Below are 1,063,975 nucleotides of genomic sequence, written 5' to 3' on the forward strand. Positions count from 1 at the left end.
CAAGCAGTAGGTATATGTATAGTGGACATTTAAGAGGTACACAAACGTTCCTCTTTAAATTCTTCTTCAAGCAGTAGGTATATGTATAGTGGACATTTAAAAGGAAAACACAGCAGGGACAGCCCAAGGAACAGGACAGCCCAGTCATTCTCCTTGTGGGACCCCCTGGGAAATCTAGGGAGTAATTTTCACTCCTATTTCCTGCTGCCTCCACACCACACCTCATCCTCACTTCCTATCCTTCCCATACCCTTGTCTCTTCTCAGACCCAAGATAGGGCTGACTGGTAGGAGGGACTGAGGCATCAGAGCAGAGACTCCTGAAGGCTTGAGATGGGGTTCCTGCAGACAGCCATTCACACCTGGGGTCCCCTGTCTTCCATCCCTGGGTCCTGGCAGCAGGTGCTCACCCTGACAACACAGGTCTTCCTCCTGCCTACCTGTCTCCTTGTCTCTGAGCCACTCAGGGGACCACATCCAGAGGCCTTTTCACTGAGAGTCACCAGCCTTTGCCTCAACCCTCACCCCACCCCTTGCCAGTGTAATTCACCTGGGAGGGGGATCACCTGAGGCCCCCAAGCAGCTCATCCTACCTGGACCCTCTCAGCACCTGGACACATCTGCAGGAGCGTAGGGGGAGGTAGATTCCTGGTCTGACCCTCTCACTTAGGGTAGCATCGTGTGGGCCAAAGGATAGAATCCTTAATATGGGCCCAGGGTAGAGGGAAGAAACTTGGGATGGGAAATATGTGGGACCTTATCTAACACCTCAGCTTTGAGTGTATCTGCCTGGGTAAGCGTGGGGGGTGGAGGGACATGGGTGTGACATGAACTCACTGTGAACAAAGTATCCAGGAAAGCTGTTCATTCTTGGTGCTGTTTATGCAACTAGGAGACTAATAAAGAGAAAAAGATCTGACGTCAGTTAGCCACGTGGAAGTATCTTCAATACTGCTATCTATGAGTTCCACTTACCATTATGGATGGTACATATGGACCATAACTTTAGGCATTTGATTGCTCTCTGTCAAATAATTTTTGGCAGAATTTTTATTTTCTCACAGTCCTGATTATTCATGCCAGATCAGAGCATCCAAAATTGATAAGAAATACCTGTATTAGGTCATCATACAACCCAGTTTGGGGCCTAATGATTTAGTAGAGTGTCCCTTATTGTTCTTTCTCTATTTAAATTTAAGCTGAGTGGAATCACTCAGCTAGACCAGTCTAATTAGCATCATCTTTTGGTATTAAAAGGAATGTAGCTGAAGGAAGGTAACTCCCCTAGACACAATTTTGTTTTATGCTCTATAACTGATGGCATTTTCAATGTACTGTCCATATAACTTGCTAAGTGGGAACTTCTAAAGTAACTTGGTTCTTTTACATGAATTCAGCTAGATCTTGGCAATATCCATTGTTCCTTGGATGTTTGTTCCTTGGGCCCAAAGTCCTCTGAATATGTGAATTTTTAATAGGAGACAGATGATTAGACCATGAGCTCCTCGAGGCCAAGTCAACCAGCTCCTGGCGCACAGCAGATTCCAGAGCGTCTGCTGAACTGACATGAACTGTTCAGTATTTATCCCTGATTCCAGATGGGCTCTCATATGCTTTATGATGTAATCCTTCACAGGATGTGTATTTTCACTCTAGACTTTGGCTTTCCCATTCAAATTCCTGATCAAAATATTTTCTCTCTGTTGGCTGATTTTTGGAAACTGAAGTAGGTGTAAATGTGATCATGATGTTGTGCCAAGGTTTTATTCCAACTTGACAGGCTGACTGATAACCACATCCAAAAGTTAGCATCCTCAGCTAGAAGATGATTTTAACATTTCAGAAAATGGAAATGTAAAAATAAAATCTGCCTTTACTCTGACTAATCTAAACACTTTGGGAGCAATGCTCAGGGTTATCCTAAGTACAGAGAAGAAACGGGCTTTCCTGACACACATATGATAATCTCATCTGCATTTTCTTCTCTTTGAAACAGAATCTGCCAGTCAAGGGCCCATGTGGTAAAAACTTCATGCATCTACAGGAAACATGGTTTTTTCCTCAGGAGGTTAATATTCCAGATTGATGCCCCAGAAGGAGTGTGTGTGTACTCTGCGACCCGGAATGGGTTTCTCACCTACTGCTCTTTTTCTGGCCTCCCTGCTCCTCAAGGCACCAGAAAGTGGCCCAAAATCAAAGTCTCCAGCTTCTTCCACAGGGACGTTCACCACCTCCTCCTGCTCGCCTGACCCACCCCACATACTCAGGCCACACAGCAACCCCCAGAACCAAGGTCAGTCTTCCTAAAAGTACATTGATGAAGGAATTAGGTTCTTTTGCCTATTTTCCAGGGAAGTGATAGGAGCAGCTGTTTCCCTGGAAATTTAGTTTAATGACCTTCACTGTGGGAATTTTCTATCTGCTCTGTAGAGTTGATCTGAATTTTTTTATGTTATGTTAACTCCAGACTTTTCCAATTATATTTGTTTCCTAATAATCATGGTATGGGCATTTGTGGAGCACATGATCATGTTCACAGCAATTTCATTTATGTGATCTAACCCACAGTTTCTCAAACAACTGAATTTCTGGGAACCTTTCATTCCAACCTTAATTTCCATTTTTTCTTTCCATTTTTTTCCTTCCTTCTTTATGACAAGCTTTAAAGGAGTTTTTAAAAAGCGTATCCTGCATCAACAGGAAGCCTATGCTATTCCAAATACGCCCTCAGTTTGGCCACTGCATGTGACACCAGTCCTGCTGGTGTCATGTGATCACCTGAAATGATGATTTGGCTTGCCATGTGCCCAGCCCTCCATATATATCCACAGTTCTGCATCCCTGGACTCAACCAACTGAGAATGGGAAATATTGGGGAGGAAAACTTCCAGAAAGTTCCAAAGTGCAAAGCCAAAATTTGTCACATGCTGGTAACTTATTTACATAATATTTACATTGTATTAGGTATTATAAGTAATCTGGAGATGATTTAAAGTACATGGGAGGATTGCATATGTTATAGACAAATATCACACTATTTTATACAAGGAACTTGAGCATGCTCAGGCTTTGGTATCCACTGGGAGTCCTGGAACCAGCCCTACGTGAATACAGAGGGATGACTGTATCGGTAAGCATATCCAGCTGCTCTTAGATTATTAGCAGTTGATAAGTCAAAATTCCAGTAATCATCCTGCATCGTCATTGTTCTGAATTCCAACAGTTATACAGACAAAACTAACTTCTGTCTTGCAGTCATAATTTGCAATTGTAAGACATTCTTATAAAAAAGCCTTCAGCTTCTTAAAATATTCAGCAAGGTTTAGTTTGATAAGAAAAGGAAACAAGCCATTGTAGAAAAGTCAAGTACTATGGAAAGCGTGATAGAGATTAACTTCAACATGAGGAGGAGTCATTGGTGCCAAATTAGGTAAATGATACTTTAGTTCACTGAACAAAGGGAGATTTCACAGCAGTTGGAATAGAGATTTCTGGGGAGACATTTGGGTTTTCACAGGGTTTATATTAGTAATTCCACTTAGTGATTTCAAAGAACACACCCCATCCCTCCAGCCAGTGCTCCATCAGTGTTGCAAGTAGAAGTATTGATCTGATTTATGGATCAATTTGCAGCAGTATATGCACAGTATGCAGAAAAATAAACTAACAATGACATAATAAACTTATGGCTATCAAAGCAGAAGTGGGAGAAGGACAAATTAGGAGTTTGGTATTAACATAACTGCAACATAACTATAAAATAGATAACCAACAAGGTCCTAGTCTATATAACAGGGAATGCCACTCAATACTTTGTAATAGTTCAAGAGGGAAAAGAACCTGAGAAATATATATACACATATGTGTATAATTGAGTCGCTTTGCTGTACATCCCAAACTAACACAACATTGTAAATCAACTATACTTCGATTAAAAAATAAAAGAAAGAAAAAGAAAAGTCAATCTATAAAGAAGGATGTTAATTTTGTGGTACTTCTAAATTTTGCTCTCCTACATTTTGCAGTGAACAATTAACTTCATTGGTCCTCCAATAAATTGTTATGATTTTAAAAAATCATTTTTTAAAAATAAATAAGTAACCAACTACATTGATGATGATTCAGATGATGATCCACTGTGCTATCCTGCACCAGGACGCAGGAGAAAGGAGCAGTGACCCCACAAGAGACTGACCCAGACTTGCCTGGGAGTGTCAGGAGCCTCCGGCGGAGGCGTGGGTCAGCGGTGGCCTGCTGCAGGGCCGGGGGCACTGAGTGCAGCACTGCGTGCATGGGACCTTCTGAAGGAGGTCTCCATCATCTTCATCACCTCCACCATAGTTTGGTCTCAGGTCAAACAACAGGGAGGGAACACAGCGCTGCCCATCAACAGAAAATTGGATTAAAGATATAATGAGCATGGCCCCACCCATCAGAACAAGACCCAGTTTGCTCCTCAGTCAGTCTCTCCCATCAGGAAGCTTCCATAAGCCTCTTCTTCTTATCCATCACAGGGCAGACAGACTGAAAACCACAATCACAGAAAACTAACCAAACTGATCACATGAACCACAGCCTTGTCTAACTCAACGAAGCTATGAGCCATTCTGTGTAGGGCCACCCAAGACGGACGGGTCATGGTGGAGAGTTCTGACAAAATGTGGGCCACTGGAGAAGGGAATGGCAAACCACTTCAGTATCCTTGCCTTGAGAACCCCATGAACAGTATGAAAAGGCAAAAAGATAGGACACTGAAAGATGAACTCCCCAGGTTGGTAGGTGCCCAATATGTTACTGGAGGTCAGTGGAGAAATAACTGCAGAAAGAATGAAGAGATGGAGCCAAAGCAAAAACAACACCCAGTTGTGGGTGTAACTGGTGATAGAAGTTAAGTCCAATGCTGTTAGAGCAATATTGCATAGGAACCTGGAATGTTAGGTCCATGAATCAAGTCAAATTGGAAGTGGTCAAACAGGAGATGGCAAGAGTGAATATTGACACTTTAGGAATCAGCGAACTAAAATGGACTTGAATGGGTAAATTTAACTCAGATGACCATTATATCTACTACTGTGGGCAAGAATTCCTTAGAAGAAATGGAGTAGCCATCATAGTCAACAAAAGAGTCCGAAATGTGGCACTTGGATGCAATCTCAAAAATGACAGAATGATCTCTGTTCATTTCCAGGGCAAACCATTCAATATCACAGTAATCTAAGTCTATGCCCCGACCAGTAATGCTGAAGAAGCTGAAGTTGAACAGTTCTGTGAAGAGCTACAACCTTCTAAAACTAACACCCAAAAAAGATGTCCTTTTCATTACAGGGGACTGGAATGCAAAAGTAGGAAGTCAAGAAATACCTGGAGTAACAGGCAAACTTATTGCCTTGGAGTACAGAATGAAGCAGGGCAAAGGCTAATAGAGTTTTGGCAAGAGAATGCACTGGTCATAGCAAACACCCTCTTCCAACAACACAAGAGAAGACTCTACACATGGGCATCACCAGATGGTCGACACTGAAATCAGATTGATTATGTTCTTTGCAGCCAAACATGGAGAAGCTCTATACAGTCAGCAAAAACAAGACTGGGAGCTGACTATGGCTCTGATCATGAACTCCTTATTGCCAAATTCAGACTTAAATTGAAGGAAGTAGGGAAAACCACTAACCATTCAGGTATGACCTAAATCAAATCCCTTATGATTATTCAGTGGAAGTAACAATAGAAAGAGTGCCTGAAGAACTATGGATGGAGATTCATGACATTGTACAGGAGGCAGGGATCAAGAACATCCCCATGAAAAAGAAATGCAAAAAGACAAAATGGTTCTCTGAGGAGGCCTTACAAATAGCTGTCAAAAGAAGAGAACCTAAAGGCAAAGGAAAAAAGGAAACATATACCCATTTGAATGCAGAGTTCCAAAGAATAGCAAGGAGAGATAAGAAAGCCTTCCTCAGTGATCAATGCAAACAAATAGAGGAAAACAATAGGAAAGGCTAGAGATCTCCAAGAAAATTAGAGATACGAAGTGAACATTTCATGCAAAGATGGGCACAATAAAGGACAGAAATTGTATGGGCCTAACACAAGCAGAAGATATTAAGACATGGCAAGAATACACAGAAGAACTATACAAAAAAGATCTTCATGATGCAGAAAACCATGAAGGTGTGATCACTCACCTAGAGCCAGACATCCTGGAGTGTGAAGTCGACTGGGCCTTAGGAAGCATCACTACAAACAAAGCTAGTGGAGGTGATGGAATTCCAGTTGAGCTGTTTCAAATCCTAAAAGATGATGCTGTGAAAGTGCTGCACTCAATATGCCAGCAAATCTGGAAAACTTAACAGTGACCACAGGACTGGAAAAGGTCAGTTTTCATTTCAATCCCAAAAAAAGGCAATGCCAAAGAATGCTCAAACTACCACACAATTGCACTCATCTCACACACTAGTAAAGTAATGCTCAAAATCCTCCAAGCCAGGCTTCAACAGTACATGAACTGTGAACTTCCAGATGTTCAAGCTGGTTTTAGATAAGGCAGAGGAACCAGAGATCAAATTGCCAATATCCATTGGATCATCGAAAAAGCAAGAGAGTTCCAGAAAAACATCTATTTCTGCTTTATTGACTATGCCAAAGCCTTTGTCTGTGTGGATCACAACAAACTGTGGGAAATTCTTCAAAATATGGGAATACCAGACCACCTCACCTGCCTCTTGAGAAACCTGTATGCAGGTCAGAAAGCAACAGTTAAAACTGGACATGGAACAACAGACTGGTTCCAAATCAGGAAAGGAATACATCAAGGCTGTATATTGTCACCCTGCTTGTTTAACTTCTATGCAGAGTAGATCATGAGAAGCGCTGGGCTGGAAGAAAGCACAAGCTGGAATCAAGGTTGCCGAGAGAAATATCAATAACCTCAGATATGCAGATGACACCATCCTTATGGCAGAAATCAAAGAAGAACTAAAGAGCCTCTTGATCAAAGTGAAAGAGAAGAGTGAAAAAGTTGGCTTAAATCTCAACTTTCAGAAAACTAAGATCATGGCATCTGGTCCCATCACTTCGTGGCAAATAGATGGGGAAAGAGTGGAAACAGTGACAGACATTAGTTTTGGGGGCTCCAAAATCACTGCAGATGGTGACTGCAGCCATGAAATTAAAAGACGCTTGCTCCTTGAAAGAAAAGTTATGACCAACCTAGACAGCATATTAGAAAGAAGAGACATTACTTTGTCAACAAAGGTCCGTCTAGCCAAGGCTATGGCTTTTCCAGTGGTCATGTATGGATGTGAGAGTTGGACTATAAAGAAAGTTGAGCGCCGAAGGATTGATGCTTTAACTGTGGTGTTGAAGAAGACTCTTGAGAGCCCCTTGAAGTGCAAGGAGATCCAGCCTCCATCCTAGATGAGATCAGTCCTGGATGTTCATTGGAAGGACTGATGTTGAAGCTGAAACTCCAATACTTTGGCCACCTGATGTGAAGAGCTGACTCATTTGATAAGACCTTGATGCTGGGAAAGATTGAAGACAGGAAGAAAAGGGAACAACAGAGGATGAAATGGCTGGATGGCATCACCAACTCAATGGACATGGGTTTGAGTAGAGTCCAGGAACTGGTGATGGACAGGGAGGCCTGGCATGCCGTGGTTCATGGGGTCACAAAGAGTCGGACACGAATGAGTGACTGAACTGAACTGAACTGAAAAAAGTGACTAAATCTTTCTGTCATTAACATCAACATATGCTCTTTAAATTTAGTAAAACATCATCTAGCAAATCAAATTACTATTATTCATTGGAATTCTAGGTTTGCCAGGTGACACAGTGGTAAAGAATATGCCTGCCAATGCAGGAGACTGGATTCAGTCCCTGGGTTGGGAAGATCCCCTGGAGGAGGAAATAGCAACCTACCCCAGTGTTCTTGCCTGGAAAATCCCACGGACAGAGGAGCCTGGTCAGCTATAGTCCCTGGGGTCGCAAAGAACTAGACACAACTGAGTAGTCTCAGGCAAAATTGGAATTTTATCAGCTTTTCAATTTTGTCTGTGTTTAACATGGAAAGGTATTTAGGTTTTGGGAGATTTGTGAGCTACTCACATGGTTTTTCCTGGTGGCTCAGATGGTAAAGTATCTGCCTGCCAGTGCAGGAGATGCAGGTTTGATCCCTGGGTCGGGAAGATCCCCTGGAGAAGGGAATGGCCACCCACTCCATTATTCTTGCCTAGATAATTCCATGGACAGAGGAGCCTGGTGGGCTATAGACATTAGGGTCGCAAAGAGTCAGACAGGACTGAGTGACTAATACACTTAGCTATTCACATATAAAAAACTATTGTAACAAGAACAAGGACATCAAAATGGTATATACTCAACTCTGAGTATCCTCGAAAATTTTGTTCCTCCTAAGGGCTTCTTTACAGTATCTGAGTTTGAGAGATCTTGTCTAATTATAAATTAGATTACAGGAATACTTTTGATTTATGCTAGTCAGGATAAGTGCTTCTCACAGTGATTTAAAACAGTTTTCAACAAATTTAGAAATGTAAAATTAATTTAAATTTAAAAAATTTTTAATCTAAAAGTCAGTTATTACTTTCTACTCCAGAAATTATTGTATTGGAATTAAGGATAATGGACTTTTATGACTGAGTTATTTCCAGAATGTATTGGCTTAAGGATAGAAGTACTGGGTCTCTGAAGTGTTTCTTCTGTGGGAGATAAACAATGTGATTTAAAAGCACTCTTCATATGGCTCTAGGTTGTTTAGAACATCCATTAACCCTAACGGATTTACAAAATATTAAAGTAGAAAAATGTGTTTTAACAGTCTTTGAGAAATAAACTTAATACCTTGAGTCTTTGAGAAGTAAACACAATACATTCATTGCTAAGAAATTTTCTCTCTTTACCTTTTAGTAATATATGGAAAACCAAGAAACAATTTTCATATGTCTTTTGGACACCCTAATTTTTAATATACTACTTAAAACTCAACAGCTACCTTGAAATCAATGAAATTCTGAGAAAACACTGAAAAAAGCAAAACTTAATAATTCAAGGATGAAAAAAAAAAAAAGAAAAAAAAATAATTCAAGGATGAACTAAGGTGGGATACTTAAAAATTCAAGAGCTAAATAACTTGGAATGAAAAATATATATATCCATATGCACATATATGGATTTCCCTGGTGGTCTAGTTAAGACTTCATGCTCCCAATGCAGGGGACCCAGGTTTGATCCCTAGTCAGAAAACTAGATCCCAAAGGGCTTCCCTGGTGGCTCAGACGGTAAAGAATCTGCCTGCAATGCAGGAGACCCAGGTTCAATCCCTGGGTCAAGAAGATCCCCTGGAGAAGGGAGTGGCTACCTACTCCTGTATTCTTGCCTGGAGAATTCCATGGATGGAGGAACTTGGCGAGCTACAGTCTATGGGGTTGAACAGAGTCAGATATGACTGAGCCACTAACACTTTCACTTTTCACACACACACACAAACACACACACATATGTGTAGAATACATGCATTCTACTTTTATATATATTAAAAAGTAATTCTGCTTAAAAAACTAAACTACAAAGTAACTAAATTATTTAGCAGATATTCATATTTAAAGGGTTTTTGTTGTTGTTGTTGTCGTTGTTGTTGTTTTGCCCTTCAAGATGTTATAAAAGGCCCAGATGAGGCAATGTTGCATATTTGGTATCTCAAATTTGGAAATGAAATCAGTTCAGAGTTGGAAGCAAGCCTCTTGAGACCTCTAAGGGTGGAGGCTGAAGGTTCTTTCTTAGTGATAGAAGGTTCTATCCCAGCCAGTAACTGGGAGTATCTTCTGAAATATCTATCTTGAGTGGCTGCCATGGAGACAGCAAAGGTAAACAGGACCAGAATTGCATCAGGATGCACTCTTTACTCATTCTTGACTTTACAGAGAGATCAGACTCTGACTCACAGGCTTTCGCCACTTCATTCTGAGATCATTTCAAATCATCAGGTATGACACTTCTAGGGCTGTTCTCCCATTCTTAGGGCTACCGTACTAGACAATGATTTGAGCTCAGGGCCAACAGAAGTTTCAGCCCTGGCAGCAGAATTTAAAAGGAGAGGATAATGAAGCCCAGAAGAAAAGGGGTCTTAACAACGGCTATCCTGTGCTTGAGATAGATAGACATAATTTCTATCTCTTGTAAAAAAAAAACCTTTAAGGGGTTAAAAAAAAAAACCCTAAAACATCACAAAGGCCTCCCTGATAGCTCAGTTGGTAAAGAATCCACCTACAGTGCAGGAGACCTGGGTTCAATTCCTGGGTTGGGAAGCTCTGCTGGAGAAGGGATAGGCTACCCACTCCAGTGTTCTTGGGCTTCCCTTGTGGCTCAGCTGGTAAAGAATGCACCTGCAATGTGGGAGACCTGGGTTCGATCCCTGGGTTGGGAAGATCCCTGGAGAAGGGAAAGGTTACCCACTCCACATGTCTGAAACCAACTACTTTCTTTTCCAAATTCAGCTACTCTCACCAACAATGATATAATAGTAGGATGGCAAAGATAACTGATGACCCTCCCTCCCTGTCCCCTTTGATAAGAGGGAAATCCTTTTAATTGAGGTGCTTTAACACAGATCAGTACCTTGTACAAGTTGAGGCAGGAGAGCAGCCATTAAGGGTCCCAGCAGGTGCTGCTGCCTCTGATTTCTCAGCACAGGAGAGAAAGGGCTTCACATTCCTGGGCTGCGCCTCCCTCTTCAGCCTCTTCTTCCTCTTCCCTGTGGTCATCCCCAACTACCCACAGGCAGTTGGAAGACATCCAATTTTGCATCTCTGCTTGCAGATGAGGACTATTGTTTCTAAAGGTAAGACCAGAACTGTGCTAGGAGGGAAGATGACAAGTTTAAACTGAGATTTACTCAGAAAACTAATACCTCTGTTTGAGAAATGTGCTTATTTATTGTCAACTTATCAAGAAACCAACAGCCTCTTTACTTGTATTGGAAGGAGGATTGAAATCAAACCATTAGATACACAGTAACTCACACACAGGGGACAGGGGCCCATCTACTGCCCAGTCCCCAAACCCAGCACACAGGGACCCAGCCCCAGAGAACGGTCACAGTCACAGTGGGACAGGCTGGGACCTGGGCACTTTGCTGCCGTGCTTGCATCTGGACAAACCTGTCTGAACAACAAAATACAAAGAAACTGTAAAGGGTGAAAAATAACTGTGTGCATGTGCAGTTGGGGCAAATTCAGAACAAAAGAGGCAAAAAGACCAGAAAACCCAACTACCACTTTTGAAGAGACCTAAGCAAAAGCTGGGCACGGTGCATGCCCCCTGCACCCAACATCACCAAAGGGGCGGGCAAACCACCTAAGCCCCTCCTCCAGCCCCACCTGGACATACCCCTACCCTCACCCCATGTAAAGAACCAGCTTGCTCCCCCCACCTGAGGCAGCAAACAGGCAAGGGAACCTGTCTGTTCTCACTATCCACTGCTGGAGCAGAGACCCCAGTAAAGACTTGCCTGAATTTCTTGTCCGGCATCTGGTCAATTTCTATTGATTGGGGAAGGCCAAGAATCCTGGTTGGTATCAACAGTATGAGACCAGGACAAGAACCCAGGCCTTCTGATTCCAATCCCAGGAATGGATTCATTCGTGTGAAGCAGAGTGGGCAGCGTCTGATGACAGACAGGAGAACGGGACAGGGAGGCTGGGCAGAGGGCACAGAGTCCAGATGATTCTAATTTGTTTGGTGGTACATTACCATTCCTGCCATTCCTGTATTTTGTGATAAAATGCACTTTCTGAACATAATTTTAATATTTTCTATACATTATCTTTAATTTCCATAGCAATGTATGAGTTCGGACTTGATGGTTATCTTACGCAAATGAGAATAGCTTAATAAAATGACAATGTTTACCGTTTAAAAGAAGAAAATGCTTCTCATAATTTAGAAGGAGAGGAGAATGAAGAGAAATCCACTGCCGTGCAGGAAGGCCCAGTTTTGTCACTGCTAAAACTCTGCTCCCAGGGTAAGAGTCCACGCCTCTCGGGTGTGGTCCGGCCCTGCCCCCGGGGCCACCTCCCCAACAACGGCAGGTGCCAGCTTCCCCACAGCCGCTCCTTTTCCTGCGCAGCTCTTAGGTCTTCTCATTCTGCCGGTACTGAGTGCCAGTCTGCAAACTGATATATATCTTACCTGATATTTACATTTTGAACTTTTCACTTTGAAATAATTCAGGCTTATTAAAAAGTACAAACCAGCACCAAAAACTACCTATCAGCCTTCATCAACTGACCCCAAAGACACGGTCCCGCTGCCATCCGCCTTCTGCATCCAGCATCCCACATTCCGTACAGCTGTCCTGCTTCCTCGGTCTCCTTTACGTTGGGCAGCTCCTGAGCCTTGTCCTTTGTGTCCTTGGAACTTGCGAGGAGGACTGGCCAGTGACACTGTAGCTTGCCCAATTTTCCTTATGATTGAATTCAAGTTGTACAATTTGGGCAGGATTAGATTTTTCCACCAAAAATTTGGGGCCACCGTTCTATTCTTTCTTACAGGTTATTTAATCTGGGTGTTGGAGAGGATGGTTTTGTTTTGGGGTGTGTTGGGGAATCAAAGAATAGATGGCATGTTTGTGGGAAGGAATTGATGCATTTTTAAATGAGTTTTTAAATGAGGAGTCCAAGTGCCTGTGGACCTGTTCACATGAGGATGAGCACCAGGATTCTGGCAAATAAAAATTGCCACCCAGAAGAGATGTAAAGCAAGGAGAGAAACAGTCCTTCTGTTAGTGTCTGGAAAATTTGTATTTTCTTTTATTGCTTCCATGCACTTTCTTTTTATTTCCCTAAAACTGGTCAGTTCATTAAGAACAAAGTTAAGATTAGTAATTCTAACCATAGTATGCCATCAATCAAATATATAACTGGTCTTTCATAATGCTGGTTATTTCCTCTGGCAGAAGAGAGATTTAGGACTCACACTATGATGTTGAATAAAAGTGACAAGAGTGGGCATCCTTGTCTTATTCTGATCTTTGAGGAAATGTTTCCAGCTTTTCACCATTGAGTATAAGGTTGGTTGTAGGTTTGCCATATATGGCCTTTCTTATATTCAGATATGTTCCCGCTATACCCTTTTTTAAGAACTCTTAATCATGAATGGATGTTAAAGCTTTTTTTACATCTATTGAGATGATCATGTGGTTTTTATTATTCAGTTTCTTAGTGTGATATACTATGTTGATTGAATTGCCGATGTTGAACCATCCTTGCATCCCTGTGATTAATCCCAGTTGATTACAGTGTATGATCCTTTTAATGTATTGTTGAATTCATCTGCTAACATTCTGTTGAGGATTTTTGCATCTATATTCATTAGTGATGTTGGCCTGTCATTTTCTTTTTCTGTGATGTCTTAGTCTGCTTTTGGTTCAGGGTAATGTTGTCCTCTTAGAATGAGTTTGGAAGCACTCCTCTTCAATTTTTGGAATAGTTTGAGAAGTATATGTGTCAACTCTTTAAATGTTTGGTAGAACTCATGAAGCGAGCTAGTCCTGGGCTTTTGTTTGTTGGGTGTTTTTTGATTGCTGATTCAATTTCAGCACTGGTAATCTGTCATATTTTCTATTTCTTCTTGATTCAGTCTTAGGAGATGTCCCTTTTCTAGGAATTCATCCATTTCTTCTAGGTTTTCAATTTTATTGGCATTTCATTGTTTGTAGTATTATTTGAGATCCTTTCTTTGTATTTCTGTGGTGTCAGTTGTATTTTCTTCTTTTTCATTTCTGATTTTATTTAGTTGGGCCCTCTCTCTTTCTTTCTTGTTGAGTGTGGTTCAATATTTGTCAATTTGTTTATCTTTTCAAAGAGCAAGTTCACAGCTCATTGTTCTATTCTGCTGGGGTTTAGTCTCTATTTCATTTATTTCTGCTCTGATCTTTATTATTTCTTTCCTTTTACTAACCCTGGGTTTTGTTTGTTCCTTAAGGTATAAAGATTGACTTTTTATTTGAAAATTTTTCTTGTTTCCAGAGGTAGACTTGTATCACTATTTGTTCTTAGTTTACACTAAGAGCAAACTTTGCTCTTAGAACTGCTTTTGCTGTGTTCCATAGTTTTTGGATCATTGCATTTCCATTTTCATTTTTCTCCAGGTATTTTTTTATTTCCACTTTGATTTTTTTTTTTTTTTTTTAGTGACTCATTGGTTGTTTAATAGCATGTTGTCTAGCCTCCACGTCTTTGTCTTTTCTTTTTCCAATTTTCTTCTTTAATTGAGGTCTACTATAATGCTGTTGTGTTCAGAAAAGATGCTTGATACAATTTCAGTCTTCTTAAATTTCTTGAGACTTATTTTGTGACCTAGCATGCAGTCTATCCTAGAGAATGTTCTATGTGTACTTGAAAAGAATGTATATTCTGCTGTTTGGGAAAATAATCATTAAGTTTTTTTCACCAAAATCTAATGCCTCCAGCTTCTCGCTTATTCTGACTCTTGCTTAAAATCCCCTTGTGAGTTTCTTCTTCAAATTCATTGATGTCCTCTTTGAATTTGGTTAAACTATTATTTCATATTTCGTGTCCAGGTAGTCATTCACACCATACAGCCTATCTTGTCTGCTTTCTGTACATCTTCCTCCAGAGTTGGCAGTTTTCATGTTTTTGTTTGGTCTTGTTTCTGCTAACTACTCACTTCATTCTTTCCAACCCTGCTGACCTAGTTTGCCTCCTCTGTTTTCTGAATCCTATATTTTCCTCTCATGTTTCACTTCTTTGTTTTGCTGGAGGGCATTTTAAAGGATCTTCCCAAGAAGGAAGTCTTGAGCCTTATGTGTCTGAGAATATCTTTAATCTCTGCTTGCTCTGAATTGATGAAGGTTATGTAATTTGTCAAACTGTAGGTTATGTAATTTGTCAAACTTTTCTTTTTGGTATTGGTAGGTGACATTTACAAATCTAGGTGTGTCTGATTCTAGGGACTTGTCTAGTGGCATTTAAGGCCAGTGTTTCCTTACTGATTTTCTGTCTGGATGATCTTTAATCTCTGCTTGCTCTGAATTGATGAAGGTTATGTAATTTGTCAAACTGTAGGTTATGTAATTTGTCAAACTTTTCTTTTTGGTATTGGTAGGTGACATTTACAAATCTAGGTGTGTCTGATTCTAGGGACTTGTCTAGTGGCATTTAAGGCCAGTGTTTCCTTACTGATTTTCTGTCTGGATGATCTGTCCATCTATGTAAGCAGGGTGTTAAAATTCTCTACAGTTATTGTCATTGTTTGTTAATATTTTCTTCATGTATTTAGGTCCTTTTGTGAGGTACAAAATAGTTACAACTGCTACAAACTCTTATTGGGTCAATCTCTTTATCATTATGTAATGTCCTTCTATTTCTCTTGTTACAGTCTTTGTTTCAGAGTCTGTTTTCTGTGATATAGGTGTTGCCACCCCTGCTTTCTTTTCATTCCCATTTTCATGGAATATCCTTTTTCCATCTCCTCACTTTTCAGTCTCTGTGTGTTTCTAGGTCTGAAGTGCGTCTCTTGTAGGCAGGAAATGTGTTGGTCTTGGGTTTTTATCCATTCAGCCACTCAATATCTTTCAGTTGAAGGATTGGTCCATTTACATTTAAAGTGAATATTGATAGGTATGTGCTTATTGCTGTTTTTTTAATTGTTTTCAGGTTGTCCTGTGGTTCTTTTTTGTTTCTTTCTTCCTCTTTTGCTGTGTTCCCTTGTGATTTAGTGACGAGTGTTATATTTGGATTCCTTTTTCTTTTTTGCTTGTGTATTTATTTGATAAGCTTTTTGGTTTTTGGTTACCAAGACAAGTTATACATACATGTGATTATTTTAAGTAGTTTATCTCAAATGCATTCTAATCCTACATTTTTACTTCTCACCTCACATTTAATGTCTCTGACATCATTTTTTACATATTTTGTGCATCCTTTAAGCACTTACTGATATAGATGGATATGGATATGATATGGATATAGATGATTTTACTACTTTTGTCTTTTAACCTTTCTACTAGCTTAATATTTTGTTAATCTACTACCTTTATTGGATGTTTTCCATTATCAATGATATTTTTCCTTTCGTAACTTCTTTATTTCTAGTTCTTTTCCATTTTTCTTTTCTTTTCCACTTAGAGAAGTCCCATTAACATGTCTAGTAAAGCTAGTTTAATAGTCCTGAACTCTTTTGACTTTTGCTTTTTTGGGAAACTCTTCATTTCTCCTTAAAATCTAAATGATAGGACTATCAGAGTATAGAGTATCAGATAAGACTATCAGAGTATGCTGGGAAGAGTATTATTGGTTGTACATTTTTTTCCTTTCATTTCTTTGACTATATCATGCCACTCCCTCTGGCTGCAAAGTTTCTGCTGAAAAGTCAGCTTACAGTCTTATGGGAGTTCTCCTGTGTGTAACTGGTCTTTTCTCTTGATGCATTTAAGGTTTTTCTCTTTAATTTTTGCCCTTTTAATTATAATGTGTCTTGGTGTGGATCTCTTTGAGTTTGTCTTACTTGGGAATCTCTATGCTTCCTGGACCTGAATGTTGTTTCCTTTCCCAAGTTAGGGCATTTTCAGCTATTATTTCTTCAAATAAGTGATCTTACCCTTGCTCTCTCTTTCTTTTCCTTCTGAGGAGCCTATAATGTGAATGTTAATATACCTGATGTTGTTGCAAAAGTCTCTTAAACTGTCCTCTTTTTTTTTTTAATTGTTTTTTCTTTTCTATTCTTGCATGATTTCCACTGCTCTATCTTCCAGATCATCAAACCATTCCTCTCTATCATCAAATCTACTGCTGATTCCTTCTGGTTATTTTTTCTTTCAGTTACTGTATTCTTCAGCTCTGTTTGGTTCTTCTTTATAATTTCTAATTCTTTAATACAGTTATTGGTGTGTTCATCTATTATTCTCCCAAGTTCAGTGAGCATCTTTATAATCATTACTTTAAACTCATTATGGGTAACTTGCTTATCTCCACTTCATTTAACTCTTTTACTGAAGTTATGTCTTTTTTCTTTGTTTGAAGCCTATTCATCTGTCTTCTTACTTTGCCTAATTCTCTGTGTTTACTGTATTAGGTGGGTTGGTTACATTTTTCAATTTTGGCCTCATAGGAGACGAGATATAGTGGCATTGTATAGGGGCCCAGCAGCATACTTCCCTCTGATCACCAGAGCTATCCACTCTGTGGGTGCCCCTACTGGGCCCTGTTGTAGCAGGGCCAACTACGTGAGAGAGCTGGTGAGTGGGGCTGGCCTCTGGCCTAGTGAGTTGTGAGACCATGTCTTGTGCTGTCCTGGAGGGTGGGGTGCTGGTACCCTCCAGAGGATGGGACTGGTCTCTATTCAGCTGTCTCCACAGCTCAGCAGGAGCTTGGGGCTGGTGCTGGCCTGCTGGTGGGCAGAGCCAGGTCCCTGGTGCTATTAGGCTGGAGGGAAAATTCCAAAATGGCATTTGACAGTGCCAGTGCTCTTTCAGTAGATCAAGCTCCCAAAATAGCTGCCACCAGCAACTCTGTCCCCAAGAGGAGTCCCAGCTGCCTCCTGCCTCTCCAGAAGGCTCTCCAAGATTAGCAAGTGCGTCTGAGAAGGCTCCTTTCACGCCACTGCCTCTGTGCTGGGACTGAGAGCATGTCAGATTTTGGACATGCCCTTTAAAGAGCAGACCCACTCCAGTATTCTTGCCTGGAGAGTCAGACACAACTGAGCAACTAACACTTTAAGAGCAGAGGCTCTATTTCCTATAGCCCTCTGGTTCTCCAACGTAAGTCTTCTTGGTTTTTAAAGGCAAGTATTCTGTGAGCACATCGCCTCAATTAGGGTCTTTGTGCTGGGGAGCCTAATGGAGGGTTTGGGCCTCTTACTCCTTGGGGAGAACCTCTTACACTTGTCAAATTCCTCCCATTTGTACATCACCTCCCTGGAGGTGTCAGTCTTGATTAGACCAAATCTCCATCCCTCCTACCTATCTCATTGTGATTCCTTCTTTATATCTTTTATTTGTGGAAAATTTTTTCTGTTAGTCTTTAGTCATTCCATAGGTAGTTGCTCTGGAAGTAGCTGCGATTTTGATGTGTCCACAGGAGAAGGCGAGCTCAGGGTCTTACTCCATCATCTTGGCCACCTCTGCCTCCATGTGTTTTTAATGGAAATGTATAAATGTCTAAAGTTTATTTATATATGTACAATGTGTGTTTATATATGTATATTATGTTATGTATATATATATATATAAATATAGTCACACTATATAAACTCTTTTGAGTCTGCTTTTGCTCATTTAGCTACATATTATCACTTCATGGCAAATAGATGGGGCAACAATGGAAACAGTGACAGACTTTTTTTTCTTGGGGCTCCAAAATCACTGCAGATGGTGACTGCAGCCATGAAATTAAAAGATGCTTGCTCCTTGGAAGAAAAGCTAGGACAAACCTAGACAGCATATTAAAAAGCAGAGACATTACTGAAAAAGGTCTGTATACTCTAAGCTATGGTTTTTCCAGTAGTCATGTATGGATGTGAGAGTTGGACTATAAAGAAAACTGAATGTTAATGAACTGATGCTTTTGAAGTGTGGTGTTGGAGAAGACTCTTGAGAGTCCCTTGGACTGCAAGGATATCAAACCAGTCAATTTATCCTTTAATATGTTAAACTTGGCAATATTGCAGCAAAGTGCAGCTGGTTTATCTTATTTGACATCCAAACATTTAAGGGAAATCCATTTATCCATGGGCTTTATAATGTCCATTAGCTGAACTATTCTCCCAAATAGAAGTTTTACTTTTGGCTTCATCTGTCTTTATCTTCAGGCTTTTCTTCTTGCAAAGGATAAATTGCAAAGAGTCAGACATGAGTTAGGAACTGAACAACAAACTTCACTTTAGAGTTGAGACCGGAAAAATGTTATACCACTCTCCCAAAGATTCAAAGGTAATAAAAGACTGAGGCTCAACCAAAACCTCTAACGTGACCCTATGTGAATTGTCAGTGTTTGCCACCTGTATCTGTAGTAGGCTACGAGGAGAAGCACCTCATCTGTTAGAAGCACCAAGGGGTAGTCAAAATTAATTTAATATTCTAAACCAGGGGTACCCAGCCTACCGTAAACTGATACCTCCTGTCAAATCAATGGTGGCTTAGGTTAGAAATAAAGTGCGCAATAAATGTAATGCGCGTAAATCATCCCAAAACCATTTCCACTCCCCTGGTCTGTGGAAAAGTTGTCTTCCATGAAACCGGTCCCTTGTGCCAAAAAGATTGGAGATTCCTGCTCTACACTATAGCTGGTGTAGAAAAAGAACAGAAAGATAGATCAGAACGAGGTTGAGACCAGGCATGTTAAGAGCACCAAAGTCAGAAGTAGAGGTCAAATGAGAAGTGAGCAAGAAGACGTGGGCTTACACGTCCGGAGCCACAGATGATCAGCCTCAGAGAACGGGAGAAAGGGCGCCACTGCAGAGGCAGTGATGTGAGCTAAAGTGTGGTCTGACGGTGATCATTCAGGGCGAGATGCACCCCGGGAACATTTGGGCGCGTGTCAAAAAAGAAAGCCGAGGTGGAGATCTGTGTATGAAGAGGAGCGCATGCAGACTGTTAAGTAAGGCTCAATTCTGAGCTGGACTGGAACAACAGCAGCGCCGGTGCCAGGGAGAACAAACGCACAGCACACATTTAGTGGTGATCAGAGGGGCCGCGAGCTGGAAGAGGGGCCTCAGGCATGTGTGCCTAGAGGGGGTTAGCAGGCGGCGGAAACGCGGAGGTGCCCTGGGAGAGCCAGCTCAGAGCCTGGGTGAAGCAAGTGTACTCTGCTTGGCTGCCCCAGGAGGACCGCAGGCTGGGCGGCTTAATAAAGGTGGTCCCTCACAGCTCTGAGGCAAGAAGGCCAAAATCAAGGTGTCACTTGGGCTGGTTCCCCTGAGGTCTCTCTCAGCAGCTTGCAGAAATCCGTCTCCCCTCTGTACTTGTCTGCATCCTAATCTCCTCCTCTTACTGGGGCACCTAGTCATGAGCCCACCCGGGTGACCCCATTTTACCTCATTCACCTCTTCAAGAACCCAATCTCCAGTCATAGTCTCAGGTACTAGGGGTTAGGACTTCAACTTCTGAGTATGGAGGGGTGCAGCTCAGCCCATCACAGGAAGAGAGGAAGAGAGGGGTTTCCCAGTGTAATTCTTTTAGTAATGTGCAAATTACAAAGTAGATTACTAGACCCAGTTACTGGATCTAAACTATGAATTAGATTATTAATGTAGAACCAGTTAGGAAGCAGCTGGAGATCTCAGAATTTACATACTGAAATGTAGTACTAAAATATATTTGTAGAAGCTGTGAGCCTCCATGACTTCTCCAAGGGACAGGGTGTAAAAATAATAAATTTAAATGAAAAAAAATTATTTATCATGTAATAACTGGGTACTGTTCTGGGCACTGTGTAAAAATGAAGAGGATAAGAAATACACATAGACACAACACACCACACACCATGAAAATGGTCCTAAGAGAGAACAAAAATTTACTAAGAGCGTTTTTCAAAGGAAGAGCTCACATTGGATGGTGAAGGTACAGAGTCCAGGACTGGGCTTGGGGATAGCTGTTTCCATCGTGAGTGATGACTTTTGCCAGAACTTAATGCTTTCCTTGGATGATCAGTGAGGACAGAGTGATTTACTCCAGGACTTTAGAACAGATCATAAATCATTCTGTATTGACTTTGAGCAATGCCAGTAAATGTTGGATCAGACTCTGGGTTTAAACTGGTCAAGATCATGCAGAAACTCTGTTTTATTGCTTTTCTAAACTATAAGGAGAAGCTTGAGCATATTACTAATCAACATCTTAGCGAGTGAGCACTCCCCTGGAAGCCGTGCACAGAGTTGCTTCTGCCAGGCCAGACCGCGGTGCCCCCAGGGCTGCTTCCGCCGGAATCCCGCTTCGCCAGGCCCAGCCAGTGACCGCAGGAGAGCTCTGGCCAGGTGCAGTTGAGTCTCACAGGACTATAGGTCAGTGTTTCAGTTTAGTTATCAGTCACTTTAGAAATCTCAGGGGAAATGTGAGGGAAGGAAGTAAAGACATCTGACAGAGATGAGAGTTAGAAGGTAAAATGCAAATAGGGACAGCTCAGTGAAGGACATACAGGAACTCTTGCACAGCCTTCACTAAATCTAAAGTAATTTCACATTTTAAAAATTAATTAATTAATGTATTTATTTATTAAGGCCACACCCCACAGCTTGAGAGACCTTAGCTGCCCAAACAGGGATCAAACCCAGGTCCGCAGGAGTGAAAGTGCAGAATCCTAACCACTGGACCACCAGGCAATTCCCATTTCACATGTTATTCATAAAAAAGAATAGAAAGCAATAAAATACCCAGGAATTAGTATTAATGAAAAAAGAAAAATGTAGTTTTATATATAAATGATCACAAACATGCAAAAACTTCTACACCATGTATACCAAAATACTAGCAATGGTGATCTCTGTGTGGTGAAATTAGAGCTGATTTGTATTTTCTCTTGACTCCTTTCCCACCTCCACAGTTTCTCCGATGAGAATTTTTAAATTTTGGAAGATAAAATATAAAGTCTACAGAAATAAGCCCCTCCTCAGTCAGGACCCCCGCGTTGCTGTGGAAGTGTCTGGTTCCTCAGCCAGCAGAGCAGGGGCTTCGGGGCTCCAGGGCTGCCCCTCTCTATGAAGCCTCACCTTTCTCCTCCCTGTGGTCATCCCGAGCCACTCAGAGGCCCCAGCCTGCCTCATGTGCAGGCGGGGGGCTATCCACATGGTGAAAGCCCTTTCCCCCACCTCTCTCAGTCTAGGACCCCCACTCAGGACTCAGCTGAGATCTCCCCTGAGACCCACTCAACCCAAGCATCACATGAAATGTCTCACGCATTCATCTCTGAGCTCCTTGAAGATAGGCCTCTGTGTGACTTTACACTTTGGAGCTGAGCACAGAGGATGACGGGCCTCAAATTTTCTGTGAATGACACAAATTTCATTCACAATATTCATGAGTTTCCCTCTAGCCCACCTCACCCCACTTTCTCCTAAGTTTCCCTATATGCAAAGGGAAACTTGCCTCAGTCTAGTCATAGAGTTCTCCAAAATGGGGATGACTGCATCTTCCCTGGAGTAGATAAATTCAGCAGTCATAAATTCCTGGAAATTCTCCCAAGGGCACTGCACTTACTCACCCACAAAAGATTTCTGTGTTCAAAGTGGTGAGAGAAACTTCTCCAATAGTTCCCTCAGCTATTTTTCTGCAGCTTAAAAGCAAATTACCCTCTCTGGGAACTGCAAAGAAGTGAAACAGAGATTAACTTTTCCTCCCAGACCTACAAAATGCAGTTTCCAGACGTTTAAAAAAATAGAGAAAGAGAAACCAGTAAAGGAAACAGTAAGATTTTCCAGCTCTAATGGGTATTTTCCCCCTACCAAAAGCCTTCCTGAACTCAAGTCTTTTTTAAGATGGGACTTGGAAACGGGAGTTTTAAACCATTTTGGAAGCCAAATGTCTAGTACCGTGGCTTCAATGAGTTGGGCTTGGGTTTTCACTAACGACAATCCCTTTGAGCAGCAGAAAAAACACTACAGGTGGTCTCAGCTTATCGTTTCTAACGAATGGTTCAGGTCCTGCCCCTGGGGCCCCCAGCACATAACTGGCAAGTGGAAAGCATAAAAAGTCATCAATAAATACACACATAGAGAGTATTTTCTTATTTACTTCATGCATCAATACAATTGTCACTCAGAGAGGGGAAAATACCCCACAGAGCTCCAGAGCAACGTTGATGAAAAGAGTGGTTCCTTTTCCTTCCCCAACTGCTGACATGCTTGATCCTGTCCGAGCTGAAGACACTCCCTCACCCACACCTCCTAAGAAAGCAAGAGCAAGGACACATCATGTCCACATTTTATAATAAATATATCGTGTCTCTCTGAATGTCACAGATATTGATGTGATTTTGTTGATGAGACCTTTTAGGACATAGCTGTTGGTAGCGCAGTGGTAAAGAATCTGCCTGCCAATGCAGGGGACATAACAGATGTGGGTTCAATTCCTGGGTTGGGAAGATCCCCTGGAGAAGGGAACAGCTACCCACTCCAAGATTCTGCCCTGGAAAATTCCCTGGACTGTATAGTCCATGGGGTCGCAGAGTCGGACAGGACTGAGCGACTTTGACTTTCACTTTCTCGCACCCTGGAGCCACACCTACGGAAACCCTGGCACTACAGAGCCCACGCTCCGCAACAAGAGAGGTCAGTGCCGTGAGAAGCTCACACAGGGGAACCAGAGCAGCCGCTGCTCTCCACAACTGGAGAAAGCCCTTGCAGCAACCAAGACCCAGCACAACAAACATAAATAAAATAAAAATTTTTTTAAAAAAGGAGGTAAAAAGCGTCCGAAAACTGTAAGACACTGATAAAAGAAATGGAAAAGGATACAAATAAATGGAAAGACACTCACGGACTGGGAGAATTGATGTAATCGGGAAGGGTTAAATTTGACTCTGTTGAATTTGTTTCTCACCCTCAGGGAGACGCCCTTGTTATATAAGCATGCATAATGACCTCCCTCAGGGAGCCCTCCCCCTCTCTGCCTGACACTCAACTGTCTTTGTTAAAGTGTCTTTGTTTAGCTCACAGGGAGAAACCTGACCCTGCCCACCTGTGAATGGCTGTGACACCCTTCAGTTTCTTGTGTAAAGAGCAGCGCCACTTGTCCGCCTGGCTCAGAATGTCATGTTTAGAAGGCCAGAATCACAGATGACTGTGACATCCTTGTGGCAGAAGATACTCCATTTCACATGACCTGTGAAATAGCTACAAAAAATGAAACTGACACATCCCCCTGCCTAGGAGATATCTGGGAGAATTAAATGGTCTTTCTACTTTGTTTCCTTATCTCCCCCATCTCTGATCTGTTAAGGAAACTGACTTCCAGGCCCAGACAAGATGGTTATTTTGAGACACTAGTCTGCCAAATTCTCCGGTCAGCCAGTTTTCTGAATAAAGTCATATTCCTTGACTCAACACTTCATCTCTCGGATTTATTGGTCTATTGAGTGGCGAGCAGAGCAAGCGTGGACTTTATAACAATCCTGTTGTACGTTATATATGAAAGTTAAGAGAGTAAATCCTGAGTTCTCATTACAAAGAAAAAATATTTTTTCTATCTCTTTAATGTATCTATATAAGATGATGGATGTTCACTAAAGCTATTGTTGTCATCATCTCATGATGTAAGTAAAATCATTATTTATATACCTTAAACTGATACAGTGCTGTATGTCAATTATATCTCAGTAAAACTGGGGAGAGAGAGAGAAAGAGATGTCTTGAGCCATGGAGTAAAGTTCTGGTCTTAAACCCTGGTGCATGCAGCTAACTTTACATATATGCTCCACAAGCAGAAGCTTTAATTGACCTTACATATATGCTCCACAAACAGAAGCTTTAATCCACTTAATGAGTAACTGACTCAATTGTGGTGAGCCAAGGACAAAAGAGCAGATAACCAAGGAGGGTCTTGAAACGCAGGAATGGAAAACCCAGACCCTTATTGTCCTTCTCCCCCATGTTGTAAACTATTAATGGAACAGTATAACCTTTCTCCCCTCCCTACCACTGGGGAGAAGGTATCTGCCCTACTCTTCCCCACCCAATGTACATGCCTCATCCAATCAGCAAATGACAAGCAAGACCCCTATCCCACTCGTTGTACCCTGGGGATAAGAGTGGACTAAGGACCCCTGTTCAATGTCGGATCTCCCTTGAGCTGGCCTGCTGTTCTAACAGCATCTCCCACTCTCATAAACTTTATTTCCCTCTCATTCTGCCTCATGTCTGGAAATTCTTTTCCAATGCTTGCACAGACCACGACATCAATTCCCACCATTTTTCTGCAAGACCATCAACTCTATTTCCAGGCAGAAGCACCCCCTCCACCTCTGAGTTCCTGGGGTACCTAGTGCATCCATCCAGCACCCTGCTTGCAAAGTGTAAGTGTACACACGGTCCTCTCTAGCCAACTGTGAGCTCCTTGAAGGCAGGGACTCATCTCCCCAGCAGTCACTGATGTGCGAACACGTCATCTCTAAAGTGTTCAGTGCATATTTGCAGGATAAATACATCTCCCTCCCTTCTTGGATGCCAGGTGGAAGTTCACAAGTTGGACACAGAACAAATTCACCTGGGACACCTCGACCCTGTCAGGGTACATGCTTGGCTCTTTTGTCCACTGCTGTGTCCTGAAAAAGGTCAGGGCACGTACAGCTAATAAATCTTCAATACACGTTGAATGTGTGAATCTGCTCAATTTGAAAAGGTGCCTTCCTACCATTTCTATTGTGTCTTACTTCCTAGCAGTCACACACTCTGGCTGTAGACTCCTCCTCTTGGTGGTCCCTCTTTCTGCACTGAGTCTCTGAGATGGTAACTTCTTGCCTAAACCATAAACCCCATGGACCTCATTGGCTTGTGAGCTCCTGGACCTGGTCCTTCCGAGTTGGTCTTCTTCTTTCTTTTCTCTCCTCCCCTCTTAATGTCCTCCTCATCTTCCCTCATCACCTCTCCTCCTCCTTCTTCTCCCCTGTTCTCCTTTTAGTTATTTGAGACACGCAAAAAAGCGTACATTGTGTCTTAATGATCATGTCTCCACCCAACACTCAGCTCACAAATCAAGATTTGTAGTTATAACTGAAGCCCCTGTATGTATTGCCCCCGACATGCTTTTCCATTCCTAAAAGTAGCTGCTATCCACTATTTTTTTACTACACATATGCATGTATATGAGTGTGTTTATATATAGAATTATTTCAGTTATTAAATTCCTATTATATATAAATAATACTTGCTCATTTACATGGGAAACATGCAGTTGTCACTGCTGCAACTTGCACAAATATATCACAGTTCATCAATTTGCTTTGTTACTAACTGATGTGTGGATTGTTTTCAGTACTGTTATTAGGAACACCATGTCTATGGACATTTTAGTTACACTTGGGTGGGGGTGAAGAGGAGTTCCAGGTGGGGCCTGGGGGGCAAGTCCACTGGCTTCTTCATGAGGACTCAGAAGGAGCTGGCACCCTCCAGCCTCGTCAGACCCAGGAACCCAGGGGCTCAGAGGAAGCCGTGCCGGGGCGACAATGACAGTGAGGAAGAACGCATTTAGGTTGCCATCTCTCCAAAATTCCAACCCTCCGTACAAAACTTCGGCTTTTCACGACACCAAAGCAAAGCCCTGCTATGTGATGCTTCTCTAGCAGCTTGGCAGTTCAAGTGCAAGAGTGGAGAATGCAAATATTTGGATTGATCCATGACTGGGTTTGGGAGGGGGAAAAAAAAAATTATTCTAAGATTGTGCCTCAGGCGGTCTGAAACCACCCAGCAGGAACATGGCAGAGAAGAGCGAACCTGAGCCCACGTTGCATCTGTTCCTTTAGCTCTAACCCTGTTGTCTGAACTCAGGGTTGTTAGCTCTGCACCTTCTGTAAAGGAAAGCTGCCTGTAGCCTGGAATATACAGGAGAGCCCATCTTCAGGACTCTGACCCTTAAAGGTATAATGCTTTACCTCGCGCAGAGGTAAAAAGTTTCAGATCAGAGAGCAACACTTGTCTTGTGGAGGTTTACAGGAGCAACCTGACCAGACCTACGCGGACAGATGCAAGAACAAAGGATTACTGCATATCCTCCGGAGCCTGGCCAGCACCGAGAAGTCTGACAATCAAACGTACCCCCTCCCCTTTAGTATAAAAGAAGCCTGCATTCTAACTCGGTAAGATGGTTCTTTAGGATGCTAGACCACCATCTTCTCCACCTGAGGGCTTTCTGAATAAAGTTGCTTTTCTTGCCCCAACTCTTCCTCTCTCGATTTATTGGATTATGAAGGGCGAGCCCTACAAACTTAGACATAGTAACACCTTCTGCTTTTAACTGTAGTCTTGTTTTCTTGGTCCCACAAGTGGAATTTCATTATGCTTGCCTTTTTCTCTTTTTCTTTTTCATTGCATTTGACAGAATTACTGATCCACGACTTATCCACTTTGGAGATGAAATTGAAAGACTATGTACAAACGTGGAAAAACAACTTCTTAGTGGTGTTGGCAGCCAAAAGATATAATAAGTTAAAATCCTCATAAATGCTCAAGAACCTAGTGTATTAAATTTTTCTTAAAGCTTAATAGAAAAAATTATTGAATGAAATTTACTTTGCCACCAACGATGTTAATCTTGACTGTAAGGGAGCATTTTTTTCACCTTTTGCATATAGACATTTTCATGTCGCATGATGTTTTAAAAGCCTTGATCTTTGAAACATTCCCATGAGCTCAAAAGAACGCATCCTCCCTTTGGTCCTAATGTAATATCCTTACGTCCCACTAGAGGGCAGTAAGTGGAGCACCCGGCGGGCTCGGTGGGAAAGCGAGATGAAGCCGCTTCTTGGACCCGGGAGGGAGAGGTCGCGCTCCCAACCAGGAGACGGAGGGAGTCACAGCTTGCCTGATCACAGACTCTTCCGCCCACCCCAACACTTTGATAACTTTCCTTGGGCTCTTCTAATCCCATCCCGCGTAAACTGCAAAGCCAGAAACAGGAAGCGTCTTCTTTTCAAGCCCAAACAGCCGCGAGCACACGCCCAGCTCCTACGGCTCAGCGCCTTCCTCTCACTCCAGTCTCGCTTCCTGGGTCTCTCACATCTTTCCCCGGACACAGTCCAATACAGTCTGCCCTTCTGCACTTTCTGTCTGGATTTCTCTTGTGTTTCCATTTCTAGCCTTTATTAATTTACAAGTTTTCTTACTGGATTATTTGTAATCGCCTCTGGTTCCCTAAACTAATTCAAACAGCATATGTCAGTCTCCTTAAAGAAAGATGCTGGGGCTTCCCTGGTACTTAGACATTAAAGAATCCACCTGCAATGCAGGAGACCTGGGTTCGATCCCTGGGTGGGGAATATCCCCTGAGAAAGGGAATGGCTACCCACTCCAGTATTCTTGCCTGGAGAATCCCATGGACAGAAGAGCCTGGTGGGCTACAGTCCATGGAGTCGCAAAGAGCTGGACATGACTAGGCAACTAACACTTTTAAAGAGAGATGCTAATAATGAATAGTAGAAACAGTTAACAAAACAGGTGTTACCAGTATCAAATCAAAGGTAATTCAAAACAATCCACTAAAATAAGAATTTAAATGCTTAAGAAATAAACAATTCTTAAACGAAGGAATATTGAGTGCTTAGCACAGGACAGTTATTTTACCAATTTACGGAATCATTAATGGCAGAAAACTTGGAAGTCATTTTACTCTTTTATCGTGGTATGAGAATCCCTCCTGATTTCCAGGTATTCAACCATTCTCTGCCTGAACACTTCCTGGGAGAGAGAACAAGTGTGGTCTGGAATGAAGAAAGGAGAACAGGCGCCAACACAAACAGCTCAAGTTCTAATCCATGTGCTTGCTGTTACTAGCTTTGTGACCTTGGGTGAGTATAAACCTCTGACATGTCCTTTTTCTCATCTAATATAGTATAGTTTGATTGGGGGTTGAGGAAAAAAGTAAAGGTCTCAATCCCCAAGACTATTCTAGAATCAAATGAGCCAACACACTGCCCTTCACAAGTGGTCCGTTTCACTCTGAGACAGTTCTGATGGCAACTTGCACTTGCCTCCCTGTGTTTTCCCCCATTGACCCTGTTTTTACCCAAATTACTCTTTCCCAGAAGTTTTCCAAGTAGACAAAGACTTTAAGCCTCCACCCAACCTCACACCTCCTGACCCCCCAACTTAATTCAGGTGTTCCCCAGTCCTGGTTAGGACTCCACATCTCTGTCGGCCATCCTTCATAGCAACGCTTCCCAAACTTCCTCACATGGTACCATGTGTGGAAAGTGATGAGATTTGAACAGTGCAGGGCTAGATGGATAAGGCTGCTCAAAACTCACAGGTTCCAGCACTGTCCTGGCTGGGCCCAGCTGACCTTGGCAGTGACTGCTCACCAAGGTGTCCTGAGTGGCACTCCTCTTCTGCCAGCCTCACGTCCCCCTCCATGATCACATTAGCTGGTTTCACTTCCCAAATAAGCTTTTTGCACCCCAATTCTTATTCCGTCCTAGTAAATAACAAGTACCCAAAGAACTGCCAAATGAGAACAAAAGTAATATCCAAGTAAAGTAAACCTTTGTGGACTTCCCTGATGGTTCAAATGGTAGAGAATCTGCCTGCATTGCAGAAGACCCAGGTTTGATCCCTGGGTCGGGGAGATCACTGGAGAAGGGAATGGCAACCCACTCCAGTATTCTTACTTGGATTCAATGGACAAAGGAGCCTCGTAGGCTACAGTCCACGGGGTCGCAGAGTCAGACACGACTGAGTGACTAAAACCCACAAAGAAACCTTTGTGCATTAAATTCTTCTCCAAAGCATGTATCAACCATTAAGGTAAACAGTATCTTGACTAATTAGTGAGGGTAATTGCCTAAATTCTACTTTGCATGTGGAGGTAATATATTCATTTTAAGAGCATTTCCAGACTCAGACTGAGACATTATCTTTCATGCCTAAAGAACTAGGCTACCAAAGATTTAATGACTTTCAAGGTCCCATCTTTAACAGTAAAAGTACTAATTGTTGTTATCGTTCAGTCCCTAAGTCCTGTCTGACTCCTTGAGACCCCATGGACTGTAGCATACCAGATTCCTCTGTCCTCCACCATCTCCTGAAATTTGCTCAAGTTCATGTCCATTGAATCAGTAACGCTATCTCATCCTCTGCCACTCCCTTCTCCTTTTGCTTTCAATCTTTCCCAGCATCAGGGTCTTTTCCACTGGGTTGGCTATTCACATCAGGTAGCTAGAGTACTGGAGCTTCAGCTTCACTATCAGTCCTTCCAATGAATATTCAGGGTTGATTTCCTTTAGGATTGACTGTTTGGATCTCCTTGAAGTCCAAGGCACTCCTAAGAGTCTTCTCCAGCACCACAATTTGAAAGCATCAATTCTTTAGTGCTCACTCAGCCTTCCTTATGGACCAACTCTCACATCCATACATGACTAATGGAAAAATCATAGCTTTGACTATACGGATCTTTGTAGTAAAGTGATGTTTCTGCTTTTTAATATGCTGTCTAGGTTTGTAATAGCTTTCCTTCCAAGAAGCAAGCATCTTTTAACTTCATGGCTGCAGTCACTGTCCACAGTGATTTTGGAGCCCAGGAAAATAAAATCTGTCACTGCTTCTACTTTTTCCTCTTCTGTTGGCCATGAAGTGATGGGACCGGATGCCATGATCTTAGTTTTTTGAATGTTGAGTTTTAAGCCAGCTGTCTCACTCTCCTCTTTCACCCTTATCTAGAGGCTCTTTAGTTCCTCTTCATTTTCTGCCATTAGAGTGGTATTGTCTGGATATCTGAGGTTGTTGATATTTCCCCCAGCAATCTTAATTCCAGCTTGTGATCCACCCTGCCTGGCGTTTCACATGATGTACTCTGCGAAGAAGTTAAATAAGCAGGGTGACAATATATAGACTTGTCATACTCTTTCAATTTGGAACCAGTATGTTGTTCCATGCACAGTTCTAACTATTGCTTCTTGACCTGCATACAGGTTTCTCAGTGGACAGGCAAGGTGGTCTGATATTCAAATTCCATCACCTCCATTAGCTTTGTTCGTAGTAATGCTTCCTAAGGCCCACTTGACTTCACATTCCCAGATGTCTGGCTCTAGGTGAGTGACCACATCATGGTTATCCCAGTCATTAAGATCTTTTCTGTATAGTTCTTCTGTGTATTCTTGCCACCTCTAGTTAAGATTTATTGAGCATTTACTACTATATGCCAGAAATGTGTTAAATCCTTTGCATCATCCCACTAATCATCACAACAACCTTACATTGTTTTAGAGGTGTTACTATACCTAGTTCAAAGTTTTGAACTGGAAAATAGAAACTTTTCTATAAATAGGCAAGGTAAACTATTTTTACCCTACAAAATATTATTCTAATAAAGGCTACATACACAGGTGAAGTAAACAGGAAGAAGGAGGCAGGTAAACTGATCATTCAACAGCCACAATTTATCCTTCTCCCTGGTAATTTATGAAGAACAGTTTGCAGATGAATTATCCATGTGGTTGAATCAAATCTCCCCTACATATTGTACATTCAACTAACTTTAGACTTCATCTTAAACAAATGCCACTAAGGTCAGCCCAGTAGTCAATAATGGCTGCAAAATGGTCAAGGTGATTATTTGATTTAGTAGAACTGAAAATTTGCGTATTTTTAGGGCTGACATTATCAGAACCTAAGTAAAATGAGTTGTTTATTCTTGACTTAGTAAGACTTCTGGATTTGTTTTCTAGATACAGAGATGGAATTTGCACCAAAATTCTAAATACAGAGAAATAGTCCTGAGCATATGGCCAAGTTTTCATGTCGAGATGCTTAAACACTTGTCTGCCCACATGAAACTGCTGTGATCTTCCATGAAGCCTTGGCTCCTTAGTTTATTTATATTGACTCACATTACAGCTATTTTATATTCAAAGTAAAATGGAAAATTTGCTGCATTCTACTCAAAACCATGCAAATTACAGATCTTGCTTTTGTTTCTGGGTGTCTCATTTGTTCAAGCATCTTAGAATAGTAGTCCCAGGCTTGGAAATTAGTTAGGTTTCTGGCTGTTCTTTTTTTTCCTCATAATTAAAAAATCAAATTATCTGACTTCATGCTATTTCTGTAAGAGTAGGCAAAAAGCCTGTTCCCTACTAATGATGAGTTGACCACATTCTGACAGTATTTTAAAAAGAGTTGGATGACATACTGGCAGGAAAAAGTCAATTGGAAAAAAAAAAATGTACTCGTATTCTGAAAATGAGTCAGTGTCTGGGAACCAATTGCATTCAACACACAAGACTGACTCTGAAGGAGCAAATTGAAAATGCGTCAAGAGAAGCTGCATATTAAATATATCTAGAGTTGTCAGGCAGGAAATTCTTTATAAAGAATTCTGTTGAATTGCAATGACATCAGTTTCTGGAGCATCTCTAGACTAAATTGATAGATTTTTTAAAAACTAAAATACATCACTAAACGCATTCAGAACTTTCCCTAGAATGATCAGAGTCTGCATGCCTAAAATGTGTTCTGGTAAGTCACTTAGTGTCTATCCTAAAACAAAGTACATTAAAAACACACACACAAACACACTTTTTAGAGAAGTAAAATTATAATGGTGCATGCCAACATGCCAAACAAGCAACAGGGGCATCACAGAAACTGTATATTAAACAACTAACTTGAAAAAAGATATCCAAACCATCAAGATTTTTCTTCCTTTTCAATATAATAATAAAAGTGACATTATCCCTTCCCTCCCCAAAATAAAAGAGGAGGAAAGAATAGACAAGGTTAACATACAAAATGATATTGAAATGCTGTGAGATGGCCTGTTTGCTCAGGTGGTTTAGGAAAGAGGCCAAATCAGGTCTTCATGGGATATTTAAGTTGCTTCCCCCTCCCCAGGTCACAGGCAGAACCAAGACTATTGAGATTCCACTTGCTGTGATGCACATGACATTGTGAGCATTTATAGCACTGTGAAGCTTACAAATGCTTTCATAGACATTAATCATATTATCCTTATAACAATCCTATCAAGCAAGCAGGACATGTATCACTATTACTGCTTCCCTTTCACAGAAGAGACCAGAATCCAAGTCTCTAGAGAGCTCAGTTTTCTCTCCAACCATTCCTCAAGCTCAGCTCTTAAACTGTACATCCTTAAAAGAGTTCAAGTGCTTTCACAAGCTTTGCTTGCCCCTCACCACACTGATATCAGAGGGACTGTATCTGTTTATTGATTTATTCAATGTCAAGAGAATGCGGCTGTTTCTGTCATTACACTCTGTGAAATAATGGGTTGATTATTTAAGATGATGAGCACTCCAGAACCAATGCAAAAGAAAATCTATGATAAATCAGGAGACAAAAATAAACATGCATCTTTCCCCTGATGACAACCAGTTAGGAGGCCAGAAAACTAGCAAATGAAGCACCCCCAGCTTGGGCAGTGTCAGAAACCACACTAAAATGTCTCCAGGCACCGCCCCACCCAGCACTGCAGGAAATATCAAAATACTCCCATAGCAACTGTAACTAAGCCCATCATCAGAACACTGAAAACTGAAATGAAGAAAAAAGCATCATGAACTGGGAACAAACGATGTTTCCTGGTAGCATGAAGCCCCCTGTTCACTTCCAGAAAGAATAAATATTTAACCATCTGAGGCAGACTGCAACCAGCTATTTCAGCTGGCCAAAACCATCCTTCTAGTTTATATTCTTTTTTATGGCTACAGTTCTCAGTTTATGGGATCTTAGTTCCCCAACCAGGCACTGAACCTGGACCACAGCAGTGAAAGTGCCAACTCTAACCAGTAGGCCACCAGGGAACTCGTTAACCTATATTCTTTTAAGAAGAGAAATCAACCAAAGGGTTGAAAACACAAGGAAGTCAGAAATACATGTCCCAAGCACGTGGCAGCATTCTCTAGCCTGATGGATGGGTCATGAGTCCGTAGGGAAGCCCAGTGACTTATTAACTATTAACCCTACTATGGCCAGGTAGGTATTGTCAGAGACACGGAAGTGGATCAGAAATAGATTCTGTCTTTGGGGTGTTCCCTGGTGGCTCAGACGGTAAAGAGTCTGCCTGCAATGCTGGAGACTTGGGTTCGATTCCTGGGTCGGGAAGATCCCCTGGAGAAGGAAATGACGACCCCATTCTAATACCATTGCCTGGAAAATCCCATGGACAGAGCAGCCTGGCAGGCTACAGTCCATGTAACAAAGAGTCGGACACGACTGGGCGACTTCAGTTTCTTTGGAGTGTTCAGTGCTGTAGGAAGAAATAAAAGATAAATTACTATAAAATAAGCTAGACTGTTATGGTTGTTAAAAGAGAAATAAGATTATTGCCATTCAATTTTAGATGATCGGAGGGTCTTATGGGTTGATTCATGTCCTGCCCCCCAAAAATATGTTAAAATCCTAACCCCTGGTACCTCAGAAATAAGGTCTTAGCAAATACAATCAAGTTAAAGTGAGGTCACTGATATGGGCCTTAATCTGCTGTGACTGAAGAAGAAGAAAAGAGAAGCCGTGAGTGACGGAGACCCAGGAGGAGGATGGCATGTGGTGCAGAGGCATGAGCAGAGGGATGAAGCCGTCAGCCAGGGAGCACCGGGAGCGGCAGTGACCAGTGGACAACTGGGAGAGGTGACAGGGAGAAAATGGATCCTTTACACAGCGATTTCAGACTTCCAGCCTCCAGACTTGTGGGAATAAATTTCTGTTGTTCTAAGCCACCCAGTTCTTGGTAAGTTGTAACTGCAGCCCTGGGAAGCTAACACAGAGGCAGAGAACACTTCGTGGGAACAGATTCTTGTAAGAAGTTCTTCTAAATGGAACCCTGAAAAACCTCGTTGCTGTTCACTTGCTCAGTTGTGTCTGACTCTGCAACCCCATGGGCTGCAGCACTCCAGGCTTCCCCGTCCTTTACCATCTCCCAAAGTTTGCTCAAACTCATGTCCAGCGAGTCGGTGATGTCATCCACCCACCTCATCCTCTGTTGTCCCCTTCTCCTCCTGCCTTCAATCTTTCCCAGCATCAGGGTCTTTTCTAATGAGTCAGTTCTTCACATCAGGTGGCCAAAGTATTGGAGCTGGCAACATCTAAATGGCAGGAAATGGGATTTCCTATTTCTGTGGTCATAGCGTCTACCATTATAAGGTCACACCGTGTGCCAGTATTGTACCAGGAATCGTTTGTGCATCACTGGTGCGGACTCCGGCTCGTAAACAGAGGGCATCGAGACCTCGCCTCCCTAACTGACCTCCCACACCACCCACAGTGGTTGACACCTATGGCAGCTTGTTTGATAAATGGAAGAGGAAAGGGGGGGAGGGGTGGGGGGGGTTGAGAAAGGCTGAGGAGGGGGGAGAATAGAGAACAGTGGGGCAGATGGCACAGCGTGCCTCTCCACCCAGCCCTGCCATGACAGCCCTGAAGAAGACAGGGTGGAAGCGAGGTCCAGAAGCTCTCTGAGCTGTTTTGTTCTGATGTGAAACCAAGTGCCGGAGGCTCTGCGCCCGGGGCTGAGACGGCTTCCAGCCAGTGGAGCCCGTCCCCTCCCCCAGCTCGAGGCCACACAGAAGCATCCAAGGACCAGGCTCTCGGGGAGCTGACCCTCGTGGGCCGTGTTCTCATGGTGGACGGTGACCCTGGAGATACTTCAGCCTTGACCAAGCTGCAGCCAGTGGCCTTGCCAGCAGACGGTGGGCATGTGGGAGACGGGGCAGGAGCACAGAGCAAGGTGGAGGCCTTCGGCAGCATCGGCACAGGCAGGACGGCAAGAGAGCGTCTTCAGGAACTTCTAGAGATAGCTGGAAATACTTTGAAGGGAGTTCATTGCCTGCAACCAAGTATGACGGGATTCCTGCCATAAAAATTTGCATGGGAAGGGAATGTGTGACCCTGTTTGGTGATAGGCAAAGGAGGTCTGGAACACATTGGTCAGGACAGATTTTTCCCACTTAATTCACCTGAAACCCATCCCTGTCCCCCTTTTTCGACTGGAAAACTGAAGCTCAGGAGGTTACATAAACTTCCCATCCTGTGACCCAGTCACCAAGTGACCGAACCAGAAATAAAACCGCATTTGGCTTCCTTGCTTTTGCTGTTGTTCCACGCTTGCTGATCCAGGCAGGGGGAGCGCATGACACTTGCAAGGAGTTTGGAAAAGACTTCAGGAGGTCAGGACACCAGCCAGAGCTCCCGCAAGAAGCAGAATGCAGCCCGAGTTGTTCCGGCGAGGCGACGAGTAAAGGCACGCGGGCACAGGTGTGCGCAGGATCAGGAGAACCATCGGGGATGGTCGGACACGCAGAGGCCTGCGGCGGACAGAACCACGGCTGTCCCGGGGGTCCTCGTGGGACCTAGAGCCACAGCGCACAGGCCGCCAGCCTCACGGGTGACCCGCCGGGATGCGGCCGCGCAGCAGCGGGAGGGCGGGCAAGGGTAATCCGACCTCTCTTCCCACTGCCCATCGGCCCCTGCCCCCACCAGCTGTGCCCGCTGGGACCCCTGAGCCCGCTGGAAACCCGCTGTCAGGAAGCCTGCAGAGGCGGGAGGCGGGGATCAGAGCCTCCCCGAGACCACAGAGCAGGCGGACGCGTCCTGGAGAGAAGGGCGCTGAGGCGCAGCCGGGCGGCCCCACCCCGCCCGTCTGGTGCCACGCGGGGCGCGGCCCCCAGCCTCCTTCGCCCTCTGTTCTCTGGCGCAGTTCAGGCGGAGGGAGGCCCTGACGGAGGCGCTGGCGCGGAAAGGGGAAGCGGGGCATTGGCCCTCTCCTCGGCTGCCTCGGGCACTGTCTGCAGGCGGCTGCCTCTCCCGCGGGCCCTGCTCTTGCCGCAAGAACCACTGCGGCCCCAGTTTCTTCCTGGCAAACCCGGTCATTTCCCCTCAAGCTCTAGGGAGGGGCAGCAGGGTCTCGCTGCGAATGACCTCGAAGATACCTCTCTGTCCCACTCCAAGCCTCTCTACTCTGAAATCTCCAGTGTAACAATTCCCTGATACGAAATTCTCTGTTTAAAATATCAGAAATATTTGCTGAACCCTGAATGACATAGAAAACTCACATCAGAAACCTCACCTGCCGGGAGCCAACAGACGAGATCCTACCCCTAACAAGGCCATAAGGGAGAAAACCTGACAGGCAAGGCGAATCAGGTTTTCAGGGGTTTCGAAAAGGCCAGCTCACGAGATCCCACCCATGACAAGGTCACGAGGAGAAAGCCTGACAGGCAAGGCAGATCAGGTTTTCAGCGATTTCGAAAAGCTGCACCCGGCGCTCACCTTAAAGATGATATCTGTCTTTCTGATGCCTGCCTCAATGGACTACTCCCTAATTTCTGTGACACAGGCAGAAGGCCTTCCCCGATCTCTTCCCAAATAAGAATCAGTTTAGAACTTTAATCAATAAGTTTCCCAGGTGGTGTTATTTTATGAGATTATTCAGGGTGAAAGGAGTGTTTTAATTTAAACTCCTTTGCTGGTAGTTTGTTAGCCAAATGCATTTATGCGCTTGGTACTAATATGCATGATTGCTTATAATATCCTAATCATAAAATAGCATAAAGAACCTGATTATATAAAAGCCCTAATAGACATAGAGCCTTTTTAAGGGGTAAAGGAGTCCTATTAGAAAACATAAGAAAAATTATTCTATAGGTGGTTATTGGGTTGAGATTTGCTTGCTGTGTTTTGCTTGCTGTGTTTTTGCTTTTAATGTGCTAAGGTTGTGTTATAGAAACCATTGTTAATATAGTTAAAGATCTAGAGAAATAAGGACTTAGCCCTAGTGTGGTAACAATGAGATGGTTGTTAATTGTCAGCCAGGAGTGCTAGGCAGAAGCTGCCTCACCAAAGTCGCAGAGTCAGTATGGGGTAAACTTCTTAGATAAACGCAACTGTCAACTTTTGCAGAAGGATTAATTTTTGTATTAACAAGAATATAATTCTACTCTGTACTATTTCCCTATGAGACTGTTACCTTTCAGTTAAGGTCACCATAAAAACGGAAAATAGGTTTACATTCACCTGACCTGCATAAAATGTTAATAGCCCCAAGGCCAGAAGATCATGTGCTAAGAATTACTATAGAATTAGAAAGCAAAAAACATCCTGCTTTTCCTAAAAAACAAAATGATGTAATACTAATCCTGTGTAATCATGAGTAAGCATCTTGTACCTTGAAAACGTTCTGTGAAAGGGTATAAAACCGGTTGTCAAAAAGTAAAACACAGACTTTGGCCCTATCAAGGCTGGTCTCACATGTCTTTCTCTCTCTCTCTCTCTCTCTCTCTCTCTCTCTCTCTCTCTCTCTCTCTCTCTCTCTCTCGCCGACACCATTCATCCTGAGGGTACCCCCTGGATCCTGCCGAGGCTCCACCCCGGCACTCACCTTCCCAGGAAAGTAGGAAGAAAATGAATGTAAGCATGACTCACAAACCGTGAAAGGACCAAGTAGATCGCTATCATGAACCTGTCTCTTGCTCTCAATGGGGGCCCAGCTCCTCCAAGCACCAGGCTTCCCATCTGCTTTCCCGCCCAGCAAGCCCTTCTGACCCCTGGGGTCGCAAACAGCTATGTAAGGACTATCCTACCAGAATTCTTGGTTTCCTTGATGAGTTGTCCTCCTGCTACATTTGTGTTATCAATACCATCCCTGAATAGAGCAAATTGTCTTCTTTCTCTGTACCTGCTTGTTTACCAGAGAAACACTACTTGGTCAAAAATCTCTTCTCTTGAGATGTTTTTCTGCTCTGTTCTCTGTATACACCAGTCCTGCACCCATATCTTTCTCTAGAGTCCCTTAATCTGCTGAGATTCCTATCTGTTGATGCAAAGGAAATCTACTAAGAATCGAAGCCCCCAAATTGATGACAATGTGCTGTAATTTCACACATGGAATTATGAAAAAGTGAAATGGGTTTATAAAAATGAAGTAAATGCTAATACAGAAAACCCGACATAGAAAAATCGGTGTAATTAAAGTGATAGTCCACAAAACAGTTCCGTGCCTTTTTCACTTTAGAACACCAAACTTCCACCATGCACTTGATATTTAATTCAATTTACAAAGTTTCCATTTGCCCACAATGCTTCAGGACCACCTACCTTTGCAAACTGAGTTCCAGCTCTAGTCAAGGGTCTAAGCACATATTAGGACGTTTCAGACACAGGTTCAGTGTTTCTCTAACACACACTTCTGTTCTAAGCTGGGATGCATTTAGTTGTTGAATGCAGAGGTGTGATTTGCAGGAAATCACATTCTTGCCGTGATTCTTCCCACACTCCATCCTTGCCCTCTGCCACCATCTTTGGAATTTCTCCAAAGGTTAGATGTGTGTGTGTGTGTGGTCATTTCTGAGAAGTACTCTTAGGAGCAGAACTTTTTACAGAGTGAGGAAGCAAGATTGGGCAGAGAGGAAAGGGGGCTCGGTTAGATGCAACTGAGGCTTCAGCCAATCCCACGGGGCGCTCTGGAGCTCAGTGGCCCCTCAGAGATGTTCTGCGTAAGGCAAGGTGCCAGGTCTTCACTTGCTCACGTCTGACCCCGTCAGTGTGGATGGGCCGCCCGAGGGGGGCACCCAAGGGCAAGGCCGTGTCCTTCACCCGAGGGCCATGCCTGGCAGGCAGTGGGCTGGGGGACCAGGGGTGAGGGCAGAGGTGGGAGTTGGGGTGGAGCTGCTCCCAGCTGCCCAGTAAATCAGAGCCTTCGTTCTGAGCAGGGATCAGGACACGAGCACAGAGAGCGAGAGGCGTGTCTTTTCTTCTTGACACGGGTTTGGGCTGGCGACTGGCCTTGCCCAGGGCACGGGGCAGACGTGAGCGTGCAGCGCCAAGCGTCGGCCTTCGGGGAGTCTCCTCCTCATCCCTTCCAGGCGGCCCTGCTGCTCTCGGGCACGTGGGCCGCACCTTCTGCCGCAGCTCCCCACAGCCACCCGGCCCAGCCTGGTGCCCACCCCGGCCCCCAGGCAGGCCCATCGCAGCCCTCGGACAAGTGCCAGCTGTGTGCATTGACAGCAAGTGGCCAGGACCGACTCTGGCTCAGCCGGCCTGGCCCAGCGTCCAGTACTTGTGGCGGTTAAATCTGAGTCACTGTGGCCGCCTGTGGGTGCCCAGAGTCAGCGTGATTCCTGGGTGTGTCTGTTAGGGTGTTTCCTGCTGAGACTCGCACCGCAGTCGGTGGACTAACCTGCCCATCCCCCGCCGCCCCCCATGTGAGTGGACAGCGTCCACCGTCCCAGCCCTAGATAGGGGAAGGCAGAGGAAGGAGGAATTCGTTTTGTTCCCACCTCACTACTTGAGCTCACTACACCTCACGACATCGCGCCCTATCTTCTTCTGCCGGTAGACTGGTGTTTGCACCATTAGATCCCCTGGCTCGCAGATCTTTGGACTTAGACTGAGCCACACCACTGACTCTACTGGGCTCCAGTGTGCAGACAGCAGACACCACCTTCCTAAGGGGCTTCTCAGCCTCCACAAATCCTCACAAGAAATCTCCCCAGGGCAACTCAGAAGCACCCGATCACTGTGAGATACGGTCCATATTCGCTTGCTTTTATTTCTGGTCGCAGGGATCCTGCCCCTGGAAGGCCTGTGGGTGAAAGGGGCACAGAGGCTCATGCCCGCTGCCCTCCAGCCCCCGTGGCCCAGCCCTCTGCCCACCACGTGCAGGTTCTAGCTGTGGATGGGCAGCCAGAGTCGGGCGCAGCCGTGCCCATGGTCAACTGGAGTGTCTGCTCACGGGTTCCTGATCCTTGAGCCAAAGACGGAAGAAGCAGGGAGGGACAGGGGGCAGGGACCCTGTGTCTTGCCCCGGGGCTTCCAGCCTCTGGGCCTTGCTTCATTTCATGTTGCGTTGTGCCCTGAGGCATCAGGAACGCCCGTGGGGCCTCACTGGGCAATCACTTCAAACGCTGCTGCGGCCGGGGAGACTGTGTTCCCTGGAAATTCTACTGCCAGCTTTTGGCAGTGTGCTTTGCTTTTTTCTCTTCCTTTTAAAGCTGACAAGGAGAGACAAAGTGCAGAAATAATGTTGACCAAATAAAGAGACTATGGTTTTTTTTTTTAACCTCATTTGCGTCAGAAAATCCATTCCCAAATGAGCCACAACCAGATGAGACTCCACATCCCCTGAGCCTTACAAGAGAAAGTTCTAAATGCAAATTTCATATTTTTATGTGCAGGAGATTCAAAGGCAGTTGAGACTTTGAAAGTGTTCACATCTCCAGTTCTTAAATCCTAACCAAGGCATGCTATTACTTATTATTAGGTTATTTTATTTTAAACATGAGAGACACTGAGAGCCATCCCCCTTCGCTCCATAAATTCCTAAAACAGCCACTCGTTGTCTGTAATGGTGTTAGGGAAAAAAAGAAAGAAAACAGCGCGTTCCTGAGACATGTGCATTCCTGAGACATTACAAACGACCAACAGAAGACAAGCAGGGCAGTACACTGGAGAAAATCCCGGGAGGGCTTCTCAGACGTCTACACCCGCGGACGAGGAGAGAATGGCCCAGGACATGCGGCGCTGCGCCGGCCACTCTCCTTGCATGCAACGTGTGCTTGTCCTTTATTCTCACGGTGACCTCGCTATTACTCCCGTTTTATAGATGAGACAATTGAGAAGCTGAGACACAGAGGTGAAGCAGCATCCCAAGGCCCCCGCTAGAAAAGGATGGAGCTGGGATTCAAAGTCTCACTCCAAGCTTGTGGCTTCAGCCGTGAGTCGCCGTGAGAGGCCTGTCACCAGTTTAAAAATGCACACGGAGGGCAGGAGACAAGATGTGGAGTAGAAGGACTTGAGCTCATCTCCTCTCGTGAGCGCACCAAAATCACAGCTAACGGCTGAACAGCTATTGATAAAAAGGCTGGAACCTGCCTGAAAAGATCCTACATCCAAAGACAAAGAGGATACCACAGCAAGATGGTAAGAGGGCCACACCCATGGCAATAAAAAACTCATATAATAAAAAAATGAATATTTTATTCTGGTCCATGATATCTACACATGTGCTTTAAGTTAAAAATACTCTCCCAAAGGTTTTTATCTACATTTTCCAAGGTCCTACTTACTTCCCTTTCAACTAAAACTGATGCTCCAAGAAGATACACCACGCGTCTGAGGTGACTGCACAGTTTGAGAAGTACTGGCCCAGGGTAGCCAACTTGCCCCCACAAAATGGAAATACCTTCATTGTAGCAGTCATAATATAACCAGATATATAAGAAAGATTCATTTCTTCCCCAAAGTCAAGGCAACTAATTCCAAAGGGCTGTGGGTACAATGGAATCAAATAAAATAGATTAACAGTAACTTAGCAGAAGAAAGGAGGCTAACACGTGAGTTAGATGCTCACCATGGCTAAATTCAGCATAAACAGAGACTCGACATAAGGCAGAGCACCTTATAAGCAGGATATTTTTAGTTTGGACTGAGATTCAGGCCATGTAAGAAAGAGAAAGAGAGAGGAAGAAAGTGTGCGTGTGTGTGTGTGTATGTGTGACTTTCTTTGTGTGTGTGTGTGTGTGTGTGTGTGTGTGTGTGTGTGTGTAAGAGGGAGAGAGAAATTTTGGAGAAGGAACACAAAGTCTGCTTTTGCTCAAAAAGCCCATGCTATTTAGTGGGGGAAAGGTACAAGACTCAGAGCAAATTCAACCCTGAGTGAGAACAGTGTATGTAATACTCACTAAGAGTGCAACTTACTTTATCAGTCCTACGACATCATCAATGACAAGATTTATTCGGGGGCTTCCCTGGTGGTCCAGTGGCTGAGACTCCACTCTCCCAATTCAGGGGGTTTGGGTTTGATTCCTGGTTGGGAACTAGATCCCACAAGCTACGACCAAGATTCCACGTGCAGCAGCTGAAGGTCCCGCAAGCTGCAGCGGAGATGGAAGATCCCAGGTACCGCAGCTAAGACCCGGCACAACCAAACAAGTAAATAAAACTTCTTTTTTAAAGATTCATTCAAATTTCAAAGATCAAAAGCATCTCTTTAAATTTCGTTTTGCAATTGATGAAATACAATCATTTATCAAAATCCCATTTGCAAAGTGAAGATAATACACAATACAGTCTTGCAGGGTGTTGGTGGGGAATAAATGAGGTAACATATGCCTAACAGATGGTAGGTCCTCAGGAAACATAAGAAGCATTATTATTTCTACCCCTTTTTGCCAAAAGCCAGTGGATTTCCTTTTTCTTCAAATAATATTTTAATTTTTACTACAAAAGCTTAAGTTGCAAAATAAAATTCACCTCATTGCACAAATAAAAACGTCATGCTGATGGATAAAGCAAGGCACTATTTATCTTCCTACCCAAATTTTTCAATCTTTACAGGGTAAATATGTATATATAAGTATCTACACACACATAGACAGTAATACATTGCTTTTTAAAATGTATTCGTTGGAGCACCCTTAGGGTATTTCACACTGTACTGCATAAAAGATAAAGTATCACATTAGAGAAGACACAATTCATTAATTCTCTTTTTAAAAGCGTTAGGTACTATGAGTGAAATGAATATAAATTACAGCATTCTTAAAGAGCTTTAGAGACTAGCAGTGTCTCTCTTGTATTTGTGTCTTGAAGATTTTTCTGATCATCCTAATTAGATAGTCTTTCCCAGCTTTGCAAATTCATGGATTTCTGTATTATGCTTAGATGGTAAAAGAATTCGCCTGCAATGCAGGAGACCCAAGAGACAAGTGTTCGATCCCTGGGTCAGGAAGATCCCCTGGAGAAGGAAACGATAACCCACTCCGGTATTCTTCCTGGAGAAGCCCATGGAGAGAGGAGCCTGGCAGGCTACTGTCCATGGGGTTGCAAAGAGTCAGACATGACTGAGTGACTAAGCACGCATGTTGTACTTTCTACAAATTTGAACAAAACCGAAAGGCACATATCCATCATTAAAACACAGAGTATTTTCACTGCCCTAAAAGCTCCCTGTGTTCTATCTGTTCCTCTCTCCCACTCCCACCCTGGCAACCACTGATCTTTTTATCATCTTCACAGCTTTGCCTTTTCCAGAATTCTTTATAGTTGGAATTATACAATATACAACCTTTTCTAATTGACTTCTTTCACTTAGTAGTGTGCATTGAAGATTCCTTCATGCTTTTTCATGACTGGAGAGCTCACTTCTTTTCAGGGCTGAATAACACTTCCACCGTCTGGATGAATCACAGTTTCTTTATACACTCACCTACTAAAGGAAGGTTGCTTCCAAGTTTGCCAAGTATAGATAAATCTTCCATAAACAACTACGTGCATGTTTTTGTATGGACAAAAGTTTTCGGATCCTTTGGGTAAATATCAAGGGTAAATACCTAGCAACTGGTGGATCATATAGTAAAAATGTGTTTGGTTTTTATAAGAAACTGCCAAATTGTCTTCCAATGTGGCTAGACCAATTTGCATTAACACCATCATGTTCTGCATTTTGACCCTTCTAATAGCGAGTTGTGGTATCTCGCTGTTGTTTTAATTTGTGTTTGCATTTCAGTGGTGATCTACAACGTGAAGCTTTTCATATGCTTATTTGTCATGTGTATATCTTCTTTGGTGAGGTGTCTGTTGATGTCACTGGACCATTTTCTAATTGGGTAGTTTTTTTTCTTATTGTCAATGTTTGAGTCCTGTTATACTTTAGATAACAATCTTTTATCAGATATGTCTTTTACAAATATTTTCTCTCAGTGGGTGGCTGAGTTTCTAACAGTCTTGACAGTCTCTTTCAAGAGCAGACATTTTTTATTGTAATGAAGTCCAATTTCTCATTTTTTTTTTCTTTCATGGGTTATGTCTTTGGGGTTGTATTTAAAAAAGCACCACTTTACCCGAGGTCATTTAGGTTTTCTCTTCTATTTTCTTCTAGGAATCTGTTAGTTTTGCATTTTACATTTATTTCTATGACCCATTTTGAGCTAATTTTTGTGAAGCTTGTAACGCAAGATATGGAATTTTAAATGCTGAAGATTAATGCTAAGCAACTGTCAAACAAGGTTAAAAGCTGTTTGACTGGATAGATTGCGCTATGCAGGAATTGGGAACCACAGAATAATTAGTAAGGAAGGGACTTAACTAAGAACCTCTTCTTAGAGGAGGTAAAGTTTGAAGGAAATTTTTAACTAGAATTTTGAGAAGAATGTTGACAAACTGGTGTAAATAGATTGTTCAGGTTCTAGAAAGCTGACAACATTTAAAATGAAGCTGGTGGGAAAGCAAAGGATTGGATGATTTTTCAACCATGTGAAGAGCTATTATAGGAAGTAAAAGTGGCTGCCCGAACAACACCCACCTCCATGGGATCTGCCCAGCTCCTTTCCCCTTGTGTCAATGGTTCCAATCTGCAAGAATGACCACCACACCTGTGTTTGAAGGACTTAACTACCCCCCTCCTTGGCCTCAGTTCATGGGACCAAAGAAAACATCTAATCCAAGCTAGGCATTCAGATTCTCTCTTCTGGAAATTTGAACTTGGTCCAGCAGGAGAGTCGAAAGCCTGGTGGTGACTTACTCACTAAGCGGAAGTGACCTGAGCCACGAAATGACTGCTGGCACAGAGCACCCCTGCCAACCCACACAACTGTGACCAGCAGGAGGCAATGTGCCTTGCGTTTGGCTCCCAGGACTCGGCGATTTTTGCCGCAGCGTTTGCCCTGCTTGACAAATACAGTGAGCTAGGCCATCTCACCTTTAAGTATTTCAAATCCTTCGAAAGCTTCTATTTGTTAATGAAACTAAGATTTTTGAAAAATCTAATATATAGATGACCTGAAAGATGCATCAGAGGGAAAGGGAATTTGGGAACAGGGAAGAAACAGAAAATAAGATGTGACTGAGAGGAAGATTACAAAAAATAAATCAAAATAACTAACTGCATTAGTCATGTCTGTCTATAGCCTGTGTCTCTGATGCTTTGGCATCTGGGGTCTTCCTGACCCAGGGGAGCCTGGCCCTCCCAGGGCTAACTAGTTCCTAGAGATGGAGAAGCCCAGCCAGTCAGCACTCCTGTGTAAACCGAGGCGTCCAGACCCCACAAGATAACTACCTGCTCTTCACCTGCCCTAATCACTCAAGGGCCAGGGACGGACAACTGGAGCGCTACGCTGCGGTCCCGTCCTCCCCGCCTCGCTCTGCCGCGACCGCCCGGGTGCTTCCCCGCAGGGCCCGCGCGGCCCAGCACGGCGCCCCCGCTCTCGCGACTGCGAAGGGCAACCCCTCTCTTCAGTGGCAGCGCCCCCGACCTGTGCATCCTCACAGTGCCTAAGTAAGAGTGAAATGTATCCCGAAACCCCAATCAGGCATGATGAGTGAGGAGGAAACAGTCAAGTGCTACCTGACCCTCACCCTCGCCACCTGCCCACTGTCGTCAGTGGCCGCTCAGGACCTTTAGACACTGAGCTGTTTCCTGCCTCAGTCCTTCCTTTTGCCTGAAATTTTCGTTTTTAGCATTACTACGAACAAAGCTAGTGAAGGTGATGGAATGCCAGCTGAGGTATTTAAAATCCTAAAAGATGATGCTGTGAAAGTGCTGCACTCAATATGTCAGCAAATTTGGAAACCTCAGCAATGGCTACAGGACTGGAAAAGGTCAGTTTTCATTCTAACCCCAAGGAAGGGCAATGCCAAAGAATGTTCAAACTACTGCATAATTGCACTCACTTCACATGCTAGCAAGTGAAAATGTTAGTCATTCAGTCGTGTCTGACTCTTTGCGCTCCATGGGTTGTAACCCACCAGGCTCCTCTGTCCATGGAATTCTCCAGGCAAGAATACTGGAGTGGGTTGTCATTCTCTTCTCCAGGGGACCCTCCCAACCCAGGGATCAAACTCAGGTCTCCTGCATTGCAGGCAGATTCTCGACCATCTGAGCCACCAGGGAAGCACTACATGACTTGCTAGAAAAGTTGTACTCAAAATCCTTCAAGCTAGGCTTCAGCAGTATGTGAACAGAACTTCCAGATGTAAAAGTGGGATTTTGGAAAAGGCACAGGAACCAGAGTTCAAATTGCCAGCATTTGTTGGATCATGGAAAAAGCAAGAGAGTTCCAGAAAAACGTCTATTGCTGCTTCATTGACTATGCTCACGTCTTTGACTGTGTGGATCACAACAAACTATGGAAAATTCTTAGAGATGGGAGTAACACACCACCCTACCTGTCTCCTGAGAAACCTGTATGCGGGTCAAGAAGTAACATGTTCCAGATATGGAACAATGGACTGGTTCCAAACTGGGAAAGGCTGTATATTGTCACCCTGCTTATTTAACTTCTATGCAGAGTACATCATGTGAAAAGTCAGGCTGGATGAAACACAAGCTGGAATCAAGATTGCTGGGAGAAATATCAACCTGAGATATGCAAATGATACCACTCTAATGGCAGAGAGTGAAGAGGAACTAAAGAGCCTCTTAATGAGGGTGAGAGAGTGAAAAGCTGGCTTGAAACTCAACATTCAAAAAACTATGATCATGGTATCCAGTCCCATCACTTCATGGCAAATAGAAGAGGGAAAATTGGAAACAGTGACAGATTTTTTTTTTTCCTGGAATCCAAAATCACTCTGAATCATGACTCCAACAATGAAATTAAAAGACGCTTGCTCCTTGGATGGAAAGCTATGACAAATCTAGACATTTTAAAAAACAGAGGTATCACTTTGCTGACAAAAGTCCCTACAGTCTAAGCTATGGTTTTTCCAGTCATCATGTACAATGTGAGAGCTGATCCACAAAGAAGGCTGAGCTCCAAAGAACTGATGCTTTCAAACTGTGATGCTGGAGAAGACTCTTGAGAGTAACTTGAGGAGCAAGGAGACCAAACCAGTCCATCCTAAAGGGATCAACCCTGAATATTCATTGGAAGGACTGATGCTCAAGCTGAAGCTCCAATATTTTGGCCATCTGATGTGACGAGCCGACTCATTGGAAAATATTCTGATTCTGGGAAAGATTGAAAGCAAAAGGAGAAGGGGGCAGCAGAGGATGAGATGGGTAGATAGCATCTTCTACTCAATGGACATGAGTTCGAGCACACTCCGGGAAATAGTGGAGGACAAAGAAGGCTAGTGTCCTGCAGTCCATGGGGTCACAAAGAGTCAGACATGACTTAGCAACTGAACCACAACAACAAATAGTTGACTGGCAACGTTGTGTTAGTGACAGGTGTAAAGCAACGTGATTCAGTTACACATGTCTCTGCTGGTTTTCAGGTTGTTTTCCCACTTAGGTTATCACAGAATGTTGAGCAGACCTCCCAGTGTACAGAGGTCCTTGCGGATTGTCTGCTTGGACTTCTGTTATCCTCTCTCTTCACACGGCTAACTCTCTCCTGGCTGTTCTCCAGTGTCCGTTCACGCGTCACTTTCATAAAAGGCTTTCCTTGACTCTTCAAGCCTCATTATTGTTTCTCACAGTGCCCTGAGCTTTCTCTGTCACAGTAGTTACCGTAAATCACGATTTAAGCTGTGATCACAAATATCTGTAGGTATTAGTTTAGTCGCCGTCACTCTGTCCCCCTGGATGGTTAGTGTCGTGAGGACAGACGGTCCTTTATACCGAGTCCCCAGTGTCATTCCTGACACTAGTAAATGCTCCATATATACTTGCTAAGGGGATGAAAGAATTCCCAGACTTCCAACCTGAAACCCCGGCGAAGTGACACTCTCTGTCTGAGCCAGTATTCACGTGATGGAGAAACAACAGTATTTGTAGAACCAAATAATCAAAGGCTTAGGGAATAAAAGTGAGTGAGTCAGGGGAGGTCAATGGTCAGGTGCCATGTCCAGGGCACAAGAGCAGTCACTCCACCAACCTCAGCTCCTTCCTTCGTCTCCCGGGGCTTGTGCCCCAAACCAGCAGGCAGACCATTGCCACAGTGATGCTCCCACTGAGACAAGAAAGAGGGCTTTTAGATACTGCTCTTCCTAAATCCAAGAAGGCTGAAAACTGGTCCAGACAGGATGGAGTGACCTTAGGCACTTCAGGCCTGTAGGTGAGCAACTTTCCCCTTGTCAATGACCAAGACGCCACGTTAAAGCCTCTCCTGGTTCCGGCTGTCAAGCTCGAGGCACCAGCTCGGGAGTCTCCGCAGCCTGTGCGCTCCCAGGCTTTGACCAGCACTGTGACCTGTAAGTCCGTTCTCTCTCACTAGAGATCCTGTGTCCCCTCTTAGGAAGCCTCACCCCACTCTGACCACGGAGACTCATGCTAGTCTTACTCCCAATATCTAATTACAGAAGGACTTCTTTCTGCCACAGCTGGCCTATTTTTCATAATAGAGAAAACCTGCTCAGCAAATATGTGGGCAAAATATGCTCTTTGCAGGAGCAAAGGAGGAAAGAAAAAGCTAGTTTAGATTTTCCTAGAATAGTTCACGTCTTATAAAATATTTGCTGAAACCAGCACATCACATCCCAGATGCAAATGCTTTTGGAGAATGGTTTTAAAAAATTTGTAACATCATAGTCCAGTCTTTCAAACTGACATTTTTTCATAAGTGTCCTCTGCATGCTTGCATGCTTAGTCGCTCAGTCATGCCCGACTCTTAGTGATCCGTGGACTGTGGCCCACCAGGCTCCTCTGTACATGGGATTGTTCAGGAAAGAATACTGGAGTGTGTTGCCATTTTCCTCCTCCAGGGGATCTTTCCAGTCTAGGAATCAAACCCCTGTCTCCTGTGTCTCCTGCATTGCAGGTGTATCCTATATCCGCTGAGCCATTGGGTAAGCCTCAGTTGTCCTCTGATCATTGTTTAAAGGGAACCGAGTCATTTCCCCAGTGTATTAAAGTGGCTTCAATAATGTGGGGAAGGGGATGGCAGAATAGATCTACAGAAATGACCTGCTGAGAACGGTGACACAGCGCCAATCAGCGAATGTCAGGGTTTGAAGTAACAACGACTTAAAGGTATGAAGAGATACCACGAGCCCACTGTCAGGCACCGTCTGAAGTATCGCACTCCCTCTCAGATGGCTGTCAAATGAGACTTAAAGGGCTACAAGGCTGAACCCAAAATTACCTAAGGACAATTAGGTAAGTTAATACCTGTGACTTATCGCTCTCCATGGAGAGCAAAATGAATTTGAAAATCTTTTTGTGACCCAGAGAGTTGGCTCAGGTTCAAACTGCTCCCACCATCTGTTCCCAGTATTCATTTGCCGAGTGACCTGCTGCTGCGTGTTCCCCAGCCAGCTCTGCCGTCACAAGTCAAAGCCATGTGGATCTACATTTGGACACATTTGGTCATACCCCGTGACATACATGTTGTATGATTTGGTTATGCCACTCGACAAGATTCTATATAATCCAAGATTTTATGTACATTCCTTAATTCCTCGCGTGGTCTCATTCTGACTATTGGCATCTGTAATAGATTCAATTCTTTTTTTGGTTAAATTCAAAATTCCCAAGCAAAGGTAGAATGGCATGTTGACTAGTGTTGACTAGTGTTATTGTAGCTAGCATCTTTTCTTTAAACTTACTATTCTCTAAGGATTTCAGAAATAATCTCATGCTCACTCACTAGCTAGGGCTACAAATACATCCAGAGAGAGTGTTTTGTTTTGTTTTGTTTTTTAAGTTTAACTAGAGGCTTCCCTTGCTAGGGGAAATCCTTTGAGTTATACAGAAATCAGTTGCCAGAGACTTCTAGGCCATGTCAAAAGAAAATCCCAAGATTTCAAAAATTACTACTTGAAAATTTTAGGATCCTAAATTATATATATATATATATATAATACATATGTATGATTTTTAATTAAAGCATAGTTGATTTATAATGCTGTGTTAATTTCTGCTCCACAGCAGGGATTCGGTTGTACGTATAGACATTCTTTGTCATATTCCTTTCTATGATGGGTTATCACAGGATATTGAATATGGTTCCTTCCTGTGATGCTGTGGGACTTTGCTGTTGATCGTTCTACATGTAACAGCATCTGCTGAGCGCGCCTCCCACTCTGTCCCTCCCCCACCACACGGCAGCCACCAGTCTGTTCTCCAAGTCTGTGAGTCTGTTTGGTAGATAAGTTCATTTGTGTCATATTTTAGATTCCTCATCTAAACTACATGTTAAGACATAATTTCGGCAGGCCTGTGAAACACTTTCTCACACAGACCACATAGAGAGAATTTCTGTTTTGTCTGCAGCAGCAGCAAATGTGAATTTATGCCATTTCAGTCATTTTTGCTTTTTCTCATTGGTTTCCTTGACATTTATCTGGTGCTCAACATATACCAGAAATAATTTTGCCCTGAATAAGTCTCAATTATAACTTTGTCATTTATTTCACAACACTTTAATCTTCCTTCAAAGCTTACTCACTGATGGATGATTATTAAGCACTTTTCAAATTCCTAGCACTCGGTGTCGTATGAAACAGAGCCCTGAAACGTGACAAGCCCTAAAGCTCCTTACAGCACAATCGGGGCAGAGAGGACGTCCACCCTCAACCAGCATCGCCCTGGATGCAAGGCCAGTTTCCCAGCAGTGGGAGACTGTGGATGCCCTGGCTCCAGGCGATCAAGGAATTATGTCTGGAGACGTCAGCTGGACAGGCAGGAGCACCGTGAGGACGGCAGCTGAAGCTGGCAGGGGAGGGAACTGCTAGAGTGCTCTCGTGGCACGCGTCTGCCCGGTGTAACAGAGCCAGGGGAGGGAGCTGCAGGAGTGCTCCCGAGGCACGCATCTGCCTGCGTCTGCCCAGTGTAACAGAGCCAGGGGAGGGAACTGCAGGAGTGCTCCCGTGGCACGCGTCTGCCCGGTGTAACAGAGCCAGGGGAGGGAGCTGCAGGAGTGCTCCCGAGGCACGTGTCCGCCCGCGTCTGCCCAGTGTAACAGAGCCAGGGGAGGGAACTGCAGGAGTGCTCCCGTGGCACGCGTCTGCCCGGTGTAACAGAGCCAGGGGAGGGAGCTGCAGGAGTGCTCCCGAGGCACGTGTCCGCCCGCGTCTGCCCAGTGTAACAGAGCCAGGGGAGGGAACTGCAGGAGTGCTCCCGTGGCACGCGTCTGCCCGGTGTAACAGAGCCAGGGGAGGGAGCTGCAGGAGTGCTCCCGAGGCACGCATCTGCCTGCGTCTGCCCAGTGTAACAGAGCCAGGGGAGGGAACTGCAGGAGTGCTCCCGAGGCACGCATCTGCCCGCGTCTGCCCGGTGTAACAGAACCAGGGGAGGGAACTGCAGGAGTGCTCCCGAGGCACGCATCTGCCCGCGTCTGCCCAGTGTAACAGAGCCACGGGAGAGAACTGCAGGAGTGCTCCCATGGCACGCGTCTGCCCGGTGTAACAGAGCCAGGGGAGGGAACTGCAGGAGTGCTCGCGAGGCACGCGTCTGCCCGTGTCTGCCCAGTGTAACAGAACCAGGGGAGGGAACTGCAGGAGTGCTCCCGTGGCACGCGTCTGCCCGGTGTAACAGAGCCAGGGGAGGGAACTGCAGGAGTGCTCCCGAGGCACGCATCTGCCCGATGTAACAGAGCCAGGGAAGGGAACTGCAGGAGTGCTCCCGAGGCACGCATCTGCCCGATGTAACAGAGCCAGGGAAGGGAACTGCAAGAGTGCTCCCGAGGCACGCATCTGCCCGTGTCTGCCCAGTGTAACAGAGCCAGGGGAGGGAACTGCAGGAGTGCTCCCGAGGCACGCGTCTGCCCGTGTCTGCCCAGTGTAACAGAGCCAGGGGAGGGAACTGCAGGAGTGCTCCCGAGGCACGCATCTGCCCGCGTCTGCCCAGTGTAACAGAGCCACGGGAGAGAACTGCAGGAGTGCTCCCATGGCATGCGTCTGCCCAGTGTAACAGAGCCAGGTAAGGGAACTGCAGGAGTGCTCCCGAGGCACGCGTCTGCCCGTGTCTGCCCAGTGTAACAGAACCAGGGGAGGGAACTGCAGGAGTGCTCCCGTGGCACGCGTCTGCCCGGTGTAACAGAGCCAGGGGAGGGAACTGCAGGAGTGCTCCCGAGGCACGCATCTGCCCGGTGTAACAGAACCAGGGGAGGGAACTGCAGGAGTGCTCCCGTGGCACGCGTCTGCCCGGTGTAACAGAGCCAGGGGAGGGAACTGCAGGAGTGCTCCCGAGGCACGCATCTGCCCGGTGTAACAGAACCAGGGGAGGGAACTGCAGGAGTGCTCCCGTGGCACGCGTCTGCCCGGTGTAACAGAGCCAGGGGAGGGAACTGCAGGAGTGCTCGCGAGGCACGCGTCTGCCCGTGTCTGCCCAGTGTAACAGAACCAGGGGAGGGACCTGCAGGAGTGCTCCCATGGCACGCGTCTGCCCAGTGTAACAGCCAGGGGAAGGAACTGCAGGAGTGCTCGCGAGGCACGCGTCTGCCCGCGTCTGCCCGGTGTAACAGACCAGCACCCGAGGGGGCTTTCCAGAGCAGAACCCCCCCCCCCCCCACACACCACGCCCTCCACCCACCTCTTGTCTGTAGAAAAACGTTAGCCTCCGATTCCAAAGAATGAATTTAATCAGAAAAGTGAGCAAATGCAGAAAGGAAAACAAACAAGGCAAAATAATAATTGTTAGCCATTAAATAAAATCAGGGACCTTTCATTTCTCCTCAGGGCTTCCCAGGCGGCACAGTGGTGAAGAATCTGCCGGCCAGTGTAGGAGTCGCGAGAGATGCGGGTTCGATCCTTGGATTGGGAAGATCCTCTGGAGAAGGAAATGGCAACCCACTCCAGTATCCTTGCCCCGAAAATCCCGTGGACAGAGGAGCCTGGGGGGGGGGGGGGGGGTTCAGTCCATGGGGTCACAAAGTGTGGGACACAATTGAGCAATAGCACCCATGCCCTGCATTCAACGGCTGTAGATAATATTCTGACCCATATCCTTGAGCTGTTTTGCAGATACTGAAACCCCCACCAAGTGGGAGATGTTAACTGCATGCTGCCCACAAGCAAATAGACCCTCAGGCTGGTTGGAACCAAAAGGTTGATGTTGACTCCTAATTACCACGCCACCAACCAATCAGAAGAATGTCCGCAAGTTGACCACACACCCAAACCCTCCTCCTTACCTCCTCATCTTTAAAAACCTTTCCCTGAAAGCCTCCAGGGAGTTCGGGCCTTTTGAATACTCGCTGCCTGGACTTCTTGCATGGCACCTGCGGTAAACACTGCACTTTCCTTCACCACGACCTGCTGTCGGTGGACTGGCTTCACTGCGTATGAGTGAGCGGACCCCCGCTGGGCGGTGACCCCCCCCCCCCCCCCCAGCACTCCCGCGGTGGTGAGCGCCCCCCACCTCTCCTCCCCGTCCTCCGGGCACAGGCACGACCCACAGAACAGGCTCAGTAAAGGAACACCCCCGCATCAGGCTTCACTGCGCTCCTGGTCTCTGCGCTGCTGCAACCCCACCCTGCCTTCCGCTGCTGGCCTATTGCCGGAAAAAGCATCACTTAGGTGATAACCCATAATGGAAAAGAATATATATATGTATATCTGAGTCACTTTGCTGTACAGCAGAAATTAATAAAACATTTTAAATCAACTATATTTTAACAAAATAATTTTAATGCCATTATATAAATTTTCATTGAAAATTAAATTTCCACTCAGGCTTACACAAAATGTATTGGTATGAAAAATTACATCTTTCTGGAAAAACTGTTCCACAAGAAGCATGAGATTTACATGTGTCACAATTTATATTTCAAAATAATTAATCAGAAACATATTACAACCTTGTCACAGCTTATAAAATACTCTTAAGAGCTTCAGTAACAGCTGCATCAGCAGACCTCAAAAATTTTTAACTATAAAAAACATGTGTGGTCTTGTATTTGCCAAGCGTGACTGATACTACTTTCTGTTATATCAGTTGAAAACAAAATTGCTAAAAGTGTAAATTTGATGACCTAATAAATTAATTTGCAGAAATCCAAGACAGAAGTCTTATGATCATTCAAGATATTATATTATCATGTTATTTATTATAGTAATGAAAATTATGACATCAAAGACATTATTTTTAGTTTGAAAGTTATGTTGTTACTTAGGTGTCACTATTTCCCAGCTCATCTTTAGTGATAAAAACATTAAGAAAAAGCATTATATTTTAGCTCCTTTAGTGGCACTTTTCCCCTACTTTTTGAACAAGGGGCTCCACAGTCTTACTTTGCACTGGTCCCTTCCACCTTCTGGTCAGAATTCTTTCTTGTCAACGTAGTCAAGGTCTGGAGGACTTAGGCCCTAGCCACTGAACTCTGTCATAGACGGTTAGGACTCCTGGTTAGGGAACTAACATCCTGCTTCATACTCTTTGAGACCCTACAGACTGCAGCATGCCAGGTTTCCCTGTCCTTCACTGTCTCCTGGAGTTTGCTCAGATTCATGTCCATTAAGTTGGTGATGCTATTTAGCCATCTCATCATCTGTCCCCTTCTCCTCCTGCTTTCAGTCTTTCCCAGCATCAGGGTCTTTTCTAGTGAGTCAGCTCTTCACATCAGGTGGCCAAAGTATTGGAGCTTCAGCTTCAGCATCAGTCCTTCCAGTGAATATTCAGGACTGATAACCTTTAGTTTGGTTTCTTTTGGTTTGATCTCCTTGCCCCAAGGGACTCTCAAGAGTCTTCTCCAGCCCTACAATTCAAAGGCATCAATTCTTCAGTGCTCAGCCTTCTTTATGGTCCAACTCTCACATCCATACATGACTACTGGAAAAACCATAGCTTTGACTATATGGACCTTTGTCAACAAAATGATGCCTTTGCTTTTTAATATGCTGTCTAGATTTGTCATAGCTTACATTCCAAGGAGCAAGCATCTTTTCATTTCATGGCTGCAGTCACCATCTTCAGTGATTTTAAAGCCCAAGAAAATAGTCTCTCACTGTTTCCACTTTTCCCCATCTATCTGTCATGAAGTGATGGGGCCAGATGCCACGATCTTAGATTTTTTAAAGTTGAGTTTTAAGCCAGCTTTTCACGCTCCTCTGAGTCCTCTTAGACAAATATATCAGTGGTTTTGTGTATTAAAGAAAAAAAGAAAAAAATACTTCATTACCTTTTCACAGGAAACAAGAAGAAAAATCTATTTAAACAGTGTCATTTTCCCTCAGACTCCTGCCATGATGTTCAGAGATCATCCCTCAGTATCACCCTCCCGCCTAGAAAAGTGCAGTCTTAATTGAATGTTTTGTATCATTGGTGAATAGAGTTCAGCCTCGTGTTGCAAGATAAAGGGGATAAGGTTGCACAAAGCAACATTATTCCCCAGGTTACTGGAAAAAGCTCCAGTCGATTCCAGTGTGTCCCCGACACCCTGTGGATGAGGCCGTGGGCTGCCAGCATCTGCAGGTGCCAGTGAGGCAGGACACTGATTCGTGACCTCTGCTGCTCCCTGAGTGACAGTCCTACTGGGGTACTGACCCTAGTCTAGAGAGTAATCAGGGGTCATTTCTCTTTTCACCAACATTTCCTCCTCAAGAAGCCTTCTTCAAGTGACTTCCAGGCTCTTGAGATGTGAGTCCAGGATGGCGGGTTCCTTTACATGTTCTTTCTCTTGTCCCCAAGAACTGACCCCTTTCTCCACTTCTCTATCCAGACACATTCCTGAGCTCACCTTGCCCAGTTCCGTGACTTTAGCCTCCTCACTGATGACTCATGTTTCTCACCCTCCATCTCTCCCCTGAACTCCAGACCTACATACCCAGCTGCCTATTCAGTGACTAATTCAGGGCTTCCCTGGTGGCTCAGCTGGTAAAGAGCCCAATGTAGGAGACCCGGGTTTGATCCCTGAGGTTGGAAAGAACCCCCGGAGGAGGCCATGGCAACACACTCCAGTATTCTTGCCTGGAGACTCCCACGGACAGAGGAGCCTGGCGGGCTACAGTCCATGGGGTCACAAAGAGTCAGACACAACTGAGCAATTAAGCACACAGCGCATTCAGTGACTCAACTTGAATTTCCAATAGAAATCTCCAGCCTAACACATGCACATACGTGTTCTGCCGGTTCTCCACTGTGGGGTGGGAGTTCCTGCCCTTTACAGGGTAGAGCCCATTCCACTATAGAAGCTGAAAGTGCTGGGTTCCGCTTTCCAAGCCTCTTGCTGCTGGAACACGAGCACGTGAACGGGGCTCTGCCAACCACATCCCCCTGCCCCAGTCTCTGAAGCCAGAGCTGAGCACATGGAGAGGCCACGTCCACACGGGGTCCTTTCCAGGGACACGCGGTGGCAGCAGTGACCACAGCTGGTCAGGACACTAACGTAAGCAACAGCAGCAGTGCTGAAGCCACACTTGGTCCTGATGAGATCAGACGCGGGGGCGGCAGTGTCTGCACAGAAGGGAGAGTGTATCTTCACGACACCCATTTCTGAACTTGATTTAGGGATTGGTTTCTGCCTTTGTAGACTTTAGGCCTTGCTTCCTCATCCTCCCAGAGATTCTCAGAACTACTTAATGTTCATTTAATGAATCATTTTTCTTAAAGTCTCTGTTGCTTGCAGCTAAGAGTCCTGACTTCTAAAATATCTAAACTCAAGACAATCCTCAAGGCAACAACTTCTTTTCCTCTAATATTGCTAAGAAATTTAAAACAGTTGCAAGAAACAAGTCCAGTTAACCAGCTGTAACTAAAGCAGCAGACATAGGGCTGCTCGACTCTGTGCGACCCCATAGACGGCAGCCCAGCAGGTTCCCCCGGCCCTGGGATTCTCCAGGCAAGAACACTGGAGTGGGTTGCCATTTCCTTCTCCAATGCATGAAAGTGAAAAGTGAAAGTGAAGTTGCTCGGTTGTGTAAGACTCTTTGCGACCCCAGGGACTGCAGCCCACCAGGCTCCTCCGTCCATGGGATTTTCCAGACAAGAGTACTGGAGTGGTTGCCATTGCCTTCTCCAAGAGATAGGGCTAGTAATCCTAAAATATAAGAAAGTACAGGCTCTGGTTATAAGTCAGTGTTTAGTGTGATTTTAAACAATGGCTTCATTATAGGCTTCTTTTTCTCATATTTTTTAAACTTTATTTTTAATTGGAGGATAATTGCTTTACAATATTGTGTTGGTTTCTGCAGTACAACAGCATAAATCAGCCCTAAGTACACATATATTCTTTCCCTCTTGAATCTCCCTCCCACCCCCTTCCCACCCCTTCCCACCCCACCCCTCTAGGTTGTCACAGAGTACAGAGCTGAGCTCCCTGTGTGCAGGCTTCTGTTGAAGAAAAACCCCTGTGTTGTACTTAAATTACGATATGCTGTGATGACATGTTATATTCAAGCAGTTATTCATGAACACCGTTATAGCCAAGAGCAAGGAACCCTGTACAGCTGCTGAGCCTCAAAGGGTGAGGATGGAATTCTGGCTGGTCCTCAGGGTGAATTTAATTTGCCTTCCAGTAAATTTCTCAACAGAGACGCTCAGGAGTAGGTCGGAGTGGTCCTGGCCAGGTCGAATTTGCGGAAAGCTTATTCCACAATTGCTTTTCTGTTTTCACAAACTTACTTCTCAGTATTTACAAGACCTGAGCTGCATATGATTTTGGATTTTTACAAACTTGTTTCTCACACCTAAGCTGACTCATGGTGTCCTCAGGGTGAGCTCTTTGCAGGGCTCCAGGAGACCTCTGGCTGCAAGATTCCCAGAAGACGTGTGAGGTGTGAGGTCCAGTCCTGGTGTATCATCCCTGCCTGCAGCCTCTCCTGACGGTAAGTGGCGGCTGCAGCCCACTCACCGATGAGCCACCCTCTGGCGGCGGCGGCGGGGGTGGGGTGGGGGCAGGGTACCCGCGAGACGGCGGCAGCCCAGCCCCCTTCAGCATTGTTCACCGCATCTGCGGTAAAACTAGGAGTCCTTTCAACACAAAAGCATAGGCGTGCAGGTTGCATCTGCCCTTCCTTCTCTCCTCCCGAAAAGGCACCCTCCACTTCGCTCTGCTCGTTCAGCCGGCGCAGGGCACGCAGCAGCACCTCGCTCCCTGCAGCCGCCCTGCGCCTTTCCGAACCGCTTTGTTCGCACTCCCACCGCCTGGTTTGGAGGCGGGACGCAGTGTCTCCCCCTCACAGAACAGTTCCCCTCTCACCGTGAAGCGCGCTCCCAGCGGGTGCTCCTCCAGACTGCACAGCCGGGCGGCCCCCTCCTCCTCCCCAGCCTTCTGCTCAGATGGGCTGGAGGGAAGTGAGGCCACGCGTGGTCTTTAAGCCAATGCCTGGGAAGCCCAGAGGGTCCATATACCACAATATATCATAATTGTGATACATTTCATATATGATATTAAACACAATTTCATAATTCATCTATGAAGATTGTGGAAGTTTCTTCAGGGGGTGGGGTCCTTGGCATCTTTCCTGGAGGAACTTGCATCGTCCCATTCATCGCCCCTGTGCAGTGATTTCACTGATGTGCCCCAACCACAAGTTACCCCACTATGCTTGAGGACAAACATGCTTTTTGGCAACAAAATCCAAAGTCATCATGGGACAATTTTAGTGGTAGAATCTATGTGTTTGCTTCCATAGCAGTGACTTCTGTTGAGGTAAAATGACCTTTCTAATTAGAATGTATTCTTTTTTTTTTTTTAATATTTATTTTAGTTTTAGTTGCGGTGCGCAGGATCTTTGATCATTGTTGGGGTGTGCAGATCTTTTAGTTGTGGTATGCAAACTCTTAATTGCAGTATGTGGGATCTTGTTCCCCAGCCAGGGATGGAACCTGGGCCCTCTGCGTTGAGAGTGCAGAGTCTTAGCCACTGGACAACCAGGGATTATGTATGGTGTGTATTCTTACTGATTCATTCAATAACCATTTGTGGAAAATCTACTGCTTACCAGGCACACTGCCAAACACTGGGTTACAATTCTGAGCCAAAAAAAGATGAGGTGCTTCTCTTTAGGAAACTTACAGTCTAGCGGGTGAGAATAATGAAATAAAAGAATCACACAAATATGTTAAATTCAAACCTAATAAACCTGTGGAAGAAAAGGCTATGACTGAGAGGATTGGGGAAGCAGGGAAACTGTTCTCAGGCGATCGAGGCAGCAGTGTTTCCACGTTGTATTACTGGATTCCAATTATATAGAAAGAGAGAGATTGTGAGCCTAACAGCTGAGTCAAGGCCTCATTCTGCCAACATCATTCTGCCTTTTTCACTATTTGCATTTTAAGAGGCTATGTAATATTGATATTCAGGAAATGTGAAAATGTGAAATTATGAATTGTAGATTGCAGATCAGAGTGGGCTGACATTAAGAACCTTCTAAGATTCTCTGTTTTTTTTTCCACAGGTGACCTGCCTTGGTATGTGGTATTGACATTTGATACCAGATTGGTGAGCAAGTAATACTATATTGATTGAGGATGTTAATGAAATTCCCCCAAGCCATTTAAAACAAAATTTCTAGAAAGCTCTTCTTTTCCATGCAAATTCATTCCTAAAACACAAAACTCAAACTAATTATGAGATGACATGTGATTATTCGATATACAAATCCAGGTCAGATCACATCATCACCTAATTATAATGTAAGAAGCCTGGACTTTTCAGGGCTCTAAACAAAGTCTGGGTAGCAACAGTTTAAAAAAAAACAAACAAACAGGCACATGATATGCTGCTAATCTTCCTCTGAGAAAATACACACCCTAAAATGTCATACAGTAAGAACTTTAAAATTTTTTTTTTTTTTGTAAGAACTTTAAAATTGTTAATACCATATTAGGAAAAAAGTTTATGCTATGATTAACGGGCATGATTTCCCTTTTGATTTGGTAACCATCATGTTGGTTTGGGAAAACATGAAACAATTTAAGTCAATTGTAAGCTATTTGATTTTCATTTTATAGCTACAGAACTATAATTTTTCAGTATCAAAATATTGTTTTATATTGTGATAATTCTCTCAAGGAATATTTGTTGGCAGATCCAAAAAATCAAAGCATATCACTATTCTCTTTTCTTTTCAAATTTTTGTATTTGTTATCCCAGTTATTCTATTGACAGGAAATTATTAATGCTTTTAATAGAGGCTTTTAATGTATTTTGATAAGAGGACAGTTTTTATGTACTTTGATTTAGAGGTATAGAAGAAAGGAATCTTTATTTATTGGTCTTATGTGTCAAGCAGCAGACATGATATTGACCAATGCAGCAGACATGGGTTCGATCCCTCCTCCAGGAAGATCTCACATGTCCAGGAAAGGAATCTTTATTTATTGATCTTATGTGTCAAGCAGCAGACATGATATTGACCAATGCAGCAGACATGGGTTCAATCCCTCCTCCAGGAAGATCTCACATGTCCGGGAGCAACACATCCCTGTGTGCCACAACTACTGAGCCTGGACCCTGGAGCCCAACAGCCGCAACTCCTGAAGCCCGCACACCCCACTCACCACGACTTGAGAAAGCCCGCGGAAAAGCGACAAAGACCCACCGCAGCCAAAATAAATTAGTTAGAAAACTGTAATCATGATGGTCTCTGTCACTTTACAGTTTACAAAGAAAATTTAATGGTATTTTCTTTAAGAGTTTACATAATCATAGTTTTACAAATTAAATAGCTGCACAAGTTTAGTGTGAAAAATAATAAAGCAAAAAAAGTTCATGTGCTCTCTTCCCAATTTTTGTTCCCAAAGGACTAATTTTCTACCCTTTTCTGTTTTGTTTAGTATTTATAGCTGTATTTCTATATTTGGTCAATGACTTTTTAACAATTTTTCAGTTTTGTATATCAACTTCCTTTTATGGAAGGTGAGAACGTGGTTCTCCTACACATTTATTGCCCCTACACCAACACATACTCACTTAAATGTCTCCTTCTTCCTCTTAATGTGATGTATTATTGTCTCATCTTTGATTGAATCAGCAGTCAGTATCTACATTGCTATGATTGTGAAATATTTTTTGTTGCTCAGCCATATGTGATTATGTTTCCTTTCTTGTACAACTTTGTTTTTCTGGTATTTGATCTGTCATTTGCTTAGTTTTCTGCATATCTTGCATTAATTTACCCTGAACGCCCTTCTAGAACATGTCTTCTCCCACACCCTTTTCCAGCACGCTGCACCCTCCCTCAGTTCTGCCTCCTTGGAGACAGCCCTTCCTGCCTCTCCCTCTTCCACCAGTCAGGCTGCGCCTGCGCTCAGGGCTCTGACCTGGGCTCTCGCTTCCCGCTCACCTGCCCGGGATCCCCATTTCCCGGATCCTGCAGGTGCCCCTTCCTTTGCTTACTCTTTCATTTTAAGCATCATCTCCATTAGCTTCCTGAGCAAATGTGTATAGATCATTTTTTCAGACCTTGTAACTTATATGCAGAGTACATCATGAGAAACACTGGGCTGGAAGAAGCACAAACTGGAATCAAGATTGCCGGGAGAAATATCAATAACCTCAGATATGCAGATGACACCACCCTTGTGGCAGAAGGTGAAGAAGAACTAAAGAGCTTCTTGATGAAACTGAAAGACGAGAGTGAAAAAGTTGGCTTAAAGCTCAACATTCAGAAAACTAAGATCATGGCATCTGGTCCCATCACCTCATGGGAAATAGATGGAGAAACAGTGGAAACAGTGTCAGACTTTATTTTTTTGGGCTCCAAAATCACTGCAGATGGTGACTACAGTCATGAAATTAAAAGATGCTTACTCCTTGGAAGGAAAGTTATGACCAACCTAGATAGCATATTAAAAAGCAGAGACATTACTTTGCCAACAAAGGTCCATCTGGTCAAAGCTATGGTTTTTCCAGTGGTCATGTATGGATGTGAGAGTTGGACTGTGAAGAAAGCTGATAGCCGAAAAATTGATGCTTTTGAACTGTGGTGTTGGAGAAGACTCTTGAGAGTCCCTTGGACTGCAAGGAGATCCAATCAGTCCATCCTAAAGCAGATCAGTCCTGGGTGTTCATTGGAAGGACTGATGCTGAAGCTGAAACTCCAATACTTTGGCCACCTCATGCGAAGAGTTGACTTGTTGGAAAAGACACTGATGCTGGGAGGGATTGGGGGCAGGAGGAGAAGGGGACAACAGAGGATGAGATGGCTGGATGGCATCACCGACTCGATGGGCATGAGTTTGAATAAACTCCGGGAGTTTGTGATGGACAGGGAGGCCTGGCATGCTGTGATTCATGGGGTCGCGAAGAGTTGGACATGACTGAGTGACTGAACTGAACCGAACTTAATGTCTAAAAATGTTTCAACTTAAAAACAAAGGGGACCTAATCAAACTTACAAGCTTTAGTACAGCACAGGAAACCACGTGCTCAGTCGTGTCTGACTCTTTGTGGCCCCATGGACTGTAGCTCAGCAGGCTGCTCTGTCCAGGAAATTTTCTAGGCAAGAATACTGGAGCAGTATTTCCTACTCCAGAGGATCTTCCTGACCCAGGGATTGAACCCACGTCTCTTGTGTCTCCTGCATTGCAAGCAGATTCTTTACCACTGCACCACTAAGCAAAATGAAAAGAAAATCTATGGACTGGGAGAAAATATTTTCAAATGATGCTACTGACAAGAGCTTAGTCTCCAAATTATATGAACAGCTCATACGACTCCATAACAAAATAACAAACAACCCTCCTTAAAAAATGGGGAGATCGAAATAGACATTTTTCCAAAGAAGATACACTGATAGCCAAAAGGCACAGAAAAAGTGCTCAGTGCCACTAATTATTAAAGAAATGCAAATCAAAATCATAAAGAGGCACCACCTCACACCCATCAGCATGGACATCGTAAAAACTCTACCACTAACAAATGTTGGAGAGGGTGTGGAGAAAAGGGAACCCAACTCCACTGCTGGTGGGAATATAAACTGGGGCAGTCACTGTGGAATGTATGTAGGTTCATCAAAAAAACTAAAAATAGAGACTTCCCTGGTGGCCCAGTGGTTAAGAATCCATCTTGCAATGCAGGGGACACGGGCTCGACCCCCAGTCCAGGAAGACCCCCCATGCTGAGGAGCAGCTGAGCCTGTGCCACAGCTAGAGAGTCTAGCACACCGTAAGAAGGGTCCCGCAGGACGCAGCGAAGGTGCTGTGTGCCTCAACTAAGACCCGACACAGCCAGATAAACAAACATTTTTATTTTATTTTTTTTTTTTTGTCATTGTGCCTAGGTTTATTATAAGTTAAACATCGCTATATTGTCATATCTGTCACAAGCTTGTCAACAAAGAAAGTACCTCTAAAAACAATAACAAGGAAAACTCCTCAAAAATGTAAATGTGATATGAGCTTTTAGATAAACTCAAAAATATGGAACGCTTCACGAATTTGCGTGTCATCCTTGCGCAGGGGTCATGCTAATCTTCTCTGTGTCATTCCAATCCTAGTATATGTGCTGCCGAAGTGAGCACAAACAAACATTTTTAAAAAGCAAACTAAAAACAGAGTTGTCAAGTCAGTTCAAAAAGATGCCTGCACCCTATGTTCATAGCAGCATTATTTACAATAGCCAAGACACAGAAACAATCTAAGTGTCCACCAAGAGTTGAATGGGTAAAGATGTGCTTCAGCTCAGTTCAGTCGGTCGGTCGTGTCCAACTCTTTGCGACCCCATGAATCGCAGCACGCCAGGCCTCCCTGTCCATCACCAACTCCTGGAATTTACTCAAACTCATGTCCATCGAGTCAGTGATGCCATCCAACCATCTCATCCTCTGTCGTCCCCTTCTCCTCCTGCCCCCAATCCCTCCCAGCATCAGGGTCTTTTCCAATGAGTCAACTCTTTGCAAGATGCAGTACATATACATATATATATATATATATATTTATATATATATATACACACAATGGAATATTGCTGCTGCTGCTAAGTTATTTCAGTCGTTTCCAACTCTGTACGACCCCATAGACGGCAGCCCACCAGGCTCCCCCGTCCATAGGATTTTCCAGGCAAGAGTACTGGAGTGGGGTGCCATTGCCTTCTCCCAATGGAATACTACTCAGCCCTAAAAAGAGTGAATAATGCCATTTGCAGCAACATGGACAGACCTAGAGAATTTCTAGGAACTCTTTCTTTGTTCTCATAAATTTCTTTTTTGTACTCATCTGGTCATTTCATGAATGTATTATTTTTTCCTTATATTTCTGTAGATTGAGTTGAGGTTTTTTTATAACTTTCCCTCTCTCTTAGTTTCTATTTTCTCTAAATTTTAGCTTAAATTTTTATTCTGTCTCTGTCACTGGTGTTGCAGACTTTTCTCTGTTTGGAATCCTTGTCTATTCACTCCATCTAAGGGTGAAGAGTTCAAGTCCAAGTTGAAGCTCTTTGTGCATGGGCAGGACATATTGACTGGTGGGCTTCACTACAGAGTGATCTGGCTGGGGGGAATAAGGAAAGACTCCCAATTATCAGGATGTTTAGGACTGTCTTTGGGCTTCTTAGAGTTGCAGAGAAAATGTGTCCAATGTTTTGCTTGGAGGATCTCAGTTTGTTTGCTTCTAATCTTGGAATGGAATGAATCTAGGCTTTCTCTCTTCACTACTACACTTGCACTTGCTACTCTTGTTTTTGGTGTAGTGGCCTCACTCCAGGGCCTAGTGCTCGCTCTGGTTCACTTTTGTTGGAAAGCAAAGTTTCTGCTGAGTGGAGGAGGGGGTTGAGCAGCCACGCGTGGTGGCAACGAAGGGGACGTAGGGACAGCCAAGGACAGCTGGAGTGTCTGACTGCCTCTCATGTAAACTCCCCAAATCCTCCTGCTTTACCTGCTTTTCCAGAGATTCCTGGCATTTTAAAATTTAGGTTTTATACTTATCCATATATTGTGAGGCTAACAGCTTAGGAAACAACTGCCATGGAAAAGATAGCCTGTGACTTGCTTGTCCTAAGAGGAGCAGGCCTTAGAACCACATGGGGAAGCTCCAGGGTGGGTCATGAGACAGGTGGGATGGGGAACTGTGGGCAAGAGCCTCTGTCGCAGTTTTCACGGGAGGAGTGGGACAGGCAGGGAGAGCAGGCTGAGGACCAGGCAGCTTGGTTAATTCCAGCTCTGTGGCATCGCGGCCGTCCCTAGCCACCCAGTGCCCGGCCCTGGGGTATAGAAGAGGTGGGGTGGTGTGGGCTCCGGATTGGTTGGCTTCAGGCGAAAGGCACATCAAAAGGGATCCTCATTATCTCCAGGAACTGGCTGGTTCTGGGAGGTGCCGTCTCCTCTTGATCAGTAAGGCCCCAGATGTCAAAACATGGGAGTAAAAAGGTGTGCATAATGTACTGGGTATCGCCAGTTCCCAAGCCTCTGAGAAGGACTGTGTGCAAGATGGCTCCCTTCTAGGTTCTGTCCACTGCTTGTTCACGGTTCTGCTTTCATGGATAAAAGATGATTATGACAAGTGAGGGTTACTCATCCATCCATCTACTCTCCAGCTTCCAAAATGTTTTTCTATTGTACCTCCATCATTCTGTTTGAATGGGAGACATTTATGTCTTTCTAAAAAATCCTTTATGGTCATTTGAGTGGGATTTGGAGAGGCAGCAAAGGTGAGTTCTTGTGTTCAACCCACCACCTTCAAATACTACCTCTTACACAAATGCTTTTTCCTTCTTACTTTGAAGGAACGGGGATATTTAACCACTCCACTCCACTCCACCCATTTCTGCCCCAAACAGGATATACACAGGACCATATAACTTACTTATTTTAAAATATTTGAAGAGCTAACATACAGAAGAAAGCTTACCCTGAGTACCTCCAGACCATATGTAGGAACAATGAGCAAAAATTTTAGAGAGATTGTCCAGATAAACAAAAGAAAAAAATATATTATGCACTCTGAAAATTTAAGGGACTTCTCTGGCAGTCTAGCGGCTAAGATTCTGTGTTTCCATTGCAGGGGACACAAGTTCCATCCCTGGTCAGGGAACTAAAATTCCTCATGCTGCAACAAAGACCTGATGCAGCCAAATAAATAATTTTTTAAATGCATGTTTCAAATTTTTTAATCAAAAAATAAAATTTAAAAAATAATAATAAAATTTAATCTGCTGCCTCAAGAAATAAAGAGCTTTGCATCATGGAACTCATGGAAATGCAGTAGGCAGAAATGTCTGACCCTAAAGATTCCTAATCCCATGGATCTTCCTGTGACTTCTCTTTTGGAGCACTTATAGTTGCTGTTTTCTCTTTAGGCTATGAGCTGTATATGAGCAAGAACTGTCTTTATTAATCACCCCTTTACACAGTTAGATTTAGCATGGGGCCTGACACATTGTAGGTGCTCTAAAGCAAACCAAAATTTACATAGCAGATTAAGAACTAGGATGATATTAAATGTATCATGACACTAGAAGAGAATTCTAGAAGAAATAGAATTAAGTAAAGATACATAATTCAATGTGGGATGATAAGGGAGGACTTCCTAAGGGTGGTGGTGTTTAAATTAATTCTTAGAGAGCATAAAAGAGTTAGGAAGGGAGGAAAGAGAATTCTAGGAGAAAAAAACATCAGATCAATGTCACAGAGACATGAGATAACATGATGTATTCTGGGAACTTACTCCAAACAGCAGGATAACATGGAGGATAACATGGAGGGATATGGAGAGAGAGGAGACCAGAGCCCAAGACCAGGTCAATGTCATGCTAAGAATTTGACAATTAGTGCCGGAAAGTGTTACTCCAGACTCCGAAGCAGAAAGTCTTACAGTTCAGTTTGGAAAGGTCATCCTGGCAGCGACATGTAAGGTGGATGAGAGGCAGAGGCTAGAGGTACAGGACCAAGTGGGAAGTGGGAACTGGGACGAAACACTAGAACAAGAACATAATTCAGCCAAGTTCTTTGATACCTGATAACAAGAATCGCCCTTTCTCCAGCTTCCAACAACATATTCCCCATTTCTGTCTGGATCTCCCCAGAATGGCCCTCACTGTCACCATTCTCTTAGGTACCTTCTAAGAAGATTATGGCTGTTTCCACAGCCCTCCTGCTTTCTCTCTGGCGCATTCATGTCAATGTACTTTTTCCAGCAGGAATTCCATGTTCCCAGAAATTCCTCTGCTCCTGGAAATTCATTCCTCAGGAAAGGAATCATGAGAAGCCCTACATGTGTCCCTTTGATCTGATCCCACGTATAACTGAGAGAAATTCCTCCACATTGGCAGCATATAGTTGGTATTTTTCTTCATATTTCAGTATTAATCCCAGCTGTTTTAACTATCAAGTGCTGTGTAACACACAGCCCCCAAATTTAGTAACTTAAAACAATAACTATTTATTTGCTTGTGATTTTGCGACCTGGGCCGGCTCCATGGGCAGCTCCTGTCTCCTCTACGTGCCACTGAGGAGGCTGGTGAGACTCATTCTGGGGGTCCACGTCTAAGCCGGCCCCCAGCTGTCACATGGGAGCTCAACAGGGCCGCACCGGCCTTCATTCTCGGCCATGGGAACCCCCACTTGACTCAGACATTTCACTGCAGCATGGCTGCTGAGTCTCAGAGATGAGGAAAGGGAGCCGGGCTCACTCGTTCCTGCGCTCAGAGACCCCGATCGTCACTTCCCTGCGTTCCCCTGGACAAAGCAGCTCCAGGCCCAGGTCAGACTCAAGAGGAGGAGATCTAAGGTCTCCTGCCTGAAGGAAGGACGTGCATGATGTACAGGGACCGGCAGAATTATTTGGAGGCATCTTCAGAGAGTATTTACTACTCAGGTTGTTCCTCAGTGTTATATTTCATTGGTCATAATGAAAAGTGGTGTCTCCCAGAAAAGAAGCACAACATTGCTTTTCTAATATTTTTACTGAAGTATAATTTACATTCAATGAAACAAACAGTCTTAGGTGTACAATTCAGTGAGTTTTGGTGCATGTACACAGTTGTGTAACACATACCCATATCAAGGTACAGACTATATTTCTCACTTTAGAACATTCTCTTGTGTTTTTCCTTGTCAAGACATGTTCCCAGAGACAGCCACTCACTGTTCTGACTTTTTTCATCTTAGATTAGATTTTCCTGCTTTGGAACTTAAATGAAATTATAAATAAAATTATAAATGAAATTATAAAGCACCTATTCTGGTGTGCTAGACTTTTGTTCATCATAAAGTTTTTGAGATTCATTCATGTTGTTTTGTGTATTATTATTTTGTTCCTTTTAATTATGAGTAGTATTTCATTTTATGAATATATTTATAGTTTAATAACTATTCATTTGTTAGTGGCTACTTGAATTGTTTTCCCTTCAAAAGTTAGTTGCTCAGTCATGTCCGACTATTTGTGACGCCATGGACTGTAGCCCCCCAGGCTCCTTACTCTGTGGAATTCTCCAGGCAAGAATCCTGGAGTGGGTTGCCTTTCTTTTCTTCAAGGGATCTTTTCAACCCAGGGATTGAACCTGCTCTCTTGCTTTGCAGGTAGACTCTTTACCACTTGAGCCCCCAAGGAAGCCCTTGATAGTACAAATAAAGTGGTTTTGAACATTCTTGTACAACTCATACACATAATATTTTCTTTCTTTTGGGTTACGACTAGGAATTCACCTGGAAGTAAATTACTAAGTCATAGAGAGGACATCTCCTTAATTGTACAAGAAATTGTCAAACACTTTCCCAAAGTGGTTGAATTAGAGTTCCAGTTGTTCCACATCTATGTAAGTATTTGGTGTTGTCAGCCACTAGTTGTAGCCATTCTGGAAGTGTGAATGAGCTTCCCTGCTTGCTTATACGGTAAAGAATTCATCTGCATGCAGGAGGCTGAGGTTCAATCCCTGGGTTGGGAAGATCCCCTGGAGAAGGAAATGGCAACCCACTCCAGTACTCTTGCCTGGAGAATTCCACGGACAGAGGAGCCTGGTGGGCTACAGGTCATAGGGTTGCAGAGTTGAACAAGACTGAGCAACTCACACACACTTAAAAGTGTGATGGTATCCCACTGTTGTCTTAATCTTCATTTCATTTCCCTGATGACTAATCATGTTGAGCACATTTTCATGCATTTATTGCTCATTCATATACCTTTCCTTGTGAAGTGTCCATTAAAGTATTTTGCCCATGTTAAATACATTTACAATGTTTCAGGTGTGCAACACAGTGATTCCATTTTTAAACTATACTTCAGTGAAAAATAAATTAGAAAGAAGAAACCCTGACCTCATAATGTCAGATTAAAAGAGGCCTAATTAGAACCCAAGCGTTGTGATTCCCCAGAACTACTTACACTACCCCAAGATCCTGCTGCCTTTCAAAGGGAAGTTCTGAGCACACCCCTAGCACAGATGGTGCTGGGTGGCCAGGCCCTGCACCCGGCTGTGGACAAACAAGGAAAACAAGAACAAACAGGGGGACCTCCTCACCCAAGTCTAGGGCTCCTATTACATCCCAGCAATGTTACAAAATATGAGATGAAAGCATTCCTGTAACTATTTATGAATACAAAAATCTACTTGTGCAGTTTGCCTTTTTATAAATGAGTTTTACATGCTTTTGGAGAGAATTGACAAAAAACAACATATGATTCCAATCATATACATAATATATCTCTCTAGTTAAGTCTTCTTTAATTTATCTTAGCAATAAGTATCACATATTTTAATTTAAAATGTTTATATCTGCTCTAATTGTAAATTTTAATCTTCAAGTTTCAAGTTTCAAGAAGAAATTTCAAGAGAGTATGACAAATTTTTCCCTATAATCTAAGAGAAGACAGAGTAGCATCATTACTATTTTAGAAGTAGACAATTTTGAATAAAATTTTTTAATTAGAAGAAATGAAATATGCAGACATTTAATAATAGTACAAAGGTAGAATTTTATGAGTTATGGAAGAGTTACACATGATACAATACAAAAGTCAAGGAGAAAGCAAATTCAGCCTTTGATATTTCTTTTTTTTTCCTTTGATATTTCTTTTTTTTTTTTTTTTTTTATTTTTATTTTTTTTTTTCCAGTGGGTTTTGTCATACATTGATATGAATCAGCCATGGATTTACATGTATTCCCAATCCCGATCCCCCCTCCCACTCCTTTGATATTTCTTAACCAGCTAAAAATAACAAAAACATACTTAAGCAAATCTGTCTTAAATATATGAAAAACTGAATTCTAAAAGATGTAAGAAATTGGGAAAATAAAAAAGCTTCTTATGACAACTACATCCAAGATGGCATTCAACATGGATAATAGTCTATTTTTTAATTTAATGTTTTCATTTATAGAGACTGTTCTTCTTACTTCATTAGATGATTTCAGCATTTAGTCATCAACATAACCAAGCTAAGTCCTTCAGATTTGATCTTTCACTATAATTAAAAGTAGCTGGTCAGTAAGTAGACATTTCTTCAAAGAAGACATACAGAGCCCAACAAACACATGAAAACATGCTCATCATTGATAATTATGAACACGACTGAGCGACTGAACAACAGCAACAAAGTCAAAACTACAACGAGGTACCACCTCACCCTAGTCAGAATGGCCATTGTTAAAAAGTCTACAAGTAATAAAAGTTGGAGGGAGTGTGGAGAAAAGGGAACCCCCTAATACTGTTGGTGGGAATGCAAATTGGTGCAGTCATTATGGAAAACAGTATGGAGTTTCCTCAAAAAGCTAAAAACAGAGTTGCCATATGATCCAGAAATTCCATTCCTGGGCATATACTCAGATAAAACTGTAAAGATAAAAAAGTATTCAAAAAGATACTGCAGGGAGGCAGAGGAGACACAGACATAGAGAAAAGACTGTGGATACAGCGGGGGGAAGGAGAGGGTGGGACAAATTGGGACGGTAGCACTTGAAACATATACATTACCGTATGGAAAATTAGATGGCCATTGGAAATTTATTTTACGACACAGGGAGCTCAAATCTGGTGCTCTGTGACAACCTAGAGGAGTGGGAAGGGGTAGGAAGGGGTGGGAGGTGGGAGGAGTTTCAAGAGGGAGGGGACACATGTTTACCTATGGCTGATTCATGCTGATATATGGCAGAAACCAATAAATATTATAAAGCAATTATCCTCCAACTAAAAATAAATAAATTTAAAAAATAAAAAAATTAAAACCAATAAATAAATAAATAAAATAGGCAGGCAGCATGGCACAAGGCAACATAAGCAAAAATGTATACTCAGGAAAAAAAAAATCCTGACCTCCTCTCTCGCCAAGCAACAATTCCATAGCAAGTTTGTGTTCTAATGGTGTAGGGAGTATTTAAAATTTTCATATCCCAGGTATGTTTTATTTTTTCACAGACTCGTAACCCTTTATTTGCTTCATAAGTGCTTCTTACGTGGATGAAGTGAAGTGAAGTGAAGTCACTCAGTCGTGTCCGACTCTTTGCGACCCCGTGGACTGTAGCCTACCATGCTCCTCCGTCCATGGGATTTTCCAGGCAAGAGTACTGGAGTGGGTTGCCATTTCCTTCAGATAGAGGAGCCTATATATTTCATAAAACATTCTCAGCTCTAGTAACTATTAACATGTTAAGACACATACAATGCGATGAGCCCATAAGCATGTGCTGGGAAATAAAGTCAGCCTTTCCCATCTCCAGTGTTACTCACACTTTCTTTAAGAATAACCTAGACAAAAAAAAAAAAAAAAAAATAACCTAGGAACTGTTAACACAGTTTCCCTGGTCCTGGCCTGAGATTCTGACTTAGTAGGTAAAGGGTGAGCCCTGGAATTTGCATTTTTAATAAACACAGATATGGTCCTGAAAAAAAAGATATATTGACCCCTATGTTCATAGCACTATTTACAACAGCCAAAACAAGGAAATAACCTAAATATTTATCGATAGATGAATGGATAAAGATGTGGTATATATATATATACAGTGGAATATTGTTGTTGTTTAGTCATGCAGTTGTGTCTGACTTTCTGTGACTACATGGGCTGCAGCACACCAGACCTCCCTGTCCCTCGAAATTTGCCAAATTTGCGTGAACGTCCATTGCACCGGTGACCCCATCCAGCCATTTTATCCTCTGATGCCCTCTTCTCTTTCTGCCCTCCATCTTTCCCACATCACGGACTTTTCCAATGAGTCATCTGTTTCATCAGGTGACCAAAATACTGGAGCTTCAGCTTCAGCATCAGTCCTTCCAATGAGTGTTCGGGATTGATTTCCCTTAAGATTAACTGGTTGATCTCCTTGCTGTCCCAGGGACTCTCAGGAGTCTTCTCCAACACCACAGTTCTAAGGCATTGATTCTTTGGAGCTCTGACTTCTTTATGGTCCAGCTCTCATAAATGTACATGACCACTGGCAAGACCATAGCCTTGACTATACAGACCTTTATCGGCAGAGTAATGTCTCTGCTTTTCTGATGTCTAGGTTTATCTTAGCTTTCCTGCTGAGAAGCAATCGCCTTCTGATTTCACGACTGCAGTCACCATACACAGAGATTTTAGAGCCCAAGAAGAGGAAACCTGTCACTACTTCCACCATTTCCCCTTCCATCACATAGATAGGGAGTCCACAGGGTCGCAAAGAGTCAGACCCAACTGAGCACACAGCACACACAAGCACCATGGAGCCAGATGCCATGATCTTCTTTTCTTTAATATTAGCTTTAAGCTGGCTCTTTCACTCTCCTCCTTCACTGTCATCAAGAGGCTCTTTAGTCCCTCTTCGCTTTCTGCCATTAAAGTGGTATCATCCACATATCTGAGGGTGTTGATGTTACTCCCACCTATCTTGGTTCCAGCTTGTAACGCATCTGGCCCAGCGTTTCTCGTGACGTGCTCAGTGTGTAGGCTCAACAAACAGGTTGACAGCAGGCAGCCCTGTTGTCCTCCGTTCTCAACCTTGAACCAATCAGTTGTTCCATACAGGGCTCTAACTGTTGCCTCGTGACCTGCATCCAGGTTTCTCAGGAAACAGGTACGATGGTCTGCTATTCCCATCTCTTTAACAGCTTTCCTCTTATGTTTGTTTGATCCACACAGAAAAAGGCTTTAACATAGTTGGTGAAACAGAGGTAGGTTTTTTTAAATTTACAGTTTGATTTACAGTTTTATTTATAATTAGATTTATCTAACTGTATAAAAAGACAAATGAAATATTACTCAGCCATAAAAATGAAATAATGCCATTTGGAGCACCATGAATGGACCTAGAGATTATTACACTAAGTAAAGTAAGTCAGACAGAGAAAGACAAATACTATATGATACCACTTATATATGAAATCTAAACATGACGCAAATGGACATATCTACAATAACAGAAACAAACTCATAGACACAGAGAACAGGCTGGTGGTTGCCAAGGGAGCGGGGGTGGTGCAGGAGGGAAGGATTGGGAGTTTGAGATTGAGTTTAGTTCAGTTCAGTCACTCAGTCGTGGCTGACTCTTTGGGACCCTATGGACTGCAGCACACCAGGCTTCCCTGTCCATCACCAACTCCCAGAGCTTCCTCAAACTCATGTCCATCAAGTCGGTGATGCCATCCAACCATCTCATCCTCTGTCGTCCCCTACTCCTTCTGCCTTCAGTCTTTCCCAGCATCAGGGTCTTTACAAATGAGTCAGTTCTTTGCACCAGGTGGCCAAAGTATTGGAGCTTCAGCTTCAGTATCAGTCCTTCCAAAGAATATTCAGGAATGATTTCCTTCAGGATTGGCTGGTTTGATCTCCTTGCAGTCCAAGGGACTCTCAAGAGTCTTCTCTGACAGCACAGTTCAAAAGCATCAGTTCTTCAGCGCTCAGCTTTCTTTATGGTCCAACTCTCACATCCATATAAGACTACTGGAAAAACCATAGCTTTGACTAGACAAACCTTTGTCACAAAGTAATGTCTCTGCTTTTTAATATGCTGTCTAGGTTGGTCATAGTTTTTCTTCCAAGGAGCAAGTGTCTTTTAATTTCATGGCTGCAGTCACCATCTGCAGGATTTTGGAGCCCAAGAAAATAAAGTCTGACACTGTTTCCACTGTTTCCCCATCTCTTTGCCATGAAGTGATGGGACCAGATGCCGTGATATTCATTTTTTGAATGGTGAGCTTTAAGCCAACTTTTTCACTCTCCTCTTTCCCTTTCATCAAGAAGCTCTTTAGTTCCTCTTAGATTTCTGCCATAAGGGTGGTGTTGTCTGCATATCTGAGGTTATTGATATTTCTCCTGGCAATCTTGATTCCAGCTTGTGCTTCATCCAGCTGGGCATCTCACATGATGTATTCTGCATATAAGTTACATAAACAGGGTGACGATATACAGCCTTGATGTAGTCCTTTCCCAATTTGGAACCAGTCCATTGTTCAATGTCTGGTTCTAACGGTTGCTTCTTGGCCTGCATACACATTTCTCAGGAGGCAGGTCAGGTGGTTTGGTATTCCCATCTCTTGAAGAATTTTCCACAGTTTGTTGTGATCCACACAGTTAAAGACTCTGGCGTAGTCAATAAGGTAGAAGTAGATGTTTTTCTGGAACTTAAAAAGGTACTTATGACCAAACCTGTTATAAAGGATGTGGATTTATTCAAATAGACTTAATGATCTTAGGCAATGCACACCTCAGTGATTATTACAATTGACTGAGTGTCAGAGGTGTTTCCCCAGGTTTTGCAAACTGTGCAAGCCTCTGACAAGTCTTATGGTACTGTGGAAAGGGGAAGGAGCTCTTAAAAACTCATATTAGATAACTTAGGTTCTCCCCAGGTGGCGCAGTTGTAAAGACTCCTCCGGCCAATACAGGAGACACAAGAGACACAGATACAATCCCTGAGTAGGAAAGATCCCCTGGAGAAGGAAACTGGCAACCGGTCCAGTATTCTTGCCTGGGAAATCCCATGGACAGAGGAGCCTGGCAGGCTACAGTCCCTGGGGTTGCAAGAGCTGGGACAATTTAGTGACTAAACCACCACCCACCACATTGGATATCTTACAGTCCTAACAAGTGAGGGCTCAGATCAGAATTAATGTGATATGAAAAACAGAGGAAGATTTCCTGTTCCTGTAACAAAGCTGATTGAGCTGATCTCAACCCTCCCACTGGGTATACATAGACTTGACAAGCTTAGATGAACAGACACAGCTGGATAAACTATAAACACACACTCAAGAACACATAGCCTAAATCAAGAGAAACAAAAGGAACAATCCAGGACAGTACCATTCCTGAGCCTCAAAAGAGAAGTTTCAATGACTCCGAAGGATTGAAGATATGTCTTGGTCTTGGTGAAAAACAGAGTTGGAAGTGAGACACTTACATAAAGACAAGATGCTAGAAGAGCCATCAAGCTGTGAAAAGAGAACTAGAAAAATTCGATCCAGTGAAATTTCAGAGAAGCAGCATGGAAGCTTGTCATCCTCTGGGGTTCTGAATAGGCAAGACATTTCTGAAGAGTCAAACTCCAAATTTATACCATGGGTGAGTATGGTCTCTTAATTCATACTATCCATGTGATGTGGGAATTACAGCTGTGAATTTAACATAAATGCTAGTCCCAGATCCATGAATATTTTAAAACTCTGGTTTTGGAAAAAGCAAACGTCAAAAGCGGATATTAAATCACCATGCAGGGGCTGAGCCCCAGTCACATAGAAAACACAGCCTCAGTGAAGATGAGTTCACATTCCTAAACTACAAATCACACAAAGACATATAATAAGGCAGAGTCATCAACGGAAACAAAGAAAGAGGATTAGAAATAATGGAACAATCTAAAAGGGACTAATTAATTGTGTTCAAAATAATTACAGCAATGCAAAAAAGATTCAAAGCATAAGGAATAAAATAATTTGACTACAGGAAAAAAATAGAGATTTTAACATAGCAGTGGACATCTAGATTTTTTTTTTTAACATAGTCACTGTAATTACAAACTCAATGGACACATTTAAACTATAATTGGAGAGATTAGTAAACTGAGAGATCATTCGTCACACATGATGAAGCCCTAAACACAAAAGATATGAAAAATATGAGAGGGTTGACTTCATGCCATAGGAGCTCCAGTGGAAGAAAATAAACTAGGTTAGAGGCAATATTTGAAGAGATAAGGGCTGAGAATTTCCTAGAATTGAAGAAAGACATTATTGTAGTAGCTTATCAGATATTGTAGGTAAAATAAAAACAACTCATATTCAGATACTACAGAACAGTAAAAATGAAGAAAAACTCTTAAATGCAACTAGAGGGGGAAAAAAGATGTATCATTGGCAATGCCATTGGCATTTCTGGAGATGTGTTCATTCAGAGGTATTTCTGCACATTCCATTGCCATAGTGGCTTTCAAATATGAATATTACCATCTGGGACACTTCTACACTACACAAAGTATCAGTGTAAAACTGCCATGGGTATCTATCTTAGACTTAATCTTCTGTTCATTCCCAAATGCCCCCCTTTGCCTGCCCAATCCATTTCTTTGTCCCTCTGGTTGATAGTAACTCAATGTTTAAAATAGCTTCAGTCATGAAATCCCAATCTCTGATCAATGTGTAAATGACTATATTTCAGAGGAAAAAAATTCTGTGGTGAGCAAGGATTTGATTGTTACCATAAGTAGCACATTGTATGTGGCTTAATAATTGTAAATCCACGGAATGGACAACTTGATGAGCTTGAATTCATAATTGATCATTAAGACAAACGGATTCCTATACCTAATCTACCTGCAGGGCACATCACCTTTATTTACATCTAAAATTAGGGTGATCATATATTCCCCTACTTATTTGGTGAGAACATTGAGAAGAATTTAGATGAAGGAGTGGGTGACAAAATGCTGAATGTGAATAAGATCTTCCGAATGCATTAACTGCCATATCATTAGTATGATGTCTAAACTAATAGTCCAGTAAATGTACAAGGAAGACCATCACACTCTTATGTACCATCAACGAAGTCCTCAAAAATCAGAGTTGTCTAAACAATCCAGCCCTTTCAGAGATCTCTCTGTACATTAAGACCATTTCAACAAAAACAAATGTGTATATGAGAAAGACCTGGGCAGTGAAGGAGAATAAAGATTTTTATGTTCTAACAATTTCTTTATTAATAAGTGCCTTAAATCCAGAAGTGTATGAATGGTACAGTCTAGCTCATGTGAGACAAGAACAATCTGTGAAAAGCCAAAAAGGAATCTAGAATGAACTGACTACTCCCAGACTCACACTGGTTAGCAGTTGTCATTAGTGTCTGTAGTGACCACTATCAGTGAGGTGTTGTGATATTGTGATTTGTAATATGAAAAATATGTTTGGTCTTTGTCATTCTTAGTTCCTGGAATAGATCTCCTAAGACCTTTGGAATTTCCTATGGGATAAGAGCCTTAAAGGTGCTTTTTGTTATGTTTAGGAGGTGACTTTTGGAAAATCCTGAAGTCACCTGAGGATGGGGGCTGGTTGCCAGGGGAATAAACCCAATGATTACAGGGTAGGAACTCTCGGTTCCAGCCCCTGACCTATGGGGGGGGGGGCGGGGGGAACTGAAGATTAAGTTCAGTCACCTATGGCCAACGGTCATGTAAATTATGCCTATGTAAGAGTCTAGTGGGCTGCCGTCTATGGGGTCACACACAGTCGGACACGACTGAAACAACGTAGCAGCAGCAGCAATGAAGCCTCCATAAATCCCGAAAGGACCAGCCTGGAGATCTGGTGACCATGTGGAGATGCTGGGAGAGTAGGCTCTGACAGGCATGAAAATTCCCTAACCTTTCCCCACAGCTGGCCCTATGCGTCACTTCTATCTGGCTGTTCTTAGTTATATCCTTTTTTAAAACATTTTTACTTGTTTATTTTTGGTCGTGCTAATTCTTTGTTGCTGTACACGCTTTCTCTGGTTGTGGTGAGCAGGGGCTACTCTCTGGTTGCTGTTCACGGGTTTCTCATCGCAATGACTTCTCTTCTTCGAACACAGGCTCTAGGCTGGCAGGCTTCGGTATTTGCTGCGCACAGGCTTAGTTGCCCTGTGGCACGTGGGATCTCCCTGGAGCAGGGATTGAACCTGTGTCTCCTGCACTGGCAGGTGGATTCTTAACCACTGGACCACCAGGGAAGTCCCTATATTCTTTTATAATAAACTGATATCTAGTAAATAAAATGTTTTTCTGAATTCTGTGAGCCGCAATAGCAAATTAATTGCCCTCAAGGAGAGGGTGGTGGTTGATTAGAAACACAGGTGATAACCTGGACTTGTGACTGGCATCTGAAGTGCGGGTGGGAGGTGAAGAGGGCAGTCCTCCAGGACTGAGCCCCTAACCTGCAGAACTTGATGGCATCTCCAGGTAGATAGTATCAGAACTGAATTGAAAGGTAGGACAATCCAGCTGGTGTTTGAAAACTGCTTGCTGGCATGTGGAAAAAAATCAGAATTTCAGGGGATCATTCAAGAAGCCCGTGAGTCACTGTTGATGTTCTCTCTGTTCCTGCTCCATAGCCAAGTCCACAAGATTCTACCTCCAAACTTAAAAACAAATAGAACCACTTTTCTGTATCAACCCTATTACCAGCTCAGCAAAGCCTCCATCATGTCTCCCCTGGACCAGCCTTCCACTGGTCCATTTTTCCTCTACTCTATCCTTTCGTAGCAGCCAAAGTAATCTTCCAAGTGGATCTTCTTACTATCACACTAAACATCCTTCAAAGGCTTCCTAATATTCTTGAGATATAATCCAAATTGCTTATGTGACCTACCAGGTCTCCACAATCTGGTCCCTGCCTCCCTCATGCCTTCATTTCATATCACTCCTACACACTGGCTCCCTTTCAGTTCCTCAAACTCACCAGGTTATTTCCTGCTTCAGGCCATCTTGCTTGGTGATTCCTCTTCTTAAAATCTTTTTCTGCCTATACTTTACCCAGCTGACTCATTTACCTTACAGATAATAGATTGAATGCCACTTTGTCAGAAAGGCTTCTCTGGCTCCAATTTAAAATTTTGTACATTTCCATTACACTGACTAATTTTCTTCATATAATTATGAGATATAGCCATAATATTGGTCTCCCTTCCAAGACTATAAGCTCCAAGAGGGCACAAATCATATCCTTTTTGTCCATCACTGAATACCCAATGCTCAGCACAGAACTTGGCAGAATAAATTTTTTTTTTTTGAGTGAATGACCCTGAAAGGTAGATCATTCCATATTACAGGTGAGGATATTAAGATCCATTGTGAAACAACTTTTAAGACCTGGAATAGCACTCTAGGGTATGAATAGAAAGTATTATGTTTAAAAATTTTCCAGTATCATTTATCTGATTTTGTTGACTATTAGATGCTACCTGTTTAGATCAATATTGTGGCTTCCACTAAGCTTCTCAAGAGGCCCATGATGCATTCACATGTGTTTGCAGACCTGTGGTCTAAGTGGTAAAATTCTCAAGGATTTCTTAAGAATGTGTTCTAATTTTTCTTTGATGGTTTTCATTTCATTCATCTACAATTTGTGATCTCTGAAAAGTATTTAATTCATTAGAGTCAGACACAGGAAAATGACTAGCAAAGATCAATAGACACTTTTCTTCTGGGTCAGGGAAGGTACTAGATTCAAATAGTCATTAAATGACTTAAAAGTAAGACTTTTCAGAATGTTTTCCCTAAAACAATTTTGTGCCCCTCATTTCTAGTCACAGTAGGTAAAATTTCCTTCAGAGCCCTTCAGATTAATTCTATTGCCATTTTTGCTGGAGCACAACTGCATGACTTTTACATAGGCTTTCCTTATCTCACTGAAAGGGCTTCCCAGGGGGAGCTAATGGTGAAGAACCCACCTGCCAATGCAGGAGACATAAGACACGTCAGTTCGATCCCTGGGTTGGGAAGATCCCCCTGGAGGAGGAAATGGCAACCCACTCCAATATTCTTGCCTAGAGAATCCCATTGACACAGAAGACGCGTGTGGGTTACACTCCATAGGGTCACAGAGTCAGACACAACTGGAGAGACGTAACACGCAGGCACGCATCTCACTGAAGGGAGTGTAAGAAGCTCTGCTGTGTCCTTGGGCACAGACTTGACTTAAATAAAAGGTGGACTTTACTGCACTGAGAATGTCCAACAATCCCATGGAAGTGCAAAGCAGGGCGGGAGGTGGAGAAGAAAAATGATGATTTGGGGAGGATCCCCTTGAAGATGTTTTTCTCAAAAGAAGTTTCTCTCAAATTTGAATTTTCAGATTTATTCTCTGAGATTCACTAGGAATTTTTCTTTTCCCCTTTCAAAAAAATGTGGTAAAAAAGTACTTAACATAAAATTTACTATTTTGACCATTTTAAGTGTACAGTTCAGGGGTACTAAAAAGTCACCTGGTTGCACAACTACCATCATTATCCATTCCCAAGACTCTTTTCATCTTGCAGGAGTGAGACTGTACCCACTGAACACCATGGGCTCATTCCCACCTCCCTTCTGCCTCTGGCAACTGTGATTCTACTTTGTGTTTCTATGAATTTGACTAGTTGCTTTATATAAGTGGAATCATATTTGTATTTGTCCTGTTTTGACTCAGCATGTCTTCAAGGTTCATCCATGGTATAGCATTTGTTAAGAAGGTGCATCCTTTTTATTCGTAGTTTTAATTTTTTCTACAAACTGCTGTATTGTTTTCCAGTTGCTGCCCCATTTTACATTCCTACCAGAAAGCAGTGTGTCAGGGTTATGATTTCTCACCATCCTTGCCAACATTTGTTATTTTCTGACTTTTGTCTGTTTTACAATAGTCATCCTAATGGGTGTGAAATGGTAACTCCTTGTGGTTTTGATTTGCATTTCCCTAATAATTAGTGATATTGAGCCTCTTTCCCTGTAATTATTAGCCATTTGTATATCTTCTTTGAAGAAATGTCCATTCAAGTCATTTGTCCATTTCTTCACTGAGGTTTGTTTTCTTTCCTTTTAAAGGGGGTGTCTATATTACTCAAGTTTACGAGACAATACTAACCAAATCCTACAGATAAGGTGGTTATCTGACATTAAATTTCTTGCAAATAATTACTATGTTTACAAGACTATATCAAAATTATAGCTAAAACAATTTGCAAATTTTAAACTAAAAAATTTAAATTACTTCACCACATAATTCATATACATAAGTATGTGCGTAAGTGTACAGTTCAGTAGCTTTTCAGCAAATCATGTGTAACTAGCACCAAGATCAACAGCCAGAGCCCATTAGAAGCCCCTCCCCCATTCACTAGCCCCTCCTCACCTAGGTAATCACTATCATAACTTTTAGCAGATTATTTTTCCTATTTTCGTGCTTTATATAGATGGACTTACCCTTATGTCCTTTCCTGTCTGACATCTTATGCGCAACTTCATGTTTTTTCAGTTTATCTGTTGTCGCCTGTAGTAGGTCATTCTTTTCATTGCTGAGAAGTATCCCATTATATGAACACTGTGAATGCATTACCTTATTCTATCCTTGATGGTCTTTTGGGTTGCTTCCATTTGGGGTTATTAAAACAAATGCACCTGTCAACATTCTGATAACTGTTAATGCCTTGCAAGCACACATTTCTCTTGGCTGTACACATAACTATGGAACTGCTACTTCACAGGGCTGGCTCCTACAGTTCAGTTCAGTTGCTCAGTCATGTCCGACTCTTTGCGACCCCATGGACTGCAGCAGGCCAGGCCTCCCTGTCCATCACCAACTCCCGGAGTTTGCTCAAACTCATGTCCGTTGAGTCGGTGATGCCATCCAAGCATCTCATCCTCTGTCGTCCCCTACTCCTTCTGCCTTCAATCTTTCCCAGCATCAGGGTCTTTTCAAGTGAGTCAGCTGTTCGCATCAGGTGGCCAAAGTATTAGAGTTTCAGCTTCATCATCAGTCCTTCCAATGAACACCCAGGATTGATCTCCTTTAGGATGGACTGGTTGGATCTCCTTGCAGTCCAAGGGACTCTCAAGAGTCTTCTCCAACACCACAGTTCAAAAGCATCAATTCTTTGGCGCTCAGCTTTCTTTATAGTCCAACTCTCACATCCATACATGACTACTGGAAAAACCATAGCTTTGGCTTCTATAGTACAGCGCCAAATTGTTTTCGAAAGTTATTTTTTACTAGTTTACACTCCAGCAGCATGAAGAATTCAGTTACTCCACATCCTCATCAGCACTTGGTATCCGTCCCCGTGAAGCAACGTTTATGTTGCTTTGAGGGCGAACTTTCGGATTTGGGTTTGGTTGCCTGAGTTATTAACCACCGCAGACTTCCACTTGGTCCAGCCACAGCGTGTGAACTCAGCGCGTTTGGACTTGACTCCACAGTTTTGCTCTCCCCGCCCCTTGGAGGTCCTCGGTCAGGCGCGTCAGGTGAGTCCAGGGCGGCAGGTCCTGTGAAGACTCTGAAGCCCGCCCCCCGTGCAGCGGAAGCGCGTGCAGCGCCTCCCGGGCCGCCTCCTCTCGCGGCCAGGTAGCGCCCCGCGCCCCGCGCGGCTGCCGGCTGGGGGGCGGGGCCCGGCGCGCGCTTGCGCACCGCGAGCCCGGCGCATGCTCGGAGCGCGGAGGGGCCGGGCTGAGGGGAGGCCGGGCGCCCGCTCCCGGCCCTTCGCGGCGAGGTACTGCGCGCCGCCCGTTCCGAGCCCTGCTGCCAGTAAAGTTCCCGAAGCATCCCAGTCACTCCTAAAGAGCGAAGAGGGCGCGAGCCGGCCGGACGCCCGGCCGGGGGCAGGCGCGCGCGGACGCGGCGAGGCGGCGGAGGAGCTGGGGCGCCGGGCGGCGGGCGGCGCGGGGAGGGTGAGTAGCGGCTCGCGCCCGGGCCGGCGGTCGCACTCCTCGCTCTCGCCGCGGCCCGGGACGCGCCCGCCGGGGGCTGCGCAGGGGCGCGGCGGGGCCTCCAGGCCGGGCGCTCGCTCCCACCCGGCCGCCGCGCGCACGCCTGGAGCGCGGGCCCGGGCCCGGCGGCGGCCCCACGGCCCCGCTCTCCCCGCCCCTCCCCGCGCCCCGCGGCCCCCAGGCCACCGCGTCTCCCCGCGCCCCGCCCCTCCCCGCTCTCCCTCCTCCCCGCGTCTCCCCACGCCCGGGTCTCCCCTCGCCCCCGTCTCCCTGGACATGGCCCCGAGGCCCTCATGCGGGAGGTGCGGGCAGGCGGGCCGTTCAGTGCGGGTCGGGGCTGGCTGGGAAAGGGCCCGAGCCCACCCGGCTTCCAGACTGGGTCCAGCCAGCGGGCCCCTCCCTGCCCGGCCGCACCCTGCCCGGGGTGTTGCCGGGCGCCCCTGGAATACGAGTGAGCCGGCTGCACGCTCCTCTTGACCCCGGGCCGCAGAGTCGCTTCCCGCGGGGACCCTGAGGGTGTGGTAGGGGGACAGCTTCACTGTCACGGCCCGGGCAAGTGACTTTACAATCTGAGAAGGACTATTTACGTCTCTAGATTTCATACAAGTCAGGATATCTCCCAGGTAACTTCAGTGAACCTGAGAAGGTTTTCCGTGTTTGTATAAGTATATTCATACATGCGTTGAAGTACGGGCAGTGATGGAAAAACCACTGTTTTGATCATTGAGTTAACTCTTCCTTTTCTAATGTATTGGACTGCTGTTGATTGTAAAATTAAACTTGGGAATAGAACACATATACAGTGTTACTGTCAAGCTTTTAAGGTATTATACTCAGAATTCTACTTTTCTAAGAACTTGATTGTGTTGGTATAGTTCTTTTTAGTCTGTAGAGAAGTGAGTGTCTGATAATCACAAGGATCAGACTGCCTGTGTTAAGATCTGATTCCATTTATTTTTCTTTATATTTTATTCTTTTAAACATTATTATGTGATAAAGTGGACTTTGTTGGGGAGTGTGCAGTTCTGTGAATTTTAGATTCATGTAACCACCGTAAAAGTCAGAATATGGAACAGTTCTGTCACCTCCAACCACTCACGCTGTCTGTCCTCTCATAAACTCCCCCTCACTCCAACCCCTGGCAATTACTGATCTTTTCCAGAATGTCATGTAAATGGGATCATACCACATGTAAGCTTCTTTCACTTAGTATAACGCTTTTGAGATTCCTTCAAGTTGCTGGATGTATCAACAACTTATCCTTTTTTATTTCTGAGTAGGATTCTGTTGGATGGATATGCATCCACTGGAGGACGTTTGGATTGTTTCTAGTTTATGGTGACTATAGCTGCTGTAATCATTCCTATGCAGGTTTTTGTGTGAACATAAGGTTTTGTTTCTCTAGGGTACTGCTAAGATTCGGGTTGTGGGATCACATAAAGTATGTTTAACTTTATAAGAAGCTGTCACACAGGTTTCCAGAGTGACTATCATTTTGCATTCTCACCAGCAAAATGTGAGAGTTCCAGTTGCTCCACTTCCTGCCTAACACTTGGTGTGGTCAGATTTTTTAATTTAGCCATTGTAATAGGCATGTAGTGGTAATGGCAACCCACTCCTTTATTCTCGCCTGGGAAATCTCATGGACAGAATGTGAGTGTGGTGGGCTGCAGTCTGTGGGGTCGCAAAGAGTAGGATGCAGCAACGGAGCCCAGTGTGTCTTTAACCAATGGCCAGAGCTGTTCAATATCTTTTCGTGTGCTTACTTGGCATATATAATCTTGGGTGAATATCTGGCCAAGACTTAAATTTTTAAATTTGGTAGTTTCTTATGTTGACTTTTAAAGGTTCTTTATATGTTCTGGATACAAGTTGTTAGGTATGTTTTGCAACTATTTTCTTGCAGTCTATAACTCGTTTAATTGTTTTAATAGTATCTTTCACAGAGTTGATATTTTTAATTTTGATGAAATTTAATTTATCTATATTTCCTTTTGTACATCTTTTGGTAGCATATCTAAGAACTTTGTCTAATCCCAGATCAAGATATTAAAGTTTTACATTTAGATCTATAATCTATTTTGAATTATTTATATCAGGTGTGAGATTTAGGGGAAAGTTTACTTTTTTGCATATGAATTTCCAGTTGTTGCATCACCATTTGTTGAAAAGACTGCCTTGTTGCCATTTAATAGTTTTGCGTTTTTGTCAAAAATCAATTGGCTGTATTTGCGTGGGTCTATTTTGGGGCCCTTTGTTGTATTGGGCCTGTGCTGTGTTGATTTCTATATCTTTCTTTTGGCCAGTTTCACTCTTTCTTGATGAATGTAGCTTTTTAGGGTCTTAAAATTGGGTGGTATGGTTTTCTCCACCTTTCAGTCAGGGCAGTCACTCAGTCGTGTCTGAATTTGATTCATATCAAAGAATTTCATTTTGGGAGGACGCTATTGTGAATATCATTTAAATTTTTTTTGGCTTCAAATTGTACATTGTTAGGATATTAGAAATACAGTTCAGTGTTGTGTGTTACTCTTGTATCCTGTGTCCTTGCTAAATTCACTTATTAGTTTCAGGATTGTTTATTTGATTCCTTGGACAATCCATAGACAATCATGTCATCTGTGAATAGGGATAGTTTTTCCCCTAATCTGTAAGCACTTTGTGTATTTTTGTTGCCTATTGCTCTGGCTATGCCTAATGATAACGGAAGTAGTGAGAGTGAACATCCTTACCTTGTTCTCACTCTATGGCGGAGAGCAGTCTGTCTTTTAGAATTAAGTATGATGTTAGCTGTAGGTTTGTGTGTGTGTGTGTTTTTAATAGATGCCCTTTATCAGGCTGAAAAAGTCCCCTTCTCTTTCTAGTTTGCTGAGAAATTTTCTCGCAAATGGATGTTGAATTATGTTAAATATTTCCTCTGCATTAGTTGATATGGTGATGGGGTTTTCCTTTACTTTGTTAATGTGGTGGATTACATTGATTTTTGAGTGTTGAAACAGCCTTGCATTCCCAAGTAAAGCCCATTTGGTCCTGGTTATTCTTTTTATGCATTGCTGGATGTGATTTACTCATATTTTGTTGAAGATTTTTGCATTATGTTCATGAGGGACTGTCTGTCTAGTTTTCTTTTTTGTACTGTTTTTGTGTGGTGCTGGTATCAAGATAATGCTGGCTTTATATAATAATATGTTTCCTCCTCTTCTATATTCTGGGGGAGAGTGTGTATCATTCTTGAAAAGTTTGGTAGAATTCTCCAGTGAAATCACCTGAGCTTGGAGCTTTCTTTTTGTTTTTAAAGTTACAGATTTTATTTTCCTAATAGTTATATCAATTTCATTGATTTCTTCTCTTTATTATTTCCATCCTTTTGCTTGCTTTGGGTTTATTTTGCACTTCTTTTTCCAGTTTTTTGAGGTGGGAGCTCAGGTTGTTGCTTTGAGACTTTTCTTCTTTTCTAGGGTAAGCATTTAGTGCTGTAAATTTTCTCTCTCAGCACTATGTTAGCTGTGTCCCACAAATTTTTGACACATTGTATTTTCATTTTATTTCAGTTCAGTTATTTTTTAAATTTCTCTTGAGCTTCTGCTTTGGCCCATGGATTATTGAGAAATCTGTTTTTAGTTTCCAAATGCTTGGAGACTTTCCTGTTATCTTTCTGTTACTGACTTCTAGTTTGAGTCCACTGTGGTCTCTTTATTTTAATTTTGTTGAGGGTTGTTTGATGGCCTAGAGTATGTCCTATCTTATACATGTTCAGTGGGTGCTTGAAGAATGTTCTGCTGTTGTGTGGACAGCTCTATAAATGTCAATTACATTCTGATAGCTTTATGGTGTTTTTAGAATTTCATTTTGTTTTATCATGTTTTCTCGTGTTTTTGAGTATTTCTTTGTGTAACTTGTTTAGCTGCATAGATAATTTATCACAGTGTATTGGTGTTAGCATTTTACAAGCTCAAGTGAAGTATAGAAACCTTACCTCCCTTCACATCCTTTTGTCCTCTCCCATGTATAAATAATTGTCTTAAATGTTTTCTCTACGTATATTGAAAACCACATTGAACAGTATTATGATTTTTCTTTCAATTGTCAAATGTAACATAGAACATTCAAGAGGATAAGTCTTTCTGTATTTATCCATATTTTATGTATGAAGTGGAGACCTAGAACTTGTACTTTAACAAGTGCTTTTAGATGCTTAAATCGTGCAAGTTTATCATGCACTAGGGCCAGTTACTGAGACTCCATTAGGGACAAAGAAAGGAATGCTCTGCACATTTCAGACATGTTTTGTGTAGTGGTTGTATAAATGAATTTTTGGTTCAGGTAGCTAGAGTATAATAGTTAATAGGAACTGAATAGCATTAATAATTTTAAGAAATATGAAAAACTTAGCCCTCTGTTCCAAGGGTCTGGACTGTTCATTCAGTCTAAAATGCAAACAGTACACGTACTATTACTTTGACTGTGTGAATAACTATGACTAGTCTGAAAGGAAAGGAGAGAACGTGTGCTGTAAGATGATGTGCAGTGGATTCACTGTAGCCTGGATGCTGACGTGCTGTAGCTTACGAGCTGGAGCTGCCGCTTCGTTGCATAGTATTACACAAAGCCCTTCTTCTGGGTGCGGACCTAGGGATGTTAATATCGCCTGTGAGGATGATGAGCGGTTTCCTTAGACTTGGTATTTGTCTCCCATTTGCTGTTAACTCTCTATGGAGGATTTCTTATGGAATATGAAACTACCATTTTTTGAATGCTTAACTTTCACTGTGCTAAGTGCTTTATTTGTATCGATCAACAATCCTAGGAGGTTAAATATCTTCAGAAAACTGAATCTTGAAAGGGATAAGCAATAACTTCACGAAGAGCACAGAACCAGTAAAAGGCAACTTTAAATCATGGCTCAACTCTAAAGCCAGTAGTCTAATCTTTGTGAAAGGCAGAATCTACTCATTTATCACTACCTGAAAGTCATACATTGTGCTGTTAATAAGGATTCAAAAATGAATATTATTGTCTCTCAGAGAATTTAAGTTAAATGAACGGTGTGGGGAGGGGGGCCCTTCATCATGGAAACAAATTCTTGGAATTCAGTTTGATTATTTCTTGATAAAATAATTATAGCTTATTTTTATGACATGAAAAAAATAATTTCATTTTAAACCACAGGTTTGAGAGAGAAGATCTGATCACCTGGAATTAAAGTTGGCACAGAAACCTTTTCAACTCCAAAAATGTTGGAGGAAGATATGGAAGTGGCCATCAAGATGGTGGTTGTAGGGAATGGTGCAGTTGGAAAGTCAAGTATGATTCAGCGGTATTGCAAAGGCATTTTTACAAAAGACTACAAGAAGACCATTGGAGTTGATTTTTTGGAGCGACAAATCCAGTATGTACTTGGCCACTTTATCCTCTTGGTTTTGGTGTGTGAGCGTGTCTGATGAAGGTGTCAGAACGGTGGTGACTGGTTACAGCACAAAGCTGGGAGTCCGGTGGCGGCATGTTCGGTCACTCGCTCCTTGGTGCGTCTTCGCCGTCTTTTTCCCCCCCTGCTCCTTCTCTCCCTTTCCTCTCTCATTTTCCTTCTTTTTTGCTACTCTTCTCCCTTCTCTCTTTGTTTCTGTCTTAGATATCTGTTTTATGTTTATCGGTGGCACCTTGGGCACTTTTTAAACAATTTGATTCATTATTTGGCTGTGCTGGGTCTCAGTTGTGGCACATGGGACCTTTTGTTGCGGTGCACAGACTCTGGTTGCAGCACACGGGCTCAGTTGCTCCGTGACTTGTGGACCTTAGTTCCCTGACCAGGGGTTGAGCCCGTGTCCCTTGCGCTGCACGTCGGATTGTTAACCACCAGGCCACAGGGAAGTCCCATCGTGGGCACTTCTTAAACAGAAAGTAGTGCTTGATTCTACTGAGATTTCTGTCCATGATTTTATTTGGAAGGAAATTTACCTTTCACAGTAATTTTCATCTCATATATTAAGGGATCTGTTTGTATAGAATGTCTCTTTTTTTAAAACTGGACAGGACTATGTAGAAGTTGGAGAATTAGTAATTTATTTTTACTTTAAAGAAATAAGGGAAAGATTTGAGGGGATTAAATACACCTGTGAAAAGGAAATCCGGTTCTAAAACACGTCAAAGTAATGATTTTTGTCCTTAGTCCTGAGAACTTTTGAGGTTATTTTAAATTGTAGGAGACAAACTAAAATTTAATCACAGAGAAATAAGTAACATTAAACAAATCTGATTTAACTGTCCTAGACATTAGCATCAGAAATAATTGTGTTCATTGTTTTAAAAATTGTTGAATTTATAATCTATTTACCTTCTTTCTAAAAATACTTCTGTTTTTGTTTCCTTTCTTAGATGTCTTAAGAGGATTCATTTTAAATCTTGATGATGTTTATTTTTGTACTTGTTATCTGAACCAAATTAATGTTTTAAGTGTGTAGTTGACCCTCATTATTTATAGATTCCATATTAATATTTTAAGTATGCAGTCACTTCTCATTATTTGTGGACTTTGTATGTTCAGATTCACTACCTGCTAAAATGTATTTGCAACCCCAGACTCGGGACCCCATTCATGGACATGCACAGAGCCTCAAAACATTTGCGTCACCTGCGCACACAGCTCTGGCTGAGGCTGAACGAGACGACCTCCACCTTTTTGTTTCACCTCTCATAAGTACATAAGTGGCCTTTTCATGTTCTGTTTTTGTGTGTTTTGTTGGTTTTGCTGTTTAAAACGGCCCCCAGCCTAGAACTGAAGTGCTGTCTGGTGAGCTGTGATGTGCCTCATGGAGAAGACACGTGTTAGATGAGCTTCTTTCAAGTACCAGTAATAGTGCTGTTGGCCATGAGTTCAAAGTTGATGAATCAGCAGTATATATTAAATAAGGTGTCTTCAAACAGAAGAATGCAGAAAAAGAAGTTATATATTGATTGGTTGATGCAGTTGTAACCAGGAGCTTAAAGGCCCCTTGCCGGGTGTTTTCGCTCAGAGCGGTGACTTGCTGTTGGCAGTGGCTCTGTAGAAGGACTGCGGCCCGTGAGTAAGACCGCAGGTGCGACAGAGCAGTCAGCGTCTGCGTTAGGGAGACCGCACGGTGAGCTGCTTCGTCCTGTCTCTCCGGTCTCTCCGCGTTAGAGGGGGGCGGCCGGAGCGGGCAGCTTTCTCAGGACAGGCCAGGATCCTGTGGACACCAGCCTCCATAGACGCTGTTCTGTGTACAAGATGGCATAGTGTTTGCATTTAACCTACACACTGCTCCCATAGACTTTCAGTTACCTCCAGATCACTTACAGCATCATATACAAGATGAATGCTGTGTGAGTAGTTGCTGGGCACATGGCATGTTCAAGTTTTGCTTTTTGGAACTTTCTAGAGTTTTCCCCACATATCTGTAAACAGTAATTTTATTTATTTCTGGCTGTGTTGGCTCTTCATTGTTGAGTGGGCTTTTTCTCTAGTTGCGGTGTGTAGGCTTCTCATCGCGGAGGCCTCTCTTGTGCGGCACAGGCTCTCGGGCGTGACTGCAGGGGCTGTGGCTCGGGGTCGGAAGTTCCCATTCCTGGTTCCGGAGCACAGGCTCCATAGTGCGGCTCTCAGGGGCAGTGGCTCTGCTGCCCGTGGGATCTCCTGGGATCAGGGATCAGACCCATGCCTTCTTTACCACTGAGCCACCCAAGAAGCCCTCCAAATATATTCTGCCTGCGGTTGGTTGAATCTGCCAGTGTGGACCCCTTTGATGCTAGTCCTAGAGCGACCACTGTCTGTGACTGTTGTTGAAGGAAAAAACAGGCAGGCGACCGCAAATTGTGTAAAGTGACAGCGTTGGGGGTGTCTGTCATTCTGCTCTCACTGTGGTTAATGCTTTCAGCACTTAAGAGCACTTAGACTTTTTCAGATTGAAGCCCACAGTGTAGTTTTAATACCTCCAGATTTTAAAAACAAAGACATTTCCTTTGCATATAAAATATATTCATCTCTTGTTTCAGAGTTAATGACGAAGACGTCAGGCTCATGTTATGGGATACAGCAGGTCAGGAGGAGTTTGATGCGATAACCAAGGCCTACTATCGAGGTAAATTGTAGGTGTCTTTAGTCTGTTTGGATGTGTTCATTTGGCTGAACAAAGAATTTTGCCTTTTTTGTTCCCCATAGAAGGATTTCTCTTTAAGAATATTTAAATTAATTCCAAAGTATTTTTTAAAACCCCAGGCCATTATTCTTATAAAGATCTTGTTGGGTGGTAAATAATACTTTATACTATAGACTGTTTGTCTCTGCCTTAGAATTACATGACTCATATAGGCATTCCCAGACCTAGTAAGTCAGAAACTATGAAATGTCTTCTCTGACTCCAGGGAAATGACTATATAGTCAGAGAATGGAAACTAATATAAGAAAAGGAAAACTCTGGCAAACAAAATGGCATTTTGTTATGACATTAATGTGTGGGTAAAGCCTTTTCAGGGCTGCACAAGTTCAGAGAAGTATGAGGTACAAGTGAAAGCAAAGAGCTACCATGATAGGATCTAAGACTAAATTGTGGGCAGAATTCCTCTTTTTACCTAGCTTTTTTCTCTAAATTCTCAGTATATAATGTATTCTTTTTGTGATAAAGAAATAGGTTGGGTTATTTCTTTTTAAGCTTTTAAAACTGTGATTTGAAAAAAAAAAAAAAACAACTGTGATTTGTCAGTATTACTTTTTCATTAGTGTGGTTATTTTTTGAGAAAGTAATTACTGTTATGTATTTTTAATAAGACAAAATTATGTGAGTCTACAGTTATCTCAAAATAAAGTTAAAGAACTGGTCAAATGTCAAAAATGATTTGATTTGTATATGAATAAAAAGGAGAGAATGTTGGAATTGTACAGTTAAGGAGATCATTTGGGTCCCTATTTAAAGAAGAAGACCAGGTAGCTAAAAATATTTTAATTTCCATTGCAGTTGAGGTTATAACCCTTTTTCCAGTTTTTGCCATAAGACTGTGTTCATTATTATCTGTTAATTTTTTTAACTTGGCTCATCCAGTTTGTCACAGACTTCTTGTTTTAACTTGTTCAGTTTAGTTCAGTCTCTCAGTTGTGTCCAGCTGTTTGCAAGCCCATAGATTGCAGCATGCCAGGCCTCCCTGTCCATCACCAACTCCCGGAGCTTGCTCAAACTCTTGTCCATTGAGTTGGTGATGCCATCCAACCATCTCATCCTTTGTCGCCCCCTTCTCCTCCTGCCTTTAATCTTTCCCAACATCGGGGTCTTTTCAAATGAGTCAGCTCTTTGCATCAGGTGGCCAAAGTATTGGAGTTTCAGCTTTACCATTAGTCCTTCCAATGAACATTCAGGACTGATCTCCTTTAGGATGGACTGGTTGGATCTCCTTGCAGTCTAAGGGACTCTCAAGAGTCTTCTTCAACACCACAGTTCAAAAGCATCAGTTCTTTGGTGCTCAGCTTTCTTCATGTTCCGACTCTCACATCCATACATGACTACTAGAAAATCATAGCTTTGATTAGATGGACCTTTGTTGGCAAAGTAATGTCTCTGCTTTTTAATATGCTATATAGGTTTGTAATAGCTTTTCTTCCAAGGAGCAAATGTCTTTTAATTTCATGGCTGCAGTCACCATCTGCAGTGATTTTGGAGCCCAAGAAAATAAAATCTGTCACTGTTTCCCTTGTTTCCCCATCTATCTGCCATGAAGTGATGGAACTGGATGCCATGATCTTAGTTTTTTGAATGTTGAGTTTTAAGCCATTTTTTTCACTCTCCTCTATGACTTTCATCAGGAGGCTCTTTAGTTCCTCTTCCTGCCCTAAGGATGGTGTCATCTGCATATCTGAGGTTATTGATATTTCTCTTGGCAATCTTGATTCCAGCTTGTGCTTCATCCAGCCCGGGATTTCGCATGATGTACTCTGCATATATCATCCATTTCTCTTTCATATGTTTACAAAAGACATTCTTTGCCAGAAACTAAAAAGAGAGCCCATAATTATTAGTATTTACATCTTAATAGATATTCAAATTTCTTTTCCCTTTGTTTCATTTGGACTAGAAGGCTTTAAACAGATTTGATCTCCCTGTATTTAACATTTTAATTTAAAGCCATCATAAGTGTATAAATAGACCTGTTAAAAGTGTTTCTTAAAATGTAACTTTTTTTAGCCAACTCTGTTAAAATGGCAGAGGGTGGATACTGAGCCAGGTCTTAAGCCTTAGCTTTTCCCCCCTCACATCCCTATTTGAATTAAGGAACAAATAGTGGCAACATTATGTAAACTTGATGTATTGAACATTCTTTTATGCTTTTTTTTGAGGCTCCGTAAGAATGCTTTTGGCTACTGACAGCAGAAAATTGATTTCAGACTGACTTATTTTACCTGTTGACTTGTTAGTGGGAGTAGCTTTCAGTTGCAGTTTGTTGGGACAGTAGCCTTGCTAATCTCCCAGCTGGCCCTCTCCCCGTGTGGGGTTCCTCCTCATGTTGATTTTCCTCTTGGCTGCAAGGTTATACAGTGCTTTGTTCACATCCTTGGGGACCCAGGATTACTTTCCGCAACTGTGCATGAAAAGTCCAGAGCTTTTATCTGATCAGACCACCTTTGACCAGATTACAGTGAGAAGTCAGAAGAAGGTGATTAACCTAATCGGCTTGGTGCACATGTGGCCCCCCCAGGGCAGACGATAGGGTTGGCTGCCTAAACTGTAGGCTGCTGTTCAGAGAGGGAGAGGTGTTCTCAGAGGCAGGGGTGCTGGGTGACAGCTTGGCACCAGGTAACATCTGCTTCTGGTGTAGATTCCAGTGATGATTTAATTAAGCAGAAATAAAGAATAGGGAGAAAAACGGTAAGGTGGGCAGAATGACTTCAGATGGAGATTCAGTGATTGAAACACTATGCCTTAAAAAATTATGACCTACTAATTTTTATTCTAAAAATGTGTTATTCAAGATACATAAAAATTATATCTTAAAAAAATTATTATAATTCATTTAAAAGACCTATTAAAGCAAGATTGTTGCTCCAAGGCATCGTTATGTTCTTAGAATACTGGCTGAATTGCACAGTGAGGCATGTGGAAACATGATCTCCTTGTCAGTAGCTTAGAACAGAGCGCAGATCACATTAGGAAGCCTTTAGCATCGCAGAGCACTCCTCTTAAACACTTAAAGTCCACCCTTGGCAGTAGAAACCATACTTAGAAAGCTGCATGCAACATAAAAGAGATTTTCATTGCAGTTTTTTACTGTGACTTGGTTCTCAGAAAAAAAAAAAATGCTTCTGACTAAATATATGGAAATGAGGTTTTAGACTTAAGACCTGTTATTTGAGATTATGCACATAAGTAGCTAAACACTAAGAACTGATGCTTTTGAACTGTGGTGTTGGAGAAGATTCTTGAGAGTCCCTTGGAATGGAAGGAGATCCAACCAGTCCATCCTGAAGGAAATCAGTCCTGAATTTTCATTGGCAGGACTGATGCTGAAGCTGAAACTCCAATACTTTGGCCACCTGATGCGAAGAGCCAACTCATTTGAAAAGACCCTGATGCTGGGAAAGATTTAAGGCAGGAGCAGAAGGGGATGACAGAGGATGAGGTGGTTGGATGGCTTCCCTGACTCAATGGACATGAGTGTGAGCAAGCTCTGGGAGTTGGTAATGGACTGGGAACCTTGGTGTGCTGCTGTGCATGTGGTTGCAAAGAGTTGGACATGACTGAGCAACTAAACTGAACTCACATGAGTAGAAGAAAACACTTATTTTCTTAAAAAAAAAAACAAAAAACTATTTCACAAATATAAATGAATATAAATTGTTGGAAAATGAATAGCTCTGGACAAGAAACTGGTTGTAAGTTATAAACACAAGAAAGAACAAGGGCCAGCATTTTAAATCCTTAGTAATGTCTATAGTAGTGTTTTTAAAGCCTTGTGATTCCAACTGGCCTTTTCCAGTGTTCTCTGGAGCAGTGTTTCTTCCACTTGATTGTGCACAGGAATCCCCTGGGGAGCTCATTAAAACACAGCCTGACTTGCGAGGATCTGTGGGTGGCTCCAAGAGTCTGCATTTCCGAGGCCTCCCAAGTGACACTGAGGCTGCTCAGCAGCCACTCTGGACCAGCCTGTAGACTGTCTTGTAGTATCTGTCAGTGGTTTGAGGACAGAATTAACTCTGCATATTATGTATCTTGGAGAGTATTTTCTGAATTGTATTAAAACATGGTGATTTTTTTTGGAATGATCTTGCTAATGAGGAATAAATACTTGGCTATTGGTGATCTTATCATTGACACCAAAAATTTATTCAGGGCTCCGTATTCTGATCTGTGCATAAGTGGGATAGTTCATTAACTGTTAGAAGTGATCCATTTATGGGTGGCTTGCTGTTATCTATGATGCTGAAGAAACTTCCAGTGCTCCAGTTTTTAGGGTAGGCAGTATTGAAGGTATTTGAATAGTAGGAACATAAAGGTCTTTGTAAAATATATGGCTAGAAGACACTAGCTGCCTGTGAGTGTCAACAACAGAGAAATTAAAACACTAACTTTCCCAAAGATGTCTAGCACTAGCAGAGTTAGAGCTTGCAGAAAGAAAAAGAATGGAGTGCAGTGTGGGGTCCTTTTACTTTATTTTATTTTTTTAATGGTCATTTAAAAATGAAGTATAGTTATAATTGATATGAGGCAGAAAACAACACAGTATTAGAAAGCAGTCCTCCTCCAATGAAAAATAAACACATTAAAAAAAATAGTTACAGTTGGTATGCTGGCGAGGCATCGCTCCTGAAGGTGGTGAAACGCGGCTGTATGTCTCACCCCCTCTTTACGTTTGCATGGACGGAGGAGCCTGGTGGGCTGCCGTCTGTGGGGTCGCACAGAGTCGGACACGACTGAAGCGACTTAGCAGCAGCAGCAGCAGCAGCAGCTGGTAGGAGGAGAAGGCCTTTCCTTGACAATACCCTCAGCTCATGTCTCTTCTGTCCACTCTTTCTTCAGCTTTATTTTGGAGTGTAGCTGATTAACAGTGTTGTGATAGTTTCAGATGAATAGCAAAGGGATTTAGCCATTCGTGTACATGTACCCATTCTCCCCCAAACTCACCTGCCATCCAGGCCAACTCCTAATTTTTCTCAGCTGCCTCAGTGATTTCTAGTCATAAACGTATCTCAGTTTGGTAGTAGGAATAGCCAGATAATAGAAGCTAAATCTCCTTTCCTCTGGGACCAGCCTTGTGGTCTCGGAGGGGAATACCGATGCCTTCACTGCCAGCTCCTCCCGAGCAGGCCAGGCCCCGAGGCCCCTGGAGCGGGCACGGAGCAGCGTGGCAGGGTGGTGTGGGGCCAGGGCCTCTGCATGTGGATGGTGGCAGGTGCTTTTCTCTCTGGACTTCGTCCTGGCTTCCTCGGTGCTTCCTGGTCTTGGGGGACAAATGTGTCCTTGATTCTGTCAGCTGACTTCCTTTTTGTGGGAGTCAGCGCTCCACCCCATCTTTCCTGGTGCCAGCTCCGAGTGCCCCGAAGTGGCCCTGTGCTGGCTTATGTCTTGGACGTGGCTCACCTCTGCCCGTGTGAGATCCACGTGTGCTGTTGGTCCTGCTGTTGGTGGAGGCACAGTTTTTCTGCAGGTGCAGCTCTTGCTGCTGGTCCCACCGTCCCATGCTTTCTCAGCTTGGGTGCGGGCAGTGCTTCTTTAAGGAGATCCTTCAAGAATCTCCTGCCTTTCCACTTCTTCTCAATTCTTAAAAAATCTTTGAAGAACTTGAGGGAGTTCCAGACTTGTGTAATAGATTTGTAGCCATTTTCTTTATAAGTTTGGCAAATACTGATCTCACACACATTTTAGAATCTGGTATTTGTCATCTGTTTGGTCAGTACCTCAGTCAAAATTCTGTAAGAAGAGTCTTCTTTTAGTTTATTTTTTGTTTTTTTTTAGTATCTTTTAGAACAGGCTTTGTTTGTTTGTTTAGCTTTTTGGGTTTTCCTAAACTTTAATATCCATAATGCATCACAGTTTCACCTGTATGAATGGATAAAATACTCAGTTCAGTTCAGTCGTTCAGTTGTGTCCAACTCTTGGCGACCCCATGGATTGCAGCACACCAGGCCTCCCTGTCCATCACCAACTCCTGGAGTCCACTCTAACTCATGTCCATCTAGTTGGTGATGCCATCCAACCATCTCATCCTCTGTCGTCCCCTTCTCCTCCTGCCCCCAATCCCTCCCAGCATCAGGGTCTTTTCCAATGAGTCAACTCTTCGCATGAGGTGGCCAAAGTATTGGAGTTTCAGCTTCATCATCAGTCCTTCCAATGAACGCCCAGGATTGATCTCCTTTAGGATGGACTGGTTGGATCTCCTTGCAGTCCAAGGGACTCTCAAGAGTCTTCTCCAACACCACAGTTCAAAAGCATCAATTTTCCTGTGCTCAGCTTTCTTCGCTGTTCAACTCTCACATCCATACATGACCATTGGAAAAACCATAGCCTTGACTAGACGGATCTTTGTTGGCAAAGTACTGTCTGTGCTTTTTAATATGCTGTCTAGGTTGGTCATAACTTTCCTTCCAAGGAGTCTTTTAATTTCATGGCTGCAATCACCATCTGCAGTGATTTTGGAGCCAAAAAAAATAAAGCCTGACACTGTTTTCACTGTTTCCCATCTGTTTCCCATGAAGTGATGGAACCAGATGCCATGATCTTAGTTTTCTGAATGTTGAGCTTAAGCCAACTTTTTCACTCTCCTCTTTCACTTTCATCAAGAGGCTTTTTAGTTCCTCTTCACTTTCTGCCATAAGGGTGGTGTCATCTGCATATCTGAGGTTATTGATATTTCTCCCGGCAATCTTGATTCCAGCTTGTGCTTCTTCCAGCCCAGCATTTCTCATGATATACTCTGCATATAAGTTAAATAAGCAGGGTGACAATATACAGCCTTGCCATACTCCTTTTCCTATTTGGAACCAGTCTGTTGTTCCATGTCCACATCTAACTGTTGCTTCCTGACCTGCATATTTTCAAGAGGCAGGTCAGGTGGTCTGGTATTCACATCTCTTTCAGAATTTACCACAGTTTATTGTGATCTACACAGTCAAAGGCTTTGGCATAATCAATAAAGCAGAAATAGATGTTTTTCTGGAACTCTTTTGCTTTTTCGATGATCCAGCAGATGTTGGCAATTTGATCTCTGGTTCCTCTGCCTTTTATAAAACCAGCTTGAACATCTGGAAGTTCATGGTTCACGTATTGCTGAAGCCTGGCTTGGAGAATTTTTAGCATTACTTTACTAGCGTGTGAGATGAGTGCAATTGTGCAGTGGTTTGAGCATTCTTTGGCATTGCCTTTCTTTGGGATTGGAATGAAAACTGACCTTTTCCAGTCCTGTGGCCACTGCTGAGTTTTCCAAATTTGCTGGCATATTGAGTGCAGCACTTTCATAGCATCATCTTTCAGAATTTGAAATAGTGCAACTGGAATTCCATTACCTCGACTAGCTTTGTTCAGTTAGAGGGAGTTAACTAGTTGCCCCATATTTGTCAGGATTATCATAACTGCAGAAGTAATCTGGGTGGTCTTTTTTGTTTCTTCTTTTTCGTTTTGATGGTATATTTAGGTTACATAAGATGAGATGTTCACGTAGCTTAAAAATGGGTAAAATCTAACAGTGATACAAATATAAAGTAATTTTATTACAAATTAAAAAAAAAGATGTGGTGGTCACAGCGTCCACTGTGAAGGTCTACTAGGTGGACCTTCCTGCTTTAGAGATTTGTGTCCCATTTTTTTTCTGGAAATACTCTTTCTATGATACTTCTACTATTTGAGTTCAAGTTTTGTATTTTTGTAGGGCTGTTAAATTGTTTGGTAGTTTTGTTGCAGGAAGGGGGACCCCTTCCAGGGCCCAAAACTGGGCTCTTGTCTAACACTCGGAAATGAATTGTCCGAGGAGACACATGTTGACAAAGCAAGAGATTTTATTGGGAAAGGGCACCCGGGTGGAGAGCAGTAGGTAAGGGAACCCAGGAGAACTGCTCTGCCGCGTGGCTCGCAGTCTTGGGTTTTATGGTGATGGGATTCGTTTCCGGGTAGTCTTTGGCCAATCATTCTAATTCAGAGTCTTTCCTGGTGGCGCAGGCATCGCTCAGCCAAGGTGGATGCTAGCAAGAGGGATTCTGGGAAGTGGACAGACACGCGGTGTTTCCTTTTGACCTTTCCTGAACTCTTCCGGTTGGTGGTGGCTTATTAGTTCCCTATTCCTTATCAGGATCTCCTGTCATAAAACAACTCATGCAAATGGTTACTATGGTGCCTGGCCAGGGTGGGCAGTTTCAATCAGTGTGCTTCCCCTAACAACTCCCCCCTGAGAGACTTCATTCTCAAGATGCTTCTTGGGAATTGGGGCGGAGGTCTCTTTCTTCTGTAACTTCTTCCTGCTGTGTCGGGGCGTAGGCCTGCCTAGCAGAGCAGAAGTCTCTCTCTACCTGATCTAAGTTGGGGTGTTCCATATCTGAAACCAGCTTTCACTCTTGTAATAACAGCATTTTAGTTTGAAACTGTTGGCGCCTCTCAGAGATGAAATAAACAGGGGCCAAACAGACCTAAAGGATGGTCATCACTGGTCCCCAGAAACAGGAGGCAACATTTGGGGTGATTGGCTGGTGGTGAAGCAACAGAGCTGTGCTCCAGGAATCTTGTGTTTAGTCTGAAGTTACCATCCTCCACCTGGGTGGGGGCTCCAGTTCTGTAGGAGAACTCAGAAGACATTGTTATGCATATTTCTTTGAGTAGGAACCAGGACCCTGTCTCAAGGCTGTACCACCATTTGATTGTTTCTCTTCTGTTTCTGTATTTTCTCCCTTCCATGATTAGCAACCGTTTGAATCCACCCTTTGGAACTCAGGGAAGGTCAAGGAGGCTGAATGAAGCCTATATCCTACAGTACAGCAGATCTGTACTCCAGAGTCACCACCCCACAGAGTCTTGTTCAGTTTTAATTTAGGGAACAGGGCAACTATGACTGTGATAACTTCCTGTCAAAATGGGGCATAGGACTGTCTCAGCTTGGAGAGGAGACACTGAATTGGAAGTATTCCTGAGTCTTAAGTCTTAGATCTGAACCTTGTATGATTAAAATCTCAATCTTTTGGTCTGCCATTTTGTTGTAACAGACCAAATTAGTAGTAGCTGGAGGAGGGATAACTGGAATTTTAATAGACAAGTCTTTTTTTTTTTTTTTTTTTTTTAAGAAGAATAGGCCTGAAACCCAGTCTGGACCTGGCATTTTGGGGAGACTTTTAGCCAGGTGGCCAGTTGCCTAGTTTTATAAAAAGTAAGGTATAAGTTACTAGCTTTCAGCAGACATTGCTTGGAGAATGGTGGCATCCAAGCCTGACACGACTCAGAAAACTCAAGTGTCTAGCAATACAACATCTAATCTGAAATTACACCCATAGTAACACCTAGTTATTTTCCAGGGTGTCTGAACCATAGCTGAGTACTCTATTTTGGCTTTTAATTGTAAAATTTTCCTTATTAGCCAAAGCAGATGTCACCATTAATGACGTCAGTGTTTCTCTAGGTATGAGAAGATGCAAGAATTGGGACTCATAAAATCTCCTGAAAAGATCTAACTATCTGAAGGCCTGTTCTGCCAGTTTTTTTCAGAGCACTGAGTGCCTCATTCTTAATTTTTACCCTGAACTCCTTTCAGGGCCGTTGAAAGTCAGCAGTTGCAGTGGTCATGATTTAATCTCTGTAGCTGTAGATGGCAAGTGTCAATCTTCAGTTGGCAGAGCCCCTTTTTGCTCATAAACTTGACCATGATTTTGAGGGGGGCATTTCATGACCATTTTATCCAATGGTGCTGAGAATGTCCATTGTCCAGTTTGGCAAAGATTTTGTTGACAGGCCACTCAAGGTGCTGTTACTGGACTAGGCCATAAAACAGTATCCAAAATTCTCTGGACCACCTGTCTTACTAGCCTCTTGGTCCAGGAAAACATTCCCTCTTGTTGCTTTTTCTCATATCTAGAGTTACACTGTTATCATCATCGATCTCATAGGGAACTATATATTATTTTATCAGAGGCCTCAGTCACACATTTGGCAGTGTAAGAAACAGCAATTTTTAAAACAGGTGAAATACAAAGAACATAGCCAGCAGTACTAGTAAAGTCACAAGTAAGACTTAGGAGCTTCCATTAGATGTAGCCCAGTACATCCCAGGTCATCTGACTTAGTCTACTCTGTACGAATCTTTATCTTTCAGGGAAATTATACTTTGGCACCACCATCTATAAGGCACATAGCCCAGTTTTCTAGTGTTACTAGACTGATTATCCTTAGTATGATTTAATTGTTTTTAACACAGAGGAGACTTTAAACCTAAATTACCATAGCTTAGTGTTATCTATATAAATCTATCTCATAATTGTGGGAGATTTCTTTTTCTTTTGCTAAAACTTTTCTTGTTGCTCTGATTGAGCTTGAGGAATAGAAAAAGGCTCAAATTTATGGCCAGAGTCAGAATAGGCATTATTAATTGGCCCAGTTAGGGGATCTCGTCTGGTAGTATCACAGTGACCTGCATATGACTATAATTTTTTTTTTTAAGTAAATTTCCTCAGGGCCAACCAGTTAGAGTCTTGTAGTAGAGAAATTTACCAAGGTAACCCAGAACTAGATACAGGTAATTGGCCACAAACCCAACAATTGGATTGATTTTTAAAACTAGCATAGGATCAGGCCTATGATAGAAAACCATTTGATTTATATGCAAAGGTCTAAGAAGTCAAGAAAACATTATAAATGATCATATGAATCAGGTCCAGCATTTTGGACAAGCTGTCTACCTCTGATGTCGTTGTCGTCTCATCCTGGTGTACTGTAGTTTCTCTTGTTTGAGCATCATTTTAAGGTGAGATCAGGTCAGCTGTCTTCTCCATAGACCAATCCAGTGTAGGGGCCTTTGGAAGTGGGAATTAATCTAAGAGTTAATTTCCCTTCAGTTTCATTGTGCATGAGCTAGTTAAGAGTACCTGATAAAAAGTCCTTCCATCCAGGTTGGAGACAGTCCCTTAAATTATGTCTTTTTCCAGTCCTGGTTGCAGGTCATGAGGCATCCGATCTTCATCCAAAGATAGATTACTAAGGTAAGCTTCAGAAACAAACTTAGGGTGTTCTTTAAGAATTCAATTAAATTTTGCATTAATATCACAGAACAGCAAAGAACTATCCAAGAAATGAGTCTTACTACATGCAGACCTCCATGAATAAACTGGGATTTAACATTTTTTGAAATATCTTTCTCCCCAAAGTTACCCTCATTTTTATCAAATATAACCAAATTAAGGCTAGTTTGTTTGCAAAATAGGTCTGTTCTCACTAATTTTGGTCTGATGATTTATATAACCATAATTGATTATAGACTTTTTATTTTGCTGAATCACTTATAGAATCTCAAACTGAACTTTTAATATAAAACAGGGCTGGGAAACTCACACCAAAGGCTTATCACAGATTTTGCCTAACAAATCTAGGTGAACTCTTCCCTTTTTAAGGTCTCAAAAATTCCTTGAGATTTTTGTATCTGTTAGTGAGATAACCTTCTTAGCTCATTTGATAAACTTACTGGAAACCTAAGAGTTTCAAATTTCTGGAGGAGTCAGATAGAGAGAAAATATAATTGTTTTGTTTATAACATATAATTTTACCAAATTATTTTCATAATTAGTTTGAGAGGAATGTCTTCCTTACCCCCGGAAAACACAAGATTCAAACCTGTAATTTTTCAGATAGAAACCATAAAAATTATAAGCATATTTGCTGGTTCATTTAGTCTTTTGTTAACTTTTGTGAAGTCATCAGGTTTCTCATTAGAACACCAAGACATATCAAAATGTTAAGAACTCCATATAATTTCTAGGATATCTGTATTAGTAATTTTCCCATACATTATAGCATGAGTAGATTTATTGCTCATTTGATAATCTTTTTCATGTAATTTAGCCAATCAAATAAACACAGTTTAATATCTCTCTTTGGGATGTTTCAGGGGCCCTCTGAAACACCCCAAAGTTAGCTAGAGGTCAAAGGAACTTCAAAAGAATTTGATTTACGAATTTTTATCAAAAAGATCAATTAAAAGTGTTTAGAACATTGGTCAGATTTAGTTAATGTTGATGGCTGTATCATTTAGCTTGTTGATATGTCACAATGGGCGTAAATACCAAGGCTCAAGGTCTAGTGAAAGTCAGCTCCGCCATCTTGGGCCTAATTGGTTCTAACCAGTTTTCTTATGACCATGTCATTCTTAACAAAATCCATTTATCCAACTAATTGTAATCCAATTTTAGAAAATCTTGATCATGCATAACTCTTTTTAGTATTTTTTCATACTTTTTTACTGAAAGCACACTTCTTGCTTTCCTTTAGCAACCAAGAGCTAACTTTTATATTAGCATTTTATAGATTGGTGAGCATAAATACCAGTGATAATTTCTAAAACCCTTGCTTTCTTAAAACATTTTAGGATGGCATCAAACATTATTCATTTATAGTCCCAAATCTCTTTAGTTTTTCTGTAAAAGGAAATCAGTGTTTAGTAGTAAATGTTTCAAAATCTTATTTCATTTGGAAATGACCTAATTATTTAATAGACTTCCAATACTTAGTTTAGCACAACCCTTAGAAATTCAAGTTACGCCAATCTGGGGAGACTATTGTAGACAGATATTCTTAAAGAATAATTATTCTTAATAGAGTTTATATACAAACTCATACCTCATTTACATTTTTTAGAAGTTTTTTCACTCGAGGCAATTTCTTTGTTGACAAACTTGTAATAGGTATAATATTTAACTTATATTAAACCTAGGTACAATGAAAATATTCTACTTGATGTTAATTACTCTAAGACATGTCTATATTAGATAGGTCAACAAAAAACATTAATATCAGGTATTTAATACTGAATATTTCCCAGTTCACCTGAACTTGGAATTTATTGTTTAATTTAGAATTATTTGATTTGTAAGCGCTTACCTTTTTTAAGCCAATTAAATAGAGCTCATTTACAAATTAACCTAAAAAACATTACCCAGAGACAAAAACATACCAAGACATATTTAGACAGACACACTGCAAGATCTAGCTTCATTTTCTAAGTTTGGTCATGAATTAGATATTACAATATAAAATTTACTAGTTTATAAAAAACTGAAATAAATAACATTTTTAAAGGCTTTTTTCCTTTTTTTCTCAGTCTCAGGAGTTAGAGATGGTCTAGATAAGTGTTCCTGAGAGCCCTGGTCTCAAGGCACAGGGAAAGAAAATCAAGCTCTAACAAAATGGTGGCAGGTCTAAATGGTGGCCAAACAAAGCAAAATAGCCATCACAAATCACAACACAGAACAGAGTTAAAACACACACATATAAACCTGGCAGTCCTCATCAGACACTCTCTTAAATACAAGAATACAGTCTCTCAGAAAACCTTTTATAGAGACACAAAACTTCAGATGTCTTCAAAGATTTCAAAAGGAGGAAAGGAAGCCAGGTTGAAAGACGGGGGAGGAGGCGGGAAAGGGGGGCAAAAGGGGTGGCCTTACAGACGTCTCCTGCCACCTGCAGACACCCAGGCGTTACGGGACTTTTCCCTGGGCTTCCAGAAAAGGGAGGACTGGAACTCGGCCCTACCAGAAACCAGACCAGAAAATTCGAGTTCTCTGCCAAGAGGAGGTGATCAGTCTCCAATCCTCAGCTCAAGCTGAGGCCCTTCGACCAGATTCCTGCGTCCAGGACAGGGGGACTAGAAAAAAGGGAAGGATAGGAAGGGCTAAGGAGAGGAAAGAGAGAGGGAAGGGAAGGGAGGTCAATAAAGTCTCTTTGTTTCTTACCGGTCGGGGCACTCTGGCCAGTTGTCCGCGTCAGGAGGAGACCAGGGACAAAAGGGTCCCCGTCGCGGCCGCTGGGTCTGGTCCATTGGCAGGCAAGCTGGCCCCTGAGTACCCTGAGTGGTCAGGATGTCAATCACAGTGAAGAAGATGTCCCTTCGTGGTCGCCACTTGTTGCAGGAAGGGGGACCCCTTCCAGGGCCCAAAACTGGGCTCTTGTCTAACACTCGGAAATGAATTGTCCGAGGAGACACATGCTGACAAAGCAAGAGATTTTATTGGGAAAGGGTACCCGGGTGGAGAGCAGTAGGTAAGGGAACCCAGGAGAACTGCTCTGCCGCGTGGCTCGCAGTCTTGGGTTTTATGGTGATGGGATTCATTTCCGGGTGGTCTTTGGCCAATCATTCTAATTCAGAGTCTTTCCTGGTGGCGCAGGCATCGCTCAGCCAAGGTGGATGCTAGCAAGAGGGATTCTGGGAAGTGGATGGACACGCGGTGTTTCCTTTTGACCTTTCCTGAACTCTTCCGGTTGGTGGCGGCTTATTAGTTCCCTATTCCTTATCAGGATCTCCTGTCATAAAACAACTCATGCAAATAGTTACTATGGTGCCTGGCCAGGGTGGGCAGTTTCAATCAGTGTGCTTCCCCTAACAGTTTCTCATTTAAAATTGGATACTTCTACTTTTCTCCTTTGGTTTGATAGTCACACATTATTCTTAGGGTGATTGGCTTTAGCTTAAGATTCTGTCTTGGCTTACAACTCGCTTACACACACACACCCTGGGGTGGGAGTTGGGTGTAGGAGTGAGACGCGCGTGCGCGCGCACACACACACACACCGGGGTGGGAGTGGGGTATAGGAGTGAGACACGGGTACACACACACACACACACACACCGGGGTGGGAGTGGGGTATAGGAGTGAGACACGCGTACACACACACACACACACACACACACCGGGGTGGGAGTGGGGTATAGGAGTGAGACACGCGTACACACACACACACACACACACACACACACACACACACACACACACACACACCGGGGTGGGAGTGGGGTGTAGGAGTGAGACACGCGTACACACACACACACACACACACCGGGGTGGGAGTTGGGTATAGGAGTGAGACGTGTGCGCGCGCACACACACACCCCAGGGTGGGAGTGGGGTGTAGGAGTGAGAAGCCAGGGGACGAAGGAGAGCCTTCCGCAGCGGGTGCAGTGATGAGCGGGTTACTGCTGCAGGCAGCTGGCATCCGCCCTAATTAGGGGCAGTGGAGACAAGCTAAGGTTTTTACCACCCCCCCTCCTCTCCAGGCGTCAAGTCCTCAGATATTGGTCCTTTAATGGACCGGAACCTGGTGGTTCGGAGTTGATGATGAGAAAGTGAAAGAAGGAGAGAGGCTAATATTCCCTGGGTTACACAGCCAGCTCTCGTGCTCCAGGGAATCAGCCAGAAATAGAAAAAGAAATAAAAACACGGGGACCCAAGCTCTGATGGAGCATAAGTGTTTTAATCAACATGGTGTGGGCATATATACTGTTTTACAAGGTAGTTATTCTCAGCAAAGATAAAGATTAAAATTCCAGACTTACAAAACATGAGGCGATCCTTATCAAAGAGAGAGAGTTGTTAAAAGGAAGAGGGTACTAATCACCATCACCGTATTGAAAAACTAAGGAAGGAAATGCCTGGATTTCTCAGCATTCCTCAGCCCCAGAAAGGCATGCCTCTGCTCTTAATTCCTGAATATTCAGAAATTAATAAGGACCAGAGGATTCCTGACGGATCCAAAACAGCACCCAGGAAGCCTCCTGTTAAATGCTTCCTGACACTCAGCGGGTGCACTAAACCAGGGGTCTCTGAAGAGCACCCCTGTAGCTAGTACTGGAGGTGCGGGAGGGGACCCGCAGCTCTCCTGCGCCCACCTCCCTGTGGATTAGTCGAATCCAGGGCCCTCTCTCTCCTCCCCAGCGGGCTCTGTGCCCGTTCCCAGTCCCTGTGGGCTCTCTCCACACAGCCCCCCACTAAAGAATTTTGAGTTTTATGGACAGACTTTTATCCTTTGATCCTTGATTTTTTAAAAGCAAAATTGTGCTTTTCTTAATCATCCTTACTGCCCTTATCTCTGGCACTATCTGCTTAGATTTTTGTTGTTTGTTGGCTGTTTTTGTTTTGTTTACATACTTCTTCTCTGAATGTTTTTTGTTTGTTTGTTTTTTGTGACTGAGACCTTGTATACTTGGAAATACCCTATTGGACCCTCAAATTTAAATGACACTTGACTGGATATAAAATTCTATGTTTAAAGCTGACAATTTTATTAACAAAGAATGGTTTCTTAAAGTATGAGTAAATAATGTTCTATTTATAGTTGAAGTAAATATGAGAGTTAAACATAAATTTACTGTCCAGTATGCTAGAGTGATCTCTTCAGTTTCTTTCTCCTTCAACTGTGAGAGTGTCTCAGGGTGTGTCTTATCAGTCTGCCTGTCCCCTAGCCCTGAGTTTTGCATAATTGATTTATTCTTCGGTTTCAAGCCTGTTGTAGTGGAGGGAAGCATCTGCTTTTCAGCCATAGTGAACTGCCGGTTTCTCCTTCATTAATTGTTCTTTGGCTTTCTACCAAATTCCCTCAGGGGATGAACGACTCTCTTTTGGCCTCAGAGTGTCCTAGTAGCCCAGTATTTGTGTCTTGCCTCTGAGTAGTAGGAAACTCTCCCACCTGAGGGATTTGGAAGGGAGGAGTAGCAGTGAGGAATCCTCTCTGACTCCGGGACTGTTTTCTCTTGTCACCTGCTTCCGTTACCAGACTGCCTGATTCAAGAGCTAATCGTCTGTAAAAAACCCTCTTCCAGAAGATTGCTGCTTATTTTTAAAATTAAATATTATCAACCTAATATGATAGTTGATGATTAAAATATGGTCAGTGCATCTGATACAGGAATTAAGTTGAACAGAATGAAAAACTAAAACTTTCTTCCTCTCTATTATATATAAATATTTTACTCTTGGCACTGCACTGGTTCTTTTTTTTTTTTTTTTTTTTTGACATGTAGACACCATTATATTTATTTATTTATTTATTTTCACTTCTGTCTGCACTGGGTTTTTGTTGCTGCACACGGGCTTTCTCTAGTTGCGGAGAGTGGGTCTCCTCCAGTGGTGGTGCACTGGCTTCTCGTTGCTGTGGCTTCTCTTGTTGCAGAGCGCAGGCTCTCCGTACACGGGCTTTAGGAGTTGGAGCATGTGGGGTCAGTTGTTACGGCTCGTGGGCCCTAGCGCGTGCAGGCTTTAGTAGTTGCAGTACTTGGGCTTAGTTGGTCCTCGGCATGTGGCATCTTCCCAGACCAGGGGTTGAACGCCTGTTCCCTGCATTGGCTGGCGGATTCTTACACACTGTGCCACCAGGGACGTCTGGCATTGGTTCTTAAGTTGTGTTCTTTAGCATCATTGGTATTCTCCTAAAATAAAATAATACAGATTTTTTGGAAAGTAAATAAATAGAATGAGAAAATTGTGGTTTTTCTTAAATCTGCACTGAAGGAAATTAAGAAAAAAGTGACAGGTATTAACAGGAAGAATTTGGCAGCAGCCTGTTCTTCATGCCTAGTTTACTGTTCTCTCTGGCTCTTATGGTATCATTAAAACATATTAGTATTTTGTGGTATTTCACAAGGAATGTGTATAATTTTGAGGGCACCTGACACTTGCACAAATTTGAGAACCACTGTTCTTAGTAAAAATTGGTTCTTTGAAATAGAAAATAGAGTTTATATGTTAAAAAATAAGCAGTGCTACAAAGATGAGTTCAACATTTACTTACATAAAAATCATTTTGAGTACATAAAAGCTGCCCGCACCCCGCACAGGACTGCTTCATTAATGTAAATAACATTTTCATTTTGTGACCTTACAGGGGCCCAGGCTTGTGTGCTTGTATTCTCTACCACAGACAGGGAATCTTTTGAAGCTATTTCCAGTTGGAGAGAGAAAGTGGTGGCTGAAGTTGGAGACATACCAACTGCACTCGTTCAAAATAAGATCGATCTCCTGGATGACTCTTGTATAAAGAAGTAAGGTGGCTATTGTTGAGGGGGTGGCGGTAATTCTACAAAGCTAAAACCTATTTTATTTCTTTGCATAGACTTACAAAAGACAGGCTTATACTTAAAATTTTCTGTGAGCTATTGTGTGACTGGCTTGAATTTTTAAAAGTTCACACTGAATCAGAAGTAAAGAAAATTAAAGGAATACATTTTGGAGGCCCTTTTAGAGTTCTAGGTCCTTGCAACTCAATCCAGGTCTTCGTGTGAAGTCAAACCTAGATAGAGTATGAATGTTAACTCTGTATGTTCTAGATCTAGTACAAGTATGTTAATGAGTTTAAATAGGCAAGCAGTTCAGATTCACACTGTTTTGTATACTCAGTACCATTATGTTCACATGTGTGTACAGCGTTAGGCATCCAGATAATTTCTCTCTGTAAGTATTAGTTTATTGCATTATTAACATTTTGCTGACTTTGAAAATAGTTGCCTGGTTCTTACCTTACTTTTTTTTTGGTAGGTTCATTAGTTGTCTGATGCTGTGTAACAAATTAGCCCAAAACTTAGTGGTTTAAGACAACAAATGTTACTTCATAGCTTTTGTGGGTCAGGAATTTGGGAGTGGCTTAGTTGGGTGGCTTCCTTTTGGGCGTTTCATGAGGTTGCTGTCAAGATGCTGTGGGGCCTTGTGGTCACTGGAAGGGTTGACTGGGGCGGGGGGTCTGCTGTCAGGCTGGCGCCCTTCCTTGGCTGCAGGCAGGAGGCCCCTGTCTTGAGCGGGGAGTGTGCTTATGGCGTGGCAGCCTCTGTCCCCGGCATGTGATCCCAGAGAGGGAAAGGCAAGAAAGCCACAGTGCCCCTTAGGGCGCTTATTAGGAAATCTGAGTCACACACTGGTGTGTCACTGATGACACAGACCAGCGTGATTACAGGGAGGGCAGTGTGGGCAGAGAAGTCACTGGGAACCCTTTTAGCGAATCAGCGGCTGTAATGAAATTAGAATTAGGGGTCCCTCTTGGAGACGCTTCAGCATACTGGCTTTGGCTTAGGCAGCAAAGTAGTTTTGTAGCCAATAGGGGTAAAATAAGTAATGCAGTTAAGAATCTTGGAGTGTAATTAAATTCAAGTGTTTTTAAAAATGGAACAGAGAAAATTAAAGTATTAGATAAAGAAAAGGGATATTTAGCTATTCTAAGGCTAGAATTAGTGACTTTATGGAAAAGTGTATTTTACAATTACAGTGAGATGGCTGGTGTTTACCCCCCAAGAGCAATGACAACTGAAAATCCTCCTCAGGCACTGACCTCCCCTCAGGCACTGACCCCCACCCAGGCACTGACACCCCCCCCTCCCCCGCCCCAGGCACAGACCCCCCCCCTCAGGCACTCACCCCCTGCCTCGGGCACTGACCCCCACCCTGGGCACTGACCTCCACCCTGGGCACTCACCCCCCCTCCCCAAGGGCAGTCAACCCCCCCCCCCAGGCACTCACCCCCCGAGGCACTCACCCCCCCCCCCCAGGCACTCACACCCCCCTCAGACATTCACCCCCCCCCCCCCCCCCCCCCCCCCGCCAAGGGCAGTCAATCCCCCCCCCCAGGGACTCACCCCCCCCCCCCGCCCCCCCCCCGCCTCAGGCACTGATCCCCGCCCTGGGCACTCACCCCCCCCAGGCACTCATCCCCCACCCTGGGCACTCACCCACCTCGGGCACTCACCCCCCCGCCAGGCACTGACCCCCTCCCCAGCTGTATGCAGTAAACGTAATAAAACAAGCACTCAGAACGTACATTTACATGCATTTTTTTTTAAACTTGATGTGTAGCGAGGAAGCCGAGGCACTGGCAAAAAAGTTGAAGTTGAGATTCTACAGGACTTCAGTGAAGGAGGATCTGAACGTCAGTGAAGGTAACGTGCCTTCTTAGCATTAATAGCAAGACGTTTGTTTTTCTTCTCATGCCTTTTCTCTGTGTTGTTTGGAAATCATGTTTGTGTTTTAATGTTTTTATTGAGATTTGCTTGCACCGGCCTTTGTTGCCGTGCAGGCTCTTTCTCCAGCTGTGAGGAGTCGGGCTGCCCTCTGGCCGCGTTGCATGGGATTCTCACTGTGGAGGCTTCCCTCGTCACGGAGCACTCTTGGGCGCGGGCTCCGCAGTTGTGACCACAGGCTTCGATGCTCTGTGGTACATGGAATCTTTCCCAGCCAGGAATCCAGCTGTGTCCCCTGCATTGGCAGGCGGATTCTTACCCACTGTGCCACCAGAGAAGTTCTAGAAGTCTCATTTGTAATGAGGATGGGGTTTCTCATTGTTACATGTTGTCACGTAGTGTGAAGGCTTGATGCTGCTCCTTACTTACTTACTAATGTCTTTGAATAGCTCTTACTCTACAGCAGAACTCCAGTGGGCTTTTGTTCTGTTTTTTATCTTTAAAAATACAGCTGACTGTGTGTGTGTATGTGTGTGTGTGTGTGTGTGTGTGTACGTGTGTTTTTCAAGCGTACCTTCTGAAGTTGCTGCATTGCCCTGAAACACAGCAGTGGACACCCGCTAGGTAGTCACGGCAACCTTAACTCGTATTTCTTACTTTCTGGGATTGGAGAAGGAGGATGGTTATTAATCTCATTCTGGAATTGCTATTATTTTGTTAGACTGCAGCTTGATTGTTGCTTCAGTGTTCTAAGTAATACTTCTCACCTAAAGAAAGAGGCATCTTTTTAAGACTGAGTCAGATTAGTATGGCTGAATATTAATCACTATTCAGGTATACTTAAAACTAAAGAGCAAGTGACTACAGTGTTATTTTATTTCTTTACTAATAAAATGCCACTGTGTATTTCTTGGTGTTACCATTGTAATTAGGTATTACTCAGATAATTTTTAGAAGTTGGATTTTTTCAACTCATTTGTATACTTCTAATTTTAAATTTGGAAATTTGAAATTTGAAATTTGTTTTGTAAATATAATAAGTGATGTAAAATAACAGGTTTTATGTGCATAGATTATACTGACCTGGCAAGGTTTCTGGTTTTGTTTTCATTCCAGTTTTTAAATATTTGGCTGAAAAATATCTTCAAAAGCTTAAACAGCAAGTAACTGAGAATCCAGAATCAATGCATTCAAGTAGTAACAAAATTGGTAAGTACCCAGAAAGTTTTAGCCCCATATTTACCTGGCAGATTTATTTTCCATTCATAATCATATTTATTTTTAAAAAAAAGATACAGTATGCTCAATTCTGTAAAGAAATGTGAGATTATTAGGAGTATCAGCTCTCTTATTAAAGGTATGTTGAATTAGAAGCCTTTTTCCCTGAGGAGTTTTCTAAAGGTCTCTCCTGTTTGACTTGACAGTCGCCCTGTCTCCGCACCTTCTCCCTTTCCTGCCGCCTCACTCAGTACCCAGCCTGGTTTTAGCATGCGATGCCAGCAGGGTGTCGTGCTCGCCGGGGAGCAGGGACCACCTGCCCGTGTCTGACTTGGACGGTGATTTCTGGGAGGACAGGCACCAGTCCTGTCCTAAGGACCCCTGCCTGCACCCCACCCTCACTACACATTCACACACGGCATTTTCTTGACCTGTTTTAACTTCTCTTACTTCCCCATCTTTATTGCCTGTGCTCCTACTGTCAGACCCCGCACATGCTCTGGCCCATGCCAGGGCCGCGGTGACAAGCTGCTGTGTGTCTGGTCTCCAGGCCACCCTGTCTCCTCCCGTCTGCTGAGTCTGGAGCAGAGGGTTCTCCCCTCTGCTCCGTCCTGGTTGTGAGCACGTTCAGTGCAGGCCTGCCGCATCCCACCGCTTGAGGACCGCTTGGTCGATCCTTCCCACGCAGCTCGTGCCCCCTTACATCACGTACCTTGTTTACTGTTCCACTGAAGGCCTGCTGTTTCTTGAGTCTTCTCTTTGGCTCATGTTGGCTCTTCCGTCAAGAATGGCCTCCCCTTCCCTCTTCTGTCTGGAACTGTGCATCCTTCGAGGTCTCTGTCCAAAGCTCTTGACTCTGGCTGGAGCACAGCCTTCACTTCTCTTAAACGTGTCCAGGGTCCAGTCCCTCCTTCCTGTCGTTCGTCCTTTCTCACTAGTTAGATGTGGTTGACCCTTCTGTTGAGCTGTCTGTGGGACCTCACGTCTCTTTCATGACGCCGAGCGTGTGTCCTGCAGCGTCGCTGCATCCTCCGCGTGTAAGCCTCTTGGGCAGGAACAGTCTTGGCTGTCATTGTGTCGCCCAAAGTGTCTCAGGCAGAGTCTTGTGCATCACGGATGGTAAATAGCTCATGGATTGGAGATTACATTTTGGGACCATCATGGTGCAAAATGAAAACCGTAACAGTTGGAAGTTTTTCTTTAGTTCATCCCTTTTGTCTGCTCATCACTTTGAGGATCTGCAGACCATCTTGCTGTTGTTTTAGCCTGGATGGAAACATCTGCCATCAGTACCAGCTCTAACATGTGCAGTGTCTTTATTAATATGACATATAACAAGATAGGTGCTATTGAGGAAGTTCTGTGATGTGAAGTCAGTAAGTGAAGTTATTTAAGTGATCATACAGACTTCAAATTTCAAAATCAGATTGTTACTGAAAACAGGCAGAGGAGTGTGCAGGGTGTTGCCCTTGGGCAGCAGAGGGAGGAAGGACTCCACGCGCCCTTCACCCCACATGTGCATGCAGCAGCGCTGCGGGGCTCTGAGGGACCGGGGCGGGGTGGGGGGTTGCGGAGAGACTTCACCGCCCCCCTCCTGGTTCCTTTTGAACTTGGAACTCTGTTATTGTCTATTAAAAACAAATGAAGTGAAAACAAAAGCTTCATATTGTAAATACTTGAAACGTCACTAATTTACTAAGAAACTGGGTATACAGTCTGAGTAGATGAGCCTGTGGTCCATCAGTGTCAACATCTGTATTGTCCCTCACTTTATCCAGGGGTCTTTAGCACGTCTGCTGGGAGTCACTTGGGTCAGAATTCAAGTACCCTCAATGGTGGAGATGTCATTAACCTCAGGCCCAACAGACAGAGGACCAAGAAAAACCGAAATCCTTTCAGCAGCTGTAGCATACCCTAACAGGCCTCAGGGAGGAGGAAATGGAATTACATTGTGCAGTAAGACACATCCAGCTATCACGGTATGTTACACGATTTTTCGCAGACTTTGCACCTAATTGGCTGTCTGAAAATTGACAGACTTAAATGTTATTCTGCAGTGCTTTTCAGAATGGAGCAAGATCTCTGAAAAATTACTGCCCTGTGGACGCATTTTAATTTTTTTACATTAGACGAAGCTTCTCCTGTTATTGAAGGAATGATATAAGAAACATCAAAAACAGGTTTTGCTGAATTTGAAATGCAGAAACACATAAATAAAATGCCTAAATATATTGGTGTAGATTTTAATATTAGGGGTCAAGGAAAGATAGCAGGCATTCTTTTCTGAAATTGGTCATTTAGCTTTCCTGGGAAATAATACTGACTCTGAGTACTTAAAGAATCATATTGAAAGGCAAGCCCTGATCTTACCAGACTGCATTAGTGTGTATTACGATGTTACTTGTGCAATGTCTGTATATGTGGAACATGGAGGTGTGTGCACGCAGATCCTTGGTTCTGGAGTAAAGGAAGGTATGTGCAGTGTTTAAGGAAACATGGAATCTAACTTGTTCATTCATGAAATCATTTACACACTTACGTGTATGTTCTAAGTTTTTATTTTCAAATGAGAAATTCCAGATCAATACTTTGCAAAATGAGGTTGAATTTAAAAGTGCTTTGTGCCAAAAATCTCATACCTAATTCTCAGTGCTTTACCAGAATCTATACTGTTGATACTCTCTTTTAAAAGCAGCTTTCCTCTCTAACAGGGTAGATGAAAGAGGAGTATAAGTGCATTAGTGCTAGAGCCCCTCCCAGGTGGGGTTGGTCACGGGGCCTTTTCCACATCCCTACACGTGGGTGGCGGGCTCGAGCTGGCGGCTGCAGGACCCCCGCCCTGGGCAGCATGGCCACCCCACACCTGGGGCCTTTTGCTGTTGATAACACAATTCTGAACTTTTAGGATTATACTAGCAATTTTTTTAAACATATAAGAGGTGATTTTTTTTTTTTGTCTTAAACCACATTACGGATTTTATAATGCCCTGCAACTCTAAAGCTTCTTTTTGTTTACACATTTTTGTATGTTTTTTTCAGATTATAATTTTAAAATTTCTATAACCTTCAGTTTGTATAGCACTTTCTCAAGAGCTCTGTCAGCACCAAATACAAAGTAATTTAAGTGATTTTAATATGTAATCATGTGGCAGAGTATCCATTTTGTGATTTGGACAGTAGCTTTCCAACACAGATACATAATTGCATGAACTGTACTAAAACTGGTTATCATTCATCAATGACTTGTTTTTAACCCCTTGCAACACACACCTGGTCTTTACAGGATTTAAAAATATGTGAAAATAACTTTTCTTAGAAAGTGTGTCACCAAGTCATTTTTCATTATTTGTACTAAATGCATAATGTTTTATATATTCCTTTTGTATGTTTTCTTTTTAAGTCTGCCATCTGTACCAACCTCATCCCCCTGTCCAGATTAATGTTGAGAACAGAATATAATTTTTTAGGGCATGTCTTTCAATGGTCAGGAGTGAATGTTTGCTTTTCATAATATTGAAATAATCTGGCATTATCTATTACAAAGTAATATAAAATCTTTATTTTTATGCCACCAGTTGTCACCACTCCCACTGCTGGCAGTGGGGTAGGTGTTGGAGAAAATCCTGTTCCTGACGTTGGGTGCCCACTGGCAATTCATCTTCCCTTTTCTACTCTCTGGAAATACAGTCCCTTTAATTTTTGCACAAAATATATTTTTCAGCAAACAGTCTTTATAGCAGAAAAATCATACTATATAAAATGTTGTAGTTCTATTTCACATTAATTAAATGTATGTGGGTAAAGGTTTGTTATTTTTCTATATAAAAAATGTAATCTCTGATGATGGTTGGAGTTCCCTTGATATCTGTAATATAATCTTATGTACTTAGTTTTATTTTTTTAAGGAGAACTGGGATCTTTGTTACACGTTTGAATTTTTAATTTGCAATTCTGTATTTTACCTAACCATAATTGGTTAATTTAAATAATTAAATAGGCCCCCAAAATCAGCCCCAAGTTACCTTCTCAGTTTGCAAAACCTTCAAAATTGACACTAAATTTTTTTGCCCTGAGACCTTTAATTCTTTTAAATAACTACTAATTTCTGAACCGTGGCTGCTGAAGAAATAAGGCCCCAGGACACTGCATCTGTGCACTGATGCGCTTTTACATCATGGCTGGTCCTCGGCTGCGGTGTGGTCGCCTCGTCTCAGAATGCTCAGGATTCCTTTTCCCCTTTCAGTCTGCCTGTTGAATTAAGAGCATATAGAATGAAGCAACAGAATTATATTAAATCAGGCTAAATGGTTTCCTTTTTATCTGCTCAAAGTTGACAACACTCATGTACTTCTTCAAAACAAAGTGAAACTAACATTACAAAGAAGAGCCCGTCCCAGCATGGCCTGAGCGCACGCTGGTCTGGGTGTCCCCGGAGCTGGCCGTGCTGGGTATGGGCAGGACCACCGCAGGGCCCCTCTGTGCCCAGAGTCCAGGCTGGGCTCTCCTCCGAGATCCTGGACTCAGCTGCAGGACCTGACATCCCAACTTAAAGACTGTCAGATTTTTGCCTCCTTTTAAACACCTTTCAAATAGTTGACTGGTAACTTGCTGAGGTACTCCCATCACTAGGGTGTGTTTCTCTGGAAACAAAATGAACTGATCAGTGAAAACCTGTCCCACATGCAGTCATCTGGTGAACAAGGCAGTCCTGGGCTGAACTGGAGTGAATGGGAAGGGGAGGATTCACAGACGCTGACAGTCTTTGACAACCTGAGGAAAACCTGGTTGTCTGCTGATAAAGAAAAAGATGGAACAAAAAATCTTTTATGTAATAGTGAACCTGATGATAGCAAATGAGTTTGACAAATCAAGAGACTTTGCTACAGTTATCAGTAAGAATTAATGTCTCCCATGAGAGGAGAGATTTACGTAAGGTGGACTTGGGCTGGCATTGAAACTACCGTGAATGTCCTCAGATTGTAACTGCTTTTTATGAAAAGACATATAAATCTATAAAACCAGTCTGGAGCTTGAGTGTTTTTTTTCCCCCAGTGTGAAAAGTACCTACCTTTTAATGAAAACTGAATGTGATGTATTCATTTCGAAGTATTTGGGGAAGTTGAAGTTTGTGTATCAATAGGCACTAGCAGATAGTCTATAGTTGTGCTATTTATACAGATAAAAGAATAATCAATACACTGGTTATCCTTGTTAGTGGACAAAATGCAACCTAAATAAAGGTATTTCATATGTAATAGGAAAAATGCTCAATGCTGACAAGTTTTCAGCGAAACAGGTACTTTTTAATTATTGAAGACATATAAATTGATATAACTCTCATACAAAAAAACTTCGGAAACATATCAAGCCATGAAAATGCATACACCCTTTGACCCAGTAAAACCAGTTGCTAGGAATTTATATGAAGAAAATCAGAAACAAAGGAAGGAAGAAGCTTGGTGTACATAATCTGTTGCAGTAATAAGCAACAAACTGGAAACAGCCTCAACCTTCAGTAGGTGGAACGGAAGGTAAATTGTACAACTACACAGGATAGAGGTTTTTAAGTTGAGAATTAAATGCAAACTTTAAAACGGTATTTTTCTTTTTAAAGGCAAATTACAACATATAAAAATTTAAAGAAATTATGAATTTTGAAAAAGATGACGGGGATGAAGAAAATCAGAGGTGAAGTCTCCCATCTTATGTCATGTTTTCACGTCTTATTAAGAAATACATATTAGGAGTTGCATAAGCCTTTAAGTTCAAAATAATTTGATACAGATGACTAAAAACCTGCTGAAGGTGATGTGATGCAGGAAAGATTCCCTCCCATCCCTCCAAGCTCACTGCCGGGCTCACAGCAGAGGTGTGGTCAGTCAGCGTGTGGCTGCTTTAGGAACAGGCCGTCTGGTCAGCCGAAAGCCCTGCGTGCCCATGTGTCTGTAGACAAAGTCCAGGAGAGAACCATGATGCTTCTGCCCCTAGCCAAGCATGTGTTTCCCCACATGCTGTTATCCACAGAATAGTAAAATATAGATATATAGGAGGTGCTAGATCCTAGTACAAGACAAGAATTCAATCTAAAAACTTCTAGAAAGGTAATCAAAATATTTCTAATTTTAATTGTTATTCACAAAACTAACAACACAGATATTTTGTTCTTCAGAAATAACTATCAGTATTAAATGAGTGATATGTGACATACACAACTATTACCATTTAAGACAGTCCTTTATCCTTTTACGTGATTGTTTATGAGGACTGTTCGGCTTGAACACTAGTTGAATCTGGTGTCGGCGTTCTGCTGCAGCGTTTTGGCAGCAGCTCCTTTAGAATGCTCCAGCAGCTTGATGGCCTTGTCAGAGTTTTCAATGTTCCTGAGCAGGGTCTCTAGTCGTCTCTTGATTTTCTTCTGGTCCTCGAGAGCACAGCCGATCACGATGGACTGGAACTTTTGGTCCACCGGCCCCGCAGGAACCTCAGAGGAACAGGCGCTGTACAGAGACATCAGGTGACTCCGGGCATTTCCCAGGTCGTCCAGAAACTTGCTGACCACCTCATCGATGATCCGCGTGGCGTGCTTGAGGGACTCCTGCTGCTGGGGACTCCTGATTGTTTCCACTGAAACCTCCACAGTCAGGGTGCGTCCCATCAGACGGTTCGCAGTCAGATTTAATTCTTCTCGTTCTCCTAATCATAAAAAGTTTGAAATATCAATCAATATGAGACACACCTACATCTTTGTCAAGAACACTAAGGCATTTTGTGTGTGGATAAATCTAGCCTGCGAGCACCTATACGTTTCTTAAAGGTATATACTATTAGCAGTAAGATTAACTTAGGATGTCAGGGAAGACTGAGGGCAAGAGGAGGGAGAGGAGGGCCACAGAGGATGAGACGGCTGGATGACATCACTGACTCAGTGGACAGGAGTCTGAGCAAACTCAGGGAGACAGTGAAGGGCAGGGAGGCCTGGCGTGCTGCAGTCCATCGGGTTACAAGGAGTCGGACACGACTGAGCGACTGAACAGCATTAAGTGAAGAGGATCAGCCTGGACACCAGGTGACTGCCGTGGTCATCGTGTCTGCAGGGGCTGGGGCAGGTGTGCTGGTCAGCAGGAAATCAGATGCCCTGTGTCTACACGAGTATGTGCATTAGAGGAGCAAATAACTTTCCTTCTGCCTCTCGAGCTTTTGGCTGAAACCCTGTAATAAGACAGATTAACAAGCCAAAAAAAAAAAAAAACCCAGAAGCTCATTACCATGCAGACCTCATGTATACCTAGGAGACCCCCAGGGAAACAGGAACTCCAGGAGATGGCCCAGGCCTCCATCCTCAGGCAGAGATGGTGGGGAGGGAGGCGAGTTTCCAGGGCCCCAGAAAGAGGACCACGTAGGTGAGGTTTTTGTGAGACTCAGTAGGTGCCCCCGCCGGCGCAGAGGGAGACCCCTCAGAAGCAGAGGTTTCCTTTACCAAGTGTAAACGTCCATTTCCCTCACAAAACGGTGACCTCAGCTGTTTCCAGAGCTGCTCCAACGCCTGCGGTTTCTCAAAAATGGCCAGCCCAGGATAATCCTTAGGGCAGAGACACATTTACGGCGGCACATCCCGTGTGTCTGTGAGCACACCATTCTGGGCTCTGGTGGAGGAAACAGTGCCAAGACCCTGGGAGAAAGGCTGGCCCGAAACGAGGCGCTGACCTCATCCTGTCGGACCAACTCAGCCTGTGGTCTGAGTCTCGGCCAGCACGAGAAGGGTGCTGGGTCATCATCTCACTGCTTATTTGGAAGTGAGCAATCTGCGCCGCTCTGTGTAACTGGCTTCCAAGTTCACTGCTGGTTGGCCAGGACGCAGGGGAGAGACGAGATGCTGACCCACGGTAGCCATGTGACGGTTTGGGTCCCGACCTGGGCCGCGCCAGGCGGGGCCAGTCAGAGGGCACACCCAGCCCCCCGGGGCAGCCCGCCCTTTCTCCCGAAGGGGCTGCAGGGACCCCTGGCCTGGCCCTCCGCCCCCCCCCCCCCCCCCGTCACGCCTCACCCCACCTGCTCCTGTCCTCTGCCTGCCCCCACCCCCTCCACGGTCCCGCCGGGCGGGCTCACCGTCGCTGATCTGCCGCATGTCCTGGCTGTTCTGGATGCTGTGGATCATCTCCAGGAGCACCTCCTTTTCCTGCTCCACGGCCGTGGCCGCCTCCCGCAGAGCCTCCACCCTGCGGGCAGGGAGACCATCAGTGCAAGAAGCCTGCCCCCGTCCGCCTCTCCGTCCAGCTCACCTGTCAGGATGATCAGGGACACGCCCCTAACGCTTCACTCCTTTTTCTTTCCTATTCTCTACTCTTTCCCTTCTTCATCCACTTGCCCCATGGCTCCTAGTTGCCTCTCTGCTCACAGGGCAAGCATTGTTTAGTACTTTTCTATTTGTAGATAAAAATCTGTACTTGTTTACTCGCCTGTTTTCAATTTATTTATATCTCACTGCTTCTTCACTCAGCAGCATGTGTTACTAAGACCCGCTGGGTTCCCTTGTCTCCCAGCTCCCCTCACCACCCACCCGGGACTCCTGTGCCCTCGTGGCCCTGGGGACAGGCCCGGCTCAGGGTGCGTCCCCCCTGGACTCCCCTCCAGAGCAGCCGCACGGGGCAGCCCTGGGTCCCAGGAGCCCTGCCAGCCCTCGGCGTCCCCCAGCTGACAAGCGGTGTGTCAGTACTTAACCCGTGTTTCTTTCACTGCTGATAATTTTGGACATCTCTTTGTATCCCTGTGAGACAGCCTTTGCCTATCTTGCTCTTTCTTTTTTAAACTGGGGTTACTGTCCTCTTGCGTTATCTCCCATCTGACCCCATATAATCTGTGTCTGGGATGTCCTTCACTGAACACAGAGCCTTATTTTGAAGCGATCAGACCCATCTTTTTCTTGGTTTTGTTCTGCCTCCTGGCTCATGCAGTGACGTTCTGTTTCAGGGTCCTCCCATCCCGAGCTCGGGACATACTTGCCTACATCTCGTATTGACTCACTCTCTCACCTTTCTCATACTCATGTCTTCATCCATCCAGAATTCACCTCTGTTTGTGATTAGATAAAGATTTTGTTTTCTTTTCCTCCAAATAGTGAACCATTTCCCCCAACATTACCTACCCTAAATCCATCTTTTCCTCAATGATTTGCAGACTGTCTGCCTCTGAAATCGATTCCCAAGCACCACGTGCCCCAACTCCCCACCCAACCAGACACACATGCACTTACTACACAGACAGAGCCAGCGACTAAAGACCAAGGCTGTGAAATCATCAGAGCAAGAAAACAACCATGTGTGTTTGAAGTGCCACAAGTAAATAAGTCACCAACTTAACGCAAAATAAATGTGACAGACACGGCTCCAGTCCCCAGATCAGCCTTAGAGCACCTCCCTGGGCACAGCCGTGTTCTAGCACGTGTTCCTGCCATACAAGGGGGTCCCCGCCCCGCCCCAGCCGCACGCGGGCCTCTTCCCTACAGGCACCCACCTGTTACCCCCAAAATAGCACCAACACACTGTAAAGTCACAGGGTTTCAATTCTCGGGATACTAAATATATGCTGGACTCTGCTTGTAAGAGCCAGTGGAAGCACAGAGCTCGTAAGAACCTTGTGTGACAATGTGGTTGGAAAGCAGCTGGAGCCATGAGAACCCTACAGGACAGTGGCCACGCACCAGGCGGCCTCCCAGCGGCACGCGCGGCGCGCTCACACCTTCCCCACGAGCAGACTCGGCCTGGGCCACACGAAGGGGGTCGGGTGAGCACGAACAAGAAGCAGGCGACGAAAGTGACTCTAGTATTGAAATGGCACCTGAGTCACTGGTAAAGGAGACGATGCTGAAAGAAGAGCTGACTTTTCCAGCCCTCCTGAGTTTGTTCAAATATAAGATGATAAAGAGAAAATTGTTACTCTAAAGAAGTATGATAATTAATATAATTTATAATAGTATGTTCATGGAGTTGTTAACAAGAAAATGGCTTGAAAGGAGACACTCCTGAAAAAAATTTAATACATCTGTCATATAAAGATGTTTTGTCATTAAGTGAAACCAAATATAGGGGAAATTGGATGGAACTTTTCTCCCAAGGTTAGAAACTGCCAGGCATTTTCCCTGTGAAAAACATTTTATTTTTTCTAGCCTTTTTAGTATATGATTTTATGTAAACTTTTCATTTCACAGCAAAGATACAATTCCCTTCTTCAGCATGTAGATCCCCAGGGCTTTCTGGCAGCGTGGCCCTCTCATTGCTGCCCCTCAACCTCCTGAACATTCTTTATCCCTGGCCCAGGTCCGTTAGGTGATCCTTTTTCAAAAGCCAGTCCTTTTGGCAGAACTGTTTCCTTAGCAACTTCCTCCTTCCTCTCCCTTGAGTCGTTCAAAACTACATCCGTCTAGTGTATGGACTACATCACAGGCTTAGTTTCTTATTTTAAAAAGCCGGACCTGGGACTTCCCTGGTGGTGCGTGGCTAAGACTCCAAGCTCCCAGTGCAGGGGGTCCAGGCTGGACTGCTGGCCAGAGAACCAGACCCCACACGCTGCAACTGAAGATGCTGCATGCTGCCGTGAAGGCCGAGGAGCCGTGTGCTGCTGGGAAGGCCCAGGGCAGCCAAACGAGGATTTTCAAAAGCTGAGCCTCTGCTTAGTCTGCTTAGGTTATCCTGGTGCTATTTATCAGCCGTCGGTCTTACGTTCAACTCAACATGTGCGGTACTCAGCCACTTCAGTCGTGTCCGACTCTGATCCTATGGACTGCAGCCCACCAGGCTCCTCTGTCCATGGGATTCTTCAGGCAAGAACACTGGAGAGGGTTGCTGTGCCCTCCTCCAGGGGATCTTCCCAACCTAGGGATTGAACCTGCATCTCTTAGCTCCCCTGCATTGGCAAGTGGGTTGTTTTTTTTTTTACCACTAGCAACACCTGGGAAGCCCTAAATTCAACTCATATACACATCTTTTTGTCTTTTTCCCTTGCATTAGTTTTAAAACAGTTAGTTAGTAAATATTCAAATATTTCCCACCCACCCTTCCATGATTTTCCTGGAACTTTGCCCACAAGAGCGTTAGCCCATTTCACTTTATCCTTCACCTTCTTAACACATCACTGGACAATGCTCCTTGGCAGAGGGGACAGCTCTGTTTTTACTAGCTGATCCTGCAAGAGCTATGTGTCCAAATTGGGAAAGAACTGATCCCCAGAGCAAGGCTGGCCTGGGCTGTGCTCCTGGAAAACTCTCTGCATGAGATCACAACAAAGCTTTAACTACAGAGAAACTGTTCGGAATGTTCCGTGAGGACAAAATCGGGAGTGCGTGCCTCCTCGGCTGGTCTCGGCAGGCAGACCGGCCGCCCAGCAGGTGCCCTGTGCCGGGTGCGGGCCGCTGCTCACACCGGCTCCGCGGCCGCATCCTAGCTGAGTGGCCTCGAGCAGCTGCTGACATTCTCTCTGCCTCAGTTTCCTCCTCTGACACAGGGATCATGAGGTGGCGGGTGTGACTGAGTGAGGCAAGGTGGTACAGGGTGTAAGTCGCCTACTGAGAGCAGGGACTGAACTACGAGCCAATAGATGCAGAACCGCGAGTGTGGGGGGCTGGCTCCTACACCATTTCCTAGAGGAGATCTGCGCATCCCTGGCTTCTGGTACCCAGGGGCCCTGGAACCAATCCCTGCAGTCACCGAGGGACCACCGCGCAGCACATGCCCAGAACGGGGCCGTGAACACCGGCTACTGGGTGTCTTTATGCACTCAGCATTACGAACTCAGGATTGTAAGCAACAAGGCTCCCTAGTCATCACCCAAACAGTAGGGAACACTCACTACTGAGACGCCGATGTTAAAATGGGCCGAGGCTTTAGGGTCAGGAGCCAGTCCAGAGCAGAACGGCCTCAGGCGGCCACTCTCCTTCTGGACCTTCACTGCTGCTAAAGGAGATAATCGATGTCCTCCTCCTGCCTTGGAGGGTTTTGGAAGGTTCACATGATACTATCTGTGAGAAGTGACTTTTAAATTACAGGCTCTGACACAGTATTAACTAGCGTGCTGTCTTCTGGCTCCGGAGGTCGGGTCAGCCCAGCAGGAGACTCAGCTCAAGGCCCCCGGCCCCTGCCCCCGCCCTTGTTCCTTGGCCGCCCGGCAGGCCTCTGCGGACACAGGCGAGCAGCTGGCTCCCCATCCTGCTGTCCCCGGGGCTGCTCTCCACACCACACGGCCCAAGCATCTTCACCACCACCCAGAGCTTCAGGGCCACTCACACCCTGCAGAGATGGCACTCAACAGCCCCTGATCCAAGCCTGGATCTAAGTGGAATTTTCACCTCTTTCAGTAAAATCATATACTATTCCTACACTTTGAAATGTGACATACTAACTCAAAAAATTCAGGCATAAAGCATTAAGCTCTACAGCCACTTCTGAGCTCTTTTAACTTCTCAAGCCTCAATATCCCGCCTTGAGAATGAGGGTGACAAAATTCCCATAAAGGCACGGAACCTGTAGAGTCAGGCTGGTTAACTAAATACTTGTTGGAGGGTATCACTTATGAATTATGATCACTGCTAAAATGGTAACAATCATGAGCAAAGTGCTTGGAGCCACTGACAAATGGAAAAATCAGAGGCCATTTGCACTGGTCATGAAAACCCATAGAGAAAGACATCACCTTTTTAGGAGGAAGCAAAAAAGGAGGTCTAGTTTTGTGCTAACGCATTAGAAACAACTGGAGTTTCTTCAGTGATTTGTCAGATGCCATCAAACATTTGAAAGCACTTTAAACACCGTGGACACCAGTTCACATGGCAAGTCATGAAGCATTGACCATAATTCTATTTTCGATTTCATGTGGAAGGACAGTAAACACAGACCTCTAGGTAGAGTCTCTAATTTTCGGTCTGCCTAGGACACCGCTTTATTAGCCACCCTTAACATGAAATTAAATGACAGTACTAGTTAAGGTAACACATGAATGTTTCGTCTTCTTTTTAAACTTGATCTTCTGGGCCTGACTCTAGTTTCTGACAGCGCAGTGCTCTCTTCCATGACCCATGTGCCTTCATAAACTTCTCTATTTTTACTTAACCTTCCAAAACACTTCCTTAACTTTCTGTCAGCATCACTCTTTTACAAAGAAAGAAACAAAGCTCATCAGTCTAAAATTACTAGAAGAGTCCTTACAATGAACAACTGAACACATAGTTATCAGTCTCAGCTCAAGGGTTAATTCAGCAAGTGCTTAACCACTTGGACACGGTAATCAGAATTCATTTCACATTAAGGAAGCCCTAAAACACAGTATTTCAGACAAGAAACTTCCTCTTACAGATGAGCGCCTGCCCTATGTGAGGCATCAACTCAAGTCTCAGAACAATAACTCAGCTTCAAGAAAGGAAGCCTGGAAGAAAACATCCTTTCCTTCCAACTAGGGGAGAGCCCCCTGAAATGGCTGAGAACATGCCCTCAAAGTTCTTGAGACCAGAGACGCTGAGTCACTCGTTACGAACTGCTACATAAAATCATCCCCAGGAACTGATCTCGCTGTTCCACCTGCTTCAGCTGGAGAAGGACCCTTGTCACTCTTTGTGAAATCCTGGCGGTGGTGAGTGTCTCATTTTCTGAGAAGACATTGTTTCTTTCTGTACTAATACACTAAAAAGAACTATACAATAAATGACAAAAGTCAACATGAATATTAATAAATGATAATAAGGGCCTCATTTGGTTATTAATATACTTTAGACTATCAAACAGATCCCTCGTCCTGTTTTGAGATAAAGACACATACGCAGCCCTTCTTAAAATTTTGTCTTACATATATTCCTTTGCTCAGAGTCTGGTAACTATGGGAAAAATTCCCTGTGGTTTTAGGGAGTTTTGGACGCCTTGGTAAGATTTGCCTGTAGTTACACCTGCACACAATTTACACTAACTTCAGTGACAATAAACGGCTATTGGAAGTACAGGAGTCTTCATTCACTGTTAGAGGAAAAATTAATTCCCAAATTTCTTACAAATTATTTAGGAATCCCATACAAGCCGGTGACTACATTTGTCACTAAGGAGTGTCCCAGCACCGGTTTCTATAGGAATTGACAGCACAGCCTGTAAAGAATTTAGGGAGAGCCGGGGTGAGGCACTCTGTGCTCTGGGAAAACTGGCAAAACAGGCTGTCAGGTTTTCAGGAAAATCTAAGGAACTCAGATTCCTGCAACTTCCCAAATTCAGAAAAGCACTAAAAGCCTTAAAGGAGACAGCAGCTCCTTCTGACCGGTGGTAACCTCTGCGCGCCTGACCCCGGGCCCTGCTCCAAAGTCACATCCTCGCTGACCTCGGCCCGACCCTCGCCGCCAGGACCTCCCTCTGCGCGCTGACCGCCGTGGACACGCCGACCATAGGGACACCCCGCCCGGGAGGGAGCGCTGCGGCTCGGACTCTGGCCGCCGGCCGGCTCTGGAAGGTGGGACGGCGCCCGGGGAGGCCGAGCGCGGCTGGGGCGGGGGGGACACCTGTCCGCTGTTCTCGGGCCTGAGGCCAGACGGATTTTTCTGTTTTCCAAAGAGCTCGGTCGCCCAGCACGGGAACCACTAACCGGCCCCGGTCCTAAAACCGCACGCGGCGGGGAGTGGGCCGGAAGCACCTGGCCCCACGCGGAAGGTTCTGGAAGCTCCGCGGCGGCACAGCCGTCGTCTCGAGTCACGTCCCCCCAACCTCCTCTGCTCCGGGTCTCGCGGTCCCGGCGCTCGGGGCCGCCGGAGGGTGGGGGGGCCGCCGCGCCGACACAGCGCCGCGCTGCCCTCCGCGGGGCCGAGGCTGCCCCGCCGCTCCGCCCTCGCCCCCAGGTCCTCGCCCGCCGCTCCGTCCCCGCGCGCCCCCCGCCCCGCGCACCTGAGCTCCAGCTGGTCCAGGCTCTCGAGCAGGCGGCTGGAGCGGTCGGCCATGGACGAGGAGCGGCAGAAGCGGCCCTCGTTGGCCTTGGCGCTGATCCTCGCCTGAGCCATCTGCGCCGGGCTGGCGGCCCGAGGTCACCGCCGTCCCCACGCGTCAGCCGTCTCCTCGGACGCGCCGCCCGTAAACCCGGAGTCGGGGGCCGGGGCACCCGGGTGAGGGCGCGAGGGCTTGGCGGCCGGACTCCGACCGCGCGTGCTGCCTCGGGGGCGGCGCGCCAGGGCGGCTCCGCGTGGCGCCAGGCCCGGCCCCCGCCCCGAGCACGCCCCGGGGCGGGGCCCGCGCTACCCACGCCCTCGCCCCGCCCCGCCCGCGGAGGCTCCGCCCCCAAACACGGTCGGGGCGGGGCTTGCGTCAACCACGCCCCCACCCTGCCTGGCCCGCGGGGCCCCGCCCCTAATCACCCCCCGGGGCGGGCCCGCGCAAGCCCCGCCCTCATCCCGCCCCGCGGAGGCCCCGCCCTCGCCCCGCCCCGGGGCCTCCTGCCGCGAGGAAGGAGTCCTTCGCGCAGCAGTGGTTCCCGGGCACCTTCCCGAGGTGAGAACCGGAGTTTGGACGCCAACAGCGAAGCCGACAGGGCAGAAGACAAAAAGCCGCCCTGTCCAGCTGCGTGTAGAGGGCAAGGTGAACCTCATCGTTTTCATACCCACTCTCATGAAAGCATTTGTAATGACTTCTCTGTTTAAAAGTTATTGGTTGGAATTTGAGTGAAATGATTGCTATTTAAGGCCGTTTCAAGCCCCATTTGTATAAACCTACTGTTATGAGAAGACTATGGTGACCTTCACGGCCACCGTGAAGGTCAGGGAGTTGAGTGGTGGCGGGGCAGGAGCACACTTGACTTGGCTCGCGTTTCCTCGTGGCTCTCTGCCCCGCAGTACGCGGAGGGGATAATAACAGTTCAAGGCTGGAGCCCAGCCTTTAATCTGAGATCAAAGTCGAGGTACTTGAACAGAGACGAGGCCCCTAAGGCTAGATCCCAGCTCCTCTGAACTCTAATTCACAACTGCTGTAAGGGATCATCTGGCCTCATTAGACCTTTTATCGTATCATGACAAACCTGGAATCCTTAGACATTTTGTGAATGGTCTGAAAGTCTATCGTGCTGGCCTCTGTCACACCTCAGACTCGGTGGACTCCAACTCCAGAGAATACCCAGGCCCGCCTTCACTCCCACTGGGCCAGCATCCCAGCCCCGCCCTCCCATCTGGTCTGGTGCCGTTTGCACCACTGTCTGTGCTCAGCTCAGCAGCTACAGTGATCCAGAATAAGGCACAGCACACGACTCCTCAGAGACCTTCAGCGGCTCCTCACTTGTGAAATGAGTAAAAGCCAAGGCCTTCGGAAGAGGCCTCAGAGGACTCTTGTCTCCAGCTGCCTGCACTAGCCTTCTTACTTTGCATGTCTGGATAAGCTCAGTCCCTGCCTTCAGGCCTTTGCTCAAGTTCACTAAGGCCCCCGACCGCTCCAGTACAAACAGCAAGCCCCCGCTCTCCCTACCGGTCCTGCTCAGCTCATTCGTGCGGCTGCCTCCTTCCTCCTCTCAGCACTGCCCCCAGGTGTGCGCCACTGAGGAGGTGAGGGCTTCGTTTTGCTCACTGATGTATTTCAAGTGCTTAGAATAGTCGCTGAGAAATGTACTCAATGACAAAAGTACTCAATAAATACTTTGTGAGTGAAAGAACAAATGGTTTAAAAGAAATTTAAAAGAAAAAAATTGATGGAGAAAAGGAAAGCTCTTTAAGTCGAGGCCTATGCTAGCTATGGAGTCTCTGGTTGCCCTGCCCAAGGAGTCCAGGAGAGTCCTTGCACCTTGTTCTTGGGAGAGGTCTGAGTGGCCAATGGTCAGGAGGACAAGGAGTAGGAAGAAAGGGTTGGGCTGGTAGGATACCAAGCATCCAAAAACAAAGTCTTTAAAACAGAGGAACTTTTATTTAAGACAATCAATGATACCGCCAACCAGATGCTCTCAGTACATTACCTATATATCCTTTTTAAAATAAACATTGTCATTCATCATTTCTTTGACAAAAGCAGTTATTCAGGTATAAAAAGGCATCACAATAAAAACTTTTTAAAAGAAAAAAAAACCTATCACAGTAAAATGAAAGACGAATAAAAGCAAACAAGCATCGTTGTCAGAAACATTTACTCTTCATAATATTCCCCATTACTTTGTGTAACATCCACTCCCCTCCATGTGTCTAAGTTCAAATTATGAAGTAATTCAAAAATGATTTTTAATTTTGTAGTAAGCAGAAATACAATCAGTGACAATTATTAAAACACTAAGCAACCCAATGACCTTATTTTAAGGATCATGATGACTACCGGTTCCCCACTGTGTCTCTCTGTACCATCACACCCCATGAGTGTCCCAGCAACACAGCTGCCCCCGCCCGGGGGGCGCCTCCAGCACAGCCGTCTCCTTCTGGACACCCGTCCAAGCACCCACTGCGGAGCAGGCTCCCCAGATGTCTCTAAGGTCCAGCTCTGTAACCACCTCCCAAAGCCTTAAACTACTCTAACAAACTAAAGTACAGTGTGCTCACTTTGGAAAAATGACTAGGACATTCTCAAGCTATGATGTCTACTTAAAAAGCAAGCAGGGAGACAGAACTGGCAGCTTAAGAAAGAAAGAACACAAACTGGTTTCCAATGTGGACTGAAAAGATGTAATATAGTAAGAGTAAGACAAGTCACACTATGTAACACTAAATTATCTAGTTGCAGAGGAAGACCAGAGTTCTAGCTATGATTTTTTTGTTTTAAAGAAAAATTTATATTTATAGAAAATTTTAAGTTTGGTAGGTAACTACTACTCAAAACTTTTAGGGATGACATTTCTGGTCAAATAACATGAAGTATATTCACAAAGGTTGTATGACAAGCCCCTTCTTAGTCTTCTAATTATATAACATTTTTTATTATTCATCATGAGGCTTCAACATTTAAAAATTAAATATGTAATACCAACTGTAGAAAATTGACATTTTAATGAATAACTAAAATGAAGATACTTCCATATGAAATAAAAATTTTAAACGGTTAAGGAAGATTACTCCTGAGTAGACTTTCAACATTATTTTCTAAAGAATACTATGTTTACACAAATATATATATATATAAAAAGGACTAATATTAAAAGTATGCCTAATTCTATGCAAAGACTTTTACATCATTCCCTTTAAACAGTAATTAATACAAATCATATGAAAGTCAAAGTAGGTAAAAAGAATGGAAAAAGTTTCTTTTTACTACTTTCAAAGAAATTAGGTTGGTTTTCTTTTTCATTCCAGCAACGCACAGCTCTAATTAAAGCAGGACTATACATCTGAGTGAAAGCCACAAAGAGCATTGCTCATAAAATTTTTCATCTGTTTTCACCATCAGTTTCCTTTACTCTCTTCTAATAATCATAAAAAGACCTCAAAGATAATATATATTAGTGCCACATGAGAAGTAAAATTTACAGAAAAAATGAGCTATGATAGCTTTATTTATATTCATTTTCACTCTTAAAAAAAATAAACTAGAATCATCTGTACAGTACAAATAAAATTAAAGAACCAATTCTATTTGGGAAACATATAAACAATAGTCAAGGGCTTCATTTCTTTTTTTAAAATCCTTTTAACCTAAGTATATGAATTCAAGGTTACCTGGGAAACATGATACCTATATTAGAGTATATGATTTGTATTTGCGTTAACATATATTCTGTTCCTCTATACATTTTTGCAAATGGCACAAAAACACAAAGCAATATGAGTTTGAACATACAACAGCAAAAACAGTGTGTTTTCAAATACATTTGTACTAGTAGATTTCTGGTCTCCTTTAGAAAACAAACTCAAGAATTCATCATCCTGAGTTCTCTTCAAGGCCACTTGATGTTGTGTGGTAATACCTTTAGTTACATTTCCTCAAGACTTCTTCTAATAGCTTCTTCTAATTCCACATCTGCATTAAAAAAGAGAATTTTAACATTTACAGCAGAAAACTGATAAAAATGTACTTAATGTAAGTCTCATCAACTATATCTGTATTTTCAGGAAGGAAAGGAAATACAACTTGGAGAAACTGAAGATAACTTGGCAGTTTCTTCATCATAAAATTTGACTGTTTTGAAATATGAGAATCTGGATATGATCTTAAGCTGAATTATAATATATCTGAGCTTAATATGCTAAGAAACTTATAAGTTATTTCCATTTAGGGACACAGAAAGACAACAAAATTCTAGAATGACTGACAGGTAATCACCAGACTCAACAGGGGAAAAAAGAGTATCTATTTCCAAAAAGATCTGACGTAATAAATATAAAACTTACCAGTGGAAAAAGAAAGGCACAATCATGAAATGGCAAAACCTCAAAAGCTATTAAAATTTTAGTTTTAACTTTTCTAGTATCTAAGACAAAGAGTCAAATTCAAGGCTATATAATATCCTCTGAGAAGCATTTATTATATATACATATGCACTCACTGAATAAATCTATTGAATGCCCACTGTATACCAGGCACAAAATACAGCAGTGAACAAGACAGACATTCTTGGGTTCACTGGTCTTTTTCTCCATTTCCTGAGAATGATGGGTAATTAGGTGTCAGTTCCTTGGCCTTCACTAGCTTCTCACACCAGGTGTATCTAATCCTGTCCAGTCCACGGTCTCCCGGAGTCTCCTGGGTTCACAAGCACAATGATTGCTCTAATATGCAGCCACCTCTCCCTATGAGCTGGGGCACTAGTGTTACATCGTCAGGAATTTAAAACACTACAAGCTACTCTGTGTTAAAGCTAGATTCTAGGTCAGTGCATTGCCCTAAGATGAATTCAAAGGGATGAAGAAATGTACAGAAAAGCCAAGATGCTCTTAGCAAACAAAGAAGAAAAAGGTGACAAGATTTGTTTTTATGAAAACTTATTACAAAGTTATAGTAATTAAGAACGTGGTTCCAGTGCAAGAGGGTTTCCCTGGGGACTCAGCAGTAAAGAATCCGACTGCCAGTGCAAGAGATGCAGGTTCGATCCCTGGGTCAGGAAGATCCCCTGGAGAAGGAAATGGCAACACACTCCAGTATTCTTGCCTGGGAAATCTCAGTCCATTGGGTCGGGTAGCAAAGAGCCGGACACGACTTAGTGACTAAACTACAACACACCAGTCCAAGAACTGGTGAACAGATCAAAGAGGCAGCACAGACAGCTCTATGGAAACCTGACCGATGACAGAGGCGGCCTTGCGGAATGGTGTGGCAAGGTGGGATTTTAAATACATGATGGAGGGACAACTGGTAGGCCATATGGAAAAAAAAATAAATTTACCCCTACCTTATGGAATATACAAAAATACATTTCAGATTTACTGTGTGTTTACTGTATAAGAGCAAAGGTGAAACACAAAACAACAAAGGTGAAAACAAGAACATGGTCAGGACCTTAGTGCAGGGAAAGATTTATTAAACAGGATTCAAAAACATTATGAAAAAGCATGGCACTTCGGAATGCATTAAAATTACTTTAATCCATCAAAAGTGAGAGTGTAAAAAGACAAGACATAAAGAGAAAATATTTGCAATACACACATCTTACACCTAGAAAGATTTTCAACTCAGAAAAATCAGTAAAAAGATAAGTCAAAACTGTCAAGAAATCTGCAAAGGCACTGGCAAAAGATGTCAAAAGGCCAAGTAAACATTATTCATCAGAAAAATGTAAATTCAAACCACAAAAAAATGCCTATCACTAGGTAAAATTAAAAAGACCAATAATTCAATGATTAGTGAAAATGTAGATCAATAGGAGCTCACAGTAACTACTGGAATGAAAAAAACATGGAACAACTCTACTTTTGTTAAAAACCTTGCCATAATCTACTAGAGCTGAATGTCAGCAAGTCTCCACCTCAGTATATATTCCTAGAAATGTGGGAATTATTTGCAACAGCCAACAAATGTCTGTAAGTGATACATGAATTGATTTATGTGTAAAATTATCATATAGGTACTGGAAATGAACAAACCAAAGCTACATGCTAACAATCAGATGAATCTGTAAAACAATGTTAACTAAAGGCATTCAGACACAAAGCATCAGTAATACGAACCATGACTGTGCTGTTCAGTATGATGCACACTGACTATATGTGGCTATTTGTGCTTTAATTAACTGAAATTAAGTGAGGGGAACTGATCTAGGGAACTGATCATTGTGGGCTGAAGTGTGCCCCCTCAAGATATGTCCTTACCCTGGTACCTGTGAATGTGACCTAATTTGGAAATAGGGTCTTTGTGGGTGTGACCAAGATGAGGTCACTAGGGTGAGCCCTAATTCAACATGACTGACGTCCTTATTGGAAGAAAACACCACGTGAAGATGGACACTCAGGGAGAAGATGGCCCCAGGATGGACGGAGAGACACACAGATGCATCTACAAGCCCAGGAATGCCTACTGTAGGATAAGGGGGTTAGAGAAGGAGAGGTTCAGAAAAAGACGGAGACCAGCACTTTACAGGAACAGATCACCTTTAACGAGGCGAGAAGGGGCAGCAGTCAGATTAGGAGCTGCTGCACTGACCCAAGAAAAGAGTAAGTATATACAGGCATGTATGTGGAAAGCTACTGTCTTAAGGGGGCCTGTTCTCCAAGGTTGTTCGAGTAGTTATCTCTTATGAACAGCTGGGGCAAGGAAGTTTGGAGACTGGCCAGAGGCTGGACTGGCTGGGAGCTGGGCGTAATCAACCTAATGTCCATTTTTCCTTTGGGTGAGAGAGTTCTTTGTTTTGCATTAGAATGGTGGGGAGGACCAGGAGGGTCCAGGCCCAGGCTACCTCGAGCCATGCAACTTTCCCTCACCTACAGCTGACAGTAACCACCAGAATCTGGGAGCAGCACCACGGCCCTGCCAACAGCCTGACCTGAGATGGGTGAACTCGACAACTGAGAGACAATTTCTGTTGTTTTAAGCCACCTAGTTTGTGGCACTTAGGTGAGCAGCCCCAGGAAATCAATCCACTGGCAATACTCTTTTTTAATCTGAAAGATGGTCACCTCTTTTTTAAGATGTTTTATACAATTTCTGTGTGCATTATATACACACATACACACAGAGAAAACCAGAAATCTGGAGGACCAGCATATAAGTTGGGGAAAAGAATCAGAGCTGAAGTGTTCCAGAGTCCATTTATTGTTTCATGGAGGCAGACAACATGTACATATACTTTACTCTTTAAATTACATATAAAAAATGTGATAAAATGCCAAGGTAACCACAGAAAGAACAGAAACACACACACAGCATACACACCAATTGGAAAAAACAAAAAGAGAAAGCTAAGAATGAAATAGCAGAAGTATATACAAAAACATTAACATCTACAGTGACCTTACAGGAATTAAACTTGACAGTTAAAATGGATAAAAATGAAAGCAACTAAGTGGTTCCACTTCCAATAACAGTAGAGTAGCTTATATTGGATTAATTCTCCCCTACATAACAATTATAAACTATTTTAAGGCACTAAAGAACAACAAAAATCAGGTAGAAACAGGACAGAAGTTAATTATTGAAATAAATGAATTACACAGGGCTAAATATGCAGCTTTACGCTTTGTGTTGTTCCTCTTTTGCCTTAGGGCATGCCTACATCCCTGGGAAACCAGACGCAAACTGAGGAGTCAGAGACAGATGACAGAGAGGGTGCGAGGGGGAGCTGGCGGCAGAAGGGCAGGAACGGCAGAGAGAGATCCCAGCAGAGATGAGAAAGTAATAGAAGAGAATCCTCCGAATCTACAAATCCTTGGTTGACTTCTGAACTCTGCATACACGAGAGAGGACCCAAGATTGTCGGTGAGAAACAGCAGTTGGAAAGCTAAAAGAAGCAAGCGACTGTTGCCTGCTGTGGCGGAGAAAGAGTTTGGTGTCCAAGTCCAGCAAGTTAACTACCTACAAGAAAAAAAAAAAATTCCTCAGAGGAAGTTAACAGAATTCTGAGAATCTATAATTTACATCACAAACATCCAGCATACATAAAAAATCATGTGACTTGCAAAGAAACAAGAAATGTGAGGCACAGTCAAGAGGAAGAGCAGTCAAAAGAAACTGACCCCCAAGATAATCAAGCTCCTGGAATTAACAGAAGAGAGATTTAAGAAACGTTAAAAATATTTTTAAGGACATAAGGTTGAGTGGATAAGAAATCTCAACAGAGAAATAAAAACTATTAAAAAGAAAATGAAGCAGATATTCTACAACTGAGAAACACATGTTTGAAAATTTACTAAGTCAGCTTAACACTGGAGGTGGTAAAGGTTGAACAATAAACTTGAAGACTGAACAATAGAAATGATCAAATATGAAGAAAAGAGAAAAAATACTGGAAGAAAATGAGAAATCTGTGGATAAATCTAAACCATCTAACATGCATAACTGGAGTTCCAAAAGAACAGGAGACAGAAAGTGGGACAAAAAATTGTGAAGAAATAATTGGGGGAAACTTATAAACTTACAGATATATGAAGCTAAGAATACTCCAAGTAGGATACAAACACAGCTACATCTAGGGACATTATCAAAAACTGCTAAAATCCAAGGACAAAGAGGAAATATTAAGAGCAACAAGAGGAGAAAAATGACATATTTGCATATAGGGGAGTAATAATAGAAGCTATGGCCATTTGTCATGACAAACAGAGGAGCCCGGCCACAAGACAAGGAAATGGAGCTCGGGCTCTAAAGTGCTGCAGAAAAACACCAGTTAACCAGAACTCTAAAGCCAGAGAAAATATACTTCAAAATTAAAGGGAAAATAAAGATACTTTCACAAATGAAAATAGAGTATTCAACACTAGCAAAACTGCATTACATTAATATAAAATAGGACAGGAAATTCTTTAGGCTGAAAAAATAGAACATCAGATGGAAATTGTAATCTAGTGGAAAGAATGAAAGGTCATTTGAAATGGTAACTATGTGGATAAATATTAAAAACTATATCTTTCTTCTTTTCTTTCTTTAAAACTCAAAGCAATGTTTAGAGCAAAAAATAATATTTTTTTATAGCGTTTATAACAAAAGCAAAAAACTATATATTGTAACCTTTAGAACAACCATAAAAACTGGAGAGATTGTCAGAGTAAATCAAAAAGTAAGATCAAACTTTACGGTGTTTTTATAAGAGACGTAGTTTCAAAATAAAGATATAAATAGACTGAAAGTAAAAGGATGGAAAAATATACACTGTGTAAATATTAAGCAGAAGAAAGCTTGAGTAGCTATATTAATATCAGACAAAAAAATTTCATGATAAAAGGTATTACCAGAGATAAAGAACATTTCATAATATCATAATGCTAAACAGATCAGTTCATTAGGAAGACACATCAGAAATGTATATGCAACTAAAAACAGAATTGCAAAACACAAAATACAAAATGACAGAACTAAAGGGAAAAAATAAAATCTACAATCCTTGATGAAGAAGCTCACTACTGTAGTAATTGATAGGTTAACTAGAAAAAAAAAATATCACTGAGGATGAAGATCTGATATTATCAACCACTTTGACCTAACTGACACTGATAAAGTACTTTACTCAAAATACATTCTCTTCAAGTGCATACAGAATATTCATCAAGACAGACCGCAGGTTGAGCCATGAAAAGTCTCAATAAATAGCAAAAGTTTTAAATTTTAGAGTATATTCTCTTACCACAACAAAATTAAATTAGAAATAATAAGACATTCAAATGTTAATATTTGTAAATTCAACAATATATCTAAAGAGTCAATAGATTAAAGGAGAAAATATAAGGAAAATTAGAAAATATTTCAAACTGACAGCAAAAACATGAAAATTTGTGCAACACAGTCAGTTCAGTCACTTAGTCGTGTCCAACTCTTTGTGACCCCATGGACTGCAGCACACCAGGCCTCCCTGTCCATCACCAACTCCTGGAGTTTACTCAAACTCATGTCCATGGAGTTGGTGATGCCATCCAACCATCTCATCCTCTGTTGTCCCCTTCTCCTCCTGCCCTCAATCTTTCCCAGCATCAGGGTGTTTTCCAATGAGTCAGTTCTTCACGTCAGGTGGCCAAAGTATTGAAGTTTCATTCAACATCAGTCTTTCCAAAGAATATTCAGGAATGATTTCCTTTAGGATGGGCTGGTTGGATCTCCTTGCAGTCCAAGAGACTCTCAAGACTCTTCTCCAACACCACAGTTCAAAAGCATCAATTCCTCAGGCTCAGCTTTCTTTATAGTCCAACTCTCACATCCATACATGACCACTGGAAAAACCATAGCTTTAACTAGATGGACCTTTGTTGGCAAAGTAATGTCTCTGTTTTTTAACATGCTGTCTAGGTTGTGGAACACAGTAAAAAGAAGAAAGTCGACAAATTACAGTCTGTGGGCCAAATCCAGTCCACCAGTAATTTCTGTAAATGCAATTTCACAGTATACTTCACACTCCTTTGTTTATGTATTGAGAATGGCTGCTTTCATGCTGTAATAGCAGAGCTGAGTAACTAACAGACCACGGGACCTACAAAGCCTAACATATTTACTATCTAGTATTTTACAGAAAAAGCTTAAAGCTTGCTCATCCTGGCTTAGAGGGAAATAAACATTTTTAAATGTTTACATTTAAAAAACAAGAAAAAATTCAATCAACAGTCTAAGTGTCACATTCAGTTCAGTTCAGGTCAGTCGCTCAGTCGTGTCCTACTCTTTGCGACCCCATGAACTGCAGCATGCTAGGCCTCCCTGTCCATCACCAACTCCCAGAGTTTACTCAAACTCATGCCCATCGAGTCGGTGATGCCATCCAGCCATCTCATCCTCTGTCGTCCCCTTCTCCTCCTGCCCCCAATCCCTCCCAGCATCATGGTCTTTTCCAACAATTGCACTCATCTCACACGCTAGTAAAGTAATGCTAAAAATTCTCCAAGCCAGGCTTCAGCAATACGTGAACCGAGAACTCCAGATGTTCAAGCTGGTTTTAGAAAAGGCAGAGGAACCAGAGATCAAATTGCCAATATCCGCTGGATCATCGAAAAAGCAAGAGAGTTCCAGAAAAACATCTATTTCTGCTTTATTGACTACGCCAAAGCCTTCGACTGTGTGGATCACAATAAACTATGGAAAATTCTGAAAGAAATGGGAACACCAGACCACCTGACCTGCCTCTTGAGAAACCTGTATGCAGGTCAGGAAGCAACAGTTAGAACTGGACATGGAACAACAGACTGGTTCCAAATAGGAAAAGGAGTACGTCAAGACTGTATATTGTCACCCTGCTTATTTAACTTCTATGCAGAGCACATCATGAGAAACACTGGGCTGGAGGAAGCACAATCTGGAATCAAGATTGCCGGGAGAAATATCAATAACCTCAGATATGCAGATGACACCACCCATATGGCAGAGAGTGAAGAGGAACTAAAAGGCCTCTTGATGAAAGTGAAGGAGGAGAGTGAAAAAGTTGGCTTAAAGCTTAACATTCAGAAAACTAAGATCATGGCATCTGGTCCCATCACCTCATAGGAAATAGATGGGGAGACAGTGGAAACAGCATCAGACTTTATTTTTGGGGGCTCCAAAATCACTGCAGATGGTGATTGCAGCCATGAAATTAAAAGACGCTTACTCCTTGGAAGGAAAGTTATGACCAACCTAGATAGCATATTAAAAAGCAGAGACATTACTTTGCCAACAAAGGTCCATCTAGTCAAGGCTATGGTTTTTCCAATGGCCATGTATGGATGTGAGAGTTGGACTGTGAAGAAAGCTGAGCGCCAAAAAATTGATGCTTTTGAACTGTGGTGTTGGAGAAGACTCTTGAGAGTCCCTTGGACTGCAAGGAGATCCAACCAGTTTATCCTGAAGGAGATCAGTCCTGGGTGTTCACTGGAAGGACTGATGCTGAAGCTGAAACTCCAATACTTTGGCCACCTCATGCGAAGAGTTGCCTCGCTGTCACATTAAGAAGCTATAAAAATAGATGACAAAGTTTAAGCCCAAAGTAGGAGGAAGGAAATAATAAAGAGCAGAAATCAATGAAATGGAAAGCAGACCAAAAAGAAATTATCAACTAAAAACTGTTCACTCCTTGAAATGACCAATTAAACTGATAAAACTTCTAGTTAGTTTAAGAAGAAAACAAAAATTACCAATATTAGGGAAAAAAATGACATGACATCATTAGTGATCCTAAAGAAATAAAAAATACATAATAAAGGAATACTACTATGAACAACTTTACACTGGTAGGTACATTTGACAATCAAGGTAAAATGGACAAATTTCTTGCAAAACATTATTCTGCAAAACTGACATGAAGAAAAAGAATAGGTCCTAGGGTGAATATTCAACAAAACGGTAGAACAGGCAGTTCCAAACACCCGACCTTCCACAGGAAACAGTGAAATACACGCCTGAACTGTCAGGCAAAAACAACTTTCTCAAAAGTTTGGAAAATCCTCAAAGGTTCACAGCAACCAAGCAAACGCTGAATCAAGACACAGGCCACACAGAAACCTGTAGGGGGACTGCCCTGGTGGTGCAGTGGATAGGAATCCGCCTGCCAATGCAGGGGACACGGTTCCACCCCTGACCTAGGAAGACCCCACATGCCTCAGAGCAACTAGGCCCCACAACCGCTGAGCCTGCGCTCCACAGCAGAGAAGCCAGCACAATGAGGAGCCCGCACACAGCAAGGAAGAGCAGCCCCTGCTCACCGCAACTCAAGAAAGCCCACACGAGAGCCACAGAGACCCAGTGCAGCCAAAAAAATAATTGAAAACAAAAACAGAAACATAGGAAAGCCGAGTGGCATCTTCACTTGCCCTTCCCCCACCACCTCCCTACCCCTCCCTGCAGCAGCCCGTACTCCTGGTGTGGGACCCTTGTCCCTGGTTCCAGGCAGAGCAGAGCAGAACTCACAGCTTACTGTGTCTGTTCTATCCTGTATCTGAAGGACTGAAGCAAGCCATCACGTCTACTTTACCAAGCTCAGGGCCTACACCGGGCAGAAGGGCAGTCTGCATGGCTCAGAAACAGTGTGAGGCAGACAAAAGGCCTGGGATAAAAGCTGATGGGTGAGACATACAACAGAACACCTACTATCTGGGAGCGAAAGCCATGAAGAGAATTTCCTTGGGAAATTAGGGCATTCAAAAGCACCTTCGTGTGCTGGGGAATTCAGAAACCAGGCACACACCCAGTACAGGGTGCATGCTCAGAAATACCCAAGAAGACACTAAGCCTTTGCCACTGGCTGATCTGTAGGCTCAGTGCATGCTTGCGTGTTAAGTCACTTCAACCCTGTGACCCCATGGACTTTAGCCTGCCAGGCTTCTCTGTCCATAGGACTTCCCAGGCAGGAATACTGGAGTGGGTTGCCACTTCCTCCACCGGGGGACCTTCCCGACCCAGGGGTCGAGCCTGAGTCTCCTTGGCTGCTGCAGTGCAGGCAGACTCTTTACCATTGCGCACCCAGGCTCGGTGCAGCGCTGGCTAAACGCTGAAGGTGCTAGCACACAGCTGAAGCTCAGGAGAGACTGCTGTTTGCTCCTGGTACTCAAGGAAATCTCTGTCAAAACAATAGTTGAACACAAGCTAAAGGAACAGAGACTTCAGTGACGAAACATGACAAGGAATACAGTTTTTGCAAAAATAATCTGGAACTAAACACATGGACAACTACAGCCTTCGACAATCACAAACAGCACACTATGGAGGAGACAGAGAATCTGATTTCCAAAGTACTACATTATAATATTTGCACACCCAATTTTCATAAAAAACACAAATAATACAAAGAAACAGGAAAGTATACAAAGTGAAAAAAAATTGAATTAAGTTGTCCCTGAGGACACCTAGATACTGAATTTAGTAAACAAAGACTTTAAACCAACTGTCTTATGGTCTAAGACCTAGAGTAAACCATGAGCAAAGACGTAAAGGAAATTAGGAAAACAATGTATGAACAAAATGAGAATATCATAAAGAGGTAGAAATTATGAAAGGCCACCAAATAGAAATTCTGGAGCTGAAAAGTACAACTAAACTGAAAAATTTGTTACAGGAGTTTAACAAAACTAAGCAGATAGAAAAAAGAATCAGCAGATTTTAAACGTTCCAAATTTGATAAAAGATATGAATCTACACATCCAAGAAGCCCAACAAACTCCAAACAGGAGAAACTCAAAGAGATTCATGTTGAAGACGTGTTATAGTTAAACTATCAAAAGTCAAAGTCAACAGAAGCAGCAAGAGGAAAGCAAGTTCTTCACATATAAGCCATTTTTAGTAAGACGAACAGCTTATTTCTCACAAAAATCATGAAGGCCAGAAGACAGTGAGAGAACATGTTTAAAATGCTATAAGAGAAAACAAAAATCTGTCAAGTAAGAATTCTATATCTAGAAAGAATGGAGGAGGAATCAAGACTTTCCTAGATAAAAACTAAAGGAATCTGTTGCTAGCAACTCTGCCCTCCAAGAGATGATAAGGGAACCCTTCAGGTTGAAACGACAGGAAATTAGACAGTGACTCAAAGCTACATGGAGAAATACAGGACACTTATAGCAAATATGTCCTTGTTTTTCTTTGTTATGGCTCAGTCTGTATTTCCCTTATTCTCTTTCCTCTCTGCCTTAATTTCATTCTCTTTGAAAGAGAGGTAATATGACTAAATAAGAAAGAACTCAGCAATAGGAGTTAGAACGCCTATACTAAATCATGCTCCACTCATTTGGAGGCTATGAATCTGAAGGCAAATTACTAAATGTTTGGAAGACTAAGTTTTTATGAAAAATAGGGGAAATATTCTGACTCTCATAGGTTGTTAGAATTAACAGCAATTCTGAATGTCTTAGGTTTTTTTCATACACAATTCAAGTAAAAACTGAACACAGTAGTCTCTTCTTTCTCTGTTCCTTAAACTGGCCACAGAGTTATACTGTTTTACTGTTTATGTTAGTTTTACTATTTGTTATAATATTAATAATTGTACTGATAACTGCTATTAATTGAAGGAACTCTAAGGCAAACTGCTGACATTTATAGGAAGATGGTTTTACATCAGCAGAAATCCACATAATGCTGTCTTTTACTTCTTTTCCAGGGATTTGGGTCAGAAAACCTCTGTTGAACGTGTATACTTCCAGAGCAGACCTGAGGTGCAGGTAAACAGTGAATAATGATAATAATCACCATCATGGGGAATTCCCTGGCTCCATGCTTTCACTACTAAAGGTGCAAGTCTGATCCCTGGTTGGGAAACCAAGATTCCCACAAGCAGCAGCAACCAATACACGTACTGCTTACCACGTGCCAGGCTACTCCAGTAAGGCAGGTATGCTAGTGTTTCTGTTTTTAAAATGGAGGAAACTGACGCACAGTGAAGGCAAGGGACTTGGACAATATTAATCACTCACAGAAGCAGGCCCTTTATAATGGGCTTGGGTAGTTAGAAACTCTCACAGGTCTACAGAGAACAACAAAGACTGAGATCATCACAGTGGGGGGAGAGGAGACAGGAGGCCACAAAAGAAACTGCCTTTTGCCAGGGCAAAAAGTCGCAAGCAAATTGACCCTGCTTTTTACCACCCATCTGTCAGGCTTTTAAAATGCTGTGTTGAGAAGGAATAAGAAGAGATTTGAGAAGTTTTAAACTCTGAGTTTTGCTATTAGGTTTGGACTAGAGCTTCACTTTGCTTCCATGGTGCAGGGTCAACAAAATCACCCAATATTCTCCAGCCAAATGGTTTCTGTCTTAATTTCCTTTATCCCACTATAGGGAGGTAGGTCCTAGCAGCCCTAACTTATTTTGAGTTTGTTACAAGTTTATTCATTCAACAATCATTTAGTGCTAAAACCCTGTGCTAGGTGTTGTTGAAATAAAGATAAATAAAACATGATCCTACTCCTTGAATGGCTCACAGTCTGGTGGGCATGAGAAATACAAACAAAAAAATATTTAAACCAGAGGGAGTCTGGAGATGGGAGGTTAGCTTTCTCTAAAGATAGAAGATCTAAGAGGCACTGATCATACAAAACTGTCTACAAAGTGGCAATTCAACCTAAGAGAGTGATATTTGAGCTGGTTCTTGCTGGGTGAAAAGGAAGGGAAAGGAAGGCATTGGAGGCAAGTACAGAGGAGGCCACCGCTCAGTAACTTACAAGTGGACACTGTGTGCCTCTCATACTCATTCTACATAAAGCAGGAAATGAAAACACACGTGACACCACTTTGATTTTTCTTGAAATTAGAACATTATATCTCTACTGCATAGGACAATTAAAAGTTTAAAGTATCTTTTCTTGAATCCACTAATATAATACTTTTTCCAAACTAAGAAGTGATAAAAATGTAAAAACTCTCAAAATCTCCCAGCCATAAAATGTACAACATAGATACAAAATGCTAGAAATTCCAATACATATTCAGTGATACAGATCTCATATTTCCTGGGTTAGCTAGGAGCCCACAGGACTATGGAGGTTTTTCAAGTGTGGTTATTTAAAAGTTATAATTTTGTTTGGCATTTTCCATGGGATTAGTCATGGGTAGTAAGTGAAGATTGCAAAGTCTGAAGTACTTAGGTGCTCAATGTATTTATCTTTTCGTGGACTTCATAAACCACTTAGCTGGCAGTTTCTGTTTAAAACTCACAAGCATTCTTTCATCTGTTTAACCTGTCATTATGTGGCTGCTTAGCACCAAGCCAGACCTTAAGACCATGTTGGGAAAACAAGCTGGTCAGAAAACTTGCTTCCAATTAGGTCGTTGACTTACTGCCAATTTTGTTTAACCAATGAATTTTGACTATAAGAAAGATCAGTCTTCTCTGAACAGAATCTTCACTGAATAGAATCAATTCCACTGCCAGACTCAAACTCCCTACCCCAGACAGCAAGAAGTGAGCTCCTAGTCAGATTCACTGTATTCTAGAGCAGCCCAGCGAACAGAAACGCAACAGCGGGCCATTCTGCGTGCCTGTCTTGCCACGTTTCCTTCCCTAGTTATACACTTCCACTCTCAAATCTCCACCAACAACCACCACATTGGAACGTATATTAAGACTCCTACTGTGGCAATTCCCTGGTGGTCCAGTGGTTAAGACTCCATGCTTCCACCGCAGAGGGCATGGGTTCCATCCCTGGTTGAGGAACTAAGACCCCCCATGCTGTGTGGCGTGGCCAAAAAATTAAAAACAAACAAACAAACAAAAAGACTCCTACTATTAATCTTGAATGTCAAAGATGCCAATATGAGAGTTTCAACTTTCAGTAAGCTTATTTCCCCAAATCCTGTTGTTTCATTTCCCGCCCAGGGTTATTAAAAAGCGCAGTCGGTTAGAAAAACCACAGTAAAAGCTGGAGTTACATCACAACCATACAGTGGCAGTTGGTAAATGATTTGATGTGAAGTGATATCGAAAGTTCTCTTAAACCTATGAAGGGAAACATAACTAATTTATAGAAAAAAATCCTGTAATATTCTGATATAAGTGCTTGCTTTCGTAGTTCCACTGCATAACTTTTTAATATTCTTAACTTAATACTACTTGAATAAAAATTAGGAAACCAAAATCCTTTCCTAGCCCCAGGACAGCAACCTTTTTCTGCAAAGGGTCAAAAAATAATTATTTTAGGTTTGGTTGCGGGGTGGGGCAGGATCTACACCATTCGTGTCACAACTAATGTTCTTGTGGCGAGAAAGCAACAGCGCGGGCCATACTTACACGAGAGCGTGGACAGGCTCCGATAAAAGCTTATTTATGCTAGTATCTTACACAAGGAAATGCAAACTATCCTTTAAACGAAAGAACAGCTTTAAAAAACAAAACAAAACACAGCGGGAGGAGGGAGGAGGGGGATGAAGTAAGAGAGGAAGAAATTAAAAAACAGAGAATCAGTTAGGTGAAGGGTTAACTCCATTAGGTTACCTTCTGCGGATCTGAATTCTTCTCCCACTGAAGCACTTTTTATACCCAGGTTATCATCACTGTCACATTCTGTAAGGAAGAATCAATAAACGCAAATGTACTTCTGAAAAAGTTACCGTGCTATTAATTTATGTACTCTAAAATGGTATGACTTTCAATGTCTCCTCCCATACCCAAGCTTACTAATTACAATCATTAGTATTACACAACTTTCCCTAGTATTTTTTAAAAAATGATTATCAAATACTACTACTTAAATCAAGAAAAAATAAAAATGAAATAGGTAATTCACTTTTAGCTCTACATTCAAAAAATTATTGGAAAAAGTTTTTTTGTATGTTTAGGAAATAAGTTTCAGTATTTTTTTTTAAACTGTAAATTTGAAAAAGCTAATATATTTGGATCCAGCAAATAGATTCCAAAGTTTCATTGGCATTAAATCATCTTTAAAAGATTTTTTAGTGGTGACAAAAAAAATTCTCCTGTAGTTTGAAAATCACAAGCATTCATCTCTATAGAGACATACGTTTATTATTAATAATGCCTCTGCATGCCACAGACTCAGCTGATGTCTTATATGCTTACTAGTGAGAGCCCTCAGGCTTTAAAACAATGACATGGTTAACAAAAGCCACTTAAACCACCAGGAACCTGGCTCTCACTTTCACTACATTTATATAAATTTCTATCAGAGTGACTGAATCAGGGTTTAAATAACTGAATACAAATCATATGGACATGTATATGAAAATATGTAAAATACTCAAATATACATTTAAAAATTAATCAATTTACCATAGTCTACAAATAGAAACCTCTGTATAACTCTTATATTCCTTTAGTGCAAAAATTTATTATGTCATCTTTTGCTATTCCAGCAAAAACAATGTTTTTTTCTACAATATGTTATATACACTTACTACTTCAAATATTTTAAGCTATGTTTTAGTGAAATAAAACATTACATTTACAATTTGAAGAACAGAAAAATTAATTCTTCAAACATTAGGAACAAAGAAAATGCCCAAGCTTTCCATTATTATAATTCAAAGTCAAGGCCAGTCAAAAGCAGCGTGTTGTAACTGGTCTAAATAATCCATCACTGCAGTGAAGGCTTATGTGGGCCTGAGGACTACGAGTCTGACACTAGATTGTAAACATTCTTTAAGGTTTCTTTTGCCTCAATCAGCACCACCCACAAAACAGAAAATCATGATTAATTTTTTCTGTCTTCAGTACCCTGCATAGAATTAATTGTATCATATGGAAAGAGGCAGACAGAAGCTCAGAATTAGGTTTAACAGCTATTTCACATAATGCCTATTCAACAGGGCACGCCACTGCTTCAGTCACCTAAACTTTCACAGCAGGGGTAAACTCATGTGCCCTATTTTCAAGATGGCTTTAGAAACCTGTGTAATTGGTACCAACCTCCATCCCATTCATTTCAAAATGAAGACACAAACCAAAAAAATACAACAAAGTCCCAGGGTCATAAACCAGATGGCCACGAACAGTGTTCAGATTCAACAAAAATCATTTTGAAACGTACTATGTTTTAAACAGACTTTACTAAAGTCTTTAAACAGTAAACAGACTTTACTAAAGTCTGTTTTCAATTTAAATTCAGTACTTCATAACAGCCTATGCTCTAGTTCACCCTTGTATTACTGAGGAAAAAATATTCTAGGAAAGTTCAAACTTTATATAAAATTCAAAGGAAGATGTTTAATTACTGAAGAACTATAAACACCTAAATACACAAAACTTTTTAAAGAGAAAATCTAACATAAAGGCAATCAATATTCTTGAACTAACCTATAAGATAATGTCAAGTTCTTTACACAAACAGATCTTTAAGAGCTTATATAAAACCAAGTAGCAGTTATTTTATCTTAGAGCACGTGACAACCAGGAGCAACATCACACAGCGCAGATAAAAACGCCGCCGACCTGGCTCCTCTAACGCAGCCTGCCTCACACACTGTGACTGCAGTTGTACAGTCGAGAGAAGAAAACAGGGCCTCTTAGTTCACTTACAAAAGATCCTAGGGAACTTACGATGACAAGTCGACTATGTTTGACACACAACCAGCTTACTTTTTAAAGGACCAGAATGCACAATCAAATCTTTTTATCTGCTACAAAGAGAAAAAGCATCTTCCCAACTGCTAATTTTTGAAGTGTTCATAGTTGGTATCTACACATACTCTGCAAAGTCATTAGACTGTAGCAGAGCGTCTCTCATCTTCATCCTTCAAGGATGTGGTAAGAGCCAACAATGCACACTGGATTCTCTACGACATAAAATCGGGGCTTCGCATCAATGAGAACCTCAGCCTTCGCAGACGATGGCTCTGGCCCCAGCCAGCTATTTCAACATGGGCCTCTGTTCCGCCATGTACGAAAGGGGGCAACCTAACACATCCCACCTCACAGTGATGCAAGAAGGATTAAATAACACGCGGAAGAAGTTCTTTGACTGTTATAAACATCTTCAACACTACAAATACAAAAAACACCTAGCATGGGAGCTGGCACACAGTAGGTCCTCAGTAAAAAGATGAGTTCCCTTTTTCTTCTTTAAAACAACACTGAAGTGACAAGTTGTTGACTGCATCGTTGAAATATGGGGCCTGAGTTAGAGTGAACACATATTTGTGAATAAAATGTGAAAGTTTTAAAAAAAGAAAAAGCCTACCAGGCTCCTCTGACCAGGATCACTAGAAAGCATCCATGTATCTTGGTAAACTTTTAAAAAGTGAAAATCAGTACAATATAAAATAGAACTAATAGAAGGATAAGGGGGCCATGGGTGTCAATTCAGGACAGGTTAATATTTTTACATGTCTCCACAGGGATACACACATACTGTAATCAAAATGCTGGTGCTGGAACCCTGATGCATAGGAGACTGAGTTTACAGGGCAAAAACCATGACACATTCAAAACTCAATCTTAATTTAAAGGCTCATCTTGCTACAGAGAGTAACCGATTGATCCCAAACAGTATCCACAGTAACATTCCGTACCTATGAGCGTGTGCAGGGTGCACGCCGATGTTTGTGCACTGAGAGATGCTTCTCAGTTCTAATGCATATTAAATACCATTTCTTAACAAAAACTATTATTATTCTTAAGGCCATTTGTTAGGAAAGGTGAAGGAATAAAGTTACCCACAAAAATCACTGGTCTTTGATTTTCCAATTAGTTATAAAGTTTATTACCAGGCCTTTCACAGTCTTCCATGAAGGAAAAAAAAAGATAACTGTCTTAAATCAAACTGAATCTGAACATACTATGATTCAGTATAACACTGTTTGAAATTTCAGAGTTACAAAAGCATCTTTAAATTCAGACCTAAATGAAATATGTGACTTAAAGGCTATACTTCTTTGGCCACTTAATTTTAATAATTTTCATTAATTTTAAAATGCATTCGCTATAGCATATGAAAAGATGCTCATTTGGAAAATGGAAATGACCAAAATTAGACACCACTATGTACCCACTAGGATGGTTACTATCCAAAACAAAAATCAGAAAATAACAATTGTTAGCAAGGATGTAGAGAAACTGAAGCCTTCATGGCCTATTGGTGGGAATGTAAAATATTATAGTCCATGTGGAAAATAGTATGGAGGTTTCTCAAAAAATTAGAAACAGAACCACCATGTGATCCAGCAACCACATGTCTGGGCATGTACTCACAGAAACTGAAAGCAGGGTCTGGGAGAAAGGTCTGCCCCCATGGTTAGAGCAACATGGTTCACAACAGCTGAAGCGTGGACACACACCAAGTGTCCACCAGTGGGTAAAAGGATAGCAAAAGGGGTACAGACATACAACCGAGTATTACTCAGCCTTAAAGAGGACCCTCTGACACAGGCTATAACATGGGCAAAACCTGAGGAAACGTTTTTCTCAGTGAAATAATAAGCCAGTCACAAAAACAGAAAGGCAGCATGATTTCACTTACAGGACACACTCAGGATAGTCAAATTCATAGACAGGAGACAGAATGCTGGCTCCCCAGGGGCTGGGGGAAGGACAGTGGTGAGTAATTGTTTAACGGGCATGGGGTTTCAGTTTTCAAGATGAAAGGAGTTCTGGGGATGGAGGGTGGTGATGGCCACACAACAATGTGAAGGCAGTTAATACCACACAACAGGTTTCCCAGGTGGCTCAGTGGTAAAGAATCTGCCTGCAATGCAGGAGATCTGGGTCCGATCCCTGGGTTGGGAAGATCCCATGGAGAAGGAAATAGAAACTCATTCTAATATTTTTGCCTGGAAAAACCCATGAACACAGCAGCCTGGCAGGCTACAGTCCATGTGGTCACAAAGAGTCGGACGTGACTGAGTGACATTTCAGAATGGTTAACATGGTAAATCTTACATGTGAAAGTATTAAGTTGCTCAGTCGTGTCTAACCCTGAAACCCTACAGACTGTAGTCCCCACAGGCTCCTCTGTCCATGGAATTCTCCAGGCAAGAATACTGGAGTGAGTAACCATTCCCTTCTCCAAGGTATATTCCCAACCCAGGGATAGAACCTGGGTCTCCTACATTGCAGCTGGACTCTTTACCATCTGAGTCATCAGGGAAGCCCAATCTTATGTATATTTTAGTACAATTAAAAAAAGAAAACAGTGGAAAGAAAATCTAAAAATATACACATAGTGGCTGGGAATCATGTTTCCTTTTTATGTCAGTCAGTTCAGTTGCTCAGTCGTGTCCGACTCTTTGAGACCCCATGGACTGCAGCACGCCAGGCCTCCCTGTCCATCACCAACTCCCGGAGTCCACCCAAACCCATTTCCATTGAGTCGGTGATGCCATCCAACCATCTCATCCTCTGTCGTCCCCTTCTCCTTCTGCCCTCAATCTTTCCCAGCATCAGGGTCTTTCCCAGTGAGTCAGTTCTTCACATCAGGTGGCCCAAGTATTGGAATTTCAGCTTCAGCATCACTCCTTCCAATGAATATTCAGGAATGATTTCCTTTAGGATGGACTGGTTGGATCTCCTTGCAGTCCAAGGGACTCTCAAGAGTCTTCTCCAACACCACAGTTCAAATGCATCAATTGTTCACTGCTTAGCTTTCTTCATAGTCCAACTCTCACATCCATACATGACCAATGGAAAAACGATAGCCTTGACTAGACGGACCTCTGTTGGCAAAGTAATATCTCTGCTTTTTAATATGTTGTCTAGGTTGGTCATTACTTTCCTTCCAAGGAGTAAGCGTCTTTTAATTTCATGGCTGCAATCACCATCTGCAGTGATTTTGGAGCCCAGAAAAATAAAGTCAGCCACTGTTTCTACTGTTTCCCCATCTATTTGCCATGAAGTGATGGGACCGGATGCCATGATCTTAGTTTTCTGGAATGTTGAGCTTTAAGCCAACATTGTCACTCTCCTCTTTCACTTGCATCAAGAGGCTCTTTAGTTCTTCTTCACTTTCTGCCATAAGGGTGATGTCATCTGCATATCTGAGGTTATTGATATTTCTCCCGGCAATCTTGATTCCAGCTTGTGCTTCCTCCAGCCCAGTGTTTCTCATGATGTAGTCTGCATAGAAGTTAAATAAGCAGGGTGACAATATACAGCCTTGACGTACTCCTTTTCCTATTTGGAACCAGTCTGTTCCATTTCCAGTTCCAACTGTTGCTTCCTGACCTGCATACAGATTTCTCAAGAGGCAGGTAAGGTGCTCTGGTATTCCCACCTCTTTAAGAATTTTCCAGTTTACTGTGATCCACACAGTCAAAGGCTTTGGCAGAGTCAATAATTAATAATACCTGCTATTTACGGAGCACCTATGTGCTTTCTGGGCTTCCCTGATAGCTCAGTTGGTAAAGAATCCGCCTGCAATGCAGGAGACCTGGGTTCGATCCCTGGGTTGGAAAGATGCCCTGGAGAAGGGAAAGGCTACCCACTCCAGTATTCTGGCCTGGAGAATTCCATGGACTGTATAGTCCATGGGGTCGCAGAGAGTCGCACACAACTGAGCGACTTTCACTTCACTTCACTATGCACTTTCCTACTCTAGACACTATATGTATCACTAATTCTTACAAACTTAAGAGATATGAAGGTGAGACTCACAAAAAGTTGAACAACTTTGCCTGAAATCAGAAGCAGCAACGTTAGCATTTGAACAAAAGCCCATGCCCTTCTTTATACACTGCATTGCCTCTGTTTATCACAAAAATTCAAAATAAAGTACACATGTTCCCCCAAAGAGCAGTAAGTTCAAATGAGCACTGACTATGAATAAATGATTTTAAAAATATGTAGAGTATAAGAAATATTCATAAAAGAACTTCGGTATATAACAATAGCCTACACCTTACCTCTAACCCTAACATACCCATGCAGACCTATTTATATGCAGCTTTCACTCCAAATAAAGTTGAAAGAAAGGCAAAATCATAACAGGTCTCAATACCAAAGCAATGCTCCCAAGAGCAGCAGGATGAAGACAAGGGGGCTGGCTTAGGTGGCAAAGGTAAAAGTTAAATATTTTATGATATTACATAGATGTTTTTAAGGACCGGGGAAGGGATGGTAAAAGAACGGAAGAAAAAGCAGTTAAAAAAGCCACGGACACAGGGAATCCGACTCGGTACTCGGCAATGTGGGAAAAGAATCTAAAAGAGGGTTTACAGGCGTATGTGTAACTCACTCACATGGCTGTACACCCGAAACTAACACGACACTGCAAAGCAACTATACTCCAATAAAAATATTAATCAAAATATTTTTAAAAAGAAAGGAAAGGAAAAAAAGGCACAAACAAAAAAAGCAAGTGAATGAAAACAAAAACTACAGAATAGGAAGATAAAATTCAGTGCTAAAATATGACATAAATAAGCAAAATAGAGTTGACTTTCCTTTCAAGAGCACGAGTGTGCCAGCAGCTTAATGGTTCCTAACTTTGAATTGATCCATTGCAATGAGTGATCAGAGCAAAGTTCTTCAGAATAGATCTTCAATCAAAATGTGGCTTTACATATATGAAATGAAGAAATTAGCAAGGAGGAGGGCATACTTGGGAAATGTAAAGGCAAATAATAAACATTCCAAGAAGTAGTCAGTTTCTCATTGAAGTCATTCATCAATACCTTCAAAGTCTTTCCATGGCTGCAACTTATTAGGATATTTTAAAACTATTCTTTTATTCTCTCTTACCCACATTTACTTCAGAAATTAAAAAAAAAAACAAAAACCATCTGGGTCCCTAGAATTATATCCTTTCCTAAATATTGGTTAGTTAAACTGGCCACCAGCATGCATTCACTGAACAATCTCAGAAAGGCAGAGAGTGCAGGACAGGCGCTCCTAGCCCTTCAAAGCAAAAAAGATCGCTCACGGCTGCATCCTGTCACTGTCAACCTCCTAAATGCTCTTTTTTTGTTTTGGTATTGCCATATTTACTGCTTTCTGGTTTCTCCTATAAGCACTTTGCTTTCTGAAAAACTGAAGATAAATTTAGAATTTCCAAAACAAAATGAAGATCCAGATTCTGAGCTTTGCAAAACTCTAATAGCATATTTCAAACCATTAAATATACGAATATAAATTTTATCCTTTAGACGAAAAAGGGCTCCAGAAAATCACGAATTCATTCTCCTTCTAATACACTCAAAATGAAAGTAGATAAGGAATGAAACACAACAGAAGCATGAGTGCGTGGCGGTTTAGTAAGCAGGCGGCAGGGCGAGAGTGGACAGCAGTTTATTGGCGTCTCTCAGCAGTGAAGTCTCCTCCTTTTGGGCGGTTTGCCCTGAGGCTGCAGCTGCATACCTTTGGTGGTGTCAGATATGCTATTTAACAAGGCACACATCATATCTCCCTCTAAGTGGTGAGGGTTGAGTATATGTGCTGGCCTCTGAGTCTTCTTAAACTGATTCTCTAGCTCCAGAAAACCTTGATCTCCTGAGAGGATGGTGAAAGGAATCTGCTTGGGCAGCTGTTCATCTAGACGGCCAGCCTAAGTTGGAACAAATGGCACACATCAAATCAGCATCCGTGCTTCCAATCAAGTTACAAGCTATTTCAGAATGAACGCCTACCTAGAAAGATGTATTTAGTGTATCCCCTTGCTCCCACTAAAGTATGATATAAAGATCTCATTCACAAATAAAATATATTAATACCATATTTAAAAAATGTAAAGTGCTGTCAACTTTAAGATAAACTGTTTAATGTGCCACTAAGAGAGAAAGAAAAAAGAGAAGGACCCCATATAAAGGTGGAAGAGTAACAGGGCTAAAGTAAGCAAAGTAACAGTAAGGCAAGCAAGCTCAACCTTAAAACTAGCTAGATGGAAAAAGAAATTATCTTGTGGTTTAAAACATAAGCAGCAGTCAACAAGTCTACAGAGTAAATTCATGTTATCAGGGTGACACAGAAACGCTTAAGCAGAAAATTTAATTTAAACTGGGTCTCAGGTGGGTCGTTTCTCCAGGCGACTAGCTGAGACAGAAGCAAATGCATATTCCACCTGGGCCAACAGTGACTGTCACGGGGCCTGCTCATTCCAGAGATGTTATATGTGGAAGCGCCTCATGCGTCAGGGAGTGACACCTCCTAATCATTTATTCTAGAAACAGTTAAGGTTCTACCGTGGGACAGCTGAGGGCTGGCTAGAACTGGGAATGAAGCAGTAACCATGTGCTACGGGTTCCTGCTCCCAACGGTCTTAAGTAGAACTTGACGCAAAAGGTTTTTATACGAAAGACAAGGCACTGAAAAGGAATCTACAGTGTCATTATGATTTAAGTGGGAGAATTAATCCAAATGGGTCCTAGATTCAAATTAGATTCTGAATAAGGCAGTGACTCACATGCATACATATGGCAAAATCAGCAGCATCCTTCCTCTTACTGCAGCGAGGATGCAGGAAGAAGCAGCCAATCCTGCTCAGGTAGTTGTAGACCTTACAGTGGGCCGGAGGCTTCCAGTTGGTGTTCCCTCCTAAGATGGTGAGAACAATAAACAAGACTGTTGTTCAGAACAGGCATAAATGATGAGTCAAACAAAAGAAGCAAGAACAGAACAACAGACACAACTGAAAATTCCATAAGGAAAAACAAATACTAGGAAAAAAATGTTTCTAGAAAAAAAGTACCAAAGTAGAAGGCAGAACAGGCAGTTGCAGCCCAGGCATGACCAGTGTGCTGCTGAAACCTCAGCAAAGTAGACACCTGCCCCAAGCCTGACTAGTAAGTGGAAGACTCACAGGGACGTTAAGCAGAAGCATAGTGATGTGTGTGAAATTCTCTGGTGGTGTTCTACATGAACATATGCATTAGTGGATTTTTTACAAGTATGTTAAGGCTGCTTGCTGAATTTAAAAAGTGGGCAATGAGGAAAGCTGGACTTACTAAAAGCCTTATCCAGGTCAGTGGGTTTCTATCTGAAATCCTAATCCTCTTCTTTGTATACGGTTTCCTATCAAATGTGGCAAACGCACCATATTTCATTGTACTGTGCTTTAATACTTTTTTTTTTAATTACAAATTGAAGATCTCTGGCAACTTTGCCTTAAGTGGGCTTATAAATGTCATTAATCCAACATTTGCTAACTTTCTATCTGATGATATTCATGATATTCCACAATTTTCCATCATTATTACATTGTTATGGTGATCACTGATGTTACCATTGTAATTGCTTGGGTGCACCACAAACCATGCCCATACAAGACAGCAGACTTAACTAACAAATGTTCTGCACATTCTGATCGCGCCACCGACTTGCCCTTCACTGCCTTTCTCCCCCTTTGGGCATCCTACTCCCTGAGACACAATATTGAAAGTAGGCCAGTTAATAACCCCACAATGGCCCCTAAGTGTTCCAGTGAAACGAAGAGTCTCACATTTCTCAAATTAAACCAAAAGCTAGCAATGATTAAGCTCAGTGAGAAAGGAATGTCCGAAGACAAGACAGGCTTAAAGGCAGGCCTGTAGTTAGATGACCATTATATGATGACAATTATATCTACCACTGTGGGCAAGAATCCCTTAAAAGAAATGCACTAGCCACATAGTCAACAAAAGAGTCCGAAATGCAGTACTTGGATGCAGTCTCAAAAATGACAGACTGATCTCTGTTTGTTTCCAAGGCAAACCATTCAATGTCACAGTAATTGAAGTCTATGCCCCGACCAGTAATGCTGAAGAAGCTGAAGTTGAATGGTTCTATGAAGACCTACAAGACATTCTAGAACTAACACCCAAAAAACATGTCCTCTTCATTATAGGGGACTGGAATGCAAAATTAGGAAGTCAAGAAACACCTGGAGTAACACGTGCCTTGCAGTACAGAATGAAGCAGGGCAAAGGCTAATAGAGTTTTGGCAAGAGAACGCACTGGTCATAGCAAACACCCTCTCCCAACAACACAAGAGAAGACCCTACACATAGACATCACCAGATGGTCAACACTGAAATCAGACTGATTATATTCTTTGAAGCCATAGATAAAGAAGTTCTATATGGTCAGCAAAAACAAGACTGGGAGCTGACTGTGGCTCAGATCATGAACTCCTTATTGCCAAATTCAGACTGAAATTGAAGAAAGTAGGTAAAACCACTAGACCATTCAGGTATGGCCTAGATCAAATCCCTTATGACTATACAGTGGAAGTGACAAATAGATTCAAGGGATTAGATCTGACAGGCAGAGAGCCTGAAGAGCTATGGACGGAGGTTCGTGACATTGTACAGGAAGCAGTGATCAAGATCATCCCCAAGGAAAAGAAATGCAAAAAGGCAACAGGGCTGTCTGAGGAGGCCTTACAAATAGCTGTGAAAAGAGGAGACACGAAAAGCAAAGGAGAAAAGGAAAGATATACCCATTTGAATGCAGAGTTCCAAAGAATGGCAAGGAGAAATAAGAAAGCCTTCCTCAGTGATCCATGCAAAGAGAGAGAGGAAAACAAAGGAATGGGAAAGTCTAGAGATCTCTTCAAGAAAATCAGAGATACCAAGGGAATATTTCATGCAAAGATGGGCTCAAAAAAGGGCAGAAATGGTATGGACCTGACAGAAGCAGAAGATATTAAGAAGAGGTGGCAAGAATACACAGAAGAGCTATACAAAAAAGATCTTCATGACCCAGATAATCAGGATGGTGTGCCAGACATCCTGGAATGTGAAGTCAAGTGGGCCTTAGGAAGCATCACTACAAACAAAGCTAGTGGAGGTGATGAAATTCCCATTGAGCTATTTCAAGTCCTAAAAGATGATGCTGTGAAAGTGCTGCACTCAATATGCCAGCAAATTTGGAAAACTCAGCAGTGGCCACAGGACTGGAAAAGCTCAGTTTTTATTCCAATTCCAAAGAAAGGCAATGCCAAAGAATGTTCAAACTACTGCACAATTGCACTCATCTCACACGCTAGTCAAGTAATGCTCAAAATTCTCCAAGCCAGGCTTCAGCAATATGTGAACCGTGAACTTTCAGATGTTCAAGCTGGATTTAGAAAAGGCAGAGGAACCAGAGATCAAATTGCCAACATCCGTTGGATCACTGAAAAAACAAGAGAGTTCCAGAAAAACATCTATTTCTGCTTTATTGACTATGCCAAAGCCTTTGACTCTGTGGATCACAACACTGTGGAAAATTCTTCAAGAGATGGGAATACCAGACCACCTGACCTGCCTCTTGAGAAATCTGTATGCAGGTGAAGAAGCAACAGTTAGAACTGGACATGGAACAACAGACTGGTTCCAAATTGGGAAAGGAGTACATCAAGACTGTATATTGTCACCCTGCTTATTTAACATATTCAGAGTACATCATGTGAACTGCTGACAAGCTGGAATCAAGATTACCAGGAGAAATATCAATAACCTCAGATATGCAGATGACATCACCCTTATGGCAGAAAGCATAGAGCCTTTCTTGATGAAAGTGAAAGAGGAGAGTAAAAAAGCTGGCTTAAAGCTCAACATTAAAAAAACTAAGATCATGGCATCCGGTCCCATCACTTCATGGCAAATAGATGGGGAAACAATGGAAACAGTGAGAGACTTTATTTTCTTGGGCTCTAAAATCACTGTAGATGGTGACTGCAGCCATGAAATCAAAAGACACTTGCTCCTTGGAAGGAAAGTTATGACCAACCTAGATAGCATATTAAAAAGCAGAGACAATACTTTGTCAACAAAGGTCCGTCTAGTCAAGGCTATGGTGTTTCCAGTGGTCATGTATAGATGTGAGAGCTGGACCATAAAGAAAGCTGAGCGCAGAAGAATTGATGCTTTTGAACTGTGGTGTTGGAAAAGACTCTTGAGTGTCCCTTGGACTACAAGGAGATCAAACCAGTCAGTTGTAAAGGAAATCAGTCCTGAATATTCATTGGAAGGACTGATGCTGAAGCTGAAACTCAGTACTTTGGCTACCTATTGTGAAGAGCTGACTCATTGGAAACGACCCTGATGCTGCAAAGACTGAAGGGGGGAGGAGAATGGTTGGATGGCATCTGAAGAGTTACACTCAATGTCATGCTGTTAAAGTGCTCCCAGGACAGAGGATGAGATGGTTGGATGGCATCACCGACTAGATAGATGGACGTGAGTTTGAGCAAGCTCCAGGAGTTGTTGCTGGACAGGGAAGCCTGGTGTGCTACAGTCCACGCAGTCACAAAGAGTTGAACATGACAGAGCAAGTGAACTGAACTGAGGCCCCACATCACGTTTTTCAGCTGGGGATCAGGCAAACAGATAGGTAATCCCCAGGGACTCTGATTTTGAAAGCCAGTGAGATATTCCACAGGACTAGGGTAAACAGAGACTCTACTCTTGGAGGGCACAAACAAAACCGTGTGTCCACCAGGACCCAGGGGAAGGAGCAGTAACCCCACAGGAAACTGAGTCAGACTTGCCTGTGAGTGCTTCAGGATCTCCTACAGAAGGCAAGGGTTGGCAGTAGCCTGCCATGGGGAAAGGGGTAGTGGTAGCAGTCCTGGTAGATGCATCTTGGTATAAGTTCTCTTAGAGGCTGCGATCAGCCCTACCATAGAACCTATAGACTCTAGGACTGGGTGACTCAGGTCAAACAAGTAACAGGGAGGGAGCACAGCCCCACCCATCAGCAGACAAGTGGATTAAAGTTTTCCTGAGTATGGCCCTGCCCATCAGAGCAAGACCCAGTTTTCCCCACAGCCAGTCCCTTCCATCAAGAAGCTTGCACAAACCTCTTACCCTCATTCACCCACAGGGCAGACAGAAGAAACAAGAACTACAATTCTGCAATCCCAAGAAGAAAACCACAGTCACAGAAAGCTAACCAAATGAAAAGAAACAGGATCATATCCCAGATGAAGGAACAAGATACATCCCCAAAAAACAACTAAATCAACTGGAGAATAGGCAACCTTCCAGAAAAAGAATTCAGAATAATAATAGCGAAGATGATCTAGGATCTTGGAAAAAGAACGGAGAAGATGCAATAAATGTTTACCAAAAACCTAGAAGAATTAAAGAACTAACAGAAATGAACAATACACTCAGTTCAGTTCAGTCACTCAGCTGTGTCCAACTCTTTGCAACCTCATGGACTGCAGCACACCAGGCTTCCCTGTCCATCACCAACTCCTGGAACTTGCTCAAACTCTAGTCCACTGAGTTGGTAATGCCATCCAACCATCTCCTCACTAGAAGGAATCAACAGCAGAATAACTGAGGCAGAAGAATGGATAAGTGACCTGGAAGATAGAACGGTAGAAATCACGCTGCAAAACAGAATATAGAAAAAAGAATGAAAAGAAATGAAGACAGCCTAAGAGACCTCTGGGACAACATTAACCACACCAATATTCTCATAATACGGGTTCCAGAAGGGGAGAGACAGAGAAAGACAGGAAGAACCCAGGAAAATATTTGAAAAGATAACAGCTGAAAACTTTCCCAACATGAGAAAGGAAACAGTCAACCATGTCCAGGAGGTACAGAGAGTACAAGGCAGGATAAGCCAAGGGGACACACACTGAGACACAGAGTAATCAAACTGACAGAAATTAAAGACAAAGGTAAGATATCAAAAGCAACAAGGGAAAAAGGAAAAACAGCATCAAAGGGAAATCCATAAGGTTATCAGCCGATTTCTCAACAGAAACTCTACAGCCAGAAGGGAATGGCATGATACAGTCCAAGTGATGAAATGGAAGAAGCTACAACCAAGAATGGTAATAGGATCAGACATACCATTAATTATCTAAAATTTAAATGCACCGAGCAAAAGACACAAGACTGGCTGGGTGGATACAAAAACAAGGCTCATATACATGTTATCTACAAGAGACCCACCTCAGATCTAGGGACACTTACAGACTGAAAGTAAGAGGATAGGAGAAGGTATTTTACACAAATGGAAATCATAAGAAAGATGGAGCAGCAATACTCATATCAGACAAAATAAACTTTAAAACAAAGACTGTTATAAGAGACAGAGAAGGACACTACATAATGATCAAGGATTCAATCTAAGAAGATACAACAATTATAAATATATATACACCCAACACAGGAACACCACAATGCACAAGGCAAATGTTAACACATATAAATGGAAAAATTGACAGTAACACATTAATAGTGGGGAACTTAATACTCTACTTTCATCAAGGGGAGACCATCTGGACAGAAAATTAATAAGGAAATAGAGGCCTTACATGACACTTTAGACAAGCTGGACTTAAATGATATTTATAGAATATTCCATCTAAAAGCAACAGACTGCACATTCTTATCAAGCATACACAGAACATTCTCCAGGACTGACCACATGCTGGGCCATAAGGTGACCCTTGGTAAATTTTGGAAAATCAAAATCATATCAAGCATCTTTTATGACCACAACACTAGAAGATTAGAAATAAACTATAAGAAAAAAACTCTAAGAAACACAAACAAATGGCAGTTAAGTGATTTGCTATTAAACAACCATTGGATCACTAAAGAAATCAGAGGAAATTAAACAAACACCTAGAAACAAATGAAAATGAAAGCATGGTCCAAAACCTACGAGATGCAGCAAAAGCAGTTCTAAGAGGGAAGTTTACAGCAATACAATCTTCACCTCAAGAAACAAGAAGAGTCTCAGATAAACAACTTAACCTTACATCTAAAACAACTAGGAAAAGAAAACCTAAAGAGAAAAACAAAGAAAACCTAAGCCTTAGAAGAGGAAGAAAATAATAAAGATCCAAGCAAAAATAAATGAAATAGAAACAAATAAAACAATCACAAAGATCAATGAAACTAAAAGCTGGGTCTTTGAAAAGGTAAAAATTGAAAAACCTTTAGCCAGACTCATCAAAAAAAAAAAAAAGAGAGGAGTCAAATCAATAAAATCAAACCTGAAAAAGGAAAAGTTACAACTGACTCCACAGAAATGTCAAGGGTCATAAGAGATTACTATGAAGAATTGCATGCCAATAAAATGGACAACCTGGTAGAAATGGAGAAATTCTTAGAAAGGTACAGTCTCCCTAGACATAACCAGGAATAAACAGAAAATATGAGCAAGCCAATCACAAGTACTGAAATTGAAACCATGATTAAAAACCTCCCAACAAACAAAACTCCAGGACCTGACAGCTTCATAGTCAAATTTTATCATTTAGAGAAGAGTTAACACCTATCCTTCTGACACTTGTTTCAAAAAAGGGGAGAGGAAGGAAAACTTCCAAACTAATTTTATGAGGCCACCATCACCCTGATACCAAAACCAGACAAAGATACCACAAGAAAATTACAGAATTACAGGCCAGTATCACTGATGAGGTGCTTTCCCAGTGGCTCAGTGGTAAAGAATCTGCCTGCAAATGCAGGAAACCCAAGTTCAATTTCTGGGTTGGGAAGATCCCCTGGAGAAGGAAGCAGCCACTCACTCCAGTATTCATGCCCGGAGAATCCTATGGACAGAGATGCCTGGCAGGCTACAGTCCATGGGGATGCAAAAGAGTCAGACACAACTTAGTGACTAAACAACAACAAAATCACTGATGAACACAGATGCAAAAATTCTCAACAGAATACTACCAATCTGTATCCAACAGTACATTAAAAAGATCATACATGACAATCAAGTGGGATTCATCCCAGGGATGCAAGGCATCCACCAATCAATCCATGCGACACTCCACGTCAGCAAACTAGGGAATAAAAACTATACGATCATCTCAACAGAGTAAAAAGCTTTCGACACAGTCCATCACCCATGTATGAGGAAAAACTCCAGAAAGTGGGCAGAGAGGGCACACAGTAGTAGCAGTGTAATTGCCCAATGGTGTCCAACTCTTTGCGACCCTATGGACTGTAGCCTGCCAGGCTCCTTACGATAATAAAGGCCATATATGACAAATGTGCAGCTAACATCATCATACTCAATGGTGAAAAGCTGAAAGCACTCTAAGATCAGGAACAAGACAACGATGTCCACTCTCGCCACTTTTATTCAACAAAGTTTTGGAAGTCTCAGCTATAGCAATCAGTGAGAAAAAGAAACAAAAGGATTCCAAATTGGAAAAGAAGTTAAACTGTCACAGTTTGCAGATGACCTGATACTAAATATGGCAATTCCATTTACCTTAACATCAAAAAAAAAAAAAAAAAAAAACCTAGGAATAAACCTACCCAAGGAAACAAAAGACATGTACTCTAAAAACTATAAGATGCTGATGAAAGAAATCAAAGAACACATAAACAAATGGGAAGATATACCATGCTTGTAGATTGGAAGAATCAGTATTTACTCAAAAATGACTATACTGCCAAAGCAATCTACAGATTCAGTGCAATCCCTATCAAGACATTTTTCACAGAATTAGAACAAAAAATCTTAAAATGTGTGTGGACATCACCAGATGGTCAATACAGAAATCAGACTGATTATATTCTTTGCTGCCAAAGTTGGAAAAGCTCTAAACAGGCAGCAAAAACAAGACCAGGAGCTGACTACTGCTTAGATCGTGAGCTCCTTATTGCAAAACTCAGGCTTAAATTGAAGAAAGTAAGAAAATTAGTCCATTCAGGTATGACCTAAACAAAATTCCTTATGATTATATGGTGGAACTGAAAAATAGATTCAAGGGATTAGATCTGATAGAAGGGTGTCTGAAGAACTATAGATGGAGGTTCATAACAAGGTACAAAAGGTTCATAACATGGTACCAACACCATCCCAAAGAAAAAGAAATGCAAGAGGGCAAAATGGTTATCTGACAAGGCCATACAAATAGCTGAGAAAAGAAGACAAGCAAAAGGCAAAGGAGAAAGGGAAAGATAAACCCAACTGAATGCAGACTTCCAAAGACCAGAAAGGAGGATAAGAGCATGTTCTTAAGTGAACAATGCAAACAATAGAATGGGAAAAACTAGAGATCTCTTCAAGAAAATTAGAGATACCAAGAGAACATTTCATGTAAAGATGGGCAAAATAGAGGACAGAAACAGTAAGGAACTAACAGAAGCAGAAGAGATTAAGAAGAGGTGGCAAAAATACAGAAGAACTGTGCAAAAAAAGTCTTAAGGACTTAGATAAACATGATGGTGTGGTCACTTACATGGAGCCAGACATCCTAAAGTGTGAAGTCAAACAGGCCTTAAGAAGCATTAACTATGACCAAAGCTAATCGAGGTATTGGAATTCCAGTTGAGCTATTTCGAATCCTAAAGGATGATGCTGTTAAAATACTTTACCCAATATGTCAGCAAATTTAGAAAACTCAGCAGTGGCCACAGAATTGGAAAAGGTCAGTTTTCATTCCAATCCCAAAGAATGGCAATGCCAAAAATGTTCAAACTACCGCACAACTGCACTCATTTCACATGAGAGTAATATAATGCTCAAAATCCTTCCAGCAAGGCTTCAGCAGTACATTAACTGAGAACTTCCAGATGTACAAACTGGATATAGAAAAGGCAGAGAAACCAGAGAGCAAATTGCCACCATCTGCTGGATTATAGAAAAAGCAAGAGAATTCCAGAAAAACATCTACTTCTGCTTCATCGACTATGCTAAAGCCTATGACTGAACACATGTAAATCCATGGCTGATTCATGTCAATGTATGGCAAAAATCACTACAATATTGTAAAGTAATTAGCCTCCAACTAATAAAAATAAATGAAAATGAAAGAAAAAAATTTAGAAAAAAAATAAATAAATAAAGCCTATGACTGCATGGATCACGAGAAACTGTGGAAAATTCTTCAAGAGATAGGAATACCAGAACACCTTACCTACCTCCTGAGAAACCTGCAAGGCAGGTCAAGAAGCAACAGTTAGAACTGGACATGGGACAAAAGACTGGCTCAAAACTGGGAATGGAGTATGACAACTCTGTATGTTGTCACTCTGCTTATTTATTTTATATGCAGAGTTCAGTTCAGTTGCTCAGTCGTGTCCGACTCTTTGCGACCCCATGGACCGCAGCACATCAGGCCTCCCTGTCCATCACCAGCTCCTAGAGTTTACCCAAACTCATGTCCACTGAGTCGGTGATGCCATCCAACAATCTCATCTTTTGTCGTCCCCTTCTCCTCTGGCCTTCAATCTTTCCCAGCATCAGGGTCTTTTCAAATGAGTCAGCTCTTCGCATCACGTGGCCAAAGTATTGGAGTTTCAGCTTTTACCATCAGTCCTTCCAATGGACATTCAAGACTGATCTCTTTTAGGATGGACTGGTTGGATCTCCTTGCAGTCCAAGGGACTCTCAAGAGTCTTCTCCAATACCACAGTTCAAAAGCATCAATTCTTTGGCACTCAGCTTTCTTTACAGTCCAACTCTCACATCCATACATGACTACTGGAAAAACCATATCCTTGACTAGATGGACCTTTGTTGACAAAGTAATATCTCTGCTTTTTAATATGCTATCTAGGTTGGTCATAACTTTCCTTCCAGGGAGTAAGCATCTTTTAATTTTTGGCTGCAATCACCATCTGCAGTGATTTTGGAGCTCCCCCAAAAGAGAGTCAAGCACTGTTTCCACTGTTTCCCCATCTATTTGTCATGAAGTGAAAGGACTGGATGCCATGATCTTAGTTTTCTGAACGCTGAACTTTAAGCCAACTTTTTCACTCTCCTCTTTCACTTTCATCAAGAGGCTCTTTAGTTCCTCTTCACTTTCTGCCATAAGGGTGGTGTCATCTGCTTATCTGAGGTTATTGATATTTCTCCCGGCAATTTTGGTTCCAGCTTGTGCTTCCTCCAGCCCAGTGTTTCTCATGATGTACTCTGCATATAAGTTAAATAAGCAGGGTGACAATATACAGCCTTGACGTACTCCTTTTCCTATTTGGAACCAGTCTGTTGTTCCATGTCCAGTTCTAACTGTTGCTTCCTGACCTGCATACAGGTTTCTCAAGAGGCAGGTCAGGTGGTCTGGTATTCCCATCTCTTGAGAATTTTCCAGTTGTTGTGATCCACAGAGTCAAAGGCTTTGGCACAGTCAATAAAGCAGAAACAGATGCTTTTCTGGAACTCTCCTGCTTTTTCAATGATTCAGCGGATGCTGGCAATTTGATCTCTGGTTCCTCTGCCTTTTCTAAATCCAGCTTGAACATCTGGAAGTTCATGGTTCATATATTGCTGAAGCCTGGCTTGAAGAATTTTGAACAATACTTTACTAGCGTGTGAGATGAGTGCAATTGTGCAGTAGTTTGAACATTCTTGGCACTGCCTTTCTTTGGGATTGGAATGAAAACTGAGCTTTTCCAGTCCTGTAGCCACTGCTGAGTTTTCCAAATTTGCTGTCATACTGAGTACAGCACTTTAACAGCATCGTTTTTCAGGATTTGAAATAGCTCAGCTGGAATTCCAACACCTCCACTAGCTTTGTTCGCAGTGATGCTTCCTAAGGCCCACTTGACTTCACATTCCAGGATGTCTGGCTCTAGGTGAGTGATCACACCATCCTGATTACCTGGGTCATGAAGATCTTTTTTGTACAGTTCTTCTGTGTATTTTTGCCACCTCTTTTTAGTATCTTCTGCTTCTGTCAGGTCCATACCATTTCTGTCCTTTATTGAGCCTATCTTTGCATAAAATGTTCCCGTGGTATCTCTGATTTTCTTGAAGAGATCTCTAGTCTTTCCCATTCTATTGTTTTCCTGTATTTCTTTGCATGGATCGCTGAGGAAGGCTTTCTTATCTCTCCTTGCTATTCTTTGGAACTCTGCATTCAAATGGGTATATCCTTCCTTTTCTCCTTTGTTTTTCGCTTCTCTTCTATTCACAGCTATTTGTAAGGCCTCGTCAGACAACCCTTTTGCCTCTTTGCATTTCTTTTCCTTGGGAATGATCTTGACCCCTGCCTGCTACAGAATGTCATGAACCTCCATCCATAGTTCTTGAGGCAGTCTGCCTATCACATCTAATCTCCTGAATCTATTTGTCACTTCCATTGTATAATTGTAAGGGATTTGATTTAGGTCATACATGAATTGTCTACTGGTTTTCCCTACTTTCTTCAATTTAGGTCTGAATTTGGCAATAAGGAGTTCATGGTCTGATCCACAGTCAGCTCCCGGTCTTGTTTTTTGCTGACCATATAGATCTTCATCTTTGGCTACAAAGAATATAATCTATCTGATTTCGGTGTTGGCCATCTGGTGATGTCCATGTGTAGAGTCTTCTCTTGTGCTGTTGGAAGAGGGTGTTTGCTATGATCAGTGCGTTCTCTTGCCAAAACTCTATTCGCCTTTGCCCTGCTTCATTGTGTATTCCAAGGCCAAATTTGCCTGTTACTCCAGGTGTTTCTTGACTTCCTACTTTTTCATTCCAGTCCCCTATAATGAAGAGGACATCTTTTTTGGGTGTTAGTTCTAGAATGTTTTCTAGGTCTTCATAAAACTGTTGAACTTCAGCTTCTTCAGCATTACTCATCGGGGAATAGACTTGGATTCCTGTGATATTGAATGGTTTGCCTTGGAAGCGAACAGAGATCATTCTGTCGTCGTTGAGATTGCATCCAAGTACTGCATTTCAGACTCTTCTCTTGACTATGATGGCTACTCCATTTCTTCTAAGGGATTCCTGCCCACATTAGTAAATACATCATGCAAAATATGGGCTGCATGAATCACAAGACAGAATCAAGATCACAGGGAGAAATATCAACAACCTCAGATATGCAGATGATACCACCCTAATGGCAAAAAGTGAAGAGGAACTAGAGAGACTCTTGATGAGTGTGAGAGAGTGAAAAAAGCTGGCTTAAAACCCAGAATACAGAAAACTAAGATCATAGTATCCAGTCCTATCACTTCATGGCAAACAGATGGAGTAAAAATGGAAAGTGTGACAGATTTTTTTCCTAGGCTCCAAAATCACTGTGAACAGTGACTGCAGCCATGAAATTAAAAGACACTTGCTCCTGGGAAGAAAAGCTATGACAAACTTAGACAGCATATTATGGATAAGGAATGGATAAGGAAGCTGTGGTACATATACACCATGGAATATTACTCAGCCGTTAAAAAGAATTCATTTGAACCAGTCCTAATGAGATGGATGAAGCTGGAGCCCCTTATACAGAGTGAAGTAAGCCAGAAAGATAAAGATCATTACAGCATACTAACACATATATATGGAATTTAGAAAGATGGTAATGATAACCCTATATGCAAAACAGAAAAAGAGACACAGAAATACAGAACAGACTTTTGGACTCTGTGGGAGAAGGTGAGGGTGGGATATTTCAAAAGAACAGCATGTATACTATCTATGGTGAAACAGATCACCAGCCCAGGTGGGATGCATGAGACAAGTGCTCCGGCCTGGTGCACTGGGAAGACCCAGAGGAATCGGGTGGAGAGGGAGGTGGGAGCGGGGATCGGGATGGGGAATACGTGTAAATCCATGGCTGATTCATATCAATGTATGACAAAACCCACTGAAATGTTGTGAAGTGATTGGCCTCCAACTAATAAAAAAAAAAAAAAAATCAGTGACATCTCTCTGCTGACAAAGGTCTGTCTAGTCAAGGCTATGGTTTTTCCAGTGGTCATGTATGGATGTGAGAGTTGGGCCATAAAGAAGGCCGAGCTCCAAAGTATTGATGCTTTCTAATTGTGGTGGTGGAGAAGATTCTCGAGAGTCCCTTGGACAGTGAGGAGATTGAACTAGTCAATCCTAAAGGGAATCAACCCTAAATATTCATTGGAAGGACTGATGCTGAAGTTGAAGCTCCAATACTTTGGGCACCTGATGCAAAGGGTCAACTCATCGGAAAAGACCCTGATGCTGGGAAAGAATGAAGGTGGGAAGAGAAGGGGATGAGAGAGGATGAGATGGTTGGAATGTATCACCAACTCAATGGCTATGAGTTTGAACAAACTCTGGGAGATACTGAAGGACAGGAAAACCTGGTGAGCTGCAGTCTGTGGGGTTGCCAAGAGCTGTACACGACTGAGCAACTGAACAACAATGCAGTTACAGTTGTCAAAGCAGTACGGTACTGGCATAAATACAGAAACAGACATCAACGGACAGGACAGAAACCCAGAAATAAGCCCAAACACTTCTGGCCAGCTAACCCATGACAAAGGAGGCAAGTTTACACAATGGCGGAAAGACAGTCTCTGCAACAAATGGTGCTGGGAAAACTGGACAGTAAAAAAATTAAATTAGCTCATTCCTTAATTCCATATGCAAAAATAAGCTCAAAATGGATTAAATCTTAATGTGAGACCAGACTATATAAAACTCTTAGAGGAAAACATAGGCAGAACATGCTCTAACATAAATCACAGCAGCATCTTCTTTGATCCATCTGCCAGAATAATGATATAAAAACAAAAATAAACAAATGCAACCTACTTAAACTCAAAAACTTTTGCACAGCAAAGGGAACAATAAACAAAATGAAAGACAACCCACAGAATGGGAGAAAATATTTGCAAATGATGTGACTGATAAGGGATTAGTCTCCAAAATTTATATTTTATGATGCTTAACAGCATCAAAACAAATAACCCACTCAAAAAATGGGCAGAAGACCTGAATATACATTTCTCCAATGAGGACATACAGATAGGCCTATGAAAAGATGTTCAGCATCTCTAAGTATTAGAGAAATGCAAATGAAAACTACAATGAGGTATCACCTCACACCAGTGACAACAGTTATCTTCAAAAAACGCACAAACAACTGCTGGAAAGAGGGTGGTGAAAAGGGAACCCTGTTATACTCTCGGCTGCAATGTAAACTGGTACGACCAGTATGGATAACAGTATGGAGGTTCCTGAAAAAAGTGAACAGAGCTACCATATGACCCTGCAATCCCACTCCTGGGCAAAAAGCTGGAGAAAAACACAATCTGAAAGGAGACATGCACCCCTGTCCTTCACTCACTGCAGCACTGTTTACAATAGCCAAGACATGAAAGCAACCTAAACGTCAATCAACAGAGGAACAGCTACACAAGATGTGGTACATATATACAATGGTGTATTACTCAGCCATTAAAAACAGTGAAATAATGCCATTTGCAGCAACATGGATGGACCTATAGAATGCCATCCTGAGTGAAGTCTGTCAGACAGAGGAGAAATACTGTATGACATCCCTTACATGTGGAATCTAAAAAGAAACGATACAAATGAACTTGCTTACAAAACAGAAAGAGACTCAGAGTTAGAAAACGAACTTACGGTTGCCGGGGAAAGGGACAGTTAGGGACTTTGGGAAGGGTGTGTACAAACTGCTGTTTAAAATGGATAACCTGCAGGAACTCCTGTATAGCACGTGGAACACCGCTCAATGCTGTGTGTGCCAGCCAGGAAGGGAGGAGGTCTTGGGGGAGAATGGATACGTGTATATGCATGGCTGAGTCCCTTTGCTGTTCACTTGAGACTACCACAACATTGTTAATTGGCTACACACCAATACAAAATGAAAATTTTAAAGTTAAAAAAAAAACTCGTGATTGGGAAGATGTGAAGAGGTCAAAATACCAACAGCAACAGGAGTTGCTGGAAGAACTTGGAAGAAGTTGATTCCAACTCTCACGGATGACTTGAGGGGTTCAAGATCTCAGTAGAGAAGGGAACTGCAGATGTGGTGGAAAGAGCAAGAGAACTAGAATTAGAAGTAGAGTCTGAAGATGTGACTGAACTGCTGCAATCTCATGATAAACCTTTAATGGATGATGAGCAAGAAAAGTGGTTTCTTGAGAAGGAATCTACCCTAGTGAAGATGCTGTGATGACTGTTGAAATGACAAGTAAGGATTTGGAATGTTACATAAACTTAATTGATAAAACAGCAGCAGGGTTTCAGAGGATCGATTCCAGTTTTGAAAGAAGTTCTACTGTGGGTAAAATGCTATCACACAGCACTGCAGACTACAAAGAAATCATTCATGAAAGGAATAGTCAGTCAATGCAGCAAACTTGATTGCTGTCTCATTTTAAGAAATTGCCACAGCTGTCCCAACCTTCAGCAACCACCACCCAGATCAGTCAACAGCCATCAACATGGAGGCAAGATATCACCCCCGCCAGCTGAAAGATTATGACTCACTGAAGGCTAAGGTAACAGCATTTTATAGCAATAAGATGTCTGTCAATTAAGACATTTTAAGACATAATGTTCTTGCCCACTTAACAGACTACAGTATAGTGTAAACATGACTTTTATATGCATAGAGAAACCAAAAAATTCATGTGACTTGCAGCGGTCTGGAATTGAAACTGCAGTATCTACAGGGTGTGCCTATACGTAAGAGGCTCACTGTACTAAATCTCAGTTAATCAAAGAGAAGTATCTCTCCCAGGTTTGGTCAATGGCTTATAAAGAGATTTAGTGTATGGCCAAACCAACCTGCATGCACCCGATCTCATGTCATCTCAGAAGCTGAACCTGGTTAGTGCCTGAATGGGAGATTTATACAAAGATGCACATTTATAAACAGTAAGGAAGAACTGAAGAGGCAGTTATGTAGGAAACACAGTAATTCTGTAGCTACAAGGTCCAAGTTCAAAAGCTAACTCTATTATTTTATTTTTATACTTTGCAAAAAAAAAAAATAAACTTCTCAGCCTAATTCCTTATATTTAAAGGGAGAAAACTGTAATAATCAGTAAGCATGGGCTCCCCTGGTGGTTCAGGTGGTAAAGAATTTGCCTGCATTGCAGGAAACCCAGGTTCAATCCCTCGGTCAGGAAAATCCCCTGCAGAAGGGAAATGGCTACCCACTCCAGTATTCTTGGAGAATTCCTGGAGAATTCCACAGACAGAGGAGACTGGCTAGTGACACTCCATTGGATCACAAAGAATCAGACACAACTGAGCGACTATTTTTCTTTTAAAAAAAAACACAACAACAGTTCTTGGCCTACTGTAGGCAGTGAATAAAAAAGGCTCTTTCAATCTGCAGCTAAAGATCTATAAACTGTGGGTCCACCAAAAAGAGTTAACACCTATCACAGAGAAATGCAAGGAGAAAAATATTCTAGGACTGTAACTATAAAGCAAGGTGACAAAACTTCAATTTTGTTTCTACCTCCTATTCAGGAAGGTCCAAGAAGAGTCCTTTTATTTATTTTTTTTTTATTTGGCTGCACCAGGTCTCAGCTGCAGCACTCGGAATCTTCAGCTGCAGTATGCAAACCCTTAGTTGCGGCATGCGGGATCTAGTTCCCTGCCCAGGGATCGAACCCCAGCCTCTGGCATTGGGAGCATGGAGTCTTAGCCACTGGACCACCAGAGAAGCCCCAAGAAGAGTCCTTTCACCAGAGAAGCCCCAAGAAGAGTCCTTTTAAAGTAAAACATATTCTAAGGTGTGTGTAGGGAGTGGGAGAGGTTGCCTCAAATGTTTTTCTTATTGCCATACCTTGAAAGCCCCAAATAAATGTTCCTTGGTTAAGATGCCCTGGTAGGTGACCAAAAAAGTTGGACCAGTTATCAAAGTCGACAAAGACTATGTGAGTCATAGTTCGCAGGTAATCCAAGTCTGGGAGCTCAACAACCTCTTCATCTGAGAAAAAAGACACATCGACAGGAATTTGAGAAGAATTAGCTAAAAGCTTTTCAACTTGTCAACTTAACATTAATCTTGCATGTTTTTTACTTCTGTCTAAGCCATGTTGTGAAATCCAAATGACACAGTATATTTATATCAGATAAAAATATTTTGAATATTTCATAAATAATTGTCCTTTCTACAAATATGTGCCACTGATCCTGGCTTTCTTCAAAAGTCATTTATAAAGGGAATATTTTTTAAAAATTAGTGTACTGGAAGATCTAGAAGACCAAGCTTTAAGGCTAAATAACTAAAACTCGCACTACTCATCAAAATAAACTTTAGACGTTACTTGCTAAGAACTTTCTTGCTACCAGGAGTCTGTTCTTTTCCTAACGTGGATGGCACGCCTTTGGCTCTATGCTATGCATACTGCTATATGCTATGCATATGCTATGCTGGCTCTATGCAGACACGAGCCCACCCACACACTGCTCCTGGGCGTCTCCCTCCAAAGACACCTCTTCTCTGCTCCCCCAGGGCCTCTCTGCCCTGACCCTCTCCAGCTCTTGTTCCCTCTCCTCTTCCCTCCTGTCACACCTCTCTACTTTGACAGGGTCTTACAGTTTCCCGGTAGCAATGAAAACCCTGAATGTTTAAAACATTCTTTTAAAAACAGACAGCTCCTACTCCACCTAATAGACTGCCTCAGAAAGAGCCTGCCATTCTTTCTCATTTCTAAAACACGTATTTTCTTATCTCTCTTCTTAAAATACTCAGTAATTTAGGTTTAGATATGACAATGACCTCCTGTCAAACACAGACCAACACAAATTCCCCAAAAGGAAAAAACAGAACATTAAACAGTATGGCCACGGTTTCATTGGTAGAAGAAGAGTTGAATGGGGCTGGAGTACATCATTTAATCATCATAAAACACATGCCTAATGGTAATGCCAAGAGCTACCTGTGCTACAGAGCAAGTCTAAAAATTCAGTAGTTCATAACAATACTTTATTAGCGGAAACTTTTACATATCTTCATTTTTCCACTCTACACTGCATAATTTAGAGAGTTAATTTTTATTTAAAAGAATACATAATTAAAGTTATACTCAAAAGGAAACAATCATACTTCTAAACAAAATAAAAACATTGCACTCTTGTAGAGTTCTTCAGTCTTATCATAGAAGGAAAGTCTATAGAGTAATCCACACCTCAGTATTCTGCCCGGTTTCTTGTTTCCACTTAAAAACTCTATTTCTAATTGCTATTTTAACTCTAAGTAAAAGCTTTGCTTCCAAAAAGGAGAACGAAAATAAACTCTCAAGTGACCTTTAAGATTTCTCATAGAATAAGGCCAAAACAGAAACAAAAAGAAATCACTGACTTATCTTTTTACTGAATTTTAGTCTAAATGATAGTAACCTGCAGTGTAACTTTCAAATCTGACTTTCAGAAAGACCATCCACTTTCCTTATCTTTCAAAATTCCCAAGTCTTTTGGAAAAGAAAATAAAACGTTATCTAAAATACCTATCAGTGTAACAGGTATTCTTTGTCCCCTCAGGTTAAGAGGGTAGTTGCACGAAGCAGCGGGAACACAGATCTCTGTACCCAGGGCAGTACCGATCCACCCCCGTGTCACCCCACCGCGGGCGGGCTGCCCCCTGGCGCACACCTATCAATCACCAGCACGTGGGACGCACCTGCGCTCTGGCCGCTCAGCTCCGTCTCAGCGGCTCTCTCTGGTTCTGCAGCCTGCAGCCCTCCTGCGGTCAGTCTGGGCTTCCTCTCTGCCCGGGCGGGTGGTGGGCTCTTGGGCTCGGCCGCAAGGCAGGCCCCGACGGGCCCCCGCAGCGAGCAGTGCTTCCTGTGGAAGTGCTGCTGCGCGCTCTCGGGGTCCTGGAAGGCCTTGGTGCACGTGCCGCACTTGATGAGGCCCCGCGGTGGGGCCTCCAGGTCCGCATGCACCTGGCGCACGTGCGTGTGCAGGTCACCGAGGCTCTGAGTCGTGGCTGAGCAAGCGCCACAGCGGAACCACAGGCGGCCCTGGCCCAGCAGGGTCTGCAGACAGCGGCCGTGGTCCTCCCGCCTGTTGACTTTGCAGAGGTAGCTCTCGCGGCAGCCGCAGGTCAGCAGATTACCCGTCTCTATTACTGGAAAATCACTCTCCGTTTTAATGGAAGGTTCTGTTTTTTCTGACACAAATACATAGTCTGTGCTGTGGTGCTCCTTATAATGAGTCAAAAACTCATCTTCCATGTTAAAACTCAGATCGCAGAGCCCGCAAAAGTACTTCATCTTTACCTCACTGTTGTGCTCATCTTGGCAATGTCGGTGTAATGTTTCCATCTTGTGAAAAGTCTTTTTGCAATGGGTGCAGCTGTACCTGTGAAACTGGTGACTTGTTAAAGACATGCAGTGTTGCTTTACGCATTCTTGGGAGTCAAACATATCTTCACAAATTCGGCATTGCCATTTACCCCTTGGAGGACTGCTTGCTGGGGAGTGACCAACAATAGTAATAGCTGAAGGATTCTCAGCAGTCAGATCACTCCTCAGTGCTGTAGAGGATGATGGCAAAGTGTCACCTTCCACCTCATCCGTCTCATAAAAATACCTGTGTCCACTGTGAAACTCAGTCACATGGGCCATTATAGCCTCTTTCCTCCTCAACTCCTTTTTGCATGTCCGACACCAGAAAAGAAAGTTATTTAAATGTGCCCCTCCATGAATGCGGCTCATGTGTAAACGGATGACTCCCAAATCTTCACACACCTTCCCACAGACCACACACTTGTAACACATTGTGTTTGCTGAGAAAACATGCTTTTCTACTGCATCTTCACTCAGGAAGCGTTGACGGCATTCACAAAACCAGGTTTTAACAAGTGACCTTTCCTTCTGAAAACAAACCACACCCCCATGGCTTTTAACTCCTAAATTCATCTTCTTTTTTGGAACAGTGCTGCAATCCTGTGAGCTAGATTCTTGAGAGGACATATTTCTTTTCAGTGATGAAAATTTTGACTCATCTTGCAACAGGTGCAAGTCAGAAGGAGGTTTGTTCCCTTCACTGCTGTGGCAATAAAGTAAGATTGATTCTTCCATTGAGTTAATGACTCGGACTTTGTGTCCTGAATTCTGCTTGTGATTCCAGGTACTGGTTTCATCCACAAAGACATGGTTGCAATGTGGACAGTAACCTCTCAGTAGGAATTTCTCTGCCACCTGAGCAATGCTCTTCTCAGCTAGAGCTACAGGACCAGCATTTCGACAACGAACTCTAAATTGGATAAAAAGATAAACTTGTAAGTATTTCTAAATGCAGTACCTCTGCTTTTTATTGTAGTAATTATTAAGTAAACATGTGTACATAAGCACTAAAAATTGTTTTTCAACAAAGAGACAGATGATATAATAATATCCTATCTACCTGAACATTACCTAGATTTTGTCTGGTTTTAATCCATATACCAAAGGATAAAACTAGAATCAAAATTTTTTTTTAAATCCAGACAAATTTTAGAAAAGTAGAAACAATGTAAAATGCACTGACAGAAACGTTATGAGACAAGCAGGTAACTAACTTTTCTACGGTAAGTTCAACAGTACAGAGCAACAAGACAGTGACATTCTCAACAACCTGGGGCCTGCTCTTTAAGAATGGACTGATTTTACGTCAGGAACATGCCATGCTCACGGTTGCTTTTACACTAAAAAGTGTCCAACATCACTGTTCATCAGGGAAATCCAGATTAAAACCACAACGAGACTCTCAAAAGAACAACTAAAATGAAACAAGATTGGCAACAGCAAACCTTGGCAAGGATGTACAGAAACTGCAACTCTCACATCTGGTTGGTAGAACATGCACCAGTACACACTGGGAAAATGTCGAGTAGAGACTTATAAAATTAAATACACATCTACTCTTTGATCTCGCAATTCCAATCCTAGATATTTATCCAAGAGAAATGAAAACATATGTCTATAAAATACTTTGTATAAAATGTACATAATAGCTTTATTCACAACAGCTAAAAACTGAAAAAAATCCAAAGGTCCACCAACATGAGAAGGAATATGCAAATTGTGCTATATTCATACAATAGACTACTACTCACAAATAAAAAAAGAACAATGAACTAAACAACATGGATGAATCTTACAGATACTATGACAAACACAAAAGAGTGCATACTATATACATGATTCCATCTACATGAAGATCTAGAGGAGATAAATCAATGTAAGGGAGGAAAAATATCGCAACAGACTGCATGGGGATGAGAGGGCGGGAGATGACCAGGAAGGGAAGGATGGGCTGACAGCTATATCCAGTCTACAAATCATAAAGGTTAAGGGGGCAGAGGGCTAGAAATGAAAAACACATGAAAAAAAATCAAAGGTTAAGATTTGTATACTTCAATAAATTGAAATAATATGTCAGAAACAAAGAACTATAAACAATCATTAAGCGTGGTAAGGTGCATACAGATGTGTAAGAATGGCAGTGTTGTGCATTATCAAAGTTGGATAAATAGGGTTCACTATACTAGTCTGTTGACATGCATACAGTGAAATTTTCCATGAAAAAATTAAGAATAAAAATCCTGGCAGAATGAGGATTTGAACTCATGAACTCAAGAAATACAAGTCAGAACTAGGACTGTTAACATCAGTAATTACATGGAGTTTATACGGAGTAATTATACTCAGCTGCCTGTTTTTTTGAGAATGTATTTTACTTGAAAGTTTGTGAAAACAATTGTTCTAAGTAAACAAATGCAACTATATCACTTATTAGATACAAACTTTTAATGCATTTTAAAGAAATAAGAAGGGGGGAGACCTAAGAGAGCATCAAATGCAAAGTACAGTCTTTGAATTATGATTCCAACAAACCAAATGTAAAAAACTTCATGAAGTGACCAGGGAAAATTTGATAACTGATTAGATGTTTGATGATATTAAAAAACTAGTTTTTCAGGTATCATGGTATTACAGTTATTTTTCTTTAAAAAAAAAAAAAAAGTGCTTATCATTCCTAGGTATATCCTGGAGTATTTACAGATTAAATGACAAGATGTGCCTCAAAAGTAAAAATTCACAGGGATGACAGTGTCATGTAGTGACAGCTACTGAAGCCTAGTGACAGATGCATTAGGGCTCATTATACTCTCATTACTTTTGTATATTCCTTGATAATTTTCATTGTAAAGACAAAAACATCACACTCCATTATTTGATCAATTTGGCCTTTGATTGACATGCAACTTTTCACACGTCTGTCATACTTTCCATGCTAGCTGACTCAAAGCCAACATTCTATCTTAACCTTCTCCTCCCACACGCACAACCCTCAACAACCCACACGAAACTCAGAACGGTCAGCTTGTTTTACATCTACAGCAGTGTCAACGAGTCCACTTTTCTCACACCTCTCCTCTTACTATGGTAAATTTGGGTAATGTCCAGGCAAATTTCCATTCTCATTTTAAAGGAGAGAAACACAGAATATAAGACTATTTGTTGAATCCCCTGCTGGTGAAGAGCTGTTTGGGCAGGACCAGTACAAACCTGAAATGGGCAGTAAGCTCCATGTGGGAACGCAGGGTCTGGTGGCAGGCCACACACTTAACTTGAAATGGAACATCTTTGCAGAGAGAGATCAAAAGTTTCTTTGCAAAAGATGGAAATGATATTGGCTGTGCCACTGCCTTGTCATCTGAAAGACAAAATGAACTATAATTTGCAAAGATTTGAGTGGAGTGACCCAGCCTTCCTCCCCTCTGCTTTCCTCAACATCCGGTTAGCAAGTGAAAGATGATAGTTATTTATGTGATAAAAATCTAAGAAAAGTCATTTTCTAGCTTCAATTAAGTGCAATGGATGCTGAACTCATGCTCAAACTAAAATCTGAGTTTAAATGCAGGGAAACACCCAACTTCCCAATGGATACACAAAAACATTATTGTGCATAAATGTTTTCTTCCCAAGTTTGTCTTCATTCCTCAAAGTAAACCTTACTCTTAGATACAGACAAATATTAAGAATCTTTTTGAAAAATAAAACTGAGATAAACAATCTTTCACTTTCATGGTTCTCAAAATTAATGTGAAAATAAGTTATCTCAAGAATTACCTGAGATGTACAGTAAATCAGCAAAGGTTAAAGGAGCTTAATAATTTTCATCAGAAGAGAATATGAACATACCACCCAGTTTAAAACTCTGATGGAAATGATTCTTTCCAGACATATGCTTCAAACACTCATCCTTGCTGCTAAAAAGGAGGAAGCAATTTGGACACGCAAAACACTGAATAATCTGAGGAAGAAGGTTGTTTTTATGTCCATCATCTGCATCTTCCTAAAATATAAGGCAAAGCTATATTACAGACAACGAAAATCAATATTCAGTTTCTTAAGTCAACTTTCAAAATAACCTATTTATTATACATTTGGAATATTTTGTATCAGTTGTTAACATGAAAACTTTTCTTCTCTGAGGGTGAACTGTGGAATTGTTTTATCATAAATAAGGTCCCATACATGAAATTTTTTATTTTTTCCTTAAAAACAAATTGTTACCATCTTTCTGTGACAATAAAGATAAAAGTATGTCTGCTTTCTAGACATTTTCTTTTTATAAATACATATGCAATATTATATAAATGCATAAATGTTTTCACATCACATATATGTTTTCTTGTTTTGCTCACACTGCAATATAACCTGTGTTTACAAATATGTATTCTTCCATAAATTTCTCCATGTTTGTCATTTATAAAGAATATACAAAAATAAATATACAAGGGGAACTGCCATTGTTTTATCAAATATTGTCATCTTACAGATTCTTCTGCCTCTCAGTTTTCTTATTCCATAATATCTAACAGAAATCCCTAAAAATCAACTGGTGTCACTCTAATTTACTCTTTGTAATGGTTACAAACGACTTTATGGTGTAGATCTACTAAGATTTAGTCTATTCGTCTTCAGGCTTTTTTTTTTTTTTTTGCCACTACAATGATTTTGTAAATATATTTATAAAACTATACTGTTGACTACATATCCTTATTATATACTGCTTTCTCCTCATTATCAGGAGTGGCCCTATTGGGTTAAAAGTTTTTTGATAATTAAAAGATACTGTGTAATTGCTTTTCAAAAAGATTCTACCAATTCAAGTGCCCTAGCACCAAATGCGTCTGGCACAGGCTACTATGGACCTTACTTTCATGCCTGCAGTTTTACAGACACGTGCTATGTTAACCTGCCTTTCCCGTCTACTTGTGCTATGAGCTTTCACTCATATAATTCTGTGCGTTGCTTACTCCATTCCAGCCTCAGGTTTTGCTTATTTTTTCCCCTCTGGTCAACCTGTATCCATTCTTTGTTATCAAAACTAACTCTGTCTCATCCTCCATCTTTAAAATATTTTTCATCAAACACCTATCTATTAATTTTGTATATGGTCACCTTAAAATTCTGATAGTCAAATGGGCATGCCTTTTGTAGTGTCCAGGTTTCCAAACTTGGTTAAGAGCGTCCTCTATTTATTTTTATTTCCATTATTCTAGGAGGTGGGTCATAGATGATCTAGCTATAATTTATGTCAAAGAGTATTCTGCCTATGTTTTCTTCTAAACGTTTTATAGATTCTGGCCTTACATTTAGATCTTTAAACCATTTTGAGTTTATTTTTGTGTACGGTGTGAGAAAGTGTTCTAGTTTCATTCTTTTACAGGTGGCTGGCCAGCTCTCCCAGCACGACTTGTCCTTTCTCCATTGTATATTTTTGCCTCCTTTGTCAAAGATAAGGTACCCATAGGTGCATGGATTTATTTCCAGGCTTTCTATCTTGTTCCACTGGTCTATATTTGTTTTTGTGCCAGTACCATACTGTCTTGATGACTGTAGCTTTTTAGTATAGTTTGAAGTCAGAAAGGTTGGTTCCTCCAGCTCCATTCTTCTTTTTCAAGATTGCTTTGGCTAGTCATCAAAAATTTACAAATAATAAATGCTGGAGAGGGTGTGGAGAAAAGGGAATCCTCTTACACTGTTGGTGGGAATGCAAATTGATAAGGCCACTGTGGAGAACAGCATGGAGATTCCTTAAAACTAGGAATAAAACTGCCATCAGTTCAGTTTAATCGCTCAGTCGTGTCTGACTCTGCAACCCCATGACCCACAGCACGCCAGGCTTCCCTGTCCATCACCAACTCCCAGACCATACTCAAACTCATGTCCATTGAGATGGTGATGCCATCCAACCATCTCATCCTCTGTCATCCCCTTCTCTTTCTGCCTTCAATCTTTCCAGCATCAGGATCTTTTCCAGTCAGTCAGTTCTTCGCATCAGGAGGCCCACGTATTGGAATTTCAGCTTTAGCATCAGTCCTTCCGATGAATATTCAGAACTGATTTCCTTCAGGATGGACTGATTGGACCTCCTTGCAGTCCAAGGGACTCTCAAGAGTCTTCTCCAACACCACAGTTCAAAAGCATCAATTCTTCAGCGCTCAGCTTTCTTCACAGTCCAACTCTCACATCCATACATAACTACTGGAAAAACCATAGCTTTAACTAGATGGACCTTTGTCAGCCAAGTAACGTCTCTGCTTTTTAATATGCTGTCTAGGTTGTCATAGCTTTTCTTCAAAGGAATAAGCGTCTTTTAATTTCATGGCTGCAGTCACCATCTGCAGTGATTTTGGAGCCCCAAAAAGCAAAGTCTGTCACTGTTGCCATTGCTGCCCCATCTATTTGCCATGAAGTGATGGGACCAGATGCCATGATCTTAGTTTTCTGAATGTTCAATTTTAAGACAAATTTTCACTCTCTTCTTCCACTTTCATCAAAAGGCTCTTTAGCTCTTCTTCACTTTTCACCATAAAGGTGGTGTCATCTGCATATCTGAGGTTATTGATATTTGTCCTGGCAATCTTGATCCCAGCTTGTGCTTCATCCAGCCCGGCATTTCACATGATGCACTCTTCATATAAGTTAAATAAGCAGGGTGACAATATACAGCCTTGACGTACTCCTTTCCCAATGTGGGACCAGTCTGTTGTTCCATGTCCAGTTCTAATTGTTGCTTCTTGACCTGCATACAGGTTTCTCAGGAGGAAAGTCAGGTGGTCTGGTATTCCCATCTCTTGAAGAATTTTCCAGTGTGTTGAGATCCACACAGTCAAAGGCTTTGGCATAGTCAATAAAACATAAGTAGATGTTTTTCTCTGGAACTTTCTTGCTTTTTCGATGATCCAACAAATGTTGGCAATTTGATCTCTGGTTCCTCTGCCTTTTCTAAAACCAGCTTGAACATCTGGAAGTTCATGGTTCACATACTGTTGAAGCCTGGCTTGGAGAATTTTAAACATTACTTTGCTAGCGTGTGAGATGAGTGCAATTGTGCGGTAGTTTGAACATTCTTTGGCATTGCCTTTCTTTGGGATTGGAATGAAAACTGACCTTTTCTAGTCCTTTGGCTGGAAACTACCACATGACCCAATAATCCCATTACTAGGCATATATGTCAAGGAAAGAATAATTGAAAAGGACACATATACCCCAATGTTCACTGCAGCACTATTTACAACAGCTAGGCAATGGATGCAACCTAGACGTCCATTGGCAGATGAATGGATAAGGAATACTACTCAGCTATAAAAGGAACACATGTGAGTTGGTTCTAATGAGGTAGATGAACCTAGAGCCTATATTACACAGCATGAAGTAAGTCAGAGAGAGAAAAACAAGTCTATATTAACACGTCTATGGACTCTAGAAAGATGGTACTTATGCTTCTATGTGCAGGGCAGCAAAGGAGATGCAGACGTAAAGAACAGAGTTTTGGACACAGGGGGAAGGAGAGGGTGGGATGATTTGAGAACGTAGCATTGAAACATACACATTACCATATGTAAAACAGAGAGCTAGTGGGATCTGCTGCTGAGAACCTAGAGAGGCAGGGGTGGGATGGGGTGGGAGGTGGGAGGGGGAGGGGACATATGTATACCTATGGCTGATTCATGCTGATACATGGCAGAAACCATCACAATACTGTAAAGCAATTATCCTCCAACTAAAAATAAAAATATAAAAACAGAATCTCATGATCCCCACCAAAAATAAAAATTTTAAAAAAGAGCCTCCTCTATCCCAAAATTGGAAATATTTTTTTATGTATACAAATGGAAATATTTTTAAGTGTACATTTATATGTGTATGTATATGTACGCGTGCTTGTGTATAAATATAATTTAATTTGTTAATGGTCTTTAGAGTAACAGCCTTAAAAGTTGTATTATGTCTTCCTAAATTTCTATCATTAGCATTAGGTATACACAATAGTTTGTGTAGTTGCTTATGAGATGCAACAGGAGAAGGGATAGGAAATTCACATTCATACTAAGTACATTATGGTTCAAATGTGCTTTTCCACTTAATCCTTACAATAACCCATGAAGTACTATTTTCATTATTTACTAATGAGATAGCTAAAGTTTTGGTAAGTCAACAAAACCACCACTCCCCTTCAAGCTGCACCCTCAGAAGACACAGGGCTGCCATTCACCGAGCCTTATAGCTTTGGTGGTGAATTCTGTGCTCTCTTCGTCACTCTTCACCCATTTTATTTTGGTGACAGCCATCAAAAAGATAACCCCTAGTATGACTTTCTACATTCTGATTAGAAGGTTCCAAACAAGAGCACTAAAAGCATTTACTAACTTATACACGTAACTTACCAATTACAACCATTTCCCCTACTTGAAGAACTCTAAGAAAATAAGCTGTAGTTCAAATGTGAGTTATAACTGGATTCAAAACAAGTGGGTTTAAATTGTTTGCTCAACAGAATAAAATTGTGATTCCACATAAAATTTTATGGGAATATACCTAATTGCAAAGGTATAGCATATTTGCAAGTATCTTCCAAAAACCAGGAGAAAGAATGGGAAATACAATGTCTGGTAAGTTAAAAGTACTCAAATCCCTTTTACCACTGTATTTCCAGTCATATTAAATCAAAATACAGCATAGAAATTAGAACCACAACAAGATATCACATCATAGACACCCCTAGGATGGGTATTTTATAGACAGATAATAAGTGCTGGCAAGGATGTGGAGAAACTGGAATCCACATACATTAGTGTGTGTTAGTAGGAAAGCAAACACACGCTGCACTGGATAACAATCTGGCAGTTCTTTAAAAACTTAAGCATAATAACTGAATGGCCCCAAAATTAACTCACTAGAGAATGGAAAACACATGACCACCCAAACACCTGTATACTTGTTTCTGTCAGCATTATTCACAATAGTCAAAAGTGGAAATAACCCGTGTCCACCAGCTGAACTGACAAACAAAAGTGGCATACGTCCACACAGGGAATATTATTTGACAATAAAAAGGATGAAGTACTGACACAAGCTACAACATGGACAAGCCTTGAAAACACTATGGGAGGTAATGTCTGTTCACCCACAAGTGATTCTGAGGCACCCTTGGGCTTACAACATGTCCTCCACCACCCCCCACACCAGGAGGGAGAAAGGCAGCAAGCTACCTGGGGAAAGACCCGCTAGCCTGAATGTCAAAAAAAAAAAAAAAAAAAAAAAAGGCTAAACACTTGCTGCTCAAAGTGTGACCCAAAGACCAGAAGCACTGCCACTCAGAAGTTTGTTAGAAATCTTGACTCTAAGGCACAACCTTCACCTGCACTTTAAATGACTGGTGTGCACTAAGATTTGAGAGGCACCAGTCTAGACAGAAGACACTGGAGACAAAAAGGGAAGGGTAGAAAGGCAAAGGTAAACTGTGGACAGTTTCACATTTCACTGAAGAACATCATCTTTATGAAACAGAATGAACAGGTAAGCAATCTTCTAGCGACCTCTTCTGGCTTATTTATGAATGAGCAATTTATGACGCAATGACAACCCAATGCACACTAGCTCCTTTTGACTCCTTGTGACGGACACCCTAAAGAATAAGCAACAAAAAGCCTTTATTAAATACTATATGTCGGGCCTTAAGTGCTTTATAACATATTATGCTTTCTCTCAGCAATTCTGGATGAAGTGTAACGATTTCACTTTAGAGATTAGGAACTAAGCTCACAGATGTGCCGTAATTTGGTGAGAACACAGTTAATAAAACTGACATGGAATCCAGGCTTGTCTAACACCAAAGACTTTGCTCTGTTTCACCATAGTGCCTCCAGGAAGGCTGAGTATTACAAACTTACTTCCCAGAGAGATGGCAAACGGGAGGGCAAAAGAGCATGGAAAAAGCAATTCCTAGAAAGAACGGAAAACTAATGAAATTGGGGAAACACAAATGAGAGTGAGTATTCCTTAATTTTAAAGGTTAAAATGCCCATTCAGATTTACTGAAGGAAAAGGATAAATACACTTACAGCATGGAATAAAAACAAACATGCCCTGAAGGAGCTCTGGTTCTGAAAAGGGCAGAACACTAACGACTCAGGGCAAACGATTCAAAACCGTGATGAAGCTGCACCTCTCCCCCTTCTCTCCCCAGCCTGGGTCAGGACACGCAACAGCCCTATCATTTCTCTCTTCATGGTGTCTTCTGGGTCCACTTTAAGGTTTTTATTCTAAATGCCCTTATCTAAGTAAACTCTTCTCCCATCTCAAGGCTACACTACTGCCAAAGTCACCTAAACTGGTCTCCTTGTCCACATCTTTGAATCCACCCTCAACATGGGTGCCATTCCAATACCACTGTCTCTGGTGTCTACCCCCGAGAAAAGGAGAAGGACTTTGGTTCTAGAATTAAAACACTCTTAACTCTGAAGACACAGGCATTCTTCTCATCGGGTCACAACCTACAGTGGTGCCAGCACCTGGCCAATGTCAAGTTTAAATCCTGTGGCTGTGCAGTCCAGTTACTACTTGAGTTGGGACCCCTAGGACCACACCCAGGGCTGGGGTCTGGCTGGGACTCAGGGAACGTGGGGACAGCTGTGCTCATGGCTATGGTTTATTAGTGCGAAAGGAAACACAGGGGAAGGGCACACGGGGCACAGCCCAGAGGAACGAGGTTTAAGATCCCAGAGATCCTCTCCACGGAGACGAACAGAACACACTGGACAATTCACACCACCTTAAAGACGCGGTGCCCACGTGGGTGATTCAAGTCGAGGTAGGCAAAACCACCACAATATTGTAAAGATGGTCCACTTTGGAACAACTATACCAAAGAAATTCTCACACTGTTAAGAAAGTGCTAGGACCCACAACAGATTTCCCAACCTGGGCTCTGGCAAAGGGACTAAGAACCTGCAGGGAATTTGACTTTGGAGGCCAGTGGGATTTGATTACACAATTTACACCAGACAGGGGAAACACTCTCGGAGGGTTCAAAGAAAACCTTGTGAGCACCAGGACCCAGGAGAAAGGAGCACTGACCCAACAAGAGACGGACCCAGACTTGCCTGTGAGTGTCCAGGAGTCTCCAGCAGAGGCGTGGGTCAGTGGTGGCCCGATGCAGGGTCGGGGGCACTGAATACAACAGTGCATGCACAAGACAAGGCCGAGGAACCAGAGACCAAATTGCCAACACCCGCTGGATCATGGAAAAAGCAAGACTTCCAAAAAACATCTATTTCTGCTTTACTGACTATGCCAAAGCTTTTGACTGTATGGATCACAATAAACTGGAAAATTCTTCAGGAGATGGGAATACCAGACCACTGACCTGCCTCTTGAGAAACCTGTATGCAGGTCAGGAGGCAACAGTTAGAACTGGACATGGAACAACAGACTGGTTCCAAATTGGGAAAGGAGTATGTCAAAGCTGTATATTGTCACCCTGCTTATTTAACTTATATGCAGAGTACATCCTGAGAAACACTGGGCTGGATGAAGAACAAGCTGGAATCAAGATTGCCGGGAGAAATATCCATAACCTCACATATGCAGATGACACCACCCTTATGGCAGAAAGCGAAAAAGAACTAAAGAGCTTCTTGATGAAAGCGAAAGAGGAGAGTGAAGAAGTTGGCTTAAAACTCAACATTCAGAACACTAAGATCATGGCATCCGGTCCCATCACTTCATGGCAAATAGATGGGGAAACAGTGGAAACAGTGACAGACTTTATTTTGGGGGGCTCCAAAATCACTGCAGATGGTGACTGCAGCCATGAAATTAAAAGACACTTGCTCCTTCGAAGAAAAGTTATGATCAACCTAGACAGCATATTAAAAAGCAGAGACATCACTTCACCAACAAAGGTCCATATTGTCAAAGCTATGGTTTTTCCAGTGGTCATGTACGGATGTGAGAGTTGGATTATAAAGAAAGCTGAGCACCGAAGAATTGATGCTTTTGAACTGTGGTGTTGGAGAAGACTCTTTGAGAGTCCCTTGGACTGCAAGGAGATCCAACCAGTTCATCCTAAAGGAGATCAGTCCTGAATATTCATTGGAAGGACTGATGTTGAAGCTGAAGCTCCAATACTTTGGCCACCTGATGCGAAGAACGACTCATTGGAAAAGACCCTGATACTGGGAAACAGTGAAGCAGGAAGAGAAGGGGACAACAGAGGATGAGATGGTTGGATGGCATCACCATCTCAATGGACATGAGTTTGAGCAAGCTCTGGAAGTTGATGATGGACAGGGAAGCCTGGCATGCTGCAGTCCATGGGGTTGCAAAGAGTCAGACATGAACGAGTCACTGAACTAACTGAGGGCAAAAACCACCACAGCATTGTAAAGAAATTATCCTCTAATTAAAATTAATTAATTTTAAAAAATAGTTCAAATTTTTAAATAAGAGTTCAAACTGAAAAAAAAAAGAAAAAAGAAAAGACTCAGTGCCCAGGGGGTCAGGTCATACCTGCCTAGTACAGGGCTTCAGCATAAACCACACCACCTGCACCTACAGTTCAGGCACAAAGAGCCACTCATCAGAGACTCATTGGCAAACTGCCAGTTTCAAGTTCCCAGACAGCAGCTCGGTGCCAACCTCACAAGCAAGTCCGTCTAAAGATGAAGTCTTGGGCCTGCTGTGTACCCTCCTCTCGGCACCGTCCCTGTTCCCTACTTGCTATTCTCTGCAGGCTCCTTCCCACAGCCTGTCCTTTCCAACTATCCAAATCCAAGCGTGGAAAACCGCGTCTCCTCCACAGTGCTCTGCCCCTTTCCCAGCGTCTCCTCTCCCTCCCTCTGAACCCCTGCTTCCTCTGACGACTACCATGACGGCCGCTTCATTCTAGAGCACATGGATTCCTCTCGTACCACAGCACTCGTCAGGGTTCAACAAGACACAGCCTCCCCAAGACTACTGATGGAGTATTCAGCAAACTCTCCGCCAAGAGGCACATCTACTCCGGGAACACAGAACTTAGCCAGAGACACCTGAGAGCACAAGTCCGCACTTTTCACAGAATCCAGGGTACTACCGACACGACTTTTCAAGGATAGGTCACAGACTAGCAAATTCTGAAAATATGGTTTAAAGAAAAACCTTACTAGTCTTTGGACATTAGCATTTTACTATTTCAAAACCTAATATTTACTCAGCAAATACCCGAAGCATGAATCTTCTCATAGGTTTTTAGCTACAAGGGCATTTACAGTGTTATTGTTTATAATGACAGAAAAATTTAAACTAATACATCTAATAAGAAATTAAAAGAGAGGCTTCTCTGGTGGCTCAGTGGGAAAGAATCCACACTGCCAATGCAGGAGACACAGGTTTGATCCCTGATCCAAGAAGATCCCACATGCCGCCAAGCAAGTCACCCTGTGGCCAGCTACAACGACAGAGCCTGTGCTCTAGAACCCGGGGACCGCAATCACTCAGCCCACACGCTGCAACTCCTGAAGTCCCTGCACCCAAGAGCCCATGCTCCTCAGCAAGTGCAGCGCCGCAGGGAGAAGCCCGCACACTGCAAAAACGCGCAGCCCCCGCGTGCAAGAGCTGCAGAAAGCCCACGCAGCAACAAGGACCGGCACCGCCAACACAAGCACATACATCAGTAATTATTTAAAAATTAAAATTAATATAGCCATACAGAATGCCATGCACTTATTTTAAATGTACATACTGATTCAACATTTAAACATTTATGTTTACAACACACTGCTTTTTTAAATTATGAAATAATTTAGATACCTTATTCTATATAAAAATATTTACATATGGAGAAATAGCAGAAATATATATATGTAAGTGTTAATAATGCTTATCTCTCTAAGTGACATTAGAGTGATTTCCCAGTGGTTGCCATGGGGGAAAGGCGGTGGAGATGGGATGGATTGGGAGTTTAAGGTTAGTAAATGCAAACTATAATATTTAGAACAGATAAACAAGGTCCTACTGTATAGCACAGGGAACTACATTCAATATCCTGTGATAAACCATAATGGAAAAGAAGAGGCAAAGAAATGTCTATACATGTATAACTAATCACTCTGCTGCACAGTAGACATTAACACAACACTGTAAATCAAATATAAATCTTTTTTAAAAAAAGGGGTTTCTTATTTTCTTTCTTGTTAGTATTTTAAAACTTTTCCAGAGTGAAAATATCATATAATTAACATTTTGTAACATTAATAAGTGAGATACCTACTAATAATATCAAGTCTGGTAAACACTTATTACAGGGATCTTTATACACTGAATTTGCTAATATTATGAATCATGTCCCTTGAGATTTCACACAGTGTGAGTCACGTAACACAACCTTTTAAATACCAGATCTCTTAACACCACTGAATTATACACTGAATTTGCTAATATTATGAATCATGTCCCTTGAGATTTCACACAGTGTGAGTCACGTAACACAACCTTTTAAATACCTGATCTCTTAACACCAGCATTAATAAAGGTATCATCACTGACTACATGGCTCTGACATGTCAACCAGCGCTGAACAGCAGTGTCCTTAAGAAATCCATTCTGATCATCATGGGATTAACTCACAGAACATCTTGAACAAAGTAAGTCAATTTCATAGAGCAATTCAATAAAAAGAAGGGCTTCAGTGATAATCTTTAGGACTGTTAGCTTTCAGCTATCAGGGTTACCTGCCCACGAGAACGTTCCAAATCATTTTATTTATCATAGACAATCACAATTTTGAGCCTTATGTGCATCACTATAGACTGCAAGCTTAAGAACAGCAAGAAAACACCCCACGGATCTCTAGAAAAACAATACCTATTCTTAACTTAGGACATGTTCTTACCTTAGCAAAAAGGTGATCCCTATATTGTTGCTGAGTAACAAAATTTTTATAACATACTACACAAGCAAAGGAACTGATGAAAGGTCCATGCAGTGTAATTGCTGGATCACATGGAGAGTGGTCGAACCTACTTGGCAAAACAGAGGTTAATATTAGAAAATCTGACATATTCTAGGGGCAGTACTATGTTGCTTCATTTGTTAAGTTAGACACACACATTCAAGCCTTTACACGTTTTCTACTGAAGTATTAAATAAGGTTCTTTATATTCAAGAGATATCAAGTGGCTCTCATATGCCATGCAATCTCTTGAAACAGTGACCAACACCTTAAAATTTCAAAAAAGTACTCAAGATACAATAAAATGGATTTAAGCATATTTTGCCAAATTGGTAAACTTCCAGTCTGAAAACTGTACAGTCATCATATGTTTCTTCTGGCAAGGAACAAACTAAAACTCACAAATAATTGTAAATGAATCACTGGAATAATAATGTCATGTCAAGATTTCTGGTATACACCTATTTCCTAAAAATGGCTTTTAATCCTTTTAATGTCATTTTAATCATTTAACAAATCTGTGTCATTGAAAACTGCCTCAAAGACTTTTTTGAAATTAAAAACAGTTAAAATACAGTTATCTGTAGAATACTGAACCCCTCTCCAGAAGGCTCTCACAGCAGGGTCAGGCATAAGCAGGGTGAGACACCTTGAGAAGGTCGAGAGCCCCAAACTTCAGCTCCCCTCTTCAAACTATGAGAAGGGGAGACTAAGAAGATAAGGACTATTTAACTCCTTTAATATTGCCTTCTCTTGATATTTACTTTCTCAAGCTCTACTATTCAAAATTCAGTAAATTATGGATCTCATAAATAGAACATTTATTATTAACTTTGCTACACTTTGTTTGCCTTCAGCATTTACTTTGCAATGACTTATTATCTTTCTTTGGCCTAGCCCACATATCTGTAAATGCTTTATGTCTCTTAAAATTTGCTAACGGACTGGATTTCTCTAAAATTGATCCAAATGTACATCAATGCAAAAAGTCTGGTCAGAATTTTATGAAACATATTAGGACTGAATATTACTAGAATAATCTGACTTCAAGCCTCCTAGGAAGCCTAAGAAATGTAAATTAGAAAAAATTATATCGTAAGAGTTTGGAACATAAAGCTACAATCAAATGGCAGAGGTGCCTCACGCTCTCAGTTCATCTTCAGCACCCACTGTTCTGAACATCACACTTACCTTTTCAAATGTCCTAAGAGAAGGTGCCCATTATCAAATTCCTTGTTACAGTGCATTATGGGACATGAAATTGGTTTCCCAGATGCTCGAATTTGGCTTCCTCTTCGGAATGAACCTTTAGTTCCAGAATTAATCGTGCCTGTTTTGAGTCCTGCATCATCAGAATATAAATTCTTAAGTTCCTATTTCAGGTAACTGTCCTTTGGACTGGTAATCAAAATTATGAAAAAACAGTAAAAAAAAAAAAAAAAAAAAAAAAACCACTGGGCAGCATCAAATGGGTGATCCTACTTGTAATTAAGTGCTTACAAACTTTCTCATAAAAGATATAACAACCTACAAATACATAGCTATTTGGGAAAAGGAAAGCCATTAAGATCTCCAAGTAATATTATCTTGAGGAAAAGAACTGTTCCCTTAAGTTCAACAGCCAAGAAATGTCAAAGATGGAATATATTAGAAAACCAGTTGCTCTACTTGCCTCCCTTCTGTTCATTTATATAAGCTGGCAAAGATTTTTTTCTTCTAATTCTTATTTTCTCTTTTAAGTATCTTACACACATTATAAGGTTCAGCTACACAGGCTGTAACTGAGACGGGGAGGGAATGGGGAGGACAAGGAGAATGCCTTCACCAGTTCTTCTATCTGGTGAAGATTATCCCTTTCCGTCATAATCTTGGTCTTACAGTCAAACAACTTTCCAGCCTCAGCCAAATTTTGTTTCCAGACAAACGGCCAATGCATGTTGGCCGTGAAAAATTTAGAGTTCTGTTCTATAAACAAAGAATTTAAAAAGTGCTAGAAGGATTCTGATATATAGCTTGATTATTATTTCTTGTAACCTGTTTCACTCAAATACTTTGAATATTTCATATAACAAAAAATTGTATATTTATCTTTATGGCAATTTCTACCAAGTCCCTAAGCATTTAACTAAAATAAAATGTTATACCTTTAACATCATCTAGTTAAGATCCCCAAATGGTTATCTATGTTGAAGGTTTCAATGCTCTTCTGTTTATGGAAGAAATGCCTCTTTTAAATGCTGTCAGACTAACACAGCATTAATCATATTCAAAGAGGCATTAATGACAATACACCTTTTTTTGCTTTAATTTTTAATACAATCAGAATTAGAGTAATTTTTACTGTCCATCCACATTCCAAGTGTTACCTATTAAGACCTTTATTTAGCCATAGAGGTTCTGGATAAAAATTAAAGTGGAGAAAGCAATCAATTAGAAGAAAATAAGCTTTATCCAAGGAAAGGCAAAATACAGAGAGATTTAAACAGCTCTTTTCCTTAAACAGCACAGTGTGTTGTTTTTAAATTAACAAGTATTCCAATGTGCGGAAACTGGTCTAACTATAAAAGTCTATAAAAAAATTGGATTTCCAAAGCTTGAGTAATTATAAATAATGTACTTAAACTACTTCTAATCAAAGGACGGCATTATAATGGCTGGATACTTTGGAATAGACTGCATGGAGTCCCTTAATGCTATTGAGAAGTAGAATCTCACTTTTTATAACTGACAGCACAAAGACATCTCTGTTTTCCCCAGCTCTCCACTCCTCAAAGGAATGGCACCACAGCAAGTGCAGCCCAGTGATAAAGCCGCTATGCCAGCAAGAGCCCCCGGACTTCAGTGCTACAGTGTGGCAGGGACCAAGCAAGAAGATAAAACAGCCACATAAAAAGAATGCAACTAAAGACCTTAACTCACAGCACAAGCTTATCAGCCCCCAACGAACCAGATGTGACCTGAAGTGATCTACAGTACCACATCTTGACAAAAATTATAAAGACAGTTAACTGACTCATTTGTTCCCACCTGACCCACTCAGAAAAATATATACTCAGATGCTTGTGAATTCAATTTACAGTGAATTAAAATATTCTGACAACCTGAAAGCCAGAGATTAGGCCTAAAGGGATATAGTACTGGCCCAACAATCCTTCTAGACAAGACTTGAAAGTGTTAGATTCATATGAGAGAAACAATTTTACAAGAGATCTTGTAAGCCTTGTAGTTCTAGACCATTTTTGTACCAAAATCTTCCCAAATCTACAGATGCCCTCTAGAGGTGAGGCCCAGGCATGTATTTAAGATTCCCAGGTGATTCTGATATAGCTAAGGATGGCAATTTTCAAGTAAACTTTTCTAAAGAAGGTCTGGAATACCAAACAAGTCTTCTGTTTAGTTGAATGACAGTCACATTTGGAACATGGTTCTAGGCTTCCCTCCTGTGTTCATATGCAAATACTCATCGCCCACTCTGGTATAATATTCAACCGACACTTATTGGACATCTCCGTGCAGAGCCTTCTTCTTAGGCACTGACGCTAAAAAGGATTAATTAGGCTTAGCCTCTGTCCCCATAAAGCATATAAATCTAGTGAAAGACACAGAAAGGTAAACATATCAATCCAACACAACAGGGTAAAAACTATAGGCAAAAAATGAATAAAACACTGTGGCATGAAAGACAGCTGGGCAATCAAACTTAGGCAGACTAAAAAACCTAGCACCCTCTAGTACTGAATATAGTACTTACTTGCCTGTGGCTAACCCCAGGGGCAAGTAAGAAAAAAAGGAAAAGGTATTTAAGAGGGGGGATAGGGCAAGGGAGAAGTTTGCCAGGCACAAACATACTGGGAGATAAGAAGGAAAGGCAGTGTCAGGAACTAGCCAAGTGTCAAAATACCTACAAATTGTTGGAATTATTTTAAAAGTGGCAATTTGATTCTGTTCAAAGAAAAGCCCTCTGAAAACTATAGAACAAGATATCCAGGTTCAAAGTTGAGCACTGCATACATAGATTACTTCTAAGACTTTTTGTAACTAAACTTTTGGCTGGATTAAATCCACAGCTAAGGTTTCTGTGAGTAACCCAAGCCTCTAAGGGCTCAGTGGGTCTTGTACAAGACAGGCTAGAAAAGCTGCCAGGATGGGACTGTCCTGAAAGCGTTAGTTGCTCAGTTGTGTCCGATTCTTTGCAACACCATGGACTGTAGCCCGCCAGGCTCCACGGTCCATGGGATTCTCCAGGCAAGAATACTGGAGTGGGTTGCCATTCCCTTCTCCAAGGGATCTTCCCAACCCAGGGATGGAATCCAGGTCTCCCACATTGCAGGCAGATTCTTTACTATCTGAGCCACCAGGGAAGCCGCAAGGGACTGTCCTACTGACTCAAAAATTTTACCAAATTATCTGATGGAAGGAAAACGCTCCTCAGTGACTCTTCCAGGAATCTCAAGTCTGTAGAGAATGAAGAAGTTACCCACTGCTTTTGATGAGCCTCCCATGTCGACACTTCCAACAAAATATCTACATAGGTTGCATGGACAAATAAATAAGTAAATGCTAATTTTTTCCATCTCAGCTTAAATTCCATTTCCTTACAGAATCCTGACCTCAAATAACCTGTTACACATCCTCACATAGCCACATGTACTATTTCATGTAGGACACACACGAATGAATAAATGAGCAATATCTAATCAGCTCAAGGATTACTTTTATTCAAAATACACTTTTGCCAAAATAGGAAGACAACTGGTAGGTAAAGCAGGCCTCCCGTTAAGTAAATTTCAATACTTTATATACTTACTAGCAACTGAATAAACAGACAAAATGCCTTAAGGCTTCAGGGAAGCCTCTGATCTCTAAAGAATACCTGGCATTTTTAACCACTGGTCCACACACAGTCTTGCTGCTTCTGTATCAGAATGTCCTCGAATAAACTCCAATTCTTGTAACCCATGAGCATGCTGAAAATCGATTTTTTCCTAAAGATATTAAGAAAAAAATCAATTAAACTGTGATTACTAATCTTGTTTCCTTAAGAAAATGATTTTGTCACAATAGTGATGAGAAAATACTGATTATCATTTATCCCTGTAACTCCAAGTCTAGAACTCTATCCTAGGGAGCTAAGTCAAACCAAAGTTTCCTGCTCTAAATAAGATGTTGATCCCAATGTCATCTATATTTGCACAAAGTTTGCAAAAAACTTAATCTCCAAATAGGGTACTGTTTAAGTAAATTATGGTGTGTACATCTCATGAAAGTCATTAGAAACACTAACCAAACTTTTCAATGAAATAGGAGTATACTATTGATATCAAATATGTTACCAAATGGTAGTAAATGAATAGGGTCAAATATAAGCAAAGATTATTTCAAGCTATATGTAACTCTGCCTGCAGAGAGGGAAAAAGGCAGAAGATAAATATGACAAACGTCAATGGTTATCTCTGGAATGGAAATATGCATGATTATTTTCATCTTCACATTTTAAAACATTTTTTTTTCAAATTTTCTACATGTAGACTGAAGTATATAGAAGCCTATTAAACATCTGTTCAATGAACAGTGCAAGAGCAGACACTCAGTAGTACTTAATATGTACCAATACAAAACATCTACTGCATCTAGATCAAAGGTGGGCAAATTTTTTCCACAAAGAGCCACAGGATAAATATTTAAGGCTCTGCAGCCCATATAGTCTCTTTTGCAACTACTCAACTCTGCTGCTGCAGCACAAAGACAGCCATAGATAATATGTAAACAAATGGGCATGGCTATGTTCCAATAAAACTTTATTTACAAAAACAGGCGGTGGGCCAGTGCCAACTACTAAACTACATGCTTTAGACTTTTACAGTCTCTAAATCTTTCTAGTTATGTTACTGATAAATCTATTTGCATACTCTAATCATGCTGTATCTATAGGTTGGTACAAAAGTAATTGTGGTTTCAGACCATGAATTTTAAATCATTATAACTAGGCTCAACACATCTTTATTAATCAAAACAGGAACCATTACAATCAACACATTTTTGCCATCAAGAAATGTCTGTTTATTCCTGTAGCATAAAAATCCATGCTTTTTTATTCAACGAACTCTTGGAAATTTTCTGCCTCCTGCTGGTTGTGGAAGCATTTTCACAGCAAAAAGTTGTTGAGATGCTTGAAGAAAGTGGTAGTTGGTTGGTGAGACATCAGGTGAATATGGTGGATGAGGCAAAATTTTGTAGCCCAATTAGTTCAACTTCTGAAGTGTTGGCTGCGCAATGTGTAGTCCAATGTTGTCATGGAGAAGAACTGGCCCCCTTTCTGTTGACCAATGCTGGCGATAGGCACTGCAGTGTTCGGTGCCTCTCATCGATTTGCTAAGCATACTTCTCAGATGGAAGGTTTCACCGGGATTCAGAAAGTTGTAGTGGATCAGACTGGCAGCAGACCACCAAATAGTGATCAAGACCTTTTTTGGTGCAAGTTTGACTTTGGGAAGTGCTTTGGAGCTGCTTCTCAGCCCAACCACTGAGCTGGTTGTCACTGGTTGTCATAAAAATCCACTTTTCATCACATGTTATAATCCAAGCAAGAAGTGATTTGTTGTTATTGCATAGAATAAGAGAAAACACTTCAAAACAACAGTCTTTTTTATTTGGTCAGCTCACGAGGCACCCACTTTATTGAGCTTTTTCACCTCTCCAATTTGCTTCAAAAACTGAATGACAGTTCAAAAAATGTCAATGTTGAGCTCTTCAGCAACCTCTTGTGTAGTTGTAAGAGGATCAGCTTCAATAAGGGCTCTCAGTTGGTCACTGTCAACTTCCGATGGCTGGCCACTACGCTCCTCATGTTCGAGGCTCTGTTCTTCTTTGCAAAACTTCTTGAATCAGCACTGCACTAAACATTCGTTAGCAGTTCCTGGGCCAAATGCATTGTTGATGTTGCGAGTTGTCTCTGCTGCTTAATGACCCATTTTGAACTCAAGTAAGAAAATCACTTGAATTTGCTTTTAGTCTAATATCATTTTCCACAGTCTAAAATACATATAAAATAAACAATAAGATATCAGAAAAAAAAAACAGCAAAAAATGTACATTAAAATGATGCATAACATAACCACACTTATTTAAGAATGTATTTCAATATCAAATGGCAAAGTTCAACAATGCAAAACTGCAATTACTTTTGCACCAACCTAATGACAATTAACACTTATTAACCACTTACCATGTGCCAGACACTATTCTAAAAGCATCTTAGATCTAATTCTCTCAATAACTCTGTAAGATGGGTACCAGTATTGTTGCCATTTTATAATGGGAAAACTGAGGCACAGGAAGTTCAAATAAATTGCACAAGGAGAAACAACAATGCCAGGATTTAAACTCTCATTCTCTAACCTGATTCTAGAACTCATGCACTTAACCAGTACACCACACTGTATCTTAAAAAGGTTTTTATATCCTTAAAAAGAAGTCACAAAGCCACAAATGCTAGATTTGCAAGAAACAGACCAGGATACTGAATGACCTTGTTAGCAATGTAACAGGATCTTCTGTCAGCATAGGTAAGAGGGGGACAGGGAGATTCAAGATTGTAATCCGAAAAGAAATCAGCTACACAACACTGTTCTAAGTATAGCCATAGAGTACTAATTCTCCAAAGATGCTAATGTGCACTATATAGCTATTCCTACACATGTTAGGGGTATATCCCCTCTTGGGAGTCATTTTAACTCCTGGAATATCAATAAGCAAACTGGTAACTGGTCAACTAGTCAAGCACAATACACTATCTCTGAAAGTGATTTATTCAGTGAAGATTTTAATAGATTTTATTTTTTTAAAAACATTTCCATCATAAAAGATGGACAATCCACTTTAATAGTGAGATACCAAAAATCAAAAGGCCTAGAAGAGCTGGAAGATATTTTCTACTATATTTTGTAGTTACAGTTAACACCTACTACAATTCTTCAATAATTAGTTTTATTATCTTTCTTTCTAGGTTGTTTTGTTTTTGTTTTCTGTCCTCTATCAATAGTTTTTTAATAAGTTATATATAAGGAGAATGAAATTTTCAAAAAAATCATGAATGGATAGCAAGCAAGGAGCTAAAGAACCTGTGTGAGTCAATTTCTCTCTTAGAAAGAAGTCTAGAAAAATGTATTCTTTAAAATTGGGTAAACAAGAATTTCAAAGTTATAAAAAACTTTCTCCAACAACAAGGTAAAATCTTTAATACAATGAATGAACGTTTGCATAGGTAAAAGCTGAAACTACGCTTGAGAAAAACCCTTGTTGTCACAGCAACTACTCTGAACTCATCACAAAAGCAGTGAGCATCACTGAGGAAATGGGTAGAAAAAGAGGATAGCTTGATAACCACTCCTCTCTGAGACTTTCCCCATACACACACACACTTTATGTAATTTGGGGAAAGAAGCTTCCTTAAAAATGAATAGTGTCTCTGCCAGGAAAGAAATAATCTTTAAAAAAAAAAAATCACTAATGTATGAAGCATTTTAAACATACAATTAGAATACTATGCTCTAGTTTAATTGGTATTACATTATAAAGTATTAATAAAAGTCTCCAAATAAAGGTACTTCTAAATTTAAAGATTAAGGTATTTTACATTAGATTAGGAGATACTAAAACAAAGGCGACAGAAATATGTAAATTCCTTTATAATAACCAACGGAACAAGGAAGCAAAAATATACATGGTAAAATTATGCTGTGATTTGTATTTCCATTTTTAAACTCCCAATAGGAAATTTTTTCACTCAACTGCCAACATTTTACTCCCAATAGACATTTGGCAGTATTGGGAGAGTTCTGTAAGGTAATTTCATTTGGCAACCTTCTAAAAATCAAGTCAAAGCTTGAAAACATTTATATCATGCAAGATTCTAAATCAGGCTTCATCTTCCACTGCCCTAATTCAATAATCAAAGGAAGAGGCTGAAGTGAAAGTGGTCTGGCTCTACTGTGTAGAAAATAACCTTTCAACAGCTTGTATCTACAGAAGCCCTGATAAACTGTGATAAAGTAACCAGAAACTTATATAATCCCATGAGTTTAAATTCCCAAAATAAAGCCCACTCAAGTCTATTTTTTCTTTTTCTTTTTTTTGGTCTGTATACATATATGATCAAAATCCAACAAACAAAAACAGATATAAAAAGCCATCATGAACTACTACTAAATCCATTAAGCTATGCAGATTTCATGCTGAACTTGTATCCAATTATGTATCTTTTGATTATATAAGTGTCTAATTAACTTTCTTACAAACAATTCTATAATCTGGTAAAACATCAATGAAAGCAGCCACAAAAAAAAAGAAAGAAATAAAGAAAGCAGCCACATACCCTGAATGCCCTATTCTTTTCTTCTTTCTGCTGTTTCTCCACTTCAACATGGCGGGCTAGGCGTGCCAGAGTCAAGGCGACCTTATCCTTCTGATGGTCAATATGGTCTTTATGCTTATCCTATAATTGAAAACAATTTTCATTCTTTTTAGGTAACAAAATTAGCTTTGGGATTACATATATCCATTTACCAAACAGTTACTATACTAAAGAACCATTTACAGAACTTCCCTGGCAGACCAATGGTTAAGACTCTGTGCTTCCACTCTAGGGGGCATGGGTTTGATTCCCAGTCAGGAAGCTAAGATTCCGCATGCCATGTAATACAGCCAAAAAAAATAAAAAGAACCACTTACTTTTTTAAATTTAATTTTTATTTTATATTGGGGCACAGGTGATTTACAATGTTGGGTTAGTTTCAGGTATACAACAAAGTGATTCATTTACACATATGCATATATCCATTCTTTTCAGATTCTTTTTCCATATAGGTTGTTATAGAATATTGAGTTCCCTGTGTTAGACAGCAGGTCCTTGTTGACTAAGGAACTATTTACTTTTAATATTATCAAATTTCTAAGAACTTGTCTTGTTTATGTTTAAATTGTGGTAGTCTGCAGGACAGCTAATCACCCACCAGCACCTTTGATTTTCACGAAGCTACATAACCTATCAATCATCCTTATATCCTTTTCTTTTTAGGTTTATTCATTTATCTTTTGGCTGCAGTGGGTCTTTGTTGCTCGCATGGGCTCTCTCTAGCTGCAGCAAGTGGGGGCTATTCTTACTGAGGATAGGCTCTAAGGCAAGAGGGCTTCAGCAGTTGCAGCACACGGCCTCCACAGTTGCAGCTCATGGACTCTAGAGTGTGGGCCACAGTAGTTGTAGCCCATGGGCTTAGTTGCTCTGTGCCATGTGGGATCTTCCCAGAACGGTGACCCTTGCATTCCAAGGCGGATTGTTTAACCACTGAACTACTAGAGAAGTTCCATCTTTATTTCCTTTATAACCATCTGGATACTGAAAAGTTTGGCTCTGCTTTGCTCTGAGCCTGTAAGGTAATCTTGAGCCATTAGTCCACCCACTAAAAAGTCTGACAGCGCAAACACTCTTGGCTCTGGATTTTCAGCAAGCCCTGGACAGTATGTATATAAGAGAAATTATTGATTAAAAAGAAATGATCTAATTTCTGTTTTCTGGCGCAACATAGAAGGAAGAACCTTAGAAGTCGCCACTCAATTATAACAAGTAAAAAGGCTGAATGAACTGTGAAGTCAGCTGAGTGGAGCAGAAACCCATGCATGGAAACCTCAGAGGGATCAGTGCTGGTTGGGAACCCGGACTGGAACTGACCAGGTGCTGGGAGCTCAGTGTGGACAAGTTTTAACCAGACTTAAATGCCAGGGGAACTCAGTCACGGGAGGACCTGACCCTCTTGTGAGGTCCTTCAGAAGCTTTACAGGGTTCTCAGTGATGACTGAAGAAAAATCCCATCATGTTTCCAGTAGGGGGGAGAAAAAAGCGAGTGTTTTGAAATATGTCAGAGCATTAAGTTCTTACTGACGCGTGACCTTCAGAGAAACTACTTCATGAGAAACTACAACCTGAGAGACAGGAAGCAGCCCCCCTCCCAAGAGAGTGGAAGGCCTGGGAAGCCCCGACACGGCTCCAGTCCAGGGACACAAGCTCCCCAAGGCGGCGGCCAGTCACACAGAGCACCAGCCTTCTGTCACTGCAGTGCCTCTACCCGGGACAGCATGGCCACTTTCCACAGGAAAACCACAAGGAGGCCAAAGGGCAGAAGTACAGTTTGAAGAGCAAGCAAAGAATGGCAGAGCTGGTACGGATGTTGGAATTATCAGACCAGGAATTTAAAACTACCAAGATTACTATGCTGAGAGCCTTAATGGAAAAAGCAGGCAACATGCAAGAACAGATGTGTAATGTAAGAGAGATGGAAATCCTAAAAGAGGACCAAAAAGAAATCAGACATCAAAACACCACAACACAAGTGAATAATGCCTTTGATGGCTCACCACAGAATGCACACCACAAAAGAAAAAAATCTCTGAGCCTGAGAGTATGTCAACAGAAACTTCCAAAACTAGAAGACAGAGGGAAAAAGACTGAAAAAGAAAAAAACATATATAAGAACCATTGGGCTTCCCTGGTGGCTCAGATGGTCAAGAATCCACCTGCAATGCGGGAGACCTGGGTTTGATCCCTGGGTTGGGAAGATCGCCTGGAGGAGGGCATGGCAACCCACTCCAGTATGCTTGCCTGCAGAATCCCCACGGACAGAGGAGCCTGGCAGACTACTGTCCATGGGGTCACAAACAGTCGGACACACCTGAGCGACACAGTCCACGGGGTTGCAAAGAGGTGGACACAACGGAGCAACTGAGCAGAGCACGCAGGAGAACTGTTAGGAGAGATGCAGCCAATGCCTCTGTAGCGGGAAGGCCAGGGGAAAGAGAGAGGACAGAGAAGACACCTGACGCAATCACAACCAAGAATCTCCCCAAGTTAACAGCAGACACCAAATCAAAGACCAAGGGAGAAATAAAACCTTTCTCTGCAGATGACGTGCTTTTCCTAAGAAAACGACATGCAAATAAACCAAACAGTAGTTAGGGTGAAGGAACCTGTGTAATGAGACATTTACAGCAGTTTTACTCATAACCTTAGAAGCAACCGAGCACCTTCAGTAGGTAAAGGGATAACTGTGCATATCCAGATGATGGAGTATTATTCACTGCTAAAAAGAAATGAATACTCATTGGAAGGACTGATGCTGAAGCGCCAATACTTTGGCTTCCTGATGCAAAGAGCTGACTCATTAGAAAAGATACTGATGCTGGGAAAGACTGAAGGCCAGAGAAGGGGACGACAGAGGACAATGGCCTCACCATCACTGGTTGGATGGCATCACCAACTCAATGGACACGAGTTTGAGCAAGCTCCAAGAGATGGTGAAGGACAGGGAAGCCTGGCATGCTACAGTCCATGGAGTCGCAAACAGTGGAACATAACTGAGCGACTGAACAACAAAAAAGAAATGAGCTACCAAACCTTTAAAAGACATGGAAGAATACCTAAATACATATTCCTAAATGAAAGTAGCCAATCTGGAAACACTACATACTATATGGTTCCAACTATATGGCATCCTGGAAAAGGCAAATTTATAGTGACAATTAAAAAAAAAAAAATCAGTGGTTGCCAGGGGAAGGTTGAGAGGGAGGGATGAATTGGCAGAGTACAGAGGATTTTTAGGGTAGAAAATCTATTCAGTATGATACTATACAGGTAGGTATCTTACTACATTTGTTCAAACTCATAGAACATATAACTCCAAGAGTGAACCCTAATGTAAACTATGGACTTTGGGTGATAATGTGTCAACAAAAGGCTCACTGATTATTCCAAATGTACCACTATGTTGGGGGAAGTTGATAGTGAGGGAAGCTATACATTGTGGGCAGAGGTATATGGGAAATCTCTTCCTCTTTTTTTGCTGTGAATCTAAAATAAAAGTTTTCTTAAAAAATAAACTCTATTAAAAATATTTTCTACCAGAAAGACTGGTTTAGTAAGATATTAATTATACACGTACAAACCAAAGTTTATCTAAAGTGGGATAGAGTTGCTTCAACCAAATCAAGCAGCAGGTGTGATTTTGGAAGCACACAGGAGTTCCACTGAAGTGAGCACATATAACAAGATCAATTGGGATTTTTGTGAAGGCTACATTTTTGCAGTAAAGAATGTTCACAGGATCACTCTGGGTGGAAGTAGTCCCACTTGGCCATACCACAGCACCAGACAGTAGCCGGCATCCTACCAACTTCAAAATGTCCTTTTACAAGTCAGAGGACAATGCAGGGGGTGTGGGTTGGATCTCTCTCTGGTCACAGAGCTAAGATCCCACAGGCCTCACAGCCAAAAACCCAAAACATAAACAACAGAAGCAATACTGTAACAAATTCAATAAAGACTATCAAAATGGTCCACGTTTAAAAAAAAAATCTTCAAAAAAAAGAAAGCAAGCAGAAAGGCAGATCTGGGAATAGCATAATCTGTTGGGAGTAGATGAAAAGAAATGGCAGCTAGGGAAAGTACGAACTTCAACTTTGAAATCTTTGCATTTAAAAATGATAAAACAGAAGTACTTTAAACAGGAATGTTTTCTCTTAAAGGGAAAAGAAATAAACCACGTGCAGCAGGGTGATATTCATTTGATACTTTTCTACCACAAACTTGGGTTTGGGGATCAAGGTTTCTGGTTAAATCCAGGCATGAGTGGGTCATCTACGAATACCCACTCTCTCCGGAAAGCCAAGTCCCAGGGATTTCCATGCTTAGTGATCCAAGATGAGGGCTGGCCTCAGATCTCACTGAATTCCACTCTTCTGTACTTCTGGGAGAACCACCAGCATTGAAACAACAGAGGGAACGCTGATATTAAAATGCATGCTAGGAATTCACCCATGAGGTCAGAGAAGGCCTTATTTGGGACAGAAGTTTAACAGGTAATACAAAGGTTCAATAGGTTCAGAAGTAAATTTTAAACGATCAGAACTCAGGGGGAAAAACTTACTGCAGGCCACCTTGTTGCTGACACAACTGTAGAACCAAAGCTTCAGTATCATCAGGCACATGAGCAGAAACTGAACTAATTTCAGGCTAGATGAAAATGTCTTAAATGTTTCCTGTAGAACTAAGATGAATAGGGACTAATATACTCTTCAGTTTGGGAATTGCCACCATTCCATTAGTGCCACAATGCTTGCAATTTAAGGTAAACTCACAAAATTCCAGGACTCTTCTTAGGCTAGATTTGGCAGTCTCACCAAAATCCTATAAGAAAGGTCAGGCTTTCAGATATATAACTTCTCAAACTAGAAATGGAACTGGCTCTGATATGAACAATGTGCTTTACGTTCCATTTAGAAAGTTATTCACAGCTGTAGATCCTCAGTCATCCTTCTTGAAGCACTTGCTGTGATTACCCCGGGTTAACTTCTATATTAAATACTACTACAGAGTAACATCGGAGAAGGCAATGGCACCCCACTCCAGTACTCTTGCCTGGAAAATCCCATGGACAGAGAGGCCTGGTGGGCTACAGTCCATGGGGTCGCTAATAGTTGGACACAACTGAGCTACTTCACTTTCACTTTTCACTTTCATGCATTGGAGAAGGAAATGGCAACCCACTCCAGTGTTCTAGCCTGGAGAATCCCAGGGACGGGGGAGCCTGGTGGGCTGCCGTCTATGGGGTTGCACAGAGTCGGACACGACTGAAGTGACTTAGCAGCAGCAGCAGCATAGAGTAAAATTAGAGTCCACAATGATAGCAAATTATCTGCCAGAAAGTGTATCCATTGTGTTATCTGGGGGGAGATGCACAGGAAAGCAAAGTCCTATGAAATACACTGGGGAGGGAGGGTCTCTATATGCTTGTATCTAAATATATATATTTTTGGCTGTGCCACACGGCACACAGGATCTGTTTCTAGGGATGGAACCCGTGCCCCTGAAGTGGTAGCGGGGCATCTTAACCTTACTGGACCACCAGGTAAGTCCCTGTTTGTCAATACCTTACATCTGAGTCAGTTTTTCTTCCATACCCACCCTGTCCCACTGGGGAAGCTGTGTAGGGTCCTAACAGAATTAAAAAGAAAGTTGTAACACCAGGAAAAGCAGATTCTAGTTAGTCCCTATGAAAAAATTTTTTAAACTAAAATGGTTTTAAAAAGTGAGAACCAGAGGTATGATTCCAATGACATAGTCTGACATACAAATCCGTGGAGGAGTTGGAAGGTTACAGAATGAGGGTCACACTGGGGAAGAGAGAAGACTGCCGCAGAACCTTGGAAGCCAGGTTCCCGCGGCCTTCCCCTGCAGCCCGTCTGCGCTCACCCCCGGACACTAGGAGCTCTCTTACACAGAAAGCAAATCTGAATTGTGTCCTAGAAATGGCAGCAGACTAAGGATACTGGTTAAATCTGAGCGAATATATCCACAAAAGATAAGCCTATACAGGAGACAGTAAGCAAGAATTCCTCTGCCCTAGAGGATAATGTTTATCTTTTAATGGAGTTTAGCTACCGTCAAAATTCCAAGTCTAAAAACATATAGCCTGGGCAGGACAGGAAGAGGGCTTTCTCCTGAGGTCTGATCTGCAGTAGTGGGGTTCAGTGGTGGGGCTCCTAACTCGGGCAGGGGCGAGGGAGGGAGCGAAGCCTGACGGCGGGGTCCCTCACTCTGCCACGTCCCTCCTCTCTGGCTAACAGTACAGGGGCTTCCCGGGTGCCACAGTGATAAAGGGGCAGTGCAGGAGGCGCAAGAGACACAGGCTGGGCCCTGGGCCCGGAAGGTACCCTGGAGTAGGAAATGGCAATCCGCATCAATCTTCTTGCCTAAAAAATTCCATGGACAGAGGAGCTCGGTAAGCTACAGTCTATGCGGTCACAAAGAGTTGGACAGACTGAGCACATTTTGTCAAGTAAGGGCATTTTCAAAAGGGAACTGTTAGGGGAAGCACACTGATTGAAACCGCCCACCCTGGCCAGGCACCATAGTAACCATTCGCATGAGTTGTTTTATGACAGGAGATCCTGATAAGGAATACAGAACTAATAAGCCACCACCAGCCGGAAGAGTTCGGGAAAGGTCGAGAGGAGACCCTGCCTGTCCGTCCACTTCCCAGAATCCCTCTCGCTAGCATCCACCTTGGCTGAGCGATGCCTGCGCCACCAGGAAAGACTCTGAATTAGAATGATTGGCCAAAGACCACCCGGAAACGAATCCCATCACCATAAAACCCAAGACTGCGAGCCACGCGGCAGAGCAGTTCTCCTGGGTTCCCTTACCTACTGCTCTCCACCCGGGTGCCCTTTCCCAATAAAATCTCTTGCTTTGTCAGCACATGTGTCTCCTCGGACAATTCATTTCCGAGTGTTAGACAAGAGCCCAGTTTCGGGCCCTGGAAGAGGTCCCCATTCCTGCAACAGAACCAGTATCAATTTGTGTCTTTATTTCATAAGAATGAAGACACAAATTCAAGCTAATACTTCAAAACCTCCCTTAGAAGTCTCCTTATTGAGTAAACTGAGCCTTGTAAAAAACTAGCTACATTGTCCTGATCTTTCTTTTTGCTACAGATGAATACACTACTTCAAACTTGAAATCAGTTCAGCTGAACTTGAAATCAGTTCTGACCATGAAATCATAACTTTTATGAACTTAGCTCATAAAAGATCATCAAGAATCATGTCCAATGATCATTCCACTATTTAGGCAAAAATTTTACCATAGAAATTAATCCTTTCATATACTAATCAGTTTAATGAGCTAACAAAAATTCCCTGGTAACTTAAAATTTCTAGCATTGCTATGAAATTGTGACCTGCTATATGAACCATAAAATGCATACAAAATCATTAAATAGGCAAATGACATGGCACAAAAATCCCACTTTTCCATGGAAGCTATAATATATGTATTTCAATGTCTTTCTTTCTTATCATTTGTATTTGTTTGAAAATGAAAATGATCCTATTTTTTACAAAAATACTTAGACACAACCAAATCTAAAAAGCTAAAAATCAAAATGTTAACAGTATTTATTTCTGTCTAGAGGGACTTTTTCCTTTTCTAAACTGTTTTCAAATATTTCTACATCAGAATATGCAATAAAATTGTTAATGTAATGAACAACACTGTATAAAGACAAAAAGTGTTGAAGATCTCAATCTTCTGTTTGGAAATGCAATGCATGCATGCTAAGTCGTTTCAGTCGTGTCCGACTCTGAGAGACCCTGTGGACTGCGGCCCACCAGGCTCCTCTCTCCACAGGATTCTCTAGGCAAGAGTACTGGTGTGGGTGGCCATTTCCTCCCCCAGGGGAAATGCAATGGATTTGGTTTAAATCACTACTTTTTACCTTTAAAAATCTAAGTTTAACATCTACCCTTCACAAAAGCAGGTGGAAATTTTGTCTCTAAAAGGAACATAATCTTCTTAGTAAACAGGATTTAACTTTTTCACCCGGGGTTTCATCTCTAGAAGTACAATGACTGCATTACATTATTGCCCAAACGTAACAAAAACAGACATTAATCAGGAATTAGGGCAAGTCATTCTCAGTTCAACAGGCTGAACAGAATTCCTGAAACAATGCCTTACTTCACACAAACTCCAGTTTCAAAGCCTGCTTGTCATTGATCAGTCCTTCAAAGTTTGGGTCCGTTGTTTGGTCTCATGAGCTTTATACTCCCAGAGTAAGTTCTGTTTACCAGAATCCCCTTGTACCTAGCTTGTACCTGAAGCTATACTCCCAAATAACATCTTGAAAAGCAACAATTTTTCTCAAGAATGTTATATTTAAATACACACAGAGCAGAAGAAATAAACACAGCAAAGCAGTACAATATTTATTTACCAACTCCAGCAGCAAAGCTTTAAACCCAAGAAACAATCCTGTTGTACAAAGCAACTTCCTTCCCACCCCCAAACTATTGTTTACAAAATACATGGAACATACGTCTTATATGAATAAGTTTTAAAACACACATACAGATACGCCATATTCTGTAAAGTACTACTCGGTGAAGAAGGCCAGTATGATCAACCTGTTCAATAAGCTTCTTCCTACCTTGTCTTGGTTAATCACCAGTATCTGTATTTATAAAGTTCCCCTCCCAGGAAGAACGACAGATTCTCTTTTGATACAGGACCCACTCCCCAATCCCCCCCCAAAACCACCTCGGAACCTAGGAGAATTTTTAAGTATCTCCTACTATGAAGTTGTAACAAAGCAAAAGGGAGTTAACAATGCTTCAATCCTGAGGGCCACTGCTCTACCTCTGGCGCTGGACTGAAAAGGAAGAACTGAGGAGAGGAGAGAAAAGGTCAAAGGGGCAACCAGAACAGGGAAAGAAATTCAAAGCAGAGGAAAAGACAAAAAGGAAGCTGACAGTGTCCTTCAGGTGCTGCTGGAGATGCCAGCGGCACAGGGTTCAGGCCCTGCTTCAACACAACACCTCAAACCTCCAATGAGGCTACATTCTGAAGAAGCACGCTCCCTCTCCCCGACTGCGCCCTGAGGTCGTCTGCAGGCCTGGGCCCAGGGAGCGAGCCACAGCGGGACCGCGGCCCCCGGCTGGCCCCGCAGGCGCAAGGACGCGGCGGCCTCCGCGGGGGCGGCTCCCGGCTCACCCCCGCCGCTGCTCGCCGTCAGCGCCCCAGCACTCCAGGGCGAATGCTGCGCTGTCTGAGAGCCTCCCTTCGGCTCCGTCTAGGGGAGAAAAGGAATTAAATGTCCATAGTGACAAACTTCTAGGCAGACCACCTCGATGACCGTACTAAGTAACAGCTGTACATCTTAGCACACTTTGAACAGGTGAGAGCCAGTACACTCTCATGGGGAATGGATCCTTCCTTCAACCGGATCTCCTCCACCTGTGCCCATTAGGGCGGCTCTCCGCGGCTCTGACAGCAGACTCCGTGTCCCCACATTGCCACGCAACTGGCACCCTCCCCTGGCGCCTGGCTCCTGCTCCTCCACTGGCCCCACTCTCTTCTCTAGTCACGTTCCAGCCGCAGCTCGAGCATCGGGTAAAGAAAAGCTTCCGTGAGCCCTCCGACAGCCCTCTCTTTTGCCCCAACCTCACCACAGGCATTCCTCTAACAGGACAATTACATTGTGTTGGCATTTCCTTCTCTTCTGAAGAGAATATACCATTTCTTATTAATTCACAGTATCCACAGACCTTCCTCAGGGTCTGCCTGCATATAGCAGGTATTGAAGATGTTTCACAAATAAAAAGATTGTTTCCATCAGAGACACAAGAAGACAAAATACCATCCATCAAAAATTGTATACATATACCTACACATCCTAGCTCTTCATTCTACATTCTTTTTAATTTTTTTCTTATTGTTGATTATGAGCATTTCTTAGCTTGCACTTAAAAGACTGTTTTACTTTAAATACATCTCTCAATACCTTAATCCATTGTTGGACTTGTATAATATGCAGCTTAATATTTCAGCCTTAAAAAACCATAAAAAGGGGAACATGATGTGCTGACATGAACTATAATATACTATTAAATACACTTTCAAGAGAATCTGTATCAATACCATCCCACAGTTATGAGAAATCTATAAATGTGGGCAAAAACAGTATAAGCACTAAAAAAAGGCAATTTGTATCAGGTTGTGAAGTTTCCAAAGTACTTCCAGGCATTATTATCTCATTTGAGAGTAGGAAAACTGAGTCTCAGAGAGTAAGTGACTTGCTAATATTCACATCAAGGTCTCTGGAATTCAAATACTACGTGCTTAACATCATTCCACCTTCTTTCATTAAGCCAATATCCTCAAGACACCAGTTTTTAAAAAATTTAAGTGTGTATCTGAGACAAAATGAGTATAACAAAGGTATAACAAAGAAAAAAACACCATCAAGAACCATGGCGGAGATGATCAGTGCTGAAAATGAATGGGATACAAATAAGGAATCCACGAAACAGAAGACAACACATCCAGAACCATCCCAGTCCAGCGCAGCAAAACCTCAGTGTGAGCATGACTGTCCACTATGGCTAAGATTTCTGATCAGGTAAATGAAATAACCAGGAATTACTTAATGAAGACATCAAGTTATAAGGGATGATAGTATAGCCATAAACACAAAATTCAGGGAAGAAGAAGGCTAGTTATTTGACAAATCAGCTTCTCAGGGAGGTTAAGGCTTTAAGTGGCACCCTGAAAACAAACGGAGGCCACTGAGTACAATGCTGAGTTGAGACTTGAAGGAACAGAGCGGAAACTCGAAGCTCAGCTCCACCACTTGAGCAAATCGTTTAATATAAGTTCTACTTCCTCATCTGCAAAATAAGGGTGTATTTCTGCCTCAAGAGGCCCCCGCGGCCAGCACAGTGCCTGGTACACAGAAGCTCTGCTGACGGAGGTTCCCCCTCTACTTCCTTCCCAGGCAGGAAGACAACACTTTAGACCCAATACTATCAAGGAGCTTCCAACATCTGTCAAATACAACTTTTGTCAAAAGTTAAAGAAAACAGGGGCTGTTATAAGCCATAAGACAAAGCCACACACATCCAGCTGTGCTAATAATCTAAATGAGACGACTCACAAATTCTCTGTGTTCTACCCGAGGCAGGAGGGAATGGGCTACACACTTGCAAGCAAGCAGCTTACCGTGATTCAATGTTGTTGTTTTTTTAATGGAACTGAAAATTTAAAACTGTGTTTCGAGACTTGGAAAATGTCTTTTTCCCCATCACCCACACCACTGTTGCCTCACTAAATAAAAGCAGTATAGATAAATGGATCTCAAACATAATTCTTTTAGCACGTCAAAGACGTATGAAATACAGACATTACAGATAAATGCAAGAATTAACAAGAGGTCTAACTGCAGCCCTTAAAACTGAATGCTGTGATAGAGCCACTTTTATGGGTAATGAAAGAAAACAGAAACCACAGGATAGCTCATGGGGAAAAAATACCTATGAAATTCTTACAAAGGGACCCCCAGCAGAACCTACAAGATAACACTTGAAGCATTTAAGGTCAAAGAATTTTTTTAAATTGCCAGATACAATGCATTTACAATAACTGCTACCAAGAAACATACTATTCAGGAATATCAGAAAACACAATGCAACTTGAGAGATCTCCAAAGTCCTAAAAGAAACTACAGACAACCTGAGAACTCTTATTGAATTGACAAGGCATCAGAAAATCCAACAAATCATTTGAAATAAACAGCTACCATGACAAAACCAGTCAAGCGTTTACGACCGAGAGAAAACTGATTAAGATACGGTATTAAATATGTCAGGGCTTCCCTGTTGGTGCAGCGGTAAAGAATCCACCTGCCAATGCAGGAGTCGCAGGTTTAGCCCATGGGTCGGGAAGATCCCCTGGAGAAGGAAACGGCCTGGACAGAGGATCCCCATGGACAGAGGAGCCTGGCGGGCTACAGTCCATGGGGCTGCAAACAGTTGGACACTGTGACTCATGTGTGAGAGCTGTACTGTAAGTTCACGGTGATGAACTTAAAATTTCTGTTAAGAGAGAAAAGATGCAACTGACCACAAACTACGTATAGCAATACATGTGTATGAAGACTATACAAAAATGAGAAAATAGTACTGTCAGGAAGTAAGAAGGCATTAAAAACTGAGGAAGTTCAATAGCCACAGAGTAGTATGAGACTGAATTGGCTACTTTTTTTTTTAAAAAAGGACATTTTTAAGAGAGAACTAGAAAACCTTTCAAAATAATGCTGAAGGCATTGCATTTAAACATACAAAACCACATGAAAATCCTGGTTAGTATAGATTGGCAGAATAAAAAATATAATGTACATCAAGAGATTAAGGAAGATCAGACATCCTTTTAAGAAGAGGTTTACATAAAGGGGAAGAAAAGATCAATACAAAGAATAACTGAGATGCTAACATCTAAAGGACATGTTTGGCCTGTGATTGCTTCCAGATATATCCCACCAGAAACTAACATAATCTCCAGTAATCTCAATGGCACCAAACACTACTACAAAAAAGGTTTTCATTCCTATAAAGTCAAGCAGACGAAAAGAATAGTAGAAAAACACCACCCCACTAATCAATACAAGAAAAAAAGACTTAATAAAACAATATTCTCAGCACTCATCCAGGAGGAGAAAGTCCACAACATATTTTAACAGTTTACAAAACTAGTTATATCTGGAAAAACAATTAAGTGGGTAATTACAGGCAGGAGAGGCATATAGATCTGACAGTCAATTATGGGACTAGCTACTAACACTAAAAATGGCAAATTTCAAAAGATAAGGAAACCTGAACAGTGCAAGTCTGGGCAAAACACGCCTCACGCTATTAAAAAAAAAAAAAAAAAACTTTTCCATTATTGCAGTCTTTAAACTATTCCTGCAAAGATCTAATTCTTAATTTCTAACCTTCACCAGAATCCCACTCAATTAAGTGTATCCTCAAGAATACTGAATGTGGCATTTAACTTTGTTCATCCATGTCATTTAATTCTGTATCCAAGTTTATAGCTAGAAGAGATTCTGGACTGTGCCAATTCCAACCTCCTGTTTACAGTACCTGAGAGGTTATCCTGGATGGAGCAGGCCTTTAAGGACATTATCAATCAGGACACTTAGGTATCATTCAGTAAGTTTTTAGTATAATGGTAATGTAATGTGATGTAATATACTAAATAGTACCCAAGTAGCCTGAGTTTATGCTCTCCTCAAAATATCATTTTGAGGGCTAGGTAAATAGATGTAATTATGCATAAAGAAGCTGTCACACAGTAAATAACAACAATAATAAGTTTAAATGCAATTACATTGATAAGCTGTTACACAGTCTGAAAAAAAAAAAAAAGATAAAGTGTCAACAAATATACTGCATTTTCCAAATATCTTTGTTTCTTATTACCAAGTAACACACCCACTTACAAATGAGCTGTGTTACTATGGCTATGAACAAGGTTAGACATAAGACAAAAGCTTCAATCAGAAACCTAGAACCTAGAGACAGAAAACAAAGCTACCTCAATGCCCAGGAAACTGAGCCAATCACTAATAACTGAAACAGCTACTGCCAAGTTATTTAAATAAAGGCGGGGGGACATACTCTACAAGTCCTTCTGAAATGGATCAACAGTGCTATAATGAAAATAAAGTAACATTCAGAAGGAGAGTACCCTTAGATAGTGCAATTGTACAGATGAGGCATAAACTACAAGATAAAAAAAATCGCTATACAGAATTCACATAAATATTACCAGCAACATATGCAAGACATTAAAATGTTGTTTTAAACAATAGTGTAAAATTTAAAAAGGCACTTCATATAACAATGAATGGAAACAGTATTTCTGTGTACACACAGTAAACACGAGAAATCTTAGTTTCCACAAACATTTTACGTCTAGTCAAACAATGACATTTTAAAGAAGGATCATTAGATGCATCCCTTTCAGGAACACCACATCACTCAACCTGTGATGACTGAGAGGCCTCCTAGAAAACCCAGCATCGTTCAAACATCAGAGGCTGGCCTGATGGAGGATCCTGGCTTTGCACATGGCAGACATGACCTGAAAACCTGTTATCTGACTAAGTATGAGTTCCAAACACTACTGCGGCTGTTTCCCTTAGACCAAGTCCCCATTTTTAGTTTTATAACACCATCATCATTCAAGTATGCCAGAGAGAGACTTTAAAATAGCAATAATAAAAAAACAGGTTAAGGATATTGTTTCTTCTGCAGGCAATCGCATCCCCTACAACTAAAGCTGCTCCCACTCTACTGCGTTCTGCTCCACCCCCATGCAATGGCCGCATCCTTCACAAGTCAGCTACCTGACCAGGATGATTTCTCAATACTTTTTCATTTTTAGGGAAGACCTATGGAGGTCCTTGGGCTTATCAATCAGAATGGGAAAGAAATGCTACTAATCTTGTTGCTCTGGAGCAACAAAGGTAACGCAGAAGGAAGACAAAAGAAACGCTGCTCTATGAACAATGAGGAAAGGAGGAATACATCAAAGTGAACACAGTTAACTCTACTCCAAGGTACACTTAAACTGGTTACAATGGTAAATTTTACATTGTGTCTTTTTTTAAACACGATTGAAAGTAAAAAGTTTCAAAGCAAGAGCAGGTTAGGTGAAAATGCCAGAGCAGTCTCAGAGAGTCAGGTCTTCTAGCATCATTAATTCTGGTTTGAATTTTGGAAAATAAGAGTTCTCAAAAACCATCAAGTTTATGACCCAGCACCTAATTCAGGGAAGGGACAGAAAGAAATGGAGAAGCGGGAGCAATGTGATGAAGCCTCAGCTAACTGGGAACGCCTAGGGCAGCCATCCAGGAGTGGCAAGGTCTCTTGTCTCTCTCAAGTTCCCACGGCTCCCCTTTCACAGAAGAAACTAGAAGATCACAGCAAGGGCACGTGAGGCCGCTGAGCTAGTGGGCCAAACATTGTGAACTATTATCATCTTCGGGTGATTTCTCAGGCCTTTGTTTCTTTCAGCCATTTATCAGTGCTCTTCTAGGGTTCAGTTTGAAAGACAGCTTCTTTGAGCACGGGCCTCAAATAGCGTTAGTAAAACTTTGTGAAAAGTACAGAAAAATTAAAGGTAAATGTTAACTCTAGATATGCCCTGACCAAATTTGCCAAGAGACTATCAAGACTGCAACTTAAGCTTCAACTACCAATAGGACAAACAGAGTCAATTATAAATTATCCCTGAAATTATCTGACAAAATAAAGTAGCTTCCAAGTAGGGATATATGCATCTTTGACCGCTACAGCACACACAAGGAAAGGAAGAAAGGCAGACAAAAAGCATGCTGAATGTGGTTATGACAAGGAGAGAGGATGGCCTTCCAATAAGCCATTAAAAAGTGGAACACCAGGAAAACATCAGTCATCACTATGCAGGCAAGAAACAGAAACCACATAAATGTGAAAACAGTGTCAGAGTCCACTAACAGTAGACCCAAAATACTATGGTCAAGCAGATGGAAAAAAATGCAGATGCTTAACAAACCAAGACATTACAAAACTATCAGTCTGTTGATAAAATTTTTTTCTATTTGGCCAAGCAAATAATACTGGATGACGTATTCAGACCCCTCCAATTTGGCATCTTCTCCATCTCTGAAGTCACGCTGTGAAGACAAGGGTCTAAGGGCTGGGACACCACACAGCCACTGCCTCAAGATAAAAATACCACAGGACGTTTAGCTTAGGTATCTGCTGCCAGTTCCAGTCTGATGGAGAAACAGTACCTCAAAGAGCTGGGAACAAAATTGTAAGTTGTCTCTCATGGTAGAGTGTGACCAGGTTAACGGACTAACAAACCAAGAACACATCACTGAAGTCTTGACTTCAGACTTTCAAGAAATCGCTAATGGAATCTAGAAAGGGAAGTGTGTGAAATGTACTCTTTACTACATCCACAGTTACACTCTGAATCTGAAGGATTTCTCAGTAAAATCTAGACTGATGGCATCCCCTTATTACAATCAGAGGACCAGACTGTCAGGCATGTTTGGATTCTTGCTCTTTCAAGAGTTCATATTTTGCATGCCGAGACGGTGTAAAATCCTTGATTTCCAGGGCACTAATGTGCAATCTCTCTTTTTTTTCTTTGTATTTAGAGCTTGATGAATCATCAAGCTCAACGTTTAGAAAGCAGTCAAGGTCATCTTGGTGAAATGTCCAGATTATCCTGCGAGAACAGCATGACCAGGTCTCACAGCCTGTTGATGCTTGACAGACTTGGGAGTGACAACTGCAGAGAATTCTCTGTGTAGCTCTGGGCGGTGAAGACAGTTACTGTGAAAGTTTCCACAGAGATATCACAGGAAAGTCTTCTACCAGCTGGTGCCCACAGCTGTTCTAGGATATCCAGCCACACCACTGGTAGGGACTGGATTTGGCAAATTTTTATTTGAATTCCAGTTCTTGACATATAGCTTCAAGGCTGATTCTGGAGTCTTACAGAGATTTGACAGTAGTAGGGACATTTGGTGAGCTGACCACCCTGATACAGAGAGATTAAAACAGATTTGTCGTTTTGTGGACAAAAAGATCTTTTGTGAAGATCCGACAAATGGAAGCCTAAACAAGGAAGCACTGATGACCTAAAAATGAAGGATCTACCTCTGGTGTTAGAGATAATAGTAGATTATTTCCAGATCCAAAATCTGCTTGCCGTCAATTTATCAGTGAGAGTTTTCTGAGGGGGAAGAAATCTTTATATTTTTCCTTAATCATTAAAGGATTTGGATTCCTGAGGACCCACCTCTAGACTTATTTTGGACTAGAAATAATGTGCAAACCTTTGTTTAATCCAACTGAAAGTCTCTACTGCTCACATGGCCAAGAAAGCATGAGTCTCTGTATTATCTACTTCATTCCCAGAGTCTAGAACTCGATGTCAGCTGTGGTCGTCCCAGACACGTGTCGTTTCCTGTGGGGGAGGGAGCATCGTGCATGGCTGCACTGCAGACTGAACGGGGCACTAATTCTTGTACCCATGGCGTTCTGGAGAGTCTCCCCTCTTTCTGTATCTATAGGGGTGGTTTCGAGGTTTGTACCAGTCCCCTCTGGAGTATCCTCGGCTGTGGTAATGTGCTTTCTGGTCATGACTATAGAAGTATCGATGCTGGTTATAGTATTTACTGTGGTCTTTATAGTCATTTTCTTTCACACTGTTTTCTTCTGCAACAACAGCATTCACATCTTGTCCAAAGAGGCAAGTGCCATCAAAGGGCAAGTGTGAGATCTTCTCCTGGGTCTTCTTTGTGAGGGATGTGAGCCGAAGCCAAGCCTGCCTCCTGTAGTCTACTGCCATCGCCATAACTCTGACCACAGAGTCCATTATGTCCCTGGTAGTACACAGCTGCCAAAGGCCTGCATCCATGCCATCAGATATGATACACCGTGCCTTTCCACGATCAAACTCAGGGTCATGGACCAGGTCCTCCATGTCTTCCCAGAGTTTACGCTGATACTGTGTCATGTAGGCCATGTAGCTGGCAGCTCGGGCCGCAATGGAAGCAGCGTGGTAGAACCTGCAGCCCATGGCCTCCATCTCCTTTGAGGTGGGGTCCAGGGGCGACGTGGCGCCTCCTCTTCTGCTGTGCTCTAGTGCTGCGACGATGGGGCCCCCCGCTGGGGGATGTGGCTGGAAAGGAGAGGTGTCCTTGGCCACAGGATACACCCTGTGTCCCATGAAAGAAGAAGGATGGCAATCAGCAGGGTCTTTAAAAACCTCCGCAGTGGCAATTCTCAGAAGAGGATGCAATGGAGGGACCAAGCGCTTCTTGGAGGTCACACAATCAGGCTTCCCCTCGCACAGTTCTGCTTCTGACTGCAAGGTGACTCTCTTGATAACACCTCTCTGCTCCATTCTTTTCAACAGCCCTGTGAAGCTGGACTGACTGGGGTCAGCTGGCTGCCCTTTGTCGTCGGCCGAGGGGGACTTGCACTCAGTCTCTTCTTCGACGGTGGATAAGTGTTCTTCTCTGGAGGTGGAGATGTCCCAAGGAACCGAGGAGGCCTCACCTGTCCGGGAATGATGAAATCGGAAGCAGCTCCTGGACTGCAGGTCACGTATCACTCGGGACATCTCAGCCACCTGTGTCTGGAGATAGAGGAGGGCATCCCGCCCGTGCTGGGAAGCCGGAGACTCTACGGGCAAACCCTCCTTGACCTCTGAGGAGGCCAAAGACTCTTGGGGGACCAGGAGTGGAGATGGAGGCAGAATCTGGTAATTCTGTGACGGCTCAAGTGTCTCTGTCTCAGAGATCTTAATACCTGAATTACTGTGATCATTTCTCTGGGTCTCCAATGGGTTCTCAACGGAAGAAGGGTGAGAAACCATCCTTTGAGGACTGCTGGCGCAGCGCCCAGAGGAGGAACTGCTGTCTCCACTGGGAGGAGGAGCACTGCAGCCAGAGCACATTTCTGGGCGACGACTCTCTGAGGATGGCACCTTAGACTCGGGCATTCTCTGGGTTATCCACGTGAACAAGAGAACCAAGGAAGAAAGAAAATATGCTTTTAATATGTTAACTTTCAAGTGCAGAGATGCATGTCCAGTAAGTAGAACTCAACTTTTTAAATTATTATAATTAACAATGAAACATACAATTCACTTCAGGTCAGCAAGGGGATCACAGAAGTCAAATCCACAAGTTTCATTACCCCAAAGGCCCAATACCAACCACTCTGTCTATGAAAAAAGAGCAAAAACAAGCCCAGTTCAAGGGGCACCATCCTAGCCTGCTGCTTATTTCCATGTTAGAATAAGAGGTAACAAGACTACTGATGAAAATAGTTTTTTTTTAAAGTCCCACTGAACAAGTGTAGGGCAACAAGTAGAAGTTAATAATGGCAGAGAGAACATGGGAAAGTTCCACTGAAAAGTCCCCCACTGCAGAGACACTTTGAGGTCCCTTTAAAAATTCTCATTCACTGACCATAAATAATGAAATTTTCCAGGTGGGCGGTTCTCCTCTACAGTTTGTAGTTTTCAGGAGCTTTGTAACTTTATTGCATCCTCACAACAACCCTGTGAGGTAGGTTATTATTCTTATGTGATAAAGAAACTAAAGTTAAAAGGCTACTGATCCAAATTCACAGAATAGTAAGGAGCTAATCAGGAACTAAAACCTAGGTATTTTGATTGTAAGTCCAAGTCCCAATCCCTTATATATCATAGGCCACCCTGAAGACACAGCCAGGAGTCCTCTAATCCATCAAGAAAACAGTTCAATAATAGAAATTTGGGCTAAGACAAATGCAAGACAAGACTGATACAGACAGCTCAGTTACTTTGGTTCTCAGAGTAAGGGAAGGATTAGTTTAAGGGTCAAACACACAACCAAAAAAACCATAGTTCAGAGAAAACCCCAAATATGAGGGGGAGAGGTGGTTAGAGGGACAACACCTGAATGACCCAGCAGCCTTCCCCACTCTCCATTTCTAAAAGAGCTTCTCACAGACTTTCTTCCAAACAGAATAAATTTTCTGTGGCCACGTGGTTCTGTAAGAAAAGGATCCAGTTCTATAGGGCACCTGAGCAAAGCCAGGAAAGGAAAAGGGTGCCCAAAAGCTTACAGTTTTATTCCATTTCCCTTTCATCAGATACCACCTTCAAGGCCTAGGACCTTCCTGTGTCATGTAATGCTCTCACATCTCACTCAAAGTAGAGGAACAAAGCTGGAAGCAGACCTTCCAGGCCAAGTTCTCCCTGGACTGCCTCTCAGGGCTATTCCAACAGAAGTGGGCCATCTCCTAAAGCGCCATAGCGCCTGAACACTGACCTGACGACCCCCTTTACAGGACATCTGTGAACTGCGAGAAGTGCAGAAACACAAGTCAAATGTACTCACCTCACGTTGAGAGGTGCTAGGCTCGTCATCATCACTGCTGACCAGGTCGATGTATTCCAGAACAGGCCTCAGTGGTCCTTCCTAGAAGAGAACCAACAAATTAACAAGTCATGCAGAGCTACTCAAGCTAAATCAGCATTTAAGGCAATCCTTTTTGTTGATGTTGGGACTGACTGGTGAGAACTCTTCTGAAGAGGAAACGTTATGGGTGGTACAAAATAATCAGAACAAATGCAGAGGAAAATACTCAGAGTCCATGACTAATAAATGATAAAACCTGAAAGAGCCCAAGCCAGGAAGGGTACTGGGATTGTGCTGACTCCTTGAGAAGAGGATTAGTAACACGAGAACGGTGCTGCAAGGGCACAGATACCATAAGCCAACGCTTTTCAGATGAGATGGGGATCTTTGACTAGAAGCTGGGCTGTATCTCAGACTGCTGCAGTCACACATCAAACCTGCTTCTCCTTCATCTTTTCTTTCCATCCACTCTGACTCTACCATAGACCAAGTCTTGAGTACTAAACTTTAAAAGCCTAGATCTTCTTCTATAGGCAAAAGGCGGGAATAACATCAATCACACAGAGAAGTATGGAAGCAAGAAAAGCAGGAGCAGGATAATTTATCAGTCAACAACATAATAATGCAAAACTAAATAGCAGACATGGCAAAAATAACGGAAGGGCTTTTTTTGTGGCTCAGACGGTAAAGAATCTGCCCACAATGCAGGAGACCCAGGTTCAATCCCTGGGTCAGGAAGAACCCTTGGAGAAGGAAATGGCAATCCACTCCAGTATTCTTGTCTAGAGAACTGCATGGACAGAGGGGCCTGGCAGGCTACAGTCCATGGGCTCGCAAGAGTTGGACAGGACTGAGCGACTACACTTTCATGGTGCAGATACAAAGGTGAGACGGAGACAAACACCAACAAATGGCCAACTATGAAAACAGAAATCAGAGCTGTCTCTAAGATTTCAAGCTTGGATGACTAAACAACAGTCACATAAAAGGTACAAATCTGGAATAGGGAGATGGAAGGCTGGCATTCTTCTGGCCATAATGGGCTGATGTACAACTGACAGAGGTAACTGGCAGACAGCTGGAAATGCAGGCCAGTAATCTGGGTAGAGGAACATTACTGAAAATGCAGACTTGAAAGCTGCTCCCCTAGAAAATTATTAACTCTAGAACTAAACTGGAACTATGATATTACCAATGAGAGCAAAGAGGACAAAGAAGAAATTTGAGGAGGTTCTTGAGGAAATGGAATTTTAAGATTTAAGAAGAGCTAAGTAAGTAATCAGAGATCTAGGAAGAATCAGGAATGCACAAATCCAAAGAACCTAAAGATAGAGAAAACCTCGATGAAAAGGTATCAATGCAAATGTGGCCAAAAACACCGAGCACCAAAAAAAGAAAAAAAAAGCCACAGATTTTAGCAACAAGAAGATTTTAAAATGTCTTTGAGAGCAACTTTCAAGAAAGTAGTGAGCATACAAGTAGACTACAACAATAAGCAGAAAATGAGGAGCAAAGGCCCAGAGTGATTATTCTGTCAAACATTCTGTGCTGGAAAAGAGAAAGGCGTGCAGGGGAGAGTGGGGCTGGGGAAAGACTCCTCAAGCTGGGGGAGGCGGCTGCTGGGAAGCCCAAGTGAGGTGTCCAGTGGGAAACTAACAGAAAAAGACCCGGGGTCAGGAGACAGAGGATAACACCTAGGTAAAGATCCTCTCTCTGAGACACGGCATCCAGGCCTACAGACAGCTTGCTTCTCTCCCAGGCATCCATCCCTCCCCAAGCAGGAGAGTGCTTTTCCCTGAAAGTGAAAAGTCGCTCAGTCGTGTCCAATCTTTGCAACCCCATGCACTATACAGTCCATGGAATTCTCCAGGCCAGAACACTGGAGTGGGTAGCCTTTCCCTTCTCCAGGGGACCTTCCCAACCCAGGGATCGAACCCAGATCTCCTGCATTGCAGGCGGATTCTTTACCAGCTGAGCCACAAGGGAAGTCCACAGAGGGGTGATTCAGCCGCTAAGATAAAACCAGACAGCAAACTTGGGCAGGGGTCACATGATAAAGTAATCAGGATCTCTGCCTAAACTGTAAAAATGGACATTTAAAAAAAGAGGGTAAGAAGAATGTTCTCCTCTGTGGCATCACAGAGGTGAATCACCTACTTTAAGACCCAAACCTGCCACTTGTTGTAAGACTGTCAAAGTCATACAGTCAAGCCAAGAAGGTAGTGGAAGAGAAAAACTATAATAGCTTGCTCTCCTCAAGAAATGTACATTAGGAACTTTATTACTTGCCCACTGGGACAGCACACCAAGGAAGTCCCTGAGCTACCAGAAGCCAGGAACACAGAGGCTGGGGCAGAGCTTCCACCGAGAGAGAGCAGGCAGAGAAAAAAGGGCGATGACAGGCTAACAGGGTGCAAAGCATGAAGGGACAGGCAGAAAACACCACCATCGGGAAAACGGTCACAAACAATGAAAAAGCAGCTGCAGAAACAGAAGGAAAGGCAGGAATAAGGAGAGATGAGAGCAGCAGCAATGTCCCCCTGGGGTCAGTCACAACACTAACAGAAGCCCGCTCCTGAGCTACTCAGCGACGATGACTTAGGATTCCCAGCAGAATAAAACAATCAGGACTGAGGCCCATAAATGAGAAAAAGCAGGGGTCATTTATTCATTCACTCAGAGTATGACAGAGTTATTAGTGACAGAAGGGTAGAAGAAGACAGCATGTGTTTGAGACCCCAAAAGGCAGAGGCTGAGTGGAAGAAACAGAAGACAACCATCCCAAGGAAAATACTACTTACAAACACTCTACACTCCAGCTAATTTTTACAGTGGATATGGACAAGCTCCCACCATAATGAACCTAAGGAATCAAAACCCTTTGGCACTCCATTTATTTCACTCTAATTGGGAACATCTGTCACTAAGCAATGGTGCTAAACTACACTAAACATACAGGCAATGGTGCTAAACTTTTCACGTATACTGTTCCATTCAATCCCCCATTACTTGACTTGTATACCATGTAACGAAGGAGAAAACTAAGTGAGGCCCACCTGGTTCTGTTATCACAGCGCTGGCTGTGTGGTCACACTAATTCTGAGCCAGTCCGAAGTATACACACTACTTTTAAATCAATACTTACTTCCCAAGTTTCTAAGATAAGCTACTTTTTCCTTTAATATGAGGAAAAAGACTACCTGCTCTTGTTCCCAACTGTGAATAACGCATAAAACTGACCAAAACATAAGTTATTAGTTCTCCCCAAACAGTAATGTTTATAATACCAATATTAAGAAAAGGTAATTTCTTATTATGTTTACAATGGCTGCTTATATCAAAAAGTATAAACCCATGTGGTTCTCCAATCACAAAGTATTTTTTTTCTTAAATTTGTTCCATCTATCAACTCCCTCCATATCAGTAACAAAGTCAAAGAATTCTATTCCAAGGCCAAACAATTTAGGGGCAGAAGCACAGGCAGAAGCAAAACAGTTGAGGAACATGGTTTAATATTCTACGGTTTAAAAAATATTTTTAAAGAAATAAAAAGCTTTCATCTTTAATTTGTTTTCTATTTCTTTAATTTCGTACCTGTATGAGATGATGTTGCTGTTTAGTCGCTAAGTCCTGTCCAACTCTTTTGCAAGCCCCTGACTGTAGCCCACCAGACTCCTCTGTCCATGGGATTTCCCAGGCGAGAATCCTGGAGTGGGTTGCCATTTCCTTCTCCAACAAAGCTTTCATCTTGTTATTAGAAAACTCATCTCATACAAAACCAAGACACCAATTACCTACTAACTGAAAAGTGACATCAATACACTAAAATTCAGTCTGCAGAAAAGTTAGGTAGTCTACTTCAGTCTAAAACAAACAACATGAATTTGAGCACAGATGCAAAAATCTAATCTGAAACCCTAAATAATTCATACATCTTCCCCCATACAGAAAAGTTCCAGACATAATGAACTTCTACAAGTCCTGCCTGATTCAAACATTTCAAATGATTCCTGAATGTGTACTTTAATTCAAATTTAGTCCACAATTCAAAATCTATACTATCTGTCCCAACTGCCCTTCTCCCATTTAAAAAAAAAAAAAAAAAAAACCAACTTATCCTCCAGAACTAAGCACAATTGTTTTCTCATTTTGATGACTTGTTTCTTCTCAAAACACCCTTTTAAACACATACAAACACGAAATGCTCCCTGTGCAAAAGTAATAAACTGAAAATCATGTCTTTTTTTAATAGCACATGTACTTTTTATAAAAGAACTCTCTCCTACAACTATCTACAAAGTCCTCCTCCCTATCTCATCTCTCACACTGAAACACTGACACATATGAGTAGGATTTATTTCCAGCTAATCTCTGCAGCTCTAAAGTACTTCATTCAGGACTTGACATATTATGAGCTCCAACATTTCTTGAGCTAGTTACAACCCCAAGACACCCAGCCAAAAACCACCCTCATTATTTGTCCAAGACCCCTTGAAATAATTTATGAAAATATACCTGGATTTTCCTCCCTATTTCTACATGGTCAATGATTCCACATTACACCAACCATCTTGGCTGAAGTCTAAACCTCACATGCTGTTACCAACATTATAAGAGGCTGCCTCAGCAATTCTGATACCTTCGTATCTAAAGTATATCTTTTATCTGTGAAAGATCATGTCATTAGCCCTAAATTAACACAGTTCTCTGGGAATAAATTAACATATCTGCAGTTTCAAAGGATGCAGAGAATAAAGATGATGGCTGAAAAAGGGAAATATCACTAAATTAGAGAGAAAATTAGAGCAAAAAACCTAAATGAAAAGTGTGTATCATAACATCTGGGATTCCCTCATAGCTCAGTTGGTAAAAAATCTGCCTGTAATGCAGGAGACTGGGGTTCGATCCCTGGGTTGGGAAGATCCCCTGGAGAAGGAAATGGCAACTCACTTCAGTAGTCCTGCCTAGAGAATCCCACAGACAGGGGAGCCTGGCAGGCTACAGTCAATGGGGTCGCAAGGGTCGGACATGACTTAGCGACATAACTACCATGTTATGATAACATTTTGTCTCCTGAGTTAAGCGCTGTTTACACAGGTGTGCTGGCTCTGAAAAAATCAGAGGGTACAGTTACGAACTGTGCAATTCTCTGTATGTGTATTTCAATAAAATTTAAATGAAAGGGCTCATTTTTGCACCTCCACATCTATAGCATTCCTTTCCTTCAGCATGCTAAGTTTAGTTTTAAACTGCACTTTCCAAACCACACAAAGACTACTGTGCCACTAGGCAGATACACACGGATTAAAGATGGGAGAGTTAGACAAAGAATGAACTAATAAATCTAAACCACAGTAAATCAAGAAGAAACATCACAGTGTGCTTTTTGTACCTGAAAAAATCTAAGCACAGAACTACTCATTATCTTTATTGAACAAGCAATACCCAGAGCTGTCAAATATAAGACTGAGTTACAGAGTGAAGTAAAAGATTCTGTTTCTAACGTGTTTTCATTGTCACTGAAGTTTTATCACCAAAAAGGCAGAAGGAATGTTTGTAATAGGTTTCTTCTGGTACTGTAATTGCATTAATACATATAGGTCACTTCTGTATTTGGAACTAGCAAATCTTTGAACTTATATTTGAAAAGAGAGATGAATACAAGATATATCAAGTTGAACACAATTATATTGGCTGTATATTTTCTATTCTGGATACAAAGATAAAACAGATCCTCTACATTTAAACTAATACTTAAAAGAATATTCAACTTCAGATTAACAATATATTAGGTTCTGACGAGCTACAATTCTCCATTCCACAGAATACCTATATATATATATATACATATATAAATCTTATTTTTGTAGAGTCCATCTGTGACTCTCCAAGTAAGCTCTGTAGTTTATGAAGAAGTGTGTCCCTCTTTAATTTCCACAAAATACCAAAGTAAATATTCTCCATTCATAAGTTTTGCCATATTCAGGGAAAACCTGAAACCTTTATCCTAAAGAGCCAAACATACTTCAGAGTTCAATTTCTTCCACCAACATCCCCCCAAACTTAATAAATTTAAAATGAAAATGACAGCATACCACATGGATGGGCAAAAGCAAAAAAAGCCAAGAAATGACCTTGTGAAAGACTCCTAAACAAACCCACTGAAACACAACAACAGATTATCACAATGGTCTAATATTGGGGTACATAAAGGACACCGTTTAATAACCAATCTTTCAAAACTAAAACTGCCCAAGAACCAAAAAACACAAATACACATCCGACAGGGAATTAAAGAAAGATTGAGTGCATGCATGCTTAGTCGCTTCAGTCATGTCTGACTCTCTGCAACCCTATGGCCCATGGCCTGCCAGGCTCCCCCGTCCCTGGGATTCTCCAGGCAAGAACACTGGAGTGGGTTGCCATTTCCTTCTCCAAAAGAAAGATCATACACCTTCAATAACAAAACTTCAACTAACTGCAGAATTCAAAAAGAATCCTTTACAGTACAATTCTCCAGCTAACAGAGATAATAAAATACTACTTTAAGCAGAATCTTTATAAAACTTTAACCGTTTGAGGTGGAAATTATCCCCAAATATATCACAGCACCTCCTTTGGTTATTGCAACCAATGTTTTACTGTGTTCACAGCTTCCTATACCGCTGCACCAACATGAAGATTCCCGGGCCCCACCTACAAATCCTGATTCCATAGGTCTGGAGTGGGGAGCAGGATTCTAAACACTTCCACTGACTCACGCTTGAAAACTGTCAGAAGGGAATAAACACAGAAAGATAACAGGATGCTCCTGTGATGCAGGCCCCTCACTGTGAACCTGGCCTGCGGGACTGTGATGCAGCAGGGTGAGCTCAGAGCTCAGTGACGGCTTCAGGGCACCTGCCCCCACCCTACAGAGACACACAGGCTCTCATGCTGACCTCCTGCAGCCCGCCTCCTCCTCTTCTACCTCCTTCCTCATCACTAGCTGCCCCTTCTCCCCAACCTGGGGGCCATCTTTCAGAAGTTACTCTGGTCTCAATTCAAACACAGTCTTAGGAGAACCCTGCGCATACCAGCGGGTCCACGTGCAAAGGAGAGGGCAAGGTGTGATCCAGGCTCCAACAGACCGCAGGCCACAGTCTCTGCGATGGCTGCGGGGGCGGCCGAGACCTCTCTGTGGGCAAACGCTCTACTCCTGTGCCCTGCTCCACGGTGTCCGGTCTGACACCCACTCCTGGGCCCTGCTCCACAGTCTCCAGTCGGTATGAGACGTCCACACGTTTGCTGGATGATCAGTGAACAGGCGAGGGGTAATCACATCGCGGCTCGTCACGCACAAACCCTGACTCGGAAAAACCCAAATACCGCTGCTACTTACACTCACAAACTGGATGTCATCTTCGTTTTCCTCCACGGTTGACTCGGACGCCTCAGGCCCAGCTGGAGGGACACATTCTAGTATCTATAAAACAAGCCAAAACACGGTTATCCAGACAGCCACGGCTCGCAGGAGGCGAGTTTTCCAAAGGCAATGAAAAGGCAGAGCTCTCGAGGAGACCGCCCGGAGCCCCCGCCCCCGCGACCCGCCGGAGAACAGCGCCGGCGCTGGGGACCGCAGGCCCCCGCCGGCCCCTTCTCCCGAAGAAGGAAGCCTGCCCGCGGGGGCGACGGGCCTCGGAACCCGCGCCGCGCCCGGGCCCAGCCACCGCCCCGGGGCCGGGCCGGACGGCCATTGTTGCCCCGAGCCCACGCCCCCTGGCCCCCAGGCTCCGGACCCCGGGTCATCGGCCCCCAGGCCAAGTCCGCACCCTCTGAGTCCGCAGCACGCCCGGCCCAGCCCGCCACTCACCTCAGACCCTGGGTCTCCCATCTCCGCGACCGCCCGCCTGCCGGCACTCGCGCTGCGGTCGCCGCGCCCGCCTCCCCCGCCCGGCCGGCCGTCAGCCCCACGCCGCCGTGACCCGCCCCCGCGTGACCGTTGAGTCGCCGACTATGCCGCCGAGCCGCCGACGCCGCGAGCGTAAAGGGATGCACGCCGCTTCCCGGGAAGAGCAGCCCGCTAGGCCCGCGGCACCCAGCCTCCCTCGCGCCGCCCTGGCTTCCCGCCCCCGGCGCAAGGACCGCTGGGAACTGTAGTTCGGGCCAACTCCCTCGTCGCAAGGGCTACTGGGAACTGTAGTTCCGCCCACACCGAAACCACCCCGAAGAGGCAGTGGAACAGCGCGGGGAAAGGACCCTAAATCTTGGAGGGGAAAAGACCCCTCCTGCGCTTGAGGCTGATGTCACTGCCGCTCGCCGGGCGGAGGACTGGCTGCGTCCTGTTTCACAGGGAAGGGAGGGGACGAGGATGGAGGGGAGGGCCTAGGCGTGGGTTCTGTGTGGTTGGGGGAGCGAAGCTCACTGATAGGCCTTAATCGTCAAGGCTGAGTGTTAATGCAGCCGTAATTTATCACTGCTTTTTTCTTCGACGGTTCGGAAATCTGGTTGTTTAGCTGAAGACTAAGATCAGAATAGAAATCTGAGGCAGCCTTACCCTGCTCACCTGTTCTCCATGTCAGCCGCCACTCAGAGCCTGTATTACATGACGCACCTGAGGAGGAAGTCTCGGGTTGACCTGAAGAAAACTGGCAAGGCTGGAGAACCCCGACCCCGTACGTCTGGGAGCCGAGGTCCGGCCAACCGTATTTTGGGCCCTAGACCAGTGATGCTATATTGAATTATAAAGATGTTCTCAGGTAGTATGTTAGTGAAATAGAATAGTTGACTGTTTTCCAGTGTTCGCATTCAAAAAACCTGTAAAATAGTCCACTTATGTTCAGATATGTGTTCTCATTTTCTTCACTTACTGACTTAGCAAAGAGACCCACTCGAAGGTTTTGAAAAGAATTTAAGTCGGAAAATTCTTTTAAAACTTAGACGCCTTTGTTGCCATCTGCATGCATGCCCAACATCTGATTACCTATTACTGGCAGTAATTATCACTTAAATCTGTACTTCCCGCATTTCCGCCATGACTTTATGACTTCAGTTGCTTTTATACTTCATAAGTTTGAGAATTTGTCGAGGCAAATTGAAAATGAGAGACCTGCTTGTGTTTCTGAAAAGTTGTATGCGAAGTAAGTATTTCTAAAATTTTTAAATGTCTACGCAAAATTTATATTTAGAATTCTTCTAACGTGCTTTGGAGAATTCAGTGGAAAATTTACTTTAACTGTTTGTAGGTAGGAGTTAATGGGTAAAATTTGGAAAACAAGAGCCCAAGTATGAGCATAACTCTTCAATCCTTTTCGTTGCAAGGATTTATCCTGAGGACATAATTTAATCTGTAGGAAAACTGTCATGCAAAATTTATTTATCACAAATTTGTAATAGAAATCAGAAAACATCTAAATGTCTAATGACTGGGAATGGAATGATTAAACTTCGGCATGTACTTGGCTCAGAAGTTAAAGAACCTGCCTGCAATGCAGGATACCTGGGTTCCATCCCTGTGTTCTGAAGATCCCCAGGAGAAGGGAACAGCTACCCACTCTAGTATTCTTGTTTGGAGAATTCCATGGATAGAAGAGCCTAGCTGGCTAAGTCCTTGAGGTCACAAAGAGTCTGACAGGAGGAACCGAGCCAGGAACAGTTTCACTTTCACCAACATAAGAATGGGACAGGCTGGGAGCCTTTGTTGCAGTGCTGCAGTGCTTGCAGCTGGACATGCTTCCCTTCCAGCAACAGAATACAGAGGAACTAAATGGGACTAAAAATAACTGCATGCAAGCACAGGTAGGGCAAATTCTGAACAAAAGAGACCGAGAAATTCAACTGTTACTTCTGAAGAGCCCAGAGCAAAAGCAGGGTACTGTACATGTCCCCTGCACACAGCACCACCTGGGTGGGCAAACCACCTAAGCCACCCCGCCCCCAGCCTGACCTCTAGACTGACCCCTACCTTTGAAACTGTACAAACCCCTGTGTCCTTGTCTTTTGAAGCAAAATGCTGACTCAAGAGTTAGTGATTGGGAAATGTGAAGATGTAGAAACAAAGAAGAGCTGTTGGGCTGAGGAACTGGTAACAATTTAGACTATAATTCTGCCACATAGCAGAATTACCGAACTCCCAGTTCCCTGAAGGATATAAAGACCTGATACATATTCCTAAATTGTTTTTACAGGAAGCAGACCTCCCCCCACCCCCCACCCCCACCCCTGGTAAAAATTGCTGACCACAAGAACATAGATCTTAAACTGGTTGAAACAAAATTGGAGATGCTTGAAACTTCACCTTGGTGCCTACCAATCCAAGAACTGTCCTTGAGCTGATCACTTCCTTCTCCTTAAACAATGAAACTCCTCACTACCTCTCCCTGGGTCCGGTAGGGGGAGGGTGGTTCAACACAGTCTTGAGGGCCTCAGCTCACTGTGGCCCCTTTTGCCTGGAAAAGCAATAAAAGTTCCCCTTTTTTATTGCACCCAAAACTGTCTCTATGTTTTTCTTTGGCATCAGTGAACAGAGGCTGAGTTCTGGCAACAGAATTCTGGGGACTCGGCTGGGATTGACTGGTGGGCAGGTGGCCCTGTGGGGCTCCTAGGCTTGATTGGGCTGAGTTTTTCTCCAAGCCAGCCTCCTGGGCCGGGGACAGAGGGTGGTTGGGAGACTCCTCTGGAGGCCAAATGGCCAGGCATTCCCCCACCACAGGGCCATGTCCCAATCACATCCAGACTGCTGTTTTGGTAGCTGGTGTATGGGGCAGGGATGGAAGATATGAGAGAGGCTTCCCTAGCAGCTGCCAAAGCCACCTTTGCCTTGAGGACATCCCCCTCTCCTGGCCACAACAATCCTGACTTCCTGCTGAGAAAATACTCTGAGGAAGGAGAAAAGTAGCATTTTGGATGTCATGACACCTCTGCCAGCACTTTGGTAAGTTCTCTGGCATACACTGAGGCCACTTGATCTTGTCTGTTTGGTGAACCTTATGTTCCCTTTGGATGATTTTCTTCATCCTGTTTGTAAGGCGCCACTTGTACCAAGGCCACAGGCTTAGGGGTACTTGGAAGCCAATTTGAGCCTTGGGCTATTTGAGTGTTTCGCTTTTTTTTTTTTTTTTGCTTTGTGGCTTCTGTTTGGCTGGCAAGGATTTGGTTTCCTTTGGTTTTGCCAGTGAGTATATATTAATAATTTGACTCAACATGGGAAGTGCTTCTTGACTTTCATCTGACCCTAGGAAATTTTTGCAGACTGGTCAACCAATAATTATAAACTTATAAATAAGGGGAAAAAATAATTCAACATCATGTGGTCACAATATTCTTTAGGCTCCAGATGAAACTTTTGAAATTCCAAAACTTGTTCTTTTTGCATGTGCAGTTAGAGAAAACTAGATTGATAAAATATTTTTTTTCAGAACACTGACTCAGAGAATAAAAATATTCTCACAAGAAAACCTGAAGTTAACTCTTATCACGTCCTTGAAGTATAAACACAGCCCAATTTTCCTGGGACTTCAACCTTGGGATACTTAGTAGAACTTTCAAGCCAAGGGGAAAAAAAGTAAGGGGGAGAAAAAGATTTTAAATCAAACATGTAAACTTGACTATTCTGTTATTCATAAACTAATACATTTAATTGCAATGCCTGATATGCAAAACATAAAAAAATGAAATGAGATCTCTATTTGTATATATGTATCTCTTATGTTTCTTTGTCTTTGGATAATATTGCTGGGGTTAATGTGTAAATGAGCTCTACTTAATTGGCTTAAAGAAAAGTAAGTGCTTACAAATGAAACAAATATAAATTTACCTACTTGTGTCTTCTTGAAAGAGAGAAACTAAGGATGTTTGCATTTATTAAACATGTCTTGTGCCACTTTGAGAAAAGAAATTATGCTTTTGGAAAATACATGTTTTAGAGGTTTTACAGAATATGTTCTTAAGTTTGCTAATCAGAGAATGCCAATATGACAAACAGTTCACAATTGTTTTCTTCTTGTTTCTCACTAGAGAGTAAGGGATTTTTTTAAGTGTTAAAAATGAAAACACATAATTAAAGCTACCAAAATAATAAGGGAAACATTTCAGTATGTAAAGGAAACAGGAAGTGAAGTGAAAGTCGCTCAGTCATGTTCAACTCTTTGAGACTCCATGGACTACACAGTCCATGGAATTCTCCAGGCCAGAATACTGGAGTGGGTAGCCTTTCCCTTTTCCAGGGGATCGTCCTGACCCAGGAATTGAACCCAGGTTTCCTGCGTTGCAGGTGGATTCTTTACCAATTGAGCCATCAGGGAAGCCCATGTAAGCAGGAGATGGCTGCAAAAGAAGGTATGAGGAACAGAATTACATTTTAAGGGAAAAGGAAATAAATCTGACTTACAGGTGGCTGTTTGTGAATGGACAAATAAAATAAGAGATACAGAGAGTGATAAAAAGTTTTGTGGAAAGTTGACCCCAAGAAAAGTATTTTGTGTATGATACAAGTTTTCTTGAGATATTGAACGACCTTTGATAACAGACTGTAAGTTTCTTTACCTCTTAAGTGATCTCTTCTATATTTTTTTTTTTTTTTAATCTTTCACTGTTACTTTGGCTGAATGAGTAACTACAGTTTTACAGTGACCTGTGATCCTGTCTCACTGAACGTTCTAAACTCTGATATTTTTTGATGAAATATCCTAAGACCAAATTCTAATAAAGTTCTTTTGACCTCTAGCTAACTTTGGGATGCTTCAGTGGCATCCCAATGTGCTCAGTCGTGTCTGACCCTTTGCGGCCCCATGAACTGTAGCCCACCAAGTTCCTCTATCCATGGAATTTTCCCAGCAAGAATATTACAGTGGGTTGCCACTTACTACTCCAGGAGATCTTTTACCCAAGGATTGATCTCGTGTCTCTTGCGTCTCCTGCATTGGCAGAACTGGCAGGCAGATTCTTTACCACTAGCACCACCTGGGAAGGCCCGAGGACTCCCAAAGATAGATATTAAACTAATTAGGTTCATTTCATATGTTAAAAGGCTTCCCTGATAGCTCAGTTGGTAAAGAATACACCTGCAATGCAGGAGACCCCGGTTCAATTCCTGAGTCAGAAAGATCCCCTGAAGAAGTGATAGGAAGGTACATGGGAAGTACTGTCAAATAAGTAATCAATCTTCTCAGGTTATACTGTATGGTAAATGTTGCCAATACAGATAATCTAGAAATTGTATAGAATTTATAAAGATCTGGTATGCCCTGGTAAAATGTTATAATTCTAGTTACTATCTTCAAGTGTTAAATGTCACAGCAGTAACCAAGTTACTTTTGTCAATTGCATTATAGTCAGATTTTATGTATGTCTTCTTGAGCTTTTTTGTCATTATCAATAGCTATTGTTTCACTATGAAGCCTTAGAAAAATAATACCTCTTCAAGATTTAAAGAAAGGACTTTCTAAGATTAAATTAAAATTAACTAGATAAACAAATTTTATTATTAACAGTAAGCTGGTACCAGATTGGAATTTGGTTTTCTCTGTTAAGAATACAAAATTTTCTTGGAATGCAACTTTTGATAACAGATTATGTAAATTTCTTTGCCTTTAAATAATCTATATTTTAAAAAAATATTTTGTTACTTTGATAAAGTAGATGAGTACTATTTCACAATGATCTATGAATATTATGGCACATATAAATAAAGTTCATTCTGCTTCTATAAAAAATTAAACCTTGATGGTCAGACTTTTGCTATCCTGATGTTCTTAGAATATTACAACAGTCTACTTCTAAATTAATGAATTTTAAGTGAATAGACAATAGCTACAAATTAAAAATTCAAGGCTCTGAGAAATCCAAGATGGTGGCTTAGCTTTTCCTGGCTCCCTAATAGAGGAGAGTGAAAAGGTTGGCTTAAAGCTCAACATTCAGAAAATGAAGATCATGGCATCTGGTCCCTTCACTTCATGATAAATAGATGGGGAAACAGTGGAAACAGTGGCTGACTTTATTTTTCTGGGCTCCAAAATCACTGCAGATGGTGACTGCAGCCCTGAAATTAAAAGACTCCTCGGAAGGAAAGTTATAACCAACCTAGACAGCATATTAAAAAGCAGAGACATTACTTTGTCAACAAAGGTCCATCTAGTCAAGGCTATGGTTTTTCCAGTGGTCATGTACAGATCTGAGAGTTAGACTATAAAGAAAGCTGAGCGCTGAAGAATTGATGCTTTTGAACTGTGGTGTTGGAGAAGATTCGTGAAAGTCCCTTAGACTGCAAGGAGATCCAACCAGTCCATCCTAAAGGAGATCAGTCCTGGGTGTTCATTGGGAGGACTGATGGTGAAGCTGAAACCAATACTTTGGCCACCTCATGCGAAGAGCTGACTCACTGGGAAAGACCCTGATGCTGGGAAAAATTGAGGGCAGGAGAAGGGGACGACAGAGGATGAGATGGTTGGATGGCATCACCGACTCAATGGACATGGGTTTGTGTGGACTCTGGGAGTTGGTGATGGACAGGGAGGCCTGGCATGCTGTGGTTCATGGGGTTGCAAAGAGTTGGACACGACTGAGCAACTGAACTGAACTGAATAAACCTCAGTTTCTATTTGATGAATTAAAGACTTCCCTGGCTACTGGGCTGATGCCTTCACAATGAAAAGGAAAAGGTTAGAAAATATGTTTCCCACCCGGAATATAGTTTCTACAATCCAGTGATCAACACAACCACTTCACTGGACAAATCATACAAACCTTAACAAAAACTTCACAAACCTCTTGAAATTATTACTGTCACTATCATCCTCAATCATGAGACAAGGTTGGCAACACTAATAGGAAAAAAACTGGACTCAAATGGAACAAAAATTAATTATATGGGATTAAATGGACAGTGGAGAAGGAAATGGCAACCCACTCCAGTATTCTTGCCTGGAGAATCCCATGGACGGAGGAGCCTGGTAGGCTACAGTCCACGGGGTCACAAAGAGTTGGATACGACTGAGTGACTTCACTTTCACTTTCAAGTATGATTATAATTTTTATGACTTGTCTGACATACTCCTGGTTTCTAATTTTTGTTTTTCAGATATAGAAAAGCCCTTTTCTTATAAGCTACTTATGATTACAACAATTTGGTAATGTAACACCTTTGGGTAAAATTAAAATATTTTCCACTTCTATCTATCTGGTTCCTCCAGAAATTGGAGACTCTTGAGTTCTGAGCAAACTTATGAACCTAATGAAATGGATTATCTCTTGACATATGCAAGAGTCTAGATATTCTGGATATCTAAAAAAGATATCACAGGCAAAATCTGAAGGCAAGCCATGGGCATGGCTTTATTGGCTTTGAGAGGCCTTTTAAAAGTTTACTCTGAAATTCTGAATGAAAAGCTCCAGGGCAACAGCCAACTTTAAAAAGCCTATGTGAGCAATTATATGAATAATCAGGCCATGTTTACTGAAACCAGACTTATTTCCAACAACTCAGCATTAATTTGGCTGGATTTAACAGAAAGGAGAAGGAAATGACAACCCACTTCAGTATTCTTGCCTGGAAGATTCCATGAACAGAGAAGCCTGGCATGCTACAGTCCACGGGTCACAAACAGTCGGACGCAACTGACCGACTTCACTTCAATAGAAAGGAGAATGATTTAGAGAGGGAAATTATGTCTCAATAGTATACCTTCGTGGATATTAAAGTTTTCTACTTACTGAGGCTTAGCATTTATTATCTATGTCCAAGCAGTTCCTTGGTGCTCTGTTAAATTATCATAAAGTTTACTTGAATTAGCAGCATAATATTCTAAGCTTTTCTAAATGTCATCATAATAATCTATATTTGGATAAAGATCAGATGCCCTGTGACCTACAACTAAGAAATTATACACACTGATAAAGACAACATTTAAAGGACTGTCTCTAAACTAGATAAAAGAACCCATATCAGGTACTCTTAACTACCACATGTGTAACAAAACTGAAGGGAACTGATTCTTGAATTCACATTTCCCATTCAAGAAGGTCCTCTGCACTGGACTGTCTAGACAACAATGGAATACAACAGTCATATACTGAGAGAGTCGATTCCTAGGCAGGTTGATAAGAAGTCTGGGGGTCCCCAAGGAGAGAGGGGTCTGGGGTTCTCGAGGAGAAGATAGGGGTTTGGAATTCTCAAGGAGGAGGAAAATTTTTTTCTCTCTACATTCCTTAGTCTTAGTCACATGAAATGGTTTTTTTTCTTTAAGCCGGACACTGATGACTACACAACAAACAACTCAGTTTAAACTCTGTATTAGGGATTATATAGCAATGTATCCTGCTTAAGGACAGTTTCTCCTTCCTGAAAAACCTTCTGACTAATCCTGATGTCTTAGAATGTATATTATCCAAGTGGATCTGGTTTAGTTCAGTTCACTTCAGTCAATCAGTCATGTCTGACTCTTTGTGACCCCATGGACTGCAGCACGCCAGGCCTCCCAGTCCATCACCAACTCCTGGAGTTTACTCAAACCCATGTCCGTTGAATCGGTGCTGCCATCCAACCATCTCATCCTGTTGTCCCCTTTTCTTCCTGCCTTCAATCTTTCCCAGCATCAGGGTCCTTTCACATGAGTCAGTTCTTTGCATCAGGTGGCCAAAGTATTGGAGTTTCAATTTCAGCATCAGTCCTTCCAATGAATATTCAGGACTGATTTCCTTTAGGATGGACTGGTTGGATCTCCTTGCTGTCCAAGGGACTCCCAAGAGTCTTCTCCAACACCACAGTTCAAAAGCATCAATTCCTCTGAGCTCAGCTTTCTTTATAGTCCAACTCTCACATCCATACATGACTACTGGAAAAACCATAGCTTTGACTAGACAGACCTTTGTTGGCAAAGTAATATCTCTGCTTTTTAATATGCTCTCTAGGTTGATCATAACTTTTCTTCGAAGGAGCAAGCATCTTTTAATTTCAGGGCTGCAGTCACCATATGCAGTGATTTTGGAGCCCAAAAACATAAAGTCTGTCACTATTTCCATTGTTTCCCCATCTGTGTGCCATAAAGTGAAGGGACCAGATGTCATGATCTTAGTTTTCTGAATGTTGAGTTTTAAGCCAACTTTTTCACTCTCCTCTTTCACTTTCATCAAGAGGCTCTTTAGTTCTTCACTTTTTGCCACAAGGGTGGTGTCATCTGCATATCTGAGGTTATTGATATTTCTCCTGGCGATCTTGATTCCAGCTTGTGCTTCATCCAGCCCAGCATTTCAAATAATGTACTCTGCATATAAGTTAAATAAGCAGGGTGACAATATACAGCCTTGATGTACTCCGTTCCCTCTTTGGAACCAGTCTGTTGTTCCATGTCCAGTTCTAACTGTTGCTTCTTGACCTGCATACAGATTTCTCGAGGTCAGGTGGTCTGGTATTCCCATCTCTTTCAGAATTTTCCACAGTTTGTTGTGATCCACACAGTCAAAGCCTTTGGCATAGTCAATAAAGCAGAAATAGATGTCTTTCTGAAACTCTTGCTTTTTCAATGATCCAGCAGATGTTGGCAACTTGATCTCTGGTTCTTCTGCCTTTTCTAAATCCAGCTTGAACACCTGGAAGTTCATGGTTCACATACTTGAATACCTGGTTCTCACAAGCCTGGCTTGGAGAATTCTCAGCATTACTTTGTTAGCTTGTGAGATGAGTACAGTTGTGCAGTAGTTTGAACATTCTTTGGATTTGCCTTTCTTTGGGATTGGAATGAAAACTGACCTTTTCCAGTCCTGTGGCCACTGCTGAGTTTTCCAAATTTGCTGGCATATTGAGTGCAGCACTTTCACAGCATCATCTTTCAGGATTTGAAATAGCTCAACTGGAATTCCATCACCTCCACTAGATTTGTTCACAGTGATGCTTCCTAAGGCCCAGTTGACTTCTCATTCCAGGATGTCTGGCTCTAGGTGAGTGATCACAGCATCGCGATTATCTGGGTCATGAAGATCTTCTTTGCATGGTTCTTCTGTGTATTCTTGCCACCTCTTCTTAGTATCTTCTGCTTCTGTTAGGTCCATACCATTTCTGTCCTTTATTGTGCCCATCTTTGCATGAAATGTTCCCTTGGTATCTCTAATTTTCTTGAAGAGATCTCTAGTTTTTCCCATTCTATTACTTTACTCTATTTCTTTCCACTGATAACTGAGGAAGGCGTTCTTATCTCTCCTTGCTATTCTTTAGAACTCTGCATCCAAATGCGTATGTATTTCCTTTTCTCCTTTCCCTTCTCTTCTTTTCTCAGTTATTTGTAAGGCCTCCTCAGACCATCATTTTGCCTTTTTGCATTTCTTTTTCTTGGGGATGGTCTTGATCATTGCCTCCTGTACAATGTCATGAACCTCTGTCCATAGTTCTTCAGGCACTCTATCAGATCTAATCCCTTGAATCTATTTGTCACTTCCACTGTACAGTCATAAGGGGTTTGATCTAGGTCATATCTGAATGGTCTAGTGGTTTCCCCTACTTTCTTCAATTTAAGTTAATTTTGTAATAAGGAGCTCATAATCTGAGCCACAGTCAGTTGCCAGTCTTGTTTTAGCTGACTGTATAGAGTTTCTCCATCTTTGGCTACAAAGAATATAATCAATCTGATTTAAATATTGACCATCTGGTGATGTCCACGTGTAGAGTCTTCTCTTGTGTTGTTGGAAGAGGGTATTTGTTATGCCCAGTGCATTCTCTTGGCAAAACTGTTAGCCTTTGCCCTGCTTCATTCTGTACACCAAGGCCAAATTTGCCTGTTACTTCAGGTACTTCTTGATTTCCTACTTTTGCATTCCAGTACCCTATAATGAAAAGGACATCTTTTTGGGTGTTAGTTCTAGAAGGTCTTGTAGGTCTTCATAGAACCGTTCAACCTCAACTTCGTCAGCATTAACTGGTTGGGGCCTAGACTTGGATTACCGTGATATTGAATGGTTTGCCTTGGAAACGAACAGAGATCATTCTGTCATTTTTGAGATTGCACGCAAGTACTGCATTTCAGACTCTTTTGTTGACTATGTGGCTACTCCATTTCTTCTAAGGGATCTTGCCCACAGTAGTAGATATAATGGTCATTTGAGATAAATTCACCCATTCAAGTCCATTTTAGTTTGCTGATTCTTAAAATGTCGATGTTCACTCACACTATCTCCTGTTTGACCACTTCCAATTTGCCTTGATTCATGGACCTAACATTTCTGGTTCCTATGCAATATTGCTCTTTATAGTATCAGACTTTACTTCCCTCACTCGTCACATCCACAACTGGGTATTGTTTTTGCTTTGGCTCCGCCTCTTCATTCTTTCTGGAGTTATTTCTCCACTGATCTCCAGTAGCATATTGGGCACCTACCAACCTGGGGAATTCATCTTCATTGTGCTAGCTTTCCCCCTTTTCATACTGTTCAGTGGGTTCTCAAGGCAAGAATACTGAAGTGGTTTGCCATTCCCTTCTCCAGTGGACCACGTTTTGTCAGAAACATGGGTCTTATAGTTTCTTTCTATTTTTAAGTTCTAATCCTGTTATCCTAAAGTGTAAATTGTGGGAGTGGGTCTGGTAAAATTTTCACAAACTTGAGGCATTCTTTTGATTTATTGTAATAACTAATGAAAAAGTATATCATTCCCTTGCTAATGACTAGCGAGGGGGGCACTCTCCATCCCCCTTCTGATGTCTGTGTCAGAAGCTTTCTCTGTCCCTTTTTCATACTTTAATAAATCTCTGCTACACAGAAGCTCTTGAGTAATCAAGCCTGGTCCCTGGTCCCAAAGTGAAATCTTCGGAGATCACAAATCCAACACTGTTCACCATAAGCTATCAATATCTGGACCAGGCCTGTAAGAAACTGAAAATGCAAATATTCACTCAGTAGTGTCTGACTCTTTGTGAACCCATGAACTGTAGCCCGCTAGGCCCCTCTGTCCATGGAATTCTTCATGCAGGAATGCTGGAGTGGGTAGCCATTCCCTTCTCCAGGGGACTTTCCTGACCCAGGGACTAAACCTGGGTCTCCCCCATTTCAGGATGATTCTTTATCACCTGCGCCACCAGGGAGGCATGCCTGTAAGAATGCTACAACTATTCAAGTACACTGTTTACCAAATGTTTGTCTTTCCATAAAAATGGAAACTTATTTTGGACTCTGTGGGAGAAGGCGAGGGTGGGATGTTTCAAGAGAACAGCATCGAAACATGTATATTATCTAGAGTGAAACAGATCACCAGCCCAGGCTGGATGCATGAGACAAGTGCTCGGGCCTGGTGCACTGGGAAGACTCAGAGGGATCGGGTAGAGAGGGAGGGGGGAGGGGGATGGGGAATACATGTAAATCCATGGCTAATTCAGGTCAATGTATGACAAAAACCACTATAATATTCTAAAGTAATTAGCCTCCAACTAATAAAAATAAATGAAAAAAAAAGGAAAGTTATTATTTATCTTCTAACCATACTTTTAACTCCAATGTTCAGGATGAAAAGAAAATTCTCTAGTGACGTTGTCACAGGAAATAACTATTCATGACATGTATCACTACTTGTTTTAAGTGTGTTGCTTATAGCACATGTACAATGCTTGTGTGACCAAGTCTGTGAAGAGCTATTACACCTTCTAGAACTAACACCAAAAACTATGTCCTTTTCATCATAGGGTATTGGAATGAAAAAGTAGGAAGTCAAGAGATTGCTGGAGTAACAGGCAAATTTGGCCTTGGGAGTACAGAATAAAGCAGGGTAAAGGCTAACTAAGTTTTGTCAAGAGAAAACACTGGTCACAGCAAACACCCTTTTCCAACAACACAAGAGATGACTTTACACATGAACATCACCAGATAGTCAATACTGAAATCAGATTGATTATGTTCTTTGCAGCCAAAGATGGAGAAGCTCTATACAGTCAGTAAAAACAAGACTGGGAGCTGACTGTGGCTCAGATCATGAACTCCTTGCTGCAGAATTCAGGCTTCAGCTGCATAAAGTAAGGAAAATCACTAGGCCATGCAGGTATGACCTAAATCAAATACCTTATAATTATACAGTTGTGTTGTGTTAGTTGCTCAGTCATGTCCAACTCTTTGCATCCACATGGACCGTAGTTCACCAGGCTCCCCTATCCATGGAATTCTCCAGGCAAGAATATTGGAGTGGGTTGCAATTCCCTTCTCCAGAGGCTCTTCTTGACCCAGGATCGAACCCAGGTCTCCTGCATTGCAGGCAAATTCTTTACCATCTGAGCCACCATACAGTAGAAGTGATGAATAGACTCAAAGGATCAGATCTGGTAGACAAAGTGCCTGAAGAAGGATGGACAGAGGTTCATAACATTGTACAGGAGGCAGTGACCAAAACCATCTCACAGAAAAAGAAATGCAAGAAGGCAAAGTGGTTGTCTCGGGAGGCTTTACAAATAGCCAAGGAAAGAAGAAAAGTGAAAGGCAAGGGAGAAAGGGAAAGATACACCCAACTGAATGCAGAGTTCCAGAGAATAGCAAGGAGAGATAAGGCGGCCTTCTTAAATGCACAATGCAAAAAAAAAAAAAAGAGGAAAACAATAGTATGGGTAGGACTAGAGATCTCTTCAAGAAAATTGGAGCTATCAAGGGAACATTTCATGCAAGGATGGGCATGATAAAGGACAGAACTGGCAAGGACCTAACAGAAGTAGAAAAGAATAAGAAGAGGTGGCAAGAACACAGAAGAACTGTACAAAAAAGGTCTTAACAACCCAGATAACCACAATGGTGTGGTGTCTCACCAAGAGCCAGACATCCTGGAGTGTGAAGTCAAGTGGGCCTTAGGAAGCATCACTATGAACAAAGCTAGTGCAGGTGATGGAATTCCAGCTGAGTTATTACAAATTCTAAAAGATGATAAATATCTCAGCAAATTTATAAAGTCCAACAGTGGCCACAGGACTGGAAAAGGTCAGTTTTCATTCTAATCCCAAAGAAGGGTAATACCAAAGAATATTAAAACAATTGTACAATTGTGCTCATTTCACATGCTAGCAAGCTACTGCTCAAAATCCTTCAAGCTAGGCTTCAGCAGTACGTGAACCAAGAACTTTCAGATGTACAAGGTGGGTTTCAAAGAGACAGAGGAAACAGAGATCAAATTCCCAACATTCATTGGATCATAGAGAAAGCAAGCGAATTCCAGAAAAAGCACCTGCTTCCTTGACTACAATAAAGTCTCTGACTCTGTGGATAACAACCAACTGTAGAAAATTCTTAAAGAGATGGGAATACCAGACCACCTTCCCTGTCTCCTGAGAAACTTGTATGCTGGTCAAGAAGCAATAGTTAGAACTGAACATGGATCAATGAACTGGTTCAAAATTGGGAAAGGAGTATGACAAGGCTGTATATTGTCATCCTGTTTATTTAACTTCTATGCAGAGTACATCACAGGAAATGCCAGGATGGATGAATCACAAGCTGGAATCAAGAATGCTTTGAGAAATATCAACAACCTCAGATAGGCCAATCATAGTACTCTAATGGCAGAAGGTGAAGAGGAACTAAAGAACCTCTTGATAAGGGTGAAAGAGGAGAGGGAAAAAAGCTAGCTTAAAACTCAGCATTTAAAAACTAATATCATGGCATCTGGTCCCATCACTTCATGGCATGTAGAAGGGGGAAAAGTGGAAGCACTGACATTTTATTTTCTTGGGCTCCAAAATTTCTACAGACAGTGACTACAGCCCTGAAATTAAAAGATGCTTGCTCCTTGGAAGGAAAGCTAGGACAAACCTAACAGCATATTAAAAAGCAGAGACATCACTTTGCCAACTAAGGTCTGTATAGCCAAATCTATGGTTTTTCCAGTAGTCATTTATGGATGTGAGAGCTGGACCATAAAAAAGGCAAAGCACTAAAGAATTGATGGCTTTCAAATTGTGGTACTGGAGAAGACTCTTGAGGGTCCCTTGGACAGCAAGGAGGTCAAACCAGCCAATCCTAAAGGAATTCAACCCTGTATATTCATTGGAAGGACTGATGCTGAAGCTCCAGTACTTTGGCCACCTGATGCAAAGTGCTGACTCACTGGAAAAGACCCTTATGCTAGGAAAGACTTAAGTCAAAGGGGAAGGGAGCGGCAGAGGATAAAATGGTTAGATAGCATCACTGACTCAATGGACATGAATTTGAACAAACTCCAGGAGATAGTGGAGTACATACAGAGGAACCTGGTGTGCAACAGTCCATGGGGTCACAAAGAGTAGGACACAACTCAGTGACGAAACAACAGTGACAATTCAAATCAAAATTTTAAACGTATTTAAAGGGAAGAGGGATTAGGCAAGACCAATTATAAAACTTCTCTGGGCTAATAAACTTATGAGGATTGTCAAAACACTGTTAAAAAAGAATTTTTAGTTGTAATTATCAGGTATTATAATCTCTAGTAATTAGGACATTAAAATGGCAGAAGCATGAATTAATTTCATTTCTCTCCCACTTTTTTTCTGAAATGAATATTTGAAAAATAAGTCCATAAAGACAGCAACAGAGGAGACCTTAGCCATCATTGTGTTGGGAATATATAATGACTGCTCCATGCCAGGTACTGTGTTATGCATCTTACACACATAACTTCATTTGATCCATATAAACTAATGATGTACTATCTGGTATCATCTCCACGAGCCATTTGAAAACCTTTGTGAGAAATTAAATAGAGTGGTAACTGATTTCACAGGATAGAGGAAGCAAACCAGCTTGCCCCAGAAAACCCAGGAGGGACTCAGAACTAACACCAGACTGTAACAGATGATGGAGATAAGGTTTCACACAACAAAGAGACTGCATAAAGGGGCCCTAAATCCATTCTCCTACACATCTCCACATCTCTACTCACAAGATGTTCTCGGCAGTAAGTGAAAAGGAGACATCTGGGGCCCAGGACACCATGAGGAAGAGCTATAAAGAGAATTCACTGAATGTCTTGTTTGGGGAACACTGTCACTTCCTGTCATGTATGCAAAGTATTATCACTGGAAGAACCACAGGTCTTCTGGAGAACAAGTCAGTATCAACCAAAGGACTCAGTCTCAGACTGAGGATAATCAGGATAAATCCCCCACACAGATAGCTTTCTACCAAGGGACTCAACATTTAGATATGTAAAAACATCCAAGGGTCAAATACTAAGACCCTTGAGAGGAAAGGTAAATCTAAGATAGCAAAAAAAAAAAGGGGGGTGGGAGGATCTTGGCTGAAAATGGGGCTTCCCTGGTAGCTCAGATGGTAAAGAATCTGCCTGCAATGCAGGAGACCCAGGTTTGACTCCTGGGTCAGGAAGATCCCCTGGAGAAGGGAATGGCTACCCACTCCAATATTCTTGCCTGGAGAATTCCATGGACAGAGGAGCCTGGTGAGCTACATACAGCCCATGGGGTTGCAAAGAGTCGGACATGAGTGAGTGACTAACACACTCACTGAAACAGGTACTACCCAGAAAATAATATTAAAAAATTTTTTTTCTAGAGGGCATCCAGAAATAAACACAGCATTTTATTGAAAAAGAAACAAGAGAACAAGAAACAGGTCTCAGAAATTAGAATTTTGAAAGTTGAAATTAAATAGTCAATAGATGTCTGGAAGTTATATAGGCAAGGAAATGTCCCAGAAATGGAAAAAAGAAAGAAGGTTGGGAGACACACACACAAAACTGCAGAGAAAAGATTAAAGACAACAAGATTCAGTCCATGGTAACTGGACTTCCATGATAACTGGAATTCCAGAAAGAGATAAAATGAAGGAAGGGTGGGAGAACATTACATAGGATTTGTATAAAAAGTAATAAAATAAATTTTCCCAGAATTCAGGAATATAAGCATCCAGATTGAAGGTCCATCATGTACCCAGCACAATAAATTTAAAAATATAAACAACAGGCACATTTTCATCCAATTCTAGACTATCAGAGACAAAGATTACTAAAGCCCTAAGGAGTATGAGGAGACGGGCTCTAAGGAAAAGGAGAACTGGAGTTGCACTGCACATCTGAATAGCAATTGCTATTGATATCTTAACAATATTGACTATCGCTATCCATGAACCTGGAATATCTCTCCATTTACTTAGATCTTGGTTCCCTTCTTCAGAATTTTAAGTTTTCCTCATATAGACCTTACACACGTTTCGTTAGATTTATACCTAAATATTTCTGTAGACAACATATAGTTAGATCTTACCTTTTTAATCTACTTGATAACCTCTTTTAATTAGCATATTTTGACCATTCCCTTTTAAAAAGTGACCACCAGGGCAACTTCCTGATGGTACAGTGGTTAGGACTCTACACTTCCATAGCAGGGAACCCAGATTTGATCCCTAGTTCAAGAACTAAAGTCCCAAAAGCTGTGTGGCATGGCCAAATAAAAACTTTAATAAATAAATAAAATGACTATTGGTATAGACGGATTAACATATACTGCATCTGTTACCTTGTTCTTTTTTCCTTGTTTTTGTTTTCCACTCTTTACCTGCCTTCTCTGGTTTTACTTGAGCATTTTATATGATCCTATTTTATCTTCTCTCTTAGCATTATCAGTTATATTTTTTAAAAAATTTTAGTGGTTTGTCCAGTGCTTGCAACATATATTCATAACAAATTTAAGTCCACATTTAAGTAACACGATATTGCTTTATGCTTACTCTTATTTTTCACTTACTGTATTTTCTTTCTTTCAGATGTTCCAAGATTCTCCTTTAATGGTTTACAGAACTTATTCATTTTAGCATTGGTCTGTAGATAACAAATTTCCTTAGTTTTCCTTCATTTGAATATGTTTTGGTTTCTCCTTCATTCCTGAAGGATATTTTCACCATATAGTCTATGTTGACAGTTATTTCAGTATTTGAAAACTGTGCCACTTCCTTCTGGTCTCTTCTGTTATTCAAATTATCTTCCTCTATATGTAAGGTGTCTTTCCTCAAAGCTTTCACAACTCATCTTTAGTTTTCCAAAGTTGGACTCTATACAGTTGGTATGGATCTCTTTGTATTTATCTTGTTTAAATTCACTTGGCTTCTCCAATTGAGATTTGTCTTTGCTCAGTGGGGGAGTTTTCAGAAAATGTATCTTCAATGTATCTTCAAAATGTATCTTTTCCAGCCTTGCCCTCCTCCTTTCCTTCTGGTTTCCTGGTGACATGAATACCAAACTCTGTTACAGCCCCAGAGGTCCCTGTAGCTGGATTGTTTTTCCCCAAGTCTGTTTCCTCTCTATTGTTCAGTTTGTGTAGCTTGTATTGTTTTAGTTTTAGATTCACAGATTCCTTCCTCTGTTCCACCCACTCTTCTCCTGAATCAATCCAGGGTTTTTATTTTGGTTATTTTACTTTTCATTACTAAAATTTCCATTTGGTTCTTCTTTACATCTTCCATTTCCCAGACTTCCTATTTTTGTGCAGATACATTCTATGTTTTTGTTTCAAATCCAAAAGCATGTTCTTAACTGCCCATTGAAGCATTTAATGACAACTGCTTTAAAATCTGTATAATTCTAGCATCTATGGCAGCTCAGTTGGTATCTATTGTCTTTGTGCACTTGAGATATTCTGGGTTCTAGGAATGACAGGCGACTTTATTATTGAAACAGATACAACTGGTTATTATGTTATGAGATCTTAGATCTTAAACTCTCCACAGACACCAATTTAGGAGCAGAAAGGGGGATGTTGTTTGTTGCCTAGTTACTCCCAGGTAGCGAAGTACTCCAGGCTTCCTAGTTATCTTCTGTTAATACCTGAAATTGAGGAAGAGGCTTAATGCTGAGCAAAGGTAAGTCATGACTCTCCATTAGGCCTCCTCTGATAGCAACGAAGTAGGGTGGGATTCAGGTCAGTGGTACTTCATTATAAACTGGCAAAGATGAAGTCCAGGCTCCCCACTTGGCCTTTGGTGATTTGGATGAAGCTACCATGTTCTCTGTGGTAGTGGGCAGAAGCAAAGAGGTTACTGTATTAAAAAAAATACAGCTTCTGTATCACTAGCTTGCCCTTCCCTGACCCTTTGACTAGAGAGGGCAGGCTTTCTGCAGGGTTTTTGTCTGCATCCATTGGCATTTACAGGTTACTGGCTCCTTCAGTTCCAAGCCTGGGATATATGAGGCAAAAATTCAGTGGTTCTAAGATGTTTTTGCTTTCCACATTATCAGTTGCTATTAAAAATGCTAAATATAAAAATCTTGTTGAAAATTCTAAACCATGAATATCTCTACAACATTAAACAGGAAATATTTCCAACTAATTTTTAAGACTACCTCAATTTCTCTTCAAAGGAAACATGGAAGGTTAATTAAGGCATAAAAACTATGTATCTGAAATTTAAAACTGAAGAGTATCTTATTTCCCTTAAAAGTTCCCTGGGATAGGAAACACCCAACACTAAGCAAACATTTACTGAGATTCTATTCTTATGTGATAGACATTACTAATAACCACTGTCCAACTCTTTCCAAGAAACTCACTACCTAGTTGGGGGAGGGGGGAGACAAAAAATTGAAACTCTTATAAGGGAAGCAGAAAGATCGAAGACAGTAGGGAACTAGTAAAGGATTTTCAGCAGGGGAGAAAAATGGTAAACCACATTCCTCCCCTCCTTGCCTACCTTTATTACTGAAGCTAGGAAATGTAAAAGCTCACATTCTAAGCTTCAACTGCAATGAAGGATAGCCACGTTCATACACTTCTGGCCAGTGAAAAGCAAACCCACTTGAAAAGGCTTCTGGCAAAGCTCTTAATTTTCTGATATGCAGAGTTTGTTCCAGCCTGGCCTTCTTGCCTTAAATCCAGCATGTACAAAAATGTGCCAACCATCCTGTAACCCTATAAAGAAAGGCCAAAAGCATCCCAGATAACACAGTAATGACACCATCAAGCTACTCAAGCAAAACCTGCAGCCCTCTCCAGATTTGTTATTCAAAATAAGTCCATTCAAGTGATTTATGTTAGGTTTTCTGTTATCTGAATATCTTCTTGACCAATAAAAGCTTTAAGAATAAATGTATATTTCAGAATGGCCATTCCTGAGTTATTACGGAGGATGGACTGGAAGGGGAAAGAATGACACAAGGAGACTTAAAGAAAATATTTTTATTTTTTAAATCCACACTGAAAAAATCCTGTTCATCTTTTTTAAAAGAATTGATTTGCCTTCAGAGCAAAAGCACATCACTTTGGAAACTACATTTGTCCAAATTAAGTAAATTCAATAAATCTTATGTCAATTCAGTATCATTAATACTGAATTCAGTGTAACTGGGATAATTGAAAAGCAACTCTAAATTGATAAAAAAATAACATTAAAATTTTTTTCTTGTAGTTTTTATAGTAAATTTACATAACTGTCAAAGTTAAAATCTGACATATACTGATTCATATTAGAAATACATGTAAAGTTACCTGATTTTTAAAGTTACAATTTCAAAATAAATTCTAGTACTTGTCTAGGTAGCACAAATGGGCTTTTCCCCATATTTGGAGTTTCAAATTTAGACCATTCATAAGCTATGTAATACTGGGCACAAAACTGCCATTTTCTTTAATTACTAATTAAGTATTTGGTTAGCATTTCTGTTGTTGCAGGAAAATCTTGAACTGGTGTTAATTGTATAGTAAGTTTCTTTCACAGTTCAACCAACTGGCAGAGATCACTAAATTTACTGTCTTTTAATTTGTTCAGCAATCCTCCTATAAGCTGACATTGATTCATAGCACTTAACATCTAACAACTGTACTCATGACATCTCTCAGAGAAACCATTTCAGAAAACTGAGCCCAAATACTTTCAAACTATATCAAACAGTGGAACAAAGAAATAAGGGAGACACTAGACTCATTGAAAAATCCCAGTGAAATCTGACATTGACCTAACCTAGCTGGAACACCAGTTACTGTGACAAAAAGTCTTTTTTATTTTCCTCATCTAGCTGAAACTCTTTTGATAATTAAAATATAGCTATACACATTTGATTTCTCAGGCCATGAACTGAAGTTATTTCTTCATAAGCTTTTAAGTCTGATGAGACAAAAGGTACTCCAAGTGTTCCTTGGACAGCAACTCATCTAAAGCTAAAGAAAAGTACTTGCAATTTTTCAGCTTTTGAATCAATTAATCTTTAATACTGTTATAAATTTCTGTATTCCACAAGCAACGTTTCGTGACAACTAAAGACTGCACTTTTTTTCAAAAGGTATTTTTAGGTTTTAACTCATAAATTTCTAACAATTTCTATAACTGAAATAATTAATATTACTATCTATCTATGTAAAGCTAGTTCTTTTTCATGCAAGAATTCAAGCTGTTTCATATCTGGCCAAATTTAACATACTCAATCCTTTAAAAAAATTTTGTTAAGATATTTCACTGAGATTTCAGGTGCCTAAATCTCAATTCTTTTTTGACCTTTGAAAGGTAACTTCATTCATTCATTCATTATGCATTTGCTGGAACTGTCTCAATATTGTCGACTTTACTGTCTTATTTTTTTGTTAAACTATAGCTTGTTTTTCTCTGCCGTAACAAACTGCAATCATCATTCATTGTGATGATGCCACATACCTTCCTCCAGTCTTTCTGTTTACTGTCCTAGGTGCAGTCCTAGCTTCTGCAGCTCTACTTGTTCTTTTTCATTATGTCTTCATTTTAAACTAAAAATTGTTCATATTCATGTCTAAAATAGAAAAATAATTAAGCACCTTATTTTAATCACCAATTCTGATTTAGAAAAGTAATCACTGATTCCTTTTGTCAACCTAAAATATTCAGATAAACACACTATGTCACATTGATTCAAAGGAAGAAATAATTTACACTGAATACATCCAATGACACTAACTCAGTGATGTTTATATGTAATACCAGACTTAGCACACTCCAACAATCACACCTTAAGCAGGATTAACAATCTTAAAATAATTTTTTAAAAAACAAGTTGAGTTCAAAAAAATATTTTACACTATTTCTGTTTTTATATTTAATTAAAATTAAATATTTGCTTCCTTAGTCCTACTGATTTCAAATATTAATAGGCATATGTTGCTAGTGGTTACTATATTTGATAACACACATAGGGAAATGAGAAAGACAAAAGCCACAAGGATTGTAGTTTTTATTCTATTTCTCTTTTATTTACTATAACTTTCAGGGCTTAGAAGTAATCTGGGTTATATTACCCTTTCATATTCTTACTAAAAGTAAAACAAAGCAAAAGTGGAATCATTGGATGTTCTTATACAGTCCATGAAATACATATTTGGCCTACTCTAGCAGACATGGGCCAAACTCTAAAAACCCACTGCTCCTAAAAAAATCAACTTTATCTATTTGGAGAATGCCTTTAAACAGCAATGTACTGATAAAAGTTTAACAACTGACTTTCAAAATAAAAATTTATGTATATATAAGGTGTGCAGAACACACAACTTACAAATAATAAATCATACACAATCCTATTTCTGGCGAGCTTGCAGGATCTTAGTTTCCCTACTGGGGATTGAACCAAGGCCACAGCAGTGAAAGCGCCGAGTCCTAACCACTGGACCACAAGGGAATTCCAACACAATACCCTTTATTGTAAGTTCCAGAGAGCCATCTGACTCTCGCAGGCTTTTGTTGACTCTTGCCGAACTCTCGTATCTACAGCTAACCTGTGGTTGCAGTTTGACCAGGATTTTACAAAGGCAGTTGCATCCCAACCAGCTAATTCTTTTCCCAACAAATTTATTGTCATTAAATCAGATATATGACCTATAGTTAAACTGTTTCTCACCCTTGTACAAATTATGTTCATTAAATTGAAACCTCTTTCAGCTTCAGCACTACTTCAGCACTACTGACCACAATGGTGCTATTAGCTTTTTGTATGGTTTTAGGAACTGAAACACTGTTTGACTTTATATCATTACTTACAAATTCCCCAAAATCATTCAAATCAATTTCAAATTTTAAAATTTCACAGGAATAATTTTTCTTCACCAGTTAGCCATGGTGAAGTTATTTCTTCATAAGGCCATGTAGAAGGTTCTAGCAAGTCAAAATAATTAAAAATACTTTCATCATGCTTCCTGTTAGATAAAAGACATAAGTTCACGTGTTGAATTATATTTTCTAGTAACATGTTCCTAGGAAGGGCATTAAATTTATGATTTCTGTTAAACGGAATATCTTAAATTTATCTGACTTACTCAAACCTTCGATTTGAGATTCATGCTTTCCAGTACCAATTTTTAAATTTTCCAAGGTTTTTATTGTGCATTTGATCAATTTTTGTGCTTTCTGAATGTTAGTTGAGCTTGACTGTAATGCAGTTCAAAGCAGTCAAAATTCTTTAAGAATGTCAATCATTAAAGCAAGATCTTACAGGAAATCATTAAAGCAAGGACTGTTTGCTAACCTCTTTGCCAAAACAGAATGCGAAAGGGAGCAATGCAGATACACACAGGATACGCATGCCACGCAGCAGTAGCAGGCTGTACACTGCAAGCTGCCTACTTTGGTCCCTTTACCTGGCCAATTTTAATAACTTCAATTTCAAGATCTTTAGGCACATTCCCTAAAAGCTTGTTTTGATTTTTATTAGGTGGATGATAATTGGAACAATTTTTATCAATAAATATTTTTAAATGATTCACTTGTTTTATTTCAGATATTGAATCATCAAGTGACAAATGCAATCGATGGTTTAAGCTTTCAGGAAATAATTTCAGGAAATAATAATACTTTCAGGAAAATTTTCTAACAACTTTGTGGCTACTCCAGACTTTCTACCCAGCATCATATTAGCACCATCAGGACAAAATGCAATTAAATTTGCTTTCAAATATTCATTAGTGAAGCCACATCATTTAAAGTACTCAATAACTTCAACGTATTGAAGATACATTCTACTGTGGCTGAAACCAGTTCCTTTAAAGTAACAAACAACGTAACTGGTGCAGGAGCTGACTATACTATGCACTGGACATAAATCACAAGGGTCCTTTTCTTTGAAACTGTGGATGCCTCATCAACTATAACACAGATTTTGGCCTTCTCTTCTATAATATCCTTAAATATTGTCATCTTCATTTCTTTCGCGACATGCTTTGCTATTCTCACCCCATTTCTGTCTTGTAATTCTATTGCCTCTGCAATATCAGACAAAGGTCTACTATGTTTTACTAAACTATAAACCATCTTGCCAACTTCTACAGTAGCATCAATATTTTTATTACTTTATTTATGCACTAAATTAGAAACTGAGTCATTAATTGATTCCTTTAACAGATCCTGAATTTTACCATGCTTCTTAATTTTTTTTTGCAGAGAAGCTTGTCTAGTAGTTTTATTATTGCCATTAGGGATTACCAAATATGCAATCCACTCCTTGAACATGTGGACATGGTCTTCTGCTTTTGATCCCAAACGCTAAACTGTTGAGCAATTCTTACATTCTAATTACTTCTTTTATTTCAAGCCATTTGTACTGTTCTGTAAACATAACCACTTGTTTTTCATTCCAACAATCTGGAAGCACAAGATTATCCATTTTTTCCTTTGATGAAGATGATGGCTTTTCTTCAATGACTGGTGTTCAGCACATCTGAAACCCGATTCCTTTGACTTAGACAACCCACAATAGTTCTTATTACTATTGCTACTTTCTGTATCTGTTTTCACCTTCTTCGCATTTAAAAAATGCAAAAAATCACCCTGTCATTTTGGCATCTTAGGGAACAAAATCTGAAAAATAATTTTACAAATATAAGTAAAATTCATGATAACACTTTCAGGGTTAATGCAAAAAGTTCTGTTAATGATTTCTTAATTTTAGAAATAAAATTTAAACTAGCTTACTTTGATTTTCAGTTTGTGCCTATAACTACAATGACTTGTAATTTCTTGAAAAATCTATCAGTTTTTAAAATTCTATAGCCAATAGTAATGTCACAAAATCTGACTTAATTTTTGATTATCACCCAATTCAACATAAAAGTTGCTCATATTATTTACAAGTAAAGATAGTTGTAGTGTGAAGAATGGTTGATATTTTCATGTACATGATTAAGAAGAAAGTTTAAAAAAATATACATATCAGAACTCTACTCATTCATCAATGATACATCAACACTTTTGTTGAATCAATGAAGAATTTTCAAATACTGCAAGATTTCCTCAATTTTTCGTACGGAATAGAGTCTAGTAGTTAGAGACATATCACATTTTTAAGCTTAATCCATATTAAGATTTCATCTATCACTTTCTTCAGTTTAGACAATCAACAAATAATAAACCAACCCCTACTTTGCAGTTTGTCAACTACCTCGCTGTAAATGCTCCCATCATCCTTCAGGAGCACACCATTAGACAGTGTTTCTACCACACAGTACAACAGACGTAAATAACCTCAAGTGTGAAGACATTGGGATATGGACAGGTTTGCGTATCTATTACCTTAAATGTAATGATAACCTATTTACTGTTAAATTTTTATACACCTGAACTTTCTAATTGAAGTACAGTTGCTTTACAATGTTGTGTTAGCTTCTTACAGCAAAGTGATTCAGTTATATATATTCTTTTCCATTATAGGTTATTACAATACACAATAGGACTTTATCTTCTTTATATACAGAAGTTTGTATCTGCTAATTCCAAACTCCTAATTCATCCCTCCTTCCTCTTTCCCTTTCATAACTGTAAGTTTATTTTCTATCTCTGTAAGTCTATTTCTGTCTTGTAAATAAGTTCATTTGTATCATATTTTAGATACCATATATAAGTAATACCATACTTGTCTTGTGCTTGTCTTTCTGACTTATTTCATTTAGTATGATAATCTCTAGGTCTATCCATGTTGATGCAAATGGCATAACTTCATTCTTTTCTATGGCTGAGTTATACTTTAAGTTTTAATAATATCTATGTTTAACAATAAGCTCAAATTTAACAATTGATTCTTGCAAGCCAGTTCAAGCCACATCCAGAACATACTGTACTTAATGACAGAACTGAAGAAACACAAACATACTTACATCACTACAATAGGTTCTAGGCTCTTTATCATCACCACAGATCAGATCAATGTATTCAAGAAGAGGTCTTGATGGTCTCTCCTAAAAAGGAAGTCAGCAAACTTACAAGTCATGAACAATCATTGAAACCACATGTATATTTACGGTCACTGGGATTTTTTGGTTGGAATTAGCAAGAATTACTATGAAGAGGAGGCATCACAGGTATAGCACAAAACAATCAGAAACAGAAGCGGCAGAGGTAAAGATCCAGAGAAGACCAATATGCAAAACGACAAAACCCAAAAAGATCCTAAATATACAAGGGGGAAAAGCCATGTAGTCCATGGAAACAGGAAAACAGTCCAAGGGTAATGTTAAAAATACAGCTATCATGGTACAGTATTTTATAACTGGGATGGTTATCAATAATCTTTTAGATCTCTAAGCTCAAAATCATGGAGTTCTTTGATAGTTCGGCTTCATCCTCTTTATCCTTATGAAATCAAATATCAAATTTCCTCAATCCTTTCCTTACACACATACTACCTTCAACATCAATAAGGCCTTAAATACCCCAGTCAAAACCTAGATTTTATTCTACAGGCAAAGGAATCAAGTTAGTAGTGTTGAGATGGGAACCGCATTAGAGATGTGTTTCGGGAAGATTAGCAGAGTATGAAATGGGGGATGATTAGTTAACAAGATAACCAATCCAGACAGACAGTAATGTAGCACTAACACAGAGTGAGGGCAAGGAGAACAGTGAGCCAGCTGGTGGCCTCTTCTGTAGTACACTGGACTTCAGAAAAATTATACGAAAGATACCGGTGCTCTCTGCACTCCCCAATTTTCATCATTCCTTTCTTTCAGCATACTGTGTTTCAGTTCAGTTCAGTCACTCAGTCGTGTCTGACTCTTTGAGACCCCATGGACTGCACCACACCAGGCTTCCCTGCCCATCACCAGCTCCCAGAGCTTGGTCAAACTCATGTCCATCGAGCCAGTGATGCCATCCAACCATCTCATCCTCTGCTGTCCCCTTCTCCTGTCTTCAATCTTTCCCAGCATCAGGATCTTTTCCAAGGAGTCAGATTGTCACATCAGGTGGCCAAAGTATAGGAGTTCAGCTTCAGCATCAGTCATTCCAATGAATATTCAGGACTGGATTTCCTTTAGGATTGACTGGTTTGATCTCCTTGCAGTTCAAGGGACTCTCAAGAGTCTTCTCCAACACTATAGTTCAAAAGCATCAATAAACAATACTGTGTTTAGTTTGGGGTATATATATGGCAACATACAGAGAGGATGCTCTGCCATAATGCAAACTGATGGCTGGAAAATTAGATTTATATGAATAAACTAAGAAACCTAAACCAGAATACATCAAGGAGTAACATTCTTCTTGATAAAAATATAAAAAGAACACAAAAATTTTTTGTATCTGAGAACACTCAAGCAGAGAGTTGTACCCAGTAGCATTTCATCTTTGCTGGATAGTACTATAAAAAACATAGTAATAAACACATCCTGATTGAACCCAGCATAGGATGGGGTGAGAGGAAAGTAAATACTGATCTGAATGTAGCTTAAAATACAATTGAATTATAATTTTTCTGTGGCACCATTTAAATGCAACAGGAATATTTTTACTTGATTCTTCTTGTATTGCAATTCCACTCAGAGCATATAATTCACTTATTATGGAACTATCAAATTTTTAATTCTCTGTTTGTAAACAAGGCTATTTCTATTTATAAGAGGTTCTATCAGGTTGGATATACACTCCTCTGGATGCAAAGATACAAAAAATTCTCTATATTTAAAATAAATTTAAATCGAATTCTAAACCTCAGCTGAACACAAGCTGATATATTAACTGTCAGAATTTAGAACATAATTATGCACTTAAACCTCAGAGTATGACACTAAAATTGTACCTATTTTTCCAAATTAATTTTGTAGAATTTTACTGTATTTCTCAAAGTAAAGCACACATATCATAAACACTTATGTTACGCCTATCTAGAGGTCCACAAAACATCATCAAAGTTATCATGTCCTATTCATTGTCTTTACACCATAGTCAGAAAGAAACTAAACTATTTTTCCTAATGACCCCTGCAGTCCTCTTTCCTCATGTTTTTCAGTATGAAAACAGACATCATGGCTCTTCAATTTCCACAGCTACATCATTTATTCCTCACCACATGGGGAGGCGAAGTCAGCATATAGTTCTTGGTACCGCAAAGTTCCAAGTGTCAAGAAGAGTATCACATGAATGATTTGGGGGAAGAATGTAAAAGAAATGGTCTGGTAAAGAATTTCTATATAACCCTAAGAAAACAACAAAAACAAAGTTACCACAATCCTTAGGGAGGGAATTTTGTTTGATTTAAAACCAAGTCATTTACATGGCTGCCGGAAGTCTACAGCAACTAAGAAACACACAAACATTGTTTCTGGGTTAATAGGAACCCAGTTAAAGAAAGACTATACATTTTTAATAGCAAACCTCAACTAACTATAATATTCAAAAAGAGTAGTTCACAGTAGACACAGTCTCTAGCTAATTAAGATACTACTTTAAGGAGAAGGCAATGGCAACCCACTCCAGTACTCTTGCCTGGAAAATCCCATGGATGGAGGAGCCTGGTAGGCTGCAGTCCATGGGGTTGCTGACAGTTAAAAAAAAAAAAAAGATACTACTTTAAGCAGAGACTTTGTAGCAGTTTGGGAAAAAAAAAAACAGTTTGGGATGGAAATTATCCTGAAATATATCACAACACCCCCTTTGGTTATTCCAACTAATGTTTTACTGTGTTCACAGCTTCCTATACCCCTGCACCAACATTAAGGTTCCCAAGCCCCACCATCAAATCCTGATTCCATAGGTCTGGAGTGGGGAGCAGGATTCTAAACACTTCCACTCACTCATGCTTGAAAACTGTCAGAAGGGAATAAACACAGAAAGATAACAGGATGCTCCTGTGATGCAGGCCCCTCACTGTGAACCTGGCCTGCGGGACTGTGATGCAGCAGGGTGAGCTCAGAGCTCAGTGACGGCTTCAGGGCACCTGCCCCCACCCTACAGAGACACACAGGCTCTCATGCTGACCTCCTGCAGCCCGCCTCCTCCTCTTCTACCTCCTTCCTCATCACTAGCTGCTCCTTCTCCCCAACCTGGGGGCCATCTTTCAGAAGTTACTCTGGTCTCAATTCAAACACAGTCTTAGGAGAACCCTGCGCATACCAGCGGGTCCACGTGCAAAGGAGAGGGCAAGGTGTGATCCAGGCTCCAACAGACCGCAGGCCACAGTCTCTGCGATGGCTGCGGGGGCGGCCGAGACCTCTCTGTGGGCAAACGCTCTACTCCTGTGCCCTGCTCCACGGTGTCCGGTCTGACACCCACTCCTGGGCCCTGCTCCACAGTCTCCAGTCGGTATGAGACGTCCACACGTTTGCTGGATGATCAGTGAACAGGCGAGGGGTAATCACATCGCGGCTCGTCACGCACAAACCCTGACTCGGAAAAACCCAAATACCGCTGCTACTTACACTCACAAACTGGATGTCATCTTCGTCTTCCTCCACGGTTGACTCGGACGCCTCAGGCCCAGCTGGAGGGACACATTCTAGTATCTATAAAACAAGCCAAAACACGGTTATCCAGACACCCACGGCTCGCAGGAGGCGAGTTTTCCAAAGGCAATGAAAAGGCAGAGCTCGGCCCCGCCCCCGCGACCCGCCGGAGAACAGCGCGGGCGCTGGGGACCGCAGGCCCCCGCCGGCCCCTTCTCCCGAGGAAGGAAGCCTGCCCGCGGGGGCGACGGGCCTCGGAACCCGCGCCGCGCCCCCGGCTCCCCAGCCCCCCGGAGCCCAGGCTCCCCAGGACCCTAGAGCCCCCAAGTCCCAAGTCCCGCCCAGCACCTGCCGGACGCTGCACAAGGCCGGGCCCAGCCCACCACGCATTTCCGACCCTGCGTCTCCAGTCTCCCGCCGTCGTCGCTGCCACCGCAGCAGAAAAGACCGCTAGCCGCGCCCGCCAGGGGCCGCCCGCTAGGGCAGCGGCGCCCAGCCTCCCTCGCACAGGCCCCGCCTCCTCTCCCGCCGCCGGCGCCTCGCGGAACTGTATTCCGCTCGGCCAGCCTCGCCGCAAAGGCCACTGGGAAATGTAGTTCCTACCGCGAGACCGCTCCCCGTGCGGAGTGGCGCCGAACAAGGAGCTTTGGCGCTTGCGCTCCTCCTAAAGCCTGTGCTACTCAAGTAAGATGATAGCGGATCTTTCTTTCCCAGCCCCCCTGTCTCGGTCTCTCTCTCTCTTTTAAACCAAAACTATAGTCTAGATACTTTCTAGTGAAATAGTGGCCAGGATATTGTTTATAATTGGTTGTTAAGTTGCTCAATCTTGTCTGACTCTTTGCAGTCCCATGGACTGCGGCCTGCCAGGCTTCCCTGCCCTTCACCATCTCAATTTGCTCAAGTTCATGTCCATTGAGTCGGTGATGCCGTCCAACCATGTCATCTTCTGTCATTCCTTTCTCCTCCTGCCTTCAATCCCTCCCAGCATCAGGATTTTTCCAATGATGAGTCAGTTCTTCCCAGCAGGTAGCCGAAGTATTGGAGTTTCAGCTTCAATATCAGTCCTTCCAATGAATATTCAGGACTGATCTCCTTTAGGATGGACTGGCTGGATCTCCTTGCAGTCCAAGGGACTCTCAAGGATCTTCTCCAACACCACAGTTGGAAAGCATCAATTCTTCATTGCCTTAGCCTTCTTTATGGCCCAACTCTCACATCCAAACAACTGTAAATAGATAAAATGTGTGAAAACCAGTATTAACAGAGAACATGCAGAGCTTTTTCTCCTTTCCCATCAGTCTGTAGTCTGACAAACCTGCATCACCACAGAATCACCTTTATGATCTGATCCTGGCCTGCAGTAAGCAAGGTCATACAGCGGTGGAACCATGGGGCATCTCAGGGGGTAAGAATGCCATTATTTTGAGATTTTAGGGAAGGGTGTAGGGAGGTGAAATGTTGGTAAATCAGTGTTTTCATAGAGTCACAGGCAACTTCAGGGCCATGTGTAAAGGGTTCAATATTAGGTCTGGGTTGCAAACGGTCTTGCCAACTTGGAAACTTCAAGTTAATATAGATACTTGATACATGTATATACATACTTAATATAGATCATTTGATGTGTCCAGAGACTCCTGCACTGGGCATGAGATCGGCTGGTACTCTGTGTGGAAGAGACCAGCCAACAGAAGAGTATTTCACTCTTCCTGATACATTTTCAAAGAACAAAGTGTCTCATACTCTTGATTTTAGAGAATGAAGTTTCTCGTTGAGCAGGTAAAAAGCACTAGTTATCAAATCCACTTCGACTTTGTGCAGTGTTTCTTTGGAAGAAATCTTGTCCTTTGTTAATGTTTCAGCTGACTTTATGTATGCCAGTTATTTTTGCCCAGCAGACATTTAATTTCTTGTGGGAGATCTCTTCTGCCGGTGTAAATGAGAACGTGACATTATGTTCATAGCTGGTATTAGATTCAACTGTTTTCTTTTTTTTTTTTTCATTTTCACAAGTTGCACAAAGAGTGCACAAAAAGTGCAGGTATATTTGTTCCAACTAAATTTGGGGCTTGTAGAGGAAAGATGAGAACAGGATGACCTCCACAATGACCTCCCCAAAAGCTACAGGTAAAGTAACCATTTCTAAATCCCTTAAATGTCTAGGAGAGATTTGCATTTAAAAGGTTTTCCTGATGTTTTAATAAGCGTTCAGTAGAAATGTACTGTGATAGTTTGCTGGTGCGGGGTGAAGGGTGGGGGTTGGTGGGGGACAGGGGTGAGGGATGGTGGGGGGATAGTTCAGTTAAGCTCTTGGAAAACAGCAGCCAAGTATGTGTCTAGAGCCCGAATGGGCTCATGACCTTCAGTTTGGTCATTGCTGAGGGGATAGTCTTTTCCATTTAGGACACCCAGATGGCACTAATGGTAAAGAACCCACCTGCCCATGCAGAAGATGTAAGAGACACGGTTTGGATTGTAAGGAGTTGGGAAGATCCCCTGGAGGAGGAAATGGCAACCCACTTCAGTATTCTTCCCTGGAGAATCCCATGGACAGAGGAGCCTTGTAGGCTACTGTCCACGGGAGAGCAAAGAGCCAGACACGATGGAGCGACTAAGCACAGCACAGCATAGCTATGACCAACAATGCTAAGCATCTTTTTATGGGTTCCTTTGCCATTGGCTTCCCTAGTGGCTAAGATGGTCAAGAATCTGCCTGCAATATTGGAGACCTGGGTTTGATCCCTGGGTTGGGAAGATCCCCTGAAGAAGGGAATGGCTACCCACTCCAGTATTCTTGGGGTTTCCTAGGTGGTTCAGTGGTAAAAGAATCCACCTACCAATGCAAGAGATGCAGGAAACATGGGTTTGATCCCTGAGTCAGGAAGATCCCCTAGAGAAGGAAATAGCAATCCATTCCACTGTTCTTCCCTGGGAAATCTCTTGGACAGAGGTGCCTGGCAGGCTACAGTCCTTGGGATTGCAAAAGAGTCGGACATTATTTAGTGAATAAACAATAACAGCAAGTATCTTCATTGATAGTGTCTGTTAAGACCTGTTCATTATTTAAATGGGTTATTTATTTTCTTTTTAAAAAATACATGTATATTGTATTGAAGTATAGTTGACTTACAGTGTTTCAGGTACACAGTAAGGTGATTCAGGTATACAAATACACATTATTATTTTTGAAATTATTTCACATCATAGGTTATTACAAGATATTGACTATAGTTCCCTGTGCTGTATAGTAAACCTTTGTTGCTCGTTGAACATCTATTTTTTTAGGTAGAAATCTAGCATTCTATTCATAGTAAGTCAAACAAATGGAATCAAAATGTCATAAACTTTTTAGTCAGGCAAAATTAATGCTTTCTAAAATATATATTGCTGGGAAAGATTGAAAGCAGAAGGAGAAGGGGACGACAGAGGATGAGATAGTTGGATGGCATCACCAACTCAATGGACATGAGTTTGAGTAAACTCTGGAAGTTGGTGGTGAACAGGGAGGCCTGGTGTGCTGTAGTCCATGGGGTTGCAAAGAGTCAGACACTACTGAACAACTGAACTGAACTGAAAATATATATTATACATACATATATATGTATACAAAAGCTTTTCTACTAGATAAAGAATTGAGAAAGAACAGCCAAAATAAAAAAAGATGAGATGGAGAAATTGGAGAACATAAACTAAATGAAATGGGAGTGCTGACTATGAAATAGAAAAAGTGAAACAAACTAGACAAAAATAAAAGATATCGTATAGTCCAGTTGTTCTTAAATGAGAAAAAAAGCAATATCTTAGCATTTGTATTTTTCAAAAAATTTCAAAATCTGATATGCATCTGGATTTTAAAAAGTGATTACAGGTTTTTCTATTAGCTCCTAGTTTTGGTGATAGAGAGTTCTATAATTTTCTGTTGAAGAATCATGATACAATGGTATTAAGTCATAATATTTACATAATCACAAGAGTAAAAGATGTTTATCAATTTTCACAAACAATAGCCAGGCAAAAAATAAAAGTTAAATTGCAAGCCATAATGGGAACATGATTAACTTAACAATATAAAATAATTACATACAATTTGGGGGTTGGGGGGGAGAAGTCAAGCACAGTGATGTAGTAAGTGGGAGTGCATACATGCACATGTTTTCATTCACCCAGCCAGTCTATCTTGTTTGATTGGTGTATTTAAACCATTTACATTTAAGTTAGTGATTGATATGTATGATCCTTTTACCATTTTCTTAATTATTTTGACTTTATTTTCTGTAGGTCTCTTCCTTCTCTTGTGTTTCCTTTCTAGAGAAGTTCCTTTAGCATTTGTTGTAAAGCTGGTTTGATGGTGCTGAATTCTCTTAACTTTTGTTTGTCTGGAAAAGTTTGATTTCTCCGTCAAATCTGGAGAGTCTTGCTGGGTAGAGTATTGTTGGTTGTAGATTCTTCCCTTTTTTAGCTTTAAATATATCATGCCATTCCCTTCTGGCTTGTAGAGTTTCTGTTGAGATGCCTGATGGGAGTTCCCTTGTATGTTACTTGTCATTTTTCCCTTGATACTTTTAATATTTTATCTCCATCTTTAATTTTTGTCAGTTTGATTACTATGTGTCTCGGTGTGTTCCTTCATGGGTTTATCCTGCCCGGGACTGTCTGTTTTTCCTGAACTTGGTTGACTATTTCCTTTCCCAAGTTGGGGAAGTTTTCAGCTATTATCTCTTCAAATATTTTCTCAGGTCCTTTTTCTCTCCTCCTTCCGGGACCCCTGTAATGGCAATGTTGGTGCGTTGAATGTTGTCCCAGAGGTCTCTTAAGCAGTCGTCATTTCTTTTCTTTTTTTTCTATGTTCTGTGGCAGTGATTTCCACCATTCTGTCCGTCCAGTCATTTATCCGTCCTTCTGCCTCAGTTATTCTTTTTTTTTTCTGCCTCAGTTATTCTGCTATTGATGCCTTCTAGTGTATTATTCATCTCTGTTTCTTCTTTAGTTCTTCTAGGTCTTTGGTAAACATTTCTTGCATCTTCTCAATCTTTGCCTCCATTCTTTTCCCGAGATCCTGGATCATCTTCACTATCATTATTCTGAATTGTTTTTCTGGAGAGTGCCTATCTCCATGAATTTAGTTGTTTTTCTGGAGTTTTACCTGTCCCTTCCCTTCACCTGGGACATAACTTTCTGCTTTCTCATTGTGATTAACTTTCTGTAATACGTTTTTGTTTTAGCTGCTGTGAGACTACTTCTTGCTGCTTCTGTCTGCCCTCCGATGGATGAGGCTAAGAGTCTTGTGTAAGCTTCTCGATTGGAGGGACTGGTGATGGGAAAAACTGGATCTTGCTGTGGTGGGCAGGGCCTTCCTCAGTTCAGTTCAGTTCAGTTCAGTCGCTCAGTCATGTCTAACTCTGTGAGCCATGAATCACAGCACGCCAGGCCTCCCTGTCCATCACCAGCTCCCAGAGTTTACTCAAATTCATGTCCATCGAGTTGGTAATGCCATCCAACCATCTCATCCTCTGTCGTCCACTTCTCCTCCGGCCTTCAATCTTTCCCAGCATCAGGGTCTTTTCAAATGAGTCAAGTTATCGCATCAGGTGGCCAAAGTATTGAAGTTTCAGCTTCAACATCGGTCCTTCCAATGAATAGTCAGGACTGATTTCCTTTAGGATGGACTGGGTGGACCTCTTTGCAATCCAATAGACTCTCAAGGATCTTCTCCAACACCACAGTTCAAAAGCATCAATTCCTTGGCACTCAGCTTTCTTTATAGTCCAACTCTCACATCCATACATGACCACTGGAAAAACCATAGCTTTGACTATGTGAACCTTTGTCAGCAATGTAGTGTCTCTCCTTTTTATTATGCTGTCTAGGTTGGTCATAACTTTTCTTCCAAGGAGCAAGTGTCTTTTAATTTCATGGCTGGAGTTACCATCTGCAGTGATTTTGGAGCCCAAGAAAATAATCTGTCACTGTTTCCCCACCTATTTGCCATGAAGTGATGGGACCAGATACCATGATCTTAGTTTTCTGAATGTTGAGTTTTAAGTCAACCTTTTCACTCTCCTCTTTCACTTTCATCATGAGGGTCTTTAGCTCTTCTTCACTTTTTGCCATAAGGGTGGTGTCATCTGCATCTCTGAGGTTATTGCTATTTCTCCCAGCAATCTTGATTCCAGCTTGTGCTTCATACAGCGCGGCATTTTGCATGATGTATTCTGCCTGTAAGTTAAATAAGCAGGGTGACAATATACAGCCTTGACGTACTACTTTTTCTATTTGGAACCAGTCTGTTGTTCCATGTCCAGTTCTAACTGTTGCTTCCTGACCTGCATACAGGTTTCTTAAGAGGCAGGTCAGGTGGTCTGGTATTCCCATTTCTTGAAGAATTTTCCACAGTTTATTGTGATCCACATAGTCAACTTCTTTGGCATAGTCAATAAAGCAAAAGTAGACATTTTTCTTGAGCTTTCTTGTTTTTTCACTGATCCAGTAGATGTTATCAGTTTGATCTCTGGTTCCTCTGCTTTTTCTAAATCCAGCTTGTACATCTGGAAGTTCACGATTCACATACTGCTGAAGCCTGGCTTGGAGGATTTTGAGCATTACTTTGCTAGCATGTGAGATGATTGCAATTGTGCAGTAGTTTGAACATTCTTTGGCATTGCCTTTCTTTGGGATTGGAATGAAAACTGACCTTTTCCAGTCCTGCGGCCACTTCTGAGTTATCCAAATTTGCTGGCATATTGAGTGCAGCACTTTCACAGCATCATCTTTCAGAATTTGAAATAGCTCAACTGGAATTCCAACACCTCCACTAACTTTGTTCGTAGTGATGCTCCCTAAAGCCCAGTTGACTTTGCATTCCAGGATGTCTGGCTCTAGGTGAGTGATCACACCATTGTGATTATCTGGGTCCTGCAGATCTTTTTTGTATAGTTCTTCTATGTATTCTTGCCACCTCTTCTTAATATCTTCTGCTTCTGTTAAGTCTATACCATTTCTGTCCTTTACTGAGCCCATCTTTGCATGAAATGTTCCCTTGGTATTTCTCATTTTCTTGAAGAGATCTCTAGTCTTTCCCATTCTACTGCTTTCCTCCATTTCTTTGCTTTGATCACTGAGGAAGGCTTTCTTATCTTTGCTTGCTATTCTTTGGAACTCTGCATTGATATGAGTATATCTTTCCTTTTCTCCTTTCCCTTTCACTTCTCTTCTTTTCTCAGCTATTTGTAAGTTCTCCTCAGACAGCCATTTTGCCTTTTTGCATTTCTTTTCCTTGGGGATGGTCTTGATCACTGCCTCCTGTACAATGTCACGAACCTCCATACATAGTTCTTCAGGCACTCTTATCAGATGTAATCCCTTGATTTATTTGTCACTGTCCCTGTATAATCATAAGGGATTTGATTTAGGTGATACCTGAATGGTCTAGTGGTTTTCTCTACTTTTTTCAATTTAAGTCTGAATTTGGCAATAAGAAGTTCATGATCTGAGCCACAGTTAGCTCCTGGTCTTGTTTTAGCTGACTGTATAGAGCTTCTCCATCCTTGGGTGCAAAGAATATGATCAATCTGATTTAAATATTGACCATCTGCTGATGTCCATGTGTAGAGTCTTCTGTTCTGTTGTTGGAAGAGGGTGTTTGCTATGACCAGTGTGTTCTCTTGGCAAGACTCTGTGAGCCTTTGATCTGCTTTGCTTTATATTCCAAGGCCAAATTTGCCTATTACTCCAGGTATTTCTTGACTTCCTACTTTTGCATTCCAGTCCTCTATAATGAAGAGGACATCTGTTTTGGGTGTTAATTCTAGAAGGTCTTGTAGGTCTTCATAGAACTGGTCAGTCTCAGCTTCTTCAGCATTACTGATTGGGGCATAGACTTGGATTACTGTGGTATTGAATGGTTTGCCTTGGAAACGAACAGAGATCATTCTGTTGTTGTTGAGATTGCTTCCAAATGCTGCAGTTTGGACTCTTTTGTTGACTATGATGAATACTCCATTTCTTCTATGGGATTCTTGACCACAGTAGTGGATAAAATGGTCATCTGAGTTAAGTTCACCTATTCCAATCCATTTTAGTTCACTGATTCCCAAAATGTCAATGTTCACTCTTACCATCTCCTGTTTGACCACTTCCAATTTGCCTTGATTCATGGAACTGATATTCCAGGTTCCTATTCAGTATTGCTTTTACAGCATCAGACTTTACTTCCATCACCAGTGACATCCACAACTGGGTGTTGTTTTTGCTTTGGTTCTGTCTCTTAATTATTTCTGGAGTTATTTCTACCCTGATCTCCAGTAACTTATTGGGTTCCTACTAACCTGGGGAGTTCATCTTTCAGTGTCCTATCTTTTTGCCTTTTCATACTGTTCATGGGGTTGTCAAGGCAAGAATACTGAAGTGGTTTGCTATTCCCTTCTCCAGTGGACCATATTTATCAGAAAATGATGATAGTAAACTTCTATTCTGCCATCTTGCTGACCTGACAGCTGAAATACAATTGACTTCTGTAGATTGATCTTGTATTCATCTTTGATGAACTCATTTTTTAGTTTTTCTACTTTTTAATTCTTTTTGGACACTCCATTTGATCATCTGCATAGATAAACCTGTTGTCTGTGGATAAAGACAATCTTTCTGCTTCTTTTCTAATCTGAATGACTTTTATTTCTTTCTTTGGCTTACTGTACTAGTTAGAAGTTCCAAAATAATCTTGCATATATGTAGTGAGAATGAACATTCTTGATTTGTTCTTCCTTTAGAGGGAAAGCATTCTGTCTTCCATCATGAAATATAATGTTAGCTGTAGCTTTTAACTGCTTTGTTAATTTTCAGATTTGGAACTTCCTGCAACACGTTGACTTTTTGACCCTCTATTTGACTATGACAAGGTTAACAGGAGCACTGATATTTGTTTTTGACCCCCAGGATAATTAGCCCTTGCCAGGCTCCACCTCACAGTGACCAGGGTCCAAAGAATGAACATGGTCATACACTTCCAGTGGATGGTCTATCAGGTGACCACACACTTGAAACGCAGAGAGCAAACAATGACATCGCAGATACTGAATTTAGAAGAAAAAAAATTCACCTCAGCTCTTATTTGACAAGCATATACAATCATTAAATATATGAAGCTTTTCAGTTTTTTAAATCTTTTTAAAAAGTCTACAAATAATAAATGCTGAAGAGGGTGTGAAGAAAAGGGAACCCTCCTACACTGTTGATAGGAATGTAAATTGGTGCAGTCCCTAAGGAGAACAGTATTGAGATTCCTTAAAAAACTAAAATTAGAGTTACCATCGGATCCAGCAATTCCACTTCTGGGCATATATCCAGACAGAACTTTGATTTGAAAAGATACTAATACAAGCAACCCTATGTTATGACAAAAAGCTATCAGCCTAGAAAATTATTTTCTCCCTGGATTTTTCACATTAATAAGACACAAGCAAATAGTTTTTATATTTTCAATGAAATTTATTCATGTTTAGTTAAAAGTAGCAAATGTTAACCGAAGTTATTTCCTTAAGAATATTTATTTTTTACAGCCACATTGTTATCAAGCAACCATTATGGAATGTTCCCGGGTCCACAGTACTGGACTTTGTAACTGTCTTATGCATCCTCCTTTCCAAGTCTGAGCATGCCCTTGTGTGCTGAAGAAGCATGACTTGACACTGCACAATTGTCACTTGTGACAACCTGATGTCAAATGAGAAGTCTGTTGATAAAGAATATTTTATCTTTCATTCGTTTGCAAAATGGTATTTGTGTATGTGGCTAATTACTAAACCCATTTTTGTTTTCAATTATTTTCTCCTCTGAAACTATGAAAACAAATTAGTTAAAACTAAGCAATGTAGCAGTGTAACCAACAAAAAAACAAGGCTTTTATCTTATATACAATGTTTTAGATGATATTGATGCTTTATATTACACACATGTATTTAATATACTTTGGGCAATAAAAAGAAGCATGTAAACAAACATAAAAAAGTTTTTTTTAAAGTTGATGCATTGTTTTAAAAATCAAAAACTTGGACTTATTTCTTTTTCAGGAGTACAGTGGAATAGGTTTATATTAAAATGAAAAGGTCTTCCTGTTCTTATTTTCTCAGATTCTTATTTTTATAAATTTTATGTAATCTTATTGCTACAATACTAGTAGTTCATTAGGTATAATTATCAGATTTTAGGCTGATTTTGTTGCTCTCATGTTTGTGAACATTGATTTTTTCACTGTTTATTTTCCAGACATGTGCTCATACTAAAGATCCAAAAGCTAAAATGGAGAGTGATTGGTAGTAATAAATGCATAGGGGTTGATCAGTTGATGATGCATCTTCGGGGTTACAGTTTGTGTTGCTATGATAAGAGCTCAGATTACCCTGTTGGGACAGCTTTACAGGGAAGCACTGTGGGGCAGGAGAGTGCATATTTCCAAGAAACTATCCTGCATGCTCGTGGGTCTGCTAGAGGCTCTCTGGTTTGAGGCATCACTGGTCCCGAGGGCGGCGTCTGCATGCAGCTTCGCCGTGAGCTGGTGCTACAGGAGGGTGGCCAGCGATGGCATAGGTGCCTCCCAGCTTGTCCTTGCATCGGTCCCTGCGCTCACTGCCAGGCAGGCTGCAGAGTCTCCACTTACAACTGAAGGTGCTCTTGTTTCAGGGACGTAGGATACCTATAAGAAGCAAGTAAAAAAAAAAGAGAACATATTTACATGAGAGTTCTTATAGTATTTTTAACAGTTGTTAGGTTTTTTTTTTAATGAGCTTCCCTGATAGCTCAGTGGCAAAGGAATTATTTTATGATCTACTCTGAAGAATTCCTGCATAGATAACTAAAATATTTAACATATATTTTTAATCTCAAATGACTTTAAAAAAAAAACTCAAACACACAAAGGAAAATTAACAATCCCCACATACCCAGATTAAAAAATTATCTACAGTTCTGTTTGTCACTCTTCAGTAATACTCACTGATTGTTTAAATATTAGGGAATTTCCCAACCTACCTTACCTCTTTCATAGATATGAAATTATATATATGTATATATATAAATATCTCATCTTCTTTGTCCATTTATCTGTCAGTGAGCATTCAGGCTTCTTCCAATCTTGGCTACTGTAAATAATGCTTCTATGAACAAAGGTGTACATATATCTTTTCTAATTACTGTTTTTGTTTCTTTTGGGAAAATACCCAGAAGTGTAATTGCTGGCTCATATGGTGGTTTTACTTTTTATTTTTTGAGGAAACTCCATATTGTTTTCCACAGAGGGTGTACCAATTTATCAGCCCACCAACAGTACATGAGGGTTCTCTTTTCTCCACATCCTTGACAACACTTGTTATTTGCAATATTTTTGATAATAGCCATTCTGACAGGTGTGAGATGATATCTCATTGTGGTTTTGATTTGCACTTCCCTGATGATTCGTGATGCTGAGTGTCTTTTGATGTGCCTTTTAGCCATCTGTATGTCTTCTTTGGGAAAATGTCTATTCAGGTCCTCTATACATTTGTAAATGAGGCTGTTTGGTTTTTTTGATGTTCAATTGTATGAGTTCTCTGTATTTTGGATATTAACTCCTGTTGAGTATATCATTTACAAATATCATCTCCCATTCAGTAGGGTGACTTTTTGTTTTGTTTATAGTTTCCTTATTCTTTTTTCTTTCTTTGTTCTTTTCTTTGCTCTTGTTTTGCTGTCTTCCCTCTGGTTTGCTGAATATATTTAGAGTTACATTTGGATTCCTTTCTCTTTTGTGGGGGAATGTATGGATTTGTGTTTTTAGTCACCATAATGTTTATGAGTGTGCTCAGTCACTTCAGTCGTATCCGACTCTTTGCGACCCCATAGAATGTAGCCTGCCAGGCTCTTCTGTACGTGGAATTTCCTAGGCAAGAATACTTGAGTGGGTTGCCATGCCCTCCTCCAAGGGATCTTCCCAACCCAAAGATCGATCCCATGTCTCCTGCATTGCAGGCAGGTTCTTTATCCACTGAGCCATCTGGGAAGCCCAAGGATTATATATGGCAACCTATATATACACATAATTATTTTAAGTTGATAATCTCCTAAATTCAAACACATTCTAACAATCCTACATTTTCACTTCCTCCCCAGAGTGTGTCATGTTTTTTTATATCATATTTATGTCTTTGTATTTTGTGTACGCCTTCGCTATTCAATATGGATGATTTGGTCTTTTAACTTTCATACTAGCATTATAACTGGTGGGTATACTACCTTTACTGTCTGTTTGCTCTTACTGGTGAGTTTTTTTCCTTGTGAAATTTTAGCTTTCTAGTTTTTCTATAAATATAATTCTATTTTCCAGTTTTCTGCTTTTCCTGGTGTTTCTGGTTTTTCTTTTTCACTTAGAGAAGTCCCTTTAGAAGAACTACTCCAGTATTTCGGCTGTGAGAACTCCATGAACAGTATGAAAAAGCAAAAAGATATGATACTGGAAGATGAGCCTCTTAGGTCAGAAGTTGTCTAATATGCTACAGGGGAAGAGAGGAGGTCAATTACTAATAGCTCCAGAAAGAATTAAGTGAAGCGGTTGGGCCAAACTGGAAACGACACTCAGTTGTGGATGTGTCTCATGGTGAAAATAAAGTTTGATGCTGTAGAGAATAATATTGCATAGGAACCTGGAATGTTAGGTCCATGAATAAAGGTAAATTGGATGTGATGAAGCAGGAGATGGCATGAGTGAATATTGATATTTAAGAATCAGTGAACTAAAATGGACAGGAATGGGTGGATTTAACTCAGATGACCATCATGTCTACTATTGTAGGCAAAAATCCAGTGGACTAAATGTAGTAGCCCTCATAGCCAACAAAAGAATAAAAAATGCAGCACTTAGGTTCAATCTCAAAAATGACAGAATGTACTTGGTTCATTTCCAAGGCAAATGATTCAGCATCACAGTAATCCAAGTCTATGCCTCAACCAGTAATGCAAAACAAGGTGAAGTTGATTGGTTCTATGAAGACCTACAACACCTTCTAGAACTAACATAAAGAAAAAGATGCCTTTTTCATCATTGGGGATTGGAAGGCAAAAGTAGGAAATCAAGAGATACCTGGAGTAACAGACAAGTTTGACCTTGGAGTACAACATGAAGCAGGGCAAAGGCTCACAGAGTTTTGTCAAGAGAACACACTGATCATAGAAAACACCTTTTCCAACAACCAAAGAGACAACTTGACACATGGACATAATCAGATAGTCAATATCAAAACCAGCTTGATTATATTCTCTGCAGACAAAGATGGAGAAGCTCTATAGAGTCAGCAAAAAAAAAACCTGGAGCTGACTATGGCTCAGATCATGAGCTCCTTACTGCTTCAGGCTTAAATTGAAGAAAGTAGGGAAAACCATTAGGCACTTCAGGCATGACCTAAATCAATCTCCTTATGATTAGACAGTGGAGATGATGAATAGATTCAAGGGATTAGATCTGGTAGACAGAGTGCCTGAAGACCTATGGACAGAGGTTCATAATGTACAGGAGGCAGTGACCAAAACCATCCCAAAGAAAAAGAAAAACAAGTAGGCAAAGTGGTTGTCTGAGGAGGTTTTACAAATTGCTGAAGAAGAGAAGTGAAAGGTGAAGGAGAAAGGGAAAGACATACCCACTGAATGCAGAGTTCCAGAGAATAGTGAGACATAAGAAAGCTTTCTTAAATGAACAGTGCAAAGAAATAAAAGACATTAGAATGGGAAAGACTAGAGATCTCTTCAAGAAAACTGGAGATAAAAAGGGAATATTCCATGCAAGGAAATGAACAATATAGGGCAGAAATAGTAAAGACCTAACAGAAGCAGGAGAGATTAAGAAGAGGTGGCAAGAATACACAGAGCTATACAAAAAAGGTCTTGGAGAACAAGAAGGCGGAGGAGGAGGTGGATATGAAGTGCATCTCTCTTCACGGATGCATCGGGAACACATCTTCACACACACAAGTGCATAAAGCCCACCAGCTGAGAGCGGGCAGGAGTACCTGACCAGCGGAAAAGAGTATATACAACCATGCAAAAACTCGTTAGGATGAAGGAACTAGGGGGAAAAATAGGAGTGTTACTAGGTCTGGACCTGCCTTCAGTGGGTGGGGGAACTGAAGCAGGGGTGTGATCCCCACATCGGGGCAATTGTCTGAGTCAGAGGAAAAACATTTAAGGCTGAGAGGGAAACAGTTGATCTGTGGCAGCCTAAATGGAATGAGAATCAGCTGGTCCTTGCTGCAGCCATACATACCCCAGACAGGGACACAGGTCCCTCACTTAGGAGGCACAGTGGCTGGGAGATGGAGCTTAGGGATTGTGGAGCAACCCCAGGGCAAGGGCTGCTGTCAGCTGTGGAGAAATGGATAGAGAAGATGTGAGGGAGGAGACTGTGGTGGGAAATGCCTGTGGAGGAAAGCCAGGCAGCCATGGAAGCAAGGCGATACTGCTGAGTCACACATAGGGGGTGGAGCCATCACCATGGCCTCTCTCTCCCCACACGTCAGCATTGGCAGCTGATCAATAGACAGGCTGGCCCATCAAGCGCCTGATGCACCAAACTAGAGTAGGACCCCACCCAGGGTGTCCCTTTAAGTGCCCGACGTGCTGATCTCCAGAGTAGGACCTCAGTCAGGGGCCCCCTCTATGTGCCTGACACTCAGAGCAACATAGAAGGACCCCAGGCAAGGGAACCCTCTACATGCCTGAATGGGCAGAGCTATGGAGAAAGACTAGCCAAAGAGGCCTTCTGATCGCCAGCTTCCAGAGGCTCAGAAAAAGACTGATGATAGCACGATAACTCCTGAGGCCGAGGCAGTCCATGTCCCCGCACACTTGGCGCCGCCAGGGTTCCCGTGACCCAAGCAGCTGCAGCGCCTTCACACCCAGCCCTCACTGGGGCAGAGCTGCCACAGGCAAAGAGAAGTCTCTGCACGTGGGGTCACTTCAGTTGTGTCCAACTCTTTGCAACCCTGTGGACTGTGGCCTGCCAGGCTTCTCTGGGGGGAGGGGGGTGGTTCTTCAGGCAAGAATACTGGAATGTACTGGCCAGTACTGGTTGCCATACCCTTCTAGAGCACTGTATTTCCTGCTGCCTTAGCCGCCAACCCCCTGAGTACCTGGTGCTGCCAGAACCCCTGAGACCCAAGCAGCTGCACCAGCTCCACACCTGGGCCTCCCTGGGGCAGACCCAAGTCCTCCAGGGCAGCCTCAGGAGCAAACCCCAGTGGACGACCCACATGCAGAGGGTCGTCTGGAAATAAAACCACAGCTGAAACCCAGGGGCAGTGTGGCTAGGGAAGAAGACCCAGAACCTCCCCACCAGCTGTGCAAGCTGCAGATTAAATCCACATGATCAACTAGGCAGACTCTGCGTCTATGGAATAGATAGAAGGACACTGAGAGCTCCCACAAAAGAAAAAGCACTAGTTCTGATAGCTGAGGACACTGGAGGCAAGAACGCATGGGAGTAGGACCAGATTAGAGCCTGAGCTGCCCCCACGGCGGGTCCAGAGACCAGCCCAGTGTTGGAGGGCATCCCAGGGAGGTGAGGTGGACTATGGCTCCCTGACAGCAGTAACTCAAGAAAAACGTTTACTATGCTTATGTTTTGACGTGTTCGGTAGTGCTTTTGGATATTCTTTTTCTTTTTTTCCCTCTTTCCCCTCTCCTCTGTTGTAGTTGTCGATTTTATTGGCACTATGAAATCTAATTAAGCTTTTGAGTTCTTTTTTTTCAATCACACTTTTCATTGTTATTATAAATCTCTGCTTCTACATTGGGCCTTTGCAGTTCTGTGGAGTTTTCCTTTATTTTATTTTTTTTCTTTCCTTCTTTTTTCTTTCCTCTTCTTTTTTTTTTTTTTTTAATTTTAATTTTTAAGCCTATTATTAGTCTTTCTACATTTATTCCTTTGTTTGCTTTTTCCTACTGTTCTTTCCCCCTTGCAGTTAATCTTTAATGTATATAAATCTTCTTTATCTACCTCTATTTAACTTTGAATATCTATTTTGTTTTTTTTTTTCCTTTACTTTCCTCTCAACATATTTGCTAGTTTTGTTTTCTTTGCTTTAATCCTCAACTGGCACCTTGCTCTAGTTTTGTTTTCCAGTTTGTGCTTTAGTTAGTTTTGTTCCTAACTGGTAGATATAATTTTTGGCTTCCTCTGTTCGCCAGGTCAATCTAGTGCACTTTACTTTTCTTGGACTGTTCTGATTTCGCTTATGGGTGTATATGTATAGGTGTATATTCCATTATTTTAATTATTTTGCCTGATTTTGTAACAGCCATTTGTCTGGGGTTCATCTTTGGTTGCTCATTTTTGGGTATTTGCTTTAATCTCACTTAATGCCATAACAAACCACTTCTGGAATCTTCATTCCTGACCAGGGATCAAACCCTGAGCCTTTGGAATGAGGACACTTACCCCAAGACCTCAGACTACCAGAGAACTAATCCTAGGGATTATCAAATAGTGAGAACTCCCACAAAGGAAATCACTTGAATACAAGACCCAGCATCACCCAGCCACATGTAGCACCCTGTGCAGGACGCCTCATCCAAACAACAAACAAAACAAAAATACAAACCCAATCATCAGCAGACAGGAGTACCACCTCACTCAGCCTTGCCCATCAGAGGAAAAGCAACAACAAAAACAACAAACCAGCACAAATCTCACCCTATATGAAGTTTACACAAGCCACTGCACCAACATTAGGAGGGCAGAAACCAAAAGAAAGATTCAACCTTGAAGCCTGGGAAAAGGAGACCTCAAACACAATAAGTTTAAGAAAAGTAATGAAATGGCAGAGAAATACTGCACAGATGAGTAAACAAACTAGAAACACAGAAACCAAAATAAATGAAGAAGAAATAGGCAAACTACCTGAAAAAAAATTCAGAATAATGATAGTAAAGATGATCAAAAACCTTGAAAACAGAATGGAGAAAAGGCAAGAATCAATTAACAAAGACCTAGAAGAATTAAAGAATAAACATACAGAGACAAACAGCACAATTACTGAAATTAAAAATACTGCAGAAGGAATCAATAGCAGAATACCTGAAGCAGAAGAACGAATTGGTGAGCTGGAACATAAAATGGTAGAAATAAGTTCTGAAGAAGAGAATGAAGTATGAATGAATGAAAAGAATGAAAAGAACTGAGGATAGTCTCAGAGACCTCTGGGACAATGTCAAATGCACCAACATTCGAATTATAGGGGTCCAAGAAGAAGAAGAGAAAAAGAAAAGGTATGAGAAAATTTTTGAAGAGATTATAGGTGAAAATATCCCCAACATGGAAAAGGAAATAATCAAGTCCAAGAGGTACAAAGAGTCCCATACAGGATACACCCAAGGAGAAACACGCCAAGACACATAATAATCCAACTAACAAAGATTAAACACAAGTAAAGAATATTAAAAGCAGCAAGAGAAAAGAAACAAGTAACATACAAGGGAAACCCAATACGTTTAACAGCTGATCTTTCAGCAGAAACTCTGCAGGCGAGAAGGGAATGGCAGGATATATTTTAAGTACTGAAAGGGAAAAATCTACAACCAAGATTACTGTACCCAGCAAGGACCTCATTCAAAATTGATGGATAAATCAAAAGCTTGTCAGACAAGCAAAAATTAAGAGAATTTAGTACCACCAAACCAGCTTTACAACACATGCTAAAGGGACTCACAGAGTCAAGAAATACAAGAGAAGAAAAAGATCTACAATATCAAACCCCGAACAGTTAAGAAACTGGCAATAGGAACATATGTATCAATAATTACTTTAAATGTAAACGGATTAAATGCTCCAACCAAAAGCAGACTGGCTGAATGGATACAAAAATAAGACACATATATATGCTGTCTACAAGAAATCCACTTCAGACCTAAAGACACATATAGACTGAAAGTGAGAGTCTGGATGGAAAAATGTATTCTAGATGTTCAGATGGAAAAATAGTCTAGATGGAAAAATATATTCCATGCAGATGGAAAGCAAAAGAGAGCTGGAGTAGCAATCTTCATATCAGACAAAATAGACTTTAAAATAAAGAATATTATAAGAGATAAGGAAGGACTCTACATAATGATCAAGGGATCAATCCAAGAGGAAGACATAACAATTGTAAATATCTATGTAGCCAACATAAGAGCACCTCAATACATAAGACAAACACTAACAGACATAAAAGGAGAAATTGACAGTAACACAATAATAGTAGGAGACTTTAACACCCCACTCACACCAATGGACAGATCATCAAAACAGAAAATTAATAAGGAAACACAAGTCTTAACTGAAACATTAGATGAGATGGATCTCATTGATATCTTCAGGACATTCCATCCAAATGCAGAAGAATACATCTTCTCAAGTGCACATGGAACATTCTCCAGGATAGACCACATCTTGGGTCACAAATCAAACCTCAGTAAACTTAAGAAAACTGAAATCATATCAAGGATCTATTCTGACCATAATGCTATGAGACTAGATATCAAATACAAGAGCAAAACTGTAAAAAACACAGACACATGGCAATTAAACAATATGTTTCTAAGTAACCAATAGGTTACTGAAGAAATCAAAAGGGATATCAAAAAATTTCTAGAAACAAATGATAATGAAAACACAACTCAAAACCTATGGGATGCAGCAAAAGCAGTTCCAAGAAGGAAGTTTATAGCAATACAATCTTACCTCAAGAAACAAGAAAAACATCGAATAGACAACCTAACTTTACACCTAAAACAATTGGAAAAAGAAGAGCAAACCCCCCCCCCAAAATTAGCAGAAGGAAAGAAATCATAAAAATCAGAGCAGAAATAACTGAAAAAGAAATGAAAGAAACAATAGTAAAGTTTAATAAAACTAAAAGCTGGTTCTTTGAGAAGATACACAAAGTTGACAAATCTTTAGCCAGACTCATCAAGGAAAAAAGAGAGAAGAATCAAATCAACATAATTAGAAATGAAAAAGGAGAGGTTACAACAGACAAAGCAGAAATACAAAGGATTATAAGAGACTATTATGAACAACTATATGGCAATAAAATGGATAACCTGGAAGAAACGGAGAGATTCTTAGAAAAGTTCAATCTTCCAAGGCTGAACTCGGAAGAAATAAAAATTATGAACAACCAAATTATAAGCACTGAAATTGAAACTGTGATAAAAAATCTCCCAAAAAACAAAAGCCCAGGACCAGATGGTTTCACAGGAGAATTCTATCAAAGATTTAGAGAACAGCTAATGCCTATCCTTCTAAAACTCTTTCAAAAAATCGCAGAGGCAAGAACACTTCCAAACTCATTCTATGAGGCCACCATCACCCAGATACCAAAACCAGACAAACACAACACAAAAAAAAGAAAACTACAGGCCAATATCACTGATGAACATAGATTCAAAAATCCTCAATGAAATTTTAGCAAACAGAATTGAACAATACATTAAAAAGCTCATACACCATGATCAAGTTGCATTTATTCCAGGGATGCAGGATTCTTCAATATATGCAAATCAATGTGATACACCATATTAACAAATTGAAAGATAAAAACCATATGGTAGTCTCAATAGATGCAGAAAAAATGTTTGACAAAATTGCACCTGTTTATGATGAAAACTTCAAAAAATGGGTACAGAAGGAACCAACCTCAATATCGTAGAGGCCATATATGATAAGCCTACAACAAACATTATTCTCAGTGGTGAAAAACTGAAAGCATTCTCCCTAAGATCAGGAATAGGACAAGGGTGTTCAGTTTCACCACTATTATTCAACATAGTTCTGGAAGTCCTAGCTACAGCAATCAGAGAACAAAAAGGAAAGGAATCCAGATTGGAAAGAAGTAAAGCTCTCATTGTTTGCAGATGACATGATACTGTAAATAGAAAACCATAAAGATACTATCAGAAAATTACTAGAGCTAATCAGTGAATTTAGCAAAGTCACAGGATACAAAATCAACACACAGAACTCACTTGCATTTCTATATACTAACAATGAAAAATCAGAAAGAGAAATCAAGGAATCAATTCCATTCACCAGTGTAACAAAAAGAATAAAATATCTAGGAATAAACTTACCTAAGGAGAAAAAAGAAGTGTACACAGAAAATTTTAAGACACTGATGAAAGAAATCAAAGATGACATAAACAAATGGAGAGATGTTCCATGTTCCTGGGTAGGAAGAATAACTATTGTGAAAATGACTATACTACCAAACACAATCTACAGATTCAATGTGATCCCTATCAAATTACCAATGGCATTTTTCACACAAGTAGAACAAAAAATTTCAAAATTCATATGGAAACACAAGAGACCCCGAACAGCCAAAGCAGTCTTGAGAAAGAAGAATGGAGCTGGAGGAATCAACCTTCCTGACTTCAGATTATACTACAAAGCTACAGTCACCAAGACAGTATGGTACTGGCACAAAAACAGAAATATAGACCAATGGAACAAGATAGAAAGCCCAGAAATAAACCCATGCACCTATGGGTACCTTATTTTTGACAAGGGAGGCAAGAATATACAATGGGGCAAAGACAGCCTCTTCAATAAATGCTTCTGGGAAAACTGGATAGCTACATGCAAAAGAATGAAATTAGAACACTTCCTAATACCATACACAAAGATAAACTCAAAATGGATTAAAGACCATTAATGTAAGACCAGAAACTATAAAACCCTTAGAGGAAAACATAGGCAGAACACTCGATGACATAAATCAAAGCAAGATCCTCTATGACCCACCTCCTAGAGTAATGGAAATAAAAACAAAAGTAAACAAGTGGGACCTGATTAAATGTAAAAGCTTTTGCACAGCAAAGGAAACTCTAAGCAAGGTGAAAAGACAACCCTCAGAATGGGAGAAAATAATAGCAAATGAAACAACTAGCAAAGGATTAATTTCCAAAATATAGAAGCAGCTCCTACAACTAAATACCTGAAAAACAAACAACCCAATCAAAAAGTGGGAAAAAGACCTAAACAGACATTTCTCCAAAGAAGACAGACAGATGGCTAACAAATACATGAAAAGATGCTCAACATCCCTCATTATTAGAGAAATGCAAGTCAAAACTACAATGAGATATCACCTCACACTGATCAGAATGGCCATCATCAGAAGTCTACAAACAATAAATGCTGGAGTGGGTGTGGAGAAAAGGGAACACTCTTGCACTGTAGGTGGGAATGTAAATTGATACAGCCACTATGGAAGATGGCATGGAGATCCCTTAAAAATCTAGGAATAAAACCACCATATGACTCAGCAATCCCTCTCCTAGGCACACACCCTGAAGAAACCAAAATTGAAAAAGACACATGTATCCCATTGTTCATTGCAGCACTATATACAATAGCTAGAACACGAATGCAACCTAGATGTCCATTTACAGATGAATGGATAAAGAAGTTGTGGTACACATACACAATGGAATATTACTCAGCCATAAAAAGGAATGCATTTGAGTCGATTCTAATGAGGTGGATGAACCTAGAGCCTATTATACACAGTGAAGTGAGTCAGAAAGATAAATATCGTATACTAACACACATATACGGAATCTAGAAAAATGGCACTGAAGAATTTATTTGCAGGGCAGCAGTGGAGAAACAGACATAGAGAATAGACTTATGGACATGGGGAGGGGAGGAGAGGATGAGATGTATGGAGAGAGTAGCATGGAAACTTACATCATCATATGTAAAATAAAAACCCATGGGAATTTGCTGCATGGCTCAGGAGACTCAAACAGGGGCTCTGTATCACCCTAGAGGGCTTAGTTGGGGAGGGACATGGGAGGGAGGTTCAGAAGGGAGTGGGTATATTGTACACCTATGGTTTATTCATGTCGAAGTTTGACAGAAAACAACAAAATTCTGTAAAGTAATTGTCCTTCAATTAAAAATAAATAAGCTAAAATACAAACAAACAAAAAATATGGTGATGTATAACATGGAACAGTAGATTGAAATTAAAGTAATAATGTAGATATACTAACTCACAAGTGGGAGTGGTTTTACGTGTTTTTAAGAAAAGTTGTAGTTCAACCAGGAAAAAAAAAAAATGTCTTTATGACCTGGATAACCACAATGATGTGGTTACTCACCTAGAGCCAGACCTTCACACATGGAGTGCGAAGTCAAATGGGCCTTAGGAAGCATTACTAGGAATAAAGCTAGTGGAGGTGATGGAATTCCAGCTATTTCAAATCCTAGAAGATGATGCTGTTAAAGTGCTGCCCTCAATATGACAGCAAATTTGGGAAGCTCAATAATGGTCACAGGACTAAACAAGATCAGTTTTCATTCCAATCGCAAAAAAGGGCAATGCTCCTTTTTAGAATTTTCCATCTAGGGTACGATTGCATTCATTTTACATATTAGTAAGGTTCTGTTCAAAATCCTTCAAGCTAGGCTTCAGGAGTATGTGAACCAAGAACTTCTAGATGTCCAAGTTGATTTTTTAAGAGACAGAGGAACTAGAGATCAAATTTTCAACATTCATTGGGTCACAGAATGGAATCGTTGGATCACAGTGGAATTCCAGGAAATCTGGAATCTATTTCTGCTTCATTGACTACACTAAAGCCTTTCACTGTGTCAATCACAACAAACTGGAAAATTCTTAAAGAGATGGGAATACCAGAATACCTTATCTGCCTCCTGAGAAACCTGTATGCGGGTCATGGAACAGTTAATGGGACATGGAACAATGGAACATGGAACAAAATTGGGAAAAAAGTATGAGAAGGCTGTGTATTGTCATCCTGCTTATTTAACTTCTTTGCAGTGTACATCATATAAAGTGCCAGGCTGGACGAATTATAAGCTGGAATCAAGATTGCCAGGAGATATATCAACAACCTCAGATATGCAAATGATATAATGGCAGAAAGTGAAGAGGAACAAAAGAGTGTGGCACTTGTCTGGGAAACTCTCTCTCCTTCAAATGTCAAAGAGAGCCTTGATGGGTGGAATATTTTGATTTAGGTTTCTCTTTTTATCACTTTGACTATACTGTGCCACTCCTTTCTGGCCTGCATAGTTTCTGTTGAAAAGTTGGCTGACAATGTAATGGAAGTTCCCTTGAATAGAACTAGATAGGTTGCTCACATTTCCATCCAAATTTTGGATAAGTGGACTTATGTAGGAGACATGCTGTGGGTACCAGTAGGGCACTCCCCTTGTATGCTATCAGGGCGCCCCATGCAGGCTGAGTGGGCCTTCCTGTTGTGGTGGAGCATGCTGTGGGCATGCTGGTATATGGGACACTCCCTTGTCCAGTTGGCTGCCAGGCCCTGCCGCCTCCAGAAGCTACTGGTTTGCTGGTGGAAGGGGCCACATCCTGGCACAGCTGGCTGCCAGGCCTGCAGAGCCCTGGGATTTATGCTGAGCCACTGGTGGGCAAGGCAGGATCCTGGTGAGCTGGCTGCAGGCTGAGGGTGATCCAGGGCAGGTCCTGAGGCTTGTGCCAGCCCACTGGTATGAGGTGTGGTCTTGGCACGCTGGCTGTGAGTCCAGGGCTCCCAGTGCTGGTTCTGGCCTTGGGGGTACCAGGGCTCCTGCCAACCTGCTAGAGGGTGGGGCCAGGTCCCTGCTCGGCCTGAGGGGTCCCGAGACTAGTGGTGACCGGCTGGTGGGTGGGTAAGTCCTGGAGCTCATAGGCTAGAGAGGACTCCAAAACGGTGCTTGCCAGCACCAGTGTCCTTGTGGTAGATTGAGCTCCCAGCAGTGGCTGCCACCAGTGTCTGTGTCTCCAGGGAAGTCCCCGTTGCCTCCTGCTGGTCTAAGAGGCTGTCCAAGGGCAGCAAGTGAGCCTGACCCAGGCTTCTTTCAGATTGCTGCTTCTGAACTGGGACTTAAAGTGTGTGAGATTCTGCGTGTGCTCTGTTTGAGTGGGGTCTCTGTTTCCTACAGGCCCCCAACTCTCCTGAATGCAAGCTGCACCTTCAAAGCCAGATGTTCTGGGGGCTTGTCTTCCTGGTGCCAGGACCCCCACAGCTGGGAATCCTGATATGGGTCTTGGACCCTTCACTCCTTGGGGAGAAGCTCTGCGATTGTGACCATCCTCCTGCTCGTTGGTCACTTACTTGGGTCTTGACGATACCATGTCTCCACCCCTCCTACCCTTCTTGTTGTGGTTCCTTCTTCATATCTTTAGTTGTAGAAGATCTTTTCTGCTAGTCCTTCAGGTCATTCCGATTGACAGGTGGTCTGCAAACAGGTTTAATCTTGGTGTGCCCCTGGGAGGAGATATGCTCAGGGTCTTCCTACTCTACCATCCTGGTGACCAGCAAATCATTTACTTCAGGATTTCTCAGCCTTGGGCTTCCCTGATAGCTCAGTTGGTAAAGAATCTGCCTGCAGTGCAGGAGACCCTGGTTCGACTCCTGGGTTGGGAAGATCCCTTGGAGAAGGGATACTGGAGAATACCCACTCCAGTATTCTTGGGCTTCCTTTGTGGCTCAGCTGGGAAAGAATTTGTCTGCAATGGGACAGACCTGGGTTTGATCCCTGGGTTGGGAAGATCCCCTGGAGAAGGCGAAGGCTACCCACTCCAGTATTCTGGACTATACAGTCCATGGGGTTGCAAAGAATCGGACATGACTGAGCAACTTTCACTTTCACTTTTACAACTTTGGCAGAATTGACAGTTGGACTTGGTCATTTTTTGTTGTGGGGGCTGTCCTGTATATTGTTGGATGTATAGCAGCATCCCTGGCTCCTCTCTAACCCAAATGCCTCCAAGACATTTTCAAATATCCCCTTTCAGGGACAGGGGACAAAATCCCTCCCACCTTGTTTGAGCACTGCTGTATTAGATCACCTTTAAGTTACACGCACATGTAATATTATGGTAGAGATTATATACACTGCAGCAGCTGTGGACATTTCAGAAGGCTGTTTGACCACAGCAGAATGTTACAGAGGTGATAGTCTAATATTCTATAATCCTTATAGATAAAATTTTCTATAGCTCTTGTAAGAAAAAAGCAAAACAATGGAGAAAGGTCAGAAAGATTGGCAACATGAAGCTCTAGGCAGAGTGAGACCTGCAGGCTAGTCACAGAAGTGAGAGGGGGTGGACTCAAAGTGGCAGGATGGGCTTAGCTCTTATTCTCACAAAGACGAGTCTGAGCTGGGAAATGGTTGTCCTCTCAAATCCAAGTCGGGGGCCACTGGGAACTCAGTCCTGCATGCGGGGCACAGTCTACCAGAGCCCTGGTAGGCCAGCTGGGTTTCCTGGATATATTGGAATTCATAGTAATCTACATGGTTTTGTAGTATCTACTGCTTTTTACTGCAGTAATGGGAGGACAATGATTTTTCCAAAAAATACTTTTGAAGGCACGGTGAGGACAAGTATGGTTTGCCTGAATAAATGAGTCACTTTAGGTTCCTACTCGTTAAATGAGCAAGAAGAGAAAAGTGTACCACTGTTCCACCAGGTGGTGCTGTATCTGACTCATTCATCAAGCACAGCTGACTCAGGTCTTCTGTGACCCTGTCTTTCCCAGTGATTGAGCCTATACTTCAAATGAAAGGTATCTCCCAATTAAACAAAAATCCCATTCTACTGTTTATCTCTACTTCTGATTCAAACTATGTGCATTTCTATTCCAAGCATCTTGGCACCCAAGCTCAGGTGCACAAGGCACCAGAGTTTCCTGTGTTCATAACAAAAGATTTCTTTTTCCTTTCAGTTTTAATTAATGTCATCACTGGGTGATTTTATGACTGTCAAGTGCAAGCAAAGCTGATAGAAAAACCTTTTAACTTTAATTTCTTCAATATTCTGCTGTTATCAGATATACATTTCATGCCTACCCTCAGCAGCCTGGGATATAAAACAGGAAGAAGTTAGGATATTAAAATGCTTTGCAGAGCTCTGAGACACAATTATGTGCTCCAAAAGAGAGTCTTATGACTTGGAGGTCTGTTAACATGACCTGTAGATGGGGAACTTGGCCATGATACGACTGAGTAGCCTCATGTCAAAAAAGAAGTCCATATATTGAATATCCTGGGATTAACCATAATGAAAAGAATACGAAAAAGAATATATATATATATATATATCTGTATATATATATGTGAATCACTTTGCTCTACAGTAGAAATTAACATTGTAAATCAACTGTTCTTCAATAAAATAAATTAAAAAAAAACTCAAGATGTTCCAAGGGCTCTTTTAAGCAATTAGCTCTTAACTGGGTGGTTGTGAGATTCACCATCGACTGAAATTTTTAATCCCTGGGGTAGAAAAAGGATACAAGTATCTTTACCTTTTATAAATTCTTCAGGTAGGTCTGCCAGTATGTATGAGCCAGGTGGAAAGAATTTCCATGCAGCTGTTATAAGATTTTTTTTGGTCACTTTGTTTTGTTATAGGAAGAGAGACTATTGTTGACCCTCAGCAGAGGTAGCCTTAAATGTATAGCAACATAGTAAGGGACCCTCAAGAAGGATGAACTGGTAGTCAGTGATGGATGGGGGAATCACTGTATTACACTCATATCCACATCTATTTAAAACACAGTCAGAAGAAAAAGACAAATGACGTGGTCTCAAGGTGACGAGTCAGACAGAGAGCAGGCAAATTGGAAGTCAAAGGTAGAAGTAAAGAAAATGGAAGGAAAACCTGCCCTCACTGGCTTATCATATCATATGAGTTCAGTTCAGTCGCTCAGTCGTGTCCGACTCTGCGACCCCATGAATCGCAGCACGCCAGGCCTCCCTGTCCATCACCAACTCCCAGAGTTTACTCAAACTCATGCCCATCGAGTCGGTGATGCCATCCAGCCATCTCATCCTCTGTCGTCCCCTTCTCCTCCTGCCCCCAATCCCTCCCAGCATCAGGGTCTTTTCCAATGAGTCAACTCTTCGCATCAGGTGACCAAAGTATTGGAGTTTCAGCTTCAGTGTCAGTCCTTCTGATGAACACCCAGGACTGATCTCCTTTGGGATGGACTGGTTGGATCTCCTTGCAGTCCAAGGGACTCTCAAGCGTCTTCTCCAACACCACAGTTCAAAAGCATCAATTTTTTGGCGCTCAGCTTTCTTCACAATCCAGCTCTCACATCCATACATGACCATTGGAAAAACCATAGCCTTGACTAGATGGACCTTTGTTGGCAAAGTAATGTCTCTGCTTTTTAATACGCTATCTAGGTTGGTCATAACTTTCCTTCCAAGGAGTAAGCGTCTTTTAATTTCATGGCTGCAGTCACCATCTGCAGTGATTTTGGAGCCCCCAAAAAATAAAGTCTGACACTGTTTCCACTGTTTCCCCATCTATTTCCCATGAAGTGATGAGACCAGATGCCATGATCTTAGTTTTCTTAATGTTGAGCTTAAGCCAACTTTTTCACTCTCCTCTTTAACTTTCATCAAGAGGCTTTTTAGTTCCTCTTCACTTTCTGCCATAAGGGTGGTGTCATCATATACCTCTGTTTAAAAGTTATTAAAAGCATAACAATGCACATGTGTCATGTATTTTCCATCAAAATAATGAAGAGGAAGAGTGAGGACAGGTGAAAAGGCCAGGACTTTCCATTAGTAAAGCAAACACAATTCCACATCACAGTCTTGCCTAGGGCAAGGCCTGACCATAAAGTGAACTTCCTTTAGAACTCACTAAAAACAAATAGTTCTTCCTTTGAGTATTTTAATACAAATATATTGGTAAAAAAATCCTTATCTAACAAATAAAAACACAACAACTGACTGAAAGATTTAAAGACACTGGGAAGCAGGATGGGATGGTAGAGGAGACCCTCAACCAGCGGTTTGTTCTCTGTTCAGCGTTGTAAGTGCACCCCAGTGATGGACCTCAGGGACCTCCGAAGGGTCTGTACCCTCCTTGTTCTAGAAAAGCACTTCCTAAATTGTCATGTGTCTTTCCCTTGGCTCCCTTCTAGCTCCACCCATAGTTAAGATGTGAAGAAAAAGAAAACTTCCTCAGTGAAACACACTTGGAAAACACTATACACTATACGCCCTTCTTAGAGATTTCTGCTGCACTCGGGCATGTTCAAAGGGCATCAGAATATTTGAGAGGCTCTGGGAGAGGAGAATCTGTGTACCTGACCCCGCATTTCCCAAGTTTACATCCCCTTCCCTGTCCTTGCTTCACCCCCAGGAATACTCATCAGTTTCGCATAGCCAACTGGTCTCCAGCAGAGTGTTTGGGAAAGGCTGTCTCATGGGTGCAGGTATTGCATCTTCTTGCCACACTCAAAGGATTACAAAGGTTGACAAGACTTACCGAGAGGATCTACTTAATATCCTGAGAGTTCAGAGTTTTGCTTAAATTTGGCTTCTTGGTACAGTTGTTTAGCTTTTGCCCTATCATTCTCCTGATTGAAACGTCATCTGTGTTGGGAAATAATTGCTTCGTGATTCCTGTAACAACAACAACAAAACACAGAAAAACACTTTATCAGATGGGAGTAGAATCACAAAAACAAAGAACAAATCAGTGGTTAACGGTGGGGAGGGGGGAGTAAGGGAAGGGTGATGTTGGGCTGGGGGGATAAGAGGTACAATGATTATGCATAAAGTAAGTTATATGGGCTTCCCTTGTGGCTCAGCCGGTAAAGAATCTGCCTCCAATGCAGGAGATCCTGGTTTGAATCCTGAGTCAGGAAGATCCCCTGGAGAAGGGATAGGCTATCCACTCCAGTATTCTTGGGCTGCCCTGGTAGCTCAGCTGGTAAAGAATCCACCCGCAATGCGGGAGAGCTGGGTTCGATCCCTGAGTTGGGAAGATCCCCTGGAGAATGGAAAGGCTACTCACTCCAGTATTCTGGCCTAGAAAATTCCATGGATAGTCCATGGGGTCGCAAAGAGTCGGACACGACTGAGCGACTCATTTCACCTGGAGAGGGGATAGGCTATCCACTCCAGTATTTTGGCCTGGAGAATACAATCCATGAGGTTGCAAAGAGTCTGAAACGGCTGAGCAACTTTCTCTTTCACGTTCATTGTACAACCTGGGAAATAGAGCCAATATTTTATAATAACTGTAAATTGAGTATAAACATTAAAAACTGTGAAACACTATATTGCATGTGTGTATGCTCAATCACTGAGCCATGTCCGACTCTTTTTACCCCATGGACTCTAGCTGGCCAGGCTCCTCTGTCCATAGGATTCTCCAGGCAAGAATACTGGAGTGCGTAGCCAGTGGGAGATCTTTCCCACCCAGGGACTGAACCCACATCTCCTGTGTTCCCTTGCATTGGCAGGTGGATTCTTTACCACTGAGTCACCTGAAAGCCCCAAAACACTATATTGTACTCCTGTAATTTATGTAATACTATACATCAACTATACTTGAATAAAAATAAGTAAATTAATTAAAAACCCACATTATCAGGACTTTGCATCTTAAGATATGAACTGAGATAAAACACCAAGCACCACGGACATTATAATTTTTGCCCCCATTTTGAAAAAGCAGCCCAAACTCCCATGAGATATTTAAACTATATAGGCAGATTTTCCAAAGCAAAGCAAGAGATAACTAGGTCTATATCATAAACTGAGAACATATGTATGAGTCTTCCTATGGTACCACCCAGCTTTACCCTTATTGCTTGTTCTGAATACCATGTGCCCTTGACCCAAAATGCTGAGAATTTATTTTTACCCATTCCCAGCATCAACTGAAACAAGCAGATTCTGACTATTTTCCAACTAAGAAATGATGTAATATCAGAATACAGAGAGCTGGGATTCAGTGAGTACTTAAAATTGTTACTTGATAACCTAAATTATTATATTTAAGGAAATTAACTTAAAAACTGTCGGTAGGATGGTTACATTAACCTTCGTTTTTCTGAATAAAAGATAAGGGATATTTCTAACCAAAATAAGAAAAAGAATACAAGATATGAAGAGTTACTAAAATTTTGTTGGAGTGAATTTTGAAACTTTACTCTTCTAAAGCTATGAATTGTATGAATTCAAGTTTTTTAGTGATATAGAATTAATTTTTATTTTAATAACCACTTAAAATTTTTTTAACGAATTAATTTTTGGCTGTGCTGGGTTCTTATTGTTCATCAGCTTTTTCTATTCGTGGTGGCGCACATTGTCTTTCTCAGTAGCTGTGGTGCATGGGCTTAGATATTCGTCAACATGTGGGATCTTCCTGGACCAGGGAGAACCTGTGTCCTCTGCATTCTTAACCACTGGACCACCAAGGAAGTCCCATTAACCACGTTTAGTGTAAAGTTGTTCCACAAAATTCACCATGTATCATACATAAGAGGTTTAGGCTATCCTGAGATATCTCTCATAGAAAAATAAATTTGAAGAAGAAAAGGTTGAAAGAACAACTAAACGTTGAGTGGAAAAATTATTTCAGATTCATGTGACACAATATAACACAATCATATCACCTATAATTTCTTGAACTTCATTCTGATTCATAGCTGGTTTCACGGCCTTGTCCCGTGAAGTAGAGGATTTTGCCCCCGTCAGGCTGTGTGTGGCCATGTATTCATTTGTGTAAAGCACTTGCATTAAATCATTAATGAACTTCTGAGGCTTGCTCTTGTTGCAACGTGCAATCTGCCATTTTTCAATCTTGAACTAAAAAAATTAAAAATAATAATTGAAATAACTGAAAAAGGAAAGGAGTATCTGAAGAAATATCATTGAATTTAATACAGACCAGAAAACAAAATCAACATTCTTTAAGGTGATGCCCATATATTTAATATATATTGATGTATATATCAGGAGTTAGATGTTATTTTTGAGATAAATTCCCAACATTTATGAGGTATTTGTTCCAGAGTGCATTCAAATTCTTGCCATGTAATCTGGATTTAGTGCTTTAAGGATTATTCCACCCTCAGCCTTTCCTACTAAACAGAATAACGGCCCACGGACAACAACCACATCGTCATCCCTGAAACCTGTGAATGTGTCACCTTATATGGGAAAATCAACTTTGCAGGTGTCATTAAAGGACCTTGAGATGGGGAAAGTTGGAGAGTGTGCCGGGGTACTCAGAAAGGCCCGATCTAATTATGAGACTTTTAAAATTTTACCTTTTTTACACTTAAAATTCATGTACTTTATTGCAAGTAAGAATATATATTTACATACACACATACGTATATAATTTTATGTGTATAAATATATACACACACTTAGCAGTGTCTGGTACATAATAAGCACACAAAAAGTGTTTAATAATAATAAATAATAATAAAGAAAATGGCTAACGTTTATTGAGGGCTCACGTGAGCCCTTTGAACACAGAAGAGTGGGCAAGAAAGAAGACAGAGGAAGGAGAGGCTCGAGGAGTGAGGGGTTTGCCTGCTCTCACTGGCTTTGAAGTCGGGGGAAGAAGACCTCGGATCAGGGCATGTGGGAACATCCTTCAGTCTACAGTTAACAAGAAAACAGGGAACTCAGCTGTAGTGCCATGAGAAACTGAATTCTAGAACCCACATGGGCAGGAAACAGAGCCTTCCCCCGAGCCTCTAGAAAGGAAAGAACTAGCCAGCACCTTGAGTTTATAGCCTTTGTGTTTGTAATAATATAAATCACTCAGTTTGTGGGATCTTGTTACACCGCAGGAGGAAACTGGTACACTGAGAGGCAAGTATTCCGAATGCTGGATTGTGAGCAGTGACAGTAATTACTGCCCTTGAAGGCACATTTTCCCAGGCTGATTCTAACAAAACTTGTATTTTTAGCTTCTGTTTCTTGATTAAGAGAAATTGGTGTAGAAGACAAAGAATTGTGTTCAGCCAGCATGTACAGGCTGAAATTCACCTGGTCTCAATAATTCAGTTTTATAACCTTTAATGCAAATTGTCCTTTTCTCACTGGTTTAAGAATTTTCTAGTTTAAAAACTTCATCATTGTCCACCATTTATTTTCTAAACTGGATATTTGCTTCACAGATATTAGATTTATTGTAAAAAAAATTGTTTTATGCCATCAGAATATTATGATTGACCTAAAGTTCCATAAAGTGATCTGATAAGACGATGACTATGTTGTTCTGTGATTTTCATTTTGCCTGTAACTGCACCCCAGAGAAAGATGGGACAGTCTCCCTGCTGACCTGTTTCTCATCCATCTGATGGTCTTCCTCAGCTTTCAGGGAGATGGGTGAACTGGAATTAGAATTAGAATTACTGCACGTAGAAGCAAAGGAATCCGGCGAGGAGTTATTCGCTGCTCTCCAGAGGGTGGATGCGGATGTGGACAGGGTTCCTCCACCCTTGAGCAGTGCCTCTGCCATCCCCACCAGCTCTTCAAACTGAGTGACGGCCTGCGGTAACACTAAAATGGCAAGAACAAGTAGCACTTTACAGATGCTTGTCATAACAGCATAGACATGTATTTTTTATTATGTGTCTATGCATAGAAGTATATAGAACAAATTGTTAACACTTGCTACCTCCGGAAAATGAACATGGTAAGAACAGTGATTGGAACACATTTACTTTTTATTATTCAGTAATTTAATAATTGCTGAATAATAGATCAGTGTTAAATCATTTGGTTGTTGTATCCAAATATATACACATTACTTTGTAACTAAAAAAATGTTTTTAGAAGTTGATTCTTTTTCTAATTGCTAATGGTATTATTTGAAAGTGCTTAATCTCTTGTTTGGAGACATAACTGATTGTATCACCTTCCATCAGGCCAGTCTAAGTAACAAGATTAAATAAATCAGTTTCTCACTAAATCTTCTATAATCATAGTGTGTGATTTGCCAGGGAGTCAAATGACATCAAATTATTAAAAATTTATGGCCACAATTCAAACCTATGTGTTCACATATAACAGATGGATTTTGGTAGTCAACTTGAATGTTCTCTTTGTTCCTTTTTTTAAATGGAAACTTACACATTCATAGGTTTCATGTCTCCATGTAAAATGGTCTTCTCTGTTGTTATATCTAGTTTGTTTCCTAAGGACAAATAACATTTTGTTGGAGTTGGAAGACACTTTGAACTCTCTCTAATTCAACTCCTCACTCTGGTTGGGGGTAATGCCTGGTAGAGAGGTGAAAAGACTGAAACTTTTTTGTTCTTTTCAAAGCATATTATTGACCTACATAATCTTTAGAATTATAGATGATTAAAGACCTGAACATCAGACATAGTGATGATATGTCCAAATCAATACATTTAATACTATGTTAATAGAAAAATAATAGAAAAAACCTGCTAAAGGAGAAAATCTTATTCTATATTTTTTCAATTAACATTTGCTAAGCACCTCTCATGTGATAGCCAGTTGCTCTATCAGCAATTATTTATTGAGCACTTAATAATATTAGACATTTAGCTAGCTTTTACTCTGCACCAGGCACTATTTTGGGAACTTCACTGACGTTCATTCATTTACTCCTCATTGCAATTCTCCGAGAAAGGTGTTAATATAATATTATCACTACTCACAATTTATAGATGAGGACAATGAGGCAATGAGAGGTTAAATAACCCATCAGGGTCTACTCAGTGAAAAGAAGAGCCAACATTCAAATTAGAACTCTGGCAATCCCCTCTGTAAACTACAATGTTACACTGACTCCCAACATTTGCTCACCATTATTCAGTTCAGTTCAGTTGCTCAGTCGTGTCCGACTCTTTGAAACCCCATGAATCACAGCACGCCAGTCCTCCCTGTCCATCACCAACTCCCGGAATCTACTCAAACTCATGTCCATCGAGTTGGTGATGCCATCCAGCCATCTTGTCCACTCTCGTCCCCTTCTCCTCCTGCCCCCAATCCCTCCCAGCATCAGGGTCTTTTCCAATGAGTCAACTCTTCGCATGAGGTGCGAGGAATGAAACCAGGAGCAAAACTTGATGTGATCCTAGCCTTTTGGAACTGGGACAGGTGGGGAGCACTCTTTACCTAACAGTGCTGTGTGTAAGCATTTGGCCTGCTCAAAAAGAAATCTGACCGCCAGCCCTAAACCCCACGCACCACCCCCTAGTTCCTGGGAAGTAACCTCTACACCCTTGACTTTCTTCGGCAAAAGCAGCAGTGTCATGGTGAGCCCCTCAGAACACATCTGATTTATGTTTATACTAAGCAGTTTCTCAGGCTGGGAGCAATCACACAGCCTAGTCTTAGGGCAGAAGCTGGCCATGGCCAGAAAGCAGAAACTGGAGCTTGAGTTCAACCCTGTGAGCCGTCAATCAGTCAATCATGCACACATAATGAACCTTCAGTTAAAAACTTTAGACGCCCAAGCCCAGAGAGCTTCCTGGGTGAACAATCCTTTGTCTGTATTGTTGTAACATATAAAGACTAGGAGGCAATGGATCCTGAGGACAGAAATTTTTCACTTGGAAACTGGTCAGACTCTGCCATGTAGGTCTCTTCCAACTTTGGCTAGTTCTAATTTGCATTCTTTCCTTGTAATAAGTGTAACCATGAGTGTCACAGGTTTTGGTGAATTTAACGCCTTTAGCAAATTTCTGAGCCTGAGAGTGGTTTTCAAAAACCCCTCAATTTGCAGTTGGTATCAGGTGTCTTAGCAGACTTGGCCATCTAGAAGACAGTGCACTTTGTGGTTTGGGTAACTCAAGCTGCATGCAAAGAAATGAAAAATTGCAGTTGTTAAGACCACTGAGGAGAGGCAAGCAGCCTCTCCTCTAGGGGAAGGGGTACAGAGGGCTTCTCTGGGGCAGTCAAGAGTTACCTGAGAGCTGCGGGCTGAGCAGGAATTAAATACCTGGAGGTCATCAGGAGCATAGGAAACACAAAAACACAAGTTCTGTATTTAAGGAACTGCAAGAAGGCCAAAGCTAGACTGTAATGAGAAAAAGGGAATTCTGCATAAAGTGGGTTTTAGAAAACATTCACTGTTTTTACTAATAATGAAAGTTGTACATGTCCATCAGAATATATCCTTCTTGCCAATCCTATCTCTGTATCTTTGTCTGTACTCATATATTTTCTTTTGTATAATTAGGACTGTGCTACATCCACAGCATTGTATCATGATTCTTTATTTTTTCCAATTAAGACCATACATTGAATATTTTACCTATGTTATTAAATCTTGGAAAATATGATCTTTTGAGGTATAACTTGTTTAGCATCAAAGGCAAGATCTTACATGAAGTCTGACCAGGATGTAAGTAGGTATAGGGGGATGAGTTTGACAAAAGGATAAACCCAATTAGCACACACTAATATGTTCATAGAATGCTTCTGTCTGCCCAGAAAGTTGCCTCATGTTCTTTCCAAATTAATTCCTGGACTCACCTCAAAAGCAACCACTAATGTGATTTCTTTACCTGTTCTAGAATTCCATATAAATGGATACAAGTGGTATATTCTCATTTTTTGGGTCCGATTTTTGTTCTGCATAATGTTTTGAGATTCATTCATGTTGTGTCAGTTATTCATTCTTTTTTTTAGGAGGATGAATAATATTTATTTTTTATTGAATTATAGTTTATTTATTTATTTATTGAAGTATAGTTGATTGACTTGAGAGTCCCTTGGACTGCAAGGAGATCAAGTCAGTCAATCTTAAAGGAAATCAACCCTGAATATTCAATGGAAGGACTGATGCTGAAGCCGAAGCTCCAATACTTTGGCCACCTTATGTGAAGAGCCAACTCATTGGAAATGATCTTGATGCTGGGAAAGATTGAGGGCAAAAAGAGGAGAGGGCAACAGAGGATAAGATGGTTAGATAGCATCTCCAACTAAATGGGCATGAATCTGAGCAAACTCCAGGAGACAGTGAAGGACAGGGAAGCCTGGCATGCTGCAGTCTATGGGGTCACAAAGAATTGGACATGACTTAGCGACGGAGCAACATCAACAAATAGTTGATTTACTATATTTCAGGTGTATAGCAAAGTGATTCAGTTATACACACACACATATATACATGCCCACACATATATTCATTCTTTCCCAGTTAAACATACACTTTAAGGATTTCCTAATATTTCAAGGTATTGATTCCTGTCATTTATTTAAATGCTCCTTTTTTTTCTTTTTGGAAATTTAAGTTGCTTCAATTTTTCTTGATTACAGACAAAATTCTTATGAACCATTTATCACAGACATCTATATATGCATCTCTGATCATATCGATAACTACAAATTCCTGAAAGCATAACAATAGGCTCAGGGGTATAAATGTTTCCAAGACTCAGTCAATATTGCTGAATGGCTCTCCAGAATCTTCCAACTTACATGCCCACTAGCAAGGTACGAAGTCAGCCATGTCACTGCACTATCAACAAGAGATGCTCATTATTAACAACAGTCTTCACTATTTTGATAGCTAAAATTTTAGAATAGACCTATGGACATGGGGAGAGGGGAGGAGAGGGTGAGATGTATGGAAAGAGTAACATGGAAACTTACATCACCATATGTAGAATAGATAGCCAATGGGAATTTGCTGCATGGTTCAGGAAACTCAAACAGGGGCTCTGGATCAACCTAGAGGGGCGGGATGGAGCCGAAGATGGGAGGAAGGTTCAAAAGGGAGGGGATATATGTGTACTTATGGCTGATTCATGTTGAGGTTTGACAGAAAATAACAAAATTCTGTAAAGCAATTATCCTTCAATAAAAAAATAAATTAATTAAAAAAATTTTAAACTCAAAATTTCAGTTTAAAAAACTTAAATTGCAATTATTTTTTTTATTGTGAAGTTAAATATTTATTGATTGATTGATTATTTGAACTTATACTATGAGATAGCTATTAGACCAAGGAATGTTAGTACTTTTTCTACTTTATAATATGTTAGATGGCTTTTGTAAAGTGCTTATAGGAGTGCCTAGTGCACTATAAGCACAATGTATTAGCTTTGCTTTTATTATTAATTTCCTTCTGTCTTAAGCACTTTAATTTGTCATCAGTTACAATTATTTTTCTTGGAGTGTTTATTTTAGTTTTAGTATGTTTTATAAGCAGACACATATTTTAAGTTTTTATTTTAGTTAAAAGTAGCAGGCTTTTCCCTAGTATACTATTTATTTGCTTAGAAAGTCATTCAGATCAGTTAAATATTCACTCACATATTTCATACAGTCTAAACATCTTTCCACAATAGGCTTTCTTTCTCCGTGTATATATATATTTTCTAACCTTTAATGGAAAAGTTTAAACACACATACACAAAATAGTAAACTCTCATGTAATCAATGCCCCAGTTCCAACTCATGATCATCTTAATACACCTGTACCTCCATCCACTTTCTCCTCACCTGCAAAATTACTTCAAGCAAATCACAGCCATCATTTCATTTTATCTGTAAATATTTTCGTGTATATCACCAAAGGTCAGAAATTAATATATATATATATACATATATATGTATATATATATAACCATAACACCATTGTTACAACCAGAAATACTTAGCAATAGTTTTTGAATATCATTAAAAAAGCAGACTAGAAATGTTCAGATTTCTCCTTGTTGTTGTCTTTGTTGTTTTCAGTTTGTCTGAATCAGAATCCAAATAAAGTCCACATATTACAATTCGCTGGGCTTCCAAAGTGGTGCAGTGGTAAAGAATCTGCCTGGCAATGCAGGAGATGCAAGAGACGCAGGTTCGATCTCTAGGTCAGAAAGATCCCCTGGAGTAGGAAATGGCAACCCACTCCAGTATGCTTGCCTGGAGAATCCCATGGGTAGAGGAGCCTGAAAGGCTGCATTCCTTGGTGTCGCACAGTTGAACACATGAACGTTGCTGTCTCTTTTGGAAACTATGCTTTTCCTTTCCCTCTTCTAGTTTTTCCCTGTGATTTATAGTTGTTTTTCGTTGTTGTTCGGTCGCTCAGTCGTGTCTGACTCTTTGCAACCACGTGGACTGCAGCACACCAGGCTATTAGTTGAAGACACTGAGTCCTTTGGCCTCTGGGGTTTCCCACAGCCTGGATCTTGCTGATCGCCCCCTTAAGAGAATGTTTCACATATTCTTTTGTTCTTTGTACTTGGTATAAATTGGTAGTTAGATCTAAAGTCTTGGAAGTTAAAAACACTTCCAGCAGAGGGCATTGAATGCATGATAACCTTTTGTTGTAATATTAGCAGTCACTAATATTACTGCCTAGATTCATTAAATCACAAGGGGTTATGAAATGGTGATATCCTAATTCTTTCTTCTTCATTTAGCTAAAGGGAAACTTTCTCTCATCAACTATTTGATTACCCTGAGGTTAATTTCTATAATAATGGCCGGATAAACACTTGATTCTTCAGTCTGTATTTGCCAGTTTTCAAAACAATGAGTTGGTTCTTTCAGATGGTCATTAAGTTTTCTCTCTTTTGAATGAACTCATGCATGTAAACACACATGAAAACCAATTGCCACGGTCATTATTATTGATGCTCCAATGATAATTTTTGGCCAGTAGGAACCTCTTCCAGTTGACATGTTCACATGGTCTTTGCTGACCTCCTTCCTTCCCAATAGGACAACATTTTCATCTGTGTTTCTCTTCAAGGCTCCTGACAAGGCTCATGTCCATTTCCTGGGCAAGTTCTGGAATCAGCTGTTTCTCCAGGGAACCCCAGCTCCTTTTAGTGGGAAACAGTATTTCGAGACCATAACCCAGGTGCTGGAAGAGCTCTTTGCTATTGGTTTCTTGTTTCTAGGTCTTTCCATGAATATTATTAGAAAATATGCATTATTAATTTTCAAAAATAAAATTCATCTTGTGTTGAAACTCAAATTCAGAACATGAAGTTTTAATTTAAACTGTACAGTTACATTTTTAGCGTGCCTATGGTGTGAAACGAGAGCCTAACTTAAACCTGCCCCTCCCCCAACACTGGCATGTCAGTTTGCCCAGCATCCTTTGTTGAATAATTCATCCCTATCCTAAATGACTTGCAGGACTCACTATGTAGCAAATTGCCAGGCTCACTATGAAATGAAAATGCAGGACTCCTTGTTCAAAGCTTCTTCAGAACGTGAATCTGGTGACAACAAGGCCTTTAACAAGCGTGTGGGGCTTTCCTAGGAGCAGAGGCCTGTGTGCTTGTGCTGGTTGCCCTACAGCAAGAAGCAAACACTCTATGCACTTGCCTTGCCAGCCTCTGCTCTTAATGCTTTGCATGTCACCCAGGGCTGTCCTTTCATCAATTCCATTCATCTCACACTCAGCTACACACCTAGCAGGTGGCAGAGCCAGGGTTTGAAGCCAGGTGGTTTGATCCCTCTAAACCATGCCCTTGAGCCGTAGTGGCTCCGGGCCATTTCTTCTCTGCATGGAAGGTATTATCTGGGAATGTGTGTTCTGTTCCATTGATCTGCTGGCTCTTGTCGTAGCAAGTTGCTTGGAATTATCAGAACCACATGGTTGCATGTTGACAGTATGCCCTCAGATTCTTTTTCAGAATATTCTTACTTGGTTTTGCCTATTAATTCTTTCAGGTTAGCTTTAGAATAATTATTGTCAAATTACCCCAAAGATAAAAACCCAAAACAAAGCAATTATTGACATTTTGACTGGGATTCCATTCAAACTAGGAGTTATTTGGGGGATGAACTGGCATCTTCTCATCTATGAATCCAAAGTCTTTCAACTCAGATTTGTGTATTTTTTTTTTGAATTTTATTTATTTATCTATGGCCACACTGAGTCTTTGTTGCTGCAGGCGGGCTTTCTTTAGTCATGGAGAGTGGGAGCTACTCTTTCTAGATTCACTCTCTCACTTGGAGGAACACGCCCTCCCTTAATTTTTGAAAAAGGAAGCACAGGAAGAACACTGGGCCTTTGTAAGTGTGAAAATATCATTATTCTGCCCTCACACCTGGTTGATGGTTTCACTGGGTATAGAAGTCTATGTTTAAATCATTTCTCCTCAGAACGTTAAAGGCATTGCTCAATTGCTTTGGAACTTCCAGTGTTGCTGGTGAAAAGTCCAGTGTCATCTGACCCCCATGTCTTAGCAGGTGACATGCCTGCTCCTTCTGAAAGCTTCTGGATCTTCCCTTCCTGGAGTTCTGAAATTTCACAATTATGCCTTAGATGAGCCTTTTTGCTTTTGGTAGCATCTTTTAGTCTAGAAATTTATGTCTTTCAGTTCTAGAAGTTTACTGTATTTATTTTTAAGATAATTTCTCCCTCTTCTCTCTCCTCTCTATCAGGACCTCTTTTCTTTGGATGTTTGACCTCCTGGACTCATTCTCTGCTTTCCCTAATCTCTTTTATTTCCCTTTGCTTAGTCTCCTTGTTGCGATATCTACAAGATTTTCTTAACTTTCACTTTCAGACATTTTATGGATGTCTTTGTTCCTTCCTTAAACCACCCTGTTTCATGGAGCCTCCCTCTGCTCCTTGCATTTTCTCTGTTTCCTGTTTTGGTCTCTGCATTACATGTTAGAGGAGTTCCTCCAATGATCACACCCCTTTGTGCCCAGTGTCCCTGAGCTCATGGCTTTGGATCAACCTCTCCTAAGAGCACACACCCGTCCTGTGCTGTGGGAAGGGTGGAAGTTGCCGGCTGCATAGGAAAAATGTGAGACTGGGTCCTAAAGGGTTTTAATGTAGTTTTTCAATGACTCCTCCAGTTTTCACACTGTCAGGACTAACATAATCCCTTTCTCAAGTACAATTCCAAGCCTTCTGTAGTTCTGGGCTGTGCTGTGGCTTATTTCCTTTGAATTCCTCTTCCTCAGTCCCCTGCCCATACCTCCCCCACTCATCACAGGCCCTGAGCTTTCAGATTTCTCCAGATGGAGTCAGTTACCACTCATCCATCTGCTCTCAGCCTCTCAAATTTTATCGGCACCTTTTATCTGCTGCGGTCTCCTTTTGAGTTTTCTTGGTCCTTGTGGTTTTATGCATTTTAAGTTTCTTTTTCATACGATTTCAAGAAAAGAGGGAGATTCACATATTTAACTTAAGCTTTGTTAAAAATCAGAAACAAAGGGAGACCAGCCTTGAAAATTCCCTAAGCAGACAAAACCAGTTAATCACACAAAGAAGGCTTAATTTAGCTTGTTTTGCAAGACTTAACTTGTCCTGGGCCATTTCTTGTTTTCATCTCTGAAAAACCATAAACAAAACTTGAACTGCTTCCCAAGGTTGATATGAGGCAACCACTGACCAATTCCCTGCCATTTAAAAAAATTCTAATATTATAACCAATATTATAAACAAGTGTCAACAGTCACTGCTTTCTCACTGTACAAGCTGCTTTATAAAAATATACCCCTGAGCCTCATTCTATATTCTGATTTGAGTGCTCCTGATTTGCAAACTGTCTTTTTGATGTGAGCACAATAAACTTTTAATGATTTCTACTTCAGTGATTCATTGGCTTTACTTTGCCTACGTCTGAAACTTTGACAGCTTTCTACTATATTTAAATTAACTTCTGCAAAACTTAATTATTGACTTTTCCTTCTTTACTGAAATCTGTTTTGTTAACAGAGTTGAGTTTTCAGCTGAGGCATTATTTTTCCTGGGTGTATATTCACCCTTTACACATAGTAACAATTTAATAGCATTCTGTACAGAAGAGATATCACTTCTTTCCTTTTCTATCTTATTGTTCTGGTTAGTTGTGGTCCACAAGATATGTTTCAAATGTTTAAAATTTGCACACAGAGCACAAACACATCTGCCATTCTGAATGTCTAGAATGGCATATATGTTCTGCCATATTTCTTAGCTAGTAGGTCTTATAGGCAGAAAAACTGATTCTTAGTTCAAAGAAGAATACTGCTGAGCAAAAGATGACTAACCACCGTGCACTCTTCTCTCAGATCCCTTTCTTACTTGGATTATACATGAAATTTCAACTTTTTGATATTGTCCTAGTTCCCAACTATAGATTCACAAGGAGACCTACTATGACCCACATTATTTTATTTTATTTTTATTTATTTATTTTTTGACCCACATTATTTTAAAACACACACACTCTCTCTCAAATCCCCATCCTCCTTGACCAGCTATTTTTTTCCATAGCTTTTCCCACTAGCTAACATATTATGTAATTTATTTTATCACTATTTTTCATGATCTTGACTGCTTGCCTCACTGGAATGTGAGTTTCACGAGAGCAGGGATCTTTTGCTATTTTGTTCACTGGGTTTTCCTAGGTACTTACAGCAGTGCTTGATATGTAGAGGACTTTATAATTAATGGCTCAATGAAGAAATGCACGCATGAATACTGTAGTGGCAGTTGGCAGTTCCTGACTCTTCCTGTTGCCCGAAGTCCAGCTGATAGCCAACTTTACTTTGGTTTCCAGGAGTACATTCCAGTGTGTGCACATGTGAGGGGCAGACAATATTAAATATGCAAGTAAAGCAAGGGAGGGGGATAAAAAACATTGTGAGGGAAGAGAGGCTGATAGTTTAAATGAAGAGAGTAAGTCAGGGCAAAAATGAATTTAGAGTGAAGTCTTGAAGTATGTGGGGGTGCAAACCACATGGCCATCTGGGGGAGGAACATCCCAGGCCAAGGAGAAAGTTGGTACAGAGACCCTGAAGTCAGATCACGTCTGATGTATTCAGAGGGAAAACAAGCGGTCCAGGGTGGGTTGAATCATAAAGAAGGATGGGGAGAGAATAGAAAACAAGGCCAGAAAGGTAGGTGGTGGGGAGGTGCCTGGATCATGTAAGAGACTCTAGATCATAAAACTGACCTTGGTTCTTCCCCCTGTGAGGTGGACGTGCACCAAAGAGATTTCAGAGAGGAATGGCATGAGCGGGCCTGCAAGGAGCGGGGTTGTAACTGCTGCGTATTGAGAGGAGACCACACAGCAGCATGAGCAAAAGTGCAAGACCAAGGAGAAAGCCACCGTGATAGCCTGGGTGAGAGATGCTGGTGGTCTGGACTAGTCTAAACCAGAGACATTTTGTAGGGGAAGTTAGTAGGATTTGCCAAGAGACTGACTGTAGGATGTAAAAGAACTACAAGATAGCATCGTTATTTTTGACGTGAGAAATTTTAACTATGCAGTTAGCATTAACCAAGAGAATGAAGAAGGAAAGACAGGAGCAGGTGGAGGGGAAGGCTGGGCACATGGACGGGACAGGCTGGCCTGAGATACCTGCCAGTCGTGTTAATACAGTCAGACAGAGAATCGGGAGCTAAAGGGAGAAGTCCAGGCCAGAAGTATGTCTCAGAATCACAATTACTATTGAATTTAACACCACAGAATTGGACATGATCCCCTATGGAGTGCACGCAGACAGAAAAGAAAGGAGTCCAAGGGCGGAGCCTGAGCATCATTAGATATTTGGAGGGTAAAGTGATGAAATGAGGCGGACACACAGACCAGGATGGAAAGCTCAGCAGCGCATGAGGAAACAGGTGTCCTCGAAGCCGAGGGAGGAGAGGTAGCCAAGGTGTCAAAGGCAGCAGGCACTTAATGGGACCCTTCAGAAATGACCTTTGTGGTTAGCAATATGGAATACTGTGGGCTGAACTGTGTACCCCCCAAAAAGAGGTGCTGAAGTCTAACCTCCAAAATCTCAGAGTATGACCTTATTTGGAAATAGGGTCTTACAAATGTAGTCAAGTTAAAATGAGGTAGGCCTTAATCCAAAATGACTGAAGTCCTTATAAAAAGGAAAACTGTAAAAACCTCACCAGGAAAAATCATCAGTTATAAAAATGCAGTATTTAAGATGTAAAAAATAGAGACTAGCTTGTTGGTGGAATAAATATCTTATTTCCATTCACATGTCCCTGTTTCTGCCTAAAACTAAGAAGGCTTCGACCGAATCAATAATTGTAGGAAGGCATCTGAGCCATCACTGTGTCGATCTGGCTCACGACATTGTTCGTTCTGTCTCCTGCCATTTCTGCCTCCCAGAATACTGCAAGATGGTCTTCTTTATTTCCATGGCCACAGCCCTATGCGAGGCTGCCATCCCGCTAGTATGAGGACTGGAACACCTGTCAGAGTGGTTCTACCCGCTTTCCTTTCTGTGCTCTTTGTACGCATTCTGTACCCAGCAGCCAGAGGGATGTATTTTCAAAATACACTATGTGTTTACTGTTTTAAGTTGGAAAGAATGCTTTCCAACACAGAATATAATTCAGCTGTAAAAATAGTGCACGATGCTGAACTACAAATGAAAAACATAATTAAAAAAAGAAACACTCAAACATAATATATTAATAGGTTCTGCCAAAAGGCATCATACCAGGGGAGTTTTAATTTTCTTGGGCCTATCTTTCTCCTTTGTAAGTCTTCAATGGAATGTGATTATTTTCCGCTCCTCCCAACTCCAAATCTGAAATTTAATATGTGGAATCTTTAATTCCACTGATTCTATAAGGGATCACCACAGGCCCCATTTTCTAGTGCTTCGTTAGCAGAGGGGAACGAGATAAGCACATCGTGAACACATTGACGTCTTGTCTTGTCTAACTGATCTTTTCTCTCTAGGCCTATATTAAATGCTCGGTAAATATTTGTTGGACATTATTAAATGAATACAACATTTGGTATTTTGTAGGAATAATCTAAAATTTTCTAAGCAATAAACTGAGGCTTTGATAGAGTGTATCCATGTTAAATTGTATAATCATAGATTTTCTTAAAATGTAGTTTTTAATTTTTTCTCTAAGGCACTGATTTTTTCATTCTTGACAACTGGTTTAAATACTTTTCACTCATCAAGTATTTTTCCTTTTATCTAAAAATGTCAATTTTCTCTAGGTTTACCTTGCAGCATGACCAAAGACTGTCGAAGGCGGCTGTTTTCTTTCCGGATGCTTGTTAGTTTTTGTTTCAGGCTTTTTATTTTTGTGCACAATTCCTCCTTTGACAGTTCTGCTAGAGGCTCTTCATCCTCACTGGAGCTTTCACCAGGCAGAAAGGCATTTCCCGAATATGGGTCTCTCTAAAATACAAGGCAGGCAAACAAAGCATCAAGGCAGCTCTCGTGGTTTATCCCGTGTTCTGGATGCTGCTGGGACTTAATCAGACCTGCAGGCTCCTGCTCTCCCAGGAGGGGGCTGGGTCCTTGCGAGTGATCTAGCCTCAGCCTGGTCCTCCACCATCCAGGGGACCTCAGAGTAAGTGAGGACATCAAAGCTTCACACACATGTCTTTCTCAAAACAATCATCAGGATTCTGGCTTTCAGCTTAATGTTAGTGAAAAACACAAAGTAGAAAAATAGTATAACAGAGTGGAAACAACCAGAGTGCCATTCAGATCTTTGTAACTCATCCATATCCTCCATTACTCTACCATTGCTTCATTCACAGCCTCTCTGTTGAGCTATGCCATGAGGCCAATTTGGGGGTTTATTCCACCAGAAAAAGGAGAGAGATTTACCCAGAACAAAGCACTGATGTTTACCTTTTAGTTTCAAAGATATTTTTTGAGGACAGCAGGACAACAGTCTGAAATGTGTACATTTGAGCTATAAAACCTAGGCTGTGTAGAGAAAGAAAAAATTTTTCTCAAATTATAAAACTAATCTTTATATTTATATAAATCTAAATCTGGGAAATTAGAACACAGACTAGAATTTATAAAGATCCAAACCTCGAAGCCTGGAGTATGATGTTTATAAAGATAAAATTCAGAGGAGAAAAGATAAAGGCACATGTACGCCTGAAACTAACACAACATTGTAGATCAGCTATACTACAATAATTTTTTTTTGTAGAGAGAGATAAAGGCATGGCATCAAGAAAGTTCCTGCTGAATAGGAAGGGAAGAGACTTCCTGGGGCCAGGTTGAGGAGCAAGAGGGATTAGGGACAAGAAAGACAGAAAGATTCGTGTCTGCTCTTCCTGCCCTGACCTTTGTGGGGAATGGAGGTGGGTCACTGGGGTCAGGGTAGATGACAGAAACATCCAGATGAATGAAGGCAGTCTAGGCAGCAGGGTCAGCTCTGGGCTTCTCAGTGCATCATAAATGCCTTAAATGGGCTCCCTGTCCAGCAACATCAGGGCAACACGGTGCCTTTCTGGGCCCCAGATCAGAAATGGCCAAAAGGGCCGGGTGGCCAAGTGAACCAGAGACAGTGTCCAGACCCCTCGGAGATCAGGCAAAGCAGCTGGAGAATCCGAATGGTCCCTGTGTCCAGGTCAGGAACTGGGTAAGTGCTGGGGAAACAGGGGAACAGAGAGGATACAGTGACAGAACCTTACAGAAGATGGCAGTGGGTCCCAGCATGGCAAACATCAGTAGATGGTGCCAGCAGGACCCCCGGGGGCTGGAGGGACCCCTGTGCCTCAGTACTGGACACCCAGGAACCACAAAGAAGACTCGAGCCCGGGTGGAAGACCAGCCGTCCCTCTGCAGGCGCCTCTGCAGGAGGCGTAGAAGACTCCTCAAAACTTGAATCATTTCTTAGAAAAAAACAGGAAGCGGAGGAGGCTGAGAGTCTAGTCTCAGACTGAGACTTAAATCATACCAATACCTCAAAGGGACTTTTAAACCCCGGAACACTCTGACTGTAATTCACTGTCAACGGACAAGTTCAAACTCCCCATCCCCCCACTTCCTTGTCAAGCAGGGATGGTGAATTGAAAGCCAGGTAGGATCAGTTATAGAAAATACAATTTCATTTTTGTATGATTGGTAATGTATACATTCAACCTCACTCCTTATTTTACAAATATACAAATCTATGTATGTGTATATATTTCATTATTCCATATATGTATGTGACATATATAATATATATACTGGTAATGAAAATGACTATTGTCCTATGTGGGCAAGTAGCTAATGTATTCACACTAGATATATAAATTTTAAATGAGAATATGACAGATTTGGTTAAATAGAAATGAAATATTTTTGAAAAAAACTGAAGGATGCCTATTGAGATCATAATTCCATGCAGAGTAATTGGAAAAAACTAATTGGAAAAAAAGCAGAATACATGATCTAGTTCTTGCAGCAAGTTCATAGAAGAGAGAAATAAAATCAAGCTAAAACGAATCCATTTGTAAACATTGGAAGACAAAGTTAATAGACAATAGATCTAGCTGCTGCTGCTGCTAAGTCGCTTCAGTTGTGTCCGACTCTGTGCAACCCCATAGATGGCAGCCCACCAGGCTCCCGTCCCTGGGATTCTCCAGGCAAGAACACTGGAGAGGGTTGCCATTTCCTTCTCCAATGCATGAAAGTGAAAAGTGAAAGTGAAGTCGCTCAGTCGTGTCCGACTCTTCGCAACCCATGGGCTGTAGCCCACCAGGCTCCTCTGTCCATGGGATTTTCCAGGCAAGAGTACTGGAGTGGGGTGCCATTGCCTTCTCCACAATAGATCTAGAGAAGATATCTAAAACCTCCAACAGATAAGGTATATGTACCAATCAATAAGAAGAGAACAGGAATCCCCCAGAATAGGTGAAGAAACCCAGCAGAAAGTATAAAAACGCAGTAGAGGTATGGGTGGTGATGGAGCCTGCTGGCTATCTCCAGGCCTTTGTTCTCCCACTCCTCTACATATTACTGGAGGTTTTTAGCTCAGCAGGTGGGCGTCAGCCAGATTACATTTTCCAGACTCCTGGGCATCTCAGTGTGGCTATGTGACTAAGCTTCCACCAATCAATAGGGGTAGAAACAATGTGTACCACCACTGGGTCATGACTTTAGAAGGAACGGGCATGTTTTATCCTGCCTCAATTCTCCTTTTTTGTTGGCAAAGAGAAAGGCGTGAGGGTAGGAGCTGAAGGAGCCACCTTGACCCAGATGCCAAGGCTATGTGTTCAGGCAGGTAGATAACAGAAGATAAGCGGGATCCTCAACATTGTGGAGCTGCCATAGCAATCAGGACTCTGCTTCCCTTTGTGTGAAAGGGAAATAAATCATCTTTATATGCCACTGTGATATTTGGGTCTTTGTTACATCTTTTGCAACATGCATCCTAATGTAGATTCTGTAAACTAGAAGCCAGATACCCAAAAAGTGACATATGTTTCAATTACCTAGAGGTCAGGCTATGAGCAAAAAGAGCACAGGTATAACACGTTGGAAGGTCATTGACTCTTGTTAGACCTCAGTGATGACACAGTTGATAAACGGTCACTGGCAATGCCTTGGGAGGCAAACCATGTGCTTATTGAGCCTGGAAAGAGAATGTCTGTGTGCATCAGTGACTTCCTGTCAGTGCTAGTTGGTTTGCAGAAACAGAAGGCTTTCTTCATCCATCAACACTGAGAATGCAGCAAGTGATCTAAACTGAGTCTAATAATGTTAAATCTTCAAGGCTTGAAAAAAAAAATGATGTCTATATCTAAATCGCAGGAGGTAAGCCTGTGACCTCAAGGCTTTCTCGAGAGCTTCTCTTTAAGTGCTCTCTGCCAGACACTGAAATCCATCCTGAAAGTAAACCTCAGCTTCAGTGTGTTACCTTCAAGGTTGTTGGTTCACATGGGAATTAACTCACTGCCAAAAGTTGGAGAGCAAAGAGGCTGGACAGCCGTAATAAAAGAGGAGAGTTTTCAGGCTTATTTAGGGCCAAATAAGATGTGTGGCAGTAGTTACTTGCAAGGAAACCGAATAGAAAGAGTTTGATCAGCTGTTAAAGTTTTTGAGAGACACAAATTGCAAAAGAAACCATAACACTGGCCTGCTAGAGCAGGTGGACTGTTTTATCCTTGAGGAACCTCTGGACCCCCATACCTGCACTAGCAAATTGAAACAAGATATCATTTTCTCCCCTCAATTACCAAATATATGCAATAAGGACATAAATGCTGCGTGTTGGCCGGAAGCCCAAACACGGAACCCCTGAGGCGCTGCGGCTGGGCATGTGGACCAATGCACACCTTCTGGAAAGCAATTTCATTGTCATATGAAAGCAATTACTCACACTCCTGAGTGTTTATCCTAGAGACATTCTCACACTGTTTCTTAAAAGGACATGTATGTGGACATTTACTTTGTCACTGATTCTAGTACTAAGATGCTGGAGGAAATCTTAAGTCTTCATCATTGGAGGAAAGTACATGTGAAATAATGCTGTGCTTTGTTAGACAATGAATCATGTATAACAGCAGTACAGACAGAAGTTAAAAGCAGCAGTGATTGAAAAATCAGAAACAGATTGAGGTGTATATCATGATACCAGCATATTACTAAATGATGTGCAAGATGATGGAGCCATAATGTTGTACAGTACAGTGTGATTTGTAGAAAGAAGACGGCGAAACAAGCCATATCCAGGCTAGGGGACTGGCTAAGTAAAAAAAGGATACATATGCCCAGGGGGGGCTGATGTACAGAAGAGAAAGTTCTTTATGCATTAATAGAAAGATCTTCAAAATATGCTAAATAAAAAAAGCAAAGTACAAAGCAGCCTATCTAATAAGTTACTCTTTGTGCAGAAGAGGGGATGAGAAATCTACATTCAATTTGCTTTAACAAAGAAACACTGGGATGATAAACAAGAAAGCCAAACATGTGGGTCCCTGTGATGGGGGCTGGGGGTGGGGAACAGGATGGGTGGGAGATGTTTTACAGGCACACACACACACACACACACACACACACACACACACTATATATATACGTATATATATATACATACTATATTATATATATAATATGACACATATATATAGATCATACTATATATTTTATAGACTATATAATTTTTAGCCTTTTGATTTTTTAATTACCCAAAAGTGCTTCATTTAATTTTTATTTTATTTTAAAAATCTAAAATTTTATATTGGAGTATAGTTGATTAACAGTATTTCATTAATTTCAGGTGAAAAAGGCTTCATTTTAAATTTAGGTTTCTGACTCTGTGCTTGTGCCTCCAGCAATTTTACAAGGATTTTCTGTCCCTCCATAAGGAAAGAATGTGTAACCCAGTCACAGACACACTTAGCAGACATGGACCCACCACATGCCCAGCTGAGATGTTTCATTTCAGAAAACCTCATGAGATCTTTGGGTCTCACAGAGCCAACTTCTCAAAGTCAGCCTGGGCACATTCCACACGTGGATTTTGGTACTTCCCCAAACTCCTGGGTTTAAAGGTAAACGATTCTACTGCCAGGGGTTCAAGTCAGTCTAGCTTTTTAGAGGCTGTGCTGTAGGGTAGCCTAGGACGGACATGTGCCACAGGCTGGACCATTCTCGATGCCGCCAGACACCATTCCCAGGGACTAAAAAATACTCTAAACCATAAGAAAAATTAAAAATATATGCACATAAACACTTCATGCATTACAAAGACACACAAAAAGGCACAGAATAAACACATGGATAGTCTGTCCAAAGTGTAGGAGGAGAATGTGAGTAGGGAATTCAGATCAAAAAGGAATAAATGAATGAATACGAACAAGAAAGGGGCCCTGACTACAAACAGCCATCAAAAAAGAAAAGCGGCCAGTAAATTTTAGAAGAGGTGTTCCAATTTCTCCAGTGGTTTGGGGAAGGAAAAAGACATTTTTGATGGTTTGCTGATCTTTAATATCCCAGGATATCAAGGAAAGTTTGAACAATGCATAATTGGCCACACTTCAATAGAAATATGTAAGATGACTTTTGAGTATGTTTCTAATTCACCTTGTTCAATAATAAAAAGAGAACATGAAATTTATTCCTTCAGTTGAATAAAGCATTAAAGGGAAGAATAAATTGCGACAAGAGGGGGAAATGCACTAATAAATTGTGAAAGGAATTGTGGAATCACGGTGGAGCAAGGTAAGAAAGTGACCCCCCAGCAGCAGCACACCCACCTGCGCTTTATCCAGGTCACTGTTCACGTTCTCTGGGTCCATCGGCTCCGTCCTTTTCCTCTTTCCTTTTCTGAGAGCTTGGGAATCAGTGGTTTCCTCTGTTTGAAAGATCTTCTGCATTTTCTTAGTTCGTTACCAAAGGTTTTGTGAAACTGTGGGAGGAGGGAAAGCCCATGAGATGGGGATACTCTGTTAATATTTTGCCCTAAAATGAAAAACGAGAGAAAAACGTGGTTCAAATAGATCCGTGCACCCTTGTGTTTATTGCAGCACTGTTTACAATAGCCAAGACATGGAAACAACCTAAATGTCATCAACAAAGGAATGGATAAAGGAGATACAGTACACATATACAACGGGCTACTAGTCAGCCATAAAAAAGAACAAAATAATGCCATTTGCACCAACATGAATGGACCTGGAGATTGTCACACTAAGTGAAGTAACATAGAGCAACACAAATATATGATATCAATTATATGCAGAATCTAAAAAGAAAATATACAGATGAACTTATTTAACAACCAGAAAAGACTCACAAACTTAGAGAATGAACTTGTGGCTACCAGGGAGAAAGTGAGAGAGGGATAGATTGGGAGTTTGAGATTGTCGTGTACACACTGCTTGCTACGTGTAAAATAAAACACCTTTCCATAAAAAACAAACAAACAGAAAAAAATGAAAGTATATGCAGGTATGCACAAAATTGTAACATTTTTCTATCTTTATTAGACTGTTGAACACAGTTAATAAAATCTAAAAAAGTAGGGATATTTTGAGATGTTTGGTCATATATGAAATGAAAAAGAAAAGGGATACATAATATGTTTATAACTGTATGTCTCATAAAGGCACTAGCCACTCAAGTAAACCATTTTACTCAATACTTCCTGTCATTCTTCTCCCACAAGCCTATTTAGGACACACTTCCACTTGATTCAAAATCATGAGGATGTCATGTTTCCAATACGTGGGATGCAGGAAGTTGTCACTTATAAAATTAAATAGTATAATTTTTTTTCCATCTTTACAAGTTTTTTTCTTGTCAGTTATGAGGAGTCTAAGTAGAAACATTACAAAATGATGCAAATGAGGACTAAAGTTATATACCTTTAGGAAAAAGACATTAAAGATAGCAGATCTCATCAGGACCAAAATATTCCAAGGGAGATCAATAATGGCCTAAAACTTGGTCCATTTTTTTTTCTGAAACCTATAAAGTTTTGAGATGGAATATCTTCTTTGATATAAACTTAAGAATAGTACTATAAAGAATGAGGGCAATTTTCAAAGGTAATAGACTTCATAAAAATTTTAAGGGAGAATCATTTTTTCAAAACCTGATAAAGCAGATGACAGTGTTTAAGTTGAATAGAGTGGAAATGATCAAATCTATCTTTTACTGTCTATGGATGATTTAGCACATTTGATCGAGCATCCTTTTTACTTGCAAATGTTGGTTTGTTTTCATGAAAAAATATATGATTTATATAGTTGATGGCTCAGCAGGTCAATAATCTGTCTGCAATGCAGGAGACATAGGAGACATGAGTTTGGGTCAGGAAGAACCCCTGGAGAAGGAAATGGCAATCCGCCCCCTCCCAGTATTCTTGCCTGAAAATCCCATGGACAGAGGAGCCTGGTGAGCCCATGGGATTGCAAAGAGTCATACACGACTGAGGGACTAAGTATGCTCGTGATGGAACTTTACAGAAGAGACTGATCTCAAAGGGACTGTTAAACAGAAGTAACTGTGCTCCTCACCAAATCACACCAAGTACTCCTTTTAGAAAATATGGGTCTTTTACCTGTTTTCAGAGAAACTAATTATTCTCTACTCCAAGCATAAAATTATATTTGGGATGGTCTTCCCAAGACTGCTTGGTTTGACTCTTTGAAAATTTACTTTAAGTTTTTAAATGCATGAATAGTATCTCAATTAACACCTGGGACTATCATATCTGACTCACAAACATTAGAGACCTTACCTAGTATCAAGTTTTATTAATAATTTCAAAGATACAAGCAATCAAAAGGCATGGGCTAGAAACTAACACAGCATTGTAAAGCAATTACACTCCAATTTTTAAAAAGGCACAGGCAGAACAGGGAGAAATTTAGGACTTCCTGCTGGTTTTGTAGGTCCTTCCTTCTAGAATAACAGGGGAGACCTCTGAGAGTTGGGGGTCAGCTCACACAGTGGGTATGTTTAGGTTGTGACACACCTCCATTTTATACCTCAGAGCTGTGTAGCTCGCATGACCTTCTCTAGGGAGTTGTAAATCCACAGATCCTAAGTGTGTTTGCCATAAGCAATCTTAAATCAGTGATAGATAATTATTTAGAGAGCATTCTGTTGCCAAAGTCTCCACTCACAGCAAATCTCATTCATCTGGTTACTCAGAGCAAGGTCAACACACATTTTCTGTGAAGGGTCAGATAGTATATTTTTTAGGCTTTGCAGGCCAAGAGGCAAAATCAAGGATATTATGTGGGTACTTATAAGTAAGAAAGAACATATATCTTCAAAACTTTTCATTCATGAATTTGAAATGTTGTTGTTGTTCATTCACTAAATTGTATTGGACCCTTTGCAACTCCAGCAAAGGAAGCGGGCAGCATGCCAGGTTCCTCTGTTGCCCATTATCTCCCGGAATGTGCTCAAATTCATGTCCATTGAGGTGATGCTATCTAACCATCTCATTTTCTGCCACCCGCTTCTCCTTTTTCTTCAATCTCTCCCAGCATCAGGGTCTTCTCCAATGAGTTGGCTCTTTGCATCAGGTGGTCAAAGTATTGGAACTTCAGCATCAGTACGTCCAGTGAATATATTCAGGGGTGAGTTCCTTTAGGACTGACTGATTCCAGCTCCCTGCAGTGCAGGGAACTCTTGAGCCTTCTGCAGCACCACAATTCAAAAGCATCAATTTTTCAGTGCTCAGCGTTTTTTATGGTCCGGCTCTCACATCCGTACCTGACTACTGGAAAAACCATAGCTTTGACTTTATGGACCTTCATCGACAAAGTGGTATCTCTGCTTTTTAATATGCTGTCTAGGTTTGTCAAAGTTTTCCTTCCAAGGAGCAAGCGTCTTTTAATTTCATGGCTGCAGTCACCATCTGCAGTGATTTTGAAGCCCAGGAAATGAAAATCTGTCACTGCTTCCACTTTTTCCTCCTTCTATTTGCCGTGAAGTTATGGGACTGGATGCCATGAACTTAATTTTTCTGATGTTGAATTTCAAGCCAGCTTTTTCACTCTCCTCTTTCACCCTCATGAAGAGGCTCTTTAGTTCCTCTTTACTTTCTGCCATCAGAGTGGTATCATCTACACATCTGAAGTAGTTGATATTTCTCTCGGCAATGTTGATTCCAACTTATGATTCATCTAACACGGCATTTCTCATGATGTACTCTGCATATTTGAAGCTAAACTAATAATAATTGAGTACATTTTTTTGTAAGATAGGCCTAGTGAGATGGAATTTTTAAGAATCTTGTTTAATTAGTGTTCAACATTTTCCCTTCTCTTTCTTTCCCATTTCCTTAATTTCCTTAAAATTAAAATCAAATGCTTACTTGCTAATGCTGACGTATTATGAGAGTTTATATAAATTTTGTGATCTTGGGTTAGGCAATGATTTCATAGATATGAACAAAAACATTATTTTCACAAATGATACCATCAAGAAAGTAAAAAGAAAACTTACACAATGGAAGGAAATATTTGAAAGTAGATCTCATAAGGGACTTGAATACAGGATATCTGAAAACTTTTACAACACAATAATAAAAAGACGAATGGCCCAGCTTTTTTTAAACAAAGGATAATAAACAAAAATTATTATTTTTAAACAAAAAAATAAATCCTTTTTTAAACAAAGGATTTAAACAGACATTATTTCAAAGAAGATAAACAATGAATAACCCAGTGTCATTAATCACTACACAAATGCTCATAAAAACTACAATAAGATGCCTCTTCATATCCACTGAGATGGCTATAACCAAAAAAGACAAAAAACAGAAAGTTTTGGTACTGATGCAGAGAAATTGGAACCCTTATGGTACAGATGTGGAGAAACTGGAATCCCACTCTTGCTGGTGGGATTGTAAAAATAGGGCTTAAATTTTGGAAAACAGTCTGGCAGTTCTCCCAAAAGTTAAATATTGCATCACCATATGACACATCAGTTTCTCTCCTAAGTATATATCCAACAGAAGTGAAAGCATACATCAAAACAAAAATTTGTACTCACACTTTTCACAGCAGTATTAGCCATAACAGCTAAAAAGTGGCAAAACCCAGAAGTTTATCAACTCATGACTAGATAAATAAAATGAAGTACATTCCTACTGTGAAATATGGTTCAGCAATAACAAGAAATGAAGTTCTGATACACGCTACAACGTAAATGAGCCTTGGAAACCTTATGCTAAGTTGAAGATATCAATCTCAAAAGATCGCACATTGTATGCTTACATTCATAAGAAATGTGAAGAATTTCTAGAAACAAAAATACATTAGTGGTTTCTTAGAGGTGAAAGATTGGTGGATGGGGAGAGGAATGCCTGCTGATGGGTTTGTTTTAAAAAAGACAAAAGTATGTTTAAAAATTAAAAAAAAATTTTTTTGGCCAAGCCATGAGACACGTGGGATCTTAGTTCACCAATGAGAGATTGAACCCACAACGCCTGCATCTGAAGCACAGAGTCTTAACCAATGGACCACAAGGGAGGCCCCAAAAATGTTTTTTAAAAATTGGATTGTGGTGGTTGTTGCACAAACCCTGTGAATAAAACAAATAATAATAAAAATAAAACTCCACATTGAACTGTGTACTTCAAATGGGTGAATTGCAGTTAAATAATAATTCAATACAGCTATGTAAAAAAAAAATATATATATATATATATATAAAGGTTCAAACATTTTCTTCAAAGTATCTTCTGATGAAAAATAAAATGAATAACTGTATGCTTTAAATAACTTATATTTCACAAGTTTTAAAAATTTTTCCAACAAATCTTGGCTTCACACATATTTTGAACTACCATCAACTGCATCACATCTAAGTAGATTCCACATCAGGTTGTACAGAATCAGTGTTTTCTCAACTTCTTAGGAAATATTCTCTCCCACAGTTGTTTCACAAAGACTATTTATAATGGCTAATTTATCAGTCACTTTAAACTCAGCAATTACTCCCCAAGTAAACAAGAACAACTAAGCATCAGTAACATCTGTTGATTCATCATGAGCCAAGAAAAATTCAGTCATTTGCTGTGTATTTTAATTACATTGCTCCTGATGTCCTCATTCCTTTGAGTAACTGTTTCTGCTGAAAAGCTAATAGTCTTAAGTATATTTGTTTTTTTCTCTGGACACATGTCTTTAGCTACTGCAAAAAAGCATGACTTCATTAACTGTTACTAATGGCTTTCCTTGCTAACAAACAAACCACTCAGAAACTTATTCTAGTCACAGACTCCTTTTCATTCATTTTTGTGAAGAAATTCTGCTGTGATATTTCACTTTAAATTTTCAACGAGAATTCCCTGGCAGTCCAGTGGTTAGGACTTCATGCTCTTACTGCCAAGGTCTTGGGTTCAATCCCTGGTCAGGAAACTAAGATCCCACAAGCCTCAGGGCATGGCCCAAAGTAAAAATAAATAAATTTTCTAATTGCTGTGACTTGCTGTCCGGTGAGCTGGAAATACTGTGACGAGTGCTGAGTTTGGTAATGTGTTTTTTTTATAGCACATCTGTAGTGTCTGGTATAATACACACAATGCTTTGCCATCTAATTTGGTAAAAAAATAACCCACATGCCACTCTGCTTCGAAAGCACCGAGTGCAGATTTCTCTTTCTGTCTAGCTTTGGCGTGACTGGCGTGCGCTGAGAGCAAGAAAATAAAGCGCAGCGTCACACAGTGGAATGGCGGTGTGCGTGACGCTAACGCACTGCGCAGTGACCGCAATGGCAAAGCGCCGAGCGGCTCCCCCGCGGTCTCCGCCACCGCCACGCGCCTGTCCCCGCAGCACGGACGCACGCAGGCGCCTGGACACAGCAGTGCGGATGTGCTCCAAGAGGAGTGTGTGGACGCTGACACTTCAATTTCATGCAATTCTCACATATCATGATACGACATGCTTACATGTTTTTTTTTCATGACTTGAAACAGTAAAACATTGCTCTTAGTTTACAGGCTGAACAGAAACAGAAGGCAGGCAGAGGGGCACCAGTTTGCTGAACCCTGACCCAGGGGCTCAGTTATCCTACTATAAAGGAGTTTAGCTGTGTCACATGCTTCCTTTTCTTTCATCTTCTTTTTCTGGTGAGCAAAACAACTGCTTTAACCTTTTTCTCTCCATGTCTTACTTCACTGCATCATGACTAAAATATTTAGAATGGTACTTGAGAGACATAATTTACAGCCTGTAAGATCCAACAGCAAATTGTTATTATTTGATAAAACTGGGTGCGCTAGGTTTAACCAGTTCAGTTTAGTTCAGTCACTCAGTCGTGTCCGACTTTTTGCGACCCCATGAACCGCAGCACGCCAGGCCTCCCTGTCCATCACCAACTCCGAGACCTGTTAAGTACCCCTTAGTGATGGTGACAGATACCAGAGTCCCATTCACAGTGGCTGCTGATCCGCTCAGGGGGCAGGGAGGGGGAACTGGGAAGTTATTGATACAGAGCTCAGTTTTGCAAAATGAAAAGCGGTTTGGAGACGGATGGTGGTGATGGGTGCGCGGTAATGTGAATGTACTTTATGCCCTTGAACTATATACTTAAAAATGATTAAGATGTAAATTTGATGCTATGTGCTTTTACCATAGTAAAAAAAATGGAAAAAATCAGTTGGCAAAAATACAGAATTTTTTAATATTCTTAACTGTACTAAAATTTTCTCCAGCTGACATAATTTCCTTATAGAACAAATCTCCAAATTTCTTCTCAAACAGACAATTCATTTAAGACCAACCAGAATGGACATATCAGACCTCTTTCAGAATTTCTGCTTTTCAGTAGATTTTAGGCCACTGTTCTAATATCCACAAACAAGTGGGTCAATGTATATATTACCAGTCAATCAGCAAATTCAGAAGGGATATTACAAATATGACTGTATATTAAACATTATTAGTTAGTAAAAAAAAAATCATGTAGTTATATGCCCTTCTTTATTTTTCACTTTTTTGCTAACAGAAACCATTAACTCCCCAGGTAGTTGTAGTGGGTGAGATTAAATATGACCTCAGCCATGAGATTCTTCAAGACATAGGGTTGGATGAATAATATGTCAATGACTTTCACTCTTTCAAAGCTCACAGTTAAATATATTCTATATATTAAATATAATTATAGTGAATATTATATTAAAATTTATAAAGAAAAGATATATTATATTTATATTAAATGTAATCTATATTAATACATTGTACATTTTGATCCATAAAACACACACCCACAGACACACCCACACACATACATCTAAAGCAAAATTTAAGGAAATACACTCATTTTTACTGCATGTGATGCATTCTCTGAGAATAAAAATGCATTCTCATTTTTATTCTATGTACTGTATTTTATTTCATTTTAATAAGATATAATCATAGCACATTAAATTGATTTCACAACTCACTAATGGATTATAACCCATAGTTTGAAAAAGAATACTCCAAGAAACCTTCAAATTATAAAAAACATATCTGAGAAATAAGACATAGGGAACAGAGAACTTTGTAACTAATGAAAGCAAATGAATTTAATAAAAATATAAATTATTAATGCATTTAGGTTCACTTTTAATATGTCATTAACACAATTAATTCAGGAATTCAAAATACAAAAGCCACCTCTTAAACCATAAGAAACAAAAGGTACCACATTTAAAGAAATACCAAAATAAAACTTAAGTGTTCTTCCAAATTGCCAACAGGTTTGGATTGTTTTCTATACATATCGGTTTTGGAATGTGTAGACATTAGAAGGTCCCTTTCAGTACTCAAGTCAAAATATGAACTGAAGACTCTCCTCTCAGTGAGTTCCGAAGTGCTAGGAAAATAATGGCAATACATTTCTAAATATCCAATGCTGGTTTAATGCTCTCTGTGAAATGGGCTACCAGTCTGAACTCAGCCTCTGGCAAGGTGGGACATGGTAGGAGGGGATATCTGTATTATTCTTTAAACTATATATATACTGGAGGAAGTTCCTCCTGGTTTCCCTACATCCAGCTGCTACGGTCAGAATGGGTGCCTCCCCAAATATATTAAAAATATATGTTGCAATCTTCACCCTCATTGCTGATGGTATCAGGTGGTGGGGCTTTGGGGAGGTGATGAGGTCATGAAGTGGGGGAAGGCCTCATGAATGGATTAGCTCCCTTGTTAGAAAGGCTTCAGGGGGATCCTTAGCCTTCTGCCAGGGGAGGACACAGTGAGGAACCAGCAGTCTGCAGCCGGAAGAGGGGCTTCGCCAGAACCTGACCATGCTGGCACCTGATCCAGGACCCCAGCCTCCAGAACTGTGAGAAGTTCATTTCTATTGTTTATAAGCTACTCAGTGTCTGGTATTTTGTTATAGCAGCTTGAACAAAGAAAGACACCAACTTCATCTTCTGCACTAGTCTCTCTGCTGCTCCTGACCTGGTGGGAAAGCCAGGTGCTAAATGGTCCAGTCTCCAACTCTTCTGTAATAAGACAGTGAGTACACCTCATGTTTATCCTGATGTGTTCAGGAAGAAGATGTCTACAGCAGAGCAGCAGCAGCGTGGAAATCAGAGGCTGGGAACAGTGGAAGACAACATTCACCTGCTCCACAATGTCACCTGTCCCCTCTAATGTCTACAGAAAGCCTGTAGCCACATAGAGAACAAACATGTGGTTGCCAAGGGGGAAAGGGGATGGAACGACTGGGAGTTTAAACTAGCAGATTTAAACTATCATATATAGGATGGATAAATAAGGTCCTACTGTATAGCACAGGGAAGTATATTCAATATCCCATGATAAACCATAATAGAAAAAATATGAAAAAGAATATATGTGTATAACTGAGTCACTCTGCTGTGCAGCTGAAATTAACATTGTAAATCAACTATACTTCAATTTAAAAAAGCCTAGTCGTGTGTGTGTGTGTGTGTGTGTGTCTGTGTGTGTGTGTGTGTGTGTGTAGGACCATCTGAAAGTCTGCACAAGAGAGCATATGCAAAACTCAGAGGGACTCCGGATAAGTTCTCCTGTGGTTACAGGGCCTCCAAAATCTTTTCTAAGGAACACCAGTCTTTGTGAGTATTATTTTCCTTGGCTCTTCCTCTGTTATTACTCGTCCCTTCACTCTACCCCCTGAAACTTCTGTGCTTTTCCCAATTTATCAAAAACACAAGTGCAAAAAAAAAAAAAAAAACACAATTGCAGAGTCACGCCTAAAGAAGAGTAACAATTAATGAAATGTTCTATTTTAGGATAGTTGTTAAGTCATGTAAACCATCTTCCACGTCACATTTTTTTTTGATTAATGTAGAACATTCTATCCGTCTTGAAAGTTGGCTGCAAGATGAGATCACTGCAATTTTAATAATTTTTAGATCAATTTTTAAAATTCATAAAATGCAATCATTCTGATGCAGGAATTAACGCCTATGCATAAAAATCAGGAGTGATTCAACTTTCAAATATTAATCTATCCTATTGATTATAACATAAAGGACAAGCTAGTTTCTCTTTGAAATATCTGCCCCATTCCCTGGTGGCTCAGCTGGTAAAGAATCCACCTGCAGTGTGGGAGACCTGGGTTCAATCCCTGGGTTGAGAAAATCCCCTGGAGGAGGGCATGGCAACCCACTCCAGTATTCTTGCCTGGAGAAGCCCATGGACAGCCCTGGCGGGCTACAGTCCGTGGGGTCACAAAGAATCGGATACGACTGAGCAACTAAGCACATACCCTATATTAATGTCCTATACTAATGAAATTAACTGTATACCAATTACCAGTGTCTATTAATTTAAAAAAGCCTGCTTAAGCAGGATACAGGAGTGATCGCTTTTAATAGTCTTAAAAGTTTAGATCTAAATATAATCTGCTGAGTCACATATTTCAGATAATTTACTTAATCAACTGTTAACAATAAAGTAGGTGCCCCTTCACCTACTATCAGTAATTTTCTGGCTCTAATATTCTTTCACACGCTGTTGAAGCAACATTACATTCCGTGATGAGGAAGCCCAGCACACAGGGTCCTGAGCCGTGTGAATGAGGGCAAGAGGTGAACAGCGATCATGCCAGCCAGCTTCTGGGGCCCCAAGCCCCAGACCCAGTCAGCTCGCCTGGGCAGACCACCAGGAGGCGGGGGCACTAACTGTGAGCCCGCAGTATCTCCTCAAAGTGGATCCCTGCTTCACTGCAGATGGACCCCAAACGAGCCTGCGCCGGGAGCAGTGCACAGAGGGACCAGAGATGCCCTGGAAATGGCATCGTCTCAGGTCCGCTGCTGTGCGGTGTGTGGATGTCGCACCACAAAGCCTTCCACAGACTGCGGGCTCGGTGGGGAACCTGGAGGAGATGGAGCCCCAGACCCAGAGATGAGGCCCCCCCCCAGACGGTGGACTTGCCCACTGGGGTGAGGAAGTCCCGCAATGAAGCGGGGGAATGTGATCCCAGGGACAGGTCACAGGGACCTAGCGTCCTGGGAGAGGAGGGGCTCACAGCCAGGGCGGTGGGAGGACGGGGCTGAGCTCCTGGGGATGGACGGCAGTCCTCCACACCACGTGCGTCAGTGCTCCTTGCTTCAGGCGTGTCTAACTCTGCGACCCCCACGGCATCCTCTGTCCACAGGATTTCCTAGGCAAGAATACTGGAGTGGGTGGCCATGCCCTCCTCCAGGGGACCTTCCCGACCCAGGGATCAAACCCATGCGTCCTGCATCTCCTGCACTGCAGGCAGATTCTTTACCTACGGAGCCACCTGGAAAGCCCATTCCACACCTCAGGCAGGGTTATCCTGGAGGGATTCAGGGCCCCAGTTCCCAGACCTCCAGGGAAGACTGGGTATTGAAAAGCCTCACAGCTGTGGCTTAAGCAGGATACAGGAGTGATCGCTAAATTCACCAGGATGTCTAGGAGTAGCTTCTGGGAACCTAATACTAAGTCCTTGCCTCGCTCTTTTTAAAAACTTTTCTTATTTTTCGTTTTTGGCCACACAGAGTGGCATGTGGGATTTTAGTTCCCCGACTAGGGATCGAACCCCAGCCCTCCACAGTGGAGAGGGAGTCTTAACCACTGGACTGTCAGGGAAGTCCAGCTGCCTCTCTGTTAAGCTTCAAGATTTATGGAGATCCTTGCAGACTCTGAGCTGAAGACTAAATTCCAGGACCAGTGTTTCTGGCTCAGAATGGGCTTCTGCCTTCAAACATCTAAATGTCTGTGGCGTGGCCCTGGATAGCTTAATGCAGGTTTCCCCTCTCAGGGTTGAAACTGACATCCAATAGAAGTTACTGAAGGAGGCTTTTAGTCCCTCTTCAAACCTGTTTAAAGTTGCGGCAGGACAAGGAAGCTCAGAGCACACTGTCTCTGCCTAGATGTCCCCTTGCACTGGGGAAACGTCCCTGAGCTTGTTTAGTTACAGCTGAGAGCTTCCTCAGTTCGTCCCAGTCTGAAGATGCTTCAGACGCTTCCCCCAGTCTGGGAGGCAGGTGGTCACTGATGTGATGTGATACTGATGGATGATAGAATGGTTTGATGCTGTAGAAGCCTTGGTATATCTGTGTGGCTCTGTATGGTTCTGAGGATGCTCTTTTTGGTAATAACTCCTCAAGAACCCGGTGAAAACTGTGGATCATGTCCCTCTAAAGAGATCCACAGTTTTACATGTAATTTCAGGTCCCTAGAATCCTGTTTGTGAATCCCAGGTTAAAGACTCCTACGGCACAGATAAGACCAACAAGGACACACTTTAGATTTTTGGCTTTCTTCTATTACAAAGAAATTACAAATAAATTTTACTATATCCTAATTGAGTGAGTTTGCTATTTGTTTTCCTATTTTACTCCAAAAAGTATTTTGGAACCACAAAGTCATGTTAAGATATATTTTTTTCTTTCTGTTCCTAGACCCATGGGATGCCATTACACCTGGATAATTTCAATAACATCTGGAGCTGTATGTTACTGAAACATCTTTTACTAATTCTCAGTTACTCATCGCCTTTTCTTGGGTACACTTGCTATCTGCTCTCTTAGTGACATCCTTTCAGGCTACCAGCATGTTAATGCATTAGTATACAAATCTGTTACCACAAAATATTTAATGGAAAAGTCCTATAAAAACTATTGTAAGAAATGGAGATCCTTTAGTTATTAAATATTGCTGTCATTTTACTAAGACAATCTGGAATTTAATCCATAAACATTAGCTAATCAAGAATTTACTCATCTCGTAACGTATTTGCTTTGTTTTTTGTTTAGTTGAGTTGCTCAGTCCTGGCCAACTATTTTGCGACTCCATGGATTGCAGCCCACCAGGCCTCTCTGTCCATGGGGTTTTCCAGGCAAGAACACGGGAGTGGGTTGCCATTTCCTTCTGCAGGGGATCTTCCCAACCCAAAGACTGAACTTGAAATCTCCAGAGTCTTCTGTATTGGCAGGCAGATTCTTTATCATGGGGCCACCTGGGAAGCACAGGTGGGCTTCAACTATAAACCACTTGCTTATCTTACTTTTTTCCCTTAAGAATGTTGAAATGCTTGTAATGAATATGACAGCTCTTATCTTGGATCTAGAAGGCAGTGACTTCTGCTTTCAAACTTGCTTCGTACAAGTTGCCCATTCTTAGAAATGGTAGAAGTAGTCCACACTATCTGAACAATAATGAACAAGGTTGGGCAGTGATTTATAACTCTGAGAGCTTTATAATTTGATTTATGAACAGCTCCCACATCTTCCATTGGCAGTTCATACAACTATGAGTAAATTTTCCAGCCAAATGACTCAGTATTTTCCTGCATGACTAATCTCACACTCAGTGTGGAAACTATAGAAATGAATTCTATTTGCTTCTGGATAATAAATGATTACTTTCCCAAAACTGTCTGCAAAGCATTACAGAGGAGATGAATTCAATTATATTGATGTTTTTAAACTCTCAAAGTCAGCAGACTTTTCGAGAAGTCTGTTAGTGTTCACAAAAAAAGAACAAACCCCTTCCCCCCAAGAATGATCATGAATTTTGCCACCGCTAGGACAACAAATCCTAATGAGGCTCTAAAATTTCTAAAACATAAAAGAACAGTTTGGGATGATATCATGTAAAATATTTTGTCTTATAATGATGCTTTTATTTTTCAAATTTTTATTATGCTAAAGTAAAGATCTTTTACAGGACATATTTGCTACAAATAATATTTGACATTTATTGCAAAGAATAATTCTATTACCTTCCAATGCAAAATTTTAAAAGAGAATAGTGATCCATTCATATGATGGCTCTCCTGATCCTCGTGGATGGAAACTGCCTCCTGGATTATATTAGATGCTGTAGTGATGCTCCCAAATAATGTGGCTCCTTGGACTTTCAATTCAAGGGCATGTATACAGTTGGCACAGGCCCTGGTCTCAGACTGTCATGAAAACCACTTGGGAATGAACAAGCATAAACCTTTCTCAGATTCCTCCCAATTCCTTTCACACCACCGACTTCTGAGAGTAAACAAGTTCAGTCAAGAAGGTCATCAGTCCAATATCAGTATGATTTTAAGTAACTTATTGCTAGGGTCATTCTTACCTAAATTTTTTTTTTCCGGGGTAACATTCCAGTGGAATATCTCTGCGTGATTACCAATCAGGTCATCCACTCACTTCCAAAGTTTGTAATAAATGCTTACAAATAGCCTCAGCGATATTCCAAGGCATTCTTTCTCTTTCCCTAAAAATCCTTCTTCTATCTGAACATTAGCAGCCAGGGCAGGTGGGGAGGGGTTTGGGTTGGGAGCCATCACAACCAGTCAGGGCCAGTTTTAACTCTGTAGAGTCAGAGGCAGCCTGAGAGCAGAAAGAACAGGTCTGGGAGACTCAGGGGGCCTGAGGACAAGTAGCTGAACCACAAAGCACGTGGGAGAGGCGGTTGTCTTCTCCCCTCCCTTCAGCTCTCAATTTCTCTTCCACTATTGGCTGCTTCTCCCAAGTTGTATCCTATTCTGACGAAAGCACAATTATTGGGCTTTACTCGCATTTCTGCCCGTGCATTCTAGAGCTAAATTGCTTCAAAGATTGTAGACATCGCTCTTGACTCTTCTCCACATCTTAGTCCCTCTCCGACCCCCTCCCGTCTGGTTTCAGCCTCTCCCAGTGTGATGAACCGGTTCCCTGGAAGGTGTGCAGAGGGCTCTTCGCCACTGGTCTTCAATGCTCTGACTCCTTACTCCGGATGTGCACCTGGCTTGAGAAGCCTCTGAACCGGAAACACTTCCTGCTCTCATTTTCCAGCCCACAAGCGGTTAGATGTCTCCAAAGTTCTGATTCTAGTTCCTTTTTTTTTTTTCTTTCTGCACAAAGTGTAAACGTTTTCTTTTTAAAATTATTATTATTATGTGGAACAGGAAAAATTATTTCATTCAATAAATTTTTAAGGAATTTCACGTGTTCTGATTCTTTCCACTACCAATCACCATAGTTCTCCAAGGTCAGAATCTTCAAAATAACCCTTTCAAAAAGAAGTTTTGCTCAATCCACAGCTGTCATGTCAGTCTGCCCACAATTCTTTTACTTGGCTTCTTTGTTCTCCAATGGAATATGGACACACTTGAAAGTTCCTCACCTGTAATCTTCGGGATCCGATTTCCTCATGCAATTTACCATGTTTAGGGTCAGGAGATGGACCTGCATGGTTCTGAATTTTAGACACCTTCTGTGAATGCAAGAAGTTCAGATCATATTCATTCCTAAGCGATCACACACTAGAACAGTACAGATCATTGGGATGTACCAATATCTATGATAAAAAAGTTTGATCATTAAGTTTTTCATAGTTTACTCGGCAGTTCTGACTTACAGTTCTTTACCACAGATCTAATACATGATTTAATCTATGATTAAAGGAAACCATAGTCACTCTATGAGGCATTTCCAGCAATGTAGGTTTACAAAAAAGCCCCATCAGGATAGACCTCAACAGATTTCAGTTCTTTGTACACTTTCTCTCCCTCTGTAATTCTGTCCACCTGCGTGACTTCAACTATAATTGATGTGTGCAATTCTCACCCTTCTCTGCTTCTGATTCCCCAGTTGGGTTTCCATGAGTAATTTCACATGGATGACTTTCTGACAACTCTGCTCCTCAATGGGTCTGAACCTCAGTTTGTCTTCTCTGCCTTCACAACTGTTCCTTCATCCAAGCCCCAAACCTGAGTCATCTGCAATCCCTGTCTTTTCCTCAACTGGTCACCACACAGCTTAGGTGAAGACACTTCTCAATGTTTCTTTCTGATGCACACATGAGGAATTCGTGCCATTCCTACCTCTAGGGAGGTACTGTAGAAGATGTTTCTGTCACCTTATTAAGCCCCTTACTCATATTTATCTTTGGGAGAAGAATGACTCAATGATGAGGGTCCCTGGGGAGGGGCTGGGACCACTATTGGCAGGGCTGGTGTAGGAAAGGTCCCTTTCACAGATGGTCTCTTGCTTACTTGTGCTGCAGGCCATGTGGACTGGAGGGTGTCAGGCTCCTTTGAGTCTTCAGGTGAGAAGCAGGACAGGTAGGGTTTCCTTCCGGCCTTAGTGTTGGGAAGGCCTACACTTCTTCAGTTGTGACTGGGCAGGTCAGCAGAGTTAGGGGGAAAAGGGATAAGATGCTCCATCTTGGCCCTGAGTCTAAGCCAGGCTCTTAATTTCCTTTTGAATCCTTGTATGCGTTCTCAATTTGGTTGAAAATCTAAAGGGATAAAGGGCTGCAGGATGTATCATCTACATACCTGATACCAAATTCTCTTAACTAATTTTCACAACTCATTTGTCTTGGGTGACAGTGCTAACTCACTATCATAAAAATAAAAAAAATTATATATATATTTCCATCTTGAGTTTTCATTCCAAGGTATGACAGACCTTCCTCCTCCATTGCTACCTCCAAACTTTAAATTTGTGATTTTGCTATAATATCAATTATTCTTTATTAATAGAAACCTACTGGAAAGAATAGGTGTGAATTCTACTAAATTAACTTCCAAAAGGATTGATTGGCTGATTTAATATTTATTGAATTCCACAATGCATTAGCATTGCACAACCACACAGAAAGAAGCAATTAATAACATGCCATCATTTGGAGAAGGGGATGATAAATTAGCAACAAACAAGTCAGAAAATAACGATAGAATCTAAATACTAAATTCTTTCAACGATTTGGTTAGCTTATTATTAGTATCCTTGAGATTACTGATGCAAAGAACAGAAATGAACAGCTCTAAAACGAAGTATCTATAATCTTAACTGCAGGGCAGTAAAGTATTTGCCTGCCAAAAGAGATAAATGATGTTCTTGTGTGCACTTGAAACTTACAAATGGCTCCAGTAAGACTCAGGATGATAACAGTTGTGCTCAGGTTATAGCTCAGAAAACCATAATTGCTATTTAGTTGCTTTTGGTTGTTATAAATGTACAGTTTGGGGCAAAGTGGTTACTATGCTGTGTTTGTGCTCTTAGGCATGTTTCAAGGAGAGTTAGGCCATTTCTGCTCACTCAGAAATTTTCCTCAATAAGAAGGATAAAGTAAAGATGACTTTCCTATCTTCTGTGAGATATTTCTCCCAATGTTTGCAAAAGGTTAGTTCAGTTTTGTTGTTGCTTTAAATTACTCCATTGCGCCTCTGCGAAGCAACGGGATAAGGAATTCTTCCTTTTCTGGTGTGCCCCTCAGGGCAGGCTCCCAGACATTTCCTCAATGACCTCGGCACAGTGGATGGGAATGCGGTGTCTCACTGCAGTGGCTGCAGAATCAGGAAACCTTCGAGCTACCTGCGCAGACACAGTGCTACCTGTCAGCCCAAGAGCCTGAGACCTTGCTGGTAAACCCATCCTGCCGGCACTCTGACCCACCATTCTCACTTTATACAACCACTGCAAGCAAGGTCCATCTTCAAACCAGAACATGTTGTTTTAAGAAACAAGATGTCCATAAGAAAAACTCAACCCCATGCTTCCCGTGGTGATGAATCGCATTTAAGACATGTGCTGGGCAATGCCTTTTTGAGTGTCCATAACGCTTAGATGTGACGATGCTTAAAAGCCTTAAGAACATCAAGAGTTAAGCCTTTATGCAGAGCTGAACAGTGGATTATGTGTAGTTAGAAAACTACATGGATTTTTATATCCTACAAGCAAGTAACAAAACAATAATTGCCATCAATTCTTTAACTGCTTTCCAGAATTTTACAAAATTACACGATTTCTTCAGTCTCCTAAATATTTGAGTTCACCTTAGTAGTTAGCAGAAACTCCACACATGTAGTAATGGGCTACCTTGTCATTCTAATTGCTGTTTCATTATTCAAGTAAATAAAACAAAACCCAGCCCCGCACGAGCAAAACCAGCCCCGGCTAGGGGGCAGCAGCCAGCGGCGCAGAACCGGCCGGCCGAGGTCGCTGTTGCCATCTGTTCCGAGTCGGTGCCCGGCGGCCGCTGCAGCGCCCCCTCCGCGCCTCCCGCGTCCGCACTGCGCCAGCGGGCCCGGGACAACCGCCAGCTGCAGGATCCCTTTTGCTGATGACGGAGGAAGGGGAACGGGCAAGACGGAGAGAAGGAGTGTGTGCCTTTTGAATGTGACAGGTCACTATTTCCACCCTCTCCCTACAAAATCTCTCCTCAAATTAGAGTATTTACAAGTCAACCTCCAGCTTCTCCATCTGCCGGTTCCATACATCTGAAATTGCCTCTCCCTCCAGCTGCACTAAAGGAGGCGAGGTTTTAGGGTCAACGCATGGATGGATAGAGGGGGATGCCAAGTGCCCACTTCTCGGCTGCGAAACTGTGCCAAGTTAGGGGTGGTCGGGGTCACTTCTGCAGACTCGAGCCGGGGCGCGCGTCCAGTTCAGGGGGGCCGGAGAGGTAGGGGTTGGCCCCCTGTTCCGGGGAACCCGGAATCCCAGGGAAGGCCCTGCCTGGGGCTCACGCGTGGTCGTGCAGGACCCCCCCACCCCCACCCCCACCGCAAGCAATCGCTCACCCGGCTGCATCCTCCGAAGCCCCAGGCGCGCAGGTCGGGGCGCGGGGGGGAGGGGGTGGGAGGTGGGGGCAGCACCGCCCGGAGGCTCCCGCCGGCGCCCTGCGGTCTACCCCTGGCTCCGGGGCGCCCCCTGTCGCCGGGCTCCCCAGCGATCCGGCCGTGCGAGGCCAGGGAGGCGGCAGCCCGGGCGATCGGGAGCGAAGGGGCGCCGGGCCAGAGCCCCGCGGACGGCGCGGACGGGCAGGTGGCCCCGCGGGAGGGCGCTGGGCGCTCAGGCCCGGGCGCAGCCGGGGGCCGCCGGAGCCGCCGCAGCCATGTCCGCGCGCGCCGCCGCAGCCCAGCCGTGATGTCATCCGCGGGCCCCCGCCGCGGCGCCCCGCGCCCCGCGCCCGCCCCGCCCCGCGAGCTCCGGCTCCGGGGATGCTGCGGCCGCCGCGGCCGCGGGGCGATGCGCGGGGTCCGGGCGGGGCCGGCGGGGCGGGCCCTCCCCCCGCGCCGCCTCTGCGGCGGGGCTGCGCCCGGGGGCTGCGCGCGGGGCGGGGCGGGGGCGCCCGCGGGGGGCGGGGGCGGCTCCCCGCCGCCGAGTGCCCGCCGGGCCGCCGTCTGCTGAGTCATGGGCAGCGCTGCCCGCAGCCCGGGCTCATTCGCGCAGCGCGGCGGCCGCGGGTGCGCAGCCATTGGGACGGCGCGGGGCCGCGAGCGCCGGGCATGACGCGCTGAGCCGCGCTCGCCGCGCCGCGTGCGCCCCGCGCGGGTGCCTGTGCCGCCGCCCTCCGGTCCCGCCGCCCGCCGGCCGGCCGCGCCGAGCCCGCACCATGATCGCCGCCGCGTTCCTCGTCCTGCTGAGACCCTATAGCATCCAATGTGCCCTCTTCCTCCTGCTGCTTCTGCTGGGCACCATCGCCACCATCGTCTTCTTCTGCTGCTGGCACCGCAGGCTCCAGAAAGGGAGGCATCCCATGAAATCGGTCTTTTCGGGTCGTTCAAGGAGCCGAGGTGAGGCGCGTCGCGGCGGGCTTCCTCGGGGCCGGGGGGACCGCTCGGCGGGTCTGGAGAGGGGAGCGCGGCTCCCTCCGCGCCGCTGCCCCCGCCGCGTCCTCGCTCTCCCTCCCCCGGCCCGGTGCGCTTCGGTGTTTCAAGCCCCGGCCGCCTCCTCGGGTCCGCCGGGTCGTGGTGCCCGCGGCGCGCAGAGATCCGGGAGAGGGGAGGCGGCGGACGCTCGGGCTCGGCGCCTGAGCCCCCGGGGCGGCCGAGCTGAGTATGGGCTGCGGCAGCCGCCTCCACCCGCGCCCCTCGGCGCCGGAGCCTGGGGCAGGGAGACTTCGGGGCGCCCCAACTCCCCCAAAACTTTCCCTGAAACTTCTAAACTGATGGCCTAGCAGCCAACCCCCTCTGCGGGCTATCCCCACTGCGTTCGAGGCGTCCGGAACGCGCCTTCCGGCCCCCGGCCCCCCAGGTAAGTCGTCGGTGACTCGGCAGGTGAAGAACAAGGAGTTAACTGAAGTCTCGTTTTTCTCTTTTTTTTCTCCCCCAGATGCTGTTCTGAGATCTCACCACTTTCGTTCCGAGGTAATTTATTTAGCGCGCACGCTCAAGGTCAGAAGAAGTTCTCTTTCCTGGGTACCAGTATTAATCATAGGCGTGTTTAGAAGCCCGTAGGGAGGGTGTTGAATGGCGAGCCCGCAGCCCCCAAGCCAAAAGAGACATGTGTGCTTTGAAGCGACTCCCCAGCATGAGTTCCCCGGGAGCGGTTTTGGCAGATTTCTTGTGTCGTGGGGTTGCTGTGCTGGAAGGGGAGAGACAGCCCCTAAAAGCGGCCTGACCTCAGGAACGCAGGCTTGCGGTGGCTGTCAGCTTCCTTGATCATCTGGAAGTGGCCGGAAGCTTTCTGGGCGCAGTCAGCCAGCCGCCTCTGTTCACTTGGGTATCCAACCACGCTGGGAGCTTTTAGGGAGTTAGTGCAGGGCAATTTGATCCTTGTGCATTCCCTTTTAGACTTGCAAGTTTGTATTCCTGTTCACCCAGAAAGCGCTCCGTGTTTTACTGGGGAAGTCTGATGACTTTTGCAAAGAGATGATGGTAGTGATCCCGCTTTACCCTCAAAAGGTGAATCATCCCTCCCTCCTTAAACAGTTGACCTGGCTGCACTGATTCAGCAGAACTGTTGTAGGACTAGGTCTGCTGGAGACAGCAAAACCGGGAAACACAAGCTCTCCCGACCCAGCTTTTCTTGATGAGTTTCCAGGCCAACCCCTACTTAATGCCAGATGATTTCCCCCCCCTTCCCGGGGAGTTTCACACAGCCAGGAGGTTGCTGGTAGCAATGGGTGATGTGGTTTGATCTTCTTAGCAGACTTCATAGTTAGACACCCTCCATCGACTTGCTATTTACCTGAGAAGTTATTTCACATTTCATTTCCCGTGTTAATCCGGTGTTTTGTTGCACCCTGGATGTTTGATTGGACTCTGGTTGCTTGAAAGCTTTCACCGTATTACTATAACACCCTTATAATGCTGCCCAATGAGGAATTGTGCCCGGTGCCCTGGTGGGTGAGAACTCTGGGCTCAATTTAGGACTGTAAAGAGAATAAAATAACCAGTCAGATAATCAGAGGTTCCAGTGCTAGCTAGTTGTGTGGTGCTGGAAGACACAACTTCTCAGACCCTCAGTTCTCCTTCCTGTCAAATAGGGCTAATAGTACCTTACAGGGATCTAAGGGGAGGGCAGGGTTTATCAGTAATGGTGTTTTAAAAAAAACCCATTTATGGGAATTTCCTGGCAGCCCAGTGATTAGGACTCTGCCCTTCCATTGCAGGGGGCCTGGGTTCAGGGAACTAGGACCCCAGAAGCTGTACAGTGAGGCAAAAAAAAAAAGAAAGAAAACTGGAAACAAAAACCTATTTAGTTTATAGTAGCTATTTAGTACCTGATAGGTATTGTTCCATTTTGTAAAATTAAATTAAAAATGTGTAAAAATAGAAGATTTGTCTGCAAATCTTAAAGTCTTTATTAATTAACTCAAAGTTATGTGAAACAACATAAACTGTGTCTGTTATAAACTAACCCTTTTTGAATATCTGATTAATAGAATAACCCATCTAGAAGTGATAAAACATCAATCACAGTCAAGAAAGGAACACCAAAATTTAGGATTTTGATTTTAAAAAGAGATCACGAGTCCAATACACATCAGTGCTAGAACCAGAATCAAAATCCTGTTCTGAGTTGTTAGATCAGCCATCAAATGTTTTAGTGAAAAGTGCAGACAGAAAAAAATGATATAGGACTACGTTTTGTTTAGTTATTTGTTTTTTTTTTTAGTTATTTGTTTTGTCAGTTAAGTATTTATTTATTTTTTAGTTATTTGTTTTGTCAGTTAAGTATTTATCCTAAACTTGCCTTTAGTTAGGAAAGCTGGGAGTGACTGTTTAACACCGTAGTTCATTTCACAAGATCCCCCGTACAGACTGACATCCCGTGTGTGCTTTGTATTTGCCTTATCTGCTGGGTTGTGAGCATCTTGATGGCCTGGACCAAGTCTCTCGTCTAGGGCTGTATCCCCACTGCCTGGTATATAATGAATATTTATCAAATGAGTGAAAAATTCCTCAGTGAGTGCCTGTTCCCATAACTGGGCAAATACAACTCAGAATTGGGCCGAAGAGAAAATTTTTTTGCACTTTCTCAGGACAGTGCTCAGAATTCAGCAGTTGCTAAATCCCAGCTCTTATTTTATCTTTCCGGATGTTAAAATAGTGCTCTGGAGTTTGTACTGAAAATGTAAATCACTAATTACAACAAAATGGATTTGGTTAGAATTTTTTTTTCAGAAAGTTCAGTGCAGTGTTAGCGTCATTTATTGATAGCCCACTTGTGTTCTTTTTTGTACCAAGATCCTGTGTTAAACTACTCAAAGAGAGTCATGTGATAAGTGAACATCCTTAGATTGTTCCAGGAGAATGTCTATTTCATCATTGTTTCATGTTCACTACAAATAAAACATTTTCCCCTAAGGAAAACAGAGGGGTGGATTTTTTTCCCCTTCTCTCTTTTAAAACGCCATTTCCTGCAGGATTTTCTCCATGGGAAATACCTCTGAAGTTTTTGGATTCTAACATATTAGAAAATTAGAACTCCTGTTGCTTTTTAGCAGTAGCTGATGCAAAATAAGCATCAAATAAAACGATTTTGTTTTCTTACAAGTTATAGTTCTGTCGAGTGTTCTATTACTTACCCCAGTCTCAGTGGGTGGGTAAGTCACTCTCAGCCCTTCTATGGTGGTCAAATGAGGGAAGTGGGTTTAAGATCTGCTGGTGTATTTGGAAATGTGAAAGAGCTTTGGGGGTGCCCTCGAACATGCAACGTTCAGTTAGCACTTGGCTGCTTTACTTGGTGGAGGATCTCTCTTCTGTTTTCCATACGTCCAGAAAGGAGTCCAATTGGACAGGAAATTTCAGGATGTTTCTTCCCAGGTAGGGAGAGAAATACTTCCCCTGGGGGGAGACTTTGTCATCAGGACCCAGTGTGCTTTGGAGAAGTTTTGCAGCAGGGGAAAAAAAAAATCCATGTCTCTCATCTGAGCGGCTGCAGCTTTTTAGTTCTCACTGAGTGAATAATCAAGCTTCGCTGGTGGCTCAGATGGTAAAAGCATCTGCCTACAATGTGGGAAACCCAGGTTTGATTCCTGGGTCAGGAAGATCCCCTGGAGAAGGAAATCTTGCCTGGAAAATTCCGTGGATGGAGGAGCCTGGTGGGCTATAGTCCATGGGGTTGCAAAGAGTCAGACACGACTAGCATCTTCACTTTCACTTTCACAAGTGAATAATCAACATCTCCTCATCTCAGTCTCTCCCTCATAAAGCTAGAAGTAATTGATACAGATATTTATGAGATGTTTGGCAACTACGAACAATCCCTTTTTATTTTCACACACTTGCAAACACATCTTTACTGGCTTAGGAGTTCCCTAAATTTTAATGATAGCATATGAGTATGTGAAATTATTAACCACCCAGCAAGCGCGCAACCCCAATTCTCTAACAGATAAAAAGGGGCTCAGATAACTAGAAATATGCACTTTGTATGTAAAAAATAAAGAACTTGTGCTGTGTGATACATATATATATAGTGAGATATATATCTATATGTATCAACAATACATATATTGATGGGGAGAAGTGATTTCATATTGATGTGGGACACAGTCTGGAAACCAAGTGCTCATTCTGGGTCTATAAGAAGGATACTTTTCCTGAGGAGTTATAAGATTTGATGCTGTGACTTTACACAATGCCTGTTACCCTAGATGCCTATGATGAGGACCAGACAATGACAATCCTGATTTTAAGGAAATCTCAGAAAGTGATATGGGTAATTGAGGTACCATTAGATTATAAGAAAGAGCCTTGGGAGCCCTTCAGGAGAGTGGAGACAATTAGATATAATGCCCCTGAGAGTACCCAGTGTGGACAGTGGTACATGATCCCTGTTCATCAGCTCCGTGGAATAAGGGCAGCCTTGTTTGATGTCAGGAAAAGCAAGAGTGCTTTGTGTCCGTCAGGACTGAGTAAATAACTTCACTTCCCGTTTCAGGGAAAAGGAACCACTGTGTGATTTTTAACTGTGTCATTCACATTCCAGAGAATCATGTGCCCAGAATTCTCAGTGAAAGAGAGAAGCTAAGTGGAGTGAATTTTTAGTGGCCATGTCTGATGAAGCTGTCAAGGCAAATCCTTTAGATTTTCCCAGGGATGCTCCATGGTATCCTCTCCTAGGTGAAAAGGTGGTCCACACAGACTCTCTTGGCCTCACCAAACCATGGAAGCATGTTTAGTGGAGTAACCGTGGTTCACAGCTTCTCCTAATCTGCATCTTCCATTAAGAATTACCAATCTAGGGACCCCCCTGGTGGTCCAGTGGCTGATTCTGAGCTTCCAGTGCATAGGACCAGGGTTTGATTCCTCACCGGGGGACCAGATCCCATATACTGCAACTAAAGATCCCATGTGCTGCAGTTGAGACCCAAAGAAAAAAAATTGTTACCCATTTAGCAGATTAGAGAAAATGATAGTTTATTATTTAGTTAGTTTGTTATTTAATTTTCTTTTGCAATTAGTTTATCTTTATAAACAAATTCCTTGCCTGGAGTTAAATTCTTGGTCTAAGTCAGTTTATGCTAACTAAACCAATCTTAAGTTGAACTCTACACATGATATTGGGTTCATTTTGCTTCACTCAATTATTTTAAAAACAGACATTTATTTTTTTGTCACCTACAAGGTATAATATTAGATGTTAGGAGTAACAAAGGGTCTGAGGTATAGCCCTTGCCCTTAACGATAACTTTTCAGCTCAATCCCAATAGCAGTGCTGAAATTTTGTGGTTACTGGTTGGGCTCCGGTAACTGAACTGCTGTGCATTTCCAGCTATGAATCACAAATGTGGTGGAAGCATCAGAGGCCAAGCTGTGGAAGTACAACGAGTACATTCGTGAAAAAGACAAATTCACCCCACCCACCGGGTCTCCACTAGCATAGAAGTCACCCTTACTTCGGCTCCGTGGGGACAGAGGATGCTGAGCACTAAAGAAGAAAGAAAGAAAGAAAGAAACCTACTATTTTTTCTTGCATCCAAACCTATTAAATCCAATCTAGAAGAAAGCTTTTTTGGAGAAGTCTGAAATCTTTGTCTAAACTTAAGGGTTAGGAACTCACTTTTTGAGACTGTAGTTACAGCATAGAACCAGGCAGATAACTAGCAGTGGTTTGATGAGACTATAGGAATAAGAGTTTAGAGTCTTGGGTTTGGGTTTCAGCTCTGCCACTAACTGTGCCATCTTAGTGCAGTCTCTCAAAGTCTCTGACATGGACCTGTTCTCACTGGTAACATGAAGATGATCTCTGAGTAAACAGGCCCTGTTTTTGCTATGTGCAAAAAAAGCATCCTGCTAAAAAGGGCATCATATAAAGCACAATTCTTTCTAAGAATTTATAGCAGGTAAAGGTAAAATAATTTGCATAAACATGAAGTAACAGATTATTATTAAAAGGGATGGTTGGAATAATTCTGATGATGTGATGGCTTCTGGCTGGGGTAATCAGAGAAGCCTTCCAGGAGGAGGTGATGTTTCTGTTGCAGCGTGCAGGCTGAGTAGTATCCGGCTAGACAGAAAGGAACTCAGAGCAAACCCCCAAGACAACAGAACCGTTTAAGAATAGGCAACAATTTAGGAAACGCACTTGTTTTTAGATAGCTCAGAACGTGTCCATGTGATTAGAAGGTAGGGGTCTTGAGATCACGTCAAAGAATGTAGAACTGGAAACATAAGTAAGTGCCAGCTATAATAAAAAATAATTTTTGAGTACCACTCGATAGCTGACAGAGTCTTTCACAGAACATTATTTGAGCATCTTAGGAGGACACCTGATCTGAACTCTCAAGAGAAGCAAAGAGTTTTTATTTCTTTTGTAGTTACTATGGCAAAACAGCCCATATACTCTTTTTTCTGTGTTACAGAGTGTGGAGAGTTGTGGCCTTGGCTCTAAGGCCTGGGACCATGACTGGCTGGGGACCTTCCCGGTCACCTGAAAGCTGTGTTCTTGAGGACATTGTGTGTTTCAGGTCTGGTTCTCAAGCATCACCGGGTTATACTTGACCACGGACACCGTGTGTGTCCAGGGATTTGCAGGCAATTTATTATGTACAAGGCCATGTGATATATTACAGTTTTTAAAAATATTTGAAATATGTCTCTGCTTTTAAACTTCTTCCTTGAAGAAAATCCCCCTCCCATAATAATCTGAATGTTTGCTTCCTCCTCAAATCCTCAGGCCTAGCCCTTCACCCTCAGCCAGTGACTTCTGTCTCCTAACTCACCGAAGACATCAGTGCCGCCAAGTAATAGCACCTTAAACTTCCTGCCCCTGCATATTAAGTGGCGTCTTAATCTTCCCTGCCACCCGTTTGTCCACCTCCTTATGGGTGTTTTATGCTGTGAATTCCTTGTCTTCCTGTCTCTCGGGGGAGTTGACTCCACTGTTCTGTCTTCTGTTGCTCCCTCTTTGCTGGCATCTGCTCCTGACATATAAACATCATAGGTGTGTCCTTTCAAAAACAACACAAACCCCCTTATGCCACTAGCTCTTCTTTTGGCAAGAAAAGTTCCCTGAAAAAGTTTCTCTATCTGCCACCTCCCATTCCTTCAGTTCAGTTCAGTCGCTCAGTCATGTCCAACTCTTTCTGACCCCATGGACTGCAGCACGCCAGGCTTCCCTGTTCATCACCAACTCCTGGAGCTTACTCAAGCTCATGTCCATCAAGTTGGTGATGCCATCCAGCCATCTCATCCCTTCTCCTCCTGCCTTCAATCTTTCCCAGCATCAGGGTCTTTTTCAGTGAGTCAGTTTTTTGCATCAGGTGGCCAAAGTATTGGGAGTTTGAGCTTCAGCATCAGTCCTTCCAATGAATATTCAGGACTGATCTCTTTTAGGATGGACTGGTTGGATCCCCTTGCAGTCCAAAGGACTCTCAAGAGGCTTCTCCAACACCACAGTTCAGAAGCATCAATTCTTCAGTGCTCAGCTGCCTTTATAGTCCAACTCTCATATCCATACATGACTACTGAAAAACCATAGTTGTGACTAGATGGACCTTTGTTGGCAAAGCAATGTCTCTGCTTTTTAATACGCTGTCTAGGTTGGTCATAGCTTTTCTTCCAAGGAGCAAGCGTCTTTTAATTTCATGGCTGCAGTCACCATCTGCAGTGATTTTGGACCCCCCCCCCCCCCCGCCCCCAATAAAGTCTGTCACTGTTTCCATGCTCTTCTTTATTTCTCAACTTAGTAAAATCTACTTCTGCTTCAACTTGAAACCACTCACCCTTTGCTCAGCCATGAGTTCCATATTGTTACATTCCATATTTCTGTATTAGGTTTAATCGACCTATCTTGCTTTGGACTTTGTTGACAACTGATCCCTTCTTTTTAAAAAATATTTATTTATTTGTTTATTATTTATTTATTTGGTTTCACTGGGTCTTAGTTGCTGCATGTGGGATCAAGCTCCCTGACCAAGGATTGGATCCAGGCCTCCCACATTGGGAGCTTGAAGTCCCAGGCACTGGACCACCTTGGAAGTCCCAACACCAATCCCCTTCTTGAAACTCTTCCTCCTTTTTTTTCTGGCCATGGCTCCCTCTGTTCCTGCAGTAGACCCTCTTTTTCCTTAGATGTTAATATTCCCAAGTTATTCCCTTTCTCCTGATTTTTAAAATAACTTTGTTGAGATAAAATTCACATACTATATAGTTTACCTATTCAGTGATTTTTTAGTGTTTTTATAATGTTGTGCAACCATCATACAATTTAATTGAAAACATTTTCATTATCCCCCCTGAGAAAGCCCATACCAGTTAGCAGTCACTTCCCATTCACCTCCCACCTCCACACCCCAACCCTAGGCAACCACTTACCTAGTTTTGTCTTAATAGATTTGCTGGACCTCATTTTCCCTCATCCTGTTCAAACTATACTTGTACTCACATATTTCCTGTTTTAGTTCCTTTTCACGGAATGAAACTGAGAGTCGCTCGGTAGTGTCTGACTCTTTGCAGCTATACAGTCCATGGAATTCTCCAGGCCAGAATACTGGAGTGGGTAGCCTTTCCCTTCTCCAGGGGATCTTCCCAACCCAGGGATCGAACCCAGGTCTCCTGCTTTGCAGGCAGATTCTGTACCAGTTGAGCCACAAGGGAAGCCCAAGAATACTGGAGTGGGTTGCCTATCCCTTCTCCAGCGGGTCTTCCTGACCCAGGAATCAAACTGGGGTCTCCTACACTGCAGGTGGATTCTTTACCAACTGAGCTAGCAGGGAAGCCCCTTCTTCACAGAATGATTACTCTGAAATCTCGACGTCAAATTCAGGCTTCACTCTTGACCTCCAGACACAGTGGACCCTTTCCCCTCATTCTCACATAGATGCCCCACAGGGATCTCAGACTGAGTATCTGCCCCCATTGTGGAGAGTGGCATATCCTCACCCCTGCTGCTGCAGTTGCCCAAACTTGAAATCTAGAAGGTATGACAGACCCCCCCTCATCCATCGTGTCCTGTCCTGCCTTCCTTCCCATCCTCCCGATGGTTACCTTGCTTTTGACCCTATAACACGCCTCCAGGCAAGTCTCCCTAACTCCCCACTCCCAATCCATATGCGCTAATTTAGTAAAGATCATTCTAAAATACAGATTAAGTCTTAAAACTTCCTAGTCAGGGAGCCATTCTGATTTTACTGATCCCAGCATGAGGTGGGTTATTAATAACCATGGATTTCTGTGGACTGCCCTGAAGGCCCAGTGGCTAACACTCCGTGCTTCCAGTGCAAGGGAGCTTGCGTTTGATCCCTGGTTGGGGAACTTAGACCCTGCATGCTTTGTGGTGTGGCCAAAAAAAAAAAAAAAAACAAAAAAAAAACAGCTATGAAAAAAGTAAAAACAACAGGGATTTCTGTTCTCTCACAGCACAAAGTCTAGAGATGTTGCTGGCTTTGGTGCAGCAGTCCTGCTTGTTATTGCTGGGGTGATTTGGATAGTCCTGGCCTTGCCCTCATGGTTGCAGGACGCTTGCACCATTCTAGACATCATGCCCGAATTCAAGGAAGGAAGTGAGGGAAAACGCAGAGCCAGTCAAGGAAACATATTCATTACTGAATCAAAACCTTTGCCGGATGCCTTTCCAGTTAGATTTCTTCTTAAGCTTCATTGGTCAGAACTGTGTCACAGGGTCATCTCTCACTGTGCAGGAAGTTTTGAATATGAGCTTTCATTTTTCCTGGCTTCCTGGTAGAGGTAGGCAGGAAGAAGAAGTTGGGTAAGCCATATTCCTCTCCTACTTAAAATCTTTCAGTGGCCTTCCACTTTGTTCTGGGTAATAAAGTTCGACCTTCTTAATGTGATATCAGAGGGATCCCTATGCTGATGTCCTGGTGATGGTTCTAATTCTCCAAACAGACCATGGCTTTTTCAATTATTGTTTTCGATCACGTTATTTCCAACAGAGAAAGCCCTTTGTCCTCCTTTTCTTTCTTTGCACACCCACTCTTAACTAAAGCAGAAGTACTCAGGTACCGAAAGACTAAAACTCTTTGCTCTTCCTTCAAAACCCAGTTCATAAGTTGTCTTCAGGAATCTTTCTTAACTCCCTTGTAATAATAATAATCATAGTTGAGTTTTTAAAATTTGTCTCTCTTAAAAGATTGTAAGTATCTTGAAGATAGTCTAAATCCATGGTTTTTAGCTCTGTAAATGTTTGGTGAAGGAATGAATGTATTTGATGTTTTCTAAAGTCAGTTTAATTTCAGTTCTCATGGATGCTAACTTTCAAAATATTCCCATATCCTTGTTTTATTTAAAGGGGAAGAGACAGATCCGGTTCATTTCTTTATTTCAGGCCTACTCATTACCCCTGATGGTTACCTTAGTTTCACCTTAGTTAACATCCTGTGTTTGCTTTGAAAATAGGCAGATTCAGACACTTTTTTTTTCATATAAGGATAATTGCTTTACACAATTTTGTTGTTTTCTGTCAAACCTCAACATGAATCAGCCATAGGTATACAGATATCCCCTCCCTTTTAAAACTCCCTCCCATCTCCTCCCCATCTCACCCCTCTGGGTGATACAGAGCCCCTGTTTGAGTTTCCTGAGACATAGAGCAAACTCCCGTTGGCCACCTATTTTACAGACGGTGATGTAAGTTCCCATGTTACTCTTCCCATACATCTCACCCTCTCCTCCCCTCTCCCTATGTCCATAAGTCTGTTCTCTATGTGTTTCTCCATTGCTGCCCTGCAAATAAATTCTTCAGAACCATTGTTCTAGATGCTGTATACGTGCGTTAGTATGCAGTATTTATCTTTCTCTGACTTACTTCACTCTGTATAATAGGCTCTAGGTTCTTCCACCTCATTAGAATCGACTCAAATGCGTTCCTTTTTATGGCTGAGTAATATTCCATTGTGTATATGTATCACAGCTTCTTTATCCATTCATCTTTCAATGGACATCTAGGTTGCTTCCATGTTCTAGCTATTGTAAATAGTGCTGCAATGAACATTGGGGTACATGTGTCTTTTTCCGTTGTGGTTTCCTGAGGGTATGTGCCTAGGAGAGGGATTGCTGAGTCATATGGTGGTTTTATTCCTAGTATTTTAAGGAATCTCCATACCGTCTTCCATAGTGGCTGTATCAATTTACATTCCCACCAACAGTGCAAGAGGGTTCCCTTTTCTCCACACCCGCTTCAGCATTTATTGTTTGTAGACTTTTTGATGATGACCGTTCTGACTGGTGTGAGGTGATATCTCATTGTGGTTTTGATTTGCATTTCTCTAATAATGAGGGATGTTGAACATCTTTTCCTGTGTGTGTTAGCCATCTGTCTGTCTTTGGAGAAATGTCTGTTTAGGTCTTTTTCCCACTTTTTGATTGGGTTGTTTGTTTTTCAGGTATTTAGTTGTATGAGCTGTTTGTATATTTTGGAAATTAATCCTTTGTTAGTTGTTTCATCTGCTATTATTTTCTCCCATTCTGGGGGTTGTCTTTCCACCTTGCCTAGAGTTTCCTTTGCTGTGCAAAAGCTTTTAAGTTTAATCAGGTCCCACTGGTTTACTTTTGTTTTTATTTCTATTACTCTAGTAGGTGGGTCATAGAGGATCTTGCTTTGATTTATGTCATCGAGTGTTCTGCCTATGTTTTCCTCTAAGAGCTTTCTAGTTTCTGGTCTTACATTTAGGTCTTTAATCCATTTTGAGTTTATCTTTGTGTATGGTGTTAGGAAGTGACCTAATTTCATTCTTTTACATGTAGCTGTTCAGTTTTCCCAGAAGCATTTTTTGAAGAGGCTGTCTTTGCCCTATTGTATATTCTTGCCTCCTTTGTCAAAAATAAGGTACATGTAGGTGCATGGGCTTATTTCTGGGCTTTCTATCTTGTTCCATTGGTCTATATTTCTGTTTTTTGTGCTGGTACCATCCTGTCTTGATGACCGTAGCTTTGTAGTGTAACTTGAAGTCAGGAAGGTTGATTCCTCCAGCTCCATTCCTCCTTCTCAAGACTGCTTTGGCTATTCGGGGTCTCTTGTGTTTCCATATGAATTGTGAGTTTTTTTGTTCTAGTTCTGTGAAAACTGCCATTGGAAATTTGATAAGGATCACATTGATTCTGTAGATTGTGTTTGGTAGTATAGTCACTTTCACAATATTGATTCCTCCTACCTTTCACAATATTGTTTCTCTCCATCTATTTATGTCATCTTTGATTTCTTTCATTAGTGTCTTATAATTTTCTGTGTACAGTTCTTTTGCCTTCTTAGGCAAGTTTGTTCCTAGATATTTAATTATTTTTGTTGTAATGGTGAATGGGATTGATTCCTTAATTTCTCTTTCTGATTTTTCATTGTTAGTATAGAGAAATACAAGTGATTTCTGTGTATTGATTTTGTATCCTGCAACTTTGCTAAATTCACTGATTAGCTCTAGTAATTTTCTGATAGTATCTTTATGGTTTTCTATATACAGTATCATGTCAGCTGCAAACAGTGAGATCTTTACTTCTTCTTTTCCAATTTGGATTCCTTTTATTTCTTTTTCTTTGATTGCTGTAGCTAGGACTTCCAGAACTATGCTGAATAATAGTGGTGAAAGTGGACACCCTTGTCTTGTTCCTGATCTTAGGGGGAATCCTTTCAGCTTTTCACCATTGAGAATAATGTTTGCTGTAGGCTTATCATATATGGCCTTTACGATGTTGAGGTGGGTTCCTTCTATGCTCAGTTTTTGAAGAGTTTTCATCATAAATGGGTGTTGAATTTTATCAAAGGCTTTTTCTGCATGTATGTTGTCTTTATCTTTCAATTGGTTAATATGGTATATATCACATTGATTGATTTGCATTTAGTGAAGAATTCTTTCATCCCTGGAATAACTTGATCATGGTGTATGAGCTTTTTTAATGTGTTGTTGAATTCTGTTTGCTAAAATTTTATTGAGGATTTTTCTATCTGTGTTCATCAGTGGTATTGGCCTATAGTTTTCTTTTTTTGTTGTGTTTGTCTGGTTTCGGTATCAGGGTGATGGTGGCCTCGTAGAATGAGTTTGGAAGTGTTGCTTCCTCTGCAATTTTTTGAAAGAGTTTTAGAAGGATAGGCATTAGCTCTTCTGTAAATGTTTGACAGAAATCTTCTGTGAAACCATCTGGTCCTGGGCTTTTTTTTTTGGGAGATTTTTTATTGCAGCTTCAATTTCAGTGCTTGTAATTGTGTTATTCATAATTTCTATTTCTTCCGGGTTCGGTCTTGGAAGATTGAACTTTTCTAAGAATCTGTCCGTTTCTTCCAGATTATCCATTTTATTGCCATATAGTTGTTCATAATAGTCTCTTATAATCCTTTGTATTTCTGCATTGTCTGTTGTAACCTCTTGTTTTTCATTTCTAGTTTTGTTGATTTGATTCTTCTTTCTTTTCTTGATGAGTCTGGCTAAAGTTTTGTCAGCTTTGTGTATCTTCTCAAAGAACCAGCTTTTAGTTTTATTAATCTTTACTGTTTCTTTCATTTCTTTTTAAGTTATTTCTGCTCTGATCTTTATGATTTCTTTCCTTCTGCTAATTTAGTTTTTTTTCCTCTTCTTTTTCCAGTTGTTTTAGGTGTAAAGTTAGGTTGTCTGTTTGATGTTTTTCTTGTTTCTTGAAGTAGGATTGTATTTCTATAAACTTCCTCCTTAGAACTGCTCTTGCTGCATCCATAGGTTTTGAGTTGTCGAGTTTTCATTGTCATTTGTTTATAGAAGTTTTTTGATCTCCCTTCAGTAACCTGTTGGTTATTTAGAAACATATTGTTTAATCTGCATGTGTTTGTGTTTTTTACAGTTTTTTTTATTATAATTGATATCTAGTCTCATAGCGTTGTGGTCGGAAAAGATGCTTGATATGATTTCAATTTTCTTAAATTTACTGAGGTTTGATTTGTGCCCTAAGATGTGATCCATCTTGGAGAATGTTCCATTAGAGAAGAAGGTGTATTCTTCTGCATTTGGATGGAATGTCCTATCAGTGACATGGATATCAGTGAGATCCATCTATCTACAGACACTTTTAAAATGAGTTGAAAGTATTTCCTGATATTTTTATGTATTATTGAAGAGATTTTTATACTTTGAGGTGAGAATTTTGAACAAAAGCTGTAATATTTAGGGTGTGTGCATGTGTGCTTAGTCATGTCTGACTCTTTGCAACCTCATAGACTATAGCCCATTAGGCTCCTCTGTCCATGGAATTCTCCAGGCAAGAATACTGGAGTGAGTTGCCATTTCCCATCCCAGGGGGTCTTCCCCACTCAGGGATCAAACCCATGTGTCCTCCATCTCCTCGATTGGTGGTTAGATTCTTTACCACTGAGCCTACTGGGAAGCCTAATATTTAATGTTGCTTCAATTTATCATCTGAAACATCAACATAAATGCACTTTGAATTATCTTGTAAATATTTCCCTTATCACCAGTTTTGGTTTCCCAGGTGCGGTACCTCATCTTATGTTTTGTTCGCAGTCAAATTGGTTGTTAAGTGGTGTTGCTTTAACTGTCATGATCTTAAGTGAAAACACCAGGGGATATTTTAATGCATGCTTTATGCATTCATGCTAGGTGAAGGCCAAGTAGTGTGGTTTGGTTATCTTTCTTCGGCTAGTATTGAGAAGTGTGGGGGTAAATTTAAATAAAAAAGATCAGAAATGCCAAATACCAAGGTAAATAGAAAATAAAATTTTATTCTCTGTAATTTCTGCTTTTTTTCTTTGAAGGATGATTGCTTTACAGAATTGTGTTGGATTCTGCCACACATCCACATGAATCAGTCATGGGTACACATATGTCCCCTCCCTCTTGAACTTCCCACCCACTTCCCTCCCCGTCCCACCCCTCTGGGTTGTTACAGAGCACTGGTTTGGGTTCCCTGGGTCAAGCAGCAGATTCCCATTGGCTGTCTCTTGTACATATGGTAATGTAAGTGTCCGTGTTTCTCTGTCCACACATCCCTCCCTCTCCTTCCTCCCCCTGCTGTGTCCACAAGTCTCTTCTCTGTGTCCGTGTCTCCACTGCTGCCCTGCAGATAATTTCATCAGTACCATCTTTCTAGTAAAACTGTAAAACATATGATTGTTTAAAGCATAAATGTTAGCATTGTGGGATTTTAATGTATACAAAGATTTGACAGCTATAGTGTAGAGAAGTACAGGGGAGTAAATGGGCTCCCCATATGATTGCAGGATTTCTACATTTTATATGAAGTGGTGTATTAACTCTAAATACTAAATCGAATGAAAAGGTAAAGATGAGTATTTTAATTCTCAGAGAAACCAGTAAAAAATAATGCACAGCCAAAAGATAAACCTAAATTTAATTCTAAAAAAATATCCAAATGATCTGTAAAAGGAAGGGACAAAGGAAGAAAAAACAGAGGAGACAGAATGAAAATAAGAAGATGGTGGACCTTAATCCAGTCATATCAATTATTATTTTAGATTGAAAGAGAACAGGTGGAAAAATGTAAATGATATAAATAATAATCAGAAGATTGGAGTGGGTCAGACAAAATAGATATCAAGGCAAATAGTATTAACAGATTAAAAAGGATATTTCTTTTTAATGATTAAAAGACTAATTGTTCAGGAAGATGTAATCATAAATGTATGTGTGGAATAAACATTGTCAAAATTAAAGGGAGAAGCAAACAATTTTGGAATCACAGTTGATGATTTTAACATACTTCTCTCAGCAGTTGGTACATTATCCATATAGAAAATCAGTAAAAATATAAGTAATCTTAATAATGCCATCAACTATCTTGACCTAATTGATATTAATAGAACACCATACCCATAAGACTCATTCCCAAAGACAGACTATATTCTAGGCCATAAATCAATTCACAATACAAATTAATTTAAATTCAAAAGGATTGAAATCATATATAACATATTCTTTGCTGCTGCTGCTGCTGCTAAGTCACTTCAGTCGTGTCTGACTCTGTGCGACCCCATAGACAGCAGCCCACCAGGCTCCCCCATCCCTGGGATTCTCCAGGCAAGAACACTAGAGTGGGCTGCCATTTCCTTCTCCAAGTATATTCTCTGATCATAACACAATTAAACTAGGAATCAATAACGATAATATCTCTAGGAAAACCTCACGTATTTGGAAGCTAAATAACATGCTTTAGAAAATTTGTTCACCATAAAAGAAACCATAAGGAAAATTAGAAAATATTTCAAAGTGAATGATAATAAAACACGGTATCTTAAAACTGTGGGATGCAGCCAAAGCATTGCTCAGAGGAAAATATGTAGCTTTAACTGCTGTGGTCTACAATCTAACAAACTGTCAACTTTAAGAAGCGAGGGGGTTAAAAAAAGGAAAAGTAAATGCAAAATAAGTAGAAGAAAGGACATAATAAAAATCAAAGTAGACGTTGATGAAATAAACAGAAGACGTACAATAGAGAAAATTAACAAAAATAAGATTGTTTTTTTAAAAGTATTTTAAAATTGAAGTATAATCTACAATTTTGTGTTAGTTTCAGGTATATAGCAAAGTGATTCAGTTATATACACATGTGTATTCTTTTTTAGATTCTTTCCTGTTACAGATTATTTCAAGATATTGTATATAGTTCCCTGTGCTTCACAGTAGATCCTTGTTGTTTATCTATTTCATATATAGTAGAGTTTATGTATTAAAGTTGGTTTTTTGAAAAGATCAACAAAGTTTCTAAATATCAAGCTAGACTGATCAAAAAATGACAAATCACTCATGTAACACATGGAAGAAACATTTTGGCAATAGAAACCACAGACATTAAGAGAAAAGAGAGTATTCTGTACAATTTTATGCCAAGAAATTTGACAACTTAGATGAAATGGACAAGTATCTTATAGCTCTCTAATTATTCACCATGTCTTAGAACTACTCTGACTCCCAGATCCTAAGTTCTGAAATATCTCTCTTTGACCACATCCCTGCCTGTCTCTGCATCTCATCATGAGCTCTTAGTGCGGCTCTTAGTGAGGTTCTTGCTTCTCTAAGTTCAGCCTGTCACCACTTCCTGGTTTAACTTCACATGCCTTTCTGCTTAGTAATGGACTCTAATCAATTGTATAGAGAAGCTTTTACTGTTCTTCTCATGTTGGTCATTCAGTTCCTCTGCCGCAATGACTTGACAATTACCAGATCTGAGTCAGTGTCTTTGCTTTTCTTTTCTTACGCCCAGGAGGCCTGGCCTTATGGGACAGCATCATAAAACCCAGACATTTGTTATGGTATCCAGCAACCGTGCTTGCTCCTTGAGAGTATCAGCTAGCTTCTGCTTTGTAACAGTGAACAGCGACAGTTCGAGTGTTCACTATTTAGTCTGCAAGTCTGAGAACTGGCAGATTGGGCTGTGCCCAGCTGGCCAGCGGTTCTGGTCTGAGTCAGGCTTGGCTCATCACAGCCGGCCCCAGTTACATGTTGGTTTCATCTGATGAGCCTCTGGCTGACTCACAGATTGCCTGGACATGGTTTGTCCCCTTCCATCAGGCCACCCAGGGTTGGTTCACGTGCGGTTGGTTAGATTTGGATTCTCAAAGCAGCAAGAGTGGAAGTGCATGAGGCCTTTGGGGGTCTATCTAGGTTCTCAGCTTGTATGTGGTCTCTGCCCATACATCGTTTTGACCAAAGCAAGTTATAGGGCGTGGGGGAAATAGAGTCCTGGTGGGAGAAGTAGAATCATGTGGTGGCCACTTTTGTAATCTTGTGGCTAATCTTTTGATTTATGTCTAGTTTGCTACTGTCTACTCTTCCTTAGCACTTATTGTAAGGTTTTCTGTTGTTTTCCCTGGGTAGTCTCTTCTGATGCCTTTGTTTACATCTATATAAAAATTACTTCCACCTGAAAATTTTTTTAAGCCTAACAATTTCAACAACGTGGGTGGCTATAAGTTCCAGTTTTAGAATATTTTCCATTACCCTAGAGAGATTTCTCATGTCTATTTGCCATGATCCCTGTTCCCACCCCTAATCTGCAAAACTATGAATGCTTTTAGTATCTATGGATTTGCCTTTCCTGGACATTATATATAAGTGCAATCTTAAATACGTAGTCTTTTGCATCTGGCTTCTTTCATGAATATTAATGTTTTTGAGGTTCATCCATGTTGTAGCATGTATCAGTAGTTCATTTTTATTGCTGAATTATATTTTAGTCTATGAATATACCATACTTCATTTATCCATTCAACAACTGATGGACATTTTATTTTTCTCCAATTTTTAGCTGTTATAAATAATACTGCTTAATATTTGCTTAGAATCTTTGTGTGGATATATACTTCCATTTGTCTTGGGTAGATGCCTGGGAGTTGAATTCCTAGCTTACGTGATAAGTATATGTTTAATCTTTAAAGGAAGTTATTAAACTCTTTCCCAAAGTAACTGTACAATTTAACATTCTCACCAGCAACATATGAGGGTTCCAGTTTCTCCACATCCTTGGCAAACTTGTTGTCTTTTTGATTATAGCTCTTCTAGTGGGTCTGAAGTGGTATCACTGTAGTTTTCATTTGCATTTCCCTAATGACTAATGATTTTTGAGTATTTTTTTGTGTGCTTGTTAGCAGTTCAGATATCTTTAGTGAAATGTTCAAATCTTTTCCCGTTTTTATTTTTTGCTTTATTGAAATACTGCATTTGTTCCACATGTATATTTTTGTCTTTCCACCATTTTAGTTTGTCTGATCACCATGACTACTGTGTCCCATCACAGCATTCCATATATTCTTAAGACTGAGCAAATGGTAGAGTTCCATCTTTAAAAATAAAATGGGCATTTTGGACAATGCGTTCTTGGCAGTGAACCTGGGTAGCATTTATCAGACACAGTAGGGGAAGTTTTCACCCTGCATTATAAAAAGTACAACCAGATATCAACTGGGACAGAAATGAAATAAGATGGAAAGTTTTAACAAAAAATTTAAATTATTTTCTTAAAGAGATTTCCTCAACTGCAGGAAATCTTGAGTAGTTTTCAGGTCAGTCATCTAGAGCAATTCTTCACATAGTTGATGATTTTGGTTTCCACTTTGGGAGATAACCACCCTTTTCTATCCTTGCTTGCATTTTTTTTTTAATGTCTTCTACAGAACAGGTCCTTTTTGTGTCCTAGGAGCTTCCCCCCCTGCCATTTAAACAATATTCTTGACGTTTTGATCTTGGTAGTGATGGTTTGAGTCTCTTCCATTCTTGTTTGATTTTTGTGCAATTTTTGCTTGAGTATCTCATATAGATTTCTTAAAAAAATTTTTATTGGAGTCTAGTTGATATACAATGTTGTGTTACTTTCTGCTGCCCAGTGAATCTGTGGAGCACAGTGAATCAGTGATACATTGTAAAGATTTCTTCATTGGAGCTTTTCAGCTTGTAAAAATCATCATCACCTTCATCCGCATCAAGGTTTGCTTTTTCCTGTGGACCTTGCTAGCACTTCCAGGGGCAGATTGCTCTCCAGAGATACTTAGGAGTTTCCACCCTCGTCGTCCTCTTCCTCCACCCCTGCCACGTGCTGCCCACTAAGACGCACAGACCTGCCCCGCAGTGCAACTGTGAGACCCCAGGTCAGGTGTCATTTCAAAGGCCCCAAGGCAGACCCTTGACTAGAAAGAGATTTCTCAAAGTCGCACCTCTGCTTCAATCATGTGCAAAACCATCTTTTGCCCTGGCCCCTCAACTGATTGTTTTCAAAGATATCTGCTCATTTCATCCCAGTGCACAACCAGGACAGTTCTGCGGCCTCTGGGTGGCTTTCTGTGGATGGTGGCTGACTCGTAGGAGGGAGAGAAGGCAGAGAAGGAGAAATGCCTTCTGTTCCAGGGAACAGCTGCTCAAGATGGGATCCTACCAGAGCTAATCTTTGCCCATCTTAAAATTGGTTCTCTGTCCTCTTGAGTTGTAAGAGTTCTTTATATATTCTGGTTACGAGTCCTTTAATAGACACATGATTTGCAAGTGTTTTCCTACAGTGTGTGGTTTGTTGTTTCATTTACCTAATGGTATCTTTTTAAATGCAACAGTTTAAAATTTTTAAGAAGTTATTTTATCTGTTATTTTCCTTTATTGTCATGCTTTTGATGTCATATCTCAGAACCCTGCCTCACCCAAAGTTATGAACATTTTCTTTTTTTTCCTTGAAATTTACATTTCTGGTTCTTACATGTAGACCATGATCCATTTTGAGTTTTTCTCTGTTTTCTGAGTTTGTGAATTATTGGTATTGATTATTTAAATATTTGATAGGGTTCAAAGTGAAGTCATTTGAGGCTGATGTTTTCTTCGTGGGAATATTTTTTTTAAGATATCAATTTAAAATTTAAGTATTCAAATTTTAAACTTTATATATATGCCTGTTAAAATATTCTATTTTTCCTTGAGTCAGTTTGATAATTTGTGTCTTTCTAAAAATTTGTTCATTTTATCTAAATTGTCTGATTTGTTGGCCTATTAGTAGTCTCTTTTACTCCTTTTAATTTCTGTAGGGTTGTAGTACTTTCAGATTCCTTTCAGCCAGCCAGAAAGGTGGAGTTTGTTCTCCTGTTCTGTTGCACACTTTTGTCACTATGCTTGTGTCCAGGGCCAAGTGGCAGGAAGAGAGAGAAAGAATAAGATGGGAGTTTGTCCCACTTTCTTGGGATCAGAGAGGAAGGTTTCCTTCCTAAGAGTTCTAATTCCTATTCCTCTGGGACTTCTAATGTCATCGGATTAGCAGTGACTTCTAATGTCACTGCTCATGGGATTGCTTGAAAGCTGAGGCTTAAGAGACCTCAGAGAAGAAAAAGATGGGGGATGTCTGCACTGAGTCTTAAGGATTCCCTCCCTCACTCCAGAAGCCTGGATGAGGGGGCATTTCCTGGAACTGTCTCTGCTTCAGACTCAGTACCAGCTCTGGGTTTCAGGTTGCCCTGCTGAATTGCATTCAGTCTGGGAGATGCTCGAGGTCAAACGTGGCAAAGCCATCACTTTGGTACTTGGAATTCTGGCCGTTTTGCTTCAAGCTTCTCACTGTTCTTTCCTATTCGGAATCCTCAGAAGCGGCTCAGGGCATTCTGTCCAGGTGTGTATCTGCGCTCAGTGGCGGGTATACACTTGTTCTAATTTATTGTAACCAGAACCACAGTCTGTTTTTAATCAGTCTATCTCCCTTTCACCTTAAACCCATTGCTTTCCTTCTTTAATTTATTTGCTTTTTGGAAAATCTCATTGTATTTTGCCATCTAGTAAGATGATGCTGGTAGGTGGGGGCTTCCCTGGTGGCATATATGCCAGTGTGGGAGACGTGGGTTCAATCCCTGGTCTGGGAAGATCCCCCGTGCTGTGAAGCGTCTGAGCCCACGGGCCACAACTCTTGAGCCTGTGTTCTAGGGCCCAGAAGCCACGTGCTGCAGCTGCTGAAGGCCGAATGCCCTTGAGCCTGTGCTCTGTGGCAGGAGAAGCCGCCACAGCGAGAAACCTGAGCGCTGCAACTAAAGAAAAACCCGCCCAGCAACGAAGACCTCGCACAGCCACCGAAAAAAAAGATGCTGCTGGTAGAGATGGGTTTTGCTACATATAACCCATGCAGTACTGAAAATTCCACCTCTTTCATCATTATGCAGATTTTTTAGGAATCTGAATTCAATACACTGTCTTTTGAAAAAGAAAAATTCTTTTCGTTTAATCTCATCATTCTCCAGATTTTCTGGATTTCTCTCTAATTCTTGAAAACCAAATAGGTTGAGATTAAAGAACCACATACAGATTTTATTTACCAAGAGGATAGAACTCTCACATTAAGAAGTAATTTAGCATTAGACTGTTACTTTTAAATAACTAGCTGATCGACTCTGGAGAATCACTAATGAATTCCGATAGGTAAATTCCTGACCTGACCCCCTGCACGTGGCTGCAAGGATGAGGCAGCAGGAGTCTGTGACTATTTCCAAGTCACCTAGACTATAGCTCTCTTGTTTTGAAATCTGCTCTCTGGTGTCCTGAAGGAGTTACAGATATGGGGAGATATATATATGTGGGCTTCCCTGGTGGCTCAGAGGGTAAAGCATCTGCCTGCAGTGCGGGAGACCTGGGTTCGATCCCTGGGTCGGGAAGATCCCCTGGAGAAGGAAATGGCAACCCCCTCCAGTACTCTTGTCTGGAAAATTCCATGGATGAAGGAGCCTGGTGGGGTACAGTCCATGGGATCCCAAAGAGTTGGACACGACTGAGCAACTTCACTTGTTCACTGGTATGGGGAGATTTGGTGTAATTTTACAATTAAAAAAAATGACTTAGTCACAAACAGAAACTTAAAATTTTTCCAAGTAAAATAATAATAACAAGATCCAACTAACTTCGACTGCTCTGAAATCCTTCTACAGGATCTTAACCCATGGCGGGGGTGGGGAGGCATTCTGAGAATCTGATGAAAACTGTGGTCCACATCTCGAGAAAAATTGGAGATACACAAACATACTTTTGCACATACTTTTAAGTGCTTGCAGGAGCGGTCTTCATGCTCATCTTTGGAAACCCAGGGCAGAGATAGACCCCCCAAGTAAAAATTCCTGCAGTGAGATGACCAGATATCCTTGCCTGTTAGGATTGTCCTGGGCAGTGCCTTGGCAGGTTGAACTTAGATGTGAGATGTTGTAGAAAACCTCCTGCAAATTACCTGTGATACTTGGAGAAATAGTATCACAGAGTCCTCAATCCCTCGCCTACAACTTGAAATTCCAGCTCAGATCTTTTTCCTGCAGTAAGGAGGCAGGAGGTACCCTTCAGGCTGGTGCGGTTGCTCCACGTTTTTTGGAACTTATGAGGTGTGTGTTCTGGAGTATGTGGAGCTACAAAAGCTCCTCGAGGAGAAATTTCTCAGCCCCCCTTCAAATGCTGTGGGTACAGGGCCCGTGAGAGTGGGGAGAGTGCTGACCATGCAGAGGGGTGGGGAGAGTCCTGACTCAGGCCCTGAAGACCTACTGGCAAACCTGTTCCTTAGCTTGCCTTGGGTCAGTCACTTAGTATTGCTGTCAATCCATTTCTCTTTAGGTAAAGTAGAAATAGCAGTACCTGTTCTGTCATTTTATAGGACTTTGTGAGAATTGGTGACAGTAATATATGTGATTTTTAAAATATGCAAGCATCTCAAAGTGGAAGGGACCCATAGCATAATAGCTATGACAAAATGGCACTTTCCTTATTCACCATGCATTTATTCATTAGTAAATACATCTCATCTAGTACTCACAGGACATCTTAACCTTCCCTGTGCTCCTGGTTGTGAATATGGTTCTTCTGTCTTTCAAATAGGGCTTTCCTGGTGGCTCAGCCATAAAGAATCCACCTGTTAATTCAGGAGACGTGGGTTTGACTCCTGGGTCGGGAAGATCCGTTGGAGAAGGAAATGGCAATCCAATCCAGTATTCTTGCCTGGGAAGTCCCATGGACAGAGGAGCCTGGTGGGCTACAGTTCGTGGGCTTGCAAAGTGTCAGGCACAACTTAGCAACTGAAAGAACAACAGCAGTATCTCTCAAATACTTTCTAGAAAAGAGAGAATAAAAGGAAGTTTGGTAATACAGAATAAGGAAGTCAAATGATTTGTATAACATTTTCATTGGAAAGATCAGTAATTGCATAGTTTATCGTGGCTTTTAAAATGACAGTCAAAGGGAGGAGGATGAGTTTCAGCTTTCCTGAAACTAGTGAGATCTGATCCCGTCCCATTCTTTGTTCTGGAGATGACCTAGTTATGGGGGCGGATGATAGCTTCCCTTTTCTGAGAGCGCCCCATCTTTACAGATGTCTATCTCATTTAATCATCCCTTGTCTGAGGTCCAGGGGCTCCCCGAGTTGAAATTCCAGCCCTGGCTCTTTAATCTGCAGAGTCTGTGCTCACAGCTTCTGAGAAGCCGGAAAGTGGGGCTGAATTACAGTGAGCTGAACTGGCATTTGCCCTTCCTGGGGTTCACAGGGATCAGTGTTAATTCACATTCTTTAACCTTGAAGGCTCAGAATAACCTTCGAGCTTGCTCTTCAAGACCTAGAGATAGTGGTGATTGCCACCTGAAGGCAGGGTGAGAACTAGGGTGGAAGCAGGTTCTAACTTTTAGGAAGTGATCATTTTGCTGTATACCTGAGATTCACACAACAGTGTAAATCAACTGTACTCTAAAATAAAATAAAAATTAGGGGGACTTTCCTGGTGGTCCAGGGATTAAGACTCCTGCTTCCATGGTACGGAGTACCCAGTTCGATTCCCGGGCAGGGAACTAAGATCTCATAAGCTGTGTGGTGTGGACTAAAATTAAAACAAACCCCCCCCCCCCCACAAAGTAAGGTTCTGTGAGTTCCACTTTTTAATTTTGAAATCCTTAAAGCAATGAATTTCCGTTGCTTTTATCTATTTTTGAGAGCTTTCCCCCAACATGTTGGGTTTACGTCTCTGAGTTATTAGATGATATGAAGCAAAAGATGATATTAATATGCAAGTACAGAGCATTTTCTCCTTTATTGTTAGAAAGGAAAAAGTGCTGGTGTTTCCACAGATGCAGGCAGTGTTGTGTCTGTAGGCTGAACTCCCCATCAGTCTGGGCCTGCTGGTTACATTACCAACGTGGCAGAAGAGAAGAGATCAAAAGCTGAATTTTAAGTAACATTCCTGGTTGTTTAGAGTCTCTTAAGAGTATTCAGAGTACCTAGCTCTATGTGTGAGTCATCTGCTGTACTGGGTGGGAGGTAAAATTGGGGAATTTTGGCTGGCTACTGCTATGTTACAATTTCTCTAGAAACCTTAAGAAAATAATGGTCTTGAGCATGCCTCGAGCTGTTCTCAGGGAAACTATGGCAACGGGCCTTTTAATTAAAGCTGAAGTAGTGTGTGTGGCTTAGAAAACAGAGATGCTGCCAGTTGATAGGAAGAGTGTACGAGAATAATCCAGACAACTGAAAAAAAAATTTCATTTTAGATATATTTGGTAATTCTTTGTTCTGTATATTGTTCAAAGAAATGGTAGGGAAACTCTTTTAGTGGATATCAGTATTTGACTTTAGATTGTTATGTGTATATTTAAAGAGAATATAGTTTCCTGATTATGGTTTTAAGATTAATGTTCAAATTAATTTATAATTCTTGAGTACACACTAATTGACAGTTGGAAGGCCAGCCTGGAGGTCGGCCAACCTAGGGTGGGTCACAGAATGGATGTTATTTCCATTTTGATACTGGAGACTGTTAACATGTCCCAGTGAAATGCACCAGTGGGTTGATGAGCAACAAATTAGTAAACGGTTCCTCCCTTGAGCTGAACCGTTGACAGCCTACATGCTAGAATTTATTATAAAGCCACAGCGTACCAAAACGTAACTTAAGAAACAGAAACTATAGGGAAAAGCAAAAATTGCCACTTTTCTCGGCTCAAAGTACATGTTGTGCAACAACACCCAGTGATGGAGAGATCTGGTCGTCCTCTTTGTCAGAAGGTGAGCGTATGCCTGTGGTGGGGCTTCCGTTTGCTCCTCCGAACACACCTCTCTGGAAGGTGAGTTGTGCAGTCCCTTGGTGAGGCTTCCTGCAGAGGTGAGGAGCGCCTGATGAATAGAGTCCCAGTGGCAGCGTAGAGCCGGACACGGACAGCAGTCTGCTGTCTGGTCTCTTGCTCTCCTGTCAGCCGAGTTAGTTGCCTGGAGTCAGATCTGGCCCCTGGCCCCTTTTGCCTGTAGGGTCCGTTGTGTTTTCTCAGCCTCAGGTGGGCACACAGCCTAAACTCAGACGCGGCCCAGCCGCCCCACGTCCCCCGCCTGCTGTTTTTGCATTGGTGGTTCCATGGTAGAATTCTCACCTCCCATCCTGCTACATTTTCACACTATTGCCAGAGCTGGAACTCTGCTGCTCATTTACTTCTGTGTTTGGTAATTCCTGCCTCTGTGTGTGTGTGTCAAGCCGCTTCAGTCTTTCCTTTTCCTACTTCAGAAGGAGAATGAAGCCTCACCTCTTCCGTCCCTTTATCTCAGAATCCTTCCTTAATCCTCCCGGGACTGGATGGGGGCACCAAGTGTGGGGACCAATGCATCTGTCTTCCAAGGCAGGTGCCACGCACCTCTCATCTTGTCTCTCTGTAGCCTTATGTGGCATCTGGCGTGGGATGCGTCCTTCCTCCCTGTGTGTTGCATATTTGATGTTTGGTAAATATTTGATGGGATTAAGTGGGTAAGATCATTGGAGTCACTGGGGCCTGTGTGAGAAAACACAGTGGTTGAAGTTCGGTTTTCCTGTTTTCCGTCGTGTTCCTCATCCTCCTGCCGCTCTGGGTACCACTGCCCTCAGGCTGGTTTTCGGGCTTCCCAGAACATGTTCCTCTGGGTATTACAAGCTTGCCTTGTCCCTGAGTGCCTCGAACTCCTACAATACTCTTTCCTTTCCCGATTTTCACCCTTGGTTCCAATCAGAATGCCATTTCCATACTGAAGGATGCAGCTAGACACAATTAGAGGATAATCATGTCAACCTAATTCATCCCAGGTTATAAAAGACTGATGGGGAGACCCCAGGGAGATGCTGAGATTTGGATTCCACAGTACACGGGGTGGCAGATTTCTGACTGCGTGCATTGCCTTCCACTTCCTGCGGAATATTAATGCCCTCTCTACACAGGTTTTCATGCCGGGATTTGGATTATGTCATTCACTCATGACAAAGGAATATTTTGAGAGCTGCCTTGCCTGCAACCCGTTTCAGCAAAATTACTGTCTTTGTTCAGCAGTATTTGTGCAGTTATTTGAATACTTTATTGCTTTTTTGTATCTTTAAAAAAAAAACATAAATGACTGAACATTGGAAAAATAACCACCTGTGCTGGTTATGGGAAATTAAATCTCACACAGCTAATGCACTTTGTACAAAAATACACAAAATCATCAGGTGAGGCCAAAGAGTCAACTTTCTGCCTCAAATGGATGCTTATGGAATTGAAGCCCATCTCTAGTCTTTCATTATTGTGGGGAAGAAAGCCAAAGTCAGGGACGTGTCTGGAATTCTGAAGCTCTGTCCCTGAGGGTTCTGTGCAGCAGGGGAGCTCTTGGTAAGGGTTTTAAAAAAAAATATTTCCAATAACATTTACTTTCTTTTGTTTTATTTACTTATTGGAGTATAAATGTTTACAATATTATGTTAGATTCTGCTGTATAGGAAAGTGAATCAGACACATGTATACATATATCCCCTCTTTTTGAATTTCCTTCCTGTTTAAGTCACCACAGAGCATTGAGTAGAGTTCTCTGTGCTATTCAGTAAGTTCTCGTTAGTTACCTATCTTATATATAGCATCAGTAGTGTATTCATCCCACCCGTTTTTTATCCCATTGGTGTTTATACATTTCTTCTCTACATCTGTGTCTCTATTTCTGTTTTGCAAATAAGTTTATCTTTACCATTTTTCTAGATTATATATATATATGTGTGTGTGTGTGTGTGTGTGTGTGTGTGTGTGTTAATATATGATATTTGTTTTTCTCGTTCTGACTTACCTCACCCTGTATGACAGTCTCTAGGTCCATTACTAAGGATTTTTATCTTACAGTTTCTGGGCTTGAAGCCTGAATCTGTTACATGAGTTTTGCACATTTAATTTCTTTTGTGCTTTCACAGGCACATTTTGTACAGAGGAGGGGTTGCTTGTCAAAGGGAAGGAAGATGTGCCTAGGTTTCCTTCAAGCTGCCCCTTTTTCAGTGTTATTAACTTTTGCTTTAAGTCCTTCAGCTTCCCTGGTAGCTCAGTGCTAAAGAATCTGCCTGCCAATGCAGGAGACAAGAGTTTGATCGCTGGGTTGGGAAGATCCCCTGGAGGAGGAAATGGCAACCCACTTCAGTATTCTTGCCTGAGAAATCCCATGGACAGAGGAGCCTGGCAGGCTACAGTCCATGCGGTCGCAAAGAGTCGGACATGACTTACCCACAACAATGTCCCATGGTAGGTATGTACCACGTCTCCTATATCTGTTCATCTGTTGATGAACGTTTAGGTTGTATTCACATCTAGGCTATTGTAAATAGTGTTGCCATGAACACTGGGTGCGTGCTAAGTCACTTCAGTCGTGTCTGACTATGCAACCCCATGGCCTGTAGCCCACCAGCCTTCTCTGTCCATGGGATTCTGCAGGCCAGAATACTGAAGTGGGTAGCCTTTCCCTTCTCCAGGGGATCTTCCTGACCCAGGGATCGAACCCAGGTCTCTCGCATTGCAGGAGGATTCTTTACTCTCTGAGCCACCAGGGAAGCCCAGAAGACTGGGGCACATGTATCTTTTTTAATTGTAGTTTTGTCTGGATATATGCCCAGGAGTTGGATTGCTGAATCATATGGTAGTTCTATTTTTAGTTTTTTAAGGACCCTTCATACTATTCTCTATAGTGCCTGCACCATTTACATTCCCACCAATAGTGTAGGAGGGGTCTCTTTTCTTCACGCCCTCTCCAGTGTTTGTTATTTGTAGGTTATTTAATGATGGCCATTCTGACCGATGTTAGGTGATAGCTCATTGTAGTTTTGATTCGTGTTTCTTTAATAATTACTGGTGTTGAGCTTCTTTTCATGTGTCTTTTGGCCAATTTGTAGGTCTCCTTTGGAAAAATGTCTATTTAGATCTTTCTGCCCATTTTTCCATTGGGTTTTCATTGGGTTGTTTTGTTGTTGTTATTGAGTTGTAAAATCTGTATATGTTGGAAATTAAGCCCTTGTTAATCGAGAAATGCTTGCACTTTAGTAGGAGAATCCTGAACATAGTCGTGACAGAGTCGCGTTCTGTCGTGTTTGTAGACGTGTGCAGAGAGAGTTCTTCTCGTTCTCGTTCAGGTTCTCCAGGCGCACTCCATCTGCTGTGACGCGTAAGTGCAGCAGGCTGGGGAGAGTCCATCCTCCCATGACTCCGTTAATAAACTTTCCACTCGGGAGCCTTAGGAGGTCCCCAGCCTTCTTTGAAACACACCCATCAGGGTCACCCTGTGGCTCCCTTGGAGTAAGTGAAGCAGAAGAGGAAATGACACCTTGTCGGGTTTCTGATCTCAGCTCTAGCCTCCTGGCTCATCAGTTGTGTTCATCCTCTCGGGCCAGCAGGCCTTCCCTTGCCTCTGACCTGTTGAAGCCGTGGCCCTGGCCCCCTGCCCCCCTCTTCGTCGCTGACCGCCTCGTCTGCCCTCCACTGTCTCCTGAGCATGAGTCCTGTTTCACTCACCCACACCCCTTGCTTCTCATTTGTGTCCCCTCTGGACTGGGTGCTTCTGGGCAGCGTTCTGTGTCTCTGCACTTCTGTTTCCAAGGGCTCCCCGTGTTGCTGCACATAGGAGGCCTCAAAAATCTTAGTTGAATTATTGAATAAATGAAATCCAAGTAACATGGACATAAAGAAAGATGGATGGCAGATGGATGAATGGACCCTGAACGGGCTTCAGTACCATGTGCCAGATGCTAAAAGGGTTTTTAAAAATAATTCACTTGAAACAGTATGAAAGCAACCATAATGTTTTCATTCAGAGGGAATTGAATTTATATTCGATATGTTTACGTTGCAGATGCTTTCCTGGCAACACATTTAAAATCCACTTATTGGTAGATGTACATCAAAATAAGTCAGAAAAACAGCTTTCAAAATTTAGAGCCTCTGGTGGTTTTAAAATAATTCACCTTTCGTAGCAGGAAATTTGTGTTTTTATTTCCTGCTTCAGGAAATGATGGCAGGAGAGGTAAGGGGCTCAAGGGGAGTAACATGAGGGCTAAGAATTGATCTTTGGGGAGATGGGCTGACCTGAATGGGCAGGATTAAACTGAGGGGTTTGCAGGAAATCAGAGCTCTTTCCATAATGCCTCCACCTGCAAAGTGTAAATATAAATAGAACATGGGATTAGGTTTTGCTTGAATGTGTTCCCATCGTGAGCTGCTGGAAAATTTTTAATTAGCAGCCCGTGTTTGGATGACAAAGGGAGGAATTTCGAATTCTTTCGACCCACTTTAGCTGCAGAAATTATTCTGGGCTTTTGAAACACTGTTATCCTTGCCTACCACTCCACTGATGCTTCCTGACCAGGGTACACCTCAGTGTTCTTTATTCTTACCCTCCCGGCAGCTGTTTTGAGTGCCCGTTTTTTTTGTTTTTTTTTTTACTGACTTACTTAATTATGTTTAGTCATGGTGAATCTTATGGGGACACTTTTGAAGAAGATTTGCACATGTGTCTATGCTTATTGAATTGCATTAATATTCAGAATTAATCTTCATAAAGAGTTTAGCGTTACTGCAAAATGAAGGAAAATTTTTTGATGGTGACAGGATAGATTTGCTGATTTTATAACCTGGCTTCAGAAGTGTTTTTCTGTTTCATTTTCCCAGCTGTGGTAGGGGAGGCTAATTCTCACCTGTAAGTCAGTTTGAGTGCTTCATTCATTCTACCCCCAGAGCTGATTTCTGGCTTCTTTTGGCGGTGGTGGGTGTGCTGTGGGTGTAGGATGGGGCCCGGGGAGCTTGATCTTGTTTCTCCAGATATGCAGTGGCCTCCCCGCTCCCCAGGGAATAGAGTGGGAACGCCTGCTGCCTCCTGTCCTTGACATCGGTGCACGCTGAATCCCAGGAAGATCCAGTAAGGCTTTAGCAGCATGCTCCAGAATGCTTAGAGTTGGGGGTGAGGTGAGCAGGATTCAGGCTCTGACAAGGACCAGCCCGGCCCCGCAGCCCAGGCCTTTGGATGTCTTTATTCCGTATGGTTGGTTGTTTTTCTTTCTGGCTGTGCTGTCGGCATGGGGGATCTTAGTTCCCCAACCAGGGGTCAAACCCACACCCCTACTGTGGCAGCTCAGAGTCTTATCCTCTGGACCGCCAGGGAAGTCCTCGCTCTCTGATTCTTGAGCTCTTCTGTTGTCTCCTGGCCACTCAGCATCCTCAGCACAGGCGTTTTCTCCTCCTGTGTCTCTGTCCTAGACGTCGCCCCCGAGCCATCCTCACTCCCCCTGGGCCCAGGCATCCTGTGAAGGGCCGTGCTCCTTCCCTGCTGTCCTTGCCAGGCTCTGCAGGGTCTCGATGAGAAAGTCACACTCTTCCTGCTTAATGCCGTTGTGACTGTATCTTTTTCGGACCTGTTGGCCCAGCATTACTCTGCTAAGAAAGCTTTTTAAATTAGCCAGCCATTAGGGTGCCCATATGAATTATCCTTTATCCCTGTGAGAAAAAGCACATACAAATATGTCAGCCAATTCATCTGTGATACACATTTTACACTCATTTTTATAGTTAGGGCTATGATTTTTCCTCAGAGTTCATCCTTCCCTTTTCTCTGTATTATAAATGCTGCAGTTAGAACTGGGCATATGGTGAACTGCAGGAGCCTCCGTTTCTCAGCCTGTCCTGCAGTTTTTAAAATTCTGGCCAGTGGACATAAGTGGAAGTGATGCATGCATGTTCCAGTAAAGTCCTTGAGAGAGAGAGCTGCTTGTCTCTGCCAGTATCTGCCTTTCCTCTGTTTGGAAAGGAATCGCCAGCTTCAGCCACAAGGATTGTGGCGTGTCTGCAGGGCAGGCAGGGCAGCGGTGGAGTAGGACCCTGGTCCTCTGGTGACCTCATGGGCAGAGCTATCTGTCAGCCACAAGGCCTAGCCACAGAGAAGGGGAATTTCTACTTGTTTATATCACCATATTTTTGGATTTTTGTTACAGGAATAGGCTTGTGTTTTCCTGTGTTTTTCAGCTCATTATAATGTATTATAAAGAGTATATTCTTATTGTTTTTACAGAAATTTTTATGTCTTTATGTATTTTATAAGGGGCTTCCCAGGTGGCGCTAGTATAAAGAATACGCTTGCCAATGCAGAAGATGTAAGAGATGTGGATTAGATCCCTGGGTTGGGAAGATCCCCTGGAGGAGGGCATGGCAACCCGCTCCAGTATTCTTGCCTGGAGAATCCCCTGGACAGAGGAGCCTGGCGGGCTACATACAGTCCATGGGGTTGCAAAGAGTCAGACAAGGCTGAAGTGACTTAACACACACACATATTTTTTTTTTTTTTTTTTGTGGGTTTTGTCATACATTGATTTGAATCAGCCATGGATTTACATGTATTCCCCATCCCGATCCCCGCTCCCACCTCCCTCTCCACCCGATTCCCCCGGGTCCTCCCAGTGCACCAGGCTGGAGCACTTGTCTCATGCATCCCACCTGGGCTGGTGATCTGTTTCACCATAGATAGTATATATGCTGTTCTTTTGAAATATCCCACCCTCACATTCTCCCACAGAGTTCAAAAGTCTGTTCTGTATTTCTGTGTCTCTTTTTCTGTTTTGCATATAGGGTTATCGTTACCATCTTTCTAAATTCCATATATATGTGTTAGTATGCTGTAATGTTCTTTATCTTTCTGGCTTACTTCACTCTGTATAAGGGGCTCCAGCTTCGTCCATCTCATTAGGACTGGTTCAAATGAATTCTTTTTAATGGCTGAGTAATATTCCATAGTGTATATGTACCACAGCTTCCTTATCCATTCATCTGCTGATGGGCATCTAGGTTGCTTCCATGTCCTGGCTATTATAAACAGTGCTGCGATGAACATTGGGGTGCACGTGTCTCTTTCAGATCTGGTTTCCTCAGTGTATATGCCCAGAAGTGGGATTGCTGGGTCATATGGCAGTTCTATTTCCAGTTTTTAAAGAAATCTCCACACTGTTTTCCATAGCGGCTGTTTGCATAGTTTGCATTCCCACCAACAGGACACACACACATATTTTTATAAGAATAATAATGAGCACATTGATGAAAGTAGAGCAGAGCAGACTGCTCAGATGTGTATCCAAATATATGTAGAGGTTTAGTAAATGATAAAAATACCGTTTTGACTCAAAAAGGATGAATTGACAGTTGTTGAGGCTGGGTGATGGCTACTTAGGGTTCTTGGTACTCATGTTACCAACCTGGGTCCTTGGACTCTAATAGAAATTGATGAAGCCAGACGAGAAATTCAGGCAAGGCCTTGCTGGGGTTTGTGCTGCTGTGGGGGGGAGGGAAAACAAGTCAGAGGTGCCTTTGCTTGCTCCCTGCAGTGGGGCAGGCTGGTCCCTTAAATGGGGTTTTGGGGGGGCTGTTGCCTGAGTGGCATCATCGGTGTGGCTTAGGTGGTCTGCCTCCCCCCTTGGAGGTGCAGGGATCAGGCTCCTAGCACCTCAGAAGTGGCGGCTGGTTGGTAGTCTTTTTGTATCTTATTGTTCATAATTTGCCCTAGCTGGGCATGCATGCAGTTATTTTTAGTCTCTTATAGTTTCATTGTATCTGTTGTCTGAGCAGACATGGGGCCAGGTGCAAGTGCAAGCATTCAAGTAGAGGGTCCCAGAACCCAGCCTGTCTTACTTCTCCTTTGTTCTATGTATTTTGAAACTTTCTACAATAAAAAAGTAAACATTTAGAAAATTAAAAATAACTCTTTGAAGAAAGGATAGGTCAATGGACAATATTACAAATTTGGGAGGAAGTAAAATTAGCCTATACTTCACCCTACAGTCAAAAAATGATTTCAGATAGATTAAAAATGTGCGTGTAATTTCCAGATGGATTGTAAATGTGCCCTTAAAGGAGTTAAGGAATAGAAGAGGATACAGGAGAACATTTTGTCATCTTGCAAGTTGGGAGAAACTTTCTAGGAAAAAAATTTAGAAGTCAAAACGGCAAGGGAGGGACAAATTAGGAGGTTGGGATTAAAATATACATACAACTATAGATAAAATAGATAACCAACAAGGACTTGCTATATAGCACAGGAAACTATACTCATTATCTTGTAATGACCTATAATGGAAGAGAATGTAAGAGAAGAATATGTATTTATATGTATATGTATAACTGAGTCACTTTGCTGTTAGTTCCTGAAACTAAAACACCATGGGTAGATCAACTGTATTTCAATAAAAATTATAAAAAAGTCATAAAGGAAAAGATGGGCAGATTTGAGTAAAGAATTATAGACTTCTGTATCAATAAAATTAAAAGACAGTTTGCAACCTAGGTAAACATAACTTGCTCTATATTTAGGAAATAATTGTACTCATATTATATATAAAGCTTCCACAAAAGCAATATGGCACATACATACAATTCTTTGAAAAGTGAGTAAAGGAGGGACTTCCCTGGTGGTCCAGTGGTTACGATTGTGCCTTCCAGTGCAAGGGATGCAAGTTTGATCCCTGATCAGAGCTGGGATGCCCCATGCCTCTTGGCCAAAAGGCCAAAACATAGACCAAAAGCCATATTGTAACAAATTCAATAAAGACCTTAAAATTAAAAAAAAAAATGACTAAAGGATATGAACAGATCATTCAAAGCAGAAAACAAACAAACAAACAAAAGACTGATAAAAATATGAAGATATTTCCAACCTTACTAATAAAAAGTACAAACCAAGACTGGTTTTTTACCCCTCAGGCTGGCAACAAATAAGAAGATTGATGCTCTCCCGTTGCTGATGGGCACAAGAGGAAACGGGGCTTTCAGAGCGTTGCTAGAAATGTGATCGGCTTAACATTTTTAGAGACAAATGTGGTAGTATCTTTATTTAATTTATTTATTTGGCTGCAGCGGGTCTTAGTTGCAGTACTGGGGATCTTTGATCTTTGTTTCTTTAGTTGCAGAATGTGCGATCTTGTTCACTGACCAGGGGTTTAACTATGGTATGGCATACCAATATACTGGAGAATTCTTCAATTGTTAAAAAGGATGTAGCTCTGAAATGCCATCTCTATGATTGTTAGATAAAAAGAACAAAGTGCAGCCCAATATATATAACAAGATCCTGTTTTGTTAAAAATTATTATTTATTATTCTGTAAATATCTGTGTAAGCATAGGGAAAAAAATCAGGATGCTATTTACTGACTTTCCAGGTATTACTCTGGAGAGGTGTTTCGAGGTACAGAACAGGAACATTCATTAATTTATATACTTTAAAGAGGGTAGTGCACTCTTTGGGGAGGGTTTAAGTTTCTAATTTGTTCTTCTCTGCAAATTTCAGACAAGTAGATCTTTATAAAAGAAAATAAAACCCCAAACTTAATGAGAATGGACTTTGTGCCAAGTTCAGGTAGGAACAATGAAGGACACAGAGGAAAAAGAAGCTTGTTTCTGCCCAGGTCCACAGATACATTTGAAATGAGCCAGACTGTGATAAATGCTGTAAAAAAAAAAAAAGGAAAAAGCCACATTGAAATAAACACCACTTCCATTAGTCTACTGGGAAAGACAATAAGATCATATGATCTAGGTTAAAAAGTTCATAGCTCTTGTCCAAATAACTGCCAGAGAGAGTAACAAAATCTCTTTAATGCTTTTAGCTAGTGTTCAATAACATCATCTCAGGACAAAGAGTCGGTCCAAGGTGACTTCTAATGCAGAACTTTTGCTGGGGTCCGTGAGATGCGGGCCAAAGATGGAGCAGAAATGCACAGTAAGCGATGCTGCTGCCACCTCCCGACCGGGCGAGTTCACGTGTCTCGTTCTGATGAGCTGTGTTTGTTTGGCCCTTGATCCTTTTAGCTCCCTTCTCCTTGTCTCTCTCTGTACTTAATATCAATTATCGGGAGACATGAGGTCATGAAAACACTTTTTTTCCTTCTTGTTGATAAGTGTGTCTTCAGAGTAAGCCAACTTGGAGAGAAGTTGTGCTTCCAGGAAGGCATTTAAGACTTGAACACAGACCAAATGCACCTTCAGTTCGTTTCTTTGGGGGAGAGGTTCCGCCTTCAGACTGTGAGTGGGAGTGCCCACTGAGGCTGCAGTGGGGGCTGGTGATGCTTCTGAGACGTTTCTGGTCTCAGCTCCACGTGCCGGAAGCTCCTGTCCATCGAGGCGCTGCCAGGGGCTTGGTGCTGAGCTTGGCAAGCGTGCATCCCGTGCTCTGGCCTGGGTCTCAGGGAACAGCTCCCACACTGGCCTGCGCGCGTGCTGGAGCTCACCTCTGGGATGTGAAAGCCCGCCCTGAGCACCGGTCCAGAAGCCGGAATAGCTCTTGTTAGCATTGTATTGGGTTGGCCAAAAAGTTCGTCCTGGTTTTTCTGTAACAACTTATGGGAAGCTTTTTGGCCATCCCAATGCTTTGGATTTTGAAGCTGCAACTCCAATACTTTGGCCACCTGATGTGAAGAGCTGACTCATTTGAAAAGACGCTGATGCTGGGAAAGATTGAGGGCAGGAGGGGAAGGAGGCAACAGAGAATAAGATGATTGGATGGCATCACCGACTCAATGGACATGGGTTTAGGTAGACTCTGGGAGTTGGTGATGGACAGGGAGGCCTGGCGTGCTGCGATTCATGGGATTGCAAAGAGTTGGACACGACTGAGCAACTGAACTGAACTGAACTGAATGCTTTGGTAGCGGTATTTGATATTTGAAATATTTAACCACGAGGAGAAAATGGGCTCTGATCCATCAGAATAGGTGCCGAATGAAAGACTGATGCCTTTAGGTTGCTCGTGGGGCGGAGGTGGGCAGCGCTGAGGATACCTGGGGGTCTCGAGGCTTCTCCCCTCAGGACCGCTCTGCTCCCACCCTGCCTGAGCTGACCCCCGGCTGCCCTGACACTCCCACACTCCTGGCCAGAGGCTCCCGGCTGCACCCGCCCGTGGGGTCTTGCCTGTGTGGACGCATGACCCCTGGCAGGCCTGGCTCTCTCCTCCCCATCACCCCTCTGCCCCCCGGACCAGTGAGGCCCCGTTTGTCTCGAGCCTGACCTGCCCTGAGTCATCATACCATCAGCCTCAGTGTAGGAATTTCTCAGAAACAGTATCTTGTTGGGACTACACTGGACTGTAAGACTGAACTCTGACTTGAGAATAGCTTGTTGGTGACGCTGTTGATGGAACTGTAGGTGTAAGGTTAATTTAATCACCATTCTCCCTTTGTATGGAGCGTCAGCTGTTCAGTTTGCATGTTCCTCTCTTATTTTGTCCTCTTGGTCATGTCCACTCCCCTCTACTGTGACTTGAGTTGTTTATTCCTTTTTCAAAAACATTATTTGGCTGTGTTGGGTCTTAGTTGCAGTGTTTGGGCTCTCTAATCAGGGTGCAGGGGCTTAGTTACTTCACAGCATGTGGGATCTTAGTTCCCTGACCAGGGATGGAACCCAGTCCCTTGCCTAAGGCGGATTCTTAACCACTGGACCACCAGGGAAGTCCCTTGAGGTGTTTCTGCTATGCTGTCTGATAAATTGCCTTTAGTCTCTTGAAGACTGATTTTGTCACGAGTACTGAAGGTGCTTAAGGATGCCCTTGTAAAGACTTGGTGACCCCTTGCAGGACGTTGCTGTGACTTGTTGCAAACAGGCAGACGCTCCTGTTTTCCTCTTGTCTCCTTTCTTGCTCTCCCCGTCTCTGTCTCCTGCTTGCTTCCCCTGCCTGTCTGCCCTGCGCCCCGCTGGGCTGCCCCCAGCGCTGCTGCTTTCTTAGGCCTGAGCGTTGTGGCTTCTGCTTTTGTGGCTGTCATTTCAGGTGTCTTGCTGTTTGGATACTGTTTGGTGTCTTAGCAACTGGGAAGTTTATACACTCCACAAGACAAGCTTCCGTGTTTTCTATTATCTAGTTTTTTTGTCCTGAAAAGGACAGTGCCTCTGGCACGTTCCTGTTTTAAACTGTGACTCCTTATTTAGTAGACACGGTGGCTAGTTACTGTCTGTGAGCGGGCAGCTCAGAAAAGGCTAGCTGGAAGCTGATCGTGCTCTTATTTAGAGAATCATCTGTGAGACCCCTGGGCCTGTAATCACGAAGGCTGGGTTATGATTTCCTGGTTGATCTGCTATTTATAGAGCCTGTCACTGCGCATGACTGTCTGCGCCCGGAGCTGTGGTTGCAGAGAGCAGATGGCACTGACTCTGCTCCGCCTTCACTCGCCCTCCTTAACTTTGCCCTGGACCTCTGTCTGTCTCTGCCTCCCCTCCCCGATGCCCGCTGCTTCCCTGCCCTGACGCTCCCCTGTGTTCGATGTTTACACCGCCTGACGTTTTGTTGTTACTGTTATTTTTTTGTACTGATGGATTTGCTGTCCCCTGGAAGCTCTTTATTGCTGATTCTTTGCTGTCATTGAATGTTGAATATGGCGCATCAGTGATTGATGGCGCTGCTTAGGAAATCAGACTTCATGTTTGTTGCAGGTCAGTTTCCCTGCAGAAACAGAGAAACTTTCAGAGGGCAGTTATGTGCAGGGGAATTGACAGGGGGAGGGGGCCCTTAGGGGGATAGTGGGAAGGAGAAGCAGGACCCGGGAAGGGGGAGAAGCTGAAACGTGAGGCATATGCAGCACCAGTCCCAGCTGGCCTCAGCCGGCCGCACAGACGGTTCTGGAGCCGAGAGGCCCAGCAGAGTTGTTTCTGCTTGAGGCCAGCACGTGCAATTTCTGTGGACCAGTGCTGGCCCCAGGGAGGGCTGTGATGCTGGCCCAGGCTGTCAGCACTCAGGCTGAGGGTAATTCCCACGTAGGGGTTCAGCTAAAAGTCAGGCTGCCCACAGGCCTAGCAGCTGGCTCTTGAAGGTGGCGTTTGGGTGTTGCCCCCATGGCATCCACTCACATACCCTTTTTCTAGTTTTGTGTAAGTAGATGAAATTTCTGTCCTCTTTTGATCTTATTTGAACATGCAGGCAATGTGGGTTCCATACTCTTGAGTCTCTTGAAGGTTAAGCATATCTGTATTCTTTTCACAGTTCATTTTTGTAAAAAAACAAACAAACAAAAACATGTTGATGAATTCCATCGAAGAAAAAGGTGATTGTAGGCCAGTTTCGCAGGACAATCCTCGCCTTACTGGATAGCCACTGACCATAAAATTCATTGTTGCTCTGTGCTCTGTGTTTTGTCTTGAAAAACCAAAGCAGGAAGTAGAAAGGGTAAAAGAATGAAACCTGTTGTGTCAAAAGCCATAGAGCTCATAAATTTGTGCAAACCTTTTGCTTGGTAGTTACAGTCCAAGTATTAAACAGTCATCAGGGAATAGGCATAGTCCTTACTAGAAAATCATGCAAGGGCGTCCTGGATGGTGTCACCTGTGTGTTTGATGAAACAGTGTAGCAGATGTTGTTTAATCTGCTTGTGAAACAGCAGACACAAACAGATGGAGTAGAGGCTGCCAGCAGGGTATTATTAGCCTGACCTGTATATTTCACAGACCAGGTTGTTGCTTCAGAGCACAGATCAGCCAACCAAAATACCAAGTCAGGATTACTTTTCAGTCTGCGGTAGAAGCAAGGGCTCAAGGCCCTGCGGGACACTGTAGAGCGGGTTGCAGAGATTTTCTGTAACGAGCCACCGCTTAGAGATTTCTGACTTTGCAGGGCGTGTGAACTCTTAACGGCAGCTACTCAGCTGTGCTCCCTTCTAGCCAGAAGTAGCCATGGGCATTGAAGGGAAGTGGCATTCCATGCTGGCATTCCAGAAAAACTTTGCAGAAACAGGCAGTGGGTCAGACTTGGCCTGAGGGTTACAGTTTGCTGACCCCTGGTGAAGAGGGCAGGTCTGGTTGCCGGAGGCCTGGGGCTGCCCCGGTGGCTCAAATGGTCCAGAACCTGCCTGCGATGTGAGTAAACCCAGGTTCGATCCCTGGTCGGGGAGATCTCCTGGAGATCCTGAAGATCTCCTGGAGCATTCCTGGGGCTTCCTTGGTAGAGCAGATACTTGCTAAGTCTCAGGCAAAATTCTAAGTATTTTTTATACTTTCAAAAAAAATTTTTATTTATTTCATTTGGACCTTTGTTGCTGTATGAGGGTGAGTGGGGGCTACTCTCTAGTTGTGCATGGGCTTTTCATTGCAGTGGCTTTTCTTGTGGACTACGGGCTCTAGGGCTCCAGCTCAGAAGTTGTGGCACACAGGCTTAGTGGCCTTGTGGCACGTGGAATCTTCCTAGACCAGGGATCGAACCCATGTCCCCTGCATTGGCAGGCAAATCCTTAACCACTGGACCATCAGGGAAGCCCAAGTGGCTGTATTTTAAATCTGTAAAATTGCATTAAAATATTTACCTCCTAGGAATGCTATAAGAAATAATGATATAATGCAGGCATCGTATTTGGCACGTGGGAAATGTTTGATGACTAGAAATTGCTATTATTAATGCTAATTAATTCGAAAGAGAGTTGGATGTAATTAACCAGCTGAACAGGGTTGGAAAAGTGTTGGATAAATGGGCTCAAATTAAATTTGGCTGTGTAACCAGACGTGTGCAGGCAACTCCTTTTGTCTCGGTTTGTCTGAGGCCCCACGAGTTGCTGTCGGGGAGGCTCACACTGCCAGACGGGACTCCCAGAGGAGGGGGTGACTCGGGAGCAGTGTGTGACCAGCCCTGTGGCCCAGTCGCGGTGCTCATGGACATCTGCGTTCTCTCCGTCCGGGCACGTGGTCTAGCCGTGTTTGCAGCCTCCCTCGGTGGCTGCGTCCGCGGGTTCTGGTTGGCGAGCTGTGAGAAGGGACGGTGCTGTCTGCAGGCCGGGCCCGTGGATTCCCTGCACACACAGTCCTGGTTCTTTCTCCAAAAACTGGCAGCCTGGAGGGGATGTGGGGTGCCTCACAGGCCACAGAGTGGAAGGGGCCTGCTGCCCCGCGTAAGTGTCTGCAGCAGAGCGGCTCTCCCCCTGCCGGCCGTGTGTGACTCGCCCCGAACAGGACTTAGACCACTGTTTTTCGGGATGAGATTGTGGTGTCGCCTGCTGCAGTGGTGAGCCTGTGCTGACATTCTGAGTCTCCCGTCATCAGGTCTAGGGTGGATAAAGGCTAAGTATCCCGGGTTGAGAGGTTGGAGAAGTGCTGTTCAGGAGAACTTTCTGTGATGATGGAAATGTTTTACCTGCATCACCCAGTACAGCACCTGCATGTGGCCTTGTGCTCTGGGAATGTGGCTGGCATGTCCGAGGACCTGAATTTTTAGCTTGATTTTAATTCATCGTCATCTGAATGCATATATATATATATATATATATATATATATATATATATACTACACTGAGTCGCTTCAGTTGTGTCTGACTCTGTGACCCAATGGACTGTAGCCTGCCAGGCTCCTCTGCCCGTGGGCTCTCCAGGCAAGAACACTGGAGTGGGTTGCTGTGCCCACCCCCAGGGGATCTTTCTGACCCAGGGATTGAGCCCGCGTCTCCCTTGTTTCCTGCATGGGCAGCAGGTTCTTTACCACCAGCGCCACCTGGGAGGCCCATGTGGATGCTTTGCTGTTCAGTCACTCAGTTCTGTCCGACTCTGTGACCCCGTGGACTGCAGCATGCCAGGCTTCACTTTTCTTCACTATCTCCTGGAGTTTGCTCGGATTCATGTCCAATATATGTGTATATATTCTTTTTCAGATTCTTTTCCTTCCTTTATAGGTTGTTACAAAATACTGAGTAAAGTTCCCCATGCTATACAGTAGGGCCTTGTTGGTTCTCTATTTTATATATAGTAATGTTGTTCTTTCTTGTTGTTCAGTTGCTAAGTCGTGTCTGACTCTCTGAGATCGCATGGATTGCAGTACACCAGGCTCCTCTGTTCTCTATCTCCCAGTGTTTGCTCAAATCCATGTTGGTGATGCTATCTAACCATCTCATCCTCTGCTGCTCCCTTCTTTTGCCTTCAATCTTGACAGCATCAGAATTTTTTCTAATGAGTTGGTTCTTCATATCAGGTGGCCAAAGTATTGGAGCTTCAGCTTTAGCAACAGTCCTTCCAATGCATATTCAGGGTTGATGATAGCGCGTGTATGTTAAACTCAAATTCCTAATATATTTACCCCCCTTTGATAACCAGAAGTTTGTTTTCTGTGTCTGTGAGCCTTTTTCTGTTTTGTGAATAAGTTCATTTGTAGCTTTTTTTTCCCCAGAAAAAGAATATATATATGGGCTTCGCATGTTGCTCAGTGGGTACAGAATCCACCAGCAATGCAGGAGACACAGGAGATGTGGGTTTGACTTCTGGGTCTGGAAGATCCCCTGAAGGAGGGCATGGTAACCCGATACTCCAGTATTCTTGCCTGCAGAATTCCATAGACAGAGGGCTGGAGGGCTGCAGTCCATAGGATCACAGAGTCAGACACAGCTGAAGCAACTAAGCATACACGTGTGTGGGTACATATAAGTACATGCTCAGAGAAGAATGTATATGCGTGTGTATGTACGGCTGAATCACTTTGTTTTACACCCGAAACTGACACAACATGTGAACCAACCGTGTGAAAGTATGCTCCATCCCTCAGTTGTGTCCAGCTCTTTGCGACCCCACGGACTGTAGCCCACCAGGCTCCTCTCTCCATGGAGTTTTCCAGGCAAGAATCTAGAGTGGGTTACCATGCCCTCCTCCAGGGGATTTTCCCAACTATACTTCAATTAAAAAACATGTGTATATCTAAAGCCTAACAGTTATTTATTTAAAATAGATTGAACACTCTTTCCTTTATTATCTTTCGCACGCATCATCTTCAGGCTGCACCAAGCAGCCTGTGGGACTCTTCGCCCCCTGGCCAGGGATAGAACCTGTGCCTGCTGTCAGAAGCCTGGAGTCTTAACTGCTGGGCCACAGGGAGGCCCCTAGAGCTGAAAGGCTGAACGCACATCGTCTCATGTGCGGGTAGCTCAGGGCTGGAGGCTGGGAAGCTCTGAGCAGGGCTCTGGGTCCACGCCGGGCTGTCCGAAGCTTTGTGAGCAACTGAAGGAGACCACTGGGAAGCTGGCCCGAGTCCTCAGGGCCTGTGCGCCAAGGCTGGTGCCAGACCGCAGGCGGCGACTGCAGAAGACCAGGGCCTGTGGCTGGCTGCGTGCCCCGGCGTCCAAGAGGAAGCCGAGAGGAGTGGAATGACCTCACTGGAATAGCACTGTTTTTCACTGTCAGTGGCTAGAGCGCTTTTAAATCATCTGAGAACAACCAGAGCAATTACAGGATCTACCCCAAACTGTACATAGGCTGAGAAAGAACTGACTCCGGATGGTGAATTTGAAGGACAACAGGAGGGGCAATCTAGTTGGCTTTCTGCATGGATCCTGTGGTCCTGGCTTAGGTTAATCTAACAGTTATAATTAAAAAGCACTTTAAGCTCCTTACAGGAGATGATGCTCCATCTCAAGTCGCTTCAACCTCAGAATCTCCTTTTATTCTTTTTCCCTCCCCCAGTCCCACCGTGGTGGACATGTTTTCTGTCTTAGGCTCACTTGGATGCAGAATCAGAGACCTGCTGTGTTTTAGGGCGTGTTGTAGGGATATATGCGTAATTTAGTGGAATTTAAGAATCAGACCCATGAGGGAGTTTGGCTTCACAGAGATGAGAGTTGTGGTTGTGGGGGTTGTTGTACGGAAATGGCGAAGGTGTGACTCAGAGCCACTCCAGTGGCTGCTGCCTTTCCTTTGCTGCCGGCTGGTTTTCAGTCCTCACCGCGGTTTCTGTACTTTCATCCTCAGTCTGGAAGAGGGCCACACAGCTTCCATCAGGCCTTCGGAAACTGAGTCTGCAGGCCCGCAACTCCGGGATTCCCTGGGAGCTTGTTTGAAATTCAGAATCTCAGGCCCTACCATCTGTGTTTTATTAAGACTCCTAGGCTGTGCATATACATAGTACAGTTTGAAAAGGACTGGCTACAGAATGATTTTTTTTTTTTCAGTTTCAAGTTCTGTTCTAAGTGGTCCAGGCTCTTGATGTTTCTCTGTCACATTTGGGACTCTGCCCTGGCATCGTGACCCAGGGTGCAGAGCACACAGCCCCAGGCAGCAGGGGCTGTGGGTGGGGCGCATGTCCGAAAGGGAGTGATTGGCATTTAAGGACAAAACTGCATTTAAGTTGGAGTTCATTCACAGTTTGAAAAAAACATCAAGGCTCTCTGCTAATCAGAGCTTCTGATCAGCAGGAATAAATTACCAGTTGATATACTATTAGTAAATATTAAAGAAACAGTTATATTAGTAATGTGAGCCTTTGTCTAACATAAATGTATAATTCCTTAGATTTTGCAACGATTAAAAAAACACTTTCTGCTGTCCTCATACCCCTAGGACCAGTGCTCTATACCAACTAATGATTAATTAATAGGAAATAAGATTTTTAAAAAGTAATATGCTGATCTGTTGCTTGTTATTTGTCACGGAATACATTCCCTCTGAAAATAGAAAGGGGCACACTCTTTTCCTGTTCAGCTGACAGAGTGGCTTTCATGGCCATTCTTTTCATGTGGGTTATCAAGACCCACAAAGGGAGGAATTGCTTTGATCTAGAGGTCCTGCTGCACACAGCACGGGGGGAACGGTGTTATTCTGACCCGAGTACTCACCAACCACTCAGCAAGGGGCAGGAGCTGGTGTGGGTCAGTGCAGGGACTGTCAGACTGCAGTCACAGGCGGCAGCGGCAGCATCACCTGAGGACACATTAGAAAGTTCTCAGACCGAGTCCCAGAGCTGCTGAACCGGGAGCTCCGGACTGGGCCCAGCAATCCGTGTTTTGGTCCGCTTTCTTGGAGGTTTCTGGTGTTTGAGAACCACTGACTGGGTCATGCAAACTTCTACAGCAAATGCTCACTTCAGTGCATAATGGTTCAACGACTCAAACAAACAGACAAATATTTGTTGCTCATTTAAAGGTGCAGGTGGGTGAACAGGTTGCCAGAGTGGGCTCCTCTGTGCAGTTATTCAGGGACTCAGGGTGATGAAGGTGCTGCCATCTTTATTATGTGACTTTCAAGGCTGTCTGGAGGTCATCCCAGCCAAAAGAGAAGGGCATGGAGAAAGGGCAGAGGGATGCATCCCCGGGCTGGTCCAGAAGTGGGACACGTTACTTGTGGCCATAGTCCATCGGCTAGAGCTCAGTCACGTGGCCCTGCTGGCCTGCAGGGGAGGCTGTGAAATGTCATCTAGCTTGTGCTGAGGGGAAAGAGGCAAATGTGGATTTTGGTGAATAGCTAGCAGTATCTTTATGAACATTTCTGAGGTTCTTTCTCTGTATCAATTTGGACTTATTTTATGCCAGAAACTCCTTTGACAGCCTCATCAGAGCTCATGGACTGATTCTCAGAATAAATAGAATACAAAGGAAATCAATTATATTGAAATATAATTATAAATTGTTAAAAAATTGTCACCTAGAATTGCCAAAGAGGAAAAAGAACAAAGCTGGAGGCATAACCTTCTAGACTTTAGACAGTATTACAAAGCTACAGTAACCAAAACAGTGTGCTATTGGTACAAAAACAGACACATAAATCAATAGAATAGAATAGAGTGCCCCAAAATAAACCTACATACCTCTGTCAATTAATCTTCGACAAAGGAGGCAAGAATATACAATTGAGCAAAGACAATCTCTTCAGCAAGTTGTGCTGGGAAAATCGGACAGCTGCACGTAAATCAAGGAAGTTAGAGCACTCCCTCACACCGACACAAAAATGAACTCAGAACGGCTTGAAGACTCAAACATAAGGTGTTGCTGCGGTTGTTCAGTTGCTTGCGGTTGCCAGCCTGCCAGGCTCCTCTGTCCATGGGAAACTCCAGGCAGGCATACTGGAGTGGGTTGCCATTTCCTTCTCCAGGGGATCTTCCCAACCCAGGGATCAAACCTGTGTCTCCTGCTTGGCAGGTGGATTCTTTACCACTGATCTACCTGGGAAACCCAAACGTAAGATAGGACACCATAAAACTCCTAGAAGAGGTTAGAGGCAAAATACTCTTGGGTATAAATAATACCAATGTGTCCTTCGGTCAGTCTCCCAAGGCGATAGAAATAAAAGCAAAGATAAACAGCGAGAGGGAAACATAAACAACGTGAAAGGACAGCCTACGGACTGGGACAACATATTTGCAAACGATGTGGCTAAAGACTCCAAAGACATACAGATGGCCAAGGGGCATGTGAAAAGTTGCTCAACATCACTAATTATTATGGAAACACAAATCAAAACTGCAGTGTGGTATCACCTCACACTGGTCGGAATGGCCATCATCAAAAAGTGTACAAATAACAAATGCTGGAAAGGGTGTGGAAAAAGGGAACCCTACACTGTTGATAGGAATGTAAACTGGTGCGGCCACGATGGAGAACAGTACAGAGGTATGATGAAAACTAAAAGTAGAGTTGCCATATGATCCAACATTCCCGTTCCTGGGCGTATATCCAGAAAAGACAAAAGCTCTACTTTGAAAAGATGCATGCACTCCAGTGTTCATAGCACTAATTATAATAGTCAACATATGGAAGCAACTGAAAGTTTCATTGACAGGTGAGTGGATAAAGAAGTTGTGGTACATATATACAATAGAATATTATTCAGCCATAAAAAAGAATGAAATATTGCCATTTGAAGTACCATGGATGGATCTAGAGATGATCATACTAAGTGAAGTAAATCAGAGAAAGACAAATACTATATGATATCACTTATATGTGGAATCTAAAGAATAGTCCAAATGAACTTATTTACAAAACAGACACAGGAAACAAATTTACGGTTTAAAGGGGAAGGGGTGAGAGAGGGACAGACTAGGGTATGGGATGAACAGATCCACATTACCATATATCAAATAGATAAGCAGTAAAGTTTTACTGTATAGTGCAGGAAATTATATTCAATACCTTGTAGTAAATTTTAGTAGGAAATAATTGGAAAACAATATAGGTATACACATATATCTGTATAACTGAATTGCTTTGCCATATACCTGAAACTAATGCAGATAGTGTAAATCAATTATACTTCAATAAAAAACATTTTTGACAGAGCAATAAATGTACTTCTTTATTAATGCATTAAATGACAAGATCTAGTGGCACGTTTACCAACTACTGTGATTTTGAAGTAACAATGAATGAAAGAATATAAATGGTATTTCTACATATCTGCAGCCCCTATAATTCAGCATTCAAATATCTGTGATTTCCTTTGGTGGCAAAGGTTTTGGCCGAAGGGAGATTTTTTAATCCTGGTAAGCCTCAGTTTGCTTGTCTCAGTGGGTATAGTAGGCTTAGCATCTAAATGGTGCTTAGTAAATTATTGCTGTTGATACCGTCTCCTTTTTTTTTTAATCAGTCTACACAAACAGCCTGGTTAAGTCTGAGTGTTTGGCACCTGAGGAAAATAGCTAGCCACGTGAAACCTAACAGAAAGAGCATGCATCAGGGGTTTTGTTTGCAGGCAGTGGGGTCCGAGTCTGACTTGAACTGAAAGAGTATATGTGTATGTGCTGTGTTCAGTCGTGTCTGACTCTTTGTGACCCTGTGGGCTGTAGCCCGTCAGGCTCCTCTGTCCTTGGAATTGTCCAGACAAGAATAAGGGAGCGGAGTGTCATCTCCTACTGAAAGAGAATTTAATACAAATATATGTTAGGACTCACAGTTAAGACTGAAAGATTAGCACAGACAGAATCAGGAGCTTCAGAAGGTCGTCGGTGTGGCCACTGGACGAGTGAGTTCCTTCTGCGGGTTTCAGTCTTTCCCTCCCTCCATTCAGTACTCAGGGTCCAAACCGTGGGACTGCGGTGGATGGACTCTCAGCCTCGAGCCCCCCAGGAACTGTGCCAGGTTACTGAGAGAGGAGATGCTGGGTGGTCTGTGGAGCTCCTGGGCTTAGCTGTGTCGTATCAGGACTGCAAGTCTGAGAGCGTGCTGACCCAAAGGGTGCTGATAACACGGGGTGACCTGTAAACACTGGCGCAGCCTAAATGTTTATTGACAGAGGAATGGATAAAAAAAGGTGTGTACATACACACAACGGAATATTACTCAGCCATAAGAAAGAATGACATAATGCCATTTGCAGCCACATGGATGGACCTAGAGATTATCATACCAAGTAAGGCAAACAGGCAAATATATAACTTATTTGTAGAATCTAAAAAAAAAAAAAATCGTACAAAGAATTTATTTACAAAACAGAACTAGACTCACAGGCATAGAAAATAAACTTACTGTTACCAAAGGGAAAAGGAGGGGAGGGATAAATTAGTAGTTTGGGATTAACAGATACACATTACTATAAGTAAAGTGGATAATCTACAAGGACCTATTGTATAGTGCCGGGAACTATACTCAAATACTTTGTAATAACCTACATGGGAAAGGAATCTGAAAAAGAATATATATGTGGGCATGTGCATGCTAAGTCGCTTCAGTTGTGTCCGACTCTTTGTGACCCCGTGGGTTGTAGCCCACTAGCCTCCTCTGTCCATGGAATTCTCCAGGCAAGAATACTTGAGTGGGCTGCAATGCCCTTCTTCAAAGGATCTTCCCGACCCAGGGATCGAACCCGTGTCTCTTATGTCTCCTGCATTAGCAGTCTGGTTCTTTACCTTTACTACTAGCACCAGCTGGGGACCCTTATATATGTGTGTATGTATATATAATAAAAAAAGTTGGAGAAGGAAATAACCCACTCCAGTGTTCTTGCCTGGAGAATCCTATGGACAGAGGAGCCTGGCAGGCTACTGTCCATGGGGACACAAGAGTCGGACATGACTTAGCAGCTAAACCACCATATATAATAAAATTATGGAATCACTCTGCTGTACACTGGAAACAGACACATTTTAAATCAACTATGCTTCAATAAAGAATTTAAAAAATGTAAAAACAGGGTGGCCTGAAAATGACAGAAGTCCATTACCAAGAGACTGCCGAGTGCCTGTCACCTACTGGTTGGAGGGCATGTTCAGTTCAGTTCAGTTCAGTCACTCAGTCGTGTCCGACTCTTTGCGACCCCATGAATTGCAGCATGCCAGGCCTCCCTATCCATCACCAACTCCCGGAGTTTACTCAAACTCATGTCCACTGAGTCGGTGATGCCATCCAACCATCTCATTCTCTGTGGTCCCCTTCTCCTCCTGCCTTCAGTTTTTCCCAGCATCAGGGTCTTTTCAAATGAGTCAGCACTTTGCATCAGGTGGCCAAAGTATTGGAGTTTCAGCTTCAGCATCAGCCCTTAAAGGGCATGTGGGTAAGATCAAATGACTGAAGGGGGAAGTGGACCTTATACCGATGCCATCAAAGCCTGTTAACACCTGTGAGAGCTTATAGCACCACCTGCTGTTTCAAAAGAAAATTTCCTTTTGTTAAAAGTCATGACTTGGGGACTTCCTGTTGGCACAGTGGATAAGAGTCTGCCTGCCAATGCAGGGGACACGGGTTCAATTCCTGGCCCTGGAAGAATCCATGTGCTGTGGAGCAGCTTTGTCCATGCCCCGAAACTACTGAACCTGCACGCTGCAGCTGCTGACGGCCGGGCGCCTGGAGTCTGTGCTCACAGCAGGAGAAGCCAGTGCAGTGAGAAGCCTGTGCGCTGCAATGCCGAGTAGCCCCACTTGTTGGGGGGCTAGAGAAAGACCTGGCAAAGCGCGCAAGAGCCAGCTCTGCCCAAAAGAAAGGAAATAAATAAATAAATAAAATTGTTTTTAAAAGTCACGGCTTATTTTTTGATAGTGTTTAGAACGAGCACATATAGTAAGCCCCAATGCCCTGCATTGCTTTAGGGAAATAAAGAAGATGCCCGCTCAGTGATGACCCCATGCCATTTGTGGTGTTGGTGGTCGTAGTTCTGAGCTGCTGGCAGGTGAATTGGGACGTCAGGATCCAGGAAGTGGGCCTGAAGTAATAAAGGTAATGCATCGACTGCGTGCACTGATGTGTGTACTGTTCCAGGAGGCTCATGTGGACCGTCTCCTTTAAACACTGACCCCATGAGAGGCGAGTATTGTATGCATTCGGGAGAGGAAGAATCTGAGGCTCTGAGAAGTAGTGATCTCTGAGCTCCAAAATCATACACCTAGAAGTGGGAGAGCTGGGGTTCCAGCCCAGATAGTTTTTGACTCTCAGGACAGTGAGCGCCTGGGATGCTCTGGAGTGAAGAGCTCTCCTGATGACCGGGGAGGCTGGTGCCTCCGTGTGTCTGTCAGCGAGGCACACAATACAGAATTAATCCAATTCTGTATTGGATTAATAACACGCCTTAGTCTTCAAAAATATCTTTTATTTACACAAGCAATATACTTAATGATCATAGGCGACCCTTATGTTTTGCAGTATGCCAGGCACTAAGTACTTTATTTATTCTTCTTAACAACTCTATGAATTAAGTAGTGTTTTTAAGCTCCATTTTACAGATGAGGATGTGGCTAAGCAACTCTTCAAGGTCACACAGCTAGGAAGTGACAGAGGCCGTCATGAGCCCGGATAGCCTGGCTGCTGTCTGTGTCCTGCCCTGTAGTCTTGTAAATAGTTATTTTAAAATAGTGCATGTGTATTTGGATATGAGATAAATCACAGAGGCTTATGTGATGGTGCTCAGAGCTTCACAGATGTGAGGGTGGAATGAAAATTGAAGAAGTGTAGAAAAGACTGATTTAAACAGTTTCTAATTTTTATGTAAGCAATGCTTGACCATCTTCCTGGGCATACTTGGCAAAGTTCCTCTAGAGTAGCTACAGGGGTGTGGATTTACTGGGTTATTATTCTCCAGAACGACTACTAATGTTTTTTTTGGATCACTTTAAGCGAGTTTTATGTAGTTTTATTTCTGGAATTTGTAAGGCCTTTGAGGCCTTCTATTGGTAATAATAGAAAAGAAAGTGAAGTCGCTCAGTTGAGTCCGACTCTTTGCGACCCCATGGACTGTAGCCCACCAGGCGCCTCTGTCTGTGGGATTTTCCAGGCAAGAATACTGGAGTGGGTTGCCATTCCCTTCTCCAGGGGATCTTCCCCACCCACGGATTGAACCCGGGTTTCCCACATGGTAGGCAGACGCTTTCCCGTCTGAGCGACCAAGGAAGTCTATTGGTAATAATAGGAGTTTAAGTAAAATCTGGTTACTGATTACTCCTAAGAGCTCGAGAGGAGAGAATGTGCCTTCTTAGCCGAGAAGCAGGCGTGGGTCTCTCCACTAGGACGGGAGCTAGTAAGTTGTCCCTGTTCATTCTGTCCATGCACACATTTCTGGAAATCGGTGCCACCTGGTGGTGACTGCACCCCTCAGCCGTCCTCAGTACACGGAGGGGACCGTCCAGGAACCTGTGTATTTAGACAGCAGCCTGGCTCCGCCAGCGACCCGGCTCCCTCCTTGCTGTTCTTTCGCGGCACCTTCTGTGCAACCCAGTGGTGCGTGGGACCCTGGGCACCTCCCGGCCCGGTGGGGGCTGTGAGGGCACCCCGTCAGCCCGCGCACAGGGGAGGGGGCCTCAGGCCCGTGTTTGCTGGGAGACGTGCGAGCCCAAACTGCGTTTCCTCCTGACTGCTTTCCGTTGACCTCCGAGCTCCTCTGCATGTCACCTGGATGTCTGTCTTTTCCCCTGTCACCCCGGCGTGGTGTGCAGGACCCCCAGGTCAGTGTCCACGGGGCCTCTCCCTCCTGCTTCCCCTGAAATCCATGCTCTCTCTTCTCCATGCCTTCACTGAAGTCTAAGTGTCTGTATGTCTTCTAAAATTCAGAAGACCCACAAGCTCCAACGAGCCCTGCTTGGAGCCTTGGACGCCTCATCCGCTCTCACTTCCCACCAGACTTCTGAGTGTGGCTGTGCTCTGGCCCTGGGAGGTCGTCCTGTTGCTGCATAAACACGCCATCCAGCCGGCCATCACCTACCCCTCTGTTCTTCCCTCTGTTGCTCCCGTGTCTGGAGCATAGACTCTATCCGCTCTGCACGTGCCGCTCGCCCCGCTGAGCTCAGCTTCATCCATTTATCCTCGTGTGGGATCTGCCGGGCCCACGTGCCCTGCGCTGCCGCCTGTCATCCATCCCAGTCTGCTCGTGAACTCTGCGGCCGGCTTCTGCTCTGCAGCAAAGCATCGGCCGTGCCAGGACAGGCATCATTTTATGGAATTCTGTGGTGTTTTCCAAAACCAGGTGCACGATGGAACTTGTTTCCTTGTCCAGCGATTTGTCCTTATACTTACTTTACTTAAAAGAGAAAGGAAATTAATCTTTTGTTCAGCACCTGCTGTTTGCCAGATGCTGTGCTTAGAATTTTAGTATCCGTTGAAACTGACATGAAAGTCACTCAGTTGCCTCCGACTCTTTGCGACCCTATTGACTATACAGTCCGTGGAATTATCCAGGCCAGAATACTGGAGTGGGGAGCCTTTCCCTTCTCCAGGGTATCTTCCCAACCTGGGATTGAACCCAGGTCTCCCACATTGCTAGTGGATTCTTTACCAGCTGAGCCACCAGAGAAGCCCTTTAACATCTGTTACCTTCCAAAAAACCCTGTGAGAGAAAGCAGAAACATACAGACTAGAGAACAAATGTATGGATACCAAGGGAGGAAGGAGGGTGGGGGGAAGTGGGAGGTTGAGATGGATACACATAGGCTATTGATACTGTGTGTAAAATAGATAAGTGATGGGAACAGAGTGTACCGCACAGGGAACTCTGCTCAGGGCTCTGTGGGACCTAAATGGGAAGGAAATTCAAAAAGGGGATGTATGCATATACATAGGGCTGATTCACTTTGCCGTACAGCAGAAAATAACATTGTAAAGCAACCATATACTTCAATAAAAATTAATTAGAAAAGGTAATAAAATTCTATGCATGTAGTAAAATAAAGGGTAAAAAGAAACCCTTTGAGGAGAATGCTATCCATTTGTTAGACTAGAAAAGCTAGGTCATTAATATTTAATACATGTGTAGCTATAATGAGCAGCGTTTGGACCCTGGCCCATCTGACCTCCGAACCCACACTACACCGTCCCTCGTCTAGTGAGTTTTAGGTCTTCACTTTAAAGTGTTGCTTGGTGATGCCTTGCATTCCTGGCCTGCCTTCCTGAAGGGAGGCAGAGCGGCCCTTTCTCGGGCCTGGGCCAGGTATTACTGGGTCCTGACCGCCCCCCATCATCATGGAGCCCCCTTCTTCACACTTAGTCTGACTGTGTGCGCAGAAGTAAAGCAGTATGTCTGCCTACTCTTTTTTTAAAAACTGGCATTTCTGGGTTAAAAACAGTACTCTTAAAAAAAAAAAAAAAAGTATTGAAGTGCAGTTGGTTTATGATGTACTAATTTCTGCTGTGCAGCACAGTGACTCAGGTGTACATACATCTCTTCTTTTTCATATTCTTTTCCATGATGGTTTATCACAGGATATTGAGTATCGTTCCCTGCGCTTTATACGGTGGGACTCCCTGGTTTATTAAAAGCATCTCTCAATGTAGAGATCCGGAACCGGGTCTTGCCCCGCGTCGGGCTCCCTGTGGGTGGGCAGAGGGCTCCAGCGAACAGCGCAGCCGACCGGCACCAACCTGCGTGTGTCCGCTTTTGTCTCCTGCCCAGGGATTCCGATCCAGCCCCCGACACCTCCGCAGACGCGCCGCCGCCGCCCGGCTGGAGGACGCCAAGCCCGCCGCGGAGGTCCCGGTGCAGAGCGAGCAGGACGGCGCGGCGCGGCGGCGGCGGCTCCGCAGGGGCGCGCGCGTCCCGCCCGAGTTCTACCAGAGCGTGCAGGGCGCCGCCGCCCGCAGACCGGTGAGTGGGGGGCCGTCGCTCCAAGGGTGCTAGACGCGGCGTCGCCTGCAGCGGCCCTTCTCAGTCCTCAGAAATGGTCAGGCCAGCCGGAAGCGTTCCGTTAGCCTCTGATCGTCCCGGCAGGTGGCACTGAGCTCAGCTCAATGGAGTGTGGTTTCCCAGCAAGTCCTGGTCGCTGGCGGGCGGGGAGACTGAAAACTGGAGAATCCTGACCCTGAGTGCGGGGTCCGGAGCCCGGATGGGGCCGCAGGGTCCCCCCGCCGAGGCTTGGCCGTGGTGAGAGCTGGGCCGGGGACCGGGGGCCTCCGCAAAGCGGCGTTGGAGTTGGGAGGCCTGGGCGGAGGGCTGACCCCTCCTCTGCAGCTCCTGTTGGGGCGATGCTGGGGCGCTGCGTCCTCTGGGGTGGCCTTTCTGTTGCTCCCACGGGGCCATGCTCTCCTTTTCTAGGGAGCACCCTGGGTCTCTGTCAGCCAGACTGGACAGTCACCTGGGAAGTCACCTGGACAGTCACCTGGGAAGTCACCTGGACAGTCACCTGGGAAGTCACCTGGGAAGCGTAGGGCGCACCTGGAAGCCGGTCTCCCCTCCTTACCTCCTGAGCACGTTGTTCCATGCGTTCTGATCTTCTGTCTCGGTTGGGGCTCTCGCCCAGGGACGTGTTGCCAGGCCTGTAACAGTGAAGGATTTGGGCCTTAGAAGCTGACATTTTTAAAAACGTGTAGAGGGTATTTCACGACTGCAGTAACCTTGCATTGCTTCAGTGTTGAAACAAGTTTTCCTGTGGGTCAGTTCTGTGTGGTGGGGGCCCATGGTCGTCGTGACTCTGGTCAGCTGAAGGGAGCTGGCAAGATCTGACATGATGATACATCCCTGTGAATTGTGAAAACAGCCCTGCTGTTCATTCAGTGGGGTGACTTACATGTAGCAAATGTATGTGGAGTTTGCTCCCAGGCCAGTGACAGTAGCAAGAAGCTGAATTCCTTTACAGAAAAGGTCCTGTTTAACCACCTGTAAGATAGGCACATATTTAGAAAGCCTTTCTTTCATGCTTGAATAAAGCAAAGGCTAAGCAGAATTTGGTATCTACATGGAGCAAAATGAAATAGTAGGAAAATTTATCCATTCAACAAACTTTTTTATACAGGAAATAAGGGATACATGGACATATATTAACAACTAACATTACTGAGGGCTTATTTGTGGCCCAGGCATTGTTCTACGTGACTCACTTAGCAAGTTTCTGAGGTGGAGGCTGGTATTATCCCTGTTTTCTGGTTGATGAAACAGAGCCCCAGAGAGGGTCATGACTTGCCTGAGTTCACCCAGGGGCTGGGGCAGAGGCCAGGGTCTGGGTCACGGGCTCTGGAGTCCCAGCACCTCTCTGAAAGCTGCCACCTTCCTGCTTCCTGGGCCTCCCGGCCCCGTTGGTGGACCGACATGGTCACAAGTAAGCAGGGCAGGCCCACGTTAGCGAGCCTGAGACGCCTGAGACCTCCTGAGAGAGGAGTCGAGCAGGTGGGAAGCAGAGGGCAGCGTCTCTGATGAGCAGGGCAGACACAGAAGTCCGGACACCCGATGATGCGGCAGGCTCGGGGCAGCTCAGCAGTGCTGGTAGATGAGACCAGGTCTCCCTGGGCGTTAGGGGGCATCTTAGGCTAAACAGTGGGGCTTATCTTCTGCAACGTGGTCCTGTTGAAGGTAGGGCTCTCCTGCTTGGTTTTATTGCTCAGAATCTAGCTAACTCTGCCTCCCGATTGCCCCACGTGGATGGAGAGCTAAGTCTGCGTCACCGCGCCCTTATTCCCCCCTGGGCCCTGTGCCCGACTGTCGCGGCGGTCAGACGCGGTCCCCACGCCTGGATCACCTCGCCTTGCTCTCCGTTTGCCTGGTGACTTCCAGTCCACCTTGGCCACTGACTCGTCATCAGGCGACCCGCTCAGGAAAGTCTTATCTGATCCTTCCTGTGACAGTGACGTGCGCTCTGTCCTGGTCTTCGGCCCTCTGCCCTGATGTTCAGCAGAGCAGTTACTCAGGTGAGAAAGGCAGGCTCTGTAGTGAGACTGACGCAGGTTTGCCTCCCCCCTGCCGTGGACCCGGCAGGAAGCAGTTTTCACGCTAAGAGTTTTATGTAAGGACTGCCCAGAAGCATGAGCAGGGCTGCGATGGTCCAGCCAGCTTCCTGTGGAACCTGTCTACTGCTTACCCACCACTCCTGGCCTGCTGGGGCGGCGGGGCAGCAGGCAGCCGTCTTGCTGGGTCCTCGTGGGAAGGCTGCTTTCCAGGAGCCGTGGCTGAGTGCTGCAGCCCGCCAGAGCCCGGTGAGTCAGGAGGAGGGCAGGGGGCAGGTGCCCCGCTTTTCCATGACCCCACCCTACAGGATGGCAGAGGGCAGGCGGCGTGAGTGATGCGGATCTCGGAGCTCAGCACCCCGACGACAAGGGGGCAGGATGAGCAGTGTGGGGGACAGACAGGGACCCTGGAGGGTAAAGAACACACGTGATCATCTTTACCCAGCTGTCCAGCTCCTGGAGACCCAGCCTTCTTATTGTGGAGTCATCATGGAGGCAACAGTGGCCTCCTTGACGGGTGAGGATGAACTGACTTGTGGAGGTGATGGCCTGCTTGGCATCAACACTCAGGATGTAGTGATACCTTCATTTTCTTTCCTCCCAGACCTTGGCTTCCCTGGGGGCCGAGTCTGATCTAGACTGTTTCCTGGTAAACGGCGTCTGGTGCATTTTACGGAATGAATGGATGAATGATTTGTACACATGACACAACCTATGCCCTCCAGGATCTGGACAACAGAGGGGTTTTTTCCTTTTAGCCCCCAAATAGGGTGGTCAGGGAGCAACTACTTTGAGACAGGACTGAGTTGGGCTTAAGTACACGTAGGAATTGGACAGGCTGCAGAGGTCAGGTCTGGGAGGGTGCTGAGACCCATCTGGCTGGATGTGGGGCTTTATGAGAAACGTACAGGATGACGCTGGAGAGAGAGGGGGGGGGGCCATGATACCACTGCATTTAAACTGCATTTTCTGTGTGTCATGGAGGCCCCGGAGGAGGTGAGGCGTCATTAGAGCAGGATTTTAGGAACTGAGTGCAGCCGGCCGGGCACGGCCCGGTCGGCAGGCAGCGGTCCCAGGGGTCTGGCGCCTGGTGTTTGGGACCTGAACGTGGGCTTCGCCGGTCGCTCTGCGCCGCCATCTGGTGGTGACTTCCAGTGGGGACGCTGCGGGTGGCCTTTGCCCTCACTGCAGAAGGCTTGGTTGGGAGGCAGTGGGGTTGGAGGGCAGGAAGGGGCGGTGGGGGCTGTCTGTTGTGAGTGAGCGGGAAGGACGTTGCAGGAGCTTTCTCTGCGCAGGTGGAGCTCACCTCCTCCATCCGTGTGCGGCTCCTTGGGGTTGTTCTGGGGACTGGAGGTTGGCAGAGCTGGTGGCACAGCCGTGCTGACGTTTCTTTGCATGCTGTACGGGGACGTGAGCGCCAGCCTCCGGTGCCCCTCTGGGTGGGGTTGGGTCCAGCCTGTAGGCCGCTGGGCGCCGCCTCTTCTCCAGCTGGCACGGTGGGGCTGGCCGTGGTGCGGTGGTTCAGGAGTCATGTTACTGCGGTGCCCTGGGGGCAGCTCTGATGGGGGCCTGGAGGTGGAATAAGGGTACATACATCAGCTGTGCTGACTCGGGGTTGTGTGAGGGACTTTACGGGAAGCACCTTTCTGGCGGCAGTCTGAGTGAGCAACAGGCCCACGAGTCTGCAGGACTGACGCCGGATGTCACTGTGAGGAGCTGACTCAGAAAGCGTGACAGTGTAGTTTCAGCCAGGAAGCGCCCGAGCCGCGGGCGATGCATTATATGTCACCGTCTTAGCGGCTCCGGCCTGTGTACTTGTTCTATGTGTAGCTTTTACACTCCAGTGTGGCTCTGAGAATTTGTAATAGAGATCACTAATATAAATGAAGTTAATAATACATGTGATTTTTTTCCCCTCTCTTTTGGGAAAATGAGATGTTTCTAAGAGTGAGTAAGGCAAACATATATCCTGATTTTCTCTCTTGGGTCTTTGGAGTTCTCCTGTACACGAAGACATGTGGCTGGAACATTGAGGAATTTTTACCACCTTGAAGCAGAAAAGATAACTAGATCCAGATCTCCCTTGGTTCTCTAGTATTTTGACTTTGCAGAGCATGTGGGGGTCTGACTCCTAGAGGCTGAAACCCCATCTCCCACCATCCCCGGGGTGGGTGCCGGCATCACCGCACACTCGCTCCCTCCCGCCCCCCGGGAGCACACGGCTCTGGGCGCTTTTACCTCCCCAGTCGTTCTCTGGGGCAGGTGCTGACTTTCCAGAGGAGGAAGCTTGTCAAGGTCACATAGCTGGTGGATGACAGAACGAAGACGTAAGCCCAGGAGTTCTTACCAGAGCACATGGAATAGAGAGGTTCAGATGATCCCATTTCTAGGGCTAGAGGTTTATCCTCCTGTATCGTATTTTCATCACATTAAGTCTCGGTTTTCCTACATGTGTAGATGTTTTTTAACTTTTGCATCCATCGGTACCCATTTTTAAATGGTGTTGAGCAGCACAGATAAGCCTTGAACCTCTTTCTGGCCGCGCTTTTCTGTGAGCCCGGCCTCCTGGGCCAGAGGGCCTGGGAGGCAGCAGGACCGTTCCTGCCCTCACGTGAGCCTGTTAACGTAGAACACACGGGGGGGATTGGAACTCGAGAGCACCCGCAGATAACCAGGTGCCCTGACTCTGACCCTGTTATGCTTTACGGATCCCAGTTTTGTGCACGTTTCAGCCTCATCGCCGGCATTTCCTTGACTCAGAGCCTCTGACTCTTGCAGTGGTGGCGGTGAATGACTCTGATTAAAAACCACCAGCGCCTCCAGGCACGGGCCAAGCGGTCACCAACTCTCCCTGCTGGCAAAAACCAAGGCTTCTGTCCTTCACTTTGGGGCCCCTGCCCTGAGTCACTGGATAATCAAGCTTGGTACTTTTTAAAAAAGCTTATTGAAGTATCATTGATTCAGTGGTGCATTAATGTCTGCTGTACAGTAAGGCGATTCATATGTACTTGATTCACAGGTACAGGAAGGTGATTCAGATAATGCCATAACGTACACAGGACTGGGGAAACAGACTCTGAGAGGGCACAAACAAAACCTGGTGTGCAGCAGGCAGGACCCAGGAGAAAGGAGCAGTGACCCACAGGAGACTGGCCCAGACTGGCCTGTGAGCGCACAGGAGTCTCCGGCAGAGGCGTGGGCTGGAGGTGGCCTGCTGGGGGTCTGGGGCACTGAGTGCGGCAGTGCAGGAACAGGACCTTTTGAAGGAGGTCACCAGTATTTTAATTCAGTTCAGTTCAGTCGCTCAGTTGTCTCCAATTCTTTGCAGCCCCATGGACTGCAGCACACCAGGCCTCCCTGTCCATCACCAACTCCTGGAGTTTACTCAAACTCATGTCCATTGAGTTGGTGATGCCATCCAACCATCTCATCCTCGGTTGTCCCCTTCTCCTCCCACCTTCAATCTTTCCCAGCATCAGGGTCTTTGCCAATGAGTCAGCTCTTCACATCAGGTGGCCAAAGTATTTGAGTTTCAGCTTCAACATCAGTCCTTGCAATGAATATTCAGGACTGATTTCCTTTAGGATGAATCGGTTGGATCTCCTTGCAGTTCAAGGGACTCTCAAGAGTCTTCCCCAACACCACAGTTCAAAAGCATCAATTCTTCGGGGCTCAGTCAGTTCAGTTAGTTCAGTCGCTCAGTTGTGTCTGACTCTTTGCAACCCCATGAACCGCAGCACGCCAGGCCTGCCTGTCCATCATCAATTCCCGGAGTCCACCCAAACCCATGTCCATCTAGTCAAATATGCTATCTAGGTTTGTCATAGGTTTTCTTCCAAGGAGCAAGCATCTTTTAATTTCATGGCTGCAATCACCATCTTCAGTGATTTTGGAACCCCCAAAGATAAAGTCTGTCATTGTTTCCATTGTTTCCCCACCTATTCGCCATGAAGTGATGGGACTGGATGCCATGATCTTAGTTTTCTGAATGTTGAGTTTTAAGCCAGCTTTTTCACTCTCATCTTTCATGTTCGTCAAGAGGCTCTTTACTTCTTTGCTTTCTGCCATAAGGGTGGTGTCATCTGCATATGTGAGGTTATGGATATTTCTCCCGGCAATCTTGATTCCAGCTTGTTCTTCATCCAGCCCAGTGTTTCTCAGGATGTACTCTGCATATAAGTTAAATAAGCAGGGCGACAATATACAGCCTTGACGTACTACTTTCCCTATTTGGAAGCAGTTTGTTGCTCCATGTCCAGTTCTAACTGTTGCTTCTTGACCTGCATACAGGTTTCTCAGGAGGAAGGTCAGGTGGTCTGGTATTCCATTTCTTGGAAGAATTTTCTACACTTTGTTGTGATCCACACAGTGAAAGGCTTTGGCACAGTCAATAAAGCAGAAGTAGGTGTTTTTCTGAAATGCTCTTGCTTTTTCTATGATCCATTGGATGTTGGCAATTTGATCTCTGGTTCCTCTGCCTTTTCTAATACCAGCTTGAACATCTGGAAGTTCATGGTTCACGTACTGTTGAAGCCTGGCTTGGAGAATTTTGAGCATTACTTTGCCAGCATCTGAGATGAATGCAGTTGTGCAGTAGTTTGAACATTCTCTGGCATTGCCTTTCTTTGGGACTGGAATGAAAACTGACTTTTTCCAGTCCTGTGGCCACTACTGAGTTTTCTAAATTTGCTGGCATATTGAATGCAGCATTTTCACAGCATCATCTTTTAGGATTTGAAATAGCTCAACTGGAATTCCATCATCTCCACTAGCTTTGTTCGTAGTGATGCTTCCTAAGGCCCACTTGGCTTCGCATTCCAGGATGTCTGGCACTAGGTGACTGATCACACCATCGTGGTTATCTGGGTCCTGAAGATTTTTTTTGTATAGCTCTTCCTGCCACCTCTTCTTAATATCTTCTGCTTCTGTTAGGTCCATTCCATTTCTGTCTTTTATTGAGCCCATCTTTGCATGAGATGTTCCTTTGGTATCTCTAATTTTCTTGAAGAGCTCTCTAGTCTTTTCCATACTATTGTTTTCCTCTATTTCTTTGCACTGATCACTGAGTAAGGCTTTCTTATCTCTCCTTGCTGTTCTTTAGAGCTCTGCATTCAGATGAGTTTATCTTTCCTTTTCTCCTTTGCCTTTTGCTTCTCTTCTTTTCTCAGCTGTTCATAAGGCCTCCTCAGACAGCCAATTTGCCTTTTTGCATTTCTTTTTCTTGAGGATGGTCCTGACCCCTGCCTTCTGTACAGTATCATGAACCTCCGTCCATAGTTCTTCAGGTTCTCTGTCTATTAGATCTAATCCCTTGCATCTATTTCTCACTTCCACTGTATAATGGAAAGGGATTTGATTTAGGTCATATCTGCATGGTCTAGTGGTTTTCCCTTCTTTTTTCAATTTAAGTCTGAATTTTGCAATAAGGAGTTCATGATCTGAGCCACAGTCAGCTCCCGGTCTTGTTTTTGCTGACTGTATAGAGCTTCTCCATCTTTGGCTGCAAAGAATAGAATCAATCTGATTTCCGTCTTGACCATCTGGTGATGTCCATGTGTAGAGTTTTCTCTTGTGTTGTTGGAAGAGGGTGTTTGCTATGACCAGTGCATTCTCTTGGCAAAACTCTGTTAGCCTTTACTGTTTCATTTGTAGTCCAAGGTCTGTTATTCCCGGTATCTCTTGACTTCCTACATTTGCATTCCAGTCCCCTGTTATGAAAAAGACATCTTTTTGGGGTGTTAGTTCTAGAAGATCATGTAGGTCTTCATAGAACCGTTCAGTTTCAGCTTCTTCAGCATTACTGGTTGGGGCTTAGACTTGGATTACTGTGATATTCAATGGTTTGCCTTGGAAATGAACAGAGATCATTCTGTCATTTTTGAGATTGCATCCAAGTACTGCATTTTGGACTCTTTTGTTGACTATGATGGCTACTCCATTTCTTCTAAGGGATTTTTGCCCACAGTAGTAGATATAATGGTCATCTGAGTTAAATTCACCCATTCCAGTCCATTTTAGTTTGCTGATTCCTAACATGTTGATGTTCACTCTTGCCATCTCCTGTTTGATGACTTCCAATTTGTCTTGATTCATGGACCTAACATTCCAGGTTCCCATGCAATATTGCTCTTTACAGCTTCAGACTTCACTTCTCTCACAAGTCACATCCACAACTGGGCATTGTTTTTGCTTTGGCTCCATCTCTTCATTCTTTCTGGAGTTATTTCTCCACTGATCTCCCGTAGCATATTGGGCACCTTCCGACCTGGGGAGTTCATCTTTCAGTGTCCTATCATTTTGCTTGTTCATACTGTTCATTTTTGAGAACTGGGGTTCTCAAGGCAAGAATACTGAAGTGGTGTGCCATTCTCTTCTCCAATGGACCACGTTTTGTCAGACCTCTCCACCATGACCTGTTTGTCTTGGGTGGCCCTAGACAGCATGACTCATAGCTTCATTGAGTTAGACAAGTCTGTGGTCCATGTTTGATTAATTTTCTGTGATTGTGGTTTTCATTCTGTCTGCCTTCTGAGGGATAAGCATAAGAGGCTTACGAAGCTTCCTGATGAGAGAAACTGACTGTGGGGGAAACTGGGTCTTGTTCTGATAGGTGGGGCCATGCTCAGTAAATCTAATCTAATTTTCTGAGATGGGCGTGGCTGTGTTCCCTCCCTGTTGTTTGACCTGAGAGCAAACTCAAGGGGTTAGATCTGATAGACAGAGTGCCTGAAGAACTATGGACAGAGGTTCATGACATTGTACAGGAGGCAATGATCAAGACCATCCCCAAGAAAAACAAATGCAAAAAGGCAAAATGGTTGTCTGAGGAGGCCTTACAAATAGCTGAGAAAAGAAGAGAAGCTAAAGGCAAAGGATAAAAGGAAAGATATACCCATTTGAATGCAGAGTTCCAGAGAATATCAAGTAGAGATAACAAAGCCTTCCTCAGTGATCAGTGCAAAGAAACAGAGGAAAACAATAGAATGGGAAAGACTAGAAATCTCTTCAAGAAAATTAGAGATACCAAGGGAACATTTCATGCAAGTTCAGTTCAGTTCACTCACTCAGTCATGTCCGATTCTTTGCGACCCCATGAACCGCAGCAGGCCAGGTCTCCCTGTCCATCACCAACTCCTGGAGTCCGCCCAAATCCACGTCCATTGAGTTGGTGATGCCGTCCAACCATCTCATCCTCTGTCATCCCCTTCTCCTCCTGCCCTCAATCTTTCCCAGCATCAGGGTCTTTTCCAATGAGTCAGCTCTAAGCATCAGGTGGCCACAGTATTGGAGTTTCAGCTTCAGCATCAGTCCTTCCAGTGAACATCCAGGACTGATCTCCTTTAGGATGGACTGGTTGGATCTCCTTGCAGTCCAAGGGACTCTCAAGAGTCTTCTCCAACACCACAGTTCAAAAGCATCAATTCTTCAGTGTTCAACTTTCCTTGTAGTCCAACTCTCACATCTGTACATGACCACTGGAAAAACCATAGCCTTGACTAGATGGACCTTTATTGACAAAGTAATGTCTCTGCTTTTTAATATGCTGTCTAGGTTGGTCATAACTTTCCTTCAAAGGAGCAAGCGTCTTTTAATTTCATGGCTGCAGTCACCATCTGCCGTGATTTTGGAGCCTGGAAAAATAAAGTCAGCCACTGTTTCCACTGTTTCCCCATTTATTTGCCATGAAGTGATGGGACCGGATGCCATGATCTTAATTTTCTGAATGTTGAGCTTTAAGTCAACTTTTTCACTCTCCTCTTTCACCTTCATCAAGAGGGTCTTTAGCTCCTCTTCACTTTCTGCCATAAGGGTGGTGTCAGCTGCATATCTGAGGTTATTGATCTTTCTCCCAGCAGTCTTGATTCCAGCTTGTGCTTCCTCCAGCCCAGCATTTCTCATGATGTACTCTGCATATAAGTTAAATAAGCAGGGTGACAATATACAGTCTTGACGTACTCCTTTTCCTGTTTGGAACCAGTCTGTTGTTCCATTTCCAGTTCTACCTGTTGCTTCCTGACCTGCATACAGGTTTCTCATGAGCAGGTCAGGTGGTCTGGTATTCCCGTCTCTTTCAGAATTTTCCACAGTTTATTGTGATCCACACAGTCAAAGGCTTTGGCATAGTCAATTATGCAGAAATAGATGTTTTTCTGGAACTCTTTTGCTTTTTTGATGATCCAGCAGATGTTAGCAACTTGACCTCTGGTTCCTCTTCTTTTTCTAAAACTAGCTTGAACATCTGGAAGTTCACAGTTCACGTATTGCTGAAACCTGGCTTGGAGAATTTTGAGCATTACTTTACTAGCGTGTGAGATGAGTGCAATTGTGTGGTAGTTTGAGCATTCTTTGGCATTGCCTTTCTTTGGGATTGGAATGAAAACTGACCTTTTCCAGTCCTGTGGCCACTGCTGAGTTATTCAAATTTGCTGACATATTGAATACAGCACTTTCACAGCATCATCTGTCAGGATTTGAAATAGCTCAGCTGGAATTCCATCACCTCCACTAGGGTCGTTTGTAGTGGTGCTTCCTAAAGCCCACTTGACTTCGCATTCCAGGATGTCTGGCTCTAGGTGAGTGCGAGTGATGACACTATCATGATTATCTGGGTCGTGAAGATGTTTTTTGTACAGTTCTGCTGTGTATTCTTGCCACCTCTTCTGAATATCTTCTGCTTCTGTTAGGTCCATACCGTTTCTGTCCTTTATTGAGCCCATCTTTGCATGATATGTTCCCTTGGTATCTCTAATTGTCTTGAAGAGATCTGTAGACTTTCCCATTCTATTATTTTCCTCTATTTCTTTGCATTAATCACTGAGGAAGGCTTTCTTATCTCTCCTTGGTATTCTTTGGAACTCTGCATTCAAATGGGAGTATCTTTCCTTTTCTCCTTTGCTTTTTGCTTCTCTTCTTTTCACAGCTATTTGTAAGGCCTCCTCAGACAGCCATTTTGCTTTTTTGCATTTCTTTTTCTTGGGGATGGTCTTGATTCCTGTCTCCTGTACAGTGTCACGAACCTCCATCCGTAGTTCATCAGGCTCTCTGTCTATCAGATCTAGTCCCTTAAATCTATTTCTCACTTCCACTGTATAGTCATAAGATAGGCACAATAAAGGACAGAAATGGTATGGACCTAATAGAAGCAGAAAAAATTGAGAAGAGGCCACAAGAATACCCAAAAGAACTATACAAAAAAGATCTTCAGGACCCAGATAACCAGGATGGTGTGATCACTCACCTAGAGCCAAACATCCTGGAATGCGAAGTCAACTGGGCCTTAGGAAGCATCGCTGGGAACAAAGCTCGTGGAGGTGATGGAATTCCAGTTGATCTATTTCCAATCCTAAAAGATGATGCTGTGCAAGTGCTGCTTTCAACATGCCAGCAAATTGGATAACTCAGCAGTGGCCACAGGGCTGGAAAAGGTCAGTTTTCATTCTAATCCCAATTAAAGGCAATGCCAGCGAATGTTCAAACTGCCACACAATTGCACTCATATTAGATGCTAGCGAAGTAATGCTCAAAATTCTCCAAGCCAGGCTTCAGCAGTACATGAACCGTGAACTTCCAGATGTTCAAGCTGGATTTAGAAAAGGCAGAGGAACCAGAGATCTAATGGCCAACATCCGTGAATCATTTGTTCATATGTACATATATGTACATTTACATGTTTGTATTCTTTTCATATTCTTTTCCATTATGGTTTACCCTAGCATGTTGAACATGGTTCCCGGTGTTATAGGACCTTGTTGTTCGTCCGTCCTGCATGTAATAGTTTGCGTCTGTTAGTCCCAGACTCCCCGTCCACCTCTCCACCACCCCACCCTGTTTGGCAGCAACAATCTGTTCTTGATGTCTGCGAGTCTGAGTCTTGCTTCTGTTTTGTAGATAAGTTCATTTGTGCCATATTGTGTCATATTTTAGATTCTACATATAGGTGATATCATGATATTTGTCTTTCTCTTTCTGAGTTACTTTACTTAGTATGATCATCTCTGGGTCCATTCATGTTACTGCAGATGGCATTGTGTCATTCTTTTTTTATGACTGAGTAGTACCCCATTGTTTATATGTACCACTTCTTTATCCATTCATCTGTTGATGGACACTTGGGTTGTTTCCATGTTTTAGCTTGGTACGTTTCACTCAGGTTGGAGGACAGGGTGGCTTAGCACAGATGACTTGTGGTCTTGATTTCTGAAAGGTGAATACTGGGGAAAAAGCTGTTTTGGGTTGAGGAGTAGGAATCAAATTTCCAGTTTGGATATGTTAAGTCTGAAATATCTACTAGGTTTCCTATGGTCTGGACTTCATGGAGTCATTAGTATCAATACATGGATGCTGTCAAAGCCATGAGACTGGGTAGGATGGCCCAGGAAGTGAATACTGATAGAGAAGGGAGCTGAGGTCTGAGCTGAGTGGGGGACATCCTCCGTAGCTGAGAGGTTGGGAAGAGGGTGGAGGTTCCTTTAACTTCCAATGCCTTCCTCAGAATTAGAGAGTCAGAGAGCAGAGGGGTGGTCAGCAGAGATGGGGAGTAGGGTCAGGGAAAATGGAGTTTAAAACAGCACACATATCTGAATACGTCTTTTGTTTTCAGTGACATCGGAAAAGAAACCTTTGAATATACAAAAAAAAAAAAAAAAAAAAAGAAGGAAAAGAAAAAAATTACAGATGCCTTAGGCAGAGGTGGGTCCAGGGCTTTTGACTTTGATTGAAGGAAGTGTGTATTTGGCCCAGAAAAGGCGTCTCAGGTAGGACCTGGAAAGGATTTCCCAGGCAGGCAGATTTCCCCTCCCAGCCCTGCCCTTTCTCCTACCAGAACACTTCCTTGACCTCACTCTTCCTTCTCTTGTTGGAGTTTGTTTTCAAGTCTTGGAGAAATTTTCTGTTTTTTTCTTTGCAGCTTGGGTGATTGTAAGGGTGCAAGATACTTTGGAACATTGCATTGTTTTTATTTTCTTTAAGTTAATATTAACAGGGTATCAGGTCATCTTGTAATTGGGAGCTTGCTGCTGCATAGCAAAGACTAACCAGACCTCCAAGATCTCACTGAGAATGTAGGATGTTTCTCTCTCCCTTTCTTGCTTGGTGACTAAGGCGGTCTTCCCTTTTCCTCTCCTTTCCCCACGTGGAGCCCCCTGTAGCTTTATTTGCATAACCTCAGGACACTGCCCTTTGTGGGGAAGGCTTACTTATAGCTCACACCTTCCTTTGGCTTAATTAATTGGCAGACACAGAGCTCCTAAAGGAAATGTTTGTTTCCTTTTCCTCTTTGGAGTTCTAGAGAATGCATTGAATGAATAAAGTCAAATTTCTTCTGCTGACTGCTTCGGAAGGATTTTGTGGACTAATATCCATTCAGCTTACTGAGTCTTTGCTCATTGTTACCCCTTACAGGACCCTACCAAAGATTTCATTTATTATAAATTTACTGTCAGTAGGTATAAGAATAATTAGTGCCTGGGAGCTTGCAGGGTAGGTGGTCTATATAAATGAATGGTGCTGATATAGATAAAGTTTAATTTCTCAAGCAACTCATGAAACCAAGATGAGCTTGGTGACGGGATTCACGTGCTCTGCTTGGGGAGAAATAAGCACATTCTTCTAACTGGTGATTCTTTCTGACATCAGTATTTTGATGGCAGCAAGGCCTGTGGTCATTCTGTTCATCTTATACTCAGCATCATCCCTTGTCTTAAAACGTTTAAATTCTTTAAATTCCAGGCAAAGAAAGCTTATAGAAATTTTTAAAATTAGAAAGTTTTTTATTGTTATTTAAAAAATATTTATGTATTGTTCTGGCCGTGTTGGGTCTTAGTTGCAGCAGGCGGGATCTTTCTCTGTGGCACATGAACCTCTAGTTGTGGTACTTGGGCTCAGTAGCTGTGGTACTTGGGCTTAGTAGTTGTGGTACTTGGGCTCAGTAGTTGTGTTAGACAGGCTTAGTTGCTCCGGGGCACGTGGGATCTTTGTTCTCTGATCAGGGATTAACCTCTGTCTCCTACGTTGCAAGGCAGATTTTTAACCACTGGTCCACCTGGGAAGTCCCTATTTTTTATTTTCTAAATTATTTTCTTTAGTCTTCCTTTTCCAGAAAAACTTTAGATAGCCACTTGTGCCTTTAAAGTTTTCATGGACAGTGGTGGATCAAAGAGCTGAAAAGACCTTGCCTTCAGAGATGGTCTAGTTGATTACTCTGCGTTTAACCAGAAAAATCTTTCCTTCTAACCAGAATGATTGTTAAATTGTTCCAGCAAGATGGGTATAGATTTCTTTATTTTAAAGGACACACTTAGAGCTTCCTTTGGAGTTCTGTTTGATGTGTGTGACCTTGGCCTTTGCCCGGGGTGCCCTGTTGATCTTGGCCTGAATGCTGTGGGTTACAGCGGTGCCGTCCGTGAAGATGCTGAAGCAGTGCCCCTGCAGCTCTGGGTCCCCTCCGTTCTTGAGAAATCAAACTGGGAAAGACCTGGAGCTCGTCCAGGGCCTCAGTTGGGAGGCCTCCCGTGGTCTGATGGCTTGGGTTTGTAGCCAGTTCATCCCACTTGAGAATCAAAGTGCGGTTTCTTTTCTGGGTCACGAATCCATCTCTCTGGACCTGTTTTCTCTGGCCCAGTCCTCAGGTTTCCCAAATATCACTGTTGTGCTCCTCTCCGCCCCCTCCTGGTGAGCGGCACGGATCCATCTGATCTCTCTCGGTAGTGCCTCTTCGTTTTTGTTTTTTTATCTTTTCCTTTCTCCAGTTGTGTGGTGAGGATCGAGGTTAAAAAGAAAATCCAACTATGGAAATTGAGCAGCGGGCCATAGCCGAACCAAATTTAGTTTGTGCCTTGGGAGAGGAGAGATCAGTTCTGGAAACGATAGTGATATTTCAGGAGAACTACTGCTTTGCAGTAACTCTTGTGAATGAAGAATGCTGTCTGCCATGGTACTGAGCAGAGGGTGTTGAAGTCATCAAGCCACAAGCGTTAGGATGATGAGCCCTGAGGGAACTCAGGGGGAGACAGGGTGCTCGCCATCAACCATCAGCTGTTGCAGCCCCCTGCCCACCGCAGCAGCGTCTCTGAGGAGACCCGGGGTGAGGATGGCAGGATTCTGGCCCCAGACAGCTGAGGCGCAGATCAAAGGGATGGTTTCAGTGAGCCTAGACTCCTGCACCTTCCCTGAGCCCAGACTCCTGCACCTTCCCATACATAGCAAAGCACTAAATTCATTAACTTGAGATGTCTGGCTTTCTTTAATTGGCAGTCACCTTTTGCTGTTCCGTGTAGCTGATCTTTGTTACAGAAACTCCTGGATATCCTAGCCCCTCCCTTGCTTCTTCAGAGCAGTCCCTCCGCTGTTGTGTCCCGGCCTTAAGTCCTCAGTCTTGTCCATGGAGTTATAACGCAGCCCTCAATGTTCAGGCTGTGCATTTTTTTTTTTCACACTCCATGTTTTAAAAAGTGTGTTCGTATGAATGAATATCTCATTGAATCTGCACAAGCAGTTTTTACCTTGGGCGAACCCCCAGTCTGAGAGCTCTGAGTCTCAGAGAGTTAGGACTGACCCAGGTCGTCAGCTTAGGTGGAAGTGTTTCTGACATCCCTTGTCCTTGCTATCTGTTAGGGAGAGCTTCAGCTCTGAGAGCTCCTGGGGTCAGCTGAGGAATTTCACCTAGGCTTCAGGAGCATAGATTCCAGTAGACTGGAGGAATTACGCATTTCTCACCCTGGAAGAGTAACTGTGTGTCTTTGAGAGCATGCCACCATGCTGTGTGGCCACCTCAGGGTACCAGTGTGTGAACGTTTGCTCTTGTCCAATATTCCCAAGTCCATGCAGCAGCCTCCACACTTCCTGCTCGGCTTTCATGTGGCTCATCAGCCCTGGTGCTGGGGAGTAGCCTCGACCTGTCATCACTGACCCCCACTCCGTGCAGCTCGGCATCCCCCTGATGGGTGAAGACCAGGTACCTCAGTTAACCTCATGTTAAAATGGACTTTAAGCAATCTTGTGTACAGTTCCTGGGAACGTGAAACAGTGCAGCTGCTCTGGGAAACAATATGGCAGTTCCTCGAAAAATTAGAAATGGAAATTGTAAGGTCCAGCGATCCCACTTCTGGGTGTCTTTGTTGTTTAGTTGCTAAGCCGTGTCTGACTCTTTTGCGACCCCATGGACTGTAGCCCACCAGGCTCCTCTGTCCATGGAATTTTCCAGGCAAGAATACTGGCGTGGGTTGCTGTTTCCTTGTCCAGGGGATCTTCCCCACCCAGGGATCGAACCCAGGTCTCTTGCGTTGGCAGGTGGTTTCTTTACCGCTGAGCCGCCCAGAAGAGCTGGGTATGTATGTCTGGTATGTATGCCCAGAAGAGCTGAAAGCAAGGTCTCGAAGGGATGTTTGCATGCCGGTGTTGACAGTAGTGTTACTTATGCTATCCAAAAGGTAGAAGCACCCCAGCTGTCCTTTTATGGCTTAATATATAAACAAAATATGATGTATACATACCATGAAATATTGTTCAGCCTTAATGAGGAAGGAAAGTCTGACCTGCTGCAACATGGATGGGCCTTGAGGACATTATGCTAAGTGAAATGACAGTCACCAAAGGACAAATACTATGCGATTGCACTTCTGTGAGGTTCTAGAGTAGCAGAATCATAGAGACAGAAAGTAGAATGGTGGTAGCTGGGGGTGAGGGGAGGAGGGTATGGGGAGTGTTTGAGGAGTGTGGCATTTCAATTTTTAAAACTAAAAGAGTTTGGAGATTGGGTGCTCAGCAAGGTGACTGGGCTTGGTAATACTGAACTTTGAAAGGTTGAGATCATAGAGTTGGGACTTCCCTGGTGGTCCAGTGGTAAGAATCTGCTTTGGAGTGTGGGGGACGCAGATTTGACCCCTGGTTGGGAAACTAAGATCCCATAATCCGCCAGCAACTAAGCCCGCACACCACCACTGCTGAGCCTACAACCCCACTAGAGTCTGTGCGCCGCAAGGGAAGATCCCACATGCTGCAGCTAAGGCCTGACACAGCCAGATATATATTTAGAAAGGTGGTGGAGTTTATCTTTTATGTATTTTATTGCAATTAAGAGGAAATTGGGTTTAAACAGCAGTTGCAGGCACAGAGGCAGAATCACAATAAAGGTTCACAGGAGAAGGGCCCAAGTGATAAGAACATCAGAGAAGATACATTTAGCTTATTTTAAATTAAACAACAGTGGAGTATGAGAGGCACAAGGTAAAGAAGAGGTAATTACAAGTAGCAGATGCTGAGAAAGCCCTCACTTACTAATTGAAGGACGTGTCCTTGTACACCTGATGTGGTCACGACTGTGGGCTACTTGTCAAGAGGCAAGAGAAGCTGTTTAGAAACTCCTTAGCGTGTAAAGTCTTAGTTGAGGTTTTAAGGGCTATTGTATAACACATTTGCATGAATTAAAATGTTACACTCTGCAATAAGCAAGTTTTATCTAAAACAATGTAAACTTGCTTTTCAAGTCAAAATGTTGTATTAAATATTTTATGATTGATTTTTTTCCTTGTGTCAAAAAACTTGAGAAACTCTAGCAAATAGGTATGTTGATATTTTCAGAGCCAGGATTTTCAGTTGGGAGCCTGGGGGCTCCGCCGTGTAAGTGATGCATTGAGGGGGTGCTCCCGGGGGATGGGGTGAGTGGGTGCAGGCGGGGCAGGGGGCCGGCTCCGGGCCTGGTCGCAGCAGCGTGGTCTCCCCTGGAAGCCGGCCTGCTGCCTCACTTGGGTTAGTCCCAGGTCCTGGTGTGAGGAGCCCAGGGCAACCAGGAGAGTGCCGTGAGGGGCCGAAGTGAGTCAGTGAGGTTGAGGGCTGGGTGGAAGGACAGGCTGAGGGCACTTAGCAGCACTCGGAGACACGGCTAATTCCAGGCCTGCAACGAGAAAGGAAGGATGAGCCCAGTACATCTTTCTTTTTTTTTTTTTTTTTGCCTTTCATCTTCATTTCCTTATTTTTTGAAATTTCAAACTTATGAGTTCAACAGCGATAACTCTGAACACTATTATCTTCATCTAGATCATCAGTATTTTGCCATTTGATTTCTCTGTACACAAAGACACATTTTTGGGAACAATTTGGGGAAGTGGCAAACATCTTAACTCTTCATTCCGAAGCACTTTAAATTTGTATCACCTAAGAATCAGGACTTTCTCTTACATGTTACATTGCAGTTATCAAATTCAGGAATTTTAACATTGATTCAATGCTGTTGTCTAACATGTATCCATGTTCAGATTTGCCAGTTGTTCCAATATTGGCCTTCTTTTTTTCTATCAGGGATCTCATTGTGCATTTAGTTGTCACTGAACTGACCTGTTAGTCTCCTTTAATATACATCTGTGTGAAAGTCTCTCAGTCGTGTCGGACTCTTGCGACCCCATGGACTGTAGCCCACCAGGCTCCTCTGTCCATGGGAGTCTCCAGGCAAGAATACTAGAGTGGGTTGCCGTTCCCTTCTCCAGGGGATCTTCCTGACCCAGGGATCAAACCTAGGTCTACCACACTGCAGGCGGATTCTTTACTGTCTGAGCGACCAGACAAACATGCCTCATATACACAGTGGCTACCAAGTCTGAAACCATAGGAGAGTATGTGATACGTGGTTTATTAATATTACATTAAAATGCATGTGAAGTATTAGTACCTGTTTCCAGACTTCACAAAGCCTTCACAAAGTCAAACCAGAAGACAAGCAAGCATCAAAGATGACTGTAGTCTTGTCAAAAGAACCAGGAGAGGTTCTTTGGAGATTCAGTGCTGTATCAAATCAATGTTAAACTTGGAGAGGCTTCTGCTTGCCTGGTGAATGAGGATAATGATCACAATAGATTGAGTCACATTAGTGTATCTAAAATCCATGATATATGATATTTAAAAAAAAACCCAAGCCCTTATTGCTGACCTTTGGAGAATGCTAAGTGAACTGACTCACTTTTCCGGAAAATAGTAAAGGGAAAGAATTAAGCATTGTCATGTCTTTGGTAAGAATTATTCTGCACGGTAACCGTGTGGTTGTGGAGGGGAGGACTGATGGAATTAGCTGTCACCACTTTGTCGACACTGATGAACGATGACCCAGAGGGTGCTCATCAGTGATGCTGACCCTGAGGGGAGCCCTCCGGTGCCTGCTGGTGGAAGGACCAGCACCACTGTGGATCAGACAGGCTTGCAGGGAGCATGTGGCGGAGCTGTGTGTCAGCTGATATGCTGAAGACGGAGTCAGCAAAATCCAGACTCTGGGGAGCTTTGGGGCAGGCACTCCAATTTCCTCAATGATAAATTGTAAGGAATAAAAAGTGGGAGGGATAACCTACAGATTAAAAGAGGTTTAGGAGACCTATCCACCCAATGTAAGATGTAAGCCTTGTGTGAATAAACAAATCAAATGAAGAAAGGACCCTTGAGAAAATGGACTGACGGGATATTTGATGGTATTAAGAAACACATTAATATTTACATTGATAAGGAGTCTATGGTTTTGTTCAAACAGTCATTATCTTTTAGAGATTTATACTATTGATATCATAGTTAGTAATGAAATAATAAGATCTCTGGGGTTTGCTCAGGAGTTTGCTTCAGAATAATCCAATAGGGGGAGGAGGGGAAGAAATGTGAGTGTGGGTCTCTTCTAAACGATGCTGATCCAAATGATGGTGATTGTTGAAGCTGGGTGTATACAGATGGTAGCTCTTTATTTTTCTATTATTGTAGAAGCTCGAAACTTTTCACAATGAAAAACAATAAAACCACACATATCTTTATTCAAAATTTACCTCGTTAACACTTTGCTTCATCTGGTCCCTCTTCTGGGTTTTGTTTTCCATAGAGCCTAAATTTTTGTTAATATTGTTTCCATATTTTGGATATTTACTTAAATTTTTAAAATTATAGTTGATTTGTAATCTTTTATCAGTTTGTAGTGTGCAGTATAGTGATTCAGTTATACATATTATATACATATTCTTTTTCATATTCAGATATTTGCTATTAAAATGTTTTCAGAAAGACAGAAGGGAGCTATATTCACATGGCTATCTGTTCATGTCTTTTATTTTTTCTCTTAACAAAGGACAGTTTGCTTGTTTGTTGGCTTTTCACTTGGAGCATTTTATGAAGCCGTATTGGTGAATGGTGGGGAAAAGTGTGCTTATTATTTAAAATTTAAACAAATACTGTAAAACAGATGAGTCAGATATATAGGCATATTCTTTAATTGTCATGTCTAAAAACTGATTTCTCTCTGAGACTGCTCTTCTGCTTCTTTGTAGATTTATTGATGAAACTGGAATTATTACTGAAGCAAAACTGACCTGAAGGCATCATGCCATCACATGGCGTGACTTTGTCTTGCTGAAACTCAGATGATACCTAATCTTACAGTCTTCTCATAGTAATGGAGTTCCTCCATTTCAGCATTACTTTACTCTAGCAAATTGCACTTTACATCTTCTCACAGAGATCATGAAAGTTTGATGAGGGCTGAAATGCGAGTTGCCCAATCGATTTGAGTTAATAATATTGACATCACATTCCATTATGTGACTGGGCTCAGGAGATGGTTTTCCGGAGGAATGTCATTGCTTTCATTTTGCTGCTCATTCTTGTATTTCTCTGTTACTAAATAGGGCCATGAGCTGATGACCAACATGTTTCCAGTTCGCTTTAAAGCTTCCTTAAGACTGCTTGAAAGTCTTACTAGCTGGGGTGCTTTAGAATTGTCTGTGAATTTTATTTAGCCCTATTAGAAATGGGCATGGATAATTGAGAATGGACTATAATTTTTAGCTGCTTTGCCACCGTTTACATTTACTAAACTGGACAGCTAAGCATGGATCTTTAAGAAGCAATGGAGTCCTTACAGGATGTGTGCTCTCATGATGTTAAGGACTTGTAGCTGCAAAAAAGTATTTCATTTTGAACAGGCAGCATAAGTGTTGAAAATGAGCTCCTTTTTCTTAGTTGTCAAAGTAACCATTTCCTTTGACCCGTGATTATAACCAGTTGTGACAGTTCACTCTCAGCCTTTCCTCCTCCTGCGTTCCCAGAAGGTTAAACATTATTGAGTGTCAGCCTTTGTCTCAGGAGTTCAGAAGGACAAAAATTATCCATTCAAACTGAACATATACTTTCAAGTGGGGTTCAACATGCTCATTGAACTCTTGGGAGTTTTAGAGAAGAGACATCAGGAAAGTCATTCATTGTTGGCCTTTTCCATCCGTTTGATGCTTTTTTTTTTTTGTCTTCGTGAAACAGAAGATTAGCCTCCTATTTATTTAATAAAGTGTGAACCAAACTTTATTTCTTCCACTGATGGCAAATTACAGAAATTTGTGAATATCACCAATAAAAAAAATCATGAGAATTAGATATCTGATTGTTGGTCTGCTTTTGAGATGCTTAGATAGCATCACCAACTCGATGGACATGGATTTGAGCAAACCTTGGGAGATGGTGAAGGACCGGAAGCTGGCATGACAGGGACTGGCCTGCTGCAGCCCACAGGGTGGCAAAGAGTCGGGCACGACTTAGTGACTGAACAGCGATGACTCTCTGTTCTCAGGAGTAAAAGACTGAGGATGCTTGGAGAGTTTCAGACTTCTGTGGTCCATAGCCTGCTCGTAAACCCTGAGTGCTTCCTTTCTTAATGTAGAAATAAACTGTTGGACCTGAAGGTGGAGGCACAGCGGGGTGATGAGTCAGCATGGTGTCAGGCATTGTGATTCATCTGGGAGTTACTTAGTGTTTGCTTTATATTCTTAGTTATTTTCACTGGTTCTTTTTTATCTCCTTGGGTGTATGTAACTTTGAGTGAGAGAGTATTTTATATTGCTTGGCATTGTATGAGTATATTAGCTGATTTTTTTTAAGTTAATTACTTTATTTTAATTGGAGGATAATTGCTTTACAATATCATGATGGTTTTTGCCATAGATCAGCATGAATTGGCCATAGGTATACATGTGACCCCCCACCATCCTGAACGCCCCCCCACCATCCTGAACCCCCCCTCCCACTTCCCTCCCCACCTTATCCCTCTAGGTTGTCCGAGAGCACCAGATTTTGTTATATGGAGTGAAGTAAGTCAGAAAGAGAAAGACAAATACTGTATATTAACGCATATGTATAGAATTTGGAAAGATGGTACCGACAGTCCTACGTCTAGGGCAGCAAAGGAGACACAGAAGTAAACAACAGACTTTTGGACTCCGTGGGAGAAGGCAAGGGTGGGAAGATTTGAGAGAATAGCATTGAAACATATAATTTACCATATGTAAAACAGATAAGCAGTGTGAATTGGCTGATATTTTGTTTTTAAAATATTTCCTTATTTGTTTGGCTGCTCACGGGGTGTCCCTTGCGTCGCGCGGGATCTTCCCTTGTGTTGCGGGGACCCTCTGCTTGTGGCTTCGGAGCATCTGGCCTCAGTCGTTGCAGTTCATGCGCTTAGTTGCTCCCGGGCCTGTGGGGTCTTAGTTCCCTGACCAGAGATCAAGCACATCCCTTGCATTGCAAGGTGAATTCTTAACCACTGGACCAGCAGGGAAGTCCCTATTAGCTGATACTTAAAAAATCTCTCACTACTTGTGGAGCCAGGTAAGTTGGAAAACAGAACAGCGCTGATTTCTCTGAAACATGCGAAAGCTGTCTTTACAAAAAGTCAGTGCTTCAGTGTAGTCTTGTTTCTGCTCTGCCTTTAATAATGAGAGTGGGAACTATATTCAATATCCGGTGATAAACCATGATGGAAAAGAATATGAAAAAGAATATGTATGTGTAACAGAGTCATTTTTCTATGTAGCAGAAATTAACACAACATTATACATCAACTATACTTTAATAAAATTCTGAGAGGAATCATGTCCCCTTAGAAGAAGGAGACTGGGCTTTGTGTTCTAAGCCTCTGCCCTTGGGAACTCTGGAATTTCAACAAATTTTTAATAATGACCCTCTGATCTCCTTTTTTTCTGAATGGTTATTGCTGAGTCATCAGGGAGTAAGAGAAAGCTGGGAGGTGAGAAATCAGGGAGAGGAGAAGTGGAGAAAAGGAAAATCATAGGCTCAGTTATTGTGGAGAAAAGCCAAGTTAGATTGTGGTTTACATTGATATATCCAAAAGCACCTTTCTTGCTACATTTTTTGAAATTCATCTGTTCATCCTGGGAGCAGAAGTTTGAACACTGGTGTGTCATATGGTACAACTGCACCTGGTTTATCAGCAGGCTGGGCCCAGTTTTATTTTTCTTGAGTTAAGACGAGCTCTTCTGCAGCGTAAGCAGGCCGATGGAGAGGCCGAGAGTGTTTTCTGGAGCCACCCGCCTGTGTGAGTCTCAGTTCTGGACTCAGCACTCCTCACTCAGGGCCCTGGGTGCTGTGACTTTATCTGCTTCCAGTGGGCTTGATTCCTCAGCTGTAGACGGGTACTGTGACTTCATCACGTTCCTGTGAGCATCATCTTTTCATTGTGCTCGGAACAGTGCTTGGCACATAGCATTGACATCCTGGGTATTGATCGAGCTCTAGCTGGATAGGATCCTGGGGTCACAGAGGTGGGTGACATGATGCTCCTACTTCAAGGACCTTCAGGTCTCGTGGACCATGGACAAAGTTGTTACAACATAGTTGGGTAGGGGTGTTCTAAGAGAGCATCAGACACTTAGCTCCCAATAGGAAGGTCAGTGAGAGACGAAGAGGATCAGCAGATGATGACAGAGGATGGCCCAGCATCATCTGTACAGCAGACCTGGGGGCAGGCAGCTAAGATGGAGTAGGAGGGTGGACAGCTCCAGAAAAGACTTCTCCAGGAATAAAAACAGGGCAGATTTGACCATACTGAAAATGAGTGTTGAGACGAGCATTTTGCAGGTGTCAGGAATCAGAGATTTAAATGAAGACAATAGGAAGAAATGAAGCAATTATTAATTCTAAGAAAAATGAAATTTTGATTATGCAAGGAAATCTAATCATGATATACTGCCTGACTCAGCAGTGAATAGTATTAGCATGAAATTAACCATGAAATCACTAGATATGGCTTTAAGCAAAAGGTATGTAACAATGGTATAATCTTTGTCTACCATAATTGGAATTCAGTAGATAATATCTAAAATCATTGAATATAGAGATACTGCCATGTGCATATTGTTTAGAACTATAGAGATGAATGCTGTAAAAAACAGAGTTGAAGCTGGTTGCATATGGGAAGAGGGGGAGGAGAGCTACAGAGCTCTATTTTTGTGTGCAATCTATTTATTGATTAGGGTGGGAAGAGAAATCAGATTTATTCTTTTTCACCAATCTCTATTTCTGCCCCCAGGGAAAAACTCAAGACAGATTGCACAACTTTTCCGGTCACTCTTAGATAATGGACAGTGTTACTGAGTCCAGGGTCATACTGCTTACCACGTGACAGGCCAGTAAATCAAGTTGTTGGGGCAAGGAATAGCAGCTTTATTTAAAAGTCAGCAAGCTAAGAAGATGGTGGACTCATGTCCCAAAGAACGGTCCTGCCTGAGTTAGAATTCAGGGAGAGGGTAGGGTCAAACATTTCCTGGTTCTGGTCAGTCTCCACAGGGGATATTAATTTCTCCCTTCCTGTGGTCTGGACATTGCCTGTGAGCTGAAAAAGGTATTTCTGCTTAATGCTTATTACCTTGGAGGCAGAGTTCCCAGAGATGGGCCATTGCGTATAATTTAAGCTTATAGACAATATCCCTTTAGTGATTAACTGGTAATAGAACAAAAAGGTTCTTTCCTATTAACAAAAGTCCCTGGATCACTTTCAAGCATCAAAGATTTGAGCCCAGACTCGTAACAATATAATGCTGTCTGGTCTTGTGTGTTATCAGAGCTTCAGATCCAGTGCTCCTGTCTTTACTCAGCTTGAACCAGATGCAGGTGGAAGTAGCAAAGGGCATAACTGGCTTCCTGTCTCTGCCTTCTCCCTTTTCTCCCTTGCCCACCAGCTGAGCTCCCGAAGGCTCTAGTGTCAGCCCAGGGAGAGAGGGTTGGGGGCGTGGGCTTTGCATAGCGCATAGCTGGTTCATCGTCGGCGCCCTGTGAGTGGGTTGCAGTTCTCTTCATGTGTGTTCCCGCCTGGTCTCCAAACTTCCCTCTTCTTGATCCTTTCCTCCAGCCACAGAATCCCCCTGGAGAGGGTCCATCTGAATAGAAGTCTAAGCTCCCTCTGTCTCGGGGCCCAGTTCAGGTTCCCCAAAGCCTGTGCCTTTGCTGCCATGCAGGGCCCAGGAAAGTGACCAGAGATGCCAGGTGTATCTGCAGTCACAGAAGTATCCTGTGACTTTCAGGCTCATCGAAGGCAGAACCTTCTAGTTGAACTTACTCTCTTCTGTGCTGTAGTGTTTCCAGGTTTATATGCCCGGTTTAGCTAAACATTTCAAATTCTTTATATCGATAAAATTTTAAAAATGTATATTACGTTTTATAAAATGAACTGAGTCCCCATGTTTGAAATTAATTTAGAAAATCCAGATCACTTACCTTAAAGAACTCTATACTAGGCCTTTCCAGGTGGTCCAGTGGTTAAGAATCTGCCTTGCAATGCGTGCGAGACCAGTTCCATGCCTGGTCCGGGAAGCTCCCACGTGCCGCGGAGCAGCTCAGCCTGTGAGTCCACACGTCACCACTGCTGAAGCCAGGTGCCTGGAGCCTGTGCCCGAGACGAGAGAAGCCTCCAGCACGGGGAAGCCTGCGCGCCCCAGCTAGAGATCACCTGTGTGCCGCACAGACCCGCCGGAGCCAAGAAATAAGAAGTCTTAAAAAACCCTCCATCATAATGGGAGTATTGAGCGGACAGCACAGATGTCTTAAATTTATTTCTAGAATACATGTGATCACTATGACTCGGGGCAAACTTACCTTGTTAGTTTCAAGAATCAGGAAGTCTGAGATGGAGACGTTTGAGGATCCTAGGGAAGTGAAAAATGGCTGCTGAAATGAGAATGCTGCTTTTTATAAGCAAACGACTATCACTATTTCCTGTTTTTAGATCCGCCTAAAATCTGGGGACTCCATTAGCTCCAGAGTTAAGCATAAATAAGTGAAACTGTCTAAGAATAGAAACTGTGAAGATGCGAATACCTTTCACGCTGACAACATCTTCACTGGTGCTAACTGATGATCATAACGGGAGCTGGTGTTTCGTCAGCACTTCCAGGCGCTGTGCTCACTTCGTCCCAGCAGCAGCCCCAGGAGGTAGTTCTCTCTGCAGATTAGGAAACCGAAGCTCAGAGCAGGTCCCGGGCTGACCCACAGTCACGTGGCAGGTGGGTGGTGAGGCTGAGCAGGGGGCAGGTCCCACCAGCCCCCAGGACTCTGTCTGACCTCGGTCTCCGATCCTCCCCGGTGAGCTTGCTGAGGGTGGTTTCACTTCTGCTGTGTGGTTAGAAAGTTCAGTCTGGGTTGTGAGTGATGCTGTGAACCTCTTCTTCCAAGACAAGCTTCAGGGCAAGTCTGGCAGGCGATGCCTGTGGGAGCGGGGAGAAGAGACCGGTGTTTTCTGAGCCCTCCCTGAGTATTGGGCAGGACAGATGCTTTTGCAAATTCCACGCACTGTTTATCTTTCCATTTCACAAATGCTGACTGAGCACCTGCTATGGGCTTGTCACTGGGTCAGGAACCGGTGAGCGAACCAAGAGGAAAACACAGCCCCTGTGCTCACGGAGCATGTTTTGGAGACAGACAGCACACAGATTCTTGTGGACTGAACAGCGTGTCGGGTGGTGACAGGTGCTGTGGGGGAACTGAAGCAGGTTGGCGGCCTGGGGGACCATGGACAGGAGTGTGAGGAATGGGAGCAGGGGGTGTATTACAGTGTCAGGTTGTTTGGAAAGAGTTTCTCTCAAAAGATGCCATTTGGACGTCCTTGGTGGCCCGGCGGTTAAGACTCTGCACTTGGACTGCAGGGAGCGCTGCTTCAGTCCCTAGTCCGGGAAATGAGATCTCTCATTCCGCTGGGTGTGGCCAAACAAGACAAAACAAACAAACAAACATTTGAGCAGAAAGCTGAAGACTGACAGCGAGGCTGTGTGGCCGGAGCACAGGCTTTGGGGTCACTCCGAGGGCAGCGGGACATCACTGGGAGGGGTGGTCTGAGGATGGGCAGGCTGCATTCTGACTGCTTTTTAAAAGTTCAGTCCGGCTTCTGTGTGGGGAATTCTGTAGAGGGGCTTGGGGTAAGAACGTCGAAGCTCTCGTTTTTGCAGTGCCTACTATGTGCTATACGCGTGTCCCCACTGACCTTTTCAGTAATCTGGTTGAATTCAGTCATTAACTAAGATAGGACCAGAAAGCTCCTAGTGGCTTGAAAGTTTGCCCCAGGCCTCACAGCTTTGACCATAGGGCTCTGTCCAGTCGGCTGTGTTGGCAGAGCTCTTTTAAAATGGTACTGTCCTTCATCTGTTCCTCCTGTTGCTCAGCTTAGTCCTCAGGCCCTTGGACCATATATTCCTCTTCTGGAACAAATCTGGGAGGTAGGTGCTGTTCCCAGTAGTATAAGAGGAATCCAGGGTTCAGAAGCTGTGACTCAAGACGTGTAACGAGGCTACGTGGCCAGCAAGTGGCTGAACTGGGAGTGGAAGCCCTGATCTGTGGGCCTCCTACTTTATTATAGTGAGGCAGAGAATTCACCAGGTTGGAAACCGTTTTACTTTTTTTCACCTTTCTGCCTTTTCTCTGTGGCTTTGATTGCTCTCAGGAGATCTGCACCATTCTTTTTGGGGGGAGATTGCCTGCATTACTAATAGCTTAGGAGGCCTTTATGCCTTTTATTAGCGCTCCTGTAAGTTCGTGTGGTTTGCAGGCCTGTCACAGCGAGAAGACTGACAAGTGAGGCCCTCGCAGGAGGATTTCAGACACTGTGGCACCAGGCTTGGAAGCAGATCTTCTGATTCTGTCATAGCGCCTGAGAGATCACGTTCTCCCTGGAGAGGCAGGAAGGCGGAGAGGAGACGAGGCCGTCTGTCTCTGTCTCAGCAGAGTGGGAGCGAGAGCCTGAGCCCTGAGCTAAGGAAACAGAGGAGAGGATGGTCACATCTGAATTATGAGCTTGTACCCCCAGCAGTGGTTCTCTTTAGCTGTGATCTGAATTACGGCCGGCCTGCAGTTCTGTTAGTACTTCTTTGGCTTCTTGAATCTCTGTCGCTGTGAGTCAGCAATGTCTCTAGGGGAAATGATGAGGCAGACAGTTTGTTTTACCTCTAAGAGCCTCTGTGTTACCTCTTCCTTTTATCAAAATATCCTTCAGGATGTACGCTCATGCCCTTATTCACACTAACGGGTAAATGACTGATATCACTTACTGTTGCCTGTATGTGAGAAACTAGATTAGAAATAAAAAAGCTTTAAACTAATATAATGAATCTTTATTTTATAAATAGTCTTCAGAGTTACCATATGATCCAGTAATCCCACTCCTGGGTAAATATTTGGTGAAATCTGTAATTTGAAAAGATACATTCCCCCCAGCCTTCAGTGTAGCACTATTTACATTGGCCAAGACATAGAAGCACCCTAAATGTCCATTAACAGATGAATGGATAAAGAAGATGTGGTACATACACACAATGGAATACTACTCAGCCATGAAAGAGAGTGAAATAATGCTATTCACAGCAGTATGAGTGGAGCTACTAAGTGAAGTAAGTCAGACAGAGAAAAATAAATATCATATGATATCACTTATCTGTGGAATCTGAAAAGATGATACCAACTGATTTATTTACAAAACAGAAATAGAGTTACAGATAGAGAAAACAAGCCTAAGGTTACCAACAGGGAAAGAGGGGGAGGAATCAATTAGGAGTTTGAGGTTAGCAGATCCACATTGTTGCATATAAAGGGGATAACCAGTGAGGATGGCACAGGGAACTATACTCAATATCTTGCAAAAATCTGTAAGAGAAAAGAACCTTAAAAAGAACATGTTTGTGTTATATAGCTGAATCACTTTGCTGTGATACCTGAACCTAACACAACATTGTAAATCAGCTACACTTCGGTTAAAAAAAGAATGAGTCTTTATTGCTGGAATTTTAGCCATCAGTGTGAAAGGAGGTGAGGAGTTTTTCAAGTCCTAAAAATGATATGCTTTTTGTAATATAATTATCCGTCATCACAAATACTGCCATTCTAAGTACTTTCTGTCTGGCTTTCCTTTTATGTTTTCCTTGTAGGATGCTATAATAATGCATTGAGTATCAGGTGTCAGGAATGCTTTACACACTTTGTCTCATTTTAATAGTGTCTAACATCCAAGGAAGTGAGTGTGAGTCCCTGCGTTTAGTCTATGGGCAGGTCAGACAGGTGAAACGACTTTCTCGGGGCAGTCTGCGTGGTGAGAGCTGGTGTGACTGTCTCAGGGCACTCTGCGTGGTGAGATCTGGGGAAGGTCCTGCCGGGTCTCCTCTTCTGTGAAATTGTGAAATGTGAGTTATTTGAGGTGTTTCTGCTTCCTTAACATGCAATAACCTCAGATATGCAGATGAAACCACCCTTATGGCAGAAAATGAAGATGAACTAAAAAGCCTCTTGATGAAAGTGAAAGAGGAGAGTGAAAAAGTTGGCTTAAAGCTTAACATTCAGGAAACTAAGATCATGGCATCTGGTCCCATCACTTCATGGGAAATAGATGGGGAGACAGTGGAAACAGTGTCAGACTTTAATTTTTTGGGCTCCAAAATCACGGCAGATGGTGATTGCAGCCATGAAATTAAAAGACGTTTACTCCTTGGAAGGTAAGTTATGACCAACCTAGATAGCGTATTAAAAATCAGAGACATTACTTTGCCAACAAAGGTCCGTCTAGTCAAGGCTGTGGTTTTTCCAGTAGTCATGTATGGATGTGAGCGTTGGACTGTGAAGAAAGCTGAGCACCAAAGAATTAATGCTTTTGAACTGTGGTGTTGGAGATGGCTCTTGAGAGTCCCTTGGGCTGCAAGGAGATCCAACCAGTCCATCCTGAAGGAGATCAGTCCTGGGTGTTCATTGGAGGGACTGATGCTGAACCTGAAACTCCAGTACTTTGGCCACCTCATGCAAAGAGCTGACTCATTGGTAAAGACCCTGATGCTGGGAGGGATTGGGGGGCAGGAGGAGAAGGGGATGACAGAGGGTGAGATGGCTGGATGGCATCACCGACCCGATGGACATGGGTTTGAGTAAACTCTGGGAGTTGGTGATGGACAGGGAGGCCTGGTGTGCTGCGATTCATGGGGTCGCAAAGAGTCAGACATGACTGAGCGACTGAACTGAACTGAACTGACTGAACATGCAGTAAATGTGAGTCTGGTTAGGGTTCCCCAGAGAAACAGAACCCATGGAGCACACACACACAGATTTATTTTCCAACATCTCTAGGTCAGTCAACAGCCTGGAAATTCAAGTTAAGAGTTGACATTGCAGCCTTGAGTCCGAATTTCATGGGACATCAGGCTGAAAGCTCACGTTGGGTTTCTGTTTTGGTTCATAAGGAAAATTCCTTCTTTTTTGAGAAAATTTGCTCTTTGCTCTTAAGGCCTTCAACTGCTTGGATGAGGCCCAGCCACATTATGGAGGTACTTTGCTTGAAATTGCATCTGAAGAATCCTCAAAGCAGCATCTAGACTGGCATTTTGCCAAAAACTGTGTGCCATGGCCTAGCTGAGTTGACATGTAAAATTTGCATCACATTGATAAATGGTTAATTTATTAATGCAGTGGTTTTCACTGAATAGATTTTTCTAAGGTACCTGAATTCCTTACCTGCTCACTTTCCTGATGGTTCTGATGCTGTGGACGCAGACACAGGACCAGGTCAGGAGGACGTGCAGTGGCCCCCAGGGAACGTATCTTCACTTATTCCATGGCGTGTGTATGCTTCTGGTAGGAGTCATCCTATTGTTTTCTGAACATGGATATCCACTAAAGAAATTTCTTGGTCTTTTCTTAGTGCTCAGACTGACTGGGAAAGCACCAGTTGAGAAGGAGAGAAGGAAAAAACCCTAAAGCAGGATTTCATGGTCAGGGGTTGCAGCTGGGAAGGGGAGGAGGTGGGGTTGGAATTCATACTGATCCCAAGTGTGCAGCATGACTAAGTGGGGAGTTGAAGAGATAGCTGTGCAGTCAGCTCTGCGAAAGCAGGAATAGATTTATCTTTTAAGTGCAGGAAAAAGAGTTTACCTATTTTCTTGTTAGCGACAATGGAAGTCAGAAAAACAGGAGTATTGATATTATTTTCAAAATTTTATTGAAGTCTAGTTGATTTACAATGTGTTAGCTTTTTCTATGCAGCAAAGTGACTCAGTTATACCTGTATTTATTATTTTTCCTTTCTTTCTCACTAATGGTTTATTACAGGATATTGAATACAGTTCCCTGTGCTCTGCGGCAGGGCCTCGTTGTTTATCCTTCCTATATATACTAGTTTGCATCTGCTAACCCCAAACTCCTGATCCTTTCCACCTCCACCTCCCGCCCCCTTGGTGGGAGATCTTGAAAGAGAGATCTGTTACAAACCAGAGGACTGACCACGTAGGGGCCTTGGACCACGTGGTGGTTCTGCATGGATCTCAAGTGTTCTGGGGCTGGGATAGGCAGCAGATCTTTGGGAAAACTCAAATGTCAGTGAAGAGCATTTGAAATCTACTTTGCACTGTAACGGGACTGGGTTGCTAGCAGCGTGAAGCATCCGGGGTGGGCCTTTCAGAGACACAGTGGCCCTCCTTGCGTTGGGCTCTGCTCGCTGCTCCCAGTCCGGCGGGGCCCACAGCACACAGTTACCCTCCCTGAACACGTGGAGCCGGGGAGCCAGCCCTGTCTTCCTCAGGAGGTGGAAGCCAGACGCTGAAAGCTTCATGCACTTGGCTTCATTTCAATAAAAGCTATTTTTTTTTAATGAAAAGCTAATTCTTCCACCTAATTGCAGTAGTACCTGAAGTGAGAGAATGGCTGTGTACAAGCTGTTATCTAGAGTCTCATTAATGAAGACAGGTAAAGAAATGAAGGTGTAAAGACAGCCTTGCTTATGTTTCAACAAGAAAGAATTGGTTTTTTTTTTTTTCTAAAACGTGTTTGTCTAAATTTTTGTCGTCTCCAACGATGAAGACAATGAATTTAAAAGGATAAAGCAATTGATTTTAAAAGGAATAAAGGAGAAGTGCACTGGAAACATACAAGGGTATCTCAAAGAGCTGAGGGCTTGGTGAGCGAGGATGGAAGGACAGATGTGAGGATGACGTGGATCTGCCTCCCGAGAACAGCTCTTTAATGTGACCTAGTTCCAGGCACTTCCGGTCTCTGTCTCTGTTTGTTGGTTCAGTGTTTCCTGGAATGACAGTCATACAGCTTACCTGGACTTAGTCCCTGCCCAGATCACACAGACATCTGCCTTCTCCCCCAGCACCTTCTTATTAGTTACCTTACTTTCCATTTTGGAGTAAGGTATGATCAGCTAGGGGTGTGACTGGGTAACATCAAGTGATGCTCAGGTTTCTGAATGCTCTCTCTGTGTTGGCCTCTGAGCTCAGTGCCTTTCAAGTGTCCCTCATCCTGCCCCCGCAGCCCCGTGTCTCCTATACTATTGTCTCCCACTTCTCAGATGAGCAAACCAAAGCCCAGAGACGCCCAACAGTTTCTCAGGCCCTAAAGCTTCTCCCCAACAACCAGGCTTTAGCAGGGCAGTTCAGCTCACTTCAGTTGCTCAGTCGTGTCCAACTCTTTGCAGTCCCCTGGACTGCAGCACGCCAGGCCTCCCTGTCCATCACCAGCTCCCGGAACCTGCTCAAACTCATGTCTACTGAGTTGGTGGTACCATCCAACCATCTCATCCTCTGTCATCCCCTTCTCCTCCTGCATTCAATCTTTCCCAGCATCAGGGTCTTTTCCAATGAGTCAGTTCTTCTCATCAGGTAGCCAAAGTATTGGAGCTTCAGCTTGAGCGTCCACCCTTCCAATGAATATCCAGGACTGATCTCCTTTAGGATGGACTGGTTGGATCTCCTTGCAGTCCAAGGGACTCTCAAGGGTCTTCGCCAACACCACGGTTCAAAAGCATCAATTCTTCGGCATTCAGCTTTCTTTATGGTCCAACTCTCACATCCATACATGATTACTGGAAAAACCATAGCCTTGATTAGCCAGACCTTTGTTGGCAAAGTGATGTCTCTGTTTTTAAATATGCTGTCTAGGTTTGTCATAGGTTTTCTTCCAAGGAGCAAGTGTCTTTTTAATTTCATGGCTGCATTCACCATGTGTGGTGATTTTAGAGCCCGAGAAAATAAATTCTGTCACTGTTTCCATTGTTTCCCCATCTATTTGCCATGAAATGATGGGACCAGATGTCATGATCTTTATTTTTTGAATCAGCATTAGAACCAATTGGAACCAGTCGAACTGGTTGGAAGCAGTCTGTTGTTCCATGTCTGGTTCCAACTGTTGCTTCTTGATCTGCATACAGATTTCTCAGGAGGCAGGTAAGGTGGTCAGGTATTCCCATCTCTTTAAGAATTTTCCACAGTTTGTTGTGATCCACACAGTCAAAGGCTTTGGCCTAGTCAATAAAGCAGAAATAGATTTTTTTTTTTGTAACTCTCTTGCTTTTTGATGATCCAACAGATGTTGGCAATTTGATCTCTGGTTCCTCTGCCTATTCTAAATCCTGCTTAAACATCTGGAAGTTCTCAATTCACATACCTCACTTGGAGAATTTTGAGCATTTTTGCTAGCATGTGAGATGAGTGCAATTGTGCAGTAGTTTGAACATTCTTTGGCATTGCTTTTCTTTGGGATTGGAATGAAAACTGACCTTTTCCAGTTCTGTGGCCCCTGGCATATTGAGTGCAGCGCTTTAAAAGCATCATCTTTTAGGATTTGAAATAGCTCAACTAGAATTCCATCACCTCCACTAGCTTTGTTCATAGTAAGGCCCACTTGACTTCACATTCCAGGATGTCTGGCTCTAGGTGAGTGATCACACCATTGTGGTTATCTGGGTCATGAAGATCTTTTTTGTATTGTTCTTCTGTGTATTCTTTCCACCTCTTCTTAATACTTTCTGCTTCTGTTAGGTCCATACTGTTTCTGTCCTTTATTGTGCCCCCCTTTGCATGAAATGTTCCCTTGGTATCTCTAGTTTTCTTGAAGAGATCTCTAGTCTTTCCCATTCTCTTCTTTTCCTCTATTTCTTTGCACTGGTCACTGATGAAGGCTTTCTTAGCTCTCCTTGCTATTCTTTGGAACTCTGCATTCAAATGGGTATGTCTTTTCTTCTCTCTTTCACCTTTCACTTCTCTTCTTTTCTCAGCTATTTGTAAGCCTCCTCAGGCAGCCGTTTTGCCTTTCTGCATTTCTTTTTCTTGGGGATGCTCTTGATCACTGCCTCCTGTACAATGTTCTTCAGACACTCTGTTTATCAGATCTTATTCCTTGAATCTATTTCTCACTTCCACTGTATAATTGTAAGATTAAATTTGATTTAGGTCATACCTGGAGGGTCTAGTGGTTTTCCCTACTTTCTTCTATTTCAGTCTGAATATGGCAATAAGGGGTTCATGATCTGAGTCACATGATCTCCTGGTCTTGTTTTTGCTGACTGTAGAGAGCTTCTCCATCTTTGACTGCAAAGAATATAATCAATCTGATTTCGGTGTCGACCATCTGGTGTTGTCCATGTGTAGAGTCTTCTCTTGTGTTGTTGGAAGAGGGTGTTTGCTATGACCATTGCTTTCTCTTGGCAAAACTCTGTTAGCCTTTGCCCTGTTTCACTTGTACTCCAAGGGCAAACTTGTCTGTTACTTCAGGTATCTCTTGGACTTCCTACATTTGCATTCCAGTCCCCTGTGATGAAAACAACATCATGTGCATCTTTTAGCTTCGTGACTAACAGCGTGGATGGTACTTTTGGTTTGGTCTCTGCAAACATCCTGTGCTAATACCTTAGGATTCCACATGCATGATCATACCCATGTCTTCTTTCCAATAGAAAGCCTCCCACAACCTAGAATGGGGTGGGAGGAACACGTGGGGAGCAGGATTGAGCAGGGGAAGGATTAGGAGCAAACCCAGTGGGCTCAGCAGTGTGGTGGGGGCGAGGTCCAGCTCAGTTCACAGTGACCACAGGCCAGCGCTTCCTGAGTCCTGCAGTGGGGTCCAGTCCCCAGGGTTCTTGGGGATGGAGCAGAATGAGACCAGCAAGGGCATCAGTAGGAAGGCGGCAGCACCGTTTCTGTTTGACACTAGTTAAGTGACATCTTTCATTGCCCTCTGTTTTATTTTGTCTTCTCTTCAGTTCCCTTCTGCTTCATTTTTAAACATCCCCCTTTTATTGATTACCATCATCCCTACATCCCTGCCTCTGTCATTCTTAATCTCTGCATGCAGCAATGTCTTCCTTGCCTTAGTTTATGGCCGGGCCCTAAAGTCAGATGCCTGCAGGGGCAGGCATCATAAATGCATAATGCGGCTAGTAAGCTCTGTGTTAGCCTGGAAAGCATGTGTTCTTTCTAGAAAGGGGAAACTATCTCTGGGATCAATGATCCACATCTGCATGTTCATGTAAAATTCCCAATTTTAAATGTTTGCCAATAATTTTTAAGTCAGCAGGCCAAAGATGTGGAAACAACCTAAATGTCCATTTATAGATGAATGGATAATGAAGTTGTGGTCTGTGTGTGTGTGTGTGTGTGTGTGTGTATGTGTGTGTATATATATGTATATGCCATGCTGTGCTTAGTCATTCAGTCATGTCCAACTCTTTGAGACCCCATGGACTGTAGCCCGCCAGGCTCCTCTGTCTATGGGGATTCTCCAGTAAAGAATACTGGAGTGGGTTGCCGTGCCCTCCTCCAGAGGATCTTCCCATCCCAGGGATTGAACCCAGGTCTTCACATTGCAGGCGCATTCTTTACCATCTGAGCCACCAGGGAAGCCACTGGAGTGGGTGGCCTATCCCTTCTCAGGGGAACTTCCCGACCCAGGAATCAAACTGGGGTCTCCTGCATTGCAGGCAGATTCTTTACCAGCTGAGCTACCTGGGAAGCCTGTATATATCTATATAGATACATAGCTATAATAGAATACTGCACAGCCATAAAAAGGGATGAAATAATGCCATGTCCAGCAACATGGATGAACCTAGAGATTATCATATTAAGTGAAGTAAGTCAGACAGAGAAAGACAGAGGCCATATGATGTCACTTACATGTGGAATCTAAAATATGACACAAATGAACTTCTCTGTCTATGAGAGAGACTCACAGACACAGAGAGGAGACATGTGGCTGCCAAGGATAGGGAGTGTGGCATTAGCAGATTCAGACTATCACATATGGAATGGATAAGCAACAAGGGCCTATAGTGTAGCACAGGGAACTGTGTTCAATGTCCTGTGATAAATCATAACGGAAAAGGAAATGAAAAAGAATGTCTGTGTATGGATATCTGAGTCACTGTGCTATACAGGGAGAAGGCAATGGCACCCCACTCCAGTACTCTTGCCTGGAAAATCCCAGGGACGGGGGAGCCTGGTGGGCTGCAGTCCATGGGGTCGCGAAGAGTCAGACACAACTGAGCGACTTCCCTTTCACTTTTCACTTTCATGCATTGGAGAAGGAAATGGCACCCCACTCCAGTGTTCTTGCCTGGAGAATCCCAGGGGTGGGGGAGACTGGTGGGCTGCCGTCCATGGGGTTGCAAAGAGTCGGACACGACTGAGTGACTTCCCTTTCACTTTTCACTTTCACGCATTGGAGAAGGAAATGGCACCCCACTCCAGTGTTCTTGCCTGGAGAATCCCGGGGACCGAGGAGCCTGGTGGGCTGCCGTCTATGGGGTCCACAGAGTCGGACATGCCTGAAGCGACTTAGCAGCAGCAGCAGTGCTATACAGGAGAAATTAATGCCACACTGTAAGTCAGCTATATTTCAGTAACACAAATTTAAAAAGTGGGCAGGGGAACACCGTGCGTCTTCAGCAGGGGGCCCCAGTCCATGGCCCGTTAGGAGCCGAGCCTCACAGCGGGGTAAGTGGCGGCGGGTGAGCGAGGCCTCGTCTGTACCTGCAGCCGGGCCACAGGGCTCAGGTTCCCCCTGGCGCCACCTCCTGCCAGATCAGTGGCGGCATAACAGATGTGATGTGCTTGAGTCATCCCGAAACCATCCCCTCCCCCTGGTCTGTGGAGAAATTGTCTTCCACGAAACCGGTCCCTGGTGCCAAAAAGGTTGGGGACCGCTGCTCTACAGGAGAGCCCTGTCAGCATCGCCCGTCTGGGGTGATACTGTGGGAGGAAGGCAGGGGGCTGGAGCAGTGCGTCTTCATCCTGACTTCACAGGGACCACGGGTGCTCCTGCATCAGACCCTTTCTCCTGATACACTTTGTGCTGTAAACCATACTTTTACACACATATTTATATTGTCCCATTGGAAGACTTATTTCACAGCCTAGTGCATGAAGATAAAATGATAGCATTTCATTATAAGTTGGCTCTCTTAATCACCTTTACTCTCCTGGTTGGATGTCAGGCTCTTCCAAAGCAGAAGCTTATGGGTGCTTAAGATACATTTTTTAATTGATTGGTATAAATAGGCATCCATTCAAAATATAAAGTTAAGTATTCTCTAGGTAAAGAGAAGTTTTCAGTAGTTTTTGTAATATGTTTCTGTGTTGTGGAACTATTTTCAGAGTTATGTTTTACTTTTCTTTGAGGCAGATTTTAAAAAATTCCCTTCCTGAGTTTGCAAAGCCGCTCAAGTGCAAACTAGTTTGTAGATGCTCAAATGCAAATTCGTTCTTTTTTTTCTTTTTCATATTCTTTTCCATTATGGTTTATTATAGGACATTGAATATAGTTCCCTGTACCATGTAGTAGGACCTTGTTATTTATCCATCCTGTGTATAATTGTTTGCATCTGCTCAAAGTCTGCCCAAAGTCTCAATTTCTCTCTCTCCTAACTCCTCCCACTAGGCAATCACAATTCTGTTCTCTACTTCTGTGAGTCTGTTTCTGCTTTGTAGCTAAGTCCATGTGGGTCACATTGTTTTAAAAACGCTCATTTATTCGGCTGTGCCAGGGCTTCACTGCAGCATGCAGGGTCTAGTTCTCTGACTAGAGGTTGAATCTGGGCTGGGCCCCCTGCCTTGGGAGAGAGGCGTCTTAGCCCCTGGACCACATTGGGGAGACCCTGTGTCGTATTTTAGATTCTGCAAACTAGTTCTCAGTGTCTCTATTTCTATAATTTTAATATGATTTCATTAAGGTTGACATGCAAAAAATTTTGTGGTATTTTTGAAAGGTTTTTGCAGTTTTCAAACAATTTGAAATTTTACAAATTTCAAACAGTTTGAAGCTGTTTTGATACTTCCCATGGCCTTTCTTTTATTTGTCTGTGTGGGAAGAGGATTTATGGAAGTGTGAGAATAGCCAGGGCTGGAGAATCTTGGGGTTGAAAGAACATGGAGTTGGTGTGAGTTGTCCTCAGTGAAGGCTTGGTCTCTTGGGTAGGAGGCCCAAAGCTGTCCTTACCTGAGCAGCTGTATTTTTTGGAATGATTTTCATCATTGTGAACTGACTCCTGTCTCCTGGTCATTTCTGTGCTTTGGACCGAAGTAAATACAGAGCAACTCTAATCCTTTTGGGCTCTCCAAATCTGTGGTAAGATGGTTGAGGGCTGTGAGCATGTTCTGTGTTCCTCTGAGGGCCTGGGACCACATTCTAGGGCACTTTGGTGTCCAAAAGACCCAGGTGGAACTCCAGCTCCACCTTGGACTGAAAGAACGCCTGTGGACAAGTGACTTAATCTCCCTAATTGTACCTCCTTACTGGGTTACTGTGAGGATTAACTTGGACAGTGAGTAAAAATGCTCCATCCAGCCCCTGACTTCAGTCACTGAATAAGCGATTTAGAGAGCGAGAACTTGCTGGTTAAATTGAAAGGAAGGAAGTCTTGCAGAATGCCTGAGAGCTGAGCCAAGACAGCCTAGACCTGAGGCTAGGCTCTTCAGGAAATGAGTCTGGTGCTTACCTTGTAGAGCATCCCTCAGAGCTACAGAAGGCGTTGGGGAGCACCTCTCCTGCCTGTATCCCATCAGTGAGGCTGGTTGCCCCGGAAACCTAACAGCAAGGACCACTGTGACCGGTGCACAGTCTTACACCTTGGAGAGAGTGTGTGTCCTCAATCTCAGTGTCCTTCTTTCAGAGGCTGATGAACTGGGCTTCTCCAATCACAAGGAGACCTTGGACTTCCTTCCCTTTCTGCCCCAAATCTCCTCCCTGATTTGGATCTAAGAACCTTCCAGCTCCCCCTCCCTTTGACCCCCTTCCACCCCTCCCCGTCTCCTCTAGCTTCACCAGGCTCTCCTCCTCTTGGTTTACAGTTGCTGCAGATCTTTCCTGAAAGGAGAGCATGAAAGCCAGGCTGGGTCCGACCAAACCAGGAGTCTCCCCGCTTACTCTTTAAAGGTAGCTCCCAGTTAAGAGGCTGATTAGGAGTCATTTCTTCAACAAGCGAGTGCCTGCATTGTTCAACTAGTTTTGGAAACATCTTAAACTAAGACAAGCACATAGCCCCCAAAGTTTTCCCTAAGTCATTTTGTCTTCAGTGGGTTAAACACATTTTCCAATATTTTCTGTTTTCTTCCATACCTATTTCTTTGTGGTAGAGATGGTTTTCCTTGAGATTTCTAAAATCAGATAATGTGCCCTTGCTTTTGGACTTATTTCCAAATAGAAAACTAGTATGGAAGAATAGTCTTGGGCCAGATCAAGTATTTTTACACACTGTATAAGAAGTCAGTATTTAGTATTTGTACTTACCTAATCAACAGAGTTTTAAATGAAACTGGATCTTCACTTATTCTAAATTTTGTTTTTTTGGGTGGGAGTTTATATAAAATGTGTAAAAATTATGTGATACTGCACCAATTTTGTGCTTCCTGGATTGTGTACTGTGAATAACGCAGAGGCGCCTTTTAAGTATCTTTCCACCTGTTGGAAAGATGCAGCTGTGATTGGGACAGAGGCAGAAAGATCTGGGGTCCCCTTGACGTCAGCATCTGTTTTGGTTCTTCTCCAATTGTCTATGAGATGGTCTGGGAGACCTGGGTTCGATCCCTAGGTTCGGAAGATCCCCTGGAGGAGGGCATGGCAACCCACTCCAGTATTCTTGTCTGGAGAATCCCGTGGATAGAGAAGCCTGACAGACTACAGTCTGTGGGGTTGCAGAGTCAGACACGCCTGAGCAACTTTCACATGAGCAATTACTTAGTTAGGGTCTGTCACCGAGGACATAAACCCAGGGGATCTGATCTTGTGAGAACAGGCCTGGACTAGGCAACACACACACAAACACGAAAACAAACCATAAAAGAGCTTGCTCTGTGTTTTTCCAGCCCGTCATTTTGAAAATATTCAAATTTACAGCAAAGTTGAGAGAGCAGTACAGTGAAGACTTACTGTTAACCTGTTGCCACATTTACCAATTCTTGTTTTTACTGAGACAACTGAAAACCAGTGCAGACAGCATGAATTTAGATAAGGATGCTTTTCTGCGTAACCAAAATACCATTTGCACACCCCAACAAATTAACAGTAATTTCCCAGTTTCAGCTAATAAACAGTTGGTGATCCAGGTTCACATTCTCCCCGTTGTTGTCCCTAACATGCCTTTTTAGCTTAAAGAGAAATTCAGACTCCCACTAAGGTTCGTAACTGTGTTGTTAGGCTTCCACTGTCTTTAAATTTAGCAGAGTCCCAGCTTTAGGTAGTGTCTGGGTTTTGTGACATTGACCTTTTTCCTCTTTGAAATAGTCCAGGATAAAATTATCTTCGAATATCCCTCAATCTGAGTTTGTCCAATTTTTTCCTCACAGGCTTTTTATTTTCTTGTTAAATTTTTGGAACTGTGCTTCCAGCAGTGTGCGGGTTTGTGAGAGGCCGCCTGCCCGCCCGGGGCCTCGGCCGTCTGGAGCCTCTCGGGGTCTTAGCTCCACACTGGTTTCTTGCTGCCTTCAGAGAATGCTGGGCAGAGGCAGCTTCCTGGCACTTTCCTCCAGATCCGGGTGCTGAGGCTGGGCGGCTTCCAGGGTAGGCAGCTCGATTGTACTAGTCCAGATCCCCTGCCGGGGTTTCAATTAGAGGGGTTATTGTTTAGTTCCCCTGCTAAAAATGTCGCATTATGTCATTATCCTGGCTTTAGGAGATGGGGGTTGTTTTTACACCATGGGAATGAATGGGCGATTAGGAGGTCACTTGAGCGCTCTTGGGGATCTGACTCAGTTGCTCAGACCGCCTTCACATGGAAGCTGAGATGAGACACAGCGCGTGGGTGTTTCTTTCCCACAACCTGCTGTGTTTGTTTCTGGTTGTAGAGATCCAGTCTCTCACAGTCCTTTATTTAAGGAAAATGGCCAAATATTAAAACATGATGACCCGGCCAGCTTTGTCTTTACTATCTTAATTACCTTTCTTCACTTCTGAATACTCCACATTCTTTCCCCCTCCCCACCTTTTTTTGTTTTCAACACGCAGGCCAAATGGGGTTGACAGTTGATGATATAACTTGGGGGCTTAGCCCGGCGCCAGTGAATCCCATAAAATCACACGCGAAGTTTGTGTGTGTTTGCTTATGGGCTCTGGTCTGAAGAGAGGTTTCCCTGGATTTCAACTTTTAGAAGTGTCCATGAGCCCCAGACAGTTAAAATCACTGGGTTAAATGGTTATTTCTTCCTATAGCCTTTGATGTTTTCTCTGACCCTTGATGTAGTATCTTTTCCTTTTCAGTAATCTTTTTTATACTATTTGTTTTACATTAAAAAATTATAAGGAATAAAGTTAAATTCATTCATAGTATTAGTCATCACCCAGAGATAACTGCTGTTTACACTCTGGTAGATAGTTACCTATCTGCCTATTTGTCTATAAATCATCTATCTTTCTATTCATTTCCACAGACACACACACATACACACAAAGTTTTTTTGTTTTTTTTTAATAGGACTCATTCTGTATGCACCATTCCCACTTTGCTAAATGTAGATCAATAACATTTTTGTTTAATTGCTGCAGAGTAGTCCATTGTGTGGATATACTGTCATTTATTTAATGAATTCCCTACAGACAGATGTTTGTATTTTAACAGGAATCAAACCTTAGGCAACAGGAGCGGATCAGGAGGAACTTGGGTCTTTTGCTGGTCCCAAGAGTTCTCTTCCTTTGTCTGACCTTCCAAGCCCCACATCGAAGGCGAGGCCTGGACTTTGGGTCACAGAACACGTTTGCTTTTTCCAAAAGAAAGAACTGGACTCACAGCTCTTTCCTCTAATCTCCATGGCAGAGATGTGAAGTGCCAAGTCATTTCAGATCAATAAAGAATAGTTTTGGAGGGTCAGTCAACTTCAAAGCGCTTCATTTTAATCCATTCTCAGGAAAAAGAATCGGAAAAAGAATATATATATGTATGTATGTATGTATAACTTGATCACTTTGCTGTACATCTGAAACAAACACAACATTGTAAATCAACTATACTTCAATTTGTTGTTCAGTCGCTAAGTTTTGTCCGACTCTTTGCAACCCCATGGACTGTGGCAGGCCAGGCTTCCCGGTCCTTCACCATTTCCCAGAGTTTGCTCAAATCCATGTCCATTGAGTTATTGATGCTCTCTAACCATCTCATCCTCTGTCGTTCCCTTCTCCTCCTGCCCTCAATCTTTCCCAGCATCAGGATCTCTTCTCAAGAGTCAGCTCTTTGCATCAGGTGGCCAAAGTATTGGAGCTTCAGCTTCAGCATCAGTCCTTCCAATCAATATTCATGGTTGATTTCCTTTAGGATTGACAGGTTTGATCTCCTTGCAGTCCAAGGGACTGTCAAGAGTCTTCTCCAGCACCACAATTCAAAAGCATCAATTCTTCAGTGCTCAGCTTTCTTTATGGTCCAACTCTCACATCTGTACAGGGCTGCTGGAAAAACCATAGCCTTGACTGTACAGACCTTTGTTGGCCAAGTGATGTCTCTGCTTTTTAATAATTTTTTTAGGTTTGTCATAGGTTTCCTTCCAAGGAGCAAGTGTCTTTTAATTTCGTGGCTGCAGGCACCGTCTGCAGTGATTTTGCAGCCCAAGAGAATCTGTCACTGCTTCTACTTTTCCCACTTCTATTTGTCATGAACTGATGGGACCAGATGCCATGATCTTAGTTTTAAGCCAGCTTTTTCACTTTCTTCTTTCACGTCATCAAATATTTAAAAAAATAAAAAAGAAACAGAAAAACAGTTATCAATGGTTCATCCAGTTTGCCTGATATTACGAAAGGACAGGTGAGTGGTAGAATTTCCCCCCTCCCACCTGGAACACTTGTTGTAGAAAATGTGCTTTATAAAAAAAAAAGAAAGAAAATGTGCTTTATTCACTGGCATGGATGCCACTGACATTATAAATGAATGCAAATTTATTAAGATTCCAAATATATTTTCCCCAAATTTGAAGACAGAAACCATAGACAACCTTCATTCATTAAAATAAAAGCATTCATTGAATCACATATTTGTAACCTAAAAGACTAAATTCAGTTCAGTTCAGTTCAGTTGCTCAGTCGTGTCCGACTCTTTGCGACCTCATGGACTGCACCTCCCTGTCTATCACCAACTCCCGGAGTCCACCCAAACCCATGTCCATCGAGTCGATGATGCCATCCAACCATCTCATCCTCTGTCGTCCCCTTCTCCTCCTTCCCTCAATCTTTCCCAGCATCAGGGTCTTTTCCAATGAGTCAGCTCTTCGAATTAGGTGGCCAAAGTATTGGAGTTTCAGCTTCAAAATCAGTCCTTCCAATGAACACCCAGGCCTGATCTCCTTTAGGATGGACTGGTTGAATCTCCTTGCAGTCCAAGGGACTCTCAAGAGTCTTCTCCAACACCACAGTTCAAAAGCATCAATTCTTCGGCACTCAGCTTTCTTTATAGTCCAACTCTCACATCCATACATGACTACTGGAAAAACCATAGCCTTGACTAGACAAACCTTTGTTGATAAAGTAATGTCTCTGCTTTTTATTTTTTTATTTTTTTCATTTATTTTTATTAGATGTCTCTGCTTTTTAATATGCTTAAGCAGTCATTGAATCATACACTTGTAACCTAAAAGACTAAATTCAGTAGCCCTTAAAAGGTGGCCAGTTTAGTCTCTTATCTTGTTGGCAGCTAAAGAGCCAACAGCAAACACCACGAATTAAAATAGAAAATTCAAATTAAATAAAGCAGCCAGATAAGGCTAAAAAGATATAGAAAAAATATTTCTGTGTTGAGTGCATATGTCTGAAATTTAAAAAGTGAATTAAAAGGTAATTCTCAGAAAATGAAGCATGTAAATGATTAAAAAAAAAAAAATCTTAGTTTCCAAGGTTCACATGGGCCTAATTTTGTATAGTTTACCTTATATTTAAAGAGTGTTCATAAAGATTGTTGTGGGGAAAACCCAAATGCTTTGATGGTTAAAACACTCAAGTCCTGCAGCCTGGGGAGACTTGGCTGTGTGCAGACCAGCGTGCTTTCCCTCCATCTGCGTGTATATTCCCCTGTGCTGTTGAAAGAAGTGCTGCTGATTGCCTTGTCTTCCTCTTACCCTTTCACCAAGGACATGTCCAGCTTAGAGGCTGCACCAGTCAAACACCCTTGGGTCCAGGGTCGCAAGTGTTCCCATCTGGCTGGGTGATGAGTGGTGTTTATGTCATGGCATAAATCATGTTTTGCTCTTCCATTAGCTGAGACTCTAATCATTAAAAAAATTTACTTCATCTACAAAAATCAATAATAGGAGTTTTTTGGATGGGGGCGGTCCTTTAACCATTTTTCCCCCAAGTCTGTCTATAAACAATCAAATGACTACCCTCACTGGAAGAGTGCGTGAAACAAGAAATACAAGCCCACAGATAAAAGATGATCTTTCCTAAGGACAGGTAGGAAGCGAGTTTAAGGAAGACAGAAGGCAACCAAGGAAAGCTGTTGCCCTTTTGAAAGTCTTTAAGAATGTCATCCTTTTTCATGGACCTACACAGCATCACAGCCTTATAGAGCTCAAGACGAATTTTCAGAAAAACATGGAAAATAAAGTAAGTTGATAGTAGCATCCTGTGACTGACTTAATGCCTCCTCACAACTCTGTGGATTCCAGTGAATACAGAAAATCAGTGGTATTTATTTATTTGCCTGGAATACGATTTCCACTAAGAAAGCACACAAAATCTAAATAAATTGATACTTAGCCAAAGCGATGCATTTCATGTAAAATGGAAAACTGCTTTTGAGGGGAAAGAGTAAAGCCAAAGAGAAATCTTAGACACTTTTCAGGAAATAGTGCGTTTGCTTTTAAAATGATGGTGTTGGTCACTAGACCTGCGTCAGGACCTCACGTCGGTCACGCCAGATCCTGATTCACTTCTGGTTCATCCCGCAAGCTTTGGGAGGTTGTCAGACAGCCGGCTTTTTTTTTTTTTTTCTTTCCCCCATGGATGCTTTATCTTGTTTATATCCGTGTTCACAGCACAGTTAGCAGCCTCTTTTAGATGGTAAATGGGTGGCTCACTAAATTATCACAAACTTAACCCAACCAAAGAGGCAGGGCTGATGACTGGTCCTTTTTCCTGCGGGGCACACAGAGCCGGCCACGCCCTGCACCCGGCTCCTGGAAGGAGGACCGAGCTCAGGCCACGCACTCGGTCCGAGCGGTGTCTCCGGTTTCCTCGTGTGATGACGGGGCGGGCCGGGGAGCTCTTCCCCCTCCCCACCCGCATCCCTCCGTCTCCATCCCTGGCAGCTGTTCCTCTGCTCGAAGTTTATATGATCTCCAGAGCTCTAAACCGGGTTCAGACGTTTGTTTACTGGTGCTGCCTTTGGCTTCTGCAAACAGCCTTTTGTGCCCTCCAGGTCTGCAGAAAAGGCTCTTCTCAGAACCAGCCCCTCCTCCCTCCTTCCTCCAGAAGAGTCTGGGAACTAGCTTCAAGCTCAGGAAGAAAAATGAACTGAAAAGGACGAGGGGCTCAAACCTGGTCGGAGGGGAGACTCGGAGGGGAAGCGGAAAGGAGTCAGGACTCAGCATCCTGCGTTTGTGCTTTGTGTTTGCAACTTGGAGCGAGTTGCATTAATGAATTAAGCAGCAGCTCGTAATGGAAAATCTCGGTCCCGGCCTGGTGGGGGAGCCAGATACTATAGATTTGTAACAGGAAGGCTGTGGATTCTGGCTTCATTGTTGGGCCAGTCATCTGTGAGCTGGTGGCCGGACCACAGGCCACACACTTGGGTGCCCATCTTCCTGGACCCGGAGCTGCCCAGCCCTTGTGGCTGGGGTTGGAGCCGGGACCCGGGGAAGATGGTGAGCGCCGGGGTCGGCCCTGGGACGGGTTCCCCCGCCGCGCGGAGGAGGGTGCGGGACGGCGGACTCCCTTTGGGGGTAGGGAGGGGGCTGCTGAAATGGACGCGCTGACGCGAGTGCCCTGCCGTTGATGCTTTTCTCTGTGTCATCCCCTGTAGAGCTCCGGGAACGCGTCCTATCGCTGCTCTATGTCTTCCTCTGCGGATTTTTCCGACGAAGATGATTTCAGCCAGAAATCTGGCTCTGCATCTCCAGCTCCTGGAGACACCTTGCCCTGGAATTTGCCTAAACATGAGCGATCGAAAAGAAAGATCCACGGGGGCTCCGTGCTGGACCCTGCGGAGAGGGCAGTGCTTAGGATCGCAGGTAAGAACGAGCAGCGGGGGGCCCGGCTGGGGGGTTGCGGAGAGGTGGAAATTCACCCACCAGCTCCCCGGGGGCCCTGTCTGGCCGGGAGTTGAGGCTTAAGGTGGGGGCTGGGAGGGGGGGGAGGATGACCATGTTTACTTTCTGTCCCGATTTTATCGAAGGAGCAATTGGCCCTGTCTGCTAGTGACTAAGCTGTTTGGCCCTGTCTTCTGGTTGGAGGAACTGATATCTTTGAAACCAAGATGATATTTACAGGCATCTGCATTGAAGTTTCCTATTTATGTGCAGTCGCCACTGTGACAGTCTGAAAGTATTAACTCAGTGTTTCCCAGTGTGTTTGCTGGAAGCTTCGTTTGCCCGGGAGCTCCGGGCCACCAGATTTATCAGGGGCCTAGATTCCTGGGTTCTGGTACCCAAGATTGCATAGGGCTCTCTACAGTCCCTTTTTTTTTTTTTTTTAAAGCGTAGCATCTCTATTAGCATCATGTGTTCATGGCAGCTCCTGCCTTTGGTGCTTTTGAGCGTTTAGCCGCCATGCATCCCTGATTAATTAATACATGGGAGGGACCGGTGTTTCTCTTCTGTTACCTGGTGTTCCCTTGCACTGCCTGAAGGTCCCAGAAGGGATGGCTTGTTTCACTCAGCTGCAAGCTGAGCCTGCTGTGGAAATCTATCCCCCCGCCTGCAGGGCCCGTGTGGTTTGTGTATATATGAGCTATGCTTTTTGAGGTGGTTGTTACCTAATTTTTTTCTCAGAAATGGCAATGGGGTAGCTTGGGGTGTGTCCTGGGGGGCTCTCTTGCAAAGGCCAAAGGTGAGGTGTTTACCAGAGTTGATTTTTATGGTGGATTGGGCCTCTGCCCCCTCCCCCTCTCTCCCTCCCAGGTCCCTGCCCACTCAGTTTCTCTTGCTTCCCACCATCATGCAGAGCTGGGACTTGTCTTCCTCCTAAGAGGCTGCAGGGGACTAGCTCAGATCCTGGCCGAGAGTCCCCTGAGGGTCCCCCCAGTGGGATTTTCTGATTACGGGAAAAATAAACAGCGCCCAGCCAGCCATTCTCTCATCTGGGTTTCTGGGGCAACAGCCTTGAGCTTCTTCTGGCTTCTTTTGTGAGATGCTGGCTGGTCTCACCCAGGCCTTTGACATGGAGGGTGGAGGCGGGCAGGGCAGGGAGGATGGAGACAGTTTGGGAGCCAAGGGAGAGCAAGCAGGGCGGCCCGGGGCTTGCAGAGGGCTGGGCGGACACCAGAGGGTCTGGTCACCAGGGCTGGATTCCCTGCCCGGTCATGAGATCCCCAGGGGGCGGGACAGTGCCAGAACCAGGGTACCAGATATTCGTCTCAGCAGAAAGGGAAGACCGTAACAGGTGGTGCTCTGTGGCAAACCTGGGTCTACAAAGCAGGACACCTGGATGGCGGAAGGTGCTCCTGGGCTGAGAGTTTTGATGGATGTGGCAGAGATGGGCATTTTGCTTTTGGTAGTGAAGGAGGGGCTAGGAGAGAAGGAAGGGCGCCTGTCTGTCAGGGGGATGAGATTACATAAACTACTAGACAGGCAGCCAGCAGAGGCTGGCGGTAGTAGCCGGCGGTGTGTACGGCCGGTGGGGAATGGAGGACCTGGGGTTTCTGATGGGGTGCAGTGGAAAAGTGGACGCTGGGGTCAGGGGAGCCTCGGCTCTGTGAGGGCGAGGCCACACCTTACTTATTGTAAAGGGTTTGCTATGAAGTTAGCGGTAGTTGGTGCACTGAAGACCTCCAAGTTACGGACTTTTAAGATTATATGAGTTCTTCAAAAATAGAACAAGACAAAATAAAACAACAGACAGAATAAGTGGCTCTAGCATGGATGTGTACTAATGACCATGTTTAAAGTGAATACTGGTAAATTGGCTATTGCACACAAATCACATCCATCCTCATACATGGAGCATAGGCTGAGGGGTCAGTCTCCAAACACCTGTTTCATCATCAGGTGGCTAACCTATGAAGTTCAGGTATGTTATGACACAGCATCCAGGGTAAGGGGACAGGTCATCTGAGGGGATGTGGTACAGGGGAGAGCTGGAAAGCATATCATTCATATTTCAACTTCTCATTTTATTAGGCATTTTTGCACTTGGCCTGAAACCTAATCTGTCTTTTAAGTTCATCCCCAGTAAGAGACAGGGCAAGGGTCAGAAAGGGTGTGGGGATGTCCGCTGTGTGCATTATTTAGTAATAATGGAATTGAAAGTTGGACATGGTTATTGTGTTTAAGGTTGTAAAAATAGAACGGAATGAGGAAATGTCTCGAGTGGAGAAGACCATATGGTTTGGGGGATCCCGTTAGTCACTCACGTTCAATACATGTTTATTACGCTTCTGGGATACAATGAAGGTGCGCACTCGGTTCTGCCTTGAAAGCAGTTCTAACCTCACACGGCGCGAGTGAGAGGCCAGCTGTGACCGCTCTGAGGGCCGGGATGAGGAGAGCCCAGAGGGAGACTGATTACCACGGACTGAGAGGAGGCCGGGCGGCTTCCTGAAGGGCTTCCGGGGGGCTCGCTGCGGGAGGGGAGGTTTCGTGAGCCTGATGGACTGGTGCAAACTGGAGGTCACTTCCGTGGGATGGAGCTGCAGACACACAGCAGGGAGGTGGGTTCAGATGGAAACTGCAAGTCATCTGTGCAGCGGAAGCCTGGGATTTGTAGGGAAGAGTGGGAACTGTTAGGATGCTTTGGGGCAGTTCTGCAGAGACTGGACTATTTAGCTGTCAGTGGTGGGGAATCACTTGAGGATGTAAAAAGCAGTGTGATGAGATAATCAGAGGTACATTTCCTGGCGATGGTGTCACATGTCTGATCTTTGTCATTTGAAAGTGATTCTGCATTTATTGCAGTGTCTTCATGTTGAAATCTGAGTCTGTCTTGCCATGTATGTTCTCCTCATCTCTCCGGGTCAAGGTGAGAACAGCATGGAGATGTGGAAGGAAAGGGGCTTTGTTTCCTTTAGCATTGTAACAGGCACATCTGCTGTTTTTACCTGCAGGACATCGTAAGCTGTTTTTCAGTCTTGAAGTGCTTGTGAAGGTACATGGTTTGTTAGTGACGATGCTATTTTAAACCATGGATATTTGTCCCACGTGAATTCTTTGAAGTGAAGAATTGAGAGATCTTGGCAGAGTCAGACTTCGGATTTTAATTCCTCCTCTATCACAAACTGGTTGTGTTTTCTTGGACAATTTACTGAACATTTACTTCTCACCTTCATTTTGTCTATCCAAGGATCATGGCTATGGTGAATAAAGTAGTAAATGCAAAACATTTGGCAAATTCCCTGACACATGGTAAATGCTCTATGAATGATGGCTGACTGATGGCCCTATGCTCTCATAAGCACCTGATGAAAAGTAAAGTGAAAGTTGCTCAGTCATGTCCGACTCTTTGTATATACAGTCCATGGGATTCTCCAGGCCAGAATACTGGAGTGGATAGCCTTTCCCTTCTCCAGGGGATCTTCCCAACCCAGGGATCGAACCCAAGTCTCTCACATGGCAGGCAGATATTTTAGCTGCTGAGTCAGAAGGGAAGCCCATGTTATCTCATTCAGGTTTCTGGACAATTTTGTGAAGTAGGCACTGTTATTTTCAGGGCTTCCCAGGTAGTTCAGTTCAGTTCAGTCGCTCAGTCGTGTCTGACTCTTTGTGACCCCATGAATCTCAGCACGCCAGGCCTCCCTGTCCATCACAAACTCCCGGAGTTTACTCAAACCCATGCCCATGGAGTTGGTGATGCCAGCCAGCCATCTCATCCTCTTGTCATCCCCTTCTCCTCCTGCCCCCAATCCCTCCCAGCATCAGGGTCTTTTCCAGTGAGTCAACTCCTCGCATGAGGTGGCCAAAGTATTGGAGTTTCAGCTTCAGCATCAGTCCTTCCAATGAACACCCAGGACTTATCTCCCAGGTAGCACAGTGGTAAAGAATCCACCTGCCAATGCAGGAGACCCAAAAGACACAGGCTCAATCCCTGGATCGGGAAGATCCCCTGGGGTAGGAAATGGCAATTCACTCCAGTGTTCTTGCCTGAAAAACCCCATGGACAGAGGAGCCTGGAGGGCTACAGTCCATTGGATTGCAAAGAGTTGGACATGACCGAGCAACTGAGCACACACACTCTTATCTTCTTCATTTTTTTCAGCCCAGAAATCTGCCAAAAGAGGAGAGGCTCTTCCTGAGGTTCTAGGAAGTGGTGGAGCTAGGATCTGAGTTCAGGACATCTTGACTCGAGGGACCAAGCTCTAAACTGCTATGTTTTTGCTGCTTCCTTGTGGAATACACTAAGATTATTAGCAGCTTGATCCTTGATTATCATTCCAGGAATATACATTTACCCCAGTGACTGCCAATGCTGCTTGTTCCTTTTGACTAGTTCCTTAAATGAACAGTTAAAAATCACTTAAGTATGCAGTGATTATATTCAAAAAACTGGGTGCTTGTCAAAGTTGCTTAGTCGCTTCCCACTCTTTGCGACCCTATGGACTGTATAGGGACTGAATTCTCCAGGCCAGAATACTGGAGTGAGGGGCCTTTCCCTTCTCCAGGGGATCTTCCCAACCCAGGGATCCAACCCAGGTCTCCCGCATTGCGGGCGGATTTTTTACCAGCTGAGGCACAAGGGAAGCCCAAGAATACTAGAGTGGGTAGCCTATCTCTTTTCCAGCGGATCTTCTCGACCCAGAATTTGAACTGGGGTCTCCTGCATTGCAGGCAGATTCTTTACCAACTGAGCTATCAGGGAAGCTACTGGGTATCAATTTCTGATTAAGGGTCAGACCTCAATGACCTTACTCTTGGGAGGGAGACAAGACAGTTAACAAAAAAAATTTTTTAATTGAAGTATAATTGATTTACAATGTTGTGTTAATTTCTGTTACACAGCAGCAGTGATTCAGTTATATATATATGTATGTATATATATATTCTTTTTTTCATGTTTTTTTCCATCATGGTTATCACAGGATACTGAATATAGTTCCCTGTGCTATAGGGCCTGTGCTATAGGGCCTGGTTGTTTACCCATCATATATGTAATAGTTTGCATCTGCTAATCCTAAGCTCCCACTCCATTCCTCCCCCCAAGCCTGTACCCCCTGGCAACCACAACTCTGTTCTCTATGTCCATGAGAGACAGGAGAGTTCTGAGAGATTTACTTGTATATATGTGATTTGTAAATGGAATGACTCTTAGGGATCGAATTGCTAATCCTTTCAGTTCAAGGTGTCCTATATGGGCCATGTTTGTTGCTTCATGAACTAATGTGCACATAAATGCATGCCAAGTTGCAAGAAAACTCTAGTGATTCTAAAGGCTTAGTGCGTGGGATGTGGGAGCAAACTCAGGTCAGTGGTCAGGACAGAAAAGAGAAGTATGGTCTTGTTCTGTTTGGAGTCACAAAAATAGGCCAATTACTAATGCGAAGTAAAGCTTTCCAATTCTAACTTAAGGAAGTTTTATCCAGAGTATACAGTTTTCTCAAGACTACTCATTCCCATGCAAGAATTCATGGAAAATGGTCCAGATTCACATCACTGAAAAAGAAAAAAAGACTTATCAAGGACAAAAGGTCAGTACTCATCAAAGAAGAAATAGGGAGGGCCGATGTGGCCAGAGTCATCCATCAGAGTCAACAATGAAGTGGCTCATATAATAATAACAGCTAGCAGGTACAATATTGAGATGTCACAAGTTTGTGATATGATAGGATGAACTTTATGATATGATTATCGTGATGAAGACAGGGTAAGTCACTTGGCCACATCACACCGTTAGGAGCCGGGATTCCATCCAAGGCCGGCCGACTTCTGTCAGCCCTGTTTACTACACGGGCTCACGTCTGGGTACCAACCGGTTCCTCCAGTGGACCTTTTAACTGTCCACGTTAGTATTCGATTCGCCGGAGTGAAGGGAATCGTCCTCATTTTGCTCCGTTCAGCAGAGCGCAGTGCTGCGCGGGGTGATCCGCGGCGGGCAGGAGCGCGTGGCGGAGCCCGCTGTCTCTGGCGGCGCAGCGGCGCGGGCAGGCTCTGGGGGGCGGCAGGGAGGGGCAGCCGACCGGGCCGGGGCCGCGGGGCGCGCAGGCGCAGGCGGCCCCCCGAGGCGCGGACCCCGGCTCCCGCCCCCGTGCGCCCCACGGGGCCCGGCCCTTCCGCGCCAACGGGTCCCGGAGGCTCCCCCGGTCTCTCCCGGAGCCGCGCGGGGGTTGCGAGCGCGGGAGGCGCGATCCGCGGCTTTGTTTCCCAGGCACCTGTTGTGGGTCCCAAATAGAAACCTCGCCCCTGGGATCCGGGCGGCGGCTCGCGCCCGGGGAGGGCGGGCCGGGGAGGGGCCGGGCGCTGCCCGCCGGAGGCCGCCGCCGCCCTCCCTCTCTCCCGCCCCCTCCCCGCGCTCCCCCTCCCGGGCGCGGGCGCGCGTCTGCGGCGCGGCGGCCAGGAAATGCCGCAGATGCGCCGCGGAGCACCGCGGGCGGAGGCAGCGCGCGCGTCCTCCCGGCCCCGAGCGGGCGCGCAGAGCCGGGCCCGGGCGGCCGCCGCCTCGGCTCCCGAGGGTGCAGGCGCCCGCCCCAGCCGCGCCCCGGGCTCCCCGGCGCCGCGTGGCGCCGCGCGCCGCCGCCGGGCTCGCCCGCACTGACCGTCGCTGAGACCCCGGGGCGTCTCCCCGGCCGACCCCCTGTGCGCCCCGGCGCTCCCCCCGGCCTGCCCTCCTCGTGCGTTTCGTGCCCGCGGCTGCCCCTTGCTGACTGCGGTCCTGTCCGGATTTCGAGCGGGAGAGGGGGCTCGGCCGGTCCCCGCTGAGATAAACCTGGGCATGGCGGGGTACCTCTCCCCGGCCGCCTACCTGTGCGTGGACGAGCAGGAGTACCTCCAGGCCTACGAGGATGTCCTGGAGAGGTACAAAGGTATGTCGCCCCCGCGCCCGGGCGGGGCACGGACCAGCGGGGTGACCGTCTCCTTTGCTTGACAGGAGCCACAAGTAAACAGGTGTCTGGACCAGTCCTGGGACTGAACCGGGGCTTTTGGGGACGGGATTCCGTACCCCACCGCAGGGAGGGTGGCCGGGTGGGCGATGGCCGGGAGACAGCCTCGGATGGGCAGTACAGTGCGGGGGAGGGGTTTGGTTTCCAAGAAGCACCTTGCGTTTTTCTCCTTTGTAAAAGCTCTTAAGCACTACGCATAATCATCCTTCTTGCTGGGAGGGTGGTTACCGGTTGGTTCATTCTCCGTGGGATTACTAAGGCATTGCTGCCCTTGCTTGATATGGGGTATTGGTTAACCCTTAAAAAAAGGTTCTTGGCTTCTTAAATAAATGGACTGTTTCACCACTGAGAGCCTCACCAAATCGTTTTTCTTAAAAATGATTTTATTTGAAAAGTTTATGGTTCGTGACTATATTAAATCTATTCCTACGTATCGTAAAGGTTGCTTGATAGTGTGATGGATGAAAGGCTTTCGTCAGAGAGTCTGTCGTAAATTTAAAGGTAAAGGAGTATATTTTGAGATATTTTTTTGCCTGTCCTTTATGTTGGGGAAATTCTATGATAAATAGTATTGATATTTTAGCATTATGTTTATTTTGACTTTATAGTTAAATGAGAGGTTAGATTAAACACCACTTTCTCATCTTAAAGAGTCTTTTAGTCTCTGGACATTGTCTTTCAATATGTCCAGATGATCTCCTAACTGTGGCTCTACCTAAGCGCTCCACACCCAGGAATGGCTCAGAGCCTTAATACATTAATGGTGAATCGTGGCCTATTTCATCGGTCGGTTTCAAGTGGTCTTGCTTCTTTTGAATATTTGCTTTGGTCTTAAGAAACTCAATTTCTGTAAATTGAATGGGGATTATATGGTTAAAGATGCTTGTATCACTAGTTTCCTATTAGTAGAAAGTAGAAATATAGAATACTGAACTGAATAATTAAATTCCAAGCCCCCCCCCACCCCCCGCAAAGCTCCACATCTATCCATGAACATGTTTCATCTCCTTCTAGAATATATTTTATTATTGACATTCCTTTAATGCATGTAGAATTCTGTATGCAGCACAATCAGAATTCCTTTGTGCCAAGGCTCTATTGTATGATACTATCACTGACCAAGTGCTATGATATTTTAGGCTAAAGCACATTTGTAGCATCTGTATATGCGTTCACGTCCAATACACTCATGTTTACATCTATACTTCTATTTAAAAATAGGATTCTTAATCAGTTGTTCCAGAACCTTAAAAAGAGAGATATTGCAATATACTAATAAACCTTATGGAATAGGTACATCTGTGTTCTTTAAGGTCAGAAAGAAAATGGTCTGAAAGTTCGAAAGTAAATACCTTTTTTACTTTTGAAAAAAAAAAAAAAAGATAGCTGTATGAATTTTTGTCCCATCAAGTTTTACCTCTGTGACACGTGGGTAATTGCAGATGACTTGGAAAACAGAAATACCTGAGGTGCTGATTTGACTTGCCTTGAGGAAGTGGACATTATGTAAAAGATGGTTTTTATTTGCCTTTGAAAGTAAAAGGAAATTGAAGATCCTGGAGGTCATTGCCTCTATGATAGGTCATTTTCACTATCTCATTTTCATTATAGCCTAATAATCAGTATGGAACTTTACACATCCACTTTTTCAAACTTGTAGTCCCAGATTTCCTGAAAAAGTGGAGGTTGTTTCCTTCATCTTCTTTGTGGTGGTAAAATGCATAAGTCATGAGTTTGTCCTCGGCTTTATAAATGTTCTGTGTTTCATCTGGTCTTGGAAAGAAAAGTAAGAGTATTGGCCAGTGTGTTATGTGGAAAGCGAGAGACCTGGGAAACTCATTGTTTCCCGATGTGTTTTGAAGCCGGTTATGATTTCCCATCAGTATCCAATTCGATGACTTCATTACAGAGCTTATTATCCCGATGACTTGCTGTGGGGGCTGATCTAATCAGAAAAGAATTGTAGGCTGTGAATAGGGAGTGTCAGCTCACTCAACTTTCAAAGTACAGTTGTTCCATTTTCTGAAATCGTGCATTGTTCAAAACATTTTCCATTCCCATTTGAACTTGAGAGCTTATTTCGATTTTCATTTCTGACCAAGTTCCTTGGTTTCAGGGTGACTTTGCATTTGGCTGGAGTGTTATCAGGTTGCCAAGTGATCATATGCCCCAGCTGTTGAATGTGTGGGTCAGCTGTAACAAATTCAGAATTTGTCTGTCGACAGAAACGGAGAATTATAGTAATATATAATGTTAGTAATTATGACTATTAGGTTTAGAAGTTGAGAGTTGAGTCCTCAGATGGCTTTGGAAGAACTTCAAACCTAGCCTTCTGGATCGGAACAAGAATAGCGGCAAGTGAGTGAGCCCTAATTATTTATGGTGTAGTCTATTCTTGGGTTTTGCTTTGGTCCTTACTTTTGAGTGAAAAGAGGCAACTGTCTGCTGAATTAGAATAACACAGAGCTGTTTGCTGCAGAGAAGGGTGCAGTGTTCTGATTCATATTCCAGTGCCTTTACTTATAAAATGTATTTATTGCTAGGATGTTCAGGGCATCTGATTAAAAAAAAATGATTACTTCAGCAGATTGCCAGAGGCAGGGTGAATAAAAGCATTTATTTACAAATAAAACATTTATTATTGTTTATACTAGAAATAGCCCTTATCAGTGACTTTCTTTACTATCTTACAGTGAATTATCCAGTGTATTTACTATGTAATACAAAACATTTTTAGTAGGTTAGCATAAAAGATGCACAACATCCCTCTTGTTCTTCCCTGTCAGTGTCAGGAAACCAACCTATATACTGTTATTAGAATTAATTTCCATTTATTATTATATTATTAGTATTAATTAGCTGTCACTGTGAACTTCTGCTGTTTGAATCTGTGATGGGAAGATTTTCTTTTCTCAACACATTGTTAATTTTTAAAATTGATGTTAAGTAAGTGTGAAAATGAGAGCGCTAATGTGAATCCAATGAATTTTATTCTATACATTTTAGACTTAATGGAAAAGGAAGGTAAATTATTTTGGTCCAAGAAAATGGGTGTTTTTCCATTGACCTGGAAATTAATCAGTTATCCCCAAATAATTATAAGAAGAGTTTCTTATTCTCTATGAAAGATGAGTGGCAGATTTCTTACTTATGTATGACCATGTATCTGTGTGTATGCTGATGCTGCTGCTAAGTTACTTCAGTCCTGTCTGACTCTGTGCGACCCCATAGATGGCAGCCCACCAGGCCCCTCTGTCCCTGGGATTCTCCAGGCAAGAACCCTGGAGTGGGTTGCCATTTCCTTCTCCAGTGCATGAAAGTGAAAAGTAAAAGTGAAGTCGCTCAGTCGTGTCCGACTCTTAGCGACCCCATGGACTGCAGCCCACCAGGCTCCTCCATCCGTGGGATTTTCCAGTCAAAAGTACTGGAGTGGGTCACCATTTCCTTCTCCAGTCTGTGTGTATAGATCATGAAGAAACCCTCTTTGATTTAAGAAAAAAGACAAAAGTTTCTGTTTTCCATGAAAACGCCGAGGAGTTGCTTTAATCCCTTTTCACATTAAGGCCCCATGATTCTGCTTTTGTGCATGGTGACAAAAGGAACTGAGAACTACTCCAGCTGTAATTTTCATTTTCAGTTCACTTTTAAGGCATACATAGATACATGAATGGTCAAAATCCTATCTTTTACTGTGTAAATTAACTCTGGTGCTGGTCGAATTGGAAGCTGGAGTGTAAAGGTTTCAGAGAACTTTGCCCCCTTCATACTGTGTGACCTCAGTGGTTTTCAGCTGGCTTCAGGATTCTGTGAAATCTTGATTGCAGATTTCATCTCCTCTTCAAGATTCACAGTCAGTTGTGTAGTGAGTGATCTTTAATAGGGCCTCATTATGATTGGGAAGATCCCCTGGAGAAGGAAATGGCAACCCACTCTGGTATTCTTGTCTGGGAAATTCCATGGACTGAGGAGTCTGGAGGGCTACAGTCCATGGGGTCACAAAGAGTCAGATATGAGCATAGCGCATCATGGTAGTGCTGCTCGTAGCTAGTTATGATAGTATTAGTCTGGTCTTTTTCTTTTAAAAAATGAAATAGGTTTAACTAGTAATGAGCGTTACACATTAGAGGTAGCTCAGATGGTAAAGCGTCTTCCGACAATGTGGGAGACCCGGGTTCGATCCGTGGTTCAGGAAGAACCCCTGGAGAAGGAAATGGCAACCCACTCCAGTACTTTTTCCTGGAAAATCCCATGGACGGAGGAGCCTGGTAGGCTGCAGTCCATGAGGTCGCAAAGAGTTGGACACGACTGAGCGACTTCACTTTCACTTTCAGTAATGAGTGTTAGTTAAGATTGTGTTTGGATGTTAGTGGCAGAATACAGTTGTTGGTGTTTTCTTTTTCTCAGGGACTGGAAGGCCCCAGGTAGGTCCGGGAGGGCTGTGGGGAACCTCTGTTTGCCACTAGGACTCAGACTTCTATTTTGCTTCTTGGCCATCATATGGTTGTTCTCTTGTTACAAGATGGCTGCTGCTCTTCCAGCCTTTGCATCTCAATTCCAGATGGGAAGAAGAGTATTAGGGGAAGCACCCTGACTGAAACTGCCCACCCTGACCAGGCACCATAATAATCATTTGCATGAGTTATTTTATAACAGGAGGTCCTGGTAAGGAAAACGGAACTAATAAGCCACCACTTAAATAGGAGTTTGAGATTAACATATACCTACTACTATATATAAAATAGGTAACCAACAAGGACCTATTGTATAGCACCAGGAACTATACTCAATACCTTGGTTACCTATTTCATGTATGCTACTGCTAAGTCACTTCAGTCGTGTCCGACTCTGTGCTACCCCATCCCTGGGATTCTCCAGGCAAGAACACTGGAGTGGGTTGCCATTTCCTTCTCCAATGCATAAAAGTGAAAAGTGAAAGGGAAGTTGCTTAGTCATGTCCGACTCTTCGCAACCCCATGGACTGCAGCCTACCAGGCTCCTCCGTCCATGGGATTTTCCAGGCAAGAGTACTGGAGTGGGGTGCCATTGCCTTCTCCGTATTTTATGTATAGTAGTATGTAAATGTTAATTCCAAGCTCCTAATTTATCTCCCCCCTTTCCCTTTTGGTAACCCTAAGTTTGTTTTCTATGTTTGTGAGTCTATGTCTTATAAATTAAAGTTCATTTGATCTTTTTTTAAGATTCCACATATAAGAGATAGCTTATGATATTTGTCTTTCTCTGTCTGACTTGTTCACTTAGTATGATAGTATCTAGGTTCATCAATGTTGCTGCAAATAGCATTATTTCTTTTTTATGGCTGAGTAATATATCACTGTGTGGTCAATCCCTTTAATGTAATTATATTTGTCATAGTTTTCTACTCTCTTTTCTGTCAGAAGAGGAAGCAAATAGTCCTCCTGGGGTTGGATATTGGGGAAAACTCTGTCCTTCAGGTCAAGTGGGATTTTCCGTGGACAGAGGCTGAAGACGGCAGGGAAGGGAGCCTCAGCGGGAGGGTCTGGCGGGGCAATTCTGTTGGATTAGCAGAACCACAGAACTCATTTGGAGAGTTTGGCTGAATGGCATGGGGTGGCGGTTATGGGAAGATGGATATGGCTGAATATGAAGGTTGAAGAGAGCCTGGGATGCCATAGCCAACACCAGATTTGGGGTTTCTTCTCTAGGCAGGGAAATCTCATGATCTTTGGCAGGGTGTTAGATCAGTTTCAGGAAGATACTCCTGGTAACAGTGTGGAGGCTGAATGGGAAGGGAGCCTCAGGAAGCCACTGAAAGGTTGGGGTGGTTGGATGGAAGGCTGGTTCAGTAGGAGTTTACTTCAGAAACTTACAGCGTGGCTGATGGTTGGCTCTGTGTGGGGACAGGATGGGGCGCAGTGACTTTGTTGTTGAAGTTACAGTTGAAGATACTTGGGTTCTTTTTAATTTGTAAAAAATCTCTTACAGTGTGTGTTCATTATAAAACATGGTTTGGAGTTTTAAAAATTCATTTAAAGCTGCTGTTAAATAGACCTTTAGCTTAAGCTGTAGATGGATGGAATCCAGTAGATTCAGTAAATGATGTGAAGAGCTGACTCATTGGAAAAGATCCTGATCCTGGGAAAGATTGAGGGCAGGAGGAAAAGAGGGTGACAGAAGATGAGATGGTTAGATGGCATCATCAACTCAATGGATATGAGTTTGAGCAAACTCTGGGAGATAGTGAAGGACGGGGAAGCCTGGCATGCTGCAGTCCATGGGGCTGCAAAGGGTCGGGCATGATTGAGCTACTAAACAACAACAACAAATAAATATTTATCAAAAAAAGAAAATACCGTTTTGAGATAGTCTTTTTCCTTTTTTTTTTCTTTTTAAAGGAGTGTAGTTGACATAACATTAGAAAAAAATTCTTAATATTAAATCATTGTTAGGGCTTCCCAGGTGGTCCTAGCGGTAAAGAACCACTACAGGAGGCATAAGAGACTTGGGTTTGATCCCTGGGTGGGAAGGTCCGCTGGAGGAGGGCACGGCAACCCACTCCAGTGTTCTTGCCTGGAGAATCCCATGGACAGAGGAGCCTGGCGGGCCACAGTCCACAGGATTGCAGAGAGTTGGACGTGGCTGAAGTGACTTAGCATACATGCACTTCTGTGACAGGCACAGTGCCGTGTATTGCAAATGAGTTCTCTCTCATTTCTAAATCTCATAACTATTTAGCTACTGCTGTTCACCAATATGAACATTGAGGCTAGAGAAGTTAATTTTCCTGAAATCATATAGCTAAAACTGGTAGCAGTGACATTTGACCATCAAGGATATATTTGATATAAGCTATATATTTTGAGTTTTGTTATACTGACCAGGAAATGTTACAGAAATAGTGTTTTTAAGCATATTTTTAAAATTAGGATTATGATTTTGATTATTACTAGATCTTTCTGAAATGTGTTAAATGGATACATGAAGTAAAAAGTAATAGTTTAAAAATTCATAGAGATTTAGTTCAAATAGTAAATAGATTTTGGAGCTTGAACCTGTTGTATCTTAGCTGGCTTATATATTCTAATGGGTAGATATCCATGAAAACAGAATAGAATTTTAGTATGATCATTTCCAGTGTGTATCTAGATTGAGATTTTTGAAAAGAATTACGTTTTGTAAATGTCACTGATGAATGTGGCTGCCTTGATACATGCCTGAGATGTTTCCTGGAAAGAATCGTCAAAGGGAGCTGACAAAGTCCTGATTTTTCTCTAGTGGGTGAAAATATTTCCCAGTGAATCCTGGTATTAAAGACATTATACAAAGATACCATTGTCCCAGTGAATTAAAAACATGGCCCTGTTCGCAGTGATACAGTGCTCCATGCTGGCCGTGCCAGCGTGGCGGTTTGTCTTCTTGATGTTGGGCATGAAGCAGTACTATTCGGTGGCTTATTTTACCCTCCTGCAGTGAGAGAGGCAGACCTCCTTCACTCTCCACATCACCAGGTTAAAACCTGAGCTGAAAGTCGTTCAGTCGTGTCCGACTCTGCGCTCCAGGCCAGTACACTGGAGTGGGTAGCCTTTCCCTTCTCCAGGAGATCCTCCCGAAACCCAGGGATCGATCCCAGGTCTCCCACGTTGCAGGCGGATTCTTTTCCAGCTGAGCCACAAGGGAAGCCATTTTAGGTTAATAAAGATGGGATAAATAGGTTAAAAAAGGTGGGATAAAATAGGGCATATAAGGTATTTTGGGCAGTAGAGATTACATAGTCAGTGAATGAGATAGACCTAAAAATGCAAGTCCTCTGACTCCTCCTAGGGCAGTGGCCATAAAAAACAAAAAAAATTTTTTTAAGGGAAGTTGTGGTTTTATGGAAAAATTGAGCAGAGTACAGAGTTCTTACGTGCTCCCTCCCCTCCCCACAGTTTCCCCTTTTGATACCTTGCATTGGTGTGGTACATTTGTTTAACTGATGAACCAGTATTAGTACATTATTATTAACTAAGATCCAGTTTGCGTTTGTAACACTGCACAGTTCTTTCTGGGCTCTTTAGCCTGTTTCATTGATCTGTGTGTCTGCTTTTGTGTCCCCATCATATTGTTTTCATTACCATAGCTTTGTATGTGGTCTCAAGTCAGGGAGCCTGATTCTTTCAGCTCTGTTCTTCCTTCTCAAGATTATTTTGGCTCTTCAGGGTCTTTTCTTTTTCCATACACATTTTAAAATTATTTGTTCCAGTTCTGTGAAAAATGCCATCAGTGTTGATAGAGGCTGCATTGATGGAGGTTGCCTTGGGTAGTATGCTCATTTTAACAGTATTCTTCCTTTTCAAAAACACAGTGTATCTTTGCATCTGTTTCTGTTGTCTCCAATTTGTTTCATTGATATCTTATAGTTTTCTGAGTACAGGCCTTTTACTTCCTTAGGTAGGTTTATTCCAAGGTGTTTTATTCTTTTTGATGTGATGGTAAATGAGATTGTTGCCTTAATTTCTTTTTGATAGTTCATTGTTAGTGTATAGAAATGTGGCAGATTTCTATATATTAATTTTGTATCCTGCAGCTTAACCAAATTCATTGATGAGCTCTAGTAGTTTTCTGGTGATGGCTGTAGGGTTTTCTTTGTATAGTGTCATGTCATCTGCCAACAGTGACAGTTTTCTTCTTTTTTTCCAATTTGGATTCCTTTTATTTCTTTTTCTTGTCTGATTTCTGTGGCTGAGACTTTCAAAACTATGTTGAATATGTACAGTTCTTTGGAAGTTGACACATGCATGCCGTGTGTTCACTATTAGAGTATCATATAGAATAGTTTGACAGCCCCCAAGTCCTATGTTCTGCCTCTTCATTCTCCCATGCTTCTGCTTCTGGTACCCACTGATTTTTTTTTTTTTTTTGTCTCCACATAGTTTAATCTTTTCCAGAGTTTCCTATAGTGGGAAGTACACAGTATGTAGTCTCCTTAGACTGGTTTCTTTCGCTTGAAAGTGAAAGTGAAAGTTGCTCAGTCATGTCTGACTCTTGTGACCCCATGGTCTATACAGTCCATGGAATTCTCCAGGCCAGAATACTGGAGTGGGTTGCCTTTCCCTTCTCTGGGGGATCTTCCTGACCCAGGGATTGAACCGGTTCTCCCGCATTGCAAGCGAATTCTTTACCAGCTGAGCTGGCAAAGGAAGCCCTTCTTTCTCTTAGTAATGTGCGTTTAAGGTTCCTCCATGTCTCTCCATGGGTTGATAGAGCATTTCTTTTTACTGTTGAATAGTATTCCATTGTATGAATTTACGTTTGTTCATTCATTCACCTTTTGAAGGACTTCTTGGTTGCTTTCAACTTCCATCAATTTTGAGTAAAGAAAGTGAAAGTGAAGTCGCTCAGTCGTGTCTGACTCTTTGCGACCCTATGGACTGTAGCCCAGCAGGCTCTGCCATCCATGGGATTTTCCAGGCAGGAGTACTGGAGTGGGTTGCCATTTCCTTCTCCAGGAGATCTTCCCGACCCAGGGATTGAACCTGGGTCTCCTGCATTGTAGGCAGACGCTTTACCGTCTGAGCGACCAGGGAAGTCTGGTGACATGTGATGGGGAGTATCTTTTCATATGTGCATTTGCATTTATGAATGTCCTTTGGTGAGTTGTCTGGTCAGATCTTTTGCCTTTTGTTTTCTTCCTGTTGAGTTTTTAGTCCTTTGTATCTTTCAGATATCAGTCCTTTATCACATATCTTTCATGAATGATGAATAATTTTTTTTAAGTTTACTTAAATTTCAATTTTATTAAGTTTATTTTTAAATTTTAATTCTATTTCAAAATTTAACTCGAGATTTGAATATTTTATTTTTAATTTAATTTTATACTAAAGTATAGTCAATTTATTGCTACAATGTTGTGTTACTTTTAGGCATTCAGCAAAATGATTCAGTTGTACATATACATATGTTCATTCTCTGTCAGATTCTTTCCCCATAGAGATTATTACGGAATACTGAGTAGAGTTCCCTGCGTTATACAGTAGGTCCTTGTTCACTATCTGTTTTGTATGTAGTAGTGTGTGTATGTTGTTGTTGAGCTGCTCAGTTGTGTCTGACTCTTTGTGACCCCATGGACTGCAGCACGCCAGGCTTCCCAGCTTGCTCAGACTCATGTCCATTGAGTCGGTGATGCCATCCAACCATCTTGTCCTCTGTCATCCCCTTCTCCTCCTGCCTTTAACATTTCTCAGCATCAGGGTCTTTTCCAATGAGTCAGTTCTTTGCATCAGGTGGCCAAAGTATTGGAGCTTCAGCATCAGTCCTTCCAATGAATATTCAGGACTGATCTTTAGTATTGACTGCTTTGATCTTGCAGTCCAAGGGACTCTCAAGAGTCTTCTCCAACACCACAGTTCAAAAGCATCAATTCTTCAGCGCTCAGCCTTCTTTATGGTCCAGCTCTCACATCCATACACGACTACTGGAAAAACCATAACTTTGACAATATGGACCTTTGTTGGCAAAGTAATGTCTCTGCTTTTTAATATGTTGTCTAGGTTTGCCATAGCTTTTCTCCCAAGGAGCAAGTGTCTTTTAATTTCATGGCTGCAGTCACCATCTGCAGTGATTTTGGAGCCCAAGAAAATAAAGTCTGTCACTGTTTCCATTGTTTCCCCATCTATTTGCCTTGAAGTCGTGGGACCAGATGCCATGATCTTTGATTTTTGAATGTTGAGTTTTAAGCCAGCTTTTTCACTCTCCTCTTTCACTTTCATCAAGAGACTCTTTAGTTCTTCTTTATTTTCTGCCATAAGGGTGGTTTCATCTGCATACCTGAAATTATTGATATTTCTCCTGGCAATCTTGATTCTAGCTTGTGCTTCATCCAGCCTGGCATTTTGCATGATGTACTCTGCATATAAGTTAAATAAGCAGGGTGACAGTTTATAGCCTTGACATATTCCTTTCCCCATTTGCAACCAGTCTGTTTTTCCTTGTCAGGTTCTAACTGTTGCTTCCTGACCTGCATGCAAGTTTCTCAGGAGGCAGATCAGGTGGTCTGGTATTCCCATCTCTTGAAGAATTTTCCACAGTTTGTTGTGATCCAGTCAGTCAAAGGCTTTAGTGTCATCAGTGAAGCAGATGTTCTTCTGGAATTCTCTTGCTTTTTCAATGATCCAGCAGATGTTGGCAATTTGATCTCTAGTTCCTTTGCCTTTTCTAAATCCAGCTTGAGCATCTGAGAATTCTCGGTTCAGGTACTGTTGAAGCCTAGCTTGGAGAATTTTGAGCATTACTTTGCTAACATGTGAAATGAGTGCAAATGTGCAGTAGTTTGAACATTCTTTGTGTATATGATAGTGATCTTTTTATGTTGTTACCTCCTTTTGACACTTTTGAACCACTGCATATTATAGATACTGTTTAAATAAATAGGGCCTTGGGCATTTTCTTTCCCAGGGGCACATTATTTGTAAGTACTGTTTTGTTTTGCATGTGTTCACCATGTGGACCTCCTACGTGGGCTTGCTTGGGGTGGCTCAGAGTTCAGCAATCTGACAGTTTGCTTTGGTGAATCTGCATATTGCTGCTGCTACAGTTCAGGTATCCTGCTGGCTGGCAGCTATGATGCGTTATAACACTTGAGTCTAAAATTAGTTGAACTATTCTATTTTAAGGATAGGCTGACATTAGTAGTTCATGTCCTGCAAAACATGTGAAAGCTAAACTCTTAGGGTATCGAGTTACTTCTTTTAAAATGTAGTCGGGAGTAGGACTAAATAGATAGTGGTTTATATAATTGGAGAATTTTTGTGATGGCGATTTGATTGTAGTCTGAGTATCATGCTGTGTATATAGATAATGTCTAAGAGCACAAAGTTTTACTGTTACTACTTAGAATTAAGCAGCAGGTAAATGATCGTGTTTGAGTTCTAAAACCATGAGTTATGAGGTAAAACAAGATTACCTGATTATTTTTTCAGTGTATTTTTGGAAGAGCTACCGCCTGTAAATATTTATGAATGCTGGAAACCACTGGCTGCTTTTGCTAGGAAAAAAGTATTTGGTTGTTCATTTTGTGATCTTTGTAATAACCTTATTTACATAACAGAAACTAGAGAATATTGACAATACTTGGTAGATAAAAACCCAAGTGGTTGAAATTCAGAGTTTTGAGTTTGCATAGATATTATTTAAATAAATAACTTTATGATCTTCCTGAGGAAGGGCTTATGGTTATGAAGGCAGTTGTAGTGTTATTTGACTGTGTCTTTCACACAACCTCAGAAGCCCGAACAACTTAGCTGCTACAGATGACATATTCTTTGTACTTTTTTGTTCTTTGAACAAAACAGATTGAAGAATTCTAAATTACAGAAAGCAAAATGCAAGCGTGCTTTCTGTTCCTCGTGGAAAAATAGATGTATTTAATGTTACAAATGTTTTCTCATTTAGAAAACTGTATAGAAATTTAAATCTGGTTCCTTAGTAGAGTTAAAATGATAAACAGGATAAAATACTTCTGTAACTAGCGTTTCATTGAAAGCAGTCAAGCTGCATTATTCCCAACCTCATCTTTCTATATTTCTCATCAGAAATTAGTTGATCCCATGCTCAAATGCACAGATCACAGTGCCACTTACACCCTCCCGGAGCCTCCGTCGTCTGTTCTGATCAGGGTCTTTGGGAAGGCTGGGGAGAGAGGACACACTTGGGGGTAGGAGAAATTTATCTTCACCAATTGAAATATGTGGTTTAATTCTAAATGCTTATTGATCATATACTTAAAAATGTGCAGAGGAGCGGGCGCCTGTGGAAGGAAGAGGGACGCAGGCTGTGGGCTGTAGCCTCTGGAACAGCAGAGATGGTGAGGCCAGTGGGCCCCCTCCACGCATGTCAGTGAGCCCCTCGGGGATGGCCCGTCCAGGCCTCGAAGGTTCTCGGGGCGGAAGGGACTCAGGCAGGGCTGGTGTCTGAGGGAGGCGGGTCTGGGGAGGAGGCTCCGTGCTGTGGGTGAGGGTGGAAGGTGTTGGTGGAGTGTTTTCTGCATTTGCCTTTTCATTTGCACAGTCTGACCTTGTATTTCACTCTTTGCCCTGTGGGAAGAGTATTACCATAACGACTTAATCAATGCTTTAAACAAGAGAGATTTTATTTGTGGGTAATCAGTGTTAAGCTATAAATTATACCCAGTGTTTTTAAGAACTCTGCTAATGCCATGGATATATTATCAAATCTTAGGCTTCAGTTGTGAGAAATACCTTGTAGACCTGGCTCAACAAATGCAAAGGTTGAGACAGTCTTGCCATTTGAGAAAAGCCTGTGTTGCTCTGAACTGCCCTCGAAGGCCTGCTTTTGCTTCGTTCATGGGTCTTGCCCAGTGGTGTTGTCATTGTTGATTGAGAGTCTTGACATGGTGTAGGAAGTTCAGAGATCGATGATCATAACTCCTTACATATTGATCGTATTTTTATAAACACGTAATAATTTCATTCTCACACCTCCTCTCTGAGACAAGTCACATAAGAGTCAGTTCCCTCGGAAACCGATTTCCCATGCCTGCATTGGCGGGTGGCTGCCTGGGTCCTGACAGGGAGTCCACAAAGGCCTCTGCTCTTGGTGTTGTGGTCTATCTATATATGCATTCACAGCTGTTATTAACCGTATAAGTGATGTATGTGACAAGAGGTGCATAGTCTCAGTTTAAATAAACCGCTATTTAGTAAGTCCTGGGATTATTGGTAGAGGTCTATATTTAGGAAGTAGGTAAATACAGTTTCTTTTTTGTGTAACATTGTTTTGGGCTAGCCTTAACTTATAAACTTTATTGAAAAATTCTATTGCTGGCTATTGGGAATTTAGGTATTGGAGAGAAAAACCCCATTATCTTTTATTTTTGTTGTTAACTGAAGCAGCTTTTAAAATTACAGGGTTTTACGTTTAAACAAGAAAACTATCCCAATGACTAAATGTATAATTTCTGTATTACTCAGTGGAAAAGCAGGAACTATGTCTATGTAAATTTTGGGGGAACATGAGAAGAAAAATCTATGATACAAGGTAGCATTTTTGCATAATAAAGAAATGTGCAAAATATGCATAAAAGATCTATAGTTCCATTATCCAAATACACTAATTAATGTGCTGACATATTTTCTCTTCTTTTCCATTTCTCTTTTCTCCTTAATATATAACATTTAAAAACTTGGACCATGTATGTAAAATTCTGTATCCTGCTTGTGTCCAACTCTTCACAACCCCATGGTCTGCAGCATGGCAGGCTTCCCTGGCCTTCACTGTCTCCTGGAGTTTACTCAGATTTATGTCCATTGAGTTGGTGATGCTGTCTAAGCATCTCATCCTCTGTACCCCCTTCTCCTTTGGCTTTCAGCCTTTCCCAGCATCATAGCCTTTTCCAATAAGTTGGCTCCTTGCAGTCCAAGGGACTCTGAAGAATCTTGTCCAGCACAGCCATTTGAAGGAAGTCAGTTCCTTGGTGCTCAGTCTTCATTATGGTTCAACTCTCACATCCATACATGACTGCTGGAAAGACCATAGCTTTGACTGTATGGACCTTTGTTGGCAAAGTAATGGATCTGCTTTTTAATATACTGTCTAGGTTTGTCATAGCTTTCCAAGGAGTAAGTGTCTTTTAATTTCATGGCTGCAGTCACCATGCACAGTGATTTTGGAGCCCCAAAAAATAAAGTCTCTCACTGCTTCTACCTTTTCCCCATCTATTTGCCATGAAATGATGGGACCAGATGCTGTGATCTTAGTTTTTTGAGTGTTGAGTTTTAAGCCAGCTTTTTTACTATCTTCTTTGACACTCATCAAGAGGCTCTTTAGTTCCTCTTCACTTTCTGCCATTAGAGTGGTATCATCTACATATCTGAGGTTGTTGATATTTCTTCTGTCAGTCTTGATTCCAGATTGTGATTCATCCAGCATTTCTCACACTCTGCTTGTTCACTTAATATATCAGGATATTTTCTAAATGCCATTAAATGTTGAGGTTGGCGAAAAAGTTCATTTGGGTTTTTCTGTACCATCTTATGGAAAAACCCAAAAGAACTTTTTGGCCAACCCAATATTATTTCAAAGTGTTTTCAATGACTGATGCGTGCATTCTGTTATGTATAAACAGTGTTGTGACACCATTTAAGCAATTTTGTATCCTGATGGATTTGGTTAATATTATTATGTTGGTATATTTTGATCTAATTACAAGCTTCAGAAATACGTTTTCAAGATAACAAAGAAATCTTATGGATTATATAAGCTGTTAACAGTTAACTGGTTATAAGATGCTGCCTATTTCATGACTGAGTAGATTCTTGAATTATATATCCAATTAAAATATTCTAATCGGTCTGAAGTCTGGAAATTCCACAATAAACTAAGCAATGATGAATGATCTAGAGATCTGATTTCCCTTCCTGGCTCGCAGTGCTAACTTGCCAGTCTTGCATGGGCTCATAAGTCAAAGGAATGATTGCCTCATCATCCTGTAGTACTTGCTGCAATGAATTAATTCATTGTTTATTCATTTAGAAAACATTTATTGAGTATTTATTTATTTATTGAGTATTTATTTATTGAGTATTTCTTGTGTGCCAGCAAGTACAATACGTTAGATCGCTAGGGTGACCAATACATGAGAAACAGTTACCTTTTATTTTACTTGTTGAGTTGTGGATGCATAATTTATTCTCTCTCTCTCTCTTTTTTTTGGTCCAATATTTAATTTTATTTATTATTTTTAAATTTTGTGTCACTTTATTCTGATATGATCTGTCTGGTTATCTTTGACATCACTTTCTGACCTACTTTCCATTTATTCTTTTTACCATACACTGTATTTTTTATTTGAGATGATCACCTATTCATAGTTTTATTTCTGAAACTACTATTGATTCCTTTTGAAAACCTTTTGAAAATGCCTTTGTTCTGTGCTTAGTTGTTCTGTCATGTCCGACTCTTTGTGACCCCATGGACTGTAGCCCGCCAGGCTCCTCTTTCCATGGGATTCTCCAGGCAAGAATACTGGGGTGGGTTGCTATGCCCTTTTTCTGGGGATCTTCCTAACCCAGGGATTGAACCCAGGTCTCCCGCATTGTAGGCGGATTCTTTACCATCTGAGCCACCAGGGAAAATGCCTTTAGGACTTTTGATATAGGCTATAATCCTTGATTGCATTTGCCTTTTATTGTTTATGCTGGTCTTCAAGATTGTACTCTTTGTTAGCGGTACTGAATTAAGCAGTACTTGGAGGGTACTAGGCTTATTTGTAATACTGATTGAAGTGAAACTTTGGAAGAAATTCCTAATTTAAAACCTTTTCCCACTTTCTTCACATGAGTTATGATATGTAAACTTGGTGCCTTTGAGTGTGAACAAGTGACCTATATTGATCAGTGAAAAGAACTGTAGTTCTGCATCTGACCCTGATTCTGCTCCCTTGCTCAAGGCCCATCTTTGAGAATTACCATTGCTCGTGGTTGATCCAGAGAAACAATGAGTGCACTGATTTCTGGACTTTCATTTTATAATTGGGAAAACTGAAGCCCAGGGAAGGGGAGTCAGCAGAGGGAAGAGCAGGATCTGCACTGAGGTCTCCACACACCTCCCGCTCCTTTACTGCTTGTTCATAGATAGAGGAGGTGCTTTCATGGGCTAGGCATGAGCCACTTCAGGAAAAAGCCCTGGCTTACGGGAGAGTTAGTAAGGAAATGAGAAACGAGTGGCCAGCAACAGGGAGTCGTGTGACATCCTGCGGTGAGAAGACTGCTGAGGTGTCCCCATTGCGTTTGATGTTTATGGTCTTTGGGGACCAGTGGGATGTCAGTGAACATTCATTTCGAGCAGCAGGCTCATCACTGTTCTGGGGCTTTAAGAAATAGATTAGGTTTAATATAAACTGGATTCATAAACCCAGACAAAATAGTCCTCCATTTTGAAAAATTCAGTGACGATTGGCTGCAGCGTTTGGCCAGTGTGTGGATTCCCGGCTGTTTTCTGATTAACTATAGGATTCAGGCTCCTGGCAGGCGGGCTGGGCCAGTGGCCATCCCATTCCCTTCCCCATGGCTGCCTTCAGGGGAGACTCTGGGGCTGCCCCCGTGCTGGGGGTCAGGGCGGACACAGGGGATGCTGCTTTATGACCTTTCTCTAGTCTGAGTCCAGAGGGTGAGTGGCAGGGAGGGGACGGGACCTTGGGGTCTCCTTGCACCCCGGAGGGCCGTGTGCCGTGTGTGGGAGGTGTGTGCTGGCGGGAAGGGGCTGAGAAGAGGAGAGCAGCTCATCTCTTGGTGTTTCTGGGGAGCCGGAGGTGAACATGGCCCGACTTCGCTGCCCATCTTGGGTTCTTTGCTTCCGTTCGCTTGCCCTGCACCCTCCGAGCTGAGGTTTGCTTCTCCTGAGGTCCAGGCTCCTCAGCCTCCCTGTGACGGCAGCAGGTGAGTATGTGGTTGGAGGGGTGTGATTTGGAAAGTGCGTTTCCATAGCAACATGCCTGTTGTATGTATTTATTAAACTTTATTTTTTTTGTAGATCCCGTTATTTAATTATTCTAGATTGACTCCAAAATGTCAATGTATGTTGTACAGCAATAATGTTATTGTTTTGCCATTTTTGCAATTAAAAATAGAGCCTTGTATGACCAGGGGTTATCTAATTTTTATTTAAACAGGATTTTAAAGAGGAAATGTGTTATACATTGGGTTTTTTTTTTTTTTTTTGGAATTTACAAGCAAATTTCTACAGTAAAATTTTCACTGGCAAATATTTGGGGGTAGGTCTCTGGGGAAATTTAAAGGATTTTGGAAAATGTTAGTATTTTTTTTAAGGTTAGTGACCACTTTTATTCGTGTTGTCATCCTCTAAAAGCATTTAGTGTAACATCCAGGACTGGCAAGGATGTGGGAAAATAGTACTTCAGGCATTGCTTCTGACATGTGATTTCTTAACCATCTTTGGGGAGAGGAGGTTGCTGCTGAAGGAACATCTTCTCTGACCCACCAAAATTCCAGAATCTTCCTTACAGGTAGAATTCAAGATGTTTATTGTGACATTGTTTATAATGGCAAAATACTGGAAACAGCCTGAATGACTATCAATAGGGGATAGCTGAGTAAATTTATATACTTCTATACCTTGAAATGTTAAGAGACTATTAAAAAATATGAGTTAGATGTCTCATTATTGACCCATAACATTTCCCCAGTGTTTTAAGAAAAAAGGCAGAAGACTAGTGTGTATGGCATTTTTATAAAAAGGGAAAAATTCTGTATTGATGCACAGGGAGAGAGATGAAGGTTAGAAACTGAGATGTGAATAGTGGTTAACTCCGAGGGGTAAGCTTTTTTTCAGTCTTGGCATTTGACATTTTGTAAAGGATCTTATTTCTTCTTTTATAAATATAGATACCACCACAAATAAAGTAGAACATTTATAAGAGGAAAATTGTTAAATATTTGCACACATGTGATGAAGCAGTACTGGTTTTTGAGAGTAGGTTTCACCGTGTGAATCTGATGAGTATGATTTATAAGTTGTGGGTATTGAGTGACATTGACTTAATAGACCATCTGGCACTCTCGTGAACAATTTACGGACTTAGGGTTGGTGTGGTCCCTGTGGCTGAAGCGGCTCATTATGACCTCAACTATCATTCTTCACCTCTGATTTGATCAGACATTTGCCAGAAAAGTCCAGTGGGGCAAGAGGGTGCTGACTCAAAGAGTTAGGCAGATGGAACCCTGGTCCCTAAGGAGTGCTGTCCTGAGTCACAGGTCTGTTTTTCTTATCTGGCTTCATTTTTTACTCATTTATTTAACAAATTATCTGAAAGTGTATTGAGTGTCCATGACAGTTACAATGATTAAAAAAAAATGGCATTGCTTTTTAGGAGATCTCAGTCTGTTGGGGGAAATCAGCAACATGAATAAGGAACAATTAAGATGCTGTACATTCAGTGTGAATAAAGTATCCTAGGAGTGACTATCTTACACTCTTTACCCAATGAGGTCAACCTGTCCTGTATCTCTTGGCTTCTTTCATAAAGTTTTGTTTCTCTGACAAATAGGAAGAAAGAAATTATAGGAGAGCCCGGTTATAGTATTAACTTTTTCTTTTTCTGTGGATTGGAATATTAATATAACATAATGCAGGGTTAGAAGGGAGTGCCTACTACTAATAGATCATATGGAAATACAGGAGGGGGACTGAGGAAAATGAATTGCATCTTTGTTTATAGGATCATAAAATAAGGGAATATTGAGTAGTTTTGACAAGTTGGGAAACTATAGAATATACTTTTAAGTCTTTTAAATATTTCCAGTGATTATCATGGTATTTTTAATTGTTATTATTTAGTTGTTAAGTCATGTTCCACTCTTGGGACCCCCATGGACTTTAGCCTTCCAGGCTCTTCTGTCCATGGGATTTCCCAGGCAAGAATACTGAAGTGGGTTGCCATTTCCTTCTCCAGGGCATCTTCGCAGCTCAGGGATTGAACCTGAGTGTCTCCTGCATTGCAGGCAGGAGCTGCCCGGGAAGTCCATCCTGGTACTTGGCATATTGCAAATGCTTAATAATTATTTTGCTTTTTTAAACAGGTGAATGAATTTCTGTTGAGGATTTTGGGCTTTTAAGATTTTCTGAATTTGGGGTTTCCCTGGCGGTCCAGTGGTTGTGATTCCACACTTCCAATGCAAAGGGCGCGGGTTCAATCCCTGTTCGAGGAACTAAGATCCTGCATTCTGTGTTACAAAAAGTAAAAATTAAAAAAATAAAGTGTACAACTTGAAAAGTTTTGAGTAGATTTTAAAAAAGATTTTCTAAATTCAGTTTCTTAATAACGCTAAGCAGAGTGGCTGTCTTAAGCTTTACCAGTACTTTCTTTTTCAGTGTCTAATCTGTTATTAATGTCCTCCAGTATTTTTTTCATCTCTAGCAGGTCAATTTGGGTCTTTTTTCACTTCTTTTGTGTCTTATCTGTCTCTCTTTAACATGCTCACACTTTGCTCAGTCTGTTTGGACATGCACAGTGTACTAATAATAGTTCTCTTAATATCCTGGTCTACTATTTCTACTTTTTGTGTCATTTTCTGGGTCTGTTCCTTTGATTACTGTTTTTCCGTATTTTCCAGCTTCATTGTATGCCTGGTAATTTTTTGTATAGATGCCAAACATTCTTGACTTTAGTTAGTTGGGTGCTGAATTTATAAAATGTCTTTTAATGGTTTTGTTTGCAAAGTATTAGAAGAGACCGACCCTTCTAAGGTTTGCTTTTTAAGCTTAGCTGGATAGAACCTTGTCAGCCTTAGCCTGGGGCTTGTCTTCCCGGTAACCGAGCTGACACCTTTCTGCATTCTGCCTGCTCCTTTCTGCTGGTTCTCTTCCTGGCTCTGGGAGTTTCCTAATGCATATGTACCACGTTGGGTGAACACAGCCCCTCACACGTCTCCAGACTTGGCCTTTGTGCAGCTCGTGCCTGTCCCCCCCCACGATGTTTCTGGTGGTCTTGAGCTCCTCAGCGGGACCGTCTTCTCCTCTGATGGAGACCACCCTCCCTCCCTGACCCTGCTCTCCCCTCCACAGCTGTGCTGAAGCCTGGAAACTCACTCCAGGCAGGCAGCTGGGCTGGTAGGACTCATTTGGTTGGTTTCCGTTCTCTCAGAAATCACTGTTGTCTCTGTTTTGTCTGATCTCCAAAGACATAAATACATTTTGTGCCTCTTTTTAGAGAGAAGTATTTGCGTCAAGTGGCAGAGTAAATCCAGGTCCTTTTACTCCATTGTGTCTGGAGGTGGCAGGCCCTCCTCTTCTCTTTAGAGGAGATGTCCCTGGTTGTCCGGTGGTTAAAAATCCACCGTGTAATGCAGGGGGTGTGGGTTTGATCCCTGGTTGGGAAACTGAGATCCCACACGCCGGGGAGCATCTAAGCCCACGTGCTGCAGCTGCTGAAGCCTGTGCCACAAAGAAAGACCCCACGTCGTGCAGTGAGGATCCTGCATGTTGCAACCGAGGCCTGACACAGCCAGATAAATAAGTAAACTTAAAAAAGGAAGCTTATGTGCATGCAAATCGTGCATAAAGTTACCAGTTACAGCTAGATGGACTGTAGCAGTATAGACTTAAAACCCTCAGAGTCCTTCCTGTATGGTTCATCTGTACGTCTGTTACCTTCTTTCTGTTCGATGGGTGCTCTGGACTTGGCTGGTGGAAGTATGGAAAAGAAAACCCGTGTATGGAAAAGAAAACCCATGGTCCAGGTTCACGTGTTGCCTTTGTGTTAATATTGATACAGCCCTGAGACGTGAGCATTGTTGTACAACAGAGAATGAAGATGTGACACATAGATTTCTGTATTTTCACGTTAACGTAAATGTTTTTGTTTGTGTGATATTAAACTTGAGTCAGTTTAATAAAACTACGTTTTCATAGTTGGGCAGGGAGAGGGGAAGGTTTCTTTTTGTAGTGACAGCACATTTATTCTGAAAAATAGAGCAGAATCATACAGCTGAGATGGCCTAATTTAGCAGAGCTGGACTCAGAGATTAAGCTCTTTGAACTGGGTAGAAGCGGAGTTAGAGCTGGAGCCCGGGAATTCTGATTTCTGGTGTAATGGTTTCCCGCTGAGTCATGCTGCCTGTGTACTCAGAGCTCCCGGGTGCACGTGCGGTATTTCTCTTCCTTGGCACGCACGGGTCCAGCAGCCAGTGTTGCTGTAGGCTTTGTTCTATGCTGTGCAAACTGCCATACTTTTGGCCTGAATTAGAACATTTCGTTGGTCCCTCTGAACACATTATTCCAGTGTGCACTGTTTTAACACAGGCATGCACTGAGCAGTTAGAAGGCAGTTGAGTGCTTGACCTTTTTTTTGAAAGTTAGTATTTGTGTTTCAGCCGGAGTGACTGTGGGCTCGTTTGATATTGACTTGAGTTGCTAAGTAATGTCAGAAGGTCAAACAATTTTAAGAGATGTGAGGACTGTATCTGATGACAGTTTGGCACTTGGCTTTTACCTCCTTAAAGTGGCCTTCATATTCAACTGTGGCAGATTAGCCCTGTTATTTTAAAGAATAATGAATCTACCTGGCTTTGGCAAAGCAGAAGAGACAAGGCCGGCGCAGTTACACACCAGGGTATGCGGTTCTCTGGGGACACAGTTTTGAAAAGGAACCTGAACATGGCAGTCGTGTTTTTATATACACCACCACACAGGCACAAGGAGACTACAGATAATGTATATTTTGATTTGCTACCCTTTCTTTTTCTCCTGTGAAAAAGGAAGACATTGAAGGTGATTTATTATAATAAATCTGTAATAATGGGCATTAGTGTTCTGGTAAGTTTTTGATCACCTATTCTTCCAGGATAAAAACCATGATTTGTAGCATTCGTGCTTTTCCAAGGTGTAAGGTGAGCTACACCATAAGTTGGGACTTCCCTGGTGGTCCAGTGGTTAGGAATCTGCCTTGCAATGTAGGGACATGGGTTTGATCTCTGGTCAGGGAAGTAAGATCCCACATGCCATGGAGCAAATAAGTCTGCGTGCCACAACTAGAGGGTCAGTAATTCACAACAAAATATCTTTCGGGCTTCCCTGATAGCTCAGTTGGTAAAGAATCTGCTTGCGATGCAGGAGACCCCGCTTTGATTCCTGGGTCGGGAAGATCCACTGGAGAAGGGATAGGCTACCCACTCCAGATTCTTGGGCTTCCCTTGTGGCTCAGCTGGTAAAGAATCCGCCTGCAGTGAGGGAGATCTGGGTTCAATCGCTGGGTTGGAAAGATCCCCTGTAGAAGGGAACGGCTACCCACTCCAGTATTCTGGCCTGGAGAATTCCATGGACTATATATTAGTCCATGAGGTTGCAGAGAGTCAGACTCACTTTCAAAGCGTAAACACTTTTGGCACAGTCGATTTCCGGGTACCGGTTTGACGTCTTTGGATGCAGAGCTGGAGAGAGAGGTGCAGAGTCTCCCCATGACCTGGTCTCCACTAGGTATGTGCCATAAGCAGTGAAATAGTGATGTCATTAGTAAGTGATAAGCTGTATTTATTATCTCGGTTTTTAGTGTAATTCATTTAATTGTAGTTTTAGGCAATTTAATTTTTAAAGAAAAAGCTGTTGTTAACAGCTAGCTTACAAAATTCTACAAATTCAGCACTTCATTCAGGCTTGCCTTGCACTGAAAATAGCTAACATTTACTTAGTTTGTATTATCTGCCAGGGGTAGTCTATTTTGTGTGAGCTATGTCACCTTCTGATTAACCCTTTGAAGTAGGTGCTTAGATAATCTCCATTGCACAGGTGGTAAAGTTGAGCATACAGCGGTGTAGTAATTGCCTAGGTCACAGTTTAGGGGTGACTGAGCTGGGTTCAGAACCAGGACCCCTCTTCCCAGAGCCTGTGATCTTAACCCCCTGCAGTATTAGCTCTTGGGGTTAAAGATGTTCTTTTAAAATTTTTTTTTAAAAGGATTAAAAATTTATTTGGCAGCTGCAGGTCTTGGTTGCAACCTGTGAACTCTTAGTTGAGGCATGTGTGATATAGTTCCCTGACCGAGGATCAAACCCAGGCCCTCTTAATTGGAAGCATTGTGTCTTGGCCACTGGACCACCAAGGATGTCCCTAAAAGGTATTGAATGTGAGTAACTATAATACTAGTAACTGTCGTAACTATAGTAAATTTTGAGTTAAAACTACGTATGCTTCAGAATGATTTAATGATTTGTTTAGTAACTGTTTAGATTTTATTTGAATATTCATCTATGATAAAGTGTTGTTGTTGTTGTTTAGTCGCTCAGTTGTGTCCGACTCTTTGTAACCCCATGGACTGCAGCACACCAGGCTTCCTTGTCCTTCACCGTCTCTCAGAGCTTGCTCAAACTCATGTCCATTGAATCATTGATGCCATCCAACCATCTCGTCCTCTGTCATCCTCTTCTGCTTTCAATCTTTCCTAGCATCAGGGTCTCAGGGTCTTTGCCAGTGAGCTGGCTCTTCTCATCAGGTGGCCAAAGTATTGGAACTTCAGCTTCAGCCTCAGTCCTTCCAGTGAATATTCAGGACTGATTTCCTTCAGGATTGACTGGTTTGGTCTCTGTGCAGTCCAAAGGACTCTCAAGAATCTTCTCCAACACCACAGTTCAGAAGCATCAATTCTTTGGCGCTCAGCCTTGTTTATAGTCCAACTCTCACGTCCATACATAACTACTAGAAAAATCATAGCTTTGACTATATGAAGTAGTCACATAATCAGGAGGAAAAGTAGGACTCTCTCCAGTAGAAAAACAGCCCGGAGATTTCAATAGGCAATTCATGAGCTTACGGGTGGGGACAGTGTCCATTCTCTTCACTGTGGTATCAGCTCCAACCTTGCAGAGGGCCTGATCCACAGCAGGACTACATGAAGGTCGTTTTATTTCTGTAAATTGTTTACATGTCTTAATGAAGCATATGTAGATTTCTTGACCTTTTCCTTATGTCTTTTCTAATGTTGCCTTATTTAAAGAATTGAAATTTTTCAAGAAAGTGTTTCTGGTTGTTCTGTTAGAGACGTTTTATTCCCTGTGTTCAAACAAGGATGATGAGGCCTGATCAATTTTTTCGTATTATAATTAGGAAGCGGTGTATGCCATTTAATGTCATTTCGGTACATAAAGTTGATGTTTCTAAATTTGAGAAATATGGAATTGCTGTGTAATTTCTAACACCTTCAGGTTGCAGTGATATTTAATGCTCTGAGCTGCTTGTCTACAAACTTTTGTGAAGGTTGCTCAGTGAACTCTGAACCACGCAGAGACTGATGTTTCACTGTGTGTCTTTTTCCGGCTTCCATGTCTTTCTTCTCTCTGGGAGATGTGATTTTGGCCATCAGAGAACTCACAGGGACCTGAAGGATGTTGTGAAATGTATCAGAATGGTGCTTTTGGTGCTGACAGCTAAAATTTGGAGATTAGGAATAAGGAGTTTTTTGAGTTGGTTTGAAGGAGGTGTTCAGGTGATGTTAATAGGCTTGTCGTCTTTTGATGTGGGCAGTCAGGGACTTGCTGAAGATAGAAAAGGCAGGAAGGGGAGGAAGAAGAAAAAGGGACACACATTGAATGAGGATGACCCAGGGTCAGATCCAGCCTAAGTGGGTACATGCATTATGATTAAAGGGAAAGCTGTCTTATTCAGTAGGAGGTGGCAGGGGGCGGGTTCCTTTAAACAAAAAAAACAATTTACTGAAAGGAAATCGTCTTTTCTCTCTCTGGGCTTACATATCAGAGCCCTTGAAACTCTTGGGGTCTAGACCCTTCTCTGTATCCCAAAAACCTCCCAAATAAGGTTGGTCAGATTATCGAGTTCTTTTGCTTTTAACTGAAATTATATTCATTTATCCTGAGTTTTATGTTGATTAACGTTTCTGATTGACTAATCGAAAAGAAAACTTCTTTATTAAATGTAATTGATTTTGGAGATGGTGGAGGTTGGGGCACAGAGAGTGAAGTGGGTGTTAAACGTAGCAGAGACTGGTGGTTGTTCTCTGGTCTGTCTCAGTCACTTCTGCCGCAGACCAGCCCCCCCATCACAGGGATAACTGTGGTTCACTTGGGCACCTCTTTCCTTTGCTGAGCCCCCAGGAGGCAGAAACTGCGCCTTACCACCCTTGCTTCTCCTCCCTCTTGCCCGTCCGATAGCACTGGTTCTTGTTAAAAAATAAAAAGAGGTAGTTTGCTCCGGGAGGAGCTGCTCTCACAAATTACCACCAACTCAGCAGCTTACGTAACACAAGTTTATTATCACACAGCTGTGGCGGTCAGAGTCCACCGTGGATCTCATGGCGCTAAAATCAGGGTGTCAGCAGAACTGCTTCTCCGGGGCATTGCAGGGAGAATCTGGCTCCTCGCCTTTCCTGGCTCCGGGAAACTGCCCTCCTTGCTGGGCCGGTGGCCGGACCACCCCCACCTCCCCTCCCTCTGCGAGGCCTGGGACGACACTGTGTGCTCCCGGGTACCCGGAGGCTGCTTCACTGTCTCTGGACCTTTAGCTTAATGACATTCGCAAAGTCTCTTTTCCATGGATGGTAACATATTTACAGATTCTATAGATTAGAGGGTGGATATCTTTGGGGAACTAGTTTTTTACCTGCCACAGAAATTTTTAGAATTTTCTGATGAAATACCAGATCGTATAACTTCTCTTATATTCGTTGATCATAATGGAGAACAGGAGCTTCCCTGGTGGGTCAGATAGTAAAGAATCAGCCTGCAATACAGGAGACCCAGGTTCAATCCCTGGGTCAGGAAGATCCGCTGGAGAAGGGAAGGGCACCCCACTCCAGTGCTCTTGCCTGGAGAAAAGGAAACTAGAGATGGTGACCTCGAACCTTTAGAAAATCATCATGATTTCCTTTAGCACATAAATATGAGTTAATTTTGAAAAGTATGACAAATCTGGCAAATTTTCATTGTGCTGTTCTAAGTTAAAATGGGGGAAATATTCAAAGAAAACATGTCTTGATATCTAGAGTTTAGGGATAAAATGCTAACGCTATTGAACAAAAAAAATCCATCCCACAGTATCCCGTCAGAAGTCTTATTTTCACAAATTGCTTTTTAAATATACAGATGTATATATATAAATAACATCTTTCATCTTCATCTGAAAAGGAAAATAAAATCGTCCTTAGATGCTCTTGGAAGGGCTATGCTATTTTCTCAGTTGCTTTAGAACTCCTTAAATTCTTCGTCATCCAAGAAAAGGAAATGATGAGATCAGTCAGATTACCTGAGAGAAACTGTCTTTAAAAGGGGAAATGCCATATATTTATGGTATATATGAGGAGAGCATGGCAACCCACTCCAGTATTCTTGCCTGGAGAATCCCATGGACAGAGGCATCTGCGGGGCTGTAGTCCATAGAATCACAAAGAGTGTCTTTGCAACCCCCTGGACTGTACCTCACTAGTCTCGCTGTCCATGGGATTCTCCAGGCAAGAATACTGGAGTGGGTTGCCATTTCCTTCTCCAAGGGGATCTTCCCGGCCCAGGGATTGAACCTGCGTCTCCCGTGTCTCCTGCATTGCAGGCAGATTCTTTCCCACTTAACCACTGGGGAAGCCCATATATATAGTGTGGGCTTATGTATACATATATATATATACTTTTTCAGATTCTTTTCCCATGTCGGTTGTGACAAAATACTGAGTATACTTTACAAACATCGTTTAGACCTCTCTTTTTTTTTTTTTCTAGTTCTTCCCCAATATCTATTTCCTTGTACTTTTTTTGAGAGTTTAAAACAGCACCTGTCTGTTACCTCACGATTTCCATGGGTCAGACATCTGGACGTTGCTTTGGTGAGTTCTCTGCCCAGGGTCTCATTGGCTGCGCGTGTGCTCAGTCTTTAGGGCAGCGTGATATCCACAATGGGCAGAGACTACAGAGGTGTCTGTTGGAGAGAATTTAGAGACTAAATATGGACATTTTTGCTAACAAGCTGTATTTTATATACGGTGAGAAGACCTTGAAAAGTAGCCAAAAGGCAGAAAAATGGTCTATTTGAAACCATTCTTCCTTCTACTTTGAGAATATTTCTGGAAATATGACATTTGAGATGAAGGGAGACTTAGACTAATGGCCGGGGAACTTTGAGGCTTGTCGAGTGTTTCCTGCCCACCCGCCTGCCGGAGCCTGCCCATGGAGGGGGACGCCTTTGGGCCTGTTGATTTTACAGGTGAGGTTGGATTAACCGCTGGGATGCTCGTCAGCCGGAGCGATGGCTAATAGAGGCCAGGCCTGCAGTGACGCTTGAGGGATGCGGACAGGGTCCTCCACGTGCTGTGCTCCCCGGGCTCTGCCGACCCGCCCTGGTCTGTGTGGAGGCCGCCGCCTCGCCATGTGAAGCCAGGGTGTGTCTCAGGGGCTGCGGGGATGCAGCCCTCACTGTCTTCCTGCAGCAGCGGTGAGCGGCTTTTCATGTTTGTTTGATTTTACGCGATGCCAAAAAATACCAGGTAAACAATTTCCCAGGTTCATGAAATTTTCATCCATTCATTAACACTTCACTTCCTGTGACTTTGGATAAAAACTGGAGTGAAGTCCATAGGAAGAAGGGAGCGGGCCTGGCACATTGATGAGCCTGGAAGAGTGGGCCTTTTAGGGCATTCATTTCTCCCCTCTAAAGGTGCCCTTGTGGTCAAAACTCAATAATTTTGTAAGTAACTTCACATCATTTTTGGAACATGACGGGAATACCGGGAAACACATACATGAAACCCTGCAGCGTGTGCTTTGCCTCTGACTATTTTCGTTCAGTAATATTTTGATGGAGCAATTCAACTTCTTAAGATAGCATGAGACACCTTGACCAAAATACACGTCTAGAAGCAGCCTTGGAGTCCTCCTGGGCTCTGGCTGGTGGCCGGTTGGTTTCCCCTTGTTCAGGGCTTGCTCTGGGCGGTTGTGCCGCATGGTCAGTTAGGCTTGCTTTCTCCCAGAGCACAGCTGCGTGTTGTTGACAGATTCTGTTGGGGAAACTGCTGCTGAGCGGGGCTGGTGGGGAGCTGGTGGTGAAGCCCTTCCTTGGTCCCTCACGGACTGAGGAGGTCGCATCCTGCTCGGAAGGGCTGTTGGTGGCAGGTGCCGCGTCTGTCCCCAGGATGGTCCCAGCTCACTTTTAATGCAGTGACAGCCCCAAATAGCAGCATTCTGTCATTCTCTGAATCCATCCATTTCTGGAAGGATTTTGATCAAAGAATGCTTTTTGCTTCTTGTTTATTTAGTGAGACACAGTATCGTATTTCACATAGAAGTACCGTATGCTGGTAAAAATAAAATTTAAAGTCAAATAACACATTTTCTTTGCTCATTTTTCAGAGATGTGGATTTTGTACTTTAAAAATGAAGTCATGTAGGAGAGGTTTCCCTGTATCCACTTATATCTGCATAATAAATGTAATAATAAATTATAATGAGTAGTTTCATTTGTATGTTGGGGCCATCATAATTATGTTCATGTTCTTAATTATTTTCTGTTTGGGAACCAGCTTGATTTAGTAATACAAAAAGCATGTTTAGACATGATAATTTAAAAAAATGACTAATGGAAGAGAATGATTTCATTTATAATTGAGATTGGCTGTTGGGGGAATAAAAGAGCTGAAATATTTTTAGTGTTTGTAGTCTGTTAGGCTTTAAGTAGCATAAGAATTAAATATATTAAAATAGGGTTTAAAAAATATTTGCTTCATAACTGAACAGCTCAAATGAAGCGAATACACTTGTATCGAGGTTGTTTGTGCCGTCGCCTCGGTTGTGTCCGACTCTTTGTGACCCCGTGGACTGTAGCCCACCAGGCTCCTCCGTCCATGGGACTCTGCAGGCAAGAACACTGGAGTGGGTTGCCATTTCCTACACTGGGGGATCTTCCCGACCCAGGGGTCAAACCGGCATCTCTGATTTCTCCTGCATTGCCACTGGTGCCACCTCGGAAGCTCTCAAGGTTGTTTAAATATATGTTATTTTGAGGTTTGAAGATACTCAGGCATGTTGTAACTGTTTCAGTTCAGCATTTCACAGAAGAATTTGAAGTCTTTGATGAAGTCCCACATTTAAAACATTAGTCACTTTATTTAGCATAAACCTTTTAGAAGATTAAAGGTTATTTTTGGCAAATAGATATTGGTTTAGATTTGCCCTTTGGAAAATTTTGCCCCTTATCAGCCTTCCATCAGGGTATTTTCTCCTTTTGTGGAATATGGTTTTATGTTTTTGGGTTGCATTTTCTTGTATTTTTAAACTTTTTTCTGAAAAAATTTTTAGACTTATTAGTAAATTCTCAATTAGAATTAGTTTTTAAAGCAGATAACACATTTGAGTTTATCTCTTTTAAATTGTTTTATATTAATTGAAGTATAGTTGATTTACAGTATTATTTAAGGAGTATATTCCTAAAAATGTAGTTTTAGTTTTTTTCCCTTAATGAATCACAGCCTTGTCATGGCAAAGGGGCTTGTGTAAGTCATTGAAGCTATGAGTGATGTCATGCACAGCCACCTGGGATGAACGGGTCATAGTGAAGAGTTCTGACAAAACATGGTCCACTGGAGGAGGGAATGGCAACCCACTCCAGTGTTCTTGCCTGGAGAACCCCAGGAACAGTATGAAAAGTGTCAAAAAGATATGGCAGGAAGATGAGCCCCTCAGGTTGGAAGGAGTCCAGTTATGCTCCTAGGGAGGAGTGGAGGGCAGTTACTAATCACTCCAGAAAGAAGGAAGCGGCTGGGCCACAGCGGAAAGGATGCTCAGCTGTGAATGTATCTGGTGGTTAAAGTAAAGTCTGATGCTGTAAAGATAAGTATTTCATAGGAACCTGGAATGTTAGGTCCATGAATCAAGGTAAATTGGAGGTGGTCAGTCAGGAGATGGCAAGATCGAACATTGATATCTTAGAAATTAGTGACATCTTAGAATCAGTGAACTAAAATGGATAGGAACAGGCAAAGTTAATTCAGATGGCCGTTATATCTATTACTGTGGGCAAGAATCCAGTAGAAGAAATGGAGTAGCCGTCATAGTCAACAGAAGAGTTTGAAATATAGTATTTGGGTGCAACCTCAAAAACAACAGAATGATGTTGGTTCGTTTCTAAGTCAGTTCAGTTGCTTATTTGTGTCTGACTCTTTGCAGCCCCTTGGACTGCAGCACGCTAGGCCTCCCTGTCCATCACCAACTCCTGGAGTTTACTCAAACTCATGTCCATTGTGTCAGTGATGCCATCCAACCACCTCATCTTCTGTCGTCCCCTTCTTCTGCCCTCAGTCTTTCCCAGCATCAGGGTCTTTTCCAGTGAGTCGGTTCTTTGCATCAGGTGGCCAAAGTATTGGAGTTTCAGCTTCAGCATCAGTCCTTCCAATGAACACCCAGGACTGATCTCCTTTAGGATGGACTGGTTGGATCTCCTTGCAGTCCAAGGGACTCTCAAGAGTCTTCTCCAACACCACAGTTCAAAAGCATCAATTCTTCAGAGCTCAGCTTTCTTTATAGTCTAACTCGTTTTTCCATTGAACATCACAGTAATCCAAGTCTGTGCCCCAAACACTGATGCTGAGGAAGTTGAAGTTGACTAGTTCTCTGAAGACCTACAAGACCTAGAACTAACACCAAGAAAAAGATGTCTTTTTCATTATAGGGGATTGGAATGCAAAAGTAGGAAGTCAAGAGATAGATACCTGGAATAACAGGCAAGTTTAGCCTTGGAGTACAAAATGAAGCAGGGCGGAGGCTAACAGTTTTGCCAAGAGAACGCTCTGGTCATAGCACCCTTTTCCAACAACCCACGAGATGGCTCTTCACATGAGCAGCACCAGATGGTTAATACTGAAATCAGATTGATTTTGTTCTCTGCAGCCAATGATGGAGAACCTCTATACAGTCAACAAAAATAAGACCTGGAGCTGAGTGTGGCTCAGCAGCAATGTGGATGCATCTAGAGATGGTCATACTAAATGAAATGTCAGAAAGAGAAAGACAAACACCATATGATACCACTTATATGTGGAGTCTAAAATAGGAGAAAAATGAACTTATCTATAAAGCAGACTCACATAGAGAGCAGACTCATTGCTAAGGGGAGGGCGTTGGGAAGGATGGGTTGGGAGTCTGGGACTAGCAGATGCAAACTAGTGTATGTGGGATGGATAAACAAGGCCCTGCTGCACGGCGGAGGGAACTGTGTTCAGATTCCTGTGATAAACTATAATGGAAAAGAACATAAGAAAGGAGAATGAATATGTATGGAAAACTGAGTCGGCAGAAATTAACACAATACAACTACAATTAAAAAAAAGAAAACATGGAGTCAGGAAACTTGGAATTATCCAGATTTTGCTGTTTCCTTGCTATGGGACCTTGAACACATCATTTAACTTTAAAAAAAATTTTTTTTTGGTGTAGTGTTTGGTGAGTATTTTGTGTTAGGTTAACCTCTAATGTTCCTTCCTGCTTTAGCATTGCAGTGATCCCGTATTTCAGAACCGGGTTTACAAATGATGGCACTAGTGGTAAAGAACCTGCCTACCTATGCAGGTTAGACGTAAGAGACAGAGGTTCGATCCCTGGGTTGGGAGGATCTCCTGAGGTGGGCATGGCAACCCACTCCAGTATTCTTGGCTGGGGAATCCCTTGAACAGAGGAGTCTGGCAGTCTGCAGTCCACAGGGTCACACAAGAGTCGGTCACACAACTGACGTGACTTAGCACACACAGGTTCTTAAAAGATAGGAAAAAAGAATTTTTTAAACATAGGATACACAAACTTTTACCCATCATTGAACTTAGAATTAAGATGTTTAGAATGGAATGTATAATGAATAACTGACATTATGATCTCAGTGTATTACTAATGAAATGCCATGATGTCTGGTGGGGCTGATCTTTTCTTGTACAGAAGTATGATATTAATATAATACCTAAAATGTGCTTTGAGCTGTTTGCTAAAAGTACAAGTTGTCATTCTTTTATTTTCTCTAACCTAACATAGTAAGTGATCCTGGGAGGCAAACATATTCTATAAGAAAGTGAAGTAATACTGATCTGTAAACGTGTCATATTTACAGTTCCTAAAAGTTTGCAAAATTTAAATGGTTCGTGGAATTTCTTATGTGAAAGTGAATCAGAGAATAGATTTTTAAGAGACTCTTATAGTTGAAACTCTGTTTCAAATATGATTTCTTTTCGGTGGTTTTTTAAACATATGTTTATTTATTTGCTTTTGACTGTGCTGGGTGGGTCTTTGTTGCTGGGGGCAGACTGTGGTTGCCGTGAGCCGGGTTACTCCCGAGTGGCCTGCTTGGGCGTTTCACTGGGGTGGCTTCCCTTGTTGCGGAGCGCAGCCTCCCCGGTGCGCAGGTTCCCGGCCGTGGGCTCAGCATTCGCGGCCTCCAGGTGCGCGGGCCTCAGCGTTCGCGGCCATGGGCTCCGCACTCGCGGCCCGTGGGCGCGCAGTAGTTCCAGTGGTGGAGTGGGGCCATGGCGTGTGTGATCTTCCTGGTGTTCCCTGCATTGCAAGGCGGACTCTTAACCACTGGATCACCGGAGAAGCCGTTTAATGGGGTTTCTTAGTTCAGGGTGGTAGGTATCACTGAAGCTTTATGTTGGCAGAGGGCCAGTCATCCCTGGAACTTTCTCTGCAACCTCACCAGCTGTCTATGTGAAAGATGGGCGTTAACTAAATGTTTGCTGACACCCCCCCCCCCCCAACAATCAATTTATATTTTAGTCATTTGCTATTTTTCTTTGCAGTGGGGCTGTGAGGCATGGTATATTGAAGGCTGTAGTTTGTTGGGTTTCTAATGTTTTACTGCATGATCAGTTAGTCAGTTATAAGGTGGCAGTATTTACACATTTATTTATTTATGTTACCACCATATTATTTATGCTACCACCCAGAGGGCTCGGTTGGGAAGCAGCATTGTTAATGGAGTCCTGAAGGGTGACTGTACCTCTTTTCAGACAGCCCCTAACTCTGGAGAAGATGCCAGAACCCTCTAGAAGGTAGCTTTGCCCACGGAGGGGCAGTGCAGGGCCATGCTGTGGGGCTGCCCCATTCCTTGCATGCTTCTAATGGGGAGGCCACCTTGGAACTTGGGGTGGAATGGCGTCCTGGAGCCGGGAGGGAGGGCAGAAAGCAGCAAGTCCTGGGGTAAAAGGCGGATCAGTGTCTCCCAGGAGAGGGTTTTGGGAGGAGTGACCCATAGTGGGTCGAGGTGGTCCTCACACCATCCCCGGTCCTAGCTGTTGCCATGGCGCCCAGATGCTGAGTGACTGACAGCCTCGGAGGCGTGGGTGATGGGGGTGCAGCGCTGGGGGATCTACTTCATACAGTCCAGCATGTGCCATCATGTTGGGCCTTGTGTAACACTTTTGCCATCCAACCATTATTCACAAATTATTGAGATCCTCTTCACTGACTAATAACCATAGACTGCTAGCAGGTGGTAGAAAATGTTTTCCAGTGTCTATTATTAGATGGTGCTTCATCTGCTAATTATAAAAATATCAGTGGTTTATTGTTTTTATCCTCTCAATTAAGGCTGACTCAGGGAAAGCATGGTAGACTATTTCTTACTGGCTATGGGAAAATCAGTTTAATTTGGATATCAGTTTGCAAACAGCAGTATTTCATGCTGATTCTATGTAGTTTCCTTTATTACAGAAATGTTGGTTAGACTCAATTGTGTGTAATCTCATTCTTTTAATTTAGAAAGTGATCACAAAATACTAGGTAAATGGTAGAGCATTTTTTTCCTTTTCATCCATTATGTTTTTCTTTATAATTATGGGAAACATTTTAAGAGTTTTTTTTTCCTCCACTCTGTCAGATTTGGTTAATTTATGATTATGATTTGCTTTGTTTTCATCTCAGACCATTCATTTCTCGTGCCCTTTTTTGGTTCTCATACTTGTTGGAGTAGCAAGTGTAATTCTTCGAACAGATCTAAGCAAACTTTTGTATCTTTGAAAAAAAACCAGGCCTGGGAAAATTCAGTTGATTTCTTACATAGAGTATAGGGTTTCAAAAGTACTGTTTGTTATGCACACATATATATAGAGAGGAGAGTCTTTACTAGGGTTTGGGTAGGTGGCCTGGGAGTCCTTGGGGTGTAACTTGGATGTAGTCCTCATAGCCCAGGGTCTCGGTTTAGCTTTGTGGGTGTAGAACATGAACCTTGTTAATGCTCCCTGCCCAGGGAGACTGGCTTGTTGTGGGTGAGTGAGCTCTCAGGACACTGACATGTGAGCTAGAATGTCAGTTTATTAATATACGGTGAAAAGAATGCAGCTGTCTGTTGGACTGGACTTCCGTAATGGATTTTCCCCATCAGAAAAGCTGCAGGAGAGCCATGCTGTGTGTGAAAGTGGAAAGTGCATAGATCATGTTGGGAAGAGCAAAATTTTTTGATTAAGTCTAGTTTATCATTGTTTTCTCTTGTGGCTCATCTTTTGATGTCATATTTAAGAAATCTTTGCCTAACTTAAGATCATAAAAATTCTCACCCATATTTTCCTCTGGAAGTTTTGTAATTTTGTCTCTTAAATTTAGGACTGTGGTCTATTTTGAATTAATTTTTTAAAAAAATGATTTTGTTCAGATATAGTGGATTTACAATGTTGTAGTTAATTTCTGCTATACACATAAGTGATTCAGTTATACAAATATATATTCTCTTCACTTTGATTTAATTTTTACATATGGTGCTGGGTATACATGTTAGTTCTAGCACCATTTGTTGAAAAGGTTGTCTTTTCCCCACTGAGTGACCTTGGGCATCTTTGTTAAGGACCTATTGACAACAGGTGGTTGGGCCCTTCTCATCTATTCTTTTCCATTGATCCATGTGTTTTATTTTAAGCCACATCATTTTGATTTTAAGTATTGAAATCAGGGAGCACAAGTCCTACAGTTTTGTTCATTTACAAAATTGTTTTGACTTTTCTTTTCCTTTCTATTTCCGTATAATTTTTTGTGTCAACTTATTCATTTTTATTAAAAGTTTGCCATGATTTTAATTGTGGTTATATTTAGTCTCTAGGTCACTTGGGGAAAATTCAGTGTTACCAGTGTGAGCCTCTGAATCAGTGAATACAGTATTTGTTTAGATCTCCTTTAATTTCTCTCAGCAGTCTTTACAGGGGTAGAATTTTCACAGGTAGTAGAGCGTAGCCTGTGAAGTCTGACCTGGGTCAGATCCTGACTCTGTGCTGACCATGTGATGACTGTGGGCACATCCGTACAGTGGGCACAGGGTCTCCTGGGTCCATGGAAACGGTAGATGAAATACTGTATGTGAAGCACAGAGTACAAGCATTGCTGCCTTGTCGTCCTTGCTGCCAGCCTGCTCTCCCGCCGTGCCCGCCCAGCCCCCGTGGGTCCGGGGCACCTCCCCGGGGCCCCTGCTCTGCCGGCTCTCTGCCCCCGACCTTCTCCAGGGGTCCCGCTGCGTCTTCTCTCTCTGGTCTGTACTCACACCACTGATTAGACCCCAGCTTTCCTTTGCGTTCAGTCCATCTTTTCCTGATTTTCCAGTCTTGTTCTCTTCTTTCTGGCCCGGAAGATGTTGCCCTAAGTGTTCTCCTGTCAAAAGTGTGTGATGAGCTCTCCTACTGCGTGTTTGTTGGATGAGTCTCACTTGTGGGATTTGGGGGCTCCCTCACTCCCCATCTCCTCAGCCTCCTTTTGAGTGTATTGTAGATTGCGTAATAATTTATGTTGATTAGGACAGCATTATTTTTAAAACAACATTCACTTTTTACTTAGGTTGAAATAAACCATACAAAATTGATTTTCTTCACCAAAAATAAGAGCAGTATTTTCTGTATTATTCCTAGATAAACCACAAACACTTCCTTTTGTAGGTTTTCTAGGGTTTTGCTTGTAAATCAAGATGAGACAGTAGATACAGTCATGGAAAAACACAGAGAAAACAGAAATCAGTGGTCAGTATCCACGGCCTCTGATCCTTTCTTGACCGTGAAACTGAAGTGTTCAACATATATCTGTCCAAAAGCTTGTGAAGATGCAGGCTTGGGAAAGGGATGTCACCAGTAACTAGTAGATGTGAAACAGCAACGGCTGGCTCATCCATTCAGATTTTATAGCCCATTCCTTTCACTTCATCTAATAAAGACAAAAATCTATACTGAAATCCTTGATTGGTGCGCTCACACGTCTCTTACAGTCTCATAATTTTCTCAACTGTCCCTTAGAGATTTTTAACAGTAGACTTAAAACTGCCTCTCCAAGGTCAGACATGAATTTCATTGTAATGTTTTGTAAAATAAATTCCTTCCTCCCATACCTTCTCAAAATTTATTTCTTCAAAGAGCTGATAGCTCAGTACTTGACAGTTGGATCCCCAGTGATAGGTCGTTTCAGATATAATGGCTAACTATAACAGTTCCACAGTGCCATTAGCAGAGATCACACAGAAGTGTAACGGGGAGACTTTCACTGCTATCTTCTAGAGGAACAGTTACGCTTCAAAGCATGGGATTTCAAACGGGCGTTTAAACGGGCAAATTGTGAGGACTTCCCTGGTGGTCCAGTGGTTGGGAAGCCATCGTGCAGTGCTGGGCAGGGGGGTTTGATTCCTGCTCAGGGATCCCGCGTGCTACAGTGGCTGAGCCTACACACCATAAACTCCAGAGTCCACGCACCCCAGTGAGAAATCCACACAGCCCAGCAGAGACCCTGTGTGCACAGGTAAGAGCTGGTGTAGCCAAGTAAGTAAAAAAAAAAAGAAAAAAGAAAGAAACCCAAACAGGCAGATTATCAGTGACAGACGTACTCAATCGGGGGGCCTGCAGGTCAAGATACTCAGTGATTGAGTGGCCTACATACACCTTTCAGCTATTCTATAAGATATTTTCAAATTTCATACAGAGTTTTTTCAAATATCAAATGCAAGAGAAAAACCTGTGTTAAAAGTTTCTTTGTTAAGAATTTTCAGTGACTTCTCAGTTATCTGCAGGAACCTCTGCCTTGCTTGTGTAGAGTTTGATATATAGATCTACTGTTAAATTCAAATCATATTTTATGTCAATGTATGTTAAGCAAAGCCAAGTTACTGGACATTTGGTCTGTAGAGTGTTCCTCCGGTGTGCCTGGAAATGCTTTCACCCACTTTCACAGCATTCATTCTCAACCTTCATCATAGGAGGAATATATCAGATCTTTAGCAGTGCATACACTTCAGAAAAAAAACGATGTCTGGCAGATGAAAGGCTTCATAAATAGTGGGTGGAAGTTCTTTATCTTTCCCTCTGTGTTTCCACTTGATTCTCCAGCAATGCAGCTGAGCAGAGAGCATGTCAGGATTAGGTAAATCCCGTCTGTACATGTCAGCATGGTGCTCTTCCGGTGTATTGAATTTGAGCTGTCACGTGATACAGGGTGGACTTCCCTGGTAGCTCAGCTGGTAAAGAATCCGCCTGCAGTGCAGGAGACCCCGGTTCGATTCCTGGGTCTGGAAGGTCCCCTGGAGAAGGGATAGGCTGCCCACTCCAGTATTCTTGCCTGGAGAATCCTCGTGGACAGAGGAGCCTGGTGGGGTCGCCTGGAGTCATACACAGCTGAGTGACCAAGCATAGCATGATTCAGGGCACCAGAGATGAGCATTTAAGGCATGGGGAAGCTGTTCTGAGAATATATCTTTCAGTTCCTGACTAATGTGTTCCACTGTTGCAAGACTTAGAGTTTCTTTATAGTAACTCTCAGAGGTTAGCTGAGATTTCAGATTACTGTGCTGAGCTCTGCTGCACCGTTTCCCTGGGAGTTTCATCTGAATATCTATATATATATTAAAAATTTTTTTTGGCTGCCTTATGTGGTGTGCAGGTTCCTAGTTCCCCAAGCAGGATGGAACTCATGCCCCTACATTGTGAGCATGAAGTCTTAACCCCCAGACCACCAGGGAAGTCTCAGCATATTTTAAGTATTTATACAGGGTATGTATTCGTACATTTTCTCATTTATGAGAAAGTGGGGAACAGCAGGGTGAGATATTTGTGTTTTTTTTATTCTTAGATGTTTTAGAGATGTGAGTGCTGTTGTAGGAAATAATCTGACGTGATCTCAGTCCACTTGTAGTTTTCATGTTCCTCCCAGTTGTCCGGATGCAGGACGCCAGTTGTTTGGGAGGTAGACCCTGCCCTCCTGCCCACCCGTGAGGGGATTTTCTGTGGCATTCTCCCTCCCTGGGACTGCAGGGCAAGGGGAGGATTTGGGGCTCCTTTTTCACGTCTGCCTGTGTGCACATACTCAGAAAACTGTTCTGTGTTCAGCACAAGATACTCTACTTTTTTCTGAATCATCAAATATTATGTTTTGTTCAGTAGCAGTTTTATTTATTTAATTGAACTATAGTTGATTGACAATGTTGCATTAGTTTCAGGTGTACAACAGGGTGATTCAATTATGCACACGTGTGTGTGTGTGTGTGTGTGTGTGTGTGTGTGTGTGTGTGTGTGTGTATCTTTTTCAGATTCTTGATTTCATTATAGGTTTTTACAAGGTACTGAGTATAGTTCCCTGTGCTATACGGTGGGTCCTGGTGGATTATTTGTTTTATATATAGTAGCGTTATCTGTTAATCTCATACTCCTAATTTCTCTCTCTCCCCCTTTCCCCTTTGGTAACTGTAAGTTTGTTCTCTGTGTCTGTGAGTCTGTTTCTGTTATTATAAATAAATTGATTTGTATCATATTTTTGATTCCAATATAAGTGACATCATATGATACTTGTCTTTCTCTGACATTTCAGTATTTATTTTAGAACAAAATATGCCACTCCCTAACCATGTAGTCCTGCGGAAACATGTATTCCATCTGTGTCTGCTTACTTGTCTTATATTTTGAGGATTACATTGAGTGAAGCTCTCAGAACTGCCCTGGAACGTGGTAGGTTCTCAGTAAATGCTGGCAGCCTGTTTTATTCCAGTTCTTTGAAGAAGGACAACCTATATTTGCTCCATTCAGTGAAAATCATTTAGCCAGATCAAAGGTTTAACTAGTTGTTTCATTCTTTAATCATCTTGCTTACATAGGAAGTGCTAAGTTATTTTTCTTTTTAAATGTGAATGCCCTTGTTGTACTTAAGAGTTGGTATCATTCCTGCAGTCGCTTAGAGACAGTCTTTTGACTCCATGGTTTTATTATTTTCCAATACTAGGTCATGTCAAGTTGAGTTTTATTTATTATAATATCACGGAAATTTTACTGGATTGGCCAAAATGTTTGTTTGGGTTTCCGTAAGCCATAATGGAAAAATCCAAACAAACTTTTTGGCCACCCAATATATTCAAATATTGACTCCGATTTTCCAAAGATCCTGTGTTTTACCTTGTTTCTACATAAACTCACTGAGTTACGAGGAAGGTATTTGATTTGCTCATGATCGCAAAGGAAATCACAACTCCTGGCTTCTCTTTTGTTTCTCCTGTCCCAGATGATTCTGTTTCCTTAGAAACTGCATGATACACATGATTTATGCATCGTGGATCAAGTAAGCTTAAGCACTCACTCAACTATTTGAAACTTGTTTTAAAGACTTCAGAAGTAATCTGAAGTGATTTTAATGATTATGTGCTTGCTTATGAGTAAGTATACATTTATTTAAAGAATTAAAATTAAATCATGAAATGAAAGATCTGGAAATGATCTTTGTTCATCAACCCCCTCCAGATTTTATACTCTAGGAAGAGGTTTGATGAAAAGTAATTCAGAGGGTCAATATCATTTCTGGACTTCCCTGGTGGCTCAGTTGGTACAGAATCTACCTTCGGTGCAGGAGACCCAGGTTCGATCCCTGGGTCAGGAACAGCCTCTCGAGAAGGGAATGGCTACCCACTCCAGTAACCTTGCCTGGAGGATTTCATGGACAGAGGACCCTGGTGGGTTCCAGTCCATGGGGTCACAAAGAGTTGGACACGACTGAGTGACTAACACACACAATATCGTTTCTGTATTTTTGCCAGTAAATTCAAAATCAGGTGAGCAGTTTCAGCTTGAAATGATAGATATGGCTAACTTAGTCTGATGACCACCCAGACACGATGACATACGGTTCTTTCAGGATCGTGATGCTTGAATAAAAGTTAAAACACTGCTGGGAGAAATAATCCACAAAGGAAAAGAAAAAAGGAAATAACATCAAGGCAGAATCCAAAATTCCGTTTTCACATGCAAAAAGATAACAGCAAAAGTTGCTGATTCTACTTTTTATGACTCAGTCATGGGGAAAAAGTGTTCTTATTTGTAAAGGATTACCAGCTGTTACTATGATCAGATTTAGAAGCTTTAAGAAAGTCCTGGAGAATCAGAGTTTGGTTTAATACAGGCGTGCCCATCTCCCCTGTGAACACGTGTGATGGATTACTCCTTGTGGTCGTTGGGGCCCTACCTTTTCTGTGATATGGTCCTAGAGAAAGGAACTGTCACAGTGGAATTCAGGTAAATCTGTATCTTACCTTTGCAAACTTTAATTGTCAAAAGAGGCTGAGATATATTTAAAAAGGCCCAGGAAATTGAGAAGTTTTTAGAATAACCAGTGTAATATTTTATGTTTCTTCCTTCTTTTTATATTTGTATATCACTGAGAAATTTCAGCAGTGCCAAAGCGTTTGTGTACCTAGGGTCATAGCTACCTTAAAGATCTTTTGTTTTTTTTTTTTACATTAAAAAAATCTTACATTAGTGACCCCCTTTTCAGAACTGGATTTCAAAGTTGTTGCCATAATCTGTTTAAGATTAGAAATTGTCTAAATCCTACAGTTTTCTGGATGACTGATGATCTGTCTGATTACCATCCTTCAGTCCTTAAGTTCAGAACTAATTGTAGGAAGAGCCCTTGACCTACCTTGCTACTTAATTACTCAGCATGTACTCACAGTACAGACTGTTTCTGATAGCTTGGTTTCGTGAGTGAAACCTGTATTTTTTTTTTCCATTTATTTTTATTAGTTGGAGGCTAATTACAATATTGTAGTGATTTTTGTCATACACTGACTTGAATCAGCCATGGATTTACATGTATTCCCCATCCCGATCCCCCCTCCCACCTCCCTCTCTACCCGATCCCTCTGTGTCTTCCCAGTGCACCAGGCCCGAGCACTTGTCTCATGCATCCAACCTGGGCTGGTGATCTGTTTCACCCTAGATAATATACATGTTTCGATGCTGTTCTCTTGAAACATCCCACCCTCGCCTTCTCCCACAGAGTCCAAAGGTCTGTTCTGTACATCTGTGTCTCTTTTTCTGTTTTGCATATAGGGTTATCATTACCATCTTTCTAAATTCCATATATATGTGTTAGTAGACTATAATGGTCTTTATCTTTCTGGCTTACTTCACTCTGTATAATGGGCTCCAGTTTCATCCATCTCATTAGGACTGATTCAAATGAATTCTTTTTAACGGCTGAGTAATATTCCATGGTGTATTCCACAGCTTCCTTATCCATTCGTCTGCTGATTGGCATCTAGGTTGCTTCCATGTCCTGGCTATTATAAACAGTGCTGCAATGAACATTGGGGTGCACGTGTCTCTTTCAGATCTGGTTTCCTCAGTGTGTATGCCCAGAAGTGGGATTGCTGGGTCATATGGCAGTTCTATTTCCAGTTTTTTAAGGAATCTCCACACTGTTCTCCATAGCGGCTGTACTAGTTTGCGTTCCCACCAACAGTGTAAGAGGGTTCCCTTTTCTCCACACCCTCTCCAGCATTTATTGCTTGTAGACTTTTGGATAGCAGCCATCCTGACTGGCGTGTAATGGTACCTCATTGTGGTTTTGATTTGCATTTCTCTGATAATCAATGTGTGATGTTGAGCATCTTTTCATGTGTTTGTGAAACCTGTATTTTAAATGATACGTTGAAATTCATGCAGTGAAGAGAGTGACTACATTGTAATGACGTGAAAGACTGAGCTCCCTCATGTGTTCGGAGGGTCAGTGAGTTTGGGTCCTGGCCTTTGACCTCTGTCCTTTGTGTTCATGTGATGGGAAACCGCCTCCATTTCCAGCGCCCAATTCCCACCCTGGGGAGTTAGTTACACAGCAGTTACACCTGGGCAGCCAGGTCCCCCGTGACCCCAGAAAGCCCTGTGTGCTGCATCCTGGTGAGGTGACGTGTCGGTCCGTCAGCCGTGCCCCACTCTGTGTGGCCCCGTGGACGGAAGCCCTCCAGGCTCCTCTGTCCATGGACTCCTCCAGACAAGAGGACTGGAGTGGGTTGCCATTCCCTTCAGGGGACTTTCCCGACCCAGGGATGGAACCCAGGTCTCCTGCCTTGCAGGCAGATTCTTTACCACATGAGCCACCAGGGAAGCCCATTGCATCCCGAGGAATGTCCTAAATCTTTAGCAGAGGATGGTGGCATCTTAGAATGTTCTGAAGGTCTCCACACTGTTAGTCGGCCTTTGAGCTCTTGCTGTCAGGATGGGTGTCAACTTGCGGGTCAGCTTGGTCTGCTTGTAAGAGTCACATTAGGGGATGGACTGGCATTTCCTTCTGGCTTTTTCCCTTTGAAAGGGAGTTCTGCCTCTGATTGTCAGAAAAACGCTGGTAGATGTTTGATAATTTTATTGGTGAAATTCCATAGAAGCTGCTTAGTCTCAGATTATTTAATTCAAGATGATACTATAAATTTTAATTTAAGACGATCCTATAAATCCTCCCCTATTTTATTTGCAGTCTCCTGAGCACTTAAGAGACAGAAGGTATATTTAAGCAATAGTGCTTCCCAAGTGGTGCAGTGGTAAAGAATCTGCCTGGGAATGCAGGAGATGCAGGAGACATGGGTTCGATTCCCGGGTCGGGAAGATCCCCTGGAGGAGGCCATGGCAACCCACTCCAGTATTCTTGCCTGGAGAATCCCATGGACAGAGGAACGTGGTGGGCTGTAGTCCATGGGGTCACAAAAAGTGTCAGACACCACTGAGAGACTGAGCACTCAGGCATGTCACTATTACAGAGAATAAGGAAGGGAAAACAAAAAACACTTACCTGGAAAAGCAAGGAAAGTATCAACGAAGATTGCAGCATACATTTGAAAAGTATTTCCAAAGGGACTAGACCGTTTCCCAACAGTCAATGTTATTGCCCAATGTTCTCGAGTTAGCGGAGGATAGGCCATACATAGTATTTGAAGAGGACCCGAGTTTATAATTCGGCTCTGGCAGTGTGCTGCTCTAAACTCACTTTCCTCATCTGCAGAATGGTTCATATCCACTTACAGGATTTTTGTGGGAAGGAAATGGGATGATACAGTGCAAACAGACACCCCCAGGTGGCCACTATCGTTGCATAGATGTTCATGCCCGGTACAGGGGAGTATTCTGGATCATTTGTTAGCATTGTACTATACTGTATGATATTTCTGTGTTCTGGGCCTTCTGAAATATAATGATTTTCTTCTTTTCAAATTGAATTTTGACCTTTTCAGAAGTCTGGAATTTGCTGAAGACAGGGATTTTTCCAGCACTTCATGAATGGTGGTGTTTATGTTGGATTGGCTGAGAGCCAGGTGGCGAACACCATTGAAAAGAAGACATAAATTTTCCCCTTTACAAGAGGCCGCGTGGTGACCCTTGCCTGCCCTTGACTGTGGGTATCAATGGATGTAATGTGTGTAGAGCAGGGGAAAGGTCTTGCAGCCCAACGTAAGGCTGTGGTTCTATGAGAAGCATCAGTGTGTTCCCATGAGCTCATGTTTGACCTAAAAGGTGTCTTTGTGCCGAGGTCCGTAGGGTCTAGCTAGTCATAGAGAATGAATATTTGGTACAATTCTCAGTGGTTAAATTTTATGAGAATATAGTGAGTTTGTAAGAAAAAAACTAGTGGTTTTAAAGCCCAAACAAAAATATTTATTGAACTCTTCTTGCATGTTACACTTTGTTAAGGAGTTGATTCTTGTTACCAAATTAAAAAGATGGATTTAATTAATATAGCATTGCAAGTCAGCTATAATAAAGTAAAATTAAAAAGAATAAAAGATTGGTTTTAAGTTTTTTCCTTAAGAGTTTTAAGTGTAATTGAACCCATAAAGTTAATATATTTTTTCCTCATTGTCCATGGAGATGAGTGTCATTCTATTTATAGAGTTGTATTCTAAAATTTAAATGTAGTTCTTGTTATGTAATTTATGTCATAATTCATTCTTCTTATAATGCTCAGTTTTCAAACCTATTTTCTGGCTGTTCCCTAAATATAAAAGGTAAGTAGATTGATGAAAAAACAAATAACCAAGAAGTAGAAATAGAAGTGGATATTAAGAATTAGAAATCAGCTTTAGTTTCTCCTTTAAGATTTATTATGTGACATGTATCAGGAAGATTATAACATTTAGTTGAGTTTTATTATTGTTTCTCCAGACTTATAATTTTTTTACTTTGAGTTTCTCAGAAATTTCATTATATATAAGTCCTTTATGCATGTGCCAAGAGTCTTTGATTTCTACATCTTATAATAAGGGTGAAGTTGCATGATCTAGGGGGAAAGGAGGGTTTTAATTCTCTTCTGAATATTTTATAAAAAAAGATATTCCTGATCCTTGTCTAGCTTGTGAATAATGCATATGAACAAACACACTCCCAATAGAAAAACAGAATTTATAGGGCCCTTTCATAGCATAATCTTGTTATAACGAGATGAGCAGTAATAATTGCTCATCTTACAGAGCTTAAATTTGTTTTACTTGTTCTGGTTTAACAGTCGGCATTGCTTAAACAAGTTTCTTGTGAATATGAGTCAGAAGCAGCCCTTGAGCCTGGCAAGATGTGAAAAATGCACTGTTAAATGCATCACTGTCCTCTGGATGGGGTTCTGGAACAAAAAGAGGACATTAATGGAAATACCACTGAAATCCAGATGAAGTCTGGAGTTTCATTTTTGAAAAAGTACATAAAGAGTTAAAAATTTGGTGGTGGGGTCGCAGAACACAAGACAAAAAAATATGACGGGCAACTGAACAGATGAAAATATCACATGTGTGCAAGTAGGTATAAGACTTTTAAAAAAATTGTACTGTTGCTTTTAGTAGGGAAACTGATAATAACCTAAGTGCCCGTCAGTATTATAATGGATAAATATGGGGCTGTGTAATTGGGCAGTGAATGCCTCATATCAGTTAGAAAAATGAGCTGGTATTGTGTCAGCATAGTTAACTCTAAACTTTATGTCAGTAAATAAAGCAAGTTACCAAAAAAAGGCCTTCTTTTTGAATATTTTAAAAACACTTTATTTAAACATTATACACACATCATTACAAAATCTAACAGGACAGAAGATTTATAATGAAAAGGCATGGTTTCACCTCCACCTCTTCCCTTTTCCTGTCCCTGAAAGCCTTTGGGAATCATGTCTTGGTTTTTCTGGTGGTTCCTTCCAGGTCTCTAAATAAGATATTTATGTTGCTGTTTTTATAACTAGACTCACTGTAGACATCGTCTCTTGATTCCTGTTGTGACAGATGAAGAGTTACCATGCTTATGGAATGCCTTTTTTTGTGATTCTGGTTTTGGGTGGACTTCTGGAGTCTGTTCCATGCGTTGTCCACTGGGCTGTCTGGAGGGTGAGCGTCTGTCTTGCCCTCCCTCCTCACCACCCCCTCCCTGCCTTCTGCCAGCAGACACGGCCCACCTCCTTTGTCCTCTTGATGTGATCATGTCATTCCTTTGTGTTTTGTGTTCACAGTGCTGTGACTTAGTAGATGCTGCTCACAGCCGAAGCGCGGAATAGATGTGATGACTTTCTCTTCCTTGACAACCTTTTGATTTCCTGGAGTTAATAGTCATGTTGCTTTTTGCTCGATTTTCTATGTACTTACCACACATCCATCCCCCGGTTGTTGCCCAGTTGTTAGAATTTTTCTCCCAGTACAGTGTTCCTCCCCTGAGAAAGGGGCGGGGAGGATACATTCTGTGAGACCTCAGTGGTCTGGAAGCTTTTGTGATGTGCTTACACATTATTGCTAATCTCCATGTTGACAGTTAATTTTCCTTCACAATTTTGAAAGTTTGACCTGTTGTCTTTGAGCTTTCACTATTGCTGTTAAGAAATCTCAAAATCTTTCTCCCTCTCTCTCTCTCTTATTTTTCCTGGGCAATTTTAGGACAGTGATTCTCATACCTGGCTCCAGTTTAAAGTTGTCTGGGAGCGTTGACCAAATCCTAGTATGAGAGATTTTGAAATAATTGGTCTGGATTTGAAGCCCAAACATAGGTATTTCTGGAAAGCTCCTTGGTAGTTCTGATATGCAGCCAGAGTTGAGAACCCCTGTTTCAGGGTCTTTTCTTTGTCTAGAATACAGTGGCTTTTCATGTTGCATTGTGCTGGGGGTCTCTTCATCCATTATGGTAGGTGCTTGGTTGTCCTAATAATCTGTAAATTTATGACATTTAAATTTGGGAAGTTTTTTATTTTCTTCAAGTTTCCCTGTTCTACTGTTTGTAGGTCCTGTCCTTCCATCTTCCATTTTCTGTGCTTAAGTCGCTCAGTCATGTCCGACTCTTTGCGACCCCATGAACCTGGTGAGCCTAGCCCACCAGGCTCCTCTGTCCATGGGGACTCCAGGTGAGAATACTGGAGTGGGCTGCCATGCCCTCCTCCAGGGCATCTTCCCAACCCAGGGATGGAACCCAGGTCTCCCACACTGCAGGCAGATTCTTCACCGTCTGAGCCACCAGGGAAGCCTCCTTTTTCCGTAACTTTCTCTCTTTTGCTTTGGTTTCTGAGTGATTCCCTCAGTTTGATCTTACTGCGTTTCCACTGAGTTTTTCTTCTTTACTATATTTTTATTTTCCAGAAATTTATGTTCTTGGTTCTGAATATTCTATTTTAGGGACTCTTCTCTCTCCCATCTTTATTGAGGTCATAGTAATTGACATATACCATTGCGTAAGTTTAAGGTGTACAAGGTGATGATTTGATACATATATATTGTGGAAAGATTACCACAACAAGGTTAGTTAACACATCTGTCACCTCACATAGGTACCTTTTTTTTGTGATAACATTTAAAATTTATTTTCTTAGTGGGAAGAATGGAGTGGGAGTTTGGGATTAGCAGATGCAAGCTATTATACGTAGAATGGATGAACAAGGTCTTACTGTGTAGCAGAGGGAACTCTATTCAGTATCCTGTGATAAACCATAATGAAAAAGAATATAAAAAGAATGTATATGTAGGTATAATTGAATCACTTTGCTGTACAGCAGAAATTAATACAATCGTATAAATCAAGGATGCTTCAACAAAATAAACTGAAAGAGATTTACTCTCCTAGCACCTTTCAGCGATGTAGTGCAGTGGTGTTGACCGTGGCCACTGTACTCTACATTGGATCCCCAGAACTTACTCATAACTAAAGTATACCTTTGACTAGTATCTTCCCATTTCTTCCACCCGGGTCAGCCATCAGTCTGATCTCTGTTTCTGTTTTTTTTTTTTTGGTTTGTTTAAAAATTCCACATGTAAGTGAAATCACGCAGTAGTTTCTCCCTGTCCGAGTTATTTTACTCAGCATAATGCTCTCAAGGTTCATCCATGTTGTGGCAAATGGCACGATTTCCTTCTTTTTATGGTTGAATAATATTCCATCGTATAAATGGATGTCACATTTTTTTTATTCATTCATGGACGCTTGGATTATTTCCACATCTTGGCTATTGTGAGTAATATTGCAGCGAACATGTAAGTGCAGACGTCTCTTCAGGGCAGAGATCTCAGTCTTCAGCTGTGTGCTCAGAAGAGGACTTGATTCGTCCGTCACATCCGGCTCCACTTCAGTTTTTCGAGAAGCCTCTGCACTGTTCTCCATAGAGCCTGCACCAGTAGTGTAGGAGGGTCCCTTTTCTCCACATCTGTAGTGATGCTTGTTACCTCTCGTCTTTTTGACGATGGCCATTCTGGCAGGTGTGGTCTCGTATCTTGTTGAGGTTTGGTTTGTGTTTCCCTGATTGGTGATGCTGAGCATCTTTTCGTGTGCCTCTTGGTGTGGATGGCCTCCTAGAGATGGTCCTCCTCTCTAAGGATGTCAGTCACTTTCTGTTAAGTTTTCATCTCCCCAGGTCTCTTGCCTCTAAGTTTGTTTTAAAAAACCCATCATTCGTATTGGTGCACGCCTTCCCTGTTAGAGGCTTTCCCCGGCACTCTTAGCGGCTTGCTTGCTCCTGTTGGAAAGCTGATGGAGACGTTCTGTCTGTGTGGTCCACACGTCAGCCTTAGCCTTTGCTCTGATGATCTGGCTGGGCCATCGCATCAGAGGCGGGTGGGGAGTGCCTGCTGTCATTGTCTTAGGGCCTTTTCTCCTGGGCCACTCAGATTCCTCAGAGTATGGTTTTCAGCTCCAGCTGAGGGAACTGAGTGGGTGGAAGGTGGGAGGATGTCCAAATGGAAAAAATTTATTATATATTGGAGCACGGTTGATTTACAGTGTTGTGTTGGTTTCAGGGGTACAGCAAAGTCACTCAGTTACATATACATATGTCCACTCTTTTCCAGATTCTTTCCCTGTGTAGGTTATTACAGAATGTTGAGCAGACCTCCTTGTGCAGTACCACAGGTCCTTTTTGATTATATATTTTATATCTAGTAGGGTATAAATGTTAATCCCAACTCCTAATTTACCCCTCGCCTCGATCTTCCCCTTTGTTTTCTGCGTCTGTGAGTCTGTTTGTAAATAAGTTCATTGGTACCATTTTTAAAGCTTCCACATGTAAGTGATATCACATGTCTTCCTGTGACTTGCTTTGCTTAGTATGATCTTCGGGTCCAAGAGAGTGTCTAGTTTTCCTGTGACCTCACTCTTCACTGCCTCTGTCATCCGTGTGTCTCCCACTCTGTCTCCAGGGAATACACCCACAACCTTTGTTGGTTGGGCCATCACGGAGGGCGGGGTGCCTCCCTCTGAGACTCCCTCCTGTTTCACGCCCACCCCATCCCCTCCAGAGCTGCCGGGGCCCTCCATTTCTGGGGGGCGTCCAGTGGGGTTTCAGATAAGAAGAAGGCTGCTTCTGCTACTGCCTGAGGCTCTAGCTCTTCATCTGTTGGGTCAGGCATCACCAGTTCTTTTGCCTTTTTGGCTCCCAAATCTTGTATTTAAAAAAAAAAAAATGTATTGAAGTATAGTTGGTTTCACAATATGGTGTTAATTTCTACAGCAGAGTGACTCAGGTGTACATATATTTTTTTTCATATTCTTTCCCTTTATGATTTGTCACAGGATATTGAACATAGTTCCCAAATCTTATTCTTAACAAGTCCTTTTCCTTTCTCCTTGTTTGTAGGAGGAGATCACCTAAAATTAGATCCCCTCACTGTCAGTGTAGTGGCTTTCAAGAGAGGAGACGTGAGCTCAGAGTTCAGCTGCCCTGTTTAATCAGAACCGAATCCTGTGGTCTTGGTAGATGACAAAAGGCCTCAGATTGCCGTCAGGGCTCCACTTGGCGCCCCAGCCCCCTCTCCAGCCCTCCCACTGGGCTCCGTGGTGTGTACATGTCTGCAGAGACCTCGCAGGGCCTTGGGTTTGCTGTTCTTTCCCGGTAGATCTGTCTGCCACTCGTTGGACTGAAGAGTTAAATTTGGAAAAGTTATTTAAACTCTTCTGCTGCAGTGCAGGTTGACAGCCAGTATTAAAATAAAATGTTGAGTTTAGAAACCCTAAAAATGCTGTGTTGGTTTTCACCAAGAGAGCTCGTGTGTGTGTGCTGAGTTGCTTCAGCTGTGTCTGAGTCTTTGTGACCCCGTGGACTATAGCCTGTCATGCTCCTCCGTCCGTGGGATTCTCCAGGCAAGAATGCTGGAGTGGGTTGCTCTGCTCCAGGGGATCTTCCCGACCCAGGGATGGAACCCACATCTCCTACATCTCCTGCATCGGCACGCAGGTTCTTTACCACTAGCACTGCCTACATTTTCTCCTGACATCACTCATTGCCTGTATTGGCATTTTAAATATTCCTGTTTTCTCAGTATCAGGTCTACCTGACCCAGATGTCATGAAGAAAAGTTAGAAATTACAACTCATGTGGGTTCTTTGATTAGACATTTGAAATAGAAACTCTGTGATGTTTCACTTTAAGACCTTTTTCTTCCTCTGAGGAAGTGATAACAGCATCTTAAGGAACTTTTACTAAAAATAGTTTGGGGGGTAAGTTTTTGTCATGACTTATGTATCAGGGACAATATGTACATTCTTCACTGAATATTCATGTAAATTGAAAAAAGCAGTCTGAAATTAGGCCGTATTTGCTCAACTAAAGTAAAGCTAGATTTTTAATGTTTACACTAACCAGGAACTTCCATTTTTTTGGTAAATATTTTTTTCTTCTTCAAAAGCATGTGGTTCTTTTGGTTGTTAAAATTTTCTTTGCGTAGTTTGCTTTCTTGTATTTTATTTGCAAAAACTTAAAATCTCTAGAAAAGTTGAAAGAAGAATGAAGTGAACACTTTGTATACCCTGCACCTATGTTATCTAGGTTCAGTGTTAACAATTATTACCATTTTTTGTGCCTTTGGACGCTGTCCCTATATTTTAAGTTTTTCTGAACCATTAAACATTGTTTATACATATGACACTTTGTCCCTAAATAATTACATATGTCCTCAGAATATGGAATTTCTCTTATATAATCAGCATACTATCTTCATCCCTGAGAAAATGTCTGTAATAGTGTGTAATATATAACAGGCCTTCTTCCCTCATTTTCTAACTTTTCACTCCCACCCTCCCCTAGGCCCCCAGGACCTCAAGATTCAGACAAGGGTTGCGTATTGCTTTTGATTGGTATATATCTTTAGTCTCATTTATTCTAGAAAAGACCCCTCCTTACCAGTTGTCTGAAACAATGTCCCGCAATCTGGATTTTTTATGATGATCCTGACTTGATTCATTGCTCTTGTAAAAACAGCGATCAGATCATTCCTTTCTCATTTTATTAGCCGGCATTCTTCTGTACAGAAGACCGTTCACCCCTCCCCTGCTTCTCTTTTTTAAACATCACTGTTGACTCACGGATTCTTTTTTTACTCAGTGTGTTAGCACCCATTACCACTGCTCTTCTTTTTGAGGCTTAAATTGTCCCAGGTTTGGCTAGTGGGCACCCTTGCAGCCAGCTTCTGTGTGTGTGATTTTTTTTTTTTTTAAAACCATGTTCTTGTTAATCTTGAAGCATCCCTGTTTTCTGGCACAAGATATTTCCAGTTCATCTAGTGCTTCCTCTGCCCCAGATCTGCAAATCAGGTATCTGAAGAGTCCTGCTTTATTTCTCTGGGGATGTGTTCTGAGAAGCTGAGATCCAGGAGCTAGATGCCTTTATTGTTATCTGGTTACCCCTGCTCTTAGGACCTTTTAATGGAAGTAGCTAGGAAATAAATGCCTGTTTTCTTTTTTCCTTTGGAGATTTCTTGTTTTTATAGACCCAGGAAGTTATAGCATAAGTAGAAGGATTTTATTCTTTTAGAACTAAAAAAAAAAAAATTTTTTTAAATTGGAGGGTGATTGCTTTAGAATGTCGTTTTGGCTTCTGCCATGTAACCGCACGAATCGGTCATAATTATGTGTGTGCCCCCTCCCTCTGCCCCCCACCCCCCCTGTAAGTCATCGCAGCACCGGGCTGGGCCCCCTGTATCACAGAGGAGCTTCCCACCAGCCGCCTGCTTCACACGTGGTGGTGTGTGCATGTCAGCGCTGCTCTGGCAACTTGGCCTCATCTCTCCTTCCCTTGCTGCGATCTAAGTCCCTTCCCTACATCTGCGTCTCTGTCTCTCCCTGCAAGTGCGTGTGTCAGCACTGTTTTTCTGGATTCCATGCGTGTGTGTTAGTAGATGATATTTGTGTGTCTCTTTCTGACTTCCTTCCTCTGTATGACAGGCTCAGATTGACCCACCTCACTGGAACGGACTCGGGTTTGCTCTGTCTCAGGGCTGAGTAGTCCCCGCTGAACGCCTGTGCCACTTGACCCACTCGTGTTGATGGTCACCTAGGCGGCTCTCGTGTCCTGGCTGTTATAAACAGTGCTGAAGCCTGTTTTCAAGTCGTAAATTTATTAGTGATGCTCACTATTTGAATCTGATATCATGGTGTTCTTTTTTACTTTCTCCTGTTGTAACCTTTTGGTTCCTACCAGCATTTGTATACAACCTAATTGCTCTTTCCTGCAAAATACACGGAACAGCGCCTCTGTTACTACATCTTATCCTTACCAGCCTCATTTGGTTTCAAGGTCCAGAGGCTCTCCCCGGCTGCCTACTGGAAGTAGATGAAAGGATGAAGGGTTTAATGTAGGCATAAATGGTGGCCCAGATCTAAGGCAGTTTCGGAATCAGCTGCTTGCGTCCGCCTGCTCTCTTGGCCTTGGTTAATGTTACATGTTCATTCCAGGTGTCTCTGCCCCTTGTCTTCCACCTTCAACCTTCCCCAGTGTGGAGGAACTTTCCAGGCTGATAATTTACCGTCTCTTTAGCAGCATCCCTTTTGGGCGGCGTCTTTGGTCTTCTTGGTCACGAGCAGGGCGGAGAGATTTCTTTTGTTGAAAGGATCTGGCTGCTTTCTTTTGTTTGAACATTGTAATCACTGGACATTCTCAGGTTTAATGGACTAGTACAAACTGGCTTTTATTTTTCTTAGAATGGCTGTAGACTTTTTCATCCAGAAGTGTGGTTAATGGTGTATTTTAAGTTCATGAGTAATTTCGAAAATAAGGTAGTAAAATGTGTTTAATTTCCAGCTTGCCAATCAGCAAGCTGTAGCCTCTTTCTGAACAAATCAAAGTCCGTATACAGGGCAAATATATTTAGCTACTGATGACATCTTAGAGAGCGCCCAAAAGGAGGAAAAAGACATGTTTCTTTTTTCCCCCTAGATTTCTGAATGAGAAGAAAAGGTAAGCTGCCCAAAGTGGGTCAACTTGATGTTTTAAGAAGAATAATGTTTTTTAAAGAAAATCTATGGTAGGTGTTGTGTTGTTAATGACTGAGAATTAACAAGCCGGTTTGTAAAATAGTGAATAAAACACTGAACAGAACATAAACTTTCAACTTAACAGACTTAAGTTTGAAATTGGCTTGTTGAAACGTTTTGACATTGAGTAGTTGGCCAATGCAGTCTTGAGCCTCAGTTTCCCTTTTGTAAAAGGAGTGTTATAACACCCACTATCTCTCAGAGTTCAGTTCAGTTCAGTCGTGTCCGACTCTTTGCGACCCCATGGACTGCAGCACGCCAGCCCTCCCTGTTCATCACCAACTCCTGGAGCTCGCTCAAATTCATGTCCATCGAGTCAGTGATGCCATCCAGCCTTCTCCTTCTCTGTCATCCCCTTCTCCTCCCGCCTTCAATCTTTCCCAGCATCAGGGACTTTATCAGTGAGTAAGTTCTTCACATCATGGGGCCAAAGTATTGGAGTTTCAGCTTCAGCATCAGTCCTTTGAATGAATATTCAGGACTGATTTCCTTTAGGGTGGACTGGTTGGATCTCCTTGCAGTCCAAGGGACTCTCAAGAGTCTTCTCCAACACCACAGTTCAAAAGCATTAATTCTTCTGCGCTCAGCTTTCTTTATAGTCCAACTCTCACATCCATACATGACTACTGGAAAAACCATAGCTTTGACTAGATGGACCTTTGTTGGTAATGTCGTGTCTCTGCTTTTTAATATGCTGTCTAGGTTGGTCATAGGTTTTCTTTCAAGGAAGCAAGCCCCTTTCAATTTCATGGCTGCAGTCACCTTATTTTTTTTGACTGTTGAGCTTTAAGCCAGCCTTTTCACTATTCTCTTTCACTTTCATCGCTATTAGTAAGAAATCATAGAGGGTTAGACACACACAAAAATATCTTTTAGCTTTACTTTCTGATAAGTCAGGAATCCTAGCTCTGGAGAAATAAAGGATCTGCAGTGAAGCCGTTGTCGGGAAGGGTGACAGTGGGCCCGTCTCTAAGAGGTGGGGTCTGCACCCCAGGGGATGGCTGTGAGCGTGGTGGGGGTGCCCCTGCCGGGGCTGCAGGGGGACTGCGGGGGCTGGGGCCCTGCACCTCGTCAGGACAGGTGAGGTGGGCTCCCATTCCCGCAGGTGGTCCTGGCCTCCATGCTTGGTGTGGGAGCCCAGGGACTGAGCGGTGGGCAGGGCACACTTCCTCACCCCAGCCCTACCCTGGGGAGATAACAGTTGTTAGTTTTCTTGCCAATGTGTGATTTCTTTCCAGTGCACTCACTAGTGGCACATTCTGGTCTAGCCAGTAAGTGGAAGTCGTAGAGGGTGTCAAGGGGGATTCTTCACTCTCCTTCATGGAATGATCAGAGTTCTTTGCGTCAAGAACTTCTGCCACAGAGTTTCGCTGTGTTGATGAACACTTGTAAACAGGCACCATATTTTATATGGCAGCGCCATTCACAGTTGCAAAGAGGTGGAAGCAACCCAAGTGTCTGTTGATGGTAGAGTGGGTAAACAAAATGTGTATACTGGCAGTGGGATATTACCCGCTTTAATGAGGAAGGAGGTCCTTCATCTGGGGCAACATGGGTAGACCTTGAGGACATTATGCCGGGAGAAGTGAGATAGTCACGGAAGGACACTTACAGCTGGCCTCTAGAGGAGTCACATTTGCAGAAACAGAAGGTAGAAGGGTGCTTACCAGGGATGGTGGGCCGGGTCGGGGCAGGAACGGAGGTGTCATTTAACGAGTGTAGTTTCCATGATGTGGGATGGTTCTGGAGACTGGGTGACCAGCAGTGTGAGCACATTTAGCACTAATGAGCCATAGCCTTAAAAATGGTCAAGATGGTAAATTCTGTGTTACAAATTTTTTACTACAATAAAAAGCACAATAGTTTACAAGATACTGTTTGTATAATAGACATATATGTATATGTAAACATACACTAACATTTGTGTCTGTGTATGGTTATTATATACACATATTAAAAAATTTGCTGTAGACTTGCATGTATTTCATATTGTGCTATTTCAGTGTTTCCAAAAGATAAAAGAGTAAAAGATACACAGACTAAAAGTGATACAATCTTTCCATAGGACAATGTACATATTCATGTTAACTGAAATTTCACCTCCAAGAATATGTTACAAGGGGAAAATTGTGCATAAAGGTTTAACAAGGGTATTAGTTTACATCCCTGTTTATAATAATAATGAAAAGTTGGAAGCAATTCTAATTGCTCAGTTTTAGAGAATTGGTTAGATTCTGGTGCATCCATCATTTCACTGAAGTAGAGATCCAGCTCTCTGTTGGCTGTGCAGCTCTCTACTGGTTGTGGAGATACAACTTGACATTGAAGAATACCTTCATTCTGTTAACATTTGAAAAAGTTTATGTTCTATGTATAAACGACAGAACTCAGGTTCTTTTAACTCTACATATTGTGCTGTGGCCACTGTAACAGAGGAATTCTCTCCTTTTAAAGTCATTATTTTTTAAAATTTTAACTGATTTGTTTATTTTTGGCTGTGTTGTCTTGTTACTTTGCGTGGACTTTCTCTAGTTGGGGCGTTTCTCTAGTTGGGGGCTGCTCCCAGCAGTGGTCAGCGGACTCCAGAACTCGGGAGCTGTGGTGCAGGAGCCCAGCTGCTCCATGGCCTGTGGTGTCTTCCTGGACAAGGGATTGAACCTGTGTCCCCTGTGTTAGCCGGTGAATTCTTTTTTTTTTTTTTTTCATTTATCTTTATTAGTTGGAGGCTAATTACTTTACAATATTGTAGGGAGTTTTGTCATACATTGACATGAATCAGCCATGGATTTATATGTATTCCCCATCCCGATCCCCCCTCCCTCCTCCCTCTCCACCCGATCCCTCTGGGTCTTCCCAGTGCACCAGGCCTGAGCACTTGTCTCATGCACCCAACCTGGGCTGGTGATCTGTTTCACCCTAGATAATATACATGTTTCGATGCTGTTCTCTCGAAACATCCCACCCTTGCCTTCTCCCACAGAGTCCAAAAGTCTGTTCTGTACATCTGTGTCTCTTTTTCTGTTCTGCATATAGGGTTATTGTTACCATCTTTCTAAATTCCATATATATGTGTTAGTATACTGTAATGGTCTTTATCTTTCTTAGCTGGTGAATTCTTAACCACTGGACCACCAGGGAAATAATCCCAGAAAGGGAGTCTCTTGATCATGCAAATTATTCTAGCGCTTTTTTCAAAAGTTGGATGCCAACTAATGGAAGAGTATTATATACAATTCTGTATTTCATAAATTTTGCTCCTCAGAATATTTGATGAAGAAAAATTTAGTAGCTTCTTTATGACTGTCCTAATTAAATTTAAATGTTGTTCAGATGTATGTTTCATGAAAGTTGCCTTTCTTTTCTAATGTTCATTTTATCAAGTTAACATTACTCAGCTGTACAGAGAAAGTCATTAGACAGTTCCATGTTAGAATCTCTTTATAGCCATGCTTCTTTTTCTTCCTTTTTTTTTTTAAAATCTGGCATTTATTTGGTCTTTAATAACCTCCAGATAAGATGATCAAAATGCCCATGAGTAATTAGCCTGCTCTCTGTGAGCTCTGAGTTTCATTCTGAAGAGATGGGAGTCTAATTTTATCTTTTGTGGTGTATGTTACAGCGTTTCATATTTTTCCATGCTAACTTTGATGAGAATTGCAGCCAGTCTTAAATAATGAAATACTTAAGCTCATAAAATACCTAAGCTATTTTGTATCAATTTGTGCAGTGTCTAGGAATGCAAAGCATTTAGTCTAGTTTGTTTTGGAGAAGACTGACCTTCTACCTCAAGTCTCGATTTAAGTGACCTTGGTTAAATTACTGTATCTCTCTGAGCACCAATTTACTCATCTGAAATTTAACTTTTGTGAACAGAGCATTTTTATACCCGTGCCTTTATCTTAGACACGTTCACTATCGGAGCCCAGATGCCAGATCCGTTGCGCCGTCTCTGCTCTGAGAGTTGGAGCGCCCTCACGCCTCACTTATAAATGGGAGGGTTCACTGTGTGCACTTGGGAGAGTTGTGAGGTGGGTGTGAGTTACTGCCGCTAGACTTCCTGGAAGAATGCCTGGTACATGGTAACTCAGTCCTGCAAGAATGTTGTTTTTATCATAGTTCTGAGTCTGCGATGGTGCTTTACAGTTGACAGTTTTCAGTGTTTCAGGAAATAAGAACTTACCAGCTAATTACTGCTCAGTCGCTCAGTTGTGTCCGACTCTTTGCGACTTCATGGACTGCAGTGCTCCAGGCTTGCCCGGTCCTTTACTGTCTCCCGAAATTTGCTCAAACACATGTCCATCAAGTCGGATGGATGGTGATGCCACCCAGCCATCTCATCCTCTGTTGTCCCCTTCTCCTGCCTTCAATCTTTCCCAGCATCAGGGTATTTTCAAATGAGTCGGCTCTTAGCATTAGGTGTCAAAAGTAGTAGAGCTTCAGCATCACTCCTTCCAGTGAATATTCGGGGTTGATTTCCTTTAGGATTGGCTGGTTTGATCTCCTTGCAGTCCAAGGGACTCTCAAGAGTCTTCTCCAACACCACAGTTCAAAAGCATTAGTTCTTCAGTACTCAGCCTTTTTTATTGTGTATCTCTCATATCCATACATGACTACTAGAAAAACCGTAGCTTTGACTAGGCGGCCCTTTGCCAGCAAAGTCATATCTCTGCTTTTTAATGGGTTTCCTAGGTTTGTCATAGCTTTTCTTTCAAGGAGCAAGTGTCTTTTAATTTCATGGCTGCAGTCACCATCTGCAGTGATTTTGGAGCCCAAGAAAATAAAGTATGTCACTGTTCCCATTGTTTCCCCATCTATTTGCCATGAAGTGATGGGACTGGATACCATATATATATGAAAGTGAAAGTTGCTGAGTCATGTCTAACTCTTTGCGACCCCATGGACTAAATACAATCCGTGGAATTCTCCAGGCCAGAATAATGGAGTGGGTAGCCCTTCTCCAGGGATCTTCCCAACCCAGGGATCGAACCCAGGCCTCCTACATTGCAGGCAGATTCTTTATCATCTGAGCCACCAGGGAAGCCCATATTAAACCCAAAGACCTACTGTATTCTGACTTCTGTGTTTATTGCAAGCCCTGAAGTTCCAGATTATTCCTTCTCTTGGTATCATGCTCTAGGCATCCCGGTCCTAGAACATTTTAAACTCAAGATGTACCTAAGAATAGCAGAGACTTCCCAGGTGGCCCTGGTGGTAAAGAACCCAGCCGCCAGTGCAGGAGACATAAGAAGTGTAGGTTTGATCCCTGGGTTGGGAAGATCCACTAGAGTAGGAAATGGCAACCCACTCTAGTATCCTTGCCTGGAGAATCCCACGGACAGAGGAGCCTGGTGGGCCAGAGTCCAAAGGGTCGCAAATATTTGGACAGGACTGAAACAGCTTAGCACGCGTCAGTAGGCCACTAGATCTATAATCCTTTTGTTTTGATTAAAAAAAAATTGACATATAGTTGATTTACAGTGTTGTATTAATTTCTTCTGTACAGCACCATGACAGAGTTACATACATATATGTGTATATTGTTTTTCTGCAACCCTTTTGTTGTATTCCTGCCTCAGTTCTGCACAATAAGACCCTGTATGGTTTTGTTTTCCTTTTGTTCTAATTCATGGTGGTGTGTAGAGGAGGCAGAGAGAAAGGAAAGACCCCCAGTTCCATGGAATCAACTCCTTTTCAGAATGCCTCAGTCCTTGTGCTTTGACATCTATGGCATAAATTGGCCACTGTGAAATCCTGAGCCAAGGAATGTGCATATCAAATAGCTATACTTTCAGGTGCATTTAAAAATATTCTTCATGATACATAGCATGATGCAGCAAGGTAAATGGTGATTGTTTCCCTGCTGCCTAGTGGGGGAGATGCTGCTTCCCGCACCTGATGACTTCTGCGGGTGGGGACGCCCTGGCACCTTCCCGTCCCGTTCAGGGGGCAGAGGCCGAGGCCCCAGCCCGACTGGTGAGTTTCTGATGAGAAGGGGCCCCCTGGCTGCAAGTGCTCAGGGACGTCCCCCCCAGCCCCGCCAGAGCACCTACTGCCTGTGGCTGGGAGGTCAGTCTCTTGAGCTGGGGGTGGTCAGTGTTCCCCAGCTTGGGTTTTCCAGGGACCAAAGGGGACATTTTGGGTTTCTGTTTGCCTTCTCCTTTCTCCCCTCTTATCCATCCAGTTACAGTATTGCTCTTACTGCTCATCTGTTTTATTCCACTTCCGAATGGGTTTAAAGCCTGGACAAGGGTTTCCTAGTTGCTGGCTCTCCTGAAGACATGGGTGCCTTGCTTTCTTAGGCCTTGCATTTCTCAGTTGAATCCCCTGCCAGTGACAGTTGGCGTAGAGAAACCACAGTTCCTTCAGGTTAAGTATTGGGGGCCATTGCCAAGGAAAGAACAGTCAGCAGTAAAGGTGCATGCTCATCCTGCGTGAAGGGGAGCAGGGCTCCTTCTTAATTTATTTTTTAAAATATATTTATTTATTTGGCTGTACCAGGTCTTAGTTACAGCATGTGGGATCTACCTCCCTGACCAGGGATTGAACCTGGGCCCCCTGCACTGGGAGCCCGGCGTCTTAGCCTCTGGACCATCAGGGAAGGCCTTCGTTCTCAATTTCTAGTAACTTAACATGTAAAGCATAAAGGACTCTGAGTGCACATTAGTATTTGCCTGGATGTTCTGCTTCCCTAACTGTTAGCATCTCAGATGAAGCTTTCACAGCGTCTGTAACCTCGAAACTTACTTTCCTCCAGGTCTTGATTTGACTGTGACCTTTGGTGAGATGATTTGTTTTTGTAATGCTATTCAGAATAAAATCTTTGGATGTGGTGATAAAGGGGGTTTAGTGAGCAAGAAAGGTTTTCGAAAGATTTTAAAAATAAAATTGAGTAGTTTAGGGGACTTCCCTGGTGGTCCAGTGGTTAAGAATCTGCCTTCCAGTGCAGGGGACGTGGGAACTGGGACCCCGTATACTGAGGGGCACCAAGCCTGCACGCCCTAACAAAGACCCAGGGCAGACCCACCCCCCCCGAAAAAAAAGAACAGCTTAGGTTAGTGTTTAGTATAAAGTTTTAGTATGAAGCTTAAGTTCAGAGCCCTCTTTTTCACTCAGAAAGTTAAAAGCCATTAACTGCTAGGAGGTCCTTCAGGAGCTATGTGTTTGTATGCCTTTGACATGTCCCCAGCATTGTTTTTTGAGCACTTTCTTTTGTTCTGACGTTACCAAATGTTCTAGGCTTATTCTTCCCTGCCCCACCCTTTGAATCATCCATTTCTCCCAGGAGCCTTGGCGCCTTTTTTTGGAGGCAGTTTGAGAAACTAAGATCTCAGCACTGGGCCTTTGAAATCTTCTGTTTTAAGAGTGGTTCTGGTATTTTGGAATCATATAACATGTTAGACGGGTTTTCAGTTAATAGGTGTAATAGTTCCTAGCAGCCATTATATGGATAATTGTGATGGTTACAGTTTTGTTTAGAGATAAGAAATGAGACATTTGAGGTTAAATAGCAAAGCAGTTTGTATCACTGATGGGATGCAGGGATGCCCCAACTGTGCAAAGTGGGCAATGCCCAGAGGCCCCCTCCTGGCTGAGCGAGGCTGGGGAGGCTTCTTTATTGGGGGTGACTGTGGACTAGTCCCAGCCCAGCTCAGCTATCACCTTCTTTAAAAATTGAAATGTAGTTGATTTACAGTGTTGTGTTACTTTCTGCTGTACGGCAAAGTGAGTCAGTTACACGTGTGTGTACATATATGTGTATATATACATGTATATATGTGTGTGTGTGTATGTATGTATACCTACATTCTTCTGTATATTCTTCTCCAGCACAGCTCCCTATAGTACACTGAGCATGGTCCCCTGTGCCGCACAGTAGGCCCTTGCCCTTGACCATCCTGTGTGTAACCTTTTGCACCTGCTCACGTGTCCTCTGTCCCTCCACCAGCCCTCTCCCCTGGCAACACAAGTCTGTCCTCTGTGTTTCGTGTGTCTTTTTGAATTAGTTTTGTCTGGATATATGCCCAGGAGTGGGATTGCTGGTTCATATGATAGCTCTATTTTCAGTTTTTTGAGGGACCTCTGTACTGTTTTCTGTAGTGGCTGCACCAGTTTACATTGCCACCGACAGTATCGGAGGATTGCCTCTTCTCCCCACTCTCTCCAGCGTTTGTTTGTAGATTTTTCAGTGATGGCCATTCTGACCAGCGTGAGGTGCCTCATTGTAGCTGTGATTCAGCTGTAATCTCTTCTTTCTTTCCTTCTTGAAAGAGCTCCATTGTTGCTGCATCTGTGACCCTCAGCACTGATCACACTGTTTGCATCTCCCTTTCCTAAGAATCTGTGAGTGTTTTGAGGTCAGGGATTGTGTCTTTGTAAATCTTCAGCACAGAGTACCGTTACGTGAGGACTTCTGCATGTTTTGGTTGTGAATGCGCTGAGTTCAGAGTATCACACATACGATATCACAGAATCATTCCTGAACAATATTTGTCGTTCTTGTTCAGTTGTTTGCTCAGCTTTATCTGACTCTGCGACCCATGGACTGCAGCATGACAGGTTTCCCAGTTCTTCACTATCTCCCTGAGTTTGCTCAAGCCTGTGTCCATTGAGTCGGTGATGCCATCCAACCATCTCATCCTCTGTTGCCCTCTTCTCCTCCTGCCCGCAATCCTTCCCAACATTAGGGTCTTTTCCACTGAGTTGGCTCTCCTGTCAGGTGGCCAAAGTATTGGAGCTTCAGCATCAGTCCTTCCAGTGAATATGCAGGGTTGATTTCCTTTAGGATTGACTGGTTTGATCCTGCTGTCCAGGAGACTCTCAAGAGTCTTCTCCAGCACACAGTTCGAATGTATCAATTCTTTGATACTCAGCCTTCTTTGTAGTCCAAGTGTCACATCTGTACATGACTACTGGAAAAACCATGGCTTTGACTATATGGACCTTTGTAGGCAAAGTGATGTCTCTGTTTTTTGATACCCTAAATTTATCATAGCTTTTCTTCCAAGGAGCAGGTGTCTTAACTTCATGGCTGCAGTCTCCATCTGCAGTGATTTTGGTGCCCAAGAAAAGAATATACAGATTTTGGAGCTAAAGGAAAAAAACCTGAACAAGGTACAGGTTTCACTCAGGTTTGAAAAGCTGAGTGAATACACCAAGTTCAAATGCAAGTTCAAGATGGCAGTAAGAGTCACTGACCTGATCTGAGGTTGATGATTGCATTAATGTCCTCACAGTTCTCTGCTGCAGGACTTCAGAAGATGGCTGGGAGTCAGGAGGCTTTGCTGGAGGAAGTGACGTTTTGTTTGGTTTTACTTTTTTATTTTTTAAACATTTTATTGAAGTATAGTTTATAGTGTTTTATTTCAGGTATAGAGCAGAATGAATCAGTCATGCATATAATATATTCATTTTTTAACAAGATGCTTCTCTTGTGGGTTATCACAGAATACTGTGTAGAGTTCCCTGGCCTGTAGAGTCGGTCATTGTCGCCTATGTGTATGTCTTTGATATAAGAGCGTGTCTCCTTTCTGAGCTCCTATTTTATCTCCTCCCTGCTTTTTTCCCCACTGGTAACCATAAGTTTGCTTTCTGTAAGTCCATTTCTGTTTTGTAAACAAGCTCATTTGTATAATTTTTAAAAATCAGGTGGTACATATGAGTGATAATTGTATGATGTTTGTCTTTGTCTGACTTCACTGAGTATGATAGTCCGGTTTGGTTTTAAACATGGACGGGGTGTGGATGGGGTGTGGACCAGAACTTTGGGAGTGGGAGGTGCAGGGTTCTTCCAGGGAGAGTCGGGAGGTCCGTCTGCTGACATAGGACATTCAGAAGGAGACCAGGGTACTGCAAGGGTCAGCAGGGCTCCTGGAAAGAGGTGTGTCAGAACTCACGGAGTGACTTTGTCTCAGTTAGGCAGCTGGTAGGTTGGAGATTGTGAGCAGGGGAATGCGGATGGAGAGAGAAATTTGAGGGTCATCCAGTGTAGGGACTGGGAACTGGTAACTCACGGGCTGAATGAGGGTGCATATGCTTTATCTCATGCACTGCTGTAAAACTTTAAACCAGTATTTAGAAATTGGGAAATTTTATTTGAAAATTCAGAGTTTGCGCTCCTCTTGAGCAGACCATCTGGTAATTCTGGACCCACGTGCTCCAAGGAGACAGTTAGCAGAAGCCGAGCGGAAGACGCCCCTGAAGCAGGTCTCACCTCCCAACCATCACCCCAGTCGCCTTGACCGTAGCCCACCTCCCCGTGGCCATCGACCCTGCCCGCATGTCTCGTGTGTTCACTTGAGCCCGGGGTCCTTGGTTCAGAGGTGTGTAGATGGCAGCCTTCTGTGTGTCGGGTGGCGTTTGCAGTGGTGAGATACAGGGGACCCGGGTCTGGGCGGGGGGAGAGGAAGTGAAGGAGTGTGTGTGGGGGCGGTTATACTGAATGATGGTGCAAGAAAAGTTCCCTGGAGACCAAGCACTTGTGAGGCCCAGCAGGCTTAGGAAAGAATTCAGAGATAGCTGTACCAGTTATCTGATCTACTGTGTAACAAATTTTTACTGAAGTATAGTTGATTTACAGTGTTGTGTTAGTTTCAAGTATGCAGCAGTGTGATTCAGTTTCATGTATATATGATATATCTATTATATATCTGGCTTCCTTGGTGGCTCAGCAGTAGAGAATCTGCCTGCAGTACAGGAGACTTGGGTTTGATCCCCGGCAACCCACTCCAGTGCTCTTGCCTGGGAAACCCCATGGACAAAAGAGCCTGGGGGGCTACAGTCTGTGGGGTCACAAAAGTCAGACATAACGTAGTGACTGATAAATATATCTACATGTTTATGTAGATACATATTCTTTTCCAGAATTTGTATATCTGTATCTATGTTCTTTTCCAGAGTTTTTTCCGTTATAGATTATTAGAAGATACTGAATATATTTCCATGTGCTGTATGGTCCTTTTTGGTTATCTATTTTATATATAGCCATGTGTATATTTTAATCCTGAACTCCTAGTTTATTCCTTCCCTGACCTTTCCCTTTGGGTAGCCATAAGTTTATTTTCTGTGTCTGAGTTTGTTTCTCTTTTGTAGAGAAGTTCATTTGTATCATTGTTTAAGATTCCCTGTATAAGCGATATCAAATGGTGTCTGTCTTTCCCCCTCTGACTTCACTTAGTGGGATCATCTCTAGATCCATCCGTGGTGCTGCGATGTTCTGTATAACAAATCACTCAACGCCCTAGAAGCTTTAAACAGTCACTCTCTCCTGTCTCACCGGGAGTCTGGGGGTAGCTCGGCTGGGAGCCTGTGGTTCAGGTCTCCAGGCTCAGTGGATGCCCCGGGTCCAAGCCCCCGGCCCCCACGTGCTTGCCCCCAGGCCTCAGTGCTCGCCTGTCCCCGGGAGCCTCGGTGCTCACCTTTTCCTCGGAGCTGCAGGTGCTCACCTGTCTCCGGGAGCCTCCGTGCTCCCCTGTCCCCGGAAGCCTCCGTGCTCGCCTTTCCCTGGGAGCTGCAGGTGCTCCCCTGTCCCCAGAAGTCTCCGTGCTCACCTGTCCCCGGGAGCTGCAGGTGCTCACAGCGGGGCAGCCGGAGACTGTGAGTGGGGGAGGAGAGTGGACCCCGCAGGAAGGCCCTGTCGCCTGTGATCTGACCCCTGAATGACGTGTGGTTTCTGCTTTGTGTAGGTGATCCCATGAGGGAAGAGACTGCATGGGTGTGAACCCCGGAAAATGGGGACTATGGGGGTGACCCCGAGGGGTACTGTATGGGGGCGGCCACCGTAGTGGCCGAGAGACCCCACGCCTTGGCTGTGCCTTCTGGCGCTCTGGCCCGTCTGTGTTGCCAGCGTAGTCCCCCAGGATAGAATTATTCGTGATTCTGATTGTTCTTTTCCACTGACTGTCATTGTTCACTTGTGATATCCTCATGGATCGAAAATCGAAGCAGTTTTGGTGTTTTAAAGAGCATGTTGTTCATTCTCTTAGTTTTATAGTCTTTTGGAATTGAGAGGCTGCAAGGCCCTGCCTTGACCAGCATCAGGAGGCTGCAGAGAGTAGCGGACAAGTCAGGGCTGCGGAGGGTGGGTTCAACCCCGGGCTCCCAGCCTGCCGTCCCCAGCTCACGGAGCGTCATTGTGTAAAAACGGCATCGCAAGCAACTTCTCATGATTATCTAGTAAATAAAGTCTTCTGTGAATTTTATTTTCCCTGCTGTAAAAGAATTCAGAAGTTACATTGAAAATTTACCCAGTGTCTCTTAATATATACATCTGACATTTGGTTTTACCAAAGGATTAAGTGCTTATAGAGCAGAAGTTGCCTAAACATCTCAAATTATGCTATTTAAATGCTGAGATTTGGATGGCTCAGTTCTCTTCGCCTGGCCCAGTGCTCGTGTTTAAAATAGCCTGACCCACGGTGTGAGGTGTAACTTTCCCCTGCTTCCCTTGTGATTTCCCTTTCAGAATGTGTTTTATTAGTCATGTTGGTATTCCTTTCTTGCTGGAATATTAGCACTTTATGTGTAAGTCATTGCCCCATGATCTTGCCGGCCAGAGCAGGAGCCTAGTGACTGACATAATCTTGCAGTGGGGTTTTTCTCCAGGTTTGAAGTTTTTAAGCTGAGGTTCAAAAGTCATACCCTCCTTAAGCATGTAGGTAAAATTTTGTGTTTGTTTTTACCTTCTGTGTGCATTTGGAAGAAAGCCCACTGATTTTATCAGATTCTTGAAGAAACCTGCGATCCCCAACTACTAATGACCCTCAGTGTTTAATGCAATTTTGTCCTCTAGTTGTGATGGATTTTGTTGTTTTGCGTGTGTAGTTTGTGTGCAGATATTTCTACGTTTCTGAAAATGGAGTCTCAGCATTTTTCCCATAAAAACTCAAAACCAAAACACTTCTTTGAGTATTTTGACCCAGAGTTTTTGTACTTCTTTGATGATTATTTATGTATTTAGAATTGCTAGAAATGACAATTTTTGCAGTTTAATGTTTTTAGATGTTTTACTTCTCTAGGTTCAAAAAATTCTAGCGTCTCCTTAAATGACACCACATTTTTTAACTGTGACATTACAGATGCAGCCGCAACGTCAGTTGAACAACTGCTCTTTGCAGACAATTTTAGTCACATGGCTGGTGTGAGGATTAGTGTTTGTCTAAATTGGGGGCCCCGTGAAAGAGAATTTCTGAGCTTCTAAAATAATACCCAGTTTTCCTAGGTAATGTTTATCATTCTTTTCCCTTTTGAAGAGACTTTATTATCTAACAGGAATGCTGTTAAGATCTCTCCTGATAATTGTATGGCCAAAGTCCTTTTAAAAGTTAAATTATTCTGGGATGTGGTAGCTCTAAGGCTGTGTACATATAGTCCAGAGAGATGATTTTATAAATAGAGCTTTCCTTTCTCCAGCTCCTACCTTACTCCTCAATAATTCAGTTTCTTGGCTGGTTATTTGTTTCCGTGTTTAAAGACGGCAGGTTTTACCCAGAGTCCCATTTTAAGGGTGCAGCAAAAACTAGTGCGGGGACCAGTTTAGTTCATCTTTTCAAATCCTGATTACATTGCAGGACTCAGTGGATAGAGTAATGCACTCTGCCATCAGAGGTATGTCCCATCAGTAGCGGACATCTCTGGGGAGATGCAGGCAATGAAATAGGGCGTCTCACACTCTGGGTTTTAATTTATTGACTGGCTTTGAAATTAGGAGCAGTTATGGTCTTTTTTGGTAAAATTAGGCTGGTTTCTAGCTTAACCAGTAAGTTGTGGTTGTTTTATTTTTTTAAAAATTTTATTGGAGTATAGTTGACTTATAATGTTGGGTTAGTTTCAGGCATACAGCAAAGTGATTCAGTTATACATCAATCTGTCTTATACATGAATCTGTCTTATAGCTGTGTGTTATGTTTATTGTATTGCTACCTCTGAGAGCTTGAAGGTAACATACAGCACAAAAATTATAGCATACTTTTTGTGTAACACCAAGATCACGCAGCGTTGGGGTCTAACAGTCCAGGTGTGGAAATCCTGGCTCTGCCAGTTTTAAGTTGAAATTTCTCATTGCTGAACTTTTCTGCGCCTCAGTCTGTTTGCAGACGTACGGCTTCCTGGTCACTGTGGTGTCCTCTGACTCCTCTGCCTTTTCTTGCGGAGTCTGACACAGGCAGGCGTCAATGAGATCAGCAGACCCCTGGGAAGTTACGGCTGGGGTGGGTGCTGTGACGGGCAGATGGGGGCATGCGGAGATGACAGGATGTGATGGGGTTTGGTGGAGGGAAGTCAGCGAAGGAATGTTGAAAAGGAACTCTTGCTTGAAGTTTTATAATAATTGTGTTGCTTGCCTTTCTCATTGATTTTGTTATTTCCTTTCCACTTGTAGATCCCTTTTCTGTGTGTTCCATCTGAAATCCCTTTTGGAAGGGATTGGGAAATCCCTTTCCATCTGAAATCACTTTTGGAAGTGGGTGGGAAGTGGATAATAAAGTAATATGAGAGTAAGCATTATGAGGGCAGGGATAATTTGTTAAATGAATAGGCTTTTAGAGTAATTTTAAGTTTACAGAAGAGTTGGGCATGAGGTCACATACCCTATTGTCCCCCACAGTTTTCCTTATTGTTCAGTTAACATTTTCTATTAGTGTGGTATATTGATTATAACTGATGAACCAATATGGATATATTATTATTACGCAAAATCAATAGTTTACATTAAGGTGTTGTAAAGCTCTATGGGGTCCGACTGATGCCCTAAAAATCCCCTGTCCTCCACCTGTTCATCCCTCTCTTCGTCACTGCCCTCATTGGCCTTTCTGTGTCTCAATAGCTTTGACGTTTCCAGAATGTTCCATAGTTGAAACCATGTAGCTCTTTGACACTGGCTTTGTTCACGTAGCAATATACTATAAAGTTTCCTCCTTGTCTCCTCATGGCTTGGTAGCTCACATTTTCCTTTTTTAAAAAACATTTATTCATGTATTTGGCTGCATTGACTCTTAGTTGTGGCTTGTGGAGTCTTTACTTGTGGCACGTGGGGTCTATTAATAGTTCCCTGACCAGGGATGGAGCCTGGGCCCCCTGCATTGGGAGTATAGAGTCTTAGCCACTGGACCACCAGGGAAGTCCCTCATTTTTTCTTCTTTTCCTTTTTTTTAGCATCTAAAGTAAAAAAGAATAAATTTATACCCTGTGCACTCTCTTTTTTCTAATGGCAGAATAATACTCCATTGGATGGATGTTTATTCATTCACCTACTGAAGGACATCGTGGTTGCTTTTGATTTGTCAAATCTGAGTAAAGCTGCTATAAACATTCATGTGCACGTTGTGTGTGGACATGAGTTTTCAGTTCATTTGAGTACATACCTATGAGCATGATTAATGGTTTGCATGGGAAGACTGTGCTTACCTTGGTAAGAAGCTGCTAACCTCTCTTCCAGAGTGGCTCTACTTTTTGCCTCTCCGTCAACAACGACTGAGGATTTCTGTTGGTTGATCCTCTTCGCAGAGTTTGGTGGTGTCTGGTGTTTTGGATTTGGCTCTTGGAATAGGCGTGCAGTGATACTTCCTTGCTCTGATTTGCCGTTTCCTGGTGACGTATGATGTGGAGCATCCTTTCACGTGCTTACTTGCCGTCTGTACATCTCCTTTGGAGAGGTGTCTGCTCAGACCTTTTACTCCTTTTCAGTTGGGCCGTTTGTGTAGCTCTTGCTGGGTTTTAAGAATCTCTTGTCTGTTTTGCATAAAAGGCCTTTTTTAGATGCGTGTTTGCAAATGTTCTCTCTCAGTCTATACCTTGTCCTTTCCTTCTCTTTCCAATATCTTCTGCTGAGCAGAAGTTTTTGATTTTCATGAAGTCCAGCTTACTGCTTTTCTCTTTCAGGGACTGTGTTATTTCTGAAGTCATTGTTCATTTATAAAGTTACTTATTATAAAGTCACCCACCCAGTCCATAGTCACCTAGATTAATCCTGTGTTTACATTAGGCCTATGACCCGTTTTCAGTTAGTTTTTGTGAGACATCTGTGCCGAGATCCACTTGTCCTGCCTGTGAGTGTCCAGTCGTTCCAGCACCATTTGTTGCAACGACTCTTCTTCCTCGGCTGCTTTGTCAGGATCTGTGTGGCTCTGTTTCTGGCTCCCTGCTCATCTCCACTGACCTGCTTGTCCGCTTCCTCACAAGCACCGTGCTGTCCTGACATCAGTCCTCCAACCTTGTCTTTCTCAGTGTTATGTTGGCTGTTCTGGGCTGGAATGATTTTTGTACCTGAAGAATAAGCCCTTGCATGTCCCTGGTGGTCCAGCGGGTAAGAATCCGCCTTCCAGCACAGGCCACGTGGTTCTGTCCCCGGTCGGGGGATGAAGATTCCCCATGCCTCGGAGCAGCCAGGCCTGGGTGCCCCAGCCGGACAGCTGGCATCTGCAACACACACCAGCACAGCCAAAGGAGAAACCAGCTCTCGCCAAACGCTCCTTGTTAAGCACCAGTTTTTCAATATGGCAGGTGCGGTGATCTTTTGAAACTCTGACCTGTTATTCTGCCCAAGTCCCGCGTCTGTTTTCCCACTGCAGTGAGGGTCATATTGAAAGTCCTGAGCTGGGCTGCTTTCCTGGCTTTGAATGTCTTTTCCCCCAGGTCTGCAGGACTGAAGGACTACTCCTTCGTCTATTTCAAGTCCTTTTCACATGCAACCTTCCCAACAAGGATCCTGTGGTCATTTTATTTGAGATCTCAGCTTGCCCACCTTTCTCTCCTTTAAACTCTATACTCTCAAAAAAAAAAAAAAAAAAAATAAACTCTATACTCTCAGCCTGCTCTTTTCTCCATAACTGTCATCACCTTCAAAACCCTATGTACTTACTTATTTGTTATGTTTATTTTATCATTTATTCTCTCTGTCTGCTAGGATTTAAGTCCAATAGCAGAGTTCTTTGTTTTGTTGGCTAATGTGTCTTCAGCAGATAAAACATTGTAGGTTTTCAACACATTTCATTTTAAAAAATGAATAAGTGAAGGAATGATATGGTGACGTGCAGAGCGTCAGTTATGTGGAAGGAGGCTGAGTGCCAGTCTGTTCGATCCCACCTGATCCTTAAACTCAGGATCTTGTAAGATCAAGTCAAAATGTAAACCAAACCAAGATTAATGTTTGACAGAAGGTATTGATTTCTGACAAGGTGCAGCTGCTTGTGGTGGTGATAGGTTTTCCTGACTGTGTAATTTATGAGTAGCTCAGGAGCACCAGCTGAGTCAAAATAGAAGCAGAACCACTTATTGGTTAGACTTTCTGAACGCAAGTCGCCCACTGTGTGACTCCGCTAAGAGAACTGGGATTTCCCTGAATGTAAGGACGATGAGGAGAGCTGCGGCAATGACAGAGAAAGGCCGTGTGTCTGAAACGAGAGACTTCAGGCTTCAGAAAGCTCATGGTGCTGTCTTCCAGAGCAGCACTGTAGCCAGGACTTCAAAGCAGATGGGTTTACCCACCGGTGTATCCCATTACCTGGGCTGGTTGGTACTTAGCACATAGTAGGCGCCAAATGAGTGTCAAAAGATTGAACATTATAAGAGGCGGTGCATTGTCAGTGACATTGAGGATCTGGGCATCATGGTATTTGCCTTTGCTTATCTATAAAGAGAGAGATTTTTCTACCTTGAAGAAGTAAGTTGCCTTTGACTTAAAAGTCTCAGGTGAGTACGTGTTCAGCAAATGTGGAATGGTGCTTCAGTTAGTGAATCTTTGAATGCAAGGTTTAACTTCTACAGTGGTCGTGATTGGCGGGTTTGGGTGCTGGGAGGTTGTGGTGAGTGGGGTGTGTGTGCCCAGCTGAGCAGGACAAGTAGCTAGGCTCATTTTCCTCTGCCTACAAGCAGTTCACGAAAAACAGCAAATCCCAAACCAAACTTAGTTCTGAGAGGAACTGCTTCAGGTGTTTTTATTCTATTTTATTGGAGTAGAGCTGATTTACAATGTTGTTTTAATTCCTGCTGTATAGCAAAGTGATTGAGTTATACATATACACATTCTTTTTCCTATGTTTTTTATGTTGGTTCCTCAGTTCAGTTCAGTCACTCAGTTGTATCTGATTCTTTGCGACCCCATGGACTGCAGCACGCCAGGCCTCCCGTCCATCACCAACTCCCGGAGTTTACTCAAACTCATGTCCATTGATTGGTGATGCCGTCCAACCATCTCATCCTCTGTCGTCCCCTTCTCCTCCTGCCCTCAATCTTTCCCAGCATCAGGGTCTTTTCAAATGAGTCAGCTCTTCGCATCAGGTGGCCAAAGTAGTGGAGCTTCAGCTTCAGTCCTTCCCGTGAATATTCAGGACTGATTTCCTTTAGGATGGACTGGTTGGATCTCCTTGCAGTCCAAGGGACTCTCAAGAGTCTTATCCAACACCACAGTTCAAAAGCATCAGTTCCTCGGTGCTCAGCTTTCTTTATGGTCCAACTCTCACATCCATATGACTACTGGAAAAACCATAGCTTTGACTAGATGGACCTTTGTTGGCAAAGTAATGTCTCTGCTTTTCACTGTGCTGTCTAGGTTGGTCACAACTTTTCTCCCAAGGAGCAAGTGTCTTTTTATTTCATGGCTGCAGTCACCATCTGCAGTGAGTTTGGAGACCCCCAAAATAAAGTCTGCCACTGTTTCCCCATCTATTTGCCATGAAGTGATGGGACTGGATGTCATGTTCTTAGTTTTTTGAATGTTGAGTTTTAAGCCAGCTTTTTCACTCTCCTCTTTCACTTTTATCAAGAGCCTCTTTAGTTCCTCTTCACTTTCTGCCATAAGGGTGGTGTCATCTGTGTATGTGAGGTCATTGATATTTGTCCCGGCAATCTTGATTCCAGTGTGTGCTTCATCCACCCCGGGATTTTGCATGATGTACTCTGTTTATAAGTAAAATAAGCAGGGTGACAATATACAGCCTTGGCGAACTCCTTTCCCGATTTGGAACCAGTCTGTTCCATGTCTGGTTTTAACTGCTGCTTCCTGACCTGCATACACATTTCTCAGGAGGCAGGTCAAGTGGTCTGGTATTCCCATCTCTTGAAGAATCTTCCACAGTTTGTTGTGATCCACATAGTTAACTTCTTTGGCATAGTCAATAAAGCAAAAGTAGACATTTTTCTTGAGCTCTCTTGTTTTTTCACTGATCGAGTAGAAGTTGTCAGTTTGATCTCTGGTTCCTCTGCCTTTTCTAAATCCAGCTTGAATATCTGGAAGTTCACAGTTCACATATTGTTGAAGCCTGGCTTGGAGAGTTTTGAGAATTATCTTGCTAGTGTGAGATGAGTGCAATTGTGTGGTCATTTGAACATTTCTCTGGCATTGCCCTTCTTTGGGATTGGAATGAAAACTGACCTTTTCCAGTCCTGTGGCCACTGCTGAGTTTTCCACATTTGCTGGCATATTGAGTGGAGAGCTTTCACAGCATCATCTTTCAGGATTTGAAATAGCTCAACTGGAATTCTGTCACCTCCACTAGCTTTGTTCGTAGTGATGCTCTCTAAGCCCCACTTGACTTCTCATTCCAGGATGTCTGGCTCTAGGTGAGTGATCACACCATTTTGATTATCTGAGTCATGAAGATCTTTTTTGTATCGTTCTTCTATGTATTCTTGCCACCATTTCTGTCCTTTTTGAGCCCTTCTTTGCATGACATGTTCCCTTGGTATCTCTGATTTTCTTGAAGAGATCTCTAGTCTTCCCCATTCTGTTGTTTTCCTCTGTTTCTTTGCACTGATCGCTGGGGAAGGCTTTCTCTTCGCTCCTTGCTGTCCTTTGGACTCTGCACGCACATGGCTGGTTTCTCCCAGGAGAATAGATGTGGCTCCCCGTGCTCTACAGTGGGACCCTGTTTATGGGTAAGCATCTGTGTGTACCAGTTTGCATCGACTGATCCAGACTCCCAGTCCTTCCCTGCACCCTCCCCCTCCCCCTCGACAACCACAGGTCTGTTCTCTGTATCTGGCAGGTGTTTTTAAGTGTTCAGTTTAGGCGTTTTTCTTTGAGTGGACAGATGCCTTTCTTCTTGCTGAAGAAAGTCAGCGAGGAGGAGGCTGTTGTAATTCAGTTCTGGAAGGTCTCCTCCTCCTGCTTGTCAGGGATCAGGAACTGAAGTCTCACTGAGACCCTGAGGGTCTTCTTCCAGACACTGGTAGTTTCTCTAGCTGGGGTCTGTCTAGTGGTGCCTCCAGACACCAGCAGGTCTCAGAATTCGTCCTTCTCCTCCCCTGCGGCTCTGCTCTCGAGGTTGGCTGACTCCCACTCCCCTTACCAGCTCTGCCCAGACTCAGTCCTCATGTGTGCGTGTCAGCCTTCTGCACGTCCCTTGATTCCATGGCCTTTCCCTTGATGCCCTGGCATAGGTCTCTGGCCTGTATTCTTTCTACTGAATGGTTGGTTGGGATTCACCCCTTTTCTTGGAAGTCGTAAGTCTTGGCTAATTTCTTCCTGACATGACATCTTACTATAATTCTAGGATGGTGATTGAAGAGAACACTCGCAAGTACTAAGTGATGGCATTTCAGTGTCCGTATCTGTTCATATCTGTGAAGTGAAGACTATTTTTTAAACCCAAAATGGAGGAGGTGTAAGGTGGCAAAGGTGGTGGAGACCTGGCTTTGGAAAGCCTCATCTCACTGAAAGTGGGTGCTTCCCGCCCGACCTGATGAGCTCTGTGTAAGTCCGTGAGGCCCTGGGGTGTCAGGGTCATGGGGTCTCTGCGGTGTGGACCCCAGCTGCCTGCAGACGATGAGCCGGGCCCAGGGCCTGAGCGGTCTCTGCCCGTCCTGTGTCCAGGGCCGGCGGTCACGTGTGTTTTTGCTGGGTCTGAATTTGTCATCTTCTGCTTCTTCCCTTGCCCCACTTCTCCCCTAACATCCTTCCTTCCTCCTTTCTGTCCTAATTTTCTTCCCTTTTTTTTTTTAACCATATATTTGGATATCTCCTCTCTGCTGCAGAGTGAGCTTGCTGGGAGTACGAAGCTGGATCAAATAGGGTCCTTGGCCTCAAGCTCCTGTGAGCCGTAGGGCGGCTGGCTGGGGAGCAGAGGCGTGAGCCTGCGGCCCGGGATCCGAGACCAGCGGTGCTGGGGGGCAAGGCAGGCCCAGCCTGTGAGGGCACCGAAGGCAGGGGCAGTGACCCGGGGAGGCGTCTGGGCAGGAGAAGACGCGCTATTGCTGTTTCAGTGGTTCGATCAGAAATAGTCTTGAAAAGGTGCTGCTCGCTTTGGTCCTGGTGACTTGCATTTCTCAATGTAGCCACTGGGGGGCGCAGGACAGCTGGGCCGTGATTTTCAGAGAGGCTCCTGGAACCCGCCTGCAGTAAGAGAGACCTGGGTTCGATCCCTGGGTTGGGAAGATCCCCTGGAGAAGGGAGAGGCTGCCCACCGCGGTGTTCTGGCCTGGAGAATTCCACGGGCTGTACAGTCCACGGGGTCGCAAAGAGTCGGACATGACTGAGCCACTTTCACTTTCCTGTCCAGGCAGGAGTGGTCAGACCGGGACTGTGTCTCTGTGTCTTTGCAGGGCACCTGGGACCGCGTGTGTGTGTCTGTATGTGTGTGCATGTAAGTGTGTGTGTGCATGTGTGTTTGTGCTGGGAAAAGTTGTGCCTTTAAGGAACAGGTGGTTAGATGGGTGAGCGCTTTCCTATTATTGAACTGTAGTCACTGTCAGTTCAGTTGGATGATGATTAATCTGTGTATTTATAGTGCTCAGTTACATTAGAGGGGAGCTTCCATAATACTAACGAAAATATCCTCAAACCTTAGGTTTGTACTTGCTCTGAGTACATTCGTGAACGGTCAACAGTGTAGGTGATGGAGAATGAGAGTTCCTCGTGAGATTAGACCGTGTTTCTTGAGGGAAATGGTCGTTTACAACGTGATCCCTTTAGCCTTCTCTCTCTCTTTCTCAATTTATTGATCATAGAGAAAATCTGGGACATGTTGACTTGATCCAGGCAGAGAGAAGAGGCACTTTGACATAATTAGGTAAATGATCAGAGAGCTGAGCCCTGAATTAATGCTTTTGTGAATATGACTGGAATATTTAAGGACAAAATTAGAACACATGGCCGCAGGTGCCAAATTCCTAAGGATAAACAAGGTGGAACTACTTTCTGTAATGGTGTTATTCTCATAGGTTTGTTTTACCCACGGTACAGGACATAGTAGGCATTAAAATAAGTCCCTGTTGAACAAATACAATAATCAAGAAAAAAATCAAGTTTGTTTTTGTCCTTACTGCCTTGTTAAGCAAACATTTTTGAGTGAATGACATTGAAAGAAGGGAGTCCGAGGAGTTAAGGTAGGATTCCTGTCTTCAAAGCGGTATGATCAGGAGAAAGACGGGCACAGAGGGTGTTGGGGGATGTGGTAGGAGCTGTGAGCAGATGAGGTTGTGAGCAGGGTTTGCAGAGGCGGCTCTGGTCCCGAGCCTGGAGGAGCTGCTTTTAAAGCTCATTTTCTGCTGGGCGGTCTTCGCGGGGGGGGGCGGGGAGGCCAGCAGACCACACAAGACGGCCCCTAAAGCCACTGCTCCATTTAGAGCTCTGTGAGCCTGTTTGAAAGTTTCCACACCGCAGCCTCAGGTTGACGTCTGGGTCCTGAGGAGGCAGAAGGTTGGGAAACTAATAGAAATTCTTTTGGGGTTTCAGATGCTCGGCTGTGAGGTCCATTAAGTAATCGTCAGTACTGAAAGCAAAAGCTGTAGTCAATTCATACATAAGTCAAGTTCCTGTATACCGTTATTTGCTAAAAGGGATTATGATGTAAGACCTTGTTTCTTGACGTGTCAATGAGAACCTGGTTAATCCTTTTCCAAGTAGTTGGAAGGAATTTTAAGTGCTGTTATGGGAGTTCAGGCTTGCTTTTTTCATGGGTTTTTTTTAACCTAAGATGCCAGGATCCCTGCACATGCTTGTAGGAATCTTTGAAGGTGAAGTGTAGGTGTCTTGTGGTTTTCAGTAGTTGCACAGGTGACTTTTCCAGCTTTATGGAGACGTAACTGACCGGTGCCGCGGTGTGAAGTGAAGGCATGCTGATGGATGCTCTTGTGTGTTGCGTGGTTGAAGCCATTTGTTTCCAGGGTGGCTATGACTGCAGCAAGTAATATATTTGCCCCCAACTCGTGTCCGTAGGACAGCAGTGAGAGTTCATTTCCTGGACCCAGTGCCTCCTTCTAGGGCCTCCTGGCAGCTGCACTCGGTCCACAGATGCAAGTGGGGTTCCCTGTTAGTAATTAGCCAGAAAGAGGCCATTAACAGAGTGAACTGCCATTAAGGCCCATGTTGACTTCTCATCTCATCCTGCCTCCAAGAAAGCTTGGAATTTATGGAAACGGAGTACTCTTCTTTAACAATTTTTTTTTGCTTCTTCTGTTGTATTATTTTGGCATTTTATGTAATTTTATTGGGTTGCTAATATTACAGTAGAGAATGATCTTAACATTTGGAGCGTGCAGATGAAGGGGTGTATGGGAATTCGTCATGTTATTTTTATGACTTTTTTAAATAAGTCTGAAATTTCAAAATTGAAAGCTAAAAACAAGAAAAACTGCATCTTCAACATTAATAAGTAGATTTGTAATATACAATGTACTTCTTTATGCATTAAGCTGGATTTTACTTGAATTTAGGGAATGATTCTGTCACTTTTCCTATGTAAGAAATTAAGACAGAGTTGGGTTTTCTCTGTGTACTTACCTCGTCAAAGTCCCTTTTCTGCAGTCTTGTTTGAAAGTATCATCTTTCTATGGTCAAAATCCCATTTAAAGCATGAATTAGTCTGTATGTTTGTTTCTGTAAAAAGCATGTTTATAGAGAACTAAGTACACCCTGTTTTTTTTTTTTGTAATAGCTTTTTTGAGATATAATTTGCATACCATACAATTCACCCATTTAAAATGTACAATGCAGTGGTTTTTAGAACATTCATAGAACTGAGCAACCAATACTATTATCACATATATAATATCTTTATCACCCCCAAAAGAAGCCGTGAACTCCAGAAGGGTTGATCTGTCAATGAAAGACTGTTGCTGTGATGGTGAGACCAGGGATGCAGGAAGGGTGTGATTGATGGATGACGTCTGAATGAGGCACACTGTATGTTGGAGAACCATCCTTCGATTTCACTAGCATTATTGGAATCATTACAGTTCTTTGATTCTCTTTTTCTTAAAAAGGTGGTTATAGGAACTTCCCTCGTGGCCCAGTACTGAGGACTGAGCTTCCAAACAGGTGCATGGGCTCCATCCCTGGCCCTCAGGGAACTGAGATCCCACAGCATCTCCAAAAAGGTAGTTATACTGTGTGCTGTGTTGGTATTTATTTGCCTAGTGGGTAGATTTCAGATTAATCTATATCTGAATCTATATCCTGTGTCTGCAGGATATGTTTAAATTTTCATTTAAAGGTTCTGAATTCATATCCCCTTGTCTGTTGGAGTCAGGTTCATTTTGAATCCGTTCTGTCATGGCTCAGAGGACTATCTTTACGTACCTTTGTGCGGTGGTCTTCAGGGAATTCCCACCTTTTGTGGATCGGGGCCCACAGGGTGGCAGGGGCCAGCGTGACCTGTCCATCAGCTCAGCTTCTGCCTTCCTTCTTGGGACATTTTCTTCCTCCAGTTTCTCCAGTGACTCAGTCACTGAAGTTGTGGTAGCTTTTTGGTTGAGCCATTTGGATAAATAGCCATGAATTGCTTTATTTCTTAATAAAGGTTTTAAACCTTATTTAAATGCCGGGCTTCCCTGGTGGCACAGCATCTGCCCGCAGTGAGAGACCTGGGTTCGATCCCTGGGTTGGGAAGGTCCCCTGGAGGAGGGAACACTACCCACTCCAGTATTCTGGCCTGGAGAATTCCATGGACTGACCGTGGAATTCCATGGAACTGACCAAGGACAGTTTAGTAATTTAAGTCATTGTAATTCTGTTTAAGAAAGCTAATGGAAACGTTTCAAAGCTATAGTACATACTTTTCTGATATATAGGGCCTATTGTCTGCCTAAAAAGAGAGGGTCACTTCTTCCTTTGAGGGTCTCCTCCTGCGCAAAATAAAAGGTGTTAGGTAATCACTTATGCTGTGGTGGCTGATGAAGTGGTTTTGTAGACTTTTGTCACTTTACTCATCAGCCCATCAGCAGTGCCCACAGAGGCCTGGGAAATTCTCCTTTGTCTCTTTGCTAGCTTATCATGGCAGAGATGGTCTTTCAGCATCTGAAAATGAAGGAATCCCCCATCATTTTTGGGCTTTGCAAACTGTGTAGCATGAAATTGCTGCTCAAAGTCATCAGCTTTCAGTTTGGAAAGCAACATAAATTTGTTGCAATGAACAGATCAAGACACAGTTGTTTCCCTCTCTGTACCCCGCTTTCCCTGTGATAACTAGTGCAAATGGTTTATTTACGTTCTCCCTTCAGTTTCTCATAAAATGTATGAAACCATGCATTCACACTTTTTAATTTTCCACACACACACACACACACACACACACAAATTTATATCGTATGTTTTTTTTGAGAAACAAGATCACACTCTTTCTGCAGAGTGTTCTTTTTTTAACTTACCACTTGAAGGAGGAAGGAAAAACCAACATATTATTTTTGTTAAAAGGCAAAAAATCTTTTCGCCTTTTTCAAGTTTTGTCAAATTTTCCCTTAGCAATTAGCCTCTGGCTTACCAGAGAGATTTGCTAACTGTAGCAATTAGCCTCTGGCTTACCAGAGAGATTTGCTAACTGTAAACCAAAGAATATATACCAGAACCAAAAAAGCTCAAGTATAAGAAATTTAGACCAGTGTATCTACTCTCTTGACTAACTGTGGTTGGAACAGAGCATTTTTCCTCTCTGCTGCACTTTTTTCATGTTTTTCCTGACTCATCAGAACCTAGACATTGGGGAATATAAAGCTGCCCTCGGTATTTCCTTCCCCTCTTGTCCATCAGCCACCCAGTCCTAGAAGAGTCTAGGGAACCCACTTACTATTTTGAAAACTTGAAATAAAGAGTAACAACCAAGCATCTACTTGTATGAACTGTGCCTATACCTCAGGGAAAACATATTTAAGGAAAGGAAGATTCTTCTTATAGAGATAATTTCGCTTCAGTAGAGACTGAGTTCCAAGGTGTGATGCAGTCTAGGCTGCTGACTTAAAGAGACGATCAGGCTTTATGTGCTTAAATCTCACCAGTGGACTTCATCCAGCTTCCAGTTTCCTGGAAACATTGGGGATATTCTGAATGACGCTGTGGGAATGCAGTCCTCAGAGGTCACCTTTGGGAGACCCCAGCACAAAGGATCCCGTTACTTCAGCAGATAAATTGCAAGGAAGTGAAGATGGAGAGAGGCGGGGAGGGACCCCATGGCTGAGGGAGGTACCCACACTGCAGGGCGTTGGCTCATGGGCAAGGAGCCGAAAAGACACTTATGGGTGGTCTGCGGAATCCGAACACTGTATTTCATGATATTAAGGAAATCCTTACACGTGCTGAATGGTTACTGAATGAAGTAGCATGCTTTCTGAGATTTATTGACACAATTTCTGGGAGAAAGACTGGGTGGGATTTTATGGACCAGGGATGTCTGTGTGTTGATGATTTTGTAAAAAATTTGTTTTTACTTGGAGGATAATTGCTTTACAGTGTTGTATTGGTGTTTCTGCCTTACAACAGGGTGAAACAGCCGTAAGTATACATGTGTCCCCTCCTCTTTAAACCTCCCGCCCCCTCCTGTTTCTCGTTGATTAGTTCATCTGGCTGTGTCGGGTCTTACTTGCAGCACGTGGGATCATCGTTGGGTCATGCGGGGCGGCGCGTGGATTCACTAGCTGTGGCTCAGGCTCAGTTGCTCCGCGGCTTGTGGGATCTTAGTTCCCGGAGCAGGGATCGAAGCTGCGTCCCCTGCATGGCCAGCTGGGTTCTTAACCACTGACTTATTAACCAGGGAAGTCCCTACTGATAATCGGTGAAGCTGGTGATGATATGTGTATGCATCCATATGTAGCAGCTGATTTTACTCTTCCCAGTGTGTTTTTTAGATTTTTCTGTAGTAAAAGGTTCTTTAAAAAGTTTTCATGGGTAGCTAAATGCATAGTCCTCTTGCAGGTGAGATTTGTTTTAAATTAGGTAATAAAGCTCCTTTAAATGATGTTTCACAGACCACAAACACAACTCTTAAAATTTTTTTAATTTAATTAAAAATTTTTTTTTAGTTTTTATTTTATATTGGACTCTAGTTGATTTACAGTGTTTTGTTAGTTTCAAGTGTATAGCACAGTGATGCAGTTATACATATACGAGTGTCCATTCTTTTGCAAATTGTTTTTCAGTTTAGGTGAGCAGAGTGCCTGTGCTATTCATTCAGTAGGTCCTCACTGGTTGTCTATTTTATATATAGGAGTGTGGATATGTTAATCCCAGACGCCCAGTTTATCCCCCTCAGTAGCAGAAGTGCTAGTCACTCAGTGAGCCATTCCCATCTCAGTTGCTGTGTGTAGGTGGTCGCCTGGGAGAAGGGTGAGTCCCCACCTCATGGGAGAGGCGTGCTGGTCCTAGCCGCCCGCCTTGCTGTCTCTGGTCTGTCCAGCAGAAGGCACCTGGGCCCCTTGAGGACCACACCCGTCTGCCGTGACACAGTGGTGGCCTGACCGTGGTGGAAAGAGGAAGGCAGTAGAGAGGATGCTGTGTGTTGCTTTTTCTTGGGAGTGTGTGTGGTGTGTACATACACAGTATGTACAGTGTACACTATATGTGGTGCATGCACTATAAACTATGTATACACTATACGTGGTGTGTACATACACAGTATGTACAGTGTACACTATACGCAGTGTGTACACTATACACAGTGTATACACTATACGTGGTGTACACTATACGTGGTGTGTACATACACAGTATGTACAGTGTACATTATACACGGTGTGTACACTATACACAGTGTACACACTATACGTGGTGTGTACATACACAGTATGTACAGTGTACACTATACAGTGTATACAGTGTACGTGGTGTGTACATACACAGTATGTATAGTGTACACTATGGTGCGTGCACTATAAACTATGTATACACTATACGTGGTGTGTACATACACAGTATGTACAGTGTACACTATACACGGTGTGTACACTATACATGGTGTGTACATACACAGTATGTACAGTGTATATTATACACGGTGTGTACACTATACACAGTGTACACACTATATGTGATGTGTACATACACAGTATGTACAGTGTACACTATACACGGTGTGTACACTATACACAGTGTATACACTATATGCAGTGTGTACATACACAGTATGTACAGTGTACACTATATGCGATGTGTACACTATACATTGTGTGCCCTCCGTCTGCAGCAGCTCCCCAGATGGTCTGATTCTAGCACCCCTTGGTCAAAGAGAACCTGTGATTTTCTGTTTGACTAAACATTGCCTATATTCTCCATTTGTTAAAATCCAAGCACAGTTGGATGTAGCGTTTTGGAAGCGAAATGGACTCTTGTGATCTGGGAAGGAAGCTGTGACGAGTTCGGGCAGTGTGCCTGGTCATTACAGTGACCAGGTGGTCCATGAATTGATCCATGAGTGGAAGAGGGGCCAGCAGTCGCAGGTCGAGTGTGGTTCGGTCTTGGCCTCTGTTGGCGCTTGGTTCCATCTTGCAGACCCGAGTGAATCAGGACTCAGGGACAGTAAAGTCACTTCCCCAGGTCACACAGCCGGTAGGTTGTGGAACCTGATTTTAACTCCATTTCCGACACCCTTGTTTTGTGAATTCTGCATTCATAGATTTTGATATTAAAGTTTTCTTCTCTAGGGAAATATTTCAGTCACGTGTGGTTTTGAATTAATTTTTTTCTGCACTTATTTAATTTCTCTTGGGCTGCATTGAGGCTGGTTGTGGCGCGTGGGCTCTCTGTCTCGGGGCAGAGGCTGAGCAGCCCTGCCGCGGGGTCCGAGTTCTTCATGAGCTCGCAGCCCCGTGCCCGCGCTGGAAGGCAGATTCTGACCGCTGGGCTGCCAGGGACTCCGCCTGAATGTGTTCTGAGATGATCAGACTTCCAGCTTCCTGTGAAACTACATGCACTCAGAGTTTGCTTTCTTGTTTTGTGGAAGCATAAAGAAACCAGTGCTCTTTTTACATGCTTTGCTTTGTGTGGGTTTGAGGAGGTAAAAGTTCTGTTGTCCATTAATTGTTTAAAAAAGAAGAAGGATGCATCCGGTGTGATACAGTTCTGTGATGCTGTTGGGTTCGTGGGGTTTGCTCTGCTCGTGTGCACAGCTGATGGGGAGGCGGGGAGTGGCCGCTTCCCGTGGTCTCGGTGGGGTCTCGGGGGAAGGTAGCCGCGATAGGGGGGCCCCAGTCGCGTTCGCGTCTGGAACTCTGTTTTCAGGCTGCAGGTTCTGGGCTGTCGGCGTCCTTATCGTCCGGGCTCAGAAGCCCTCAGTGCACCAGACCAGAAGGGGCAGCACGGTGACGGAGGGATTGTAGTCCGCTGGGAGTTGCTGACGTTCATAGACACTCGTGGATGAAGAAGGCACGCCTGTCGTTGATGGTATAAAATGCAGTGTAGACCGCAAAGTCGTCCTAGTCACTGTAAAGGTGGCAGCTCCATGCTGCAGTGTTGTCACCCAGCCCCAGGGACGCGGACGGGGACCTTTGTCGTCTCCTTGCCTCCTTTCAGAGGTTTTCACCCTCTTGTGGTTCTGACCTGTTTGCCCACCACAGCTGCTGCCAGCCGTCTGGACCAGGGATGGACAGAAAGACACCGGCTCCTCCTGAAGGACACGCCCCAGAAGCAGCCCAGTCACTGCTGCTGACGTCGGGGGCGAGAACTTGGCTGGAACATGCCACGTGGAGCTCAGGGACGCCGGGAGGGTGAACTTGCTGGTGACCCTGCCCCCAGCTAAAAGTCAAGGGAGCCATTTCTCTTGGGGGAAGGGTGCGTGGAGAGTTGTGTTGGCTTGATTATACTGAATTTTAGTTGAAGTATAGTTGGTTTACAATATTGTGTTTATTTCTGCTGTACAGGAAAGTGATCCAGTTTATGGTTTATCACAAGATACTGAATGTAGTTCTTGTGCTCTACCGTAGGACCAAGGTTTTGTCCATTCCTCATGTAATCCTTTGCATCTGTTAACCCCACACCCTGAGTCCATCCACATACCATCCCCCAGCCCCCATTCTGTTCTGTCTGGGTGTCTGTTTTGGAGATAGGCTCTTTGTGTCTTCTTCTAGATTCCACCTATAAGTGATATCATATAGGGGTTGTTTTTCTCTTTCTGACTTATTTCCCTTAGATACTGAATTCTTTGCTTTGCACTTTGTAAATGGTGTCTATTTCTTTCCTAGGAGATTTTCCATTTCAAAGAGTTCTCAGTAGCAGATTTGCTGGGAAACTGAATCTTGGGTAGGATTAGAATCAGCCAATAATAATGCTGTATTGCAAATGAAAACAAAATAAGAGGGCCTTAAAAGGAATGTCGTTTACTCCTCTCTTATGTGGAACCCAGACTGTCTCTGCACCAATACTAGAAACATCACCATTGTCAACAGCCCAGACTTAGGGAGCTGCCTTGTGGTTCAGGATGTTGCTTGAACTTTATCCATCAGGTCAGCCAACAGAAAGGAAGGAAGAAAGAGGGAAGAAGGGATACAGGGGAACCAGGCATCTTTCATAGAAAATTCCTAGAAGTTGCCACAGCACTCTTTTGCTTTCATTTTGTTGGCCAGAACACTATCATTTGGCCATACCTGCGAAGCAAGGCTAGAAACTGTGGTTTTTTTCTCCCAAGCAACAATGAGACTCATCAGAATCAGAGTTTCTGTTACGAAGGAAGAGAATCACCAGCAGGCTCTGCTACACGCTGTCAATTTGGGAAGGACTGTCTAATCTTCCTACCTGATACGTTGCAACGTGGAAAACGATCAGAAAACATTTTGCTGATTTACAGTTGTGTTCACATGAGGCTGTCAGCCTTGCTCCCCTACCAGTCCTTATAAACCCTTGGGTTTGTAGGGACGTCTGACGTTTACTGACTGACTGCTCACGGCTGTGTACAGACGGCCACTGTCTTAGGTCGACCCCCAAAGCCTTTCCTGAGAAAGAGCAATCCTAGTAGCCCTGCCTGTCACTGTCTTGCAGTGCTTCAGAGTTGCATTTTGTTTGAGGGTCTGCTTTTCTGAAAGTAGACTCTTCTTTTTTTTCCTATTTTCCTCCCTAGAAGGATTTCCCCCCTTTGTTTTAGAGTAGAAACAGTCTGAAGGTGTATTTTAGCCATTTCTGGCTCAAGACTGAAGTAGTTGTGAGACATTGATTCTTCCCCAGACCACGTACAGTGGCTGCAGAATTTTTCTCTTAGGACTTCTCTTGAGAAAATAGCATGACTCATTGTGGTTCTTGTAAAAAGCGACTTTTCTGCCTGTGTAGCAGGGTGGAAAGATTTGATTTATAATTAAACTTGGAAATGCGTAGAAAATATTTTCTTTTGAAAGGGAAGCCTCTGACGCAATTGGTGGGAGTGGGAGTCGGCGCAGCCACTGTGGAAAACAGTATGGAGGTTCCTCAGAAAACCAAAAACAGAGCTACTATATGACCCAGCGATCTCACCCCTGAGCGTATATCTGGACAAAACGGTAATTCAGAAAGATCCATGTACCCCTGTGTTCATACCAGCACTGTTCACAATACCCAGGATGTAGAAACAACTAAATGTCCATCGACAGATGAGTGGCTAAGGAAGATGTGTACGTGTACACACACACAGACACACACAGACACGCACACACAGACACACACAGACACACACAAAGACACAAAGACACACACAGACACACACACACACAAAGACAGACACACACACAGACAGACACACACACACACAGACACACGCAGATACACACACAGAGACACACACACGCAGATACACACACACAGACACACAGACACATGCAGATACACACACAGACATACACACAGACACACACACACACACACACACAGACAGACACACACACACAGACACACGCAGATACACACACAGACACACACACATACAGACACACGCAGACACACACACAGATAGACACACACAGATAGACACACACAGACACAGACACACAGACACAGACACACACAGACACACACACAGACACACACACAGATAGACACACACAGACACAGACACAGACAGACACACGCACACAGACACACAGACACACACACAGATAGACAGACACACACAGACACACAGAGACACACACACACAGACACACAAAGACACACACAAAGACACACACACACACACACAAAGACAGACACAGACACACAGACACACATAGACACACAGACACACACAAATACACAGACACACACACACAGACACACACACAGACACACACAGATAGACACAGACACAAAGACACACACAGACACAGACACACACACACAGACACACACACACAGGCACACATGCAGACACACACGCAGACACAGACATACACACAGACACACACATGCAGACACAGACACACGGAGACAGACACACGCAGACACAGACACACACACACACACACAGACAGACGCACACACACACAGACACAGACACACACACAGACACACACATGCAGACACAGACACACACACACAGACACAGACAGACAGACAGACACACACACACTAGAACATTGCTCAGCCATGAAAAAGATGGAAATAATGCCACTTGCAGCACCATGGATGCAACTGGAGGGTGTCATGCTAAGTGAAGTAACTCGGAAAGAGGAAGACAAAGACCCTATAACTCTTATATGTGGGATCTGAAATTAGCCACAGATGGACTTACCTGTGAAATAGAAACAGAACTTGGACACAGAGAGCAGACTGGTGGTTGCCAAGGAGGAGGGGTGGGTGGGGAGGGCTGGACCGGGAGTTTGGGGTTAGCAGACGGAAGCTGTGACATGTAGGATGGATAAACAAGGCCTTACTGTGTAGCACAAACAGTTGTATTCGGCGTTCTTTGATGAACCATAATGGAAAAGAACATAAAACAGGATGGAAGTGGTTTGTTTCGGTTCCCAGCTTCTCTGGTGTCTTCGGTGAGCCCCAGCCTCTGACTGGTGGAGGAAATGTGCACAGTTGTGCCTGTTCCCAGACGTAGTGTGCGCGGCCGTGTGAAAGCCTCTGTGGTCCCGCGTGCCCCGGTCCGGCCGCTGCCCGCCCCGCCCTGCCCCCGGCATCTGGGGGACGGAGCCGGCTTCCGAGACGGCGCCCTCGGGGGGAGATGCTGGTCCCCCTGCGTGCTCACTCCCCTCAGTGGCCCTGGCGGCTGCTGATTCCAAGTCAGTCACATGGACTCGGGGCTCGTGTGTGGCTCAGGCCGTGTCCTTCCCTTCCTTGACTGTCCCTGCGGTCCTGCGGGGGCTGCAGCCAGTGGCAGGTCTGCCCAGGTGACCTGCCCCGCCGCCTCGTTCAGAGCCCCGGGGGACCTCTGGCCCCGGCCAGGCTCGTAGGTCCTGCCGCATTCAGGCTGCCGGGAGGGACCAAGGTAACAGGAGGGGAGGCCTGGAGCCGCCTTCTGCCTCCACGCCACTTCTCACCTCTCCCGTCGTCGCGGCCTGGGCAGGGGCATCCTCTGACCCTTGGTCCGGCCCCTGGCTCCTTCCTCTCCCACAGGCTGCCTGTCCGAAGCCTATACCGCGCTCCCGTAGCTGGTCCTGTGGCTTTGATGTCAGGCTGAAAGGGTGTGTTTTCTTCCCTAGAGGAGCGTCCCATGAACTCCTGATGAGGGAAAGGAATAAAGCAATTTGTAAATTTCTCTCTCGATAGTATCCTGGCTAGCAGAGTTACATGGTTCTGCTGAACAGTCCCAGTGTTATCAGCTGAAATGATTCTCCATCTTGTGGTAACATTTCTGTGATTTTTTTTAGGGTGATGATCTCTTTGTGTCTAGAGGCAAAGGAGAACCGATGTATACTTTTCAAAATACTATTTTATGACACTTGATTTTATGGTGTGTGAAAATGTCAGTGTTCCTCTTTAAAAAAATTTTTGTTGGAGTGTAGTTGATCTCCAGTGTTGCATTAATTTCTGTTGTAGAGCCAAGTGGCTCGGTACATGTATACATATATATGCTCTTTTTCACATTCTTTTCCATTATGGCCTGTCACAGGATATTGAACATAGTTCCCTGTGCTACACAGTAGTCCTGGCTGCTCATCCATCCTGTATGTAACCCCAGCTTCCCTGGCAGTGCAGTGATCAGGACTCAGCACTCTTGTTGCTTGGCCCCCAGTTCAGCCCCTGGTTAGGGAACTGAGATCTCAAAGCTGCTTGGCATGACCCTGCCCCCCCCCCCCCCCCCACACACACACACACACACAAACAAAAAAAACAAGGCAAAAGTGCAAATCAAACTCCAGGCCTTCCCCCTCCCCACCCCTTTGGCAACCTCAAGGCTGTTCTTTATGTCTTCTGTTTTGTAGCTATGTTCATTGGTGTCTTACGTTCCACATATAAATGATACCATTTTGTAATCGTCTTTCTCTTTCTGATTATTTCACTTAGTATGATAGTCTCTAGGTACATCCACGTTGCTGCCAGTGGCATTATTTTATTCTTTTTTCATGGCCGAGTAGTAGGACCTTGTGTTTCTGTTTTTATGCCACATCCTCTTCATGCATCCAGCTGTGGAAGGACGTTTAGGGTGTTTCTGTGCCTTGGCTGTTGTAAAGAGTACTGCTGTGAACCGAGGTGTGCGTGTATCTTTCTGAGTTATAGTTTTGTGTGGTGTATGCCCAGGAGTGGGGTTGCTGGATCATGTGGTAGTTCTGTTTTTAGTGTTTAAAGGACCCTCCGTGCAGTTTCCCATAGCAGTTGCACCGCTTCACATTCCCACCAGCAGTGGAAGAGGATTCTCTTTTCTCCATCCCGTCTCCAGCACTTACTAAAATTTCATCGTTCTTAAATTTTTCAGTCTCAGTCAGCCTCTTTCCTGATAGTTTTAGCAGAATATGGGGTTTGGTGATCCAGAGATGGGTAAAGCTGATGACTGGCCAGGTGGGCCTGGATAAACCACTGTCATCTGTTGGGGTCTCAGTGATTCCATCTTTAACTGTGAGTCCGTACCTACCTTACAAAGTTGGGGTGTGTATAACGTGGGAAAGCCACATGCCAGGACATCTGGGGTGCAGGTGGCCCCACTCATGCTCGTTCCCAGCACCCATCTGCTCCACCCCGGCAGCTTCTGCTGTGGTCCTTCTGCCCAGGAGGCTGTCTGCCCCGGGGCCCATGGGTCTTCACAGATGCTCAGGATGAGGCCGGCCTCCTGCGTCTGATTCCCCTCCTACTTACAGTCAGTCAGTTCAGTTCAGTTCAGTCGCTGAGTCGTGTCCGACTCTTTGTGACCCCATGGACTGCAGCACGCCAGGCCTCCCTGTCCATCACCAACTCCCAGAGTTTACCCAAACTCATGTCCGTCGAGACAGTGATGCCATCCAGCCATCTCATCCTCTGTCGTCCCCTGCTCCTCCTGCCTACTTATGGTCGATAGGCTTCCCATTCTGTGTCCAGGTTTGGTTTATTTCCTCCATAGACACAAAGTGCCTTGATGTCAAGAGCTGTGTTTTGCACACTCATATCACACCCTGCACCTTCCCTGTATCAAAAGCTCCAGTTAGCCTCTCCTTCGCACTTGCATATTTAATGCTTTTGGGGATATTTTCTGTAGTTCTTGGGCACACTTTGTAGCTGAAAAAAATAGGCGTTGGTTAGTATTACCAGAAATTAGTGAACTAAAAAGTCTGATCTCATCATGTGTACTTTATAATCCTATTTCCTATCTGATCCTTTCAGATTCTGAAAAGAACCCAGACTCTAAATAACTTGTAACTAGCTGAAATTATTCAGGACTTGTAAAATCAAGAACATATGTCTTAATTTAAATACCTTTCCCACATACAGTTTTGACTGAGAAGTATTTTTAGATTTAACAAATTTATCTTAGAACTATGAAGTCATTTCATTTATCACTAAAAATATTTATGGCTCAGAAGTATTTTTTGACAGTTGGTTTGTGGAACTCCAGACCTAATATATGTGACATTTCAATTTTGGTGGCCATGTTTATATAGCTCTTGGGTCTTCTCAAGGGCTGTATCCTCAGTTATTATAATTAAGCTATCTCAGATTTCACATATATTTAGCTAGTGAATATTCATGAGGCTTGGGAGAGGATAAAAGAGAGAGGGTCCATGTTCAGAGTCAGTTGAGCACATATACACTTAAGGCCTGTTCTGGATGACCTGCTAAAGTAAATTAAGTCTGGATCTCTCAGCAAAGAGACAGACCGCAGAAAGAATGAGTCACGCAGACCCCATCTCAAGAACAGAATTAAAAAGTTGTATAGCTATAGAGGACAAACCAGCGGTGGGAGAGGGAAGTGGGGAGGGACAAGATGGGGTAGGAGATGAAGAGTTACAAACTATTGTGTATGAGGCAGAAAAGCAACCAGGGTATATGGTACAGCCCAGTGAATGTTGCCAGTATTTTACAATAACGATAAATGGAATATAACCTTTAAAAATTGTGAATCACTATGTTGTATACCTGTAACTTGAATAATCTAGTTCATCAGCAATACCTCAAAAAAGCTATCAATTAAAAAAAAAATGAAAAAATTGTATGAAGTCAGACAAAAATCTGCCTTTACTGTGAAAGTCAGTATATTTTGCTTATACCTTAAAAAAGGTCAGCCTCTAGAAAATAAGCTTTGTATTTCTTCTGTTGAATTAATGAATTTCCTTTAAAAAGGTTTACTTTATATGAAGTTACATTATGTCCACCAGAGGTCCCTTGGAGGGTATATATCACCATCTAATACTTTCATTTATTTTTCATTCCTGTTGAGAAAAGGCACAGGAAGTTGTTGTTTATAAATTTCATTATCAAGAAATGGATTTCTGAAAAGGTTCACGTGGACAGAAGGTTCTGTTCTCAGAAGCGTTGCTGTGGTCTTTGTGGCAGGCCGCATTTTGCAGCGGCGGGCGTGTGATTGCTGTGGGTTGCACCGCGCCTGGAGCCGGGTCATCAGCCTTGTTTCCATGGCAGCGGGAGCCTGTGAGCAGGGCATGCTGCGAGCTGCAGCCACGATTCAGGTTCTCTGGCTGCTCCAAACCTCATCCTGTCCACTCGCGGTTACTCTTCTTGTTATCTCCCTAAAAATCTTCTCCAGGGAAAACTGGTTAACTTGCATCAAAAATGGGTTCAAAAATTCACTATTAGAGGCAGATCTACAGCTTCTGAAGCTGCAGAGGTTTGCAGAGGCCCTGCAGGGTTCCTGGTGATGGTGGTATGTAGACTCCAGGCCCTGTTTGAAACAACTGCATTTAAATTGATCCCGGCACCAAGAGGGGTTCCTGTTTTTTGCTAAGCATTCTTCTGTTTGCGTGACTTTCATGATATATTTCCAGTCGTTCTTCAAGTCTTTGAAATGGGTGGTATTTTCTCCATTTTACAGATGAAGAAAATAATTTTAGGGAGTATGATTAACTTGCTGCAGCCTATGGACATCCCAGGTGGCCCACTGGTAAAGAATCCACCACCAATGCAGGAGATATGGGTTCGATCCCTGGGTTGGGAAGATCCCCTGGAGGAGGAAATGGCAACCCACTCCAGTACTCTTGCCTGGGAAATCCCATGGACAGAGGAGCCTGGCGGGCTATGGTTCATGGTGTTGCAGAGACACGACTGAGTGACTGAGCGTGCACACACAGGGTTATTAGCAAGAGAGGGCGTGTGAGGCCAGGTCTTTCTGCCTCCAGAATAGGTGTGCTTTGCAACCACCTTGCTGAAGCTGGGAGGAACCTGCAGTCACACTCACGATCCTTTGGGCTGTCCTCACAGAGCCGCGGCTCCGTAGGTCGCCTGTCTTTACGGCCTCTCCTCCTGGCCCAGTCGCCCGGGTCTCTTCTGCACGAATCTGTACTTGATCCTGACATCGCAGGGTGTCACGCCTGACATCACACCCTTGGTTCTCAATATTTTGCCTTTTCTGCAATCTGTCTTTTTTGCAAACCAGTTATACTCTGCATCTCCGTGCCCCATATATTAAAAACTCAGACAAATATAAATCAAAGAGATGAAGCAAAACAGATGAAACTCAGCCTTGTTGCAGTAGCACAGATGGCTGTGACAGTGTTGGAAAGTGCCAGCATCCGTCCGCAGGTGAGTGACTGAGTAAACCGGGGCATCCACACAGTGAAACACCGCTCCGTCATCATAGGGAACAGATCACGAGTACACCGCAGCGACACGGACGAATCTGAAAAACGTGAGGCTGGTGGTGCCCTGGAGCCCGCGCTCCGCAGTAGGAGAAGCTGCGTGAAAGGCCCAGCTCCGCAACTTCGGAGTACCTTCCGCTCAGCCCAGCTGGAGAGGAGCCGTGGGCGGCGGTGGAGGCCCAGCACAGCCAAAAGATGAAGGGAAAAAGAAGCCCCCAAAAATGTGAGGCTGGGGACTTCCGGGTGGCCTCGTGGTTAAGAGTCTGCCCTGCAGCGCGGGGGCTGCGGTTCAGTCCTTGGTCTGGAATCTGAGCTTCCACCGCAGAGCAGCTCCGTCCGCGCCGCGACTGCAGAGTCCTTGTGTCACCGTGAAGATCCGCGGGACACAGCGGGGCTGCCGGGTGACCGCTGAGGCCTGGCAGCCAAATAAAGAAAGAAATAGGTTTTACAAGTTGAGCATTGATCATTAAAAAAAAAATGTTAACCTGAATGAAAGAAGCTAGACTCAGATCGATTCTATTTATGTGAAATTTCAGAATCTGTAAAACTATAACGATCAAAATCACGTTGCCTTTGGGAGGGGTGTGGGGTGGACTGCAAGGGGCAGAGAAGTGTGGAAAATATTTTCTGTCTTGTTTTGGGTGCCAGGCATCCTGGCAAAGAGTTTTTGAAACTCTCTTAACTAACACTTAGTATTTATTTTGTTTAAAAAGTAAAATAGAATCAGGCTAAGGTTCTTTTGCATAATTTATGGCATGCAGTTTTGCCAGTTCTGGCTTCCAGTCTCTTTTCCTGCCAGACGGAAGCAGGTATGGGACATAACGTTTGTAGGCATCCGTGCCTAGCACTTTGTGATATTGGGGAGGAAGAAATATTTCTCTACCTTTCTAGGTTCTGCCTGGTCCAAGAATTAAATCGATAGGAAACAGGTTAACAGGAGAAAATTAAAAGTTTAATAACATGTATTCATGGGTCCTTTAAATCTTCAGCTGAAGACAAAAGAGGATATGGAGGTGGGGGTTTGGGACTTTAAAGGCAAGAATGGGAGTTCACAAGAAGAGGGAAAAACAAAGGTTTGGTGAGTAAAACGTTTGCTGAGCCAGGCAGATGCAGTGGGATGCAGCGTGGACTCTGCCCCAGGCCCTGTTCCCTGACCACACGTAGCTGCATTCCTTGCAGATAACCAGAGATAGCTATGTTCTGGGTACAGGCCTTCTATCTAAATTCTTCAGTCAGCTAGGGAGAAGGTCAAAGTTTCTTCATGAGTCTTTTGGGCATTGATTGTTTTCAGCTGGAAAGAATCCATAGGCCAGAGAGGCCTTTTGGGTTGGCAGATTTTGTCCCTCTATAGTGGGTTCTCGAGATACTGTTGAATGCAAGGAATACTACCTTCTGAAAAAACCTGGTCCATTAGGAAAAAAAGAGTATGTTTGGAATAGTGGGGGCTCAGGAGGATGTTTAACATGGTCTTTCAGTTCAGTTCAGCTTAGTCGCTCAGTCGTGTCTGACTCTTTGCGACCCCATGAATCGCAGCATGCCAGTCCTCCCTGTCCATCACAAACTCCTGGAGTTTACTCAGACTCATGTCCATCGAGTCGGTGATGCCACCCAGCCATCTCATCCTCTGTTGTCACCTTCTCCTCCTGCCCCCAATCCCTCCCAGCATTAGGGTCTTTTCTAATGAGTCAACTCTTTGCATGAGGTGGCCAAAGTATTGGAGTTTCAGCTTCATGTCTTTAGGTGCCCGGAAATCTAAGCTTCATAGAAGATGCTGATCAAGCCTTTATGAATTTAGTTACAGAGATTTGCCTACAAAAAAGTGAAGACTGAGTTTGTATATTTTTAGTGGTTTGCTTTGAATTTTTTAGTCTCTAGATGCCAGGTGATGCCTACAGTTTAAACCAGCATCATTTCTCTAACCGTCTCCCCCTTGTTTTTGGAATAGTTTTGGGCTGGAGCAGGCCTCTGACTCACACCTCTGACCTTAGGGCTGTGAAAGTACTTCACTGCTGGAATAAATCTGAGTTTACAAATTCCATTTCAGCAGCCAGGCAGAGATGCTGAACACTCAGTTGAGTTTTGGCTAATGAGCCACATGTGGTTCTGTGGGAGCCAGAAGCTTGTCTCCTGGGAAAAATTCCCCATTTAAAGGCAAACTTTAAATGTTTGCCTGAGTCTGGTGTTTCACTCCCAGCCATACGTGTTTACGATGACACCAGGAGCAGTCAGGAATGGAAGGCATAAGACATTTTTTTGAGGGGTTCTCAAAACAAAACTCCCACAAGAATGCCTGCTATACAACTTTTCCTTCCAACTGTAAAAAATACATTCCTTGAGGAAAAATGGGAAGAAAATACTGATGCTGTAGTTGGCATTGTCATACCCTGAAAACTGTGCACTGTTTAATGAAAGCATGATCACTTTGTTCCCATGCTGGAACTGAGTTGCTCACTTTTCTGTCCTTGGATATTGAAATTATTTCACATTTTTCTGTCAATAGGTAACAAGAGTTTCATAAATTTTAAATACCAGGCAAGGTTTATATTTAGTGTTTTTTTTTTTTTTTTCATTGATCATCTTTTATTGTTATACAATATGAGGCAAAGAAGTTGTAATTATCTAAAAATTATATGGCCAGAAATTTTTAGAGCCACACATAATAAACAGGGGAGCATGCATAGAAGAAAGAATGGGACTTTTCTGCCCGTGGACGCCGCCGAGAAAGCATCGTTGAAGACTTCCCCGCCTCCACTGCCATCGTGTCTAAATCAGAGTCCCCCAAAGAGCCCGAACAGCTGCGGAAGCTCTTCATCGGAGGATTAAGGTTTGAAACAACTGATGAGAGTCTGAGGAGCCATTTTGAGCAATGGGGAATGCTCCCAGACTGTGTGGTAATGAGGGATCCAAACACCAAGCGCTCCAGAGGCTTCGGGTTTGTCACATACGCCACGGTGGAGGAGGTGGATGCGGCCATGAATGCAAGGCCACACAACATGGACGGAAGAGTTGTGGAACCAAAGAGGGCAGTGTCAAGAGAAGATTCTCAAAGACCTGGTGCCCACTTAACTGTGACAAAGATTTTGTTGGTGGCATTAAAGAAGACACTGAAGAACATCACCTGAGATTATTTTGAACAGTATGGAAAAATTGAAGTAATTGAAATCATGACTGACCGAGGCAGTGGCAAAAAGAGAGGCTTTGCTTTTGTAACCTTTGATGACCATGACTCTGTAGACAAGATTGTCATTCAGAAATACCACACTGTGAATGGCCACAACTGTCAAGTGAGAAAAGCCCTGTCTAAGCAAGAGATGGCTAGTGCTTCATCCAGCCAGAGAGGTCGAAGTGGTTCTGGAAACTTTGGTGGCGTCGTGGAGGTGGTTTTGGTGGGAATCACAACTTTGGTCGTGGAGGAAACTTCAGTGGTCGAGGTGGCTTTGGTGGCAGCCGTGGTGGTGGCGGATATGGTGGCAGTGGAGATGGACATAATGGATTTGGGAATGACGGAAGCAGTTTTGGAGGTGGCGGAAACTACAATGATTTTGGCAATTACAACAATCAGTCTTCAAATTTTGGGCCCATGAAAGGGTCCAAAGTTTCTTCCATGAGAGGAGGAAACTTCGGAGGCAGAAGTTCTGGCCCCTATGGTGGTGGAGGCCAATACTTTGCCAAACCACGAAACCAAGGTGGCTGTGCTGGTTCCAGCAGCAGCAGTAGCTATGGCAGTGGCAGAAGGTTTTAATTACTGCCAGGAAACAGAGCTTAGCAGGAGAGGAGAGCCAGAGAAGTGACAGGGAAGCTACAGGTTACAACAGATTTGTGAACTCAGCCAAGCACAGTGGTGGCAGGGCCTAGCTGCTACAAAGAAGACATGTTTTAGACAATACTCATGGGCAAAAAACTCGAGGACTGTACTTGTGACTAATTGTATAACAGTTTATTTTAGTTTCTGTTCTGTGGAAAGTGTAAAGCATTCCAACAAAGGGTTTTAATGTAGATTTTTTTTTTTTTTTGCACCCATGCTGTTGATTGCTAAACGTAATAGTCTGATCATGATGCTGAATAAATGTCTTTTTTTTTTTTTTTTTTTTTTTAATGTGCTGTGTAAAGTTAGTCTACCCTGAAGCCATTTTGGTAAACTACCCCAACAGTGTGAAGTTAGAATTCCTTCAGGGTGCTGCCAGGTTTCAGTTGAAATTTATTTACAGCCTGCTTGGTGGAGAAGCTGTTGTCTTCAGAACCTTGGTGTGGTTGAACTGACAGTTACTATGTTGTGACCTGGAGTTTACCATTAAAAGGGTCACCCATGCAAAGTCATGGAGGGTTTTTTTTTTTTTTTTTTGGTTATTAATGATTGTTGGCACGTCCTATGCAATATATCTAAATTGAATTATGGTACCAAATTAAAGTTATAGATGGGAATGAAGCTTGTGTATCATCCATTATCATGTGTAATCAATAAAAGATTTAATACCCTCTTTAAAAAAAAAAGAATGGGTTCTTTTTTAAAAAAATTAATTTATTTTTTAATTGCATTGGATGGCTTGTGGGACCAAGAATTGAACCTAGGTGCCACAGGGAAAGCTCTGAGTCCTAACCACTGGACTGCCAGAGAAATCCTTTCATTTTTTTTTATTGAAGTAGAGTTGATTCACAATGTCATGTTGGTTTCAGGTATATTTAATGTTGAGATGACTGTTTCCTCATAAATCTCGGTCTGGGTTTTGGATTTTCTGTAGCTGTATCCGGAGGCAGTGTGGCCTCAGGGTCGAGAGTATGGGAGCTGAGGTCATCTTCTGTGGTTGGTCCCAGATTCTCTCTACTAATCCAGTCAGTTCAGTTCAGTTCAGTCACTCAGTCGTGTCCGACTCTTTGCAACCCCTTGAAATGCAGCACACCAGGCCTCCCTGTCCATCACCAACTCCTGGAGTCCACCCAAACCCATGTCCATTAAGTCTGTGATGCCATCCAACCATCTCATCCTCTGTTGTCCCCTTCTCTTCCCGCCTTCAATCTTTCCCAGCATCAGGGTCTTTTCCAATGAGTCAGCTCTACGCATCAGATGGCCAAAGTATTGGAGTGTCAGCTTCAGCATCAGTCCTTCCAATGAACACCCAGGACTGATCTCCTTTAGGATGGACTGGTTGGATCTCCTTGCAGTCCAAGGGACTCTCAAGAGTCTTCTCCAGCACCACAGTTCGAAAGCATCAATTCTTTTGGTGCTCAGCTTTCTTTATAGTCCAACTCTCACATCCATACATGACTACTGGAAAAACCATAGCCTTGACTAGATGGACCTTTGTTGACAAAGTAATGTCTCTGCTTTTAAATATGCTGTCTAGGTTGATCATAAGTTTCCTTCCAAGGAGTGTTTTTTAAACTTCATGGCTGCAATCACTGGTGGGCTGCCGTCTGCGGGATCGCACAGAGTCGGACACGACTGACGTGACTTAGCAGTAGCAGCCAACACCATCTGCAGTGATTTTGGAACCCAGAAAAATAAAGTCAGCCACTGTTTCCCCATCTGTTTGCCATGAAGTGATGGGACTGGATGCCATGATCTTAGTTTTCTGAATGTTGAGCTTTAAGCCAACATTTTCACTCTCCTCTTTCACTTTCGTCAAGAGGCTCTTTAGTTCCTCTTCACTTTCTGCCATAAGGATGGTGTCATCTGCATATCTGAGGTTATTGATATTTCTCCCGGCAATCTTGATTCCAGCTTGTGCTTCCTCCAGCCCAGCGTTTCTCATGATGTACTCTGCAAAAATAAGTTATGAAGTTTAGATTAAAAATCTTATATATTAGACAGAAATATTTCCTCTGTATTGATTTTCTTCTACAATATTGTATAAGAATATTCTTATATGAGAATATTCTTGTGAATATTCAAGTTAATATTCTTATGCAATATTCACTTGAAATCTTGTACATGTTCAGGGAGAAATGGGGACAGGAGAGAGGCAGGCCCCTTGCCTTTACTGACTCACCCTATTCCCTTCTGACTTGACCCAGTAACATCCTGGTGCCTCAGTTTCCTCCACTCTGAGGGTGGAGGAGGATAGCAGATCTCCACGGTGAAATATCAAATGCTTAGGGCAGGGCCTGGCTCTGGAGCTGCTGCATTAATAATGTCAGGCATTGTACTTCCTAAGTCAGAACACATAACATTGTGAACATGATTAAGGCTCCTGCGTCACCATCGCCAACTCCCCAAAGATGCCCTCAGCCGCACCTCAGGGGGCCCGTTTTCCCAGACAGAGTCAGCCTTTAGAGAGCTTCCTCGTGGGCATCTGCTACCAGGCACGTGGTCCTTCAGGTTCTCTTCTTTGTTCTTTGAGCCCTGACTTCCGTTATGTAATGTGTCATCAATAAGTGTGCTTTGACGTTCTTCTTTTGGGGGTCAGGATAGGCATGCTGTTTTCTTATAAAGATGGGTGGGGAGGGGTCATGGGATTGGAACGTTTGGAACCGCTCTTCTAATTGTATATAATAAAGGTGCATAGAGTCTTTGGAAAGTCTGGGAAGCATCTCTGAGGAAGCACTTTTTCAAAACTCGCCTCTGGTTTTCAAGGGAAAAAAGCTGGTTGACAAGGCAAGAGTTCTGTAGGCTGTGGAGGCTTGGAATGGTCAACGCAAGGTGATGCTCTGCTGGGTAACCTGGGGAGAAGCTCTTTCTCCTCTGACTTCAGTCAGAGCTGTTTTACTTCCTTCCTTGTTGTCTGGGGTGTTCTGGGTGAGCTCTGGTTGGGAGAATGCAGCCCTGCCTAACGCAGGTTCGAAGATCTTCTCTGTACAAGTTGACATAAGCCCAGGGGGGGCTCTCCTGGCTCCCAGATGCTTAGTCATCTGCCCGCCTCTCTTGGTTGTCAGCGATCCTGGGGGTGCCTGTGGGAGGGTGTGGTGGTTACGGTGGGGGTGATGGGGGTGGTGATAGTAGTGATGGGGGTGGGGGTGATGGGGGTGGTGATAGTGATGGGGTGGGGGTGATGGGGGTGGTGATAGTAGTGATGGGGGTGGGGGTGATGGGGGTGGTGATAGTGATGGGGTGGGGGTGATAGTTGGTGGCTGTGGTGGCATGATGGATTGTGGTGGGGACAGTGTGGGGGGTGGGGTGGGATGGTAGTGAGTGTGGTGGTGATGGTGGTGTTCATGGGGGTGGTGATAGTGATGGGGTGGGAGTGATGGGGGTGGGATGGTAGTGTGTGGTGATGGTGGTGGTGATGGGCTGGGGTGGGATGGTAGTGAGTGTGGTGGTGATGGTGGTGTTCATGGGGGTGGTGATAGTGATGGGGTGGGAGTGATGGGAGTGGGATGGTAGTGTGTGGTGATGGTGGTGGTGATGGGGTGGGGTGGGATGGGTGAGTGTGGTGGTGATGGTGGTGGTGATGGGGTGGGGTGGGATGGTAGTGAGTGTGGTGGTGATGGTGGTGTTCATGGGGGTGGTGATAGTGATGGGGTGGGAGTGATGGGGGTGGAATGGTAGTGTGTGGGGGTGGTGATGGGGTGGGGTGGGATGGTAGTGAGTGTGGTGGTGATGGTGGTGTTCATGGGGGTGGTGATAGTGATGGGGTGGGAGTGATGGGGGTGGTGATGGTGATGGTGGTGGTGCTGGGGTGTGGGTTGAATCACCTGATTTGTGGCTCCTGAAGTCCACGGGCATGCTTCCTGATTCTGTAACTAAGACAGCTGCCCCCACAAGCCATAAACCACCCTGAAATAAAAGCCCTGGGCAGGAGGCAGTCTGTCTGTGAAACAAGCCTCGGTTGACGTTTCCCCAGTGGCTGGGGGTCTTGTTTTTGGTGATCTCCACGTTCTTAGCCCGCTGCTGACTCCCTCTGGGTCTAGCCCAGCTCTTACAGGAGGGAAAGCACACGTGAGTCACCCTGTAATTCCACAGCCTTGGGAAGCGAGTGTAACACAGATAGAGACCTGTGCGGACTTCCTGTCCTTCGCGGTGACTCAGAACAGCAGCGGTCACGTACCTTCCAGCAGTGTAGCTGCACCTGGGAGGTTATTGGTGTTCTGTTCCTGTGTTTCTAGGATGCTCAGGTGGAGAAGGTAGATTAAAAGCAGATGCTGGGAGTTGTGTATTCAGTTCTTGGCCGGTCGTGAGAACAGATACCAGTAGAGCCTTCTTCCGAGCAGAACCCATCAGTGCCGTTCGGTTTCCAGCCGCCGACCCCGTGGATCCTGTCCCGGGTGCGGCTGCCGCCCTGACCGCGAGCACGCGGCGGAGGCTGGCGGCGGGCGGCGCGGGAGGGCGTCTGGGGGGCTTCGTGCGGCTCCTGTTCCGCCTCAGCCTGCCGAGCACATTCCCCCCCGGCCGGCCCTGCCGCTGGATTCCTGACAACCTGCGCAGAACCAGACTGCGTTTTGTTCCGTGGCGGTTGCACTTGGTGGGCGATCGCTGAATATTTTCTGTTCCTGGTTCTCCTTTCAGGGTCTCTAAAGACTCATCACTGCTATCCCAGGCTGGGCGCCGCCCTCCGAGGAGGCATCGCCAGCTGCTCCGCCCTTCTCCCCCCGGCTCTCCCCTGTCCCATCCTCCCCCATCCCATCCTCCCCGCTTCCCTCCCCCCCTCTCGATCCTCCCCCCTCCCCTCCCCCCTCCCCACCCTCCCCCTCCCCTCCCCCCCTCCCCTCCCCCCTCCCCATCCTCCCCCCTCTCGATCCTCCCCCCTCCCCTCCCCCCTCCCCATCCTCCCCCCCTTCCCTCCCCCCTCCCCTCCCCCTCCCCATCCTCCCCGCTTCCCTCCCCCCTTCCCTCCCCCCTCCCCTCCCCCTCCCCATCCTCCCCCCCTTCCCTCCCCCCTCTCGATCCTCCCCCCTCCCCTCCCCCCTCTCGATCCTCCCCCCTCCCCTCCCCCCTCCCCCTCCTCCCCCCTCCCCTCCCCCCTCCCCTCCCCCTTCCCATCCTCCCCCCTTCCCTCCCCCCTCTCCATCCTCCCCCCTCTCGATCCTCCCCCCTCCCCTCCCCCTCTCCATCCTCCCCCCTCTCGATCCTCCCCCCCCTCCCCTCCCCCCCTCCCCTCCCCCCCTCCCCATCCTCCCCCTCCCCTCCCCCTCCCCTCCCCCCCTCCCCATCCTCCCCCCTCTCGATCCTCCCCCCTCCCCATCCTCCCCCCCTTCCCTCCCCCCTCCCCATCCTCCCCCCTTCCCTCCCCCCTCCCCTCCCCCTCCCCATCCTCCCCGCTTCCCTCCCCCCTCTCGATCCTCCCCCCTCCCCTCCCCCCCTCCCCCATCCTCCCCCCCTTCCCTCCCCCCTCCCCTCCCCCTCCCCATCCTCCCCGCTTCCCTCCCCCCTCTCGATCCTCCCCCCTCCCCTCCCCCCTCCCCACCCTCCCCCTCCCCTCCCCCTCCCCTCCCCCCTCCCCATCCTCCCCCCTTCCCTCCCCCCTCCCCTCCCCCTCCCCATCCTCCCCGCTTCCCTCCCCCCTCTCGATCCTCCCCCCTCCCCTCCCCCCTCCCCATCCTCCCCCCTTCCCTCCCCCTCCCCTCCCCCTCCCCATCCTCCCCCCTTCCCTCCCCCCTCTCGATCCTCCCCCCTCCCCTCCCCCCTCCCCCCTCCTCCCCCCCTCCCCTCCCCCTCCCCTCCCCCTTCCCATCCTCCCCCCTTCCCTCCCCCCTCTCGATCCTCCCCCCCTCCATCCTCCCCCCTCTTGATCCTCCCCCCTCCCCTCCCCCTCTCCATCCTCCCCCCTCTCGATCCTCCCCCCTCCCCCTCCCCCCTCTCCATCCTCCCCCCTCCCCTCCCCCTCCCCTCTCCCCTCTCCATCCCCCCGCCAACAGCCTGAAAGCAGGTGGCCTCAGTGCAGGTGTTTCTTTCCATCTTCAGATCCCGGTGGGCTGCGCCTGCCCGTGTCTGTCTTTTCTCTGTATCGCCTCTAGAGAGAGTTGGTTTACTCACTAAGTCCTGTCCGACTCTTTGGGGACCCCATGGACTGTACCCCCCCCTCCCCCAGGCTCCTTCGTCCATGGGATTCTCCAGGCAAGGAGACTGGAGTGGGGTGCCCTTTCCTTCTCCAGAGGGTCTTCCCTACCCAGGGACCCAACCGACTTCTCTTGCAGGGTATTCAATACATAAATAAATAAAAAACTTAAAACAGTTTTTTTCCTCACAGATGTTAATAGTCCTACATAGCACGTCTTTCTTGTAAAAGAAACACTCCATCTAGAAATACGCAAAATGAAAAGTGAAATTTACTAGCACCCTCCCTTCTAGTTTCAGCCCCTTTGATGAAATGGCTCTTTCTCAGTTTGGTGTATATTCTCTCTCTATATATATATAATTTTGCATTTTTTCCCACTTAACTGTATATCTTGCAGTCTTTTTATGTCATGCTGTACACATTTTCCCTTGTTGGTGTTCTGGAAGGTGGATTAGGTATAATTCATTCATCTAGTCTCCTACTGATTGACATTGAAGTGGTTTCATGTATTTTGCTGCAGTAAACATCTTTGTATGCTGATCCTATATATACAAGTATTTCTTTAGATTTACTACAGGTAGAATTGTTCATGCAGAAAGTTGTATACGTTTTCATTTGTAATGGATCCTGACAAATTGCCCTCATAATTTTTTTTTGCTACTGCACATATGGAGCTGTCTGACTCTGCTCTAGTTACTGTCATTCTTATAAAATTTATGCTGGTGTGAAATCTTTTGCTTCCTGTACGTTTCTTGATTGGAAGGCTGGGGCAGCCTTTCCCTGAATCTTTTTCATTCCTCCTCTGAATTGTGTGCTGACATCATTTGTAGTCGGGGAGGGACTGTCTTTTTATCTTATTGATTATTAATGGGATTTTTCATCTACTTTGGATATTCTTGGTATGTATTATATATATAGCATTTATTTATTTTTTTTTTGTCATTTTTAGAACTTCATTTATAGCATCTGTTGTATCAGGGCTTCATCAGATTGGTCAGCCATTGATATGTTCATTTTGGAGGGGGGTGTGTAACTAGTTTTGAAACTCTCTTCCTACCCAGCTATTTTAAAACGTAATTTTTAGTACTTTCTTCTAAATGGTTTGTTTTAATTTTTTCTCATTCTCCTTTCTGGTTTTCTATAGTTTCCTCATATACTGTCAGGGAGGATACATCTGAAGATTTTATTATCCTGTGTGTCTGAGGTACATTGTCAGCACCATCTCCTTTTTAAGCTGTCTTCATTTCCTTGGGAGAAAGTTTAAGGGTTTCTGAAAGAGTAAAGAGCTTCTCTCTGAAGATTATCATTTAGATGTGCCACTAACTCCTTTTGAAGTGTGACTTTTAACCATACTTAGATCTAGCAATAAACTGTAGATCATGCTCTGACCAAGGAGGAACTGTGATAGAAAATAATGTCAATTTCTTTTTGATTCAGATCTTAACAAATAATAGTTAAGAAAACACTCAGAAAAATCATTGGCATTGGGAATTTAAATGGATGAAGGCAGTAATGATAAAAGGAGAGCCCTAGAGTTTTTGATGCTGTCATTTCTTGTAGAAGAGGAAGAATTCTGTTTAAGCGAAGAAGAATTGAACTTAAGAATGAAGAAAAGAGAACCTCTCTCCACCAAAGTGTTAAACTGTGTGCATCGTGCAGAGCACGAGATGTGCTGTGACTGGAAGTAAGGACTCCAGAGCTGGACCAGGCTCCTCGATGGGGGACCAGGCTTGGAGTTAGTGGGACTTTGCAGTCGTGACTAAGCTGAGGAGTTACTGGGAAATAACACTGGTCTACTTTCATCCATGGAGTCCTAGGATATTTTGCAATCTTATTTTTTCTAATGATGAATAGATCAATGGCACGATTTTGGTGGAATTGTCCTGAAAAGAATCTTGCTTTTAACCAAGTGGGTTGGGGGAAAGCTTGGCTAGGGCTCTGAGACATCCAGTTTCTTCCTCCTCATCTGTGGTCCCACAGAGGCGGGGCACGCAGACCAATGGACCAGCTGGAAATTGGATGTCAGCTGTGCTCATGGGGACATCATGATGCTTCTGTTATTGGGGAAGAGTTTGCAACCATAATGGGATTGCATCTTCAATCCCCAGTCCCAGTTGTGGGTGAAGGTTCTGACGAGTGGGCGGGGCTGCTGTTACTGGGATGAGGCCCAGGGCCCCAGCGATGGGGGTGAAGCTCACAGCGGGTGGGGGCTCATGGGGCCGTGGCATCAGGTCTGACTCCCACCCTGCCCCACCCCTGCCCTCCTGAGCGTCCTGCTCACAGCCTGTCAGTCCCAGGAGCTGGTCGTCTCACTAGTCCCAGCTGTTTCTTCCAGCCAGTTTTCCTTCTTCTGTAAGAAAAGAAATATTACAGCTTCCCGCCACTGCTTTCTCTGTGTTGTATCACAGAGATGCTTCCTGGCAGGAGCAGGGAAATTCCCTAGACCCCCTTTCCTCTGCCTCCCATCTTCCCTCTCACAGACTCCACACTTCATCTTGTCTTTTACTACCTCTGGTCCCCTTCTGTCTATCTCTCCCTTATCTCTCTCTCTCTTTGGATAGAGCCTTTTGCCAGGTGGCTCCTAGTCTTCCAAAATTCACACCTGACCATTATTAGTAAATGCAGAGATCTCATCCTTGTCCTAAATTCCATTGTGACCCCCTGGGAAGCCCTCCTGAGTATCCTTCCTCCACTCTGTAGAATCACTGATCTGCAGAAGGTGAATTCCATCTTTGGTGTATCCCTACCACTGAAGATCTGGCCAAGCCTCGCCTTTTCCTTTTTGTTAGTTTATTTTTTAAAAGCTGGTATTTTGTTTTCTGAGTATGAAATGATCATATTGAATATGCTTTTGCACACTGCATCTTCTCCCAACCCTCTGCCCTTGGTGACTGTGTGATCCTGGGCAACTGGTTAAGCTCTAAGTGCTTCAGATCCTGCTATGAGTGGGTGGCATGATCCCATGACGGATTTTGTTCGCATGCCTGGCAGTCTATGTGTGTTACATGTCTGTAGATAAAAATAGTACCTGGCACATAGCAGGCACTCCCTGAGTGTTTGCTAGCGTTATCACACTCTTTCAAGAAGGTAGGTAGGCTGAGGCTTTGTGGTAGTGGAGTTTGGGGCTCTGAAACAAGACAATTGAAATGGGAGAGAAAGTGAAGGATACTTTAAGCTTTTGTAGAAGTTGATACAATTTTGTCACAGTCTATTTGGAGTAGACTTAGCGATCCTACTTGAACATCTCACAGCACATTCAAAGCCACTGTTCATCTGGCTTTGTCTTTCCCCTTGGCCTGGTCAAAGAGGCAGGTTCCCTGTTGTCAGATGTTTGTTGTTTGTGGAATTACTGTTTGCACAGTTTCTATTGGAGCAGGTGTGTTTGTCTAATGTCTTAGACAAACAGAGTTGTGCTGAGGACACTTGGTCTGGTGTTTCTTTAGAACAAAGGTCCTCATTTCTTGACATTTTTCTTCATGCTTGAAAGTGAAGTCCTTTTAAATTGGAGACTCCTTGTTTCTCCTGCATTATTAGATTGGGGCTTCTGTCATTTGATGACACAAGAAAGAAGTGGGTTTTGGCATCAGATTTCAGGTCCCACTTAGGCTGTGAAATCTCAGGCTAGTTTCTTGATCTTCCCAGCCTTGTTTGTGACGTCATTAAAATGTGAATGTACTATCCAGCTCCAAGAATCATGGTGAGATTCACGTGGAATTGTGTGAATGTACAGAAAGAAATACCTGACGGTGGTATTTCCCCTGAAGGACGTGTGTCCAGCCTATAAAGCTCAGCTTCCTATATAAATCACCTTCATGGTGTGCACGTGAGAGATGAGTTAAACTAGTTGAGCTGGTTGTTTTTCTTTTTTTAATCCCGGGGGAATCCTGCCTGGGGTGTTAGAGGAGGGAATGTGATGAGCTGGTGCAGGAGTGAAATCTAACATCTGATTGGTTTGCCCGGTTGCAAAAAAAGTTAGGCAAGCACAACTTTCTTTTCGAGGGACTTCATTTGAACAGCTCTAAGGGTCAAAGGAGAAAGAGATGATTTAGTTTCCTTTTAGTAAGAGTTGTCTGCGTCCTTGGCAAAATAGTGGCGGAGGCGGGCTTTGCTCATGTTTGTTTAAAAGGGGGAGCTGACTGCTTGTGAGTGGGAGTGTCTAGTCAGTGTTTGCCCTCCTGTCCTGAAACTTGCCAGAACTCTGACACATGGGTGCTGGTACAGAAAGCTTAGGGAGCTGCCGGACAGATTTCCCGCGGAAGGATGGGCCAGGTCCTGCGGGACGATCGGGACTGGAACTCGAGGCTGGTGGCGCTGATGTGCTGCATGGGTCAGTAGCCACCTGTCCGCTGGCCTCCTCGGTGCAGGGTCCGGGGGGTGGGGGGGTCATGCAGGACCCGATGGGTCCCACAGCAGGGCTGTCGTAGACTGCGGGGCTCCTTCCAGAGTCTGGGCGGGCTTCCATGACCACTGCTGCGGCTCCCTGTCCAGGACTTCCCCCTTGTTGGACCTAGGGCATGCATTGAGATAATCCTATAGTTATTTTATGGGTGATATGAAGTGGTTTAGCTTTGACTGGATTTTACCGAAGACCAGTGTAAGTTGTGATAATCGGTACTCTTTTTATACTTTTTGTTTTTTCAAACTCTGCTGTTGTTTGCTTTCTTTGTCATTGTGGAATGTCAGCCACATTGTACTTTACAAGGTGATCATAAATGTATGTTTTCATTTAAAACATATTCTCTAAATGGAGTGCTTTTCCAACAGAGGAATGTTTTAAAGCTCCATTCAGGAAAGTAGTTTGTAAAACAAGCAGAATCAGTTAATAACTCAAGAGAGTTTTTTCCTTTGTGTTGCCTTAGCAACGTCGCCCTAAATATAAACCTTAGCGTTAGACCTCCCTCGCTGAAGTGAAAGAAAGAGCCATTATGAAACTTATAATTGGAAAATTAGATGGTGTCATCTTGAATACTCCCTCTTGAAATAATGCGTGTGGAAAGTGGTAGATCACTGTCTGCCCAGACTTCAGTTGTTCCCAGGTTGTAAGTTGCTTTCTAGAAGAAAGTTGAGCCCCTGATTCCACGTTAGCTCTTTTCCTCATTACCGTAAGCATCCTGGGAGCCTCGGAGGGTAAAAGACACTCCTTTGGTGTACTTAAAGGGGGCTTGTCTAGGTTTATCATGACTTAAAAGAAAAGGTTAGGTTATTATTGTTTGAAGACAGTATCAGAATCTGTGAATCATGTGTTATTTAGTTCAGGTTAGTCTTCGTGCCTTAGCCGGTACTTTAGCTGTGGACCATAATCCCCACATACTACCTCAGTATCGACCTGCTAAATGTCTTAACACCCACCTTACATTTTCAATACTGCTTTTGAGCTATCAACCACAACAAAACGTCAGTGATCAAAAAAGCCTGTATATGGTTGTATTATGTAAAAGTCTCTCATTTGATCATTTGATGTAATCAGCTTTCTTAACCTGTCACGTGGCTAAGAAGTCAACCAATACATGAGTAGTTTTTAAGAACTTGTGTTCTGTTCTTCATGTTCCTTAAAATATAGAACTGGTTTTTATTAATTGAGAAAATAAATAAATATATGTATATTTAAAAGGAAAAATCAGAATTTAGTAATCATTGAATATATAATTAGATTGCTTCTAATTTTTCATTGTACATTATGCAGTTAACATATTAATGTGTATGGCTTTCCATAACCCAAGACATATATTTTTATTTTTAAATTTATTTTTTTTGAACTGTAATTGATTTATAATATGTTAATTTCTGCTCTACAGCAGAGTGATTCAGTTACATGTATATATATATATACATTCTTTTTTAAAAAATAAATATATTTTATTAATCATTATGTACTAAAAGGAGTTTATATGATACACATCATATGTTAAATTTAATGGGACAGAGTAAATTTGTTAGAGTTCATATTATTATGGTGGTTTAGTCGCTAAGTCATGTCTGACTACTGCGGCCCCGTGGACTGTTGCCTGCCAGGCTCCTCTGTCCATGGAATTCTCTAGACAAAATTACTGGAGTGAGTTCCCATGCCCTCCTCCAGGGGATCTTCCTGATTCAGGGATCGAACTTGGGTCTCCTGCATTTCAGGCAGATTCTTTACTGACTGAGCTACCAGGGAAGCCCTCATATTATTATGTGATGATTCAGTAAATTAATAAAAATTTGGTAGATTGTTATAGGAGTGCTTTCATCTTATATTTTTGTAGCTTGATATGGAAGCTGTCTGTTCTTGAATTATAAGGATTTTTTAAATGTAGTTTCTTTAAAAAAGCATTACCTTTGACTGCACTGGGCCTTCACTGCTGTGCATGGGGTTTCTCTAGCTGCGGTGGGCGGGGGCCCTCTTCATTCTGGCGCGTGGGCTTCCGGTTGTGGTGGCTTCTCTGGTGGTGGCGCATGGGCTCTGGAGCACAGGGCCATCAGGGGAGTCCAGATTGTAAGGATCTCGAATGAATAGTACACCTTAGGTTTTTGCCTTGACGATTTAACATTCAGTTCAGTTCAGTTCAGTCGCTCAGTCGTGTCCGACCCTTTGCGACCCCATGAATCGCAGCACGCCAGGCCTCCCTGTCCATCACCACCTCCCGGAGTTTACTCAAACTCATGTCCATCGAGTCATTGATGCCATCCAGCCATCTCATCCTCTGTCGTCCCCTTCTCCTCCTGCCCCCAATCCCTCCCAGCATCAGGGTCTTTTCCAATGAGTCACCTCTTCGCGTGAGGTGGCCAAAGTATTGGAGTTTCAGCTTCAGCATCAGTCCTTCCAGTGAACACCCAGGACTGATCTCCTTTAGGATGGACTGGTTGGATCTCCTTGCAGTCCAAGGGACTCTCACGAGTAATTTGGCATTAGAGTCCTAGATTTCTAACTGGATGGTGTTCATATGGATGTTGCCTAGGTAGTACTCCCCCAGCCCGCACTGTTTTCTTTGCTGGAGGTGAGAGCAGCATTGCTGAGGTGTGATAGGAGCCCTCGACGGTGGTGAGCAGGTGCCCTCGTTTGCGCTCGTCCGAAGTCCACAGCCTCGGCTTCCAGCAGCGCCTGTGTTCGGGGGTGCTCAGCACTCCCCTTGGAAAGGCGGCAGGATCTTGGCGTAGTGGGAGCAGTTCTGGGGGAATCACAACACTTGGGTTCTAACTAGGCCTCTTTTAATCTGAAATTATGAGATCAGGGTTTCTTCTAATTTATTTTTTATTGAAGTATAGTTGTTTTTTTTTTTTTTTAATTAGTTGGAGGCTGATTACTTCACAACATTTCAGTGGGTTTTGTCATACGTTGATATGAATCAGCCATATGAAGTATAGTTTAAACCCTGAGTCACTGCGCTGCGTACCTGAGAAACTGATAACAGCGTTGTGAATGTGTTGAGTTGACGAAAAAGTTCATTTGGTTTCCATGGTTCTGGGAGCATTTAGTTGTCAGTGGCCATACTCATAATATCTAAATCAAGCATTGAACATCATTCACACTTGTACATGTGCATGCACACAGACACACACACACACAAACACACACCACACATATCACCTCTTTATCCATTCATCTGTCAATGGACACTTTGGGTTGCTTCCATGTCTTGGCTGTTGTAAACAGTGCTGCTCTGAACACTGGGGTTCTTTCCAAATTACATTTTTCTCTAGATATATGTCCAGGAGTGGGATTTGCTGGGTCATATGGTCTCCAGTACTTTGGCCACCTGATGCAAAGAACTGATTCATTCGAAAAGACCCTGATGCTGGGAAGGATTGAAGGCAGGAGGAGAAGGGGACGACAGAGGATGAGACGGTTGGATGGCATCACCGACTCAAGGGACATGAGTTTGAGTAAACTCCGAGAGTTGGTGGTGGACAGGGAAGCCTGGCGTGTTGTTACTCCTTTGTTCTTGCCTTACATGCTAATTAGTTGCTAAGTTGCTTCAGTCCTGTCCGACTCTTTGTGACCGTATGGACTGTAGCCTGCCAGGCTCCTCTGTCCATGGGATCTTCCCCGCCCAGGGAACGAACTGGCGTCTTTTATGTCTCCTGCATTGGCAGGCAGGTTCTTTACTACTCGCGCCACCTGGGAAGCTACTTAGGTTCTTTCTGATCGCTTTAGAAATAGCAAAGCTGAAAGATATTTATAACATCACTATTGCTTCAAGAGATGTAATACTAATATATACCACCATATCTAAGTATATAGGGGATGATACCTTGTTATCCTGTGGAGGATTGTCCTTTGAGAAACATAATTAATTCACATCACGGGCAAAGGTTTGTTGAGTGCACAAAAGCTTCATGGCCTCTACTATGGGGTAGATAAAGATGGCTAAGGTCTGGTTCATGCCCCAGGGGACTAGCAGGGGAATTCATAAATATTTTGTGGATGGTGATACTGGTTAACAATTATTGATGCAATTGGTCTTGGCAGAGTAGTTATATGCACAATGCCTGCGGTTCTTATGTTGTCGATCGGGCCAGTTTCTTTTTTTTGTGTATGCACCGCATGGCACGTGGGATCCTGGTTCCCCAACCAGGGATCCAGCCCTTGCCCCTGTGGGAGCTTCGAGTCCCAACCATTCTCTGGACTGCCGGGGAAGTCCCAAGGCAAGTTTAATAATTTTAGCATAAATTCTAAGCATTTATATTCAGGTTCAGCAACCTTCTATCTCCTTGGTCAGCTTTTCTAGTGTTTAATACCCAGTGTGAAGGTAAGAATGAGACTAGGGGATTCCCTGGTGACGTGCTGGTTGGGAAGCTATGCTCACTGCAGGGGGTACAGCTTAAGTCTCTGGTTGGCGGAAATGGGATCCCGAGTGCCACAGCCAAAAAAGTTACACTAGAGGTTTGCTCACTGAAAGGGAATGTATTATTGACAGTACACAGTGACAGTCTCTGTTCAGGTGTCTTTCTGGTTCCCGCTGATGTTGATGGGAAGTGGGAAGGGTTTCCAGGGGATACTTAGGGGAACAAATGCTTGTGAAACATGAAAGAAACTATATGGTCTGCCTCCTTCCTTTCATGATGGCATTAAAGGGTAAGATAACCCTAAGTAACATGCCATCACTAGGTAGCTTGCAAAGAAGTGAATCTGAACAAACCTTTGGATTGCTTTACTAAAATTTATTTATTCATTTCCTTATCACTGAACATTTTTTTTTTTTCAAAACTTTTATCTTGAAATAGTTACACTGATTTATATTGCCACTGATACATTTTGTGTACAACCATCACTCTAGTTTTAGGCTAAATTTTAGAAGTGGACTTGCTGGATACGGCATGTATATTTTTAGGACTTTTTGTATTTATTGGCAAATTGCCCTAGAGCAGCACTCTCTGGTAGAAATGTTTGTGATGGGGGGAATTAGTGTAAAGCACATAAGTTCTTTCCGTGCGTAGGACAAGCATTTCCTTTCTTTATTTTATCAGATTATAGTTGATTTGCAGTGTGTGAGTTTCAGGTGTGTAGCAGTGTGGTCCAGTTGTTCGTATGCACATGTCCATGCTTTCTCAGGTTCTTTTCCCATTTGGTTGTCGCAGAGCATTGGGTAGAGTTCCCTGGGCCTTACAGGAGACGCTTGCTGCTTGTCTGTCTGATATATAGCAGTGTGTGTGTGCTGGTCCCACACTCTGATTTGTCTCCCACCCCGTATTTCCCCTGTGGTGACCGTGCGTCTTGTTTTTAGCGTCTGTAAGTCTGTTTCTGTCTTGTAAACAAGTTCATCTGTATCACCTTTTTAGATCAGCAGTGATCCAGTCATATATGCATTCTTTCTTACATCCTTTTCCTTACAGTTTATCGCAGGATACTGAATGTGGTCCCCTGTGCTGTGCAGTAGGATCTTGTTGCTTGCCTATCCTGTGTAACCGTTTGCATCTGCTAATCCCAAGCTCCTGTTCCTCCCCCCAGCCCCCTTAGCCACCACCAGTCCATTCTCTGTGTCTGTGTCTGTGTCACATGTAGGTTTATTCGTGTCGCATTTCAGATTCCACAATTTAAGTGATTTCACATGGTGTTTGTCTCTGTGTCTGACTGCCTTCACGCAGCGTGATTCTCTCTGGGTCCACCTGTGTTCTTATAGCATCGTTCTTTTCCTTGGCTGAGTAGCATTCCATTGTATGTGTGGACCGCATCTTTATCCACTCATCTGTGGTGTACATGTAGGTTGTTTTCACATCTTGGCTGTTGTAAACGGTGCTGCTGTGAAGATTGTGGTGCATGGGTCTTTTGGAATTATGGTTTTCTTGGTATGCCCAGGAGTAGGATTGCATTATCATATGGTTGCTCTGTTTTTAGGTAAGCGTTTTCAGAGACACTTTCCTTCCTGTTAAAGTAGTTTATGGGGACTCAGGGACGAAGAATGAGGAGGGAAAGAGATGAAGAGAGTGAGGCCTGTTTGCTGCCAAGGAAAGGATGGAGATGTGGACCAGTGAGAGGAAAGGAAAGAGAGGAAGAGAGACAAAGAGCCATCCCCAGATGCAGAGAGAGGAGGAGGGGACAGCACGCAAGGATTCCTGCCTCCGAGTGGACAGGGAGCAGGTGTGGCTACCAGCCTCCTCTCCAGGCATTGGAGATCAGGGTTCTCTTTGAAATGATAACGTGATGAGCCAGAGTATTCCAGTGCTTGTCCTCCTAAATCATAAGACCTCCCTCCCCGTTCTCTGAACCGTGTCTAGAAACCAGGACAGCATCACCCTCCATGACAAGGATCTAGTGGCGTGTTCCATTGTTACCAGATGGTTCAACACAGGGAATCTAGCAGAGAACTGCTTGGTTTGTAATTCAAGCCAGAGGACATGAATTCAGTCATGCCTTTCAACTTTACGTGTTTGCGAAATAATTGCCGACAAATCTTTTAACTGCTGGAGGTCTTGGTCTCCTCTTCTGTGAGATGGAAATAACCCTACCTTTCGTGGTCTTGAAGACCAAGTGGGATGTAATCTGTGGCCAAGTGCTTTGGGAAGTTCATGCAAGGGCTTGCCCTCAGCTGGTGGTGGCGGAGGGGTTGAGAGGGCTTCCTGATGGTGGTGGTGGGGGTGGGGGGTGATGCAGCAGAGGTCAGTGCTGGCAGATGCCGCATTAGGAAGAGGTCTTTCAAACCTCACGGTGCCACAACTTGGCAAGAAAATTCAAGTGCACTAAACAGTACCTTTTGAACATCTTACTTTTATTTGCATAATGATAATGAAGGTCTCCTCTTCCTGGATTTTTACTAACCTTCTTTTATATCTTTTCTCCCCCTTCCAGATGAACGGGACAAAGTTCAAAAGAAAACATTTACAAAATGGATAAATCAGCATCTCATGAAGGTCAGTGTGCGTTTCTTTTGCATCTTGGGATGGTTTTGCAGACTTTTAATTTATTGTCCAGTACTTTAGTATATGCCTCTGAAGAAAAACCTTTCAGTATCAGCTGCAGACTTTCAGTTCTAGAGTATTTCACGTTCATTTCAGGCATCTCTTGTTACTTGGTGTGTGGCCTGTGGGTCCTGATGGGGATTGGAGACAGGTGCCCAGTGATGGCGGTGTGGTCTGTGACCTCAGTCCAACCTCTCATTATTAGACTCTCCAAAATCTCCGCAGGTTAAGAAGTATGTAAATATTTACATGTTAGGGTGTTGAAAACTGCAGTTTTTAATAACTTTTTTCCTCTCAAGATTCTAGGCAAGTTCTGGTGTCAGGTTCATGTGGATGGTGGAGAGTTAGGTGGGAATAAAGATGGGTTATAGACAGAAGTCTAGACTCAGTTTTCTTGTACTTAATGTGAACCAGAAGTTGATGCTTAGTCTGTGTTTCTCTGTGATGCAGTTAATAGTTGTGGTTCTTGGTTAATATTTGTTCATGTCCCATGGGTCACTTTGAGGATCTGTTGTAGGCTGTCCCCAGAAATACACATGTGCACCACACGTGCATACAGTTTCTAGGCATTATTGGGTCCCACCAATCCAGTAATTCTATAAATCTCATCTAAGGACCCCATGGAATTTCACAGTTAATTTAGTCCCCTTTTTTTCGCTTTTTATGGACAGTCCTGAAGTCAGAGGGAGGTAGTATTTTAAGTCTGTTGTTTGGGACTTGGAGAGACTTTTCTCACATAGAAACATTATGGTAAAAGTGGTTATATTCTTAGGCTGTCTTGGAGATCCTATTTAACATCATGTAGCCTAGGGAGATGGTGCCCATACTAAAATCACATCTAATAACCATCTATAAAAGGGATGCTTATTTCATGGGGTATACCAGATGGCCGAGAGAAGCTTTAGTCCTCTCTTTCATCACCCATGGACAGAATCCCTCCCCCAAATCTGGTATGCCCCTCAGGTGAGCCATGTCATCCACTCCCCATGTGAAGGTCAATTTGTGGGATTACTGCTGGGATTTCTGTTCCTCATCCTCTGATATGTTGGTCAGAGGTGGATGCCCTCTACTTTATGATGCTTTGATCAGGAAGTGTGTTGTGACTTCTTCTAAGGAGAGTATCACGCCAGCAGTCTGCCTGCCCTCCGCCTGGCTTCTGTGTCATCCTGTGTGTCCCATGCCTCCCGTGCAAGCGGACCCTGCACAGGCTGGAGCAGAGCGGGGCTGGTGTGAGGGTTGGCGTGTGGGATGTCAGAGCTGAAGACTCTGACAAGACGTTTCCATTTCTGAGATGAGTCCAGGGGAAGTGAGGTTCTGGATGAAGAGATGCCCCTTTGGTGGCTGCGGGTCTGGCAGTCTTTTTTCAAGAAAAATTTTTATTGAAGTATAATTGATTTGCAATGTGTTAATTTCTGCTGTATAGCAAAGTTGACTTGGTTATACAGATGTATACATTTTCTTCCCTCGTGGCTCAGTGGTAAAGAATCCACCTGCAATGCAGGAGAACTTGAGTTTGATCCCTGAGTTGGGAAGATACCCTGGAGAAGGAAATGGCAACCCACTCCAGTATTCTTGTCTGGAGAGTCCCATGGACAGAGGAGCATGACAGTCCATGGAGTCTCAAAAGAATCAGACATGACTTCGCAACTAAACAACAACATACATTTTCTTCGGATTCTTTTCCATTCTGGTTTATCAGAGGATGCTGGCTGTGCCGTGCAGTGGGGCCTTGTCTGTCCATCCTGTGTGTGAGAGTTTGCATCTGCCAACCCCACACGCCCGCTCCATCCCTCCCTTTCCTTCTTGCCTTGGCAGCCACAAGCCTGTTCTCTATGACTGTGAATCTGCTTCTGTTTCATAGATAAGTTCCTTTGTGTCATATTTCATTTATTGTTTAGTTTTAAAAATTTTAATTGGAGAATAGCTGCTTTACAATGTTGTGTTGGTTTTGGCCGTACAGCAGTGTGACTCAGCCATAAGTATATATGTATGTGTGTATCTACAAATATGTATCCCCGTCTTAAGCCTCCTTCCCAGCCCCCTTATCCCACACTCTCGGTTGTGCCATATTTCAGATTCCTTCTAAGTGGTATCATGTGGTATTTGTCTTTCTCTTCCTGACTTATTTCACTTAGTGTGATGATTTCCGGATCCATCCATAGTGCCACAAATGCCATCTCTCATTCTCAAATGGTTGAATAGTATTTCGTTGTATGTGTGTACCACATCTTTATCTCTTTATCTGTTAATGGGTATTTAGATTGTTTCCATGTCTTGTCTATTGTGAATAGTCCTGCTAAGAATATAGGTGTGCATGTAGCTTTTTGAATTACAGTTTTGTTCATATCTGTGCCCAGAAGTGGGATGGTAGGATTATATGATAGCTCTATTTTTAGTTTTTTGAAGAACCTCCATACTGTTTTCTCCGTAGTGACTGTACCAATCTACATTCCCACTAGCATTGTAGGAGGGGTCCCTTTTCTCCACAGCCTCTTCAGTGTTTGTTATTTGTAGACGTTTAATGGTGGCCATTCTGATGATGTGAGGTGGCACCTTGTGGTAGTTTTGATTTGCGTTTCTCTAATAATCAGTGATGTGGAGCATCTTTCCATGTGCCTGTCGGGCCTGGCAGTCTGTGTGGCTGTGGCTGTCGGGGGGTGGGGGGTGGGGATACAGAGGGTTGGCCAGTGTCTCTGGAGTGTAAACCCCAGTAGTGGTGGCAGTTGAGGTTAGAAGCTCATGAGGATGACCCCATGGGAACGCTGTGCTGGCCTGAGATGGATGCTACTGGGGACCCACCGTCTCCTGGATGTGTTGGGCTGGACCACTCATCTGATGAGCGTCTTGTAAACTGGATGAATGAGTTTAAGGAAAGTGAATTTGCTAAAAATTCAAAACGCTAGTTGAGCTGTTTGAGGACAAGTCTGCATTGTCCACTCCTAGGGTGCATCCTGGTGTTTTGTGTGGGTAACACACACACGTGCTTTTAAATCACTTAACCCTCCAACAACCCTCCAAAGGTGGTTTCATTTAGTGGTTAAGCAGCCTTCGGAGTCAGATGGCAAGGGTGCAAATATCGATTTTTATGGAGTAAGTGATGTCTTTTTTTTTTTTTAATAACACATCTCAAAGATATAAGGCTTCTGTTGTAACCCAGTAAGAATTAAGAAAATAATAATTTTACACACAATAGCCATTTGATAGATGCCAGTCCAACTGTTTAGGGTTGTAATCAAAGTAGCATACTTGTTTTTTAATGTAGGTCAGAGTTTTAAAATTTGCTCTTGTTAAAACATTGTACACTAAAATTTCTGAAACAAAACTCAAATGTGTGAGGACATAATTTTATAATATTTTATTCTTTACTGTTTGGAAGTTAGAGCATTACCTTCACCTGGGAAAGGTGATTACATATCCCCAGATGGGGACAGCAAGCTGTTTAGGTTTGTGTTGCGAGCTGACCAGAGAAAGGCCAGCCTTTGTGTCGTCTCTTCTATGTTTCACCCAAGGGATGACAGAAGGAATGTAAGCCACTTCTGCTGTCAGAGGTCACTTGGTCATAACCCAGTTAGTAGGAAATGGAAAATACGTGTGTGGATTTTAGGTTAAAATGTCAATATTAGAAATATGTCTTCTGTGTTGATTTTCTTATGTTCTTCTCTTGAAATACTCATAGTCAAGAGAAACAGGGACGGAAGAGAAGGGAGTCTCTTACCTTTCTTGCCTTACCACGTTCCTTTTTAGTGAATGGAAAGTGTGTTATTTGAAGACTTTTTCATAAAATTAATCATGCTAAAAACGTGAAGGGAAAGGGTGACCATGAGGAATGAGTCAACAACATGAAGGAGTAATTGATGGGTAAGAAGAGAAAAAAGCGGGAATAAAATCATTTAGAAGGAGTTTGAGTCATTCTGTGTGTGCACTTGCTCGGCTTTGTCAGTTTGATTGTGGCCCTCCTTAAACCTTGGGGCAGGGAGAGGAAAGTGGGGGACAGAGGAGTTAGAAGAAGGGGGGGAGGTTCTTGGGGTGAGAGGCTGGTTGCCAGCGCTGGGCCCTGAGCCATCCCCTCTCCACCTGTGTGTTGGGACTGAGTCTGGGGGCATCTGGCCTGGGGGGCTGACTCAGACCACGGGGTGCTCCCCATCTTTTGAAAGAAATCTTAAAACTTTTGCTCTATGTTATTATGTGTTTAATGTAATTTTATGCAATTATTTCACCCCAGTTGTGGCTCCAAGAAGACCTTCCTGGTAGTTCTGCTCCTTCAGGCAGTGAGGTGATTTGAGAGCTTAGTCCCAGGACAGATCTTCATGGGATTTCCCGTTTCATTTGATAAGTATTTTGTCTTTGAAAAGAAACTCGTCTCCTGCAAAGGTGTCAGCCTGTGACACGTTAAGGCAGAGGTGGGAGGCATACAGCCCTTCAGTTGATCCTGTGTGTGACTGTAGGCTGCTCTGGCCCTCTTCCCTGGGCGCTGGGAGTGGTGGGTTGGTGGGGGGCTTGATGCGATCACCCAGCTGAGCAGACGGGCGGCGCCTGGCCGGTGGGCGGCCCGCAGCCAGCGCTCGCCGAAGGGGAGGCCCACGTGGGTGCTGCGGGTCAGACAGAGAAGCCGGGCTGGGACGCCCGGGCACTGCCTGCCTCGTCCTCGTCTCCTCTTGACCGCAGGCGCTTCCCTCTTAGTTCATCTGGTTTAGAAAGAGCCGGGGCTGGGGGTCAGGATCCCTGGAGGAGACAGATGGGGTGGCCTGCCTTGGAGCCCTGCGGGGGGACCCTTGGCTCCAGACTCTGATCTTCTAAGGATCGTTCATCTCCTTAAATGAGTCCCCTCCCCACCCGTGGTTGATCTGGGGCCCAAGGCCTCTTCTCCCCACTTTTCCCCCTTGCACACACTCCCCTCGCGGAAAGGGGCCTGTGGACTCCGCGCACCTGCGCTTGGATTCTCACGTCGAGGGCGCCTTCCTCCGTCCGGATCTCACGGTCGGGAGCGGCCGCAGCCGCGCTGGTCCTGCCGGGTCAGCAGGGATGCGGGCGGCGTGACCTGGCCGGGCGCCCGCCCCGCCCGGAGCGCCTCGGGGCACGCCGGCGGCTCCCGCGCTGCTGGACTGTTGACTTTCTCCACCTTACAGTTTCAGCTATTTGCTAATTAATACCCAGGGGAAGCTTCTGGCAAGGTCGATTTTTCAAAGTTTATTTGACTGGGAAAAGTAAACCCGGAATTCTTTTTAGATGATTGCTTAAGCTACTGTAATATCCAAGTGTGTGAACGTTGTTTCCTTAAAATACTAGGTTAGGATTTTTTTTCATGTAGCTTTCTCTCCAGAAAAAATGAATATAGCCTTATTTTATATCGGAGCTAAAATGACATTTGTTTACATAGTTTGCTTAATTAAAACTTATGTTTGTTGGTGAGCAGACGTCTCTGGCTTTTTTCCAAGTGTATTTAAATTTTAGTGCTCTGGTACTTCAGTTGTATGACTAAGCCTGTCTTCAAACTGATTGTTCTAGCAAGAATGTTCTCCTTTTGGTTCCTCATTCTTCAGAATATATTTAAGAATAAATCCCAGTTAACATTTTCATCTGCTACCTCTACATGTTTCTTCACACACTGAATATACTGGATTATTTTCCTTGCAGATTATGATCTCTGTATAAAACTATTTTTGTCAATAACAATTATGTATTATTCTTTAGTATAATTTAAATTGTAGTGCTAAAACATTGAAAATACCTGTGATTTCAGTTAGCTAAATTTTACTGAGAGAGTTGTTCCAAAATATAAAATTGATGACCTTCTATTATTTACAGTATTTATTTTTGCCCATTCTGCCAGTGGGACTTTATATACTAGAGGGTCTTAGGTCACTGTTTAATTTTCGTTATTCCTGACCACATGCAGTTCTGTCTGTCTAGAACTTCATGAGCATATGTATGGCACCCAGATCTAAGTCCTCATGATGTAGCGTTTGCCTTGCTCTGAGGACACAGGAGGGAAGGGATCCCTTCATTTTCTGAAACATTTGAAAGACTAGATGATTCCTTTTTAACTCATTGTTTGCCTGGGCACAGAATTAGAGCATGAGCTGTGACTGAGAGGCTGTATTGAAGAGGAATAATTTAAGGTGAAGAACAATTTTTGGAAGCTTAGAGTCTGGGGAGTTTGTGTAGTGTGCTTCCCTTGTGTTGGATTCATCTAACTAACCATTTATGGTGGAATTCTATTCTTCAGCATGGGTTGACTGTACTGTAAACTTATTCCTTAACATTGTATAATCAGATGCTTGGTCTGAGTTTTACTTTGTGTGTGTGCTCAGTCGTGTCCGGCTCCTTGTAACCCCATGGACTGTAGCCTGCCAGGCTCCATTGTCCATGGAATTCTCCAGGCAAGAATACTGGAGTGGGTTGTCATTTCCTACCGTAGGGGATCTTCCCCACCCAGGGATCAAACCTGCATCTCCTGCATTGTCAGGCAGATTCTTTACTACTGAGCCACCTGGGAAGCCTGAGTTTTATTTTATTGATACATAAATGCATTTGGAGAGAAAAAGGCCCTGGATTCCAGTACTGAACTACTTACTCCCTTAGTAACCTGCTTGGTTACCTCCTGGGAGACAGCCTGCTAAGGATCACACTTTAATCTCTTGTCTTGGGAAAGCTTGCTTTACTCAAGGCAGAGATGTCCTTTGCACATATTGTAAAGGCAACAACTTCATGGCTCCACTGAATCAATCACATTATTTTTTATTGATTTGGTGACTGGAAGGAAATACAGATCCCTAAGCTGAGGATACGGTGATAACTTTTAGGGAATAGGTAAAAAGCTCTATTTGCTCTGTGTTCTCAGCCATCACATACTTCTCGAGTAATTTTACCATCTGTGGGCACAGAGGAGAGAGGAGAATTTTTGAAGCATTGACTTTATAAAGGACTAATGAAAATGCTTTTTCTGAAACTATAATGCATGTATTGGTTCTTTTTTTTTTTTTTTTTTAAATTCATCTGTATTTGTTACAACTTTTTAAAGCAGAATGTGACTTGAGCACTACATTTCCATTCACAAAACTTGTTCCAAGTTACTTTTCCAGAGGCTTGACAACATGCCTGAGCAGGCTTATAATTGGTATATGTATTGGTTCTTAAAATCTGCAAATAAGGTATTTTTTCAAGACCTTAGACTTACACAAGTGGTTCTTAAACTTCAGCTGCATCCGAGTCTCTTGGAGGGCTTGTTACAGTAGATGGTTGGGCTTCAGCCCAAGGCTTCTTATTCAATAGATCTGGGAGGGACCTGAAACTCTTCCATTCTGTTAAGTTCCAGGAAATTAGGTTTTCAACAAATAGCTATTGCTGCTGAGCCAGGGCCACACTGTGACAGAGCATGTGTCATAGATAAAGTGATAAATATTATAATGGACCTTCAGGTTTATTTGCTATAACCAACAAATATTATAAGCAGGTTTGAAAAATAATTGTAGCTACTGCATATCTAGTGTAAGCTATATTTATTATTTAATAATGAATTAATAAATTTATTAACTAACACTTATAATATTAATACTATTACTACTATCAGCTGCTAATATTATTTGAGAGCAAACCACATGCCAGGATTTGTCACTTTCATGTCTTAATGACTGCTCATAACAATTCTCATGGATAGGACCTATTCTTTTTTTAAAAAAATTCATTTTATTGAAGTGTAGTTGATTCACAATGGGATGTTAATTTTTGTTGTACAGCAGAGTGATTCAGTTTTTTATGTACGTGTGTGTCTTCCCTGGCGGCTCAGCTGGTAAAGAATCCGCCTGCAGTGCTGGAGACCTGGGTTCGCTCCCTGGCTTGGGAAGATGCCCTGGAGAAGGGAAAGGCTCCCCACTCCAGTGTTCCGGCCTGGAGAATTCCATGGACTGTATGGTCCGTGGGGTCGCAAAGAGTCGGACACGACTGGGCGACTTCACTTCACGTGTGTATGTGGCTCACATTTTTTTCACACTCTTTTCCGTTGTGATTTGTCACAGGATGCTGACGATGGCTCCCTGTGCTGGGCAGCAGGCAGGTCCTTTGATGCTTGTGTCCTAGCTTGCATCTGTCTGCTAATCCCAACCTCCCTCTCCACCCTCCCCAGCCCCTCCTCCCCGTTAGCAACCACAGGTCTGCTCTCTCTGTCTGTGAGTCTGTTTCTGTTTTGTATAAAAGTGCATTTATGTTGTGCTTTAGATTCCACATGTAAGCAGTGTTGTCCGATACTTGTCTTTCTCTGTCTGACTGACTTCACTCAGGATGATCATCTCTGGGTCCATCCATGTAGCTGCAGAAGGCGTTGTTGCCTTCTGTTTTACGGATGAGTAACATTCCATTGTGTATACATGCCACACCTTCTTCATTCATTCATCTGGATCCTGACTGTTCTGAATCCGTGTGTTACAGGTGTTGAAACTGATGCCCAGGGAGGTTGCATAATTTCCTCAGGTCATGAAGCTGGTAGATCTCAGGGTGCATGTGGAAAAGAGGCTGAGAGAGATTATGCAGGCTGGAGACCTGTCTCTGGAGGAAGTGAGGGTCCCACGCTAGTCTGCGTGACTCCAGACGTTGAGCTCTGTCTGCTGCGCTAACGATGAATCCAGTGAGCAGAGCTGAAGGGGGAAGCTGAGCTCACCTTTGGACCTGGTCTAATATCTTTACAAATACGATGTGATGTTTTAAGTTATTTCTGTGTGCTGTAAGAGATGTGTATGTAGTAGACGAAGGGTTAAAAAGGGGGGGGGGATATAGACTCAAAGGGTAGAGTTTAGAAACAAATCATGTTTTTTTAAATGCAAAAAAATAGTTGATTTGGTAACCTTGACGATTTCAAGACAGTAAGAGAGAACACAGATGAGTATGACGTGTTTCATATAGCTGGTTGTAGCTTTGGATTGAGAAATTCTGAATATCTTCTCATCATGAAGAATAGTGATTTCTTTGGGTAAATTCCTCATCACTAAAGTGAAAGTCACTCAGTTGTTTCCGACTCTTTGTGACCCCATGGACTATACAGTCCATGAAATTCTGCAGGCCAGAATTCTGGGGTGGGTAGCCTTTCCCTTTTCCAGGGGATCTTCCCAACCCAGGAATCGAACGCAGGTCTCCCACATTGGAGGCAGATTCTTTACCAGCAGAGCCACAAGGGAAGCCCCTCACCAATTAAAAAGGTCCAAGATAACACTGTTTACTTTCAACAGGGCTGTGTTGAACATTTGTATAATCAGGACTGTGTCTGAAATACAGTTTAGAAAGTACTGCTTTTTTCTTTTTAATTAATTAATTTATTTTAATTGGAGGCTAATTACTTTACAATATTGTGGTGGTTTTTGCCACACATTGACCTGAATCCGCCATGGGTGCACATGTGTTCCCCACCCTGAACCCCCCTCCCACCTCCCTCCCCATCCCAGCCCTCAGGGTCATCCCAGTGCACCAGCCCCGAGCACCCTGTCTCATGCATTGAACCTGGACTGGTGATCTGTTTCACATATGATAATATACATGTTTCAATGCTACTCTCTCAAATCATCCCACCCTTGCCTTCTCCCACAGAGTCCAACAGTCTGTTCTTTGCATCTGTGTCTCTTTCACTGTCTCGCATATAGGGTCATTGTTACCATCTTTCTAAATTCCATATGTATTCGTTAGTATACTGTATTGGTGTTTTTCTTTCTGACTTACTTCACTCTGTATAATAGGCTCCAGTTTTAATGCAGCTTACTGCTTTGCTGGAGACATTAAATACATTTGTGAGAAGATCCCTTGGAGAAGGGAATGACTGGCTACCCACTCCAGTATTCTTGCCTGGAGAACAGCTTGGACAGAGGAGTCTGGCGGGCTATAGTCCTTGGGGTTGCAAGAGTTGGATATGACGGAGTGACTAACACTTTAACTGCTACCTCTTTTGTTTCAAAACCATTACCTGTTAGGCCTGGCAGCACAGGATGAAGTGTGGTAAACAGTGGGGTTTTACAAGATCGAGACCAGGAGATGTGGGGTGGCTGTGAGTGTCAGGGGCACTCTGTGCCAGGACAGGGGTGCTGGCTTCAGCGGGGCGCAGAGCAGGGGTGGGCCAGGGCTGGGCGGGGCCGAGAGTCTTGAGCCTGATGCCCTGGATGCTGGGTTTGCTGGAAGGAGACCAGGTGGAGGGAAACGGCGAAGCCGCGCCCAAGACTAACACACCATCGTCACTCAGCTGTGTCTCAATGAAAAAGAAATGATGAAGACAGATAAGAAGCGGATGTGATGGGTCAGCCGCAGTTGGAAGTACCTGAGGACAAGAGCAACGTAGTGTAACTGGCATTCTGAAGTTATGTAACTGGCATTAGGAAGAGCCTTGAATGCACACGGAGGCATTAAGGAACTACAGGTGATGGCATTGTGAGCTCTGTGGTGGGGCTGTCTTCCCGTAAGGGCTTCGTGTGTGCTGAGTGAGGGAACCTGCGGAGAGGGGACTGCGGGGCCTCTGTCTTAGTTCGTAGTTCTTCGCCTTGTTTTATAGCTGGTACTCGGATGGGGTTGCGGAAGGCCTGCTGATCAGATAGGTTGAAGGAGCACTCAGTGTAGTAAGTAGATCAAGAAAGCTGGACCTCATCAGAAAGAGAGAACTTAACGGTGAAAAATGTAAAGTTCTGCTCAAAGACTGACGATTTCCCTGTAGGATTTAGAAGGTGCAGAAGGTCTGGTAGGCAGCGATCCCTGTCATTGGAGCTGGGGTTCTGACAACCTCCGACTGACATCTGTGGGGTGCCCGCATGCAGGCTGTGTTAGCAGAGCTCTGAGTGTGCTGGGCTTCCAGCATCCAGGGTGTTTGTTCAGGTCCTGACTGTGTGTTAAGGGGCAGTCAGAAGGCAAGTGACTGCAGGAGGCAGCCATGATGCTGAGCATCTGGAAACATCTCTTGGATGAGGGCTGATGGAGACAATTGAGAAGGAGACTTTGAGAAGAGAGGGCTATGGAGAAACGTGACGGGTGTTTTCAGATGTTGATCAGGGTAGTCCTATAAGAAGCTACAGTTTAGGATTTATTTGACCCAAAGATTGGTGGGTACTTTCCAGTGTGAAGATGTAAGCTCAGTATAAAACCTCTGTAGACATCCACAGCACCCGGTAATGGTGCTCACTTTAGTCTGTTTTGATCTAAGGGTTTTGATTCTTGCTTCCAGGGGCTGCTACAACCAGTTACACAGGCTTGCTGACTTGGGACAGTGATCTCTGCGCTGTCACAGTTTGGGGGCTAGGAGTCTGCGCTCAGCTTTTCTGGGCTGGAATCACCATGGTAGCAAGGCTGTGCTCCCTTCACAACCTCTTGGTGAGAATGCCGTCCCCGTTTCTTTCAGCGTCTGGGGACGCCAACACTGCCTTTCCTGTGGTCATGCTGTCCTGTCTGCCTCCAGGACCACATGCTGCTTCCTGGTCTGTGTGTTAGGACCCCCGAGCATCTCTTTTTATAAGGATGCTGGAGACTGGATTTCGAGCCCAACAGGCATGATCCAGGATAATCTTCCCACCGCAGATTTTTAACACACCTGCAAAGATTCTTTTCCAAATAAGGCAACATTCAGTTTCCAGAGATTCAGACCTGATATCTTTGGGGCCACTGTCATCCTCTTATATGTGAACCAATAAAATTGCCTCATATGAAGTCAGCTAAGGCTGATGGGATAGGCACTCCCCAGCCATTCCCAAATTTCCACCGAAATCCTCTGGGGATGTAGTTAGAGTCTGTCAGCGGTGGGACAGAAATGGTTCATGCGTTGGTAGGAGGGTGAACTAGGTGGTGAATAGTTTGCTTTCCAAGACCAAGACTGTATAATCATGTCATTTTGTTTATGATAAGATTTGTGAAGCAGTAATTAATAGGGATAGACCAGAGATTTATTTTTATATTTTTTAATTGTTGGAAATAATTTTATGCTTTAACAAGTTGTAAAAATAAAAAGAGTAACAGGAGCCCTGTTATGTATGCTCGTTACCCAGATTGACTCTTGGTAGCACTTACCCTGTTTGCTGTCTCATGACTGTAACACCATGTGTGTATGTGGGTGTATTTTTTATCTGAACCACGTGGGGGTAAGTCCTGTACACCATGGCCCTTTCCCCCTCAGTACTTCAGCATTTCCCAAGAGTAGGGGTGTTCTCCTTCATAACCTCACATCTACCTACTTCGTAAAGTTACCCTGGCTCACAGTCTGTTGCCTGTGTTTCAGTTTGTGGTTGGTCCTTTATGCTGTTACCCAGAGCAGCTTCCAGGTCGTGGTCAGCGACTGCATTTAGTTGCTGTGTCTCTTTATTCTGCTATTTAGCTAGAAACGGTTTAACAGCTCTTTAACAGACTTTTATGACATGAACATTTTTGAAGACTACAGAGCAGGAGGTTATAGACAATGGAAGATGAATTAATAGTAAAATGTATTTTGAACTTCAGACTATTTTATGACAAGAAGATAAGCCCTTTTCTGAGACTTTAGTGCTTGTTGATACAGTAATGAGTATCTTTGCAAATTTTTCAGATAATACAGTATCTTTTCAAATTAAGAACATCACAACTTGACTCAGTAATTCATCAGATGACTTCAGTTCTATCTTGTGGTCAATTATAATTTTTCTTGATTTCCTTACTGTTGATGATAATTACTCCTGCTTCTAACACTGCCAGTTGGAATCCCTAGGCTGGGCCACATGCTGGTCGGGCTGTGTAACGTGGGTTGTCTGGTTGAGCCCTTGTTTAGCCAGTGACATTCTGGAGGCTCAGGAATGACATGAGCTGACCAGCGTGGACAGGCTGACACGTGGCAGAGTCCTTGGTCCGTCATCTTGGCCCATCTTGCCTGAGCAGAGGCACAGACTAAAGAGTGGTCAGGAAGAGCAGTAGGGGAAGCATGGTGCGGGGGTGCAGCTCTTTCTTTCTGCCTTACTTCTAGTCTTTGCTATGATGCTTCGGCCATAAATTTTTATTTGCATTCTTCTCTAATCAATATGCTTTACAAGCATTTAGAGATATAGATAAAAGTATATGAAAAAGCCAAGCAGCACTCCCAGAGGTCAGGGTTTAGCTGGAGGAAGGCGCTGACTAAGGCCTTTTCAAAGAAGAGGAAAAGGCAGTTTGCTCAGTGATGCCGACAGCCCCGTCCTGCCGCACAGGCTTCACGGCAGCGCCGGCCCCGTCCTTCTGTCCTTCCGTCGTGAGTAGGTCCCGCAGAAGCTTTGGTGCATCGTCTGTTCTGGACTCCAGGCTGCAGCTCAGCCCAGCGTGGTGCCTGACATGCTGCTGCTGTCAGGGCCCTGAGGAGGTTGTTGCTTCCTGAGTGAACCTGAAACCAGATGACGCTTTCCCCATGGTTGTAATACATACCCCTGACTGCTGTGACGGAAGATGAAAAGTGTCACTTTGTGAGACGCAAGGTAAAAGTCTGGAAGGAGAGGCAGTCCGTGATGGCTCCTTCCTATGAAGGCTGCGGAGCCCCACCATGGTGTGGGTGCAGACCCCGAGGCGCCCGGTCAGGCGGGAGGCACCGCCATCCTGCGGCTGCGTTCTTCCACCACCCCGTGCAGGGTCTCCATTCATGTCGGGGGCAGGAAGTTTACTCTTACTCGTAACTGACATCAATGTATTTATCTAACGTTAAATAACATACAAGTAAATAAAATAATAAAAATAAGAACCAACCTGAATACTCAGTGGAAGGACTGATGCTGAAGCTGAAGCTCCAAGACTTTGGCCACCTGATGCGAACAGCTGACTCTTTGGAAAAGACCCTGATGCTGGAAAAGACTGAAGGCAGGAGGAGAAGGGGACGACAGAGGATGAGATGGTTGGATGGCATCACTGATTCAATAAGGACATGAACTTGGGCAGACTCCAGGAGATGGTGAGGGACAGGGAAGCCGGGCCTGCTGCAGTCCATGCGATGGTAAAGAGTCGGACATGACTTGATGACTGAACAACAGCAAGAATTACATATAAATAAATGAATAAGTAAACTTTGCCCAACTTACCTACTGTTATTTCCCTCAGCTCAGAATGTAGAAGAATACTGACTGATGCTAGCTTTTCCTCACTAGGGAATTTTCTAATAGTATGCTGACAATACTAGTAGATTCTCTGCAGCCTTATTGCATGTGAGGAAGAAGAAATCTTTTCCTTCTCCCTTTCTAGGTTCCTGGCTGGGCTGTAAAACAAAAGGCAGATAAATAAGAGAAAAGCGTACAGATTATTTAATAAGAACTTTGTATAATCAGGAGCCTTCGAGGGAAAATGAAGACCTGAAGAGATGGTTAAACCTGAGTGTTTTTAACACCAGGCTTGGTGGAGAGTGGAGGGTCATGGGGAAACGCGGAGGACAGAAGGGTGTGAGCCAAGGGTAATAAACTGAGAAGCTCAGGAAGGCCTGTCTGTCCAGATTCCTCTCACCTGCAGAGATAAGGATGCTCCTTTCCTCCAGGTGCAGAGCGAGCACCACCCCCTGAGGGTCTCATGCCTGCTTGGGGGTGGGTGGTGGCAGCGTCCTTCCAGCACCCGCTGTCTCTTTTTGCTCCTTCGTCTGGAAGCGTCCAGTCTGCCCAGGGGCCGTGTCTGGGGTTGTGCATCCTGAGCCCCGTCTTGCAGGTGAGGTTAGCTTTCTCATTCCTTAGGATCGTACAGAAAACCCCGTTTCCAGGCACTGTCAGATTGGCTGTGCTGCAGACCCGAGGGGAAATTCAGAAACTGGTTTTAAAAGGGGCTGATGAGGAAGACAAGCAGGGGGAGGCAGAAGCCAGCGATGAAGAGGGAGGCGTGCCCTGCCGGTGGAGAATTTGACCTTAAGAGCGGTCAGTGTGTTGGGGGCTGAGGACGAGTCACGTTTGACTTGCCTAGGATTGTGGAAGCAGTTGCCTGCATAATTCAGTCGCTCAGTCTTGTCCGACTCTTGGTGACCCCATGGACCGCAGCACGCCTGTCCTCCCTGTCCATCACCAACTTCCAGAGCTTGCTCAGACTCCTGTCTGTTGTGTCGGTGATGCCATCCAGCCATCTCATCCTCTGTAGAAGTAGATGTTTTTGCTGGAACTCTCCTGCTTTTTTGATGATCTCTGCTTCTCCTGGCTTTTCTAAATCCAGCTTGGACATCTGGAAGTTCATGGTTCACATACTGTTGAAACCTGGGTTGGAGAATTTTGAGCATTTTTTTACTAGTGTGTGAGATGAGTGCAATTGTGTGGTAGTTTGAATATTCTTTGGCATTGCCTTTCTTTGGGATTGGAATGAAAACTGACCTTTTCCAGTGATCAGTGCAAAGAAATAGAGGAAGACAATAGAATGAGAAAGACTAGAGATCTCTTCAAGAAAATTAGAGATACCAAGGGAACATTTCATGCAAAAATGGGCACAATAAAGGACAGAAGTGGTATGGACCTAACAGAAGCCGAAGGTATTAAGAAGAAGTGGCAAGAATACACAGAAGAACTATAAAAAAAAAGATCTTTATGACCCAGATAACCACGATGGTGGGATCACTCACCTAGAGCCATACATCCTGGAATGCAAAGTCAAGTGGGCCTTAGGAAGCATCACTGCAAACAAAGCTAGTGGAGGTGATGGAATTCAAGTTGAGCTATTTCAAATCCTAAAAGATGATCTTATTGTGATGTAGAAGAAATGTCTGTGTGAAAGAGGGTGACATGAGTGACCTCAAAGGGAAGCTGTTGAAGCTGGGAGGACCACTGTGTGCATCTAAAAATGCTGAATCGAACACCGATGGCCTGAGCTGTGGATTCATGGTGCTGACATAGTCTAACACTCAGTGTTGGCTTACAGAATTTCTTTTGTTCGCTTCTTCCAGTTTCATTGAGATATGATTGACATGCAGCACTGTGTAAGTCTAGGCTGTGTGGCATAATGACTTGACTTACATGCCTTATAGAATGATGACCACAGTAATAGTGAGCCTTCATTACCTCATATAGATACAGAATAAAAGGAGAAAAAGTTTTCTCTTATGATGGAAAATCTTAGGATTTACTCTCTTACATTTCATGTATAACTTACAGCAGTGTTAATTACCTTCAGTTCAGTTCAGTCTCTCAGTCCTGTCCAACTCTTTGTGACCCCATGGACTGCAGCACGCCAGGCCTCCCTGTCCATCACCAACTCCCGGAGTTTACACAAACTCATGTCCATTGAGTCGGTGATGCCGTCCAACCATCTCATCTTCTGTCTTTCCCTTCTTCTCCCGCCTTCAATCTTTCCCAGCATCAGGGTCTTTTCAAATGAGTCTGCTCTTCGCATCAGGTGGCCAGAGTATTGGAGTTTCAGCTTCAGCATCAGTCCTTCCAATGAATATTTAGGACTGATTTGCTTTAGGATGGACTGGTTGGATCTCCTTGCAGTCCAGGGGACTCTCAAGAGTCTTCTCCAACACTACAGTTCAAAAGCATCAATTCGTCAGTGCTCAGCTTTCTTTATAGTCCAACTCTCACATCCATACATGATTACTGGAAAAACCATAGCCTTGACTAGACGGACCTTTGTTGACAAAGTAATGTCTCTGCTTTGTAATATTGCTGTCTAGGTTGGTCATAACTTTCCTTCCAAGGAGTAAGCGTCTTTTTATTTCATGGCTGCAGTCCCCATCTGCAGTGAGTTTGGAGCCCCAAAAAATAAAGTCTGACACTGTTTCCACTGTTTCCCCATCTATTTGCCATGAAGTGATGGGACCGGATGCCATGATCTTAGTTTTCTGAATGTTGAGCTTTAAGCCAACTTTTTCACTCTCCTCCTTCACTTTCATCAAGAGGCTCTTTAGTTCTTCTTTAGTTTCTACCATAAGGGTGGTGTCGTCGACATGTCTGAGGTTATTGATATTTCTCCTGGCAATCTTGATTCCAGCTTATGCTTCATCCAGCGCAGCATTTCTCATGATGTACTCTGCATATAAGTTAAATAAGCAGGGTGAGAAAAACAACCTTGATGTACTCCTTTCCCTATTTGGAACCAGTCTGTTGTTCCATGTCCATTTGTAATTGTTACTTCCTGACCTGCATACAGATTTCTCAAGAGGCAGATCAGGTGGTCTGGTATTCCCATCTCTTTAAGAATTTTTTACAGTTAATTTTTAATTCCACAGGTAATTTTCCACATGCTAATTACCTTAATCATGTTGTATATCACGTGCCTAGTGCTTATTTGAGAGGTTTGTTTATATGCTCATAGGTTCAATTCAGTGCAGGTTATTAACTGTTAACTTCATCTGTTGGGATCTACACATATGTTAAAGCTACACCACCCTAAGTGATCATGAAAAGTATAAAACTGTGGAATTGCACCTAAGTTTAAAGATGTGCACATTTGGTGAAATAATATGCATTTTTAAAGGCTCTGTGTGCTTAGTTGTAAATGAGTTATTTACATTTACCTGACTAGTCAGCTCAGTTGCTTTATAATCTTGAAAGTACAAATACACAAACAGATCTCTCTCTGGTGATTTTCCTGAGTCTTCGTGTGCTCTTGTCACTTAAACAGTTGCTCACAAATGATGTGTTCGAAGGAGTTTTCATAGCATAGGTTCAGTTTATATCACAGCAGTCTGTGTGAATGTTTAGTCTTTTCTCTTAGGCTGTATTCATGTCGGATGTCCATTCTTTATTGATGGATTTTTTGGTTGCGCTCGGGCTCCGTTGCTGTGCGTGGGCTTTCTCTAGTTGCAGCGAGTGAGGTCTGCCCTTTGTTGTGGTGTTCAGGCTTCTCATTGCAGTGGCTTCTCTTGTGAAGGTGCGTGGGCTCCAGCGGTTGCAGAACACAGGCTCGGTCGTTGCCACTCCTGGGCTCTGGAACACCGGCTGGGTAGCTGAGATGCTCCGGGTTAGTTGCTCTGCAGCAGGTAGAATCTTCCCGGGTCAGGGATTGAACCTATCCGTGTTCCCTGCATTGACCAGCGGTACCACTGGGAAAGTGCAGATGTCCACTTTTTTAATTTAAAAAGTTTTTTATTTTTTAAATAATTTATTGACTTATAGTTGATTTATGATGTGTTTCTGCTCTATTGCGAAAAGATTCAGTTATGCATATATATATATTCCTTCCCCTTATGTTCTCTGCTAGGATATTGAATATAGTTCCCTGTGCTACACAGCAGGGAACTGTGTTTATCCATCCTATATAAGATAGTTTTCATAAGATGTCCACTTCCGACAACTTTTTGTTACCAATTTTTCTATTTTCAAAAAGAGAAATGTTTCACAAATGAAAGTGGCAAAAATCTACCTTGTTTTAGGATTTTTCAGCAGGATGTCTATGATATGGTATACAGGAAATGCCCAGCACTGCTGAAGTGCTGTTGCTTAATATTTATGCACAATGTTGAGATGCATTTATGAGGGAGAATCAATAGCTAAAATTAATGTAAGAACATCTACCAACATAATATGGACAAGACTATATTTTTATTATAACTACTTCCTTACAATGCATTTTATTCATTCATTGCAGAATTTTCAGATTCCATTGGAATGAAAGCAAAATCAAGCCAGGAGTATGCTAACGTGTAAATTGCATGTCCATTGTAGGGGTATGGGAAATCATATTTCTTGGCAACCTACATGCCTTATATTAGAAGTTTTAAAATACATTATTTTGTGGCTTTCTTATCTGTTTAAAGAATTTCTTATCAAAATTGTTCAAGTGTTCTTGTTTGTGATTTTTTTAAAAAACTTTTGTGGGAAATATAGTACTCATTTTCAAATAAAATTTAGAGTCACCATGGTGCTGGTGATCAGATCATGTTTTGATACAGCACGTGTACACAGTCCCTCACATGTGAGTGGGGCTGTTTGTCGGTCATTTTTAGAGAACTGCATTTCCCCTGGTGGTTGAACTAGGAGGCAGGGCTGCTCTTCTTCTCAGACCGGCCCTGGAGATGCAATCTAGTGCGTATCTTGATGGACGGATGTTAAGAGCTTAAGTCCTGAGGTCAAGGAGCCCTCCTAACACACCAGAGCGGCCCCTCGCCAGCCCCACAGAGGTGTAGGTTTCAAGCCTCCTTGGGCTTCTGTGTTTATTTCTGAGACTCCTTTGCCCCCTTCCCCCAGGGGCCCCAGGGTGAGTGGGTGCTCTGACTCTCTGTGTTTCATCCTGGAGTCCCAGGGCAGCTGGTCTCGGCCAGGGTTGGGGCAGGCCCTCATGGGGAGATGATGAGCACCAGATGCTCCGCAGTCCATAAGGAATGGAGCACTCAGCCATTGTGCTGGGGAGGAACTCCTGGGGCGAGTGGGTAGGAAGGCTGCCTGGAAGTAAGCTAGTCTTGCTTGGAGTCTGTCCTGGCGGGCAGTCTCTGTGAGCGAGTCCTGCCTTTTCCAGCATCTTCCCCCACTGTGCTCTAGAGCCCAGAGGAGGTCCGTCCTTTTTTTTGGATTTATAAAAGTGTCTCCCCCTTTTTATTTTAAAAATCTAAATTGAAGTATAGTTGATTTACAGTATCATGTAGTGTCAGGTAGACAGGTCAACGATTCTCTTATACGTGTGTGTGTCTGTGTGTGTGTGTGTCTGTGTGCATGTGTGTGTGTGTGTGTGTGTGTGGACCCTGCTGGCTCAAGACCGTAAAGAATCTGCCTGCAAGGCAAGAAACCCAGGTTTGCTCAATGATTCTCTTTGTGTGTGTGTGTGTGTGTGTGTGTGTGTGTGGACCCTGCTGGCTCAAGACTGTAAAGAATCCGCCTGCAAGGCAAGAGACCCAGGTTTGATCCCTGGAGAAGGGAATGGCTACCCACTCCAGTATTCTTGCCTGGAGAGTGCCATGGATAGAGGAGCCTGGTTGGCTACACCCCATGGAGTCACAAAGAGTTGGACAGAACAGACCAGCTAACATATCTATATGTTGTGTATCTAACATAGATTAACTTGACCTGTTCTAAGCCTTTGTTTTCTGATCTGTAAAGCACAGAGAATAGTGCCCTCTTTAGAGATCTTTAAGATCAGCAAAAGCTGCAGGTTTGTCTTCCATAGCAGTTTGCCTTCCAGAGCAGTGGCAGTGGGTCATGATGGCTGCATTTTCGTGATTTGAGTCATAGTATTGCCTGTGAGAAGGGGAGTATTGCATTGAGTATTGTATATTGAGGAGAGGAGATGGCCCATCTGAGAAGGCGCTGTGGTTTTCTGTTGCACTGCCAGATGCCAGTTAGACGGTGAACTCCAGATAAAGGAGTGTGTTTCCCATGGCCTGGCTGAAGCCCGCACCGTGTCCCCTCCCGTGGGTATGGCAGTTGGAGATGAGACGCTGTGATTATTTGTGTGCCATCACATCCCTGGTTGAGTTTAGCCCGGATAAAATAATCCACATAGAAGCAACCTGATAGAGCCATAAACACAAGATGGCATTTCAACCTTCTGCCTGAGCAGAGAGAATCTGGCTCTTGTATTTCCTATAAGAGCATTAACAGCCTTCTAGTACTTGAAAAAACAAAGCAAAGAAATCTCCAAAATCAGTACTACTTACTGAATTCTTGAAGAATAGTGTAAAAACTCTATTTCTTAGAGTTAGTACAGTTATACCAGGCAGATATAATATAGGTGCCCCGACAAGTTCTCAAAGTAGAAATGTTTCCTATAGATCTGTGTCCAAGTTAATGATGTTCAGGGTTGTCTTTTTTTTTTAATCTCACAGTTTGCCTCACATCGTCCCCAGATGTTTTAAGCATCTCATTATGCACAAGCTTAAAAAACTAAAGAAACCCTATTTGCAGACACTTTGATTTTACTGGAGCATGTGTGAGCCTGCGTGCATGCTAGGTTGCTTCAGTTGAGTCCAGCTTGTTGGGACATCACGGACTGTGTCAAGACCAACAACTCTTTGTGACACCATAGCCCACCAGGCTCTGCTGTCCCTGGGGTTCTCCAGGCAAGGATACTAGATTGACTTGCTATTTCCTCCTCCAGGGGAGCTTCCCCACCCAGGGTCTGAACCAGTTAAGTCTCCTGCTTTGCGGGCGGGTTCTTTACCACTAGCGCCCCCTGGGAAGCTCTACTGGAGCATGGTATGTTACAGCAATTTTTTAAAAATTGGCGTATAGTTGATATAAGTTAGTTGTATAACATAGTGGCTCACAGTTTTTAAAGGTTTTACTCCATTTGTAGTTATTCTAAAATATTGGCTGTATTCCCTGTGTCCTACAGTATGCCCTTGTAGCTTATTTATTTTCTACATGTTAATAATAGTTTGTACCTCTTCACTGCCTACCCCTATCTTGCCTTCTCTCCTTGCCTCTCCCCACTGGTCACCATTAGTTTGTTCTCTTCATCTGTGAGTCTGTCACAGAAGTTTTAATGTTTCTTCTCATTTGTTAAATTCCAAACTTTTGGTTTGTGGATTTAATTTCTGATGAAGACTTTTCTTGATGATTTTAATATTAATTTTCCTGAGTTGACAGGATCAAATAAAAACATATATATATATATATATATATTTTTTTTTTTTGCAAAGCAAAGCATTTTTAAAAACAGGTTCCCAGGAGCACCAGTGCTGTGAGATGCCTTGGGGTGAGGTGGGGGTGGCGGGGAAGGCTTCCTTTGCCAAAAGAGTTTGGAAAGCAGCCTTCCCAGATTAGAGAGATTTATGGTACACATTAGCATATTAAAGACTGAATTTCTGTGGTAAAGAACCCTGTTTAATCCAGTGTTTTACTAAATCACTTGGTCATGGATTCTTTTTTTGTCAAAGAGTTATCTGTTAACATCCCTTTGAGAAATGCTGCAGGAGAGTTTCAGAAATGACTGTTTCCAACAGGTCTAATTAATTTTGTGTTAATTCGAATTCCAGATTTGGACAGGATCTAGTTAATTTGGTTGTCCTTGCAGGAATGTTTTCTCACAGCCTTTTTTTATGGGTCGTTGGCTTTCTAATTCACGGATAACTCACACTTTCAGTCTGCTTGAGCTATAACTGAGCCAGAATCTGCTCACTGTAACTCCCACCCTCATGGCTTGGGTCAGCACTGCCCCCCCTCCCCCCGCCTTGGCATGGTATAAAACATGTATGTCAGTTCTTAAATATGTGAAGAATCAATTTTGTCCCTTTCTTAAAACTTTTCTTGTCAAAAAGTTTTAAGAACACTTAAAGCTTCTGTCGACTTAAAAAATACGTACAACCTAAAAGTTGAGAGTTAAGTTTTATTCGGTGGGGATGTTGGACTTGAGCTGGGGAGACAGGACCTCAGGTGACCGGGGAAAGCAGACTCCGAGGGGCAGGAGAGGAGCCAGGCTACATACAGGTTTGCAGCAAAGGGCAAGTAGTCTATGGAAAGATTACTGTTAGTTAAGACAAAGCAAAATCTCTCGCATGAAGAGATTTAGCAGTTTTCTATGTATGGGAAGATGCAGGTGTCCTGCTTGCTGAAATTATTTCTTTCCTATGCGTCTGGCCCTCGGGGGCCAGTCCTGCTTTTTATTGTTCACCTGCTTCTTCCTTGTTTACCTTAGGGAATGTAGTGGATGGTGCCTCTCATACCCCCCTGCTCCTCATCTCTTAGCTGATGGCTTCTGAATAGCTGGCTTTGTTTCACCTGGGCTCAGAAATTTGCATTTGGAAAAGTCTTGTTTATTGGTAGAGCGTTAAAGCAGAAAATACTTCATTTCACACTTTTGTATCCTTCATTTCATGTGATGATTCCATTTTTATGCCATGCACTTATTTTTCTAGCATGTTCTCTCTGTGTTTTTACCTGTGTTAAGACTTGAGTTGAAGGCAGTCAGTCGGTTGAAGGAAAGTCAATCAGGTCGTCACAGCTGTGCAGCGGGAGCTTGGGCCCACGGTATCCACTCTGTGCTCAGCACCTTGCAGATTATCTCTGACCTTCCACCTCCCTACCTTTGTACATGTTGAGCTGTTTCCCTGTTCACTTACCTTTAAGGGTTTTTTCTCTTTGTTGCAGAATAACTCCTTTTGTCATAACTATTTTCCAGTCTTTCTACAAAGAGCAAGTATTGCTTGTCTTTTCAGAAAAGAACAAGATAATGTTATTTTATAAAACCTTCGTCATTTTCCTTCTGAATTTGCTTTGGGAAGGGGGCGGCAGTCGGATCATTCATCTCTTTCACAGGAATGGCCGGATAAGGTCATTGTGCTGCTATCCCTAGGGTACTTGTGTTTCAGGTGTCTTGGTGGTGGTGCTGGTGGGAGAGACCAGAGGGCCAAACTCTGAGGCCACGGCCTGTCTTTCTGTACAGACCACAGGTTAAGAATTATTGTTGCAGTTTTTAAAGAATTAAAGAACAAATTAAAAGAGGAATATTACTTGGGGGCATATGAAAGTTCTTTGAAATTCAGCATTCAGTGTCCATAGATAATTATGCTGAACCCAGGCATGCCCATTCATTTGTGTGGTGTTGTATCATGTGACCCTTAAAGCCCAAAATATTTTCCACCTGGCTCTTCACAGAAAATGTTTGTGGAGCTCTATCTCCGGGTGAGGTTTTGTGTATACTTAGGGTAAGGTTTTGTGTGAATTCACTTTGTTCTGAATCCATTGTGAAGATGGCTTTCTTTTCCTACATGTAAGATCTGCTGTGGTTCAGTGAATGTAGTTTTATACCATAGCTGCATTGTCCTGAGCCAAACAGATGGCCAGATATTTCTCCAGCAAAGATGGTTTATTCAAGAGCAGCAGAGGGTTGCAGTACAGGGTCTGCAGCCAAGGGGAGTCGCAGGAACATGCCGGCATCGCAAGGGAGGGGACCCGTTACAGTGGGGAGGGGAGGTGGGTGGGCTGCGGTTAACACAGACCTCATGGCTCTGCATTGGCCGAGCCCTGGCCGGCTGGGAAGGTGGGTCTTCTGCTGGGCTCGGCTGTCATCACAGGCTGTGAGAGCGCCCCCTGCTGGTCAGCTGCCTCTTTAATTGAGGTTTTTAAAAATTTTTATTTATTAATTTTTTACAGCTGCTTTTCTGAATGTGCGTCTTCGATTTATTAAAAAAATGGCATTTGAAAAGGCCAACTCAGTACATTGCTTCATTTTTTAGGTCAGATTTTCTTTCTGTGATAACCCTTTTTGAGTGAGATGGAGTCAAGAGATACCTGCTTCAAGTAAGAGCTCAGTAAGTCGTGCTGATGGCAAACTGAGGAATTACGTTCCTTGTCCCTCAAATTAGGTCTGTTTCCCAGCTGCGTCACTGGGCAGCCCTTTCAATATGGCTGTTCGGTTTGGTTTTTGCCCTTTTATTATAGATCTCCATTTTTGTTTAGGTGAAAGTGGTTGACATTGCCAGTTTTTCTAGCCTCATTAGTATTATAATTAGTCCTTTGGTTTAATTATTAGGTGAGTACTTTGGAAACTATTTTTAATAAATACAAATCATAAGTCCTTTTAAGTGTATTTTCATTGCGTGTACCTCCAGAGTGGAACGGCCTGACTTCCTGTCTTATATTCTGGGCCCTGTTCTTCTTAATTCCTGATGAATTGTGATGAGTGTAAGTATGTCCTGTGTGCAAACAAAATTGCCAGTCAGTAAAACTCAAAGGGTGTGTGAGTTACATAGTTTTAGCTCTCATACAATATTTAGGTCTCTGATCCATTTGGAAGAAAAGGTTCAAAAATGAATCCTTTGGCATGATGAATATTAGTTTCTCAGCATCATTTGTTGAAAAGATTCAACACTGAATTGCTTTTGTTCTTTTGTGAAAAACCAGTTGTTAGGACTTCCCTGGAGGTCCATTGGTTAAAACTCTGGGCTTCCAATGCAGGAGGCGCAGGTTCAATCCTTGGTTGGGGAATTAAGATTCCACATGCTGTGTAGTGTGCTGGGAAAAAATAAAATAAAAAAAATTGTCCATAAATATGTGTCTATTTCTGGACTATGTTGGGTTCCATCGATCTATATATGTCAGTTTTTTAAAAAAGCATTTTTAAAAAGATTCTTTATTAATTCCTAAAACTTGGTTTCCCTGAACTCCTTTCTGGCAGTCACTTCCCAGATCAGTTTGAATGGGTCGGGGGAACACCTAGAGGATTCGGTGCAGGAGTGGAGGTTTCCCTCTGTGTGTTGGTCACTCAGCAGCATTGTTTAGCTCCAGCCGTATGAGAGGACACAGTGCCAGGTACCGATTGTCACAGATGCCGTGGTGGGCCCTGCAGGGAGAGACAGATCCCCTTCTGGGAAGTGGGTGATGGAGCTCACGATTCTGTGTCCTGAGTTTCTCTTTTCTTCCCCATCACCAGGCAGGCACTCAGGAGCCCGCAGCTGAGGGCATGGCTAAGGTCACAGGCAAAGTACAGATGGCTCATCTTTTATTTATTGAACCGAACTTCTTTGACTGTCTGCTCTATGAAGGGTACTGTGCGAAGCACGAAGCATTTATAATGAGGACCTAAGACTCTGTCCTCTTAAGGGCCTTACGATTGTGCTATCATGTATGTAAAACTATTGTGGAAGGAAAAGGATGGTCAGTGTCCTGGTGTAAGCCAAGGAATATGGAGGACAGTGGAGGGACGCTTTCACGGTTTGGGTGACTCTGGAGTGTGAAGGAAGAGCAAGAGTCAACAGCCAGGGGCGGAGTGGGGACAGAACAGCATTTCGGGCATAAAGAATCCCGCAAGTGCAAGCAGAGACCGCCACTGTCCAGCTGGCATTCCTCCCCGGCGCGCTCCGCCCTCGGGACTGGAGGTGCAGCTGTCCCGCCCGGGCGCCGGGGCGCATGTGGGCGCTGAGCCGCAGCTGTGTCCCCGCATCACCTTTGCGCACGGGGCCCCTGTGTTTCAAGGTGGTCCCTGGCCCCAGCCGCTCTCTGGTGACCCTTATCTGTCTAAAAGAGAGGATGTTCAGAACAGGGACTGGAGGAAAAATAGGATCCGCTTAGATTTTAGGCTTTAGTAATGCGGCACCTGTGGGCATCGCCTCTGATTCTGGTTGTGAACGCCCACGAGGACTAACTTTCGAATGTCTGTGGTCCACAGGTCTCTGCTGAGCAGATTGAGATGTGGAAATTTGGTAAAATTGCAGTGTCATTTAGGAGGTAATCACTTAAAAAAAAAATTGAAGTATATTGGTTTTACACAGTTAATTTCTTCTGCACAGCAAAATTATTCAGCTACATATCTGTATGTATCTACATATACTGTGTATCTTTACATACCTATATTCCATAAAAAAGAATGTATATATATACACACACACACACACACACACACATACTTTTTCACATTCTCTTCCACTGTGGTGTGTAGGATATTGAATAGACTTCTTTGTGCCATGCAGTAGGACCTTGTTGTCCAGCCTGTGTATAGTAGCTTACATCTGCTAACCCCAGCGTCCTGCTCCATCCCTGGGAGGTGATCACTTTGAAGAAATTGATGCCAGCTTTTTAAGCTTGAATCTTCCCACCAGAAGGTACAATTCTGTGGCAGAGATTCATTTCAACAACAGCATGTACAACATCTGTCCGAAATTTTCTTTATTAGTCATGGATAAACTAATATTTATGATTCTGCCCACACTTTTGGGTCTGGGGGCCTTGGAGTTTCATCTGGATTGAAGGAAACATTTTAACAGGGGGCAGGTTTCAGCATGGTCGGGAGCAGAAGCAGTGGGATCGCATGATCTGGGGGTGTCTTTAAAAATAGTCTCCGTGTTCATCTCCCTGCGACAGTTGTCTTGTCATAATCCCGGTTGCTTCAGAGGTTTAATGAAGAGGATGCAGCCAGCTGTCTCAGTTGTTTACTTGTAAGGACTCGAGGACCTGGGCTTATGTGTAAAGAAGGGTGGATCAGTTGCATGTGAAGTATCAGAGAACATCACAGTGTTTTAAAGGGCTCAGGACCTCAACGTGTGCTCCTGAGAGACCCTGAGATTTTTCTAGTCCTCTAGACTTAAACAGACATGAAGCACCAGCCCGTGTCATCCCTCTCTTGAAGCACAGTGCTCCGAGTGGCACCCGGGAAGTGCTCACGCTGGTGTGACCCAGGGCGGCCCTCCTGGCCGGCTGCCTGCCCAGAGCGGTGCCCACGGCACCTGCCCCGCCGCCTGCAGAGGGCCCTGCCGCCTCCCGGGCCTGAGCCTTGTCACTGGGCACCATCCCAGCCGGTGGCACAGCCTCGCTCATCGTCCTCTGCCAAGGAGGCGAAGTTACTCCTTGAGGGCTCGGTGGGGCCTTTGCTTTCTTGTGTGCCCTGAGACTGTGGTTCTTTTTGCTATAAACAGTTGTCTTAAAAGGTATTTTATGTATTCAAAAGAAATTTTAAATTGAAGTATAGTTGATTTACAGTATCATGTTAGTTTCAAGTGTACAACAGTGATTCAGTATATATATATATAATATATATACTATATACTTTTCAGATTCTTTTCCCTTACAGGTTATTACAAAATAGTGAGTAGAGTTCCCTGTGCTATATATATAGTAGGACCTTGTTTATTATCTATTTTTTTTTTTTGGCTGCGAGGCATGGGAGATCTTAGTTCTCTGACCAAGGATCAGACCTGTGCCCTCTGCGTTGGAAGGTGAAATAGTGACCACTGGACTGCCAGACAAGCCCAGTTACCTCTTTTATGTGTGGTCGTGTGTGCGTATTAATCCCAACTTCCTAATTTGTCCCCCAACTCCCCATTCCCCTTTGGTGACCATAAGTTTGTTTTGTATGTCTGTGAGTCTCTTTCTGTTTTATAAATAAATTCATTTGTATCTGTTTTTTTTTTTTTTAGCTTCCACATGTATTTGTCTTTGTCTGACTTACTTTACTTAGTACGATAATGTTTAGGTTCATTCATGTTGCTGCAGATGGCATTATTTCATCCTTTTTAGGGCTGAATAGTATTCCATTGTATATATGTACATCTTCTTATCTGTTCATCTGTCCGTGTACACTTAGATAGCCATCTCTTGGCTACTGTAAATAGTGCTACAGTGGACATAGGGTTGCATGCATCTTTCTGAATGATGATTTTTTTTTTTTCCAGATACATGCATGGGAGTGAGATTGTAGGGTCATATGGTAGCTCTGTTTTTAGTTTTTAAGGAGCCTTCATACTGTTCTCCACAGTGGCTGTTGGCAGTCTACATTCCCAGCAGTGTAGGAGGGCTCCTGTGAAAGGGATTTTAGATGGTGCCAAGGGAGAGGGCAGCTCCTCTTTGGGACAAGTGTCCACTGCTCTGCTGAATTACTGTGCAACAGGCTGGGCTCTGACAGCCGGTCGGGCGTTTGACACAAGCCCCAGAGGAGATGATTCAGCTCAGAAGTATTCGGTAAGCGGGGGCCACAGCAGGCCTTTTCGTTAGAATTGCCAAGTTGTTGGAGGTTCTGTCCTTCTCCATGACCCCTCTCTTGGACTCTCCTCTCTCCGCCCAGCAACTGCCCCAGGCCCTCCTGTTCCTCCTCATGTTCAGAGCTCTTCTCTGGACCCCTGGGTGCCTGGGTGCCTCCCTCCCTCGGCCAGCCCCCGTGGTTACTTCATCTTATCACTAACCGTGCTCAAAGCGTCTCTGAAATGGGTAACAGACAGGTGTTAAGAAGAATATCAGTGTGATAAAGTGACTTGGAATTTGGAGGCAATGAACAATTGTTTCTTTATCCCAGGAGCTGTCTTATTTTTATCTGGGAACTGGTTGTATTTACTTGAATTCATCTCCAGTTTCTAATAGTTAATCTGAACCTAACTTACATTATTGGGAATACCTTACCAGAGAGTCACTAAGTGGGGATTTATGGAGGAGATACACATTTCTTGAACTTGTTGTAAGTTTCATCATGTCTGTAACTTAAATTTAAAATGAAAGTTAAAATTAAAAAAATATTTTAGGGACTTCCCTGATGTCCAGTGGTTAAGACACCTCCAATGCAAGGGACACGGGTTCAGTCCCTGGTTAGGGAACTAAAATCCCGTGTACTGTGACAAGGCCAAAAAAAAAGAGTACTTCTCGATAAAGTTGGGAAAGAAAAGGAAAAAAAAAAGTTAAACATTTTTTACATGATTTGTATTGAAAAACGTGCAATTCTGTTTCAGAACTTTTCCAGTAAAAGCTAGAATTTGAGAAAACAGTGGAATTTGTTAAAAATGTTGGTGATAAAGGAATTGAACTTTGATTGTGGAGCATGGGCTCCCCATGTCAGGCTCATCTCGCGTGTTTAGGACTTGGCATGTATGAGCTCACATTGTACATTGCTTTTATAATAATATTCTGCAGAGTTGTCATTATCTGTCTTGTTACATCACTGTAGTCACATACTTATATCTGTATCAAAATTTCATTTCCCCGACTAGCTCGTTAATTATTCCTGAGAAGTGTGGTGATTCCGACACCCGCTTTCCCCAGGTCTTGCTTCCTTTTGCCCAAACTGTAAGAAGGTGAATGGGAGAGAGATGAGTGTCAAAATCCAGGTGACTGGTGTCTTCCCATTTCCTGATGTTATTATTGAAAACTGTCCTTGATTTCTGGAAGTGATAAATGGTTTAAAGAAAGATGCATGTCAGGTATGAGCCAGGTGGGCACTGGATAAACTTGAAAGGAGAGACCCACATCGTCTGGCCAAGCATCCCTGCCTTTGACCCTCACCTAACCCCCACCCCAACCCTGCCACCCCTTTTAAAGCTCACATGGAATGGATGATACTGATGTCTTTGTGAACCAGGGCTCCTTTGTTTGACATTGTAGTATGGAGGCTCTTTAGAATACATCCTTAATGAGAACCAACCCTCCAAACAGTGGGCAGATACACAATAATAGAATGTAGAGTAATTGACTTCTGAATTTTACTTTTCTCCTTCAATTACATTATTTATACTTGTTGAGCACCAAGACATGATACAGTTCTGCAGGCCATAAAAGATCTGCAGACCAAGGGGAAGACCTGTGCAAAAATAGATTTTTATGTCTTTCTGTTGTGAAAGGGAAGAACTAGAAGGAAGAGTAGACCCAAATCAGACCAAACTAAACCAGAACCAGCCACCCAAACCCCAAACAAATTATTACAGAAAGTAATTTCATCCTTTAAAATTTCTAAAAGTTGAAATCTTCTTTTATAAATGTTCCTATGACAATGGCAAAACTGTACAGAAGAAAATATAAGAAGTACCTGGGTTAAAACCATAATCAGAATGCTCCCAAAGCTTAACGTGTTTATCAGTAAGAAAGCTGACTTAACGACCTGTAGTTCCACCTCGTAATGAAAGACTAGAGAAGACCTTTTGTCTTTGTTTGGTTTTTTAAAGTTGTTTGTAGATTGTCCATCTGAAAGCTTGAAAGAGAAATCTTCTTTGTCTGAGAACTAATCATGTCCTTTATGGAGTAGACAGATTATTTGTACTACTTGGGGCCAACAACTGAGTTGTTTAAAACTCTTTCTTATTTTATTCATTAATACCTTAAAATGTATGATGAATATCTTTACTTTATGGTTAGAAACCAGTGAAGGAGATAACTATGAGTGGCCTTAATGCTGACCTAACACACTGCCTAGAGAAAAGCATGACCACCTTTTTATTACATCCGATAATGATATTTACCCTTTATATTTCCCTGAACCAGTTTAGAATTTATGGTAATTTAGGAAGAGTCTGAGCTGTGGTTTTATTTCTTCACCATTCTTGAAGAAATAGTACTGAAATAAGTTTGTAATGAACAACCATTCAGATAAGGCACCTACCGAAGTGAATGCAGTGTTTTGAAGCATTTCTGTGTATTTTTGAAGCATCAATTTACTTATCAATAATTGATGTAGTAACTTATTGGCAGGTTATTTTTGTTTTTGAAGTAGGACTTGTAAGGAGCTCACCCCCAAGAATGTGGTTGCTTATTTTTCCTGAATGTATTTGTTTAGAATCCAAAAATTTCTTTGAATAACATCTTCATTCGTAGTTTGGCCTGAAGCTGAGTTTCTGGTTTCTTTCCACCCAAGGATGTGAGGTGCTCCTCTTGGGGCAAGCCTTTATTATTCATGTGCCTTTCTAAAGATAGGGGTTGTTTGCAAGAGTAGCATGTCCTTCAGCTTTGGGACTGCCCTGAGAGGGGCCTGGCTGTCCTTGCCCGTGGTCTGCTCCTTGCTGCTGGGGGAGGCATCCCCTTTCCCCCGGGTTCACCTAGGCAGTGCGTGGCCTCTGTGCTCCCCGCCAGCGACCTTTCCTGCATCCTCGCCTATCGATTGGACCTTCGGCAGCTCTTTCTGGGTTTGCTCAGAATAGTGCGGGAGCTTTCATGTTGCTCAGAAATGGTGTGTCCTCATTCTGCTTGGGTCTCCGCGGCTGGCTCTGCTCAGGGCAGGCTGTCCGTACCCAGGAGGTCAGCCCCCCGCGCCCTGCCCCTGCTCCCCATCCTCACGGCATCCCGGATGCTGTCCTTCCCTGAAGCTGGGCGCTCCCTCATCTGGCCCCCGTCCAGTTCTTTCCTCCAGGTGGGACACTCCCATCTTTGGGGGAGGCCTTCTCAGACTCCCACGAAGTTTCAGTCATCCCCGTCTGTGGGCCTCAAGAGGTGGCATGCTCTCTTTAATCCATGTCTGCACCCTTCGTGTCAGTTCAGGGGCTTCCCTGGTGGTCCGTGGTGGGGAATCCACTTGCAGTGCAGGGATGTGGGTTCAGTCCCTGGTCGGAGAACCAAGACCCCGATGCCACGGGGCGTCTCCGCCCTCCTGTCGCAGCTGCTGAGCCCCTGACTTACAGAGCCTGCCTCATGCAGTGAAGAACCACTTTTTATTTTTGTGGCCAAAAAATAAAAGCAAGGTGGTACCCTGGCGTGTGAGGGATGCTTAATAAATATTTGCTGACACGAGCTGCAGCTCTACAGTAGCGCTAAGGATAAATATGGGAAGTGAGGTTTTCGCCTAGTTTGATGTCAACCACTAAAAGTCAGACTTTTGAAAAAGGCATCCTTAAGCATTACATAAGCAACTGTGTTTATATGTCTGAAGGTCAACCTGATCTTCAGACTTGAATTTGATTTAGCCCATGTGAAATCAAGCAATTGCAAGCTGAAATAAAAATCCCAGAGTGCTATTTTGAGCAGTTAAGCCATTTTGATGATAAAGACCTGGCATGGTCTACTCTGTTCTCTATCGGAAATAAAATGGGAATATTTATGTGTCATCAGCAGGACCTTGTTCGGGGTCTCACCCCACCCACCTCGCCTCTATTTCCCTTCCTTAGGAAAACTCCTCCTAAGCAAAAGATGAGTGCCCTCTAGGGGTGAGCTTGTAGATGCAATGCAGCACCGCATTTTAAGAAAGCCTGCAAAATTCTGGGAGAATCCCATAGGATTCAAAAAACACAGAAAAAGATGCTTCATCCCTGTTATGTAACTCAAGTTATATAATTTAACCCCAGAGTGTCCCAGAGTGCTTTCAACTTGCTCATCATTTCCTCTAGCACTATTTATTCAGACAGTTTTCTGTCCCACAGGGAGAGAATATCCAAAATGAGAAGAAAGAATGTTTTATTAAAAAGTGAAAGCGGGAGGTTGAAACTCTTGGCAGTTCGCAGTCATCTGTGAAGGAAAGTTACCAGGCCACGTGTCTGTGACTCAGACATTGGGCAAAATAAAAGGTTTTTCTGTGGCAGCTGAACTATTTCCTTCTTTTTTCACCCCTAATTGATCACATGACTGGTTATTTCTCTAGGACCCCAGTTGCTTTTACTCAGTTCATCCATTACCACTCCTTCCTCATAAAACTATAGTTTTTATTTTCCACAATGATATTTAATTTTTAGATGACATTCTTTTTCTATCTCATTTGTTTGTGGTGAGGAAAATGAGCCATTACTTATAAAGCACTTAAACAGGGTCAGGTCCGTTTATGTATTTTTATTATTATCAATAATGGTGCATTTGTTTTATATGGAGCCATGAAGATGAAAATAATGGTATCTTACATTTAGGTAGCGTTTTTCATATCCACTACTTCTCTGGAACCTGAGAATGACCCCCTGAGACAAGAAAAATAAGCAGTATTCTATGATAAATAATGACTCAGCATGTTTGCAAGCATTGCAGAAGCTGATTTGGTCTATTTCTGTATTTCTTCCTAAAATTCTTAGCAGCTTTCCATTTGACGTATTTTCTCTTTTAAGTTGACAGTGATTTTTAAAAAATGATGACAGTTTTACTTTCAGATCACAGAATTCTCGTTCTCTAGTTTGAACTTGAGACCTTCTGTTTCCCGTCTTTTATTTTGCAGGTGAGAAAACGGAGGCCTCGAGAGGTTGGGTAACTGGTTCATGAGACCCGCAGCAGAGGCATGGCTGAAATCCTTTTTCCCTTGTAATATGTTTTCTCTTTTCCTTACTTGGCTTTGCTTGGCTTAATCTTCTTCTTCTTTAAACATGCCTAATTTAATTTTTCTTTATTGTCACATAATTGTGGTTGTGGAAAAGAACATCTTGTGGTGGAAAGTTTCCCTCATGTCTATAGTTGGGTTCAGTCTGGCAGAGCAAGTGGTGAAATTGCTTTCATGTGAAATATGTGTTCAGAATCACACCTCATCTTTTTAAAAATTGATTTCTAATTGATTTTTAATTAACATCTTTTAAATTTTAATTGAAGTAAGTCTGATCTACAGTGTTTTGTTAATTGCTGCTATATGGCAAGGAATTCAGTTACACACACACACACACACACACACTGTTTTGACCAATACCCTTTTCCATGATGCTCATCATGAGGTATTGAGTACCGTTCATGCAGAGGACCTTGTTTACCCATCCTGTGTGTTACAGCTCACCTCTGCCAGCCCCAGCCTCCCCCTCCATCTGTTGCCCGTGCCCCTGCCCCGGCAGCCACCAAACTGTTCTCTGTGTCTGTGATTGTTTCTGAAAGTCAGAGTTTCTCAGTCGTGTCCGACTCTTTGCGACCCCATGGACTGTGGCCTACGAGGTTCCCCCAGCCGTGGGGTTTCCCAGGCAGGAGAAATACTGGAGTGGGTTGCCATTTCCTTCCCCAGGGGATCTTCCCGACCAGGGATGGAACTCGGATCTCCTGCCTCAGAGGCAGACTTTTCACTGTGTGAGCCAGCAGGAAGCCCCGTGTCATAGGTTGGCTCATTTCTGTCATATTTCTGATTCCGCATGTGCGTGATATTATGCGGTCTTTGTCTTTCTCTTTCTGACTTACTTCACTTAGTATGATCATCTCTCGGTGCATCCGTGTTGCTACAGATGGCACTGTTCCATCCTTGTAAATGGCTGCCTGGTATCCCACTGTATGTATGTACCACAGATGACAAATGTCATCTGTCGATGGACATTTAGGTTGTTCCTATGTCTTGGCCATTGATCACACCTCATCTTTGACTATCCTGGAGTGAGAAGGACAGAGGAAGTGGATCTGGATTGAAATGTGGCTCTGGCAGGCATGGGTGGGTACGGGGGACCAAGAGCACCTGGCTTTCTTAACGTTGATTGTTCGTTCCTGCCTGGGGCGGGGGCATCCTTACTGTGCGCTGTGTTCCACTGTCCCTCCTGAAGATGTCAGACCTGCATGATAGAGTTGTCTGTTTTTGGTGTAGGAAGGGGGACCCCTTCCAGGGCCCAAAGTTGGGCTCTTGTCTAACACTTGGAAAAGAATTGTCCGAGGAGACAAGTGCTGACAAAGCAAGAGATTTTATTGGGAAAGGGCACCCGGGTGGAGAGCAGTAGGTAAGGGAACCCAGGAGAACTGCTCTGCCGCGTGGCTCGCAGTCTTGGGTTTTATGGTGATGGGGTTAGTTTCCGGGTGGTCTTTGGCCAATCATTCTAATTCAGAGTCTTTCCTGGTGGCGCAGGCATCGCTCAGCCAAGGTGGATGCTAGCGAGAGGGATTCTGGGAAGTGGACGGACAGGCAGGGTCTCCTCTCGACCTTTCCCGAACTCTTCCGGCTGGTGGTGGCCTATTAGTTCCGTATTCCTTATCAGGATCTCCTGCCATAAAACAACTCATGCAAATGGTTACTATGGTACCTGGCCAGGGTGGGCGGTTTCAATCAGTGTGCTTCCCCTAACAACTCCCCCCTGAGAGACTTCATACTCAAGATGCTTCTTGGGAATTGGGGCGGAGGTCTCTTTTTTCTGTAACTTCTTCCTGCTGTGTCGGGGCGTAGGCCTGCCTAGCAGAGCAGAAGTCTCTGTCTTAGTAGGGAACGCTTTGATCTATCCTGTGAATGTGTCAATAAAGACTAGCAAATAAGAAAACCCTTGGGTCTTTGGCATGGCTGTAAAATCTACTTGCCAGTCCTCTCCTGGGTATGATCCCCGATGTTGGACAGGTTTAATTAGAGGAGGTGGCAAGGATCTGGTTTTTGGATTATTTCTTAGACAGGTATCACAATTCTGTGTGACCTGTCTAACAACCTTAGCTAATTGGGGATGGTAGAGAATAGACTTAAGCAAGGTTTCTAGATTATCTCTTCCAAAATGGGTGCTCTTATGTAAGGAGTTAGTAATTTTCCAAACCTGAGAATCAGGGAGTATTATTTGGGCCTGATCAGTCTGAAACCACCCATGTGACCCAATCTCCCACCCCCGCTCAGCATATCGGGAATGCTCCTCTGGGGTATAATCTGGAGTCAGGGTTTCCTTGGGGAAAAGGGGGCAGATAGCAGTGGCAGAGGTAGCTTTCCTGGCAGCTCATTTTGCCTCTTGATCAGCTTTCCTATTTCCCTGGGCCTCTTTTTCTTGCCCCTTTTGGTGACTCTTGCAGTGGATGACAGCTAATTTTGCAGGAAGTTTGACTGCCTCCAGGAGCCTGAGAATGAGCTCTTTGTGTTTAATAGGAGAGCTTCGGGCACTGAGCATCCCTCTTTCTTTCCAAATTGCTGCATGGGCATGCAGAATGAGGAAAGCATACTTAGAGTCCGTATACACATTAATCCTCTTTCCTTCTCCTAACTCCAAAGCTCTTGTCAGGGCAAAAAGTTCAGCTTTCTGGGCTGAGGTGTCTGGGGGAAGAGACCCACTTTCTTTAGTTTCTTCTAGGCTCACTACTGCATATCCTGCTTTCCTCTCTCCTTTTTCTACAAAACTGCTGCCATCTGTGTACCAGTTTTCCTCTGGGTCAGATAAAGGTGTCTCTGATAGGTCCGGGCGAGAAGAGTATAACTCGTCTATGATTTGTATGCATTGGTGATCCAGAGGGGAAGTAGGGGGATCTGGCAGTAAGGTTGCTGGATTTAAAGTCTGGCAGACCCTCAACCTTATTTCTGGAGTGTCAAGGAGGAGGGCTTGGTATTGGGTGATCTTTCCCCCTGTCATCCACCTGTCCCCTTTAGTTTCCAAGACTGCTTGCACCTGGTGAGGCGTATACACTGTGGTGGGCTGACCCAGGGTCAGCCTAGATGTCTCCTTAACCATAAGAGCGGTGGCTGCTACTGCCCGGAGGCAAGTGGGCCACCCTCTGGCCACCTCATCTAGTTGTTTTGAGAGATAAGCCACGGGTTGTAATACGGGCCCCATCATTTGCCCTAACATCCCAAGAGCAGTTCCTATCCTTTCAGAAACATAGAGTCTAAAAGGCTTCTCCAGGTTTGGGAGGCCTAAAGCTGGGGCTGTAGTGATGGACTCTTTTAGGGCATTAAAGGCCACCTTGCAGGTCTCATCCCAGTCGAGTGGCTCTTCCTCTTTCCCCCTTAACTTTTCATATAGGGGTTTGGCCAGATTGCCATAATTAGGAATCCAGATCCTGTAAAACCCGGTCATTCCTAAAAATCCCCTAAGCTGTTTTTTTGTTTGGGGGTACGGGGTATTTAAGATGAGGGATTTCCTCTCGGGGTCAAGCATTCTTTTTCCTTCTGTAATTATAAATCCAAGGTATTTTACTTGGGTTAAGCTAATCTGAGCCTTTTTGGGGGATACTCGATAACCCTTTTCATATAGGAAATTTAGAGTTCTAATAGTGTCCATTTGAGAGCTGGTAAAATCTGGACTAGCTATGAGCAAGTCATCCACATACTGTATTAGACTACTGTTCGTTAAAGTTAATTCCCTTAGTTCTCTCCCCAAGGAAGGCTCAAAGATATGAGGGCTATCCCTAAACCCTTGTGGTAGTTGAGTCCAGCAGAGTTGTATGGTCTCCCTCGTTTCTAAGTCCCGCCACTCAAAAGCAAAGAGTTTTTGGGATTCAGGATGGAGAGGAATGCAAAAGAAAGCATCTTTAAGATCTAAGACTGAGAAGTACTTGGCTTTTCCTGGGACTTGGGATAGGAGGGTATACGGGTTTGGGACTATGGGGTGGATGGGAACCACCGCTTCATTAACAGCTCTTAGATCTTGGACGAATCGATAAGATCTATCTGGTTTTTTAACGGGCAAGATTGGAGTATTGCAGGGGGACTCACAGCTGATTAGAATTCCAGTATCTCGGTATTTGTTAACTAATGGTCTAAGACCCTCAAGAGCTTCTGGTTTTAAGGGATATTGTCTTTTTCAGGGGTAGGGAGCATTTGGCCTCAGAGAAATCTTTACCGGTGGAACATTTATGGCTAAACCAGGGCTGGAGACATCCCACACCTGGGGATTGACCTCATCTAGGAAAGGGACAGACTCTTCCTTTTCTACCTCTGACTGTAAATATTCAGACACTAGGCAAAGAAAATTATCGACTTCTACCTTTCCCCAAGTCACTTTGGTTTGGAGGCGGCAAAGAAGGTCTCTCCCCAGTAGGGGAGCAGGGCAACCAGGGATGTATAAGAAGGGGTGGGTTTCTTGCCAATTTCCCACCTTACAATGGAGGGGCTTAGTAAAATTTCGGCTTTGGGGTTTTCCATCTACCCCTGTCACCATTTTAGTCTGGGAGTCTAAAGGTCCTAATCGGAAAGGAAGAACGGAGAAGGCAGCCCCCGTGTCTAGAAGAAAGTTCACATCCTTACCTTCTATTTGTAGAGTCACCCAAGGGTCGAGAGGAGTGATCTGGATCTCACCATTCGCGGGGGTTTCTCGAGCCGCTGGGCACCGTCAGTCCTGGTCGCCCAGAACTAACACAGAGGGAGCAGGTGTAGGGGTCGCCATACGCCTTCCCTTAGGGCGATATGGACACTCCCTTTTCCAATGTCCATCCTCTCTGCAGTAGGCACATTGGGTGCGGCTCAGCCGCGGTGGATTGTTAAGATCTTTTTTTTTTTTTCTTTGCTCTCCCCGGGACTCTCGCATAGTGGCAGGATGAATCAAGGCCAGGATTTTAGCCTGTTGTTGGGCCAAGGCCTGGGTCTGCCTCTCTATTTTCCTATCTTTTCAGACTTCTTTTTGCTCCCTTCTTGCTTCCTCCTCCCGGTCCCTGTTCAAAAACACCCTATTTGCCTCCTCCACCAAATCGGAAATTGGGGTCTCTGGTCCTTTTCCTAGTTTTTGTAATTTTCTCCTTATGTCTGGGGCTGCCTGGGTTATGAAGGAATGGGCCAACAGGACTCGTCTTTCCATACTTGTTAAATCTGTCTCGGTAAAGTTTTTAAAGGCTTCTGTGAGTCTGCCCAAAAAAAGAGCTGGATTTTCATTCTCTCCCTGTGTAACCTCTTTTATCTTATTATAATTAACAACCTTTTGCACACCCTGGGTCATTCTCTGTAGTAGGCAAGTAATGAGGTGTCTTAAGGATTCCTTTCTTGCCCTTGTATTAGGATCCCAGTCTGGCTCTGTCGAGGGAATTGCCTCTTCGGCAGGGGCCAGACTGACATCTACCCGCTGTCTTTCATCAGCTACTTTTTTAGCCTGATCTAGGATTTGAGCTTTTCCTCATCATTACAACACCGGGTGAGGATGACCATTATATCCCTCCAGGTGAGGGAGAAGTTAAGGCTAAGACGCTCAAATTCATCCTTAAATTTTTGGGGGTTCTCGGAATATGAACCCAGTTGTTCCTTGCATTGGGTAATGTCTTGCATAGAGAACGGAACATGAACGTGCATAGTTCCCCCCTCCCCATCTGGTACCTCTCTTAGGGGGCAGATTTTGTCTGAGGATGACCTTTCCTTCTGTAGAGGACAAAGCTTACTTCCTGATCGTAACCCCATGGGGGAGGGGACATATGGAGGAGGAGCCGAGGCGACTGGAAGTGACTCCCCTTCTGACCTCATGTCTTCCGGGCCGGGCTCCTGACTTCTGGGCGTGTCTGACCCTCCCTTCCTCGTGGCCTCTCTGCTGAAGCAGGGGAGGTCAAGAGAAGGTCAAGGGGATCTTCTGTTTTAGGCCTTGCTATAAGGATTTTGGAAGAGCATTTATCGAAGTCCTCAAGCTTATATTTTCCCTTTTTTTCAGAATCCTGGTAGAGGGCCATAAAGGCCTGAACATAGGGAACTTCCTTGTATTTACCCACACGTTTGCAGTATAGACTGAGCTGTAAAATGGTGTTGTGTCCCAGTGATCCTGACTGGGGCCATTTTTCCCCTCCTCCCAGGGAGTAAGTAGGCCAGTACTGAGTACAGTATTTGATAAGTTTTTTCTTTTTTAACCCTCCCAGTTGGTGTCCCTCCAAGTTGGCCAAAAGACAACCGAGCGGGGTGTCTAGAGGGAAGCTAGGCTTATTTCCCATTTTAGCGATGGTATAGCCTATATCTCGTTCCCAAGGGACCAGTACTGGGGCGGATGCCTCTATATCTGACTCTAGAGAGATTGTAAGCTCTCTCCTGGTCCCAAAGGGCCTGATTGTATAAGCGCCAAAGGAAATGTTCGGTAGTAAGCACAATCAATGGGGCTGTAGGGCTGGCCCCAAAAGGTAAATTAACCCCTAAGGATGTATCTAGGGTGTTAATTTTCACCCAAGACCAGGTGCGACTATACTGAACCCCGTCAATCACTTCCACGTGGAAGCACTCAGCCAAATGCGCAATTAAATAGCTGAATTTATAGAAACAGGGCACCCGATGGAGGGCTTCTAACGCCCGATTGTCTCCCCAGGAACAGAAAGCACAGTTGATGGGGAGCAGAGGGCGTAGCCTCTCTGAAAATCTCTTACAAAGACCCAGAACTTCAGGTCCAAGTGTTGACAGACAGAGTAAGCGGAAATAACTTGGGTCTTCAAAGAGAGGGGAGAGGGCCAGGTTGAGAGAAGAGGAGTGGGACAAGACAGAAGGTCTAGGAGTGGGGGAGAGAAAGAGAAAAAAGGGGTGGCCTTACAGACGTCTCCTGCCACCTGCAGACACCCAGGCGTCACGGGACTTTTCCCTGGGCTTCCAGAGAAGGGAGGACTGGAACTCGGCCCCACCAGAACCAGAATTCGAGTTCTCTGCCAAGAGGAGGTGATCAGTCTCCAATCCTCAGCTTAAGCTGAGGCCCTTCGACCAGATTCCTGCGTCCAGGACCGGGGGACTAGAAAAATAGGACAGGTTGAAAAGAGGGGTGGGAAAAGAAGGGTCAACAAAATCTCTTGTTCCTTACCCGGTTGGGGCACCCTGGCCAGTTGTCTGTGTCAGGAGGAGACCAGGGACAAACGAGTCCCAGTTGCGGCCGCTGGGTCAGATCCGTCGGCAGGCGAGCTGGTCCTGGAGTACCCCGAGCGGTCTGGATGTCAGCCCCAGTAGAAATGGGGGAGTCCCTTCGTGGTCGCCAGTTGTTGTAGGAAGGGGGACCCCCTTCCAGGGCCCAAAGTTGGGCTCTTGTCTAACACTCGGAAAAGAATTGTCCGAGGAGACAAGTGCTGACAAAGCAAGAGATTTTATTGGGAAAGGGCACCCGGGTGGAGAGCAGTAGGTAAGGGAACCCAGGAGACCTGCTCTGCCGCGTGGCTCGCAGTCTTGGGTTTTATGGTGATGGGATTCGTTTCCGGGTGGTCTTTGGCCAATCATTCTAATTCAGAGTCTTTCCTGGTGGCGCAGGCATCGCTCAGCCAAGATGGATGCTAGCGAGAGGGATTCTGGGAAGTGGACAGACACGCGGTGTTTCCTTTTGACCTTTCCTGAACTCTTCCGGCTGGTGGTGGCTTATTAGTTCCGTATTCCTTATCAGGATCTCCTGCCATAAAACAACTCATGCAAATGGTTACTATGGTGCCTGGCCAGGGTGGGCGGTTTCAATCAGTGTGCTTCCCCTAACATTTTGAGAGATTCGACAGCTGCCTCAGGGTCAAGAGATGCATAGTATTGTTTATATAACTGTGGCCTCTCATGTTCCCGCTCAGGCTCTCAAGAATTAGTCTGCTCTCTGCTTACACTGGACATACTCAGAGGAGTATGTTGATTTAGATGTACACATATGCATGAAATTCACAAGCTTAGCTCTTCTGCCTTGTTTTTTTTTGTTGTTGTTGTTAATTGAAGTATAATTGACAGATAGCATTATATTGATTTCAGGTGTATGACCTCATGATTTGACATTTGTATATGTTATAAGATGATCCAAAATTCTAGTTATAATACCATTCAGCACCAGACAAAGTTAACTTTCAGGATTTGGTTTCTTGGCAGCTTTCAAGTATGTGATACAATATTATTGACTACAGTCGCCCTGCTGTACACTGCATTCCCATGTCTTATTTATTTTATAACTGAAAGTTTGTTTCTTTTGATCTTCTTCGCCTGTTTCCCCCACTTCCCAGCCCCAACCCTTGGCAACCACCATTCTGTTCTGTTCTATGATTTTTGTTTTGTTTGCTCATTTGTTGCTTTTTAGATTCCACTTATAAGTGAAATCATACAGTATTTGTTCTCTGTCTGACTGATTTCACTTAGTCTGATTCCCTCAAGGTCTCTGTTGCAAATGGCAAGATTGTGTTTTTAGTGGCTGAGTAATATTCCACTGTGTACATGTGTCTTCTTTGTCCATTTGTCCATCCATGGATACCTTGTTTTTAAGTGGGCCCTTAGCCTTATACTCACGCTTATGGCTTGGAATGAGGCCAAGTCAGTTCTTACAGTGCTGTAGTATGTGAGTAGAAAATTGAGTATTAGCGCTCATTTCGTAAAGTTGCTTGTCTGCACACGTGTGTGTTATGTATATCATAGATTTCTTCCTGAAAAGATCCCTGGAAATTGGCTCTGAAATGTAATTGAATATTTCAGGAGAATGTCATTTAATGACATTCATTTAATAGAAGGTAAATATTTAATGGAAGGAATAATCTCTTTGTAACTTATTTAGGTATTTATAGATATTCTAAATAGGACTGTCTGAAATATGTTATGATGTGCTTCTCTTTTTTTTTTTTTTTAGAAAAATGAAGTATTTTTAAGCTTGCTTTTACTGTTACATAATTATCTTGTGACACCAAAGAGTCAGCTGATATTCCTTCGGTATTGAGAAATCAAAATAAAAATGTCAACTTGTGAAAATGGGAACACTTGGTTAAAAATAATCTGACTGTTTCAGTTTTGCTGGTCATTTTATAGGTACTATTGGCATTAGTAGTTACTTAGAGCTATTAGGCCTGAGTGTAATGCTTACATTATTTGCAACTAATGATGCATAGATGGGTAAATGAATATTAGTTGAATATTAAAAAGTACTGTGACTTAGGCAGAAAGTCCCCAAATTCTAGTCATAGGAGCTGGTAAATTTGGTATGAAACTCTGAAGGAAATTTTATTCTTCACTAATTACAAATATTTTCTGACAGTAAATCATACTGTAAAGCATGTAGTCAGTTAAGATAATAAAATTTAGTAGTATTAAAATTTTTTTTTAATTGAAAGATTTTAAAATTGGGGTATCGACTCAATGGACATGATGAGCTTGAGCAAACTCTGGGAGATAGTGAAGGACAGGGAAGCCTGGCGTGCTGCAGTCTATGGGGTCACTGACTCGGACACGACTGAGCGGCTGAATGACAACAACTAGTCTACAATGTCCCAGTAGTTTCTGCTTCACAGTGAAATGAATCAGCTATATGTATACATATATCCCCTCTTGTTTTGGATTTCCTTCCCATTTAGGTCACTGCAGAGCAAAATTTAATGGTATTTAAGCTGCTTTTTTAGACCCGAAAGTCTTAGCCATCAAAGGCGTGCTTCCAGTTTACATGAGGCCCTTCTTGCTGGTTGCCCTGTAGTCGGAAAGTTTTGACCATACTTTGGATCTTTTTGTTTCTTTCTGCTGTTTAGTTACATGACACTTTGCACGTGCAGAGAAGTTTGACTCTTGCGTGTAAACCTCCAGAGTGTGTACCACGCAGACAGGGGGCACGCAGACCTGTGCCCACATGCTGCGGGGGAATGCTGGTCCCTGACTCTTTCTGGACCCCGTCCTTGGCTTGCAAAGTCACGCAGCCCAGCATCACCCCAGGGGAGCAGGTTGGGGTGGGCCCGCCCGCCGTGGCCAGCCGTGTTTGCGACCTGCGCTCACCGTGTCTGTCCGGCAGAAACTGACAGCCGGCCGGCGTTGCCAGGGGTGTCCCTCTGTGGCTGACCAGCAGCGCTTTTGGGGAAGTCTTTGGTGGTTTGAGCTATAAACTAAGAAACTTAAACCAGCCTTGTTAACTGTCAGCTAGAGTGAGTGTGGTTATGCGGTTTATCCCCTGGGAGGGATAAATCAGTGGTTGGGTTTAACACACACACACTAATATATATAACATAGATAACCAGCAAGGCCATACAGGGAGCGCTACTCAGGACTCTGCAATAACCTATATGGGAAAAGACTCTGAAAAACAATCGATATATGTATAACTGAACCATTTTGTTGTGCACCTGAAACCAGCTCAGTGGTGTACATTAACTGTAGTCCAATAGAAAATTTAAAAAGAAGCTATTCAGAAAAGAAAAGAAAACCCTCCACCACAGGAAGATTTATGCTGTGCAGAGAAATTTTGAATAGAGGCCTTAAAACCTCACATATATTTTTAAAAACTTTTAATTTTGAGATAATCATAGACTCACAGGAATTTTCAGAAGGAGTACCTAGAGTCTCATGGACCTTTTAACCAGGCTACATCTCTGGACTTTTATTATGAGGAGTGTGTGCCTCTGGCATCCTGAATTTTGCGACCCAGAGATCAGGAAGACCAGTGCGGGGCTGGGGGGCTAAACACTCAGCTTGTTAGGTGTCCCTGGCTGCTGGGTCAAGAATCGTGATTCAGGTTAGGGCATCGCCTGCGTAAAACACTGCATGAATGAATGCACAAGGAACGTTTTCTTCTTGTCCACTTTCTTGTTTGGGTATTAAGGATAATCCGAGTTCTGTAACCAAAAATTTTAAATTGTGTTTTTGTCTGTAGGTTCGAAAACACGTGAACGATCTCTATGAAGACTTGAGGGACGGACACAATTTGATCTCTCTCTTAGAGGTTCTTTCAGGAGACACCTTGGTAAGCTTCAAATTTCATAATTTATTTGGAGGAACCTGTGATCCTTTTTGCATATGACCTAGTATGTTTTCAGCACAACCTGTTCCGATTTTTGCAGCATCCATCTTGTGAGCTGCTGTGAATTCTGCTTGAAAAAAGAGTTCTGGTTAGATGCTGAAGCATTTTCAGACTTTAAATGGTGTGCATTTGGGAGATGGAAACACTTTGACGACCTTGCTTATATAATCAGTTCTGTAATTAAAATACTACTGCTGCTCTTCTTTTTTACCTGGGTTTTTTTTTTTTTAATGCTTAGCAGAATTTGGATGCATACTATAACCCCCTATTAAAAGACTCACCAATAGCAAGGAAATAAGCACCGCTTTCCGACAGACGGCCTAACCCCCTCCGCAGGTGTCATCTCCTCTTCTGTGAACATCCCTCCCCCTCTCGGTTACCCGGTCTCCTTCATTATGTTCTGTTCATGCTCTTCTTTTCATTTCTGGTCTGTCTTGTGTATTTGCTGTCCTGTCTTCTGTCTGTTGTATTCATTAGCCAAGGGAGCGAGATTTTTTGAAGACCTTACGGTTGGTGAGTGCCTCAGAAGCATGCGAATATGAACAGCATGAGGATATGGAGGATGAGGATAAGGGGGTAGGTGTCGCCCCCATAACTCGACTAACCTAGCCGGTACAGTGCGGTGATCGCTAACACCATAGAGTAACCCATGGCTTCTGGCTCCTTTTTAGAAAATGGCACAAAGGCCCAAAGACCCACAGGGAGGTGGATGTGTGTGGACCAACAGATTGGACAAAGAGCATATTTTCTCTTTAAATTTATTTCTGTATCTCTATGCACTGCATGGTATTTGAACATATGTGCTTAAACTATAGGAGAAGGAAATGGCAACCCTATAGGATGGCATCTGAGCTAAAGAAGTTTATATACCTTTTGTATAAGTGTGAAGGTTTACAATTACAACCAGCCTGCCAATTTTTATGCACATCAGTTCCATTTTTGAAATTGATACTTCAGACATAACTGCTCATTGCTTTCTTGGAAGGAACGTATGGACATTTATTTTATATTTAAGACTATGCCCTAAGTCATGCCTGTTGGCAGTCGGTATTAGATAGACATTCTCTGCCTGTCTTATCTGTCTCATTTTATTTGGGGAGGATGTTTTAAATGCTAGGTCCTGACAGAGCTGTTTAACCCCCATGACACTCAGTCGACTGAGCCTACCTCTGCAAGACAGATGCGCTTCTTTGGTCATCATATCCCCAGAGCCCCCTGTTTTCACTGGACCGTGTGTTTTGTGGATGCAGTGGGGATTCATCACCTTCATTTCTCCTGTTATATGGGATTATTTTCCCAGTCTGTGGTCCGCCGTCTGTTTTATTCTGCTGCCTTTGGCTTCAGCAACCTATTCACGTTTCAGCTCAGCTCTCAGTTTTCTTTTTTCCCCTTTGGAAGATTTTGTGTGGTCAGTTATCAGCTCCATTCTTTGTATTTTTGTTGAACATTTTCTCAGCTCTGTTTCCTTATGTTTCCCTTCTGCTGACTTGTAACGTTTCTTAAGGGAAACAACATCAAGGAAAAGAATTATGGTTTGTCAGTTTTCCTGACACAGCATGTCATCACATCCATCCCCAGGCAGCGTCAGACTATTAAAGTCCAACCGGTTATGTGCAAAAATGAAAATAAAATAAAGAGGAAATATATTACATGGCTTTAATTGCTTTTCTCTCTCCTGTATCATGGCTAAGTAAACCTTTACTGCCTTTCTCCTTCTTGGTGGTTTTTATACTAACTGCATGCTACTTTACCTCATTTTCATTAACATGCCATACATGTATAATTAAAAAACCCTCTTGAGTTAGAGTTTATTAAGAAGGCAGTTGGGGAATGGTATTTAATTCTTTGCGAGCATCCATAGCTAAATAATTGTAGGCTAGACTTGTAGTATAGTGAATATGAAATGTCTGTATATTCTGTGGTACTTTCTCTTTTCCTTTTGTTTAAATAAAATATTCGTAGTAAAGGATCTATTTAAATAAAACATACTCAGAAAAATCCCTAGTTTACATTCAATCTCAGGTAATTCAAAAAAATTAAAATATCATTAAAAATTTAATGGATTTACCCAAACAGTAAATACCGTTTTGACAGTATGATGCGCATACAGTGTATTTATATAGGATATTCAGTATATTTAGCATGGTCAATGGTGTCAGAAAATATAATGTTTTTTATACCCTGCATTTTTCTCTTCTTAGCCCAGAGAGAAGGGTCGGATGCGTTTTCACAGACTCCAGAATGTACAAATCGCACTTGACTATTTGAAAAGACGCCAGGTATGATGTTTGAATTTCAAAGCTGTAATCATATAATACGACACATGTGTGACTGAATAAATCTGCATAGGACCATGACAGGGAATGAACAGGTTAAATTTGACTTTGAGTTAATCATTAACATTTAATATGATTTAATAATGATTTAATAATCGTTAACAGAGGTTCTCTGGTGGCTCAGGCGGTAAAGAGTCTGCCTGCCATGTGGAGACCTGGGTTCAATCCCTGGATCGGGAAGATCCCCTGCAGAAGGAAATGGCAACCCACTCCAGTATTCTTGCCTGGAAAATCCCATGGATGGAGGAGCTTAGCTTAGTGGGCTACAGTCCATGGGGTTGCAAAGAGTCGGACACAACTGAGCGACTTCACTTTCTTTTCTTTTTTTTTTTTTTTTTGCGACTTCACTTTCATAACCATTAAACTTGTGCTTTTGTGAGGCTGATATTTTAAAATATTTTTAAACGTTTGTTCCAAAGAAAAGGAAATTAATTGTAGGTGTAAGCCCAGAGGAATTGTAAGTGGCTACATTACCGTCTGAATAACAGCTACTGATTTTCCTTCTGTTGGAATTGGAATGCTTTTGCCTGGGAAGTTAATGACATTTTAGTAGCAACAGAATGTTAAGAATGTCAAAGAACAGTTATTAGTAGTGGGGAGAGAATGTTCTTTATACTCACTTTACAAAATTGCCTATTTTTATAAAAGTTTATATAATACTTTAAATTTGCATATGTTTATTTTTAAAATGTAGTAGTGAGGAGGCAGTAGTTCATATTTTATTAGCAGACACAACTGGGTGATTTAGAAGTGGTTAAAAATAAAAACAGTTCTGACAACAGTCCCCAACTCGCTTGAGGTTTCAGGAGAAATCATGGGAGAAAAATGAACACCAAATTGGATTTGATCTTGATTGGGTACCACTGTGATTAAAATGGTATAAGCCAAGTAATTGGTAGCTTTCAATTAGTAGAAAAAAGGAGGAGACAGTGAAACTCAGGAGAATTGAAAGTGACTGAAAACCGAGAAATCTGAGGTGGCAACAGTTTTGCTTTTTTATGCAGAGGGAGAAAGAGAAGAGAGGGTAGGGAAGAGAAGGAAACACTGTTGTTAGTCCTTCCTTTGGTTTATTATGAACATCACAGTGCTTTTAGTTACTGAATTCTAGCAAATATTCAGCGCTTATATTTTAAGTGTTACTGATATTTGCCTTGCTAGTCTTAATTCTAGTGGAAGCTTCCAGAAGATTAATGGTTAATCATGTCTCCTTGTTGAAATATTTTTGGTAGTGATTTGTGCAGTAAGTAAAATGTTAGGTATCATTCATGATAGTTAATTATTTTTCTAGGAAGTGTTAGTTATCATTGCATTAATTTATCTGAATGCATAATTTGACAGTTGATAAACTTTAAATCTGGTTATTACTGACATATTATTTTTAAAGTTTTGAACAGTCTGCCAAATGTCCAGTGACTTACATAGTTACCTATCCTGGTAACAGTCTATGGTAGACAAATGGAATAATAATGTTAGATTTCTTTTTTACACTCTTTGTGATAGAAGTGTGATAAAATTGTTAAAATTATTTGATGGTTCAGAATCGTTTCCTACTTAATTGTAAAAAATAACATTTTAAAAAGACAGTATTATTTCTAGTTTAAAAGCTTAAGTATTTAGGACTTCTCACTTGAACTGTGATTTTGTTTTGACAAGTGTACTTTCAGTACTTGCGGTAGAAAACAAAGCCAAAATGTTCCTCTGTAATTCGCAGCCTAAGATGAGTGGGTTTAGGGGTAAAACAGTATTTTAAAGGATTATTGGTATTAAAATTATTCAGGCTTCTTTTATGTCTGTAATTTAGAATCTTTTATGTAAGTAAAAATAACTCATGTGCTGGTTGAAAAGCATTTTGTTTTCTCTCTTCATTTACAAAACAGGTGAAATTAGTGAATATTAGAAATGATGACATAACAGATGGAAATCCCAAATTGACTTTGGGATTAATATGGACAATAATTTTGCACTTTCAGGTAAGCCCAGCTTTGTTAATTGTCATTTCTTTTAACCTCATTGCTGGTTTTCAAGTGGTTCATGTGAAGGGTGAATTATGCATTCACATCCAACAGGGGAAAATAAATTTCAGACTCTGTTTCTCTTTTAATTTAGTTTTTATTTTATATTGATGTATAGTTAATTTCCAGTGTTGTGTTAGATTTAGGTGTATAACAGATTGATTCATAGGCATGTATGTATGTCCATTCTCTTTCAGATTGTTTTCTCATATAGATTATTACAGAATTTTGAGTAGCGTTTCCTGTGCTGTAAGGCAGGTCCTTGATTATTTATTTTATGTTTGGTAGTATGTATCTATTACTCCCAGACTCCTAAATTTATCTGTCCCCTCTCTCCCCCCGCCTTGGTAACCATAAATTTGTTCTTGAAGTCTGTGAGTCTGATTCTGTTTCATAAATAAGCTCATTTGTATCAGTTTTTTTTAAAGATGCTACATATAAATGATATGAGATTCGGACTTTGTTTCCTAAACAGTATATTTGTATTGTTCCACTTCCTGTTGTTGAAAAGCTTAGAATGTTTTTAGAACAGTGCTTGTAATCTCAGGAGTTGAAAGACAGAGATTCCCTTTTATTGAATGTAGACATTTTTTTTTGCTTATTGGCCAACATTACCCGATTTAGATACATAAAAATTTGATGACTCAATCCTGATTTAGAGTGGATTTCATTGATACTACAGTTTCTGAACTGCGCCAGCTTTCTCCTGGTTTTATAGACTCTAGGTGGCAGTGTTGTTCTCATGAAGAGATTTCTTACATTGGAATCGTCTGTGTTTCCTATGGAGTTGTACTTTCTCAAACTAGATTTAAGGAGAATAAATGCATATTTATTGCTATGAATTATTACCTAATTACCAGTGCCAGTAAAAGGCTGCTTTTGATCCTTTGGTTTTTGTGAAATGATGCATTAAAAAAATAGTCTTCATTTGACTGGAGGTGAGTCCTACTTTTGGCGGTTGCTTTGGTTTAGCAGTCCCTTGGGTGACCGCGGAGCATCTTATGTGCAGCGTGCAGAGCCTGGCTGCGGCGGGCACGTGGCCCGTCCGCTGGCTGATGGCTGTGTGGTTGGCCTTGGGGGAGGAAGACACGGCTTGCCGGCTTCAGAGAGGAGCTGTGGTTTTGACCACATCTTTGGAGGAAGAAGATTTAGTTCTAATATTTAAAACATTTGAGTGGGATACAGGGTTTGTAGGGGAATGGTGGAAATAATGTAACTGGGGCTCATTTGGGAACAGGCTAAATCTGGCATATATGGACAGCTATAGGAAGTAGAGTCTTACAGGCTCCAGGACTTGGGTAGGCAGCAAAGGTGTAGCACTAGAAAATCAGAGGAGAGGACCCAGGTACCGGGACCCCAGGTGACCGGGTGTCAGCCGGCCAGCCGATAGAGCAGCTAGTACAGATATATTAGGCGAATGTCGGCTCAGCGGGGCTTGATGACTGGGAACTGGAGTCAGGGACCCTCATCACTAGAGGCCCCATCCTCAGGGGGCCTGGTGTACCGAGCAAGGCAGGGTTTGGGGCCTGGCTCCGGACCTGAAACCTTGTTAGCAGAACAGGTGAAGTCTAACTAGAATGGGCTAAAAAGCAGAATTCACGTGGAGTTGCTCAGCAACTTTCCCAGGGATCCAGAACTTTTAGGATTGAAACTGCAGGAGACCTTTAGAAACAGCCCCGTTGTTACCGACAGCTGATGATATAGGCTGTGTCTGGCGTTTGAATGGCAGAGTTGGGGAGCACCCAGGCTCTGGAGGGAGACACAGCTGAGTGTGGTTGTCAGTTCTTTTATCTGTGGCCGTGAAGACATTGAGCAAGTCACCCATCCGTCTTGCACCTGCAAAATGATGTTTTAGAACTGTATGTGGACTCCGGTAAAATAAACAAATGACCACAGGTCGCAGTCAAGGAGATGAGTGGAGAGGTGGAGGTGGTGCCCTCAGATGGGGTGTTAAAGGCCAGGGCTTGGGTGCAGAAGAAAAGGTGAATCCAGGGTGGTGTTTTGGAGGAAGGAAGGATGGACCTGGTGACAGGGTATGTCTTGGGGGGTTAAAGATGCTGCTGAGCTGTGAACCCAGGAGATAAAAAACCAACTGACAGCTCGGGGAGGTGGAGGTGAGGGGAGAGGGAACGGCCACGGCGTTGGTGGGCTTGACGTGCTGGGGGTCACCTGGCTTCTGTCTGCCGGGCAGCTGGAGATGCGGGCGGAGCGGAGCCGGGGAATCAGAGGTGCCGCCGATGAACCTGGGGGTCTCCAGAAAGCGAGGGTCCTGGGTCTGTCAGAGAGGAGGGACTTTCAGGGGGGCCGGTGGAGAAGGGCAGAGAGAGAGGATGGAAGTTTGGGGGAGACCATGATTGGGGTGCGGGGAGACCATCCACCTGGGGACAAAGAAGGAGCGGGGGGCCTGGCCCGCAGCTGGCCGGCGTCGGTGACGGCCTGCTTTCTCTCTAGCACCTTCCCGGTCCTGCAGCAGCCCCTCACCCAGCTCTTTATTCACATTGAGAAGGATTCATCACCCCGGATTATAGTTGGTTTTACCAGAACTCTTCTAATAAGAGAGAGAAACATGGACTTTGTTTCTTGTTGTAGATACAAGAAAGTGTAGCATTGATGAAACCAGGGGAGGAGAATTCCAAGTAGAAGGGAACAGTGGGCAGCGTGGAATGCCCCCCGAGGGCCTGACAAAGTGAAGAGTGAGTGCAGGTTAATAGTTTTGTCTAGGAAGACCCCGGGGGTTTGGGGGAAGGTCCCCTCAAGTTCCTGAGAGCAGAAACCGGAAAGTAACAGACCGAAATGTAAGTGGTTGGAAATTAGAGGCAATGTGTTTAGACCCTAAGTTGAAGGAAATGGAAAGCAAAGAATCATTCAGAAAAGAATTCTATATTAAGTGTCTTTGGAGGAGAGAAGAGGACCAGCCAAAATGTGCCAACATAAGTTTTGTTTATTTTTTTAAATTTATTTTTTGTAGAAATATAGTTGATTTGTAATGTCATGTTAATTTCTGCTGTACCCCAAACGTTTCAGTTTTACACACACACAGACACACACAGTATTTTCCATATTCTTTCCCATTATGGTTAATCACAGGGTTCTGAATACGGTTCCATGTACTGTACAGTAGGACCTTGCTTATCCGTTCTGTATATGATAGTTAATGCATGTGCTAATCCCAGACTCCCAAGAGTTTTGCTTCTAATGTGATCCTGTGGCATATCTTAGGAAATCCAGTGTATTTTAGGACCTGAATTACAGGATATTATGACTGTTGGATTATCACCAGGGTTTAAAAATTAGACCAAGGTTTAAAAATAAATAGCTAAATAAATAAATAAATAAAAATTAGACCAAGGTTTATTTAAAATGGAACATTTCAATGTTTTGAAGTATAAAATATAAAATATAAACATATTACCATATTATTTATATTATTATAAATATGAAATGTAAAATTTCAATATAAAATAGAAGTGTTCCTTTTTATTTAAAGAAATACTTTAAGTCCTATGATAATTTAAGATCAGAATGATTTTACTTGTTATGCCAAGACAGAAGGCTATTTATAGCAGTGGTAATCGTCCTCACTCAACAGTAACTGGGCCTTTTTTCTCCTCTATGCTTTACAGAAATAAGGGAAGTGATTTCAGAAGACCAATTTATTTATTGATTTAAAAATATTTGTTTGAGCATCACAAACTGACCGTCTGTTATAGTTGGGCAGTCTGAAGGCTAAGTGTTGGCCAGTACAGTAGTCTCCTGTTGGTTACCGTATGCTAGGTCCAGAGATACTATGTAACCGACTAGGGTTCTTGGCCTCCTTAATCAATAGCAGTTGGTCAGAGGCCAGGTAAAAAATTCAGGCAGGGCTTTCTGGGAGCTGGTGCCTGCAGCATGGGAAGTGAGAACAGGTTCCCTAGTCCCCGAGGTGGGGTGGGCGCCTTCCTCACGTGGGGTCAGGGTGGGGGCCGACCGGGGCTTGGGTCGGGGGGGTGTGCCCACCCCCTTGGTGGTGGTGTGTGTGGGGGGCATGCGCAGTACCCTGCTTTTGCTCCTGACCCCTGGTTTTGCTCTGGGCTCTTCAGAAGCGGCAGTTGGGTTTTTGGTCTCTTTGTGTCTTTTGTCCAGAATTTGCCCCAGCTGTGCCTGCCTGCAGTAGGTTTCAGTGCAGGAGAGGTTTGTTCAGGTGCAGGTATTGCAACAAAGGGTCCCAGATCCCAGTCTGTCTCACTCAGATGATGGAAGTGTGATGCTCTATTGGGAGAAGGTTTGTAATACTGGCTATAATCTGGGCTGTTGAATCTGTCACAGGATAAATAAAAGTAGGGATGTAGAGGGGGGTGTGTTTCGGTAGGATTAGGAAGGTCTTAGAGAATAAAGGAAATTGCCCCTGATGTTGTAGACAGGCTTTGCAAGATGAATGCCAGCTAACCAGGCAGAGACTGAAGTGGAGCCGTCTCTGGGGGAGACAGCGATGTGCAGTGACCTGAAAGGGGGGCAGCTGCTGGGTTTGGCGGGGCTGGAAGGAAGTGCCAATCAGTGGTCGTACCTTCGGCATGTTAGTGCACATGCCAGCCATCATGCTTCTGAGTTCTCCTGAAAGATGTCCTAGTGCCAGTGAAGACATTGAGAATAAATTCAAAACAAACCAGCCTGAAGCTTTATTTTTACCAGCTTGGCTTCTGGTATATAATTCTTTTTTCTGATAGAGATTGTTTAGTTTCCTCTTGAAATGATTAAGGAAAACCTCACCGTGCAGGTTTGTTATTGACAATTATCAGCCACATTGCTAACTTGACTATTTAATTGAATATTTTTATTTAGAAAAACATGAGTTCCATTTTTGGATCAGTCTAAAGACAACCTGGAGAAAGTCAGTTGTCAATTTTTTTTTTTTTTTAGTCAGCTGATTTCAGCTTTTGTGTAAGACTAGTCATATGATACTAATTTCCTTTTTACCATATCAATGACTCAGTCTTAGAAAGAGGCACACCTTAGGTCATCAGGCTCCATTCTGATTTATAATTTATGCAGCACAGCCCTGGTAAAACTGCGTAATATTTAACTAGGGTACAATTACAAAGATTACATGTGAAGTTCAACTGCCTTAATTCATGTGTAAGAACACACGGGTGTTTCTTTTGGCTAAGTGTTCCAAGCTTGAAATCATAAAGTTTATCAAGCTACTCATATGAAAATCCTAATGATCACAGAAAGAGAAATGGCTTGGAAATTTGTCATATGAAAAATATGACAAGCTATTTAAAGGGATTGATTTTAGAAATGATTTGATTAGAGTGTTTTAGGAATTTAACATGTATTATCTCTCCTTCAGCAGTTGAATCACCCTGTTTTTTTTTTTTTTTTGTGGTTGCTGTTTTTGAATGAGTCTCAATACAGTTTATAGAGGTTTCTGAGCCTAGTTTTTGGGACAAGTGCCAACATTAGTTTATGTTTCTTAAGTAAAAAATATTGTACAGTCAGGAGTCTCTGAAACTAAAGCTGAAAGGCACTTTGGAACTAAGTTTGAAAGGCACTTTGCTAAACGTCTCCTGACTGGTATTTGCTTTCTGTTTGCGCTCAGATTTGTCACATCGCCAGTGGTTCCAAAGGTTAGAACAGACTTGGGTAGTGTAACTGCATTTCAGAAAACCGAAAGGAAAGCGAGGGTCAGAGTGTTTTTGTGCAGCAAGGCTAAGGGTTTGCCTTGGAAGCTCATCAGGATGTCATTTGACAGTGAGCAGTGATGTTTGTCTAAGAGGATTGGTGGTCAGAAATAAGCCACAGCGTCTAATGAGACCCGGGGCCGGCCGGCTGGGCGGGATGCCACGGCGTTTCTTGCGGGTGCCTTTCTCATGAGCAAGATGGCCTCACGCTGAAAAGGATGGTCATGAAGTCTGAGGAGTTAGGCTGTGTGGAGATCTGAGGAAGCCCCGGCTTTTGAAATGAGGGACACTGTGCAGCTGTGAGTTTCTGCAAATCAGATGGGGAATGTCTGTGGATGTGTCCGAGCCGAGAAAGAAGAAGAGTATCTGGATCCTGCCAAAACTCCTCTGAGACCTGAAAAGTACTCTGCTGGAAGAGGAAAATACTTTAGAAGGGACCTGACCCAGAAAGCAGCAGGTGACACGGAGTCAGGAGGGCCTCGGCTTGGTGATGAAGGGGAGAGGAGCGCCCGCCCACTCTCTGGGGGGCTGGCGTGGGAGCGGGGGGCCAGCCCGGGCCTCACTCTGCAGGCAGGGGCCCAGCCCCAGACGGCGAGCCCTCAGCATCCCCCGGGGGGCCCCTCTCAGCACCAGGAAACCCAGGTCAGAGTCAGCAAACCAGAGGAAAGGGTTTCAGAAAGAGACGGCACCCCCTACCATGCAAAGAGGAAGGACCACTTGAATGATGTCAACACAAGAAAAAGAACATTCCAGAGAAAAACGGGTGGTTTTTCTTCACGAAAGGCAGCCAGCTTAAGTTCCATTCACTGTGGTACAGAGAGATCACTTGAAAAAGATGGGTTTTCTGAAGGTCCATCAAAAAATGACAGTGTTATTCAGGAAAAGCAAAACACGCAAAGATCTTGCCTTCAGGAAGCACACCATTTCCAGGTTGGAGAAAAGAGGTGTCATTCCCTGTGTGATAGTGTGTCCTTCCCTTCCAAGGACACGAAGGAGGTGAGTGCAGCCGGGTCCTGAGTTTGCCCTGGAATAAGGGCTCCAGGTACTGGGGGCCCTGCAGTTTGTCTTTTGTAGATGCTCTCTTTATGTTCATCTCTGTGAAAGCTCTTGTATTTCACTAGGTTGGGTTGTGATTTTATTTTTTGTGATGCATTCTTTAATCATGACTTTATTTCAAACCCTTTACATTTTTGTTATTATTGGAAGACTTGGCATGTCTTTTGAATGTCTGTGTTAATGTTTCCTGTTTTTTCCAATGGTATAGCCTTGGCAAACAATAGTTAAATAAAAAAGACAGTTTTGACAAGACAGATGTAAGGAGGAGACGCTGCAGTGATCAGTCAGTATGGGCTTGCTGATCCCGTAAGTTTGATTGCTGATACAAAAGGCAAACCCCAGTTGTCTGTGTCCATCCATAGGGACTCTCACATACCTGCTTTCAATTCCATGTGTGTGTGTTTGTGTGTTGGGGGCAGCAGGCACAGATGAAACTCACCAAATCTGTTCTCTCTGATACATGAGTTCCTCCCCAGCCAAGTCTAAAATCAGAACTCACTTGGGCAGCGGGTCATAGGAATTTGCTTATGACTCAGACTGCCAGGAAGTTGCAATCTTTATTCCTAACACAGATATTTGGCATTAGACAAGGTTACTTCTCTGAGATTTTTACTTGTCTTTAAAATGTAAAATATTGATACACTTGCCTGAGAAGCACATCACCCAAGCAATATCTTATACATGTAAGTAGTTGACAGTTGATGAGTTTTTCTTTCAGCTGTTCCTGACTTTGCCTTTTAAGAAAAAAATCCAGAAATAAGAGGTGAATGTGATACATTTACCTGTATATGTGATACATTTACGTGTGCCACATTCATAGCAAAGTCATTGTGCTGTCGGGTAGAGATTCTTTGCCCAGGGACCAGATGAGCTTTATTCAGGCCAGTGTGCTGGTCATCATTGGCTTCTGCTGGTCCTCCTGGAGCTGGCTCCCTGTTTGCATCCACCCCCATGCCTTGTCAGTGTTACATCATGCTTTCTGTTTACATTTTACCGTGGTGACATTGAAAAAGAAAGCATCCGGTCTAGTCCGTTATCTGTGTAGCTCTGACTTGGAGGTCAGTGTGAAAGAAAGCTGCTTGATTGCTGTGTGTTTATGAACGTAACCACTTGCTTTGCTCACATATGTTTTCCATCTGTTCTTGTTTTTTTTTTGCACAATTTGGCTTCAAGTAAGCCTTACATGTTTTGATGAATGGAAACTTGAAATCTGTTTCTTAAGTGGCACATAAGCCTCTTTTCCCCCCTTGTGTTATCTTCGTGCCAAGGACTTTACCCCCTTCTTCCTACACTGTGTAGCTAATGATTTTTGAAACTTCAGTGGAAAATACATGTGAAAATAGGTCATAAACCTGTCAGTCAGATTTGTTAAATATTTGTGATATGGAGGTACTTAACAAAGCTCACATCTTCTATGGGAATGCCAAATGGAATAGTCTTATTTTTTCACTTTTTAAACAATTTTTATTTTATACCGGACTGTAGTTAGTTGTCGCTCCGTCGTGTCAGGCTCTTTGCGACCCCATGGACTATAGCCTACCAGGCTCCTCCCTCCAGGGGATTCTCCAGGCAAGAGTACTGGAGTGGGTTGCCATTTCCTTCTCCAGGGGATCTTCCCAACTCAGGGATCAAAGCAGGATCTCCCACATTCCAGGCAGACGCTTTAACCTCTGAGTCACCAGGGAAGCCCACCTGTTGAGCTATTTCAAATCCTGAAAGATGATGCTGTGAAAGTGCTGCACGCAATATGCCAGCAAATTTGGAAAACTCAGCAGTGGCCACAGGACTGGAAAAGGTCAGTTTTCATTCCAGTCCCAAAGAAAGGCAGTCCCAAAGAATGCTCAAACTACCACACAATTGCGCTCATCTCACACACTAGTAAAGTAATGCTTAAAATTCTCCAAGCCAGGCTTCAGCAATACGTGAACCGTGAACTTCCAGATGTTCAAGCTGGTTTTAGGAAAGGCAGAGGAACCAGAGATCAAATTGCCAACATCCTCTGGGTCATCGAAAAAGCAAGAGAGTTCCAGAAAAACATCTGTTTCTGCTTTATTGACTATGCCAAAGCCTTTGACTGTGTGGATCACCATAAACTGTGGAAAATTCTGAAAGAGATGGGAATATCAGGCCACCTGACCTGCCTCTTGAGAAACCTGTATGCAGGTCAGGAAGCAACCGTTAGAACTGGACATGGAACAACAGACTGGTTCCAAATAGGAAAAGGAGTACGTCAAGGCTGGATATTGTCACCCTGCTTATTTAACTTATATGCAGAGTACATCATGAGAAACGCTGGGCTGGAGGAAGCACAAGCTGGAATCAAGATTGCCGGGAGAAATATCAATAACCTCAGATATGCAGATGACACCACCCTTATGGCAGAAAGTGAAGAGGAACTAAAAGCCTCCTGAAAGTGAAAGAGGAGAGTGAAAAAGTTGGCTTAAAGCTCAACATTCGGAAAACTAAGATCATGGCATCTGGTCCCATCACTTCATGGGAAATAGACGGGGAGACAGTGGAAACAGTGTCAGACTATTTTTTTGGGCTCCAAAATCACTGCAGATGGTGATTACAGCCAAGAAACTAAAAGATGCTTGCTCCTTGGAAGGAAAAGTTATGACCAACCTAGATAGCCTATTAAAAAGCAGAGATATTACTTTGTCAACAAAGGTCTGTCTGGTCAAGGCTATGGTTTTTCCATTGGTCATGTATGGATGTGAGAGTTGGACAGTGAAGAAAGCTGAGTACCGAAGAACTGATGCTTTTGAACTGTGGTGTTGGAGCAGACTCTTGGGAGTCCCTTGGACAGCAAGGAGATCCAACCAGTCCATCCTAAAGGAGATCAGTCCTAGGTGTTCATTGGAAATACTGACGCTGAAGCTGAAACTCCAATACTTTGGCCACCTCATGCGAAGAGTTGACTCATTGGAAAAGACCCTGATACTGGGAGGGTTTGGGGGCAGAGGAGAAGGGGACGACAGAGGATGAGATGGCTGGATGGCATCATCGACTCGATGGACATGAGTTTGAGTAAACTCCGGAAGTTGGTGATGGATAGGGAGGCCTGGAGTGCTGCGATTCATGGGGCTGCAAAGAATCGGACACGACTGAGCGACTGAGCTGTAATTAGTTGTTTGACAATGTTGTACATTGTCTCAGATGTACAGCAAAGTGGTTCAGTTCTACATATACCTATAACCATTCTTTTTCAGATTCTTTCCCTAAGGTTATCACAGAATATTGATCCCCTGGAGAAGGGAATGGCTACCCACTCCAGTACTCTTGCCTGGGAAATCCCATGGTCAGGGGAGCCTGGAAGGCAACAGTCCCTGGGGTTGCAGAGAGTCATGAACATCTGAGTGACTACCACGTCCACTTTCTCACAGAATATTGAGCAGAGTTCACTGTGCTATGCAGTAGGTCATTGTTAATTATCTGTTATATGTATATTGGTGTGTGTATGTTAATCCCAGTTCATAATTTATCCTTCCCCCCCTTTCCCCTTTGGTAACCATAAATTTGTTGTCGAAGTATCTGAGTTTGTTTCTGTTTTGTAAGCAAATTCATTTGTATAATTTTTTTAGATTCCACATATAAGTGCAATCATATGAGTTTGTCTGACTTACTGCGCTTAATATAATAATCTCTAGGTCCACACGTGTTGACACAAACGGCATTATTTCACTCTTTTTTATGTGAGTAATATTCCATGTTATATGTATACATGTGTATATATATATTTATATACACCACATCTTCTGTATCCATTCATCTGTTGATGACTGTTTAGGTTGTTCCCATGTCTTGGCTGTTGTAAACAGTGTTGCAGTGAACATTGGGTGCATGTATCTTTTCCCATTATGGTTTTCTCTGGATATATCCCCAGGCTTGGGATTCCTGGATCATATGGTCGCCCTATGTTTAGTTTTTAAAGGAACCTCCATTCCATGTTCTCCATAGTGTCTGCACCAATTTACATTCCCACCCACAGTGTAGGAGGGCTCCCTTTTCTCCACACTGTCTCCAGCATTTGTTATTTGTAGACTTTTTGATGAGGGCTAGTCCTTATTTTATCTGAGGATTTTGATGTCTCACTTTGCTGTGGTCCAGATAAAGACTGTTCTGTGGCAAACAGAATAAGACCAACAGCTTGCTGCTCTTTGTCACTGCGTTCTTCCCAGAACCTTGGAGGTGGACTCTGCTTAATTACCTTTGGTTAGAACTGTGCATGGCTCTTTATTTTGTATCGAATTCTCCATTTTCCATCAGAATTGGATGGACATGAGAGCGCTCAGCCCCTTCAATGGCCTGTTAGCCAGCATTTGTTTGCAAGACATAGTCCCTTCAAAATCTTTTTCATTTCTTCTCTGTTTGAGCCATTTTTACACTCAGTTATATGTGAGGATTGGGCTCAATGATGTTTGAATTAATCTCCAAATGGTATAGTGTACAATTCTTTGAACTTTTCTTCAGCTTAGACTTACTTAAGGCCTCTGCCTTGAACTTCCTGGTTCCTGTGATATTTGTCATTCTTGGTCTAGGTGACCAGTTGACCTCCTCTTTAATCTTTGCCCCATCAGCTGACCTTGGGTGGTCCTCCAGGCTCTGGGCTTCTGAGAAGGGAGTTCAGCTGGCCCTCCTTGGGCACGTACTGGATGTAAATGTCATGACACGTTATAGCTTTGCTAGGGTAAGGAGGTATAAGTGAAAACAGAAGTATTGCAGAGTTGCATATCGCTTTGGAAGCGGAAAATGCTTTCAGACTCATTGTCTTTTGATCATTCTTAAGAACTGTATTAAATAGGTGAGACAGACAGTTCCTCTTTTCTGGAACTAAGAAATGGAAACTCGGGTTAAATAAGATCTTAGGGCAGCGCAGTGGATGGGGGTAGCTGAGTTAAATGATGGCTTAGCATCCCACATGAACTGTCAGAGTTCTAAAGGAGATGCTGTGAGCTTGGGGCAGAGGTTAATGTTTCTAAGTGCTGATGTTCTTTGGGGAGGGTGAGTGTTACCCACAGAGGCAGCTGGGGTGCAACACGTTCAGGGACAGGGCGTGATGAGCTCAGGGACCCCTTCTTTGTCTGACGCACATGCTTCCTGGACTTGTGATGAGGAGCTTGCTGTTGCCCTTGAGCTGTTCCCACAAAGCTTTCTTCCTCCTTGAGTTTCACAAGTTCCATTTCTTCCCAATCTGTGATGCTGATCTCCGCAAAGATGGTTATTTTCTGTCTTTATGGGTTGTTGTTTTTCTAGCTGACCACATGTAAATGTTACCTAAGGAGCTCTTAAGCAGTAAGCTGTGGGTCCAGTGGATAAGACTCTCTGCTCCCAGTTGCAGGGGACCCAGGTTCCATCCCCGGTCAGGGAACTAGATCCTGCATGCCACAAGTAAGTTTGCGTGTTCCAACTGAACGATCCCGCATGCTGCAACTATGGTACAGTGTAGCCACATAAATAAACTAAAAATGTATATATATAGGTGGCTGGATGTCAATTCCAGTGATTCTGGATCACTGCGGGCTGGTGACTCTGACGGTCAGAACTGTGGCCAGGGCACTTGTTTTGTTTCATTTTCTCAAGTGGTCCCTGCAGTGGGGGAGCCATCCCTGGATGAAGCCCTACCCTGGATTTAATGACAGTATTTTCTGGTGGAACGTGAGAACACTGCATATGTTTCAGGCACCCTCTCATGCATTTCATGAAACCACACTAAATCCTGAAAACCAGCACCACCCTCGTCTTCCCCTCATCATGTGTTTTCTGACAAGCGGTGGATCATGGGCCCGGAGACAGGAGGTGTGAGTTCTCGCCAGGCCTTGCTGCCAGAGAGCCCTGGGCCTTGGATGCATTCTGCATTTCTCCAGGTCTCAGCTTCCTTGTTCCAGAAAGGAAGATGTGGGGCTGGATGATGACATGACTATTTATAGGCATGGTGTTTGTGGAGCCCTGCTGCATGCTTGGCACCCCCACGGGGCTGTTCAAGCATCATGAGGTGGTTCTGTCATTTGCTCCAGTTATGGACGAGGACCTGGAGCCTCGGGAGATGTGGTGACTTGCTCAGGCGACTCTGCTGGGGTGAGGGAGGGCTTGGGTCTCGCCGGGATTGTCTCCAGCTAAACTCAGAGCCGCTGCCACTTACCCACTTTCTGCACCTCTTTGAATTCCTGCGAATCCGCAGATTGCAGTGCACACCCTTGTACTGTGTTTTCACCCCTCCCTCCAGCCCCCTCTTCCTTGATTTCTTTCCCATTTATTCTGGGCCTGTTATATGTGGAACCAACACCAACACATCCCATCGTTTCTTCATTACAGATGTTGGGGGTGTGGCTGTATGCTTAGACGCCCCAGAGGCTTTGGGGATCCGGACCGTGGATATCACGGTACCCTCTGTATGTTCAGGGGACACATTCCAAGGCTCCCAGTGGACGCCTGAAACTGGGTAGTCCTGAACCCTCTCTGTATACACTGTACTTTTGCTGTACTTAAATACTTACAATGAAGTTTAGTTTGTAAATTAGGCACAGTAGGAGAGTAACTGAGTTACTGGCATCACTGCTTTTGCACCCTAGAGCCGTTATTAAGGTAAGAGTTCCTTGAATACACGCACTGAGAAACCACAATCAGTTCAGTTCAGTTGCTCAGCTGTGTCCGACTCTTTGCAACCCCGTGGACTGCAGCACGCCAGGCCTCCCTGTCCATCACCAACTGCCAGAGTTTACCCAAACTCATGTCCATCTAGTCGGTGATGCCATCCAATTATCTCATCCTCTGTCGTCCCCTTCTCCTCCCTCCTTTAATCTTTCCCAGCATCAGGGTCTTTTCCAGTGAGTCAGTTTTTCGCATCAGGTGGCCAAACCACAGTCTGATGACCAAGATATTTTGTGAAGTGACTAGCGGGATGATTCCTGTTGGCAGCGGGACGGACTTGGATGGGGAACGATTTTGTCTCAGTACTCAGAACGTTGTGCTGTTTGAAGACTTAAGAATGGTTTATTTCTGAAAGTTTCCATTAATATTTTCAGAATGTGCTAGACTGGGATAATTGAAGTAACAGAAAGCAACACTATGGATCCAGGGGGAGTTTTGTCATTTTGACGCCCCACCCTGTCACACAGCCATGTAAACTAGTTCAGACCGACCTCTTTTCACCTTCCTTTCCCTCCTTTGGTGAATTGCCATGAATAGGGCAGTGGTGTGTGGGGAGAAGCCAAGGAGGGAAGGATGGGGAGGGGTGTGCACGGTGTACAAGTGACATTAACAGCATCTGAGTAAAGAAGGGTTGGATATTTTATTAATTGACTTCCCATTGTATCAAAACAACATAATTCAGAAGCATCTCAAAATGTTACAGTGATACATGAATAGTCAACCTCAGTTCAGTTCAGTCGCTCAGTTGTGTCCGACTCTTTGCGACCCCATGGCTGCAGCATGCCAGGTCTCCCTGTCCATCACCAACTCCTGGAGCTTGCCCAAGCTCATGTCCATCAAGTTGGTGATGTCATCCAACCATCTCATCCTCTGTCATCCCCTTCTCCTGCCTTCAGTATTTCCTAGCATCAGGGTCTTTTCCAGTGAGTCAGTTCTTCACATCAGGTGGCCAAAGTATTGGTATTTCAGCTTCAGCTTCAGTCCTTCCAGTGAATAATCAGGACTCATTTCCTTTAGGATGGACTGGTTGGATCTCCTTGCAGTCCAAGGAACTCTCAAGAATCTTCTCCAACACCACAGTTCAAAAACATCAATTCTTCAGTGTTCAGCTTTCTTTATGGTCCAACTCTCACACCCATGCATGACCACTGGAAAAACCATAGCTTTGACTAGATGGACCTTTGTTGGCAAAGTAATGTCTGTGCTTTTTAATATGCTGTCTAGGTTGGTCATAACTTTCCTTCCAAGGAGCAAGCGTCTTTTACTTTCATGGCTGCAATCACCATCTGCAGTAATTTTGGAGGCCAAGAAAATAAAGTCTGTTACTGTTTCCATTGTTTCCCCATCTATTTGCCATGAAGTGATGGCACCAGATGCCATGATCTTAGTTTTCTGAATGTTGAGTTTTAAGCCAACTTTTTTACTCTCCTCTTTGACTTTCATCAAGAGACTTTTTAGTTCCTCTTCACTTTCTGCCATAACGGTGGTGTCATCTGATATCTGAGGTTATTGATGTTTCTCTCAGCAATCTTGATTCCAGCTTGTGCTTCATCCTGTCTGCCTCACTGAAATGTAATATTTATTCAGAAGTTTTTTCTTTAACCAAGTCTTCTGTGAATCTTAAGCTGCAAAATTGTACTTAGAATTCAAGGACTAGGATAAATTCTAAATATTTCTCCTTTTCTATAGTAGCTTTGCTCTATAGATTTTTAAAAATTATTTTTTTTAACTGAAGGATAATTGCTTTACAGTGTCATGTTGGTTTCTGCCATACAGCAGTGCGAATCAGCCATAATTACACACACACACGCACACACACGCACACACACACCCCCCCCCCCACACACACACCCTCCATCTTGAGCCTCCCTCCCCCTCCCACCTTACCCCTGTAGGTTGTCAGAGTGCCGGGCCGAGCTCCCCGTGTGACACAGGAGCTTCCCCCCTGCCGTCTGTCCTGCACATGGTTGTGGGTATGTGTCAGCGTTGCTGTCAGTTCGCGCCCCCACCTCCCCCCGCAAGTCCTTCTCTGTGTCTGTCTCTGTGCCCTACAAATAGGTTCATCAGTGCCGTCTTTCTAGATCTTGAAAGCAAAGGTCATTTGGTTTACAGTTGACTTAACTCATTTCTAACATTTCATCTTTTTAAATGAAAATGCATTTATGGGTTTTTTTTTTAAATTTCTAGTCTTCATTCGGATTTCATAACCAGTTTGTGAAAATTTAGTTCTAAAATAATTGCACAGAATGTGGCTGTGTATCGGCATTAAAATGCTTCTGTCTTTTCTGTTAAATGAAGGACACGACAAATTTTCAGATCCTTAGCTGTATAAGAGAAAGAGTTAAATCTTATGTTAATTTCTCCCGTATTTGAATAAGAAATAAATGAGCATTTGCTCAAGGTGACCCATTAATGTAGAGCATCATCACTTGAATTTTATCAGCTTTTATTTTATTTTGCTTTAATCCTCTATTTACCTCTTCCTTTTAGGGAGGCAGTTTTTTAACGAGATACAATTTTCAAAATACATGTGCCCTCTTTGCAGTTAAGAATATTTTGCGGAGCCTTTTCACACATTTTTGAAACTTGGAAGCACACACTGAAAATGTGTTGATTACATTGGTTTCTGCCAAAATAGTTGAAACATCATTGAAGAGATTGTCTTTGAAAGCAAACATCCTGGCTTGGAAATGTTTGTATGTTTTGACACATTCAATATGGAATTTGCTTTTGCCTGACTAGAGTGTCCAGCAGTGTGACTAACCCTCAGTCTGGTGCAGTCACTTCTGGTCATGGGGGGCAGGCACCGTTCTGAACCGTGAGAGAGAGAGAGAGTGTGTGTGTGTGTGTGTGTGTCTTGATGAGAGGAAGCTGAGGCCCAGGAAGCCATGGGGTGGGGATGGAACACAGGTCCCTCCATGGCTCTGCACTACCTTTCCTCCCGAGGATCAGCTTTCACTCTTGAGATCATTGTGTTAACAGAGGTGGGAGCATCCTGAGATCACGTTTTCCAGCCTCCTGCTTTCCTCCTTGGAAATACCTGAACTCTCTCAATTAGAGTATAAAGTCTGTTGTAGATTTCAACACAAATGTGTGAAGGAACTGAAATTCCTTGGATGCTGCTCGTGTCCAGCTGTCTGAACCAATAGGGATTTGGGTTCTGCAGGGAAGAACGTTTGACAACTGCCTTTCCCATACCCACTGTGTGTCCCTTATGTCAGCTTTTGCTTCTATAAAGTGAGCTGGTTTCTCAGTAGATAAAACTCTTCCTGAAATGCTGTGGAGTGTCACTGTCGATTTGGTGTAGCAGAGGAAAGGGGACTTAGCTCTTAAGTCAGAAGACTTAAATGTTTTTTCTAATTAAAAATTTTCTTTATTGAAGTCTAGTTGATTTACACTGTTGTGTTAATTTCTGCAGTATAGCAAAGTGATTCAGTTATATATATGTGTGTGTGTGTGTGTGTGTGTGTGTATATGCAGACACATCCTTTTTTATGTTCTTTTGCATTATAGTCTATCTCAGGATCCTGAATATGGTTCCCTGTATAGTGCTGTGGGACCTTGTTCATCCCTCCTGTATATGATAGTTTGTATCTGCTATTCCCAAACTACCCCCCACCCAGCTTGGCAACCACCAGGTTCTCTCTGTCTGTGGGTCTGTGATGTTTCACAGATGTGTTCATCTGTGTCATATTTCAGAGTCCACATATCAGTCTTACCATGTGGAATTTGTCTTTCTCTTTCTGAGGTGTCTCACTTTCTGTGATAATCTCTAGTTGCATCCATGTTGCTGCAAATGGTGTTATTTTTTCTTTTTTTATGGCTGAATAACATTCCGTTGTATATATGTGCCACGTCTTCTATGTGTGTTCATCTGCTGATGGACATTCAGGTTTTCTCCATGCCTTGGCTATTGTGAACAGCGCTGCTGTGAACACAGAGATGTGTGTGTCTTTTCGAGTTACAGTTTTGCCTGGATATATGCCTAGGAGTGGGATTGCTGGATCATGTGGTAATTCTATGTTTAGTGTTTTGAGAAACCTCCGTACTGTTTCTTATAGTGGCCACACCGACTTAGGTTCTCACCAGCGCTGTAGGAGGTTCCCTTCTCTCCACACCCTCTCCAGCATTTGTTATCTAGAGTTTTTAATGATGGCCACTCTGACTAGTGTGAGTGTAGTGTAGTGTTAGTCGATCGGTCGTGCCCGACTCTTTGTGACCCCATGGACTGTGGCCCTCCAGGCTCCTCTGTCCGTGGGTTCTCCAGGCAGCAATACTGGAGTGGGTTGCCATTTCCTCCTCCACCATGATCCTAAACCCTTAACCACAGTCTGGTGGAGACGGCTCCCCAGCACTGAGTGAGCACCCACGGGGCTTGCTGACCCGGAGGAAAGATCAGTCTGAGTTGGCAGGATAGGTGTCTATTCTAAATGTGAAGCAGAGAGTTCACTTTCCCCCTGCAGGTCCTGCGCTGGAATTTGGGAGCCTCAGGGCCATGCCTCGGGCCCTCCCGGCTGGCCTGCTGAGACCCTGGACACGTCCCCGAGCCTCCTGTGCCCTCAGCTTTTCACCAGTGAAGCCAGGGGCTGACAGCGGGCTCTGAGGTCTTCCAGTTAGAGTTCCCTGGATTCCTTAATCCTTTCCTGTAGTCATAGCTTCTCTAAGTTACATTTCTTAGTCCTCTCAGCCTCAGAGATGTTGCCTTTCTGCTGTTACACGCTGGCTATTTAACCTTTTCATGAATTGTAATTATTTTTTAAAAATTTAAAAATTGCATTTGCCTGGGCTCGAATTAAATCCGATAAAACTGTGACTAGTCTCCCGGGGAGTTGTGTGAGTCAGCTTTGGAAATTGGCCCTTGGTGTGCCCTCCCTTCCCACATGCCAGAACTATGACAGCATAGTGGTAAAAAGCGGGTGTGGCTGCCGCCCGGTCTTCTCGTGGCGTTTGACTTTGCTCAGAGGACTGAGGCTGGCAGCCTCAGCTGACCAGCACGGGAGGCTTGACCCTCCCCGCCTGCCCCCGGCCGCCGGGAGGGAGGTCAGAGTGACCTCTCCGATGGGTGTCGGCTTCTTTTCTTGCATTGAAAAGACATTTCAAGACTACATCCCGGGTTAAGTTTATGACATTGTTTTACAGAAATAAGATGACACCTGGGTAACGTTGGGATGAGTAATCTCTAGGCCTGGGTTCACTACCGGGCACTCCTAGACAGTGGCTGGGGGATGTGGCAGTTATTGCGAAGTGACATTAGTTGGAAACCTTTTATTTCCTAAGGTGACAAGGGTTACATGGTAGGCTAAAACTCATTCATCCCCAGTGCAAACATGACACTTCTTCTGATGCTTCCTCCCTCCCCGCCCCTCCCCACCCCTCTCCACCCCTCCCCACCCCTCTCCACCCCTCCCCCCCTTCCCCATCCCTCCTCTCCCCTCCCCTGCCCCCTCTCCTCTCTCCCCTCTTGCAGTTCTTCCGCCCCTCCCTCCTGCAGGTAACTGAGCACTTCAATCTGTGTTGAGCCGTCTGGGGGGCAGGGATGCTCCAGGGGAGAAGCGGCCTGAGCAGAGCCCCTGCGGGGAGAGGGCGTGTGGCCCGCAGGGTCTGGCACGTGTGGTTTGACTGTGGGACAGAAGGAGAATGGCCTGGGCCTGGGCAGGCCGGCCAAGACTGACGTGGATGGATGTGTCGATGGGATGAGGGGCCGTGTGGTGCGCGGAGCCTGTTTCTCGTCAGACGCTGGGGGTTGGTTCCAGAGGCGGGAGGCTCTCCGGAGCCTGGTGTTGCTCTAGGTCGGTCATGGCTGTGTCTTAAGAGGGGCTGATGCTGACACGCGAGCCTGGAGTTGGTGGTCTTGAGTAAAGCTGGTTGCTTCTGCTCCCCACAGCCCGGGGGCAGCCCGCGCCCCCCGGGGTCCGCTGCTGTCTCTCCAGGGCCCGGGAAGCGCCGTAGGTGCGCAGCTTTGGCGGCGCTGACCCTCGGCGGTGACCGCCGTGCTCAGCCCCTGACCCCTCTCCCCGCTCCTGGGAGCAGAGTCACGAGCGTGGACCCCTCTGTGGGTCTGCTCACCCCTTCCCACTTTCCACGGAGTGACTGGGACAGAAGCCGAGACTCAGTAGGCTGAGGAGTAAAGATACCGGTTAGAAAGCGCTCCTTAAGAAGAGGGAGGTGTTGCTGAGTGCAGAGGAAGCCGGGTTTATGAAGGTTATTCGTTTTTACTCATTTTAGGACGGAAGAGACTTGGGCATTGTACATACTGAGAGCACAGACCCAGGGGGATCCCCTCACAGAGACCTGGGGTGACGGGCCAGGGCCCTCACGTCTGTCCCTTTTCTCTGTGAAGATGATGAAAAGTGATGGCAGACACAGTAGGCGAGCAGGTGGGGTAGGCGTCCCACCGCACGGTGAAGAGTTGGCAGACATCCTTAGGGATGGAAACACTGGCCTTTCAGGATGCTGAGGAGGGAAGGTGGGTTTCCTGGAGCCCCGGCCGAGATCAGAGCAGGCATTCGAGGAGGCGGACATCCCCACAGAGGAGACAGACCTCCTGGATCGGGGCTGAGGCTCCACGTCTGGGTGGCCACAGGGTGAGGACGGTGAGGAAGGTGAGGACAGCGGGTGAAGTGAGGGATCCCGGGGTGGAGACAAGCGGGAGGAGGTGGCGAAGCCAGCGGAGGCCTCAGAGAAGCGGCAGAGTCGGGCTGGTGGAGGACCACGCGGTGTTTGCTGAGCCTGTGGTCGGTCCAGCTGGAGCTGGGGAGCAAAAGTGCTAGAAAATAGCCGTTGCTGTCGGAAGTCACAGCCTTGCAGTGGACTGGATCAGGTTCAAGGTAACGAGATCCAGCTGAAGGTGTGTGGCTGGTCGGCGTGGCGGGAAGGCTGAGGCCTGTGAGGATGGGTCCCTGGATGCAGATACTAGATGCTGGGAGCACCGGTCATCTTGAGGACAGGAAGGAGATGGTGGCACAAGAGTGACCAGATGTGCAAAGGTGAGGTCTTTGTGCTGCAGATACTGACCTGCGAGCTGCTGCTTTCCATCATCGGGGGAGGCGGGAAGCGTTCCCTGCCCCTGTGCCTGCTGGTTCCAGGACTTAACGCGCTGCGGGGCGTGGTGCGGGGGGCTGGGGTTCAATGGGAAGGCTGAAGCAGGGTGGTGGAGGTGAGCAGATTTTGTTTCCTGCAGAGTAGATGCTTCTGGAAAGTTGCGAGTGGAGGCAGGCTGGGTCCAGGGAGAGGAAGCAAAGATGAAAGAAGGTCCGAGAGGCTCCGTGGGAGGAAGCACGTGCCCTCCAGTGGCGGCCGGCAGTGACTCGGAGGAGAGTCCTGCAGGCTTCCTGCGGCCAGGAGGAGCTCTGGTCTGAATGCTGGCTGGCAGGTCGCTGGCGAGAGGCCTAGAAGCAACAAGTACTGCTCATCAAGTGGTGGGAGAAGCTGACGTCTGTAGAATTTTCTACCTGCAGGCTCTGGGCTGAGCACTTAATGTATGTCATCTTGTCTAAACTTTGGAAAGATGTTATTATATCATCATTTATGTTTTAAAAATGAGGAAGATGGGTTTTAGGGAGATGATGTGAATAGCTCTAGGTCTTTTCTTTGAAGTAGAGTTAATTTACAATGCTGCCTCGATTTCCAGCATACAGCAAAGTGATTCATTTATACATATATGTATATATTCTTTTTCATATTTTTTTCCAGCACAGATTACTGCAAGATATTATATCCAGACCCCTGTAGGTCCTTGTTATTTAACTCTTTTATATATAAATTCGTTTGTATCGTTTTTTAAGAGTCCACATATCAGTGATACCATATGATATTTGTCTTTCTCTGTCTTCATGTAGTTTGGTCATCTCTAGATGTGCCCACGTTAAGAAGCTCTGGGTCTTAATCCTGTTAGCAGTTGCAGTTGGGATTTGAGCCCCCACAGTAGGAGCTGAAACCTCCTGTGATCTCTGTGCGCCTCCAGGATTTGGAGGAAGAGGCCTGGTTCCTTCCTAGAACCCCTCCTGGCCTGCCCTTGCTGGGGAGGAGTCAGGTTGATTTGCCGATTTTACATTAGGAGTCATGAGTGGCAACTTCAGATTTACAGTGTTTAGCATTTGGTTTACTTTTCTTTTTAATTTTTTTGTACCATATCATAGTTAGATATACCTAGGTTGATAGAAAAGTTAGATATACCTAGGTAGGCAATGGTGAGTGGTAACAGTATATCTAAAAATGCTTAACTTCCCAGTGGGAATAATAGTTAATTGGAAATTGAAGGAGAAGATGAAAGACTTAACTTATTAGTGGTCTTTGATATGTTAAAATTTGGTTCATAACATATTTGAATATCCCCCTTAAAACTATAGCTTTTAAACTAGTGTCTGCATATGCAGTGGTCTGATACACTGTATGTGAGCCTAATAGGCTCCTGGCTGATGTTCAGCCACTTTCAGGCCTGTGAACGCTTCTTCCTTAATGTCTTTCCCTGGATGTCTGGGCAGCACTGTAGCCGGTTAAACACCCTGTGGTTGACTCCTTGTTAATAGGCAGTTACCTTTGGCATTGGACTGGACTGGAACATTCTTGACCCTGCAGAAATCAGTCCCTGCCTCTACCCAGCTATTGTCCTTTTCTTATACTGTTATAAATACCACCCTGTGTCCTCAGGTTTTCCAGAAACAGCTAGTTTCACATGTACGTGCATAGATCTTTTAAACATTTTATTGACGTGTACACAGTGCTGTGTTCATTTCCGCTTCACAGCAGAGCAGCTTCGTTACACGTTTGTGTCTGCAGTCGTCTTCATCTTCTTTTCCACTCTGGTTTATGGCAGGATCCTGATTCTGCTTCCCTGTGCCATGCAGCAGGACCCTGTTGGTTTCCACCCTGTGTGTAATAGTTCGCATCTGCTCGTCCCGCACGCCCGCATCCCTCTCCCACTGCCCTTCCCCGGCAGCCACACGCCTGTTCTCTGTGTCCGGGACTCCGTTTCTGTTTCGTAGAAAGGTTCATCTGTGCCGTATTTGAGGTTCCACGTAAACGTGTCAGTGTGGTCATCTCTAGGTCCGTCCATGTTGTTGCAAGTGGCGTTATTCCATTCCTTTCTGTGACGGAGTGATATTCCAGTGAATATATGCACCATATCCGTTCATCTGTCGAGACTGAAGGGCTTCTTTAGTCTGGGTTTCTAAGCTTTCTGCTGTCAGTTTCCTGCTTGCCTGTGTGAACCTCTGCCTCTGTGTCGTTTTCATAGTCTAAGCCTCTCGGATTTCAGACTGAAGAGAGTCTTAAATAGTCCCTGCTTCTTCCTGCTCCCCCCCGTTTTATAGAAGAAGATGCTGGCTCACAGGCCTGAAAAGATGTCCCTGAGTTAGGGGACCGGTGGCCAGCTCTCAAGGCCGGTCGGGACTTGAGGGGTTTTCCTTCCCGTGTGGGATGACCACCCCCACCCCCGCCCCGCCCCACTGCCTTCCTTCTCATCTGACCCTGATCCCCGCCTGTCCTGACCCCCCGGCTTGGCGTCCCCACTGACTGAGGGAACAGCTGTCTGCTGGTGTTAATCCCGGCTTGGGAGTCACTGTCTGACCCCTGCCGGAGTCCCTTGGTGCCTTAATGTCATTATCAGCAGGTTAAATAGGACCCTTATCAAAGGGCGACTTGAGCGAATGGAGATCATGTCAACTGGTGACTTTTATTATCGTTCAGTGGAAGAGATTTTTTTTAAAAAGTAAGGCAAACAAAATATAGGGAAAAATTATTTGATGAAAATTTCCCATTGGGTAAACTGAACAAAGCTTCATGAGAAAATCAGAAAGACTTCTGGCCAAATAGTTAAGCAGTGTGGTTAGTTGGAGAGGGGGCTGTTCTCCTTTTCTTTACACAGGATACCTGCTGGATCAGATTCTGCTCTGCATGTGAGTAACATAGATTAATTTGTAGGTTCTACTGTGACTCATTTGAACTTGGAAAAATGTGTGCTTAAGTTGTTTGAACAGATCTGATTAGTAAAACGGAATGGAGACTTCTCAGCGCTGGGACATTCTGGTATGAGAAAAAAATGAAACGAGTGGGTTAAATCTTACTTTTCTATCTGCTAATCTCTTTGAAACTCAGGTTCCCTCCGTGGAGATGGGGGAAACATTGCCATCTTACAAGTGAGAGGAGCATTAAGTAATAAGTGCTTGGCACATAGTAGGTTCTTAATCTGTGTTAGCTTCCTTCCTTCCTAATGGTTTACCATTTTCGGTTCCGTTTAGATATCTGATATCCATGTTACTGGTGAGTCAGAAGACATGTCAGCGAAAGAAAGACTGTTACTGTGGACGCAGCAGGCCACGGAGGGTTACGCGGGGATTCGGTGTGAAAATTTCACCACCTGCTGGAGAGATGGGAAATTATTTAATGCCATCATTCATAAATACAGGTATGAAATTTGAGTTTTCCTGCCCTTTGATAAATCTAAGTGTTTCTTTCATTTCCCAATTTTTTTTTTTTAACAGCAACTACCTTGGCATTTATTGGTGGTCAGAAAGCTTCACAATCGGTTTTGTGAAAAGAAAATAAAGCAAGATTTTGGTTTGTTTTCTCTGCAAAATTGTTGAATTTCTGAAACGTAAAGGATCATTTGCTTTATAAAAAGGTCAGCTTGCCACATGGTATTCCTGAGATCTGACCTCAAAAGCTTCTCAAGTTTTACCATCCACAGAATCTTTATTTGTAACCGAGACCCATCTATTGTTATCCATCTAAAGCTTCTTCAGCAGTTTATAGCAAAGTGCGAGAAGTTGAACCAAAACAGCCATCATGGATCTTCCCTTTTAAATACACTTATCAACCTTTAGAAACACTTGATTCTGCCCAAAGTGTCTTAAAACCCAAGAATACTGGAGTGGGTAGCCAATCCCTTATCCAGTGGATCTTCCTGACCCAGGAATCTAACTGCATTGCAGGTGGATTCTTTATCAACTGAGCTATCAGGGAAGCCCCTTGATTCTGCAAAGGTGTCTTAATTATTGTCTGGAGCAGGTGGCAGAGAGGAACAAGCTTGTTTATTTCCAGGAAAACCATAAGCTTATCATCTTTCAGCTGTTTTGAGAAAGCTTGTACCCTTGAAGCAGGCTTCAAACCCTCTTCAGCAAAAACCTCTAGTTGATGAATTAAATCTTGGTAAGTTTTTAGTGGCCCCTAGTAAATAAACACAGAGAATATGCCATACTGGACATGTTCCATCCATATTGAACAATCTCATTCTCCTGATCCTCCCACTTCTCAGTCTTAGAGTTGATGTCACTGCTTTGGGATTCCCAGGCTTCACGGAATACATCTAGATTTTCTTTAGCGATTTTACTAGATGGATGCATTGTCGAAGTTTCAGCAGCGGAAATGATCTGTTGGCCGGTCAGCCTGAAATGTCTCCTCTGCATGTAGACAGGTCATTTCAAGAGGTTCTGTCCCACATATGTGCCTCAACAATTGGCAGGTCTTTGAGAAAACATTTTTACAGTTCAGCTTTCTCATTCTTCACAATATATAGCATCATTTTATAATTAATAAAATAAAACCGGGCTTCCCTGGTAGCTCCGTGGTAAAGAATCCATCTGCAGGAGGCATGGGCTCGATCTGGGAGCAACTAAGCCCGTGGGCCACAACCCCCGAGCCTGCTCTCTGGAGCCCCCGCAACTACCGAGCCTGCACTCCGGAGCCTAGGGCTGCAACTCCTGAGCTCATGAGCTGCGGCTGCTGAAGGCCGTGTGCCCAGAGCCCGTGTTCTGCAACAGGAGAAGCCACTGAAATGAGCAGCCTTCGTTGCACACCTGGAGAAAAGCTCACACGCAGCACGAAGACCCAGCGGAGCCAGAATAAATACATAAATATAGATAAAGTGATCAGGAAAGAAAACATTACAACCTATACAAATAAATTTGTACATTAATGAGAAGATGATCATTATACTATACTGGTTCCCAACAGATTCTCTAGGATGGCAAAGCCAGAACAAGTAAGGGTTTAGCATATACCCTATTGTTTCTGCTTCCCATCTGAACAGTGTAATATGGTCACAGAATATTAGAACCAGGGGGAATCCTGACTCCCCGAGTGGTCCAGTGGTTAGGACTCCGTGCTGCCAATGCACAGGCTCCGGTTCAGTCCCAGGTCAGGAAACGAAGATCCCACCAGCAGGAATCCTGAAAGACTTTGTTGTGCCCCACGTATTTTATGTATGAAGAAATGTGGCTCAGAGAAGGACTTACCCAGCATCTCTCAGCTAAACTGTGTCAGTTACCACAAGCTACACATTCTTCTGACAACAAACAACTCTTCTATCAATTAACACACTTTTTACTGGAGAGAAGCCTGGATTAGGCAAGACTGATATAATGAGTAAAGAGTCTATATCAGTGAAAATGATATCTTGAGTCTTAATGGTACATGTGCATGCTAAAACACTAGAAAATACAGACAGTGGAAAAAAAAACCACATTTCCACTGTCCAGAGGTCATCACTCAGACACACAGAACTATGGTATGTGGTATGTCTTTGAATTTTGTCAGTGACCTAGCAGACAGTAAGCTCTGGTATGTGGGCTCTACAGGTGGAGGGCCGAGATTGTGTACTTAGAGCACTGATTAGTGAGGTCAGGGTTCAGACGAAGCCTCGTCAGTTTCTATGTCACAGCCTCCTCACCTAGTAACTCCAGTGCATAGGTGGGTTTAATGATGGCCACCTTTGGGGTGGTAGACAGTGTCCTGGTGAGAATTGCTGGGTCTGAATTAACACTGACATGGCACCTACTAAGGGCAGGGCACTATCCCGAGCAGCTTACGTGTGTTCATTCACTCAGTTCTGACAGCATCCGTAAGAAGGTCGTCCTCCCGGGTTACACACAGGAGCAGACCAGAGTATATACCTGCTTCAGGTCACACAACCGGTGAGTGTCGGGCTAGGGACCCAAACCCCAGTGCCCAGCGGCTGTTCTTGTTCCTACAAGGCACACCGCTGTTGCCTTATGAGAAGTGAAACCCACAGAAATTCCTTACTGAAAGCAATGTAACTCTTGCTTTCAGTTATTTTTCTTAGTTTTGCAAGGAGTTTGTCTTGCTTTTGAAGAGCTGAGTATCTTCCTGTGACAGTAAGTCCAAACTCTAACTCACTGAACTGACAAAGTTACTTGGAAAGAAAAGAATAACTATATGGAGCAGTTAATATCCCGCTAACTGTCTGCCAGTGAGGCGTTCTGTTAAGACGCTTCCTCTATGTTGTTGCATTCATACCTTCCTCCAGCTCCGGGAGGAGCTGCCGTCACCCACGTTACAGATGGGCAGCCTCTGGTTTGCCAAGGTCACGGCGCTGCCGAGATGCAGGGTGTGAGTCCCACCTGGGCTGCTTGCCTGGCACCCCACCCCATTCTCCGCTTTCCCTTTTCCTACTGCTCTTCTCTCCCCCTTTTTGCTTTGAAGACTTTGAGGTCTGTAAGACTGTACCGTTTCCCGTGGACCCACACCCAGGAGCCCCTTTAAACCCTGTCAGCCTGCCTCCTTTATAGGACGGCATTTCAGATGTGGGTGTTGGTTGCTGAGTTAGGAAGAAAAACCTGGATTGACTTGCCAGCTCTTGTCTGGAATAAGCAGAGCTCTCCTTGAGGACCCCCCTGCCAGAGGGTTTTGTGGTGATCACGCACATCAGCGTGCGATGGTCACGGTGTGTGTCCCATGTGACTTAGAACCCAGGCCGTTGGAAGGCTGGACCCACTGTACATGAGTGGAAAGGCCTTCGTAGCCTTTGGATGACAGCATGGGGGTGGTTACACCAGAGGGTGGGTGTCAGGGTGCGTTTTGAGGCTGTGCCCTGCTTGGAAGTTTTTCAGGTAGAAGCAAAGCATTTGTAAGCCAGCTCTTCTTCTAAAATGACTGACGTTTAAGAGCCACAGTCTGCAGGCATTGTCTCTTCAATACTTACGAAGGGTTATGAATACAAATCGGTGTATACCTGCTGTGCCTTTTCCCCCTCGGTACTTAAATAAGTCACTGCCCTGTTTATGTTTCAGAGCTCACCTTGCTTGAGGAGAGGATTTCACTCTCCTGAACATGATTGGTTTTGAACTTTTCTGTTGGCCGAATAATCATTTTAGAACATTGCTTAGCTTTAGCTTTTTTCCCCCTTCTTGTTTAATTGACGTATAGTTGATTTACAGTGCTGCATTAGTTTCTGGTGTAAAGTGAAGTGGTTCAGTAACCTGCATGTCTGTTCTTTCTCAGGTTCTTTTCCCTTTGGGCTGTGATGGATGATTGAGTGTAGTCTGTGTTGCTCAGCAGGTCCTTGTTGCTTGTCTGTTTTGCGTGCAGTGGTGTGTTCAGCCTTAACTTGGAACTCAATTCCCTCATGTGTGTTGTGTTCCCTTATTAGAATTCATGGTAAAAATACTGTCTGGTTTAAATGGTTATAAGATTTTTTTGTTGCTGAAGTGTCAAGTTATCCTGCACCTAGATCATTACTGTGGTTTCTTTAACTAGAAGAAACCTTTTATCTGTAGAACTGTATTTTTTTTTTAATCCTTGGGCCTTTCTTTTTTCTTAAAAAATAGTTGCAAAAAAAAAAAAAATAATTGCTTATCTTTTCCCTAGTCCGTGTAATAATTAAGCAGATGGTGTTGATTTATACATGGTTTTCATTGTTGATTGTCTTGATTTACTCAAGACAAAAGAGACAAAATTATAAACAATTAAGAAATCGCTGTTAGATTTTTAGCTATTGGGCAGAAATAATCACATTTATAGAGTTGTGTTTTAACAGTTGTTTTCCCCTTGATAATTATCCTCTTAAATTTTATGATGTATTTATTTGGATTCGCTGTGGGAACACACCCACTTAATTGGGCTTTTTGGACTTTTTTAGATACAAGTTTTATTATGTGCATGGATTTTATTTGACTTCTGTAACAAAAATTATCTGAGGTGGCACATGGATTGGGTTTCTTCTCAGATACCAAGCCTAATCTTATAGAATCCTTTGTTGAGAAGGACCTTAGGTGGGAGTGAGGGCTTTGCAGGAAACCTCCTGATCAGGGCAGTGGGTGGAGAGAGAGGTGTGGAACCCTGAGGTGGCAGGGACCCTGGATAGAGTGCAGGTTTCCCTGGAGCTGAGAAGGGAATAGCTAGTGTTCATCAAATAAGAGTAGATCAGTATTATTTGACATAACTGATTTAGTAAGGTTTTCGTGTATAATTGTGCCCTTGTATCCACTGGGGGTTCTCCCACAGATAACAAAATCTATGAATGCTTACACCGCGCAGTGTTTATATATAACCTCACGTGTCCTCTGTATACTTGGAGTCATCTCTAAGTTACTTCTAATACCTAAAACAATGGAAGTGCTCTGTACATAGTGGCCAGCACACAGCAAAATTCATTTTGCTTTTTGGAACTTTCTAGAATTTTTTTCAAATATTTTTGATCTGTGGTTAGTTGAATTTGAGGATGCAGAAACCACAGGTACAGAGGGCTAACTGTATATAATATCTAAAGATTCCAAAATAGGACCTGAAATGAGAGGAGATTCCATATACATGTGAATGTCAATCGTTGTGAGTCAAGCACATTAATTTGAATTGTCTAGCATATTTCTATTAGTGTCCCTCATAGAATATGACTTTTAAAAGTGGAGAGTGTGTTTGTTAACCCTGGTAAGCAGTATTTTAATGACAATTCATTTATTCCTAAAGTTCCATAGAAACTTAATTTTCTAAAATTCTGTTTCTTGAAATAGAATTATATGAAATAAGTAGTAGTAAATAATATTATTAAATTAAATAAAAACAAAGATAAATTTATGTAATAAGACTGATTTATACTTTTTAGGAGATAAAAATGCTTTATAAAGGTGAAAAGAAAGTAGCTATCATATAGTGGGTACCCAGGAATTAGATGCAGGATGTTGAACAGATAATAGTTCCTGTCCTGCCTATTTTTTAGTATTTAGTATTTTAGTATTAGTAGCTTTCAAAATTGTCACAATCCTGTAAAATAGATGGTACTGTTTCTACTGTTATCTATTAAATTATCAAATTGTTAAATTATTAAACTGAGGCTCAAAAGGTAACTCATATGCTTCACATCAGATACCATTTTAATAATGGACGTGTTTGCTCTGGATTCTCAAGTCCTCATATACTTCTCTGTAAATACTTAGGTAATTTCCAATAGGCAGACTAAATATCAAGAAATGGAACTGTTGGCCGGAGCAGTTGTGGTGAAAAAGTGAAAGTGAAGTCGCTCAGTCGTGTCCGACTCTCTGTGACCCCATGGACTGTAGCCTACCAGGCTCCTCTGTCCACGGGACTTTCCAGGCTAGAATACTGGAGTGGGTTGCCACTTCCTTCTCCAGGGGATTTTTCCAACCCTGGGATTGAACCCAGGTCTCCCGCATTGCGGGCAGATGCTTCACCGTCAAAGCCTCCAGGGAAGCGCAGCTGTGGTAGTGTGTCCTTAAAGACTAAAGATGTGAAACGTCTCAGTGGGTTTCAGAAATTGTTACCCCAAAACTGGGTTCGCCTTTTGGTGGGTGTCAAGGCAAAAGACACAACCAAACCAAGATGGGGAGATGGAAGGATTTATTATTACTTGCTGCAAGTAAGGAGAACACTGAGGATCTTTCTAGAAGCGGCCTAGACAGCATAACTAGGGAAATTTTAAAGGTACTTGCATATGCATGAAGGTGCTTGGGCAGTCAACAGATTGAAGTCTCTAGGGTCAGAAAAAGTCAACATCATCCTCCTTTAGATTCTAGTTTATCTGTTGGTTGAGCATTTCAGGCTAATCTTTACCATTGAAACAGAACTGGGAGCTATAACTAGTATGTTATCTTTGCTATTGTTACTTATCTTACTGGATGACAGGGCAGAGTTTCTATGTTCTTTTGTTCCCGTAAGATCATTAATTACTGAGACTTGTTCAAGGGTGAGCATGGTGGCAAGGCTTAGATCACAAAATGACTTAGGCCAAAAATGGGTTCTCTTATGCCAAGAAAGCCTTGCCTGGTTCTTTTTCCCTACCCTATCTGCTTAGAAAGGGACCAAATAAATAGTACCATATATAACTGCCAACTAAGATCTAGGTCTCTTGTAAGGAATGAATGAGGACAGCATTAATTGTTTAATCTAGACTCAGCCATCTCTGAAAATAGCATCAGCAACTATCATATAGTGAGGAAAATTGCAGATGATAGGAGAGCAGTAAAACAGTACCAGTGAGAGCAAAGGGACAGGTGGACTGTTCCGTGGTTTCATTGTGTCCTGTGAGCCTACAGGGCGGAGGGCCTGGGTGCTGCGGTGGGTACTGATGCCCAGACTCAGCCTCTGTGCCCCCATTCTGGACCCGGTCTGGGAGACAGAGTTTTGGGTGAAGAGAAAAGAATAGTTTAATAGCTTTGCCTGCAAGGGGGGCCACCGTGGGCTAGTGCCCCTCAAAACTGTGTGCCCTGCCCTGGAGGATTGGTGGGGAGTTTCACAGCAGTGGTTAAAAGGGGTTGCTGATAAGATAAGGGTGTGTGCAGGGCCTATGATCCTTTAATCTCATCTCAGGTAATCTTTTGATGATCTTCTCTGGTCCATTTAATTTGGCCTTAGGTGGTCTTCTCTGGAATGAAAAATGCTGACATCTTCCATTTGTTGGGGGTTTTAGTTCTGTAAAGAGCTCAGAGACACTGTATCCCTTGAGGGGAACCAGAACCCTGTCTCAGGGCTGCACTGTTGTGTCCTGGCTGCTCCCCACTGGTCTCTGCATCCCCTTGCTTCCCTGATTCAGTTCAGTTGCTCAGTCATGTCCGACGGTTTCTGACCCCATGGATTGCAGCATGCCAGGCCTCCCTGTCCATCACCAACTCCTGAAGCTTGCTCAAACTCATGTCCACTGAGTCGGTGATGCCATCCAACCATCTCATCCTCTGTCGTCCCCTTCTCCTCCTGCCTTCAATCTTTCCCAGCATCAGGGTCTTTTCAAATTAGTCAGCTCTTCGCATTAGGTGGCCAAAGTATTGGAGCTTCAGCTTCAACATCAGTCCTTCCAATGAATATTCAGGACTGATTTCCTTTAGGATGGACTGGTTTGATCTCCTTGCAGTTTAAGGGACACTCAAGAGTCTTCTCCAACACTCACAGTTCAAAAGCATCAATTCTTTGGCGCTCAGCTTTCTTTACAGTTCAACTCTCACATCCATACATGACTACTGGAAAAACCGTAGCTTTGACTGGACGGACCTTTGTCAGCAAAGTAGTGCCTCCGCTTTGCAATATGTTGTCTAGCCTTGTCATTGCTTTTCTTCCAAGGAGCAACCATCTTTTAATTTCATGGCTGCATCTGCAGTGATTTTGGAGCCCAAGAAAATAAAGTCTATCACTGTTTCCATTATTTCCCCATCTATTTGCCGTGAAGTGATGGGACCAGGTGCCATGATCTTAGTTTTTTGAATGTTGAGTTTTAAGCCAGCTTTTTTTAAAAAAAAAATTCATTTCTGCCCTTTGGGACTTAGGGAAGGTCACAGAAGCTAGAGTCTGTTCCCTCCATGCAAGAAACAGGGAACAGAAAGCCTTCTGTGCTTAGGAGCCCTTCAGGGTCCTGATTGATTTCAATAGTAAGGGTGATAAAGTAATATGATTTAGAGATTACAAGGGTTGGTTCTGTGGGTTCTATTTAAATAAGTCACTGATAAATACTTTGTTTTCATATTACTTCTGTCTTAGGAATCTGTCCCTATTTCCTTCTAGGAACATTCATTTGTTATATTCAGTTTTCAATGCAAAGGGGGTTCAGATAATAAAAATACCATATGTCTATAGTAGTTTCTGCTTGTTTTGTTTGTGTAGTTAAATTATCTTTAAAGCATGTTAAAACCTTTTCACCAACACTCAACTGGTCTTACTGTTGGCCCTCACAAGTCACTTTTCATTTGAACGAAGAACAAAGCAGACTTTGATTTGATGGACTTAAATCAGAAGGATGCCACAAGAGCATTTGCAGAGTAAGGAGCTTGAAAGCAAGAGAGGAAGAAGTAGAGTTGACCGAGAATCAATAGCCTCGGGATTTCAGGAGTGTCTCCTAGATAGTGGATTGGTGTCACCAAGAGTAAAGACAGACAGGGAAGTGAATCCCTGAGAGTGTGCGTGTCCTTGAGAGGCAGGTGTTGCAGCAGAGGGCTTAACAGAGACTTCTGTGTGCTCAGGTATGCCCAGAGGCACAGGAAAGTGGACTTTTTTTCTTGCTGAAAACTAACACTCTGATGCCAGCTCGAATTCAGCCCCCAGCTTGTCTGACTTTATCAGTCTCTGCCCTGGAACGCCAATGAAAGCCAGGTTCCAAATCAGCAGCGTCAGGCATCTCTCAGCGTGAAAACATGTCTCTGAGACAGGCAGAGACACGAATGGGTGCCCACGGGCCAGAACGGGCAGCACAGACTGCGCAGCGGGCCGGGCGAGCTCAGGTGGCCCCGTGAAGAGACGCTGATGAGCACTCAGGACTGAAGCGCTGCAGGTGTTCTGCCAAGAGATAATTTCAGGGCGCTAGTTCCTGCTTGCCCTCCTTTTGTTCTTAATTTATCCCATTCTTGTGTTTAACTCTCTTTCTTAGCCCCCAGCATTCTTTTCACAAGCGTGTTTTAAATCTGTTATCCAAGTACGAGTCAATATTTTTGCAACAGGTTAGAAGCATGCCATTTAAGTATTTTTTTTTTTTTTAATTAGGCTAGCCAGGAATTTTTCACTCATCTGAGTGTAGAGATGGGTAGCAATGATATTGTTCATTGTTTACATTTGAACTTAAACTTTAATAGCACCATCATCGTGTTGCATTCTATGAACTGTTTAAAGGCGCTGCAATTGGGAAGGTTGGGCTGTGAGGCTGTGGTCTAGTCATCTCCTTTTAACAGGACCTGGAGGCTGTGATTCAGCCTCATACCTGGAGTCAGTCACACCTTAGAAGCTAAACTGGACTGGACTGGTTTATACTGGGAGGAGGCCCTTGAGGGTTTGAAATGTTCCCATAGGAAGTTGGATTAGTGTTAACTAGAAGATTCCTTTCTCTCAGAACCTGGTCTGCCCTGAGGCTGCAGATCCAGAAGTACCAGGATGTGTGTGTATGTGTGTGTGCACAGGTAAGATTTGTGTGGCCACGGGCTAGGCATAGCGTCGAGTGAGCCCCTGACGGTTGTTAATTGCTTCTTAAAGTGATAAAGGTGTGAGTTTGTGAGGCAAAATCAAATGTCTCATTTCCCTTACCAGGTAAACCTAAAACTCTTTGAATGCTGAGAGTATATGTGGGTGACTTGTATACAGTATCACATTTTAAAATCTGTAGGGAGCTCACATGCATGGTTTGTGATGCCTCTGCACCCAGGCGAGGTGTGTGTTAGTGTCTACATCCAGGGAATGTTTTTAGTGTCTGTCTGTGTAGTTTTACATGTAGCTTTGGGACTTTAGCATGTAAACATTAGTATTTACAGGAGTATGTGCTTATATTACCTCTTTTCTGTGTTCTTGGCCCTTGTGCCAAGATTAATTTACAGAAATTCACTATCACACTAAGCCTTCTGTTAGTATGAAATAGATCCTTGTATCTAGGAAGCAAGCCGTAGCCCCAGTTCTCCTACTTGCATTTTGGAGTCAGAAAACTGAAAAACTGATAGAACCATGGTAGGACGATGTCTCCCCTGGCTGGCCTTACCTTGAAAGCGGGCCGCAGTCCATGGGTTCGTAAGAAGTTGGACACAAGTGAGCATGCGCGTATGCCCGTGCACTATTGATGGCCGTTGTTTATTGCTCCTAAAAAAAATACTGAACTTTGTATGTGTCTCTGTGCAGACGTCTGAATGCGCCTATAGGATAAGTTCCCAGAAGTAGAATCTGTGGGTCGTTTAAATTGTAGGCCTTCTGTCTCCATTGTCTACGAGCTGCACTGTCCTGTGCTGTTGGCCCTACGCGTCGCCTTTGAGAAAGAACTGTTTGCTTGCTTTTTTGTTGCATCCTAGCAGATCCAGCCCCCTTTCATGTTTTTAGCTTTCTTCTTAAACTGACCCCTTTGTTCACAGAGTTGATTTTCTTCAGCTTTTAAACTCTGTGCTGGAGCCGACATGGCAGGCTTGCCTGTCCCTCTGTCTGGTGTACAAGCTGTTAGTCTAAACAGTATGTGTTGAGTTTCAGGGGAGAAATGACCGCCTGAGTGAGGACATTTCTGAATGATGTGATCATGTAAGACGTTGGGATGCTAGTGGGAAGGGAGGGGTGTCTTCAGATAACACATGAAACTGTGCCTGTCTGGTGAGATTTCGGAGGTGCATCACAGATAGCAGTTTTCCTTCCCTCCTCTGGGCTGCTGCCAACCCCCTGATAACAGGCTGTGACTGGGGGGCTCAGGAGAGGACGGCTTTGATGGAGGAACCCCTCCTGTCTGTGGAGCTGGCACAGCGCTCCTTCACCGTCTCCCCTGCGCTCTCTGACCTCCTCCCAGCCCTAGCCTCCTCCTGCTCTCGCCCTCGGCTGGCACTCTCCAGCCTTTCTTCACCTCTGCCCTGTCCCAAGGCCGCTTTTATCCTGGTCATTGATAGGCTCATATTCTCCTGCTGCTCTCTGATGGGAGCAGCTTGGTATTTTCTTTCAGAGTAAATAAGTTGATTCATCGCCACCCCCCGCTTTTTGCAGCGAGGGCAGCAGTGTTCATCCCCTAGATTTATTTCCAGTTTATTCCTGTAAGTTCACTTAAATATGGAGACTGAAGAAGTTACTCCTCTCTCAAGATCAGTACTGTTTTTTGTATTTCGTGAAGTCTGTGAGGGGTTAATTGTTCTCTGTGAATGGAGAGTCTTAATTCATTAGATGTCTCCTGATATCTCCTGTTAGATTCTCATCTTCAAGTCCTGGCAAAGCTTGCTGTGAATTACAGTGCTTCTCATTCTTTGCTTTCTGCTGTGTTGGTAGGGGAGAGTCCCCTCGTAGGAAAAAATGAGAAGAATATTGACAGTAAAGCCAGGCATTTCATTGTGAGATGAGGGAAAGTTACCTTTATGGCTTGCTGCTGCCCTGGGGCTCCTGGCCTTGTTCCTTCAACAGTGTGTACCCAAATATGAGCATCGGGGACTGTCTGCTCCCAGTTACACAACAGTGGGTGGGTCTCCTGCACGTTCATAGTTACTGTTGGGGGAGGGCAAGGACCATGTTACAGGTTCCCCCCGCCACCCACCCGTGAGGGGCGGGGGCCAAGGTGAGATGCTTTTCCCCCAGCAAGAACAGTAAGAATTTGCTAGGTCTGCACGTGATTCGGTCCACATAGTCATCCTCAGGAGTCTGTTACGGTGACTGTCCTGCTGTCAGAGGCTAAGCGAGGTGTCAGCAGTGCATACTCCCGTGTGTGATGTGTCTGAGAGCGGATGTGAGCTGACGCAGGCGGCTTCACGCGTCTGCGTGTGAGGCGGTGCGCCGTGTGCCGGAGCCCCGAGGTTGGGCTGGGACTGGCGTCTGCTGAGCGGAGTGGGTCCCTCCTCCCGGGCCCTGCAGGGCCTTCCTCTCCCCGGCCCCCCACCTCCTCCCTCCTTCTTCCTTTCTCTCGCTCTCTCTTTGTCTCCCCCTCCCTCCTTCTTTCCTTTCTCTCTCTCTGTCTGTCTGTCTGTCTCCCCCTCCCTCCTCCCCTCTTTTCTTGCACAGAGTCCTGTCTACTTCTTCCCATGCTGCTGAGCTCACACCAGTTTCCCAGAGGAGCCTGGCCTGTCTGACCCCAGCCCTCTGCTTGCTCGGGGCCTGTTCCCAGCACAGAAGCAGAGGAGACAGAGGTGGACTGCAGGGCGGGTTCCCAGCCTCGTGGCCCCCAGGCGTCCTTCTGTGCCTGTTCATCCACTCCTTCTCTCCCTGCCACCACTTCCTCACTCCTGCTTTCAGGGGATTTTGAAGCCAGCAAGTGGAGAGTTGCCCTGCTGGCTCTCGAAGGAGCAAATCCGCCTTCCTCTGCCTGCCTCTTGCCCTCTTTGCCCCCATTTGACAGGTATCCTGTCACCACCTATCTGAGCCCGTCCCTCATACCCCATGTCCACCACTGCTCCAGAAACCTTTTTCATTCTAGTAAATGTCTGTCTCAATACGTCTTTCTCACTGGGCGTGGCTTGTGCAATCTTAGTTCTCTGACCAGGGATTGAACCCGCAACCCTGCAGTGGAAGCACCAAGTCCTAAATCCTGGACCCCCAGGGAAGTGCCTCTCATTGGATGTTAAGCGTGCTGAAACCTTTTCATTCCTAAAACAGCAAATAATTTAAAAACTTCCCTTAATCCCTAGCTTTTGTTCTGTGCACTGCCTTAACCTCCTTAGAAGGTCAGACCTCTTGGAAGAGTCATCTGCACTGTTTTTATTTCTTCCCCCATCCTTACTACTCAGCCGACTCGGAACCTGGCTCCTGGCCCCTCAAACCACCAGAACTACTTCTCCTAGGGTCACGAGGGATTTCAGGATGACTGTGATGACTGTGGCACGCCTCCCAGGCCTCGTCTTACTTGCCAGTGTTGGACACTGTTGACCATCCTTTTTTCGTGAATTGCCCTTTTTCTCTTCCAGCCCCGCTTGCCCTGGGTTTCCTCTTGTTTCCTGGGCTTGTCTGCGGCACCCTTTCTGCACCCGGCCTCCTGGAGGCTGGTGGACGTGGGGATCTCCGGGCGGCCTGTCTCCTTGCCCCTTCCTCTCCGATGACCCCAGTCCCTGCGTCCAGCCCTGGGTACCGTAAGTGGGGTGGGAAGCTAAGCTCTGTGCCCATGCCCTTCTCACACCGCCCGGCCCGCCACGTTTCCCCCGCTGCAGCCGCGTCCTTCCGCCAGTCTCCCGCACCTCTCCCTGGATTCTGTGAGAGGACTGTCTCCCTTGTACATTTCTTTTCCACCTGACCTCGGAGCTGATGGCTTCGTCTCTTAATCCTCCTTAATGCGTTTGAATGGTTTTCCATAGTTCTTCGGAGAACGTTCAAAATCCTGTAAGAAGTTCATGAGATTTGGCATCACCTTGGCTCCTGTCCTTCATCCCGCCGTCTCCCCCATATCCCTGCTGCTGGCTCCTGACCTGAGCTGGTCCCCTGGGCCCCGGGTCCTGACCTGACACAGTGCAGGCCCATGCTCCCCGCCGCACGCTGTTCTGGTTTCCCCCAGCTCCCTTCAAGGTTTTGAGCTCTCCATACAGAGCCCTATAGTCTTTATAAAAAAATTTTTTTTTTTTGGCTGAAGTATGGTTGACTTACAGTATTGTTTTGATCTCTCCTGTCCAGCACACTGCTTCAGTTCTGTGTATCTGTATATACTCTCTTTTCCATATTCTTTTCCTTTATTGTTCATCATAGGATATTGAATATAGTGCCCTGTGCCATACAGTGGGACCTTGTTGTTTATCCATCTTATACATACTAGTTTGTGTCAAAAAATGGCCGGAAGACCTGAATAAACATTTCTCCAAAGAAGACATACAGATGGCCAGTAGGCACATGAAAGGATGCGCAACATCACCAATTATTCAGAGAAATGCGAGTCAGTGTCCTTTATTCTTAACGCCTCACTCATCAGCCAGGCTCATGGTAGATGCTTATTAAATCCTGAGTGAATGAATGAACTGCTAGTTTGTTGCTGGGGGAGGATTATTTATAATTAGCATACCAAAGCCCTACATTCTGCCTTCTCTGATTGCATCATGTTGCATGGTTTATATTCCCGTAAGCACTTCTTAGTAACCTGTACACGTGCTCTGTGTACTTAGTTTCCCAAGTAGTTTCATAGGATCTTCTCTCGAGACTTGAGGCAAATCAGTGGGGTTCTTCAGACCGTGTGGCCGCAGCAGCCCCAGCGGCTCCCTCCACCTCACACATTTCCAGATGCTCTCTCAGGATAACTGCAAGTCTAGATGATTCTTGGTGATTCCCAATGTTTGTTTTTTATAGACAGGAGGTGAGACACGGGTGTCTGGATGTGTGTTCAAAGTCCAAGCAAGTTAGGACTAAGTCACAGGACACCTGAATCACAGCCTTCTGACTTTTTTCTACCTCCGTGTAGCCCATTTTTCTCAAATATGTGAAACTTTGTCTTTAATAATTTTTGGAAACTTTTAAAAGCAGTGGTAAAACTGCTTTGGTCATCAGTATCCATCCATAGATAATGGGATCTGCAGATGCAACCACCTGGTGACGTAAAATATTAGGTTGGTGCAAAAGTAATTATAGTTTCAGACCCTGAATTTTAAATCATTAAGTTCAAACACATCTTTATTAGTCGAATAGGAACCATTACAATCAAGTCATTTTTGCCAGGGAGAAAGTAGTTTATTTTTGTAGCATAAAAATCTGTGCTTCAGAATTCGATGAACTCTTGGAAAGCATTTTCTGCCTCCCTTGTTTGTGGAAGCGTTTTCCTTGAAAAATGGTGTCTAGATGCTTGAAGACGTGCTAGTGAGTCGGTGAGAGGTCAGGTGAATATGGCAGATGAGGCAAAACTTCATAGCCCAATTCGTTCAGCTTTTGAAGTGTTGGTTGTGCAGTGTGTGGTTGGGTGGTGTTGCAGAGAGTTGGGCCCATTCTGCTGACCAGTGCTAGCTGCAGCTCATTCAGTTTTCTGTGCATCTCATCAATTTGCTGAGCATACATCTCTGAGGTAATGGTTTGCTGGGATCTGGAAAGTTGCAGTGGGTCAGACCAGCAGCAGACCACCAAACAGTGACCATGACTCCTTTTTTGGTGCAAATTTGGCTTTGGGAAGTGCTTTGGAGTGTCTTCTTGGTCCAGCCACTGAGCTGGTTGTCACTGGTTGTCGTATAAAATCTGCTTTTCATTGCACATCACCATCCAATTGAGAAATGGTTCATTGTTGTTGCGTAGAATAAGAGAATACAAACTTCAAAATGATAGTTTTTTTGATTTTCAGTCAGCTCCTGAGGCACCCACTTACCGAGCTTAACAACTATGGAATGGTTGATCTTGGGTTCTTGGGCAGCTTCTCACGTCGTTGTAAAAGGATCAGCTTCGATGATCTTCTTGGTTGTTGTCAGCTTCCAGTGGCCAGCCGCTGAACTCATCCTCAAGGCACTTGTTTCCTTCGCAAAACTTCTTGAGCCACCCCTGCGCTGTATGGTCGCTAGCAGTTCCTGGGCCAAATGCACTGTTGATGTTGCGAGCCGTCTCCACTGCTTGATGACCCATTTTGAACTCAAATAAGAAAATTGCTCGAGTTTGCTTTTTGTCTAACATCATTTCCAAAGTCTAAAATACATATAAAATAAAGCAAGTAACAATTCATTAGCAGAAAACATAAAACAAGAAATATATGTTAAAATGTATATAGCACAACCACATTTCCTTAAGAATGTATTCCAGTATCAAGTGGCAAAGTTCAACAATGCAAAGCCAGAATTACTTTCGTATCAACCTAAAGCTGCACAGTCTGAGGTTGACTGAATCCACTGACACCGAACTGCCTCTGCGCGGAGGGTTGTAAGAGACTTGAGCATCAGGGGACTTGTGTCCCTGTGGGTCCAGGACTGATCCATCACGGATGCTGAGGGGCCGTGGCATGTAGCAGAAAATTACCATCTTAACCATTTAAAAATTGTTTACTTGGCTGCTCGGGGTCTTAGTTGCAGCACGTAGGATCCTCTGTCTTCGCTGTGGCAAGCAGGTTTTTAGTTGCAGCATGAGAGATCTTGTTCCCTGACCAGGGATTGAACCTACGCCCCCTGCATTAGGAGCACAGAGTCGTAGCCAGTGGACCACCAGGGAAGTCCCCATAACCATTTTTAAGTATACAGTTTACTGGGATTAAACACATTCACAGTGTTATGTTACACAAACATCTCCACCACGCATCTGCAGAACTGTTTTCATCTTGCAAAACTCAAGCTCTGTGCCCATTAAACAGTAACTTCACCTCCTGCTCCCCCTAGACCTTGCAACCACCGATCTTCCCATTTTCTTTTTTTTTCCGACTGAGAAAGAAGACTTGCTCACGGTCCTTTCAGATGATCAGATATCTCAAATCACAAGGTTTATTTCAGTGGTTTTGATTTTATTTAAAAACATCTGTTATGAATCGTGGAGATAGAGAACAGAGTGTTGGTTGTCAGAGGGGAGGAGCTGGCAGAGGGAAGGACTGGGAGTTTGGAGTCAGCAAAGGTGAACTGTCACCTGCAGGCTGGGTAGGCAGCAAGGCCCTACTGCTGGCGCAGGGAACTGTATTTAGTACCCTATGATAAACCATAATGGAAAAGATACATGAAGAAAGAAAGCATACGTATGAATAACTGAATCATTTTGCTGTGCGCCTGAAACTAACACAGCATTGTTAATCAGTTATACTCCAATATAAAATAAAACGTTAAAAAAAATAAAAGCTAAAACTATACAACTTAGAAGACATCATAAGAGAAAAACTTCATGACATTGGGTTAGGCAGTGATTTCTTGCATATGTTACCAAAAGCATGGGTAACTTAAGAAAAAATACAAGAACTGGACTACATGAAAACAAAAGCTTCTGTGCATCAGAAAACAGTATCAACAGTGTGTAAGAGCAGCCTGCAGAATGGGAGAATATATTTGTAAATCATACATCTGAAAGTGATTCAATATCTAAAATATATACAGTCCTACAATTTAACAACGAAAAATCAAACAACTCAGTTTTAAAATTGGCAAAGGGTAGTTAGATGCTATCCAGAGAAGATGCACAGATGGCCTGTAAGCACAGGAAAAGATGCTCAACATCATGAATCATTCAGTTCAGTTCGGTTCAGTCGCTCAGTCGTGTCCCACTCTTTGCAACCCCATAGGCTGCAGCATGCCAGGCCTCCCTGTCCATCACCAACTTCCGGAGTCCACCAAACCCATGTCCATTGAGTCGACCTCATCCTCTGTCGTCCCCTCCTCCTCCTGCCCTCAATCTTTCCCAGCATCAGGGTCTTTTCAAATGAGTCAGCTCTTCGCATCAGGTGGCCAAAGTATTGGAGCTTCAGCTTGAACATCACTCAGGACTGATCTCCTTTAGGATGGACTGGTTGGATCTCCTTGCAGTCCAAGGGACTCTCAAGAGTCTTCTCCAATACCACAGTTCAAAAGCATCAATTCTTCGATGCTCAGCTTTCTTTATAGTCCAACTCTCACATCCGTACATGACCACTGGAAAAACCATAGCCTTGACTAGACGGACCTTTGTTGGCAAAGTAATGTCTGTGCTTTTCAATATGCTGTCTAGGTTGGTCATGACTTTCCTTCCAAGGAATAAGTGTCTTTTAATTTCATGGCTGCAATCACCATCTGCAGTGATTTTTGGAGCCCCCCAAAATAAAGTCAGCCGCTGTTTCCCCTGTTTCCCCATCTGTTTGCCATGAAGTGATGGGACCAGATGCCATGATCTTAAGTTTTCTGAATGTTGAGCTTTAAGCCAACTTTTTTACTCTCCTCTTTCACTTTCATGAAGAGGCTTTTTAGTTCCTCTTCACTTTTTGCCATAAGGGTGGTGTCATCTGCATATCTGAGGTTATTGATATTTCTCCCGGCAATCTTGATTCCAGCTTGTGCTTCTTCTAGCCCGGCATTTCACATGATGTACTCTGCATATAAGTTAAATAAGCAGGGTGACAATATACAGCCTTGACATATTCCTTTTCCTATTTGGAACCAGTCTGTTGTTCCATGTCCAGTTCTAACTGTTGCTTCCTGACCTGCATATAGGTTTCTCAAGAGACAGGTCAGGTGGTCTGGTATTTCTGTCTCTTTCAGAACTTTCCACAGTTTATTGTGATCCACACAGTTGAAGGCTTTGGTGTACTCAATAAAGCAGAAATAGATGTTTTTCTGGAACTCTGTTGCTTTTTCGATGGTCTGTCAGTTGGCAATTTGATCTCTGGTTCCTCTGCCTTTTCTAAAACCAGCTTGAACATCTGGAACTTCACTGTTTACATATTGCTGAAGCCTGGCTTGGAGAATTTTGAGCATTATTTTGCTATCATGTGAGATGAGTGCAATTGTGCACAGTTTGAGCATTCTTTGGCATTGCCTTTCTTTGGGACTGGAATGAAAACTGACCTTTTCCAGTCCTGCGGCCACTGCTGAGTTTTCCAAACTTGCTGGCATATTGAGTGCAACACTTCCACAGCTTCATCTTTTAGGATTTGAGATAGCTCAACTAGATTTCCATCACCTCCACTAGCTTTTGTTCATGGTGATGCTTCCTAAGGCCCACTTGACTTTGCATTCCAGGATGTCTGGCTCTAGGTGACTGATCACACCATCGTTGTTATCTGGGTCCTGAAGATATTTTTTGTATAGTTCTGTGTATCCTTGCTACCTCTGCTTAACATCTTCTGCTTCTGTTAGGTCCATACAATTTCTGTCCTTTATTGAGCCCATCTTTGCATGAAATGTTCCCTTGGTACCTCTAGTTCTCTTGAAGAGGTCTCTAGTCTTTCCCATTCTCTTGTTTTCCTCTATTTCTTTGCATTGATTGCTGAGAAAGGCTTTCTTATCTCTCCTGGCTATTCTTTGGAACTCTGCATTCAAATGGGTATAACTTTCCTTTTCTCCTTTGCTTTTCGCTTCGCTTCTTTTCACAGCTGTTTGTAAGACCTCCTCAGACAGCCATTTTGCTTTTTTGCATTTCTTTTTCTTGGGGATGTTCTTGATCCCTGTCTCCTATACAGTGTCACGAACTTCCATCCATAGTTCATCAGGCACTCTGTCTATCAGATCTGGTTCCTTGAATGTATTTCTCACTTCTACTGTATAATTGTAAGGGATTTGATTTAGGTCATACCTGAATGGTCTAGTGGTTTTCCCTACTTTCTTCAATTTCAATCTGAATTTGTCAATAAGGAGTTCATGATGTGAGCCACAGTCAGCTCCCGGTCTTGTTTTTGCTGACTGTATAGAGCTTCTCCATCTTTGGCTGCAAAGAATATAATCAGTCTGATTTCGGTGTTAGCCATCTGGTGATTTCCATGTGTAGAGTCTTCTCTTGTGTTGTTGGAAGAGGGTGTTTGCTATGACCAGTGTGTTCTCTTGGCAAAACTGTATTAGCCTTTGTCCTGCTTCATTCTGTACTCCAAGGTCAAATTTGCCTGTTACTCTAGGTGTTTCTTGACTTCCTACTTTTGCATTCCAGTCCCCTATAATGAAAGACATCTTTTTTGGGTGTTAGTTCTAAAAGGTCTTCATAGAACTGTTCGATTTCAGCTTCTTCAGCATTACTGGTTGGGGCATAGTCTTGGATTACCGTGATACTGAATGGTTTGCCTTGGAAACGAACAGAGATCATTTTGTCATTTTTGAGATTGCATCCAAGTACTGCATTTTGGACTCTTGTTGACTATGATGGCTACTCCATTGCTTCTAAGGGATTCTTTTCCACATTACTAGATACAATGGTCATCTGAGTTAAATTCACCCAGTCCGGTTCATTTTAGTTCGCTGATTCCTAAAATGTCTATGTTGTCTATTGCCATCTCCTGTTTGACCACCTCCAATTTCCCTTGGTTCATGGACCTAACATTCCAGGTTCCTATGCTATATTGCTGTTTAGTAGCATTGCTTCCATCACCAGTCACATCTACAGCTGGGCACTGTTTTTGCTTTGGCTCCATCTCTTCATTCTTTTTGGAGTTATTTCTCCACTGATCTCCCGTAGCATATTGGGCATCTACCGACCTGGGGAGTTTTATCTTTCAGTGTCCTATCTTTTTGCCTTTTCATACTGTTCATGGGGTTCTCAAGGCGTGAATACTGAAGTGGTTTGCCATTCCCTTCTCCAGTGGACCACGTTTTGTCAGAAGTCTCCACCAAGACATGTCCGTCTTGGGTGGCCCCAAGCTTGTACATTTGGAGGTTCCCGGTTCACATGCTGTTCTCGGTTCATGTAGTGTTGAAGGCTGGCTTGAAGCCTTTTGAGCATTACCTTTGCGGCATGTGAAATGAGCGCAGTTGTATGGTGGTGTGAGCGTTCCTTGGCATTGCCTTCCTTTGGGATTGTTTCTGTTTCATAGATAGGTTCATTTGTGTCATATTGTAGATTCCACATGTAAGTAATGTCCTGTGGTCCTTGTCTTTCTGGCTGACTTCACTGAATATGATAATCTCTAGGTCCATCCAGTTGCTGCAACTGGCTGGCATTATTTTGTTCCTTCTGATGGTTGAGTAGTCTTCTATGGTATATATATACCACAACTTTCTTATCCACTCATCTGCTGATGGATATTTAGGTTGTAACAAACTCCATGAATTTAAATTATTTTTTTCTATAATTTGAAAAACGTGCTGATTTGGACTTTGACTGTTGATGTTTTTTAGATACGTCCTTTCAGCATCCTTTCATTTTTGGTTCAGGATTTGGTCACCTTGTGTCTGTATGAACGTGTTCTTCTCTTAGTTGACCCATGTCCGTGCCCCTCTGGGGTTCCCCGTGACAGTTTCTGAAGACTCTCTTCCCAGGCGTCTGACTTTGCTTCATGCTCCTCTTGGTTGGGCTTGTTGGTGTGTGACATGATAAAACTTGAAAGCCTAATCTTCAGCCATTTATGACACTTAGGTCTCAGTTTTCTTGTAGAGTTCCATCTAATTCTTATGTGAAAGAATATATTAATAAAGTACTTGGGGACTGCAGAGTTATTTTGGGGCATCTCTACTAAAACATCTCTTATATAATTTTAATGTTCCACTAGTTTGGCTATCAATGTGAATGTTGAAATCTTTATATATATATATATATGTATATATGTATGTGTGTGTATGTATATATATATATATATGCCTCTCTATATAAATGCCATACATATATTTGTATATATGCCTATAAGGTCATCATTTAGTCTTGTCTGGCTCTTTGCGACCCCGTGGAGTACAGCCCGTCAGGCTCCCTGTCCATGGAATTCTCTAGGCAAGAATACTGGAGTGTGTAGCCATTCCCTTCTCCAGGACATCTTCTTGACCCAGGAATTATACCTGAGTCTCCTGCATTGCCAACAGATTCTTTACCATCTGAGCCACCAGGCAAGCCCATATATACCTCTGGGTATACATATATCTGTTTTGTCTGGGAAGAATACTTTTAATTTGGGTGTTGTGTGAAAGATGAGCACTACTTTTATCCAAGATTATCTTGTATTATGACAATAGCCATTTTGCTTGATACCTTTTTGTCCTGTGTTTTTGAGACAAAGGCATTAAGTATGCAGAGAAGTGGCTTCGGCCTGACTTTCAACTTTGTCATATGGCCTCTCTTGGTTTTATACATCTAATGTGAAAAATGTATGTGATCACCTCCCATTTTTTATTTCTTTGTAAGTGCTTTCTCAATTTAATGGGGGAAAAAGTGGGATGTAAAGATGTGCTTTAAAAAGTTGCTGTCCATGATGATGGAGTCATTCAGAAAAGAAGACATCATCATAGAATAATAATCCAAGTAAGACTTAGATGGCTTTTTTCCCCATTAAAAAACTGGTATATATTATTTTAGGTGGCAGAGAATTACATCATATAATTTTGAATGGTTTTCAGAAAACAAGGAAATTAGACTAGTTAATACTCAATGATGTAAGCTATGACAGGAACATAGTCGCTTACAGTATAATATAGTATTTGCTTAGTGAAACCTAAGATGAGAATAAAATTTCCTATAAAAATTCCATAAAAGAGGATGTTACAGCGAAATGAAGCCTTTAGAATGAAAACAAAAATCTTGTGTATGTGGGAACTAGCCAAGTTTTTAAGGGTTATATGATCCCAGTGAAGCTGTGAAGGGAAAGGAAGGTAGGTCGCGGCATATGCAGCTTCTGGAAGCTCGAGACGAACGGGAAAAGCAGAGTGGAAGGCTGCAGAGGGACCCCAGAGAAGATAGAATTCCGACAACACTCAGGCTGCTCCTTCTCCTGAGTGGTTTTAGAACACTTCTTGCTTCATTAAGGTTTGTTCATTGGAGTCTTTTAACAGAGGAAACCCACTGCAGCTTTTGTTTCACGAAAGGGTTAAATATCGGGAAAACAGAGGCAGCTTATCCCAGGTTGATGTATTACACAGCCGCTTTTGTGCTCAAACAACTATGTCATTCTGAAGGAGTGCTTTGTTCTCCAGTGGAGAGCTGGGCTCTTCAATGGCTGGATTCATTCTCCCGGATTAGTCACTGTTTACTCTATCTGCTAATGGCAGGCTTTGCTTGACAACATGCCCTTTCTTGTTGGGAGACTTGGCAAACTCAGAAACACTGGCTTTTATTTCTTCAAAATGTCTGAACTTTTGTGGATGCAAAGCAGTTTTTTGAACTTCCGAGATTTGTTTTTGTCTACACTGTTATGCACACCTGTTTAGTAATCTTGAAGTTAGCAGACTCTTCAAACAACACGTTCGTGAATAAAAAGTCTTATTTTTTTAGAGGTGATGTCGTTTACCTGTATTGTTGTCAGTGGATTCATTGTTTGTATAATCAATGTGAGATACTTTTCTAGTAGTGATCATATTGGTGGCAGTGTGAAAAGCATTAAAGAATTTCCAAATAATTCCCAGGAAATACATAGGTAGGTACATTTCAAGGTTATGAACACTTTGAAAGTGCAGTAAGGCAGTGAGTAGATTTCGTTGGAGGTCTGCTTTCTTAATAGATAAAGATGAGAGTCCTGATTGCTGTCTCCCTCCCTGAAATTAGGGAATGTTTCCCTCCTGTAAGCTGTTTTCTCACTGTGTTCAGAATAACTACATCTCAGTCTCCCATCCTACCTCTGAACGCCCCTTCTGCAGACCCCAGAGGGTTATTTTGAGGGAGAGAGGATGCCCTTGGAGGTTGGAATGAGAGCCTTTCCTTAGAAGCTGAGAAACAGGTCTTAGAGATTCGGGGGTTGGTGCTGCTCTTTCTGATGGCTTTACTTTACAGTTTCCAGATTCGTTTCTACATTCTTTAAATGATTTTGAGAGGAAAGTTTCCTGACTGCCTTCTGGCCTTGAGTTAAGTTTTTAGCTACAGTGTTTTACACTTAGTATTCAAGGAGTATTTGGGAAGTCTTATAAAATCCTATGTCAGTAGAGCCAGCTTTAAGTAATCTCTGTGGTTTATAGCATCATGGTGGGTGTGGGTGTGGGTGTGGGTGTGTGTGTGTGTGTGTGTGTGTGTGATGTATGTTTGTGAAGATATAAGCTGGTGCTTATTTTAGTCTTTTATGATTCTGTGTAATAACCAATCTACTTACCTTATCTGTAGATATATATTGAGTGTCTACAATATATATGCCACTGTTGATCTCAATAGAAGGATAAAATACAAAAGTCTGTTAAAACCACATGGCTCTTTGTATCTTGGAATTGGCTGGTTGGGAGAAAAGAGATGCGCCTGTACTTTGAACAGTAAATTTGGAGGACAAAGAAGTATATGATTCTTCCAGGTGCCAGATTAATTGGCACAGGCTCAGGAGTAGGACTTCCCGGCGTCTCAGATGGTAGGGAATCCACCTGCCGTGCAGGAGATGTGGGTTCAATCCCTGGGTTGGGAAGATCCCTTGGAGGAGAGCATGGACATCCACTCCAGTGTTCTTGCCTGGAGAATCCCATGGATGGGGGAGCCTGGCGGGCTACAGTCCACAGGGTTGCAAAGAGTCGGACACGACCAGGCAACTCAGCACCCTGGAGTTCAGGGAACAAAGGGGGACATGAGGGCGGGGAAGGTGAGTGAGGGCCCCGGAGGAGGTGGGGCTGGATGTCTGCTCCCAGGGTGGGGAGACCTGTGCAGGGGGCTGCGACCGGAGAGGGTGTTCTGCGTGGTGGCACCCTGATCTCTTTGGGAGGAACACTGAGAAGTTGCCAGTTGGATTAGAAGGATACTGTGGAGGTAGTGCGGCTTAAATAGATGGAATGCGACACTCATACATGTTCTGATCACGGGCAGTTTTTGGATTTTGCTGAAGTTTTATACATGAAAGTTGTTACATTTTTCTACATTTGCTTTTGGGTCACAAAAGTTTCTGAGAGAAGTGAGTGTTGACTGAAAAACTGAACAATCTAAAAGGTGAGAGTTACATTTGGTGAACAAAATTGAGGCCTTAATCCTAGGACACGGCCTCTCAGACGGCTCTGAGGGACGGCTCTGAAGAGGCCAGGGGAGGCCAGGATGTATGGGGGCTTTGCGACAGAGACTACTTGATTAATTAATTAGAAAAAACAAGATCTCTTAAGTTAATGAATCGAGTGCTTTTCTCTGCATGGGAAGATTTATGCGGGCCTCTGAGCTCCCGGAGCTCCGTTCTTTGATCTGTGCCTCAGCTGCCCCGGGGCCACACTGAGATGAGTTTGATGGTTTGATGATTTTGGGCTGATGGTTTGACGTGTTTACACCCTGAGTTCCCCTCAGGGCTCATGGTCCAGGGGGCTGTAATGTGATGGCTGGGTGACTGCAGCATCCTTTGTTTACTAATACGACAGGAAGCATTCTTAGTTCACAGGAGCAATGTTAAAGATTGGATGAAAAACTCTGTATTTCAACACACACTTAGTATTAAGGTTTGCAGGAGTCGTTATGTCAATAAGTACACATGTAAATTTCATATTGAATTGGCAAGTGAGAAACACCATTAATACAGTGTGTGTTTTTCCTAGGCCGGACCTGATAGACATGAATACTGTCGCTGTTCAGAGCAACCTTGCAAATTTAGAGCACGCTTTCTATGTAGCAGAAAAAATTGGGGTTATAAGACTTCTGGATCCTGAAGGTGAGTGATTCTCTTGACCAGATGCTGACGGGCTGGAAAGTCTGATCTACAAGAATTGATCCGCATTTTGAAATCATTCACGTTGCTGCTTTTAGATGTTGACGTCTCCTCACCTGATGAAAAGTCAGTAATAACTTATGTATCATCTCTCTATGACGCATTTCCCAAAGTCCCTGAAGGGGGTGAAGGCATCGGGGCAAATGTGAGTATTGATTTTTCCATTCTGAAGTTGATAACTCAGAATTGACTGAATTCTCTGAGAGTGCTTTTTGCAGTCATATTTTTTGCTAATATGACTTAAAAAAAAATTGAAGTAGATTTACAATGTTCTGTTAATTTATGCTGTACAACAAAGTGATTCAGTTATCCATACATTTACATTCTTTTTTTTAATATTCTTTTTCATTATAGTTTATCATAGGGTATTTAATATAGTTCTGCTAATCCCAGCCTCCCCCAAGCTTCTACCCCTTGGCACCTGTCAGTCTGTTCTCTGTGTCCGTGATTCTGTTTCTGTTGCATAGATAAGTTCATTTGTGTCATATTTTAGATTATGATATCATTCATATTGTATGGTATTTATCTTTCTCTGTCTTACTTCACTTAGTATGATAACCTCTAGGTCTATTCATGTTGCTACACATGGCATTATTTCATTCTTTTATATGGTCAAGTAATATTCCATTGTATATATGTACCATATCTTCTTTTTTTTAAAAAGAACTTTTTTGTCTTTAGTCTCACTTGAACAGCAGCAGGATTCAGCCATATATATATATATATATATATATATATACACACACACACATGTATCCATTCTTCCCCAGACTCCCCTCCTATCCAGGCTGCCACATAACATTGAGCAGAGTTCCATGTGCTATATAGTAGGTCCTTGTTGGTTATCCATTTTAAATACAGCAGTATGTACCTGTCCATCCCAGACTCCCTAATTATCCTTTTCCCCATCCTCCCCCGCCAGCAATCCTGAGTTCATCCTCTGAGTCTGTGAGTTTCTTTGTTTTGTAAGTACGTTCCTTTGTATCATTTCTTTTTAGACTCCACATATAGGGGATGCCACGCGATATTTCTCTTTGTCTGACTTGCTTCCCTCAGTGTGACAGTCTCAGGTCCATCCATGTCGCTGTAAATGACATTATTTCATTCTTCTTAATGGCCGAGTAATATTCCTTTGTGTATATGCACCACCTTTTCTTTATCCACTCATCTGCTGATCAGCATTTAGGTTGTTTCCATGTCGTGGCTATTGTGAATAGTATTGCTGTGAATAGACGTGCATGTGCCCTTTTGAATTAGAGTCCTATCTGGGTGTATGCCCGGAGTAGGATTGCGGGACCATATGGTAACTATATTTTTAGTTTTCTGAAGAGCCTCCATTCTGTTCTCCATGGTGGCTGTAACATTCCCACCAGCAGTCTAAAAGGGTTCCCTTCTCTCTGCACCCTCTCCAGCATTTATTGTTGACTTTTTAGTGATGTCTGTTCTGATCAATGTGAATTGATAACCTCATTATGGTTTTGATTTGCATTTCTCTGATAATTAGTGATGTTGAGCATCTTTTCATGTGCCTATTGACCATGTGTATGTTCTCTTTGGAGAAACGTCTATTTAGATCTTCTGCCCACTTTTCAATTCAGTTGTTTTTGTGTTGTCAAGTTGTGTGGGTTTACAGTCTTTAAATGTCAAATATTTTTTAATGGATTTGAGTTAATAGACTACTCAATAAGTTGGTACTATATGTATTTTAATGGTACCATTCCACCATTCAAGTATAACTCAGAAACATTTCATTTCGTAAAGTAGGCTATTCAGAGTTGCATGTCATTTTATAAACAAAAGCTAGAAGCACTCAATTTAGAGATTTTTTTTCTTTTTTAATGTGCTGCTATTTGACAGCCACCCAGTTTGCTATCCTTCTCTCTGTAGAGACTCTCTCACTTCCGAAATCACTTTCAAGTTTATAGACTTATGTGATCCCAGGAAGTAAGGTCGCTCTGTGTTGTGTTCTGATTTGAAGGTGAGGCCCAGAGGAGGGTGACTGGATTTTGCCAGACTAACAGGGCTTCTCTGTAGCAGGGCAGGATCTCTGACACGTTGCTCTGGGTTCTTGGTTTCGTCCCGTGCTCCTGGAAGCCTGCAGTGTATTCGCCGTGCATGTCATGCTGGCCCTGCTGATGATCGAGCACTGTGCTTCTCTGGAGGACAGGACCCCCGCCCGACACGTGCTGTGCTCTTGGGGGACCCCCTTGCCCTGGCCCCTCCACTCCTGCAGCTGCCGCCTTTATTCTGTCTCACCTTGACGATTCGGGAGCTCTCCCTTCGGACTCTTGTGTCGCCTCCGGGTGCTCTGGTTTAGGCTTGCTCCTGTTCTCGCCTCTGTGTTCTGTCCTGAAGGCTGGTCCCCGAGCATCTTGCTGCCGAGCTCACCCTCCGCTCCGCCGTCCACTGTGACTCAGGCTGGAGCTGCCCGAGAACGTGCCTGTGGCCGTTCCGTGCTCCTCCCCACAGCCTGCACGCAACTCCTCACTCCCACCGCTTCACCGGGCTGAGGCTGTGAGCTTGCTTGTGGCCTTGCTGGCTCCCCTGATTTTCTGCTACCGTCATCTCTGCACACCGTCGGCACGTTGGCTTGGAAACCTCCCACGGCTCCATGTAGCTTGCAAGGCTCAACCCGGTCTGGGTGTACCGACCTCCACGGCTCTGCATGTGTCAGCTCTTCCCAGCATCAGTCCCCACATGAGCTGTTGGTGGTAACTGGGGCATTCCTGTCTCAGAGTCGGTGCCCCCGTCCCATGCGTCGTCTGTCTGTCCCTCCCGCCGCCCACTCACAGCTCCTGCTCACTGTGTTTCCAGGCACGTCTGTGCTCACCTGACTTTTTATCTTGATGCCTCGCATAAACTACCCGCTTTTGTTATTTCAACACTTCTTCAGTACTGCTTTTCATTTTGCAAAACTGTTTATGTTATGACTCTCTTTTGCCTCCTCGTCTAGACAGAAAACGCTTTGATAAAAGGGGTCATCTCTTAAAGTATTATATTTTTATTACAGTGCTTACTTAGCACAGTGCTTTGAACATCTTAAATGCTTAATTGAAAAAAACAGTTGACAGTCTTCCAGTCTCCTTCATTTCAAAACAAAAGTTTGCTTAAGGAATATTGAATCCTTCCCACCATGTTCATTTCCTGTAGGTTTCATTCCTGTCAAATTTCCTGTGTGTTACATAGTTCTCTGAGTTTCAGATATAAGGTAGACTTAGAAGGGCTGGCAGGGAAGGTAGCTCACCTGGCTTTTGCAGGCCATTACTCCCTTTCTTGATTGCCCGGGAAACACTCCAAATTGATCAGGGCGTTTTTTTCTGCTACATTTCAGTGCAGCCTCAGAAGCCTTCTTAACATGGTGTTTCAATCAGCCTGGATCCTTGGATCAGAGTTGGCATTCTTAGGCGAGTCTTACTGGTCAACTGTTGATAGCGTGTTTTTAGAGCTGTTTAAGTGGACAGAATTGAGACTGGGAGAGAATGAAGAAAACCTTGAACTGGTCCTCTCTGTCCGGCTTAAAGACCCGCAGATCCACCCAGTGATCTCTGACCAGACTGTGTTAGACATGAATGTTGCCATCTGCAGATACAGACCTTTTTTGCCATCTTCTCCTTGCAGGATGTTGAAGTCAAGTGGATTGAATACCAGAATATGGTCAACTACCTCGTCCAGTGGATCAGACACCACGTGGCCACTATGTCAGAGAGAACATTTCCTAATAATCCTGTAGAACTCAAGGTCTGTGTCCCTACAGAAGTTAAGTAGGGTTAAGTTTATTACTAAACTTTAAAAAAGTGATGAAATGGGTCTATCATTTCAGAAACTGAAGAAAAATTACCCTTGGCAAGGTACCAATCAGCAGGCAAATTATTTATTTATTCATCTTCTATTATACAGAGGAAATGGAAGTCGACACTAATAGTTAAAACATCAGAGCAACAACATCTTAAATTTATAGTCCCTTCACTTTGCATTGTTGAGAGTTAATATGGGAGGGTCTCTGGAAGTGACATTGTGGTGTTATTTTTGGAACCTGGGAGACACCTGGAGCTAGCAGGTGGCTGGGGTAGGAGCTGTGTGGGAAGCTTGTGCAATACAAGGGTGGCCGGGCGTGTGCCTGTGGTCACATCCCGTTAAAAACTGCCTCAGAGGCTTCTGTGGTACAAGATGTGCCTTCAGTATTTCACCACGAATTCGAGAGGACATACCCGACTCCCGGGGTAAATGAGTTCCTGATTTAATAGAACAGGTGCTGCTACCTAAGAAACCGGGTCCATCTCTTTGTCAGAGACGTCACAGAGGTATCAAAAGATGGTGTAGGTGTATAAACATTGAAAATAAGTTGACTCTTTTTGTACCTTGGGATGTGTCATAGCAAAGTAGTGTACTTTGTTTCAAGAAATAGTTCATGTAAATATGAACAACAAGGTCTAATTCCTTGAACTGTAGACATTGTTTTCCTGATTGGAATTGCAAGAATGGTTCTAATGCAGGAGGGGCCCGTGCGTCTGTACACAGCCTCTGAGGAACAGCTTTTACGCACGCCGGCATGGGGAGTTTGTCCTTGGCACCAGGCTCCTTGGCGCGTGTCCACGTGGTGCTCCTTCAGGTCTTTCTGAAGCGGTTTTGTGTGATGTCTCCCAGGGTAGATGGTAACCTCTCCAGGCAGGAAAGCGTTCCTCCCCCTTCCGTGACCACATCTACTGTGAACAGCGTCAGCACACGATGGCATTCTGTGCTCACTCACCGATGGACATCCTGAAATGCTGCACTTTGGGTTCAGCCAACTTATAGATTTCAAGTTCCACTTATTTCCACATGGATTCATTGTCCAGACATTTGAGTAAATTCATGCTGGCTTCTGATTAGTGCAGATGCTTAAATTATTGAAGAAGTTTGACTACACAGATTACTTGCTGGTGCCTGGGATAAGACATGATATAGGAAAAAAATACATCATGGGGAAATACCAAATATTGGGTTTGCCAAAGAGTTTATTTGGATTTTTCCGTAAGATATTACAGAAAAACCCAAAGGAACTTTTTGGCCGACTGAATAATTTTCTTAACCAGCAAAGCATTAAATGGACTCCTTCAGAGAAATGTCTCTCCTCGAATATTTGCATGGACTTGTTTTAAAGCAGCATGAATTAGGATGAAATAATCAGTGTACACTTACTAAATGTGGAGCTATTTTATCAACATAATTTTTATAAGTTCCTTGTTAATAAACATAATAAACATATATTTAAGAGAGTCCCAAATTAATATCTATAAATTGGATAGTAATTTAATTATATGGCTCAAACTTTTATAATAATAGCAGGAACCAATAGCATCTTTTTTTGCTGTAAGATCTGTTTAATTTGGCCAGTGGGGCACTGAAAGCAGATTTTAGTCCTGTCTGTCTGATGAGAATTCTGTTTTCAAGGATAGACCATGAAATAGAGAAAAATGCTTCCCACCCCATTTTATGAGACTTGCATCAGATGATTTTTCCAAAAAGTAAAAGCTAAAGTACAGCATTTGCAAAATGTATCTTTTAGGGGATGTGTCTTCTTATTTGGATGATGAGAGATCCTTAGTAGAGTTGTGGTTCCCTGGTGGTTCAGCTGGTAAAGAATCTGCCTGCACTGTGGAGACCCGGGTTAAATCCCTGGGTCGGGAAGATCCCTTGGAGAAGGGAAAGACTACCCACTCCAGTATCCTGGTCTGGAGAATCCCATGGACACAGGAGCCTGACAGGCTACAGTTCACGGGGTCACAAAGAGTCAGACACGACTGAGCAACTAACAGACACTGTTGTGGTTTTCACTATCCAGATGCCTGGGCAGCATATGTTGAATCGGGCTCACAGCCCTAATCACATCCTCATTAGATCCCTTAGATCCTGTTTACCAACTGGCTGAGAACTGGCATCCTTGATTGTCTATTTTATGAAGGAATGCCTCCCCTCGTGGCACAGTGGTAAAGAATCTGCTTGCCAATGCAGGAGATGCAAGAGATGTGAGTTTGATCTCTGGGTCAGGAAGATCCCCTGGAGAAGGAAATGGGAACCCACTCCAGTATTCTTGCCTGGAAAATTCCATAGACAGAGGTGCTTGGCGGGCTGCGGTCCATGAGGACCCAAAAAGTCGGACATGGCTGAGCACACATGCCATGCCACCCAGGACAGGTGACAGGATAGAAAGCATTTGAAGTCGTGATGTTATGCGATAATGAAAACAGATTTTTGAAGTTCAGCTCTTTGTTTATTTTCCCTTTCCTTTTAGGCACTTTACAATCAGTATTTACAGTTTAAAGAAACAGAAATTCCACCAAAGGAGACAGAAAAATCAAAAATTAAACGCTTATATAAATTATTAGAGGTAAGCAAAAATTTCCTTTTAATTGGCAAATGCCTCCTTTTTTAAAAACACTTTATTGGTGTAGTTGATTTATAATGTTGTGTCAATTTCTGCTGCATAGCATGGTGACTCAGTTATATACCTCAGTTGTATATATATTACTGTGCTTTACGGTAGGACCTTGTTGCTTGTCCATTCTCTATATAATACAGTCTGTACCTGCCAATCCCAAACTCAGTCCTTCCCTTCCCCCTTCTCCAACCCCTCCCCGTTGTCAGCCACAAATTTGTTCTCTGTGTCTGTGATTCCATTTCGTCGATAAGCTTTCTTGTGTCATGTTTTAGAGTCCATCTGTAAGTGATATCATATGATATCAAATGTAGTCTTTATTAATAGTCTGTCTTGATTTAAGAAACATAATTTTTAATGTCTTTGCTTCACATCAACTTTTTGTGCTGTTTTCTCTAGATTTGGATAGAGTTTGGACGCATCAAACTCCTTCAAGGCTATCACCCAAACGACATAGAAAAGGAGTGGGGAAAGCTCATCATCGCCATGCTGGAGAGGGAGAAGGCTCTCCGCCCCGAAGTCGAAAGGTTGGGGTGTTCTCTGCCCTGGGTGTCCAGTGGGGGGGTCCGCTTCTGGTGCAGAAACAGCTTAAGCTTTGGAGACATGCCATCCCAGACCAATGTTAACCTTTTCCGTTTGCTTGTTTGTGTGACCTTGGCTCAGTCTTTCTGATTCTCCATTTTCTTATCTAGAAACTCTTCCACGAGGTTTGAGGAAGGAATCAGGGAAGTAATGTTGGAGGGGGGCCTAGGTTGGCGTGTGCAGGTTGCATCTCATATGGCGGTTACAGACTTAACAGGGGGACCCGTGAGAATTTCTCCAGCTTTTAAGTCACCAGAAGCTCACCCATACACAACATAGGTTAACCGTGAGCTTACCTTGTTTCTTGGTATGTTTTGGGCTACGGCCCTCTGCAGCACCTGGAGGGCACGTGGTGATCGCTGGTTCAGTCCCGCCCTGCCTGTGGGCCTGAAAGCATCCCTCAGCTTCCTCCTCTCTCTCCTGCCTTGCCAGGCGCCCCGGAAGGTCCCCTGGGTCCTCAGGAGGGGTTTGTTGGATGGTCTGTCTCTGTGGCCGTCCTTCCGTTCCAGCCTGAGCTGTGCTGCGTGGGGCTCGTGGTCTGAGTCCCCGAGGCTGGCCTTCTGGCGTGGCCGGGGGCCAGGCCGCCCGCAGCCCCCTTGCTCTCTGCGAGCCATGCTGGCCACCTCTCAGGAGCGCTGGCCTGCCCCTTTCCCAGCCTCCGCGTCTGTGAGATCTCAGTACTGTCTGTTCCTGCGGCTGGATCGTCTGGTTCCTCCTCTCCTTACTCCTCATCTTCCTCAGACCTCAGCTCCAGTATGATTTCCTCCAGGAACTTTCCGAAGTCTGCCAGGCTGGTTCAGGTGTTTCCGTGTTGTCCCTCCCGTTACATGTGGTCCTCCTTCATAGACTCATCTCGGTTGTAATTTATGCATTTCTCTGTGATTGCTTAAATGAGGACTGCCAGTTCCACAGAGTGAGCTCTAGTAACATGCAGACAGATTCCTGTGTTTGTGGTTCCTTGTACTGCCCACATCACCGGCTCTGCTACCCGGAGGCCCTCAATATACTGATGTTCTCTCCACCCACTCATAACTTCCACGTGGAAGAAGTGTGAACTTAATTCATTGAAGATCTGAGGGCAGGTCTGATTTGTCAGGCCTTTATGACATCATTTATGACACGCTTGTTAAAGCAGAGTATTCTGTCTGCATAACTGGATCCTTTTGAACCAGAACAAGTGTGAAATACCCAGGATGGACCTTTTAGGGAGGAGATAATTCTGGGTGGTTCAAATGAAATGCTCAGCTTCTAATCTGATGAAAGGATAGAAAAGGTGCCAGAGAAAGAAAGGGGGCAGAGTTGATTTTAGTCATCAGAATAGCAGCTGGATTTTAATTTATGTAAATAAAAGAATGCAGTGGTTAAGAGTTCAAGGTCTAGCAGCCAAGTCAGTCCTGGATGAATTATTAGCTCAGTGTTCATGTCATGTAACCTTAGATTCACTATCCTCTCTAAACTTCAGTTTCCTCATTTGTAAATAGGATATAATAGTAGGAACCACATTTGGTGGTTCTGAGTATGTCTATAAAATGATTAGTTAATTTCCTGGCACCTAACAATTGCTTCAGAAATGTTAGATGCTGGCTATTATTATTTTGTGCTCTTCTGTTTACTGACTGTATTTGACATGGCTCTCTCAAATTCCCTTCTAAAAAGGACAGTGTCTACCTCTAGTTGGGGAAGCAGCAGTTTGGCTTTGCAGTGTTGGGGATAGGAAAATATTTAGCATGGCTGATTCAATGCCTTCATTTTTCTTGAAGCAACAAGTTTTTTGGCATTAAGTCTGTATTGCAAAATAATAGCTCTGTGGCATGGGAGTGTGTAAAAGGCAAATGAGAAAGAGCCAATGATCTTAGGCCAGGTAATAACCTGTAGAAAGGAAAAACAAGCACAGACAAATTAAATCTCCAAGCATCACACTGATACTCTTCTTAGCACTTTGGCTTTTAAAAGTAAAAAGTAACTTTAGTGAGAGTAGACCTAACATTCCTGGGAGCGGTTCCTGTGGGGGAGAAAAGGTAATTGGACACTTTTCCAGTTAGTGTAACCTAATCAACAAACGCTGTGGTGGTTAAAAAGGAAAGATGCTTTGCATCTTGTCAAATTTGTTTGCTTGTAGGTGTTTGTACCTACCGGTTTTTTAACCCTGTGTTGTTCAATATAGAGCTGGTTTTTCCGAAATGCTAGGATGAGGCTCTGATTGGCTATTTGTGTTCTTTTAGCGGATGATTGGTATTGCCAGAGTGACCTGATTGTACTTGGGCTTCGGTGAAATCTCAGAGTTGTTTTTGAGATGGTGGCAAGTGAATGACTCTTGGTGAAAATATTTGGCAAGTCTTGTCCAGTGACGCCCCATCAGCCTACCTTGTCCGTACATGTAGGGCTTTCGTGTAGGATACAAAAGGCAGACCTTAGCTAGCAAACCCATGGCTCTAGGCGGGATTCTTTTGAATAGTTATCACCGTATTATTTGCTGCGTGTTGAATATGCATGTTGGGGCATATTTAAGGAGCCATTAAAAGCTGTAACAGCCAGTCGCCTCTTTTCACCATTAGAAGTAGCACTTTCTGCAGACTGTGCTTTCTAGTCTCCTTTTAATGGTGCAAGAAAAAGCATCATTGCAAGGATAAAAATGCACAGCAGTAGTTACAGTTACCGGAGCAGTGATTCTGTGTTTACTAACACGACCAGCACTCGGACTAGTCTTGACTCAAATGAGAATTTCCTCTCCGTTCATTGTGGTCCAACCCTGATCAACTCCTGTATTAGCTTTGGCAATGAATCCTTTGATGGACACAGGTACGGAGTCCTTGGTGTAGGATTGTGGTTTTTCTCTTGGTGGGCTGTGTTTTTCAGGGGTGGCTAGCTCTCTGACTCCGGAAGGAGAGACTTTATTTTATTTTGTTTCTTCTTTTAGGTTGGAGATGTTGCAGCAGATTGCTAACCGAGTTCAGAGGGGCAGTGTCGTCTGTGAAGACAAACTGTTGCTTGCCCGAAATGCTCTCCAGTCTGTAAGTTCGTTTCAGGAGCTGCTGGAATTGCTGTAGAGGGGTTGGTACACTCAGATGAAATAAATCTTGTAGGCTTCCCTGGTAGCCCAGATGGTAAAGAATCTGCCTGCAAGGTAGGAGACAGGAGTTCGATCCCTGAGTTGGGAAGATCTCCTGGAGAAGGGAATGGCTCCCCACTCCAGTATTCTTGCCTGGAGAATTCCTTGGATAGAGGAGCCTGGTGGGCTACAGTCCATGGGGTGGCAAAGAGTCAAACACGACGAAGCGACTAACACTTTCACTTTCATGGCATGCGGGGTCTAGTTCCCTGACCACAGATCCAACCCATGCCCCCTACAGTGGACACGCCGAGTCCTAATTGCTGGACCACCAGGGAAGTCCCTGAGGCTAGTTTTGAAGCTTGTTTAATTAATTAATTAATGTAGAGTTAATATTGAATTGTTTTAAAATGCAGGATTCTAAAAGGTTGGAATCCGGGCTGCAGTTTCAGAATGAAGCAGAAATTGCCGGATATATCCTTGAATGTGAGAACCTCCTACGCCAGCATGTAATTGACGTACAGATTCTTATTGATGGGAAGTACTACCAGGCGGACCAGCTGGTGCAGAGGTGAGGGTGCCTCTTATTCCGCCTGTCCTTCTCTGCGACTGTTCCATGGCCCCGCGTCGAGAATGTAGAGTGTGATGAGTTTGTGAAATATTTCTTAAGCTTTTTTTTGTTGAAAATGTGTCACATTAATTGTGTCATATTTTGGTGTGTTTAGTAGGTTTTGTTCTTTAAAGATAAATAATAGAAAAAAATTTTATGATACATATAGTATTTAAGACTGTAGTAGCTAACCTACAGTTGAAATATTCATGTGTGATATTTGAAAAAGGGACAATAATGAGGAAATTATCTTTTAAGTCAACTTTTCAGTTTTGTGTTTATCTTATGAAAGTGCTCATAACAAAATATTGGGAAAATATGTACATAAAAATTTGTGTCTCTGAGAAGTGGATTTGGGGATAGGAATGGAGTATTTCTGGTTGTATATAATATATATTATGTACATATCTAAATATATGATATATATATATATAAGGCAAAAACTATGAATGATGCTTCAAATGAGTAATTTTGCTTTTAGAAATCTATAGTAATTCTAAATATAGAAAATATCTAAATAAACATAGGGAAAAAGTGTCCATGTCAAAAATTTGGACTCCTGTGTGTCAAATAATAGGAGAATGAATATATACTATGATAGTGTTGTAATTGTGTTCATTATAAATTACAGTTGTAAAGATCATATGATAATATAGAATACTTATAGTACAACATTGAGTGAAAAAATTGTGATGTAAATTTTTATAAGTGTGACTATAATGACATTTTAAATAACACTATTTATTTGAGCAGCTTAGGTTTATAAAAAAATTGCGTGGACAGAGTTCCCAAACACCCCTTCAAAGCCTCTTCCCCTGTTACTAACATCTTGCACTAGTGTGATGCCTTTGTTACGTCTGATGAGCCAATATTGATCATTTTGGTAACTAGAGTCCCTAGTTTTAGAGGTCAGCCTTTGTGAAAAGTACCTCTTACATTATAGCTTACGCATTTTGATTTTCATTTCAGGGTTGCAAAACTGCGCGATGACATCATGGCCTTGCGGAACGAATGTTCCTCAGTGTACAGCAAAGGCCGCGTGCTGACGACGGAGCAGACGAAGCTCATGATATCAGGAATCTCTCAGAGCTTAAACTCAGGATTTGCACAGACCTTAAACCCCAGCGTGCACTCAGGGCTGACGCAGGGTCTCACACCTTCCCTGACCCCGTCTAGCGTGACCTCAGGCCTGTCGTCAGGCCTGACTTCCCGCCTGACCCCGTCTGCCACCCCTGCCTATACGCCTGGCTTCCCGTCAGGGTTAGTTCCAAATCTCGGCTCAGGAGGGGAGACAGGCCCCCTGCAGACTCTGAAGCTGATGCAGATCCGAAAGCCCCTTCTCAGGTCGTCTCTGCTGGACCAGAATTTAACAGAAGAGGAGATCAACATGAAATTTGTTCAGGACCTTTTGAATTGGGTGGATGAGATGCAGGTAAAAACACTTACTTTCACCTGAGTTTCAGGCCTTATTGCTACCAGTGTTTTTTCCCAAAACCTCATATCTTCCCGTTTAAAGGTGCAGCTGGACCGCACTGAGTGGGGATCAGATTTGCCAAGTGTTGAAAGCCAGTTAGAAAATCATAAAAATGTCCACCGAGCTATTGAAGAATTTGAATCTAGCCTTAAAGAAGCTAAGCTCAGTGAGGTATGTGAATTTTAAGTCTGTATTTCATCCCAGTTTCTGCTTTGCTCTTTCTGTTAAGACCCTGTTGTCACAGGGTAAAAGATACATTGCCAGTGAATCAGAATTTCTTAAACTTCCTAACCTGCTGTCTTTTTGTCCAATGTTATAGATCCAGATGACGGCACCTCTTAAATTAACGTATGCAGAAAAGTTACACAGATTAGAGAATCAGTATGCAAAACTCTTGGTAAGTTTTTTTAACTTTCCCTTCCCTTTATCTCTATATGGCAAAGACATGATTCTTACCATGATTCTCCTTATAAAGAATACATCCAGGAATCAGGAGCGGCACCTGGACACACTCCACAATTTTGTAACTCGTGCAACGAATGAACTTATTTGGTTGAATGAAAAAGAAGAGGAGGAAGTTGCTTATGACTGGAGTGAAAGAAACACCAACATAACCCGGAAGAGAGATTACCACGCGGTGAGTGCAGCTTCTCTGGCCGAACGTTACAAGTGCTTCTCAGGTTTGTCATTTCCTAACGTATTTATTTCAATTAGGAATTGATGAGAGAACTTGATCAAAAGGAAGAAACTATTAAGTCCGTTCAAGAGATAGCGGAGCAGCTGCTTCTGGAAAATCACCCAGCCCGCTTAACCATTGAGGTGAGTCAGAGAGTGTAATATGGATATTTGAATATTACCTTTCAGATTCTTTTATTGTTTGCGGATAAATAGAAAAATGCAAACTGTCAAACTTTTACTGCGACCTGGCTCAGAAATAACACTTCTGACAAATCATACTGATGTGCCTTCAGTTCTCTGTGAAGTGTATCACCCGTTTGTGTCAACCTGTGTGGCCAAAGAGATGTGTGACAGTAACTCTGAAAGACCTTGACTTGTCAGGCTTTGAAGTTAGTTTCTTCCTGACCCCGTGATATTGCACAAGGATGTAGCCTTGCTGGGTCCCATTTACTTACCTAAAATGGGGGAAGTTGCTCCTAACTGTAGAGTTGTGTGAGGAGGAGAAAAGTGTACTGTTACTACTTAAATCAGTTCTTGATACATAGTAGGTTCTCAAGAAGTCTTAGTTATGATTATTTCATTTACTAATTCTGTCCATGATCTGGCTCTGTGAGGCATGTCCTCAGTGTGTAACACCCATTTCAGACCCGGAAGGGGAGGGCTGACCTGGAGCCGATGAGGCTGCCCGTGAGGTGCAGGTGGGGTGGGGGGTGTTTAATTTTTAGGCCTGATATCTGCTAGAGTTAGTGACTTCCTCAATGTGCTGGGGGTTATGTAAGAGGGGGAGAAGTATCAAATGTGGACAGCTGTGTATTTCCAGAGGAAGAAAAATGGAACTGCTTAGAGTGGGATGTGCCGTTGAGGAAAGGGATCTGAGAATCTTTGTTCCCTAAAATAAGTTGTCGTGGCACAAAAGATTCATGAAATTCTAGACCTCATCTGGAGGTCTGGGGAATGTTACAGTTGCCCTTCTTTCATGTGAAAATGTGGTTTTCATCCCCAGGAAATGCCACATAGAAATGTTAAGGACCTAGAAGAGTGGCGGGGTGGGGGCGGGGGGAGGCACTAGGGAAAGGAGATTAGAATCATGATGGGTCTGGATATACTTTTATAGTATGATCAACTAAATGTGGGGTATTCCTTAAAGTAGAGACGTGATGGCTGCTAGGAAGTGCGATTATAGGTTGAGACTTTTGATAGGAATGGATAAAGTGGATGTGAACCTGATTACCTTTAGGTACAGCTGTTAGTCTAATTAACGAAGAGGCTGTGGAAGAATAAAATTAAGCCTTAGTCATCTTTATGGTTCTTCAGGCCCATCTAGTGTATTGTAGGCGACGGATAGTAGTTAATTATCAACACTATTTTGTATTTTATGAGGAAAAGAAGCTAATAATCTAACAATGCACGATGTGTATTTTATAGCCAATTTACTCTAAGTAGCTTAATTGGAGGGAGCGCATAATGTGATCAGGAAGTGTTGCCAGATTTCCACGGTTGCCTTGTACATTCCATCCAGAAAGCTGCCTGGACTGAGTTCTGCGGCCTGTTTCTTCGGGAGGGGCTGCCTTACGTAAGACAGGCGTTAGAGCAGCTGGGCCGCCCTCTTCTGGAAGACAGGGAACTGCACCTTAAATAGGAAAGGGTGTTTCCTGTTTCCATGTGAGTAGGTGTCTTTCCTACAGTACTTTTGCTCTCATGAAAGAGGCACCTTGTACTGAATAAAGACTCAAGTAAAAAACATTGAAATGAAACTTCCTAGTATTATCTCTGATATGATCCCATAATTACACTGATAAGGGATTGCATATAAGCTTTTCCACCCTCGCCAAACAGTCCCGATAAAACAGATGGATCAGCCCCACTCCCGCCAAGAGCTTCAAGACTAGTTTTGGAAGCAAAGACCAAGAAAAAACTACACACCATGTACTTAGGTGTCAGAAGGGGTATTTTATTACACAGAAGTACAAAAATTCAGAAAACAGGACAGAGGAAAATGGAGTGAAGGGGGTGTGTCTGAGGATTCCACACAGGAAAGTGTTGGACAGCTTGCGTCCATCATAAGTGTTACAGAAGTCTGCCTGGAAGAACAGCCCCCGAGTTAGCATTTTTTCATGTATGTGACAGGAAAAACATATCAGGAAACTGAAACTTGGAAAGAAATTGGACTGATTGAAAAATGTATGTTTAAACTTTTAGGACTGGCTTTGTGCAAGTGGGGATGTTTAGCTTAGCGGGACGTTTCATGTCCCTGATTCTCAAGCCTCTGTTAGAGGCATCTCATCACCCGTGTAGACCGTGGTCTTTTAACCCTGAGAAGCCTCGGTGTGCCTTTCTGTGCAGACGGCAGCGGTGACTGTGTTTTCTCTGGCAGGCCTACCGCGCGGCCATGCAGACGCAGTGGAGCTGGATCTTGCAACTCTGCCAGTGTGTGGAGCAGCACGTGAAGGAGAACGGCGCTTATTTTGAGGTATGGAGCAGTCGCCGTGTCGGCGGGCGGTACTGCAGCTTCGGCTGAGTTACAGGAAACATTTCCGTGGTGTAATGTTGGGATGCGTGTATGTTACGATTGAGGGGGGGGAAGGAAACCAAAATGTCTTCACTGTAGCATAGAAGGGTTGTATGTCCTTTAGGATAAATGGAAGCATTTCAGTAAAGAAGAAATACTTTAAAAACCACTTAAAATGTCAGAACATCTTAACTTTGTCCATGCTTCTCTTTTTGAGGAACAATTTTACTAGGGGGAGCTTTTTTTCTATTCTTCAGAAGTTTTAAAATATTCTTGGAATTTCAGCCCCGCTTAACAACTGTTTGGGCTTCCCTGGTAGCTCAGCTGGTAAGGACTCCGCCTGCAATGCAGGAGACTCTGGTTTGGTTCCTGGATCAGGAAGATCCACTGGAGAAGGGAAAGGCTACCCACTCCAGTTTTCTTGGGCTTTCCTGGTGGCTCAGAGGGTAAAGAACCCACCGGCAATGTGGGAGACGTAGGTTCAAACCCTGTGTTGGGAAGATCCCCTGGAGAAGGGAACAGCTACCCACTCCAGTATTCTGGCCTGGAGAATTCCATGGATAGAAGAGCCTGCCAGGCTACAGAACATGGGGTCGCAAAGAGTTAGACATGACTGAGTGACTTTCAGTTTCATTTAACAACTGCTTAAGTGTTTATAGATGTTCTGAAGTGAAACGTGTTTTATCAAAGTGATATAGGGCCATAACCACAATATAGACATAGACTTTGTTATATAGATGCGTTATTTTTCATATTCTTTTCATTATGGTTTATCACAGGATGTTGAGTACAGTTCCCTGTGCTATACCAGTAGGACCTTGGTGTTCATCCATCCTGTGTATAATAGTTTGCATCCGCTAACCCCAGAGTCCCAGTCCTTCCTTCTCCCACCTCTCCTCCCCCTGGGCAACCACAGGTTTGTTCTCTGTGGATATAAGGTTGGGACACTGAGCATTCACTCATCATCATCCGAGTTTAGGAGTTGGTGTTTGGTTAAGGGGAGGGCTGTGGGACAGCAGTCTTGTGGTCTCCTGTCCCCATGGAGGAGGGCACGCGGGGATCTGGGGCCGCAGTCTTGTGGTCCCCTCCTGTCCCCATGGAGGAGGATACGTGGGGCTCTGGGGCCACAGTCTTGTGGTCTCCTGTCCCCATGGAGGAGGATACGTGGGGATCTGGGGCTACAGTCTTGTGGTCCCCTCCTGTCCCCATGGAAGAGGGCACGCGGGGATCTGGGGCCGCAGTCTTGTGGTCCCCTCCTGTCCCCATGGAGGAGGGCACGCGGGGCTCTGGAGCTCAAACCTGACAACTGGGCGCTTTGCTGACGTTTCATACACTTTAACTGCCCGTTTTCATCTTTTCCTAGTTTTTCAACGATGCCAAAGAAGCCACAGATTACTTGAGGAATCTAAAAGATGCCATTCAGCGGAAGTACAGCTGTGACAGGTCCAGCAGCATCCACAAACTGGAGGACCTCGTTCAGGAGTCGATGGTATGAATAGGAAGACCCCCAGGTTTCCTCAGTGACGTATAGTGGGGGCTGGATTCGTGCCTTATTGTATTTTCTGTGTGTGCAGCTTTGCATTTTACTGGTAGTCTTGATGTTTCCACCTCCTCAAGCATTTAAACATTCAGTTTTACTGTTGTTTGTTTTTCCCGTAACACAACAGGAGTGGTGTTTGATGTGATTGCCTTAGTGTTTTAGAATGCTCTCAGTGTTTTGTGTGTGAGTTTGTGCATTTAGTCATTTATTCCATAAAGACATGTCAGCCTTTCTATATCCTAAACACTACTTTTAGTGCTCGGACTGAAGACAGCAGACGAGCACCCTGCCAGGGGTGGGATGCAATGAACACGATAAATCAGTAAAATAGCAACATATGTAGTCTGTAGTGGTAAATGTGAAGGACGAAAGAAAACCACCAGACCACCCAGGGGGCGAGCAGGCGTAGAGGGGCTGACGGTTCAGAGGGGCCGTGAGGGAAGACTCTCCTGGGGAAGCTGCGTTTGTGCACAGCCCTGAGAGAACAGAGCGCACCAGCCGTTTGCTTCAAAGCCTTCTGATTTATTCCCTAGGAAGAGAAAGAAGAGCTTCTGCAGTATAAAAGTACAGTGGCGGGCCTGATGGGGAGAGCAAAAACAATCGTTCAGCTGAAGCCCAGAAATCCTGACTGTCCACTCAAAACTTCTCTTCCGATCAAAGCCATCTGTGACTACAGACAAATTGAGGTACTTCAACTCCTAGGAACAAACCTGTTTCTGGCATTGTTCATATATTTAAAAAACAAGGTCATATCACTCACTAGTGGTAAAGTTTTCCACCTTAAAAAAGACAAAAAAAATTGCCAAGACTGGGTACGGAAAGAGACGAATGCCACAGTGACCGCGTCTGGTTGTTCTGTTCTTCTTTTAAAACCAGATAACCATTTTCAAAGACGATGAATGCGTTTTGGCAAACAACTCTCATCGTGCTAAGTGGAAGGTCATCAGCCCCACTGGGAACGAGGCCATGGTCCCTTCCGTGTGCTTCACCGTCCCTCCTCCAAACAAAGAGGCGGTTGACTTTGCAAACAGGTTTGTGTGCGTTAGCTCCAGATGCAGGGCTGGCTTTGGGGGGTCTCTGAAGGTTAAAGAAACAATCAATGCTTTGACAAGGCTAATAGAATATGAGTTTGAGCAAACTCCCAGAGATAGTGAAGGACAGGAAAGCCTGGCAGATAAGACTTAGCGACTGAACAGTAACACCATCAGATCAGGAGGACCTGGAGCCTGTAAACCTGGGATACGTCACAAACACAGAAAGAAACCCCCATTGTTCGTGGGGAGTGTAAGGGCTGAATCTGAGTTTTCTTCCATGCGTTTCAGAATTGAGCAGCAGTATCAGAATGTTCTGACCCTTTGGCACGAGTCTCACATAAACATGAAGAGTGTGGTCTCCTGGCACTGCCTCATCAATGAAATCGACAGAATCCGAGCGAGCAATGTGGCTTCAGTAAGTGCAGATCTGCACGTCCGCCCAACCTGTCCCAAGATGCAGGCCCTCGTCTTGAGGAGTGGCCTTTGTGTTTTCCCTTGAGCAGGATGAGGTCCAGCAGATCCACGGTAACAGTCATTTATGCCGTGAATATCTGTTACATGCCTGTTTTATATGAGGTACTTTCTAAGAATTGGGGGATCTGGAAATTCCATACTTCATTCACGGCTTCCGTTTTCATTGGGAGACATAGTATATAGTGTTTGGGCATATAGACATGGGTGTAGTTTGATTCATTTATTAAGTTTTGTAGTCTTGTTTTCCCTTGTCTTTTAAAACCTAAAGTTGTCAATGAAGAAAAAATTAATTTCCAATGGTTTTCTATTTATGACTATTTAATATAAACTCATGTCCCATGAGAACCACTTGAGATCAGTCCTATTGAAATTTCACCCTTAATACTCTAATGGATCATTGGTCTTCTTTAGATAAAGACCATGTTGCCTGGTGAACATCAGCAAGTTCTGAGTAATCTGCAATCCCGTTTTGAAGATTTTCTTGAAGATAGCCAGGAATCCCAAATATTTTCAGGCTCAGACATAACACAACTGGAAAAGGAGGTTAATGTGTGCAAGCAGTATTATCAAGAACTTCTTAAATCTGCAGAAAGAGGTAAAGCATGGGAATCCTTGCCTTTTTTTCCCCATGGGTGTTTAGTCCAGGCTGTTTTCTGTTATCATTGGGACTCTCAGTCTTAGGTGTATTATGTCACTCAACCTGTAATAGGTAGAAACAGTTACTGAAGCATTAAATGGATGTTTGAGGTAGGAAGATTCAAGAAGGAATTCATTTTTTTCCAAATGATTAAGTAGTAAAAAGCTGCCAACCAAGTTGTATGACAGTGAATTCTTAACACATCTACTTTTAAACATTTTCAGTAGTTTGCACTATAATGTTCAGAATGACATTTTAGTTTCAGACAAGTTTCAATCACTTTTTCATATGTCAAACTTGGATTTTTTAAATAATATTTTTTTTTTAAGAGAAGTTTTAGATTCACAGCTAAATTGAAAGCAAAGGGCAGAGGTTTCCTATAACCAAACCTGGATTTTATATAGGGGTTGAAGGAAAAGATTTTGTAAATGTGTTTGTTAAATATAAGTTTTATTCCAAATTTTTGACATCTATAAAACTTAGAGACCAAAAAAACTTTAGTAGTAATACTGTAATTTTTTTAAACATTATTCTTACAACTAATCTGCTACTAATATATTTCACATTTTTGTGAAAACAAAACAAACCAGTGTATTACTTTCCTCAGACATCTTAAGTCAGATGTTGGTACTTTAAGTGGCATTAGGGAAATTGTATTAACTCTTTGTAAATTGTAAGGTCCACAATATCAAGGTTTATATCCTTGGTGTGGGTCTGTGGTGATAACTGGGAACATTAGTCTGACTAGCTATGTCTCAGTAATGGCAAAGTTGCCTTGTTAAATCATGACCAAGAACATCCAAACGACAGAAAATGAGGTATTTTCTAAACATTATGTTTCCTCTCACAGAGGAGCAAGAGGAATCGGCTTACAACCTCTACATCTCCGAAGTTCGAAACCTCAGGCTCCGGCTGGAGAGCTGCGAAGACCGCCTCATCAGACAGATCCGCACCCCGCTGGAGAGAGACGACCTGCCTGAGAGCGTGTTCAGGATCTCGGAGCAGGAGGTGAGGCTGCGGGCGCGTGGCCGAGGCCAGCGCAGGCGCGGGCGCGGCGACCTTCCCCGCCGGCCCCGCGGCCGCTCCCGCGCTGCCGGGGCCCCGCGCTGAGCTCTGACCGAGCTCGCGGCTGACGGCAGACAGGGCCCGCGGTCCAGCCTGCCGCTCGCCGGGCGAACGCGGAGCGCTGCGTCCTCGCCGTTTACATGGCGGCTGCAGGGCCTCCCCGCCTGGCGCTTGGTGACGCGCGGGTGTCGGGCCGAGGGCTGCGCGGTGAGGGCGCGACTGAGGGCAAAACGGGACTGCCTCGGCCTCGCTTCTCAGGTGAAGGAAAAATAGAAGTCAGTCAGAGGTGATCATAAGAGGTGAAGTCAGTCAGACAGACAAAGACAGACACCATATGATACCGGTTGTGTGTGGAATCCAAGACAGGACACAGATGAACTTCTCTCCGAAACAGACGGCCTCCCAGACGCAGAGAATGGACTTGTGGTTGCCCGGGGGGTGGGGGGGTGGAGGAGGACTTCTGGATTAGCAAACGCAAACTGTGAGATGTATACAGTGGATAAACATCAGGGTCCTGCTGGACAGCACAGGGAACTGTACGCAACGTCCTGTGATACACCGTAATGGAGAAGAGTATGAAAAAAGAATGTGTATATGTGACCGAGTCACTTTGATGTACAGCATAAATGAACATGACATTGTAAAGCAACTGTGCTGCAGCTTAGAAAAAGAATATGTATTTACCTCAAGAGTAATAATGGGAAATGTGTGTTTTTGAAGTGTATGAAGAAAGAGGCCCTGTCTGATCCTCATGTTTGTTCTTTGTCGTGTAGAAACTAAAGAAAGAACTGGAGCGACTTAAAGATGATTTGGCCACGATCACAAGTAAATGTGAAGACTTTTTCAGTCAAGCAGCTGCCTCTGCCTCCACACCCGTCTTGCGGTCTGAGCTCAGCGTGGTCGTCCAGAGCATGAACCACATCTATTCCATGTCGTCCACCTACATAGAGAAGTATGGAACCACTGCCCTAATAGAAATCATCTAAGCTGACTTCATATAGCTGCCATTTATATACAGAAGCTGTTTAGCTAAAAATGTAGATTTTTAAGAACATAAAAAGTTTTTCTTTTCTTTTCTTCATTTGTTTTTATTTTTAGCTGTGCCAGTTGGTGCTAGTGGTAAAGAACCCACCTGCCAATGCAGGAGACCTAAGAGATGTGGGTTCGATCCCTGGGTTGGGAAGATACCCTGGAGGAGGGCATAGCAACCCACTCCAGTATTCTTGCCTGGAGAATCCCATGGACAGAGGAGCCTGGTGGGCTATGGTCCATAGGGTTGTAAAGAGTCAGACACGACTGAAGTGACTTATCGTGCACGCATGGATTTGCCTTCTGTATGTGGGCTTTCTCTAGGTCAGCCGGTGGAGGCTACTCTTTGTTGTGGTGCGTGGGTTTCTCGCTGCAGTGGTTTCTCTTGTTGGGGAGCACAGACTCTAGGCGCGTGGGCATCACTAGTTGTGGCTCCTCCTTTTGGGGAGCACAGACTCTAGGCCCTTGGGCGTCGCTAGTTGTGGCTCCCCGTCTTCCTGAACCAGGGATCAAGCCCATATCCCCTGCATTGGCAGGTGGGTTCTTACCCACTGTACCACCAGCGAAATCCCTCAGATTTTTTTTCTTAGTAACAAATATGCTAAATATTTCTGTGGATTTATGATGCTTCTTCATGCTGAAAGGGAATGAGCTTCAGAGATGAAAGCATCAATGATCTTCCCACATATTCCCTGTAGTTTCGGTAGCTCAGCTGTTATGGTCTATTGAACTTGCCTTCCAGTCTTGGTCTAAACTAGGTTTGAAAGAAGCCCCTCTTATGTTGGAATCTTCTGCTAAAGACAACTTGGGGGCACAGTGTGGATTCTATTAGATAGATAGTGGGATGTTAATCTTTTAAAAAATTTTTATTGAAATATAGTTGATTTACAAGGTTGTGTTAATTTCTACTCTACAGCAAAGTGATTGTTTTATATATATATATTTTTTTCTATGTTCTTTTCCATTGTAGTTTATTATAGGGTATTGAATACAGTTCCCTGTATTCAATAGGACAATAGGACCTTGTTGTCCATCCATCCTGTAGTGATAGCCTGCATCCACTGACCCCAGACTCCCACTCCACCCTTCTCCTGCCCTCCCCCTGCCCCCCCGGCCGCCACCACAGGTCTGTTTTCTATGTCTGTGCATCGATTTCTGTTTCACAGATAAGTTCCTTGGGGTCGTATTTTAGATTTCACATATAGGTGATACCATGTGGCATTTGTCTTTCTCTTTCTGACTTAGCGGCATGTGAATCTTGTAATAAAGAACTGTCATTGTGCTGGCGTGAGGAGCACACTGCATCACACAGCCTCATGGTGCGTCAAGACTATGTTGTGGGAAAATAAACACTTAACAGAAGGGATGTTGTTTAATTGTCTTTTTCAGGTTGAAAACGGTCAACTTGGTGTTAAAAAACACTCAAGCTGCAGAAGCTCTTGTAAAACTCTATGAAACTAAATTGTGTGAAGAGGAAGCAGTTATAGCTGACAAGAATAACATTGAGAATCTAATAAGTACTTTAAAGGTATGCATCTCACTGCTTGCTTTATTTTAAGACTGTGCTCTAAAACTGGGCTCTAAAATTTCTCTAGAACTTGGCTCAAGTCTTCAGACATCAAGCATTAAATACCTGAACTTGAATACCTCTCTATTCATTCCATATCTTCTCTCTGTAACACTCTGACTTACTATAAATGAGTATGTTGATTCATTTTTAGTTTGAGATGAGTTCTTTTCACTTGAAGTTTTTATCTTTTTGACAGTAGATTTTTATACTCTGTTCATGTTGGCAGCAAGAGGAGTTAAAACTTAAAGGTAAATTGTTTGTAATCAGATGCCCTTGGAGAAAGAGGCAGTTACTTTAAGAAATTAAAGAGGTGAATAGACTAGTTAATCTAAGAAGGAAAAGGACTAATAGTTGTATGTTTCTGTCCTTCCACTTATAAAGCCCTGAGTAAAGATACTGTAAACAGTTGTGAAAAGTTGTTTCAGTGATTTTTAATGCACAGGTTCATTTTTAAACAATGGGATCAGTAGATATTTAAAAAATAAACAATGAAAAAGACTTACTGAGGTGGCAGACTTGCTTATGGAATATGTTTTATTTTATTGGTGTGCAAAATCTATTAGGCTGAACTTTATATATAATATTGTTTTTTTTTTTAGGTCAAAGTATAGCCAAATATGACAATTTTATAAGGTTCAACCTAATGTAATATTTTGTATATGAAATATATTCTTTCTATTGTCTGATTTTATGTCAGTCATTTGTAAATAAGTTGTAAAATTAGGCAGATTAAGTGTTTACCTTACCCATTTTTATAACTTTGTAAATTGTTCCATTTTAGCAATGGAGATCTGAAGTGGATGAAAAGAGAGAGGTCTTCCATGAGCTGGAGGATGAGCTGCAGAGAGCAAAGACCATCAGTGATGAGATGTTTAAAACCTACAAAGAGCGTGACCTTGACTTTGACTGGCACAAAGAAAAAGCAGACCAGTTGGTTGAGAGATGGCAGAATGTTCATGTTCAGATTGACAACAGGTTACTGGCCTTTTCATTCCGTTTTAGCTCAGATTTAATCTCTATATTCTGGGTAAAGTCTAAATGTATTAGGCTTTTTATCCCCATATGTAATTCATTCCATAGAACAGTTACTTGTGTTACTTGCAAGAGCTGTGTCTAATTACGTTTCTTTTTTATAGGATGGCCTTGAGCAAGATACTTAACTTCCAAATAAGTACTTTTTGGTTTTGTATTATTACAATTATTGATGTAGTTTTGCATTTGTATTGTTAATCTACCTGCATTTTCTGAAGGAAAAAACAGTGCAGTCTCTAGTTATTGCAAAGTGATAACATCCAAATAACCATGACTTAGTAATCGGAGCATGGATCATGGGTTTCCTAGGGCCGGATGCAGCGTCTGTAGTAGGCAAGAAGGTAAAAGAAACTGAAATGGCCTGATGTCCATTCTAGCCAAAGGTAAAAAGAAAGTCAAGATCATTTGCCTAGTGACTGAAATAAAGAAGTGAAAGGAAATGGGATAGTTCTGGGGGTGAAATGGAATAGTGTTCTTTCTCACTCATTTTTTGTTTTTATTAATGCAGCTAAAATGCTGTTATAACATAGTGCCATGTGTGACAAGTAAGTTATTTTTAAAAACATAGTAGCTAATCTCTAAAATACGTCATCTGTAGGTTTAATGTAGTGGTTTTACAGTCATAGAAACCGGGTGTTCAGTTGCAGCTCCTGAAAAGTATTCTCTGAGTTCATGTTGAACCGTTCATTGCAACCAGGTCATGATTTCAGAAGTGAAACTGCCATTGCTGCAAGCTCTGGGTCTTTAAGATCTGTTGATTGATGATTACTCTAGTTAAGTTTCCAATTTTCCTGCTTTTTAGCTTTAGTCTCTTGGATTTGCCCCTAGAACAATCAGTACTAATAAACTGCACAAGTCCTAGAGAAAAGTAGTTTGTATTCAACCCACAGCACTGTGGGGGCCCTTGGAAATTGGCCTAGGGTGCTTCCGCCTGAATTTTGGACACTCCCCTGTGGTTGCACTTGGGACAGTTAGTTTGGCCATCCCTTCTTTTCTACACGTTCCAACTTCCAATTGGTTGCTCTTGAAAACTGTGACTATTCTGTTGTCATCCTCTTAGGTTACGGGACTTGGAAGGCATTGGCAAGTCACTGAAGTACTACAGAGATACTTATCACCCGTTGGATGATTGGATCCAGCAAGTGGAAACTACTCAGAGGAAGATTCAAGAAAATCAGCCTGAAAATAGTAAAACTCTGGCGACACAATTGAATCAACAGAAGGTGTGCAAACAGTTCCTTGTGGTTGTGTCTGCATTTAGTCACTCATGACCTTGACCTTCCTTTCTCTTGTTAAGATAGTAGGTCAGCAACTATTTCAAGGAAGACAGGGAATAAATCATAAATGTTAAAAATTTGCACTCAGACCTACATGCATTACTTCTTTGATTTATTGGAGGTCAGTTTTGAAACCATAAGGAATAAGTAAGTTTCATGTTGGGACACTTCAAGTCCCAACATGATCATTGAGGTTAGATTAGGACCCTGCATTTTAAAAAATGATCATTGAGGTTAGATTAGGACCCTGCATTTTAAAAAATGGTTAGTTGTAGAAAATTAAACAGCCGCATTTGACCGAGTTAAATGCTTTGAGATTTTTGTTCCATCTTGAGGGGCCAGTAATTTCTAGCTCTCTTTAGGTCAAAATTAGGATTAAGGAGCAAAGGGTTTCAAGCCTACTTGTGGATAATTCCCATGGAGTTTAGTGATTTCTGCTTTGGAAGCTGCATGAGGGGGTGTCACTGAGTGGCTTGAACTTGAACGCTTGAACGTCACCCATAAGGCAGATGACATTAAGTGCAGTGGGGCAGAGGGAATTCCCTGGCAGTCAGTGGTTAGGAATCTCTGCTTTCATTGTCGAGGACACAGGTTCAATCCCTGGTGTGCGAACTAAGATCCCACAAGCCAAGCGGTGCAGCCAGGTAAATTAATTGATTAATAAAGACTGTGCTTAAAAGAAAAGTAAAGTCGGGTAGAGCGCTGTAGTCTTAAGTGATGTCGGTATTTCTCAGTGCCTGAGATCTCATGTTGTTGGGCAGCATAGAATTCCTTGTTGCTTTTCTGCTAACTTATGTGCTTTTATAGATGCTGGTGTCCGAAATAGAAACGAAACAGAGCAAAATGGACGAGTGTCAGAAGTACGCAGAACAGTACTCCACTGCAGTGAAGGTGAGAAGTCGAGTTCCTTGTGTCAGATTTCACATTCAGGCGTTCAGGGGGATGCTTCCACAGTGCTCTGTTAGAGCCTTCACAGGTCATTCAATCTGCGTTGAAAAGGGAAACAGAGAATCTTCACTGTCACTTATCTGTTAATTCTTCAAGGAAACCTGAGTCCCGTGACAACCCCTGGTTCTTTCCTTCTCTCTCTGTGTCACACACACACACAGCTTGCCCACACCCTCATGTACACCAGGAGAAGATGTAGCTCTGTCATCTGCCTCTTTCTACTTCGCTTACCCCTTCCTTCCTTGCTGGAATGTTCCATTCAAGTATTGCTGGAACACCCATCATTAGTCTGGCTTTGGGTTCCATGTGAGTATTGCTGCAGTATCCATAGAAGTATTGATGGAGTATCCCTGGAAATATTGCTGGAGTATCCGTGCAAATATTGCTGTGATATTCCATGGAAGAACATCTCCCTTAGAGATGGTTCCCATGTGCTCTGAGTCACCTGCCACGTCTCGGCTCTGGCCATCCGGATCTGCAGTCCCATTTTTTATCTAGACGAGGGGGAGACTGAAAATAATTGTCATGCTGTTCCTAAATGTGTCCACGAGCTCCTAAAGGGACTTAGGAGAGGAGCTCTCCTGACCACCCTAAGTGTTTCTGATTTTTATTACCACCTTGGAAACATCTCAGGATTGGATTGATTCCTGAAAATGTATTTTTGCAATATTTTTTATTTATAGTTATTCAGTGAAACTGGATTCCCTTTCTCTGCGTCAAAGATCACTGTAGAAAGAAGCGTTAGTACTTTGCCATGATTAATCGTACTGATTCCTTCATGCAGGACTATGAATTACAAACGATGACCTACCGGGCCATGGTGGATTCACAGCAGAAGTCTCCAGTGAAACGACGGAGGCTACAGAGCTCAGCAGATCTCGTCATTCAAGAGGTGGTGACCGTCCAGAAACAGGGGGCGTGCAAAAGAGAGAAGCAGCACTTCAGCAACTTTACATTTATATATTTGTATTATGGTGAAATATATGTAGTAGAAAATTCACCATTTTAACCATTTTTACGTGTAGAATTCAGTGACATTCAGTATCTTTGAAATGTTGTGCAACCTTGATCACAGTCCAATTCCAGAACAGTGCATCATTCCAAGTAGATGCTGTTTACCTGTAACAAGACATTTTATTAAGGGTTTTAAAAAGTTCTTTGAAAATCCTCATTCAAGATGAATGAATTGCAAAGAATAATAAATGCCAGTCACAGTTAAATTTAGAGGAGGAAGGTCATTATTGTGGTTTGCACAGCAGTGATCTTGCTCCTATGTGGTTATCCTTACCTATGTGGGCAGTCATGAGCTTCCCTGCCCCAAAGCCTCGTTAATGTTTTCATTATTACTCAGTGTTTGTTCAGCTCATTTAGGGCAAATGGAGGTTATGTTTCTATCATTTTTTTTTTCTTGTAGTTCATGGACCTGAGGACACGATACACGGCTCTGGTCACCCTCATGACACAATATATTAAATTTGCTGGGGACTCATTGAAGAGACTGGAGGAGGAGGAGGTAACCACTAACCGTGGGCAGGTCACTGGCATGGAGCCCTGAGGGGCTTCGTGATAAACTCACATGGTTGAGATCTGATGTACAAGTGATTAGTTACAAGATTATAGTGAAAAACATTAGAGGCCTGGGATTTTTTGGTTTGTTACTGAGATTCTCTCAAATTGAAAAGCAGTGCAAAAAAAGAAACAACCATTTGGGGAACAAAAGAAAAACATTTTTATTTTCTCTCTAGGACTCTATCTAATATGAGAGGGTTAATGTCATAAATGGCTCTATTTACATTATGGAATGTAGGCAGTTTAGCAGAATTTTTTCCAGTTTTCTTTGAAGTATAGTTACTACTGTTATGATGTCTCCAGAAATATTACATAAATTTGTTTTATATCTTTTAAATTAATTTACATCTTCACGGATTTAAAACAGAAACACCATTAAGTTAGAAGTAGCAGGTATTTATGCAAAATGACAATGCTTTTTAAGAATTGAGGTGTTTTGTTTTTATTTTTGTCAAAAATATATGGTGTATATTAAAAAGACTGTGCATTTAATAATATATTCAGAAACAGAATAAGGAGTTATTCAGGAAAGTATGTTTTTATAAAAGGCTGTTGTATCTAATTTTGAAGGTATTATGCTGTGCTGTTATCTTGATATACTTTCTATTCCTGACCTCAGAACAGACAAAAATAGTAAATTGAATGCTACAATAAGTAAACTGTGGGGCATTGGCCATTTAAATTAGACCACTGTTGAAATTCTGGAGGTGATTGTACTTAGTATAATTCCATTCATATAATGAGAGAACCAAAATGGTAGCAAATGTCTAATAGATGTTACTTTCTTAGTTTTTAAAAAAAGTGTGACTACTTTTGTAAACTATTTCTGTCTGTTCAGAGTTACTAGCACTAACATAGCTATTTGCAAGTCTTTATAACTAACTTCCTTTGGGCTTAGAAAGGAGAACCAGAGTATTTTCACGTCCAAATAATTGGCATAAACTTCTCATCTATGAAAGGTCCACATTTTTTTACATTCTTAGTTTTTAAGAGATATTCCATTTTAAGTGGTAGGCAGATATTTTAAATTGTATATTTAGTAGTTAAAATAATTTAAGGCTTTCCTTTCTTACTGTGTAGGTCTGATTGCACACATATGAGCCACTTTGCTCAATTTATCTGATGGGGTAGAGTACCAGAAGTTAATAAACCCAAAAACATATTTCAGAAAGCCTGAAATATATCTAAATTATGCTTGTCATCCTTTGAAATGTTAAAGATTTATATTGAATTGAAAATCAAAATAATATAGTTTATGGAATTCTGAAAGGACTATTATAATTTAAAATAGATTTTTAAATTCTTTATTAAAAATTCACCACTTAAGGGTCTTAATAATGGAGTATCTTATAAAAGATACATAGCTCAATTTTCAGATTCCACAAAGAAGTGTTTCTGAAACTGGGTCTTTAAGACCCACATGTGAAATCTTTGTCAGAGAGCAGAATTTTCCATAATAAATATGGAATCAAAGAGGGAGCCATGTTAATTTCAAAGATAATACCAGATTGACTACAGAAATATTAGTAGGATATCTGTAATGGATATTCAATGGATAAAGAGATTTTTCTAGTCTGTGTTGACTGCAGAATATATTAATTGCTGAGATTAAAAGACAGCATGTCTCCTTGGGAAAAATTTAGATAAAACTTTAAGTTATTTTATGTGAATAAGTTTGAGATACACAAGAAAGCAAATCAGTAATATAACTAAATGATCTCTAGTAATTTTTCTAATCTTTGCTTAAAAAAATTATAGTTATCTAGGCAACATGAGATTAACACGTCACTTAAATGATTCCAAGACACTTAGGGTTTAACTTTTTTTTTTCCTGAGAGAATTTTCATTTTTTTTAAACCTCGGACTATGACTAAGAGAAAAGAAGGAAGGGACTAAAAACTTCTTCACAACAGCTAAGTGTGAAAGGAAATTTGATGAGAAATTGAGAAAGACCCTTTTAGAAGTTGTCTACTCAAAATATTAATATATGGAATACTTTTATTATTATTATTTTTAATATATGGAATACTTTTAATGTCTAAGCAGATAAAATGTTTCAGTGTCATTAAGAGTTGACCCTGATAATAAACAGAGCACTAAATATTACAGACTGTGATGAGATTTGTTTTTATATGAATTCTTATTAAAAATGATATTTAGGTTAGCAAAGGAAACAACCAAAATTCTCATCAAAATTATTAGCAATCATGTAATGAGAGGATGCAAAATAAGATGTGTGGTCTGTAATACAAATTAAATTCTTAAGATTTACTAAGGCTTTTCAATGAAAATAAAACCTATTTAGAATAATTTTCCTCCTTCTAAGTTACTTCTAACTATGATGATTTTTAGCTGATAATACAACATTAATAAGCTTATGATATTAATAAAGAGAAGTTAAATTGTGATTATAAACTAGCTGTGATCACATTGTTCTATAGTCAAATGTATTCCTCCCAGCTGAGATGGATTCTGTATTCAATAGAGTGAACAGATTTTCTTAATTGGAGCTGAATTCCTAAGTAAACTTATATAAGCGTTTATATTTAACACATATCTTTATGTTTGTGGAGCATCTGAAGGTACTTGTCAAGGTGGATTCATATGGGCCATGTCATTAATGACAGCAACAAAGTCTGTGAGTACATGAAGCACGTCTTTTCTAAAGCCGCCGTGACTATGGCTGCCTTTGCATTAGCAATTCTGATTATTGTAAGTATCACAGTAGGGCAAATATAAATTAGTGAGGAATTAGATTGTAGGCAATGACAAATTTTTATATAATTTCCTCCTTCCTCCTGTTAAGTGTTATTTCCTCAGTTGGCTCTTTGTTCCAGAGTTCTATATCTTCTTTCTCTTAGATATCGTTTTTTGTTTCTTTTGGGTTAGAAACTGAAGACTGACTTCTCTAATGTCGTTCAGTTCCTATATGTTGTATGTTCTTCTTAGCTCCTAGGACTAGGTTGTGTGTGAGTGAAAGAGGACTGCTGTGAGAATTGTGGTTCCTATTTTGTCAATCCGCCTGTTTTGCATGCGTTTTCAAAATTATTGACGTTTTCTAGACCTCAGTGTCCGCATCTGAGCTGAGAGTCAGGCTGTAAGGTTCCTTCTTGCTGTAAAATCCTCAGCTAGCAAATTTTAAAAGCAAAATTATTCCTGAGATGCAAAAAAAAAAAAAAAAAAAAAAGATTCCCTGCCTTAGAAAAGGGTGTGTGGTTTTCTGCACTGCTGACTTCCTGAGGCTCCTGCTCTGGTGGCGGTGGCGGTGGCGGGGCTCGGGCTGCCTCCGGTCCCCTGCCCGGTGTCGGTCCTTGGGCGAGCGCGGCTCCGGACGCCTGCAGACGGGCTGGGGCGGCGCGGGTCTGACCCTTCTGAACGTCTCCCGTAGATGCAGAGGCGTCAGGAGGCTTCTGAGCAAGGGGTGTACTCAGACCTGCTCCAGCGGCAGGAGGCGACCGCGCGGGAGAACCGCCAACTCGCGGGGAAGATCACGGAGCTGGAGAGGGCGCTGGCCGAGCTCGAGCGGCAGAAGTCCCGGGCCGAGCAGGAGCTCCCGAGAGTCCGCGAGGCGGCGGAGGATGCGCTGAGGAGGCAGCGCAGGGACGCGGCGGACATCGCGCTGCAGAAGGTGCGCGCGGAGAGCGAGGCCCAGCGGTACCGCCAGGAGCTGCAGGCGGTGGAGCGCGACCTGCGCGGCTTCCGCGAGCAGCTGGCGGAGCACAGCGCCACCCAGAGGGCGCTGGAGGAGCGCCTGACCAGGAAGGACTGCAGCCTCCAGGAGCTCCAGCGCCAGAGGGGCGAGCTCATGGCGGAGCTGCGGAGGAAGAAGGCCCACGAAGCCGAGCTCCTGGAGCTGATGGGGCGGATGGAAAAAGACCTCACGTTCCAGAAGCAGGCGGCAGGGAAGCAGCTGGAGGAAATGCAGAAAGTCGACTCGGAAGCCCGAAGACCACTAACAGAAATGCAGCATCCGTGCAGAGAAAGCGCGCGCCCAGCTTGTCCGAGCGCCGAGGCCAAGGACCTGAAGCAGCAGGTGGACGAGCTGATGGCGGCCAACAGGAGGGCTGAGCAGGACGTGAGGGAGCTGAAGGGTGAGCTCGGCGCCCTGCAGCTCGAGAAGACCTCCTCGGAGGAGAAGGCCCGCTCGCTGAAAGAGAAACTGGAGGAGACCAACAGGGCCCTGAGGTGCCTGAAGCTGGAACTGGAAAGGAAGGACCAGGCCGAGGAGGGGTACTCACGGCAGCTCCAGGAGCTGGGCAGGCAGCTGAGCCAGACCTCGGGGAGGGCGGCCGAGGTCAGGCAGGAGGCCGCCGACCTCACGAGGATGAAGCACAGCTATGAGCTGGAACTGGAGTCGCTGCAGCAGGAGCAGGGAAAGCTCCAGAGGGAGGGGGACCGGATCACCAGGACGCAGGCTGCCGCCGAGAGGAGCATGCAGCATCTAAACGCACAGGTTACTTCTCCGCAGGATGGCAAGGCGTCTTCTAGCGAAAGAGCACGGTTCTGCCAGAGAACGTCAGATCACCTGAAAGAGCAGTTTGAGAAAAGTCACTCGCAGTTGCTTCAGAATATTCAAGCTGAAAAGGAGAATAATGAGAAAATCCAAAAGCTGAAAGAGGAATTGGAGAGAAGTAATGAGCGTGCAGACAAGCTAAGGCACAAGGTGGAGGAGCTCACCAGGCAAAATAATGAAACCAAGTTAACGATGCAGAGAATTCAGGCCGAATCGGCAGACGTGGTCTTAGAGAAACAAGCCATCCAGCAAAGATGCGAAACGCTGAAACTCCAGGCGGATAGTTTCAAAGACCAGCTCCGCACGACCAACGAGCACTTGCACAAACAGACCAAAACGGAACAGGATTTCCAAAGGAGAATCAAGTGCCTGGAAGAAGACCTGGCCCAGAGTCAGCATTTAGTGAGTGAATTCAAGCAGAAGTGTGACCAGCAAGACCGCATCATCCAGAACACAGAGAAGGAGGTGCGAAGTCTGAGTGCGGAGCTGAGCGCATCCAAAGAGGAGAAGCGCCTCGGGGAGCAGACCGTGCAGATGCAGCGGGCGCAGGTGCAGGATCTGAACAACAGGCTGAAGAAGGTGCAAGACGAACTGCGCTTAAAGACCCTAGAGGAGCAGGTGACGCACAGGAAGATGGTTCTGTTTCAGGAAGAGTCTGAGAAATTCAAGCGTTCTGCAGAGGAGTTTCGGAAGAAGATGGAAAAATTGATGGACTCCAAAGATGTCACAGAGGGTGATATTTCGGGCATCCAGCTGGACTTCGTGTCTCTGCAGCGGGAAAACAGCAGGGCTCAAGAGAACGCCAGGCTCTGTGAGACAAACATCCGAGAACTTGAGAGGCAGCTCCAGCAGTATCGCCAGCAGATGCACCAAGGGCAGGATGGACAGGCCCATCACTACCAGAAGTGTCGGAAGCTTGAGGATGAGCTGGTGGCCCAGAAGCAGGAGGTAGAAAACCTGAAGCAGAAGATGGACCAGCAGATAAAGGAGCACGAGCATCAGTTAGTGGTGCTCCAGTGTGAAATCCAGAAAAAGAACCAAGCTATCAAGCCAGACCCTGAGATGGCAGGGAAAGAGGGTCCGGGCCCCGGGGACCTCCCCTCCACTCCCCCCAGGGCTGGGGCCCCCCTGCAGAGGTGGACTCAGGAACCGCAGCCGTCGGAGGAAAGATGGCAGCATTGGGGTGAGGAGCGTGTGCAGAAGGAGGTCCAGGGGAGGCCATCAGGGGCTCCGGTTGAGAAAGAGAAAACCCAGGAGTGCTACTCTGAGTACTTTTCTCAAACAAGCACCGAGTTACAGATAACTTTTGACGAGACGAACCCCATTGCAAGACTGTCAGAAATTGAGAGGCTAAGAGATCAAGCTCTGTATAATTCCAGACCCGCCATCAGGTGTCAAGATGACAAGTGTGAAATAGACCTGGTGACGCTTCTGGCGCCCTTTGAGGTATTCCCTGGGTTCTGGGACCTTACCAGTTACTCTCTGTCAAGTTTTCGCTCTTGTTTCCTTTCTCTGCTAGGCTGTATTTTTTTAGCCATGTTGAATGTGATTGGTCCTTTGTAGTTCCGACAGAAAATCATGCTATCATTTTCTAGTGATTTACCTGAATCTTTATTACAAACCATAGTCTTTGGTTTTTAAGTGCTTGAGATGAAAAACACAGATGGCATGGCTATCCTGTTGGTATCAACAGGACTCTACTCTGAAAAATTTGACCCTAAAGAAAACTAGAAAAAGCCAGCAGTTAGTTTTAATTTCTAACACATCCTGTGGACAGGTTTCATCTCCCATCTTTTTCAGATATACCACTTTAATATTTAATAGTCATCTAAAGTTTAAACTTCAGACTCTCAAAATAGCATTCCTTATTCCTGAACTCTCTGGGGCTTAACAGTTTTCTTCTCTTATGTCATCTTTGTTATTCTAGGAATTATATTTGGATTAGGAGTGGGTAACGTGAGAACGTTCTTTAGATGACTTTTAACATCTTGTAAATTCCCATTACAGATAGCTAAGAGCAAGCAGTGTGCTATGCGTGCGGATGTCACAGCATTAAAGCAAGAGAAGAGTCCAGTCCCTGGCAGTGAAGAATGGATGCTCGAGGGGTGCAAGGCAGCGGGTGGGCTCAAGAGGGATTTTCTAAACAAAAGCTCAGAACCAGAGACCTTTCAGAATTTTGATGGCGATCACACATGCTCGGTCAGGGATGACGAATTTCAGTTCCAAGGGCTCCGGCACACCGTGACGGCCAGGCAGTTGGTTGAGGCTAAGCTTCTGGACATGAAAACAATTGAGCAGCTGCGACTTGGTCTTAAGACCATTGAAGAAGTTCAGAAAACTCTGAGCAAGTTTTTGACAAAAGCCACTTCCATCGCAGGGCTTTACCTAGAATCCAGAAAAGAAAAGATTTCCTTTTCCTCAGCTGCCAAGAAAATCATCATTGACAAGATGATGGCTTTAGCGTTTTTAGAAGCTCAGGCGGCCACAGGTTTCATAATTGACCCCCTTTCAGGGCAGACCTTTTCTGTTGAGGATGCAGTCCTTAAAGGTGTGGTGGACCCTGAATTTAAAATCAGGCTCCTTGAGGCAGAGAAGGCAGCCCTGGGCTATCCGTGTTCCTCTAAGATGCTGTCAGTGTTTCAGGCCATGGAAAATAGAATGGTTGACAGACAGAGGGGCAAACATATACTGGAGGTGCAGATCGCCAGTGGGGGCGTCATCGACCCCACAAGGGGCATTCGGGTTCCCCCAGAAATTGCCCTGCAGCAAGGACTGCTAAATAACGCCATCCTGCAGTTTCTACATGAGCCCTCCAGCAATAGCCGCGTCTTCCCTAATCCCAATAACAAGCAAGCCCTGTATTACTCGGAATTACTGCGCATGTGTGTCTTTGATGTAGACAGCCAGTGCTTTCTGTTTCCATTTGGCGAGAAGAACATTTCCAATCTCAACGTAGCGAAAACTCACAGGATTGCTGTTGTAGATACTAGGACAGGAGCAGAGCTGACTGCTTATGAGGCTTTCCAGAGAACCCTGATCGAGAAGAGTACATACCTGGAGCTCTCGGGGCAGCAGTATCAGTGGAAGGAAGCCACGTTTTATGAGTCCTATGGGCAGCCTTGTCGCATGCTGACCGATGCTAAGACCGGATTACAGTTCAGTATCAGTGAGGCCATAGAGCAGGGAACCATTGACAAAGCCGCCATCAAAAAGTATCAGGAAGGCCTCCTCACACTCACAGAACTTGCCGATTCCTTGCTGAGCCGGTTGGTCCCCAAGAAGGATGTGCACAGTCCGATTGCGGGGTACTGGCTGACGTCCAGCGGGGAGAGGATCTCTGTGCTGAAGGCCTCCCGTCGGAATCTGGTCGATCGGATCACCGCCCTCCGATGCCTTGAAGCCCAAGTCAGCACCGGGGGCATCATTGACCCGCTGACTGGCAAGAGGTACCGGGTGGCCGAGGCCTTGCGCAGAGGCCTGGTGGACGAGGGCTTTGCCCAGCAGCTGCGGCAGTGCGAGCTAGTGGTCACGGGGGTCAGCCACCCTGTCACCAACAAGGTGATGTCCGTGGTGGAAACTGTGGGTGCAAACATCATCAGTAAAGACATGGGAATCCGATGTCTGGAATTTCAGTACCTGACTGGGGGGCTGATGGAGCCCCAGGCTCAGTCTCGCTTGTCCATTGAAGAAGCTCTGCAAGTAGGGATTATAGATGTCTCCATTGCTACGAAGCTCAAAGATCAAAAGTCCTATGTCAGAAACATCCTCTGTCCCCAGACGAAAAGAAAGCTGACGTACAAAGAAGCCTTAGAGAAAGCCGATTTTGATTTCCACACAGGACTTAAACTCCTAGAAGTATCTGAACCCTTGATGACAGGAATTTCCAGCCTCTATTATTCTTCGTAACAGGGCATGTTCACATAAGCAGGCATATGAGAGATGCTAGGTTAGTTCACGTTGCTGTGCCCACAGCTTGATGATAAGATCCACACCCTAGTCACTGTGTCACACGCTGGAAGCACCATCAGTTTCTTGAGGGCTGGAAACACTGACTGCTCAGAAGAGAGAATACTTTTCATTTATAAATTTATTTTTAAATAAAGTTTGATTGGAATGCAGACACACTCTTGTGTACATACTGTCTTTGGCTTACTTTTGGGCACAAGGACAGAGTTGAGTAGTTCTGACAGTGACCATATGGCTCCCAGAGCCTGAAATCACTTGTTCTCTGGTCCTTTATACAACACAGTTGCTGTCTCCTGATCTGGAAGAAATTTGCATCATTCCTCTAGACTAAAAGTCAGGTTACTTGGATTTTAGACTCCAATCTGCCCGAGAGAGAATATGTTTAAAATTGAAAATAACAAAAGATTTACTGCTCTTCATAATGGTTCCATTTAGCTTTGAGATTCAATTTTTGAACACCTGCCCACAGTAAAATAAAAGTATTTTACCTGAAATATGAGACAAGCTTGAGAAACATCAGTGAGTTTACAGCATCCTTACTTCAGAATTCTGCATCCCCGATGGGACCCAGCCTGCTCTCAGGGTTCCCATTTGTTCAAGGATTCATTACACTTACCGAAAGAGCACTTCAAAAGCACCATGAAATCAAAGGGGAAATGTGTATTTGTTCCCATATCCGTGAAGCTGTGGTGGTTCGGATTGCCTTGAAAAACCCACATTTTTAGTTTTTCTGTATGTTCTAATCTACTTTACATATATGTTTACCACCATCTCCCATTTCTAGTTACAACTTTGTAATTAAAGCAGCGTTGTGAGTGGTTTACCTGCTGCAGGAGGGGGAAGGTTTTTCTTAGTTCTGTGTATTTTTTTTGTCTTTTGTAGACTTTATTCTTTTCAGCTTGCCATTGTCTTAGATTTTTCTGTCTAGAGAATTCTGATTGTAATGCTAATGCAAAGGCAGCGATTCAAAGAGCTTTGAGTGCTTCGTGAATAAAGTTGAGTTTTTGAATATGTCATGTTAATAGACCAGCTGGGAGTTTAGATTGATCATTCAAGAGTGTTTGCCACAGCTTGCTTTGCTACTGTAAACATTTTGGAAGTACATCTGCCACGTGATGTGTTGAATGTGGTTTAAGTGAATGAATAAAATATCTCAGTAACCTGTGTGTGATGAAAAAAATATTTTTACATCCTTGTTTTCTGAGAAGTGATTAATAGCTTGGTCATTTACTGGAATATATCTTTTTTTTTTTAATCACTCACACCTGTCAGAAGTCACTGGAAGAAGAAAAGAAAGAGCATGTTGAAAAAGCCAAAGAATTACAAAAATGGGTATCAAATATCAGCAAGACATTGAGAGATGGAGAGAAGGCTGGAAAGTCTTCCTTTTCTAAGCAAAAGGTATTCACTGAGATCCTGGTTTAATAATAATTACAATGATAAGAATTTACTGAGTCGATGCAGTCTGTCTAAAAAATACTTCTAATTCTTTAGTTTTCGCCGTTTCTTTGGGCAACTATAATGAAGATCAGAGAGGTTCAGTAACTTGCCCAAGGAATCACAGTATGTGGCAGAAGAAGCTGTCTCTGCTCCAGATTCTGAACTTTATCAATACTGATCTCACTCTTAGTCAGCCAGTATGTGGTGCTGGTCCTCCTCACAGTGAGCTCTGCTTCTTGGTCGCTTTGATTAGCACTGCTGGAGAGTAGAATCACTCTCTTTTATGCCCTGAGTACATCCACACACTCTTGTGTGGATGCAGGTTCCTTTTTACAATGTTTCAAGTAAACTTCTTGAGCAACAAGTTTCAAGAACAAAACACAAACCAAGATGACAACATGTGAAGATTGAAATCAGTTGTGCTTTTCTGGATCTTTTTTATTTCCTAAAGAAAACAACTTCTGCCCTCCACCAGGAATTCTAGGTTCTTTCCCTCTCCTAATGAAGCCTTCAGTTCTGTGGGCTAAACTTGTCTCCTTGGCATTGGTTGAATGGCTACATCTTGTGAGATGTTACTGCTCCAAGGTGTCCATTGGAATGCCCCACCTGATGCTCCTGGGGCACTGGGTTAAATTAAGCAGGGTTACTGTTGCTGGTGATAGCACTGGAATTGCTGGTTTATTTTAAAAAATAAACCTCTGCTAAGTTAAGCAGCATTTTTGGGGGGTACGTTTCCTACAGTACCCTCCTGACCTGTGGCAATCATAGAGGTGCTCAGTAGCTTTTTACCTTCGAGCTCTGCATCAACACACACTTGTCATCACTTGAAACAGACATTGTTGGCGTAATCTAATAGTGGAGAACTTCAGTATCTTGTCACATTTCACCTGTGGTGCAAGGCAGGTGTGCCATCTCTGAGGTTCCCCCGGGAGAGGTTTATAGACCTGAGTTGCTTGAATTCTCATTCATTTGAAATCAAGCCAGCTTAGCTCATAGTCTAGCAAACTGCATTTTATAGAGTTTGGAGGAAATAAGTTGGAAAACACAATTACACTGAGTGTTTTAAACCTAAAGCCTTCAAAGTGAATGTGAATGTTTACTTTAAAACATCTTAATTTCCCCCCTGTTAAATAGGACAGGAATTAAAATAGGGACACAGACCTTAGCAAGGATTTCTTTGTGGAGGAACAGGTTTCTTCTGAGGAATGTGGTTTGTAAACCCTTGGTATGTCCTCATTCCGTGGTTATGAGTGCTCCAGAATTTTATAAATCAGTTTCAGGTTTACACCTGGCAGACATAACAATAGATACTTTTCCAGCGCAGATTGTGGCCTCAGTTACAAATCTTGAATTACTCCTGGTCTCTCTATTAAAGGAAATTTCAGGTAATTTGATGGCAGTAATAAGTGTCTTTCAAAAAATTAATATGGCCTCATGCTTTCCTATTGGAGAAGGCAATGGCACCCCAGTCCAGTACTCTTGCCTGGAAAATCCCATTGACAGAGGAGCCTGGTGGGCTGCAGTCCATGGAGTCGCTAAGAGTCGGACACGACTGAGTGACTTCACTTTCACTTTTCACTTTCATGCACTAGAGAAGGAAATGGCAACCCACTCCAGTGTTCTCACCTGGAGAATCCCAGGGATGGGGGAGCCTGGTGGGCTGCCATCTTTGCGGTCGCAAAGAGTCAGACACGACTGAAGTGACTTAGCAGCAGCAGCAGCAGCAGCATGCTTTCCTATAACCACAAAAAATAGACTTTAAATTGATTCTCAATAGAATATGTCTGGGGAATATATACCTTTTCATTGTCCCATCACTTAAAAGAATGGTAATTACTTTCTGACATTGTTTAGTCACTAAGTGGTATCCGACTCTTCTGCCACCCCGCTTGTCCATGGGATTTAGGGCTTCAGAAATGTTACACTTCTGAATTAGGAGAAAGTAATACAAGGGCTTGCTTTCCCCAAACTGGTCAGTTTAATTTCTGTGACTGTCACTGGCGACTTTTGCAAGCAAATGTCTTAATAATAGGAATTATTTAACCTCATTCTGCAGATCTGGAGAGAAATACTTCCACCATGTTTTTTCCCAAAGGAGCGCTGTATCCTCTGTGAGGATGGTGATGTCCAGTGCTGAGCATCTGTGCCTCCTTCCTTCGTGGTTGGGCTGGGATGGAATGCAAGAATCTTACCATGTTGTATTATTATTTCCTTGTGGAAATAATGGCCTTAAGATTAGAGGGAGGGGCTTCATTCATTGTGCATTCTCAATGAAGTATTCATCTTATCCAGACCTGCGGACTGGGAATAACTCATGGCATTGACTCAGGTCACCTGAAAATAGACCCATCTTGTGGGTGTTGATGGAAACTTGGATCAGTCTTTTTAAAAGACTGTTATCTAGCCTTCGTGAAGGAAGAGCCTGAGTGTGCTTTCTTTACCTTGCAGATTTCCAGTGAGGAAATTTCAATCAAGAAGGAACAGTTATCAGAAGCACTACAAGGCATGCAGCTCTTTCTGGCTAAACATGGAGACAAGTATGTTGGTTTTAATTAGGTCTTTTATTCAAAGTAGCGAAGTGGTCTTCAAAATGCTCAGCAAAGCAAAGGATGTTAAATTTTAGTGGAGGGTTTAAAAATGGAACTGAGTCACAAGTTTAGTTAATAACCTATGATTATAAACTGATTTAATTGTCTCTTTTCTTGACTCTCAGTCTTTACCAAAATTCTGAAATATACTTATTATCTCCATATATTGCTGATAAGAAAAACAGACTCAGCATTAAGGATCAATTGCTAGTTAGTTGTAAAGATTCCAAGCCAAGTCCTGATTCTAAGTAGTACTTACTCTCCAAGACCTGCCTTTTGGAAAATATGTATAAATGTGTTCTTTATTTCCTTAGCTGAGACCTTTGGCAATGAGATTTCTAACGGTTTGGTCCTTGCTTTGAGGCCCTTCATATATTTTAGCCTCAGGAAGGGATGGAATCTACCCTTTTCTTAAACCTTTTATTGCTGTCATCAGAATTAATCTAGAATGATTTTGTACCTTAGCGAATTGGGTTAATTTCCTTATAAATTTCATTTTTATTCATCTTTCTGCTTGAACAAGTTTCCTCTTGAGTCATGGCACGTTACTTGTCCCTTTGCCATGTTGGAACTAACAATGGAATCTTTCCCTCTGTTAGATAACAGCAATTGTTATTTTAGAAATTTGCATATGCTAGAGAGATACTGATATATTAGTTTATACTCTTTCCTTTGGTCCTTTGTAAAGGCCATCCTTAATTTACATATATAGCCACTCTAGACCTCAGCCATCTGTGTATGAGATTATGTTATTTTTTATGTATTTACAGTAATGATACAGTATTGATTTTTTACATTATATTTTATGAGGCAATACTAATTTAGAAAAGTATTTTTCTTTATAAAGTCATTGCGCCTACTATGTCATAGTTATCACTTGAAGACTTATATTCTTCATTTCCTACTTTCTGGTTATTTTAGAATGACAGATGAAGAAAGAAATGAATTGGAAAAACAAGTGAAAACTCTCCAAGAAAGTTATAATTTATTCTTTAGTGAATCTCTGAAGCAACTGCAACAGTCACAAACCTTAGGAGACATCAAGGTAGAGGAGAAGGTAATGTTATTTATTTAGAACATGAGGCTGTTTGAAGACTCTCAGTCTAACTGCATGGTTGTAGAAATATATGTCAGTGACAAAGAAATGATCTTGAGTTGTGTACGTGGAAGAAACATGGGTGGGGTTTATGTAAGTACTTGGAGATTTCCGTGTTGGTTATTAAATGCAACCTTTCACTTGCTGTCATCAGTTTCTGTGACATCTTAATCTCTGCCTTGCATGGTAAAAGAAAAGAGTCATTCATTTTTCTAACTCTTCTCTTTCAAAGTCATTCTGCTGCTGCTACAGTAGGTATTTTAATATATAAATGTGATGATATAAAATAGTCTATGAGTCATCTCTAAAGGTGCCACTGGAATATTAGGGGGTTTGTCTGCTCTTCAGAGATAGCCAGGAGATTTATTTGAGACATATTGGGCCATATGTCTTAGTAAGGATCCTCTAGCATCTTCAAAATACAACAAAAATTGCTTACAATTTGGCCTATCCTTGAACTTGCAAAACTTGACAATACTCAATATTCAACACAATATTCAAAATTCAAAAAGTTATTTTTATATCCAATTCTTTTACTCCCTGGAGTACTTTGCACACTATTTGTCGCATTTTGAGGGTACATAGCGATATTTTCTGGCTTGTGGGTTTTTGGCTGTCTGAAGAAGTCCGTATGCTGTAAACATCAATAGCATGGGGTTTTTAAACTCTCCCGTGTCAGGAGACTAATCTCATCGGGTTGCAGAGAGCATGGTTTGCCTTCCAGGTGTGTGTCCTGTCTCCTCACCCTCATCTTCTCCGTGTCCTCACTAACCTGTTGATGTCCACAATATGAAGTTTTCAATTCACAGATGCATGTCGTTTTCAAAGCTTTATCACATCCTGTGCTCTCGATAGATCACTGACTTAGATCACTTGTGCATTTGAGCTGCCTAACACTCACAGCCTTGCCACACCTCGGTAAGTAGAGGATTTTTATGCTAAAGTGTCTTTTTTAATTTTTTTTTAAAAAAAACCTGCAAACTAAATTTCTTGACACTCTGCTCACCCCTGTGTCAGCCACTGAGACTTTTGCGCTTTCCTTTCAGCTGGATAAAGTCATCGCGGGCACCGTTGATCAGAGCACGGGAGAAGTCCTTTCTGTCTTTCAGTCGGTGCTGAGAGGCCTCCTCGATTATGACACGGGAATTCGGTTGCTTGAGACCCAGCTCATGATTTCTGGGCTCATCTCACCAGAATTAAGAACGTGCTTTAACCTCAAAGATGCCCAAAGTCACGGCCTTATCGATGAGCAAGTTCTGAGCCAACTCCAAGAACTCGATGAAATGAAGGAGATTATCTCCGCCGTGTCGTCCACCAGGGTTCCGGTGCTGGATGCCCTGGCTGAAGGTGTGATCTCAGAGGCCATGGCCATCAGAGTGCTCGAGATCCTGCTTTCCACGGGCTCGCTGGTTATTCCATCCACAGGAGAACAGCTGACCTTGCAGAAGGCTTTCCAGCAGCACCTGGTTTCCTCGGCCTTATTTTCTAAAATCCTGGAAAGGCAGAATCTGTGCAAAGACCTTATTGACCCCTCCACCTCTGAGAAGGTGTCTCTAATAGATATCATGCAAAGAAGCGTTTTGCAAGAAGACTTAGGGATGCGGCTTCTGCCTGTGAGGCCTCAGGAAGGAGGCAGAATAACGTTAAAATGTGGCCGAAATGTGAGCATTTTAAGGGCAGCACACGAAGGCCTCATAGACCGTGAGACCATGTTCAGGTTACTGGGCGCCCAGCTGCTTTCAGGAGGTCTGATCAATTCCAAGTCTGGTCGGAGGCTGACTGTCGAGGAAGCCGTGGCAGAGGGGGTAATGGACAGAGACACTGCCAACGGCATCCTCACTTACCAGGTGGAGACAGGAGGAATCATCCGCTGCAACCCCGCCAAGCGTCTGACTGTCGATGAGGCAGTCCAGTGCGATCTGATCCCGCCCAGCAGTGCCCTTCTGGTCCTTGAGGCTCAGCGAGGCTACGTGGGCCTCATCTGGCCTCACTCTGGGGAAATCTTCCCCACATCATCATCTCTGCAGCAGGAGTTGATCACCCACGAATTGGCCTCCAAGATCCTGGAAGGGAGGCAGAAAATCGCTGCTCTTTACATCCCAGAAACTTGTCAAGTCATCGATTTGGAGGTTGCCACACAACTTGGAATTATAGATAATAACACAGCATCGATTTTAAAAAGTATAACACTGCCCGATAAAATGCCAGATTTGAGAGATTTAGAAGCTTGTAAAAATGCCAAAAGATGGCTCTCTTTTTGTAAATTCCAACCGTCTATGGTCCATGATTACAGGCTAGACGAGGATGCTTTTGATGGAGAGGAGCCAGTGGCAACTCAGAGCTCAGAACAAACTAAAAAGTTGTTCCTGTCTTACTTGATGATAAATAGCTATATGGATGCAAACACAGGGCAGAGGCTTTTGCTGTATGATGGAGACTTGAATGAGGCTGTCGGGATGCTCCTGGAAGGCTGTGGTACAGAAATTGACAAGGACACACCCACTGAAGAGTGTTCTGATGTCTTAAGGCTCCCTGGTGTATTTCTGAATAACTCTGCAAGTAAAGCAATGGGTGAAAGTCCAGCTTCACCAAGTAGTTCTGATGAATGTCTTCAGAGAGAACCTGAAAGTAAAGAAACCCCTGAAAATGCCATAGACGAAGAGTTTCAGGAATTGGAGACTAATGTTATCAAGAGTGAATTTTGGCTGTCAGAAAACCTGGCAGATGTAATTGCAACTGATCTTAAAGTTGAGAAATCACCCGGTGTGTGTGTTCCCTGTTCCAGATCATACTTAAGACAGCTTGGACTTGCTGATGTTAGCCTGCCCAGTCAAGACTCTGAAAACAGACTTGAAAATGGTGAAAATCAAAGTCAATTAGAAACAAAGGAACATGCAGATGAATGTAGTTGTTCTAAAAACCTTCACAAGTTTGCAAGTGATTTGATAACAAATCCTATGATAAAATCAAAAACTAGTAGAGCCTATGATTTAAATGAAACAGAGAATGAAGATAATATTAGCAGGGGTTCAACTCTCTTTGACTATTCCCCCAGGCTGAGTGCCTTGTTAAGTCATGATAAACTGAGGACCCAGCAGGGAAGTTTTCATGATGTACGCAGTGCAGAGAGTAGTGGAAAGAAATGTGAAACCTCTACATTGTCATTCAATGACCAAACGGAGTCATCAGGTCAAAGAATAAGAGAAAAATTTCAAGACCAGTATCTGGGAATTGCAGCTATTAACATCAGTTTAAAGGGAGAGCAAGCTGTAGAGAAATCTTTCAGTGTTGGTTGTAGTCATCCTCAGGTAGAGGATCAGAGTGATGACTTTAGTTCAGATACTTGTGGTGAAGATGAAGACACTCCTGCTGCTTCTCAGCAGGAACCTGAAGAGGAGAAGAGAGAGTCCACAGTGGAAGGGTCCTCGGGTGCCCCGACCCCGAGGGCTGGTCGTCATTATGTCAGCCCACCTCACACACGTACCCCATCTTTGGAAGAGATTGTCAGCGCCAGTGCTGGCGACTATGAAACGTCCCTGCTGGATGATCGGCAGAGCGACACAGCAACGGACACAGACAGCGATGCTGACTTTTACGACACACCCTTGTTTGAGGATGACGACCACGACTCCCTGCTCCTCGAGGGTGACGACTATGATTGTCTGCAGCCCGAGGACTATGATTCGCTGCCAGAGGACGACTGGGCCGCTCCTCCTGGAGAGCTTTTCTATGATGCTTCTACAGAGGGAGAACATTCTGTGGGGACCCAGGCGGGGCTGGCTGATAGCTTAGGTGTGAGGGGAGAAGTGCAGTCTCTGCAGGATTTTCTCATAGGTGCTGAGAAGGCAGAGTTCGGTTCTGGTGAAGAAATCCAGTTAAATTCACTTGGGTCCCATGAAGTGAGCGGACCGTTGATGGAAACTGTATCAGAAGGGGACAGCACAGATGACCTTGAAGGTGATGAGTCTGACTCATTGACTGACTATGGAATTGTGGGAGGAAAAGAGAGCTTCAGGACGGCGGTACAATCTGAGGATGCTGGCTGCTGGGAAGAGAGAGAAAAAGACTGTGTAACTGGACAAGGATTTGAATCTGCTCCTGATCATTTAGAGTCTGTGCAAAGCAAAGACAGTTACAAGGGTTCCGTGTCTGTCTGTAATGAGCAGGACGACGCTGATGCTGCTGATGCTGGAGATGGAGTGGGTGGGGAGGGTGCGGAGCCTGTGGGCCAGGGTGCGGCTGCGGCCCTGGTCATCCCTGGGTGTATTGCAGCTGCTCCTGAAACAGAAAACATCTGTTTACGTCAAAGGAACAATAAAACGATTCTCCCGACTCAAAAGCATCATCATAATTCTTCACAAAAACAGCAGGGTGTGAATGTTTTACAGCCAGAATCAAGTAGTAAAAGTAGCTTAGGTCCTGAAATAAACCACTTTCTGGAAGATACAAATGAGGTTGTTGGAAAAAGCATAGAAGATCTGTTGAATCACGAGATAGTCCTTCAGGATGAATTACTGCCTCTCATGAAAGACACTGAATCAGAAAACACCTTTAGCCCTGTTGGTGCCTTACCTAATACTAGTATCAGTTCAGCCTCTGAACTAGAGGACCACCTAAAGAACACAAGGCTTAAGTTGATTCAGCCAGAATCTGCTGACTCTGTGAAAGGCGGAAATCCATATTATGAGAATGTGACACTTCGTGGTGACTCCTCTTCTGATGAAATCATTTGTTCTGAGCCCAGTTTAACAGGAAAACCTGCCGAGGAAGGCCATTTGTCATTCACAGTGTCTGTAGCTGATAACGATCCTCCAGGCAGTGGAAGGGATCTAATTAAAAGGAGAGCTGACAAAAGCAATATACTAACAGAAGATGAAGCATCAATTCCTAAAATGTGTGCAGGTAAAGGAGTTCTCATAGAAGGTTCCTTAGAAGATAATAAATATCCTGAACTTTTGCCCAGTAAAAGTACAAGGGAGAGTCTTGATTTAGTTAATAGTCCATTTCCATTCCCACAGACCACACACAGTGAAGAACACAGTCAGGAAGGAAGCCTTAAAAACCCAACAGTAGCCCTTAAAGATGAACCACAGAACCTACCAACAGTAGTTAGTAGAAGTCCCGTTCAGTTTGAGAATCTTGAAGAAATATTTGACTCATCAGTTTCCCAAGTGATCAGTGATGACATGACTTCAGGCATGACCTTGTCCAAAGGGTTTACAAGGATTGAGACAGATTCACTCCCCAATGGGCCTGAAGATGAGCCTGATCTGTTTACTTACTTAAAGCATTGTGCTAAAGATGTAAAAGCAGAGAATGTACTGAAACCAGGTGAAGAGACCTCAAGCTGTATTCCAGTCGCTTCCTCTCCCAGGAAGGAGCATTTACAATCAGGAGTTAATAATGCAGACGAGACGGCAGCTCTTGCCCAAGAAGACTCACCTCCAAAGGAGATGGCCCAACAGAAAGACCTTCCTGCTGAAGAAAGCAGATCAGGAGTTCCTAAGTCCACAGGCTTCCCTCTTGGAAATGCAGAAGGCCTTGGAAAACACATGGGTTTTGTACAGTCCGAACTCTGTGCAGATGGAGTAAGAACTAACTCCAGTAAGGCTCTAAGCACTGACTGCTCATCCTTAGAAATTAACAGCAAGAAAGAGGGGATTGAGCAGCAGAAAGGGAAAGAACCAGCTCCGTCTCCAGGAGCCCAGGGCAGCGAGGTGCAGGTCGCTGAACTATCTCAGGCCTTGGTGGAGGACGTCAGGGACACCTTAAAAGGTAGTTTGAAAGAAGGTCATGTGACTCCTCAAGAGCTTGGAAAACCTTCAGCCTGTGCAGATGCTAACATTCTAATTCAAACCTTAATTACAAGAGGTAGCTCATCACAGTTGGTAAATGAAACAACTGGTGTGCCCAGTGACTCTAACACCAGTGGCTGTGGCATTTCCCCCACCAAAAACTCACCAGAATTAAAAACAGAGAGCAGAGAGGATCCGCTCTGCACTGCAAACCTCAAGTCTGAATTGCTCCTCAATATGCTTAAGCAAAATCAGTATAGCCAGAAAGTTATAGGAGCTTTTGAACTGATGAAAGAATTAACTCAGATGGAGTGTGATCTGGAGAAAAAGGGTGGGACATCTGCACTTCCTCCTCTGCATCTTGAAAATATATTCTGCAAGCTGCTTGCTGATGGATATTCAGAGAAGGGAGGACAGGGTAGCGACTTGAATCAAAAATCACCTACAGCTCCTGAGGTGATGGATGAGGAGCCACACATTCTTGAAGAATTTAACAGCAAGGGCGGAAACCCCTGTTCCCTAAATTTACAAAGTGTGAAAGAGAGTGGCCCAGAAAACTCTCCTGTCTGTGCACCAGATTTGCCAAGAGATGGGAGGCGGAAGGAGCCGTGTGCTGCGTTTCCAGGCCGTTTGGAATGTATTTCAGGGTCAGAAGACTTGGCTTCTGGAGACAGCTCGACAGAGCGAGTAAGTAGGCTTTCCATTTTATAAGCAAGTAGCCGCGTGGAGCATTTGGGAATAATCACATATATTTTATTTGCTTGAAAAATCTGCACAGAGCCAATTGAATTAAATGTCCACATTTATCTTTAGTTTTCCAAGGAGCTGCAGCAATGCTTACAGCACAGATCAAAGATGTGCGAGTATTTGGCTTTGCTTCAAGACATGAAGCCCCCCTTCGGCAGCCAGGACTCCCAGGATGGCAGTCTAGAAGCTCTGAGAGACCAGCTGAAACAGTTGGAGGTAAGAATCGTCTGCTGACTGTTATGGAGGGTGGTCAGCTAGTGAGAAACGTGTGTTTCTCACTAAACAGATACGAGATAACGTATTTTTTTTCTGCAGACGTTTGAATTGGGATTGGCTCCAATTGGTGTGATTTTAAGAAAAGACATGACGCTGGCGGAGGAATTTGTAGAGTCTGTGCCGGGTGACTTCCCCAGGGGACCCCTCCAGGACCTGAGCGTGAGCCTCCAGAGTCTGCAGACAGCCTTCTCATCCCTCCAGGCCGCGTCTTCAGAAAGAATGAACCATATAACGCTGGCGATCGACTCCGAGGTGGTAGGTACCAGAACGTCTCGCGCCAAGTCAGATCTAGCTTTTGGGAGAAAGTTGAGGGTTTGAAAATTTAGTCATAAGATGAAATATTTGTTCTTAAACCATTAAGCCCTTCACACAGGATCATTATTTGTAGGAATTTAAAATGCGGGGAAAGATAAAAATGAACATGCGATTTTTATTTTCTAGTCTAAACTAGCCGTTTCCCATGAAGAGTTTCTGCAGAAACTTCAGTCATTCTCACGCTGGATATCGCAGACCAGCCAATCTGTGAAGGATGTGGAGGTCATGACAGTTCGAGACACTGAACCCATAAAACAAAGCTTGGAGTTTCTCAAGGCAGGTATCAAAATCAGTAAGATAAAGCGTGTGTGTGCGTGAGTCGCTCAGTTGTGTCTGACTTTTGAGATCCCGTGGACTGTAGCCTGGCAGGCTCCTCTGTCCATGGGATTCTCTAGGCAAGAATACTGAAATGGGTTGCCAGTCCCTTCTCCAGGGGATCTTTCCGACCTAGGGATCAAACTCGGGTCTCCTGTATTGCAGGCAGATTCTGTACTGCTGAGTCACAGGGAAGTCCTTTAAAGTATTGGGCTGGCCAAACAGGTTGTTAGGATTTTTCCGTAAGATGGTACAGAAAAGCCCGAACGAACTTTTTGGCCAGCCCAGTACACTGGAAAACTTGTGGACTTAGTATCACAAAGGTTTAGGGAAAAGGGGACCTGCTTATGCTGTGAAGGCTATTTGCTTTCTTCGTAAGAGATGTTTGCTGACAGCTGATAGAGCAGTAAGATGATCACTTCAGAGCTGTCATTCTGTCTTTCCCTGCGGCCTTTATGAAGCTGTAACCACCGCTGCATGTTGAGACTGGTATTTATGTATTTATTTATGTATCAGTCACATAAAGATACAGTAATTTAAGTCAGTCCTGTAGCTGTCTTATAGTATTAGTCATTTAGTCACACCTTTTTCCCCAAGTTGTTACTGTGAACCGCATCCCTCATGAATGGCAGGGAATGACACTCTTGGCCTGTGAGTCAGAAAACTGAAATTCTGGCCTCTTGGGACTTACGCCTTAAATCCCCAATGGTCTCATGTATGTGCTGCCACAATTACATGGATATTGTATGTATTAGCAAGTAATATTTTAATGTTGATGTTTCCCTTCAATGTGCTAAACATACACAGGTTGGATCTTTACCTTTTGCTTCAGTTAACTTTTTAAGTACTTCTACCAGACAAGGTTGAAATATTCTGAGAGGGTTGGTTTTTTTTTTTTTTTTAATACAGTGTTAATGACCATAGTATTGAAATAATTTCATTACTACCTTTCATTACAAATGATTGGCTCAACTCAGTGAATCGTGAAAAAAGATCAATAAAAGCTTGAACACCTGATAGAAGAAGCATGTGTACGTGCTAAATCGCTTAGTCGTGTCCGATTCTTTGCGACCTTATGAACTGTAGCTCCCCAGGCTCCTCTGTCCGTGGGATTCTCCAGGCAAAAATACTGCAGTGGGTTCCCATTCCCTCCTCCAGGGGATCTTCCAGACCCAGAGGTTGAACCCAAGTCTCATTATGTCTTGCATTGGCAGGCGGGTTCTTTACCACTAGCGCCGCCTGGGAAGCCCTGTATTTTGTAGTAAGTGTTATTGTTGATAGAAGCTTTGTATTGTGGCTTCACTTGCTGTTCATAACTAGTACTACTTTGTTCACAGAATGTGCTGAAAGACCTCGGACACACCAAGACGCAGCTGGAGACGGTTGCCTTTGACGTGCAGTTCTTCATCTCTGAACATGCCCAAGATCTGTCTCCCACCCAAAGCAGACAGCTCTTAAGGCTCTTAAACACAACTCAGAAGGGTTTCCTTGACGTGCAGGACTCAGTAACTACCCAGGTGGAACATTTAGAGGCTCAGTTACAGCTAGAACAAGATCTCGATCGTCAGAAGGTCTGCCTTTCTTTGTGGAGTTGAAATCCTTGGCTTTTAGCGCTTCAGTGTGAAACCCATAATGTAGACCCCAGGGGCTGTGGGTAGGAAAAGATAGGAAGGGTTTTCTGGAATGGCAGTGAGTGGACAGGGTATGATGTAGCAATTCTACAATATATAAAGGTGTTTTTGGTCCCAAGAAGGCTAGAATTAGTTGCTTTTAATTTTCATGACTCCCTCAAACTACTGTTTTTAGGGAAGAGTTGTAATTTTTTTCCCTAGGAGGAACAAATGTGTATGCACTGCGAAATGTCCAGGGATAAACTGATGAACATGTGGAGAGCAAAGGTTAAGGGTGTCTTTGCTTCTTGGGAGCAGGGTGGCCCAGCAAGATGGGACTGGGCTCTGGAGCCAGGCTGCCTGAGTTTACACGCTGTTTACAGCCCTCACCCACTGTGGGGACCTGGGGCAGGTCACTGGACTGGTTATTTCACTGACAAATTGGAGATTGTAGCAGTGCTTACACAGTAGTATCGTGAGCATCAATGAAAGAGAGAATTAAAACTCTTACGACCTTGCCCGGCACCTGTCAGGCTCCTATTCAACCTGATCCATGGCTGTAGAATGAGTAACTAGAGTGTATTTAATAGGAAGATGAAAGATGCAAGCAATGGCTGGATTAATCTCTTAGGATGATGTAATGAATTATTTGGGGTGGTCCATTCAATAGCAACAGTGTGCAGAGGTGGGACAGAATTGGCCCCAGTGATGAAGGCATGAGAACTTGTGCAAAACTCCTTCAATTCCCTCTGGAAGCACAAGTGTGGTCTCCAGCGTGATATCCTGTCTACACATAACGAATATATGCTCACAGACTGATCACAACTAACTTCTGTTTTGATATCCTTTTGCAGAATTAATTGTGTGTGTCGCAGGTTTCAAGAGCTTCAGAAAACGGGCTGTTTCTTCCTGTCGGTCAGGAGCGCCAGCTCTCACACGTTTGCGTGGCCAGTGCTCTGTTGAGCGGGGTCATCGACGCGCGATCCCCTCCCCTGTCCATGAGCCGCGCTCTGACGTTGTGTCACTTGTTCAGCGTGTACCCCACTGCTATTGTGTTTACAGCATACGTAGGGAAGCTTGTGTAGAGGAAACTTGCAGAATGTGTTGTGGTAAATAGCTGTGACCGTCGTGAGCTGGGGGCCAGTTCACGAGGCTACGATTTTCTTCCCTTCAGCTGGTGGCCGAGCGTCAGCAGGAGTACAAAGAGAAACTGCAGGGCATCTGCGACCTCCTCACCCAAACCGAAAACCGCCTCATCGGTCACCAGGAAGCCTTCGTCATTGGAGATGGCACAGCTGAGTTAAAGAAGTACCAGTCCAAGCAAGAGGTAGAAACCTAGCTTTGCGTTAGTGGGTCGAGTCCATGTTAAGATGGATTACTGGTATTTGGAAAGCAGTTGGGGTTACTGGAAAGGAGTCACCCTTTACCTTTTCAGAGGCAGGGTGCACCCAAGACACCCCTAGATCCGAGCTTGAAACTTTATACTAAAAGTTGTATTTCAGGCTCCAGCAAGCCAGGTAATTTTCTTGCCTCTTTTGTGGTGAGATGTTGAATGGAGGAGACATATATATATATAGGAGGTTTGATAGGTGGGAGAAAAACCTTATATGATGAGTTAGAATCTGGATCCGTTGAAGACCAGTCACTCACAAATCAGGAGACACATCCATGAGTTTGGGTTCTTGGTCTTTCTTAGGTTCATCTTACTCCTTTCATTTCAGGAGAAGGAACATTCTTTTCACTGTGAGATAGTTCCTGGTTCTGCTTCCAGACTCTGTGTTGCTGGCTTTGTAACTGAAACTCTCAGAGCCTCACTGACTTTGTTGCTCATACCTCCACTGCTGCGTTACTGTCAGAGTTAAATATTATATGTCAGGGGACCAGCAGTTAATGCTGTATAGTAGTGGCTTGGTGAAAAGGATCTCTTTTTTAAAAAAGTATATTTATTTATATATTTTAAAGTATAGTTGATTTACAGTATTATATTAGCTCCAGACACAAAACATAGTGACTCAACATTTAACAGATTACACTCCCATTTAAAATTAATATGTTGGCTATATTCCCTGTGCTGTACAATATATTCTTATATTTTATGTATTCTATACATAGTGTTAACAGATTGGAAGAATTAACATTGTAAAAAATGTCCACACCACCCAAAGAAATCTATAGATTCAGTGTGATCCCTATCGAAGTACCCATGACATTTTTCACAGAACTACAACACATAATCCTAAAGTTTACATGGAACTACAAAAGACCTTGAATAGCCAAAGCAATCTTGAAAAAGAACAAAGTTAGAGTTGTCTTGCTTCTGGATTTGGAACTGTCTTACAAAGCTGTTGCCATAAAATGAGATGGCACTGGCACAAAATGGACACAGAAATCAGTGGGGCAGAAGAGAGCCCAGAAATAGACCCTGACAGCCAATTAGTTCTGACAGAGCAGGCAAGAATATACAAGGAGGAAAAGCCTCTTCACCAGGTGGTGCTGGGACAACTGGACAGCCGCTTTCCATTCAGATACTTCCCAGAGAAATCTGGGGAGCCTTAAAATAAAATTATGGGGAAGAATAACATGAAGACTTAAGCATAGCACAATATAAAGAATGCCATTATAATGGATGAAAAGAGGAAGAATTACATAGAGAAATCTAATGAGAGGAAAGCTATAATAGTTGAGGAGAGATCTTACTCGGAGCTTCCTAGCAGCCAGGGCAAAGAAGCAAACATTACGTTTTATAGAACTCTGGCATTTAGGAGAAAAAATTGTCTTTGTTTGGAGATTATCTTAGGAATAACTTAGCTCATAATTTAGGGAATTATTTGTTTTTATTTTGAGAAGTAGATATATATTAAAGAATTAATGTTTAGAAAGAGAATTGATAATATTAACATGTATTTAAAAACTTGTATGTACCCACATAATGTAAAAAAGTCTGATGTGTACAAATTTGTAAAAATTATATACTAAATATTTGTTTTCAGTGTTTTGCAAACCACATCCATTTATTAACCATGCAAATCTCATACCTTTCTTTAGTGGTCTTTGAGGTTTCAAATTACATTAAATATTATGATTTAAATAAAACCATTCAAATGAACATGGTATTGAATACGCTTTTTCAACCTGTGTGTGTTCTCCTCTGCCCACACCTACCCCCACTTTTAGAATTATGGTTTTGAAAGAATTAAACAGGTTATGATTCATGGGGTCGCAAAGTTGGACATGACTGAGCGACTGAACTGACTGACTGATTGACTAATTTAATGATTTTTTTGTGTGTGTTAAAAGGAATTACAGAAAGATATGCAAGGAAGTGCACAGGCATTGGCAGAAATAGTGAAAAACACAGAGAATTTCTTAAAAGAGAGTGGCGAAAAGTTGTCACGAGAAGATAAGGCTGTGATTGAACAGAAGCTGAATGAAGCTAAGATAAAGTGTGAACAGCTGACCATAAAGGCAGAGCAGTCAAAGAAAGAGCTGGATAAAGCTGTGACGACAGCAATCAAAGAAGAAACGGAAAAGGTACTTACTCAGATGTGTGGTACCCTGCTTCTGTGGCTTTGTTGAAAATGACTAGGATACCAAGTGCCTTGATTTATTACATGCTGTCAGGAGGTCAAAGTGATGGTTAGTGCCAGAGACTAGAATTTTGGGTTTTCATGTATGTAATTGACCAGATTTGAAGAATTGGCCTTGTTGAACTTAAAAAAAAATTTTTTTAATCAAAGTTAATGTACAATATTATATAAGTTACAGATATACAACATAGTGGTTCACAGTTTTTAGGTTATATTCAATATATGGTTATTATAAAATAGTGGCTGTATGCCCTGTGCTGTACCGTATACCATTGTAGCTTTTTTTTTGGCCTCACAGCTTGCGAAATCTCAGTTCTCTGATAAGGGATCAAACCTGTGTCCTCGGCAGTGAAAGCGCCGAGTCCTAACCGCTGGACTGCCAGGGGAGTCCCTTCTTATAGCTTAATTTCTTTTACATTTAGTAGTGTGTAGGCTTTGTTGAACTTTTTTTAAAAGAAAAATCTAAGTGGGATTGTGGAACTTTCTACTTGTGAGATGTGTGAGGTCTCATCAGTTATAATTTTGGAATGTATTTTAAGAACAGTGGAAACTTCAGAGTAACTGCCAGTTGCTGTAAGACTTAATTTCATCATGTTCGGTTTTCAGCGTGGGTCTGGTTTGTTTCCCCCCTCTGATTTTTCAGGGGTCTAACTGTTTGCTTTCAGAATGTCTAAACACCCACGCCTCGGCCCACATTCAAGGTTACCTATTGTGACCTTTCCTGCCCAGGTTGCTGCTGCGAAGCAGCTGGAAGAGAGCAAAACCAAGATCGAAAACCTCTTGGACTGGTTGGCAAATGTCGACAGAGACTCAGGGCGGGCAGCAGTGGAGCCGAAACAGGTCATTGAACAGAACGGGACGCACTTTCAAGAGGGTGATGGCAAGTCGATGATGGGAGAAGAGGATGAATTCAACGGAAACGTGTTGGACACGGATGTTGACGGGCGCGTCGGGACCACCGAGGAGAACCTAAACCAGCAGTACCAGAGGATGAAGGTGCGTGGTTTCACACAGGGTGCTGTTAGAGTCTCTTTTCGGGTCTGTACAGATAGGAAGAACTTAGCATGTGAGTTGTCCCTTCAAAGCTCAGGGACCCTTGAGAGTAAAGTCCTTTTTTTCTAGGCTCATCATTATGTCAGAATAAGTTAATGCTGAGAATTGTAAACAAGTCACAAGCAATGAGAACGACATCATCGGATGTGGAGTTCTCTATAAAGCAGAGCTGTAAGGAATAACAGCAATAGCTAGCATTCGTAGAGCCGTGACAGTGGTCCAGCATGCTTCAAATCTCTTCCCGGCTTGACTCATCACTTTGTCCCTTTCGTCCTCCCCACTACTCTGTAAAATGAGAATATAATTATAGTGGTGATGAGCTTATTATTGTTAATGTTGTTGTTGTTATTCTCATTTTACAGATGGGGAAGGCTTCCCTGGTGGCTCAGTGGTAAAGAATCCACCTGCCGATGCAGGAGATGTGGGTTTAATCCCTGGGTCGGGACAATCCCCTGGAGAAGGAAATGGCAACCCACTCTGGTATTCTTGGAATACTTGGGAATGCTTGGGAAATCCCATGGACACAGTAAACTGGCTTCTGTAGTCCATGGGGTTGTGACAGAGTTGGACACAACTTAGCGACTGAACAACAACAGATGGGAACAGTAACTTACAGAATGAGCTGGCTTGGCCAGGTTATGCTTCTAGTGAGGGACGGAGTTTGGATTTAAACCGAGGCTGTGAGCTCAGTCCCTCTGCTGAATTCCAGTCCTGCCTGCGGTGTCCTCCTGAGTTCATGTGAGCCCTCTGCAGACCTCGGCTTGGCTGTTTTGGTGAAGGCTGCTATAGAGGAGAGGAGTGAAAGCTCACTGCAGGAAGGAAGTCAGAGCTAACGCAGATGCTATTCCAGGAGCCAAGGGGGCAAAGCTGTTTTTAGAGAGCCACGTGTTTAATCCTTTTATTTCAGCGTTTGGCTTTTGGTGCGTTTCAGAGATGTTTGCAGTTCTGCTGTTTGCCTCTGAGCCTTTGTCTTTGGCATCTTGGGATCAGAGTGTTCTCTGAGAAGCTTTTCTGTTACAGGAACTAGAAAGTAAACCAGAAGAAGAGTGGGGGTGTTCATTACATCACAATTTCAAGAGGTTGTTTCAAAACCTGACTGTAACTGGGTCTTAAAATGAAAAATGTAACGACTTCCTAAAGGAGCCTTGTGAGTCAGTTACAGAGGAGTCAGGAAAGGTTAGGAACTCTACCGAAGGAGTGAAAAATACCAGGGTGGAACAGACACGTAGGCCAGGAAACCCTTGTTTTTGGCCATAGTATGACGTTTGCCCTTCTGAACTTCTTACTGCTGAGAAGATGGGAACCTGAGGAACTTCAGAAATTCCTGCTCTCCTGGCAGAGTGGAGAGATGGCCCAGAGGCTCGAGAGCCAGGGTTCCGGGCCAGCTCTCTGTCTGTGCCACGCATGCTGGGCTCGGTGATTCCCCACCGAAGCCTGTCTCCCCTCATCTGTAAAAGGGAAGGATGGACCGGGTGACTTACAGGGATGATTACACCTGTCCAGTCTACCGGACGGAGGTGTCCTGTGAATATAAGTCACGCATGAAAGACATCACCTGTGGGAGAAAACTCATTTAGACGAAGCACTTGCATATGTCTGCCACGCGGCAGGTGCGGTTACTGGCAGGGTGGGGAGCAGGACCTGGGAGTCTGTTCCCTGCTGATGTCTGGGATCGGACGTTTAAGGACGAGCTGCCCCATAGCAGCGCTCCTCGGCCCTGTTCACTTGAAGGCTCGCGTGGGTGCCAGCCCCTGAGTGCCAGCGCTTACGTTGGTCATGAGCAGATCGAATCCCATCCTGGTGCTTGCCTGCGAGGCTGAGGATGACCGGGCAGGCGGTAACCATCTGCATTCTGTGGGTGCTGGGAGGTGGCAACTTCTGGCTGAGTTGAGTTGGGGATGGGTGGGTGAGTGTGGGGTTGGGGCCCTCCTTCAGGGTTAATAGGATCACCAGAGAAGGGCCACACAGGAAAGGGAGATTGGTGGCAAGACTTAGAGGAGGTGGGGGTTGCCACGCAGGTATTTGGGGGCAGAGCTGGAGCCAGACAGAGCAACTGGAGAAAGGGGTCCCAGCACCGCCCGCGGGTGGGGGTGGGTAGAGGTGGGGGCCAGGTGCCTGGTCCGGGGGGACATCAAGTCCCAGAGGGGTTTGGAAGTGGTGGGAGCAGGCATCTGGCTTCAAGTAAGTCATCACAAGGAATGTGGAAGTGGCCCCAAAGGATTACTACACTTTTTAAAAATTGAAGTATAGTTGATGTACAGGGTTATGTAGTTTCTATAGTACAGCAAAGTGATCTAGGTATACGTATGTGTACACTTGTGTTTATATTCTTTTCCATTGTGCTTTTTACCACATTTTAATGGCATGATGGGGTGGATGGAAGAAGCCGGTTATGGCTGGAGAGGAAGGGGTCCCGGCCACCCTGAGGGCCCAGGGCGGGTAGTTGCGCACACCTGTGAGCAGCCTGCTCCTCACCTGTGAGCAGCCCGACCCTCACCTGTGACCCGCTCTGTGCCCCGCCTCCAGCGGGGACTTGGATCCCTGGCTGTGCCAGGCTCTGTGGGCAGTGTTCTTCCCACGTGGCTTCCTGTGGGCCTTTTGGCATATCTGTGACTGTAGGGTATTGTCCTCTTTCCACGTCGGAAACCGAGGCTCAGCCAGCCCAGGAGCAGCTCCAAGATGCTCCTCTACTGCGCATGCGCCTCTGACTTCCCTTGAGCTTCTCCAAATGTGTATTGTTCTTGCTTACTGCTTATCTTCGTGTCTTTTTTGACGCTTTCAAGTTATAGATTCTTTTTTTCCCATTAAGTATTTTTTCAAGATCATTTCCTAAGCAAACATCATGCTTCCTTGATCAATAATCAGGTGAGGACGCTCCCCGTCCCTTTAGGGAGCTCGTGAGGAAGGGACGAGCAGAAGGAGAGCAGGTGGTAGGTGCTTGTTTTCAAGTTGGAAGAGTAATTTGTTCTGTTCCTCCCCATCCTTCTCAAAGCGGTACTTGCTTTGTGCGCTTGCCTAAGTCCTTTCCAGAGAAGACTGGAAAGCCTAAGACCAGGGCAGCGTGCTCACAGGGGGGCCCCTCCTCTTGGGAAGCTCATCAACGGAAGAGACGCGGGGCGCCCCGGGGCGCGTGTCGGAGGCGGGGGTGAGCACCCCGCGCCCGCAGGCTCCGCGCCCTGACCCCAGCCCGCTCTCGCGCAGGCGCAGCACGCGGAGCTCGCGGCCCGGCACCAGGCGGTCCTCGCGGCCACGCAGGCGGCCCAGGCCTTGCTGGAGACGCAGGGCCACCACCTGTGCCCGGAGGAGAAGGAAAAGCTGCAGAGGAACGTGACGGAGCTGAAGACGCACTTCGAAAGCGCGCTGGCCGCGTCGGAGACGGCGGTGCGCCGGACGCGCTCCCTGCAGGAGGAGCTGCGGAAGTTCGACGCCGACTGCGGCGAGTTTGAGCAGTGGCTGCGGCAGGCGGAGCAGGACCTGCAGAACCTGGAGGCCGGCGCCGACGACCTCAGCGGGCTGACGGCCAAGCTGAAGCGGCAGAAGAGCTTCTCGGAAGACGTCATTTCGCACAGAGGGGACCTGAGGTACATCACCATCGCTGGCAACAGAGTGCTGGAGGCAGCCAAGTCTTGCGGCGGGAGAGAGGGAGGCGGCCGGGCTGATCGGGACCAGGTGGACACCTCTGCCGCCCACCGAGAAGTGCAGGGCCGGCTGGACCGCGCCACGGACCGCTTCAGGTCCCTCTACACAAAGGTAAGTGCAGTTTTTAAAATTGATGTCTAGTCGATTAGCAGTGTCGTGTTAGTTTCTGTGTACAGCAGAGTGACTCACACACACGTGTGTACATTCTCTCTGATATTCTTTCTATTAGGGTTTATCACAGATATTGAATATAGTTCCCAGTCCTATGCTGTTTATCCGGTTTATATAAGATAACTTGCACCTGCTGATCCCAGACTCTTAACCTTTCCCTCCCCCTGGGTAGCCACGGCTCTGTTCTCTATGTCTGTGACTCTGCTTTTGTTTCTCAGGCACCTTTGTGTCAAATTTTAGATCCCACGTGCAAGTGATAATCACATGCTATTTGTCTTTCTCTTTCTGACCAGCTTCACTGATCATCCCTGGGTCCATGCATGTTGCTGCAGACGGCCTTATTTTACTATTTTCAGCCTGAGTGGTATCCATTGTGTATAGGTGCCACATCTTTATCCACCATCTGCCGATGGACACTTGGGTTGTTGCCGTGACTTGGCCATTGTGAACAGCGCTGCTATGAACATGGCGGTTAGAGTGCTTGTCTGGATGTATGCCCAGGAGTGGTATTGTTAGATCACATGGTAGCTCTGTTTTTAGTTTTTTGAGGCAACTTCCTGCTGTTCTCCGTAGTGACTGCACCAGTTTACATTCCCAGCAACAGTGTAGGAGGGTTTCGTTTTCTCCACATCCTCTCCAGCATTTATTATTTGTAGACTTTTTGATGATGGCCATTATGACTGGTGTCAGGTGGTAACCTCATAATATTGACTTGCATTTCCCTTAATATTTAGTGATGTTGAGCATCTTCTCGTGTGCCTCTTGGCCATCTGTATGTTTTCTCTAGATAAATGTCTATTTAGTGCTGCCCATTTTTCAATTGGTTTTTGTTTTGTTACTGAGTTGTATGAGCAGTTTGTATATTTTAGAATTTAAGCCCTTGTTGGTTTCATCATTTGCAAATATTTTCTCCAATTCCATCAGTATTCACTTTGTTTTGTTTATGATTTCCTCTTCTGTGCAATTAGATTATTTCATTTTTAACTTTTTAATCTGTATCTATAGTTTTCACTCTGTCTTGTTAACTTTAGTTTTGGAATTAGCAAGAAATTTGAAAACCAGCAGGGAAAGAAGGCATTTGCATCTTGCTTCCATCAGTCTTATTCATCTGCTTTACTTCTGCAATATGTATTTAAAGATTAAGTATGTAAAGGTATTTATTTAGTTCCTGTAGTGTGGTTTCCAGGCAGCCCTGACTAAAACTCTGTACTACCCACTTTGACCAGCAGGTGGGGTGTGTATTTTGGCTCTAAGCAGAGTACATTGGCAAAGGAGAAAAGAAAAGATATACCTATTTGAATGCAGAGTTCCAAAGAATAGCAAGGGGAGATAAGAAAGCCTTTCTTAGTGATCAATGCAAAGAAATAGAGGAAAACAATAGAATGGGAAAGATTAGCAATCTCTTCAAGAAAATTATAGATACCAAGGGAACATTTGATGCAAAGATGGGTTCGATAAAGGACAGAAATGGTATGGACCTAACAGAAGCAGAAGATATTAAGAAGAAGTGGCAAGAATACACAGAAGAACTGTACAAAACAGATGTTCACGACCCAGATAATCACGATGGTGTGATCACTCACCTAGAGCCAGACATCCTGGAATGCGAAGTCAAGTGGGCCTTAGAAAGCATCACTGCGAACAAAGCTAGTGGAGGTGACGGAATTCCAGTTGAGCTATTTCAAATCCTGAAAGATGATGCTGTGAAAGTGGTGCACTCAATATGCCAGCAAATTTGGAAAACTCAGCAGTGGCCACAGGACTGGAAAAGGTCAGTTTTCATTCCAATCCCAAAGAAAGGCAATGCCAAAGAATGTTCAAACTACTGCACAACTGCACTCATCTCACATGCTAGCAAAGTAATGCTCAAAATTCTTCATGCCAGGCTTCAACAGTATGTGAACTGTGAACTTCCAGATGTTCAAGCTAGATTTAGAAAAAGCAACGGAACCAGAGATCAAATTGCCAACATCCGTAGGATCATCAAGAAAGAGAGAGTTCCAGAAAAACATCTACTTTTGTTTTATTGACTGTGCCAAAGCCTTTGACTGTGTGGACCACAGCAAGCTGTGGATAATTCTTCAGGAGACGGGAATACCAGACCACTTGACCTGCCTCCTGAGAAATCTGTATGCAGGTCAAGAAGCAACAGTTAGAACTGGACATAGAAGAACAGACTGGTTCCAAATCGGGAGAGCAGTACATCAAGGCTGTATTTTGTCACCCTGCTTATTTAACTTCTATGCAGAGTACATCATGAGAAATGCCAGGATGAATGAAGCACAAGCTGGAATCAAGATTGCCGGGAGAAATATCAATAACCTCAGATATGCAGATGACACCACCTTTATGGAAAAAAGTGAAGAAGAACTAAAGAGGCTCTTGATGAAAGTGAAAGAGGAGAGTGAAAAAGTTGGCTTAAAACTCAACATTCAGAAAACTAAGATCATGGCATCTGGTCCCATGACTTCATGGGAAATAGATGGGGAAACAATGGAAACAGTGACAGACTATTTTTGGGGACTCCAGAATCACTGCAGATGGTGATTGCAGCCATGAAATTAAAAGATGCTTGCTCCTTGGAAGAAAAGTTATGACCAACCTAGATAGCATATTAAAAAGCAGAGACATTACTTTACCAGCAAAAGTCTGTCTAGTCAAAGCTATGGTTTTTTCAGTAGTCATGTATGGAAGTGAGAGTTGGACCATAAAGAAAGTTGAACACTGAAGAATTGATGCTTTTGAAGTGTGTTGTCGGAGGAAATTCTTATGAGTCCCTTGGACTGCAAGGAGATCCAACCAGTCCATCCTAAAGGAGATCAGTCCTGAATATTCATTGGAAGGACTGATGCTGAAACTGAAACTCTAATACTTTGCCCACCAAATCAGAATTGACTCATTTGAAAAGACCCTGATGCTGGGAAAGACTGAAGGCAGGAGGAGAAGGGGACGACAGAGGATGAGATGGTTGGATGGCATCATCGATTCAATGGACATGAGTTTGAGTAAACCCCAGGAGTTGGTGATGGACAGGGAGGCCTGGCGTGCCGCAGTCCATCGGGTGGCAAAGAGTCAGACACGACGGAGCAACTGAAATATAAACTATCGAGTACTTTGCACCCTCAAACTTGAGAAAGGCATCTTCATCTCTTAAAATTCGCTTCAAAAGTGTTTGCTTTACATGTATATTTGATCAGTATTGTTTTAATACCAAGTGGTTAAGAGACAGTTTTCATTTCTGTTATTCTTGTGGACCAGTAAGAGAATTTTGTTTAAAAACAGCAAAAGAAATGAAAAAGAGAAAACATGCCCCTGTTCAGAGTATAAGCTGAATGGCTGACCAGGCTGCCTGTGTGATTTGCGGAGCATCGTTGGCTGTTGGCCGTGTCTTCCTCCTGGCCTGGATGCTTCCCTCCTCATGTTGATCAGTCTGTGCAGCATGGAGAAGCCATCTCTGCAGCCCCGGGGCCATCTCTCCGTCTGCCTGGTGTGTCGACTCCGCGAGCCGACCCCTCTGATGACTGACACCTAGGCCCTGCAGTCTGGCTGAAGACTTAGCCCTGTGCATGTGTTTTTAAACTGGTGCAAATCTAATCTTCTCCTCACTTTTATGGTGACTTTCTGAGTGGTTAGAGGAAGCATCTTCACATAAAGGAGAAACTCTCTGCCCTGTAGGTTTCTCTGACTGTGTTGAAGTCTGGTGTCTTATAGGTGGCATAACCCATGGGTCCTGGAGACTGTATGTAAAAGTAGCAGATTTTGATTCCTACTCTCCCTTTGCTTGATTCTCAGTGCAACGTCCTCGGGAACAACCTCAAAGACCTGGTGGATAAATACCAGCACTACGAGGACGCCTCGTGCGGGCTTTTCTCTGGGCTCCAGGCCTGCGAGGCCACAGCCAGCAGACACTTATCCGAGCCTATTGCCGTGGACCCCAAAAACCTGCAGAGGCAGCTGGAAGAGATGAAGGTAAGAGAAACAAGAGGGAGAGAGAGATCCAGCCCCGCAGTAGTCCCACAGGACACCTTGCTTTCCCCCCTACTTCCGTGATCCTGCCCGCAGGTCGGGGCAAGAGGGGCTGGGAAGGTGTGCGTGTCCCTCCGGGGGACTCCTGACTTGGTCTTCCGATGTCTGTCCGTTTTTCTTTCTTCTGCTCTGGTTTAGCTGGTCTGACACTGTTGGCGTGGTTTGTATCCCCCGCCCCCACCTGCCCAGGCACAGACCAGTCCTGCCCGGACCAGCTGTGGTCTTTATTCTTATTTTGTTCGTCACCTGTCTCCTTCATTGGCTCTGAGGTCCGCGGGACAGACACTTGGTCTGTTTTGTTCACTGCTGCGTGCCGGGGCCCTCGTGGATCCTCGATGACTGTTCACGAGTGGACGGGGGACAGGGGACTGTCACCGTCATGCTCCATGTGGGTTCCTGTTGAGTTGCCCCCTGATTCACAGAGGTGCACACTTCAGTTGTCACCTCGCCCACTTCTCAGAGAAGCCGCCTGCCCTTTTGAGTCTGCAGGTTTGCTGGGGGACTGTGTAATTGTGGGCTCTCAGCCACACCCCCAGTGGCCCAGAGAGTCCAGCCCATTTCATACAGTTCAGGTATATTTTCAAATCCTCATGTAAGGGGAGAGAATTTTTGAAAAAGTTTCTTCTTCTTTCATGTGACCAGTAATTCTGATTTTGAGGGATGTCCCGGGTGGTCAAGTGGCTAAGATTTCATGCTTCCACTGCAGGGGGCACAGGTTGGGTGGCAGGTCAGGAAACGAGTATCCTACACGCCAGGCAGTAAACTGAGTTTGTAAGTTTCATTTCTTAAATCTATCCTGTGTTTCCGTTTAGCAGGTGGATAGCAATAGATTATTTTCACCTTGATAGAAAATGAGCGTTAGTGCCAGTGAAACCACCGCCTTTCAGAATTTGGTTCCATCTGCTAGTTAGAGTCAGAAATGGCTGTGCTGTTAACGAGAGAAGCAGGTCCTCTGACTTCGCTGACCATTAGGTATTGCGTGAGGCCAGTGTCTTCTGGCAGGAGGAGTGCTGTGTCGTTCCCTGGGGTAAAGTGTGGCAGCTTAAAGCCAAGCAGAGACAGGAGGGAGGGCCTGGGGCTAGACGGGCAGCCCTGTGACTTCCCGGGTGGGGCTGACCCAGCGCTACCTGTGGCCCAAGCCAGGCCAGCCCCGCATGATGGAGCTCCCCCACGTCAGGGATGTGTTTCGGCCCTGAGGCTCGTGTGTGCGCGCGCGTGTGTGTGAGTGAGTGAGTGTGTGTGTGTGCGCACGTGTGTGTGTGTGTGAGTGAGTGTGTTTCCTTCTTGCCCTCAAGCCCGAGCACAGATCCATCTTAATGAACTTTTCAGTCCCCGCTGGATGACAGGTCCAAGGACAGTGTATGCTGGCAGAGGAGATGTTGTGACATAAAGGCCATTATTTTAATAGGAAATGTCAGGAGCTGACAATTATTAAGATTGCCGGTATTGCATTTAATTAGGAAGTTAGGTATTTTTAGCATTGGAAACTATGTGAAACAGAAATAATACATTTTTAGTTAGGTCTATACTAACAAACTGATTACATCCTTTATAGAAGTAGTTTTAATATAACTAAAGGGAAAAAAAGTGAAATGAATGCTATGGCTTTTTAATGAAATAGAAACGTGGATTAATTCTAAAACCTGAAGACTTCCTTGGTACACACAGAGGAAGGAGACGCTTCTAGTCTTAAGGCAGCGAAAGAAATAGAAAAGAGAGGAACGTCTCCAAGGAGAACGAATTCCACTTAAGCCACAGCGTCATTTTAGAAATTAAATGTGTGATTAGAGTTTTTCCTGGCACATGGCCATGTCTTCCTCACAGATTATTTCAACAGGTAGCAAGGATGCGTTTTTATGAGGACTAAGGAGCCTCCTTTTCTTTCCTTTTACCAACAACGTCTTGCAAGGAAATGGCACCCCACTCCAGTATCCTTGCCTGGAAAATCTCATGGACAGAGGAGCCTGGTGGGCTGCAGTCCATGGGGTCGCAAAGAGTCGGGCACGACTGAGCGACTAACACTTACTTACTTTTAACATTAATACAGACACATAAGACTACTACAAAATAGTCAGTCTTTTCTACGTTTTCAATACTAACTTCTACTTATATTCTGTTGTATGATGAATGTACTTTGGGGTACCCAGTGGGTTCACTTGAAATCTTTTAGGCCAATAGCACATTGTCAGTAGTGTTATTTTTCAAATCACCATTGGCTGTGCTGTCAGCAGTCTGATACCACTGGGCTAGAATGCTGCTTTTCAAAATCAGTGGACGAAATGAGATTTTTAGTTCCGTATGAAGCACAGAAAGACAAGACCCTGGGACCCAAGTAGAGGCCTGGGTTTGGAGCCAGGCATGGGACCGTGTCCCATGGATAACATCGACCTTCCAGGCTTGCTCTGATCTTGGGGAGGGTGATGAGTGGACGGAAATTTTTATGAGCTGGACAAGTGCCTGTGGCTTTATAAACTTCACTTTTTTCTGGTCCAGGCTGGAAACCAAGGTCATCATCTTGCATTGTTCCCTGTCACAGATGCTTCTTTCATGTTTTAATTTAATCGAAGTCCATTTAAAACAATATATGGCACTCATTTGATACTTCAGTTTGCGGTTTTGTAGTATTTACTACCGTAGCTAAATTAAAACCCAATAACATGTTTTTGTTTAGTCACTAAGTCATGTTGGACTCTTTATGACCCCATGAACTGCAGCCTGCCAGGGTTCCCTGTCCTTCACTATCTGCTGTCTGAGGGGCTCACAAAAGTATTCTATAGCACCACAGTTCAAAAGCATCAATTCTTAGGCATTCAGCCTTCTTTATGATCCAACTCTCACATCCATATGTGACTACTGGAAAAGCCATAGCTTTGACTTTATGGACCTTTGACAGCAAAGTGATGTCTCTGCTTTTTAATACGCTCTCTAGGTTTGTTGTAGCTTTTCTTCCAAGAAGCAAGCATCTTTTAATTTCATGGCTACAGTTAGCATCTGCAGTGATTTTGGAGCCCAAAAAAATAAAATCTGTCACTGTTTGCACTTTTCCCCCTTCTATTTGCCATGAAGTGATGGGACCTAACTTGTTAGGAACTAAAACCTATTGACTGTCTTGAACATCATTATGAAGAGAATAAGTATGGATGTTTTGAAGAGAAGAGGTAAAGAAGAGATGCTTTTTTGTAATCTATTTTAAGTTTTAGAATGGTTGGTAGGGCCATCGTTGGTATAGGATATTTTTATAAAACCGTGGTCACTTTTACACAAATTTATTCATTCGGAGACATTTATATACTAGGTCAGGTATTAGGTTTTATGAAGACACAAGGTGTTAAAACCCTGTCTCTGACTTTGGGGAACTGACATTCTAAAGAATGTATTTTTTGGAGATACCTTTAAACTTACTTCATTTCCTGTTAAGCTGTGTGAGGTGAACAAGCTGTTTGTGTGGCTTAGACTTCAGTCATTATAAGTGAAATTCCTGTTTTGAGAAATTTCTTAGAGTTAATGGCAACTAAACCTGTGGGAGAATTTCCCAAACTGACCATTTGGATGCGGATTCTTTGGTCTCTTGGATGAACTGTAGGATCTGGTACTCAGATCACAGGTCCCAAGCTGCTCCTTTTTTGTCGAACCATTGGACGTATGTGCAGCTGCCTATGTATCATCACAGCTTCCTGGATATGGGAATTAATTGAGAAGATTTTTGCCATTGGCTTTAGGCATTTGCTTTTTGTTATTGTTGTTGGAGGCTGAAATAGAGGAGGCACTTTTAAAGCCTTACACCTTATATCTTCATTTATTTACTTATTCATTTACTCATTTATTCCAGAAACTCCCATCAATGCTATGTGACCATTGCTGGGTGAGGCAGTAGTAATGGAACTTGGATAGTATCAATCCCTAGTTCACACGGAGGTTCCAGTTTGATCAAAGAGACAGATCACTGCAGTGATATTCACAGGGCAATTGAAGGAGCTCCTCGGGGCGGTGCTCCAGGCGGGGGTGGGAGGAGATGGGGGGCCCCCTGGCTGGATGTTCACGGTAAGAACCAAGCTCAGGGTTGCCTGCCAAGCTCAGTGCGTAGGGATGCTGGGGCCTTGGGTCCAGGAAGAGTGAATCTTTGAGGGATAGCTGTGTCGTGGGACACACCTGGAACCAGATGTGGATAAAGGTGAAACTGAACAGACTGAGGAATAGATTTCCTTGGGCCATTGATAGAAGGTTCCAGTATCCCCTTTATTCTGAAGCATGAGGAAACCACGAAGATTTTCAGAGGTGAGTCGTGAAGCCGGGTGTGTCTTCCATCAAACACACTGGGGACTGTATCGGGGGAGAAACTGGAGGGAGAGCGTGTGGTTAGGAGGCTTTTTCCAGTGAAGTGAGAGATTATCCTCCTGTGACTCAAAAATACAGAGCAAGAGCCCGAGTTTAAACACAGATGAAGCAGCTGAAATTGTCAGGGCTTGCTGCTTGGTGTGCAGACGGGAAGGAGGGAGGAGGCACCACCTGGGGACCGTGCAGCCTGGGAGGATGCCTGGAGCCACCCCTTCCCCAGACCTGGCCCGGCCCACCCCATGGAGGAGGCCTCCCTGCTCGGCCTCTCGTACTCGTCTTTGGCACTCATCACTTCCTGCCTTAGACCAGAGGACCCTGTGGCTAAGCTTTGTATCTGTGTGATCTTTGTTTTTTCGTAAAATACAGCAAGCTTTTTTGAAATTGGTTAGATGTTAAATAACTTCTGTTTCATTGATGAAAATGAATATGACTCAACGTTGAGTCAGGACGTGCTGAGAATCCTTAACTATCTCCTTACCTGGAGTCTGAAATATGGTCCCAAAGGTTTTCTGTTGCTTGTTTGTTTCTCATTTGTCTTTGTTTTCTGGAGGTTGTGGGGAACTTGGGGTGAGGGTGGAGTGTTTGAGGATCAGGATTGAGGCTGTTTATCGTGAGCAGATGCTGAGGGTTTGTTCCAGTACTGAATCTGGATAATCCCAAGTGGCCGGTAGTTGCCAGTGCCGATTTAGAACTGGCCTGGTTCTCAGAATTCTGGGGTCAGTTTCTGCTGATGGCAAACCTCTGTCCGATTTCGCTTTGTCTTACTGTGCACTGTTTTTTCACACTGGAAATCTGTTACTCAGTCCTACTGAGTGTAATTGAGGCATTTGATCCTCCAGGCTCTGCAGGGACAGATATCCAGTCAGCAGGTGGCTGTAGAGAAACTGAAGAAGACAGCAGAAGTGTTGTTAGACTCCAGGGGACCTTTACTTCCCGCCAAGAACGACATCCAGAAGACACTGGGTAAGTGTGCACAGTCCTCGTGTCTGGGCTCGCGGGCATGTTCTAAATGGTCTCATAATAGACACGGAGGCATCGCTCGCTAGTGCATTCCCGTCTCTCACCCTGAAACGGCTCCTCTTCGTCTGGACGAAGACAGGCCCTCCTTGGCAGGTGTGTTAGCATCTTGAGGGTGGGGACTGGTTGTGTGGTTTGTGAAGAACATAAGTTTTGATTTAGAAAATGTAGCAAAACTTTTAAAAAACTTTTATTTTTTATTAGAGTATAGTTGAGTAACAGTATTTTGTTAGTTCAAGGGGTATAGCAAAATGATTCAGTTATACACAGACATATATCTATTCTTTTCTCGTAGGTTATTTATTACAAAATACTGAGTACAGTTCCCAGGGCTGTACCGTAGGTCCATGTTGATTATTTATTTTGTCCACAGTAGTGTGTACTTTGTTGGTCCCAAACTCCTAATTTATCCCTCCCCCGCCAACATTTCCCATTTAGTAGCCATAAGTTCGTATTGTGTGTCTGTGAGTCTGTTTCTGTCTTGTGAATAAGTTCATTTGTGTCAGTATTTCTAGATTCCACATATAAGTGATACTGTATATTTGTCACTCTCTGTCTGACTTCGCTCACTATGATAATCTCTGGGTCCATCTGTGTTGGTGCAAATGGCATTGCCCTGTTCTTTTTATGGCTGAGTAATATTCCACTGTATATATGTATTGATGCTACATTTTCTTTGTCCGTTCATCTGTCGATGGACATTTAGCTTGTCTCCGTGTCTTGGCTAATGTAAGTAGTCCTGCTCTGCACATTGGGGTGCATGTATCTTTCTGAATCACATTTTTCTCTGGATATATACTCAGGAATGGGATGACTGGATCCTACGGTAACTCTGTTTTTAGATTTTTTGGGGAACTCTTGCCCGCAGTGATGGCACCAAATTATATTTGCACCAACAGTGTAGGAGGGTTTCCCCTTCTCCACACTCTTGCCAGTGTTTTATTGTTGGTGGATTTTTTGTTAATGACCATTCTGACCAGTGTGACGTGATATTTCATGGTAGTTTTGATTTATATTTCTCTAATAATTAGTGATGTTGAGCATCTTTTCATGTGCTTTTTGGCCATCTTTATGTCTTCTTTAGGGGAATGTCTATTTAGATCTGCCCATTTTTTTATTGAGTTGCTAGTTTTTCTGATACTGAGCTGCACAAACTGTATATTTTGGAAAATCCCTTGTCAGTTGCTTCATTTGCAAATATTTCATCCAATTCTGTGGGTTGTCTTTTCATTTTGTTTATGGTTTTCTTTGTGGTGCAGAAGCTTTTAATTAGGTCCCATTTGTTTATTTTTGTTTTTGTTTCCGTTACTGTAGGAGGTGGATCCAAAAAGAAACCGCTGCGATTTATTTCAGAGTGCTCTGCCTGTGTTTTCTTCTTAGAGTTTTATAGTATCCAGCCTTACATTTAGGTTTTTTAAAAATTTTATTTTATATTTTAGTTAATTAAAAAAGAAATAATGTGCAATACTCAGAGAAAGTAGACCCCAACAAGATTCTTTTGGTTGTTGGGATTGGGCTGAGCTAGATTTCCAACCTATGGCCAGGAGCAGAAGCTTGAGAAGTCTTGTCAGAGTGGGAGCTCAGTGATAAGAGGTTGAAATGTTCCCGCTTCTCCTCTCCTGGGTTCTTTTCGTGATCCTAGAAACTCTGTTCAGTTCCAGTGATGCTTGTGCATCCTCTCAGATTAGATGGTGACTTTCTTGAGAACAGAGCTGTTATGTTACCCTTGGTGTCTACTCACAGTATTTAGTTTAAATGCACAGTGGATTATCTGTTAACGTCGCTTAATGTCTTCCTGTATTTTTTGTTTTAACTTTGCTTCTTTTCCTGTATTTAATGTGTTGTTTGACATTATTAAGTATTTCTTGGTGTGAAATGCTTGGTGTGAAAATTTCTTGGTGTTCAGGGTGGATTTAGGAAAGGCAGAGGAACCAGAGATCAAATTGCCAACATCCTTTGGATCATAGAAAAAGCAAGAGAATTCCAAAAAAAAAATCTACTTTTGCTTTATTGACTATACCAAAGCCTTTGATGGTGTGGATCACAACAAACTGTGGAAAATTCTTCAAGAGATGGCAATACCAGACCACCTGACCTGCCTCTTGAGAAATCTGTATGCAGGTCAAGAAGCAAGAGTTAGAACTGGAATGGAACAATAGACTGGTTCCAAATAGGGACAGGAATACATCAAGGCTGTATATTGTCACCCTGCTTATTTAACTTATATGCAGAGTACATCATGTGAAATGCCAGGCTGGATGAAGCACAAGCTGGAATCAAGGTTGCCAGGAGAAATATCAGTAACCTCAGATACGCAGATGACACCACCCTTATGGCAGAAAGTGAAGAGGAACTAAAGAGCCTCTTGATGAAAGTGAAAGAGGAGAGTGAAAAAGCTGACTTAAAACTCAACATTCGAAAAACTAAGATCATGGCATCTGGTCCCATCATTTCATGGGAAATAGATGGGGAAACAGTGACAGACTTTATTTTTTTGGGCTCCAAAATCACTGCAGATGGTGACCACAGCCATGAAATTAAAAAATGCTTGCTCCTTGGAAGAAAAGCTTTGACCAACCTAGACAGCATATTAAAAAGCAGAGACATTACTTTGCCAACAAAGGTCCATCTAGTCAAAGCTATAGTTTTCCAATGGTCATGTATGGATGTGAGAGTTGGACCATAAAGAAAGCTGAGCGCTGAAGAATTGAAGCTTTTGAACTGTGGTGTTGGAGAAGACTCTTGAGAGTCCCTTGGGCTGCAAGAAAGTCCAACCAGTCCATCCTAAAGGAAATCAGTCCTGGGTGTTCATTGGAAGGACTGATGCTGAAGCTGAGGCTCCAATACTTTGTCCACCTTATGCGACGAGTTGACTCATTGGAAAAGACCCTGATGCTGGGAGGGATTGGGGGCAGGAGGAGAAGGGGACAACAGAGGATGAGATGGCTGGATGGCATCATCAACTCAATGGACATGAGTTTGAACAAGCTCTGGGAGTTGGTAATATACAGGGAAGCCTGACATGTTGCAATCCACGGGGCCGCAAAGAGTCAGACACAACTGAGCGACTGAACTGAACTGGTGTGAAATAAAAATCCTAACACAGCAAATGATTAACAGACCTTTCACCACAACAGAGCTGGCATTAAAATCTGAGTTGAAATTTTACGTAAAGAGAAGGATGAAGCTTTGCTCTTCTAAAATCACTCTGTCTACTTAATAGTCCTTACATGGGAATGGAATCTAAAAAACGGTGTATGTATGTGTTAGGCACCCACCAGGGAGGTCCTATATATGTGTGTATGTAGGGATAACTGATACACTTCGCTGTGCTGCGGAAAGTAACACAACATTGTAAATCAACTCTACTCCAACAAAAGTGAGTTTAAAAAATAAAACCATTCTGTAGAAGAGACACCTTTTTCGTTTTTTCAGACATTCAGAATCTTTTTTAAAAAATGTTTTTTTCAGATGACTTATTTCTAGCTGTATACAATATGCTTCTAACTTACAAGAAAAAATGTTTCATCTTATTTATGATTTTGTATTCAAAGAAGCAAGAACCCTGGAGGCAAAATATCAGTAATAATGACCATAACGTCTGCATTGTTTCAAGACTATGTGAAAGAAGCATATGAAATGTTACACTTTTTATGCTACAGTATTTCTTTCATGGATTTAAACAGTGATGTAGTGCAGTTTCTTTTTTTATCATCTTTTTGTAACTGAAGTCTAGTTGAGTTGCAGTGTGGTATTAATCTCTGCTGTGCAGTACAGTGATGCGCCTGTATACACAGAGATGTTCCCATCTGAGTGCAGAGTTCCAAAGAATAGCAAGGGGGAGATAAGAAAGCCTTCCTCAGCGAGCAATGCAAACAAATAGAGGAAAACAACAGAATGGGAAAGACTAGAGAGCTCTTCAAGAAAATTAGAGATACCAAGGGAACATTTCATGCAAAGATGGGTTCGATAAAGGACAGAAATGGTATGGACCTAACAGAAACAGACGATATTAAGAAGAGATGTCAAGAATACACAGAAGAACTGTACAAAAAAGATCTTCACGACCCAGATAATCACGATGGTGTGATCACTCACCTAGAGCCAGACATCCTGGAATGTGAAGTCAAGTGGGCCTTAGAAAGCATCACTGCGAACAAAGCTAGTGGAGGTGATGGAATTCCAGTTGAGCTATTTCAAATCCTGAAAGATGATGCTGTGAAAGTGGTGCACTCAATATGCCAGCAAATTTGGAAAACTCAGCAGTGGCCACAGGACTGGAAAAGGTCAGTTTTCATTCCAGTCCCTAAGAAAGGCAATCCCAAAGAATGCTCAAACTACCACACAGTTGCACTCATCTCACATGCTAGTAAAGTAATGCTCAAAATTCTCCAAGACAGGCTTCAGCAATACATGAGCCATGAACTTCCAGATGTTCAAGCTGGTTTTAGAAAAGGCAGAGGAACCAGAGATCAAATTGCCAACATCTGCTGGCTCATCAAAAAAGCAAGAGAGTTCCAGAAAAACATCTATTTCTGCTTTATTGACTATACCAAAGCCTTTGACTGTGTGGATCACAATACACTGTGGAAAATTCTGAAAGAAATGGAAATACCAGACCACCTGACCTGCCTCTTGAGAAACCTATATGCAGGTCAGGAAGCAACATGTCTGTTGGACATGGACCAACAGACTGGTTCTAAATAGGAAAAGGAGTATGTCAAGGCTGTATATTGTCACCCTGCTGATTTAACTTAGAAGCAGAGTACATCATGGGAAACGCTGGGCTGGAAGAAGCACAAGCTGGAATCAAGATTGCCGGGAGAAATATCAATAACCTCAGATATGCAGATGACACCACCCTTATGGCAGAAAGCGAAGAGGAACTAAAAAGCCTCTTGATGAAAGTGAAAGAGGAGAGTGAAAAAGTTGGCTTAAAACTCAACATTCAGAAAACTAAGATCATGGCATCTGGTCCCATCACTTCATGGGAAATAGATGGGGAAACAGTGTCAGATTTTATTTTTTTGGGCTCCAAAATCACTGCAGATGGTGATTGCAGCCATGAAATTAAAAGACGCTTACTCCTTGGAAGGAAAGTTATGACCAACCTAGACAGCATATTAAAAAGCAGAGACATTACTTTGCCAACAAAGGTCTGCCTAGTCAAGGCTGTGGTTTTTCCAGTGGTCATGTATGGATGTGAGAGTTGGACTGTGAAGAAAGCTGAGTGCCGAAGAATTGATGCTTTTGAACTGTGGTGTTGGAGAAGACTCTTGAGAGTCCCTTGGGCTGCAAGGAGATCCAACCAGTCCATCCTGAAGGAGATCAGTCCTGGGTGTTCATTGGAAGGACTGATGCTGAAGCTGAAACTCCAGTACTTTGGCCACCTCATGTGAAGAGTTGACTCATTGGAAAAGACCCTGATGCTGGGAGGGCTTGGGGGCAGGACGCGAAGGGGACCATAGAGGATGGGATGGCTGGATGGCATCACCGACTCGATGCACATGAATTTGAGTAAAGTCCGGGAGTTGGTGATGGACAGGGAGGCCTGGCATGCTGCAATTCCTGGGGTCGCAAAGAGTTGGACACGACTGAGTGACTGAACTGAACTGATAATGTTCTTTTCCTTTGTGGTTTATCACAGGATGTTGAGCACAGTTCCCTGTGCCATGCAGCAGGGCCTTGTTCTTTATCCATCCTGTGCACAATAGCTTATGTCTGCTATGCCCCCAGCTCCATCTCCCCGACCCCCACTACCTTGGCTGCCACCAGTTTGTTCTCTGGAGACAGTTACAATCTCCTGATCACACATCCTGTCCTGTACTTCTCCACATGTGTCTATAGATCCTCAGAGATGCATGTGTATTTATAAATTTCAGATGTTACTATCTTAACATATTATGTGCATTATGATTGTAAGACACAAAAAATGTAATATGTTAAAGTATAAGATCACATTAAGAGTGGAAGTTACAACATGTTTCTCTGTCCCAGGCACTGGTTACATTGGTAACCACTGCTGAGAGGACTTGTAAAGGGACTTGGGGGAGACAAAAGACTCATATTATGTTTGATTCTGTGACTTGAAGAAGTATTTTGACATTTTCCCCATTGTTAAGTGTACACAGTTCACTTGCATTTGTTTAAAAATATGTGTTACATTATTTAACATATGTTACACTGTTTTAAGACTAAAACTTCTCTCTAGCATAGTTTTCCGGGGATATGTGAAAGTATATTTAAGATATAGAGGAGTTTCTCTTAAGATCTAGTTGACTTCTAAGAGAACCTACCACTTAAAAAAGTAACATTCTAAAAGTAAATTTTGTTTGTACGTTTTTCTAGAGTAAGTTTTAGTTAGTAACATTAAGAATTTAGTGATAATATTTTATTACTAAGTCCAAAAATAAACTACGCGTTGATTAGAAAAACTTTTAATTGACGTATAGTTGATTTACAGCGTTGTGTGTGCTAAGTTTATTAGAATAGTGCCTTTGCCTGGGACATCACTTGCCGCGGTGGAGCAGACAGGATGGTGCCTGGGGAGGCATGGAGCTGCCCATGTGAGGAGCGGCTCACTTGCCAGTCGTGACCTGCAGTTCGGGTGGCCTGCTCTGTGACGTTCACAGAATTGTGAGCTCGAACCTGCTCCTGTCTGCTCTGGGCACCTAGGTGCATATCAGAGACTGTGCCCTCCCCACCCCTTCCCAGGGCCGTCTTAGTGCTTTCATGAAAGGAGCGTGACTGACTCCTTAATGCATCCCAGTTGAAACTCTCAGTTAGGTGAAAACTTGGCAAACTATTTTCTCATGATATAATATTAGAACAAACAAAAATTGTATGGAATATGTTCTGTGGGCTAAACATAAGAGTGTAAGGTGTTTCATTTTTATAGAGATGTTTCAGGTCAAATATTTTCTTGCACTGAAACATTGTATAGTGTATCAGATGATGGCATTCAGAAATCATTACAATTTTTTTCAGATTCTTGGACAGTAAGTGGTAATTGATGATTGTTTTCCAAAGGGACAGATTGTGGGGAGGAAAGGAGAGGGGAATACATTAAAAACCATTGTTCTTTGAATTTCTCATTGGTCTGCAGTATAGAATATAGGATGTTAAAATGTAGAGCTTTATATACGAATGAAAACTAGCCAGAAAGATTTTTTTTTTAAGCATCTTAAGTCTTCAGAATGGAAACTAATCTCATCTGATAGGTCGGTCTGTTAACTTTGTTTTTTTTCTTCCCTTTTTGTCTGCTTTTAAATTTATCAAAGAAATTCAGTGTTAACCTTAGAAGCGCAATCTCAGCCTCCTTCATTTTATGTGGATTTTTGTTGTCTGTTTTCTATTAACATTTGTCTTTGCCAGCTTCTGTGTACTTGAATACTTTGCTTAGGATGCAAAGTATGACAAAACCTAAATGTGTATGTGTGTGTATGAGAGATAGCAAGAGAGACAGAGATTGAAATAATTTTTATGTGTCAAGGTGAATTCTGAATAAATCCTTAGAAGTGTATGTTTTTCCTTGAAATCAGCTCTATGCAACTGACACCTTTTTCCCCCACGTAGTTAAGAAGTGTGGCTAATCTGAAATGTCACATTGAGAAACCACCATGTATTCCAGAGATTGGCTATCTGGAACTCTTTGATTTCTGTGGGACAATTCAAATGTTTACACATCCCAAAAGCTCTTTTCAAATCCAGATGATATACACATGTAGACACTAGTCAAAAATCCCCAGCTTTCTATTTTCCACTGGGATCTTTGCTTTCTGTTTTCAGGTTTTGTTGGTGCTCTGATGGTGCACATGTGAATTTGCCACTTAAATCTTTTCTTCTTCTTCCAGTTCTAGTGTGGGAATTCTGTGGTTCTCCTTAGCGTATTCTGCAAAGGAAGGGGGCAGAGAGCACTTAGTGGTTGACGTTCCCTGATTCTTTTGGACTAGATGACATTGTCGGGAGGTATGATGACCTGTCCGCGTCCGTGAGCGAGCGGAACGAGAGGCTGCAGATGACGCTGACCCGCTCGCTGAGCGTGCAGGACGGCCTAGACGAGATGCTGCTCTGGATGGCGGGCGTGGAGCGCTGCCTTCAGGAGCCGTGCCAACTGCCCTTGAGTTCCAGCGCTTTGCAGGATGTCATCAGTAAAAGCATCGTAAGTGACTCCAGACAGCAAGTAGACCGCTTTTCAGTGACAGTAAAAACATCTCCGATTAGTTAAGAAGTGTGGATGCTTTCATGCTCTGCGTGTCTCAAAGCCTTTCCCTCATCCTCACTGCACATTTTCATCCCTAAAATTCATATATCCTCGATTTCCCCATGTGCAGACATAAAACCTATATATAAAGTGTCAGTGTAACATTATTTGCTCTTTTATATATATATATCCTCCTCAACATGTGGTCTTGAGTTGTAAGCATCATTTTTGATGGCAGAAAGCATAACTCTCTAATTTTCTTCAGGGAAAACAGACTTATTTTTCCTGGGAACTTGAACCTGTATATTGTTGGGTTCTCTGGCTAAAATAGCACTTGATATTGGGTAAATTCAAAATAATTGTAGGAAAGTTACTAAGAGGGTAGATCTTAAAAGTTTTTATCACAAGAAAAAAATTTTAACTTGGTGTGGTGATGAACGTTACCTAGACTTATTGTGGTGAGCATTTAGCAATATTTCCAACTACTGAATCTTCATGTTATATGCGGGTGTGAACTTGGTCGCTCAGTCATGTCCAACTCTTTGAGACCCATTGAATTGGAGCCCGCCAGGCTCCTCTGTCCGTGGGAGTTTTCAGGCAAGAATACTGGCTTGCCATTTCCTTCTCCAGGGGATCTTCCTGACCCAGGGACTGAACCCACATCTCCTGTGACTCCTGCATTGCAGGCAGATTCTTTACCTGCTGGGGCATCGGGGGAGCCCAGTTATGTCGTGCAGCTGAAACTGATTTACTGTTTAACATTACTGTAACATAATGTTATATGTATATGTCAGTTATAGCTCAGTTAAAAATTATATTGAAAAAAGTGTCATGAGCGCCACAGATGGGTAGATTACGATGAATTTAAGGCGTAAAGAGATGTTTCCCGAGTATAGCAGCACAGAAAGTAGTGCTTGCACGGTCACGTGGGTGAAGGAGCAGAGACGGGCTGCTTGTACCTTTCCTGAGCATCGCTCGTGGCAGAGGGCGTCTCACACACCGGGCTCTGTTTGTTCGCCCGGCTTCAGCCCGCTGCCCAGGAGTTAATCAGATCAGTCTTGTTGTCTGGCCTTCGGAAAACCAGAAGCGTGGCTAATCCCTGGGCTGCGGGAGGTCCCGGGGTCGCCGAGTGGCGGCCGCCTGCTGCGTCTCCAGGGCAGCCGGCCAGCTGTCTCCAGGCTCCCTGGCTGGCCAGGGCGGGGGCTGGGGGTGGGGGACCCCGGGGGACCCCATCAGCTGGTCTGTCACTCCCATTAGCTTCCGTAGTCACAGGTGGCTCAAGCTTCTGTTGTTACGAACAGTAATCTTGACAAGTCTGTGACGTTATTTGTAAACATCATTCTATTACTTATGTAATAGTATTATTACATACTATTTGGTTCATTTGGTACATACATAATTTGGTTCATTTCAGATGCTGGAGCAGGACATTGCAGGGCGGCAGAGCAGCATAAATGCCATGAATGAGAAAGTAAACAGGTTCACGGAAACTGCCGACCCATCTACCGCGTCCTCGCTACAGGCCCGGATGAAGGACTTAGCCTTCCGCTTTTCAGAAGCAAGTCACAAACACAAAGAAAAACTTGCCCAGATGGAGAAGCTCAAAACCAAAGTGGAGCGGTTTGAGAACCTCTCAGAAAAGCTCCAGACGTTCTTAGAAGCCAAAACCCAGGCTCTCACTGAGGCCGATGTACCTGGGAAGGATGTTACTGAGCTGTCTCAGTTTATGCAGGTATGTCTTCCGTGGAACTCACAAAGCTGATCAAGTATATCAGCAGTCAAGATGAGCGCATACATTTACAGGCAGAAGCACGATTAACAGGCGTCATTTAAATTGCTGATGGATTGGACAAGATCCGTGCTCTTCTCCTTTAAAAACTTCAGAGCCCATCTCCTCCTTGAGGCCTCTGCTCGTTGCCCAGAAGTGAACCCCATCTCTCATTTTCTGTATATCATAGGTACTACGCATATCGTTTTCCAGAACTCACAGAGTAGAATGTAGAGTGCATTTTTCAATTAAAGTTTACCATGTTCTCTTTCAGACAGCCTGCCTGCATGTTGGTTCACACTTTAATCGTAGGAAGGATCGCTCTGTGACATTCTGAGAAGGGTCATTTGCGTCTATACCTACAACTTGGTGGGATGCCCTTTGAAGATCTGGCAGCATCCTATAGTTTTATTTTTGTTACCGAAGTCTAGTTGATTTACAGTGTTGTGTTAATTTCTGCCGTACAGCAAACTAAGTCAGTTTTATGTGTGTGTGTGTGGTGGTGGTGTTCAGTCGCCCAGTCAGATCTGACCCTTTGCAATCCCGTGACTACAGCATGCCAGGCCTCCCTGTCCCTCACCATCTCCCAAAGTTTGCCCAAGTTCATGCCCATTGCATCGGTGATGCCGTCCAGCCATCTCATCCCCTGACACCCTCTTCTCCTTCTGCCCTCAATCTTTCCCAGCATCAGGGACTTTGCAAGTGAGTCAGCTGTTCGCATCAGATGACCAAAATATGGGAGTTTCAGCTTGAGCATCAGTCCTTCCAACGAGTGTTCAAGATTGATTTCCCTTAAGATTGACTAGTTGGATCTCCTTGCTGTCCCAGGGACTCTGAGGAGTCTTCTCCAGCACCACAGTTCAAAGGCATCAATTCTTCGGTGCTCTGCCTTCTTTATGGTCCAGCTGTCACAAACCTACATGACCACTGGGAAGACCACAGCCTTGACAATGCAGACCTTTTTGGCAGTGTAATGTCTCTGCTTCACAGCACATTCTCTAAGTTTGTCGTAGCTTTCCTGCCAAGAAGCAAGCATTTTCTGATTTCATGGCTGCAGTCACCATCCACAGTGATTTTAGATCCCAGGAAGAGGAAATCTGTCACTGCTTTCACTTTTTTCCCCTCTCTTTGCCATGAAGTAATCGGGCTGGATGCCATGATCTTTGTTTTTTGAATGTTGAATCTTAAGCTGGCTCTTTCATTCTCCTCCTTCACCCTCATCAGAGGCTCTTTGAGTTCCTCTTCGCTTTCTTCCCATAAAGTGGTATCATCCGCATATCTGAGGTTGTTGATGTTTCTCCTGCTCTCTTGATTCCAGCTTATAACTCACCCAGCCCCACATTTCTCCTGATGTGCTCAGCACATAAATTAAACAGACACAGTGACAGCAGATGGCCCTGTCGTCCTCCTTTTTTTGACCAGCCAGTGGTTCCATACAGGGCTCTAACAGTTGCTTCCTGACCTGCACACAGATTTCTCGGGAGACCAGTCAGGTGGTCTGGTAGTCCCATCTCTTTAAGAGCTTTCCACAGTTTATTATGATCCATACAGTCAAATGCTTTGGTGTAATCAATGAAAAAAGAGGTAGGTGTTTTTCTGGAATTCCCTTGCTTTTTCTGTGATCCAGTGAATGTTGGCAATTTGATCTCTGGTTCCTCTGCCTTTTCTAAACTCAGCTTGGCTAGAAGTTCTTGGTTCACATAATGCTGAAACCTAGCATGCAAGATTTTAAACATGACCTTACTAGCATGAGAGATGAGATCCATTGTCTAATGGCTAGCACATTCTTTAGTAGTACTCTTCTTGGAAATTGGGATGAGGATTGACCTTTTTCAGTCCTGTGGCCACTGCTGGGTCTTCCAGATTTTTGACGTATCGAATGCAGCACCTTGATGGTATCATCCTTCAGGGTTTTGCATAGCTCTACTGGAATTCCATTGCATCCACTAGCTTTATTAATAGCAACGCTTCCTAAAGCCCACTTGGCTTTGCTCTTCAGAATGTCTGGCTCTGGGTGGCTGACCACACTATCGTAGTCATCCAGTTCATTTGGATCTTTTTTACACAGTTTTTCTGTGTATTCTTTCCATCTCTGCTTGATCTCTTCAGCATCTGCTAGGTGTCTACCCTGTATTTCCTGTTCTGTGCCCATCTTTGGGCAAAATGACCCCTTGGTGTCTCCACTTTCCCTGAGGAGATCTCTAGTGTTTCCCCTCTGTTGTTTTCTTCTGGTTTTATGCACTGATCATTGAAGAAGGCCTCTATGTCTCTTTATGCTGTTCTTTGGAAATCTGCATTTAGTTGGATAGGCCTTCCCCTTTCTCCCTTGCCTTTCACTTCTCTTCTCCCTTTTGCTATTTGTGAGGCCTCCTCAGATAACCACTGTGCCTTCTCGCTTTTCTTTTTCTTTGGGATGGGTTTGTTTGCTGTGTCCTGTACAGTGTTACAGACATCCGTCCATAGTTTCAGGCACAGTGTTTACAAGTTCTGATCCCTGAATCTATTTGTTACCTCCGCTGCATATTCATAGGGGATTTGACTTAAGTCGTACCTGGCTAGCCTAGTGGTCTTCCCCACTTTCTTAGTTTAAGCCTGAATTTTGTGGAGAAGCTGGTGATCTGAGCCACAGTCAGCTCCCAGGTCTTATTTTGCTGGCTGTTTACAGCCTCTCCACCTTTGGCCACAAAGAATGTAATCAATTTGATTTTGGTGTTGGCCATTTGGTGATGTCCATGTGTAGAGTCGTCTTTCGTGTTGTTGAAAAAGGGTATTTGTGTATGTATGCAAGTCTGTATGCTCTTTTCCATATTCTTTTCCATTGTGGTTTATCATCGGATGCCAGTGGGACCCTGCTTGTCCTCCTGCGTGTAAGAGTCTGCCTCTGCTGATCTCAAACCCCGACCCCATCCCTCCCCGACCCCTCCCCTTTGACAGCCACGAGTCTGTTCTCTGTGTCCACAGCAACATCTCATATTGATGTTTTGCAGGAATCAACATCTGAATTGCTAGAACGGAAGAAAGATCTGGAAGTTTTGCAGAATCTCTTGAAGGAGATCTCTAGCCATGGCTTGCCAGGGGATAAGGCTCTGGTTTTTGAAAAAACAAATAATTTGTCAAAGAAATTCAAGGAAATGGAGGACACTGTCAAAGAAAAGTAAGCACCACTTAGGAAACTGAGTTTTATTACACTTGATACTAATTGGAATGCGTGATTTTTATTTCCTTAATGCAGATACCTGGAACAGTTTTGGAAACTTGAGAAATAAGCATAGGGCAATTATAAGTACTTCTATATTGCTAATTCTTTTGCTGTTAAAATGAGGTGTATTTTTGTTAAATTATTTAGGAGGGAAAGTAAATTATTCTTATATGAAAGTACAAAGCATTATGTGACGAACATGGTGGTGGTAGTATTTTACTGAAAGTTGTCTAAACTTACTTTAGTCTGAAACCTTCAGCAAAAACCTTGAAATAACCTTGAAAGATAGCCAGTGGCCATGGCTTTCTGGGCTCAGTTCAGAAACTATGCATCAATCCAATGTAGTTCTAGATGCCTTTTTTTTTAAAAAAATAGTTTGGTTTTTAAGGAGTTGTAGATCAGACATGATTCCATGAACAAACAAGATAAGATACAAAAGTGAACCTAAATTAAGGTAGAAAGCTGCACAGGGGTGAGCCTTGTGACTGAGCTTTTACTGAATACACTGTTGATCTCGTACTGGTTTAGAATATATATCTGGTTTTGCCAGAGTTCTTACAGAAGCCTCCCCTTCCCCCCCTCAAAGATAGAAAGTAGCCATTTCTCTTTCAACTCTTTTTATTTCTTTAGAATTCTCTACCTGAAACTTTTGCATGCTGTGTGAACCACTCACAGAGCTATCATTTGCATCCCATTTAGTTCACATTGCACAGAAGAAATAATCTTGGTTTCCCTGGGTAAACTCTAGGTTTTTTCTGTCAAATGGACCCAGTGGTAAAACCACGTGGTCCTTGGTGATTAGTTTAGCGGCCGCGGACTTTCTGCTGATAATCCACACCCCTGCACATGAGCACACACGATCCACAAAGTGTCCGGGGGCCAAATCCAGATGCCAGACCTCTCCTCAGAACTGTGGATGTGCCAGGCGGGTGCCCTCCATCTCTGGTGCTGAGTGTCCAGGGAGGTCTGTGTACAGTTCACCATGGAACTTTCTGAGTACCTGTGGGGGAGGCATCCATTAAAACTCAGCATCACTAGGTCTCACCTTGTGTTTTAGAAACTCAGTCCTGTCCTCTCTAAAGACCCGATTTGTCGTTCAGTTGCCAAGTCATGTCCAGCTCTTCACGACCCCATGGACTGCAGCATGCCAGGCTTCCCTGTTCCTCACTGTCTCCTGGCGTTTGTCCAAGTTCATGTCCATTGAAGACCAGTTTACTGGCCTTCACTAAATTGACCAGTTTACTTCACTAAATTGACAGCAGAGGATGAGATGGCTGGATGGCATCGACTCTATGGACATGAGTCTGAGCAAGCTCCGGGAATAGGTGATGGACAGGGAAGCCTGGCGTGCTGCAGCCCATGGGTCGCAGAGTCAGATACGACTGGGTTGAGCTGGACTGGGCTGAGCTGAGTTGGACTGGACTGGACTGGGCTGGGCTGGGCTGGGCTGGGCTGGGCTGGGTTGAGCTGAGCAGAGCTGGCCTGGCCTGGCCTGTAATGCAGCACAGGCACCACTGGGTGGCGCTGTCTCCCCCTCCCGTCGGCGACAGGTTTCCCTCTGGTTCTCAGCCTGCTGGCGTCTCGCACAGTATAAAGCCGACAGATGAAAGCACGCTGACTCTAAATCATGTTAAAGATGTTTCTCTGGCCTTTAGAGTTTGTGTAGCGCTGTAGAGAGCTGTTCCATATGGGTGACAGACATCATAACCGTTCTGTCTTGATCTGCGGACTCCACTGAAAACATAGACAAGGACTTCACTGATTTCCCTTGCACCTAGGAAATCTTTCCTCCTATATCTCAGGGTTGGCATGTGCAAGGGCGAAGATCTTTTTCCTTAATGTTAAATCTGATATAAAAGTAATAATTTGTTTATTAGTTATGAGTCCTTTGGAGTATCTCCCTTTGTGGCTTAAGTTCATCAATGATGTTTGTGATCTAGGAAAGAAGCAGTATCTTCTTGTCAAGAACAGATGGGTGCTTTTCAAGTCCTGGTTAAATCATTAAAATCATGGATAAAAGAAACCACAGAAAAAGTTCCCGCTGTGCAGCCTTCTTTTGGTGCAGAAGATTTGCAGAAATCTTTGGAAGAAACTAAGGTGAATCAGTGTCTGTATTTGATACTAAGTTCTTATTTGCCGGTGTTAGGAATGATAGGTTTCCTTTTCATAGGAATAGAGGCTTCCTGTTCATGTTAGATCTTCATGAATATGCAGTGTATTTTGGTGAAATTTGGGAATCATGACATGGGTTTCACCGAACCTTTAGAGGACACAGACTTGCAGTCAGCTTGCTTTTTAATGGAGACGCCTTAGTGAGTTGCTGAGTGGCCCAGGTTTCTTCCCCCCACGTCTCCACTTCGTTTCACTTGTTTTTTATACTGTTTCTCATAGTGTTAATAAGAGGTGCTTTTCTTCAGTTTTGCATTTCGCCCTAGTTTGGATATAATCACTCCAACCAGTATCTGAAGATAGAAGTTATTTGAATATTTTGTCATCTGACTCAGGTCTAAAACTTAGGACCAGTTATGGCAAGATTTCTACTCCAAATTGTGGAGTTGTATATTTTTTAAAATTCACTGAAGTTTTTACATTATTTTTGTCTGCTTTTAAATGATATTTATCTAGTGCCTTTCTATGATTTCATTATTTTTATTCTTTTTGTGATAGCTTTAGGGCTGTATAATTTGAGTAGATATACATGAGTATTTCAATTATTCATCATTTATATGCTTTATATAAAAATAGAGGTGTTTTTACTTTGAATCTTATTATTTAACTTATGCACGTTTATTGTTTTTCTTTTGTCCTTATATTTATTCCAACTCTTTATTGTATGTTTGAAGCTCATCATGTAGTCTAATTTTTATTTTTAAAATTTTGTTGGGTTGCTTGAATCTTTTGTTATATACTATTTAAAGTTACAAAGTGTATGTTCTGTTTATTGATCCCAATGCTGGAAGAAAATAATAGGATGAGTTTTAGATATTAAAAAATTCATTGAAATTTTGATAATTAAAATTCACTATTAAATGGAATTCTGAATTTACATTTTTAAGAATGGTTTCTAGTACATTTCTTCTTGTAGCTTGCCTGTGGCCTAGTACAGTTTGCAGACTTACAGTTGACAGTTACTTTGGAACTCATGGCAGCTGGGGGTAGCCCAGCTTCCACTGTGGCTGGGAGCAGAATTCAGGATGGACCCGACCCCACTCCTCACTGCCAACAGTGTTCACAGTCACCTGGGCTGTTGAAACGAACAGAGATGCTGTCCTTCTCATCCATCCACTCTCCCATAAGTCAGAAGCCACAATCGTCACTGTTTTAAATATGTTTAAGACCCTGAATTATAATGTGTAACTTGGAAAAGATTACTAAGACTGAAAAATAATGTATTTTTATATCTCAAGAAATTACAAGAGAAGTGGAGCTTGAAAACACCAGAGATTCAGAAAGTCAGCAGCAGTGGGAACTCACTCTGTAACTTGATAAGTGCTGTGACAACCCCCGCGAAGGCCATAGCAGCTGTTAAATCAGGTATGCGCATTGTTTGCATTTGTGGGAAGACCCCTAAGAGTTGGGTCCACCTGTGTTTATTTCACGTGTGTATGTTATTTCTTTTAATTAATGCGTAAGATAACTTCAGAAATGCAAAGGGAAAGTGACAAGAAATATGACATGTCTAAATATGCTAAATGCTGCCAGGAAAAGTGTCTGCACTGTTCAGATTTCAGATCTCTTAGGTTTCCCTGCAATTTAAAATGTAGCCAAATCCATCTGTAAGAATAAGAAGCATTATGTTGGGAAAGGGGAAAGATTAGATTCCAGTTTGTTCGTTTTTACCTTCATTGATGAAAATGTAGAAATTCTGTTTGAAATATTTGATAAAGAAATGTGCCTGGTCTCCTGGGAAAGAAAGTAAGGGGAGGAAACGGGTCTGCTTTTTTTTCTCTTTTTGTCAAGTGGACTTCTCTTAATTTATTCCCATCTGCTTTATTCCTTTATTCCCAAAGAAAACAGTCCTGTCTTATGTTAGCCAGCGTGTCTGAATCACAGTCTTATCATGCTTCTCAACAGAAAGGGAGAGTCTTACATAAATAAGGGTTCTAAAATTTAAGTTGTAGATAGGGTTTTAAGTTTAAGGCATATTTATATTGTTGTCACTATCAGGTTTGAAATAATCCAAGAGGAGACTTGAGGCAGATCTCGCATCTTTATTCTGAGGGTTTCTGAGGATCCTCTGGTTTATCTGCTCTTTCCACCGTCGACTGTCCCCATTGTGAGGCTGGCGTTCAGCTGGGCCCCTCTCCCCCCACCGTTTATTCTGCTCTATTAATCCCATTTCAGGCAATACTCACAGTATATGTGTGTGACAATCGCTCCTTTCTCTCCTAATCAGATTTCCTGAAATGTCAAGGTTTTGATTTTGTTTTTTTAAAGGGAAGGAATTCTGTGGTGTTTTATATTAGTTCTTCATATCCTTTTTGTATTTGTAATAAGCAAAAAACATTTTTTTCCCTGCTCTTTAACAACTCCCAAGCATGATAGGAATTAATCTTGAGTTTCTACAGGGCATTTTCACTTCACTTGAAACACCATGGTGTGTGATTTTTTTTTTTTTTTAAGGGGACAACACTTAGATAAAGATTCAGATATTTAAGTGTTTTTGTTCAGGCTTGTTCTCATGTGTTTAGTTGGGGAAAATGTGTTTTGGAGAGAGAGCCAAGGTGTACTCACATGAGAAAGTCTTACTTGATTTTTTAAAAATATTTTGATTATGAAAAAGATAGCGATGCTAGATGTTTATAGAATTAAAGAGAAATAATTACTACCACTCACGGAGTAGTTCTTGTTTCTAGGCAGTAGGGTGACTGTCTTTAATCCCCACTGGGGTTTCATGAGCCAGGTCTTCCTTTCCCCAGCGGCTGGGAGGGCTGGATGTGTCTGTGCAGACCCACGGGGTCATCAGCGGGCTGGTCTGAGCTCAGGCGGGACGGACACCAGGGCCAGTGCCCCAGCTCCTGTACCTTCTCTCCCTGCATTGATTCAGTGGGGTTTCTTTCATGTCTTTTTACATTATTCCGCCTCCAGTAAACCCATGAAAAGACTCACTGCAGCAGACAGTTCCAGTTCCTTACATTGAAGTGGATGTTCTTCTGTCCGTCAGGCGTTGATGCTTCAAGCAATACACGCTGTAACCGGCTTCTGTGCTTCAGTGACTGTATCACTAAAATAGCTTTAAAGCAATTATCACCCCAAAATTGTCTTACAGATGAATAGTTAATGATTAATGTATCAGCAATCTAAAGTTTCTGAAACTCTGGAGTTTAAATTGATCGTGTTATGACTTTAGGAGTAAATTTTATACAGAAGAGAGGACACAGCTTGATCTTTTAAACCTTTGTTTGATTTTGAAATTGAATCAGTAATTTAAATTTTAAAATATAATAACGTTTTAAAATAATTACTATTTATGGGGTTTGCTTTAATGCCACCGAGGCTTCCCTGGTGGCTCAGATGGTAAAGAATCTGCCTGCAGCTCAGGAAAGTTTGATCCCTGGGTGGGGAAGTTTCCCTGAAGAAGGGAATAGCAACCAGTACTCTTGCCTGGAGAATTCCATGGACGGAGGAGCCTGACGGGCTACAGTCCATGGGGTTGCAAAGAGTCTGACACGACTGAGCGCCTATTTTTTTTAATGCCGCCTGCTATTAATACACATGTAATATGACAGAAGTCTATGGTGACTTCAGTTTTAATATTTTTGCAGGTGGAGTAATATTAAATGGTGAAGGAACAGCCACAGATACTCAGGACATTTTGGCAAATAAAGGTAAATAGTAACTTTAAATGCTTCTTGATTTAATAACTTGGTTTTGTTTTTTTTTTGAGAAAGAGAAAATCTTTGTAGGAATAAAAATAGTTCTATCAAAATTTCAAATTTTGAATTAAAATGGTATGAAAATAATGTTCTCCATAAATAACATATTTATGTAACATTCTATGCAATTTCGTTCATTTGAGGGTAAAGTCTGGTCATTCAGTTTGGCATTTGATTTATGTTTCCTTCTTTTGGGTTAATTTGAGGTATTTTCTCACTTCGGATAACATTGTTTGAGCTATTTTTTAATTTGATACCTGAGGAATTAGTATGTAACCTTTCATGGTTTGGGTAGTTTATTCCATTTAAAATATCTCATTTCACTGGTATTATGCTGTGTGTATGGGTCGTGAAGTAGCATTGTAAGATGATAGTGACATTTAGTTCTAAGCACTATGCCTTTATCATAGTAAACTTAATCTTGACTACATGTCAGGTTGGCCAAAATAGTTTGTTCTGGCTTTTCAGTAACGTATTATTGAAGAACCCTAACAAACTTTTGACCAACCCAGTAGAAGGAAATATTACGTAAAACCAATTTTGATTTCCGGAGCTCTAAATACCCTGAAAATGTGTCAGTATTAATTTTTTTTCTTACGTCTAGGCTTAGCATCCATTAAAAAGGATATGACTGACATAAGCCATGGCTATGAAGATCTTGGCCTCTTGCTTAAGGACAAGATAGGCGAGCTGAGCACCAAGCTCTCCAGGCTGCAGAAGGCTCAGGAGGAGTCCAGCGCCATGATGCAGTGGCTGCAGACCATGGGCAGCACTGCCACGAAGTGGCACCAGGCGCCCACACCGACGGACACCGAGGCTGTGAGAAGCCAGGTCGAACAGAACAAGGTATCGTCTGCGGGTCTGTCCACGGGAGGCGCGGGGGAGCGACCAGTGCCCAGAGTGCGCCCTCAGGCTCATGAGCCATTCTGGCTTCCTGCTGTGACCGTCCCCACGTCGTGGGCCAGCTTTGTTGCATGTGCCTTTCTGTAGAGATGAATCCTAACAGTCACTTGTTTTTGCCCACAGAGGTTATAAAGATGAGTGAGCTGTAGGGTGCAAGCAACTTTGACTTTCCAGCTCAAGTCTGGGGTTTTAGCCAGTCCTTGTTGGAAAAGATGTACTTAAGGGCTAGATGTATTAGGAGTCTGTACTGTCCAGTATAAAATAGGGGAGCTCATGCTTTCCCTTTCTTTAATAGACAGTATTTCTTTCTGCAGCTGTCAGGGTTAGAAAAATGGTTCTGTACACTGGCCGTGCTGGCAAAATGTCTCCAGTTGACTAACTTATCTTTGAGCTCTATAATGCGTTATCCAAAATGCTGCTCATTCACTAGTAGAGTCTCAAATCTTACAGCCTCTCTTGAGACTGATTTTTGGTTAATTACCAGAATTAACAGTCTTAGTGGTGTCATCTTCCTTTTTCCAAAGGGATTTGAGAATATATGAAATTCTTCCCAGGTGGCGGGGTGAGCTCCCGCGTTCCTCTTTGGGGTTCTTTTATCAGCTAGTTGAAGACTAGTTACAAAGAGGAAAAGAAAATATAATTGACTCCTGGATCCGGTCCTCACTGACTTCAACCTCTAACCGTGGATATTTTCCCCTACTTTGGTCATGTTAAAGAAAAAAGTGCTCTCTCATAATTGTGTCTTTGTCTTTCGATGTTGCCACACTCTAATGCAGTTACTTTTTAAAATTTCCTCGTTAGTTGTTTGAGGCAGAACTGAAGCAAAACGTGAACAAAATACAGGAGTTGAAAGACAAGCTGACGGAGTTGCTTGAGGAGAACCCAGATGCTCCGGAGGCCCCCAGGTGGAAGCAGATGTTGACGGATATAGGTACGTGGCCACTTACACCAGGGGCCTCGGACAGAAGCCCAGGCATTTTTTTAAAAAATCATAATCTTTATCAGAAAAAAATATCCGACAGTCTCCCTGACTTTGAGATTTGCTTCCACATTTCAGAATTTATTTTTGCAATTTCAGAAGTGGAAATGTCATTTCATGTTGTCTGGGGCTGGGCCTTGGCATATCTTTTGTTTTTCTCACTAAGCACAGTAACAAAATTTATATTTACAAAGAAGGTAGATACTAGTTAATACAGTGCTGTGCATTGAGTCACATGTTTTCTTTGCGGTCTTTTTTTTTTTTGGCTAGACTTTGGGTGCTTCTAATTTTTTATGCTTGGTTATATTTTAGTGTAGAGAGTCTTTTTAGTTTATTTGTTTGGAAAAGGTGGGTGCCCTTTTCTGCCACGGAGTTCCCGGGGGGACCCTGCCGGCCTCTGCTTCATGCTGACGGGCCTGTGGAGGCCGCTCCCCACGGGGCCGGGGCTCGCTCTTGATGAAGGGTGCCGTGAACATTCCCAGCCTGTCCCTACGTGCTCCGTTCTCGGAGATGCAGAATTTCCTCCCCAGTCCCTGTTGTCGTATCACCCCCTTTCCTTATTGTGATGATACTGAAATGCGCATAAGACAGCGAGTCATCCTCTGCACGTCATAGTGCTGTCTGGAGAATTCAGTGGGTCGGTGTGTGTGCAGCTCAGACAAACACTGGCACAAAGTGAGTGTGTTACCGCGTCACAAACATCACTTCACTGTCAGTTGTTCCGTTACATTTATCTAAACCTTTCTTTAGAGTTAGATGTGCTCTGATGAACTTAGATGTTCTGAAGTACTTTGCAGTTTAATAAGATTCATCCTTACACATGTAGCTGATTTATTTTGTTGTGCACCTGAAATGGACATAACATTGTAAATCAGCTTACTGCAATAAAAAAAAAAGAGGCACCCTAAAAGATCTTAATGTTGAAAGGTTTATTTTGATAGAAACTCTTGTTGCTTTATAATTAATCGGGCCCTATTTCAGTGACTGTCGCCTAGAGTATCAGAATTACTTGGGAGAATATTATCAAAGCATTTTAAAACAGGGGTGGGAGTGAGGAGTGTATGTTTCAAAAAGCTTCCTGATGAGATCTTGATATTTCTCCTTCTTCGTTTATGTTTACTTGCATTGTTTTGCTGTCAGATTGTGACTGACTAGAACAGGCCATATAGAATGATGTCGTTTAGGGAAGGTTTCAGGGGTTGGGTTATAGGAAAAGCAGCTCTGTGGTATATTCTGCTGGCTGAAAAGCAGTCTGTCACAGCTCATCGCAGCTTCTGTGATTGTGGAGTGATTGGTGTTCAGGGATGGTCAGTATCTCCGGGCTTCAGGGAGCGCGCTGTCTGCCGGGCGGGGGTAGCAGGCAGGCATCCTAGCAGAGGGTGAGACCCAGTGGGTCCTGAGGCAGGATGGAGCATGTGGGCAGAAGGGCCCGCGTGCGCCCTCCCAGCTTGGAAGAGGATGGAGGTCAGCGGCACAGACAAGAGGAGGACACTCTGGGATGAGTAGACAGGGCCAGTTTTGGGCATCTCTGCAGGTCACGCAGAGGTGGTTAGATTTTGCCGTCTGCCTGGTGGGGGTGATGTATTGAGAGGTTTGGGCCCAGGAGTGACGTGTCGAGTGATGTCTAAGGGAGATTATTTAGGAACAGGTTCGCTGAAGCTGAGGGTCCCGGGTGGCGGTGGAGCCCAGTAGACTGGATGGTCTGGGGGTGCAGGTGACGTGCTCCTGGCAGCAAGAGCTGAGCACCCCGGGCTGTGTTAGACGTGGACCTTCAGGCCTCACTCAGACCTGCTCCTCAGTCCCCCGGGTGGGCCCAGTCCAGTGTGAGCAGACTCCGGGGGCTCTGACATAGCTCCAGTTTGAGAACCACTGGTCTGGGCGAAACAGGGTCGGGACCCACGTGGCATTCGGGTGTTGGGAATGGAAAGACTGGGTTTAAGGTTTGGTGATCAAGGACTTAGGAGTGTCATGAAAAAAATGTAACTATTGCATCTCACGATGTATGAGAGAAGAACCTTCAAGAAAAATCTAAAAGCTGGAAAAATCTACCCATTCAGATAGGAACATTATAGCTTTTTTTTTTCTTTTCCAATATTGAATTTAAAGGGTTGGTGAGACTTCTTGGTGTAACTTCCGAGCAGCTGGCTGCTGATTTGCATAGAAGGGCACAGTTGCCCGTGGGTACACGTACTTGGGGGCCACTTACCTCGAACTGGTCATTGACGGTTTGCTACTAAAGAAAAGGATATGTGTTCATTGTTCTAATAGGTCAGTTCTAGGTGAATAAACAAACTCTCCAGGACTTCTAGAAGGAGTGAGGTTTCTTAGGCGTATCCCATAATTTACAACATCTTCCAAAATCAGATTCAAATTCATTTTTCTTATACTTCAGCTGACATACAACCCTCAGGACCATAAAGTCTGTATTGTTAAATGCAATGAACCCTTAGGTCAGGCTTTTTAATAGACTACATGAGGAGAGTCATGAGGGTGGAATGACGGCCGTTGGGGATCCTTTTGAGTTCTGTTATGTAATCTTCATTAAGATATAGTTGTGTTAAATGTACAAAAATCAAACCTCTGTTGCATCCTTTATCTTTTTTTTTTTTTTTAAGATTCTAAGTGGCAAGAACTCAATCAATTGACAGTTGATAGACAACAAAAGCTGGAAGAATCCTCAAATAATCTAACGCAGTTCCAGACTGTGGAGGCTCAGTTAAAACAGTGGCTTGTGGAAAAAGAACTGATGGTCAGTGTCCTTGGGCCCTTGTCAATTGACCCGAATATGCTGAACACGCAGAAGCAGCAGGTGCAGGTGAGTCTCCGTGATGTAACAAGATGGGTGTTTTCATGAGAAATAACTTAGCGTTGGACACTGTGTCCTCTGCCTGCCCGGGCGGGCCTCTGTGATGTATCAGACGCCCCTGAGGTGCTAGTGTGATGCTGATGGGACCTCAGAGGAGCAAAGCTCCGGAGCGCCCCTGATGGTCCACTGAGCCCATTGGATGGTCAGGTCCCTTGACCGTCTCAGTCATGCTGTGGTTTGTACAGACCCCTGTTAAAGAGGACCTTCTTTGAAGTATTAATGTGATTGCATAAGCAATAGCATTTTTATGAGAATGCTAGTATGTTGTTTAGAAATGACTCCTTTGGAGTTTGATTCATTTTGATTGTGGTAGTAGATAATGAAACTTATAAAGGTCATTCAGAACAGCCCTGAGTTGGGGAGGAGGAGAAAGAAGGGAGGCAGAGAGGGAACCTTGAAATCCACAAGGTTACTTAGACTCATCTGATTATGAGAAGATAAATCCACATGGGGAAAAAACTAATAAAATGTGAGTCAGACGTGATCGTAGGAGTGCCGCTGGGGTCTCAGGGAGCGTCTTTCGGTGCGGATGGTAGTTTTAGTGCGGGGAGGCTGATCCATGCTCTGAAAATACAAATCAGTCCAGGCAGTTGAGTCACATACGGTTCTAGGCTTGTACGTTCTTCATCTGAATAGACTGTAAGCAAAAGAGGTAAAGAAACATTTGAGAAGAAGTGATTGTCCATGGTCTCCCAGAGATAGACAAAACGTTACATTAAAAGGAGGACAATTTGGAGATCATTCATTTTACAGTGAAAGCCTCTGTGAGCCCACACACTTTAAACGATGTGATTTATTGGGTAAATCTTTGCAAAAAAGCCTACATATCAATCTTAGGTTTAAAAAGAAATCTTTGTAAATCATTGCACCGTGAGTCGGTATAGCCTAATACTGTTATCACTGTGCTTTTCTTTTTTTTTTTTTTTTGGTGTAAAATGCTATAGAGCATTCAAAAAATTCCTGTAAAAAGAAAAGTACAAGTAGGAAAAATGAGATTTGGTGCTAGGGTGACGTGAACTTGTCTAAACACAGTGTTTCCCTTTGTGTGTGAGAACTTGTGCATGAATTGCTCTTCCTTCTCCCCAGACTAGCAAAACTATTTATTTGTTTCTCCCCCTTCAGGGGATGTTACTTTAGACCAAGTGTTATCTTAGTGAAGCAGCATTGCCCTTCGGGTTTAGCTTACAATAAACGCACTGCCTTTGAAATAGAAACTAGGAAAGCAGTAGCAAAAGCAAAAATAAAAGCTAGATAATTAACTGTCATTTCTGCGTGGAAATGTAGAGCCGTGTTTTCTGACTCGTTCTCCGGCCGTCTGTGTGCTCAGTTACCCTCACTGTCTCCTTCTCTCAGATTCTCCTGCAGGAGTTCGATACCAGGAAGCCGCAGTACGAGCAGCTGACCGCGGCCGGCCGGGGCATCCTGCACAGACCCGGGGAGCACCCATCCTCCCACGGGATAGTGAAGGAGCAGATGGCGGCCGTGACCCAGAAATGGGACAGCCTCACGGGCCAGCTGAGGGACAGGTGTGACCGGATCGACCAGGCCGTTGGGAAAAGCACGCAGTATCAGAGCCTGCTGAGAAGCCTGTCCGAGAAGCTGGCCGGCCTGGACGATCAGCTCAGCAGCAGCGTGGCCGGCGGCGCACACCCCGATGCCATGAGCCAGCAGCTGGAAACGGCCCAGAAGCTGCAGCGGGCGGTGGAGCAGGAGGGGACGCGGATCCGAGCGGCGCAGGCCCTGTGCGAGGACCTGGCAGCCCTGGTCCGAGAAGAGTACCTGAGAGCCGAGCTCAGTCGGCAGCTGGACGGCGTCTTAAAGTCGTTTAAGGATCTGGAGCAAAAAGCAGGTTTGTATGTCTTCTGTGAATGCACGTATGTCCGAGAAAGCGGGATCCACGAATGAGCCATTTCCAAGCTGTCGGGGGAATCAGGCCCCTACAGAGAACCTGCCCGCAGTGAGAAGCGCCTGTGAGGAGGCAGGCTCGGGCACGCGGAGGGCGGGTCCCGGCCGGTGGGCACACGGCGCGGGGGTGGGGTCTGTGCGGATCCAGGGGGATGGATACAGGGTGGGCGCCGGCCGCCGCACAGCTGGCCCGGGCAAATCTCAGGTGCCCCCGATTGCTTTTCACAATCACAGACAGAATAGACTTGAGACCGCCAAGGGGAGAGGGATAGGGGAATGATGGAGTGGGGCGTGAGGTTAGCAGATGCATACTATTTAAAACAATGTTTTTATTGGAGTGTAGTTAATTTACAGTGCTGTGTTAATTTTGGTGTTGCGCAGCAGGGTGATTCAGTTACGAATGTGTGCTCAGTCATCTCTGACCCTTTGTGATCCCACGGACTGGTGCCGCCAGGGTCCTCTGTCCATGGGGTTTTCTTGGCGAGAAGACTGGAGTGGGTTGCCGTGCCCTCCTCCAGGGGATCTTCCCAACCCAGGGATTGAACCTGTGTCTCCCAAGTCTCCTGCCTTGGCAGGCGGATTCCACTGAGCCACCTAGGAAGCCTGTGATACAATTTTATATACATACACACACACACATGCACATTCTTTTTAAATAGTCTTTTCCATTATGGTTTGGCATAGGATATAACATAGAATGGATAAACAACAGCGTCCTGCTATATAGCACAGGGAACTATATTCAGTGTCCTGGGATAATCCGTAATGGTGAGGAATATGAAAAAGCATGTGTATATATGTAAAACTGAATCATTGTGCTCTACAGCGGAAGTTAACACAACTTCATAAGTCACCTATACTTCATTTTAAAGAAAATAGTAAAAAAATAGAAAAATTGATTTTTTAAAAGTGTAGACGTTTGTGCTATGTCACAGTTTTGTTTCATCGGGAAAGGAGATGAACAGTTAATCAAAAAGGCTTGGTGTCATTTTCTCGCCCGCAGTTAGTTCATCTGGCTCCGTCACAGGAGCTTCTCCCGAGAGACACGTGGGAGAGAGCCACCCTCCCCTGTTCCTCTGTCGCCCGCCGTGGCTGTTGTCCTTGGGCTTATGGCTCTGGGCCGGGGCGTTTGAGGCCACGGTGTTTCTGGGCGGAGAAGGGCCGGGCAGAGGAGAGCTCGTGGGCTTCTGTGTGTGTCTGCAGAGGAACACTCGGCACCAGGTTTATGTTTGTTAATAATGGGTTGGATTTGTTTACTGATCAGAGTGACCATTCTAGGCTTGCTGCTTGAGTCTGACGTGGTATGGGTAGCAGATGTGAGCTGTGACGGTCACAGTGGTGATGACCATCGTCAGGAGCCCTGCTCCATCACTGGCGTTCAGCTCAGTGCATGCATGGTCCCCTTACTCCCGAGACAGCTTCTGTCAGCGTTGCTGGCTCAGACTTGGGTAAATGAGACCTTGGGCTTCAGTCATTCGCCCCGGGTCCTGCAGCTCATAACAGGCTGATTGAAACCCAGGACCCTGTAGTCCTTGCAGGCTGCCTTATTTTGCCCAAGTGGTGGGTAAAAAGGACACAGGTTCAGTCCCTGGTCCAGGAACTGAGATCCTGCATGCTCTGCAGCCAAAGTGGGGAAAAATCACAGAGGAGGAAAGGTCACAACTGATAAAGGGGTGAATTGTTTATCAGCATCACCTGGAGCTTTGAACAGTAATCATGTCTCTGCTCTGGGATAGAGGTGGCTGTGGCATCCGGCCATGAAGCTCTCTCTCCTTCTTGTAGAGCCCTTCTCTTGCCCTCCCACCCTCTCTTTCTGCATAATGTCAGTGCTAGTAGCCTTTGCATTTAGATTATTCTGTGTTTTGATTTGGTGGTTTTTCCCTTGGATTTTCACAGGTTCATTCAACATTTTGATGTAAAATAAACCTGTCTGTGATTTCATTTTTTAGAGACCCATGTCGAGCACCTTCAGTCAGCCTGTGCCAGCTCTCACCAATTTCAGCAAATGTCTAGAGATTTCCAGGCTTGGCTGGATACCAAGAAGGAAGAACAAAACAAGTCTCCCCCGATATCCGCCAAAGTCGAGGTCTTGGAGTCATTAGTGAAAGATCAGAAAGACTTCAGGAAAACGCTGACCGCCCAGTCTCACCTTTATGAGAAAACCATTGCAGAAGGTGAAAACCTGTTACTGAAAACCCAAGGGTCTGAGAAGGTAGCCTTGCAGTTACAACTGAACACTCTTAAAACCAACTGGGATGGATTGCAGAAGCAGGTGAAGGACAGAGAAGACAGGGTGAAGGACACGCTGGAGAAAGCCCTCAAGTATAAAGAGCACGTGGACACACTCAGGCCGTGGATAGACAGATGTCAAGGCAGCCTGGAGGAAATCAAGTGCAGCTTGGATCCCGCCGAGACGGAGAACGCCCTCGCCCAGCTGAAGGCGCTGCAGAAGGAGATGGACCAGCATTTCGGGCTGGTGGAGCAGCTGAGCGGTGCCGCCAGCAGCCTGCTCGGCGTCTGTGAGGCAGACCAAGAGGTGGTGGCAGACGAGAGGGAGCACCTGCTCCAGAAAGTGGACACGGTCACTGAGCAAGTGCACAGGAAGAAATTCTCCCTCGAGAACATGGCCCAGAAGTTTAAAGAGTTCCAGGAAGTTTCCAAAGAAGCTCAGCGGCAGCTTCAGGGTGCAAAGGACCAGCTCGCGGTGCACGACTCCCTGGGGCCCCAGGCTCACAGCAACAAGTCCCTGACCGTGTTGCAGACCCAGCAGAAAGCCCTCCAGGCCTTGAAGTCACAGGTGGAGCTGGCCCAGGGGCTGGCCCGGGACCTCGTGGCGGAGGCCTCCGACTCCAAGGGCACCTCCGAGGTGCTGCTCCAAGCGGAGACCTTAGCACAGGAGCACGGCACCCTCAGCCAGCAGGTGGACGACAAGTGCTCTTTCTTAGAAACCAAGCTTCAGGGCATTGGCCATTTCCAGAACACCATCCGAGAGATGTTCTCTCAGTTCGCGGAGTTTGATGATGAGCTGGACGGCATGGCCCCAGTGGGGAGAGACGCGGAGACACTGCAGAAGCAGAAGGAGGCCATCAGAGCCTTCCTGGAGAAGCTGGAAGCACTCATCGCAAACAACGCCAATGCCAATAAGACCTGCAAGATGATGCTGGCCACGGAGGAAGCCTCTCCCGACCTCGTCGGCATCAAGCGGGACCTGGAGGCTTTAAGCAAACAGTGCAACAAGCTCTGGGACCGCGCAGAAGCCAGGAAAGAGCAGGTCGAAGGGACCGTTGTGCGCCTGGAGGAATTCTACAGCAAACTCCAGGAGTTTTCTACTCTGCTCCAGAAGGCTGAGGAGCTTGAGGAGTCTCAGGGCCCTGTTGGCATGGAAACGGAGACAATTAATCAACAACTCGATGTGTTCAAGGTAGGGAGTGCTTCCTTTTTATTCTGTGTTTTGGTTATTCAGAGATGTGACTGGGACTGCCTGCTGGCCCAGTGGTTAAGACTCTGTGCTTCTGCTGCAGGGGGCACCGGTTTGATCCCTAGTCAGGGAACTGAAATTCCACATGTCCTGCAGCCTGACCAAAATAACAATAATAATAAAAAAATAAAAAATAAAACTTCCATTAAAAAAAAAACTTGACTGGTTGACAGAGAAGGAGGTGGCCTGTTTTGTAGCATCTTCAAGTAGGATCACCAGGCAGTGTTGGAGTTCACATGAGCATTCGTTAGGTGGGATGGGTCTTTTGGCTTCTGCTTTGGCCTCTTGTGGGATAAGGCTTGAGATGACCTAGGAAGTCACAGGGTGCTTGGAAAGCTGGCGTCTGTTTATTTTTTTAATTTTATTTATTTACATTTGTGCTGGGTCTCCGTTGCCATGTGGGCGCTTTGCTTGCTTGCAGGGCTGCTCTCCAGACGCGGTGCGCGGACGTCCCATTGTGGTGGCTTTTGTGGTCTCGGAGCACCGGCTCCAGGTGCCTGGGCTCAGCAGTGGGCACCCCTGCCTTCTGGGGCACAGGCCCAAGGGCCGTGGCTCCCAGGCTTAGCTGCTCCGCGGCGTGTGTGATCTCCTGTGCTGGGGACTGAACCCGTCTCCTGCGTCGGCAGGCTGATTCTTTACTGCTGAGCCTCCAGGGAAGTGGGCATCGGTTTCTGACGTTGCTCACAGCCCCCGCAGCTCCACCTCGGAGACCGGTCCGTCCACCCATCACACGTGTGTGCTCTTCGTGTTTGTGTCCTCGCGTTTTCTCTTGTGGTGAATTACAGTCTTTTCCTCCTCTTTTCCTTTTCATGGTCGTCTTCTCCTTTTTAGCTTAGATTTTTTGCCCCCAAGTTCCTCTTTTAAAAGCAGAGTTCCCTTTTGTAATCCTGGGTCTGTAAAACTTAAGATTTTGGGCTCATGCCCCAGGCGATTGGGAGTAAATTATTTCTGATGGGACTGTGAGCACCCTGGGGCTGAATACATGTGGGACTTCCCTGGTAGCTCAGCTGGTAAAGAATCCGCCTGCAATGCAGAAGACCCTGGTTCGATCCCTGGGTTGCAAGGATCCCCTGGAGAAGGAAATGGCAACCCACTCTGGTATTCTGGCCTGGAGAACTCCGTGGACTGTATAGTCCAAGGGGTTGCAAAGAGTTGGACACAACTGAGAGACTTTTCACTTCACATGTGGGGCTGTACACTTGGGCTGAGTACACATGGGGCTGTACACGTGGGGTTGAGTACACGTGGGACTGTACACTTGGGCTGAGTACACCTGGGGCTGTACACTTGGGCTGAGTACACATGGGGCTGAGTACATGTGGGGCTCTACACTTGGACTGAGTACACGTGGGGCTGTACACTGGGGCTGAGTACACGTGGGGCTGAGTACATGTGGGGCTGTACACGTGGGGCTGAGTACATGTGGGGCTGAGTACACGTGGGGCTGAGTACACATGGGGGCTGAGTACACGTGGGGCTGTACACTGGGGCTGAGTACACGTGGGGCTGTACACTGGGGCTGAGTACACGTGGGGCTGTACACTGGGGCTGAGTACACGTGGGGCTGTACACTGGGGCTGAGTACACATGGGGCTGTACACTTGGAGTACACATTTCTCACCAGCAGCGGCAGTGATGTCTGACGATGGGATGCGGGAAGAGGGTGGTGAGGTCAGTGCCAGGGCCCAGGTCAGTGATGTGACCTTGCTCAGGGTGTCGTGCACAGAATCCCGTCTGGATGCGGACAGTGGGAAGGTCCTGGCTGCCCAGCCTTCACTGCTTGGGACTGACGGGAGCCCGTAGAGTGCCTGGGGGACCATCCACGAGGTTCATTCTGCTTTGCAGTAAAGGCCGGTGTGACGCTGAGTCCCACCACCAGCCCATGAAACATCAGATAGGATCAAATACAAACAGAATTTGCAAACCTAGAAATCATTTCCCAGGAGAAATGAATATAAATCAAATAGACTTCAAAATTCTCTGCTACTGTACTTGACAATGTCTTTCCTTTGCTTCTCTGTCATGACATTATTTTTAGGTGACTGAATTTTGAAAAGTAACTTCAAAGTAGCTTCTTTTTCTTCTTTGTTACTAACATGATTATTTGCTGTTTATGAAGCACCTTTGAAGCCCCGTCCCTGCAGGGCTTAAAAACCTGTGGTTCTGAATTTGGGTCTTGATTCTGGAGGTGGAAGGAGCAGCCTCACTGTTGACTTAACTCCCTCATTTCTCTGTCACAGTGTCATGCTTGTGGTTTGCAAAATAAAGGTTTCATGTAAGAGAATCCTGTATTAGAAAAACAAAATTCTGTGGCCATTGCAACTTGGAAGACTGGGTGGAGGCTCTGAGGAGTGAGTCTCTGGAATTTCTGTGGAGCCCAACAAGCAAGGCTTGATGCTTACGTGACAGTGATCAGATGGTCTTTGCACTGATGCAAGTTGGCTCTGTTCACTGCCTTCATGAAGTGGTACCATTTCCCTAGGTTTTCTGTGACTTTGTGTAGAAAAAAAAAGAGCAAGCCTCATCTCTCTTCACTGCTTCAACTACTTGTAAGAAAAAAAATCACCGTTTCTTTGAAAGTATTTGCACTAAATAAGCACCGATACCATTCATGGCTCCAGAGATTGTTTTATTTGACTATGAAGAAAAACAAACGGATCATGTCTTCTGAAATAAGCCAGTTGACATGCTCTATTTGTTTTCTGATTACTTTGGAAGGAGTTGACTGATTTTAATGAAATTCAGTAATAGTAATATCATGACATACCTTCAGTGTCTTGAAACCCAGTGACTGAAATAAAAGTTTCCAAGGAGACAGTTATCTGCATTTGGTATCCAGTGCCATAGGTAAAAAAGAACAAGAAAGTTATGGTAATAAAGATGGTAGCTTACACAGTCACTAATTCTGTTTTCTGTATGTGTGTTAACATGCACATGTTCTGAAAAATAACCATTACAACAGTTAACATTTATTGTGGGCTTCTATGTGTCACGCATGACACTTGGAGAAGGAAGTGGCAACCCACTCCAGTATTCTTGCCTGGAAAATCCCATGGACGGAGGAACCTGGTGGGCTACAGTCCAGTTCAGTTCAGTCGCTCAGTCGTGTCTGACTCTTCGCAATCCCATGGACCACAGCACACCAGGCCTCCCTGTCCATCACCAACTCCCGGAGTCTATTCAAACTCATCTCAATTGAGTCGGTGATGCCATCCAACCGTCTCATCCTCTGTCATCCCCTTCTCCTCCTGCCTTCAGTCTTTCCCAGCATCAGGGTATTTTCCAATGAGTCAGCTCTTCACATCAGGTGGCCAAAGTATTGGACCTTCAGCTTCAACATCAGTCCTTCCAATGAATACCCAGGACTAACCTCCTTTAATATGGACTGGTTGGATCTCCTTGCAGTCCAACGGACTCTCAAGAGTCCTCTCCAACACCACAGTTCAAAAGCATCAATTGGGTCTTCGGTGCTCAGCTTTCTTTATAGTCCAACTCTCACATCCATACATGACTACTGGAAAAACCATAGCCTTGACAAGATGAACCTTTGTTGACAAAATAATGTCTCTGCTTTTTAATATGCTGTCTAGGTTGGTCATAACTTTCCTTCCAAGGAGTAAGCATCTTTTAATTTCATGGCTGCAGTCACCATCTGTAGTCCATGGGATCGCAAAGAGTTGGACATGACTGAGTGAACACTAGTCTGTCTTTAATCCAGTTGACAATCTTGAGAGCTGGGTTCTATTATTATCTGCATCTTATTGGAAGAAAGCTGAGACCAGAGAGGGGAAGTGACCTTCCCAGGGTCATGTAGGTGGTAAGTGTTAGAGAGAGCCTGGATGTTTTGTGGATATAGTGCAGTGTTTTGGTCAACTTTATTCATCACGTTGCACATCTTACATTTTTTTCTGGGAAACTTTCAAATCATCTCTGCTGTAGACTGATTTGGGTGGCTTGAGTTGTTGTCAGTCCGTTGTTGTCATTTATGTTTGTTTTCCTGATTTTTTAAAATTGAAGTATGGTTGATTTACAATATCATGTTAATTTCAGGTGTACAGCCAGAGGTTCAGTTATACATATATATACGTATGTATATTTATTGTGTACTCCCTCTTTCCCCCCATATACATATATATAAAAAATTTCAAATTCTTTTCTCTTATTGGTTATTTAAGAATCTTCTGTATAGTTCCCTGTGCTATACAGTAGGTCCTTGTTGGTTATCTATTTTATATATAGTAGTGTGTATATCTGTTTATCCCAACTTTCTAGTTTATCCCCACCCCACCTTTTCCCTTGGGAAACCATAAATTTGTTTTCTCAGTCTATGAGTCTCTGTTTTGTAAATAAGTGCATTTTTTTTTTTTTAGATTTATCATTTGATGTTTGTTTTCCTCTCTCTGACTTACTTCACTAAGTTTAACAGTCTTTCTGTGCATACATGTTCCTGCAGGTAGCCTTATTTCAATTCATTCTTTTTTTATGGCTGAGTATTCCATTCTGTATATGTATCACATCTCTTTTAGCCATTCATCTGTCAATCAGTCATTATTTATCTAAATCCAGAACACCAGGAACACTCAAAGAATGTGTTAGGTACTATAGTTGTCAAAATAGATCTGTAGATACGGTGACGAGGATAATGATAACAGTTCATCTCCAGCACCACTGCTTCTGAAAGGGAACCAAACATTTCCTTGTCTTAGTAACTATATCTTTCTTGATCATAGTTGTAAATTAACTCAATTCAGATCTCAGTCTAACTTTTGCTGGGCATTAAGCTTTGGTTGAACATAAGTTTTAACATAATATTTTAGGAAGATTTAAAAATTCTCTTAAGTGGAATAATGTGTATTGAGTTAAAAAAAGAAACTAGTAGTTTGCTATGTTATAATTTCTCAAAATGAAACAGAAAAACACCACAGTACTGGACCTGTTTTCATTATAGACTTTGGACTATAGTACAGTTTGTCATTACTCTCCCAGGGTGCTTTAGTTTAACCTGATGTCATGGGAAAAATCTTTTCAACAGTTTTTCATGGTATAGAATAAATTGCCCTCTGAGTCGTTCTGAAGCTTTATAGGTATTACCCAGTTGCTCAGTAAGGATGCCTTATTACTCACTGGGAGCATAATGGATTATGTAAACTAGGTAAGACAGAGTTTTAGGGTTCCATTCTTTTTCCCCCTAAAATTTAACCTAAGAAATAGCTGTTAATATCCTTGAAAGGATAAAGTTAATTCATATTTAATACAACCCAAATGTAATGATTGAAAATAAATACTGTTCAGAACCAAGAGTGCTAATTCACTGTCAGTGAAAGTATTCCAAGTTTCTGAAAAGAGATTGGTACTACCTTTTGGGTTACTTTAGCTACATTTTAAAATAATTTGAATCATTTTCCTATTTCTAAATATTAGTCATTGGACTAAAATGTCTAAAGACTGATGTATTTTTTATTACTATTGATAACCCAAAGTACCATTTTCTACTCATACTTCCATGTTATTATATTAAATTCTGTGTACACGATCATAAATTCCCAGACAAAAAGAAAAAGTCCCTTTGGTATTCCCTATCACTGTCTCCTGTTGAAGATTCTCAGCTCAAGATGGTCTTCAAATCAAAACTACATTATCAAATAGAATATTAAGGTTTTCATGTTTTTACTGTGTTTCAAAGACATACCAACTCTATACAAGGAATATATACCAGCCTTCCTATGATGTCACCAACAGCCAATCAGATCTTCTGATCATCGTGAAGTGATCATTATAAGCACACTGAATTGATTTAATCTCAGTGAAGAGCAAAGAAACTTGATGTTTTAGCGAACACATACAGTCACATTCCAACTAAATAACGATCTTCCCCAGCTCCATCTGGGCCGTGGTAAAAAGCCTTGCCCACAACCTGTTGCTGGTTTTTCTGGCCACTCTGTGGCTGCCCCAGTTGTCACTGTTTGTTCCCACAAATGAACAAATCACTGGTACATGTCTCTCTGAACCAAAAATTTCTTAAAGCAGAGAATTTTTAAGCCAGTACTTAAGTTTCAGGTTTGAAGAACTCATTAACAAAAGAAACCATTTGTTACACACAGAAAAACAGTTTCATGTTTTTTTAGATTATTTGACTTAATCTTGATGTACAGTCATTAAAAGAAAAGAAATGGGAACAATGTTGTTCAGTCGATCAGTCCTGTCCGAGTCTTTGTGACTCCATGGACTGCAGCACGCCAGGCTTCCCTGTCCTTCACCATCTCCTGGAGCTTGCTCAGACTCAGGTCCATTGAGTCAGTGATGCCACCCAACCATCTCATCCTCTGTTGTCCCGTTCTCCTCCTGCCCTCAATCTTTCCCAGTATCAGGGTCTTTTCCAGTGAGTCAGTTTTTCACATCTGGTGGCCAAAGTATTGGACCTTCAGCTTCAGTCCTTCCAATGAATATTTAGGACTGATTTCCTTTAGGATGGACTGGTTGGATCTCCTTGCAGTCCAAGGGACTCTGAAGAGTCTTCTCCAACACCATAGTTCAAAAGCATTTCTTCAGCACTCAGCCTTCTTTATGGTCCAACTCTCACATCCATACTTGACTACTGGAAAAAACCATGGCTTTTACTGTATGGACCTTTGTCAGCAAAGTAATGTCTCTGATTTTTAATAAACTGTCTAGGTTGGTCACAGCTTTTCTTCCAAGGAGCAAGTGTCTTTTCATTTCATGGCTGCAGTCACCATCTGTAGTGATTTTGGAGCCCAAGAAGGAAGTAATAGCATATACATCACCAAATTGGGCCAACAACCTACATCCAGATTAAACAATGCTGGAAAGTCCCTTGTTAGGCAGCAGTCTGGAATCCCAGTTGGGAAGGGGTCCCGGGCAGTGTGTCCACCCCATAGGCAAGACTTCAAATTGCAGTTTTGTGGCCTCCTGCTTGTAATCACAGGCTGCAAAGTGATATCATCAGTTTGCACACAGAAGTCTATCTCTGGTTTAATTTTTACAATGCTGTTTCACCTGGTGAGTCAGAAGACTTCTTACACCCTGGAGGATTGGCCAGGCCCTCAGGGGCTTCAGAGATTCCAGGACCCACCCTTTCTTATCTACAGTGCTCTATGATTTGCTCTGCTTCTAGGGCTGGTGTGAAATCCAGGGTCGGAGGCAGGTCAGAGGCCTGCTCTTTTGCTTCTAGAGCCTGAAGACTTCCTCCATTTTAATTTCCCTGACAGCCAAGTTGAAACCGGATACAAAACCCAGAACACGTGTAACTGTGCCGAGATGAATGTTCTCGGGCACAGGGGAAGGCAGTGGCACCCAGCATCCTCCTGTGAATGCTGGGGGACCTAAAATGACAGGTGCCATGAAGCTGGCGCAGCTGGGTTATTTGATCCTATTTGTAAACAGTACTGCTAAAAAAAATCACTTTCCAAGTATCCTATTAAGGTATTTATTAAATGATCCTGAAACAACCTCTGTAATGTCACCATATTTTTTGAGATGAAAGTAAACTGTCCAAAGAATGCTTTAATAGTAGTTTTTAAGTGGTCCATATTGTCCCATCGAGATCAATGACAAATTGTTCTCTGTTTTGTTGAGAACAGGAGGAAATTCAATAAAGCTTTCTCAGAAGTGGTTTTTCATGGGGAAGTAGTCTTACTTGACTGGATTCTTGTTAATAAGCCTGTATTAGTAGGGGGATTTCACAGCACCTTCCTCTGGTATTTTTGAAACGGCCCCTTGATGCATGGGCTTTATCGGCTGGTCCCATTTATTCAGTCAGCTGTGTCAGAGTGGCTTTAAGATGTTAGGAAGAAGACATCTCAGCTGTGCTGGCAAGAGAGAAGGCCCCCGGACGCAGAGGCCACGCCGTGCCACAGGGATGGGGCTGCCGGGGCAGGGCTAGGTTAGCGCTTCTACCACGCGCACCAGCGGAGCAGGCGGGCCTTCGTGCTCTGAAAGACGGTGCTGGGGGCACGGCGTGTGGGCTCTCCTTCCGTGTCTGCTGCTAACTGATGCCAGGCGCTGGCTGGCCTGTGGCCTCTTGACTCCTGTGGCTTCACTGAAGACCCAAGAGTTAAACACAGAAAACAAACTTACAGTTACCAGCAGGGAAAGAGGAGTGGGGGATAAATTAGGAGTTTGGGATTAGCAGATGCACACTACAAGATATAAAACAGACAACAAGGACCCACGGGACACCAGGGAACTGTGTTCAATATCTTGTAATAGCTTATGCGTGTGTGTGTGTGTGTGTGTGTGTGTGTGTGTGTGTGTAGCTATTCACCTGGAACTAACACAGTATTGTCAACATTGTAAATCAACTATACTTCAATTACAGAAGAAAGGTCAAGGAGTCAAGGTAGGTCATTCTCAACACAGTTCCAGCCAGTGATTTTATACCAGGGGACTTTTTGGTGGTTACCTGGATAAACTTGTATCTTAATTTTAAAGTGGTTCCCACTCCCCATCCCTGCAAAACGCCAGGCTGTAGCATCTCTTGTCATTATCATGGGCCTTCCTTAGATAAAAGGAGACCTACATAATTTATTTTACTCACGTGGGAAGTTGCTTAGAGGTGTGGCTGTCCATGTGTGTGAGAGATGGGAACAGACAGGAATTTGCTTTGTTGTTATGAAATTATGTCGGTTTCTTGATAAGAAAATCTGATGGGTTAATGTTTTTTAAATGTTCATCTAGGTCTCTATTCATTCATTAAAAAATAATCCTGGTTGGTAAATGCTGTGAGGGTAACTCACAGGAAGCTAAGGAGTGCACGTTAAAGGCCCTACCTAATGTTCAAGATAAATCCCCATCAAGATCAGTCAGTCTGATAAGTTTCATTACTTGTTTGCTCTTGTTGTGGAGTCTGAATATCCTGCTGCTACTGCTGCTGCAGCTAAGTCGCTTCAGTCGTGTCCGACTCTGTGTGACCCCATGAGACGGCAGCCCACCAGGCTCCCCCATCCTTGGGATTCTCCAGGCAAGAAGACTGGAGTAGGTTGCCATTTCCTTCTCCAATGCATGAAAGTGAAAAGTGAAAGTGAAATCCTCAGTTGTGTCTGACTCCTAGTGACCGCATAGACTGCAGCCTACCAGGCTCCTCCATCCGTGGGATTTTCCAGGCAAGAGTACTGGAGTGGGTTGCCATTGCTTTCTCTGCTGAATATGCTACTTTCCTTCAAATGTAAAGTGTATTAAACTGAAATAAATAGCTAATGCTTATAGTCATCTAATGGAGTTTCCGTGGTGACATAGCAATAAAAATTTGCCTGCAATGCAGGAGCAACAGGAGACACAGGTCCCATCCCTGGAACCGGAAGATCCACTGGAGGAGATCATGGCAGCCCACTGCAGTGTTCTTGCCTGGAGAATCCCATGGACAGAGGAGCCTGGTGGGCTATGGTCCATGGAGTAACTTAGCATGCATGCGCACACGCATTCATCTGATGACTATTCTTGAAAATCCTTTATCCATCCATGTAAAGAAGTTTATCACTTTAAAACCTGAGAACATAGTATGCGTTCAGTTTTCCTTAGCAAAAAAGCATATCTATCTAAGAAAGAATAATAGAAATTGTTGTCTCTAAGGGCTAGTTTTGTACTTAAAGCAAAAAAACCCACACATCTCTTGTCTGGCTTCTAATTCATATTTCAGGAGCTACCAAGCCAGGAAGATAAGTTCATCAGCTTTTATGGATAATATTGCATTTACTTACAAATGTTGTCCACTTACCGCATTTGAATTTCCTAATATTTCTAGCCTTTCAGCTCTAAAAACTCCATGTTTCAGTTGGTAAAATTAGCGTTTTATATTTCTAAGATGTGGATCATTGTATACTTCGTGGTAAGATTCTTCAGAAAGTTTCTTTTTTAATTTTAGAAATATAAAATGAGAAAATGGTACTATTTTGTTTATAATTCAACTAGTGTTTGTGTACTTTTCCAAAATTATCTACCTTTAGAAAGTATTTTAACTGGATCACATTAAGTAGGCTGTGTAGACTTGCCTTTTGAGACCACGTTAACATTGCAATTTCTGAATATTGTTGACTGCTTTTCAGAAGAACTTTGTTCATTTATTCATTGTACATTTCTTATATGTATCATGGTTAGTATTTAACACAGTTAAATACTTGATTTTACATCATAATCTTATTAATCTTATACATCTTGATTTTATTAATACTAACTTTAGAGACCATTGCATTGTAAAGTAGCTATATAAATTGAATTTAGGAAGAAAAGATCAACCAGTCGGGTTCTGCTCTAAATATGAGTTCTCTTAAGTTATCCAGATAGATCTTTGGAATCTGATTTCAAGTAACAAAGATAAATATACAAGTTATTGTCATCAATACCAATATAATGTTAAGAGTACAAATAGCAAATGGAGCCCGAATGTACCAGGATCGTCTTTTGTAGAGTTAGTTGAAATCAGCTTAATGAAATAGGAACTCAGTTATTAAATAAATGGCACAGTGTTAAATATAATCCATCGGAGGACATTTCTCCGTTGCACTTCCTGCTTCCTGGCTGTGCCTCATACACTTTATCATGCAGACCCTCTACCTCACTGTCAGGCACACGGGGTGGGGGTCTCCCCACCTCACTATCAGGCATGTGGGGCAGGGTCTCCCCACCTCACTGTCAGGCACGCGGGGCGGGGGTCCTGCCTCTCTGGGCACCTGCACTTTGCCAGCGTTTCCTGTGCTGTTTGGCAGATAGTGGGGCCTGTTTGATGAGTGGCTGAAATTATGAATGAATTATTTGTGTAGCTTTAAAAGTGTACTCTTCATCTCAAATGCAAGGTTGCTGTCCTTAGCTTTCCAGAGAGCTGGAAGACCAGATTAGAACTAAGTTCATGATTCAGAGTTAGAGCCTACAGGGGCTTGGAAGTAGGGCCATTATTTCTTAGGGAAAGTTCTGTGAGCAACTCTGGTCCACACTCCATGGAAACTTTCTTATTCATGTAGCCACAAGTGAGTGGCTTCCCAGGAGCTACTTGCTAAGGAAAGTTGTGGCAGCTGGCAGTCAGTCCCTTGGTCTCTGCTGATTGAGGCCTGGTGCCCGACCCATTGTTCAAACAGGGTAACCATGGGCGGGTTTTCTTTGTCTTATTATCCCGGCAGCAGAACAGCCTGTGTGTTCAGATAGAATCAAGTGCTTGCTGAGATACTTCCCTTCTTGACCATGAAGAGTAGGCTTTGATATTATTATGTTGATAGATAATTTATTATGTATATTATCCCTTACAGTTGGCTATGTATATATTTTTTCCAACTTAATATGAGTTGCATCTAGTAAGTGTCGAATGGGTATGTTGCCTATAGAGTTCTGGTTATGGGTAGATTTTATTTTTTTTTAAAGATTCACTTCTTATGTTTATAAAAAATCATTTTGGAATCATTTTCTCATGAAAGGTACAGAAGGCCCCTCCCACATCTCTTCTGTTATCAGAGACCATTTAGTGTTGTTTTTACTAGACCTGTCTTCACTTGGGGCCAGCACAGTTTTATTTATGTTCGAAAGATTATTTTGTGAGTTTGAAGAAAGAAAATCTGCCCTCTATCTTCTATTCTGGCATGATTGCTTATTTCATAAAATAAAGAATGGATAGTGTGAAATCCTCCCCCCTCCCCCCCAAAGGCTAAGGTTTGGCTTGCTGAGTTAATTTTCAAACAGTATTATTTAAAGAGTGTTTGTTCAGTGGATAAAACTCCCTGGCTGTGATTGTGTTAATGAAATGTCCGGAGTCGCTTAACCGCCCTAGATCTTAGCCCAAACCTTGCAGTAACCTCGAGAGGCACGCATAGTTATTAGTAACGGCTCATATTCACGTCCGCGGTGCCGAGGGCTCCATACCCTAAGGAGTGGTTTCCTCCGGAGAACAGTTTGACTTGAACTTGGGCTTTTAAAAAGAACGACAGGAGATCCGACTTGAAAGTGATGCGCGCTCTGCATCGCGGACCCTGAAGGGCTGCGAGTCCGCCGCAGCAGCGCCCCGAGAGTGGTTCCCGGTGGGGCGGGTTAGCCCGACTCCCCGTTTCTCTCTCCGGGGATTGGGGGGACGCGGTCCCCAGGGGGCCCCCACTGTCAGCGCCCCGAGAGTGGTTCCCGGTGGGCGGGTTAGCTCGACTCCCCGTTTCTCTCTTCGGGGATTAGGGCGGCGCGGTCCCCGTGGGGCCCCGCTGTCCGCGCCGAGGTGGCCCCCGCCCCGCCGGCCGGCCGCGCCCCCGCGCCCGCCGCGCGCCCCCAGGCCGGGTCTGGTTCGCGCTGATGTCACCGCCGGGCGGTTGCCTCCCGCCGCCCGCCTCTGGGCACCTCCCCCTGAAAGGCTCGCGGGCGCCCGGCGGCCGGGGCAGGAGTCCGGGGCACATGCCCGCCGAGCCGGGTCTCGGGAGCGCGTAGCGGCGGAGCGGGGCCCGGGCCTCGGCGAGGGGCGCGCGGCAGATGCGCCCCCGGAGCGCCCAGGCTCGGGACGCCCGCCCGCCGCCCCGCCGCGCGGCTACCCAGCCTCGGAGGAAGCGCGGGGCTCCTCTCCACTGCAGTGGCCTCAGGTGGAATCAGCTGCCTTAAGGAGGATCAGATAAGACTCTTTGAAAATGACTTTTTTTCCCCCCTTTAAGTGGAGTTTATACTAGACCATGCTGTCTATTTACTTCGAACGGTTGCTAGACTGTACTGGCCTGGCCTTCCAAAAGCCTGTTTTTTTCCTCTTTGGATAATTCTGAATAGCCTCGAAGACGCTTAATATGGGAAGAGCCTGCCTTTCGAATCAGGATTATTTATAGCTACTCCCAAAAAGAGTAAAAGAAAATTTGAACTTTCTTACAGTGTGTGAGACTTATTTTTCTCTGAAGACTTCATCTGTGCCTTCATCGGAATAATCCGTGGTCTCTTAAATCTCCGAGTGTTTTTAAGTTTCTGAACCTTGGTTTATTTATAAGAGATGGAGTTTTGCAAGCTGTGTTTAAGTGGATTACAATTAACCAGAGCTCTGCTGAAATTGACACTCGGATAAAGATGCTCGCTCCTGGGGAAATTGTAATCTGGAAATCTCAGATGCACAATTAGAATAAAAAGGGAAATGGACCGACAATGGAATGTTCTGAGTGTTTGAGCCACTGATAAGTGTATTATTTGTTTTCTTTTTTCTGTGTTTTGGAGTATGTGAAAGGGGACTTGGGTGGGCTGGGGAGGAGACTTCTGTTCTGTTGTTGTATGCACTTTATTTTTGAGACTTGTTCTCAAACAACCAGGTAAAGGGAGGGATGCGCATGGACTGGTGCCCTGCTGCTGGCCTTCAGCCCCTCATCTGTGATGACGTGTGTTATCTGAGATGTATCTTTGGGTTGGAGACACTTTATAGTTCTGTTTAGAAGTGTGCTTTGCTGGAACATGCCTGGCCTTATTTCCCACTTTCTGAGTCAAGAGCTGCAGTGTTGGTTGTAACGGGCTCCGCAATGGGGAAGCCGCTGAGCAGACCAGACTGTTTACGTCAGAATCCCCCCTGCGTAGGGAAAGGTGAGGAGGAGGAGGACCTCAACATCGAGGACTGCTATGTCCCCCAGCGCTCCATCTACGACACGGTTAGGCTGAATGAGCAGATTGACTCGGGTTCCAAGGGGAGCCTGTCTTCCAGGCACTTCACAGACCGGACTTTACCCTACAGTCACAGAACACTGGATGTCAGTTCTTTGTGCTCCAATGGGCCCCTTACTTCTTCCAGTGCATTCGAGCTGAGAGGCCGTGAAGCCCACAAGCTCGATGAAAAGATGATCTTTGATGCCCTCAAACTCAATAGCGACATCATCCGGAGCACAGGCTTACCCAAAGCCAAATCCCATGCGGAAAAGAAAGAGCATAGACGGTCATGGCGATTGTTCGTCCCGGCCAATTTCGTGGATTATGCAAACAAAAGTGAAAGCTCTTTTGTTGAACCTGCTGATCTCTCAGATGCTGTTGCCAAGGCTGGCAAGTGCAGAGGGGCTACTAGCTCTGTCACATCGGAGGAGGATGAGTCTGGCTTGTGCAGCCCTCCGGCTGAGAGGGAGGAAAAACAGCGCCTTTTCCCCGGAGACCCGTCCCAAATCAGAAGCCTGTCTTCTGTGGGAGACACTCACACCGCAGAGCAATACAGACCCTTTTTTTCTGTTAATTCCATCAGCGAACAGAAGATCCCCTTGCTTTCATGCAGAAGCACCCACCTTGATGGCAACTTCAAGATGATTCTACATGATGCTTCTCCACCAGAGGAAACGAAACCTTTCCATGGTCAAAGGGAAATCCGTGGTGAAAATGGCTCCCTGCAGGATGCTGTCAGAGAGAGCACTCCTAAGGGTGGCCCATTCATTCTGCCAAGAGAGGGAGAAAGCAAGTGCATCTCTAACCCCAGAGAAGAAGGAAGAACCTATGGATCAGGAGAATTGCAAAGCACCACCCAAAGGAGGGAATTTGTGGGAGATTCTCCTGAGGAGCTGGCTGTCTCTCACACAGATCTGGGGGGAAATGTTGTTGATTGGGGTGGCACAAGTTTAGTGGAAAACCTGACGTTATTGACACAGTACGATTCAGAAGAAGCCAATGTAGCATCCCAAGAGGATGTGGAGGCTCCTCTTTCTGTCCAGGAGGTGGAGGCGATCCATGCACCATGCTCCTCACAAGTCAGAGCAGTAAGAAAGCAAGCTGCTCCCCGAAAAACGGGGGTGCAGGCAGGAACCTTGGCCCCTGTCTGTAACGGCTTTCACTCTGCTCAGGTAATTAACAGGGATGGGAAATCTGCCGTCAAGTGATCACTGGTGTCTCTGACCATGGTCAGTCCTGTCCTATCTCTGGCTGGGGTGCAGTGAGCGGGGGACAACGGGTGGTTGACTGGTACCCAGCCAGATGGCAGACATTGCTCCATCGATCACTGCAAGCTAATTAGGGATGGTTCCTAAGGAGCATGATCATTGCCAGCTGTTTGTATTCCTGCTTCTGGTGGTAGGATGGTGGCCGTTCCCCTTCGTTTGAATGCCCCCCCCTCCACTGTGAATTCATGTTAAGCTTAGGCTTCTCCACAAATTGTGGTTTAAGACCCTGCCACTTAAGGGCAGTTATATGGGGTTTATTAAGCTTGAAGGGGCTTAGTCAGGAAGGCGGAAACACAGTGGTACACTGTTGTGGTCTGAGAAGTGCTCTTCTCAAATGGAGGGCTCTTTACACGTGTTGCAAGTGTTCTCTCGGCAGCGCTGCCCGCGGGGAGAAGCGGTTGTGCTGCCTTCTGCAGTCCGCGTAGCCCGTCTTCCTTTTGCTCAGTGCTGAGTGAAGTGAGCCAGTGAAGGGTGCAGCCTAGTCATAGGGAGATGGCTGTCAAGCCTGTAATTTTTTTCTTCCCACTTAGATTGAAGTTTAGCTATTTTAGTCCTTTTCCTAAGCTCTTCTGGTAAACTTTGCCTGAGAGGTAATTTTACTCTATTTTAAGCTTCTCTTGTGTTTGTGCTTGAGGGTTAGCCTAGGGGAGAGTCTGTCTTCCTAGGTATTTTGTTACTGAAAGATAAGGCTTTTGGATGCTATCAGTCTATGGAATAATTGATCTAATTAGCCATGCCCTTTCCTTGAGATTGCATTGAATGGTGTGCTAGTTTGAGAGTTTAGCAGAGTGTTTGTTTACTCTGAAAAAGGATTTTCAGTTTATTTGTAGAAAGTAATTAAACTCTTAGGAGTATATAGATTCTTTAGTAGTTTTTTTTTTTTTTTTTTTAATAGTGAATCTTGGGAAACACTTTCGAAAATTACTACAGACTCACCCAGAACTATGCTGATAGACAACCCTGAAATTAATTTCTTTCAAACCAAGACCAGAGGTTAAGACAATTTACTGGAACATTTTTATTGGTTTTATTGTTTTTTGCCCTGAAAACTAGCTGTAGGGGAGAATAAAACTTTTCCCTGAATCCTTCTGTACCAGGCAAGTTCCCGGAATTAAAAATGTAGCCATTTTCCTCCCCCTCTTCTTTTTTTCGGTAAGTAGTAAAACATATCTACAGCTATTCCTAGAAATAGTAATTTGAAAAGTGGTATAGAAAAAGAAGTAGAATCATAGCGCGGAATTCTGTCTTCACTACCTTATTGGTATTGACTTATTAGGTACATTAAGCCTTTTAAAAAATTATGAAAAATTTTGTGTATTTGTCCCAGTGATTTGGGGAACTCCTGTAATTCTTTGTGTGTAATTGACTTTTTATATTGAGTATTGTTCTATAGAAACAATTAGCTAGTGTGGAAACTGTCAGAAAATGTTTGGGCTTTTTGCTGAGAGGGGACTTTTAGAAGAGGTGATTGTGCATTTGTTTGCTCTTCTTTAATGTACTCATTCATACTATAGCACAGACATATCCAGTGTGCTGGGCGTGGGCCAAAGTCTGGGGAGTTTGGCAGCCTCTACATCTTTCAAAATTATTTTCCATACTGTGCCTGTAATTTTTTCTCAACTCCTATTTTGATATTTGCTTTTATTGTGTTTTCCTATATTCTGTTTAACTATTCCTTCACTTGGACTGTTATATTTATGTAGTATAATGACTCAGCACCCTAAACCTTGTTTTCCCTTAATCTCCCGCTGAAGCTTTCCTTCCTTAGTTTAATGAGTATATTGTCCTCGTGACTCCTTCAAGCCCTATATTAAAAGCATTTGTATTATCTATGAAAGAGTTGATGTACAGTATTATCTATTGAGGAATGATCATCACCCACCCCAAGATATGAATACAATTTTCTATACTGATAATTCATTTGGCAAGTAGTTACCAGGTCCATCTTAAAAGCTAAGTACTGTGGTAGGCCCAGGAAATAGAGCAGCTCTAAGGAAAACAAATTGGTGTTTTTGTGGAACTTGCATTTTACTCTAACACATTAGCTAGATCCTTTGCCAGTTGCAGGCAGTGTGGCCTATAGTTGGGTGGGCTGGAGGGTTGGCTGGGAGGTGCTGGAAAGTCCATGTGCAGGCAGGGCCCATGGGGGACAGAGTGGCCGTGCAGGCCACGTGCGCTGGGATCCCGGGGCGGGGGAGGCCTCCGTGCCTCCTGCAGGCCCATTGGCATCTTGACAGAGGTTAAGGATGTGGATGTCTCGGCATCCACGCTGTTGCAGTGCCCACTTACCTCTTTCTTCTGTGTGTGTCCCCGTGTGTGGCCCCTCTGGCTCAACTCTTCTTGTCATTCAGTCAGTTCAGTCGCTCAGTCAGGTCCGACTCTTTGCAACCCCATGAACCGCAGCTCGCCAGGCCTCCCTGTCCATCACCAACTCCGGGAGTCCACCAAACCCATGTCCATCGAGTCGGACCATCTCATCCTCTGTCGTCCCCTTCTCCCCTTGCCCTCAGTCTTTCCCAGCATCAGGGTCTTTTCAAATGAGTCAGCTCTTCGCATCAGGTGGCCAAAGTATTGGAGTTTCAGCTTCAACATCAGTCCTTCCAATGAACACCCAGGCCTGATCTCCTTTAGTATGGACTGGTTGGATCTCCTTGCAGTCCAAAGAACTCTCAAACGTCTTCTCCATCACCACAGTTCAAAAGCATCAATTCTTTGGTGCTCAGCTTTCTTTATAGTTCAACTCTCACATCCATACATGACCACTGGAAAAACCACAGCCTTGACTAGACGGACCTTTGTTGGCAAAGTAATGTCTCTGCTTTTTAATATGCTATCTAGGTTGGTCATCACTTTCCTTCCAAGGAGTAAGCGTCTTTTAATTCCATGGCTGCAATCACCATCTGCAGTGATTTTGGAGCCCCAAAATATAAAGTCTGCCACTGTTCCCACTGTTTCCCCATCTGTTTACCATGAAGTGATGAGACTCAATGCCATGATCTTAGTTTTCTGAATGATGAGCTTTAAGCCAACTTTTTCACTCTCCTTTTTCACTTGCATCAAGAGGCTCTTTAGTTCTTCTTCACTTTCTGCCATAAGGGTGGTGTCATCTGCATATCAATATCTGCATATTGATATTTCTCCTGGCAGTCTTGATTCCAGCTTGTGCTTCCTCCGGCCCAGTGTTTCTCATGATGTACTCTGCATATAAGTTAAATAAGCAGGGTGACAATATACAGCCTTGATGTACTCCTCCTCTTGTCAGTGACTCCCATTTCCACTTGAGGCTCAGATGTCATTTGCCAGCGAGCAGCAGGCCTCCTTAGAGGAGCCGGTAAGGATTCTTGTCCGGGAAGGCCCATCTTATCATCTTGCTCCTTGGCATTTTCTGTACCTTTTTTTTTTTTTTGGCTTTTAAAAAATTTATTTTATTGAAGTATAGTTGAGTTACATGTTGTGTTAATTTCTGCTATGTAGCAAAGTGACTCAGTTATATAGGTACACTTTCTCATACTATTGTCCATTAGGATTTATCACAGGATGCTGAGTGTACTTCCCTGTGATGCACAGCAGGACTTTGTTGTTTATCTGTCTTATTTTTTACTTGTTGTTACTTGAAGGATCATTGCTGTGCTGGGTTGGTGTCTGCCGTACGTCAGCATGGATCAGCCACAGGGACACACACGTCCCCTCCCCTTGTGCCTCCCTCCCGTCCCCTGACCACCCCTCCAGGCGGTCACTGAGCCTTGGTTTGAACTGAAGCATAGTTGATTCACAAAGGGTAGTTTCTGGCATACAGCAGAGTGACTCATGGATACGTATAGGTGTACATATTGTGTTTCTCTGTTCTTTTTCGTTACGGAATGGATGTTGAGTAGGGTTGCATGTGCTATATGGCAGGACTTGGTTGTTTATTCATTCTTTGTGTAATAGCTTGCATCTTCTAACTCTGAAGTCCCAGTCTGCACTTCTCACCTTGGCAACCACGAGTCCATTCTCTGTATCTGTGAGTCTGTTTCTGCTTTGTAAATAAGTTCATCTGTGTCATATTTTAGATTCCACATATGCGTGATATCATAAAGTATTTATCATTCTCTTTCTGACTTTCTTAGTATGATTATTGCTCGTTGCATTCATGTTGCTGCAAATGACATTAATAAAAAAAAGAATGAAATAATGCCATCTAAACCTTTTTTTACTAGTTAAATTGGAGTGATAGGAGATTCCTAGTGCTGTGATAATGAAGTGATAGAGAAGATATGTCCACTCTTGTTTTCGTTTCATAAGTCATCTGATGAAATGCACCTAGAATACCATTCCTGAATATTTCTGAGTGGTTAGGATAATATTATGAATTTATGTTTAGTTTTTTACTACTATTTGTAAAGCAGACTAGGCAGCAACACATGACTTAGGCACCCAGGGTTTTCTTTATCTGTAATAATCCATACCAGCTAGTTGAACAGATGTTTGTATTTGGGGACTGTCGGGTCCGCTAATTCAGATAATCATTGTTCTTTGAAATGTAGGTGTTCCAAAAGGAAGAGATCGAACCCCTGCAGGTCAAGCATCAGGATGTGAACTGGCTGGGGCAGGGCCTCATCCAGAGTGCCGCCAAGGGCGCCAGCACCGAGGCCTTGGAGCACGACCTGGACGACGCCGGCGCGCGCTGGAAGACCCTCAACAAGAAGGTGGCGTGGCTCTCCCTCCCTGTGGATTGGTGGCCAGTGTCTGCTGGGACCCCCCCGTCCTGTGTCCGATAGCCCAGCCTCCCCACCCTGCCTGCTCCTTGGCCGCCCTGTGACCCATGGCCCATCCTGGCGTCCCCAGGGCTCGGGGCGCAGACGCAGGCAGCGAGCTGGGTGAGGCGGGCCCTGTCTGGACGGTGGCCAGGTCCTCTGCCCTGGGCGGGGACAGTGCACGCACCTCTGAGGGCACGGGCTGCTTGGCACCTCAGATCAGTGCCACACAGGGGCCTGGGCTCCCCGCTGCCAAAATGGTCTGCTTATTTTCCAGAGAACTTGGAAATCTCACTTTTTACGTGAAACCTAATTTTCATTCATCAGCAACTCACTCCGCACTGTGTAACAGCTCACACAGCGCAGCCGTGTGTCTGTCCGGCCTGGAGTGAGGGTTTGCACCTCACTATGGATCGCTGAGTCCAAATGTCATTTGATGAAATGAAGATCCCCCTTTCCCAAATGTGCATGACAGAAAACACTGGGAAGTAACTCTGCTAGCTTAAGGAGATGATGCTGAAATACAACGGCAGCTCTTTATGTGACAGAAGTGATCAGAAAAGGGTTTCGGGGTGGCAGGGCTCGTCTGGTGGTGGAGGGAATTGTTTCTGGAGTTTTTCCTGCTCCAAAATCTTCCTTGGTGGCCAGATCTCAAAACAGCATTTATCCTTCTTTAGAGTCTGATTCATACTGTAGTGCTACTCACACACAACGGGGGTGCAGTGTCAGGTATAAATATATTCCATGGTACTTAAACTATCTTTGCCAAGTACTTGTCCAGTCCAAAAAGAAAAGACCTTTGAGGGGGCGATAGGGTATCTCTGTGTGGGACACAGAGACTCCATTTACTGGAGGACAAAGGCCCTGTCTTGTTAAGAGAGGCCTCTATAGAGCTTGGAGCTGGCAGAATTTAATTGGATACTTCGTAGTTATTTTGTGTGGCTGAATGTAATTCTGATTCTCTCTATTAAATAATAGTTTTTTTTTTAAGTCTTAGTCTTTAAAAAAAATTATTATCCTTGATTTTCAACGTAGGAAATAATGGAGTCCCATGGATAACGGTAAAAATGAAAAAGGCACTGTTTCTTTCAGTAACCTTAAAATATTTGAACCATTCTTTGCTAATCATCGGTGTATTGGATACATCCAAAACCCGAGAGTCCTCCTCTTTGGCATTGACAGGTTGAGAGGGTAACCTTATCTGCTCGGCTGACTTGCTGATGAGCTTGTCTCCTTCCTGTCTGTATCCTGCCCACGAGCAGTGCCTTGAGTAAGTTTTAAGTGAGAAGCAAGAGAGAATCCGTGATCAGTGGGCAGACGAGCGTGGACAGGGCAGGCTGGTGGGCATGTGTGGCTTCTCGCGAGCACGATGGTAACTGAGGCCCCGGCTGTGCAGGTGGCCCAGCGGGCAGCTCAGCTGCAGGAGGCCCTGTTGCACTGCGGGCGCTTCCAGGACGCCCTGGAGTCGCTGCTCAGCTGGATGGGGGACACCGAGGAGCTCGTGGCCAATCAGAAAGCCCCGTCCGCCGAGTTCAAGGTGGTGAAGGCGCAGATACAGGAGCAGAAGGTGAGTTAGCCAGCGCGCATCCTGTTTCCTGTTATACCGTAATAATGAGAGTAAACGTTTACCTTGTGACTCTCTCTGTGTTAATAGGACGTCTTCATTAACCAGTAATCAATGTTCTAGACCTTGTTTTGTTAGTCATTCAACAAATATTTGTCCATCATCTGCCACAGGTTAGTCATCCTTGCAGGTGCTGGAGCTATACTGTCAAATAAAAAACATAAAAGTTCTTCATCAAGTTTAAGTGTTAGTGGGAAGGGAAGAACAGGGAGAAAGAGGCAGTAAACAAAAATAAGCAATTAGTGTTAACGTGGGCCACTGATAAGTAAAGCCGGGGTGGAAGGTAAGAGCTGGGAAGAGACAGGATGAGGGTGGGGACAGGAAGTGCAAAGTAGAGAGGGGACATGTACAATTTAAAAAAAAAAATTGCGCAGTCAAGGCAGACCTCACTCACCGAAAAGGTGACTTCGGACAGAGTTATCATGGTTCTTTGATGCACTAGCTTGGTGCATATGCAGTTGTCTATTGTATGGGGTCAGTATGGGCAGTTCGTCATGGTTCAGCCTGTACTGACGAGGCAGAGAGTTGATCCCCTACGCTCAGAACTGGGCTCTTGTGTCTTTTGACGCTGCACATACAGGACCCAGTTGGAAAGACACTCCTTAGAGGGCTGCTGACTGCTTAGGGCGACACCTACAACTTCTGTGGTCATTGGGAAGCATTAATGACCCGTCCAGAATTGATTCATGTCACCCATGACTTGAAATGCCACATGGCAGCGGGGGGCTCCTGGCATACAGCGGATTGCTGAGGTTTACCTTTAAAAAGGCAAGATGCTTAAAAAAAGGAATGGATTCAGAGGCTTGGTTGGGTTTGGGCATCCAGTACTACTCTCTCTGAAAATTCTTTGAAGACTTTGGTATCTTGAGAAATTAATTAGAAATAGATTTAGAGGTAAGGAATAAAGAAGCATAAGAGGAAACACATTGCATTTGTTTGGTTTTTGGAAAAAAGTGATACTTATAATATGTAATAAAATATTTTGAGTAGTTTCTATGATAAATATAATATATACAATATGGTGTTAAGTAAAATAATATAACTGTTACCATTCATGATTTAATTTAAACCTGTAGTATTTACCCAGAGTTAAATGAACAATGCTTAGCCAACAAAGCCTGTCTGTCGATTTTGCTCTTAATTGCTAGAAGCTATTCATTAAAGTTTACTGAAAGTAATCCACTTAATTTTTCCCTTTACTGCCTAAACCACCTGTCGTACTTTGATTTTATGACCTCTGACCTATGTCAGGAGAGGACGTCTCTTCCCTTCTCTTGAACCCTGTTCCTCTCTGCTCCTGTGTGGTGGTCTCTTTTAGATTGCTATTTAACTTCTTGTTTTGTATTGGAGTATAGCTGATTAACAATGTAGTGATAGTCTCAGGTGGCCAGCAAAGGGACTCAGCCACACACACACATGCATCCGTTCTCCACCAAACCCCCCTCCCATCCAGGCTGCCGCGTACCATTGAGCAGGGTGGGCTTGGTGGCGATCGGGATCGGTCAGGGTCAGGTTCAGGCAGCAGTGGTATTCAGTGTTCTGTGTGCCTTGCTCACCACTCTGCACGTGGTACCTGGGGATGGCAGTTATTACTGAAATGCTTGTTTTGTTTAAGTGGAAGAAGGGAAGCCTGATTTTTGGCTCCCTATGTCAAACACTCCCTTCCAGGCTTCTTGAAATGAAGAATTGGATTGCCTTTTTTCCCTGCTGCTCAGTCCTGAAGTGTTAGTCTTCTTTAGCCAACTTTGAATATTTCTGACATGTTTCACTCTGGTCATTGTGGAAATGCTAGTTAAAGGCTCTAGTTTTTATCCTCATAAAGAATTTTAGGAGCTATCCTACCTCCACAAAGCAGCCAGGAGCCTCCGGTTTCAGCCTCATTGACTTGTGAACCGGTCTGAGTCTCAGCTTCCCTTCTGTGGTAGATTGTTTACCGTGGGAAAAGGGTTTGAAAATAGTGATGATTTTTAATGATCTTTTCTGTCTCAGTGGGACAGATCATTGTTAAGTGTTAGGGTGTTCCCATTTCATTATAGTAATGAGGATTTTGCATTTCCAGTGCAGTACAGTTTTCCTGAGTAGTAGCACCCTTCTACCCCGTTATCTTGTATTAAAAAGTTGAGAATGAATGGTTTAGTGGCCTTATCAATATTCATTTTATTTACTACGAAAAGCCTCTGCCACAGTGTCTAACACAGTAGTAATGAATCATTAAATAGAATGAGGTATTTGGAAAAGCTCTACTTCTCAAATCCTTTTGTATGTGAACCCATGCAAAATTATTTTTGTCATGTGTCAAAAGTATGCCACAAAGCATATGTTTTGCATATGTTTATACAGTTATTCCTTTATTTCCTTTCCATTTATTTATTGTTTTTCTATTTACTATTTTTTCCTAAGCTTCTCCAAAGATTGCTGGATGACCGCAAATCTACCGTGGAGGTGATCAAACGGGAAGGAGAAAAAATCGCCGCCACAGCTGAACCTCCAGATAAAGTGAAGATTTTGAAACAGCTGAGTCTGCTGGATAGCCGATGGGAGGCGCTACTTAGTAAGGCCGAGACGAGGTAACGTAAATGCTGCCAGGGTTTGGGAAGAGCAGCAGTGGCTTTTGTACTATTTCTCATATTTTGGTCTGACTATTTCAAATTGCTCTTTTCCTGTGTTTGTCACGTATGTGAGCATAGAGGGCAAGGGTGGTGGCGTCTCTTCTCATTCCTCCGATGGAGATGTCTTGTCGTCCCTAGATCTTTCCCAACTCTTGCCTGTTGGTTTTGTTTTTATTTATTTATTTGCTTGACTGTGATCTGTCTGAGTTCAGCACACAGGGTCTTATGTTGAGGTGCACTGACTCTCTGGTTGCATCACGTGGACCTAGTCGGCTGGTCGCAGTGTGCAGGCTTAGTTGCTCTGCAGCGTCTGGAATCTCAGTTCCCCAACCAGGGATCGAACCCGTGTCCCCTACATTACAGGGTGGATTCTCATCTGCTGGACCACCAGGGAAGTCCTTATCACAACTCTTTAAGAACCATGTTTCCCTCGCGGGGTCCTTTATTCATTCATTTATAGCACAGTTATTGCCTGCCTGCATTCATCAGGCAGGGCCAGGCGTTCCAGGGTGCACTAGTCAGATCACCCCTACCCTCAGGGAATACTGTAGCAGGGTTTGGTGGCCGTTGAAGAGCAGGGACAGATGTGATGGTTCAGAGTGAAACCTGCACCCAGGGTGCCGTGATAGCAGAGAACCAGAAGAACCTGGCCTGGGGTGGGGAGGTGACAGGCAACCTCTGGTTTTTTTCTATTTTTGTTTCTAGTTACGTTTTGACTGTCTAATAATACTTTTTAAATGGTGCCCTCAGTTTCTTAATTTTATGTTTGGCCACAACCTGCGACGTGTGGGACCTTAGTTCCCAATCCAGGGATCAAAGCTGCACCCACTGCAGTGGAAGCCCTGAAAGTGCGAAGGCCTAACGGCTGGGCCACCAGGGCTGTCCCGAGCTCTGGTTTAAGGTGGAGTGGGAGGTGTCTGGGGACTGAGGCCGGTGGGGATGCTGTGGCGTTTACCAAGGTGAGGACCTGGAGCGTGGCTCCACTGGGTTTCATTACATTTCTTTTTTTAAATTTTATTACAGTACACTTGATTTACGATGTTTTCATTTCTGCTATATAGCAAAGTGACTCAGTTGCACACATATGTGTGTGTATGTGTGTATATATAAATATATATATATATATATGTATATATAAGAACATGGGCTTCCCTGGTGGCTCAGAAAGCGTCTGCCTGCAATTCAGGAGACCTGGGTTCAATCCCTGGGTCAGGAAGATCCCCTGGAGAAGGAAATGGCAACCCTCTCCAGTATTCTTGCCTGGAGAATCCCATGGATGGAGGAGCCTGGTAGGCTGCAGTCCATGGGGTTGCAGAGTTGGACACGACTGAGCAACTTCACTTCATATAAGAATGTATATATACATTCTTTTAAAAATATCCTTCCCCATTTTGGTTTATCATTTGTCATGGGATACTGAGTATAGTTCTTTCTTCATTCTCTCTGTTGACACCACATTGACCCATGTCAAGTCCTTGTGACGCTGGAGTGTATACTGGTTGGGTTGGAAACAGATGACCCACTGAACAGAATGAGCGTCTCCACACATTCCTACCTTCTTTGGAACTCTTGATAGGATGGTGCAGAGAAGGGTTTGTCTAATCTTGAGAGTAGAAGGAAGCGTTCTAGGACGAGTGAGTAAGGGACTCCCAAGGAGGCTGGAAGTTTCACATTTCCTCTTATGTGTATCAGTAGATTATTCCTTCTGTGTAATGCCCTAGAATTACTATTACTACCTTGGGAGAGGCACTCAGTACTTTTTTTAAATAAACAAAAGTCAAAATCTCTGCTTTCCTCCCAGGACTGTCCTTTTCCTAAGCCACTCTCACAGTGGTATTAAGTGGAGGGATTGTGGTCATATTGTGATTCAGACACCGATTGCTAGATCCCCTTACAATTTAAATCACAGCCAATTAAACCTAGTCTCAAAAGTTATTTCCATTGATTCTAGGTGATTGGATACTATTTAATAGAATTTAGAAAGCAGAGTCATAGTGATCATCCAGAAGTTAAAAATAAGATAGTAATTTATTCATTTTTTTTAAAGGTCAAATGTTTCAACTGAAAGTTTTAAAAATATATACATATGTGGTTTGTGATAAAAAGATACAGAAATTGTTAGGGTGGCCAAAAAGTTCATTTGGGTTTTCCAGTAAGATCTTATGGAAAAACCCTAACAAACTTTTTGGCCAGCTCAATACATTCAGTAGCATGTGCCAGTTTTCCATGATTCCCTTTGTCCCCATAGAACATCCATTTCTCAAATCAGGCAGTTTCCTAAGAATTAAACATGATGACAGGTTAAGACAGCAGCTCTTGGTCCCAGCAGAAATGATTCGCAGAATTGAATACTGAATCAGGTTCTCTGTATACAGACCAAAACAATCACTTGCCCTCAATGGAAACCGAGGACAGTTCAAGCAGGTTTTAACTTACACGGCGCCTTTTTAACGGAGGAAACAATGAATTTTCTAAAAGCATTTCAAACTCTGTTTTGTAAAAGTCAGAGAAATAGTTCTTCTGTTTCATGATATTTTAGCCCATAAAATAATAACTCTTGCTTCAGGGAAACATACCTGACAGTATACTTTTTAAAGGAGGAGAGGAATCCCTAGTAATTTCAGTGCAGGGGATGCTTTATTTTTCAAAACTTGAATCTAATTTTGACCATTTGACTAAAGCAATCTCAGTAACTGGTGCTCTGGCTGAATTTAACTAATTTGTAAAGCATAGAATATATATTCAGTAAATATTACCTATTATTATCATTTTTATTGCTGCTATTGTTATTATAACATTGATGGACAGGGAGGCCTGGCGCGCTGTGATTCATGGGGTTGTAAAGAGTTGGACACGACTGAGCGACTGAACTGAATTGATGATTATAGCTACTGTAAGAATTATAATGAGTTACTTAAGACTTTCATAAGATTCAGGTACTTGAGGTTGGTCTTTGTTCAGTTTTAAGAATTAAAGGAGAATTTAATAGGAAAACTTTAAAAAAAAAAAAATTGTAGATACTTCTTTTATTTTTTTCAGCCACACTGAGTGGCTTGAGGGATCTTAGTTCCCCAACCAGGGATTGAACCCTGGCAGGGGACGCTCAGGGAATAGAAGAGCTGTTTCGAACTGTCCTCTCAGTGTGAGAAGTTTTGACTTTAACCTTAGATGTTTTCTACAAAAAGTGTTGGGAGCGGAACGCAGGAGCGTGAGCGAAGCTTTCTGTTGACAGCTTCCCACATTCCTCATCCCCGAGTGACCTTCCTGTTGGCGTGTTTTCAGGAACCGTCAGCTGGAAGGTATCTCCGTGGTAGCACAGCAGTTTCACGAAACCTTAGAGCCGCTGAACGAGTGGCTGTCGACCACGGAGAAGAGGCTGGCGAACTGCGAGCCCGTTGGAACCCAAGCGCCCAAGCTGGAGGAGCAGATTGAGCAACACAAAGTAAGGCTCCCATCGCACTCCTGGGATCTAGTTGTCCCTTTCCTTTGTGGTTTTATGACGCACGTTTGAGTTACGTGCTATTGTGTGATGCCTCAGTTCAACCTTACACCCATTTCACGTATCATCTTTCTGTTCGATTTATGTTGTCATTTTTATTTGTCCCATTCTTTTTGTTTCCCTTTTTTAAACCTTGTTTAGGCCTTAGAAGATGACATCCTGCATCACAATAAGCATTTACACCAGGCCATTAGCATTGGCCAGTCTTTAAAGGTTTTGAGCTCCAGGGAGGATAAAGATATGGTGCAGAGTAAACTAGACTCCTCCCAAGTGTGGTACATTGAGATTCAAGAGAAAAGCCACAGTAGGTCTGAGCTGCTGCAGCAGGCTCTATGTAACGCTAAGATTTTTGGGGAAGATGAAGTGGAGCTGATGAACTGGCTGAGTGAAGTGCATGACAAGCTGAGGCGGCTCTCGGTCCAGGACTCCAGCCCCGAGCGGCTGTGGATGCAGCAGGCTGAGTTGCGGGTATTTTGGTTTATTTCATTTTTTTCATTTCAGTTGACCTTATTTTCTCAGTTCTCTTTATTTCTGTATTATTTTATGTTCTCAATGATTTAGGTTAATTCCTGTACTCAAAAAAAAAGACATTGCCTTTGTATACAGTGACCTTCTTTGAAATTGAAGTATAGTTGATCTACAGTGTTGTGTTAGTTTTATGTGTTCAGTAAACTGATTCAGTTTATGTATATATATATATTCTTTTTCAGATTCTTTTCTCATCTAGGTTATTTAAAATATTGAGTATCGTTGTTCCCTGTGCTATACAGGAGGTCCTTGTTGTTTATCCATTTTATATATAGTAGTGTTATATTCAATTACTTTTATTGAAATCACATGTAATGTCAGAAGGGATTCAGTTTTTCCACTAATAGATTGTTCATTTTTCATTTTACTATTTCATCATTGTATACAAAGGCCCACAATTAACCAATACTCCAGTCTCTCCACATAGCTCATTTTCTGAGTAGGGGAGAGAATTATGAGAGATGAACCGAGACGTGGGCACAGTGCTGAAACAGGGAGAGGTCAGTGTGAGAGCAGTGAGGAATGTTTGAAAATGTGAGGTGTTTTCTCAGAAAACTGAAGCCTAGTTAGCATTCTCCCAAGATGAGCTGATAACAAAGTGGCCCCTGTATTTCAGGTTCTGCAGGAGGACATCCAGCTTAGGAAACAGAACGTAGACCAGGCGTTGCTGAACGGCCTGGAGCTGCTTAAACGAACGACAGGTGAGCTGCCTTTCGAATCCTCATTCCACGGACGTTGTGCGTTGCCTTCAGATACTTTGGAGATGGGGGAACACAGAGCTCTTTAGAGTTTGGGGCCAGTCCAAGACTTCGTTCTGGAGAGCACTCTGAAGGCCGATCAAGGGGGTTTTAGGATATGATTTCACTTTTTTCTCATGATCTCACTGAGTTTTTAAGGAAAGTTTTGTGTATTACTCATAACACTGAGCAGTGGTCAGAGAATCGCGTGGCAGAATGAACTTAGCTTTCCACTTGTGGAAAGCAGTTGTTGTAGATGTAGAGTGGTTGTAGACACTGGTGTAAAATTTTAAGAGAGGTGGTATTTGGTGACACATAGTGTGACTGTGCCCAAGCTTCCCTTCTCTGTGCCTGAACTCATCAAGAAAATCAATGCTGACTGGTTTTTAGTAATCCCTTTGGCTGTAAGAACCTCTCGCTGTATCCGTATTCAGCTCAGCGCGTGTGTGGTGGGGGCAGGTACTGTTCATCATGCATGGGAGGAATTTGGTATCATAGCTGCAGCCTTACGCTTGGAACATGATGCCCAGGACGCATTCTCTGTGTGTCTGAAAATTGAAGAGAGGCAGGTGAAGATCTGTTGGAGCAGTACAGATGAGTTTATTATTTTTAACACACACATGGATTATACATTGGAGGAGGAAATGGCAACCCACTCCAGTATTCTTGCCTGGAGAATCTCACGGACAGAGGAACCTGGCAGGCTACAGTCCATGGGGTTGTAAGAGTCCAAGAGTCGAACATGACTTAGCAACTAAACTACCACCACCCAGACTGTACCTAAACATGTGTATGCCTGTGACAGGCACCATTCTAAATACTTTGCAAATATAAACTAATTGAATTTTTATCACAACCTTATGAAGTAGGTTCTGTCCTTGTAATAAGTACTCAGGGGCACAGAGAGGTCAGGTATCTTGTGCAAGGTAATGAGTCACAAACTCAGTATTTGAACCCAGGTGGTTTTTAACCTTAAACACGGAAAGACCATACAGATAGACGAAAGGTGATGCTTTTCACAAAACAGAAGGTGCCGTAGTCCTTGACAGTTTTTGTATTTGCATTTGCAGAGCTGTTGACATCGGCCAGAAATCCTCAGAAAGATTCAAACCTAGAAAAGGAGTTTTCTTGAGTCAAAACTTCTTAAGAAAAATGTCTCCTCTCCCCCACCCCCCTAAAATCTCATCAGCGTAGCATCACCTCTGCAGAACTCTGCTTCCCTTTTCCTGAGTTATAACATGCCTTTGAAATTCTAGGTGACGAAGTTTTAATCATTCAAGATAAACTGGAAGCCATTAAAGCGAGATACCAGGACATCACTAAGCTGAGCACGGACGTTGCGAAGACCCTGGAGCAGGCGCTGCAGCTCGCACAACGGCTGCAGGCCACCCACGAGGCGCTGTGTGCCTGGCTGGACAAGGTGGAGGTCGAGCTGCTCTCGTACGAAACGCAGGTTCTGAAGGGAGAGGCCGCCAGCCAAGCCCACGCGAGGCAAAAAGTACGCTCCGACCCACGCTCTGTGCGTCGGCTTGTTATCTCCCGGGGGAGGCCTGGTCACTCGGGGCAAAGTGACGTTTATCACGTGTCACCACTAATGCGCTCAAGGACGCCTTTGCGGGCGCGGACCCAACAGAAACTGGCAGCGGGCCAGCTGTGTGAGCTTTTAGGAGCCCAGACAAGAGAACAGCGTCTTGTCATTTGTCCCTTGAACCTTATGGTGGGAGTATACTTAATTATGCATAGAAACAGGAAAGAAAGGGCAGTGATCACTGTTTCAGAGACACACATAATTTGGTCGAGATAATCACATGTTTATAAGGTCGATGCATGGCATGAGGTGGCTTTCCTAATCATGTTGCAAAAATTGGTATTCTCCCATGCTGAGTGTCTTTCTCAGAGGGGCCAGCCTCCGTTTTCATCATCCCTGAGGAATGACCACACTTGGGTGCGGGGAGTTAGGGAGGCTAGGTTCACTGAGCCTGTGATGATTCAGCAGGGGTGATTTAAAGCCAGTGTGTCCTCTTTTTGAGGGTCACCCCACTCTGGTCCTGACTTTCCTTTTAGTTTTCTGGTGCCTGATTACTTTTTTTACATTAGTTTTTGTTAGAGCATACTTGCTTTGCAGTGCTGTGTTCCTTTCTGTTGTATCACACAGTGAGGCCGCTGTACGGATGCATGTATCTGCCTTTTTTGGATTTCCTTCCCTTTGAGGCTGAGGTCACCACAGCCCTGAGTGGGGCTTACTGAGCAGCTACACGGGAGATTCTCGTCAGTTATCTGTTCTGGGTCCCGATTACTTTGAGGTTACCAGCAAGCAAAGAATAATCCATATTAACCTGCTGGGTTTGGGTTCCCAATTTTTAAACGCTGATATTACGTTTCAAAGCTCAAATCGTGCCATGTTGACAAGGGGGTTGTCCTGAGCTTTGTAGGGAACGGTTTCCCCTGTGTGAAGTACCTGTGCTGTATAGAACGTGACTGCTGCCAAGGGGCCCACGCTGCGTGGTGCCTGTGAAGGGCTCTGGCCCCGAGGGCACTTGGAGGGGAAGCGCGTCCAGCCGTGGCGTGTCCCCCAGGCCTGTGTCTCTCGGCTTGTGTTCCCAGGAGCTGCAGAAGGAAGCTAAGAGCCACAAAGCCCTGCTGGACTCGCTGAACGAGGTGAGCGCCGCGCTCCTGGAGCTGGTGCCCTGGAGGGCGAGGGAAGGGCTGGAGCGGACGGTGGCCGAGGACAACGACCGCTTCCGCCTGGTGAGCGACGCCGTGGCGCAGCGGGTGGAGGCCATCGACGCGGCGCTCCTGCGGGCCCAGCAGGTAGGCGGGCGCGTGCTTCCCGGAGCCTGTCCTCCCAGTGGCCTTTCCACCCACCGGTCACACTGTCAGAGCGACAGGAGGGGCTGAGAAGGGTCAGCGGGCTCGTGCGGGCGTCTGTGCGCTGGGTGGGGCCCGGGTCTGCGTCGTGGGCAGCTGTCTGCCCTCTGGTCTCCGGCCTCGTCCCCCCGTCGGCCAGCAGAAGGAGCAGCCCCGCTCCCTCACTCCCTGCACAGAAGGCCTTTTGTCTCCACGTGTGCAGGCTGCTCATGTTGATTTCAGTCCCTGGCTAGGTCACATCTGTGTGCACATAAGTATTATTTTTTTTTTTTTTGAGTTATCATGTAAGTCACTATTAACGTTCCTTGACATACATGGCAAAGAAAGACTGAATTCTTTCTAAAAAGGAAACCATTGTGTTGGTGATGTCTTTTTTTTTTTTTCTGGAGATGACTGAAAGGGGAAAAAATGATCGTTTCTGACCTGTCTGCAGCTCACACAGAGCCTCTGGTTCCAGAGAGTTTCATAGGCTCCACCCCTTAGCCACAGCTCAGTCAGAAGACTGTGGGCAACCAGGGGGGTCTTGGATCCAGAAGCCTGTGAGACTTGTTTGGATTAACTTGTATTGAGATCTCTGGATATTTACATTAAGTCATCAGCCTTTTGTTGCAGGCTTTCTCTGATGGGGTTAGTGCGGTTTTGCTGTGTACTGTAGAGTGGGGCTCGGGAAGGTGGGTGACTCAGCCTTACTCATCCAGGCCAAAAGCAAGACACACTAACCAAACAGACTAGGCAAGAGCATCCAGAATGTGTTCTCTCAGGTCGCTGGAAAAGCGCAGTTTGTCTGGTTCTGAAGCGTGGCCCCTCGCCCCTCATTTGAGTGCCGTGCTCTGGAATCCCCAGAGCTGCCAGAATACAGTATTAGCAAAAGGCTCGCCTGAGATATTTTTTTCTAGGGAGACCTTCATGCATGAGGAATGTATTTGCATGGCTCTGTTTTCAAACTTGGGAGGAATTTGTATGCCTCATTATCATAGGAAAATAAGCATGTTTACTTGTGAGGTTATTCAACTATTTGAAAAGAGTCAGATTATTTTTTCACCAAAATTGCTAACGACCTTTCCGAGTTGGCACTGAAGACTTCTCTAAATAGCAAGACAAATATTCTGTCCCTTGGGAGTAGGGCTCTCTTGAGAAGTTGATCGTGGTTGGCTCGTTCAGTGAAGGACGATGGTAGTGAGGGTGTAACCAAACTAAGGTTTGGCTGCTTGCCTCTCATAAGCCAGTAATTCGAGAGGCAAATGTCAGGAGAGAGGCAAGGTGCTTTAACTATTAAGAGTGGGCTGTCTAGGGGAAAGGGAGACTCATGTCCAGAGACCAATTCCAAAGATTCTGCTCAGCCAGGACCGTTTCTAAAGGAGAGAAGGAGGACGAATCTCTGAATCATGGAGGCAGGAGGGTGGCTTCTGCCTCTGTCTCCATTGAGTGCAGGTGGCTGGCTCTCTCTTCAGACGTTATCTTGCTGTGATCTTTGGCAGGATTGCTTAGGGGGCTAGTGGGATAGAGGGCTAGTCATTTTTAACTGCTTGCTTCTTACTTCTTCTAATCTAAGAAAAGAACCAGCAGGTTAGGCAAGGCATGATGTGCGTTCAGGAGGGCATAAGTCAGGAGTCAGTTTGAATTGCTTAGTGATCTCATTCGTCTCATTAGGTTCTTTTAAGGATAGAGGGAAATACTAATGGGCAAACAGGAAAGGGGCAAAGAGCTGCTTTCAAGCGCAGGTGACAGGCTGAGTGCTGTGTTAGTTTGTAAGCTCTGCTGAGTGCCAAGATCATTAAACTGGAGTCCAGTTCTATTCAAGGTTTTCCACAAGTTGGTTTGTGTTTTCTAGATCCAAAACATATATTCTGTAGGAAAATAACAATTAATGGGTTTTTTACTGGATAAAGTCATTCCTTATTGAAAATTTCAGGACTTTGTGAAAGAATGCAGGAAAAATTCATGGAAGCAAGATCATGCAAACCCTGTGGTCTGAATCCTTCAAGCCTTGCTTGTGAGAGAGAGGGAGAGTGTTTGGATAAAGCATCTCACTGCCGCTAGATTGTAGCTGATATCAGTGCCATTGGCCTGTTAATATATCCTGGTGGTTCATGTGTATTTATTGTCTGTATATGTGCATTCCTTTGAAGTGCCTGCAAATCTGTCCAGTGAAATACCTCCAGTAGTAAAGAAAACCAATAAAACGCACTTTTTTGTTGTCCAGTTGCTAAGTCGTGTCCCACCTCTCCATGACCCCATTGACTGCAGCGTGCCACGCTCCCCTGTCCTTGACTAACTATTTGTTTTCTCAGATTCGTGTCTATTGAGTCAGTGATACCATGCAACCATCTCATCCTCTTTTGCCCCCTTCTCCTTTTGTTTTCAATTTTTCCCAGCCATCAGGGTCTTCTTCCAGTGAGTCAGCTCTTCACATCATGTGGCCAGAGTGTTGGAGCTTCAGCTTCAGCATCAGTCCTTCCAGTGAATGTTCAGGGTTGATTTCCTTAAGGGTTGACTGGTTTGATAGCCTTGCTTGTCCAAGGGACCCTCAAGGGTCTTCTCCAGCACCACAGTTAGAAAGGATCAATTCTTTGGCCCTCAGCCTTAAAAATGCACTTAAGCCAGTTAAAAAAAAAGAGAGAGAAATTAGAAGAGAAATACCTTTCCAGTAAGGCTGAGATGCACTGTTCAGAGCTGGTGTGTGGGGAGTGACCTCCCTGGGGTCCTGCCTCTGGTGTGTAGTGGAGTTGTGATCAGGACTTAGTCCCGGTCGCATTCTACTCCACCCTGGAGCCTCTTTGCAGATCAGGTGGAGAGGAAAAGTCCTAAACGGTGATCTGGTTTTTTCTAACCTCCCTTCATAATCTGAAGGAAAGCACTATTATCACTACAAAGTAGAAATATGAGGATATCTCCAGAAAGGGCTGTGAACCATGGGCATCCACGCTGAAAGGATCAAGAAATCTCTCACTCTGGGCAAGTTTAAGAACACATCCATGCCTGTCTTTCTGGTTTGACAGATTTACTTTTGTATTCAAAAGAATAGCTTCTGAACTCATTATTTCCAAGTTTAGAAAAGACGTAATATATCTTTGAAATTATTTTATAACCTTGCCCAATTGTAAATGTTTGGAATTAGGACCAGAATACAGTTTGATAGTAAAATGCTTGTTTTCTGTTTATCCAGTGATAATACTTCCATGAAATACAAAAGGAATTGTGTAAAAAGAAAAAAATTCCACTTGGACATGAGCCACATATTTTGTAAATGCTATTTTATGTTGTATAAACAAATCATCTCCCACTTTGTTTCTTCTCCATCTGAACCAAGGACAAGATCTGGCCGCATCTGTCTTTCTCTGTACACCTTTAGTCACATACAACTTGTTTTATTAACAGCTGCTCCCTCCTGGGTCCCTCCCCCGACACCCCACCCACGAGTGCCAGCGTGAGGGTATGGGCCTTGAAAATGGCTTGGTAAATTTTACATTTATAAATTTAATGCTGTGTCCCCAAATAACCTAAGTTCAGCTAGACTGAAAATAACTGAAGGGGCTGTTTTCCAAGCAAATTTCTCATAAGATGTTTTAGTCTTTTGACATTAAGATTGTCTATATACAGACCTGCCTCCTTGATACTGTTATAAGCTACACTTTGGAACTCCTCAGCTTTAGGGAAGTTGTGAACGGTCAGGTCACCGTCTCGGGTTATATTCATCTGTGTGGAAGACGCCAGGGAAAGATGGCAAAGGGCTGAAGTCTAAAGAGAAGTGGGAAAAGTGCGTCCAGATACCTTCTCATTAGCACGTACCGCGTATCCACCCAGTACACTCAAAATACGTCTGATGTTATATGGTTAGGTTTTTCATGTTAATTCTGTTATATTACATAGCAACTTTGAAAAGATCTGTCATTGAGTTTTGAGAACATAGGGCCAAGAGCCTTACATAAATTTGAGTGATGTTTATTATTATTTTGGAAGTAATAGAACAGCTTCAATTATAGGTGAATGCAATGAGCATGGTGTCCGTTTGTTGTGACCGGTTAATAAGCTCCTGAATCTGACTTAGCAAATTTGCAAGCATCAATATTCTGAAGAGGATTTTTTCAGTTGGGCCCATTCATAAGTTTTAGGAAAAATCTGAGTAGATTAAGGCAGCTTCTTAAGTAGTAATAATGGTCTTTATATAAAAGCAAAACAGCTGCCTCCTTCTCACAAGGCCTGCCATTATCTGAGTTAGAAACTGTAGGTATTTCAGCATGTTAAACCCACACAAAGCAACGTATCTTTGTTGCTTTCTTTCTCTTTCTGCTCATTGAATTAAATGAGCCACGTGGAAATGGGGAAATGCACTTTTGCTTCGAAGATGTAGACTTTACCGCCCGAGTTCAGGTCGCTGTGATTATTTAAACCCCGGGATGTTTGTGTTCACTTCACTTCACTAGCCACGTATAAATGTAGTTTTCAGGACGTGCTGAGGTGTGTATCTCACAGGGTCTGGGTATCCCAGGCACTCTCTGGCAGTTCTGATTGCCTGGCTTGTTTTATTGGGCCATCATGAGCCCCCCAGTATAAAGGCATATGGGTGCAATTAAAATAAACAGCTCACTGGGTCATTAGGGATCCGCCTGGGAGAAAAATAACACCTGTTAATTTCTTTTAAAGAACTAGAAGGAAACCTCCCCCACGGAAGTGAGATTTGTTTAGACCTTCCAGGTGTTGGGGTAGGAAAATATGGGCTGGGGTATGAATAATGTGAAGGAGAATGGAAGGAAATGCTAATGGAAAGAAAGCGCTAACACCCTCTCAGAGTAAGAAGGTGCCCTGAAGGTTTAGATCTGCTTATCACTTAAGTCTTTCTTAAACCTCTGCTTCCGCTCAAGTGAAGCTTTCTGGAGAGATCCAAAAACAATTTGTCAGAGATGGGAGAGACATTTAAATAGTAAGTTAAAACTCACCGCTTAATGACTGTTGTGGTATTTGAGCCGATTTTGGTGAAACCCCATGAATAATTTGAATTCTTAAGTCGAGACAGTACCCAGGCAGAGGGCCATACCAGGGCGACTGTCGCACGGGCTCGGGTCAGACCACGGGGTTCGAATCTCAGACCCACATCTACAAGCCGGGAAACCTCTGGCAAGTCAGTCAGCCTCTCTCTGCCTTGGCCTTCTCAGCTGCAGATGAGGTTAGTGGTGGTACCCACTGGATTTAGTTGCTGTGAAGATAAAAGGAGGGAGTCTTGCATGTTCAAGCACTTAGAACAGTGTGTTCAGTAGAATCTTGGTCGTTAACTGTTTTACAGAGTGTTTTTCGGGAACATTTAGAGATTAACCAATTAAAATGTCTTTTACCAACTTGTAGGAAGTTTCTAAAATTCTAGTTCAACTAGGAATTAGTGTAGTTGGGGTTGATGGTTGGACTGACTCCACAGATGATGCCTATCAGACTGTTTCAAGAATGTAGTTTAGGATGCTAACATTCTCTACAATTCATTTGAAGTCTTTTTTTTTTTTTTGCTACTTACATGGGCAGTAAGCAATTTTATAAAAATTTGGTGTAGGGAGCTTTCTGTCTATGTTACTCAACAAGTAAAATAAGCCACATTTATGGTCTGTTAAAGAATTCTCACATTAAGTAGTTATTTGAAAGAGTCCCAGATCTAAATAAAATGCCTTGCTTAATTGTAAATTGCTTCATGTAGACCCTGCAGCTATCCCTTTTGTTGTTGGATAATAAATATTTTCTAACTTAATAAAAAAAAATTCAAAAGACAGAAGGGACATTTCTGCTTGAAGTCTTGTTTTCTTTTAGCAGAGCAAATATTTGCCTTGGTTAAAAAAACAGTGTTTGAGTTTCAGCTTTCCATTTTGGCAACTTGAGTATCATCACACTGTTTTTCATTGGATGCTTTTTTTTTTCCCTTAGGAAAGGGAGACTTAGTATTAAACTAATATTAACACTAACAGTCTGACTTTCTTTATTAGGACTGTCATATAAATACTAAAAATAGCCTGAACACAAGCAAAAGGGTTGGGGCATCACTTTATTTTTTCAAGGACTGGTAGAAGAAAAAACTAAATTTTATTTATTCTGCAGCATTGGCACTCAGGTGGAAAGGCCTGAACTATTTTTTCTCAGCTATGTGCCAAGTGCACCACACAGTAGAGCTGTGCCCAGGAGTTTGATCATGTGCAGTTTCAAAGCCAATGATCCAGACTCTTCCACTTGTCTCATGATGATTTCTTTTTCCACATCTGAAGCTGCTGAGTTGATGAAACTTTTTTTTCCTCTTCACATTGATCTACAATTGCTAATGAGTAGTTCCAGTTGAAACTAAGTCTTGTCCTAACAATTATTGAACCAGATGAATTCAGATAGAATTTTTCAGATGCCTTATCAGGATTCCTTCTGGAGTCCACATTGTTCTGGCTTGTCCCCATAGCAGCAAAAGTGATGAATTAGTGAGCAGAACACAACCAATACCACTACATGCAGATCACAAGGCGGCTTCAAAAAACAGTGCATGATGTTATGGGAAACTTAGAGAGGAGAAAGGCTTCTGCTTGAGTATATTAAATGTGCAGAGTCATTTTAGAAGTACAGTAAGTCCCCTCCATACAAACAACCCACATACAAACGAGTTCCATTCCAAGAGCACTTTCTTCAGTCCAGTTTGTTTGTAAGTCCAACAAAGTTAGCCTACGTACCGAATTGGCAGTATAGTACTGTACTATCATAGGTTTATAATACTTTTCACACACAAATAATACCTAAAAACACACACACACACACACAAAATAAAGGAAACGTTTTTGATCTTACAGTACAGTGCTTTGAAACAGATAGTGGTGGTGGTGATTTAGTCACTACGTCATGTCCAATTCTTGCAACCCCAGGGACTGTAGCCCCCAGGCTCTTCTGCCCGTGGGATTCTCCAGGCAAGAACACTGGAGTGGGTTGCCATTTCCTTCTCCAGAAAAGTATAGTAGCACAGTACAGTAGCTGGCATACAGGGGCTGGCATCCAGTGAAGAGGCAAGAAGAGTTACTCCCTAGAGGAGGGAGAGGAGGTGGGCGATGGTGGAGCTGAAGGATCGTCCCAGCCGGAGACGGAGGGCAAGCGGCAGTTCCTCGCATGCCTCACGTTCTGGTTCCTTGTTGGAACCAGGTGCGCATTTGCACCTTTGAAAGTTCGCCCCTCGAAGGTTGCTGTGGAGGGGACTTACTGTGTGCCCTGGTGGGGGAGCTCGCCCACTCCGAGCATTCAAGTCTGTGTATTTCTGTCTGGGACAACTCGGCCTGTCAGTGATCCTCTCAGACGTGTGACCCTCGGCAGGGCACCCATGGGCCATGTGTCTCAGCCTCCCACGTGATGGCGTGACTGCTACCCACACACCAGAGGGGTCTCAGAGCAGCCTGGCTTTGTATCCTTTTCGGTTAGATGTTGGTTTAGGTTCAGATTTTGTTCAGGCAACATTTCTAGAGATTGTTAAGTAAAGGTCTGTTAAACCACATCTTCCCTTTGATATCCTTATGCTGTCAATTTTTAAAGGTAAATGTCAAAAAATATTGTTGTTGTTCAGTCGCTAAAGCATGTCTGACTCTGTGACCCCGTGGACTGCAGCATACCAGGCCTCCCTGTCCTTCACCATCTATCTCCTGGAACTTGCTCAGACTCATGTCCATTGAGTCGGTGATGCCATCCAACCATCTCATCCTCTGTCCTCCCCTTCTCCTCCTGCATTCAATCTTTCCCAGTATCAGGGTCTTTTCCAGTGAGTCAGCTCTTCACATCAAATGGCCAGAGTAGCTTCAGCATCAGTCCTCCCAATGAATATTCAGGACTGATTTCTTTTAGGATTGACTGGTTTGATCTCCTTGTAGACCAATGGACTCTCAAGAGTCTTCTCCAGCATCACAATTATAAAGCATCAATTCTTCAGCACTCAGCCTTCTTTATGGTCCAGCTCTCACATCTGTACATGACTACTGGAAAAACCATTGTGTTGACTATTTGGACCTTTGTCAGCAAAGTAATGTCTCAGATTTTTAATACATTGTCTAGGTTTGTCATTAGCTTTTCTTTCAATGAGCAAATGTATTTTCTGGTTTGGTCCCATATTTTAATAATTTATCTAAATTTTTTTCTATCTAAACTTGTTGACTAAGAGAAATTAACTTTCAAATAGCTTCAGTATTTATTTACTCATTCATGACCTGGCAAAGGTGAAAACAAGCGGGTACATGATAGGTAGAAAAAAAATCTTGATAAATAACAATTCAGTAATAATATTATTAAGGCTTTTCACCTGTATAATTGGTGACTTTTTACTTGTGAGATTGGAGCCATCACAGTGACTCATTCGATACTATCTCATTTGTACCAGGTTATACTGGCAGGTAATTATATGCTCCGTGTTGACGAGGGGAAGGCCAGACTCTGCTTGTGGGAACAGGAATCAGTACATCCAGGACAACTTGGCAGCATAGTTCGAAAAGAGAAAATGCGCACAGGACTTGCCGATGAGAGGTTACCCACACAGAGGTTCTTTGTTTTTTTAATTAACTTGTTTTAAGATCATTGTAGACTCCCGTGCAGTTGTCAGATGTAATATAGAGTCCCCCTTGTAAAGCTTCTTCAGTCTCCCCAGTGGGAGACCATCTTGCAGAATTATGGTCCAGTGTCACAGCAGGAAGTCGACACAGAACGTTTCCATCAGGACGCAGGACGTGTCCATCACAGACCCTCGCGCCGCCCCATTATAGCTGCATTTGCCCCTCCTGTCTCTGCCTCCTCCTCAATCCTAGCCACAAATCTGGCCTCCATTTCTATAATTTTATTGCTTTAAGAATGTTTGAGTACCTTTCAGCCACAAGGTATCACCCTGTCTCCTCTCCACAGTGACTTGAATTTTAGATCTTTTATTACAGTTCTTCCTCAGGCCCTGGGCTCTGTTAGTTTTTTCCAGTCTTTTCTCTGTCGTTCGGGTTGGGTAATTTCTGTCATTCTGTCTTCCATTTCAATGAGTCTTTCCTCTGCCCTGTTCCGTGGTCTCATCCTCTGAGCTTTTACTGTAGTTGTCATATTTCTAAGTTCTAAAATGTCCATTTGGTTCTTCTCGGTGTATTATGTGTCTTTTACAGATTTTACCTTTTGTTGCTGAGGCCTTCTGATTTTCCCCTCGTTTCCACTGCACATGAGATCGCCCCAGTGTGTCTTTATCACGGCTGCTGTCAGGTCTGTCAGATCATTCTGAGGTCACCTGGGGGCCAGCCTCTGCTCGTGATCTTCTTTAGTTCTGTCTCGGTTCCTCGCGGTTCCTGGTGCCCTGCGTCTTGGGCCTCAAATCGGCCTTCTCCTTGGGTGGGCAATCCCTAGCACCACTCTGGCTGAGACAGCGGGGGTGCCGCCCAGAGAAAGGAGAAGTCCGTGGACCCCGGGGAACTTGTGTGACCCCTGAGCTGGGGGCGCCCCTCACTGCTCGGTGGGGCTGGGAGCTCCCCGGCACTGTGGTCAAGGGGCCGCCTCTCCACTGAATGCTGTGCAGATCCTGACTGTGACAGGCCTCCCCCGACACCCCCCGAGGAGAGGAGGAGAGCCCCCCGAGACGGCAGGGGCTGCAAGTCCAGGCTCCCCACCGCTCTGCCCAGCACTCCCCACTGACCCGGGGCAGAGGTCTGTGCTCTCCCGGGAAGTGAGAGGACCTGCTCCCTGCTGGGCTGACGTCACCCTGGCAGGGGTGTCGGGCCAAGCCCAGGAGGGTGGAGACCGCTGGGCTCCCCATTCAGCCCTTGTTGGCAGGAGGGTAGGGAGCCCAGGGCTTTGTTCTCTGGGTGTTTGGTTAGAGCAGGACGCTTATTGTCTAGACGCTTTGTGTCTTACAAGGCTTCCCCTTTCCTGCACCTTTGACTAGAAAGAGGCTCTCCTGGGGGGCCTTGTCTGGTCTCTGGGTGCTTCTGGGGGACAGTTTCTCCAGCATCCCGTCCAGGGTATGGGAGCAAAAGAAAACCCAGGGGGCTTGCCTCCTTGGTGTTCCTCGGGTCCAGGATTTACACCAGTTCTGCTTTCCTCTCTCTCCCAGATGCGCCTCGTATGTGTTGTGTATGATGCCCGGGCTCTGAGATGCATCAGTCCTTGGGTGAAAAGTATGTCTTCCCCACCCTCCTGTGAATCTGCAGAGTGTTGCCTTGTGTTTTAAGAGCATGAGTTACCTTCCAGTTTAGTTTCTTACCTCGACCCTTGCCCCCCTCCGCTTGTTATCCCCCAACCCCAAACTGGATTTCCAGGTGCTCTTGAAACATTAGGGGCTTCCCTGGTGAATCAGATGGTAAAGAATTTGCCTGCAGTGCAGGAGACCCAGGTTCGATCCCTGGGAAGATCCCCTGGAGAAGGAAATGGCAACCCACTCCAGTATTCTGGTCTGAAGAATTCTATGGACAGGGGAGCCTGGCAGCAATCCATGGGGTCACAGAGTCGGGACATGACATTCCTGCTGACACTTGAAAAATTGGAGGTTCTGGCGGTACTGGACTGAAAATCACAGGGTCCCTCCCCTTTGACTCTCTGCCGAGGTGTTGTTAATTCCCATCTATAGTCTGCACGGTGTTGACTGGTATCGCTTGCCTGCTGTATTCGTGTATGATAACTGGGAGGCATGGGGTGTATCTGGTACAAGGTATAGAATGTGTTCACACTCTGATTTAGAAGTCACCTTCTAGGAATCAACTCTAAGGGACTCCTTAGAGATGCCAACGGAAATTTATTTACATTTATTTACAAGGATATCCATTACAGCGTTGTTTGTATAACGTCAGACAAATGCAGAGAACCTAAGTGAAAATATACAAGGATGCTGGGATACAATGATGGTATTTTAAAAGTCACACTTTTGACACGGGAAAGGTTCACCATAAATGAAAAAGAAAGAGACTGTCTGTACGGTATTATCCCAGCACTTTCTCAGTTTTAACTTCTGAAAGAAAATTCACTAAAATAACAATCGTATTAACTTCAGCTTTTAATTTTCTTCTGTGTATTTTTCTGTACTTTGCAGATTTCGACCATAAATTATTCTTGTGATCAGGAAAAGAAAAATCTCTTAAAATATTTAAAAAGGCTTTTGAAAATGTATTCTGCTGTTATTAAATGAGAGGCAAAATATGATGCATGAGACATTTGGGGTATACTCTGCATACATAGAAAGATATTTTCCACAAGCAATAAATAAATGGGACTATGTCATTCTTTTTGCTAGGAATTGCGGACTTTGATAGCAGAATGTTACCTGCGTATCACATTAAAGTGATAAAATGAAGGATGAAGTGATGTAAAGATGGTGTCTAGCCACTTTTATAGCCGCTTAATTTGTATAGTATTGTAAAGAGAATCCTTATATCACCACCAGGGAGAAGGCAGCAGTGTGAGCTATCCTCAAATCATTACCATGTTATGGATTCAGCACATTTTAAGAGGTTGTGTTTAATTTCTCTGTGGAAAGTCCTCCTTTCTCTTTATAACATGAGTCACTCTCATGGATTATTTCAGGTTGCCATGAGGAGACAGGCCCAGATTTTCCATTTATGTGATAAGGATATTTGAAAGACATGTAGGTAGATATTTCTCTGGCACCAGTTACAGGAACTTGCTGACCTGATTATTTATCTTTTGTTTAGTTTGACCAAGCGGCCGATGCTGAGTTAGCCTGGATTAATGAAACAGAGAAGAAATTGACGTCTCTGGGTGACATCAGGCTTGAGCAAGACCAGACCTCCGCTCAGCTGCAGGTTCAAAAGGTGAAGACACACATTTCCAGTCACATCTACATGGTTTGTCAGCGTGCTCCAAGGAAATGCACTTGCATGATTGAGTGTAACTTAGTCATTTTAACTGCTTTGCCTAATTGTTTTTGTTTTAATCATGTGCTCTCTTTAAAAACAAATCTTTATTTTGGTAAATACAGACATTCACCATGGAGATTTTGCGACACAAGGACATTATTGATGAGCTTGTTAAATCTGGACATAAAATCATGAGCACGTGCAGCGAAGAGGAAAAGCAGCCTATGAAGGTACGATCTCATACACGTGACCGCTGTGAGACCCGTGAGCAGACAGCTTTCACTCTTAAGAAAAGCTCTTTTCCTTTATCCACAGCTGCTGTTTAAACAGCCAAATCGTTAGTTTTAAATAAAGCATTTTTCAGGCTTACAGAATAACAGTGAAAAGAATACTCCTTAAGGGAATCACCCTGGGGATAATCTTTTTTAATAGACAGAAAAGCTATTAAGGTTTGAATCCTTGAGTAACTGGGACCCATTAAGCATCCAATTAATGTTTGCTGTATTATCATTGCTATTATCAGAGTAAATTGTTATTCTATACGTCAACTGTTGTTTATAGGCTTCAGGAACATTAGGTCCTCTGGAGTCGAAACAAAACCTGAAATACATAGTTCTCTGTAGCTTAAACCCATTCTGTGCAAAGCTTCAGTAATCCACACAGAAAGGAAGGAGTGGGGTCATTAAGGAGGCTTTCAGTTTATGTCGTTTTAATGATCTTTACATTGGTGGGAAAGCAGCCTCAGATAAAAATGTTTAGTTAAATTAATATTCAGACCTCTGAGCAGCATAAGGAAGTTAATGCTTCTCATAGGAAAATAGCCCATGGCAGAAAAACATGTATGTTATACAAATGTCTATGCCTAAGGTCCCATTGAAAAGATGATGCATTGCTTTTAAGGTATACCATAGGCAAGTAATAGAATGAATGCACAGTGTGTGTTGATATTTTTTCTCTTTTATTTAAATACTCCACAGTGGCACTTGCTTTTAATATAATCTGTATTATTTTTGCAAAGAATCTGATGTGAAAAATATAGATGATCATGAAAGAATCTCTGTGTTATTCTGTGGTTTCTTAGGTTACTGTTGTGCTTTGTCTTTTGCTGTTGGATTACAGTGAATTTATACCATAATCAAGATCACTGTGACCACCCCATCAAATCAGAGTACAGCATAATGTTCTACTTTGCTTCTCAGTCTATGTAATTAATTTTCCTGACTAGGAGTTCCTTCTAGAATTTCATTTGTGAAAGACAGTCCTTGTATTTTAACAGAAAGTAGTGTCTGTGTTAGACTTTCCAGGTAGCTCAGTGTTAAAGAATCCACCTGCGACTTGGGTTTGATCCTTGGGTCAGATAGGTCCCCTGGGGGACGAAACGGCAGCCCACTCCAGTATTCTTGTCTGGCACACCCCATGGACAGCGAAGCCGGGGGTCACAAGAGTCAGATGTGACTGAGCGTGGACTCAGCATCCATGTTGCCAGACCTTTCTGTCTTCTTCCAGAAGACCTGGAAGAATAACTGGAGAATTTTGCTTAATTGTGTTTGGGAAGCTCAATATCTTAGTAATACAAACTGGAGGTTTTTTATTTATGTGGGGGCAGTTCATTACCTAATATTTTTTGAGAAGTCCTCCATGTTATTAAGCCCCCTCATTTTTGATGACTGCATAGAAATTCATGAGTATAAGAACATACACTCGTTTATTACCGTCATCTCCAGTTGGTGTACTTTTAAGACGTTTAACACATTTTTGCTATTTTATACATGAATTTTTTTTTTATTGTAGTAAAAACACAGCATTTGCATACAGCATTTTCAGCCTTGAAAAGGAGGGACTTCCTGCCTTATGCAACAACATAGGAGGGCCTTTAAGACGAACTTCTCTACATAGACACTAACTAGCTGCTGTTGATCAGTCATTTACCATGCGTTTAGTCATTGAGTGCTTACTCTGTTCCCGGTAAATAGTGCTGAACAAGCACTCTGGAGTGTATGTATGTGTTCCTTGGTCTGCCTGACTGGATAAACACATATTGTCATCTGATTTTCTAGAAAAAACTGGACACGGTGCTGAAGAACTACGACGCCATCTGCCAGGTAAACTCAGAGAGGTACCTGCAGCTGGAGCGGGCGCAGTCCCTGGTGAGCCAGTTCTGGGAGACGTACGAGGAGCTCTGGCCGTGGCTGACGGACACGCAGAGGGTCATCGCCCAGCTGCCCGCGCCCGCCCTGGAGTACGAGACCCTTCGGCAGCAGCAGGAGGAGCACCGGGTGAGCCCAGGGCTGGGGAGGGCGCTGGGGGCCCCGGGGAGGGAGCCGCAACTGTCGGGGGCTTCTGGTTCAGACGCCTGCCGAGGCGGGGAAGTATCCGCCGTGCGGGGTCCGGTTTGCACGGCCTGCTCACCTCTGAGTTCCACCCGGCTGTGCAGGTCTGCAGCGGGAGACTCATGCGGGCAGACACCCTGTGTGTGTCATCGTGCCGTCGTCACAGCCCTTAGCACAGGAGTGGTGGCACAGTGACGCAGAGCCCGCCTGCCGGGGCAGGGGACACAGGAGACGCAGGTGCGATCCTTGGGGCAGGAAGACCCCTGAAGTAGGAAATGGCAACCTGCTCCAGTGCTCTTGCCTGGAAAATCCCACGGACTGAGGAGCCTGCCGGGCTATAGTCCATGAATGAGGTCACAAAGAGTCAGACATGACTGAGCGTGCACGCTCTACACCATGCCACGACGTGCAGTGGACACTGAGTGCAACGTGAAACCCTCTCTTAAAGTGTCAGGACACGACTGAGCGCGCACGCTCTACACCATGCCGCTACGTGCAGTGTACGCTGAGTGCAACGTGAAACCCTCTCTTAAAGTGTCAGGGAAATGAGCTTTCGAAGTCCTTTCAGTTGATCAGGTTGAATCGCTTTCAGTGTTCCCTAATTTGACTTAGTTTTATACTTCATAGTGGTTGGAGCCATCTGAAGGTAAGCAGAAGAAATATGTGGAAGCAGCCTCACACAGACAAGGCTGTTGAGCTTGGAGAAAATAGACGCTTTAACAAATGTGTCAATGTTGTCCTGAAACTATGAAAGGGAAAAAACTGCTGAAGTTTAAACACCAGTTGTCCCCCTTCTTTTTTTTAACCTTTTGTACATAGAAATCTTTTGAGCTTCTCTGCTCCTATAAGTTTACATGAGCAAATTAGAGGGTATTTTTCTGTCTACAAATAAATCCTATTTTAGACATATAAAAAGGCATCATGAAGCCCTTGTTTCTGCAGTCACAGATTAGGTTAAAATTTTGCAAGGGTTTGAGTGAGAAGATTCAAGGCTGTTGGAAGAAAGTCTAGAATTCTTGTTATTTATGATCTTGTGAACCTTAGTTGCTCTCCCAGATCTGTATGAGATGTACTCCAAAACTACTACAATTCCAAGTCACTGAGTGTGTGCACGTGTATAAAGTTTAACTTGGAATATTACATCATCGTTTGAAGTAACATGCTTATTAGTTTTATTGTTTACTCTTTAAATGTGTTGGCATTGGAAAGGATCTTTTAAGTATTTGTTTAGAAGAGCTTTAGAGGACACTTTAGTGCAAAATGGAAACTTTATGGAATTCTATCTAAATTGTTCAGTGGGAGAAAGACTTACAAACTATGTATAATTAATTTTAGTAGAAAGGTTATTTTTGGCAGAAATCCTCATGCCTAGCCACTGAATGATTTTTAAGATAAAATATTAAAAAAAAAATATTTCATGCATCTCTTCTACTCTGAAGTGAGATTTGAGTAGCTGTTTTTCAGCATAACATCAAATAGGTTGAAAAGAATCGTTACTGAATGGAAAATTTTAAAACTGAGTTAATTTTCCTTTTTGGCATAATCTTTCAGTTCTCAAAACAAATATAAGATTTGTATGGAGAAAGAGGATTTCAAAACTTTGTAGCCAAATCTTCAAATTGTTCAAACTAAATTGTTCAGAATATTTGTAGCATTCTTCTGCAACTTCATAGTGTCCACTTCACTGTCCTGGGGAACATCTTTTTGTTCATTCTAGCCAGGAGTGAGAAATGGCCCCCAGAGCCATGTTATAAGTAAGTGGTAGTTACCTTGAAGTCACATCAAGTATCTCCAGCATGAGTGGGCTCTGAGGATGGTTGCCAAGAATCATTTTGTTACATATAAAGCAAAAGACCTCTCCTGTCAAGCCTTTTCTCCGTGCACACACATACCCAGCAGGTGTCCTCTGGCTGTTCTCTTGTCCATCATGGAGTAGTCTTAAGAAGGCTCATCTGACAGCTTCCCAGCAAAGGTGTTCGGTCTTGATGCTACATAGGTGGGGCTTCCCTGATAGCTCAGTTGGTAAAGAATCCACCTGCAATACAGGATAACCCAGTTCAATTCTTGGGTTGGAAAGATCCACTGGAGAAGGGATAGGCTACCCATTCCAGTATTCTTGGGCTTCCCTTGGGCTCAGCTGATAAAGAATCTGCCTGCAATGCGGGAGACCTGGGTTCGATCCCTGGGTTGGGAAGATCCCCTGGAGAAGGGAAAGGTTACCCACTCCAGTGTTCTGGTCTGGAATATTCCATGGACTATATAGTCCATGGGGTCAGTTGCACAGGGTCGGACATGACTGAGCGGCTTGCACTGCACAGGTGATAGCCACTTAGAGTCCAGGCCACTCAAGAGCTCTCAGCAGAGATTCCTCTCTTTAGTGAGAGTCCCTTGATACTCATAGTATGAGCTGCTTTTTCAAACATTCCCGCTGGGATGTTGAAGCCAGAACTTGGGTGACATGGTTCTTCTCCATGAGATTGTATAGTAGCCGACCTTACCATCATCACCTCCATTCTGTAAAACAGGATGAAGTTATAAAATAATGTAGAACAAAATGAGGAAATCACTGTGTGGACTGCCCAGGGGCTGTGCATTGCGTATTAAACTGATTAGACCTTCCTTCTTTTTTCATTTTTAAAGTTGAATTTTTTCTTATTTTGCTCCTTTCCAAAAGAATTTTGAGACCACCTTCAGAAAAAACGTCAAAAATAGAGATATTGCACTGGAGTTCATTCATGATGTGCTGAACCATTTTCTCAACCACTTTCATAAAGAATTTGCATGACTAACCTCAGTAGCCACTTTTTAAAAAATTATTGAAGGATAATTGATTTACAATATTGTGTTGGTTTCTGCCGATCATCAGTGTGAATCAGCCGTAGGTATACCCATGTCTGCTCCCTCTGAAACCTCCCTTCTGCCTCCCACTCCATCCTGTTCCTCGAGGTTGTCACAGAGCCCCAAGTTGAGTTCTCTGAGTCACAGGGCAAATTCCCACTGGCTGCAGTTTACATGTGATCGTGTATACGTCTCCATGCCGCTCTCTCTATTCGTCCCACTCTCTTCCTGCAAACCCCCTGCACCTGCAGGTCTGTTCTCCAGGTCTGCCTCTTCACTGCTGACCTGCAGATAGGCTCGTCAGCACCATCTTTCTAGAGTCCATGTGTATGCCTTAATATGCGACATTCTTTCTGACTTACTTCACTCTGTATGATAGACTCTGGGTTCATCCACCTCATTAGCACTGACTCAAATGCACTCCTTAGTGGCCACTTTTAAAATAAAAGTCCATGTGTGTGACCGTCCTGGTGACGCTGCTCAGTGAATGATGGAAATTAAAATATTTGCAGAGAAAGACCGTTTTCCTCTAGACTGTCTTTCCTGAGTGCAATTTCTCTCAGAGGAGCTTTTACCAGGGGCTGGATAGCAGTGTGAAGACAAACCTTCTGGCGAGGACGAGAAGCTGCTGATTGGGGAACCTCATGAATAACGGGGTGAAACAGGGCACCTCAGTGCCATAGGAGGCTGGCCCTGGAGAAGCCTGTGGGCAGTCACAGGAGGCCCAGACTCTGGAGAGGGTCATGATCCCCAGTGGATGCATCTCCCCAGAAGGAAGGGGGCTCCACCTGGATTCCACTCCCCTCATTAGTATCACTATCATCATATTTCTTGATTCGATGATGTTATGCAGAATACTCATATGTCACGTGTTTTCTCTTAAGTACACCTTACAGTTAATACTCAGTATACAGCTGTGTGTTTGATAGATGAGTTGATTACCCTTGCAGCCACGAACGTTTAAAAATAAATGCCAATAGATTTGTTTATATACATGAATATCATACAGATCACATATGTACAAAGAATAGACTCACAGATATATAATGTAATATATATGGACACTTTTTTGTTGGTTTACATACAATATAATGATAATGCCTTGTGCATTATATTGCGTATAATATATATATATGCCATATATCCATTCTATTCTATATAATTTAATGACAGTGCCTCACTTACCTGTCATATTTTCTCTCAGCATCATGTCCACCATCTACTGACCTTCTTTTCCCTTCTTCTTCTCCGTCCCTCTCCCTTCCATCCTAACTTCTAAATAATTTTCATATGTATCACAAATGTGCAGAAAGGAATACTGAGAATTAAAGCTTGGTCTCTGTAGGTTGGCACATAGTGAGTTCATAATCGTTTTATGTAATATGACCCTCGGCTAATACTCTTGTTAGAATGTACTGGTCTTAGTAGAAAGGTCGTAATGAGTTGGGAGTAGGTGCTTCACTCATCCAGAAGTTGTGCGTGTGCCCTGAAAGGGACTTGACACGACCAGACTGTTGTTTAATCTCTGTGTCAGGGGCATCTCTTCCTGGCAGAGGGCTGCGCGTGCAGAGCCTTGTGATGGAGGGTGTGTGTTTGGAGTTCCGTGCCAGCTGGATGCTCCGAGGATGTCGACAGCTGTGTGGCGGAGGTGCGCCTCTGAGATACTGAAGTGCTCTTTGCTTTGTTGTAGCAACTGCGAGAGTTGATAGCCGAACACAAGCCTCATATAGATAAGATGAACAAAACTGGGCCGCAGTTACTGGAACTGAGCCCGAGGGAAGGCTTCTCCATCCAAGAGAAGTATGTGGCTGCAGACACCCTCTACAGTCAAATTAAAGAAGACGTCAGAAAGCGAGCTGTGGCCCTGGATGAAGCCATTTCTCAGTCAACTCAGGTGAGGCTTTGCACCCGAATGCGACGGGCTCTCCCACAGCGGCGCTTGGGAGGATGGTCTCCAGGTCTCCTAATTCAACTCCAGCTGAAGTTGTTTCATTGCATTGACTCTTGAGTTTTGATGTTTTAGTCTCAGAGGTGATATCTGCCTGCATCCAGTCCTTACCTTTCTCTGCCTGCTTGTATATAAGTAAGGCATAATTTTCAGTGACTTAAGAAATATGCAGTTGTCCAGACATCTAAATAAGTGTCCATCTAGAGTGGAATTCTGTGTTTGCCATTGGAAGAGCTAAAAGAAAGTGTGATTATCCTTATTAATAAATCATTCCCAAGACAGCAGTAAGATGACTATAATATGACTATAAAAAATGATAGGCTGAGGAAGAAGAAAGAAAAGTTGAAAAAAACTTTTTTTGAAAATATTTTTTTCAAGAAGTTTATTTGCAGTTATCTTCAAATTTTCCATTTTGAAGGCCTGGTATTTATTTTTAGATACACTGGCATGAGAGTGGTCCATTTCCTGTAATCCTGACTGACAGTTCGTTTAATGTTGAGGATCGTGTGAAATCTATTAATATAAATGAACAAGTGTTTATAACTTGGCTTCATTGTCTGCGGTACCTTTGCAAGTGGAAATTTAAAGTTCTTTCATGGATCTGATTATGGGTTTGACCATGAATTAAATACAAGCTTCCATCACATCTTTTTTTGTTGTTTTTTTTTTTTAACATTTTTTAGTTCAGGACCCTTGTAACTTAAGAAATCTCTTTCATCTCATCAAACCTGCCCATGAATTTCACAGTAATAATGTAACTTTTTGAGGATGCCAAAATAATCAGTAAAGTGACTGAAACTATCAGGGTTGATAGACACCCAGATTATTGAACCCAGTTTTTAAAATTGTTATTTTGATTGTGGTGATATGAAGCAGTCGTCAGATGCTGTTGTCAGGTGGTCCGATTGTGTATTAACAGACACCATTTCTAAATGAGTTTATTTCCAAGCAGCAGTCCTGTGCCCACAGCAGTGTGAGGTGTGCATAAGCTGTGATTCTAGGCGTAGCCTCCCTCGCCAGCTGCATGTGTTCACAGTGGGGCCAAGGTGTGGTGCCCGGCCGTGACCTTAAGCAGGAGTCTTGTTGCTTGAATCCCACTCGTGGTGTCTTTCCCCTGTGAGCGGCCGCTGTGCTTGACCCGCAGTTCCACGACAAGATCGACCAGATCCTGGAGAGCCTGGAGCGCGTGGTGGAGCGGCTGCGGCAGCCGCCGTCCATCTCGGCGGAGGTGGAGAAGATCAGGGAGCAGGTCAGCGAGAACAAGAACGTGGCGGTGGACATGGAGAAGCTACAGCCTCTGTACGAGACCCTCAGACAGCGGGGCGAGGAGATGATCGCGCGGTCCCAGGGCACGGACAAAGACATATCTGCCAAAGGTGAGCCCTTTGGGTGAGGGATCCTCTGAATGTTACTCTTAGGATGATTCTGGGTGTCCCCTGACAGTCCAGTTGCATATCAACACACTGGAGTTTAGGGAAAAAGTATCACAGGTGGGGCTTGTTTGGGGGTGGAAGGGCTGTGCACACCGGTCTGTGGTTTTACTGTCTTCCTGTGTTTGTGAAATCAGGCCAGTAAATACAGCGTGCATCATGATACAAAAACCATGTGGTGTCCGGGCCCTTTAAATCAGGTGATTAAAGCATCATGTTGGTAAGACCAAACCTGGGAATAGTTTGTCCTCATTCCTGACTGCATTAACTACTGTAACGGGTACCTGACCCCACAGCGACAGCAATGGCCACCAGGATCCTAACCAGCCACCTTAAAGGTCTGGCCTGGGCTTGAAAGGAAGGGCTTGTACACAGGTCAGTGGAAATTCATGGTAAGGGGTTGCTAGGAGGGAACTCAAAATGTGTGTCCTACCTTGTTCACATTCCAGGGACTGCGCGGACATCTCTATTCTTGAATTGGTGAGCATAAAGAATAGACTAAACCTTTTTTGGAAGTAAGGCCAGCCTTGGTGAACTCAGCTCTCTTCTGAGCTCAGGTGCCTCTGAGTGTTGTTCTGTGTCAGCAAAACTTGGTTCATAAGGAACAGGACACCCTCGTGAACTGCATTTGTCTGGAAAGGCCACTGGGCCCGGGGATACCCACTAGATGGACTACACCCACATTTGGCCCAGGTTTAGGTCCTTGGCAGACAGAATTGTGATTCCTGTGTGAGCTAGGACGTGCTGCTTTTGTTGATAAAAAGGTGTGTCTTCTCGATACCGTTCTGTTTGTAGCTGTTCAGGATAAGCTCGACCAGATGGTGTTCATCTGGGAGAACATCCACGTGCTGGTGGAGGAGCGGGAGGCCAAGCTGCTGGATGTGATGGAGCTGGCGGAGAAGTTCTGGTGTGACCACCTGTCCCTGGTGGTCACCACGAAAGACACACAGGACTTCATCCGCGATCTGGAGGACCCCGGCATTGACCCCTCCGTGGTGAAGCAGCAACAGGAGGCAGCCGAGGTGAGCCGCGTCTCCCTTGAAATTAAGAGAACAAGGCGTAGTGGCCTGGATGCTGGGTTCCTTTAGTGTAAATATTTGGAATCGTGCTGTGAAGACTGATACTTGACTCTGGAAGTGGAATGCACAGGAGTGCATTAGGGGACAGAGCTCCCCGCAGGTTTCCCTTCGAGACTGTGCATTCAGAAAGTGTCTCTCCATCCCCACTGCTTCTGCCTCACTGCTGGGCCTTGTCATGTCCTTTTTGTCTAAGAAAGAATCCAAGCGGCACCCCGCCTGCCGTCTCTCCCCATCCAGCCTCTAAGCTTGCTGCCCGTCGTCCTCTAGACCTGCTCTTGCCGTCCTGCTGGTTCGGAGCCCTTGGAGGCATCCGTTACCCAGTATCCAGGTTACCCGGAACATGGGACCGGCCCTTTCCACCCCAGTCTAGCCCAGGCCTGTGTTCCAAAGCCACTTTTTTCTCCTCTCCTTTCCCCAGCCCCTTCTCCAAAGCAGCTATGCTCTTTCTAGCATCTGCATTTCGCACATTTTGTCTCCTTGCCCTGGGATGTCTCTCCCGACATGGTTCTAGTGAATCTCACTCAGATTCCGAGGCTCAGGTGGATCGTCACCCTGCACTCTCTCGTATTCTCAGCTGAGTCTGTGCGTCCCCTAGCACTCACATCGCACGCAGGGCCACAGAGAGTGACTTGGCTGTTGGCGGCACCGCCGTCCTTCCTCACGGGCTTGGAGCCCTTGTCTCTGTGTCCCAGGCGCCTGGTTTGGGGCTTGTTCATCCGTGGTCAATAAGTGCATCTTGAGTGAGTAAATGTAGTTAACCAAGAAAATGAAAGCAAAGGTAGTCTTTATTTTTTTAAACAATTACTTGTTTTGTTTTATTTTTTAATTAATTTATTTTAGTTGGAGGATAATTACTTTATGATATTGTGATGGTTTTTGCCATACATCAACATGAATTGGCATTTCTGTCATAGGTTTGCTTTTTTTTTTTTTTTTTTTTTAACTTTACATGTCCTAGGGTAAAACCAAAAATCCAGAGTTAGATTATTCTATACCTGCTAACTCAGAAAATGCATTAATTTGTGTGAAGTCTTTAAACTTATATGATACTTATGTCTGTTTTAAATGGGTATTGCCAAACTCATTGGTTTAAAAGACAAAACGTATTTCCATGCTTTTCAATATTGTTGATACTCTTTTAAAAAACTTATTCTGGTATCTGTTACATGGAAATTGCTTCCTAAAGGTCGTCTTTATAATAAACACTTGACATTTGTTCCCTCAAAGGACACTTGTTGTTGGTTTTTCTCTTCTCTTGTTGAAAACATTTAGTGCAGAAACTTAGAAAACAGGTGGAAAAAAATAAAAATTGATTCTCATCCCGTCTCCTAGAGATAACTACCATCAATGTCCGTGTGCATCTTTTCAGTTTCACTGTGGTTTGGCTTAAAACTAAGGCTGCCATTTCTTATTCTAGGTCATAAGGGAGGAGATAGACGGATTGCAGGAAGAGCTGGACATGGTTATTAACCTCGGTTCGGAGCTCATTGCTGCGTGTGGGGAGCCCGACAAGCCCATTGTCAAAAAAAGTATAGACGAGGTACAGCCCCATGTTTCCTATCTTATCAGATGGTTTTTAAAAGGATTTTGCTAACTAAAGCGTGTTTGACAGTAGTTGAAAACTTACTACGTGACACTGACAGAGTTCTAATATTTCCATTGTAGCTGAATTCAGCATGGGATTCTCTCAATAAAGCTTGGAAAGATCGGGTGGACAGGCTTGAGGAGGCGATGCAGACTGCTGTTCAGTACCAGGATGGACTGCAGGTAAGGCTTGCAGCATCTGCCGGAGGGGTGGGGTCAGATGAAGCGATGCTCACAAATTCACGCATTGTATTGCCCCGTAGCTGCAGGTGTGATGCAGTCAACTCACCTGCTTCAATTCATGCTGTGTCTTTTCAAAGAGATTTCTGACACTGGAGATACATACAGATTTATAGACACCCCTTTACACACATTCAGTGAAATTTACTTTGAAAAAAAAATTTTTTTTAACTTTTTAAGGTGAAAGTCACAGTATTTTTCATAACTGTCTCAACACCAGACAGTGAAGTGGAGCTGAGTCTGAGTTCTGTCCTGGAGTTGAGTGGAGTAAGATGAAAGGGGTAAACACTATCTAAAAATATCACCAAGTGTATGTAGCTCAAGTCAGACATAAAGAAATTTGATTTGAAGCCAGTGTTCCTGGTGAACTAAAATAGATTTCTATTTTATTAGGTCATAATCAGTCATGTAAAAAGTGTTTTCTTCTTTTCTGTGTATATAATCCCTTTTAACGGTTGTTTTTCACATCCCTCACAGGTTCTCCTTCAGTTCACTCACCAGTTTTTTAGTTTATTCTTTAATATTAAAAATTCTTCTGTCAGTTGAGGCCAACTCAGGGATATTTCTCTCCCGCTTTCCTTAACCTTGTTCCATTTCCTGACAGGCTGGTGGGAGTTGAAGCCTTCATTCAACCATATGGAAAAGGCCTCTCTAAGTATTTCCATAACACCAAGAGAATATTATTTGTAAAGCTCAGATGAGGACATCTTTTCCCTTTGACCAGGCCACTTCATTTCTAAGTTTGTAAAAATAAATATCACAAGCCCGGCTTTATGCCAGCTGAGAAGTGTTTTGAACCTTGTAAATATATAAAAAAAATTCACTACAAGTGACACCTTATTATAATTCTCCTGCTTTTTTTTTTTTTTTTTCTTTTTAAACCAGTGTGATCATTTGCTGGTTGGGTGTCAGCAGCTAGTAACCTGTCGGGCTCCAGCTCTGTCTGTGAGGCCAGTGGGTGATTCTCACATCTGTTTGGCAGGTCCCTGGGACTGTGTCCTCTCTCTGGGCTGGAGATGATGCTGCCATCAGTAGCCCCGGGGGGTCAGGTCCCAGCTGGACACTGAGGCTTCCTCTCATCACTACTGCTAGAAAAGCAAGGCCCTTCAGAGGTGCCGCTGGTCCTAGGTCAGTAGCATCACCTTGGGGATGAAGGGCAGTGATGGACTGAGTTGTAACTCAGTGTCCAAAGCTGAAGACACTCACTCCAGAGGTTTCAAGGCTTGATTGTCAAGGAAAACACATTTTATTTCCCAGGTTGTTGCTTAAGTTCTCAGGGCTTATTCCACTTTTTTCCTCCTGATTGTATGGCCTGGCAACTTCATTAAGTGGCAAAATAATTTTGTGTATTCAGTACCTAAAGAAAAAGTAAGTAGAGCCTTTTTAGAATGTTTATATTGCATAAAAAGAATAAGAAAAATAGGAGAGTTTGCAGGTTTTTTTGCAGTTAAGAATACTGGTCTTAATAATTATATGTGTAGGATTTTAATGCTAATCTAAATAATACATAAGAGTTTACTTGAGACAAATTGTTTGAAGTGCCTACCAGTCAACTTCTTGGTTATTTGAATCAACAGATGGGTTTCAGTCTTTTTCTTTCACTATATTTATGCAGTCTGCCTTTTAGGCAGACATAAAAGAAGACAGAGAATTTTATTCTAGGTGGTAAGTTTATAAAACTTTTTTTCAAATAGACTTTTCTTGAAAGTTCTGAATATTCTAAGATTCTATTCGAGATAGAATTCCTTCTTCAAATTTGAATATAAAATTGGAGATTTCATCTATTTCATATCTGGAATGACTGTTCCAGTATATTGACACTTACTTTTTTTTATAAAACAGGCTCCTTGCTTAATATCTTTATAGATTTATGATTATACTTTTCTCTCACACTTGAGGTGGTAGTTTCAAATATATACTGTTAAAATAATGTGACCCTGTGTGTTTTTCAGGCATTATTTGACTGGGTAGATATTGCAGGTGGCAAATTGGCTTCCATGTCTCCAATTGGAACAGATCTTGAAACCGTCAAGCAGCAGATTGAGGAGCTAAAGGTATGGGTAAGGGCTGAGAAATCCACCAGGCACATTGTGTTCTTAAGTTCTTGATTCATGGGATGCTTTGTGCAGATTTTTCTATGTTACATAATTGAAGTGCTTCATTTTGATTATGTAACTGGTTTAATATAGTGCCTGCACATAATAAGGTGCATGTAAGTGCTCACTCAATAAAGGATACGAAATACTAGTAGTATTTCTTACCAAATCAATACTGGTTTAGTATAGAAAAATTGGAAAAATGCAGATAAGCAAACTAAAATGTTATGTACCGAGTGGCAAGCACTCTTACCTTTGATTTATAGCCTTACAGATGTCCTCATGTTGAGAGTAGGATGAGGTACGTGTATGTGTGTGTGTGTATGTTTTACATATTACCTATATATACACTGTTGGGCTTCCCTGGTGGCTCAGACTATAAAGAATCCGCCTGCAATGCTGGAGACCTGGGTTTGATCCCTGGGTCGGGATGATCCACTGGAGAAAGGAATGGCTACCCACTCCAGTATTCTTGCCTGGAAATTCCCATGGACAGAAGAGCCTGGCAGACTATAGTCCGTGGGGTCAGAAAGAGTCCCACACGACTGAGCAGCTAACATTTCACACACACTATACTGTAAAGATTTTAGAGCTGAATTATTCTGTAGCATGCTGTTGTCACTGATACATACACAGGCTTTCCCGATGGCTCAGTGGGTAAAGAATTCGCCTGAGTGCAGGAGACACAGGTTCGATCCCCGGAGAAGGAAATGGCAGCCAACACCAATATTCTTGCCTGGAGAATTCCATGGACAGGGCCTGGCGGGCGGGCTACAGTCTATGGGGTCACAAAGAGTTTGACACAACTGAGTGAGCGTGTGCGCGCACGTGCACACACACACACACACACACACACACACACACACACACACACACACACACACAGCAACACTTCTGTTTTCTTCCTTGTTCAGAATAATTCAATTAGTCTAATAGGCTGAAGGAGGATCTGGTGGGTGGATGGGATCACAGTGTTTCCCCACATGTTTGTTCTGTAGATGTTTGTTGTTTCCCGTCTGCTTCCCTCTGTAATTTTTCCTTTGTGGCTCTTGATCTCCAGCTGTGAAAATGGCTGGGCCGTTTCCTCCGAATTCCTCTGCTGATGCTCCTTTATCAAAGTGGGGGCAGCATTTCCTCCTGAGGTTTAAGTCTCCCTCTACAGAGGCATCTGTACCCCTTTCCATCAATGCTACTACATTTTTGCATAAAGTTACTATCTGGCTTTAGAAGTGTAGCATTTTCCTCTCTGAGTGTGATATAGAATATTTTGGGTAGAAAAAAAAACTGTTTCTTTTTGAGAATTTTACTCTTGCCATCATTATTAGATTGTGATTTTTTTTTTCCACTCTGCTCCTGTAGTAAACAGATGATATCGTTTATATACAGTTACAGATGTGGAGGGTTTGTGCATTTTACATGTATCTCAGTGGTTTGCATATAGCAGACTAGGCGGGGTGGTTGCCTTGAAATCAGGTATCTGAAATTGCATCCCCTTTAATCCCCTTACCTGCCAAATGGTGGTATCTAACTGCTCTCACTTCTGTGTCCACAGCTTAGTTGAGGATAAAGTTATTTTCTTTATAAGTTTATTGAGAACACATTGAGTCTAGCAAATGTTCACTATTCTTTTGCTTTTAATTATTATTTTAATTTGCTTGAAAAAAATGAAGCGACTGCTTAGCTCATTAATCATTTACTATTTAATTATTTACTATTAGAGATTAAAATCAATACTTTATGAAAGGATGGTTTCCTATTACAAGTAACCCCTGCCTAACTTGTATTAGTTGGCAAAGCTAGGATGATTACATACATGTCATTAAGCACCAAGAGAGAGGAATGTTATTCTGAGTCCGCACTGGTTGAGCCATAGGATAAATAAATATTAATAAACACAGCATGGCAGGGAATTCCCTGGCAGTCCAGTGCTTGGGACTCAGCACTCGCTCGGCCAGGGCCTGGGGTTGATCCCTGGTTGGGAAACTTAAGCTCCCACAAGCTACGTAGCTTGGCCAAAAAGAAAAAGAAACAAAATAAAACAAAACAGCATAGCTACAGAAAACATACAATGCTCAGTGAGTGCAAGACACATGTATACTTTGAGCAGGAAATTAAGTTTGTTAGAGAGTTTTTTCCTGGATTTCATATATGTCAATATATATTTTGTTTTATTCTTTCCTATAGCCTCAAAACATTTATTAAATATGTATAATCAGACACTGGAAGAAGTTCATCGTTGAAATTTGTTCACTCTTTATTGTGGAGACAGAAGCGAAATAGCAAAACTATAAAAACATCGTTCCATCACAAAATGTTGAATAATAAAAAAAGTTTTCTTTTTTAAGTTAATTTTTATTTTATATTGGAATACAGTTGATTTACAATGTTGTATTAGTTTCAGGTGTGAGAAAATTTCCTTTTCTCTATGCCTTTTTTTAAATCAGTAAACCCTGTATTAGATTTTTACTCCTCTTCAGCCCACCCCAATATGAAGTATGAATTAGAATAAAGCTCTAACCCATAGAGTTTTTGTTTAAAGTTAGTGATGTGTGACGAATTTTCCTCATATGTCTCTTTTTTAAAAAACAGCAATTTAAGTCAGAGGCATATCAACAGCAGATAGAAATGGAGAGGCTGAACCATCAGGCGGAGCTTCTGCTGAAGAAAGTGACTGAAGACAGTGACAAGCACTCCGTCCAGGACCCGCTGATGGAGCTGAAGCTGATATGGGACAGCCTGGAGGAGAGAATCATCAACAGGCAGGTAAGTGCCGATTTCAGGGTCACATGGTAATGTAGGATACGGTGTTCCTGGACATAAACTTTGAAAACCCCTACATTCACTTGTTTCCTTAGAACTTTTCATGCTTCTCATGCCATTAAAAAACTTCTTTTTCAAACTTAAAATATAGGAGGGTGTGTGTGATTGGCTTCATTGCTCTGCCGGTAGGCCTGTGCGGCATGAAGCAATCACTTGTTCACTCGTGTTTGATGAACGTGGGCCGTCTGTCCTGCTGGGCGTGTGGGCTGATCCTCTTCCGCCCCTCTGTCTGCAGCACAAGCTGGAGGGCGCCCTTTTAGCCCTGGGGCAGTTCCAGCACGCGCTGGACGAGCTGCTGGCCTGGCTCACGCACACCGAGGGCTTGCTCGGCGAGCAGAAGCCTGTTGGAGCAGACCCCAAGGCCATCGAAATCGAGCTCGCCAAGCATCACGTAAGTGGCTGTTACTGCACTGTCTGTTTCTTCTCTGCGTTTCTAGGGTCACCAGATGTTTCTGGTCTGTTTCCTTTTTAGGCATTTTATGGTTTTGACCTAAGTTTCTATTTGACATCTGCAGTATAAGCACATTCCTTAAAAGATGATACTGAAAATGTTTTTCTCATTGGTCAAGGTAGTTATTCTCTGAAACAGCAAGAATGGGGAATTTCTGGCTGAATTTTAGGAGGGCTGCGTGACCAACACTGGAGGGCTTAAATTTCTGATTGTACCTGTCCTTGGATGACATAGTTTGACAAGTGGTTGAGAACAGCCTGACAAGTCACAGTTTCCTTGCAGGCGACTGTGTGTCCCCTCCGGTCACCCTTCCCTTCCCGCGTCTCCATTGCTGCTGTTAGGCTTGTTGCCTATTTCTCTCTGTCCATATCTCCCTAATCATGTTGGGGTTTATCCTGCTGTTTCTTTCTCTTACTTTTCACTGGCTTTTTGTGTCTCTTAGTCTTTTCTTTCCGAGTTAGCCTTTTAAAAGTGCTTGTTATGTTGAGAAGAGTTTTTACATGTCCTGAAAGCTTATAAATGGAAAATGTTTACCTTGAGATATATGCAAAAGAGTGTCATGTTTTTATCATCTTTGTGACACTGGTTGATAATTCTTAGTAGAAAATTCTGTCCGTCTTAGTCAAGTCATGAGGTTTAGTGAATAAAAGTTATGTCCTGTAGAGTTGATCCAGACATTCAGCAGGCTCTCATAGAACTTTTAACATTCACATTATGTAGTATCTTATTCTGATCTTAATAAGTTTTCCTTGATTATCATATTGAAACATTTGATTATTTTACATATTAACACCACTTTAAAATAATAGGTTTCTATCACTTTAAGGTCATGATATACAGTTTTTTATTATTCTTGCTTAATTCCTCTTCCTTCACGTGTTTCCCCACAGTAATTGTTCCCCAGTTTAAATTTTTCTTCTGTCTTTACCCCATTCTGTCTGTGTTTACAATCATCACCCAGCTATGTCTGATTAAGCAGTTAGAACTAACTTTGCATTACCAATATTTGTCCTCATTTAATCTCTATATTATACCTTTGCAATCAGAGTGACTCTGCATGTAAACAGAATGTTTCTTCTCATAGTGTGAGTTTATAGCATTTACATTGTCACAAACTTAGCCATTGTAGTAAAACTCACATACATCAGTGACAGGAACATTGTAGAAGATGGTAGAGGTGGGAACATGAGGCACCCTGGTCCAGTTCTTTTGCAGGGATGAGTTAGGAACCCTTAGTTTCCTTTAGTTAAGGATGTTTTCTCCTTGCATTTTTAAAAATGTTCTTAATTTTATTGATGTGTCATTGATTTACAATGTGGTATATAATTTCTGCTGTATAGCAAATTGACTCAGTTATAAATATATATATTTATTCCTTTCATTTCTTTTCCATTAGTTTATCACAGAATATTGAATATAGTTCCCTGTGCTATACAGTAGCACCTTGCTGTTTATCCATCCTCCATACACTAGTTTGCATCTGCTAATCCTAGACTCCCAATCCTTCCTTCTCCTTTCTTCTTCCGTTTCTAAAGGTCACAGTTCAAGGATTCAGAATTGCCAGCACAGTTTTTGGAGAAAGGAAGGGAATGTTCTCATCTCTGTCTTGCCTTATGGTCTGGTTCCTAGGCTGTGGCTTATATAGCGGGACTCTGAACATTTATAAGAATGACTTATATAATTATTGTTTGCTTTTATTGTGAAAATATTGAGCTCTTACCTTTTGAAAGTGGTTCCTACTGTTAACATGTCAACGTACCTGCTTCTTATTAACATCACTCCTTTCTCAGCTGACTTTATAGCTTTTGAAAAACCCTCCATCACCAGATGCCCCAGAACCTGAGTGAATGGAGTCAGAGGAACAGTGATCACAGGTGGTTTCATGCCCTTGGCTGAAATCCTCCTGGCCTGGGGTTCCCCGTGTGGGACGTCCCACCCAGGATAACACACATCTGAGTGTAGAGAAGGATTATCACAGACTTTTACTAACAATAGAGGAAGATTTCTTCTGGTTTCCAAAAACATAGCACAGTCTTTGTGAAAGGAAACTATGCCTGAGCTGTTATTTGTTCTTTAAAATTCTTTTCAGAATTCTTTTAAAATTCTTTTAGCCTTGCAGTTGCTTTCTGCACTTACCACTCTTGTCCATGTTAATGCATTTAAGTGTTATTAATCTGCCCTTATATCCCCACCAGATAATAGAATAGAAAGGTATTATGCACTGGGGTCTGTCATAGGCATTTTATGTGTGTATTTTCTAGTAAGAGAACAGCTAAATGGAATGCTGGGCTCATGCATCCCCAGTAGTTGGTGAAATCTCTTTCCCATTAATAGTAGAGCCTCCTGGGGTTCCTGTCAACTTAAGAGTTAATTCTGGCACCCTTAAAACCTGAGATGATAAAAGAATATTCTATGATCATCATTTGTTTACTTTTTAAGAGTACTAATTGTAAGACGTGGGAATGTATTCATTTTATATTCAAACATATATCAATATATTAATATATGTTTGAAATTGTTTGCCCAAGACATGAAAATTAAGTTCAATTAAAATGAGCTTGAATCAAATGAATATTTTTAGAGTCTTTTAACTATAATCTCTAGATAATATCATCAATTGCAAAGCTATTCTAATGGGAAGCACTAGCAATGTTCTCAGCATAATCATTTCAGGGGATGTTGGTAGATTGAAGATAATACTCATCAAAGCTGCAAAGCTAAGGGGAAAGAAGTCCACCGTTTTAAAAAGTTCACAGTATTAAAATTCTGTGTATATGATGTTTTAATTTCAAAAGGTTTCCTAATCAGGAAATAAAGCAATTGCGCTAGAAGCGATAATAGCTGATTACAAACTAGCAAACATAGTAAGTGTTATTGGAATATTTTCAGGTGCTCCAAAATGATGTATTAGCCCATCAATCTACTGTGGAAGCTGTGAATAAAGCAGGAAATGATCTAATTGAATCAAGTGCAGGAGAAGAAGCGAGCAGCCTTCAGAACAAGCTGGAGGTTTTGAATCAACGCTGGCAAAACGTTTTGGAAAAAACAGAACAAAGGAAGCAGCAGCTGGATGCTGCCTTGCGCCAGGTGAATAAGGGAATAGACCCTGAAACTTTCCATGATCTTCAAGATCAAGATGGCACGGCATTCTTTGATTGGTTTTCAGGCCCCTGTTTAGTTTTTATACCTTGGGGAGAGGAGTTAAAATAAGTGGGGTTAAGGAGCAGAGCTGATGAGAACGCAGCTTTGTAGCTCTTAGCCTGGTGGTCTGAGCTTCTGACAAAGAAGGGTAGGGGGTCCAGAGGCCCCTGCCGTTGCTCAGAATGCATGGCGAGGCTTAGCAGGCTGCTTAAGCTTTGGTTTTGGCTCCAAAGTGACCATATTTGGCACCTGTCCTTGCACCTCTCTCTCACTCCAGGCCAAAGGGTTCCATGGTGAAATTGAGGATCTGCAGCAGTGGTTGACCGACACGGAGCGGCATCTGTTAGCATCCAAGCCTCTGGGAGGTTTACCAGAAACAGCCAGGGAGCAGCTCAATGCCCACCTGGTAACTATATTGCTTCCTCCAGCTCTGGCCTCAGATTAAGAAGTTGACCATTTTGTATAGGCCCTGGTGGCAAATAAACCGTAGGTGAAGGTTTAAAGGCGATTCAGTTTTGTAGCAGAAATGTAAGGAAGTGGTGGACACACTGTTGATTAAATGTTGATTGAATTTTTAAAATCACAATCTCTGTTTTAAAGTGTAGTGTGTCAATATATGAAAAAGAGGTTTTAGAAGTCTAGACCCGTTTTTCAGAAGCAAATCTTCCCCCATAAAATGGTAAACTTTTATGGATAGTAATAGGGTAAATTTTAAACTGTGGTGCCTTCAGTGAAAAGAAAAATCCCAAAAGGAGTCAGAATGAACTGAAAAAGTATTGCTGTGAGCATGAGATTCTCACCGCGTTTCACAGAAGGCTAGAAGATGTGTTCTTGTCCTGTGAAGACAGAGTGACTTATCTGCTCCTTTTAACCTTGGTGGGGCTGTACCTTCAACCTCACACCCACCAGGTTAGGACAAGAGGACGCTTGTTTTTCACTGTCTGTCCCCGAGCAGTGCCTCCTACATACGGGCTGTTCCCACTCAGACTCTGTAGCCCTGTCCACTCTTAAGGATAAGGAGGAAAAATAATGGAACTCGAGATTCTGACTTTCTATCATGGCAATATGGAAAAATTAGACTATGTTTGATCTATTGACATTGCCTATTCATTTCCCATCATAATTCTACTCTAAAAGTTGTAAGAGAAAGCAGTGTGTTGAAAACTAACCCTCTAATTTTTATATTTATGAACTTGCATCAGAAATCTTTTTTCATATTCTAACACTTACAGTTAGCATCTTAAGAAATAAAAGCAGAAGTACTTAAGGGTTTGGTAAAAGGAATGGTCCATTGTATGTGAAAGTCTGTCCTCTTTAGTAATTCTCATGTTACTGTAAAATCCTACTAATAAAGCTACACTTATTGGGGATAATTTTGCATTTGATGATTTGGAGAGGAAGTGCCATCCTGTAGGTGTTGTGAAGAGATACAGAAGAAGTAACTTTTATTACACAGTAGCTGCGAGCAGTTAAAATGAATCCTATTAGTCCAGTAGAGAATTTTCCAGAGTCTATTTCCTTGTTTTAGAAAATTATTATGTATGTGGCTTTGTCGTTAATATGTTGGGTTTTTGGTGCCACAGGGGACTCATTTGTTCACTGAAAAAGTAATTGACTAAGTAACTTGGGAGTACTTGTCTTTTCCATAAATCTGGCCGTCTTCCAGTTATCTCCTTACTTTCCAAAAAGTACCTGCATAGCTGTTACAGTCCATCAAGTATAAGTTTAATGAATTCTTGAGCAAACATGCTTGAGATGATTGTCTAATAACAGCTGGTTTTTAAATGTTAATTTAGAAGAATGTAAAGAAGAAGTTGGAAAGCAAAGGACCTATCTTTAGAATATTTTATTTTAGAAAAATATCACATATCATCATGTCTGGTTTAGGTAGGATGTTTAAGATGAATTTGCTGATATAATTTGCTAGATTATAGAATTCCATGATTTAAGGAATTCTAAAGAGTTACTGATTTTCATAATACTGTTTTAGTCATGTTCTTTTGAATTGGTTCTCTTATACAGGAAGGAAAGTAGAAAACTTGTGCTATTACTATTTCCTGAGATTTAGCTATATTTAGAAGCTTTCCTTTGATTAGGTATTGTAAATATGTTTGGAGGAGGATTTTTGTAAATATGTTTAGAGAGGAACTTTATAAGGTTTTAAGAAATTACAAAGTTTTGAGGCAATAAATTCTAGAATTAGTAGTGATTGTTGCACATCCTTATGAATATACTAAAACACTAAATTCTAGACTTTAAAAAGGTTATTTTTATGGACTGTATCTCAATTTTTAAAATTATAAAACTGAAAATGTAAGATAGTATATAGTTTTTCAGTGAGAGCTATGGTTTGACTTACATTAAATTAAATCAATATAACTGGTCTTATTTTTTACATGAATGTAACTAGTTTCATTGATCTTCAATTTTGAATCTATTTAAGGAATAGTTTTTTATATTCCCTGTAGAAGATACACAGCATTCTAGTTGAAAACTTAAAATGTTATACGCGAGAAGACTATTCATAGGGCCACCAGTCTGGCTTCTGTGATTTCAAAGTCTGAGTCATCGACTTATGTCTTACTATACTGGGTCTTTCCTTCTATCCACTGTAAGTCTTCTGAGCATAGAGTTACGTTATACAAAAAAAAAAAAAATCATAGTTGTTGTCTTATGTCCCAGGGAGAGACTTAGAGAACCCATTTTGCAGAGAGGAAATTGAGGCTCTTGGAGGTTACGTTATTCACCCAGGGTCACAGTGCTGATTGGTCACTGTACACTGAAACCTTTCACAGTAGCGTTTAAAATATCGACATATGTGAGATGGATTGATAACAATAGTACCATTTCTAGGATTTCTTGGTAGATACCGTTCAATTGTAGGTTTAGGTGTTCTTTCAATATAGTGGAAAGTTCGAGTGTCAGGGTTATTTGTGTGCTGGATGGATTGATAATGTGGAAAAAGAACTCAGATTTTGTTCTTTTAAGTGATGTAATTTGGGGGAATATCTCCGTTTAGGAAATCTGTGCTGCCTTTGATGTTAAAGAAGAAACATATAAGACTCTGATGCAGAAAGGCCAGCAGATGCTTGCAAGATGCCCCAAATCAGCAGAGACAAATATTGACCAAGACATAAATAACTTGAAAGAAAAGTGGGAATCGGTGGAAACAAAGCTCAATGAAAGGAAAGTATGTGCCTTGATGAATACTGTAGAATGAATGTCTCAGTTTCATTGCATGAGTCTGACCTTATCTCTGAGTCAAATGTCAGTGGAACTTTTAATGACTTATGTTTAAATTTTCTTTGTATGCATTTAGACATTAGTGGGTTCTGAAAATAGTATTCTGTCTTAACATAGGAGAGCAGAGTTGAAGGAGCCTATTCAGATGCAGATAGAGAAAGGTATATCATAGATCAAGCGTTACTAGATACAGTTTAAGTCTGTGAACGACTCAAATTCTGGGTGGTTAAGTAATTTTAATCACACGTATTAAGCAAAAGGCAGGCTGTATGTAGGCTTGGGGCGGGGGGAGGGAGACCAAGAAAATGAAATGAATTGCATATATAAAAATAAGCACTTATGCAACAAAAATCTTTGAGAGGGAATTAAAAATATTATTGTTTAATCATATAAAAATGATGGGCTTGAAATACTAGATTATGTGCCTTCACCAACAGAGCCTAATGTATATGTATTTCATAGTATTTTGGCCCCCAAAATGAATTGTATGCATATCAAGTTTTCTTTTTCTACATTCTGTTTTGTAATTATGTTCTGTTGCTGATTGTTCCCAAGGCATAATTTTAGTGTATATAGATTCTTTTTTACCTGCAGTGCGATGCCTCTCACTCTCCTCGAAGGGACTTGGTTAGCTAGTATTCAAAAACTGTCTGGGAGAGATGCAGAAATATAGCGTGGATGGAAAGGAGATCTGTCAGAGAGTGGCTATACTGCGGGGGAAGCTCTTTGAATCCCACAGAATGCTCACTAGTCTGTCTTTGCAGGTTAAACTGGAAGAAGCTCTCACTGTGGCCGTGGAATTCCACAACTCCCTCCAGGACTTCATCAACTGGCTCACCCAGGCAGAGCAGACCCTCAACGTGGCCTCCCGGCCCAGCCTGATCTTGGACACCGTCTTGTTTCAGATCGATGAACACAAGGTAAGCTGCAGTCCTGACGCACAGCACTCACCTCTCGAACGTTTTTAGGCATCAGGCTGTTTTAATGGGAGAAACATACATTTGATGATCTCAGTAGTGTCTCTTGTCCTTTGAGACCAGCTCATCATCCCAGAAGCATTTCAAGATAGATCCATTTTTCCTTATCATGTTTCTTTTTTTTTGGAAAGGTCTTTGCCAATGAAGTCAATTCTCACCGAGAGCAGATCATAGAGCTGGACAAAACTGGAACCCACCTGAAGTATTTCAGCCAGAAGCAAGATGTCGTTCTCATTAAGAATCTGCTTATCAGTGTACAGAGTCGCTGGGAGAAAGTGGTCCAGCGCTTAGTGGAGAGAGGAAGATCTTTGGATGAAGCAAGGAAGAGGGCCAAGCAGGTAAACCTCTGCAAAGATCCTCTGACTCGGCAGTGACTCAGTTAGGTTATTAAATATATGTTATGTTACTAAAGTCCTTTTATGGAAGGCTGTGCCTTGTGTAGCGGTCATGGCCCAGAGCCAAGGTGTTTATTTCCTACAAGGAGCATGGCCTGAGTGGAGGATGATCTCACTTTCTGAGCTGGCAGCAACCCCAAGCCCTGGGGATCAGCCTTGGAAGGACTGATCTTAGCTTGATTTCACTGATGGACCCTTATCGTTAGGGCTCGAAAAGAGGCTCCATATTTTTGTTTTTGGTTCTATTTGTTTTCTTTGTCCTTCCAACCTCCACTCGCATACTGAGAGTGAGGCAGTCTATTACACTGCTATGTCTGTGTAGCTCCAAAACCAGACTTCCTCCCCACGCAGCCCCCAGACAGCTTTCTGAAGGCGACAATGGGTCTGGGTTGGCGGGCCCCCTTCTCTTCTCCCCATCAATGCACATGTTTTCAAGCCTTCCTTTCTTCTCTGGTTGGACATCACTCCATCCTACTTTGAAATGAACTGTTTGAATCTTGGGGGGCTGGTTTTTTAATGTAAAGAATCTCACAAGGAGCTTTTCTTCCTTCCTTCATCTGTCATTATTTTCTATTCTAGACTGAAAGCTGGAAAGTACAGTGATACATTTCTGTATTCCAGGGAAGAAGGAAGATGCACACCCCTCCCCCCCTTGCTTGGCATATAGCTTTGATTTTTACTAGGAACTTCTTGGAATAACATCTTTATCATGACTGTTTGGGACCCATTCATTTGCATTTGTCTGGCATTGGTGTTGGGCTTGGTTATTTGGGGAGCGAGGTTCAGTTGGGCGATGCAGTAGACGACCTGGGAGTCCAGTGTTGGAGTGTTTCAAGCAGCCAGCATAAAATGTTTAAAAGCTGGAGAAATGACAAATTGCATTGAGATAGGATTACAGGCCGCGTGTCTCTTTTTGAGTGGGAAGTGTGGTGTGTTCCATGTTATAAGTGCGTCTCTGGAATGGAATCAGCCTGGATGTTTTTGTAGGACAGCACTCAGGCCAGACCCGCCGTGTCTCCTCCCGCCTCTGCAGCTGTCGGCTGTCCTGGAGGCACTCTGAGTTAGGAACGTCCGATCACCAAAGCCTCTTGGATGTCCACTGCCGATTGGCCACTGTCTTCCACCTTTCTCTATTGGGTCCATCTTATTTTCTCAATTTGTTCAGTTACACGCGCAAGGATGCTGTTCTCCATGCAGAGGGATGTTGTTTCTTCTGTTTGAGTGACTTCAGAACACTTGTGAGAGCAGAACCAGCCTCAGAACCTGTGCGTTTATGTCCTTGTACTTACTGCTCAGCTGTTAGAGGCTGTACCATCTGCTGATGGCCCGGCCCCACCCTCAGCTGTTTATTTATTTATTCTGGTATCTCAGGTTTGGCTCAGATCTTGGCTGCAGTTCTCTGACCTGGGCAATCCATGTGGCTGTCTGGCCTCTCTGTTCTCATTGCTAAGTTGATTACATGTGGGGAAGGGGCCTGGGGAGAGTGGGTCTCTATCGAGATCGTCTCTAGTGGACCTTCCCCGCGTTGCGATTCTGTGCTTTAACTGTGCTTGTTGTCAGATGTCTTTTTGTTATTTCACTGTTTATGTTCTTTGATAGAAAGCAGACTGTTTTGATTACTCAAGTTTTTGCTATGTTTCTGTTCCCTTGAGTTCCTTAGCAGAGATAATTTGTAACCAATTTCCCAGTTTGGTATCCAGAAACAGTACCAGCTGAAATCAAATATTGGATTGGCCAAAAAGTTCGTTTGGGTTTTTCCATAAGATGGTATGGAAAAGCTCGAATGAACTTTTTGGCCAACTCAGTATATATAACACCAGAATAGTTCCAGGTTGAAGACAGAGATATTTCTGTTTTGCTAGAACTCAGGTACGGTGGGCACTCTTATATATAAAACCAACATGGGAGGCTCAGGCGTTGATGGGAGGGTTCAGAGAGCAACAAGAAAGACATTGAACTGTCTTTGCATTCAATAGGAATGTAATGGTCTCTTTTTGTTAAAAATGAATGTACAAACTTTGTCCTTTTTGTACCTCTCTTATCATAGGAATTAAAACACCTGAGAAGTAAACCCATATCTGTCGGGAGGCAACAGCAGAAGCCTCTGTTGTTATTGTTTTTTATTAGTTTATTGAAGTATGGTTGATTTACGATGTTGTGGTTAATTTCTGCTGTGCGGCAGGGTGACTCAGTTATACAAATGTATATTCTTTTTCACTGTGGATCATCACAGGATACTGAACAGAGTTCCCTGGGCAGCACAGCAGAACCTTATTGTTTATCCATCCCATATGTAACAGTTTGCATCAGCCAATCCCAGCCTCGCCAGTCCTCCCCTTCCTCGCCCTCCCCCTCAGAGCCACGAGTCTGTTCTGTGTCTGGGAATCTGTTTTGTTTTGTAGAATGTTCATTTGTGTCATATTTTAGATTCCAATCAGAACACCATTCAGAAAGCCAAATGAAAAAAAAGAGAAAGCAATATGAGAGACCTGTGGGATAACATAAAGCATGCCGGTCTGTGCTTATGTTAAGTTATGGAGCAAAAGAAGGCGTGGGGCGTTCTGCCTGATCTCCCTGCCTGCCCCAAGCCCCACTTCTGTTTCTGTTAAAGCTGACCTGTTTGAATGAGTTGTAACGAAGTGACCCTGGGGCATGACCACAGAAGCCTTAACAAGATGTTTTGTAATCTGCTGATGAAAATATCCTTTCTCCTTCTTCTTCAGGGAAAACTTTGAATAAATAATTTCTTACATTTCTGTTATTATTAGTTTCTGTTTAAAAATGTACTTGATTTCAAATCTAGTGAGTGTGCCCGACTGGACAAAGATGTGAATTTCTTTTACAGTTCCATGATGCTTGGAGTAAGCTTATGGAGTGGCTGGAAGAGTCAGAAAAGTCTTTGGATTCTGAACTGGAAATTGCCAACGACCCAGACAAAATCAAAACGCAACTGGCACAGCATAAGGTGGGTGGGTAGCTAAAGGAAGCACATGGTGTCATTGTATGTCTCAAGGTCACTTTGAAATTCTTATCTGATTGTGCGTTTATCCGTCACAAGAGAAGAAAGGCTGTCCAACATGGACTCACATCAAACTTAAAACCAGTTGCCCTTCATGTTGGTCGAAGGGCAGTCGTATCTTTACTCTCCAAGAATCATTCAATTATGATCCCAGGATTAACTGTTAAAACACACACAGCTAAAAGCGGACTTTTTCTCCTATCTAAAACGCATGAAGGATTTCCAGAGGTTGAACACTGGCACTTCAGTTTATCACAACTGCCCTGTCTTGTCATTTCTTTCATAGCCATGCAGAAGGTAACTGTGTACGGAAAAGAATGTAGGTTTTGCCATGTAGATTCCTTTAAACAGTGCAGCGGGGAAAATTGGTTGCCTCATCCTAAATTGGGATTATTGTGTATGTGTGTGAAATTTCACCCTGTCCTCAAAGAGGCATGGTCACCGACTTCCTTGGGCAGACAAGAAGATATGGAAACACTGCTTTTTGTATTTTCTGACATGTATATTCCAGTCACATGCCATTCAAAGACCACCTCCCCATTCTCCACAGCACTTTTGAATTTGGGTCTTTCTATATATTACTCTGTAATGTGAGCATCAGCCCTCAGGGTGAGGATGTGTGTTGAAGGAGTGTGTTCCTGCAAACGGGTTTGTAATTTTAGGTTTTACATGTAAATCATTGCTTGGAACATGATAATTTTTAAAAGGCTATAAGAAAATTTGTGATGTAAGTTTTATCTTCATCATGAAATGCTAGCCATCGTGTTTTTCCAGGCTGGTGGCTCCATTCATGGGTGTTACTGACTGCAGGGGTCGGGATGCTGGGATGCTGGGGACCCTTTCCTTGGCTGGATGAGGGGTCACGAGTGGCCTGTCCAGCTGGCCCCTCTGCATCTTCCCAAGAGCTGCCCCTCCAGCACCGGCAGCCCAGAGACAGAGATCAGCACCCTCCCTGCCCTTCTCAGAGTAGACCACCTGATATGAACGTAAGCACAGACTTGGGATTATGAAGTCTGAGGAAAGCATGTTACATATTTAAAGTAGAAAGCCCTGGGAATACAAATGTGTGCAGAACCCTACTAGATGGCCTTTTTCTAGTATGACCTGTCATTGGTCACCCTTTCTCTAAGATAAGGATACATGAGATGCAGAATTGGTTTTGCTTGGAAACTGTTCTTGTGGTAACAGTAGGCGCTCTGAAAGACACTTGGATTCTGCAAAAAGTTAATCCTTGCGTTTGAAAGTGTAAAGACTCTGCTCTCCCCTGGCGTGTTCCCATGTGTGCACCCCGCACCGGCTGGCTCAGTGATTGCCCATGTCTCCGCTTATTTATCCGGGAGTTTTCAGTCTCTTGCCTATTTGTGGATTGGTCCCAAGTAGACACGCACACTATTTTCTTGTTGAACACGTAGGAGTTTCAGAAATCCCTCGGAGCCAAGCATTCTGTCTACGACACCACCAGTAGGACTGGGCGTTCCCTGAAGGAGAAGACCACCCTGGCTGACGACAACCTGAAGCTGGACGACATGCTGAGTGAGCTCCGGGACAAGTGGGACACCATCTGCGGGAAGTCGGTGGAGAGGTGAGACGCTCCCGACAGCGGCCACTCGCTGTGCTGGACCCCCGGCAGATTCCACAGTCCCGGTGCCTTGCAGGGAGGGCTGGGGACCCTGAATACATCCCTCCTGTGCTCACCCTGGAGGCTTTGCGGTTCATTCTTGTTTGTCTCTAAGTGCTCAGTTCATTCAAAATGACATTGCCCTCTGAGCCCCCACTGCCCCTGCCGTGGGACTGGCCCCCAGGTCTGCCATCGTCCTCCTCACGCCCATCCCCGCATCCCAGCAGACCTGTGTCCTTAGAGTAGAAGTGGGTTCTTGGAGCCTCCCTGCCCATAGCCTTTAGGGACCAGCTCTCGGGTGTAGACAAGGATACAAGCTCCTCACTGTGCTGAGCAGGGTCCTCCCAGCCTGACCCCACCGCCCCTTCCCAGTCTCCTGCCTCCACCTCCTCACATTTCAGCCATAAAGACCCAAAACTTAAAATAATTTTTAAATACCTGAGAAAGTAAAACAGCAGTAAAGGAGTTTGTGCATGCGCGTGTGCTCAGTCACTTAGTTGTGTCCGACCCTCTGCGACCCCGTGGACTGCAGCCCAGCAGGCTCCTCTGTCCATGGATTCTCCAGGCAACAGTGCTGGCGTGGGCTGCCGTTTCCTCCTCTCGGGGATCTTCCTGAGCCAGGGATCACTCCTGCGCCTCTTGTGTCTCCTGCATTGGCAGGCAGATTCACGTTGCTTATGAATGCTTTCAGGTTTCTTGTCCATAGTTAGTCTGATTGCTTTTGTCAGTGTCAAGATTAAATAGCATATTACATATTTCATTCTGAGGAGCTTCATCATGCTTTTTATTGTTAGTTTTTAAAAAATCTTTTAAATCGTCTCCAGTCTCAGAAGGTTACAACTTTTTGCAATGTCCCTTAAATGATTTCACAACAGTTTATAAGGCAGTCTTGCAGAGACAGAAAGTCCCAGCGATGAACAGATGCATGAGTAGCAGGTGTTAGCGGTGGGGGCACCGTGACTGCAGAGCCAGCCTGAGGAGCTTTGGGGTGATAGACTGTCTGTGTCTTGATTGCGATGATGTTACATGACTGCAGACGTGTTAAAATCCATGGAGCTGCACCCCTGCAGAATCATATGTACTACATGACTCTTGAAAACATAGATTTTTTTTCATGGAAAAGGCATACTTTTATGACAAAAGCAAAGGGCCCATGATTTCCAGAGGTGGTGATGAGGGACATTTCCTGGAATAGTTGCCATGTATTTAAGGGATAAAAAAGAAAACTTGAGAGAAATTTTGTTATTTTCTAGGAAAGCAGAGAAACCACAGTGAATCCTAATATGCTCCTTTTTCTCTTGAGGTCTGCCTAGCCTTCACAGATGGATTGTAGATGTTCTGTTCTTAGAGGGTGGCTTTTTTGTTGCCCAGATTGATTTTTTTCCATTTTTCCCGCCAGACAAAACAAATTGGAGGAAGCCCTCTTATTCTCTGGGCAGTTCACAGACGCCCTGCAGGCCCTCATTGACTGGCTCTACAGGGTTGAGCCCCAGCTGGCCGAGGACCAGCCTGTCCATGGAGACATCGATCTGGTGATGAATCTGATCGATAATCACAAGGTATTATTATGTGGGATGTGTTATTTTATCTCGTCTGATTATTCTGAATATAGAGGGAAGAGTAATTACTTCATTGAGCCTTTTAAGATCTAGAGACTATGTGTCATGCTGCATCATAGTCTTTAATATTGAAATATGTATGCCTTTGAGCAGAATCAGGAAGTCCGCTTTAAAAGTCATGCAGGAAAATTGCTTCAGTATCAGTGAAATACTTTGGTTTTACATTTCCACATCTGAAACCTTGATAGAATTTGGGAAGTGATTTCATTGTCTGCCCCTTTAAAGCATATTTTAAGAATGTGTCTTTCTTAAGAAAGAAATCTTGAGAAAGATTAAAGAATTAAAGATTAAAGAATCTTTCTTTAATGCGTTTAAGTAATTGTGTGATGCAATTTAAAATCACGCATGCGGTGACCTGGAACTAGGTCGTTGCTGAAATCCTAGGTTTGTGACGTGAGCTGCGTCACAGATCTGCGTCTCTCTTTTCAGAAGCCGTGTTAGCCTTGCCCCTGAACCTGTAGCAGTTTATGAGACAACCGCATGTGCGGGGATTTGATTACTACTTTAAGAAAATTGGAATTGGTTTCCTTGCCATCTCCTGATCTGTATGTTAAACGGTTGTACAAGTCAGAGGTGATATTTGAGACTCTCAGTGATACTGAGTGTGAGGTCTTCAATTATGATCAAATGCTGTTAAAACGTAAAGAAACTTGAAAACAACATGAGGCCTGGTACTGATGTAGGGTTGTTAGGCGTATATACAGTTATGATACTCCACTTGCATTCATATATAGTTCTCTCTAATTTTGCACTTCAGAAACTATTTAATTTTAAATGTTCTCTTTACACCTTCCTGGTTATGCTATCTTGATCTTACCTGTTAGTTTTAAAATAACTGGTGTTTTGCATGCTTATTTGCCTTTTTCTCATTCCATGATCACATTATATTCATAGAAGGGAATTTGTTAGGTTTGAAGATGAACAGGAATTAAGAGAATAGAGCATCAATCAGGTCTACAAACATGTTAAAAGCTTTAAATTATGTTGCTTTGCCTATACTGAGACAAATGTTTTGTGGGTGATTAATGCAGTCTTTCCCATCCCCTGGCACTCATTCAGTGAGGAATGAATAATGTAATGTTACTTTGTACATAAATGCCATTTTTATAAGCTCACTGTCTAAATATTTACTCCCCTAGGCACTTGCCAGGTTTTTTATATACTGAAGGTCAACAAGAATGAATTAATCATTCAGCATTAGTAATGCAATTGAAAGGCTCAATAAGAAGTTAACGTATGCAGAGTGCATTGGAAGGTCTACTCAGAACCCTTTTACTGCTCCTATCACAAATGGAAGCACCAGACACTGTACCTTGGATGTGTGTGTGTGTGTGTGTGTGTGTGTGTGTGTTTGTGTGTGTGTGTGTGTGTTTACGGGTGCGCCTCATTTAACAGTGTCAGTGTGAAGTCAGCAAAGAACTCATCACATTGTTTTTGGATTATTTTCAACAGGCTCGCTTTTGTGAATGATCCAAGTATCAGACTAGAAACTCATAGATAAGAGTCAAAGGGATAAAATGTGCTTGGTAGTGTTTGTTTGTGATGACTTTTTAGAAAAATAAGTTGATTCTTAGTTTATAAAGGAAGTTGGTTATTTTAAAGATCTGGTTGCAGACAGACTCTTAGGGTCAGAAACGGGTTCATTCTGTGGCCAAAGAAGTCATTTTAACCCCTGGAAAATCAGAGTTCACCAAAACTGGGTAAGGAGCCGAGCTTCTAAAATCTGTCCTTACGGGTTAGTGTCCAGGATGCTGTGAAAGATACGACAGAGGATTGTTAGAGGGAAAAAAGGCTGCGTGCCAGCCCCTGCGGGGCTCCCTGCCGTTGTCCTCGAGTCAGCCTCTGAGGCGCGTTTGCTGGTGGAGAGCAGTCTGGTGGCCAACACATGGGGATGGAGTCCGGAGCAGTGGGAACACCTCACAAAGAATCTCAGACAGTCTGACGCAGTTTGTTTTCTGGAGTTGGTTTTTGGCCTCACCATCTGGCGCACTTTGGGATCTTAGTTCCCCAACCAGGGATCAAACCCTCGCCCCTGCAGTGGAAACCCAAAGTCTTAGCCACTGGACTGCCAGGGAAGGCCTGAATTTGATGCATTGATGCATGGGATTGAAATAAAGAGGGTGGCCACCAGTGTTTAAGTCCAATATATCATTTAAAAAGGAACATTCATTCACTCAGGAAAGCATTACAAGGTTGATGAAGTTGATGTAAGCCCGGACTTGACAGTGCCCTCATAGGAGTGGTGTGACTTGGCTTATTTTCTGAAGTTCTGCAGAAAACCCGAGTCGTTAAACCTTAGGTGTTGGAGAGCCATACATGATGTTAGGTGCACATGCCTGTTTCATATAGTATGTACTACTCTTTGGGCTTGACAATCGAAAGTTCATTTTAACAAACTTGGTCCCAGGTCTTCCAGAAGGAGCTGGGGAAGAGGACCAGCAGCGTGCAGGCGCTGAAGCGCTCGGCCCGGGAGCTCATAGAGGGCAGCCAGGACGACTCCTCCTGGGTCAGGGTCCAGATGCAGGAGCTGAGTACACGCTGGGAGACCGTGTGCGCCCTGTCCATCTCCAAGCAGAGCCGCCTCGAGGCTGCCCTGCGCCAGGTAAAGTCTGCGCTCACCCCACCAGCGGTGCTGACAGGCTCTGCGCTAAGCACCACACACCCCCTTGTCTAAGCTGGGATACTCGAGGGAGGAAGTGCTTAGAGCATCCTTCCATACCTTCTCCCACCTACCGTCTCCTCTCCAAAGAATTTCACTGACTCACAGTGTGAGGTTTCCTAATCTTCCCATAAAACTGCTGGTGGAGCCTTTTTTCAGCAAAAACATTAAGATGGGCTGCCATTCCCCTCAAATGAGATGGTTAAAATGGTGAACTGTTCTTCCTACAGGCATTTCCAGCAGATTTTCCTACATTTGTAAAATGCAGCACCCTCTGTCTTTCTCTTTTTCCTGGGAGTCATGGATATAATGAATCAGTTTAAACGTAAGACTGTTTTTTTTCATGGAGAAGACTTGACTCTACTAACGAGTGTGTTTGGGAATCTCTTTCGGCACACTTGCGCCCTTAGGCGGAGGAGTTTCACTCCGTGGTCCACGCTCTCCTGGAGTGGCTGGCAGAAGCCGAGCAGACGCTGCGTTTCCACGGTGTTCTCCCAGATGACGAGGACGCTCTCCGGACTCTCATCGACCAGCATAAAGTGAGTTACGTGAATGCTCAGTAAAAAAATAAGTGAGAAAGCCAACCAAAATAGAGAAAACTAATTCATGATTGCGAATACCAGCTGCGTGAGTATCTTCCTCTCTGAGAAGTAGTGCAAGATCTGGTACGTTTTTAGAATTTATCTGTACCTTCCTCCCTTACATAGGTATGTCCTCACGCACCTACCCACGTGGATGTGTGGCTGTCTTATTATGCCTTCTTCATAGAAGCTGGATCTTTTAAGACTAGTTACTCAGAGGGGACCCTCCTACACCATGGGTGGAATGTAAGTTGGTGCAGCCACTATGGAGAACAGTGTGAAGGTACCTCATAAAACTGAAAACAGAACCACCATATGATCCAGGAACCCTGCTCCTGGGCATATATCCAGATAAAAGTGTAATTCAAAAAGACGCATGGACCCCTGTGTTCATAGCAGCACTGTCCACAATAGCCAAGGCATGGAAGCAACCTAAATGTCCGCTGACAAACGAATGGATAAAGATGATGTGGTGTATAAATATATACACAGTGGAAATGTCACTCAGCCATAAAGAAGAAGGAAGTAATGCCATTATGCAGGAACATGGATGGACCTAGAAATTACCATACTCAATGAAGTCAGACAGAGAAAGACAAATGTCACTTATGTGTGGAATCTAAAATATGACACAAATGAACTTGCCTACAAAGCAGTCTCGTGGACATAGAGAACAGGCTTGTGGTTTCCATGGAGAAGGCGGAGCTGGGGAGGGATGGATTGGACGTTTATAGGATGAATAAACCACAGGGTCCTGTTGTACAGTACAGGGAAGTATATTCAGCATCCTGGGATAATCCATAATGGAAAAGAATATAGAAATATATGTGTGTAGCAGAGTCACTTTGCTGCACAGCAGAAATTAACACCACATTGTAAATCAAGTATTCTTCATATAAAAAATAAATTAAAAAATAAAACTAAAAAAAAAACAAAAAAACTAGGCACTCTTGTTTTTCTGTCTCCAGGAAGCACATTTTTTCTAGGGGGCTGTTTGGCTCCTGAGCAAAATTTTGTTGCACTTAGATACACATTTCAAAGGTGAAATGTCCTTACTGAGCAGGATAATATTTATAAAATTATGCCATTAGAATTGTAAATTAATAATTTTTACCTTTGTAAGTAAGACAGTAGTTTAATAACTGGTCTTGGAATTTTATTTTTAAGCCTCTGCAAACTCTGTTTTTAATCAAGAGCTACTTTAAATTCTTTTGCAAAGTAACTTATATTGCAAATTATAGATTAAACGGTTTATGTAAGTAGATATACTATTAAATAATTAACCAAATAAAATTCTGACCAGAGTTTTCAGGTCAAGATTTTTCCTGTGACAATACATAGGACTCACAAAATCCTTATGAGAGTGGTCCAGAGAGCTCTTCAATAGATTATTGTTTAACCTTTGACTCTAAAAAATCAGGAATTTGCAATGCTAATAGTGTTATATTTTTCCCCCTGGGATATAGTATTCATTAAATGTCTTAAAATTAAGTATCTTGAGGGTTTTTTCTGTTTTTTAATTGAAGTGTAATTGATTTACAGTGTTGTATTAATTTTATATATAAATATGTACATTGTATAATTTACACACACACATACATGCAGTCTTTTTTATATTCTTTTGCATTATGGGTCATCCCAGGATACTGAATGTAATTCCCTGCACTATACGATAGGACCTTGCTGTTTTCGTCTCATGTATATAAAAGCTTGCCTCTGCTGACCTCAACTTCCCGCTCCATCCCTCACCCAGCCCCTTTCCTCTTGGCACCCACAAATCTGTTCTGTGTCTGTTTTTCCGTTTCATAAATAAGTTCATTTGTGTCATAGTTGAGGTTCCAGTAAGTGGTATCCTATGGTATTTGTCTTTCTCTGACTTCTCTTAGTATGATCCTCTCTGGGTCCATCCGTGTCACTGCAGAGGGCATGATTTCATTCTTTCTCTGGCGGAGTGATGTTGCATTGAATATATGTACCACATCTGCTTTATCCATCCATCCGTCGATGGACATCTAAGCGGTTTCCTTGTCTCGGTTATTGTGAATAGTGCTCTGTGAACACAGGGGTTCGTGTATCTTTTGAATTAGAGTTTTGTCTGGATGTACTCCCAGGAGTACGATTGCTGGATCATATGGTGATTCCGTTTTTAGTTTCTGAAGAACTTCCATACTGGTCACCATAGTGGCTACCAGCTTACACCCCCCCCCGCAAGAGTGTGGGAAGGTTCCCTTTCCCCACGCCCTCTCTAGCATTTGTCATTTGTAGACTTTTTGATAATGGCCATTCTAACAGTGTGAGGTGGTTCCTCGTTGTAGTTTTAATTTGCCTTTTTCTCATAATTAGTGATGTTTGAACATCTTTTCATGTGCCTGTTGCCTGTTTCAGTGTAATGATAGTATTAATGTCAGCATTTCCTGTAAATTGTAAAGGACCTTTTTAATAACCACTGAGTAACCTTGTGTTTGTTGGAAACACATCATTAATTCCAGTGTAGAATAGATGAGATCATGTATGGTGACTTCTTATTTTAGTCACTATACTCATGCTCTCAGTGACGGTTTGCCTACGCTATAGCAATGACATATTGCCTTATTATTCATAGAAGGGATGTGAGCTTGTGTAACCTTATCTGGAGGAAAGAAATGCTGCATGCACTTTTTCAAGTTGAAGCTGGACTGTATAAGTAGGAAAATGACATCACGTTTGCTATCCTTTTTTGACTCAGTTCAGTATTTTGAAAATCTGCTTTGTGTTACTGTGTGCTGACCGTCGGCTGCTCTGGGCTCCGCTGACCTGCTGGGGTGTGGGTGTCAGAGTGTCTCCTGAAGCCCCGGGTGCATATCCGCCCTGCAGAACGACGCCCCGTGTGGTGTTACCACCTTCAGAGCGGGCCGGGAATCCCTGAAACACAGGAGGCAGGCAGCCGGGCTGGGGTGGTGGTTTTAACAGCAGATTCCTTCTAAATATTTTTAAATTAGCATACAATTACATGCAGTGTTATAAATGTAATAATATTTTACAGTAATACTGTTCTTTCTTTTCCATTTCCTTTGTTTCCCTTCATACATTCACCAATAGAAGGCAAACAGAATACTTAATTTTTTAGACTGGAGCCCTCTCGGTAGAATCCAGTTTCTAAATTGGCAAGGTTTCCCACAAGCCACCGAAGCAGCGCTCAGATGGGCCTGGAGGAGCCCAGGATGCTCTGTTGGCTGGCTCGTTCTTGGTCCACACTCTTCTGTGGGGCCCGGTTTGCAGTGTGGGAGTAGTTAAACGTGCATGATCGGGTCAGCTCCCCTCTGGAAAGGCACAGCTGCTTTTAACCTCTGGTTTTCTCTCTTCCTCGTAAAGTTTGTTTTCTTTCACCTTTAAGTGAAAATTAAAATATTTTTAAAGTAGGTCGTGATGTTTGAAAAGTGGGTCATTAAAGTCTGTGAGTCTGTTTCTGTTTTGTAAATAAGTTCATTTGTTTATGGTTACCAAGGGAAAGGGTGGGTGGAAGGATACATTAGGAGTCTCAGGTTAGCATGTGCACACTCCTGTATATAAAGGAGGTGCTCAACAAGGACCCCCAGTCCAGGGAACTCTGCGCAGTCCTCTGTAGCAACTTCTATGGGAAAACAATGTGAAGAAGAATGGTTACATGTATGTATAGAACTGAATCATTTTGCTGTGCATCTGAATCTAGTACAGCATTGTGAGTCACCTGTACCCCAGTATAAACTAAAAGTCACAGTAGATCATGTCAGCGGAGTGACTGAGCCCGGACTCCCCCAGCATCTATTCAGCCACAGAGACACGGAATTGAATAAGACACTCTTGATCTTGTGCGCCTTAACATCTAGTGGCTGTGCATGTAAATGGATTGTTTTATCAGAGCAAAATGCCAGCATAGGAGGCATCAGACAGCCACTCTGGAGGTTAGGAAGGAAAGGTCACTAGACATGCACGCCTGTCATTTGAGATGACCCCCTGGTCACCGGGCGTGGGTCACGTTGGTGCTGTCCACCCCCTCCCACTCTTGTCAGGGCAGGAATTGTTCTTGGTGTGGGGTCCAGATAGATCAGAGGGGGTCAGTGGGTGTTTGAAATTCGGTGCAGGATTCGGGAGGCATGTCACATATTTTAGGGCCAAGATTCTCATCCTTCAGCCCCACTTTCAGAGTTCTGTGATCCATGAATCTACGGGTGCAGTTCTGGTGGCCAAAAGTAAAGCAAGTGAGATGCTTGTAAGGAGGTTGGTTTGACAGCCTCCAGACCTGTTGAGGCTCGTGTGTCCTGCCGAAGCTGAGGAAGGCTCTCTTTACCGGCCTTTGGGACCGGCCCTGTCAGACCGCTTGCTGCAGCCCCACGGGCCTGCTTCCTGCCTGGGTGTGGGGCTTCTCTCCTGCAGCCCAGGCCTTCCCGGTTCCCGGCCAGCCCGCTTTCTTCCTTGGCACTTTTTGGACACGCATTCCTGTCATTCCTGGCGCAGTGAATGCTACTTTAAACACTTACCCAGCCCGCTCTCTTCCTTGGCACTTTTTGGACACGCGTTCCTGTCATTCCTGGCGCAGTGAATGCTACTTTAAACACTAACCTCCTTGTCTTATTTGCTAGAACATTTTTTTTTTCCAATTCATATTCCTTCTGCCTCTGGTTTAGGCCTTGTCCCAATCCCCCTCTCTGTTAATATAATAATTATAATATATTCAAATTTAGGAGGTTTTTTTTTTTTTTTTCCCTATAAATCTGTAAAGCACAAGACAGTATCCTGCACCTAGATTTTGAGAGTGGGTTAGAAGATGCTTTTTCCGATTTCTGTTCCCTCCCTCTCTCAGTTCCTCATTGGCGAACGATTTCCAGCTGTGAATAAATCAATTTAAGTTCTTGCTTGCTGGTTTAGCTCTGAGAGTCCAGTGGGCGCCGCCTGAGTTTTGGTTTCAGCCTGCGTGCCTTTGTTTCTGCCGCAGGAGTTCATGAAGAGACTGGAGGAGAAGCGCGCCGCCCTCAACAAGGCCACCAGCATGGGGGACACCATCTTGGCCATCTGCCACCCCGACTCCATCACCACCATCAAGCACTGGATAACCATCATCCGGGCCAGATTCGAGGAGGTGAGTGTGCCGCGGGCCGTGCCTAGGGCAGCGGGAGCTGTGGGAGTCAGGGCGAGGGGCTGTGCACACTTGGGCAATTGATTATGCCTTTAAGGCTGGGGGAACCTGGAGGCTTGCATTCTTTGTGAGACCATTCCTCTGGGTATTACCTATCTCTGCTACCCACTTTTCTTGAAGAAGTTACAGGTGTTCTGCAGTTGTGTCCCGTAAACATGAAAAGGCAAATATTTGGTTCACTGTAGAACTTTCTGTCCAATTCCACATCATATCTGCTGAATAGGTTTTTCAGAGCCATCTATGCTTATAGAAAGAATTGCACACACAAGTGAGTTCATTTTGTATTTAAGATCTTAGCTATTTTTATTTCCACCCTGCACTCTGTGGAGTTGGCATGCATGATCCTTTGGGGGATGCCAGTTTGAACTTAAATTCGAAGGTGAAGGGACGCCTGGGTGATTGATGGCCTTCTTCCCTTCTGAGGGTGATGAATATTGTAAAGGGTTCCCGTATCCTCCACCAGCTGGGTCTAGGGACCACTGATGGAATCTTGAAAAACTGGAAGAGTTATGCATCTAGCCGAGGGTGATCCTGATACACGTTTAAATTTTGTGTACTTAACACCCGTGAAATCATGCCCTAAGATAGAAGGGAGTGGGAGCAAGGTCTGTTTGTCCATCAGGTGCTGGCCTGGGCGAAGCAGCACCAGCAGAGATTGGCCGGCGCCCTGGCCGGGCTCATCGCAAAGCAGGAGCTGCTGGAAGCCCTGCTGGCCTGGCTGCAATGGGCTGAAACCACGCTGAGCGACAGGGACAAGGAGGTCATCCCCCAGGAGATCGAAGAGGTGAAAGCCCTCATCGCGGAGCACCAGGTAACAGACGTCACCCCAGCCCGCCTTCTCGGGCCTTCTCAGGAGAAGGCCGTGTGCTCATGTTCACTTCCTCAGCCCCTCCCCACCGTGTCTGACTCCTCCCCGGCCCTGGAGCTTCTCTTGCTTTGCTGGGGTCTCCTGCCCTTTTCAGATGCTCTTTCCTCTTGGCCCCATCAGGGCGCCCCCCTCGGATGGGCTCTCCCCCTGGCCACCCCCTACTCCCTTGGCGGGCGGCTCTCCCTGCATTTTGTCCCCAGGTCCACCCCTCCCCTCCTGCACCCCCATAGCCACCTCACCTCTCTTGTTCACTGGTCCATGTTTGCATCTTCTACTGTCTGCTCTCAGCATCTCACAAGAAGCCCGCCAGTCCTTCAGACACATCTCATCTCAGTGGGAACATATGGTCTCACTCAAAAAAGTGTCAGGTTCGGAAGTGATGGGCATCACGCTGACCTGCTGTTTGCTCATTCATTTCTTTAATGTGCATTTATGGAGATCACTGAGTGTCAGATTACTTCGCTAAACCATTAACAGTGCGATCGTATTTTAATAGAGATATAAGATTTCAGTGCCTGTGCGGCCCTGAAGCGTCTCTGGCATCTGCAGTGTTAAAGTGATCAGTGTTCTCCAGGGTGATGGACATTCTGCAAACGTGCTTCTTCACTTTTCTCACTTTTGTCTGCTTCCTCCTTTTCCCATAATTTTTACCAGTCTCTGCCTTTGCCACCGATTTCGTATACAGGGACACATGATCAATCATGATCATAAGCCCAAGAAGATGAGACAAAGGGCAAGAGAGCCAAACCTAAATTTTAAATATAAACTTGAGCCCGGAGAGGCCTCACTGGTAGAGCCCATTTATTGATAGGGATATTTGAGATGTTTCCACATTTAATGTGAATGCTTTCTGCCACTGTATATCAAAGACATCTTAAACATTTTGGATATGTCGGTGAGATGTGTCCCTAGATAGCCCCGCTGCCGAGCACACAGATACTCACTTTGAGACTCTTCAGGGGGAGCGGGACACTTGGTCCCAGCCGGTCACAGACAGGGTGTGTTCGTCATCCACTGCTCCCGGGGTGGTCTTCAAGCGAGAACAAATCACTTTTGAAACACTGTCCTTACTAACCTGTAACACTTCGTAGTCTTTAGAAGTAAGTAAATGCTGTATGTTAAGGTGGTTAGATTTTTGTCACCGTGGGTAAAACGTGCTATTTTATTCTTTTTTCAGAAATTGTAGTGTGGTCCTTTTATTCTCTCTCTCTTTTGTTCATTTCTCAAGGTAGCGTTCACTGACAGGCTTGTATTTGGTTGGTGTCACTGCTTTCTTTCAGACCTTCATGGAGGAGATGACCAGGAAGCAGCCTGACGTGGACAGAGTCACCAAGACCTACAAGCGGAGGGCGGCAGACCCCTCCTCCTTGCAGTCCCACATCCCGGTCCTGGACAAGGGGCGCGCAGGACGTAAGCGGGGCCGTTTCCTTAAAACGAGGATGCCGATACACGAAAGTTAACTTCCTTTTATTTTGAGTTACGGTTTGACATTTTGGAGGCATAGGTGATTCTACACGAGCTCTCAATAACAAAAGGTTTTCTTGAAAGAAAACATGGGCTAAGTATTACAGCAACTTATTTAAAAATAAAGAAAAAGGTAAATCCAGGTCTCTGTATGTAACCTTATTTGCTTGAAATGTATCTTTAAGATTAGCCAGAAGAAATTAGAAAGATTTGCAACAAGAACAGAAATCATCAACCCCTTTGAAATGACTCATTCTGCTTCTAGTATGTAAATAACCTTCAAGTGGAGTGGAATAGGAATGACCGTGACCTAACTGTTCACTAGTAACCAGTAATCTGATTGATTTTGCTCATGGTCATATGACTTCAGGCTCTATTTACTGGCTTCCCAGCCTGTCTTGACCCCAAAAAATGACATTAAATTCAATAATTGCTTGGATAAGATTTAGAAGAAGCACAATTTATACCAATTTGTGATTTTCTGAACAGTGTCTTAGTAAAACAAAAAGAAAAAATGGTTTGGGGTCTGCCATGGTAAGAAAGTGGTTATGGACTCCGCATGCGGAGTGCTCAGTTGTCCTGTGGCCCCCTGCCCCACCAGCTGGATCATGCAACCTTGGACCTGTTACCTAAACGCTTTCTGAACCTCAGTTTTCTCATCTGTAAAAGGGGAGGATTGTAACCTCCTTGGACTGTGGTGAGGATTCAGTTTAACCACTATATGTGAAGTGTTCAGCGTACTTCCTTTCCTGGACTGTTGTTAAATGCTCATTAAATATTAGCTATTGATATCTCTGTACAACCCCGTGGGGGTTAGGAAATCTAGGCAAATCTCAGCCTGGACACTACCTTCCTGTGTACAAGCTGAGGCCAGTGATGTGTTTTTCCAGCTCACGCTGCGCCATTTAGTTAGATGAGGAAACTGTGACATTATGGAAGCCTGTAAATGATAGAAAGAGGGAGGAAGCTTGAGGAGGGCGGTAAGTTGGGACGTGAGATAGTGTTCAGGGGACTGCCTCCGCAGGAAAGGGGCCTGGAGGAATCGGGCTGTCTCACACCTGGTGGTCGGTTTGGGGTCTGCGGGGGTCTCACTCTGACTGCGGCGCCCCGGTACCGCCTGCCTGCACCTGCCGTCCTTGTAGGCTCAGCCGCTTAGTCACAGCCAGGTCTCTGGAGCTGAGTCACAGACAGCAGTGCCCTGAGGAGGTAGCCAAGAGGAAGAAGGCAGGGTGCTTCTTTGTCCCTCAAGTGGCCCAGAATTCAGGTTGAAAAGTGTTTGAAGTGTCAGTGTATTGAGAGAGCGTTCTAGTACCTCAGGGCTCCTGTCAAGATACATTAAAATGCCTCCGTCTCTGAACAGTATGTGATCCCTGTTAAGTAAAACGCATTTGGACCCTGATACTGCACTTCACCTCCATCAGAGTTTCTACTCATCACAGTCAGTAGTGAAGTTGGTTCATTCTGAATGAGGAGCAGGAGAGGTCAGACCTTAACACCTTCCAAACCCCTGGAGACTTCGCCATCCTAATCAAGTTGTGTTTTAACAGGTAAACGCCTCCCAGCCCCAAGCTTCTATCCCTCTGGATCACAGACGCAAATTGAAACCAAAAATCCCAGGGTCAACTTACTGGTGAGCAAGTGGCAGCAAGTCTGGCTTCTTGCCTTAGAAAGGAGGAGGAAGCTTAACGACGCCTTGGACAGGCTGGAGGAGGTGAGGAGACTTGTGTTCGCCACCATAGTGTCATTTGCCTGCATTCACCAGAACACATTGCCAAAATCTTGATTTTTTTTTTTTTCAACATTTCTGGCAATCGATAAACTGTTCATGTCAGAGTGCATATTTTATTAACATTTCTAAAATTAATGCCGCAAGTATGAATGTTTTTATGGAGAACAAACCCCTGATAGATGGGCTTTGGATTTAAGGGATCAAAGTCAAAAACAGATACGTTGTAACATAATAAGAAGGTGCCGTCTTAGGAAAAGGTCTGGTTTGACATGTTTGTTGGTGGCATCACCTAGCGACTATAATCATTTATAATGCAGATCTTTTAATTATACATACTCTGATCTGAGGCTCTTAGAGTTTCCGATTCTGGAGTTGGTGAATGTTTAAAAGGTGGGAGTTGAGAGCGCCTGGCGGCGGAGAGCTCAAGGGGTTAATGGGTTGTGCTGAGCTGGGCCTGCTCCCCAGGGGCACAGAGCTATGTTCTCATGGGTCACAGCACCTTTGTGCCTTTGCTGTTACCAAAAAATTTTCATTTGACATTTTGAGTTTTGTTCCTTCTACTAAGTAAAGAACAGAACAGTGGCAGTAATGAAAATAAACTTTACAGGATAAGCATTGAGGCCCCCTTTACAAGATGATGTCTCTCTTGGAAAGAACACTGTGTGTGTGTTGTCTAGATGATCATCAAAAATAGTGTTAATCATGTTGTATCAGATAAAATTCTTGTTATCTAGAGCAGCAGTCCCCAACGTTTTTGGCACCAGGGATCAATTTCGTGGAAGAGAGTTTTTCCACAGACTGGGGAGGGGATTGGTTTCGGAATGATTCAAGCATGTTACATTTATTGTGCACTTGATTTCTATTATTATTGCATAAGTTCCACCTTAGCTCATCAAGGAATAGATCCCAGAGACTGGGGACCCTTGAATCTAGAGGATCATTAAAAATAATGGCAATTCATATTCTATAAGATACAATTTTTTTTCTAGAGGACCATTAAAAATAATGTTAATATCATATAAAATTTTTGTTGTCTAGAGGATCGTTAAGAATCACACTCATGTTGTATAAGATGTAATTTGAGCACAGTAGTCACTCAGCAAAATGCCTATTGCCCTTTTCAGCTTAGAGAATTTGCCAACTTTGACTTTGATGTCTGGCGCAAAAAGTACATGCGCTGGATGAACCACAAGAAATCCCGAGTGATGGACTTTTTCAGGAGGATCGATAAAGATCAGGATGGGAAAATAACCCGACAAGAGTTTATTGACGGAATCCTTTCCTCAAGTAAGTCCCAAGTGAGGTGGCCAGAATAAATGTAGTTTTTTAAGAAAATGAGCACAGTTTTAAGTTTTGGAGCTAGCAATCTTATGTTACTAATAAAGCATCACCTTTAAATTTGGCTTTGAAATCATTGCCCTCAAAAAAACAAACAAAAAAAAACTGTTCTTGGTTAAAATGTATGGCTTTGGAGGCAGGCACACTTACTAGTTGTGTCAACCACAGATAATCTGGCAGTGGGTAATCAGGTTAATAATTCTTAATTCTTAGACTGTGTTGCCTGGCATAAAATGGGCAGTCAGTAAATGCAAGGCAGTCCCTCTTTTTTGTTGTTCACACTCTAATCTAATATTGTCATTAGTAGGAAATTACAAGGCTATAAAAATTCTTAAAAGTACGTGCCCCCTTCGTTGATAGATTAGTTTGATCCTGTGTTTGTGATTTCTCTGGCAGAGGTTACCAGAAACCATTCTCAAAGTAAATTTCACGTAGATTATTCCATAAGTGGTACTTGAACCATATGAAATCTGCTAATCTTAGTTTTTAGCCTAGAAAAATAGCCACTAAATAAGATTCAAATAGTAAAGAAGGGTAAATTTAGGCCACATGTATAGTGGTTGTGCTTATGTTATATAAATCAATTTTTTTTTCTTTTTAAAGATTTTATTATATTTGATCATTTAACTGGCCACACTGCAATTCAGATGTACAACCAAGAATGTCTCCAGGCAGAATTAACAAGTTAATGCTACTTACTTTTTTTTAAGACTTAAATCTTTGGGGGGACTTCCCTGGGGGTTCATTGGTTAAAACTCTGCACTTCCACTGCAGGGGTCGTGTGGATTCAGTTTCTTGGTCAGGCAACTAAGATCCTCCAAACGAGCCACCCAAGGAGGCAAAAACAAAAACAAAAAAACCCACACAAATCTTTTTGGTAAAATTTTATTATAAGTGGCAGGTCTTATCAATGTTCATTTGGAGTAGAGTGTGCTGAGAATATCCTAATTATTACTTGTATGTGAAATCTAAACAAAAAGTCAGACTCAGAGAAACATGGCAGGCAAGTGTTTGGCTGGGAGGTGGGGGAGAGGCTGGTACGAGGGTACAAATTTCCAGATATAAAATTAATAAGGCCTGAAGATCTAATGTATGACTATGGTTATATATATATATATATATATATATATATATATATATATATAATATGTTTGGTTATATATGTATAACATATTCTTATATACATATATATATAACACACACACATACACATATATATTTATGTCACATGGTGACTATGATTGATAACATGTATAGATTGGAATTTGCTGAAAGAGTAAAATTTACTCTTACCAAAAAAGTGCAAAAGATAAATATGTTAGGTGATGGATGTGTTAACTAGATGAGAGGAATCCCTCCACAGTGTACATATATCACATTAATATGGTTTCATCTTAAATACCTTGCAGTTTCATTTGTCAGTGATCCCTCACTAATGCTCCTTACTATTGTTTTGAAACTATTAAAAGAGTTCCCTACCAGCCGCCTGGAGATGAGTGCGGTTGCAGACATCTTCGACAGAGATGGAGACGGGTACATCGACTACTATGAATTTGTGGCTGCCCTTCACCCAAATAAGGATGCATACAAACCCGTCACTGACGCCGACAAAATCGAAGATGAGGTACTGCTTGCCCTAGTACTGCATGCAGCGGTCACCTCGTGTCCCGCCCGCATACCCTGCACAATTGATGCTGCTGCTTTATTTCCACAGTTCGTTGTTGCATAACGGTTTTAAGGGTGCCACGATGTGATATTAACCTTAGAGTGACTATTTTATCGTTGCTTCTGGCAGGTGACAAGGCAGGTAGCTAAGTGCAAGTGTGCAAAACGATTCCAGGTTGAGCAGATTGGAGACAACAAATACAGGGTGAGTTTCCAAAACAGCCGCGAGGTCCACTTAAAGGACGAGTGGAATGTGACCTGTATTGCTTCCCAGGAGTGCTAATGACTTATTTTTACCATCTGTCAAAGGATATTGGTATGTGAAATTCCAGGTTTTGTAACTTTAAATGATACAAAGATAGCTTGTTATATATTAGGACATATCTTTGACAAGTACAAGATGTCCATTCAAGGAGAAAAATATTCACAGGAAAATACATCTTGTATATTTAGGTTGCTTCATGTTACTTCATTATCTATTTTATTATGATCAGAGGTAAGTTGTCATACTTTCGGTAACAAAACTATTCCAAGCCAGGAAGCGAGCGAAGTTAAAATGTTGACTTGTTTTTATAAATGTGAGAAAGAGGCAGTGTTGTCCTCTGATGCAGAGATTTTTTAAAAATTTAAATCTCAATAACTCAGTTTACCTTCTTTCAAAACAATTACTTGAAAGCACTTGTGACTTAGTCACACTTTCTCTATCATTTTTTTTCCCTCTTTTTTTGGAACATCTCTTATTTGTAGTAGCTAGATAGGAAATGTGCTGGGTTTCCCTCCTATAGTCTGTTACTTAGAAATGAAACAGTATTCATTTTGTTTTTGTATTTCCGCATCGAAAAATATTCATCTATTGGGCTGGCCAAAAAGTTTGCTCACGATTTTCCGTATGATGGCACGGGAAAACCCAAATGAACTTTTTAGCCAACCCAGTAGACGTTTGAATTCTTACCTTAAGTTTGAAACCCAAAGACTTTCCAAAAAACTTGCATAGAAAATTTTCTGATTATTTGGTTTGAAGTTGGGAAAAATGGGTACCTGCACATCTCTAAACTAGATACTATATCCAGAATCCCAAAGTGTGAGAGAGAGAGAGTGAGAGTGTGTGTGTGTTTTCTGGAGTCATATGAAAAGTTTCCTATTGAACTAATTGTGTCTTTCTTCCATTTTTCATTTTTTTTTTTTATCAGTTCTTCCTGGGAAATCAGGTATAAACCAGTGGAATGTATTCTCAAGTTCCGAATGGTTTTTTTTTTTTTTTAACTTTAATTCATAGTCATTAAAGCTTGCCCTGGCCAATCTTCCCCATGCTGTCCCCCTAGCTACTACATTGTTGGTTGGCGTGGTGTTTCTGTCAACGCTGTAAGCGTCCTTGATCCAGGACGCCTTTTTGCTTTGTGTCTCTGAGGAGATTACCTTCAAGCAAACCAGATAATCAGTTGTGGTTTGGCTAGGCATGGTGTGGCAAGTGCGTTTTCAGCCCTGTCTTTGGTGATCCTGCTCCCGCCTGCCATATGCAGCTACTCCGCAGCACAGACTTGACTGTTCAGTCTCCGGGCGGGCTTGCTGGTGCTGGGTCGTGAGGAGGAGGCGGTTCTGAGCAGGGCATGGGAATGGGGCCAGCCTCTGGCAGTGACCCGGGAGGACAGCTCAGCGCGGGCAGCACGTCACTCGGCCTCGGGGATGGTTTTCCCCAGAGCAGCCGTCATCCGTGTGCCCTGGTTCATCGAGTTCGGGCTTTGCAGCCCGAGTAGAAAGTCGTTCTGCCAGTCTTAAATGATACAGACCCCTGTGAGGAACTGTTTCTCTTGTGACTTGCATGAAATCCTAGCCGTACCTTAGGCCATTTTGACCTCAGATTTAAGTCAGAATAGACTGCCCAAGGTCAGAATTTTAGAACTAAAGACAAGAGAAATCATATTTTGATTTAAACAAGGAGAGGTTTTTTGTTTTTTTTTTAAACTCTGTGCTTTTGAAAACAGTCGTGCTATTTGTAATACCTGACCATTTGTGTGTGCTGTTGCTTCAGTAGTGTCTGACTCTATGCCACCTCGTAGACGACAGCCCACCAGGCCCCTCTGTCCAGGGGATTCTCCCGGCAAGAATACGGGAGTGGATTGCCATCCCCTCCTCCAGAGCATCTGACCATATCTATAGATATTACTCTGCTCCTCGGTTTCTAAGTCGGATTAAATCTTAAGTTTCATATTACCAAGTATCATTTACTGCAAGGAAATTATTTTTTCAAATAAAATTTTTAAGTCATTTTGAATAGATGTTTTGAAACCTTCCATTAGTTTGCATAAGAAGTTACTTTCCCTTTCTTGTTATTTTCTAAGTTAGTAATTATGACAGCATCTTTTACTTTTGGAAAGGATGAAATGACCCAAAAGGTTTAAGTCACTGAAAACACAAACAACAACATTATGTATTTTTTCTTTCAAGTTAGCTGTTGAAAAAATCAGGGAAATACTAAAGACAATAGTACCTGTGAGAATGCCATCTCAAAATTTAAACTTATTCATATTTATTATGATGGAAATAAATTGAAATATCATCTCTATAAAATAAATATTTTACATTATTTATATGTGATATAAATATTTATCTTTATCCTTAAAGCTTGTTTTCAATGTAATCTTGGACCAAAAGTGTATGGTCTGATTATCTGGTTCCTTAAGGGTAATTTTCTTTGAATCCCCTCCTTCCCTTTGCTTATTAGCAGCACCAAATTTTTTTCTAACAAATTAAATATGTATTTTGATTTTTAAATTTTAATTTACAATTCATGAGCAGGTTCAATTACAGGAGAGTTGAAATCTCAAGGCTTAAAAACCATTTTAGAAAAAGCGATGTAAAAAGGTTTGCTGTGACTGTCTGAGTCCCACTGGTGCATTTTACATGCTTTCTGGCTCCTTCTGAGTTTCAGGGTCTGGGATGGTTGGCTTTGTTCTAGTGTTCCCTTCCTGAAACTCAGCGTTAAAATTTATGAAAAGCAACAAATTGTTGCTGCTTCAAGTTTTTCTATTTATCTTTCAGGAGCCCAGACAAATAATCACAATTGTATGTTCCCTGCCTTAAAAAGAAGCTCTTTATGTCAACTTGACTGTTGATTTTACTGTGGTATCTGCCAGGTTGGCAACCGTGAAATTCAGTCTGGTGGTTTTTGTAAGTTGGTCATGAGCTTGTTAGAAATGATTTAAGGGTAGAAAATCATTTCTCATGGGCTTTCATAGTAAATAAACCTTATGATCAGAAACTGCCTGCAGCCTAGGTGTGTATTCAAGAGTTGAAGAATTTGTAGCATATCTGAGTGATCGGAGATCCACTGAGAGAGCAGGAAAAGACAAGTGCTTCTCAGTGTCAGCAATTTTGATGCATACAGCTTTAAAGAAAGCCTTTTAGATTTGAAAGCTGTATCATTCCTCATGTGTCCAAATATGACAGTAATCTAAAATGGCATGTTAATCCAGCCTTTACAAGTTAGCCTACCAGATAATTAGTGATGCAGAAATTTTATTTAACTGTAAAATTTTCATTAGTCATGATCATTTACTGTCTCTTTCTCTAAGTCAGAACTGCTTAGAGAAAGCAGATGAGTTTATGAAGATTTCGGCCACAGATTTCCAACAGCTTTAGGTGTAAGAGGAGGTTTTCCTGAAGAATCAGAGTTTATTAAATTTTCTTTAGGATCATGTTGCCTCCTGGAAGCAACAGGAGACGGATCAGTGCTTATTTTCATGACTGTGTTTAATCTCTAGAAACATTTTTCAATTACTTCCTTACTAATGTTGTTTCTGTCATAAGAGAGAAAAATCATTTTTAGAAGAAAGCTTCAGGATTACACGTGATAACCTTCATCATCTTTTTTCACACTGTTTCCTCTGGGCTAAATCAGCATGCAGCCGTCTAACGCAGATCATGGCAAACCCCTCTCTCTGAGATTTTACTAATCGCTGCGAACTAAGCAGGAAGTTAGAGTTGGTTGCTTATAGCAGATCGCACTTCCTGCCGTGGTTGAGACTTACCCTGGACATTAGAGGGTCTTCTCTCTTCCTCCCCCAGTTTGGAGACTCGCAGCAGCTCCGGCTCGTCCGAATCCTGCGCAGCACCGTGATGGTTCGCGTTGGAGGTGGATGGATGGCGCTTGACGAGTTCCTGGTGAAGAACGACCCTTGCCGGGGTAAGGAGGCGCTTACCATCAGGGTAGTAGCCCTGTGCAAGTCTGTCCATCTTGTGTTATTTTCCAGCATCAGAACCATACTGGGGTGTACACCCGAAACTGTCATAATATTGTTAATCAACTCCAATATATAAAGTAAAACGCTTTTTAAAAGTTAGCTAAAAATAGCTTACTGAGGCTTATTTTGGTCATATGTTATCGGGTTGGCTAAAAAGTTCGCTTGAGTTTGCCCATAAGACATTAGGGAAAAACCCAAACGAACTTCTTAGCGAGCCCAATACGACAGTGAATGTTCACATTGGTCTGTCAGCCTGAAGTTCCCAAAGAACTTGGGGCAGTCATGTAAACTGTGTTCCTCTTTCTCTTTTCCCCCCCCCACTTCTCCTGGATAACTAGGAGACTGGGAGATGGCAAACACTAGAATGTATTTTTCTGTATGAGACACCCCCCCCCCCCATCTGCAGTTTTCAAAATGAGCAATTCTGCCAGTCAAGGACAGGATTTCCTCTGTCATTGAAAAGCAAAGTAAGAGGAGAGAAAATTGAGTGATGAAGATTGAAGATACTGTACAGAAGAAGTTTGAAAGCGAAAAGTTTTTCTGAAATTAGGGAGAGGTGAGGAAGGCAGTATTGAAAAACTTTTAAAATAATAAGCTCCTGATGTGACTCTGAATTTTGAAGTTCTAGATCAGCGCCCTAAGAACGTGCACACACGCTGCACCATAGCTCTCGGGTTCAGGCAGCCAGTCCGCTGGCCTCCCTGCTAGGCCACCGCGGGTGATTACACCCAAAGGAGTGAAATAAAAGCAAATGTGCCCTTTTGTTTTGTATTTTGGAAGCAGTGCAGTCTAAGGTAGTACAGCTCCATTTATGAAACAAGGGAGAAGGCAGAGTGCTCTGTGTGGTTGCCTGAGAAAGGCAAAGCCCGGGGCAGAGTCTTCCAGGTGCATTTTTCCTCCCGAGTCAGCCTGTGCCTGCTTCTCTTCTTCTAAACCATGCACTAAAGGCCCGACCTGAGCGACCTTGGCGTAGTCAACCACTGTGCTGTTTCTTCTTCTGCTAACAGTTCTCTTGAATGTGATTGGTATCCTGTGTCATTTCTTCTAGTTCATCATCATGGGAGTAAAATGTTACGCTCGGAATCAAACTCTTCAATCACTACTACTCAGCCTACTATAGGTTGGCGACCCCTCTTTGCCTCTCCCCTCTGACCTCTCCTCTTTCCTCCTTGACATTCTTGCTTTCGTCGTTTGTTTTCAAATAACGCGCTTCATCAGTCACGTATGGCTTAACTCACATCCAACTGAGCTGGTGCTTCCAAATTGAAACTCTCGACATTGGACGCCATTCCAGTGTTGCAGACGCAGGGGTTGTGTCCGCGATCACACAGGCCAACGCCCTGCACGCGAGGTTCTGGCGGCACCTCTTGCGCATGCACATGTGTTGGTCTGAGTGTTGAATCACGGATGACCTCCCAGATCCTGCAGTCTGGCGTTTGTTATTTTGCATGTTGTAAAACCAGGTTTTTAAGGCATAAAATAAAAATACCAGCCGCCTTCCTGAAAGTCAAAAACCCGAAAGTTTATGTGTTGTCATCATGATTAATAACCCATCTCTCATTCTGTATAACTGTTCAATTAATCCTGATGGTGCAATATTGGTCTCAATCTCCTGACCTCAGTAGAGCCTACAAAAACCACAGTCCCTGCCTCCCCGGTCCCCTTGGGGTGGGGATGGCACAGGGAAACACTGCAGGCATCAGTAGCGGGTGGATTAACAGTATTTGAGCATGAGCTTGTCATTTTCATGCTGACTCTCTCTTTAATAGTGGTTCCTCTTGCTGGTGTCTAGTGTTAGAATAAACACACTTTTATTTTTTTCTTCCCCCAACTTACTTGTATCCAAAAGGAATGCATTGTAAAGGAATGCATTTGACTTTTTGTGATGCTGAGTTGGAGTTGGCATGGCAAAAAGGTGTTCTTGCAATCCTCCACGTGGTCTGTGGTGCCGGTGGCCATCTTCCCCTCACATGACTGAACCCCTCTTTTTTTTCTTCCCCTTCCTCTCCTATGTGTGCGCCTTGTCACGTGTTCCACCATCCAGCTAAAGGAAGGACGAACATGGAACTGCGGGAGAAGTTCATCTTGGCAGATGGAACCACTCAGGGCATGGCTGCCTTCCGGCCGCGGGGCCGGAGGTCCAGGCCTTCGTCCCGGGCGGCCTCGCCCAACCGGTCCACGTCCGTGTCCAGCCAGGCCGGCCAGGCCGCCTCCCCGCAAGTCCCTGCCAGCAGCACACCCAAGGTAGGACGCGTTTTCTCCTTCTCCGCACTCCCCGTCCAGAGCAGCAGTCCCCACCTCTGGGATCTAATGTCCGATGTTCTGTGGTGAAGGTGCTGTAATAACAAATAGGAATAAAGTACGCAGTTCATGCAATGCTCTTGAATCATCCCCAAACCAGCCCCTGGTGCCAGACTGCTGGTTGGGGAGTGCTGTGCCAGAGTATGCTTTCCAATGTTTGGGGTTCCTAGAATTTGCAGGACCAGCTTTCTCCAGATGTGTCCCTTATCACAATATGGATGATGCAGGATTAAATATATGTGTGTGTGTGTGTGTGTGTATTTTTTTTTTTTTTTTGTATGCCTTTGCCTTATGGCCCATATAGAGACAATCTGTTCAGAGACTTTGATACCTTTTAGACTGGTTTTTCTTTTTAAAGCTTCATTCATGTTTTTGGTGTGTATAATTTGCCATCAGACCTTTCCATTTGTTTTTAATGATGATCATTCTTACTGCAAAATGAGTGGCTGTGAATCTCTCTTTCCATGGCTTTGCTTTTTATCTGCCATCCTTCACGTTTGATTTGCCATTGTTCCATACAGATTCTCCATCCTTTAACACGCAATTACGGTAAACCCTGGTTGACAAACAGCAAGGTGTCAACTCCCTGTAAACCAGCTGAGTGCCCTGACTTTCCCGTGTCATCTCCAGAGGTATCGTAAGGCCCCAGAGTCCAGCCTAACAGCTGCCTTTAACTGAAACAATCACCTACTAATCCTGCCTCACCTTATAACTGCACTGTTGATAATACTGTGTCTTTTTGAAGACTTTTGTGTAATAAGTCTCAACCCAGCATTTCCAGGCAGACACGAGAGTAAGGGGTCAACAGAAAAGACGGCTTGTAGCTCCTTAACCTTGCCACCACTGCGGGCTCTTGACCTCTTTTGCTTTTTGTTCTCCTGCTCAGCCTTAATTTTGCTTTTCTCCCCTGGGACAGTGAAGTACAGGAGATATACCCAGACCTGAGTCCAGTTTCTTTTCAAGCTGATTGGTATCCTTCTGCTTCTAGACAGAATTTCAGCAAGAGATACTGTAATCCTTTTTAGGAGAGAGTGAAAGGCAGTGTCATTTGCAAGAGAATCACTTAAAAGAATGTGGATTGAGTTTTCTCTCTGGGCAAGGTCCTTCTGACTGTCTGGTATGTTTATTTCTGTCCAAGAACACTGGGTGGTTGAGACATTAAGCCTTTTAGTCATCAGTGCAGGGGGTCAGGGGCTCAGGCAGGCACAAAATTATCTCTCATGCTCAAAAGGTGTGTATCTTTATTAGACTTAGTGATTTTTAGTCAGTATGCTCTTTTTTAAATACATGCTCTATGGGGATAAGATATTTAGGTGATATCAAATTTGCCAAGATTAGCTCCTATATCAGATCATTTATGTTCAACTGGAAGTCAACTGTATGTCTTTTAAAGAAACTTCTCTGTAAAATGATAAACACATGCACGTATTTGACCAGAATCACAAGAATTGGGTGGGGGAGAATCTCTAAATAACTGTCCCTGAAACCAAGGAGGCATTTCATATTAAAGACAAGGACTTTTGGATGCAAGTAACTTAGTACCTCTCGAAAGCCTTTTATGCTTTTCCAAAACTCTTTCTTATGTATTATTTAACCCTCACACCCATAATGAGAGGCTGGCAGAGGAAATGTCATTGCCCTCCTGAGATCGAAATGATGGAAATGGAAATTGCTGATGGCTGTAGACTCGGGGCACAAACCCGTCTTCATCCCCCAGCCCCTTGTACCTCTCCCTTCCCCCGAGTGAGTGATGTGATTTAGTATCATAGGTTCTGTCTCAAGGTGTCACTTCTGATGGATCTGTTGTGACCAGAACTGAAAGCAGTGGTGGGAACCTTATGTGAGACGTTTGTTTTACACTTGATCTTAGCCAAAAGGCCGAGAAGCGGTGAGACATTTGTTTTAAATATTTAGGGCTGTGCTACTCCTTTAGTTCAAGTTTGTAAAAAGTGGAAACCCTGCCAAATTACCAAAGTCTTTAGGTAATAGAATACTAGGTGTGATTTCAGGTAGCCTCATGAGACAAAACAGCAGTATCCTTCCATGGAGGGGTCTCTCAGAGGACGGGGTAGCTTTGTGCCCATAAATGCAGCACATCAAGGCACCTGACGAGTGCTTCTGGTGTTACGTGGGAAGGGGCTGTCACCTCGCATAGTATGTCTCATCACCTGCGAGTCCTCACTCTCTCTTGGGTTGCTGAGATTCTAAGGTAGGGATTTAGCTGGAGCAGAGCTGTCAGAGTTCATTTGGGCAAGTTACTGCCCTCCTCAGGCCCTCCTTTTTCACAATTGTGAAAAACTAATTAGGTAAGTGTGAGGATTGATTGTGGTTAGATGTGTGATAATATTTTGAACACTCAAGTAATCTATGTATATGAACTCTATTTACATTCTATGCTAAGATGTACAGAGAGAATATGTAAATGAACTATGAATATCAGTAATATTAATAAATTGCAAGTCTGATGTGTCAGGTCTTACATATGCTTTATTAAGCATTTAAAAGTATTTGATAAAGGAAAATTAATTTTAAAAAGCACATATAATTATATAGATTTATTTCCTCTAAACAGCTCCCTGACTGTGAGCTCATTGAGGAATGCAATATCCTTATACTTCTCAGGAGATTTGTTTTTTCTTTTTTTTAACTTTGGGAGAATTTTCAAAAGGTTGTAGTGATGAAGAAAAAGTGCAATGATTTTAGACTTATAATAAAAATTTCATAGTTGTGATTGCTTGAATGCTTGTAAGAATTTTAAGAGAATCATCCCAAAATGTTGCCTAGGTATCTTGTGTGTAAGGACCATAGAAGGTGATGGGGCCAAGAGATAAAAGTGACGTCTTACAGATTAATAAAATGTCACTTTGGGGGGCCATTTTGTTTGTTTAAATGATGGCTGTCTAAGCATTTCTTATTTTCTTTCTGTTCTGTTTATTTCTGTCTTGGTCCCTAAAAGCCTTGCAAGCAGCAGATAATCCAAACACAATTTTTCAGAGCCCCATCTTCTCTCTGTACCATGCAATCACCGTCCTCGTTTTCTGGCTGAACTCTGAACTCTGTGATACTCACTCACTATCTGAGAGATACTAACACACTCACAGTTTGTTGCCTGGGGTAATCTCCATTTTCATATCTTCTCTCCAACATGGACTCATCTCCTTTAGAGGGTTCCCTCTGAATTCAGGGAGAGAACAAGCAGTTAGTAGGTGGGAACCCAGGGCCTTGTTGAACCGATGGGCTCTCCCCTCCACCTCCCAAGTGTCAGCGGAGGGTTCCCACAGCCTGCGAAGCGGTGTCGGTGGAGGATCGTGGGACAGAGGCCGTGTCTGAAATGTCTTTTCCCTGATTAACCACAGGGGACGCCGATACAGGGAAGTAAACTCCGACTTCCGGGGTACTTGTCGGGGAAAGGCTTCCACTCCGGGGAGGACAGCGGCTTAATCACCACCGCAGCTGCCAGAGTGCGGACCCAGTTTGCCGGTGAGTCTGGGGTGTCTCCCCCCTGATGTGATCTAAAGGTGAGAGCCCCGTTTCTTCCTAGTCAGGGAAGACACACTAATGCTGCTGCGTGCTTCTGAAACGACAGGTGGTCCCAGCCATCCATTTAAGGTAGGGGATCAATGGGCCAGGGGAATAAAGGGACTCAAAAAATCCCTTTCAGAAAGTACCAGAGAAAGATGAGAGAGTGACTGTGGAATCAAAGAAAAGCTGCAACAGGATCTACCCCTTCAGGCCAGAAGGTCAGGCCTCCTTAGCTGCTCGATAATTGTGCTGGGCTCTGTTTTGGGTGGTTGGAAAATCCCAGCCACTCTGGTTCTGACCCCAGGTTCCTGAGCACAGCAAGCCTCAGTTCAGTTGCTCAGTCGTGTCCACTCTTTGTGACCCCATGAACCACAGCACGCCAGGCCTCCCTGTCCATCACCACCACCCGGAGTTTACACAAACTCATGTCCATCAAGTCGGTGATGCCATCCAACCATCTCATCCTCTGTTATCCCCTTCTCCTCCTGCCCTCAATTTTTCCCAGCATCAGGGTTTTCCCAGTGAGTCAGCTCTTCGCATCAGGTGGCCAAAGTATTGGAGTTTCAGCTTCAGCATCAGTCCTTCCAATGAACACCCAGGACTGATCTCCTTTAGGATGGGCTACTTGGATTTCCTCATGGTTCAAGGGACTCTCAAGAGTCCTTTCCAACACCACAGTTGAAAAGCATCAATTCTTCGGCGCTCAGCTTTCTTTATAGCAAGGCTGAAGCATCTTTAAACTTCCAGTTTTTTGTCTTCCGTCCCCTCTGCTTGAATTCCTTATCTGCGGGTAGAACGTGCACCGCGTGCATGCTCTGCGTGTGCACTGCACACGTCCCGAGGGCAGACCTGCCGCGCTTCGGAAAACACAGTGTCCAGTTCAGTACGTCTCATCCGTCCATCTGTGTCCAGTCAGTGGACTTCCCTTTTAGGTGGGTTGGCCCCCCACCTCCACTTCGTGTGTGTACCCAGCTTTTTGTACATTTCATCCACTTAAGGGTCGCAGCAAGGCCATAAAACCCACAGGTATTGCCTGAGCACCTCCTGGGTGTCCAGCAGACTGGCTGAGATTGAATGTGGTGTTGAGCTTCGAGAACCGGTGGCACTGGGGCGCAGGCGGCAGGATGACCTGTCTCTGCCCTCTCTCTCCTCAGATCCCAGGAGGACCCCGAGCCGACCCGGGAGCCGAGCTGGCAGCAAAGCCGGCAGCCGGGCCAGCAGCCGCCGCGGCAGTGACGCCTCGGACTTCGACATCTCGGAGATCCAGTCCGCGTGCTCCGACGTGGAGACTGTCCCCCCGACACACAGGCCTACGCCCCGAGCAGGTTCTCGGCCGCCTGGAGCCAAGCCTTCCAAAATCCCCACGCCCCAGAGGAAATCACCTGCCAGCAAATTGGACAAGTCCTCCAAGAGATAGTGCAGTTGGTTCCGCCGTGGCCCTTCCTGAAGCCTTTACTATTTAAGTCTGAAAGATGTAACATATGATGTAGAGATTATTGTGAAATATTGCAAGAGGTGAGTTTAAAAATTCTGCAGATGGCCTTATCTGTGTATTTGTCTTTTTCTTTCCTCTGTGTGATTTTGGGTCGGATAGTCTGGGGTTGGACTCACACCCTCTGTGAGGCGGGATAGAGTGTTCGACAGGCACAGAGGTTCCTACACTGAGCACACAGTACCTGAAGGTAAGTCCACAGCCTCCCGATAGCCAGCCCTCCACTGGGAGCTCACATGAAGGATACCTCATGACACTTCCCTGCTTCTCTGCAAGCCCCGAAAAGCCAAAAGACACCCCCGGGGATCCATTCCGAGACCATATCAGTGTAAACTGCAAGATGGGGGGCAGAAAGACAGACACACCCACCACGGTTCTTATCCTCCTACCTGACAGAGAACTCACAGAAAATTCCTTTCCGCACCTGCCCATGCTCTGAGATTCCCAGACTCTTGTGCGTTTCTGTGCCCATGGCTTTGCCTGAGGCCAGAGGCCACCTGGACCTGAGACCTAGTACCCTGTAAGAGTGTCATCATAAAGTGCATTCATCTAAATGTGAGGTTTTCTTTTGCTTGAGTGGACAGTAGCACCTGTACCATTGAACTCATTTTGTATCAAAGCAAGTTTGCTTGCAGAAAAGCTATGAAATAAAATATGTCCCTTAACTACATTGCTATGGAATTAATTTTTTTCCCCAGGGAAAAAAAAAAAAATCAGTGTATTTTTTTATGAGCAAATATCCATTTGGAGTGACCAAAAGAGACTTAAAAATGGGTTTATTTTGATTTTCTCATCTGAAATAATCATGTTCTGGTATTATATCTATATTTAATAAATATATACCTTTTAATTTATTATGTATACTCACATACTATAGAAAGATGATATTATAGTATGCATTTAATAAAACATATTCACTTGAACATATGGAATAACTGATTCTTTAAAGTGAATTTTTTCCATCTATTTGTTTTAAATAAATGTTATATGGATGATATCTCTGTAGTAACAGTGTGATAGGCTAAGTTTGGGGGACAGAAACACGAGGATATAATATATAATGAGCAAATGATAAAAAAACATTCACCAGTCATTCTACTTTTAATTCAGTAAGTACCAACCATGTGCCAGCCACTGTTGGTGACACTGAGCTTAAAGGGTCCCCAGCCCTCTTCTATTCAAAAGGGGAAAATTTAATAAATCACTAAGAAACAGAACTGAAAGCAGGGAATGTATGACAGGGTAATGTAGTTATATCCTCTTAGCCTGCATACATTTAAGAATCGAATGGTAGAGTTTTATTAAAAATGTCATCAAATGTGATTAGAAGGACATGACCAGTTATGACTTCCCTCAAGTGGCAGTGGTGGTGTTTCGGGTTCAAGGTGATAATCACGTGTTCCTCCTCACATGGCCTTTATCATGGAGGACCTGGAGTCTCCACAGACAGAAATTCAGTACCACTTGCAAGTGACAAAAACTTCTTTCTCAAAGCATGGGCCTCAAGTGTGTGCCTTTGATGGGAAGCATAGTTCTAACCTAAGAGATCGTGTGTTGTAATTCATGCATTCGATTGTAAACACGTCATCTGAGAAGGCAGTTGAAGTTGTTGTTGCTCCTTTGGTGCTTTGAAGATGCTTACATGTCCAGAGACAAATTTAAGAACATAATTTTATCTCAGCTCATTTGAATGCTGCCCCTGTTAAAGAGCTAGGGATTTTGCCTTTTTGTAACAGAAAAATAAGCTTTGGGAGAAGGGTAAGTGGTTTGAAATATTCCTGAGCGTCTTCAGGAGCTCTTCTGTTACTAGCAGTTGCCTTGCGGGGAACTTTTCACTCTCTGATGTCTGATGTTTATTTCCTCTTGAATGCTCATTTTCTGGAGCCTCATGCTGACTTCTGAGGTCCTTCCTCCTATAAACTGTCCTCCTCCTCCTTATGTACATTGCCTTCTCTTTTCCTCTTCTTCTGGTCTTTCTCTTTTTATATTCTTTCCTTCTTATTTTAAAAGCATGACATTGGAATGATTTGCAGCACTAAAAATCAGTGTAAAGATTGGGTCTATTAAACTGAGGCATATTAAGAACTTTAAAAGACCTACAAAACAGAGACAGACTCACAGACATAGAGAACATGTTGGTGGTTGCCGTGCGGGTAGGGGTGGGAAGGGAAGGCCTGGGAGTATGGGGTTAACAGATGCAAACTATTATATATAGGATGGATAAACAAGATCCTACTACATAGTACAGTGAGCTATATTCAGTATCCTGGGATAAGCCATAATGGAAAAGAATATGACTATAAAATAGAATCAGTCTGCTGTACAGCGGAAATTAACACAACATCGTAAATGAACTATACTTCAATAAAATTTTTTTAAAAGAATTTTAAGAGTTTATTTGAGCAAACTCCAATTCTAATCAGGCGGCCCCAAACCAGAAGTGATTAGGAGTGTTCCACCAACTGGAGAACAGAGCAAGGACACTGCTGCATGGCCGCCGACCAGAGCCCCGCTGACCGCCTGTGGCCGGCTGTCCTCAGGCTTCCATCCCATAGCCTTGGCCGTATGGACTAGATCTGCAGGACCACCTGTTTCTTGGTTCACTCAGTGTCTTCCACAGATGTCAGGGTAGAGGAATGGGCCCTACGGAAAGGGACATGCCTTTTGAGTGTGAAGGACTGGAAAAAACAAGATGGCTAGCGTGGGAAAGGAGACCCACCTTTGAGCTGTGTGTCAGTTACATCTCAGCGCTATATGTCAGTTACGTCTCAGTAAAACTGGACGGGAGAGAAGGTGAGGGAGTTACCTTACCTAACTGCACTGACTGACTGCTCTCAGCAAATTAGAAGCAACGGTGTCTTGCTTAAAGAAAGGGTCTTAGGTTAAGATGTTTCAAGGTTATGAGCCAAAAAGGTTTGAAATAGTTGAGACCAGGGCAGGTCTACAATTAGCCTCATCTTCAGAGTGCAGCCTGGTATAGGAATGCAAGGTAATCAAAATGTTTACAGACAAGCAAAAGCTAGAAGAATTCAGCACCAACAAACTAAGTATATAACAAATGCTAAAGGAACTTCTCTAGGGGGAAAGGAAAAGGCCACAACTAGAAACAAGAAAATTACAAAATGGGAAAGCTCACCAGTAAAGGCAAACATATAGTAAAAGCAGGAAATCATCAACACACAAATATATCAAAACCAGGAATCAGGAGGAGAGTACAAAGGCATGGTTTGCAATTGAGAGACCAACTTAAATTTTATATTTATATATATATATATATCAAATTATACATATATGTATTTGTGTCTATATATACACACATACATACATACTGCTGTATCAAAACCTTGTGGTAATCAAACCAAAAATCTCCAATAGGTACACAAAAAAGAAAAATAACCCAAACAGAACATTAAAGATAATCATCAAATCGCAAGAGAACAAAAGAGGAAGGGAAGATAAAAAGACCTACAAAAATATACAAAGCAATAAAACTACAAAATGGCAACTATATATATATATATATGTATAGATAATTACATTAAATGTAGAGAGATTAAATGCCCCGACCAAAAGACATAGACTGCCTGAATTGATTTTTTAAAAAATGAGACCCATATGTGTGCTGTTTACAAGAGAGCCACTTCAGATTGAAGTTCACTGAAGTGAACTTCAGCCACTGCAGACTGAAAGTGAGGGGATGGAAAAAGTTATTCCATGCAAATGGAAATCAAAAGGAAACTGGAGTAGCAATACTCATATCAGATAAAACAATTTAAAGACTGCTAAAGAGACAAGGACATGACATTATTACCAAGGGGTCAACCCAAGAAGAATACATAACAATTATGCACCAACACAGGAGCACTTCAAGGTATTTAAGACAAATATTAACATACATAAAAGGAAAAATTAACACTACCACAGGAATAGTGGGGTACTTTAATACCTCACATCAATAGATCAGGCAGAAAATGAGGAAGCACAGGCTTTGAATGATACAATATTATGAGATTAAGAATCAGCTACAATAAAAAAAATTGCAAAAAAAAATTTGTGGAAGTCAAATAATATGCTACTGAACAACCAATGGGTCACTGAAGAAATAAAGAGAAAATCAAAGAATACCTAGAGACAAATGAAAATGAATACCCAATGATCCAAAACCAATGACGGGCTTCCTTGGTGGTCCACTGTCTATGACTCCATATTCCCCAAGCAGAGGGCCTGGGTTTGATCCCTGGTCAGGGAACTAGATGCCACATGCTGCAACTAAGAGTTTGCATGCCACAACTGAAAGATAGCACACACCACAACTAATGATCTTGCATGTCACAACTGAGACCTGGTGCAGTCAAATAAGTAAACAAATATTTCAAAATAAATTTTTCAGAAACCTGTTAGATGCAGAAAAACAGCTCTAAGTCATTTATAGCTATACAAGCTTACCTCAGGAAATGAGAAATCTCAAACAACCTAAGCTTCAGTTCAGTTCAGCTCAGTCGTGTCAGACTCTTTGCGACCCCATGAATTGCAACCCGCCAGGCCTCCCTGTCCATCACCAACTCGCAGAGTTTACTCAAACTCATGTCCATCGAGTTGGTGATGCCATCCAACCATCTCATCCTCTGTTGTCCCCTTCTCCTCTTGCCTTTTATCTTTCCCAGCATCAGGGTCTTTTCCAGTGAGTCATCTCTTCGCATGAGGTGGCCAAAGTATTGGAGTTTCAGCTTCAGCATCAGTCCTTCCAATGAACACCCAGGACTGATCTCCTTTAGGATGGACTGGTTGGATCTCCTTGCAGTCCAAGGGACTCTCAAGAGTCTCCTCCAATACCACAGTTCAAAAGCATCAATCACTGTGATGCAACAAGATAACAAACTGAAGGAAAAAAGATATGGTCGTATTAATACATGCAGAAAAATACTACAGGCAGCCAGATGCCAATTAACTGAACAATCTAGAAGAAATGGACAAATTCTAAGAAAGGTACAATTGACTGAGACTGAACTATACATAGATCAGTTACAAATACTGAAGAAATAGAAATAGAATATATACATAGATCAGTTACAAATACTGAAACTGAATCTATGATTTATAAACTCCCAACAAATGAAAGCCCAGGACCAGATAGCTTCACAGGAGAATTCTATCAAACATTAAAAGAAGAATTAATGCCCATCCTTCTGAAACTATTCCCAAAAATTGCAGAGTAAGGAATGCTTCTAAGCTCTTTCTATGATACCATAGATATAGTATCTATCATATGATATCATATGATACTATGATATCACCCTGATAACAAGACAAAGATATCACCAAAAAAAATTATCAGCCAATCTCACTGATGAACATAGACACAAAATTCCTCAACAAAATACTAGCAAACCAAATCCAGCAATACATTAAAAGGATCAAGCACCATGATCAAGTGGGGCTTATTTCAGGGATGAAAGGATTTTTCAATATCAATTCATCAATCAGTGTGATGAAACAAATTAACAAATTGAAGAACAAAAAATATGGTCATATTAATAGATGCAGAAAGAGATTTTCATAAAATTCAATATCTATTATGACAAAAACTCTCCAGAAAGGGGATATAAAGGGAACATACCTCAGCATAATAAAGGCTTATATGAAAAGTCCACAGTTAACATCATACTCAAGGGTGAAAAGTTGAAAGCATTTCCTCTAAAATCAGGACCAGTACATGGATGTCCACTCTTGTTGCTTTTATTCAACATAGTTTTGGAAGTCCTAGCCTTGGCAATCAGAGAAGAAAAAGGAATAAATGTTATCCAAGTTGGAAAGGAAGAAGCAAAACTGTCAGTATTTGCAGACAACATGACACCATACAGAGGAAATCTTAAGGACACAACCTGAAAACTGGAGCTCATCCATGAATCTGCTAAAGTTATAAGATACAAAATTAATACACAGAAACCTCTTGTATTTCTATATGCTAACAACAAAAGATCAGAAATGAGAAAATAAACTAAGGAGGTAAAAGACCTGTACGATGCAAACTGTAAGACGCTGTTGAAAGAAATTAAAGATGACTAATGGAAAGATACACCATGTTCTTGGACTGGAAGAATTCATACTGTCAAAATGACTATATTACCCAAGGTAATCTACAGATTCAATGCAGGTCCTATCAAAATGCCAATGGCATTTCTTGATAGAACAAGATCAAAAATTGCTTTAATTTATAAGGAAACATAAAAGGCTTCAAATACCCAGAGCGATCTTGAGAAAGAAAAACAGAGCAGGAGGAATAAGGGTCCCTGACCTCACACAGTACTATAAAGCCACAGTAATCAAATAATATGGCACCAGCACAAAGGCAGAAATATAAATCAATGGAACACAATAGAAAGTCCAGAAATAAGCTCACACACCATTAGTCAATAATCTATAATGAAGGAGACAAGAATACGCAATGGAGAAAAGACAGTCTCTTCAAAAAGCAGTGCTGGGAAAACTGGACAGCTACATGTAAAAGAATGAAATCAGAACATTCTCTAACACCATACACAAAAAAAAACTCAAAATGGATAAAAGACTTAAATTTAAACCAGACATTAAATAAGTGCTAGAGGAAGACATAGGCAGAATACTCTTTGACATAAATTGCAGCATTATCTTTTTGGATCTGTCTCCTAGAGTAATGGAAACAAACAAATAAATGGGATCTAATTAAACTTAAACTCAAAATCTTTTGCACAGTGAAGGAAACCATAAACAAAACAGACAACCTCTGGACTGGTGGAAAATATTGTAAATGAGGCAACTGACAAGGAATTAATCTCCAAAATATACAGAGAGTTCATGCAACTTAATATCAAAGAAACAGCTCAAAAATATATGTAGAAGGTCTAAATAGACATTTCTCCAAAGAAGATATACAGATGACCAACAGGCACAGAAAAGATTCTCAACATCACTAATTATTAGGGAAATGCAAATCAAAAACTACAATAAGGTGTCATCTCACACTAGTCAGAATGACAATCATCAAAAGTCTACAAATAATAAATGCTGGAGAGGGTGTGGGGAAAAGGGAAGCCTCCTACATTGTTAGTGGGCATATAAATTGATATTACTCTATGGAGAGCAGTATGGATATTTCTTAAAAAAAAAAAACCTAGAACCACCATACGACCCTGCAGTCCCACTTCTAGACATATATTTGGAGAAAATTATAATTTGCAAAGATATATGCATCTTAATGTTTATTGCAGCACGATTTACAATAGACAAGACATGGAAGCAACCTAGATGTCCATTGACAGATGAATGGATAAAGATATGATATACACCATGGACTGTTAAGTCATAAAAAAGAATGAAATATTGCCATTTACAAAAATCATCCAAAAAAATAGAAAAGGAGTAAACACTTCACAGTTCATTTTATGAGGCATCACCTTGATACCAAAACCAAAAGCATTCTAAGAAAGGAAAACTGTATATTAATATCAATATCACTCATGAATATGGATATAATAATCCTTTAAAGTTAGCAAATCAAATACAAAAATATATAATAAAAATAATACATCATGACTGTTACAGACTGGCTGGTGTCCTCCCCATCCTACGCTGGCCAAACTCATAAGTTGCGGCTCTAACCTGCAATATGACTATAGTCAGAGACAAGGGCTCTAAAGAGATAACTAAGGTTAAATGGGGTCATAAAAATGGGCCATAATCCTGAGGGCTGGTGTTCTTGCATGAAGAAGGAGAGACCTGAGACCTCTCTCACTGCAGGTCCACAGAGGAAAGACGGTGTGAGAGCTCATCAAGGAGGGCCTTCTGCAAGCCAGTAGAGATCGCACCAGAAACCAGTCCTAACAGCAATTTTGGATTGTATTTGTTGTTCAGTGGCCCAGTTGGGTCCAACTCTTTGCAGCCCCATGGACTGCAGCACACCGGGCCTCCCTGTCCCTCAGCATCACCTGAAATTTGCCCAAGATCATGTCCATTGCATCAGTGAGGCCATCCAGCCAACTCATTCTCTGATGCCCTCTTCTCCTTCTGCCCTCAATCTTTCCCAGCATCAGGGACTTTTCCAGTGAGTCAGCCGTTCGCATCAGATGACCCAAATACTGGAGCTTCAGCTTTAGCATCAGTGCTTCCAATGAGTATTCAGAATCCATCTCCCTTAAGATTGACTGGCTGGATCTCCTTGCAGTCCAAGGGACTCTCAGGAGTCTTCTCCAGCACCACAGTTCAAAGGCATCAATTCTTTGGTGCTCTGCCTTCTTTACAGTCCAGCTCTCACAACAGTATGTAACCACTGGAAAGACCAAAGCCTTGACTAAGCAGACCCTTGTCGGCAGAGTAATATCTCTACTTTCCAACACACTGTCTACGTTTGTCATAACTTTCCTGCTGAGAAGCAATCACCTTCTGATTTCATGGCTGCAGTCACCATCCTCAGTGATTTTAGAGCCCAAGAAGAGGAAGTCTGTCACTGCTTCCACATTTTCCCCTACTATTTGCCATGGAGTAATGGGGCCAGATGTCATGATCTTAGTTTTTTTAATGTTTAGTTTTAAGCCAGCTCTTTCACTCTCCTTCACCCTCATCAAGAGGCTCTTTAGTTCCTCTTTGCTTTCTGCCATATCTGAGGTTGTTGAAGTTTCTCCCGCTTAACTTGATTCCAGCTTGTAACTCATCCAGTCTGGCGTTTCTCATAATGTGCTCAGTGTATATGTTAAACAGGGTGACAGCGGACAGCCCTGTTGTCCTCAGTTCTCAATCCTGAACCAGTCAGCTGTTCCATACAGGGCTCTAACTGTTCCCTCTTGACCCGCTTCCAGGTTTCTCAGGAGACAGGTAAGATGCTCTGAGTTTCCCATCTCTTTAAGAGCTTTCCTCAGTCTGTTATGATCCACACAGTCCAAGGCTTTAGTGGAGTCAATAAAACAGAGGTAGATGTTTTTCTGGAATTCCCTTGCTTTCTCTATGATCCAGCAAATGTTGGCAATTTGATCTTGGGTTCCTCTGCCTTTTCTAAACCCAGCTTAGATATCTGGAAGTTCTTGATTTCCATAATGCTGAAGCCTAGCATGCAAGATTTGGATTATAGCCTCTAAAATGTGAGAAAATAAATTTCTGTTTTTTAAGCCATCCAATCTGTGGTATCCTGGTATGGCAGCCCTAGAAGACTAATACAGTGACCAAATTTAAGAGTTTATCCCAGGAATGTGAGGTTGGATTAACACTAAAAAGCTAAGCATTTTTTCCCATTATATTAGCTGACTTAAAAAAAAAAAAAAAAAGACAAATCATATGATAACCTCAGCAGATGCAGAAATAGCATTTGATGATCTTCAAATGTCGTTCATGAAAAAAAAATGTTTCAGTAAACTCGGAGTGGAAGGGAACTTTCTCAACTCAATAAAGAAGAGCTAACATTGTATTTAAGTGGAGACTGACTGCTTTCCCTCAAGGTCAGAAATGAGGCAAAGACATTTTCTCTCACCTCTCCCATTCAACAGCTTAGTAGAAGCTAAGGGCACTACAGTAAGGCCAGTAAAAGAATGAAAGATTTATAGACTGGCAAGGAGCAGCTGCTGCGCGGGCACAGGAGGGCCGAGAGGAGCTACTCCATGTTCAAGGTCAGGAGGGGCGACTGTGAAGAGATAGCCCTTGTCCAAGGTAAGGAGCAGTGGCTGCGTTTTACTGGAGCAGCCGTGAAGAGATACCCCATGTCCAAGGTAAGAGAAACCCAAGTAAGACAGTAGGTGTTGCAAGAGGGCATCAGGGGGCAGACACACTGAAACCACAATCACAGACAACTAGCCAATCTGATCACATGGACCACAGCCTTGTCTAACTCAATGAAACTAAGCCATGCCGTGTGGGGCCACCCAAGATTGACTGGTCATGGTGGAGAGGTCTGACAGAATGTTGTCCACTGGAGAAGGGAATGGCAAACCACTTCAGTATTCTTGCCTTGAGAACCCCATGAACAGTATGAAAAGGCAAAATGATAGGAAACTGAAAGAGGAACGCCCCAGGTCAGTAGGTACCCAATATGCTACTGGAGATCAGTGGAGAAATAACTCCAGAAAGAATGGAGGGATGGAACCAAAGCAAAAACAATGCCCAGTTGTGGATGGGACTGGTGATAGAAGCAAGGTCTGATGCTGTAAAAAGCAATATTGCATAGGAACCTGGAATGTTAGGTCCATGAATCAAGGCAAATTGGAAGTGGTCAAACAGGAGATGGCAAGAGTGAATGTCAACATTCTAGGAATCAGCGAACTAAAATGGACTGGTATGGGTGAATTTAACTCAGATGACCATTATATCTACTACTGTGGAAAAGAATCCCTTAGAAGCAATGGAGTAGCCATCATAGTCAACAAAAGAGTCCGAAATGCAGTACGTGGATGCAATCTCAAAAACAACAGAATGATCTCTGTTCGTTTCCAAGGCAAACCATTCAATATCGTGGTAATCCAAGCCTATGCCCCAACCAGTAATGCTGAAGAAGCTGAAGTTGAACAGTTCTATGAAGACCTACAAGACCTTTTAGAACTAACACCCAAAAAAGATGTCCTTTTCATTATAGGGGACTGGAATGCAAAAGTAGGAAGTCAAGAAACACCTGGAGCAACAGGCAAATTTGGCCTTGGAGTACAGAATGAAGCAGGGCAAAGGCTAATAGAGTCTTGCCAAGAGAATGCACTGGGCATAGCAAACACCCTCTTCCAACAACATAAGAGAAGACTCTACACATGGACATCACCAGATGGTCAACACTGAAATCATATTGATTATATTCTTTGCAGCCAAAGATGGAGAAGCTCTATACAGTCAGCAAAGGCAAGACTGGGTGCTGACTGTGGCTCAGATCATGAACTCCTTATTGCCAAATTCAGACTTAAATTGAAGAAAATAGGGAGAACCACTAGACCATTCAGGTATGACCTAAATCAAATCCCTTATGACTGTACAGTGGAAGTGAGAAATAGATTTGGTGGTTCGTGACATTGTACAGGAGACAGGGATCAAGACCATCCCCATGGAAAAGAATGCAAAAAGGCAAAATGGTTGTCTGAGGAGGCCTTACAAATAGCTGTGAAAAGAAGAGAAGCAAAAAACAAAGGAGAAAAGGAAAAATATTCCCATTCTTTGGAATGCAGAGTTCCAAAGAATAGCAAGGGGAGATAAGAAAGCCTTCCTCAGCAATCAATGCAAAGAAACAGAGGAAAACAACAGAATTGGAAAGACTAGAGATCTCTTCAAGAAAATTAGAGATACCAAGGGAACATTTCATGCAAAGATGGGCCCAATAAAAAAACAAATGGTATGGACCTAGCAGAAGCAGAAGATATTAAGAAGAGGTGGCAAGAATACACAGAAGAACTGTACAAAAAAGATCTTCATGACCCAGATAATCACAATGGTGTGATCACTCACCTAGAGCCAGACATCCTGGAATGTGAAGTCAAGTGGGCCGTAGAAAGCATCACTACGCACAAAGCTAGTAGAGGTGATGGAATTCTAGTTGAGCTATTTCAAATTCTGAAAGATGATACTGTGAAAGTGCTGAACTCAATATGCCAGCAAATTTGGAAAACTCAGCTGTGGCCAAAGGACTGGAAAGGGTCAGTTTTCATTCCAATCCCTAAGAAAGGCAATCCCAAAGAATGCTCAAACTACTCCACAATTGCACTCATCTCACATGCTAGTAAAGTAATGCTCAAAATTCTCTAAGCCAGGCTTCAGCAATACATGAACTGTGAACTTCCAGATGTTCAAGCTGGCTTTAGAAAAGGCAGAGGAACCAGAGATCAAATTGCCAACATTCTCTGGATCATTGAAAAAGCAAGAGAGTTCCAGAAAAAAACCTACTTCTACTTTATTGACTATGCCAAAGCCTTTGACTGTGTGGATCACAATACACTGTGGAAAATTCTGAAAGAGATGGGAATACCAGACCACCTGACCTGCCTCTTGAGAAACCTGTATGCAGGTCAGGAAGCAACAGTTAGAACTGGAAAGGAAACAACAGACTGGTTTCAAATAGGAAAAGGAGTACGTCAAGGCTGGATATTGTCACCCTGCTTATTTAGCCTATATTCAGAGTACATCATGGGAAATGCTGGGCTGGAGGAAGCACAAGCTGGAATCAAGATTGCCATGAGAAATATCAATAACCTCAGATATGCAGATGACACCACCCTTATGGCAGAAAGTGAAGGGGAACTAAAAAGCCTCTTGATGAAAGTGAAAGAGGAGAGTGAAAAAGTTGGTTTAAAGCTCAACATTCAGGATACTAAGATCATGGCATCTGGTCCCATCACTTCATGGGAAATAGATGGGGAGACAGTGGAAACAGTGTCAGACTTCATTTTTTGGACTCCAAAATCACTGCAGATGGTGATTGCAGCCATGAAATTAAAAGACGCTTAACTCCTTGGAAGGAAAGTTATGACCAACCTAGATAATTGCCAACAAAAGTCCGTCTAGTCAAGGCTATGGTTTTTCCAGTAGTCATGTATGGATGTGAGAGTTGTACTGTGAAGAAAGCCGAGTGCCAAAGAATCGATGCTTTTGAACTGTGGTGTTGGAGAAGACTGTTGAGAGTCCCTTGGACTGCAAGGAGATCCAACCAGTCCATCCTGAAGGAAATCAGTCCTGGGTATTCATTGGAAGGACTGATGCTGAAGCTGAAACTCCAATACTTTGGCCACCTGATGTGAAGAGTTGGCTCATTGGAAAAGACCCTGATGCTGGGAGGGATTGGGGGCAGGAGGAGAAGGGGATGATAGAGGATGAGATGGTTAGATGGCATCACCGACTCGATGGACATGGGTTTGAGTAAATTCCAGGAGTTGGTGATGGAGCAGGGAGACCTGGCATGCTGCGATTCATGGGGTTGCAAAGAGTCAGGCAGGACTGAGCGACTGAACTGAACTGAAGTGAAAGAGGAATGAAATTATCTTAATTCTCAGATTACACTCTTGTCCACATAGGCTATCCTATGGAATTTACAGAATAAGATACAGATGACTTTAGCAAGGTCACCACATATAAAGTCAGTATAATCAGTTGTATTTCCACATGCTAGCGATAACTAGTTGGAAGTTAAAAATAAAAATTATAATAGCAAAACCCCCAAATGCTTAGGGATACATTTAACAAAATGTATGCAAATTTTTACACAAACTACAAAATTTTGAGAAAAATGAAAAACAACTTAAAAGGTACTATATAGGTCAGAAGAGTTAATATTGTTGTGATGTCAATTATCCTCCAATTAATCTATAAATTGAGTGTAATCTCAAGCAAAATTCCAGAAGATTTTTTTTGAGAAAATTGATAAGATTTTCTTTTAAAAAAAAGAGTTGGATTTTTTTTTTCAGTCAGGCTCAAAAGGATGAGCAAGGGATTGGAGCTGCAGGAAGAAGCAGAATCACATTTTAGGGTACCCAGAGGAAAGGACTTGGGAAGAAGATGTGCTGTGGATGGGAGTTTGGATCAACTTGGTGGAAGGCTAGAGCAGTAGGGATGAGCACACAGGAAAAAATGTATGGATGTATGATCAAGAGGGACTTGTATTGGGGGCATTGTCTAAGGGTGAATTTTGGCGGCCTCAGCAGTTCATTTAAAAAATTAGTCTCGGGGAGGAGCCAAGATGGCGGAGGAGTAGGACAGGGAGACCACTTTCTCTCCTACAAATTCATCAAAAGAATAACTGAACGCAGAGCAAACTTCGCAAAACAACTTCTGATCGCTAGCTGAGGTCATCAGGCGCCCAGAAAAGCAGCCCATTGTCTTCGAAAGGAGGTAGGACAAAATATAAAAGATAAAAAGTGAGACAAAAGAGCTAAGGACGGAGATCCGTCCCGGGAGCTCTTAGGCGGCATTGCTTGGGGTAGGGTCCGGGCCTGAGTGCCCTGAGGACAATCGGAGGGAGCTTCTGTGAGTTGCCAACATGAACTGTGGGAGACCAGAGGAGAGAGTAAATTAACCAGCCCGAACACACTGCCGGCCGTTCGCAGAACAAAGAGACCGAGAGGGTCCAGAGAGGAGCTCGCAGGCTGCGGACCGGCCCAGCCCCGCCGGAGGCAGGAGGCAGGGGGGAGGGGAAGGTCGCGGCGAGACACAGGGCGCAGGCACCCGACCGGCGCGGGCGGGGACTGGGGCTGGGGACGCGGAGGGCAGAAGGCGCGCGCACCCGACTGGCGCCAGCGGAAACTGAGACTGGGTCCGCGGAAGGGAGGGGGCGCGCCACACCTGGGGAGACTGCGCCCACCAAGCCCCTGGCTGCCTGGACCGCTCTGACGGGGAAGGCACTGAGAGTGGGCGCAGCTTTTCCTTCCGTGCTTATGTGGAACACCCGAGGGCTGGAACCTCGCGCAGAGCGGGGCGCGCTCCATATAGAACAGCCGGGAGCCTGAGCAGCGCAGAAGGAGAGAGCAGTGTCAGCCCCTCCTGGCAGCCCCAGCCCATCCCCGCGGCGCAAGCCCCTCCCCGCGGAGCGACGGAACTAGCTACCTGAATAAGAGTCCACCTCCGCCCGCCTGTGTCAGGGCGGAAATGAGGCTCTGAAGAGACCGGCAAACAGAAGCCAAATAAACAAAGGGAACCGCTTCAGAAGGGACTGGTGCAACAGATTAAAATCCCTCTAGGAAACATTGTCTACACCGGAGGAGCCTGTAGATATCGAGAAGCGTAAGCTGGAACGAGGAGCTATCTGAAACTGAGCCGAACCCACACTGACCGCAACAGCTCCAGAGAAACTCCTAGATATAATTTTACTTTTTTCTCTTTTTTTTATTTTTTTAACTTTTTTTTCCTTTTTTTCTTTTTTCTTTTTTATTTTTTCTCTTTTATTTTCCTTTAAAATCCCCTATTACTCCCCCATTACTCCTTAACTTTCATTTCCATAGACTTTTACGATTTTTTAATTAGGGGGAAAAAAAAAATTTTTTTTTTCCTTTTTTTTTTTTTTCTCCTTTTTTTTTCTTTTTCTTTCTTTTTTTTCTTTCCTTTTTCTCTTCTATTTTCTATTTTTCTTTTTCTCTTATTTCTTTTAAAGTCCTCTAGTACTCCTCTACTACTCCTTAATTTTCATTTTCAATACACTATAACCTTACAAAAAAAAAAAAAAAAAGAAGAGAAGCCCTATTTTTAAACCGAAGATTATTCTCTCCCAATCTTGACTCTCTGTTTTCTACCTCAGAACACCTCTATTTCCTCCTTTCCCCTTCTCTTCCCAATCCAATTCTGTGAATCTTTGTAGGTGACTGGGCTACGGAGAACACTCTGGGAACAGACAGCTGCGTAGATCTGTCTCTCTCCTCTTGAGTCCCCCTTTTTCTCCTCCTGTTCATCTCTATCTCCCTCCTTCCTCTCCTCTTCTTCATGTGACTCTGTGAACCTCTCTGGGTGTCCCTAACGGGGGAGAATCTTTTAGCCATTAACCTAGAAGTTTTCTTATCAGGGCTGCATAGTTGGAGAAGTCCTGAGACTACAGGAAGAATAAAACTGAAATCCAGAGGCAGGAGACTTAAGCCCAAAACCTGAGAACACCAGAAAACTCCTGACTACAAGGAACTTTAAGTAATAAGTGACTGTCCAAAAGCCTCCATACCTACACTGAAACCAACCACCACACAAGAGCCAATAAGTTTTAGAGCAAGACATACCACGCAAATTCTCCAGCAACGCAGGAACATAGCCCTGAACATCAACATACAGGCTGCCCAAGGTCACACCTAACACATAGACCCATCTCAAAACTCATTACTGGGCACTCCATTGCTCTCCAAAGAGTAGAAATCAAGTTCCACGCACCAGAACACTGACGCAAGCTTCCCTAACCAGGAAACCTTGACAAGCCAATCGTCTAACCCTACCCACTGGGTTAATCCTCCACAACAAAAAGGAACCACAGACCTCCAGAATACAGAAAGCCCACTCCAGATACAGCAATCTAAACAAGATGAAAAGGCAAAGAAATACCCAACAGGTAAAGGAACATGAAAAATGCCCACCAAGTCAAACAAAAGAGGAGGAGATAGGGAATCTACCTGAAAAAGAATTTAGAATAATGATAATAAAAATGATCCAAAATCTTGAGAACAAAATGGAGTTACAGATAAATAGCCTGGAAACAAAGATTGAAAAGATTCAAGAACTGTTTAATAAAGACCTAGAAGAAATAAAAAAGAGTCAATTACAAATGAATAATGCAATGAATGAGATCAAAAACACTTTGGAGGGAACCAAGAGTAGAATAACGGAGGCAGAAGATAGGATAAGTGAGGTAGAAGATAAAATGGTGGAAATAAATGAAGCAGAGAGGAAAAAAGAAAAAAGGATCAAAAGAAATGAGGACAACCTCAGGGACCTCTGGGACACTGTGAAACGCCCCAACATTCGAATCATAGGAGTTCCAGAAGAAGAAGACAAAAAGAAAGGCCATGAGAAAATACTCGAGGAGATAATAGCTGAAAACTTCCCTAAAATGGGGAAGGAAATAGCCACCCAAGTCCAAGAAACCCAGAGAGTCCCAAACAGGATAAACCCAAGGCGAAACACCCCAAGACACATATTAATCAAATTAACAAAGATCAAACACAAAGAACAAATATTAAAAGCAGCAAGGGAAAAACAACAAATAACACACAAAGGGATTCCCATAAGGATAACAGCTGATCTATCAATAGAAACCCTCCAGGCCAGAAGGGAATGGCAGGACGTACTGAAAGTAATGAAAGAGAATAACCTACAACCTAGATTACTGTATCCAGCAAGGATCTCATTCAGATATGAAGGAGAATTTAAAAGCTTTACAGATAAGCAAAAGCTGAGAGAATTCAGCACCACCAAACCAGCTCTTCAACAAATGCTAAAGGATCTTCTCTAGACAGGAAATGCAGAAAGGTTTATAAATGTGAACCCAAAACAACAAAGTAAATGGCAACGGGACCACACCTATCAATAATTACCCTAAATGTAAATGGGTTGAATGCCCCAATCAAAAGACAAAGATTGGCTGAATGGATACAAAAACAAGACCCCTATATATGCTGTCTACAAGAGACCCACCTCAAAACAAGAGACACATACAGACTAAAAGTGAAGGGCTGGAAAAAAGTATTTCATGCAAACGGAGACCAAAAGAAAGCAGGAGTCGCAATACTCATATCAGATAAAATAGACTTTCAAATAAAGGAAGTGAAAAGAGACAAAGAAGGACACTACATAATGATCAAAGGATCAATCAAAGAAGAAGATATAACAATTATAAATATATATGCACCCAACATAGGAGCACCGCAATATGTACGGCAAACGCTAACAAGTATGAAAGAGGAAATTAATAGTAACACAATAATAGTGGGAGACTTTAATACCCCACTCACAACTATGGATAGATCAACTAAACAGAAAATTAACAAGGAAACACAAACCTTAAATGACACAATGGACCAGCTAGACCTAATTGATATCTATAGGACATTTCACCCCAAAACAATCAACTTCACCTTTTTCTCAAGTGCACACGGAACATTCTCCAGAATAGATCACATCCTGGGCCATAAATCTGGTCTTGGAAAATTCAAAAAAATTGAAATCATTCCAGTCATCTTTTCTGACCACAGTGCAGTAAGATTAGATCTCAATTACAGGGAAAAAATTGTTAAAACTTCAAACATATGGAGGCTAAATAACACGCTTCTGAATAACCAACAAATCATAGAAGAAATAAAAAAAGAAATCAAAATATGTATAGAAATGAATGAAAATGAAAACACAACAACCCAAAACCTATGGGACACTGTAAAAGCAGTGCTAAGGGGAAGGTTCATAGCATTACAGGCTTACATCAAGAAACAGGAAAAAAACCAATTAAATAACCTAACTCTACACCTAAAGCAATTAGAGAAGGAAGAAATGAAGAACCCCAGAGTTAGCAGAAGGAAAGAAATCTTAAAAATCAGGGCAGAAATAAATGCAAAAGAAACTAAAGAGACCATAGCAAAAATCAACAAAGCTAAAAGCTGGTTTTTTGAAAAAATAAACAAAATTGACAAACCATTAGCAAGACTCATTAAGAAACAAAGAGAGAAAAACCAAATTGACAAAATTAGAAATGAAAATGGAGAGATCACAACAGACAACACTGAAATACAAAGGATCATAAGAGACTACTACCAGCAGCTCTATGCCAATAAAATGGACAACTTGGATGAAATGGACAAATTCTTAGAAAAGTATAACTTTCCAAAACTGAACCAGGAAGAAATAGAAGATCTTAACAGACCCATCACAAGCAAGGAAATCGAAACTGTCATCAAAAATCTTCCAGCAAACAAAAGCCCAGGACCAGATGGCTTCACAGCTGAATTCTACCAAAAATTTAGAGAAGAGCTAACACCTATCTTACTCAAACTCTTCCAGAAAATTGCAGAAGAAGGTAAGCTTCCAAACTCATTCTATGAGGCCACCATCACCCTAATTCCAAAACCAGACAAAGATGCCACAAAAAAAGAAAACTACAGGCCAATATCACTGATGAACATAGATGCAAAAATCCTTAACAAAATTCTAGCAAACAGAATCCAACAACATATTAAAAAAATCATACACCATGACCAAGTGGGCTTTATCCCAGGAATGCAAGGATTCTTTAATATCCGCAAATCAATCAATGTAATACACCACATTAACAAATTGAAAGATAAAAACCATATGATTATCTCAATAGATGCAGAGAAAGCCTTTGACAAAATTCAACACTCATTTATGATTAAAACTCTCCAAAAAGCAGGAATAGAAGGAACATACCTCAACATAATAAAAGCTATATATGACAAACCCACAGCAAGCATCACCCTCAATGGTGAAAAATTGAAGGCATTTCCCCTGAAATCAGGAACAAGACAAGGGTGCCCACTCTCACCACTACTATTCAACATAGTGTTGGAAGTGCTGGCCACAGCAATCAGAGCAGAAAAAGAAGTAAAAGGAATCCAGATAGGAAAAGAAGAAGTAAAACTCTCACTGTTTGCAGATGACATGATCCTCTACATAGAAAACCCTAAAGACTCTACCAGAAAATTACTAGAGCTAATCAATGAATACAGTAAAGTTGCAGGATATAAAATTAACACACAGAAATCCCTTGCATTCCTATATACTAACAATGAAAAAACAGAAAGAGAAATTAAGGAAACAATACCATTCACCATTGCAACAAAAAGAATAAAATACTTAGGAGTATATCTACCTAAAGAAACAAAGGACCTATACATAGAAAACTATAAAACACTGATGAAAGAAATCAAAGAGGACACAAACAGATGGAGAAACATACCGTGTTCATGGATTGGAAGAATTAATATTGTCAAAATGGCTATTCTACCCAAAGCAGTCTATAGATTCAATGCAATCCCTATCAAGCTACCAACGGTATTTTTCACAGAACTAGACCAAAGAATTTCACAATTTGTATGGAAATACAAAAAACCTCGAATAGCCAAAGTAATCTTGAGAAAGAAGAATGGAACTGGAGGAATCAACCTGCCTGACTTCAGACTCTACTACAAAGCCACAGTCATCAAGACAGTATGGTACTGGCACAAAGACAGAAATATAGATCAATGGAACAGAATAGAAAGCCCAGAGATAAATCCACGAACCTATGGACACCTTATTTTTGACAAAGGAGGCAAGGATATACAATGGAAAAAAGACAACCTCTTTAACAAGTGGTGCTGGGAAAACTGGTCAACCACTTGTAAAAGAATGAAACTAGAACACTTTCTAACACCATACACAAAAATAAACTCAAAATGGATTAAAGATCTAAATGTAAGACCAGAAACTATAAAACTCCTAGAGGAGAACATAGGCAAAACACTCTCCGACATAAATCAAAGCAAGATCCTCTATGACCCACCTCCCAGAATATTGGAAATAAAAGCAAAACTAAACAAATGGGACCTAATGAAACTTAAAAGCTTTTGCACAACAAAGGAAACTATAAGTAAGGTGAAAAGACAGCCCTCAGATTGGGAGAAAATAATAGCAAATGAAGCAACAGACAAAGGATTAATCTCAAAAATATACAAGCAACTCCTGCAGCTCAATTCCAGAAAAATAAATGACCCAATCAAAAAATGGGCCAAAGAACTAAACAGACATTTCTCCAAAGAAGACATACAGATGGCTAACAAACACATGAAAAGATGCTCAACATCACTCATTATTAGAGAAATGCAAATCAAAACCACAATGAGGTACCATTACACGCCAGTCAGGATGGCTGCTATCCAAAAGTCTACAAGCAACAAATGCTGGAGAGGGTGTGGAGAAAAGGGAACCCTCTTACACTGTTGGTGGGAATGCAAACTAGTACAGCCGCTATGGAGAACAGTGTGGAGATTTCTTAAAAAACTGGAAATAGAACTGCCATATGACCCAGCAATCCCACTTCTGGGCATACACACTGAGGAAACCAGATCTGAAAGAGACACGTGCACCCCAATGTTCATCGCAGCACTGTTTATAATAGCCAGGACATGGAAGCAACCTAGATGCCCATCAGCAGATGAATGGATAAGGAAGCTGTGGTACATATACACCATGGAATATTACTCAGCCATTAAAAAGAATTCATTTGAACCAGTCCTAATGAGATGGATGAAGCTGGAGCCCATTATACAGAGTGAAGTAAGCCAGAAAGATAAAGAACATTACAGCATACTGACACATGTATATGGAATTTAGAAAGGTGATAACGATAACCCTATATGCAGAACAGAAAAACAGACACAGAAACACAGAACAGACTTTTGAACTTTGTGGGAGAATGTGAGGGTGGGATATTTGAAAAGAACAGCATGTATACTATCTATGGTGAAACAGATCACCAGCCCAGGTGGGATGCACGAGACAAGTGCTCGGGCCTGGTGCACTGGGAAGACCCAGAGGAATCGGGTGGAGAGGGAGGTGGGAGGGGTATCGGGATTGGGAATACATGTAAATCCATGGCTGATTCATATCAATGTAAGACAAAACCCACTGGGAAAAAAAATAATAATAATAAAAATTAAAAAAGAAAAAAAAAAAAAAAAAAAAAAAAAATAAAAAATTAGTCTCAGCTGTTCCAAGTCTATATTGATTTTTATTGTGCTTATAGTAGAATCTCCATGGAGAAAGCAGTAATAACCCCCTAGGTCCAGGGATGGGGAGGAAGAACCTGCATTTCAGCTGGAATTGGTTGTGCTTCAAAGCTCCAGTTAGGTTGATTGTGTGTGTGTGTGTGTGTGTGTGTGTGTGTGTGTGTGTGCAGCTCTAGCTTTTCAATAAGAGAGAAGTCTCAGGAAATTTGTGTGTTGATATATACCTATTAGATCTGGCTATGGACATGAGTTAAAAATATAGAAACATGGATGGACCTAGAATCTGTCAGGTAGAGTGAAGTAAGTCAGAAAGAGAAAAACAAATACCGTTTATTAATGCATACGTGTGGAATCTAGAAAAAATGGTACAGATGAACCTAGTTCCGGGGCAGGAATAGAGATGCAGATGTAGAGAACGGACATGTGGACACAGCAGGGGAAGCAGGGGTGGGATGGATCAGATTAAGATTGACATATGCATCCTATGTGTGTAAAATAGAAAGCCAGTGGGAAGCTGCTGTATTACCACCCGGAGCTCTGCTCGGTACTCTGTGATGGTACTCTAGGTTGGTGGAATGGGGGGCAATGGGGGAGAGGTCAAAGAGGGAAAGTATATATATATACACACACATATATACATACATACACATAGATGATTCACTTCATTGTACACCAGAAAATAGCACAACATTGTAAAGCAACTATAGCCCAATTAAAAAAAAAAATGTGTTACCATAAAGACTACATTTCAGAAACAAGGACCAACTAGGTAGAAAAATACACATAGTTATGGTTTTAATTGCTAGTGTAGAAAAGTTTGTTTCAAAAATAACCAGTTAGTGGACATATGTCTGGTCAACAATTGAGTCATTAAATACCTGTTTGAGAACCGACCAGTGAATTTGGGGGAACAGAGGCAGTCTGAAGCAATCAATATCTTGAGAAATAAAGCATAAACTTTACAATGCCATGTCTGATCATGGATTAATTTAGAATTGCTTCTCCTGGGTAAACTTTTGCTCTTTTAGGTACTTGGTTACGCCCAGATTGATTTTTTTAAAAGTCACTTTTGGTTTAAAAAGTTCTTTACGCAAATATATATCTTATAAGAGGTTCCCAACCAGTCATTGAAATAGTAGATAAGTATTATTTGAATTTTATGAATAATTTAAACAAAGCTAGAGAGGCTGTTATTTGTCCAGCCTCACACAGCTAAAAATGACCCAGTAGATAAATGTTTTCCTGCCAAGACCAGTCATCATCCAACTACACCTCACCATTACACCAGGGCCTCTGCATTCCTGTCTGAGATGGTGACTTCACAAGGAAAGCATGGTCATGATCTCCTGGGAGCCACACGTCTGCACTGTCCAGAGCCACAGCCTGCATCTTGAGATAGTTTTAGATTCTTCTTTGGAGTGTTGGAAATGTCTTGAGTTCTGTAACTAGACTCATTTTCCAGTATTTCATGTCTCATCAAATTATCCAATTCCAAGAAAGTAGTGGCCTTTTAAAACTGGTCACTGAGTAAGATGGTCTGCTTCAAGGCAGTTAATATATGACAGCATTTTCTCTCTGACTGTCGCAAGATGAGTCATGAGTTCTCCTGTAAAGCAGCTTCGTCACTTAGCTACCAGAGTCCTGATTCCTCCTGCTGCTAGATGGGTATCCTGAATGACTTACTTGAATTAGACTTTTGAATATCCTATTTTTTGCTTAAATTAATTGATAAAATATGTGGATAAATGTTGGAATTTTTCACTGACTATGTCATGGGGTACCATTTTCAAAAATTTATTTCTGGCGTGGAGACATATATGTGAGCTAACCCAAAAAATTTAATAAAAATATATAAGGAAAGATGTGTTTCTTTTCCTGCTTCATTTTTGGTCAGTTTGACTATTTTACAAAATGGTCCAAGGCATTTGCTTTTTTTTTTTTTTAAATAAAGGCCATGGGTCTTCTGCCTCCACACTGTGGACTGAAGTTGTTCACAGATAAAGACAACCTATTTTTCCTAGAAAGCTGGAGCCTTAAAAAAAATGATTTGGCTGTCTCAGGTCTTAGTTGTGGCAAGCAAGCTCTTTGTTGTATCACTCGAGATCCTTCATTGCTGGAACAGACTCTCTAGTCCTGTACCTGGGCTCTGCGTCGCCCAGGCTGGGTTGTTGTGGTGTGTGGGCTTAGCTGCTCTGCTGCATGTGAGATCCTAGTTCACCACCCAGTGACCGAACCTGTGTCCCTGCATTGCAGGGTAGATTCTTTACCACTGGACCACAAGTCCCCCAAGGCATGTATTTTGATTCTATCACTCAGTTCAGTTCAGTTCAGTCGCGTCCGACTCTTTGTGACCCCATGAATCGCAGCACGCCAGGCCTCCATGTCCATCACCAACTCCTGGAGTTTACCCAAACCTATGTTCATCGAGTTGGTGATGCCATCCAGCCATCTCATCCTCTATCATCCCCTATCCACCTGCCCCCAACCCCTCCCAGCATCAGGGTCTTTTCCAATGAGTCAACTCTTCACATCAGGTGACCAAAGTATTGGAGTTTCAGCTTCAGCATCAGTCCTTCCAATGAACACCCAGGACTGATCTCCTTTAGGATGGACTGGTTGGGTCTCCTTGCAGTCCAAGGGACTCTCAAGAGTCTTCTCCAACACCATAGTTCAAAACCATCAATTTTTCGGCACTCAGCTTTCTTCAAAGTCCAACTCTCACATCCGTACACGACTACTGGAAAAACCATAGCCTTGACCAGACGGACCTTTGTTGGCAATGTAATGTCTCTGCCATCTAGGTTGGTCATAACTTTCCTTCCAAGGAGTAAGCAGTCAAATACATTTCAAATCATGTTAGCACTTTCCTGTGTGTGTTATGTTGCTTACTCTTACTCTCACACAGTATCTTTAAAGTGTCAGTGTCAGAATCACCTGGTTTTGTCAAATCATGTTTCAAAGGTAGTTAATTTAGTGAAGAACTTTTACTTAGGACATTCCTTTGATTTATTATATTGACTGCATTTGGGGAGTGGGATATTTTATACATTCATTGATACATTTCATTATCAGCTTCTGATTCTAATTCTACACTTGTTAATTGTAGAAAATGTAGTAGATACATAAAAGTACAAATAGGAAGTAAAATCACTACTCGGAATGAATCACTGATAATGAGGAGTGTGTGTTATTTTGAATTTCTGATGTCATATTTTACTTCAATTTTTGTATCTCAAATTATTTAGTTAAAGTTTAAAAGGCCAATGAAATTGTAAGTTATTTTAGTCTTTAAAACTAGCAATAGGGTGATTCTTATATTGCTTTTTACTGTTAGAAAATCATTGCCCAAGAACTTGGTGATTTCAAACAACTTATCCTGCAGTTTGTCTGGAGAGGAATTCAGGAAAGCTTGTCTGTCTGGGTCCCCTGCTTCAGGGGTCTTACCAGGCTGCAGCCAGAGTTGCACCTGGGACCACTGTCGTCTGTGTCTCAATTCATCAGAGGCAGGATCTACTTTTAGGTTAACTCCTTGGTTGACTGGTTATCAAGATTCCATTTCTCATGAGTTGTTGGACTCAGGGCCTCAGCTCCTTGCTAGCTGTTGGCTGGAGACCACTCTCAGTTCCTTGTCACACAGGCCCCTCCGGCATGGCAGCTTACTTCATCAAGCCGGACAAACCAGGACAGCAATAGGTTCCGAGTCACAGTCTCCCAAACTGAAGCACAGAAATTATGTCCTCTCACATTAGCCATATTCTCCTAGTCAGGGGAAAATTGCCAGGTCCAGCCTACATTCAAAGGAAGGGAGTTAACAGGCTTGAACCAGAAAGAAATAGAAAATATGAACAGAGCAATCACAACAACTAAAATTGAAACTGTGATTTGAAAACTTCCAACAAACAAAAGTCCAGGACCAGATGGCCTCACAGGCAAATTTTATCAAACATTTAGAGAACAGTTAATACCTATCCTTCTGAAATTCTTCCAAAAACTTGCATAGAAAGGAACACTCCCAAGCTCATTCTATGAGGTCACCCTCAACCTGGTACCAAAACCAGACAGAGATGTCACATAAAAAAGAAAATTACAGGCCCATATCACTGAAGAACATAGACACAAAATCCTCAACAAAATACTTACAAACTGAATCCAGCAACACATTAAAAGGATCATAAACCATGATCAAGTGGATTTTTCCCAGAGATGCAAAAATTCTTCAACATATGCAAATCAATCAATGTGATACACTACATTAACAAACTGAAGAATAAAAACCATATGATAATCCCAAAAGATGCAGAAAAGTCTTTTGACAAAATTCAACATTCATTTATGATTTAAAAAAAACCTCTCCAGAAAGTGGGCATAAAGAGAACCTACCTCAACATAATACAGGCCATGTAACAAACCCACAGCAAACATCATTTCATTCTCAACTGTGAAAACTGAAAGCATTACCTGGAAGATCAGGAATGAGGCAAGGTTGTCCACTCTTGTCACTCTTATTTAACGTAGTTTTTGAAATCCTAGCCATGGCAATCAGAGAAGAAAAAAGAAATAAATCAAAATTTGAAAAGAAGAAATAAAATGGTCATTGTTGCAGATGACATGATATTATACATTTAAAATCCTAAAGACACTATAAGAAAACTACTAGAGTTCATCAATGAATTTGGTAAAGTTATAGGATACAAAATTAATATGCAGAAATACCTTGCATTCCTGTATACTAACAACAAAAGATCAGAAAGAGAAATTAAGGAAACAATCTCATTTATTTATTCAAAAAGAAAAAATACCCAGGAATAAACCTACCTAAGTAGGCAAAAGACTTATACTTGGAAAACTATAAGATAATGTTGGAAGAAATCAAAGATGACACAAACAGATGGAGAGATATACCATGTTCTTTCATTGGAAGAATCAATATTGTGCAAATGACTATACTGTTCAAACAATCTACAGATTTAATGCAATACCTATCAAAATACCAATGGCATCTTGCACACAAGAAGAACAAAAACTTTTACAATTTATATGGAAGCACAAAAGACCATGAATAGCAAAAGCAATCTTGAGAAAGAAAACCAACTGGAGGAATCAGGTTCCCTGACTTCAGACTATACTGCAAAATAATCAAAACAGTATGTTACTGGCACAATAACAGAAATAGAGATTAATAGAATAGGATAGAAACCCCAGAGAAAACCCAGGCACCTATGGTAACCTAATGTACGACTCGGGAGGCAAAAATATACAATGGAGAAAGGAGTCTCTTCAATAAGTGGTGCTGGAAAAACTGGACAGCTACATGTAAAAGAATGAAATTAGAGCACACTCTAACACATACACAAAAATAAACTCAAAATGGATTAAAGACAAATTTAAGCCTGAATAGTTTAAAACTCTTAGAGGAAAACATAGGCAGAACACGCTGACATAAATCACAGCAAGATCCACCTCCTATAGTAATGAAAAATAAAAACAGAAATTATGGGAGCCTAATTAAACTTGGCAATGGCAAGCAACTCCAGTACTCTTGCCTAGAAAATCCCATGGACAGAGGAGCCTGGTAGGCTGCAGTCCATGGGGTTGCTACGAGTCAGAAACAACTGAGCGACTTCACTTTCACTTTTCACTTTCACGCATTGGAGAAGGAAATGGCAACCCACTCCAGTGTTCTTGCCTGGAGAATCCCAGGGAAGGGCGAGCCTGGTGGGTTGCCATCTCTGGGGTCGCAGAGTCGGACACGACTGAAGAGACTTAGCAGCAGCAGCAGCAGCAATTAAACTTGAGATTCCCTGGTGGCTCAGATGGTAAAGCATCAACGCGGGAGACCTGGGTTCGATCCCCTGGAGAAGGAAATGGCAACCCACTCCAGTACTCTTGACTAGAAAATTCCATGGATGGAGGAGCCTGGTGGGCTACAGTCCATGGGGTCGCAAACAGTTGGACACGACTGAGTGACTTCATTTCAACTAAGTCTTCTGCATAGGAAAGGACACCATACACAGAATGAAAAGACAATGCTTAGAATGGGAGAAAATATTTGCAAATGAAAAGACAAAAAAGGGATTAATCTCCAAAATATACAAACAGCTCATATAGCTCAATATAAAAAAAACAACCAACCCATTCAAAAAATGGGAGGATGATCTAAATGGACATTTCTCCAAAGAAGACAATAGATGGCCAAAATGCACATAAAAAGGTGTTCAACGTCATTAATAATCAGATAAATGCAAACCAAAACTACAATGAAATACTGCTTCACACCAGTCAGAATGGCCGTCACACCAGTCAGAATGGCTGTCATCAAAACATCTACAAATAATAAATGCTGGAGAAAAGGGAACTCTTGTACACTGCTAGTAGGAATTTAAATTGGTACAGCCACTATGTAAAACAGTATGGAGGTTCCTAAAAAAATGTCCATCAAGAGATGAATGGATAAAGAAGATGTGATATATATATATACATAATCCACAACAGAATGCTACTCAGCCAAAAAAAAAAAAAAAAAAAGTGAAATAATGTCTTTGCAGCAACATAGATGGGCCTAGATGTTGTCATACTGAGTGAAGTAAGTCAGACAGAGAAAGACACATATCATCTAATACCACTTAAATGTAGAATCTTTAAAAATAGTACCAATGAACCTATTTACAAAACAGAAATAGAGCCAAAGATTTGGAAAACAAACTTATAGTTACCAATGAGGTAGGAGGAGGGGATAAATTGGGATGTTGGAATTGCCATATACATACTACTGTATATAAAGTAGATAACCAACACAGACTATTGCATAGCACAGGGAACTCAATACCCTTTAATGACCTATATGGGAAAAGAATATTAAAAAGAGTAGATATTTGTGTATGTATAACTGAATCACTTTGCTTATACCTGAAACTAATAAAACGTTGTAAATCAACTATACTCCAGTAAAAATTTTAAAAATAAAAATTATGGCTTTCCTATGAAAAAAAACAAAATTTAATGACCAGTTCAATGCAATCTAGGTAGGAAGAGGAATGTTTCTTGTAAACTTTACTAAAGAGTTGCTTATACTGGGAAATGAACAACAAAAACATCCAAAACAGGTTGAGTACGAATAGGCATCAATGGCCCCATAAAAAGAACCAGAGAGATGTACAGGGCAGTTAATGAACAGCATTCCACAAATACGGTCAGAGGATGAGTGGGGGAGTAATGAGAACCACCATTACCCCTTCTTGGTTATGCACTGCCCTGCCTCATCCTCCGCCTCTGACTCCCACTCCTTGTAATGCTGGACCCTGCGAGTTGCTGGTATTTGGAAACACTGGATTCTCTCCACTGGGGACATCCAGATTCCATGGCCGGGCACAAGTACTTGTGATCATTGGCACCTAAGTGGGCCTCTGCAGACCTAGGAGCTCCCAGGAATTAACTATCCAGTCAGGCTTAATCTCATTCCCTTTTTCTTCCAAAGGATCCCACATATACAGCACACACATCTTAAAGGCCTCTTGTGAAGCAGAGGAATCAAGTGTGGTAGCAAATAAAATGTGCCCCTAGGGCCTCCTCTCTTGTACCAAGTCCTCTGCAGTTTGACATCTGATTTGTGCTGGTAAGAGCGCATTCCTATTCAGAGGAACTGCTTCATAGGGTTTCCTAGAAAACATCTCGTGAGCAGGCACTGCTTTGTGGACTTGGAACCAAAGTTTATCCAAGAAATTTTATGTATAATGAAGCAACACTAGCTGGAGATTTTTGTAGCAGCTATGAGGCAGCTTGCCTATGAATTATTGTTAAAAGTCCATAAACAATCGAGATAGCACTCTTCATACCATATAAGTACATTGGCTTTCAGGGGCCAGAGTGGTTTTTCCTGTTTTCATTACTTCTAGAGAAAAGCCAAAAGCTATTGGCGCCATTTTGGAGATCTTGACTGCCCCCACACACTGTGGACAGTCCTGAAAGGATGGCGGGAATCAGACCTGCAGTTCTTGCAGGTTTCTCTGTGCCAGGAGCCGTGTTTTTTCCATTCTCATCCACCCCTTTGGGGGAGCAGTCATCCCAAACTGCCGGTTAGGAATTTAATGAGGCCGAGGCTCTGAGAATTACACGACCAACGTCACTAGCTATTAAGTAGAGGGATTCATGTTTTCCAGCCCATTTCTGGTTGAACAAAAGCCTGTGGTCTTTCTGTGACAGGTATCACATTGTGTCAGCCATTATTTTTCAGATTTATTTTTTTGTGACCTGGCCCACATGTTATTCATCAGTTTCTTTTCTTATATGCTCCTAATTTGAGTGCTTTAGAAAATTAAAAATCCTGAAAATATATTTTTCCCCATCCTGCTTCTCCCACCACCACCACCACCAACAACAAAAGAGTGAGATAAAGCACATATTTTAAAAAATAGAACTCACCTAGTTTGCACAAACATTCCTTCCCTGACAGTTACATATGGGGAAAGATCAGAAAGACAGAGGCAGAAGCATTTAAGATGCCAATTGGGAAGCACCCAGAAATGTGGCTCTTTAACATTGTGAAGTCAAGTCAAACCGCACAACTGATTTGCGCTCAGCTTTGCAGGGAAATCCTTGGCTTTAGAGGATAATATGTAAACACTGTTTAGGATTAGGCTGAATTATGGTTCTAAGTGGGTGGAGGGGTGCATCTTCCATGCCAAGAATCAGTGATCTTGGCTTTGAGTTCCCTCCTATCTCTTTGGCATGTGGTGCTTGGGTCTCTTAAGATGGAAGACTGCTTTTGGAGTGAATCTTCTAGACAGAAAGCTGCTCCTAATCTGGATATATGGCTATAAACGTGAGAACTACAACATTATATCACATGCACCTATCAACAGGTTTGTGGGAAAATACTAGGAAAGAACTGAGGCCAGAGGTAGATGCCCCACCATCACCTCCCACCTAGGGTAAAGCAACTGGAGATTCATTCCCTGTGGACCGAAACTCCAAGACAAGAATAGCAGAACAATTAAGGGAAGAGGCTGGGCCCTGCCCAGACCACACATTTCTCATTTTCAAAATCAGGAGACCTCACCAACCACACATGCACAGAGAGGATCCTTGGAAGTTAAAGGGGAGTGATGTCAAGGGATGCTCTACCTATAGGCCTCTTCAGTAGAATCCATCTTGGCCAAGAGGTGTGTGTATACAAGTGGGAGGATCCTGAGATATACCAAATATGAACTGTGAACCAGGCAAATCAGCATGGATTTGGCCAACTGGCCAAAGGAAACCTAGAAGAAATACCCCATAAAAGTAATTCAAACTGCCAGGAGGGGACAGCTCAGAGCCTCTCCTTCAAGTCTGCCCGTGGGTCTATCCACACATACTGTACTCTTTTTCCTCTAAATATATTCTTTACCTGCTTCACTACTTTTTGACTTTGTGGAAATTCTCTTCTGCAAAGCTGAAGGGCCAGGGCCCTTGTCACCAACCACTGGGTTAGTGGTTAGGATTTGACCCCTTCCCCTCTGTGACTGGGCCTCAGTTTCTGGCTGGGAACCCAAGCCCTGCTCCAAGCCACTGCTGGTCAAGGCCACCTGAGATCAGAACGACCACCTGATCCTACTATGTGTTCTAGAATAAATGTTTGAAAATGCGAAATAAATCTGATATATTTTTCCTGCTCAAAATACTGCAAAGACCTTTGATCTTTGTCAGTTACCTCCCGGTCATGACCTCCCTGTGAGGTAGATATACTAGACTGATTACTCATCTAGTCGAAAGCGTTGTCTGGTAATTGACATCACCAAACAATTGCTGGTGAGAACTGCCCCCCACACAGTCCAGTACTATAAATCTACACGGGGGTGGAGGGAGAGGGTCTCTTTTAGTTTTTAAACCTGAGTTGTTTTTCAAAGCTTGAGTTTCTATATCATGGAGCATTTAAAAAACAAATAGAAGGTAGATGAAGATGTAGAGGAGTGCAAAAGCAACCCTTCCATGCAAGACTGATGGCTTAATGTACAATCAGATATTTCAACAAGTTTTATAAATGGGAATGAGAAAGCCAAATCTAGGATATAAGGTAGTTTTTTCTCTTACTTATGCTATGGATAAATTTGAGTTGACAGCTGGTGGTAGTCAGTTGATGATGTATAAATGACCTTGAACTGCATTAATAGAAATGCAGTGCCCAGCACAGAGGAGTTGGAGGGGTCCTGCTCCACTGTGGTACCTCATTATGAGATGTGGGCACCCTGCCACTTCCACAAGTGAGGGGCCAGTATGCAGCTCAGAACTTTATCGGAAATGGACATCATAATGTGGAAAAATGAGATTTTATGTTGCGTTTTAATGGAAATGCCTGCAAGTAAGTTATTCTTAGGAAATTAATTTTTGCAAGAGAAACTACACAGCTTGTATACTGCTTACTTTATAACAAGTTAGTGAAATCATAATTAACAGATTACTTATCACAAGTTTGATGAAATACTCTCTGAAACTTCTAAGTAAAATAACAAATAATTTTCTGACAACTAATATTTTCTCTCCTAAACAAATATACTCACAAGGTAACATTGAGAAATCATTATTAAAACCTCCAAATATTACAGGAATGCTCTTTATACTTTTAAGACAAAAGGCTTAGGAATATGACTCCATGAAGGTTAGAGACAGAATATATCTAGAGTAATCAGCAAGTAAACATTCTCTAATCATTTCTCTAATATTCTTTCTTATCCCCTAAGAAAGGATAGTAGCAAGCTTAGTATTTACCCTTATGAAAACCTTCTTTTCTAGATTTCCATTATCATTCAGAATTGTAGAATTGTGACCCCTTTAACTGGATGACATAACATTCTGAAAAACCACTACTGGGTAGAAGATAGATCTTTATTTCATCATGAGAAACAACCCTTTATCCATTACCAAAGGTGGCTGTCTTGGTAGTAGAGTTACCAAATAAAATACAGTACACCAGCTACATTTGAATAATGATGAAAAATTATAGCATAAGTAAGTCCCAAACACTGCATTAGGCATTCTTATACTAAATATCATTCATTGTTTATCTGGAATTCAGATTTAATCCTGTTTTCTTATTTGCTAAATCTGGCTGCCTATTTGGAAACAGTTGTGTTTCTAGGTGCTGTGATTAAAACACTAATGATCACATGGAGTTGTGTTATCGAGGGTCCTAGAGTCAGACTGTACAGTAGGGATTGTATGAATAGTGGGGTCCGAATTTTGTCTTCATAGACATCTCCTTTGAGTTCAGAGCTGGGCTAGGTTTGGGGTGGGGGTGAGGAACAAATGGCTCTACAGTTCATGACTTTGAGGGAACAGTGGCTTTTTATGATCTTCCCATTTTCTTTGTTTCTTGTTCCTTTGGCAGGATCAACTTACTGCTCTCCAATCACTAGCAGGGAGGGGACAGTGGGAAGTGCAAAATAAAAAAAACACTTGCTTCTTATTAATATTTCTTGACCCGTGTTGGTGGTGGGGATCCTTGGGAACACATCTACTTGGAGGGTTATGTTCCCACAAGGAGCTCTGGAATTTTCATAACCAAAATGCAGCATGTCCAATATATTTTTCTGTCCTGTTCCCCAAAGATTGTGGCATAAGAACAATTCTTCCTAGAGAAGGGGACTAGGATAAATAACTTCTGGCAGACCCTCCAAATCACATAAGAAGATAAGTTAAAAGTTGGGCCTACTTTCAAGTTGATGAATCCACTGCTTTGGAAACATTTCTTAATGTTTCTGAAGAAAACTCTTTAGAAGGATTCTTGCTTAATGGATGCTTTACAGGACATAGTATTAATGATCTGTTGCATGAAATCCTAAAGTTGCTCCATGCTGATAATTGACAAACAATGAAAAGTTCAACTAAGGCCCCTTTCAAATTTGGTTTTCCCATGCAGGGTGATCTGTTTACTGGAGACTGTTGTTAAGACTATAAAAACAACTGGGTCTGGGTGCTAGGACTGACTGCAGGATTCCCAGAGCATGAAGATCCAATTGTACATAATGGTACATATTGCTGTAGATGTGTTTTTAGGTTACAACAATGAGGAAAACAGCAATACCTTTGGAGAGCTGGGACTGGAGCCATGATGTCTTCAGGGAACCAAAAATGCCCAATTATATGAAATGTCTTCATTATTTTTGGGTTCCCTGGTAACTCAGCCAGTAAAGAATCTGCCTGCAACACAGGAGACCCCAGTTTGATTCCTGGGTCAGGAAGATCTGCAGAAGCAGGGATAGGCTACCCACTCCAGTATTCTTGGGCTTCCCTGGTGGCTCAGATAGTAAAGAATCTGCCTGCAATGTGAGAGACCTGGGTTCAATTCCTGGGTTGGGAAGATCCCCTGGAGAAGGGAATGGTTACCCACTCTAGTATTCTGACCTGGAGACCCAAGGAACCTGGCAGGCTACAGTTAGTCCATGAAGTTGCAAAGAGTTGGACATGACTGAGGAACTTTGACACACTTTTTCACTATTTTAACTGGTATAAACCTGCTTTCCTTTAAAATAAGATCCTGTTAATGTTCCCGACTCAGACCAAAATTGAAAAAGTCTGGCAATATGAGAGAGAATTTAAAAAATATATATACTTTCAGGAGTTTAGCCAAAGATGGAAGACTAGAAGGATTAAGCTCACCTCCTCTCAAAAGGGTACCAAAATCACACCTAACAGTTGAACCACCATCAATAAAAAAGACTAGAACCTTCCGATAAAGATATTCTACATCCAAAGACTTAGAGAAGAAACCATAGTGAGGAGGGTCACACTCACAGTATAAACAATTCCCAGGTCCCCCAGGTGAGTGACCCACAAACTGGAGAATAAATATATTGCAGAAGTTCTCTTATAGGTGTGAGAGTTCTGAGCCCATGTGAGGCTCCCCAGGCTGGGGGGTCTGGCATCTAGAGGAGAAGGCCCCAGATAACTTGGCTTTGAAGACCAGTGGGTTTGACTAAAGGGGCTCCACAGGACTGAAGGAAACAGAGACTCTACTTTTAGAGGGGACACACAAGCTCTTGTCCACACTGAAACCAGGGACAAAAGCAGTGACGTCTTTGGAGCCTGTGTCAGACCTACCTGCTGGTCTTGCAGTTTCCCCTGGGAAGATAGGGTGTGGATGTGGCTCATTCTGGGGACAAGGGTGCTACTGATGAAAGATATTGGGGTGTATTCATTGGCATGGGCTCTTTTGGAGTCTGGCATTTTGGTACTAAGACTTGGCTCCACCCAACAGCCTGTAGGCTCCAGTGCTGGGACAACTCAAGCCAAACAATTGACAGGAACACAGCCCCAGTCATCATCATACAGGCTGCTTAAAGGGTTCCTGAAGCCACAGCTACCTCTAGACTTTCCCCATGACCCAGCACTGCTCACTAGAGGGCCAAGACCCAGCTCCATAATAACTGAAATGAAAGATAAACTTGAAGGAATTAGTAGCAGAATAAATGAGGCAGAAGAATAAATAAATGAGCTGGAAGACAGAATTGTAGAAATTTACTACCATGAAACTGAATAAAGGAAAAGGTAATTAAAAGAAATGAGGACAGTTTAAGAGATCTCTGAGATAACATCAAATGCACCAACATCCAGATTATAGGGGTCCCAGAAGGAGAAGAGAGAGAGAGAAAGGGCCTGAGAAGATATTTGAAGATAAAATAGCTGAAAATTTCCCCCACATGGGAAAGGAAACATTCACTTAGATTCAGGAAGTACTGAGAGTCCCATACAGGATTTCCAAGGAGCAACATGCTCAGACACATAATAAGCAAATTAACAAAAACTAAAGATGATAAAGAAAATGTTAAAAACAACAAGGGAGAAGCAAAAAATAATATTCAAGGGAATTCTCATAAGGTTATCAGAAACACTACAGGCCAGAAGGGAAAGGCATGATGTATTTAAAGTGAAGAAAGGGGAAAACCTACAAACAAGAATACTTTACCCAGCAAGACTTTCATACAGATTTGATGGAGAAATAAAAAACTTTACAGGCAAGCAAAAGATAAAGAAGTTCAGTACCACCAAACCAGCTTTACAACAAATGCTAAGGGAACTTCTTTCGACAGAAAAGAAAAGCCCAGAACTAGAAATAAGAAAATTGCAAAGTGAAAAATCTTACTGATGAAAGCAAACACACAGTAAATGTATGAAATCATCCATGTACAAATCCAATAACAAAACCCAGTAATCATGAGTGGAGAAGAACACAAATGTGGGATATTTGAAATTTATTTGCAATTAAGAGATCAGCAACTTAAGACAATCACATGTATATATGTGGACTGCTATATCAAAACCTCATGATTACCACATACCAAAAATCTGTAATAGATACACACACACACACACACACACACACACAAAGGAATCCAAATGCAATACTAAAGGTAAACATCAAATCAAGCAATAAGAGAGGGGGGAAAAAGGAAAGGAAGAAAAAAGACCTAAAAAAATCTGAAACAATTAACAAAATGGCAATAAGAATGCACATATTGATAATTAATTTAAATGTAAATGGATTGAATGGTCCAACCAAAAGACACAGACTGGCTGAATAGGTAAAAGACTTGTGCATATGCTGTCTAAAAGAGACCCACTTCAGATCTAGGGACACATACAGACTGAAAGTGAAAGAATGGAAAAAATATTCCATGCTAGATGAGATCAGAAGAAAGCTGGAGTAGTACTCATATCAGGCAAAACAGACTTTAAAGTAAAGACTGTTACCAAAGACAAAGAAGGACACATAATGATCAAGAGATCAATCCAAGAAGAAGATAAAACAAGTGATGGGTGCACCCAACTTAGGAGCATCTGAGGCAAGCGTTAATAGACATAAAAGGAGAAATTGACACTAACAAAATAGTAGTGGAGGATTTTAACACCCCACTTACATCAATGGACAGATAATCCCCCAGAAAATAAATAAGGAAATGGATCTTAAATGATGCATTAGACCAGATAGATTTAATTGATACTTGTAGAACATTCCATCTGAAAGCAGCAGAAAATGCATTCTTTTCAAGTGCACATGAAACATTCTCCAGGATAGATCACACACTGGGCCACAAAGCAAACTTCAGTAAATTTAAGAAATCTGAAATCAAATGAAGCAATGCTATGAGACTGGAAATCAACTACAAGGAAAAAAACACTGCAAAAGAGACCTATGAACACATGGAGGCTAAACAATATGCTACTAAGAGTATACAATGGAGGGAAGACAATCTCTTCAAAAAGTGGTGCTGGGAAAATGACAGCAATCTGCAAAAGACAGAAATTAGAACACTCCCTAATACCATATACACACAAAAACATTCAAAATGGATTAAATACATAAATGTAAAGCTGGACAGTCTAAAGCTCTTAGAGGAAAGCAGGCAGAATATCCTCTTCATAAACTGCAGCAATATCTTCTTGGATCTGTCTCCTAGAGTAATGGAAATAAAAACAAAAATAAATAAATGGGACCTAATTAAACTTAAAAGCCTTTTGATAGCAAAGAAACCATAAACAAAAGGAAAAGACAACCCACAGAATGGGAGAGAATATTTGCAAATGATGCAATAGACAAGGAATTAATCTCCAAAATATAAAAACAGTTCATACAGCTTTGTTTCTTAACCTTTAAAAACATCTTTATTTTTAATAGGCAATATATTTATATGATTCAAAAGTTAAAACTATAAAAAGTGAACATAAGAAATCTCAGTCCCACTACCCTCCATCCCATTTTATTACTTTCCCAATTGTTCTTCTACTGGTTCTTGATATAGATGTGTTCATGTGTCTACCTATCTATATTTGTGTGTATATGAACCATGACATAAAGGAGATTATGCTAAAATGTATCCCACTTTCTTAAAAATATTTTTATATGATATAAACTGTACTACCTCTCTCTTTTTTTACCTAAAAATATCTGAGTTTATATGTATACGTTTAATGGGACAAAATACACAAAACAGGATTTACTGTTTTAACACTACTGACCTATACATTTTAAAAATGGTTAATTATAGCTACATTGTTGGGCAATTTCCAGAAGTCTTTTCACCTTGCAAAACTGAAACTCTGTAATAATTAAAATTGGTACAGAATTAAATTCTGTACTCTTCTCCAGTCAGTTCAGTCACTCAGTCATATCCTACTCTTTGCTACCCCATGGACTGCATCACGCCAGGCCTCCCTGTCCATCACCAACTCCCGGAGTTTACTCAAACTTGTGTCTATCAAGTCAGTGATGCCATCCAACCATCTCATCCTCTATTGTCCCCTTCTCCTCCTGCCTTCAATCTTTTCCAGTGTCAGGCTCTTTTCCAATGAGTCAGTTCTTCTCATCAGGTGGCCAAAGTATTGAAATTTCAACTTCAGCATCAGTCCTTCCAATGAATATTCAGGACTGATATCCTTCAGGATGGACTGGTTGGATCCCCTTGCAGTCCAAGAGACTCTCAAGAGTCTTCTCCAACACCACAATTCAAAACATCAATTCTTCGGTGCTCAGCTTTCTTTATAGTCCAACTCTCGCATCCATACATGACCACTGGAAAAACCATAGATTTGATTAGACAGACATTTGTTGGCAAAGTAATGTCTCTGCTTTTTAATATGCTATCTAGGTTGGTCATAGCTTTTCTTCCAAGGAGCAAGCGTCTTTTAATTTCATGGCTGCAGTCACCATCTGCAGTGATTTTGGAGATCAAAAAAAAAATAAAGTCTCTCACTGTTTCCCCATCTATTTGCCATGAAATGTTGGGACTGGATGCCGTGATCTTAGTTTTCTGAATGTTGAGCTTTAAGCCAGCTTTTTCGCTCTCCTCTTTCACTTTCATCAAGAGGCTCTTTAGTTCTTCACTTTCTGCCATAAGGTGGTGTCATCTGCATATCTGAGATTATTGATATTTCTCCCAGAAATCTTGATTCCAGCTTGTGCTTCACCCAGCCTAGCATTTTGCATGATGTACTCTGCATATAAGTTAAATAAACAGGGTGACAATATACAGCCTTGATGTACTCCTTTCCAATTTGGAACCAGTCTGTTGTTCCATGTCCAGTTCTAACTGTTGCTTCCTGACCTGCACACAGATTCATCAGGAGGCAGGTCAGGTGGTCTGGTATTTCCATCTCTTGAAGAATTTTCCACAGTTTGTTGTGATCCACACAGTCAAAGGCTTTAGCATAGTCAATAAAGCAGATGTTTTTCTAGAACTCTCTTGCTTTTTTGATGAACCAGCAGATGTTGGCAACTTGATCTCTTGCTCCTCTGCTGTTGCTAAATTCAGTTTGAACATCTGGAAGTTCCTGGTTCATGTACTGTTGAAGCTTAGCTTGGAGAGTTTTGAGCATTACTTTACTAGCGTGTGAGATGAGTGCAATTGTGTGGTAGTTTGAGCATTCTTTGGCATTGCCTTTCTTTGGGATTGGAATGAAAACTGATCTTTTCCAGTCCTGTGGCCTCTGCTGAGTTTTCCAAATTTACTGGCATATTGAGTGAAGCACTTTAACAGCATAATCTTTTAGGATTTGAAATAGTTCAACTGGAATTCCATCACCTCCACTAGCTTTGTTCATAGTGATGTTTCCTAAGGCCTACTTGACTTTGCATTCCAGGATGTCTGGCTCTAGGTAAGTGATCACACCATTGTGGTTACCTGGGTCATCAAGATCTTTTTTGTATAGTTCTTCCCCCAATTGCTGGCCACCTCCATTCTACTTTGTTTCCGTTAAGTTTGACTACTCTGGATACTCTGGATACCTCATAAGTATAAGTGGAATTACAATATTTGTCTTTTCGTGACTGGTTTATTTCACTTAGCATACTGTCCACAAGGCTCATCCATGTCATAGTTTATGTCAGAATTTCCTTCTTTTTCCAGGCTGAATAATATTCCACTGTATGTATAGACCACATTTTGTTTATCCATTCATCCACCAGTAAACAGCTGGGTTGCTTCCATTTTTTGGCTCTTGTCAGTAACGCTGCTATAAACAGGGATATACAGATATTTTTCTGGGATTCCATTTTCAATTCCTTTTGAGTCAATACTCAGAAGTTGAATTGCTAGATCATATGATAGTTTTGCTTTTAATTTTTTGAGGAAATTCTATACTATGTTCTGTAGTGGTTGTACCTTTTTATTCCCTTCTATAGTGCATAATGGAGAAGGCAATGGCAACCCACTTCAGTACTCTTGCCTGGAAAATCCCGTGGGCAGAGTAGCCTGGTGGGCTGCTGTCTATGGGGCTGCACAGAGTTGGACGTGACTGAAGCTACTTAGCAGCAGCAACAGCATAGTGTGTAAGGATTACAATTCCTCCTCATTCTCTCCAACATCTGCTATTTTCTGTTTTGTTTTTTTGTTTCACTTTTGATAATAGCCATCCTAATTGGTGTGAGGTGATTTCTCACTGCAGTTTTAACTTGTGTTTCCCTGATGCGTAGTGATCTTGAGCATCTCTTCTTGTGCTTGTTGGCCATTTTGACCCAGCTTGTGTCTATTCCAGGCCTTGACTAGCTTATCAGCCTCAGTGGCAACAGAAACATGTGGTCCCCTTCTTCAGGTTACATCTTTCTCTGTACAAGTGGGGTATCCCATTATGTTTCATTTCCCTACTCCTTTCTCCTTCACAATCTTCATCTTCACCTAAGGTTAGTTCTTATCCTTACACTGGCTGTAAAGATGCTTTTGAGGAAGGAGAGATCAGGAAGCAGAATAAGGATATGGAACTCACCTACTCCCACAAAGACATCAAGAATACATTACCATGTTGACAAATTCTCACTCCGTTTCAACCCACCTCACCCCACACCCTTAGAAACAGATCTGAGGCTTCTACCCCAACAACTGGGGAGCAGACCTGGCCCCTGGCAGGGCTGTAACAACCACAGAGCAAAAAGGAGGCCCTGCTCAACATCCAGTGTAGTTTCTGCTCACAACATCAATCACACTTCCTATTAAGGGGAAGTGAGCCTGCATATCCTGAGGAAAGATGTGGCAGGCATTCATGCTAAAAACAGCCCTTACACCAAAAATATTAAACTTACGTGGGCGAGACAGGGAGGCTCCCAGATAAAAACAACCCTTCAAGACCACAGTAGATAACAGTTTCTTTGTAATTTACAGAGTCAGAGAAATATAAGTAAAATGAAGTAACAGAGGAGCCACTCCCAATTAGAATAACAAGAAAGACTCCTGAAAGAACAAACAATGAAACAGACCTCTCCAGTCTACCAGATCATGAGTTCAAAAATGAGATGGTAAAAATACTGAAGGAATTAAAAAAGGTGATCAGTAGAAATGCAGATCACTGTAACAAGGAATTAGAAATTACAAAGAGGAGCCAATTAAAATTTGAAAATTCACATGCTGAGACAATAGCCAAGCTAAAAGCAATAAATAACAAAATGCAGAAGAATGCATGAGTGAACTCCCAGAAGAGAACATAGGCAAAACATTCTCTAACAGAAGTTATAGCAGTTTTCTTAGGTTGGTCTCCCAAGGCAATGGACATAAGAACAAAAGTAATCAAAAGGGACCAAATCAAACTTATAAGCTTTGGTACAGCAAAGGAAACCATAAACAAAATGAAAGCACAGCCTATGGGCTGGGAGAAAATATTTCCAAACTATGCGACTGACAAGGGATTAGTTTCCTAATTATACAAACAGCTGATCCAACTCAACAACAGAAAAGCAATCAAAGAATGGGCAGAAGACCTAAACTGACATTTCTCCAAAGGAGATATCCAGATGGCCAACATGTCCATGAAAAGATGTTCAACATCACTAATTATTAGAGAAATGCAAATCAAGACTACAATGAGGTACCACCTCACACTGGTTAGAAAGGCCATAATTTAAAAATCTACAAATAACAAATGCTGGAGATGGTGTGGCGAAAAGGAAACCCTCTTGCACTATTGGTGGGAATGTAAGCTGGTGCAGCCATTTTGGAAAACAGTATGGAGGTTCCTTAAAAAGCTAAATAAAATTACCATATGATCCCAGCAATCCCACTCCTGAGCATATATCTGGATGAAACTAATTTAAAAACATACATGTGTCCCTATGTTCATAATAGCACTTTTCACAATAACCAATACATGGAAGCAGCCTAAATGTTTATCCACAGATGAATGGATTAAAAAGTGGTACATGTATACAATGGAATATTACTCAGCCCTAAAGAAGGAAACAATGCCATTTGCAGCAACCTGAAAGGATTTAGAGATTATCATTCTAAGTGAACTTAGAAAGAGAAAAACAAATACCCTATAACATCAGTTGTATGTGGAATCTAAAGTAGGACACAAATGACTTATTTACCAAACAGAAACAGACAGACATAGAAAACAAACTGATGTTTACTAAAGGTTAAAGAGGGTAGGGATAAATTAGGACTTTGGAATTAGCAGACTTAAAATGCTGTATGTTATCACTAAGTCCTGTCCGACTCTTTGCAACCCCACAGACTGCAGCATGCCAGGCCTCCCTGTCCCTCACCATCTCCTGGAGTTTGCCCAAGCTCATGTCCATTGAATTGGTGATGCCATCCAACCATCTCATCCTCTGTCAACCCTCTTTTCCTTCTGCCTTTGATCTTTCCCAGCATCAGGGTCTTTTCCAATGAGTCAGCTCTTCTCATCAGGTGGCCACAGTATTGGAGTTTCAGCTTCAGCATCAGTCCTTCCAATGAGTATTCAGGGTTGATTTCCTTTAGGATTGACTGGTTTGATTTCCTTGCGGTCCAAGGGACTCTCAAGAGTCTTCTCCAACACCACAGTTCAAAAGCGTCAATTCTTTGGCACTCAGCTTTCTTTATGGTCCAACTCTCACTTCTGTACATGACTGTGGGAAAGACCATAGCTTTGATTATATGGATCTTTGTCAGCAAAATGATGTCTCTGCTTTTTAATATGCTGTCTAGGTTTGTCATAGCTTTCCTTCCAAGAAGCAATCGTCTTCTAATTTTATGGCTGCAGTCACCATCCGCAGTGATTTTAGAGCCCAAGAAGCGAAAATCTGTCACTGCTTCCAACTTTCCCCCTTCTATTTGCCATGAAGTGATGGGACTGGATTCCACGATCTTAGCTATTTTAACACTGAGTTTTAAGCTGGCTTTTTCACTCTCCTCTTTGACAAAATGTGGTCCACTGGAGGAGGGAATGGCAAACCACTGCAGTATTCTTGTCACGAGAACCCCATGAACAGTATAAAAAAAAGGCAAAAACAGATATATATGAAAATAGATAAACAACAAAATCCTACTGTAAAGCATAGGGTACTATAATTCAGTATTCTATATTGAATATATGTAATTTTCCTCTCCATTACTGTTCATTATCTGTGTGTGCTGTGCTGTGTGCTGGGCTTAGTTGCTTAGTCATGTCTGACTCTCTGTGACCCCGTGGACTGTAGTCCGCCAGGCTCCTCCATCCATGGGATTCTCCAGGCAAGAATACAGGAGCGGGTTGCCATGCCCTCCTCCAGGGGATCTTCCCAACCCAGGGATTGAACCCAGGTCTCCCGCATTACAGGTGGATTCTTTACTGTCTGAGCCACCAGGGAAGCCCAAGAACAATGGAGTGGGTACTCCCTCCCTTCTCTGGGAAAGTTCCTGACCCAGGAATTGAACTGGGATCTCCTGCATTGCAGGAGGATTCTTTACATATATATACGCACACACATATATATACATATTACAGCATTGGAAGTCAATTAAACTTCAATTATTAAAAAAAGAGGTTGTCTTCATTACTTTAACTCCTCACACTCTGTTTGACAGCCTTCTCCAGATTCTGCATTATGTAGCACCACCATGGAGAGATGAAGTCAGTAAATTATGGGTCTCCTGAAAAGCTCCATGATTTGAACACTCCTGAGCACTGAGAGATTTCTTCTCCTCAGTGCTGGATAATTTTGTTACCTCCTGCTCTTAGGGGTCTGCCTGGTCTCACCTGAACCTGGGCAGGTTCCCTTTTAGATGATCAATACTTCCACCCAGAGTTTCTTGCACTCTGAAAGTCACCTAATAATGCTGGAAATAATATGTCCTGTTCTTTTCAATCTGTCTTTCTCCATCCTGCCTACATTAGCAGTTCTCAATTTTGGCTGCAACTTGGGATCCACTGGAGAGATTTTTAAAGACAGGTTTAAAGACTGAAGTTCCACCCGCAGTGGTTTTTACTTAGTTGGTCCATTTGTAGCCTGGGCGTTGAGATTCTAATGCAGTGTCAGGGTTGAGAGCTTCTCACCTAAATTTTTGGAACAGTTGATTGATATTCTTAATGAATGGTATTAATAAACCCTCATAACACCCCATCTCTCAATAGCATCCTACCATGGGCTCTCTGGGGGAGCCACCAGTGGCTCTTGGAGGTCTGGTCCTCTGCCAAATATCTTCTGCATCCTGGGCTGCTTCTGTGATTTACTCACAAGTCCCTTTCCTAATTCCAGGAGTATTGTAAAAGGAGTGTGTCTCTTTTGATATTTCATCTCTCTCTAGACAGTCAGAAACATACCCCACCTTGAACTTTTTCCACAGGTAGGAATACATACTGGCAAATATGAGGTTCAAGGCTTATTGGAAAAACCTCTGAGGCCTGGTTTCTATGATTCTAAAATCCAATTGAATGTTACTTATTTCTAAGTATATTCAGCTGGCAGCTTCCACGCTAAAGGCACATGTGCAGCTGGAAAGGCAAGACACTCTGAGTCTAGCAGAAAAAAAGGGGAGAATGTTTGGCTGCACTCCACAGGCCTGCACGCCCCGCAGTTGCCCAGTCTTGAGACCAAAGAAAAAGCCAAGAGACAGCATCAGGGACATCACTGGTTAATACATGGGGTGTCGGTTCGGGAGCAATGTGTCCACTGAGTGTGACAGCTGGAGGGGAGGAGTGGGCGCATCTGTGCTTCTGGGGGAGGAGGGGGCTGCCCGGTGCTGGGAGAATTCACACCAGGTGGGCTCATCCATTATCCCAGACAGCTGCGGCTGGGGAAGGGGGCGAACACACAGGCAGCTACTAACTGCGCCCCGTAATGAAGACGGCTGACAGCCATGTGAGGGAAGCAGGGACTGCCTGAGTGTGCAGAGAGCAAGAGGACCGCTGCCTTCAGTGATCTGACCACACAGAAGAAGACAGACAACCGGGATGCTTCGGAGCTCAGCCAATTTCCCCCTGAGTGGAGACTCCAGAATTCTCACTCTTAGATCAGTTCCCATGATTGCTATCAGGTGTTCCACCTCTCGAAGCAGCACACTACGTATTTTTTCCCTGGTGTTCATAGGGGTGTGTGTGGACTGCTTACTGATAGGAGCAGCAAAGGGGCCTTCCCTCTGCATTCACAGGTGCCGCTTGGCAGAAGCTGTCTTTGCTTTAGGTCCCATCAGCAGCCCTGGCCTGTGCTGTTTGGGCCATAGGAGGACAGAAGGTGTTGTGCAACACACGCCTCAAAGTAACAGGCTCTCTGGCCAGAGCTCTCCCAGGAGTCAGAGGTCAGTGTGGTTTAGCCAAAAGCTGCACTTCGTCAAGACACGATTAACCTGCCAGGTGGAGCCCTTTCACCCCCTTTCTTTGGAAGGAGTAGAGGATTGTTCAATCTCTGCCGTGTCTTTGACACCCTTGTCTTAGTCGACTCGGGGGGCTATAGCAAACTACCACGTATGGGAGGCTTAAGTCACAGACCCTGTGTGTCTCAGTTTTGAAGTCTGGGAAGGCCAAGATCAAGGTGCCAGCAGCTTTAGTTCTTGGTGAGGGCTCACCTGGTCTGTAAGTGATTGTCTTCTCCTTGTATCCTCACCTGGTGCAGGGCAGAGAATCAAGCTCTCTCAAGTCTCTTCTTTTAAGGACACTAATCTCATCATGGGGGCTCTGCCCTCATGACCTTAGCACCTCCCAAAGGCCCCACCATCACGCTGGGATTAGGGTTTCAATACGTGAATCTGGGGAGGACACAGCACTATGAGGCACCCCTGTGGCTCAGCTGGTAAAGAATCTGGTGGATTGCGGGAGACCTGGGTTTGATCCCTGTGTTGGGAAGATCCCAGGAGAAGGGAATGGCTACCCACTTCAGTACGCTGGCCTGGAGAATTCCATGGACTATATAATCCTTGGGGTCTCAAAGAACTGGACACGACTGAGCAACCTTCACTCACAGTGCTGTAATAGGGCTTCTCTGTGCTCTGACCTCATCAGTGTCCAGGAGCCCTACCGATGTTATTCACTGCTGCCCACCTGCCAGCCTGCTCTGGAATCCATTATCACTTCGCCTGATGGACACCCATCAGGTTAGGAGTCATTGTGCCCCGTACACTGAGTTGCTGCCTCCAGCCGAGCTTCCTCCCAGGTCTAAGTGCTGGGCATGGCTCTGCAGAGCCTGCATCATTTCTGTGACTCAGCCCAGTCCCCGACTTCACCCTGACTTCATCCTGCTGTGGGCACACATGCCCATGCCCAGCTCTATGGTGCTGGAGAGCATCCCAGCAGCAAGGCTTTAGGGTTCAAGTTCAAATTACGCTCTGACACCTGCTAGCTATGAGAGAACTTGCCAAACCTCCTTTTCTTTAGGTATAAAAATGACACATGTCAATGTATGGTAAAAACCACCACAATATTGTAAAATAGTTAGCCTTCAATTGTAATAAATCATTAAATTTAAAAAATTGAGAAACATCAGAAATTACCCCATAGGGTTGCTATGAGGTTCAATGAGATAGTTCATATAAAGCTGTTGGCACAATGCCTGACATATTATCAGTAAATGCAATAAAAATATTTAATAGAATGTTTAAGTCACAAGGACTTTCAGTTCAGTTCAGTTCAGTCGCTCAGTCATGTCTGACTCTTTGCGATCCCATGAACCACAACACGCCAGGTCTCCTTGTCCATCACCAATTCCCAGAGTACACCCAAACCCGTGTCCATTGAGTCGGTGATGCCATCCAACCATCTCATCCTCCATCTTCCCCTTCTCCTCCTGCCCTCAATCTTTCCCAGCATCAGGGTCTTTTCCAATGAGTCAGTTCTTTGCATCAGGTGACCAAAGTATTGGAGTTTCTGCTTCAGCATCAGTCCTTCCAATGAATATTCAGAACTGATTTCCTTTAGGATGAACTGGTTGAATCTCCTTGCAGTCCAAGGGACTCTCAAGAGTCTTCTCCAACACCACAGTTCAAAAACACCAGTTCTTCTGTGCTCAGCTTTCTTTATAGCACAACTTTCACATCCATACATGACTACAGGGAAAACCATAGCCTTGACTAGATGGACCTTTGTTGACAAAGTAATGTCTCTGCTTTTTAATATGCTGTCTAGGTTGGACTTTAAAATCTTTTTAAAGTTTTTATTTATTTTTTTTACTGTACTGTACAGCATGCAGGATCTTACTTCCCTGACCAGGGATCGAACCCATACCCCTATATCCTCCTAACCACTGGACTGCCAGGGAATTCCCTGGCATGGGAATGCAATAAATGAAATAAATATTATCTGCATTAGTTCAATTTCAAGAAACATAAATTGACTCATTTTAGCTGTAGAAACAAAGGGGCTCTATGAAAGGCTACAGAAGAACTTCACAGAATCTGGTTTCTATCACAGTGAGGACACACAGGTGTCTGGGAATGGGGAGGTCACAGACACCCACTCTGTGGCTCTCTGATTCTGTCTCTCCCTGTGTCATTTCTGCTTCTTGCTACATGTGGGGATTCCTGGCTGCTATTTCTGAGCACCTCCTTCCTCAGCTTTAAACCCTTCTGTTATATCCATTCTGTCTTTTTTGCTTTTAGCAACAGAACCCTAGCATTTGGCTGGACATATGGCCTCTCAGTAAAATTGTATTTTCTGGACTCTGTTACAGCCAGGTGTGGCCATGTGACCAAGGTCTGGTTTGGTGGGGAAACATTGTATGCAACTTTGTGATTATAGAAAGGGGCATTCTCCTTCCTTCATCCTCCTGTCTGAACCATGAAGATTGTAGTGATGCAAATTGGAGGATGGATAGGAGCCTGGGGGCCTAGCAATGAGGAATTGCTACACCAAGTCTGGACTATTTCTGTTCAGACTATTGGCTGAGAGAGAGACGTTCTGTTATCTAGGAAGAAAGCCAAGATCGCCCACCTTGCTTAAGCCATTTTCAGTTCAGTTCGGTCGCTCAGTCACGTTGGACTCTTTGCAACCCCATGGACTGCAGCATGCCAGGCCTCCATGTCCATCACAAACTCCCAGAGTTTACACAAACTCATGTCCATTGAGTCAGTGATGCCATCCAACCATCTCATCCTCTGTTATCCCCCTCTCCTCCTGCCCTCAATCTTTCCCAGCATCGGGGTCTTTTCAAATGAGTCAACTCTTTGCATCAGGTGGCCAAAGTATTGGAATTTCAGCTTCAACATCAATCCTTCCAATGAACACCCAGGACTGATTTCCTTTAGGATACACTGGTTGGATCTCCTTGCAGTCCAAAGGACTCTCAGAAGTCTTCTCCAACACCACAGTTCAAAAGCATCAATTCTTCAGTGCTCAGCTTTCTTTATAGTCCAAATCTCACATCCATACATGACTACTGGCAAAACCATAGCCTTGACTAGATGGACCTTTGCTGACAAAGTAATGTCTCTGCTTTTTATTAGGCTATCTAGGTTGGTCATAACTTTCCTTCCAAGGAGCAAGCGTCTTTTAATTTCATGGCTGCAATCATCATCTGCAGTGATTTTGGAGTCCCAAAAAATAAAGTCTGACACTGTTTCCACTGTCTCCCCATCTATTTCCCATGAAGTGATGAGACCAGATGCCATGATCTTAGTTTTCTGAATGTTGAGCTTTAAGCCAACTTTTTCACTCTCTTCTTTCACTTTGATCAACAGGCTTTTTAGTTCCTCTTCACTTTCTGCCATAAGGGTGGTATCATCTGCATATCTGAGGTTATTGATATTTCTCACGGCAATCTTGATTCCAGCTTCTTCCAGCCCAGTGTTTCTCATGATATACTCTGCATATATGTTAAATAAGCAGGGTGACAATATACAGCCTTGATGTACTCCTTTTCCTATTTGGAACCAGTCTGTTGTTCCATGCCCAGTTCTAACTGTTGCTTCCTGAACTGCATACCGGTTTCTCAAGAGGCAGGTCAGGTGGTCTGATATTCTCATCTCTTTCAGAATTTTCCACAGTTTGTTGTGATCCACACAGTCAAAGGCTTTAGCATAGTCAATAAAGCAGAAATAGATGTTTTTCTAGAACTCTCTTGCTTTTTAGATGATCCAGCAAATGTTGGCAATTTGATCTCTGGCTCCTCTGCCTTTTCTAAAATCAGCTTGAACATCTGGAAGTTCACGGTTCATGTGTTGTTGAAGCCTGGCTCAGAGAATTTTGAGCATTACTTTACTAGCATGTGAGATGAGTGCAATTGTGCAGTAGTTTGAGCATTCTTTGGGATTGCCTTTCTTTGGGATTGGAATGAAAACTGACCTTTTCCAGTCCTATGGCCACTGCTGAGTTTTCCAAATTTGCTGGCCTATTGAGTGCAGCACTTTTTCAGCATCATCTTTTAGGATTTGAAATAGCTCAACTGGAATTTCATCACCTCCACTAGCTTTGTTCATAGTGATGCTTTCTAAGGCCCACTTGACTTCACATTCTAGGATGTCTGGCTCTAGGTGAGTGATCACACCATCGTGATTATCTGGGTCGTGACGATCTTTTTTGTACAGTTCTTCTGTGTATTCTTGCCACCTCTTCTTAATATCTTCTGTTTCTGTTAGGTCCACACCATTCCTGTCCTTTATTGAGCTCATCTTTGCATGAAATGTTCCCTTGGTATCTCTAATTTTCTTGAAGAGATCTCTAGTCTTTCCCATTCTATTGTTTTCCTCTATTTTTTGCATTGCCATTTTATTTTTGTCTTTATTAACAGTGATTGAATCCATGTCCTAATAAATGAATTATTTGATCTCATTGGCTTGTGACTTTGGTATCCCTAGGCCCAAAATAAATATTCCTTTTATATAAAATAACATTTATTTCTTAAAAGTTAACATGTACATAACAGGAAACAAACAAACAAAAAGCCCCACAAGAAGCAAAAAACAAAGTCGTCTATAATCACAAGCAGTTGACCATTTGATGTGTCCTTCTAGATTTCAGTTGTGTATTTTCACAACTAAGTTTCCATTTTTACGTAATTAGGATCATACTGTATGTATCATGCTTTTTCCCACACATCATGAATGTTTAACATTTCAAAGTCCCAAAGCTATGAGTATTTTGATAACCAGAAATATGCTATACCAACTCAATCTGGAAGGAAAAAGTGTAATCATGCCTTTCTTGGTGACAAAAATTTCAGAAAAGACAAAATTGGCACTAGGTCTCTAGATAAAGAATCATAAGTAAAATACTACATTTCCTTAATGTTCAATGAAAAATGAGATGCAAAGCAACAGGGTACACAAAGTATAATGCTTCTAAGAGGATTCTTGTTGAAGTATTGAAGTTGAAGTATTGTTGAAGTATTAGCAAGGAGGTATGTCTCCATAGAATTTCTTTTTTTTTTTTTTTTTTAATTTTTTTTTTTTATTATTATTATTATTTTTTTCCAGTGGGTTTTGTCATACATTGATATGAATCAGCCATGGATTTACATGTATTCCCAATCCCGATCCCCCCTCCCACCTCCCTCTCCACCCGATTCCTCTGGGTCTTCCCAGTGCACCAGGCCGGAGCACTTGTCTCGTGCATCCCTCCTGGGCTGGTGATCTGTTTCACCATAGATAGTATACATGCTGTTCTTTTGAAATATCCCACCCTCACATTCTCCCACAAAGTTCAAAAGTCTGTTCTGTATTTCTGTGTCTCTTTTTCTGTTCTGCATATAGGGTTATCGTTATCACCTTTCTAAATTCCATATACATGTGTCAGTATGCTGTAATGTTCTTTATCTTTCTGGCTTACTTCACTCTGTATAATGGGCTCCAGCTTCATCCATCTCATTAGGACTGGTTCAAATGAATTCTTTTTAATGGCTGAGTAATATTCCATGATGTATATGTACCACAGCTTCCTTATCCATTCATCTGCTGATGGGCATCTAGGTTGCTTCCATGTCCTGGCTATTATAAACAGTGCTGCGATGAACATTGGGGTGCACGTGTCTCTTTCAGATCTGGTTTCCTCAGTGTGTATGCCCAGAAGTGGGATTGCTGGGTCATATGGCAGTTCTATGTCCAGTTTTTTAAGAAATCTCCACACTGTTTTCCATAGCGGCTGTACTAGTTTGCATTCCCACCAACAGTGTAAGAGGGTTCCCTTTTCTCCACACCCTCTCCAGCATTTATTGCTTGTAGACTTTTGGATAGCAGCCATCCTGGCTGGCGTGTAATGGTACCTCATTGTGGTTTTGATTTGCATTTCTCTAATAATGAGTGATGTTGAGCATCTTTTCATGTGTTTGTTAGCCATCTGTATGTCTTCTTTGGAGAAGTGTCTGTTTAGTTCTTTGGCCCATTTTTTGATTGGGTCATTTATTTTTCTGGAATTGAGCTGCAGGAGTTGCTTGTATATTTTTGAGATTAATCCTTTGTCTGTTTCTTCATTTGCTATTATTTTCTCCCAATCTGAGGCCTGTCTTTTCACCTTACTTATAGTTTCCTTTGTAGTGCAAAAGCTTTTAAGTTTCATTAGGTCCCATTTGTTTAGTTTTGCTTTTATTTCCAATATTCTGGGAGGTGGGTCATAGAGGATCTTGCTTTGATTTATGTCGGAGAGTGTTTTGCCTATGTTCTCCTCTAGGAGTTTTATAGTTTCTGGTCTTACATTTAGATCTTTAATCCATTTTGAGTTTATTTTTGTGTATGGTGTTAGAAAGTGTTCTAGTTTCATTCTTTTACAAGTGGTTGACCAGTTTTCCCAGCACCACTTGTTAAAGAGGTTGTCTTTTTTCCATTGTATATCCTTGCCTCCTTTGTCAAAGATAAGGTGTCCATAGGTTCGTGGATTTATCTCTGGGCTTTCTATTCTGTTCCATTGATCTATATTTCTGTCTTTGTGCCAGTACCATACTGTCTTGATGACTGTGGCTTTGTAGTAGAGTCTGAAGTCAGGCAGGTTGATTCCTCCAGTTCCATTCTTCTTTCTCAAGATTACTTTGGCTATTCGAGGTTTTTTGTATTTCCATACAAATTGTGAAATTCTTTGGTCTAGTTCTGTGAAAAATACCGTTGGTAGCTTGATAGGGATTGCATTGAATCTATAGACTGCTTTGGGTAGAATAGCCATTTTGACAATATTAATTCTTCCAATCCATGAACACAGTATGTTTCTCCATCTGTTTGTGTCCTCTTTGATTTCTTTCATCAGTGTTTTATAGTTTTCTATGTATAGGTCTTTTGTTTCTTTAGGTAGATATACTCCTAAGTATTTTATTCTTTTTGTTGCAATGGTGAATGGTATTGTTTCCTTAATTTCTCTGTCTGTTTTTTCATTGTTAGTATATAGGAATGCAAGGGATTTCTGTGTGTTAATTTTATATCCTGCAACTTTACTATATTCATTGATTAGCTCTAGTAATTTTCTGGTAGAATCTTTAGGGTTTTCTATGTAGAGGATCATGTCATCTGCAAACAGTGAGAGTTTTACTTCTTCTTTTCCTATCTGGATTCCTTTTACTTCTTTTTCTGCTCTGATTGCTGTGGCCAGCACTTCCAACACTATGTTGAATAGTAGTGGTGAGAGTGGGCACCCTTGTCTTGTTCCTGATTTCAGGGGAAATGCCTTCAATTTTTCACCATTGAGGGTGATGCTTGCTGTGGGTTTGTCATATATAGCTTTTATTATGTTGAGGTATGTTCCTTCTATTCCTGCTTTTTGGAGAGTTTTAATCATAAATGAGTGTTGAATTTTGTCAAAGGCTTTCTCTGCATCTATTGAGATAATCATATGGTTTTTATCTTTCAATTTGTTAATGTGGTGTATTACATTGATTGATTTGCAGATATTAAAGAATCCTTGCATTCCTGGGATAGAGCCCACTTGGTCATGGTGTATGATTTTTTTAATATGTTGTTGGATTCTGTTTGCTAGAATTTTGTTAAGGATTTTTGCATCTATGTTCATCAGTGATATTGGCCTGTAGTTTTCTTTTTTTGTGGCATCTTTGTCTGGTTTTGGAATTAGGGTGATGGTGGCCTCATAGAATGAGTTTGGAAGCTTACCTTCTTCTGCAATTTTCTGGAAGAGTTTGAGTAAGATAGGTGTTAGCTCTTCTCTAAATTTTTGGTAGAATTCAGCTGTGAAGCCATCTGGTCCTGGGCTTTTGTTTGCTGGAAGATTTTTGATGACAGTTTCGATTTCCTTGCTTGTGATGGGTCTGTTAAGATCTTCTATTTCTTCCTGGTTCAGTTTTGGAAAGTTATACTTTTCTAAGAATTTGTCCATTTCATCCAAGTTGTCCATTTTATTGGCATAGAGCTGCTGGTAGTAGTCTCTTATGATCCTTTGTATTTCAGTGTTGTCTGTTGTGATCTCTCCATTTTCATTTCTAATTTTGTTAATTTGGTTTTTCTCTCTTTGTTTCTTAATGAGTCTTGCTAATGGTTTGTCAATTTTGTTTATTTTTTCAAAAAACCAGCTTTTAGCTTTGTTGATTTTTGCTATGGTCTCTTTAGTTTCTTTTGCATTTATTTCTGCCCTGATTTTTAAGATTTCTTTCCTTCTGCTAACTCTGGGGTTCTTCATTTCTTCCTTCTCTAATTGCTTTAGGTGTAGAGTTAGGTTATTTAATTGGTTTTTTTCCTGTTTCTTGATGTAAGCCTGTAATGCTATGAACCTTCCCCTTAGCACTGCTTTTACAGTGTCCCATAGGTTTTGGGTTGTTGTGTTTTCATTTTCATTCATTTCTATACATATTTTGATTTCTTTTTTGATTTCTTCTATGATTTGTTGGTTATTCAGAAGCGTGTTATTTAGCCTCCATATGTTTGAAGTTTTAACAATTTTTTCCCTGTAATTGAGATCTAATCTTACTGCACTGTGGTCAGAAAAGATGACTGGAATGATTTCAATTTTTTTGAATTTTCCAAGACCAGATTTATGGCCCAGGATGTGATCTATTCTGGAGAATGTTCCGTGTGCACTTGAGAAAAAGGTGAAGTTGATTGTTTTGGGGTGAAATGTCCTATAGATATCAATTAGGTCTAGCTGGTCCATTGTGTCATTTAAGGTTTGTGTTTCCTTGTTAATTTTCTGTTTAGTTGATCTATCCATAGTTGAGAGTGGGGTATTAAAGTCTCCCACTATTATTGTGTTACTATTAATTTCCTCTTTCATACTTGTTAGCGTTTGCCGTACATATTGCGGTGCTCCTATGTTGGGTGCATATATATTTATAATTGTTATATCTTCTTTTTTGATTGATCCTTTGATCATTATGTAGTGTCCTTCTTTGTCTCTTTTCACTTCCTTTATTTGAAAGTCTATTTTATCTGATATGAGTATTGCGACTCCTGCTTTCTTTTGGTCTCCGTTTGCATGAAATATTTTTTTCCAGCCCTTCACTTTTAGTCTGTATGTGTCTCTTGTTTTGAGGTGGGTCTCTTGTAGACAGCATATATAGGGGTCTTGTTTTTGTATCCATTCAGCCAATCTTTGTCTTTTGGTTGGGGCATTCAACCCATTTACATTTAGGGTAATTATTGATAGGTGTGGTCCCGTTGCCATTTACTTTGTTGTTTTGGGTTCACATTTATAAAACCTTTCTGCATTTCCTGTCTAGAGAAGATCCTTTAGCATTTGTTGAAGAGCTGGTTTGGTGGTGCTGAATTCTCTCAGCTTTTGCTTATCTGTAAAGCTTTTGAATTCTCCTTCATATCTGAATGAGATCCTTGCTGGATACAGTAATCTAGGTTGTAGGTTATTCTCTTTCATTACTTTCAGTACGTCCTGCCATTCCCTTCTGGCCTGGAGGGTTTCTATTGATAGATCAGCTGTTATCCTTATGGGAATCCCTTTGTGTGTTATTTGTTGTTTTTCCCTTGCTGCTTTTAATATTTGTTCTTTGTGTTTGATCTTTGTTAATTTGATTAATATGTGTCTTGGGGTGTTTCGCCTTGGGTTTATCCTGTTTGGGACTCTCTGGGTTTCTTGGATTTGGGTGGCTATTTCCTTCCCCATTTTAGGGAAGTTTTCAGCTATTATCTCCTCGAGTATTTTCTCATGGCCCTTCTTTTTGTCTTCTTCTTCTGGAACTCCTATGATTCGAATGTTGGGGCGTTTCACAGTGTCCCAGAGGTCCCTGAGGTTGTCCTCATTTCTTTTGATCCTTTTTTCTTTTTTCCTCTCTGCTTCATTTATTTCCACCATTTTATCTTCTACCTCACTTATCCTATCTTCTGCCTCCGTTATTCTACTCTTGGTTCCCTCCAAAGTGTTTTTGATCTCATTCATTGCATTATTCATTTGTAATTGACTCTTTTTTATTTCTTCTAGGTCTTTATTAAACAGTTCTTGAATCTTTTCAATCTTTGTTTCCAGGCTATTTATCTGTAACTCCATTTTGTTTTCAAGATTTTGGATCATTTTTATTATCATTATTCTAAATTCTTTTTCAGGTAGATTCCCTATCTCCTCCTCTTTTGTTTGACTTGGTGGGCATTTTTCATGTTCCTTTACCTGTTGGGTATTTCTTTGCCTTTTCATCTTGTTTAGATTGCTGTGTCTGGAGTGGGCTTTCTGTATTCTGGAGGTCTGTGGTTCCTTTTTGTTGTGGAGGATTAACCCAGTGGGTGGGGTTAGATGATTGGCTTGTCAAGGTTTCCTGGTTAGGGAAGCTTGCATCAGTATTCTGGTGCGTGGAACTTGATTTCTACTCTTTGGAGAGCAATGGAGTGCCCAGTAATGAGTTTTGAGATGGGTCTATGTGTTAGGTGTGACCTTGGGCAGCCTGTATGTTGATGTTCAGGGCTATGTTCCTGCGTTGCTGGAGAATTTGCGTGGTATGTCTTGCTCTGAAACTTATTGGCTCTTGTGTGGTGGTTGGTTTCAGTGTAGGTATGGAGGCTTTTGGACAGTCACTTATTACTTAAAGTTCCTTGTAGTCAGGAGTTTTCTGGTGTTCTCAGGTTTTGGGCTTAAGTCTCCTGCCTCTGGATTTCAGTTTTATTCTTCCTGTAGTCTCAGGACTTCTCCAACTATGCAGCCCTGATAAGAAAACTTCTAGGTTAATGGCTAAAAGATTCTCCCCCGTTAGGGACACCCAGAGAGGTTCACAGAGTCACATGAAGAAGAGGAGAGGGAGGAGGGAGATAGAGATGAACAGGAGGAGAAAAAGGGGGACTCAAGAGGAGAGAGACAGATCTACACAGCTGTCTGTTCCCAGAGTGTTCTCCGTAGCCCAGTCACCTACAAAGATTCACAGAATTGGATTGGGAAGAGAAGGGGAAAGGAGGAAATAGAGGTGTTCTGAGGTAGAAAACAGAGAGTCAAGATTGGGAGAGAATAATCTTCGGTTTAAAAATAGGGCTTCTCTTCTTTTTTTTTTTTGTAAGGTTATAGTGTATTGAAAATGAAAATTAAGGAGTAGTAGAGGAGTACTAGAGGACTTTAAAAGAAATAAGAGAAAAAGAAAAATAGAAAATAGAAGAGAGAAAGGAAAGAAAAAAAAAGAAAGAAAAAGAAAAAAAAAAGAAAAAAAGAAAAAAAAAAAAAAGGAAAAAAAAAATTTTTTTTTTTCCCCCTAATTAAAAAATCGTAAAAGTCTATGGAAATGAAAGTTAAGGAGTAATGGGGGAGTAATAGGGGATTTTAAAGGAAAATAAAAGAGAAAAAATAAAAAAGAAAAAAAGAAAAAAAATAAAATAAAAAAAAATAAAAAAAAGAGAAAAAAGTAAAATTATATCTAGGAGTTTCTCTGGAGCTGTTGCGGTCAGTGTGGGTTCGGCTCAGTTTCAGATAGCTCCTCGTTCCAGCTTACGCTTCTCGATATCTACAGGCTCCTCCGGTGTAGACAATGTTTCCTAGAGGGATTTTAATCTGTTGCACCGGTCCCTTCTGAAGCGGTTCCCTTCGTTTATTTGGCTTCTGTTTGCCGGTCTCTTCAGAGCCTCATTTCCGCCCTGACACAGGCGGGCGGAGGTGGACTCTTATTCAGGTAGCTAGTTCCGTCGCTCTGCGGGGAGGGGCTGGCACTGCAGGGAGGGGCTGGAGCTGCGGGGAGGGGCTGGCGCTGCCGGGAGGGGCTGACGCTGCCCTCTCCGTCTGCGCTGCTCAGGCTCCCGGCTGTTCTATATGGAGCGCGCCCTGCGCTGCGCGAGGTTCCAGCCCTCGGGTGTTCCACAAAAGCGCGGAGGGGAAAGCTGCGCCTGCTCTCTGTGCCTTCCCCGTCAGAGCGGTCCAGGCAGCCAGGGGCTCGGTGGGCGCACTCTCCCCAGGTGTGGCGCGCCCCCTCCCCTCCGCGGACCCAGTCTCAGTTTCCGCTGGCGCCAGTCGGGTGCGCGCGCCTTCTGCCCTCCGCGTCCCCAGCCCCAGTCCCCGCCCGCGCCGGTCGGGTGCTGCGCCCTGTGTCTCGCCGCGACCTTTCCCTCCCCCCTGCCTCCTGCCTCCGGCGGGGCTGGGCCGGTCCGCAGCCTGCGAGCTCCTCTCTGGACCCTCTCGGTCTCTTTGTTCTGCGAACGGCCGGCAGTGTGTTCGGGCCGGCTAATTTACTCTCTCTCCTTTGGTCTCCCACAGTTCAAGTTGGCAACTCACAGAAGCTCCCTCCGATTGTCCTCAGGGCACTCAGGCCCGGACCCTACCCCAAGCAATGCCGCCTAAGAGCTCCCGGGACGGATCTCCGTCCTTAGCTCTTTTGTTTCACTTTTTATCTTTTATATTTTGTCCTACCTCCTTTCGAAGACAATGGGCTGCTTTTCTGGGCGCCTGATGACCTCAGCTAGCGATCAGAAGTTGTTTTGCGAAGTTTGCTCTGCGTTCAGTTATTCTTTTGATGAATTTGTAGGAGAGAAAGTGGTCTCCCCGTCCTACTCCTCCGCCATCTTGGCTCCTCCCCTCTCCATAGAATTTCTTAACAATGCATTCCTATAGTACAGCCAAGAGATGCACACACATCAGTGGTTATCATCAAAACAGAAATGTGAACAAGCCCAAAACAGCCCTCCCTTTATATGTCCTTCTGCCCCTCTGCTGCCAACATAATGATCAAGTCCTGATGGTTTAACACTTCCATGTCCAAGATGCTGCTTTATTTTATTTTATTTTTTTTAGTTATAACACAGGTATTTACAAATTGGTTAATTCACTAACTCTATTTTTTATCATACATTTTCACCTCAGGACATTCCTATCCCTTCTCCAGGGGATCTTCCCCACCCAAGGATCAAACCCAGGTCTCCTGCATTGCAGGCAGATTCTTTACCAGCTGAGCTACCAGAGAAGCCCTCTAAAAAGCCCATGTCAGGCGAGTGTATGCTTCTTGGTTCTGTCTCATCACAACAAAGATTTGGAGTGATGGACATTAAAGCCCTCAGCGTGACACAGCTCTTGGGTCTTGAACAGACCGTGTTATAGCTCTCAGGTCTTGAACAGACCGTGTTATAGCTCTTAGACAAATCAGCATTATAGCTCCATGTTACAGCTCTATTTTATTTAGAAAATAGCAGGAAAATCCATCTTTGAGGCATGAGGGCATGTCGACCCAAAGACGCAAAAGGAAGAGCGCCCCAGCACGCGCGCGCGCGCGCGCGAGAGAGAGAGAGAGAGAGAGAGAGAGAGAGAGAGCAACCCCCGGCCCTTTGGCTCCTCTTTTTATATGTTTTTTCCTCCCCCGGGACTGCCCTATGTAAATTGGGCTAGCTAGGGTGCTGTTTGTTCTACCTGAGGTCCTCAGTCAGGTCCTCGATCCTTCCTTTTTTCTATTTTTGTGGACTTTTCCCGTCCTTGTCTTTTAGCCACCGCCATTTTGGACTCTTGTTTCCTATTCTACCTACCTAACAGTCCCCCCTCAAGAGGTGGGAGGCCCAATTCTTTGGGAATAGGAGTGTCGAGGTCTTTCTGGTTACTTCCTGCTGAACTGGGATGGCAAGGGCTATTGGGCTTCCCCCTCTTGCTAGGCTCAAGCCTCAGAGTCCTCATAGAAGTGTCCTTCTAAGGGTGAGTGATATTTTCTGTGGTCAGCTGTAGTTTTATATCTTTGCTGAACTGGCACTGCATGTTGTAGCTTGTTGACCTGGGCAGAGACAAAACAGGTTAGACAATTGACAATACTTGGAACAATCATAAGCAGCATCAATATGGCATAACAAGGACTAGTAGGGGCATTAGTCAATTCCAAATTCACATCACCAGGATGGCTCAAGTCCCTCCTTGTTCAGGGATCAGAAGATCTATCTCCTGTCTGTTTTGGAGTACAATCTCTGCTAAGTTGTGTTGGCTCTTTAGAGCTATCCTGAGAAATCTTATCCCCAGAAACCAGATTTTGGGGGTGTTCATTAGAATGGCACTCATTTGTAGTTCTGAATAGGTATCTGAGATCTCCCAGGGACTCACAGGTGTATTGAGTGTCCTCTTCTGTTTTAGTCCATGGCTTGGTTCATGAGTAGTGACTCCATGAGTCATGTCCTGGTACCTTGACTGCTGTGGGGGTAGAAAGTATTACAGGGTAGGGGCCCTTCCATGTGGGCTGGAGTTGAGCCTTTGGGGACCCATCTTTCCAGACTTTAATTAGCACTTGAGTCTCTGGAGCATATAGTGGTGACTCTTTAGAATGTTTTGGGTCCTGGTTGACTCCCCACAAGTATATATACTGTTGGAATTGCCCAATGGCCATGGTATAAGACCAGAGGGTCTGAGCCTCTGGATTTAGGAAGAGGTCATTGACACAAACAAAAGATCTCCCATATAGCATCTCATAAGGACTAAGACCAACCTGCTCCTTAGGGGCAATACAGGTGTGAAGGAGAGCTATAGGTAAAGCCTTCTTCCATCCCAGGGAGGTCTCCTGGGCTATCTTTTTTATCACCAATTTTAAGAATTGGTTGGCTCTTTCTACTTTTCCTGAAGACTATCTCCAGGCACAATGGAGATAATAAGTAATGTCCAATGCTTTAGAGACCCCTTGGGTGACCTTAGAAGTAAATGATGTCCCATTGTCACTTTGTAATGACCTGGGCAGACCAAATCTTGGAGTGATTTCATGGAGCAGATGTTTTACCACCTCCTCAACGTTCTCAGTCTGGGTGGGAAAGCCTTCAATCTATCCTGTGAATGTATCTATCATGACTAATAGGTATTCATACCCTTGAGAAACTGGCATCTGGGTGAAGTCCATCTGCCAGTCCTCTCCTGGGTAGGCCCCGTGTCACTGGATGCGCTGGGCCAGCTGGGATCTTTGAACTCCTTGGGGATTGTTTAATTGGCAAGTGGGACAAGAGGAGACCACTTGACTTACAGTTGTTTGGATGCCTGTTCCTCTGAAGGATCTTTCTAGTAATCTTTGGAGGGCCTTTTCTCCTAAATGAGTGGTGGCGTGTAAGGAGTTAACCAACTTCCATTGGATGTTCCCAGGCAGAAAAAGAAGCCCCTCCTTGTGGAATCACACCATATGATCTTCTTGAAAGCCCTCACTCTTAGCTTTAAGAGTCTCACCTTCAGTATATGAAGGAGTTTCTGGCAAGTTAGTCTGTGGAACTAAGGTGGCAACCCCTGTTAGGTCACGGTTCTGTAACGCTGCTCTCTTAGCTGCCTGATCAGCTGCGTGGTTCCCTCCTGTCACTTCTGTGCTCCCTTTTTGGTGTCCCTTACAGTGGGAGACTGAAACCTCAGTGGGCAGATGGACTGCCTCTAAGAGTCTAAGGATTTGGTCACCATATTTGGTTGGGGACCATCGGGTGGTCAAGTGGCCCCTTTCTTTCCAAATAACAGCATGTACATGTAGCCTCAGAAAGGCATACTTGGAGTCAGTATAAATGGCTTTTCTTTTACCTTTTCCCAGCTCTAAAGCTTGAGTCAGGGCTATGGGCTCAGCTTATTGGGCTGAAGTACCTGGTGGCAAAGATTTAGCCTCTCTGGTCTCAAAATTGGAGACTACTGCATACCCAGCTCTTCTTTTTCCATCCAAGACAAAGCTGCTTCCATCGAGGTACCAGATTTCCTTAGGATTAGTTAGAGGATCTTCCGACAATCCCTCTTGAGGTTTTGTCCAGTGGTCCAAGGTTTCTAGACAAGAGTGAAAAGGGGAGAGAGCCTCTGGGGGTAGGCAGGAGGGTGGCTGGGTTAAGAACCTCACAAAGGGATATAGTCAGGCCTGGATTTTCCATCAGCATTACTTGATATCTGAGGATTCTTTGATCAGACATCCATAAATGGCCTCTCCCACTTAGGAGTTGTTTTACTTGGTGGCTGGTAAAAATAGTTGGTTTACCCCCTAAGGAGAGTTTTAAAGCATCTTCTATCAGGATTGCAATAGCTGCAAGATTTCGAAGGCGGCGGGGGGGGGGGGGGGGGGGGGGGCGGAGGGGGCCAGCCTTGGGCGGTTGCATCAAGACTCTTGGATAAGTAAGCTACAGGCTGGGGCTCAGATCCCAACCTTTGAGTTAACACTCCCAAGGCTATTCCCTCTCTTTCATGGACATAAAGTTGGAATGCTTTTACTGGGTGTGACAACCTCAAGGCAGATGCCTGAGTTAAGACTCTTTTTAGAGTAGCCTCTGCCTTCTTTTGAAGAGTTTCACACATGAATGGGATTGAATAATCTCGTCCCTTTAAGCTTTCATATAAGGGCTGGGCAATTAGACCATAGTTGGGTATCCAGAGTCTACAATACCCAGTTAGCGCCAGGAAAGCTCACAATTGTTTTCGAGTCGTGGGGGAAGGCAACTTGAGGATTCCTTGTACCCGATCAGAGGACAGCCTCCTGGACCTGAGTGTAATCTGAAATCCCAGGTAAGTGACCTTTGTCTCAACCATCTATGCCTTAGCACAGAAGACTTTATATATCTCCTTTCTGCCAAAAAGTTTAGAACCTGAATTGCATATTGTTGGGCATTTTTCTCATCTGGAGAGCAGATTCGTAGGTCATCTATGTATTGTAATATTTTTCCATTAGGTCCCAGGTCCAGATCTAGGAGATCCTGGCTAAGGGCCTGTCTAAAGAAGTAGGGACTATCTCTGAATCCCTGAGGTAATACTGTCCAAGTCATCTGTTGGTGTTTTTCTCCTGGGGCCTCCCACTTAAAGGCAATAAGATATTGGGATTATTTAGCCAGTGGTATGCAAAAAAAAAAAAAAAAGCATCTTTGAGATCCAAGACTGTAAACCACTTGGCACTGGGTGGGATTTCGCCCAAGATTACATAAGGATTGGGTACTGTGGGATGGAGGGGGACTACAGCTTCATTTATGATCCGGAGATCTTGAACCATTCTCCAGATTCTGTCCTTTTCCTTTACTGAGAGGATTGGGGTGTTACATGGCAAACTGGTGGGGACCAATAGCCCACAAGCAAGGAATTTACTTATTAGAGGCTGTAGTCCCTCCTGAGCCTCTCTTTTGAGGGGATATTGTTTCCAGTTAGGAAACCGAGTGGGATCTTGGAGGACAATGATGACTGGTTCAGCTTGGTGGGCTCATCCAGGAGTCTCCTGGTCCCACACCTGGGGGTTAATTTTGCCCTCCCATAGTTTTTTGTCCCTTTCTATTGGAGAGGGTGTCATGGGTTCCTCAGTAGTAATCAGAAGCTGTAGGGCTCTAGTGGCTGAAAAGCTTCCCATCACAAGGGTGGTCCCCAATTTAGTGAGTATGTCTCTTCCCATTAAGGGAGTAGGACACTCAGGGACCACCAGAAACTTGTGGGAAAATATTTGTCCATCCCAGCAACAAAGAAGTGCTTGGGTGAATCTTTTAGTAGTTGTTATTTCTGTAGCACCCAAAATGGTACAGGTTTGGGAGGAGAAGCCTCCAGAGTAGGAGATCAAGACAGAGTAGGTAGCCCGTGTGTCGACCAAGAAATTCTCGGACCTACCTGCCACATCCAGTTGCACCCTTGGCTGCAGCCCCGTGATGGTTATCTGTGACAGGTGGGCTGGCTGGAGCGGGCTGCTTCAGTCCTGTTGAACCATCATGAGGGAAGGCTTGGTGCATGACCTTGAGGCTCTTGAGTCCTGAGGGCAGAGTGCCACCCAATGTCCCAGTTGATGGCATTTGTAGCAAGCCATTTTAGGAGACTTGTCACAGCTTGGACACTCTTTGGCCCAATGCCCCGCCTGTCTACAGATTAGGCATTTGCCTTCTGCCTTGTCCTTCAAAGACTCGGGGTGTGCCATAGGGCTGCCCTGGAGGGCGGCCAGCATCTGGGCATGCCTTGTCTCTTTCCTTCTCTCCCTCTCCTGGGCCTTGGCCTCCTTCTCCTGTTCTCTGTTATAAAAGGTAGGGGTGGCTGTCTGGATCATCTCATCTAAAGAGGCAGTACAGTCCTGCTGCTGTAGCTGTTGTAACTTAATTCTGATATCTGATGCACACTGGGACAGGAATTTGTCCTTTAAAATCACCTGTTCCTTGTAAGAGTCTAAGTCCAGATTGGTAAACTTTTGGAGGGCCTCTTTTAGCCTTTCCAGAAAGGCAATGGTGTTCTCATTGGGCTACTGAGTTATTGCTGAGACTGGGCACAGTCCCACAAGTAATAAACTTCCTTCAGTTTCCATGGGTGGACTTCCTTAGGGACGAGTCTTTCTGAAGCTTATCCTACCCAGTACTGTTGTAACCTGAGAGCCAGGTGTCCCCAGGTCAGGGTGCAGATCCCCACGCTGGCTGAGGCGTGACAGCCTCCTAGAGGTTGAATGCCCGGACAGGTCGAGGCGTGACTGCGTCCCAAAAATTGGGTGCCTGGGCAAGTCGAGGCGTGATGACCTCCTGGGACCCCTGGACTGGCGGATCCCAGAGTAGGTTGAGGTGTGACAACCTTCTGAGGACCAGATCCCTAGGCAGGTCAAGACAGGTTGACTTCCTGGGACCCCCGGACTGGAGTGGGCATCCCCAAGGTCTCCAGTGTGACCAGTGCTGGGTAGGATTAAGGGGTTGTACTCTTAACTCTTTGAGATTGCCTTTCTTTGGGATTGGAATGAAAACTGACCTTTTCCAGTCCTGTGGCCACTGCTGAGTTTCCCAAATTTGCTGGCATATTCAGTGCAGCACTTCCACAGCATCATCTTTTAGGATTTGAAATAGCTCAATTGGAATTTCATCACCTCCACTAGCTTTGTTCATAGTGATGCTTCCTAAGGCCCACTTGATTTCACATTCCAGGATGTCTGGCTCTAGGTGAGTGATCACACCATCGTGATTATCTGGGCCATGAAGATCTTTTTTGTACAGTTCTTCTGTGTATTCTTGACACCTCTTCTTAATATCTTCTGCTTCTGTTAGGTCCATACAATTTCTGTCATTTATCAAACCCATCTTTGCATGAAATGTTCCTTTGGTATTTCTAATTTTCTTGAAGAGATCTCTAGTCTTTCCAATTCTGTTGCTTTCCTCTATTTCTTTGCACTGATCGCTGAGGAAGGCTTTCTTATCTCTCCTTGCTATTCTTTAGAACTCTGCATTCAAATGGGAATATCTTTCCTTTTCTCCTTTGCTTTTAGCTTCTCTTCTTTTCACAGCTATTTGTAAGGCCTCCTCAGACAACCATTTTGCCTTTTTGCTTTTCTTTTCCATGGGGATGGTCTTGATTCCTGTCTCCTGTGCAATGTCACGAACCTCCGTCTACAGTTCATCGGGTACTCTGTCTATCAGATCTAGTCCCTTAAATCTATTTCTCACTTCCACTGTATAGTCATAAGGGATTTGATTTAGGTCATACCTGAATGGTCTAGTGGTTCTCCCTACTTTCTTCAATTTAAGTCTGAATTTGGCAATAAGGAGTTCATGATCTGAGCCACAGTCAGCTCCTGGTCTTGTTTTTGCTGACTGTATAGAGCCTCTCCATCTTTGGCTGCAAAGAATATAATCAATCTGATTTTGGTGTTGACCATCTGGTGATATCCATGTGTAGAGTCTTCTCTTGTGTTGTTGGAAGAGGGTGTTTGCTATGACCAGTGCGTTCTCTTGGTAAAACTTTATTAGCCTTTGCCCTGCTTCATTCTGTACTCCAAGGCCAAATTTGCCTTTTACACCAGGTGTTTCTTGACTTCCTACTTTTGTATTCCAGTCCCCTATAATGAAAAGGACATCTTTTATGGGTATTAGTTCTAAAAGGTCTTGTAGGTCTTCATAGAACCGTTCAACTTCAGCTTCTTCAGCATTACTGGTTGGGGCATAGGCTTGGATTACCGTGATATTGAATGGTTTGCCTTGGAAACGAACAGAAATCATTCTGTCATCTTTGAGATTGCATCCAAGTATTGCATTTCGGACTCATCTCACACGCTAGTAAAGTAATGCTCAAAATTCTCTGAGCCAGGCTTCAACAACACGTGAACCGTGAACTTCCAGATGTTCAAGCTGATTTTAGAAAAGTCAGAGGAGTCAGAGATTAAATGGCTAACATCCGCTGGATCATCGAAAAAGCAAGAGAGTTCCAGAAAAACATCTATTTCTGCTTTATTGACCATGCTAAAGCCTTTGACTGTGTGGATCACAGTACACTGTGGAAAATTATGAAAGAGATGGGAATACCGGACCACCTGACCTGCCTCTTGAGAAACCTGTATGCAGGTCAGGAAGCAACAGTTAGAACTGGACATGGAACAACAGACTGGTTCCTAATAGGAAAAGGAGTCTGTCAAGGCTGTATATTGTCACCCTGCTTATTTAACTTATATGCAGAGTATATCATGAGAAACACTGGGCTGGAAGAAGCACAAGCTGGAATCAAGATTGCCGTGAGAAATATCAATAACCTCAGATATGCAGATGACACCACCCTTATGGCAGAAAGTGAAGAGGAACTAAAAAGCCTCTTGATCAAAGTTAAAGAGGAGAGTGAAAAATTTGGCCTAAAGCTCAACATTCAGAAAACTTAAGATCATGGCATCTGGTCCCATCACTTCATGGGAAATAGATGGGGAGACAGTGGAAACAGTGTGAGACTTTATTTTTGGACTCCAAAATCACTGCAGATGGTGATTGCAGCCATGAAATTAAAAGATGCTTACTCTTTGGAGGGAAAGTTATGACCAACCTAGATAGCATATTAAAAAGCAGAGACATTACTTTGTCAACAAAGATCCATCTAGTCAAGGCTATGGTTTTTCCAGTAGTCATGTATGGATGTGAGAGTTGTACTGTGAAGAAAGCTGAGTGTCGAAAAATTGATGCTTTTGAACTGTGGTGTTGGAGAAGACTGTTGAGAGTCCCTTGGACTGCAAGGAGATCCAACCAGTGTATCCTAAAGGAAATCAGTCCTGGGTGTTCATTGGAAGGACTGATGCTGAAGCTGAAACTCCAGTACTTTGACCAGCTAATGCAAAGAGTTGACTCATTGGAAAAGACCCTGATGCTGGGAGGGATTGGGGGCAGGAGGAGAAAGGGATGACAGAGGATGAAATGGCTGGATGGCATCACCGACTCGATGGACATGAGTTTGTGTAAATTCCGGGAGTTGGTGATGGACAGGGAGGCCTGGCGTGCTGCGGTTCATGGGGTCGCAAAGAGTCGGACACGACTGAGCATCAGTCAGTGAACTGAACTGAACTGAACTGAATCTTAACTCATTGCTGGTTTGTCAACCATGGATGGGAATAAATATCATGATGTAAAGCAATCCAAACCTGTACCCTGTGACTGGGAAACAGTGAAACAGTCATAAGCCTTATCCTCTTAGTGCTCTAAGGGGCTGTAAGTCACTGATTTCTTCCCGTAGTTCCTCCTTAAGAGCAGGTTAGGGTCTATGACATTTCATTGTCATAGACCCACTCTAGGTAATAACAGAAGTAACGACAAAGGAGTGGGTTATCTGGCCAGGTTAAGGGCATTAGGGTATTTTAATAATAGGCTGGGTGGAGCAATATTGTCTACAAGGGGTCACGGTCATAATTGTAGGAGTTAGTAATTGGCTCAAGAACAAATTGGTAAGAGGCAACAGACCAGATGTTCCATAAAAGTGGGGTGGAGATTTGATCCAAGGGTATGTTTGTAACTTTAGGAGAAGGGTGGTAAGGATTTGGGCCCAAACGGCCTGCAGGGCTAACTCCCAAAGTGGCAAACACTATCCCTGGAAGCCCAATTGCCTTTGAAGGGATGCCAACTGATGGACTTCTAGCAGGCACTGTGTGCCTGTCGCTCGCCCGAGCGGGTCCAGTGGGAGATGCTGGTGTTGCACATGTTGTGGGAAACATGGAAGATGCAAGCCTGAATATCTAGACGGGTGGATATTATACAGTATTTCCCTTCCAAGAGCCATCTATTTTCTGGTTGTCCCTCTAGAAGACTGTAGAGGTGACATTGTGGGCCTGGAGGGGCTCAGGAAAAGAGCATGAAACAGGAGGGAAGGGGGCAGGGCACAACCTTTGAAAGAATGACATAGCACAAGGGCATAATGTAAACTGATTAAAATCAATTGGGTCCAAGATGACAAGTCAGATTCAAGTAAACCTTAATCCCCAATCTATAAGCCGACAGACACACCCAGAGGTGGCAGGACAGCTCTAAGGCACTGTCAAAAGAGGGAGGAGTGGGTGGTTCCCCAATGGTTGGGATGATCCTCCCACTCATTAGCATCTGAGTTCACCCCACTCGCAAAACCTAGCCAGGCCCCATTCCATGGCCTGTACCCTGTAGAGTGCAGTGCTTCTCTCTGAATCTTAACAAATCTACCCCTTACCTATAGCTTTGTCTCTCACTGAATTTTTGCAATGAGACATCAGAGCCTGAGCTTCATGGGTTTGTCCTGGGAGGGGGCTGAAGGACAGGAGGAAAAAGCAGTGGGAAAAACATGCCAAGGAATCCCCTTCATAGCCTGCTGGAAAATCTGCTCAATACCTGACCTGTGCTTACAGTTTTCATTGGCCTGATCCTTGGCACAGAGAAGATTAAGGACAGAAGAACCCCCACCAGCTTGGGTAACAGCTACTGGGGCTCAGCAGATAGTGTCTTTGGGACATACAAAAGAGTAGCCTCTCCAGAGTGCCTCAATTGCATCCACTGCCACAAGTCTGTTTGCGGGGGGGTGGGAGGGGGGGTGGGGGGGTGGATGGGTGGTGGGGGGGGGGTTCGAGGAAACAAGAAATGAGAGATTGTAGAGGAATTAGGATTTTGTTAGGCATATGCCCCTCCAGCCATAGGAGTGAGGTCCTCTTACCTTAACCGGAGGTCTTCTGGAGTCTGAGAGTGAGTCACGTGAGCTTTCTGCTAAGCTCGTTTTTTGGTGTCCCAGTTTCCAGCATGATGGGCCTCTTGTCACTTCCCCTGCGCTGGGTTTTCTTCGCGTCCACTCCTACCGCGGAAGCTTCGCTGAGTTGGGCTCCTGCTGTGCTTGGCCTCCTCCTTGCGGGGACCGCGCTGAGATTGTTTCAGCCAGGTTAAACCTGAGTCACGGCACTATAGATGTCAGGGGAGTGTATGCTCCTCGGTTCTGTCTCATCACAACAAAGATTTGGAGTGATGGACATTAAAGCCCTCGGCGCGTCACAGCTTTTGGGTCTTGGACAGACTGTGTCATAGCTCTTAGACAAGTCAGTGTTACAGCTCCGTGTTACAGCTCTATTTTATTTAGAAAATAGCAGGAAAATCCATCTTCGAGGCGTGAGGGCATGTCGACCCAAAGACGCGAAGAGAAGAGCGCCCCAGCATGCAGGAGAGAGAGAGAACGATTCCCAGCCCTTTGGCTCCTCTTTTTATATGTTTTTTCCTCCCCCTGGGCCTGCCCTATGTAAATTGGGCTAGCTAGGAGTGCTGTTTGTTCTACCTGAGGTCCTCACTCCTGTCCTCGGAACTTCCTTTGTTCTATTTTTGCGGGCTTTCCCCTTCCTTGTCTTTTAGCCACCGCAGTTTTGGACTCCTGTTTCCTATTCTAACTACCTAATCCCTAGATGTTGCAAAATAAAGAATAAACCTTGTCCACAATAAACATAGGTACTTTACAAAATTGCACATACAGACCAATCATTATCATCTAAAGCTGTCTTCTAGATGTGACGATATTAGCCAGGGAGTCCTCCCCTCATCCTTCCTCTTCCCCTGCCTCCAGCATTTCAGAGACCAAGTACTGGACTACATCTAGCTCCAAGAGGTGGATTAACATAGACACCCCCAGAAGACATAGCTCTTCCTAAATACCAACAAAAGGGCATTTAGTAAGGGTTATTTTATTACCTCTACTTTTAATACACTTTGAGCATTAGATTTGCTTATTTTTTTTGTACCATTCAATTCAACACATTTATTGAGAATTAGAAATATATAAAAGTTACATCAAGCAAAAGAAATTGATTACATAATTATACTATATGTTAAATGACAATTTAGCTTCTTCTGTGAGATATAAATGTTTCATAAATAATTGCTGTTTAAAAGCCTGACACGGATTTTAAAATATCACTTGAATTATTTCTACATATATTTTCCTGTGTCGGTTAGTTATTGCTGTGTAACAAACCATCCCAAAACATGGCAACTTAAACAACAGCCATTTCTTCAGTGCCAATTCAGTGGGGCAGCACTTCAACCTGGGCTATCCTGACTTGTTCTTGTCTTGACTGCCTCCCTCACGTGTGTGGTCAGCCCTGAACCTGCTAAGCTGCTCTGGTTCTCAGAGTTGGTTGGCTGTTGGCTGGAGTGCTTCAGTTCGTCCCTGCCTCAGTCTCCTCTCATCCTCCAGAGAGTAGGACTTGATTACTCTTTAATACACAGTGATGATAACTAACAGAACAATGGCTAGACAGTCCGAACAGTCTAAAGACTGATGGGCCTCAAGCCCTTCTCTCTGCATTTCCTTCCTGCTCCGCCCCCACACCCCCACCACACAGTAAACAGTCAGCTTACTCTCCAAAATGCACGTTTAACAATTCCACTCCCCAAACACAGCCATTCCTATGAATGAACAGAAAAAAATACTTCAAAGCTGATACTTTAACTCTCTACTTTAGAAATATATTGTGTACTTTTATACACCTAGAAAGGCTAGATGTTTCAAACAAGAATTTAAGTTTGTCTGCTATACATACATATAATGGCACTGAATAAACTGTACACAAAAGCTAGTCTCAAAGTACCATCTAAACAGGAACACTCTGGCCAAGAGCCCTTTCACTTCTCATCTCTATCAACCCAGTGGACAAGTCTAATAAGCTTCTGTGAGGCTTAGAGGGGATTTTACCAATTTCACATCTGCCAATTGTTTTCAGAAGTCTTTCCTATGAATTTTAACATGAAGTGTACACAATGTACTTATTTGCTAATTTTGTCATACACTGGCAACTTCTTTAACATCTAGGAAGACTAGATGCTGTAAATTTGGATGAACACTATATACACAGCTAAAGTAAAACAAAATGCAGATGCATATGTGACAATGGTTAATCTTGCCTAACTATAAACATACTGGTATAACCCCCTTGCACTTTCTTCTTCCCCCTTGAATCAGCACAAATAAAATAATGTGTACTGCTCAGAGAGATGCTTTGATCATTTTAATCATTCAATTTCTAATAGACAATATTTCATTTTAATTTTAACAAAAGGATATATATATATGCAAAATATGTTATCTCACTACCTCTACTTTTAACATAACTTGTGCTCTTCTAAACATCTAGAAAGACTAGATGTTTCAAATAAGGACTCAAGTTTGTTCACTATGTACACAATAGTGTTGAATAAACCACACACATGTAACAATAGTTATATCCAAAAGTGTCTTCTACCAAGGAACATTCTAGTCTAGAACCCTTCATTTCTCCAAATTCTTCCTTTTCACCATCCATCCAAAAGTAGGCAGGCACAGGCACATGTATTACCTAGACATGATTTATAATTTCATTTCCAAGGTCCTTTTCAGAAGATGGCCTTTCAGTGAATTTTAACACAAAGTGTACAAAATGTGTTAGATTACTAACCCTACTTTTGTCATACCTTGGCAACCTCAATCTAGAAACTAGATATTTTAAAATTGTGACCAATTTGTCCAGTATATACCTAATGTATACAGTAAAGTGAAATGCATTTAACATATAGAGCAATGGTAAGCTGAAATCTAGTACACACTGGCAAAGTATCTTTTGCAATCTTCCCTCCCACCTCCCTCAACCCAATAAAAAAGCACAGAGTATACTGTTCAGAGAAGAGGCTTAACAATTCCATTTCCGAAGACAGTATTTCCCATCAGTTTTTAACAGCTATTTATAAGAAGTTATTTAACAGCATTTTAAAATGTGTCAAGCACTTCTAAATATCTAGAGAGACTAGATATTTCATATTAATAGCTTACTTGTCCACTTGTACACTATGTACACATTTTGTTAAATAAAATCGCACACATGTAACAATGGTTATAATCTGAGGTATCTTTTAAATGCGCCCATTTCTTCTGTCACTTCCTTCTCTCCACCGCCAATCCAGTGGACAAGTTCAGGCATGTGTATTACTTAGAGGTGGTTGAACAAATTCATATCCAAAAGTCATTTACAGAAAACAAGCTTTCCTGTGAATTCCAACACTAAGTGTACAAAATGTGCTAATTTTACTACCTACTGTGTCATACGGTGGCAACCTCTTTAACATCTAGAGACTAGATGTTGCAAAATTAGGACTCATTTGTCCATTATATATACTATATACTTAGCAAAACAAAATGCACATACCATAAAAAATTGGTTTCGTTTGAAACTGTCCAGGTATGTCCATATTATGTTTTGCAATTCTTTCCTTCTCACTTCCTCCAAACCACTGAACAAGTATAGGCAATAATACACTGCTCACAGAAGAGGTTTAACATTTAAGTTTCCCAGAGACAGTGCTTCCTATGAATCTGAGCAAAAAGATAATTACAAAGTGATATTTTACTACCTCTACATAACATTGGGGCTTCCCTAGTGGCTCAGACAGTAAACAATTGCCTGCAATGCAGGAGACATGGGTTCAATCCCTGTGTTAGGAAGATCCCCTGGAGAAGGGAATGGCAACCCACTCCAGTATTCTTACCTGGAGAATCCCAGGGACAAAGGAGCCTGGAGGGCTACAGTCCATGGGGGTCACAAAGAGTCAGACATGACTGAGTGATTAACACCCCCCCCACACACATTTAACATACATCTGGCACTTCTAAATATCTAGATGGAATAGATGCTTCAAAAAGGACTTAATTTGTCCATTATGTATGGGAGCAGTCTTGAATAAATTGCAACAGTGTAACAGTTACAGTCTGAAAGTGTCTTCAAAATATGAGCACTCTAGCCTAGGACCAGCCCCCTTCCCTCCTCTCCCTCCTCCCCCAATACTACATTTAAGAGCAGCTGCTCATCATTGTCCAACTGGCTCAGAGTTTTAGCTTTCGTTTTCACATTCTGATTGGACAGGATCGTGTGAGCTGTGTTGAGCCCTGCCCCCAGGCCACAGTTGTGTGGCCTTACACCAAGGCCACAGCTGTGGATCCCGAACCAAGGCCACCTCTGAAGCTGACTAAGCCCCTTTGCAACCGTTGCCAAACTACCTGCCCTGATCTTCACTAACAAGCCTCCTGACTCCCAGTTAGGCAAAGATGCCCACTCCAGTAAACACCCTATAGTGGCCAACCTTCTAGCAGAAATTTTCTTTGACTTGAGGCTTTAAAAGTTGGCTACTAACCCGAGAAAACTGTCGCCTCTCCGTGGTCTGTCAGAAGGTCAGCCCACTGCACTGCCAGCGCCCAATTATCTCTGCTCTTTGTTCTTAATAAACTCACTCCCTTCTGAAACTCTCCATATCTGGAAATTCTTTTCTGACCCTTGCTCAGACTGCCCCAACAAGCTGTTCACCCTGGTCCAGTTGTGTGTGGCCTGGGGCTTGGGGTGGAGTGGGAGAGGGTGAGGGCAGCCTTCTGTCCAAGGACTGTCTATACACTGGTGAGGAGACAGTGCTGGGAGAACAGGACAGCTACATGTGAAAAAATGAAATTAGAATATTTTTAATTCCATGCACAAAAATAAGTTCAAAATGGATTAAAGACCTAAATGTTAGACTGGACCCTCTAAAACTCTTAGAGGAAAACATAGGCAAAACACTCTCTGACAAAAATTGCAGGAATATATATTTTTTTAATCTGTCTCCTAGAAGTAATGGAAATAAAAACAAAAATAAACAAATGGGACCTAACTAAATTAAAAACCTTTTGCACAGCAAAGGAAACCATAAACAAAATGAAAAGACAACCCTCAGATTAAGAGAAAATATTTGAAATGATGTGACCTTCAAGGAATTAGTCTCCCAAATTTACAAACAGCCCATGCAGCTCAATATCATCAAAGAAACAATTCAATCCAAAAAAGACAGAAGACCTAAATAGGCGTTTTCCAGAGAAGACATACAGATGTCCAAGAAGCACATGAGCAAATATTCAACATCACTAATTATTAGAGAAATGCAAATCAAAAATACAATGAGATATCATCTCACACCAGTAAAAATGACTATTATCAAAAAAACCCACAAACAATAAATGCTGGAAAGCATGTGGAGAGAAGGGAAGCCTCCTACACTGTTGGTGGGAATGTAAATTGGTACAACCATTATGGAGAACAGTGTAGTTTCCTTAAAAAATTGAACATAGAGCTACCATATGATCCTACAATCCCACTTCTGGACATATTCTGGAGAAAGAAATGTGATCCAAAAGGATGCATGCACCCCAGTGTTCATTGTAGCACTGTTAACATTAACCAAGACATGGAAGAAACCTAAATGTCCTTTGACAGAGGAATGGATAAAGAAGATATGGTACATATATACAATGGAATAATAGCCATAAAAAGAATGAAATAATGCAACACAAATGTCCAGAAAACAAGCTTTCATTGGTTTTTAAAAAAACTTTCCTGGCTCAGTCAGGCATCAGCAAAGAGTCAAAACAAACCTCCAGAACCCTCTACTTTTGTAGGGCTGCATAATTATCACTGAATAAAGTAAAGTGAAAGTTGCTTAGTTGTGTCTTTGTGACCCCATGGACTATACAGTTCATGGAATTCTCCAGGCCAGAATACTGGAGTGCGTAGCCTTTCCCTTCTCCAGGGGATCTTCCCAACCCAGGAATTGAAACAGGGGTCTCCTGTGCTGCACGCAGATTCTTTACCAGCTGAACTATGAGGGAAGGCTCCCTACCCCCCGCTTTTTTCTAACACCTAAAGTAACCTGAATTAGCCAGAAAACTCAATATAGTCAGGCATTTTGTACACTGGGAAATTTAGGTTATTCAGATTTTGCTGTCTATGAAAGATTTTTTTAGCTGTGACATTGTCAAAATGCTTTGATGATAATATAATTACTTGGGTACATGAGGCACATTTAGCTCCCATTAAGGGTCATAGCCTACTTAAACTCCAGATCAATATCAAAGTGATACCAACCAGGGTTTCTCGGCCCTTCCAGATCAATAGAAATTGACTAGAGACCAGACAAGAAATTCAGGCAAGGCTCTATTAGGGTACTTCTGCTGGCTGCAGGAGAAAATGAAAACAAGGAACCCCCCTTGCTTTCTTCTGGAGAGGGTGTGAGCTCATTCCTTATATGAAGAAAGGGTAAGGGTATGTCCGGGGGTCAGGCTGGAGGGATGGCTTAGGTGTTTGTCCGCCTTCACTCTGTGGTGTTGAGTGCATGCTTTTGCTCCTGATACCCATGGCTCGTGGCTCTTCAGGAATGGAAATCAGGGATTTTTTTCTTTTTGGTCTTTTTTTATCTTTTGGTCCAGAATTTGCCCCAGCAGCATACACACAGAGTTATTTTCAGTTGTATATAATTTCTCTGTATTTTGTATCTCAAGGAGAGGTGTTTCCAGGTGCAAGCTTTGCTGCATTGTAGCATGGAGTGCCAGTTCTTAGACTCTCAAATGACAATGTGAGATTATTAAGGATACAGTCCCTGAGACACTCCTTTCCCAGCAGAGAAGCCATTTCATGTCCACCAAGCCTAAAGTAGCATTTCCAAAAGTGCGTTCTGTAGATCATTGGGATCTCCAGGATAAGAGGGGCTCCATTGTAAGATAAATTTGGAAAATATACTGCAAGTTAGAGTTTCCTCTTGGAGACTCACAGAGTTATACATAATGAAGGCTCTGGGACATCCTGCTGAAATGAAACATCTCACATCTGTTGAACATTGTTTAGTTCTGAGTTTCCCCCAAAGTTCACATTTTGGAAAATGCTGTGTGCACATATGTACTAGCATTTGGAAGGAAAGCTGCAGTGATGAACCTGTGAATAGAACCATGGGAAACAGAGGTCCAAGTAGCGCAATCAGAGATGAGGTTGTTCAAAAAAGCAACATTTTCATGCTTTTAAGCTGTGAAGGGTTGTAGACAGTTATAAATAGAGCAAAAGAAGTGAAGAGAAATATTTTAACCTTTACCACCAGAGTTACGCCCATGCCTAACAACACAGCGATTTGTATTATACTTGATCATTTATAAGGCAATTATGTATATTTATAAACTTAATTTTTGCTGCAGTTTATGAGGTTGCAGGGAGTCAGACACGACTTAGCAACTGAACAACAACAACATATTAACCTCATGATATAAAGTGTTACTCCATTTTTAAAATGAGAAAGATGAATGTCTGAGTGGTTGGTGACTGGATCTAAAACACGAGGAAACATATCAAGGAAAAGATGGATGTCAGAGAAAAGGGTGATCTTCAAATAAGTTTGGAGAGGAACAATACACAATAGATCACTGAACATTCTAAAATATCATTAGTAGAAAAACACACTTACCTTCAATTTCACCTGGTATTTGCCAAACTTTTTGACTGCAAGAACTTTTTAAAGTTATTTTTCCCATATTAATTTCCTATCAGCTTTCTGTGAAATGCTCTTTGAGAATGGCTGTTCATTCTCATGAACACTGCTTTCTCACTGTCATCATGGCAACAGCCCTCACACAAATCATGGCTTGTTAGACAACATTATATAGAAATATACAAGAATTCCTGGAACTGGATTAAAGGTTATTTTTGTGGTTTATATAAAGAATGTCCTTGCTAAGTAATTAGTATCAATCGGATCTCCCTTCAGACTGCCATTTGCTCAAATTGTTCAGGTGTGACTTAGCTCATAGAAGTTTCTGTTGTATTTCCTTTCCAAGGACTGAGACAGGCTGGAGCCCACCATGGGTTGCTTCAAGTATTTGGAATCTTACATACCTTCTGAAAAATAAGTGGGAAGCATGGGCCAAACTTTAAAAATGAATATTCCAGCTGAAAACAAAGATAACCATACCCAGATGTTAATTCGGTGAATTCATCTCATGTGACGCCACTGCAATAGCAAATTCCAAGTTTTTGGTGGGCTTCAAGTCTTCCTAACTCCAGTTAAAAGTCATATGCCCTTTGTTGGGGAGGTGCTGCCTTTTTCAGGTGCCATACTTAATTAGATCAGTCTCCAAGCAGACTATGAGAAGTCCTTATGAACACACTGAAGGATAATTCCAGGAAAGGAACCTAACACTGTACTGTGCAGATGCAAATACAGCAAGGCATACAAGTCATAAACCAAACCCTGAAAGTATCTGGGGGGAGAAAAAGTTTATGCTACTTAACTTTTTCTTTATTTAACCTTTCCTTTAATTTGTTTTTATTCTAAGTGACTAACTGAACAGGATAGCCGTAATTTGTAAGAAATGTTTACAAGTTTGATCTTTTAAGTACTTTTTTCAAGCTTTATTGAGATGTAATTGACATATAACATTGTGAAAGTTTAAGGTGTATAACATGTTGATTTGACACACACATATAAATTACATGTACACATTATGGTCTTCCCAGTGGTTGTGAGAATGGGACCATAAAGACAGCTGAGCGCCAAAGAACTGATGACTTTGAACTGTGTTGCTGGAGAAGACTCCTGAGTGTCACTTGAACAGCAAGGAGATCAAACCAGTCGGTCTTCAGAGAAATCAGCTCTGAATATTCATTGGAAGGACTGATGATGAAGCTGAAACTCCAATAACTTTGGCCCCTTGATGGGAAGAGCCAAGTCATTGGAAAAGACCCTGATGTGGAAAAAGATTTAGGGCAGGAGGAGAAGGGAGTGACAGAGGATAAGATGGTTGGATGGCATCACTGACATGAGTTTGAGCAAACTCCTGGAGATAGTGAAGGACAGGGAAGCCTGGCGTGCTGCAGTCCATGGGGTCTAAAAGAGTCAGGCAGGACTGGGCAACTGAACAACAGCATACATTATGAAACACCTTCATCATCTCACACAATCACCATTTTTTCCCCAGTGGAAACAACATTTAGGGTTTTCCAGGTGGTGCAGTGGTAAAGAATCTGCCTGTCAATACAGGAGATGCAGGTTCGACCCCTGGGTTGGGAAGATGGCCTGGAGTAGGAAATGGCAACACATTCCAGTATTCTTGCCTGGAAAATTGCATGGACAGAAGAGCCTGGCAGCTACAGTCCATGGGGTCGCAGAGTCGGACACGACTGAGCAACTGAGCATGAGCAGGAACAGCCTGGTATTATTAGCTGCAGTGACCATATTTTACCCTGAGGCCCACGGAACTTATTAAGTTTAAATAAAGGGTGTGAGTTTATACTTTTTGTCCAAAACATCTACATTTTCCTAATTTCTCAGTCCTTTTTTGCCTATTTCTCAACCACCATTTTGCTCTCTGTATGTTGTTGTTTTCAATCGCTAAGTCGTGTCTGACTCTGTGACCCTGGCAGCACGCCAGTCTTCCCTGTCCTTCAGTATCTCCTGGAGTTTGCTCAGACTCTTGTCCACTGAGTCAGTGATGCCATCCAAACATCTCATCCTCTGTCATCCCCTTCTCCTCCTGCCTTCAGTCTTTCCCAACATCAGGGTCTTTTCCAATGAGTCAGTTCTTCACATCTGGTGGCCAAAGTATTGGAGCTTCAGCTTTATCATCAGTCTTTCCAGTGAATATTCAGGACTGATTTCCTTTAGCAAGGACTGGTTGGATCTCCTTGCTGTCCAAGGGACTCTCAAGAGTCTTCTCCAGCAACACAATTCGAAACCATCATTTCTTTGGCACTCAGCTTTCTTTATGGTCCAACTCTCATTTATGTACGTGACTACTGAAAAAAACATACATGGACATTTGTTGGCAAAGTGAAGTCTCTCCTTTTTAGTATGCTGTCTAGGTTTGTCATAGCTTTTCTCTCATTCTGTTTGTATGAGTTCAGTGATTTTTTATTCCATGTATAAGAAATCATATACTATTTGTCTTTTTGTGTCTGTCACTTAGCATATATATTGTCACAAATGAGGAAATTCTCTTTTCTCATGGCTGTGTGTCTCCTTTATCAGTTCATCCTTTGACAGATACTTACAAAGTTTCCATGTCTTGGCTACTCTAAATAATGCTTTGGTGAACATGGGAGTGCAGATATCTCTGAAATAGAAATTTTATTTCCTTTTGATCTATACCTAGAAGTGGGATTGCTAGATCATATGGTACTTCAATTTTTAATTTTTTGAGGAACGACTATACTGATTTTCATAGAAGTTGCACCAATTTACATTCCTACAAATAGTACACAAGAATTCTCTTTTCTCCACATCCTCACCAGCATTTGCTATCTCTTGCTTTTTGGATAGTAGTCATTCTAGTAGGTGTGAGGTGATATTGTGGTTTTGCTCTGCATTCCCCTAAGGATTCATGGTGTTTAGCACCTTTCACATGCCTGTTGGCCACTTGTATGTCTTCCGTGGAAATGGGTTTCCTCAAGTTCTCTGCTAATTTTTTAACCAGGTTGTTTGAATTTTTTTTTTTTTTTTTTTTGCTACTGAGTTGTTTGATTTTCTTATATATTTTTGATATTAACCCCTATCAGATACATGATCTACAAATATTGTCTCTTTTTCCATGGGTTGCCTTTTCATTTTGTTGTTTCTTTTGTGATACAGATGTTGTCTAGGTTGATGTAGACTCACTTGATAATGGCTTTTGTTGCTTGTACTTTTGGTATTATGTCTAAAAAATTGCCCAGATCAATGTCAATGAGCTTTTTTCCCTTTTTCCTAGGAGATTTATAGTTTGAGGTCTTATATATAAGTCCTTAATCCATTTTGAGACACTTCTAGTGAGTATCTCACTAAAAGTGAATCATAAGATAGAGGTCCAATTTCATTTTTTTTGCATGTGAATATCTGGTTTTCCCAGTACTGTGTCCTCCCCCTTCCCCCGCTGTATATTCTTAGCTCCTTTGCCAATTATTAGTTGTGTATATGCCAGGGGACTGCGTAAGCCATAGTTTGCTTCTAGGCTCCCTATTCTGCTTTGCTGGTCTATGGGTTTTTACATTAGTGTCATATTGCTTTGATTACCATGGCTTTGAAGTATCATTTGAAATCTGCAAGTGTGATGCCTTAGTTTTATTCTTTCTCAGGATTACTTCAGCTTTTCAAGGTATTTTTAAAATAAATTTTAGAATTTTTTTCTATTTCTATGTAGACTTCCAATGGAATTTTGATAGAGATTACATTGAATTTGTAGACCACTTTTGACAGTATGCACAGTTTAGCAATATTAATTTTTCCAATTCAAGAACATGGAATATCTTTTTATTTATTTGTGTCTTCTTCAATTTCTTTCATCAAACTATACACAGTTTTTGTCTACAGTTTTTTGGTTAAATTTATTTCTAAGTATTTTATTGCTTTGGATACTGTTGTACATGGGGTTGTCTTCTTTATTTCTTTTTCAGAAAGTTTAATGGTAGTGTATAAAAATGCAACTGATTTCATATGTTTATCTTATACCTTAGAACTTAGTTTACTGGTTTTACCAGTTTTTTGGTGGAATCATTAGGACTTTGTGTACACAAGATCACGTTACCAGCAGAGACAATTTTACTTCTTCCTTTCTCATTCTGATTTGGGTGCTCTGGAAGCTGCAGGCGTCCTGGCTGTCAGCTTGCACTTCTGTGACTGCAGGATCTCCCAGGAGAGTGGACACAGCAGTAGAGGCAGGGGTCAGGGGTCAGACCAGGGGTGCACAGCTGGGGAGATGAGCGTCAAGCTCATGCATGATGGCAGAGCCAGTCATAAGTGCTCTAAGCTTGCATTTTGCACCCCTGAAGATTCAGAAGCCTAGGCACAATGCTATTGGTGGGAACCCTGGGGATAGGCGTGGCGCAGGGAGTGAGAAGCAGTTCAGTGACTGGCGGGGGGGGGGGGGGGGGGGGGGGGGACAACCATTGAAATCTGCAGGGGCGGGAGGATCTGCAGCACCTGTATGGCCATTGCTTTCTTTGGTGGTGAAAGTGGCTGGGCTCTGCGGAGCAGGTCTCTGAAGCTGTGGTTGCTTCCTGTGAGGCTGATCATGGTAGCCCTGCTCGCTCTCATTCTTAGCATTTCCATTTCAGCTTTGCTTGTCTCAAGGTGGAGTAAACCCAAGCTAGTTCCTTGAAAGCCTGGGGAAGCTGCTCCATGTCCCTGCTTGCCCTGTCCCCAGAAGGGGACCTCTTTGTAGCTGGGGAGTTTCCTCTGGGTGCTGAGCAGCGCTGGTTTGGGATGGGGTGATGCAGGAAAAATGATGCTCTTCTTTGTAGCTCTTCATTCCTTTTACATGCAGTTATTTTCAGGTGTTTTCTTCCTCTGTGTTGCTGAGGTTCCTCAAGTGGACCTTGACCTCTCCTGGAGTTGCTTCTGCTTGTGGATAGCTATCTCACTGTTAATCATTGTCAGAGGCCAGATGCTGAGGTCTACGACTGTGCCATCTTTAGGTGGTGACATGATGTCACCACCTAAATATTATTTATTTATTTTTAAATAAAAATCCATAGACCTATCATTTCTCCTGTTTTCTTAGCTTTGTCTTCCCTTCATAGTTGACAAAGATAGAATGGCACTTTGTTATAAAGTCCCTCGATTTCTGTGGGCTTCAGGTTTTTTAAACCTAAAATGAGAAGACTGGGTCAGAAGTGTTTAAGGTCCCTTCATTTTATAATTTTAGTGTAGTTTGTGGCCACGATGGGGACTGGATAAATACTTCCTGAATGACTCTAGATATTTGGTCACATATTCTGACCTCTACTAAGCACAATAGTTCTGGCATCCAACAGGCCCAGGTTAAGGCCATGGTTGCACAATTTTTTAAAAAATTTATTTTATTTATTTTTAATTGAAGGATAACTGCTTTATAATATTGTGTTGGTTTCTGCATATATCAACATGAATCAGCCATAGGTATACATATGTCTCCTCCCTCTTGAACCTCCCTCCCACCTGCCACCCTATCCCACCCTTCTAGGCTGTTACAGAGCCCTGGTTTGATCTCCCTGGGTCAGAGGGCAAATTATCAGTTCTAACCCCTGGAACAAATTCAAGGGGTTAGATCTGATAGAGAGCCTGAAGAATTGTGGATGGAGGTTTGCAACATTGTACAGGAGGCAGTGATCAAAACCATCCCCAAGAAAAAGAAATGCAAAAAGCAAAATGGCTGTCTGTGGAGGCCTTACACATGGTTGAGAAAAGAAGAGAAGTGAAAAGCAAAGGAGAAAAGGAAAGATATACCCATCTGAATACAGAGTTCCAAAGAATAGCAAGGAGAGATAAGAAAGCCTTCCTCAGGGATCAGTGCAAAGAAATGAGAGGAAAACAATAGAATGGGAAAGACTAGAGATCTCTTCAAGAAAATTAGAGGTAACAAGGGAACATTTCATGCAAAGATGGGCACAATAAAGGACAGAAATGGTAAGGACCAAACAGAAGCAGAAAAGATTAAGAAGAGGTGGTAAGAATACGTGGAAGAACTATGCAAAAAAGGTCTTAATGACCCAGATAACCACGATGGTGTGACCACTCACCTAGAGCCAGACATCCTGGAATGCAAAGTCAAGTGGGGTTTAGGAAACATAACTGCAAACAAAGCTAGTGGAGGTGATAGAATTACAGCTGAGCTATTTCAAATTCTAAAAGATGATGCTGTGAAAGTGCTGCACTCAATATGCCAGCAAATTTAGAAAACTCAGCAGTGGCCACAGGACTGGAAAAGGTCACTTTGCATTCCACTTACAAGAAAGGGCAATGCCAAATAAAGTTCAAATTACCACACAATTGCACTCATTTCATAGGCTAGCAAAGAAATGCTCAAAATTCTCCAAGCTAGGCTTCAACAGAACATGAACCAAAAACTTTCAGATGTTCAAGCTGGATTTAGAAAAGACAGATGAACCAGAGATCAAATTGCCAACATCCACTGGATTATAGAAAAAGCAAGAGAGTTCCAGAAAAGCATCTCCTCATGCTTCATAGACTATGCTAAAGTCTTTGACTGTGTGGATCACAACAAGTTGGAATATTCTTCAAGACTTGGGATAATAGACCACTTTACCTGCCTCCTGAGAAACCTGTTATCAGGTCAAGAAGCAACAGTTAGAACCAGACATGGAACAATAGACTGGTTCAAAATTGGGAAATGAGTACGTTAAGACTATATTGTCACCCTGTTTATTTAACTTACATTCAGAGTGTGTCATGTGAAATGCCAGACTGGATGAAGCAGAAACTGGAATCAAGAATGCAGGGAGAAATACCAACAACCCCAGATATCAGATGATACCACCCTAATGGCAGAAATTGAAGAGGAGCTAAAGAACCTCTAGATGAAAGAGAAAGAGGAGAGTGAAAAGTTGGCTTAAAACTCGACTTTCAAAAAACTATGATCATGGCACTGGTCCCATCATTTCCTGGCAAATAGAAGGGGGAAAAGTGGAAACAGTGAGAGACTTTATTTGTTTGGGCTCCAAAATCACTGCAGATGGTGACTGAAGTCATGAAATTAAAAGACACTTGCACCTTGGAAGAAAACCTATGACCAACCTAGACAGCATATTAAAAAACATATTAAAAAGCATTACTTTGCCAACAAAAGTCTATAGAGTCAAAGCTATAGTTTTCCAGTAGTCAAGTATGGATGTGAGAGTTGGACCATAAAGAAGGCTGAGCGCTGAAGAATTGATTGCTTTTGAACTGTGGTATTGGAGAAGACTCTTGAGAGTCCCTTGGACAGCCAGGAGATCCAATCAGTCAATCCTAAAGGAAATCAGTCCTGAATATTCATTGAAAAGACTGATGCTGAAGCTGAAGCTCCAATACTTTGGCCACCTGATGTGAACTGACTCCTTGGGAAAGACCCTGATGCTGGGAAAGATTGAAGGCGGGAGGAGAAGGGGACAACAGAGGATGAGATGGTTGGATGGTATCACTGACTCAATGGACATGAGTTTGAGTAAGCTCCGGGAGTTGGTGATAGACAGGGAGGCCTGGCGTGCTGCTGTCCATGGGGGTCACAGGGTTGGACATGACTGAGCGACTGAACAATAAAACTAATTTTACGTATGATAATGTATATGTTTCTATGTTGCTCTCTCCATTTGTCCCACTCTCTACTTCCTCCCCCACCCCTCTGTCCATAAGTCTGTTCTCCATGTTTGCCTTGCTATTGCTGCCCTGCAAATAGGTTTATCAGTTCCATCTTTCTAGATTCCACATATATGAGTTAATATACAATATTTGTTTTACTCTTTCTAGCTTACTTTAGTTTGTAGAGTAGGCTCTAGGTTCACCCACCTCATTAGCACTGACTCAAATGTGTTCCTTTTTTTATGGCCGAGTAATATTCCATTGTATATATGTCCCACACCTTCTTTATCCATTCATCTATCAGTGGACATTAAGTTGCTTCCATGTCCTAGCTACTGTAAATAGTGCTGCAATGAACTTTGGAGTACCTGTGTCTTTTTTTTTTTAAATTAATTAATTTATTTATTTTTTCCATTTATTTTTATTTGTTGGAGGTTAATTACTTTACAATGTTGTAGTGGTTTTTGCCATACATTGACATGAATTAGCCATGGATTTACATGTATTCCCCATCCCAATCGCCCCTCCCACCTCCCTCCCTATCCCATCCCTCTGGGTCTTCCCAGTGCACCAGCCCTGAGAACTTGTCTCATGCATCCAACCTGGGCTGGTGATCTGTTTCACCCTTGATAGTAAACTTGTTTCAATGCTATTCTCTCAGAACATCCCACCCTCGCCTTCTCCCACAGAGTCCAAAAGTCTGTTCTGTACATCTGTGTCTTTTTTTCTGTTTTGCATATAGGGTTATCGTTACCATCTTTCAAAATTCCGTATATATGCATTAGTATACTGTATTGGTCTTTATCTTTCTGGCTTACTTCACTCTGTATAATGGGCTCCAGTTTCATCCATCTCATTAGAACTGATTCAAATGTATTCTTTTTAATGGCTGAGTAATATTCCATGGTGTATATGTACCACAGCTTCCTTATCCATTCATCTGCTGATGGACATCTAGGTTGCTTCCATGTCCTGGCTATTATAAACAGTGCTGCAATGAACATTGGGGTGCACGTGTCTCTTTCAGATCTGGTTTCCTTGGTGTGTATGCCCAGGAGTGGGATTGCTGGGTCATATGGCAGTTCTATGGCATGTCCTAGCTACTGTAAATAGTGCTTCAATGAACTTTGGAGTAGCTGTGTCTTTTTGAATTATGGTTTTCTCTGGGTATGTGTCCAGTAGAGGGATTGTTGAGTCATGTGATAGTTTTATTACTAGTTTTGTAAGGAATTTCCATGCTATCTTCTACAGTGGCTGTATGAATTTACATTCTAACCAACAGTCAAGGGAGTTCCCTTTTCTCCACACCTTCTCCAGCATTTATTCTTTGTAGATTTTTTTGTTGATGGCCATTCTGACCAGTTTGAGGTGATATCTCATTTCAGCTTTGATTTACATTTCTCTAACAGTGAGTGCTGTTGAGCTTCCTTTCAAGTGTTTGTTAGCTATCTGTGTGTCTTCTTTGATGGCTCCACAATTTATTAGTTCTGAGAACCTGAGAAAATTATCCCCTTCAAGTCTTTGTGGCAATATGTATTATATATTAAAAACATGCACATCACTGAGCTGGCAGAGGATAAGCTGAGGCAGCTTCCAGAGCCCTCAGTGCAATGCTCCACCCAGAGCAGGCACACGACAGATAGTTAAAGCTGTTAGCATGTTACTAGGTGCTTATGAGAAAGAATTATCTCTAACAGCTCTGTGGGAATTCTCTGGAAGTCTTGCAAGAACAATTCCATTTAAGGGCACTTGTCTGCCTCACACGGCATCCATTACCCTGGGGGATATGTTGCTGCTGCTGCTGCTGCTAAGTCACTTCAGTCGTGTCTGACTCTGTGCGACCCCATAGATGGCAGCCCGCCAGGCTCCCCTGTCCCTGGGATTCTCCAGGCAAGAACACTGGAGTGGGTTGCCACTTTTTTCTCCAATGCATGAAAGTGAAAAGTGAAAGTGAAGTCGCTCAGTCGTGTCCGACTCCTAGTGACCCCATGGACTGCAGCCTACCAGGCCCCTCCGTCCATGGGATTTTCCAGGTAAGACTACTGGAGTGGGGTGCCATTGCCTTCTCTGGGGGGATATGTTAGAGATTTCAAAAAGTTCTAACATCTCCATATTTGTGGTACCTAGGAACTCACTTGCCTCATTATGAATGTTCCCAAGTTCCTCATCTCTACCTTAGCTTCTCCATCTGAACACAATGTCTTTGCCCCATGTTACCTGTGCATCCTGTCTTGCCAGCTTTGCATCCTGCCCTTTCCTAATAATGGCAATGACACTGTCTCCCAGCTCTGTCTCTGAATGTGAGCTGCTTCACCATTATGATTTTATCTATATTACCTAACTCCTTATTGCCAAATTCAGACTTGAACTGAAGAAAGTAGGGAAAACCACTAGACCATTCAGGTATAACCTAAATCATATCCCTTACGATTATACAGTGGAAATGACAAATAGATTCAAGAGATTATATCTGATAGAGTGCCTGAAGAACTATGAATGGAGGTTCATGACATTGTATAGGAGGCAGTGATCAAGACCATCCCCAAGAAAAAGAAATGAAAAAAGGAAAAATGGTTGTCTGAGGGGGCCTTACAAATAGCTGTGAAAAGAAGAGAAGTGAAAGACAAAAGAGAAAAGGAAAGATATACCCATTTGAATGCAGTTTCATAGAATAGCAAGGAGAGATAAGAAGGCCTTCTTCCATGATCAATGCAAAGAAATAGAGGAAAACAATAGAATGGGAAAGATTAGAGATCTCTTCAAGATGATTAGAGATACCAATATAAGAGAACATTTCATGCAAAGATGGGCTCAATAAAGGACAGAAATGGTATGGACCTAACAGAACCAGAAGATATTAAGAAGAGGTGGCAAGAATACACAGAACTATACAAAAAAGATCTTCACTACCCAGATAATGATGGTGTGGTCACTCACCTAGAACCAGACATCCTGGAATTCGAAGTCAAATGGGCCTTAGGAAGCGTAACTACAGACAAAGCTAGTGGAGGCTATGGAATTTCAGTTGAGCTATTTCAAATCCTAAAAGATGATGCTGTGAAAGTGCTGCAATCAATAGGCCAGGAAAATTTGGAAAACTAAGCAGTGGCCCCAGGACTGGAAAAGATCATTTTTTCATTCCAATCCCAAAGAAAGGCAATCCCAAAGAATGCTCAAACTACTGCACAACTGCACTCATCTCACACGCTAGCAAAGTAATGCTCAAAATTCTCCAAGCCAGGCTTCAACAATACATGAAATGTGAAATTCCAGACGTTCAAGCTGAAGTTAGAAAAGGCAGAGGAACCAGAGATCAAATTGCCAACATCTGTTGGATCATCAAAAGAGTGAGAGAGTTCCAGAAAAACATCTACTTTTGTTTTATTGACTATACCAAAGCCTTTGACTGTGTGGATCACAATAAACTGTGGAAAATTCTTCAAGAGATGGGAATATGAGACCACCTGACCTGCCTCCTGAGAAATATATATGCAGGTCAAGAAGCAACAGTTAGAACCAGACATGGAACAACAGACTGGTTCCAAATTGAGAAAGGAGTACCTCAAGGCTGTATATTGTCAACCTGCTTATTTAACTTACATGCAGAGTACCTCATGAGAAACGCTGGGCTGGAAGAAGCACAAGCTGGAATCAAGATTGCCAGGAGAAATATCAATAACCTCAGATATGCAGATGACACCACCCTTATGGCAGAAAGTGAAGAGGAACTAAAAAGCCTCTTGATCAAAGTGGAAGAAGAGAGTGAGAAAGTTGGCTTAGAGCTCAACATTCAGAAAACTAAGATCATGGGATCCAGTCCCATCACTTCATGGCAAATAGATGAAGAAACAATGAAAACAGTGTCAGACTTTATTTTTTTGGGCTCCAAAATCACTGCAGATGGTGATTTCAGCTGTGAAATTAAAAGATGCTTGCTGCTTGGAAGAAAAGTTATGACCAACTAGACAGCAAATTAAAAAGCAGAGACATTACTTTGCCAGCAAAGGTCTGTCTAGTCAAGGCTAGAGTTTTTCCCATAGTCATGTATTGACATAAGAGTTGGACTATAAAGAAAGGTGAGCAGGAAGAATTGATGCTTTTGAACTATGGTGTTGGAGAAGACTCTTGAGAATCCCTTGAACAGCAAGGAGATCAAACCAATCAATCCTAAAGGAAATCAGTCCTGAATATTCACTGGAAGGACTGACGCTGAAGCTAAAATTTCAAAATTTTGGCCACCTGATGTGAAGAACTGTCTCATTTGAAAAGACCCTGATGCTGGGAAAGATTGAGGGCAGGAGGAGAAGGGGACAACAGAGGATGAGATGGTTGGATGGCATCACCGACATGATTGACATGAGTTTGAGCAGGATCCAGGAGTTGGTGATGTACAGGGAGGCCTGGCATGCTGCAGTCCATGGGGTCACAAAGAGTCAGACATGACTGAATGACTAAACTAACTATATCCCAAGCACTTAAGCACATAATAGGTGTACAACAAATATTTATTAAATAAACAGATAAATAGTGTATACATAGAGACTTCCCTGGCAATCCAGCTACTAAAACTCCATACTCTTAATACAGGGGGCCTAGGTTCAATCCTTGGCTTGGGAAATAGATCCCACAGGTTGCAATTAAAGGTCCCTCATGCTGCAATGCAGACTGAAGACCCTGCATGCTGCAACTAAGACCTGGTGCAGCCAAATATAAATAAATAAACATTTAAAAAATGATTAAAAATAGTGTAAAAGACTAAGGGTGGCTCAGACAGTAAAAAATCTGCCTGCCAATACAGGCAATCTGTCTCCTGAGAAACTGTATGCAGGTCAAGAAACAGCAGTTAAAACTGAACATGAAATAACAGACTAGTTCAGAATTGGGAAAGGAGTACAACAAGGCTGTATATCATCACCCTGCTTATTTAAGTTCTATGCAGAGTACATCATGTGAAACGCCAGGCTAGATGAAACACAGGCCAGAATCAAGATTGCCAGGAGAAATATCAACAACCTCAGATATGCAGATGATACTACTCTAATGGCAGAAAGTTAAGAATAAGTAAAAAGCTTCTTGATGAGAGTGAAAAAGTTGGGCTAAAACTCAACATTCAAAAAACTAAGATCATGGCAACCAGTCCCATCTCTTCATGGCAAATAGATGCGGAAAAAGTAGAAACAGTGGCAGATTTTATTTTCTTGGACCCCAAAATCACTGTGGACAGTGATTGCAGCCACAAAATTAAAAGACACTTGCTCCTTGGAAGAAAAGCTGTGCAAACCTAGACAGTGTATTAAAAAGCTGAGACATCACTTTGCCGACTAAGGTCTGTAGAGTTAAAGCTATGGTTTTTCCATTAGTCACATATGGATGTAGAGTTGGACAATAAAGAAGGCTGAGAGCTGAAGAATTGATGTTTTCAAATTGTGGTGCTGGAGAAGACTCTTGAGAGTCCCTTGGACAGCAAGGAAATCAAACCAGTCAATCCTAAAAGAAATTCTTCCTGTAGGAAAATGTTCTGGATTTTCACTGGAAGGAATAATAGCAATCTTAAGTGTAATCTTTTAGAAAACAGATGAAGAGGGTACACGTCTCAATTTACTTTATGAAGATAGTGTAACAGTGAAACCACAAGCTTACAAAATAAATAGAAGAAAGGAAACTACAAGCCAATATAGTTCATGAAAAGTGAAAGTGAAATCGCTCAGTCATGTCCAACTCTTTGTGACCACATAGACTGTATGTAGCCTACCAGGCTCCTCCATCCATGGGATTTTCCAGGCAAGAATACTGGTGTGGGTTGCCATTTCCTTCTCCAGGGGATCTTCCCAACCCAGGGTTCGAACCTGGGTCTCCCGTTTTGCAGGCAGATGCTTTACCATCTAAGCCACCAGGGAAGCCAGAATATAGTTCATAAACATAGAGAAAAAACCCTAGACAGAATATTATCAAATGAGACCTGTATTATGACCATTATTTAAGAGAATAATTGTCAGCACATGCTAAGCGAGGAGGCAGCAGGCCTCTACAACAAGCAGCCCTCACATCAAAAATATTAAACTCACAAAAGCTACACAGCGATGCTCCCACATAAAAACAGCCCTCCAAGACTACAGTTACTGTGCCATAGCTTAGCTACTCAGCCGTGTCTGACTCTTGCGCCCTCATAGACTGTAGCCTGCCAGGCTCCTCTGTTCCTGTGATTCTCCAGGCAAGAATACTGCAGTGGGTTGCCCTTTCCTTCTCCAGGGGATCCTGCTGACCTAGGAATTGAACCTGGGTTTCCTGCATTGCAGGCAGACTCTTTACTGACTGAGCTATCAGGGAAGCTGATAGCTCCCCAGACTATAGTAGATAAGTGTTTCTCCTAAACTCATAGAGTAAGAGAAACGAAGGCACAGTGAAAAAGCAGAGGAGGCACTCTCCATTTAAAGACCAAGAAAATTCCCCTGAAGGAACAATGAAACAGTCTTCTTCAGTCTAATAATTACTTAGTTCAAAAAGGAGATAATGAAAATACTGAAAGAATTAAAAAAGGCTATCAACAGAAATGCAGATTATTGTAAAAAAGGAACTAGAAACTATCAAGAGGAGCCAAGAAAAATTAGAGAATTTATTTGCTGAGACAAAAGTGGAGTTAAGGCAATGACTAGCGGAACGAATAATGCAGGAGAATAAATAAGTGATCTGGAAGATAGAATAACAGAAATCATCCAATCAGGTAGAATAATAGAAATCACCCAATCAGGTCAACAAAGAGAAAGCCAAATTAAAAAAAAAGAAAGCAATATAAGAGACTTATGGGATAGTATAAAGTGGGCCAATCTATACATAATAGAGAGCCTATTGGGTGAAGAAGGAAAAAAGTGGATCAAAAATGTATTTAAAGAAATTACGGCTGAAGAATTCCCAAACCTAAAGAAGGAAACAGATATCCAGGAACAGAAAGCACAGAAGGTCCCAAACAAGATGAACCCAAACAGATCTATACCAAGATATTATAATTAACATGGCAAAAGTTAAAGATAATTTTCAAGGCAGCAAGAGAAAAAGAGTTATATACAAAGAAACCCCCATAATGCTATCAGCTGATTTCTCTACAGAAATGTCATAGCAGAGCACAACATTAACATATAGAAATCAGTTGCACTTCTTTATATTAACAATGAAATATCAAAAAGGAAATGTAAAAAAACAAAAAACAAAAAACAAAACTTTTGAAAACACATCCCCCCCAAAAAAATATTCAGAAATAAATCTGACCAAGGAGGTGAAAGATTTATCGAGAAGTATAAAACATTAATAAAGAAAATTGAAGATGATTCCAAAAAATGGAAAGATATCCCATGTTCTTGGGTTGGAAGAATGAATGTTGTTGAAATGGCCATGATACCCCAAACAATCTATAGAGTTAATGCGATCCCCATCAAATTACCCTTGACATTTTCCATAGCATTAAAATAAATCATCCTAAAATTGATATTGAATCATAAAATACCCAGAATTGCCAAAGCTATTCTCAGGAAAAAGAACAAAGCAAAAGGAATAACCCTCCCAGACTTTGAAGCTACACTAATCAAAACAGCATTGTACTGGCACAAAAACAGATGTATGAATCAATGGAAAAGAATAGAGTGCCCAGAAATAAACCCATACAACTACAGTGAACTAATCTTCAACCAAGTAGTCAAGAATACACCACAGAGAAAAGTCAATACCTTCAATAATTGGTGTTGTGAAATTTGAACCACTGTATGCAAATCAGTGAAGTTAGAACACTCCCTCACACCATATACAAAAACAAACTCAAAATAGCTTTCAGGTTCAAACATGAGATGACACCATCCAACTCCTAGAAAAGATTATGGGCAAAATATTCTCTGACATAAATTGTACCAATGTTTTCTTAGGTCAGTCTTCAAAAGCAATAGGAAAAAAAAAAAAAAAAGATCAAACTAATCAAACTTATAAGCTTTTGCACAGCAAAGGAAGCCATAAACAAAATGAAAAAACAACCTATGGACTGGGAGAAAATATTTCCAAACAATGTGACCAACATGGGCTTAATTTCCAAAATACGTGAACAGTTCATACACCTCAACAACAAACAACCCAAACAAGTTCAAACAACCCAATTAAAAAAACTGTCAGAAGACCTCTTATAAACAGATATTTCTCCAAAGAAGACATACAAATGGCAATAGGCACTTGAGAAGATGCTTAAAATGTTAATTATTAGGGAAATTAAAATTAAAACTATAATGAGGTACCACCTCACACGAGCAGAATGCCCATCATCAGAAAGTCTGTAAGTAACAAATGCTGGAGAGTGTGTGAAGAAAGAGAACGCTCCTACACTGTTAGTGGGAATGTAAGTTGGAACGACCACTATGGAAAGCAATATGGAGGTTCCTTAAAAAACTAACAATAGAATTCATATGATCTAGGAATCTAATTCCTGGACATATATCTAGCAAAACTATAATACAAAAAGACACACAAACCCTTATGTTCATAGCAGCACTACTCACAATAGTCAAAACACAGAAACAACCTAAATGTCTATCAATGTATATGGCACATACATACATACAACGTATATGGCACATACATACAATGTATATGGCACATACATACTATGGAATAATGTTCAGCCATAAAAAGGATGAAATAATAAAACAATGTCATTTACAGCAACCTGGATAGACCTAGAGATTATCATACTAAGTAAAGTAAGTCAGAAAGACACATACCATATGACATCACTTACATGTGGACTCCAAAGTGAAGTGAAAGTGAAAGACGCTCAGTTGTGTTTGACTCTTTGCAATCCCATGGACTATACCGTTCATGGAATTCTCCAGGCCAGAATACTGGAGTGGGTAGCCTTTCCCTTCTCCAGGGGATCTTCCCAACCCAGGGACCAAACCCAGGTCTCCCACATAGCAAGTGGATTCTTTACCAGCTGAGCCACAAAGGAAGCCCACAGAATCTAAATAGGACACAAATGAACCAATCTATCAAACAGAATAGATGAGTTTGACTTATATTTGACTGTGTGGATCACAACAAACTTTGGAAAATTCTTCAGGAGATGGGAATACCAGACCACCTGACCTGCCTCCTGAGAAATCTGTATGCAGGTCAAGAAGCAACAGTTAGAATTGGACATGGAACAACAGACTGGTTCCAGATCAGGAAAGAAGTACGTCAAGGCTGTTTACTGTCACCCTGCTTATCTAACTTATATGCAGAGTACATCATGCGAAATGCTGGGCTGGGTGAAGCACAAGCTGGACTTAAGATTGCCAGGAGAAACATCAATAACCTCATATGCAGTTGATGCCACACATATGACAGAAAGTGAAAAAGAACTAAAGAGCTTCCTGATGAAAAAGGAGAGTGAAAAAGTTGGCTTAAAAGTCAACATTCAGAAAACTAAGATCATGGTATCTGGTCCTATCACTTTATGGCAAAAAGATGAGGAAACAATGGAAACACTGAGAGACTTTATTTTTTGGGGCTCCAAAATCACTGCAGATGGTGACAGCAGTCATGAAATTAAAAGACGCTTGCTGCTTGGAAGAAAAGTTATGACCAACCTAGACAGCATATTAAAAAGCAGAACTGGAAAAGGATGGCAGAGGAGTAGGCGACGTGGCATACATCTCTCTCCACGGATACATCAGGAATACACCTTCATACACAGAAGTGCATGCAGAACACCAGCTGAGAGTGGAGAGGAGTACCTGACCAGTGGAAAAGAATATATAGACCCACACCAAACTTGAGATCAAGCCCTGAGCCTTTGGAGTGGGAGCACTGACTCCAAGACACTAGACTACCAGAGAACTAACTCTATGGGGTATCATAGTGAGAAATCACACTAAGGAAATCACTGGAATACAAGACCCAGCATCACCCAACCACCAATAGCACCCTGTGCAGGATGCCTCAGCTACACAACAACAACAAAACCCCCAATCATCAGCAGACAGGATTACCACCTCACTCAGTCTGGCCCATCAGAGGAAAAACAAACGAACAAAAGCTCAGCGCAAACCCCACCCTGTAAGACGCTTACAGAAACCACTGGACCAACCTTAGAGGGCAGAAACCAATGGAGGAAAGAATTCAACCTTGAAGCCTGGAAAAAGGAGACCTCAAACACAGCAAGTTAAAAAAATAATAATGAAAAGGTAGAGAAATACTACACAAATGAAGGGACAAACTAGAAACACAGAAGCCCAAATAAATGAGGAAATCATTCTAAAAAGAATTTAGAATAGTGATAGTCAAGATGATCAAAAACCTTGAAAGCAAAATGGAGAAAATGCAAGAATCAATTAACAAAAACTTAGAAGAATTAAAGAATAAACATGCAGAGACAAACACAATTACTGAAAGGCTCTAGAAAGGAATCTAGAAAATCTAGGAATCTAGAAAAAAAGACTCTAGAAGGAATCAATAGCAGAATATCTGAGTCAGAAGAATGAATCAGTGAGCTGGAAGATAAAATGGTGAAAATAACTTCTGAAGAGCAGAATGAAGTAAAAAGAATGAAAAGAACTGAAGATAGTCTCAGAGATCTCTGGGACAATATCAAATGAACCAACATTTGAATTATAAGGGTCCCAGAAGAAGAAGAGAAAAAGAAAGGATAAAATTTTTGAAGAGATTATAGTTGAAAATTTCCACAACATGGAAAAGGAAATAGTCAATCAAGTCCAAGAGGCACAAAGAGTCCCATACAGGATAAACCCAAAGAGAAACATGCCAAGACATATACTAATTAAATTAACAAAGACTAAACACAAAGAAAGAATATCAAAAGCAGCAATGGAGAAGCAACAAGTAACATACAAGGGAAATCCCATATGTTTAACAGCTGATCTTTCAGCAGAAACTCTGCAGGCCAGAGGGGAATGGCAGGATACATTTAAAGTACCGATAGGAAAAAAAAAATCTACAACCAAGATTACTATATCTGGCAAGGGTCTCATTCAAACTTGATGGAGAAATCAGAAGCTTTTCAGACTAGCAAAAGTTAAGAAAATTCAGTACCACCAAACCAGCTTTACAACAAATGTTAAGGGGACTTATTTAGTCAAGAAATACAAGAGAAGAAAAAAGAGCTACAAAATCAACCCCAAACAATTAAGAAAATAGCAATAGGAACATATATATCAATAATTATTTTAAATGTAAATGGATTAAATGCTCCAACCAAAACACACAGACTGGCTAAATGGATACAAAAACAAGACCTATATATATACTGTGTACAAGAAACCCACTTCAGACCTCAAGACACGTATAGACTGAAAGTGAGAGGATGAAAAAATATATTCCATGCAAATGGGAAGCAAAAAAAAGCTGGAGTAGCAATCCTCATATCAGACAAAATAGACCTTAAAATAAAGAGATTACAAGAGATAAGGAAGGACTCTATATAATGATCAAGGTATCAATCCAAGAGGAAGACATAGCAATTGTAAATATCTATGCATCCAACATAGAAGCAACTCAGTACATAAGACAAACACTAACAGATCTAAAAGAATAAGTTGGCAGTAACACAATAATAGTAGGAGACTTTAACACCCCACTCACACCAAAACAGAAAATTAATAAGGAAACACAAGTCTTAAATGATACATTAGATGAGCTGGATCTCACTGATATCTTCAAGACATTCCATCCAAATGCAGAAGTACACACGGAACATTCTTCAGGATAGAACACATCTTGGGTCACAAATCAAACTTGAGTAAATTTAAGAAAATTGAAATTGTATCAAGCATCTTCTCTGACCACAACACTATAAGACTAGATATCAATTACAAGAAAAATACTGTAAGAAACACAAACACATGGAAATTAAATAACACATTTCTAAAGAACCAACAGGTTACTGAAGGAATCAAAAGGAAAATCTAAAAATTTCTAGAAACAAATGACCATGAAGACATGACAACTCAAAACCTATGGGATGTAGCAAAAGCAGTTCTAAGAGGGAAGTTTATAGCAATACAATCCTACCTCAAGAAACAAGAAAAACATCAAATAGACAGCCTAATTTTACAACTAAAACAACTGGAAAAAGAAGAAGAACAACAAACCCCCCAAAATTAGTAGAAGGAAAGAAATCATAAAGATCCAAGCATAAATAAATGAAAAAGAAATGAAGGAAACAATAGTAAAGAATAGTAAATCTAAAAGCTGGTTCTTTGAAGAGATAAACAAAATTGACAAAACTTTAGCCAGACTCATCAAGAAAAAAGAGAGAAGAATCAAAGCAACAAAATTAGAAATGAAAAAGGAAGGGTTACAACATACAATGCAGAAATATAAAGGATTATAAGAGACTATTATGAACAACTATATGGCAATAAAATGGATAACCTGGAAGAAATGGACAGGTTCTTAGAAAAGTTCAATCTTCCAAGACTGAACTAGGAAGAAATAGAAATTATGAACAACCCAATTACAAGCACTGAAATTGAAGCTGTGATCAAAAATCTCCCAAAAAACAAAAAGCTGAGGACCAGATGGCTGCAAAGAAGAATTCTATCAAATATTTAGAGAAGAGCTAATGCCTATCCTTCTAAAATGCTTTCAAAAAATTGCAGAGGAAGGAATACCTCCAAACTCATTTTATGAGGCCACCATCACTCTGATACCAAAACAAGACAAAGACAACACCCCAAAAAAGAAAACTCCAGGCCAATATCACTGATGAACATAGATGCAAAAATCTTCAATAAAATTTTAGCAAACAGAGTTCAGCAACACATCTAAAAGCTCATACACCATGACCAAGTTGAGTTTATTCCAGGGATGCATGGATTCTTCACTGTATGCAAATTAATCACTGTGATACACCATATTAACAAATTGAAAGATAAAAACCATATGATAATCTCAATAGATGCAGAAAAAGCCTTTGACAAAATTTAGCACCCATTTATGATTAAAACTCTTTAAAAAATGGGCATAGAAGGAACCTACCTCAAGATATTAAAGCCCATAGTAAAGGCCATATATGACAAGCCTACAGCAAACATTATTCTCAATGGTGAAAAACTGAAAGCATCACCCCTAAGATCAGGAACATGACAAGGGTGTCCACTTTCACCACTATTATTCAACATAGTTCTGGAAGTCCTAACTACAGCAATCAGAAAAGAAAAAGAAATAAAAGAAATCCAAGTTGGAAAAGAGTAAGTAAAGCTCTCACTGTTTGCAGATGACATGATACTGTACATAGAAAACCCTAAAGATAGTATCAGAAAATTACTAGAGCTTATCAGTGACCTTAACAAAGTTGCAGGATACAAAATTAATACACAGAAATCACTTGCATTTCTATATACTAACAATGAAAAATCAGAAAAAGAAATTAAGGAATCAATCCCATTCACCATTGCAACAAAAAGAATTAAATATCTAGGAATAAACTTACCTAAGGAGACAAAAGAACTGTACACAGAAAATTATAAGACACTAATGAAAGAAATCAAAGATGACATAAACAGATGGAGAGATACTCCATGTTCCTGGGTAGGAAGAATCTATATTGTGAAAATGACTATACTACCAAATACAATCAATGTGATCCCCATCAAATTACCAGTGGCATTTCTCATAGTACTAGAACAAAAAATTTCACAATTCATAGGGAAACACAAAAGACCCCGAATAGCCAAAGCTGTCTTGAGAAAGAAGAATGGAGCTGGAGGAATCAACCTTCCTGACTTCAGATTATACTACAAAGCTACAGTCATCAAGAAAGTAGGGTACTGGCACAAAAACAGAAATATAGACCAATGGAACAAGATAGAAAGCCCAGAAATAAACCCATGCACCTATGGGTACCTTATTTTTGACAAAGGAGATAAGAATATACAATAGGGCAAAGACAGCCTCTTCAATAAGTGCAACCGGGAAAACTAGACAGCTAAATGTAAAATAATGAAATTAGAACACTTTCTAACACCATACACAAAGATAAACTCAAAATGGATCAAAGACCTAAATGTAAGACCAGAAACTAGAAAACTCTTAGAGGAAAACATGGGCAGAACACCCGATGACATAAATCAAAGCAACATCCTCTATGACCCACGTCCTAGAGTAATGGAAATAAAAGCAAAAGTAAACATGTGGGACCCGATTAAACTTAAAAGCTTTTGCACAGCAAAAGAAACTCTAAGCAAGGTGAAAAGGCAGCTTTCAGAATGGGAGAAAATAATATCAAATGAAACAACTGACAAAGGATTAATTTCCAAAATATACAAGCAGCTCATACAACTCACTATCAGAAAAAACAAACAATCCAATCAAAAAGTGGGGAAAATACCTAAACAGACATTTCTCCAAAGACAAACAGATGGCCAACAAACACATGAAAATATGATCAACATTGCTCATTATTAGAGAAATGCAAATCAGAACAGCAATGAGATATCACCTCACAACAGTCAGAATGACCATCATCAAAATGTCTATAAAAAATAAATGTTGGAGAGGGTGTGGAGAAAAGGGAACACTCTTGCACTGTTGGTGGGAATGTAAATTGATACAGCCACTACTGAAGATGGTATGGAGACTCCTTAAAAAACTAGGTTAAAACCACCATATGACCCAGCAATCCCACTTCTAGGCATATGCCCTGAGGAAACCAGGTTTGAAAAAGGCACACGTATCCCATTGTTCATTGCAGCACTATTTACAATAGCTAGAACATGGAAGCAACGTAGATGCCCAACAACAGATGAATGGATAAAGAAGTTGTGGTACATATACACAATGGAATATTACTCAGCCATAAAAAGGAATGTATTTGAGTCAGTTCTGATGAGGTGGATGAACCTAGAACTTATCAGAGTGAAGTGAGTCAGAAGGAGAAAGATAAATATTGTGTTCTAATGCGCATGTGCAGAATCTAGAAAAATGGTTCTGAAGAATTTATTTACAGGGCAGCAATGGAGAAACAGACATAGAGAATAGATTTGTGGACAGGTGGGGAGGGGAGGAGAGGGTGAGATGTATGGAAAGAGTAACATGGAAACTTACATCACCATACGTAAAATAGATAGCTGACAGGAATTTGCTGTGTGTCTCAGGAAACTCAAACAGGGGCTCTGTATCACTTAGAGGGGTGGGATGGGAGGGAGACGGGACGGAGGTTCAAAAGGGAGGAGATATATGTATGCCTATGGCTGATTCATGCTGAGGTTTGACAGAAAACAGCAAAATTCTGTAAAGCAATTATCCTTCAATAAAAAATTAAATAAATAAAAACAAAGCAGAGACATTACTTTGCCAACAAATGTCTGTCTAGTCACAGCTATGGTTTTTCCTGTAGTCATGTACGGATGTGAGAGTTGGGCTATAAAGAAAGCTGAGCACCGAAGAATTGATGCTTTTGAACTGTGGTGTTGCAGAAGACTCTTAAAAGTCCCTTGGACTGCAAGGAGATCAAACCAGTCCATCCTAAAGAAGATCAGTCCTGGATATTCATTGGAAGGACTGTTGCTGAAGCTGATGCTGAGCTGAGCTGATGCTCCAATACTTTGGACACCTGATGTGAAAAACCAACTCATTGGAAAAAGACCCTGATGCTGGGAAAGATTGAAGGTGGAAGGAGAAGGGGATGACAGAGGATGAGATGGTTGGATGGCATCACTGACACGATGAACATGAGTTTGAGTAAACTCTGGGAGTTGGTGAGGGAAAGGGAAGCCTAGCATGCTTCAGCGCATGAGGTTGCAAAGGGTCAGACACAGCTGAGCGGCTGAACTGAACTGATAAACAGAAACAGACTCATGGACATGAAGAACAGACTAATGGTTACCGAGGGGAAGAGGGGTGGGGGAAGAATGGACTGGGAGTTTGGGATTAGCAGGTGCAAATGATAATATATAGGCTGGATAAACAACAAGGTCCTAGTTTACAGCATGGAGAACTATGTTCATTACCCTGTGATAAACCAAAGTGGAAAGAAAATTTTTTAAAAAATTAAAAAAAGAAAACAAAGGGCCTAGCACAGGGTCTATAAGCAGCATTAATTATTACAATTCTACAACGGGGCCTGGGTTGGAAAAGAAAAGAAAGTATAAGCATTCCGGAGGAGATGATGCCAGCTTGGCACTGACGGAGCTGGTGGTGACAGCTAGATCAGGAAGCCAGATGACACTTACTTGATAAAATAAAGTATGTTGAGTAGCCTGTGCCAGGCACTGCTGCACTCTGAGAATTAAGTAAGTAGGATCCAGGCCCTGCCCTCTCAGTAGAGGAGACAGACCTGTCCATTAAAAATGGTGATGCTGTAGGTCATTCTGCCTCTCCCTCTGTGAGTGCCACGTGGATATAAACACAGGAAGGCAGGGTGGGTTCAGGAGAGGCCTGGGACGTGGGCACCTTTGAGCTGACTTTTAAATGTAGTTTGCATGAGGCTGAGCTGTCATATGGCTCAGTCATTGGGAGAGGGTGAACATTAAAAAAAAAAAAAGACGATCAACAACAGATAATGAAAAGAAATTGAAATCTTTCCCACCAGTTATCCCCAAAGACCAAGTTGTTTCCATTTTTGTTTTAGAACAGTAAACAAGGGAGAGGTGGAGGGGCTTGTGGTCCTTTTATAAACCACAGTTTTATAAACTTCTTTAAACTTCTTCTCCCTCCTCGTGTTCGCATCCAGGTTCTCTACTAGTTCACTTTCCTGAGTCCAAACTCATCATAAACCCACATGATGCAGACTCTTCCCTCCTCTACCTGTCCAGCTCAGCCCTCATCACATGGGCTGGTTTCACTTCCCCAAAGTCTTCCACTTACTTTGGTTCTCATCGTTGCTTTAGATGTAGTATCATCAACAGCCCAGAGCTGATCAAGCCGGTCAGCATCTTTCCTAGTCGGGAAGTTGGGCAATGAGAACGGAAGAATGACTGAGAATTCTGCTTAGAGGCACAGACAGAGGCTACAAATATGCATTGACTAACGATTTGCATGTGTGTGTTTGCTTATTTTTCAGTTAATTTATTTTTTAGAGGAATATGATTGCATTACACTGTTGTATTCGTTTCTGCTACACAACAACATGAACCAGCCATATGCACACATGTGTCTCCTCCTTGAGTCTCCCCCCTCCCCCATTCCACCATCTAGGTCATTAAGGGCTCCAAGCTGAGCTCCTCGTGCTATCAGCAGCTTCCTACCAGCTGTCTGTTTTATACATGTTAGTGTGTGTATGTCAATCCCAATGTCCCAGTTTGTCTCACCCTCCTCTCCCCCTTCTGTATCCACATGTGCCGTCTCGATATCTGCGTCTCTATTCCTGCCTTGTAAATAGGTGCATAGTGGGAATGTAAATTGATACAGCCACTGTGGAGAACAGTATGGAGGGTCCTTAAAAAACTCAAAATAGGACTACCATATGACCCACTCCTGGGCACATAGCTGAGAAAATCATAATTCAGAAAGACACATGTACCCCACTGTTCACAGCAGCGCTGTTTACAATAACCAAGACGTGGAAACAATCTAAATGTCCATCAACAGATGAATGATACAGAGATGTGGTACATATATACAATGGCATATGGTATACTCAGCCATAAAAAGGCATGAAGTTGGGTCATTTGTAGTGAGGTGGATGGATGGAACTGGAGTCTGTCATACAGAGTGAAGCAAGTCAGAAAGAGAAAAACAAATATCATATATTAACGCATATATAAAGAATCTGAAAAAATTGACTAATGATTTTTGATACTGTTTTAAAGAATGATTAAGAGTGAATCTTAAAAGAGAGAAATTGGAATTTTCCATGTTAGCTACCTTCCACAGCACAAAGGAGCCACCTGCCTCTGCTTGAACTGTAAGATATTACCAGCACTTTGGTTTGTTATTGCATTGATGGTGTCCTCTGGTCAGAGATGACCAGGGATCCATCTGCAGTGGAAGAAAACTTGCGTTTATTCCAGTGAGAGCGCCTTCGCTCCATGGGGAGTTGTGGGGGCATCTCAGTAAGGGGGGACTGAAAGGACTTATTACAGGGTTTAGGCTGGAGGCAAGTGATTTTGGTGAGAGTTCAAGGAAGCTGGGTTTTATCCTGGGTCAGATGCCACAGGAAGCGGAGGTCACTCTGATTGGGTGGAAGTCTTTTTAGGAGGCACAGAAGAGTCTCTCTTGATGCTTCCTCTGCTCTCCTTCCGGCCCCTTGCTGCAGAAAGCCAGGGTATGAAAACAGCAGAGGAAAGTCTCTTAACTCATTTATTTTTGGAGAGCTTCCTAGATAATCCTCATTTCAACTCTAGTTCTATAACTAGAATGTTATACAGTTATTTTCTTAGTCCCAGTGAGGCTTGTCCCACAATGAAGCCTTTCCTATTTTAATTTTTATGGAGTCTTTTCTAATTTTTAAAAGCCATCCCAGAAAGTGATAGATGCTCTTCCTGGGCTCGGCCACAGTTTGCCTCCAGATGCAATTTCATGGCTTGCTGGGTAAATCTGTGGTCGGTGGGACAGGAAATGAATTGCTGTAGCTGGCTCTGAATGCTCTGTCACCTTGGGCATGGTGACCTAGCTTAATGTTCCACAGAGATCATTTTCCTCTGTCATCTGCGCACGTCTCCTTGTGAGTTAAATATTTGTGAAATTCCCCTTTTGTAGTTACTCTATTTGTTTGTGATACAGATCCTTTAAACACCAGACCTCTAGCCTCATCTCCTCACCATATGGTCGTCCTTTAAGAAAAATACACATTAGACTTTCCACAAATAGCCTGTAATGGGTGGTGTGCACTGCACAATTCTTGACCTCCTCCTGAACTCGACGACCAGCGTGACTGCAGGTCTTTGCCAAGGTTGCCGCGCCGGCTGTTATTCCGTGACTTGGGGCTGCTGGGGGACAGTAACTCTCAAGGAGGGTTCAGTGCATCTGTCACCTTGTGTCCCGAGAGGGTCATCAGTCAGACACAGTTCTCCCAAGGGTTCAGAGCCTTCCCCAGACTCATGGGTGGACTTCCAGACAGAGGGCAACAGAGTCTCTTAACTTTTGTCTATGCTTTTATCATTTGTAGGATGCTAAATGCTTTTGCAACTTTTAAATAACAGACTAAGAAGATTTCATAGTTCTCTTATCATTAGGCTTTTGACCAATAAATCTACCTCATGTGATCTTTCTGGCCTTGGAGCAAGATTCTTTTCCAAAACTGGAAAGGCTGCAGTTACAACCAGGTCCTTGATGGAGAGGATGTGGGTCCGAGTGCCTTGGCGCACGCGCTTGGCTCTCTAGGGTCCTTTGGGTTTTGTAACTAAAGCCAGACCTTATCTAGCATCCAGCTTTCAGTGAAATAGAAATAGCCTCCAAACAGTGTAAGGAGGAGAAGGGTGAGGCTCCAGTGCTCTGAGGTCTCTGATGGCCCTTCCAGAGTGAAGGCAAGAAACTGAACTGACTATGGTCAGATCGCAAAGACAAATGGAATTTCAAGACTGAAGACCCTCGAGCCTTTGAAGACTGGACCACTGAGGACCATTACAGGAGGCCAGCCAACACTCTGCCAGCCCCGAGGAAGCAGCAGCACCACTCTTACAGTTCCGGAGCCGGCTGTGCACAAGGGCATTCTCCCAGGAGACTTTGTAGGGGTGGTTGTAGCCCAGAGGGCGTCTACGTGTGTGTGCATGCACCGTCCTTGGTGCACCCCATGAACACCCTAGTGCTGAGCCTCGAAAAGGATGCCTTTATTTTATTTTATTTTTTAATTAAAAGGATGCCTTTACATGAAAATGTTCCCAAATGTTCCCAAAGTTCCCTTATGTGATCTAGCAAGGTCAGTCTAAAAAGTCATCCTGCTAGCTAACCAGGCCTCTATCACACTGGGTAAATGTTCTATTAATTAAAGCAAACCCAGGAGAACAGCACTTGTTCCAAACCAGCAGTTTTGACATAGTGGATGCATCCACGGGGAGAGAAGCGTCCTACTGTAGGTTGATTGTTTTAGATTACTGATTTGAACTGACTCAGGGGAAGACAGATTTTTCCCTGAAATGAGGATGCTTACTTTTTCTTTCAGGGCTTCCCAGGTGGCTTGGCACTAAAGAATCCGCCTGCCAATGCAGGAGAGGTGGGCTGGGAAGATCCCCCGGAGAGGGAAATGGCAGCTCACTCCAGTATTCTTGCCTGGGAAATTCCATGGACAGAGGAGCCTGGTGACCATGGGGTTGCAAAGAGTTGCACACGACTTGGCGCCTGAGCCGCAGCAACAGCAGCGGTGTCCGTCCTTTCTCCCTGCCCAGTTGTTCACGTCCCCACAGATCCTCCTCAGACACGTTCCAGTACCTGCATGTGGAAATGCTCAGAAGTGTCAGGAGTTATGGAGCTGCCCGGCTTCCTCCTTGTTTCCTTCTGAGGGCACATGTCTAGTGAGTTAAAGAAAAGGGAAAGCCCCAGATGAGTCTCAAAGCCTGCACATCTGTTACTGCAGCTTCCCTTAGCCTGGTTCTTGGCTACCGGGGGGAAAACTTCATCCTCCCCAGGCCCGTCTGTTGCTGTGACCTCGCGCTTCCCCCATCAAAGGAGTGGCCTGGGTCCAGGGTTTCCAGAACCTGATTGTCGCATTTCTAAAGGAACAAGTGGTTAAGCTTATGACTGATGGGTACTAGATTCCCCGCACCCTTCTTGTCACTGAAGTGTGTTCTAGGGGGCATGGATACACTGGTGTGGCTGGCTAATTCCACAATGGAGTGGATAGGATGAGCCCCTAGAGAGGCCAAGGCCCTCTTCAATCAGCAGCCAGCTTTGCATCTTAGGCAAATTGCCTTTCTGGGTCTTGGTTTCCTCAAGTTTAAATCTGGTGAAAGAATAGCAACAGGTAACATTTATTGAATGCTTACTCTTTGCTTACTGTTCTAAGCATATCGTTATCTGTTAAATTATAGAAACGTGACAACAAACTTCACTTTGCTTCTCTGAGGTGTATATGTGTGTCTGGTCTGGAAAATTTAGATAATTTTATTGACATGTTATGAAAACAAGTGTAATATGCACGTAATGAATCTGTGTGTGATGAATGGGTGTGAGAAATACTGTGATGGTCCTTACTCTTCGCTGTATTTATGGTGAATGGAAAATCTGCTCTTCTACTTAAGGAATACTTCAAAGGAGCTTGACTTCTTCCTTTCATGAATTAATAAACTTTCCCCATACTGTTGAGCAGTAACCTATCTCCATGTATTAGTTTTTGGGTCTTGTTTCTTCAAAAAGTTATTTAAACCTAACTGGAAATATGCAAAACAGTCATCTTGTGTTTATGAGGATGTAAGTGACAGGAGGACAGGGATTTTGTCCATTTCTTTTCCCTCTGCTGGGCTCCCAGAGTTTAGAACAGTGTCTGGCACATTGAAGGCAATGAGTGCTTATTGACTGAATGAATGAATGGGACAGCAGACAGGAATGCACAACCTATCTTTGTAGAACTGTTCTAAGTAGTGCTGTAAGAAGCTTAAGCTTGTTGTTTTTTATCAAATGAATGAATGCAAATGAAAGAGTGAATGTTCTTCAAGAAATGAATGCCCGTTAAAGAATCTTGAAAACTGTACAACACTGCAGAAATAGACAGTGTCCCTTTTATTTCCTGCTGGGTAAGAGACTGGGGGAAAAAACTCTATAGGGAACAATATCAGACTTCCTAAGTTTGCCCTGAGTTTATTTAAGGAAAATGCATGTAAGCAATAATCAGAGCACTGTATTCTATTTGAAAATTGGAAAGGGCCCAGGAAGTAAAATGTGAGGAAAATCTGGCTTCTCTGATCATTTGCTGAGTGTGTGGCAGATGTCTTTGTAATTCAGCATAATTGTTTTTCCACCCAAAGCCAATGCTAATCTTTTAACAGCTTCTTACCACATTAGACTCTGTCTTTCACTTTATCAGTTCCATCTGAAGAGTCAGCTTCATCTGTTTGAAAGAAAGCCGAATGACACTCACCCAGATGCTCCAGGATGTGCAGGGAGAGCATTAGGTCACAGTCTTCTGTTCCCAACATGATGCCTTGAACCCCAGCAACTGGCTGAAGCCCATGACATCCTGACACCACTTTTGACTGCTGGGGCCCTACTGTATGGTTATTTAAAGATTGATTTTATTGAAGTAGTTTACAACATTTCATTAATTTCTTCTGTACAGCAAAGTGATTCATCTATACATAAATTAATACATACAGGTTTTTGTATTCCTTTCCATTATGGTTTAGCATATGGTATTGAATACAGTTTCCTGTGCTATATGGGGCCTCTTTGTTTCCCCATTCTGTACATAATGGTTTGTGAACCTTGTTGCCAGTGCCAAGTTGGTTCAGCTCTCTGTAGACCCCCCTACCATGTTCAGTAGTTCACTTAAAGAAGCATAAATTATAGATTTTAATGCTGATGGTATACAACTGGTGATTACGTTGTTTATTGCCCTTTTCTGTTGGTGATTTTAAAATGTGATTTATTTAAAATGAAATTTCTCAAGGAAACTTTATGAAATTCTCTTGATAGAGGATAATTCATATTTTTGTTATATTTGCTTTCTTTTCTTTGCAAATTTATACCTCCTTACTTTATCTTTAATTCTATGACTTCTGGATAGTTCTTTCATTAAAAGAATTATTGCCACTTTTTTTCCTTTAAACCCCCAACATTAATGGAGGTAACAGAAATGCTTATTGCCCACAAGTTCACTCTGTAGGGATGCTACTTGAAATCATTGGTAATTATTATAACTTAGTTCCCCAACTTTCCCCAATGATATATCTTGAGGTTTGTTTTTTTTTTTTTCCCCAGGAAATCTGGCCCTATTTCAGATGATGTTATAGGAAATTTTATGAGTGTTCTGGCCTAGGGAATTTTTCCCTTCCGTTTATTTAACCACTTATTATACCCCGAGGATGAGAATTGTGAGACTATTAGCAAAGAACAGAGCAAAGACCAAAGAGGATTATCCCCGGGGTAGAAGTCCTGCAGATCTATCCTCTGAATATGTTAGGCTGCTGTCTGCTGAAAAGACCATAAAACCCCAGCCCAATTGGCTTGAACAACAAGGAGATTCATTAATTCACATCAGAAGATATCCCAAGGGAGGGTGGGTTTGGGGCACTGTTTGTTAGGCTCTGATATTGCTTCTCTGTGACTGTCTTGGCACCACCATCCACTGAGGGTAACAAGAGGCTACCAACCCTAGGCATCACCTCCAGACGTGACTCAGAGAAAATGTGGGTCCTTTTTCCTGTATGTCTTTTAAAAATCATGTCTTTCCCACGCAAACCTCCCTTAATATGTGAGTGGCTACAACTGCATGAACCAATCAATGACAAGGTGATGGGATCGCTGTGGATGGTTGGCTAAGGCTTTGGCTTTTGGAGGAAGCAGGTTATCCAGGTAAAATTGGGGTTTAGTGTAGGCAACCAAGAACTTCGGCTGTGCCTTTGGAGGACAATCTAGCGAAGACTTTTGAAAGAGAAGAAATTTAAATAGAGTTCTTGACTTCTTCCAGGTGTGTGTGTGTGTGTGGAGGAGTGGGCTCCAAAAGGCACAAATGAGTCTCTTAGAGCTTTGAAGTCAGGAGCGTTAGGCAGGACACTAAAACCTTGGGGTTACACAGCTAAAGGAAATGTATTTCTTGGCCTTGCCATCCAGAGATTTCTAACTCTAAAAGGTTTGATTGCCTCAATGCATCTTCCAGTTAGCAAACCAGTAAATAAGAAAAGTAGAGAAAGAGCTTTGGAGGTGCGATGACATTAGAGCTTCTGCATGAGTGGAAGATTTCATTTATTTTTCCAATCACCCTTCCCCACTATTTACATAGTATTGTTAAATTGTCCTGTTTTGGGTACCGAGATGTCAGTTGAAAGATGGCTGATGGAATTAAAAATGCTCTTTTGCCTCTGACTAAGGGCGGGCTGGTGAGGTGGGTGGAGAGCTGTGCTGGCTGGGTTCTGACCTCTAATTCTGAAAGTCCTGGTGATTATAGGGTGGCTCACAGCCCTCTCCTCTAAACAGTTTACAGAGGTCACCTCTTAAGTGCTCAACCATTTGACATGTCTTTTATCATATCCTTGTGACTCACTGCTTATGATTATTATAAGCCTCTCCCGATTTTATTCTTACTTCTTATTTTTTAATTCCTTTGGGAGTTTTCCCACATTAAGGAAAACATGTAAGGGAAGCCTCTTAACTAATTGTAAATAAATATTCCTGCTGAAAAGGGCTTTTATTGGGAAAAGCAGAGGAACTGAGAGGACTTTGGTGAAACTCAATGGACTAAAGGCCCAAATATGGAAAAGTAGTGCTTTCTGGGGTAGCTTTTCATCTTTATCAAAAAATAATTGGAGAGGAGAGGGTAGCTTTGCAAGTGACCAGTTCTAGAAAAGCTAAAAAATAAAAGAATTTCTTTCAGTGTTGTGTGAGTGTCTGGCAAAATCTTACTTAATTTCTTTCTTTTAGGTAGGGATGCCTGCCAACGTGCAAAAAAAGAGTGACTTAAATATTCTTTTGCATTTTATAACTGATGTTATTTGGCATCCTTTGAGTTTGGCAGAGGCTCTAAGTGAATTATAGATTGCCAAAGGGAACAACTGGTATAAAGTCTTGCTCTACAGCCAATTAATGTGCAACTGAAAAAGCTCACTGATTCAAAGTCACTCTGGACTAGAACTTCACCTAACACTTCTTAATTTAGTGGAGTTTTTTTGGTCTGTGTGTGTCTTCTTTAATATAGCTCACAACCCCAACATGGATCCCAGCAAATGACTCAAAATCTGGGGAAAATGTTTTTCTGGCCATTTTTTTGCCTCCATAATGTTTGAAGACTTTCTTATGCCAACTCCAAACATCCATGTACCAAATTCCATGGGGGCCTAATCATCTTTAATGTGAAAAGAATTTGGTTTTAGTTTCTTTCATCTTTTGTGGTCAAAGTGGGTCCAGAGATGAAACCATGGACCAACACTTTCCAACTCAACAGTATTGCTCATGGAGAGGAAACCTGTAGAGAGCGGATCTGTGTGATCAAATGTCCAAAGTGGAGGTGAATTGTTTTCCTTCACTCTTGAAACCAAGAGAACTATTTGACATGTGAGAGGAAAACTGTCCTCAGGTCTCAAAACCGCTGAGGGCAGGAAATAATTTTAGAGCCTCATTTCTTAGAGAAAAGCTCCCGGAGCCTCTGTCTGAGGCCAATCTTTGCTTTCATCATCACCTTGGACTCCCCTCATCTCTCTTCTGATTGGACCACCTGCCTGAAGGAGTTAGACTTTTCATTATCTTGGTTTGCTCCATGATTTTTCTATAACATATTTTTGGATAACATTCCAAGGAAGATTGCATGCGCAATAAAAGTTTGGAGATTTTGCATGTTCGAAATGTTCTAATTCTGCCCTCGCAATTGACTGATAGTTGGTTTATCATAGAATTTCAGGTTTAAAATGACGTTATCTCAGAATTTTTGAAAATATCTAAACAATGGTACTTCATTGATGAAAAGCTAATTGAGCAGACATGAAAGCACTGTGCAAAATAAGTTTCCAAATTACATATAGATAGATACTAGTAGCATCTTGGTAAAATAGCAAGTAAAATCATGATCAAAAGCATTTTTAAAAAAATCTAGGCAGCAATATAATGGCATAAAAACTGTAGGTTCCCCCACCCTCATAAAAATTACTAAGTGTTAATTACTGCTGAGTAGTAATTTTATTCAAACATTAGAATGCTTAGTTTATGGTAATAATTTACAAATAGATGTTTTAAAATACTTTTCTCTAGTGTAACTAATAAATGTCAAAATATATTAAAAAACTGACCTTCTGTGTAATGCACTGGAGTCATAGAATACTACTTATTGGTAAGAATATGCATAATAGCTCAAATATAAGCTGTAATAGACTTCCTAAAGGTAAATGCTAAAAATTTCCTTAAAAGGAAATCATATCACATTTGACTGTTGATAGTTGCTCAAGGATAAAGGTGCAGTATTAGTGAGAAACTTCAATATTTTTGAAATAGTATATCTTCAAAGCTAATATTTTAAATGTATTCTTTTTTAAGCTTGGTTTGATGAAATATAAAACAAAACTCCCATCCCCTCCTTAAGTTGAACTTTTTTCCAATCCCACTGATGAAAATGAAAATACAAATAAACCAACACTTCCTGCTGTCTTTATTCCCATAGTTCCCTTATTATATCACTTTTGGGGAACTAACTTTAAAACATCAGTAGAAATATTGAAAGAAAGCAAACACTTTATATTTCAACTCCCTATTAATGTACTACAGTAAAATATGTTAATAAGGAAAAAGGCCACATTTTCATACAGTAGATGAACTTGAGTACCTTTGACCTCTGGCACCTGAAATTGACTGGCCTTGAATTCAAATACATCTTATCCTTGGACAACATATGGAGAAGTTTATATTAGGCAGAATGAAGGGAATGACAGTGTATGACAACAGTTGAGACCATCCACACATGACTCAGCGATCACTACTTCATTAAAACTTCACTACTTCATTAAAAACTATAAAGAAGTAACCAAGTCCTGGTAGGTACCAGGACTTCATCTGGCCAAAGCCACAAGAGCTTCCTGGATCTGGGATCTTGAAGACTCCACCCCAGATGAACCTAATGAATAATTCTGAAACTGGTTTTTAAACAGGCCTACTAAAGCTTTTAATACTGTCTTTGAAAAGAGAGATCATATTAAAATTTAATTAATGAAAATATAGTTTTGTAGGTAAGAATCTTAACTTAAAATCCAATAATTGGAACTTAAAGGCTATTTTGACTTTTCTCTATAGCACAGAGTAACCAACTTTCGAGGGATAAACATTTTAGAAGACTATAAACTAAAAATAGCTTAGAATGCAATTGCTTTAACTGTTAAAGTTATTTGACATCAAAATTCAGAAGGCTTTTCAAATTACCACCTGGAATTACCATATTTATGACACTTACCACCTGGAAGTGTCTTTTTTTTCATCCCAAAGGCATTTAAGTATAATTTTCTCATTATACTATTTTATTTGGTAAGCAGATAAGTATATAGGTAAATTATCTGTATTGAATGGTGGCAACAAGCTAGTTTTAAGTGTTGTGCGCAAACAAATACAGCAAGAAGGAAGAAGGAGACTTAAAGTGGGACATTATGCTGAGTGATGACCTCAATCCCGGCCCCCATCAGCCAGTGTTTCTGTATCAGCAGATAGAAACCCCACTTCTCAAAAACAACTGAAGCAAAAAATGAACTTTTAATTTTTTTAATTAAAAAATTTAAATTGAAGTATAGTTGATTTATAATGTTGTGTTAGTCTCAGGTATACAGTAAACTGATTGAGATATACATATTTTTTCTTTTTCAGATTTTTTCCTTTATAGGTTATTACAAAATACTGAGTATAGAGCAAGAAAAGAAATTAAAGAACTAAAGAAGCAGCTAAGCCTCCTCTCTCAGGACAAAGGGGTTAAGGATAACATGAAAGTTACCGATGTGCCCATCCAGCCTTAATAGGCTCTATAGATATTGAAGTGAAATTAAACTCTTTAAGCTAAATAGTCAACTGGAATAAATTTTCGATCCTTATTAGGGTATAGATGGTATAACTCTTAATGGTATTTAGTAATCCTGTACAAGACTTAACTAAAGTGAAGTTGTAAAAGTATTTTAAAAACTGCTTGTTTATTTATTCGATAGTTGTATGTGTATGTTAATCCCAAACTCTCAGTTTATCCTTCCTCCACCCTCTTTCCCTCTTGGTAACCATAATTTTTTTTTCTATGTCTGTGAATCTATTTCTGTTTTGTAAATTAGCTCATTTGTACCATTTTTTTTAGATTTCACATATAAAAGATATGTGATATTTGTCTTTGTCTGACTTAATGAATTTTTTTCTTGATGCAAATCAATTGTTCGAATCCCCTAGGATCTTTCCTGGTGGCTCAATGGTAAAGGATCCACCTGCAATGTGGGAGACCCAGGTTCGAACTCTGGGTTGGGAAGATCCCCTGGAGAAGGGAATGGCAACCCACTCCAGTATTCTTGCCTGGGGAATCCCTGGGGACAGAGGAGCTTCGTGTGCTACAGACCATGGGGTTGCAAAGAGCTGGACATGACTGAACGACTAACACTTTCACGTTTTGAATCAGTGATTTGCTAGTTAGGTCCATTGACCTCAAATTCATTATTAATGATACTGTCTGAGTGGTTATTGAAAACCAATTTCAGCATTCATGGTTAAATAAGAAGAAAAGTGAAAAGAAATTTATAGCACAATTGAAAAATGTAACAATGATGAGTAATGTTAAAGTACTTTTTTAGACAAAAAGATGCTTTTATTTTTCATCTAAAGATGAAAGCAAAATTTAATTCCATAGGAACGGTTAAAAGGATGGGCATTCTTCCAATGACCACATGAATAACAACCGTCCTGCTCTGGCAGTTCCGTTTCACAGGTGGTCACGACATAACTACTCCATTTTCTCCCTGTGTTTGTTTTTGCATCCATATCTGCATTCGTGGAACTCATATGCATTCATTTCTTTCAGTGAAGTGCAGTCTTTATTCATGTCCTCACTTTTTTCTTATTTTTTTTTTTAAAGCTTTTCAGAGTAAAAGTTTTCAAATTGGAAGTCCTTGGCTAGTCCCTCGAGGTCTGTGGGTGAGCAATGAGTGACGTGCTCAGCCACCGTCATATTGTCTTGGAGTCTTCATGCCCACAAAGCCCCATAGAGAGCAATGACTTCTAACTCCTCGACATTCTTGTCCATCTTTGGAAATTGGATCCTACCACAAAAGTTAGGATCTAAGACTTGAGAGAGCCCAGTCTGATCTTTAAACTCTTCATCTGATTCTTCTGGGAATTGATAAACTTTGATGTTATGTTTTCCATTTTTGTCAAGAATGTATTTCTTCAATGGCTCTCATTCTATCAATGAGGTTGTCAACTTACGCAGTTACAAGTGCAGAGTTCATGTTATTATCTTCATAAACTTAGCTTCACAGAATTTAAGTTCATGTTCAAAAGATGAGGTAGTGTAAAACAACAACGCGTCATGTTCTCTGTGACATGACTGTCTGTCCTGAACATGTTCATCACGCAGATACCATTGGAGCCACTCATCAGTGTACTACATGGCTGATTCTATTACCATATCTTGCTGTAACCATGCTGTAAGTCACAGTTTGAGCCTTCCTTTAATCTTAGCTCTTTAAGCCTCGATTTGGAAAGCTTTTTCAGTTTTCTCTGTTCTATGTAAAGATATTTTGAATTGGAGATCAGTCAAGAGTAGTCTATGAACATGGGCTTTTAATCATTAGTATAGACTTGATTGGGAACATTTGCAAATGCAAGATATCCAAGTATTTCTAGATTAGTAAGTAAACCCTACAGCCTGCTTGAACATTTTTTAATAGATTTGATCAATCAACATACAAGTCGGAGTGCATGCTAACAAATGAGCCACAGACTCCACTGACATCTGTGATCATGCCTTCAAAAATATTAAAATAACAGCTTAAATGATTTAATTCACACATCCATTTAAAGTACACAATCAAATGGTTTTTCGTATATCCACAGGGTAGTGCAGTCATGACCACTATCTAATTCTTGAATATTTTCATTTTCTTTAAAAGAAACCTTAAGTCACAGTCATTTGCCACTTGCCCCGGCCCCTAGCAAACATAACTCATCCTTACATTTGTATGAATTTGCCTGTTCTGGATGTTTCATGTAAATGGTTAATAAAATATGTATTTTTTTCTGACTGATTTATTTCACTTAGCATGATGTTTCAAGGTTTATTAATATTGTAATATTAATAATTCTTTCCTTTTTTGGCTAAATAATATTCCATTATAAGGATATAGCAATTTTGTTTATTCATTTATCAGTTAATAGACATTTGAATTGTTTCCACTATTGGATGGTTACAAATAATGCTGCTATGAACATTAAAGTCCATGTTTTTATCGGGATATATTTTTTCAGCTCTGAAATTCCAGGTCATGTAGCTCCATGTTTAACAGTTTGAGGAACCGCCAAACTGTTTTCCAGAGAGTTTTACCATTTTGCAATCTTGCCAACAATATGTGTAGGTTGCCCCTTCTCCACAGCCTCGCTAGCACTTTTTAGGGTCTATCTTTTTGTTACAGCCGTCCTAGTGGAAAGGCTTCACAGCTGGTTCAGTGGTAAAAGAATCCGCCTGCCAATGCAGGAGACACAAGAGATGCAGGTTCGATCCTTGGATTGGGAAGATCCTTTGGAGAAGAAAAGGGCAACCCACTCCAGTATTCTTGTCTGGAAAATCCCATGGACAAAGGAGCCTGGCGGGCTACAGTCCATGGAGCTGCAGAGAGTCGGACACGACTGAGCAATGCAGTGGATATGAAGTGGTGTCTCAGTGTAGTTTGGATTTGCATCCCTTAATGACTAATGATTTGGGGCATCTTTTCACATGCTGACTTCCAAATTTGTACATCTTCAGGAAAATTTTTTTGGCCTGTTTAAATTCTTTGCTAGTGTTTTAATTGGGTTATTTGTCTTCATGTTGTTGAATTGTGAAAGTTCTTTTTATATTTTGGGTACAAATCTCTTATCAGTTTATGATTAGCAGATATTTTCTCCATTGTGTGAGTAGTTTTCTCAGAATTTTGAATACACTTTTTCACTGTCTTTTAGGGTCAAATTTGCTATTTAGGAATCCAGTGCCATTGTAATTCTTCTTTTTATGGACTGAATTTTTGTAATTCTTGATCCTTTTTATGTGATCTGTTCTCTCCCTCTCTCAGCTTCTAGGACTTTTATTTTGTCTCTGATATATACTAATTTCTTGATAATGTACATTAATGATGTCAATAAAAAAATCCATTGCATTTGGAGATAGCTATTTTTATTACAGTAATTTCCAAATATATGCAAAAATAAGGAGAATAGCATAATGAATGCTGACATGCAATCATGTGTAATCACACAGATTAAACAATTACAACATTTTTCCTGTTTTGTTTTTTCCATCCCCTTTGTTTAAATTTTTTTCTGAAATATTTTAAGGGTAATGCAAGACATCTATTATTTCACCATCAGTTCTTCAATATGTGTCTCTAAGAGATGAGTTTTCTTTTAACATATTTATGATATCATTATTACCTCTATAAAAATAAATAATAATGCTTTAATGTTACCCAACTTTCCATTCATATTCACATTCCTTCTAATGATCAAAATTTTTACATAGTTTATTCCATTATTCTCTTATTGATAAACATCTGGATTGTTTTCAGTCTTTTAATACTACAAATAACTCTAAAATAAATATCCTTGTGCTTATGGCATTTGGCATATTTGCAAGTATCTCTTTTGAATAGAGTCTTAGAGTAGGACTGCTTGGTCTAATGGTAAATGTACATATATTTTGTTGGCTGGAGCCCAACATCTTTATATGAGTGCTGTGTAATTTTGTATTTGCTTGGTGCAAAAATTATTCTGAAAACATGTGTCCTTCAGTTCTGGGAAATGAATTCTTCATTTGATCATCTTCTCCTTCCATTATCTCATTTTCTGGAATTCCCCATATTTGGTATTTTCCTTTCTTTTTTAATATTCTTATTTGTTCTCCTATTTTCTATCTTTTTTGCTTTTTCTTCTATTTTGGGGAGAATTTACTTCACTGAATCTTCAGATTTGTCTAATAGATTTTAATTGCAATGCCATATTTTAATTTTCAAGAGCATTTTGGTTTCTTTTTCTCGATGCTCTTTTTTGGTCTTATTGTGGGGATTCCACTTAATTTCAATCCATCATTTTCATTCAACAATTATTTATTGAGCACCACTAGTTATGTCCCAGGTATTTTTCTAGGTATAAACAGTGACAGACTTTATTTTGGGGGGCTCCAAAATCACTGCAGATGGTGACTGCAGCCATGAAATTGAAAAGGGCTTGCTTCCTTGAAAGAAAACCTATGACCAACCTAGACAGCATATTAAAAAGCCACTAGGGAAGCCCAGGGTGGGGGGCACAAACTCCATCTCTATAAACATAAAAAGCATAAACAAGCTAACAAATTGCCAATAAAATACATTCCAGACTTGTGGTTGCCAAGAAGGAATGGTGTGGAGGAGGCATGGAATGGGGGTTAGAGGTTAGCAGATGCAAACTATTATATATAGGCTGGATAAACAGCAAGGTCCTACTGTATAGCACAGGGAACTACATTCACTTTCCTATGATAAACCAAAATGAGAAAGAATATGAAAAAAGAATGTATATATGTATATAACTGAGTCTGTTTGCTGTATGGCAGAGGTGAAGCCAACATTGTAAACCAACTACACGTCAATAAAATAAATTAAAAAAATATGTTCTTTCTTCTATTTGACAACTATACCTTCATAATGGGCTTCCCTCATAGCTCAGATGGTAAAGAATCTGCCTGCAAAGCAGGAGACCCCAGTTCTATTCCCAGGTCAGGAAGATCCCCTGGAGAAGGGAAAAGGCTACCCACTCCAGTATTCTGGCCTGGAGAATTCCATGGACTGTATAGTCCATGGGGTCGCAAAGAGTCGGACAGGACTGAGCGACTTTCACTCACTTCATTTCACTTCACCTTCATAATAACTGGGAAATCCAGGCTCAAACTTAGGGTAGTAGTCATATTAACACGACTATATCCAATCAACACATACCCCTTAGACATACATAATGTTAATTATATCACATTTAAAAATCAGGTTCAGGATTCTTGAGGGCAAGTGTCCTGGGGTCTCACTCTTCTGTCCATCTCCTTCAGCCCCTGCGGAGCCGACGCCTCCGACCTTTGAGTGCTGTAAGGCCAGCCTCCAGGCTACTCGGGATTGGAAGGCAGGTCTTGATGTGTGTCTATCTCTCTGCCTCACTTTTTAAATTGGAGTATAATTGCTCTACACGGTTTTGTTAGTTTCTGCTGTACAATAATGCAAATCAGCTAAAAGTATACATGTATCTCCACGTTCTTAAGCCTCCCTCCCCACCCCTCTTTGAGTCCTCGAGGTTAGCACAGAGCACCAAGCTGAGTTCCTTGGGTTATAGGTCAGGTTCCCATTAGCTGTCTATTTTACCCACGGTAGTGTATCCATGTCTGCTGCTGCTAATTCTCTTCGGTTGTGTCCGACTCTGTGTGACCCCATAGATGGCAGCCCACCAGGCTCCTCTGTCCACGGGATTCTCTAGGCAAGAACACTGGAGTGGGTTGCCATTTCCTTCTCCCAGTGTATACATGTCACCGCTCCTCTCTTCGTCCTGCCCTCTGTCCCCATGTCCGTTCTCTACGTCTGCATCTCTACGCCCTGAAAATAGGTTCATTAGTACCATTTTTCTAGATTCCGTATATGTGTTAATGTACGATTCTCTGCCTAACTTTGGTTAGACTCTTCTGCTTTCATCCCCACCTAAACAACGCTCAGAGCCCTTAACTTTGATCTGCGCTGTTTGATTTCCTTGCTTCTGGATCCCACAACCCTTGCTGGCCTGGCTTTCACCTTTCACAAGTTTTACCCATCTGCTTCCCAGCTTCCAAGGTCTTTTTTGCTGTCATCTCTTCTATGATTCTCTTTGTACTACTGAGTTTATGATTATATCTTTCTTAATGTCATCTTAGTGGGCTTTTGGAAGATAGATGAGATAAATATGTTGCCTTCACTTTAGCTGGAATTGTTAACCCTTCTTGGGGTGCATGATGACTGCAGTGCACTACTGCCTTGGTGTGTGTGATGACAGCAGAGAGTCTGAAAAGAGAAATACTTGGATGCTCCATATTTCAACACAGTGCAGATTTTCAAAAGTTTTTCACTCACCTAGTTTCTTGACTGAATCATTTGGTTTGCATAAGCACAGCAGTTGAGAAAGAGGACTGAGAGTCAGATCTGATTTGGAGGGATATTTGATTGTTCAAACTAGGGAGCTTAGTAGGTATTTATTTTATGTACTTCCCACATATTTTGGCAATCCGCTTGATTTTTCAATGGGAAATATCCCTCCGTACTCTCTGCTCAAGTGTTGGATGGGCTTGGATCCAGGAGCTACAAATGGCCCAAGTGTTTGATGGACAGAATTTACCCTGTGGCCACAAGGGTTGGGTCAGGGATGAGCACATAATCCAAACCAGGCCAGTGTGGCACCATCCAGAACTTTTGTTGGAACTGTCCAGGAAGAAATGAGCTTTCTCCCTGTAGTCATGAGGCTGGCAGGCAGGCTGTAAGGCCAAACGTGCTGGTGACTAGCCTGACCCCATGTAAGCAAACGCCTTTGCAAGAATGAAGGAGAGGAGAGAAAGAGATTGAGACTGAGACCTGGAAATGCTGCTTGTTGCTGGAGCGCCAGGGTCACCAGTGCTTGAAAATCTGCCCTTGGACTTTCTGGTTATTTGAACCAATGAATTTTCACTTGGTTAAATTAGTTTGTGTTGGTTTTCTGCTTTGTGCAACCACAGGAGTTATAGCCAAAGTAGAGTATATACAAAGCCTTGTGTGTGTATGTGTGTGTGTGTGATGCACATAAACAGGATTCCAAGAAATCATTGCTGTGTCTCTTTCTCTTAAGGGTAAATATAATACCCTTGTGCTTGTAGAAATAAGCTAAGCTACATCGTTCATGTGAATATTGACTTTTTATGTGTGAAAAGCACTAGACAGCATGATGCTAGAGGTATGATTCTTTGATAAAGTTCTTTTCAGAGTCTTTGGGAATGATTTCATCTAATGCTAATGGCTCACATGGGGATTTCAGAGTATAAGAAAAAATGAAAAGTACATGATTCCACCAGATGTAGGATAAGGGAATAACTTTAGAATTTAAATAATAAGAAATGCCTCTGGAGTGCTTCTTATGTTTCAGTATATGCAAATTAGATTTTTTTATGATGTATCTCATAATACGGTCAACAATGGAGCAAAATTGAAATTTAATTGAAAACAGAGCTAGAGGAAAGCTGGGACTAGAAAGCATAATCTCAAACAAAAGCTATTTATACTGCATGTCAAGACTAGTCCACACTTCCAAACTCAATTAGAAATAGACCAATAGAAAGGAATTTATTCCAAAGGGTGGAAGCAGATTGAGAGGCACAGGGTAAAATGTTATTTATTTGGTAATTATTCATATGTAAATAAGAGAAGTTGTGATGCATAATTAAAAAACTATTCACAGCAAAGCAGTTAATAGGGAAAGGAATAAAATAATGCTAGATTGAGAAGAACAACTGATATGAAATATTATCAGAATAGACATCATTTTAACATGGATCTTGTTGTTTTTAATTATATTTTCTGCAGGTTTTGGATTAGATATCAGCCAGAATCATAATCCAAGAAAACATAACACTGAAACCTTGTTATAGGATTATAGAAAGCTTCCTCTTCCCCCACACCTCACTACTATCTTAATTATATTATATTATTATAATATATTACTATATTGTTGAAGTCTATTACAATAGCTCCTTTTACCCAGTATATCATGTTAGGCTATGAAAAAAAAATTACAAGACATACTAAAAGGTAAAAACACAGTTTAAAGAGACAGAGCAAGCATCAGAACCAGAAATGTTAGAAAGATCACACTGGGGATCCAAAACAACTATGATTAATATGCTGAGCTCCAATGAATAAAGTAGACAGCACATAAGAACAAAAGGGCAATATAAGAAGAGAGATAAAAATTCTAAGAAAAAAAAAAGAAATGATAGAGATAACAAACACTGTGGAGTGAAGAATGCCTTCAGTGGGATTTTAGTGGACTGGTCATAGCTGAGGGAAGACTCTTTGAGTTTGAGGATGTCTCAGTAGAATGTCCCAAGACCCCAAAAGAAAATAACCAGAGACTGGGAAAAAATAGAACAGAAAATCCAAGAAGGACAGAACAACAACAAAAGGTTTAATAAAAGAATAATAGGAGTACCAAAAGGAGAAGAGAAAGGAACAGGAAAGTAGTTGAAACAGTAACGACCAGGAATTTCTCCAAATTAATGTGAGACATCAAACCACAGATTTAGAAAGCTTAGAGAACATCAAATGGGTTAAATGCGGAAACTAACAAACACCCCAAACCTACAAGTACACATATATTTCAAACTACAGAAAATTGAAGGGTAAGGAAAACTCCTGAAAGCCAGAGAGGAAAAACAGTTTACCTGTAGAGTACCAGCACAGGTAAGAACTACAGCTGATTTCTCAGAAACCAGGCAAGCAAGAAAAAACTGGAATGAAATTATTTAAATGGTTGAGAGAAACCCCTCCCCACCCAACCTAGAATTCAGTACCCTGTGAAGTCATCCTTCAAAAGTGAAGGAGAAGCAAAGACTTTCCCAGAAAAACAAAAGTTGAGGGAATTTATCACCAGTAGCTGCCGTCTATTGGGTCGCACAGAGTCAGATATGACTGAAGCGACTTAGCAGCAGCAGCAGACTTGTTTTGCAAGAAATGTTAAAAGTTCTTTTAGAGAGAAGGAAAACATTGTAGGTCAGAAACTTAGATTTATACGAAGTAAGAAAGAACATCAAAGAAGGAATAAGTGAAAGTAAACTATAAAACTTATTTTTATTTTAAAATCTTATAGTTAACAGTTTTTTTCCCCAATATAATAGCAAGGAAACCAAAAGCTGGTGCTGTGAAAAGACCAATTAGATTGATCTAGTCTGCCTAACTGAGAAAATAAAGTGACAGCACAAATTGCCAGTGTCAGAAATGAAAGATGCCACATCACTAGAGATCCTGCAAACACTAGAAGAATAATGAAGAAACACCATTACAAGTCTATGCTCACAATTTTAATAACCTAAAGAGATCAATTCCTTGAATAATCAGTTCCTGCCAGAACTCACACAGGAAGAAATAAACCATCTGAACAGACCTCTATATGTATATGTGTATGCTGCTGCTGCTAAGTCGCTTTAGTCGTGTCCGACTCTGTGTGACCCCATAGACGGCAGCCCACCAGGCTCCTCTGTCCATGGGATTTTCCAGGCAAGAGTACTGGACTGGGTTGCCATTGCCTTCTCCATATGTGTGTATACATATATATAAAATAAATTGAATAAATAGTTAACAGCCTTCTAAAACAGAAAGATACCAGTTTTAATTGGATTAACTGTAAATTAATTTGTAAATGCTACAAATTTACTTACTTTGTAAATTCTACAAAATATTTAGGGAAGAAATTATACCAATTCTCTACAATATTTTTCAGAGGATAGAAGCAGAAGGTATACTTCTTAAGGCATTTTTGTGAAGGCAGCATTATCCTATTATCAAAACCACATAAAGGCATTACAAGAAAAGAAAACCATAGACTAATATCTCTTATGAACATAGATACAAATTTCCTAAATAAAATATTCGCAAATCAAATCCAACAATGTATACAAAGAATTACATACAGATCCAAGTGGGATTTATCCCAGATATGAAAGGCTGGTTCAACACTTAAAAATCAACTTATTTAATCTGTCACAACAAAAGGATAAAGAAGAAAATTCACATGATCATATCATAAGAATTAGAAAGAGCATGTGACAAAATCCAACACCTATTCATGATAAAAACTCTTCAGTAAACTAGGAACTTGGACTTCCTCATCTTGATTAAAAAATCTACAAAAAGCTTACAGCTAATGTTATAAAGGCTTCCCTGGTGGCTCAGAGGTTAAAGCATCTGCCTCCAATGTGGGAGACCTGGGTTTGATCCCTGGCTTGGGAAGATCCCCTGGAGAAGGAAATGGTAACCCACTCCAGTATTCTTGCCTGGAGAATCCCATGGACGGAAGAGCCTGGTAGGCTACAGTCCACGGGGTTGCAAAGAGTCGGACATGGCTGAGTGACTTCACTTAATGTTATAATTAAAGGAGAGAAACTCAAAGCTTTCAACATCACACTGGATGTACAGTTTTTTGGTTGCTAAGTTATGTCTGACTCTTTGCGACCCCATGAACTGCAGCACCCCAAGTTTCCCTGTCCTTCACTATCTCCTGGAGTTTGCTCAAACTCAAGCTAATGCTATAAGATAATAAAAGGAGTTCAGTTCAGTTCAGTTGCTCAGTTGTGTACGAATCTTTGTGACCCCAAGGACTGCAGCACGCTAGGCTTCCCTATCCATCACCAGCTCCCGGAGCTTGCTCAAACTCATGTCCATCAAGTCGGTAATGCCATCAAACAATTTCATCCGCTGTCGTCCTCTTCTCCTCCTGCCTTCAGTCTTTCCCAGCATCAGGGAAATGAGTCAGTTCTTTGCATCAGGTGACCAGATTATTGGAGTTTCAGCTTCAGCATCAGTCCTTTCAATGAATATTCAGGACTGATTTCCTTTAGGACTGATTGATATCTCCTTGCAGTCCAAGAGATTCTCAAGAGTCTTCTTCAACACCACAGTTCAAAAGCATCAAAATAAAAGGAAATGAAAGGCAAATAGATTAGGAAGAAAGAAATGAAACTGTTTGTTTGCAGATGACATGATTGACTATGGAGAAAATCTGACAGAGCTAGCAAAAAATCTCATAAGTTATTATAGCAAGTTTTGGGGATACCAGGTTAACATTACAAAAGTCAATAGTGTTCCTATATATTAGCAAAGAACAAACGGAATTTGAAATAAAAAACACACTGCCTAAAAACACCACAATACCATTTCCACTGCCATGCTGTGCTTAGTCGCTCAGTCGTGTCCAGCTCTTTGCGAATCTCATGGACTCTAGCCCGCCAGGCTCCTGTGTGCATGGGGGTTCTCCAGGCAAGAATACTGGAATGGGTTGCCATGCCCTCCTCCAGGGAATCTTCCCAACACAGGGATTGAACCCAGGTCTCTCCCACCGAAGGACGATTCTTTACCATCTGAGCCACTGGGGAAGCCCAAGAATACTGGAGTGGGTAGCCTATTCCTTACCCAGAGGGAACTTCCCGACCCAGGAATCAAACTGGGGTCTTCTGCACTGCAGGTGGATTCTTTACCAGCTGAGCTACCTGGGAAAGTGAAAAGTGAAAGTGAAAGTGAAGTCGCTCAGTCGTGTCCGACTCTTTGCGACCCCAAGGACTGTAGCCTATCTGGCTTCTCTGTCCATGGGATTTTCCAGGCAAGAGTACTGGAGTGGGTTGCCATTTCCTTCTCCAGGGATCTTCCCCACCCAGGGATCGAACCCGGGTCTCCCGCATTGCAGGCAGACGCTTTTACCCTCTGAGCCACCAGGGAAGCCCACCATCTACATTAGCACTCCAAAATAGAAAATACTTAGGTACAAATCTAACAAGATCTATATGAGTAAAACTATAAAACTCTGATGAAATAAATCAAAAGAACTAAATAAATGAATATATATTCCATGTCCATGAACAGGAAAACTCAATACTGTCAAAGTACAAGCTCCTTCCAACTTGATCTATGGATTCAATCTCTTCTCAATCAAAACTCCAGCAAATTATTATGTGAAGATCAATAAACTGATTTTAAAGTTTATGTGGATAGGCAAAAGACTCAGAATAGCCAACACAATATTAACAGATTAAGAACTAATTTGGAGGGCTGACACTAACTGACTTTAAACCCTACTATAAAGCTAAAATAAACATGACAGTGTAGTATTGACAAAAGAATAGACAGATAGATTAATGTAATGGAATGCATTCCATTACATTAATTACATTACATTACATTACATTAATGTATTCCATTAAAGCACAGAAGCAGACCCACACAAATGCAGTCAACTTATTTTTGGCAAAGAAATGAAGGCACTTACACTGGAGAAAAGTAGTCCTTTCAGCAAATGTAGCTGAAACAACTGGACGTCACATGAGCGTAGATATAGATGAAACATTCTCCATAAAAACTAACTCAAAATGGGTCACAGGACTAAATGCATATTGAAAAACTATAAAAGTTTTAGAAGATAACAGAAAATGTGAATGACCTGCAATTTGGCACAGACTTTCCAGACACAGTACCAAAGGTATGGTCCTTGAAAGAAATAATCAATAAGCTGAATTTCATTAAAAGTAAAAATATTTATATTGTAAAAAGATACTGTCAAGAGAATGAAAGCACAAGCCACACTGAGAAAAAAATATTTTCAAAAGGCACATCTGATAAAGGACTGTTATCAAAAATATACAAAGAACTTCTAAAAGTCAACAATTAAAAAACAAGCAACCTGACTAAAAAAACAAGCAACCTGACTCATCAAAGATATACAAATGGCAAATAAATATATTAAAAAGATGCTCCATATCCTGTATCATTGGAGGGATGCAAATTAAAATGAAAACGAGAGATAACATCACATCTATAAAATTGGTCAAGATCCAGAACACTGACACCACCAAGTGCTGGTGAGAATGTGGAGCAACAGGAACTCTCATCAGTTGCTGGTGGAAATGCAAAGTGATACAGTCATTTTGGAAGACAGTTTCTCAAAAAAAAAAAAAGAAAGAAAGAAAGAAAGAAAGAAAAGAAAAATTGACTTATCGTATGATCCAGCAATTATATTCCTTGGTGCACAAGCCAAGGAGTTGAGAATTTATATTCACACAAAAACCTGCACACAGATGTTAAAACATCTTTATTCATAGAGTTATCTATATAATAAAGAAAATTGTTTAAATATCTGACATTGAGTGACTGGAAATTGGTTAAATAAATTATGATGCAAGTCTTAAAATGATGCTGGTAAATTAGTCACTGATGTAGGAAAATACTCACGACTAAATTGATTCCAATGACTATGCACATTGTAGAAGGTATGCATTTTCTTAATAGGTATATTCAAGAACAAGATGGGCTATACTATCACACAGTAGGAACAGATGATCAGTGTTAAAATATTTTTACATCCTTTCTCAGAAATGATTCATGCTTCCCTATTTGTTATTATTTATTCAGGTATTCATTTAGTTGCTAAGTTCCTGGGGTTTTGAAAAGTGTTTAGAAACTCTTTGATGCTCCTCTGAGAAGATGGATTCCAGTTTGCCCTCTTGTGTTTGTGGGCAGACTTGATTCTGGCAAGTGGAAAGTGGTGGAAGTGATGCTGTGTGTTTCTAGGCTGAGTCATAAAATGTGACATGGTGTCTCCCAACTCCAGGCAGTAGAGAAGCCTTGGGAATCCTAGGTTGACATGGAAGATGTCTAGCGCACCAAAAGCTACCACGCTGGAGACGCCATGCTGGAGACAACAAGCTACCATGCTGGAGAAACCCTGGTGGAGAAAAGAAGCTACCATGCTGGAGATGCCATGCTGGAGACAACAAGCTACCATGCTGGAGACACCATGGTGGAGACGCCATGCTGGAGTGGCCATGCTGGAGATGCCATGCTGGAGATGCCATGCTGGAGACGACAAGCTACATGCTGGAGATGCCATGCTGTAGTCGCCATGCTGGAGACACCAAGCTACCATGTTGGAGACACCATGGTGGAGACAAGAAGCTACCATACTGGAGACGTCATGCTGGAGACAACAAGCTACCATGCTGGAGACACCATGGTGGAGACGCCATGCTGGAGACACCGTGCTGGAGACGCCGTGCTGGAGACAACAAACTACCATGCTGGAGATGCCATGCTGTAGTCGCCATGCTGAAGACACCATGCCGGAGTCGCCATGCTGGAGACAACCAGCTACCATGCTGGAGTCGCCATGCTGGAGTCGCCATTATGGAGACGCCATGGTGGAGTCGCCATGCTAGAGACGCCATGCTGGAGACAACAAGCTACCATGCTGTAGTCGCCATGCAGGAGTCGCCATGCTGGAGACGCCATGCTGGAGACGCCATACTGGAGTCGCCATGCTGGAGACACCATGCTGGAGACAACCAGCTACCATGCTGGGGACGCCATGCTGGAGACGCCATACTGGAGTCGCCATGCTGGACACGCCATGCTGGACACGCCATGCTGGAGACAACAAGCTACCATGCTGGAGATGCCATGCTGGAGATGGCATGCTGTAGTCGCCATGCTGGAGACGCCAGGCCGGAGTCGCCAGGCCGGAGTCGCCATGCTGGAGACAACCAGCTACCATGCTGGAGTCGCCATGCTGGAGTCGCCATGCTGGAGACGCCAACTGGAGGCGCCATGCTAGAGACGCCATGCTGGAGACAACAAGCTACCATGCTGGAGACGCCATGCTGGAGACGTCATGCTGGGGTCGCCATGCTGGAGACGCAATGCTGGAGACAACAAGCTACCATGCTGGAGTCGCCATGCTGGAGTCGCCATGCTGGAGACGCCATGCTGGAGTCGCCTTGCTAGAGACGCCATGCTGGAGACAACAAGCTACCGTGCTGGAGATGCCATGCTGTAATCGCCATGCTGGAGTCTCCATGCTGGGGACGCCATGCTGGAGACAACAAGCTACCATGCTGGAGACGCCATACTGGAGTCGCCGTGCTGGACACGCCATGCTGGAGACACCAAGCTACCATGCTGTAGACACCATGGTAGAAACAAGAAGCTACCATGCTGGAGTCGCCATGCTGGATACACCAAGCTACCATGCTGGAGTCGCCATGCTGGAGACACCAAGCTACCATGCTGGAGACAACAAGCTAGCATGCTGGAGACATCATGGTGGAGACAACAAGCTACCATGCTGGAGTCGCCATGCTGGAGACACCATGCTGGACGCGCCAGGCTGGAGACACCAAGCTACCATGCTGGAGACACCATGGTGGAAACAAGAAGCTACCATGCTGGAGACACCATGGTAGAGACAAGCTACCATGCTGGAGATGCCATGCTGGAGACACCAAGCTACCATGCTGGAGACGCCAGGGTGGAAACAAGAAGCTACCATGCTGGAGTCGCCATGCTGGAGACAACAAGCTACGATTCTGGAGACACCATGGTTCAGACCACAAGCTACCAAGCTAGAGATGCTATGCTGGCGTCACCATGCTGGAGACGCCTTGCTGGAGTCGCCATGCTGGAGACGCCATGCTGGAGACAACAAGCTACCATGCTGGAGTCGCCATTATGGAGACGCCATGCTGGAGTCGCCATGCTGGAGACAACAAGCTACCATGCTGGAGATGCCGTGCTGTAGACGCCATGCTGGAGACAACAAACTACCATGCTGGAGATGCCATGCTGGAGATGTCATGCTGTAGTCGCCATGCTGGAGTCGCCATGCCGGAGAGAACCAGCTACCATGCTGGAGTCGCCATGCTGGGGTTGCCATTATGGAGACGCCATGGTGGAGTCGCCATGCTAGAGATGCCATGCTGGAGATAACAAGCTACCATGCTGGAGACACCATGGTGGAGACAAGAAGCTACCATGCTGGAGTCGCCATGCTGGAGACAACAAGCTACCATGCTGGAGACGCCACGCTGGATTTGCCATGCTATAGTCGCCATGCTGGAGTCGCCATGGTGGAGAGGCCATGCTGGAGACAACAAGCTACCAAGCTGGACATGCCATGCTGGAGACGCCATGCTGGAGACAACCAGCTACCATGCTGGAGATGCCATGCTTTAGTCGCCATGCTGGAGTCGCCATGCTGGGGACGCCATGCTGGAAACAACAAGCTACCATGCTGGAGACGCCATGCTGGAGACGCCATACTGGAGTCGCCATGCTGGACACGCCATGCTGGAGACAACAAGCTACCATGCTGGAGACGCCATGCTAGAGACGCCATGCTGGAGTCGCCATGCTAGAGACGCCATGCTGGAGACAACAAGCTACCATGCTGGAGACGCCATGCTTGAGTTGCCATGCTGGAGACGCCATGCTGGAGACACCATGCTGGACGCGCCATGCTGGCAACGCCATGCTGGAGACACCAAGCTACTATGCTGGAGACAGCATGGTGGAGACAAGAAGCTACCATGCTGGAGACACCATGGTAGAGACAACAAGCTACCATGCTGGAGATGCCATGTTCGAGACACCAAGCTACCATGCTAGAGACACCATGGTGGAAACAAGAAGCTACCGTGCTGGAGTCGCCATGCTGGAGACAACAAGCTACCATGCTGGAGATACCATGGTTGAGACAACAAGCTACCAAGCTAGAGACGCCATGCTGGAGTCACCATGCTGGAGTCGCCATGCTGGAGACGCCATGCTGGAGTCGCCTGCTAAAGACGCCATGCTGGAGACAACAAGCTACCATGCTGGAGACGCCACGCTGGATTTGCCATGCTACAGACGCCACGCTGGATTTGCCATGCTATAGTCGCCATGTTACAGTTGCCATGGTGGAGACGCGATGCTGGAGACAACAAGCTACCATTCCGGAGACACCATGGTTGAGAAAACAAGCTACCAAGCTAGAGACGCCATGCTGGAGTCACCATGCTGGAGTCGCCATGCTAGAGACGCCATGCTGGAGTCGCCATGCTAGGGACGCCTTGCTGGAGACAACAAGCTACCATGCTGGAGACGCAATGCTGGAGTCGCCATGCTAGAGATGCCATGCTAGAGACGCCATGCTGGAGACAACAAGCTACCCTGCTGGACACGCCATGCTGGAGACACCAAGCTACCATGCTGGAGACACCATGCTGGAGTCGCCATGCTGGAGACACCAAGCTAGCATGCTGGAGACGCCATGCTGGAGTCACCATGCTGGAGTCGGCATGCTGGAGACAACAAGCTACCATGCTGGAGATGCCATGCTGTAGTCACCATGCTGGAGACAGCAAGCTACCATGCCTGAGATGCCATGCTGCAGACGACATGCTGGAGTCGCCATGCTAGAGACGCCATGCTGGAGTCGCCATGCTTGAGACGCCATGCTGGACACGCCATGCTGGAGATACCAAGCTACCATGCTGGAGACACCATGGTGGAGACAAGAAGCTACCATGCCGGAGACGCCATGCTGGAGTCGCCATGCGGGAGACACCAAGTTGGAGACGCCATGCTGGACTCGACATGCTGGAGACGCCATGATGGAGACAACAAGCTACCATGCTGAAGTCGCCATGCTGGAGACGCCAAACTGGAGTCACCAAGCTGGAGTCGCCATGCTGGAGACAACAAGCTACCATGCTGGAGATGCCATGCTGCAGACGCCATGCTGGAGACAACAAGCTACCATGCTGGAGACACCATGCTGGAGTTGCCATGCTGTAGTCGCCATGCTGGAGTCACCATGCTAGAGAAGCCATGCTGGAGACAACAAGCTACCATGCTGGAGATGCCATGCTCTAGTCGCCATGCTGGAGACGCCATGCTGGAGACAACAAGCTACCATGCTGGAGACACCATGCTGAAGTCGCCATGCTGGAGAAACCATGCTGAAGACAACAAGCTACCATGCTGGAGATGCCATGCTGGAGTCGCCATGCTGGAGTCCCCATGCTGGAGACGCCATGCTGGAGACAACAAGCTAGCATGCTGGAGACATCATGGTGGAGACAACAAGCTATCATGCTGGAGTTGCCATGCTGGAGACAACAAGCTACCATGCTGGAGATGCCATGCTGGAGTCACCATGCTGGAGTCGCCATGCTTCAGACAACAAGCTACCATGCTGGAGACGCCATGCTGGCAACGCCATGCTAGAGACAACAAGCTACCATGCTGGAGACACCATGGTGGAGACAAGAAGCTACCATGCTGGAGACACCATGGTAGAGACAACATGCTACCATGCTGGAGATGCCATGCTGGAGACACCAAGCTACCATGCTGGAGACACCATTGTGGAAACAAGAAGCTACCATGCTGGAGCCGCCATACTAGAGACAACAAGCTACCATGCTGGAGATCCCACGCTGGATTTGCCATGCTATAGTTGCAATGCTAGAGTTGCCATGGTGGAGAGGCCATGCTGGAGACAACAATCTACCATTCTGGAGACACCATGGTTCAGACAACAAGCTACCAAGCTAGAGACGCCATGCTGGAGTCACCATGCTGGAGTCGCCATGCTGGAGACGCCATGCTGGAGTCGCCTGCTAAAGACGCCATGCTGGAGACAACAAGCTACCATGCTGGAGACGCCACGCTGGATTTGCCATGCTACAGACGCCACGCTGGATTTGTCATTCTATAGTCGCCATGTTACAGTTGCCATGGTGGAGACGCCATGCTGGAGACAACAAGCTACCATTCCGGAGACACCATGGTTCAGACAACAAGCTACCAAGCTAGAGACGCCATGCTGGAGTCACCATGCTGGAGTCGCCATGCTAGAGACGCCATGCTGGAGACAACAAGCTACCATGCTGGAGTCGCCATGCTGGAGACACCAAGCTAGCATGCTGGAGACGCCATGCTGGAGTCACCATGCTGGAGTCGGCATGCTGGAGACAACAAGCTCCCATGCTGGAGATGCCATGCTGTAGTCACCTACCTGGAGACACCAAGCTACCATGCTGGAGATGCCATGCTGCAGACGACATGATGGAGTCGCCATGCTAGAGACGCCATGCTGGAGTCGCCATGCTTGAGACGCCATGCTGGACACGCCATGCTGGAGACACCAAGCTACCATGCTGGAGACACCATGGTGGAGACAAGAAGCTACCATGCCGGAGATGCCATGCTGGAGACGCCATGCTGGAGACAACAAGCTACCATGCTGGAGTCACCATGCTGGAGACGCCAAACTGGAGTCGCCAAGCTGGAGTTGCCATGCTGGAGACAACAAGCTACCATGCTGGAGATGCCATGCTGGAGACACCAAGCTACCATGCTGGAGACAACAAGCTACCATGCTGGAGACACCATGCTGGAGTTGCCATGCTGTAGTCGCCATGCTGGAGTCACCATGCTAGAGAAGCCATGCTGGAGACAACAAGCTACCATGCTGGAGATGCCATGCTCTAGTCGCCATGCTGGAGACAACAAGCTACCATGCTGGAGACACCATGCTGAAGTCGCCATGCTGGAGAAACCATGCTGAAGACAACAAGCTACCATGCTGGAGATGCCATGCTGGAGTCGCCATTATGGAGACGCCATGGTGGAGTCGCCATGCTAGAGACGTCATGCTGGAGACAACAAGCTACCATGCTGGAGACGCCATGGTGGAGACAAGAAGCTACCATGCTGGAGTCGCCATGCTGGAGACAACAAGCTACCATGCTGGAGACGCCACACTGGATTTGCCATGCTGTAGTCGCCATGCTGGAGTCGCCATGGTGGAGAGGCCATGCTGGAGACAACAAGCTACCAAGCTGGACACGCCATGCTGGAGTCGCCATGCTGGAGACGCCATGCTGGAGTCGCCATGCAGGAGATGCCATGCTGCAGACAACAAGCTACCATTCTGGAGACACCATGGTTCAGAAGACAAGCTACCAAGCTAGAGACGCCATGCTAGAGTCGCCATGCTGGAGACGCCATGCTGGAGTCACCATGCTGGAGACGCCATGCTGGAGACAACAAGCTACCATGCTGGAGTCGCCATTGTGGAGATGCCATGCTGGAGTCGCCATGCTGGAGACAACAGCTACCGTGCTGGAGATGCCGTGCTGTAGTCGCCATGCTGGAGACAACAAACTACCATGCTGGAGATGCCATGCTGGAGATGCCATGCTGTAGTCGCCATGCTGGAGACACCATGCTGGAGTTGCCATGCTGGAGACAACCAGCTACCATGCTGGAGTCGCCATTATGGAGACGCCATGGTGGAGTCGCCATGGTAGAGACGCCATGCTGGAGACAACAAGCTACCATGCTGGAGATGCCATGCTGTAGTCGCCATGCAAGAGTCGCCATGCTGGGGACGCCATGCTGGAGACAACAAGCTACCATGCTGGAGACGCCATGCTGGAGACGCCATACCTAGTCGCCATGCTGGAGACGCCATGCTGGAGACAACAAGCTACCATGCTGGAGACGCCATGCTGGAGACGCCATACTGGAGTCGCCATGCTGGACATGCCATGCTGGACACGCCATGCTGGAGACAACAAGCTACCATGCTGGAGATGCCATGCTGTAGTCGCCATGCTGGAGTCGCCATGCTGGGGACGCCATGCTGGAGACAACAAGCTACCATGCTGGAGACGCCATGCTGGAGACGCCATACTGGAGTCGCCATGCTGGACATGCCATGCTGGACACGCCATGCTGGAGACAACAAGCTACCATGCTGGAGATGCCATGCTGGAGACGCCATGCTGTAGTCGCCATGCTGGAGACGCAATGCTGGAGACAAGCTACCATGCTGGAGTCGCCATGCTGGAGTCACCATGCTGGAGTCGCCATGCTAGAGACGCCATGCTGGAGACAACAAGCTACCGTGCTGGAGATGCCATGCTGTAGCCGCCATGCTGGAGTCGCCATGCTGGGGACGCCATGCTGGAGACAACAAGCTACCATGCTGGAGACGCCATGCTGGAGACGCCATACTAGAGTCGCCATGCTAAAGACGCCATGCTGGAGACTACAAGCTACCATGCTGGAGACGCCATGCTGGAGTCGCCATACTGGAGTCGTCATGCTGGACAAGCCATGCTGGACAAGCCATGCTGGAGACACCAAGCTACCATGCTGGAGACACCATGGTAGAAACAAGAAGCTACCATGCTGGAGTCACCATGCTGGATACACCAAGCTACCATGCTGGAGTTGCCATGCTGGAGACACCAAGCTACCATGCTGGAGACAACAAGCTAGCATGCTGGAGACATCATGGTGGAGACAACAAGCTACCATGCTGGAGTCGCCATGCTGGAGACACCATGCTGGACGCGCCAGGCTGGAGACACCAAGCTACCATGCTGGAGACAACAAGCTACCATGCTGGAGTTGCCATGCTGGAGACAACAAGCTACCATGCTGGAGACGTCACGCTGGATTTGCCATGCTATAGTCGCCATGCTGGAGTCGCCATGGTGGAGAGGCCATGCTGGAGACAACAAGCTACCAAGCTGGACACGCCATGCTGGAGTCGCCATGCTGGAGACGCCATGCTGGAGTCGCCATGCAGGAGATGCCATGCTGGAGGCACCAAGCTACCATGCTGGAGTCGCCATTATGGAGACGCCATGCTGGAGACAACAAGCTAGCATGCTGGAGACATCATGGTGGAGACAGTAAGCTACCATGCTGGAGTCGCCGTGCTGGAGACAACAAGCTACCATGCTGGAGATGCCATGCTGGAGTTGCCATGCTGGAGACAACAAGCTACCATGCTGGAGATGCCATGCTGGAGTCGCCATGCTGGACTCGCCATGCTGGAGACAACAAGCTACCATGCTGGAGACGCCATGCTGGAGACAACAAGCTAGCATGCTGGAGACATCATGGTGGAGAAAACAAGCTCCCATGCTGGAGTCGCCGTGCTGGAGACGCCATGCTGGAGGTCCATGCTAGAGACGCCATGCAGGAGACAACAAGCTACCATGTTGGAGATGCCATGCTGGAGTTGCCATGTTGGAGTCGCCATGCTGAAGACGCCATGGTGGAAACACCAAGCTACCATGCTGGAGATGCCATGCTGGAGTTTCCATGCTGGAGACGCCATGCTGGAGACACCAAGCCACCATGCTGGAGATGCCATGCTGGAGTCGGCATGCTGGTTTCGCCATGCTGGAGACAACAAGCTACCATGCTGGAGACGCCATGCTGGCAACACCATGCTGGAGACACCAAGCTACTATGCTGGAGACACCATGGTGGAGACAACAAGCTACCATGCTGGAGATGCCATGCTGGAGACACCAAGCTACCATGCTAGAGACACCATGGTGGAAACAAGAAGCTACCGTGCTGGAGTCGCCATGCTGGAGACAACAAGCTACCATGCTGGAGATACCATGGTTGAGACAACAAGCTACCAAGCTAGAGACGCCATGCTGGAGTCACCATGCTGGAGTCGCCATGCTGGAGACGCCATGCTGGAGTCGCCTGCTAAAGACGCCATGCTGGAGACAACAAGCTACCATGCTGGAGACGCCACGCTGGATTTGCCATGCTGGAGACGCCACGCTGGATTTGCCATGCTATAGTCACCATGTTACAGTTGCCCTGGTGGAGACGCCATGCTGGAGACAACAAGCTACCATTCCGGAGACACCATGGTTGAGAAAACAAGCTACCAAGCTAGAGACGCCATGCTGGAGTCGCCATGCTGGAGTCGCCATGCTAGAGACGCCATTCTGGAGTCGCCATGCTAGAGACGCCATGCTGGAGACAACAAGCTACCATGCTGGAGACGCAATGCTGGAGTCGCCATGCTAGAGATGCCATGCTAGAGACGCCATGCTGGAGACAACAAGCTACCATGCTGGACACGCCATGCTGGAGACACCAAGCTACCATGCTGGAGACACCATGCTGGAGTCGCCATGCTGGAGACACCAAGCTAGCATGCTGGAGACGCCATGCTGGAGTCACCATGCTGGAGTCGGCATGCTGGAGACAACAAGCTACCATGCTGGAGATGCCATGCTGTAGTCACCATGCTGGAGACACCAAGCTACCATGCTGGAGACACCATGCTGGAGTCGCCATGCTGGAGACACCAAGCTGGCATGCTGGAGACGCCATGCTGGAGTCGCCAAGCTGGAGTCGCCATGCTGGAGACAACAAGCTACCATGCTGGAGACACCATGCTGGAGTTGCCATGCTGTAGTCGCCATGCTGGAGTCACCATGCTAGAGAAGCCATGCTGGAGACAACAAGCTACCATGCTGGAGATGCCATGCTCTAGTCGCCATGCTGGAGACGCCATGCTGGAGACAACAAGCTACCATGCTGGAGACACCATGCTGAAGTCGCCATGCTGGAGAAACCATGCTGAAGACAACAAGCTACCATGCTGGAGATGCCATGCTGGAGTCGCCATGCTGGAGTCCCCATGCTGGAGACGCCATGCTGGAGACAACAAGCTAGCATGCTGGAGACATCATGGTGGAGACAACAAGCTATCATGCTGGAGTTGCCATGCTGGAGACAACAAGCTACCATGCTGGAGATGCCATGCTGGAGTCACCATGCTGGAGTCGCCATGCTTCAGACAACAAGCTACAATGCTGGAGACGCCATGTTCGAGATGCCATACTGGAGTCGCCATGTTGGACACGCCATGCTGGACACGCCATGCTGGAGACAACAAGCTACCATGCTGGAGACACCATGGTAGAAACAAGAAGCTACCATGCTGGAGTCGCCATGCTGGAGACAACAAGCTACCATGCTGGAGATGCCGTGCTGTAGTCGCCATGCTGGAGACAACAAACTACCATGCTGGAGATGCCATGATGGAGATGCCATGCTGTAGTCGCCATGCTGGAGATGCCATGCTGGAGTCGCCATGCTGGAGACAACCAGCTACCATGCTGGAGTCGCCATGCTGGAGTCGCCATTATGGAGACGCCATGCTGGAGTCGCCATGCTGGAGACGCCATGCTGGAGACAACAAGCTACCATGCTGGAGACACCATGCTGGAGTTGCCATGCTGTAGTCGCCATGCTGGAGTCACCATGCTAGAGAAGCCATGCTGGAGACAACAAGCTACCATGCTGGAGATGCCATGCTCTAGTCGCCATGCTGGAGACGCCATGCTGGAGACAACAAGCTACCATGCTGGAGACACCATGCTGAAGTCGCCATGCTGGAGAAACCATGCTGAAGACAACAAGCTACCATGCTGGAGATGCCATGCTGGAGTCGCCATTATGGAGACGCCATGGTGGAGACAACAAGCTACCATTCTGGAGACACCATGCTCGATACGCCATGCTGGAGACAACAAGCTACCATGCTGGAGACACCATGATGGAGACACCATGATGGAGACAAGAAGCTACCATGCTGGCAATGCCATGCTGGAGTCGCCATGCTGGAGTCGCCATGCTGGAGACACCAAGCTACCATGCTGGAGACACCATGATGGAGACACCATGATGGAGACAAGAAGCTACCATGCTGGCAATGCCATGCTGGAGTCGCCATGCTGGAGTCGCCATGCTGGAGACACCAAGCTACCATGCTGGAGATGCCATGCTGGAGTCGCCATGCTGGATTCGCCATGCTGGAGACAACAAGCTACCATGCTGGAGACACCATGATGGAGACAAGAAGCTACCATGCTGGCAACGCCATGCTGGAGTCGCCATGCTGGATTCGCCATGCTGGAGACAACAAGCTACCATGCTGGAGACACCATGATGGAGACAAGAAGCTACCATGCTGGCAACGCCATGCTGGAGTCGCCATGCTGGATTCGCCATGCTGGAGACAACAAGCTACCATGCTGGAGATGCCATGCTGGAGTCGCCATGCTGGAGTTGCCATGCTGGAGTCGCATGCTGGAGACGCCATGCTGGAGACCACATGCTACCATGCTGGAGTCGCCATGCTGGAGTCACCATGCCGGAGACGCCATGCTGGAGACAGCAAGCTACCATGCTGGAGATGCCATGCTGGAGATACCAAGCTACCATGCTGGAGACGCCATGCTGGAGACAACAAGCTACCATGCTGGAGTCGCCATGTTGGAGACGCCACGCTGGAGTCGCCATGCTGGAGTCGCCATGCTGGAGATGCCATGCTGGAGACACCAAGCTACCATGCTGGAGATGCCATGCTGGAGACACCAAGCTACCATCTAGAGACGCCATGCTGGAGACACCATGCTGGAGTCGCCATTTTGGAGACTACAAGCTACCATGCTGGAGACGCCATGCTGGAGTCGCCATGCTGGAGACGCCATGCTGGAGACACCAAGCTACCATGCTGGAGATGCCATGCTGTAGTCACCATGCTGGAGTCGCCATGCTGGAGTCGCCATGCTGGAGACGCCATGCTGGAGACAACAAGCTACCATGCTGGAGACGCCATGCTGGAGTCGCCATGCTGGAGTTGCCATGCTGGATACGCCGTGCTGGAGACAACAAGCTACCATGCTGGAGATGCCATGCTGGAGACGCCATGCTGGAGACAGCAAGCTACCATGCTGGAGATGGCATGCTGTAGTCGCCATGCTGGAGAAGCCATGCTGGAGACAACAAGCTACCATGCTGGAGTCGCCATGCTGGAGACGCCATGCTGGAGTCGCCATCCTGGAGTCGCCATGCTGGACATGCCATGCTGGAGACAACAAGCTACCATGCTGGAGATGCCATGCTGGAGACGCCATGCTGGCTTCACCATGGTGGAGCCGCCATGCTGGAGTCACCATGCTGGAGACAAAAAGCTACCTGCTGGAGACATCATGCTGGGGACACCATGCGGGCAGAGCAAACGGACAACAAGAGGTGCCTGGGTCGCCTAGCCCTCCAGCCTCAGGTCTTAGTCTTCCCGTCCAGGCAGTCATGCAGGGCACGTGGCCTTCAGGTGATTCTTCCCCAGTCCTTTGAGCCATCCTGGCTGGTGCTGAGTGGTGCACAGACAAGCGATCCCCTTCAACCTTGCCCAAATTGCATATCTGTGAGCCAATAGTGATGTTTTCAAAGCTGTTAAACTTGTATGTGGTTTATGATGCGGACTTAGATACTGGAACAAACCCATACCTGCCAGGCAGGCTACAAACATATGAACAAATGTACAAAGATCTGTCTCTTTCTATCTCTCATGAAAAATTCTAGAAGTAGACAAAACAAAAACCTGTTTCCAGGATGATATTTGATATGTAATTATGCCAAATTTTTGGCTAGTCCCTTGTGATTTTCTGCAATCTACAGATTATCTGAAATTGTAATGTAGTTGTTACTTCTATCATTAGAGACAGTCAACAAATGAACAGATGAACAAATAATGAACAGGGAAGGATGAATCACTTCTGAAAAGGCTGTGATAACTTTTTTTTCCCCATTTATTTTTATTAGTTGGAGGCTAATTACAATATTGTAGTGGTTTTTGCCATACATTGACATGAATCAGCCATGGATTTACATGTGTTCCCCATCCTGAATCCCCCTCCCACCTCCCTTCCCATCCCATCCCTCTGGGTCATCCCAGTGCACCACCCCTGAGCACTTGTCCCATGCATCCAACCTGGACTGGCGATCTGTTTCACACTTGATAATATACATGTTTCGATGCTATTCTCTCAGGTCATCCCACCCTCGCCTTCTCCCATAGAGTCCAAAAGTCTGTTCTATTCATCTTTGTCTCTTTTTCTGTCTTGCATATAGGGTTATCGTTACCATCTTTCTAAATTCCATATATATGCATTAGTATACTGTATTGGTCTTTATCTTTCTGGCTTACTTCACTTTGTATAATGGGCTCCAGTTTTATCCATCTCAGAACTGATTCAAATGTGTTCTTTTTTAATGGCTGAGTAATATTCCATTGTGTATATGTACCACAGCTTCCTTATCCATTCTCTGCTGATGGGCATCTAGGTTGCTTCCATGTCCTGGCTATTATAAACAGTGCTGCGATGAACATTGGGGTACATGTGTCTCTTTCAGATATGGTTTCCTCAGTGTGTATGCCCAGGAATGGTATTGCTGGGTCATATGGCAGTTCTATTTCCAGCTTTTTAAGGAATCTCCACACTGTTCTCCATAGTGGCTGTACTAGTTTGCATTTCCACCAACAATGTAAGAGGGTTCCCTTTTCTCCACACCCTCTCCAGCATTTATTGCTTGGGATAGTAGCCATTCTGACTGGTGTGTAATGGTACCTCATTGAGGTTTTGATTTGCATTTCTCTGATAATGAGTGATGTTGAGCATCTTTTCATGTGTTTGTTAGCTATCTGTATGTCTTCTTTGGAGAAATGTCTGTTTAGATCTTTGGCTCATTTTTGATTGGGTCATTTATTTTTCTGGAATTGAGCTACAGGAGATTAACACTAACCATCTCTTTACCAGGTGTCACAGTATAGCCCATCTTATCCTTTCAATGGGCTTGTTGCACTGGACATCTTCAGTGACAGTCGCAGCCTGAGCTCTCTGCCATTAAAAAAGAACACATTTGAATCAGTTCTGAGACGGATAAAACTGGAGCCCATTATACAAAGTGAAGTAAGCCAGAAAGATAAACACCAATACAGTATACTAATAGAGCTGCATCTAAGCTTAGGAGCCACAACCTAAGGAGGAGAAAGGAGAAAGACACAGCTCCAGTAACTTACTAGGCCTCCTAGTAACTTGCATCCACTGAAGCTGCCATTAAACATATTTCCATCAATGATCCTGTGTTTTGGAAAAAAAAATAGCTGGACTGACTCTGGGCTCTGGGTATTTATAATCATGATATTCATCCATCATATAAAGACTCATGGAACAGAGAAGTCCATGGCACTCATATAGGGGTCTTTTTTATACCAGCACAAGCTGATCATTGATCAAAATTGCATTCCCCAACGTATCAATGCCAGCTACGCACATTTCAGATGCCCTTCACATAGACGGGAAAATATTAAAAGAGTGTATATTGTTTGCTACTTGGGCTGTGATAGTGTAGAGTGTCTGGGTGGTGAAGACATTTGCTTTCTATTAAATAAGGCAGTCAAACATGTTGGGGAAGCTGCTTTTAGTAAAAAGTGACTAACATTTTCACCCCCAGGAAAAGATGTCATGGTCCCAAGGAGTCTCAGAGCATTGGGCAGTGGTCATAATAACCTGTGAAAGTGTGTTGTGCATCATTACTGTGTGAGGATGAGGGCAAAACATAGACAAATGAGAGTATGGAATCTATCTTTGCTCTCAGAATTCTGGAACAGATCCATTTTAACAATGTTTGAGGCAAGGGTGAGCTGATTTCCCAGCACAGCTATAAATAGCTGGTTCTGTCGTCCAAGTTTGAGCTGCAAAAGGTCTTCAGCATCTTCTGAGCAGTTGTGCCATCCTCTCAACATCACAGCAATTTCTTCCCCTTTCATTTCCTTACATTATGAAAATGTTGGCTGCAGTGTGATACCACGTACTCTGGAGAACAACAGCATTCACTTATTTAGTGACTACTATGTGCCAGACACTAAGTGTGTTGTGCATATTAAATCTACTCAATCCTCCTAATACCCTTGTGAGGTAGAAAACACCATTATCTCCATTTTATAGATGAAAAACCTAAAGCAAAGAGATAACACTACCTAAGACCACTCAGCTAGTATGCCACAGAGCTAGGATTATAAAGATAGAAATGATAAATATACTATCATATTTTCAGCACTTATTATATAACAAGCTCTGTGCTAAACACTTTAGCTGTATTAAGAAAAATTACCCCAAACTTGGAAATAAGGCAAAATGATGATTGCATGTCTTTTCATGCTGGAATATTGTCTAATAGGACCACCCAAAGATTATCTAATTCTCTAGGAATACATCTTGTTTGACTTCCCATTGACTATTATTTCAGCTCCAGTGGAATTAGATGCAACTTGTAGCAGATGGATAAATTTCAAATAATTTTTGGATGGCAGAAATACAAATAATTTCTATAGAAAAGATAACCCCAAATATTAACTTTTATTGCTCTAAAGGATGTAACCCCAAGTTAAAAATAATTTAGTGATCTTATTCCAGTGCTTTCTCTCATTTATTATGTGTACCAGTCTTTCATATGTCTTTCAATCATCTTTGTGACCCTGCTGGTTTCCTCACTAGTGAGTTAAATAATCCTTTGTTTCACATTCAGTGTAGGTTTGGAAGATAGTCGTGTCTTTAACATTTGGGGAATTATACAATTTAATTGCCACAAAATCAAGTGAAGTTGATTTTGTGTGTTTCTCTGTTTTATAAGGACCCTGAGGACTGAAGAGACCAAATAGTGAGTCCAAATTTTACCTTAATAGGAAGGGAGCTGGAACACAGACCTAGGGCTGCCTGACTCCACAGACCAGGTTTGAATCCTCGTGTTCAGTTCCTTGTTCCTGAGTCATTGGTGGCAGGGTCTTGTTCTATTCATTTATGTAAAAGAGCCTGTCATCATAGATATTTGAAAAATGTTTTTGCCAAAATAAATTCCAGAGATAATCTTTAGCCTTGATGGAATAAAATAAGATATAAAAATTAAAAAAATAGGGAAATCACCCAACTCCAAATATGTCTAAAGCTATTGCTTTCAAACTCTCATATCTGCTGATGGCTTAAAATGTTCTAATTGTCCGACCTTTCTTTTAGGTTATTTGGAGTTAGAAACATTAGTCATATTTAGGGTAATGTTAATTTTGAGTTCCTATTAAGAGTAAGAACTATCTTGTCACTAAGTCCCAGTTTGGAGTCCTTTCTCTTGATTCCAGTATAGTAACTATCTCTGTATTGGAAAATGAGGTGTTTTCTTTTTATTTCCCTTGTTTGGGACTTCCTACTGGTCTTTCCTAAGTGTTTTTGAACCTATAACTAGTTACTTATTGTATTACTGTTCTCAGATGGTTAACAAATCCCTAGGTGATGCCTATTTACACATTCAATAACTGGTTGGTTAAAACTCTGAAGACCCGGGTGACAGTCCTTCATTTTCTGGGCACATTATTGCTCCATTCTGCGCTTTGTTTTCTCATTTATTTAAAACATGAATACTGGCATTTGCCTTACCAGTAGTGGAGGATTGTAGCTTGAATCCAGTGATGCTGAACAAACTTCCAAGAAAGTTTGTAAGACAGGGTTCTGAAATCTATCAAGAACAATGTACCTGGGGGTCAGACTTAGGCCACCCCTGGATGGCAGAATTGAATTGCTGGGTTTTGGAAAAGGAATTAGTGGGAACTGATGAATTATTCTTATAGGGATCCACTAGAGGGATTCAGCAACATATTTTGGCTGTTGAAGAAGAAATAAGTCAGCAGACTTGAATCTAGATCAATAGAGATCATGCAATCTGAAGAACAGGGGAAAAAGGATGAAACATGAACAGATTTTCAAAAAAATGTAGGGCACCATAAATGCATTAAAATATGTGCAATATGAATACCCCCCCCCAAAAAAAAAGAGGATATAAAAGAGGTAAAAAATAATTTAAAGAATAATGACTGCAAAGTTCCCAATTTGATTAAAATAAAACATTAACATACTCTTTAAAAAGCTCAGTGAACTCCATGAAGATTAAACACGAAGATATCCACACTCAGGCACATCATAGTCAAACAAACAGAAAGAGAAAAAATATTGAAAGCAGCAAGAAAAACGACTCTACATATTGAAGCAAACCCCAATAAAGTTAACAGCTGACTTTTTGTCAGAGACAGTGGAGTCCAGAAGAAAGTGGAATAGTAATATTCAATGTTCTTGAGAAAATATTTCAATCAAGAACTCTATATCCAGCAAAATATCTTTCAAAAATGAAGGCACAATGACTTCCAGATTAAACAAAAACTGAGCTAATTCAGTGCTAGAATACTTGGATTACAAGAAGTACTAAAGGAAATGCTTGATGCTGAAAAGAAATTAACCAGAGAGTCACTTGATTTCACATAGAAAAACAAGGTATGTGGTAAAGGTAATTATGTAGATAGCTATAAAAGAAAGTAAAATTATATATTTATTTTCCTGATTCAAAAATTGCTTAGAACAATATGAAATAAATTTTCAATATAGTTGAAACAGCCTTCTACTGAAAGAAGTTGCCATCTAGGACTTTCATAGATAGAAGTCATTGCCTGGCTTCACAGCTTCAAAGGACAGGTTGATTCTCTTGTCAGAGGCCTTTAAGTTGAAGCCAGTGCTCATCTACCATTCTGAAAATACTAGGGTCCTCAAGAATTATCCTAACTCTGCGTGTGCTCTATAAATGGAACAAAAAGACCTAGAGGACAGTAATCTGTTTCCATAGTTTAGTGAATATTTTAAACCCATTATTGATACCTACTGCTGAGAAAGATTCCTTTAAAAATATTACTGCTCATTGTACCTGATTACCTAGGAGACCTAATGGAGATGTACAAGGAGATTTATGTTATTATCATGTTTGCTCATGCAACACTCATTCTGCAGCCCATGAATCGAGGAGCAATTTTGATTTTCAATTATTGCTGTTTAAGAAATACATTCTGTAAGGCTACAGCTGCCATAGAGGGTGATTCCTCTGATGAATCTGAAACAAACAGATTGAAAAACTTCTGGAGAGGATTCTAGATGCCATTAAGAACATTTTAAAGAATTCTAGATGCCATTATGAACATTTTTGATTCATGGAAAAAGGCAAAAATATCAACAAATGTTAACAGGAGTTTAGGAGAAATTGATTCCAATCTTCTTTGATGACTTTGAGGGGTTAAAAACTTCAGTGGAGGAAGTAACTGCAGATGTGGTGGAAATTTCCGAAGAACTAGAATTAGAAGTGGAGCCTGAAGATATTTCTGCAATCTCAGGATAGAAATTACACAGATGAGGAGTTGCTTCTTATGGATGAGCAAAAGAAATGTTTTTTTAAGATAGACTTACTCCTAGTGAAAATACTGTGAGAATAGTTGAAATGACAGCAAGGATTTATAATATTACATAGAAGTAGCAGATAAAGCAGCAGCAGGTTTTGAGAGGATTTACTCCAATATTGAAAAATTTCTATCGTGGGTAAAATACTATCAAACAAAACAGCAAGTCCTGCTACAGAGAAATCATTTATGAAAGACAGCCAACTGATGTGTCAAACTTCACTGTTGTCTCATTTTAAGGAATTGACACAGCCACCCCAACTTTCAGAAACCACCACATCAATGCAGCACCTTCCATCAGCAAAAAAGATTATGATGTGCTGAAGGCTCAAATAAGGGTTAGCAACTTTTAGCAATAAGGTATTTTTAAATTAAGGTATGCCCATTGTATCAATGTGGAGGTGATGATATTCCAGTTGAGCTATTTCAAATCCTAAAAGATGATGTTATGAAAGTGATACACTCAATATGCAAGCAAATTTCGAAAACTCAGCAGTGGCAACAGGACTGGAAAAGGTCAGTTTTCATTCCAATCCCAAAGAAAGGCAATGCCAAAGAATGTTCAAACGCCACACAATTGCACTCATCTCGCACGCTGGCAAATTAATACTCAAAATTCTCCAAGCCAGGTTTCAACAGTATGTGAACCAAGAACTTCCAGAAGTTCAAGCTGGATTTAGAAAAGGCAAAGAAACCAGAGATCAAATTGCCAACTTCTGTTGCATCATCTAAAAAGCAAGAGAATTCCAGAAAAACATCTACTTCTGCTTTATCAACTACACAAAAGCCTTTGACTGTGTGGATCACAATAAACTGGAAAAATTTTAAAGAGATGGGAATACCAGACCACCTGACCTGCCTCCTGAGAAATCTGTATGCAGGTCAAGAAGCAACAGTTAGAACCAGACATGGAACAATGGACTGGTTCTAAATAGGGAAAGGAGTACGTCAAGGCTGTATATTGTCACCCTGCTTATTTAACTTATATGCAGAGTACGTCATGCGAAATGCTGGGCTGGATGAAACGCAAGCTGGAGTCAAGATTTCCAGGAGAAATATCAATAACCTCAGATGATATGCAGATGACATCATATTTATGGCAGAAAGCAAAGAGGAACTGAAGAGCCTCTTGATGAAAGTAAAAGAGGAGAGTGAAAAATCTGGCTTGAAACCCAACACTCAAAAAATGAAGATCATGGCATTGGTCCCATCACTTCATGGCAAATAGATGGGGAAACAATGGAAACAGTGACAGACTTTATTCTTTTGGGCTCCAAAATCACTGCAAATGGTGACTGCATCCATGAAATTAAGACATTTGTTCCTTGGAAGAAAAGCTATGACCAACTTAGACAGCATATCAGAAAGCAGAGACATGACTTTGCCAACAAAAGTCCATCTAATCAAAGCTATGGTTTTCCCCATAGTCATGTATGGATGTGAGAGTTGAATCATAAAAAAGCTGACTGCCAAAGAAATGATGCTTTTGAACTGTGGTGTTGGAGAGACTCTTGAGAGTCCCTTGGACTACAAGATCAAACCAGTCAATCCTAAAGGAAATCAGTCCTGAATATTCGTTGGAAGGACTGACGCTGAAGCTGAAGCTCCAGTACTTCGGCCACCTGATGTGAAGAACTGACTCATTTGAAAAGACCCTGGTGATGGGAAAGATTGTGGGCAGGAGGAGAAGGGGATGACAGAGGATGAGATGGTTGGATGGCATCATCGATTCTACAGATATGAGTTTGAGTAAACTCCAGGAGTTGGTGATGGACAGGGAGGCCTGGCGTGCTGCAGTCCATGGGGTTGCAAAGAGTCAGACACGACTGAGTGACTGAACTGAACTGAACTAATGCACGTTGTTGTTTTAGACAAAATACTTTAGACACTTAATAGACTACAGTATAGTATAAACAAAACTTTTATATGCACTGGGAAACTAAAAAATTCCTGTGACTTTCTTTTTTGTGATTTCACTTTATTGTGGTGGTCTGGAACTAAACCTGTGATTTCTTTGAAGAATATCTCTATGTCAATAATAATGTTAAATATGAAGGAATGAAACAATCCAATCAAAAGGTGGTAATTGTCATAGAGGTAAAAGGAAAAAGAGTCAACTATCTGCTGTCTGAAAGAGACATGCTTTAGAGTCCAAGAAACAAATAGGGACTTTCATGGTGGTCCAGTGGTTAAGACTTTGCCTTCCAATGCAGGGGGTGTGGCTGGCTACAAAGCTAAGATGTCACATGCCTTGTGATAAAAATACCAGAATATAAACAATAGAAGCAATATTGTAACAAATTTAATAAAGACTAAAAATGGTCCACATCAAAGAAATCTTAAAAGAAATAGCTAAGTTGAAATAAAAGGATGGTGTATATTTCTTGGACACCAAATATGTTATTTCTCATGCCAGTTCTCCAATTCTCTCTCACTAACTGGATGTCCAACAACTCAATCCTATTCTGACACTTCCTACCTGAAGTTAGCATCTTCTCCTAGAAGTTAAAGGATTTATTTCCAAAGGCTGCTTCTACTTCAAATACCAGCCACAAGTGGGGTTCCCAGGCAACCCATACTTCTGGCCAGCTGACAACAAATTTGAAGTTTCCACTGACCAGTACCCAGCACCATCTCAGTTTCAATAATTTGCTAGAATAACTCATAAAAGTCAAGAAAGTGCTCTATTCACTATTATAGTTTATTATAAAGGGCATCAATAAACTGCCAGATCTTCAAAAAAGTATATAGAGTCGGGTCTGGAAGTGTCCCAAGCAGGAGAGTCTCTGCCTCTGTGCAGACAAAGGGTATGTGGATGTAGTCACCAACTCAGAGGTTCTTCAAACTCTGTCACTTAGGAGTTTTATGGGCATTCCATTATGTACACACAACTGATTAGATCATGGGCATGCATGATTGAACTATCTCCAACTCCAATCCTCTCCCCAGGGGTTGGGGGTTTAGGCTGAAATTCCCAGCCCTCTACTCATGTGGTTGGTTTTCTGGCAATCAGCCCCCATTCTGAAGCCACTCTCCCCTCCCCCCACCAATCTGAATGATTCAGATTCATTGATTCGGCATTAGTCATTCAACATACAGAAGGTTAAGTTACAAGGGTTTTCAGAGCTCTGTTCCAGGGACCAAATAAATATTTTTATTTTATTTTAATATACAAAGACCAAATATTTATTTTTAATTATGGCACAGATGGAAAAAGATATTTAATGCAAGCAGCAATCATAAGAGAACTGGCATATCTATACTAAGATGAGATAAAACAGACTTTAAGACAAAATGTGGCTAGAGACGAAGGAAATTTTATGCTGTTAAGAAAAGTTGGTGGATAGGAAGAAAGGGAGGGTCAGAAGTTAGGATGCTTGCTTACCCTTATAGGAACTTGTTTACCCTTCATGAACTTAGCTGGCCCAAGTATGAGCAGGACATTTTAGGATAAAAATGTTCCAGGTATATGAGCTGGGGAAGGCATGATCAGGAAGAAGATAGTGCCTCTAATTCCTTTCCTCACAAACCTCGCAGTTAAATCTTTAACTTTCATCCTGGCCTCCCTGTGAACCCTCAGTGGAGACAATTTCCTGAATACGCTGAGTCCCAGAAAAATGTACATATTATATCTTATTAGGAATAAGATTGAGAGAATATAAACTACTTGGTAGGATGGTAATTCAATTTAATGGTTGAATGGAATCGTGTGCCTTGAAGATGACTAAGCTAAGAAAAAGGGATGAATGATTGTGACTGAATTGGAGAAAAGAACTTGAGAAGATGAAAGATACTTTAGTACAGCTTATAGAGGGCAAAATCTCTTTCATTTTTTTGATATCTTAATGACACAGCAATAAGAAACCCAAAGGATGCATCAATTGTTCAAAAAAAGTGTTTTATAGTGACTTGGTGGGTTTTAGTCCTTAATGTTACCTGTAATATTATATCATGTGTTCACTATCACACTATCAAATGGAATTGACTCAGCATTAACACAGATGAAAGATTTATCACTTCTGTGCTTTTTAAAAGTAGGTGCACTTCTTTTGTCTTAAGATAATACCATAAAAAATTTATTTTTGAATTAGATTCATTGCTAAATTGTGAAGAGAAGATGATATAATGAACAATTTTCTAGTGATTCATTTACAGCTTTGAAGAAGTGTTTATATGGAAATTGTTTTGGCTCCAATCAAGTCAGGTGTAAGGTAAACTTGGAAGAGTGACAAATTTGGCATTTTTCTGTAATAATGGAGAAAAACAGAACCCAAATCAAAGAAATTGTACCTTAAAAAAATCCTTGACTATTAATGTAACTACTAATGTAACCTTGACCTTTCTTATCAGGGAATTATGCTACTTTAAAATAAAACTTTAATGCCTTTAATTAGGAATTGGAGCATTGACTTACTCCCATTGTGCAGACTTTGAAAAATAATTCCCATTAGCATTCATATTCCTGTTTTGATAGGGGGTAGGCTGAATCAGGGTGACAAATCTTTGGCACTGACTGGTGGGATGTATGTAAAACATAATGACTGACAATTTAGAGGTTACATTGGTTTAAATTAATTGCTTCATTAATTAGCAATTAATTTTAAATAAATTGTTTTCATTTAAATCATGTCTCAGCTCTCCCTGCAGTGAGTGGGGTTCAATCTCAGAAGCAGTTAATACGTGAGTGCAACGTCAATTTTATGGAACCCTGAGTAAATTTCACTTGATAAGGCTCTTTGATATTTGAGGCAGAGTCCATCTGAGAAAGAACTTCAGAACTGATGCATCCAGGCAGCCAGGCCCCACCCTCCCCTCTTACAGATGAGGTTGGGGGCCTATTTGAATCTTTCCTTTAATTCCCATGTGAAGTTGCCCTGAAATTCTGACCATTTTACTTTCTGATTTTTTTCTCTAATTTGTTTCCTCTTGTATTTCCCCACTCTCATGGTTTACTCATGGCTTCATCAGATTTAAGCTATAAATCTGTTTTTCTTGCTTTCTTTTCACTTCTCTTAAAATCTCTTTTACCACCTCCAAATTCAGTTATTTAAAAGGCAAATCTTGAAAAGAGACTCAGCATCATTAGTCACTAAGGTCAATGCAAATCAAAACCACAATAACACCTCACACCCATCAGGCACACACACCCCAACAAAAACAGGAGAACCAGTGCTGATGAAGATGAGGGGAAATTGTGACCCTCATACATTATTGGCAGAACGTCAAACTGTGAAGCTGCTTGCAAAACAGGTTGGTGGATTCTTCAAAAGTTGAACAGAGAGTTAAGATATGACTCAGCAATTCTGGTCCTGAGAGTATACCCCAAAGAACTAAAAACAGGCACTCAGACAAACACAGATGTTCATAGCACCACTGTTCACATTAGTTAAAGGGGAAACATTCCAAATGCTCATCAAAGGATGAACAGATAGACAAAATGTGGCATATCCATACAATGGGATATTTCTTATCCATGAAAATCAAGGAAGTAATGATACATTTTACAACATACATGAACTTCCAAAACATGCTAAGTGAGAGAAGTCAGACACTAAACATCACTTACTGGATGATTCCATTTATATGCAATATTCAGAATAGGTAAATCTATAGACAAAGAAGTAAGATTAGTGGTTGCCAGAAGCTGGGGCAGGAGCAGTGACCACGTCATGGATACAGAGTTTTCTTTTTAGGTGTTTCAAGTGCTCTGAAACTTGATCTACATGACGGTTGAACAGCATTGTGAATATACTAAATGCCAATGAATTGTGCGTCTTAAAATGGTAATTTCATGTAACAGTAATTTTACCTCGATTAAAAAAGTACTGTTAAGTGTATGAGGGAGGCAGAAAAGGTCAGAGTGGTGCTGTGTGGCAAGGATTTGACTCACCTTTGCTGGTAATGAAGACAGAGGAAGGGATCATGTGCCCAAGAAACTGGAAAAGGCAAGGAAATGGATTCTCCTCTAAAAATTCCAAAAGAAACTCAGCCTTACCAAACCCTGACATTAGCCTATGAGACCTCAGTCAGACTTGTGACCTGCAGACCTGCAAGATATGACATTTGTGTTGCTTAAGCTGCTTTTAAAAAATTCTCAAATCTTAGCATATAACTTCTTGCCCCAATGCTATTCCAAGTTACTTTATCACCGTCAGGAGACTTCACCATGGAGGTAAGCAGCACAGGGTTGCTGAAACCCTGCAGGAGCCTCAGACACCCCCTGTCTTGCTAGTTCTGCTCCCCAGGGGCTACCCTTCCAACAGCTGGGCTTAGACAGCATCTACTGTACAGACCGAGTGCCGACTGCTCTCCTGGCCATGTTAAATTCCTTTCCTTGGTGCCCCATAGGGTCTGGGATGTGGTGTTCTTTGCAGTTGACCCTGGGCTTGAGATCAAAGACATATGTTTAAGCCCCAAGGCCTACACAGCACTCTCCCCAAATTCCTGCAGAGAGTAGTGCTTATAAATGTTTGTTTAATGCATCAGTAGACAAAATTTAGTCCAGAGAGCTGAAGTAACCTATAGGGGATTATTAAGAGCGGGGAGTGAGTCTTCTTTCCAGGCTGATGCTTTTATGAGCTGCCTAATAACAAGTCAGCGAGAAAATCTTGCCTGCAGTTGTATCAGGTATTTTTACTCAGGATGTGGTTTGTGTGGACCAGGATACTCTAAGGAAGTATTGCTCATTCTCTTCACATGTTCCCTTTCCCTGTTGTTCTACAAGGGTCACCAAGCCCTTAGATGTTCTTTTGGCTTAGAGAAAGTTTTTCTAATTGGGCCGGAAGCAGAAGTTGTCAGTGAGATATCTGTCTTCCTGGCTTTTGTTTTTCTAAAGCCTCAGCTTTGACAGGTTTATGCTGAGCTCTTTTAAGGACAATCTGAGGAAGAGATTTTTTTCCCTTAGATCAAGGGAGAGAAGCAGGGTTCATGTGGTGGTTGCACTTAGGCCCTGCACCCACTCACGATGCAGGCCCAAAGAGATGCTACTTAAGCAAGTAGGTGGGCATGGCCAATGAGGACATCAGAGCAGCATGAGAAACTGGCCATCAGGAGGTCCTGATCTTTTGGATCCTGGAGTGACCACATGCTAAGAGGAAGGATGGATGAACAACAGATTGGCAGGAAAGGGCTTGTAACTGGATTTCATTTAATCTAAGTGAAAACATTTTAAAATGGGTATTTCTTGCATCTTTGAATTTGTGGACTAAGATCCATACTCACATGTGGATAAATGGAATAAAAGTATGAAGCTTATGGGGAGGTGGTCTAAAAGACCCCTTACTTTCTAACAAGAAGACCTGTTTTGGGACTTCCCTGAAAGTTCAGTGGTTAAGTCTCCACGCTTCCACTCCACGTGGTGGGGGTTTAATTCCTGGTCAGGGAACTAAGACCATGTGTGCTGTGTGGTGTAGCAAAAAAAAAAAAAAAAAAAAGAAAGGAAAAAAACCTGCTTCAACATCTGAAATGATCCCATTTTAGCTATTTAAAGATTGTGATGATCCTAATGTTACTGAAGGAGGCAACAGGGTATCTGGAAGTTTGGTTAAATAGGAAGCCAAAGGCCTGGGCTGTTCCCAGGAGCAGAGACCAGAAGGTTGCAGTTGGTCTTGGGTGGTGACTCTTTGGGGGGTGCTTTTTTGGCCCCTTTCCTCTGCCAATCTCCAGAATAAGCTCAGAGTCGGGCCCTTACCAAAATCTGTGTGAGGATCTTGGACCAGTTACCAAGACTCTCTACCTCTGGATACTCTGGAGTTGATCCAACCAGCTGTCACCTGTGAGAACGGGGCTCCAAGGAACAGGAAAGAAGAGGAGGACATTGCTAGAAAGGTTAGGATTGTGGGTGCTATCTGAGGCGGGGCTGGTGGGGAAACTTGCGGCTGATAGCTTATGGTGATCAATTCATGATCTCCAAAGAAGATTTAGCCTCGGGACCAGGGACCAGGCTTGATCACTCAGGAGCTTTTGTGTAGCAGAGTTTTATTAAAGTGAAAAAGGGACAGAGGAAGCTTCTGACATAGACCTCAGAAGGGGGACACAGTGCCCGCCCCCCCCCCCCCCCCAACTAGTCCTAGCAAGAGAGCTAGATACTTTTTCGATTGGTTATTTACAGTAAGCCAAAAAAAATGTCTCCAGGTTGTAAAGGTCTTACCAGGCCCACTCCCATAATATACATTTTAAGATGAAAGAATTAGTCAGAAGGTTCTCAAGAAGGAGAAACATGTCCTCAAGCAGGATACATTGTTGTTATATAATCATTGGTACAGAGTTTAAGGAAAAACATATCCTTGAGCAAGATGAGTTGTTTTGTTGTACAAGCATTAGCTCTGGGCTTAAAGGGAAAAAGTTGGTCCTTTTCTCCTCCTTGAGAACTCCAGACTCCTATCTCCTTCTCGAGAGTCCTAGAACCCTTTCTCCTCCTCGGGGACCCCAGACTTCTTATCAACCTGCCTAAGGATTGACTCTTTCATACCACACCCAGGCCCTTCAGAGCCAACATGGGATCGGCAGCCCCTGAGACAAGCAGGGGCTGAGCCCTAGTCAGCTGGGGCCACCACAGCCAAACATCGCAGGCTAAGGACTTCAGTAATGGATGTTTATGTCCTCACAGTTCTGGAGGCTGGAAGTCAAGGTCAAGGTACCTGCACATCAGGTTCTGGTGAGGGCTCTCCTCCCGGCTTGCAGATGGCCCATCTCGATGTGTAATCACGTGGCCTTTTCTCCCTGCATGAGTGGAGAGAATCAGAGAGCGAGAGCAAGCCTTATAAAGTCACCAACCCTCTCGGATTAGGACACCACATTTCACCTTGTGTGCTAAGTCACTGCAGTAGTATCCGACTGTGTCCTATGGACTGTAGCCCACCAGGCTCCTCTGTCCATGGGGTTCCCCAGGCAAGAATACTAGAGTGGGTTGCCATTTCCTTCTCCAGGGAATCTTCCTGACCCAGGGTTTGAACCCCCATCTCTTATATCTCCTGCATTGGCAGGCAGATTCTTTACCACTAGCACTACCTGGGAAGCACTAATGACCTTTCAGTTCAGTACAGTTCAGTTCAGTTCAGTCGTTCAGTCGTGTCCGACTTTTTGTAATCCCATGGACTGCAGCACACCAGGCCTCCCTGTCCATCACCAACTCCCGGAGTTTACTCAAACTCATGTCCGTCGAGTCCGTGATGCCATCCAGCCATCTCATCCTCTGTCGTCCCCTTCTCCTGCCTTTAATCTTTCCAAGTATTTTCCAATGAGTCAGTCCTTTGCATCAGGTGGCCAAAGTATTGGAACTTCAGCTTCAGCATCAGTCCTTCCAATGAATATTCAGGACTGATTTCCTTTAGGATGGAATGGTTGGATCTCCTTGCTGTCCAAGGGACTCTCAAGAGTCTTCTCCAACACCACAGTTCAAAAGCATCAATTCTTCAGTGCTCAGCTTTCTTTATAGTCCAACTCTCACATCCATACACGACAGCTGGAAAAACCAAAGCTTTGGCTAGATGGATGTTCGTTGGCAAAGTAACATCTCTGCGTTTTAATATGCTATCTAGGTTAGTTATAACTTTTCTTCCAAGGAGCAAGTGTTTTTTAATTTTATGGCTGCAGTCACCATCTACAGTGATTTTGTAGCCCCCCAAAATAAAGTCAGCCACTATTTCCACTGTGTTTCCCTATCTATTTGCCATGAAGTGATGGAACTGGATGCCATGATCTTAGTTTTCTGAATGTTGAGTTTTAAGACAACTTTTTCACTCTCCTCTTTCACTTTCATCAAGAGGCTCTTTAGTTCTTCTAATGACCTTATTTATGACTTTATTTAACCTTAATTACCTCCTCAAAGCCCTACCTTCAAATACAGTCACACTGAGGGGTTAGGGCTTTGATACGTGCATTTTGGGAGGACACAGTTCAATCTGTTGCAGTCAGAAAGAGAAGGAGGATGCAGTGGGGAGCAGATAACCCATTCTCCAACCTTCCGCTGGTGATACCTAATGTCTTTTTTAAGAACAAGGACAAACCCACTTGGTTTGTCTATAGAATTATGGGAAAGTGGAGACAATACAGTGTTTTGTTTCATATGAAAGACAAGTATTTGGTGAATTAGAAGGGAAAGAAAGTGAAAGTGAAAGTCGCTCAGTCATGCCCGACTCTTTGCGACCACATGGGCCGTACAGTTCATAGAATTCTCCAGGCCAGAATACTGGAGTGGGTAGCCGTTCCCTTCTCCAGGGGATCTTCCCAACCCAGAGGTTGAACCCAGGTCTCCTGCATTGCAGGCGGATTCTTCACCAGCTGAACCACCAGGGAAGCCCAAGAACAGGCAGATTCTTTACCATCTGAGCTACCAGGGGAATCAGAAGGGAGGACTTGAGCATTCCAAATGCATACCCAGGGCACAAAAATTCACAAATGTGGGGATTACTCCACCAACATACCAAGAATCCAGTGATGCTAAATCATACATGATAAAGTTCACCAACTCTAACAGACGGGGCTTATTGCCCCAGTGGTGGTAAACTTGACTGTTGGTCAAATTGGATGCTTTTGTTAGTCTTCTTTCTACAGCTCTGTATCCATATCATCAGGACTAATTTGCAGGTAGGTCACAGATTCATATCTGTTGCTGAAGTCAAATTACTGGCCAAGAGGGCCGTGGGCCAGGGGAAGGCTTGTACAGTCCACTGTGTTAAGGGTGTTATTATTGGTGTCTGAAAATCAGCCACCATCTGAGATTGGACAAACTGGGGTTCTGCAAGCGCAACTTCCAATTTAGAGTCATTTGTCACTTGCAACTTCATTAAAAAAAAAAACTTATGGGCTCTTTTAGTTGATAATTGACAAAATACTCCTCACTTTGCAGGAAAGTGGGTCTCCATTCTTTTGGGGGATAATGCTTACCCAAAGCACATTTGCAGCTTATGTTGGGGTAAATGTGATGCCAACAATATTCCTACTGATAATTACATAGAAATGGAGGTGAAAGCCTCTTTTATTTCATGCTTGTAATTGAGGCCATAAACTCATGCTGTCCCCAAATAAATATTTCAAGGGCAAAGTGAAATAGTACCCTGGGAGTCTAATTGCTCCTCTTTGAAGTAACTGTCATATAATCTCTCTTTACCTCTCTATCAGCTTGTTTCTGTTTGGGCAGAAATCTGCAGACCAGATGACAGGTAATACCTGGACTCAGGTGTTTATTACATTCATTCATTTTCCCCTTCTCATTAAATCACAATAGCCAGAGGCCTATGGTAACTTCATAAACTTGCCCACATAAAAATGAAAACATCCTTGCAAAAAAAAAAAAAAGAAAGAAAATGAAAAGATGGATAGCAAGCTAGACACAATTAATACAACGTTTTATCACAAAGAGCTGATTTCTCAAATGGTTGCATTATTCAAGATAGTTTTGACTAAAAAGTCACTGTGAACACTGTCTTAGCAAATCCCGAGCCATTGCTCCTAAGGAAACACAAGGGTTGTTTCCAGAAAGCTTTTGGTCACAACATTTTTGTCAACCAGTCATATATATAACCTAATATTTTATGTGTTTCTGTTTGAAGACAACTTATTCAACATACTCACAGCCAACAGCACTATAAGTCATGCCTGAATGAAGCTTATCAAACACACATAAATTTTATCCATTAGGCACTTCACAGTCATCTTGCTCTTAGGAACACTAGACAGACTTCAGCACTGTAGATGGGGGGCCATTTTAAATAGCCAAATCACCAACTAAAAACCACAAAAACAGTCTACTTATTAAGTAGACCATGAAAAGGACATTTTTTACTGTATGAGAGCTGGAACAAGAGGGCAGGGCACAGGATTGCTTGACCTCAGCTCTGCACGTTGGGTGACTCAGATTTTTCCCCTGTCTGTGAACAACCACAAAAGCAAGAGTGGGCATTTGGGGATTACGAAAAATTTTTAACAAAGGAGCAAATTCTTCAATCTGGAATCTGTGAACAGTGAGATCTATTGTATACATAAGCAATTTATAAAACTCAATAAGAAAAAGACTAAATGCCTAATAGAAAATGGGCAAAGGCAGTGGAGAGACAGATCTGAGAGTCAGGCACATGCGTGACTCCTAAATATGTGAAAAGATGCTCAATATCCCTCACACAAGAAGAAATGCAAATTAAGCTAAAATTACATCGAGATGCCATTTTTAAAACTATCAGATTAGTGAAGATAGAAAATGCTGTTAAAGTATTGTGTTAGAGAGGTTGTGAGGATATAGGCATTCTCCTATTTTGCCTGTGGGGTGTAAAATGATATGATATTAAATACCAGATCACTTGCTCCTTCCCTAGCATTCCCACTTCCAGGAATTCAGTTCATAGATATATTTGTATTCGTGCAAAATGACATATACACGTTATTCATTGCAGTATTGTTTATAAAGGGAAATGTCTTGATAACAATCTAAATATCCATCAATAACTCTCTGGTTAAAGAAATGCTGATACATCAAGAGTATGAAATATAACTCAGCTTTATAAAAGAACGAGAAACTCGCTGAGATATAGTCAGTTTAAAAGGTATGCAGCATGTTATCACTGTGTGTGTGTGTGTGTTTATAGTCTCAACGGCATTCTTCTAATTTCCATTTCATTGTATTTCAGTCAGGGTTATATACAGCATTACATGATCACAGGTGGGTACAGTGAGGATATTGAGGCTTTGCCCATCCCTTCCTCCTCCAAACTTAAAGATTTAAATTTTATGAATATAAATTTCTAGGCAGGAGAGTAGGATGGGGAAAAGGTAAGAGACTGATGAGTATGAATAATCTTGCCTTAGCCTACATATCTATTTATTATCTATATTAATCTATATATTATCTATAGTTAGTTTTCTCTTCCTGAAGTAAATACTACACACTCCTCCCCCTGGATCTTTGATTACCAAAAAATCTAGGTCATGCATCACCCCTTTAATACTAGCTCCACGGTAGCTACCCCTACTTTTTTTTTTTTTTTCTTCTGTAACCATTCAAAATCTCCTAAGGCCCCCATCCTATTCCAACGGCTTACGTCAAATATCCTTTCCTCCTAATTTATTGATAAAACTGAGGCCATAAGATACACAATGTCTCTCCTTGTTCTTGTTCTCGAAAGATCTGTCCACACACTCACTCGTCCTTCCTCCAGCGTCCTCTTGGCCTCGAAGGACAAAATGCTCCCTCTCTGCTGGGGGTATTCCCCTCTGCATATGAAGAGTCACCTGTTTCTCTTACAAAGAAAAATTCTCTCCGCTTCCCCTCCTGGTTACTCTTGTATCTTACTGCTCTGTCTTCCTTTCTCATCTAAGATGCCTGAACCCCGGTCTCTGCAGCCGACCTCTCTCCTCCCTTTCCTCCTCCCTAGAGGATTTCCAGGCTGCCCGGGTCCACAGTCCTGCTCTTTGGAAACAAAGGTAATGGGTGTTTCCTCAGATACTGCAGTCAGTGGAATGGTTTCAACCATTATCTTAAAAGATTTCTTCTTAGAGGCACTATTAACCAGTCCATTCTTCCCTCCTGCAGTCCCCCCTTCAGCCACAGGGGCAGCTCAGCTCATGCCACTGGTTCCCTCCTACTTCTTGGCTGACACTACCGCCCACCCCCCTCCCCCAACCCCCCACCCCCGTTGGCTACCATTTTCCCTTTTATCCATTGAATACTGTTCTGGGGAATACACCAGCTCTCCTCTGCAGTTCTTTTCATCCTTTTTTTTTTTTTTTTCCCTTTGGAAATCATCTTTTTGAGGCATAAGTTTTATATAATACTCAGTATCCTCTTAAAGTCTGTATTTCAAAGGATTTTAACAGATGTCTACACTCATGAATCCATTGCTACCATCCAGATGCAGAACCATCACAACAAGTGTTTCCAACTGCTGCCTGTTTCTCCCTCTGATCCATGACTCCAACAAACTCTGAAATGCGTGTTTGGTCACTACTGATGTTAGCAATTTCTAGGATTTTATATCAATAGAATCATATGCAATGTATTTTTTTTTTTGTTTGCTTCTGGCTGCTTTCACCCAGTAAAAAAACATTGATTTATAATGTTTTTGAGTATCAGTAGTTGGTTTCTTTTTATAGTGGAGAACTTCTTCATTGTATGGATATGTCACGGTTTGCTTCTTCATTAATCTCTTAATGGATATTTATGTTTTCTAAACCCTGTTATGATATTTCTTCACCAAATCTTGTTCTTCAGTGCCATTTGCTAATTGTTTCATTCATCTTTTGTCATTTGCTATACTACTTGGATATGTAGTTTATATGCTACAAGAAAACAAAAATAAGATTAAAAGTATATAAAGGACATGTATAATTGCTTAGGATTAAAATTTTTTATTTTTCAATGATTTCAGGAATACCTTGTTTTATTGCACGTTGCTTTACTGCACTTCACAGGTAATTGTGATTTCTACAAATGGAAGGTCTAAGGTAACCCTGTGTTAGGCAAGTTAATCTAGGCCATGTTTCCAATAGCATTTGCTCAGTTTGTGTCTCTGTGTCACATTCTGATAATTTGCAAAATATTTTAAACTTTTTCATTATTATTATATTTGTCATGGTGATCTGTGACCTTTGCTGTTACTACTTCAACTCCCTGAAGGCTTAGGTGATGTTTAGCACTTTTTAGCAGTAAGGTACTTTTTAATTATGCCATGTACATTGCTTTTTTAGGCAAAATGCTATTGCACTCTTCATAGACTACAGTGTAGTATGAACAATTTTTTTATGCACCGGGAAACTTAAAAATTCTGGTAACACACTTTATTGTGATATTCACTTTATTGAGGTGGTCTGGAATCTAAACCACACTATCTCCAATGTATGCCTGTATTTCCCAAAGGAAATTGCTTCTAATTAAGAATGTGTAATCTTTTCCTCCAGAGGACACTTTTATCTCTGGGTCATTTGGTCACTCTGATGGCAGTGAGCAACAATGAAGATTTCTGTAGAAATACATGCTGACGTGTAAGTAAACCAGAGCCTCCAAAAAAGTGCTTCCTTGACTGGAAGACATTTACTGGAATTTCAGTTATAAAAGTTGATACATGAAATGTAGTGTATTCTATGTTATTCAAATGAAATGTAAGCTTTTTGAGACTTTCATTAGTTTTTTTTAAGTGACAATCATCTCTTCTCACCCTGTTGTGTTTCCTAAACAACCCTGTCTATTTTCCTAGCTTTATTAACTCCTGACCTGTGAATAACTCCTAAACCTCATCACTGATGGTGAATTCTCCTTTCCTCTCTGACAGCCACATCAGGTGCAATAGAGGAACACGTCTGCACTGAACACAGCATAGCTGACACCCTCAGTCCAATCCTGCTTCCTCTCTTCCTGTCTTTGAATTTATCCGTTTGCCTCACTCTCTCCACGACCACTCACTCCAATGTGGCCAATCATCAAGTCTTTTACAGGATGTTCTGGTTTTGCATCAGTCTTGGTCCCGGAAGGAAACCGATGACTTGCTCACAAGGTGTAATTCAGGGGTGTAAAAACCTCCGTGTAAAGGAGCTGTTTGCAAAGTGTGGGCGTGGTTCGGGAAAACCAACAGGGATGGAGCCCGGCGCAGCAGGGAGCGCTTCCTGCCTAGTCCTGGAGGGCGCACGGCATGCTCTGGCCCATACAAACCCCCCGGCTCTTTTCTTCGTTTGCTCCTGTCTCCTACTCTGCTTTCTTTCCCTGGCGCCGCCCACAGGTGGAACCCACTGGAAGCCAGCAGACAGAGGTGAAGGGAGGCAGCCCAGGCTTCTCGGTCGCGGGAGCAAAGCTGGAGAGCCAGACCGAAAACCTCCAGCGCGGACCCCTCCTGCGGGGCGGGCACAGCTTACGTTAGGGTTTTGCTGACCTTGATGTAATTGGCGCACGCTGCCTTTCCCCTTCTTTAACATACTTTCTATCATATTTCCTTCGGCTCTGGCTTTCTCCCACTTTCCTTCTAAATTGGCTTTCTGCCTCTGGCTGGCCTGAATTTCCCAAGAGTTTTACCTTCCTGTCAAACTCCACCCGGCTTGTGGCGGGGATCCTGTCTCTGGGGGTGCGGGGACACCACATGATGGTTGAAGCTGTGGATTTCTCGGCAAAGATGGGCTTTCCCTCGGGGGTCCCCATCTCATAAGACACTCAGAATCTCCCTACATTCTAGGTGAACTGAAATGAGTAGATAATCAGGAAAAAGTGAGGTGGTGATTTTGTTCAGAAGCAGTGTTTTCCTAGTAATTTCTAGGTGTGATTGGACATCTATACAAACGTTCATAGATTTGGAGATAAGAAACCTTTTACCTTATTTTGAGAAATTCCACACTCAAGAGTCCTTCTGTTTATCCTATTTCTTTTTTCTGGGACCCAGAGGCAGGAAACTCTTTGCATATTTCTTGGTTTCTTCACTTTAAGGTGTCCTATTTTGTTCTTCTGAGGAGGTAGAACTAGCAAACACGACCTCTTCTTTCAATTCTTTCCAGTCTCATATGTGTGAGTTTTTAAAGATTAGTGATTAATTAGGGAAAATTCTATGGAAAAGGAGTGTTTATCATACACAGCTGTTTCCTTGGAGAAATCTCACCTCCTCCATCCACAAGGCTCTTGTCAAGCTGTCCTTCATGAGCGCCAGTCATCTCCCCCAGCTGGGACAATCCCAAAGTCTCATCCTTCTAGTGACATGATTGGCATATGACCCCCAAAGGAGCTGTGAGATCCTTGCCTGGATTGATAGACCTTCTTAGAGGAGAGAAGTTTCTTTTCATCTCGGCTTGTTCAGCTGGGTGGATGTGACTTTGGGGCAGCTGCTTGCAATCAAGTTCTTATTTGTGAGCAATAGAAACCCACTCTGGATGCCTTAAGCAGAAAAGACATTTAGGAAAATGTCACTGGTATTAAAAGGAATCTCTAGGATGGCTGGAGAATCAAGTACTGTCGTTAACAACTGGGTGTATGGCTCCCAGTTACACCTCAGGAGGAGTCTCCTGAGGACACCATTGCCAGTGAGCACGAAGGCCCCCAGCGGGCGGGGCTGACGCCACACACAGGACCCCAGAGACCACCAGGAACATGAGCTCCTCAGGGAGAAGCCCCCTCCACGTTCCCACTCTTCTTTCTTTCCTCTTGCTTTGCTTTCTCTGCATCTAGTTCCAAGTAAGTGTAGGATGGCTTTGTCTGGTTGCTGTTGCCTGGGTTGCATGTCTGAGCTCCAGCTGCAAAGGTGTTTGGGAAATGAAACAGCTGACATCGTCAGCTCCTGCAGCTCAAGGGTGGATGCCCTGCGGAGACGTAGGACGTGGGAAAGTCCCTAAACTGAGAGGAGTTCCAGATGCTGTGGAATGAAAGTCACGGGAGAAGAGGTCTGCAGAACTCAGCCTAGGTAAAGAGAGAAGAAGCCAAGAAATGGAGAGACAGACAAAAACCAGACAATGTGATTGAAGCCTCTGAATCTAGAGGTGCCTCAGCCTTTAAAAAAAGAAACAAAAACCCTGGCCTATTTATGTTAGCTGATGAGTTCTTCTTCTGGCCTAAATTATAAACTCCCCTTTGAGTTGAGCATCCGTCACTAGTCAACAAGAGCCTCCTGCCTTATATGGTGCTGCTTTCAAATTGGTGGTGAAATCATGTTCTTGCTTCTTTATTGAGGCATTTTCCCCCCGAGTTTGCTCTGCCAGCACCTTCTGAATACCCTTGATTTCTTGGTCACTGGGCAGGCCCAGGGGAGGACGGAAACCACCCTGCCCACCAGCCTGCTGGGGGCGGGGGCCTCTGCCTCATTGCACCCAGGCTCCCTCCCATACAACCCCCAGATTTTTTTCTCACTTTCCTCTTGTCTCCTGGAGCTGCCCCTGGAGGCTGTCTGCTAACTGCACTGTTGGGAGACTGACTACTCCTTGAAGAAAGCTCCTGCAGCACCCTTCTGGGGGACACATGAACTGTGGGTGTCTTTGCTGTCTTGTGAGGACACTTGACCCAATAGTGACTCCAGTGCATTAGGGAGCAGACCCTTGGTGAGATGGAAGAAGAACATTAAGGACATTGTTTGAGGTCCTGGATCCAGCCATGCTTGAAATCCATCCTTGGGCTCTTCTGTTGCATTAGCCAATACAGTTTTTCCTTTTCCTTTAAAAAAAAAAAGAATATTATTCTCACCCAGTGAACCTGTGAGAGTCATGCTCTGTGTCCAGCTGTGGGGTCAAGATGTCTGGTTCATCTCTAAATTCTGTGGGTTTGTTCAGGGAACTGTTTGTAAGGACAAGACCAGAAGTCATATCCTTTCCCTTCAGGAACTGGTGTATCTGGACCCCATGGAACTAGTTTTCAGGTTGTTAGGTCAAGTCTTCTTCCTTGGTTCTTGTCTCATCTTAGCAAAGAATTGAAACAGCAGTCCAGCTACAGCTCAGGCAGGATTTACTGGACATGCAACAAGTGGTACACTCTCCAGGTGTGAGAGCAGATCAGCCCCCAGGCGGGTCCTGTCCCGGGTTTGGCTTCCCTCTTTTATGTCCCTTGTTCCCTCCCTTGAGTGAGTTTCTGGGGCCTGACTGGTGACATGCTATGCAAATAGGGGCCTGTACTTTCCTGGGTCTGATCGGTTATGCCCAAGACCAATCAGGGAAGGGGGTACGTTTTCCCACTAGAGGTTCTCACTCCCCTCTGTGGCTTCCTCTTTTTTGTGGGCTTTTTTCCCTAGTCACCACTTCCTCTGATCACCATCTTGGACCCTGTTTCCCTAGTCTAACTGCCTAACAGGGTGTAGGGTGCACCTCAAAGATTTATCCTCTGGAGGATTGCATCTTAGAAGTATGCCCTCAGTCCCCAGGGAAGAACCCTCATTATGGATCCCCCTGAATCCTCTGGTCCCCCTACTTCATAGGCTTACCCTGGTCACAAGGGGCTCACCCCAGCTTCATGGAGCAGGGATGAGGGGTGAGGGCTGGGCACCCCTTTCTGTCCATCTGATGTTTGGGGGATGAGGCCTTGGGGGTGTTGGTCCAGGAGAAGCAGATGAGAAGTAAAGGAATTTAGGGAACAAAAGGAGTGAAGTCTAAGGTCTCCTTGGCCTCCTAGAATGTACGCCTTCCTCCTAGGTGCCTGAGACACTCTGTGGAGGGTCTGGCTCCCTCTTCTGATCTCACCAGGAGGCTGGACTCCAGCCTGTCTGGGGTTTCTGAGAACCAGCCCCTCTATCCCAACTATCCCTTCCTAGGGAACTGTGATAAATTTCAGGCTGCCAAGACCTGGTGAATGGACAGACGAGAAAAGGACTTGGTAAACCAAAACTGGGCTGACCTCTGTTCACCTGCTTGACCCTGAGGCACCCGAGCTGTGGCACATCTGTCTGTTGATGAGACCTTGTCATCAGGAAGCAGCAGGTGGGCTGTGATGCTCTGAGATGCAGCTGTGCTTAGTCACTAGTCATGTCCAACCCTTTGCAGCCCCATGGACTGTAGCCTGCCAGGCTCCTCTGTCCATGGGCATTCTCCAGGCAAGAATACTGGAGTGGGTTGCCATGCCCTCCTCCAGGGAGATGCAACTAAGCCAAAGCCAAATGACTCCTAAGCAACCCCTTAGCATGTTACTGAGTCCAAGTTCACTCTGCTCACTGCATGATAGACCAATAAGTCTGTAGACAAGGTATTGAGGCAACAAATAATGACTTTATTTGAAAAGCCAGTAGACTGAGAAGACGGCAGACTAATGTCTCAAAATAATCATCTTATTGGAGTCTGGATGCCAGTTTCTTTTATAGAACATGGCGGGTGCTGAGGATGTTCAGTTCAGTTCAGTTCAGTCACTTAGTCGTGTCCAACTCTTTGCCACCCCAAGGACTGCAACATGCTAGGCTTCTCTGTCCATTACCAACTCCTGGAGCTTACTCAAATTCATGTCCATCAAGTCAGTGATGCCATCCAACCATCTCATCCTCTGTAATCTCCTTCTCCTCCTGCCTTCAATCTTTCCCAGCATCAGTCTTTTCCAATGAGTCAGTTCTTCACACTAGGTGGCCAAAGTATTGGAGTTTCAGCTTCAGCATCAGTCCTTCCAATGAATATTCGGGACTGATTTCCTTGAGGGTTGACTGGTTTCATCTCCTTGCAGTCCAAGGGACTCTCAAGAGTCTTCTCTAACACTACAGTTCAAAAGCATCAATTCTTGGGTGCTCAGCTTTCTTTATAGCCCAACTCTCATATCCATACATGACTACTGGAAAGACCATAGCTTTGACTAGATGGACATTTGTTGGCAAAGTAATGTCTCTGCTTTTTAATATGTTGTCTGGGTTGGTCATAGTTTTTCTTCCAAGGGGCAAACATCTTTTAATTTCATGGCTGTAGTCACCATCTGCAGTGATTTTGGAGCTCAAAAAAATAGTCTGTCACTGTTTCCATTGTTTCCCCATCTATTTGCCATGAAGTGATGAGACCAGATGCCATGATGTTAGTTTTCTGAATGTTGAGTTTTAAGCCACCTTTTCCACTCTCCTCTTTCATTTTCATCGTTCTGCCATAAGAATGGTGTCATCTACATATCTGAGGCTAGTGATATTTCTCCCAGTGGTCTTGATTCCAGCTTGTGCTTCATACAGCCCGGCACTTCGCATGCTGTACTCTGCATTTAAGTTAAATAAGCAGAGTGACAATATACAGCCTTGACGTACTCCTTTCCCTATTTGGAACCAGTCTGTTGTTCCATGTCCAGTTCTAACTGTTGCTTCTCGACCTGCATACAGATTTCTCAGGAGCAGGTCAGGTGGTCTGGTATTCCCATCTCTTGAAGAATTTTCCAGTTTGTTGTGATCCACACAGTCGAAGGCTGTGGATCGAAGCCTAAAGTAATCTAGTGATCTAGACAGTCAAAGGCTGTGAAAGTAGACTAATGTAAAACAGATAGCTAATGGGAAGTTGCTGCGTAGGGAGCTCAACCCTGTACTTTGTGATACCCTGGAGCAATGGGACAGGTGACAAGGAGGTTCAGGAGGGAGGGGACGTCTGTACACTTGTGACTGATTTGTGTTGTTGTTTGGAGGAAGCCAATGCAATATTGTGAGGCAATCATCCTCCAATTAAAAATGGATTTTTTAAAAAAGGCCATTTATCTTGCCATTATCTCCTGGAATAGCCAGCCTCAGGGAGGGGATGTGTTGATTTCTTCTTCCTTGTAGCCATTCACAGGTAGACAGAGTCAAGATGTTTCCCTGAATAAAGGCACTTTGGTTTAACATTCAGGCAGATGGGCAGGGTTCCCTGAGGCAGGACATTATGTATATTTAGGAGATCCAACCCGTCCATCCTAAAGGAGATCAGTCCTGAATGTTCATTGGAAGGACTGATGTTGAAGCTGAAATTCCAATACTTTGGCCACCTGATGCGAAGAGCTGATTCATTTAAAAAGACCCTGATTCTGGGAAAGATCGAAGGCAGGAGGAGAAGGGGATGACAGAGGATGAGATGGTTGGATGGCATCACCAACTCAGTGGACATGAGTTTGGGTAAACTCCGGGAGTTGGTGATGGACAGGGAGGCTTGGCGTGCTGCAGTCCATGGGGTTGCAAAGAACTGGACATGACTGAGTGAACTGAACTGAACTGGTATTCTTCTAGTGAACAAAAGCAAGTAAAGGTTAAAGAGACAGCTCCAACAAGGAGCCAGATTTTGTTCTTCCCTGTAACGCACACAGGGGACTCTGCTCCACACACTGTAACAAACTAAATTGGTGTGGGTGGTGGGGGGAGATATATGTGTGTGTATAACTGAATCACGTCTGTATACCTGAATCTACCACAACATTGTTAATCAACTCCACTCTAGGACACAGTAAAATAAAAATAAAATGACATCCCTTATCTCACCCCACCTTGGCGCCCACATTTGACTCTGAATCTTCTCTCTGCTTTTGGATTAGCAGTGCATCTACTGAGTAAATAGCAGATAACTAAGAACTGAGTGATGATCTGTTTTTCACTTTTCAAACAGGGGAATGGCATTTAACTTCTCCCAGAGCTTCCAGACTCTGGGCTATCACACACTTGTTGGCTGTCTTTCCCTTTGAACCTGGAGATTTTTCAGCAGAGGTTGTGGTTAGCAGGTGGTATGGATCCCACAGGAAGTGAAAGCAGGTTCTGAAAATGACCTTTCCATTCCCCATAAGCATTTCCTTTCCCCATAAAAATTATAGATTAATCTGATTAGGAATATGTAAATCAACCGTCTCCTTCCTCTCCTTTTTGTCTGTTGCTCTGCAAAACCCGTCCTTCCTCTGGAAATGGGAGAACTGATGTAATTGTTCTCCTCTGAGGACAATGCAGGGCTCCAGGCTCCTTGCCAGGTACGTTTCCTGCCAGGCCCGCTCCTTCACTCCGTTTAATTATGAGCGATTGTTTGGGCTATGATGTGAAGAAATATTAGAGAATGGAAAAAAAAGAGGAGCAGAGTTCAGAATATCCTGCTGTAACTGATTCATGATTTGGCAAGAACTCTTCGCTAGATTTTATGCTTTAGCCTTGTGACGGGATCCCAGGGAGCAACCTTGCCATATAAGCACACAAAGCCCAATTCTCCGGTTTATTTTGAAAAGGGCCAAGGAGAAGCATTTGAAAAATGCAGGAATGGCATCAGCCAGCCACAGGGGGAAGCTCTGTTTTAGTCACGGGAAGTGCCCTCCTCCGAGGGCCCAAGGTTATTTTAAACTGGACATTTGCCTGCCTATATTTAGCTGGTGCGTCACATTTTAGCACTTAGTTTTCATATATCTGACGTATCTCCCATTTTGCAGGAGGCCCTGATTTGCTCTCATGGGGAGTGCTCAGAGAGGGACATGGAGGCAGGTGAGGACAGAGGCTTTTATCCCAGGGCTGGGTCTGAATCCGGCAGCCCCATTGCAGAAGCATCAGGCGACCCCTGGTAGGAGAGGGGCTGAGAGCAAGACGGTTTGAGGTCAGATGATGAAGGGCATTTATTTTTTCTGTTTTTCGATTAATAAAGTGAAAGACTGTGGATGAGAAGTGCCACCTGTCATATCAGTAAGCAAGGGATGTTGCAGCCATCAAACCTTCACATTACAGTCACCCTGACAGTGAACCCCGAGGGAACTCAAGATGGAAAGAGGGCGTCCAGGAACATCAGCCACCCCCTACCCAAGGGTGCACCTGAGGAGACAGGATGAGAAAGCCGTGATGCTGGCCCCAGACAGCTGAGGTACATATCAAAGGAGTGATTTCAGGGCTCCCAGACTCTTGCGCCTTTCCATACCGATGAAAGCACTAAATTCCTTAATTTGAGATGTCTGGTTTTCTTTAATCAACAGGGATCTCTTCATTTCTGTCTACCTGGCCTTTGTTGCAAAACCTCCATCTATCCTGGCTCCGCATTTACCTCTTAGGAGCAGTCCTTTAGAGCTATCTGAGATGCTGTGTCCCAGGCTTAGGTTCTCAGAAACTCTGCCAGAGAAAATGTAATTCTCAATTTTTAGGTATGCATTCTTTTGTTTGTTTGTTCGTACTTCTGTTGACAAGACAAATACAGAAAAGCATAATAAGAAATTTAAAATTGCCTGATCCCCCACCGCCTGGAGATAACACCTGTGAATCTTCAAGGCTTTTTCTGTGCATATATTTGTGAATAATTCCAAACATTCAACTAAGCTGTTTCGTTTTCAATTGAAATATATCATGAGCATCTCCTTTGCTGTTAATTCAAAGGAAACAAGTCTTAGTGACTGGGTATGATTGCATTTAGCAGCCTTACAAGCATTCTGAATATTAGAAGGTTTTGTGTAAATATATGTTGTGGTTCTTCTAATTGTGTTTCTTTGAATATCATTGAGGTTGAGCACTGGTTTTCATACTTAGGACCATTTGTAATTGATCAGAAAGCTCTTTCTCTGTTAAACATATTAGCACCTATTTTGCACTTGTTTGCCTTCTTATTTTGTTCAGGGTTCTTATTTTTTAAGGTAGGAATATTTGCAACCATTTGTGGTCACATACATCAGTTTTTTTCTTTACATTTTCTTCTGCTTTTATGCCCCCAAAGTCTCTGGGCCCCAACAGCATGTACTTTTCACCCTCTTTTTCCCAGCTTTTCCACAGACATAGTTTTACATTCAATTCCCTCTTACATCTGGAATTCCTTTTGCTGTGTGATGTCAGGAACACTTTGAATTGTCCTTGCATCTGTGGAATATTCTTTTCTGTCTTGAATTGACTTATATCTATTCTCACACCTTGGCCACAGTGACTGAACTTCTTATAACTTTATAAAATGTCTTCATATCTGAGGGGAAGTATTCCCTCTGTTTTGGAATTTGTTTGGCTGTTTATGCCTGTTGAGTTTCTTTTGGTAAATTTTATAATCATTTGGTCAAATGTCCTCTGAAAAATTTTCCTCTTCAGGAACATAATGTTTCTCTCCATTCATTATATTCTTCCTTGATATTTTTGTAATTTTTCTCACCCTTTTCAAGACAGATAGTCTGGGAGGGAAAAAAACCGAAAACAAACAAAAATTAATTTAGTGTTAAAAAATCAGCTTTGGGTGAAAATAGAATGCAATACCTGATGTCGAGATATTTGAGCTGAATAGAGCAAAGCAGGAGTTTTACAAGATATTTTACCAAATATGTCAAACATGATCAGATACTTAAAGTCCTCTGTAATTTAATGTGTTTACTGGAAAACTTTAATAAGCTTTCGCCTTATTGTACAGTGAGTGCAGAGAAAAAGAGAGTGAGCTGGGCAGTCAGGGAAGAAAAGGAAATTTATTAAAGAGAAAATGAGAGGGTAACTGGCCTGTGGAAAGAACCAGTGTCCTCCCTTTCTGACGGGGTCTTTCTTGTACCTTGACAATGAAAAATTCTCTGAAGGGATGGTTAACTTTTAGCCTGTAGCTGAGTCCTACAGTCATGTAGCTGGAGGTCTGGAATCTGGTGATCTCGTAGCCTTGAGAAGGTAGACGCCAGCGGGAAAACAGAATGTTGTTTGGGCAATTTGGTCAGACTTAAGGGTCACTTCGACTTTATCCTTTGTTTGTGAGGTCAACATAATAAGCCATTTTAACAATGGGCCCCCATGTAGGCCCCATCACTCATGATTTACATATCCAATCAGAAAATGAAAATCATCATTCTGTTAACTGATTATCCCTTCTTTACAAAGCCATCAATGATTAAAATAATTTTTTTTTTAGCTTAAATGAATGTATTCAATTCAATCAAAGGGTCTAGTTAATAAAGATGACCAAAGTGGTTGTTTCTTGATGGTCAGCGCATCATTCTGGATGTATAATCAGTGCTCGTTTGCGTTGACTTCTGAGTAACTTGAACTCAACCTGGTTTGCTTCCAAAGATGGAAGAAAATACTGTGCTGCCCATTCTATAGACACTCTCAGTGAGGAATGAGCAAGATGTATATCAGAGGCATTATGTTGGCTTGCTTCTACCCAAATAGTTACAGGTAAGTACAATGAATGGTAAACTGCACATGTTTGAAGAATGTCGTGGCGGATGAGAATTAGGCACCGTTGTGAATTTGTCGTCTTCAGCGTTGTTGAGGACGGGAGCAGGAAATGGCCCAGGTGACACTTGCTGGCAGGAGATCAGTGGCAGGAAGTGATCTTGAAGCTTCGTTTCCAAGAAATACAAGCAAACTTCCCCGGCAGCTGAAGGCAGGTCATTCTGAACCAAAGGAGGTGTGAATAAATTTTAATGGGAATGAGAAGAGAGTGTGGAGTGAGGTTCCCTGTGTGACTACCTGCAATTTTAATCAGGTGCCAAATGGTCGCTACCCTGCATCTTAACCAAGAGTCCTTTCAGCCACAGATAAAGCAAATCACTTAGTATTTAGCTTTTTCCACTGTCATGAGTCAAGTTGTATCAATGTGCATTTCATCATTTATCTAAAATCATTATAAAAATGACATTTTATCTCTTTGTGATGAATCTACAAATGTACAGGACCATTGCTTTAAAGTCTGTAGATGCAGGGATTTAAAATTTGATTTTTGTCTATTCCATGAATCATAAATCATAGATAAACAAATGAGGGAATAATTGTCAAGGGTAACAGCCTTCTAGAATAGTTTATTTATCTTCATGCTTAAAGTTATTTATAAAATGTGAAAATTTCAACTCTGTACACCCCACCCCAAGCTTCACCTTGTTGAGTCATAGGAGAGATTGTTAAGAAGTTTCTGACTAGAGTGTTGAGATTAGTGCAAATTCAAAATGCTTGATCTCACCGAACAGTGTTTTAACCAAAGGAATTGTACTCAAATGTTCATGGGTGTTTATGAGGTACCTTTAAGAATTATGTCACTCCCAACTAGTAGAAAATGGGATGAATGGCTTACACAGTGCGGATATTTATTATCTCACATAACAAGAGGTCCAGAGGCAGATGCTCCAAGCAGAGCAGTCTTTGGCTTCATCCTCTGGAGTCATCCTTTCTGCTCTGGCTTCATTGTGTTGGGAGGGGTTGGCCATCTCCCCTTGCTGTCTCAGAGCATCATTTCCAGACATGAAATTATCCTGTGGAAGAATGTGACTGTTTTCTCTTATTTCTGTTTTTTGAGAAGGTGGAAAATTTTTCCAGAAGTCCCCAGAAGACTTGCCCTCACATCTCATTGGCCAGATCTGGGCCATGTGCCCACTCCTAAATGAATCACTCATGAGGGAAGTAATGTGACTACTCTGGGTTTAGACTAATCAGGGTTTACATTCTGAATTACATGGGGCTGAACAAGCAAACAAAATTAGGGTTATACCAACAGGAAAGAAGGAAGAGATTGTTGACTGAACCACTAGGAATAGAGAGTGAGTTCCCATGTACCATACATGTAGGATAACTAGGGAATAATGGCATTTTAAATCAGTTCTAAATATTTTAATATTGATTTAAGTAAAAATGGAAATCTACTAAAGTCACATGTTTCTGATGTGCTGTTAAATTTTGTATTTACTTGGAAGATCACAGAGACCTTATATCTTCTTGAAATGTTTAGCTGCCAATCTAAGTATATCTTGGAGAAATTATGATTTTTGTTAAATTAAGGTAGAAGATATACAAGTGCATTTCTAGTAGTACAAAGAACACCCCCAAGCCCTAGAATCACCACTAGTCCACTGTGGTTGATCAGTTCTCCCTCTAAAAACAAATTGGCCCTGTTGGAAATGAAACTTCTTAGAAACTATTGCTTCTTCGGTTGCTAAGTTTATATGCTCTTTTTCTTGCCATGAAACAATTTTCCACTCGTGGTACTGTGAAACTCTCATCTGGAGGAAACCTGCATTTGTCCCTCTGAGAGGTGCTGGCCTCAAGTTCAAACCAAATCCCATCAACCTAATTGCTCCTGCCACATGGCCTCAGGAGTGAAGAATTCTCCCTTTGTTTGCAACCTGACAGAGGGGCAGGGCTCCCAAGATGTATGGCTCGAAAGAGAAGAGAGAAATCCTACAGCACACGACACCCTCCTCCTGGGTTAGTTGCTTTCCTGGCTCTGCTTGGTTCTGCATTTGGATGTTGATGTGTTTTATAAAACATATTTCAAGTGGGAGCAGCCCAATTTCACTCCTGATCCTCAGCTTCTGAACATTGACATGATCTCAACCACCAGACACTCGTCAGATTTTCCTGTTGTAAGATTTGGCCTTCAAAGCCGAGAGCCTGCCCCTGCTCGGGCGCAAAGGTCTCCCTGGTTTGCAGAGGGAGGTGCTGGGAGGAGAGAGGGTGCACAGGCTCAGCCCTGGAAGGCTGGGCTGCACTCAGGATTTTGCCTCTGAGTCAGACTGTCTTACCTCTTAGTGCTTCTGCATTTTCATGTTTTGTCTCATTGCACCTTTCCTATCTTTCATCCTTTTTTTTTTTTAAATCCCTTTTTGTTCTATCCCAGTGTAACCTCAGAACAGGAATCCAATAAACTCAACATACAAGGATAAATGCTACAAGGTTAGAGACACATTTGCATTCATCCTTCCCTTGCATTTTCAAGTGAGACACATCTCTAGGTTAAAGGATGCATGTCTAAAACATTTTAGTCTTCAATAAAAGCCAGTAAAAAAAGATTTTCTTTCTTTCTTTCTTTTTTTTTCTTCTCTCTTTTGAGGGGTTGGAAATTTTCCTGGGACCTTGAAATCTTCCCATATACTGAGATGGTTCCTAGTAAGAGAGAAGGGGCTCTGGTGAAGTGAAAACAGACTGGGAAAGAAACGATTGTTATAGATGATGTAAAGGTTCAGAGTCCAACTCTCAGATCAATGACACAGCTCTGCATTCTACCCACCTGTGAGGCTTTGGCAAGTGAGAATCATGTTGGAACTCATGGGCTATGACCTTGAGTGGTCCTCTGGCTTTATTAGCAAACCAGACTACTGGGGATAAATTTTACATTAGGAATGTCTTAGAAAACCTTAAACACCATATTCATGTCCTACCTACGGTCAAAGCAGAGGGGAGGCAGCTTACATTAAAGAAGATGTGCAAGTATAAACAATGGAATATTGCTCAGCCATAAAAAGAATGAAATAATGCCATTTGCAGCAATATGTGGACCAAGAGATAATCATACCAGATGAAATTAGTCAGACAGTGAAAGACAAACACCATGTGATATCACTTAAATGTGGAATCTAAAAAAATGATACAAATGAACCTATTTACAACCTAGAAATAGACTCACAGACAGAAAACAAACTTATGATTGGGTGGGGGGAGGGGTAAATTAGGAGTTTAAGATGAACATATACACACTACTGTGTGTAAAATGGATAAACAACAAGGACGTACTGTGTAGCACTGGGAACTGTACTCAACATCTTGTAATAACCTATAATGGAAGAGAATGTTAAAGAAGAATATATATTTGTATATACGTTTATATATATATATGTTTAGGGTTTCCCTGGTGATTCATTGGTAATGAATCTGCCTGCAATGCAAGAGATGCGAGTTCAGTCCCTGGGTCGGGAAGATCCTCTGGAGTAGAAAATGGCAATCAACTCCAGTATTCTTGCCAGGAAAATCCCATGGACAGAGGAGCCTGGCAGGTCTCTGGAGTCACAGAGTCGAACACGAAGCGACTGAGCACGCGTATGTTTTTATCTGAATCACTTTGCTGTACATAGGATGCTAACACAACTTTGTAAGTCAACCGTATTTTGACAAAATTAAAAAAAAACTCAAGCAATAAAATAATGAAACCATCAAAACAAGAGAAATAAAAAGATTGCAGAACCAAGAATTTATAGGGTAAAGATATGCCAGAAAATTACTTACATTAAACTATTCTTTGCAGCATAAAACTTAGTTCTGACCTCAGAATCAAAAAGCAGGTGAGATCTTCCGTGATCATCCATGAGAATAAAGAAACCTAGCTTTCAACTCAGGAAGGAATATGTCATGTAGGATTTTATTTGGGGAACAGTGAACATACACAAGAAAAGATAATTTATTCCTGGAGAGTCCTTTTGGTCAAATCTGGATAGCTATTTAAAATTATTAGAGATTTGAGCACTTGGGGGACAGAGAATTTTGTGGTGAGCTGTAATTGTTTTTTCCTGATAAATTTGACTCCTGACTGTTTAGGATTCCTGTGATTAAAGGAGGCAACTGAATCTATTTTAAGAACCTGAAAAAGTGTTTTCTGGAGTGTTATCCAGGAGCATGGTTACAGAGATGACCCAGGCCCCTTGGCATCCCCTTTTGGGGATGGTGCTTTACACAACTCCCCTCCTCCCCCTGCCGCCCCAGGGTGGGGCGTTGGCTGTTCAAGTATTCAGCTTGCCAGTGATTCAGAGACAAAAATGGAATCAAATACTTTCCTGAAACTTGTATAGTCCTTCTTGTCTAAGCCTGAAAAAGGTGCCCAATAACAGCTATGGTGAATGATTGTGCCTTGAGCATGAGACAGCACACCACTTGAATTTCTGTCTTTTTTTTTTTTTCCTGGGCTCTTTAAAGAGAGAGATAACATCTAGCAACTTGGGTAGAATAAATTCAGAGCCGCTTTTGCTGTGTAATCTTTACTCAGGGAAAAGCAAATTGTAGCTCCAAAGCTGTCCAAGAGAAACTGAGAGGCAGAGGGCTCAGCTGCCTGAGAACCAGGCGAGGCTCGTGGTGGGAAAGCAGGGACGCACAGAGCCCTCTGAGCACTGCCCTGGGATTCAGATGGCTTTGCTATGCATGGAGATAAGTTAGATTTATGGGAGGGGTCTCCCCAAAGAGTCTAAAACACAATCCCTTCTCCTAGTCAAACAGGAGAGCCATTCATCTGTTAACAACATCCAAGAGAAAATGGCCCTTGAAGATGGTATCTGGGCCAAAGCATTATGTTCCGGTGAAAGGAGCTCCTTGTTCCCATGGAGGTGGAGGAGTCACTGCGGCTTCCAATTCTCTTTTCTGAAAGGTCGCTGCCTAGAATTTCTCATTGACAGTATCTGACTCGGCTACTTCTGCCAGGATCCTTTAGTGTTGTCTCAATGGTTCCCTTTGCTAGTTCGAAAGAATTTCACCTTAATGAGGGTCTGCGACCCCGAAGGGCTCATCATCGCCAATTTGACGGACAAGTGGGAGAGACGCACATTTTGTCAAAGGTGAAGATGCTTGTTCTTTCCATTTTAGGGAAACCATACAACCTTATTATGCTCATAATGCATTTATCTTGGCTGATTACATCAGCCATCGACTCATGTTCAGTACAAGCTCTGAGTGAGGCCAGGTCAGTCCAGCTCAGATGATCTGCCCTGGCCAGTAATTATCTTCCTTTTGATCTAATTATTGTGACTTGTCAATTATTAGGATATGGACATTTCTTTTAACAGCATCACCCTAGAAGGTGTTTTTTTTTTTTTTGGCCATGCCATGTGGCATATTAGATATTAGTTCTCCCACCGGGGATCAAAGCCATGGCCCCTGCAGTGGAAGTGTAAAGTCTTAACCACTAGGACACCAGGGAATTCCCTGGGCATGGCTTTTAAATCTGAGGTTCTCAGATTCCTGCTCTGGTTCTCAATCCCAGGAGGGCAAAATGCCCCCAGGGTGTCTGGAAATGTGTGTGTGTGTGTGGGGGGGGGGGTTACATTTTGGATTGTCCCAATCAGATTTTAGTAGGCAGAGGTCAAGGATGCTAATAACCCTGAAATGTGTAATACAGACCTATACAAGCAAGAACTGCATCACCAGAATGTCCTCGAAAAGAAATACTGCCTGATATCTATCTCTCAGACCCAGGTTGGGTCCTCCTAGGGTCCACTTAAGTCCATGGGAAGCAAATATCCTGAAATTCACCACCAGTTCTTTCAGCCACAGGTGACCAACTTCAAAATATCTCTCAGAGTGAACTGTGATACAAGAGGGGTCACCTTGTATTAAGCCAAAAATATATATATTGAAGTCTCTAGTAGAGCTGTGACTTACACCAGATGTTTTAACATCTGAAGCCCTAATGTCTAGGTCAGTAAAATGAAGGTATAAAAGCCCATCTTGCACAGATATGAGCATTACAACAGATGATCAGTGTATTATCATATGATACTTGTTGTGCCTACAGGGCCTAGGCTCCTGCTGTCTGGGACCCTGACTTAGAAAAAGAGGCTGAAGCCTGATCCCCAGAAGATCAAGGGTCTCCCAAAGCACACATTCATTTATTAGTTTAGGGAAGACAACCTGTCTCTCCTTTCAAGGCTGCACGAAACATGAAATAATTCTCCAGGGAGTTACTGCTGGTCTTGTCTCCTCTGGCTGTTGGTCCTGCCTGGCCCTGGTGGAGATTCAGGGCAGAAAAGTTCCAGAGGAAAAGGGAGAGAGACAGAGATGTTCAATTAAATTGAAAAACTACCTCATTCATTTTATTTAAAATTGCAAAGTGATACCCAATTCTTGTACTAACCCTGGTGGCTCAGAGGGTAAAGAATCTGCCTGCAATGCGGGAGACCCAGATTTGATCACTGGGTTGGGAAGATGCTCTGGAGAAGGAAGTGGCTACCCACTGCAGTATTCTGGCCTGGAGAATCCCATGGACAGAGGAGCCTGGTGGGCAGAGGTCCATGGGGGTCTCAAAGAGTTGGATGTGACTTTCACTTTTAGTTTTTTTACCCGTTTCTTGTAAAAAATTTAGAAAACAGAGAAAAGCAAAAAGAACCTTTAAGGCACTTACAGGCCCATAGAGGGAGAACCAGGAAAAACATTTTGGTGAATTTCCTTCACGTGTTACCTCTGACATGTAAGTTTACAAAAAAAAAAAAAAAAAATAGACTAGCATGACACTTGAGACGCTTTCTTCTTCAAGTGACACAGAGTTGCTTGCAAGACTCTGTCCTTCCAGCTGGGCTGAATTTGCCTCTAATCTGTGTTTGGTCATCTGCTGAGTTGGAGGGTTCTCTAGGTAGTGTGAGCTGGCGGGCAGTGCAGGGGTGAGGGGTGGGGCGTGCATTTCCAGGGGAAAGTGCTCACTGTGTGCCCTTGACCTGGAGACCTGGTTCACATCCTCCTGGGGACCGGGAAGGTGGCTGTTCCTGATGGAATGCCAAATGGCCAGGAAGCCAGAGGAAAAGGTTACGTCTGCTTGAAAACAATGCCCAGGGCCCTCCAGCAAGAACCACAGGCCCCTGCTATGCTTCCTGGCTCAGGCTTAAGGACAGCTGGGACTTTCAGAGCTTTCGAAAAGATACCATGGTCTTTGTTTTATTTATGTTGGGCAAAGCACAGGCGCGGACACACACGAGCGTGCACACATGCACACAAGACACGAAACTCACTCCCGCAAAAAGAACTGCTGCTCCTTTTTAAATTTTTGTGCTTTTATCTTTTGTTCTTAATTAAAAATGACATGCCTCTGGTGATGAATATTGACAACATTGAGGTGTCCTTATTTATTTGTATAAAAAATTGTGGTCCTTCTGTTTGCAGCTTCTTTTTCTCTCTGTAACAAACTCCTATGAACACTTTCCCCTAAGCACTAGGTGATCTACATCATTTCCAATGGATGCTTGACTGTCCACTGAATTTGTGTGTGTGTGTGTGTGTGTGTGTGTGTGTGTGTGCGTGCTAAGTCTGTTCAGTCGTGTCCGACTCTTTGCAACCCCGTGGGCTGTAGCCCACCAGGTTCCTCTGTCTATGGGATTTTCCAAGCAAGCATACTGCAGTGGGTTGCCCTGCCCTCCTCCAGGAGATCTTCCGACCCAGGGATCAATCCTGCGGCTCATTTGTTTCCTGTATTGGCAGGCGGGTTCTTTACCTCTAGTGCCACCGGGAAGCCCTGTCCACTGAATATATCAGAATAATGGAAAAGAACTTCAAATCATTGGACATTTCGCTTATTTACAACTTTGGACTTGTTTCAAACAATGTCATGTTAAAAATAAAGTTAAGCAAATAGTTGTGTAATCTGCACACAAAATCATGATTAATAGATGCCCTGGTTATTCATGTGTGAGACAGAACACGGACTAGGAGAAGCTCCAGAGATGGACACGCCTCTGGCTCTGCTTCTGAAGGATGTAGTTTAATCTAACCCTTTTTCTTTTTACTGTGGAAAATTGAGAGCAAAGCTAAACTGTCTGTTCCAATTACAAGCAAATAAAAACTGCAGGTTTCTGACTTCCTGTCTTGTATCCTTGATCTGTTTAGTGTTTAAATTCAGTAGTCTCAAGAAGTAAAAATTAAAATAAGAACAGAAGAAAGTGTAGGTTGCTGCCAATAATTCCAGTATTCTATCCGAGGCCTGTAGAAATATGTTTTGGCTATTCAAACATATTTCCACTTATTTCTGAGGAATGGAGTCTTGAAAAGTCACCATGGTATTTATCTGTTCTCTTTAACTCATGCCATTTAAATTTTAAACCTTTTCCAATGCCTCTTATATTCGTGCAGCCAACGTTTTGCCAAGACACTTTTCACTTGTCTGTTGCCTGGTCTTGTCTTCTGCTATTTCATTGTTTCTGTGACCTCTGCCGTCACCTCACCTCGATTAGTGCTCAGGTTCAGAAAACTTACTGTGTCAGGGAGTTCTTTTTTTAATTTAGTAAAAGGTCATCTTCCCTGTCTGTCATCTGGCTTGCAATAATCTCAAGCATATCCCGAACAATGTTGCCTATTGCCTCTGTTCTCCCTGACATTGTGGTGTGAACCCTGCTGTTTCCTGCTATTGCAACATCAAAGTGGTCCACGTGTCTCCCTGTGTGACCTGTGAAGGATGCTGGGTGGATGCAGGAGGCAACAGCTTCCTGCCTTCTGCACACATCACTGGCATCTGTGAGGACCTCCAGTTCCAGGAGGGTGACCTGGAATCCTATGAAAACATCAACACTGCAATTCCCCCACCTGTCATTCTTTTTAGGATAATTGATAAGCACTCTTTTAAGTGATGATTTATTGCAGTCGAAATAAAATTATTTCTCAGTGGTTTTCTGAGCAAATTACATCTCAGCAGCTTTCTGCTTGTCTGTTTTCAGTGACTTTATACTCAGAAAGGATCACTGATTAGATTAAGGAAGAGTTCCACTTCCTTTGATGTGGGATTCGGATAGGACTTCAAAGTGCTGACAATTCTTTGTCTTGCTTCTCAGACTTATATAATGGAACATCCATCTTGCAAAGTATCTCTCTGGCAAAATCACCAGGTTTAATGTAATAGGCTGCTTGATTGGGACTGGGAGCCTTTATTTTTCATCTTGTATTAATATGTCAATTCCAAGCACTATGGGAAAAGGGGACATGACTCAGGAAAGGAAAATCTGAGCATGTGCTCAGACATAGCTTTCAGAAAAATCAATGACAAATGTTCCAATACCTCGTATTTTTAGATTATAAAACTTAACTTTATTGATTAATATAGTAAAAGACTTACAAGACAAGAAAGCAGAAAAATAAACGAGCTCATGTGATGAATCCAGATTATGTATTACGAGGTGCTTTGCTGCACCCTGGTGGTTGAGTGTCTGCATAACACAGACCTGGCTCAGTGGCTTTTCCAACTAGTTTTCAGAAAATATCAGGAAAATTCTTCCACAGAGCAATTTTGATGTGGAATGAGCTGATACATTCTATGATAAACTTTGGCATAAAATTGTATTTTGGAATTGATAATCAATTAAAATTCTTCTCAAAGTCTATCAAAATTTTAATAAAATTATTAATAAGTGCATGCATGCTAGGTTGCTTCTGTCATGTCCGACTCTGTGACTGTATGGACTATAACCCACCAGGCTCCTCTGTCCATGGGATTCTCCAGGCAAGAAAATTGGAGGGGGTTGCCATGCCCACCTCCAGGGGATCTTCCCCACCCAGGGATCAAAGCCTTATATCTCTTGCATTGCAGGAAGGTTTTTTTTTTAACCAGTAGCACCACCTGGGAAGTAACTTTAATATTGAAAGAAAATAAAATGTGCTTTGCTTTAGGTAAACATCCGTTGTAGAACTATTTTGTCGTTCAGATGGGAAAATACTCTACATTGCCCTGTTTGTGTAAAATAGACCTACTCCACATGTTTCCATTTGGCCATAATAGGTGTTTTCATGCAATTTAAAATAATAATAAATATCACTTCTTTCCCCAGAATATTTGGAGATTTTAGATATTTTCTTTTCTTCTTTAATTTATATACTTTGAGTATCTTCCTGACATGGGACTATGTTTGGGGGAATTATATACTCAGATGCTGTTCTTTTTTTCTAATTCCTTGAAATTTCAGTGAGATGAAATCAAAAGTGCTTACGCTTAACACATACCAGGCTGAGTTATGGGTGTGTAAGAGCTGAAAGGGGTTAGAAGTGCTTTGGTTTTTAGCTCTCCTGCTCTGCCTGCCTGCTGATGCTGTGTTGTCCCTACCACGTAGACCAGATAACCAGGGAGAGAGGATAAGGGAGATGTGGTTCAAATACCCTTTGGAGTCATCATGACTTGAGGGTTCAAGATCAATAATGAAATCAACAGCTTTGAAAGGACATTAATGTGTAAGTTGTAATATACATCATCTGTGCTGCGCTTGATTTGGGGGATTTTTTTACATAATAAATTTACAGATGATCTTTAAATCTTGCCCCTTGATTCAACCAGATTTGACAAGCATGAAATCCTAACAACAACCTCTAGAATTTGTTGAGAACCAACCAGGCTCTGAGGCACTATCGTGGCCTCCCCTGTATTGTGTTCCCTCAAATCAAAAATAAAGATGATATAAACCATCATTTTATGTATTACCAAGAAAGAAACAAATGTGCAATTAAAGTGTTACTAAATGCATTATTATCACATAGAGTTTTTGCTGTGTAAATGTTGAAAGAGTTGTTTTGAACTTAGCTGAGCGTTGAGTCATTTCATTATGTACTGCTCTTGTGTACATCTAAGGAGGAAAACACAAGCAAATTCAGCAGGCTAAGGAGTTCCTCAAAGTTTTATTTTCTTTGCTTTTTTCATTCAGAGTTCATTTTTATTGAGTCACTTTTACTCTGAGTTATTGAGGTTCTTGCTTCCCTATCTGATACTGTCTTCTGTACCTTTGAGCATGTGGATGACTCAGCATTTCTTTGGAGAGGCTTCCTTATGACCCCTGAAATTTCCTTCCATGATGCTGACACCTATTCAGTGAGGTTTGGCGTGTTGCTTTCTTAAGTGTTGGCAGAAGGTGATCAGAGAACAGCTGGGGCCCACACTCTTTTCTCTGGTGGTTCTGAGACGGTCTTTTAACTGGAGATGAGTTACCAGTTATGCCACGAGGGTTAGCAGCAAACCTGTGCGTGGACGGGCAATGCCAGCTGGATTGTGGCTGCTCCCTCCCTGGTGGTGACCTGAGATACCGTAGATTGTGAGGTGCGTTTCTATTCTGAGATGCTCAGATGTGGGGAAATCTTGCTTTTCCAAATCAGTAACATATGGTTTGGTACCCTTTGGTCCTTATTATACCCCTATAAGGTAGGGATTGTTTTCTCTGACTTAATGATCAATACGTGAAGCTAGGGCCCTGAAGGAAGATTTAAGAACACATAAAATAGACTTTATAAGAAGGATAGTTGCCTTGAAGTAACCAGAAGAAATGAAAAGTGGTTGGATCTGTTTACCCCATCTGATGTCAGATATCCTATTTACAAAGAGACATGCTTATTGTAAGTGACATGTTCAGAGGGCCCAGAAAATTGTCACACCATACTGCAGAATTTGCAAAGTCTCTGATAAAAAATAAGCAGCCTTTGATTGTGATTCTGAAAAGCAAATAAAGAGGTGTTTCATAAGATTTTTCCATTGAATCCTGAAATAAAATCATCAAAGTTGCCAGGATTGCTTCTGGATCATGTTCAGTTCATAACAGAACTCTTCACAATAGCCAAGACATGGATACAACCTAAATGTCCATTGACAGATGACTGGATAAAGAAGATGTAGTACATATGCACAGTGGAATATTAGTCAGCCTTAAAAAAGAATGAAGCAATTTGTAGCAACATGAATAGACCTAGAGATTGTCCTACTAAGCGAAGTAAGAGAAGGACAGAACTCAGAAAGAGAAAGACAAATATCATATGTTATCACTTACATGTGGAATCTAAAATACAACATAAAGGAACTTATCTATGAAACAAAAACAGACACACAGACATAGAGAACAACTAATGGTTACCAAGGGGGTGGTGGAGTAGGGATGGGTCAAGAGTTTGGGTTTAGCAGATGCAAGCTATTATATACAGAATGGATAAACAACAAGGTCCTGCCACATAGCACAGGGAACTACATTCATTATCTTATGATAAATCAAAACAGAAAAAAATATATTTACACATCTGTGTATATAGACTAATAAATAATATATGTATATGAATGAATCACTTTGCTAGTACGGCAGGTACTAGTTAGTACAGCAGGTATTAACACAACAATGTAAATCAACTATGATGCAACAAAATTTAAAAAGGAAGTGGTTCATAGCAGGACTTGGTGCCTTAGGAAACCATCCCATTGAAATAAGAATGCCTCAGACACATTTCCTGATGTGGGTCCGAGACACTGCTTGAGGAGCGCTAGATCCTTACAAGCCATCAACCCGTAGCCTCGAAGGCTATCCTCTATGAGGAAACTGCGTTATTACTCCACAAAGCGGTTGTTTCATGTGGGCACACTCCATGCAGCTCAGCCCTTGCTTCTCGTTGTGAAGACATCGCATAGACGCAATGTGTCTTTATTCCCCAGGGGACGCTTGGCCGTGTTTGTGGACACTTTTGATTTTCGCAGTGGTGGTAGTGCTGGTGTTCTGTTGGCCGCTAGTGGACAGAGAACAAGGATGCTGCCGACTGCCCCCCTGTAGCCAAGCAGGACCCTATGGGGCCTTCCGAGGACAGACCCCTCCCCCATGACCCTGCTCGCTCTTTGTTTCAGAAAAGCTATAGTCTCCCAGGCCTGCTCTAAGTCACAAAAGCCTGGCTTAAGAATGAATGATGGAAAGGGTGTGAACATTAGTTACAAAAACAACACTTGAGACAAGAGAACTGGTAAGAATATAAACAGCAAGTCAGCCATACGGCAGTCACAGAATCTTTAGCTCCCTCTGAAAGTACCGAGAATCAGATGCACATTTCCTGAGTTGCTTTATAAATCCTAAAACCCTCATCAAATGGAAGAAATTAATTAACTGATGAGCATGAACACGTAGCCTTCAGGCCTACTGGAGCCTGAGGGTCAATAATGTTAACTCCTGTGAGATGGCCCTGAGACCTCACCGTCGATCATTCAGAGAATTGTGCATGAGCTGATCAGATACTCTGGGATGCCCTCTCCCGCACCTGACCTTTAAAAACACTTTCCTGAAACGCACCAGGGAGTTCAGGTCGTTGGAGCGTGAACTGCTGGTTCTCCTTGATGGGCCCTGTGCCAAACCTTTCTCTGATTATTATGGGTTGGGTGTATGAACTTGGGTTGGACAACACTCTATGTCACAAAACAGGCTCACAACACAGAAACGTCAAGCAGCCAATGTAGATGGTGCTGAGGCTGAGGTTCCCTGGTCCAGCCCCTGATGGTCTCTTAGCCTCCCTTCTGGAAAGCCCGCCTGGTGCCTCTCCCATGGCTATTAGCACTGTCTGCACAGAGAAAACACAGCCTGAAGTCAGCTACTCTTCCTCACCTGTCTCCACCTTGTCCTTTAAGCTCCTTGACGACAGGACCGTGGTTTGGTTTGGTCAATTATTGTGTCCTCAGACACTGGCTGTCTTAGGTAAAATAAAGAATCCCAGGAAATGAAAAACCCAACCTCAGCCAGGTCAGGGGTAGAGCTAGAGGTCAGGATATGGACTGAAGGGAAAAAGCACAATCTGAAAGTTGAGAACTATGCTTTATTCGGGACCTTACTGAGGACTATAGGCTGGGTACAGCCTCTCAGAGCTCTGAGGGGTTGGTCCAGAGAGGTAAGAAAGGAGCCAAGGTATGCATGTTTTTTTTTTTGCTGGAAAAAAAAAAAAAAGTCCATATAGTCAAATATCAAAGATGACAATCATTCAAAAAACCAGGTATCTCAAGTCGATGATTTTAGTGCCTTGCTGTATATGGGAAGATGCAAGAATCTGGGCTTATTGAAATTATTCCTTAGATGTAAGTCTTAATTATCTAGGGCTAGTATCCTCTTTTTCTCAAGTCAGCTCATGTACAAAACGAGAGGGTTCCTCCCTCAGATTTCAGCCACACTCTCCAGCTCCCAGCTCCCCATTGACCGGTTTTTCTATTCAGAAAGATGAGATTTTTCTCAGTTTTATTTTCCTGTGGGTTATGCAGTTGTAAGTGACTGGGCCAACACTCAGGAGGGGCTGCAAAAGACAAGAGAAATGAAAAAAGTAACATAAATTTCTCCCATCCTCATTTCAGAATATTTTTTCCTGTATGTTTCTTAGCATCAGTCACTACACTACAAAAATACTCATGAGTGGATCACTTTCTTTTGCTGTGGTCTTCAGTGAATACAATAAACCCTCAAGGGAATTTAGGACAGCTTCCAAAGTTGCATGGCACACCAGCTCTCTATGCAGAACTGGGCAGCTGGCTATTCATGTAGAATCTACGGTCCCTGATAGGATGTCAGCTTTATGCCTGTCCTATCATGGATGTGTCCCTTCCAGGCGGTGTGTAGTTAAGTGGGCGCAGGGTGGGTATTGTGTGTTAGCCACTTGTTCATGTCTAACTCTTTGCGACTCTATGGACTGTAGCCCCCAAATTCCCTCTGTCCATGGAACTCTCCAGGCAAGAATACTGGAGTGAGTAGCCATTCCTTTCTCCAGGGGATCTTCCCGATCCAGGGACCAAACCCAGTCTCCTGCATAGCAGGCAGATTCTTTACCATCTGAGCTACCAGTAAGGGCAGGGTGGGTATTAGGTAAATATTTTTTGAATGTTGTAGTGATGAATTTCAGTTCCATAACCATTTAAAGTTTGACTACAGAAAATTATTATTGTTGTTGTACAGTTGCTAAGTTGTATCAGACTCTTTGCAACCCCATGGACTGTAGCCCTCCAGGCTCCTCTGTCCTACACTATGTCCCAGAGTTTGCTCAAGTGATGCTATCTAACCATCTCAGCCTCTGCTGCCCACTTCTTTTTTTGTCTTTTATCTTTTGCAGCATCAGGATTTTTTCCAATGAGTTGGCTCTTTGCATCTGGTGGCCAAAGTATTGGAACTTCAGCTTCAGTATCAGTCCTTCCAACGAACATTCAGGGTTGATTTCCTTTAGGACTGACTGGCTTGATCTCCTTGGAGTCCAAGGTACACTCTAGAGTTTCTCCAGCACCACAATTCAAAAGCATCAGTTCTTCGGTGTTCAGTTGATGTGATAGTCCAACTCTCACATTGGGACCTGACCACTAGAAAATCCATAGTTTTGACTATAGAGACTTTTATGGGCCAAGTGGTGTCTCTGCTTTTTAATATGCTATCTAGATTTGTCATAGCTTTCCTTCCAGGGAGCAAGCATCTTTTAATTTCCTGGCTGCAGTTACTGTCCCTAGTGATTTTGGAGCCCAAGGAAATAAAATCTGTCACTGCTTCCACTTTGTTCCCTTCTATTTGCCATAAAGTGATGGGACCAGATGCCATGATCTTACTTTTTTATGTTGAGTTTCAAGTCAGTTTCTTCACTCTCCTCTTTTACCCTCATCAAGAGACTCTTTAGTTCCTCTTCACTTTGCCATAGAGGGGTATTATCTGTATATCTGGGGTTGTTGATATTTCTCCTGGCAAGCTTGATTCCAGTTTGTGATTTATCCAGGCTGGCATATTGCGTGATGTACTCTGCATATAAGTTAAACAATCAGGGTGAGAATATACAATCTTGACGTACTTCTTTCCCAACTTGGAACCAGTCAGTTGTTCCATGTCCAGTTCTCACTGTTGCTTCTTGATCTGCATACAGGTTTCTCAGGAGACAAGTAAGGTGGTCTGCTATTCCCATCTCTTTAAGAATTTTCCACAGTTTGTTATGATCCACACAGTCAAAGACTTTAGGGTAGTCAATGAAGCAGAAGTAGATGTTTTTCTGGAATTCCCTTGTTTTCTATATGATCCAACAAATGTTGGCAACTTGATCTCTGCTTCCTCTGCCTTTTCCAAAGCAAGCTTGTATATCTGGACGTTTTTAAAGCCTAGCTTGCAGCATTTTGATCATTACCTTGCTAGCATGTGAAATGAGTGCAATTGTGCAGTAGTTTGAGCATACTTTGTCAACGCCTTTCTTTGGGATTGGAACGAAAACTGACCTTTTCCAGTTCTATAGCCACTGCTGAGCTTTCCAAATTTTCTAGCATATTGAGTGCAGCACTTTCACAGCATCATCTTTTAGGATTTGAAATAGCTCAACTGGAATTCCATCACCTCTATTAACTTTGTTTGTTGTAATGCTTCCTAACGTCCTCTTGACTTCACACTCCAGGATGTCTCGCTCTAGGTGAGTGACCACACCTTTGTGATTATGTCGATCATTAAGACCCTTTTAGTACAGTTCTTCTGTGTATTCTTGCCACCTCTTCGTAATCACTTCCGCTTCTGTTAGATCCTTATCACTTCTGTCCTTTTTAATGCCCATCCTTGCATGAAATCTTTCCTTGATATCTCTAGTCTTTCCCATTCTATTGTTTTCCTCTATTTCTTTGCATTGTTCATTTAAGAAGTCCTTCTTATCTCTCCTTGCTATTCTCTGGAACTCTGCATTCAGTTGAGTATATCTTTCCCTTTCTGCCTTGAGTTTCACTTCTCTTCTTTTCTCAGCTATTTGTAAAGCTTCGTAGACAACCAATTTGCCTTCTTGCATTTCTTTTTCTTTGGGATGGTTTTGGTCACTGCCTTCTGTAAAATATTAAGAACCTACATCCATAGTTCTTCAGACACTCTAGCTACTAGATCTAATCCCTTGAATCTATTCATCACCTCCACTATATACTCATAAGGGATTTGATTTAGATCATACCTGAATAGCCTAGTCTAGTGGTTTTCCTTACTTCCTTCAATTTAAGCCTGAATTTTGTAGTGTGGAGCTGATGATCTGAGCCACAGTCAGCTCCAGGTCTTGTTTTTGTTGACTATATAGAGCTTCTCCATCTTCAGTTTGAAAGAGTATCATCAGTCTGGTTTCGGTATTGACTGTCTTCATGGATTACAGCCTTGTTGTGGCAAAGGGGCTTGCATAACTCCATAAAGCTATGAGCTATGCCATGCAGGGCCATCCAAGACAGACAGGTCACAGTGAGGAGTTCTGACAAAATGTGATCCACTGGAGAAGGGTATGGCAAACTACCCCAGTATTTTTGCTGCAGGAACCCCATGAACAGTACGAGAAGGCAAAAAGATATGAACACCAGCAAATGAGCTCCTCAGGTTGGAAGGGATCCAGTATACTATTGGAGAAAAGTAGAGAGCAATTACTAATAGCTCCAGAAAGAATGAAGCAGCTGAGCCAAAGCAGAAATTATGCTTGGTTGTGGATGTGTCTGGTGGTGAAAGTAAAGTGCTCCTGTAAAGAACAATATTGCATAAGAACCTGGAATGTTAGGTCCATGAATCAGGGTAAACTGGATGTAGTCAAGCAGGAGATGGCAAGAACGAACACTGACATCTTAGGAATCAGTGAACTAAAATGGACTGGAATGGGCAAATTTAATTCAGATGACCATTATGTCTATTACTGTGGGCAAGGATCCCTTAGAAGAAATGGGGTAGCCATCACAGTCAACTAGAGTCCAAAATACAGTACTTGGGTGCAATCTCAAAAACAACAGAATGATCTTTGTTTGTTTCCAAGGCAAACCATTCAACATTACAGTAAACCAAGACTCCCCCGCAACCACTGATGCTAAGAAGCTGAAGTTAACCAGTTCTATGAAGACCTACAAGACCTTCTAGAAATAACACCAAAAAAGATGTCCTTTTCATCATATGGGATTGGAATGCAAAAGTTGAAAGTCAAGAGATACCTGGAGTAATAGGTAAGTTCGGCCTTGGAGTACAAAATGAAGCAGGACAAAGGTTAGCAGAGTTTTGTCAGGAGAACACACTACTCATAGCAAATACTGTTTTCCAACAACACAAGAGACAACTCTACACATGGACATCACCAAACGGTCAATACTGAAACCAGATTATTATTATTACTGTTATGTACTCTGCTTTGATGCAGTCTATTTATTATGAAAGATTGTCTAACATATGTTTCATGGCCAATCTCAGACTGTGTCATTCTTTTTAAAAAATTTTTTTTATTTTATGTTGGATATGGTTGATTTATAATGTTGCATTAGTTCAGGTATACAATTCAGTGATTCAGATACACACACACATTTATATGTATATATATATATATGCATATATATATCTAGAGAGAGAGAGAGAGCTATTCTTTTTCAAATTCTTTTCCCATATAGGTTATTACAGAATATTGAGTATAGTTCCATGTGCTATACAATAGGTCCTTGTTTTATATATATTTTATAAATAGCAGTATGTGTATATTAATCCCAAACTCCTAATTTATCTGTCCCTCATCCCAGCTTTCCATTTGTTTTCAATGTCTGTGAGTCTGTTTCTGACTATAGAAAATTATATTTCCAAGGTTTTAAAATGTATTAATTAATTAATATGATGTTAGGCAAGTATGTCTGTTGTCCAAGACAGAAACTTGGACCCAGGTGGGCTCTGGCTGGATGTCCCAGGTGTGAGGACAAAGCAGGAATACCCCCACCTCCCCATCTGGCCCCATGCCAGCCTCTCTGGTCCAGAGCCCCAGGTTACCAGCTTGTAGAAAGTAAGCCCAACTGGTGGAAACTCTGAAGACAATTCTGGTCCATGTCCAGTCATGTTTACAACCTCTTCTTCTAGATGTTAATAGAGTATATCTGGGGAAGAGCTTTGAGATCTTAAAGCCCTTTGAGGAAGGTCCAGAAAACAAACTAAAAGGAAACATCAGCAGTGTTCTTGTTGGGCAGTGTTTCCCTGAAAGGTCTTTAGCTTCTTTTTTGTTCATCCATCCAGTACACATTGCTCAGTGTCTGTTTTGTGAGAGGCAGCATGTTGCACGCGTGAGCGATAAAAACAAGCACTTCTTGAGAAAACTGTGGTCACTGCTCCGTGGCCAGCTGATGTTCTGCCAGCCGAGCTCTTATAGGCGCTAGGCCCTCACTCCATCTCCTCGGCCGCCCCTTCTCAGGACCCTCCCACCTGTCCGCATGCTCATTGCAAGCAGTCTTATCCCTGCTAGGCTGGGGGTGGGCCAGGGGCTCCTGGGCACCCGTCCAGCCCCCCAGTTCAGAGTGGAGCAGAAGTGCACCCAGGACTTGGCCGGCCAGTCCGACTTCCGCTCTTGATGATTCTGAACTGGGACCAAGTTCTGAATTGGTGAGGCTTCCATGCTTATGTGTCCTCAGATGGGGAACTGCCATTTTGAGCAGACTTTGAGGGCTGGTGGCTGAATACTAAAAGAAGTGTCTTGTCTACATGGCAGAAAGAAAGAAAGAAGGAAGAGAGGATCTGAGGAAAGAGTCCAAGTTGGTCCCGAGAGATGGAGAGTCCCAGTTGGTTCCTAATGTCACCCCAGGCCAATCCCCGATTCCAGAAGATGTCTAATTCCTTATGACAAAATACCTGTTAGTGCCAACTCAAGTGAATTTCTGGGTTGTTTTAACAATGAAATGCTTCTTGATTAGAATGAGAAAAAAAAAAAAAAAAAACCCCAAAATGAAATACAAGCTAAATAGAAATATGAACAATGTAAAATATGATGGGTTAATCCAGAAGACGGCGTATTAATTTTACACTTCAGGTAAATGACCATTACGCTCCACCTTTCCATATTTCTAAATATGGAAGTTAAAAGATTGTGTCCTGGACTTGCCTAGTGGCTCAGTAGTAAAGAATCCGCCTGCCAATGCAGGGGACATAGGTTCCATCCCTGGTCCAGGAAGATTTCATAAGACTCAGAGCAACTAAGCCCGTGCGCCACAGCTACTGAAGTGCGTGCAGCTAGAGTCTGATCTGCAGCATGAGAAGCCGCCGCGGTGAGGGCCTCGCATTCCACAACGAGAGAGGAGCCACACTCACCACAACCGAAGGAGGCCTGTGCAGCCGAAACAAGTTTAAAAAAAACCGTGTCCTGAAATTTTCAGTTATTTTATATCTGATTGATGATTGAACATTTTAATCCTATAGGAATATCTTTTGGCACTTTGAGGATAACCCTTAGCATCTCCAATTTCTTTGGTCAAAAACCATTTGCTGGCAAGAATGCAACTTGAGATAATTATGGCTTTAGGCACTGAGTTTGTTTGCTGAAGGTTATTTTGATTTATGATGACTCAGCTGCTCAGTCTACGCGGTTAACTTTGGTGGGGGACTGGTCTTCATGGATTACCAAGCTCTGTCTTCAAAAAGCATGAAACTCAGGGCACTATATTTCCTTTCCTTTCCTCAATCCATTTTACTCTTTCTGGGTATTTAATATTAAGGTTCTCAACAGGAAAGTTCCTGTCTACTAAAAGGGTAATTATCAAGGCAATGGATTATTGTTGAAGGCTTGTTTTTTTAGTGCTCTAGCCAAGGATTAGAAATACAGTTTTTTAAATTTCTTCAGACTAGATTCCTTGATTTTTTTCTCTGATGCAGGGCACTTTTTTCTCCTGAAGGAGCACTATAAATGAAAACTCTTACTTGCCCTTCCTCTCTTAGTGATAAAGGCATGGGTGTGTGTGTTGGTCACTCAGTCATGTCTGACTGCGACCCCATGGACTCTAGTTCTTCGGGCTCCTCTGTCCCTGGGATTCTCCAGGCAAGAATACTGAAGGGGGTTGCCATTCTCTTCTCCAGGGGATCTTCCTGATCCAGGGACTGAACCTGGGTCTCCCGCATTGCAGGTAGATTCCTTACATCTGTGCCATCAGGGAAGCCCTGAGGCATGGGTCGCATCTTTGTAATCTGACCTAACCAGCCTAAACTTTTATTTATTTTTGGCTGTGCTTGGTCTTCAAAAGTCTGTGTGGGCTTTTCTCTAGTTGTGGTGAGTGGGGGCTACTCTCTAGTTGTGGCATATGGGCTTCTCATTGCAGTGGCTTCTCTTGTGGAGCACGGGCTCTAGGGCCCATGAGCTTCAGTACCTTTGGTGTGTGGGCTCAGCAGTTGAGGCTCCCGGGTTCTAGACCACAGGCTCAGTAGTTGTGGCACACGGACTTAGCTGCTCCACAGCATGTGGGATCTTCCTGGATCAGGGATCAAACCTGGCCTGGGATTTCTAGCTCCTTAAGTGGTTCACAGGGGAATCCCAGGCCTTGTAGGGCATATTTGTACTCAAGTGGTTCACAGGGGAATCCCAGGCCTTGTAGGGCATATTTGTACTCAACATGCTGCTGAGCCTGGAGCCGCCTGGGTGATATTTCAGTCCAGGGATGGGACCAAGTGCATGGGTCAGAAGGAGGCCCTGCAGGGCCATCACCCCTCAGCTTGGTGTATCCAGGGCATCTGAGTTGTCCAAGGTTGTATATAGGGTATAATTCAAATAGTGCTAAAAAGAAGTAGGCGGTAGATAAAGGAAACAGTCCTACTCATTTTTCACCCAAAGGCTTGGGCTAAATTGTTGAAATATAAATCAAAGTGTGGAAAAGTAAATGGTGCTGGATAAAAACACACGTAGTGCTCGAATCTGCCTGGAGTTGACTCAGTCAGTCAGAGAGAAGACGGAGGGTAGACGTGAGCCACAGGAAAGTGTGTCTCCACCAAAAGGCCCCTGGGCCTCCTCTGACTGTTTCTCTCTCCTTAGAAAGTTTTAGATGCCATTATGTTACCATAACATTTTTCCAAAACTCTCCTCCTGGAGTTGATTTGTCTAAAGACACACTGGTTCCTTTAAAATCAAAACTAAGCTGTCAAAAAACATCCTAATGGCATGTTTTGGAGGCAAGATTGGTGACCTCAGTGGCCCTGGAAGATGCAGGATCAGGCCTGTGTACGCTCTCAGTCCAGGGAAATTTGCTCCTTTTATTGAGGTGCCATGGGGAGAGTGTTAGGTTCAACATCACAGAGGTGTGGGTTCAGAACCCAACTCTGCTTTTTCTTTTCAGGGTGATCTTGGGAAAGTTGCTTCATCTTTCAGAGCCTTTGTTTCTTCATCTGTCCAAAGGATGACCGATTGGGCTGTGGAGATTAAACTGGGTCAAATATAAGTGTTTGGCATATGACAGACTTTCCACAAATGAGTGCTTATTGTTATCATAGAATTGCAAAAGACCCCCGACCGCACAGTAGCACTGGTCATGGGCTTCAGTTCACGTGGTTGGGCTTGTTCGGGCTTTTCTTCCTTTCTCTGCTCCCAACTCAAGTGCTATCAGCCTCAGCTCAGGCATGTTGTCTCCTCTGTTACTTTATTTATTTATTTTTTAAAATTTTTTTAGGGGGGGTGGCTAGGAAAGAAGAAGGACGCCTTCCCGCTTCCCCCAAGCACGTGACTCAGGCACGCAAAGACAACCGGGACCGGCGAGTGCTGAGACCTCCTCTGTTACTTTAAAAGGTGCTTAAAGGAAGAGTCTCTTTTCTGTTCACTGTGTACCCCGCAGAAGGGCCAGCCCAGTGACTTATACAGGGAGACAACTAATGCTTGTTAACTTGAAAGATTCTTTAAGAATACTAATGTTTTGGGACTTTCCTGCTGGTCCAGTGATTAAGACTCCAGGCTTCCATTGTAGGGGGCCGAGGTTAATCTCTGGTCAGGAACTAAGATCCCATGTGTCATGTGGTGTGGCCAAAAAAACGAAAAACAAAACCTAAGTGTTTTATTAGAAAAATATGTAGTATGACTATACTTTAGCACACTTTAGTGTGCTTTAGCAACCCCTATTAGTTTATGATTGTTGTTCGTTGTTGTTCAGTCACCAAGTTGTGTCAACTCTTTGTGACCCCATGGACTGCAGCACACAAGGCCTCCCTGTCCTTTACCATCTCCAGGAGCTTGCTCAAACTCATGTCCATCAAATCGGTGATGCCATCCAACCATCTCATCCTCTATCATCCCCTTCTCCTCCCACCCTCAATCTTTCCCAGCATCAGGGTCTTTTCCAATGAGTCAGTTCTTCGTATCAGGTGGCCAAAGTATTGGAGTTTCAGCTTCAACATCAGTCCTTTCAGTGAATATTCAGGACTGATTTCCTTCAGGATGGACTGGTTGGATCTCCTTGCAGTCCAAGGGACTCTCAAGAGTCTTCTCCAACACCACAGTTCAAAAGCATCAATTTTTTGGCGCTCAACTTTCCTTATAGTCCAACTCTCACATCCATACATGACCACTAGAGAAACCTTAACTTTGACTAGATGAACATTTGTTGGCAAAGTAATGTCTCTGCCTTTTAATATGCTGTCTAGGTTGGTCATAACTTTTCTTCCATGGAGTAAGCATCTTTTAATTTCACATTCTATGGGTCACAGTGTGAAAGCCACCGACCTAAGGGCTTGGATGCCAGGAAGTGAGGATCACTGAAGCCAGCTGGGAGGTGGGCATCAGATGCTGGCAGAAGAATTAGGTAGACCCCAGTCCATACACTTCCAGCAGGATGGTGGGCTCTTCTATGCTAGATTCCACTTGGAGGACTAGTGGGTTGTACAACTACAGAGGCTTAGTTGGCATCTGAGTTTGTGTATCCTCTTGAACTGTGTAGAAAAGCAGCCCATGCAGAGCCCTTGAAACACCAGTTTTGGAGGGGCTTCTGGACTGGAAGAAAGAGACTAGAAACTTAAAAAGCAAAGGACGACATTAAAAATAAGCTTCAGTGGAACAAGCTTCCTAAAGGCGGCATTTTTTTTGTGCTTGGCTGTATCCCAAGAGTCAGAAAAGTACCTGGCGTCTGGTGATATTCAAAAAGTATACGTGGGATAAATGAATGGGTTTGAAATTTGCTTAACTAGTAATCTCTAGTACAACTTACTATAAACAAACTATAGGATTCTTAGTCTGTTATGTAAATATATATACGATAACACATTGTTAATCATTAATGTTAAGAAAAGTTTGTTTTGTAGTTAGATGAATATTACTTAATATTTTACTTAAGTATCTGAAGAATTTAGTTTTATGAACATTTTTACATGGCATTTTCTCATGAAACATTCCTTTTTCTTATTTGTATAGCACAGCCAAGAAAGAAAATAGAAAAATTGTAATTGGAATTATTGGAAACACTAGTTCTGGAAACAGCGTTTCATATTTTCATTACAATAGTAAGTTTTAAGAAACTATCACTATTATGGTGGTTCAGGTGGTAAGGAGTTCATCTGCCATGCAGGAGACCCGGGTTCAATCTCTGGGTCAGGAAGATCCCTTGGAGAAGGGAATGGCAACCCGCCCCAGTGTTCCTGCCTGGAGAATTCCATGAACAGAGGAACCTGGCAGGCTATAGTCCATGCGGTCACAAAGAGTCAGACATGACTGAGTGACTAATGCACACATCACTATTATATGATGGCTGGTACACTGTGCATTGATGAAATACACAATAAAGACATTGAACTCAGTTGCTCCATGCCAATGAGTACAGGAAAAATAATTTTTTATGTCTATAATATTGAGTAATGTATTTTGCTTGAAAAATCTGAGCCACAAAATTAAAATGTAGGAGAACTTTGACAGCAAATTTGGACTCTGAAATTGGAGTTACTCTTCATTATGAAAACTGGCTGAAATCAACAGTCCAATGTGAGTGTCTCTCAACTTCCCATTGGATTAGGATCGGTTATTGTTGTGAACTTGACTTTGCTCCTGAATCAGAGAGAAGCACCTGAGGTGGGCCAAGGCCACCTTACCTCCATCCCAGCAAAGGAGTAAAGAGTCGCAGGCAAAAGCAGGTGAACAAAAAGAGAAAGAACAGAATGTAGTCAAAGATAGAGTTAAACATCAGCATTTAAATTATGATGGAAGTTGACTGTTATTGCTTCCATATGCAAGCAGGGTACAAGTTTTTAAAGCTTGGCATTAATTGTAATCAGGGGTTCTGGAGGTTATTAGCACAACAGACTAAGAAAACACTTGATTCTTGCCTGGCACCAGTGACCCTCCACTCCTCAAGACAGCAAGCATTATAGAACTCCCAGAATTGTAGGTCTCAAAGGTCAGATACAGACATTTAGTGACTTTAAAATCACTAAGGTTTAGTTAACTAAAGTGCCTTCCCTGTCTCTCTGGGTGGCCCTGATGATGATTACTTTCAAATGAAATCCTTCTTTTCAGCCTTGGAGATGCTCCCTAGGTTGGTCTACAGAAGGGCAAACGTCACTTTCCTGTTGTCTTGAGAAGCCATCCCAGGCACTGTCGCTGGAGAGGCAAGGGAGTCCCTCCTTTAGCAATTTCCACCTTTAGCTGGCAAACTTCACTTGAGTTGCCAGCTCTAGGCAGTCAGCAGTGGGTCCTACAGTCCCAGGCTTCAAGAGAACCTCTTTCCTGCTGAGGAACTGACTGGGATCTCGGGAAGGTTATAATTGGAAACATTCTCCAGGATTCCTGGTTCACACGTACAGAGAGTTGGAAATAGTAATCCCAGGGGTGCAGACCTCTCAGTGTGGCGTGTTGGCAAAATTATGCTGGTGGGAGAAAGGAGACTCAGATCACTGTTCCACTGCTCTCATTAACTTGCAGGAGATTTGACTTTACAAAGTATGATTTTCTTTAATTTTTAAAAATTTATTTATTTCTATTCTTCTAAAAAGTTTTATATTGCAGTATAGTTGATTTACAATATTGTCTTAGTTTCAGGTTTGCAACAAAGTGATACGATTATGCATATATCTATTCTGTATCAAATTATTTTCCCGTTTAGGTTATTACAGGGTATTGAGTGTAGTTCCTTGTTCTATACCGTAGGTCCTTCTTGATTATCTATTTTAAATATGTGTGTGTGCTAAGTTGCTTCAGTTGTGTTTGATTCTGCAACCCTATGGACTGTAGCCCTTCAAGCTCCTCTGTCCATAGGATTCTACAGGAGTGGGTTGCTATGGCCTTCTCCAGGGGATCTTACCAACCCAGGGATCGAACCCATGTCTCTTATGTCTCCTGCATTGGCAGGCAGGTTCTTTTACCCCTAGTTTATATATAGTAGTGTATATATGTTGATCCCAAACTCCTAATTTATCCCTCCCTCCCCCCACTTTCTCCTTTGGTAACCATAGCATTTTCTATGTCTGTGAGTCTCTCTGCTTTGTAAATAAGCTCATTTGTATCTTTTTTTAGATTCCGCATATGTGATATCACATGATATTTGTCTGACTCATGCAAAGTTCCTGTGTCTCCATTTCTTGTTTCACGAAAAGGAGACAGCAATGTTACTTTTCAGTTTCTATTTTCTACCTACAGTATTTACTGCCAAGCCACACTGGAGTGTTTTCCCATCTGTAAAATGATACATATGCTAGATGGTAAAAATCTTATTGTTGCTCTTGTTGTGTAGTTGCTAAGTAAATTCTTATACATGTGAAATATTTTACAGAGGGAAACACAGGTGTGTGCACTGATTTTATCTTGTCAGTGTGGTATCCAAGTGGTCAGCTCACCAGTGAGTTAGCCTAACCCTGTCCTCCCAGGATTCCTCTGCTTGCTCCCATGGAGCAGCTGACTGCAGGGTGCATGGCTGGGTTTCATCCTCATGTCAATGGGATTAATAATACAGATGTTAGGATAAGTTAAAGTAAAATAACCAACACTGAGGTGGTCTAGATGGAGCTCAATTCTGGCAGAAGAAAGGGGGAACAAGAAAGTTACACTAGACAAAAAAAAAAAGGGTTATGGCAAGGCTTCTTTCCTTCAGGGGATGATGGCAGAGTCTCTTGGAGGGTTACCTCACTGGAGCTGATGGAGCAATTTCTGACTGACTGGTTTAAGATCCTACTTCTGGGATAGCCAAAACTGTAATTAAGTCTCAGTTTGTCGGCCTTGGGCTTAGCGTGAGTGACTCCATTTTGGGCCCGTTGCCTTATTTTTAACAGAACCCTTCCATCCTCCAGCCTTGCAGGGTAGAAGAAAGGGCTGGGAGATCTTGGAATATCTCAGACCTTCAGTCAGTGGTTGTAGCTGTTACTGCTATTGTTAGTTTTAATTTCAAAAGTTTTACTCAAAAATGTGTGAACTATATAGCACATTACATATTACATTGGTTTGGGCAAAAAAAGTCCACTCTGGTTTTTCCATAACATATTATGGGGAAACCCTAATGAAATGTTTGGCCAGTGCAATATTATACACACTCATTTAGGATAGAATTGGACAAAATACATGCTTAAAGTGCATGAAATGTGAGATAGTGTTATGTGCACTATCAAATTTTCATATAAATGTTAATGCTGTGCTATTTTTATTATTAATTCAGTAGAGCCCTGGAGAAACTCATTCTAAATAACAAAGAGATTCATTGCCCAGGACATTTTGCAAACTGTGGATGTCCAGTACTGCCATGTCCACTCATGATTGTTCTTGGTGGGTCAAGAAAAACATCCAGGAATGTTTAACAAATGTTTGTTAAGCATGCTTGAGAGAGAAGATGAAATGAGACAAACCTCTTGAAAAGCTCAGATCAAACTCAGCACAGATCCACAAAACAATTAAGGAAGCAGAGGAGGATGCCTGGAGACTTAAATATGGAAAAAGGCACAGAAATATACACACAGAAATATCCAAACAAAGCAACTGCTGAAATAATTGGATGAAAAATGATCTATGCATTGTTTTGGACTAGACAGAACCAAATGACTGGTTTGACAGACTTCTTTCTCCCGCCTTGACCAGCATTCTGGCACAGAGCAGACGCAGTGTCAGTCACAGAGAGATCACTTTACAGATGCTTTTGTTGCTTCTACTAACAATAATGGCAGTAACTTGAATCTTCAGAACTCTTTACAAAGTATCTTCACATGAGTGATCTCATTTGGTTTAGACTGATTTCAGTTTGTGTTTTTCAGTAATTCACAGTTACATAGCCTTGAGGGGGAAAATGGGCAAAGTCAATGTAAACAATCCCTGAGGCTTCTTCAGGGCTCTGGGGGAAAAATCTTTAATAGAATATTTTCCTCTCGTGTTTATCCTTCTGCTATTTTAATTTCTTAAAATCTCACAAAGTGAATAGTGTTCACATAGATTAATTTAAGAAAAGTGGAAAAAACTTTGTGTCTTTCTGCATAACTAGAGAATCTGACGGCCTGGGTGGGAATTCAGCCTTTATCCCTTTCTGGATGTGGGCATTTGGGCGAGTTACTCAGCTTCACCGTGGCTCAGTGTTTTCATCTTAGAATAATATGAATTAAAACGAATTCATGGTAGGAGATTCCCTGGTGGCCCAATGGTTAGGACTTTAGTCTCACTGATGGGCCGAGGCCGGATCCCTGGTCAGGGAACTAAAACCGCGCGCGCTGTGTGGCACAACCAAGAAAGAGAGAATTCACATGTCTATGTTCCCGCTTTTTTTTTGGATTTCCTTTCCATTTAGGAAAAACTGAGCTGTAAAGTATAAAGTTTGTACTTTATATAGGTTTTATAAAGTTTATATATATAAAGTATGAAGTTCCCTGAGCTAGAAAGTAGGTTCTCTTTAGTTATCTATTTTACACAGTATCAGTAGTGTATATGCGTCAATCCCAATCTCCTGACACATCCCACTCCCGCCACCCTTAGTGTCTGTATATTTTTCTCTGCATCCGTGTCTCTATTTCTGTTTTGTAAAGACTATCTAAACCATTTTTCTAGATTCTACATATATGCATTAATATACAATAGTTGTGTTTTCTCTTTCTGACTTACTTCACTTTGTATGATAGTCTCTCAGTCCATCCACATGTCCACAAATGTTCATTGCAGCACTGTTTACAGTAGCCAGGATGTGGAAGCAATCTAATTGTCCATCAGCAAAGAAATGGATAAAGAAGATGTGATATATGTAGACAACAGAATATTACTCAGTCATAGAAAGGAACTAAATGAAGTCATTTGTAAAGAATCAGCCAGAGGGTGAGTCAGCCGGCAGAGGGAATGGAGAGCTTGCATTTCTAACGTGTCCTCAGGTGGAACTGAAGCAGATTTAGAGCTTATTATGTAACCCAAGTGCCCCTCAAAGGACATAAGAGCATTTAATAGATGCTAGCTATCATCCCTCTTGTCCTCCTCATCGCCATCACGGTCATCATCATCAAATAGACAATGGAAGGAATCAATAACCAGGCAGCCCCCAAACTCTGTGGTTAAGATAAAATTGTTATTCTATTATTATGACTCCAGAATGGAGGCATCTTTCAGCATTCCTGAGCAATTTGGAACAGACTAGACCAGGTATCCTGGCAGACATCATTAAGGGCAGCTCACCTGGCTTATCCAAACAGCTGTGGAAATAAACTAAGATCAACGAAGTGAGAATAGCAAAGGTGATTTATTCTGATCTCATGGTAGCAAAGGAGTCAGCCATCATCACCCACATTGTGGCAGAGACTCAAGGGCAGACAGAGGAATGGGTGTGCTTCAGGGCGGGAAAAGGGGAAGGCTTCAGGTGTGTCCTGGCTGGAGGCTGGGGCAAGGGGAAGCTGTAGGCAGGCTTGCTAGACACAGAGCATCCTGTGTGATTGGATAGGGTGTGTATTTGTCTTTCTTTGGTTGGTCCAGTATTGAAAGCTGTCAGTTCTTAAACAAGTCTGGGCCATTTGGGGCTGGTTGTTACCGAAGTTATTGTTTGGCTTCCTGCATTGTTCCTAGCGATAGCAGTCTGGGTTTTCCTGCAGATCTGACTCAGGGCAGGCTGGTTTCCTGGGCTGCTGAGGGTAGATAACATGTTTTGGCCTCCCAGGCAGGCTGTGGGTCAACATTCAAGTTCAGATTTATCTAAGGGCTGGTTGTTTTCTGTTTTATCTTCAGGAGAAGATGCTGAGACACTTTGCAGGGAGAGGAGGTCCTGATCGCACTGACTTGTGATCCAACCCATGTGGGGCTTGTAATCTTTATCACAACTCTCAGACTGGCTGATCTCTGAGTCAGTTACTGGCGAGCCTGGTTGGCGCTACTCTGCACCAGGAAATGACCCACTCTTGGCACATCAGCAAATCACGGCCAAGCCTATGAAACCGAGGGATGGATTCCATCATTTACCAAATGGTAAGCTTCTTGCTGGCCCTGCAGCCAATCTTCCAAGGGCAGCAGCCCACCTTCACTGTAGTTTCTGTTTAACTCGCAATTGTCTTGCTCTGCACAGCTCCCTGAAGCCACCGAACCAAGGTCTAGAAGTAATAAGGCCGACTGTAACTCAAAATTATTGTGTTTTCCTTGAGTGTCAGGTTAATAGGTTAAAAAAATGTTTTACATATGGCATTTCACTTTGTCTCCTTAACACAGCAATACTGTACAGAGATCAACAGTTTTATCACTCATTTCCTATGAGTGCGAGGGTGGGTTTCTCTGCATTAACCAACGATTCCAGGAACCGCAGCTGGGTTATGGTCAATCCTGACCGAATCTACCTGGAGAGAGCATCATATCCAGAAGTGAAGGGCTTAGCCCTACAGGACTGCTTTGCCACAGCCGCTTCTATTGCCACTTGAAAGCCCAGGTTGTTACCTGTGCTTCTGATGGACCAACTCCAGATGGGAGGTTCTCAGCCCCTCCTTGGAATTCGGAAGCCCATTCAAAGTCCAGATTGTTACTTGTACTTCTGACTGACTGTAAATCAGAGGGTTCCATGACCCTCTCATGGGGGTGATTATTTTGCTAGAGCACTTCCCAGAACTCAGAGGGACATTTTACTTATTGGATTACTGGTTTATCGTAAAGTGTTATAACTCCAGAACAGTCAGATGGAAGAGACGCACAAGGCACAGTGTGGGGAAAATAAGGGTGCAGAGACTGCATGTCCTCTCCAGGAACCCATGTGCCCACCAACCACAAGCTTTCCAAGCCCTATCCTCCTGGGGTTTTATGGAGGCTTCACTGCATAGGCATGATTGATTAAATCACTGGCCATTGGCAAATGACCCAGCATCCTGCCCCTTTCTCCACCATGGAGGTCAGGGGAGGGGACTCTGAAGTGCCAGCCCTCTAATCACATTGTTGGTTCTTCTGGCAACCAGCCCCCATCCTTAATGCCTTCTCCAAGTCACCTCCTTCACATAACAAACATTTATGGCACTCTCATTTCAAGGATTTAGGAGCTTTATGCAAGAAATATGGATGGGGACCAAAGATGCAGTTCTTGTCTTAATCACAGTGTCACAGGTGGGTTGATATATTTATCGTGCATCTTGGTGACCTGCTGATCGTGCCAATTGTCTTGCTCTTCTCACTGTGTGCGTTGTTCGCTGACCCCATGGTGGACAAGATGCAAGTGGGGAAGCTGGAAGGAAATGCAAGGAGCCTGAGGAGCTGCAGATGCGTTGATTCTCTCCTGGCTGGCACAGAAGCCACAGCAGCAGACTTGCTGTATCCTCTCCTCTCATGGCTGACCCAACGGACACAGCCATTAAGCAGCAGTCAATGCCGCTGCTTTTTAGGTGGAGCTCATATACCCTCACCCCACACAGTAGCCTCTGACCAAGTGGGTAGCTCGTGACGCACATGTGCAGTGCTAAAAAGTGATCTCAGCTGTTACATAGTCATTATTTACAAAATGTGGGGCAAGAGAGCCTCTACACACCATCTTGGCTAATTTGCTCTCTCCCCACACACGCTGTTCATACTATTCACGGGGTTCTCAGGGCAGGAATACTGAGGTGGTTTGCCATTCCCTTTTCCAGTGGACCACATTCTGTCAGAACTCTCCACCATGACCTGTCCATCTTGGGTGGCCCTACACGGCATGGCTCATAGTTTCATTGAGTTAGACAAGGCTATGATCCAAGTGATCAGTTTGGTTAGTTTTCTGTGATTGTGGTTTTCATTCTGTCTGCCCTCTGAGAGATAAGGATAAGAGGCTTATGGAAGCTTCCTGATGGGAGAGACTGGCTGAGGGGGACACTGGGTCTTGTTCTGATGGGCCGGGCCATGCTCAGTAAATGTTTAATCCAACTTGCTGTTGATGGGCAGAGCTCTGTTGCCTCCCTGTTGCTTGGCCTGAGACCAAACTATGGTGGAGGTGATGAAGATGATGGCGACCTCCTTCAAAAACACTCATGCGTGCCCTGCTGCTCTCAGCGCCCCTGACCCTGCAGCAGGCCGCCGCTGACCCACGCCCCTGCCGGAGACTCCTGGACACTCACAGGCAAGTCTGGGTCAGCCTCTTGTGGGGCCACCGCTCCTTTCTCCTGGGTCCTGGTGTGCACAAGGTTTTGTTTGTGCCCTCCCAGAGTCTGTCTCCCCAGTCCTGTGGAAGTTCTGTGATCAAATCCCACTGGCCTCCAAAGTCAAACTCCCTGGGGGTTCCCAGTCCCTTTGCCAGACCCCCAGCTTGGGAAACCTGTTGTGGGTCCTAGAACTTTCTTCACAGATAATTTCTTTGATATAATGTTCTGCAGTTTGTGGGTCATCTGCTTGGCAGCTCTATGGTGGGGATTAATGGCGACCTCCTCCAAGAGGGCTTAGGCCACAGGCTGTGTGCCCCAGGTAGCTGCATCCAGAGCCCCTGCCCCTGTGGCAGGCCACTGCTGACCTGTACCTCTGCAGGAGACTCAAAGTCTGGCTCAGTCTCTGTGGGGTCCCGGGGTCCTGGTGTGGACAAGGTTTTGTTTGAACCCTCCAAGTATCTCTGGCAGGTATGGGGTTTGATTCTAAATGTAATTTCCCACCTCCTACCATTTTGCTGGGGCTTCTCCTTTGCCCTTGGATGTGGGGTATCTTTTTTTGGTGGGACCCAACATTCTCCTGTTGATGGTTGTTCAGCAGTGTGTTGTGATTTTGGAGTTCACTCATGAGAAGATGACGCTGTTAAAGTGCTGCACTCAGTATGCCAGCAAATTTGGAAAACTCAGCAGTGGCCACAGGACTGCAAAACATCAGTTTTCATTCCAATCTCAAAGAAGGGCAATGTCAAAGAATGCTCAAACTACCACACAATTGCACTCATCTCACACACTAGCAAAGTAATGCTCAAAATTCTCCAAGCCACGCTTCAGAGATACGTGAACCATGAACTTCCAGATGGTCAAGCTGGATATAGAAAAGGCAGAGGAAACAGAGATCAAATTGCCAACATCTGCTGGATCATCGAAAAAGCAACAGAATTCCAGAAAAACATCTACTTCCAATTTATTGACTACACCAAAAACCTTTGACTGTGTAGATCACCACACACTATGGAAAATTCTTCAAGAGATAGGGATACCAGGCAGCCTGACCTGCCTCCTGAGAAATCTGTACGTAGGTCAGGAAGCAACAGTTAGAACTGGACATGGAACAACAGACTGGTTCCAAATTGGGAAAGGAGTACGTCAAAGCTGTAAATCTTCACCCTGCTTATTTTAACCTATATACATTATGTACTCATGCAAAATGCTGAATTGAATGAAGCACAAGCTGGAATCAAGATTGCTGGGAGAAATATCAATAACCTCAGATATGCAGATGAGATCACCCTTATGGAAGAAAGTGAAGAGGAACTAAACAACTTCTTAATGAAAGTGAAAGAGGAGAGTGAAAAAGCTGGCTTAAAACTCAACATTCAAAAAACAAGCATCATGGCATCCAGTCTCATCACTTCATGGCAAATAGATGGGGAGACAATGGAAACAGTGAGAGACTTAATTTTCTTGGGCTCCAAAATCACTGCAGATGGGGACTGCAGCCATGAAGTTAAAAGACGCTTGCTCCTTGGGAAAAAAGCTATGACCAAACTAGATAGTATATTAAAAACAGAGGCATTACTTTGCCGGCAAAAGTCTGTGTAGTCATAGCTGTGGTTTTTCCATAATCAGGTATGGATGCGAGAGTTGGACTATAAAGAAAGCTGAGTGCTGAAGAATTGATGCTTTTGAACTGTGGTGTTGGAGAAAATTCTTGAGAGTCCCTTGGACTGCAAGGAGATCCAACCAGTCCATCCTAAAGGAAATCAGTTCTGAATACTCATTGGAAGGACTGATGCTGAAGCTGAAACTCAACTACTTTGGCCACCTGATGCGAAGAACTGACTCATTGGAAAAGACCCTGATGCTGGGAAACATTGAAGGCAGGAGGAGAAGGGGATGACAGAGGATGGGATGGTTGGATGACATCACTGACTCGATGGACATGAGTTTGAGTAAGCTCCAGGAGTTGGTGATGGACAGGGAAACCTGGTGTGCTGCAGTCCATGGGTTTGCAGAGTCTGTTACAATGGAGAGACTGAACTGAACTGAACTACACATGCTAATGAGTTTCCAATTTAGCCAGGCTGAGATTATTTAAATTCTTAGAGTTTACAAATGATGGAAATGCTGCTGAGGCAATGGTGGTGGGACTTCGAGACCCATGTTCCAAGAGAGAAAAAGGATTAGAAAATGTGACTAATTCTGCAAACAACAGAGAAGATCCAAATTTGATCGTGTTGAGAAAGGGTCATTCTCAGTAAGCCACTTCCTGTATATTCCCTCCTACTGCAGTCCTTTGAGGTCTGATGACTCTTTGCTGAAACTGGGCTCTTGGAGTATGGTGATGCTTCTCTGGCACTTTTGAAAAACGTTTGGAGCCAGAAATGGCAACCCACCCCAGTATTCTTGCCTGGAAAATTCCACAGACAAAAGGAGCCTGGTGGGCAGGCTACAGTCCATGGGGTCGCAAAGAGTTGGAGCAACTGAGCACTCATGCACTGAGAAGCTAGCTCACAGCTGGGAATCGTGACAGTGAAGAGTTTGTAACTGGAGTCTACACCTGAATGTTGTCGGGACTCATAGACATAAGTAGCTTCTCTTCTCCTGGGTTGTCTTTACTTCCCTCATTTTAAATCTGTATTATTTGGCACTGGGTACCAGCCAGCCTTCTGGAAGCTCTCCACCATTGGATTTCATGTTCTTGGCTGGTTGCCTTTTACTTGTTTTACTTCCCCTCTGCCCCTTTGTTCCCTAGCAGTGGGTGCACAGTAGGATCTGCTCCAAGTTCTCAGTTCCGTGTTACACTCACTAACTCCTTTTCCGTTTGCGTGACTGTAAATGAAGTCTTTCAGATCTCCATTCCCAAGTCGGCACTTACCTCCCACCCTGCCAACACTCCAAGCACAGGTGCCGCTCCCTCACCTTCTTCCAGCACATGGAGCCGAGAGGAAGGGAAGAGCCTGGAGACTCAGGAAGCAAGTCACTTGATTGATAGAGGAAGGTCCCTGACAAACTGAAGAGTGGGATTTAAAATATGACTGAAGAGATTATCACTGGACAAGAGCAAGTTCCACTTTTTACCCAGATGAGGGTGGAAGAAGACCAGGGAGACTTGAGGATGTGTTTGTTAAGTGTGAGGAGGGGGTTGAAGTTGTGAGATCTTATACCTGAAAGCCTCCTTTTTCAGTGAATTATGAGCCAAAGCCTTCTGATACTGAGAATAAAGGTGACAGGAGATAAAGTTTGAAAACTGAGGGAGACTTACACCTTAATTGTCAAAGTCCTCAAGAATTTCTGAGCACAAATATTAGGGTGGCCAAAAAAATTCCTTTGGGTTTCTCCAAAACAGTTTGTGAAAAACTCAAATGAACCTTTTGGCCAACACAACAGTTATCTAAATAACTATTGATTTTTTCATACCATGACTATATATATATATATATATATAGTATTTTATTAGTTGGAGGCTAATTACTTTACAATATTGTAGTGGTTTTTGTCATACATTGACTTGAATTAGCCATGGATTTACATGTATTCCCCATTCCGATCCCCCCTCCCACCTCCCTCTCCACGCGATCCCTCTGGGTCTTCCCAGTGCACCAGGCCCGAGCACTTGTCTCATGCATCCAACCTGGGCTGGTGATCTGTTTCACCCTAGATAATATACATGTTTTGATGCTGTTCTCTTGAAACATCCCACCCTCGTCTTCTCCCACAGGGTCCAAAAGTCTGTTCTGTACATTTGTGTCTCTTTTTCTGTTTTGCGTATAGGGTTATTGTTACCATCTTTCTAAATTCCATATATATGTGTTAGTATACTGTAATGGTCTTTATCTTTCTGGCTTACTTCACTCTGTATAATGGGCTCCAGTTTCATCCATCTCATTAGGACTGATTCAAATGAATTCTTTTTAATGGCTGAGTAATATTCCATGGAGTATATGTACCACAGCTTCCTTATCTATTCATCTGCTGGTGGGCATCTAGGTTGCTTCCATGTCCTGGCTATTATAAACAGTGCTGGGATGAATATTGGGGTGCATGTGTCTCTTTCAGATCTGGTTTCCTCAGTGTGTATGCCCAGAAGTGGGATTGCTGGGTCATATGGCAGTTCTATTTCCAGTTTTTTAAGAAATCTCCACAGTTTTCCATAGCGGCTGTACTAGTTTGCATTCCCACCAACAGTGTAAGAGGGTTCCCTTTCTCCACACCCTCTCCAGCATTTATTGCTTATAGACTCTTGGATAGCCATCACTATATTTTTATGATGACTTTTGGTTACAGTTAACATTCAGTTTTCCACATAAAGTTGCTCTGGAAATAGCATTGGATTTAATGCCAGTAAATCATTTTTTAAAAAAGATTCCCTTTGATTACAGAATACCATTCATGGTCTTTTATATTTTTGTTCCAGTTTATCTCTCTAACATTATTTTTGATGACTGACTCTTCCATGTCTTTTCTTTACCGTAGGGTCTATTCCTTTTTCCCCCAAGTGCCTTTCTGTCTTTACAATTCATGTAGATATTTTCCTGGGTAGAATTCACTAATACATAAACTAATTTATACACATTTCACGCACTCGAAAATGGCAATTTAGTACCTGCAACATGCCAAACATCTGACCGGTGGAAAGACTGGAAACAATAATAGATGATGGCTAATCCGGGGGCGCTCACATTATATCAGGATGAGGGAAGTAAATGAAGAGCATACAACAAACCCCCCAAAGCAGCGGGGGATTGGGATTTTATCTATGAAATTATGCCTTAAAGAACAAGCAGGCGCTTTCCTAGCCGACGGAGAGTGTGGCGGGGAAGTTCCCTGAGGAGAAGGCGGGCTGGGCAACGCTCAGCACCGCGAACACCTCAGCGGTGTGGAGAGGGCCGTGGGGGCGGAAGTGCGGGGCCGGGAGCCCGGAAGCAGAGAGGAGGCGGCACTGCTGTGGAGACTCCCTGTGGGGAGAGGGAGCCAGACCCTGTGGGAGCAGCACGGCCTGGAGGGAGGCCCGGGAGTCTTGGAGTGGACCGGGAGATCTGGGGCAGAAGAGCCGGAGGTCTGCTGGCGGAGCGGCTGTCGCAAGCGTTCAGGTCAGAGGCTGGCAAGCTGCTCTGTGAAAGGCCAGGCGGTAAACATTCTTGAGCCTGTGGGCCCCACACGGACTCCTGTTACTACCGTACTCCTGTTTGTGCGGTCAAGGCAGCTGTCGACAGTTCATAAGGGAATGGACAGGGCTGTCTTCAGGTACATGTGAGGGGCGGAGGTGTAGGATAGAGAGTCTTAAGTCAATTCTGAGTTCTCACTTGAGAGACTAGCTGATTGTGACACCATTACTGACATAGAAAACTCCAAGATGCAAACTATCATATACAGGATGGATAAACAAGGTCCTGATGTGGAGAACAGGGAACTATGTTCAATATCCCGTGATAAACCATAATGGAAAACAATATGAATAAGAATATACATATATATGAATTGCTTTGTTCAGAAATTAACACAACAATGTAAACCAACTATTCTTTTTTTTTTTTTTCCATTTATTTTTCTTCGTTGGAGGCTGATTACTTTACAATATTGTGGTGGTTTTTGTCATACATTGACATGAATCAGCCATGGATTTACATGTATTCCCCATCCTGATCTCCCCTCCCACCTCCCTCTCCACCTGATCCCTCTGGGTGTTCCCAGTGCACCAGGCCGGAGCACTTGTCTCATGCATCCAACCTGGGCTGGTGATCTGTTTCACCCTAGATAATATACATGTTTCGGTGCTGTTCTCTTGAAACATCCCACCCTCGCCTTCTCCCACAGAGTCCAAAAGTCTGCTCTGTACATCTGTGTCTCTTTTTCTGTTTTAAACCAACTATTCTTAAAAAACAAACTTACCAAGGAGAAGGAACAGATTTTTGTGGAAGAGCCATCTCTTGTTCTTAAATACTTGTGGAATATGTAACTTGATTTGAACTCATTTAGCTCTTAAAGGCTAGATATATATATTTTTACTTGCAAAATATCTTCAAGAGATAATTGGTTAGGTAAACAACAATAAAGTAATGTATAGCAAGGCTTTTATGTAAAGTTAGTTATATATTAAAATTTAAGTAAAACATTTGAAATAATTAAAATACATAGACAAAGGTGAGAGGGTTGAAATAGGAGTAAACTATTTCAAGATTCTTTTTTTGGGAGTGTTAGTCCTAAAAGGTCTTGTAGGTCTTCATAGAACCGTTCAACTTCAGCTTCTTCAGCGTTACTGGTTGGATTACCATGATATTGAATGGCTTGCCTTGGAAATGAACAGAGATCATTCTGTTGTTTTTGAGATTGCATCCAAGTACTGCGTTTTGGACTCTTGTTGACCATGATGGGTACTCCATTTCTTCTAAGGGATTTCTGCCCACAGTAGTAGATATAATGGTCATCTGAGTTAAATTCACCCATTCCAGTTCATTTTAGTTCACTGATTCCTAGACTGTTGACATTCACTCTTGCCATCTCCTGTTTGACCACTTCCAATTTGCCTTAATTCATGGACCTAACATTCCAGGTTCCTATGCAATATTGCTTTTTACAGCATCAGACCTTGCTTCTATCACCAGTCACATCCACACTGGGTATTGTTTTTGCTTTGGCTCCATCCCTTCATTCTTTCTGGAGTTATTTCTCCACTGATCTCCAGTAGCATATTGGGCACCTACCGACCTGGGGCGTTCCTCTTTCAGTATCCTATCATTTTGCCTTTTCATACTGTTCATGGGGTTCTCAAGGCAAGAATACTGAAGTGGTTTGCCATTCCCTTCTCCAGTGGACCACATTCTGTCAGACCTCTCCACCATGACCCATCGGTCTTGGGTGGCCCCACATGGGATGACTTAGTTTCAGTGAGTTAGACAAGACTGTGGTCCTGTGATCAGATTGGCTAATTTTCTGTGATTGTGGTTTCAGTCTGTCTGCCCTCTGATGGCCTCTCGCAACACCTACCGTTTTACTTAGGTTTCTCTTACCTTGGACGTGGGGTATCTCTTCACGGCTGCTCCAGCAAAGCGCAGCTGCTGCTCCTTACCTTGGACGACGGGTATCTCCTCAAGGCCGCCCCTCCTGACCTTGAATGTAGAGTAGCTCCTCTCGGCCCTCCTGCACCGGTGCAGCTGCTGCTCCTTGGAAGCTTATTAAAAGACACTTACTCCTTGGAAGGAAAGTTATGACCAACCTAGACAGCATATTAAAAAGCAGAGACATTACTTTGCCAACAAAGGTCCGTCTAGTCAAGGCTATGGTTTTTCCAGTGGTCATGTATGGATGTGAGAGTTGGACTGTGAAGAAAGCTGAGCACTGAAAAACTGATGCTTTTGAACTGTGGTGTTGGAGAAGACTCGTGAGAGTCCCTTGGACTGCAAGGAGATTCAACCAGTCCTTCCTAAAGGAGATCAGTCCTGGGTGTTCATTGGAAGGACTGATGCTGAAGCTGAAACTCCAATACTTTGGCCACCTCATGCAAAGAGCTGACTCACTGGAAAAGACCCTGATGCTGGGAGGGATTGGGGGCAGGAGGAGAAGGGGACAGCAGAGGATGAGATGGCTGGATGGCATCACCGACTCAATGGACATGAGTTTGAGTAAACCCTGATAGTTGGTGATGGACAGGGAGGCCTGGCATTTTGCGATTCATGGGGTCGCAAAGAACTGGACAAGACTGAGCAACTGAACTGACTGATTTCAAGATTCTTACATGGTTCAAGTTGTATATCATTTGAAAATAGATAGTAATAAGTTAAAGGGGTACACTATAAACACTACAGCAATGACTAAAATAATTTAAAAGCATTTAACTAACAAACAACATAAAGGAAAATTGAACAACAAGAAAAAGACAAAGAAGAAGATAGAAATGAAAAATAGATGGAACAAAGAGGACATAATAATTCTAGAAATTTGTGTACCTAACAGAGCTTCAAAATACAACTGATAGAACTGCAGAAAATTTAATACCTATTTCTTAATAATTGATGGTACAGATAGACAGAAATGGGTAGAAAAGTTTTGAATAAGACGATCAACTAGATCAGAATGACATGTATAGGATACTCTATCAAACAATAGCAGGATACATATTATTTTCAAGTGCACATGGAACATTTGACAATATAGATTGTATTCTGAGTCATAAAAGAAGTCTCAATAAATTTAAAAGCATTTGAATCATTCAAAGTATGTTATCTAACTGCAATGGAATTAAATTATAAATCAATAACATGATAGCTCTCAAAAATCCGTAAGTATTTAGAAATGAAATGACATACATTAAATAACTCATTGGTCAAAATAATAAAACTGTAATTAAACAGCATTTTGAACTAAATGAAAATAAAACATATAAAAATTTATGGGATGCTGTCAAAGCAGTACTTTGTGGTGAATTTCATAGCACTAAGTGCATATACTAAAAAAGAAGGAAAGTCTGAGGTCTGTGACCTCAGTTTCTATCTTAAGAAACTAAGAGAAGAGAAAAGCAAATCCATATTAAGTAAAAATAGGGAATAATAAATGTCAGAGTAGAAATCAATGAAATAGAAAACTAAACGATAAAGAAAAGTGAATGAAAACCAAAGCCAGTTCTTTGATAAGTTGAATAAAGTTGATAAAATTTTAGCCACATTGATCAAGATAAACAGAAAGGAGTTACATATGGCCCATGTTAAAAATAAGAGTTGTGAAAGCCCTATAGATCTTACAGAGTACAGATATCAAAAGGATAATAAAGAGATATTTGGACAATTTTATGCCAATAAATTCAACAACTTGGATGAAATGAACAGTTTCTCTGAAGTTTCCAATAAAGATCACTCAAGAAGAAATAGATACCCTGACTAGCCTTATTATATATTCAAAAGTATTGAATTTATAGTTAAAAACCTACCTACATTGAAAACTTCAGGTCTAGGTGGTTTCATGAATGAATCCTAGAAAAATTTAAGACAGAAATAATACCTAATTTTACCCAATCTTTTTGAGAATGCAGAAGAGGGTTAAAATATTTGAAATTATTCATTCACCCAACTCAACCAGAATTACCCTGATACCAAAACCAGATGAAGATATAATAAGAAAAGAAAACTACAAACTAAAATTCCTTATAGACATAGAAGTAAACATGTATACAAAATTTTAGCAAATTAAATGCAATAACTTACAAAAAGGAAAATGTATTATGACTATATGGTTCAAATTAGAAAACCAATCAATGTTATTTACCAAATTATTAAACTAAAAAAGGGAAATCAAGTTATCATCTCAGACACAGAAAAAAGTATTTGAAAATATTTAACATTCATTCCTGATAAAAATGTTAAAAAAATAGGAATAGAATGAAATTCTCTGAATCCAATAAGCTGCATCTACCAAAAAAAAAAAGAACACCACCACCACCACCAACAACCAAAAACAGATAACATAATATTAAGTAGAGAAAGATTGATTTACCCGAAGATCAGTCATAAGCTGAGGGTGTTCACTTTCACTACTTTATTCAAAATTGGATTGTTCAATTTTGGACTGAAAAAAGAAGATCTAGATTGGAACCACAAGCCTGTTCTCTATGTCTGTGAATCTGTTTCTGTTTTGTAGATAAGTTCATTTTTCATTTGGCACACAAAAAATTTTTAAGTATTTTTAAGTAGTCATTAAAGAAACTTGAAATGGCAGTAGATACATGTCATTTAGTCGTGGTAGTGATGGATAATAGCTCTCATAGTTGAGCCTAGTACTCTGTGCCTGATGCTATTAATATTATGAGCAATTTGTAGATCTTGCTTTTCTCATTTAAAAGATGAGAAAGCTGAGATTAGAGCGGTTCCGTCACTTGCTCTAGGTCACCTGGCTGGGATCTGAACCCAGGTTTGTTCTGCCCTTAATCTAAGACTGTGAACTATAATAGCCCTTCGTTTTTGGAATTATATCCCTGAATACAGACTCTTGCTGCTACTGAGGATTTGGATTCAGCTGGCTAAGTGGTTATGGTGGAGTAGCTGTCCTTCCACAAACATAGGCTGTGGGCTCAGCGAGCAGAGTTTGCTGGTGAGTATTTTTCTCCCTACTTAACATTTGAGAGCATGCTTTTCAGTTCAGTATCTGAAAACAGCAGGTGGAAAAACGTTCTTAAAGAGTGGAAATCAATCTTTACAAAGTAACTGCTCTTTCTTAAGAATTTGAAAACTTTTAAAGGAAATAATTTTTATTTTTAATTTATTATTATTTTAATATTTTAAATTATTTTCATTTATTATTTTTAAATATTTCTAAATTTAATATTTTTAAAAATTATTTAAAATAATTTATTTTAAAGGAAAGATTTTTAGAGCTGCCATCAATTCTGCAAATTGATTTTGTTAGGCTTGAAAGTATTTCTGCCTTTGATATGTTTGCAGATATATAGCTTTCATCAAATTGAAGGAAGTTTGGTTGTTCTGTGATTCATATTAATGCTTCAGTATGACTTGACATTCGATTAATAATATTTCCTCAGCTGAGAATTTTTAAAACTATGACAAGTAGAGTTTCTATGTGATTTTTTCCTGCAGTGTGAAAGACAAATCTGTAATCAGCAAATGATCAATGAACTGTAGTACCTGTGAGTTGTCTAGAGTAGGTGAAGTATTAATGCTATAGTATGCTGCACCACTCTTGGGATTGGGACTGTCTTAAAACTGATGGCAAATGAAAAGACAATTGTACACAGACTTTTGTCATGCAAAATCTATTTTGTGTTGTACCTAGCATTTTGTATGCATATTGTTGTATCAAAATTTGAATATTGGGATAGATCTAAAAATACTTGAGGCTTTCATTGGAAAGAACTCATATTTTTTAAAATAGTTGATTATAAAACTACAGCTCTTACTGTGAAGAGAAGTTTTTATACTTTGCTTATATAACTATCAATTTATTTCTACTCATTTATCAAAAGATCTAGAAATAATTTAAGAATTTGAAGGGGAGGTAGATTGTGAAGCCCTTAAAATAATCATTAATGTATTTTCTCCTAAAGGTAGAACATAAATTATACTTTGAAACAGAATGTCAGTGTCTGCAGCTATTCAATTAGTTATTTTCCATATTTGATATTGAAATTGGTGGGTAGGGGAGAAAATTTTCATACATGGTAGATAAACAGGAACATTTTGCAAAGTTTGATCTGAAGCAGAGCCTACTCTGTGTGAGAAAGGCATGAGGCTGTCTTTCTAGATGAGAAGTCATTAAAGCTCGTGGTGCAGCTGAGCGGTTTTCAGAGGATAGAGGATGTAATGAGAAAATGTTCCAGACTTCAATGGAGGAAGGAGTTCTGACATCTGGAAAGCAATGAATCAGCTTAATGTAGACAAAATAGGGCTGAAAGACATTAAATAAAGTTAGGGCTGCTAGCAAGGATGACTCATAGTACCCCTGAAGTCACTTTCTAGAAATCATGTGATTGTGAGTCATTCAGTTCAGTTCAATCCCTCAGTCATGTCTGACTCTGTGACCCCATGGACTGCAGCATGGCAGACTTCCCGGTCCATCACCAACTCCCGGAGCCTATTCAAACTCAGGTCCATCGAGTCGGTGATACCATCCAACCATCTCATCCTCTGTCATCCTCTTCTCCTCCCACCTTCAATCTTTCCCAGCATCAGGGTCTTTTCCAATGAATCGGTTCTTTGCATCAGGTGGCCAAAGTATTGGAGTTTCAGCTTCAGCATCAGTCCTTCCAATGAATATTCAGGACTGATTTCCTTTAGGATTGACTAGTTGGATCTCCTTGTAGTCCAAGGGACTCCCAAGAGTCTTCTCCAACACCACAGTTCAAAAGCATCAATTCTTCTGTGCTCTGCTTTCTTTATAGTCCAACTCTCACATCCATACATGACTACTGGAAAAACCATAGCTTTGATTAGATGGAGCATTGTCAACAAAGTAATGTCTCTGCTTTTTAATATGCTGTCTAGGTTAGTCATAGCTTTTCTTCCAAGGAGCAAACGTCTTTTAATTTCATGGCTGTAGTCACCATCTACAGTGATTTTGGAGCCCAAGAAAATAAAGTCTCACTGTTTTCATTGTTTCCCCATCTATTTGCCATGAAATGATGAGACTGGATGCCATGATGTTTGTTTTTTGAATGTTGAGTTTTAAGCCAGCTTTTTCACTCTCCTCTTTCACTTTCATGAAGAGACTCTTTAGTTCTTCTTCGCTTTCTGCATTAAGGGTGGTGTCATCTGCATATCTGAGGTTATTGATATTTCTCCCAGCAATCTTGATTCCAGCTTGTGCTTCATCCAGCCTGACATTTTGCATGTGCACACTGCATATAAGTTAAATAAGCAGGGTGACAATATACAGCCTTGACGTACTCCTTTCCCTATTTGGAACCAGTCTGTTCTATGTCTAGTTCTAACTGTTGCTTCTTGACCTGCATACAGATTTCTTAGGGGGCAGGTAAGGTACTCTGGTATTCCCATCTCTTTCAGAATTTTCCACAGTTTATTGTGACCCACACAGTCAAAGTCTTTGGTGTAGTCAATAAAGAAAAAGTAGATGTTTTTCTGGAACTCTCTTGCTTTTTTGATGATCCAGCAGATGTTGGCAATTTGATCTCTGGTTCCTCTGCCTTTTCTAAATCCAACTTGAGCATCTGGAAGTTCATGGTTCATGTCCTGTTGAAGCCTGGCTTGGAGAATTTTGACCATTACTTTACTAGAGTGTGAGATGAGTGCAATTGTGTGGCAGTTTGAGCACTCTTTGGCATTGCCTTTCTTTGGGATTGGAATGAAAACTGACATTTTCCAGTCCTGTTGCCACTGCTGAGTTTTCCAAATTTGCTGACATACAGAGTACAGCACTTTCACAGCATCATCTTTTAAGATTTTAAAGAGCTCAACTGGAATTCCATCACCTCCACTAGCTTTCTTCATAATAATGCTTCCTAAGGCCCCCTTGACTTCGCATTCCAGGATGTCTGGTTCTAGGTGAGTGATCACACCATCATGGTTATGTGCATCATGAAGGTCTTTTTTGTATAGTTCTTCTGTGTGTTCTTGCCACCTCTTCTTAATATCTTCTGTTTCTGTTAGGTCCACACCATTTCTGTCCTTTATTGTGCTCATCTTTGCATGAAATGTTCCCTTGGTGTCTCTAATTTTCTTGAAGAGATGTCTAGTCTTTCCCATTCTATTGTTTTCCTCTATTTCTTTCCATTGATCACTAGTTATGAGTAATAGAAAATGAATTATTAGATTAATGATGTGACCAGTATGTTGGATGCATTTCTATATTGTTAGTAACCACTGGTTTGAGTTTCCAGGTGCCCAGTGGCAGTAACTTTGGGGATAAATTTAGGGGTGCTTGTCTAGTCTCTATTTTAGTGCTAAATCAGACCTCTGTTGCATACTATCACTCCTCCTGACCTGGTCAAGTAGACATGAAGATGTGCTTTTAACTGAACAGATGAGTTATTCTATAAGAGTTTTTCAGAATTTCCTTTCTAACTTAATCAAAATAGTTACTTTGCTAGTAATAAATGTTTTGAAGAATTCTAAGGATTGTCTTAACTGATCTTCATGTAAGATTATCAATCAGCAAGAAAAACAGGGTTGTCATTTTGATTTGTGATGTTATATTGTGATCATTGTGATGCAATGCCACTAAGTTATAATATTAGTGTAGCTTTTAGAATCCTTCCTCTGGCAATACTTGAGAGCCTAATGAAATTAGGAAGGAGGAAATTTATGTAAGGGAGAAACAATGGGTGTGCTCGGACTTCACGGCTGCTGTTGCCGCTATGCTCTGACTTGGAGAACTATGGTTATCCTGTTGTTTCCTACTCAATGTGCTTTTATGATTTCCCAGGTTGCTTGAATTCATATGTGTGAACTACAAATTATAGTTTAATATAACAAACGTAAGCTAACTGAAAAATCCAATTTTCCAAAGTTATTGCCATTGGTTACTTTCAGAAAGATCAACAGGGTTTCAAGACTTCATTATATTTTCATGTCGTATATATGCACTTCATTAAAATGTGTGAAGAACTTTCATTATGAGAGGCAACATATCTAATCAAGTGTGCTTTAAAACAGAACCATGAGTTTCCCCAGATTACTCTTGCTTTGGTTTCACTTCTTATCAGTTGTCACAACTAATGTTCATTTGATATCTGTTGGGAGGATGGCATAGTCGTAGAGGGGGTCTGCACTGCTACATCACTGTGACAGAGGTGGGTGGGGCGCTGACCCATGGTTGTCTGGATGTGATGGGACACCAGCTCCGTCTCACTTCCCCTTTCCAGGTGTGGCCATGTCCTCTGCTCCTGCCATGCTCCTGGCCAGGTGGCTAGACTCTCTCATGCCTCCTGCTCAGGGCCAGGGGATGGAGAGCTTGTCTTCTTAGAGCGTTGCTGAGTGATGCATTGTCCTCACTCTGCCCCAGTCTATAGGCCAGAGGCTGACTGGGATAAAGTAGGAACCCTCAGTACATGACCATTTCATCTCTGAGGGTTTCCTCCTTCAACTCAAGCAATCTGTGCTCAGTCCCTACTACATCGAGGAAAGTGCCAGGCAGAAAGCAAAGGTGTCAGCTTCTTCCATTCTGGAGGGATTTAGAAGTGAGCTTGCAGAGTGAGCTTTCCTGCCCCTGGACCAGATAAAAGAGCTCCCAGGCTGAGAAGGAGATGGTGAGCAGGAGGAGGACAGGTCTGCAGCCACCATGGCACACGCCTGAGCCAGAGCCCAGCTGCCCTTCTCCTGCGGTCCAGTGAGTGGTGCGAGGGTCACCTTGGACTGTCCGTCAGGAGTGAAACTGACCTGTGTCTCAACATTGCTGGGGGTCCACCTGGCACCTTGGCTTAAATATACACACAGGCAAAGGGTCAAACCTTTCATCTACAGCCAACTACATGACTATACAGAGAATCCAATAAGGGGTTGGATTCCATTTTAGTAAATGGTAAATTTAGGTTTATTTATGCAGGTAGATTTATTCTGGTTAATTTAGGTTTCTAAGAATCATGTGGCATCACCGACTCAATGGACATGGGTTTGGGTGGACTCCGGGAGTTGGTGATGGACAGGGAGGCCTGGCGTACTGCAGTTCATGGGGTCGCAAAGAGTTGGACATGACTGAGCAACCGAACTCAACTGAACTGAACTGAAGAATCAAACTAGAAACTGCTAGGATGCACTTGGGGCACCTGGAATTGGCAGTATGTGGCTTGTCAAGAACTTTGTTGGGCTGAGAGCCACTTGTGAGCTCACAAGTTAGCTTGCCAAGTTTTGATGATGGCAGCAGACACGACTTCCTGCTCAGAGACAATGGACTTTATAATTCACAGCATGGCAAGCAGCACACTCAAGTTATTGCAGTAGAGTCCATTGCCCAAAGTTCCAAGGCACCAATGTGTTAGGTCCAGATTGTGCCTATACATGTGGTAGGGACAGGAGAGAAACTGAGCTTAGCGAATCCACACATTTTATAGTAGGCAGCAAGGACGCCTGCTCTTTGTTCTGGAGGGATATATCACCTCTAGTTTCTCACTAATCAGTATACAGATATCTCTGAAAAGAGTCTGGGACAAAGGACAGCCAGGGCCTCTGCTGGTAAGGCGTGTGGGAGTGCAAGAGGCCCATTCAGCTGAGTCCTAGCTATGTCATGATGACAAGTCACGTTTAGCTGGAAGTTTTTCTGTATCCTAGTGGATGAGCCATTTTATAAGAAGTCTATAAAATTTGGTTTTCTCATCTGTAAAATTTAGTCTCCTTTCAGCTAATACTTATTGAATGCTCCCTATGTCCAGGCACTGTTGTAGCACTTGGAATAAAGCAATAAATAAAGCAGGCCAAAGTCCCCACTTTAAGAGAGTTTACATTTCACTTGGTGTATATTGATAGTTAAAAAGAAATCAAAAGTACAGTGTGAGTCAAAGATGCTCATGCCCTGGGGAAAAAAAAAAAGTAAAACAAAGCAGAGAGGAGAGAGAGAACTGGGTGGAATGTTTGGGGAGAGTGCATTGCTTTCTAGAAAAGTTAGCAAACTTAAGGCTTTTCAAAGGTGACGGTTGAGCAGAAATCTGAAAGAAATGAAGGTACAAGTCATGTGGATATTAAAGGAAAGAGATTTCCAGGTAAAGGAAACAGAGATGTGAAACCTAGAGACAGGTCCTGAGTGGTGAGTTGTAGGAATTGTAAAGTAGTAGGGAGGCTGTTTGGCTGCAGTGGATGGAGCGAGGGGCAGAGAAATAACTACAAGGTAATGTTCGAGAGAGAAAGAGACAGAGAGAGAGAGAGAGAGAAAAGAGGAAGGGATTGTATACATGTAGTCCCTGAAGTGTTTTGGGGGCCGAAGAACTAGAGGGATTGAGCTGGAGGATAAGAGAGGGGCTGGCCAGGAAATGCAGTGTTTGAGATTGAGACTGTGGAGAGATTAGTATTTGTAATGACAAGCGTGCCTTTGATGTGGCCTTGGGGGTGGAGGGTCTTGAGAGTAGAATGGGAGTGGTCAGCTGAGGGGAGGTGGGAGGTTAAGGAGTGAAGAGTCTGGAGTACTGGATGAGTCATCCACATGGATTTTGAAATTTCTCCAAGTTATGACAGGGCTAACTGGTGCGTAAGGAACTAAACTCTTCTTAAAATGAGGAGGGCCCATTGAGGCACTGCTTGTGAGGAGGCACTGCTGGGCTTACACTAGTGGGTGCTTTGCTGGGGCGCTTTGGGGAGAATTAAAGATATGGAAACTTAGGAGACACTTTGCCAGGCACGCAGTGAGTGTTCAATAAATCATTTTTTGTTCTTGGCTATAAAGAACTTGGAAGTCACTACTCTTCCCTTGCAACAAAAGAAACCTGAACAATCAAAAATCAATGGCTTTTCTCTCTTTAAAAAAAATTATTGGAGTATTGTTACCTACGTTGTTGTGCTAGTTTCAGATGTACGGCAAAATGATTCAGTTGCAGATATATTTTAATTATTTTTCAGTTTCTATTCTCATAGAAGTTATTATAGAGTACTGAGTGGAATTCCCTGTGCTATACAGTAGGTCCTTGTTGGTTATCTGTCTTATATACAGCTGTGTGTGTGTGTTAATCCCAAGCTCCTGATTTATCCCTCCCCATTACACGTCCCTTTTGGTAGCCTTAAGTTTGTTTTTGATATCTTTAAACCTGTTTCTGTTTTGTAAATATGTTTGCATCATTTTTTTAAAAAATTATATTTCAAGTATGAGTGATATCATATGATATTTGTCTTTATTTCACTTCATATGATAATCTTTAGTTCCATCCATGTTGTGGGGGGTGTGTGTGTGTGTGTATGTATGTGTATGTAGACTCATTCGTGTCCACCTCTGCGACTCCATGGACTGTATGTAGCCCACCAGGCTCCTCTGTCCATGGAATTTTCCAGGCAAGAGTACTGGAATGGGTTGCCATTTCCTACCTCACGGAATCTTCCCAGCTTTTAGGAACTGAACCCGCATCTCTTGTGTCTCCTGCATTGGCGGGCAGATTCTTTACCACTAGTACCACCTGGGAAGCCCTCCATGTTGCTACAAGTGATACTATTTCTTTATTTTTTATGGCTGAGTAATATTCCATTGTGTATAAATGTCATTGTTGTTCAGTCACTCAGTCGTGTCCGACTCTTTGCAACCCCACAGACTGCAGCACACCAGGCTTCCCTGTCCTTCACTATCTCCCCAAATTTGCTTAAACTCATGTCCACTGAGTCAATGATGCCATCCAACCATCTCATCCATGTCATCCCCTTCTCCTCTTGCCCTCAGTCTTTCCCAGCATGAGGGCCTTTTCCAGTAAGTTGGTTCTTCATACAAAGTGGCTAAAGTGTTGGAGCTTTAGCTTCAGCACCAGTCCTTCTAATGTATATTCAGGGTTGAGTTCCTTTAGGATTGACTGGTTTGGTCTTCTTGCAGTCCAAGAGACTCTGAAGAGTCTTCTCCAACACCACAGTTTGAAAGCATCAATTCTTCATTACTCAGCCTTCTTCATGGTCCAACTGTTACATCTGCACATGACTACTGAAAAAACCATAGCTTTGACTATATGGACCCTTGTCAGCAAATTGATACCTCTGCTTTTTAATGCCTTGTTTAGGTTTGTCATAGCCTTCCTTCCAAGGAGTAAGCATCTTTAATTTCATGGCTGCAGTCACCATCTGCAGTGATTTTGGAGCTGCCCAGAATAAAGTCAGCCACTGTTTCCACTGTTTCCCCATCTATTTGTCATGATGTGATGGGACCAGATGCATGATTTTAGTTTTTTGAATGTTGAGTTTTAAGACAGCTTTTTCACTCTCCCCTTTCACCTTCATCAAGAGGCTCTTTAGTTCTTCATTTTCTGCAGTAAGGGTGGTGTCATCTGCATATCTGAGGTTATGTACCGCGTCTTCTTTATCCATTCCTTTGTTGGTGAACATATAGTTTGTTTCTTGGCTATTGTAAATAGTGTTGCAATGAACATTGGTGTGCATGCATCTTTTTAAATTATGATTTTTTCTGGATATATGGCTTGGAGTGAGATTGCTGGATTTCAGTGGTTTTTCTTGATCCATCAGAATACAGAATTTGCAGGACAAACTGCCATCCTGAGATCAGGAGAGAGGGGAATTCAGACAGTCATGGCTGGGATCTGCTTACCTGAAGCAGAAGCCACTAGAACCATGAGTTCCTACAACCATGGTTCCTAGAACTATGAGTTCCTAGAGGTGGAGTGTGGACTAGCGTGAAAGTGAGAAATGTCTGGGGGCTGTGGTCTTCATCTCTTAGATGACATTTCTGGAGAAGCAAGGGCCCCTGTGAATAGACTGGGCTTGAAACTTGATCACTCTATAATCCAGTCCCCTGGTCAGATCCCTTCATGTCAATCTCTTGGTATTTTTTAAAAAACTATAATTCAGAAAAAAATAACCTGTTTGAAAACAAGAATGTTATAGCTATCACTAGACTCCATTGCAGTTCAAGGACATGCCATGGCAATAGAATAACACTTTTAGGGACCACATGTATGAAAATTGGTTCTAGCAACATGAGTCCCATGTGTGTTTTTTTAAAGTATCTTTTTTCTGGGGAGAAGGGAAAATGATTCATTAGATCTAACTCAGATAATTGACATGATCCTCATGCAAGAACAGAGTGGGGAGGATTGAGAGGGAGGCGGGAGGAGAAAGGGAAAGAGGGAGGGGGAAAGAAATCTTAAACGAAGGTAGGTACAGCTCTAGAGAGGAATAGGAACAGTAGTTTGGAAGTGGGAAAGATTCCAGGTTCAACCTAGATCTAAGAAAGTGAAAGTCGCTCCGATGTGTCTGACTCTTTGCGACCCCATGGACTATACAGTCCATGGAACTCTCTAGGCCAGAATACTGGAGTGGGTAGCTTTTCCCTTCTCCAGGGAATCTTCCCAACCCAGGGATCAAACCCAGGTCTCCCGCACTGCAGGCAGATTCTTTACCAGCTGATCTACAAGGGAAGCCCAACCCAGATCTAAGGATAGGCTTTTAAAAACAGTTATTTATGTCTACATTTATTTGGTTGAGTGTAGGTTGTGGCACATGGACCCTGCAGTCTGCAGCACCCAGGCTTAGTTGCCCCGTGGCACTCGGGATCTTAGTTCCCTGACCAGGGATCAGAGCCCTCTCCCCTGTGTTGGGAGGTGGACTCTTAATCACTGCACTACCAGGGAAGTCCCAAGATGGGCCTTTCTAATTGTCCTCAGGATAAGAAACCGGAGATCATCACTCTGCATTTTCTTCTTTTGTATCTATTCCTGCCATCAACTGGATGATACCATAATTCTAAATGAAAATTTCAGAACCAGGGCATCTCATTGGTGCAGCCACTCTCCTTCGGCCACGTTTGTGTGGAACTTTGTGTCAAGTTATCTCCAGGTTGGTTGGCCCCTCCGTGGGTTATCTGCTGTCCTGGAATCCCACCAAGAGGCCTGAGGCAGGGCTTTTCAGGACAAAGGCTCCCTGCACAGGTGTAGCGAAGGGCCCTGTGAGGCAAAAGCCCGCAGGGAGGAAACGGAACGGAGCTGTCGTCAGACATCAGGAGGGAAAGAAAACAACTCAATTTTGGGAATTTGCTATTCAGGCATTTACCTTGGTTACAGGCAGTCAAAATGTCTACAACATTTATCATGCTGGTTTTAAATAATTCCCAGAAGCACTGATTTTTTTTTTTTTTAGTTATATAGCCTATGTTTGCAGGGACACCCCATAATGCAGCTAGAGCCCAGATACTCTGGTGACCATTACACCGTGTGGACCGGTGATGCGCTGTAGGGTGAAATGCCCAGTACCGGAGAATCGCTGTCATTGTACTGCCCTCTAGTGGTGTATTCTTGGCTTTGCAGTTACTTCGCTGCCACGTGCAGAAAGCGACCTTTTGCTCTCAAGTTAGAAAGGAAATTGTGCTTTTCTTCAATTTAGAGAATGCACCAGGTGCCATAATATCACAGTATCTATGTAGGACAGGGAGGCCTGGCGTGCTGCGATTCATGGGGTCGCAAAGAGTCGGACACGACTGAGCGACTGAATTGAACTGAACTGAACTGATGTAGGTCTTACCTAGGAAAGTCACAAGTTAGGCCCATCAAACTTTAATAGAAGATCCTGTGTTGAAGACCATGGAAGCAGAGTGTTTTGAATCTGAAATGCTTGTCAGTGTTGTTAGAATTATTTTACATAAGGAATGGAACAAATCTTAAGACCGTCAAATCCAACCCAGTCATTTTACAATGAGAAAACAAGCTCCAAGCTTGAAATATCTTGGTCTATTGCAGATAATTTAGAACAGAACTTAGTTTAAAATGGAAACTTCCTGACTCCCAGACAGGGAATCTTTCTCTACAGATCCCACATCATATGCATGCTAACTTGCTTCAGTTGTGTCCAACTCTTTGTGACCCCATGGACTGCAGCCCTCCAGGATCCTCTGTCCATAGGATTCTCCAGGCAAGAATTCTGGAGTGGGTTGCCAGGGCCTCCTCCAGGAGATCTTCCCCACCCAGGGATCAAACCTGGGTCTCCTGCACTGCAGGTGCATTCTTTACCACTGAGCCACCTGGGAAGTCCACCCCACATCGTACATCACACTTATTCAATAGGAAGAGAGCCTAATATGCAGGCTCAAGGTGCTGTCAAGAAAAAAGCTATGATACATTAAAAAAGAAAATTAATCCATTCATTATTTTAAGGGAGAGGAGGATATATGTTCTTTGTCCTTCAGGAAAAAAAAATAGTTTAGAAACATTACCTTCTTTATTGATTCCAGAACATTTTCTTTGCAAAGCTGGAAAGGAGGAGAAAATGGGCCGAATAGGGTAGAGGCAAGTGGGGGAGGGTCTACAAGAATGTCTGTCTCCACGTTTCTGACCTCAGGTCCTCTTTCTTAATCAGTGAACAGATAACAAAGGTGACTTGGCTGGTGCCAAGTCAGGCATCTGAATGGCTGTGATATGGACTGAATTGTGTCCCCGTTGTCCCAATTTATATGTTGAAGCCCTAGTCCTCAATGTGACCATATCTGGAGATAGGCCTGTAGAGAGATAAATACTGTTAAGTGAGGTCATAATGGTGGGAGGTCTAAGGGTGGGGCCCTTAAGAGAAGAGGGGAGAGAGAGATCTGCCATGCTAGGGCAGTTGCATGCGTGCACGCTCAGTCGTGTCCAAGTCTATGCAACTCCGTGGACTGTAGCCTGCCAGGCTCCTCTGTCCATGGGATTTCCCAGGCAAGAGTACTGGAGTGGGTTGCCGTTTCCTCCTCCGGGGATGTTTCCAGCCCAGGGGTTGAACCCACACTTCCTGCGTTGGCAGGTAGGTTCTTTACGTCCGAGACACCTGGGAAGCCTAGGACATAGTCAGAAGGCACTATATGCAAACCCAAAGAGTTCTCATTGGAATTTGACCATGCCAGCACCCTGCTTTCATTATTTCATTTTAATTTTACACATTTTGGAAGCTGAAGCTCAAAGGGTAACTTTCTCTCCTTGTAAGGGGTTGTTGTTTTTGTTATTGTTCTTTAGTCACTAAGTCGTGTCTGTCTCTTTATGACCCCATGGACCTTAGCCCACCAGGCTCCTCTGTCCATGGGATTCTCCAGGCAAGAATACTGGAGTGGATAGCCATTCCCTTCTCCAGGGCATCTTTCTGACAAAATGATCAGACCCGAGTCTCTTGCCTTGGCAGGTGGATTCTTTACCTGTGAGCCAGTTGTGAGACTAATCAAAACAGGGTTTGCGTGACTCTGAAGCCCGAGATTATCGCCCCATCCTACCTCCATCCTCAACTTTGTCCATGCCAGCCCTTCACTAGCTGAACCTCCCCAACCCGATCTTGATGGATCCTGAGAAACCAACAAAGATTCACCAAGCTTGGCTTAGCAGTCACAACAGTTAGAGACGTGCTGTGGCCGAGTCTT

At 42.9% G+C, this 1,063,975-nt stretch overlaps 5 protein-coding genes, 2 long non-coding RNA genes, 2 other non-coding genes and 2 pseudogenes across 31 annotated transcripts; 4 read left to right on the forward strand and 7 right to left on the reverse strand.

Moving 5' to 3' along the window:
* Positions 1-63,861: 63,861 nt before the first annotated feature.
* Positions 63,862-63,968, reverse strand: LOC133060084 (U6 spliceosomal RNA). The gene has a single exon (XR_009693746.1). It is a non-coding gene; the product is annotated as a U6 spliceosomal RNA (small nuclear RNA).
* A 19,027-nt stretch (positions 63,969-82,995) lies between these two features.
* Positions 82,996-117,403, forward strand: RAB23 (RAB23, member RAS oncogene family). Of its 3 annotated transcripts, XR_009693533.1 has the most exons (8): positions 83,813-83,899; positions 88,446-88,665; positions 91,284-91,369; positions 109,106-109,262; positions 111,061-111,143; positions 112,281-112,373; positions 114,161-114,361; positions 115,958-117,403. XR_009693533.1 is itself a non-coding variant. In XM_061146338.1 (7 exons), the coding sequence occupies exons 2-7, from the start codon at positions 88,511-88,513 to the stop codon at positions 114,298-114,300; spliced, it is 714 nt and encodes a 237-aa protein (XP_061002321.1). In that variant the 5' UTR covers positions 82,996-83,059; positions 88,446-88,510; the 3' UTR covers positions 114,301-117,403. The 3 variants fall into 3 exon arrangements, 2 of the variants coding, with proteins under 2 accessions (XP_061002321.1, XP_061002320.1); XM_061146338.1 differs by lacking the exon at positions 83,813-83,899 and adding an exon at positions 82,996-83,059 and having other exon boundaries at positions 114,161-117,403; XM_061146337.1 differs by having other exon boundaries at positions 83,814-83,899; positions 114,161-117,403.
* Positions 117,404-117,663: 260 nt separating this feature from the next.
* On the reverse strand, positions 117,664-127,545 carry BAG2 (BAG cochaperone 2). Its single transcript, XM_061146339.1, has 3 exons — positions 127,283-127,545; positions 120,489-120,598; positions 117,664-119,075 (listed from the first exon to the last, which is right to left on the reverse strand). Exons 1-3 carry the CDS (start codon positions 127,393-127,395, stop codon positions 118,663-118,665), a joined length of 636 nt encoding a protein of 211 aa, XP_061002322.1. The 5' UTR covers positions 127,396-127,545; the 3' UTR covers positions 117,664-118,662.
* A 1,709-nt stretch (positions 127,546-129,254) lies between these two features.
* Positions 129,255-256,030, reverse strand: ZNF451 (zinc finger protein 451). Of its 9 annotated transcripts, none has more exons than XM_061146330.1 (15): positions 255,878-256,030; positions 225,340-225,423; positions 217,938-218,018; positions 197,972-198,091; positions 193,472-193,583; positions 189,790-189,940; positions 188,539-188,665; positions 177,513-177,666; positions 176,877-177,024; positions 173,000-174,579; positions 171,161-171,304; positions 154,154-154,284; positions 153,112-153,298; positions 145,303-145,371; positions 129,255-131,305 (listed from the first exon to the last, which is right to left on the reverse strand). In XM_061146330.1, exons 1-15 carry the CDS (start codon positions 255,917-255,919, stop codon positions 131,259-131,261), a joined length of 3,177 nt encoding a protein of 1,058 aa, XP_061002313.1. In that variant the 5' UTR covers positions 255,920-256,030; the 3' UTR covers positions 129,255-131,258. The 9 variants fall into 9 exon arrangements, 6 of the variants coding, with proteins under 6 accessions (XP_061002313.1, XP_061002314.1, XP_061002316.1 ...); XM_061146331.1 differs by lacking the exon at positions 255,878-256,030 and adding an exon at positions 225,811-225,893; XM_061146333.1 differs by lacking the exon at positions 153,112-153,298.
* Positions 256,031-256,120: 90 nt separating this feature from the next.
* LOC133059358 (uncharacterized) lies at positions 256,121-268,126 on the forward strand. Its single transcript, XR_009693535.1, has 4 exons — positions 256,121-256,213; positions 256,828-256,934; positions 257,540-257,653; positions 267,923-268,126. It is a non-coding gene; the product is annotated as an uncharacterized LOC133059358 (long non-coding RNA).
* BEND6 (BEN domain containing 6) lies at positions 264,986-324,529 on the reverse strand. Of its 2 annotated transcripts, XM_061146354.1 has the most exons (7): positions 324,486-324,529; positions 306,257-306,408; positions 300,263-300,440; positions 287,677-287,897; positions 285,992-286,184; positions 283,852-283,988; positions 264,986-266,213 (listed from the first exon to the last, which is right to left on the reverse strand). In XM_061146354.1, the coding sequence occupies exons 2-6, from the start codon at positions 306,374-306,376 to the stop codon at positions 283,861-283,863; spliced, it is 840 nt and encodes a 279-aa protein (XP_061002337.1). In that variant the 5' UTR covers positions 306,377-306,408; positions 324,486-324,529; the 3' UTR covers positions 264,986-266,213; positions 283,852-283,860. The 2 variants fall into 2 exon arrangements, with proteins under 2 accessions (XP_061002337.1, XP_061002338.1); XM_061146355.1 differs by lacking the exons at positions 264,986-266,213; positions 283,852-283,988; positions 285,992-286,184; positions 324,486-324,529 and adding exons at positions 288,471-288,534; positions 321,080-324,305 and having other exon boundaries at positions 287,729-287,897.
* Positions 301,699-305,649, reverse strand: LOC133059967 (large ribosomal subunit protein eL34-like; annotated as a pseudogene).
* On the reverse strand, positions 321,303-321,434 carry LOC133060052 (small nucleolar RNA SNORA18). The gene has a single exon (XR_009693717.1). It is a non-coding gene; the product is annotated as a small nucleolar RNA SNORA18 (small nucleolar RNA).
* Positions 324,530-325,300: 771 nt separating the features above from the next.
* On the forward strand, positions 325,301-842,800 carry DST (dystonin). 12 transcript variants are annotated; one of them, XM_061146340.1, is made up of 102 exons: positions 325,301-325,481; positions 326,020-326,081; positions 378,850-379,041; positions 425,635-425,842; positions 545,807-545,868; positions 589,988-590,077; positions 592,336-592,413; positions 594,348-594,440; positions 618,088-618,254; positions 643,444-643,556; positions 643,652-643,758; positions 647,232-647,351; positions 649,885-649,980; positions 650,428-650,555; positions 653,528-653,621; positions 654,076-654,230; positions 655,239-655,701; positions 655,786-655,914; positions 656,063-656,140; positions 656,219-656,380; positions 656,458-656,562; positions 658,796-658,891; positions 660,294-660,419; positions 661,004-661,156; positions 661,347-661,501; positions 661,793-661,919; positions 662,390-662,573; positions 663,466-663,623; positions 664,454-664,632; positions 666,099-666,237; positions 667,061-667,254; positions 668,372-668,534; positions 669,396-669,479; positions 670,321-670,428; positions 670,951-671,049; positions 680,857-680,985; positions 683,473-683,561; positions 684,534-684,669; positions 685,755-691,190; positions 691,317-691,466; positions 691,566-691,781; positions 691,968-692,117; positions 693,494-693,727; positions 694,941-695,093; positions 697,064-697,297; positions 698,083-698,349; positions 701,608-702,156; positions 706,009-706,185; positions 711,417-711,540; positions 719,547-719,755; positions 721,212-721,529; positions 724,553-724,719; positions 726,705-726,861; positions 728,172-728,298; positions 730,530-730,592; positions 731,245-731,486; positions 732,345-732,474; positions 735,138-735,337; positions 736,742-737,237; positions 739,243-740,714; positions 760,147-760,308; positions 761,753-761,923; positions 764,381-764,547; positions 767,872-768,031; positions 768,230-768,556; positions 769,233-769,317; positions 770,610-770,851; positions 771,958-772,164; positions 783,873-783,992; positions 784,160-784,267; positions 786,095-786,313; positions 790,896-791,099; positions 792,298-792,529; positions 793,379-793,605; positions 795,080-795,202; positions 795,328-795,429; positions 797,439-797,540; positions 800,172-800,345; positions 800,638-800,793; positions 803,743-803,940; positions 804,272-804,400; positions 807,014-807,184; positions 808,002-808,157; positions 808,346-808,552; positions 811,455-811,574; positions 813,041-813,210; positions 814,646-814,805; positions 817,273-817,467; positions 817,935-818,063; positions 823,057-823,200; positions 823,880-824,068; positions 825,406-825,535; positions 827,137-827,300; positions 828,443-828,605; positions 830,126-830,280; positions 830,452-830,526; positions 831,512-831,529; positions 834,387-834,504; positions 836,607-836,806; positions 837,385-837,495; positions 840,220-840,343; positions 841,540-842,800. In XM_061146340.1, the coding sequence occupies exons 1-102, from the start codon at positions 325,301-325,303 to the stop codon at positions 841,800-841,802; spliced, it is 23,250 nt and encodes a 7,749-aa protein (XP_061002323.1). In that variant the 3' UTR covers positions 841,803-842,800. The 12 variants fall into 12 exon arrangements, with proteins under 12 accessions (XP_061002323.1, XP_061002326.1, XP_061002327.1 ...); XM_061146343.1 differs by having other exon boundaries at positions 326,020-326,054; XM_061146344.1 differs by lacking the exon at positions 837,385-837,495.
* Positions 393,614-405,358, reverse strand: LOC133059355 (uncharacterized). The gene is made up of 5 exons (XR_009693534.1): positions 405,225-405,358; positions 405,003-405,052; positions 404,625-404,793; positions 397,771-397,925; positions 393,614-396,999 (listed from the first exon to the last, which is right to left on the reverse strand). It is a non-coding gene; the product is annotated as an uncharacterized LOC133059355 (long non-coding RNA).
* Positions 524,517-528,701, forward strand: LOC133059968 (heterogeneous nuclear ribonucleoprotein A1-like; annotated as a pseudogene).
* Positions 842,801-1,063,975: the final 221,175 nt, after the last annotated feature.

The sequence above is a fragment of the Dama dama genome, chromosome 7 (genome assembly GCF_033118175.1).
Source record: "Dama dama isolate Ldn47 chromosome 7, ASM3311817v1, whole genome shotgun sequence".
In the NCBI taxonomy this organism is placed as follows: Eukaryota; Metazoa; Chordata; class Mammalia; order Artiodactyla; family Cervidae; genus Dama; species Dama dama.

Coding starts and splice junctions, on each gene's coding strand:
- RAB23 (XM_061146338.1), top strand. CDS start 88,511: ATGTTGGAGGAAGATATGGAAGTGGCCATCAAGATGGTGGTTGTAGGG. Junction 109,263..111,060: donor GATGACTCTTGTATAAAGAA/GTAAGGTGGCTA, acceptor CTTGATGTGTAG/CGAGGAAGCCGAGGCACTGG. Junction 112,374..114,160: donor TTCAAGTAGTAACAAAATTG/GTAAGTACCCAG, acceptor CACTTTATCCAG/GGGTCTTTAGCACGTCTGCT.
- DST (XM_061146340.1), top strand. CDS start 325,301: ATGATCGCCGCCGCGTTCCTCGTCCTGCTGAGACCCTATAGCATCCAA. Junction 643,557..643,651: donor AAGACTTCTGGATCCTGAAG/GTGAGTGATTCT, acceptor TGCTGCTTTTAG/ATGTTGACGTCTCCTCACCT. Junction 683,562..684,533: donor CTGGCTAAACATGGAGACAA/GTATGTTGGTTT, acceptor TGGTTATTTTAG/AATGACAGATGAAGAAAGAA.
- BAG2 (XM_061146339.1), bottom strand. CDS start 127,395: ATGGCTCAGGCGAGGATCAGCGCCAAGGCCAACGAGGGCCGCTTCTGC. Junction 120,599..127,282: donor CTGGACCAGCTGGAGCTCAG/GTGCGCGGGGCG, acceptor CCCTGCCCGCAG/GGTGGAGGCTCTGCGGGAGG. Junction 119,076..120,488: donor CATGCGGCAGATCAGCGACG/GTGAGCCCGCCC, acceptor TTTTATGATTAG/GAGAACGAGAAGAATTAAAT.
- ZNF451 (XM_061146330.1), bottom strand. CDS start 255,919: ATGCGTGGTGGGCTGGGCCCGGCCTTGTGCAGCGTCCGGCAG. Junction 189,941..193,471: donor CCAGTGGTTAAAAATGCCAG/GTATTCTTTAGA, acceptor CTGATGATGCAG/GACTCAAAACAGGCACGATT. Junction 188,666..189,789: donor CTCTTAGGACATTTGAAAAG/GTAAGTGTGATG, acceptor TTTGCCAAGTAG/GTTCGACCACTCTCCATGTG.
- BEND6 (XM_061146354.1), bottom strand. CDS start 306,376: ATGCAGAAGATCTTTCAAACAGAGGAAACCACTGATTCCCAAGCTCTC. Junction 300,441..306,256: donor GTGACCTGGATAAAGCGCAG/GTGGGTGTGCTG, acceptor CTTGTATTTTAG/AGAGACCCATATTCGGGAAA. Junction 286,185..287,676: donor ATCAGATGGATGAGAAACAG/GTCAGCAGGGAG, acceptor TAATTTTTTTAG/TTCAAGATTGAAAAATGGCA.